The 1,153,433-nt window shown below is 35.5% G+C and overlaps 2 protein-coding genes and 3 pseudogenes across 11 annotated transcripts in view; 4 read left to right on the top strand and 1 right to left on the bottom strand.

The window, feature by feature from the left end:
• Nucleotides 1–361,431, top strand: part of LOC150108594 (lysine-specific demethylase 4C-like) — a 366,824-nt gene extending 5,393 nt beyond the window's left edge. For all 4 annotated transcript variants that reach the window (XM_090390884.1, XM_090390883.1, XM_090390881.1 and 1 more), the window contains exons 2-19: nt 31,383–31,527; nt 48,054–48,229; nt 65,435–65,558; nt 76,112–76,346; nt 114,661–114,764; nt 124,785–124,922; nt 137,845–138,023; nt 165,922–167,632; nt 175,978–176,161; nt 196,839–197,011; nt 225,623–225,809; nt 234,895–234,968; nt 260,508–260,672; nt 295,643–295,837; nt 298,287–298,457; nt 323,920–324,039; nt 350,554–350,646; nt 359,924–361,431. In XM_090390884.1, the coding sequence (XP_090247010.1) occupies nt 31,393–31,527; nt 48,054–48,229; nt 65,435–65,558; nt 76,112–76,346; nt 114,661–114,764; nt 124,785–124,922; nt 137,845–138,023; nt 165,922–167,632; nt 175,978–176,161; nt 196,839–197,011; nt 225,623–225,809; nt 234,895–234,968; nt 260,508–260,672; nt 295,643–295,837; nt 298,287–298,457; nt 323,920–324,039; nt 350,554–350,646; nt 359,924–360,034 (4,275 nt within the window). In that variant the 5' untranslated portion in view covers nt 31,383–31,392 and the 3' untranslated portion in view covers nt 360,035–361,431. The remainder of the gene's footprint in view (nt 1–31,382; nt 31,528–48,053; nt 48,230–65,434; nt 65,559–76,111; nt 76,347–114,660; nt 114,765–124,784; nt 124,923–137,844; nt 138,024–165,921; nt 167,633–175,977; nt 176,162–196,838; nt 197,012–225,622; nt 225,810–234,894; nt 234,969–260,507; nt 260,673–295,642; nt 295,838–298,286; nt 298,458–323,919; nt 324,040–350,553; nt 350,647–359,923) is intronic.
• Nucleotides 361,432–440,964: 79,533 nt separating this feature from the next.
• Nucleotides 440,965–1,118,499, top strand: dop (microtubule-associated serine/threonine (MAST) protein kinase dop). Of its 7 annotated transcripts, none has more exons than XM_090390878.1 (30): nt 440,965–441,256; nt 479,291–479,386; nt 494,490–494,627; nt 496,675–497,063; nt 526,431–526,762; nt 550,005–550,185; nt 554,852–554,928; nt 576,892–576,920; nt 613,801–613,874; nt 628,396–628,462; nt 672,353–672,434; nt 683,916–684,079; nt 726,345–726,374; nt 784,282–784,354; nt 799,838–800,047; nt 814,176–814,274; nt 830,662–830,794; nt 846,235–846,299; nt 861,526–861,611; nt 896,342–896,516; nt 901,671–901,843; nt 923,935–924,005; nt 966,952–967,068; nt 985,305–985,415; nt 1,006,052–1,006,279; nt 1,056,760–1,056,917; nt 1,064,054–1,064,202; nt 1,077,153–1,077,502; nt 1,099,996–1,100,207; nt 1,115,014–1,118,499. In XM_090390878.1, exons 5-30 carry the CDS (start codon nt 526,436–526,438, stop codon nt 1,117,645–1,117,647), a joined length of 6,075 nt encoding a protein of 2,024 aa, XP_090247004.1. In that variant the 5' UTR covers nt 440,965–441,256; nt 479,291–479,386; nt 494,490–494,627; nt 496,675–497,063; nt 526,431–526,435; the 3' UTR covers nt 1,117,648–1,118,499. The 7 variants fall into 7 exon arrangements, with proteins under 7 accessions (XP_090247004.1, XP_090246999.1, XP_090247000.1 ...); XM_090390873.1 differs by having other exon boundaries at nt 554,849–554,928; XM_090390874.1 differs by lacking the exon at nt 494,490–494,627 and having other exon boundaries at nt 554,849–554,928.
• Nucleotides 626,339–626,494, top strand: LOC150108593 (U2 spliceosomal RNA; annotated as a pseudogene).
• Nucleotides 1,073,454–1,073,632, bottom strand: LOC150108592 (U2 spliceosomal RNA; annotated as a pseudogene).
• On the top strand, nt 1,073,599–1,073,702 carry LOC150108591 (U2 spliceosomal RNA; annotated as a pseudogene).
• Nucleotides 1,118,500–1,153,433: the final 34,934 nt, after the last annotated feature.

The raw sequence follows: 1,153,433 nt of genomic DNA, 5'->3' as shown, positions 1-1,153,433 counted from the left end.
ACTAGTGCAATTAGAGATAGCTAGAATAAAAATGGCACTAACTAATGAATCACACTATTTGTTGAGAAATATATTACACAGACTGCGAAAGCATCTGTACCTTATTCAGGGATACAGTAAAACTACACTTGCATTTTTCTTGTTTTTCTTGCATCTGCAGTATAATGTCTGTTGGAGAGGGCGTGTTGTTACTGCTTGGAGCGAGTTACTATTGCCTCGATGTGAACATGTTTAAACATTTATCGTGTGCGAGGTAATATGCAAAACTTTTTGATGTCTTTTTTCATAAAGTAAAATCAGGGGTGCGAGTTATAAGCGAGGGCAAGTTATATTCAAGTAAATATGGTAAGCATTTCACAGACAAGTTGACATCCTTCTGCTGCTTCTGCTTCCCCTGCTCAGCTGACTTCTATGGTGAGTTACAATGCATAAACACTTTTCTCACTACCCTTTTTTTTTTCCAAACCAACATCATTAAAATCAATTTAATAATACAATAATAAATTTTATACTAAATAATATTATAAATTTATATATAAATAAATATTATAAATAGAATAAAATATTATTTATAAAATATTATATATTATAAATAAATTAATTAATTTTCTATTAATTTTTCTCCTACTAAAAACTGCCCGGCATGTCATCAACTCAATATGCAAACTTTTGGCACGTGCACATAAAAAGGTTCGCCACCACTGTCATAGGCAATTTTGCCCATCTATGCACACAAGCCATGCAAAGTTTTGGAGAAACTCATGATTGCTCTTGACATTTCCAAGGCATTTGATCCAATTTAGCATTTACTCCACCTTGCTATACCACCATTACCATCTTATACTCTGCCTTCTATTTTTTGTAATTGAGTTTTTCTGTTTTTTTGTTGGTTGTTCGTTGTATGTCATGGCAGATGATTTCCTCCCTTCATGTTTCGCTGTCACTGTCAAGGCACCAAATTTTTGTAGTTTTCCCCCGCTTTTCCTCCTATCCATTATTCAGAATTAGAATTAGTAATCAGAATTTTGCTGATGATACTATGCTCCATTTCATTTCTTAATTTGACAAACTTTTCAGTGCTTAAATGGGCAAGCATCAAGTTTTCCATAACTAATACCTTAAATACTGATCTCCTTACTGTTTTCCAGTGGATGAGGATAATTTAATGAACTTCAGCAGCACTCAAAATAGTCTCTCTTTTTTTTTTTTTTTTTTTTTCATAAGAAAGATCTCACTTCATTCTCATATAATTTTCATATATTCAGATTTCTCTAGCTCTTTGCCTGTACAATCACATCACTCCTCAGCTTAAAAAAAAAAAAAAAAAAAACATGGTGTCTTCTTTTATTCAAGCCATGTTGCTTTTCTTGCACCATTCCTGTCACTGTATAAATCCCAATTATATCTAACTTAAATATTGTTCTCACATCTATTGCAAAACTTGTTCTTGTCACATGTACACATCCCACATGTCGTATAAATTTTTGAACGTCTTGCTTGAGATTGATATTTAAAATAAACAAAAGCCTACACTGCAGTCTGCAACATCTCTTAAAAAAAAATCAAGGCTCAAATTCTTTGAAAGTATCACATGCAGTAACTGGCTCACTGCTAGTTCAGCCTTCTGGTTCCTCACCAAATTATTGAATGCAACCACTTTTCTTCCAGCTGCCATCTGTACATCTGGAAAGTATGATTCCAACATCATCCTATGATAAAGCCTTTTTTCATTTCTCTTCTTTACTTTGTATTTATGGGCAACTAAGGCAAATCAAATCTCACTATCCAAGAACAGCTCGTTACATGCTCTGATATAAGGCAGAAAGACATCAGAAAGTGGTAAATGAATTTCATTGCCTGCTGTGAGACCTCCATCCCCACTTATTATTAATGGCTACTCCATGGAATCCTTAGCCTCATCGAGGGCTAAACATCATGCCAAGCCCTATCCAATATTTGCACAGTAATGGCACCCACAACAGACTGGCAACCTATTCCACTCAATTATCACCCTCCAAGTAAAAAATCTAGTTCTTACAACCGAAAAAGAGTATTAACTATACTCTTTCTCGGTTTCCAAGGATGGTCCTAATTCTCTCACCACCAGATGTGATCTGAAAAATTTTTTCTGTATTAATCTTGTAAAAACTCTTCAGTAATTTGTATGTCTCAATCATATTACTCCTTTTCCAATTGTAAACCAATTTCAGTATCCCACAAATCTTCAACATGTCATCATAAGGCTCATTCCATAGACCTGTTACTATCTTGGTCACTTGCCTCTGCATCATCTGCCTCCTCCTTCTCATTACCAAGAAACCCAGGTGACCAGATTTACATGCAGTAGTGTCAAGATAGGAACTTATCAAAGCTCTATAAAGAGGTATAATAACCTGCTGTCTCTGCTTGTTGGGGTATTCTTCAATAACCAGATAATTCAATGAGCTGCTTTAGCCACTTTTGAAATATATCCTCTAAACTTTTTACTCCCTGTTCGCTAGCACCCCGAAATCTCTGGCTTCATCAATTCTCTGGAGTACAATTCCATCAATGTAGTACATAGCTGGTAATCTTTTCATCCCAAAATGTATACCTTTATACTTTGCCACATTAAACTGATTTCCATTCTCCTTTGCTGAGACTGCCAGTCTATCCAAATCATCCTTCAAAATTTTAACATTATACATATTAACTATTGCTCTGTTTAATTTTGCATCATCACCAAACAACTGAATACTTCCTCTCAGATCCTTTCCTATATCATTAATGACCAAATGAAATAGTAGTAGCCCAAGAACAGAGCCCTGTTGCATGCCACTAGTCACAGGCCTTCTACTGGACCTGAATAAACTACTTTCTGATATCTCTTCATCAACCACCCTCTTATCCACTTCACCAACTGTATATCCATCCCCCATGTGCTGTAGTTTGCTGATTAGAATTCCATGTGGTATCCTGTCAAAAGCTTTTGCAAAATCCAGCAGCATCATTGTGAACTCATTACCTTTATCCAACTCAACTGTCACTCTATTGGAAACGTGGGCAACTTACTGAGGCATGACCTACCCTTCACAAAACCATCCCCTCATACAGTATCCCATTTTTATCTATCCATTCTTGTATTTTGTTCTTGACCAACTTCTCCAGTACCTTGACAATAATTCCTGTTATGCTGATCGGTTGGTAATTTGCTACATCAGGCTTGGAGTCTCCTTTATGCAATGGAATTCCCTCTTTCCATTCCCTTGGCACTATCTCAGAGCCAAGACTTAGATTAACCAACGAGATCAAAGTCCCTACCAGTTCCCTAGTGCCTTTTCGTAAAACTCGAGCTGGTATACCATCTAATCCCATAACCATGTTCACATCAAGTTTCTGTAATATGCTTTGCACCTTGAGTTCATTAACCTTATTTCCATATAAGCCTCTGCAATGTCTTTGACTAATGACATTCTCGTGGAAAGTGTTCACTCATTAATTCTATTTCGCCTGATTCCGTTACCTCCCTACCATTGGATTCATTAAAATCATTCTGCCATAAGCATTCTTCCTTTTACTTTGCAACATACCAAAAGAACTCTTCGGGATTATTGTTGGACTGCACTGCTAATTTCCTTTCATACTCCTCTGCTTTTGCCTTTCTTACCACACTGGTTAACCTTCTGGCTTGTGCTTTGTATTGCTCATGCATGTGCCTGCTAGTCACTTTTTTCTTGAATTCCCTCCACAAAATTTTATCTTTTTTTTGTAGCTCAAGCTTAATGATAATTTAACTCCCATTTGATTTATTCTCCTAACTCTAGGAAGGCAGTCTGCTATCACTTCACTTAAATGCTTCTTTACCACTTCCCATGCATTATCAACACTTACTCCTTGTAGTGTCGCATGCCTTATCACTGATCTAAGCTTGTCATACTCACCAGCCTTGTAATCCCCCCCCCCCCATCTTAACTGAAGAGTTTGCACAGCCACCTCCTAGGTCAGACTGTGATCACTCTCACCAATTGGTGGCAGTGTGGTCATATGTGGTAAGTTGTGTAGTGTTAGAAACAGCTCCGGAAAGATAAGTGCTATTTTGAATAATAATTGGCAATATTTCATGAATTTTGGGGTTGTACTATATATTTTTGATCAAGTGTGTCTGCTTGATTTTTGGTGTGAATTCTGCCTGATTTATTTGTTGAAATTGCCTTTTTTAAGTATAACACGATAGTGGTCACGAGGTATCAACCACACTGGCATTGACCAGTGCGACTAGGCGAGTGCCACGAAAATCAAGTGGCATTAATGTCATAGACTTTTGAAAAAAGATTTGATGTCATGAGTGCAATATGTATGCTTGGTAGAGTATAAGAGATGTGATTGTGGAGAGAAAGAGAGAATGAACGAGAGATGAGAGAAACTATGGCTTTGTCGGAATTGTGATATATTATTAGATCACAAGACAAAGAATGCGAAACTGACTGAAAAGATAGAAGATAGTGTATATGAAAGAAACGGAAATGAAACGAAAGCCAGAGAAACTGAGGGAGTGAAAGAATGCAAGGATGTAGAAGCAAAAATTAGTGATAAGGGAATGAAAGTATGACTGAGGAAACAGAAGCAAGGTGTGGCAGAACGAGAGGTAGGAGTGAGAGAGAGAGTGAAATTGTTGGAATGCAAGATATAATGAAACAGTTACTAAAAATGAAATGAGAAATATGCAGAGTGATATTAGACATCTAGTGAAAACTAATGAAAGTGTGCAAGAGAACAGAATGAAAGAAAAAAGAGTACAAGAGGTGAGATTCCACAATAGCAGTATATGGAGACTCCATAATTAGAGGATTAGTTACTGAGAGAGTCTATAAGATCTGCTATCCAGATGGAAGAATGAGTAGGATAATTAAGGCATCAGACATGAGGAAGAAATGAGCACGAGAGTTAGCTGTGATTGTGGATATGAATGATCTAAGTGGACATAAAGAGGATGTGAGGATGAATATCAGGAGTCTCTTGAGAATAGTGAAAGATAACAGTGTAGTAGGAAAGGTTCTCAGTGTGTTGTCGAAGTATGACGATGATGAGTTGCAATGGAGAGCCAAAATCATGAATAGTATGCTAGCGGAGCTGTGTGAGGAGAAGGGAGAAAGTGTTGCTGAATTTAAGTATAGTAGTGAAAGCGTAGTGAGAAATGAGCATGCGAGTTAGCCGTGATTGTGGATATGAATGATCTAAGTGGACATAAGGAGGATGTGAAGACGAATATCAGGCGTCTCTTGAGAATAGTGAAAGATAACAGTGTAGTAGGAAAGGTTGTCGAGGTATGACGATGATGAGTTGCATTGGAGAGCCAAAATCATGAATGGTATGCTAGCGGAGCTGTGTGAGGAGAACGGAGAAAGTGTTGCTGGATTTAAGTACAGTAGTGAAAGTGTAGTGAGAAATGAGCATGAGAGTTAGCCGTGATTGTGGATATGAATGATCTAAGTGGACGTGAGGATGAATATCAGGAGTCTCTTGAGAAGAGTGAAAGATAACAGTATAGTAGGATAGGTTCTCAGTGTGTTGTCGAGGTATGATGATGATGACTTGCAATGGAGAGCCAAAATCATGAATGGTATGCTAGCAGAGCTGTGTGAGGAGAAGGGAGAAAGTGTGCTGGATGGAAGTACAGTAGTGAAAGTGCAGTGTATGATGCGTGCAAGAGATCAGAAGAAAGAGATGAAAGAAAAAATCAGGAGAGTGGTATACGTGAGAGATGAAGAGAGAACGGGAATGCAAAGAATAGGGAAACGAGGGGGGGAAAGCTTAGGTGGACAGGGAGACTGCATAGGGAGTGGATGTTGAAAGTGGGCAGTGAATGTGAGAATGAAGATGGAGTATATTGCAATGTGGATCAGGAAGTTGAGATTGAGCAGATATATATGGTAAATGGTGATAAAAATGATTGGGTAAGTGTGGTGGGGGGAAATCACAACCAACGAGTGGCTTGGATGGGACTGGTTATAGATCTAAAAACGAACTGCTGTGTTTGTTTACAAATGCCAGTTATCTCAGAAATAAGAGGGATGAAATGGTTTCAGTGATTGAGTTTATTCTCCCCAAAATCATTGGAATGAAGATGATATCATAACAGGAATAGAAATGGAATGATACAGTATTTTTCATGAAGATAGAAAGGGCAAGAAGGGAAAGTGTGTGGGGAGGGGGAGTGCCTCTGATAGCAGGGAAATTAAGTCCACATGAGGTAGACATGAAGGAATGGTTATGGGAGCAGTATGGTGTAACGTGGAGGTTGAGAAGAAGGTGAATGTGGAGGGTGGCGATAAAGAAATGTATAAACATCTTGGATTAGTGAACAAAGGAAGGTAATTATTATGGGTGGTTATGGTGGTATTTATTGGAATGAAGAGATAATATTTGGAAAATGAATTTCTCAAGTTCTTGAGAGATAACTATCAGGCAGCATGTAAAGGAGGGCATGTGAGGATCAAGAGTTCTATATCTGATCATTTCATCAGTGGATGTAATTGTGAGGGGAGGGGGGGTTAACACACTTTCCTCCAGTACGCGAAAGTGATCAAGAAGTGATCACCTGAGTTGTGGCTAGTCACATGCAGGCTTTGTGAGGAAAGGACATGTGTTGAATTATAAGGCTTGTGACAAGCTTAGGAGACACTTGAAGCTGTAGTATGGAATGAGGAGTTGAATGGTAAGGAAATAATGGGAACAGACAAAGAAATACCTAACAGCATCGATGTGAGAATGTCTTTTGAAGGCCAAAAGGTTGAATAAGGTAGATGTAAAATGGATGAATGTGGAGCTTAAGCATGAAATGTGGTAAATGAAGGGACTTTGGAGGAAGTACAAGATGAATAATGGTAATAATCAGTTACACAAAGAGTATAAAGAACAAGTCAGGAAAGTGACTCACTTAGTAAGGAAAACAGAAGTAGTGTATGAGCAGAAATTGGCAAATCAGGTAAATAAAAACCTAGAGAGTTTTTCAGATATGTGGCAAGTAGAAGGAAGAATGAAGTAAGTGCTGCAGAAGATATTGTTGAGGTATTCAATGATCATTTTATAAGGGTGTTTCATCCTGATCAGGGTGGAATCATTAGAAACTTTAGAAAGTGTATAGGACATCAGGGCTTGAAAAGTGGATGAAAATTATGGGTTGAATGACAGATGAATGCCATCATACCAGTGAGAATAGTTGTTTCTGTGAGCAGCTGTTAGGGTCAGGTGAGTGGAAGCAATAGTCAGATTAACGAAAGGAGCAGAAATTGACTCCTTTGTAGTACCAGAGGATGCGAGGTTGGGAATGTTTGGAGGAGAGGCATTCTGTGGGAGGAGGAGATGTACAAGATTGCGGTTTTAGTTGCCAAGAGGAGTGTGACATCTATGGTGTATACATCACCTGTTGATCAAGGCTTTATTTTTAACACAACTCTCAGATCCATAACTTAAAATTGGTTTGAACACTGTCTTGTATACTGATATTTTCATGTTTTGGATAATTTCTCTCTTATTCCACATAAATTTATTCAATTGGCTCTCCACCATACCGGCTTTGTTTATTCTGTTATCTCTTTCCGAAGTTAATTTGCCATCTTCACTAAAAACTGTATCTAAATAGCCGAAATATTTTACTTGTTCTATGTAGATTTTCCATTGAGAATGGAGCTGAAATTTTCAGTATTCCTGCCTATTTACATAGTTTTGGTCTTTTTATTGCTGATTTTCATGCCAAATTTGTTACAGCTGTTATGCAGTTTAATTAGAAAATCTTGGAGGCTTGCACTTGGATGTGTTTAGGAGCACAACATTATGTGCATAAACAAAGTGCAAAGTTAGATATCTCCAATTTTGATATCAAGTTTAATGCAACTTTCTTTCATAATGCAATCCATATAGATGATGAACAGAAGTGGAGATAATATGTATCCTTGTCTAACACCTGATTTTACATCAAACTATCTTCCTGCATTTCCCTGAATTCTAACGGCTGACTGACAATTTACATATAGACTCTGTATTGATTGGTATAATGTTCCATTCACCTCATGTAATTGCATTCTTTTGAAAAGTTTTTCTCTGGGCAACTTGTATACTTTTTTCAGATCAACAAAACTTAAGTACAGATCCTTGTTATATTCCCAAGATTTTTCAACTGTTTGTTTTAAAGCAAAATATTTGATCTTGACAACCTCTGTTTGGTCTGAACCCAGCTTGTTGTTCTACAGGTTTCTTTTCCACAATTTTTCTCAACATCTCTTGAAGTATGCTTGTATAAATCTAACCTTGAACACTTAATAGAGAAATTACTCTGGAATTCTTGCATTCAGCATTATTCACTTTTTTATAGATGGGGACTGGGAGAGAGCTCTACTCCAATCAACTGGAATTCGATCTTCTGACCAAACACTGAATTATGCAGTGTAGCCACTGCAGAACTTATATTTCCATATTTAAGTATTGCTGGTTGAATATCACCTCTTTCAGCTGCCTTTCCACGTTTCAGGGTTTTGATGGCTTTTTCTACTTCAAGTATCGAAGTAGAAAATGATACTGTAGAAAAGTAGAAAATCTACTTCGATACTTGAAGTAGAAAATGATACTGTTCTGTCACTGCTTGTTTTGTTTCAATGTAATTACTCCAGACATCTAGTATATCCTTATCTTCAGTTTTCATGTTGATTTTATCATTTTTTATTCCTTTTACAATACCCTTTCCTCCATTTCTACAGTTTTTGAATAACCTCTTGAACATTTTGCCGCCACCTATATTCTTATCAAAATCTTTCCATAAGTTCTGTTTAGCTACTTTTACACATAGCTCTCTTATATTTTACACGCCATACTACAGGATTTTGTGATATGTGGTGCTTGTGAGATGTACACATTCTGGCAGTTGAATATGTGGCAGGTGATAGATAGGAGAGTGCATGTGCATGGAAAATATAAGAAGTAGAAAGAGCTTTGTGATTTAGAAATTAGCATAACACATCTTGTGAGCATTTCATCAGAAATGGCTGAATACTGAACAAGAGAGATGATTAACGTAATCAAGAGTGAGGATAACGAGTGGAATGCAAATGAAAAAAAAAATAAAAGTAGGGAGTGTAGTAAGTTTGAAACATCATGAAGTTTTTGAATATGGTGTTAATTGGGAGGATGAAAGTTGAGCAAGAGTAGGTAGCTTGCAGAGAGAGAGAGATAGGTGCGCTGAAAGAAGTAGAATGTATCGGGAATGAACTGAGAAGTATGAAGGACGAGATTAGGGAACTGGAAACAATGAATACGTAGGAATGAGAGAGAGAGTTATGAGAATGATGGAAAGGGAGAGAATAGAACCAGTAAAAGAGAGGGTATGAGAGAAATGCAAGACAGTGCTGAAACCAGGGATGGAAAGATGACAGGATTATAGTTAAGTGGGAGAACAAAGAAAGAAAGTGTTAGACGAGAGAGAGAGAGAGATTGATTAAAGAAGAAGAAGAAAAAACAGAGTGGTAAGAGGTGTGATGTATGGAGACTTGATGATCCATGGTGTACAAGATACATGCCAGAGGAGTGTTTGCCTGGAGGAACAATAGTTTAATTATGGCAATTAAGCCATAATTGCTATATGAGTGAAAAGGTGGATGAGATGATTTTGGTGGTGGGCATGATTGATTTGAGAGACACTATGATTTGGGGGCAAGAGATTTCAGGTTGTGCAGAAGAATGGAGGAAGTCAGAGAGGGAAGATAGTGTTGCCCAGGTATGATAATGCAGAGCTGCTGAGAAAGCATCAGTTTTGAATAGTATAATAGCCAGAATATGTCGAAAGAAAGGCTTGGAATATATGGATGCTTTGGAGGGCATTTGAGGAGAGAAATGGCTTGTATTTAAATGAGGAAGGACATAGCCATCTGAAGAGAATGCTATTCTCTGAACAAGTCACTATGTCAATGCAGGGACACTAGAATTATCAATCAGGATGAATGGTTGCCTCTTGGGGGAAGGGGGAATACATCATGTAATGCTGAATCCATTGGAGTCTGGAGGGGATAACGATAGGTATAGAAACAGTGACAATGCCTTAATTCTTTATACTAATGCCAGGAGTATCCAGAATAAAGGAGATGAATTGGTGGTGGTGCTGATAGCATCAGCCTGTCCAAAGATTATTTAGGATCTCTGAAACATGGTTGATGGATATAGCAGGGTATAACATTTTTTGACAGGATAGGAAGGGAAAACTCAGTGGTGAAGTACTGTAGTCTGCCCACAGTATAGACAGCTGTCGTTGGAAGGCTGCCAAGAAGAGTCCATTCATGTTGAAGGGGAGAAAGAAATAAGTCGATGTACGAATTAGTCACGAACATGCGAATTTACATGCTTTATACATAAAATTTCCCAACTGTTATACAAGCAAAATAGTTATCACTTTAAAAACTACAATGATCATAAAAGAGAAGTTAATTTTCCGGCATGTATTAATAAACAACCCAGCCCACAAGACGGATTGATTACCTATGATGGGAATGAATTTTCCTTCTTTTCACATGCGCAGAAGTGTCGAAGGGTCTCAAATCTGTGGGCGTACTATACTAATGATAAGTGATGACTTACAGTAGCAAACAAATTAATACAAAGAACAAGCCAAATTTTTTGGTTTTGGTTTCATTTCACTTTACAATAATTTTGGTTTCGGTTTACTATTTTCAGTTTTGGGTTTAGATCACTAGTTGACATAAGTAGTGTTTTATTCATTTTGTGTAGTTATAAAATGGACCCATCTTCAAGAATGCATTCAAAAATGTTCTCTTATTCAGTACACATCCATGACTCAAAGACAAATTGCCAATGAGGGTGGTGATGATTTGGGTACTGTTAATGTGATTTTAAAGAGGTTTTAGGGAGACGGTTACCTTTTGCCTTATCTGTCAGAAAAAATGTAGCTGAAAAAGGAAAACTGCACTTACTCAAGATCATTTGCTAGTTAGGGAAAGCAAAATTAATCCAAGATTGTCTGCTGTAGATTTAAATAGATACCTATTTAATGATGAAATTGATGAAGGCTATGCAGAAAAAGAGTCGCAAGTGGGCAAAAGTGTACAAAGATTGTTGAGAAGTGGAAGAAGGTTATTCTCAAATGAGAGCCATTTCTTTGTTCAAGGAGAGCGAGTACCCTGTGCTCTGAAATCAGCAGCTGAGAAGATTTCTCCTGCCCACCTTCAACAAGATCACAAACACCCAGCTAAAAAGATGTTCTGGGATTGGTTTATACATGATGATTCAGTATTCACTTGTGCCTGTTGATGGTATGATGAGACGTGACTAATGCATAAAAATATTGGAAAAAAGAGTGGTCCCACAGATCCAGAAAGACAAAGGACTCATCTTCCAACAGGATCTCACTCCATGCCACACTTCAAAAAAATTGAAAGAGTTCCTCAAAAATCCACAACATCCAGTTGCTTCAAAAATGTGGCTAGGTAACTCTTCTGACATTAACCTAATAAAAAATTTGTGGGCCTTAGTGAAAAAGAGAATTGGTAAATTAAATTGTAATGTAAAGAATAACTTAATAACAATACATTATAAAAGTATGGTTTCGAGATGCTTACCTTACTTATCCTCTTCGCTCCCTGCAGAGCATAGGGCCTCAACCATTGACTTCCATCTGACTCTATTCAATGCTTCTTTTTTCTTCTTTTTTTATCTCTTTCCAGGAACATCCCAGCCATCTTGCCTCTGTTTCTAGTTCTCTTCTCCATGTTATCCTGGGCCTACCTCTTTTCCTCTTGCCTTGGGGATTCCATTTTAGTGCAGTTTTTGCTATTTCTTTATCTGGGTTCCTGATTGTGTGTGCCCTATCCAGTTCCATTTTCTTTTAGTGATTTCATTTCTGATGCTGGTTTGACCTGTTCTCTCCCAAAGTTCTATGTTTGTTATTTTATTTGGCCAGTATATTCCTAGTATCTTCCTCAAGCATTTGTTTATGTAGACCTGTATTTTATTTATGTTTTCCTTTGTTAGTGACCATGTCTCAGTTCCGTATAGTAAAACTGGTTTAACATTAGTGTTGAAGAGTTTAATTTTGGTTTTTAATTTTATTTCTTTGGACCCCCAAATTTTCTTTATCATACTGAATGCAATCTGTGCTTTCTGGATTCTATTTTGTATGTCCTGTTTGGTTCCTCCTTGTGTGCTGATCACTGATCCTAGGTAGACAAAGTTATCTACCTGTTCCAGTGTTTTCCCTAGTATTTCAGAGACTAATTCTTGTTTGGGGTTTATCTTCATTACTTTAGTCTTGTTATGATTTATTTTCAATCCACATTTATTTGCTTCCTGGTTTAAATTATCTATTTTCTTTTGGAGGTGTTGATGTTTTTGTGCCAAAAGGCTTATATCGTCTGCAAAATCCAGGTCACTGATTTTATTTGACCATTCCCATTGAATGCCAATTCTTCCTTCAGATGTTTTCCTCATCACCCAATCAATAACAATCAGAAAGATGGTTAGGGAGACTATACATCCTTGTCTTACTCCTGTGTTTGTTGCAAATGGTTCTGATCGTTTGCCATTATTTATTATTTGGATTTTGTATTTTTCTTGAGTTTTTTTTGTTATATTTATAATTTTCTGAGGAATCCCATATGCTTCATTAACCTCCATATAGTCTTTCTGTCTATGCTATCAAATGCACGTTCAAAGTCGATGAATCCCAAGTATAGGCCACTCTGTTGACAGTTCAACAATTATTCTTAATGTTATTATCTGATCAATACAAGATCTGTTTGGTCTGAACCCAGCCTGTTCTTTTCTCAGTTTAGTTTAAATTTCATTCTTTCTAGCAAAATTCTAGTAAATACTTACAACATTTAGAAGTGAAACCCTCTCCAATTTTTACAAAGTGTTATATCTCACTTTTTTGGCAGTTTCGCCAGGAGTCCATATTCCAGTCTTCTGGCCATTCCTCCTTTTCCCATATTTGATTACATAACAGGTGTAGCATTTCAACAGTAGTGTTTATATCTGCTTTAAGTTGTTCAGCCTGTATATTGTCACTCCCAGTTGCTTTATTGCTTTTTGTTTTCTTTACTGCCTGAGTTATTTCTAGTTTATTTATAGTTCCTGTATTTATTTTAAGTATTTCTTCTTCTGGTGTTTCTGGTATTTCTTGTTCTAGGTTTTCTATTTCTCCATTTAAAATTTCTTGAAAATGTTCTACCCATCTTTTTTCTGTCTGCTTCATTTGTGAGTAACTTTCCTTGTTTATTTTTTACAGGCCCTTCTCTTTTAAAACTCTTCCCAGCTAACTTTCTTGTTATCTCAAACAACCTCTTTGGGTCAAATTTACTTACTACTTCTTCCACCTCTTTACACATTTCCTCCAGGAAAACTCTTCTATCTTTCCTTGCACCTTTTTTTACCTGTCCATTTTTAAGCCTGTATCTTTCATTTACCCTATTTCTTTTGTTTTCTTCCGTACTTTGCAGAAGTTTATTCCATAAAGCTTTCCTTTCTTCACATAATTTGATGATTTCTTCAGAGATCCATTGTTTGTGATTCCTACTTTGCCTTCCCAGAACTTCTTTGGCAGTACTATTAAATATATTCTTTATTTTTTCCCCAGTTCTCTTCGATGTCTATTTCTTTATGTTGTCCTACAAGGCTTCCATATTTATTTCTTAATGTTACTTTATATTTGTGTTTTGTATCCTTGTGTTTCAGTTTGGATATATTGTATTTAATTCTTTGGTTCTTGTCTTTAAATATTTTTCTTAGTTTCATTTTTATTTTTGCAATCAATAATAAGTGGTCTGTAAAGGCGTCTGCACCTCTCCAAACTCTTACATCCATCAAAGAGGTTCTCCAAGATCTGTTTATTAAAATATGGTCTATTTGGTTTTTGGATTTCTTATCCGGTGATATCCAAGTCTGTTTATGGATGTCTTTATGTTTAAATAAGGTTCCTCCTATGATCATATCATTGAAAGTTCAAAAGTCTTTTAGGATTTCCCCATTTTCTTTTCAGTTTCCTAAACCTTCTTTTCCCATTATTCGTTCATATCCCACGTTACTATCTCCTACTTTTGCATTCATGTCACCTATAATTAAAAGCATATCTTTACTTTTTACTTCATTGACTTCTTTCTGCAGCATGTCATAGAAGTCTTCTTTCTCTTCTGTTTTTGCATTGTTTGTTAGTCCATATATCTTTATTATAGTCACATTTCTGTATTTAGTTTTAAATCTAGCTTTGATGATTCTTTCAGAAACTGGTTTCCATTCAATTAGTGCTCCTCGAGCATCTGTTGTTAGCATAAAAGCTACACCTTTGCTATGTGCGTCATCTTCATTTTGATTTCCAGAATATAAAATGTTTTTGTTTGTTGTCAGTTGAATTTCTCCGCTACCATTCCATCTTGTCTCATTTAGACCTAATATTTCTATTTTGTATCTGTCCATTTCTCTGGTTAGTAAGTTAGCTTTTCCACTTTCATACAAAGTCCTAATATTCCAGCATCCAATTTTGGTTGAGAGTTTTGGACTAAAGAGGTTTTTTCTTGGAGTTTTCTGCCTGTGATCTTCCCAATGGGGCTTTCACTGGCTTGCTTCATTTTTCCAGTACTTCTCCCTTTTGGTTTTGTGTCAGTTTTCCAACAATAGTTGAGGTTTCTGTAGTATTATGGTTGCTAACCACAAGCACAACCCTTCTCCTTTCTCATCCGTGCTTGGGACTGGCAATGGCGGAGTTTTTTGAGATGCAGCAATAAGATAAATGTGTTCTACGTTGGCAGAGTCCATCTGGTTTTTCCTTTCAGTCGTTTCCGATCGTAGGTGACTTTGTAGGCATTGTCCATGAAATATTCCTGGTGAGATTTTTTACAGGGTAGTTCATCATTGCTTTCTCCAACCACCCAATTTTATCTGAACTCAGGACCAGCAAATGGCTGGGATGTATTCATGAGTGTAATCCATGTGTGTGTTCACTGGGCTGGCTTGTGCCTATTCGGGGGGGGGGTAAAAAACTCGAGTTTCTGGATGAAAAAATTCCCTTCCTCCATATGAGACTGACTAACTCACCTTTAATCGAAAGAGACCAGATAAAGGTTCCTCACATCACTGACGGGAATCGAACCCATGTCTTTCCGACCAAAGGGCTTCGTCTGTACTGACTGAGCCATACAGGATAGGTAGAATCCATCTCTAAGTGAATTAATGAACTTATTTAGGAACAGAGGAGCACATATAACTTATTAGGTTAAGTCAGAGTTTAATTTTTGTATTTATTTTCTTGTGAAATTAAAATTTTTCTTTAAAATGTGAGTGTTCAGATTAATTTGTTCACTACTGTATGTTTTCTCAGAGTGGAGATTTCGAGAGCAATGGCACTAATGATTTTGCAAACATATAATGCAAGGTAGAAGTGGGCATGACAGGATATTTAGTGGGGTATTGTTACAAGCCAGGCAGCATAGAGGGTGAAGAGCAGGAGATGTTTAAGAAGTTGAACTTGGTGACTAAAAAAAAAAAAAATTGTTATGGGAGACTTTAACTACAGCATTATAAATTGGGAAGAGCAAACTGCATGTAGTAGTAAGGGAATGGGGACAGAGATAGCATCTCTGTCCCCAGTTAGAGAGAGTGACTATGTGGTTTTGACTTGGAAGATGAAAACATGCAGGAGTATCAAAGAGAAAGGAATGTATGTGGAATTATAAGACAGGTGATTATAATAGTCTTAGATATCAACTTGGGGGCAGTTCTTGTATCCCTGGAGGAGAGGAATTGGAAGGATGAGATATCATCAGTGCTTGAGAACTTCTGAAGGAATATTTATTAGCAGCAATAGCAAGTTGTGTACTGTGAGTGAAAAAGAGAATACAATTTAGTGTAAATTGGATTACAAAAAATAACAAATGGGTAAAAAAGTGGTTATGGAAGCGATATAAGGAGAAGGGTGGAGAGCAGATGCAATGCATGAAGAATACATAAGACTCAAGCCAGGAGAGTGACTAGAATGGTAAGGAAAACAAAACTTTAATATGAGAAGAGAGAGTCACCCTGAGATCCCAAGAAAATCCTAAGGAATTGTTTCATTATGTAGCCAGTAAAGAAGAGAAATGATTGTGGAAGAATGACATTGTTGGATAAAAGTGGAGTAGAGTGACTGATGCAAAGGGCATAGTGAAGTCGTTCAATGCACTTTATTGGGGTATTTCATCCTGGAGAAGTTGGTTTTAATACTATAGAGGGATAGGGCAGATTCTAGGTTTAGAAATGTAAGAAGAGAGTGTCTTTCAAATACTGAGTACTCTGGATGTCAGTAACGCGATAGTAGTATATGGGATTTTGGCACAGGTTTTGAGAGAATGTGATAAAGAACTGACAACTCCGGTAGCCTGGCTATTCAATGAAAGTGACAGTGGGAAAGGTACCCAAGGAGGGTAAGATATTGCCATTGCATAAGGGTGGTACCAGACTGGAAGTGTCCAAGTATAGCCCAGTTTGTATTTCATCAGTAGTTGTTAAGATTTTGAAGAAATTAGCGAGGGATCATTTACAGCATTCAGCGGATGAGGGTAATGTTATCTGTGAGAGTCAGCATGGATTTGTAAAGTGGTACTCATCATCAAATTCCTGATATGTACCCTCAAGGGGTGTATGTACAGGATTTGTTAGTACTAGATGAAAAATTACATCATTACTACCTTCCCATTTACAATTTTCCTCTAAATCAATCTGTTACCTGTCAAGACTCCAACATTATCAGATCTTATATTTCTATCTTCTAAGGCACTTTTTACTGTATCAATCCACCTATATCTTGGTCTTCCTCTGGGTCTTTTTCCTGCCAACCTAGCAGAGAACACTTGTTTTGCTGATCTTTCCTCTCTCTCATTCTGTTTAAGTGACCATACCACCTGAGATTAGCTTTGCTAACACATTCATGAATGTGTTAGCAAAAAAGTTCTTTCCTAATATCTTCATTTTTAATATGATATTGCCATTGATATGTTTTACTTGTTCAATAGGTTCTCCATTCACAATGCAGTTGATATTTTCAATCCTTCTGCCGATTTTCATTGTCTTTGTCTTGTTATTGCTGACCTTCATAGCATATCTATTACAACAGTAATTCAATTTAGTCAGGGAGTCTTGCAGACTTGTAGCAAATTTATTTAGGAGTATAACATCATTCACATACAGTAAAGAGCTGATATTAACGTCTTCAATTTTGATAGCAGATTTAATACCACTTTCTTTCATAATGTGATTCATATAAATAATGAATAACAGAGGAGATAGTGTACATCTTTGTCTGATACCAGATTTAACATTAAACCATCTTCCTGTACTTCCTTCATGTCCCATTGACACAATACAACTGTAGCGTTCTGAGTGGCTTCTCTCTTGGCACCTTGTCATACTCATTTTTCCAGATCTACAAAACTTCAACAGAGATCTTTGTTATATTCCCATGATTTCTGAAATATTTGGTGCAAAGTGAAAATCTGATCCTGACAGCCTCTATTTGGCCTGAATCCAGCTTGTTCTTCATCAAGCTTCTTTTCCACAATCCTTTTCAACCGTTTCTCAAGTATACTGGCATAAATCTTACCAGGAACACTCAGTAAAGAAATACCTCTGTAATTCTCACATTCAGTTTTATTTCCATTTTTATATATGGGTACTATGAAAGCTCTTCTCCATTCATCTGGAATTCTTCCCTCTGCCCAGGCCTCCTGAACTATGCAATGCAGCCACTTGTAAGACTTTTATACCTTTATACTTGAGCATTTCTGGTTGAATATCTACTCCTGCTGCCTTTCCACATTTCAGGCTTTTGATGGCTTTTTCTACTTCAAGTATGAATATGTATTCCTGACTGCATGCCTGGTCAGTGTTTTTTATCACCGTGCTGTCATCACTGCTTGTTCATTTAGCAATTTTTCGAAGTAATTACTCCATACTTCAAGGATATCTTTTTCTCTCGTTTTCATGTCACCTTTTTCATCTCTAACTTTTTTTTACAACACTCTTTCCTCCATTTCTGAGCTTCTACAACAACTTCCAGAATATCTTGCCACCTTCTTGATATTTATTTTCTATGTTCTTACCAAAGTTTTCCCATGACTTTTGTTTAGCTAGTTTTACACAGTGTTTAGCTTTCTTACATTTGAGCACTAGCCCATAAAAATGTCTGAAAATAAAAAATAATTCCATTTTTTTCAAAATTCAAGTTAAAAGTCATCAGTTATGCAAAAGAACATGGAAATAAATCTTCATAGAGAGCAAGTTTGGACCTCCTCCCATGGATTCTATGATTAGACAATGGAAAAAACAGGAAGAACAACTACTCAAGATGCCAAAAAAGAAGAGGGCCTAAGAACAAAACCAGCAAAATGGCCAAACTTGGATTATGGAGCAGCACCAGAGTAGGAAATGTGTGTGGCAACCAAGTTTGTTTAATATGTGGCAAAAAGGTTTGCAAAAGAGAAATGAACATTGTTGATTTCACAGGAAAGGCAAAATAGGGCTTCAACTTCATGATAATCAAGTAAGCCCAGAAAATGCCACAGCTTATGAGGATAAAATCCAACAGTTTTACTCCTATGTCATAAAACTTCTGAAAAAATATGCTTTTGTTGAACCAAGTCAGATTGCAGACATGGATGAGGTGCCTCTCAATTTTGATGTACCTTCCGACAAAAAATATTTGATATGAAAGGGGTCAAAACAAGTGGTAATGGAAAGACACGCTATACTGCTATCCTTTCATGCTGTGCAGATGGTACCAAACTGCCTCCTATGCTCATTTTTAAGAGGAAAACATATCCTAACAAGAGCATACCACCCGGCATTCTTGTCCAAGTTCATGAGAATGGCTGGATGAATGAAGAGATCATAGCTATTTGATTTGCAAAGATTTGGTCCAGAAGACCTGGCCAGTTTCGTGTTTGGTCAGTTTCGAGAATATTTAACAGAAAAGACATAAAGGGTTGTAGTGGATTTGCGAACACAGCTAGCAGTTATTCCTGGTGGACTTACAGGTCAACTACAGCCACTAGATATTTCTATCAACAAGCCCTTCAAAGCTCTGATGAAAGAAGAATGAAATAAATGGATGCAAAAAGCAGGTAATAACTTGACACTGACAAGAAGAGTGAAAAAAACTAACCATTACTGAGGTATGCAAATGTGTCCTAAACTCAGGGAATGGAGTCAAGCAAAAGGTTGTTGTTGTGAACTCCTTCAAGAAATGTGGAATCAGCAATGCCATGGATGGAACTGAGGATGATCTCATATATATAGACAGTGACTCAGAAGACAGCAGTGATGCAGTAGAGGTTGATGAAAGTGATATGTCTGGAACTAATAGTGATGAAGAAAATGATGCACCCGGAACTGAGAGTGATGCATAATTTCTTAGTATGTATCTTAAAAATATTACCTAATTACTAAATATACTTTGAATATTTAAAAATATATCAAATGTGTTCTGTTTTATGTTTAAAATGTTGATTTCTTAATTTTGGGTTTGAAAAAGTAGGTTCGTCTTATACACAGAAAAATACGTTAGTTGAGCAGCTTTTACAGGTCAACTGTAGACTCAACTATACATAAAGTACTGAAGAAAAAATGAAACAGTTTGAAAACAAGAAGCCTGAAGTCTCAATGACGAACTCTGAAAAAAACATATTACCATTTCCATATGTTATACGGAGGTAACAGGCTTTGAAGATTGATATAATTCCCTGATCCATCAGTTACAAAAGCAATGTTGTGTTTGGGGACATGTAAACAACCTTGACATCCAATGGTGTTCTTACTTCAGCAAGGTTTTGAGGATGTCCAGGGGCATTATCCAAGAGAAGCAATGCCTTGGCTGGCAAATCATTTTCTTTACAGAAGCGCACGGTAGGACAAAAATAATTTGTGTACTAATCTATAAAAACGTCTTGTGTAACAAAGCTTTCTTGTTCCATTTCCAATAGACTGGCAGCATGGCTTTTAAACCTTGAAGGCACGTGGTGTCTGTGAATGGTACACCAACATTGGTTTAAGCTGCAAAGTTCTGGAGACATTTGCACCCAACAAAAGCATATGTCTATCTTTTGCAGATTTAAAACCTCGAACGGAAGTTCTTCACAGGAAAAGAAGGTGCATGATGGCAATTTTTTCCAGTAGAGCACAGTTTTTTTTTTAAACTGTGCTCTACTGGAAAAAATGGAAATAAAACTGAATTCTCATATTCAGTTTTATTTCCATTTTTATATATGGGTACTATAAGAGTTCTACTCCAATCATCGGGAATTCGTCCCTCTGGCCTTCTGAACTATAAAGTGCAGCCACTGTAAGACTTTTATACCACCATACTTCAGCATTTCGGGTTAAATATCGTCTACTCCTGCTTCCTTTCCACATTTCAAGCCTTTGATGGCCTTTTCTACTTCAAGTATCGATATGTATTTCTGACTGTATGCCTGTTGAGTGTTTTTTTACCATTTGCTATCACTGCTTGTTTCATTTTGCAATTTTTTGAGGTAATTACTCCATACTTAGATATCTTTTTCACCCGTTTTCATGTCACTTTTATCATCTCTAACTCCTTTTACAGCACTCTTTTCTCCATTTCTACTTCTTCAACAATCTCCAGAATATCTTGCCACCTTCTTGATATTTATTTTCTGTTCTTGCCAAAGTCCTCCCATGACGTTTGTTTAGCTAATTGTATCTGTATTCTCTAAGAGCACAAGCTGACTTATTTGCCAGGAACTTTTAATATGATTTCTTCTTTTCCATCACTGCCTCTTTAACTTCCTGTGTCCACCATGGAGTTCTGATTTTTCTATCCTTATAGACAACCCTCACCACATGCCTCTCTGGCTGAATCAATCACAGTTTTTTTTTCAAGGCTTACCAGTGAATCTCCAAGGTTTGGTTGCTTTCTCAAATTCTTTCATTTTTTCTTCAATAATCTTTGTGCATTTTAGTCTACAGTTCACATCTGAGAGCTGCTGAACTTTTATTCGCTTTAAAACTTTCTTGCATTTTATTCTTTTCAATATGAAATTCAATTTTATCCTGCTCAAGACTAAATAGTGATCACTTCCAATTTCAAATCCACTGTACACTGGTGTCCTGCACCAGGGAGAAAACATCACTATCAACATTAACATAGTCACTGAGACTTTTCTTATTCCTTGCCTCTTCTCTCCATGTGAATTTGTGCACATTTTTATGTTTGAACATATGTTAGTAATAACCAGTCCATGTCATGAGCAGAAATCCATCAGGTATTTGCCATTTTTATTAGCTTTGCTCTTTTCTCTAAATTTTTCCAAAATATTTTTGTATGTCTGACAATCATTTCCTACTCTGCTATTTAAATCCCCAACAAGGACCAACTTTTCCATTTTCATTGTATCAGTTGCTTTATCTAAAGCCTCAAAAAATTCCTCCACTTCTACCTTAGTGGAACCTTCTGTGGGACCATAGGCATAAATAAGTCTCATTGTTCAGTTCCCCATTCTGATATTTGCCCACATCAATCTACTTGAGACTGCCTGCCATTCCAGAAGATTAGCCTCGTATTTTGTGTTGAATACTATGGCTACTCCTTCTTTTCCTTGATTGTCAAGTCCTGAATATAACATTTTGTATTTATTGCTCAGAAAGATCTCACTAGTTTTTTGTCTTTTTTGTTTCAGTCACCCCTATTATGTTGATCTGGAACTTATCTAATTCCTCAGCTAGCTCCATTTCTTTGCCATTCAGGCTTCTTATGGTTGATAGTACCAATCTTTAAGTCTGATGATGTTGAGTTGGGTTATGTTTTCAGATTTGTTCCAGTAGCTGACTTTTCACTGTTCGCCCTGGTTCCTTGGCGAAAACAAAAGGGGGGCTTGTTTAACCAGGCAACGCCTCAGCAGGCATGAAATTTTGTCATGTTGTACCATTTTGTATTTTGGTTTAAGCGAATAAGAATACAATTTGGTCTGCTAAATCCCAAATTGCCAGCCCATCCTCGTTCATTCAGTATCCAAGTAGATACCCAACAGGGTGCACCTCGACAAGGTGTGGATTGGACATTAGGTCAGAAGCCCTGGTCAGTTCTCTGCATTCCTTTAAAGGTTATGTAGAGGTCTTCTCTCAGTTATATAGCTTTGACCCTTAAGCACCCCATTTATAATTTTTATGTATTTATTATTATTATTTCTTTACTAGAGGTCAGGCTAGGGTAAACAATTATCTAACAATTTCGATTTATCTTACTTTTGTGTACTGCCATATAGCTTGTATACTATGCATATGTATATTTCCTCATGATGACCTTGCTACAGAGATCAAAACATTGAGTGTTATTTTCATAATTAGAAGTGAAGTAATTACTCCAACACGTCTATTTTTGTCTCCATGAATTCTTCAAAGTTAGTGAAATCTACTAACATTTGCTTGATTCTCGCCACTGACCTAGTACTTACTGTCGAAACACTTAATGCACAGTCCCTCAAAAGTTTTGCTCTCTCCTAGAAATCGTTTAACTTTCATGACAAATTCATCACACACATCACTGTACAAATTTATGTAAATTCAAATCGCCCAACAATGACATCATTGGTGTCATTTCTTTATTATTCATTACTGCCATATTGACAATATCTTATATATATATATATATATATATATTTTTTTTTTTTTTTAAAGAATTGAATGACATAAACTGAGTGTAAATGAAAAAGGTTTAATGGTATCACACGACTAGTTTCGGCTTTTTACAGCCTTCTTCAAGTGTTTTCATAAAAGAAAAGAAAAAACATTAAACATTGAAGATAAAAACTGTGAACAGCACAGGAAAGTCACTATACACATTTAACATGAAAATGTTGTAGTTAACGTATTCAAAGCTGTTCCTTTGTTGGGTGAGTGCGTTTAGCTTCCCGTGAGTGCCAGTATGTGATCACAGCAGAATGACAGTCTGGGAGTTTGTAGCTTAAATTATTTTTTAAATGTACAGGATTGACGATGATTTTTCTAGATTCTACAATTTTTCCTCTCCAATTCATCAGTTATTGGATTGAGTGGCGGAGACAGAGTTGTAGAGCAGGTGTCCTCCCTTGATGAGTCTTTGGACTCGATGGAGGTGTCTAATAATAACATGACTATGGTTTGATCATCAGAATCGGCAGAAAAAAGGATATGGCTGGATAAAGCACTGGCACGTGTTCTCTTGTAAGCGATGTCCCTCCTGTGCTCCTCCATATGCAATTCGATAGACTTATCTGTCTGGCCAAAGTAAGAATGTCACAGTCACACCATATCTTGTATACACCAGGATATTTTAAATTGTGATGGTTAGGCTTTGAATGGGTCACTAGAAAGCGGATCTTAGGAAGCGGAGTGAATAAAGTTCTAATGTTATATTTTCTGAGAACTTTGGCTAATTTTTGAGAGACTGAGCATTATTCATTTATTATTATTCATTATTCATTTCTTCAGTATGGCGACTAGGAGGATTAAAAAGGTATTTTTTAGTAATTTTTTGAGAATAACCATTTAGTCTGAAAGTAGATCTAAGAAAATTGATTTCTTTATGAAGTTCATCTGGGTCGGCAAGAAGAGAGCGAGCTCTATGTCCCAAAGTAGAAATAATTCCAAGTTTCTGAGGAGGGAAATGATAGGACTGACTATGGAGATATCTATTGGTGTGTGTAGGTTTTCTGTACATCGAAATTTTAAGTTTTTTTCAGAAGAACGGGTCAGTTTCATGTCTGTGAATTGGATATTCGGGTGTTGACTTGAGATGTTCAAGGAAATCCAGAAGAGCTCCAAATGAGGAAAATGTCCTCCACATATCGTTTCCAAATTCTAGATGCTAAGGGATCGGAAGAGATAGCTTTAACTTCAAAATCTTCCAGATAAATGTTGGCAAGTACAGGAGATAAAGGATTACCCATTGCTTGACCATGATTTTGCTTGTAGATCGTGTCCTGAAATCTAAAGTATCCAGACTTGATGCAATGAGGAAGTAAGGCTAACATTTTTTTAGATAACTTATCTTTGAGTAGTGTCAGAACTTCGTCTGTAGGAATATTTGTAAACAAGGATACTATGTCAAAGCTAGCCATGATTTCATTTTCTTGAACAGTAATATCCTTAATGTATGATACAAAATCCACAGAGTTGTTAATAAAAGATGAAGACTTGCCAGAAAAACATTTAAGGTATTTTGCGAGATATTTTGAAAGGTTATATGTTGGTGAATCAATGCCTTCAACAATGGGACGAAGTGGGGTATTTTGAGGATCTTGGGAACTCCATATATGCGTGGCATGAGCGGATGGAGAGAGCGAAGAGAAAGGCGAATGTTTCTAAACAATTCATAAGTTGTTTAGGCTCTTAAGAGTTTAAAAAATAACAGAAATATACTTATCCTTCCTGCAGATAAAGGCAAATGTTTCTAGACAATTCAGAAGTTGTTTAGGCTCTTAAGAGTTTAAAAAATAACAGAAATATACGTATCCTTCCTGCAGATAAAGGAAATGCCACAGTTGTGCTTAACTTTGAAGATTATAAAAATAAGGTGTTTGAATTACTACAGGGTGACACTTACTCAGTTCTTGAGAGAGAGAGAGAGAGAGATCCCACTCGTGACCTTCAAAATTATACCAACAATTTATTAAAAACAACTTCTGAACTGTCTTGTTTACAAATGTTCCTACAGACAAAGTCCTCACACTACTCAAAGATAAGTTATCTAAAAAAATGTTAGGCCTTATTTACTCATTGCATCAAGTCTGGATACTTTAGATTTCAGGACACCATCTACAAGCAAAATCATGGTCTTGAAAAACCAACATTTATCTGGAAGATTTTGAAGTTAAAGCTATCTCTTCCTATTCCTTAGCAGCTAGAATTTTGAAATGATATGTCGACGACATTTTCCTCATTTGGAGCCATGGACATGATTCTCTCCTCGATTTCCTTGAACATCTCAATAGTCAACACCTGAATATCCAATTCATGGCTGAGTTTGAAACTAATGGTTGCCTGCCTTTCCTGGAATTGAAACTGACCCGTTCTTCTGAAAAACTTAAAATTTCGATGTACAGAAAACCTACACACACCAATAGATATCTCCATAGTCAGTCCCATCATTTCCCTCCTCAGAAACTTGGAATTATTTCTAGTTTGGGACATAGAGCTTGCTCTCTTCTTGCCGACCCAGATGAACTTCATAAAGAAATCAATTTTCTTAGATCTACTTTCAGAATGAATGGTTATTCTGAAAAAATTACTAAAAAATACCTTTTTAATCCTCCTAGTCACCATACTGAAGAAATGAATAATGTTAAAGGCAATATATCTATACCATATATAAGCTCATTCTCTCAAAAATCAGCCAAGGTTCTCAAAAAATATAACATTAGAACTTTATTCACTCTGCTTCCTAAGATCTGATCTCTAGTGAGCTGTCCAAATCCTAGCCATCACAATCTAAAATATCCCGGTGTATACAAGATATGGTGTGACTGCGACGTTCCTTACTTTGGCCAGATGGATAAGTCTATTGAAATGCATATGGAGGAGCACAGGAGGGACGTTGCTTACAAGAGAACACATGGCAGTGCTTTATCCAGCCATATCCTTAGATGTATTTGGGAACAGAAACTCAGGTCAGGTCTAGTGTTGACATGACAGAAAGGTTCCCCATTGTCGTAGGGCTACACCAAGGGTCAGCTCTGAGCCCCTACCTCTTTGAACTGGTCATGGATGTACTAGTGGAGGATGTCAAGAAGGAGGCACCATGGAGCATGCTGTTTGCCGACGACATTGTTCCATGCAAATCATCCCGAGAGAAGCTTGAAAATACCCTGGAAGAGTGGAGAAAGGCTTTGGAGGAGAGAGGCATAAGAATTAACCGGGTGAAGACTGAATATATGTCAATGGGGAGTGACGAGGATATGGTCATACGACTCCAGGATGAAAGGCTAATTTCAGGGAACAAATTCAAATACCTTGGGTCGGTTGTCGAGAGGAATGGTGACTTGGATGAGGAAATACAGCACCGAATAACATACTTTTGGATGAACTGGAGGAAGATGAGCGGGGTCCTATGTGACAAGAGAGTGAGTTGTAAGAGGAATGGAAAGCTGTATAAGATGGTGGTGAGGCTGGCGATGCTCCATGGTGTGGAGACGTGGCCTATAACCAAGGCACAGGAGAGGAAGATGGAGGTAGCGGAGATGCAGTTGTTGAGATGGATGAGTGGTGTGACAAAGAAGGACAGGATAAGGAATGACTACATCAGAGGGACGGTTAAGGTGGACCAATTGGCAAGAAGATCAAGAAAGTAGGCCGAGGTGGTTTGGACATGTAGAGAGGAAAGGTGAGGAGTATGTTGGTAAACGAGTGGAGTATATGGAGTTGGAGGGAAGGAGGAAAAGTGGCAGGTCCAAGCTCAGGTGGAGGGATAAGTTGACAGAGGATCTTAGGGAGAAAGGTTAAAGATCGGCGCACTGACTGCATTTAACATGGGATAAGGCATAATGAAAGAAAGAAAAAAAAGAAGAAATCCTTTTATCTGCCGATTCTGATGATCAAAACCATAGTCATACAATCCTTTGGGATAGATCTAACAACATTTTCTGTTGCCATGATGAATTATGATGAATTGGAGAGAAAAATTGTAGAATCTAGAGAAAACATTGTCAATCCTGTACACCCAACATGCCCATTGCCAATCACGCGATATCGCGTGACACAAGTTCTCACCTGTGGCCGATCACGCGTTATCGCGTGGACGTCACTGTCAAGTTTCTAAGCGGAATAGTATAGTGACCACAGCAAAACGGCGCGTATATTTATATTGGCCACTAGGGAAGGCCACCACATTATATTGACCACCACACGAAATTCCAATTTTCAGCTTGGCAATGAACGTATTAAATAATAATTTAAGCTACAACCTGCCATTCTGCTGTGATCACATACTGATGCTCACTAAATGCTATATGCATGCACTTATCCAACGAAGGAACAGCTTTAAATACGTTAACTTCAACATTTTCACGTTAAATATATATATATATATATAGTGACTTTTCTGTGCTGTTCACAGTTTTTATCTTCAATGTTTACTGTTTTTTCTTTTCTTTTATGAAAATACCTGAAGAAGGCTGTAAAAAGCTGAAACTAGTTGTGTGATACCATTAAACCTTTTTCATTTACTCTCATTTATTTTTCATTTACTCTTATATGTTTAACAACCGAGTAAATCAACCTCAGTGCATATATATATATACAGGGTGTTCGGGATAAATTTGACATATTTATAATTAATTATATTTTTCCGTAAGTTACATGTATTAACACACACTTCTCTTCATTTAAAAGTTTGGACCCTTCTTCATTCATATACAAGATGTCAGAAAGGATGGATAGCTGGAACCCACCTGAATCATGGAAGAGAATAACTTGTATCATGATGATTCGTGCCCGCCATCAAAATAAGGATATTAAGACTGCTGCCCAATGCTCCCTGAATACAGTAAAAACAATCAGGCATGAACTAGAGACTTGCAATGGTGACTACGAGGATGTAGCAAGAAGAAAGATCCCTAACAGACGATCTGATTGCGTTCGTACAGCAGAATTCCTCGCAAATCTGCAGGAACAGGTGTTGAAGAACCCTGGCATTGGAATTCGGGCTTTGTTCGTGGAGTTGCTAACTGTAGTCAAGCCCTGGATAACAAGGGTAGCCAATGGTAGGCCGTATGTATGGCAGCAGGATTCGGCCCCTTGCCACACCTCTGGGAAAAGTCAAAAATGGTTGTCTGAAAATTTCTACGACTTCACCAGTCCAAATGTTTGGCCTCCAAACTCCCCAGACCTTAACCCCATGGATTATTTTGTATGGGGCGCAGTTGAAAAAGACACCAATCGCACTTCCAGTAATACAAAAGCCCAGTTAATGGATAAAATTAAAACAGTTTTTGCGGCCCTTCCCAGGGAGACTGTAGCATCAGCTTGTTCGAGGTTCCGAAGCAGAATTGAAGCTGTGATCGATGCTAATGGTGGTTATTTTGAGTAAATCTTGTTGATAGTATTGTAATTAACTCTGCCTGTAATGTTTTTTTGTCAATTCATTAAATTTAATAGATACAAAGAAGATTTTCTTTTTCCTTACGAAACTGTCAAATTTATCCCGAACACCCTGTATATATATATATATATATATATATATATATATACTGGGTGAGCCAAAAGTAACAGAAAAAGTACAAATTCAATAATTTGAAAAGTATAGACAGCAGCATGATGTGGCATTTCACAGAAATGCACAGAAAGACATGGGATTTTTTTTAATAATGAAAAATGTTATTGCCAGAATAGTTACATTTGTCACCGACAGGTGACGCTGTAGTGGGTCCGAGAGCTGCTGCCTTTTGCTATTTAAACAGATCCGGAAATTGTAGAAACCCCTTTGCATCAGCCAAAGGTGACAGTGTTGTGCAGGTTCACTGCATCATTCATTATAGGTCCCTTTTTCTTTGAGGAAGTCCATAGCGGTACAATTTGAACTGTTTCTGTCACGGGCATTATGCAGCACTTTTAAGAGACAGCATCATTCCCTCCTTACAAGAGAGGCAAGCGCTCCATGGAGCACCTCCGCACATCACAGGTCCTGTCCAGCACATGCTGCAATCGACATTTGGCGGTGACTGTGTCCTCAGTCGCTCTTTCCTGCACGAATGGCCGCCAAGGTCTCCAGACCTTACACCTTGTGATGTTTGGTTATGGGGCTACTTGAAGTCACAGGTGTACAGAGGCTGGCTGACGTAATTGGCCATGTTGAAAGAAGCTATTCGCCATCATGTGACAGGAATAACAGCTGAAACTCTCTTCGATGCCGTGCCACACCTGACCACCGTCACATTGAACATTTGTAATCCTAGCTGCGTTGCAAACTGTGCTGTGCCACTGCACAAATTACTGACACAACTGAAGTGCCACCTGTCAGTGGCAAATGTAACTATTCTGGCAATAAAATTTTTTGTTATTAAAAAAAACCTATGTCTCTCTGTGCATTTCTGTGAAAACTGCATCTTGCTACTGTCTGTACTTTTCGAATTATTGAATTTTTACTTTTTCTGTTACTTTTGGATCACCTGGTATATTTATTTATATATATATGCCAGCCTGGTTGGCCAAGTGGTTAGTATATCTGCTCTCCAGCCAAAAGGCTGCAGATTTGAATCCCATGTAGAGTAGGCATGCATGTTTCGATTGTCCTTCATACTAATGTAGATATACTCTCCTAATAACAAAACCTCCCTCAATGGGAGAGACCTTCACCCTGCAGTGGGTAGAAAAATAGGCTGGTCTTCATGATCATCACACACATATGTGTGTGTGTATGTTCATATTATTTACTGACTGAATTCTGAGAATTAGAAAAACTAATTAATTTAATCTAACACACAACAGGTTTCGTCAGAATGCCGACTTCTGCATAATAGAACCAGAGCAAGCGCCCTCTCAAGCCATGTCCTGTTTTCAGTGAACCCAAATAATGAAGGCCGCCAGCATGAAATAGACTGGAATACAATATCAAACATTCATATATCCCACGATGTAGTAGAATGCCGCATAGTTGAATCCAAAGATATTATCCTAGACTCTTCTCACATAAACAGTAACCTTAGTTATAGTTTGCCAGACTCACATAGCTCTGCTGTCAGATACTGGTGCACTCCTGAAGTCACTTGCTCACATATGCTTAACAATAGAACTGTAGTTTGGACTGCAGCTTCAGTTCAAACTTAATTTCCGTTCATAGTCTGTTATTGTAGTGGTACAATGTTTTTTAATGGTGTTTTTTGTGTTTGCTTTTAATGTTCTCATGCCTGAAGAAGTTGGCATTTCGAAACATGTTGTGTGTTATATTAAATTAATTTGTTTTTCTAATTCTCAGAATTCGGTCAGTAAATAATATGAACATATCTACCTACCGAGTCAATATAGATATATATATATATATATATAACAAAAACTACAATGAATTAACTTACTATTAATAACTAAAATATGAAAAAATGACTTATTTTTCAGCAGCACGAAGAAAATAAATTCATACATTGATTTGATTGTAAAATTTCTATATTTGAAATCGTAACTATAATTTAATTTAAATGAATTTAGGATAATGAAAAACATTCTTGTTTTACTTGAAGTGTGTGTTAGATTTACTGTTTTCAAGTAAGGCAGAGTAACAATAACAACATGTAATGTTATGGCAGTTCATTTTTACTGCTTTGTGACTGAAATGAAAATTGGAAGTATGACATGTAAGGAGCATGCCTGGAGTGAAAAGAACATTGTATGTAAGGCTGAGAGAGAAACAAAGTGATTTTGGACTTGATAGCTGATATGAAGTCTTTCATATAGAAAGAAAAATGTCTTGAAGTTATCAATTGTTGTTTTGTGACAATGACTACAGGACAGCTGTTAGGAGAAGCATGGCAGGTTGAGATTTTAATGATTGTTTGTTTTATAAATAAAGATGCTATCTCCTAGTTGGAAATAAAACTTCTTAATTCCACATAAATTTATTGGCAGCAGCTCGTGACCAAATAACTTGATAGTGATTGAGATGATCTTTAAAATGGGGGGGGGGGGAGTATAAATTATGGTAAGAATGATATAGTTTAAATACATTTAGAAGAACACTGAAAATTCACCTGCCACTTGTCTGTGATAACTTGCCAGTTATGAGTTGATTTCTGAAGCCACACACACACACTGTGCACCACAGATGCGAGACCCTTTGACACTTCTGCACATGTCACAAGAAGGAGAATCCATTCCAATATTAGGGTAATCAATGTGTTTCATGAAATGCGTGTTTATTATAGGTCGGATAATTAGCTTTTCTTTTATGAAAATTCTAGTTCTTAAAGTGGTAACTATTTTGCTTGTACAACAGTTGGAAAAATTACGTATAAAGCATGTAATTTCACGTGTTGGTGACCAATTCATACAACCTTTATTTCTGGTCCCAAAGACATTCCACACATGCCATTGACACTATTTGAAGTGTAGGCTACCTTCTGCAGTGATTTCATTTGTTACTATCATATTTACTACCAAGTCAAGGTTGAGTATACCTGGCTATGCTGAGTGACTACTGTACATACACCCGGTATGTTTGGGTACTTTATTGAACTGGTCAACCCACTTATTAAAAAAAGTGAACATTTCTATCTCCTTAGTGATAAATAATATTCTGATCTTTACATTCAGACCAGCTTTACTGATACATACCAGCATAATTAATTAAAATTTTTTTCAAATTTACATGAACTGTAATAATATTATGAATTTTATTTCAGATTTAAAATAATGTCTGGTGGAAGTACTTCATCATCTTCACCTCGAATAATGGTCTTTCGCCCTACCCTTGAGGAAATGAAAGACTTTTCAAAGTATATTGGTTTTATTGAGTCTCAAGGAGCTCATAAAGCTGGAATCGCAAAGGTATTTTTTTTTAAAATCATAATCTTTGATTAATTAAAATATTTTTTATTGAAGTTTACAGGTCATTTTACATCATGCAAAGCCAGAATTAAACATTATTCTTGAATTCCCTCATGTTCAATTATGAATTTTGTTGGCATAATTTCAGAATTAACTGATGAAAGTTGAGATTTAACTTTCTTGTTTGTTAAAAAAAAGGAATTAAACTATATACATCTTTATTTAGAAATATAGAAGGTCAAATTAGGTCATATTCAAAACATTTTTAGACATGATCATGGAACTATAGCCATCTGCAGTGATTGTCTTGTTTTGGCATTTCTTTTGTTTACTGGTATTTAGTGTGTATTTGCATTGTGTTACTTTAGCAAAACAACCTGTGCACATTGAACTTTGCCTGAAACTCAGTCAAAGAGATAAATAATTGTGAAATGCTTAAGAAGCATTTGGTTATTTCAAAGTTTAAAGTGGCTAAGATGTTAAAGATGATCTGTAATCCATTTGATCATCCATATCATGCACAGACAATATGCTTGTTAAGCTTCAAGGAAAAAAAAATTAAGCGGATTGAACCTCATGATTAGAGATGGAGCAGAAAACATCAACATTGGGTGTAGTATTTATCAGAGAATTTTTTACTGCAGATTTGGGAATATGCAGTATTTTCAGATTTCCAAGAATTTTCACGGAAGCATTATTCTATGAGAATTCTAGAAAAGAAAATTACTTTTGGCACTCCTAAGAACTATTTCATATGTTAGAAAATAGTATAACACATTGTTTTTTACTGGTATAAAATAGCATTATATCAGTGATGGGATTCATGTTATTTATTTATTTATTTGTTGGATTACTAAAGATGGAACTTTTCTGCCGTCATATTTGACCTCACATTTTGAAAGTATAAGTTTCAATAAATGTGTATGGTGAGACAGCAGAAAAGTTCCATCCCAGCTGAGCCTTATTTTAGATAAGATTTGGAAACCAATAAACAATGTTATTTGGTAGTTCAGCTTGCTTAAAAGTAAACATACATCATAAATTAAAGTTGCCGAGAAATTATATTCTTGGTTTAATCCTTTATCCAAGTGTAAGCAAACAGAGTTTGCACCTGAAGTATTTTCAGGACAGGGCAATTCGTATATAGAAGCTAATGACTTCACATTACACTTGGATAAAGGATAAACCAAGAATATATAATTTCTTGGCATCTTTAATTTATAGTATAACCAAGAATATTCTAACAATAAACATACATCATTTATTGTTGTTATTTTATTTTTTGAGTAAATATTAGTAATATTTACTGCGTACTTTCTGTAGAATTAGTGATTGCCAAATGTTTTGCCTCATAGATTCCTTCATATGTTTTTCTTTTTCTTCTTTGGGGCATCAATCCGAAAATTGGTAAATATAGCAGCACATCATAACATCCTGTCTTGTGACGTCCTTTTTATCTCTTCATAACTCTTAGTGCCAGTTAGCATCATTATGTTATTTATATATGATGTTACATCATATGTTTTTAACCTCATAATAAATCTTCTTGTTTTATTATTCAGCTTTCCACTAGGATAAGGTGACCAGACATCCCTTTTTTAGACTCTGATCTCGTTGTCCTGACAAAACCCTAACAGGATGCTAATTGTCCCTTTTTATTAACTTTAGTCCCATTTTCTCCCTTTTTTGAATTCGTGGCATGACTGTTTTTGTATGTTCGAATATGGAAAGGATAATGTCTTTGCTGGTGACATGTAATAGCTTGAGATCGAAAACATGCATGCTACGATGATTATTAACCGTTATGAATGTACTCTCTCTGTGATTGGACAAAAATGCTGCATCCTGGCAGTAACGAAGTTATTTTATCTACCATACCATTGTTTTGTGCTTCTTGTGCTGGTCTGTTAGTAATTGTGAAAGTTAAAGCATGTATATATTGTGCGTGGTGATATTTCATCCAGATTTTATCATGCTGAAAAGGAAGTGTAGTTTCACTCCGGATTTAAAAGAAGAATATCTCTTCTTGAAAGATGACGAAACAACAAACAAGTTGCAATACGCTGTGTGCTGTTCAGTTTTTTCAATTCAACATGGAGACTGTTCTGATATAAAACAGCATTTGCCAAAGCAAAACATACATTGGCAGCCTCTACTTGCAGTTCAAGTCAAGATGTCATCATTTTTCACGAAAAATTCAAAAGGGAAATTAACCGATGAAAGTAAATGTCTTGCAGCTGAAGAAGGTTTATTTGCATTTCATGCAGTGAAACATAACCTTTCTCTGAGATCAATCGACTGCACCTCTTCAATAGTGAGAAATTTATTTCGAAAGAAATTTACATGTAGGCGAACAAAGTGTCAATCAATTTTAGTAAATGTCCTGGCACCTTTGCAATGTGAGAAATAGCAATTGAATTGTAACAAGCCAAATATGTGTCAGTTATGGTAGACACATCAAACCACAGAGATTTGAAGTTGGTACCTGTCCTTGTTAGCTACTTCATCTCGAATAAGCTTTATTCGGGATGAAGTAGCTGTCACCTGAATAACCTTTATTCAGGTTACAGTGATAGATTTTCGGAACATAACAGGGAAATAGCAGAACTGCTTGCAAATCATATATTGGATATTTTACAGAAACAGCAGCTGACTGAGAAAATTATTGCATTTTCTGCAGGTAACTACTGCAACACAAATGAGGTGGTTCCAACAATGTATTTTCAAGACTCAACAAAGAGTTAAAAATGAACATTCATTGGCTGTGCTGCTCAGGTTGTTCATAATGGTGTACAGACAAGTTTTTGCCTATTAATATCAAAACAATTGTAAATAAAATATTTCGGTATTTCCACATTTATACTGTGAGAGTAGAGGAATTGAAGAATTTCTGCACATTTACAGAAATTGAATACAAGCATGTTCTAGGTAGTATACAAACAAAATGGTTATCATTACCACCACCAGCTGTGAATAGGATTATTGACATGTATGATGGACTCTGATCTTACTTTTTATCACAAGATAAATGCGCTACATTGTCAAAATCATTTTTCAGTAACCAACAGTCGATATTTTGGCTCCATTTCTTGCAAAGCCAGCTGAAAATATTCTCAGCAACAATAACAAACATAGAAAGGGAAAATATTTTGCAACTGAAGTGGTAGAAGAATTGGAATTACTCAGATAGATAATTACAAATAGGAAAGATGGACTTTCAAACATTTAAAATGTCATCAATTATTTCAGAGTTCCAAGATGAGGGCGTGATGAAAAAGAATTTTTAGACACTACAAATTTATTTTATGATACTTCCCTTGAATATTTAAGCAAATGGACTTATCATTTCCAGCCATTGAAAGCATTTCACTGGATTAAGTTACAAACTCCACTAACTTGGGCTGAAGTTGCAAGTAGCCTAAAAGCAATCATTGATGTTGACAGCAAAATATTCACTATTGCTGATGAAGATGAATTATTTGATGAAGTCATATAAATAATGTTGTGAACTCCAAGATGGAAGAATGAAAGGACACATACGCTGAAGTGAAAAAAAGTGGTATGACATGTTTAAGGTGCTCCAAGAAAAAAACATCTACTACAAAAACATGCTACCAGTTGTTACATTTGTTATGGCAATCCCAGGTACAAACACATCTGTAGAGAGAATTTTTTTCTCTCATGAGTTCTTTGTGGTCTGATGAAAAGAACCGCTTCAACATCAAATGTAAAAACTGTGAAAGCAATAATTGTGATCAAGACACACTTTGACATTTCGTGTATTGACTTTTATGAGTGCATCTTGAAAGAACCAAAATTTTTGGAAGAAATAATGTCTTCATATAAATATAATAATAATGAATTATTTAATCAATAATCAAATAATAATCAATTAGTTTCAGTCTTGGAATACTGTAAGTTGACATTATGATAACAATAAGCTATATACAGGCAGAGGAAAGCTCACATTAAGTTTCATAGGCATCTTCAGTACAGAAGTATAGAATCTCAATCGAACAATACAACTAAAATGATCAATATTTTCCTAACTAAAAAAATATATATAAAGCTTTATACTGGCTACAAACATGTGACTCGTTACATAGCACAATGCTCCTTTCCCAAGGGAAGTAGCTTGTCCATTGACTTCTTTCCAAGCACTGTGTGATGTTTTAAGTTGAGTTGAAGCTGGAAGAGAGACAGAATATAAAGTAATGGATTCCTTACACATGAAGAATTTTACCTAACTCCTCTATAAACTGTGATATGAAAAGTGCTCCTCCTTCAACAAACCACTTCTTGGAACCCCAGACACACCCTGACAGAATAGTGATACAGTTATTCACTAGATGAACCTGGAATGATTGGATTGTTAGTATGGGATTTATTGCCACAAGGACAGCAAAAGTCGGAGCCACAACTAATGTTACAACAGTTGTCATCATCATCTTCCTTATCCACCTAAGGTGGGTTAAGGCTGCAATGAAAAATAGCTTTCCAGTCTAATCTATCAGCAGCCAAGTTATTTACATTTTTTTGGGGGGGTTCAGATCATATCTGTCTATTTCCTTCTAGATCTTCCCAGTAGTATCTTCCATTTTGGAGAATTTGAGGAAATCTTTTAGTTAGCATTCTTTATGCGTCCACTCCAATTTAACTGTTTTTCTTTGATTCTTGTTATTATTCAATTGTGGCAGTGTAATTCTTCTCTGATCTGCTGAAATGGACTTCAAGTCTATGATATTTTATTTACTTGTTTTTGAAGTCTGTTAATCTCTTTGTTCTTCCTTCTTTTTGATAAACCATCATAAAGAACTGTGGGGAGTACCATTGAACTATATTCATTGTTAATTATTTGGGGGGAGAGAGATGCGTGCATTTCCATATATTTGTAAGTTGGGTCAAAGTTAGACACTTTAGAATTATTGTATTTAATAGTTTCTTCATAATTTAACATGTCTGTCATCAATGTGTCTAAGTAATGGAATTTTTTTTATCCTTCCAGTTTATTTTCTTCACTTCTGAGTAAGTTCTTCTCCATTTCCACCTGTTGCCATTGTTTTGGTTTTACTAAAATTTACGTGCATTGCACATTCTTTTTTTGTTTTTATGTAGATTTTCAATCATATATATTAAGTTTTCTTTATTCTTCCTCTTTATCCTTGCAATTATCCAAATTCACTTGTGTTTAGCTCTCCTAGTCGATAACTACCAGGATATTCTGTTCTGGGTCATCGATGTCTCCAGATGAGAAGTTAGGAGAGAGTTTTTTTTAAAAAATAAGGATCCTCTCAGTTCCATACACATTTCCATTACTTTCTGTGTCATGTGATCTCCAGGGCATCTCATGACATGTCCAAACCATCTATGCCAGCACTCAGTTATTTTATCAGCAATAGATCTAACTTTGATGCTCTCATGGATGCATTTGTTACACGCTTCGTCCAGACATGGTAATGCTGCTGGCCCACTTCAGCATCTTCATGTCAGTGGCAAGTAGCGTTTGTTCTTTTTGTTTCTTAAAAGTCCAACATTTAGTGCCATATATAATGGTGTATCATATTGTCATTTTATATATATTTTCCTTTACTTGTACTGGTATCCTTTTGTCACATAATACACTGAACACCACTTTCCATTTCATCCAACCAGTGTTCATGTGGTGTTCCACATCTCCATCGAAGCTGTCCACCTTCTCAAGTGGGATGTCTTGAAGATATGTTATTGTTAGGGCCATTTGAAAAATCACAGCACATATACTTGGTTTTCTGTCTACTAATTGTCAGACCACCTGTTTCATGATCTACTTTCCACTTAAAATCTTTTGGTTCATTGCTGATCAGGACAATGTCATCAGCATATAAAATATCTGATGGGGCAGGCTACTGAATGTTTACTGTTAAATAATTCATGATCAAGTTAAAGAGGAGTGAGCTTAGCACCAATTCTTGATGTAATGTACTCCCACCTTGATTTCAAATACTTCGATGGTTCCTGCTGGGCCTCCCACTTTGCTTGTGACATTCCAGTACATCTGTCATGGTTAATAAAATTCTGGGACCGTCTGTGATCTCATTGCTAGTCATATTAATTTCCCTGAGACCTGATCAAAGACCTTTTTGAGATCAAATACTAGGTGCAAGGTCTTTGTTATCTTTGTGCTTTTCTAGTGCGAGTTTATCACCTCTCATGCCCCACTTCCTTTTTATCTCTTCCTCACCAAATGCAATAAACCACAACTAAAAGGACTGTTTTTAGTATGGATCTCAAAAATTCTCCCACACAAAATAGTGCCAATGCTGTAAAAGAAAATGCCTCTGCTTACCACAATTGGCTCAAGACCAAATGTTCAGTAGCCCTTTCTGCCTATACTGCAGCCTGCAAAAGCTGTAAATGAATCACCACCAAGTCCAAGTCAAACTTTGAAAGGGCCAAATGCTTCAAACTCACTTCCTGCCCAAACGGCAGTCACTCCTTCTGGTCCCTTGCCAAGGGACCAGTGTTGTTAATAGTATAAACAAGTTGACATTTATAGAGCTATATCTCCAAGAAAGTGTTCAAAAATATGTACTCTTTCTCTGCACACATACATGACTCAAAGTCAAACTACCAATGAGTGTGGTGTTGGTTTGGATACTGTTAGTGCAATTTTAAAGAGGTTTAGGAAGACAGGTACCTTTCCCCCTGACAGAAAAGAAAAACTTCACTTACTCAAGATCATTTACTAATTAAATCCAAAACTTGAATAGAAACTTGGCAGCTAGTGGGATTAATGTTTCTGACATGACAGTGCATGGAAGATTGTTGAAGCAGAGAGGACTACCCACAGACCAAAAAAGAAACAACTGTTGACAAAGGCTATGCAAGAAAAAAAGCAGCTTCAGTGGGCAATAGTATACAAAGATTGGATTGTTGAGAAGTGGAAGATCGTATTCTCAGATGAGAGCCATTTCTTTTTCCAAGGAGAGCGAATACCCTTTGTTCGCAAATCAGTAGCTGAGGCCCACCTTCAACAAGCTCTTAAACATCCAGCTAAAAAGATGTTCTGGGGTTGTTTTATGCATGATGGTCCAGGATCACTTGTGCCTGTTGATGGTATGATGAAAACTCACCTATACATAAAAATATTGGAGAAAGGAGTGACTCACAGATCCAGAAAAATAAAGAACTTTGGTATTATTTCTGGGAAAATTCCCATGTTACTCTTCTTAAAAAAACTATTATTTATACGGCTATTTTAGCCTGTTTTCTTTAGGAGTGTCTCTTATTTTAAATACATTGGCTTTTTACTCAAGAATTTTTAGGGCATTATAAGTGTATTTTAGAGGTAAATATATGCAGACTAATATAGGAAGAAATTTTGCACATACCTTGTTTGGATGTTAGGATGTCTTCGTTTTCTGTACTTCTGCTGTTAGGCCGTTAAAAAAAGGGGGAGATAGGAAACGTGGTAGGTGTTTGAGGCAAGGTGGGAAGTTTAAATTAGAAAACCTGTTTTTTTTTTTTTAAATAATATATACATATTATTATTATATTTAAGGGTGCTTCTTTGGGAAAAGGAAGGGATTTATGGGAAACAGGGCCGGGGGAGAGTATTAACGTGGTGCGAGCCATTTCGATCGTGTTATCATCATTGGAACATTTTGGGATAAGTGTAGGTCTATGTAATGTCGGCTTGGTGTATCTGCCTTAGAAAGACTTGTTTTCGCTTATTGTTCGGAGTCGTGACCTAATTTTTATGTTGTGGAGATTCCAATACTCGGAAATTAGGTAGGGTCGGTGGACGTTGATTGAGTTTTCGTCACATTTTATGGCTGTTGCTTCCGATATTTTAAGCATTGTTTCATTGTCTTGTTTGTCTATTATTATGGCCTTGTCAATTTGCTGGGTATGTTTCTGTTCAAGGGCATGAATTGCTATATCTGTTTTCCTGTACTCTATATTTTATTTTTCTTTTTGATGTGGTGTTTTTAGGGATGTTACAGTCATGGAAGTGTTCTTGTAGTGTAGCCCATAAAGACCTGATGGTAGAACCTGTGTAGGTGATATCACAGTCTTTTTGGCAAGGAAATTTGTAGACTACATTGTGGTGTTCTAACATTTCTTTGTGTGTGAAAGATTTGGTGGGTTTTAGGAGAGTTGCTAATTTTTGGTTCATGGTGAATACTAGCTTATAGTCCGTGTGTTTGAAAATGTATTTGCAGGCTTTGTATGTTTTGTATGTATGGCAGTTTGATAATCTTTCATGTTGGGAAGTCTGTTGTTTTGGTTGTAGGGTTGTTTTGACAGGTTTTTGCGTAATTTTATTAGTTGTGTGGGATAGTTGTGGATTTTTAAAAATCTGCGTTAAATTCTTTAATTCTATGTTGAGATAATTATGGTTAGTTGAGAATTTGTAAACATTTATAAATTGTGATAGGATGACCGATTTTTTAACTGAATATGGATAGTATGAATTGAAATGGAGGTAGTTTCTGATATGTGTGGGTTTGTGGTATATTTTTGTGGCTATTTTGTTGTTAGTTCTAATTAATGTCAGGTTTAAGAAATTGATGGATTTGTTCTGTTCAGTTTCCATGGTGAATTTTAGTCTGTTGCTGTAATTGTTGAGGGATGTTTGTAAGGTGGTGATGTGTGTAGGTTCTCCAATGCATAGAATGTCATCCACGTATCTGCCATAAAAGGTGATGCCGGGGGGAGGAAAGGGTGGAGTAGGAATGATTCTATGTGTGCCAGGAATAATTTTGTTAATTGTCCACTGATGTTTTGGCCCATAGGGAGACCGAAAATTTGAACATATATGATGTTGTTGAACTTAAAGAAGTTAGCTTATATTATGAGTTTGATCAAATTTATGATGTCATTGGGTGTTAATTTTGTGCGTGCATACAGATTGTGGTCCTCTGTGAGTAGTGTGTGTATGATGTCTAATGTTCTGGGGACGTCCACGTTAGTGTATAATGAAGTTGCATCCAATGGTGAGGACATCTTCCCTGGGTAAAGTAACGTTATTTATTTTCTGAAATAGGTCATCCATATTTTTTATCATAGAGTTTGATGTTGTAAGTACTACATTTATCCCGAAATGTTCCAATGATGATAACATTATCGAAATGGCTCGCACCCCATCAGCCCTACACTTATCCCGAAATGTCCTGATGATGATAACACAATCGAAATGTCTTGCACCGCGTTAATGCTCTCCCCTGGCTGTTTCCCATAAATCCCTTTCTTTTCCCAAAGAAGCGCCCTTAAATATAATAATATGTATATATGAATATATATTATTTTTAAAAAAACCTGGGTTTTCTAATTTAATTTTCCCACCTTGCCTCACCCCCCCCCCCCCACACATTTTCCTACCCTCCCACCACTACCCTCAATGGCCTAACAACAGAAGTATGGAGAACGAAGACATCCTAACATCCAAACAAGGTATGTGCAATATTTCTTCCTCTATTAGTCTGCATATAAAGGGTGTCCCAAAATTCACGCAAGAAGTAATTTTGATAGAAAGCACAGGTTTTTAATTAAAAATTGTAATTTCTTATTGATTCATAAAGTATACAGTATAGGGTTATGCATGGAATAGCATATCGGGTAAATGGCCTCCACGGCTTTGCTGGCACATACGCACTCTTTTGTCAAAATTTTCCATGACTGTTTTGCATAAATGTGGCTGAATTTCGTTGATACAGCGCTCAATTTCCTCCTTCAAGGCGTGGGTGGTCGTGGGCTTGTTGGCATAAACCTTAGACTTCAAAAAACACCAAAGAAAAAAGTCCAATGGCATTAAGTCACATGATCTGGGCGGCCAATTCTGATCACCAAAATGGGAAATTACACGACCAGGAAATGACTCATGCAGCAATTGAATTGTTTCTCGGGCTGTATGGCATGTGGCACCGTCTTGTTGAAACCACGTCGTCCACATCCATATCTTGCAATTTAGGCACAAAAAACTGGATTATCATGTCGTTATAGCGAGTACCATTCACTGTTATTGTCTTACCTGCCGCATTTACGAAGAAGAATAGACCGATGATGCCTCCAGCCCAAAATCTGTGCCAAACAGTGACACGTGGATGCATCCTCATCGCTGAAGATGATTTTGTTTGAAAAATAAGCATCCACTTGTTGTTGTTCCATAATCCATTCAACAAACTCTCTTCGCTGTGTGGTCAGTAGGCTTCAGTTCTTGAATCAATTGAACTTTGTAAGCATAAAGGTGCAAATCTTTCGTGAGAATACGCTGTAGAGAGCTTCTCAAAATGCCCAATTCAAGACCACGGTACCGAATTGATGTTTCTGGACTCTCAGCAACACTCTCACGAACTGCTTCGATGTTTTCTGTTGGACGACTTGTTGAAGGACGGCCAGAGTGTATAAGATCACTAATTGATCCAGTTTCCTTGAATTTTTTAATTAATCTTTTCACAGTTGATGAAGTTAAATCAGTATTCCGACCATATTTTGTACGAAAATTGCGAACTGTAGCTGCCAAACCGTCATTATTTTTAAAATATTGCTCAACAATGAAAATGCGTTGTTCTTTCGTGTAGTGCTCCATTTTTAATAACCCTGAACTGTCAGCTGTCACTCTCTTTTTTTTCTCGTTGGCAACACTTTACCCCACAAATGGCGCTAAATTTAAATCTTGCGTGAATTTTGGGACACCCTGTATTTACCTCTAAAATACACTTATAATGCTCTAAAAATCTTGACTAAAAAGCCAGTGTATTTAAAATAAGAGACACTCTTAAACGAAAACAGGCTAAAATAGCTGTATAAATAATGAAGAACTTATTTTCCAACAGAATGTCACTTCATGTCACACTTCAAAAAAAGTGAAAGCGGTTCTCAAAAATCACAACATCCAATTGCTTCAGTGACTAGGTAACTCTCCAGTAACCCAAAAGAATATTTGTGGGCTATAGTGAAAAAAAAGGACTTGGAAAATTAAATTGTGATACAAAGGATAACTTAATACAACCATTATAAAAGTATGGTTTTGAGATGCAGAAATAAGAAATATGTTCTTCTTTGGTAGAGTTCATGCCTAGATGAATTAATGAACTTATTCCTAATAAGTTCATTAAATCATTACAGAGATGTACATATAAATTATTAGGTAAAATTGGAGTTCAATTTTTGTACTTATTTTCTTGCAAAATTAAATTTTTTTTTTTAAAATTTGAGTGTTTGGATTAATTCGTTTTCTACTGTAACTGGTTTCTGTGATTCTTGTTATTATTTAAATGTGATGCATAAGTGCATGCATGTACTTTGTATCAGAGTATTCTGAATTATGATATACCATTTTCTGTATCAGAGAATGGTATATCATAGAATGTAGAATGCTTTTTTGACTTGGTTATGAAGTAAATTATAACATACAAGTACAGGCTGTCCCTGACCTATGTAAATTCGAGTTACACAAATTTTGACTTATGCACATTATTCTGAACATTCTCTTGATCCACATATATTATTTTCATACTATCTAACAACAGCTGTCCATAAGACACAGTCTACATGGAATGTGTGCACTTTCCTCGGTGTCACTTTCAACATGGATGTGCTCTATTTTTAGTGTTCGCATGCTATATATTTTATGCGGATTCTAATTTTGAAAGTTCAAAGGAATATAGATGACATGTTAGCCTGTTATCAAGAGATTTATGTAGGGAAGAAACAAGCCACTATTCAGTCATCTTTTGATACTTTTACAAGAAAGGTCAAACAGCCAAATTAAACATTAAAAAAAATTTTTTTTGAACATTTTATACTACATCATGCCAGCTTGGTTGGCTGAGTGTTTAGCATATCTGTTCTCCAGCCAAGAGGCTGCAGGTTAGTCCCGCCTAGGCATGGATGTTTGTGATTGTCGTCACCTTTATGCATTCATTCATACAAGTGAATGAACACTCTCCCAAGATGTAGTGGATCACCATGGGAGAAGTCGACCCAACCCCCTGCAATGAGAGAGGCCTTTACCCCAGCAGTGCAGTGGAGAAAAGTTACAGGTATGTGTGTGTGGGAGGGGATACTGCATCATATTACTTTGCACTAATAATTACATAATGAATCAGAATACACAAACATTTTGTATGAATTCTGCAAATGGAACTAACAGAAATTTTCAAACATGTTAATGCAATAACTGCATACATGTTCTGTAAATGCATAAACAATAGGTTGCAAAATCAGAAAATTCAAGTTATGTAAAGTTTGCAGATATAGCTCTTTCTTAAGTTGGGGTATGCCCCTTAATCTTTTTACTATCATTACTGTTATGACTTTCTGCATTAATTTAACCTCAATATCTTTCTGGTGGTAATTCTCACTGATGAGACTTAAATTCAACCTAGTCTTAGTAATGATCCTTCCCATAATGCATAACAAATGTACATGTATGAAAAAAAAGTGTGCTCCGCATGCTGGTATGCCAAAGTAATTGATATGAAGTTAACCTTGTGAAGATACATCACATACAGACTTTGCTTATGGTTGGGTATAGGATTAAAACCACAGTACAATTTCTTGTCTATTGTAATTTATTTGATAGCCAAACAAAAAACTTTCTACAAGTATCTTTGGACGTGGAAGTGTTTTGATATGGTTTTGTTATTTATTATTTTATTTATTTTTTGCAATCCTTTGTTTCAGATTTGTTTGTTACTTTTTTTATGGGCAATTTTTCTTATAAAGTAATGAGGTATTCTTTATAATAGTTTCTTATAAAGTAATGGGAACACTCAACTTCTTGCTATTCTGAAGCTTCTCAGTTAATAAACAATTGCCAGTGTGGATTTCATCTCTGTTGAAATGTTTCGTGAATCTTAGTGGTTGTTCTTGATATCTGTAAAGCATTTGATCATGTGTAGCACAAGGATGTGTTAATTAACCATCCATCATAGTCTGTCTTTCTAACCTCTGTAGTTATAAATTGAGTATAAATTAAAGATGCCAAGAAATTCTTGATTTAATCCTTTATCCATAATTATATGTAAGCAAACAAAGTTTGTATGTGAAGTAAATTCACGACTGGGTAACTGTATATAGAGGCTAATGACTTCACATCACTTTGCTTAGTATCCTATAATGCAAAGCACATATTCTTGCGGACATGTATAATGCTATGCATTATAGAAAGGTTTACTACCCGGACCTATTTCAACCTTTATTGAGGTCTCATCAGTGAGAGCCAGACCCAGAAGTAATGCAAAGTCATATTTTCATATACAAGTTGCCCAAAAATGTCACACTTTATTACTAAAATACTCTGGATTTTTTATGGGATATTAATGCAAGTGATGTGAAGTCATTAGCCTCTGTATACAAGTTGTGCAGTCGTGAAGTTACTTCCCATGCAAACTTTGTTTGCTTACACTTGGTTAAACCAAGAATATAACTTCTTGTTTAATTTATACTATAACTATGTGGAAAAACTTGTTACAAAAATAAATTGGGTAGTTTCTTTCTGGACTCACATTGTGGTGAAACAAGAGCTTCATCAACTCTCTTCCAACTACGAGGTAGGTTCCAAAATTTTCCAGCCTAACATACAAAATTTGCGGCAATTTTAAAATGCATGCACCATCTTTGGGGAGCTTAGTGTAACAGTTTCAACTCTCTACCTGCATCATTCAGTTGGAGGCACTCGTTTGACTAATACATGGCACATTAAGTGGCTGTAATGTTAAAAATTGAGTCACACTGTGGTAAAGTTTTTTGCCAAAGAAGGGCTTTCTCCAAGTGATGTCAAACAGCAATTGTATATGGTGTTTATGGGGAGGCTTCTCTTTCATATTTCACCATGAAGGAATGTGCTAAACAGTTTTGCCTAGGAAGCGAGAGCATCGAAGGTAATCTTCTTGATGGTTGGCCTGTGGAAGTGATGACTGAGGTCTCTCTTGTTAAAGAGGAATTGCTCAATGATAGATGGCTGAAGCTCAAAGAAATCATAGCAAGGTTGAGGCTTTATGTAACAGCCATCTTTCACATCATTCATGAGAAGCTTCATGTGACGAAGGTCAGTGTAAGGTGGGTGCCTGACTTCTCTCTTCAATTCAGAAAGAGCATCATATGACCTGTTCCTATAGTTTGTAAAGCTTTGCCAAGGGAATCAGAAAGAAGTGCTGGAATCCGTTGTCACCAGGGATGGAACCATGGTCCTTTATTATGATCCTCTTTCCAAAAGGGAATCCATGAAGTGATGCAAACAAAGCAAAGCACTGCCAAGAAAAGCCAAGGTCACTCAGTCCACCAAGAAGATCATGGCAACTGTCTTTTGGGATTGCCAGGGAATTCTCATGATTGACTTCAAGGAAAGGTATATCACCATGAATGTAGAATGGTATGTTTCACTCCTGCATAAACTATGTGACACCATGAAGGAGAAGAGATGAATGCTGAGTCATAGTGTTTGTCTGCTTCATGACAATTCTCCAGTCAATATGGCTATTGTTGCACTGGCTGCAGTGAAGGACTATGGCTTCCAGGAAATTGAACACCCACCCTACAGCCCTGACTAGCACCCAGTGACTACTACCTCTTCTCGAAACTGAAGGAAGACTTTTGAGGAAGAAAATTTGCAGATGACAATGAGGTGAAAGATGCAGTTTTAGGCCATTTTGCAGACAAAAGTGCAGACTATTTTTTCAAGAGCATAGAAATGTTAATTCAGAGATATGAAAAGTGTGTTGAAGTAAAGGGAGAAAAGGGACACATTCTATCACCTCTAAAAGTTAGTCAGACTGGAAACTTGTGAAACTACCATCATATATATTAATTTGGCAGTTTGTCTGCAAATCCAACATCAGTTTTGCTTATCACAGTATACATTCATTCCTCTTTTTCATGTTACAAGCTTTGCACTATACAAATCACCAAAACTTCCAGAATCTTAAATTATGATCTCCAAATTGTTTTTCATTGGAATTTTGATAACTTTGTTAATTCCAGTGCTAGTAAGGCTCATTTCTTTTTTTTTTTCTTCCACTTGAACTTTTGACAATATCCTAAGCACTAGACAATTTTATCTGGGGTTGGGACCGGCATATAACCGGGACATATTCGTGACTGTAATCCATGTGTGTTCACTGGGCTAGTTTGCCTGTTCTGGGGGATGAAAAACCTGAGTTTCCAGGTGAAAAAACTCCCTACTTCCATATGAGACTGGCTGGCTCACTTTTTCGTCAAAAGAGACCAGTCCAAGGACTCATGTTACTGACTTTCCAACCAAAGGGCTTCGTCTATACTGACTGAGCTACAGAGACTCAACATTTGCCTTTATCAGTATATTAATCATTATTAAGTTTTTATTTTATTACTAAATAAAATAAGTAAATCCTCTAATGCCTTTAATTCCCCCAAAGGGAATATGTAATGCTGTTTTAACCCTAACAAACTTTTTACTACTTAAGACTAAAACATTAATATCTCTAGTTGAAAAGACTGGAATGATAGTCGAATTATGAGTGTCATTCAAGTCTTTTCAACTATAGATATTAACCGTTGTTGGAAAATGCTTACTTTTTTGCCATTTTTATGTTAAGTAACCTCCCCATGATGCTGTTAGTCATATAGACAGCAATACAGGTAGTAGAAATACATTTAGTATAAATAAACAATTGCATATAAGTTAAAAACCTGGTTATTATCAGTCATGTCTGAAATAATATTTTCTTGATTTACAGGGTTTAGCTAGTCTTGTTGGCCGAGCTGTTAGCATACCCACTCTCCAACCAACAGGCTGTGAGTTCAAATCCCGCTGTGGATGTGGATATTTGTATTGTCTTTAGGTGAGAGATGAATTTCATTGACCTGGTCTCCATTGACCAGGCCTTCAGGTCTCCACTGTCCTTCAGTAAGGAGGGCAGTGGAGACCTGAAGTAGCTTGAAAAAGTTCCATGATGAAAAGTTCATTGGTCTCTAGAGCAGAATTTCTAGACTATGTAAAAATAGAACAAAAATATATAAAATTGATAAAATTAGAAAAAAAAAATCCTCATCCTATCCACAGTACAAAGTGTGCTATAGGTTTGCAAATAACCTTTTGTCAGTGGGAACACCATAAAAACAGTTTTCAGGAGATTGACTAACTTGGGAATTGCCTGAAAAAAAGATTTAGAGAGAAAAAAATAATAAAAAATAGAAAAATTAAGTTCTCTAGTCAGCAACTAGAAATTAACTTAGTCTTTCTTTAGCATTCTAGCACTATGGAAGCAAATACCATTTCCACAGGATTGTATATACACAGGCAACTTTAGTTCTTTATATTCCTATTCCATTCCATTCTACAAATACTCTGAATATGAAAGTGCAAAAAAAAAAAACCATAAAGAAAATGTTATAGAAAATGAATGTAATCTATAATCTTTATTTTTAAAACTCCTTAAAATTAAGTGTTTATCATTCAAATTAAGGGGATTTTAAAACCGAATAAGAAACTCAAAGATTGGGATAAGTGTTTATATTTTTAATATTATGGACTATTGGCCTAAATGAATTCTTTATGGTAGATCATCCCTCCTGAGGAATGGTGTCCACGAAAAAGTGGATATGATGATATAAATCTCATCATACCTTCACCAATATCGCAAATTGTCACTGGTCGTCAAGGTTTATATCAGCAACTTAATATTCAGAAGAGACAGATGACTGTAAAGGAATTCAAGAAATTAGCTGAGAGCAATAAGTAAGTCACCATTTTTGCTTTACTAAAGGATATATTATTAATGTAGCCTAATAAAAATAAAAAGTTAATTATTTGTACAGTTTATATGAAAAATTTTTGTGCTGGATCATCAGTTAGACAAATGTCATTAATCGGGTATCAACCTGGTTATTTATTTCGTATCCAAACACAAGTGGTACAGTAGAAAGTAATTGTTACAACATTATTTCCAGAAAATTAGGTTAGAAATTACAAATGAGAGCTTAAATTTAGTAGGGAATAGTAAATAAAATATGAAGAAAAAAGAAACTATAGAAAAGTTATATGCAATAAATGTGGTCAGATGTTCCTCCAGTATCTTGTGCAATCAACTGCTCTTTCTGTGCGGGATATAAGGTCCTCTTTTGTGCAAGGTGATTGAAGAAGGGGACAAGAAAAAAAGGTGTGGGACAACCCATGGATTGGGTTGTCCCACACTCACAGTTATTTAGTCCAGTGAGGTAGCCCCATTTGATGAGGTTTTGTTTGCAGCATCCTATCGTTCGTAGTCTGTTGAGGCTTTTTCAAGTATTCCAGTCCAAGTGGGCACCGTGTGGAAGATGTTCGGCTGTTGGTATACCAGTATTATTTTCAGGGTATAGTGCAAACCATTGTTGAAGTCTTGTCTCTGGAGGGTTTTTAGGTGATTCAACGGTTGCTAGAAAGCTATGTCAGGATCTTAGTCTTTGGGCACTGTAGTCTGACCAAATAGTGAGCAGCATTCATCATTCATTTGTCAGCTGAGAATGCAGATCTTCGAATTGAAGAGGGTGCGGTACCAGCCAAAGTATACAGGCCTCTTAATGGTGTTGGTTTCAGGCATCCTGTAATTAAGCAGCAGCTTTCATTCAATGCCGAGTCAAGTTTTTGAGCGTGGCAAGATCTGGCCCATACAGGGCAGGCATATTCAGCAGAAGATCTCAGTGTGCTAGGGTCTGCACCCCCATTTGGAGGAAGTAAGCTTTCTTTATGTATTGTTTTTTACATCAACTTTTGCCGTTGTTTTTTCTGTGTGTGTTTTATATGAAAGAGTGTGATCGAGAGTCACACTTAGGTATACTGGGTTCCAGGAATGTTCTATATTAGAGACTTCCCAAGAAATCTGTAGTTTCTTGTTGGCTTCCTTATTGTTAAGGTGGAAAAGGCCAGTCTGGGTTTTCAAGGGGTTTGGTTTTAATTGATCACTGCTATAATATATGGTTAGACTATTTAAGGCAAGTGATAGAGTAGTTTCAATGGACTTGAAATTATTTAATTGAGTAGTTATGGCAAGGTCATCAGCATAGATAAAATTTCTAGTTCCTAGAAAGATGGGAAGATCATTGATGTAGATGTTGAAAAATAATGGTGATAACACACTTCCCTGTGGAAGGCTGTTTTTTTGGGGATGCCAGCTGCCACAAACCATCAACCTGGTTTGCCTGCTATATCATAGTCATGTATTCACCTGTAGACGTGGTCAATTTATTAATAATATATATGATCATTTTGACACAAATTTTCAGTTGTAACAACTGAAAATTTGTGTGAAATCAAGAAATCAACAGAAAAACTCAAACTCATTAAATAAAGCCCTTAGGTGTAGTATGCATGCACGTGCACACACACACACACACACAACTACATTTGTGGGTTTTCTGAATTCAGAGTCTCGGTGATTTCTAGTGACTCTGCTGCAACTCAGAAAAACTTTGAAAAACATTTAGTGTATGGCTTTAGAATCAATATGAAGAAATTGTATTATTTGGACAATAGATCAAGTGTTAACTAAAATATTTATTAAACCTACTAGTTTCAACAAACTTTAGCTGTTGGCATCTTCAGGGTACAAGCACCTAGGTTAAAAAACATTACACAAATATGAATAACTGTAAAATTCTAACGATTATAGTTGCAAACTGAAATAGCATTGAACGTGAGTGATACATGTATCGCGTGTACATGATTAACTAGTTGTTGCTAAGGAACGTTCTGTAGGTTGCATTAAAGTTCATTTCCTGTGTGTTAAGAGATCTAATTAGGGTTTTCCATATCTCTGGGAGTATTAAACCTTGGTTCCTCTTAAAGTTATCAGTAGACCGAGCGACTGTAGCAGCTTCTTTAAACATTCGGGAGTGGTAGTCTTCTCTTCTATGTAAGGGGAACAGCTTTTGTCCCACTCAGTGACATGGTTAGTTATAGAAAAATTAGATGACAGGCCTGATATGTTTTGTTTGTTGTTTTTGACGTAACCAATGTGCTCCTTCTGTCTAATTTCGAGGCTTCAACTAACCATGTCATTGAGTGGGACAAAAGCTGGTCCCCTTATATAGAAGAAGACTACCACTCCCGAATGTTTAAAGAAGCAGCTACAGCCACTCGCGCTGATGATAACCTTAACAGGAACCAAGGTTTAATACTCCCGGAGATATGGAAAACCCTAATTAGATCTCTTAACACACAGGAAATGAACTTTAATGCAATCTACAGAATGTCCCTTAGCAACAACTAGTTAATCATGTACATGCGATACGTGTATCACTCACGTTCAATGCTATTTCAGTTTGCAACTATAATCGTTAGAATTATACAGTTATTCATATTTGTGTAGTGTTTTTTTTTTAATCCAAGTGCTTGTTCTGACCTAATGTCCAATCCTCACCTTCTCGTGGTGCACCCTGTTGGGTATCTACCTTGATACTAAACGAACGAGGATGGGCTGGCAATTTGGGATTTAGCCGACCAAATTGTATTCTTCTCATGGAAAGGCTTAGACGTTGGTTATGCATTTTCACTATATTATTTCAGGAAATTACAACGTACTAGGAAATACATTAAAATAAATTTTAATATATTTCTATATTTCGGCAACGTCACTAAAGCCAAACTAACTAACAAACAACGTCACTAAAGCCGTTCTGACTAAAGCCAAACCACCTAAAACCAACATGCCCAGTAAAGAAATTAAATCTCTATTAGAATTAAAGAAAAACAAGAAAATAATAATCACCAAAGCTGACAAAGGGAATGCCACAGTATTGCTGAACCAAAAAGATTACACAGGTAAGCTGAAATCTCTATTGTTAGATCGTGCCACTTACCTCCCTATCGAATACAATCCCACCAACTCACAAATTAGAAAACTCCACAGGCTCCTTAAGAAGGTCACTTCTTGGCCTGTGGAAATCACCAACAAACTAAAACCATATAACTCCGTACCCCCCCGTATTTATGGACTCCCAAAAATTCACAAGGAAAATGTGCCATTACGTCCCATAGTGGATGGCATTGATTCCCCCACATACAAACTAGCTAAACATTTGGCCAAAGCTCTCTCACACTATACTGGCAACACACCTTCATACATAAAAAACAAAGCCCACTTCAAAGCCAGCATAGAAAACCCTACACTCAAACACACTGACATAATGGTCAGTTTTGATGTCTCCTCCTTATTTACGAATGTCCCTCTCAAAGAATCCTTAGAGCTAATCCAAGCTAAATTTCCTCCCGATATCACAGCCCTATTTCAGTTCACAATGAACTCAGGCTACTTTGTTTGGCAAGGAAAATTCTACAAACAAATAGAGGGGACAGCCATGGGTTCTCCACTCTCCCCACCCTTGGCCAACTTTTATATGGAGACTTTTGAAGAGCAAGCCTTGAACTCTGCCCCACAAAAACCAACTATTTGGCTTCGCTATGTAGATGATGTATTCACTATTTGGCCACATGGCTCCGATGCACTCCTCTCCTTCTTAACACACTTAAACAACCAACACCCCAGAATCAAATTCACCCTGGAAGAGGAAAAAAAACAACTGCATTCCGTTCTTAGACACACTGGTCACCCGCCAGCCTGATGGAACCTTGGTTTTCTCAGTATATAGAAAACCCACCCATACAGGCAGATACATTCACCAACAATCCCCCCCCCCCCCCCTCACAAAAATATGGAGTCATTAAGACACTACATAACTGGGCTAAACTTATCTGCTCAAATGACAATGCCCTAACCACAGAACGAAACCACATCCTCAACACGTTCTCAGCCAATGGCTACCCCCCCAAAAAAATCCAAAAAATATTAAAACCAGTAAACCACAATCCCCCCCCCCCCTCACAACAAGGATTACTCTAAATCCATCACCATACCTTATATCCGAGGCACCTCAGAAAAAATCACAAAAATCTTAAAAAAACATAACTTAACTTCTTGTTACAAACCATATAAAAAATTGGCATCCCTTATCCGCTCAACAAAAGACCAACCTCCCCCCCTAGACCTACCTGGGGTGTACCAGGTCCCTTGCAGCTGTAAGCTGTCCTACTTCGGCCAAACAGGCAGGACAGCAAATATCAGAATTTCAGAACACAAGGACTACATCCGGTTTCACCAATACAGCCACTCTGGTCTTGCTGACCATGCTCTGGATACCTGCCATAGAATACGGTGGAAAAAAGCCAGGATAATACACCGTAGCAAATACAGATATGAAAGGCTCTTCATAGAATCAGCTTCAGCCCTAAGAAAAGAACCAAACCTCAACAAATTTGGCTGAATGAGACTTCCTCAAATTTGGGAAACCTTCATCAGAAGACCTCCAGCCCTATCGCCCAAGAATACCAACATCGCCCGCTAGAGGGCACCATCAGGACTTTAGGAGAAATAATAGCTTCATTCTTCTTACTCATTTATTGTTTGTGCTGTGCCTGCATGCACGTATCTTGTACCTAAGTTCTTGAAAATAGCAGCGTGACGTTGCCGAAATATATAAATATATTAAAATTTATTTTAATGTATATCCTAGTACGTTGTAATTTCCTGAAATAATATAGTGCAAATTGTATTCTTATTGGCTTAAACCAATATAGAAAATGATGGTACAAGATGACAAAATTTCATGCCGGCTGGGACGTCACCCAGTTAAACAAGGGCCCCGTTGTTTTCGCCAGGGAACCAGGGCGAACAGCGAAAAGTCAGCTACTGGAACAAATCTGAAAACAAACCCCATCTCAACATCACCAGAGTTAAAGATCGGTACTATCAACGTAAGAAGCCTGAATGGCATAGAAATGGAGCTAGCTGAGGAATTAGATAAGTACCAGATCGACATAATAGGGGTGACTGAGCAATAAATACAAAATGTTATATTCAGGAAATGACAATCAAGGAAAAGGAAGAGTAGCCGTAGTATTCAACACAAAATACGAGGCTAATCTTCTTGAATGGCAGGCAGTCTCAAGTAGAGTGATGTGGGCAAATATGAGAATGGGGAATTGGACAATGAAACTTCTTTGTGCCTATGGTCCCACAGAAGGTTCTACTAAGGTAGAAGTGGAGGAATTTTTTGATGCTTTAGAAAAAGCAACCGATACAAGGAAAAAGGAAAAGTTGGTCCTTGTTGGAGATCTAAATAGCAGAGTAGGAAATGATTTTCAGACATAGGAAAATATTTTGGGAAAATTTGGAGAAAAGAGCAAAGCTAATAATAATGGCAAATACCTGTTGGATTTCTGTTTAGGACATGGATTGGTTATTACTAACACCACGTTCCAACATAAAAATGTGCACAAATTAACATGGAGGGAAGAGGCAAGGAATAAGAAAAGTCTCATTGACTGTGTTATTGTTGATAGTGATGTTTTCTCCCTGGTGCAAGACACCAGAGTGTACAGAGGATTTGAAATTGGAAGTGGTCACTATTTAGTCTTGACCAGGATAAAATTGAATTTCATATTGAAAAGAATAACATGTAAGAAAGTTTTAAAGCGAATGAAAGTTGAGCAGCTCTCAGATGTGAAGTGTAGACTAAAATACACACAGCTTATTGAAAAAAAAAATGAAAGAGTTTGAGAACAGGAACCAAACCTTGGAGATTCAGTGGCAAGCCTTGAAGAAAACCGTGATTGATTCAGCCAGCAAGGCATGTGGTGAGGTGGTCTGCAAGGATAGAAAAATCAGAACTCCATAGTGGACACAGGAAGTTAAAGAGGCAGTGAAGGAAAAGAAGAAAGCATATCAAAAGTTCCTGGCTAAAAAGTCAGCTTTTACTCTTAGAGAATACAGAGACAAATGTAAGAAAGCGAAACACTGTGTAAAACTAGCTAAACAAAAGTCATGGGAGGACTTTGTAAGAACATAGAAAATAAATATCAAGAAGGTGGAGATATTCTGGAGGTTGTTGAAGAAGCTTAGAAATGGAGGAAAGAGTGCTGTAAAAGGAGTAAGAGATGATAAAGGTCACATGAAAACAGGAGAAAACATTATCTTTGAGGTATGGAGTAATTACTTCGAAAAATTGCTAAATAAAACAAGCAGTGATAGCACAGTGGTAAAAAAAATCACTCAACAGGCATACAGTCAGGAATACATATCTATACTTGAAGTGGTATAAAAGTCTTAAAGTGGCTGCACTGCATAGTTCAGAAAGCTTGGACAGAGGGACGAATTCCTGCTGATTGGAGTAGAGCTCTAATAGTGTCCATATATAAAAAGGGAAATAAAACTGAATGTGAGAATTACAGAGGCATTTCATTACTGAGTGTTCCTGGTAAGATATATGCAAGTATACTTGAGAAATGGTTGAGAAAAATTGTGGAAGAAAAGCTTGGTGAAGAACAAGCCGGATTCAGGCCAAATAGAGGCTGTCAGGATCAGAACTTCACTTTACGACAAATAGTTGAGAAAGGATGGGAATATAATAAAGATCTGTATTTAAGTTTTGTCGATCTGGAAAAGGCATATGACAAGTTGCCAAGAGAGAAGCTATTCGAAACACTACAGTTATATGGTGTCAATGGGGCATTATATCAAGCAATACTTAGTCTTTATTTGAGTTGTAAGTCAGCAGTTAGAATTGAAGGAAGTTCAGGAAGATAGTTTAATGTTAAATCTGGTGTGAGACAAGGATGTACATTATCCCCTCTGTTATTCATTATCTATATGGATCACATTATGATGGAAAGTGGTATTAAACATGATATCAGAATTGGAGATGTTAATGTCAGCTCTTTGCTTTATGCGGACTATGTTATACTTCTAAATAAATCCGCTACAAGTTTGCAAGATTCCCTGACGAAATTGAATAGCTGTTGTAATAGATATGGTATGAAGGTCAGCATTAAAAAGACAAAGACAATGAAAATAGATAGAATTGTTGAAAATGTCAACTGTGTTGTGAACGGGGAACCTGTGGAACAAGTAAAACATTTCAGCTACTTAGGCACGATTTTCACTGCAGATGGTAAATTAAATATGGAAATAGACAACAGAATCAACAAAGCTGGTATGGTAGGCAGTCAATTGAATAAATTCATATGGAATAAGAGAGAAATTAGTCGGAACACTAAATTAGCTGTATACAAGGCAGTGTTCAAAACCAGTTTTAACTTATGGATCTGAGAGCTGGGTCAGAAGTAAAACACTTGACCAAAGACTAGAGACCGCAGATATGAGAGTCTTGAGAACGATTAGAGGCGTGAACAGATGGCATCAATGGCAATATAATATTAAAAACTAGGATATTAGGAAAGAACTTGACATTGTCAGCATCCAGGAATGCTTTAGCAGAGCTAATCTCAGGTGGTATGGTCACTTAAACAGAATGGGCGAGGAAAGATTAGCAAAACAAGTGTTCTCTGCCAGGTTGGCAGGAAAACAACCAAGAGGAAGACCAATATAGGTGGAATGATAGGGTAAAAAGTGTCTTAGAAGGTAGAATTATAAGATCTGATAATGGAGTCTTGACAAATAACAGACGGATTTGGAAGTAAATTGTAGATAGGAAGTTTGGAATGATGTAAATTTTTCATGTTAGTACTATCATATCCTGTACACCCCTTGAGGATACATTTCAGGAATTTGATGATGATGCTTGTACCCTGAAGATGCCAACAGCTAAAGTTTGGTGAAACTAGTAGGTTTAATAAATATTTTGGTTAACACTTGATCTATTGTCCAAATAGTTACTCTAGTTGGATGATCAATAAATAAATATGTATTATGAATAAATTGTATATTTTGGGAAAATGTAAACAAATTTGTCTTCGTAATCTTTCTGAGTTTTAATATCCAGTATTAATGATTCAGATTTTGGCACACTCCATCATTAGGTACAAAATAAGCCAATTACTCATTGCAGTAATTGGCTTATTTCTATTTTAGGTTACCTTAAAAAAAAAAAAAAAGACTATTTCATGCGAGTGATGGAGTAGTTTCAATAGACTTGAAATTATTTGATTGAATAGTTCTGTAAAGGTCATCAGCATAGATAAAATTTCTGGAAATATGGGAAGATCATTGATGTAAACATTGAAAAGTAATGGTGATAACACACTTTTCTGGGGAAGGCTGTCTTTTTTTTGTCTGTGTACCCATCCTTTTATTGATCATATTCCATTATGATAATATCACTTATTATTACAAAACAGTTTGTAATGACCAGCATTAACTAATAGGTGCAGTAAGGGAAGTAAATTGACAATCATCATACTTACAATGTCGATTTATTTAAATCATCCTGTGGGATATTGACATCACCTTTATCAACTATTGCTCTCCCCAGTTTTCATCATCAGCAAACAGCTGAATATCCTCTATTAAATCTTTTCCTATATCATTGATATACAACTGATCTAAAAATTGCAACATAAGTGGAAGAATTCATTATAACTAATTAATAACAGAATCACATATATTAATTTAAATATTTTTATTTGTAAAATTTTCAGCTATGTTTCATAGCCATTTTCAATATGATTATAGGAAAACAATAAAAAAAAAAGCACGAGAGAGAACATCAGTTCGTTTGAAAGCACGTGATATTATATGCACCATCAGCTGCAGGAGAACAGCTCTATCTGCATTAATAGATATTAAAATTATTACAATAAAATAAATTAGTTAATAAAATATTTTTAAATATAAGCAATTAATTATAATTTACAGAACACATGACTAGTGAGTATTAGTCAGTATAATTTCTCAAAATTGAGAAAATTTAAGGCAATCGTTTTGTTAAGGTTTGGATTGTGAATTTGTGCTTCACAGCTGTCTTTGTACAGTCTTTCTAGAAGAACATAACGTTTGTGTAATACTTTTGTTTTGTTCCACTGAATCCTGTGTTTTATAAATGATGCGTGGTTTGTTAAACCAGATTTATTGGGTTCTTTAAGTGAAATATATTCATCATATTGAAAATAACTATTAAACAGCTGAAATTTCTACAAATAAAAAAATGTAAATTAATGTGATTCCATTATTAATTAGTTATAATGAATTGATATACAAATTAAAGAGTAGTTGCTCTAGTACAAAACCCGAAGGTCCTCTGCTAGTAAACCTTCATTCTCGTATATTCCACTCTACCATATATTATGCTCTGGTGTCTGTCTTTCAGCCACTACCTTATCCATGCTACTAGCTTCATATCCGTTCCCATTTTCTCCACCTTTTGTAATAGTTTTTCATGTGGTATTCTGTGAAATGATCCAGCAGTATTGTGATGTAATCATTTCCTTTATTCAGTTCTGCTGTCACTTTATTATAAAACAGGAATAAATTACTAAGACGGAGCCAATCTTTACAAAGCTGTGCTGCCCACTATAGAGCATCACGTCCCTATCAACCTTTGGATTTTACCTTTAAACTTTTCCAGTACTTCAACTCCTGATATATTAATTGGTCTGTCGTTTTGCTACCTCTATCTTGGAGCCATTAAGCAATGGAAGTATCTTAACCTCTTTCCACTTCCCTGGAATCCAATCAGAGTGAGACTTAGATTGAACAATTTCATCAAAGGTAATGCCAGTTCTTTTGCACATTTATGTGTATTGGGCTGACATGCCACCCAGTCCCACTGCTTTATTTACATTGATATTATCTCTGTTACATCAGCAACTGCAAAATGTCCACCCGAATGAAATACCTTTGCAAAATGATCACTCAGTAACTCAACTCTTTCTTTTGTCTCTGTCAGCTTCCTACCATCAGCATTGATTTAAAGGTGTTTTTTTTTTCTCTCTCTTATTGCTACATTAAAAAAAAGAAACTTTTGGATTTACTTTGGCCTGCTTAGCTAATTTGCTTTCATAATCTGATTTGACCTTTCTTACCATAGTAGTGACCTTTGCTTGCTTGCACTCTGTATTTCTCATGAGTATGCTGATTCCCTCCACAGTGTTTTTTGCAGCTCTTGCTTTATATCTCTACTCATCTACTTAATCCCCCACTTGGTTTATCCTCTTGACCTTGTGTATGCAGTCTGATACAGCATCTCAATCTTTTACCAGTTCCCACGCACTACTGACATTCTTTCCTTGTAGCTTCTCATGCTGCAGCTTTGCTCCAAAATGCCTCCAAAGTCTGTCCTAATTACCAACATTATAGTGCAAGATAAACCCTTTCTTCATAGAGAATTTCACATCTTCAGCAACTTCACAGAAGAAGACTGCTTGGTCACTTTCATCAATTAGAGAGGGGGGGGGTGTCTACCTTGGTTATGGATATAATCTTGTGATGCTATTACCAGATATCCAACACTCTCAAACCACTGGTCTCCTCTATAACGTGTTTCAGGTAATTATCCCTTATCAGATATATAATTCCATTTCCATCTTGCTACAGCCTTTTTCCTCTCTCCAGTTTCTGTCCTCATAGTTGAAGTCTCCCACAATAATTGCTCAGTGTGATTCATTGTGCTAATCTGCCAATGCATGGCATCTATATCTTCTTGAGTCTATAGCAATAACCACTATATATGTAATTTGTCCTATTGGCCTCTGTCTCACACCAGACATCCTCGGTGTACCTTCTCCATCAGATTTAAAATCCTCTTTAACTTCTAATTTTGTTGGTTGTGGTTCTTCGGCTATCATCAGCATTACCCCATCTCCTGTCCTATTCCTTATATCTCCTTGAAAATACAAAGGCTGTTTACATTCTATCCCATAACTATATCATTTTCTGTCAACCAGTTCTCACTGATGTCTATAATTTTTGGCCATGTCAAGTTGTCCAGTGATAAAAATTCCTCTCCCTTATTTCTGATACTTTTGGCATTTGTGCATGCGTTTCAACATCCCCTTATACTAATGATTACCTTGTGTAATGTCATTACCAACCCATTCGAATTGGAAGCCTATGAAATCACATTCAGCATTGCATAATTACTTCTGTACACATGCTCATTCATACGAGGGGTGGCCAGACACATGCTTGATTGCAAACCTTACTGCCCATCCCAACATCTCTAGTTTCCCTGGTTTTGCACTTCCAAACTCTCACTAAACAACACTTTCTCGAAACATTTAACTCCAAAACCATTCAAATGTAGTCCACCAGGCATAAAGTCCTTTTGTCCATCAAATTCACAACATTCCTCCTGCAATCTTCTCATTGAAGATTGTGCAGGAGAAATGTTGCCAAGAAATCGACTCTTTCCTTTCTACCAACTAACAGATGCATTAACATCCTGGGAAGCATGCTTTCAACACTTCTTCATTCAGTATACTTCTTATCATTGAGTCTCCATACGATAACTTCTCCTTATTTCCAGTTTCTTGCACTTTCATACTTTTCCTGTTCACTTTTCTTTCATTCTCCTGTCTGATGTACCACATGGCAATTGTTTTTCCAGTCACTCTAGTTCCTCTTTTGTCCTGTGGAAACACTATGTAAACATGGTATTTCACTTCTTACTATTACTTCTTTACCCACATTACTTTCAGCAATGCTTTCAGGCTCTCATTCCATGTACTATCATGCACTACTTACACATTCTTCAGAATATATTCACTAACTTTATTTACATTGTTAATGTTTGCCACTTCATTTTCCTGCTTTCCACACGACTTGCATTTCATGCACTCGCACATGAAACATTTATGACAAATTCTCTCTCCATTCTTGCTTTCACACCACTGGCAATGAATACATAAAACATACACCACATCCTACAAAATTTCTCATGCTAGATGCAGGGCAGAATGTTGGAAAAGGCTAAATTACATCTTTTTCCTTATGAATTAATACATTGATTTGTACTAGAAAGGGAACTGGATGTGTCCAGATTGAAAAGAGTAATCAACATAGCATATCAAAAATGAAGGCTAATGGTTTATGTAGAGGACCAAGTATCTTCCAAGTGTTCTAACTAGTAACTTGAGTGAGAGGAAGCTTCCCACAGTGCTATTGTGTATCTGCCTGTAGATTTTATTTTTCCAACTAAAGTATCCGGAGCATATGACAAAATCAACAGAACATTTGTGAATAATAATTGAGTGTAAAACTGACCATAATATGGACTGTAATAATAAGTTTTTAATTGTCTGATTTTCTGACAGAAGTTAGAGGTATAACGGAGTGAGAGGTTATAATGAAATAAATGATCAAGTTCTTTATGGTATTGTCTAATGACAATTTCATCCAGTAATCAATTAAATGGTTGTTTTACCTCAAGAATTATAAGGCATTAAATTCAGTTGTAAACAAGGTAGTTGAAGGAAATTTGGCTAAGAATGATACAGCTGCAACTTTGAATCATGAAACCATACACTCTGTATACAAAAGTTAATGTACAGTTTGACTGAATCTTCTTGTGTTTTGACTTCAGCTTTTGTGACAGGCAGATGCAAACACATATCACTCTGTATTCAATCTAACATTGCATGATTATATATGGTTAGTCTTTTAAAATAGAAAAAATAATGCTGAAGTCTAAACAAATTTCTAATCAAATATATTTGGCCTTTACTTTTTGTATATATTAGAAACAAGAATATGCTTAATAAACTCTCAAAGGGCTAAAAATTGATATTTCTAGCAGCCTTTATATATGTGTGTTTGTGTGTATGTGTAACTAAGAGTTTATTACCCCCCCCCCCCACATACACACAGAAGAGGACACAAGATAGATAGCACAACAATGTTTTCTGTGGGAAAATGCTTGGGGTGAAAAAGAAAAATCTGTAAATGCATTTCTCAGAGTCGGAGGTTATATTCATTGAGGAAAATGGTATTGGAGAAAAGCCTCTTCCAAAGAAAAACCTAACAAAATGGTAGGCACCAATATTCTGGAGAACTGGCAATTGTATGTTCTTTCTCTCTTGTTATAACTACTCTCATGCAGAGTAGTTCTAGTATTCCTGATCTTCTACCTTTATCCTTTCTTGGTTGTAACTCCATTATTTCTGTTTGATGGATTTTCCATTTGGAGCAGCAATATTGTCCTTAAGGTACACAACTACTCATATTGGCTTTCATAACCATAATTTTAGAATAAGATGGTTAGGCATATCTATATGTATGTAAATTGCATGTGTTCACATGACAGTTTTGCCTGGTTATTTCATGAAAACTCTAGTTTCTAGGAGGGAAGTCCTGCCATGGATGTCAGACTCACCTTCAATTGAAAAGTCTTGAGAGAGATATTCAGGTCTTCCTAACCAGAGGATTTTTTTCAAAGACCAACTGAGACTGAGCTACAGAGACTTGCTCATTTTTATCTTTTACTGAGTAAAGGATAAAATCAAATTTAATTTCTTCTTAAGCATAATTCACTTTCTGATCAAGCAAAAAAAAAAAACTTGCTTCATCATGTTCTTATCTAATCAGCATACATTTTTGACATATTCTCATATTTTCCTCTCCTTTTTCCATATTGCCAGTGAATACATATTGCACTTGACACATTGGATGAAAACCATTCATATATCCAAGTTTAACAAAGAGGGAGGTAACAGTCTCCATTGTTGTTTTACTACATGCATGAATTCAATGATTAAATGTAATGTATGTAAAAATACTCAGCTATGCTTGCATTTAATTCAGAACAGTTAAGCGAGAATGATCTCCTTCAACTAGAAGAACGGCATGCATATGAAGAAGATAAGGAGTGCAAACAAGAAGAGAATGTTATGACAAAGAAGCTAACTGCAAAAGAACTCGAGCTAGTTTTCAATCACATTGAGCATGCTAAGGAAATTTTGTTTCATTCTGTTTATGACATGGAACGAAGCTTCGAAGTCTGCCAAAATCTTGATAAAGCAATCGTCATGTATATCACAAATTGCATGGCAAGATGACAAAGTTGAACACTATTCAAATATCTTTACTTAATTTTTTTGTAAAAAAGTAGCTCAATCAAATGTTTAGATATTAAATAAAAATTTCAGCAATTGATTTTTATTAACTTTGATGATTTTGTTCCCTAATATAGCTTATACTGTAATTTTTTTTTCAAATTTATGCTAACTGATGGATGAATTATAATTATTCCTATTGTTTATTGTATTTGATTAACATGATTTTGCTTGGCGCTCATTATTTGATGGATTAATTAATCATGTTAAGTGAGGTTTTCCTGTAGTCCGTTGGAGCACTATAAAGTAACAGCCTAACATGTTCTCTCCAGGTGTTTATCTTGGGATCTTCTTAACAAGGTGGAGAATGAAGAATTAGTCCATTTTTTAATATTATTTATCCAGGTGATTATAGGTTGCAACCCCCCCCCCCCCCTTTTGCTATCTGTTTTTTTTTTTTAACCAAAAACCAATGCCTCTAGTACTATTTAGGTAAATTATCTGATCTAGCCACATGGCCAGCCACCAGATCTGTTTCTGACATATTTCAGTGATGATATTTTGTTGTTTTCTGGCATTGGAGTGGATTTTTCTTTTAATCTCGCCATTTGTTACATGTACATCATATCTTCAAAAGTTTTTGATAGCACTTCATCTTGAAGGCCAATAATCTTTTCTCATCTTCCTTTAGCAGTTTCCATCTCTCACATGCATATAGTAAAACAGGGTTAACAAGGGTATCGATGAGATAGTCTTGTAGTTTGCTGTATTTTATTGTCTTTCCAGAGTGACTGTAATCTTTCTACAATGTAAATCACCTTCAGGCAAGATTCTCATCTGCAACTGAAATAGTAATCTTCATCTTATTTTCCAATGCTAGTGCTATATGAAATGAAGAAATTTTGGAAAATTAATATCTGATAATATTTTCTTCTTGGCTGGGGGAGGTGGGGGGGGATGTATATCTGCATACTCCTAAAGTGAAACACATAGTTAATTAACTATGTAGTTGTCAAGCAGGTACATTAACCAAACAAACAAACAAGGCTAATTATTCCAACAGTTTTGACTACACATATTTCGTGATTTTTAACTGTTCACAAGATAATTATGTACTTCACTTTGGGAGCATTCCCTTATATATATTATTTTTATTTGGTCCAGAACATAAACATTGTTGAATATAAATTTTTCAACATTTTTTCATCTCATAAAATACTGTTATTGGGAAATAAGATGAAAATTAGTATTTCAGTTGCAGATGGGAATTTTGCCTTAAGGTGATTTACATTATGGAAGGATTTCTATAACTTCACCATCATTTTCTTTAATATAATTACTCAGAGGTGTGTGTGTATATAGTCTTAAAACAATACAACTATATATTCACCATAAAACAATAATAATAGCTTGCAAAATCTCTATGCAGGAAAAGTGGAGTCAGTTCCATAATACACAGATATCCTACAATTAAAACCTCATCTTTTGAATTAGTTCAGTAAAAAATAAATAAATAATAATATCACATTTGGATGAATGTCTTTAAGTGCATAGAAAAATAGTGAAAGGTTACAAAAATAAATAAGCATTCTTAAATGTGTTGCCTTTGCTCCCTTAACTACCCTAAAACACTTTTGTAAAATATTAATATCCAATCTACAGAGTCTGAAATATCTAAGTAAGAAAAAAATAATATTTTAAAAAAATAAACAGAAATTATTATTATTATTATTATTACTCCATGGAGTCTGAAGACTCATTTAGGAGATCCAATCTATCATGCCTCTCCTTGAACCCATTAACAGACAAAGCACCAACTGACTCTTGCAACTCATTCCACTCATTCACAACTCTCCAAGTAAGAAATCTGGTCCTCGCACTCCTACTAACCACACCTTTATTCAACTTCCAGGGATGACCCCCTTGTTCTGTCCCCTCCCCCTTAGCCAAGTGCTAAAACATTTTCCTTGCATTTATTCTATAAAACCCTTTAAGCAACTTAAATGTTTCTATCACATTCCCCTCTTTTTCTCCTATCAACCAACTTCTGCAATCCACACACCCTCAATCTATCCTCAAAGGTAACATTCCACTGACCACTCATCATCTTGGTCACTCCCCTCTGAATCTTCTCCACTACTCTCTTATCATCAAGAAATCCAGGGGATCAGACTTGAATCCAGATGTGAGCATAGCTCACATCTGTGATCTCTGTGTTCATGATTAGGGAACTCATGATCAGTTAAGTACATAATATTGATTTCACTTTATATAGAATAAAAATATTATAACAAAAGTGAAATAAAATCTAATTTAATAAATAATACAGAGATACAGAAAGCAACTATATTTTCTATACTATTTCTTGTTTTCCATATGTGTGTATGAATGTCTTAAAAAATTGTGCATATGAATGAATTAAAAAATTCATTGCCATTCTGGTGATGAATTTTCTCCGTGGTGAATTTTCCCTGCAAAGAACTTTCCCGTGATGAATTGTTGATGAAGAATTTTCTGTGAATATGTTGCAATGCATCATCTTAGTATCAAATGAGCCATATTTTCAATAGGTTCCAATAAAAATGGCATAGCTTTATGCTCTAATCAGACCCTTAGTTTCTGTTTATTGCTGGTTGATGTTTATGTATCTCAAAACCTACTTGGGTGATTGATTCTTGAATGAACTTTAAGTCTTTAGGCTAAGAAATCCTGTCAGTTATCTGGCTACAGCTATTCCTGTTTATTGACATTGGTCCCTGTAATCATTACAGAAGCTGAAACACCTCCCGTCGTTTTGAAAAGATCACCTGCTGTTAGCATGATAATGATAACTGCAGTTACTTGAATTCATTCTTTAGTTCCTTGCCAGTTTTTTATTTTATTTTATTTTATTTTTTATTTATTATCTGTTTTTTATGACAGTTCACTTCACTTACAAAAGGTTTGAAAACCATACCACATTTAGTACAGCATGGGCTAGATAATCTTGCTGATAAAGGATAACCAGTAAAGTTACAGAAATGCCTACTGTGATCAGACCACTGAAATGCATGTGATTAATCTTTCCATTTGAGTATTCTCTATATATATTATTAATTTCTGTTTTTTTTTTTTTTCTCCCCACAGATATTCAACTCCCTCTCATTTTGATTATGAAGATTTAGAAAGGAAGTACTGGAAAAACATTACTTATAATTCACCAATATATGGTGCTGATGTTTCTGGATCACTGTATGATGAAGATGTAAAGGTAACACAAATGAAAAATTTATATACCTGTTTCTTTTTAGAATCATAAAATCCAGAACAGTTGTTTTTCTTAATAATAGTAATTTATTCTAATCAATACCAAGTGTAGGAGTCCATTAGCCTGTGCATATCACCCAAAGTCTTTATGTTGAAGCAAGTGAACTAGTTCTATCACTTAGATGGAAATGGTCGTCTCTTAACCATGTCTTAAAAAGCAAGTCTCTTCCAGAGCATCCTTCATTGGAAAGCTCAATATCACACATGTTAGACTGCCACATGTCTCTTTGGAATATGTGTTGGTTGATTAAAGGCCAAAGCCGAATAGTGGGGGGGGGACCTCCACATTGCCTTTAAGGAATGTTGAGAACTGACTTGTGGTTTTGACTTAATATCTAATCCTCAGCTTCACGTGGTGCACCACATGAGTAGATATCCACTGGGTACTGAACAAGGATGGGCTAGCAATTTGGGATTTAGCTAACCATATTGTACTCTATATGAAATTTCATGCTTGCTGAGATGTCACCCAGTTGAACACGATCCCCCCCCCCCTCCCCAACTGTTTTTTGTCAGGGAATCAGGGTGAGTTGTGAAACGTCAGCTACTGAAATAGACTCAAGCTCAACATTTAGAAGAACAACAAACCTAATGTTAGAAGAACAGAAAATGGGAACCATCAGTATAAGGAATATTAATGAAAAGGAAATCAAGCTCGCAAAAGAACTGGAAAAGTACTACGACATAATTTGCATAACTAGAACAAAGAAGACAAAAACAGTGAGATCTTACTAAACAAGTATGAGATATTATATTTGGACAATAATGATCAAGGAAAGGATGGAGTAGTGATAGTAATTAAGACCAAACATGAAGATAAACTTTTTGATTTGAAGGCAATTTCAAGTAAAGTTATGCAGGCAAACTTAAAAATGGGAACAGGGACAATGAAACTTATTTGTGCCTGTGGTTCCACAGAAACTTCTACAAAGGAAGAAGTGGAGCAATTTTTTGAATCATTAGTGGCAGCTAACATAAAGAAAGTGGAAACACTGGTACTTGTTTGATATCTCAACAGCCGATTAGGAAGTGAATCCCACCATGCATACAAAAATGTTCTGAGAAGATTTGAAGAAAAGTGCAATGCTAATAATGGTAAGTATCTGCTGGATTACTGCTCAAGATATGTACTATTCATTACTAATACCATGTTCTAACATACAGATGTTCATATGGAGAGAAGGCAGAAAATAAGAAAAGAATGATTGACTATGTTATTGTTGATAGTGATATCTTCATACTGGTTCAGGATAAAGGAGTGGACAGAAGATTTGAAATAGGAAGTGACCATTGCTTAGTTTTAAGTAGGAACATTGAAAAGAATGGTATCTATAAAAGTTTTAAAAAGAATTAAACTTGAGCAGCTTTCACAGGTAAAATGTAGACTCAATATTCTTGAAGAAAGAATGAAACAGTTCAAAAACCTTGAAGTCTCAATAACAAACTCTGAAACATTGAATGATTCAACTAGGAAGATATATGGTGAAACTGTATGCAGGACACAAGAAGCTAAAGAAGCAGTCCTACAAAAGAAGAAGAAAGCATACCAAAAGTTCCTAGCAAATATGTTGGCAGATGTCCTAAAAGAATATAGAAGAAAATGCAAGAGAGCCAAGTTATGTGTAAAAATAGCTCATAGAAAGGAAGACTGGTAAGAATATAGAAGATAAATATCAGAAGGTGGCAAAATGTTCTGAAGACTATGGAAAAAGCTTTAAAATGGAGGAAAGAATACTATAAAAGAAATCAAAGACTGATAAATATGAAATGAAAACTGGACATAATGATATCCTAGTTGTCTAGAGTAATTACTTTGAAAGGCTGTTAAATGAAACAAGCAGTAGCACAACCATAGTAGAAAATTTTCAAGAGGAATGCAAACTGGAGTACACATCAGTACTTCAGCTAGGAAGAGGCATCAGAAACTTGAAATGTTGGAAAGGTAGCTGGATATGATGATATTTGACCAGATGTGCTCAAATTTCTAGAAAAAAAAAGTTTTGCAATAGTTACACTGCACTGTACATTGCCTTTAAAACAAGTTGCCTCAGAGAAAAGCTTTTCAAAATACATCAGTTATATGGGGTAAATGGAACATTATACAGAACAATTTAATTTTATAAACTTGGTTTTAATCCTTTTTTCTCAAGTAAGCCAAGTTTGCACCAGAAGTATTTTCAGGTCCGAGGCAACTTGTTTTAAAGGTCGAATAAGCTCTGTTGCCTTAGTATCTCCCATAATGCAAAGCACATCTCCTTGCAGATATGTATGATGCTATGCATTAAGGGAAGGGCCACTACCCAGACCGGTTTCGACCTTTATTGAAGTCTCATCAGTGGGAGCCAGACCCTGAGGTGGTGAAACCAAGGTTGAAGTAATGCAGAACTTATAATTTTTACCTATAAGAGTTGCCACAAGGTGCTTTGACCTTATTAAATAAAAATCTCAGGATGAGAGAAAGATGTAGAAAGTTTTTTTACCTTGGGTATGCTATGCGTTAAAGATACCAAGCAATTTTATAAACTTGGTTTTAATCCTTTTTTCCCAAGTAAGCAAACAGCAAGTAAGCCAAGTTTGCTCCTGAAGTATTTTCAGCCCTGAGGCAACTCGTTTTAAAGGTGGAATAAGCTCTGATCACTTGCCTTAGTATTAGTATCTCCCATAATGCAAAGCACATTTCCTTGTATGATGCTATGCATTAAGGGAAGGGCCACTACCCAGACCGGTTTCGACCTTTATTGAGGTCTCATTAGTGGGAGCCAGACCCTGAGGTGGTGATACCAAGGTTTAAGTAATGCAGAACTTATAATTTTTACCTATAAGAGTTGCCACAAGGTGCTTTGACCTTATTAAATAAAAATCTCAGGATGAGAGAAAGATGTAGAAAGTTTTTTTACCTTGGGTATGCTATGCGTTAAAGATACCAAGCAATTTTATAAACTTGGTTTTAATCCTTTTTTCCCAAGTAAGCAAACAGCAAGTAAGCCAAGTTTGCTCCTGAAGTATTTTCAGGCCTGAGGCAACTCGTTTTAAAGGTGGAATAAGCTCTGATCACTTGCCTTAGTATTAGTATCTCCCATAATGCAAAGCACATTTCCTTGTATGATGCTATGCATTACTTCAACCTTGGTATCACCACCTCAGGGTCTGGCTCCCATTGATGAGACCTGAATAAAGGTCGAAATCGGTGTGGGTAGTGGCCCTTCCCTTAATGCATAGCATCATGCATGTCTGCAAGGAGATGTGCTTTGCATTATGGGAAATACTAAGGCAAGTGATCAGAGCTTATTCCACCTTTAAAACGAGTTGCCTCAGACTTGAAAATACTTCAGGAGCAAACTTGGCTTACTTGCTTGTTTGCTTACTTGGGAAAAAAGGATTAAAACCAAGTTTATAAAATTACTTGGTATCTTTAACGTATAGTATACCCAAGGTAAAAAACTTTCTACATCTTTCTCTCATCCTGAGATTTTTATTTAATAAGGTCAAAGCACCTTGTGGCAACTCTTATAGGTAAAAATTATAAGTGCTGCATTACTTCAACCTTGGCATTGCCACCTCAGGGTCTGGCTTCCATTGATGAGACCTCAATAAAAGTCAAAACCGGTCTGGGTTGTGGCCTTCTCTTAATGCATAGCATCATACATGTGCTTTGCATTATGGGAGATACTAAGGCAAGTGATCAGAGCTCATTCCACCTTTACCACGAGTTGCCTCAGACCTGAAAATACTTCAGGTGCAAACTTGGCTTACTTGGGAAAAAAGGATTAAAACCAAGGTTATAAAATTGCTTGGTATCTTTAACATATAGTATACCCAAGGTAGAAAAACCTTTTACATAGAGCAATTTAAGTTGTCAGTCAGCACTTAGAATTGAAGGAAATACAGGAAGATAGTTTAATGTAAAATCAGGGGTGAGACAAGAATACACATTAAACTTTATATTAGAATTGGAGACATCAAACTCAGCTCTTTTGTTTATGCAAATATACTCCTAATGACATTTATTGCAAATCTACAGATTCCCTGATTAAAATTGATAACAGCAGTAACAAATTTTGTATGAAAATCAGCAATAAAAAGACCAAAACTAAAAATATGCAAGAACAAAGGAAACTTCAGTTGCATTCTGAATGGAGTGCCTATAGAACAAGTAAAATGTTTCATCTAATTAGGCATAGTAAAGATGACAAATTAAATTTGGAAATAGACAACAGAATAAGCAAAGCTGTTTTGATGAAGCCAGCTGAATAACTTTATATGAAATAAGAGAGAAATTATCCAGAACACCAAGTTTGCAGTATACGAGACTATTCAAACCAACTTTAAGTTATGGATCTGAGAGTTGGGTTATAAATAAAGCACTTGATCAAAGAATAGAGACCACAAATATGAGAGTTCTGAGAAAGATTAGAGGAGTGAACAGATAGCATCTATGGCAGAATCATATTAAAAATGAAGACATTAGGAAGGAACTTGACATTATTTCCATTCAATAATATGTGAGCAGGGCTAATCTAAGATTGTCACTTAAACAGTATGGAAGAGGAAAGATTAGCAAAACATGGTCTGCATGGATTGATTCTGTCAGAAGTGCCTTAGAAGAATGAAATGTTAGATACAATGATACTGGAGTGCTGACAAGTAATAGATTAGTTTGGAGGAAAATTGTTGATAGGAGATTATTAATAATGTAAACTTATTCATGTAGTGCTGTCAAAGTAGCCTGAACACCCCTTGAGGCTACATATCAGGAAATTGATGATTGGCATGAATGTTTATCACATTACTTGTACCAAACAACAGCATTCCTCCATGGCAGATTTGCATTCCATCCTGCATCTTCTCACTTAGTCCACTACAGAAGTCTTATACTCTATCATCTGTCTACCTTCAATTTCTTAATGCACACACAGAGCACTCCACACTTGAATTCTTGCCATTATACTGATGGTTCAAGATATGAGATCTCAGTTGGCTGTGTTTCCTGATATTACTGTATCCAACCAGATCCCACTTGATTGCAGTAATTATACAGAGACTACCAAGCCATTCAGCATGCACTTGTATATATAAAACAAAGCCACTACCAAGTTAGTTCCCTACAGGCCCTTCATGTGTATAATTCACATTGACTACCTTATGAGGTTTTACAACTGTTGTACAAAATGAATGCCTTTCATTTTGATGTTCAATTGTGCTGGATTCCCAGCCATATTGAAATTATGGGAAATGAAACTGCAGATGCTACTGCTAAATCAGCTTATACATTTTTGATCTACTGTTTGACAGTCTCATGTACAGACTACAGACAGTTTATAAAATCAAAACTAAATACCCAGTGGCAGTCATCATGGCAGGAAACACTGAGAAACAACTTGCATGACATTAAACCCAAAATTAAGCATTGGCAGTTTAGTCAACGTAGAAACAGAAGAGAGGAAGTTGTTCTTGCTGGGCTCATTTAGGTCACATTAATTTTACACATTCCTATTTATTGAAGGCTGATGACCCACGTATGCGCAAAAAATGAACATGATTCTCACCATTTATTATATTCCGATGGAGTAGCAGTATTTCACATGAGAAAGGAATTTTTACTTATCTGGCAAAAAGCCATATACATGCAGTCAGATCTTATCTGACTCAGATAAATTACATGAAGTTTTTAACTTTTAAAAAATAATTAATTTATACAATCACCTTTGATTATAAATTCTTTTTGTATATAGAGATACTGCATAGTTTAACTTTATTTTTTATTTTATTTTATTTTTTGTACATATTATTTATTAATTTATCTCTTTATGACTATCTCTTAATACCATGTGTACTGCCATATGATGAATAATATGGCACAGCCGTGCCTTTGCTGTCCTTGCACCAATAAACCATAAATCAACTTTTCATTATTCTGTATTGCAATCCAGTATTGAAATTTTCAGAAAACTTATCATCCAGTATGTACAAAATTGAATTAATTATTTTCATCATTATCATCAAATTCCTGATATGCACCCTCAGGGGGTGTACAGGATATTTATGATAGTACTACATGAAAAAGTTACGCTGTTACTAACTTCCAATCAACAATTTTCAAATATTTAATCTGGTATCTGTCAAGACTTCAACATTATCAGATATTATATTTGTATTCTTAAACACCTGGCTCTTTTTCCTGCCATCCTGTCAAAGAACACTTGTTTTGCTAATCTTTCCCATTCACCGTACCACCCTGAGATTAGCTCTGCTAACACATTCCTGAAAACTAGCAGTGACAAGTTAATATCGTCATTTTTAATGTGATATTGCCATTGATGCCATCTGTTTGCCCTTCTACTCTTTCTCAGAACTCTTATATCTGTGGTTTCCAGCTCTTGATCCAGTGTTTTATTTCTAACCCAACTCTCAGATCCATAAGTTAAAATTGATTTGAACACTATCTCATATACAGCTAATTTAGTGTTTTGACTAGTTTCTTTCTTATTCCATATAAATTTATTCAGCTGACTTCCTACCATGCAAGCTTTACTAATTCTCTGCCTATTCCAATATTTAATTTCCCATCTTCACTAAGAAATTGTGCGTAAATAACTGAAATGTTTTACTTGACTCTATAGGTTCGCTAATCAGGATACAGCTGATGTTTTCACTGTTTCTGCCTGCTTTCACTCTTCTGAAAAATATATAGACGAAAGAAATAAAGCAAGGAAACTCTACCTCTTAAGCAGGAATGAAATAAATAAACTAGACATTTTAAATAACAAGGTCAATGAACTGATGATCAGAGACAAAGAAAATCAAATAAATAAATAAATACTATGTGAAACTTGAAGATTGTAATAAAACTGGAGATACTAGAAATACTTTTCAAATGATAAACCTTATCTATCATCACAAAACAAAAAAGTGGAAGTATTGTCACACATGACAAAAACATTAGACAGCTATCAGTAAACTTGAGCTTGATGAAAGAATGGAGAAGCTACTTTCAAGAATTCTGAATGCTGATAATGCCGAATGTATCTAAAAGCCACTCTTCCAATAAATTGTGAAGACTTCACTGAAAAGGAACTAAAAATAACAATACATCAAATAAAAGTAGGAAAATCTGCAGGAATTGATGGAATCAGAACTTTTAAAAATGCTGGATATAACACATATTCCAATTTCCATACCATAATAATAATAATTATTATTATTACAAGCCTCACCGAGGGAGAGCACCTACTCTACAACTCTCTGTCTCCACCACTCAATCCACCAACTACAGTGATCTGTAACTACCATCATCATCTATCCAACACCATCTACTGCCTATCACCACCACTAGTATTTTCACAGACAATCACAAACATCCATGCCCACGGCGGGATTTGAACCCACGGCCTTTTGGCTGGATAGCAGATATGTTAACCACTCGGCCAGTCAGGCTGGCAATAATGAATCAAGTATTAAACTGGAATAATGCCTCACCAATGGAAACAAGGTTTATTGTCCCCATACCCAAAAAGGGCAATCTTAATGGAATGGATAACAGAGGTATTAGATTGCTATCAGCCACAGTTAAAAAAAAAAAAAAAAAAAAATCTACAATAGGATGATACTCAATAGAATAGAACTTCACTTAACACTACTTTTAAGAAAAAAACAAGCTGGATTTCTAAAAAAAAAAACTATGTACAATAGAATAGATACACTGCATCAGAAAATTCATAGAAGGTTCATCTGATAAAAACCTACCATTCATTTTAATCTTTATAGACTTAAAAAAGCCTTTGACTCCATTAATAGAGAAGCAATGATTAAAATACTCAGCTACTGTGGTCTATCATCAAAATTCATACAAGCAATCTCACCACCTTATAAAGATTACAATGCTACAGAAATCTTTAAAACAGAAACATTTGAATCCTTTCCAGTGACAACAGGAGTCTTGCAAGGTGATGTACTGGTACCTTATTCTTGGTCTGCTTGGACTACATCTTCCGGACCATCAACACAGATCTTGGTTTCTACCATTAGGACATCCATCAACACCATGCAAATAACTGATCTTAGCTTTGCTGATGACGTTGCACTTATTGATACAGAACCAACAAATGCACAAAAACATCTGTCTACTAGAGGCACAGACTGAACTTATTGGTCCACAGATCAGCATCCAAAAGTCCAGAGTATTCTCAATAGGTTATGAAAACCTTACACTCCATATCAACAGTTGACCCTGTGCACAGGCCACTAATGGAACTGGGCTTGTGCATTTCTATGGACAACACAGGAATGTGTGGAAGTTGTAACAGCATTTATGGCAGGACTGTGTGTGTGTGTGTGTGTGTGTGTGTGTGTGTGTGTGTGTGTGTGTGTGTGTGTGTATTTCTCCAATAATTTCTGTTTACCAGTTCTTACACATAACTTAGCATGTCTAAATTTTTCTCAATATTCTGTATGGTCACATGCTAACTTTCTAGCCTGAAACATTTTATATACTCTTTTAAATATGATTTTCTTTTCATGGTCTGCTATATAATGAATTTGCCTGTTCAGACAACTTCCTGTATTCTTCTCTGGCTACGTTATTCATGATTTTCTTTATATTTTCCCTGTTTATTCTTTAACACTTTCATTGCCAAGCTGAAAATTGGAATTTCGTGTGGCGGCCAAATTTTTTTTATTTTTTTATTTAGTTAGCGATGTCAACGTGATAACCCGTTATCGGCCGTTTGGTGAGAACTCGCATCGCGTGGTCGCGCAATATCGTTCATTGCCAAGCTGAAAATTGGAATTTCGTGTGGTGGCCAATTTTTTTAAATTTTTTTATTTAGTTAGCGACGTCAGCGCGATATCGCGTGATTGGCCGTTTGGTGAGAACTCGCATTGCGCGATATCGCGTGATTGGCAATGAACGTGTTAAGGCTTGGTTGTTTTCAAATTTAGAGGACACATTGCCAAAATAGTGAGGACAGCACAATGAATTATGGCAATGATGCAGAGGACAGTAACTAGTAGAAGTAAGGAGATTCTGGTTCCATTGTATGTGCACAGATTTGGTCACCTGGTTTTCAAAAGGATGAAGAGTTGTTGGAAAGGTTCCAGAGGCAATTGATCTAAGGTAGTTTTTGATCTCTGGAACGTTGAAAATGAAGAAAGGTTGAGAAAATGCAATTTACAGAGTAGTGGATAGAAAAAAGAGGAGTAATATGATAGAGACTTCAAAGTTGGTAAGGGGTTGTTATAGGATTAATGCTGAAGAGATTTTTCATAAAATGGTGGGAGATTGGGAGAGAACAAGAGGTCATCCCTGGAAGCTGTATAAGGAGTTCGTGAAGCATGGTTTTCCATGGGGAATTGTGAATGATTGGAATGCATTGCCTTGAGAGTGTGGTGTCTGTAGAGAATTTGAATTTTAAGACATTGTATAATGTGCTGTGTGTATAAAAAAAGGGACCTCCTAGATGAGTCTGACTCCATAGGGGTCTTGGGGTAATAATATTTGAGTGGGAAGTTTGCATTATGGAGTTGTTTGATATTGATTCTGTTTATTGTAATATATTTTTTTATCATGCTAATTATTATATAGTATTTCACTTCCTATTTTGAATTCTTCTTTATACAGTTGTATCTTGGACCAATCTAAAGAACATCATCATATAGAAAAATTACATATCTCCCTAAAAGATAAGCATAAATATTAATTATTTTAGCAAAAAACAGTGACTGAGTTGCTAATTATTTTGCTAAAATAATTAGCAACTTAGTTCATCTCCTGAGTAGAAATCCAGCTAATACTTGACATTATTATTAGCCTTGCCTTTCCTAAAACATTTCCATATCTCGGATTCATTTCATACTCTATTTAGATCCCCAAGAAGAACAGGTTTTTCTTTTTTGTTTATCTTATCTGCTCTTTCTGATTACTCATAGATTTTGCTGCATATTTGCTACTGACATCTTCATTGGGACCACAGACACAAAGTTCTATTATTCAGTTTTCCCTTGTATAAATGCTTGCAGTATTCCCATTAGAAATCAATCCCATTTATGAAATTGAACTTCATTTTTAGTGTTGAATATCCTTATTACACTGATCCTTAGTGCCTGAATAAATCTTATAGTTATTATTCCTTCTTTGTTATTTAGAAGGCTGTCATTTGTTTTATTCTTTGTCTCTGTGACACCAGTTATTTCAGTCTGGCATTTCATTTATATCTTAACTAGCTCTACTTCTTTTCCATTGATGTTTCATATGTTAACACAACTATTTTTACCTTGGTTGCATTACTCATTTATGAAATTCAACTAAGTTGGAGGATATTTATAAGTTAATTTAATTAATATTTTTTTGTGAGGAAAAAATAAGAGGTTGCAAATGAATAAAATTAACATGTATTAATTAACAGTTTGTTTCAGGTTTTAATCTGTAATTTTTTCGCAGCAAAATTTGCTGTGTAGTATTTTTATAATTGAAAAAAATTCATTTTATTATTCATTTAATAGGAATTTAATATTCAGCACCTAAATTCTATATTGGACCTAATTGCTGCTGATTATGGCATAGAAATTGCAGGTGTAAATACAGCTTATTTATATTTTGGTATGTGGAAAACAACTTTTGCTTGGCACACAGAAGACATGGATTTATACAGTATAAATTATTTACATTTTGGTGCCCCAAAGTCATGGTATGCAATACCTCCAGAACATGGCAAACGTCTTGAAAGGTTAGCTACTGGTAAGTAATGTTAACAGAAAATAAATATGTGAATAATTGATATTGATTCTTAATAGTTACATCTGTTGATCTTTTATTTTTATTTATTTATTTATTTTTTTCAATGTAAAAATGATCTTAAAATCACTGAAATCAAGTCTAGTGCAACTTTTTTTTTTTTTTTTCCATACTAGACATGTATTTGCTGGTAGGCATCAAAACTATATTTAATTTAAAATCTCATTACTTGAATTTGTGTCAGAATCAGGAATGTAATTAAAGAATCAAAATTTTGTAGCATGGACTTGGAAATTTGCAGTATGAAAAGAAAGCATATATATATATATATATATCTTTTATTGCCAAAATTCTTCATGTCACTCTCGATGAGTCTTCATATCATATCTTCATATCTTGATAAGTAGTGTTATGACTGCCCTATATCTTTCTCCTGACAGATCAGTAAGAATTATGTTCCTCAAACTTTTATGCAACACATTTTATTTCAGTCTGATTTAACCTACTGCACCAATCTTAAAAGTTATTTCTGTTAGTTTCATTCACATGTTGCACACAGAAATTAAATTTCAATATGTAATTTATTAAAGCAAAAGAATATAGTATAAATAGTATGAGAAAAAAAAATTAATTTGACTATTCTCTTGTTGGCTAATGCATTATCTATTTCTCTTTGGACTTTTAAGAACCTTGAGGCTAAAGATCCATCTTCTCCATTTATTCCAATCCTGTTGAAATCTTATTCAGCACAATTGTCATCTCTTTTGTCTTTATAAATGTAAATACAAAGGTAAAATTACCATTTCTATTCCCTATGTATTAGGGGTACATCAGAAAAGATAGCCAAAGTAATGATGAGATAAACTTCACCCTCTAGCACACTGTGGAGTGTATGAAGTTCCCTTTGACTGTGACTTTGGCCTACTATGCCACACAGGAATATCTGCCTGGAAGAACATAAAAAATACATTCGCTACCATTATTATGGCAAGTCAGGACTGATAAACCACGGTTTGGACAACTCTTCACATGGGATTAGAAGGAAGAAAACAAATGTGCTATTTTGACATCGTTACAGATCTGAAAGATTATTTTTTTAGTTAGCCATGGCGTTGAAGAATTCTTCTAACCTAAACAAATATGGTTGTGTTAATTTGCCAAAAATTTGGAAGACTGTTATTGTAAGAGCAACTTCCATATAGCTGTAATGTTTTTTTTTAACAACATTAGAGGGTGCCAAAATAGGACATTAGATCTTTTGTCTATCGCAAATGTATTGTTTCACTTAGTCACTCTCGCGTATACATGCTGTGTTCTGATGATGCTGATTTGAAATTCAGCAAAATATAAACACTTAATAAAACATCTTTTCAAACTAAACATATTTGGCCGTTTATAATTAAAATACAATTTTATTTAATGCTGACCATAAAAACAAACTTATAATATAGCCTACCAGTTTTGCCAGCAGACTGTCTGGCTTTTTCAAGGCGTTTATGAAAAGACATAAAAACTAGTAAATACAAATTGAAAGGAACATAAAAAAACGTTGCAAACCAACTAGTAGCTAAGGTTACACGTTCGTGTGACAGAGAGGACTTATTGTTCTTATTCATTATCACGCATGCGTGTTTGTTGTAAACGTGTAATGTGATTACTGGCTAGTTGTAATTTAGCTTGATTAAGAGAGAGGATAATGTTTTTCCACGAACTGTTTAGAATTACACCCTGATTTCTGTTGAGGTTTCCGCCGGTTATTGACACTATTTCGGCTTCCTTGAATAAACGATGTCTGTAGTCGTCATCAAGATATGGCATGGAGCTGTTTTGCTACTCTATCGTGTGGTTAGATGTACAGAAATGATGTGCTATGCCGGAAAAGATATTTCTGTTATGGTTCACATTACCAACATGTTCTTTTTTGTCTGATTTCTAAACTCCGTGAAGTTTGTCCTAGGTAGGCAAGACCACAGGAGCAGGGAATGTAATATACTCCTGGATATTTGTTGAAAAGTACCTTATCTTTTGGGGATCCTAAAACTTGTCTGATGCTTGTGGTTGGTTTGAAGACCACTCTGATGTTGTAGGCTCTTAGTATTCTTGCTATTTGATAAGAAATTGACTTGATGAAAGGGATCACTATAGTAGAAATATGCTGGGAGTGTGATTCTTCTTGTCTGGGGTTGTCACTGTATAGATATTTTTTTATTATGTTTTGAGAATATCCATTTTGTGATAATGCATTGTCTATTAGTGAGAGTTCAGTCTGAGTATCCTCCTCTTCTGATATAAATTTTCTGTGGATAATGCTCAGTTTGTGTGTCTTGTGATGGTTTGAAGTATAATGAAGATATCTTCCAGTATCTGTGGGCTTTCTGTAAATAGATAATTTGACACTGTTTGATTGTTTCTTTATCAAAATGTCTAAAAAATGCAGTTGGTTGTTGTTTTCCACTTCCAGAGTGAATTTTATCTTGTTATGTATTGAGTTGATTTTATCCACAAAAGATTTTAGGTTTTCTAAGCTGTCTTGCCATATAATGAAGATATCGTCAACATATCTCCACCATGTAGATGGTCTAGGGGAGATTGTGGAGAGAATTTCTTTTTCAAGTTTTTCCATGAAAAGGTCTGCACAAGATGGTGATAGTGCACTTCCCATTGCTAGGTAAAACATCTTTTCATAAAATAGTTCATTTAATGTTTTAATATTGTTAAAAATAAGTCATGATCATCATTTTACATTATGGTTTAAGCCAGTACAAAAACAGTTTGGTTGGCTAATCCTAAATTGCCAGCTCATCCTTGTTCATTCATTCATTATCCAGATAGATAGCTAACATACACCATGAGCAAGTGAGGATTGGGATTTAGGTAAGAAGCCCTGGTCAGTTGTCTGTATTTTAAGGCTATGTGTAGGTCTCCTACCAGTCATCTAGCTTGATCCTTAAACACCACTTGTGACAAATCTTTATCATCATCTTACCATTCACTTTCTCTCTCTTTTGTGTTTTTCTGAGATGATGAAGAAAACCATTAATGTTCAATTTGGAAACCTGTGCGTGAAAACCTGGTAACTTGTCAATAATAAATGATTGTATGAATTTCACTATTGTTGATAACTAGGAATCTTTGTGCTGTCCAGAAAGCAGTTCAGCTACTGGATGACCCCTCTCTCTCTCTCACAGACTGACCGTTCTCTTACAAATGTTCAATTTCTGCATTGTGTCTCATTTACAGATATTTCCATTGATACTTTTCATCAGAACTGGCATTCATCATGCCCTTCCCTCCCCATTTCTTTTAAACCTCTTATAACACCAGCTGCGTAACATCATTCAGTTCAAGCTGACTCAACCTGTGTGGGAGGTGATATACATATCATCCCTCACTGGATGAAATATTTATCTTGTGAATTCACCTCTTTCAGCTTCTCCTGCTTGTAGTCCACAGATATTTCCACAGTCACTGTTCATTAGCATTGGCATCGGTAATTCCCCTGCTCCCTTAAAATCTCTTAAGACACATTCTGCATGAACTTCATACTCACAGAACTTTCTGCTGTTCATTAATTTCTTCTACTGCTGTATTTTGGCACAATCTCCCCCTCTTATTTATTTCCTCAAGAGTACAAGTTGCTGGTGTGTGTGTAAAAGTTCTTCTGTGGCATGTCCTGTTTGTGACATTGAACAATGACTGAAATACTCAGAATCAACTAAGCAAATAGCTAGTAATGCACATAAAAGATCCACAAAAGCAATATTAGCAGACCAACAGGCACTTGGGAGTATGTCATAGAAATCTTGGCATTTCTGTCTAGAATCATTTAATCAGGAATTGATAAAGTCTATAGACCCTCAGATTAGAAGTAAATTCTACATGAAGAGCTTGGTATCTATATAAAAAAAGGCACTTTTACACAAACCAGATATCATTCAAGGCAGCAATACGTAGACTGCACTGGTATAAAGAGTGGTGTTTGGGTTGTAAATATAACAGTTCATGCTAGGGTGCATAATCTAACATATGCCTGAGGACATGCTTTGTGCATAATTCCATTTATGAAGTTTGGTAGTAGTGGTGTAATGCTGTAGAGCTTCTTATGATATGGACTAAACGTTTTGGTTGCATTTCATGGAAAAATTAACACTGACTGATGTTCAACAATTCTAGATAATGCAATGCTATGCTTAGCATTGTGACAGTTTTACAGAACAGACTGGTGTCTCTTTCAATATGATGTTCACCATGCTATTCTGCTGGTGGCATAATGCATTTTCCTTAAAGCATAAAAGCACAGGTTAAGGAAAATGATGTGAAAAAAATTGACTAGCCTACACAGAGTCCTGATCTCAATCCAACAGAATACCTTTTCACCAAACAAATAAGAGGACTAGACTAGTGTCTCTACAATGGTACATAGACTGATGACTAAATTAATAATTCTTAAGATTGGTAATGCTAAAGGAAAAATTATCCATATTACAGTAAGCAGCTTACTGTAACCAGCTATTAAAAAGTCCCTACAAAATATCCATTGGCACAATGATAATATAAAAGAAATTCAATGTAGCCAATGTCAACCACACCACACATGTTTTTGTGGTTTCCACAAGTTATATGTCAGAGTCAGTGGTACCTCAATGATATCACAAACTGGCAGAGAGTATGCCTCTTGGAATGATGGAAAATTCATTGCCAGAGAAGGGCCAACATATCAATGTATGCAATTTAGGTTTCTTAAAATTATAGACTATCAGAATACTTATTCTATCTGAGTATATAAACACCGCAGTGTTTATATACTCAGATGACTCAAATAAAGCCACTCGAGGGTCAAAGATGGATAACTGCGAGGAGACCTCCACATAGCCTTTCATGGAATGCGGAGTACATACCAGGGTTTCTGACATAATGTTAGAATGACATAACTGCAAGGAGACCTCCACATAGCCTTTTATGGAATGTGGAGTACATACCAGGGTTTCTGACATAATGTCCAATCCTTACCTTCTTGTGGTGTACCCTGTTAGGTATCTCACTGGATACTGGGTGAACGATGATGGGATGACAATTTGGGATTTAATAAATTGCTTTCTTATTGGCTTAAACCAAATAACAAAATGATGGTACAACATGACCAAATTTCATTCTGACTATGGTGTTGTGTGGTTGAACAAGACTCCCTGTTGTTTTGTCAGGGAACCAAGATGAACAGCAAAAAAGTCAGTCACTGGAACATATCCCAACTCAAATCAGCTGAGTAACAGATTGGCACCATCAACATAAGAAGCATCTGTGAAAAGAAATGGAACTAGAAGAAACATTAGATAAGAGCCAGATGGACATAATAGGTGTTACGAAAAGAAAGAAGACAAAAACAAAAGCAACAAATATAAGATGGAATATTCAGCCAACGAAGATCAGGAAAAAGAGAGTAGCTGTTTTACTCCAACACTAAATATGATGATAATCTCATGCCATATCAGGTAGAGTTATGTAGACAAATATCAAAATAGGGAACTGGACAGTGATGAGACATTTGTTGCCTATGGTCACACAGAAAGTTCTACTAAGGAAGCATTTGAAGGATTTTTTTTGAGGCATTAGAAAGTGCAACTGATACAACCGATAAAAGAAAAAGTTGGTCCTTGTTGGAGATCTAAACAACAGAGTAAGAAATGATTGCTATACATATAGAAATACTTTGGAAAAATTTGGAGCGAAGAACAGAGCTAATAATAATGATAAATACATATTAGATTACTGTTCAGGACATGGACTAGCTGTTACTGACATCATGTTCCAACACAAAAACATGAACAAATTCACATGAAGAGGATACTAAAATAAGAAAAGTTATTGTTGATAGCGATGTTTTCCCACTGGTTCAGGGTTCAGGACATGAGTATACGGTGGATTTGAAATTGGCAATGATCATTTAGTTTTGAATAGGATTAAACTAAATTTCTTATTAAAACGAAGAGTGTATAAGAAAGTTTTAAAATGAATCAAAGTTTGACAGAGTTTAGAGGTTAACTGTAGATTCAAATACACAAAGTTATTCAAGAAAAAATTAAATAGTTTGAAAACAAAAACCAAACCTTAAAGATTCACTTGCAAATCCTGAAGAAAACATTGATTACCACAGAGGCATGTGGTGAGGTTGTCTGTGATGGTACAAAAATCAGAACTCCATGGTGGTCTCAGGAAGTTAGAGTTAGGCAGTCAAGAAAAAGAAGAAAGCTTATCGAAAGTTTCAGGCAAGTAAGTCAACTGTACTCTGGAAAATACAGAGAAAATTATAAGAAAGTGAAGCACTGTGTAAAACTAGCTTAATAAAAGTCACGGGAAGACTTTGGTAGGAACATTGAAAATATCAGTAAGGTGGTATAATATTCTGGAGTCTGTTGAAGAATACTGTAAAAAAAATCAAAGATAATAAAGATGACATGAAAACTGAAGATAAAGATATTCTAGATATTTGCAGTGGTTACTTCGGAAGGGTTCTAAAAGAAACAAGCAGTGAAAGGAATGGTGGAAGAAATCATTCAACAGGAATGCAATTAGGAATACACAGCGATATTCGAAGCAGAGAATAGTCATGAAAATTCAGAAATGTGGCAAGTAAGAAATGCTCAAATATGGAGATGTACAAGTTTTTCATTGGCTTCATTGTATAATTTAGATTGCCTGATGATAAGGTCGAATTCCAATTGATTGGAGTAGAGATCTCCTGGTACCCATCTGTAAAAAAGGGAAATAAAACAATGTGAGAATTACAGAGCAATTTTCATATTGAGTGTTCCTGGTAAAGCTTATGTAATATTCTTGAGAAAAGGCTTAGAAAAATTGTGTAAGAGAAACTTGGAGAAATGAAGGCTGTGTTCAACCCAAGTAGAGGTTGTCAGAATCATATTTTCACTTTTCGACAAATAATTGAGAAATCATGGGGATATACCAAGGATGTGTATTTAAGTTTTTGTAGATCAATGTGTCAAGAGAAAAACTGTTCAAAATGTTACAGTTATATGGTGTAAATGAGACAAAGTACTGCATATATCAAGCAGTACTTTGTCTTTATTTGAGTTGTACGTCAGTAGTTAGGGTAGGAGGTGCAGGATGATGGTTTAATGTTACTTCAGATATGAGACAAGGGCACACATTATTTACACTGTTGCTCATCATCTATATGGATCACATTATTAAGAAAAGTGGTATTAACCCTTTAGCTGCTGTACAATTTCTACAATGTCAGTAGAAATTTTATATTCTACCGAAATTGTCCCATGTGCTGAATTAATTTTGCAAAAAATTTATAAATAAAATCAATTAAAATTATTACTGAGGTAAGAAGTCTACAACATCATACATTTTTGATATATACTTGTTCACTTACAAAAATGGCAATAATAGTGTTTTATAAAATTTGCATAATCAAGGGGTGTCCACTTGATTTAGCAAATTACACACATTAATTTATGTAGAATCACCAGGATCTTCTTCATATGAAGTACACAATTCATGCCGTTTACCACCCTCTACCACAACTAGTATTTTTTGTCTGTAAATTGCATGTGTTCTGAAGGGCCAATTTGTCTGTATGCAGGATGAAAAACCCAACTTTCCAGGAGAAAAAAACCTGCTACCTCCATATGAGATCGGCTAACTCACCTTCGATTTAAAAAGTCTATATATAAAGATTCCTTCTGTCATGATGAGAATCGAACTTAGACCTTTTCCAATCGAAGTGCGCAATGTACCGTCATTCTTCCAATTGCGCTACGGAGGTACTTAATATGATTAGTTGCACCAGTTCAAATTTTTCTCTTTAGATGTCATACAAGGACAGAAACCCAAGTCAAATAAACTTCGATTGAGTTAACTCGACCATAGCAGTTAAAGGCTGACGTCAAAATTGGAGATGTTAATCGCACTCTTTACTTTATGCAGGTGATGTTATACTGCGAAGTAAATCCAATACAAGTCTGCAGAAAACAAAATTAAATAACTGGTGTAATAAAGTTAATATGAAAATCAGCAGTAAGACAATGAAAATAGGCAGAAACATCGAAAACATGAACTGTATACTGAATGGAGAATGTATCAATTAAAACATTTCATCTATTTAGACACAATTTTTAGTGAAGTTGGCAAATTAAATATGGAAATAGACAAGAGAATTAGTAAAGCTGGTATGATTGAAAGTCAAGTGAATAAATTTATATCGAATAAGTGAAAAATTATTCAAAACAATAACTGTATATAAGTCACTTTTTTGACGTTTTATCTTATAGATCTGAGAGCTGGGCTAGAAATAAAACTCTTGATCAAAGACTAGAGAATATAGATATGAGAGTTCTGAGAAGCACTAGTGGAGTGAACAGATGGCACGAATGATAGTAATCAGCTATCGGCTAATGCCTTTTATTCCCTTTATAGAGAATAGGTGAGGCCTTTAAACCCTATCTAGCTTTGGAGACTGAGTGGGCAGTTCAGTTTCCACTGGTAGCCAATCAAATATAGCTGGCCCATGACTATCACTAATTATGAGTGACAATTGATGAAGAGACGGGCAAACAAGTGCTGCATATGGCAGTATCATATTAAAAATGAGAATATTAGGAAAACATATGACATTGTTAACATTCAGTAATTTGTCAGCAGAGCTAATCTCAGTTGGTATGGCAAAGTTAAACAGAATGAGAAACACAAGGTTAGCAAAACAAATATTTTTTTGTCAGAATGGCAAGAAAAAGATCCAGGGGAAGACCAAGGTCTAGGAGGATTGTACAGTGAGATCCACCTTAAAAGACATAAATATAAGATCTAATAATATTGTAGTCTTGAGAGATATCAGGTTAATTTTGAGGAAAATTTTTAATAAGAAGTTAGTAATGATGTAACTTTTTCATGTAGTATAATATAATATCTTGTCAAATTTCTGACATCTATCCTATGAGGGTAGATGTCAGGAATTTAATGATGACTGATAGCAGTGAATGCTGCAGCTGTAATTTCACCTCCATCAAAGTGGAATTTACCTGTTTCCTGTCTGGATGAAAAAAACTGAAATGAAGCCTGATAAGTTATGAAACAGTGCCATCTGCTTTCATATAAGATAGATTAATAGTTTTTTTTTTTTTTTTTTTGCTATTACTTTACCTTACCTATCCTCTTCACTTCCTGCAGAGCATAGGGCCTCAAAAAGGTTTTCCAACAATGGTTGAGGTTTCTATAACAATATGTTTTTTCCATATTGTGGTTGCTAGCCACAAGTACTGTATGCCCACAGATGCGAGACCCTTTGACACTTGTGCACATGTCAAAAGAAGGAGAATCCATTCCAATATTAGGGTAATCGATGCATTTTGTGGGATTAGTGCTTATTATTATACGTCGGAAAATTAGCTTTTCTTTTATGAAAATTCTAGTTCTTAAAGTGGTAACTATTTTGCTTGCAACAGTCAGAAAATTTACATATAAAGCATGTGATTTCGCATGTTGGTGACCAATTAATACATCCTTTATTTCTTTCTCCCCTTCAACATGAATTGACTATTCTTGGCACATTACCAGACTACGTTCTGTGAAGTGTGGGTGTACAATACAACCCTCCTCCTTTCTCATCTGGGCTTGGGACCAGCAATGGTGGAGGTTTTTTTTTTTTTTTTTTTGCTGTAATAACATTAAATAAAATTTATTTGTCAAGGAGGGGACCTGATAGACAGAAAGATATCTTCTATGTGAAAAATAATTAAATGACAAAAAAGCTGAAAAATAGTCATACATAATAAAAGGATTTCTATGCATGACTGTTCTTCTCATTTATTATTATTATTTTTTAACATAGCATTCAGCTCCTTCATTGGAAAGTTCTTAAACAGTTTTCTCACAATTCATTTCCAAAAGCACTAGAATTCTTTGAACCTTGTTGCTTCTCAACAGTAAAACAGTTGTTGGTGCTTATACAAACTCTAAAACGTTTTCTTTCATAGCATTCTTTTCAGATTGCTATCAAAGCTGATTTCTTACTAGTTACATTCTTTCAGTATGAAATATTGAAAGGGTAGGTATATATATATATATATATATATATATATTATTTTTTTTAATATTTATTATCATCTCATTCCTGATAAATGTATGGCAAGTGGTTGTACAGAATACTATGATAGTGCTGCACATTTAAGTTCAGATTATTACCAACTTCCTTTCAATGTTTTTTTTTTTAATTATTTTATTTATTTTTTATTTTTTTCAAATTAATCTGTTATTTGTTAGTGCACAATATCAGGTCTAAAATTTTAGTCTTCTAGGGCAGCGCTTCCCAAACTGTGGGCCGTAGGTTTTGTTGAGGGGTGGCCGTGAAATAATGAAAACAAATTTAAAATGTTTTAAGACTAAGTAGATTTTTTTATTTTAATGGAAAAATCCACACATTGGTGTTGGTTCATAAACTTTACTTCCTGCATATTTTGCCGCTTAATGAATATTAGTAAATATTGCTTATTCATATGTTTCATTTCAAAGCAGTGGTTATTTGTATTTACTTTGATTGCTCTCCAGGGAAGCTCCAAATCTTCCTGTCCCTTTCACCACACGTTCGTAATCAGGGACTGTTGATATTGACTTTATATACATATCAAAACTCATTTTATGTTATCACTGTCATCCGAGCTAGTTTTCTGTTACCAATAAAAGTTTCGCATATACCTTCACACATGAAAAAAAGCTTAAACAAGTTCATGTGGGGAGATAGTAACTCGCTTGCAGTGGTAAACAACACGCTCTCCCTAACAGCCACTACTGCAGAGGCATAAAAACAAGTACTTTTATTATGCCAGTGAATAAGGTATGAGGAGTCTGTGTAATATATTTTTCAACAAATAGTACGATTAGAGACAACTGGGATAAAAACACACTAATTAATGAATCACATGTCCCCTCATACAGAAACTATGCTGTATAGACTGAAACAAAACCATATGTTGCATGGGCAAACACAGTATCTCACTAAAAACTATTGTTATTAATTAGATGTGTGTGAGTTCGATTTCCCAAGGCAGCAATAAAATTCAACCGAACGTGTTAAAATTCGTAAAAGTGTTAAAACTAAGTAATATATATATATAATGAATGTTATGGCAGTTTCACATATGGAACTTGGTTGAAGTACAATAAAAACTCTATATTTATTGTATTAAATACAATAAATATAGAGTTAGCATTTCAACTCAATTGTCAGCTATGCTTTTATCTTTTGGTTGCGTGATCTTTTGTTAATACCGCACCAATCATATGCACGTTTTAATAACTTGCCTTTGCTGTCTGTTTCGTGTTAGGCTTAATTACCGTAAAGGGAGAAAAGTCACAAAAGAGAAAAATGTTCCTAGTCTGGGGATTCCCTTATTCAGGTAATATTCACTAATTTCATCTTATCAGTCTGTGGTGTGCCAGTATCGGTAAGTGGTGATATTATTTGATCTATTCTACGTTAAAAAATTTAATCCTGAGATGGATAAGTGGCTGATAAAAAATAAAAAAAATCCTGCGAACAATCAGAAGAAGCAGAAACAGACTCAAAAAAAAAAAAGACAGTATTTCATATTTTACCAGAACAGCCCGCATCGTCTTCAGAACCAAATGGTAAGAGGCAAAAAATGTAATATATGCATTTGATTTTTGCAATATTCGCTGTGTATGTTTTGTATTGAATATAAATACAAGAAATATAATAATATATCTCTCTATTACAATTTTTTTTCGAGGGGGGCCGTGAAATATTTTCATTTTTGCAAAGGGTGGCCCCGACATCCAGAAGTTTGGGAAGCACTGTTCTAGGGGGCTACTAACCATATCAAGTCACCTAGATAATGGTCATCCTCATCCTTTGAATCTTTTCCTGCCACACTACAATCAAATATTCTTTGCTAATGTTTCATCATCCATTCTGTTGGTGATACTACTTTAGATCAACTTGCTCACACAGTCTTAAATTCTAATAATGTTAAGTTCCTTTCTAATATCTTCTATTTTAATAGAATTTTGTCACTGATGCCATTTGTTTACTCTTTGATTTCCTCAGAACTTCCATAATTGTGGTCTGTAGTCTTTGATCTGCTGTCATATGTCTAACGTGACTAATGACTGCAGATCATCCATCAAGCTGCAGTTGGTTTGATGGATTCTGCTGTATCCCATGTAAATTGATTTCCTTGGCTCCTGCTCTACCAGCTTTGCTTATTTCTTTAATTAATGTTTCATCTTAACCAAAAATTATGCCTAAATACATGACATGTTTTACTTGTTATATGATATAGTTTTACCATTCAGGAAAGTAGTATAGTCTGTTTTTTACGTTCCTTCCTATTTTCATAGTTCTAGTCTTTTATTATTATTATATACTGAAACTTATAATAGTTATTTGGTTTAGTTAAAACTTGTACTGAATTTAATTAGGACATAACGTCATCTTCCTAAAGTGAAATAGTTGAGTTTAGTGTTTTCAATTATGATATTAGTTTTGTTTTATTTCAACTGCATTTAGAATCTTAACTTTGATTATTCATCTGTATTATCATTCAATTATGATTGATAATATAGATGATAAATAACAATGGAAATAGTGTATATCTTTCTTTATCAAAATATACATCGTATTTTTCTGATTGCTGATTAACAACTGAGGAATAGTGTATGTGTGTACTGCTTTGTATAATGTTCCATGTACAGAAAACAACTAGGTTTGAATGCTGTTTTTTTTTCTTGTAGTGGCAAGGTTTTTTTTATCCTAAAAATTTGGGTTTTTCATTACTTAAAACAACAAACAGGCAAAAGAATATGTGACATAATGCAATGGTACATAATCTCAGTTGTCTTTACCATTATTCAAAACAACACAAACCATATAACTAAAGTTTTGAATAGCTTTTAATCAATTTTCCCTGATCTACAAAACTTAAATATACAGGGTGTTCGGGATAAATTTGACAGTTTCGTAAGGAAAAAGAAAATCTTCTTTGTATCTATTAAATTTAATGAATTGACAAAAAAACATTACAGGCAGAGTTAATTACAATACTATCAACAAGATTTACTCAAAATAACCACCATTAGCATCGATCACAGCTTCAATTCTGCTTCGGAACCTCGAACAAGCTGATGCTACAGTCTCCCTGGGAAGGGCCGCAAAAACTGTTTTAATTTTATCCATTAACTGGGCTTTTGTATTACTGGAAGTGCGATTGGTGTCTTTTTCAACTGCGCCCCATACAAAATAATCCATGGGGTTAAGATCTGGGGAGTTTGGAGGCCAAACATTTGGACTGGTGAAGTCGTAGAAATTTTCAGACAACCATTTTTGACTTTTCCCAGAGGTGTGGCAAGGGGCCGAATCCTGCTGCCATACATACGGCCTACCATTGGCTACCCTTGTTATCCAGGGCTTGACTACAGTTAGCAACTCCACGAACAAAGCCCGAATTCCAATGCCAGGGTTCTTCAACACCTGTTCCTGCAGATTTGCGAGGAATTCTGCTGTACGAACGCAATCAGATCGTCTGCTAGGGATCTTTCTTCTTGCTACATCCTCGTAGTCACCATTGCAAGTCTCTAGTTCATGCCTGATTGTTTTTACTGTATTCAGGGAGCATTGGGCAGCAGTCGTAATATCCTTATTTTGATGGCGGGCACGAATCATCATGATATAAGTTATTCTCTTCCATGATTCAGGTGGGTTCCAGCTATCCATCCTTTCTGACATCTTGTATATGAATGAAGAAGGGTCCAAACTTTTAAATGAAGAGAAGTGTGTGTTAATACATGTAACTTACGGAAAAATATAATTAATTATAAATATGTCAAATTTATCCCGAACACCCTGTAGATCCTTGTTATATTTCAGTATTTTCTTGACTGTCACAAATATATTCTAAACTTTTTTTTTTTTTTGCTTGTTAAGTTTTTTTGTGCATAAATCTCATCTAGAACAATGAATAAGAAAATTCTTCTGTATTTTAATATTCAGTTATATTGTCTTTTTTTATGAATGAGAGCTCTTAGACCTTCTGGCCAAGTCGTAAATTATGCAGAACAACATCATCAATTTACCGATATGTACCTTCAAGGGATGTATAGGATACTATGACAGTACTGCATGATTAAGTTTACATTATTACTAATTTCCTATCACTGATTATACTTGAAAATAGTTTATCACTTGTCAGTACTCCAATATTGGAGTGTTCATAAGTAATAAACTCTTATGTCTGGCTTCTAAGGCACTTCTAACTGTGTTTGTCTACCCAGATCTTGGTTTACCTCAGGATCTTTTTTTTTTTTTTTCCACTAGCTTTTCTTCTCCCATTCTGTTTAAGTGACCATACCCTTAGCATAGCTTGTCTCACATTCTTGAATGCTAAATAGTATCAGGTTACGTTACTAATATCTTCATTCTTAATATGATTCTTCTACTGATGCTTATTTGTTCACTAAACTAGTTTTTGTAAGAGCTGTTATATGTATGTGATCTCTGGTCTTTGATTAACTGAATTACTTCTGGCCGAGCTCTAACAATCATAAGACAAAACTGAAATATAACATTGTCTTGTATACTGATAATTAGTGTTTTGGCTAGTCTCCTCATGACTAAACAAGTCATGGGGAGATGGCTACTTTTATGCATTACTCTGGAACTTTTTTTTTCACTTGGAACTTTTTGACATGTATTCTTCTTTCCCAGGACTGTTTTTTCTTATATTAACTATGGAATTCTACTTTTCTAGTCTTGTAGACAACTTCACCACATGCCAGAGAATGAAACTGCACACTTCAGAGTGGGTTTGGTTTTTCAGGCATTTTCATGTTTTCTTGAATAATATTTTTATATGATAACTTCCAATTCAAAATCACCTATATAATCTTGTATCATGAACCAGTATGAAGATATCATTGCCAATGGTGATATAATCAATGACTCTTTGTCTTTTTTTCATGTGAATTTGTGTACATTTTTCTGTTGCAGTATGGTGTTAGTGATAACTAGTCCATGTCCTGAACAGAAATTAAGCAGGTATATATCATTGTTAATATCCTTGGCTTTTTTCTAAATTTTGCCACATTTCTGCCTGGGACTCATTTCTTATCCTGCTATTTAGATTTCCAACACGGACCACCTTTTCTGTTTTCCTTGATGTCAACTTCCTGGTGTAATGACCTTAAAAAAAGTTCTTTGACTTCTTCCTTAGGAGAATCTTGTGTACGATCATAAGCACAAATATGTTTTATTGTTCATTTGTGCATTTTGAAATTAGTCTATGTAACTCTTCTTGAAATTACCTGTCAGTCAACAAATTCATCTTCATGTTTGGTGTTGAACACTATCTCCACTGCTTCCTTTCTCTGATGACTCCCTGTTGTCTGAATATAACATCCTGTATTCATTATTTAGCAGGAACTTGTCAATTTTAATCTTTATCTCAGCAACACCAGTATGTCCACACACACACACAGGATGTGGGCATACCGGTGTTATTAGTTCTTCTGCCAGTTAAACTTCTTTTCTGTTAATAGATCTTATGTTGATTATACCATCTTCAGTTCTGCTGACATTGAGTTTCTTCCAGTAGCTGACTTTTCGCTGCTAATTTTGATTCCCCCAATGAAAATCATGGGGACTTTGTTTAACTGGGCAAGCATGATGATACAACATGAAATTTCATGTCTTATCATCATGTTTGTTTCTAGTCTAAGCCAATACAGATTGGTTGAGAAAGTCCTGTTAGGTGTCCAGTGAATACTGAGAGTTAGTATCCACTGGATGCTAAGTCTTGGTATCCATTGCATAATCTCAGCATTTCTAGTCATGTCAGAGATTCCAGATGCCTTTCCGTTTCAGATGTCTGATAATTTTTCTACCTCCAAAGACTGAACTGTACTTATGACTGCATGTTTCCCTCAATGTTTTCTCTCATTGTTTCTTTTTAATATTTTTTTCCAAGTAATTACTCCGGAATATTCTTGTCTGAGTTTTATGTTATCTTTATTTTTAATTATTTTTTTTTCATCATCAGTTTCTAAACTTTTTTCTTTTCTTTCTTTTTTTTTTTTCCTTCAGTAGCCTCCATTTTACTGTCTTCTTGATATTTATCATAAGTCAGCTTTTTTTTCTTCTCTATTCTCCAAACTATCATGCTAACTTATTTGCCAGGAAGTTTTAGTATGATTCTTCTTTTCTAGTACGATGTTCTAATCTTCTAGGTTACTTTACTACATGCTCCTGTATCAAAAGCAGTGTTTTCTTAAGCTGTTAGTTCCCTAAGATTTTATGTGTTTTCAAACATTTTTTTTTCTTTCTGTAATGATATGTGTATATTTAATTCTGCACTTTATATCTGAATGCTGTCTGCTTTGTCTTATTTGACTTATCTGCACCTTTTAGTTATATTTAACTCTTACTGTATGCTCTGGCTCTCTTACATTTGCGCACACTCTGTACTTCAATGAATTTATTTGATTTATGACTGTGCCAGACGAGGCTCAGACTTATTACTTAAAAATAAAATTAAAATCTTGCCCCTCAATTGTCAGATTTATGCAGGCTTGTAGTTTTCAAATTAATGCATTGACAAACCAGTCTCAGTGTATTATTCACAACTAATTTAATTGAATCAAGAAAACTATTTACACATTCCAGTTCACATGCAACGAAATTGCAGGTCTTAGGTAATTACAAGTAATTCTGTCTTAGTTCTCCTACAATTCTACCATATATTCTAAACATAACTTCTTGTATTCTTACCCATTAAACAGTGAACTTGTTAAGCGTATGCTCGATCAACAATAACTTACATTTACTACATTCAGCAATGCTCTTACTCTTAGAACATGTACTTCATTTACATTGATAATACTTATGCTAATACAATTGACTGTGGAGCAAAACACAAAATGTGATTTGTCCAGAAGTACTTGCATACCTTCTACACATAAGTGAGCTTTAGATCTCCCACGTATTTCTTTCATTCACTACATTTCTTACTTGATTCCTTTGTCTACTTGGTCTTTCTTTTTTCTGAACTGTATGCCTGCTTTTTGATTTCCCACCTTTTTTCTTTGTCTTCTGTCGTCAGTATCCTGTTACATTCAGATTTTGGTACTCAGCAACGTAGCGGCCTTGGCCTGTCAATGAATGCTTTTTTCTGATGAGCTTTCTGTGGCAACTTGCACTACCTTCCTGATTCAAGAAACTCCAGCGATGGACAGCTGATAGCATAGGGTGGCAGATCCAGAGAAAAAGGGACCAAATCCTAAAATGCCTCTCTTTCTTATTACTAACAGTTGACTTTCACATGGCAGTGAACCCAGGAAAGAGATGGCTGAAGACTCTAAGAATCTCCTTCAAGATTCAAGAGCTTATATATGCCCAAGACTCTGCATAGCACGTATGCACGCTGCCAAAATTTCCATATATGGAAATTCGCTAACATTGGAACAAGATAACATATTTTGTATAACACAGTTTCGTAATAAAAATTATTACATTTTTGGTAATTTGGTAATTTTTCAAACAACGACAATTCATTATGTATGATTTTCTTTAGACAAAATTTTGCAAAACAAACATGGTATATAGTTAATCATGTGAAATTTTACAATGCTATTTTTTTTTTCAAACTTGCAAGTTTTTTCTTTTCTTTATGATATTCATTTTTGTCCATATAAAAACTAAATTCTTGTCATTTTTGATTTCAAATCCCTTGGCTATATACTCTTGTATCCTGAACCAGTCTAAAGATATTATTTGCTCTTACTATAGCATACTTGAATGGTTAACAGAAATAATTTGTTATTGAGGATTTCCCACAGAATAACATTGTGCCGTTGGAGTTTTCACCAGGACTTTTGGGTCTCTTGTTATAATAATTAAAAGTTTTTCCACTTGGTTATACTATAAATTAAAGATGCCAAGAAATTATATTCTTGGTTTAATCCTTTATCCAAGCATAAGCAAACAGAATTTGTGTGTGAAGTAACTTTACGACTGGGCAACTCATATATAAAGGCTAATAACTTCACATCACTTGCCTTAATATTCCAAAATGCAAAGCACATATCTTTACGGACGTATAATGCTATGCATTATGAGAAGGGTCACTATCCAGATCAGTTTCGACCTTTATTGAGCTCTCATCAGTGGGAGCCAGACCCAGAAGTGATGCCAAGGTTGATGTAATGCAGAAGTCATATTTCCATATACAAGTAGCCAAAAGGTGTCACCCCTTATTACTAAATACTCTAGATTAGTGATAGTGTCATGAGTTGCTCAGTCATGAAGTTACTTCACACACAAACCTTGTTTGCTTACTCTTGGATAGAGGATTAAACCAAGAATATAATTTCTTCAGCAGTAACAGAATAAAACTATTCTTATTTTTGTATGTACATTCTCTCCATGTGAATCTATATTTCTATGATGAAACATCTTTCTTTACCCATTTCTTTATTCTTCTTATTTATTTATTTTTTTCCCGTTTTTTTTTAATGAATGAATGAATTAATATAAAATTGAATTTAACTCATTATTAAGACCATTTTTACAACAAAGAAAAAAAAAAGTTTACTTTTGCTTTGAGGCATTAAATCTCTTCCTGCGGCAAATTTCCTCCTGTGGATGATATTTCTGTGCATCTCCTGCATTCAAAATTTTCAGGTAAATTCAAGAGAGAGAGTAGTTTTTTTTCTTTCAATTTAAGTAGTATGGAAATTATTTGACAGAATCATTAAATAAATATGATGAAAAGGGCATTTTTCAGTATCATTCTTGTATAGTAACATTGTTCATTATCACAGCATTTCTACTCATCTGATTTGTTGTCATTTGTAATATATAACTTTACATGATTTTGATAGGTTGATTTGAATAAAAAAATGAGATGATATGATAAATTTAGTGAAGATCCTGTAAACCCATCAACACAATAACAAAATCACCTAGATAGCAGTTGTTATTTTACATCTTTTTGAATGATTTTGTGTAATTTTACTACAGAAAATAGCCAGAATTAAACCAAAATTGAGATGATGCAAATCTTATTAAAGATCTCAGATATGAAATATTAAAAATCTCTCATCACATTGAAGTTGTTATATATGTACAGATAGATGGACAAAGTGAATCTAATAGATGCTTATGCATTATTTCAGAAATGTATAAAAACTAGGTGATGTAGTGAAAGTACGTGGAAAGAATAACACATTCAAAGTAACTGAATAATTAGGTTTAATAGAATAATTAGTTTTGTTGGTATATTATTGACATTCAAGCGTATAAAACTGTATATATGTAATCTCAAATAACTACACAATGAAGACATAATACTAAAGAACATTTGAATATGTATTGCTCAATAGGTAAGCTGATTTCTAGCCAAATTGAGGTGAACTCGAGTGTTTTGAGAGGGTTCACCAAATCACAGCTTCTTCAAGTGCATTTAGAAGTCTCTCAGATTTAAAGTTTAATCTATGGATTGCTTGTTTTCTTTTATGGTATTTTATCTAATTTTAATCCTTCACAATAGCACATTTAGCAAGACTAGACTTCTCATGTACAAATTTTACTTTTAATAGCTGCTATGGTTTGTTCAAAATAAGGAATAGTATAATTGCAAGGGACCCTGTACACATGAATATAAAAGTAGATTGCGATGGCCTTTGATTATTAACTATAAAATAACTGGGTCTTGGTTTTTTGGTTGTGCCTTTGACATAGAGTAATTTAGTCATGCTCCTAGAATTAATGTCTACACAAGTTATTCTGTTAATTCTAATCCTCTTTTAATAGTTTATTTCTGAGTAGTTATGCAACATCTTATCCAATGGCTGCTGCATTTTCACCGGTCATTTTAGCATTTTAGAGAAACTATAAATTTTTAACTTTCCTCTTATCACTGCCAAGTAACTTGTCTTTACAGAAACCTAATTAATACTGTGATAGAATGGTTAATCTTCTCTGCTAGTCTGTCTGTCAGTTGCCTGTATTCTTCAGTCAGTTTGCTTTATAATATGAAAAACCCTTCTGGGAGGAAAATCCCTGCCACCTTGTGAGACTTAGCTGACTTTTGTCTGTTTCTTCAAAAGATTCTTTGCATCATAGATTGGATTTGAACCCAAGCTCTTTCCAACCAAAGGGCATCTTCTTTGCTGAATAAGGTGCTTTCTAGTTGTTAAATTTTTATGGCATTGAAACTGTAATGGAAGAGCAGCCTCTTGTGCTTTTAGAGCTAGTATAGCATGGTCAAACTGTGATTGTAGATCTGTTTTTTCCATTTAAAAAATGGAATGTATGCAATGACTGTAAAGTTCTTTTATATCTGATAATAAGATGTGCTCAATTAATTATGCCTTTACACCAACACTTTTCTACATAGCATCAAGACATTCAGATTAGGCTATGGTGACCACATATTCACACACCACTAAAACCTGTAGTCTGACAGAAATGTGAAAGCACAATTCCAGGTTTTATATATAGGAGAACCCACCCATGAGAGGAGGCAGATGGGTTCTCCAAACAATAGCATATTTACTTGAAATTTTATCTGCTATTATTAACAACAGTAAAATAATGATTCCATAAAATCATTAATAGCCAGAGCACACAGATTTTATTCCCCTGAAGAATGTTTAAACCGAGAATTGGAAATCGTCAAAAATACAGCCATACTAAATGGATACAATCCAAAGACAACTCAGAAAATCATCAGCCACTTCCCTATGCATCAACCTAGATCAGAACAAGCCCATAGAACTTCCATACCATATGTCAAAGGCATCTCCAAACGTCTGTCATAAATTATGAACAAATACAAACTTGCTGCTACCTACAAACCAATCAGCCAGATCTACAATTTGCTACTTTCTCCTGAAGACAAACTCTCTCACTTTTTATGCTACCTGGCGTTTACGAAGTTCATATTCCTGTAAGATGTCTTACTATGGACATACAGGAAAATCTATTAGTAAATGCATCTCTGAACATGAAGACCATATCCATCTCATCAAACCGCACAACATGAAGTTGTAAACCCAAACCATAGGATCAAATGGAAAAACACCAAACTTCTACATAGATCCTTATATAAACATGGGCGTTTATATAAAGAAAGTATGTCACAGATCCAATTTAAACCATAATGACATTCTTACTATTCCTAAAGTCTGGGAAATTGTCATCCTCAATTGCATAAAATAAATTTATGTATGTTATTTTATTTTAATTTAATTCTATAACATGCTACTGCATGCATAGTGGGATTCCATTGTAAGCATGTGCTCTAACTCTATGTAATAAGTAAATATTTCATCCTAAGTATCTTCTTCATCAGTATTGTTTAAAATATATACAGTTATTTCAAACAATACTAGGAATACTGATGTCCTAAGATACTTAAGCCTCAACACACACATCCTAAGATACTTAGGACGAAATATTTACTTATTAAAGAATTTTATTACTGTTGTTTACTTGTGTATGTTTAGTTATGAATCCTCTACAGGTTTCACTATATAATAGAATAATTGCTTCTTTAACTTCCTGAGTCACCATGGAGTTTTGATTTTTCTATCTTTGTAGACACCATCATCACATGCTGCTCTGGCTGAATGCTTGTTTTCTTCAAATTTTACCACATTCTCAATGGCTTAGTTCTTGTTTCTAAATTTCTTTTCAGTCACTTTTTCCCAACATATTTTCATATTTGAGTCTATGTATCTCTAAAAGCTACTTGACTTTCATTCATAATATATTTCTGTTTAATATGATACTCATTTTTATGTTGCTCAAAATTGAATGTTGATCACTTTTGTTACGTCATGGTTTTTCTTTAAATCTATGTTATTGTTATCCCTTCTTGTGCCAACTAAGAATGAGATTTCCAGTCTATCTCTCTGGGGCCGTCTCCTTTTCGGATTCTGACAAATTTGTTTATTCCAGCTGTGCCAGTCAGAGTCCTAGGACAGAAGAATTCTTGCTCAGAGAAACATTGGGAAATGAGGATTTCCTTAAACCTTTGGTAATTCAAAGTTTCTTTCAGGATTGGCGAGGAGTAAAAGAAACTTTTTGCTTTTCCAACTAGCTTACTGCTAGGCAATAAGGAATAAGTTGTCTGGAAGTCACTCCATTGCCTAATCTTTCTGAGCTCTTCTATATATTCAAAAACTGTTCTTACTTCATCAGCGTCCTCTCCGGAAAACTGAGGAAGAATCTGCTGGGGGGTTTATAATCCTAAAGAATTCCGAGTCGTTTAGCGAGCTCGATGGAAGAGACATACTTGTACTTTAGCTCACACTGATGTACAAAGGTTATTTTTCAAATTTCTTTTCTAAAATCTCCTAATTACTGTGCATGAGACCAAGGCCAACTCACTGTGCTTGATTCAGTATTCTCAATTAATGGAACAAACACATCCTGTCGGCTGCGCCATTGTTACTTGTGATTTTTCTTTAAATCTGTTATTATTATCCCCTCTTGTGCCAACTAAGAATGAGATCTCCAGTCTATCTCTCTGGGGCCATCTCCTTTTCGAATTCTGACAAATTTGTTTATTCCAGCTGTGCGAGTCAGAGTCCTAGGACAGAAGAATTCTTGCTCAGAGAAACTTTCCCAGAGTTCTAACAGCTACCTAAACTCGTTAAATATATATAATGTTTATTAAAGATATAATGAGTTTACAATTAGGTTTAAACATATCACAAAAGTTTATCACAATACCTATACTAAAATCAACTGACAATCATAAATGAACCCTCTAGTTAATGAACATATAACTCATCCTCTGGTCAATTAAAACACACTTAGCATGGGAAAATACAAATTTACAATTTTAACTTCAAATGCTAACAAAGACCCCACCACATTAGTTAGGTCTCACACAAGAACTTAAGTCCTCCGATTACCAGTCCAATGGAGCTAATAAGTTAAAATGCATATAAGTCATTCAAAAAGTTCTCTAGGCAATTGTCTATTTTTCTTCCAACTAGAAATTGGTTCACCTTTTCCTCTAATACTAATTATTAATAAAAATAAGAGAATTCTGTACATTACCACCGCCGCATGAGGTTACCATGTTCCATTTATCTGTCCTTTACTGTTAGACACTTTACTGCTGCAGTGGGTTGCGTCCACGTGGAGGTCGCTTTGTTTGTCCTGTACAACCATTTTCTACACTCTGCTGAGCAAACACTCGTCTCGCTGGTCACTCGTCAGACTGCCCATCTCTCTGGAGGAACCTTCCATTGTCTCATTCTGGTAGCACTTCTACCAATGGCCTGAGTCGGTGGACGCCGTCATCTCGCATACAGCTCGCCCAATACTCACCAGTCAGCAATGGGGAGAAACTTGCCATCCGAAGTCGTAGAATTCCCTTCCGCTGGTCAGCATTGTGGGTCCGAAAAGGAAACAGGAACAGAAAAAAAAAAACAGCTGAAACTCGCGCGAACCTGCATTTATTATCTCTTGTTGCGCCCTCTATTTTGTTGCAGAAGTTTTCTCACGGCACCTTCCTATTGGTCCTTATGTTGTTTAGTCACAACTCTTCTCCTCAAGAGCGCTCTTTTTGGGGAACGTGAGTTCAATTCGCTTTCTACGATTGCCTTCGCTTCAAGCATTACGCTTATCGTGGGTAACTCACATGCAACCTTTGGACTTTTGTTTGCATCGACATACATTTTGCATAGAGTATTTCTTCTTACTAGTGTTTTCAAACAACAATAATTCTCTCGAGATAGACAAATTCCTCCTTTTTTTTTTTTGTACTTAATTTTAAGGTAATTTAATTATGTTCTCTATTAACAATTTGTTTCTTTACTAACAGTACAAGTATTTCTTGGTTATTATTGTATTCTTGTTAAATCTTGAATGAATGATCCTTTTGATGAAAAGATTCTCATTCAAGATCTAACACTTTCTATTTCAAATCCCTTATATACCCTTGCATTCTGAAACATTCGAAATTTATTCCTGTCAGCAATAACATTTATTTATTAGTGTTATAACTCTCACTATAACAAATGCACAGGGACCATTGGAATATTTAGTTACAGTGGATACTTTACTATAGTGGCTTTCTTTTAGCATACCGTTGCACTTTGGTTAGGACTTTGCAGTAGTTTGCTGTATTTGCTATAGTGGAAGTGTTGACTATATCATATAGGCTGCTCCATGGAGTCCAAGAACTTATTTTGGGGCATCCACATTATTATTCACACAATACCTATATATTTTCTGAACTCATGCCTTTGCTAACTACATATAACCAATCTATAGATCCTAGTAAGTAACTTGTATGTTTTTATTATATCCCCTCTTTTCTGCCACCTCTCAACTAACCCAGAAACCTTCTATGAGGATAAACCTCCAGTTTCTCTTCATATGTAGCACTGTATAATCAGTCACTTGACTCTGGATCTTTTCTATTTTCACATCACTTAGCTGCAATAAGATCTGTTCACTGTTGCCATCCAGATGTGATCATATTAAGATTTATGAAGAGGGATGACAATTATTCCAGCTTGTCAGTGTTTCTTAACATTTAAGTGATTCTTTGAGCTGTTTTTGCAGTAATCCCCTGAATATCATATCATATATCTGGTTGCTTAGCTTCAATTTTTTGTCCATTTCCATTTGTGTAATACACAGTTTGTAGTTTTTTCATCCTAAACTAAAAATAACCTTGCACTTTACCACATTAAAGTTGCAGTCATTATCTTTTGCTTGTACTGTCAGTCTGTTTAAATTATCCAGCATGATCTATATATCCTTGCCTTTCTTAATTTAGCATCATTGACAAAACAAATGGATATTTATCTTCAAATCATTCCCAGTATTATTAATGTAGACGCTGAGCAGCAGCAATCCTGGAATTAGTGTGTCAGGACTCTAAATCAAAGAGAAGGCAAGTGTGACTTGCCTTCTCTTTGATTTAGTTTAGTTGGTTTGTTGTCCAAGTAGTCAATGAGCATGCTAGCTCTTTTATCTGACCAACAAACTGTGGATTAGAATCCTTCCCTGGACATGTTTGTGAATGTCTTTAGGTGGGAGATGAATTCCATCACCCTTTTTATGAATAGGAGTCGCAATAATTAAATAAAAAAAAATTCACTGTATACTACTTTCAGATGTGTCTCTCAGTCACACTCTTATCCAGGTCACCAGCTTCATGACCATCTCCGTTACTCTAACTTATATAATAGGGTTCTTCTGTAAAATATCCTGTCAAATGCCTTTGCAAAATCCAATAGTATTGTTGTATAACCATTTCCCTTATCCAACTACACGTTTGGTGTATTGTAAAATGCGAGTAAATTAGTAACACAAGACTGCCATCTCACAATGATGTGTTCTCTTGGAGTGTTATGTTTCTATCCATTCATTCATTCTATCCTTGCTTTTTCCAGTACTCTCACCTCCACTATACTAACTGGTGTCATTCACAATGTCTGTCTTGAAGCCTCCTTTATGTAAAGGGATTCTTTTGACCTCTTTCCAATCCTCTAGAGCAAGGTTTCCCAAACTTTTTTTTCTGTGGCCTGGTTATTTTAATACTTCATCTTCGTGATCCAGTAAAATTTTTATGGTCAATAGGTAAAATAAAACAGATTTGAATATAAAGAAATTAAACTAAAGTAATTTATTAATGAGAAGTGTGATGCTGTTGTTTGTTAACTAGAAACTTCAGGTTTGGAGGAAAAGATGATAACTTTATTCTTAAATCCGGTTTCTCAATGTCAATACATCTGTGGGATTGGATGATATTCCAGCTCGTGTCATACATGAAGCGGCTAAAGAATTGTCAGTGCCCTTGACTATTTTGTTTAATTTGAGTCTCGGGTCTGGGTTAGTCCTGAGGGGGGTGGAAAGAGGGGAAAATAGTTCCACTGCATAAAGGAGGTTCCAAGACTGCTGTTGTAAATTACCTACCGATCAGCATACAGGAATCGTTGTCAAGATCTTGGAGAAAATAGTCGAGAGAAAAGGATTACTGTATGGGGTACAGCATGGTTTTTTGAAGGGTAGATCATGCCTCAGTAACTTGCTCACATTTTATAACACAGTGACGGCTGAACTGAATAAGGGTAATGGGTTTACAGTGATTCTACTGGACCTTGCTAAGGCCTTTGACAGGATACCACATGGAATTCTAATCAGTAAACTGCAGCATATGGAGATGGATATAGGGTTGGTGAGATGAATAGGAAGGTGGTTGATGGAGAGATATCAGAGAGTGGTTTATTCAGGAGTAGAGTCCAAAAGACAGCCTGTGACTAGTGGTGTGCCACAGGGTTCTGTTCTTGGACCACTACTTTTCAATTTGTTCATTAACGATATAGGAAAGGATCTGAGAGGAAGTTTTGATTTGTTTGCTGATGATGCAAAGTTGGGTTGAGCAATAGTGAGTGCACAGGATGTCAAAATTTTGCAAGATGATTCGGATAGTTTGGGGGACTGGGCTAAGGAGAATGGACGTCAATTTAATGTGGCAAAGTGTAAGGTTATGCATTTTGGGGTGAAAAGATTAGCAGCAGTATATCACATTGGTGGAACCGTACTCCAGGAGATTGACGAGGCCAGGGATTTGGGAGTGTTGGTGGATAGGGAGTTGAATTATAGGGGACACATCGCAAAAGTGGCCAAATCAGCTCATCAAATCACTTGGTTGCTGAAAAATACTTTAACAAGCAGAGACAAACAGGTTATTGTTCCTCTGTATCAAGCCGTGATAAGAACCCATCTAGACTACTATGCCTAAATTTGGGTGCCAGGGTTTCTTCTTGATGGAGAGGATCCAGAGATGAGTGACCAAGATGATAGCAGGTCTATGGAATGAACCGTATGAGAACAGGCTGAAGATTTGTGGGTTGCGGAAATTGGTTGATAGGTGGAAAAGGGGAGATATGATTGAGACATTCAAATTACTGAAGGGTTTCTATAAGATTAATTCAGAAGATATTTTTGAGAATAGGACTGGTGGTTGTGGGAAGGCTAGGGGCCATACATGGAAGCTGGGCAAGGGTGTTAGAGTTAGGTTTTTTACTTGGAGAGTGGTGAATGAGTGGAATAAGCTGCAGAGTCTGTTGTGGGTGCCATGACTGTGAATGAGTTCAAGGCGAGGTAGGATAGATACTGTGTGAATGTCAATAGTTGTTCTTGACATGATGTTAGGGTCTCCCTCGATGAGTCTGTCGACTTCTTGGAGTTGCCTGTAATAATAATAATAATATTTATTTTTTAGAAAAACCAGTGTTGAAAAGCCTGTTTCACACTTATAGGTTGTGACAAAACGGATTAGAAATTTTATCGCTTTTTCTGCTAAAACTGGCTACTCCTATAATAATAATAATTACGGTTGTTCAGCTGAACCCACCAGGCAAGGTACACGTAATCAGTAAATACAAAAAAATATGCATTCTCTCTCTCTCTCTCTCTCTCTCTCGATGCTTAACTCAAACTTAACAAGCAGAGTGAGTATGTGGTGGGTGAGTAAAACAAATGCCAGACTGCCAAACGATTCAGCTGGTGGTGCAGTTGCCGCCGCGCAGCCTCTCTATTAGTTGAACTACTTTATCATGGACAAAGAGACTGTGAAATGCCGACACAGACGGAGCTTGTGTTTCATCTCTATTAATTAAATTATTTATTCATTAGTCCAAATTAAACACTATTTACTTGTATTTTGGAGTTTCGTGAAAAAAAGAAAACCCAAAAACGAAATGCCTAGGTTTTCAAGAAATTTTTAGGCGACCCGGCATTTAGCTTTCATGACCCGGTGCTGGATCATGACTCACCATTTGGGAAACGCTGTTCTAGAGCCCTGCCAGTGCAGACTTAAATAGCTTGGGTAACTTAGGAACTACCATTTCTCTCGCATGCTTTCATATCACACTAAGTGATATCTCATCCAATTATCTGGTTATATTCTATATTGAAAACTCTTAGCGTTAGTTATTGCATTATCTTCACCTGGATAATATACCCCTGCAAAGAGATCACTCTATATTTCAATTTTTCTATATTTCAATATTCTTTTGTGATCTTCCTGCTATTTTTATCCATTAAAGATATCCATCTACAATCATTCTTTGTTACGCACTATATGGTGATTTCTTTTGGCCAGCTTGGTTTATTTCCTCTCACAATCTGAATTTTGTCTTCCTTACCATGTGATCATAGTTCTTGCCTGTTTTCAGGCAAGAACTATTGTGCATTTTAGGTACATTTTTATGTTTGGACATTGTGTTGAGCTACTTTTTAATTGATCCATCCTGAATGGAAATCTTTCAGGATACCAAGTTTTCAGAATATTCGTTATTAGCTTTTCCTTTTTCTGCAATGTTTCCCAAATATTTCTATTTCACTGAGATTCATTTCATTCTACTCTTTATAAACTGTCTTTTTCTTTGTCAGCTGCCCTCTCTAGTGATTTGAAATATTCCACCGCTTTTTTCCAATTGGAACCAAGGTAAGAAGCATTTTCTGACTATACGCAGAAATAAAATGTCTCTTGTTGAAATACCCATTTTAAAATTTGCTCATATCACTCCAGTTGAAATTGTCTGTCATTGAAGAAGTTTGTATTTAGTATTGATTATTACAGTAACATTCTCCTTCTTCTGATTACTGTCTTGTCTGAATGTAACAGCCAATAATAGTAGCAATATCTCATCTATTTTTGTCTTCTTTATCTTAGTGGCACTAGTTATGTTGACATCAAATTTCTCTGTATTTATTTATTTATATGGCGTATGGCATAAAAAAGACACGACATCAAAATATATAAATACGTATTTGTCCATTCAATAAAAATGACAAGTAATGTACATATACAAAGAGTCACTAAAATTTTAAGTCTAGTTCATCTAGCCATTCAAGAGCTGAAGGATCTGCCTCAAAAAAAAGTCTCTCACCAGGGTAGGCTCTTATGCTGCAGTCCTCCACAATGTGCCGGATGGTTTGGTTTATGGCCCCACACTCACACTGGGGATGTAGGTGATCTTCCCCACTTGTGTAAGCTGTCTGCGCAGATACCATGTCCTGTGTGTATCCTATTTAAGCTTTTCCATAGATGATGTGAAAGCTCAGTCCCATTCGATTTTGGTTGGGAAGGATCTACCTTGTTTAAGTTTGGTGGCAATTTTTCTTTCCAAGTTTCTAGCCATTCCGAATTATGGAGGTCGTCAGGATTTAAAGCGATTTATACTTATATGTGATTTTTACTTATATTATATACTCTATTAGCTGCATGTCTTTTCCATTGAATGCTTTTTACATGGATATGTCTAACTTCAGCTCTGAGTTGGAAGTGCTTCAGTAATTTTTCATGGTTTCACTGTTTTCCCTGGTTCCCTTTCTGAAGATCAGAAGCCTTAATTGGGCAGTCATGACATTTAATTATGTCTGTGCCGTTATGTTTGGCGTGAGTTAATACAATATGGAAGACAGTTTAGTCATCTACCTCCCAAATTGCTAGATCATCCTCATTCTTTCATTATCCAGTTTGATAACTAGTAAAGGCACTCACAGAAAGCTGAGGATTTGGTATTGTGTTTAGAACCCTTAGTTGGTTCTCTGCATTCTTTGGAGGCAATGTGAAGGTCTCTTTTTTCTCGTCGCATATATTTTATGTTTCAGCACCCTCACCAGGAACAGACTACATTATATTGGCTGAGTGTTGTATAATGATTCCTGATAGATGGCAGCACATGTGAAGAGAGACATGCACAGGTTTCACTTGTTCCAAGGAAATGGTTGAGGAGGGGGGAGGGAGAATGAACTTTTTATTAGTGATGTGTCCATCAGTAAATCCATACAGATGTTCTACAGAATTTTGTTTGTATAAATTAGTGTAAACATAAATATTCCATTTTAAATTGCTGATTTCAATTATTAGTGCATTTATATTGTGAGAACTGCATGATTGCTTGCTCGTTTTCATATGTATATATATAGTTGTGCATTGTATATTTATAATTAGTCGTGTAGCTAATATATATTGTGTTTATGTGTGGCGCTAACATTTTATGAAGTGAATATAGAAGATTTGCTTGTTGGTCTGTCCAAAATAAGTGTCATATTTTGTGTATGTTTAAAATATATAAGTTGAAAAGACCTACTTAGTTGACTGAAAATGTGAGTTTTTACTGCTTTCAAGCAAAAGTGGCATGCAGTTGGCATGGTTGCAGTTTTCCTCATTTCATGATTGAAGCAGAACCAGAAGCATTTTGCGCACTGGAGCATGCTTGTGTGTAAAGAACACGGTAACAAAGTAAACAGCTGGATCAAGCTATGTTAGTAAGAGAGAGAGAGAGAGAGAGAGATACACAGATAAGTGATATGGAAGAGTTTTTGGAACAAGTGAGAATAAAGTTCCATGAGTAGTGGTCCAGAAAGAAAGATGTTTTAAAAGTTATTTGTTATGTTATAAAAGTAACCGGAATAACAGTTGTGGAAGAAATTTACAGAAACTTTGGAATGTGATAAATGAAGTTTCTCATGTAGGAAGAGAAATGTTTATCATATATTAAAGGTTCCATTAGCAGAATAACGATTTAATGGCTGTTTCGGGAAATAGATACAGCTAGTTAATTTTTAAGTGTTCAGTCATTTTTTTGTTCAGATGTTCATACAGATGTTAGCTTGTAGATTTTGATTTACAATATAAATATTTTTACAACGTACAGTAATCCCTCGATTAGTGCGACATTTTTTTTTCAATACCCAAATTCGATTAGTGCACCTATATACATCTTAAAAATAAATGTTACAGATTTAAAAAATTTTCTATCTATACATTTTTATGGCTAACTGTTTTAAAAAATCACTCGCCAGAATGAAATAATTTAGTTACCGACTTAAAACATTTTACAAATTTATTTTTAATGGCATACTACACTACTTCCATGTACACTATGTATACTATGTTCCAAAGTTTTACTGCCAAAATTTATGTCGTCTGCTATAGTACGCCTACAGATTCGAGACCCTTAGACATTTCTGCGCATGTCACAAAAAGGAGAATCCATTCCGATAATAGGGTAATCAATCCGTCTTCTGGTATGAGTTGTTTATTATTACACATCAGAAAATTAGGGGTGCTTAAGGGTCAAAGCTGTATAACTGAGAGGAGACCTCCACATAGCCTTTAAAGGAATGCGGAGAACCGACCAGGGCTTCTGACCTAATGTCCAATCCTCACCTTCTCGTGGTGCACCCTGTTGGGTATCTACTTTGATACTGAACGAACGAGGATGGGCTGGCAATTTGGGATTTAGCCGACCAAATTGTATTCTTATTGGTTAAACCAAAATAAAAAATGATGGTACAACATGACAAAATTTCATGCCGGCTGGGGCGTCGCCCGGTTAAACAAGGCCCCCGTTGTTTTCGCCAGGGAACCAGGGCGAACAGCGAAAAGTCAGCTACTGGAACAAATCTGAAAACAAACCCCAACTCAACATCACCAGAGTTAAAGATCGGTACTATCAACGTAAGAAGCCTGAATGGCAAAGAAATGGAGCTAGCTGAGGAATTAGATAAGTACCAGATCGACATAATAGGGGTGACTGAAACAAAAAAGACCAAAACTGGTGAGATCTTTCTGAGCAATAAATACAAAATGTTATATTCAGGCAATGACAATCAAGGAAAAGAAGGAGTAGCCATAGTATTCAACACAAAATACGAGGCTAATCTTCTTGAATGGCAGGCAGTCTCAAGTAGAGTAATGTGGGCAAATATGAGAATGGGGAACTGGACAATGAGACTTATTTGTGATTATGGTCCCACAGAAGGTTCTACTAAGGTAGAAGTGGAGGAATTTTTTGAGGCTTTAGAAAAAGCAACTGACACAATGAAAAAGGAAAAGTTGGTCCTTGTTGGGGATCTAAATAGTAGAGTAGGAAATGATTGTGAGACATACAAAAATATTTTGGGAAAATTTGGAGAAAAGAGCAAAGCTAATAATAATGGCAAATATCTGTTGGATTTCTGCTCAGGACATGGACTGGTTATTACTAACACCATGTTCCAACATAAAAATGTGCACAAATTCACATGGAGAGAAGAGGCTAGGAATAAGAAAAGTCTCATTGACTATGTTATTGTTGATAGTGATGTTTTCTCCCTGGTGCAGGACACCAGAGTGTACAGAGGATTTGAAATTGGAAGTGATCACTATTTAGTCTTGAGCAGGATAAAATTGAATTTCATATTGAAAAGAATAACATGTAAGAAAGTTTTAAATCGAATAAAAGTTGAGCAGCTCTCAGATGTGAACTGTAGACTAAAATACAGAAATATTATTGAAAAGAAAATGAAAGAGTTTGAGAACAGGAATCAAACCTTGGGGATTCAGTGGCAAACTCTGAAGGAAACATTGATTGATTCTGCCAGAGAGGCATGTGGTGAGGTTGTGTGCAAGGATAAAAAAATCAGAACTCCCTGGTGGACACAGGAAGTTAAAGAGGCAGTGAAGGAAAAGAAGAAAGCATATCAAAAGTTCCTGGCAAATAAGTCAGCTTTTACTCTTACAGAATACAGAGACAAATGTAAGAGAGCTAAACAGTGTGTAAAACTAGCTAAACAAAAGTCATGGGAGGACTTTGGCAAGAATATAGAAAATAAATATCAAGAAGGTGGCAAAATATTCTGGAGGTTGTTGAAGAAGCTTAGGAATGGAGGAAAGAGTGCTGTAAAAGGAATTAGAGATGATAAATGTGAAATGAAAACAGGAGAAAAAGATATCCTTGAAGTATGGAGTAATTACTTTGAAAAACTGCTAAATGAAACAAGCAGTGATGACAGCACAGTGATAAAAAACACTGACCAGGCATGCAGTCAGGAATACATATCCATACTTGAAGTAGAAAAAGCCATCAAAGGTTTGAAATGTGGAAAGGCAGCAGGAGTAGATGATATTCGACCAGAAATGCTGAAGTATGGTGGTATGAGAGTCTTACAGTGGCTGCACTGCATAGTTCAGAAAGCCTGGACAGAGGGACGAATTCCCGATGATTGGAGTAGAGCTCTCATAGTACCCATATATAAAAAGGGAAATAAAACTGAATGTGAGAATTACAGAGGTATTTCCCTACTGAGTGTTCCTGGCAAGATCTATGCAAGTATACTTGAGAAACGGTTGAGAGGAATTGTGGAAGAAAAGCTTGGTGAAGAACAAGCTGGATTCAGGCCAAATAGAGGCTGTCAGGATCAGATCTTCACTTTACGACAAATAGTCGAGAAAGCATGGGAATATAACAAAGATCTGTATTTAAGTTTTGTCAATTTGGAAAAGGCATATGACAAGGTGCCAAGAGAGAAGCTATTCAATACACTGCAGTTATATGGTGTCAATGGGGCATTATATCAAGCAATACTTAGTCTTTATTTGAGTTGTGAGTCAGCAGTTAGAATTGAAGGAAGTACAGGAAGATGGTTTAATGTTAAATCTGGTGTGAGACAAGGATGTACGTTATCCCCTCTTATATTCATTATATATATGGATCACATTATGAAGGAATGTGGCATTAAACCTGATATCAAAATTGGAGATGTTAATGTCAGCTCTTTGCTTTATGCGGATGATGTTATACTTCTAAATAAATCCGCTACAAGTCTGCAAGATTCTCTGACTAAATTGAATAGCTGTTGTAATAGATATGGTATGAAGGTCAGCAATAAAAAGACAAAGACAATGAAAATAGGCAGAATCATTGAAAATGTCAACTGTGTTGTGAATGGAGAACCGGTGGAACAAGTAAAACATTTCAGCTACTTAGGCACAATTTTTACTGAAGATGGTAAACTAAATATAGAAATAGACAACAGAATCAGCAAAGCTGGTATGGTGGGAAGTCAATTGAATAAATTCATATGGAATAAGAAAGAAATTAGTCGGAACACTAAATTAGCTGTATACAAGACTGTGTTCAAACCAATTTTAACTTATGGATCTGAAAGCTGGGTCAGAAGTAAAACACTTGACCAAAGACTAGAGACCGCAGATATGAGAGTCCTGAGAAAGATTAGAGGCGTGAACAGATGGCATCAATGGCAATATCATATTAAAAATGAGGATATTAGGAAAGAACTTGACATTGTCAGCATCCAGGAATGCGTTAGCAGAGCTAATCTCAGATGGTATGGTCACTTAAATAGAATGGGAGAGGAAAGATTAGCAAAACAAGTGTTCTCTGCCAGGTTGGCAGGAAAACGACCCAGAGGAAGACCAAGATATAGGTGGATTGATACGGTACAAAGTGCATTAGACGATAGAAATATAAGATCTGATAATGTTGGAGTCTTGACAAGTATCAGACTGATTTGGAGGAAAATTGTGGATAGGAAGTTAGTAATGATGTAATTTTTTCATGTAGTACTGTCATATCCTGTACACCCCTTGAGGGTACATGGCAGGAATTTGATGATGATGATGATGATCAGAAAATTAAATTTAACCACTGATAGTCAGCCAAAAAAGATTTCACAGAAACAATTCGAAAATATTTTTCACACAATCGAAGTTTTTAAGCAGCAATGCTTAGAGGCTGACGCTGATGAAGAGAGAAGCAGTAAAATTTGCAGAAGAGTAGAAGAGGCAATAAGGCCATACAGTAAGTTGTATGAAAAAAAAGAAACAGAATGCCCGCTGAACTACGTTAGCTCAATTCTTTGTTAGAATAATAAATTTATATTCTGAATATTTTTTATTGTCTTTCAGCTTCATGGTTTTTCTTTAACTAGACCCTGAGACATACCCTAATTCTTTTATAAAAAAAATTAAGGGTCCAAAAAGAAATCTGAGGAACGAATTATACATTTTCCCATAGGTTATTATATTCGATTAGTGCGTTTTCGATTAATGCGCCTGTTTTGAAGAATGCATTAGGTGCACTAATCGAGGGATTACTCTGAGGAAACTGCAGCTTTTGATATAACAAAACATATATAAAATTATATGATATCAACCTGCAACATTTTGCATATAATTGTAGTTCACAAAAATATCATTGGAAATATTGAGCCTGGTTTCTTTTTTCTACAATAATGGATGAAATAGCTTTTTTTTTTTTTTTTTTTTTTTCCCTTCATATTTCTAAAGATCTTGCTTTATCCTGTGAAAGCACCTACCACAGTTGCACCATATTTTTTATAATGCTTGTTTTGCTTTAAAATGAAATGAGATAATATTTTGCTAAGAACTATTAGTTGTGTAAAAGAATTTTGAAGTTTTGTCGTTTGATGATGGCTATTATTTCATTGGAAATGTTTTTCCATGTAAGGAATTTCAAGCATGTGTTTTCAAACATGCTTGAAATTCCCATACATCATTTTCCTTATATATTACTCTGGGGGTGGGAGGGCATTTATACAGAATATTATAGCAACCCAACACAAGGGCTCATTAATAGTTTTCTACAGTTTTCTTCCAAATTGATCTGTCAGTAGTATGATTCTTCTTTCCTCTTGTAAATTAAAGATGCCAAGAAATTATATTCTTGATGTAATCCTTTATCAAGGTATGCAAACAAAGTTTGCATGTGAAGTATCTTCATGACTGGGCTACTTGTATATACAGGCTAATGACCACATCAGTTGCCTTAGTATCCCATAGTGCAAAGCACTCCCCCTCATCCACTTGGTCCATCTTTGGCCTTTAGCAAACTTTTAGAGGATTCAATTTTTTGGGCATGCGGGTTTAATTTCAGATGAGAAGTGATCAGGGCCTTGTCGTTTATATCCAAAATGGAAAAAAGATTTATTGGTGAAAACTGATAATAATTCTTCACAGATGTTAAAATTGTGTTCAGAAACACACACACACACACACACATATATATATATATATATATATATATATATATATATATATATCAGTGGGTTGAATCAGATTGTGTAGCTACAAGCAATAATTTTTGTGTTGAAGATGGAAGACTGAGGAAGGAGGTGGAGATTGAAAAGGAGCAATTTGGCTTCATGCCTGGTCGATAGACGAAAAATGCTATCTTTGGGTTACGACAGGATGGAAAAGTTTTGAGAGAAGCCACGGGAGCTACATCTGGTATTTATTGATCTGGAAAAAGCGTATGATAGAGTGCCAAGGCAAGAAGTCTGAGGGAGAAGAAGGTATGTCAGGTTGGTGCAGGAGATGTACAGAAATGTGAAGACAAGAGTTCGAACCTGCCTGGGAGAGACAAATTTTTCCAGTGGCAGTTGGCTTGCATTAAGGGTCAGCATTAAGTCCGTTCTTGTTTAATATTGTGATGGGGATGGTGACAGAGGAGGCAAGAGAACACGTGCCTTGGACTATATTGTATGCAGATGACATCGTGCTGTGTGCAGAATCAAGAGAAGAAGTGGCAGCTAAACTGGAAAGTTGGAGGAAAGTACTGGAAGAGAGAGAGGTATGAGACTGAGCAGAAGTAAGACAGAGTATATGTTTTGCAAAGTGGATGGCAGCCAGGACACATCTGAAGCCGGAAGGAAATGTTATCAGGAAGGTCAGTGACTTTAGATACTTAGGTTCAACAATGAAAGAGGATGGTGAGGCTGAGAAGGAAGTGGGATGCAGGATACAAGCAGGATGGAAGAACTGGAGAGAGAGAGAGAGAGAGATGGCTGGAGTGCTATGTGATAAGAGGGCGCCGATCAATATGAAAGGTAAAATCTACAGGACAGTAGTGAGACCAGCTATGACGTATGCTATGAAAACTGTGGCCCTGAGGAAAAATAACATCAGCAGGATGGAGGTAGTGGAGATGAGAATGCTTAGGTGGATGAACAGTGTGACCAGAAAGGATCGTCTGAGAAATGACTATGTAAAGGGAACGGTGAAAGTTACAAACTGTGTGCAAAGATACAGGAGGCAAGGTTGAGATGGTTTGGTCATGTGATGAGGAGGGAGGAAGAGTATGTGGGAAGAAAGGTCATGCAGATGGATGTGCAGAAGAGGAGGACTTGAGGATGAAGAACTTGGATGTGGCTACAGCCCAAGACAGGAGGTTGTGGAGGAGACTCACCACAAACAGCGATCCTACTTAAGTGGGAAAAGCTGCAGAAGAAGAAGTTCTCCAACAAATCACAACCCGTAATGATTCAACAACTAGGCTCATTAGGAAGAAAAAATGTTCCTAATGAGCCTAAAACACACACTCCTGGTGCCCTTGCTATTTCAAATATGAAACACAAATTTAAAAAATGAAATGAAGATGATCATTTGATATGCTATCTCTGGTTTTAGATTGCGTCATACAAGAAAATGTTGACTCACAAATCTTTGTCAGTAATATGCCAGAAGTGTAAACTAAATGCAAGAACTAAATGGTGTTGTACCACCTTACCCCAGTCCTGAAGATACTTTCAGGCGCAAACTTTGTTTGCTCACACTTGGATAAAAGATTAAACTAATTTTATTATTCAATAAACTTTCAAATGCAAGAACATATTCAGTATGTTGCCCACAAATAATTCTTATATGAATGTTAACATGATAGCATACACCTAATATATTTGATAGTTTGATATTTTATTTTTTTAAAAGTTTTCCTGTATATCTCTTTGGTGTAATCATATGTCATCATCATTTTTGACCTTGCATTGGTCTCTTCAGCATCAGAACTAGTTAATTTGGGGGGGGGGGTAGAGATAGACTTTCACATCTGTAATCATTGTGAGTAACTGATGCAAGCTTTGCTCTGATGTACAATCTTTATTTTCTCAAGATGCACTTAGTGAGTCCACTTGGCTGCTGATATGAATGAGAATGGGTGGACAGTTCAGGGCTTATGATTAGCTGATGAAATCATATTCTGAATATGCCAAAATCATTGTGTTGCAAAATATCCAGCATGATATGATCTTGTAAGGTCCCTAATATGTTAATCAGAACACTTCTAACTAGCATTCAGATCTATCAGAAGAAAATTAAAACTTAGATATCTGCCTTCTTGCCACATAGTGATTCATTCTATTCCTTGCTTTCTAATCCATTACTTCATAACACTAGGACCCTGTAATATTTCCTCTGGGTTAGTGAACTTTTAGCTCTTCTTAATTTCATTACAACTGTCTCAAGTTCTGTAATGAAATGCATGAGTTAACTTATGCAAAGTTTCCAAAAATATGTGATTAATTCTGAAAATGAACAGAATGATATTATCATCATAATAATAACAACAGACAATAAAATTTACAGATAAATCAATATTTTGCATACTTTATTTTAGTAGCTTTAACAGTAAATAACTTTTTTGTAATTTGTTTTAGGATTTTTTAATGCAAGCCATCAAGAGTGTCCTGCTTTTTTAAGGCACAAAATGACATTAATATCCCCTCAGATACTTAAACAATATACTATTCCTTTCAATAAGGTAAGTCAAAGATTTATTTTAAAAATTTTAAATAAACTTTCAAAGATTTTACATAATCAAAATACTTAAATTTTAGTTTAACATTTAACATATCTCCACTTGTTATTTAATTATTGGTATTTTGTGTTTGTTTAGGGTGATTTGATCTTGGGGATCTGTCAGTTATGCAACTGTTACTCCCAAAATATTTATTTATTGGTATAGTATACTTTCTGGATTATATGTTTTATTTTATGGAGATTCACTCCAGCTGGGAAGACATTTCCACCTTCTCCCTCCCATTTTTTAATTTATTTTCCTCATATATGAGGCAGTAGCTTACATTTTTAAAAATTTTGAGGAATCAGAAGATTTATGAAGAAAGGATTAGTAGTACAGGTATAATGAAAAAAAAAAAAAGTGGTTGGAGTAAGTACATGTGTTGAGAGAAAAGGAGGAGTGGTTGGGTATTAGTTAACCAGATTGTCTTCTTCTGGACAGCATCAAGAATTTTATTTGGGATGATTTTGTTGTTTAATACAACATGTAAGAACAGTATTTTAATATTAGGTGGATTTATGATTTATATAAAGTTACAATTGTACATGTGGAAAGTAGTGCCTCGAGCAAGAAAAAGACACAAGAATTGGAACTTCCAATCTGTCTGTTTGGAAGAAGTGCCAGAGAGACTTTTTAAATGATTAATGAATTATTGTTTATGGTGGTGCAACTACACATCTTGCTTAGTACAGGAGACTTAAATTGGCTAAAATTATGATTTAACTCTGTATCAGGACTTTCACCTCTTTTTCTCCCATCTGACAAAAATGTTAGCAATGTGAAGATCTTGGCAGCTTTTCCACAGATAGTGTAGATACCTTATTTCTTTTTATGTCTTAGTTTATTATTATTATTTATTCCCTTATTTATGTAGAAATAAATAAAGGAATGATCATTGACAATCACAAAATGTAGTGTGTGTTTTTTTTAATTACTTTTTTTTATAGTGACACCATTCACAAAATTCTTTTGTAGATAGACATAATTTTGTACTTCAAATGGCTCTGTTGTAGCTAAACTAAATTCAAAATGACTTAATTTTGACAAATCCTGAATAGCAAATTTCATTAAATTCCAGCATGAAGAGTTGTGTGAGAGAGAAATTATTATTTTTCATCTTGCCAGTAAAAATGGTCCATTTTTGACAGGGATAAGAAATTATTCATCAACAATTCTTTCAATTTAAGACCACATGCAAAAAATATTCATGGGCTGGAAATATGGGACTGCAATTTATGCATCTGACTGATAAATATCAAACCAGCAACTTCTTATGATTTTTTACATACAAAAGTTTGATGTTGTTAGGAATAAAAAATTTTTATTGTTGATATTTGTGTGTTTATCATTTTCATGAGAACTATCATAGTGTGTGGAACTAACAAGTGCTTGAAATGTTATAAAGCCTCATCTTGGTTTTCAGTGTGTTTTTGCAGAATGCATTTAGATGCTAATAAGATTGATTTTGTCTGCTCATTCCAATCCGTACACAATTTTTTCCATGACTGACTGAATGGGCTTTATTGATATCTGCTATTTGGACTCATAAAATTTGTTGGACTATTCAATTTTGTTTCATTTGGGCCAATTGCAGAATCAAAGTTGTGTCTAAATTGTATATTGCAATAACTCTTTTCAAGTTGGATGGAATTTAATAAAATTGCAATTTAGGATGTTATATAAGACTTTGTTCATGAAATAAAATTTTGTTTCAATGTGATTTATATTGGCAGTAGGCTTCAAACAGATAATTAGTTCTGTACAGACTTCACAGAATTTAGTCATATTTGTTATTTTGGATCTGTATTAAAATTTGTCCAATAGTGTTAGTTTTTGCTTAGTTGCAATTATTTTTTAGTTTCAAAATTAGTCAAAACACAATTATATGTGTCAAGTACATTAGCCAAAAATGAGTTATAATTCTTCAGAATTAAACAAATTTGGCTGCCTTATTAGTTAAAACTGTAGATTCCTCTTTTTTACAGTTAGTCTGTTTGCTTTCCTGCTTGCATACCTGTGTGTGCACATGCTTAGTGTATTTCTTTATGCCTATGGAGATGCTTTGGTGACAAAGGCAAAATATTGGCCTAATAATTAAATAGCTAAATAAATTTAGTTACTTATAGCCCTAAATGTGTTTTCTATAAACATACGTAAGTGATAATTACCATCTTAGCATTCACACTAGATTTGACTTTGTTCTAGTAACATTTGTGTGTGATTTTAGCTAATACAGATTGGTTTTGTCAGCAAAGTCTGAAATTGTTAGGCAATTTTCATTCATTGAGCATCCAGGTGGCACCTAGTAACAGGGCATACAATTAGAAGTTGATAATTGATTAAGTCAGAAATCTCTGTCAGTTCTTCAGTTTAGTTTAATCGTTAAGCAAAGCAAACCACGAAATGATGTTGATGTATTATTTTTTTTTGTATTATTATAATTGGATTTTAATGCCAAATTAGGCGACATAAATTTTGTCTACAGTGCCTATACCATACCAAGAATGACTCTAGTTCAGTTGTAGTAATGAATGATCTCATCATACCAAAATGTTATTACAAAGTGTATACTTTCATAGCATTGCTTCACAGTGTAAGCACCACCATAATGACATAAAATGTGCATAAATAATTCATTAAATTATTGCTGGATTTCCAACAAGCATCCTCAAAGTATAAATTGCAGTTGTGAAACACCAAGCATTCAACAGATTGTTGCAGAAATTAGTTCCTGCTCATTGTGAATGAAATTTAATCCATTTAATACTGCATAAAGGTTATATATAGAGCATGGTCTGCCAGTCCTGACTTGCCATACTGATGATGGTGTATATGATTTTTATGTTCTTCAAAGCAGATGTTAACAGATCTAAAAGTTTGTCCAAAGTATGCTAAGCTGCAGGTATATGGAACTAATACACTGCAAGATGTGCAAGAGAATGATTCTATGTGAGTGTGCTTGTGTCTCTTTTTTAGGAAGCTCTGCTGGATGATGTTTGTGCATGTGTGTGGATTTTCTATAAATATTAGTAACAGTAATTTGCTTTTTTTTTTATGTTTATATTAAATATGAATTCTGCAGATGTTATTGCAGAATCCATAAACATAAAATAAATCATTTATGTGAATAAACATAAATCACATGATTATGTTTATTTACATAAATCATGTGAATTAGCTAAATGGAGACTGTTAATTAATAGTTGACAATTGTCATGTTAGTTGAATAGATTGCAACAATAGGCTGCCAGAAGACTGATATCCTTCAACAACTGTTTGAAATCTAACGAAAATTTCATTCGTCTGAAACTAAATATGTTTATGCACAGGCAAGTTTAGGTTAAATATGGGAAGAGATTGACAGTACCTATATAGTACTTACCAAAATTAAGTCAGCTGATCTTTAAATTGAGACCTGTGGTCTGTCCTCTACAACATATCTGAAACTGCAGCTAAAGAATTTGAAAAAGTCTTAAGTGTTGCACAGAAGCAACAAAATGATAAAATAAATGGAGCCATCCAGCAGCAGAAATCATTCTGGGCTGTAACTATACAATAATGCATAATAGTAATTTTTTTTGTCATAGCCACTTACAGAGGAAACAATTAGGGTCATAATTATGCCATCACTTCTAGACAAATAACTAGCATTGAGGGTGGGATTTATAATCTGCTTCTATAGTGGCTAATAATATTTGTTTGGATGGCCAGCATTCTGATAAAATTCAAACCTGTTAAGAGTAACATTCCACCAAAGGAATGTTACTCTTAACAGCCTGATATTTTATTTGAATGACAATCTTTCAAATTTTTTGTCATAAAACTTAATTAAAAAAAACATTAATAAATAAATAAATGTTATAACCAAAGCAGATAAGAGTGTCATAATGGATCAAACAGAATATAACATAAAATACAGTCCCCAAAAAGATTCCTCTCTGCTTACCAGTTTATAGCACAAGATCCCACTAAGCCTAAAAAAAAAAAAAAGGTATAAATTATGAGAAAATTTTACATGTTGGCCCAAAGAAAATTTCAAAAGACTAACATTCGTTTTTCATTTTGATAAAATTATGTAGACAACTAACATGCTAAGAATTACTTCAATTTCCTGACCATTTGACTCATCATCTATACCGTGCAACCTCCCCTCTTCTTCCATCTAGCAAATTTTTATATAGAATATCTAGAAAGCTAAGTGCTGCTCAACACCACACAAATCAACATTCTGGACCAATAGCAAACACGTCTACACTCTGTAGCTGATGTGGGCTATTTGGTCTCATGTTTCAGGCACATTGGATACATTATTAGTGCATTTAAAACAGCTAACATCTTAAAACTTTGCAGAGGGAGGAACTGTCATCCTTCCTATACACACTTGTTTACCAAATTTTTCGTTATCCTTTTCTGTTTAGAAGACACTTAAGCACACTGAAAGGTACTTGCATAACCAATCTGTTATCCATCTCTTCAGTATGACATCTTCAGAACATCTATACACAGAACTGGAGATATTTATTCTAATTGATCAGCTCTTTCCACTATAGTCAATTATCTTCACAATACTTTTTAGTCAATGATTACAACCTCTATAAAATAGACAAAATACTGCATCCCCTCCCCCCCTCATCACTTTCATACCTGAAACAGTGGGTCAAAACAAAACTATTCCCATCTCCTTTATCTGGGGATGCATCTGAAAAGATAATTAAAGTTCTTCATAAATATAATCTTCATGCCACTTTCAAGTGGCATGAAGATTATATACACATAATATAATATACACATGAAGATTATATACACATAACATAATATACACATAACTTGCAATGTTTACCCATTTTCTGAAGGATCAGCACTATTCTCTTGTACATTCAGCGACAGAATGTAGATGTTGTGTTGTATAGAGTTTTGTGTGTGCCAACTTTGCTTAAGGTCAGACTAGTAGATTTGGTAACATCTACCTTGAAGAACATTCACTTAAAATAATACATTTACTGTCATCAGTACAGCGAGTCAGGACTGGTAAACCATGCCCGTTCTGATTTGAGCAGAAGACACTCTGGAATGCCTCTTCATTCAGGATTAAATGTAAGTTCTAATAGACTACTTTTAGAATCAACACCAGCTATGAAACACTTCCCTAACTTCAATGAGTATGACTGCATTAATTGGCCTCAATGTCAGATGCAATCAAAAGCTATAGAAATGTTAAGAGTGATAGCACATGTTTCCTCAAACCTTTCCATGGCACCTGTACCATTGGTGGGCAGTTTAGGCTTACAGGAGGTCAGCTGTCAATCTTAAATGGCAGAATTCATACTGGTGATTGCTGATTAATTGGTAGGCTATAATAAATTTAGTTTAATCCTTTATCCAAGTGCATACAAACACACTTGGATACACTTTATCCAAGTGTGTTTGTATGCAAACACACTTGGATAAAGTGTATCAAGCCTGAAGTATCTTTAGGACTGAAGCAACTCGTGGTAAAGGTGGACCAAGCTCTCATTACTACTTGAGTTTGTCTTAGTATCTCCCATAATGCAAAGCACATCTCCTTGCAGACATGTATAATGCAATGCATTAAGGGAAGGGCCACTACCCAGACCGGTTTCAACCTTTATTGAGTTCTTGTCAGTGGGAGCCAGACCTGGAGCTGGTGATACTAAGATGGAAGCAACGGAGAAGTCATATTTACCTGTACAAGTTGCCAAAAGGTGTCTCACCTTATTATTAAATTACTCTGGATTTAAAGAAAGATGTTGGAAGTTATTTTTCACTAGATTAGACTATAATAAATTTAGTTTAATCCTTTATCCAAGTGTTGCCTCAATCCTGAATTATCTTCAGGACTGAGGCAACTTATGGTAAAGGTGGACCAAGCTCTCATCACTACTTGTCTTAGTATCTCCCATGATGCAAAGCACATCTCCTTGCAAACATGTATAATGCTATGCATTAAGGGAAGGGCCACTACCCAGACCGGTTTCAACCTTTATTGAGTTCTTGTCAGTGGGAGCCAGACCCAGAGGTGGTGATACTAAGGTGGAAGCAATGGAGAAGTCATATTTCCTATATGAGTTGCCAAAAAAAAAGTTTCCAATAACTGGTAGGCCTTTAGGTAGGTAGTATAGAAATTCAGTACATAATGACTTTCTCTATTATTTTGGAGAGTACTGAGGTGATGGCAAATGGTTGGTAGTTTGATGGTAGAATTTTATCTTTTTTTTAATTTTTTTTTTAATAGGTTGGATATATGCTTGATTCTGTGGTATAGAAGATTGACAAAGATGATAAAAGACAGGTGTTAGCTCTGCAGCACAATGTTTGATTACAGTTGGAGATATGAAATTAGAATCAGAAGACTTGTCTAAGTTCTTTAGTATTCTGATGTCTTTTGGTATATAAGTGGCAATTTGCCTTTCTCATCTCTGCAGAGTTTTTTAAATGTCTTGAACCTTCTGGCTCCTTACTTTAACTGTTGTGTACAGCTTTTGTAATTCCATGCTTTATGCTTCTAACACACACATCCTGCATGGTACCATCATAGCCAAGGTAAATCATAAATCATCTTCCACTATGTCAAGAACTTGCTGCTGCTTTTTTTTTTTTTTTTTTGATAGTAAGATATCAGAAGAATCCTTAATTGTTTTGCTGCCAACAAATTTCCAAGTCCTGATGGTATCAAGCCATATGTGTTCCAGAATTAACCACCCATCCTTTATTTATTTATTTATTTTACTGTCTTTTATACTTGCCTGGCATCTACCCTACAGTATATAAACAAGCCTGTTTTCAGTCCATTGTAAAGAAATTAGATTAAAGTGTTACGTTGTTGTTTTTTCTTATTTTATATATTTCCTTTCTATCCTTCAATCGCTATTTTACTTCTTCAGATATCGGGCCTAATATACTTATATCTAGGATTGTTTCCTCTTCGGATACTGGCAAATTTATATTATGCTGCACCAGCCAGTATCCTATAGCAGAAAAGATCCTTATTCAGGGAGGCAATACTAGATTCTGAGGCGTTCTTACACTATATTTTACTTTAATACGGCTGTATAGATTCAGACTGCAGTCATGACCTAAATCTATGATTATATACACTTTCTAATTCCTTCCTGCCAAAAGAGGTTCTATTTTTATAAGTGGTAATTCGGAATCGTAGTCAGGTATAGGCAAATAAATCATATTTATTGGAATATCAAAGCAAAATACACTAAAGGAATTCAGGCATTCAATTTATCTCAATTCTGAATAAGGAAACCTGCGTTAAAAGATCAATACACTTTAAATTTAAAATCAAAGGTTATAAAGCATGTAAGACACAGTGACGATAATCACTGTGTCTTACATGCTTTATAACCTTTAGTGACGCCTCAGAATTGGGATAGACAGCAAATGATATGGTGTTAAGCTAAAATTCCTTTCTTCAAGCTATTCATAAGATAATATAACAAACATTCTAATGTTATTCAGTTACTATAAGTCTACAATCCTAATCTCGTTATGTTAAATCAATCACATACAACAAAAAAAAAAAGACCTCTTCCAAACAATTCTTCTTGCTCTCAAAAGATGGCTAACTATCTAATTAGAGTCTGTCCACAAAGTTCTTTTGAATAATGTTCGTAATTTACATTCACAAGTAATTTTCTCTCTTCTAAATAATTCTAAACACAAAATAGAGTAATTTTACTTTACTGAACTTTTTCCGACGTCTTTCTGCACCATGTGTACATCTGTTTACCTTTTGTCTATTGGCTGTCCTTATGCCAGCGTAAGGGCTATGCTATCTTCATAATAGCTGCCCATCATGGACTCGATTCTTTGCGTCTCCGGAAACATCTCTATTCCTCTCGATGGGACTTTTCAAGCGAGGGCTGGAAATTTCACCTTCAGCTCTGCATGGAATCCTACAGCATTCTTAGGAAAGCCCGCCATCCGACATCGTAGCACTGACGCTTCATCCCCTTTACTCAAACCACTGTCTAACTTCTGAACCAGGAACCAGGAAAACGATAAGACAAGAGAGAGCCGATACGGTGCTCATTCCCTTATATTCATCGTTCGAGCCCCCCCTTTTTCAGAGTCCCCTTTGCACACGACCTATATCTTTTCTCCCCTTGGATTCATCCCTTGCTCTCCCCTTTGTTGTTATACTCTTGTATTCACGGAATTCGCATCGACGTACTTTCCGCATAAGCTACTGCCTCCGGCGTTACGGTGGACACGTGTAATCGTATACCTTCTATGATTTGTTACTTAATATCTATCTGGTGACTCATCATTCTATACAGCTAAAATGAGGCTTAAATAATATTAACAAATTCCTCTTTTAAGACATTCCCTAATTCGATCTTGGTATGATCATTATAGATTAAAATACATGGTATATAAAATAAAATGCAATTTTATACATATGTGAAGAAGTTTCACTTTAATTTCAGCTGATGTGCAGGTATTTTTCTTTGTTTGTGTAGTTTAGTATGTTAGACCCTGAATGAATGATTTCTTTGCAAGATTCCTTCATTCTGGATCTGACAAAAGTCATAGTTATCTCAAAAATAATGGAGAAGATTATCAATAATTAACTTCTCATCTGGAGGTTCATTGGATTGATTAGCAACCACCAGTGTTGATTCCATTACTCTCATTCTTAGCTATCATTGCCCATTTCTGGATTCAAGCCATGGAAAGGTTCTGGATCTTGTATAAATGTTGACATTTCCAGATATCTTATCATTTGAGCAATGATTACATGTCATGGTAGATGGTTTCTTCTTTTCATGTTTTCTCACTATTGCTGGAGTACCCCAGTAGTCTGTTTACACTTGTCTGGCATTTACCTTACAATGTGGAAACAAGTGCGTTTTGCCCATTGTAAAGAAATGAGATTAAAGTCATGGTTGTCTCAAAATAATGGAGAAGGTTATCAACAGCCAACTTCTTAACTGGAGGTTCACTGGTTTGATTAGCAACCACCAATGTTGATTCTACCACACTTTTGCCTTTTAGCTATCATTGCCCATTCCTGGACTCATGCCATATAAAGGTTTGGAGAATCTTGTGTAAATGTTGATATTTTCAGACATCTTATGGTTTGTGCAATAAAAGTCTCCAATTTTTTCTCAGATTATTTACTACATATCATGATGAATGATTTCTTCTTTTCAGGTTTTCTCACCATTCCTAGAGTATCCCATTGGTCTGTACTTTTATTCATGCTCATCTCTTCCTGCTAACAAATTACTTTTTCTAGTTAATTTCAAATCCTATCCATTTTTGCTGATCACAGTACACTCCATTTCTCTTTTTCATTCAACAAACTTCTAGGGATCAAATGATCTGTGCTTCATAGAACTTCTGTAATCGTTCTTTTAAATCCTGATCTCATTGCTATTCTCCATTGGAGTGAGGACTACATTAGTGAACTTTAGCATTACTAGAACATAGTTCTTTCTTATTCTCATAAGAGAGATCTGTCTTTTCGTTCCTACTCATCTTTGGTAATACTTAGGTCTCAATCTAGATCAGATTTCTTTTCTTGGGTTGACTTCCTGTCAGAAACATCTCTACAATCTTCTCAACCTATAGAAAATTTGGTGGTCTTATCTGCTCAAAACCTGCTTCTCATCTTGGACTCCAAACATTATAGAAATTCCAGATTTGTCCATCCCTTAGAATCCCTATTTCATGTTTGGGATGGTGAAAAAAAAGAAGGGGGGGGGGAAGCCTCCCAAAAAATACTCTCTTAAAAATACTAGTGTGCTTAATAGAAGCACACTAGTATTTTTAGAAACAGAACGTCTAGCCTCCTAGACGTTCTGTTTCTGCTTCAGGCCTTTTCTATATGTATATTTTCATGGCTGCTGTTGTATTGAATTGGACATCACCATTCCTTCTCTTTCTCTAACTTGTAACTTTTCTTTTCTCCTTACCTCTGAATAATAGTTACTATTGTTTTAATAGATCACTCAAGAACCAGGAGAATTCATGATTACTTTTCCATATGGTTATCATGCTGGATTTAATCATGGCTTTAATTGTGCTGAATCAACTAATTTTGCTACACCTCGATGGATTGAATATGGAAAGAGAGCATCACAAGTAAGTATTATTTAAATATAACAATTTTTAAATCATGAAGAGTTTTGTGGATGTTTAAAATTTTATGTACTGATATGGCTTAATTAATAAAGCCACTTATAATTATAACGATTAACTTCCTAAACATATTTTAAAACTGACTGTTAATAGAATAAAATTTTTTTGTAGTTGTAAGGACTTTAAAAATGCAAGTTAGAGATAGGTTCTAATTGGAATCAGGCAGAAACCTTAAAATGACATGAATCCTCATTCAATACCAAAGCAATTCTGTTTCAAAAATTGTATTTTTCATAAGTAAAGAGTAACTGGAACTTGACATTGTCAGCATCCAGGAATGCGTTAGCAGAGCTAATCTCAGGTGGTATGGTCACTTAAATAGAATGGGAGAGGAAAGATTAGCAAAACAAGTGTTCTCTGCCAGGTTGGCAGGAAAACGACCCAGAGGAAGACCAAGATATAGGTGGATTGATACTGTACAAAGTGCCTTAGAGGATAGAAATATAAGTTCTGATAATGTTGGAGTCTTGACAAGTAACAGACTGATTTGGAGGAAAATTGTGGATAGGAAGTTAGTAACGATGTAATTTTTTCATGTAGTACTGTCATATCCTGTACACCCCTTGAGAGTACATGGCAGAAATTTGATGATGATGAAGAGTAACTGGGGCTTAAGAGTAATTATCAAAGAACCTAAATGTTTTCATTTTGACATTGTAAAATAAACAGACCAATCCAAAATTTCATGTACAACTTAAGAAATTGTTGGCCTGGTTGGTGAGTGGTTAGTGTATTCACTCTCCAGCCAAGAGGCTGCAGGTTTGAATTCCATTATAGGCATGGATGTTTGTGATTGTTCTTCTAACTCTGTGTGGAAAGGACATCTGTAGGTCCACTTCTTCTAGTAGGAGACTTCACTCCCAAAATCCAGTAAGGTATGGAAGTGACCATATGGTGTTAAAATTACATCAGATTTGAAGAATTAACTTATAAAACTTGGAAAATTTTTTAAGTATTGCAAGCTAAGGCAACTTCGATCATTATAATATCTAGCTAAGACAAATATAGACTTCTCAGCTCTATAGTTTAATATTTTATTATGCACCTACCTAGAGATCACTTATGGTGAATTTAACTTTCTGACATAGTTACAATATTGAATGATAATTTTTTTCAACTTGGTCAATTTGATACTTGGTGTTTCAGGCTAGTGAAACCTGTTCAATGCATTAATAAAATGTGAATATACAGGTTGTGGATAGATTTTGTGTTGTTTAAATAGTGCAGCCAAGGCAACTTCGATTTCAGACTTGTCCTCATAAGATCGCTGGTAAATTTTTGAAACTTCACTTTCTTTCAACATTTGGCTATAAAATATAGATACCACCATAATATCCTCCATTTCGATATAATGAAACTGTCATTTAATTGCATAGAGAACATTATATTTAAAAAAAACAATACAACATGAAAATCAGAACAAAATATTCTACTTATTCCTTCAAATAACAAAAATATTAATGTATATATTAAATTGCAAAATATAGAGAATAAATTATGATGTAGGAAAATGAATTTTTCAGGCATTTTTTGGAGTAGCATATGTCTGATTTTTTCATATATATTTCTGACTTTTGAAAAAAAAAAAAAAAAAACTCTTTCAAGGAATTGGACTAGCTGGTAGCTAGTGCGAAAAGAAGTCTTCTGAGAAACTGTACTGCAGAATAAGTTTACTCAATAGCTTTGGAAGTCCTTCTGTTGCATACAATAAGGGGAGACTTTTCCGAATGGTTGCATTTCTTATGTTGCATCTAACAGGAACTTTTCTGCTTCAGCCAACTGAATACTGAATCTTTCTCTTTCTAAAGATTTGAACCAAAGCTTAAATATTGGAAAAACTTGCTAAATTGGCCAAATACTGAAGCAAAATTGAATATTCAGCACATCCCTACTTATTTTACTTTCCCATTCAGCAGTTGTCTTGTAGCCCCCCCCCTTCTCCAGGGTGAATGGGCATTCTTTCTTGGTGGTGACCAATTCTCACTCCCTTGGGTCATTTTTCTTGTGGCATCCATTGAACAGGCTCATACCAGTGTAAAGATTGATGTTTCAAGTACTTCAACATAAGCCATCTGTCTTTTCAGCTCTTATACAACTCTTCTGCCTTGCATTCAGTGTCGATCATTCTCTCCCATACATAAGAACACTATTGTCATTTGAAGTATCATCTTCTTGGTTTCCTGTTGAATGTTTCGATTCTAGCACATCATTTCATTTGTGCTAAAATCTTTCTCACATGTTCCTGACTTATGAATAACAGATCCTAAGTACCTGAAATGATTACTGTCTTGACATAATCAACTATATCTAAGTCTCACCTTCTCCACCAGTCATAAAGTATTTTCTTTTGGTAAAATTTACTTTTAGATCATGCATGCTGTAAACATCAACCAGTTTTCTCATCCTAAAATCAGTCATCTTGATCTTGAGCAATTATTACTTGATCACTGGCAAATAGTGAATGAATGAAACTGTTCTAATTTCAGTTCCCATAGTTCTAGACAAATCATTCCAACCATGCCAGTACTGCATCAAGGTAAATCGTAAACAGGGTTAGTGACATCTTTCGTCCTTGTCTCAGAGCTTTCGATGTTACAAACTCAGCTGATACCAGTCCCCCACTCTTAACAGCTGCTGTGTACCTTCTATATATTCTCTTAATCAAACTGATCATTGCTTACTCACATTCATCTTCCTCATTGATCCCGAGCATCAGCTAATGGAAACTGAATCACAGGGCCTTTTCAAGATCCACAAAAATCAAATGTGTTTCCTGCCCTTTGGTGATTCTTTTTTCTATGGTCATCTATCTTATGATGAAAATATTATCAGTACAGGATTTTCCAACACACAAAAGGCAATACTTTTCTCTAACCTTGCAGTTATAATTTTACTATTATAACTCTTTATTACTCTTTTTAAAGATAGAAGTTATATATGATAATGACCACTCAGCAAGAATCACATCTCCTTTTAGAACTTGATTGAATATTCTTGTTATTATTTTTAGCAGCTAGTTGCCTCCATATTTCCACAATTCCATGGGTACTCTTCCTGGGCCTACCCCTTCCCGTTACATGATCTTAAGGCATCTTGCACTTCATCTTCCAAAAAGGGATCTGATCTGCATATGCTAGCTCCTGTACCCTCAAATCACTACCTGTGTCTCCCTCAGTGTATTCCTTCCCATTCTCTGTCAGAATATCCTTCAAGTGATTTATCCAGGCTGCCAGAGGTATTAACCTTACTGGATGCGATCTATGGTTTGATGTTCTGATGCACCTGATGTTCCTCCATGCTTGAGCTGACCTATTATATCCTAATCGGTGATTAACTTCAGAGCAAACTTTTTCAACATTCTTCAACATCCTTACATTTTGTGCAATTTTTTTTTTTTTTTTCATTTTTCTCTTAATAACAGGATACTTTTCCTGATCTGCTTATCTTCCAGAACTAAGCCAACCTTTATATGCATCCTTCTTTTCAGCAGTGGTTTCATCACCTTCTCCAGTCATCCATTCTACCTTACTATGATTCAGATTCTTTCCAAACCAAGTGCCTCCTTAGCCACCTCATGAATAACCTCTTTGATATGATTATAATCCTCTTGTATGTTGCATCCAAGTAAATCTGTGAACTACAGGAATGCCAACTGATGAATTCATACTTTGTGCTGGAAGTATGAATTCATTAGTTGGCATTCCTGTACTTCACACAAATGCAGTCAATCTTTTACCATTATCATTTTCTACATATCATTCACCATAAGGTTCAACTGTTAAATCCACGGTCCTTTCACCAGTTATACTATTTAAGTCTCCAAGTATAAAAGCTGTTAGTCTCTATATATCTCCATCGCTTCACTCAACTGCTCAAAATACTCATCTTTCACCTGTATCAGTACATCCTCTTTTGAAGCATATGTTCCTCTGATATCCATTTCCACTCCATAAATATTGAGTACTGTTAATAACCACTCATTAAGTTTTCCTTCCAGATTTTAATAGTGGTTTCCCATTTTTTTCCCTCACAAATGAACTCTGCTCACCTTATCCACACCACTCCAGATATATATGCAGTGTGCCTGTTAAGTAATGAGACGACATTTATTATATCAAAACAAAGAGCTATATTTGAAATTATCCATTACACAGATTCAAAATAATCTCCCTTCAACTCCATAGAGCATTTACATCTGTCATACAGGTTTTCGAAGGCATGGTGGAAGTCCTGAATGGGAACCTCCTTCAGTCTAGGTCACACTGTGTTGGTTGTCCTCAGCGTCACTGAAATGTTCCCCTTTCAAGGCACACTTCATCTTGGGGAAGAGGAAAAAGTCTGCATGAACCAAATCTGGTGAATTGGGGGGGGGGGGGGGGGTTGATCACAGAGATTGGCTTTGAAGCCAGAAACTGCTTCACAGACAGCACACAGTGTGCATATTTATACAATTATACTTGAGGAGAAGCTAAGAAAAATTGTGTGTGTGTGTGTGTGTGTGTGTGTGTGAATGAGAGAGAGAGAGACTTGGAGAAGTGCAAGCTCAGTTCAGGCTAAATAAGGGTTGCCGGGATCAGATTTTTATTTTGGGACAGATAGATGAGAAATCATGGGAATATAACAACAATCTGTTTTTAAGTTTTCTATATCTGGAAAAGGCATATGAAGGTAGCAAAAGGAAGAATGGTACAGTTATATGTAAATTGGACATACAGTATAATAAACACATTCTGATTAAAAAAAAAAAAAATCTAGACAACCCTTCATAGTAGTTGATATGGTTATGTACATCATAACTATGGCTCATATGGGTATAAAAAGAAGCACATGGTCCTGCAATCTTCATAGACATATAGTTAACAGTAAAATTGGGAATGCTGAAGAACTTTGACTTTTGACATAGCATTATTATAAGATTCCATCTTTGCAACAACTCAGTTCAGGAAATTATCTGCCCTAATCAGCTATAAGTGATGTTATTGTGAACTGGAAATGCTTATCAGCATCAAAAGCACAATCACAGCCTGGTAGGCCAAGTAAATTCACAGAGTCAGACTGCCCATTGCATAAGAATGTGGCATGAAAAAAAGTGTTTTTTTCTTGGTTGAAACACTCACTACTGATTTCTAAGCCTCTACAATTAACTCCAACACCATTCCTGTTTGTTGGCAGCTGAAGAATGTTGATTTCCATGGCCATGCAGCTGCATACAAAGCTTGATATCAGCAGGAGCAATGCCAAACATCCTGTACAATGGTGTAAAGCTTGTCACCATTGGACTCTGGAACAGTGGAAACAGATTCCACTGCTCTGACAGGAAGTGTGGGTTTGCTAGGAAAACAGTACCTGCTCAAATTTGTTTTGCCAATGGTGAAGTTTGGTAGAAGAGGCTTCATGGTTTGGAGTGGACCATCTAGTTTCAGTATTGGGATATGTTAATGTTTCTGACATTTTGGACAATTCCATGCTTCTAACTTTATGACAATAGTGTTCAGTGAATGCCTTTTCCCTATATCAATATGACAGTGCCCTTCTCCACAAAGCAAGGTCTGTGTAAAATGGTTTGATGTGATGGGTGTTGACTTTCTTGTAGAGTCCTGATCGCAATCCCATCAGACACCTGCAGGATGAATTGGAATACCAATTGCAAACCAGACTGAATCGTCTGACATGAATGATTGACCTCACTAATGCTTTTCTGGAAGGATGAAATGTAATTCCTGCAGCAAAGTACCAAAGTCTAGTGGAAAGCCTTCTCAGAAGCTTACTGGCTATAGCACCAAAGAGTGGACCAATTCCATATTAATACCTTTCATAAATAGATTGAGAGCTGGGATAATAGCAGTCATTTGAATATTTTTGATCAGATAGATATAAACTATATGTAAGTTGTAAATCAGCAGATAGAACTGAAGGAAGTACATGAAATAGGTTTGATATAAAATTAAGTTCAACTGCAGTGCATGCTGTTACCACTATTATTAATCACCTCTCTGTGAATTATTTTGTCAAGAAAAGTGGTATTAAACCTGATGTGAAAATTGGAAATATTCAACTGAGCTCTTTTACTTCATGTATATGATTTTATACACCTATATAAATCCAATAACAAGTCTTCAGGATGAGCTGAATAGATGCTTTAACAAATTTGCCATGAAAATCGGCAATGAAAAGACAAAACTGTGAAAAATAGCAGAAACAGGAAAAACATCAGCTGCATTCTCAATGGAGAACTTATAGAACAAGTACAATTTTTCAGTTATTTAAGTGCAAGTTTCAGAAGATAACAAATTAAACATGGATATAGAAATCAGTTAAGTTGGTATTGTTGAGGGAGAGGAGTTGTGTAAATTTCTATGGAGCTTAAGAGAAATTGACTAAATCCTTAAATTAAGAGTATATATATATATATATATAATACAGTAAATACAGTGCAAACCAGTTTTAACTAATGAACTGAGACTTGGGTTAGAATTAATCCCAACAGAAAGGCAGAAGAAAGATCATCAAAATACAGTTGAATCTCACTATATTAAGCATGACTATAGCAAATTTACTCATTACAACAGACTACTGAAAAAGTCCTAACCAAGGCTAATAGGGGGACAGGTGTCCATAAGTGCTGCTGCTGTGCTAAAAGAAATTCACTATAGCAAATTATCCACTATAAGAAATATTTCTGCGAATTATTTTAAAGGAGTCTGCTGTGCTGAAAGCAATTCACTGTAGCAAACTTTCCACTAAGAAATATTTCTGTGATTCCTAGGAGTTTGCTATAGTGAATTTCTTTCAGCACAGCAGCACTTACAGACACCTATCCATAAGTGCTGCTGTGCTTAAACAATAAACAATGGTTTTCAATTTTATTTAAAATTGAAAACAATCACTCTTTATTGTTTAAGTCTGTGTTTGTCAATACTTGTATTCTCTGGCAGTTTGTCTTGAATGATAAACCTGAGGTTACAGGATAAGAAATCCTGCTGCCTACATATAAACTGACTAACTCACCTTCACTTGAAAAGCCCTTATAAAGGTTCTTTGCATTGTTGATAGGTTTCACTATTTGTCTGAAGTAAGAAAGAAATGCAGTTACACTGAACCAGGAGGGGGGGAGAGAGAGAGAGAGAGAGGAAGGGGGGGGCTGTTTATTCTTGTTGGAGGATAACCAGGGATAGAGTTCATTAACAAGAAAAAAATTTGGGAACTAAATTGCATATTTTAAGGATCCTTGAAATTGATTCAAATATTCCTGCATTGTATGGAATTGGTACTGCCATACAGGAACAGGCTTGTGTCACACTTGCACGGAATCTTCTTTGATGTGAAGCCATTCTATAGCACGATGCTTAGGTTGATATCAAGTTCTACTTTCAAATCATTTGGATTGGAGCAGACAAGATGTGCTCTATTTAGTAAAGATTTGATTGGCTATTTTTGGTAGGGTGATGAACTGAATCCAGTTACATGTAATGGACGTTTATGATGAACCAAAATTGTATGTACCAGTGGGACATTAGAGACGAGAATGCATAAGAAAGCTAATTTTCTGTCCTATTCTTTTTCCACAGTGAAGTTGATATGAGGGTGTCAGCTACTAATCTTGGTAAGGAATTAAGGTAGAACTGCTTCAGATTCTGGCCAAAAGCAGAAACATCACCCACATAATATGCCCAAAATGATGGCTTTAGTTGTATTGAGGAGAATAATGAATCTTTGTTCCAGGTAGAAATTAACTAAGACTGGAGAAAGAGACTTCCCAGTACAGGCAGCCCTCGGTTTACGATGGTTCAATTTATGCCAATTCATAATAATGGCGGATGCCTGCACGTGTTTTCTTACTTAGTGTGGTCTGACAGAGAAATGACGCTAGCAGGCACGCTAGTGTTTTGAGTGTTTACCGAGCTACTACGGCGTATATGTATCAAACCTAATTTTACTGTTGAATCTACCTAATTGTTCTATTTAATTTTGTTTTACATACATACGTATTTAAATTGATAAAGTACGTAATTACATACCATATCTGATAAAAGAAGTGCAGAAAAGTTAGCAGAACTTGGTGTTAAGAAGGTGCGGAAATCAATCACACTTGAAAAGAAAATGGAGGTGATTCGAAGAATGGAAGATGGGCAGACACGTGCTAATGTCTGTAGAAGTATGAACTTACCTCCATCGACTGTTACTACAATTATGAAAAATGCAGATAGAATAAAACAGTCTGCACAATAATCTTTGTACTAAATGCAAAACTTAGTACAATTATTGTACTAAATGCAAAACAAATAAGTTATAGCAGGGATAAACTTCTTGAAAAAATGGAAAAATTATTATCATTATGGGTGGTTAACTTGAATCAGAAAAACATTCCTCTGATGCACGCTGTTATAACTGAGAAAGCATAAACAATTTTTGAGGATCTTAAAAAAGACAGATAAAGGCGAAGAAACATTTTTAGGAAGCAAACGTTGGTTCATGAGATTTAAGCCTTAAAGTAAGTGCCATAGTGTCAAATTATGTAGTGAGAGTGCAGATGTTGTGGCAGCAGTTGCTTTTCCTAAAGAATTTCAAGACTGTGTAGAACAAGGAAGTTATCCTCCAGATATCATTTTTAATGTTGATGAGACTGGACTCTACTGGAAAAAATTGCCATCATGCACCTTCATTTCCTGTGAAGAATGTTCTGCTCCAGGTTTTAAAGCTGCAAAAGATAGACTTACGCTTTTGTTGGGTGCAAATGTCACTGGAACTTTGAAGCTTAAACCAATGTTGGTGTACCATTCACAGACACCACATGCCTTCAAGGGTCTAAAAGCCATGCTGCCAGTCTATTGGAAATGGAAAAGAAAGCTTGGGTTACACAAGACAATTTTATAGATTGGTACACAAATTATTTTTGTCCTATCATGCTTCGCTTCTGTAAAGAAAATGATTTGCCAGCCAAGGCATTGCTTCTCTGGAATAATGTCCCTGGTCATCCTCAAAACCTTGCTGAAGTAAGAACACCATTGGATGTCAAGGTTGTTTACATGTCCCCAAACATGACATCGCTTTTGCAACCAATGGATCAGGGAATTGTATCAATCTTCAAAGCCTATTACCTCCGTATAACATTTATGGAAATGGTAAGAGTCTCAGACACTTCAGAAAAAACTATTAGAGACTATTGGCGATTATTTGATATTTTGAAGGGCATTAACAACATCAAGGCAGCTTCGAACAAAGTGTCAGCAAAGGAGCACGGCGAAAACTTCTTCCAGCATTTATGCATGACTTCGAGGAATTAGAGCAAGAGGAGAATGTTATTGAAGACGTTACCAAGCTTGCATGAGAGGTGGGTTTGAACGATATTACAGCTGAAGATGTGACAGAGGTCTTAGAAAGCCATGCCATGATAAACTGCTTTCTAATGAAGACTTAAAAGAATTTGCCAAACAATTAAGTCAACATCCAAAGGAAGAGAAAAAAAATGAAGAAGGTCCTCTGAGAGATATACAAATGTCCAATTTACAGTGTATCCTTGCAAGCATAGAGACATTGCTTGATGAACTCTGCGAAATGGACCACGATTGGGAATGGAGTGCAAACGTTAAAAGGAGTGTAATCGCATCTATTCGACCTTACACTGAACTCCTTAAAGAAAGAAAAACAAAATATAGACAGTTAACACTGGATGCTTTTTTTTAAAAAAATGCAGGTGATCTGAAACCAGGAACTTCAAAATAGAAATATGTAATATCTTTTCGAAGTTTAATATTTTTTGTATAATTTTGTTTTGTTTTCGTTATTAATAATTTTATTTTAACAAATATACAGAGGCTGTTCAATAAGTTATAAGACTATATTTATACAGAAAACAGATTACCTTTAATCGTCATCATTTACATGGTCTTTTTCGAAGTAACTACCGTGAGACGTGATGCATTTGTCCTAACGTTGCATCCACTTCTTAAACACACGTGAAAGTCCGTTTTTTGAGAGTTCTTTCAAAACTGCCTCCGCAGCTTTTACACATGCTTTGTTGCTTTCGAAATGGTGGCCTCTTAGTGGTTTCTTGAGCTGAGGAAACAGCCAGAAATCGCACGATGTGAGATCAGGACTGTATGGAGGGTGTGATAGGATATTATGTTGTTCTTTTGCAAAACGTCCATTACACCACCAGCAATATGTGGCCTTGCATTATCGTGGTGCAATAAGAAGCCATTCTTCAGCAATGGACGCTTCCTTTTGACATGCTGTACCATTGTCCGTAAAACATCCGCATAGTATGAGCCGTTTACAGTATTCCCGGGTTCTACAGCGTGTTGGTAAACAATGCCTTCGTAGTCAAAAAAACATTATGGTCATAACTTTACCAGCCGATTTTACAGTTGATGCTTTCTTGAGGGTAGGCGAAGACAGATGCTTCCATTCACTGCTTTGTTGTTTCATTGTAGGGTCATAGTGATACAACCAAGCTTCATCTGCTGTAATGATGCGTTTTAAGAAGTTTTTGCCTTCTTGTTCCAGTCTTTCTTTCCATTCTGTGCATGCATCCACTCGATACTGCATTTGCTCCGGTGTCAAGAGTTTGAGAATCCATCGGGCACAAACACGTTTCAGTCCCAAATGTTCAGCCATGATTGAGTGAACACTTCCCACAGAAATATTCAGGACAACATGCAGCTGGCGTACTGTAATTCTGCGATCCTCCTTGATGATAATCGCTGCTGTGTTTATCATTGTCTCTGTGATGGACGTTGAAGGCCTTCCCTCATGTTCAAGATCTTCCACATTTTGCCTTCCTTCCTTAAAAGTTTTATGCCAGCGAAAAACACTTGTCCTCGACATTGCTTCATCGTGGAAAGCTTCGCGTATCATGAAATTTAATCGCATAATGCTGTTCCAAGGACGCTTCCATTTCGACGACTGGTCGCAGCTCGTAGGCGCGCCGAAACAAGCTTGCGTATAGTCGCGTCTGGCACATCAGCCCGTATACGCCATCTATCAACCTCTTTTGTTAATACAGACAGCAACATTTCTTTATTCCACAGAAATTAATATTGTGATGAGTGGTTTCGCGACAGTAAAATTAGTCTTATTACTTATTGAACAGCCCTCACATATGTATGTATTATCATAGCTTTAAATATAATAATGTTAGACATGTTTCATGTGCATATTTTTTGACTGCATGGAACATAACTTTGTACCTCTCATTAAAATTGGGTTCGGTTTATGCCCGTTTTTTCAGGAACGGAAGTGCGGCGTAAACTGAGGGCTGCTTGTATAATTTGTTTCTACAGAAGTAGTAGTCTTGGTGAATGAAAGCAGTTTGAATATCTGGAGGGAACTCTAACTGGAGAGTGTCAGCAAGAAGGTATGCCAGTGAATAAGACTGAATGTCAAACTAACCTTCATGGCAGTAGGCTGTAAGGATAATTGTTTTTTTTTTTTTTTTTTTTGTCAAGAATGCACTTCTACTATTCACAGAATAGTAGAAGTGCATGCTACAGAGATGAGTTAGGGACTTTTCTAGAAAAGAGGAACATCTTTGTTGATTTTTGGTAAACCATAGAAATGAGATATTGTTTGAGTCTTTAAAGTTTTTGATAGTATCCTCCTCAGAAATAATTACTTTATTAAATAGTGGATTATTTGTTGATCTGGCTATTAGTAGGTTATCAGTCTCTCTCTCTTCGATTTTAGGGCTTTAAACTCAGCTGGTGACAAGTTTGGCTGTAAGTGGTTCACAAGGAGGTTGGCGGGAAGGGAAGTGTTATGTAATTTTGTGTGTGTATATATGTGTGTTTCCAAAAATCTTTCTGCAATGCCATAAAGGGCTGTTAAAAATGCATTAGTACTGCAAGTAGGCTGAGTGTCAGACACTCAGCCTACTTGAGTGTCTGACACTCAGCCTACTTGCAGTACTAAGTGTCAGACAATTCAAAACCTACTACTTTAGAGGCCAAGATACTTTTTCAAGCCACTGCATCCCTCCATCAATTTCACCATCAAGCATGTAAGCTTGATGACAATTTCCTTGTCTATAGTAGGGTTCAAGCATATAGCTTTTCAGTTTGAAGAAAACAGACTTTTCATAAAATTTCGTGATGTATATTTTATTTTTCTTGCTTTCAGCAACTCTATAGGATCTAACTGTGGATATAGTTTATGATGAATATCATTTATATTTGCTGTTTTCGAAACCATAATATACCAGATGGTTAAAGGAGGATAGTAAAAGGTTTAAGGTGATTCACTGCACTGCTTTTATTTTATTTTTTTTTAAAAGCATTTTCCCAACCACTTTACTTTGCTGTTGTCTCTGATTATGTTTAGGCTGCTGAGATGAGTATATTATGTCTGTCAGTCACTTGGGCTCATAGCAGATGAGCCCAAGTGATTGAAATTGATTAACCTTTCTTTATCACATCATTATATCCTTTAAACTTATATTTTTTTATTTAAGTGACATCATTCTGTGCTATGCAGATGCACTTTATTAGTACTACTGCTTATAATGCACTAGCATATTAGTCACAGCTGAAATTTCAGATTTTGTGCATAGCACAGAATCAAAAAGATTATTTACACTGAAACATCCATAAGGAATGCATTTGCCTATGGGGGAGGGTGGGAAGTATGACTTAAAGTATGGAGCTGGTTAGACCTAAACAGTAATATTCTGTATTACTAGTACCACAGTAAAGTCATTAATATTGATAAGAGTTTAGTTTATATTGAACTCTAATTTTCATGTTGAAATTAGTTCATTTCACCATGAAAAATGATGTTTTGAGTAATCAGTTAAGTAAAAAAAAATCACTCTTTACAGTTTAAAATTATTTCCTCTTATTTACTCATCTGGTATTTTTTGATTTTACAGTGTACATGCCGAAATGATTCTGTCAAGATTTGTATGGATGTATTTGTACGTAAGTTTCAGTCCGAGAGGTATGAATTATGGAAGCAAGGACGAGATCTTGGGCCTCATCCAGAAGATCCTACAAAGTGTACAGTAGCACCTGCCCCCACTAAAGCTGAGTTAGCTGTTGCTCATCATAGGTTTGTTTGTTGTTAATAATTTTAGCATATATTTAAATATATTCTGCTATCTCATAGCATAGAGACCCATGTACAATCCAAGAAGGGAATCTTTACCATCTGACTTCTGTCCAGTTTCTCTCACCTTGTTTTTCTCTGAAGTAATGGAGGGAACCCATATACTAACTTGAAAGTATCCTATCTTTTCTTTGTGTTATGCTCAGTTGCCTGTCATAATCTTCTTGGCGACTTGTTTATGATTTATGATAGGACAGTTAATTGAGTGTGTTGTCTGTTTTTTGTAAATGGCATATATTACTTTGGTCAGTTTGTCTGTTTTTGTAGAATGAAAAAACTCGGGGGTTTTTGAGAGGAAAAATCCTTCGACCTCCATGTGAGGCTAGTTAATTCACCATCAGTTTGTAAAGCCCTGATAAAAGCTCTTTGTTAAAGTCAGAATTTATCAGTAAGTTCCTTCCATTTAAAAGGCATTTTTGGTATTGACTAAGCTATGGAGGCACTTGAAAACTCTCAACTAATAAATGATTGCCAGTGTTAACCACCTCTGTTGATCAGGTGGGGATTTCTTTGCTGATGTCACCCATCTTTGGACATCTTTGTCCAAATCTTTGTGCCATGTTTGGCACAAAGTAATTAAGCACATCGGGAACAAAGTCTGTTAAGTAATCATTCAGTCTGTCCTTTGACTTCTGCAACTAGTTGCCAGCTTCCTGACTGGATATACACTCTGCATCTGTTCTCTCTCTTGGAATAAAAGCATTACAACTGATGCCTCCTCAGCTTCATGCAGATCTAGCAAACATTGAGTATTGTTTTTATATGTGGGATGGTGCCTCTAAGAGCTCTCTAAAAATGCTATTCTTTACAGAAAAGAGCAGTTGGATTGATGCCCATACTCCTTTCACTTTTACACGATTCCATTTCTGCTACTAGCTTCTACTGCTCAACTGAACTGGAATTAGTAATTTCTCCACTCTACTAAATCAGTTGAAATGTGTGCAACAGCTATTCGGCTCCTTTTTATGGTCTAACTCCAAACTCACAGAGGAAATGTATTTTTATTTTCATTTATTCCTTCTCTTGCTGCTCTCTGGAACAGTCTCCCACTTAATAGGTTCCTCAAGGAATACAGTCCAGAAGGAAGAAATATTAACATATTTCTTCCTTCTCAATTTTCTGCAGTTAGTACTAATGTACTATAAATTGAGCAACCTCTTTTGTGTAGAATGATCATAAAAAAAAATTACAGTACTAAAATTGTAATATTTTAGTACTGTAAATATAATTTTATCATCAATTCCTTATGAAATAAGTATATAAATACTACAATAGTACTTAATTAAGTTTATATCATTAATAATTTTGTCAGCAGTTTTCATTCATATTAATTTGTTATTTTTCAGGTCTTCAATATTGCCAGATATTACATTATAATCATTCAGGGCACTGTTAACTGCATTCAATCCAACTAGAAACCATACGTCTTCTTCCTGGCATCCCAGCTTCAAATACATCTGCTAACCTGTCCTCTGTTATTCTGTTTAAATGACCATATCACCTTAGATGGTTCTGCTCCCACTTTCTAGAATGCTAGCAATATCAGTTTCCTATGTAATATCTTCATTTCTAGCAAGATTCTGCTATTGATGCTATAAGTTCATTTCCCCTAGTTATACTCAAAACTCATGCACTGTATATGGGTGGTCTCTAGTCTTTGAGCAACTGTTTTATTTCTAACCTGTCTCTTAGATCCATAAGTTATTGGTTTCAGCATCTTCTTGTATATTACCACTTTAGTGTTTTGGCTGATTTCTTTCTTATTTCATCTAATCTTTAAAGGTACCTGTGGCATAACTATAAACAACAAAATTACATGATGATAACCACAGTAATAAACTTTAATGAAAGTACAGATATTTTGTACTGAAAATGATAGTACATCAGTGCAGAAACAAGCAAATCAAAGAAAAGGAATACAAGGTACAGATCTAACAGATAAGCTTAGGTGTTGATGGTTATTCATGACTTATTTTTCACGGTATTAACAACACCACAAACACTTTTATCAACAAAGATGTTTTATTAATGCTTATATTTCGCTGATTTTCAACTCAGCATCATCAGAGCACAACACACATGTAAACGTGACAGTGAGTGAGTGAAACAACAATATTGCAAAAGACAAAGGATCTAAAGTCCTATTTTTGGTGCCCTCTAACGAAAAAAAAAAAAAAAAACAGCAGTTATCCAGGAGTTTTTCTTAGGATAACCGTCTCCCAAATTTTTGGCAAATTAATGCAACCATATTTGTTAAGGTTGGAAGTATTCTTCAAAGCCATTGCTGACTCAAAAAATAATCTTTCAGATCTATAACGACTCCTAAATAGCACATTCGTTTTCCTCCATCTAATCCTGTGTGAAGGAGTGTCCAAAGCGTGGTCTGCCAGTCCCGACTTGCCATAGTAATAGTAGCGAATGTATCTTTCATGTTCTTCCAGGCGGATGTTCACTGATCTTCCTGTTTGCCCATAATATCATCATCCAGTCCAACAGTACGGCATTTTAAAAACACTTACACACAGAGCCAGAGCCATTTGTTCTAACGATACAGCTCTGGCCACTGAACTCCAGTACCTGCGCCATACGTTCTTAGCCAACGGCTACAATCCCTACAAAATAGATAAAATACTACATAGGCCTATTACTCTGCCCTCCCCTAATACACAAGGATACAACACGACCATTTCTATTCCCTATATCAGAGGTACATCGGAAAAGATAGCCAAAGTTTTGTTGAAACATGGCCTTCGCACCACCTTCAAACCTCATGTCAAGCTGGCAACTCTGATCCGCTCGCCTAAGGATAAACTTCACCCTTTAGCACACCCAGGAGTGTATGAAGTTCCATGTGACTGTGACTTGGCCTATTATGGGCAAACAGGAAGATCAGTGAACATCTGCCTGGAAGAACATGAAAGATACATTCGCTACTATTACTATGGCAAGTCGGGACTGGCAGACCACGCTTTGGACACTCCTTCACACAGGATTAGATGGAGGAAAACGAATGTGCTATTTAGGAGTCGTTATAGATCTGAAAGATTATTTTTTGAGTCAGCAATGGCTTTGAAGAATTCTCCCAACCTTAACAAATATGGTTGCATTAATTTGCCAAAAATTTGGGAGACGGTTATCCTAAGAAAAACTCCTGGATAACTGCTGTTTTTTTTTTTTTTTTTTTTTTTTTTTTTTTTTTTTTTTCTCGTTAGAGGGCACCAAAATAGGACTTTAGATCTTTTGTCTTTTGCAATATTGTTGTTTCACTCACTCACTGTCGCGTTTACATGTGTGTTGTGCTCTGATGATGCCGAGTTGAAAATCAGCGAAATATAAGCGTTAATAAAACATCTTTGTTGATAAAAGTGTTTGTGGTGTTGTTAATACCGTGAAAAATAAGTCATGAACAAGGTACAGATATTAATTTGTATTAATTAATTGTCTTACCCAATTAAAAATGGTTGCCATGAGCTAGAAATCAAAATTAATATTAATAAATAATATTAAAACTATTTTTGATCATCATCAAATTCCTGATATATATAACCTCATGGAGTGTACAGGATCTTATGATAGTGCTACATGAAAAGTTGCATCATTACTAACTTGCTGTCAACAATTTTCCTCCAGATTAATCTGTTTTAGCCAATATTACCTCCGAAAGGATCATCGACAATGTAAAAAAAAAGGGTACGTAAGGGTCAAGGCTGGATAACTGGGAGGAGACCTTCACTTGGCTTTTTAGGGATTGCGCTGAACCGACCTGGGCTTCTGACCTGATTTCCAGTCTTCACCTTCTCATGATGCACCCTGTTGTGTATCTACCTGGATAATGAATGACCCAGGATGTGCTGGCAATTTGGAATTTAGCCAACCAAACTGTATTCTTATTGCTGCTTAAACCATAACTCAAAGTTATGGTACAACATGATGGAACTATTTTTGATGTTTACATAAAATGAGAATCTTCCAAACTTTTGAGAGAGAGAGAAAGATAATCATTCCAGTCAGGTTAGGCTGATGTAAAATGGCTTCACAACTTTTTTCAGGTGAGGCATTCATATTTAAAACTGCTTCTATGGAGAAGACGAGCATCATCCCACTGAATACTGTGTTTAGTGTCAATGCTATGCTGTGCCAGACCAGAATTGAATACATGAAACCTCTGGTCTGGTCTCTCACAGCATAGTATTGACACTAAACACATTATCTGTTGGGAAGATGTTCAACTTCTTTGTAGAAGCAGTTTTAAAGAAGTTGAAGCCATTTTACATCAACGTAACCTGAATTAGAAATTCTCTCTCTTTCCCAAAAGTTTGGGAGATTCTCATTTTATGCAAACATAGAAAATAGTTTTAATAATAATAATAATATTATTAAAATTAACATTATTATCTGAGCCCTCCAGGGAGTGAAGGACTCATCGAGAGAGGCTAAAAATCACTCAACCAGCTATCATACCTTCCCTTAAATTCATTCACACTAGATGCACTCACTACCCATAAGGACAAATTATTCCACTCACACACTGCTCTCTGGGAGAAAAACCTAGCTCTTACCCCTTTCTTGACTGCAAATAAATTTAACTTCATGGATGTCCCCGTGTTCTCTCCCCCACCTTCCATATAACGAAAATTTTCATCAGTTGATATCCTATAACACCCATTCAAAAGTTTATAGACCTCTATCATATCACCCCCTCTTTCTCCTGTTAACCAGAGTCTGCAATCCATATACTTGCAATCTGTCCTCATAATCTAAATCCCATAATCCAGATATAATCTTTGTAACTCTTCTTTGCCCTTTCCACAGCTTCTTTATCCCCCTTGGAACCCAGTAGACAAAATCTGTGCACAGTAATCCAGGTGTGGTCTTATCAAAGCCTTTAAAGAGACAAAATTACTTCCTGATCCTTACATGTCAAGGTTCACTTCAACATTGCAATTATCCTCTGAGTTGTATTTGCAACTTTTGCTATGTGACCTTTGAACTTTAAATTCCTATTCACCAAATACGCCAAGATCCCTTGCCTCTTCAGTTTCTTGTAGCATAACCCTGCTAATATAATATGCTGCAAGAACTCTAATCAAGACAAAGTGCATAACTTTACACTTACATTAAACCAACAGCCATTTTAGTTTGCCCAAATTTCCAGTCTATTCAAATCATTTTGTAATTGTTCAATATCAGTAGCATCCCTGATTGTCTTGCCTATCTTCACATCATTAGCAAACAATTGCACATCTGATATTAGATCCTTCCTGATGTCATTAATGTATGGATTGAACAATAATGGCCAAAGGACTGAACCCTGAGGTACACCACTGCCACCTTAAATCTGGAAGATTCCCACCCACTGTATACCACTTTTTGATATGTCTGTCAACCATCCCTTGATACAAGTCAAAAGTTTATGTCCCAATCCCATATTCTCCAGTTTATGCAACAGCCTTTCATGTGGTATCCTATCAGATGCCTTAGAAAAATCCAACATTATCATAGCGTATCCATTCCCTTTATCCAACTCAGTCATAACATTGTTATAAAATATGAGCAAATTGCTAAAACATGACCTTCCTGTAGTAAACCCATGCTGTTCCTTGCATGGGTTTACTAAAGGAAGATCATGTTTTAGCAATTTGCTCATATTTTATAACAATGTTATGGCCGAGTTGGATAAAGGGAACGGATGCACTATGATAATGTTTAATTTTAGCATGTTTGTCTACCCATTTCTGTGCAAGTTCTTACCAACTTTTCTAAAATCTTCACTACCACACCAGAGATACTTATAGGTCGGTAGTTAGATGCATCAGTTTTTGCACACCCTTGTACAATGGAACTATCATACATTCCTATGGTATCGTTCCTAGCTGAAATCAATCTGTCAAATGTTATACAAACATGTGAAAGGCATAGCCAATTTGGCTGAACATTCCTTTAGCAAATGGGCTGATATTCCATCTATCCCTATGGACAAATTCTTATCGAGGTTATGCAACAGCTCTTCAACCTCATTTTCATGAATCTCTAACTCTTCATACACTGTAGCAGTAGCACTGTACATGCGTACATACACCTGGTTGATATATCTTAGCGAAGTGAGCACTCATTAACTGAACAATCTCATTAGCTTCTGACACTTGAGTATCATCTGCATTCGATAAAGTTATTCTTACACATTCGTTTTTCTTTTACTTGCAGCATAATGATAAAATTCCTTTGGATTACCTTTAGTTTGCATGGCTAATTACTTTTCATACTCCGATTTAGCTTTCCTGACGATTCTCGTTACTTTTCTGGCCTGAGCTTTATATATTTCATAACTCCTCTCATTCTTATTCTCATGATATTTTTTCCACATCATCTTCTTCTTATGGATTTCTTGCTTAATAAGGTTGGACATCCATTTCGCTCCCAACCTATTTATTTTTCGAACACTAGGGATACATTCTGCCTGATTTAAGCAAAGATTCCCATGTGTTGCTGACATTTTTCCCATTCAGTAACTGATACCAGGGGACCAAAAATAGTATTCTCCTAAGTTGGTCATAATTTCCAGCTTTGTAGTTTAGCATGTAACCTGTTTTAATCGGAGCATCAATACAATTAGATACTTCCCAAGAAAGTACAGCATGATCATTGTCACCAATTGGTGATACATTCTGTACTTCCCAAGAAAGTACAGCATGATCATTGTCACCAATTGGTGATAAAATAGCCATGTTCTTGACAGAAACCCCTTCTGATGCTATGCAAATCCGACACGCTTTGATCTCGAGTTCCTTCTTTCATTTGCTGCTTGAAAAAGTTGTCTCGCAACCAATTCAATAAATTCCTCTTCTTTCTTATCACGAGATTCCTCTTCTTTCTTATCATGAGATTTCTCTTCTATCCAATCAATGTTTGGGAAATTAAAGTGACCCATAATGATCATTTGTTTTATAACCATAAGGCTAAATTGGTGATGCATTTCTTCGTCTCCTGCAACTGAGCTGCGAGGTCTGTAGTAATACCCTCCATATATTTTATTCTGTTAACCACCATTTCACACCAGTTGTGAAGTGGTGCTTCACATTGTGTTTCTACCCTAATTGGACTTAAGTCATCTGATATCATTAGTAGCACTCCTTCTCCTATCTCTTCTGTCATTTCTAAAAATAGTATACCCATTACACTCGATCCCACTTACCATTTCTGATAGCCAGGTTTCACTAATGCCAACGATCTTAGGCCACATCATATTCAATAAAGCAACGGACTGAACCCCTTTGTTTCTAATGCTCCTGGCATTTGTGTATACACAAAATAAATTATCACCTAGCTTATTCTTATAATTAGATATGCAGTCTATTTGGTCTTGTTCTAGAATTTTCTCTTTTCCCTCCCAAGGCATAAAATGTCTGAACCTGAAGCATATTTTTCCACCCCTTCATGACATACATAACCATCTTTGAAGACATATGTTTATCATATTTGCATACCATAATATTTATTAATATTAACCATTTTTAATTGATAAACTGATTGTTGTATGTAACTTGTATTCCTGTTCTTTAATTTGCTTGTTTCGTCATGCTAGTGGTGGTGTACTGTTATTTTCAAAATGAAATATCTGTACTTTCATTAAAGTTTATTACTGTGGTTATTGTGTAATTTTGTTCTCCTATTTGATATAAATTTATTCATCTAGCTACCCACTGCACTAGCTTTAATTATTCACTTTTCCCATATTTAAATTGCCAACTTCAATGTCTAAGTATAGTAATACTCTCACTTTATGATGCTTTCAATTATGACCAGTGCCCATTTATATGACAGTATTCACTCATATGACACTTTTCAATTATCACAAATGCATATTTATACAAACCTAATTTGCTCATATGGAAGTTTTAGCAACATGATGCCATCCTCAATTATCTGATGCCCAATTTTCTTGAACTGTTTATTTACGACATCCTTGCTCCCTACATCTCTGTGTTTTACTGTGAATTATAAACTGTTTATAACTATTATTTTATTTTATCATTATTAATAATGGAGGATAAAATTCAAAGTAACTGTGCTGTTGATCTAGTGAAAACAAGTATAACTCTGTTACATTACATACTAAAATAAAATTATTAAATTGAGTAGCAATGGTGTGTGTCAAACACTAAGAGAGAGGCCACAGGCTCAACTTACAACAAAGATAAAGTTCTAAGTGAAGTAAAGAATGCTACACTATTTATTACTATTATCTGTAAACATGACAATCTTATTGCTGAAATGGAAAAACTGTTATTGGTGTAGAATAGTTTAGAAATATAGGTGTAGAACTAATTGGAGTGTTTCTTTAAGCCAAGCTGTTGAAAATAATTTTTGTTTGCAAAAATTATTCTAAATATTTTCATTTGTGTCTGACATAAGTAAATGCTGTATTTATGTCGTTTATGCACACATATATAGCTGCTTAAAGACATTATTAATCCATTATATGCATCTAAAAAAAAAAAAAAAATAGCAGTGGTTCATCATACAATGGTGGTCAGGAATCTAACATGTTGTATGCCCATAATATGTCTGTAACTGAAATGGTTACTTCTTTTATATGTTCTTCAGTTAGAATGTAGGTTTTGTTTACCATGTTCCTACATGTTTCACAGTTGAGAGCATGCTTAAAAATGCCATATATGTTATAGCTGTTATTCAAGTTAGTTCTTGCAGTGGTTTCAATCAGGTCACTTTCCTTTATAATGTGATTCATATACAGGGTGTCCCAAAATTCATGCAAGATTTAAATTTAGCGCCATTTGTGCGGTAAAGTGTTGCCAAATGAGAAAAAAAAGACCGTGTGACAGCTGACAGTTCAGGGTTATTAAAAATGGAGCGCTACATGAAAGAACAACGCATTTTCATTGTTGAGCAATATTTTAAAAATAACGAAGGTTTGGCAGCTACAGTTCGCAATTTTCGTACAAAATATGGTCGGAATACTGATTTAACTTCATCAACTGTGAAAAGATTAATTAAAAAATTCAAGGAAACTGGATCAATTAGTGATCTTATACACTCTGGCCATCCTTCAACAAGTCGTTCAACAGAAAACATCGAAGCAGTTCATGAGAGTGTTGCTGAGAGTCCAGGAACATCAATTCGGCACCGTGGTCTTGAATTGGGCATTTCGAGAAGATCTCTACAGCGTATTCTCATGAAAGATTTGCATCTTTATGCTTACAAAGTTCAATTGACTCAAGAACTGGATCAATTAGTGATCTTATACACTCTGGCCATCCTTCAACAAGTCGTTCAACAGAAAACATCGAAGCAGTTCATGAGAGTGTTGCTGAGAGTCCAGGAACATCAATTCGGCACCGTGGTCTTGAATTGGGCATTTCGAGAAGATCTCTACAGCGTATTCTCATGAAAGATTTGCATCTTTATGCTTACAAAGTTCAATTGACTCAAGAACTGAAGCCTACTGACCACACACAGCGAAGAGAGTTCATTGAATGGATTATGGAACAACAACAAGTGGATGCTTATTTTTCGAACAAAATCATCTTCAGCGATGAGGCTCATTTTCATCTTGATGGCTTCATTAATCGACAAAATTATCGCATTTGGGGTTCAGAAAATCCACGAGTGATTGTTGAGAAACAAATGCATCCACAACGTGTCACTGTTTGGTGCGAATTTTGGGCTGGAGGCATCATCAGTCCATTCTTCTTCGAAAATGCGGCTGATGAGGCAATAACAGTTAATGGTGCTTGCTATCGCGACATGATAATCCAGTTTTTTGTGCCTAAATTGCAAGATATGGATGTGGACGACATGTGGTTTCAACAAGACGGTGCCACATGCCATACAGCCCGAGAAACAATTCAATTACTGCATGAGTCATTTCCTGGTCGTATAATTTCCTGTTTTGGTGATCAGAATTGGTCGCCCAGATCATGTGACTTAACGCCGTTGGACTTTTTTCTTTGGGGTTTTTTGAAGTCTAAGGTTTATGCCAACAAGCCCATGACCACCCACGCCTTTCAATGAAATTCAGCCACATTTATCCAAAATGGTCATGGAAAATTTTGACAAAAGAGTGCGTATGTGTCAGCAAAGCCGTGGAGGCCATTTACCCGATATGCTATTCCATGCATAACCCTATACTGTATACTTTATGAATCAATAAGAAATTACAATTTTTAATTAAAAACCTGTGTTTTCTATCAAAATTACTTCTTGCGTGAATTTTGGGACACTCTTTAGATGATGAATGATAACAGATAAACAAACCTTGCCTTACATATGATTTCACATCAAACAATCTTCACTGAATTCTAACAGCTAACCTACAACTTAAGTATAGGCTGTATGTTATACTTTATTATATTCCATTTACACTGTATAATTATAATGTTTTGAATGATTTTATTTGACACCTTATTGAGATGTCATCATCATCAAATTCCTGACATGTACCTCAAGGGGTGTACAGGATATGATAGTACTACATGAAAAACTTACATCACCCCTAACTTCCTATCTACAATTTTCCTCGAAATCAATCTGTTACCTGTCAAGACTCCAGCATTATCAGATTTTATATTTCTGTCTTTTAAGGCACTTTTTACCGTATCAATCCATATCTTCCTCTGGGTCTTTTTTCCTGCCAACTTGGCAGAGAACACTTGCTTTGCTAATCTTTCCTCTCCTATTCTGTTTAATTATTGAGATGTATAAAACTTAAATATTATCCTGTTATATGTGTAATTTCTCAACTATTTGTTATAAATAAAAATTTGCTGCTGATAGCTAGGAATGTGTGTGGAATATTCGGTTTTGCATCAATGTTTGGTTGATTTGGTGTGTTTTTCAGATATTTCATGATGTGACATGTTTTCAAGATATTTGGTCTATTCAGTGTGTTTTTCAAGTACTTGGCTTCACCCAAATCAGTAGAAAGATGTGGTATTTGGCTGGCCGAAGCAGAAAAAGTTTCTGGTACAAGTTTCTAGTCTCAGATTCTGTGTGCAGCAACTCAAACTTAAAATTTGTGGTTCTATAAATTTGACAGTGACATTTTGAGGATTTAACATGCTAAAACCACTAATGCAACATTTCTTCTCATATTAATAGTGGTATTAATAGGTTTTTCATATAACTATAACCTGTAAAATTGCAAGAAATAAATTAATTTGTTTAAATATATGTGTAACTACAAAAATCCATCACCATTTACACAAGTTCAAATGACTGTACCATCTGGACCAGGGGTTGGCAACCTATGACTCGTGTTATGCAGTGACCCACAAAAACATTTGGGGTGACCCACCAAAAGTTTGTATTTGAAAACTAATAATCTAAAAATTTAAAAAATAAATAGATAAAATAATTCCTTTTTGTGTTTTTATTTATGTTACATTTTGCCCTTCCATTATGAATTATGCTTACTATCTCAGGCAACTATTTACTCTCCTTGTTGGTGCGTGCACATACTCCCTGCCATGTGTCATTGTCTAATAATTTATTTAATTTATTGATTTGACTTTTTGTTGGATCCTTGTTGATAACACCTGATACAACAAAACTATGAATAATTCAAAGAATTATTGATAATTATCATCCTTTAACCAAACTACAGTCCGATGGGAAAGAAATTCAATATCCTTCCTTAAAGGAACCTTGGAACAAATAGCAAGGGTTCTTTGTAAATTCAGTCTATATGCTTCCTTTAAACCGGCTTGGAAACCGTCTTCTCTATCAAAAAGGATGCATTACTACCTCTTTCCTTACCATGTGTCTGTCAAGTACCTTGTTTATGTCATCTTTTCTATTTTGGATAGACTGGCTGTTCTATTTTGATTAGAGTTGAAGAATATCAAGACTATATTAAATTTTTGGAATCTCACAAGTCTGGCATTGCTTCTCATACTATTGGCACTAGGTACAGAGTTCTTTGGAACCATACAAAACTGCTTCACTCCAGTAAGTTCAAATTCAGTCATCTCTTCCTTGGAACATGTAAAAACAGTAAGAAATTGTTCAAACCCAAACTGATAAGACTGTATGCCAGTATCAAAGTTTTGGGATGTGATCACTATTAATTGTTCGTAATTTTTTTTAAAATTAATTAATAATTATTTAATTTCATTATATTTTTATATATGTTATCTACACAGCTTACTACAATTGTTCTTTGAACTCTGTAATATCTTATACTTCAACTGCAACTGAGACACAAGCTAATATACACATTATTTATGACTCATCTTTTGAATGTAATTAACAATCTGTCTCCCTGATGATATTGGAACGTTGCATGAAATATATTGGAGTTTTTGAATAAATTCTATATAATTTTTTTATTACATGTGTAAGCCATGAAACTTACTTTAATATGTCTGGTGTACATGTTCCATTAAAGCTATTACTTAGGTATTATACCTGTATCCTTACATTTTTTGATGTGGGAATGGAGGATGTTTCTTGTTACCCTGTAGAGAACTGATCTGTGGTATACCAAGAAAGAAAACCAGGCAAGAAAAAATGGGTGTTGGGAGGATGCATTATCTAATGAATTTGGGTTAGATGATTCCTAACAGCAAACATTAGGAGATTTCTCCCAGCTTAATTAGTGGAATGGGAGAGGGGAAGCCAGTTTGTATTGTGGATGCTGAAGTATCCACTTCAGCCTCATTGCTTAACTATTTGGAGTGTGGATAATCAGGATTCAGAGATAAATAATCAGAGTGTTCATAGTGGTTATCAAAACTTGGAGAGCAATAGACATCAAATGACCGCAACAAAATACAATGAGGCAGCACAGATCAGAGATGAGATAAAGGAATTTTGAGCAGTGCAAATTACATTAAAAAGAGGAAGACTCTTGATTTGGTATTCTCTGACATGGGATATCAGAACTAATAAATGTACAAGTACCACCATTGTGATATGAAAATCACATAAAGTGTAGTATGGGTTGTTTAGATGAACGGTAGTTGTTGAAGCTGCTAGTGTTGATTGTTATTTTTGAAATAGCAGTTCAGATTTAAAGGTCTTTAGGTTGGGAGAATTGAGAGAAGACATCCACTTAGCCTTTAAAGAAATGCAGAGAACTGACCAAGGCTTCTAACCTAATGCCCAATCCTCATCTCGTGCTGCACCCTGTTAGATATCTGCCTGGATACTGAACAAACAAGGATGGGCTGGCAATTTGGGATTTAGCCGACCAAATTGTATTCTAAATTGGCTTAAACCACAAATAAAATGATGGTACATCATGACAGAAATTCATGCTGGCTTTGGCATTGCCTGGTTTAAACAAGGCCACCGTTGTTTTCACCAGGGAACCAGGGTGAACAGTGAAAAGCAGCTAATAGAATAAATCCTGAAACACACCGTAAAATTAACATCACCGGAGTTCAAGATCGGTACTATCAACATAAGAAGCCTGAATGGCAAAGAAATGGAGCTAGCTGAGGAATTGTATAAGTACCAGATTGATATAATAGGGGTGATTGAAACAAAAAAGACAAAAACTGCTGAGATCTTTCTAAGCAATAAATACAAAATGTTATATTCATGCAATAACAATCAGGGAAAAGAAGGAGTAGCTATACTCCTTCTTTTCCCTTATATCACTCTACTTGATATTGCCTGCTATAATCTTCTTGTATAGCAGGCAATATCAAGTAGAGTGATGTGGGCAAATATGAGAACAGGGAACTGGTCAGTGAGACTTATTTGGGCCTATGGTCCCATAGAAGGTTCTACTAAGGTAGAAGTGGAAGAGTTTTTTGAGGCTTTAGAGAAAGCAACTCACACAATGTAAAAGGAAAAATTGGTCCTTGTTGGGAATCTAAATAGCAGAGAAGGAAATGATTGTCAGACATACAAAAATATATTGGGAAAATTTGGAGAAAAGCTAATAATAATAATGGCAAATGCCTGTTGGCATTCTGCTGAGGACATAGACTGGTTATTACTATTACAATGTTCCAACATAAAAATCTGCATAAATTCTCATGGAGTGAAGAGGCAAGGAATTAGAAAAGTCTCATTGACTATGTGATTGTTGATAGGGATGTTTTCTCACTGATGCAGGACACTAGAATGTAGAGTATTTGAAATTGGAATTGATCACCATTTAGTCTTGAACAGGATAAAATTGAATTTCATATTGAAAACAGGGACATGTCAGAAAGTTTTAAAGAGAATAAAAGTTGAACAGCTTTCAGATATGAACTGCAAACTAAAATACATGATCATGATTGAAGAAAAAATGAGAGTTTGAGAACAGGAATCAAACCTTGGAGATTCTGTGGCAAATCCTGAAAAAAACCTGATTGATTCAGCTAGAGAGGCATGTGGTGAGGTTGCCTGTAAGAATAGAAAAATCAAAATTTCATGGTGGAAGTTAAAGAGGTAGTGTAGGAAAAGAAGAAAGTTCCTGGCAAATAAGTCAGCTTGTGCTCTTAGAGAATACAGAGGCAAATGGAAGAAAGCTAAACATTGTGTAAAACTAGTTAAGCAAAAGTCATTGGGGGACTTTGTCAAGAACACAGAAAATAAATATCAAGAAGGTGGCAAGATATTCTGGAGGTTATTGAATAAGCTCAGAAATGGAGGAAAGAGTGCTGTGAAAGGAATTATGGGATAAAGGTGATATGAAAACTGGAGAAAAAGATATCCTTGATGTATACAGTAATTACTAGGAAAAATAATGAAACAAGCAGTGACAGCACATTGGTAAAAAAATACTCAACACGCATGCAATCAGGAATACATATCCATACTTTTTCTACTTCAAGTATGGATATGTATTCCTGATTGCATACCTGTTGAGTGTTTTTTACCACTGTGCTGTCATGTGGAAAGGCAGCAGAAGTAGATGATGTCTGACTAGAAATGCTCAAGTATGGAGGTATGAAAGTCTTGCAGTGGCTGCACTGCAGAGTTCAGAAGGCCTGAACAGAGGGTTGAATTCCAGATGATTGGGGTAGAGCTTTCATAGTACCCATATACCAAAAGAGAAATAAAACTGAATGTGAGAATTGCAGAGATATTTCCCTACTGAGTGGTCCTGGTAAGATTTATGCAAGCATACTTGAGAAACAGTTGAGAAGGACTGTAGAAGGGAAGCTTGGTGAAGAATAAGCTGGATTCAGACCAGATGAGGCTATCAGAATCCGATTTTCACTTTACGAGAAATAGTTGAGAAATCATGGGAATATAACAAAGATCTCTATTGAAGTTTTGTATATCTAGAAAAGGCATATGACAAGGTGCCAAGAGAAAAGCTATTCAAAATGTTGGATGTCAATGGGGCATTATATGAAGCAATACTTAGTCTTTATTTGAGTTGTAAGTAAGCAGTTAGAATTGAAGGAAGTACAGGAAGATATTTTGATATTAAATCTGGTGTCAGACTAGGATGTACATTATCCCATCTATTATTCACTATCTTTATGGATCGCATTATGAAGGAAAGTGGTATTAAATCGAATATCAAAATTGGAGATGTTAATCTCAGCTCTCTACTCTATGCAGATAATATACTTTTAGATAAATCCAGTACAATCTGCAAGATTCCCTGACTAAATTGAATAAATATTGTAATAAATTTGGTATGAAAATCGGCAAAAACAAGACAAAGACAATGAAAATAGGCAGAAATATTGAAAATATCAACTGCAACTTGAATGGTGAACCTATAGAACAAGTAAAACATTTCAGCTACTTAGACACAATTTTTAGTGAAGATGGTAAATTTAAAATGGAAATAGATAAGAGAATCAACAAAGCCGGTGTAGTAGGAATTCATCTGAATAAATTTGCATGGAATAAGAGAGATATTAGTCAAAACACTAAATTAGCTATATACAAGACAGTGTTCAAACCAATTATAACTTATGAATCTGAGAGCTGGGTTAGAAATAAAACGCTTGACCAAAGACTAGAGACCACAGATATGAGAGTCCTGAGAAAGATTAGGGGGCGTGAACATATGGCATCAATGGTAATATTGTTAATAATTGGTATTTATATTGAAGAAATTATTCATAGATATTATATCTTAATATTTAATCTCCTACCATAGAGATGATCTCTGTTTCTAACAATTATTTTTTTTTTTATTTTCGAGTGTACCTATATGTTATTATATGCACAAGGGTTCACTCCAATTGGTGCAATGATCTTAACTCTCTTTCAGAATCCAAATAATCACTGACTCAAGACCAAAATACAAAATAAACACATTTAATAAAACAAAAACAATAAATATACACTTCAAACAGCTTTACATAACTAACTACAAATTAATTGGATCCAAGGCCCTTTAAAAATAAACTTACACTTAAGACTAGACTAAACACTTTGTTTGCACAATCACAAAATGTTCATAGCCAGTTTCTTTCTCTGTCAAGGCCCTTTTCCGAAGATATATGACTCTATTCTTCATTTTTACAGGATCCTTTTTCATCACTCATGTAACACACATTAATTCGTCCAAACTTAATTCTGTCTCTTTTCTTCAGTAGAAATAATAGTCAGATCCGGCGTCCTTGATACAGATGAAACTTCCTAATCAGAGTTTTCTCGAAACTTCTTTTTGAACGTAAATAACAGATTCTTCTTTTATTCACTGAATGCTTATTGACAGGCTTAACTCTTCCAATACAGTTCTACGATTCCCTTTTTCGGAATCTCCTATTAATCTTCCAATTAGCGTTTCCTCCAATATTCCTTTTAAAACGCCTATAGCAATATTTCCCTTTTATTTATCCACATACTAATTCCACATTAAAACTTAATAGTTCCACGATTCCTTTTTCGGAATATACCATTAATTTTCCTCCGACTGTCGCAATAAAACTTAAGTTCCTCTGAATCTCAATATCTGCTGGCCTGTGTTCTAAATTGCTTCCGAACGCTCACTTGTTTACAGGTGTTACTCAGATACCGAACGCGTTCCTTGTCAGCTGTCAATCACACATCAAACTTCTCGACAAGCATGCGCACTCCTTGAAAATGACAAGCGAGAAACTAGGTGTATAATGGCTGACACGGTTGTTTCCGTTAGCGACAAGAGAATGTCTTCATAAAACACAAAACTTAATATATCAAACCATAATAAATTTGTTTAAAGTAACACAACTATTCAAATCCGGTAAGTACATTAAATTTTTAACTGCTTTACATATCACTTTTAACAAAACAATTTCCATAATGGGCACATCGCAAGTGCCGACAATGCGTGTTATGAAAACAAAACTAACAAACAATACGTAAAAATATTCAGAATTTGAATTATGATTATTTTTACAATATCATATTAAAAACCAGGATATTGGGAAAGAAGAACTTGACTGTTAGCAGAACTAATATCAGGTGGTATGATCACTTAAGCAGTATGGGAGAAGAAAGATTAGCAAAACAATTGTTCTCTGCCAGGTTCGCAGGAAAAACACCCTGAGTAGAATCAAGATATAGATGGATTGATACAGTAAAAAGAACACAGAAATATAAGATCTGATAATGTTGGAGTCTTGACAGATAACAGATTGATTTGGAAGAAAATTGTTGATAGGAAGTTTGTAATGATGTGAGTTCTGCATGTGGTATTATCATAATATCCTGTACACCCCTTGAGGGTACATGTCAGGAATTTGATGATGAAGTTGGGATCTATTGTTTATGTTAGTAATGTCAATAAGTGGCGTTAATGATATTTATTTTTTCCTGATCAAGAATTGCTACATCTTTTAATTTATATCCTTTCTTTCATGCTTACACGGTGATCAGAATACATTATGGAAAATTATGGAGACAACTACCTTGTTAGAGCAAAACTTTAGTTTAATATAAACCAAAATGAACACTCGAAGTTTCGACCTTCATATCATGGTCGTCATCTGGAGCATACACATATATACAGAGAAACAAGCTGCACTACAATCTATATGGTTTGCTAAAGGTACTGACCGTTATAAAAATTATTGGCCTGACCTCTGGTGAAAAAAAAAAAAACTTTACTACATCAAAGCTAGTATCATATTATTATTATCTGTTAGGTTACAAAATTAAAATGGACTGGAGAGCAGCATGTTTATATATATATATATATATATATATATATATATATTCCTACAAAAAGAAGGCACGACCATGGGCTCACCACTATCCCCTCCCCCCAATTGCTAACTTTTATATGGAAGCTTTTGAGCAAAGTGCTCTCGATTCCTTTACTCCTTTACCTACAGTGTATCTTAGATATGTTGACAATGTTTTTGTTATCTGGCCACATGGTCGACAAACATTAAACACATTCCTTATCCATCTGAACAAACAACATGAATGCATACAATTTACTATCGAAATTGAAAATCGGAACTCCTTCCCTTTCCTGGATACACTGGTCACACATCTTCCCTCAGGTAGTCTATCCTTCATGGTTTAACTGCAAACTGACATACTGGCCAATATATACATGAAAAGGCAACTCTCATCCATTCACCAAGGACAGATTCTCTCCTTTATCGCATCCAGGAATTTGTGAAGTGCCCTGTTCATATCATCGAGCCTATTACGGACAGCCAGGAAGGACTGTGGACATCCGCCTCGGTGAACACAAAAAATATGTCTGGCAGACCATGCTTTGGATACCCCTGCACACAGGATCAATTGAAAAAAAAAAGTACTGCACAGAAGCTTTTACAAGTCAGAGAGGTTGTTCCTGGAATCAACAGAAGCCCTGAAACATACTCCAAACAACCTCAACAAGTATGACTGTATAAATCTACAACAAGATTTGGGAAACAGTCATCCTAAGACCAAATTAATATCGTTATTTTTATTTTTTTTTATTTTAAAATTTAGATGGCACCTAATTAGGACTTTAGCCTTTGTGTTGCACGCTACAATTACTCATACTAGTCCCACTGTTACACCGGATTGCAGTTGTCTCGCTGCTGTAACAAACTTTGTTTGTTACAGCAGCGGGTGGTCTGAAGATGCTGGATATAATACCAGCGAAATATTGGCGTTTAAGTTAATAAATAGTTATTTTCTTATCAGTTTGTATTCGCCTCTATACTATTAAAATCCAATCAACATTAGTGAAACTGGACGTATAATCCACATACGGAAAAAAATAAAAATAAATAAATAAATAAAAATTAGTGAAGCATGCCTTTCAGATCACGCTCTCAACACCCTATACCAAATTGATTGGAAAAGTACCTGCTGCTCTTTACGTATAAAAACCTGGTGTGAAAGAAAATTTAAAGAAGCCTGTGAAATTCTGATTAACCACCCTAATCTCAACAATAATGATGGCATAAAAATTCCAAGCATTTGGATGTCACACATTCAGCCTACTTAGTATCTAGCATACTTTTTAAGCAATTTTCAGTTTTTATTGGAAACTATTCCATACCAATTGGTTGAAATTTATATAATCACATAATTTATATATATATATAAATAAACATGTTGCTCTCCAGTTCAATTTAATTTTGTAACCTAATAGATAATAATAATAGAACTCTAGCTTTGATGTAGTAAAGTTTTTTTTTTTCCCACCAGAGGTCAGGCCAATAATTGTAACAGTTGATCAGTAGCTTGAGCATACCATGTAGATTGTAGTGCAGCTTGTTTCTCTGTATATATATGTGTATGCTCCAGATGATGACTTGATATGAAGGTCGAAAGGTCAAGTGTTCGTTTTGGTTTATATTAAACTACAGTTTTATAACACGTTAGTTGTCTCTATAATTTTCCATAATGTACTTTTAATTTATACTTATGTGTAGTTTTTTTTATTGTTCTTCCTTTGTGTACTGTACTGTACTTGGATTTGTTGAAGTAAGTGACAGCAGGATCTGGTTGAAAAGCCTTCTGGGACTTTACAACAGTTTTAGACCCATGTACACTGCTTGAAAAGAAGTCAACGGACACCATAGTGTGAACAACAAACAGCTGTGGCATCCACCTTAATAAGATATAGGACCTTCTTTCCCTGTAATGATTGCAGTAATCTTATGGGGCTTACTTTCCACAAGTGTACAATAACGATCACTGGGAATTTTGTACCATTCTTGCTATAGGCATGTAATGAGGTCATGAACTGTTGTAGTGTGGACATCCCTCGACCTCATCCATTGCCCCAGTTTCATTCCACAGATGTTCAGTAGCGTTGAGATTAGGGCGCTGTGCAAGCCAGGCAAGTGTGGTGATGTTCATGCTTACAAACCACACAGTTCAGCAGCAGCCTTATGACTCTGTGCATTGTCTTGCTGAAAGAAATAGTGGTCAGTCTGTAGAAGTGCCACAGAGCATGAAACATTGTATTGTCCAGAATGTTGAGATACATCTTGGAGTTCAGTGTTTGTGGCACCACAAACAGAGGTCTGAGGCCAAACCAGGAAACGCACGGCTATATCATTACCACTGTCACCTCTGAATTTCATAGTTGGCATTGCTCACTCTGGTAAGAGATGTTCACAGGGTATCTACCACACCCATCCATCTGCTCGGTAGAGGGCGTAGCATGAATCGTCTCTCCATAACACAGCTTTCCAAGCTTCCACATCCCCATCCCACTGTACATGTTCTTTGCACTATTGAAGATGATTCTGCATGTTTGTTTGTGAGGCTTTCATGTTACAGTCCTACCATGGAAACCATGTTGTGATCCTCAGCTCTGAATGTTTTTGTGCAGATTCATGTTCCAGTCATTGTCCCCAACTCTGCATTCAATGTGTCGGCAAACGAATGGCAATTTTTACATATCCTTCATAGCACCCTATGGTTGTATTCATTGAAAGTGATAGTTCGTTGATAGCACTTGCAGTTGGCTCCCTGTGGTATCACAGATGTAAAATGGCATCCTGTCACAACACCTCTTTTAAACTTTGTCAGTTCTCTTCTCACAGCCATTTCACCTGGACACAGTTGCATGAATTTGGGAGCAAATTTATCAGCTACAAACATATGACTTGTTACATGGCATAATGCACCGTGTCCCATGGGAGTGTCCGTTTTGTCCTTAGGCTATGGCTAATTTTTTTTTGTTTCTCCATATTTTGTTTAACTTGTTCATTGCTAACCATCCTAGTTTTATTCTGTTCTTGATAGGTTTCTAATTATGTTCTTGATAGGTTTCGTGTAACTGAGACCTTCAGTGATTAATGGTCCAAGACAATTTTTTAGAAATCATTGATTTTAGGTTCTTTAAATTATTGGCTATCAGAACAATATCATCTGCATGTTTGAAATAGGTATGTTTCTTCTATTGACAGTTACTTCCAGGCATTTCACCTAGGATTCTCCAAATCGCTTCTCTGATGGAATTTTAGTTGCTTCAGTATTCCCAAATTTTACTATTTCCTGTCTTTACATAGCACTTTCTGAGTATACTTAGTAAATATGATTTTAATCCTTTTTTTATGCATCATATAGTTTCTACTGAATCAAAGGTTTGTGTATAAAACATAAAAAGAATTTTTGTTTTTCTCGAGTCAGATCTGCTATGTAGAATGATGATTGCATCACTGGTTCTTCTTCTTCTTCCATCTCTGAAACCCATTTGTTCTTCCATTACTTCATACTCTTTCTTTATTCCATTTTGAATGATTCTAATAAATATCTTGTAAGGATGGCTCAGCAAGTTGTCTATAATTATTGCAGTTTCTTTTATATCCTTTTTTTTATTGTACTGGGGCAATTTTTACTGATTCTCCAGTCACCAGGAATATTTTTCTATTCCTGGGACTACACAATACCTGAACTATTTATACAATTTGATATTTTTCTAATATCAAATTGTATAAATAGTTCAGGTATTGTGTAGTCCCTTCTCCACCTCCTTCCTCTTATAGTTCTTTTGGGATCTGTCTGGTCCAGGCGCCTTTTAATTCATTTGATTTTATTGCCATGATAATGTCTTCTCCTAGAATTTTTGGTTTGGTTTCTGTTTGATCTATTTTGTGTAGTATAATGAGCCTGATGGTCAATACTCTTATTTTTGAATAATTGCAAAAAGTGTTTTGTCCAGATGTTTGTTTCATAGTTCTCGTGACTTTTTTTCAAATGCATTTTTACATTCTTCTGCTTTTTCATTCAGCCATGGATCTTTCTTTCTCTGCATTTTCCATCTGCTTGTTTCTTGAGTAAATTATAAGTGATTCAATTTTCATGTTTTTTTTTTTTGTTTTTTTTTTTTTACTGATAACTTGATTTTCATCTCTCTCTCTCTCTCTCTCTCTCTCTCTCTCTCTCTGCTAGTTCCAAAATATCTCCTGTCATCCATTCATTGTTACTCCTTTTGGAGTAACTCAAGAACCTTGCTTCCATGTCCAATGATTCTTCTTTACTTCAATTCCAGCAATTTCTCATGTCTTCTCTTTTTTTATTTTTCCAAGTTTCCTTGTAATCAATTTTTGATATTTGATGTTTATGCTGGGTTTTTAAGTGTCTCAATTTCTATCATTTTTGCTTTGGGAACTATTTTTTTATTGGCAAATTTCATGTTTATTTTGGCTTGAGTTCATTGTCTGTTTCCTATTTTCTTGAGGGTTTTACATTTTGAATTTGAGCTTTTCCATCTTTTGTTAATTAATATATAGTCTGTGCAGTTCTTGATTTGTCTATTGGGTGAGGCCCAGATGTATTTATTGGCTTTCACTATGATGAAACATTGTATTGCTGATAATTAAGCCATTTAATTTGCAGAAATTTGGTGGTTCCTATTCCATATTTTCCCATAATATCTGCATAAGAATCTGAAAATGGTTAAACTTTTGCATTAAAGTCTGCAGACTTTATTCATGAGACTGGTCTGGTACATAAACTTGAATAATTTTAATGTAAAGATTTTTTTTACTTTAAATCTGATGGATAGAATTCTTGAAGAGATGGGTCTTATATCTGTGATGGCATTGGAGATGTTTTCTGATTATAATTGCAACTCTTCTTTTAGAGTTATACATTCTTCCTTTATGGGTCTTATATCAGTGATGGCATTGGAGATGTTTTTTGATTATAATTGCAGCTCTTCTTTTAGTTATACATCCATTGCGAAATTATGATCACATTCCATCTAAAGCATTTTATAGGTATTATTTCTGGGAAAATTCCCATGCTACTCCTCTAAAAATAAACTGCAGGAATACCTCGATTATAGCGGTTTGTAATTTGATACCAAAATATCAATTATTATGCTCCAAATTCGAATTATCGCAGCCATGAGATGTAGCCCACTACATATGCAACCAGTTCAAGTCACCACTCTCCAGGTATCACTCTCTTGTTTTTATCTGACGGCGCGTGCTCACCACTCACGAGTAACTGTCTGCCTTTGTCTGAAGTACATGTAGATATTTTTTCTCTTCTTATTTACCCCTATAATGAATGCTAAAAGAAACAAGGATGATATCAAGTCTGCAGCTATCAAGAAGAAACGTAGAGTGATCAGCTTAGAAGATAAGTTGCATATGATAAATAAGTATAAAGCAGGCATAACCAAAGCCAAAACTGTTTGCCATATTTTAGACCACGCTGCAAACTATAAGCAACTAGGACAAAATGCATCGACCTCGTCTGGGTCCCAAACTATGAGAAACAGAAGCCGTCTTGTGATTGAAATGGAAACGCTGTTGTCAGTGTGGTTAGAAGATTGTAATGAAAAGAGAATTCCTCTTAGTCAAATGACTATAAAAACAAAAGTATCGAATTTATTTGAAACTTTAAAAGAAAATAATTAGAAAGCGAAAATGATTCACCGTCAGTAGTGGAAGAAACTTTCTCTGCAAGTTTAGAGTGGTTTGATTGGTTCAAAAAGCGATCAAGCAGTCATAGTGTTTGTGTACAAGGTGAAATTGCAAGTGGCGATGAAAAAGCAGCAGCTAGTTTTCCTGGTGAATTGTAACAGATCATCGAAGAAGGAAATTATACTGATGATCAGATATTTAATGCTAATGAAATAGGCTTATTATGGAAAAAAATGCCCACTAAAACATTTTTAGCAAAAAATGAAAAATCGCAGCCTAGCTACAAGGTTTCGAAGGAGCATGTAACACTTTTACTATGTGGCAATGATTCTGGAGATTACAAGATGAAGCCTCTCTTTATTTATCATTCACAAAATCCTCTCCTGCTTAAAAGTTTAGATAAAAATTTTCTCGCTGTTCATTGGAGATTCAATAGAAAAGCTTGGATGACAAAAACTATTTTTGAGGATTGGGTTAAAAACTGTTTTTGTCCTGAAGCTGAAAGGTACTGCAAGTCATTAAATCTTGTTGATATTAGATAATGCACCTAGTCATCCAACAGCACTGAATGATTTGTGTGAAAATGTAAAAGTTATTTATTTACCACCTAATACCACTTCCATCATCCAGCCAATGGATCAATGTGTAATCGCATCCTTTAAGGCATATTACCTACGAAGAACTTTTTCACAAGCAATAGAAAAGACTACAGGAGATGAAGCTATGACTTTGACAAAATTCGAAGGCATTCAATATCAAAAATTGCATTGAGAGTGGTGTGGCAAAAGATTATTCCTCATTGTGCAAGTGATTTTAAAGGATTTGAAAATGAAGTAACCCATGTTATCAATGACATGACTAAGCTTGGCTTCAATCTAGGACTAAAAGAAATTGAAAAAGGTGATGTTCAGGACCTGCTTCAGTCACATGATAAGGAGCTGAATGATGAAGACCTAATTAACCTTGAGAGAGAACGTGCTTACGATGCTCAGATTGATGATAATGACAAACAAATTGACTTGGCACCGAAGGAATTTACCCTCAAAGAAATGGACGAAATGTTTAGAATTGCTGAAAATTTTAAAGAAAAAAATCTTGAACGGTGATCAATGAAATTTTGTGAGGAAATTGAAAATTCCATTCGTTGCTATCGAGTTTTATATGAAGAAAAAAGAAAGAAAAAATTCCACCAGACAACTCTACACCAATTTTTATCCAAGAAAGAAGAATTGTATGTACTGTATATACTCCTTATATATAAATAAAGATTAAAGAATAATCTAATTTTTCTCAATCAACCTTCATTTTTTACTTAGCAAGTTTAACACATTTCCTTTTTTACTTCATATATAAAATTTAATTAATATATTTGAAAAATCCTTAGCAATTATCACCCATTTTACACACATTATTTATCTCGATTATTACGGTATTTTTCATGGCAACAATAACCGCGATAATCAAAGTATTCCTGTATTATTTTAATGGCTAATAAAGCCTACTTTGGTTTAGGAGTGTCCCTTTTTTTTTTTTTTTTTGCAATGTCATTGTCTCTTTACCCAAAATTCTAGGGCATTACTGTGAAGTGTTATAAATTTAATATATGAAGAATAAAAATATGAGAAATTTTGGACACACCTTGTTGGATGTTGTTTTCTGTCTCCTTATTCCGGCGATGTGTCTTCATATGCTGTTAAACTGTTGGGGGAAGTGGGAGTAAAGTAATGTGGGGAAATTATTTGAAAATACCCAGGTTTTTAATTATGTATAATATTATTATTAAAGGTTGGAGAGTGTTTTGGGAGGGGGGTGAGAGAAAGATCTGAAGATAGAAATTATTTTTTGGGGGAAGAGGAAGGATTTAAGGGAAAAAGTTGGGTGGAAGTGACGGGGTGTGAGCCGTTTCGACAAACCGTCGTCTTTGGAAATCGTGGGGTAAGTGGATGCTATGTCATGACGGTTATGTGTTTCTGTCTTTGGTGTACTTGTGTTGTCTCCTATTGGTCAGAGTTGTGACCTGATTTTTAGGTTGTGGAGCTTCCATCTCTCAGAAATTATGTAGGGTTGGTGAACGTATATTGAGTTTTCGTTAACGGTGGATGCTTATTGAGTTGAGAAAATTTCCACCGACCCTACATAATCTCCAAGAGTTGGAGTTCTTGAAGATTACCCATTCCAGCATGAAGGCACATCGCCGGAATGGGTAAAAAGCCAATGACATTGTAAAAAAAAAAGGGGCACCCCTAAACGAAAGTAGGCTATATTAGCCATTAAAATAATAATAAAGCATTTTAGCTCATCTTCAAGTAGTCTCAACCTACTAATTTTATGCACTATTCTGATATTTACAGTTGAGATATGAAATGTCTTCTTGAGGACCATATAGTCAATTTTTCACCTGTCCCCTGTGGTTCCCGGCTGGGCACAAAATGCAGTATCATTGTCATTAAGCTTCAATATCAAATACACGAAACTGTTTGGCAAAATACTGTAACCATTTTGCCAATCCTTTGTTTCAGTTTCAGCGATAACCAGTACTTGGCTAGGATTGTCAGCCATTGATTGGGCTATTCCAGTTCATCCATCCTTCTGTCATTGATACAGTTGTTCATCCACCTCTCAAAGGTTACTCTTCAGTTGCTACCATGTAAAGAGCATTCTCTAACCATTCTAGAGCTAGTACTTATATGGTGGCACTGACTTGCCATGCCATAGTGGTTCCGCAAGATGATGTGAGGTTTTTGTTGACAGAGTTGCTAGCCTTGCTCCTCTACATCATGTTAGCAACTACTATTATTGATCCACAACTAATTTTTCATCGGTATTACTTCTTCTGAGGTAACCTCCATATCTGGTAGTCATTCCCCTATCCACCACCTGGGAATTCATTCAGGAGCAATCAGCTTTGCTGCAGTAGTAATAATAATAAGAAGAAGAAGATTGGTGGACAACATTAATAAGAATGACATTGATAGTGCTTTAGTTCCATTTTACTCTGAGAGCTTGGCTAATACATAATTTGTTTCATTACCGCTATTTAGGTCAATTCATAATGTCCAGGTCTTGAGAGTGAGGCAAATTTGCTTATTTACATGCAATATTTGATTGTAACCATTTTCTGTATATGCTGATTGCATTTCCCCCCTAAGATAAAAAAAAATAAAAAAAGTTTGTTATTTTGTTCTGCTTTAACAATAGACTATAATTATATGATAAAAGGACTAGAAATATAAAAATATATTGCATTCAATTAATCTATATCGTTATTTAAAATTACAGCTATTCTGCATGCTGTTGGCAGTTATGCATTTCATACTACTTAGTAGTACTTGTTCTGATATGCAGCAACAAACATTGAATTAATTTATTAAGGGTTCTCCTGAGTGTGATGGATTATCACACCTCTTAATGGAGATAACTGATGGCTAACACTTATCCATGTTTCTCCAGCTGTCATGTGCTTCACATCTACCTTTTTGTGGACATGGAAACTTCATGGCTGGTAGGGAAGTTTGAAAAAAGAAAGGAAAAAAAAATAGAACCACTTTACTTTGTACTCCTGAATAGGAGTGGTTCTGGATTCCTGTAGTATCTGGTATGCCTTTGAAGGGCATTCCAGGAGAGTACAAAAACCAGAGATCTTGCTTTCTGGAGACCAAGTATGACAACAACCACTTCATGCCCTCAGTAAGCAAGGTGTTGCATTTCATTGACAGTTGTGTACCACCTAAAATAGATGGATACATTTATGTTGGTAATATTTATTGAATTCACTGGAGTGCCATTTTCTCAAACTTTCCTGCATTTGTTCTCAAACTGCAAGAAAGTTTTTGTTTGCTTGGCTAGGAGAATCTGTGTTATTGCATTAATAGGCAGTTACTGTTCCTTGAGTGCAGAGGTGGCTATTAAGATATATAATAATACTGATAAGAAAAAAAGTAACTGACAAAGTAGACCTTCCTGAAATGTTTTGCCCTGTAGTTTATCACTAATTTTGTTCTCTGTCTTTAGTTTAATTATGATATCATACATTATATAATTTGATGATAAGTATGTGATTAATTATTATTATTTGTTTGCCCTTATAGGGAGGAGAGGAAAAAAAATAAAGCAGAAATGACTGGAACAAGGTCAAAGCGGCATCCTATTGCTTCTATGTCGAAAGCTTACGGCAGGATTAGCAGAATGAATCTTGCTAGTGTAGAACCGTGGAAAGGTATAGCAAAAGAACGTAGTGACAGTGAAGAGACTGAAATTTATGACGTTAAAGAAGAAATTAAGAAGAAAAAGAAAGCAAAAAAGTGTGCTCGCAAACGATTGAAAATGGATTCTAATATTGCCTCTTGTTCTACCAAAGGTAATAAAGTTAAAGTGAAAAAGAAGAAACCACTTGTAAGTAGAAGTGATTCTGAAGCAGTAGCACTAAGTGGAAATATGGTAAATCTCTTGGAATCTGTTAAACAGGAATCGCCACCTTTATCTGTATTGCAAGGTAGTACAGTGCGTGACAGCCCTCCTCATTTAAAACCATTCTGGGATGCTGAAACTGAGTCACCAAGGAGTAACACAAGTACCAATAATATTAATTTTGGTAAAAACCATAAAGGAGTGACTAAGTTTCATGTGAAAATTCCAAAAGATTCGACTATGGTTGCAAAGGTTGCTAATAATGATCCATTAGCAAAATCACAGGAGCTGAAAACTAAAATGGAATATTTTCAAAGGCTAGCTGAAACTCGTAAAGCAATGATATCGAGTAATAACAAACAACCAGAGAATAAAGAATTGAAAGAAAGTCAGTACTTAAAAATGAAATCTGAAACTGAGATTAAGAAAAATAATGGTTCATCAAATGGTATCCCACCTGTAAAGTTAGGATCCTTTGATAAATCATTTTTTTATCATTGTGATGATGCAATTCCACCACCTGGTATTACACCTTTGACTGAAACTGTTAAGAAGTTAGAACAAAGATTATATGGTGTGACACCATCAAATCTTCACTTTTCACATTCTTTATGGCAGTCTCCTAAAAAGTGTGAATCGTCTCCCCTTTGTTTATCTGTAAAATGTAGTAGCTGTAAAACTACCAATGTCCCAACATCTTCAACTTTTACAGAGTTACTCACCAGTGTTCCAAGAACAAAAAACACTTCCATTTGTGTTATTAATAATGCTCCAAACCTTGTGAATTCATTTTCTTTTCAAAACAGAAGTGTAAGCAACTTTGCTCAGAATTCTTGCAATAAAGCCATAAATTTTTCTGATCATTCAAGCTTTTTGAAAACTGTAAAGCTGCCACAAAATAGTTTATGTTCACCTTGTGTTCCGCATTCATGTGAGCAAAATAGACTTCTGTGCAACTCAGAAAGTGCTGTAACCATTTCTTGTGCAACACCACAAAAATCAACAATTTCTTCATATACCACGTGGTCTCCTTTGTTAAATTCACCAGTTTCAGCTTTAAACAAAATATCAAAAAAGAAACCAAAAAAAAAGACAGTTTATCAGCCACAGGCACTACTTAACCTTTCAAGTGAAAATATTGAATTAGTTCATGATCATTATGAGGTTGTCTCCAAGAATCGTGGAGGCATTTCAAAATCAGACATTCCACCTTTACCTCAGTCATTCTCTAGGTTAATTGTAAATAAAAATATTGGTCCCAGCATTCAGAATTTTGGTGCTGATCATCCCTTGAATAGAGATAAAGATACATCACTGTCATCTTTTGCTGATAGAAATGAAACCTCTGGTCAAGATACTGAATTGCCATGTATTGATAATCTTCATTTTCAGGTAAACTGAGTTTTATTTATTTTTTTTTTTTTTTAATATTTATTTTCAGATGTTCTAAAATACATTTTAAATTAATATTGTCTTTATTAGCTTTATATTTACTTAGTTGATAGACATTTTTATTAAGCTTTACTATTATATTTCTTTAATTATCTTGTTATATAGAAATTTGATATCTTAGAATTTATAAATTTTAAGTGAGGTTATTGGAAAATGTAATTTATTAATAAGTAATATATAGTTCCCAAACTTTTACAACTTGTGCCCCATTTTCTTTATAATAAAAATTAAATAAATGATTGCTTATATAAAAAATATTTTCTGTATTCATCAAATTTTTGCTCAGCATGTTGATATATCTGGTGTGATCGACTTAAAATATTACAGGCATGCGTAAAAAGGATTAGCAATGTGAATATAGTACCACAAGTTGTAGTAGAAAGCAGCATGGTTTAATTACAAGTAGTTGTGAAAGGTGAAATAATTAGTTGGTAAAAGGTGTGTGTGTATATGTAAAACATTGATAAATACTACTTCCTATAGTGGGAATAAACATGGACCATCTGAATTGTTTAGATTAGGACAATGCAGTGATGCTTTACAACTTTCTTTATAATCTTTTTATAAGAAACTGGCTCTTACTTTTTCTAGTTAATCTTATGTGTATCGGCAAAAATATGCTCTGCAAGCCTAGACTGTTCAAGTTTTTAAGCTGATGCATTTATGTTATTCATGCTAAACAGCCAGAGATCTCCTATATGGGGGAAAGTAAGATCAATCACATGCAAACTGATAAACATTAGGGAATGCCAGTGAAAGAAGCTTATTTATGTGTATCAGTGTATCTTTGCCAAAAACCCAGAAACAAAGAAATCTGAACAGAATGGAATTTAACTCTGAAAATCAAGATTCTGAGCAAAAGCTCTTAATGGTGTACTCATCGATTCCTCATACAGGAGATGATCATGTAATTAAACACTCTATTTGAGTAGTTGAAGATGGAATAGGTTTATATTTGTTTATTGAGTTGTGTTAATGAAAGCATCACTAAAAAATAGAAAGGTTGATTTTGTGTAACTGTGGAGTAAAGAGAGCAAACCTGATGGATAAGTTCCTATAGTCTTTCGGAAGTTTGATGGTATTAAATGATTGATATTTTACTGGATTTCAAACCAGCATCTTCAGAGCACAACCTACACAATACATGCATAACAGATTAATATTGGAAATGCTTCAAATTGTCAAGAACAAAAGGACTAAATTTCTAATTTGGTGCCCTCTGATGTTGGATAAAAAGAACTTTGCACTTGTAAGATTGGAGTTGATCTTAAAATGACTCTCTCCTAAGTATTTTTCCCCTTCTTTTTATCCAGTGGCTCTGCACTTCGCAACCGTATGCCTGGGGAAGGAGTGTCCTAGGTTCGATTCCTGTCGGAGACGTGAGGAGCTGAAGGATTTTCTCAGCCATAGCCAAGTTAGCCGGTCTTGGGCGGTGACAGTAGGGTTTTTCTCCCCAGTTTATCTGGGGTTTTTCATCCCGCAAAGCAGGCAAACTGGCCTTGAGAACTCAACACCACTGTGGACATAGGATACACTGGGGCATAGGGCTTGACCACCTTATCCTGTGAATGGTTTAGGTCTGATGATTAATAAAAAAAAAAAAAAAAAACCCTAGACTGCAAGGTAAAAGAGAGAAAAATGAGATGAGATAAAGCAAAATTCATATTTTGAATTTTACTGATTGGTGAGTTCCCAAATTTCTGTTTTTTTTCCTTAGAAATACAAAAGGAAACTAGGATAAATTATTGCGCAATGAATTGTCCACAAAGAATTGTGTGGACATGCTACCTAGGCATCAATGTAAATTGGCTGTACTTAATTTATATTACCATGTCAATTTACATCTCCTTAAAAGACAGCCTTCCCAACTTACTTTAGTAATTATCATAAAACCACATACAATACAGAAAAATTAATTAATTCTGATAAAAATACAAACATTGGGGAAATTAGCTTGGAAGATGTTCACACTGCTTGCTTTCCATTACACCTCTGTTGTAAGTTTGATCACATTTAATCCCAGAATACTCTGAAATATAAATTTCTAATAAATTTAATGAGTTTCCAGTTGGGTTGGCTGAGTGGTTAATGCACCTGCTCTCTTATCTGCTCTGATGATGATGGTACTTCTTTCTTTCTGTAACTTTCTGAGAGCAGTGAGTTGGCCGGAAGATAAATTACTTTTTGGATACAACAAAAAGTAATGATGCACCATGCTACAAACTGTCAAAGCACCTGGCTAACTGTCTTACCCTCTCACTGGACTTACCACATCCTATATAAAAAAACTCTACCCATTTTAAAACCTTGATTGAAAATCTAACTTTAAATAATACAGATATATCACCTCGCTGTTTACCAATATTCCCTTAAATTCTTAGTACCAAGACATCTTAGTACTCTGAAAATCGTTTTTTTCTTCTGATAGCTTAGATCTCTTTTCCTTTGCAATCAATTCTGGTTATTTTTCTTGGAAGAACAAAATTTACAAACAGATATAGGGAACCACTATGTGTTCCTCCTCAGCACCTCTTGCCAATTTTTACATGGAAAATTTTGAAAAATGAGCCATAGACTTGGCCCCACTCACAAACCTTCTATCTGGCTAAGATATGTAGATGATGTATTCTCTATTTGGCCTCATGGCCCATACACATGAGACTCCTTCCTCAGTCATCTCAATAGCCTACATCCAAGAATCCAGTTTTGATGGAAAAGGAAAATAACAATAGTTGACCCTTCCTAGACACCTTAGTAACATACCTTCCCAATGTTAACCTTTCCTTCACTGTATATAGAAAACCCACTTACACAGGCAGATACATTCAAAAACTCTCCCACCACCACCACCACCTCTCTCAACAATATGACGTTATTAAAACTCTAACCAATAGAGCCCACAATCTTTGTTCCAGTGGAACCTCCCTTTTAACTGAACTCAACCACATATACAACACCTTCCTTTCCAATGGCTATAGTGATTACAGCATTAAAAAAATGATCAGCTCCTCTCCCCCATTCCCTGGCCATCTCTTCAGAAGGATTTCAGAAATGCCATCACCATTCCCTACATCCATGGCACATCAGAAAAAATATCTGGGTTTTTAAAGTAAAACTTCTACACAGCTTTTAAGTCCCACCATAAACTTGCTACCCTATTCCTGTAAGCTGACTTACTTTAGACAGACAGGTAGCTCAGCAACCATTCTACCAAAGATCAGCTCCCTCTTTCAATGCCTGGAGTATATAAAGTACCCTATTCCTGTGAGCAGGCTTACTTCAGACAGGCAGGTAGATCAGCAACCATCCATTTAGAAGAACACAACTCATACATCTGCAATCATGATTATGGTCAATCTGGCCTTGCAGACAATATTTTGGTCCTCCCCAATTCCCTGGCCATCTCTTCAGAAGAATTTCAGAAATAGAAATGCCATCACCATTCCCTACATCCATGGCACATCAGAAAAAATATCCAGGTTTTTAAAGTACAACTTCTACACAGCTTTTAAGTCCCACCGTAAACTTGCTACCCTATTTCTGTAAGCTGGCTTACTTCAGACAGACAGGTAGATCAGCAACCATTCTACCAAAGATCAGCTCCCTCCTCTTTCAGTGCCTGGAGTATAAAGTATCCTATTCCTGTGAGCAGGCTTACTTCAGACAAGCAGGTGGATCAGCAACCATCCATTTAGAAGAACACAAATCATACATCTGCAATCATGACTATGGTCAATCTGGCCTTGCAGACAATATTTTGGTTTTGGATACAACCAAGAGGATCTCCTGGAGAAAAACCACCACAGTAAATTCAAAAAAAAAAAAAAAAAAAAAAAACTTTTTAGAATCTACGGTTGCATGAATCTTCCCAAAATTTGGGCAACATTAATTATCAGAGGTCCCATTCTACATCCTAGGCCACCTACAAATGTCGATAGAGGGTGCACCACCTAGATAGGACTTAGAGTCACCCACGTGTTTCACTTATAATAATTATAACTCTGATAACTAATGTTTCCCAAAATTTGGGAAACTATCAGAGAGGTCTCACTTTATATCCTAGGCCACCTAAAAATGCCAATAGAGGGCTTACCACCTAGATAGGACTTTAGAGTCACACACGTGTTTCACTTAGTCTTGTGTGTGTGTTACAAGAGCTATTTGTAATCCTTGAAAATGTCTCAGTGACTGAGTGAAACATTGGAAGCATTAAAAGTAGTTTTTAAGCCTTTCCTAGTGCTGTAAATATTCCATTAAACCTCCAACAAGATGAGAAGTAATGTCTTAAGTAAAAAAAGATGCTGTTTTTTTGAAGCTGAGGTTGCTATAGAAGTGATCTAGGAAAATCTGCTGGGAAAAGCTAAGAGTATATGTCAGTCAAAGTGAGACCTAGTCGTAAAGATACTTCATGCACAGACTTTGTAGTTATCACCACATAAACTTTGTTTGGCTATGCTTTGGTAAAGGATTAAAACAGGGATTTAATTTCTTGCATATTATAATTTAAGATAATATATGTGTGTGTGTGTGTGTGTGAGAGAGAGAGAGAAAGGGGGAAAAAAAGACAGTTATCTTTTGGAAGCAACAAACTTGGCTAAGTAGTTATCTCATTGAAGGTTGGTATGGAGATCACTGTTTAGGTCGCTGATTGTAGATAATCTCAAAGCTTGAGATGTTTGACTGCAAAATTTGTCATTTGGGTAGGACAAATGGAAAGAGCTATCATCAGCAAAAACTCTGAATAGGATTTAAGTTCAGTGAAACAAGGTTTTATGTATGTGTACTGTGATATAAATACATTTAGTCCTTTCAAAGCCAGACTTTGTACTGTTAATGATCATTGGGAAAGTATTATGGACTTCACTGTAGCTTGTGTGTGATTTGTTGAGCTGAATTTGTTGTATCAAGCCATTTAGGATAAGATGTTTTTATCTTGGACTGCCCTTACACACCTTTTGGAATGCAAATTTAGAACAGAGTGGAGAATGAAGGCTATCATTGCAATATGTGCAACACGAATAATTTATGTCAAACAGTCATAGCAAGTATCAGGATCAGAAGGGACAATCGAAAGTTTCAGAGATCTTTCCACTTGGCATTGTTGCAGTGTTAGAGGATAAAGAAGCTGTGAGTGGTTTAACTGGGGGGGGGGGGGGGGGCTCTCCATTACAGATGAAACTTCTGTGTGGTTAAGATCTGAATTACCAAGACTCAACATCATACTTGGAAGCTGGTTAAGAAAAGATCCTGAGTATTGAATAAGTAAAGAGGATTTTTGGTGGTTAGATCCACAATTTTGCTTTAGTCATTGCTTATAGTAAATAGCTCAGCATCTCTTCCAACTTGGTCACTGAAACTGTGGAAATGGGAGCCAGTTAGTGTGTGTTTTGGAGATTAAAGTCACCGAAGAAGATATCTTCAAAACATTCATATGCTGTCTCTACCATTTTCCATTTGTGAAAATCAAGATTCAAGAATATAAATTCAAAGTGGTCAGATTGACTTTCACAAATGGGAAATGGTAGAGACAGCATATGAATGATATATGATGAGGCAAAGAAAACTTAAGCCACAGGAGGTCAGAAAGATGAGATTCCAGATTAGGCATTATCTTCAAGTTTTTCACATGTTGCTTAATCTTGAATATCAGGCACAAATACCAACCTTGTAGAAGAAAGAATAAAACAGAATATAGTTTGGATAGAAAAGATGGACTGCAGTTGTTAAAGTAATTTGGGGTTTAGTCAAAAACAGGTGATTAGGTTTGAATGTCTGTTGGTAGTGGTGCACATAATTTAAGTTCGTGTTTATGCCATGAATATCAATGAAAAGAATTAGGGAATCATGCAGTGAGAGGAGATAAACTTTTAGTCAGGTCTCTCTCCATACACCACCTGTCAGTGTACTTGACAACAAGATGTATATTCACCAGTTGATCGGGAAGCCATAATGCATTATCACCAAGTTCAATTCTGTATGCTTCCTGGTAGCCAACCTATGTAACTGCTTTACTACTGTGCCCTTTCCTTTCTTCAAAGAAAGGAAAGCTCTGAATCTCCACAATATGTTGCCATACTTTAAATGGCATCATCATACACGCTGCATGTTAGATGGTTGAAGGAGCAGAAGCTGGAAACCCTGCTCTGGAGACTAAACAGATTAGCCTTCTTCCCACCATAACCTGCCCAGCAAGCAAACAAGGTGGTAGTGTTTCACTGAACATTGAAAGTCATCTACCACCTAGTAGGGTCTAGTTGGCATTTCCTACAACTATGAAGGTATCTTCTGATAGCAAGTAGTGCCAGAGCATCTTTGGTAGAAACATCAGGCAATAAAACATTTTTCCTTAAATTTATTCTTCACCTTTATTAGTGCAGTTGCATACTTGAATATTACTGAACAGCCACTTGGATGAGTGATGGCGATACAAAGGAAACAGATATATTTTGTGTGCCATGCTTGGTCACAGTCACATGAAAACTCTTAACAGTGCTTGGAGCGTTTTTAACTGCTCCAAGAATTTAAGAATAAAACTGATTTTTGTGCATCGATTTATTACTATGGATGAGACTTTGATTCACCATTACACACCAGAATCCAAACAGCATTCAAAACAGTGGACAGAAGCTGGTTGTTCAGTGCCAAAGAAGATGAAGTCGGTTCCATCAGCAGGAAAGGTCATGGCATTGGTTTTTGGGATGCTAAAGCATTTTGTTTATTAATCATCTTGAAAATGTTAAAACAATAACCAGGGAATATTATTCCAATCTTTTAACCAGACTAGACGAAAAAGTTCGCGACAGAAGACCCGGTTTGCAGAAGAAAAAAATCATCTTTCATCAGGACAATGCACCTGCCCACAAAGGTGTTTTGGCAATGGGAAAATTAAGGGATCTGCATTATGAATTGTTGGAACATCCACCTTATTCTCCAGATTTGGCTCCCTCTGACTTCTGTCTCTTCCCAAAATTAAAACTCTTCCTCGCTGGTCAGCATTTTTCTTCAAATCAAGAGGTGATTGCAGCTGTAGAGGGGTATTTTGCAGATCTTACTGAGAACCACTACAGGGATGGGATAATGGTGCTGGAGCATTGCTAGAATAAATGCATTAGTCTTAAGGGAGATTATGTTGAAAAATAAAAATTATTTTGAAATTATAAATTCGTTTTTTCATTGTTAGGCCGAGAAATTTTCAGACCACCCTCATAAACTTTAAGATTGAATTCTTTAATTCCAAAAAATTTCTTTTTATGAATCTATAAAACAAAGAATGCCAAATTTATTTATATAATTTAATACTGAAAGACAATTCAATATGTTAAGCCTTCATATATCAGTGAGAGTGCTATATGTTCAAAGTAATTGGAAGCAAGAAGGATATTAGGTGAAATCTACAGTGAATTTTTGTTTTTTGTTTGGAATCTTTGTAACTTCTCAATTAAATGTTGTACTTCTGTTGTGAGAGCAATTATCTTCATTTAGGATATTAAAGAAAAATGCTGCTCATTAAACATGCTTGCTCTTTTGGAGATATATGCAAGTATAACAGTCAAGTAAAATGTTGATTTTACTTGACTGTTTCTGTTGAGAAATCCAAGATGTAAGACTTAAGGCTCAATGAATGAGTGGGTAGATACAAAAAAAAAAAAAAAAAAAAAAAAAAAAAATTGTGAAAAGAAAGAGGGAATCAAAGAAGACTAATTCAGATAGCAGTTACAAAGGAAATCAAGTTTTACTTATCAAATTAAACTTGAGGGAACTCATAGCTGAATGCTGTTCCTTTTTTTTTTTCTTTTTTTTTTTAAACAGTTGATGTCATCCTTCAGAAATGAATTAACTCTGAGAGTGAGAGAATGGAAATATTTTCCTTGAGCTCATATTGCTATATTGTTTCATTTCTAGAATGTCCATTTACTACCTATTTTTGCATTCAATAAGAATTTAAAAGTTAATTGTATACACAGTAGTAGAATTATTATTTGTAATCCTAATTTTTTGTTCAGAAAGAAGTTAATATGTAGGAATGTGTTCCATTATACATAAATATTTAATATTTTTATATCTCGAGCTTCATCCTTTGTTCATTTTTTGATTTGAAGGAATGTGTTATCATTGGTACAAATCTGAAATACCCTAATCAATCCCCTTCCCCATAAAAATAAATAAAATAAAAATACAATCTCCATGAATGATTCAAATTAGCTGTTTAATTGAATAGTATTATGAAACAACAAGAAATCATTTTAATGTATCTGTTGTAGAAAATAACAAAAATGTATTTATAGGTGTTGCAGAGCTGTCTACATCCTAAGGAAGATTCAAGTATGCCAGAGAATGTCAGCTGCATGATTGATAAAGATGTTAAGAAAAATATTGAAAATCAGCAAAGTTCACTTTTTCTCCCAAAATCTCCAAGCGGTACTTCAAGTTCTGAAGCAACTTTTATCAAATCTGAAATTACTGATGATGGTTAGTATAATGATAGAAAGGCTTATCTGTTGACAGTTTATGTTGAGTTTTTTATATAACAGTTTTAATTCATGACAAAGAGAATAATAAGAAAATAAAAATATCATTTATTTACTTATTTGCTGATATTTTGCTGGTTTTATATCCAGCATTTTCAAACTACAAACATTTTGTACTTCCTAAATACATTAGTCACATGCCTTTTACAGTTTTCATAATCTTTTTCTATTTATAGAAAACCTAAACATACTTAGAAGATATTTGTATAGGCAGTCACATCATCATCCAGCTCAATCAACAATATGGTATCCTTAAAAAACAGAGTTATGTGTTCCAGTGATATTGCTCTTATCACTGAACCTTGTTGTGTCGACTTTCTACTCATATATCTATTCTTCTATCTTTGAGTTAAATCCCCGTAAAACTCTCAATCGGGTATCACGTGGTACCTCTGAGGGACGATGGAATTTCCCCGAGATCGAGGCAACACCAGAGTATCAGAGTGTCTGAGATCTACCTCTCATAAAATGCCAAGAAAATTTATATTTCGCTGCACCACTTAACGCTATTAGATTAACAGTATTATCAATCAAGAGGTGATCTCAGGACAGTACTTAAATGATACCTAGCAACTTTGCAGACGTGGCCAAACTTTACTTTTCTCTAGTCTCCCGCATAGGTTCGTATTATTTTTATAAGAGGTGCATCGGATTCCAGAAATCACTGATAGTCTTAGTTAGATACAAAAGCAAGGTTTATTATATATCAAAAATATGTACATTCAATACTATTAGCTTAATTCCCATCTTAAGGGAGTTCCTGACAGTCAGGACAGAGTTAAAATATTACAATACTACAAATATATTTATAACTGATTATGCTGTAATTCTCTAAAGTAAGAATCATATTTATACTCTTAAATTCCTTAATCATGCATAATTATCACAATCTTTCTATTTCTCAGTAGTTCTGTCAAACCACACAAGATAGCATTTATATCTTTTGCAATCCCTTTATAAATTAGCAATTCCTCACTCTAGACATATTCGTAACTTCTTACAACATATTAAGGAACTTTCTCACAGTGATAGACAGTAAGATTAAGGAAACCCTCTCTAAACAATAGCAACACAGTCTTAATCAATATAATTAATGTTCCCTTTTTTGCTTTATCAACGTGGCAAAAATCTCTCATTCACATTCAGTGAAATACAAATAAAGTCTACTTATCTGCCCTTTGGTTCTGTATCGCATCAATGGTCTACCAAAATCTGCCTCTCCTTAATGTCCACGTGCTTCAGTCTGGCTTTCTATGGACTGCTGGGCTTATTTCTTCCACGGAGATACGACCGCCAAGTTCTGCTGCTGCCTTTATCGGAATCCTCTGGTATGGAGGCACTGCCACCCTTCACCACCACGAGACGAACACTAGGAGAGCCAGGAACAAAAAGCCCTCTTTTCAGGGGGTGCATAACCCTTATATTTCCCTCTTTTTTCTTGGCATTTCTCGCATTTCGCAATGTCCAGCCAACACACTCACATGGTCTTATGTCACGGCATCTAGCCTTCTCCGCTATCGCACGTGCGCTGATGTCACGCTGTTTGCTTGAGGTGAGCCGCTCCCTCGCGTCACTGCTCCGTGACCTTTAGACTTCACTCCCCCCTTCATGTTGAATTTGTGCTAACATTCTATATCTATTAATACATATTATTTTATAAAACTCTGCTAACGGTTTACACTTTCATTTGATTTTAACTCATTTGTGAGTGGTACTAAATACACACTTATTTAATTTCTCATGGTAAAATTTGCTTGATATATTTACATAGCAGTTATTTTATACTCAGAGGCAATCACCTGTATTTATATTCCTTTTTTTGTTTGGAAATGCATGTTAGATTGTGATAAGACAAGAGTTCCTAAAATTCCACTCTATCACAATCCAACAACCTGCCTACCTTTGCCACATTTTTTAGCCAATGGTTATAATCCCCCCAAAAAAACATGTCTCCTGAAATCTCTTACTTCTCCAATATACAAGACCACAGCAAAATTGTTACTATCCCATACATTCTGGGCACATCTGAAAAGATGTTCAAAGTGCTTAATAAATATTAGCTTCACACCTCGTTTGTCCTTAACTGAATGGATGAGGGTCATAATTTGATATAGGGTTTAAATGAGGTGTGGAGCTAATTTTTATTAAGTACTTGGATATCTTTTGATCCTGGGTTCGATTCCCGTTGCTGACGTGATGTGACGTAAGCTCCTCACGTAGCTGACATGAGGAGCTTAGGATCTTTCTCAGACATAGCGAAGTTAGCCAGTCTTGGATGTGGACTGCAGGGTTTTTCATCTTGCAAGCAGGCAAACCGGCCTTCAGAATTCAACGCTTCTACAGACATAGGATACACCGGGAGGCACAGGACTGACCACCTTATCCTTGTGTATGGTTGTGGTTAAATGAATAGAAAACCATCAACACCGCAAGGTAAAAGAGGGAAGAAGATCTTTTTCATATCTCTTCCATCGACAGACAGGAAGATCTGTTTTGAAGAACATAAGAAATACATATGATACCATTATTATGGCAGTTGGGACTATCAGACCATTCTTTCAACGCCCTTTCACACAGGATCAAATGGAATATTTAAGTATAAAGAGCTAATAAGCTTCATTTCGGCAATGAAAACATTACTAAAATTAAGGGGATATTAAATCCCACATAGTTTTAAAACCGAATAAGAAACTCAAAGATTGGAATCAGAGAGTTTCTTGCCAAATATAGTAAACTATAAAGTATCGGCGACACTAGCGTTAGCCAATGCAAGTGATCCTAGTACATAGTACAATACCGGACGACTCGTTGCAAAGGTGGGGGAAGTTCAGATTGCTATTCTTAGGTATTTTCCATAATGTAAAAACACATTTCCTAGGAAATGTATGCTGTTATTACATTATGGAGGGAGGTCACTACCCAGACCGGTTTCAGCCTTTTTTGAGGCTTCATCAGTGAGTAGCTAGACCTAATACCGAAGTGTATAGCGAAAAGAACTTATATACTCTGCGAAAGAGTTTTCCAAACAGGTGCAACCATTAAGTTACTTAAGTATAAAGAGCTAATAAGCTTCATTTCGGCAATGAAAACATTACTAAAATTAAGGGGATATTAAATCATACATAGTTTTAAAACCAGATGGAATAAAAAATTCCATGAAATTCAGATGAAATAAAAAAAAAGTGCTATAGTATATCCACAGATACGAGACCCTTCAACACTTCTGCGCATGTCAATAATAGGGTAATCAATCCGTATTGTGGGATGAGTTGTTTATTATTACACTTTGGAAAATTAACTTCTCTTTTATGATCATTGTAGTTTTTAAAGTGGTAACTATTTTGCTTGTATAACAGTTGGAAAATTTTACCTATAAATCACATGATTTTGCATGTTGTTGACCAATTCGTTCATCACCTTATTTCTTTCTCCCCTTCAACATGAATTGACTCTTCTTGGAAGTCTGCCAACAATAATAAATTTAGTTTAATCCTTTATCCAAGTGTGAGCAAACAAAGTTTGCACCTGAAAGTATCTTCAGGACTGAGGTAAGGTGGTACAACACTGGGCAACTCGTTGCAAAGGTGGAGCAAGCTAACATCACTCCTATCTCAGTATCTCCCATAATGCAAAACACATCTTCTTTCGGATATGTATAATGTTATGCATTAAGGGAAGGGCCACTACCCAGACTAGTTTCGACCTTTATTGAGGTCTCTTAGTGGGAGCCAGGCCCAAGTGGAAATACCAGGCAGAAGCATTAGCAAGGTCATCTCCACCTATAAATTAAATTTATTATACTACTAATAATAATATACTAAATATAATATTAATAATAATAATATACTAAAGAAGCATTAGCAAGGTCATCTCCACCTGTAAACTAAATTTATTATAGTCTAACCAAGTGAAAAATAAACTTTCAACATCTTTCTCTAAATCCAGAGTCATTTAATAAAAAGGTGGCACACCGTTTGGCAACTCCTATAGGTGGAGATGACCTTGTTAATGCTTCTGCCTGGTATCTCCACTTGGGCCTGGCTCCCACTGAAGAGACCTCAATAAAGGTTGAAACTAGTCTGGGAAGTGGCCCTTCCTTTAATGCATAACATTATACATATCTGCAAGGAGATGTGTTTTGCATTATGGGAGATACTGAGATAGGAGTGATGTTCGCTTGCTCCACTTTTGAAACAAGTTTCCCGGTGTTGTACCACCTTACCCCAGTCCTGAAGATACTTTCAGGCGCAAACTTTGTTTGCTCACACTTGGATAAAGGATTAAACTAAATTTATTATAGTCTAACCAAGTGAAAAACTTTCAACATCAATTTCATCATCAAAGTCTGCCAACAAGTGCTGTCGCTTATGTGGTCGGACTATACACAAAAGTCATTGCAAGTCTGAGAGACTGTTTTTGGAATCAGCAGCAGCTTTAAAACCTTCTCCAAACCTCAACCAGTTTGACTTGTTGAGTCTTGGGAAAATGAAGATCAAATTAGTGCTTGTTAAACTCTCTCTTTATCTGACAGTAGATAGTACCAATTAGGACTTTAGTTCTTTGTGTCGTCCATTACAATTTTAAACTGTTCCCACTATTAAGTAATTGTTGCTGTTTGCATACTGTGACAAACTGTTTGTACTGAAGATGTTAGGTATAATGAATAATAATAAATTATACCCAACATCTTAATACCAATAATAATTGGTATTAATAATCAACAACCAATAATAATGAATAATGAAAAATCACTAAATAAATATATTATTGATTTTCTTATTGTTGTCTTGCGTTGTGAATTAAAACCATTTAAAAAAAAAATTCAACATGGTTAGTATAAATCCATTATTCATATTTAGTGAGTGAGTTGAAATTGATTACTTTGTCTTGTATGTTGATTCAAAGATATAATATTTTTGAACTGACTTATATAGGAAAGTGAATTCCTGACTTATAGAGGAAAGTGAATTTTCCTTATTTATCAGTATGTCATTCACATATTGATGAACATAAGATGTTAGTTATGATATGATATAACTATCTAATGTGTATTAGACTTTAAATATAAGATTTATATGCATCAACAGATAAATCTTATAGATCATAGAGTATGGGTATATTTAACTATGGGAATATAGACTGAAGGAAGGAGAAAATATGCCAGACAAGGGAAAGAATTTGTAGAATTACTCAGGGATAACTACCTTAAGCAGCACATGATGGAAAAGACTCACTGTACAAGATCACTTCATGTTCTAATGGCATCTGAGAATCTGTCTATAAATGAAGTGGTAGTTATGTGACGTGATGTGATAGTTATAGATGAGAAGAGTGATGTTCAAGAACAGTATAAAATGCATGCCTGGCAAGTGATGGCCATGGAGAAAGGCAAACTCAGATTATGAAAAGAAGTTAGCTGAACAAAACAACGGAAATCCAAGTGAATTGTATCTGTGTTTAGTAAATAAAAGGAAGAATGACCATGAAAGAATAATCTTAGTGAAGGCAGATGCTTTACATAATTCCATTGCAGCTATTAAGTATTTACTTTAGTAAGGTTATACATTCTGGACAAATCCAGTAGCACTCTGGATGCCAAGGAGTAAACTGAATAAAAATATAGAAGTACAGCTAGAGGTATCAAAGCTATTACCAGAAACTGATTCAAATACAGCAGTTGTACTTGATGGGATATTAGCAGTTCTGAAGGAAAGTGCAAGAGTGTTACCAATGCTCCTGACGTGGTTGTTTACCTTGAGTCTCAGCACATGCACGATTCCTAATTAGTGGAAGGAGAGCAAGATGCTTCCATTATACAAGGGTGGAGCTGGAACTTACACAGTAGATCATAAAGACCACTTATTATCTCTGGTGTTGACATTCAAATACTGGGGAGGCTGGTTAAGAATCAAATTCAAAAGTGGATAGAGAGCACAAACGAGAATCAGATAAGGGGAATGGATATATTGTGACTTTTGAATTTTGACATGGTGCCTGTCAAGAGTCTACACAAAGGTTATTAACTCAGAGGGACGAGTATATAAAATAGATATGTGACATGGATAGAAGAGTAGCCGACAGGTATGAAAAATTATGTATGGAAGCCTAAGAAAAGGAGAATGGCCAGTGGGATACCACAGGGTTCTCTACTTGCATCAGTGATGTTCAGCTTCTATGTTAATTATTAATGGCATAGCAGTTTATTAGAGGAGAATATCCAGTTATTTGCGGATGATGAGACTAAGTTGTGGATAGTGATAATGGACCTAGCTGATACATAATTCCTGCAGGCATACTTGAACAAACTGATAATGAATGTAAGTTCAGTATTGCACATATAAAATTATGGATTTTGGATAAAGGAATTGCAGGCAGAGTTATAATGACGATTTAGTGGAACTAGAGTAGTTGGTGATTATAGAGAACAATTACACTTTAGATGCCACCTTGCTTAGGTGATTAAGTCATCACATTGGATAACTTTAGTGTTTAAGAAAATGCTAACTTATAAGAAAAAGGGATTCTTATTTTTACAAAATTCTCCCATTTTACAAAGCCTTTAAAAAGAACTGCCTGAACTTGCATGTAGATATGAGGTTCAGAGACAAAGAAGAGACATTTAAAAAAAACCCATCCTTTTGACCAGATTTTTTTGCTGATATTGAGGGAATTGCCTTTAAAGTTTGAATAGACAGAAAAGAAGAGATGTGATAAGTTGGGAATGTGATTTTTCAGTATAGACACAACTCAGATTTTGCTACTTAAGGTTGATGGAGGTATAGCTTTAGGTTATCACTGGAAGCTGTAGAGTGTAGGAAACATAGAATGTAGTTAGGAAGCATGTAAGGTCCATTTGTTCCAATAATGAAATACCATGAGTAGGCATATTTAAAAGAATTATAATACTGAATATATAAACTCACACATTATATTTCATTAGTATAGAATTTTCCCTAAGTATCATAGGCATCTTCAGTACTAGAACACATGATGGCAATTGAACATTAACAGACAATTCTTAAAAGCACCACCACCACCTTAGTAGTTAATGTGAGATAGCTGAAAAGGTCAGTAAATTTCTTAATTTATTAAAAACAAAAAAAAAAAAAAAAAAAAAATATATATATATATATATATATATATATATATATATATATATATATTTAAACAAAATAAAGTTATGAAAGATTAACTAATTTAAAAAGTATTATGTCTATCCCAAGGGGATAGACATAGACCATCAAATCTGATAGTCCAATTCTCCTTTGTGCTGTCTACAAAACCTTATCTTTCTAAATAACAACAGCTATATTCAGGCAACAGTTATCAGAGAAAAAGACAAAGTAGCTATAGTAATCAACAATAAACATAGCAGGAAATAGAATGATGTGGACAACATCAAATTGGAGAAATGGATAATGAGAACTTTCCCACAGAAGGCTGTATTAAGTAAGAAAGGAAGGAATTGAACCATCAGAAAATGCAGCTAATATAAGAAATATATATATGTGTGTGTGTGTGTGTGTGTGTGTGTGTGTGTGTGTGTGTATGTCTGCATGGTTAGCCAAGTGGCTATGTGCTTCGCAACCATATGCCTGGGAAAGGAGTGTCATGGTATCGATTCCCATCACTGATGTGAAGAGCTTAGGAACTATCTCAGACATAGCCAAGTTAGCCCATCTTGGGCATGGACTGCAGGTTTTTTTCTCCTCAGTTTATCTGGGGTTTTTCATCCTGCAAGCAGACAAACCAGCCTTGAGAACTCAACACTTACAGACATAGGATACACTGGGAGGCATAGGGCTAACCACCTTATCCTTGTGTATGGTTGTGGTTAAATGAATAGAAAATCCTCGACACCACAGGGTAAAAGAGGAAAAAAGGAAGAAGAAGAAGAAATATAAATACAAGATCAGGAAAATCTCATTGATCTTTAATGTGGATAGCAATATCATGACAATGGTTCCAGACATAAAAGTATAAAAGGAATATGAAATAGGAAGTCATCCATTAGTTTTGAGCAGAATAAAAATGAATTTCATAATGAAAAGAAAAATATCTACATGCATTTTAAAAACATTCAGAGTAATGCAGCTTTTCAGAGGTCAGCTGTAGACTCAATATATTAATATTATTCAAGAAAAAAATTAAAATATGAAAACAAGAATCAAATCTTGAGGATTAAGTGGAGACTTTGAAGAAAACATTCAGTAAAGTAAAGAGGGATGTGATAACATTGTCTCCGAGAATAGAAAAATCAAAACTCCATAGGACTCAAAAGTTCAAGAAACAGTCATGGAAAAGATAATAAAGTCTATCAAAAGTTCCTAATAAGTAAGCCATATGCTTTGAAAGAGTATAGAGGAAAATATGAGATAGCAAAGCAATGCATAACAGCATCTAAACAGAAATCCTGAAAAGACTTTGATAAGAATGCAGAAGATAAATATCAAGAAGGCAAGAAAATGTTCTGGAGTCCACTGCAAAGCATATGGAGGAAAGAGTAATATAAAAGGATAAAGGCAACACAAAAAAAGGTGAAGATAATCTAGATGTCTGGAATAATTACTGTGAAAGACCACGGTAGAAATATATTCAAGAGGAATGCAGTGAGGAGTACATATCAATACTTGAGACAAAAAAAGCCATAAAAGCAAATAAATTATTATATTTAAGTCATAAGTTAGCAGTTCTAACTGTAAGAAGTACAAAAGATGGTCTAATGCAAAAGCACATGATACACGCGTGCACGCACACTATCTCCACTATTATTCATCGTCATCTATATGGATCACATTGCAAAGCAAATTGGCATTAGGCCTCATATCAAAGAGATGTTATACTCTTAAATAAATCAGTATGTCTACAGGATTTACCAACTAAATTGAATAACTGCTATATTAAATTAGCTATGAAAATTGATAACAAAAAGGAAGATTTTGAAAACAAGCAGGTAGGTACATTTAAAACAACAACTGCATTCTGAATGGAAAACATGGATCAAGTAAAAGATTTCAATTTTTTATTAACAATGCTAATTAACAGACAACAAAATAATGAAAGCTGTTAGGCAGGAAATCAACTGAATAAAATAAAAGAGAAATTAATCAAAACACTTCTTTTGGGGGTATGAGGGGGTAATAAGGAATGGACATATAATATCCATTCCTTACCTTTCTCATAGGGCACCCTGTCATCATCATCATCAAATTCCTGATATATCCTCAAGGTGTGTACAGGATATGATTAACATCATTACTAACTTCCTATCTACAATTTTCCTCCAAATCAGTCTGTTACCTGTCAAGAACTCCAACATTATCAGATCTTATATTTCTATCTTCTAAGGCACTTTTTACTGTATTAATCCACCTATATCTTGGTCTTCCTCTAGGACTTTTTTCTGCCAACCTGGCAAAGAACACTTGTTTTGCTAATCTTTCCTCTCCCATTCTGTTTAACTGACCATACCACCTGGTATTAGTTCTGCTAACACATTCCTGGATGCTGACAATGTCAAGTTCTTTCCTAACATCCTTGTTTTTAACATAATATGATATTGCCATTGATGCCACCTGTTCATGTCCCTAATCTTTCTCAGGACTCTCATATCTGCAGTCTCTAGTCTTTGATAGTTTTACTTCTCACTCAGCTCTCAGATCCATCAGTTAAAATTGGCTCGAATACTGTCTTGTATACGGCTAATTTAGTGTTTTGACTAATTTCTCTCTTATTCTATATAAATTTATTCAGTTGACTTCCTACCATACCAGCTTTGTTGATTCTGTTGTCTATTTCCATATTTAATTTACCATCTTCAATAAAATTCGATCGTTCCTAAGTAGCTGAAATGTTTTACTTATTCTATTGGTTCTCCAATGCAGTTGATATTTTCAATGTTTCTGCCTATTTTCATTGTCTTTGTCTTTTTAATGCTGACCTTCATACCAAATCTATTACGACAATTATTCACTTTAGTCAGGGAATCTTGCAGACTTGTAGCAGATTTATTTAGAAGTATAACATCAGCATAAAGCAAAGAGCAGAGATTAACATCTCCAATTTTGATATCAGGTTTAATACCACTTTCCTTCATAATGTGATCCATATAGATGATGAATAACAGAGGGGATAAAGTACATCCTTGTTTGACACCAGATTTAACATTAAACCACCATCCTGTACTTCAATTCTAACTGCTGACTTACAACTCAAATAAAGACTGAGTATTGCTTGATATAATGCCCCATTGACACCGTGTAACTGTAACGTTTTGAATAGCTTCTCTCTTTTGTCGTATGCCTTTTCCAAATTTACAAAACATAAATATAAATAAAACATAAATGCCAGCCTGGCTGGCCAAGTGGTTAGTGTGTCCACTCACCATTCAAGTGGCTGCAGATTCGAATCCCACCATGGGCATGGATGTTTGTAATTGTCTGTGGAAATACCAGTGGTGGTGGTCAGCGGTAGATGGCGTTGGGGTCAGTTGCTGGATTGTGAGTGGTGGAAGCAGAGTTGTAGAGTAGATGCCCTCCCTCATTGAGTCTTTGGACTCCCTGGAGGTGACAAATAATAATAATAAATATAGATCTTAGTTGAGAAATCATGGGAATATAACAATCCATCGTAAAATGAAAATCTGATCCTCACAGTCTATTTGGGCTGAATCCAGCTTGTTCTTCACCAAGCTTTTCTTCCACAATCCTTCTCAACCATTTCTCAAGTATACTTGCATATATCTTACCAGGAACACTTAGTAGAGAAATACCTCTGTAATTCTCACATTCAGGTTTATTTCCCTTTTTGTACATGGGTACCATGAGAGCTCTAATCCAATCATCTGGAATTCTTCCCTCTGTCCAGGCCTTCTGAACTATGCAGTGTAACCACTGTAAGACTTTTATACCTTCATACTTCAGCATTTCTGGTTGAATATTATCCACTCCTGCTGCCTTTCCACATTTCAGGCTTTTGATCGCTTTTTCTATTTCAAGTATGGATATGTATTCCTGACTGCATGCCTGGTCGGTGTTTTTTACCACTGTGCTGCATCACTGCTTATTTCATTTAGCAGTTTTTCAAAGTAATTACTCCATACTTCAAGGATATCTTTTTCTCCTGTTTTTATGTCACCTTTATCATCTCTAATTCCTTTTCCAGCACTCTTTCCTCCATTTGTGAGCTTCTTCCACAACCTCCAGAATATCTTGCCACCTTCTTCATATTTATTTTCTATGTTCTTACAAAGTCCTCCCAGAACTTTTGGTTAGCTAGTTTTGTACAGTGTTTAGCTTTCTTACATTTGTCTCTGTATTCTCTAAGAGCACAAGCTGACTTATTTGCTAGGAACTTTTGATATGCTTTCTTCTTTTCCTTCACTGCCTCTTTAACTTACTGTGTCCACCATGGAGTTCTGTTTATTCTATCCTTCACACAACTTCACCACATGCCTCTCTGGCTGAATTAATCAGTGTTTTCTTCAGGGCTTCCCACTGAATCTCCAAGGTTTGGAACAGAGTTTGCTGTTCTCAAACTCTTTCATTTTTTCTTCAATCATGTTTGTGTATTTTAGTCTACAGTTCACACATCTAAGAGCTGTTCAACTTTTATTCGCTTTAAAACTTTCTTACCTGTTCTTCTTTTCAATATGAAATTGAATTTTATCCTACTCAAGACTAAATGGTGATCAATTTCAAATTCTCTGTACACTGTGGTGTCCTGCACCAGGGAGAAAACATCACTATCAACAATAATATAGTCAATGAGACTTTTCTTATTCCTTGTCTCTTCTCTCCATGTAAATTTGTGCACAGTTTTATGTTGGAACATGGTGTTAGTAATAACCAGTCCATGTCCTGAGCAGAAATCCAACAGGTATTTGCCATTATTATTAGCTTTGCTCTTTTCTCCCAATTTTCCCAATATATTTTTGTATGTCTGATAGTCATTTCCTTCTCTGCTATTTAAATCCCCAACAAGGACCAATTTTTCCGAAGACATCATGGAAAGATAGAAACAGTACTTTCAAGAATTATTGGAAGATGCAGGACATGGAAAAAATAGAACCCTAAGAGCAAGACACATAAGCAAAATAGAAGATCAGAGTGAAGAAATGCATGCAAATGAACTGTTAGCAGCAATAAATAAAATAAAACTGGGCAAATCAGCAGGCCATAACCAAATAACACTAGAAATGCTAGAGAATTTAGGAATGAAAACCATAAAATTTCTTTTACACCTATTCAATGTTGTATTGAAAAAGAAAATTATTCCCAAAGACTGGGAAGTAGCAATAATAGTCCCTATATTTAAGAAAGGAGACAACCGCAAATGTGAAAAGCATAAAGGAATCTCGCTTTTAAGCATTCCAGGAAAATTATATGCCCGTATTTTAGAAGTGAGGCTTAGGAATCAAATAAAGGATACACTTCATGAAATGCAATATGCTTTCGAAAAAATAGAAGCACGCAGGATTTTATCTTCAGTCTTAGACAAATATCAGAGAAAACATTGGAATATGGAAAAGAACTACATTCATGTTTTATAGATTTTGAAATGGCCTTTGACTGAGTTCCCAGACACTTAATATGGCAAACATTAAAGAAAAACAAGATACAAGATAACTTAATAGCAGCCATACAAAGCCTCTACAAAAGTAATAGAAATTATGTAAGAACCTGCAATAATAGATCAAAAGAATTTGAAACAAATGTAGGAGTGAGGCAATGCAGTATCCTCAGCCCTCTTCTCTTCATCATAGTAATGGATGAAATTTTAAAGGCATGCCATACAAAAACAAAAAAGTTTCACCTAAGATACAGGAAACTGAAAGAAACCAGGATTTCACACATGACTTTTGCAGATGATGTAGTGATCCTAGCAAATACAGCTGAAGACTTGCAGTACAATATCAACATTTGGTATGAAGAAACAGAGAAAATGAATATGACCATAAATATAAATAAAACTAAAACAATGATCATATCTAGAAACCAACAAAAACACATAATAAAAATAGAGAATCATTAACTGGAACAAGTCCACTCCTTTAAATACTTGGGATCATATATACAAGAAGATGGTAGACTAGACACAGAAAATAACAACAGGATAAGAGGGGGAACAAAGCTATTCTATGAATGGCCCACTCCTAGATAAGAAAGAAGTCACCCAGAATACCAAAATGGCAGTGTACCATTCAGTGTTTAACAACAAGAAACACAAATAAACTACAAACAATTGAAATGAAATATCTTAGGAAAGTGGCACAAAAAACAAGACTAAACCGAATAAGAAATCAAACCATAAGAGACAGCCTTGAAGTTACACCTCTGAATCAATTCATAACACAAGCCAGCCCAAATGAGATAGTTTGGACATTTTAATCGAATGGAAGAAGGAAGAATAGCAAAAACCGTATACGAAAGCCAGAAAATAGGAAAAAGAAACATAGGCAGACCCAGGAAAGGTTGGCAAAAGGAAATTAAAAAAAAAATTGGAAAAGAAGGGAATTAACTGGAAAGAAGCAAAACAACAAACCTTGGACAGGATGGCATGGAAATCTCTTTGGCAAAATCTCAACGCTTAAAAGCATAAGAGATCTTATGCAAAGAAAGAAGACAATAATTTCCTACTCTGCTATTTAGATCCCCAACAAGGACCAACTTTTCCTTTTTCATTGTATCAGTTGCTTTCTCTAAAGCCTCAAAAAATTCCTCCACTTCTACCTTAGTAGAACCTTTTGTGGGACCATAGGCATAAATAAGTCTCATTGTCCAATTCCCCATTCTGATATTTGCCCACATCACTCTACTTGAGACTGCCTGCCATTCAAGAAGATTAGCCTCGTATTTTGTGTTGAGTACTATGGCTACTCCTTCTTTTCCTTTGTTGTCATTGCCTGAATATAACATCTTGTATTTATTGCTCAGAAAGGTCTCACCAGTTTTTGTCTTTTTTTGTTTCAGTCACCCCTATTATATCAATCTGGTACTTATCTAATTCCTCAGCTAGCTCCATTTCTTTGCCATTCAGGCTTCTTATGTTGACAGTACCGATCTTCAACTCTGTTGATATTGAGTTTTGGCGTGTTTTATGATTTGTTCCAGTAGCTGACTTTTCTCTGTTTGCCCTGGTTTCATGGCGAAAACAACATGGGTCCTTGTTTAGCCAGACGATGCCCCAGCTGGTCTGAAATTCTGTCATGTTGTACCATTATTTTTTATTTTGGTTTAAGCTAATAAGAATACAATTTGGTCAGCTAAATCCCAGATTGGCAGCCCATCCTCATTCATTCAGTATGCAGATAGATACCTAACAGGGTGCACCATGAGAAGGGGAGGATTGGACATTAGGTCAGAAGCCCTGATCGGTTCTCCGCATGCCTTTAAAGGCTATGTGGCGATCTCCTCTCAGTTTTATAGCTTTGACCCTTAAGCACCCCCATAACAAGACAAAGATAATGAAAATAATCAGGAGCATTGAAAATATCAAGTGCAGCATGAATGGAGAACCTATAGAACAATTAAATATTTCATATACTTCTACTTAGGCATCACTTTTTAGTGAAGGCTGTATATTAAATATGGTAATAGACAACAGCAGCAGCAACAACAACAAAGCTGGTATGGTGGTAGTCAACTGAATAAATTTATATGGAATGAGAGAGAAGTTAGTCAAAACACTAAATTACCTGTATACAAGACAGTGTTCAAACCAATTTTTAACTTATGAATCTGAGAGCTGGGTTAGAAATAAAACACTTGACCAAAGACTAGAGACCACAGATATGAGAGTCCTGAGAAAGATTAGGGACATGAACAGGTGGCATCAATGGCAATATCATATTATATTAAAAACAAGGATGTTAGGAAAGAACTTGACATTGTCAGCATCCAGGAATGTGTTAGCAGAGCTAATCTCAGATGGTATGATCACTTAAACAGAATGGGAGAGGAAACATTACAAAACCTAGTGCTCTATGCTAGGTTTGCAGGAAAATGACCCAGAGGAAGACCAAGATATAGGTGGATTGATACAGTAAAAAGTGCCTTAGAAGACAGAAATATAAGATCTGATAATGTTGGAATCTTGACAGATAACAGATTGATTTGGAGGAAAATTGTTGAGAGGAATTTAGTAATGATGTAAGTTCTAATGATGTGGTACTATCATAATATCCTATACATCCCTCGAGGTTACATGTCAGGAATTTGATGATGATAAATAACATTCATGAAAAACACAAGAGTAAGGATCATTACTTAGGATGGCTTCCCAGAATTGGGAAAATATAAGACAGTTTTTGTTAAGATTTGGTCTTTGAGTGAACTTCACAACTTTCTTTATATAATCTTTCAAGTATAAAAATTATTTCTGCATAAGGCTTTAGTTTTATTCCAGTGAATTCTATGCCTAGCGGATAGCTGGCCAAATGAGACTTATCAGACTCATGAAGTAGAATATAATCTTGATGGTTTTCTAGATGAATCTGAACTGATAATTCACATGCCCACAATATGAATGACTGCATGAGCACAGGATTCTGTAAATTCAAGGATGATAAAGAGGAGAATATTTGTCTTTCAGAAAGTCTACGAAAGTATTTAATTTTTGAACTGGATGGAAAGAAACTTGTAGATCAATTTGTCAAAGTGGTCTAACAATTCTCTCTACATTCCTTTTACGTATGGAATGAAATTCTAGAAACTTCTTCTCAAGGAGGATTAGGATGAAGGCTATCATTATTAGTTATTTTATTGATTATTTTGGTATTTTATCCATTAGAAATGAAAGTAACTTTATAGAGGACAGTTTCTTTATTTAAAAGGGAACCCTGAACATAGTTTATGTGCAAGGTGAACCAGAGTTTTAATCACACCATATTTTTGACATGAGTGATGATGTCAAGCAGTATTAATGTATTTACCAGTATGAGTTGTTTTTCTGTATACAGAAAACTGTCGATAAAGTGGATTTTTTGCAAATTATCAGTGGCTATGCATTCTGCGTTTTTTTTTTTTTTTTTTTTGATTAATACAAAGACAGATTGTGATATGTTTTGTATTCAGAACATGATGGAAGGAAAAATTGTTCTGGTCATCATCATTAGAAAACTTCCACCTGCTAAACTTTAAAAATCCCAATGTATTCCTTATGAAGTATAATTTTTTAACACACAACAACAAATTCCAGCATTAAGAAGAAAGTCAAGCAATCATGTATATCAGGGGTATATATTCAGGGTGTGTGAGTGCACACCCATGGAATAGCAATATCACTGATATATTTTTGCATTTATTCCTATTAAAGACTCCTAATTGTTTCCTGGCTTTGCATGAGTCCTAAAATTAAACACATTATACTAATGGTTTATGAAGAAGATTCATTTTGATGCATAAACATTTGCATTAATAGCCCAGGTGTGTGGTCACAAATACAGACACCTTTAAGTACTTTTGACAGATGGGTCAAATTTTTAGTATTCCAATAGTTTTAAACCACCTAGAAGGTGAAACCAGAGTGTGCGCTGAGATAATAGCACCCAGAAATCAGTGACTGTGATTGGGTATTGTGTCAACCAATCCAGTTGAATGTTATCATTTGTCATGAGTTGCTGTTTTTCACTTCTGAGTTTCATGTGTTTTCATGCATGAATTTGGAACTGACATGCTTAGAATACCAATATAGACAAGTTTTTAATATGTAATTTTCTATAAATAATTTATAACTTTTTTTGCCCTTGTTTACAATGGGAAACTGTTGACGATCTATTGAATGCCTCATTTTCTGCCAGAGTTTCGCAGATTATATTACTATGATTATAGTCGAAGGAAGTCGAAACTTGTTTATAAATAAGTAAAGCAAGTTATGTCAGCCTTTCTTTGGTTCAATCCAAAAAAAAAATTTTTCTAATTTCTGTGCATATTATATGGCTGCATTTAAAAATTGTTGCAGAATTCAAATTATCTGTATCTCTAGTATTTGCCAGTGATAATCTAATCTCACCATGAAGCGCAAACGGTGCATGTGAATCATAGCTATTGTTCATTTAACCTTCGTTTTCCATATTTACAATTATATTAATTGATAAATTAAAGTATTCAAATTTATCCTACTACAGTTAATTGTATTGGACCAATTAAGATAAGTGCTGATGAGCTATATACTCTTAATTCATACATCAATAAAAATGCAATCATATGGTCAAATTGACATGAAGTCACATCCGGCCGTGGGCATGATGAATTCACATCACCTACCATCTAAATGCCTTTGTATGGTAAGTGATTTTCATTGCCTGGAATGAAACCACCTTACTTTTTGAAGCCTGAGGTGACTTGAGAAGAGCAGGATTGATTGTATCCATGGTATCCCTCTCCCTTCCCCAGGGTAGTGGATTAAATAAAAGAAAAAAATTTATAAATACTTAAAAAAAAAATTGTAATGGATGGCCAAAACAAAGAAATACATCTCTATTTCAATATTTGATTGTAACATGCTCAAACATCTACAAGTTGCTACCCCTAATTTTTCACATTTTCCTTTTCTTGTTAATTAACTTAGCTTCTTAGAAACTTGATACTGCTTATGATAGGATGATTCAGCATATTTACATTGCTTGCTCTGGCTGTAAATTATGTGCACTCTTCTGGACAGTTTCTTTTTGTTAAAAGAAAAATCCTGCTGTCTCCATATGAGACCAGCTATTTCAGCTTCCATTAAAAAGCCCTGATAAAAGTCACTAAATGATCCACAAAGGCCTAGCCTAAATCTTATGCAGATAGTATTAAACTCTGCATTTGTTTAGTTTAGTATTTCAGTATTTAGTCATTAAATGTGTATCATATAAAGACTAACTGCATTATGATCATGTAACTCAGTTGCTGCCTAAGTGAAAGTGACTTAAGCATTGTTGACTTAACCCCTCAATAGTTATCCCAGCGTTTGTCATAATAATTTATTTGCCCTCGATGATGCCACTACTACTGGTTTTCAGGTATAGGATGATTATTCCATCATGAATGCAGAGCTAGGTAATTAGCAGGAAGATATAAAGCTCCCAACAAATTTTGCTAGACAGCACTACTAATCTGATAAGTTTTCCATACCATATCACATGGCACAATGTTCACATCTACTTTCAACTTACTTATGCTAGTAGCTGCCCTACAATTTGCACTGTTTGACTCCTTATGCACTAGACAACTCATCTCTCTTTAAAGCACATGGGCTAAATTACCATGCGGTTATTTGGATATACAGGTAGCCCTCGTATAATGCGGGTGTTAGGTTCCATAGAAATGCTGCGTTATATAATTCACGTTATGCGAGATTCGGATCACATAGAAAAAGTAGGGTTATGTTCCGAAATCATTTTTTTTTCCCCCTAAATTATATAAACAACAATGACATATCCAACAAAAATATATTTTTATTTAGTTCGGGTAATTCACATAAGTTTAGGAAACATATAAACTATGAAAAAAAAAAAAATATATATATATATATATATAGTATAAAATTATAAAAATGTGCTGTATGTAAACTTCATTGCACATAATGGTCAAAGTCTAAGGAGAATTATACAAATGATGTCCAAGAGATTTCAAGTGATGACGATGTTCTTTATTTACGAGTACCCGGACGTTGTCATCACTTGAAATCTCTTGGACATCATTTGTATAATTCTCCTTGCATACTTCAGCTGGTTTAATTATCAAGAAGTCAGTAATAAGACCTTGCTTACTAGTATGCTGAAATTTTTTATTAACACGTTCATTGCCAATCACGCGATATCGTGTGATGCGAGTTTTCACCAAACGGCCGATCACGCGTTATCATGTGGACGTCGCTATCAAGTTTCTAAGTGGAATAGTATAGTGGCCACAGCGAAACGGCGCATAATATTTATATTGGCCACTAGGGAAGGGATCGACTTTCGTGGAGTGGGGATGGCCGCCAGCCATTGTTTATTGTTTATGTTAGCCAGTGCGCACAGTGTACATAAATTTTATTATTATGTACATAAATCCTATGTACATAATAATAAAAGCATATAAATAATATATTTAACTTATTTTGAGCACAATAAAAACTAAATAAAAAAATAAAAAAAATTTGGCCACCACACGAAATTCCAATTTTCAGCTTGGCAATGAACGTGTTAAGTTCATAATATGGAGGCTAAACAAATATCCATTGAGGGATCATTATCCATAAAATAACTTCCTAACTTTCTTGCCAAGTCCAATCCTTCTGCTAATTTCTTTAAACTGAATTCTTTAACGGATTCATCACAATCGGAATCTTCATCAGAACTTTCACTGCCACTTGGTTCGACGTCATCTATTAATTGTACTAGTTCCTCCTCATTTAAATCGGTTTCCCCATCAATTAATTCGCTATTTTCGTTTTCATCCATATTGCAAAAGTCCTCACCACCAAAAATGTGTGCAACGTTTATTAGCTCTTCATCCACTGGAGGTACGAAATTTTGTTCCAGAATGACTTCAGGCCATATTTTTTTCCAGCAAGCATTCAGTGTAGAGGATTGTAATTCCTTAATGGACAGAGAAATAATTTTCACACAATTGAAAATTATTCAATATTGAAAACTCTTTCCATGCTTGAGGCAGTGTCATGTTTGGATTTGATTCCATTTTTTTTCCAAAATTAATTAGAATGTTCAATAAATATAATATGACTTAAATGTTGATGTCGAGTGGTTGAATATGTGAAGTAGTATTAAGCAGCAAAAAAGTTATTTTAATATTCGGATGGCTTAAATATGTTGGGTGGTCTGGTGCATTATCTAAAATTAATAGAATTTTGAAGTCAATATTATTTTTCTTTGAGTAACTTTCTACATCGGGTACAAAACACAAACACTTGTGTTTTGTACCCGATTTAAAACAATTTCAAATTCAAATTAATTCCGAATTAAAACTTTTCAAATAGCTAGCATGTTTGAAAAGCCAATTTTCAAACATGCTAGCTGTAACCTGCTAAAGGGTATTTCTCCTAATATAAATTTGCTGCTTATAACTACATGTGCAATATGGACAGACACAAATTTAACAAAGATAAAATTTGATTTTTAAGTCACATGGTGAAAAATACGAATATATGAAAAGATAAAACATTACTACAATTTGTAGACCATGTTATATCAAAACTACATTGAACAAGGGTTATTACAATTTGTAAACCGGGTTGTATAAGTACCGCGTTATACGAGGATTACCTGTACTGCCGCATTTACCTGTGCATGTGTAAATGCAAATAGTACTCTGGTGTGCTACTTAAATTGATTGTATTAAAAATTACCACAAACTAAGACTACATATATTATTACGTAGCAAAATTGGTCATCGACAAGTAAGGTAGCTGTACATTTCTGCCTCTTGTTTCATAATTATTCATTATTTCATAGTAATCTCTTCCAGCAAGTTGGTGGCTGTACAGATAACACATATCATATTTATAATTAGCCCTTACTAAGTAATATGTAATTACATAATCATGTGAAATTAAAGTTACTCGCAACTCAGACTTATGAAATCTAGATTCCTACAAATTTGTATTCTTACCGATATAATTTTTTTTTCTTTTAGATTCATCATCAAGTTCATTAATGGAAGACTTTAATTCTGGTTTATGCGTTCTTCCGGTTTCAGAGCTCTGGCAGTTTAAACATTCAAGCTTTAATGATGAAAAACAGTTTAATTCATATTGCTCCAGATTTGAACCACATTGTGCTGTCTGCATAATATTTAAATCTTTAAAAGTAAGTTGTTTTAAACATTTGAGACTCAAGTTTTTTATTGTAATTAGTTTGTGCAAATTTTACATTAAAATTAGGAAGAAAGTAATTAAATGAGAACCTTAGGTCACTGCCCATCAACTTAATAAGAATTGCTTGCTCTTTACCATAGATCTGTCTTCATTTTCACAAAAAATCAAGGTATGGTCATCTTTCAGTGAAGTGAATCATGTGTGTGTGTGGACAAAATGCTTATTATGCTTATTATTTATCTATTGTAGAAACGAATTTATGCAACATACAGTTTTGATTGACATTGCTTTTGTGAAAAACAAGAAAATGTTACTTTTTATCTTAAAAAAAAAAATGGAAATATTGGATTTACCTGTTGTTTGATTCACTGATCATTGAACATATTTCTGTTATTGATTACCAGGGATGTTGTGATTCTCACTGCTCTTCTGTTTGGTGTATATAGTTAAGTTTTTGTTGTTTGCTTGAGAAATGCTTCTTTGGATTTAAAAGTTTTGGTAAATGTATGAAAATTGTTATATTTGGAATTAGTGTTGGTCTAAATTTAATATTCATGATATCATTTTTTTTTTTTTCTAGTGTATACCCTCAAACAATAAGACAGATTAATGCAGTTGGTATTACTACTTTCATATCAACAATAATATCCTGTCTTTGATTTGCATATCCTTATTTTTGATCTTCTGACTACATTGATTAAAAATGCTGTATAAGATCAAATTAGTCTTTGATCTTTTGAAGAACATTGGTCTTTCAAAAATCTGTTGGTTTTTCCCTTGGATCTTCTTTATTTCAAGCATTTCTTTAGCTAATCATCAATCATCCATTATGTTTAAGTAGCCATATTGTCTTAAGTTATCTGCATCTTCTTCTTCTTCAACCTTCTGGTTCTGTCCACTGCTGGACGAAGGTCTCCCCCATGATTTTCCAGATCACTCGGTTTTCTGCCTCTCCCATCCATCTCACTCCTGAAATTTGTTCCAGGATCTCTCCACCTTCTTCTCGGTCTTTCTCTTTGTCTTGCTCCATCCATTGGTCTCCACTCTGTTTGTTTTTCTAGTCCATCTCTCGTCACTGCATCTGGCAATATGGCCAGCACATCTCCACTTAGCCTGTTTAATGTATTTTACAATATCCATGACACCTGTTTTTGAGATCTTATCCAGATATTTGTCTTCCTATCTCTTAATGTTATTTTTAGCATACTTCTTTCCATGCGATGTTGTGTTGTTCTCAGCTTTTTGTTTAGGGCTTCTGTTAAAGTCCATGCTTCTCCTCCACATGTCATCCAGCCAAGGTGAATTCTTCGTTCAATCTTCTCTTTTCTTTGGCACTCCTCAAAGGATAACAATTGGCCCAAATATACATATGAAGTAACTTGTTCTATTTCATGGTTTCAACTTTGACAGTGCTATGGTTTATCATCATTATTTTTGTTTTTCCTCTATTTATTTTTAATCCAATTTCTCTGGAGGCTTCATTTAGCTGATTTAGCCTTTCTTCCAGATCTTCAAGATTATCTGCTATCAGGACAATATCATCTGCAAATTTCAGATGATGTAGCCTTTCTCCATTTATGTTTATTCCTTTTGTTTCCCAATCAAGGCATCTAAAGACTTCCTCTAGTGCAGCTGTAAATAATTTGGGAGATATGGTGTCGCCTTGCCGGATGCCTTTTTGTATTGGGAACTTTTCACTGTTTTTTTATAATTTAATTACAGAAGTTGCATTATTGTAAATATGTTTTAGTGTTTCAATATATGGTTTCTCAGTTCCCTGGGTTTCAAGTGCTTTTAGTGTTGCAGATGTTTTAACTGAATGAAATGCTTTTTTGTAATCTATATAGGCCAGATATAAGGGTTTATTGTATTCAATTGATTTCTCAATGAGCTGTCTTAATGTGTGAATATGGTCCAAAGTATTGTAATTCTTCCTAAATCTAACTTGTTCACGGGATTGAATTCCCTCTAGTTTAGATTTTATTCTGTTATTTATAATTTTTGTGAAAACTTTATATACGGTGGAGTTATCCATAGATGATTCTTGGATGTCTCGGTCTTTGTCTTCATAGAGTTCAGCATAAAATTCCTGAATTCTTTTGATTATTACATCTCTATTTTTTTTTCAGTTCACCATTTTTTCCTCTTACAGCAGCTATTTCCTTTGTTCCAACTGATAATGTTCGACTTAGGACCGTTATATTACTATTGTTTCTTAATTTTCCTAGTATTATACGATCTAATTTCATGTTTCATCCTTTTATGTATAGTTTTACAAATTTCCGTATATTTTATTTTATTGGTGTCATTCAAATCTCTTTTCATATCTCTTCTTTTCTTCATCAGATCTAAGGTTTCCTGTCTTAGTTTTTCCTCTCCTTGGTGCCTATTTCTAGTGCAGAATTCAAGATAGATTTTGTGAATATTTCAATAGCATCATCGATGGTAGTAGCTGTGTTTAACTTTTTTAGTTCATTTTTGAGTGATTCTCTATAACAACTTTTATTGTGGTATAGGTCTTGTAGATTCACTAAATTGGACTATTTTCTTATGAGCTTATTTCATTCCCATTTTTTGTTGATCCATACTTTTGCCCTTACTAGTCTGTGGTCACTTTCTGTGTTAAATCTATTAAGCACTTCAGTATTGTTTATTATATATCTTCTGTTGGAGAGGATGAAGTCTATTTCATTGTAAGTTTGTCCATTTGGGCTTCTCCAAGTCCATTTTCAGTTGATTTTCTTCTTGAAAAAGCTGTTCATAATAAAGAGGTTATTTTCTTCTGCAAATTCGATAAGTCTTTCTCCTCTTTCATTCCTTTGTTCAAATCCAAATTTACCGATGGAGTTCAGATGGTCATCTCTGCTTCCAATTTTGGCATTAAAATCATCCATTATAATTATGTAGAATTCTTTAGAATTATTGAATGTGGATTCTAATTGAGCATGATTAATTATTAATCATGCTCAGTTCCTTTTCTGACATCTTCCTTTCTAATATCATTCTGGCACCATCACCACTATCTCCCCCCCCCCCTCCAAAAAAAAAAGTTTTCCTCAAAACTCTCATAGTTTTTGATAAACTGTTTCATTCCTAATCCAGTTCTCAGCATCATGTGTTAAAATCAATTTGAACAGTATCTTATTCCACATAAATTTATTAAACTGACCTTCCATTATGCCACTTATTTAGTCTATTATATTACCCTTTCTCTAGGTTTAACTATTTGTGTGTATGCAATTTATTTTCTGTTTCCATGCCTATGTTCATAGTTTTGGTCTGTATTGCTGATTTTTATACTAAATATATCAAAGCAATTATTTAATTTGGTTAAAGTTCCTCATTCCTTACTGCAGATGCTTTTTAACGGGATAATTTTACCACCAAAGAAAAAAAGCTTTATATCTCGTATTTGAATATCAGGCTTGATATCCTTTTCCTTAACAATGTGGTCTATATGTAACAGTGGTGATTTGTTTATGGACCTAGCCTTTAACCGGATTTAACATAAAATCACCTTTCTGTAAAATTTTCTGTTCTAGCTGCTGATTTGAATCTTAAGTATCAACCATATATTGCTCTATATAGGTCGTTATAAAATAACAGCTGTTATTATATACAGATTTAGAATGTTGAACAGTCTTCTTTAGGCACTTGATCTTTTTCAAGATCAACAAGGCATACGTAAATTTTGTCTTACACATTTTGTGTGTGTACACATGAATTGTAGTATATAACACATCACATGTGCTTAAGGGTCAAAGCTGTATAACTGAGAGGAGACCTCCACATAGCCTTTAAAGGAATGCGGAGAACCGACCAGGGCTTCTGACCTAATGTCCAATCCTCACATTCTCGTGGTGCACCCTGTTGGGTATCTACTTTGATACTGAACGAACGAGGATGGGCTGGCAATTTGGGATTTAGCCGACCAAATTGTATTCTTATTGGTTAAACCAAAATAATAAATGATGGTACAACATAACAAAATTTCATGCCGGCTGGGGCGTCGCCCGGTTAAACAAGGCCCCCGTTGTTTTTGCCAGGGAACCAGGACGAACAGCGAAAAGTCAGCTACTGGAACAAATCTGAAAACAAACCCCAACTCAACATCACCAGAGTTAAAGATCGGTACTATCAACGTAAGAAGCCTGAATGGCAAAGAAATGGAGCTAGCTGAGGAATTAGATAAGTACCAGATCGACATAATAGGGGTGACTGAAACAAAAAAGACCAAAACTGGTGAGATCTTTCTAAGCAATAAATACAAAATGTTATATTCAGGCAATGACGATCAAGGAAAAGAAGGAGTAGCCATAGTATTCAACACAAAATACGAGGCTAATCTTCTTGAATGGCAGTCAGTCTCAAGTAGAGTGATGTGGGCAAATATGAGAATGGGGAACTGGACAATGAGACTTATTTGTGCCTATAGTCCCACAGAAGGTTCTACTAAGGTAGAAGTGGAGGAATTTTTTGACGCTCTAGAAAAAGCAACTGACACAATGAAAAAGGAAAAGTTGGTCCTTGTTGGGGATCTAAATAGCAGAGTAGGAAATGATTGCGAGACATACAAAAATATTTTGGGAAAATTTGGAGAAAAGAGCAAAGCTAATAATAATGGCAAATATCTGTTGGATTTCTGCTCAGGACGTGGACTGGTTATTACTAACACCATGTTCCAACATACAAATTTTTCCATGTGCACAAATTCACATGGAGAGAAGAGGCTAGGAATAAGAAAAGTCTCATTGACTATGTTATTGTTGATAGTGATGTCTTCTCCCTGGTGCAGGACACCAGAGTGTACAGAGGATTTGAAATTGGAAGTGATCACTATTTAGTCTTGAGCAGGATAAAATTGAATTTCGTTTTGAAAAGAATAACATGTAAGAAAGTTTTAAAGCGAATAAAAGTTGAGCAGCTCTCAAATGTGAACTGTAGACTAAAATACAGAAAGATTATTGAAAAGAAAATGAAAGAGTTTGAGAACAGGAATCAAACCTTGGAGATACAGTGGCAAACTCTGAAGAAAACATTAATTGATTCTGCCAGAGAGGCATGTGGTGAGGTTGTGTGCAAGGATAAAAAAATCAGAACTCCCTGGTGGACACAGGAAGTTAAAGAGGCAGTGAAGGAAAAGAAGAAAGCATATCAAAAGTTCCTGGCAAATAAGTCAGCTTTTACTCTTACAGAATACAGAGACAAATGTAAGAAAGCTAAACAGTGTGTAAAACTAGCTAAACAAAAGTTATGGGAGGACTTTGGCAAGAACATAGAAAATAAATATCAAGAAGGTGGCAAAATATTCTGGAGGTTGTTGAAGAAGCTTAGGAATGGAGGAAAGAGTGCTGTAAAAGGAGTTAGAGATGATAAAGGTGACATGAAAACAGGAGAAAAAGAAATCCTTGCAGTATGGAGTAATTACTTTGAAAAACTGCTAAATGAAACAAGCAGTGATGACAGCACAGTGATAAAAAACACTGACCAGGCATGCAGTCAGGAATACATATCCATACTTGAAGTAGAAAAAGCCATCAAAGGCTTGAAATATGGAAAGGCAGCAGGAGTAGATGATATTCGACCAGAAATGCTGAAGTATGGTAGTATAAAAGTCTTACAGTGGCTGCACTGCATAGTTCAGAAAGCCTGGACAGATGGACGAATTCCCAATGATTGGAGTAGAGCTCTCATAGTACACATATATAAAAATGGAAATAAAACTGATTGTGAGACTTACAGAGGTATTTTCCTACTGAGTGTTCCTGGCAAGATCTATGCCAGTATACTTGAGAAACAGTTGAGAAGAATTGTGGAAGAAAAGCTTGGTGAAGAACAAGCTGGATTCAGGCCAAATAGAGGCTGTCATGATCAGATCTTCACTTTACGACAAATAGTCGAGAAAGCATGGGAATATAACAAAGATCTGTATTTAAGTTTTGTCGATTTGGAAAAGGCATATGACAAGGTGCCAAGAGAGAAGCTATTCAATACGCTGCAGTTATATGGTGTCAATGGGGCATTATATCAAGCAATTCTTAGTCTTTATTTGAGTTGTAAGTCAGCAGTTAGAATTGAAGGAAGTACAGGAAGATGGTTTAATGTTAAATCTGGTGTGAGACAAGGATGTACATTATCCCCTCTGTTATTCATTATCTATATGGATCACATTATGAAGGAAAGTGGTATTAAACCTGATATCAAAATTGGAGATGTTAATGTCAGCTCTTTGCTTTATGCGGATGATGTTATACTTCTAAATAAATCCGCTACAAGTCTGCAAGATTCTCTGACTAAATTGAATAGCTGTTGTAATAGATATTGTATGAAGGTCAGCAATAAAAAGATAAAGACAATGAAAATAGGCAGAATCATTGAAAATGTCAACTGTGTTGTGAATGGAGAACCTGTGGAACAAGTAAAACATTTCAGCTACTTAGGCACAAATTTTACTGAAGATGGTAAATTAAATATAGAAATAGACAACAGAATCAGCAAAGCTGGTATGGTGGGAAGTCAATTGAATAAATTCATATGGAATAAGAGAGAAATTAGTCGGAACACTAAATTAGCTGTATACAAGACAGTGTTCAAACCAGTTTTAACTTATGGATCTGAGAGCTGGGTCAGAAGTAAAACACTTGACCAAAGACTAGAGACTGCAGATATGAGAGTCCTGAGAAAGATTAAAGGCGTGAACAGATGGCATCAATGGCAATATCATATTAAAAATGAGGATATTAGGAAAGAACTTGACATTGTCAGCATTCAGGAATGCATTAGCAGAGCTAATCTCAGGTGGTATGGTCACTTAAATAGAATGGGAGAGGAAAGATTAGCAAAACAAGTGTTCTCTGCCAGGTTGGCAGGAAAACGACCCAGAGGAAGACCAAGATATAGGTGGATTGATACGGTTCAAAGTGCCTTAGACGATAGAAATATAAGATCTGATAATGTTGGAGTCTTGACAAGTAACAGACTGATTTGGAGGAAAATTGTAGATAGGAAGTTAGTAATGATGTAATTTTTTCATGTAGTACTGTCATATCCTGTACACCCCTTGAGGGTACATGTCAGGAATTTGATGATGATGATGATGATATATATATATATACCCCCCCCCCCCATATACGACTTTTTGATATCTGTCAGTCAGCCGTCCTCTTAACCATTCCAGTAGTTTATAACCCAATCCCATATTCTCCAATTTGTGCAACAGTCTTCCTTACTGTATTCTGTCAAAAACCTTAGCAAAATCCAAAAGTTTCATGGTATATATCCATTCTCCTTGTCTAACTCAATGGTTTACATTATTGTAGAATGTGAGCAAGTTGCTCATGACCCTCCTTTAGCAAACCCATGCTATCCACTGCAAAGTAGAGATTCTCTGTTAATCCATTTCTGAAAGTGAGCTCTAACCAACTTTTCCAAAATCTTCACCCTTCTAAGATACTGATTGACTTATAGTGTTGGATACATCAGTCATTGCACCACCCTTGTGCAGTGGATTACCATACATTCTTTCCACTCCTGTGGAATCTTCTCTGTTCTGAGACTCAAATTATATAGCCTGATCACTGGAATTGCCAGTTCAGCTGAACACTCTTTTAGCATCCATGCTGATATCACATCAGTTCTTATTGCAGAATTCTTATTCAGTTTGTACAACAGCTCTAGTACTTTCTCCTCATCCACATGAGTTTCTTCATACTGTGAAGAGGCAACGTTCAGTTCAGTGTTGCATATACCAGGTTGTCAGCTTTTAGCAAAATGGCTGCTCATTAGTGAACAAATATTTCTGCATCAGTCACCCACATGTCATCTGCAGTCAGTAGATAGCATGTGGTTTCAAATTCATTCTTTCTTTTACTTGCAGCATAACAATACAATTCTTCTGGGTTGTCTTTAACTTGCAGAGCCAGCTTCTTTTAATATTCAGACTTTGCTTTCCGTAGAAAAGTTGTGCCTATTCTAGCCTGCTGTTTATAATTATCATAACAGATCTCATTCTTATGCACATAATATTCCTTCCCCCATCACCTTTTTCATATACAAATCTCTTGTTTAATTAGATTACACATCCATTTCACTCCTACTCTATTTATTCTTTGAACTCTAGGGTCACATTCTGGCACCATATCATTTAAGTATTTTTTAAACACTTCCCATGCCCTGTCTATCCTTCCCATCCAATAACTGATACCATGGTACATAACTCAACATATCCTTTTGTTGGTCATAATTTCCTGCTTTGTAGTTCAGCATGTAACTTTTTCTGAATGGAATATTCATAAACTTAGTCACTTCCTAAGTGAGTACTACATGATCACTGTCACCAACTGGAGGCAGAATAGTTACATCTTAAACTGAAACCTCCTCTGACACCATAATCAGATCTAACATTCTTTTACCATGCGTTCCTTCTGTCACATACTGCTAGAGGCAACAGCTCAATAAATTCAGTTTCATTCTTCTCATGCGATTTCATAGCTACCCAGTCGGTGTTCAGATAATTAAAGTTATCCCATTATAATGACTCTTTTGCACCTATCATATTTGTTTAGTGATTCATTTCTTCATTAATAGCAACCGATCTACCAGGTTTGTAACAATACCCCACTATGCATTTAATCTTGTTAGACTCCATCTCACAGTGAGTTTCAAACTCACTGCCATATGAAAAACTTTTACTAGTATTATTACTAGTAAAAGTCATATTACTAGTATTGCAGTAATAGGTCTCAACTCTAACCAGATTCAAGTTATCTGATATCATTAGCAACATACCCCCCCCCTCCTCCTCTCCTATCTATCCTTCCTAAAAAGTACTGTGCCATTTGCACTCTCGCTGATGCCTACAATATGAATCCCAATATATTAACTAAGGAACAACCTCTACTTTGTTTCTGATACTCCTAGCATTCATGTACAGACATAATAATATACCTGCATACTCTTTTGTATACACTTGTCTGTGGTATGCATGACACAGTTCCACAACTTGCAGATCTCTGTTCTTATCTAGTTCCTTACTTATGCAGATCATTACACATGCTTGTTAGGTCCAAACTGTTCTCTCTTCATAATCATTTTCATTATAATAACCATTCTCATCATTAACATAGTTATCTAACATTGTTGTTCTTACACACAGATTCTCATGATTCTTCCTACCAGAATTCAGTTTTCCTTACTCTCTGTGTTTGGTCTTATATCAATTAATAATTTTTCAAGATCTTGATGCCAAATGCATTCAAGTGTAGGCCATCCCTCTTATATATATCCAATCTTCCCTCAGAGACCCACTCCACGCATCCAAAAACTCGCATCCATTCATTCGGCATAGCCTTCGCATCAAATCATTTGCCATTTGATGCACATGATTTTTACTTTCTCACTCTTGCTTCTTCCAACAACTTTTTCATGTTCTCTCTCATAATGAATTTATTGTTAGTTAAGTCATTGGTACCTACCAGAATTACAACCTCTTTTGCTTTTCTTTTCTCTTTTTCAATTGTTTGCATTATATTTTTAATTTTTGCTCTAGCAAAATTTGACGTTATACCCCACTCATTAATGGCATGTTTGATGAGCTCCCACTGACAAGACCTCAATAAAGATCGAAACTGGTCTGGGTAGTGGCCCTTCCCTTAATTCATAGTATTATACATGTCCACAAGGAGATATGCTTTGCATTATGGGAGATACTGAGACAAGGAGTGATGAGAGCTTGGTCCACCTTTACCACGAGTTGCCTGAGTCCTGAAGGTACTTAAGGTGCAAACTTTGTTTGCTTCCACTTGGATAAAGGATTAAACTAAATTTATTATGATGCTAAGTTTTTTGGAAGTCTGAGGATAGTGGACAGCTATAGAATCATATCTTTGTGCCAAGAAAAGCTAGTAGTAAGTGTCAGTGTAAGAGAAATTGAAATTTGATCTTTACTGTTGAGCTGAGTGTTATCTAAGGTAAGGGGCAAAAAAACTATACTGTCCTTGCAAGAAAAAGGATAAAATCAGGTTTTGGAACCTCCATACCATCATTCAACAGCGTGAATGATGGTATGGTGATAATAGGGCACTGGTCATGATCTTAAAACTTGGGATCGTTGAGAACTTCAAGGTGAGAATTGTTATCACAAGCAAAAACTTTGGATGGATTTGAAGCAGAACCTGATCAGAGTGTCGAATTTCAGATAATTGCAGTAGAGCTCTCATGGTTCCCATTTATAAAAAAGGGAATACAACTGAATGTCAGAATTACAGAGGAATTTCTCTACTAAATGTTCCAGGTAATATTTATGCAAGCATGCTTGTAAAGAGATTGAACAAGATGGTGGAGGAAGAAACTTTGGAGAGAATAAGCGGGGTTTAAGCCAAACAAAGGTTGTCAAGATCAGATTTTTCACTTTACGACAAATATTTAAGAAATCATGGGAATATGACAAGGATATGTACTTAAGTTTGGTAGATCTGGAAAAGGCATGTCACAATATGCCCAGAGAAAAGCTTTTCAGATGCTGCAATTATATGGGGTAAATGGAACATTATACCCAGCAATACATAGTCTATATCTTAGTTGTCAGCAGTTTGAACTGAAGGAAATACAGGAAGATGGTTTGATGTAAAATCAGGTGTAAGACAAGGATGCACACTATCTCCACTCTTATTCATCGTTTATATGAATTGCATTATGAAAGAAAGTGGCATCAAACTGGATATTAGAATCTTAGATATCAAACTGAGCATCATTCCTTGTGCAAATGATGTACTTCTAAGGATATCTAGTGCAAGTCTCTAGAGTTCTGGATTTACTAAATTGCATAACAGCTTTAACAAATTTGCATGAAAGTCGGCAATAAAAAGACCAAAACTCTGAAAATAGACAAGAACATAGAAAACTTCTGCTGTATTTTGAATAGAGAACCTACAAAACAAGTAAAATATTTCAGCTATTTAGGCACAGTTTTTAGTGAAGATGGCAAATTTAATTTGGAAATGGACAACAGAATGAACAGTGCTGGTAAAGCTATTTGAATAAATTTATATGAAATAAGAAAGGAATAAGCCAAAACATCAAACTAGCAGTATACAAAAATAGTGTTCAAACCAGGTTTTAAGTTATGGATCTGAGAGTTGGGCTAGAAATAAAGCACTTGATCAAAGACTAGAGACCACAAATATGAGAGTTCTGATAAATTTAGGGGAGTGAACAATGGCATCAATGGCAGAATCATATTAAAAATGAAGTTATTAGAAATGTACTTGAACATGGCAATGTTACCATTCAGGAACGTGAGAGCAGAACTAATCTAAGATGGTATGGTCACTTAAACAGAATAGGAGAGGAAAGGTTAGCAAAGTAGGCATTTAATGCCAAGATGGCAGGAAAGAGACCCAGAAAAAGCCCAAGATATGGGTGGATTGATTCTGTCTAAAGTGACTTAGAAGCACAAGTTAGATACGACAATATTGCAGTGCTCACAAGCAATGGGCTGACATGGAGGAATATGTTGATCAGAAATTAACAATAATGTAAACTGAAACATGTAGGTGCTCTCATGGTAGCTTGAACACTACTTGAGGGAACAGATCAGGAAATTGATAATGGATATGAGGCTAGTGAGAGAATCATTTACATAAATGAGGGTTGGTGATATCTGAGTCCTGATGTGAACTCCTGTGCTAGTAGAGAAGCCTGAAGACAAAACAACACTGACCATTCAGCTAGAGGGCAAACCTTTCCAGATGTAAGCATCCTAGATTAGAAGATCTGCTGCTGATGAATCTGTATATTTGTTGTTGCTGATTAGCTGGGTATATTCCAAGCTATGAAGACATTGACTGTTGGTGATCTTTTCCATTATTTTAGAGAGCACTGAGAGAAGAGCAATAGGTGCTTGACTCCATTCTTATTGGGTGTACTGAGTATAATAGGGTATAGACATGATGGACACATGTTAGTTCCAGTGGCACATCTCCTAAGTACTGTTGGAGAAGAGAATGCCATGAACACCACAAGCCTTTTAGGTCTTTAAATTGTTTAAGATTCTTTTGATATCTTTTTAAGGGAACAGAAGGACAAAGAAGACGAAGGTATTTTATTTTGGAAGTGGATAATTTAATATTCCACTTCCAAGGACGCACACTATCTCTACTCTTATTCATCATTTATATGAATTGCATTATGAAAGAAAGTGGCATCAAACCGGATATTAGAATTGTAGATATCGAACTGAGCATCATTCTTTGTGCAAATGATGTATTTGAATAGTATTTATTCAAAAAAACAGTAATATTCATGGATGGCAGTATTGTATAAGTCGAAATCAAAACTACTAGTGTTATGATTGAAGTATCCTCTGACAAGGTAGATATAGCAGGTAACTTAATGAAAATGTTTCATGTGAAGCTTATAATTATAGTACCTTGATAAAATTTATTCTACTACCCTCCATTTATAGTACATTTAAGAATATACTCTGGGAGCTAGCTTTGAGCTATTTGAAAGTCAGTTGTTTATTATACAAACAAGAAAATGATTACCATGTTCTAATGCTGGGAGACGAGATGGCTATAGACATCTTTCTGGTTGACTTCATATATTGTAATAGATAAGTTATATTGTTGATCCATTTATATTATATGTATATCGAAATAAGTAAGATCCAGGACAGGGTGGGGGGAATAGATGCATGTTAAGAAGTCCAGCTCAGCTCTCTTCATTGTATTAAAGTGTAAAGCAATATATGTTTCTTGTAATTGGTTTCCATTTTAGTCAGCACTTTTGATGGAACTATCTGCTCTCATTATACAGAAAATGCATATTCATGGATGTCATTTGTTGTGCAAGTTAATGCTTATTTTACATCAGTATTAAACAATTAAATAGTGAATATCATCACACAAATTCAGTTACATGCAGATTTTCATACCGATTTAGAATAAGCACATCTTTTATTTCGTTCAACATTTGTGTTACATATAACATATTTGTGTTATCTGTTTTACAGTAAAGAAGAAATATTTCTTGTTTAATTGTTAAATTAAGAAATGGAAACAAGATTTTGATTTATTCAGATTAATAAATTATTTGCCTAGTTGTTATGGGACAAAAAATGAAACAGTTTGAAAACATAAAATCACGTCAAAAGTTCCTGGCAGGTTAAGTAGATATGTAAGAATACAAAGAAACTTGAGAGATACAGATAAACTTAGAAATTACTTAGACCTTAGATGAGGTCTAAGTAATTCCTTAATAAAGCTAGGTTCTCTGTAGAAGTAGCTAAACAAAACTCACAGAGAGTCTTGCTTTAGAAAAATATAGAAGGTAAATATGAAAGTGAAAGAATGTTCTGGAGGCTATTGAAAAAGCTTAGAAATGGAAGAAATCAAAAGAAGAAATAAAAAGGAATCAAAAATGGATGATAAAGATAACCTAAAAACTTAAGGCTATTCTGTATGTGTGGAATACTTTTTTGTGACTCCCACAAAAATTGGTGTAAACCTATAGCATGTTAGTGTAGGTAGGCTATATTTATTTTTTTTTTTTTAAATTTTTTTTCATGCAATCTAGAAACTGCTCTAGTGACCAAATGCAAAACATTATCAAGCCACTTTATGCCTCCAGTATGTGGGATGGTAGTCTCACATAAAGAGATGAAATTCATAAACATGCAAGTGTTTATGAATTTATCAACCAATCATGCCAGTAGATTACTTTGAATGATTGTTAAATAAGATAAGCAGTGACAGAACAGTGGTCGACAGTATTTCAGAAAAATGGAGGCAGAAGTTCATATCAATATCTCAGGTAGAATAAAAGTCATCAGAAACTTGAAATCTGGAAAAGTACCTCAAGTAGATTAAATTAAACCAGATATGCACAGATATGGAGGTATAGAATTCTTAGTGGCTGCTCAGTATAATTCAGAAGGCATGGTCAGATGGTCAAATTCCAGATGATTGGAGTAAATCTCTTATAGTAATCTTCAAAAAAGAAAATACAACTGAATATGAGAATTGCAGATGAATTACCGTCTTGATGTTTCAGGTAAGATTTATTTGCAGAGTAATAGAATTACCCTGCTAATGTTTGGAACAAGTCAAATAAGAGTTGTCAGCTCCAGCTTTTTACTTTGGTTGAAAAATCATGGGAATAGGAAGAATCAGTGTTTTAATTTTTGTAAACCAGCAATAATCAGCTTAGCACATGTAAGGTGCTAAGCTGATTAAAACACTGTAATTTAAATGGAATCTTATGAATAAGCAGTGTATAACAGAATATATACAGGAAAATAGTGTGATGTAAAATCAGACAAGACTGCACGATATTTTTACTTATACTCTTAAATAAATACTGTGCAAGTGTTCAGGAGTATTTAACAAAGTAGAATAACAGTAAGAAATTTGGTATGAAAAGCAACAATAAAAAGACAAAAAAAAATCTGAAAATAGACAGGAATTGGAAAACTAACTTTATTCTCTATGAAAAACCTATAGATCAAGCAAAATATTTCATCCAAATAAACTGCACAATTTTTAGAGAAGATGGCAAATCAAATCTTCAAAGAAAATAGATATGCTGGAGAGATGTCTAATATTTCTATTAGTTTAGCAAATGTTTATTTGACTTCTGGTTTGGAGACCAGATGTTTGTTAACGAGAATTAGATTTTATTGAACTAATAAAAAAAAAATAAAAAATAAAAAAAACCTTATAAGTTTCATAAGTCATCAGACTTATGTCATGGGGGGGGGGGGGGATACTTGTATTAAAAACTTAGAAAGACCAATTACACATGACAGTTTTTTTTTTTTTCCCTCACCAACTTCAACAGTTTAGTACATATAATGAGTGTGACAAAAAAAAAAGCTGTTGGATTGAATGATGTGCAACATTTAAATAATCACATGAGCTTTGTCCATAGCATTCTTACATGCTGCTTCACACTACTACCATTCATTACAAAAGATAGGCACAATAAAAACATTATGGGCCAGAGCCTACAACATCTTCAGGTACAACAGGAAAAAAAAAAAAAAAAAACGAATGAAGAACTGGTACCTAAGGCATTCTCTCTCTCTCTCTCTCTCTCTCTCTCTCTCTCACACACTCTTTCTCTCAATTGAATTGAAGATGAATTAAAGATGATTAGGCAAATTTTAGACACCTCTGAGAGTTCCTTCTAATCAACAAGATTTCAGTCATCTTCCCATAAATCAAGAATATTACAGACAATATTGCAGCAGTGCTTCATATATATACAATGTTAAATTAGACTTTTATCCCTATGTACAAGATTTTCAGGTTCTGACATTCATTGAAACCTCCATAATTGTCCATAAAGAAACCTGTGAGTTTGTAAAATTTGCTCTTATGACATTTTCTGTTCAGGTCAGATGGGATGATCCAGAGAGAGAGATCTACATGTCAGAACATGTAAAACGTAAAAGCGAAAAGGAGGCAAACATTAATCCCTACGTATATGCCTTTCACACAGCATTAACTGTTTTACGAAGAAATGTAAAGGTTCTTTACATTTCCTAATAAAGAACTAAAAATAGACTCAGTATTGGACAAAGTATATGAATACCAGAAGAAGCAGATTGAACATATCAAAAGAATGGACAGTCAAGACTACCTAAAAAAAAATATTCCAATACCACCCAGTTGAAGGATATAGAAGTCTGGGACGACCAAGGAAAAGATGGAATGAGACCGGAACAATGCCACTGGGCCTAAATAAATCCCTTAAAGGATGACGACAACAAGGAAATTTATAGAAGTCTCAGAAATGCATCCCCTACACACACACACACACAGTTTTACAAAAATCAGGGTCTGCTGTCATCAGAAATCTAATAGCAGATATGGATTGAGTGTTCCATTGCTTGCATGTTATTTAATCCAACAATTTTTTGTCACTCATTTATATCTACTAAACATTGAAGTTGATTAAAAAAAAATCTGTGTAATTGATCTCTCTCTCTCTCTCTCTCTCTAGTTTTTTAATACGTTCAGCACCCCTGACGATCTAAGCCGTCGTACTAACATCATCACAAGACTTTGTAAGTCCGGTGACTTACAAAACTTGTTGGTTTTTTGTTAGTGTAATAAAATCTAATTGCTGTTATATAGGATTAGCTCAACACAGAATTTGGGCCGACTACAATATTCTTTGGTTTGAAACATGCCTTCTACATATTTGTTGATACAAATTTGAACACTTATTTAAGGAGAGTGCTGAGGCCATGCTTCTCTCCTTAACTTGAATCGAAAATATCAAACTTTCCCCATATCAAAAATATAGAAAAGTTTGATTCGAATAATACATCATTAAAGTTTTATTATTATTATTATTTTTAATTACTATTAAGACCAAGAATGATATTTTATAAAGATATAAGATCTGAAGAAACCAACTAGATACTACATCTGATGATCTGTTGAATATGATATTATAAGTTTTATATATATATATATATATTCACACACACACAATTTATTTTACACTGTTATGATTAACCTTTTCTTCAGTGAAAGCATAATGCTATTGGCGATTTAACATCACTCGACTTGTTCTATGTGGGTGTTCTCAAAAGTTCTCGGCCTAATAATGAATAAATGAATTTATAATTTCTAAATTATTTTTATTTTTCAACATAATCTTCCTTGAGACTAATACATTTATTCCAGTGATGCTCCAGCGCCATTATCCCGTCCCTGTAGTGGTTCTCAGTAAATCTGCAAAATACCGCTCTACAGCTGCAATCACTTCTTGATTCGAAGAAAAACATTGACCAGCGAGGAAGATTTTTAGCTTTGGGAAGAGATAGAAGTCAGAGGGAGCCAAATCTGGGGAATAGGGTGGATGCTCCAACAATTCATAGTGCAGATCCCTTAATTTTCCCATTGCCAAAACACCTTTGTGGGCAGGTGCAATGTCCTGATGAAAGATGATTTTTTTTCTTCTGGAAACCGGGTCTTTTCTCACGAATTTTTTCATCTAGTCTGGTTAAAAGAACAGAATAATATTCCCTGGTTATTGTTTTACCCTTTTCAAGATAATTAATAAACAAAATGCCTTTAGCATCCCAAAACACCGATTCCATGACCTTATCTTCTTTGGCGCTGAACAACTGACTTCTGTCCACTATTTTGACTGCTGTTTGGATTCTGGTTTGTAGTGGTGAATCCAAGTGTCATCCGTAGTAATAAATCGATGCACAAAATCAGTTTTATTCTTGTTAAAATGTCCCAAGCACTTTTCAGATTCAGTAGCTTAAAAGCATCCACCTTGTGCAAAGCTTTTTCATTTGCAATTCTTCATGCAAAATGTATCCTACACATTCTTTTGAAATGCCTATAGTCTCAGCAATTCCACTCACTGTCACTGGCTGGTCATCCAATACCATATCATGCACTTGATCAATGATTTCTGGTGTTGTTACACATTTTGGACGTCCTTCACATGGATCATCTTCAAGGCTGGTATGGCCATGTTTAAACTCGGCAGCCCATTTCTTAATTGTCGAAAACAAAGGAGAAGTTTATTAATTATCGACGTCCATAAACTATTATGAACTTTGAATGAATTTCTTTTGGTGTTAAACCTTCTTTTACAAAGAATTTTATAACTGCACAATACTTAATTTTATCCATTTCAAGGGATACAGACCACACTTTAGCTTCCGACAGCTGTATAAAAGAACTACTTGAAAGAATGACTTGTAATTTCACATCAATGCTTATGACAGATATACCAACTTAGAAAAAAAATCTTGCCGATAGTGTTGCCATTTATGGTTGAGGCCGAGAACTTTTCAGACCACCCATATTTCAAATAAATCAATTGTTTGCATTCTACCTTGTAACAACTATTTTTAAGCTACTGATGATCACTTAATTTCAGACTGAAATATGATTATTATCTGAGACCTCCATGGAGTCAAGGACTCATCAAGCGTGGCTATAAATCACTCAAACCAGTCGTCATTCCTATTCCATTCATTCTCTGGGAGAAAAAACCTAGCTCTTACCACTTTCTTGATTGTGAACAAACTTAACTTCCATGAATGTCTCCATGCTCTCTCCCCACCTTCCATATAACAAAAAATTTCATCAGTTAATATCCTATAACACCTATTCAAAGGTTTATAGACCTGTATCATATCACCTCTCTTTCTCCTGTTAACCAGAGTGCAATCCACATACAGGAAAATCTTGCTTAATGCGAATTCGATATGGCAATAATCATTTAGCACGATTACCCTAAATGATACTCTTTTCCGCTTTAAGCAATTGATTAATCAGATAACGCAATTTTTTTATGTTATGCTTAATTTTTTTATCGCCAATCTGCAGTACTTCTGAACTATGCATTGCAGCCACCCTAAGACTTTTATACCCCCATACTTGAGCATTTCTGGTCGAATATCATCTACTCCAGCCGCCTTTCCATATTTCAGGGTTTTTAATGGATTTTTTTTACTTCAAGTATGGATGTATTCCTGATTGCATGCCTAGTCAGTATTTTTTACCAGTGCTGTTGCTGCTTGTTTTATTTAGCAATTTTTCGAAGTAATTACTCCATACTTCAAGGATATCTTTTTCTCCAGTTTTCATGTCACCTTTATCCTATAATTCCTTTTACAGCACTCTTTCCTCCATTTCTGAGCTTCAATAACCTCTAGAATATCTTGCCACCTTCTTGATATTTATTTTCTATGTTCTTACCAAAGTTTTCCCATGACTTTTGTTTAGCTAGTTGTAAACAGTGCTTATTTTTCTTACATTTGTCTCACTGTTCTCTACGATCACAAACTGACTTTTTTGCTAAGAACTTTTGATATGCTTTCTTCTTTTCATTTACTGCCCCTTTAACTTCCTAAATTGTACACGATAGAGTTCTGATTTTTCTATCCTTAAATGCAACCTCATCACATGACTCTCTGGTTGAATCAATCAATGTTTTCTTCAGGGCTTGCCACTGAATCTCCAAGGCTTGGTTGCTGTTCTCAAAGTCTCATTTTTTTTTTTTCAATAATGTTTGTGTATTTTAGTCCACAGTTCACATCTCAGAGCTGTTCAACTTTCATTCGCTTTAAAACTTTCTTACATGTTCTTCTTTTCAATATGAAATTCAATTTTATCCTGTTCAAGACTAAATAGTGATCACTTCCAATTTCAAATCCTCTGTACGCTCTAGTGTCCTGCACCATTGAGAAAACATCACTATTAACAATGAGACTTTTCTTATTCCTTGCTTCTTCTCTCCATGTGAGTTTGTGCAGATTTTTATGTTGGAACATTGTGTTAGTAATAACCAGCTCATGTCCTGAGCAGAAATCCAACAGATATTTGCAATTATTATTGCTCTTTTCTCCAAATTTTCTCAAAATATTTTTGTATATTTGACAATCATTTCCTACTCTGCTATTTAGATCCCCGACAAGGACCAACTTTTCCTTTTTCATTGTGTCAGTTGCTTTCTGAAGCCACAAAAAATTCCTCCACTTCTACCTTAGTAGAATCTTTTGTGGGACCATAGGCACAAATAAGTCTCATTGTCCAGTTCCCCATTCTGATATTTGCCCACATCACTCTACTTGAAATTGCTTGCCATTCAAGATTAGCCTCATATTTAGTGTTCAATATACTATGGGTACACCTTCTTTTCCCTTGATTGTCATTGCCTGAGTATAACATTTTGTATTTATTTCTCAGAAAGATCTCACCAGTTTTTGTCTTTTTTGTTTCATTCACTCCTATTATGGCAACCTGGTGCATATCCAATTTCTCAACTTGCTCCATTTCTTAGCCATTCAGGCTTCTTATGTTGATAGTACTGATCTTGACCTCTTTTGATAATGAGTTGGAGTGTGTTTTAGGATTTGTTCCAGTAGCCTAACCTAACTTTTCACTGTTTGCCCTGGTTCTCTCGCAAAAGCAATGGGACCTTGTTTAACTGGGCGACACCCCAGCCGACATGAAATTCTGTCATGTTGTACCATCATTTTGTATTGTGGTTTAAGACATTAAGAATAAAATTCATCATCATCATCATCAAATTCCTGCTATGTACCCTCAATGGGTGTACAGGATATGACAGTACTACATGAAAAAATTACATCATTACTAACTTCCTATCTACAATTTTCCTCCAAATCAGTCTATTACTTGTCAAGACTCCAACATTATCAGATATTATATTTCTATCATCTAAGGCACTTTGTACCATATCAATCCACCTATATCTTGGTCTTCCTCTGGGTCGTTTTCCTGCCAACCTGGCAGAGAACACTTGTTTTGCTAATCTTTCCTCGCCCATTCTGTTTAAATGACCATACCACCTGAGATTAGCTCTGCTAACGCATTCCTGGATGCTGACAATGTCAGGTTCTTACCTAATATCCTCATTTTTAATATGATATTGCCATTGATGCCATCTGTTCACACCTCTAATCTTTCTCAGGACTCTCATATCTACGGTCTCTAGTCTTTGGTCAAGTGTTTTACTTCTGACCCAGCTCTCAGATCCATAAGTTAAAACTGGTTTGAACACTGTCTTGTATACAGCTAATTTAGTGTTCCGACTAATTTCTCTCTTATTCCATAAGAATTTATTCAATTGACTTCCCACCATACCAGCTTTGCTGATTCTGTTGTCTATTTCTATATTTAATTTACCATCTTCACTAAAAATCGTGCCTAAGTAGCTGAAATGTTTTACTTGTTCCACAGGTTTCCCGTTCACAACACAGTTGACATTTTCAACAATTCTACCTGTTTTCATTGTCTTTGTCTTTTTAATGCTGACCTTCATACCATATCTATTACAACAGTTATTCAATTTAGTCAGGGAATCTTGCAAGTAGCAGATTTATTCAGAAGTATAACATCGTCCGCATAAAGCAAAGAGCTGACATTAACATCTCCAATTCTGATATCATGTTTAATACCACTTTCTTTCATAATGTGATCCATATAAGTAATGAATAACAGAGGGGATAATGTACATCCTTGTTTCACACCAGATTTAACATTAAACCATCTTCCTGTACATCCTTCAATTCAAACTGCCGACTTACAACTCAAATAAAGACTAAGTATTGCTTGACATAATGCCCCCATTGACACAATATAATTGTAGCGTATTGAATAGCTTCTCTCTTGGCACCTTGTCTTATGCCTTTTTCAGATCGACAAAACTTAAATACAGATCTTTGTTATATTCCCATGCTTTCTCGACTATTTGTTGTAAAGTGAAGATCTGATCCTGACAGCCTCTATTTGGCCTGAATCCAGCTTGTTCTTCACCAAGCTTTTCTTCCACAATTCTTCTCAACTGTTTCTCAAGTATACTTACATAGATCTTGCCAGGAACGCTCAGTAGGAAAACACCTCTGTAATTCTCATATTTAGTTTTATTTCCCTTTTTATATATGGGCACTATTAGAGCTCTACTATAATCATCGGGAATTCATCCCTCTGTCCAGGCTTTCTGAACTATGCAGTGCAGCCACCGTAAGACTTTTATACCACCATACTTCAGCATTTCTGGTCGATTATCATCTACTCCTGCTGCCTTTCCACATTTCAAGCCTTTGATGGCTTTTTCTACTTCAAATATGGATATGTATTCCTGACTGTATGCCTTTTGAGTGTTTTTTACCACTGTGCTATCATTGCTTGTTTCATTTAGCAATTTTTCGAAGTAATTGCTCCGTACTTCAAGGATATCTTTTTCTCCTGTTATCATGTCACCTTTATCATCTCTAACTCCTTTTACAGCCCTCTTTCCTCCATTTCTAAGCTTCTTCAACAATCTCCAGAATATCTTATCACCTTCTTGATATTTATTTCTATGTTCTTGCCAAAGTCCTCCCATGACTTTTGTTTAGCTAGTCTTACACAATGTTTTGCTTTTTTACATTTGTCTCTGTATTCTCTAAGAGCAAAAGCTGACTTATTAGCCAGGAACTTTTGATATGATTTCTTCTTTTCCTTCACTGCCTCTTTAACTTCCTGTGTCCACCATGGGGTCCTATTTTTCTATCCTTGCATTCAACCTCACCACATGCCTCTCTGGCTGAAGCAATCAGTGTTATCTTCAAGGCTTGCCACTGAATCTCCAAGGTTTGGTTCCTGTTCTCAAACTGTTTCATTTTTTCTTCAATAATCTTTGTGTATGTTAGTCTACACTGCACATCTGAGAGCTGCTCAACTTTTATTTGCTTTAAAACTTTCTTAAATGTTATTCTTTTCAATATGAAATTCAATTTTATCCTGGTCAAGACTAAATAGTGATTGCTTCCAATTTCAAATCCTTTGTACACTCTGGTGTCCTGCACCAGGGAGAAAACATAACTATCAACAATAACACAGTCATTGAGACTTTTCTTATTCCTTGCCTCTTCCCTCCATGTGAATTTGTGCACATTTTTTGTTGAAACGTGGTGTTAGTAATAACCAGTCCATGTCCTGAGCAGAAATCCAACAGATATTTGCTATTATTATTAACTTTGCTCTTTTCTCCAGATTTTCCCAAAATATTTTTGTATGTCTGACAATCATTTCCTACTCTGCTATTCAGATCCCCAACAAGAACCAACTTTTCCTTTTTCATTGTGTCAGTTGCTTTTTCTAAAGCATCAAAAAATTCCTCCACTTCTAACTTAGTAGTAGAACCTTCTGTGGGAACCATAGGCACAAGTAAGTCTCATTGTCCAGTTCCCCATTCTCATATTTGCCCACATCACTCTACTTGAGACTGCCTGCCATTCCAGAAGATTAGCCTCGTATTTTGTGTTGAATACTATGGCTACTTCTTCTTTTCCTTGATTGTCATTGCCTGAATATAACATTTTGTATTTATTGCTCAGAAAGATCTCACCAGTTTTTATCTTTTTTGTTTCAGTCACCCCTGTTTTGTCGATCTGGTACTTATCTAATTCCTCAGCTAGCTCCATTTCTTTGCCATTCAGGCTTCTTATGTTGATAGTACTGATCTTTAACTCTGATGTTGAGTTGGGGTGTGTTTTCAGATTTGTTCCAGTAACTGACTTTTCGCTGTTCACCCTGGTTCCCTGGCGAAAACAACGGGGACCTTGTTTAACCGGGCGATGCCTCAGCCAGCATGAAATTTTGTCATGATGTACCATCATTTTTTATTTTGGTTTAACCAATAAGAATATAATTTAGTTGGCTAAATACCAAATTGCCAGCCCATCCTCGTTCGTTCAGTATCCAGGTAGATACCCAACAGGGTGCACCATGAGAAGGTGAGGATTGGACATTAGGTCAGAAGCCCTGGTCCGTTCTCCGCATTCCTTTAAAGGCTATGTGGAGGTATCCTCTCAGTTATACAGCTTTGACCCTTAAGCACCCCGTAACTGAAACCAAGGCCAAAAAATAGTATTCTCCTAAGGTGATCATAATTTCCAGCTTTGTATTTTAGCATGTAACCTGTTTTAATTGGAGTATCAATATGATTAGATACTTCCTAAGAAAGCACAGCATGATCACTATCACCAATTGGTTAAATAGCCATATTCTTCACAGAGACCCCTTCTGCCGCTATGAAAAAATTCAACACTCTTTGACCTTGAGTTCCTTCATTCACATGCTGCTTGAGAAAGTTGTCTTGCAACAATTCAATAAATTCCTTTCTTTCTTTCTTATCATGGGATTTCTCTTCTACCCAATCAATGTTTTGGAAGTTAAAGTCATCCATAATGATCATTCGTTTTGTACCCATAAGGCTAAATTGGTGAGGCATTTCTTCATCCCCTGCAACTGAGCTGCCAGGTCTGTAGCAACACCCCGCCATATATTTAATTCTGTTAACCACCACTTCACACCAGATAGACTCAAACTCACTGCTACATGGGGCATTGTTACCATCATTGTTTTCTTGTGTTTCTACCCTAATTGGACTTAAGTCATCTGATATCATTAGTAGTACTCCTCCTCACTCCTCCTCCTCTCCTGTCTCTTCTGTCATTCCTAAAAATAGTATACCCATTACGCTCGATCCCAGTTACCATATCTGATTCTGATAGCCAGTGTTGGATTCTGATTATGTAGAGATTAGAGTAATTATTATTTGGTTCAGAATCCAACATGATCTTCCATCACAAAAGGCTAGACTTGTAAATATTATTTAATGTAAATCACTTCTTTATAAATTAATATTCATATAACTACCTTTAATTTTATCTAATATTTAATTATTTAATCAAAGATATGTGTTAATAGTAATAAGATTCTGTATTAAAATATTATTAAGTTATTTTATTTATTGCTATGTGAATATTATAAGAGTTTGTATTTGATATTTTAACTGCGCATTAATTGAAATGTAAATATTCTTTATTTATTCCTGTTTGTGAAAGTTTACGTTATGCAATAGCTCAATTTTATTATGTTTTGTTTTGTTGTCATGGAAACATATGTTAGATAGCTTGCACGCATTTAGAACAGAGCGTGGTAGATCAGTATTGAAGGGCTGGAAAGAAATTCAGTTAGAGAGAGCACGAGAACAATTTAGGCAGGAAGAACGGATATAAAAAGCGAGGAACGCTGGAAAAAAGAGCATTAGAGATTTATTAAAGAGAGATTGGCATTAGGTTGGAATCGGAGCATTCGGAAATCACAGTGCGATAATAGCGAGTCGGCAAGTCACTCAAGCAGCTAAATAAAGTCTACTAGTCGAGAGGCGGTTAGCTAATAAATTGTAGAATAACAATTATAGCTACGGAAGACAGCTGAGTGACTACTAAATAGACTAGCAATACTTGAGTTGAGATATAATTTCGGCACCGACCTTTCAAGGACTTCCGGAATCTTGAAGCAAAGCACGAAGTTACTAGAGGCTGTAAAGTTGATGTTTACCGTTAGCTGTGTTTGGAATTATAGAGCCTAAAGAATTAATTGAATGCTGGAGGAATGAACAACTGTGCATATAAAACCTAAAGTTAAGGAATTATTGTGTTGCCTTATTTCATGAGTGATCAGTAGTACTTTATGCAACAACGTTTGTTTGTGTGTATTGTGACCGATGATTAATTCAGTTATCGCTTAGAAGAATTATTTTGAGTGCCGTTTATTGTTAAGTGTTTACTGTTGTAAAAAGTGTTTGTGCATAAGTTGATGAAGATATCAGTAAGATTATTCCAACCATTAATATTCCTATGCAAAGATGTGTGTGAGTTTCATCCTAGAATTTCCTTATGTTAACAGTAACTATCGCGAAGATTAACTGAAGTGAAAATTTAAAAGTGTTTGCTTGTAAAGTGGTGTTACTGCGATTTTATTGTATTTGAAACTTAAGGAACTGTGAGAAGACTGTATTAGAGATGACAAATTTACCATTGTCTGAGTTTGTATAACAGTATTATCAGAAAGGCTGAAGTGATTATAATAACTTAATTAGTGATTTGAATTTAAGTGTATTTGTGATTTTAAAATTAAATGTTTGTTTTTGTTAATGAAAAGTTGTATTTTGCCTGAATCTCTTTTACTGCACCATTCATAAAATATTCGAACCAAAGCGGGTAAATTAAGTAAGTTAATATTCTCGGCCAGTATATATAATAACAACATATAAAGGAAGGATAGTTGAGAGTTGGTTTATCTTCAATTCTTGAACTAATTCAGATATAAAGTGGCGCAGTCTTTAAATATAAATTTTCTTTATATTTGAATTAGAAATCAACTTACAACTTATCAATTAGTTAAGAAGATTGTAGTAGTAATCATGTCAGATCCAAAGTACAGATTGAGAAGAAGTAGGATCCAACACCGGGTTTCATTAATGCCAACAATTTTAGGCTACATCATATTCAATAAAGCAATGAACTTAACCCCTTCGTTTCTGATGCTACTGGCATTTGTGTATAGACATAATAAATTACTACCTAACCATTCTTATAAATAGATATACTATCTATTTGGTCTTGTTCTAGAATTTTCTCTTTTCCCTCCCCCAGACATACTTAAAAGGTCCAAACCCATAGCATATTTTTCCACTCCTTCGCCACATACATAACCATGGTCAAAGACATATCTTTATCACATTTCCATAGCAGAACTGAACTTTCACATACATTTTCCCCATTCCTTCCTTGATGATCTAGTTTTCCTGACTCTCTGCATTAGGTCTCATACCAAGAAGTAATTTCTCCTGGCTCCTGATGCCAGGAGAAGTCTGATCAATTAAATGAATTCAAGTGCAGGCCATCCCTCTTTTCTCCTTAATTTAGTATTGTCATATCTGGGTAGCAATCCTATATTTTTATTCTCTCATTTATCTTTCTTGCTTCGTTCAACAGACCCTTCATGTCTTCTTTCATGCTATATTTGTCACTACATAAATTATTAGTACCTACCAGAACTATTATCTCTTTTACTTTTCTTTTTTGATTTTCAATTACATTGGTCTTATTTTTAATTTTCACTCCTGGAAAACTAGAAGTGGTGACTCCCTCGGCAAGCTCAAATTTTAAGCTTGAGTCACCATACCATATCACCTCTTTTTTCTTAGATTTTAACTGACTTACCTTGTTGTTATTAATATTATGATTACCAAGTTCAGTACTTTCCTATCTGTTCTTGTTCTGAACCTTTTTCTTATCCTGTGTAAGTTTAGTCACATTTTCCCACCTTTTCCAATTCTCTGGTCAATTTTCTAATAATTTCTTTTAATTTGAGTAATCCTAAAATAAATTATCATCACTGAAGCAGTATTTTTGTTGTTCATCGGGACAATAGCTTTCTGCAGTAGTAACGACTTCAGCTTTAGTCACTGCCTTGTTGTGACAAATTTTTGGGTCATTCTTAAGAGTAGTAAAAAACTAATATTTCTGCATTTATATTATAAATTGCTGTAGTACAATAATTACACTAAAAAGCTACAATAATATTCTAAAAATGCACAATAATTAAATCTAAGAAAACACTTAATAAATCAACAAAAATCGCAGATCTTTCAGGAGTTTTCTAACAGCACATCTTTTCACTAGCCTCAACACCATCTCCTCAAAATACGTGGCAGTATATTTAATAAATAATACTTTTACCTTGTGTTTTCATGTATATATTGTATAGCACTATGTCACAAGTTTCTCTAAAAACAAGAATTCTAATTCCTGTTAACAAACATGTGGTATCCATACCAGCAATCAAATGAACAAGAAAGAAATTGGCCATAATAAATTTTTGTTGGAAATTGGCCATAATAAATTTTTGTGTCTGAAAATATCTTTAGGACTGAGGTAAGGTGGTACATCCCTTGGCAACTCAGAAAAATTGGCCAAACACATTTAAAGTAGTAGTGTATAAGACAGCATTCAAACTGGCTTTAACTTGTAACTCTGAGAGTTGAGTTAGAAATAGAACAATTGATCAATAGCTTGACTCTTCATATGTGAGAGTTCTGAGAAAAATTAAGAGTGAACAGATAGTATCAGTGGTACAATCATATTAAAAATGAAGTTGTAAACATTTAAGAATGTGTGAGTAGAGCTAATCTAAGGTAATATTCTCACCTTGTCAGATTAGAGAAAAGCTTAGGAAAGCAAGCATTTGATGCCATGATGATGGCAGAGAAAGACAAAAATTTAGGTGTATTGATATAGTTTGTATTATCTTAGAAGTCTGATAGGTTACATCTGAGTGTTGGAGACTTTTCAAATAAGCAATTGATTAGGTGGAAATTGTTGACAGGAAGCTAGGTGAGTAGCTGATAATAATGTAAATGGAATGACATAGTGCTGGCATGGTACCTGTTGAACCCCTTGTGGGTGTATATATATCAGAATTTGATATATATATACCCACAAGTTTTTTGTAAATAGAAGAACTAAATAGAAGAAATAGAAGTACGTATTACACAGCTGTTAAAGACAAACTTTGCAAGAGTAGTAAGTTTAGAAGAAGGGATGAGGAATAATTATAAATACAATGGAAACAAAGTTTCTTAAGAAATTGTAGCTAATTTTCTAAGTGAAATCTAAAGTAAATTATATGAAGGATTGCATCTTCATTGATGTCAGTGCATAACATCAATGATGTTATGCACTGACATCAGTGAATCAGTAATTTACTTTATATTTAACTTGGAAAATTATCCTGGAAAATTCGACAACATCAAATACACAGTAAATGTGTATTTGATGCTGTTGACTTTTCTAAGAAGAAACATCTTGTACCCTTATACTTTTTGTCTCTTTTTAGTAACATATTGAAGAATAGGTTGAAAATCCTTATTTTGGGCTCAGGAAAAGGTACTTACACACTTCACTTCTTATTGTTTTATGCATTTATTTTTATTATTTTTTGAAAGCAATCAACTGCTGCTGGATGACCTGCCTAACCTTAATGCAAACTTTAGTACAAATAAATCCATGAACAAGTATCAAATAAATCATGTTCTCTTTCGGATTGGCTGTTAGAAAATTTCTTCTTATAATTTGCTTTGCCTTTAGTTTAATAAATTAGAATTTATTAAACTAAAGGCAAACTTAGAAAACTTAGTTTTATTTATAGACATGTATGCCTGGATAGTGAAAATCAATATGTTGTGTTTGTTTGACACTTAGTTGCCATATGGTAGCGGTATCACAGATGAAAAAATACAAGTGCCTTCCTATAGTCCTGTATTGATGCCCGCTGCTTGTTTTTCTTCCAGTCCAAAATCATTAATATTTAATTCTAGTTCTCTTCTCACTTCTAGTGGAACATCACCATTACTAACTTGTGTTACCTGTAAAGTGTGTGTTCATGCAAGTAAGTTTTGTTAATTATCTTATAGTGATATGTTTTTATTTACTGTTTATCTTACTCATACTGAAATGAGTAATCATTCATTTTCTTTTATACTATATACTACAACATTTTTAACAACTCTATTTCCCAGAATTGTGTCAGTCAGATTTCAGTCTATTTTACAGAAAATGACTGGCACAGTGTACACTCCTTTAAATGCTATGATATCAAATCAAAATCTAACTAAAGATTTTAATTTAACCTTTAGTGCAGAATTTTAAACATTTAAGTTTAAAATACTACATGCTTTGATGCAGATATTTTCAACCTACTATACTGAACTTTTTTTTTTTGGTATCTGGATATGATTATAGCAAGGATACATGATAGCGTTTATCCAAATCTGTCATGTAAGTCATGTTGTGTTATTGTTTATAGACAGACAGATGTAAAATTATTACTTATGTATTTATTTTATGTTGGTTACATGATACTTTTTTTTTTTTGGTAGAAGAGGTATGCTGTAATTATGATTTGAATGACACACTCACTTCAAAAAATTTTTTCCATCAAAACTGCTACTTAGACATTTGCATAGAACAGTATTCTTTGATTTGTGTAACATTCACCCTAGACCAAATGTTACGTAATTATTGCTCTGAAGATATTTTAAAAACTTAATTCCTTTCTAGGGATGCTTAAGGGTCAAAGCTGTATAACTGAGAGGAGACCTCCACATAACCTTTAAAGGAATGTGGAGAACCGACCAGGGCTTCTGACCTAATGTCCAATCCTCACCTTCTTGTGGTGCACTCTGTTGGGTATCTACGTGGATACTGAACGAACGAGGATGGGCTGGCAATTTGGGATTTAGCTGACCAAATTGTATTCTTATTGGCTTAAACCAGTATACAAAATGATGGTACAACATGACAAAATTTCTTGCTGTCTGGGGCGTCGCTCGGTTAAACAAGGCACCTGTTGTTTTCACCAGGGTGAACAGTGAAAAGTCAGCTACTGGAACAAATCTGAAAGCACACCACAACTCAACATCACCAGAGTTAAAGATCGGTACTGTCAACATAAGAAGCCTGAATGGCAAAGAAATGGAGCTAGCCGAGGAATTAGATAAGTACCAGATTGACATAATACGGGTGACTGAAAACTGTCGTAATAGATAACTGTTGTAATAGATATGGTATGAAGATCAGCAATAAAAAGACAAAGACAATGAAAATAAGCAGAATCATTGAAAATGTCAACTGTGTTGTGAACGGAGAACCTGTGGAACAAGTAAAACATTTCAGCTACTTAGGCACGATTTTTTACTTTAGATGGTAAATTAAATACGGAAATAGATAACAGAATCAACAAAGCTGGTATGGTAGGAAGTCAATTGAATAAATTCGTATGGAATAAGAGAGAAATTAGTCGGAACACTAAATTAGCTATATACAAGACAGTGTTCAAACCAGTTTTAACTTATGGATCTGAGAGATGGATCAGAAGTAAAACAGTTGACTAAAGACTAGAGACCGTAGATATGAGAGTCCTGAGAAAAATTAGAGGCGTGAACAGATGGCATCAATGGCAATATCATATTAAAAATAAGGATATTAGGTAAGAACCTGACATTGTCAGCATCCAGGAATGCGTTAGCAGAGCTAATCTCAGGTGGTATGGTCACTTAAACAAAATGGGTGAGGAAAGATTAGCAAAACAAGTGTTCTCTGCCAGGCTGGCAGGAAAACGACCCACAGGAAGATCAAGACATAGGTGGGTTGATAAGGTAGAAAGTGCCTTAGATGATAGAAATATAAGATCTTTTAATGTTGGAGTCTTGACAAGTAACAGACTGATTTGGAGGAAAATCATAGATAGGAAGTTAGTAATGATGTAAATTTTTCATGTAGTACTATCATATCCTGTACACCCCTTGAAGGTGCATGGCAGGAATTTGATGATGATGAAACAAAAAAGACAAAAACTGCATGAAAAAAATTTTTCATGTAGTACTATCATATCCTGTACACGACTTGAAGGTGCATGGCAGGAATTTGATGATGATGAAACAAAAAAGACAAAAACTGGTGAGATCTTTCTGAGCAATAAATACAAAATGTTATATTCAGGAAATGACAATCAAGGAAAAGAAAGAGTAACCATAGTATTCAACACAAAATATGAAGCTAATCTTGTTGAATGGCAGGCAGTCTCAAGTAGAGTGATCTGGGCAATATCAGAATGAGGAATTGGACAATGAGATTTATTTGTGCCTATAGTCCCATAGAAGATTCTACTAAGGTTGAAGTGGAGGAATTTTTTGATGCTTTAGGGGAAGCATTTGGAGAAAAGAGAAAAGCTAATAATAATGGCAAATACCTATTGGATTTCTGCTCAGGACATGGACCGGTTATTACTAACACCATGTTCCAACATAAAAATGTGCACAAATTCACATGGAGAGAGGCAAAGAATAAGAAAAGTCTCATTGACTATGTTATTGTTGATAGTGATGTTTTCACCCTGTTGCAGGACACCAGAGTGTACAGAGGATTTGAAATTGGAAGTGATCACTACTTAGTCTTGAGCAGGATAAAATTGAATTTCGTATTGAAAAGAATAGCATGTAAGAAAGTTTTAAAGCGAATAAAAGTTGAGCAGCTCTTAGATGTGAAGTGTAGACTAAAATACACACAGCTTATTGAAGAAAAAAATGAAAGAGTTTGAGAACAGGAACCAAACCTTGGAGATTCAATGGCAAGCCTTGAAGAAAACCCTGATTGATTCAGTCAGAGAGGCATGTTGTGAGGTTGTCTGCAAGGATAGAAAAATCAGAAATCTATGGTGGACACAGGAAGTTAAAGAGGCAGTGAAGGAAAAGAAGAAAGCATATCAAAAGTTCCTGGCAAATAAGTCAGCTTTTACTCTTAGAGAATACAGAGACAAATGTAAGAAAGCGAAACACTGTGTAAAACTAGCTAAACAAAAGTCATGGGAGGACTTTGGCAAGAACATAGAAAATAAATATCAAGAAGGTGTTAAGATATTCTGGAGGTTGTTGAAGAAGCTTAGAAATGGAGGAATGAGTGCTGTAAAAGGAGTTAGAGATGATAAAGGTGACATAAAAACAGGAGAAAAAGATATCCTTAAAGTGTGGAGTAATTACTTCGAAAAATTGCTAAATGATACAAGCAGTGATAGCACAGTGGTCAAAAACAATTCAGCAGGCATACAGTCAGTAATCCATATCCATGCTTGAAGTAGAAAAAGCCATCAAAGGCTTGAAATGTGGAAAGGCAGCAGGAGTAGATGATATTCGACTAGAAATGCTGAAGTATGGTGGTATAAAAGTCTTACAATGGCTGCACTGCATTGTTCAGAAAGCCTGGACAGAGGGACGAATTCCCGAAGATTGGAGTAGAGCTCTAATAGTACCCATATATAAAAAGGGTAATAAAACTGCATGTGAGAATTACAGAGGTATTTCCCTACTGAGTGTTCCTGGCAAGATCTATGCAAGTATACTTGAGAAACAGTTGAGAAGAATTGTGGAATAAAAGCTTAGTGAAGAACAAGCTGGATTCAGGCCAAATAGAGGCTCTCAGGATCAGATCTTCACTTTACGACAAATAGTTGAGAAAGCATGGGAATATAACAAAGATCTCTATTTAAATTTTGTTGATCTGGAAAAGGCACATGACAAGATGCCAAGAGAGAAGCTATTCAATACGCTATAGTTATATGGTGTCAATGGGACATTATGTCAAGGAATACTTAGTCTTTATTTGAGCTGTACATCAGCAATTAGAATTGAAGAAAGTACAGGAAGATGGTTTAATGCTAAATCTGGTGTGAGACAAGGATGTACATTATCCCCTCTGTTATTCATTATCTATATGGATCACATTATGAAGGAAAGTGGTATTAAACATGATATCAGAATTGGAGATATTAATGTCAGCTCTTTGCTTTATGCGGATGATATTATACTTCTAAATAAATCCGCTACAAGTTTGCAGGATTTGCTGACTAAATTGAGTAACTGTTGTAATAGATATGGTATGAAGGTCAGCATTAAAAAGACAAAGACAATGAAAATAGGTAGATTCATTGAAAATGTCTACTGTGTTATGAACGGGGAACCTGTGGAACAAGTAAAACATTTCTGCTACTTAGGCACAATTTTTACTGAAGATGGTAAATTAAATATGGAAATAGACAACAGAGTCAACAAAGCTGGTATGGTAGGAAGTCAATTGAATAAATTCATATGGAATAAGAGAGAAATTAGTTGGAACACTGAATTAGCTGTATACAATACGGTGTTCAAACCAATTTTAACTTATGGATCTGAGAGCTGGGTCAGAAGTAAAACACTTCACCAAAGACTAGAGACTGCAGATATGAGAGTCCTGAGAAAGATTAAGGCATAAACAGATGGCATCAATGGCAATATCATATTAAAAACGAGGATATTATGAAAGAACTTGACATTATGCATCCAGGAATGCGTTAGCAGAGCTAATCTCAGGTGGTATGGTCATTTAAACAGAATGGGCGAGGAAAGATTAGCAAAACAAGTGTTCTCTGCCAGGTTGGCAGGAAAACGACCCAGAGGAAGACCAAGATATAGGTGGATTGATATGGTACAAAGTGCCTTAGATGATAGAAATATAATATCTGATAATGTTGGAGTCTTGACAAGTAATAGACTGATTTGGAGGAAAATTGTAGATAGGAAGTTAGTAATGATGTAAATTTTTCATGTAGTACTATCATATCCTGTACATCCCTTGAGGGTACATATCAGGAATTTGATGATGATGATGATGATGAATTCCTTTCTAATGGAAGCTTAATTTTAATGTTATATTTTTGTAAATAAAATTTTATTTTCATATTAGAATAATTGGATTTATTGTTATTAATACAAATTTAATATAGATCACATTTCCAGTATGTTTTATCCTGTATCTAGTAGTTTTATCACTGTAATGTACATAACTGCAAGGATAAAAAAAAATTAATATACTCAGAAATGCAATGGTAGACATTAGAATCTTAATACTATTTTGACTCATATTGGTTCTGCTAACAAACCAGTTCTAAAATGAAGTTCTGAGTTCTGATGTACCTTGCAGATTTTTTTTTTTTTTTTTTTTTTTTTTGTGATTATCTATTTTTTTTATAAAATCTACTGTAAATCTTCAACCATGCTGATGAGAGCTATGAAATTCCTGAGAGGCATCATAGTAGTGTTAACTAATAAAACAGATAATCTAACTTCTGTGACATTAACAACATTCCATGGACTGGGCTATTATGTCTTCAGACAGTACTTGCAGTTTAGAAGAGAATTTCTTATCCTTCAAATGAAGGATAATAATCATGTGAGATTATGTGCTCACATGGAATCTTGAATAAGAATTAAAGCTTAATCCTGCATAATGTATACAAGTCAGATCCTGCAGTCGTTCAGATTTCCACCATTTTATCAATGATTGGCAAGGAATGTAAGAAATGGAAACAGCTGCAACAGCACATGAACAGAAGTTATTCATTATTCCATTCATCATCAGTTGATCATATTGCATTTCTTTTTGCTTATCTGTGACTTTAACAAACTAAATATGGATAGTGTAACATGAGAAATTTGATCTATATTCTATATTAAATCTGTATTTATGATAGTAAAGGTTGCCTATCCTGACTTTTCCCTCTTCAACTTATTTGTTGCAAAAAAGAAACATTTATAACAATCTACATTAAATAAATAAAATAAAAAAAAAATTGGAATCTCTTCTTCTTGATTCTTAATCACAGAATATATGGCATATCATATGTTTTACAACTTTCATGATTTATGAAACTTGTATATAGAGGCAAACGTTCAAAGAATGAAACAGAAAGATTACCAAAACAAGCCTTAAAGTACAAGCCATTAGGAAAAAGAAAACCAGGACGTCCTCTTAAACGATTCAACTATGACTTCTAAGGCCGGAACAGGCCATACTAGGCCTAAATCCTTGATATGTATGATGATGATGATGATGTATATAGAGAGCAGTGACTTCACATCAATTGCCTTAGTATCCCATAAAGTAGCTCAGTTGTGAAGTTACTTCACACTCAAGCTTTGTTTCCTCACACCTTGGATAAAAGATGAAACCAAGAATATAATTTTTTCGACATCTTTAATTTATTTTGAAAAATACTTGACATGTAATTTTATAACAGTGTTTTGTTAACTTTTTATATCAACTTATAATAGAAACTTGAATTTATGAACTTGGTTAAATTTTGAACTTACTTGATATCTTTAACTTTGCTGCTTGCATATTCACTGCAGTCGTGTGAGCAAAGTGAGATTTTTTTTTTATTCACACTCTGATTAAAAATAGGTGATAGATAACCATTCCATAAAGAATATAGAAAAAGACAGTTTTAAATATACACGTAAACCTCTTTTTACGCGATAAAAATGTTCCTAAAAATTACGCGTAAATAGAATTCGTGTAAAAAGAACTACTGACTCCATAGAAAAAGTGAATATTGGTTCCAAACCTGAAATATAAACAAAATAATGAAAAAAAAACAAACATTGAATTCATTAGGATCATAAGATTTTTATTTACATTTCATGGAGAACACACATATATAATGAATTTTAAGAACTTTAAATAAAACATATTCATTTCAGTTGTTTGCTAAGAATTCTATAAAAAAATTATGTTATTTGCTATCAGTTTCTGACAATAAACGCGAATGCTTTCGTTTTCGTGAGACTATAATATCACTAGAAATACTAGATATGGTATTATCGTCATCGACTTCTGCCTCAACTTGTGGAATTCTTGTCATGTCTTGAACAAAAGTACCACTGGTTGTTTCAGTAGTTTTAGGCATGAACTGGGTTATTAATTGCTGCGTTGATGCTTTAGAAAAGTCGCGATATAATTCTCTGTATGAAAACATTAACAACTTAAGCTCACATGAAAACTTCCCAGCATGTTCTTCATTTGGATCATGTCAGGCAAAATAATTGCCTAAATTACTGGCCAGTTTAAGACCTTCTTTAATAATATCAGCAGTAAAAGTAGGATTAACTTGATCATTATAATTAACTTCTTCACTTTCAGGAGTCTCAGAAACAATCTCCACTATTACCTCTTCGCTAAGAGGTTTATCAATTAACAATTCTTCGATATCTGCTGACGTAAGATCATCAAATCCTTTTCAGCCAATTTCACATGCCGAACTTATTATATTGGGTATAATAAATTTAGTTTAATCCTTTATCCAAGTGTGAGCAAACAAAGTTTGCACCTGAAAGTATCTTCCTTACTACTATTTTACCCCAGTCCTGAAGATACTTTCAGGCGCAAACTTTGTTTGCTCACACTTGGATAAAGGATTAAACTAAATTTATTATATTCTAACCAAGTGAAAAATAAACTTTTAACAACTTTTAACATTATTATATTGGGGAATTCTACAGAATAATTGAAGGGAACGGGAGCATTCTCTTTAACACATGCAGGCGAAATAGCTTTCCAGCATGCATTCATATTTTCTGGTCTCAATTCAGATAATGATAATCGAACTTGATCAATACCATCCATAATTGAAAATTTTTTCCACACATCCATAACTGACAGTGTTTCATCATCATTTAGCTTGTTCAAAACATACTGAAATGTTCATCTGACATAATGTTTTAAAAGTCGTAATTATACCCTGATCTAGATGTTGTAGCAATGACGTGGTATTGTGCAGAAGAAAAAAAAAAATTGCACATTTGGGTGTTTTATGGCAGGATGACCGGGTGCATTATCAAGAATCAAAAGCACTTTAAATTCGAGACCTTTGTCATTCAAATAGCATCTAACTTCTGGCACAAAATGTTTGTGAAACCAATCAGTGAAAATATCAGTGATCACCCAAGCCTTTTTTTTTGGCCATCCAATGAACTGGCAATGTTTGAAAATCTATGCCTTTCATTGGCCGTGGTCTTAATGATTGATTTATGAGCAGTGGTTTTAACATCCGATCTCCTAAAGCGTTCGAACAAAATAGGAGTGTTATGCGATCCTTTGCTTTGAACCCACCAACAGTTTTTTTGCATTTTTGATACGTAAGTTCTGTTTGGCATTTTTTTCCAGAAAAGGCCGGTTTCATCCCTATTCCAAACTTGTTCACAAGTGTAACCTCCATCTTCAATTATATTAGCAAGTTTTTGTGGATGCTTTAGCAGCTGTTTCATCAGCAGAAACCGTTTCACCTTTAATTTTTATATTATAAAGAGCATGTCTTTTAATAAACTTAGCCAGCCAACCATTGCTTGCATGAAATTCATATTTTTTGCTCGATTGAGATCGAGATGATGATAATTTCGCACTCGATTTTGTACCAGAACATACAGCTTTTCTAATAGCCTCTTGATTTTTCTTTATAGATCTGACAGTTGATTCATGAACTCCAAAATGCTTACCCACAGCTGTCGCACCTTCCCCAGTTTGAAGACAATCTAAAATTTGAATTTTTATATCCAAGAAAACAGCTTTCCTTTTTGTTATCGGCAACATCATGTGAGGGGCTGGATTAAAATCTTCAGTTAATGAAATTAAAGTTTGAAAATTACATATAGCTTACCATTTATTATTTCTTGGCAAAATTATTAATTTTATAACACGATTTTTATTTTGATTTCACTTAAAAAATGTGGTAACTGCATTGTCTACTCAAGTACCAAATTCAAACTGCTCTTTTATGCGCAGTCAGTTATGTAATTTGCAGAATTCCCAATAACTGAAATTCGTAAGAATTTAGAATTTTCTTAATTGAAATTGAGAATGCAATTCTACAAAATTCTTAGAATTTTCTTGAATTACGGATTTTTTCCTAACTTAGACTTTAGGTTGGTCACGTAAAAGTGAATAAAAATCACGTAAAAAAAATTTTTTTTTTGATATCCCAATTCACGTAATTCCGAAATTGCGTAAAAAAAATTCGCATAAAAAGAGGTTTAGGTGTATATATATTTAAATTCTTTAAATATTATCACTTTTAAGAGCTGACTTTCTTTCATTGAAATTTTTCAAAGCATGCTACAGGCTTGAAGTCATCCCATCCACTCCTTGGCAGTGTGAAAGATGTGTTGACAAGCTGGAAAATGTGGTAAGAATACTATATAACTTAGCTTAATAGTGTTTAAGATAACTTATAAGTTAGTATTAAATTAATGAAATATTTTTATTGAAAGATTTGAATCCTCTTTGGCTCATTAAACAAACAGAGAATCAATTATGCAACTGATTAACTGAGTGGCTATTGCTGGAATGAGAATCATGTAATTCAGGTTACTTAAATAAAGAGCCAACAGGCTTCATTTCGGCGATATAAACATTATTTAAATTAAGGGGATATTAAATCCCACATTGTTTTAAAACAATGTGGGATTCTCATGAAACTCTCTGATTCCACATTGTTTTAAAACAATGTGGGATTCTCATGAAACTCTCTGATTCCAATCTTTGAAGAAATTCAAAGATTGGAATCAGAGAGTTTCATGCCGAATGTAGTATAGTAAACTATAAAAGTATCGGCGACTACTAGCGTGAGCTAATGCACGTAGTCCAAGTATGTGGTACAAACTCGGGCAACCGAGTTTGTACTGCATACTTGGAATACATGCATTAGCTCACGCTAGTAGTCGCCGATACTTTTATAGTTTACTATACTATATTCGGCATGAAACTTTCTGATTCCAATCTTTGAGTTTCTTATTCGGTTTTAAAACAATGTGGGATTTAATATCCCCTTAATTTAAATAATGTTTATATTGCCGAAATGAAGCCTATTGGCTCTTTATATTTAAGTAACTTTTCGCTATACCCTTTGGTATTAATTTGGTCTAGCTACTCACTGATGAAGCCTCAATAAAGGCTGAAACCGGTCTGGGTAGTGATCTCCCACCATAATGTAATAATAGCATACATTTCCTAGGAAATATGTTTTACATTATGGAAAATACCAAGAATAGCAATCAGAACTTTACCACCTTTGCTACGAGTTGCCTGAGTTTGTACTACGTACTTGGACTATGTGCATTAGTTCACGCTAGTAGTCGCCAATACTTTTATAGTTTACTATACTATATTCAGCATGAAACCCTCTGATTCGAATCTTTGAGTTTCTTATTTGGTTTTAAAACAATGTGGGATTTAATATGCCCTTAATTTAAATAATGTAATTCAGGATTTATCAAACAAATTCCAGTATCTTAAATGCAAATATTTATTGAAAAAATTATTATACAACAGCTACAAATATCATTAGCTACAGGCTCTAATTTTGTCTTTGAAGATTTCAATTTTCATTGTCTCTTAAGATGTTGGTTCAATTGCTTTGACACACACACACACACACACTCTCTCTCTCTATACATTATGTAACTACTCAAAACATGAGGACTTAGTAATCGGGCCTTTTGTATTCAACTATCTGTTTGGAAATGGACATTCAAATTTTTTTGCAGAGTTTCCAAGATGATGGGTGTTCGTTCCTTCTAGCTGAAAATATCAGCTCTCTTGAGCTGAGGAGGATGTTAAATTTTCATAACATATTCTAAAAAAATGTACTGTTATTCTTTTCTGTAAAGAAAAATAGGCTTGATATTTCTGTATTTGTAAGTGCACATCATACATTCACTTTTGGGGTATTTCTTTCAGAGTCCAATTTTTCTGTGGCCAAATTAGAACTTCAAGATATGCCTGTTTACTCATTCCTGAAATGAGATGCTACATCATTTAAAAAATTGAGTGTGTTGAAGAAATTTGTTCTCTTCTTCCATATTTTCAAATATGACATCTTATTTACCAGTGATAGGGTGAACAATCAGCAATTCCCCCCCCTCCTCCCAAATCACAGCTCTCTATAGAGTTTCTGCCTTGAAATGGAAATGAGGGAACCTTATAACAGAAGTGTCCCACAGATTAAGAAAAAGTGTGGAAAGCCACCATTAGCATATGAAGCACCTTGTGAGGAATGTCCAACTCTAAACTTGCACAGGTTCGGACTGCTTCAGGATAGATAATAATGAATCATGAAGGCACTTGTGGTATTCTTAAGGAATTTTATGTCTCTCTGTAAACTAAAGGGTTTTTCAGCATCCTGTTTCTTTAAATCAAATATAGTACCATACAATAATATATTTAGCAACAATACAAATTTCTCATTGAGCTTGAATCAGTGACTGTTTATTCAGCTATTGTCATCATGATACTTGCTGATTAGAATGACACACTGCACAATTTCCTCTCCATGTGGGGCACTTGTTAATGGTGAAGGGAATTCCCAGGGAGAATGCAGGGTCTTTTCAATGTTTTTTATTTATTATTTTTTTTTTATGCCATCTATAGCCTGTCTATATATATACCCCAACAAGGAGGAATTTTTTGAGGCTTTAGAAAAAGCAACTGACACAATGAAAAAGGAAAAGTTGGTCCTTGTTGGGGATCTAAATAGCAGACTAGGCAATGATTGTCAGACATACAAAAATATTTTGGGAAAATTTGAAGAAAAGAGCAGTGCTAATAATAATGGCAAATACCTGTTGCATTTTTGCTCAGGACATGGACTGGTTATTACTAACACAATGTTCCAACATAAAAATGTGCACAAATTTACATGGAGAGAAGAGACAAGGAATAAGAAAAGTCTCATTGACTATGTTATTGTTGATAGTGATGTTTCTCACTGGTGCAAGACACTAGAATATACAAAGGATTTGAAATTGGAAGTGATCACCATTTACTCTTGAACAGGATAAAATTGAATTTCATATTGAAAAGAAGAACATAAAGTTTTAAATCGAATAAAAGTTGAGCAGCTCTCAGATGTGAACTGCACTAAAATACACAAACAATATTCAAGATAAATTGAAAGAGTTTGAGAACAGGAATCAAACTTTGGAGATTCAGTGGCAACTCCTAAAGAAAACATTGATTGATTCAGCCAGGGCATGTGGTGAGGTTGCCTGCAAGGATAGAAAAATCAGAATTCCATGGTGGACACAGGAAGTTAAAGAGGCAGTGTAGGAAAAGAAGAAAGCTTATCGAAAGTTCCTGGCAAATACGAGGGTTGTTTGAAAAGTTCTCAGCCTTGAACATAAATGGCAACACTATCGGCACAATTTGTTTTCTTTTTTTTCTTTCTCTAAGTTGGTATACCGGTCATAAGCATCCGTGCGAAATTCCTAGTCATTCTATCAAGTAGTTTGTTTTTTTATATAACTGTCTGAAGCAAAAGTGTTGTCTATATCCCTTGATATGGATAAAATTGAGTATCGTGCAGATATAAAATTCTTTGAAAAGAAGCTGTAACACCAGAAGCAATTCATTGAACATTCGTAAAAATTTATGGAATATAGACAATTGACAATTGTCTATATTCAATTGTCAATATTCAAAAAACAATAGAATATTGACAATTAAGAAATGGGCTGCGGAGTTTAAACATTGCCATACCAGCCTTGATCCACATGAAGGACATCCAAAAAGTGTAACAACCCCAGAAATCATTGATCAAGTGTACAATATGGTATTGGATGACCGGCTAGTCAAAGTGTGTGAAATTGCTGATACTATAGGCATGTCAAAAGAACGTGTAATATACATTTTGCATGAAGAATTGCAAATGAAATGAAAAGGCTTTGTGTAAGATGGGTGCAGCGCTTGCTCACAGCAGATCAAAAACACAGTCACATGAAAATTTCTGAACAGTGCTTGGAGCATTTTAAAAGAATAAAACTGATTTTGTGCATTGATTTATTACTATGGATGAGACTTGGATTCACCACTACACACCAGAATCCAAACAGCACTCAAAACAGAAGCCGGTTGTTCAGCGCCAAAGAAGACAAATCAGCAGGAAAGGTCATGGCATCAGTGTTTTGGGATGGTAAAGGCATTTTGTTTATTAATTATCTTGAAAAGGGTAAAACAATAACCGGGGAATATTATTCCAATCTTTTAACCAGAGTGTACAAAAATTTGTGAGAAAAGACCTGGTTTGCAGAAGAAAAAAAATCATCTTTCATCTGGACAGTGCTCCTACCCACAAAAGTGATGGGAAAATTAAGGGATCTGCACTATGAAGGTGGTATGGTCACTTAAACAGAATGGGAGAGGAAGGATTACCAAAACAGGTGTTCTCTGCCAAGTTGGCAGGAAAAAGACCCAGAGGAAGACCAAAATATAGGTGGAATGATACAGTAAAAAGTGCCTTAGAAGATAGAAATATAAGATCTTATAATCCTAAAAAAGTAGATGTCATAAGCACCATTAAACACAGAGCTCAAACTATTTGTTCAAATGACCAAGCTCTAAATCAGGAATAAGAGATCATCAACCATACGTTTATAAAAAATAATGGATACAGTAAAAAAAAAAAACTCTTCACAAGATCCTCCACAGAGACACCACTAAAAACAAAAAAGATTTCAAGAATGCTATTGCCATACCTTATGTTAGAGGCATTTTGGAAAAAAATGACAACACTACACAGATACAACATCAAAACCACCTTTAAGCCCCTGACAAAATTAAGACAACTACTCTGTTCTTCCAAAGATCCTCTTCCACACCTAGCCACCCCACGGGTTTACAAAATACAATGCACATGTAACCTACCACGTAGTAAACAAGGCGAACCATCCCAATTGGGAAGGACAAACACAAATGACACATTAAATACTCCCATTTTGGAAAAACCGGCCTTTCAGACCATGCACTCCAGACTTACTGCATAATTGATTGGGAATGTACCAAGTCCCTACACTGCACCAACACTTGGTTCAAGAGGAAATTTAAAGAAGCATGTGAAATGCTCAAACACAGTCCTAACCTGAACAAAAATGATGATCTAACCATTCCAAGAATGTGGAGGACCCATTTGCTTTTTTTTTTTTTTTTTTACATTCAATAACAATCTACTTGTTACTGTACAAGTATAGAAGAAAATCTTAGTATGGGAGGGCAGGGTTTATTGTAGTTTTTTTTTTACCACTAGATGTCACGCTAAGTAAAAGATCAGTTAACAGTGTAGATTCAATTTACCTTTGTAGGGTGCAAGAGCATGTAGCTTGTTTTCATATACAGATGTGTCTTTCTGATGATGACCTCAATACAGGGGTCGAAACGTCAGTTGTTATTTTATTAATAATAAGTAAAATAATCATTGCAACATATGTTTTGTGTCTCTAAATTTGTAAATATGAATGCTGATCACCATGTAACCTTAAAAGAAATAAGATCTGATAATGTTGAAGTCTTGACAGATAACAGATTGATTTGGAGGAAAATTGTTGATAAGAAGTTAGTACTACATGAAAAATTTGCATCAAGAATTTGGTGATGATAATTTCTTTCTTTGTTCTGCTTCACCTGCATATTGTTTATTTATTTATTTATTTTATTTGTTCTGTGTCATGGGATCCATTTCCCCTTTTGCCATGTTCACCATGCAATACATCCCATAGACATTTTGGAAAGAGGGAGAATCTTAGTTGTCTTCACAATACACACAATCCTGGATGACCTGGCATCAACCTGGCATCAGTGGATCAACGGGTCATCGGTGTTGCAGTAAATCTCCTGTCCTATGGTCTGGGGATAGGATTAGTTTTCATTCCAAGTGCTAATCCCCACCTGAAAGGATGGGGGGGGGGGGGGTAGCACTTGGAATTCACTTTGAAGTGCATTCTTTGCTCTCTCTTGACAGATGATGGGCAGAGAGCTATGGTGATGATTGGTTTTGCTTTTGAATATGAGCTCATCCTCAAATTTATCTTTACATAGCCCAACTGTATTCAGAAACTATCAAAGCAAGAAATGATACAGAGAACAAAAAAATAGAAAATGCCTGAAATATATTGAAACATTCCTTCATTTCTATTAATTCATTGTACTGGTGAATGTCCAATCATGAGAATGTCACCCTTCTTTATCCAGAATGGTTGGCAGATCCTCAAATTCAGTTTTAAAAAAAAAAATCATTCAGGAGTCTATATATATATATTATTATTAAAAAGTTTTAGTGACTGATACCAAGATAAAGAAAACATTTTCTTTCTTTTTTTTTCTTTCCATCTGTGATCATGGAAAGCCATACTATGGCCAGACTGCTAAATCCATCCTTCTACATTTGAAAGAACACCGTAGAGATATCTCCTACAACAGGACTAGAGCCAGCGCTCTCTCTAGCCACGTTCTCTTTTCAGTTTACTCAGACGAAGGCCGCCAACACATTGTGAACTGGACTCAAACTTTTAACATCCATGTGTGCTATGATGAGCTCGAGAGAAAGATCGTTGAATCTAGAGAAATTTCTCTAGATTCTTCCCATATCAACAGCAGCCTAAGTTTCAATCTCTCTGACGCACACGTTGCTTCTGTTCAGTATTGGCGCACTCATGACAGCGCTTAGTCTATGTTTATTTGGAACTCAAGCTAGCATTTTGTTTTCAAACATGCTACTGTCTTTTGTACTTGTTCTGTTAATGCAATTTTAAGTCTCTGTAATTTTTTATATACTTCTTTGATTGTGATACCTGAAGATGTTGATCAATTCAACAAAACTAGTAAACTAGTAGTATCTTTTCAAATATACCATGTCATCTCTTTTTCTCTCAGTATCAATCATTAAAACTTTTTAATAATATTTCCCACCGAGTAAAAATGAATTATATATATATAAACTTCAGAAGTTTCGTCATTTTGACCAGAGAGCTTATGAGATTACAAACCTCAGTATTGAAGTTGCCTTAGCTTGCACCACTTAAGACATCAACACTGCTCAACCATCTGTATATTCACTTTTTATTAGTGCATCATTCAGGAGGTTTTTTTTTAAGTTGATTAAAAAACAAACTTGACAAAACAACTTCCAAGTTTCAAACAAATTCGGTGTTTAGTAGGTTTTTCGTTAAGAATGCAGTTGAAGTAGTTTTCATTTTCCTGAGTATTTTCATAGTTTTTATTTTTTTTCCTTTCTGTTTACGAACTTCATACATTTTTTTTTTTATACAGGTGCATCACTTATATTCAAGCACCTGTGGTTCTAGAGCCTTGCTGAATTAACTGTCTTGCTAGACCAATAGAGGTTGCATAATAATAATAATTCATCACTACATCTCTGACCAACTAATTATACCTCTCACATATTACTAAAGCACAGTGGACTGCTAGATACTTAAATATTAAATTTGACTAAATGAAATACTTTAGTATAAATGATTAGTACAAGTTTGTTAGTATGAATGAAACAGGATTATGAATTAAATAGATTTTAAATGCCAGAAATGTGAATTAAATGATTTAATATAATACAATAGTACACGTAGAAATGATACAGATTTATCAATACAGTACAATATAAATGAAAACAGGTTTGTTAATTGCTGTACTTACAAAAAATGTTATGATAGTACTATTTTGCTGAGATGACATGCATGGCTTTGTGCTACATGCAATATGATATGAATTGGCCAAGGGAAGTAGTTGTGTGGTCCAAGGAATTTCAAGTGCACTTTTGTAATTTTGTCTAGACTAAATCCAGCAGGTGTTGGACCATCTGCTGCCAGAAAATCAGTGGCATACCTGTAGAAGTTATTCAGTTTAGATTAAAAAAAAGTCCTGAGGTCTTGTAGTGGATTTATTTAGAAGTTTAAAGTAAAGAGATGAATTCTCTAATTTTAGCACCTTGTCATATGCCTTTTCCAGATCAGTAAAACTTAAATATACCTTCTTGTTATATTTCCTTGACTCATCTATTCTTGAAGACCTAGTTTGTTGAGTGAATAGCACACCTGCCCTTCAACCAATAGGCTGTGCATTGGTATCCTGCTGTGACATGGATGTTTATGAAGTCTTTAGGCAGTAGATAACTGTCATTGCCCAATGTGAGATGGAGAACTGAGGCAGCTTGAGAAAGTTCACTGTTTGCTCTCTAGAGAAGGGTTTTCAGATTATTTAACCTTTATCCCACCCACAGTATTAATATCAATGTAGTGTATGTTTTTAACCTTCTTTGGGTTGCATTCATTGCAACAGTAATTGCACATTGATGGTTTGATTAAATATCAATATAACAGCACTCTCATCTCATCTTCCTTTTACCTTGCAGTGTTGATGGTTTATTATTCATCGGACCTCGAGCCATTTACAGGATAAGGTGGTCAGCCCTATGCCTCGGTGTATCCTATGTCCATAGTGTTGAGTTCTCAAGGCCAGTTTGCCTGCTTTGTGGGATGAAAAACCCCAGGATAAACTGGGGCAAAAACCCTACTGTCCACACCCAAGACCAGCTAACTTGACTATGGCTGAGGAAGATCTTTGAGCTCCTTGCGTCTCCGACGGGAATCAAACCTAGGACACTCCTTCCCTAGGCATATGGTTGCGAAGCGCACAGCCACTAGGCTAACCGCGCGAACTATAACAGCACTTCATAACTTAATTTTAATAATATTATGACATCAAACAGAAAGTAAAATATAAAAGAATCCTTATTAACGGCTTATGTTTCACTGGATTTCAAACCAGCATTCTCAGAGCAAAACAACATGTTATAGTTTGCACACAACAATGAGTAAGTGAAAAACAATTCAAATTGCAGATCTCAAGTCTTAATTTGACACTCTCTAGTGATGTATAAAAGAAGTATTAGAGTTGTGTAACCATCTCCCAAATTTTAGCAGATTAATGCAGCCATGCTTGTTAAGGTTAGGAGAAATCTTCATAGCCATTGCTGACTCTAAATATAGTCTCTTTGACATGTAATGACTGCCATAGCACATTGGTTTTTGTCCATTTAATTATGAGTGAAGGGGTGTCCAAAGTGTGGTCTGCCACAACTGAAAAATCATAGAAGATGTCTGGTGCTCTCCAATAGGAAAAAATGGACATTTGACAGTATGTGTATTAAAATAAATTAGATAAATTTATCTGACATGATTAATTGAATCTCACAATCATGCTATTTTACTCAGACCATTAGTATGTTGGTTTATAAAGAAGTGATACATCTTCAAAAAACTCTGTTCATAATGTAGGATAGTGTCTAAACAACATAGTCACCACATGGCAAGGGGCACTTATTGTTCACAATTTTTTTTTTTTTTCCAAATGTGATCCACACACAAAAGGCCACAAGACCTATGGCATTAGTGCCATATGTCTATATCACTGCCATATCACTAATGCCACAGGACCTATGGCATTAGTGCCATATGGGCAAGAATAAAAGAAAAAATGAGGAATCTCTCAAAATGTTTACATTTCATTTGAACAACTGAAAGTTGTATTCTTTGGGTAAACAGAGTTGGAGAGACTGTTCCAAAAAACAGTAGATGGAATGAAAGAGGAGATAGTGAAGTTGGTTTGGTGCATTTAGAACTTTATTTCTTTAAAATTTTATCCCCTTTTCTTTAGTGTATATTCATAATGATAACTTATATAGAAATATTGGATATTAAAGATTCCACATTATTTCAAAGCCAAATGTAGGCAGAAACTTTGAACTATTCTGTAGTTCTAGTTTAGTGACATTGATCTTTGTTAACTGGTGTCTTAATTAACGTTAGTTTTAAATTATGGACTTCTGTGGTAGTACATAGCATGTTGTTATTGTGTGTGTGTGTGTGTGTGTGTGTGTGTGTGTGTGTGTGTGTGTGTGTGTGTGTGTGTGTGTGTGTGTGTGTAAAACAGGCAAAACACTGGAATAAGTTGATAACATTTATTTACTTAGTAACACAATGTTATTATTATTATTGTTCTGGGAAACTCCAAGGAGTCGACAGACTCATCGAGGGAGGCCCTAACATCATGTCAAGAACAACTATTCAACATTCACACAGTATCTATCATACCTTGCCTTGAACTCATTCACGGTCGTAGCACCCACAACAGACTCTGGAAGCTTATTCCACTCATTTACCACTCTCCAAGTAAAGAACCTAGCTCTAACACCCTTGTCAACCACGCTCTTGCCCAGCTTCCATGCATGGCCCCTAGTCCTCCCACCACCAGTCATATTTTCAAAAATATCTTCTGGATCAATCTTATAAAAACCCTTCAGTAATTTGAATGTCTCAGTCATATCACCCCTCCTTCGCCTATTGTCCAATTTCTGCAACCCACAAATCTTCAACCTATTCTCATAAGGTTCATTCCACAGACCTGCTATCATCTTGGTCACTCGTCTCTGGACCCTCTCCACTTCCTCCCCATCACGAAGAAACCCTGGTGCCCATAGCTGGGCACAGAAGTCCAGATGGGGTCTTATCAAGGCTCGATACAGAGGAACAACAACTTGTTCGTCTCTGCATGTTAAAGTATTTTTCAGAAGCCAAGTGATTTGATGAGCTGTTTTAGTTACTTTTGCAATGTGCCCCCTAAACTTCAACTCCCTATCCACCAACACTCCCAAATCCCTGGTCTCATCAATCTCCTGGAGTATGGTTCCACCAAAGCGATATACTGCTGCTATTCTTTTCACCCCAAAGTGCATAACCTTACACTTTGCCACATTAAATTGACATCCATTTTTCCTAGCCCAGTCCTCCAAACTATCCAAATCATCCTGTAAAATTTTGACATCCTGTGCACTCACAATTGCTCTACCCAACTTTGCATCATCAGCAAACAAGTGAACACTTCCTCTCAGATCCTTTCCAATATCATTGATGAACAAATTGAAAAGCAGTAGTCCAAGAACAGAGCCCTGTGGCACTCCACTAGTCACAAGCCGTCTTTTAGACTCCACTCCTGAATAAACCACTCTTTGATATCTCTCCTTCAACCACCCTCCTATCCATCTCACCAACCCTATATCTATACCCATCTGCTCCAGTTTATTGATTAGGGTTCCATGTGGTATCCTATCAAAGGCCTTGGCAAGGTCCAGTAGTATCACTTTAAACCCATTACCCGTATCCAGTTCAGCCGTCACTGTGTTATAAAACGTGAGCAAGTTACTGAGGCATGATCTACCCTTCACAAAACCATGTTGTCCCCCATACAATATCCCATTTTCATCTATTCCAATCCTGTATTCTTTTCTTGACTAATTTCTCTAAGACCTTGACAATGATTCCTGATATGCTAATCGGTCGGTAATTTGCAACAGCAGTCTTAGAACCACCTTTATGCAGTGGAACTATTTTCCCCTCTTTCCACCCGCTCGGGACTAACCCAGACCCGAGACTCAAATTAAACAAAATGGTCAAGGGTACTGACAATTCTTTAGCTGCTTCTCGTACAACACGAGCTGGTATACCATCCAATCCCACAGATGTATTGACATTGAGGTTATGCAATAGACTACTCACCTCCACTTCATTAATCACAATTCCCGTATAATCTACTGGTTTATTTGTTTCTGCAATGTCACCACCTGGATGATATACTTTTGCAAAGTGCTCACTCAGTAACTCAGCTATCTCAACTGATTCAGTTACTTCCCTACCATCGGCATTCTTTAAAATCAATCTGCCATGTACATTTTTCCTTTTACTTGCTACATATCTAAAAAACTGTTTAGATTCTCTTTAGCCTGCATGGCCAATGTTCTTTCGTAATCCTTTTTTGCTTTTCTTACCACACTCGTCACCCTTCTGACCTGCGCTTTATACCGTTCATGTGCCTGCCGATCACCCTTCTCCTTAAATTCCCTCCATAGTTGTTTCTTTTTTTGCAGCTCAAGCTTAATGGTGTTATTCATCCATTTAACCCCTACTTGATTTATTATTCGGACTCTAGGTATACAGTCAGTCATTGCTTCATGCAAGCACTTCTTAACTACCTTCCATTCACTATCAACTTCTAGTCCTTGCAGTTGTACATGCCATGGCACTGAACCAATCAAACTCCTAAGCTTGTCATACTTTCCAGCCCGATAATTCCACATGTACCCTGTCTTAATTGAAAATTCTATACCTTTAGCCACCCCCCAAGTTAAGACCCTATGATCACTCTCACCGATTGGTTGTAATGTGGTCATATTTGTTACAGCCAAATCCTCAGATGTAATTACTAGGTCAAGCACTCTCTGACCCCTAGTATTTTCCATTACATGCTGTCGCAGATAGTTATCCCTTAATAACCGCATAAAATCCAGTTCCTTCCTCCCGTGTGTTCTCTCCTCACTCCAGTCACCCTCCTTCCACCCATTTCTTCTATTTGCTTGTGCATACTGTCACCACCATCTTTTCCATCACCTGGTCTATAGCAGCACCCAATTGTATATTTAGTTCTGCTAGCCACAATCTCACACCAAATGGCCTCAAATGTGCTCTTTTCTCTATCCTGCAATTCAACTTCTATTCTCCTTGGCTGGAGCTCATCAGCTATCATCAACAATACTTCTCCCCCCATTTTATTCTCTCTGTCATTCCTGAACACACTATACCCATCACATTCAATCCCACTAGTTATATCATCTACAGTCAGCCATGTTTCACTAATACCTATAACCTGTGGTCTGGAAGTGCCAACCATGGCCAAAAACTCTTCCTTCTTGTTCCTAATACTCCTAGTATTAGTGTACATGAATTTAAGACCCCCATTAGCCCCAACCCTACCTTGATGCCTTATATTAACTATCCCACTCAGATTTGTAGTCCTTATTTGCTCTGGCATATTATATTCATTCTTACATTCAACTGCCTCCATAAGGACTGTATATCTACTCCCCCCCCCCCCCTTAACAAATCTAGTTTCCCTGAATTTGCACATCCACTACATTCAGCATCACTTTCTCAAGTCTTCTTACACCGTAACCATTCAAATGCAAGCCATCCATCTTATATAGATCCTTTCGCCCATCAAACTCACTCCACACATCCACAAATTCCACACCACTCCTCATACATAACCCACGCATAAAGTCATTCGCAATTATGGCCCTCCTTTTAAACATTTCACTGTCATACCGTGGCAAAAGACTAATCATTCTAACTCTCTCACTCTTTTCTTTTGCTACCTCAAACAATTCATTCAGGTCTTCTATCATTTCCATTTTATCTCCTTTCAAATCATTCGTACCTGCCACAACAATCATTTCTTTCACCCTTTCCTTTTGCTCTCTAATAGACTCAGTTATGTCCTTTATGGTCGCACCAGGTTGGTACGATTTTGTCAAATCCTCTACTAACACACCTCGTACTAACGAGTCTCCATACAGCACTCTATCCTTCATTTTGTTCATGTTCACATTCATACGTCTATTTTTCCTGTCATACCTTTTATTATTGGTTGGTTCATTCAGTCTACTTTTGTTCATGCACTCTAGCTGCTGTTTTGCTCTTTCTATCGCACTATTCAACAACGCGATCTCACTCAATGCATCTATCTCATCTTTTTTATTCTCTGAGAAACCATTTATACTATCATTCACACTTTCTACATTCACACTCTCACAATTTTCGTGTACAACCTTGCCGTTTCTTGTCATATCCCTATTTCCTTCATTCTGAAGGTTGACAAAAATATCACACTCACGATCTGAAATACACTTCAATTCCTCATTCTCCCTACATTTTCTACACACATTCAATCCTTTATTATCATCTAACCACACTCCGACCGCACTCGGCAAAGCGTACATTTCACAGCTAGTACACTGACTCATTTCTTTTATGCTACCGTTCTTTGATAACGATGGCGAACTATCATTACTGGCCGCCATTTTCCTTCGCACAGGTGCCATACTTATTTGCAACGTGTTTTGTCAAATTATACGTTATAACACACCAAAAACAGACGCACTAAAATACGCAAGGCAAACAAAACAAAACTACACAATATTAAGTAATTTGTATCGATAACTGAAAATGATACTTATCTTATCTGGAGCTTGCACGAACACTACACATTACGAATTCATCTAGCGGCGACTTCCTGACATAGATTATGTTATAAAACACTTTAGTAACACTAACCACGCTAATAAAGCTCCAATATTATACCAAAATTACACACTTAAGTCCATTAAATTGAATCCAAAACATCAATAAATCAACAAAAAACACAAATCTCTCAGGAGCTCTCCGATAGCACGTCCGTTCACCAGCTAGCCTCGACACCAAAGATCTTTCATCCTGATTGCACACGATTTCTTCTAGTGATATATAATATACAAACTAGTAGACAAAACATTAATTTGGACAAGTTAATACTTTGATTAATATTTGAATGTTTAGGATCTAATGCTATTTTCAAAGATTTCCATATTTTTCTTTCTGTTGTATCATAGCACTGGTGTAATAGTTCTGATTTATCCCATAAAACTTGATATCTCATTTGTAAAGCATCTTGTGGTTCAGCTGAAGAGAGCACGTGTGCTGGCAAAGCCGTGGCTTCATTTCTGTGGTATTCGATATCTTGAATGCATTGCGCAATTGATTTTTCTGTTTGCCCATGGTAATGACTGGCAATTGCACCATAGCTGATGTGGATATTGAAGTGGGCTATGTCGAAGTTTTGCAGATCTTAGTAGTGAACTCATCTTGATAAAGGGGGTAAATACTACTTTGAATTTATATTCTTTAAGTATTTTTGTTGGTTTTATGGAAAGAGAGCTAATATATGGGAGCATGATGAATCCTCTGTTTTCTTCTTCATTAGAAATTTCTCTGGTCTTGTGGAGATGGTGTGCTCACTATAGCCATTTTGAAGGAAAGTGTTTCTTAAAAGTTCTCTGGCTAGCTCATCCAAGAACCTGCCAGTGATGAGCCAGCAGGTTCTTGCTCCTAGTGTAGAAATGATACTCCGTTTTTGAGGCCTATAATGATGGGATGAGGCATGTAAATATCTGTCAGTATGTGTAAGCTTTCAAAATATAGAGGCTTTTAATTTAACCGATTCCTTAGTAGAAGGTCCAGAAATGGTAGTGACGACCCATTACATTCTAATTCATAGGTGAATTTTATGTTAGGGTGTTCATGATTCAGTGAGTCATGAAAAAAGCAAAAGTGAAGGTAGTCCATGGTTCCAGACTATAAATACATCATTGACTTAGCTTTTTCATATTTTTTTAATAATATATATATATATATCATTCAGTATTTATGTAAACCTTGCATATACAATGGACAAGAGAATGTAAGTTTGAAAATGAAAAAAAAAAAAAACCAGTTTGTAAAAAAAATATTTTCATGGTTAATGTTAAAATAATTGTTGCCATGTAGAATATATTTGCAGTAATTTGAGAAATATTTAAATGAAAATATAATTGTGTTTTCCTTTCTGTTGTGATAGTGCAATGACAGTGTTAAGCTGTAGAGCAACAGTTGCAACATGACATTCTTAAAAACCATAAAGAAAGAACAGCAAGAACACCAAACAGAACTGGAGATATTTATGAGTTTATTAATAGAAATTTGCTATGGAGTCTGAAAAATACCAATGCAGCACTGAAAGCAACTTATATACAGCAAATCCTAACATTTCCAGAAACCACTACCTTTATTAAGGAACAAGTGAGTATAAAGTCAGACAACAGAATCACAGAAAATAGACTGAGATCATGCATTTTGAGCAGGAAAAACAGCAAGGTTGGTAAGGAAGAAAAAGATGTAGTACAATGAATTCAAGGTTGAAAAATGAAAGCTAGCGCAGAGAAATATTTCCCCCCACACCCCGATTATTATTCGGGGGGGGGGGATTATACACTCACTGCTTGGAAAGAAGTAAATGGACACCATAGTGTGAGGAAAAAACAGCTATGGCAGCCTCCTTAATAAGATGTAGTATATCCTTTTGCTGTGATGACTGTAGCAATCCTATGAGGCATAACTCTCTACAAGCATATGATAACAATCATTAGGAATTTTGAACCATTCTTCCTGTAGACATGTAACGAGGTCCTTGACTTTGTAGTCATGTGGTGACATTCATGTCCACAAAGCACACAGTTATAGCATCAGCCTTATAACACAGTGCATTGTCTTGCTGAAAAAGACAATGGTCAGTTCTGTAAAAACATCACAAAGTAGAAAGCATTGTATTGTCCAGAATGTTCAGATACCTCTTGGAGTTCATTGTTCATGGTACCACATGGTACCAAAAAGTCTGTCCAAAAGGGAGCCTTTTTGGACAGCCCTGGGTTTGAATCCCGTCAATGATGCGAGGAACCTTTACCCACAACACTCACCAAACATGACCATAGGATGCTCAGAAGTCCAAGGTCAAACTAGAAAAACACAAGACCACCCTATCACACCTCCAAATTTCATAGTTGGAGTTACATACCCTGGTAAAAGACGTTCACCAGGCATCTGCCATACCCACACCAGTTCATCTGCTTGGTAGAGTGTGATTCATCACTCCATACACATAGCTTTCCAAGCTTCCACATCCCACTGAAGACTATGCTACATGTTGGTTTGGGTAATGTGGGACTTGCATATTGCAGTCCCACCATGGAAACTCATGTTGTGAGCCTTGGTTCTGAATGTTTTTGATGCCTGGCACTTCGCATTCAACGTGTGTCAATGAATGGTGTTTTTACATATTATCCTTCATAGCACCCTATGGTGATGTTTGGTGAGTGTGGTGGGTAAAGGTTCCTCACATCATTAACGGGATTCAAACTGAGGTCTGTCCTAAAGGATTCGCTAAACCAAGGGTGGGCAAACTCTTTCTGAGAAGACTGGATAGTAAATATTGTAGGATTCATGGTACACAAATGGCAGTTTTTACATATTATCCTTCTTAGCACTGTACAATCACTTTCAGTGAGTGTGGTGAGTCATCTACTGTGGGTAACACTTGCAGTTGACTCCTTGCACTTCCATCTCAGTATGGTCTCACTGATTGTTGACCTGGAATGACCCCATTTATCAATAATTTGCCAAACAGATAGGCCTTCAACAGGGCATCCTATCACTTCTCTTTCAAATTCCATTAGTTCCTTTCTCGTAGCCATTTCACCTGGACATAGTTGCACTGACTTGCGAGCATCACTGAAGTACACACAAGTATCTTGTATGTGCTTGTGAATAGGTAACTAACAGTGTATATGTAGATTCAGTATTGGGGAAGGGACACATGTTTATTATCGTTACTTATATACATTTCCCATACCTATTTTATCCATTTAAAGTTTTGCATATTTTGTATGTTTGTTGGTAAGAACTGTTATCAGGCATATGGAGCTCCCCTTAATTCCTTAGGAAATGCTAAGAAAGTCTGTTCTAGAAGTAAATGGAATGAAAAAAGTAGAAAAAGGAACTAATTTTTTGGAAACTTGCATGTGAAGGTTCCAATATAAGTATAAGTTATACAGAAATAGATAATTTACAAGAAGTCTGAGAACTAAACTGGTAAATTTGCTTATATAAATAAAATTATATCTACAATTTTGAATCTAAATATCTAGTTACTTCATCAGGATTATTAAAAAAAAAAGATACAAAAATTAACATAGACTAAGATTGATATCAGTCCCAACAGAACTAAAGTTTTCTGTAGCCTTCACATTATATACCAATATAATTATTGGTATAGAACGTGAAAGCTATAGTATCTTCAGAGTGGTTAGAGAAAACCAGATGGGGGGGGGGGGGGGAAGAGGATTACTGATCATAGCAGGTAAATTGCAGCCAAAAAAAAAAAAAAAAAGAGAAGTTCAGCAGAGGATCAGTGAAACAGAAAGCAGTACATTTGATGCCATCTATCGTGAGATAGAGGCTAATAGGATAAAATATGAGAAGTAATGAGAATGGTATGCATCAGCAAATAAACTCAATGAGTGGAGAGAAGATAAATAGTTTTTAAATAAATAGTCTTTATCCAAAAATAAAGACTTTATTTTTGGATAAATACTATTTCAAATAACCCTCATACGAGGATTATTTGAAAAGTTTGTTAAAAAAATAAGTTAAACACATTTTTTTGGAAAAAAATCACCTTTATTTCTCAACAGTCTTCATCAAGGTCTACACATTTGGTCCAGAGAGTTTCCAAATTTTTCATTCCATCTAAAAATTAGGATTTGTCAAATTGTGCAGAATAGTCATTGACAGCCTTGATGACATCCTCATTCGGAGAAAATTTTTTTCCACCAAGCCAGATTTATAAGTTTGGAAACAAGAAGTCACTTGAGGCCAAGTCCAGAGAATACGGTGGATGTGGAACCAATTTGAACCTCAATTTGTGCAATTTTGCCATTGCGATGGCCAATGTGTGGGGCGATTGTCTTGATGAAAGAGCACTTTTTTGTGTGCCAATCTTGGCCGTTTTTCCTTCAGGTCTTTTAAATGGTCTAAAAATGACACATAATAGACTCCTGTTATTGTCTTACCCTTTCCCAAATAGTCTATCATGATAATATCTTGAGAATACCAAAAAAACAGCAGCCATCACCTTCCCAGCTGACAAAATGTTCTTCACTTTTTTCGGTGCTCTTTCACTAGGCATTGTCCACTGTTTTGACTGCTGCTTGGACTCACTGTACTGGTGGATTCAAGTTTCATCTACAGTCACGAATCAATGCAAAAAAATCTTGCGAATTGCAATTAAACATTTTCAAACACTGTGTAAATGTCTTTTCGCATACGTTTTTGATCGACAGTCAGCAGTCGTGGCACCAATCGTGCACACAGCTTTTTCATGTGCAATTTTTCATGCAGAATATTCTACACCCCATTCAGTTGAGATGCCTACAATCTCAGCAATCTCTTGCACTTTCACTCGGCAGTCTTCCATAACAATACCATGGATTTTGTCAATAATTTCTTTTGTAGTGACCTCAGTCGGGCGTCTGGAGTGCGGTTCATCTTTGATGGAATTAGGACCACGTTTAAACTCATTTATCCAAAAATAAATAGTCTTTAATGCTGGTGCAGAGTCCCCGTGAATTGCATCTAATTCAGCTTTGATCTGCACGGCCGTCCACTTCTTCAAATAAAAGTGCTTTATCACTGCACAAAACTTGTTTTTCTCCATTTTTATGAAAAATGCGAACACGGTCATTTTAAACTTTTGCCAAATGAGACTGCGCGTCGCACCTGGCTAAAATTTTGCCAGGAGTCATGAAAAAGATGATACATACTGACACTGGTATGAATGGACGAATTGTGGCACCATCTATTGGAAAGTTACCAAACTTTTCAAACAAATATGGGTACATAGATTGGAATGAGGAAAAATCAAATTGGCAAAAAGAAATGGAATTTATGCAGTTGCAAGGAATAATTACTTAGGGCAGTATGTGATGGAAGGTACTAGGGAATTGAGCATGCTGGATCTTATGATAGCATTAGGCAATTAGTCTATAATAAAGGAGGCTACATTGCCACCAATGGATTATGTAGTTTTGACCTGGTAGGCTAAACACGTGGATTTTTCGCTCGCTCAGGAAACCTGCTTGCAGTGGTGCTATGGAAAGGAATGGCAGAGTGTGTACTAGAGTCAGGAGGATAAATAAAGTAGAAATTAAATGGATGAGTAACATCATTAAGCAGAAGTTGCAAAAAAAGAAAGGCTGGAGGAGGATATCTAAAGAGAAAGGTGATCAGTAATTTCATGAACAGTGTAAAGCATAGGGATATGCTTTACACTGTTCCTTAACATACTGATAAGGATGATCAGTATGGTAAGGAAGGCAAAATTGGCAAGAGGAAATTAACTGAGCAAGTCAAAGGTCATCCTTTTAATTGTTATATACTGAAAGAATTCTTTCATAATTTCATGAAATTATGAAAGATGGTGATTCGATACACCATCATTACGAAATTTAATAATTTTATTCTTAGCATCTAATGTAATAGGTTTATTTATGCATCTTCTGTGGTCCTTGTGAAAGTCAATTGACTGTAAATGGCTCAAGGAATTCAAATAATTCAGCTGTGATGATATCAGTGCCATTTTGTAATATGTGTAAAGCATATGTTGCAGCTGCTGACAGTAACTTTAGATTATTACAAAGTTTTTGGGACTTTTTGAAGTGGAAACATTTAGGTTTCATAAGGCATCCAATATTCTCTCTCTCTCTCTCTCACACACACACACATGCGCGTGCAAAAAAAAAAAAAAAAAGAGACATTAGAAGCCACGTCTTTGCAATAAGAATCCATTTTCTTTACATTTTCTTTTTTTTAACTTAATTCGGGCAACTCCTGCTGATTTTTCGAAAGGAAAATTGAATACTTAGTCAGGTGGTACCTGTGAATAAGCTACTCTAAACTTGTGCGCCCACATTTTATCGCTGTTATGCATTTCTTGCTCGAATTAATCAATAAATGGAAATTATAACAGCAAATACTAAGAAGCCAATTGCCTCTGCACAACTCGTAAGTACTTATAATGCATCAAATTAATTATCTTTGAAATTAAGAATCAGCCACTTGTATGTATCCACTATGCCTACTGTGCGAAGCAAAGATGGTGATAACAAAGGCCAATGATGGAAGAGCAGCTCATGTCTCACCAGCAGAGTACCTTCAATCACTGAAAAACTCAGTGATAATATAAAGTGCCACGGCTGTAAAATTGATGTTGCCGATAAGAAAAAGGGTATATTGTACGATTTCTGTTGCCACTGGCTACATGCTTCCTCCACAAAAATGGATGAATTGGCTCAATTTATCTACCTCAACCAGTCTTTCTTCTGTTTGCTGTGCTGCCTCCCTTCTGTAAAAGAGCTTCTGAACTTGGGTAAATGAGTCCAAAACCTCAAACAGCACCTTAACACTATGAACGAAACTTTCTTCTCCAAAATCCAAATGCCGGAAGCTAAGCTTGAACTACTTGACGATCAGTGCCACAATGCAGGTGTACCTTTGCCCGCTAATGAACTCTACAACCTAATTGCATCAATGTACATGACTCATAAAAAGATGACATAAGCAAATTAGCAGGAGAATGCAATTTTGATTCTAGAAACATTGTCATGTGTCATTGTTTTTGAAGCCATAAATAAAAGAACAAACTTCCCATCTTTGTGAAAGTGACTTGTGACATGCCGACAAGTACATCTAAACTAATCATCATGTGTTCACTGGGCAGCCACAGACGCTGTATGGTCACTCCGATGCTCAGTGATATGCCACACCAGGCCTTGCCATTTAGTCCTGTTGTATGCTTTTCTGGAGGCTTCAACTCTGAAGATCAGTCACTATACACACACGCTCACACATACACCTTACATCCATCTCATTGGTGGTCCATACCTTCCCTTTTTTCAGGAACTTTATCTTCTATTACTATTCTGAGAAGTCTTCCTTCCATCCTTCCAATGTGTCCAAAATATTTTAACTCATTGTCTTTAATCAATATCATTAAGGATATCCTTATAGCAATTTCATAATGACTCCTTAAGTCAATATCCTTAAGGAGCCATAGAGTTCTACTGATCTTTTCTAATGCCCATTCATTTGTACACCTTTAAGTATATGATATCCTCAACAGCCTTCTGTAACACCACATCTCAAAGCAGCTATCCTTTTCTTATCTTATTACTTTAGGTTCCAAATCTCACATCCATTAGTTGCTGTTGGAAAAACAACTGCTTCCAAAATCCTCAACTTTGTTCCCATGGAGATAGAATCATCCTTCCAGATTTTAGACAAGTCTCTGACTATTGTTTTAGCCATTCCTAATCTTCTTCTGACACATTTAAACTAAACTAATAACAGTGGTTAATGACAGGTTGATGGGCATTTGCCCCCAACCATGCATGCATGCTCAACCTGTCATAACTTTTGCCCAGAGAGAACAAGGTCTTCAACTTCAAGAAAAATGTCAGAATGGAGACAACAGTTGGCTCCTCGACTACAAACAAGTTAAATTATTGTAAAAATTAAGTGATGCCACTAGTAGCCACGATGGGACTAGTATGCAGGCACTGCATAGGAAACACGCAAGACCCTTGTGGTCAAATATATGCCCCACAGAGCCTTGCATATCCACTTCGCTAACATCTGTGGCCTCAACTCCAACCTCAATAGTGTCCACTATTGTCTCTGGTCTACCAAACCCACCTACTCTTTTTGGCAGAAACTCAAATCCCCCACCCCCACCCCAGCACTATTTATTTCAACCTTCCAAACTGCATGCTCTTTGATTCCTTTTGACCAATTTTGACTTTCTTTCATTGAAAATCCTCTTTACTCACTCAGTCAAATTCATTTGTTGTCTTTATCACTCATTTAATGCCTCCAACCCCTCTGAGCTCTTTAATTTCCTCTCCTTAAAAATTTATTATCTTCAGTCCTGCTTCCCTAACGGTGAAATCATCCTCCTAGGAGATTTTAATGTCCACAACACCAACTTACTTTTGTACTCCAGTTATACAGATCTAGCAGGCAGAGATGCTGAAACATTTGCCATTACCAATGACCGTACCTAAATTGTTCACATGCCAAAGAATACCAGATAACCCAAATCACTCTAGATCTCTTCCTCACCAATGACCCTTCCGAAAACATGGTGAATTAGTGAGTTGGAATTTCCCCCTGGGAAATTCCAACTACAATCTAGTGCTCGTCTCCTCCCCATGCAACAACACTTACACAGCCACTCTCATACAAGAGTAGTTTAACATTATAACAGTGCCATTGAGACAGCCTCCATGACTTAAATGCTACATTCCCACGGTTGGATTGTTGTTTCTGGCCTTCCAACCCAAACATATGCACCGAATGTATCACCAAAGTAATCCTTATTGGCACTGAAGCATACATTACCCACACTTCTCTGACTGCCATCTCCTAACTAAACCCTGATTTTGCAAAAGATGTGCCAAAGCTGTACAAATAAAAAATAATACATATCACGACTGGCTCACATCACGAACTCCATCCTCCTTTGGTACTTATACTCAAGCCCAAAATAGCTGCAAGAAAATCTGTCAGTGCTTCCAAAACAGAGTTTAATACAGCAAAAAGCAGGAAAGTTGCACCCTGTCTAAACAGCAGCAGATTCTTTATATCTCTTGCCAAAGCAATGGTTCATAACTTTTGCCAACACTATTCCCACCTCTATCATACTCAAATAGCTCTATTGCAAAATCACCACAAAAAAGGCCAGTCTCCTGCTTCACACTTTGCCTCCAGTGCTCATAACTGACAATGGTAAATGCCCCCCAACCATTCCATATACCCAATATACAATGCCCTATATCCTATTGCCAGAAAGAGATCAGAAAAAGATTGTCCGAATTAGACAGAAAAAGTCTCCTGGCCCTGATGCATTCCTCCAGTTGTCCTGAAGGTGTGTGTATCAGATCTGACCCCTATCCTATGTCACCTGTATTCTCTTACTCCACTAGTATCTATTTCACAGTCTGGAAATTAGCCTATATTCAACCCATTCCCAAGAAGGGTAACAAATCACTGCCGTCAAACTATTGCTCTCTCACTCACATCAGTCCTATCTAAAGTAATGGAGAGAACCATGAATTCCCAACTCCTACTCTACCTCAAAGTCACCCAGCTAATAAAAGACCACCAGTGTGGATTCTGTCGCTGCTGATCAACAGGAGATCTACTCACATATATCACCCATCTCTGGACAAATGCTATGGAGAAGTTTGGTGACTCTCAAGTTGTTGCACTTGATATCTCCAAAGCTTTTGGACAGGTCTGGCACAAAGGTTTACTAAGTAAACTCCCATCATTTGGGCTGTCTCAGGACTTCTGCAGGATTACAAGCTTTCTGTCTGGATGCACATTATGTGTGATGATGAATGGTTCCTAATCCTCTCACCATTCAACTAAATGCAGACTAGGGAGGGCAATAGTTGATAAAGGTGATGTAGTTATCTTACAGGATGATTTAATTAAATTGGCTGTATGTGCAAAGGAAGGATGAATCTATATCCACAGGAACAAAGTTGAGGATTTTTGATTCAGCTGTTTTTCCAACAGTGACTTATGGATTTGAGACTTGATAGGAAAATAATCGCTGCTTTTAAAATATGATGATGATGTTGATATACCAAAATGTCTGCATATACCAAAATGCAGACAAATGGATGTGTGCTAGAAAGGATCAGTTAATCAGGTGCTCGGTGATGTGCTACACCTCGCCATGTGGTCCTGTTGTATGCTTTTCTGGAGGCTTCAACTCTCCGAAGATCACTCCAGACACATCATCCATCCATCTCATTGATGGTCTACCCTTTCTTCTTTTTCCAGAAGAAAGTTGAAATACTTTGGAAACATTTCAAGGATGGAAGGAGGACTTAATAAGGAGAACAATAATAGAAGGTAAAGTTCCTGGAAAAAGAAGAAAGGGTAGACCATCAATGAGATGGATGGATGATATGTCTGGAGTGATCTTCGGAGAGTTGAAGCCTCCAGAAAAGCATACAACAGGACCACATGGCGAGGTGTAGCACATCACCGAGCACCTGATGGACCATATGGGTCTGTTGATGTCCAATGAACAAATAGATGGATGGGCAAAGGACAATAGTTGTCAATTCAGTGTTGTAAAATGTAAAGTAATGCACTTCGGGATGAAAAGATTACATACTTCGTGTCATATTGATGGTATTTCACAGAAAATTGATGAGGCTAGGGATCTGGGGATGACGACAGATAAAGATTTGAAATTCATAGGACATATTGCAGGAGTTCACAAAATAGCTCCAAGGATTACTTGGATGCTGAAGAACACATTGACAAGGTGGTGGAGAAGATTCAGATATGAGTAATCAAGCTGGTGACAGGCCTGTGGAATGTTCCCAATTAGGTTGAATGAGGGTATGTGGGTTGCAGAGTTTCACTGACAGGTAGAAGGGAAGGAATATTATAGAAACTTATATTACTAAAGGTATTCTATAAGATAGACACTGAAGAATTTTTTTTCAATACGTGGGACTAGGGGGAGAAAAACAAGGTTACACTTGGAAGTTGTCTAAGAGTGTGGTTAGTAAGGGCTTGTGGACTAGGTTCTTTACTTGGAGAGTGGTGAATGAATGGAATGGATTGCTCGAGTTGGTTGTGAGCACCCCAACAATAGTGAATAGGTTTAACCTCCTTACTGAGGTAGATGAAATAGTGAGACCAAATTGCACTTCTTATCTGTTATTCAGTGGATGTTACAGAATTGTATCCAGATTTAGCTGGACATCTATAGACGTCAAGGCTGGTTGGTGGGGGGGGGGGAGTTAAGGAGATGTATGAATGATAGGTATTGTGTTAATGAATAGTGGGTCTCCCACAATGAGTCTTTTGACTCCATGTAAATAATAATAATAGACTATCACTATATCAGATGCTGTGACAGCAAATTCTGTTGCTGTAACAAATTTTCTATAATTTGTACTGAAAAGTCCTAGCTAAAGCTCCATGGTATAGTGCTATTCTAAAGAAAATTCACTATAGCAGGGTTATCGACTATTGAAAACCTATTAAAACTATTAAAAAAAACTATTCCAGTGGTTTCCTGAAATTACTATGGTGAGAGAATATTTTCTAAGTACCTGTTATTAGGATACGTAAAAAAAAGCTTCAGTTATTTTATTGTGATGTGATACTTCATATTCTATCAAGTCTGTGTAGTGTACTGTATATATGCATAAGTATACCACACTAGGTTCAAACTAGTGCTATTTTTCTTAATACAGATTAGAAAATTATTTTACTTAAAATAATTTTCCAATATTTATTAATTTTTAATTAATTATTTCATTTATTTTTATTTTCCTAAGGAATGCTGTTTATGCTGCTTAAGAGGCGGTGCATTGAAACACACTACTAATGGATATTGGGCTCATGTTGTTTGTGCAGCATTATTACCAGGCGTTTTCTTTGAAAGTGTTGCCAGTCAAGAACTTATTAATGTCACAAAAATTTCAAAAGAGAGATCAAAACTGGTGAGTGTTGGAATAAACTGAATTCATTTTGTATTTCTTTAATTTTTTTTTTTCTGAATTTCTTAATCACAAAAGTACACTGAAATTATAATCACCTTTTATAACATTGACTGTTGTTTAAACTCTGAAAAAAAAAGTTCCCTTAGGCTATTACTTTTTATTTTAGAGTTTGTTTATATTTTACTTTGGTGCCAAATATATGATTTATATGTTATAACAATCTGTGTAGCTCAGTGGAAGTGGTTTTTACACTCCTCAGCGCTAAACCCCTTGAAGATAGAGTTCAAGTCTAGTCGTGACTAGAGGAACTGTTACTAAGCCTTTTTCAACTGGATCCCGAGTTAGTCGTTCTCTGGCATTGGCAAGCAGGTTTTTTCTCCTGGAAACTCAGGTTTTTCGTCCCATAAACTTAAGAAAATCGACCATAGAATCTACACTATTTCAAACATTAAAAATATTGTGTTAGGGATCACGAGATGGTGACACCTGTTGAGTGTGGGCTGCTTAATTAGTGATAGTCTTGGGCCAGATGTCTTTGATTGGCTACCAGTGGAGATTGAACTGCCCATTCAGTCTCCAAAAGTTAAGGCCTTGCCTACTCCCGTATAGGGAGTAGGCAAGGCCTTAACTTTAACATTAGCTGATTTTTTTTTCCCCCTCTGATATTATGGGTGAAAGCCACATTTGAGTCAAGAAATCTTATAACTGCATAAAGAAGTCATATGATGTATTTTACTGCATTACTAGCTTCCTGTCAATAGTTTTCTTTTAAATCAGTCTGTTATTTTTCAGATCTTCAGCATTATCTGATGCTATGTTTCAATCATATAATTGACTAGTTCTTGGACGTCCTGTGGGTCTTTTTTCTTGACATCCTAGAATCAAACACTTGTTTTGTTAATCTTTCCTTTTCTGTTCCAAAATACCACACCACCTCAAATTAGCTTTGCTGACACATTTTTGAATGCTAGTAATGTCAAGTGCCTTTCTAATATCTCATTTTTAATATGATTCTACCATTGGTGCTATGTGGTCATTCATATCATTTCACATCTCTAATATCCTTAAAGCTTTCATAACTGTGGTCTTTAGTCTTCAATCAACTGGTGTATTTGTAACCTAACCCTTAGATCCATAGATTAAAATTGATCTGAACACTGTTCTATATAGCTGGGTTAGTGTTCTGGCTATTTTTCCTCTTATTTCATAAATTATTCACCCCCCCCCCCCACACACACACACACTATACCAACTTTGCTTATTCTGTTATTTACTTCCATATTTCATTTTTCATCTTCATTAAAAAAGTGTACCTAAATAGCTGAAACGTTTTACCTGTTCCATAGTTTTTCTGTTGAGAATGTAGTTTTCCATGTTCCTATTTATCATAGTGTTTTTGTCTTTTCAATGTTGCTTTTCACACCAAACATATCTTCATAAATAGCATAAAGTTAAATAGCTGAATGCAATATTTCTGATTTAGATATTAAACTTACTGCTAGTTTTCTTCATAATATATGATTTGTGATGACAGTTATGCATTATTTAATTCTCAGCATATGTATGTATATTGATAATATTTCTCTGCATAATTGATTTACACCATGTAATTTCATCATTTCAAGAACTTTTCTTTGGAACCTTATCATATGCTTTTTTCAAAAATGCACAACTTAACATTCATGCATGCAGGTATTCTTGCATAAATTTTAACTGGGACTCAATTCAGAAATTACTTCATAATGTTCATATTAAGTTTTATTTCATTTTTTTATAGATAGGTATTTTCCTTTTTTTATCATCATCATCTTCCTCATCCACCTGAGGTAGGTTGAGACTCATGAACAATAACTTCACATTTCAGTCTATTAGTAGCCGAATTATTTAAAATTCTGTAAGAGTTTAGACCACTTATACTCTTGATGTTTTCTATCCATTTACTTCTAGATCTTCCTGGTCTGTTCTTTCCTTTTACTCTTCCATTTTGGAGAATTTGAGGAAACTTGTTAGTAGGCATTCTGTATACATGTCCAGGCCACTGTAACTGTTTTTCTCTTATTCTTGTTATTATTGAAATAGTGCAGAGTAATTCTTCTCTGAGCTCCTGATTGTTTTTCATTTCCATGATGTTTTATTTAATTTTTTTCAGACACTTGTTTTCAAAGCCTGTCAGTCTTTGTTCTTCCTTCTGTTTGATAACTGAAATCTGCCACTACTGAAATGTACTTTGGAAAGGTGTATTTTTCCATATATTTGTGTGGTCTTAGTAGACTACCCTAGATTATTCTGTGTTTAATAGTTTCTTCATAATTCAGCCTGTCTGTGGACAAATGTGCCTATGTCAATGATTTTTTTTTTTAACTGTTCTAGTTTATTTCTTTCCACTTTTAAGTTAAGCTCTTCTTTATTTAGACCTATTGTCACCGTTTTGGAATGCAGATAAAATTTGGTTTTACTAAATTTTATCTCCATTCCCTATCTTTGCTGTTTTTATGTAGATTTTTAATCATGTACTTGAAATTTTCTTTATTATCTAAGTAATTTGGACAAACTGGATGCTCAGTGGAAAAGAGAATACAGCAATACTGGTCTTACATCAGCAACAGGAAATCTGAGAAATCTGGCCATGCACAGCATAGAATAAATACAGACCATACTATCCTATGGTTTGAAATGTGCTTACTTCATCTTTGTGGCTATAAATTTGAATTTTTATTTAAAGAAAGTGCTGAAGCCTTACTTCACTGTCCGAACTTAAATCAAAATGACTACATCTCATTATTTAAGAAATGGGAGAGACTTATTCTAATCACACATTTTTAAAGTTTTTTTTTTTTAATGCAGTGAATTTATGGTGGAAGGAGATGAGTTTGTGTGAAGGCATTCATGAGGCAAGTGAGTGTGAGAATGACCAAGTGCTGAATCTAGTCTCTCAAGCAAAAATATTGAATAAGGTGGTCAGTTCAGGAAGTAAGGGTGATTGGAGTGCTAAAGGATGCTTGAATTTCTATATACTAATGCCAAAAGTATAAGGAACAAGAGGGGGGGGGATTTTTAGTATCAGTTAGTGCAACCTCACCAACACTTAATAGGCATTAGTGAGACTTGGTTAACAGCAGATGATGTAGTTACAGGGATAGAATGTGAAGGGTTTAGTATTTTCAGGGAAGATAAAGAAAGGATGGAGGGAGGGGTACTGCTGATAGTAGTGGATGCATTGCAGCCAAAAATAATAGGAAATAGGCAGGAGGGTGGCTGTTCATTTGAAGCAGTCTGGTATGATTTAAGTGACTAAGACAAAATATACAGTTGGTTGTTGCTGTAGACCGGGGAGTTCCACAGATGATCTGGAAGACATGCATCAGCAAATTAGTATAATGAGTGCAATTCAAATGCTTATTATGGAGGACTTCACCTATGGAGATATAGACTGGAAGGAAGAAAGATCACATGGCAGGAAGAAAATGGAATTTATATACCTACTGAGAAATAATTACTTGAAGCAGCATGTGATGGAGGGGACTAGGGTCAGACGAGCTATCCATAACCAAGGTGGTCATATTGCTTCTGATTGGCAAAAGTGATCATGTGGTCTTGACTTGGGAGATTGTAAAACATGCGGCATATTCTATCCAGAAGGGGTATGTGTGGAACTATAAGGCAGATAATTATGATAAGCTTAGGAGGAAGCATGAATCTGTGCTATGGCATAAAACACTGCAAAGAAAGGATGTTAGTAGTGCATGGGAGACAGTTAAGTGGCATCTGGTAGGTAGCAATATTAAATTGTATACCTAAGCAGGTAAGGAGGGTTAATTGGTAGGATTTAGATGGATGAGTGATATCATTAAGAATGAGCTGCAGAAGAAGAAAATGTTGTAGAGGATATATAAGGAGAAAGGTGACCAGCAAATTCATGAAGTACAGGGCTGAAGCAAGAAAGGTGACCAGCATTGTAAGGAAGGCAAAATCAGATTACAAGAATAATCTAGCTGAGCAGGCCAAATGAAATCCCCAAAAGTTATTTCATTATGTGACAAGTAAGAGGAAGAATAACTGTGGAAGATTAACCTTAAGGAATGCTTATAGTAATGAGGTGATAGAAGCAGATAAAATCATTGAGTTACTGAGTGACTACTTTGCAAGGGTATATCATCCAATAGAGGTTACTGCTGTAACATATGTGACAGAGACTAATGTGGGAACAGAGGTGAATGAATTAGTGGTTCTCAGGATATTGCAGAATCTCAATGTAAATACAGCTGTGGGATTAGATGGGATATCAGCTCGGGTTTTGCAAGAATGTGCAAGTGAACTGGCAATATCTCAGATTGGGCTCTTTAATTTAAGTTTCACCTCTGGTAGAGCTCCAAGGGAATGGAAAGAGGGCAAAAATAATTAACTTGCATAAGGAAGGTTTTAAGTCTGCATTGGCAAATTATAGACCAATCAGTATCTCAGGCATGGTGGTAAAAGTACTGGAAATATTATTCAAAAAGAGAATTCAAGAATGGATGAATAAGAATATGATATTGTATGAGTTGCAACATGGCTTTGCCAATGGTCAGTCATGCCTTAGTAATTTACTAACTTTACAATATAATAGCTGAGTTGGATAAAGGAAATGGCAACACGATCATTTTGCTAAATTTTGCAAAGCCATTTGACAGAATACCACATGGAACTACACAAATTAGAGCAAATGAGGATGGATATGACACTGGTTATGTGAATAAGAGAGTGACTGCTGGACAGATATCAAAAAGTGGTATATGGAGAGGCGGAATCAAGGCAAAAACAGGTGACTAGCGGTGTGCTGCATGGTTCAGGGCTGGGACCGTTACTGTGTAATTTGTACAAATTTGTACACAAATGATCTAGGAAATAACCCGAAAGTAAATATTGAGTTGTTTGCTGATGATGCAAAACTAGGTAGAGTTGTAATTAATCAAGGCAGTGTGGAGAGCTTGCAGGATGATTTAAATAGACTCTCAGTCTGTTTAAATCATTGTATTGGCAAAAGATAATGGGTGTCAGTTTAATGTCGAGAAATGTAAAGTTATGCATTTTGGGATAAATAGATTACAAGCTGTGTATCACATTGATGGCGCTGTACTCTGGGAAATAGATGAAGCTAGAGATCTAGGGGTGTTTTTATGTTTTCCATGCAACTTGTTTGTGGTCTTCCTCTTGTTCTCATTCCCTCAAACCTCTCCAACATAACTGCCTTTCCCAATGATTCATCATCTTGCATAATATGTCCAAAGTACATCAACTTCTGTTTAGCGATCATTGCCTCCAAGGATCATTCTGTCTTTATATTCTCTAAAACCTTATTGGTCATTTTTGCAGTCCATGAGATTCTTAATAGTCTCCTCCATACCGATAATTCAAATGAATCAATTCGCTTTCTATCTTTCTTAATCCAGCTTTCACATCCATACATCACTACTGGAAATACCATTGCATTGACTTTAACTTTCATGGCCTTACTCGCACCTCTATCTTTCATAATTTTTGTCAGGTTTAACATTGCTTTTTTTCCCATGACTATTGTTTTAATTTCATCCCCAGTAAATCATAACTTTCAATAATTTCTATTTTATCTCCCTCTATTATAAATTCATTTAAATTGCCAGAAGCCATCACTTTTGTTTTGCTGATGTTTAAATTAAACCTGGCTTTTGTTACATTCTGTCTTAACCAGTACAATCAACTGCTCCAAATCTTCCTTAGTTTCTGCTATGAGGGTTACATCATCTGCATATCTTAAATTATTTATTTTCCTACCACCAATTTTAATTCCAGTAGGAAATTTGTCTAAATCAGCCATTTTCATAACATATTCACTATAAACATTAAAAAGGTAGGACGACAGTATACAATTCTGCCACACCTCTTTTTTCCAATCGAACACTTTAAAAACAGTCTTTGAAGAAACTGTCTGTTTCTCCAAAGACTGTTTTTATTGAAGCTTCTTGGTTGTTATACAGCTCTCTTATTAAGAGAATTATATGTTCAGGTATTCCCATTGATCTTATTACAGTCCACAGTCTGTTTGTGATCCACACAATCAAAAGCTTTCTTATAATTGATAAAACAAATGAATACTTCCTTCTGAAATTCCCTTGTTCTTTCCATAATTCATCTCATGTTTGCTATTTGGTCTCTAGTTCCTCTACCTCTCCTAAAACTTGCCTGTTCTTGTGGCATTTCTCTATTCACATATGGCTCCAATCTTTGTTGGATCACTGTCAGCATAACTTTACTTGCATGTGAAATTAAAGCGATGGTTCTATAATTATTACAATCTCTGGCATTTAATTTTGGGGGGGGGGGGGGATTCGGATGAATGCTGTTGTTTTCCAATCTCTAGGCCAGTATATTTCTTCCAAATCTGTTGACAAATTTCAGTCTGTGTTACTTTAAGCTGCTTTAATTCTCTTTTGTATAATTCTAATAAATAACTTATATGTGTGACTTAATAAGGCTATATTGTTCACTAATTTGTAAAATCCTGTATACTGCCTTTTTTATGTATGGGAATTATTCTTCCCAAAATTTAGGAATTTAAGACTTAGTTGAATAACCACACTAAAAATGCCTTGCTGTTGCTTCATCATACGTCCAAAACTCTATCATTATTTTATCTATACTTGAGCTTTATCTGTTTCCATCTGTCTGATCACAGCGTAATATTTTCGGGTTTCTTCTCACTTTTACCAATTTTTTTTTCATAATTTTCAGTGTTTGCTTTTGCAAAAATTTGTTTAAAATAATTCATCCATATTTTAGAATTTTTTTTTTAAACTTCACCAGTCAAATTGCTTCTTATCTTTCATTTGTAGTGTTATAGGTTTGTGTGTTTTTGAAAGTTCATTTATTGTATTATATACTAATTTTGTACTATGATGGATATCTGCATTCTGTGACATATACTTGCTTTTTGATTTATCCAGTTTGATTTTGCTTCTCTACATTCAGATTCAATTCTATTTTTTAACTGCTTGTGGTTTTCTAACAATTCAGATGTGCTCTGAGTAGAAAGTTTTTATTTTATCTTTATCGTTTTGGTGACAATCTATTATTTCAGTGGTAAGCAATTATTATTAGATCTTTTTTTTCTCTAATGTCCTTTTTCCCAAAATTCTGAGTTTTCAAGCGTTAAGGCCCACATTTTATAGTTTCATGACTATATATGAATAGTTTCATATTTCTAGAACCTTCAGGTTCTAGAAATATGAAGTCATTAGAGAGAGGCTTACAGTAACCATTATTCAAACAATAATCGAAGTCTTTGCAGCAAGAAGGTGGTGGCTGCTTATTGCTGCCACTACTCCAAAAAATATTTTTAGACTGTTATTCAAAGCATTGTGTCAACATATAATATACATTTGAGCACTATTATTAAGGTAAAATCCTTTTTCCTCACAGTTGAATTTTCAAAATTTGAAGTGCCTACTTTTTGTTCCAAATTGCATAAAAATACACTAAACTAAGGTCATCGTCATAAATTATGTATATTAGGAAATTATGTTCAGACTACTATGACATCACTACATGATTAAGTTTACATTATTATTAATCTCCTATCCACAGTTTGGAGAAAAATTCTGTCTATTACTTGTCAGCACTCCAATACTGTCATTTCGTGCTTCTAAGGCAGTTCTGACTGAATCAATCTACCTAGATTTTGGTCTTTCTCTGGGTCTGTTTTCTGATATCTTGGCATCAAGATATCAGAAAACAGACTCTGCTTGCCTATTCTGAACTAACAATGACTAGTTCCTTTCTGATATCTTCATTTTTCATATGATTCTGCCATTGATGCCATCTGTTAACTCCTTTAATAATTCTTGGAAATCTCATATCTGTGGTCTCTAGTCTTTGAGTGCTTTATTTCTAACCCAACTCTCAGATCCATAACTTAAAATGGTTCGAACACTGTCTTGTATACTGCTAGTTTGGTGTCTTGGTTAATTTCTCTCATATTCGATTGTCATCATCATCAAATTCCTGACATGTACCCTCACTGGTATATAGGATAATTATGATCATACTACATGAAAAAGTTACACCATTACTAACTTCTGATCAACAATTTTCCTCCAAATTAATCTTATCTGTTAGGACTCCAACATTCTCAAATCTTATATTTCTGTCTTTTAAGGTACAATTTTTACTATATCAATCAATCTATATCTTGGTCTTACTCTGGGTCTTTTTCCTGTCAACCTAGCAAAGAACACTTGTTCTTACTCTGGGTCTTTTTCCTGTCAACCTAGCAAAGAACACTTGTTTTACTATCTTTCCTCTCCCATTCTATTTAAGTGACTATACCATGTGTGATTAGCTCTACTACCACATTCCTGAATGCTAACAATGGCAAGTTCTTTCCTAATATCCTCATTTTTAATGTGATACTACCATTGATGCATTCTGTTCACTCCACTAATCTTTATCAGAGGTCTCCAGTCTTTGATCAAGTTTCTAACCCAGCTTTCAAATCCATAAGTTAAAATTGGTTGGAACACTCTCTTGTATACAGCTAATTTAGTAATTAGTGTAATTATACTAATTTCTCTCTTATTCCATATAAAATTATCAGCTGACTTCCTAGCATACCATCTGTACTAATTCTATTCTCTGTTTCCATATTTAATTTGCCATTTTCATTTAAAATGCTTTACTTGTTCTATAGGTTCACCATTCATGATACAGCTGAGGTTTTCAGTATTTCTGCCTATTTTCATTGCCTTTTTTTTTTTTTTTTTTTTTTTTTTTGCTGAGTTTCATATCAAATTTATTACAACAGTTATTCACTTTAGTCAGGGAATCTTATTCAGAAGTATAACATCATCTGCCTAAAGTAAAGAGCTAAGATTAACATTGCCAATTTTGATATCAGATGTATTACCACTTTCGTTCATAATGTGATCTATATAGATAATAACAGTCGAGATAATGTGCACCCTTGTTGCATACCTGATTTAATATCAAACCATCTTCCTGTATCTCCTTCAATTCTAACTGTAGACTTATAGCTTAAATAGAGACTATGTATTGCTCGATATAATGTCCCATTACATTATATAATTGTAGCATTCTGAACAGCTTTCCTCTTTGCACCTTGTTCATATTTCCAGAACAAAAAAAACTTAATACAAATCCTTTTATATTCCCAAAATTTCTTAACTATTTGTCTTAAAGTGAAAATCTGATCCTCACAACCTCCACTTGGCCTGAATCCAGCTTGTTCTTCACCAATCTTCCCTTCCACAATTGTTCTTAGCTGTTTCTCAAGTAAACTTGCATAAATTTTACCAGGAACACTCACTAAGGAAATATCTCTGTAATTCTCACTTTTGGTTTTATTTCCCTTTTTCATAGATGGGTACCATGAGAGCTCTACTCCAACCATCTTTAATTTGACCCTCTTGCCAGGCCTGTTGAATTATGCAGTTCAGCCACTGTAAAACTTTTATATATTTGAGTAGTTCTGGTCGAATTTCATCTACCTAGCTGTCTTTCCACATTTGAGGTGTTTTTGATGACTTTATCTACTTCAAGTATGGATATGTGTTTCTGACTGCATTCTTGTTGGGAGTTTTCTACTTATATGCTTTATAAGTAGAAAGCCTACTTACACTGTTTGTTTCATTTAGCAGTCTTTCAAATTAATTACTCCAAACATCTAGAATATTTTTATCTTCAGTTTTCATGTCACTTTTATCATTTCTGATTCCTTTTACAATACTTTTTTCTCCATTTCTAAACTTTTTCAATAGCTCCAGAATATGTTGCCACCTTCTTGATATTTATTTTCTATATTCTTACCAAAGTCTTCCTATGACTTTTGTTCAGCTATTTTTACATGGTGCTTTTCTTTCTTCCATTTTTTTCTGTATTCTAAGAGCACAAGCTGACATACTTGCCAGGAACTTCTCATATGCTTTCTTCTTTTCCTTGACTGCCTCTAAATTCCTGAATCCATCATGGAGTTCTGATTTTTCTATATTTGCAGACTACCTTACCACATGCCTCTTTGGCTGAATCAGTCAAGATTTGAAATGAATTGATATCCATTTCAAAAAATTAAAAAATATACCAGTGTACTTGTACTATTTATACTATACTACCATCATTATCCCAATTAAGTCTAGCATTTGACTCTGTTTTGAACAGAGTCAAATGGAAAGAAACAGCAGTCTAACTAGAGTTGTTGAAAATTTGAAAGTCTTTTGATTTGACTGACTGCATTCCTTTTCGAAAATTTGGGAGACTCTGACCAACGTTTTCTAAGATTACCTCTTTCTCTAGCTTGAGATGATTTCTAGAATTTATTTCTTGCTTTTCTTCATTACACTGCCAATAGTTTCTTTGGATGCTTTGGGGATGCTGGTTTAACTAACTGAAATATCAACAGACTTAAATAAATTTTTAGTTTATTTTGTCTTAGTTTGGCATTGTGGTCTATTATCATCAAAATATAGCATGAATCAAAGAGAAAGTGTGTTTTCCTGATTCCCAGATTGTTTGTATTGAAATCATGTAACTGTCTCGAAATTTTATATTCTTCAAACTAAATAGTTAAAAGTAGTTTAATTAACACAACTCAACCAAGAAAGATGACTAGTGTGAAATATTAGAATTTATTGAGATACCTGACACCAGATTATTTTTTCCCCTAAAACACACACACACACACACAGAGAGAGAGAGAGAGAGAGAGAGAGCATTTTTTTGAAAGAATTTTGTTGCATATATCCTCAAGGAGGTGTACCAAATACTATTTTAATAGTCCAAAATAATATTTAATTTCTAATCAACAAATTTTCTCTAAATTGGTCTCCTAAAGCATCCTAGCTGCATCATCTCCCAAATGTAACTTGATCTTTTTTGTCAGCAATTTAAGTACCAGATCGACTTAATAGGGATGACTGAAACAAAAAAGACAAAAACTGGTGAAATCTTTCTCAGCAATAAATACAAAATGTTATATTTAGGCAATAACAATCAAGGAAAAGAAGAAGTAGCCATAGTATTCAACACTACATACGAGGCTAATCTCCTTGAATGACAGGCAGTCTCAAGTAGAGTGATGTCAGCAAATATCAGGAACTGGACAATGAGGCTTATTTGTGCCTATGGTCCCACAGAAGGCTCTACTACGGTAGAAGTGGAGGAATTTTTTTATTCTTTAGAAAAAGCAACTGACACAGTGAAAAAGAAAACTTTGGTCCTTGTTAGGGATCTAAATAGCAGAGTAGGAAATGATTGTCAGACATACAAAAATATTTTGGGAAAATTTGGAGAAAAGAGCAAAGCTAATAATAATGGCAAATACCTGTTGGATTTCTGCTCAGGACATGGACAGGTTATTACTAACACCATGTTCCAACATAAAAATGTGCACAAATTCACATGGAGAGAAGAGGCAAGGAATAAGAAAAGTCTCATTGACTATGTTATTGTTGATAGCGATGTTTTCTCCCTGGTGCAGGACACCAGAGTGTACAGAGGATTTGAAATTGGAAGCAATCACTATTTAGTCTTGAGCAGGATAAAATTGAATTTCATATTGAAAAGAATAACATTTAAGAAAGTTTTAAAACGAATAAAAGTTGAGCAGCTCTCAGATGTGAAGTGTAGACTAAAATACACACAGCTTGTTGAAGAAAAAAATGAAAGAGTTTGAGAACAGGAACCAAACCTTGGAGATTCAGTGGCAAGCCTTAAAGAAAACCCTGATTGTTTCAGCCAGAGAGGCATATGGTGAGGTTATCTGCAAGGATAGAAAAATCAGAACTATATGGTGGACACAAGTTAAGTGGCAGTGAAGGAAAAGAAGAAAGCATATCAAAAGTTCCTGGCAAATAAGTCAGCTTGTGCTCTTAGAGAATACAGAGACAAATGTAAGAAAGCTAAACACTATGTAAAACTAGCTAAACAAAAGTCATGGGAGGACTTTGGCAAGAACATAGAAAATAAATATCAAGAAGGTTGTAAGATATTCTGGAAGTTGTTGAAGAAGCTTAGAAATGGAGGAAAGAGTGCTGTAAAAGGAATTAGAGATGATAAAGGTGACATGAAAACAGGAGAAAAAAGATATCTTTGAAGTATGGAGTAATTACTTTGAAAAACTGCTAAATGAAACAAGCAGTGATAGCACAGTGGTAAAACACACTCAACAGGCATACAGTCAAGAATACATATCCATACTTGAAGTAGAATAAGCCATCAAAGGCCTGAAATGTTGAAAGGCAGCAGGAGTAGATGATATTCGACTAGAAATGCTGAAGTATAGTGGTATAAAAGTCTTACAGTGGCTGCATTGCATTGTTCAGAAAGCCTGGACAGACTGATGAATTCCCGATGATTGGAGTAGAGCTCTAATGGTACCCATATATAAAAAGGGAAATAAAACTGAATGTGAGAATTACAGAGGTATTTCCCTACTGAGTGTTCCTGGCAAGATCTATGCAAGTATACTTGAGAAACGGTTGAGAAGAATTGTGGAAGAAAAGCTTGATGAAGAACAAGTTGGATTTAGGCCAAATAGAGGCTGTCAGGATCAGATTTTCACTTTATGACAAATAGTTGAGAAAGCATGGGAATATAACAAAGATCTGTATTTAAGTTTTGTTGATATTCGAAAATTCATATGACAAGATGCCTAGAGAGAAGCTATTCAATACGCTATAGTTATGTGGTGTCAATGGGACATTATGTCAAGCGATACTTAATCTTTATTTGAGCTGTAAGTCAACAATTAGAATTGAAGGAAGTACAGGAAGATGGTTTAATGTTAAATCTGGTGCGAGACAAGGATGTACATTATCTATATGGATCACATTATGCAGGAAAGTGGTATTAAACATTATATCAGAATTGGAGATGTTAATGTCAGCTCTTTGCTTTATGCTGATGATGTTATACTTCTAAATAAATCCGCTACAAAGTTTGCAAGATTCCCTGACTAAATTGAGTAACTGTTGTAATAGATATGGTATGAAGGTCAGCGTTAAAAAGACAAAGACATGAAAATAGGTAGAATCATTGAAAATGTCTGCTGTGTTATGAACGGGGAACCTGTGGAACAAGTGAAACATTTCAGCTACTTAGGCATAATTTTTAAGGATGGTAAATTAAATATGGAAATAGACAACAGAATCAACAAAGCTGGTATGGTAAGAAGTCAATTGAATAAATTCCTATGGAATAAGAGAGAAATTAGTCGGAAAACTGAATTAACTGTATACAATACGGTATTCAAACCAGTCTAACTTATGGATCTGAGAGCTGTGTCAGAAGTAAAACACTTGACCAAAGACTAGAGACCGCAGATATGAGAGTCCTGAGAAAGATTAGAGGCATGAACAGATGGCATCAATGGTAATATCATATTAAAAACGAGGATATTAGGAAAGAACTTGACATTATCAGCATCCAGGAATGCGTTAGCAGAGCTAATCTCAGGTGGTATGGTCACTTAAACAGAACGGGCAAGGAAAGATTAGCAAAACAAGTGTTCTCTGTCGGGTTGGCAGGAAAACGACCCAGAGGAAGACCAAGATGTAGGTGGATGGATACGGTACAATGTGCCTTAGATGATAGAAATATAAGATCTGATAATGTTGGAGCCTTGACAAGTAACAGACTGATTTGGAGAAAAATTGTAGATAGGAAGTTAGTAATGATGTAAATTTTTCATGTAGTACTATCATATCCTGTACACCCCTTGAAGGTACATGTCAGGTATTTGATGATGATGATGATGCATTTTAGCTTGAAATAGTTATTTTACTATATTCATCTCTCATTCTGTTTAAGTGAACATGATGTCATAAGTTAGCTGTGCTTTCTCATTCATGAATATTACTAATGTTGGATTTCTTCTAATAGCTTAATTTTTAATATGGTTCTATTACTGTTGCCATCTATTTACTTCCTCTCAGAACTCTAAGATCCAGAAGTTGAAAATGGATTTAAATATCATCTTAAATATTGGTTTTTATTATCTCTAATTTTGGTGTTTTGATGAATCTCTCTCTCTTGCTTATTTGTATAAAAAAATATTTAGTTGTTTCCCTACCATACCAGCTTTGCTTATTGTTTTATTTATTTCCATATTTAATGGGCTATCTTGGGTTAAAATGTGTTACATATTTTTTGGGTTTACTATAGAGCAGTGGTGTTCAACCTTTTTTACTACACAAGCTACTTTTCTATAAAAAGTTATTTGGCGATCTACTCTCTCTTATAAGTTATTCAGCGATCTGCTCTCTTATATAGATCACGTTCCCCCAACCTGATATCTCATTACACACAAATAAACAACTAAAAAAAAAATACATAACTAAAAACTTTATTTGTGTATTTAAAAATTTATTTATCACTTTTAATTATTTTTATACAAAAAAAAAAATATTGGAATAAAATATTTATTTCTCTATTTTAGAAAACCGATGTTAGAAAAAAAGTACAGATTGATTACAAACTCACAAGTTACAGGAAATGCTGGTTGATTAAAAAAAAAAAAGTTAATGTGAAATTTGGCATTGTTTGGACCTTGCAATATTTTCATAGTCAAGTTGATATGAAGAAGTGGCCAATCGCAGACAGTCATCCAAATGATCATTTAATTTGGTTTCTTAATTTATTTTTTATGACGTTCATATTTGAAAAAACAGATTCTGACAAGTATGTCGATCCGAAACACGACAGAATTTTTGCACAATATCAGTTAATATTGGGAATTTTTCATCTGCATACTTCCAAATGACTTCATTGTTTATTGATTTTAAATGTAAACTATTCTGAATGTTTATTATCTTAAGTTCTACTTCAGCTTGGTTTATATCAAACAGTCCACTAATTTTATTTGAAATTTCTGTGATGTTCAAGTTTTCTTGAAATGGATTATTGATAAAAGATACAATCATTTCACTTTTATTAAAATCTTTAAATATTGAATTTATTTCTTCCTCAGCTAATTCTATTTCACGAATAAATTCTTTTAAATCATAGTGAAGCATTTCTTGATTTTGTTCAAAAAATTTTAATAAATATGGGAGATGTCTAAATTCGTGGTCATTTATATTTTTCTTTAATAAAAGTAAGTATTGTTGGAAAGTTTTTATTGAACTTAACATGTCAATTAAATTTTTATCTCTACCTTGTAACTCTAAATTTAAATTGCTTAAATTTGTACAGAAATCTACTAAAAATGATAAGTGTAACAACCATCTTTTATTATTCAATTGTGGATAAATATCTCCTTTTTCATCAAGAAAAATGTTTATATCGTTAATTAATACCAGAAATCTTTCTAAAAATTGACTTCTGCTGAGCCAGCGAACATTATTGTACAACAGAAGTTCCCTATAATCATCTGCCTGTAATTTAAATAACTGCCGTTGCAGGGCTTTTCCTCTAACAGAATTTACAATTTTAAATGTAATATCCAAAACATCTTTTGTGTTTAATCTTTTACTACACAGTACTTGTTGGTGAATAATACAGTGGTACGTTAAAAAAATCTGGATATTTGTCATCGTTTTTACATAATGGAATGAAGCCTGATTTATTACCTATCATTGCAGGAGCACCATCAGTAGTAATAGACACAAGTTTAAAAAGCAGAAGTTTGTGTTTCACAAATTCATCAAATGCCGAAAAAATGTCTTCTCCCCTAGTCCTTCCCAATAATGGTATAATTTTCAAAAGTTCTTCTTTATTTGAATAATCTTGAAATGCCACCATGCGAATAAATACCATTAACTAAGCAATATTAGTGCAGTCGTTCATCATCAAATTCCTGCCATGTACCCTCAAGGGGGTGTACAGAATATGATAGTACTACATGAAAAAATGACATCATTACTAACTTCCTATCTACAATTTTCCTCCAAATCAGTCTGTTACTTGTCAAGACTCCATTATCAGATCTTATATTTCTATCGGCTAAGGCACTTTGTACCATATCAATCCACCTATATCTTGGTCTTCCTCTGGGTCGTTTTCCTGCCAGTCTAGCAAAGAACACTTGTTTTGCTAATCTTTCCTCTCCCATTCTATTTAAGTGACCATACCACCTGAGATTAGCTCTGCTAATGCATTCCTGGATGCTGACAATGCCAAGTTCTTTCCTAATATCCTCATTTTTAATATGATATTGCCATTGATGCCATCTGTTCACGCCTTTAATCTTTCTCAGGACTCTCATATCTGCAGTCTCTAGTCTTTGGTCAAGTGTTTTACTTCTGACCCAGCTCTCAGATCCATAAGTTAAAACTGGTTTGAACACTGTCTATACAGCTAATTTAGTGTTCCGACTAATTTCTCTCTTATTCCATATGAATTTATTCAATTGACTTCCCACCGTACCAGCTTTGCTGATTCTGTTGTCTATTTCTATGTTTAATTTACTATCTTCACTAATAATCGTGCCTAAGTAGCTGAAATGTTTTACTTGTTCCATAGGATTCTCCATTCACAACACAGTTGACATTTTCAATGATTCTGCCTATTTTCATTGTCTTTGTCTTTTTATTGCTGACCTTCATACCATATCTATTACAACAGTTATTCAATTTAGTCAGGGAATCTTGCAGACTTGTAGCAGATTTATTTAGAAGTATAACATTGTCGGCATAAAGCAAAGAGCTGACATTAACATCTCCAATTTCGATATCATGTTTAATACCACTTTCCATCATAATGTGATCCATATAAATAATGAATAACAGAAGGGATAATGTACATCCTTGTCTCACACCAGATTTAACATTAAACTATTTTCCTGTACTTCCTTCAATTCTAACTGCTGACTTACAACTCAAATAAAGGCTAAGTATTGCTTGATATAATGCCCCATTGACACCATATAACTGCAGCGTATTGAATAGCTTCTCTCTTGGCACCTTGTCATATGCTTTTTCCAAATCGACAAAACTCAAATACAGATCTTTGTTATATTCCCATGATTTCTCCACTATTTGTCGTAAAGTGAAGATCTGATCCTGACAGCCTCTATTTGGCCTGAATCCAGCTTGTTTTTCACCCAGCTTTTCTTCCACAATTCTTATCAACCGTTTCTCAAATATACTTGCATAGATCTTGCCAGGAACACTCAGTAGGGAAATCTCACATTAATCGCCTCTGTAATTCTCACATTCAGCTTTATTTCCATTTTTATATATGGACACTATGAGAGCTCTACTCCAATCATCGGGAATTCGTCCCTCTGTCCAGGCTTTCTGAACTATGCAGTGCAGCCACTGTAAGACTTTTATACCACCATACTTCAGCATTTCTGGTCGAATATCATCTACTCCTGCTGCCTTTCCACATTTCAAGCCTTTGACGGCTTTTTCTACCTCAAGTATCGATACGTATTCCTGACTGCATGCCTGGTCAGTGTTTTTTACCACTGTGCTGTCATCACTGCTTGTTTCATTTAGCAGTTTTTCAAAGTAATTACTCCATACTTCAAGGATATCTTTTTCCCCTGTTTTCATGTCACCTTTATCATCTCTAACTTCTTTTACAGCACTCTTTCCTCCATTCCTAAGCTTCTTCAACAACCTCCAGAATATTTTGCCACCTTCTTGATATTCATTTTCTATATTCTTGCCAAAGTCCTCCCATGACTTTTGTTTAGCTATTTTACACTAGCTAACCAGTGAAGTCGTTTGATTCATTAAATTGTAATGAAAACGTAACACACTGGTGAATGTCTGATATTAACCGAGTATTCAGATCGGCACTTAAAATTACACTCTTCTCATAACTGTTGTTCTGGAAAGTTGTAAATCTTTAATATTCGAAATTATTTAATTTTTATTTTTAAAATCAGAAAATAAAGATTCTGCTGCTGCAAGAAACGATTCTTTTATTAAGTCTCCATCAGTAAAAGGCTTTTTTGCTTTTGCTAATAAATGACAGACTTTCAAAGATGCAATAGTGACTGATATTGGTCTGTTTATTACTTTCGAAATCATATTTTGTTGTCCAGAAAGCCCTACCTTTAAATTTATAATTTTTGATTTACGTACACCTAAACCTCTTTTTACGTGATGGATACGTTCCTAAAAAGTACATGTAATTAGAATTCACGTAAAAAGAACTACTGACTCCATAGAAAAAGTGAAGATTGGTTCCAAACCTAAAATAAAAGCAAAATAATGAAAAAAAAATAAACATTAAATTCGTTAGGATCATAAGATTTTTATTTACATTTCATGGAGAACACACATACATATAATGAATTTTAATAACTTAAAAAAAAACATATTCATTTCAGTTGTTTGTTAAGGATTCTATAAAAAAATTATGTTATTCGCTATCAGTTTCTGACAATAAATTTCTGACTTTTCTAGAACAACATCCCTTGTATATGATGATAATTTCGCAATCATGTGAGGGCTGGATTAAAATCTTCGTTTAATGAAATGAAAGTTTGAAAATTACATATAGCTTACCATTTATTATTTCTTGGCAAAATTATTAATTTTATAATGCGATTTTTATTTTGATTTCACTTAAAAAATGCAGTAACTGTGTTGTCTACTCAAACACCAAATTCAAACTGCTAAGAACTGCTTTTATATGTGCAGTCAGTTGTGTAATTCGGGGAATTCCCAATAAATGAAATTCATAAGAATTTAGAATTTTCTTAATTGAAACGAGAATGCAATTCTACAAAATTCTCAGAATTTTCTTGAATTACAGATTTTTTCGTAACTTAGACTTTAGGTTGGTCGGGTAAAGGTGAATAAAAATCTCATAAAAAAAATTTTTTTTTTTGATGTGTCAATTCGTGTAAAAAAATTCGCACAAAAAGGTTTAGGTCTATTTCCGAATTTTTGGGAAAATCATCATATTTTGCATGTAGCGATTGAAAATGTCTCTCAATATTATCTTTTTTTAGAATTGCTACAAATGAATTACAAATCAAACAACAACACTTTCCATTTACCATTGTAAAGAAAAAATCCGTTTCCCATGCCTTGTGAAAATGATACATCTTCGATTTCTTTGATACACTCATGATTATCCTCAAATTAAACGAAACGCATATGATATGCTTTTGTTATACTTTTACTTTTGCTATCCGGTCGTTACTGGGACATTATAAACTTTTATTATTATTTAACTTGTGATGTCTTTTACTCTATACTTTATTCTCCATTATTCTAATTTGCTGTGCGCGCTTTCTTTCTCTCAGAATCTCTCTCTTTATCTTGTTACGTGCTATGTTTATCTACCTTTTGCGTTACGAGTCTTATGCGTAAGATATTTGAAAAGTTATTTAAAATGAGACTGCGCCACTAATATCTTTGATTAGCAAAAAGAACTCAAATATACAGCTGGTAGATTTCTCTCTCTCTTTCTCTAACACAAATTCCTACATTAAAACTTTCACAAACAGTCGTCTATTCTTTTTCTTAATTTCACGCTTTGGCCAACTCACTTAGATTCCCGCTCAACAAGTCCGATTTATTTTAGAAACAGTGCAGGTAAATAAACAAACAGGCAGCACTCTTTTAACAAGAAAGTCAAATGACAATTATTTACATTACTATGAAATATACACAATTTTAACATTAGGGAGATTGCTTTCTCTATCCATCTATAAAAACTCTTTAGCAAAAATTAGAACCTTCTTTCTTCAACATTAAATACTTTCTTTAACACATAAGGTTACCTTCTCTCAGTTTACAAATTTTTACTTATTAATCTCTAAGCTTACTCATAAAGAGGTTACCTAAATCTGTGTTAAGTTATCTTTACACATTTGATATCAACCTCTAACATGCCAATTGTTTCTCTTATGGACATTTCTTAACACTATTAAACATATATCTTAAAAGTCTTTCTTGTATCAACTATAACAGGAATTATATAAAAGTTTTGAACTTACAAAGGCTCTGTATCTCACATTCAGTCAAAAGTCTTTCATTAACAGTTCTATGGCAATTCTTTAGTCTCGGTTCTTCAGGAAATTTTGGCTCGGCTGCATCTCATCGGGAACGTAGTGGGCTGTGGGCTCATTCAGCTCTGGCAAAAGGTTGCTCTCCCTCAGCGAAAAGAAAAACTTACGAGCGAAGGTGCTTGGGGGAAATTTGCCTTGCCTTTTCTCCTCTGCTTGGGCTTGCCAAAAATGCCTGGACGACTGCCTTCTTTTTCTGCCGTTTCAACAGCTAGAATTGCTGTTAACTGGATCCCTCTCTGGCCTTGAAACTTTTCTCTGGAAATTGGAACTCTTCCTTTCGGCAATTTAAAACCTTGTCTGCGGCCTAGAAGTAGTCTCTCTCTCTAGCGACGTCTCGAACCGAGAAGCTGCTTTCTGGAAGCGGGAAACTCCTCTCTCAAGCAATGTGGATCCGGGCAGCCTCCTCTCTGACAGCAATTCTGCAACTGGACCCATTCAGCTTGTTTCAATCCCTTTTTATTAGGCCTCCTCTGAGACCTTGCACGAAGTTTGGCAACTGGCAATCCCCAAAGAATCGGTATGAGTCTTTCATCTTAAGTTTCAAGTTTGGCACGCCTTTGGTTCTCCTCCGCTTTCTTTTGATTGTAAGTTGCCAGCCATCGGAAAGTTGTTTGAACTCTTTCTGACTGACTTCGGAGATGTTTACACTTATAGTCTGCAAGCCTTTCTCATACATACAAGTTTCAATAACAATCTTTTTAATGCCGCCATGTACACTCTAACATATTCTTATTAAAGCAGTACATACAGTTAGCTTCAAAAGAGTTATATACAAAAACATCTTATACAAACTATACTGAGACAAAGTTTATTTTTTTACAATATTCACATGGGACTTAACCTAAGTAAAAAAATCGATGTAATGTGCTTTTGAATATTTAAGCTACAATTGAGTTTTTACACTTTGCTTATAATCGTATTCATTCAGCTCGCTGTTTGACTTCCACTGATCCAAATTAATTCATTTACCCGGACTTATAAGAAAATTACTGATTTCACAATTTTAACGAAAAATAAATAAACAATAGCAATTCACTTAAAGTGATTTAAAAATAATACAAAATAATGATAAATAAAATGTTATTTTTTCAGTTTTAATTAAATTTGTAAGGAAGGAGGAATACATAAGAGATCGACCAAAAATCGCTCTGCGATCGACAGTTGAATACAGTTGATGTTTTCTGTTTCCTGTGCTTATTTTCTTACTTTTGGTCTTTTTATCAGAGGTTTTTATTCCACATTTGTCAAAGTAGTTATTTAACATCAAACCATCACATTGTGCATCTTTTGATTCTCACTGTTCATTTGCACTGTAAGTATTACCTATGTTGACTGAGTTTTAATGGTATAGATGCGAACATAGATTGATAAGAAAATAACTATTTATTGACTTAATTGCTAATATTTTGCTGGTATTCTATCCAGCATCTTCAGAGCACGCAAACAAAGTTTGTTACATAGCGAGAAAACCACAATCCCGTATAACAGTGGGACTAGTATGAGCGAAGACTAAATACTAGTATGGGACTAGTATTTAGTCTTCGTGTTACATTGTGGCATGTAACACGAAGACTAAAGTTCTAATTAGGCCATCTAAGTTGGGAAAAAAAAAAAAGAACGAGTGAGAAAGCAGGATGACTGCCTCCCAAATTTTTGGTAGATTTATTACAGCCATATTTGTTGAGGTTTGGAGTATGTTTCAAGGCTTCTGTTGATTCCAGGAACCAGCTCTCTGACTTGTAAAAGGTTCTGTGCATCACTTTTGTTTTTTTTTTTTTCAATTGATCTTGTGTGCAGGGATATCCAAAGCATGGTGCTAGACCCGACTTGCCATAGCAGAAATGCCAGATATATTTTTTGTGTTCACTTAGGCAGATGTCCACAGTCCTGGCCAAAAGAAACTGTCAACAAACTCAAGCCCTTCTACATTAAAACATCCAGGATATATGGAGCTCCAAAAATTCACAAACGAGGTACACCTTTATGCCCTATTGTAGATAGTATAAACATTCGTACATATAAACTTGCTAAACATTTAGCCAAACTACTATCCACTTTCACAAACAATTCTCCCTCTTTTGTTAAAAATTCTACCCACTTAAAAAGTATTTTAGAAAACCATACCTTATTAAAAAGTTCAGACTTAATGGTGAATTTTGATATCACCTCACTATTCACAAATGTATCATTAACTGAACCCCTTAATTTACTGAATTCCCAATTTCCACCTGATATATTTCAACTATTTAAATTCACAGTACAGGCAGGTTATTTTACATGGAATGGGAAAATATACAAACAATTAGATGGGACAGCTATGGGATCCCCTTAGCCAACTTTTACATAGAACATCTACATATATTTTACATAGCTATCAATACAGCCACTCTCAAATGTAGTCTCTCTGGCTACACTATGTTGATGATGTGTTTGCTATTTGGCCACATGGCCCAGACACATTGAATACATTTTTAGTGCATTTAAATAGTCAGCATCCAAAAATCCGCTTCACAATGGAATTAGAAGCCAGTGACTGTCTGCCCTTCCTGGACACACTAATCACTGAATCCAGAAGGTTCTTTATCATTCTTGGTTTATAGAAAACCCACACATACAGGGAGATATTTACACAAACAATCACACCATCACCCATCTCAATAATATGATATTCTAAAAACACTAACCCACAGAGCTAGAGCAATTTGTTCCGATGACATTGCTCTCACTGCTGAACTTTCTCATCTACGTCACACCTTCTTGACCAATGGTTATAATCCCCATAAGATAGATAAAATACTAAATGCTCCCCAGAAATCCCCCCCTTCCAATGTCTACCACAGAAGACCACAAAAAACTGTCACCATCCCATACATTAAAGGCACATCTGAAAAGATATCTTGAGTGCTTAACAAACACAAACTATGCACCGTATTTAAACCTTATGTGAAATTGGCAACTCTCATCCATTCACCTAAGGACAGATTCAGGAATCTATGAAGTACCCTGTTCATGTCATCGAGTCTACTATGGACAGACAGGAAGAACTGTGGACATCTGCCTCAGTGAACACAAAAAATATATCCAGCACTTTCGCTATGGTAAGTCAAGTCTAGCAGACCATGCTTTGGATACCCCTGCACACACGATCGATTGGAAAAAAACAAATGTGATGCACATAAGCTTTTACAGGTCAGAGAGGTTGTTCCTGGAATCAACCAGAAGCCTTGAAACATACTCCAAACTTCAACAAGTATAGCTCTATAAATCTACCAGAGATTTGGGAGACGGTCATCCTAAGACCAAATTACTACCTGCTTTCTCTCTCGTTCTCTCTTTTTTTTTTTTTTACCAACTTAGATAGATGGTGCCTAATTAGGACTTTAGTCTTTGTGTTGCACATTACAATTGCTCATACTAGTCCAGATTGTGGTTGTCTTCTACTGTAACAAACTTTGTTTGTGCAGTAATATTTTGCTAGATAGAATACCAGCAAAATATTACCAATTAAGTCAATAAATAGTTATTTTCTTATCAATCTGTGTTTGCATCTATACCGTCAAAACTCAATCAGCATGTACAACGAATGCATAAGTCTTTCCACATGTTTAAGTATTATGTATGTATCATTCTGCATAAGTTTCTGTTAGCATCATACATATTTGGTGATTTAATGACTGAACTTTATAGGGTCAATAAAACTTTATATCAGTAGAAATGTGGTTTCTTGCAGTATGTTTTTTTTTTTTTTTTAATGAACAAAGCTTAAATAATATCCTTAATGTATTTTCAGAATCTTTCAGCTATTTATTGTTATGAGAATACTAAGTGATATTCTTTCTTTTTTGGTCACAATCCTCAATCCAGAGTGACAGAAGATGCTCCACCTCAGTCATTAAATGGCTTCTATTTCAGGTGATCTGCATGCTTCAAGAAGCAGTAGAATACAAAGAAACTTTTCTTTGTTCTTTGTATTCTTTGCTCTTATTTAATATAGTCCAAACTGTAGACTTGCTGTTTCCCAGGTCACCCACAATTATTGTATTACTAGCACCGCTTTCATGTCTCTTAATGACTTCCAGCTTTTCTGCTCGCTGCAGATTGACAACAAAAAATTTTGCATAACATAAAAAATCGCGCTAACTGATTACTCACTCACATAAATTTGAAATAGTATCATTTCACTTAATCGTGCTAACTGATTATCGTGCATATCGAATTTTGCTTTAAGCAGAGTTTTCCTGTACGCATAAAATTACATATTACGTGGGGTGAGTGTACATCCTTGCGTTAACAAATGGAGTGTAAAAAATGTTTATATCTCATGAGCTGAAATGGAGAAAGTAGAGTTTAATATCCTTTCTGTTAGTATCATACGGTGATCAGCATTCGTTTCAGACAAATTATGGAGACTACAACCATGTTAGAAATAATTACTTTAATTTCCCGACATTTCAACCTTCGTATTAAGGTCATCATCTGGAGTATACACGTATATACAGAGACAACCTATATTACATTTCAAACGGTATGCCAAGGAGACAATAATTTGATCATCTGTTATTCTACTGGCCTGACCTCTAGTGGGGAAAAAAACTACATCAAATCTATATTCTATTTATAACATTAGAGAACAATTCATATAGATAGTTTTATTGCAGGCAAAAGTCGTGTCCTAATTTAGCATGACAGTTGTTATATTAGAGTTAAGATCCTAGATTATTTACACTCCTATTTATAATTAACTTTTGGATGAAAAGGTTATATGGGTAGAATATGTGCCTTCCATATTCTTGGGATTTTTAGACCATCATTATTGTTATGATTAAGGTGATTGATAAGAATTTCACAGACCTCCTTAAATTCATGTTCATACCACATTTTGGTGTGGTTTAAAAAACAGGTGCCTTTCCAGTCAATTCTATGTAGAGTATTCAGGGCAAGATCAAAAAGGCTGGATTTACCATAATTATTAAATTTAATGTACCATTTACGTTCCTTTTTTCAGATAGGAATTGTGCGTCCTGTTTCACCTATATAGATGCATTGAATACATACAGTATACTCCAGGGTGGGCCAGCAGAGGAAGTGGATCCTTGGATGAATTGAATAAGATCTTTAATTTTGCAGGAGGTTTAAAGGTGGTGTTAAGGTTGTATTTTTGTAGTATTCTGTTTATTTCATCTGATGTCCCTTTAAATTATGGAATGATTACAGTTTTATCGTAATCTAGTTGTTGTTTTTTTAAGTGAGGTCTTGTGAAGAATTTTGTTGATAGTATTTTGGCTGTAGCCATTTTTCAAGAAGGTATTGCTGAAAACTTTTAATTCATCTTGAGCTGTGGTAGAAAAAAAGTGTTTTTTTAAATGGTGTATAGTGTGACTTTTGTGAATTGTGCCACATTTTTTTCTCAGTAACACAAGTGTTCTTAGTGGTTCTGCTTTTGGAGTTTTGTTGTTTTATATATTGTTATTTTTGGGTTACCAAGAAGGCGAGGTCACAGTTGGCATCATCTGCGGTGGAAGAGAAGGTAAATTTTCGCTATTTAGTGTAGTTGAATGTAGCATTTATATTTATGTGTATATATGTACATAGTCACACCCCGACTTACGCGAATCCGGAGTTACGTGGTTTCTTATATGTACGTATTCCCATCCCGCTTCATGCCTCACCACTTGTCATATCTTTCCGGCACCGGCCGCATTCGCCAGTGTCTCACATGCTGTAAACAAGCACTGACGTGTTTCGCACGGTCTCCATTCATACACGATTTTTATAGTCTACAAACCTTGTGATTGTTTAATGTTATGTTCTTGATAAAAATTTTATCACATAAAAAATAATGTTGTTCGAAAGAAGCAAGTCCGATTCTTCTACAGCTAGCAAGAAAAGAAAAACATTGACTTTGGAAACAAAACTCAACATTATTAAGGATTTTGAAGGCAGAATGAAAATTTGTGAGCTAGCAAAGAAGTTTGATCTACAAGAATCCACAGTAAGAACAATCATAAAAGAAAGGTTTACAGATTTTGGAGGACATAGATTCTAACAAGGAATGAATTGTAGCCACAAGGCAAGGAATAAAAAAGTCATTAGCTTGCTATGAAGTAATTTTGCATGAAAGAAAAAGACATTATGCCATCAGGCGAATCTATTAGATTTTATGAAACCATCGACATCGAAATAACTTTCTTTTTTTTATCTCCGAAAAACTATAATTATGATTATATTTCTTTAAAAAATTTAAAAGCCTTGGGCCATCTGTCTCTGATTGGGTACCAGTGGAGATTGAACTGCCCACTCAGTCTCCAAAAGTTAGATAGGGCTAAATGGCCTCGCCTACTCCCATATACGGGAATAAAAAGGCGTTAGCTGATTTTTTTTTTTTTTCTTTAAAAAATAGGTATTTTTGTAAACCTTTGGTCCCAATTAACTAATATTTTGTATGTTTATATATATAAATTACATGCAAAATTATACCCAGAGTTATGCGAATTCGACTTGCACGCTTTTTGTTGGTCCCACCTACCGCGTAACTTCGGGGTATGACTGTATGTATATATATAATACAGTGTTTATATATATTTAGTGTGGTAGAATCATGGTGGCCACAGCTGCAATCACAAATGGCGTGTCACCAAGTCCTCCGCCCATTTAAGAACTCTATTATGCGTAACATAATAAAGGACTTTGTGGCAAATGAAACAAGCGCTGTCAGCATTGTCGTAGAAAACTCCCAACAGGAATACAGTCAAAAATACATACTTGAAGTAGAAAAAGTCCTCAAAAACCTGAAATGTGGAAAAGCAGCTGAAGCAGACAAATTTCATCAGAAATGCTGAACTATGTAGGTATAAAAGTTTTAAGTAGCTTCATTGCATAATTCAGAAGGGCTGAACAGAGGGTCGGATTTCAGATGATAGGAGCAGATCTGTCATAATACCCATCTATAAAAAGGGAAATAAAACTGAATGTGAGAATTACAGAGGTATTTTCCTACTGAGTGTTCCTGTTAATATTTATGCAAGTATATTTGAGAAACAACTAAGAAAAATTGTGGAAGGGAGGCTTGGAGAAGAACAAGCTTGGTTCAGGCCAAATCGAGGTTTGCAGGATCAGATTTTTACTTTAAGACAAATAGCTGAGAAATGAAAATATAACATGGATCTATATTTAAGTTTTGTATATCAGGAAAAGGTACATGAGAAGATACCAAGAGAAAACATGTTCAAAACACTACAGTTTTATGGTGTAAATGGAACATTATATCAAGCAGTACTTAGTCTATATGTAAGTTTTATGTCAGTAGTTACAGTTGAAGGATGTACAGGAAGATGGTTTGATGTTAAATCAGGTGTGAGGAAAGAGTGTATCTTATCTCCATTGTTATTTATCATCTATATCAGCATCTCTCAACCTTTCTAAGCCCAAGGACCAGTAAAATGCCTAAAACAATTCTGTGGACCACTAAGTTACTGAGGCGTAGCTGGGTGGGGGTGGGGGGGTCCATCCCTGGCTGCACCTTTTTTGGCGTTTATGAAAGCTTGCCTTACTGTCTATAAAACAGCAACTGAGTGATGAAATGAACTTTGACAATGTGATCGACGATTTTGCGAACAGAAAAGCAAGAAAAATAACATTTTAGAATGTCGGAATTAAAGTTTTACTTAAAAAATAAACATAGCATTTTTAATTTATTTCCCTATGCGTCGTTTTAACTTTTTTGTAATTTTTTTTAAAAAAACCTATGTAGGAATTACCAACATTTCGGAAAAACTGTGCCATTTATAACATAATAAATCTAAAAGATGTTTTCAATACATATGGAAACATAATTAATTAAATTGGAAGTAAACGATTAAAAGTGTATCATCATTGGACAAAGTTTTGATTTTTATTAAATAAATAAATAAAATGATATAATCATGTTAGTACTTACTTTTAATGAGATGGTTGAGCTTCTCAGCCCTTGCAGAGTTGCTGGATATCTAGCTCAATATTGGCCAACTTCAGTCGAAGATCGGCACACACACACTAAGACGATTTCTGTATTTTGTTTTTATTTGAAGGAGCAATGAAAATACTTTCTCACAAAGATAGGTTGTAGAAAAGTGCAGGACGATTTTAAGTTCACTGTCACTTGAAAACTCAATTAACTGTTCCTTTTTCTATAATGAAAGGTTGTTCTCGTGACTGCAAGCCTGAAATCGATCGCGAAGCCACAGAAATTTCTTATAAAAGTTATTCGGAAAATATTTTTCAAAATTCCGTTTCAGATTTTTGATATGGTCATAAACCCTTTCCACAAACTCAGAATGAACAAAAATATTATTTTCCACTAAAAAGGATTCCATGTTGGAAAAGGTGCAAATTGTCTGTCTTTTAGATAATTAATCCATAAAACCAGTTTTTACTCGAATGCCTTTATTTTGTCGTAGGCATCAAGAACAGTTAAAAATTTTTCCTGCTGGGAGTGATTTAGTTCACTTAATTTCAGAAAAATGTCTGAAAGATAGGATAGTGTTGATAACCATGCTTCATCAACAAGGAGTGATGCAAAATCAGAATTACGTTCATTTACAAATAATAAAACTTCGTGCCTTAATTGAAATAATCTTGTTAGTACTTTGCCCCTGGAAAGCCAGTGAATTTCAGAATGAAGCAAAAGTTGTGTATATTCACTGCCCATTTCATCGCAGAGTACTGAAAATAACCTGTGATTTAATGGTCGAGCTTTAATAAAATTAACTAGCTTGACAGCATTGTATAGCACAGTTTTAAATTCTGGTGGCATTCCTTTGGAGGCTAACGCTTCCCTATGTATGAAACAATGCACCCAATTCACATCCGGAGCTGCTACTTTGATCTTAGAAACAACTCCACTATGCCTGCCTGTACGAGCGCGAGCTCCATCCGAACAGAAGCCTATACATTTTTCCCGCTGGATCCCTTTGTGTATTATGTAATTATTGAGAGTGTGAAATATTTCTTCTCCAGTTGTTCAGGATGACAAAGTTCTACAAAACAGAATATTATCATGAATGTTGTTATCATGCGCATATCTTACGTAGCATATTAACTGCGCATCATGTGTAACATCAGTAGTCTCATCTATTTATAACACATAATAAGGTTCTTAACTCTTTCGATTAACTGAGATTCTATGTCACCTGCCATATCATTAATTCTGCGACTGACAGGGTCATTTGAAAGAGGAATCAAATCAACATCTTTTAGTAACTTGTTGCAAAACATAGTTTTTACCACAGCTTTTATAGCTGAAAGTAGTAAATTTTCCCCGATAGAATGAGGTTTCCTTGTTTTCGCTATGCACAAACTTAAGAGATAGGATGCTTCCAGTGCTTTGCTATTAATGGAACCCATGGCTGAATTCCCGTGATTTAATGTCCCTAAGCATCACTTAGGGACATTAAATTCAATTGGCTTATTTTTCACATCATAATGTTTAGTTTCTAAATGTCATCAGAGTTTTGCAGGTTTCATGCACTCATTCGACAACACTTCATAACACAAAACACATTGAGGTTTCTGTTCACTTTCATCTCCACACCAAATAAACCCGAATATCAACTGTCATATTTCCTACTGTATTTTTTCTTTGAACTGCTTGTTTCTTCTACTTTAATAGTATCAGATTTACTCGCCGTTACAACATATGTATTACAATTAGGGTTAGCATTACTTATTTCATTTGCTCTTCTTTTCAAAGTCCTAGTTCTAAGCCACTTTTCCATTATTAAAAAAAACGTTTCCGAAAAATATATAAATATATAAATACTAGGGTTAACTCACGACACACTTTGTTCAAGTATCACTTAGCACTTCTGAAGATATACTGAGCCTTGGTTGAAGGAAACCTTCAATAATAAAAATCAATATACAACAAGCAATTGGTTGAAATGTGGATAACACATGTTCACTTCAAATCTGACAAAACAGCAAGGGAAGGCGGAAGCAATAAAACTATATTGTTTTTCACTTTACCCCTCTTTTATTATTCGTCATTCTGCAGCTACAAATTTAGCGGCAGAATGACGAATAATAAAAGAGGGGTGAAGTGAAAAACAATATAGTTTTTTTGCTTTCCATCTTTGAAAATTCTGACCCTATTTGTTGGTTTTTTTAAGACTCCATTTGATTTCAATAATTTTTACTTATTCAATTTTAATTTAAGTCTGCCTGCGGACCACCTGTCCCATCATCGCAGACCACAGATTAAGAAACACTGATCTATATGGATCACATTATGAAGGAAAGTGGTATTAAGTCTGATATCAAATTTGGAGATTTTAAATAACTAAATTGAATAATTATTTTTAAGGCTATTTAGCCTATTTTTGTTTAGGAGTGTCCCTTTTATAATTGGCTTTTTATTCAAATTTTAGGGCATTACTGATATTTTATATAGACAGAGATATATGAAGAATATATAGGAGGAAAAATTCGGATAATCTTTTTAGGATGTTGTTGGCTGTCTTCTTATTCAGTGGCATCCCGGTGTGTGTGTGGCGATATACTGCTGTTGAAGGAAGTATGATTGTGGGGGGGGGAATAGAGAAATGTGGGAGAATTATTGATGAATCAAGGCGTATGTGAGCTTTTTGAAAAACCTGTTTTATTATTATTATTATTATTATTATTAAAGGTGGGCGAAGGATACTTTGGAGGGGTGAAAATAGAAATTTTTTGGGGAAGGGGAAGGATATGATGGGATAAGATTAGTGGTGGTAGTAATGGGGTGTGAGCCGTTTCGACAGTGCATCGTCTTCAGAGTTCGTGGGAGAAGTGGAGGCTATGTCATGCTGGCTTGGTGTCTCTGTATTTTGTGTATCTGTGTTATTTCCTGTTGGTCAAAGTCATGACCTAATTTTTATGTTACAGAGCTTTCAACTCTCGGAGATTATGGAAAAATAAATATATTTAAAAAATTCTGGTAAAATTCCCATGTTACTCCATAGAAGAGTAACATGGGAATTTTACCAGAAATAATACCTATAAGTTGAATAACTTTATAATAAATTTGGTATGAAAATCAGTAATAAAATGACAAAGAAAATGAAAATATCAACTGCATCCTGAATGGTGAAATTGTTTAGGCACAATTTTTTGTGAAGATGTTAAATTAGATATGGAAATAGACAAAAGAATTAACAAATCCGGTTGATATGATGTCATCCAACTAAATTTATATGCAATAAGAGAGAAATTAGTCAAAACACTAAACCAATTCAATCCAGTTTAAACTCACGGATCTGAGAGCTGGGTTAAAAATGAAACACTTGGTCAAACACTGGAGACCTCTGATATGAGAGTTCTGAGAAATATTAGTGAACAGGTGGCATCAGTGGCAGTATCATATTAAAAATTATTATATCAGTAAAAAACTTGACATTGTTAGCATTCAGGAATGTGTTAGCAGAGCTAATCTCAGATAGTATGGTCACTTAAACAGAATGGAAAAGGAAAAGTTAGCAAAATGAGTCTTCTATACCAGGATGACAGTAAAAATATTCAGACCACGATCTAAGTCAGGGGTCGCCAAAGTCATTTGCCTGTCAACCCCTTCAAGCATTTCTTGACTTTTTATCGATCCCCTATATTTTACTATTATGTAATTATAATAGGACAAGCAAAAAAAGACACTTATTGAGTTTTTAGATTTTTATTTTATAGTTGCAGTGTTTATTGTATGTATAATATAGTATATATTATTATATTACTAATACTACTACTATTACTATCACTAGTAATATCACTGGTATTACTAGTGATATTAATAAACTACTGGTATTACTACCAGCGCTGCTCAACTCTTCAACATAGAGAAGTTTAGTTCGTGAATGAATAACGATTGAATTATAATATGTATGTTGATGAATTTTAGAACATTAATGCTCACTTGTATGTCGATGCGCAAAAATGAGACTGGGATCGAATACTTGTAAGTATCAGTAAATAAGAACCACTCACGTGTTGCAATCTCCCACTGCGCCAGCCGGCAGGAACCACCAACATCCTTTATTGGTAAATACGTCATTTTTGGCCTACTTGATTGGCCTCAGTAACTATTTTCATGACCTTACTCCATCTTACAGGTCCTATTCATGGACCTGTAAGATGGAGGTACTGATCCCACGATTCACTCTTAATTGCGTTGTCATTACCTCCATGTCTTTTGTCATAGAGGTAATCCAAGTTAACCGAATTAAATATTACTCATACAATGATGTCTTATATTTTTCTGTCCACCCATAACAATGTCATATCAACCCCTTTGGCGACCACTGATCTAGGTGGATGGATACAGTAAGACGTGCCTTAGAACACTGAAAAATAAGATATGACAGATTGATTTGGAGGAAAATTGTTGATCGGAAAGTTAGTAATGATGTAACTTTTTCATGTAGTACTATAATAATATTCTGAACACCCTTTGAAGATATGTATTAGGAATTTGATGATGGTGAATGATTTTTTTTAATATGGCGTATTTTTAGGACGATAAGACGTGCCCCAAATTTATTAGACGATTTTTAGAAAAAAAAAAAATTTTATTATATAAAGATATTTACAAATTCTTACTTAATTTTTATTTATTGTTACAATCATTTGTATTAGCAATATTCAGTTCATCTTCACTCTCGGTACTATCACTCGTCTCGTTAATGTCACCATTCGTATTACTTTCGTCTGAACTATTGTTGCCACTCCCTTCAAAAACTGCATCATCTTTGATAACATCCATGGCATTACTTAACCTGCATTTCTTAAATGACTTTATAATCATCTCTTCTTTCACAGCTTCCCATGAATTTTTCACCCAGGTACATACTTCTGAAATTGTTGGCTGTTTCATACGTCCTGTTGCTGTAGCATCGTGATTTGGCTTTGCCATCCATTTGTTCCACTCTTCCCGCATATAATTTTTGAATGGTTTATTAATAGATCTATCGAAGGGTTGTAATTGACTTGTAAGGCCTCCAGGAATGACAGCTAATTCTGTATTCATTTCTTTTAGAAGCTTCTTGGTTGATTCTATTTTATGCACTCTGAATTGATCCAACACTAACATCGCAGCTTTTTAAACAACGCACCTGGATGTTTTGCCCATATCTTTTATATCTATGCCTTTATCTTGAACGTGGATAATAATGCCATGAGGAATTTCATCTCTCGGTAACATTTTTCTCTTGGAGATTAACATGGCAGGTAGTTTTGTTCCATTCGTGCAACAAGCTAAAACTACGGTGTAGTGAGTTTTTTCGTGACCTGTTGTTTTGATCACTATTGATTTGGTGCCTTTTGAATCTACTGTCCGATTTGAAGAAACATCAAAAGTTAGAGGCACTTCATCCATGTTCACAATTTGATTAAGCTCAAAGTTAAATTTCCTTCTCGCTGATATGACAAATCTATGGAATTCTATAATTTTAGCTTCATAGTCAGCTGGCATTTTTTGGGCTAGAGTGGTTTTTGTACACATGCATAACCTGTGTCTTTTCATAAATCTAAAGCACCAAGACAGTGATTTGGTAAAATCTAAAATTCCATTAGCAGTTGCCCATCGTTTCGCTTCAAAAATTATCATTTTCAAAATATAAGACTTATTATTAAATTGATCATATATTTAAAATGTACTTCTGTTCGTACAAATTGCCTACCGGTTTCGCTAGAAACTGACTAGCTTTCTCAAGGCTTGCACAGTACAAAAAAGTACAGGTACTAACGGTTCTTTGTATTCTTAAAAATTTTTGCATTTACCATTTTTTGTACTGTGCAAGCCTTGAGAAAGCTGGTCAGTTTCTAGCGAAACCGGTAGGCAATTTGTACGAACAGAAGTACGTTTTAAATATATGGTCAATTTAATAATAAGTCTTATATTTTGTAACATTTTATGACTGAAAACATGTACAATTATCATTTTCGTAGAAACAGATATTCCCATGTTCCGATGATTTGTTACCCAATTTTTCATTTGTACTTCTAATTCTGGCCATTTTTCTAGGTGCAAACAGAATGTTTTGTTGTGTTTACATAGCAGTTTTAATTGTTTCTCTTGTTTTCTCCACTCACGAACCATTTTTTCTGTTGGTGGTGGACCAAAATGTCTTTCTGCTGCTCTGTTTCCATATTGTTTTGCATAATTTATCACATTTAATTTATAACTCACGTTATATGAGTCTTTTTTTGTTTTACACTCATTTTTTCTAATTTTAAGATAAAAATTTTAACGACTTATAAAAAATAATTCAAATGAACCGTACAAAAGTGCATATGTTTACACACTAATGACTATTGACACTCTAAATTGGCGATTCACCCACATGCAGCGAGATAACTTAGGTACCTACCTTCAGTGGCGTACTTACTAATTTTATTAACATATTGAGCCAGTAATTGAACTTCGCTAACAACTTCGGTACAGTGTAAAGATTCATATTTTAATATTACCTTCGGACCATAAAACAAACCCCAATTTTCAGTTGATTTTTCTATGTAAAAAGGTGCGTCTTATGGTCCGAAAAATATGGCATCTTATTGACCAGTCTTTATTAAGCTGTTCTTATTTAAGAAATTTGCTTCCTAGACAACTGACCTTTTCACTCCCACATCCTTACAAAACTAATTTTCTTTCATCCATCTCATGTAGTTCTATTTCTTAGGACAATCTATTTTCTCCCCCTCCCCCCCAAACAGATAAAGACAGGAACTGCAGGTTTTGCCTTTATCTGTTTATACCCAAAAAAAAGAGCTGAAAATTACCATCTGTTTTTATTATTTTTTTTTTTTTTCAAATTCATTGTTAGTATTTTCTCTCTATCTCTCTCTCTCTATAAAATATTTGGAATTTTTGGTTTGGAATAATTATAATATAGTTTTCAACATTTACAAAACTACTTGTTTATCATGCCAGTCTATCAAAAAATTAATAACCCATTAATTTTGCTTTCAGAAATGTTACTTTTGCTATAAAATGATGTGCCGATATGGAAAGATTCAGGGTGCTTGTCTGCAGTGTACTTCTGGTAGATGTTGCATTTCATTTCACGTCACCTGTGCTCAGGCTGCAGGTCTTGTTTTTGAGTCATGTGATTGGCCTCTTCTTTGTTACATAACCTGTCCAAGGCATAGTGGCAATAAGAAAAAGGTTAGTGTCACCAAAGAAAAATTTCTATATATTTGCAATTACACAATTTTATTAATGTCATTTCATTACATAATTGTATTTAGAAACTATTTATAAACAAATGAGGTTTATATTTCTACTTTTGAAACCCACCACTGAAAATGGCATGTATGTAACATTAATTAAATATTACAGAGCCACTTCAATGAGCCAAGTTTTTGATGATACATCTGGTAGTGCCAGTTAAAAAAAAAAAACTGGCACTACCAGATATTCCTAATAAGTGAATGATGAAAAAGATGACAGTAATTATATCTCTTCAAGTACCAAAAATTTAGCTGTTTCTTGGTTACTAGAAAAGTATTTTGTAGAGAGTAATTTGCTTAAAGAGCATTGGGAAATGATGTTTCATTGACAGACAGAAGTGCAAATCATTTAACATTCAAGTAAAATTAAATTACACTTGACAAAAAATGACATTCTTATTTTTTGTAAAGAGAACTCTCATTGAGTTCTATACAGATCATCTTGTCTCCTGTGCAAATTGAAGGTCCTTAATTTTGATATTCAGCAGTGCTGGATTCCTAACTACATTGGAATTAAGTGAAATAAGACTGTAGCTACCAGATTAGTTGATCATTTTCTAAATACTATTTGTCATTCCTGTATACAAACTACAGACAGTTCATAAGATCAGATTTAATCATCAGATAGAAGTCATCATGGCAGGAAGCACTGACCAATATTGCATGAGATTAAGCCCTTGTGTAGAAACAGAAGAGAGGAAGTTGTGCTAATGGCCGATGACCCACCTGTATGTAAACAATGTAACGTGTTGTCTCACTATTCATCTCACTATTCATTAGTGGAGTGTCAGCACTTCACTCAAGATAGGAATGAATTATTCACTAATATGGCTAAGTCATATACCCTCATGCAGATCTTATCAGCCTCAGACAAATTGCATTAAGTTTTTTTTATTTTTTTAAAAAAAATTAATTTATACAAACACATGATTAAATCTTCTATTTGTAGATATTGGTTTGCTTAACTTATTTTTTAAAATTTACTGTTTATTATTTCCTTGAGTGCTGCTGTAACCCTTTGATTTCGCAAAGTATGACCTCTGCAGTCTTTGCACCAATAAATCCCATAATCAACTATCCAACCAATCTTCATGTTATGGGAAAAGGCTTTTGTCTTCAGTATTTCCAAAGCACTTAGTGTTCATCAAAAACAAATGTCAGCAGTTTTATGCTGTCTTTTATCTTAAGTCTTGTATTTATATAGGTTTTCATCCATTAATGAGCTAAATTGCTGTTAAAATAAAGAGTTGGGAAAAAAAAAAAGACTTGGTAATACATCAGGAAAAAGTAATTTTATTGTTAAACTAGACTAGTAGCTGTGCTTCCACAGCTTTTTATCTACTACTTTCATTCATACATAGAAACGAGACATTGAAGTTTTTTGTAATTTAGAAATTATATTTTGAACTTACCTGAATTGCTGTTCATTGCACTTGCAAAAACATTTGTTAATGTGGAGAAATCTTTTTTTGTAGTATATTGCTGGCCTGCTTGGCCAAATGGTAATTGTATCCATTTCCTTAACCAACAAGCTGTGGTTTTGCATCCTGCCATGGGCATGGTTGTCTTTTGGTGCCAAATGAATTTCATCACTTAGTGTGAGCCTACCATTCTGCTTATTAGTCTGAAGTGGCTTGGAAAAGTTCTGTGTTCGGTCTCTCAGGCAGCATATCTGGACTATATAAAAAAAATTAATACAAAATACAAATATATATATATATATATATGTATATATATATAAAAAATTAATACAAAAAAAGTAGAAAAAACAATCCTTAATCCACCCATTGCACTAATTGACTATACGTTTACAACTCCATGTGTGCAAGTTACATTTTAAAAAAATGATGGCATATGAGCACTAGCTTGAGTTTTTTGAGGATATAGGAAAGCAGTATCTGTGATGAAAGGACTCCTGAGAAACTTATAATAAAAGGGGAGCAGTAATTGTGACTTATCTGATGTTTCACATATATGCAACATTCCACTTTTATGAAAGCTCTTTTTTGTTTTGTAATGGCTGCTGATTACTTAATTAATATGAATCGAAAATTAAATTTTTACTGATTAAACACAAAAATTTCAACTTGCTTCCAGATGAGGAGGGAGCAAGAAGGTGCATGTATATTGTGGTATGCATGAATTTTTGTAAGATTTTGATTATTAGCTGTTGATTGAAAATTAGCTTGGGACTAAATAGATCAACATGTCTAATCATAAAGAAATCTTCAGATGTTTTAAATAGTGAGCAAATGTCAATAAATTTATATAATACTATGCATTACCATGTATTTAGTATTAGAGGTTGAAGATGCTTGCATGCATTATATTTTCTACATAATGTATAATAATCTTATTCAGAAATACATGATTTTTTTTAATAGATTCAAAAAAGAAAGCTCTCAGAAGTGGCTATTGGATCTTTAGTTATAGCAAAGAATAAAAATGGCAGGTATTATAGATGTAAAGTTACAAACAAAACTTCTCAGCCATATTATTCAGTTGATTTTGATGACAGTTCCTTCAGTGACAATCTCCTTGCTGAGGATATAATTGTAAGTAATTCTTAGCATTTCTTTTTTATCTTGTTATTAAAGATGGCCTATTTTACAAGTGCTAATTACTGGAAATATGTATAAAAATATATTCATACTTATAAAAGTTTTTTTTAATTGAAAAAAAAAAAATGTTAAGTATTTTTATATGGCCATTGATTTATTGTTTTTAATTACTATGGTTTGTTGCATTTCTGTATTAATAGAGATACCACTAATTAGAGTTTTAGTAAATGGTAAGCAAAATAATAGGAAGCATAAATAAAATGCAACAATGAGAAATTAATTTTGTAAAAATTATTCATTTTTGCAACTGAAACATCTCTGTGGAAAGTATAATTTTACTTAGTACAGAATCGTGTCTTGGGAATTTTAATTAAGATTACTGTCTTTCTCTTAGCCACCTTGCTGATTTTTTTTTTCTCTTCCCATTATGAAAATAAAATTCTGAAGACTGATACCAGTTTAAGTAATAACTCTGTAATATTGACTTGCTCAATGTTTGACCTTCACAGCAAAGCACTGATGCAGACCTCATCCATATGACTGGCATATGTACTTTATCTCGCCATATTGTTTTAAACCTCTGTACATGATATAACAATCAACCTCTCTTTTAGAATAAAGAGATTTGGAAAATGCCATTTCTAGAAAATGCATTGCATTTTTTAGGAATGGCAATGAAAGACATTGTCTTTCTAATACCCTGCTTTGTCTTTAATTTCTTTACCTAATATTCGTGAATGGTCAACTGCCTTAACTATCGGCTGCTGCCATCTATCTATTTCTAGTATATCTTATTTTCCACACTCTATATTCCAACAAATTTATTTCTTTTACAACTGCACTAGTTAGACTATGTATTGATTGCAAGATTATAAGATCTTAAATCAAACACAAAACAGATATCGTTTCTATTCCCTGCGCGTGCATGTGTTTATATATACAGTAAAACCCCTTTTTTACACTTTTCAGGGGACTGATGGAAAAAAGTACAAATAGGAAATGTAAAAAAACATTAAAAAAAGGCTAAAAGATGACTTACTGCTAGTATGTGAGTCTACATACTAGATACAAAATTTAATAACTGAAAATAAATGAATTTACAATGTACTTACATTTATCTATTTAAAAAAATCTTTAATTGTTGATTTTTTTTTTTTTTTTGATTTTTTTTACTATTGTGTTCAAAGTGGACACGGAGAGTCCAAGATCTTATGCTAAATGCACATGTGTTCCAGCATACCAATTTACACGTCGTAGAATTGCCATCTTTTCTTCTACCGAAATACATTTTCTGTCTTTTTTTCCTCCATGTTACTAACATGGATAATCCACCACCGCAACTTGAAAGAAACTTTCACACGCTAAATTACATTGCAGAAATTCTGCAATATCAATTCGTTCTGTGATTGAAAAATCACGGTATCGCTCATCACTACAGTACTGCTGCATGCGCGCAAGTCACCGTGATGGTGGAAACGAAACTTCAGCCGAAAGCAACGCCACCTGAGAACAGAAATGCGCAGATTTCCGCTGAAATCAATTTGAAAATCGGTATTGCCACCGAGAAAAAAACGCAAATCACAGGAAATAACATCCACATCAAGTTGTTAATGGCGGGAAAACAATACATCATGAGAATAGGCCTTAAGACGGGACCAACAGAAAATGACATAAATTGCAGGAAAGTAAAATTGGGATTTTACTGTATATATATATATATATATATATATATATATATCTTTACTTTAAATTAGTCGTGGCTTAATTTTAAATCTCATAAACTTCTGTGTTATGCAGGCTTGAATTTTTTTAGGATAGTGCATTGACAGAATCAGTCCATTGTGTTGTTCACAAACCATTTAATTAAGTCAAAAGGAAATATTTACAGAATTATTCACATATGTATACAATGTCATTACAATTCTCTTGCTAGTCTAATTCTAATCTAAGCTTAGTTCTAATTCACAATCTTGCATAACATTAACTGAATATAAGGCATACCTTGTTTAAGCCTAATTCAACATTAATATACATTATCTCATAAACATAAACACTTGACATACATTCTTTCAGTATTATTATTATTATTACATAACACCCCCAGGGAGTCCAAAGAGTCACCGAAGGAGGGCACTGTTATACCCTGATAAGTAGGAATATTAAGATTTCATTTATCATTGTATAACAGAGCGAACACCCAATAAGAAACATTAAAATATGCTTGGTATCTAAGTATGAGTAGTTTTGAATACATTAATAAGAGAATAAAAGAAAGAAGTGTAAAGTAATGAGATGTTATTTACTTGGTATAAAAGAAAATAATATGTAGGAAAAGTGTGCAAATATTATGTGTATAATTTAATACCGAATTAAGGTCGACATTATCTTTAGTGTGAATTAACCTTTATTGTGAAAATACGTGTAAAAACCAGACCAAAATTAATCTGGGTAAACGTAAGCTCGAAGTTCGGGGGGCAAAGCAGACAGTTGCCCCAAGCAGTCTTGCGTTCATGGAACGTGCTTAGAAGCGGCGGGAGACAATTGGACAATATGAGGTCATACACACGTGACAGCAAATTCTACGTGCCGTGTGAACGGCCAAAGTTACGATGATGGCCGTTAGGGAGGAAGTATAAAAGGGATTAGAACCCCCTCCCCCCATCTCTTGTGTCCTGTATTCACCGTGTGGTTAATCGTAGCTCTGGGTGTAGGTCCGTTGCTGGCATGCAATCGGAGGAGTTTTCAGCAGGAAATCTAATCCCGAGATACAGCAACAAACTACGTCGCGTGGAACGTCGAGGAATGTACGTGTCCGATATGCAGTGATGATGAAAGTCGAGGAGTTCAAACATTGACGATCGGAAAGAAAGGAACAAAGGAGTATAGATAAGTAGATAATTTATTCTTTGATATGTGTGAGAATCCAGAAATTAATATTGTGTAGAACTTTAATGACAAGAGACTCAGAGATAACAATTAAGAGAGAATGCATGTGAAAAGACTTGTTTGTTGTAGAAGATTATGAAAGGACAGACACTGTATGAATCTGTGTATTATGTGTATTTAAGAATGTTTAAACCGGATTTGATCTGTAGAGTAAAGGTTAACTGAGATTGTAAAGACTAAGATTATAGTGAATAAGAAATATGTTATGTGTAGAGTAACTTAGGTAGATTAAAATTTGATGGAGTTTTATGTAGAAGGTATAAGAGTTATCAGATATGGATTATTATTGCTTAGCTAGATTTTGATTGGAACCTTTTTAATTTTGTATTGTTAGCAGTATGTACATTATGCTAAATAAACCTTGTTTTTCTTTAGCCAATTATTTCTCTTTATGGAATTCGATGCACCACTTGTAAAGTTAGATACGAACCTGGGCGGTAAACCTTTAGAACACAATTCACGGTCATGATTGCGTATCTTGTGTTATCTTTGTTAACTTCTTGGTTAACATTCTAATTAATCTAAGAGTCCTAAGTGGCGCAGCTTAAATAAATAAATTTTCTTAGGACTTAACAAGAGGTTGGTAACGAAGAGTCTGCCACATAGGTTTTGGCTCGACCCTCGGGCTCTTCCTTTGTGACCCAGAGATTACATAGGCAAGACTTTAAGGAAACTCAAAAGATATAAGAATTTAATAAGAAAACTGCACACATCTCATTACTTTACAATTCTTTCTTTTCTTTTCTTATTAATGTATTCAAAACTTCTCATACTTAGATACCAAGCATATTTCAATGTTTCTTATTGGGTGTTTCTTATTCGCTCTGTTATACAATGATAAGATGAAATCTTAATATTCCAACTTATCAGGGTATAACAGCACTTACTCTACAACTCTCAGTCTCCACCATGCACAACTACCATCATCATCTACACCAGCACCATCTACTGCCAACCACCACTAATATTTTCACAGACAATCACAAACATCCATGCCCACAGCAGGATTCGAACCTGCAACCTTTTGGCTGGAGAGCGGATATGCTAACCACTCGGCCAACCAGGCCAGCAGCATCCATGCCCACAGCAGGATTCGAACTTGCAGTCTTTTGGCTGAGAGCGGATATGCTAACCGCTCGGCCAACCAGGCTGGCTATAACTACTTACAATTCTTGTAAGTAGTTATAGCCAGCACACTGTCTTTCACATTAACCTTTTTTTCACACGTAAGTCTTCTTCTTGTCTTTCTTTCCATCTGCCAGCTCATTCCTGATTATTCCTCTAAATTTCTTTCTTGTCCGGATCGTCTATTATTCCTTGCCGCATAGGACCCTTCCTTAACTTGGCGGCAATGTACATCTCTTTCCTTTTGAGACGATCAACACAATACTTCTCATGTGGTGATGGACCCAGGCACTCAGAACCCACAACTCTTCTCTTTAGATCTCCGACAGTGAACTTCCCATGACTGTGGACTCAGGTAAGAGGTTTGAGAAACCTAAGACAGATTTCCTTCTCTTCCAATTCCCGACAACAAATTTATGTCATGGCGGACCCAGATAAGAGAAGGCTTAGAAAACCCCAAGAACAACTTTCCTCCTAGACAACCTGCCTTATATACACTCGGACTCCCCTTGTGTGCATGCACACATCTCTCAAAAATGGTTACATATTGACCTTCGGACATGCTGATGTCATTCTTCATGCATCTTTGGAATTCTCTATCCTTGGCAATTCTTAGAATTCTTCTCTATGATCATGTATTGACCTTTGGACATGATGACATCATTCTTCGTGTCTTTGGAAATTTCCATCTATGACAATTCCAGGAATTCTTCACTATTTTCATAATTAGACTTACTGATATAACATGAGTTAATATCATTGCATGTGACGTCACGAGCCACATTATTTTAACAAATGCTTATTACAAAATTATTGTAATAAGTTTCTGAGTACATTCTCCTTAACAAAAAACGTAAAAACTAGCATAAGTTATGAAGTCACATATCATGAGAGATTTTATACTAGCAAAGTATTAAATTAAAAGTTAGAAATACATCTAAATTGAAGTAAATATATAAATGCAGTAAACATGAAATGTGAAAAGTGAATTGAATATAATTAAGTGTTTTTAATAATATAATTATATTTATTATTAAATATAATAAAGTGAATAACACATTGTACTTTCATTAACTTGAATAGAATTTTATGAAGGTATGCTATACCACATTATTGTGTGGCATATTTAATATAGTATGTTTTATGAACAAGGAGTGACACATATGAACCCTGAAGATGTAAGACTCAATAAATTACACAGAAGTTCTGTGTAGAAATTGTTTTTGTAATGACAAATTGACAATGTCGGTGTTGACATTAAGTTGTGGAATTATCAATGATGCAGATATTGTGTCACTGCAGATCTGTCATTTGTAGTTTTTCAGCCAAAACTTTTTAGAAAGAACACTATTTAATTACTAGTTTCATACATCATGCTGTGTACATCTTCAGGTTGAATACAAATGGGGGGGGGGGAATAAAAAGGTACTAACAGACAGATTTCTAAATTAATTACTATTATACTTTAAATGAACATAAGCCAGGTATTGAATATAGCATTGAGAAGTCAGACCTGTTTCTCATTGTTGCAATGTGCTATGTAACTTCTCTAATAACCTAATTCATTAATACTTGGGTCTTCAGTATATGCTAACCAAAGCTGTCTTAAAAGGTGAGACCGTAGTTTTTTTATTACACTGGGTATCATATCATTTCGCTAGTTCCTTTAAATTTGTGAACATAGTTGTTGAATTCTATGTATGGAATTTTTTGCGAGTTGAAAAATTACTTTGGTTGTGTGAAATGTGAAAATTTCATTAATATTATCATCATAAAATTCCTGATATATACCCTCAAAGGGTGTACAGGATATGTTAGGACTACATAAAAATTACATCATTACTAACTTCCTATCTACAATTTTCCTCCAAATTAGTCTGTTACCTGTCAAGACTGCAACACTATCAGATCTTATATTTCTATCTTCTAAGGCACTTTTTACTGTATCAATCCGTATCAATCCACCTATATTTTGGGCTTCCTCTGGGTCTTTTCCTGCCAACTTGGCAGAGAACACCTGTTTTGCTAATCTTTCCTCTCCCATTCTGTTTAAGTGACCATACCACCTGAGATTAGCTCTGCTAGCACTTTCCTGGATGCTAATAATGTCAAGTTCTTTCTAATATCTTTGTTTTTAATATGATATTGCCATTGATGCCATCTCTTTATGCCCCTAATCTTTCTCAGGACTTTCATATCTGCAGTCTCTAGTCTTTGGTCAAGTGAAGTTTTACTTCTAACCTAGCTCTCAGATCCATAAGTTTAAATTGGTTTGAACACTGTCTAGAGTTTAATGTTTTACCAATTTCTCTCTTATTCCATATAAATTTCAGTTGACTTCCTACCATACCAGCTTTGTTGATTCTGTTGTCTATTACCATATTTAATTTACCAACTTCACTAAAAATCATGCTTAAGTAGCTGAAATGTTTTACTTGCTCTATAGGTTTGCAACGCAGTTGATATTTTCGATGCTTCTGCCTATTTTCATTGTCTTTGTCTTGTTATTGCTGACTTTCATACCATATCTATTAAGCAGTTATTCAAATTAGTCAGAGAATCTTGCAGGCTTGCAGCAGATTTATTTAGAAGTATAACATCATCCGCATAAAGCAAAGAGCTGAGATTAACATCTCTAATTTTGATATCAGGTTTAATACCACTCTCCTTCATAATGTGATCCATATAGATAATGAATAACAGAGGAGATAATGTATATCCTTGTCAAACACCTGATTTAATATCAAAACATCTTCGTGTACTTCAATTCTAACTGCTGACTTACATCTCAAATAAAGTCTAAGTGTTTCTTGATATAATGGCCCATTGACACTATAAAACTGTAGCGTTTTGAATAGCTTCCTTTTTGGCACCTTTTCATATGCCTTTTCCAGATCTACAAAACTTAAATACAGATCTTAGTTCAGAAATAATGGGAACAGAACAATCTGTCATAAAGTGAAAATCTGATCCTCACAGCCTCTATTTGGCCCTAATCTAGCTTGTTCTTCACCAAGCCTCTCTTCTGCAATCCTTCTCAACCGTTTCCCAAGTATACGTGCATATATCTTACCATGAACACTCAGTAGACAAATACCACTGTATTGTACGGCCATACTTTGTATAGCCAACCTTGGCTTTGTGCCAAGAATAATCAATTCATGCTGAAGGGGAGAAAGAAATAAAGGATGCATGAATTGACCACCAACACGTGAAGTCACGTATGTTATACGTAAATTTTTCAACTGTTGTACATGCAAAATAGTTACCACTTTAAGAACTAGAGTTTTCATAAAAGAAAAGCTAATTTTCCGACATATAAAAATAAACACTCATCCCATGAAACACATTGGAATGGATTCTCCTTCTTTTGACATGCGCATAAGTGTCGAAGGGTATCACATCTGTGAGCATACATTAATTCTCGCATTCAGTTTTATTTCCCTTGTATATATGTGGATACTATGAGAGCTCTACTCCAATCATCTGGAATTGAGCATTTCTGGTCGAATATCATCTACTGCTGCCTTTCTGCATTTCAGGTTTTTGTTGGCTTTTTTTACTTAAGTATGGATATGTATTCCTGACTGCATGCCTGGTTAGTGTTTTTTACCACTGTGCTGTCATCACTGCTTGTTTTTTAGCAATATTTCAAAGTAATTATTCCGTACTTCAAGGGTATCTTTTTTCTCCTGTTTTCATGTCACCATTATCATCTCTAATTCCTTTTACAGCACTCTCTCCTCTATTTCTGAGCTTTTCAGAATGTCTTGCATCTTCTTGATATTTATTTTCAATGTTCTTGCGAAAGTCCTCCCATGACTTTTAGTTAGCTAGTTTTCAGTGTTTAGCTTTCTTACATTTGTCTCTGTATTCTCTAAGAGCACAAGCTGACTTATTTGACAGGAACTTTTGATATGCTTTCTTCTTTTCTTTTACTGCCTCTTTAACTTTCTGTGTCCACCATGGAGTTCTGATTTTTCTATCCTTACAGACAACCTCAAGTCTCTCTGGCTGAATCAGTCAGTGTTTTCTTTAGGACTTGCCACTGAATTTCCAAGGTTTGGTTGCTGTTCTCAAACTCTTTCATTTTTTCTTCAATCATGTTTGTGTAGTTCACATCTGAGAGCTGCTCAACTTTTATTCTCTTTAAAAACTTTCTTACATGTTCTTCTTTTCAATTGAAATTCATTTATCCTGCTCAAGACTAAATGGTGATCACTTCCAATTTCAAATTCTCTGTACACTCTGGTATCCAGGGAGAAAACATCACTATCAACAATAACATAGTCAGTGAGTCAGTTCTTTCTCTAAAGCCTCAAAAAATTCCTCCACTTCTACCTTAGTAGAATCTTCTGTGGGACTATAGGCATAAATAAGTCTCATTGTCCAGTTCCCAATTCTGATATTTGCCCACATCACTCTACTTGAGACCGCCTAGTATTCAAGAAGAATTAGCCTCATATTTAGTGTTGAATACTGTGGCTACTCCTTTTCCTTGATTGTCATTGCCTGAATATAACATTTTGTGTTTATTGCTCAGAAAGATCTCGCCAGTTTTTGCCTGTTTTGTTTCAGTCATCCCTATTATGTCGATCTGGTACTTATCCAATTCCTTAGCTAGCTCCATTTTTTTGCCATTTAGGCTTCTTATATTGATAGTACCAATCTTGAACTCTGGTAATGTTGAGTTGGGGTGGATTTTAGGATTTGTTACAGTAGATGACTTTTTGCTGTTTTTCCTTTTTCCCTGGCGAAAACAACGTGGGGCCTTGTTTAACCAGGCAATTCCCCAGCTGACATGAAATTCTGTCATGTACCATCATTTTTTATTTTGATTTAAGCCAATAAGAATACAATTTGGTCAGCTAGATCCCAAATTGCCAGCCTCTCCTTGTTCGTTCAGTATCCAGGTAGATACTTAACATGGCGCACCATAAGAAGGTGAGGATTGGACATTAGGTCAGAAGCCCTGATTGGTTCTCTGCATTCCTTTAAAGGCTATGTGGAGGTCTCCTCTCAGTTATATTGCTTTGACCCTTTAGCATCCCATTGTTAATATCATTAACGTAATTATTTAATAATGTAAAAAAATTAATCTTATTCATTAATGTCAGTATAATTTTAAAATGATTTTTCTAACAAACAATTTTTTAGGACTTTTTGATCTGCATTTTCCATCACTTACTTTCTAAATGCATTCCTTCTACTGTAAAACCATTATTTTTCTTACACTTATTTACCAAACAGTTGCAGAAATCAATCAGGTGATATGAATATATTCTTGAATACATAAGAAGAAAGAATTAAAAAATATGTATAAATTAATTTGCTTAGTTGTACTATCATTTGTTGGATCTTCACACTTTTTTTCCAGGGAAAACTTCATTGTATTACCTAGTGTGCTTTGTCTGTTTTTATTTTATTTTATTTATTTTTTTTTTAACACCATCTTCACCATACTTTCATAAAATAGCAAGGGAAGAAAATTTGTCTATTTCGATGAGCAGTTCACTGTGTTGTCAGTTTTCATGTATATCAAACAAGAATTGTCTGTTTTAGCACCATAAAATTACAATAAAAGAATGTTTAACTGCAAGTTTTGGAAATGTATTTTTCTCTTTTAGTAAAACTGCTTGTTGTATCGCTTATTTGCTTACAGATTAGTTTGGTTCATTGGATTTTTCTCTAAACACTGCTATTCCCCCCATAATTCTTGTATAAACACCCAGCCAGTTTTGTCAACACTCAAACTTCTAATTCATTTCCTACCTGCAGCTGTCTTAGTAATAAGTAGCATACACACTTCACTTTTATTGACTGATTAGTAGGAAAAGGTACCATATTCTTTACAGATGCCCAGATGGAAAATTGAGCAGGATGATGGAGTACGTGTTCTCATCTTGCAAAATTTAATGCTGAAGCAGTCAGCTAAACACTATCAAAGAAGCAGTGATATATGGAATAGATCAGTGCCATGAAGTGGCCTTGACAATATCCCCTCCCCCCCCACACACTCACCACTACTTGGATTCCCTCTCCAGGCATGACTGGCAGTGTATGTAGCAGTGGGATTATGCTCCAGAAGGCATTGCTTCCATTTGGACAGGAGACAAATTTATGAAATTGGATATGGATCTGCTGGTGATTGATCTGCATATACTGTGTGCTTTGGTAAAGGCAGAGTATGAAGCTGGAGTTCTTGATCTGAGCCACATACGGTGAACTGAATTTTTTCTTTAACTGCTTTGACACGTTTTCACTTAAACTAGTTTGGAAAGTGGATGAAGATTATGGGTCAAATGGGAGATGAATTTCTACATACCACTGAAAATAATTTCTGTAACTTGTTCACATCAGGTGCCAGGGTCACTCAAGTGAGTGGAAGCAATAGTCAGACTAAGAAAAGGAGGAGCAGAAATTCTGTACATCATCCCATTTGGCTTCTTTGTAGTGCCACAGGATCTGAGATCAGGAGTGGTTGGAGGAGGGACGTTCTGTAAGAGAGGAGACTTATACAAGATTGTGATCTGAGTTGCTGACAAGAGAGGTTCCCTCTACTGTGCATCTGGAAGGAGAACTGGTTAAAAAGAGATCCAGAGTATTTGGAGAGTGAAGAGAGTTATCAGGGATTTGAGTTGATAGATGTACAATTTGTGTTAGGTCATTACTTATAGCAAAGACTTCTGCTTCTCTTCCTGCTTGGTTGGTGGTGTTGAAGTAGAGGAGCAGTTGGAATTGTGAACATTGAGGTCGTCCAGGAAGATGACCTCACTATTTGGATAGATGGATTGCACATGGTGAAGTTTCATGGAAAGGAATCTGAAGAGATGTGAGTGGTTATTGGTTTTGGAGACCAGTAAATGCAACAAATGAACATTACTACATGGGAGCGAACCTTGAGCCAGAGCACGTCAAAAGCAGGGGATTCTAAATTAACCATTCTCTAGCAAGCTATGTTAGATTTCACAAAGGCACAGGTGTTAGATTTCACCACAAGGGTAGCCTTGTGATGAAAAGAATTCTGAATGTATAGTTTGGGCACTAGGGGTAGATAGTAGTAGATGCAATCTGAGTTTCTGTCAGGAATAAGACATTTGGTTTTGCAAGACTTGCAAGTGAAGATGACATCATTTATGTTTGTGTTAATCCCACAGATGTTGGTAAAGTGGATGTGAAAGCGAGTTTTTAGTGAAAAGATTCTGCCATGGTTTGCATGTTGTGGTTGGGATTATTTTATGAGGAAAATTCACTTTTGTACATCGTCACTGTTCTTGTTTGTTGAGGGTCTTCATAAGTTTGGTTAGATGGAAGGATATAGTGGGGATGTGCAATGAGAGAATATCGACTCTTGGACATGAAATCCATACAGAGAGAAACCAGTTCCAGTGGTAAATTTAATTTAATTCTTTATCCAAGTGTGAGCAAACAAAGTTTGCACCTGAAAGTATCTTCAGGACTGGGGTAAGATGGTACAACACCGGGCAACTCGTTGCAAAGGTGGAGCAAGCTAACATTACTCCTGTCTCGGTATCTCCCATAATGCAAAACACATCTCCTTGCAGATATGTATAATATTATGCATTAAGGGAAGGGCCACTACCCAGACTAGTTTCGACCTTTATTGAGGTCTCTTCAGTGGGAGCCAGGCCCAAGTGGAGATACCAGGCAGAAGCATTAGCAAGGTCATCTCTACCTGTAGGAGTTGCCAAACGGTGTGCCACCTTTTTATTAAATTACTCTGGATTTAGAGAAAGATGTTGAAAGTTTATTTTTCACTTGGTTAGACTATAATATGAAAAAAAAAACTTTTAACATCTTTCACTAAATTCAGAGTAATTTAATAAAAAGGTGGCACAGTGTTTGGCAACTCCGATAGGTGGAGATGACCTTGCTAATGCTTCTGCCTGGTATCTCCACTTGAGCCTGGCTCCCACTGAAGAGACTTCAATAAAAGTCGAAACTAGTCTAGGTAGTGGCTCTTCCCTTAATGCATAACATTATATATATCCGCAAGGAGATGTGTTTTGCATTATGGGAAATACCGAGATAGGAGTGATGCTAGCTTGCTCCACCTTTGTAACGAGTTTCCCGGTGTTGTACCACCTTACCCCAGTCCTGAAGATACTTTCAGGTGCAAACTTTGTTTGCCCACACTTGGATAAAGGATTAAACTAAATTTATTATAGTCTAACCAAGTGAAAAATAAACTTTCAACAGTTCCAGTGGCATGATGTGGCCTCGACAGTGCTCCTCCTCCCCACATTCCACCACTCGGACTCCCTCTCCAGGCGTGACTGGCAGAGTAATTAGCAGTGGGATTATGCACCAATTGATTAGAAAGCCTCCTGACTCGTTACTGACAGGTTCAGGCCTGTGCACTAACTGACAGTTGGCCTACAGTATCATTTTAACTGATGTAGTCTTGAATTGGAGGAGGTTATGGATTCCTAAGTTTGTTTGTCATGGCCTTGAAGGGTATTCTTTGCACTTCATGGAGAAGAGAAGTGGGATGAAACAGTAACCAGAATCCCTGCTGTAGACCAGACATGACATTTGCCGCTTCAGACTGCCAATAAGCCAGGCAGTAGTATTTGACTGGGCCATGAAGAACATGTACTACCTAGTGTCTAGTTGCCATTTCCTCCAACTATGAAGGTATCCCTTTGTAATATTATATGCATTTGATCTATCTAATATTTGTATAATTAGAGTTATGTTGTAAGGAAATATATGTTTCTTGCTTTCTGTAGCAGTAAGCAGGTTGGGTAGCTGTGTCTGAGACACAGCTACCCAACCGAGTTATTGGTAAGCTGATAAATTGTTTGTTTTCCTCCCCTTTTCATCTATTATTAAACTATGAGATTTATTGTAGCAAATATTTAAAAATATACCCCATACACTCTGTTAATCATTTCTGACTGCTTAGTAGTTCAGGGTTCCACCATGGCTTTAAAGAGAATGCAAATCAAGATTATATTTTTGGAATTGCAGTCAAAGCTGCCTGGACAATACAATTTATTCCATATATCATTACTTCATTGATAGGTGTTCAATTGATTACTTTAGCAATAAATTTTGCAATGTATGAAAATGTACTCCAATTATCCTGGTCAGTTTTCCATGCTGGTTGATTGATTGTTTTGGATTTACAGCCAAAGCAACTAAGCAAAACCATGAAGCCAGTGTTATGTCTATAGATTACATGTTCTTCTTGTTGATTTTCTTGTTTTGCAGGATGAAAACCCAGAGTTTATGGGAAGAAAAGCCCTTCCACCTCCATAAGACTGACTAACTCGCCTTCAGTTTAAAAGCCCTTATAAAGGTTCTTCTATCTTAGACAGGATTCACACACAGGTCTTTCTAACTAAAGGGCATCAGTAGTCCACTTCCATGTGGAGATCTGCATGAGAGAACATAGTTCCTTTAAGGATATTGTGCAGAACCAGGGAAATGATTACTTTCATTCATATTCTCTTCAACATCCCACACAAACAGTGGAAGAATGGTAGCAGATTGTAAGATCTGTTGCAGAATATGATGAGTAGACATATGAAAGAATGCATTGTGTCCATTATTAAGAAAAACAGCATTATTATTGTCAAGTATATGCTTTGGATCTACATTCACCCATTTGTGTTTGGTGCTACCCCAAATTGTATACCTGTTTAGGTGTACAATTTAATATTGCTTCCTCCAGATGCCCCTTAACTGTCTCCCATGCACTACTAACATTCTTACCCTGCAGTGTTGTATGCCATGGTACAGATTTAAGCTTTTTCCTAAACATGTCATAATCAGTTGCCTTGTAGTTCCACAAATACCCCTTCTTGATAGAATATTCCTGATGTTTTACAATCACCCAAGTCAAGACCACATGGTCACTTTCACCAATTGGAGGCAATATTGTCACCTCGGTTATGAATAGCTCTTCTGATCCTATGTCCTGGTGTAATACTCTCCCATCCCTTGTCCTCTTCTCCATCACATGCTGCCTTAAGCTATTATCTCTTAGCAGGTGTATAAATTCTATTTCCTTTCTGCCATGTGATCTTTCTTCCTTCCAGTCTATATCTCCATAGTTGAAGTCCCCCAAAATAATCACTCGACCTGTACTCATTGTATTTATTTGACAATGCATGTCCTCCAGAGCATCTCTGGAACTCCCTGGCTTATAGCAACAACCAACTGTATATTTTGTCTTATTGATCTTAATCTGATACCAGATTGCTTCAAATGAACAGTCCCCCTTCTGCCTGTTTCCTATTCTTTTTGGTTGCAATTCATCTGCTATCATCAGCAGTACTTCCCCCCCCCTCTCCCACACACACACACACATCCTATCCTCCATCTTCCCTGAAAATACTAAACCCTTCACATTCAATCCCGGTATCTACATCATCTGCTGTTAGCCAAATCTCGTTAATGCCTATAACTTTTGTTAAGGTTGCACTAACCAATGCCAAAAATTCCTCCTTCTTGTTCCTGATACTTCTGGTATTAGTATATAGTATTAGTATTTACGATATTTTTACGACTATTACAATTATTATAGAAGAAACTGATCAGGTTAGGATCTTGGAGATTTAATAAATAAGAAGTTGAAATTCAGGGATCATATAGCAAAGATTGCAAATACAAATCAGAGGATAATTGTAATGCTGAAACAAAACATTGACAAGTAAGGAAGTCATTTTGCCTCTACTTGATATGACCTCACCCAGACTATTTATCTGCCAATCTGGTCTCCTTGTTTCAAAGGCGATGCAGATACAGGAACGGGGAGTGTTAAAGATGATATCAGATCTGTTAAATGTACATTATGAGAACAGGTTGAGAATCTGTGAACTGCAGACACTAGCAACCAGGAGAAAGAGTGGGGGGAATATGTTAGAGACCTACAAGCTTCTGAAAGGGCTTGTAGATCTCTAACCTACAAGCCTAAATGAAACCTAAATGAAAAATTCCATCAGTGGATGGAATTTTTCATCCACTGATGGATGGTGGAGACAGAGGGTAGTTGAATGAATGGTGGAGACAGAGGGTAGTTGAATGAATTCAGGAAAAGATGAGACAACTGGTATTGGTGATATGTGACCTCCCTCTATGAGTTCCTAACTCTCTTCGATGTAAATTAACTACTTTGTGTAATGTATTCAATATTATCCGTGTGACTATAGTGTTTGAAAACAGAGGAAAGTGATTATGGCTTATTAGTATAGTGAGTCAAATGAGTCAGCAAAAAATAAAATAAAATAAAAGAGAGGATATTAAGCCAGCCAGATTAAGGAAGAAATAAGATAAGCACATCAGAAAGGTTCTTAACAACTTGCAAACATTTAGGCACCTAAAACAAAGACTTTTGGCAAAAGAAAACATGAGTGACGTCATTGTGCCAGAGGATGATCACAGACATTTGGGAGTCAAAACAAAGAACGAGGAGGACTTTTAAGGGGCTGAAGAGGGAAGAAAGAGAAAAAAAGAGGAGAAGATTTGGAGTTCTTGGCTGGAAGTCTGGTAGCTCATGCTTCTTGACCCTGAGAGGACACTCATGGTTTATTGTTGGAGTTTTGTCAATGGTGAGTCTCCCTGAAGTTCTCCGGGCAATTCCACAAGGCACGTCTGCCGACGTATCTTGCCGTATAGCAGGCTGTGCTCCCCGTGATCTCAAGCACGACTGACCAGGGTCCAATGGATAAACATTGAAGGTGAAATCAGAGTCTCTCCAGTTATCTATTAGTGTAAACAGGCAGCTGCCACATTTGCTACTCGGGCCAGGACAACTGCAACAGTATGTAGCATACAGAAACATCCAAGTTAAAGAGAGAGGTATCCAGATCAAGGTAAAGATATGAGATGTCCCAGTGAAAACTTTGTTCATAGTAATGGACTGTTTGTAAAGAAAAAACTGTGAGTAAGCACATCATATCAATGTTCTTGGATTGTAGATATACAAAATTGTATATATTTATTAAGCAAGAGTTTGTGCTAAATTTGTAAAATACTGAGTAGTGAAATGTTAGAGTGGCATGTAGGCAGAAATGTATATTTTATTTGTGCAAAGTATTTTCTGAAATTAGTTTGCTAGGAGAAAAAATTATTCCCCAATACTTGTCTAGTTTGTAATTACATTAACTTGGTTAGAATAAATACTTTGTTGAACAAAGTATTTATTCTAACCAAGTTAATTGGCAGTGATCAGTTTGATCTGATCACTGCCAATGCACTATCTCGAAAAAAATTACAAACCTGTTTGTTAATTAGATATTGCCATATCTTGCTATATGGTTAAGAGAAATTTGACTAGATACTGCCTTTAATCCATTTCTTTAATTCCTCACTCTCTATTATTCAGTCTGACTGGTGCAGTCATAAATCAAATAAATTTGTCAGACTGAAGAGAGTGAAAAATTGAATATACTGCAATCGTATAGCTGGCGATGACTATAATTAGTGCTTGCTATGCGTGCGGTAGGAACAAAGGGCAAGGGCAGGAAGATGGGGGAGGGGGACAAGAATCAGCATAGATGGAAATAACAGCGTATTATAGATAAGCTTTGTGAGACAGTGCAGTTGATTCTGTATAGAGGACTAAATATAAGGTTAATGAGATTATAACAAAAAAAAAATCACAAGAACGATAAATAAATAAAGAAAAAATAAAATCATAATTTTATAACTCCTACATTGGTATATTTTTGGGTCTGGTTCATATTGATGAGACCACAGTAAAGGTTGAGACCAATCTCGGTGGTGGTGACTCCCTCTCAACAATATGGTATCATAAAATTCTATCCATTAGAACAGTGGTCGATATAACATTGTTGGGGTCGGTAGAAAAATATAAGACATCATTGTACGGGTAATATTTAATTCGGTTAACTTGGATTACCTCCATCCTGAATGACAACGCAATTAAGAGTGAATCGTGGGAACAGTGACATGAATAGGACCTGTAAGATGGAGCAAGGTCATGAATATAGTTACGGAGGCCAATCAAGTAGTCCAAAATGACATATTTCCCAATAAACGGATGTCGGTGGTTCCCGCCCTGTCGGCGCGGGGGAGCGAGATTGCAACACGTGTGCAGTTGCTTATTTACTTATACTTACACATATTCAATCCCAGTCTCATTTTTGCACATCGACATACAAGTGAGCATTAATGTTCTAAAATTCATCAACATACATATTACGTAATAGTAAAATAGAGGGGATCGATAAAAAGTCAAGAAACTCTTGAAGGGGTCGACGGCCAAAGAAGTTTGGTGACCCCTGCATTAGAACCTTCAATTCTTGCAATTCTTGTTCCACTGAGATCTTTTTTGCAGTAAAACTCAGCCATATATGCCACACCTTATGGTTCCTACAGAATCAAAAAAATAATCACTTCTTTCCACCCATCCACAACCTTCTCTTCAGAAGGATTTCAGTAATGCTAGCATTCCCTATGTCTGAGGCACATCTGAAAAAATAGCCAGAATTTTTTATTTATTTAAAACAAAAGAAAAAGAATAACCTCTGCACAGGCTTCTGGCTTCACTTGATTGGCTACTTTTATGCATTCCCCAAGGACCGACTCCTTGCTCTCTGTGTTTATAGAATTGCCTGTTTCTGCAAGTTGGCCTACTGTGGGCAGATAGGAAGATCAGAAACAATCCACATAGAAAGAACATAAAAATTGCTTCTGCTGTCCTGACTGTCAATCAGGTCTTGATAGGAAATTTAAAAACCAGCCTACCTGGATAAATATGGATGTGTCAAACTTCCCAAAATATGGGAAACATTAATCCTCCAAGAGCCCAGATTACAGCTGAGACTTCTAGCAGGTGCACACAGAGGACATCTCACAGAATGCTATCAGAATATATACTAGATAATCCTCATCTTCTCCCAACATCTGAGACCTTTTTAAAACTAGTTTTCTTTCTAGATACACTTTTGATGTTAGTTCTCATTCTTGTCATCTCTGACCCCATATCCTTATCCATATTTTGTTTTCAACAGATCATTATTCTCCCAGCCAGTTTCAACCTCATATCTTATAACACTGCCACAGTACCAATTGAAGGATCTTTGAGATTTCTATACCTTTTCCATGCTCTGATTATTGATTTTGCTCTCCTAATTCAAGCACTTTCTACATTTAAATAACTAAAATTATTCTTGCTGATATGACTTTCCTTGCTCCCCACTCCACTCAAAATCCCATATTCCAACAAATATGTGAATGCCATCCAATACAGAAATTGAGCATATATTCCACTCCGGCTTCTCATCAGTCTACATTACAGCCATAATAACAACTGAAAACAATTTTGAATAAAAGAGCATACTTTTGTAAAGACCAAATGCAATAAAATTGACTCTTGCACAAACAGTCAAACCTCCTGGTCCCTTGCTAAGGTTGTTAGACAGGACTTCTGTCCTACTATGTCCCCCCTCCCCCCCAATCCTAATATAGTGATATCTCCTAAAGATAAAGCAGACTGTTTGGCATTTAATCATCCCAAACTCTTGATTGAATGACCAAGACAAATCGCTTCCTACTATTCCACAAACTAACCATAATATGCCTTCTCTAACCTTTTGCATCAGAAAAGTGGTTATCTTGATAATAAGTTCTTCAGGCCAGATGGTATTCTTCCAGTTATGCTGAGTCTTGTGCTTTAGAACTAACATTCATCCTGTATTGCTTCTACATGGTGCTATATTCTTCTGACTTCAATCCTAGAAATGTGGAAGCAAGTTTAGTGCGGCCTGTTCCTCAAAGTTAGGTATCAAATTATCATCCCATTGTCCTCACAATAGTAATCTCATATGTGATGGAGAAGGGTATCAACAGTCAGCTTCTTCACTACCTAGAGAACCCCATCAGTTAATTAGTAATAACTAATATGGAAATCATTTTCATCCTTCAGCAGATCTCATCACTAACCTTATCCTCTTTTGCATAAGGTTAGTAAGTTTAAGATAGGATTTGGAGAAACTTATGTGGGTATTGTTGATTTTTTTCAAGGAATTTGATTGGGTCTGGCTCATTGTTGTTTCCTATTGGTTGGACATACAGATACAGCCAAGACAAAAACACCAAGCTGACATGACATAGTCTCCACTTTTCCCATGAGCTCCGAAGAAGACACATGGGCTAAACGGCTCACACTCTGTTACTTCTTGTTACTCCTAACCCTAATCTTGTTTCATCATATTCTATCATTCTCCTGCCCCAAAAAAATTTCTATCTTTCACCTTCTTCCCCCCCCCCCCCACCCTTAAAACCTGGGTTTTAAATTTTGCATACCTTATGTCTTATCTGCAATTCTCCCACATCTCTCTCTATCTCCACATTTTCCACCACCTCTCCTTTCAGTCATGCTTCAATAATACTGCCATATGCCAGATACATCTCAATAAGACGACAACCAGGAACATCCTACAAAAGTACAGTAATACCCCAATTAATTCCTAGAAGACAAAGTGCTAATTGAAACAGCATTAAACGGGGTCATTTTAATACATAGTAAATAGGGATAGGGTAACATGCAACCAAGAATAAACAAGTTTTACTTTAATTTCAAGTTATTTTTATATTAACTTGCAACATATACATAACACATATACATACGTATACAGAAATACAAAGTTTATTTTTGTGCTGTGAAAGGTTCTGGCTCTTCTGAAATTCTTGCTTTTTTAGTGATGAAGTCGTCTAGTGTCATTTTTTTGTTTTCTTTTTCTCTCATTAAGCAATCGTCAGTAGCAAGAGATCGCATCCAAAACACCTAGACTTGTTTTGGTACTTCTTTCAAAATCTGGATCATTTGCTACAAATTGATCAGTGATTTCGGTTATCATCACCACACTTTTACTGAGGAAATCTGTAGCAAGTTCTTTGGGTTCTTCATTTTCAGAATCACTAGGTTCTGCATGAATCCCTTGTTCTGCCTGTTCTTGAAGGTCGTCATTGGTAAGGCTCTCACCAGAAACCTGTAGAAACTCCTCAGTATCCTGCTCATCTATATCTGCTAGTCCTGCTGGTTGACAATTTGGTCAACAATGGGCTCTTCTTGTTGAAAATCCTTGGATATCTCTGGCCATACATTCTTCCACACTCCTTTCATACATTTATCAGTCGCTTCTTTCCAAGCGAGTTCAGTGTTGCCTAGGATGTCCATGATGTTATATTTCTTCCAAAATTGCATAATTGATTCTTTATTTTCGCTGTCTGTTTTATCAATGACTTGCTAAAATGTGTGACGAAGATAAAATGCTTTAAAAGTTGACATGACTCCCTGATCCATTGGCTGGATTATCAACATAGTGTTGGATAGCAGAAAAACTACTTCAACCGGAATGCAAGATTTTAAGTCGGACAATTGGATAGGATGGCTTGGAGCTTTATCAATCAGTAATAGCGCTTTTGATTCAATTTTTTTAAGTTCACAGTAGTGTTTTATGGTTGGACAAAAATGTGTGGGAAACCCAATTTGAAAAATGTCCATAGTGATTCCAAGATTTCCTATTAAATTCCCAAATCAAAGATAAACTCGATTTTAAAATTCCTTTCATGGTTCTTCGTGTTTTGGAATGATACACAAGCAACAGTTTTAATTTGAAATCACCACTGGTGTTACTGCCTAGAAGAAGGGTTAAACAGTCTTTTGCAGCTTTGAATCCTGGTGCTCACTTTTGTTCGCATGATATAAATGTGCGCTTTGGCATTCTCTTTCAGAAAAGTCCCATTTCATCAACATTAAAAACTAGTTCAGGAGGATAATTTCCTCTTTCAATTATGGCTCTTTGATGGAAAAGCTGAAACAGCTTCAGTATCTGCACTTGCCGCTTCTCTGATAATTTGAATGTTGTTGAGGTTGCTTCTTTTTTTTAAATCTATCAACCGAACCTCTGCTAGCTACAAAGTTTTCACTCATGTCCTCTCTTTGTTTTTGAATATGATTAAAAATACTTCTGGCCTTTTCCATAATTATTGCCTGACTTAATGGCATGTTGTGTTCAGTTTCATCATCAATCCAAATGGAAAGACATTTCTCCATTTCCTTAAAGCATTGCTTCTGGATCAGGTTACTTTTGTTGCAGAAGACGTTGTGGTTGCTGAACACTTAATTTTGTCCTTGTTTTTTAAAATCGTTCGTATAGTAGAAGCAGATAAATTTAAAGTGGCTCCAATGTCAAGTTGATGTTCACCTTTTTCTAATTGCCTCAGCACTTGCATTTTAATGTCGGGCTAAATGCTTTTTCGTATCAATTTTGTTTCATCATTCTTACACCCGCTCATTTTGAATAATTTCAAAAATGATAGTAATAATTAATTTTTAATGAACAAATAGAATTTTTGTTGATTTCTTTTTGTCAGTAATATCGATGATTATAGCATAAGTAACATTTTATACAGCATTCCAAATCGTATTGATAGTGTGGACACTGTTTCAATGCCAGTGAATAACTACACCATGTACAGGAAAAAAAACAAATGTGTGACAAACATAGATTTAGGGTTTAGGGGAATTACAGTGCTACGATGAATCGTCACCTTTTGCTGATTGGTTTGGGTTCGGGAATAATCAGATGATATATGAATCAAGGGAAATACAGCGATAAATTGAATCAGAGTAAATTTAGCACTTTTTTAGGCTTTGAGTAGAACCGCGTTATATCGAATCATGGAATATTTAGCATTTTTTTTAGGGTTTGGGAAAAAAAAAGCGTTATATTGAATCGGCATAAATCAGGGTAGCGTTAAACAGGGTCTTACTGTATGCCCAAAATTATTCCTTATATTCTTCATACAGGGTAGTCCAAAATGCACCTACTAGATTTAATGCTGCATTATTCCTGAACAAGGAGGCATATGAATGTCATCCAAAGTGTATTTAGGTCTACATCTTATGCCATTTATATTACGACATATTCAGTATGTTTACCTTCAACCTCGATGATCTTCTGCAATCGTATCACAAAATTATACGCCACCTTATGGAGGATGTCTGTTATATAGCCAAAATTTTACGCTTGATAGATGACTTTAGCTCCTCTAATGTCTCTGGATTGTTCTGATGCACTTTGTCTTTGAGATTATCCCCATAAAAAAAAATCCAAAGGATTGAGGTCTGGTGAATAAAGTGGCAGTCAGTTCTGCTTCTGTACTGCTTTGGATAATCCAGAAGTTCTTAACCGGTGTTCCTTGAACTGGTTACAAGTGTTCCGCCAGAAAGATGTCACATGACACAGTTCTGAGGGTAATTGGCTACTCTGGTCTTAACAACTGAAGACGGCTATGCGTGTTGACTTCTAAACCAATAGAATATCGTTTATAGGTCATGCGTTTGCAGGAGGGGGGCGGGCAGGGAGGAGCATCTTTTTTTACAGTCATTGAGTGATGTGCGTTTGGTTTGTGTGTTCTATAACATTGTAATAGCACACAGTTTATTTTTAATGTGTATTTGGTTTGTGTGTTGTCTAACATCATAGCACACAATGGATAAATTTATTATTAAACGAAAATGAGGCAAATATTAACTTTGCTTTTGCACACTGAAATAAGATGATTATGCAGGGATAAAATGCTATTCCGAATTTTACAACTTAAGAATGAATTTTTGGCCTTTCTTGTCAAAATGAAGGTACAGATGCTTCTGTAAAATGTCTTCAAATTATGATATTTGGTGTGCTAAAATGGCATATTTAGCCTTTATTTTTAATTACTTAAATAGCGTTAATACAAGTATCCAAGAGAAAAATTAAAATATTTTGAAAACCACTGATAAATTGTCAGCTTTTCAGAAAAAAAAAGTATCTCTTTGTAAAAACCACATATCAGAAAAAAATACAGTCGATATGTTTCCTTCGCTACATAATAAAAATGTCGAGGGAATTATTTCCTTTATAACAGAACATTTAACATTACTGAAAGAAAAGATTTCAAGTTACTTTCCTGTCTTGAATACACACAATTATGTGTGTATTTTAGCTCATTCCCTAAAGGATATAAATATCTGCCAACAGGCTATTAACTCATTGTTCTCACCTGAGTTTTCTTTAAAGCATTCTTTCAGTGGAGTAGGTAGTCAACAGCCAACTTCGCCATGACCTGGTGAACTACCAGCTAATCAGGGACATTCAGTACAGATTCCGGAATCGAGTTTCACAGCATATCTTCTTATGGATACGAAATCTATTTGGTGCAGTTAATACATCAAGTTGTGAATTTTTGTTACAAGAACATACTCTAAAACTCTTTGAGAAATTCTGGATTTTTGTCCTAGCCAAATACCCAGCTCTCTCCACAAGGGCACTGAAAATTTTGTTACAGTTTTTAACATCATATTTGTTTCAGCTCATTTTCTCAATATTAGCCAATATAAAAACTAAAAAAGCATGAAAGACTAATATAGACAAAGAGATGAGGGTAGCTATATCGCATATTAGACCTGAAATGGCTGAAATCTGCAAAAGCTGACAAATTCAAGTATTGCATTAAAATAAGTTCCATTTTTATAAAAGGCATGTTCATGCATATTTTTATTGTTAGTTTTATGACACTAATGCTTTTAGTGTTCCCCAAATTTTTCTTATAATCCAAAATGTTCTGTGACTTCGAAAAGATTAAGAACCACGGGGATAATCCAAAACAGTGACATTCCCATGGAAATGTTCAATTAAGCTGGAAAATGGATTCTGTGCAATGGGGACAAGCACCGACTTGTATGAAAAAGTGACCTGTGAAGCCAGAACCATAGAAGCCCTGAAGGAAAGGAATGAAATTGTTTTCAAGCAAGTTTCGATACCTCAGTGCAGATACCGTCCCCTCGGTTAAAACAGATCCAAAAATGCCAACTTTTTTGACAAGGCACACCACACAGTCGCTCATGTTTTGGGTGAAGACTTGAAGTAACCAAAATGTGGATTTTCTGCCAGTGAATGTTCTTCTTTTGCAATTTTGTTTGTTCTTTTTCTTTATGATCTCATCATCTTTCTTAGCCGATACAGACCTCCTGAAAAGCTTGTCTTGATCCATTCTGATGAGATGGAAATCTTATTTCGGTAATTAGAATACTCATTTTGAAAGTTTATTTTTCACTTGGTTAGACTATAATAAATTTAGTTTAATCCTTTATCCAAGTGTGAGCAAACAAAATTTGCACCTGAAAGTATCTCCAGGACTGGGGTAAGGTGGTACAACACCAGGTGTAGTACCACCTGGTGTTGTACCACTTGCAAAGGTGGAGCAAGCTAACATCACTCCTATCTCAGTATCTCCCATAATGCAACACACATCTCCTTGCAGATATGTATAATGTTATGCATTAAGGGAAGGGGCACTACCCTGACTAGTTTTGACCTTTATTGAGGTCTCTTCAGTGGGAGCCAGGCCCAAGTGGAGATATGAGGCAGAAGCATTAGCAAGATCATCTCTACCTATAGGAGTTGCCAAACAGTGTGCCACCTTTTTATTAAATTACTCTGAATTTAGAGAAAGATGTTGAAAGTTTATTTTTCACTTGGTTAGACTATAATAAATTTAGTTTAATCCTTTATCCAAGTGTGAGCAAACAAAGTTTGCACCTGAAAGTATCTTCAGGACTTGGGTAAGGTGGCACACCAAGCAACTCGTTGCAAAGGTGGAGCAAGCTTACATCACTCCTTTATTTATTTATAATTAAAGTTATAATTAAAATTATAATTTATTATTTTTTTCAATTAATGTTCCTTTTTTTTTTTTTTTTGCCGATACTTGGTTCTTGAAGAAAAAAAAAAGAACTTGTAAAGCATAAACTTCCAGCATGTATATATAAACACTTTTTTCATAGTTCCTTTAAATTAATAAGATTATTCAAAGAATTTTGTGAGGCCTTTCTGTGCCACTTTCTCTTATCAAGAATGATTCCTTGTTGATTTCTCAAACAATAAGCTTGGGAAAGATGGACCTTTTAAACTGTATTTTGAAAACTGAAATTTTGTGTTGATTTATACCTGTGTGTGTGACACATAGGTATGAATCAACACAAATTTTCAGTTTGCTTCAGTTCATTTTTCATTTTATAGTACAATTATATTCTTAATAATCGCTCTTAAACAGTGTCAGCATTATTGTTTTATCTCTGATATTGCGTTAATTCTTTATTGCAATATGTTTACAGTAGCATGAGCATAAAATTGAAATGCTTATTTTGATATGCCATACTATAATATGTTTAATTTATAAAACATAATAGAAATGAGGAGCTCTTGCCAGCCCCAGCCTTAAGGTATCGTAATGTTTGCAATTTTACCTCATATGCCATGCTACATTTCATGAACATGCTATGCTTTAAATAAAGATTATTGATTCAAATTTGAATATTAATATTATTAAATTATCCTTACAGAGTCATGATTGCATAAAAAATGGACCACCAGAATTTGGAGAAACTGTTCATGTGAAATGGACAGATGGACTAAATTATACGGGCACCTTTAAAGGGATGAATACCCTTGATAAATATGTGGTATTGATTATTTTTAACTTATTCTTTGAACAAAATTTGGTTTGTATATTTAAGTTCAGTGGAATATCAATTATAAAAATTATATTCTCTTAGATGTGTGAAGTTTTTGATCCAAATTTTAAAATATTCATTTTTTTAAAAGCAGTATGTAATATTTTCACATAAGATGGCGTACTCTAAATCTTAATTGCCAGGACTAAAATGGGATACATGTTTGGAACAGTGGGATATAATCCAGACAACCATGTTCTCTGACATCATTTAAATACACAACATGTCTGGCAGAGTGACTATCTGTAATAGGATATATTTGCAAAATCAACATGAATTGAATCTCAGGACTTGCAGAAATGCAACAAATTTAAATGGTTCAAAGAAAAGATGACCTGCCTAGTCCATTGAATATCTATGTTACTAGGAAAAATAAACATAGCGGGACAGCATAAACACTCATTAGAAACTTGTTTTGTTGGAGAGGATATGTTAACTGATTGGTTAATATCCTCTCCAACTAGCAGGCTGCGTGTTCAAGTCCCATTGCAGGCTGGATGAATGTTATTGGTAGGAAATGAATTTCATTGCCCAGTTTGAGACCATTGTCCTACCTATTAGAAGCCTGAAGTGGCTTGAAAAAGTTCCATGTTTGGTTTCTGGATTATGTAAAATAATAAATTTAAAAATTCCAAAAATGTATAAAATTTATATATTTTCAGTGACGTGTGTGTAGTCTGTGTGCTTCCCGGATTACTTCATTACTTATCATGATGGTGCTGAGGTCCATGCAGTTAGCCTAGTCGCTATGAGGTTTGCACCCATATGCCTGGGGAAGGAGTGTCCTAGGTTTGAATCCCATCATAGACGCGAGGAGCGCAAGGATCTTCCTCAGCCATAGCCAAGTTAGCCAGTCTTGGGCGTGGACAGCAGGGTTTTTACCCCCTAGTTTATGTGGGGTTTTTCATCCCGCAAGTAGGCAAACCGGCCCCGTGAACACATACGGATACAGTCAGAAATATACCTCCCTAGGGGATGCAGCAGAGGAATGGCGAACTGGCTGCATTAATATGCCAGTAAACCCCTCATTAGGAGGATGGTGATGATATCATCAGCATATGTTGGTTTGCAGGTTTGGTTCTATTATGCTGGTTCATTTGGATAGCATGTTGCTTGTATTATTTTTTCAAGAAAAGTTCAATTGCTAAGGTAATCAGTTGTCCAGAGAGAGGAAATCCTTGAGCTGCTTAATTCTGGGAGAGCATGGTAATATGCAGGTAAGCTGGTTGTTTATTTTTAAACAGAAAAGAGCCTCCCTATATAAAATAGTTGGACTGTTTCAGTAATAAAAGGACCATATCCAATGGCTCCTGAGACTTTAAATGGTATTTATGCTCTTTTGTCAAATGCTTTTTTCTTTTTTCTTTTTTTTTGATCAAAGCTGATGAGTACTAAGTTTTCATTTTGACTGTGTGCAACATGACTGTGTGCAACATTTTGACTGTGTGCAACACAACACTGTGTGCAACATTGTTGCACTGTGTGCAACAATGAGATCTGTGATTAGCTGTGTATGTTATCATATATTGATTAATCATGTATCATTTCCTCAAGGGCTCGCTTTAGTGAGTACAGGAGTGGCAAACCAAAGTACCTGATGCTGGACCATGCTTTACTTCTTGTAACATACATCTGTTATATTATCTGTAAAATGCTCCTTTCCCTTCTTGCTGCCTCCCCAATGCTATTAGAATATTTGAGCGCTAAGGTTAATCTTTCCTATTTTGCTATTTCATTTCATTTTATGTAGTGGTAGTAGGTAGAAATCCCAACCCACCGAACTGGGATGAACTGAGGATCAAAACTTCCCAGATATGTGAAAGTGTCTCTGCAACTCTACCACTTTTTTTCTTGCAGTGACTTCAGTCCAGAATGTTAACGTGGTTGTGCCTTATAATACATCTCAAACTGCATCAGTTGTCGTGCAGAATAATCAGAGCCACATTCAGACCTTAGGCAGAGGGGTCCTGTTTGAGAAGTATATTACAGTCTCCAACAATAGTCAGTGATATTGTGAATGAGGAATACAGAAGGTATAGGATTAATCTTAGAGGGGAATTTTACATAGGCACATGGAATGTATGGGATCTGCAGATGAGTACTCTTGATATTGACTATAAAGAGATTGAGAGGTATAAAATTGACATCATGGGAATTATAGAGATCAGATGGAATGGAGAAGGTCACTTCAAAATACAGGGGTGGTATGCTATCCTGGAGCAGACCATCAGCTAATAAGAGCCAAAGTAAGACAGAGTCTCTGAAACCTCCAAGTCAGGCATGCCCCACTAAAACTAGATGTCAGAGAAATTCCTAGTGTATTCACAGAAGAAAACAACTCAGTTGGATGATTTTTTGGAGACTAGTGAGGAGGAGTTGAGGTTATAATACAGGATACAGCCAAGAACTATCTTGGCCCAATAAGAAGACCAAGAGACCCATGGATATCAGATTCAACATGTGATTTAATTGAAAGAAGGTGGTTGGAGAAACAAAGAGACACGGGGACTGAAAAATATGAGATTACATTGAGAAATCAAAAGTGCCATCAGGCAGGGCAAGATAATTTTTTATACTAATAAATGGGAAGAGAGAGAGAATTCCAGATGAGGAGGCACAGTTATAAAAGGATGTTTCATTTAGTTTGTGACCTAAAGCACAAGTTCAAGACCAAATTGAATGTCAGCAAAGACAGGAATGGAGCAGTACTAACTAACAGAAGAACTGGAAATCAAAAACAGATGGAAAGAATACTGTGAGAAACTGTAGGAAGAGAGGATAAGACAAATTTGGAGGAGCCGTCTCACCAGGAAAATTTTGATTTGGAACCTTCTCTACTTAGGCATTAGGTTGAAAGAGCAGTTAAACAGCTTAATAGCAATAAAGGCCCAGGTGTAGATGGAATCCCAACAGAGTTAATTAAGGCTATGGATGGGGGTGGAGGGATAAGAGTGTTTCATAGGTTGATTACAAGGATGTGGGTGACAGGATCGTTGCCTAGAGACTGGAAGAAGTTGGTTTTTATACTATTACATGAGAAGAAGATATGAAGGATTGCAAAAACTATAGAACTATTAGTTTAATGTAATAAATTTAGTTTAATCCTTTATCCAAGTGTAAGCAAACAAAGTTTGTGCCCGAAAATATCTTCAGGACTGAGGTAAGGTGGTGCAACTCCAAGCAAAGGTGGACCAAGCTCTCATCACACCTTGTCTCAGTATCTCCCATAATGCAAAACACATCTCCTTGCGGACATGTATACTGCTATGCATTAAGGGAAGGGCCACTACCCAGACCGATTTCGACCTTTATTGAGGTCTTGTCAGTGGGAGCCAGACCCAACCGTGGAGATACTAAGGCAGAAGCAATAGGAGAGGTCATATTTACCTATACGAGTTGCCAACAGGTATACCACCTTATTATTGAATTACTCTGGATTTAGGTGGTAGATATAGGTAAATATGACCTCTCCTTTTGCTTCTGCCTTAGTATCTCCACAGTTGGGTCTGGCTCCCACTGACGAGACCTCAATAAAGGTCGAAACTTGTCTGGGTAGTGGCCCTTCCCTTAATGCATAGCAGTATACATGTCCGTAAGGAGATGCGCTTTGCATAATGGGAGATACTGAGACAAGGAGTGATGAGAGCTTGGTTCACCTTTGCTTGGTGTTGCACCACCTTACCTCAGTCCTGAAGATATTTTCAGGCACAAACTTTGTTTGCTTACACTTGGATAAAGGATTAAACTAATTTTATTATAGTCTAACCAAGTGCAAAATAAACTTCCAACATCTTTCTCTAAATCTAGAGTAATTCAATAATAAGGTGGTACACCTGTTGGCAACTTGTATAGGTAAATATGACCTCTCCTATTGGTTCTGCCTTAGTATCTCCACGGTAGCAATGTCATCTTAATATCTACATATGTGGAAGATTCTCAGAAAAAATAAAATAAAAAATTTTCTCAAAGTCACAGCCAAACTACCTGTTAAGAAACTAGTATCCTTTATACACTCCACTCAAAAGGCCAATCATGCTATCTCTTCTACCCAGGCATTATGGATTCCATACATCACAAACTATTCTGGTATGGGCAAATGCCCCAAAACAGTGACCTACTCTTCTAAGTAGATCTATAAGTCACTGTGCAAAGAAAAGAAAATGAAAAAGACAATTTTAAGAGATATGGCAAATCATGTCTAGCAGACCATGCTTTGGAATCTTTTTTACTAGGTAGAATGTTAAAAATTACACAAAATCAGAATCATGAACCCTTCATCTGCATAGCACTGATGAATGCATCTAACTTAAAAAAATATGTTTGTCAGAAGCTATCAAAAATTGGGGAAGACTACTGCTCCATCCCAACTCAAAGCTTTAAATATTTTCTTGTAATAACCTAAACAAAATATCAGTTGTAATTAAACATAGTCATAATCCAGTATTGTCTTTCATTAAATCAGCTTGATGTCTAATAGCCAGTATTATGCATCTGGTTATACTAAAGTAATTTTCTGTGCCTTCTCTTAGGTATGATTGCATAAAGCAAGTTGAAAAATGTTCAGGTATAAACTGTATATTCAGATATATAAATATTATTGAGAAAAACATTGAAATTGAAAGAATTTTAAACCAAAAATTAAACCTTAGAGACAAAACTAAACTCTGACAATATCTGTAGAAAATATCGATTGATTCAGTCTGGGAAGCATATGTTGAAGTTATCTACAAGAAAAATAATCAGAACTGCATGGTGGACTCAAGAAAAGGCATCTTTTATGTCCTGATCATAATTCAGGATACTCTCCCAAGAGGTGTTTTGCATCTTTTCATGGGGAATCACTGGAGAGCCAGTTAGAGTATCAAAATCACGGAGGAAGGTGACTTTTGTGGTGGAGATGTGTTGGGGCTGAAGAATGAAAATCAGAATATTCTGTGAGTAGCTTATTAGTATTTTTGCATGAGTACCTCCCTGCAGTCTAGAGACTCATTGTGAAAGACATAACTGTTGTCACAATATCATCATACATCTTGAATTCAACAACAGATCAAGTATTCATGACAGACTTGCACTCATTCCACTCATTCACCACTCTCAAGAGTGAAAAATCTGGTCCTCACACCCTTGCTATCCACATTCCTATTTAATTTTCAGAGATGGCCTCTTGTTCTGCCCTTCTAGCCAAATGTTTCTATCATATCCCCTCTTTTCCACCTATTAGCTAACTTTTACAACTCACAAATCCTCATCCTTTGATTAGAAAAAGCAGTCCACAGACTACTGCAGTCTTGGAACCTTTATGTAACAGAACTAGGTAACAACCTCTGGATCTTCTCCATTTCATAATCTCTAAGAAACCCAGGCGACCAGAGTTAAGCACAGTAATCCATATGTGGATGTTTCCAAGTCTTACAAAGAGGATTGATAACTTCCTTATCTCTACTTGTTTGTGTGCTCTCTTCATTAATCAAGTAATCCTATGGGCTGTGTTGGCCACCTTAGCAATATACCCTATGAACTTCAGCTCTCTAATCTATTGGCATCCCCAAATCATGGCTTCATTGGTTTCCTGGAAACATTTCCATGTATGTAATCTTTTCATCCCAAAATGCATAACTTTACACATTTATGCAACATTAAACAGCACTGGTCCAAGCAATAGCAGTCTGCTTTCTTCTGGATTTGCTTCTCTTTATAACCACAGAAATCATACTTACTCTTTGATATCTGTCGATCAACTACCCTTGTATTCACATTACTAGTTTCGTATCCATCATAGCAGAGTTCCTTGTTATATCCTCTCAAATGCCTTTGTAAAATCCAGCAGTATCGATGTATAACTGAGATTTATAAAGATTTCCTTTATAAATCTCAGCTGTCACTCTGTTATAAAAAGTTAATACTAAGGCATGCATTAGTGCTTACTTTGTGAAGGCCTACCCTTCACAAAGCAATGTTACCCTCATTGTATTTAATCTAAATACATAAGTAAGCAAAACTTCACTAGCCAAAGCTAGCTCATGACATACAAAAACAACCATGTTTAACTAATAACAAAATAATACTGCATTACTGATTTCTTAACTTTAATTCATTTTTTTAAATTTTTATCTTGTGGTATATCTGAATTTTAATACCAATATCCTACAGTATCATATTCTTATCAACGCATTTCTGAATTCTATCTATGACCAACTTTTCTAGTACGTTTACCATCAACAAGGTACTCATTTTGCTGTGATTTTCTACTGCAGTCTTGGAACCTTCTTTATGTAACAGAACTATTTTGCATTCCTTCCACTCACTTAGGACCTGACCAATGCTGAGACTTAAGTTAAAGTTTAATTAGAGACAATACTAATTCCTGTGCACATTCTCATAATACAAATACTGATATCACATTTAATTCCATTTCCATATTGGCATTGAAATTGTGCATTATCCAAAGTACTTCCAATTCTTCATATCAGTACCTGTCACAGTATCCTCACTTGGATGGTAGGTCCTTGCATAGTGTTCTAAACAACTCAGCTATTTTGTCTGCTTCTGTCACCTCGCTACCATCAGCACTTGTTAAAGTTATCCTTTCATAGTCATTTTTTCTTTCACTGCCATATAGTAATTATCTCTGATATTTTCGTTGACCTGCTTGGCTAATTTCTTCTTATAATCTGATTTTACCTTCCTTATCATGCTGATAATTTTTCTTCTTATATATCCACCATATTTTATTTATTTATTGGAGCTTCTGCTTAAAGATACTGCTCATTCATCTAACTCCCACTTGATTTATCCTTTTGATTTTGAGTACACAGTCTGATATTGCTTCTTTCGTATATCCCTTGACTATCATGCACTACTCCCCCCCTTGCAGATTCTTATGCCTTGACACTGCTTAAAGTTGTCTCCTAAGCTTTTCATAATCACCTCCCCTGCAGTTCTGCATATACCTTCTTAACTGAAAATTCCATGTTTCACAACCTCCCAAGTCATGACTACATGTTCACTTTCCTCAGTCACAGGCAGTGTGGTCACGTTGTTATGGACAGATCTGATCCTATTACTACATCCAGTGCTCAAATCCCAGTTTCTCTCCATTGCATACTGTTTCAAGTAATTATTTCTTAGCACCCCATGGCCTATATCAGCAACCAACTGTATATTTTTTAATGTTGACCTCTTTCTCACACCAAATCGCTTCAAACATACTGCTATCACCAGCAGTATCATCCCCATCCTGTTTTCTCTATTTTCTTTGAAAATACTAACCCCTCACATTCTGTCCCTCTAACTACATCATCTGCTCTCATCCAAGTCTCACTAATGCCTATAACTTTAAGTGAGGTTGAACCAACCAATTCCAAAAACTCCTCCTTATTCCTGATAATTCTACCGTTAGTATACATAAACGGTGGATTCCCTTAGACTTCCCCCCACACACACACACACCAACCAAATTTACACCTTGTATTGACTATCCTATTTGATTTTTTCACTTACGAGACTAGATTCCACATTTTTTGGTCATTCTTACACTCGCTTATATCATGGTTTCTTGCACAGCCACCTGCATCCATCTTAATAGCGTTAGTATTCCTAACTTTGTACTTCCATGCTCTCAGTGAATAGACCTTTCCCTAAGCACTTACCTCTTAATCCATTCACATGCAGTCATACAGAATTATATAAGTCCTTTCATCCATCAATCTATAGGTTTACGTATTTCACACCATTCCTTTTGCACAACCTGTGCATTAATTCATTTGATCATTGTAGTCTTCCTCAACATGTTTCTATTATAGTATGACAGCAGGCTTAGTTTTTATTTCTCACTCTTCTTTTTCACTTTTTCCAGTAACTCTCTCATATTTTCTCTCATACAGTATTTTTCACCTTTCAACTCATTACTGCCAACCAAAACAATCAGTTCTTTTGTCTTACCTTTTTTGCATACTGAGAGATTCAATAATATATTAATCTTTACATCAGAGAAACAGAATTTAGTCATGCTCTCATTAAGTACTCCTTATCATTGAATCAGATCACTATAAAAATTTTTTTCCTTAATCTCCTTCTCTCACTTAGTTATATGCTCTTGTTTCTTGCCTTGTCAATTGCATTTTTCTCTTCTCAGCTGTACTAGTCACGTCACATTTTTGCAATCTTTCATTCTTGCTCTTTGTCCTATGATGGACTCCATGAAAGTGTGCAGTTTCATCGTCCTGACTTTTGACAATATTGCCAACACTAACATTTCCTAGACTGCACAGGGCACCAGTTCCTATACATTTGCTCATCAGTCTTGCTTTCCTTCAAATCTTTCAACTTTGTGACAAAAACACATGCATTGCAGTGAACAAAATCTTGTATATTCACATTCCCTACACCTAACAAATATATCTTGGCTATTGTTGTTCTATTACACATTGGCACTACACTGTCAGTATCTACTTTAATACAAAATAGACAAGCTTTTCCTAAAATCTACACAACTCAGTCTATTACACACATAAAAAAAAAAACTATAAAAATCTACAACAAATTAACTTAATATTATTGACTAAACAAAAAAAAGTACTTATCTTTTGGCACTGCTGTTAGCATATCCATTCACAATTTGACTTAAACTTTTTTATTGAAGGGGAATGATGAAGTTAGCAGGTGATTCACACAGAAGGACAAAAATTTTGAGCCAGAGAAGATAATGAGAGATTACTTGTTGAACACTCACAAATTCATCTGTATTTAAACCAAAAATTGCAATGGATGTGTGCTTGATGGTGTTGAAATGGTTGGTTAGTGAGAAAGCTGTCATTTAATTTTTGGTGTGCATGCCCTGCTTCAGTTATGGATGGCCTGGAGGGTTCAGTTATGGATGGTACCAGTATGGTGAAGATAGCCTAGCATTTCTCTTTTGAGTACAATTATTGCATTGTAACATAGTGGGCATCATCACCCTTGCTGAATACATTTCGCTTTTGAGCATGAATCAGAATTCAGGCCTTGTGAGGGTCCTGGTAAATCCTCAAATTTACAAGGACCGTCACAAGGCCTGAATCATGTCCAGAAACTGTAGAAACAGTATATGACAAAGAACAAGAACCTTTAAACAATGAGATAACACATTAATGTATACTTAAGTATAAAGAGCTAATAAGCTTCATTTCGGCAATGAAAAACATTACTTAAATTAAGGGGATATTAAATCCCACATAGTTTTAAAACCGAATAAGAAACTCAAAGATTGGAATCAGAGAGATCTAGTACTAGGTACTAGGATCACTTGCATTGGCTAATGCTAGTGTCGCCGATACTTTATAGTTTACTATATTCGGCAAGAAACTCTCTGATTCCAATCTTTGAGTTTCTTATTCGGTTTTAAAACTATGTGGGATTTAATATCCCCTTAATTTAAGTAATGTTTTTCATTGCCGAAATGAAGCTTATTAGCTCTTTATACTTAAGTAACTTAATGGTTGCACCTGTTTGGAAAACTCGTTCGCAGAGTATATAAGTTCTTTTCGCTATACACTTTGGTATTAGGTCTAGCTACTCACTGATGAAGCCTCAAAAAAGGCTGAAACCGGTCTGCGTAGTGACCTCCCTCCATAATGTAATAACAGCATACATTTCCTAGGAAATGTGGTTTTACATTATGGAAAATACCTAAGAATAGCGATCTGATCTTCCTCCACCTTTGCAAAGAGTCGTCCGGTATTGTACTACGTACTAGGATCACTTGCATTGGCTAACGCTAGTGTCGCCGATACCTTATAGTTTACTATATTCGGCAAGAAACTCTCTGATTCCAATCTTTGAGTTTCTTATTCGGTTTTAAAACTATGTGGGATTTAATATCCCCTTAATTTAAGTAACATTAATGTATATTTTTTTCTTCTTAATTATTCACTCAAATGATTCAACCAATTGAGAAAATACAATACATTCCAATTAATCAGGAATACCATTTTTTGGGGAAAGAAGTCGAAGAACACAGCCAAAATCAGAATATAACAAGAATTTGCATCATTTATTTGGGCTAGTGAATAACCTTAACTGCATGGAGTGCTGCATGACTCATTCAGTCAGTAGAACCAACACATCGTTGTACTGTAGTTGTTCTCAGTTTTGCAATGCTCCTAGCAGATGTGGATGTAATAGTACAGCCTGTGTAGAGATCCTATTATCAAAATTTCATTTTGATAATAAGATGCTTGCTTGACAGAATTTATTTACTTAAATTAAAAACCAACTGCTTAACACTGGTCAACCCCAACTATCTATGATAACTGGTTTAATCTACAAAATCCACTATCACACCATACAACAAAAGAAACTTGACAAATGTGCACTGTCGATATAATACACGAGGACCTTCAAAAAAAATGAAAGTGTAAATGTTAATGATCCACATGTTGAAGAGGCTCTCAACATCTGAGTTAAAGCAATTGAAAAAAATATACTGACATCATCTTCACCAGCTAAAGGAGGTCAGTAGTTTATCTGTGGGTGAGCAAATCTGATGTATCCTCCATGATTAACAATTTAATCATAGACATGGCGTATGAACATGATATCCCATTAGAAGTGAACCATTTTGCATCCATTGATGATGAGTCTTGAATGCTGTGATGAAAATGAAGGTTTTGAGGATAAAACTGCAGCAAAACATTAGAGGACAATTAGATGAATGTGAAGGTGGTGAGGATGACATTCCTAAGCTTGAATGAGTGACTAGGAGCCTCTGTAGCTCAGTCTGTATAGGCAAAGCTCTTTGGTCAGAAAGACCTGGGTTCAATTCCTGTCTGTGATGTGAGGAACCTTTATCTGGTCTCTTTCGACTAAAGGTGAGTTAGCCGGTCTTATATGGAGGTAGAGAAGTTTTTCACCCGGAAACTCAGGTTTTTCTTCCCCCGGAACAGGCAAACCAGCCATGTGAACACACGCGGATTATAGTCAGGAATACTACTTAAAACCCAGCCATAGGCCTGATTTGTCAGCTATGCCGGTCCTGAGTCTGGATAAAATTAGGGGGGGGGGTTGAGATGGTGCCGTACTTCCCTTTAAAATGGGCCTCAAACCGTCGTATCATCACACGCTAAATAAATAAAACCAGGATGTTGGAAAATTTATTTATTTATTTATCCTTGATTATGATTTTGTTTCATGCAGGAAGGCAGTCCTACATCTATATCATACCAAAAGGCTTAGATGTTGATTATTCATAATAATGTTTCACAATATAAGCAATACCAAGAAGAATTTATTGAACTTACTAATATTTCACTGGTTTTCTACCCAACATCTTCAGATCACAAATTTTAACTGTGACAAGCACATAAGCACTATACTAAAACATTAGAAACAATGAAATTTATAACTGACACAAAACTAACATCAGAAGTGCCCTCTATTGGCTGGTTAACCGAAAAGTTAATTTGGAGAAGTTTGTGTCACAGCGAACACATCCACCATGAACTCAACACAGCCACACTTAAACCAATAGTCTGGCTGTGCTGTGTTGATGTGTTCACTGTTTAGCCTATTAGATCTTAATAGCCAGTACCCTAAAATAAATTTCACTATAGAAAAAAATAATAATAATAACAATTGTCTTCCCTTTCTAGATACATTAGTTTCGTTACTTTCTAATGGCTCATTATCTTTCTCCATTTACAGAAAACCCACTTATATAGAAAGGTATTTACGTAAACAATCTCATTACCACTCTTCCCAACAATTATGGCATCCTCAAAATACTTACTCACCAAGGCAGAGCTATTTGTTCAAATGACACAGCCCTTGAAACTGAGAGCTCAGGAACCTTTGCAACACTTTTTTAGCCAATGACTACAGCCCATATAAAGTAGATAAAATACTGCATGCACTCCCTCCCCCCTCCCCATTCCATTTATACTCATCACACAGGATCACAGCAAACCATTCAAATCCTATATGTTAAGGGTACATTACATTACACACATTAAGACAGCTCATTGAAAAATCAATTGAATACAATAAACCCTTATGTCTGGCCTATATAGATTACAAAAAAGTATTTGATTCAGTTAAAACATCTGCAACACTAAAAGCTCTTGAAACCCAGGGAACTGAGGAATCATATATTGAAACACTAAAACATATTTACAATAATGCAACTTCTGTGATTAAATTATATAAAAATAGTGAAAAGTTCCCAAAATAAAATTTTAAAATTTTTTATGGAATTTACAACCGTGTTAAAAAACTTTTTTATTATCTTGACGTCTCGATCTTCACATCAAGATCATCATCTGGAGCGTACATAAGTATACAGAACAAGCTGAGTTACATCATTAACTGTAAGCTAGAGAAACAATGATTTGATCACATGTTATTCTACTGGTGTGATCTCTGGTGAATAAAAAAAATAAAAATTAAAAATAAAATAAAAACTTTTTTACATCAAGCTAAATTCTATTTTTACAATGACAGGAATAAACATTCTTTTAGATGGTTTTTCTTTCAGAAACAATTGGTGTCCTCTTTTTAGTATTACAATTCCTATTTTTGATTTACAATACTGAATTTTCTACAGTCCTGTTAATAGTTGTTCTTGGTGAGGAAGGTTGGATATATGCCTTCCATATGTTTGGGATTTTTAAACCATCATTGTTGTTCAGATTGGGGGTGGTTGCTGATAATCTCGCAGGCTTCCTTGAATTTCCATTCGTACCATGTTCTAGTGTGATGTAGACAGCTGGTGGTTTTCCAGTCAGTTCTGTGTAAGGTATTCAGGGCATGATCAGAAAGGCCAGCTTCACCATAATTATTATATTTAATGTGTCGTTTATGTTCTTTTTCTCTAATAGGAATAGTGCGTCCTGTTTCTCCTATATATGGTATGTTGCAAGTACAATAAATCCGGTATACTCCAGTGTGAGCTAGTGGAGGGAGTGGGTCTTTGGATGAGTTGAGTAAGTTTTTTAATTTTGCAGGAGCTTTAAAGGTGGCTTTGAGGTTGTACTTTTGTAGTACTCTGTTTATTTTGTCTGATATTCCTTTAATGTAGGGAATAGTTATAGTCTATAGTTTGGTTTGTCTTTGTTTTTTATTGTGGTTTTGTAGAGAATTTTGTTTATAGTATTTTGGCTGTATCCATTTTTTTGTAGGTTATTACTGATAATTTTAAACTCGTCTTTCAGTGCCTGTTCACTGGAAGAAATCTTCTGCGCTCTGTTTTTTAGTGTGTTGATTACACCTAGTTTTTGAGTTGGGTGGTGGTAGGAGTTTATGTGTATATATTGTCCCGTATGTGTCAGTTTTTGGTAAACAGTGAAGGAAAGATTGCCCGAGGGAAGACGTGTGACAAGTGTATCTAGAAACGGAAATGTGTTGTGTTTTTCAATTTCAGTTGTGAACTGTATGCGTTTGTGTTGTTTGTTTAGGTAGCTAAGGAATGTGTCTAATGTCTGGCGGCCATGGGACCAGATCGCGAAAACATCGTCAACGTATCTAAGCCAGACTTTGGGTTTTAGAGTGGAGGAATCTAGGACAAGTTGCTCAAAATGTTCCATGTAAAAGTTAGCAATGGGGGGAGGGGATAATGGCGAGCCCATGGCTGTGCCTTCTTTTTGTAAGTAGAAGGCGTTTTGCCATACAAAATAACCCGACCGTAATACATGCGCAAAAAGCGCCATGATATCTGGAGGGAATTTGTTTTGTAGGAGAAGGATTGTGTCATTGATTGGGACATTCGTAAAGAGGGCAGAGACATCAAAACTGACTAATAAATCATCTTTTTCTAATGTAATGTCTTTGATCATGTTTATGATGTGTTGTGTGTTTTTGATATAGGAGGGAGAATGACATACCAACTCCTTGAGTGTTGCCGCTAATTTTTTGGCTAAGTGATACGTCGGGCTATCAATTCCTTCAACGATAGGTCTTAGCAGAGTGTTTTCTTTATGAATTTTTGGTAGCCCATAAATTCTAGGGGAGCGCATATTGAGGGAACAGTTTTTTGATTGTATCTTCGGGCCATGTGGTAATTGATTTAAGTAGTTTCTCCATTTTGTTTTTTGTTCTGTTAGTTGGGTTGTAGTTAACTAGTTTGTATGTGTTATTGTCAGAGACCAGCAGATTCATTTTTTCTATATAAGTGGTATGGTTTAAAATGACAGTGGCATTTCCTTTATCGGCTCTGGTTATTATTATGTTCGGATTTGTTTTAAGTGATTTTATCGCTGTTAATTCATGTTTAGTTATGTTGCTTGTTATTGTTTTGTTATGGTTTAAAATGTTCGCAGTTTCTATACGTATTTTGTCTGCTATGTTATTAGGTATGAATCTTAGGCCTCTTTCCATATTACAAATAACTTCAAGTTTGTCTGTCGTTTTTGGTGCTATAGCAAAATTTAAACCGTTGTTAAGTATAGAGATTTCGTCTTTGTTTAGAGCGTTGTTAGATAGGTTAATTATGTTATTGATACCTGCGGGTGATTGGTGGCTCCTGTTGTTTCTTGCTTCTGGTTGGTTGTTCTTGTTCACTGTGGCAAACTTTGAATATGGGGGCTGGTCTTGTCATTCTTTTAGTCTTTGAAATTTGGAAATTAGGTTTTCTTTCTTCATTTGTTGGATGTGGTTTGCTGTGTTGTCTCTAATCCTTTCTAGGATTATCCAGATATCTGCGTTTAAGTAGCTAGACAGCTCCGTTTTTTCTTTTAGTAGCTGGTTTTGTGTAGCGGCTAGGTTCTTTCTGGTAGCTTGGATCTGCTCTCTCAGTAGTGCTTTCTCCATGCGGTGGTATATTCTTTGTGCCTTTGTTGAAGTGAATTTCCTCTTTAGCCTGATGCAGTTAGGAGTGATATCGCTGTCCCTGCACTGTATAAAAAACGCCAGTCGATTGATCAAATTTGAAACTTGGATCTTCAGCTTACCGTATTGGTTACATCGCTTGTGGGTCGAATCTCCATGAATTATCGTAATCCTTTCTTTTAGGGTTACACGGTGATCAGCATTCATTTTAAAAATTTTTTATGGAATTTACAACCGTGTTAAAAATTTTTTTTATTATCCCGACGTTTCGATCTTCACATCAAGATCATCATCTGGAGCGTACATAGGTATATGTACGCTCCAGATGATGAACGTACCGAGCTGAGTTACATCATTAACTGTAAGATAGAGAAACAATGATTTGATCACATGTTATTCTACTGGCGTGACCTCTGGTGAATAAAAAAAATAAAAATTAAAAATAAAATAAAAACTTTTTTACATCAAGCTAAATTCTGTTTTTACAATGACAGGAATAAACATTCTTTTAGATGGTTTTCTTTCAGAAACAATTGGTGTCCTATGTTTAGTATTACAATTCCTATTTTTGATTTACAATACTGGATTTTCTACAGTCCTGTTAATAGTTGTTCTTAGTGAGGAAGGTCGAATATATGCCTTCCATATGTTTGGGATTTTTAAACCATCATTGTTGTTCAGATTGGGGGTGGTTGCTGATAATCTCGCAAGCTTCCTTGAATTTTCGTTCATACCATGTTCTAGTGTGATGTAGACAGCTGGTGGTTTTCCAGTAAATTCTGTGTAAGGTATTCAGGGCATGATCAGAAAGGCCAGCTTCACCATAATTATTATATTTAATGTGTCATTTATGTTCTTTTTGTCTAATAGGAATAGTGCGTCCTGTTTCTCCTAAATATGGTATGTTGCAAGTACAATAATATATAGGATATATTATTAATATTATTAATATATAGGATATATAAAGGATACAGCCAAAATACTATAAACAAAATTCTCTACAAAACCACAATAAAAAACAAAGACAAACCAGACTACAGTAAAACTATAACTATTCCCTATATTAAAGGAATATCAGACAAAATAAACAGAGTACTACAAAAGTACAACCTCAAAGCCACCTTTAAACCTCCTGCAAAATTAAAAAACTTACTCAACTCATCCAAAGACCCACTAGCTCACCCTGGAGTATACCAGATTTATTGTACTTGCAACATACCATATATAGGAGAAACAGGACGCACTATTCCTATTAGACAAAAAGAACATAAACGACACATTAAATATAATAATTATGGTGAAGCTGGCCTTTCTGATCATGCCCTGAATACCTTACACAGAACTGACTGGAAAACCACCAGCTGTCTACATCACACTAGAACATGGTACGAATGGAAATTCAAGGAAGCCTGCGAGATTATCAGCAACCACCCCCAATCTGAACAACAATGATGGTTTAAAAATCCCAAACATATGGAAGGCATATATCCAACCTTCCTCACCAAGAACAACTATTAACAGGACTGTAGAAAATCCAGTATTGTAAATCAAAAATAGGAATTGTAATACTAAAAATAGGACACCAATTGTTTCTGAAAGAAAACCATCTAAAAGAATGTTTATTCCTGTCATTGTAAAAACAGAATTTAGCTTGATGTAAAAAAGTTTTTATTTTATTTTTAATTTAATTTTTTTTTTAATTATTCACCAGAGGTCACGCCAGTAAAATAACGTGATCAAATCGTTGTTTCTCTAGCTTACAGTTAATGATGTAACTCAGCTTGTTCTGTATACTTATGTACGCTCCAGATGATGATCTTGATGTGAAGATCGAAACGTTGGGATAATAAAAAAGTTTTTTAACACGGTTGTAAATTCCATAAAAAATTTTAAAATGAATGCTGATCACCGTGTAACCCTAAAAGAAAGGATCCCAAAATAAAAAGGCATCCGGCAAGGCAACACCATATCTCCCAAATTATTTACAGCTGTGCTAGAGGAAGTCTTTAGAAGCCTTGATTGGGAAACAAGAGGAATAAACATAAATGGAGAAAGGCTGCATCATCTGAAATTTGCAGATAATCTTGAAGATCTCGAAGAAAGTCTAAATCGGCTAAATGAAGCCTCCAAAGTAATTGGATTAAAAATAAATAGAGAAAAAACAAAAATAATGATGAATAAATACATAAACCATAGAACTGTCAAAGTTGAAAACCATGAAATAGAAAAAGTTACTTCATATGTATATTTGGGCCAATTGTTATCCTTTGAGGATTGTCAAAGAAAAGAGATTGAACGAAGAATTCACCTTGGATGGATGGCTTATGGGAAAATGAGAGATATATTCAGAAGTGACATCCCTATGAGTCTAAAAAGGAAAGCTTTCGACCAGTGCATACTTCCTGTCCTAACATATGGAGGAGAAACATGGACTTTAACAGAAGTCCTAAACAAAAAGCTGAGAACAACACAACATCGCATGGAGAGAAGTATGCTAAAAATAACATTAAGAGATAAGAAGACAAATACCTGGATAAGATCTCAAACAGGTGTCACGGATATTGTAAAATACATTAAACAGGGTAAGTGGAGATGGGCTGGCCATATTGCCAGTTGCAGTGATGGAAGATAGACTAGAAAAACAACAGAGTGAGACTAATGGATGGAGCAAAACAAAGTGGAAGACCGAGAAGAAGGTGGAGGGATGAAGTGAAACAAATTGGAGGAGTGAGATGGATGGGAGAGGCTGAAAACCAAGTGGTTAGGAAAATCATGGGGGGAGACCTTCGTCCAGCAGTGGACAGAACCAAAAGGTTGAAGAAGAAGAAGACATCAGAAAAAAATAGCCCAAGGTCAATGCAGATAGGATCTCCCTGCATTTTCAAACCTTTCATTCAGCTAGCTACTTCCTAAAGATCAATTCATCCTGTTGTGTATAAAGTTCCTTGTGCCTGCAGGTTTAGCTTACTTTGGACAGACTGGTAGATTTTCATATTTGGAAATTATCAGTTAACATCTGCCCTGAAGAACACAAAATTTGCATCCACTATCATCTGTATGGCAGTTGGGATTGGCAGACCAAGCTCTGGATACTCCTTCACATATAGGATCAGATGGAGGAAAACATCTATATTACAAGTTGTTATAGATCCGAGAGACTATTTTTAGTATCAGCGTCAGCTATGAAGCACTCTACCAATTTCAGCAAGTATGGTTGCATTAAATTTCCAAAGAACTGGGAGTCTAACAAATTTACTTTATAGTTATCTGACCCATGCATAAACAGTATAGACAATACTATGAGTTCTGACTGTGTAAAAACATCAATTCTGTTTTCAGTTACAATTTGAATTGTTTTGCACAATTCCTTAGTTCCGTGCTGTGCGCCTGTCACAGTCATAATTGTGATCTGTGCTCTAATGATGCTGGGTAGAAAACCAGCAAAATATTAGTGAGTTTAATAAATGTGCTTTCTTCTCATAGTGTTGTTTATACTGTGAAACTTTATTATGAATGAGATCCTATGAATATAAGAAAAGTATTTTCATATTTGGAAATTATCAAAATTATATGAACAAATTCATCATAGAGACTTCTTTCCTCAACACTTCAGCTCTATACTTTCTTTGAAATGCAATGAGTAGGAAATTATTATAGTGACTTCTGTGATGTTAGGTTGTTAGAAAAACCTGCTTGTTCAGTTAGAGGAACTTTTTCCTACCCCTCCTTCCCAATCTGTTTTGTAAATTAACTGAACCTTGATACAGGTTAGTAGAATGTTTCTCCTGAGAAAAGTCTTTTTTTTACAACTCAGTGAAATGAACAAATGCACAATAACACTGTTTAGTATGAACAGTCATAATATAATATAGGAACATCAGTTTCTAGGACTAAAAGAATGCTCTCCATCCCTTTGAGGAATGAAAATAATAGAATATTTCTTTATTTTGATTATATACTGCTAACCCCCGATTTACACAGATTCGTTTCTATGCATTTTTTTCCTGCTACATATTATGCCACTCTCTATATTCTGCCACTTGTGCATGTGTGCTGTTTTTCAGCACACCCAACAATTAAATTTTTTTTTTAAATTCAAAATACAATTATTTCCTTGTATTTTGAATAAAACTGATTTGTTTCAAGATATTTTGTATAGTGCATTAATATGAGGAAAAAAAATTCAATTAGTCATCATCAAATTCTTGATATATATATCCTTAAGGGGTGTACAGGATATGATAGCACTACATGAAAAATTTACAATGATTACTAACTTCCTATCTACAATTTTCCTCCAAATCAGTCTGTTACCTGTCAATAGTCCAATATTATCAGGTCTTATATTTCTGTCTTCTAAGGCACTTTTTACTGTATCCATCCACCTTCATCTTGGTCTTCCTCTGGGTCTTTTTTCTACTAACCTGGCAGAGAACACTTGTTTTGCTAATCTTTCCTTGCCCGTTCTGTTTAAGTAACCATTCCACCTGAGATTAACTCTGCTAATGCATTCCTGGTTGCTGACAATATAAAGTTCTTTCCTAATATCCTCATTTTTAATATGATATTGCCATTGATAACATCTGTTCATGCCCTAATCTTTCTCAGGACTCTCATATCTGTGGTCTCTAGTCTTTGGTCAAGTGTTTTATTTTAACCCAGCTCTCGGATCCATAAGTTAAAATCGGTTTGAACACGGTCTTGTATACAGCTAATTTCTCTCTTATTCCATATAAATTTATTCATTTGACTTCCTACCATACCAGCTTTGTTGATTCTGTTGTCTATTTCCATATTTAATTTACCATCTTCGCTAAAAATCGTGCCTAAGTAGCTGAAATGTTTTACTTGTTCTATAGGTTCTCCATTCACAATGCAGTTGATATTTTCAGTGTTTCTGCCTATTTTCTTTGTCTTTTTAATGCTGACCTTCATACCATATCTATTACAAGAGTTATTCAATTTAGTCAGGGAATCTTTCAGACTTGTAGCAGATTTATTTGAAGTATAATGTCATCTGCATAAAGCAATGAGCTGAGATTAACATCTCCAATTTTGATATCAGGTTTAATACCACTTTCCTTCATAATGTGATCCATATAAATAATGAATAACAGATGAGATAATGTACATCCTTATAATAAATTTAGTTTAATCCTTTATCCAAGTGTGAGCAAACAATGTTTGCACCTGAAGGTATTTTTAGGACTGGGGTAAGGTGGTACAGCACCAGGACGACTCCTTGCAAAGGTGGAGCAAGCTACCAACACTCCTATCTCGGTATCTCTCATAATGCAAAACACATCTCCTTGCGGATATGTCTAATGTTATGCATTAAGGGAAGGGTCACTACCCAGACTAGTTTCGACCTTTATTGAGGGCTCTTCAGTGGGAGCCAGGCCCAAGTGGAGATACCACACATAACGCATAACGTTACTGGCTGGATGGGTGAAGCAAAAATGCTTTTCTTTTTCCCCTTTATCTCTGTAAGTGATACTGTGAATGAGGTATTATTGAGCTACCTGCTCGCCCTATTGGGGCTTGAAGTTAGTGATGTTCGCTGTGTAGTAGAATAGATTTTGGTCTTCTGTATTTGCAGTGTATTGCTTCACTGTAGTTGTTGGCTTGTTTGATCAGTGGATTTGAGTGCAGGGTTGCCTTGGAAAAGAATTTCTCAGCTAAGTCGTGGAGATGCGAGCGGATGTAAGGGATGTTTACTTCTCGGTGGATCTGGGAGTTTCTTATGTTTTTGTATGTTGGTTTCTGAGGTATGACTCCATGCTGGAGAGGCGTAGGTGATAACTGGGCGAATTACAGTTTTGTACAGCGTTAGCTTGTTTCTTACATCTAGTTTGCTTTTGCGGTTGATCAGGGGGTAGAGTTGTGCAATTACTCTGGATGTCTTCACTCCTGTTAGTTTGATGTGATTACTAAATAGCAGTTTGCTATCCAGTTTCACACCAAGGTGTGTTGCTTCTGTTACCCATGGGATCTTGAGTCCGTGGAGCTGGATGTCATCCTTGCTGGTGACTTTTCTTCTGGAGAACAGCACAGCAGAACTTTTCAGGGGGTTTACCTGGATCCTCCAATCTGTTAGCCAAGTTTCTAGTGTGTTGATGCTGCCTTGCAGCCTTCTAATTGCTAACTGAGGGCTGCGAGATCTTGAAAGTATCGCGGTGTCATCCGCATATAATGCTGTAATGATATTTCTCGGGTTTGGGGGGATATCAGCTGTATAGATCGAGAACAGTAGAGGTGCTAAGAGGGAGCCCTGTGGCACTCCTGCACGGATCTTGCGTTTGGATGACACTGTTCCATTTAGTTGGATTTGCATGTGTCTGTCACTTAGGTATGCTTTAATTAGTTTGACTAGTTTTATTGGGAAGTTAAGTTGTATAAGTTTGTAGAGAAGTCCTTGATGCCATACCTTATCAAAGGCCTTCGCTATGTCGATGAAGACTGCAGCCGTCTGGAGATTCCAGTTAAAGCCTCCTGCTATGTATTCTACCAGACGGTGTATTTGTTGTGCTGTGGAGTGTTCTCTGCGGAATCCGAATTGCTCGTTTCGGATGATTCCGAGCTTGTCAGTGATTGCTTGTAGCCTTGTGAGTATAACCTTTTCAGTGATTTTTCCAAGACTTGATAAGAGGCTAATGGGTCTGTAGCTTTCTGGAAGTTGAGGATTCTTGCCTGCCTTTTTTATGGGTATGATATCAGCTGTTTTCCAGGTTGTCGGGAAGTGCTGAAATCTGATGATCGCGTTTGTTATATTAACAATATGTATTATTGCTTTTCTTGGAAGCAACTTTAGTGTTCTGTTGGTGATGGCATCAGGGCCTGGAGCCTTTTTGTTGTTCAGTTGTGCTATGATTTTGGTTATTTCCCCTGGGGTAGTGGGGGAGATGGGTTCTGAGGTATCTGTGAGATTTAATGCTTTCCTGACATGGCGATGAACTTTATAGATGAAATTAATGTTAAGACTTTTGTACGATGGGCTGCACTGCTCCTCCAGGTTGTCTATGAGGGCTTCTGCCTTTTCCTTGTCTGTGTGTACTATTCCTTGTTTGGTTTGTATAGGAGGTAAGGGCTGCCTTTTGGTGCGTAGGATTTTTAAGAATTTCCATATGGAGTGATCTTCTGGGTTGAGTGTGGTTAATTTGGTTTCCCATTCTTGATTGCGGTGGTTCTGTAGAGCTTCTCTGACTTTTCTGTTGAGTTTGTTTAGTGTTGTTTTGTCCTGTGGTGCTCTTGTGTTGTGATATCTCTTTCTTGCTTTGTTCTTGGTTCTAATCAGGTCCATGATTTCTTCTGGGATCCTGTTGGTGGTGTGGTGGAGAGTGATTTGCTTTACTGAGGCTATTGCTTTCTGCATTTGGCTTGTTAGATTGATTATGGCTATATCTATCTCTTCTTTTTTCTGTATGATGGGTGGTGGACCAATGTATTCTGGTAGAGTTTTTGCGAGTTTGTTCCAAGCTATAAAGGAGTGCTGTGGTGAGAACTGTTCTTGATTGCCTAGCCTGAGCTGAATGGGGTTGTGGTCTGATGAAAGTTCTTCTATTGTTTCTAGTTGGTATTGGTATGGGATGTTTTTAAGTATTACAATGTCCAAAACATCAGATCGTCCTGTTGGGCTGTGGTGAGTGGGCTCAGTAGGTCCAACCACAATGGCAGAGTTGTGCATTGCATAGTTGTATAAAATGTGTCCTTTGGTGTTAATGGATGAGCTAAACCAGGCTGTATGCTTGGAGTTGAGATCTCCTGCTAAGATTATGGAGTCTTTGGATCCGAGGATAGAGTCTAGGTCAGATATCAGTAGTGGGATTCCAGGTGGGTTGTATGCTGCATAGATCTTTAGACTGCCTGCATTGCTGGTGTGTACCTCCACTCCAGTCACCTCTAGGTTCATAGTTGGGAGGTCAGTTACTGTGTTATGGTTTAAGTAGCTTTTTATGTAGACAGCAGTGCCCCCTCCTCTTGCACCAAGTCGATCCTTTCTGTACATGGTAAAGCCTCGGAGTCTTGGGTTATTTGCTGGTCTGAGGTGTGTTTCGTTGACTAGAATGATGTCAGGTTTGTATCTGGATGCAAATTCTTGGAGTTCCAGGATTTTGTTTGTTATTCCATTTGCATTCCAAGCTACAATCTTTAGTGAGTTTGGTTTATGTTTTCTGTTCATGACAGAGGGCTGTTAGGATGGATTGTGTTCCTTGTAGGAATCTCTTTCTGCAGGAAGGTGAGGGGCTTGTCATGCTAAATTCTTGCAGCATGGTGGCAAGCGAGGCAGTTAAGATTTTTTCTAAGTTGGAGCCTCGCTGTTCGTAGGATGTGGGGTTCTTAGGTCATGCAGCCTCAGCATACGTTTTTGTCATGTTGGTTGGCTGTGTTGTTGGTGTGAACTGAGACGAGGGGTGAGTTGCCTGCTTGGTAGTGGAGTTGTTACCGAGAGGAGGGGGTCTGAGGCTAGTTTTTGTTATCCCACGATTTCTTGGGTGGGACATGCACCCCTTGTAATTGGCAGGGTGAGGTCCTCCACAGTTAGCACAGCATGCCGGTGTTGTTTTTGGCTTGGTGCAGGTGCTAGTCGGATGTTCTTTGCCGCATTTTAGGCATCTGAAGGGTGCTTTGCAGAGCTTTTGGGCATGCCCAAACGTTTGGCATCTATGGCATTGTCCTGCCAATGCCTTCTTTCTTAGTGGCTCAGTTGTGATTTTGAGCCTACATATATTTTTCAATTCGTATATTCTTTTTTGCATGTTTGATATCTCTACCAGAACTAGTGGCATAGGTTTTTTATCCGATCTTAGCATTCTGCTCACTTTAACTGGAGTCAGGTCTTGGTTGATGAGATCGGCATTGACCTCGTCAGTCGTGATTCCCTCGGCAATCCCCCTGAGCACCACTTTTAGGTTCTTTTCACTAGCCAGTGCAAATGTGTGAAAAGGCAGCATGGAGTTGTCCAGCATTTTTGTGATCATGCGGTAGTCTGCGACTGATTCAGGTTGTATCTTTACCCCTTCATCTGTGTTTCTGGCCCAGGAATAGTTGATGTTCTGTTCTCTGAGCGATTTCGAGACTGAGGTCCACTTGTGTTTGTCTCGAAGGATTACCGGGAGTACCTTTTCTTTATTTCCCGATACTGCTTGTGTGGGCGCGTTTTCTTCCGTGGGTTCGTCCGCGGTCCTTCGCCTTTTGTTTGTGTGTTCGTCTGCTGTTGGTTCTGTCTGTCTGTTGTCCTCGGGTGTGAGGAGGGTAATGTTTTGTTCTGTGATATCGTCCTCTTCCTCTTCGGGTTCCTCTGCCTGTGTATACAGTTTAAGGTAGCCTGGCCATTCGGTTTCGAACTTTTGAAGGAGTACCTTAAATAGTTCTAAGGCTTTGTCTCTGTTTATGTGTTGAAGAAAATCTTTAACGTTGTCCATTTCTAGTGTGTGTGTGTAAGGGTTCAAAAACGATGGTAAATTCGGATGGAACTTTCTTAAAAATCTTAAAGCTTACCTTTACCTGGGTGGGTGCTGGTAAGGACATAGGTATTGCAGTCTTCAGAGTCTCTTCTTTCGCTGAACAAGTTTTAATTCAAATCCAATCCTCGGAATCGAGTTGGTTCGTCCATCACTATATCACTGTAATATCACTATAATTTATCACTTATAACTATATATCACTATAATATCATCTTTAAAAACTCAGCACTTCAATACCAATCCTAATAGTGGAGATACCAGCCAGAAGCATTAGCAGGTCATCTCTACCTATGGGAGTTGCCAATTGGTGTGCCACCTTTTTAATAAATTACTCTGGATTTAGAGAAAGATGCTGAAAGTTTATTTTTCACTCGGTTAGAATATAATAAATTTAGTTTAATCCTTTATCCAAGTGTGAGCAAACAGTGTTTGCACCTGAAATAGATACTGAGATAGGAGTGTTGGTAGCTTGCTCCACCTTTGCAAGGAGTCGTCCTGGTGTTGTACCACCTTACCCCGGTCCTGAAGATACTTTCAGGTGCAAACATTGTTTGCTCACACTTGGATAAAGGATTAAATTAAATTTATTATATTCTAACCAAGTGAAAAATAAACTTTCAACAATGTACATCCTTGTCTGACACCAGATTTAATATTAAACCACTTTCCTGTACGTCCTTCAATTCTAGCTACTGACTTACAACTCAAGTAAAGAGAGAGTATTGATTTATATAATGCCTCACTGACACCATACAACTGTAGCATTTTGATTAGCTTCTCTCTTGGCACCTTATCACATGTTTTTTTCAGATCTACTAAACTTAAATAGAGATCTTTGTTATATTGCCATGATTTTTCAACTATTTGTTGTGAAGTGAAGATCTGATCCTGACAGTTTCTGTTTGGCCTGGATCCAGCTTGTTCTTCACTACCACCAAGCTTCTCCTCCACAATCCTTCTCAACCATTTCTCAAGTATACTTGCATAAATCTTACCAGGAACACTCGGTAGAGAAATACCTCTGTAATTCTCACATTTAGTTTTATTTCTCTTTTTATATATGGGTACTATGAGAATTCTACTCTAATCATCTGGAATTCGTCCTTCTGTCTGAAAAATGTCAAAAGACATGGGGAGGGGGAAACAAAAAACAGTATCTCTTATTTAACACTGAAATTTGCTCACACAGATTTCTTGGAACATATCCCCCTGCATAAAAAAGGGGTTAAATATATGAAAGGGGTCTGTTGTGATTCATTCGCTTGATAAATGGTTATGCTGGTCTCCTATACTAACTACTCTTTAATGTATTAAAGTTCTCTTTACTTTTTTGTAAATTCTGGGTTTAGTATGCAGTGTCCTTTTGTTTGTCTTTCAGATTACATTTTAGCCAAACAGATTCAGAGATGGTGGAGCAAAGAGTATATATCACTAATCTAATTTCTTTATTCAGTACCTTTTCTTTCTATAGCATCATAAAGGTGTAAAGATTTAAATATGGATTCAGTAAAATATAATGTTTCTTTAGTGTAGGATTTTTATAGCTAACACAGTGACATTGAAAAAATATTCAAATCAAGTATAAATTATGAATTTGTCTAGTTTGATTTGTGATTGGATTTGTCTATTTTTCAGCTATTAAACAACTATTCATTAACGTAGTGAAGACAGTTGTTTTAATAGTTATATTTTATTGAATCACTGTTTAAATTCATAAAACATTTATAGTAATATCATTGACAACACAAAACATCTATAATATGTAACTCCTTTGCTCTTCTCTACTCTCTATCTCTCTTTAGTATATATTAAACTTTCCCTTAATTATCTACCACTTCCTTATTATGAACCTGAGGTTTTTACCATTATATTTAATATAAACTTTTCCAACTGTTATAAGTAGACAGTTTAATGGAATCTGATTTTAAAATGTAATCAAATGTAAAAGACTAGTCTCTTGGAAAATGTATGATTTAAGTTTTATATATTTTACAGTTTACTTATTAGTTTTCTGTTCATATTACTGTAGAATTCACTCAAGAATGTTCTTTTATTCCTGCCCATCTTGAAAACGATAAAATTCATTATCCTCATTTTGAAAGGGATACTTGAATATTGGGGGGGGGGGGTGACTATTATTTAGTTTTAAACTTTTATTATGGTAGTATGATTTATGCTATAGAAATTGTCTCCTAATGATTAGGTTGAATTTGAGGATGGATCATGTATCACTTTAGGAAGGGAGCAGTTCTATGCTGAAGATGAAGAGCTGCCAAAACATGTTGGATCAAAATTGGTATGTTTTTCTTAATTGTTTCTTTGACTGTTTTAAAAATTATCATTTCTGTTTGCTTATTTAAAAATGGTATATGCCAAAAAAAATATGTATGTTTTGGTCTCCAAAGTAGGAATTAATGTGTAGAGCTAAAAGTTAGGAATATATGTATGTGTTTATGTGTTGCCAACATGGGTGGCATACCAGATTAGCATTCCTGCTATTCAGGCATAGGTGTGAATATCACTGTGAGTATGGATATTTGTGAATGTCTTTCGGGGGGGGGGGGGGTACATAAATTTCACCATTGATGTGAGACCACTTTCCAATCTTTTTCTCTAGAGCAGGTTCTGGATTATGTAAAAAAAAAATAATAAAAACCTTAATTTGCCACAGCATACTACTAATGCACTATAGGTTTCCAAGCTTTCTTGGCAGTTAAACAAATATATATATATGTAGAAAGTATTTTACCTTGGGTATAATAAATGTTAAAGATACCAAGCTATTTTAAACCTGGTTTTACTTCATTTCCCAAGTAAGCAAACAGACAAACAAGTCAAGTTTGCAAGTCTAGCTGACCCTGCACGTAGTGCAAGACCAAGGCAACTCATGGTAAAAGTAGATTAAGCTCTGATCACTAATCTTAATATTTACCCTTAATGCAAAGCACATCTCCTGGAGGAGATGTATGATGCTTTGTATTAAAGGCAAGGGGCCACTACCCAGACTGGTTTCAACCCTTATTGAGGTCTCATCAGTGGGAGCCAGGCTAGAAATACCAAGATTTTAGTAATACAGAGCTTATAAGTATTTTACCAGAACAAGTTACCATTAGGTGTTTTAACCTTATTAAATAAAAATCTCAGGAGGAGGAGATATAAATGTATCCTCCTGAGATTTTTATTTAATAAGGTTAAAACACCTTATATTAAATATTAAGATTAGTGATCAGAGCTTATTCTACTTTTACCACGAGTTGCCTTGGTCTTGCACTACGTGCAGGGTCAGCTAGACTTGCAACACTTGCAGGTGCAAAATTGACTTGTTTGTCTGTTTGCTTACTTGGGAAATGGAGTAAAACCAGGTAAAAATAGCTTGGTATCTTTAACACACACACACACACACACACACACGTGTGTGTGTGTGTGTGTGTGTGTGTGTGTGTGTGTGTGTGTGTGTGTGTGTGTAGGCACATATTTTTGCCTATTTACCAGATATAGTAAATTGTATGATTCTAACAAAAGTTATAAATCTATTTGTTTACAATTAAACTATGACCACTAAAACGTTTTGATTATAGTTTCTTAATATAAGAATATAAAATCATTCTTCATTTTGTCTATCTTCTTCGAGCACAAACTTTGTTTACCTACACTTGGGTAAAGGATTAAACTAAATTTGTTATAGTTCGGCCAAGTGGAAAATAAACTTTTAACATCTCTCTATAAATCCAGAGTAAATTAATAATAAGATGGTACAGCTTTTGGCAACTCGAATAAGTCAATATGACCTCTCCATTGCTTCTGCCTTTGTGTCACCACTTCTGGGTCTGCCTCCCACTGACGAGACCTCAGTGAAGGAGAGGCCGGTCTTGGCGGTGGAACTTCCATTGGTATATTGTTTTATACATGTTCGCAAGGAGATGTGCTTTGCATTATGGGAGATTCTGGGATGGGGAGTGATGAGAGCTTGATCCACCTTTACTACGAGTTGCCTCAGTCCTGAACTACTTCAGGTGCACTTGGGTAAAGGATTAAACTACATTTGTTATAATCTGCCAAGTGGAAAATAAACTTCCAACATCTTTCTCTAAATCCAGAGTAAATTAATAATAAGGTGGCACACCTTTTGGCAACTCATATAAGTAAATATGACCTCTCCATTACTTCTGCCTTCGTTTCACCATTTCTGGGTCTGCATCCCACTGACGAGACCTCAATAAAGGTCGTGACCGGTCTGTTGTGGCCCTTCCCTTGGTGCATAGCTTTATACATGTCTGCAAAGAGATGTGCTTTGCATTATGGGAGATGCTGGGATGGGAAGTGATGAGAACTTGGTCCACCTTTACTACGAGTTGCCTCGGTCCTGAACTACTTTCTGTTGAAAATTTAGTTTAAATCCTCTACCCAAGTGTAGGCAAACTTTGTTTGCCTACACTTGGGTAAAGGATTAAACTAAATTTGTTATATCTTCTTTTTCATACGAGGGGTGGTCTGAAAATTTCTCGGCCTAGCAATATAAACGAATTTATAATTTCAAAATGATTTTTATTTTTCTACATAATCTACCTTAAGACTAATATATTATTCCAGTGATACTCCAGCACCATTATTCCATCCCTGTAGTGGTTCTCAGTAAGATCTACAAAATGCCCTTCTACAGCTGCAATCACTTGATTTGAAGAAAAACGCTGACCAGCGAGAAAGAATTTTAGTTTGGGGAAGAGATAGAAGTCAGAGGGAGCCAAATCTGGGGAAATAGGGTGGATGTTCCAACAATTCATAGTGCAGATCCCTTAATTTTCTCATTGCCAAAACACCTTTGTGAGCAGGTGCATTATCCTGATGAAAGATGATTTTTTTCCTGCAAACCAGGTCTTTGCTCACGAATTATTGGTTTACCCTTTTCAAGATAATTAATAAACAAAATGCCTTTAGCATCCCAAAACACCGATACCATGACCTTTCCTGCTGATGGAACCGACTTTGTCTTCTTTGGCATTGAACAACTGGCTTCTGTCCACTGTTTTGACTGCTGTTTGGATTCTGATGTGTAGTGGTGAATCCAAGTCTCATCCATAGTAATAAATCGATGCACAAAATCAGTTTTATTCTTGTTAAAACGCTCCAAGTACTGTTCAGATATTTTCATGCGAGTGCGTTTTTTGATCTGCTGGGAGCAAGCATGACACCCATCTTGTGCAAAGCTTTTTCATTTCCAATTCTTCATGCAAAATATACCCTATGTGTTCTTTTGAAATGCCTATAGTCTCAACAATTTCACTCACTTTGACTCGCCTGTCATCCAGTACTATATCGTGCACTTGATCAATGATTTCTGGTGTTGTTACACTTTTTGGACATCCTTCACTTGGATCATTCAAGGCTGGTGTGGCCGCGTTTAAACTTGGCAGCCCATTTCTTAATTGTCGAAAGCGAAGGAGAAGAGTGCCCATAAACTTTTGTGAACTTCGAATGAATTTCTTTTGCCATTAAACCTTCTTTTATAAAGAATTTTATAACTGTAGGATACTCAATTTTATCCATTTCAAGGGATGCAGACAATGCTTTTGCTTCAGACAGCTGTATAAAACAAACTACTTGATAGTATGACTTGCAGTTTCACATCGATGCTTATGACAGATGTACCAACTTAGAAAAAAAAAAATCTTGCCGAGAGTGTTGCCATCTATTGTTGAGGCCAAGAACCTTTCAGCCCAACCTCGTATTTTAGGCTCAGTGGCCTTTCATAGCTAAGTAGCTTGGCTCATATTAATTCTGTTAAGCTATGAGTGAGCAAGATTAATGATGAAGATGTAAGTTACATACATTAGGATAATTATAAACTTTGCATATTTTTTATTGAAGGCCAAATTTTGTTTATCCAGTTTTTAATCATTTTTCCATGCATACTATTAACTGTAATGGTTAAAAATCAATTAGAATAAAAAGACAGTTATGAAAAAAACTGAAATTCGTTTGCTTTCACCTGAAAGATCCTTAAAAAGTTTATGTTCTAGGTGAGATCTTTCTTCATTTAATACTGTATTATGTAGTGCAAAAAAGCATGTGTGTAAAATGCCTACAGTCAGTGAGTTTGTAAACCAGTTTGAAAACTATCATAAGTGTGCCATTCTAGTTTTCAAATCTGATTCTGGCCAACAACAACAAAAAAAGTGTTATGTACAAAGAAATGTAAACAGGAAAGATATTTTACTGTTTACTAAAGTCTTGAACAGAATCTCTCATCAGAGGGGAGACTGTGCTAAGAAATGCATAAGCAAATCAATACAAAACAAGTGGCAACAGCCATAATACACCCTTAGGCTCCATGGCCTTTCATAGCTACCTGTCCTATTTCTGGTCAAAGACACTCTGTCAAAAAAACCATGTGGGGGAGGGGGGAAAAAAGAGTGCTATATACATGCTAAATGAGAATGACTGCCTCTCTCTCTTTCTTTCTTTAGATAAGCAGTTGCAACTGTATTAAAACTAGTTAGTGATGATAAATGTACTTGTGTATTTATGATCAGTTCAGTTTTCTGAGGGCTACAAGCCCAAAACACCTGTTAGCCACTTGTCAGTGCTTTCTGGCTTTATATAAAGTAAAGGTTTGGAGTGTTTAAAGCCAAAGTGATATTATCTTCATTGATCAGTAAATGCAAATTTTCAATCAAAATGTGAACAGACTCTTCTATTCCTCTTGCCCACACATGGCATTAGTGTGCTATAGATCTTGTGGCCTTTCATGTGTGGACCAGATAAAAATGAAGCCTTAATTTCTGATAAGGTTAGTTTTCTGGAGGCCACATGCACATATATTATTTGTAGTGTTTGTGTTATCTTTTTTTAAAGTACAGGGTGTCTCAAAATTCATGCAAGAAGTAATTTTGATAGAAAACACAGGTTTTTAATTAAAAATTGTAATTTCTTATTGATTCAATTCATAAAGTATACAGTATAGGGTTATGCATGGAATAGCATATCGGGTAAATGGCCTCCACGGCTTTGCTGGCACATACGCACTCTTTTGTCGAAAGTTTCCATGACCGTTTTGCATAAATGTGGCTGAATTTCGTTGATGCAGCGCTCAATTTCCTCCTTCAATAAAAATATAGGCGTGGGTGGTCGTGGGCTTGTTGTCATAAACCTTAGACTTCAAAAAAACCCAAAGAAAAAAGTCCAACGGCGTTAAGTCACATGTTCTGGGCGGCCAATTCTGATCACCAAAACGGGAAATTACATGACCAGGAAATGACTCGCGCAGTAATTGAATTGTTTCTCGGGCTGTATGGCATGTGGCGCCGTCTTGTTGAAACCACATGTCGTCCACATCCATATCTTGCAATTTAGGCACAAAAAAACTGGATTATCATGTCGCGATAGCGAGCACCATTAACTGTTATTGCCTTACCAGCCGCATTTTCGAAAAAGAATGGCCCGATGATGCCTCCAGCCCAAAATCCACACCAAACAGTGACACGTTGTGGATGCGTTTGTTTCTCAACAATCACTCGGGGATTTTCTGAACCCCAAATGTGACAATTTTGTCGATTAACAAAGCCATCAAGATGAAAATGAGCCTCATCGCTGAAGATGATTTTATTCGAAAAATAAGCATCCACTTGTTGTTGTTCCATAATCCATTCATCGAACTCTCTTCACTGTGTGTGGTCATTAGGCTTCAGTTCTTGAGTCAATTGAACTTTGTAAGCATAAAGATGCAAATCTTTCGTGAGAATACGCTGTAGAGAGCTTCTCGAAATGCCCAATTCAAGACCACGGTGCCGAATTGATGTTCCTGGACTCTTAGCAGCACTCTCATGAACTGCTTCGATGTTTTCTGTTGAACGACGGCCAGAGTATATAAGATCACTAATTGATCCAGTTTCCTTGAATTTTTTAATTAATCTTTTCACAGTTGATGAAGTTAAATCACTATTCCGACCATATTTTGTACGAAAATTGCAAACTGTAGCTGCCAAACCGTCGTTATTTTTAAAATATTGCTCAACAATGAAAATGCGTTGTTCTTTCGTGTAGCACTCCATTTTTAATAACCCTGAACTCTCAGCTGTCACGCTGTCTTTTTTTTTCTTGTTGGCAACGCTTTACCGCACAAATGGCGCTAAATTTAAATCTTGCATGAATTTTGGGACACCCTGTATATAATAGTACCTGACAAAATATTGTTTGTAAGAACTGGAGGAGGACATGTAGAAATGATGATTGTGTAACAGTACACTCTGGTAAGAAGCTGTTTGATCAATCAGTGATGTTCAGTGGCACACCCTAGGGGAGGGGGGGGATGTTTTCCTCTTTCATTCTTTTTTTTTTTTTTTTTTTTTTTTTTTTTTTTTTTTTTTTTTTAAATAAAAAAGAATGAAAGAGGAAAACACACTAGAAAATTTCTAAAAATCTTTTCCTAATTAAAATTATTTTTTTTTTTTTATTTATTTTGTGTCGTGTCTTCTTTTTCTATACTACTTATGAATTAGTGGTCAGATAAGGTGGGCATACCCTATAGCTCTCGGGAATCACGGCTGCTGTGAACCCAAGACAAACAAAGTAATGCTTGGGTGGACTGAGCACTACTTCATTTGCCCGAGCCAAGCCAGAGAAGATCATGGGTGTTGTGTATTGGTGATCACTGCAGCTGCTCAGTCATAGGTCGTATGCAATGTGTAGTATGTATTCTCAAATCGTCTACTCAACTTTCCCCCCCCCCCCCACACACACACACAAGATTAAATCTTGAGGTTCCCCCTCCCCCTCCCCCAAGATTAAATCCCGATGAACACCACATGCGGCACCACTGGTGATGCACTCTAAATGTATGTATGTACAAGGTCTGGCACAAAAAAAAACGAGACTGTACCTGTATATCTTTTTATTTAACAAATTGAGAAAATCAACTATGATCTCCTTCAGAATAGTTCCTTTCTGAGTTCACACAGCTGCATACAATGATGCCAATGTCCAAAGCAATTTTGCAGGTCATTTTCTGAAAGGCTGTTGAGGATCTCCATTGTTTTTACTTTCACATCTTCTGCTGACAAAAATTGGGTTCCTTTGAGGTACCAATTTGATCTTTGGAAAGAGGTAGAAGTCGCAGGGAGCCAGGTTTGGGGAATAGGGTGGGTGCTCAAGCACAGTAATGTTGTGATTAGCTAAAAAGTGCTTCACAGACAAAGTGTTGTGTGGGCTGGCGCATTGTCCTTGTGCAAAATTCAACCGTTTATTCACAATTCTGGTCATTCTCTTCTCACGTGTCCACGTAATTTTATTAAGAATTCAAGGTAAAGCTGCTGATTTACCATCTGGCTGCTGGGAAAACCCACTCTGCCATTATAGTACCCTGGATATCAAAGAAAACAATCAACATGACCTTGAACTTCGAACGATTCATGCATGCTTTTTTGGTCTTGGAGATGTTGCTGACTTCCACTACATCGATTGTTGCTTGGTTTCTGGATCATATGTAAATATATTCAAGTTTCATCACAAGTAATTATCAAATTCAACAAATCTGGTTCATCCTTAATGTGTTGCAAAAGGTCCAAACACAGTTCCTTGCAACGTTCTTTTTGCTCATCTGACAACATTTTGGAACCATTTTTGCACAAACCTTTTTCATGCTCAATTCTTCCGTTAAAATGCATCAAACACTTTCCCTGTCCAAATGAACTTTCTTAGCTACAGCTCAAACACCCAACCTCTGTCTTTTTGAATCACATCTCGCACTTTTTTAATGTTGTCATCAGTAACTGCTGTGCACGGATGGCCTGGGCAATCATCATCTTTCACACTTTTTCTGCCTTTCGAAAATCATTTGTGCCATTCAAAAATGCATGTACGAGACATGCATTCTTCACCGTAAGCCTCAGTCAGTAATTGAAAACTTTCCGTCATGAATTTCTTCAGTTTCACAAAGTACTTGATGTTAACTCGCTGTTCACTCTTGCACTCCAACATTTTCTGACCGAGGGTAAGAAAATGTCTATATTTGAACACGTGTCCACTCGTACTGAGTAAAGCGATAGATCTGAGCGTTGTCTCTCACGCCGACAGGTTAAAACATGTTCTATAATCATCTCTTTTGTCTCTCTCCTCCCACTCTTCATTTCCAAGCTATTCCCAAGGGTTAGTCTCGTTTTTTTTGTGTGTGTGTTAGACCCCCGTATGTATACCAAATACAGTGCCATAATTGCGCTCTGTTAGTGAGATGATAGTATACCATGGTTATACTTTGCTGGATATTATAGGCACTTTAAAGTCGGTATAGAAACCTCACTCCAACACACTGACATAATGGTCAGTTTTGATATCTTCTCCTTATTGACAAATGTCCCACTCAAAGATACCTTAGATCTCATCCAAGCCAAATTTCCTCCCGATATCTCAATGCTATTTCAGTTCACCATGAACTCAGGCTATTTCATTTGGCAAGGAAAATTCTACAAACAGAGGGGACAGGCATGGGTTCTCCACTTCAATATGAAATATTAAAATAATTGCAATTAGAAAAAAATTCTACAAACAGAGGAGACAGGCATTTATCATTATATCATCATAATTTAGCATCATATATTCATTTTTTACCATCTCTCAACTATTGTTTTGATTCCTGTTAACTTTGATACAGTCATGGTCTTAATTTATATCTTTAGATAAGATATAAATTAAAATTTATATTATATTTATATTTTTAGATAAGAATTGTATAAAAAGATAAAAAATTAGTAGAGAAGTGTAGAACTAATAAAGTTTTTGTCTTAGAATTATGTAACCATTATTCTAGAACTAAGAATTCACCAGAGGCACTCAGAAATCTCAGCTCATTGATCCTGAGTATTCGGTATTTGCTATAGCAAGAGTTAACTGCAGTAGCAAGTATTTTTAATATGATCTGATGTCATGTTTGAGTTAGTTAAAATCACATAAGCAGAACTGATGTAGAAAATAGATTGGATAGTTTTCAATTAGATAGTGAGTCTGTTGTTGCAGTATGACAGAGTTGAGCTGAGGAGGACAATAGCGAATGAGTTTGCATAGGTTTGCAGGAAGAATGATGTGAATTTGTGGAGCGAGTTTAATAGATGAAAGGACTTATACAAGAAGGATGGTTTGCATCTGAATGGATTTGTTGTTGATCAAAGAAAGTGGATGTTTAGAATCAGGGAAACTAGAGCTTTTTTTGGGGGGAAGGGGACTGTTGAGTAGGTGCACAGATACTAGTGAGGCAGTTGTGTAAGAATGTGCATAAAATGTCTAAGTTAGTACTGCTGGTAACAAACCAGAATAGGGTAGTTTGTATAAAACGTCAGGACACTGATGGGCCTAAGGGGTTTTTGCACATTTATTCACACTAGTGCCACGAACATTTGGAACAAGGGGAAGGAGATTATGACATTGATTAGTTCATCCTGGCCTAAGGTTAATAATAATGATGATAATAATAATATTTGGTCAAAAGTTAACAGAGTATTTATATGAAATATTAAAATAATTGCAATTAGAACTATTTCATTTCCATTTTAAAACCAACTGTATTCAATCTTGTTTTTTATTCTTAGTCTACAGCTACAGAAATGAAGCATACAGATATTTTTCAAGAAGAAGTAGCAGGAAAACGTGTACGGTTTATTAACTCAAGATACAAGTCTGAAGATATTCTTCCTTTGTAACCAAGATATATGCATTCTTTGTATCATAGTTTTCTGTGAAACTTTTGAGGCACCATATTATGTGTGTGAGTTGTGTATATAATAGTTTCAGAATACAGATGAACTGTGTACTCATGGAGGCTTCTGAGAAACCATTTTAATCACAGCTTCAGTTGACCATTAAATCTTTTGATCTCCTGCCTAAAACTTTATTGTAAATAGTGCAGACAAAAAAAGAAGAAATGGATCAAAAGAAATCAAATTTCCGAAAAGAGTAATATTTTTATTTAGCACTTTCTTCTCCACTTGAAGCAAAATTCAGTGACTTACTTTGTAAGAATAAGAATTTAATTTAAAGAAAAATATCATTTATAATGTATTTTACATGCCAAATAGTCTGCAAATTATGTGCCCGAATTATGAATATAGTTAGTCTATACTAGTGTAATTTTGGCATGTGTGCTTGTGTACGTGCGTGTGTGTGTGTGTGAAAGAGAGAGTGAGAGAGAGCATGCTAGCATGCCTAAAATACATTAATAAAATAAATTCTTATACAAATTATTGTTTACAAATATGAAATTTATAGCACGGATTTGCAGTATAAACAGTTAAATCGTTTTTGGGTACATAATTTTCAAACATTTTGTATAATAATTTTCATTTCATCATGTAGCTATCTAATTTCTAATTATTCTTTTTTTGTAAAATCTGAAAGATAGTCTTCTCTAGAAGTCCAGTGGTTGGCTGTTATTAATAATTTTTTTATTATTATTTGATGTAACAGCCATAATAATATACCATATGCATCTTATAAAGGCTTGCATGATTAGCAAGTTTGGTCACATGTATATTTGAAAATTCGCCTTTCATAAATTGTAATTCCATACCGACCATCCTTCAGAGAATACCTTCGAAGAATTCACATTAATGTTAAAGAAAAATATATTTATACTTGTCAATTTTTTGTAAAGTTACAAAATATCATATGCACATGTACATATCCTAGCACTGGACTGCTTTCCTGAGTTTTTTTTTTTTTTTTTGTTTGTTTGTTGTTGTTTTGATTTATGATCGCAATTTTGTCATAGTAATTCATCCAAGACATTTTTCTATAACATTCAAGAGTTCATAATGTCATTGTACAACTCTGTACTGCCTTTGTAGACATAAGTAACGAAATAATAGAGGTCTTATGAGTCTGTGTGGTTGTTTTAATTGTTATTTTAGTAAACACATGTTGTTTATAAGCTAATATGTAAAGTAAGAAACTTTAGAATTATATTTTATGAGAAACATTTGTTGTTTTAGATTTCTTTGGTTGTAAAAAAAATACTTTCTCATGTAATCATATTAGGGTTTATACAAAAACCAATTTTTGAAGAAAAAAAACAGTTTTCAAATTCCAGTATTTTATTTCCAAAAAAAACGGTTAAACCGGTTTTCAAATTTTTACAAAAAATATATACATATAATTAAAAACAGTAAAAAAAAATACTTATTTAAAATTTTTCAGTTTATTTAATATTTATGGAACTAAAAAATATAACAAAATAAAATATACTCCACACAAAACCAAATAAATAAAAAAAACCTAAAATAACTAAAATTCATATAAATTATAAATTTTTATTTCATTTAGTATTTTTCTTCAGTAAATATGATGTCAAAAAACATAATGTCCACTGAACGATTACTTAATTTTGTTGTTATTCTGGATACAAAATTGCCTGAAATAGAAAATACTATCTCACTGGTTACTGAACTTGGTTTTATTGTTTTCAGGGCATCAAATAATAAATCTAAATTTTTTGTTCTTTTATTGGTTGTCTCAAAATCTGAAAATTCAGCCCTCAGTGTCTTCGTATTTGATATTATTTCTTCAGGTTCCTCAAGAAACGTATGAAATGATTTTTCATGGCTTCTTTTAGAGCATTGCCCTGATTAATAGTTTCTCCATCTCTGATATATTCATCATCAGAATCTGTTTCCATACAAGAATTTGGATATATTCTAGACAATGTTTTTTTCAGATAACTTAATATTGAGTTTTGAAGCTAGTGGAAATACACTAGATTTCTTTGAAATGTTTTGTGGATTTTGCAAGCATATAGCAAAAGGGGTTACCAAATCCAACTTGTCTTCTTTCTTGAATTCGTACTTCTAAAGCATTTAATAATTTGGAAATAATTTGTCCTTTAAATTTTTTAGTTCATTTAACAGAAATTCAAATATGCCTTCACTTGTTAATGAATGTGCATCTCTCTGCCCTAAGGCCTCAGTTGCTCCAACACTTTAAGAAGCTCCATGATTTTAGGATATTGAGCTTCATTCCACATATGAGAATCACCAATATTAATCAAAGCTAAAACAACACATTCTTTTAATGTTATAAATCTTTCAGTCATCGCCTCTAAACTATTCCATCTCGTTTGGCAGTGAAGAATCAGACTTAATTCCTTTCCTTTTTCTTGTTTTACATAATTCTGAAGGATGCTATCTTTTACGGGAGGTTTTCTAAAAATTTGCAAATTTTTCTAATTTGGGAAATTGATTGTTTGTAATTGTCAGACAACATAGGGAATCCACAGTCGTTATCTAGATCAAGAGAATTAAAAAAATCCTTGCCATAGTCATCTTTACACTCTATGTCATCTTCTGATTCCTCACTTGTAACATATATATTGGTTTCAGCAATTTCTTTATTTTTATATAACACATCAGTAACTGCTAAGTGTATGGCATGTGAATAGCATAGTTGATTAATTATAGGTGATAATTGGCCAAATTTTTTCATAATAGTGGCACCATCATTTGTCGTTACAACTATGTCGGTTTCTAGATCCAAGTTAAAATTTTGTAGCCTCTCAGAAACTAATTCTAAGAGTTTCTTAGCATTGCAGGAACTAAGCCCAAATTAAGGTCTTCTCTAAAAATGGTGTACATTGATATTCAAATATCTGCAATTTCTTTTGCTATTTCTCTCATCTAAAGTTATGGAATTTTTTTTCCCCATTCTTCTTAATACAATCCAATTCATTTATAGTTTCACGTTTGAGATTGTCATAAAATGTATGAATGAGATCCAATACTCGAGAGTTGTTTTTTGGTAATGAATATCCTCGTTGTAACGACTCATATAAATGAGCTTATTATAATGCTATTAATGGACAATCCACTATGGAGGTAGACTTGTGCATTTGGCTTTCCAGACTGAAATAAATTTGTTTAAAACCTTTACACTTACAGATTCTTTGGGTTTTTTCCCTACATTTTTCTAGAAAACAAAGTATGGTCTCCACTGTTAGCAGGAGTTTAAAAATTCACTATAGGAAATTGCTTTTATCGGCAGATCTCATTAAAATTCATGCACTGAAGTGTTTCACATAGAATGAAAATAATTTATTTTTAGTTCCAGCAAGCTGGCAATATCTTTTTCATTAAGAAGATTAATGCAAGAAAGCTTTCCGAGACCAAAAATGGGGATAAAAATATGGCAGCAACCTTTAATGGATGCTTTTTTATATATCAGCCCAGATGAAAAATGTTGAAAACCTAATGTGTTATTGTAATTGGCTGGGTCATGAATTCGGTAAGCTGGAAGCTGTGTTATGGAAATCAAATGGATTTTTATACATCAGTATTCTATTGACTAAGCTTTGATTATTACTAGGAGTGTGCCAAATATTAAATTTTTCTTCAATATTTGGCTGAATCGATGTGTTTTGAAAATATTCCCGCTTTTGCTGAATCGTAGAAAGATTCGGTATTTGGCTCGTTGAAGCAAAAAAAAAATTCCTGTTACCATGCATCGAATTATCTTTATCCCTTCTCTTTCATCACCACATGCCAAGGCTTGTTCAGTTGCTACAGGTACTTTATTTATTTTTATGCATTTTTATAATTTATATCATTAGTCTTAAAATTTTATTTATATTATGAAGTCTTAAAATATTGTAAAAAGAGTAGTTTGGACCATGAATAATAAAAGAGAAATATTTAGAATTTTATGATTTATGTGAAGATTCAAAATTTGCAAAAAAAATAAGAAAAAAAATTATTATTACATAACACCTCCAGGGAGTCCAAAGACTCATCGAGGGAGGGCACCTACTCTACAACTCTCTGTCTCCACCAACTGCAACTATCTTCATCATGTACACCAATACAATCTACCACTGACCACCATGACTAGTATTTTCAGACAATCACAAACATTCATGCCCACAGTAGGATTCGAACCCGCAGCCTTTTGGCTGGAGAGCTGATACGCTTGATAATCTGGAAACCTGCTTTAGAGACCAAACATGTCCCTAAAGCAGGACTCCAGTAAGCAGAGCAATGGCCTCACACTGGGCAACGGCATTAATCTCCTGCCTAAAGACTATCACAAACATCCATGCCCATGATGGGATTCGAATCCACAGCCTGTTGGTTGAAGAGCAGGTATGTTAACCACTCGGCCAACCAAGCTGGCACAGCAAATATCTTGGGATGGTACACAGAAAAACTCATTACAACATCTGCAATTAATCACATAAAATGCAAGCATAGCATTGAATGTATAAAATAAAACAGTGAAAGTGAAATATCATATCAGAATTAGAATTTGGTGACAAATATGCAAAACTTTGAATTATGCCAGCTTGAAATGATTGCATTGGATAATATACCATACTCAGTTGTTCAAAATGAAAGATTTACAAGGCTGATTGAGTAAACTTGCTCCACAGCACAGTTTGCCTGGAAGAAAATATTTTACATAAAAAAATAATTACAGATGTGCTGAATATATTTCTCTGACATCAGATATATGGACCTGCTAGCATGCAAGCAAAACTTTCATTAGCTTTACTGAATTGATACAAACTTTCAGTATAATCATGTGGCTTTGAACTGTCAGCATTACTTCTGTAAGTCATACGAGTAAGATAATCAAAGAAAATATTTTATGTTAGAAATGTGGGATATAAACATTCTGAGATGATGCCAATATTGTTATGGGATTATTATGAAGCTGAAATTGTAAGCAATCTGTACGTTGTTCACATGTTGCAGTTAACAATAATGGACATTATTAATACGTAGATATCAATATCAAATTTAATAGCAGTGAAAAATAGTAAGATATTTTAACTATTCATTTGCTGTAGGCTTGAAATTAAAAGATACTCAAACAGAATTAAATATTAGCCATATAAAATTAGTTCATGGTGTGCCTGCCTCCCTAAGTAGAAATCTACTTTTTATATGCTACAATGAATACAAAAAAGAAAATAAGAAACAAAAAGCATTAAATATCAATGCAAACAAAAACAATTTATACATTAACTATCTACTGACGAGTCTCTGAAAAGGTATTTATCTGAAGATGAAAATAACTCTTTTTCAGAGTAGGAACAACGAAAAAATTTCTCTGTGAAGAAATTAACAGAAGATTTGATACTTTGTAAACAAATATTATTTCTACAATATTGGATCAGATCCAAAATTTAAGCTAGCAAGTCAGAAAAAATTTGTTAAAAAGCATTTTAATTAATGAAAAATCTGAATCTGATATGGAAATATCAAGTGATGAATAAGTAAGTCTAACATTCCTTTATCCAAAAAAAAAGATGAGACTTGGAAAATTACGATGAAAATAAAGATAGTAATAAATTATGGCAATATTGTTACAACATCACTGCTTTTACTGCTGTTGCACCATCAAGTTGAAAGGAAAAAAAAAACAATGATGTGATAATTATATATTTTAATAAACCATTGTTAAAAAGAACTTATGAACCATGCAGTGGCAAGATTTGAGTAAAAAAAACTGATTTGCATAAAATAGCATGAACATTTCTTCGGGCAAGGTGTATAGCTACTAGCATAAACAGCAAAAGAGTTTTTCTGAAGCTGGAAATATTTATGAAGAAATCAGAAGACTTATCTCAAAAATTGCTTTTCGTAATCAAACTTTATCATAACTTCATTTTGACTGTTAAATCTATAATTAATTTTTTCCTATATTTAGTAATTTAAAATCAAAGTTCTGTTAATAATTTTATTTTTTTTACGTAAGGAAAGAGAGCCTTCCTAGCTCAGTTGGTATATACAAGCCCTTCAGTTGTAAAGACTGGATTTGAATCCAGTCTATGACAAGAGGAACCTTAGGTATTTTCAATCAAATGGTGAGTTAGCCAGTTTCATACAGAGGTGGGGGATTTCTTTTGCAAAAAAACTCTGGTTTTTCCTTCCCCAAAACAAGCAAATCAGACTCATGAACACATATATCCATAGACATAGGATACTAACTGCAAAATGGAAGAGATTAGAGCCTGACTATCTTATCTTTCTACTGTGTATTATATATCTCAGGTAGAGATCCATAATAGTCAGCTTCATAGTCAGGGATGGAAATGACACTTAACAAGACAGGACTAATAGAAATAAGAGAGATGGTTTTTTCCTTCAATTTTATCTAGTATTCTTTCTTTTAATAAATATTCCTTGTAAAATTAAATGATTTTTATTAAATTTAAGAAACATAAAATTTTATTCCTGCATTTTCATGTGGTGATGTTCTTAGATCTGAAATATTATCAGACATATTTTGTAACCTTTCTTCAGTCTTTTACAAAATCTTTTTTATGTTTCAATTGATATGCTTAGGCCAAATTGCCAACCAAATATTTTGTATTCATTTTATCAGCCAAATCATTCTTAGAAGCATTCCTAATTGTTACAGCAAGTAATGAAAAACTTCTACTACATAGGATTTTTTAAATATCAGACTTTCAAGTAGGTACACTTTCCTTACATAAGATGACCAGCAATTAGCTTCTCCTCCCATAAAGCCTAGAATATCACAGTAGCGTGGTGAGCAAAGTGCCATCAGTGAACAATCAGTAGCATTGGAAGTGCTGTGATTTGAAGTATGCTGCAACCATCTTGCCACAACTGTTTAGCTCGTTTGTCTCTGTCTGCATGAAATAACTCAAGAATAGATGAACTAATTTTGACGAAATATAATATGTGATGTTTTATACTTTGAAAAATTGTTGAACAGTTTTAATTTTTATGAAAATTTGACGGTAATGAACCACTTTGCACAAAAAGTACACTTTAAAGAAAAATACTTTTTCACCATTCTAGTGACACCGAGTAACTTCACACTGTGAGTCAAGTTACTTGCATGGTGAATGGTGATTTTATTCACATCCAGTGAACGTCATCACTGGGTGTTAATAAATGATCTTCTTGCCTTTTGCATATTAAGTTATTTCAATAACAACTTAATGCTGTGAACTGTCTGCAGTATGTACATTGCCTAATTTTTTGATATACCATATTTGCCGGCATATAAGACTCATTTTTTTTTTCTGAAAATAGGTCTGAAAAAGAGGGTATGTCTTATATGCCGATGCTCAGTTTTTTATTACTTTCATTTCTGGAAATTTTCTCTGTTCCAAGTTACATGATTTCTTTCTGTTACTGGAATACATTCTAGTATTCCAGTTATGGATAGATAACATTTGGTCTAGACGCTCTGGTGGACTGTTGACGAAGCCTGCCCTGCTAGTATGTGATCAGTTTCATTCTCACAGAACAGAAGATGTTAAAAATAAACTCAAGGAATTGAAAACTCAGTTAGCTGTAATTCCAGGAGGTCTAACTAGTCAGCTTCAACCTTTAGATGTCTGTATTAATAAACCATTTAAGGGATTTATGAAGGAGAAGTGAAACACTGCATCCAGAAGACTGCTGGATGCAGTCTTCAGTGTTTGAGGTTACGCCATCAAGAAGAAGGAAGAGACCTAGCATTTTGCAAGTTTGTAAGTGGGTCAGAGCTTCATGGGATGCTGTGAAAACTGAGACAGTGGTTAAATCATTTAAGAAGTGTGGTATTAGTAATGCGCTGGATGGTACAGAGGACAATTTGTTGTATGAGGACTCAGATTCTGATTTAGAAGAGGTTTCAACTGTGTCTTATTTAACTCTGGAGATGAATTTCTGGGTTTTGATGAAGAAGATTAAAAGGTGGATACTCTTTCCTATTTAAATTAGGTATTTGTTAAAAGTAGACCTACTTATTACTTTATATTTGAAATACTGTAAATTCATTGTGATAAATTTTTTTTCCTAAGAAATGTGTACAAAAAAGGAGGTGCGTCTTATACGCCGGCAAATACGGTAATTTATTGAGATTTTCAAGTCATTGTGAAAAATGCCACCAACATAGATAATTATTCACTTACTGAGTAAATTTTCATATTAAGAAATACTTTTTCTTGCTTTAGGGGAGAGTTGACTATATATAATATCAAAATATTGCCAGCCTGGTTGGCCAAGTGGTTAGTGTATCTGCTCTTGTCAAAAGGCTGTGAGTTCGAATCAGGCTGTGGGCATGGATGTTTGTGATTGTGAAAATACTAGTGGTGCTGGTGGGCGGTAGATGGTGTTAGTGTGGTTGTGGTTCCTCTAGTTGGTGGACTTGATTGGTGGAGAGTTGTAGAGTAGGTGCCCTCCCTGGATGAGTCTTTGGACTCCTTGGAGATGTCACATAATAAGAATATTATTATTAGAGACCTTCATTGAGGAAGGCTGCAGATTGTTCACACAGATGTCATACCTTCTCTTAAATTCATTTACACTGGATGCACCCACTTCTTCAACAGGTAAACTTTCCATTTGCTCACTGCTCTCTGAGAGAAAAATGTAGCTCTCACCCCTTTCTTCACAGCGTGCAAACTTAACTGATGCCTCCTTGTCCTCATCCCACCTTCCATATAACAAAAAATTTCATCAGTAAAACCGGTAGCACCATTTCGGAAGTTTATAGACCTCTATCATACACCACTCTTTCTTCTGTATACTAGTTTTTCACATACACACACTCTCAATTTTTTCCCATAATCAACATTCCATAATCCGATATAATCTTTGTTACTCTTCTTTTCACCATTTCCACAGCTTCTTTTTCCCCTCTGATACCCGGGAGACTAAATCCATGCAAGTAATCCAGATGCAGTCATATTAAGGCCTTGTAAAGAAGTAAAACGAGGTCCTTACCTTAAATTTCAATGTTTGTTTCAAACATCACAATAATCCTCTTAGTTGTGTTTGCAATTTTTTTCAATCTGACCTTTCCTATCCACCATAATTTGAAGATCTCTTGCCTCATTAGTTTTTTGTAATATGAACTCACCAATATAGTATACCATTAGAAATCTCATCATACCAAAGTGCATAACTTAATACTTACATTGAATTGACAACCATTATCATTTGCCCAGTTTTAAAGGTTATTGAAATCAGTCTGTAAGTGCTGTATATTAATAACATCCCTGTTTGCCCTGCCTATCTTTGCATCATCAACAAAGAATTGAACAACTCCTGTTAGGTCCTTCTCAGTATTATGAATGTAGAGATTTAACAATAATGGTCCAAGGACTGATCCCTGGTGTACAACACTCGTCACCTTAAATATGATAGAGACACCCCTACCAAATGCCATTTTTTGATAGCTATCAATCATCCTCCCACTTATCCAAGTCAATAGTTTATAATACATTCCCACAGTTTATATAACAGTCTTTCATGTGGTATTTTATTAAATGCATATAATAAATTTAGTTTAATCCTTTATCCAAGTGTGAGCAAACAAAGTTTGCGCCTGAAAGTATCTTCAGGACTGGGGTAAGGTGGTACAACACCAGGCAACTCGTTGGAAAGGTGGAGCAAGCTAACATTACTCCTGTCTCGGTATCTCCCATAATGTAAAACACATCTCCTTGCAGATATGTATAATATTATGCATTAAGGGAAGGGCCACTACCCAGACTAGTTTCGACCTTTATTGAGGTCTCTTCAGTGGGAGCCAGACCCAAGTGGAGATACCAGGCAGAAGCATTAGCAAGGTCATCTCCACCTATAGGAATTGTCAAACAGTGTGCCACCTTTTAATTAAATTACTCTGGATTTAGACTAAATTTATTATAATCTAACCAAGTGAAAAATAAACTTTCAACATCCTGTTTGGCCCTATTGCCATCTAGAACATAGGTTCCCAAAGTGAGCAGGACCACCCCACCCCCTCCAGTGGGGTGGGGGGGGGTATATAGTGGGATCAGAAGCATTTGGGAGCGGTCTAGGGGTCGGTGGCTCTTTATAGAAGAAATTAATAATATATATTTAAAAATTAATTATTTTCGTGATTTTGCAATTAGATAATCATTTAAAATTTAAATATTGCATTTTAATTCATCTTATGCCCATCTTACACGATCAATTTTCTATTTCAATTATTTAATCATTTGAAAATTTACCATGTCAGATAGAAATAGATGTCAATTTTCTATGTCAATGAGAAAATAGAGCATGTATATATGTGTAATAGATTATGTTTACAGTAGCAAATATATTTGTTATATTTCATTTCAAAATATATATAAAATATATAAAACCACTTTCTAATTGATTTGTACAAAAATAAACCCAATTTTATATAATTTAATACTACGAGTAAAAATAATAATGGCAAGAAAGAAATAAAATCGTAAATTTTAGTTAGCCTAGTTAGTACTAACTTATATTGCTAACTAGAGGGAAAAAACAAAGCAAATATTATTCGAAACTTATTATACTGTTTTCTGTGGTTATGTTTTTTGTAGGTTTGTTGTTTATATCTTGTGTAATTATTTTATTTATTAATTATTATTTATAATTATTCAGACAATGTCGTGTTCGGACGAACAAAATGCGCTTGCGTGCAAAATAAAAAATTGAACGTGTCATACAGGATATTTTAACTTCCATTTTTTATATACTTAAAAAATTTATTCATTTTTTGCTATTGTAAAAATTGATCGTGCCATACAGGCTTTAGTCTAGTCATGCAGCAGACTAGTCTTAACTAGTAGTATGTCGGTCAACTATTATGCAGGTAATTCACTCAATTCAGTATGTTTTGACAGGAATATGGGTGCTTGCAGTGACTTGTTCAAAGCACGAGTACGATGGTATCGCAAACAAATCAACGCATGCAAGTTGATTTGGGCTAGATTTCAAATCTATAAATACCAGTGGTTTAGGAATAAGTTTCATTATTTTTTGTGTGCTTTACCAACAATCATCAGTCAAAAGTGTGATAGATAAGTGGAGTCATACAAAGTGTAAATTAAATCTTTTATTTTGTGAATATTTTTGCAAATTTTATTACTTCATTATGTCTGAATATAAGAAGAAATGTCGACAGTACAGTATTGAGTATCTGAAATATGGTTTTATTCTGTCTCAAATATTTGAAATATGGTTTTATTCAAACTATTATAATGGGGGGAGCATTACAAAATTTATGTCTTGCAAAGTGGGCAGTGGCCCGAAAAAGTTTGGCAATCTATGTTCTAGAACCTCCTTCTCATACATCTCGTATTTCATCATCCAGTGTATTTACTGGAAGCATAATATATCATGTTACATACACCTGGTTGATAGATCTTAGTGAAATGAACACTGGTTATTTGAACAATATCATCTGTTTCTGATGCAAGGATTCCACCTGCATTCACTAAAGTTATTCTTCAACATTTGCCTTTAGCCTGCTCAGCTAATTTCTTTTCATACTCTAATTTAGCTTTCTGTATGATACTCGTAATGTTTCTGATCTGCACTTATATATTTCATAACACCTCTCATTCTCACAATATTCTTTCCACATCTTTTTCTTATGGATCTCTTGCTAATAAGGTTGCACATTCATTTCACTCCCACCTTAATAACAAACTATAAAAGGGGGGGGGGGGGAAACTTACATTAAAACCTATTTATTTGTAGAATTTATGCCTATGTTTCATATGCATCTTCAGTACAAAGAATGGAATGGCAATTAAACAAAACAGAAAATTCTAAAAAAAAAAAAAAAAAGTTCCACCTTTCACATGGTATCCTATCATGATAATTATCAGTTTAATTGCCATTCCATTCTTTGTATTTGAAGAAGCCTATGAAGCATAGCTGAAAAATTCTACAAGTAGATAGAATTTTAGCGTGTGTTTTTCCCCATTTTGTTATTAATGTGTCCACTCACATTCAGATATTGCCTTATTTAAGCACTTTTTCAAAGATTCCCATACATTGCTGATAACCTACCCATTCAGTAACTAAAGATAGTATTATCTTGAATTTGTTTTAATTTCCAGCTTTGTAATTAATCATGTAACCTTCTTGGAGCATCCATGTAGTTAGCTACTTCCCAGGACAGTAGGGCATGATCATTGACATGTGGATACATGTCAGTGATCATTAAAAAAACATACAATTTTCAACTTACAGGGATCACAATAATGTTTGCAAGCAACTCTGTGTGGTGAATGGGCTAAGGAAAGCTCAATTCCAATTCTACAGGTAAATAACTTCTTCAAACTAACTCGCCTAATATGCTCTGTAGTTTACTGAGAAGCTCCCAGGAGCCATGTATAGATATTTATGTTTCTAAATACTGCCAGTATCATTAAATTGATTATGCCACCACTTGATACATTTATTATCAGGTAGACTAAACTGATAGATTTGCTTAAATTATCAGAGCATAAAAAGGAGTATTTTGCATAATAAAAAGCTGTGCTTTTTGTTGAAATATCATCATTGCCTTGACACCTACTGATCAGATTGGGATTATGCATGTGCACAAAAACTGAGTAAGTGAAAAAATTATCATTGGTTACTATTTGAACAATTTGGTTTGAAACATATTGCATTTAAAAAATTTGCATTCTTCTGTGGAAATGCTGTATTTTAACATCCAAGAGCAAAATGCAACATAGGGTATTAGCAGATTTATGTGATTAATACAAGAGGGTAATAATTAATTAGATTTGGACTGTTTTTAACCAGTTATGTTGCAGATTCCTAAAGGAAGGTTTGACAGATTTCAAAACACAAATATTTTAATGACTTTCACAGAATAAAAAAATTTCACATATTATTCAGAATGTTTTTTGACAGACTATTTTAATCATAATTTTAATAGTTTCTCCCTCAAAATATGAAAATTTTCTTTTAAAATAATATTTGTAATGCAGAAACATATTTTAAGGTTTTTATTTATAATCCTGCACACAAAGTTGTAAATTTGTTACCTGTAGTACAATAACACTTCACAATTAGTAAAAGATAAGAGTTAGCAGGTACAGAAACAAAGCTGTTCTAGAGGCCAAACATGGTAGGTTTTTCAAGCTGCTTAGGCCTTAAAACCAACAAAGTAAAATGAAATTTTATACCATTAAATACTTTTAACAATTATTTCTGATTAAAAAATGTTGGTCCTACAAATCATGCAATGCTAAATTTAGTTTTTTTGTTATAATTACATACCAGCCAACAAAGTTTATTAACCACAGTTTTAAGATTCCCATACTTTACCTCTCTGTATTAAATTTCTTTTGCATAAAATAGAAAATAAAATTCTTTCTCTTGAAAATAAGTTTCAGATCTACCTTAACTCACAGCTGCCAAAAAATTATTTTTATGTCTATGAAATATTTCTTGGAAGAGGAAGAATATTTAAATATTTAAAATTTACTGAAATATGGGACTATCATAGGATATGAGTGCCTTCTCTCCCCTCTCCTGGGGACTTTTGCTGTCAGATGGAGCTGATGCATAGTGAATCCTCACCTGCTAATAGGGCTGAGGCCTAGTATGGCAATGGATCTGCCTCTTACTGTCCAGGGTGGAAGTTTTTGGAGGTGCGTGAAGTAGCCTATTTTAAATCACTTTTGGGTCTGAATTTTTTTTTTTTTTTTTTGAGGGGGGGGGGGGGTTGATTATGAAATTTGTGGTTGCTGATGAAGTCACTACTTAATGCCTGGAGCAAAAATAAAAGATATGACAAATGAAACAGAAAAAATTAAAGGAGATGGTAACACTTGTTTGAACTAATGATTTTAATATAAATTAAAGATACCAAGAAATTATATACTTGGTTTAATTCTTTATCCAAGCATAAGCAAACAAGTTTGCACCTGAACTATTTTCAAAACTGGGGCAGCTCGTATAAAGAAGCTAATGACTTCACATCACTTGCATTAGTATCCCATAATGCAAAGCACATCTCCTTGTTAACATGCATTATGGGAGGGGCCACTACCCAGACAAGTTTCAACATTTATTGAGGTCTCATCAGTGGGAGCCAGATCCAGATGCGATACTAAGGTTGAAGTAGTGCAGAAGACATTTTCATGTACAAGTTGTCAAAAGGTGTCGCACCTTATTAAAATACTCTGGATTAGAGAAAGTTGTTGGAAGTTTTCCACTTGGTTATACTATAAATTAAAGATACCAAGAGATTTTAGTAGTGACAAATTTAGTATGAAAGAGGATATCAAAGGATTGTTGGAAGAAGCAATAGAGCAAAAATTGTTAGCTTGTTACCAAGATATGACAGAACTCAGTTAAAGAGGAGGGCTATGACAGCAAATAATTCAACATGCAGGTTGAAGAAATGGATCTGTGGAGTGAGTTAATGATAGAAAATATTTGTATAAGAAGGGTGGCCTGCACTTCAATGGATTTGGCATCAGGAACCTGGAGAAATTAATTGGGCTGATACCTGATGCAGAGAGGGAAATTGGACAGGAATCAAACCCAGATCTTTCTGACAAAAGGGCTTTGTCTATACCGACTGAGCTATGGTTCTGTAACAGATTTAACTTACACATTTAATATTTTATTACTGTACAATTTTCTCCCTAGTATCAAGAGCATCTTCAGCATGACTTTCTTGGGAGAGGAGTAATTGAGTGGAGCAAACAGAATGCGCTCGATTTTTGATAATGGTGTGACTGAATTAATATAAAGTCCAGTATGTCTTTTCTATGTGAATACTGAGAGGTGAATGTTACCATCTGGTTGACAAAGTAATAGGTCTAAAATGTCAATCTGATGATTCTTCTCTTAACTCGACTGAAATGTTTGTGGCTTTGCCAAGAAATAAATCACATCAACTCCACCCTCCTTAGTTATAGCTTTATGGAATCATGTCATCAAGCTAATGATAGGTTCTTTTTTCATCATCTGCCACATCAAAATAGTGATAATGGTGATCGATGGTGGTCCATCGATCACCATTCCCTATGTTGAAGGCATCTTAGAAAGTATAGCCAAACTACTTGCACCCGTTGGCCTAAAAATGTCCTTCCATCCCATCAAGAGAATATCTACTTTTCTAGGCTCAGCTAAAGAAAACTGCCTTTAGCTAACACTGGAGTGTGTCAAATTTCTTGACTGGGTAATCGTATTTTGATCAAACAGGTAGATCTGCAGTCATGATGAACATTTAGACTATTATTAGGTTCCATGAGCCAGAACGATCAGGACTTGGAGAGTACACTATTACCACCAGGCACAGAATTCTTTGGAAGAAAATTATGGTTCTCCATATAAGTATGAATCTCTTGGAACATTTATACAAAGACAGTCTAAATAGAAACGATGGACTTTAAATATCCTTGTTGTGGAAAACATGTTCTTAACAAATTCTCGAATTAAATTCAATTATTTTTTTAAATTATTAAATCTTGTTAAAGCTGTTTTTACTAGAACCTTAATATAATTAGACCATGACTCACCGCATGCAGTTTGTGCATGTCATTGTTGGATACCAGTTTCTGTTCTTGTTTAATTTGAAAGTCACACTGAAGATGCCCTTGATGCTAGGACGAAACTTTATACTAATATATACTTAAGGTAAATCCGTTTCATGATATTTATTGTTTCAGAGAACAGATAGAAATGAAAGTTGAATTGAGTAGCAGGTTCACGGGGTTAACATCTGACCTTAAAATTGATTCTGGACATCTGTTGCTCCTGTTACTGGTTTAGCAGAAAGACAGCAGATTTGCTGAGCAGGGCATATGGAAGTATCTGAAGAAGAGAAATGTGGATTACAGTGTAATCCATCTCAAAATGGTGTGTAGAGTGATCACCAATCAGCCAGAACTTACCCTTTTGAACTTCACTAAGGATTTTAAGAGCTATCTAGTATTTGTGGGTTGATTTTTTGTTGAAATTATAAAATTCTGTTTTTGCTGTCATTTTTAATTCTGAGGTAGTGTACATTTTGAATTCTTATTTGAATTATGAGACAAACTATTTTTTTCCAAGATGGCTGCACCCTATTCTAGATGCAAGTTATTTTTCCAATTTGTACTCTACTTAATAGGCCTTAGGTTGAATCAAGTGTTTTCTGGATGTTATATATATAACATCCATTCTGTGTGTGTGTATATATATATACCCACACAAATGACTATAGCTCGACTGCAAAATCCATACTATTTCAGACACTACCATCTGGTTAGCGTTAAGGAGCAAGAGATGGCAACACTTCTCTGTCTCTTAGCCAGATGCCACTTAAAATTACTGTTGGTCTTTGGCCAGTGATATCTGATTGGCTACCTCCAGCATCGAGATTGAACTGCCTACTTAGTATCCAAAACATAGACAAAACTAAATTGGCTTCTCCTACTCCCTATAAGGGAATAAAAGGTGTTAACGACAAATAAAAATTTGAAATATCTATGAGAGATGTTCTCGTTAGGTGTCTATAAAGCGAATAGTCCCATTCTTCTATTTCCATGCCTTAAGCCTAGAAAGCATTTGGAAAATGAAAATTATCATTTTACTTGTTTTTCAACTTAATTTGTACATCCACTTATTGAGAATTTCATTATCCCTTTGATTGGTGTGCAGCTTGTAAGTATTGACATATTGCCAAAATTAATGTAAAAGCAGAATAAAATATGAAACTTATTTTCTTTAATAGCAACTTAACCAAGTAATTTCGTATAGTCAGGATATACAAAGAACAGGTGCATGCGTGAAATAATAAAATTTTGTTCTGTTATAATCAATTTTATTTAGCTAAGTAAGTAATCACATTAAGTCAACTTGAGTACAAAAACTACTTTACACCAAGATATTCACATGACACTAAACAAAAATGAGAGAGGAGTTGAAGGGTTTGGATCAAAATAACATGTTGCTTATCACAATCTGCACCAACATGCTGTTTGATGAGTCACAGACACTCGTGTTCAAAGTTGCCTGTGTTGTGACAAGTACCGCAGCTTTCAAATACTTATAATTTTGGACATAGGAATTTTATAGTTTAATAAGTGTTCATATCCTTTTCCTTGATTAAATTATTAAAATAATAAACTAATGCCTTTTATTACCTTATAGGGAGTAGGCAAGACCTTTTAACCTATCTAGCTTATGAAGACTGAGTGGCCAGTTCAATCTCCACCTGTAGCCAATCAGAGATAGCTGGCCTATTACTATCACTAATTATAGGCGACCACCGATGAAGAGACCGACAAACAAGTGCTGCCATTTCTTGGTACCTAACTCTAACACGATACGTTACTGTCTGAAATAACGTGAGTTGTACTGTCGATTTTCTTGAGTTTACGGGAAGAAAAACCTGAGTTTCTGGGAGTAAAAACCCGCTTAACCATGTCAGAGATCGACTAACTCAGGAACTGGTCGAAGAAAGGTTCAGAAAAAGTTCCTCCAATCGGCCACCAGACTTGAACAATCTTATAGTTCAAGTCTTCAAGTGGCTTAGTTAGCATAGAGGATGCAAGCATCACTTCTGCTGAGCTACTAGCATATCTAATTTAATCTAGATAGAAGCTATATATCCCTCAATGACCATATTATTTTATCACTTTAGTTATCAAAATGCTCTTCTATTTTGAAAATGAACGCGTAAAAATGAAAAAAAAATTGAATTATATGCTCGAGGCATGATGTGTTTGTTCATTTCTCTCATCTTCTATTGTTAAATATCACACCACACGATTCTAAAAAAAAAAAAAAAGATTGTTTTGATAAGTGAATGCTGTGTAGCTCAGTGGATGTGGCATTTGCACAGCACTTAACCACACAAAGGAAGACTTGCTTTCGAATCTAGTCGGCGACTGGAGGAAATTTTTCTAAGCAGTTTTTCGACCAGTTCCCGAGTTAGTCGATCTCTGGCACGGGCAAGTGGGTTTTTCGTCCCGTAAACTCAAGAAAATCGACCATAGAACCTACATTATTTCAGACATTAAATATATTGTGTTAGGGACCACAAGATGGCGGCACTTGTTGAGCTGTCTTCACTGCATGCTGCTTAATTGGTGATAGCCTTGGGCCATCTATCTCTGATTGGGTACCAGTGGATTTTGAACTGCCCACTCAGACTCCAAAAGTTAGTTAGGGCTAAACGGCCTCGCCTACTCCCTATACGCCAGGCCTGCACAACAACATTGTCTTTGAGGGCCAAACCCAACTTGGACCACCTGATCAAGGCCAGATTAGTTCGGACCATTGAATCTTTTTCAGACACTTTTTTTATAAACTCTCCCTCAGTAAATGATTTGCCATCAGAAACTAGTTGTGATTTTTTAAAGGCTTGTTGCTCACCGCTAAGGACTTGCAATAACTTTGCTGCTTTTATTTGCTTTTCACTTGCATCCAACTTGCCAAGGTTAGAATGTTTCGATTCAAAATGACGTCTCATATTGTACTCTCTCGGCACAGCGATAAATTCCCGGCAAACAATGCGCTATTTTGTCCTTAAAGAACATAAAAAAATATTTGTTTGTCCATTCAGGGTTAAATGCTCGATGTTCCGAATCTATTTTACGCTTTTTACTTTAGCTCATTGTGTCGAGATTGACATTATTATTTACAAAAAAACTAACGATGAAACGCTCAAAATAATACAGGTTATAACAGTCATGTAATGTATTTGCTCCAACTGCAACCAACCATTACCTTGCCAAAGCCAGTCAATGGCACAGCCAACTTTTTGTAATATTATTTGTTCTCCTCGTTTGTACATCAGTCGTTATCACGGAGATGTCACTTTGAATTTCCCCGCAGCGACACTAGCGCTGAGAAAACCTCGAAGCGATTGTAATAATTTGTTATTAAATACGACAGTGGGAATAACTCCAAATGCAATTTATAGTCAAGTTGAAAGAAACATAATTGTAACATTAATCGCATGAACGTAAACATGCAGTCTTATTAAAAATTTAAATCAACACTAGGAAAAAATCGTCTAATTTCATATTCCCCCGTATGATTAAATAATTTCTGATTTTATAATGATTAAATAAATTATGCACTAAATACGCTGAAATATGCAACAAAAATGCTGTTTTATCATTTTCAAAAAGCTGTGAATGGAGCAAAATACCAGATTAGGACCGATTTTGATTTATAGCCACCTAAGATTAATTGTCATAAAATAAGTTCAAATTTTTATTTCTCACCGAATAACATTTTGGGATTGAGAGTCGGCCATTTGAGGTAGAGGCCATAATATTTAGTTGGGTGTTGCTATAGACTTGGTAATATGGAAGGTAATGAGAGGGAAAATTAACCTCGATAGCAAGATACGAGTGATAATAATGGGTAAATTTAATTATGGTAATATAATATATACTGTATAGACTTGAATCAAGAGACTGCATCTGAGGGAAAAGAAAATGAATTTCTGAATTTTTTGAGAAACAGGTACCTTAAGCAGTACATAGCAAAGGGAACACTGTGATCAAGGGTACTAGAATTTTATAATCTCATCAGATGATGTTATTATAAATGGGGTGTCAAACCTTCCACCAGTTGGTGAGTAACCATGATGTGATCACTTGCAGAATGGCCAGTCATTTGAGGACTTCTGTTAGAAATGGATATATGTGGAATTATAAGGATAATTATGAAAAGCTCAGGAAACAGCTGGCAGCAATAACCTGGAAAGAGGAACTGGATGGAAAGGATATTAATGTTGCTTGGGTCTTACTCAAGAACTATTTGGTGGAGACTATTAAAATCGATTCCAAAGGTCAAGAGGATAAATAGAGCAGGTGTGAAATGGATGAATCAAGAGGTAACGTATGCAATGTGGAAAAAAACACAAGATCAATTGTTATAACAACCTGTGGCATGAGAAGTACATAGAGCATGCAATGAAGGTAACTCGCCTGATTAAGGTAGCAAAAGTGGGTATGAGCCGCAGTTAGCTAATGCGGCTCAAAACAAAAAAAATCCTAGGAAATTTTTCGATATGTCACCATTAGAAGAAAGAATGGAAGGATGACATTGATTGGTGAAAATAACCACTAATATGATATATATATAATATAAAATATAAATCAACTAACGCCTTTAATATATATATATATATATATATATATATATATGGTGAATGATAACCACTACAGAGGATATAGTCGAGGTATATAATTTATAAAGGTATTTCATTCTTATGAATGTGACATGAAACAGGTACCTTGCTGCAGAACTTGCAGCAAGACTTTCTCTTAGTAAGTGAGCAGAAAGTATATGAGGAACTGAATAAACTTGATATAAATAAGGCTGTAGGATTTGATACCATTTAACCACGTGTTTTGAGGGAATGTTCCTGGGTTAAGAACAGCTTTTACATATCTTTTTAACATGAGTCTTGAAGTAGGCCAAGTTCCAAAGAAGAAGAAACAGTGTAAAATTGTCCTGATTCATAAGAGAGCTGATAAGACTAAGACATTAAATTATAGGACAGTGTGAGTCTGGAGTTGTGATTAAAGGGTTAAAGTGCATAGATAGGACCAAGATTCAGAATTGAATTGACAGCAGAAATAAACTTTTGGTGGCTTGTATTTTAGCATAATCTGCTCACTTTTTATAATAAAGTAATAAATGCATTGGACAGTGATGCATACACAGTGGTATATTTAGATTTTGCAAAGGCCTTTGATAAATTGTCACATGACAAGCTAGTAATTAAATGGGACAGATAAGGATAAACAGTAGATTAGTGTGCTGGATTGGAGATTGGCTGTCTGATTAGTATCAGCGAGTTTTCTATGGAGTAGTGATATCCCAGAAGAGGAAAGTTACTAGTGATGTATGTTAAGATACATTGCTGTTTAATTTGTATGTAAATGATAGTAGGAGAGGTCTGAATGGTGATATGCAGTTTTTTGCAAATAATGCAAAGTTATGGAGAGATTAGGAGTGGAGCCAATGCCATGGCTTTACAAAAATACTTCATTACACTGGCTGAATGCATAAATGAGGGGAATGTCAATTCAATTTAGAGAAGTGAGAGGTTTTGAAATTTAAGAAGCAACGATGGGATGTAGAGTGTACAATCGTGGAAATATCTTGGAAGGGGTAAAGGACATGAGAGCTCTGGGAGTGATTGTGGACAAGGACCTAAAATTTCGGGGACGTGTTAAAATTGTGAGGACAGCACAGCAGATAATGGGAACGATGCCGAAGACACTAACCTGTAGAAATAAGGATGTTATGGTTCCCTTATTTACGGCTTATATACGGCTTTGATCAGGTCACATATGATTACTGTGCACAAATTTGGTCACTTGAATTTCAAAAATATAAAGATTTACTGGAAAAGGGTTGGATATTAAATAGGCTTCTGGTATGTGGAACGTTGTGTATAAAGAAAGATTGAGAAAATGAAATTTGTAGAAAAAGAGGAGAGCAAATATGATAGGAGATATATAAGCTGTGAAGCGTTTTCACCAGATTAATGTGGGAAAGTTTTTGCATAGAATGGGTGAAGATTCGAGGGTGGTCCGAAAAGTTCTCGAACATAGATGGCAACACTATCGGCAAGATTCCTAAGTTAGTACATTTGTCATAAGCATCAATGTGAAATTGCAAGTCATTCTACCAAGTAGTTTGTTTTATATAGCTGTCTGAAGCAAAATGTGTTGTCTGTTTGCCTTGAAATGGATAAAATTGAGTATCACGGTTATAAAATTCTTCGTGAAAGAAGGTTTAACGGCAAATGAAATTCATTAGAAGTTCATAAAAGTTTATGGACACTCATCTCCTTTGTTTTCTACAATTAAGAAATGGGCTACCGAGGTCGAACCAGTAAACATGGCCGAACCAGCCTTGAAGATGATCAAAGTGAAGGACGTCCAAAAAGTGTAACAACTCCAGAAATCATTGATCAAGTGCATGATATGGTATTGGATGACCGGCCAGTCAAAGTGAGTGAAATTGCTGAGACTATAGGCATTTCAAAGGAACGTGTAAGATACATTTTGCATGAAGAATTGCAAATGAAAAAGATTTGCACAAGATGGGTCCAGATCAAAAACGCACTCGCATGAAAATCTCTGGACAGTGCTTGGAGCGTTTTAACAAGAATAAAACTGATTTTGTGCATCGATTTATTACTATGGATGAGAATTGGATTCACCACTACACATCAGAATCCAAACAGTGCACAGAATCCAGTTATTCAGCACAAAAGAAGACAAAGTCGGTTCCATCAGCAGGAAAGGTCATGGCATTGGTGCTTTGGGATGCTAAAGGCATTTTGTTTATTAACTATCTTGAAAAGAGTAAAACAATAACTGGGGAATATTATTCTGATCTTTAACCAGAATAGATGAAAAAATTCGAGAGAAAAGACCTGGTTTGCAGATGAAAAAATCATCTTTCATCAGGACAATGCACCTGCCCACAAAGGTGTTTTGGCAATGGGAAATTAAGGGATATGCACTATGAATTGTTGGAACATTCACCTTATTCCCCATATTTGGCTCCCTCTCACTTCTATCTCTTCCCAAAACTAAAACTCTTCCTCGCTGGTGAGCGTTTTTCTTTGAATCAAGAGGTGATTGCAGCTGTAGAGGGGTATTTTGCAGATCTTACTGAGGACCACTACAGGGACAGGATAATGGTGCTGGAATAACTGTATTAGTCTTAAGGGAGATTATGTTGAAAAATAAAAATAATTTAGAAATTATAAATTCGTTTTTTCATTGTTAGCCTAGAAATTTTTGGACCACCTACGAGGCAGAATAAGAGATCATCCCTTGAAGTGGTATAAGGAGATTGGGAACAAAAGGGTGAGCAGCAGGTTTTTTTTACATTGAGAGTGGAGACAGTGAATATATTTAAGGCATAGTATGGCTAATTGTATGGTCATTAGTGTCCGACTGGCCAGTCGGATATATTGCAAGTGTCTGACTAGCCATACGGGCACATATTATGAGTCTTTTGACACCACGGAGGTTTAATAATAATAATTTTTGCTGTGTTATTGATCTATTATTTTTTTAGGCAGTTTTTTCATATAACAAGCTTTAACACTTTCATTGCCAAGCTGATTGGAATTTCGTGTGGTGGCCAAATTTTTTTGGATTGGCAATGAACGTGTTAATCTAGATCAGTGGTACTCCTCTTTTTATGCTTCACGTGCCATCTGGAAATGTGCATGTAAATAGCATATCTCTTATATATATATATAATCTTATAAAATTATAAACATTTTACGGGGTAATCAGTGAGATGGTTGTGCTTGTTTACGCTGCACAGTTCCTAAAGTCGTAAGTCATCATCAACATCTAGCCTCTTCCTATATTTATTTTTAAAGAAGTTAAAGATGAAAAGCCAGTTTCATATAAACAAGTTGTGAAAGGTAACAGATATTTGAATGCAATTTTTGACAAATTCGTTTATTCCTTCACCATTCCAATCGAAAAATTAATCATGGCCTTTTTGGAATGAATGCTTTTTAAACTGTTATCACAAATATCTCAATCAACCTTTCGTTATTGGATATGGAAGATTACATTTTTCCAAATCAAATGTGAAGGCGGTCTCAAATCCATTCTTGTGTCTCATCAGGGATGTGGAAAGTAATGGCTTATGAGAGTTTTAAGAATGCTTAAGTGAATGATTATTTGTTGTCTGATGTCTTCAAAGTCTGCAATCGTTTGCTCATTTTCTTTAAGAAATTAATCTTGTCGCTGAAACTGGTTGCAGCTGTTCTTTTTAATTCCGTTTTCCCAAATATAATTTTTTTTTTTTTACAATGGCCTCTGTTTTCTTCTCGACATAGAACACATCAATGTTATCTCCTTGCAATGATAAGTTCAAATTTTCATTTATTCATAATTATCAGTTAAATATGCTAACCGTAGAAGCCATTATAGTCTCATAGTCTCAAAGAAAGTCAGAACTCGTGGTCCATGAAAAATTGGCGTACTTCATTGTGGAGTTCAGATAAACAGCAAATAACATTACCTCGTGATAACCAACGTGAGTAGTAGGGGAGCCTCTTCTGACCAAATGCTTCCGGTGGGCGTGGCTTTTCCCTGAGGGTATATGTGTCAATGGCTTCAGCTTGGAGGTTCTGACCAAATGCTTCCGGTGGGCGTGGCTTCCTGACGTCATTGTGAGTGACGTCATGAGTTTGGAATTTCCATGTGGGCAACTGTGTGAATGGCTTCAGTTCTTGTGTTTTGGTTCGCGTATGGGATTATGGGGGATTTTTTTGGTTCGCCTATGGAATTATGGGTGATGATAGAGATAAGGATTCGTGTTGTGATTGGTGGGACACTTTAAACCAAATGCTTCCGGTGTGCGTGGCTTCCTGAGTCAGAAATCACCCTGGGAGCATATGTGGTCACTGGCTTCAGTTCTTGTGTTTTGGTTTGTTTGTAAATAAGTGACGTTGTTGTTTTGAATGGAAAGGATGATATTAGTGGATAAGAAATCGTGTCGTGATTGGTGGACATTTTAAACCAGATCAAGATCAAGATAAGATAAGGAATCGTGACGTGAATGTTTGTTATGAGATGTAGATAAGTGACGTCATTTGTTAGTTGTAAATAAGTGACGTTATTGTTTTGAATGGAAAGGGAAATATTAGTGTATAAGTAATCGTGTTGTCATTGGTGGACACTTCTGACCAGATCAAGATCAAGATAAGATAAGGAATCGTGACGCGAATGTTTGTTGTTATTGAGTTTGGAATGATAATTTAATTTAACTATATTCTATGTCACACAAACATACAGTGTTTTTTTTTCTTCTATAGATGGTTGTACTAATTTTCCAATACATTTTGGGTATTTCTTTCCTATTAAAGTGTGGGAATTCTTAGAGAAAGTCGTGATGGCTCTCGTGTTTCGAGTTTTTCTGAATAATTAATTATATACTTAAAAAACCTGTCCTTAAACACACATATACATATTAGATATAAAAAATCGCTAATGTATCCATGTTGATACTCTAATATATACCCTATGATTATTCTTATGGAAAAAAAAAACTATTCAGTATTAGAATTACGCTTACCAAACAACATGCGATCAGTTATGTTTAAGTTAAAAAAGTACTTACAGCTTTCCTTCGAAATTCGAATATTCCAAAATAGTTCAATTTTATATCCACAACACAACACAAACACAAAAACCACAAAGAATGAAATTTCTGTAAATACTGTAACCTGAACTAGTTACTTCGTCCTTTAGATTACAGAGTGTAGATGGTGAGGTTTCGTCATTGCAAGATCCCCAGCGAGCGCTTTTCTTCAAAGGGGATGACATGAGTCACATCCGTATTGTTCAAAAGGTAGCATTTTCTCAAGTTTGGATATTTCTCAAATAATTACATATGACTAAGGACTTAGTATCAAGATGTTTGAATAACACATATCCTAAAATTATTCATTCTTCGTTACCGTCGCAATTCATTGGTGTTGTAAATTAATGCTTACATTTAATTTTAATTTAGAGTAGTATCCGATTGGTTGTCTGTATTAATTCTTTCCCACTTGGGAAAGTCTATGCGCCGTTTTGTTTAGGGTAAGTGTTATTTCCGGTTTCGAATTCCGATTGCTGTTAGAGTATGGAATTCAGACAAGTGAAATTTTATTATTTATTTTTTTTTTTCAATTGATTCGTTATTTTCTGTATTTTACTTTTACAGGTCATATTCTAACAGAATAACTGAGCAGAATTAATAAATATATAAAGTATATGAGACTTAGTTGAATATTTAATTTAGATTACTATCCGATTGGTTCGTTCTCTGTTTAATTCCTTCCCACAGTTGCTCATGCTATGTTTCCTAAGCTTGGTGGGAAACTCTATGCGCCTTTTTGTTTAGGGTAAGTGTAATTTCCTGTTTCGAATTCCGAGTGCTGTTAAGGTATGGAATTCTGACAAGTGAAATTATTTATTTTTTTTTTTTTTCAAATTGAATGGCTATTTTCTGTATTTTACTTTTAAAAATCAGTTTAATTACATATTCTAACAGAATAACTGAGCAAAATTAACGAATAAATAAAATGTGAATTTATTTTCCAACACTGTAGATTTCTCACTAAGTCGTATCTTAAAGATATATCTCTTATCCGGTCGCCAACTTGTTGTACCTAGGTGAAAAATAGTGTGTGTGTGTGTGTAGTAACGTGTTGGTTTAAAATATCTAATGGCTCTGTAAAATAACCAAATTCTAGCAGTATTGTAATTTCAGGTGAAATCTTCTGCACTAAAATTCTGGTTATTAAAATAATACTCGATTTTTTTTTTTTTTTTTTTTTTGCTTCCAAGAGTTGACAGGAGGGCTTGCATGAACAAATAAGACTTTTAACTCACTGAGTCAAAAAAATAAATAAATAAAATAAAATAACAAAAATCTAGTTTGTGGTATTAAATTTTACAAGGAGAAAAAAAAAAAAAAAAAATGTTTTGGTCTTACTTAAATTTGTATTTTGACTGTTGTCCTCTCAGTCCGGCTGTTGTTGTTTTTTTTTCACAGTAGGGATATTTATATATTTTAACACAATTATTATATTAGATATTCTTTCCAACACAAATAAATAATTATGTATTCTTATTTCAAATAAATATTAGCTCAGAAAGAAAGAAAATTGTAAAGAAAAAAAAAAAAAAAGTTTACCTTCAAATAACTATTTTGGAATCACAGCAAACAAGAAATTCATCACCTTTTCAAAGTTTTAAATTCCTACCCATATTGTTTTCATCATTTGGTATCATTTAAATGAAGAACGGTTCTGGCTATAAGGTTTGTTGCTGTTATTGATTTTTCTCTTCCATTGGCTGTAATTTTTTTTTTTTTTTTTGATACATTCATGCTGATTCCTTATTATCTACACACTACGATACCTTTTTATTTTCTACAACAAACGTTTTTCGAGTTTAATAACGTGATTGGCTAAAATATCAGCTGTTTGTCTCTGTAAAATAATCAAATTCTAACAGTCGTATTGTTAGAATTTGGTACGACTGTTTTTCTAGTCTGGTGAAGGTATCTACTTCAGATGTAGTAACAAATTGTCACTTATCACTTCATTTTTACTTTATTCACAAAACTACAAATCCGTTATTTGGTATGGTCTCTGTTTTTAATTCCCCCATTACTAGAATGTACGGGTGGTAAAGTTTTGAAATAAGTTTCGACTCGCAAGAAAAATAAAATGTTTACATTCAAATAACTATTTATGATCACAGCAAGCAAGAAATTCATCACCTTTTCAAAGTTTGGAAATTCATACCCATTTTGTTTTCATCATTTGGTATCATTTAAATGAAGAACGGGTATGGGTATTAAGTTTGTTAATGATTTTGATTTTTCTCTTCCAAAGGCGATTATTATTTGATATATACATGTTGATTCATTTGTTATCTGCATGCTACGATATCATTTTTATTTTCTACAAGAAACTTTTTTAGAGTTTAAGTAACGTGATAGACTAAAATAGCAGTTGTCTCTCTGTAAATAACCAAATTCTAACAGTCGTATTGTTTGAATTTGGTACGATTGTTTTTCTAGTCTGGTGACGGTATCTACAGATGTAGTAACAAAATTGTCACTTTTCAGTTCATTTGTACTTTATTCACCAAACTACAAATATGTGTTGTCAAGTTTTGAAAAAAAAAATTTCGACTGGCAGTGATATGTTTTTAAACTTTTATCATGTACAAATATCTTAAAAGAAAAGAAAAATGTACCTTCTTTTCTTTTTTACATCAAGCTTTTTTAAGAGTTTGGTAACGTGATGAGTTAAAATATCTGCACTCTGTAAAATAACCAAATTTTTATCTTACTTTGTGTTGGGAAAGGTAAAATTTGTATTTGTGTTATCTGGAGAGTATAAACCTTTTTTCTATACTAAACTTTAAGAGTTTAAGTTATGTTTTGGGTAAAATTATCTGCTTTCTCTCTGTAAAATCACCAAATTCTAACAGGTAGGATTTTCGAGTATGCGAACGAAATGTTTACAGATAACTCAAAAAAAAAAAATGTCAATAGGTAGCATTAGACAAATTTCTAAATACTTAATTACAGGATATCAGGTTCCCCATGGTCCTTGCATTAATTTCACATTAGTGATTTTTTACAATAATTAAACAGAATTGCATTAAGGTATAAAGTTATGGATTTTATTATCAAATTCTAAACTGAATAACTGAGTAAAAATTTCACTGTGGAAAACACAACAGCAACACACATCTTTGTTCATTTAAGTTTTACAAATGCTTATTTTATTTTGCTGAAATATTACTTACAACGAAAAAAAAAATCGAAACTTGTAATTACCTACAAATATTTCACAATATTTAGTTTACACTATTTTCCTGAAGAAAGAAAATTTCAAAGACTTTTGTGGTTCACTCATTATTTTACTTTACTGGACCTAAACACCACAACACAAAACAATACGATAGCTGCACAGGATGAACGAATTGCAGTAACTGAAAAGACACTCGACTCGATTGTTTTTCTTTATAGTACTGTTTACCTGACCCTTTAACCTGACCGTTCCTTCCAAATGAAACTTTCGCGCAGGTGACTCACAGACATGTTTTCGCATGCTGGTGGATTGATGTTGATGTGCGTTTATCTTACTTTGTGACATTATGGTACAAACTTTATCTCTGTGGCTCGAATTCATCCAAAGGAAGATGAGCGAGCTACCCATTTGTAGATATCTTTTAGTGATGTCACCTCAAACTGATAACCAATGAGATGAACGATCTCGCCATTGCGGATATCCGAAATTGTTTGGATGGAAAAAAAAAAAAAATAGCATTATGTGTTGGGTGTGAAAGGGTAGTCAAGAGGTTGACAGTGGTCTTCCCTGCAAGGCTCCCCCACCCTCCCTATCCTCCAGAAGATGTCTACTCATCTAAGGGAGATGAGCTATTTTGCCGTTGTCGGATTTCTTTTAGTCATGTCACTTCTAACTGATGCTAAATGCTCCCCCATCCCATAATCTAACCCATCATCCCTCTCTCCTCCAGCAGATGTCTGCTCAGGCTAGTGGAGATTAGCGAGATTATTATTCGCGGATATCTTTTAGTGATGTTACCTCCAACTGATACTGATAACTTTGGAGGAAAAAAAATAGCATCAGGTTGTGGAAGTGAAAAGATAGTCAAGAGGGTGACTGAGGTCTTCCCAGCAATACTCCCCTAACCCCTCTCCTCCAGAAAATATCTGCTCAGCCTCGTGGAGATGAGCGAGCTCATCATTTGCGGATATCTTTTAGTGATGTCACCTCCAATTGATACTGATAACTTTTTTGGGAAAAAAAAAATTTTAAAAACTGGTTTTTATGATAACTTTTTAGGAAAAAACGCATTTTTTATGAAAACTTTTTTGGAAAAAAAATTAAAAAACGTGTTTTTTTATTTTTTTCCAAAAAAGTTTTCATAAAAAATGCGTTTTTTCCTAAAAAGTTATCATAAAAACCAGTTTTTTAATTTTTTTTTTCCCCAAAAAAGTTATCAGTATCAATTGGAGGTGACATCACTAAAAGATATCCGCAAATGATGAGCTCGCTCATCTCCACGAGGCTGAGCAGATATTTTCTGTAGGAGAGGGGTTAGGGGAGTATTGCAGGGAAGACCTCAGTCACCCTCTTGACTATCTTTTCACTTCCACAACCTGATGCTATTTTTTTTTCCTCCAAAGTTATCAGTATCAGTTGGAGGTAACATCACTAAAAGATATCCGCGAATAATAATCTCGCTAATCTCCGCTAGCCTGAGCAGACATCTGCTGGAGGAGAGAGGGATGATGGGTTAGAGTATGGGATGGGGGAGCATTTAGCATCAGTTAGAAGTGACATGACTAAAAGAAATCCGACAACGGCAAAATAGCTCATCTCCCTTAGATGAGTAGACATCTTCTGGAGGATAGGGAGGGTGGGGGAGCCTTGCAGGGAAGACCACTGTCAACCTCTTGACTACCCTTTCACACCCAACACATAATGCTATTTTTTTTTTTTTTTCCATCCAAACAATTTCGGATATCCGCAATGGCGAGATCGTTCATCTCATTGGTTATCAGTTTGAGGTGACATCACTAAGAGATATCTACAAATGGGTAGCTCGCTCATCTTCCTTTGGATGAATTCGAGCCACAGAGATAAAGTTTGTACCATAATGTCACAAAGTAAGATAAACGCACATCAACATCAATCCACCAGCATGCGAAAACATGTCTGTGAGTCACCTGCGCGAAAGTTTCATTTGGAAGGAACGGTCAGGTTAAAGGGTCAGGTAAACAGTACTATAAAGAAAAACAATCGAGTCGAGTGTCTTTTCAGTTACTGCAATTCGTTCATCCTGTGCAGCTATCGTATTGTTTTGTGTTGTGGTGTTTAGGTCCAGTAAAGTAAAATAATGAGTGAACCACAAAAGTCTTTGAAATTTTCTTTCTTCAGGAAAATAGTGTAAACTAAATATTGTGAAATATTTGTAGGTAATTACAAGTTTCGATTTTTTTTTTCGTTGTAAGTAATATTTCAGCAAAATAAAATAAGCATTTGTAAAACTTAAATGAACAAAGATGTGTGTTGCTGTTGTGTTTTCCACAGTGAAATTTTTACTCAGTTATTCAGTTTAGAATTTGATAATAAAATCCATAACTTTATACCTTAATGCAATTCTGTTTAATTATTGTAAAAAATCACTAATGTGAAATTAATGCAAGGATCATGGGAAACCTGATATCCTGTAATTAAGTATTTAGAAATTTGTCTAATGCTACCTATTGACATTTTTTTTTTTTGAGTTATCTGTAAACATTTCGTTCGCATACTCGAAAATCCTACCTGTTAGAATTTGGTGATTTTACAGAGAGAAAGCAGATAATTTTACCTAAAACATAACTTAAACTCTTAAAGTTTAGTATAGAAAAAAGGTTTATACTCTCCAGATAACACAAATACAAATTTTACCTTTCCCAACACAAAGTAAGATAAAAATTTGGTTATTTTACAGAGTGCAGATATTTTAACTCATCACGTTACCAAACTCTTAAAAAAGCTTGATGTAAAAAAGAAAAGAAGGTACATTTTTCTTTTCTTTTAAGATATTTGTACATGATAAAAGTTTAAAAACATATCACTGCCAGTCGAAATTTTTTTTTTCAAAACTTGACAACACATATTTGTAGTTTGGTGAATAAAGTACAAATGAACTGAAAAGTGACAATTTTGTTACTACATCTGTAGATACCGTCACCAGACTAGAAAAACAATCGTACCAAATTCAAACAATACGACTGTTAGAATTTGGTTATTTACAGAAAGACAACTGCTATTTTAGTCTATCACGTTACTTAAACTCTAAAAAAGTTTCTTGTAGAAAATAAAAATGATATCGTAGCATGCAGATAACAAATGAATCAACATGTATATATCAAATAATAATCGCCTTTGGAAGAGAAAAATCAAAATCATTAACAAACTTAATACCCATACCCGTTCTTCATTTAAATGATACCAAATGATGAAAACAAAATGGGTATGAATTTCCAAACTTTGAAAAGGTGATGAATTTCTTGCTTGCTGTGATCATAAATAGTTATTTGAATGTAAACATTTTATTTTTCTTGCGAGTCGAAACTTATTTCAAAACTTTACCACCCGTACATTCTAGTAATGGGGGAATTAAAAACAGAGACCATACCAAATAACGGATTTGTAGTTTTGTGAATAAAGTAAAAATGAAGTGATAAGTGACAATTTGTTACTACATCTGAAGTAGATACCTTCACCAGACTAGAAAAACAGTCGTACCAAATTCTAACAATACGACTGTTAGAATTTGATTATTTTACAGAGACAAACAGCTGATATTTTAGCCAATCACGTTACTAAAACTCGAAAAACGTTTGTTGTAGAAAATAAAAAGGTATCGTAGTGTGTAGATAATAAGGAATCAGCATGAATGTATCAAAAAAAAAAAAAAATTACAGCCAATGGAAGAGAAAAATCAATAACATTAACAAACCTTATAGCCAGAACCGTTCTTCATTTAAATGATACCAAATGATGAAAACAATATGGGTAGGAATTTAAAACTTTGAAAAGGTGATGAATTTCTTGTTTGCTGTGATTCCAAAATAGTTATTTGAAGGTAAACTTTTTTTTTTTTTTCTTTACAATTTTCTTTCTTTCTTTCTGAGCTAATATTTATTTGAAATAAGAATACATAATTATTTATTTGTGTTGGAAAGAATATCTAATATAATAATTGTGTTAAAATATATAAATATCCCTACTGTGAAAAAAAAAAAAAACAGCCGGACTGAGAGGACAACAGTCAAAATACAAATTTAAGTAAGACCAAAACATTTTTTTTTTTTCTCCTTGTAAAATTTAATACCACAAACTAGATTTTTGTTATTTTATTTTATTTATTTATTTTTTTGACTCAGTGAGTTAAAAGTCTTATTTGTTCATGCAAGCCCTCCTGTCAACTCTTGGAAGCAAAAAAAAAAAAAAAATCGAGTATTATTTTAATAACCAGAATTTTAGTGCAGAAGATTTCACCTGAAATTACAATACTGCTAGAATTTGGTTATTTTACAGAGCCATTAGATATTTTAAACCAACACGTTACTACACACACACACACACTATTTTTCACCTAGGTACAACAAGTTGGCGACCGGATAAGAGATATACCTTTAAGATACGACTTAGTGAGAAATCTACAGTGTTGGAAAATAAATTCACATTTTATTTATTCGTTAATTTTGCTCAGTTATTCTGTAGAATATGTAATTAAACTGATTTTTAAAAGTAAAATACAGAAAATAGCCATTCAATTTGAAAAAAAAAAAAAATAAATAATTTCACTTGTCAGAATTCCATACCTTAACAGCACTCGGAATTCGAAACAGGAAATTACACTTACCCTAAACAAAAAGGCGCATAGAGTTTCCCACCAAGCTTAGGAAACATAGCATGAGCAACTGTGGGAAGGAATTAAACAGAGAACGAACCAATCGGATAGTAATCTAAATTAAATATTCAACTAAGTCTCATATACTTTATATATTTATTAATTCTGCTCAGTTATTCTGTTAGAATATGACCTGTAAAAGTAAAATACAGAAAATAACGAATCAATTGAAAAAAAAAAAATAATAAAAATTTCACTTGTCTGAATTCCATACTCTAACAGCAATCGGAATTCGAAACCGGAAATAACACTTACCCTAAACAAAACGGCGCATAGACTTTCCCAAGTGGGAAAGAATTAATACAGACAACCAATCGGATACTACTCTAAATTAAAATTAAATGTAAGCATTAATTTACAACACCAATGAATTGCGACGGTAACGAAGAATGAATAATTTTAGGATATGTGTTATTCAAACATCTTGATACTAAGTCCTTAGTCATATGTAATTATTTGAGAAATATCCAAACTTGAGAAAATGCTACCTTTTGAACAATACGGATGTGACTCATGTCATCCCCTTTGAAGAAAAGCGCTCGCTGGGGGATCTTGCAATGACGAAACCTCACCATCTACACTCCGTAATCTAAAGGACGAAGTAACTAGTTCAGGTTACAGTATTTACAGAAATTTCATTCTTTGTGGTTTTTGTGTTTGTGTTGTGTTGTGGATATAAAATTGAACTATTTTGGAATATTCGAATTTCGAAGGAAAGCTGTAAGTACTTTTTTAACTTAAACATAACTGATCGCATGTTGTTTGGTAAGCGTAATTCTAATACTGAATAGTTTTTTTTTTCCATAAGAATAATCATAGGGTATATATTAGAGTATCAACATGGATACATTAGCGATTTTTTATATCTAATATGTATATGTGTGTTTAAGGACAGGTTTTTTAAGTATATAATTAATTATTCAGAAAAACTCGAAACACGAGAGCCATCACGACTTTCTCTAAGAATTCCCACACTTTAATAGGAAAGAAATACCCAAAATGTATTGGAAAATTAGTACAACCATCTATAGAAGAAAAAAAAACACTGTATGTTTGTGTGACATAGAATATAGTTAAATTAAATTATCATTCCAAACTCAATAACAACAAACATTCGCGTCACGATTCCTTATCTTATCTTGATCTTGATCTGGTCAGAAGTGTCCACCAATGACAACACGATTACTTATACACTAATATTTCCCTTTCCATTCAAAACAATAACGTCACTTATTTACAACTAACAAATGACGTCACTTATCTACATCTCATAACAAACATTCACGTCACGATTCCTTATCTTATCTTGATCTTGATCTGGTTTAAAATGTCCACCAATCACGACACGATTTCTTATCCACTAATATCATCCTTTCCATTCAAAACAACAACGTCACTTATTTACAAACAAACCAAAACACAAGAACTGAAGCCAGTGACCACATATGCTCCCAGGGAAATTTCTGACTCAGGAAGCCACGCACACCGGAAGCATTTGGTTTAAAGTGTCCCACCAATCACAACACGAATCCTTATCTCTATCATCACCCATAATTCCATAGGCGAACCAAAAAAATCCCCCATAATCCCATACGCGAACCAAAACACAAGAACTGAAGCCATTCACACAGTTGCCCACATGGAAATTCCAAACATTCCAAACTCATGACGTCACTCACAATGACGTCAGGAAGCCACGCCCACCGGAAGCATTTGGTCAGAACCTCCAAGCTGAAGCCATTGACACATATACCCTCAGGGAAAAGCCACGCCCACCGGAAGCATTTGGTCAGAAGAGGCTCCCCTACTACTAACGTGCTTCTGTGTGAAGCAGCAATCTCGTATGCAGGCTATCTATTTCTTCACAAATAGCTAAAAAAATTCGAGACCTCAATGGACGGATTTTGATGAAATTAGCCATTTGTACACTTTCATCCAGAACTCTTTTTAAATCATCAGGGATAAATTTAGCTATCAGTGCTTCATGGTGAAGACAACAATGAGTGAACTTACATTCTGGTGCAACTTGTTTTATACGACCTGCTAGTCCCTGTAATATACCCACTCATTGCTTTACCTCCATCAGTACAGACAGAAATACCATTTTTCCATTCATGGTTGTTTTTGGCAAAAAATTAATCAATCATTGAAAATATCATCACCTGCATTAGAAGTTTTGAGAGGCTTACAAAATAAAATATCTTCAAATATTGCATCCTGGAATTTTCCACGCACAAAAACAAGTAATTGAGCTAGTCTAGCTACGTCTGTCGACTCATCTACTTGTATGGCAAACCACGGGCACATTGAGTGAGTTGGTCCTTAGTATTACACACCATATCTTTAATTCTCCTGGAAACTGAGTCGTTTGACAAAGGAATGGCTCTAACAAGGTTTGTCTCATTTTGACCAAACATACAGGAAGTTTATTTCTTCTGCTGCTGGAAGAATGAGTGGCTCGCTATTGTGTGTGGTCCTTTCCAGCTTTGGCAATTTTAAAGCTTACTTTGTAAAACGTTTTAAGTGCACTTTCATTTTCTTCTACACCAGAAAAATGCTTAATTACTGTTTTTCTTCTACTCAAGACTCCCAAAAGACGTTCAAAATAGGTTAAGGGTTTATTTTTTAAATGTTTATGTTTTGTTTTCAAAGTATCCCAGTATAACAGACGGTTCATAGAATATTTTGATAGCACTTCAGAGCAAACAGCGCACTATGGATTTGGTTCTACTAAATTTCATGTCCATGTAAAGCCAAATTGTAAACATGATTCATGAGTAGATTAAATATTTACGTGTTTTAATTTTTTATCACTTGATTCTTGAACATTTAATGTTCTTTTAGTTACTGCTGAATCCACCTCTTTACTCATATGGGATGATATAGATGTAGAAACAATCGGCTCCGCCTCCACGTTACTTTTCTTCTTAATTATCTTTATCCAGTTTCAAGGCGCTTTAGAAACCCGTTAATTTAACTTCACAGTAAACAGAAGAATAAAAATAACTTTATGCACAGCAAGTGAAATAAATCACAACAAATACATAGAGCAGTAAGAAGTCATATTCAGTCACTTAGAATGGATTTTTTGACTGTGCGATCAGCTGTTCGGCTCTCAGGTAGGAAAGGGGAGGGAGGATTGAAAAACGTGTATAGACATGAATTACAGCGCCGCGCTTCATCACTCAGTTCTCAGAAATTAATCAGTATCAGTGTTGCCAAATTAGAGACATCGTTAGTAGATCTAGCGACATTTGAGTTCTCACAGTGTGCCTCCAAAAATTTTACCACGCACCCCCACAAGGGGGAACGCATACACCCATAGCCTTAAGGCTCTAAATAGAAGGTACGCTTACTTGCCGCCATTTTGGAGCGAGGGTCGCCCACATTTGTGCGAACTCTTGATTTTTTGGACTTCATAGCGAAATGGGAGGTTGTTCTGTTGCAAATTATACAAACAGGCATTCTAAATGATTTATTTCTCTATCGATGAAAATTAAGCCAGCAATAGAGAATTATTAATACTGTTAAATAAAAAAATAACTTCAATTTTGCGAACGGTTTACATCTATTTAGAGCCCTAACGATAACTGTCCGACGATAGCTTTTAGCTGTTCCCGATCTCGTACGGTCGCTTGTGGGGATTTTGATAAAATACTGTTATTAATTTTAGAAATTTATGTTATTAATTTTAAAATAGGGAACTGACAGAAAAAGAAAATACTGTATATATGAAAAATACGATTAATTTATGAGATACAATACGTACAGTTCCTCTGGTAACGGAATATCTATTTTATGCAGCGGATTCTGTGTGGTCTGACGCATATCCCCGCAAGCGACCGTACGAGATACAGGAACCGATAAAAGCTATCGTCGGACAGTTATCGTTAAGGCTCTAAATAGATGTAAACCGTTATTTAAAGTATTAATAATTCCCTATTGCTGGCTTAATTTTCATCGATAGAAAACTAAATCCTTTAGAATGCCTGTTTGTACAATTTGCAGAACAACCTCCTATTTCGCTGTAAAGTCGAAAAAATCAAGATCTCGAACGAATGCGACTGTGGGCAACCCTTGCTCCAAAATGGCGACAAGTAAGTATACTTTCTATTTAGAGCCTTAGATAGTCTACATTAGCGCTTCCGAAACTATGGACCGCAACCCCCTTGAGGGGGCCGTAGGTTTTGTTGAAGGGGCCGTGAAATAATGAAAATAAATTGAAAATGTTTTAAGACTAAGTCAATTTTTTTATCTTAAAAGAAACGTTGGATTTGGAAATCCACAAAACATTTCAAAGAAATCTAGTGTATTTCCACTAGCTTCAAAACTCAATATTATTAAGTTATCTGAAAAAACATTGTCTAGAATATATCCAAATTCTTGTATGGAAATAGATTCCGATGATGGATATATCAGATATGGAGAAACCATTAATCAGGGCAATGCTCTAAAAGAAGCCATGGAAAATCATTTCATACGTTTCTTGAGGAACCTGAAGAAATAATATCAAATACGAAGACACTGAGGGCTGAATTTTCAGATTTTGAGACAACCAATAAAAGAACAAAAAATTTAGATTTATTATTTGATGCCCTGAAAACAATAAAACCAAGTTCAGTAACCAGTGAGATAGTATTTTCTATTCCAGGCAATTTTGTATCCAGAATAACAACAAAATTAAGTAATCGTTCAGTGGACATTATGTTTTTTGGCATCATATTTACTGAAGAGAAATACTAAATGAAATAAAAATTTATAATTTATACGAATTTTAGTTATTTTAGGGTTTTTTTATTGACTTGGATTTGCATGGAGTATATTTTATTTTGTTATATTTTTTAGTTCCATAAATATTAAATAAACTGAAAAATTTTAAACAAGTATTTTTTTTTACTGTTTTTAGTTATATATATATATTAGTTATATATATATATATATATTTTGTAAAAATTGAAAACCGGTTTAACCGTTTTTTTTTTTTCCCCAAAAGTTGGTTTTTGTATAAACCCTAATATGATTACATGAGAAAGTATTTTTTTTTACAACCAAAGAAATCTAAAACAACAAATGTTTCTCATAAAATATAATTCTAAAGTTTCTTACTTTACATATTAGCTTATAAACAACATGTGTTTACTAAAATAACAATTAAAACAACCACACAGACTCATAAGACCTCTATTATTTCGTTACTTATGTCTACAAAGGCAGTACAGAGTTGTACAATGACATTATGAACTCTTGAATGTTATAGAAAAATGTCTTGGATGAATTACTATGAAAAATTGCGATCATAAATCAAAATAACAACACACAAACAAAAAAAAAAAAAAAAAAAAAATCAGGAAAGCAGTCCAGTGCTAGGATATGTACATGTGCATATGATATTTTGTAACTTTACAAAAAATTGACAAATATAAATATATTTTTCTTTAACATTAATGTGAATTCTTCGAAGGTATTCTCTGAAGGATGGTCGGTATGGAATTACAATTTATGAAAGGCGAATTTTCAAATATACATGTGACCAAACTTGCTAATCATGCAAGCCTTTATAAGATGCATACGGTATATTATTATGGCTGTTACATCAAATAATAATAAAAAAATTATTAATAACAGCCAACCACTGGACTTCTAGAGAAGACTATCTTTCAGATTTTACAAAAAAGAATAATTAGAAATTAGATAGCTACATGATGAAATGAAAATTATTATACAAAATGTTTGAAAATTATGTACCCAAAAACGATTTAACTGTTTATACTGCAAATCCGTGCTATAAATTTCATATTTGTAAACAATAATTTGTATAAGAATTTATTTTTTTAATGTATTTTAGGCATGCTAGCATGCTCTCTCTCACTTCTCTTTCACACACACACACACGCACGTGCACAAGCACACATGCCAAAATTACACTAGTATAGACTAACTATATTCATAATTCGGGCACATAATTTGCAGACTATTTGGCATGTAAAATACATTATAAATGATATTTTTCTTTAAATTAAATTCTTATTCTTACAAAGTAAGTCACTGAATTTTGCTTCAAGTGGAGAAGAAAGTGCTAAATAAAAATATTACTCTTTTCGGAAATTTGATTTCTTTTGATCCATTTCTTCTTTTTTCGTCTGCACTATTTACAATAAAATTTTAGGCAGGAGATCAAAAGATTTAATGGTCAACTGAAGCTGTGATTAAAATGTTTTCTCAGAAGCCTCCATGAGTACACAGTTCATCTGTATTCTGAAACTATTATATACACAACTCACACACATAATATGGTGCCTCAAAAGTTTCACAGAAAACTATGATACAAAGAATGCAAATATCTTGGTTACAAGGGAGGAATATCTTCAGACTTGTATCTTGAGTTAATAAACCGTGCACGTTTTCCTGCTACTTCTTCTTGAAAAATATCTGTATGCTTCATTCATTTCCATACCACGGCGCTTGGCCGCACGAAGGAAGACTTGGTTTCGCGTCTAGTCGGCGACTAGAGGATATTTTTCTAAACCTTTTTTCGACCGGTTCCGGAGTTAGTCGATCTCTGGCACGGACAAGCGGGTTTTTCTTCCGTAAACTCAAGAAAATCGGCCGTAGAACCCACATTATTTCAGACATTAAATATATTGTGTTAGGGTTAGGGACCACGAGATGGCGGCACATTTCAGCCGTCTCTCTTCACTGTCTGCCGCTTAAATAGTAATAGCCTTGGGCCATCTATCTCTGATTGGTACCAGTGGAGATTGAACTGCCCACTCAGTCTCCAAAAGTTAGATAGGGCTAAATGGACTCGACTACTCGCCGTATACGGGAATAAAAAGGCGTTAGCTGATTTTTTTTTTTTTTTTTTGATAAAAGAAACGTATTTTATTTTTATTATTTATTTTTGGTTATTTTATATATTTTAATGGGGAAAAATTACACATTGGTGAGGGTTCACAAATTTTTCTTCCTGCGTATTTCGCTGCTTAATGGATATTAGTAAATATATGTTTATTCATATTCATATGTTTCATTTCAAAGCAGAAATCTAAGAATTGCAGTTTCAAATATTTCTGCTGATATTGACTTTTTTTGTAGCAGTATTGAAACACATCCATCACATTAAATTGTTATAATAAATTTTTTAATCCTTTATCCCAGTGTGAGCCAACAAATTTTGCTCCTGTAAGTATCTTCAGGACTGGGATAAGGTGGTACAACACCGGCAAATTCGTTGCAAAGGTGGAGCAAGATAACAGCACTTCTATCTCAGTATCTCCCATAATGCAAAACACATCTCCTTGCAGATATGTGTAATATTATGCATTAATGGAAGGGCCACTACCCAGACTAGTTTTGACCTTTATTGAGGTCTCTTCAGTGGGAGCCAGGCCCAAGCTGAGATACCAGGCAGAAGCATTAGCAAGGTGCATTATGGGAGATACTGAGATAGGAGTGATGTTAACTTGCTCCACCTTTGCAACGAGTTTCCCGGTGTTGTACCACCTTATCCCAGTCCTGAAGATACTTTCAGGTGCAAACTTTATTTGCTCACACTTAGATAAAGGATTAAACTAAATTTATTATAGTCTAACCAAGTGAAAAATAAACTTTCACCATCTTTCTCGAAATCCAGAGTAATTTAATTAAAAGGTGGCACACATTTGGCAACTCCTATAGGTAGATATGACTTTGCTAATGCTTCTGCCTGGTATCTCCACTTGGGTCTGGCTACCACTGAAGAAACCTCAATAAACGTCGAAACTAGTCTGAGTAGTGGCTCTTCTTTAAAGCATAATATTATACATATCCACAAGGAGATGTGTTTTGCATTATGGGAGATACTGAGATAGTGAAGTTAGCTTGCTCCACCTTTGCAACGAGTTGTCCGGTGTTGTACTACCTTTCCCCACTCCTGAAGATACTTTCAGGCGCAAACGTTGTTTGTTCATACTTGGATAAAGGATTAAACTAAATTTATTATAGTCTAACCAAGCGAAAAATAAACTTTCAACATTAAATTGTTATTAAACTTCTTTTATGTTTTTAATTCTTTCTTTATTACTAATCGTTTTTCGTTTCGTGTGCTTGTACTGCAAATATACAATAACATATCTATCTAAATAAAAATATGAGATAATGTGCAATGTCAAATGTGTATGTAAGATGCTAAAAATGTAATATTTGTATTTGATTTTTGCAATATTCGCTGTGTATGTTTTTTATCGAATATCAATGCAATAAATATTATAATATATATGTCTATATTACGATTTTTTGTTCGAGGGGGGCAGTGAAATATATTAATTTTCCAAAGGGGGCCCTGACATCCAGAAGTTTGCGAAGCACTGGTCTAGATGATGGGCATACATATTCCATTACTTGTTTGAATCACATACACAAAAAATCAGACTTGCGGATTCAGTCTAGGTCCACAGGGTTGAGTACAAAATCAGGGCTAAATAGCTCTTAGACCGCAAAAAGGGACATCATCTTGAAAAATATAGTGTCTCTTTAAATGTAAATGAGAAATTAAAATTGTACATAATGAGCCCAGTATGTAAGTAAAAATAAAAAAAGAACAAAATAGAAATAAGCTGTGTTTAATTTTTAAACCGTCCAAACGTGAAATTCCTGTGAATGCACTAAATAAGTTTTCAAATCTGTACTTAATACGATGCCAGGAAAAAATTTTAAACAATCTTCCATCTAAAGGATAGGGTGACAAAACAATTCATATTTATGTGAGTCTTCGAACCTAAAGAAGTCAGATAATAAACGGATATCTGCTTTTGAGATGTGGTGTTATGTGCAGTGTGACCAGAAAGAATCGTCTGAGAAATGACTATGTAAGGTGAACAGTGAAAGTTACGAACTTAGGAGCGAAGATACAGGAGGCAAGGTTGAGATGGTTTGGTCATGTGATGAGGGGGGAGGACAAATATGTGGGAAGAAGGGTCATGCAGATGGATTTGCAAGGAAGGAGGAAGTGTGGGCGGCCAAAGAAGAGATCGAGGGAGCTGGTAGAAGAGGACTACTTGAGGATGAAGAACTTGGATGTGGTGACAGCCCAAAACAGGAGGATGTGGAGGAGACTCATCATCAACAGTGACCCCACTTAAGTGGGAGAAGCTTCAGAAGAAGAAGAAGATGTGGTGTTATAGAAGGCTGTTGAGGATATCATATACTGAAAGGCATACAAATGAATGGGTGTTAGAAAAAATCAGCAGAACTTTAAGTCTTCTTAAGGATATTGACAGAAGAAAGTTAAAATATTTTGGACACAGAAAAGATGAAACGGAGGACTTCTCAGAACAGTAATAGAAGATAAAGTTCCTGGAAAAAGAGGCAGGGGTAGACCATTGATGGATGGCGTGTGTGGAGTGACTGATCTTCAGAGAGGTGAGGCCACCAGAAAACCAAACAACAGGACTACATGTCAAGGCCTGGTGTGGCACATCACCGAGCATCGGAGTGACCATACGACCAGCTATCTCTAATTGGAGGCCAATTAGAGATAGCTGGACCATGACTATCACTTAACGTATCCGACATCCGGTGAACATAGAGGCTACTGACAAGTGCCGCCATCTCGTGGTCTCTAATTCTAACACTATATGTTTATTTTCTGAGATAGTGTGTTCTACGGTCGATTTTTTTTGAGTTTGAGAAGAAAAAGCTGCTTTTCGTGCCAGAAATCGGCTAACTCGAAAACCAGTCGAAGAAAGTTTAGGAAATGTTCCTCTAGTCGGTGATTAGATTTGGACCTTGGTTTTCCTCGGACGGTCAAGCACCGTAGGTTGCAAACACCATTTCCACTGAGCCACACAGGCTAAACACCTTTGATTTAATTTTAAATTTCATGGTTTCGTTTGAAATCAAGACAAGGAAGGTTGTTGAAATGGTATTTCAGACGACTCTAAAAGTCTGTACTAAAGTTGTAAATGAAATATTGAACTCGCAAGAAAAAAAGAGGCCAACCATTGAGGAAGTTATCGAAATGGAAGTTTATAAAAGAATCGAAAAAGTAAGTAAAGAACTTAATTCATCTCCTAACTTTATATCACAAAGAGCTACAAATGTTTATGGGAGAAAAAAAAAACTGATCTAAAAGCTAGGAACCGATAATCAAAATTTTGAATGCAGCTGGAAGGCCATGATCATGATGACATGGTATAGAAAAATTTACGAGAAAAGAAAAAAAAATGCCACACTTTAGCAAAATTGAATGTAGATTTTATGCACAGTTTAAACAGTAAATCCTGCAAAATTTTAACTTTTATCATTTCATTATTCCAATTCCTCATTTTAGTTTCACTGCCATTTTGCTGTGTTAGTATGTATAGTTAGCAAAATATAGTTGGTAAAATTGTATGGTAAAATGTTCAGTAGAAGTGACGTGTGCGTCCACGGCACTTGATATCCGAAGAAAGAGGGTTCTAAGTTCGATACTAGCCGCCGTCAAGTGCAACTTTTTCTAAGCCTTTTTAGCCCTATCTAACTTTTCGAGACTGAATGGGCAGCTCAATCTCCACTGGTATCCAATCAGAGATGGCTGGCCCAAGGCTATCACTAATTAAGCAGCACACAGTGAAGAGAGAAGGCTCAACAAATGCCGCCATCTCGTGGTCCCTAACCCTAACACAATATATTTAATGTCTGAAATAATGTGGGTTCTACGGTAGATTTTCCTGAGTTTACGGGAGGAAAAACCCGAGTTCCGGAGAAAAATCCCGCTTGCCCGTACCAGAGATCGACTAACTCAGGAACCAGTCGAAAAAAGCCGTAGAAAAATTTCCTCTAGTCGCCGACTAGATTCGAAAGCAAGTCTTCTTTCGTGTGGTCAAGTGCTGTGGTGTGTAAACGCCACATTCACTGAGCTACATAGGCTCTCTGTTTCTTTTAAAAAATCAGCTAACGCCTTCTTATTATTCCCATATAGACAATAAAACCTCTTATTCTCTATATGGGAATATAGATCCGTTTTAGCCCTATCTAATGTTTGGTGACTGAGAGGGCAGTTCAATCTCCACATCTATTATGTAAGAAAAAAAAGAAGAAAAAATTGCTTTAGGAGCACTGAGTTGAGTCGGTTATCATTACGCCATTGAAGGATGATATAGTGATACCCTATCTAACAATAATTGTCTGGACAATGTAGCATTTCATAATTGATAACAGCAGGTGAAACCTAATATCGGGTATGTCCACCTTTGTCTTTGATCACCTCCTGCACCCTTTGAGAGGCTCTACACCAATGTCTGACAGACATCAGGTGGAATTTTCTACCATTTATCCATCAAAGCAGCACTGAGTTCAGAGACAGATGAGGATGTGCTGTCCTGGACCTCAATCGCCGCTTCAATTCTTCCCACAGCTGTTCGATGGGGTTGAGGTCAGGATTCTGTGCAAGGAGAGGACAACACCCATCTCTTCATAACATTCCATAACAGCTGCAACTTTGTGGCATGGGACATTGTCGTCTTGATAGTAGCACCGGTCCATTCCATAAAAACTTCACATTGTAGGCAGTATACGATTATCAAGAATATCAAGGTACTGAGCCACCTTCACAGAACCAAGCAATGACCAATGGTCCCACACCAAACCAGCTGAATGCATTCCACACCATTATTCCTCCACCACCAAACCTTACTGTGTTGTACCCACAGTAAGGTTTGTATCCAGCTGTTTCCAGTCTGATGGTAGGATGTGGGTGTGGAGGGAGCCTGGTGAACGTTTGTGGTGACAAGTGTTCACCAGGCTCCCTCCACACCCTACCATCAGACTAGAAACAGGTGAATCTTGATTCATCACTACAAAGCATACAGTTTTCCACTGACTAGGGGAAAACAGTATTATTGATTCATTGCTCCAGAGTACTTTTTTACTGGTCAGTTGTCCAGTTCACATGCTGTTTGCACCAGGCCAGACGAGCCCCTTGTTCGTTGTTATATTCGGCTTGTGTGCCGCTGCTCCTCAGTGGAAACAGTAAATGGAGTTCTTTCGTACAGTATTAGTGCTCACCAAAGTGTTACTGGCGCTCTGCAACTCATCACGGATGGTGTGTGCCGATTGTAGCCGGTTTTGGTGCTTGTTTTAACACCCTCCTATTTTAACACCTTCCTGTCCCAGTCAATCATTGGTGGTAGGTGTTTTTTATTTTTTGCAACAGTGATGTCAGAACATCTCCATTTGTTGATCACATCGCCAACCGTTGATTTTGGATGCTTCAGTTGAGTGGCAGTGGTGTGTATGGAGATGTCACCAATGTGACAGCCCACGATGACACCTCTCTCTCGAAGTCGCTGAGCTCACTTCGTGCTGCCAGACCACCTGAATTCAACTGGTAAGATGAAATACTTGCTTCCTACTATTTGCATGCTGGTTTTTATGTTATTAACAAACGTGGAGTGTTCCATAACTTCAAATAACAGCGAGTGTCCGAAAATTGTTGGTAGCTAGTGCAAGTGTTTAGTGCTACAGAAGCTCTTGAAACTTGATATGTTTGATCATGGAGAAGTTGATCATATGAGTAGAAAGAGCAGAGAACGCTGTCGTCGCAAAAACCATAAATAGGACTTGAAGTAAGTGAAAGAAAAACGTTCCAGTAGCTTAGCTAAAGGGGGGGGAGGAGGGTGATCCCCGGGCAGCACTTTTTGGGGGGTTTTCACGTGAGACACGATTTTTTTACTTACCTTATATTAACTTAGTAATTTTTATTACTTACTAATTAGTTTTAACAACTATACTTAAACTAAAATAAATAAAATATAAATATAACAAAACCGTTACATTTGCCTATCATACTATAATTTAAATTCTTAAAAACAAAACAATAAAACTCATAGCACGGCGATTGCTTTTTTGGTTTATTGCTTATACTGCGGCGGCTGCATTTCAGCAGCACCACACAATCGGTACACATATGAGAAAACTTTTTTTTTTCTCTCTCTCTCTCTCTCTCTAATTTTGCTATAACTAAGGCCATTGACAGGATTTTAGGGACCAGGTAATAATAATATTTCTGCGGGCCCCTATTATATTAGGATTTTTGCTTAACCCTTTCGATGCATTTATGCAGTGTATAAAAATTAATAAGCATGATTCCGATTTTACTCTAAAAATGTTAAAATGCATGATTCATCATTACCTTTTTTTAATCTGTTTTAATATACATTTATATCCATTTGGTGGTTATCGAAACCGTTGAAAAAATATTTATTGTATTATTTATATATGTTTAGTCTAGAGAATGCAGAATATTACTGTCTATAAAGGTAAAGCATAATGCTTTTATAATCCCTGCTATCTGATAAGGTTACTGTGTAGGAGAAAGTTAATGAGCTGAGTGCTCTGCCTGAGCTGGTGCAAGTTATATTAAGTTCTTGACTTAGTTCCTAACAATAGATCATTGTAAGTAACTAGATGGCCTTTGGTTTCCTATATTTGAAGAAATCAGATTCGTCGTAGTGCTGCTTGTTGGACTAATTCATTTGGATGTGATGACGATTTTGAGAAGAACTTTACTTCTAAAGATTGCAGGAAAGAGTAGCTATAAGGGATATTTGTGTCCTAATGAAGTTGAACATCTCTGATATACCTTGGCGCATTGAGAATCACGTGTAAGCATTTGTTTTGCACTCTCTGTAGTTTAAGGATATTCGTGCTTCAAGTGTGGCTCCAGGCTGGGAACGCATAAGTAATAATGGGACGAATCCTCAACTGGTAAAGAAGTAATTTGATTTTGGTAGAAATAGATACCAAAATCAAATTACGTCTCTACCAGTTGAGGATTCGTCCCATTATTAGAGCTGTGTGATGACTTTTGATGCATTTGCACATGAGGCTTTTGTATGTGGGCTGAAGGTTAGTTTTCTGTCCAGCAGTACACTGAGATATTTGACTTCTACTTTCCAGGGAATTTTGATGTTAAATAGGAAGATGTCTTCTTTAGGAGATATTGAATTTTTAGTGACAAGCATGGCAGTGCTCTTTTGAGGGCTTACTTGCAATCTCTAATTGGAGAACTAGTGCTCTTATTTCAGTAGGTTTTCTTGCAGTTTCTTGATGACAAGATGCGGTTTAAGAGATCTGGCTAGTATTACAGTGTCGTCAGCTTAGAGGGCTATGACAGATGACATTGGATTGTGCGGGATGTCCGCCCTGTAAATCGAGAAAAGTATCGGTGCCGCCAGGGACCCTTGAGGCATTCCTGCCAAGATCCGTCGCTGGGTAGATAACGTGCCATTTAATTTGACTTGCATTCGGCCCCAAAGAAACGACTTTATAAAGTGACCAGATCAAATGGAATGCTGGCTAAAATGAGCTTGTATAGTAGTCCAAAGTGCCATAGTTTGTCGAATGCCTTTTCTAAGTCAAGAAAAACTGCTCCAGTGTATTGATGCCAATTGTAGCTGGTGGTAATAATCTCAATCAGTCTATGGATTTGTTGATTAGTGCTTTGTAAACTGACGAAAGCCAAACCGTTCTTTTGGAAGGATATTTGACTTGTTTACAGAGATTTGAATTCTAGAAAGGATAACTTTTTCTGCAATTTTGCCTGAATTAGAAATCAGACGGATGGGACGATAACTTTTAGGCAGCTGCAGATCCTTGCGAGGCTTATAAATAGGGACCATATTTGCAAATTTCCGTGCGGAGGGAAAGCATTTGAATCTGAACATGACATTTATTATTGTGATAAGATGAACGATGGCCTTTCGGGCAGCAGTTTAATAACTTTTTTAGTAGTGACATCAGGTCCAGGAGCTGTTTTATTCTTTAAATTCTGTATAATGTCATAAATTTCAGCAGGAGAATTAGGTGTGAGTTGGCTTTACAGGTATCAGACCGTTTTAGCACGTATCTGACGTGGCGGTGAATTTTATAAATATGATTAAAGTTTAGGTTATCATATGAAGGGCCGCATTGCTTTTCTAATTTTTTTACTATAGCTTCGCTTTTTCAGCATCTGAGTAAACAATACCTAGATCAGATTTGAGAGGGGGAATAGATTTTTTTTCGTTATTTTTACTGCTATTTTGCCTGCTTTCGTTTTGGAGTGCCCCTTTTTTTAATGTCATTGGCTTTTTACTCAAGAATTCTTAGGGCATTGCAGATGTATTTTAGATACAAATATATGTAGCATAATAGAAGATAATTCGCACATACCTTTTCTTTGATATTGTTGCCTGTCTTCTTTCTGCAGCGTGCATAATTAATTTGAAAAAACCCGTGCTTTTTCAAATTAATTCTCCAACATTAATTCTCCCAAATTAATTCTCCTATCCCCCCACTTCCCTTTCAACATCATAACAGCAGAAGTATGTGCACCGCAGAAAGAAGACAGGCAGCAACATCCAAGAAAAGGTATCTGCGAATTTTAGTCTATTAGGCTATATATATTTGTCTCAAAAATACATATGCAGTGCCCTAAGAATTCTTGAGTAAAAAGCCAATGCCATTAAAAAAAAGGAGCACTCCTAAACGAATGCAGGCAAAAAAGCCTTAAAAATAATAGTTTTTAAGAGGAGTAACATGGGAGTTTTTCCAGAAATAATACCTAGATATATTTTGGATTTTGATATTTCTCAGAAGTTTCCAGATGGGTTGATCACCGGGTGATATGGAGGCTTAATTGCTTTCTCATAGTTCGTTTCTGTGGCCTTTAAGTGTATCTCTAACTGCACTATTCAGTTTGTTGAGAAACGTTTTGTCTTGTGGTGCCCTTGTGTTATGGTATCATTTTCTTGCCTTATTTTGTCCCCTGATTAAGTTCATGATATCTTTTGGTAGTCGGTTAGGTCAGAAGCAGTTGTATTTGAGGCGATAGATGATAAAGCTAAGTTGATTTGTTGAGTAAGTTTATTGACTGCAGATTCGACTTCTTCCTTGGAGTTCCAACCACAGCTGCGCAATTGGAACTTGAGTAGTTAAACAGGATGCGGCCATTCTTGTTGATAGATTTACTGCTCCAGGCAGGATATTTTGCATTTAAGTTTCCGGCGATAATGACCGACCCTTTTACTCCGAGGATGGCTTCCAGATCTGAGGTCAGCAATGTTTTTGATGGTTGATGTAGTTTTTGATAAGGATGGCTGTACCACCACGTCTATATTCCAATCTGTCATTTCTGTAAATCTGGTACCCTTTGATTTTGGGGTTGTCAGCGGGCCTCAGGTGCGTTTCATTAATTAATAATATATCCGGTTTATATCTATCATTGAATTCTTGGATTTCTGGTATTTTGTTTTTGAGACCGTTTGCATTCCAAGCAATAATCTTTACAGAGTCTGGGGTGAGTTTTTTCCTATACATCAGCTAGTGCAGATAAAATGGACTGGGTTTGCTGAAAAAAAAATTTTGGTAGTACTTAGTGATGGATTTGAGTTACTGAAATCCTGCAGCATATTTGCAGGAGAAGAGGTGATGACGGCTATTATATTTGAATGTGGATTATACAGATTCTGGTCTTCGACTGTATTTTCGGAGTGTGCCACATCAGCATATGTCCTTGTTTGATGATGTAGATTCATCTTCTTGAGGAGCACAGTTAATGGTGGGTGAGCACCTGTCGACCTGTTCGAACTGTTGGGGGGAATGAGGAGTTTGAGTTTCAGGAGCTTTAGTTTGTATAACACGGTATATTGACTGTTTGGCTCTATTTTTTGGGTGGTAAATACACCCTCTATAGTTAGCAGGTTGAGGGCTGCCGCAGTTAGCACACTTAGCCAGGGTAGTTTTTGGCTTGGTGCAAATATTTGTGGGGTGGGTCTTGCCACATTTTACGCATCTGTGCTGAGCTTTGCACAACTACTGGGCGTGGCCAAACTTTTGAACATGTGACACAGCTCAGAAGTTCTTTCCTTCACACGTTCTGGCGCAATTTTAACCCCACAGATTGACTTTAAACTGTTTATTTTTTTATAAATATTATGGATCTCCATAAGGACTAGAGGCATAGGAGTCTTTCTTGATCTATCCATTCTGCTGACCTTTATGGGAAGCAGATCTTGTAAGCTGAGGTCAGCAACTATTTCATCTGGGTCAGTGTCTTCAGAAACTCCTCGAAACACCACTTTCAAATTGTTTTCCGAGGTAAGTGAGAAGGTATGATGCTAAATACCTCTGGTGTCCATTTTCTTTGTTACATTTCTGTAGTCTGTCACCATGGCAGGCTGAATTTTAATGCACTCGTCTACATTTTTGGCCGTGGAATAGTTTATCAACAGGTTAGCCATGGTGGTTCTTAAGGCTATCCATCTCTGCTTTTCCCTTAGGATGATTGGGGGTACCTTCTCATTGGAGGATGCAGAGGAGTCTAAATTGGGATCATCTTTATCCATGTCAAAATCATTTGTTGTCTCCGAAGCGAGAGTTTTGTGCTTCTTGTGTACGTGGGTCTCTCCTTGATCAGAGGGAATAGAGGCGGAGACCATTAGGTTAATTTTTTTTCTGTATTCGAGGAGTGTCCATTCTCATCATCATCAGCCCCGGTATGGAATATAAATTTAGGAAGCAGGGACATTCAAGCTCCAATTTTTAAGAAGCTTTTTTAAGAAGCTGAATGAACCCTTTATCAAGCGAGTCAATGATGATGTCTGGATTGATCATATTTGCAGGCCATTTAACCTTGAGCTTTTTTTTAGAAGTTTGTTTAAGAAGATAAGTGCCAGCCCTTCATCGAGCGAGTCTATGATGATGATGATGATGTCTGGGTCAGGCACGCTCATAATGATTGTTTTGCGAATAAATGTAAGTAAAATCCCACAGGTCTAGGTGTGTGCCAGCAAAAGTTCTGTAGAATGAAGTAATCTACTAGCAGAGTTTGTCAAAAATAATTAATAAGTGTTGTAGTGTTGTGGGAAGAAACCGTGAACTTGCTTGAATCAGCTCGAATTAACTACCTCCCTAAAAACATACATCCACCACTGGTCCTCATCACAGGTGGAACCTACGCGGTCATAGACCTCATGCACGTTTCGTGCAGAGGGGGAGACAGTAGGAATTCGGGCAGGATTAGACCCAATGCAATGCAAGATTCAAGGAATGCTTCCTAAGTGGTGAAATACAGCCTAAAAAGCGCCGTTTCTAGCAGTAGAAAGTAAACACGTCTCTCTGAATCACTTAAACGTCCGTAATCGTCAATCCACAATTCTAATTCTTAATCTTGTCCAGAGCAGTCGTGGCAAACCATTTTATGTGAGAGTGCAAAAAATTTACAAATAGAGTGGCTAACGTGCCAGTGCATGTCAAAAATTTACCAATCGAGTTGCTGACGTGCCAGGCAGTTTTCAATAGGGGAAAATTAATAGAAAACTAGTCTAACTTTATTTATTCTACATCTAACCACACGGTAGAGTGGCAAAACAGCTCCATGCCATATCTGGATGACGACTACAGACATCGTTTATTCAAGGAAGCCACAATAATGTTAATAACGGTGGAAACCTCAATAGAAATCAGGGTGCAATCCTAAACAGTTCGTGGAAAAACCTGATACTCTCTCTAAATCAATCTGAACTACAGCTAGCCAGTAATCACATTACACGTTTACAACAAATACGCATGCGTGATAATGAATAAGAACAATAAGTCCTCTCTGCCATGCGAACGTGTAACCTTAGCTATTAGTTGGTTTACAACGTTTTTTTATGTTACTTTCAATTTCCTTTTACTAGTTTTTATGTATTTCCGGAAACGCCTTGAAAAAGCCAGACAGTTTGCTGGCAAAAAACTGGTAGGCTATAATGTAAGTGTGTTTGTAAATGGTCAGTATTAAATAAGTTTGTATTTTAATTATAAAACGACCAAATATGTTTAGTTTAAATAGTATATATTACATACATATTTTATGTTGTATATATACACACACACAAACCGTCCTCGGCTTCGTTAAATTGGACTTATGTAAATTATCCTGAAAAGGCTAGAAAAATGTTGAATTACAGTATAAAAATTTTGCTCATGCTATTTAAGGGCCGATTTTCCACAAGGCAGACAGCTCAAGTGGCACGTGCATATACCTTCGTCAGTAGCATTTGCAACACAGATTTTTAGTGTTTTATTGCTGGATATTTTTAGTGTTTTAGTGCTGCATATTTTATGTTTGCATGGATCATAATGCCTCCCTATTGGTAAAAGTCCCAAGAGAAAATATGCAGCAATAGTCTGTTACTTACTGAGAGTTTTGTGAAGTGAAGACCAAAAATACATCACTATTTAGTCATCTCTTTCGCAAAACAGTTCGATTAACACATTGTTTTTAGTTTTCTGTTTACTCTTACTCTACAGTATTCTTTGCATTAGTAGCTACAAATTGAAATATGATTTTTGTGTGAAGACTATGAAATTAACAGAAATAACCTTCAAAACACGTTTATGCACTACCACATCGCCTACTGAAAAGTCACAACCAACATGGTTTGATCAGTGAATGAAGAGATTAAATCAGATTTACGTAAAATCCGAGTTTTGTAAAGTTTGCGGAACATAACTCTTATGTCAGTTGGGGGATTGCCTTTAATTAGTGAAGTGATAAGTATCTAATCACAGGATAAGAGTGAAGACAGAAAAAAAGAAATGAACAGCCGCACTGAGCAAGAATGGAATTACAGCAGACCTTACAGAGTGTGTCTGTCTTCTTCTTCTGCTGCTGCTGCTGCTCTACGGATACTCGCATAATACTATTTGTAACTCAAGGTAAAACTCTAGTCATTGACAGTTATAAATATAGACATAGAACCATGATCATGGTTCTGTGTCTATGTTTTGCGATCAGTTATGTAAACGTGTATGTAAAGTTAAAGTTTATAAAAAGAAATATTACCGATTTAGAAATTAAAAAAAAAAAAATTAAATTACCGTTTTAGCAAATGCATAAAACTCCATGCACGCACGGGTGCTTGCGTGCATTTATACACACACACACACACACACACACACACTTTGTATAAGAACTGCATATGGAATTTATGAATAAACGTTAGATTATTATAAATAAAAAAATAAGATTTAGAAATTAAAAAAAAAACAATTAAATTACCGTTTTAGCAAATGCATAAAACTCCATGCACGCACGGGTGCTTGCGTGCATTTATACACACACACAAACGTTTTTGCATAAGAACTGCATATGGAATTTATGAATCAGCAAACGCCTTTTATTCCCTTATAGGGAGTAGGCGAGGCCTTTTAACCCTATCTAGCTTTTGGAGACTGAGTGGGCAGTTCAATCTCCACCGGTAGCAAATCAGAGATAGCTGGCCCATGTCTATCACTAATTATAGCAGCCACCGATGAAGAGGCTGGCAAACAAGTGCTGCCATCTCTTGGTACCTTACCCTAACAAGATATGTTACTGTCTGATATAATGTTGTGGGTACTACAGTCGATTTTCTTTAGTTTCCAGGAGGAAAAACCGGTTTGCCCGTGCCAGAGATCGACTAACTCGGGAATCGGTCGAAGAAAGGCTTAGAAAAAGTTCCTCCAGTCGGCGACTAGACTTGATCGTTCAAAGTTAACCTTTCCCAGAATTATGAAACTTTTAACACCTTCATTACGATTTTGGTTAGGCTCATTGCAATGAGCTTCATAACATTTTCTGAGAAATCTGTCAAATTTGACACGATTTGTATGTAGAATTTTTGTTGCACTACAGGATTTTGCGGCTAGAAGCAATACCGAGTTCCGGAAGAACAAATTTCTCAGCTTGGAGAAAATGGATGTAATCCACATGTTCCAATCGCATGATGTCTACCATACAACCCAATTGGCAAAAATAGGAGGGACTGTAAGAATAAGAAAGCTGCTGCTCTCATGAGTGAGTCAAGAGAGGAAGCGTGTATTTCGTGGAAGACCGAATAGAACAAACGTTGTCACCTGGCTTCAACAGTGTCTTGAAATAATTTTTTTTCTCTTCTATTGAGATGATTTCAGAAATGCCTGTTATGCAAAAAAAAACGCGTTTTTTATGATAACTTTTTGGAAAAAAAATAAAAAAAACGCGTTTTTTTTATTTTTTTTCCAAAAAGTTATCAGTATCAGTTGGAGGTGACATCACTAAAAGATATCCGCAAATGATGAGCTCACTCATCTCCACGAGGGTGAACAGACATCTTCTGGAGGAGAGGGGGGGGGTGAGGGGTGGAGTATTGCAGGGAAGACTTCTGTCACCCTCTTGACTACCCTTTCACTTCCACCAGCTAATGCTATTTTTTCCCTCCAAAGTTATCAGTATCAGTTGCAGGTGACATCACTAAAAGATATCCGCAAAAGATAAGCTTGCTCATCTCCACTAGGCTGAGCAGACATCTTCTGGAGGAGAAGGGAGAGACTAGGGGGTGATGAGCTTAGGTGGGGGAGCATTGCAGGGAAGATCTGTCACCCTCTTGACGACCTTTTCACTTCCACCACCTGATGGTATTTTTTTTCCCATCCCAATAATTTCGGACATATGAGTGAGAGATATAGTCACATGGTCTAACATTAAAAACACTTTTTGGGGATAAAATACTTAACATAATAAGGACAAATAATATAGAATACCCTTCGAGCCACAGAGATAAGATTTACCCTATGATGTGTCAAAGTAAGATAATCTCACATCAACATCATATCCAACAGCATGTAGAAACATGTCCGTGAATCATCTGCGCGAAAGTTTCATTTTGGGAGGAACGGTCAGGGTTAAGGGTCAGTTAAACAGTACTATAAGGAAAAATAAACGAGTCAAGTGTCTTTGCAGTTACGACAGTTTGTTCATCCTGTGAAGTTATCGTATTGTGTTGTGGTGATTGGTATCCAGGAAAGTAAAGTAAAATAATGGGTGAGCCACAAAAGTCATTGAAATTTTCTTTTTTCAAGAAAATAGCACGAGACAAAACTCTTCACTTAGCTCTAAAAGGATGGAAACTGATTATTATTTTAGAAGACACATACATTGTGATGTATTTATCCAGGACCACTCGGGAAAATTACGCAAGAAGTGGTCTGATATCCTCGGCTACTTGCAAAGAAGAGTTGACTACGAAATGGATCTCAGTGAGTGTTATATTCTGAAATGCCAAGATGGGGAACTAATACTTGATGATACAGGAGCCGATGGAAATAAAGTTTTTTCTATTAGTTGTGAAGAAGCTGAGAGATTTTCACCAAAAATGTATGACATTGATAATCATTTACTATTTTTGGAAACTGAATTAACATCTATTCGTATCATGGGGAAAAGTATCGCTAATCATTTAAATTCATCAATGGTAAAATTAGACTCAAGATTTTATCCAATTCGATACAGATTCTTTATTTTGGGACATTTACGAACATTTTACGAAAACTGTTTGTGTATATTTGCTGACAAAAGAATACACAGAATGTTTAGGGAGGCATAGTGTCATTTCCAGACTGACACAATATCAAATGTATGGAAGTGTGGTGTTACCATGGTATCTGATTTAAAAACTCTTTTGCATGACCAGCTATTTTGATGTAATGTAACCAAGAAACAGTGAGTAACAAAAATTTTATTATTTGAACTCTTTGGAAAATGCTAAGAGTCTAAACTAAATATTGTGAAATATTTTTAGGTAATTACATGTTTCGAATTTTTCTCAGTGAATATAGTTGTAAATAGTATTTCAGCAAAATAAAATATGCATTTGTAAACTTAAATGACCAAAGATGTATGCCTTTGTTGTTTTGTTTTTCCACAGTGTATTTTTTACTCAGTTATTCTGATTAGAACTTGATATTTAAATCCACAACTTTCTATCTTAATGCAATTCTGTTTAATTATTAAAAAAAATCACAACTGTGAAATTAATGCCAGGACAGGGAAAAAAAGTGTTGAAAACTAATATCCATGTATTTGATTATTTTACAGAGAGAGAGAGAGAGAGAGAGAGAGCACCTAATTAACCTAAAACGTGACTTTAACTCTTAAAGTTTGGTATAGAAAAAATGTTTGTACTCTCCAGATAACACATACAAATTTTACCTTTTCCCACACAAAGTAAGATAAAAACACACCAACAGTATATCCAACAGCATGTAAAAACATGTCGTTGAATCATCTGCGCAAAAGGTTCATTTTTGAAGGAACGGTCAGGGTAGGGCATGGTAAGTGTAAACAGTACTATAAGAAAATACCATAGAGTCGAGTGACTTTGGACTTAAGGTAATCGTTCATCCACTGCAGCTGCTGTTTTGTGTTGTGGTGTTTTGTGTTTGGGAGTGTAAAAATAATGGGTGAGCCACAAATTCTTTGAAAGTTTCTTTGGGAAAAGTTCTAATTGTTTAGAATTTTGTAAACGAAAGTTACCATAAAGTATATGATCAGAGCTAATAATCAGTGAAATAATAATAATAATAATAATAATAATAATAATAATAATAATAATAATAATAATAATAATAATAAATGACTATTTATTTGTGGTACCATATGAAGTCATCTAAGAAGAAGAAGAAGAATGAAGGAAAAAGATTATGAAAAATCGACAGTGGGTGAAAAATACGAATTTTCAGTTATCATTTTGATAATTGACTACCAATTTCTTTTGAATAAGAGTTCAAATTTATTTCCTAAAGAAATTTGTATTTCTGATGGAATTAGTGTAAGATATGCATTGACAAAATCACCTTGTAGTTTGAAAGAATTACCTGAAAGAGTTAAAAAACAGAATTCTTGGTTAATAAAATATAACCATCAGCTGAAGTGGGAAATTGGTTCATTATCTTTGGACAAACTAAGAAATTGGATGATAGAATCAACATGCATATATCATATATTACTTGCCAAAGGAAGAGAAAAATCAAAACATTAACGAGGTTAATAGGGAGGCCTGTTCTTGATTTAAATGAAATTGGATGCCAACAACGTGAAAACATAACGTGTACTTTTAAATGCTTTTGGAAACATAATGAAAGATTCTGTATATGTATTGGTTTCAAAGAAATAAATATACAACCCTTAATTTTACTACAGTAATAAATTTCCAACAAACACCAAATGAAAAATTAACTTTCAGATGAGAGTCATATTGTCAAAAACCATATAATGGCAATTCCACAAGCATGGGAAAAAGCTTTGATGTATTTTTCAATTTATTTATTTTCTGTATTGTTAGAATCAGTAAATACAATTTGTAAATAATATTTTATTCAAATAAAATGTGTAAATTTAAATGAACAATTGGGTGTCGTTGATGTGTTATACAAATTTAAGGAGGATAACATTTTTTTTTCCTTGTGAAATTTCATGCCACAAAGTAACCAGAGACTTTTTTTTGATTCATTGAATTAAAAGTCTTATTTGTTCATGCAAGCCCTCAAATATTTCAAGAAACTGTCAAATCTTGGAAGCAAAAGGATTAATCGGGTATTAACTTAATAGCCCGAATTTTAGTGGAGAAGATTTCACCTGAAAAGTTACAATATTGTAAGAATTTGGCTATTTTATTTTACAGAGCCATTTTATTTTACAGTTAATAATATTACAGTCAAATAAAAGGTAACATAGAAATTAGCAAAGTATATAATCCAGAGCTAATATTCATTTGAAATATTCAAATCTTGGAAGCAAAAGGAATAAGTGGGTATTAAATTAATAGACAGAATTTAGTGGAGAAGATTTCACCTGAAAAGTTACAATACTGTAAGAATTTGACTATTTTACAGAGCCATTTGTTAATAATATTACAGTCAAATAAAAGGTAACATAGAAACTAACAAAGTATATATTACAGAGCTAATATTCATTTGAAATAATAAGAAATAAATATTTATTTGTTGTGCTGGCAAAAGAAATTTCTAAAAGAAAACGCAAGGGCGAGTTCAAAAACCTTGTTTCTCGCAAATATCCGTTACTTAAAATTACTAATGCTAAAGAAAGAAAAAATAAATAAATTTCAGTTACAGAAATAGGTTAAGAGCACAAGGAATCGCAGGTAAAATTAATAGTCAATATTGGTTTTAAAAAAATTAAATGTAAGCATTAATTTACTATACCAATAAATTCCGACGGTAACGAAGAATGAATAATTTTAGGATAAAATTATTCATTCTTCGTTACCGCTCGTAAACATGTGAATGCTAATCACTTAGTCATATGTAAGTATTTGAGAAATATCTGAAGTTGAGAAAATGCTACCTTTTGAAACCGCAATTTACGGATGTGACTCATGCCATCTTCATGAAAAACCTTTTGAACAAAACAGCTCGCTAGGGGATATTGCTCATGACGATAACATAGTATCTGTGGGCTGAAATCTAACATAGTATCTATGTGCTGAAGTATTTCATACTGAACTATTTCAGGTTACAGTATTTACAGAAATTTCATTCTTTGTGGTTTTTGTGTTTGTGTTGTGGTGTGGATATAAAATTCAACTATTTTGAAATATTTTTTTTTTGGAATATTCGTATTTAGAAGAGCCATTCTGGAAAGCTGTAAGTAATTTTAAATTATCATTAGAATTTCTAGAATACACACAAAAGGTTTTCTAATCCATTTAACTGCCCGTTTATTTTAATTTATTTATTTTAAATACCGTAGAGACACCAGCATATAATTAAATTATTCAGAAAAACATAGTACCAAGATATTCCCATTCTAGAAAGAAATGTAAGTTAATTTTTTTTTTTAACTTAAACATAAGAATTGATAATTGTAATTTCAATAATCAATGCTCGTATGTTTCGGTAAGTGTAATTCTAATACCGAATAGTTTTTTTTTTTCGTAAGAATAATCATAGGGTACATATTAGAGTATGAACATGGATACATTAGCGTGTTTTCATGTCTAATGTGTATGTGTGTTTGAGGGACACCAGCTTATAATTAAATTATTCAGAAAAGCTCGAAACACAGCCGCCACTAGACTCTACTCTACTCTAACAATTCTGACCCTTTAACAGGAAAGAAATACCCCAAAATGCATTGGAAAATTAGTACATCCATCTATAGAAGATAAAAAATGTTATATTTGAGTGACATTAGGCTATAATTAAATTATTCAGAAAACCTCGAAACAGTGCCGCCATCACGACTCTACTCTACTCTACTCTAAAAATTTCCAGCCTTTAACAGAAAAGAAATACCCCATAATGTATTGGAAAATAGTACAGTCATCTATAGACAACCAAACAAAACATGACGGATGTGTGTCACCCTGGGAAAATTCCAAGATATCTTATCTCAAAAACATCGCCCACAATTACATAACCAAACCAAAATACCATTTGATATCACAGAGAGACATATGTTCCCAAGAAATTTCCAAACACATAACGTCACGATTCTTATCTCTAAATATCACCAAACACACCACGTGATGTCCCCGACAGACAAGGGCCCCAGTGAAATTCCAAGCATTCCAAACCCTATAACAACAAACATTCACGTCACAATTTCTTATCTTATCTTGATCTTGATCTTGTCAGAAGTGTCCCACCAATGACGACACGATTCCTTATCCACTAATATATCTCCCATTTCCATTCAAAACAATAACGTCACTTATCTAAATCTCATAACAACACACACCCACATCATGATTCCGTATCTTATCTTGATGTTGATCTTGTCAGAAGTGTCCCAGCAATCACGACACGATTCCTTATCCACTAATATATCTCCCATTTCCATTCAAAACAATAATGTCACTTATTTACAACTAACAAATGACGTCACTTATCTACATCTCATAACAACAAACATTCACGTCACGATTCCTTATCTTATCTTGATCTTGATCTTATCAGAAGTGTCCACCAATCACGACACGATTCCTTATCTCTAATATATCTCCCTTTTCCATTCAAAACAATAACATCACTTATTTACAACTAACAAATGACGTCACTTATCTACATCTCATAACAACACACCCAAATCACGATTCCTTATCTTGATCTTGTCAGAAGTGCACCACCAATTACAACACGAATCCTTATCTCTACCATCACCCATAATTCCATACGCAAACCAAAACACAAGATCTGAAGCCATTGACACATATGCCCACAGGGAAATTCCAAACATTCCAAACTTATGACGTCACACACAATGACGTCACCAACCAATCACGTCACGATTCCTAATCTTATCTTGATCTTGATCTTGTCAGAAGTGACTACAATACTACCCACAAGAAATAACCAGCACCCATACATCACCGAATCGATGTGTAGCCTACGTCAGAAACTACAAAGCAGGCTTTCATTGGAATTTGACTATTACAAAGAAACTGGAACTGTCGCAAAATTCATAGAGGAGTGGAATCCAACTGGTACCCTATTCTGGATTGCTGACGAAAATACACTTCATCTGAAAGATAAATAAGAGTGAAACTGAACTGTAATGTTGATTCATTTATTGCATTTTCTATGATATATCCGAAATGAAAATCTTTCTTCTTTCTCTGCAATATATATACTTATAATATGTAAATAGTCCTTTTGTTACCTGTCTTCTAATGTATATTTTATCAAGTTAAATAAAAAAATAATCTATCTAGCTATATATATATATATATATATATATATATATATATATATATATATATATATATATATATATATATATATATATATATATATATATTAGGGTTACCAAGTAATTTTATAAGCTTGGTTATTTAACTCCTAATCCCAAGTAAGCAAACAGTTAAGTTTGCGCCTGAAACATAGTTCAAGTCTAAAGATGGTACAACACCACGGAAACTCATTGTAAAGGTGGGTAAATCTCTGATCACTATTCTTAGTATTTCCCATAATGTAAAGCACATCTCACTAGAAGATGTAAATACATTATGGGTGGGATTACTACCCAGACCGCTTTCAACCTTTTTTGAAGTCTCCTCAGTGAGTAGCTAGACCCTAAATACCAAGGTTTTTGTAATACAGAGCCTTATCAACTTTACCTATACAAGTTGCTACAAGGTGTTTTTATTTTTAATAAGAATCTCTGGAGGAGTAATATAGGTAAAATTGATAAGGCTCTGTCATCATCAACTCAAATACCCTGGTGTATATAAAATATTATGTGATTGCGATATTCCTTATTTTGGGCAGACAAAATGCGTATGGAAGAACACATGAGAGACATTACTTACAAGAGACAGCGAGCGAGTGCATTATCAAGTCATATCCTTTTCTCGATTAATCCTAATGATGATAACCAAAGTCACAAAGTCTGCTGGAAAAATCTACTAACATCTTCCGTTGCAGTGACGAAATAGAGAGAAAAATTGTGGAATCCAGAGAAATCATCTTCATTCCTGTTCATCTAAATAACAACTTAAGCTACAACCTCCCAGATAGTCATTCAGCTGTAATCATGTACTGGCGTTCACGTGATGCAGCAAGCACGCACTCTCCCAACAATGCAACAAATGAAAGAACAGCTTCAAATACAACTACAACGTTTTCATGCTAATTATGTACAAAGTCATAGTTTTTTAACCCTCAATGTTTAGTGTTTTTTCTTTTATAATGTCACCTGAAGAAGGCTGTTACAGGCCAAAACTAGTAGTGTGTTTATATTAAAACCTTTTTACTTAAACCTCGGTTCTAGTCATTCAATTTTTTCATAAAACTATGTATGTCAACCGAGTCAATGATCATTCTGTCATATATATATATATAGAGAGAGAGAGAGAGAGAGCCTGTGTAGCTCAGTGGATGTGGCGTTTGCATACCATGGCGCTTGGCCGCACGAAGGAAGACTTGGTTTCGAGTCTAGTCGGCGACTAGAGGAAATTTTTCTAAGCCTTTTTTCGACCGGTTCCTGAGTTAGTCCATCTCTGGCACGGGCAAGAAGGTTTTTCCTCCCGGAAACTCGGGTTTTTCGTCCTGTAAACTAAAGAAAATCGACTGTAGAACCCACATTATTTCAGACATTAAATATATTGTGTTACGGTTAAGGACCACGAGAACGCGGCACATTTGAGCCGTCTCTCTTCACTGTGTACCGCTTAATTAGTGATAGCCTTGGGCCATCTATCTCTGATTGGTACCAGTGGAGATTGAACTGCCCACTCAGTTTCCAAAAGTTAGATAGGGCTAAATTGCCTTGCCTACTCCCCATATACGTGAATAAAAAGGAATTAGCTGATTTTGATTTTTTTTATGGATATATATATATATATATATATATATATATATACATATATATATATATATATATATATATATATATATACATATATATATATATATATATATATAGATAGATAGATAGATAGATAGATAGATAGATATTTTTTATTTTTTTTTTAATTTTTTTTATTGTAAACATAACAATCTTATATACAGGATTAACCGGTTTTTGGTTCTCTGCAGTCAGACAGAGAGGTTACATTCTCATACTCTTGTTGAGGTATGTTACATCGAAGTCACTTATAAGGCTAATTACATTTTTTTTAAAAATTAAATTAAAGCCATTAAGAGTTATTTTAACATGATACTGTATAAGAACATAAATGTGGAAGAACATAGAAGTTACACAATATTGTGCAATTATATTATTGCACAATATTATCTATTTACATGAGAGTGCCAGCTGATTAATTTTCGCACTGTTAAGCACAACAATCCTTCTTTCTTCCCCCTTTCTTTGGGGGGGGGTGTCACTTCTATGCTGGAAAGTGGATTATAATGCAGTCGCCCTGCTCAGCCAGGAGTTGATTCCGTGGATTCCATTCTTGGTGGAAAAGATCTAAGGTGTTGTTTTGCCTATGGTGGTGATGCTCGTGTAGGATCCGACTTCTCACCTTTTGTTGGAAGGCTGCAGTGAGTTGGTCAGTTGCCTCTCTGTGTGAAGTTGCTGTGCTGTCTGGTCTTGTATGTCTGAGGTAGAAGTTGTATATTACCGCTTTCGCGTTGATGAAAAGGTAATTGCAGAATGAATGGTTATTTGACTCCACATGGACAAGATTGAAATATTCCTCTTCTGTATGAAGACTACCACAGGTAAGAGCTGCCGTTTCCCGAGTCGAACTGATTAATTTAGTGTTGGCTGGGCATTCCAAGTAGATATGCCGGACCGTTCCTAATTGGTAGCAGAAGAGACAGCTATCTGAGACGTTTGAGTTAAATTTTCGTAATATAGTAGGAGTGGGTAATATATTGTGCCACATTCTCCACTGAATATCTGCGTCAGGTTTGATGGCTCTTGTGCGATATGGTAGATCCCATTGAAATAGTGTTTGATCAGATGATGCAGGATTTTCTAACAAAGTGCTTTGGTTCGACTGTTGTGTTAGAGTGCTGTAGATCTTGTTGATGTTGCTGGGTGTAAGTTTCTCCCATGAGTTATTGGTTTTTATCAGAAAGATAGGCACCAAAACTTCTGCGTTTGGAGGGCTAAGCCCCACTTCTGTTATGCTATCAGGCATAGCGGCTTGAAAAGCGGCCTTTACGGTGTCTATCTGCTCAGACTCATTCCCATATTCCAGGTTTTCGAGCGAATTTGGAAAGCGCCAGGTGAGGCTTGGAGAAAGAATGTCACCCAAGATCCTCACGTTTCGCCAGCTCCATGGAGGAAAGAAAAATCCTTTCTGAGTGATCGGGCTTCTTACCATCGTGTTGTGAAAGATGGGTTCCATGTGGATTTCAGGTAGGGATGCTGTCTTCACTGTGTGCTGGAGGTTTAGCTTGTTCCATCGTCAAAGGGCATTTTTGTAGAAGTTTGTTAAATTTACAGGCACTTGAGCTGTTGTCATTCTTAAGGTGGTGGAGAGAGAGAACTCTAGTGGCAGAAGTGAAAATATACTCAGTGGTGCATTTGTGTGATACTTCCTGTTGTAGGGCATTAATGAGAAATCGAGCGCGGAACGTTGTTATCCTGTTGTCAATGGAGACCAAATTTTGTCCTCCATCTTTAAGAGAAGTACATAGCTTGGAGTAGGAAAGCCAGTTTGTTTTGTTCCATATGAATCGATATATGGTTGACTTTATTTGTTTGATGAATTGCACTGGTGGCGTAAGAATCTTTAGTGTATGCCAAAGGACACTGGTGGATATTTGGTTAACGATTATTGTTCTCCCTCTTGTGGAGGCAGAGGCTCGTATTGCTGCCCACTTTCCTAGAACTTGCTTGAAACGCTTGTTTAGTGTTTCCCAGTTCTTATCCACATAAGTGGGTGTGTTTCCTAGGTAAATCCCCAGGTATTTGTTTCCCTCTGTGGACCAGGTACCAGACATTGGGGAATCGGTTCGGTTTTTCCATTTGCCACACCACAGTCCTATGGTTTTATGTGTGTTTAGTTTGGCTCCTGAGGCTGCCTGATATTGTTGGTATGCCATTTGTATGTTATGGAAGTCCTCTTCTTTGCAGGCTATGATTGTAACATCATCAGCATATGCTGTCAGGGTTATGGTTTGGTAGGGAAGTTTAGGGCGGCAATATTTTCATGCAAAACTGTGCCTTGGCATACAACATTTTAATAGAGTGAATGATGCCTGAGCCAAAGCCAAATGCTTTCAAGCAGTTGAAGAGGTAAAGGTGTTCAACGCGGTCGAAAGCTTTTTCTTGGTCTAGTGTTACAAGACCCATTGTTTCGCTGTTGTTGTTCGCTATGCTTATGAGATCCCTTATGAGGTGTAAGTTTTCGTGGATAGATCTTCCAGGGATGGAACAGCTCTGATGCCTATTTATTATTTCGCTCAGAGCGGGTTTAAGTTTGTTGGCAATGGCTTTGGATATAATTTTGCAGTCGGTGTTTGTGATAGAGATGGGTCTCCAGTTTCCTAGTTTCGTCGCGTCTCCTTTCTTTGGAATGAGTTTAATAACTGATGTTGTCATATTGAGTTGAAAGCCATTGGTATTCGCTTCGACATAAACTCTGTAGAGGATAGGTCCAAGCTGTTCCCAGAAGGACTGATAAAATTCAGTGGTGAGCCCGTCTATGCCAGGAGATTTATCTTTAGGTAAGGAGGTGCAGACAGTTTTCAGATCGTATAACGTGATGGGGAGTTCTGTGTTACTCCTTGTTGTTGGTGAGAGTCTTTTCACATCGGAGAGAATTATATTCGTGGCCTCCATAGATGTTGGGTTGGCTTGGTACAAATTTTTGTAGTACTGCAAGGTATATAAGAGGATTTCGTCATGATTTTCTATGATGTTTCCATTATCTGTTTTAATAGCAGATATAGTGGTGCACTCTTGTTGGCGTTTTTCTAGTGAGAAGAAATACTTTGTGGGGACATCTGCGAAGATAATATGTTTGCGTCGTGCTCTTATTAGTGCTCCTCTTGCAGAGTGCTCTAGGTGTGAGCGTATGGTGGCTTCTAGGGACTGGTATTCCTCAGATTCTGGATGATGCAATTGCTGTTGTTGTTGCAAATTTTTAAGGGCTGAATGCTTATTCAGATTTCTTCGGTGACTATATTTTTGGGTGAATACTCTAACTTTGGATTTAAAAAGTGACCACCAGTTGGAAATTGATTGTGAAATAGGTATATCTCTGATGAGAGTTTCGATATACATTTTAGAGGTTCTGAGATATTTTGTATCCTTTAGTAGGCTGTTGTTAAATATCCAGTATGCTCCTCCTTTGTATCTGGTGTGTCCTGGAATGCAAATGTTAAGAAGGATGGAATCATGGTCTGATGCATGAGATGAATGGTATGTGACTCTCCTGATGTAGGGTATTGTGTGCATCGATGTGTAGTATCTGTCGAGCCGTGCCTGGTATAGGACACTGGTAGGACCACTTTTGGCTCTCCAGGAGAAAACTTTCTCATGTGGGTGCAAGTGTCTGAAGGTGTCAGTCAGCTCGAAGTCATTTATTACATCCTGGAGAAGCTGAGCTAGTCAGTGTCGATGTTCTTGGCATTTCTGTCTGTTCATTGTAGGATCCAGAGTGCAGTTGAAATCCCCTGCCAGTATGATGTGGTCATTGACCTTGCTGAGGTGGTTTTGCACAAACTCCAGTACCTGCACTGCAAGCTGGTCATTTTGTGGGATGTATATGTTAATGATATATATTTTCTTTCCTGTCTGAGTTGTAATGAGTGCATATATTGCACTCCCAGGAAAGGTATCGATTATTTCTACTTTTAGAGCGCTGTTTTGGTGAATTCCAATGCTGACTCCAGATCCATGAAGTTGTATGGCAGGACAGTGGTGCATGGAATATGGCCAGTTCCTCCTGTATTGATATGAAGCTTTGCTGTTGCAATGGAAGTTTGTTTCCTGCAGCATAACTATTTCTGGCAGGTGGGCAAGGACATGCTGCAGGACCAGCCTGTTTCGCAATGGTGTGGCACATCCTCTAGCGTGTAGTGAGAGAAGGTTTATTGAGGTGCTCATTATTTTATGGTTTAGTTTTATTTGGTGCGGTAATCCTCACTTCCTTTACAGATAGTTACGCTGCCGCTGGGATTCAAGCCCGTTTATCAGGTAGTATATCCTTTTCCTGAGATTGGTGGTTTTTCTCCCTCTTTTTCCTGCCAGAATAGTTCTTAATTCTTCCAGCTGGGTGATAAGGCCACTGATGTCAGCGGTGTAGTCGTAGGCTGTCAGCAGTTTTTGTGAAGAGCCTCGAACTTTTTTAAGAAAGCTCTGAAGCTGCTCACTTGTAAGTGGGTCTTTAGTGTGAGGAAGACCTGCATTTCCAGTTTCCTCTTCATCATCTGAGGACTCAAGAAGCTCGATCTCTTCATCCGCCTCTACAGGCTGTTGGGAGGGTCACAGAATGCTTGGAGGCAAAGGTTCCCTGCTGCAGCTGCGCTGGTTTGTCTTTGGCTTTTTTTTCCGTTTTTGTTTCTTGCTCCTCTTCGTTATTTTTATCTTTATCAGAGTTAGTTAGTTGTCTGTGTTCCATTTCCTTTTCTCTAGGATTGCTTTTAATCGATATTGGTAGAGGTTCTTCCGAAATTTAGTTTCGTTAGTGCTACCACTTGATTTTGTCTCCTCGGTACTCGACTGAGAGCTGTTTCCTTGAGATCTTTGTTGTTTGTTAGGGATGCTCTGTTTTTTGGGGTTGGCTGCTTGCTGCTTCTGATTCTCTGATCTGCTAGGGTTGGTAGTATTGTTAACCGGTTTCTCCTTTCTGGGTATATACGGGCATAACTTCCTTACATGGCCTTCTGCGTGGCAGTAAAAGCACTGAGCAGCAACAGTAATATAAAAGGTGTAGGGTACTCCGTCTATTTCTGTGTTGATTATTTTGGGTATGGAGCCGATTGTATTGTCGCCAAAGTGCATTAGAGCCCTGTCTTCTAAAGCTCTTGATGTGAGCGAATTCAGGCCTAGTTGTAGAGGCGCGTAGCGTTCGGATTTTTCCTGTCACTGCGCCGTATTTTGATAGTAATCCGCGAAGCATTTGGTGGCTTATTTCCGGTGGGACATTTGACACTGTTACTTTTGTGGGAGCAAGTGCGATTGGTGAGACATTCACGTGGCATGCTCCGATGTCTATTTCCTTTTCAATTAATATCTCAGACCAAGATGCGTTGTTAAAGTACATTTGTACGGTTCCGGCAACTCTTGAAATGTGAGTTATATTTTTAGGGGGAACATGTTCAGCTACTGCGTCTAGATACTTTTCCAGTGAGGTATTTTCGATTGCGAAAATTACAACTCCGTTGTCTCGGGAAACGCGGTTGGCTAGGTGAATGTTTGTACGCGCGGTGGTCGTTGTTGCAGTAGTATTAATTCGCGCAGAGCTATTAGCTACAATGTTGGCATTAGAGACAGAGAGTACTGACCTTTGTCCGTTGTTGTCCGGGGGGCTTAGACTGATGTCTTTTCCTTCTCTGGGGCTGTGGCTGGCGTCTTTTCCTTGATCGGAATTCTTCGACCTTTGACCGATTCCTGCTGAGCTCGGGCGTGGACCGGCTGCTGCTGGTGGTGATATGCTGTGGTCATTGCTTCGGGCGAATAAGGGGAAACGCAAGCTATCACAATTTCCCGGTACTCGAAGGCATACCGTTGTAACAATAAGCACACGAACAAAGAAGATTTTAAAATTTAAAATAACTTTTCCTAGCTTCACAAGTTTAGAAAACTAATTTTTTAACGCGATAGATTAGGTGCTTACGATTATGTAGGTATAAATCTTGAAGTTGATTGACGTATTCGACCGCACAAAATACAACTTTAGGCAGGAGCGACCTTGGACACGTCTGCACACTTCCGCGTCGCGACAGATAGATAGATAGATAGATAGATATTTTTTTATTTTTTATTTTATTTAACTTGTTAAAATAAACATTACACGATAGTAAATAACAAGGACTATTTACATATTACATAAGTTTTTAAGTATATATTTCAGAGAAGAAACTTTTTTTTTCCCGGGTGTACAATACAGAATGCAACAAATGAATTAAAAAATTTACAGTTCAGTTTCAGTCTGAGTTATCTTTCAGATGAAGCACATTGTCGTAGTCAATCCAGAAGATGGTACCAGTCGGATTCCATGCCTCTATGAATTTCGCGACAGTTCTTGTTTCTTTGAAGTGCTCAAGTTCCAATATCAGCCTGCTTTTTAGTTTCCGACGGAGGATATACATGAGGGTTTGTGCAGCTTCAGTGATGGATGGGTGCTGGTTACTTCTTGTCTGTTTTAGGTAGAAGCTGTAGATGACGGCCTTAGCGCAGATGAAGAATGAGGAATGACTTGCATAATATACTGTGAACAATGGTTCAAAGGGCAAGGGCACGCCAACAGAAGGAGAGGTGGCCTCTGGCAGTCCCGTGCTCAAGGCACGTGGCGGAGCGTGGTCAGAAGAAAAATTTCTTCTGAAGAAAATCGGAAACAAAACGTATGAAGCGAGACCCACTTGGGTGAAGTGCAGCGCATTGGGTGAGTTACGAAGGTTACAGTGATTACTGGTAGGGGAGATAGAAATAAAAGGGTTAGGGAACCCCCCCCCCCTCTCTCTCTCTCTCTCTCGTAAATTTTTTCTTTCCTGGGCTGGTGGTCGGAGGTCGTCTGGCAGATAGAAAGTTGCACGGAGGAGCGGCACTGTCCCAAAGTGCTCGAACTAGGAACAGCCCCAAGCTATGTAAAGAGTCCGATGAGCGATAGCAGGAAATGCCGTCCAAGTGCTGGCGATGTTACGAGCTCCTGATCGTATGATGAAGGAGTACATCCCAGCTCGTGTATCCGCAGTCCTTGGAAAGACTCAGCGTCTAGGTAGCAGACATCATAAAGGAGAAATTGCCCAATGCGACAGTTATGCCTGGAACAAGTCAGTCATGCCAGAATCGTGTGAAATCACAGAATGATGGGAGAATCCAAGGTACCTCATCGTCTAAGTGAACAAGAAGGAAGATCGATCCATGGAAGGCAGTCCAAATTGAAGGAACGAGTATAAAAAGCCTTAGTGTATGGTAACGTTAAAATTTCCTTTGTCTATGCTGTGTGTGACTTACTATGGTGTTAAGTGAAATTAAGAGGCATTAAGGATCGAGGACTTTGATTTATTTAGAGCAGGACTATAGCATGTTAACATCAGAAAGTAGAGTGAGTTAGCTCACATACAGGTTAATTTAATGTGTATGCTTTAGAGAAAGCTGAGATGAATTAGTCTGAGTAACGAGATATATAATGAATGTTTAATGAAAAAATATCACTCTAGAATAATCACATTTGTGAATGACTTATTAGGAATGCTGTTTTTGATACTCTTGTTGCATTAAGGATACATGCAATCTTATCTGATTAGTATTGGAATTTAGTATGAATGTTAATTATATTGTAAATGTGTTAATATGCTTAATAAACCTTTGCTATTTTTAAACCTAAGTGTCTGAATTCTAGAATCCGATGCACCACTTGTAAAAGGTTCGAATCTGAGCAGGGAAGAATAAGTTGCTTTGTGGGTGGCGACTGCAAATCAATAGTCACTTGTGTACGTCTTGAATTCATTTCTTGGTTAAGATAACTTTACTTAATCTAACTGTTTTAGGTGGCGCAGGAAAAAAAAATATTCCTAGAGCTCTATGAGAAGATAAATTTCAAGAACTTTGCCACTTAGCTTTTGACTCGCTCCTGTGGCAATTCCTTTGTGTCTTGGAGGTACCACGTGACTCCTTAGGGAAGATCGGAAGTATAGAGCACAAAATGTACAGTTTAAGAGATTGGGACACAACAATGCGGTTATAAAATTTTTTGTAAAAGAAGGTTTAACGCCCAAAGAAATTAATTCGAAGTTCATAAAAGTTTATGGGCACTCTTCAACTTCGTTTTCGACAATTAAGAAATGGGCTGCACAGTTTATACGTGGCAGTAGCAGCCTTGAAGATGATCCACGTGAAGGACGTCCAAAAAGTGTAACAACACAAGAAAACATTGATCGAGTGCATGGTATAGCATTGGATGACTGGCAAGTCAAGTGTGAAATTTCTGAGGCTATAGGCATTTCAGAAAACTGTAGGATATATTTGGCATGAAGAATTGCAAATGAAAAAGCTTTGTACAAGATGGATGCAGTGTTTACTCACAGCAGATCCAAAATGCACTCGCATGAAAATCTCTGTACAGTGCTTGGAGCGTTTTAACAAGAATAAAACTGATTTTGTGCATCCATTTATCACTATGGATGAGACTTGGATTTAATAGTACACACCAGAATCCAAACAGCAGTCAGAATAGTGGACAAAAACTTCTTTGTTCAGCGTCAAAGAAGACAAAGTCGGTTCCATCAGCAGGAAGATAATGGCATCGGTGTTTTAGGATGCTAAAGGCATTTTGTTTATTAATTATCTTGAAAAGGGTAAAACAATAACCGGGGAATATTATTCCTATCTTTTAACCAGACTAAATAAAAACATTCGTGAGCAAAGACCCGGTTTGCAGAAGAAAAAAATAATCTTTCATCAGGACAATGCACCGTCCCACAAAGGTGTTTTGGCAATGGGAAAATTAAGGGATCTGCGCTGTGAATTGTTGGAACATCCACCTTATTCCTCAGATTTGGCTCCCTCTGACTTCTGTCTCTTCCCAAAACTAAAACTCTTCCTCACTGGTCAGCTTTTTTCTTTGAATCAAGAGGTAATTGCAGCTGTAGAGGGGTATTTTGTAGAGGGGTATTTCTGAGAACCACTACAGGAACAGGATAATGGTACTGGAGCATAGCTGGAATAAATATATTGGTCTTAAGGGAAATTATGTTGAAAAATAAAAATAATTTTGAAATTATAAATTCGTTTTTTCATTGCTAGGCCGAGAACCATTCAGACCACCCCCGTATAAGTTGAGTGAGACGATGAAATAAGAAAAAAAACGCAGAAGGAAAGGGATTGGACACGTCCTGAAAATGAACAACAGAGATATTCCTAGAGTGGCTTTGACATGGATCTCTCAATTAAAACCAAAAAGTCAGAAGGCCTAAATTAACTTGGCAGAGAATGACAGAAAAGGAAAGAAGAATGTCTGGTTGCAGAGCTGGTGAGAATCTGAACATGTGGATCAGAACAGAGGTATCTGGAAGTGACGGATCTCGGCGTTATGTGCCATGAATCATGAAGAAGATAAGTAAATATGATGAGTGATGGGGATAGTTGGCTGCATGAGAAGAACAAAGAGAAATGGAAAAGGGTAACTTGTTTGGTAAAGGTAGGAAAAGTGCATGAGAAGCAATTCGCTAGTAAGGGAAAAATAATGCCATGAAGTTTTTTCAATATGTGGCGATTAAAAGAAAGATTGATTTTAGAAGGATGATACCGGCTTTTGAAAATATTGGTATGATATCCACTGAGGAGGATATGACAGATGTGTTAAATGAGAAATATATAAAGGTATTTCATCTTTGTGAAAGTAACATCATGAAGAACTTGAAAACATTGGGGAGGAAAATGAGCAGCAGCAGCAGTTAAAAAGAAATTGAGTAAACCTGATGTTAGACATTGGACTTGATGATATATCACCGAAGTCTTGAGAGAATATTAAAATTAATTAATAACAGCATCAATTTACCTCTTTGGTATGAATCTTAGATTTGCCACGATCGAAAGTAGTCTAAATAGAATAAAATTTTTCACTTCATAAAGAGAATAATAAGACTTTGGCTTCGAATTACAGGCAATTTGTTTGTCTACAGTCATGGTAAAGGTGTTAGAGACGCTGGTGAGGACCAGAACACACCAGTGAATTGAGGGACAACGTTATCTTTGATGGAGAGCATGGATTTGCTACAAGGGGACAGATAGAATGGACAAAGAGAATGCAACATAGCAGTATCTTTATATTTCACAAAAGACTGATATATTGCCACATGACAAGCTGGTAATTAAACTGTTAACAGATGGGATCGAAAGTACGTTAGTGTACTTTCGATCCCATCTGAAATGATGACTAAAATGAGATTAGCTGTCTGATCGGCATTAGCAAGTTGTGTTGCTAATGCCTATCAAACATTAACAACTTGTGTTTTAGGGAGAATATCCCTGAAGAGAGAGATCCTTAGTGGTATATGCCCCAAGGATCTATTTTGGGGTAATTGGTATTTATTTGTAGGCAAATGATATTGAAAACACCTTGAATGGTGATATACTATTGTTTGCAGAGGGATAAGGACCTGAAAATTTTGAGATGTTTTGCTAAAATTACGAGGACAGTACAGGGCATTATGGTAATAATGTATGGAACCTGACATGTAGGCGTGAGGATGTTTTGATTCCATTGTATAAGGATTGGATTAGATTAGACCTCATATAGATGCACATGTGCATAAATGTGCACAGATTTGGTAACCTGTTTTTTAAAAGGATGAAGAGGTGTTCGAAAGCGTTCAAGACGGTTGAATAGGGTCGTGGTGGACGCCTCTGGTATTTAGTGTATGAAGAAAAATTGAAGAAATGCAAACTGCTGTGTCTACTGGATAGAAGGATGAGGAGAGATTTGCCCAAGAAATATAACTTGGTGAGGTGTTATTACCGGTTCAATGAGGATTAAATTATCCATACAATGGATGGAGACTGAGGAAGAGAAGAAGAGGCCATCCCTTGAAGCTATATAAGGATGTGTGAGCAAAAAGGTTGGGAGTCGATTTTTTTCATGGAGAGTTGTCGGTGGTTGGAATGCATTGTCTGGAAGTGGAGTGAGTGTGAGGACAGTGAATGCATTCAAATCACAGTATTATCAGCTGTGTGTGATTAATAATCTCTCGTGATGAGTTGTTGATTTCATGGAGGTCCGACAATAATAAGAGAAATACACTATAAGCGAGTAGGCAAGGCCATTCAACCTTCTCTAGCTTTTGGAGACGAGTGGGTAGTTCAATCTCTGCTGGTAGCCAATCAGAGATAGTGGGCCCATGACTATCACTAATTATAACAGCCCCCGCTGAAGAGACGAGTAAAGAAGTGCTTCCATGTCTTGGTAGCTAATCCTTACAGGATATGTTACTGTCTAAAATAATATCAGGTAAACGGTCGATTTTCTTGAGTTTACAACACGAAAAACCCGGGTTTCTGGGAAAAAAACTCGCTTGCTTGTACAAGAGATCGACTAACTCTGAAATCGGTCGAAAAAAGGCTTAGGAAAAGTTCTTCCAGTCAGTGACTAGACTTAAACTGAAGTCTATCTTCAGACGGCTTAACGCAGAGGACGCAAGCGCCATTTCCACTGAGCTACAATCCTTTCAGGGATTTAAGTTCAATGGCCTGTTTCACTTTCGTTCTATTTTTTTTTTGTCTTCCCTGAATTCTATCTCCTCCAAATGGGTGATATCAGAGTATCTTCTTTGGATAATCTTGAACTGTCCACTCTTTCAATATGCTCAATTCACTCTTTTCATCATTTGTGTAGGTTTAAGAATGCTGAATTTATTTTTACTTCTTTATGTAATTCTATACTTCTTTTATGTTTGTCCCAGAGAGTACAGCTTGCTGTTCTTCTTAAAAATTTCTTTCTCCAGTTTCTATTATTTTTTCTTCTAGACTTTACGTGGTCCATAATTCACCTCCATACAGGACAGGTCGTGCCGAAATTTTATAAACTCTAATTCTTTTATGCTTTTGGAATGTGGTTAGGTTTGAAAATATTAATAATCATCCTTGTAATTGTTAGGAAGTTCGAAATATAATATCAATGTCAGTTTGTTTCGTAATGATACAGCATATCCAAGGTGTTTGAACAACTTAATTTGTTCTAAAATTTTAATTTTAATTATGATCTTACTACTAATCTCTAAGTGATCCTTTAAAACCACGATTCTTGTTTTGTCTGTTGATATTTGCATTCAAAATTCTTATCAACAAATTCTTATGTTTATATTATCTGTTCATTTGCCACAAAAAGGTATTAAGTATTGTTCCACGATCCAGTTTAAATTATTATTTTATATTTTTCTTCAATTTCTTTACTATTTCATCCATACAGCTAATTAATAAGAGTGTTGAGATTGGACATCCTTGACGTACTCCTCTGTTTACTGATTTCCATTCTGTAACGTTTTTCATTGGTTCCTACACTATTTGGCTGTTTTGATTCATATTAATTATTGCTTCAAGAAATTGATTTACAATGTTTAGATTCTACCGTATAGTTCAGAATTTGTCCAGATGTTAATGTAATAGCAGGATCAATGCATTATCGACCTTTTCGTAAGCAATTTTGTTCTTCACAAGGCTTGTTTCTACATATTATTTAAATTTTGAGGTTAATATTTGTAAATATAACTTGTAAGCAGTATTTCGAAGACTTATTCCTTTGTAATTTTCACAGGTACACTTATAGAATTTTGAGATATTATAATTATATTAAAAATAATAATTATTATTATTATTAATATTATATGGGGACTTCCACGCAGTCTGAAGACTCATGGCTGGAGACCCAATCAATCCATTCTGGAAACCCATTCCACTGATTCACAACTCTCCAAGTAAAAAATTTAGTCCTCACACCCTTACTAACTACAACTTTATTCAAATTTAGGGATGATCCCTTCTTCAGGTCCTTCTAGCCAACTGCTGAAACATTTCTCCTGCATCTGTCCTATAAAACCCTTCAAGCAAATAAAATGCATCTATCATATCCACTGTTTTTCTCCAATCAACCAACTTCTGCATTCCACACACACCCTCAATCTATTCTCATATGAAAAATTTCAAAGGCTACTCAACTTATTGGTCACTCCCCCCTCTGAATCCACTCCACTGATTCCTCATTCTCAAGAAACCAGATTCGAGCGCAGTAATCCAGATGTTGGCATATCAATGTCTTATAAAATGGAATAACAACTTCCTGATCTCTACTTGTTAATCTGTTCTTCAATAGCCAAATAATCTTATGGACTACCTCAGTAACTTTAACAATATGTCTCCAAACTTTAATTCTCTCTACTACACCCCTAAACTTCTAGCTTCGCCGATTTCCTGGACAACAGAGCATCAATGTGATTCACGGTTTATCATCTATTTATTCCAAGATAATAATATTACATTTCTCTACATTAAATTGACACCCATTATTTTTTGAGAATACTGAAAACCTATTGAAATCATGCTGCAATTTGTTCCGTATCATCAGCTGATGATGCGAAACAACTGAATATTTCGTTTTAGGTTATTTCCTATATCATCTGTGCAAATTAAACAGCAATGTTTACAGTACTGAACCTTGCTGCACACCACTAATCACCTGTTTTCTCCTCGTTTCTACCCCTCCATATACTGCTTTTTAATATCTGTCCAGCTGTCGCCCTCTTATCCATTTAACCAGTATCATTTCCATCCACATTCGTCTAATTTGCGTCACAGAGTTCCATATGGTATGCTCTCCAGTGCCTTTGTAAAATACTTCAAAATCATTGTGTAACATTTCCTTTATCCAACTCAGCTATTTTATCAATTATAAAAAGTTAGTAAATTACTAAGGCATGATTAAATCTATTATTTTTATTAATAATAATAAAAATAATAAGCTAACGCCTTTTTATTCTCGTACAAGGAGCAGTTGAGGCCCTTAAATCCTACCTAGCTTTTGGAGACTGAGTTTTCAGTTCAGTCTCCATCGGTAGCCAATCAGAGATAGCTTGCCCCTGTCTATCACTAATTATAGGCAGCTACCGATGAAGAGACTGGCAAACAAGTGCTGCCATCTCTTGGTACTAATCCTAACAGGATATGTTACTATCTGAAATAATGTGGGTTCTAGGGTCGATTTTCTTGAGTTTACGGGATGAAACACCTGAGTTTCTGGGAGTAAAAACTCGCTTGCCAGTTCTAGAGATCGACTAACTCGGGAACCGGTCGAAGAAACGCTTAGAAAATGTTCCTCCAGTTGGCGACTAGACTCTAACTTATAAGTCTACCTTCGTGCGACTGGCCCTCTTATAATATCATATTTTTATCTACCAATTCTTGAGTTGGACCAATTTTTCTAGTACCCTTACCACTATCCCCTGAGATACTAAACAGTATCTCAGGGGTAGTGGTAAGAGTAAAATCTGTCTTATACAAGGGGATTATATTGCGATCTTTCCACTCCCTTGGAACTCTACCAGAGCGAAGACAAACTATAGAGCCCAGTCAAAAGCATTGACTGTGCTCTTTAAGTGCGCATTCTCGCAAAACTCTAGCTGATGTCCCATCTATTCCCATAGGTGCAAGCTGTATTTACATTGAGATTCTGCAATATGCCAAGAAACTCCGATTCATCCATCTCTGTTCACCACATTATTTCTGTCACTTAGGTTAAAGCAGTAACTTCACTAGGATGATATATCCTTGCAAATAGTCATTCAGATACTGAACTCCACGTAACCTATCACCTTGTGACTATCATCACTCATTAAGATTAATCTTCCATATTTATTATTCCGCTTACTTGCCACATAAAGAAATAACTTTTTGAGATTTATTTCTTTTGGCCTGCTTGGCTATATTTTTCTCATAATCTGATTTTGTCTTCCTTGCCATGCTGGTCCTTTCTTGCCTGAGCCTTGTACTGTTCGTGAGTGTGCTGGTCACCTTTCTCTTTATATACCCTCCACAGCATTTTCTTCTGCAGCTCATGCTTAATGATATTACTCATCCATCTAACTCCTACCTGATTAACCCTAGGTATATAATTTAATACTGCTTCCTCTAGATGACCCTTAACTATATCCCATGGACTGCTAAATCCTTACCCTGCAGTGTAAGGATTGACACAGATCTAAGTTTCTTTATAAGCGTGTTATAATTTCCTGCCTTATAGTCCCACATCTGCCCCCATCTTGAGAGAATATTCCTCATGTTTTACAATCTTCCAAATCAAGACTGAATGAATTTCACCAATCGGCGGCAATGTGGTCACTTTGCTTATGATTAGATCTTCTGACCCTATTACCAGGTCCAATACTCTCCCACTGCTAATCTCCTCCAACAAACGCTGCTTTAAGTAATTATTTCTTAGTAGATGTAAAAATTCTATTTCCTTCATGCTATGTGATCTTTCATCCTTTCAGTCTATATTTTCATAGTTGAAGTCCTTCATAATAATCACTCGGGCTGCACTTATTGTTCTAATTTGGCAATGCATGTCTTCCAAATCTGCTCTAAAATTTCCGTGGCTTATAGGAACAACCAACTATATATTTTATATTACCGGCCTTAATCTCACACCAGATTGTTTCAAATGAACAGCCACCCTTCCAACTCTCTGCTATTCTTTTTGACTACAATTCATCGGCTATCATAAGCAATTCTATTTTCCCTTAAAATACTAAATCATTCATATTCTTTCCATGTAACTACGTCATCTGCTGTTATCCAAGTCTCATTACTGCCTATAACTTTTGGTGAGGTTGCACTAACCAATGCCAAAACTGCTCCCTGTTGTTCCTGATATTTCTGGCATTAGTATACAGAATCTGGGACATCCGTTTATTTTCGAACCCACATTTACTTTCTAAACTGAATACCCTATTCAAGATTTTTGCTTGTGGGACTAGATTTTACACTTGGTCATTCTCACACTCTTTCACCTAGTTGGGTGCCTTCACACAATCTCATTTGTTTCCACTATGATTGCTTAGGTTTTCCTGAGTTTGCGCTTCAGCATGCTCGGTGAACAAAGTTCTCTCGAATAACCTATCACCAAAACCATTTAGATGTAATCCCCATCATTCTACTAATTCTTCTTTCTGTCCTACAGAGATCAACAAAATTTATATCATTCCTTCTGCACAATCTAGTCTCTTTGGCTACCAAAGCCAGTTCGCATCTATCATCGTGGTGGGAGACTTAAAATATTACTTACAATGTTAACGTGACAATTTTCTTATTACAACTTTCTAGAATTTTTCTATGCTGCTGATATCGTTAGATAATTTTAAAAGTCGTTTTTCCGTCATTTTCCCTCGCTACCACACATCCGAATCTGAACCTTATTGAGAATATATGGAACATGTTAGAAAAACAGATCCAGGATTAAAATCCTGTTCCTTGAAATTTGTGCCAGTGAAAGGACTGTCTTGTGAACTCCTGGTATGTTGTAGACATAGATATAATCCAACACCTTGTGGCATTTATGCCAAACCTCATGTGCTGTAATTTCTGTTCAGTGCCGGAATGTTTAGAATATACAAGGGAAGATCCCATTCCTAATGCTATTCTTGAGTAAAGCCAGCAAACACTCCTGAGAAACAATTCAAAAAAATCAACTGAGGTGCATGGAACAACAGCTTAGACATCTTCCTTATACTCGTATGTCCAGTATTCTCTCTCTCTCTCTGCAGGCCAAAACTGATTGACATAGAGGAAGATGAAGAGCAAGGAAGTGGTTTTGGCAATAGATAAGTAAACGTCATTGAAGAAGAGGCTTATGAATCATCTGACATTTACCATTTGGCACAAAACAGACCATCCCAGCTGACTTTCATCTAATAGTGTTTCACTCCGTGAGTTTTTGTTATAGGAATAATTGTGTATATCATTATCATTAGTTTCCTGATATGAACTCTAAAGAAGTATTCAGGTTACTACGACAGCACTACATGATTAAGTTTATATCATTATTATTCTCCTATCAACAATTTCCATCCAAATTAGTCTTTTTCTTGTCAGAATTCAAATATGGTTATATATAATATTTCATGCATCTAGAGCACATCTGAATGAATCAATACACCTAGCCTTAGTCTTCCTCTGTGTCTCTTTCCGTTCATCTTGGCATCAAGCACCCGTTTTTCCTAACTTTTCCTCACCCTTTCTATTTAAGTGATCCTACCACATTAAATTAGCTTTCCTGACATACATATTCTTGAGTGTTAACAGTGCAAGTTCCTTTTTAATATCTTCATTTTTGATGTGATTCTGCCATCAGTTCACTCTAATTTTTCTCAGAACCTTCATATCTGTGGCCTATAATTTTTGATCGAGTGCTATATTTCTAACCTCCCTTTCAGATCCATAACTTATAACTGGCTTGAACACTGTCTTGTATACTGCTAATTTGATGTTTTGACTCATTTCTGTCTTATTCCATATACATTTATTCATCTGGCTACCCACTATACAAGTTTCGTTTATCCTGTTGTTCTGTTAAATTTCTTGATTTAACTTGCCATCTGGAGCCTGTGTAGCTCAGTGCAAGTGGTGTTTACACTCCTAAGCACTATACCGCCCGAAGAAAGAGCGTCACGAGTTCGATTCTAGTTGCAGAGTAACTTTTTCTAAGCTTTTTTCGACCGGTTCTCGAGTTAGTCGATCTCTGGCACGGGCATGCTGGTTTTTTCTCCCAGAAACTCGGAGTTTTCGTCGCGTAAACTCAAGAAAAAGAGCCCACAATATTTTCATACATTAAAAATATTGTGTTACGGTCAGGTACCACAAGATGACGAAACTTGTTAGCCATCTCTTCACTGAGTGCCACTTAAATGTAACTGGTCTTGAGAGAAAAAAAAATGCCATCCTTTCACTAAGGGAAGGTGCTAATGTGCAGATGAGGAGTGGCATTTTTGCATGAAACATAGTGGACTGTGTTGTTGGAGGTAGTGGTGAATGTGTATTAATACTGATTTGTTTAAAATAAAAGTATGATCGCGAAATTGATGGTTAGAGCAAACCTCTCAAACTGAATCGTGTGTTCTCTGAATTATTTTGCCTACTTCTTGAGAAGTAGGTATTTTCAAAAAAAAAAAACACCAGCTAACACCTTTTTATTCCCGTATATAGGGAGCAGGCGAGGTCATTTAGCCCTATCTAACCTTTGGAGACTGAGTGGGCAGTTCAATCTCCACTGGTACCCAATCAGAGATAGCTGGCCAAGGCTATCACTATTGTGTTCTCTTTTTTCACTTGTGGTATACTACTTGCCACTGATGCTAATAACATTCCTTCACTCAAGTGCGGCACACAATGAAGAGAGAGACAGCTCAACAAGTGTTAGTGACCATACCATCTCGTGGTCCCTAACACTCGTATTTAATATCTGAAATAATGTGGATTCTACGGTCGATTTTCTTGAGTTTACGGGACGAAAAACCCGAGTTTCCGGGAGAAAAAACCCGCTTGCCCGGGTCAGAGATCGACTAACTCGTGAACTGGTCGAAAAAAGGTTAGAAAAATTTCTTCTAGTCGCCGACTAGATTCGAAACCAAGAAGTCTTCCTTCGTGCGGTCAAGCGCTGTGGTGTGCCAACGCCACGTCCACTGAGCTACACAGGCTCTTTTTATTTTCATCCTCTTTTAAATTGTTTGATCCCAAAGACGAACTCTTTTTTTTTTTTGAAAAATTTCAAATTTTCTCAGAAATTATATTGCTTTTCGTATATTATGGAGGTCATTTTGTATGTAGACTTTATAATCGAATTGTTCTGGATTAAAAATACAGCTGTGATATTTCTCTTTGTTATTATAGTGGCGCATTTTCGCCTATTGACGTCTTTTGCAGCCATTATGTGGCTATGTCTGCACTGCTGTGTCAGTTTGGCTGTCATAGTTTCATAATAAATCGAATTTATATTTATTGCAGAATATCACGTATTGTTACACGTGCATGATAAAAATGGGTTTCGGCTGAGTTTTAGTATACGGTTTTAATTATGGAGAGTTAAAATAAATGCCTTTTTAGTGGACGTTTTCGAGATGCCCTTCTATAATAGATTTTGTATTCATATGCATATTAAAAATTCACATTATTCACATCGTCTTCGAATGGCATGTAAGCTGAATGACGTTATTGGCCTAATATAACTTTACAAACAAGGTAAATGATCGATAATTATTTATCTTTTTATTTTTTAACACTAGAAACGCTTGAAATAAGTTCCATCTTCTGTCCATAAATGTATTGTGCAGCCAGTAACAAAAATATATCTAAACATTCCATTTAGATAATATTAATGTTTTTTGTCAACCCAGCCGTGCATTGTGTTATATATCGTTAGTCTTAATTATTGACATGGAGAATATGTTTTGACCTCATCTGACTATCTTTTGACACAAATTGCTGAACTTCTGTTGACTGTATACGAACGAGTCAATCATGTATTTTTAATTTAAATTATCATCTGGTTTTCAAAGGGAATACATGATATATTAAAAAAAAAACCCTTATAACAGTGTTGAATACAGTGCATTTCTGAGCAGTGAATAGAGGAATTAAACGTATTCGTAGGTCAGTTTTTTTTTTTTTTTTCATGGAATACTCTCCGAGCTCTGATAAAGATTTATGTAATGACTAGAGCAAGAATGATTTGTTAATTAAAAATAATTAAGAAATTGCCTTTTAAAGAAAAGGCCTTCACACGTTGATGCTACAAATTATTAACATTTTGTACCCAGTAGCATGTTTTTTAAGTAGTATTTTAAAAATGCTGTTTTAAGGATTGATAATCAGATGTTTTCTTTCAGTGAAAAGGAGTAATGAAAGTTACATATTCAATTTAAAAAGTCATATTGGAAAAACGGAAGGCTTGAATAATGCTTAGTCTTTTGATGGAGAATATATGAATGCAAACTGACTAGACATATAATTTATGATTACATTTTATTTCTCTGTTCATTGGACATCCGCTGCTGTATGGTCACTGATACTTGATGTTCCACACCAGTCCTCACCATATAGTCCTGGTGTATGCTTTTCTGGAGGTTTCAACTCTGAAGATCAGTTACTTCACATACACACATCATCCATCTCATTCTGCCCCTTTCTCTTTTTCCAGGAATTTCACCTTCTTACTGTTCTGAGAAGACTTCCTTATATCCTTTCAGTGTTTCCAAAATATTTTAACTTTCATTTGTCAATATCCTTAAGGAGCCTTAAAGTTCGGACACCCATTCATCTGTACATAATGTTGGAGGTTTAATGGATTTTTTACAACACTCAGAAAGGATTAAAAAGAATTCATCTGTACACATTTCAGTATATGATATCCTCAGCAGCCTTCTGTAACACCGCATCTCAAAAGCAGCTATCCTTTTCTTATCTGACTTCTTTAGGTTCCAAGTCTCACATTCATAAGTTGCTGTTGGAAAAACAACTGCATCTAAAATCCTCAACTTTGTTCCCATGGTGATAGATCCATCCTTCCAGATTTTAGACAAGTATGACTGTTTTTTTTTTTTCTTTTGTCTATGTAATTCCAGCTCACTAAAGATTGTTAATGTATATTATGTTAGTACTGCAGTTAGATTAAGATTTTTCTTTTTTTTACTTTTTAATATATATATAGATAGAGAGAGTGTTTGTGTTACTCAATGTGTAAACTCTGTGTTAAAGACCAAATATTGAACTTTTTCAAGCCATTACTAGTGTCGGTCTATGTTTGGATTTTTATTTATTTATTATTATTATTTTTTATAAATATCATCTATACATGTTGTGCTCTCACAAAATTCTGTTAATGTACTGTAAATCATCACTGTATTTCTGTATATTTTCTTCACCATCATCATGCTAAAACAGAAATTGAATCTACGTGCTGTTCTTCTTTAGTGTATATTGATGCATCAGCAGAGCTACCATGTTCATATAGATAATTTAACAAGACATCAGATTAGTAAAGATTAAATACTAAATATCTTCCTTAAATAGCATTGAAATTTCAGTCCGGTTTCATGTTGTTATTCTGGGTGCCCGAATGGATAGCATATCTACTTTGTAACATATAACATGCGAGTTCAAAGATTTTTGTGTCATAGGTATTTGTGAAAGGCTTTAGATGAATTTTATTGCCTAGTGTGCAACCATCATAATTATGAATATGTGGCATGAATTAGACCATATTTGGTTTCCCGAGCAAGGTTCATATATTATCTGACCTTAGTCAACCAATGATTCCAGTGTGCTTGATAGATTTAACCACCCATTGGTGGAATTGCCATAAAGTTTGATTTGCTTACATATTCCGCACTGAGCTAGTTAAATAAGATATTGCAGATGCTTTTTGACATTTTCATCCATAATATCAGTATTTGCAAGGTGTTTTTGAGAAGATACTTCAGCTTTAAACATACTTTTATATTGAAATATGTGACTTACCATTTCCCCTATATTTCTTAATTCAATACACCTTGGAAAACAAAAGACAAGTGAGAAATATCTTTGAGTATCATCATTATCTAAAAACCACCTACAATCATCTTTGAAAAGTTTTTCAAAGATGATTGTAGGTGGTTGTTTATTGCTTATTCAGTTCCTCGGTAGTATGAGATTTGTTTCTATAAAGAACTGCCCTTTAGAATGCTTTGTGAATAAAAATAAAAATTACATGACCAAGATCTGCAGAACACGGTATCTAGTACGTACCAGTGATATCCATAGCAAGCAGAAATCTGTATAGCTGAAATTGTGTAAATATTTATCAAGAGAATGAAGCACTGTATTTGCAGTATATGACTATCTTACCGGAAAAATGTTTTCTTGAAATTAACTGAAAACTGTTGAAAAATGGAAGAAATTGCACTTTGAGGATATGGAGAATTCACAGTATCATAGAGAAATATTGGTTCAGTAACTATGCTGTGCTATACATTTTTGGGGTTATTGACTTTTCTATACCATGCATGTGGATGTTCTATTTAATTTGTTCAGATGAAAATGTGACTTAATCATTAAACCAATATGGATTATAGAATTATAGAAATTAACTATTAATATCTCAGAAAAATATAATAAAAGTAGATTTACGTGGTGATACAAGCAATTGCCAAATCTGAATTTTATTCAAGAAACCTTTTTTCATCACAAATCTTTATGTTGATCTTAAACCTGGATGTACGAGGGTTGTCTGAAAAGTTCTCAACCTAACAAGGAAAAAATGAATTTATAATTTCAAAATTATTTTTATTTTTCTACATAATGTCCCTTAAAACTAATACATTTATTCCAGCGATACTCCAGCACCATTATCCCCTCCCTGTAGTGATTCTCAGATCTGCAAAATACCCCTCTACAGCTGCAATCACCTCTTGATTTGAAGAAAAATGCTGACCAGCGAGGAAGAGTTTTAGTTTTGGGTAGAGATAGAAGTCAGAGGGAGCCAAATCTGGGGAATAGGGTGGATGTTCCAACAATTCATAGTGGAGATCCCTTAATTTTCCCATTGCAAAAACACCTTTGTGGGCAGGTGCATTGTCCTGATGAAGATGATTTTTTTCTTCTGCAAACCGGGTCTTTGCTCAAGTATTATTTTGTTTAGTCTGTTTAAAAGATTGGAATAATATTCTCCGGTTATTGTTTTACCCTTTTCAAAATAATTAATAAACAAAATGCCTTTAGCATCCTAAAATACCGATGCAATGATTTTTTTTGCTGATGCTTTGGCACTGAACAACCAGTTTTTGTCCACTGTTTTGACTGCTGTTTGGATTCTGGTATGTGGTGGTGAATCCAAGTCTCATCCATAGTAATAAATCTATGCACAAAATCAGTTTTATTCTTGTTAAAATGCTCTAAACACTGTTCAGAGATTTTCATGCCAGTGCATTTTTGATTTGCTGTGAGCAAGCATGGCATCCATCTTGCACAAAGCTTTTTCATTTGCAATTCTTCATGCAAAATATATTCTACACATTCTTTTGAAATGCCTGTAGGCTCAGCAATTTCACGCACTTTGATTTATCAGTCATCCAATACCATATCATGCACTTGATCAATGATTTCTGGTGTTGTTACACTTTTTGGACATCCTTCACGTGGATCATCTTCAAGGCCGGTATGGCCACGTTTAAACTCCGCAGCCCATTTTCTAATTGTTGAAAACGAAGGTGAAGAGTGCCCATAAACTTTTATGAACTTCGAATGAATTTCTTTTACAAAGAATTTTATAACCGCATGATACTCAATTTTATCCATTTCAAGGGATATAGACAACACTTTTGCTTCAGACAGCTATATAAAACAAACTACTTAATAGAATGACTTGCAATTTCACATGGATGCTTATGACAGATGTACCAACTTACGAAAAAAAAATCATGCCAATAGTGTTGCCATCTATGGTCGGGGGTGAGAACTTTTCAGACCACCCTCATATATGAAGACAATTTACATATTTTTGTGGAACATGTATTGGTGCCTGCCACACAGGGACATTTTCTAATATTAAAACAATTTTTTTTTTTTTAGTAATAGCACCCATCTTATCTTTTCATGGTTTTAGCTTCTTAATACTTGTCAATTACTCTTTATTGCAGACATGTGTGGAACTTTTTATGTCCAGTTTTTTCACTCAAAATTCATGCTGAATTTGAATAAGATTTCATTCATGCAAATATTCATACTGAACTTGAATAACACTGGTAGCTGCTAAAATCTATTCACATGCTGGAAAAATGTGAGATTCTAGAATCTCACATTCATCTCTAGAATCATCTCTGATTCTAGAGATGACAAAAGTGATATGAAAACTGAGGATATTCTGGATATCAGAAGTAATTGTTTTGAAATATTTTGAATGGAACAAACAGTGACAGAATATTGGTAGAAAATATTCAAGGGGTTGCTCAGGAGTACATATTAATACTTGAGGTAGAAAAAGGAACCAAAATGCAGAACGGCAGCTGGAGTAGATGTTCAACCAGAAATGCTCAAATATAATGATATAAAAGTTTTATAATGGATATATTATAAAAAAACATATTAGTAGATTACTTCTTCCTCCTTAACCATTTACCTAACTGTTATGTTATGTCTTCTGAGGATCAGATTTTCACTTCCAGACAAATAGTTAGGAAACCATGGAAATATAACAAGAATTTGTATTTAATTCAGAAGATTGAATTCTGAATGATTGAAGTAAGCCAGTAACAGTACGCATTTGTAAAAAAGGGAAAGAAACTGCATATGAGAATTATAGAGGAATTTCCCTTCTGAGTGTTCCAGGTAAGATTTATGCATGCATACTTAAGAAGAGGTTAAAAAAAATTGAAACTTAGGGATTCAGACTAAATTCTAAATTCTTCAAGGTATTGCTCTGCTGAACTGATGGCTAGCATTCCTTCACCTTCTTCTAATCATTTAACTAGAGCAGCCACTGCTCAACAACCATACACAGCTTCCTAACATACTGAACGGACTTCTCATAGTTTGCATTCTTTCCATCTGCCCCTGTTCTTTTGAACAGTCTCTCCATATTATTTATCCCAGTTAGTACGATCCCCAACTTTTTAAGAAACATATTAAGAGATTACTTTTTCCTCCTTAAACATTTACTTAACTGTTGTGTTATAGGTCTTTTGAGGATCAGATTTTCACTTCCAGACAAATAGTTAGGAAACCATGGAAATATAACTAGAATTTGTATTAACTGAGTTATTATTATACATTTTATGGAGCAGTACATTGTTTATATTTAAATCGGAAGTCAGCAGTTAGAATTGAAAGAGATCCAAGATGATGTGATGTAAAATAAGGTAACGTGACATATAGGCATGTAAGATATAATTAATGAATAACATAAAATGGATTTATTTACCTTAGATATATATTTTTATTAGTATAAAAGTTTCACCTCAGTATCAAGGGCATCTTTAGTATGACTTTGGGTTTAACTAGTGCAGCTGTTTGCGGATGATGAAAAATTGGGGAGAGCAATGCAGAGTCAAAAAAAAAAGCTTGCAGGAGGACTTGAATAGATTGCATGAATCTGCAGGTAAGTAGAACTGTCAGTTCAATGTTGCAAAGTGTAAGGTTTTGAGATTTGGTAAGTAACGATGGGATGCAACGTATACACTTGGTGTGGTGGAGAAACTCTAAAGGAAGTAGAGGAGATGAGAGATCTAGGAGTGATGGTGGACAAGGACCTAAAATTCAGGGGCCACATTGCACAAGTTGTGAAGATGTCACATTGGATAATGGTAATGATTCAGAGGACCTTAACATGCAAAAATAGAGAGGTTATGATGCCATTGTATAATATGATCAGGCCTCATATGGATTATTGTGCACAGATTTGGTCGCTGGGTTTCCATGGTGACGAGGATATGTTGGAAAGGGCCCATAGAAGATTCATAAAGGTTGTCAGTGGTCTTTGGAGTGTGGAGTATGAGGACAGATTGAGAGAATGTAAATTGCAAAGCCTCATGAATAGGAGGAAGAAGGGACATATGATTGAGACATATAAGCTAGTCAGGGGTTGTTATCAGGTTGAAATGGAAGAGATTTTTCATAGAATGAGGGTGGGGGGGATAGAACAAGAGGCCATTCCTGGAAAGTGTATAAAGAGGGTGTGAGCAGAGGAGTGAGGAGCAGGTTCTTTTCATAGAGAATGGTAGGAGAGTGGAGTGCATTGCCTGAGCATGCTGTGAGTGTAGACACATTGAATCATTTTAAGGCATGGTTGGATGAGCATTGTGTGCAATAGTACCTCCCATGATGAGTCTCTGACTCCATGGAGGTCGGATGTTAATAAAAATAATAATGACTTTCAGATTCAACAACAAGAACAGAAACTGGTATATTAAACAATCACTAACTGCACATACATGATGCAAAGCATCGTGGTCTAATTATGATTCAGATAAGTTTTACTAGGAATAATTAAGTATATATGTGTAATTGTTTAAGTAAGAGCGGCTCTAAACGTTGTACGGCATTGTCATTCCATGATTTTAATTTGGATTTCAGTCGGTTCGTTAAGTGTGAGTTCTGTTATATGTATTCCTTCGATTACATAAATGATTTGTGGATGTTTAGTGTGGAGGGAAGAAGGGTGTGTGCGAAATGTGACCTGAACGAGGAATTGATGAATGCGAATATGAAGTTGACAGAAAGTGATAGTACCGATTGTGTCGCGAGTGCACGTTTGAAAGAGAAGGATGGTGAGAAAGACAGGCGAAAAAATGTTAAAAAAAAAAAAAAAAAGAAAAAGAGCGATTTGACAACCGTAACGGATGTTAAAAGGGATGAAAGTGAGGCGGAAAGAAAAGAAATCGAGAGAACGAATGAAAGTAGAAATGGCGTGATGCAGAAATCGCAAGTAAAAAAAATCGAAAGAATGAATGATAGCGAAAAAAGAATGACTGATGGCGAAAGTTGGACGCATGTTGGAACAAAAGTACTGAACCAAAGAAAGTTGAATGACAGTAAAAGTGAGAAGAATTATTATTTTTATTATTATTATTATTATTATTGTTGTTCCGGGAAACTCCAAGGAGTCGACAGACTCATCGAGGGAGGCCCTAACATCATGTCAAGAACAACTATTCAACATTCACACAGTATCTATCATACCTTGCCTTGAACTCATTCACGGTCGTAGCACCCACAACAGACTCTGGAAGCTTATTCCACTCATTTACCACTCTCCAAGTAAAGAACCTAGCTCTAACACCCTTGTCAACCACGCTCTTGCCCAGCTTCCATGCATGGCCCCTAGTCCTCCCACCACCAGTCATATTTTCAAAAATATCTTCTGGATCAATCTTATAAAAACCCTTCAGTAATTTGAATGTCTCAATCATATCACCCCTCCTTCGCCTATCGTCCAATTTCTGCAACCCACAAATCTTCAACCTATTCTCATAAGGTTCATTCCACAGACCTGCTATCATCTTGGTCACTCGTCTCTGGACCCTCTCCACTTCCTCCCCATCACGAAGAAACCCTGGTGCCCATAACTGGGCACAGAAGTCCAGATGTGGTCTTATCAAGGCTCGATACAGAGGAACAACAACTTGTTCGTCTCTGCATGTTAAAGTATTTTTCAGAAGCCAAGTCATTTGGTGAGCTGTTTTAGTTACTTTTGCAATGTGCCCCCTAAACTTCAACTCCCTATCCACCAACACTCCCAAATCCCTGGCCTCATCAATCTCCTGGAGTATGGTTCCACCAATGCGATATACTGCTGCTATTCTTTTCACCCCAAAGTGCATAACCTTACACTTTGCCACATTAAATTGACATCCATTTTTCCTAGCCCAGTCCTCCAAACTATCCAAATCATCCTGTAAAATTTTGACATCCTGTGTACTCATAATTGCTCTACCCAACTTTGCATCATCAGCAAACAAGTGAACACTTCCTCTCAGATCCTTTCCAATATCATTGATGAACAAATTGAAAAGCAGTGGTCCAAGAACAGAGCCCTGTGGCACTCCACTAGTCACAAGACGTCTTTTAGACTCCACTCCTGAATAAACCACTCTTTGATATCTCTCCTTCAACCACCCTCTTATCCATCTCACCAACCCTATATCTATACCCATCTGCTCCAGTTTACTGATTAGGGTTCCATGTGGTATCCTATCAAAGGCCTTGGCAAGGTCCAGTAGTAACACTGTAAACCCATTACCCCTATCCAGTTCAGCTGTCACTGTTTTATAAAACGTGAGCAAGTTACTGAGGCATGATCTACCCTTCACAAAACCATGTTGTCCCCCATACAATATCCCATTTTCATCTATCCAATCCTGTATTCTTTTCTTGACTAATTTCTCTAAGACCTTGACAATGATTCCTGATATGCTAATCGGTTGGTAATTTACAACAGCAGTCTTGGAACCACCTTTATGCAGTGGAACTATTTTCCCCTCTTTCCACCCGCTCGGGACTAACCCAGACCCGACACTCAAATTAAACAAAATGGTCAAGGGTACTGACAATTCTTTAGCTGCTTCTCGTACAACACGAGCTGGTATACCATCCAATCCCACAGATGTATTGACATTGAGGTTATGCAATAGACTACTCACCTCCACTTCATTAACCACAATTCCCGTATAATCTACTGGTTTATTCGTTTCTGCAATGTCACCACCTGGATGATATACTTTTGCAAAGTGCTCACTCAGTAACTCAACTATCTCAACTGATTCAGTTATCTCCCTACCATCGGCATTCTTTAAAATCAATCTGCTATGTACATTTTTCCTTTTACTTGCTACATATCTAAAAAACTGTTTAGGATTCTCTTTAGCCTGCATTGCCAATGTTTTTTCGTAATCCTTTTTTGCTTTTCTTACCACACTCGTCACCCTTCTGGCATGCGCTTTATACCGTTCATGTGCCTGCTGGTCGCCCTTCTCCTTAAATTCCCTCCATAGTTGTTTCTTTTTTTGCAACTCAAGCTTAATGGTGTTATTCATCCATTTAACCCCTACTTGATTTATTATTCGGACTCTAGGTATACAGTCAGCCATTGCTTCATGCAAGCACTTCTTAACTACCTCCCATGCACTATCAACTTCTAGTCCTTGCAGTTGTACATGCCATGGCACTGAACCAATCAAACTCCTAAGCTTGTCATACTTTCCAGCCCGATAATTCCACATGTACCCTGTCTTAATTGAAAATTCTACACCTTTAGCCACCTCCCAAGTTAAGACCCTATGATCACTATCACCGATTGGTGGCAATGTGGTCATATTTGTTACAGCCAAATCCTCAGATGTAATTACTAGGTCAAGCACTCTCTGACCCCTAGTATTTTCCATTACATGCTGTCGCAGATAGTTATCCCTTAATAACCGCATAAAATCCAGTTCCTTCCTCCCGTGTGTCCTCTCCTCACTCCAATGAATGCGACCATAGTTGAAATCTCCCATAATAATCACCCTCCTTCCACCCATTTCTTCTATTTGCTTGTGCATACTGTCACCACCATCTTTTCCATCACCTGGTCTATAGCAGCACCCAATTGTATGTTTAGTTCTGCTAGCCACAATCTCACACCAAATGGCCTCAAATGTGCTCTTTTCTCTATCCTGCAATTCAACTTCTATTCTCCTTGGCTGGAGCTCATCAGCTATCATCAACAATACTCCTCCCCCTATTTTATTCTCTCTGTCATTCCTGAACACACTATACCCATCACATTCAATCCCACTAGTTGTATCATCTACAGTCAGCCATGTTTCACTAATACCTATAACCTGTGGTCTGGAAGTGCCAACCATGGCCAAAAACTCTTCCTTCTTGTTCCTAATACTCCTAGTATTAGTGTACATGAATTTAAGACCCCCATTAGCCCCAACCCTACCTTGATGCCTTATATTAACTATCCCACTCAGATTTGTTGTCCTTATTTGCTCTGGCATATTATATTCATTCTTACATTCAACTGCCTCCATAAGGACTGTATCTCTACTCCCCCCCCCTTAACAAATCTAGTTTCCCTGAATTTGCACATCCACTACATTCAGCAACACTTTCTCAAGTCTTCTTACACCGTAACCATTCAAATGCAAGCCATCCATCTTATATAGATCCTTTCGCCCATCAAACTCACTCCACACATCCACAAATTCCACACCACTCGTCATACATAACCCACGCATAAAGTCATTCGCAATTATGGCCCTCCTTTTAAACATTTCACTGTCATACTGTGGCAAAAGACTAATCATTCTAACTCTCTCACTCTTTTCTTTTGCTACTTCAAACAATTCATTCAGGTCTTCTATCATTTCCATTTTATCTCCTTTCAAATCATTCGTACCTGCCACAACAATCATTTCTTTCACCCTTTCCTTTTGCTCTCTAATAGACTCAGTTACGTCCTTTATGGTCGCACCAGGTTGGTACGATTTTGTCAAATCCTCTACTAACACACCTCGTACTAACGAGTCTCCATACAGCACTCTATCCTTCATTTTGTTCATGTTCACATTCATACGTCTCTTTTTCCTGTCATACCTTTTATTATTGGTTGGTTCATTCAGTCTACTTTTGTTCATGCACTCTAGCTGCTGTTTTGCTCTTTCTATCGCGCTATTCAACAACGCGATCTCACTCAATGCATCTATCTCATCTTTTTTGTTCTCTGAGAAACCATTTATACTATCATTCACACTTTCTACATTCACACTCTCACAATTTTCATGTACAACCTTGCCGTTTCTTGTCATATCGCTATTTCATTCATTCTGAAGGTTGACAAAAATATCACACTCACAATCCGAAATACGCTTCAATTCCTCATTCTCCCTACATTTTCTACACACATTCAATCCTTTATTATCATCTAACCACACTCCGACCGCACTCCGCAAAGCGTACATTTCACAGTTAGTACACTGACTCATTTCTTTTATGCTACCGTTCTTTGATAACGATGGCGAACCTTCGTTACTGGCCGCCATTTTCCTTCGCACAGGTGCCATTACTTATTTACAACATGTTTTGTCAAATTATACGTTATAACACACCAAAAATAGACGCACTAGAATACGCAAGGCAAAAAAAAGGCAAAAAGTTGGACTCATGTTAGTTCGAAAGTACGGAAACAAAGAAAGATATGTGAGAGTGAAAGTGAGAAGAATAATAGTGAAAGTTGGACGTATGTTGGACCGAAAGTACGGAAACAAAGAAGGATGAATGAGAGGGAAAGTGAGAAGAGGGGGTCGAGAGTTAGAAAGTTAGAAAGATTTAATGATAGAGAGAATGTGTCGCGAGGTTCGGAAGGTGAATTGGATTGGATGAAGCAAGAAATGAAATGGATGCGGAATGAAATTAAGAGAATTCAGGTCAAAACTATTAAAATAAATCATGATGGCATGAAAGAGTTAACAAAAGATGAGCGAGTGGCGTTGTATGGCGACTCCATTATTAAAGGTGTGCTAGAGGATAAAATGCATAAGGTATGTTTTCCAGGTGGTAAAATGAGTAGAGTGATTGAGGCATTGAATATGAGGCGGGAACGAGCAAAAGAGTTAATTGTATTAATTGGTACAAATGATTTGAGAGAGAACAAAGAGCATGTCAAAATGAATGTCAGGAGACTGCTTGGAAAGATAAAGGAGAATAGTGTGACAGGAAGGGTAGTCAGTGTGTTGCCTAGGTATGATTGTGGTGAAATGAGGTGGAGAGCAAGGATTATGAATGATATTCTGGCTGAAATGTGTGAGGAGGTGGGAGTACAGTTTGTTAATGTGTGGAATGAGTTTGAGGGACGAAATGAGCTGTATGGGAGCGATGAACTGCATTTGAGTGGTTATGGTGTGAGTCGCTTGGAGAGACTGCTGCTGGAAAGTGGAGAAGTGAATAGAGAGAATGAATCAGATCGAGAGGGGAGTGATGTGGAAGAGCAGGAGAGATTGAAGGAATGGAAATGAATGGGGAAGTGAGTGGTATGAGTATAGAAAATGAGAGAATGGGTGTGCAAGAGGAGCAGGGAAACGGGGAGGCTCAGGGTGGACAGGGATACACAGCGTGAGAAAGGTGGATGCTCCAAGAGGAGGTGAGAGCATGTGTAGGCAGGAAAGTAATGGGATGATCAGGGATCAAAAGGAAACAGATGGAATTGCAAAGGGTTCTAAAATGAAGAAGCAGAAAGGGAAATGGCCCCAGTCCAGCATGGAGAGATCACATCGAGTGAGTGGTATCAGTGGAACTAGCTGTAGATCCAGAAATGAGTTGTTGTGTTTGTATACCAATGCTAGAAGTATAAGAAACAAGGCGGATGAAATGGTTGCACTAATTGCGTCTGTGCACCCAGAGATTGTCGGAATAAGTGAGACATGGTTAGATGAGGATGACATCCTGACAGGAATAGAGATGGAAAGGTATGATGTGTTTCGTGAGGATAGAAGGGGTAAAAAGGGAGGGGGAGAGTGCTATTGATGATAGAGAAAGAGTTATGTCCATACAAGGTAGAGATGCAAGAGGGAAATGGGCCAGTGGTTTTGAGGCAGTATGGTGTGAGATAGAGCTGAATAGAATCAAATACTTGGTGGGATGTTGTTATAGACCTGGTAATATGGATGGTGGTGATAGTGAAATGTATAGTCAAATAAGCCAAGCAAATAAGAAAAGGGTGATCATTATGGGTGATTTTAATTATGGCAATATAGACTGGAATGAAGAGATAGCAACTGGAAGTAAAGAAAATGAGTTTCTTGAGTTTTTGAGGGATAACTACCTCAGACAGTATGTAACAGAGGGCACAAGAGGATTAAGGGTCTTGGATTTGGTCATCTCATCGGAGGATGTAATTATCAATGAGGTATCAAATCATCCACCAATTGGTGAAAGTGACCATGAGGTGATTACTTGGGTGGTTGCCAGCAGTGCAAGGACCCCTGTGAAAAAAGGGTATATGTGGAACTACAAGGGGGGTGATTATGAAGAGCTCAGGAGACAGCTTGCAGGTGTAGCATGGAATGAGGAGTTAGCTGGAAAAGAGATCAATTGGGGGATTTTCAAAAAATATTTAGTAGATGCAATGTCTAAATGTATACCATGGGTGAGAAGGTTAAATAAGGTAGGTGTGAGATGGATGAATAAAGAGATTAAGCATGCAATACAGAGAAAAAGGGCATTGTGGAGGCAGCATAAGAGAAGTGGAAGTAACCAATTTCATGAGGTCTACAAAGACCAGGCAAGGAGGGTGACTTGGTTGGTGAGAGTAGCTAAAGAGAGGTATGAACAGCAGTTAGCTAATGAAGCTAAAAAGATTCCTAGGGAGTTCTTTCGATATGTAGCCAGCAAAAGAAAGAATGATTATGGAAGGGTGACACTGATTGGAGGAAATGGTATAAAGACAGCTGTTGCAGAATGTGTGGTGGAGATACTTAATGAGCAGTTCATAAAGATCTTTCAATCTTGTGAATGTGACTTCATGGAAAGATTAAGAGCAGTTGATGATGGGGAGGAGAGACTGACTGTAAGTGAGCAAGAGGTGTTTGGGGAGTTGAGTAAACTAGATGTAAATAAGGCTGTGGGACTTGATAATATATCACCGCGTATTCTGAAGGAATGTGCCAGAGAGTTGACACCTGCCTTGACATATTTTTTTAATACGAGTCTTGCACTTGGTCAAGTCCCTAAAGAGTGGAAGGAGGGCAAGATTGTGCCACTTCATAAAGGAGGTGATCGAACTCAAGCATCAAACTATAGGCCTATCTGTGTGTCAGGTGTTGTGGTTAAGTTGTTGGAGAAGCTTGTGAGAACTAGGATCCAGAGTTGGGTTGACAACAATGGTATAATCTTTGATGGACAGCATGGATTTGCTAAAGGGAGGTCGTGTTTTAGTAATCTACTTATTACAATAAAGTGACTGCTTCCCTGGACAGAGGAGAAGGATACACAGTAATATACTTGGATTTCGCAAAAGCTTTTGATAGAGTATCTCATGATAAGTTGACAGTCAAACTAGAGCAGATGGGGTTGGATATTAGATTAGTGCATTGGATTGGAGACTGGCTATCTGATAGGTATCAACAAGTTGTGTATGGGGGTGCAATATCCAAGAAAAGGAAAGTCACTAGTGGAGTGCCTCAGGGATCTGTTTTAGGGCCATTACTATTTGACTTGTATATTAATGATATTGGCGAAGATTTGGATTGAGATATTCAGTTGTTTGCAGATGATGCAAAGTTGGGACGAACCATAAAGAGTAGTGAAGATTTTGTGGCCTTGCAAGAAGACTTGAATAAATTGAGTGATTGGGCAAGCAAATGGGGATGCGAGTTCAGTGTTGCAAAATGTAAGGTTTTAAAATTTGGAAAGCAAAGATGGGATGCAGAATTTATGCTTGGTGAGAATATATTGTTGGAAGTAGATAGAGGAAATAAGGATCTGGGGGTGATAGTGGATAAGGATCTAAAATTTAGGGGACACATTGCCAAAATTGTGAAGACAACACAAAGACTTTTGGGAATGATGTGGAGGACACTGACGTGTAGAAGTAGGGAGATTCTTGTTCCATTGTATAAAGCTTTGATTAGGCCACACATGGACTATTGTGCCCAGATTTGGTCACCTGGTTTTCAAAAGGATGAAGAGATGTTGGAAAGGGTCCAAAGGCAACTGGCTAAGGTAGTTTCTGACCTCTGGAATGTCGAGTATGAGGAAAGATTGAAAAGATGTAATTTGCAGAGTCTAGTGGAGAGAAGGAAGAGGGGAGATATGATAGAGACCTACAAGTTGGTAAGGGGTTGTTATAGGATCAGTGGTGGAGAAGTTCTACAGAGAATAGTGGGAGATCAGGGGAGAACCAGAGGTCATCCCTGGAAACTGTATAAAGAGGGTGTGAGTAGGGGAGTGAGAGGCAGGTTTTTTTCGTGCAGAGTTGTGAATGATTGGAATGCCTTGCCTGAGAGTGTGGTGTCTGCAAGGAGTTTGAATGTGTTTAAGACACGGTATGATGAGATGTGTGTGTGAGATAAAAGGACCTCCTAGATGAGTCTTTGACTCCATGAGGTATTGTTTAATAATAATAATAATAATAATAATAATAATAATAATTATATTAAGGGTCTAGTCTAGTAAAAATTAAGATTAAGATAAAATGAAGATTACCACCTAAATGGCTAAAGTAGCAAGAACAGAAAGAAAAATTGAAACATTTGTTTATAAAACTAGATTATTGAATGTAGGATGGTTATATAAACAAAGAATTAACCAATATCTAGATAAAATAAAACAAAATGAAGAAATAGAATGGCTTAATATAAAAACGATACTAAATGCAGCAGCAAATGAAAGCTTAGGAAAGACCAAAAAATTCAATAAAAGGAAAAAACTGAAGATCTGGGATGATACAATCAAAGAAATAATCAAAAAGAAAAAAGAAGCCTATCACAAATGGTTAAGCAGTAAAAGATTAGAAGATGAAATAGAATATAAAAGAATAAGAGCCATAGCTAAAAGAGAAGTCAGAAAAAGACATAGAGAATCATGGAACAAATTTGTTCCTAATTTAGAACATGATTTATATAAAATAAGACAATGTATATAAGATTTTGAAACACTTAAATGGATACCAAAGAAAACATAAAATTAAACACTGAATTGAAATTAGAAGAATTTCTAAATTTACTAAACAGAATTATGGACAGACAAATATTTTAAAAAAGACAACTGGCAAACAATTAACGAAAATGAAAAGGAAATAACTAAAGAAGAATTAGAAATCAGCCTGAAAGAAACAAGAAATGGAAAATCACCTGGAGAAGATAAGCTAAGTTCAGAAGAACTATATAAATACGCAGGAACAAGATTCAAAGAAAGACTTATTATTTTTAAATAAGATTTATCCAACTGGTATCCCCCCAATAGAATGGAAAAAAGCAATTGTGATTCCTATCTTTAAAAAAGGTAATAGAGATGACTCTAAAAACTATAGAGGTATCAGTATATTAAATTCCTGTTACAAAATATATAGCAGAATCTTAAATAGCAAATTAATGAAATATTCCGAAAACTTTATTTTAGAAGTACAGAATGGATTTAGAAAAGGACAATCATGTATAGACACCCTGCCTTTTGCCTAAAATTAATAATAGAGAAAAGAAGAGAATACAATTTAGAAACACATATTGCATTTATTGACTTTGAAAAAGCATTTGACAAAGTTAAAAGAAACATATTATTTAACATATTAAAAGAAAGACAAATACCAAATAATATCCTAAATATCCTAAGATATATGAAAATAATCAAATACAAATAAGATTAAATCACGAGCTATCATATACGAGAAAGATAAACCAAGGGGTCCGACAGGAATGTCCCCTCTCAGCAACTCTTTTTAATATCCTTTTCAGTATCTTTTTAATATCTTAAATGAAATAATAATAAAATTAAATAAAAATTTACATTAAGGAATTAAACTTTCTCCTACAGTAAACTTAAACACTCTCCTCTTTGCCGACGACCAAATAATAATTACAAATTCTGAAGATGACTTACAGAAAGCTATTTTAGATCTAAATGAGATATCCAAAGATTATGGTATGATTCTATCAACAGAAAAATCAAAAACTATGGCCTTTAAAAGGACAAGATCCAGCAAGAACTAAAATAGTAATAGATCCAATATGATTCACATAATATCATATCTGATCATATAGGATGTATGATCACATATGATAATGAAAAAGATATAAATGTAAAATTGCAAAATATTTAAAAATAACAGATGTAAGTAACTCTATATTTAAACCAAATCTAGTTCAAAAACAAACAATAAAATAAAAAGACAAACGAAGATTAACAACAGCAGAAATGAAGTTTATGAGAAAAACTGCAAAGTATACCCTATTTGATCACAAAAGAAATGAAGAAATTATGAAAGAATTAAACCAAAAATCAGTAATAGAAAAAATTAAAAAATACAAACATAAATGGATGGAACACGTTCAAAGAATGAAAACAGAAAGATTACCAAAACAAGCCTTAAAGTACAAGCCATTAGGAAAAAGAAAACCAGGACGTCCTCTTAAATGATTCAACGATGACTTCTAAGGCCGGAACATGCCACACTATGCCTAAATCCTTGACACGCATGATGATGATGATGTCTAGTAAAAATAACTTGAACAAGATATAAAAAAAAATAATAAAAACAAATAATTAAAAATAATATAGATAGATATAGATAATAAAATTTAATTCTGTAATTTGTGAAGAAGAATTATTTCCCATAAGAGAGATTATTTAAATCCATCATTTCTATTTAGATTCAGTCGCTGTAAGGTTTCAGAACTACTCTTTGTTACTTTTATGGAAAAACCTTAATTTTCTTCCAAAGAACTTGGTGTCTGGTCGTGATAGCATGCTCTGCAAGTCCTGATTGCTCTGGCTCATGGAACTTAACATAGTCTAAATGTTCATCATGATGCACAGCTGCAGATCTACCTGTTTATCCAAAATAAACATCCACACTAGCAAGGAATTTGATACACTCCAGGATGGTTAGAAGTTTATCTTTAGCTGAGCCTAAGAAAGTAGATAGATATCTTGCAAGTTAAGAGAAATCTTTTGGTCTCCCAAAGCTAAAAAGATTTATACACGGGCCAGTAGATTGTTACTTATCTTACAGCTGTCTGAAGCTAAAAAATTCTTAGTCATATTAAATGATAAAATTAAATATTTCATGATGGACTAGTTGCAACTATATCCCCAGATTTATTAGAAATAGTGCAGCATGTTTCAACTTTTTCTGCATAGAACATATTTGCTGCAACACTGGAAAAGTTTATACAAAAATTTAATTATCTTATTAGTCATCATCAGTCTTCTCTTTCATCCACTGGAGAGCCTCAAAGGACAATTATTAATATCTCAGGACAGCCTCTTACTATTCAAGAATTAAATGTGCTTTCTCAAGATATAGATTTCACATCATCACCAAAAGTCATTTCCAGTGATGGAATTTTTCTGGCATTTGACAAATCACTATGGGATTCTTCAGATATCGCTGTCTTTGGTTCCAAATAATGCAAATACTTTTCAAAATCAAACCACCTCCTTTGAATTTGTCTTATCCAGAAATGAAGGCCTTACTCTCTCTCTCTCTATGGAAGAATAATTTTATTATTACAAAGGCAAACAAAGCAGCATCATCAAATTCCTGACATGTACCTTCACGAGGTGTACCTTCATCAGGATATTATGATAGTACTACATGAAGAACTTACATCATTACTAACTTCCTATAGTTCGCCCACAGATTAGAGACCCTTCGACACTTCTGCGCATGTTCCAGAAAGGAGAATCCATTCGGATAATAGGGTAATCAATCCGCCTTCTGGGATGAGTTTGTTTATTATCACACGTCGGAAAATTTAGATTTTCTTTTACGAACATTGTAGTTTTTAAAGTGTAACTATTTTGCTTGTATAACAGTTGGAAAAATGTATGTAGAGTATTAACAAAATTAAAAAAAAAGGTATAGCATAAAACAAAAATATAACAAAATTTATTTTTAAGAAAGTTTTCTATAAAATAAAAATAATTATACAGAAAAACAGAATTTTTTTTCAAATGAACTTAGATATTCTAAACTTACAGTTGAGAGGACTGAGACACTTTAATGTCTTAAACCGATTAATTTTTTATAACAAATCCTTTTAATCTTCATAGTCATCTGAATCAGTGTTTGATTCGCCATCACTTTCACTTAAACTGATCACCAAAGGTTCGCATAATTCTTCGATAATTCCGTCTCTGTCCCAATACATATTTTTCAATGAGGTGACATGAGAGCAATACTTTCAATCGCCTGTTCTGAAAGCTTAAAATGTTTCGACATGTCAATATCCCCAGTTACGTTGCGATGGCGAATGAAACTTTTCACTTCTGCCCAAACATACTCAACAGCATTAATATAGCAATAGCATTAAAACAAAATTCGATTTCATTAAGTATTTTCCTTAAAGTTTCTCTTTTCCAAGAAATATTAATTTTTTCTTTAAGCACAGGAATTAATTTTGGAACAGTTGGCACTCTTTTCTTGACCACGTAAAATTTGTGAATAGTTCTTCTTATAACGTCTACATCAAAATCATTCAAAGCTATGGTTTTGATGGTTTTCTTTCTCTGGCGCTTTGTTTTAGGAGATTTAAATTTTGGCTTACCTTCACTTTCTGATTCCCTACGAATTCTTTTAACAGTCAATCCCGATACCCCTGCAATTGCACTTGCAAGTTTTATGACTTGAGAAAGGGGAACAAGGAGACTGCCTTTTAACGATTCTTTTTCGCAGAATGTTAGGACATTATTCAATATTCTTTTGGAAGAGCTACTGAAACATTTAACAACAGAACTTGTTGACTGTACTGGATCCATCATACAAATTAATAATAAAAAAATAATGCAAAAAAAGCGACAACAAAAATCAAGCTACTACTAGTACAGTGACAGACAAGAAAGTACGTGATTTTGCATTGCCGACGAATTTACATCCTTCATTTCTTTCTCCCCTTCAGAATGAATCGACTATTCTTGGCAAATCGCCAAGCAGAGATCTACAAACGGCAGGCATACTATATCAACAATTTTTTTCCAAATCAATCTGTTATTTGTCAAGATTCCAACATTACAGATCTTATATTTCTGTCTTCTAAGGAAATTTTTACTGTATCAATCCCTCTATATCTTGGTCTTCCCCTGGGTCTTTTTCCTGCCATCCTGGCAGAGAATACTTGTTTTGCTAACCTTTCCTCTCCCATTCTGTTTAAGTGACCATACCACATGAGATTAGCTCTGCTAATACATTTCTGGATGCTAACAATGGTAAGTTCTTTCCTAACATCCTAGTTTTTAATATGATATTGCCATTGTTGCCATCTGTTCACACCTCTAATCTTTCTCGGGACTCTCATAACTGTGGTCTCTAGTCTTTTAGTTAAGTGTTTTATTTCTAATCCAACTCTCAGATCCATAAGTAAAAATTGGTTTGAACACTGTCTTGTATAATAAATTTAGTTTAATCCTTTATCCAAGTGTGAGCAAACAAAGTTTGCGCCTGAAAGTATCTTCAGGACTGGGTTAAGGTGGTACACACCAGGGCAACTCGTTGCAAAGGTGGAGCAAGCTACCAACACTCCTATCTCAGTATCTCCTATAATGCAAAACACATCTCCTTGCGGATATGTCTAATGTTATGCATTAAGGGAAGGGCCACTACCCAGACTAGTTTCGACCTTTATTGAGGTCTCTTCAGTGGGAGCCAGGCCCAAGTGGAGATATCAGGCAGAAGCATTAGCAGGTCATCTCTACCTATAGGAATTGCCAATTGGTGTGCCACCCTTTTTTAATAATTTACTCTGGATTTAGAGAAAGATGTTGAAAGTTTATTTTTCACTTGGTTAGAGTATAATAAATTTAGTTTAATCCTTTATCCAAGTGTGAGCAAACAAAGTTTGCGCCTGAAAGTATCTTTCAGGCGCAAACTTTGTTTGCTCACACTTGGATAAAGGGTTAAACTAAATTTATTATACTCTAACCAAGTGAAAAATAAACTTTCACACTGTCTTGTATTCGGCTAATTTAGTGTTTTCACTAATTTCTCTCTTATTCCACATAAATTTATTTGGTTGGCTTTCTACCATACTGGCGGGGTTGATTCTTTGGTCTATTTCCATATTTAATTTACCTTCTTCACTAAAATTGTGCCTAAGTAGCTGAAATGTTTTACATGTTCTATAGGTTCTTTATTCATGATGTAGTTGATATTTTCAATATTTCTGCCTATTTTCATTGTTCTTCAAGATTGAAAGGAGTACTATAGAAAATTAACTCTGGTGTTATGTGACTGCTTTACATATCATCCACTTGCTAATAATCATATTACAGACCACATTAGGAAATTAAACACACTTATAGATAATGTTTCTAATTGAAATGAGGAACCCAAGAAGATCATTCTCCATGTTACGAAATTGCAAAACACCTTTCCAAACTATTTTCAGCATTCACAGGAAAGTTCTCTTCATTTGTGAAAAATTGTTCTCATTTTAAAGAAAATATATCAGTTTCATTTTTGCCTAGGTGATGATCTTCTTTTCAGCCTAAATATTGTTCATTATTCACAGATGTTCTTTTAGTGAAATACTTAACTTTCTTAATCAAGATTTTCCAGCAGATATTGTCAGCTTATTTCACTTTGTTATTTATTCTGGCAGAGAGCCTGTGTAGCTCAGTGAATGTGTGGCGCTTGCACACCACGGCGCTTGACCGCACGAAGGAAGACTTTGTTTCGAATCCAGTTGTCGACTAGAGGAAATTTTTCTAAACATTTTTTCGACCAGTTCCTGAGTTTGTCGATGTCTGGCGTGGGCAAGCGGGTTTTTTCTCCTGGAAACTCAAGAAAATCGACTCTAGAACCCACATTATTTCAGACATTAAATATATTGTGTTAGGGACCACGAGATGGCACCACTTATTGAGCCGTCTCTCTTCACTGTGTGCTGCTTTAGTGATAGCTTTGGTCCAGCTTTCTCTGATTGGCTGCCAGCAGAGATTGAACTGCCCACTCCATCTCCAAAAAAGTTAGATAGGGCTAAACGGCCTTGCCTACCTACTTTCTATATGGGAATAAAAAGACGTTAGTTGATTTTTATTTATTTATTTTTTTATTTTTGATTTATTCTGGCTATGTCACATACCAAAATAAACTTGAACCAACAAATTGAAAGCATAGCAATGGTAGTCCTCTTTTTCCCACACTAGCTAACAACTTCATCAGAAGATTGGAAAAACGTATACTGAATATCCTAAGCCATCCTTATGATGCAGATATGTCTATGATGTTTTTGTAGTTTGGCATGGATCCTGTATAGACCTTCAAGATTTTGTCAATAAGATCAACAACCTTCATTGTATCCAGTTCACTCTTGAGTTAGAAGAGAACAATCGTATTGCCTTTTTAGATCTTCTATTACTTCATCAACTGCATGGTAGCCTTCACTTTTCAGTATTCGGAAAGAGAACACGTACAGGACTTTACATTCATCCTCTTTCACACCATCATATTGTAAAAAATCTGGCACCATTAAGACTTTAGTAACTTTAGCACTTTCTCTCTTTGCTCCACTGAATTGCTGCTCTTACAAGAAATAATCCATCAATGGTTAAATCATGTCTTGAAGATAATTAATAATTATTGAGTTTCCTTGTCATCTGCCTCTTGTCGAAATAATGATACAGAAGTGGTCCATCATTTCACCATTCTTTGTATTAAAGGTGTCTCAGAAAATATAGCCAAACTACTTAAATTCATTGATCTACAAGTGTCTTGTCCTATTAACATCCCAACCGGCCATGACGTCTATAGACGTTCAGCTAAATCTGGATACCATTCCGTAACACCTAATGAATAACATAGATAAGAAGTGCAATTTTTTCTCACTATTTCATCCACCTCAGCCAGTAGGGAGGTTAACAAATTATCTACTTTTCTTGATTCAGCTAAAGATAAATGTCTGCCTTTAGACCACCCTAAAGTATATTAGATTACTTGCCACTGTGGATTATTATATTTTGGCGTAACAAAATTTCGTTAGGTAATCTACGTCATGATGAACATTTAGACTACATTAAGTTCCATGAGCCAGAACAACTGAGACTTGCAGTGCATGCTATCACCACTAGAACACAGAGTTCTTTGGAAGAAAATTAAGGTTCTCAATAAAAAATAATCTCTTGGAAAGTTTATATGAAGTGTGAGACCTTGTTACATCATCCAAATCTAAATAGAAACGATGGACTTATATTATCTCTCTGATGGGAAATAGTTCTTCAGAAATTCCAGATTTAACTTAAATTTAATTATCTGTCTATCTATCTACCTACCTATATACAGGGTGTTCGGGATAAATTTGACATATTTATAATTAATTATATTTTTCCGTAAGTTACATGTATTAACACACACTTCTCTTCATTTAAAAGTTTGGACCCTTCTTCATTCACATACAAGATGTCAGAAAGGATGGATAGCTGGAACCCACCTGAATCATGGAAGAGAATAACTTGTATCATGATGATTCGTGCCCGCCATCAAAATAAGGATATTACGACTGCTGCCCAATGCTCCCTGAATACAGTAAAAACAATCAGGCATGAACTAGAGACTTGCAATGGTGACTACGAGGATGTAGCAAGAAGAAAGATCCCTAGCAGACGATCTGATTGCATTCGTACAGCAGAATTCCTCGCAAATCTGCAGGAACAGGTGTTGAAGAACCCTGGCATTGGAATTCGGGCTTTGTTCGTGGAGTTGCTAACTGTAGTCAAGCCCTGGATAACAAGGGTAGGCAATGGTAGGCCGTATGTATGGCAGCAGGATTCGGCCCCTTGCCACACCTCTGGGAAAAGTCAAAAATGGTTGTCTGAAAATTTCTACGACTTCACCAGTCCAAATGTTTGGCCTCCAAACTCCCCAGACCTTAACCCCATGGATTATTTTGTATGGGGCGCAGTTGAAAAAGACACCAATCGCACTTCCAGTAATACAAAAGCCCAGTTAATGGATAAAATTAAAACAGTTTTTGCGGCCCTTCCCAGGGAGACTGTAGCATCAGCTTGTTCGAGGTTCCGAAGCAGAATTGAAGCTGTGATCGATGCTAATGGTGGTTATTTTGAGTAAATCTTGTTGATAGTATTGTAATTAACTCTGCCTGTAATGTTTTTTTGTCAATTCATTAAATTTAATAGATACAAAGAAGATTTTCTTTTTCCTTACGAAACTGTCAAATTTATCCCGAACACCCTGTATATATATATCATCATCATCATCAAATTCCTGCCATGTACCCTCAAGGGGTGTACAGGATATGACAGTACTACATGAAAAAATTACATCATTACTAACTTCCTATCTACAATTTTCCCCCAAATCAGTCTGTTACTTGTCAAGACTCCAACATTATCAGATCTTATATTTCTATCGTCTAAGGCACTTTGTACCGTATCAATCCACCTATATCTTGGTCTTCCTCTGAGTCGTTTTCCTGCCAACCTGGCAGAGAACACTTGTTCTGCTAATCTTTCCTCTCCCATTCTATTTAAGTGAAGATACCACCTTAGATTAGCTCTGCTAATGCATTCCTGGATGTTGACAATATCAAGTTCTTTCCTAATATCCTCATTTTTAATATGATATTGCCATTGATGCCATCTGTTCACGCCTCTAATCTTTCTCAGGACTCTCATATCTGCGGTCTCTAGTCTTTGGTCAAGTGTTTTACTTCTGACCCAGCTCTCAGATCCATAAGTTCAAACTGGTTTGAACACTGTCTTGTATATAGCTAATTTAGTGTTCCGACTAATTTCTCTCTTATTCCATATGAATTTATTCAATTGACTTCCCACCATACCAGCTTTGCTGATTCTGTTGTCTATTTCTATATTTAATTTACCATCTTCAGTAAAAATTGTGCCTAAGTAGCTGAAATGTTTTACTTGTTCCACAGGTTCTCCATTCACAACACAGTTGACATTTTCAATGATTCTGCCTATTTTCATTGTCTTTGTCTTTTTATTGCTGACCTTCATACCATATCTATTACAACAGCTATTCAATTTAGTCAGAGAATCTTGCAGACTTGTAGCGGATTTATTTAGAAATATAACATCATCTGCATAAAGCAAAGAGCTGACATTAACATCTCCAATTTTGATATCATGTTTAATACCACTTTCCTTCATAATGTGATCCATATAGATAATGAATAACAGAGGGGATAAGTACATCCTTGTCTCACACCAGATTTAACATTAAACCATCTTCCTGTACTTCCTTCAGTTCTAACTGCTAACTTATAACTCAAATAAAGACTAAGTATTGCTTGATATAATGCCCCATTGACACCATATAACTGCAGCGTATTGAATAGCTTCTCTCTTGGCACCTTGTCATATGCCTTTTCCAAATCGACAAAACTTAAATACAGATCTTTGTTATATTCCCATGCTTTCTCGACTATTTGTCGTAAAGTGAAGATCTGATCCTGACAGCCTCTATTTGACCTGAATGCAGCTTGTTCTTCACCCAGCTTTTCTTCCACAATTCTTCTCAACCGTTTCTCAAGTATACTTGCATAGATCTTGCCAGGAACACTCAGTAGGAAAATACCTCTGTAATTCTCACATTCAGTTTTATTTCCCCTTTTATATATGGGTACTATGAGAGCTCTACTCCAATCATCTGGAATTTGTCCCTCTGTCCAGGCTTTCTGAACTATGCAGTGCAGCCACTATAAGACTTTTATACCACCATACTTCAGCATTTCTGGTCGAATATCATCTACTCCTGCTGCCTTTCCACATTTCAAGCCTTTGATGGCTTTTTCTACTTCAAGTATGGATATGTATTCCTGACTGCATGCCTGGTCAGTGATTTTTATCACTGTGCTGTCATCACTGCTTGTTTCATTTAGCAGTTTTTCAAAGTAATTACTCCATACTTCAAGGATATCTTTTTCTCCTGTTTTCATGTCACCTTTATCATCTCTAACTCCTTTTACAGCACTCTTTCCTCCATTCCTAAGCTTCTTCAACAACCTCCAGAATATTTTGCCGCCTTCTTGATATTTATTTTCTATATTCTTGCTAAAGTCCTCCCATGACTTTTGTTTAGCTAGTTTTACACACTGTTTAGCTTTCTTACATTTGTCTCTGTATTCTGTAAGAGTAAAAGCTGACTTATTTGCCAGGAACTTTTGATATGCTTTCTTCTTTTCCTTCACTGCCTCTTTAACTTCCTGTGTCCACCAGGGAGTTCTGATTTTTTTATCCTTGCACACAACCTCACCAAATGCCTCTCTGACAGAATCAATCAATGTTTTCTTCAGAGTTTGCCACTGAATCTCCAAGGTTTGATTCCTGTTCTCAAACTCTTTCATTTTCTTTTCAATAATCTTTTCAATATATATATATATTTATTATTATTTTAAAATCTTGTTAAAGAGTTATTTTTACTAGAACTTTAATATAATTAGACCATGACACTCTATATCATGTAGATGCACTTTGCATATCAGTATTGCATAAACTGGTTTCTGTTCTTGTTGCTTAATTTGAAAGTCATATTGAAGATATCCTTAAATACTAGGCTGAAAATTTAATACTAATAAAAATATATATGTAAGATAAATCTGTTTTATGTTATTTATTAAAATAAAATGCACTCTTCTTCACTGTTATTCATCATCATCTGTGTATCGCTCTTGATATTTCCAGAGCGTTCAAATACCTTTCTAGCATCTTGGCTTGCTAAACAAATTACTACTCTTTGGACTTCTTGTCATTCTCTGCAAGTCATGGAAGATGGCACCCTATTTTTGCACTTCACCACCAATACTAGAGTGCCTTAAGGCTCTGTCCTATCACCTACTCTCCTTCTTCTATATAAATGACCTATTCACAATCACCACTAATCCTATCCACAGCTTTGCAGATGATAGTACTCTTCCATTCATCCTAGTCATTGGACATACTATGCAGTACTTTGACATCTCAGGCTACAAGATCATCTACAACTAGTTCCTTAAACATTGATTTATGTACTGTCCTTCAATGGGCTGATCATGATAATGATTTATGGTTTTAATGATTCAAGGACAGCAGAGGTCATACTGCACCATATCAAAGGTTATAGCAGTATGCAAAGTGAGACAATCACAAACATCCAACCCTGCAGTGGGATTAAAGAATGGGTATGTTCACCACTCGGAAAACCAGGTTGGCACCTTCAATGGGAGCAAGGACAGTGGTGTTACATTCATTGCAACTAAAACAGCGTTGCCTTTTCTCTCACAAAAGAGATCTCAGCTCATCTACTTTTAGTTTACTTCCAGTCTTTTCTGGCATAAACACATCACACCAATCGCTTCCTCAGTATCCAAAAAACTAGCAAGATGCTATTTTACACCAACCAACTCTTAACTGTATACAAATCCAAAATTTGCCCATGCTTAGAATACTACTTGCATGTTTGGGGTAGTGCACCTAAAACTTCTCTAAAAATCCTTGATGCTGTCTGAAGGATAGCAATTTGGCTCATAGATAATCCCTCTCTAACAGATTCACTTCAACCCCTATCTCACAATGTGTCTATTCTACTTGTACTTTAATGGTCATTGCTCTGCTGAACTGGCAGTCATCATTCCTCCACTTTCTGTTGCACCTGCCAATACAAGAGCAGCAGTTGTCCATCATCCCTTTACTGTGCAACTGCAATCATATCAAACCTGTTTCTCCTCATCCTCTTTTATTACGTCCACCTCTGTCTTCTGGAACAGCCTTCCTCACGAAGTATTTCCAAACACACCATGACCTTCAACTCTTCAATAAACATAAAAACATCAACAAACTTCTATATCTATCTCATTAACAATAAATCTCATTCCTCCTCCTTGCACTCCCACATGTGGTATTGATATACTTATAGTTCCTTCATCCTCTCCTGTATGGGATCAGTGTGTATATGGACCAGATTATGAATGAAGGAAAGTAGCATTAAACATCAAATTCGTTTAAAAAAAAAAAGGATAAAAGAGAGGATATCACAATTGGATACCAGTTTTTGCTTATTACTGATATTGATGTCTGATGATGTTATACCTTTAAATAAATCCAATACAATCTTCAAGATCCCTTAATTTAATTGAATAACTAATTACAATACATTTACTATGAAAGTAATCAATGGAAAGGGGATGGTGGTAAAAGATGGCAGGTAAAAGACTAATATTTAGCTGCATTGATACAGTTTGAAGTGCTTTAGAATACAGAATATAAGATGATATATTTGTCAGCACTATAATATTTGTCAGGACAATATTATAGTTTGAATGTAACGCGTGTTCGTGATACTGAGTAGAAAGTCGCAATTTCATACAGACATGCCACGCGAACGTGTTACCTTAGCTACCTAACAGGTACTAACGTTTTTTGCATTCTTAAACCTTTTTTGCATTTACCATTTTTTTTTTTTGTACTGTACAAGCCTTGAGAAAGCTAGTCAGTTAATAGCGAAACCAGTAGACAATATTGTACGAACATACGTATGAATTAAAAATCTATGGCCAGTTTAACAATAAGTCTTATATGTTTTAACATTTTACGACCAAAAATATGTATAATTTAAATAGAACATGAGTATATTATCATATCTAGTACTGGACACCACCATCATAATTGATTAATGGATAGGATCACAAGTTAATGTTAATCAGTGCTTTTCATTTCATCTTTTTCAAGAACACTGTTACAGTGAATAACAGAAGGAAAGATTCACTTGTATGTTGGTGCAAAATAAGAAAGGCTGTCTTATGTTTTGTTCTGTTTTTTAAAATCCTATTAGATTCTATACTGAGATCATTTTTTTTAATGTGATGCTAACTGTAACATGAAGGATATACAGACTTCTTCAGAGAGTTTTGGGCTCATCAAGATAGGGTCTCTTCCAGATCACACAGTGCCTAAATATTTACTTATCATATCTCTCATTTAAAATATTCACTGTTCTCACAACAATTGCTAGTAACCCATTCCACACACTATATACCATGAAAAGAACCTGATCCCTCATGTTTTTAACACCTTTACTCAGTTTCTAGAGAAAAGTGTTCTATAATTTATTGATGATGGTTTAGGAGCTTGATAAGGAATTAGTAGCAGCTGTCCAGGACTTGAAGAGATAGCATTTTGAAGATGACGTTGCATCATTTTATGTTGATATGCTTATGTGTGTAGGAAATTGAGGATTCAAACAATATAAGGATAAAAGTAGAGTAGAGGAGACAAAGAATTGAAGTGCAGAAAACATATTGGAAAAGTGAATATGTTGTCAGTACTGTTTTCTGTAGTAAAAGTCATTGATCATACCATATCTAGATTAATGTGCACAAATTTGGTCACCTGGATTTCTAGAAAGATAAGGAAATACTGAAGAAGATATAGGATGTAAAGTTTTGGTAAATCAGAGAAAATGGAGGTGGAGATGTTAGAGACATAAATTGGTGAGAGATCACTTGTAGAGCAGATGAGGGATGTAGCATTAACAGACTTTTTTAAATGTCTTTATTTAGGAATATACTATCTGCATACATAAAAATAAAAGTAAGTTTAATATTTTTGATTTTGATACCAGGTTTAATACTACTTTCCATCCAAATGTAATCCATATTCTTTTATGGGCTGATAAAATCCATTAAAATATGATAATAAAAGGCATGCTTCCACAGTAAAAAAATTTAGAAGTATAAATTAGATTTCTCTTATAACCCATCATTAATGTTAACAAATGAATAATGTAAACCATTTGTCTTAATGAATGAACAGTGTAAGTGCATGGAGAATAGTATTTTTCCATGTGTAGTTGTGAGAGCACTAGGTTAAATATCCTGCTCTCAGCATCAGCATTAAATACTGCTGCATGCATACTTAAAATGAATGTTCCCCTCTGAGCTCATAATACCTACATTGCCATATTATGATCTCAGGGATACTACTAATTCCTTATCAGATACTTTACTGGATAATATCATCTCTCTTGATCTGAATACTGTTCAGAAATTTAAGAACTTATGTCCAGGTTATGATCTGGCTAAATGGCATAAATCTGGATACTATTGTAGACCAATTGTTGACTCAGTAGGAAGTCCTATATTCAAAATTTCCAAGCTTTTCTCAACCTTCTGACTCCCCTTGCTGGCCATTTCTATTGTTTATATATATATAATTGAAGAATTAAAACTCAGTCTAATGATGTTGTGGTTAGTTTTGACATCAACTCATTCTTCAAATGTTCCTCTTAATGACATCCTTGAACTTCTAAATTTGCATCATGATGTACATCTTAAGTTTGTTATGCACTCTGGATATTTTAGTTAGAATGGTGAACTGTAGACATAGGAATTGCAATTTATTTAGAATATTTAGAGGAGAAAATTCAATTGATACTTTTGCCATCTGGAGGAACTCATATCAATAACTAGAAGTCTTCCTACAAAAATATTAACTTATCTTAGAATCAGATTCACATTCACCGTAGAAATAGATCAAACAAAACGTTATCCTTTCTTGACAACCTTATAAAACAAGAAGTAAACAGTTCTCTCACCATAACTGACAAACTATCATGTCTGGCCTGTATCCAATAGATATCAGCTCACCATCCTTCACAAAAATATGATATTAACAATTGATTGATATCAAGAGTCCATGCAATCTGTTCTTCAGCAACATCTTTTCAGCAGGATAAGTTTTCCACCAAGAAAAACCTTCTCTGAATGGCTATAACCCAAGCATTGAAGAATATCTGTTCCGTATATTCAAGGTACCTCTGAATGTGTAGCTATTTTCATGAAGAAATTTCATCTTGCATTCACATACAAACCCATTAACTAAATCAGATTCCTTTATCTTTCTCAAAAGTACAACATTCTTACTACCTGGGTGTATCAGATTCCCAGTAACTGCAACTTATTTTGGGCAAACTGCCATTTCATTACAAAACATATTTTTGAATATCACTCTTATACTGAACTCAGTAAATATCCTCAGTTCTGCCTTGCAGAACATGGAATGAATAAATAACTGCTGGATCCTTAGGAGGATGTTAATCTGCTACATAGAAGCACCTACAAATATGAACATTTTTCGAAGCAAGTGCTCAGGTTCCTCATCGCCATATCTGAATCTCATTGATGAACTGTCTATGCTGAAAATCTGTGATATGGTATTTAAAAACTGCATTTCTTAATTTTGTATTTCTTAATTTTTCTTTTATGTATGTGTGTAATACATAGGATCCTAATCTTGCAGTAATTTTTAACCAACACTTTCATGACTGTACATAGAAAGATACTATTTCCATGTGCTTACACTGTTGTTTTAGAATTTTCCATTATTCATTCATTAACACTTATTTATTTCTTTATCCTTTTGCTCATGCAGTACTAGTAAACAGAATAACAACAAAAAAATATATGATCATAAGTATAAAAATTGTAATTTGCCAGTGTAAGTTTGTGATCCGGTTCGATGCTGATGGTACAGCATGGGAGAAGTCAGACTGAGTTCACCTTGATAAGCACACAGGCAGCATTCAGTGGTGATGCGACAAATTCATCAACACTAATAGTTTGAGACACAAATTATTAGTCATAAATTATCAGTGTCCATCAGTGTACAAAATATTAGATAAAAAAATAAAGTATGAATTAGATACAGAAAATTAATATCTAATTCATACTAATAAACTTTACTGTAGACACATTTTATTATCTTCTTTTAATAATGAGTCATATTGATAAAGAGCAGCAGAGATAATGTGCATCTTTGTATATTCCTGGTTTTACATCAGAACTTTTTTTTGTACGTTCTTCACTTCTGACTTCTGACTGACATCTTGTGTTAACTCGGCAGTAAACATCTTAATGTAGTGTTAGCATTTTTAACATCTTTCTTTTTGGCATCTTATCTTATGCTTTATATCTACAAAAGTTTAAAAACTTAAATATAAATCTTTGTCATAATCTTGTGATTTCTAAGATATTTGTCTTAAAGTAAATATCTGGTCCTTACAATCCCCATTTTGAACTGCGCTCGGCTTGGTCTTTTTCATATTTCTCAGCAGTTTTTCTTAGTTTTCTTTTTCTTTTTCCTCTTAAGTTGCTTGCAGAAATTTTATGTGGAACATTACATGGAAATTCCTCTATTATTGTTACATTCAATTTTAATTTACTTTGTATAGATGGGTACAATGATAACTCTACTCCGGTCATCTAGAATTCATCCCTCTGACTAGGCTTTTTGAATTTTAATCACTCAGTTTTTGATTGAGTATCACCTGGTTGACAGAAAATGATAATAGATACAAGGACAGAATGTAAAGGCTATTGTATTTTCAGGGAAGATAGAGTGAATAGGAGAAGGAGGTTAGATATCGCTGATGATAGCTGAAGAACTGCAACCAAAAAAAAAAAAAATTAGAAATTAAAGAAGATTTTTGATCTTGGAAAGATTGTTCATTTGAGACCTCTATCTCACACCAGATGGTGTGAGATAGAGGCCAATAGGACAAAATATATTGTTGTTTGCTGCTGTAGAACCAGGAGGTCTTCAGGAAGATTAAATGCAGCATATTGGCAGATTAGCACAATGGATGGAGGCTGAACAATGGGAGACTGCAACTTATTATGGGGGCATAGATTGGAGAGAGGAAAGGGAGCATGTCAAGATGGAAGTGGAATTTAACAAGTTTATAAGGGATAATTACCTGAAACAACATGTTATGGGGGGATCAGGGGTTTGAGAGCATTGGATCTGGTAGTAGCTTCAGAAGATATATCCGCAACCAAGTAGTGGACCTTTGGATCAGTTGGGAAGAGTGACCATGCAGTCTTGTTCTGGGAAGTTGCTAAACATGTGGAATTCTCTGTCAAGAAAGGGTTTATGTTGAACTATAAAGCTGGTAATTATGATGGACTTAGGAGGCATCTTAGAGCAGTGCCATGGCTTGAGAAGCTACAGGAAAGAATGTCAGTAGTTCATGGGAAGTCGTCAGGGATTGTTTGAGAGTGACAGTATTAGACTGCATATCCAAGGTCAGGATAAACTAAGTAGGGATTAAGTTGATGAGAAGAGATATAAAGCAAGAGCTGCAAAACAAGAAAACACTTTGGAGGGAATATAAAGAAAAAGTGATCAGAATAGTCATGAGCAGTGCAAAGTTCAAGCAAGAAGGGTGACTAGTATGGTAAGAAAGGCCAAATCAGATTATGCGAGAGAATTAGCTAAGCGTGCCCAAGTAAATCCAAAATAGTTTTTTTGTTATGTAGCAAGTAAGAGGAAATATGACTATGATAGGATGACTTTGATCAGGCTGATAGTAGGAAGGTGACAGAGGCAAAATAAATAGTTGAGTTGCTGAGTGATCATTTTTGCAAAGCTGTGTCATTCAGTTAGTGATTTTACAATTGCTGATATGATAGAGATGCATGTCAGAATTGAGGTAAATGAAGAGATGGTGTATACAAATATACACATCCTCTTCATTCAAAAAAGTAACTTTTTGTATACTTTTGTATTTTGAGCCATTCTGAAGTTCACTATTTAACAGTTACATAATTGTTGAATTTAGATTTTGGGTGTTGGATTTGCTGATATCTTCACAGGATGTGGCTGTGAATGAGGTATCAAAACTGCCACCTGTCAGTAAGAGGTATTGGCTTGTAATGTAGTCCAAATGGACTACATATATCAGGAAGGTATATATGTGAACTATAAGGTGGCTGATTATGAGAAGCTCTGTAGTCAACCAGAATTAATGCATTGGGTCAATGAGTAGTGACGAAAAGATGTTGACAGTGCATGGGAAATGCACTGGTATGTAGAAGGAAGCAAGCATTAGTAGAAATAAAAGTGAAAGAATCAGAGGTGTATCAAGTGTTGCTTGGTTAGATATTAATAAGGCTGTAAGAATGGATGATATCATATTTTTAAAGAGTTAGCCATGCCCTCGACTTGTTTATTTAATAAAAGTCTTGCAGTATGGAAGGTTCCTGAGGAGTAGAAAGAAGGCAAAATAGTACCTTCCACAAGCATGGTTCTAGAACAGAAGTTTCCAGTTATAGAAAAATCTGTATATCTGTAGTTGTGGTCAAAGTGTTGGAGAAATTGGTTAAGAATAGAATACAGGATTGGATTGATGGATATATGATTATCTATAATGGTCTGTATGGGTTTGAAGGGTAGGTCCTGTCTTAGCAATCTGCTTGCATATTTAAGATAAGGTGATAAATGTTGGATATGGGAGATTCGTATACACTGATTTTCTTGGACTTTATAAAGGCATTTAATAATTACCATATGACAGATTGGTGTATAAGTTGCTGAAGATGGTATTGGATAACAGATTGGTTAGATGGATCGGAAATTGCCTTTCTGAAAGATACCAGCAAGTTGTGTATGATAGAGATGTAAAAATAATCATAATTTAAAATTCTGAATATTTTTATGTATTGTTTATGTTAGTATGTTTATTAGTTTGTTTCATAACATGCATTGTCGGCACTTGCGATGTGCCCGTTATACTATTATTATTATTACTATGTGACACCTCCAGGGAGTCTAAAGACTCATCGTAGGAGGGCACACTGCTGTACTTCACTAGATACATCTCATCCTCTACACTACTACTTAATTCTCCAACTATGACACTACTATCAACAATAGTACTTTTGTCTGTAAATTACGTGTGTTTTGAAGGCCAATTTGTCTGTATGCTGGATGAAAAATCCAAGTTTTCGGGAGAAAAAACCCTGCTACCACCGTATAAGATCGGCTAACTCACCTTCAACTGAAAAAGCCCATATAAGGATTCTGCTCGTCACAACGAGAATCTAACCCAGGTCTTTTCCAATCAAAGGGCGCACTGTTTCGTTGTTCTTCCAGTTACGCTTATTTAAATTGTTTTGTCAAAATGAAATGTAAAGAAGTTAAAAAATCGATATACTTACCAGATTTTGAATAGTTGTGTTACTTTAAACAATTTTATTGTGGTTTAAAATATTAAGTTGTGTTTTATGAAGACATTCTCTTGTCGCTAATAGAGACAACATGTCAGCCATTATACCTAGCTTCTTGCTTTCCAGTTTCATAGAGTGCGCATGCTCACCAAGAAGTTTGATGTGTGATTGACAGCTGACAAGGAGAGCATTCGGTATCGAAGTAACAAGAGAAAACGAGCGTTTGGGAGGAAAGAAGAACACAAGCCTGCAGACATTTAGATTCGGAGAAAATCGAGTTTTTTTTTGGTGACAATCGGAGGAAAATTAATAGTATATTCCGAAAAAGGAATCGTGGAACTATGAAGTTTCAAAATGGAATAAGTATTGATAAATAAAAGAAAATATTGCTATAGATGTTTTAAAAGGAATATTCGAGGAAACACTAATTGGAAGATTAGTAGTAGATTCCGAAAAGGGAATCGTAGAACTGTGAATTTTTTTAAAGTGGAAGAGTTAAGACTGTCAATAAGCATTAGTGAATAAAAGAAGAAATTGCTATTTACGTTCTAAAGGAATGTTCGTGGAAACACTAATTGGGTAGTTTCATCTGTCTTAAGGACGCCAGATCTAACTATTATTTCTACTAAAAAGGAGACAGAATTGACTCAGGAAGAATTAATGTGTGCTACATGAGTGATGAGAAAGGATCCTATGAAAATGAAGAATAAAGTCATATATCTTCGGAAAAGGGCCTTAACAGACAGAGAAACTGGCTATGAACATTTTGTCATTGTGAAAACAAAGTGTTTAGTTTAGTCTTAAATGTATGTTTATTTTAAAAGGCCTTGGATCCAATTAAGTTAGGTAATATTGTTTGAAGTGTGTATATATTAAGTGTTTGTGTTTTATTAAATGTGTTTATTATGTATTTTGGTCTTGAGTTAGTGATTTTTTGGATTCTGAAAGCAATAGTAAAAAAGAGGTCATTGCACCAATCGGAGTGAACCCTAGCAATAAATAAATATAATAAAAGCACTCAGAAATTAAAAATAATTGTTAGAAATAAAGAGATCAAATAATAAAAAAATCCTTTCTTTTTACAATGGCACAGCCAACAGGATTAATATTAAATAAAATAATCTCTTATATTAACAGAGCAATGTCAAAGATATAGTGGAATTATTTATTCATCAGTGTATATCATAGGTTAGTCTCAGGAAAGGAAGATCACCACTGGTGTGCTTCAGGATTTTGATCTTAGGCCCTACTGTTTGACTTGTTAATGATAGTTCATGTGGATTGTCTGGGGATCTTCAAACGTTTACTCATGATGCAAAATTAGGTAGAATTATCCAGAATGTTGCTGATGTTAATTCTTTACAGGAAGATATGAATAAACTTTTAGCTTCGACTGATGAGTGGGGTTGTAGTTTTAATATTAATAAATACCAGGTGTTACACTTTGGAGTGAAGCAATATAAGGCTACATACTGTATTAATGGATCTGTACTTCAAGAAGTGGATGAGACTCGCGATCTTGGAGTGATAGTAGACGGTGGACTAAAGTTCTGGAGGCACATTGCAAGTGTTGCAAAGACTCCACATTGTATTGCTGCTATAATAAAAAGTACATTGACATGTAGGGATAAGGAGGTGGTCACTATATAAGGCATTGTTCCGACCACACATGGACTACTCTGCTCAAATTTGTTCACTTAGTTTTCATTGTGATTCAGAAACACTAGAGAGGATCCAAAGGCAAATGATCAAAGTGATATTGGAACTCTGGAGTGTTGGTTATGTGTAGACTGGTTGAGGGAATGTAGATAGGAGAAAAACTGGATATATGATAGAGACCTTCAAGTTAGTTAAGGGATTCTACCTGATTTATAAAAGGAGTGGGCGTTAAGATGGGAAGAATGAAAGGCCATCCCTAGAAGTGTATAAAGATGTGGTGAAGAAGGGTGTGGGAAGTAGATTTTTTACACGGAGAGTTGTTGGTGAGTGGAATGCATTGCTGAGTGTGAATTCAGGAAGCATAAATAACTTCAAAGAACCTCCGTAGCTCAGTCAGTATAGACAAAGGTCAGAAACACCTGGGTTTGATTCCCATCCATGATGTGAGAAACCTTTATCTGGTCTCTTTTGACTAAAGGTGAGAACCAGTCTTGTATGGAGATAGAGGATTTTTTCTCCCTAGAACAGGCAAACCGAACCCCCTGTGAACACACACGATCTACAGTCACGAATACTTGCCCTTAGAGGATGCAGCAGAGGAGTAACGAGCTGGCCGTGTTATTTCATCGTAAACCCCCCTCATTAGGGAATTCTACCTGTCCTAAGGGATGGATGGGAAGGAAATAACTTCAAAGTTCATTATGATAGACATGTTGTATGATAGACATGCGCATAATCATAAAATTTATATGCATCTTTATGTTGGAACTTAGTGTTATTTATGAGCAGTCCCTGTTCTGAACAAAAATCCAGCAGGTACTGATCATTATTAGCATATGCTTCCTCAAAAGTTTCTTATATTTCTGTGTTTGTGATTCCTTTCATATTCTATTTAGATCTCCCAGGAGAAGTTTTTCTTGAACAAAAAGAACTTATTTCTCTGCTGAAATTTCAAAATATTCTTAATGAAATAAAATCTGTGCAATTAAAAACACAGATCTTTCTCATTTTTTAACATTGATGTCAACTGATGGAAATATTTTACAATCTGTTGCTTATTCACATTAATGGCATTTGACTATTTAAGCAGTGGTAGAAATGGGCTTAATGCTCATTATGAATTTGTTGTTTGCTAGCCTAACAGTGCTGGTTATTGATGCAATTCAAACATTATTACCCCCCCCCCTACTCTATAGTAGTTATATCAATTATGTTCTGATTGAATTATAATGAAATTTTAATCATACTCATGCTAATATATTCTACCTAATATATGAATATCAGAATGCCTTAGAAGGTAATAACTTTGCAACATGTAAATATGTTTATAGCAAATTGAATAATTGTTAAAAATGTACTGAGTATATTCACCTAAGAAAAATTGATTTCTAGGAGGAAATCAAATTATTAATAATAATCATTATTATTGCAGGTATGGATAGCTGAGAAGTAGATAAGACATAAATTACCAGTACCTTAGAAATGAGGATATTTTAAACTGAGCTCTGCAGATTGTGGCATTATAACAGTGAGGTGTTATTTATGACCCATTCAGGTTTACTTTAAGAAGGTGTAGTTTTAACAATCAGTTTTGTTTTCCTTTATTTCTAGTAAAGAAATAAAGTTTCTTTACTAGAAAAATGTGCTATGTATATTTATGCAAGGATGACCTAAAAGTGTCTAGAATTTTGACATTTTTATTTTAATACTACATTAAGTTTATGTATATAAGTCATTGTCTTATGTTCCTGAATATAAGACATTGTCTTATGTTTTTAAGCAATCCTTCTGCAATCAATTCAGTTATTTTGTGATATCATGTTCCTTTGAGGCAAAAAACTGAGAACTGTCTCAGCTTCCTTGGCATTGGTGAAACACCAATGTGCACAGTAATTAATTTTTTTTGTAAGAAATCTTGTGAAATATATATAATCCATCTGATGACTATTTCACATGAGGAAGAAGCTTTTTCTTGAGCCTTGATTTTTTTTTTTTTTCTTGTTATCAAACTGCTCTGTGTAATTAAGCGTTGCCATGTTGGAGAAGTACCCACTTTCAGTTTTGTTCTGAAACCAGTTAATTAAAACAGGAAGTGATATTTCACCAAGTGATTTATTCTGGTGATGTGAGTACACTTTTTGTTTTGGGTAACAAATTGTTTGATGAAACGTTAATCCTGAATATTGGTGAACAATTCTCTATAGACATTGGTGATTTGAAAGAATGTTTCAACAGTCAGCTCTTGCCAACCTAGCGAAGATGACATTGCATGTCATTTGCGACTCAACTCTACTCATTGGTAACAACATTGATTGTTAAGCTTCTTCTGCTTGACAACATTTTAGGATTCTTGAGAGTGGAGGCCTTCATCCAGCAGTAGTCAGAAAATGGCTGATGATAATAGTGGTTTTGAACAAGGTTGGTCTTTGAGAGTACTTTCAGTAAAATTAGATATTTTTCAACTAGGTCAAATGTGTCAATTTACACTGTATTTTGGTTTTTCTTATGCCATCTGTTTCTCTGGCAGATGTTTATGCTGCTTAGGCTGAGCATCTCTAAGTAGGAACTTAGAATTGAAATGTCATCATCTTATTCCTGATATGTACCTTCAACATTTGCAGGATACTATGATAATACTACAAAATTAAGTTCACCTTATTACTGGCTTTTTATCAACAGTTTCCTTCCAGAATAATCTGTTGTCATATCCTAAATTGGCAAATCTAATATTTCAGTCTTCTCTGGCAGTAAAGCTTCAATCTGTCTTGATCTTGATTATTCTCTGATTCTTTTCCTGTGATCCTAACATGAAACAGCTGTTTTGCTAACCTTTGTTCTTCTTCCATTCTGTTCAAGGTGGATATTAACAGATATACCGGTCTGTACAAAGTAGATTAAGCAGCAGATGTCAGAAACTTTATACACTCTGGAATGTGCAAGAGGGTGAGGCTGATCCTTTGGATAGCAGATGAAGGTTCTTACAGGATGTTTAGTTTGAAAATGGTATGAAGATTTATAAAGAACTTAAGCTATCTTTTGATGTACTCCAGATGGGAATAAATTTGTTATGATCTTGTGTGTGGGAATGCAGGTGATATTTTGTGTATTTTATAGAATTGTAGCCAAGGCTTGACGAATATGCCTACCACTGGTGAACATATTTGTTTAGCATATTTGTCTGCAGTTGGCGAATAGCTGCAGACCTGACAAAATAGACAATTTTTTTATTTAATAAAAAAAAATCTAAACAAAATGTTTTTTATTCTTTTAACTTGAAGAAAACGCAGAAAAATATGTCATAATATAAAAGCCATTCTAGTACCAAAAATTAATGTAACAAATTATATATTTCCAAAAAATCCATGTTGCTTTCACTGTTTTTCCTATTCTTCATTCCATTTACACATCTTAGATAATTACTCTCTTACTAATAGCTCACTCTCTTAGAGATGAAGAGAATTCCTATTCTCTTCATGTATAAAAGTCATTTCTGAATACATCTGTGAAAAGCTTTTAAAAAAAATTTGAGTTCCTGACAACTTTCAAGCCAGTGACAATATTTTTTCTATCCTGCCTTCCACAAAAAAGAGAAACTCTCTCTTCACTCATTCAGATGTGTACCAGATCCCTTGTTCCTGAATTCTGTCCTTTTTGGTGAGACAGAGTTGCACTATAGACATCAGACAGTCAGCACATGTGGATTACTTTAGTTTTCTCCAAGCAGAGAAATCTGGTCTTGCAGAACATGGAATTTTACTAGCCACAGGATTCTAAGGGACAAAAAATAATTCTTCATGCATGTTCTTTCAACTTTGAAACACTCTTCAAAAAATGCTATGAAGCTCTTTGCAGTCAACTAATCTAAATTGCAGTGATGGTCTAAAAATTTCAAAATTCTGGGAAGTGGTGACTTCCCTGTATTTGAGAACGTTAATTTTAATATGTATATATAATTCTTATGAAAAGTTTACACACACACACACACACACACACACACACACACACACACACACACACACACAAGGGGCAAATATTCCAGGTGTGCATCCACGGAATAGCAATATCACCAATATTATATTGCATTTATTCCCATTAAAAGACTTCACTAATTGTTTCCTGGCTTCGCCTGATTCCTAAGATTAAACCCAGTACTTCATGAATAGACACTTTTCGATGCTTAAACATTGCATTGCATTCGCGTTAATAGTTTGGGTGTGTGGCCACAAATACATACACCTTTGAACAGATGTACAGATGGTGTAGCGGGTCAAATTCTGAGTGTTCCAGCGGTTTTAAACCACCCAGAAGGTGAGGCAGGGTGAGCACTGAGACAATAGCACCTAGTGGCTGTGATTGGTTATTGTGTCTGATGGGAGAGGAGTGTTTTTCCATTCGTTCGAATGATAAACAAAGCTACTCGTTTTTTCTTGCTTGTGCAGTATAGTATCTATTGAGGTTGGAAAGTTTTATGTTTTTTTTTTAATTATGCCATCATCATACAGTCACTTATTCATGTCTAGACTTAATAGGATCACATGCTGGTCGCTCTACCCAGCAACTTATAGGACACACACATATCACAAATGTCAATTATTAATTATTTGTTTGCAATTAAAGAAAGTATTTTGTAATCACACTTATTCTTTCCTTTACATTTTCCATTCTCACATGACTTACAAATGATGGTTTGTATATTTGAATTACTCCTCTGAGTAATTCAAATATACAAACCAAATATAACATTCTTCTTCATTATTGTTTTCTAATATATTTGAAAACAAACATATTGTTTTTTTCCCACTCTATGCAGATTTGATTACAATTAATTGATAAATTAAAGTATTCCAAGTTATCCTACAATTCATTACATTAGACCAATTAAGATGAGTACTGATGCACTCTTAACACTTTCATATTGATAAAAAAATGTGGTCAAATTGACATGAATTTTGTAGCGCAGATTGCATAAGCCACACTACAGCACACCCCACCGAAATGGACATGCGACGCCTCTGACACACACACACACACACACACACACACACACACACACACACACACACACACACACACACACACACACACACACACACATCTGGTCCATACCCAAAAGGCCACAAGACCTATTGCACACTAGTGCCATGTGTGGTCAGGACTATAGTCTGTATAATATGTGAACCATGATGAATAGAAGAAAGGAGTCTCTTCACATATATATAGTCTGTATATATGTACACACACACACACACACACACACACACACACACACACACACACACACACACACACACACACACACACACACACACAGGTAGTGCCTGACTTTACATGTTAATTAGTTCCAAGCATAAGCTTGTAAAGTGAGAATTTATTTCCCATAGACATAATATTAAAAACATGGATTACATTCTCAAATGAAATTTGATCATAGTAATGTTAAATAAAAATCAAGATCGGCAAAGCAATAGTTTATACTTAAACAATGATTTATTTATCCAAAGAAATGAAAACATATCCTTGAAAAATCAAGCAAATTATAATAAAGAAATTATATCCTGTACAAATGACAATCCTGAATGCTCCTGGAGGGTACATATCAGGAAATTGATGATGATGATGACAAATGATAAAGACTGTTTATTCTTAATCATCAAATGCACACTCGTTAATGCACAGAGTCTTTGCTGTGTCTTTTTATAAACATCACACTCTGTTGTACTAATTTGTTTTTTTTTTTTGAGAGTTTATTTTTCACTTGGTTAGACTATAATAAGTTTAGTTTAATCCTTTATCCAAGTGTGAGCAAACAAAGTTTGTGCCCGAAAGTATCTTCGGGCGCAAACAGTAGTGCAACAACTAGGGTAAGGTAGTGCAACACCAGATGTTGCACTACCTTACCCCAGTCCTGAAGATACTTTCGGGCGCAAACTTTGTTTGCTCACACTTGGATAAAGGAGTAGACTAAACTTATTATAATTTGTTTTGGCTTATTAATAAGGTGGATAATTTGTGAAAGAAGGCAACAAAAATGAAGAGCAACATAAAACAGGTCTTTGTAACTTCAGTATTGTAACTGCTTTTTGTTTGTTATATGAGTCAGTGAAATGAGGTGGCTCTTATCTGCCTGAACAAACAAATTCTGTGTTTATGAACATTCAGCATTTATTTATTGCAATTAATATTCATATTTTTAATTTTTTTTGTTGATAAAGCGAGAACTCGTAAACTAGGAACTGCCTGTATATATACACATGTATTCAAATTTGATTTAGTTATTCATTCTCTTTTTTATTTGCATTTTTTATATTCACTATACATTAAGAAACCATTAATTGCATTTTTGAACCCCATGTGCAATTTTTGTGCAAATATTTAATTTTTTTTTTTATTTCTAATTTAGTAAATTTTTTTTTAAAACTTACTCATTACATACACTTTTATACAATGTAACAGGTATTGTTCTCCATAATCTTTTGGCTAAGTTTGCTTATGGTTGTGTTAATGACTGTTAACAGTTCCCATGGGTTTCTAATAGTATCATGTGATTAGCTGGAAAGTAGAAAGAAAGCAGTCAATGTGTATGTGTTATCATTCCATTTGTGCTTCATCTGTCTATCTTTTGTTTCTATGTATTTATTCTAATGATATGTTGAGATACTCATCATGAAATATAAGGATTTTATATTAAATGCCTTATTTTTCTTGATATAATTTACATGTATAATAAGTTCATCGTAAAGATGGCTAAGATTCTTCAGGAATATAATCTTCATGCAACTTGATTGGGTTGCTAGCTGCATGTCATGTGCAGCTAGCAACCAATATGTGTTCTCAGCCTCCTCTTCTACCATATTCTGGAGTGTATGTATAAGGTTCCTTGTGTCTGTAGCTTAGTTACCAGCTCTATCAGCATGTCATGCAGCTAGCAACCGATATGTGTTCTCCAAAGGGTCAGCCTCCTCTTCTAGCATATTCTGGACTGTGTGTATAAGGTTCCTTGTGCCTGTAGCTTAGTTACCAGATCTACCAGTATGTCAGCATCTTCCTGGAAGAACATGAGAATTACATTTGCTGTTATTTGTATGGCAAGTCAGAACTGGCAGACTGCTATCTTCATATAAGAGATTAAATGGAAGACAGTTTTGCTGCAAGGAGAGAGAAATCTGAGACTATTTTAAGAATCAGCATTAGCTATGAAACACTCCAACCTCATAAGTATGATTGCATTAATTTGTAGAAAGATCTGGATAACAGTCTTCACATTTAGCCTGTCTTTTCTGAATCAATTTATTTTTTCATCCAACCCACTAGAGAGCCTGTTTGCAACAATGTAATTGATTGCTGTGGCTTACCACAATTGCATTTTGATCTGAAGATGTTATGAAATCCAGCAGAATATTAGTAACTCACTAAATTATGTATTTATTTCATTCTTCTGCTGTTGTTTATACTTGGAAAAGCACTATTATGAATAACGACCAACTCCTGATCCTATATTACGTAAACTACTATAAGTGGGATACAACGAATATTATCTCCAAGTTGTTGAATTTGCTTGACTGGATCAAGTTTTTATTGTAACTTCTTAAGTATCTTACCTACTTGAGAAGAGGCTAAAAGTAAGTGTGTGAGAGAAACTTGATAAAAACAGCAATGTTCAGGCCAAATAGCTCAGTATCAGATTTTTACTTTAAGACAGATAATCAAGAAGTAGATATATAACTAGAATTGGAATTTTTTTGTAGATGTGACATATGACATGGTACCAAGAGAAAAGTTGTTTGGAATGTTATAGTTATATATGGCAGATGAGACATACAGAGCAATGTGTAGTCTATATTGAAGTTGTTAAGGCTGTAGTTAACATTGAAGAAGCTACAGGAAGATGGTTAGATTTCTGATTAGTTGTAAGACACAAATCTATATGGATCATTATTGTGAAAACTGCATTAAAGTTATTCAAAAATAGAGATGTTCAACTTTATTTTAATAAAGCAGTTTATTTTATGAGTTAATGTTATATCCCTAAACAAATTAAGTAAAAGTATCAAGTTTTTTTAATTAAAATTGAATAACTGCTCTAATAACAAATTTGGCATGAAAATCAACATAAAAAGATAACTGTAAAAATAGATAAAACCTGGAACACATGAGTTGTGTTCTCAATGGACAGGTATAGTATTCTTTATCATAGCTATCCTTTGGAGTACATATCTGGAAATTGATTATGATGATAATAGTTTCATATTCAAACTTTTGTTTACTTTAGGATAAGAGATGGATGAAACAAGATTGTAAATTTTTGTCAAGCTTAAATATGCTAGTTGACTTACTGGAAAATGCTTGTCACAACTGTTTCAAATCCAGAGTATGGCAATATGCTGTTTTTTTGTGTGTGTGTGTTATGAAGAAATGATATATAAATGATTTGAATTTATCTCCCTATTCATTAGACCTCAGAAAAGGCTGAAACTATATAGAGTGTGGCTCTTTCTCTGATGTGGCATAGAGTCCCATATATCCTTCTTAGTTCTTAGGGATATAAGATATTTATGGCAAGATGTAGTAAGTCAGCTGTCTAAGTAGAGTAATCTACCATTTATCCAACCTCACTGGGAAAGTCATTTGCCTTTCTGATAATTGAAGGGTAGATACTCTATCTACCAATAATTGTCCAGACACTTTAACAATTTACAATTGATACCAGCAGGCAAACCCTAATACTGGGTATGTCCATCTTTGACTTTGATCACCTCCTGCACCCTCTGAGGGAGGCTTTCCACCAATGTGCGGCAGACATTTGTCTCCATTCCTTCATCAAAGCAGCACTGAATTCAGAGACAGATCAAGGACTTGCTGCTCTGGACCTCAATTTTCACTACCATTCGTCCCACTGTTTGATGGGGGTCGAGGTCAGGACTCTGTGCAGGCCAGGGTAGTTGTTTAACATCCATCTTTTTATACAATTCCATAACAGCTTCAGCTTTGTGACGTGGAGCATTGTCATCTTGATAGTAGCATGGGTGCGTTCCATAAAAACTCGACAGTGTAGGCAGCACCTGATTATCCAGAATATCAAGGTACTGAGCTGCCTTCATGGAACTGCAGACAAAAACCAATGGTCCTTCTCCAAACTAGCTGAATGCACCTCACAACATTACCCCAGCCATCACCAAACTTTACTGTGGGTATAACACATTGTGGTAACAAGCATTCACCAGGCTGCCTCCACACCCACACTCTGCTATCAGACTGGAAACAGGTGAACCTTGATTCATCAGTCTAGAATACCAGAGTTTTCCACTGGTCAGTTGTCCTGTTCACATGCTTTTTGCACCAGGCCAGACAAGCCACCTTGTTCGTTGTTGTGATGTTCGGCTTGTGTGTGCTGTTGCTCGTCTGTGGAAACCCAGCAAATGGAGTTCTTTCGTAAAGTATTAGTGCTCACTATAGTGTTACTGGCACTCTGGAACTTATCTTGGTTGGTCTGTGCTGGTTTTTGTGTGCCACCCAATTCAACATCCTCCTGTTCCTGTTGGTAATTTTCAGTGGCTGCACTAGTGATGCCAGAACATCTCCATTTGTTGATCACATTGCCAACCATTGATTTTGGATGCTTCAGTTGAGTGGCAATGGCACATATGGACATGCCACCAGTGTGACAGCCCATGATGTCACCTCTCTTGAAGTCACCGAGTTCAAGTCGTGTTGATTTAGCACCTGTATTCAATTGCTATGATGAAATACTGCTTCCTAGTATCTGTACACTGGTTTTTATATTATTAACAAACCTGGAATATTCCATAACTTCAAATAACAGGAGTGTCTGAACAATTATTGGTAGATAGTGTAATTAAAATACAATTACATGGTACTGTACCAGAAGTTGGTTCTTGTACATAAGTTGGTTAATTCAAGAGTTATTTTGAAGGTCAGATGATAGATTACTAAAATGGAAAATGTGAAAAAGCAGTAATGAAAATGTTTCCCTGCATACTTTTCTTTTTGCTTGTGATATGCTGAAAATAAGAATATAATTTTCTTTTAAGGTTTAATATTCTACTCAGCTTAGTATCGCAATTTATTTTGTGCAGTATAATAGTAATTTAAAGAAGTTGATTTTTTTTAAAAATTAAATTAGTGTTAATTCTAAATCCTTTCTAATTTTGCATCTGTTTTTTAATGTACTGTAGTTATAAACATTTACTGTATCTCCAGGTCATGGTAATTTATATATTTATTTATTTTGTATTTATGAAAATTCACATTGTCCTTCTAAGATAGATAAAAATAATTAACTTTTTTGTAAGCTGTTGTCATTTAGCTGTGATAATTTTTGATGTATCTAAGGAAGAAAAGCAACCAATAACAGAAAAAAAGTATAATCAGTGGATTTTTCACAGGTTACACTTTCTGGCAGTTTGCATTATTTTAATGTGAATCGCACCGATGCTATTGTATATTATGTACTACAGATCAGATAAGGCTCAAAAAATTTTCTGCTAGCTCACCAGTCAAGAAAATATCTCCCTCTTCACTAGTCAGGTGTCAGCCTGGATGGAGTATCTTAGTTGGTTAATATATATCAGTCACATGTTCCTTTCTTTGACTTGGTCAGTTTACAATATTTTGTTTATGTGCTATGACTAATTTTTATCTTGTGTAACCACCAGTGCTGAAGCAAATATGTTAACTAATATATTAGTATGCTTATTAATTTTATTAGACATGAAATTATATAGAGAAATACTAAGGGAAAACATGCTCTTTTAAATTCTTTTTTTCCTGTTATATACACAGTATTGTGTTTTCTTAGCAAAAACTAGCAATAATCAGGAAACTTAGCAATTGTTCCATTATATATTTTGTTGGAATCTTTTACCTTGTTTGTTATAAAATAGTATACCTATATTTTTGGGGAATAGATTCTGATGAACATCTTAAAAGCATACTTTTTTTTTTTAGTGATATCACCATTTAAATTCTGCCAAATTATTCTTCTATGTATTTATAGTTGTTTCCTTTGTACCCAGAAATCTATGAATTATGAATTTAAATCAGTTTCCCAATTTTTTTTGTCTCAACCACCTTTTATAATAGCCAAGTAACCTGTGTCCCCCTCCGCATTTGCACCAAAAGGCATTTTTAATAGGCTAAAGAAAACACATTAAAAATAGAATTTTCAGAATGTATAATTATAATATATAATTGAATATAATTCTAACCTAATATTTAATTAATCTAACATTTTTTGTGATGGTTGCACTTGCATCTGAGCAACCAGCTTCAAAATTTGTGGCTTCACTGAGCAACATCTGAGCAACCAGCTTCACCATGCTTCACATTCCCAGTGAAGCATGGTGACATATCCAAATGTCACCATTCTTAACTGGGAATGCTGGCTACATTCAGAGAAGCACAAATGCAGCTTCTTCTTCTGTAAGCTCAGGGAAGTACTGCTGAAATTCCTTTTCAAGAGATTCAAGGTGCCTGGTAATCTGCTTTTTCAGATTCCTCTACCACACTGCAGAGTTTTTCAAACATGGCAGTGTTTCCAGGATTTACTTTCCAACACCAATTTTGCAGCTTGGATACAAATGCCTGAAGATTGTCTTGAAATTAGATGATGTGTGTTTTCTTTCCTTGAAGTTTCAGGTTAAGCTTATTTAGCATCTAAAATGTCTGCTAAGTAACAACTCTTTTCTTCCAAGTTCAATATTAAAGTAAGCCACAAGGTCATGTTTCTCTTGCACTTCCAGGAACAACTTGATTTCACCAACTCAAAGACATGATTGGCAACATTTCCTTTCGACAACCAGCATATAGCAGTGTAGAAAAGAAGTGCCTCATGATCAGAATTCATGTTTACAGAGTTCTTTAAACAGATGGTATTGAGGGTTCCAGATTTGATGTAATTCACAATTTTGATCAGAGACTCAAGTACCTCTGAATCGTGCAGTGCCCTTTGCTTGGGGAGCAAGTTCTTTCACATTTGTCTGAAAGCTCAACTTTGACCCTAGCATAGCTGGTGCTCCATCTTTACAAACCCCACCGATGTTTTTCTACTGTAGTCCTCCGGTTTCAAAAAAAAGGTATTTATCTTCTCCATAATATCTTCACCTTTTGTAGTAGTTTCAAGTGCACTACAAAACAGGAACTCTTCTTCGATGCCATCTGAATGAATATATTTAACGAAGACAAGTAACTGAGAACATGAATTTACGTCTGCCATAGCAAATAATTAAAATAATATAAAATGTTTAATATGTATGCACATGGCAGGTCTTTGATATTTTTAAGTATCTGCTGCAGCGTACCTTTAGTCCATTTTGTCATTTAGTCCACTAGCCTGACAGCTGTTTTGAACTGGTTGGTTCTCATCAGAGACCAGGCAGAAACCTTAAGAGAGCAAAAACTCTCGTTCAGTTCTAAGGAACTTGAAATGTCAGAGAAATGTATTTTTTGGACTAATAAAAGGTGAATATATATATATATATATATAGACCAGTGGTTCTTAACCAGTGTTCCGCGAACTGGTTACAAGTGTTCTGCCTGGTGAAAGATGTCACAAGACTTATGTAACTGGAAATCCATTTGGCACAGTTAATACATCGAGTTGTGAATTTTCGTTAGAAGAAGAAGAGCAATTAGTTACCTTGTCAATGGATCGTACTCTTAAAATGAAATTCTCTGAAATAACTTTTGAAGAATTTTGTATTTTTGTCCAAGCCGAATACCCAGCTCTCTCCACAAGAGAGCACACTGAAAATTTTGGTACCGTTTTCAGCATCATATTTGTGTGAGCTCTGTTTCTCAATATTAACCCATATAAAAACTAAAAAAGTGTGAAAGACTTACTAATATAGACAAAGAGATGAGGATAGCTATATCACATATTAGACCTCATATTGCTGAAATCTGCAAAAGCCAACAAGCTCAAGTATCACATTTAAATAAGTTCCAGTTTTATAAAAGGCAAGTCCATGCATATGTTTATTGTTAGTTTTATGATCCTAATTTTTTTGGTGTTCCCCAAATTTTTCTTATAATCAAAAGTATTCCATGACTTTGAAAAGGTTAAGAACCACTGATGTAGACATTTGGGCGGTGCCGATGTCTTCTATTAGTCCGTGCTAAGGCAACTTGTGAATGCCGGGAAGTGTATTCCCATAAGCTCTCTGGTCAACTTACTTTATGAAATTTTCATAGTTTCTACGTTCGGCCTTTGAAATAATGCTGGATTTAATATCCACTTATATAATTTTGCATCGCCGAACTGAAGCCTTTTGGCTCTTTATTTTAGTAAATCCTTTAAAATAATTAAAAAACTCATTACTTTTTTTTTTTTACTTTAACATTGTTTCTCTTTTTATGGGAACAATTCAAATGATGGTTATGGAAATAGTTCAAATGATAAATAAAAGAGGAATAAATGTCTTATCAAGGTCCCTTCTAGGGCTGAATAAAAAGAAGAAAAGTTAGACTACAATTGTGTAATTGTAATTATCTTAAATTGTGCTATAAACTAGATATTAAACAGAAATTTACATTTTTCACACCCACTAAATTTTGACTCACTTTTTTGTATATATATTTTAGATTTTTTTCCCTAAGCAAGTCAATTTTTTATTTGGTTTCATGATATAACAAGATATAACATTGAACATAGCAACAAAGCAAAAAGTGGTGTAATAAAACATTCACATTCTGCGGTTGTGTGTTGCATGTGACACTCTTAGTTGGTTTCACTATACGCTATACTCCATCCTCCTTTAGTGCTTAATACTCAAGTCCAAAATAGCTGCAAGAAAACTATCTATGCTTCCAAAACAGAGTTTGAAAGAGCAAAAAAAAAAGTAGGAAACTTGCAGCCTCAGCAGAGCCTTTTGGTCTCTTGTCAAAACAATTGGTTGTAACTTTTGCCTAAAACTATTCCTGTCCTAATCATATCCTATTGCATCATCAGCCACTGAAAAAGCCAATCTGCTGGCTTCACACTTTGCCTCCAATTCACAAATATAACTGACCACAATAAATGTCCCCCCCCCAATCATTCCACATGCTCAATATACAATGCCCCCCCCCCCCCCTACATTCTTATGCCAGAAAGAGATTAGAAAAATATTGTTGAAATTAGACATAAAAAAAGTCTCCTGGCCCTGATGGGATTTCTCCAACTGTCCCGAAGGTTTGTGCACCAGAACTAACTCCTATCCTATGTCACCTGTATATACTCTTTTACTACTGGCATCTACCCCACAGCCTGGAAATTGGCATAGGTTCAACCCATTCCCAAGAAGGGTAACAAATGACTTCCATCAAACTGCTGCCCTATCTCACTGACCTCAGTTCTGTTTAAAGTAATGGAGAGAACTATCAGTTTCCAACTTCAACACTACCTCAAAGCCACTTAGCTAATAAATGACCGCCAGCATGGATTCCGTCATTGCCAATCAACAGGTGATTTACTCACGTATATCACCCATCTCTGACAAATGCCATGGAGAAGTTTGGTGAGTCTCAAGTAGTTGTACTTGATATCTCCAAAGCTTTTAACCAGGTCTGGCATAAAGGCCTACTAAGCAAACTCCCATCTTTTGTCTGTCCAAGTTGGATCAGCAGCTTTTTGTCTGGATGCACACTATGTGTGATGGTAGATGGCTCCTTATACTCTCACTGTTCAACTAATGCTGGGGTTCCACAAGGTTCTGTTCTCTCACTAGCCCTCTTCCATTTATATATCGATGACCTACTTCAGTTGACCTCCAACCCAGTACGCAGCTTTGCACATGACATCACATTGCACTCCTCCCTTTCATTTGATAAACCTTCTACACAAATCACCTCAACCTACAGAACATCAACCACCACTGCCCTCAGTTCTCATCTCCAGGCCATCTCCCAATGAGGTTCTGATAAACTTGTCAGTTTCAGTGCCAGCAAAACCCAGTTCTACTTTATTAAAAAAAAAAAAAAAAAAAAACATTTTCTTCCACTATTACATTTGACAACACTCAAATTTACAGACAGGATGAAATTTCTCTTCTTGGAATCACACTGATTCCAAGAAGATTCAAGCCTCTCCTGGTATAAACACATCACAACCATGGCCTCCTCAGCTTCCAAAAAAAAAAAAAACAAGGATTTCTCTTTCGCCGAAGAGGTTACTTCACCGCTCTACAGCTGTTAACCTTATATAAATCACAGATCTACCCAGCTATTGAGTATTGCTCTCACATTTGTGGTGAGGTTCCTAAGAGCTCCTTTGAATGCTTGCCTCAATAGAGGAGAGCAATTAAATTTATTAATAACCCTTCTCTTACCAACTCACTCTTCCCACTTTTGCACAGGCATTTGGTTTCTGCAATATGTGTATTCTATAAATATTTTTATGGCAAATGTTCATATAAAACAGCATCAATAATTCTCCCACTCAGTACTAAGTCCTTTGGAACACGTGCAGCTACCACCCAAAATCCCTTCACAGTACACCTTGAAACCCACAGAACAAGTTTCTTTTCCTCCTCCTCCATCTCTGCTACTGATGTATTGTAGAATAGTCTTCCCCCCTTATGTGTTTCCCAAGTAATACAATATTCAGGCTTAAATTCAAATGTAAACAGGATTCTTCTTTCCCAACCCACTACCCATACATGGTTCTAACTTACTATAGGTTGACTAACAACCTCTCGTGTATGGACTCAACATAAAAATAATAATAAAAAAAATGGCATGGAAGAACTTGTGGCTCAAATTGTGCCATATTTTGAAGGGTTCAAATGTAGTGAACAATGGGGGGGGACTGAAGAAGTGATACAGCTTTGAACAAAATCTTATCTTGAAGTAGCATCTGAATATGTGGAGGAATAGTTTGTAAAGTCTCATTCTGAAGACCTTGACATTGAAGTTACATCAGAACCGTTGTATAGAATGTCTACAAAAGCATTTATGATGCAATATCTAAAGGAAATTATTGATCAGGCACATTAACTGAAGTTATTGTCGTCTTATGATCATTATGACAGCTTTCAAAGATTGTTTAGGAAGTTGATTCTTATATTGAACCATATGCATTTATCCTGAATGAGATGTTGAAACTGAAACATGTAAAAATCGATTCTTTCTTTAAAAATAATTTTACTCACCCCTCTCTACCTTATAAACATTGTCAAGAATTTATCTACTACACATCAGACATCCAAAATTTTTTTACTGTTTGTTGATCACAGTAGCAGTGCTACTGTGATCCCCAAGCAACTGTGAAAACAGATGAACTTCATCCAATAAAACCAGCTTTGTGTAATAGGGAACACCCTCACCAGTATCACCATATATGCAGTTGCTGTTCATCATATTAATAAACTATGATTCAATAGATAATGTTGTTTCATTTGAGAACAGAAAAGTGAAATTTCATTAAAATTTTTTGTTATAATTTTCAAGTTTTTATTAAAATGCAATGGATATGTTGTGTCCATTGTATAGTTAATTTTTTTCAATATGTTCACAAAGACATTTTTCATTTAAAACTTCTTTTAAATTTTTCAATCATTTTTAAAAATTAACATGTAATTTACCGCATTTGCTTTTATTTTAGCATACATACTTTATTATTATACATACTTTATTAGAACACCTAAAGGCCTGTGTAGCTCAGTGGAAGTGGTGCTTGCATCCTCTACGCTAAGCTGCCTGAAGGTAGACCTAAGTTCAAGTCTAGTCGCTGACTGGAGAAACTTTTTCTAAGCTTACCTTTGACCGGTTTCCAGGTTAGTCAATCTCCGGCACAGGCAAGTAGGTTTTTCATTCCATTAAATCAAGAAAATCAACCATAGAACCCACATTATTTCAGATAGTAACATATCCTGTTAAGGTCAGGTATCCAGAGATGGCGACACTTGTTTGCCTGTCTCTTCATCAGTGCCACCTATAATTAGTGATAGACTGTCCACCCAGTCTCCAAAACCTAGATAGGATTTAAAGGCTTCGCCAATCTCTATAAGAATATAAAAAGGTGTTAGCTGAACACCATTTGTTATATACTGTATATAATAGCAACTTAAAACAACCAAATTAACTTTTAATTAGTCACATGGGGCCTGTTTGACCCCCCAAATTAAATTTATGATATTTCTTTATTTTTTAATATTTCTCATGAAATGTTTTATTTATTATAAAGTTGATTATGGTGAGTATGAAATGAACAAATCATTAATATTGCTTTATTTTTATAATAATTATTAATATTTTTATTCAGTCTTAATTTAATGTACAATTATTGCATCTTACTGAAGAATGCTCATTGTGACAAAGCGCAGACATTTTTTACTCTGACCTCATTTTATGATCCTTTGATCTTGGAAATATTACACAGCGGCCCTCTGGAATATCCAGAGGTGCTTGATTCTGGTTGTGGAGCTTCTGGAATAACCAAGTTTTCTTGTAGCTTTTTCCAGACATCCCTTGGTACTTGTGGAATATCTAAACTTTTTTTTTTTTTAAATGATCTGGTCAATTACATGGATAATTTCTTTAGAAAGTCCTTTTTTCTCATTTTAGAACTCTTAGGCAGTCCAAAATTATACAGGACATATTCATTTATTGCAGATATATTCAAGAAATGGAATAACAGCATCAAGGGCATCTTTTAGTATGTCTTCCAGGATTATATATCATACACATTTTATCACATGTATCAACACTCCCTTTTGTGGAATTATGAAATTTTATTATTTCAGACCATTATTATTTTCAGGACATTCCTCATCAATTTCAGGGGCATCGTGCATGGAAGAAATAAGAATTACAGCTTTGGACTTTGTGATTCCGTATGGCTCGCTTCTTGCTCAGTTTCATTCTCATGAATACTCAGTATTTCACCACTGATTCATCCTTTGAACTTCTTCCAAATAGGCTTCTACCTCTTCCTCTGTCAAGTTTTTACGTGAAGTCATTTTCCATACTGCAACAAATAATATTATAAATACCCACCAAGAATGCATAAAAAATAGACATAAATCACAATATTATAAATAAAACAGCTCAAAAATGCTTTGATTTACTTTGATAATGGCAAACTCAGTGTCAGCAAATGTAATCATTGCGAGTAGAACAAGAAAATATGAATAAAAGTATAAAATCTCAAAAGAAAAAAAAAATCACTTGAAAAATACTCATGTAAGTAGTCGCATAGGGTCAGAATGTCAGAAATTACTCCTTACTCCACAACTGATTGCGCCAACGGCCCGCATGCGACTGATTCGCTGTGGTGGTGGTGGTGTGTGGGGGGGGGGGGGGGGGGGCAGCAAGAAACTCAGCTACATGAAATTACAACAAAAATCCATCATTGGGTTTTTCAGAAATTAAACTTGAATGACAGCTTGGATCAAATAAACCCCATGTGACTAATTAAAGGTTAAATAAATAAACATCTTAAATAAATTAAAGGTTAAATAAATAAACATCTTTATTTTGAAGAGGGAAAAAATTGTTATCCATTGCTTTCTAATTGCAAAATTATCTTATTTTGGCATTATTTTGGATCCATGTAATTATGTTAAGCAGTTGATTGTGTCATTTTGGATTTAAGGGAAAAAGCTGTGTTCTGACTGGTTTGCCTTTTTGTGGAATGAAAAACCTTTCCTGTCTCACAAGGGCAGGCTAACTCTCTTTCAGTTATGTAAGCCTATACTATATTCATATTTGTAATTCAGGTTAGTAAACGTTTTTAAATGTAGATATCTTTGGTATATTAATTGGTAATTTATGTGATTCATAATATTTACTTATAGATTTTTATTTACTTATTTTTTTTAGAGTTGAACTCTCTTGTATAGATGTGTCGCAATATCTGATGTTCAAAAACTTTAATTTCATCATTTATGGAACTCTTTAGTAAAATGAAGTGCCCTTAATGTATGTGAAGAAAGTAGAAGTATATGAATTATGAAGTGCTTGCTGAATATGCAGTTTGTGACAGAAAAGATATGAGTATATTATTTATCAATTATTTTTAATTATGTGCAAACCTGTTTATGAGCAGACACCAAAATGCAAATTCTATGGAAACCCCATGAGACATTATGTCAGATTTTACCAGGTACAAATATTTCAGTCATCATCTTAATTGGAGGATTTTATCACACATATACATGAAAAACTGCTCTGAATTCTTACACTGGGTTATGTGAAGTTCATTGGAGTAGGTAAGTATAAAACAATTAGTTTCATTATATATCTTTTGTAAATTAAAAAAAAAAAAACTTAAATATTAGTAAATTTTTATAATATCTTAATAGAAACTTTGTGTTTAAATTTTCTTGTATTCATTGACATAGCATGGTATCATGTTTAGTTTTAATATGTTATTATATGGCTCTTTAAGTTTATAATAATATTATTATTATTGTACGGGCACTTCCATGGAATCCTGGTACTCATCGTGGGAAGCTGAATTTATCCACACGATCTATCATACCTCTCCTTGAACCCAATCCTTGAAATCCTTGAACAAAGTGCTAACAACTGATTCTGGCAATCTATTCAATTCATTCACAACTCTCGTGAAAAATCTAGTTCTCATGCACTTATTAATTACTCTTACCCAACTTCCAGAGATGACCTCTTGTTGTGCACCCTCTAGCCAAGTGCTGAAACATTTCTCCTGCATCAGTCCTATAAAATCCTTTAAGTAATTGAATGCTGCTATCATCTCCCTCCCACACAACAACCAACATTTGCAATTCACTAAGTCTCAATCTCTCTTTATTGGAAGAATTCCTCAGACCACTCACTATCTTGGTTACTCACCTCTGGCTCCTCTCCATCACTTCTTCATCCCCAAGAAATCCATGTGACCAGACCTCAGCACAGTAATACAGATGTTGTTGTATTAAGGCTTTATAAAAAGAGGAATGATAACTCCCTAATCTCTGCTGCTTAGTATGTTCTTCAATAACCAAGTAATCCTGTAAGCTAACCTGGCTACTTTAGCAGTATGTCCTCAAAACTTTAGCAGTATGTCCTCAAAACTTTAGCAGTATGTCCTCTAAACTTTAGCAGTATGTCCTCTAAACTTTAGCAGTATGTCCTCTAAACTTGAACAGTATGCCCTCTAAACTTTAACTGTCTGTCTACTACTATCCCCAAATCTGTGACTTCATCAATTTCTTGGAGTATATTTCCTTTAATGTGGTACACAGCTTGTAATCTTTGTATCCCAAAATGCATAACTTTGCAGTTTTCCACATTAAATTGACATTGCTTTGCCCATACTGAATAAACCTTCCATGTTAGAGGTTTAATGGAATATTAACAGCACTGAGAAAGGATTAAAACTAATTTTAATACTTCCAATATTTTGTCTCTGTCACAGAGACATCTTCGGGGATTACAAAAACTTTTTGTAACAACGCACACAAATACAATACAAAGTGAAACTAAAGTCCTATCTAGGTGGTGTGCTCTCTATGGGCATTTGCAGGTGGCCTGGGATGTAAAGAGGGATCTCTGATAATTAAAGCTTCCCAAATTTTGGGAAGTTTAATGCAACTGTATTTGTTTAAATTAAGTTGATTCCTGAGTGCAGATGCAGATTTAAAGAATAGTCTTTCTTTTTTGAATTTACTATGGTGGAACATTAAATTAAAAAAAGAAAAACAAAGAAAGAAAGACTGGGATGAATATGGTCCCTGGCCATTTCTCTGAAACTGTTCTAATTCAATCTTGAACTAATGTAATGCTCATCCATCCTTTTTCTTGGACTCTTACATGAATTCCAGGGGGAGTGGATTTCCCCTTTGTCATTGTTTTCCTTTTAAATATTACGTAAGAAGGCAACTTTTTTCCATCTGCAGTAATTGTGAGCATGAGCTTGCATTGCTGTTTTTCACTTCCAGTTGTGCATATTATTACACTTTTTTTCAAAATTGAGGGGTGTTTGATCAGCATTGGCTATTTGTGATACCATATAGTTATTGCTCTTTCTAAGTTGAATCACGTTACGATGAAAATCCATCAATTTATCCTTGAAATCTTTTGGCATTCTTTGGCAAAGGGATGTCCTTCGATGAAGGGAAAGACTTTTCCTTTTCATGAATCTTGTGATCCTACCTCGGCTCCCTTTCAGATCTTTGCAACTGACACCTCATTTTGTAGCTAACTCATGTGCTTTGAAATGTAACATTTCATGCAAAACACAGCAACCATCTTCATGCAAATATAACACATATTCAAGTAACTCATCCTCCAATTCAGGAAACTTTCCACTTTTAGATTCTCGGAATGCTTTTGACTTATTGGTGCTTTCTAATGCAAGTTTCTGTTTATGCCAATATTGCACATTAAACTCAGTCACTGTAAACTCACAGCCTCACTACTCGCTCGTTGCCATGTTTTTCTGCAAAATGAATAACTTGGACTTTAAAACTTGCACTATAACTTGAACGTTTCTCCGTATTTCAAGCAAAAATTAGTAATAAATTATTATTAAAAATATTAATTTACAAGACTTGAGATATGTAATGAACAATCCTTCAGGAATGACTAATGAGAAGTGAAAGCAGAGTGTGAAATGGACAGCAATGGTAGGCCGGTAGAGATAGAGCGACTATGAAGACTATATGATTGGTGTGGTATTGACAAAAGATTTCGTGACTCAACGACAAAGGCAAGCCGACAATTGTTGAGTTGAAATGCTGATTCTCTTCAACCAAATTCCAAAATATCTGAAAAAAACTGCCATAATAACAACATTCACTATATATTTCTCAGTTTTAACACATTCACTTTGGTTGGTGCTTCACCTGTTTATCGTTCTGACAGGACTCTTTATTACCATTTGTGTACTGCTTCCGTGGGCGGGCATAACTGACACAAAGTTTCAACCCTTCAGTTGAATTTTATTGCTATTTGTTTGCATGCTGCTTCCATGTTGGGCTGGCAGGCAGAGTCACACACATACATTATGCAGCATGTTAGTTTCAATTCGGCAGTAGAATTTTATTTGAAGTTAGCCTTTGTGATCTGTCTTAATGACATTAAAAATTTCAAATGCAACCAAACAAACATTTATTTCATCTCATGTAATTGAAAATAGTTTTTAGTTATATATATAAAAAGAGAAATAACACTGAATGAGAATGGCAGAGGTATTTCTCTACTGAATGTTCCTGGTAAGATTTATGCAAGTATACTTGAGAAAGAGTTGCGAAGGATTGTGGAAGAGAAGTTTGGTGAAGAACAAGCTGGATTCAAGCCAGTTAGAGGCTGTCAGGATCAGATTTTCACTGTACAATAAATAGTTGAGAAATCTGGACAGCAGAGCTGTGCGAATCAGGTAAACTGTAGCTAAGGCTGCTATTCATGTGAGTTGAATCTAAGGTAATTTCTTTAGACTCAAGAATACGTCTTTCAAGTTCATAACATTTATGAATATTAGAAGTTTGAGACCAGCCTATTTGATGTTGGCAGCCTTCATCAGAGTTTATAGAGAACAAGACGTGGCTGGCGAGAGCGCCAGCTCGGATCCTGTTATAGGATATATCTCTTTTGTGCTCTTCAACACGGAGAAGGATAGATTTATCAGTCTGTCCGTAGTAAGGGTTTTCCACAATTACACATAATCTTGTATACTCCTGGGAACTGAAGATGGTGATGTTTATCTGTAGGTTGACTAAGGATAGAACGGAGTTTAGGAAACGTAGAGAAACATGTTTTGATGTTGAACGTTTTTAAAATTTTAGCCAGTTTGGGGGACTAATGAAAGGCAAGGAGATGTAAGCTCTGTGGGTAGTAGAATCTTCATTAGTTGGTTGATGATGGCGAAAAAGAAATTTCTCAATGCTTTTTAAAGAAAACCATTATTCAGAAAGGTCCTTTTAAGGAAATTAAGTTCATTTTGAAGCTCTATGCCGTCTGATAATAAGGATCTGGCCCGATGTGCAAGGGTGGAAATAATGCCAAATTTCTGTGGAGGGTAGTGGTGAGAGGATGCATGAAGGTATCTGTCTGTATGTGTTGGCTTTCTAAAGATTGAAATTTTAATATTATTAATTGAAATTTGTTTCTAAGATCAAAGACCTCAGACTGAACAAATCAGATTTGATGGCAAGCTTCAACGTAGTAGTATCACTTTTCGCAAATGATCCAACCCAGGAGGTTTTCACTCTTCTCAAGAGCAAATTATCAAAGTTCTTTGCCTTACTTACCCACTGTATCAACTCATGTTACTTTAGATTCGAGGACAAGATCTTTAAACAAAACTCCAGACTAGCTATGGGTAGTCCGCTTTCCCCGGTGCTGTCTAATATATTTCTCGAAGACTTGGAAGAAAAAGCGATTTACTCGGCCACACCAAAACCTAAAATCTGGCTCTGTTATATAGATGATGTTTTTCTTTTATGGGAACATGGCCTAGATAACCTCAAAGTTTTCTGGATCATCTAAATAACTTTCATCACAAGATCAAATTCACCTATGAGCTAGAAACAAACAATTATCTTTCTTTTTTAGACATAAACTTACCAGTAGACGTAAACTTACAAGGTGCTCTGATAATATTAAAATTTCAATCTTTAGGAAGCCAACACATACAGACAGATATCTTCATGCATCCTCTCACCACTACCCTCCACAGAAATTTGGCACTGTTTCCACCCTTGCACATCAGGCCAGATCCTTATTATCAGACGACATAGAGCTTCAAAATGGACTCAATTTCCTCAAAAGGACCTTTCTTAATAATGGTTACTTTAAAAAGCATTTAGAAATTTATTTTTCGCTGTCGTCAACCAACTTATGGAGATTCTACTATCCCCCCCCCAGGAGTTACATCTACTTGCCTTATATCATCATCATCATCAAATTCCTGCCATGTACCCTCAAGGGGTGTACAGGATATGATAGTAATACATGAAAAAAATTACATCATTATTAATTTCCTATCTATAATTTTCCTCCAAATCAGTCTGTTACTTGTCAAGACTCCAACATTATCAGATCTTATATTTCTATCGTCTAAAGCACTTTGTACTGTATCAATCCACCTATATCTTGGTCTTCCTCTGGGTTGTTTTGCTGCCAACCTGGCAGAGAACACTTGTTTTGCTAATCTTTCCTCGCCAATTCTGTTTAAGTGGCCATAGCACCTGAGATTAGCTCTGTTAACGCATTCCTGGATGCTGACAATGTCAAGTTCTTTCCTAATATCCTCGTTTTTAATATGATATTGCCATTGATGCCATCTGTTCACACCTATAATCTTTCTCAGGACTCTCATATCTGTGGTCTCTAGTCTTTGGTCAAGTGTTTTACTTCTGACCCAGCTCTCAGATCCATAAGTTAAAACTGGTTTGAACACTGTCTTGTATACAGCTAATTTAGTGTTTCAGCTAATTTCTCTCTTATTCCATATGAATTTATTCAATTGACTTCCCACCATACCAGCTTTGCTGATTCTGTTGTCTATTTCTATATTTAATTTACCGTGTTCAGTAAAAATCGTGCCTAAATAGCTGAAATGTTTTGCTTGTTCCACAGGTTCTCCATTCACAACACAGTTGACATTTTCAATGATTCTGCCTATTTTCATTGTCTTTGTCTTTTTATTGCTGACCTTCATACCATATCTATTACAACAGCTATTCAATTTAGTCAGAGAATCTTGCAGACTTGTAGCGGATTTATTTAGAAATATAACATCATCCGCATAAAGCAAAGAGCTGACATTAACATCTCCAATTTTGATATCAGGTTTAATACCACTTTCCTTCATAATGTGATCCATATAGATAATGAATAACAGAGGGGATAATGTACATCCTTGTTTCACACCAGATTTAACATTAAACCATCTTCCTGTACTTCCTTCAGTTCTAACTGCTGACTTATAACTCAAATAAAGACTAAGTATTGCTTGATATAATGCCCCATTGACACCATATAACTGCAGCATATTGAATAGCTTCTCACTTGGCACCTTGTCATATGCCTTTTCCAGATCGACAAAACTTAAATACAGATCTTTGTTATATTCCCATGCTTTCTCGACTATTTGTTGTAAAGTGAAGATCTGATCCTGACAGCCTCTATTTGGCCTGAATCCAGCTTGTTCTTCACTAAGCTTTTCTTCTACAATTCTTCTCAACCGTTTCTCAAGTATACTTGCATAGATCTTGCCAGGAACACTCAGTAGGGAAATACCTCTGTAATTCTCACATGCAGTTTTATTTCCCTTTTTATATATGGGTACTATTAGAGCTCTACTCCAATCATTGGGAATTCGTCCCTCTGTCCAGGTTTTCTGAACTATGCAGTGCAGCCACTGTAAGACTCTTATACCACCATTCTTCAGCATTTCTGGTCGAATATCATCTACTCCTGCTGCCTTTCCACATTTCAAGCCTTTGATGGCTTTTTCTACTTCTAGTATGGATATGTATTCCTGACTGCATGCCTGGTCATTGTTTTTTACCACTGTGCTGTCATCACTGCTTGTTTCATTTAGCAGTTTTTCAAAGTAATTACTCCATACTTCAAGGATATCTTTTTCTCCTGTTTTCATGTCACCTTTATCATCTCTAATTCCTTTTACAGCACTCTTTTCTCCATTCTTAAGATTCTTCAACAACCTCCAGAATATTTTGCCACCTTGATATTTATTTTCTATATTCTTGCCAAAGTCCTCCCATGACTTTTGTTTAGCTAGTTTTACACAGTGTTTAGAATTCTTGCATTTGTCTCTATATTCTTTAAGAGCACTAGCTGACTTATTTGACAGGAACTTTTGATATGCTTTCTTCTTTTCCTTCACTGCCTCTTTAACTTCCTGTGTCCACCAGGGAGTTCTGATTTTTTTATCCTTACAGACAACCTCACCACATGCCTATCTGGCAGAATCAATCAATGTTTTCTTCAGAGTTTGCCACTGAATCTCCAAGGTTTGATTCCTGTTCTCAAACTCTTTCATTTTTTCTTCAATAATCTTTGTGTATTTTAGCCTACAGTTCACATCTGAGAGTTGCTCAACTTTTATTCGCTTTAAAACTTTCTTACATGTTATTCTTCTCAATATGAAATTCAATTTTATCCTGCTCAAGACTAAATAGTGATCACTTCCAATTTCAAATCCTCTGTACACTCTGGTGTCCTGCACCAGGGAGAAAACATCACTATCAACAATAACATAGTCAATGAGACTTTTCTTATTCCTAGCCTCTTCTCTCCATGTGAATTTTTGCACATTTTTATGTTGGAACATGGTGTTAGTAATAACCAGTCCATGTCCTGAGCAGAAATCCAACAGATATTTGCCATTATTATTAGCTTTGCTCTTTTCTCCAAATTTTCCCAAAATATTTTTGTATGTCTCACAATCAATTCCTACTCTGCTATTTAGATCCCCAACAAAGACCAACTTTTCCTTTTTCATTGTGTCAGTTGCTTTTTCTAAAGCATAAAAAAATTCCTCCACTTCTACCTTAGTAGAACCTTCTGTGGGACACAAATAAGTCTCATTGTCCAGTTCCCCATTCTCATATTTGCCCACATTACTCTACTTGAGACTGACTGCCATTCAAGAAGATTACCTTCGTATTTTGTGTTGAATACTATGGCTACTCCTTCTTTTCCTTGATTGTCATTGCCTGAATATAACATTTTGTATTTATTGCTCAGAAAGATCTCACCAGTTTTGGTCTTTTTTGTTTCAGTCACCCCTATTATGTCGATCTGGTACTTATCTAATTCCTCAGCTAGCTCCATTTCTTTGCCATTCAGGCTTCTTACATTGATAGTACCGATCTTTAACTCTGGTGATGTTGAGTTGGGGTTTGTTTTCAGATTTGTTCCAGTAGCTGACTTTTTGCTGTTTGCCCTGGTTCCCTGGCGAAAACAACGGGGGCCTTGTTTAACCCGGCGACGCCCCAGCAGGTATGAAATTTTGTCATGTTGTACCATCATTTTTTATTTTGGTTTAACCAATAAGAATACAATTTGGTCGGCTAAATCCCAAATTGCCAGCCCATCCTCGTCCGTTCAGTATCCAAGTAGATGCCCAACAGGGTGCACCACGAGAAGGTGAGGATTGGACATTAGGTCAGAAGCCCTGGTCGGTTCTCCGCATTCCTTTAAAGGCTATGTGGAGGTCTCCTCTCTGGCCTCTTGCCTTATATTAGTCCCTCAAACTGGCTAAAATTTTAAAAAAGTTCAACATTTAAACATGTTTCTCTACTTTTCCTGAACTCCGTTCTTTCCTTAGTTAACCTAAAGATAAACATTACCATCTTCAGTTCCTAGGAGTATACAAGATTATGTGTAATTGTGGACAACCTTACTATGGACAGACTGATAAATCTATCCTTCTCCGTGTCTTGTGAGTCTCACCAAAAAAGCCTCGAACTTGACTCAGCAAATCTTTTTTATATGGTTCCGATGACCTTTGTTTTTCTGACTTATCATCCACTCGGTACCTTAATTTTCTGCACCCGACACCCATGTTTATCGGTGCAATTAGATGGGAGAGCCCCTGTGTAATATCGTGCTGCACGCGTGCAGCACATTATTACATGGGGCCTCAGGTCAGCACTTAATCTTCTTAATCCTGTCTGGAATTTTTTGTTTACTATGGCATAATTAGACACAATATAATCTCCTTTTTTCTTACACAAAAACTTTTGATATTACAATATTCGTTTGAAATCTAAGAAAAAACATTGTTTATTTCAATTACACTAAGTTTTCTTATTAATTTACCAGTATTTCTGTGAGACTTAATATACTTGTAAAATCTGAATAAAAGGTATTTTAATATAAAAAATCCTTTTAGTCAAGATTTTATAAAGTTTTCCTCTTCTAAAAAATTTTTTTCTACTCAAAAAAGTTTCTTTTAACTCCATTCCTGCACATTTTCTGGAAAGAATTTTGATCCCAAAAGTTTTTTTCTAATCCTTCAATAATTTTCCTGTCTCTAATTTGTATCTCATTTCAGCAAGTGCTCTACTCCCATAATTAGACTTATTTTCTTTGTGGCAATAGCAAAATTCCAAACTAATAATTCACTTATTACTTTTCTGAGCCTGAAACGAAAACATAAGAAGTGGGCATAAATAAACTGCCACTTAGATTATACATTTACTTCGCTTCTTCTGTTCCTGTTCCACTTTGACTTGTTAAAGGAATCTCTAGATCTTTCAAATCTCTCAGTTAAATTCACAGCGATTGTTCTCTGATTACTTTCACCTAATTTTTTTTTCTACGCTTTGATCATTACTACTTTGACGCTTGTTATGAGGTAAGTCTCAGTCTGGCTGTTGTCTTCGGATGTTGAAGTTAATGAAGAATCAGTCTGGTTATCTATACATTCTTCATTATCCCTTTTAGACTGTACACTTTGTGTGATGTTAGTCTCATTTTGCATTCTGCCTTGATGTGATTCCCTAACTTGCTTTCCATTATTATTTCTCCCTTTACCTGACCGTTTTCTTCCCATAAGGAACATTTCATTACGAGAGAAGTCGCATGAGAATTTGTACTTCTCTAGAAAATTTATTCCCAATATGATTTGTGCGCTTAGGTGAGATATCCAAGGAGGACCAAGTAATCTTGCCAAACATTCATGTTAAATTCAGGTAAGTACAATATTACTCTAACCTTCTTTGTTACATATATCTCTGATGTTGAGATTCCTGATAATCTATCGGTCTCTTTAGTTTAGAAATACCTCACCATACACTGGATTTTATTTCTTGAAGATAATCTTCAGTAATTACAGAGGCCCAGGAACCAGTATCTAGCAATATGTTACTATAACATCCCTATATATTCCCTTTGATTATCGTTCTCGATCTTCTTAGATGTTCATGATTCCTTTGTCCTCTCCTCCATGGTTTACCTTCATAATTATGCGGAGTGTGCCCAAATCTCGACTCATATCTATTATTTCTATTGGAGGGTCTCTTGTTACTAAAACAATTTCAGGCTAAATGCCCAATCTTGCCACAATTAAAACATTGAGGAGGCTCCTTTCTTTCTCCTTGCCCACTACTTCGTTCTGATTTAGGTAGCGACTCCTCTGGTTTCCGTTCTGTCACTGCTGCCAACTTTTGCATTACAGCATCCAGATGGTCTATCATAGGCTGTTGAATTCTTTCTACTTCTTGTCTGATGAATTCATTAAACCTCTCGGTTTGAGGACTTCACGGTCATTGCCGCCAGCTGGTTTAGAACAGCATCAAGACGGTCCATGACTGGTTGTTGTAATTGTTCAACTTCTTGTTTAATCAAAGTGCATACTTCCATATTTGTTAGCCCTACTTCTTTTGTGATGTTCATTTTAATTTCAGCCTCTTGATTAGTGTTGATTGATTTTTATCTTACTTCCTCACTATCCCTTTGATCCTTATTTGTCCCTATACATGAGCTAGATTCGTTCTCAATTTTATTCTCGCAGTTGGAACTATTTGCCTCCTTAATCACGTTAATGTAGCTGGCAGTAGATGCGGGACGAATGTCTCCGAGCATCTGTTCCTTCTCTTTCACAGCAGTGAAACATTCCTCAAGATTGGTGATCTTTTTCTTGTAGGTAGTCTCCTTCAACTCTTGCTTCACCCCTAGCCTAAACTGATGAAACACTGCCCAGTCGAGGTGAGGTTTTTTTCTCATTTGTGATTGTCAGCCTGTTGGCAATGGTCAGTAATCTATTGTAGTACTTGGTTACGTTTTCCTTATCTTTTGAGCACTTCTCTGTAACTTCCATATATTAGGGCCTAAACTTCTCACTTTGGAGAACTGAGAAATTAAAGTCTCCTTAAACTTGGAGTATTCCAAAGTTTCTCTCAAAATAGGGGAAGAATGCAGAAAGGTTTTTGCTCTTCCTACAAGCTTACTTCTTAAAAAGATGAGAAGTTGGAAGTCTGCGCATCTACCCACCTTCCTTAATTCCTCGATGAAGCAAACAAGCTAATACGTCGTCAGTTTCCTCTCCGCAAAATTGTGGAAAAACCTGCTGAGGATTTATAGATCTGAAAAATTCTATGTCATCTATTCTTGTACTAGACGGTTGACTCATACTTGTATATTAATTCACAAACAATTTTAAAACTTCACAAAAAAAATTTCTTTTTAACTGCCTGATTCTAACTCAAAACTTCTCACTTTAATTCACTATATTGATTAATTAATTGTGTGAATTAAATCCTGTTGGCTGCAGCATTGTAAAATTTTATTATTTTAATTTTAGTATTTAAGTTCTTTAATTGATTTACTTGTATATTCATCATCATCATCATCATCAAATTCCTGCCATGTACCCTCAAGGGGTGTACAGGATATGACAGTACTACATGAAAAAATTACATCATTACTAACTTCCTATCTACAATTTTCCTCCAAATCAGTCTGTTACTTGTCAAGACTCCAACATTATCAGATCTTATATTTCTATCGTCTAAGGCACTTTGTACCGTATCAATCCACCTATATCTTGGTCTTCCTCTGCGTCGTTTTCCTGCCAACCTGGCAGAGAACACTTGTTTTGCTAATCTTTTCTCTCCCATTCTATTTAAGTGACCATACCATCTGAGATTAGCTCTGCTAACGCATTCCTGGATGCTGACAATGTCAAGTTCTTTCCTAATATCCTCATTTTTAATATGATATTGCCATTGATGCCATCTGTTCACGCCTCTAATCTTTCTCAGGACTCTCATATCTGCGGTCTCTAGTCTTTGGTCAAGTGTTTTACTTCTGAACCAGCTCTCAGATCCATAAGTTAAAATTGGTTTGAACACAGTCTTGTATACAGCTAATTTAGTGTTCCGACTAATTTCTTTCTTATTCCATATGAATTTATTCAATTGACTTCCCACGATACCAGCTTTGCTGATTCTGTTGTCTATTTCTATATTTAGTTTACCATCTTCAGTAAAAATTGTGCCTAAGTAGCTGAAATGTTTTACTTGTTCCACAGGTTCTCCATTCACAACACAGTTGACATTTTCAATGATTCTGCCTATTTTCATTGTCTTTGTCTTTTTATTGCTGACCTTCATACCATATCTATTACAACAGCTATTCAATTTAGTCAGAGAATCTTGCAGACTTGTAGCGGATTTATTTAGAAGTATAACATCATCCGCATAAAGCAAAGAGCTGACATTAACATCTCCAATTTTGATATCAGGTTTAATACCACATTCCTTCATAATGTGATCCATATAGATAATGAATAACAGAGGGGATAATGTACATCCTTGTCTCACACCAGATTTAACATTAAACCATCTTCCTGTACTTCCTTCAATTCTAACTGCTGACTCACAACTCAAATAAAGACTAAGTATTGCTTGATATAATGCCCCATTGACACCATATAACTGCAGCGTATTGAATAGCTTCTCTCTTGGCACCTTGTCATATGCCTTTTCCAAATCGACAAAACTTAAATACAGATCTTTGTTATATTCCCATGCTTTCTCGACTATTTGTCGTAAAGTGAAGATCTGATCCTGACAGCCTCTATTTGGCCTGAATCCAGCTTGTTCTTCACCAAGCTTTTCTTCCACAATTCTTCTCAACCGTTTCTCAAGTATACTTGCATAGATCTTGCCAGGAACACTCAGTAGGGAAATACCTCTGTAATTCTCACATTCAGTTTTATTTCCCTTTTTATATATGGGTACTATGAGAGCTCTACTCCAATCATCGGGAATTCGTCCCTCTGTTCAGGCTTTCTGAACTATGCAGTGCAGCCACTGTAAGACTCTTATACCACCATACTTCAGCATTTCTTGTCGAATATCATCTACTCCTGCTGCCTTTCCACATTTCAAGCCTTTGATGGCTTTTTCTACTTCAAGTATGGATATGTATTCCTGACTGCATGCCTGGTCAGTGTTTTTTATCACTGTGCTGTCATCACTGCTTGTTTCATTTAGCAGTTTTTCAAAGTAATTACTCCATACTTCAAGGATATCTTTTTCTCCTGTTTTCATGTCACCTTTATCATCTCTAATTCCTTTTACAGCACTCTTTCCTCCATTCCTAAGCTTCTTCAACAACCTCCAGAATATTTTGCCACCTTCTTGATATTTATTTTCTATATTCTTGCCAAAGTCCTCCCATGACTTTTGTTTAGCTAGTTTTACACACTGTTTAGCTTTCTTACATTTGTCTCTGTATTCTGTAAGAGTAAAAGCTGACTTATTTGCCAGGAACTTTTGATATGCTTTCTTCTTTTCCTTCACTGCCTCTTTAACTTCCTGTGTCCACCAGGGAGTTCTGATTTTTTTATCTTTGCACACAACCTCACCACATGCCTCTCTGGCAGAATCAATCAATGTTTCCTTCAGAGTTTGCCACTGAATCTCCAAGGTTTGATTCCTGTTCTCAAACTCTTTCATTTTCTTTTCAATAATATTTCTGTATTTTAGTCTACAGTTTACATCTGAGAGCTGCTCAACTTTTATTCGCTTTAAAACTTTCTTACATGTTATTCTTTTCAATATGAAATTCAATTTTATCCTGCTCAAGACTAAATAGTGATCACTTCCAATTTCAAATCCTCTGTACACTCTGGTGTCCTGCACCAGGGAGAAAACATCACTATCAACAATAACATAGTCAATGAGACTTTTCTTATTCCTTGCCTCTTCTCTCCATGTGAATTTTTGCACATTTTTATGTTGGAACATGGTGTTAGTAATAACCAGTCCATGTCCTGAGCAGAAATCCAACAGATATTTGCCATTATTATTAGCTTTGCTCTTTTCTCCAAATTTTCCCAAAATATTTTTGTATGTCTCACAATCAATTCCTACTCTGCTATTTAGATCCCCAACAAAGACCAACTTTTCCTTTTTCATTGTGTCAGTTGCTTTTTCTAAAGCATAAAAAAATTCCTCCACTTCTACCATAGTAGAACCTTCTGTGGGACACAAATAAGTCTCATTGTCCAGTTCCCCATTCTCATATTTGCCCACATTACTCTACTTGAGACTGACTGCCATTCAAGAAGATTACCTTCGTATTTTGTGTTGAATACTATGGCTACTCCTTCTTTTCCTTGATTGTCATTGCCTGAATATAACATTTTGTATTTATTGCTCAGAAAGATCTCACCAGTTTTGGTCTTTTTTGTTTCAGTCACCCCTATTATGTCGATCTGGTACTTATCTAATTCCTCAGCTAGCTCCATTTCTTTGCCATTCAGGCTTCTTACGTTGATAGTACCGATCTTTAACTCTGGTGATGTTGAGTTGGGGTTTGTTTTCAGATTTGTTCCAGTAGCTGACTTTTCGCTGTTTGACCTGGTTCCCTGGCGAAAACAACGGGGGCCTTGTTTAACCCGGCGACGCCCCAGCAGGTATGAAATTTTGTCATGTTGTACCATCATTTTTTATTTTGGTTTAACCAATAAGAATACAATTTGGTCGGCTAAATCCCAAATTGCCAGCCCATCCTCGTTCATTCAGTATCAAAGTAGATACCCAACAGGGTGCACCACGAGAAGGTCAGGATTGGACATTAGGTCAGAAGCCCTGGTCGGTTCTCCGCATTCCTTTAAAGGCTATGTGGAGGTCTCCTCTCACTTATACAGCTTTGACCCTTAAGCACCCCCTTGTATACTTGTATATTCTTTCTTTTTAAATATTGTGGCCGCCAATTGTAAGTCTCACGTGTACAAAACGTCACGAACAAAGAAATAGTCTCGGGTTGGAGCCAATCTCTGTCTGATTTACTGGTGTTAATTCTAAATCAAATTTTGGAATATTTATTCGTTATTCAGCTGTTCCACCAAAATTCTAGGATAAGAGTAGTATCTCCCTCCGAAGAATAAAACACCCAGTATGATACACTACTCCTTACTTCCCAATTAGTCTCTAAGTCAAAAATTTCAAATATTCTTTACTTTGCAGTCGTATCATTATCTCCCTTAAGACACATAGGTTCGTATTTATGAGTAGTGCATTGAAATTAGAAATCAGGCAAGTTATTTTTTTGACAAGAAAACAATTTATTAATTACTAAGAATTAATTACAAAAATGACACAAATTGATCTGATGTATCTCTAACATGCAAGCTATGTCTAACAACTCAATAAAAGTTTAAAATATCATTCACACAATCATCTGAATTTCATCAGGATTACTTGTCTAGAAATTTTTCTCTCTTTTCTGAAACTCACATATATTCAGTTAATGTAGAAAATTTTCTTATAGATAGCAGATCTATAAGAAAATTTTCTACCTTAACGATTTACTACAAATTTCAAGTACAATTAGATTCCCATTACAATTCACCTAAGCTTTCTCTTACATTTAGTAAATTAAAATGTTTGCTAAAGGTCTAAAGTCCTGTAATCTTTATCATTAAAACAATTCCATTAACTGAAATCACTATCACAGTCTATATTTCTCTCTGACAAAATAATGGAAAGTTCTTACTTTTCATGAAGTCAGACAGACCCTCTATAGCTGATTGTTCCTTTAGTTTCCATTAGTCTCCGTTACTGTATATAGACATATTTCGTAGATTACTGCAACTTCTTCCTCGGTATTTTTGTGGACAACTTGACTGCTACGGCTTTGAACATTTGGTTCCTCCTAATTTGACTCACTTTCGATGTATCGGTGTTCTGGGCTTTGCATCGTGAGTATAGATCTCCGAATTAGGTAACTATTTATCACTTACGACTCCAACAAAACTTATTGTCGTTAATGAACATCCCAAATTCGCTGCTTACCTTAATCTTAAAACTGGCACGAGTCTGAATTCTCTCATCAGAGCTCCATGTGACTCGCTGCCCCACGAATAGAACATCACTCCAGACTGGAACTCGATTTCCTAGGAGATCGAGTTCCAGTCTGGAGTGATGTTCTATTCAAAGGCTTGAACCGACTACTTAAAACAAAAAAAACTTGCGAGTCTTGCCAAAAAGCCTCAAACTCGACTCAGCAACTCTTTTTTATATGGTTCCGATGATCTTCGTTTTTTTTATGATGTCATCGTCCACTCGGTACCTTAATTTTCTGCATCCGACACCCACGTCTATCAGTGCAATTAGATGGGGACCCCTGTGTAATATCGCGTTGCACATGTGCAGTAGCCTCAGGTCAGGACTTAATCTTCTTAATCCTGTCTGGAATTTTTTGTTTACTATGATACTTAGACAATATAATCTCCTTTGTTCTTACACGAAAACTTTTGATATTACAATATTCATTTGAAATCAAAGAAAAAATATTATGTTTATTTCAATTACACTAAGTTTTCTTATTAACTTACCAGTATTTCTCTGAGACTTAATATACTTGTAAAATCTGAATAAAAGGTATTTTAATATAAAAAATCCTTTTAGTCATGATTTTACAAAATTTGTTATGTCTCTGATTCTTCTTTATATGGACTTGTATATATTTCTTTATCTTCTGTCTTGCCTCCCTTAACATTTACATTATGATATTACATTTTGATATGGCACTGCATACAATCCCTTTTTTAATAGTTTAAGATATAGTGCTCTATGTGCACTCTTGCTGCATAAATAGTCAAGTAACTGACTGACCTTTCTTAAAGGGAACTGTATCTGTGAGGAGCCAGTTCTGTTGCTAGAGATGGCTGGAGTTATCTCCTTCTTTAAGGTTCATGGAAAATTTATTTGTTTCACTGTGCCACCCTGAACTCCTAGATTGGAAATACCTTTCAGCCAAGGAGAGAACTCTCAGACTGGCACATAGTTACTTTGTAATACTTAAATTACCCCACTTTGAAATGATAATACCTTCTAATTCAGTACTAATGCTAGTCGTGACCCTCCTTTATAACATCTACTCCCTATATATCCCGCTTCGGTCCGAATCTTTTATGACTGTTGCATCGGATTCTTAAACACAGGCAACCAAATGGATAAGAACAAAAGGGTTTATTTAACATATTGATAATTATACGCAACAGAGAATTTTCAATCATTACTAAACTACTAGATTACAAAGTTAAAGAAATCAACATATAATGGACAGTAATCAGTGCTTTGGAACAATCTTGTTTAAATTCCAGCGGCTCGCTTTCTCAGTTCTCTAAGCAGCAATAAATTTAAGGTATTAGTTGAACAGTTCGGATTAGGTAATGCTATAACACTTTAGACATAATTAACAGTCATCACATATACTAGACATAGCCCTTGGCTTGAAATGTTCACCAACTTTGGTTATATATCACAGTCCTGCCTTAATCTTAATTAGAGTTCTAACTTTTTTGAATGTCCTTGATGCTTAAATTACAAATTCTTCCTTTCATACAAAACTTAGTCAAAGGCTTGTACCTTACTGAGCTCGAGGATTCATCAGGCTTATCTCTTCGTTTCTTGGTTCCCTTTCTCAGCATGTTGTCCTCCTTCTATGTTGTGGGTGGGAATCATATCAGCTTAGATTGGTCCACACGGAATTTGCACATCGATCAGCTATGCCTAGAGATTTCTTGGCACGTAGATGTCTCTGTATCCATTCGGCTCGCTACCTAGCCACTACTTTTCCATGTGTAGCCCGCTGCGTAGGAGAACTTCTACCTGCTCATTGTAGTGCTTGAAACAAGTATCGATGCACACGTTGACCAGGGCACCTGTAGAACTCCGACGAGAGAGAGAGAGAGAAAACATAAGACCTTTTTTGGGGGGGGGGGGGGGGTTCCAGCCCTTTTGTATCAACCCTATCGGTACCCTTCTGCAATACTTAATTTTCACCTGATACGCTATTCTTTTGCACTCATGGGTCTTGCCTTTCCGTAACGTCTTCCAAGAAGACTCGAGTGCGCCACGTGCCCTACGCGTACGTGACCGCTTCAGGCATTTCACTAATCCCGGCGTCTTGCCCACGTACTTTGACCCTGTGTTACTAGTTGGTTATATACAATTCACAAACTTGCTAGCAATGAGAAAAATAATAATGAGAGATATTATTTTCATTGTTAATATACAGTTTAGTAGGAACTTCACACGGGAATACTCACAAAATTGCACTAATCACGTTATCTTAAAATTTACAGGCTATTTACAACTTATACCAAAATACAAGCATTTCTTCTGTGTGCTTAAGCTTGTTAAGCTATGAATGAAACGTTCCTTAGTGAATTGTATTCATTCACAATTTAACACTAGCTATGGGTAGTCCGCTTTCCCTAGTGCTAGCTAATATATTTCTCGAAGACTTGCAAGAAAAAGCGATTTGCTCGGCCACACTGAAACCTAAAATCTGGCTTTGTTATATAGATGATATTTTTCTTTTATGGGAACACAGCCTAGATAACCTCCAAGTTTTTCTGGATCATCTAAATAACTTTCATCACAAGATCAAATTCACCTATGAGGTAGAAACTAACAATTGTCTTTCTTTTTTAGGCATAAAACTTACAAGGTGCTCTGATAATATTAAAATTTCAATCTTTACTAAGCCAACACATACGGACAGATACCTTCATGCATCCTCTCATCACTGTGCTCCACAGAAATTTGGCATTATTTCCACCCTTGCACATCGGGCCAGATTCTTATTATCAGATGACGTACAGCTTCAAAATAAACTCAATTTCCTCAAAAGGACCTTTCTTAATAATGGTTTTACTTTAAAAAGCATTGAGAAATTTCTTTTTTGCCGTTGTCAACCAACTAATGAAGTTTCTACTACCCCCAGAGCTTACATCTCCTTGCTTTTCATTAGTTTCCCCCAAACTGGCTAAAATTTTAAAAAAGTTCAACATCAAAACATGTTTCTCTACTTTTCCTAAACTCCGTTCTATCCTTAGTCAACCTAAAGATAAACATCACCATCTTCAGTTCCCAGGAGTATACAGTATTATGTGTAATTGTGGAAAACCTTACTACGGACAGACTGATAAATCTATCCTTCTCCGTGTTGAAGAGCACAAAAGAGATATATCCTATAACAGAATCTGAGCCAGTGCTCTCGCCAGCCACGTCTTGTTCTCTATAAACTCTGATGAAGGCTGCCAACATCAAATAGACTGGTCTCAAACTTCTAATATTCACAAATGTTATGATGAACTTGAAAGACGTTTTCTCGAGTCTAAAGAAATTACCCTGGATTCAACTCGCACGAATAGCAGCCTTTGCTACAGTTACCTGATTCGCACAGCTCTGCTGTTCAGTGCTGGCGTTCTCGCAATATCACAAGCACGCATAAACATACAGCTGGAACTGTAGTGCAGACTCCAATTTATACTGTATTACAGTTTCTAGTAGATCTGTAGTTGTTATTATGTAATGTTTCTGTTGGATTATTGTGTATAATTCTTTGTACTTTGACACCCGAAGAAGTTGGTTTACCAACGAAAGTAGTAGTGTCCCCATTAAACCTTATTCTTTATTATTCTCGGTGTTTTAGTCATTTAAATTAAATTAATAAACATGTTATCTATATATATATATATATATATATATATATATGTTATCTAGGGATTACATTATGAAGAAAAGTGTTATTAAACCTGATATCAAAATTGGCGATGTTATGTATCTATATAGAGTCGGGGCTCTTTTTATGCAGTAGATATGTTCAACAGAAAACCGCTTATAAAAAATCACACAAAAAAGACCTAACTTATGTTGAAAAATTAGGGATACGTTCCATAATTTTCTAAAACTGCATAAAACTGAAGCAATGAATTAAAATAAACCTAAAATTGCATTAAAAAGTTTATAAAAATTCAAGAAAATAAGAATGCCTAAGTTTGTTTTAAAACTTTATTCATTTAATTTTATTGAAAAGTAACAATTTTTTTTACATTTTTTCATCAGAATTATCGTCACTATTAGACAATATTCGGCAACGTTTGCCAACTGGTGCGAAATCACTTTCATCACCAGAAGAGATAATCAGCGCATCAGATCTGTATGGTAAAGGCAATGGTTCTTCACAAACAGAATTAGCTTCACCCTCTTTCTGTGCTTATTTTTTCTTCTGACAATGTAATCAACTATTAAAATTTGTGATGATGATTTTACTTATTTTTTATACAGCTTGCGATATCCAGACATATAGTTCTTCAGCTCACGTTGGAATTTAAAGGTTCGTTCAGAATTTGTGCATTAACAAGAAAATTATTTTCCAATTTATTGCACATTTATTTTCTTCTGCTTCACTATCGTTTTCTGGATCTTCGACAATATCTAAAGTTATTCGATATCCACAAGCAATTAGTCTACATCATTCTGGCTAAATGTATCACAACCTTCTCCACCAATTTCATGTGATAAAGTAATGATTTCAGCTGATAATGTAGATGTTTGAATGGTTGCACTGTTTGACACATCCAGGTCAAGGTGCTTTCCACCAGGCGTTTGTGGTCTTATTTCAGCAATAGCAGATGCAACATGATTTAAGCAGTCCAAAATAGAAAATTTTTTCCAAATGTCTGTTACTGTTAATTCATTTTCTAGTTTATCCAATATAAATTGAAAAGTGTGCTTAATGTAATTTTAAAAGTAGCATTTATTATACCTTGATCTAATGGCTGAATAATGCTTATTGTATTGGGTGGAAAAAACACTACCTGCACATTTGGATGTTCTGAATGCTGATGACTTGGTGCATTGTCAACAATTAATAAAACTTTAAAATCGAGAGCTTTTCGCTTCATATCTGTTTCCACTTCTGGTACAAAGCAATTATTGAACCATTCAGTAAATACAGCAGTTGTTACCCAGGCCTTTGTATTAGCCATCCAATGTACTGGCAGCTGTTTCAGATCTTTCTCTTTTAGAGCACGTGGTCTTAGAGATCGATTTACTAGGAGGGGTTTCAACATTCGATCCACTGATGCATTGCTACAAAGTAACAATGTTTCTCAGTGTTTGCTTGCTATAAACCAAGTTGCTTTTTTCTCAGACTTTGCGACATAAGTTCGACTAGGCATTTTCTTCCTAAACAATCCTGTTTCATGATCGGGACAATATCCACCATCTTCAATAATTTTGGCTAACTTCTCTTGAAAATATTTGGCTGCTTCACCCTCGCCTGTAATCTTCATGTTATGAAGTACATTCCTTTTTAAAAACCCGGTTAGCCATCCTTTGCTAGCCGAAAATTCTTTATCAGCCTGCAAAGTGGAAGTAGATGGCTCCAATTGCTTCATCTGTTCATAAAACCGAAGAGCTTTTTGTTTAATTAAATAACTACTTACAGGAATTCTTCTTCTTTGAGTTAATTCTTCAATCCAAATTACAAGACTCGGTCCTTTTTTTCTAATAAAGCATCTCTTGATTACGATGATAATTTGGCACTTAGTTTTGTGCCAGAAATGACAGATATTCTTATTGCGACTTCATTCTTTTTAATTGCTCTTATAGTAGATTTGCCTAAATTAAAATGTTTACCAATCGTTGTAGATCCCTCTCCTTTTGCTAAGCGATCTAAAATTGCAATTTTCATTTCCAAAGATATAGTGTTTCTTTGGTGCTTTTTTCCTCCACTGGGCCAAATTAAATCTTTAAAATAAAAATTAGCAAAATTTAGACTTACAATAATGAAAAGACAAACACTTTCTCACATGCAAAATTGGTTAGTGCTACATAGCCCCTCACTGCTTACACGTTACTCACGTTACTCCAGAATGTGCTGCAACATGCTGTTCGTTATGTACAATGGTACATAAGTTTTGAAGTTATGCACTGCATAACTTCAAAACTGCATAAAAAAAGATGCGCATAAAAAGAGACCTGAGTGTATATCTATCTATATGTAATCTAGATATAGATATCTTATCTATATGGATCACATTATGAAGGAAAGCGTTATTAAATTTGCTTATATCACAATTGGAGATGTCAGCTCTTTGCTTTATGTGGATGTGTTATACTTCTAAATAAATCTGCTACAAGTCTGCAAGATTCCCTGACTAAATTGAATAACTGTTGTAATAGATATGGTATGAAGGTCATCAATAACAAGACAAAGACAATGAAAATAGGCAGAAGCATTGAACATATCAACTGCATTGTGAATGGAGAACCCATAGAACAAATAAAACATTTTAGCTGTTTAGGCACAGTTTTTAGTGAAGATGGTAAACAGAATCAACAAAGCTGGTATGGTTGGGAAGTCAACTGAATAAATCTATATGGAATAAGAGAGAATTTAGTCAAAACACTAAATTAGCTGCTGGGGCTAATTCTCCATGCTTGCTGCACATGCTCATTACTTGAGAAAGAAGTAATATTTATTTGTTAATAAATGCATGCATTTATAAGCATTCCATTTAGGCTTTTATTTTTGTAGACAGAAGACGTCTTAAGCTTGCATGGCAATAATTGAGTTTTGCATTGTGTATCGAAGGCCAATGCTTGCTCGTCTAGTGAAAGCTACCTTGGCTTGCTCGGTTGTTTGAGCTTCCAGGTCCTTTCAGCAGCACTGTAATTTCATGCACGTGCATAGCCATTTCCACTCTCTTCACGTCGTCTTAAACACAGGCCATACGCAGTCAAAGTAGCTCTAGCCAGTGAGCTTCAGCCATCCTTTACAATTGTGCGTGTTGCTTGGGAAAATTAAGTTAAAAACCAACTTTTTTTGACGATGTTATTGACCACTTCATAAAGAAGAACTGTAGGGTAGAATTTGTATTCAAGTAGCTAAATTGAAAAAGATAGAATATAATTTGTAAAATAAATGTTGTATTTGTATGATTAAATGTACATAAATTTCTAAATATATAGTTTTAAATGGTCAGTAATTCATTATTCTGCTAATCAGGCTTCAATCACACCTCTCACTTCCTGAATGATAACAAGAGCAAGTGTGAATTTCAAGACCAGCATTCGCCCCTGATTAGCTGTATACAAGACAGTGTTCAAACCAATTTGAACTTATGAATCTGAGAGCTGAATTAGAAGTAAAACACTTGACCAGAGGTTAGAGACCACAGATATGAGAGTCCCAAGAAAGATTAGGGGTGTGAACAGATGGTATCAATGGCAATATCATATTTAAAACGAGGATATTAGGAAAGAACTTGACATCATTAGCATCCAGTAATGTGTTAGCAGAGCTAATCTCAGGTGGTATGGTCACTTAAACAGAATGGGAGAGGAAAGATTAGCAAAACAAGTATTCTCTGCCAGGTTGGTAGGAAAAAGACCCAGACCAAGATATAGGTGGATTGATACAGTAAAAAGGGCCTTAGAGGACAGAAGTATAAGATCTGATAATGTTGGAGTCTTGACAGGTAACAGATTGATTTGGAGGAAAATTGTAGATAGGAAGTTAGTACTGATGTAAATTTTTCATGTAGTGCTATCATGTCCTATACACTCCTTGAGGGTACATGTCAGGAATTTGATGATAGCTTTTAGTTAGATACTGTGTTTGGCAGTACAACATACAGTTTTGCTTGAGTCTATACATCATAATTTCTCTGGGAGGTGATATGCGATTCATTAGTTAGTGCCATTTTTATCCCAGTTGTCTCTAATTGCACTATTTGTTGAGAAATATTACTCAGACTGCAGATGTCTCTGTACGGTGATACAATAAAATACTTGTTTTTCTTGCTTCTGCAGTATAGTGGCTGTTGGGGAGGGCGTGTTGTTTACTGTGGCAAGTGAGTTACTATCGCCCTGACGTGAACATGCTTAAAATTTTTTTCATGTGCTAGGTATATGCAGAACTTTTTCATTTCTTTTTTCATCAAGTAAAATCAGGGTACGAGTTATATGTGAGGGCAAGCTGTAATACAGTAGTATTACAGCTTGTATGATAATATGATAGTAAATATGGTATTTCCTGGAGTACAGTTCCATCAGTGTAGTTCACAGCTGTAATATATTTATCTAAAAATGCATAACTTTACATTTCTCTGCATTAAACTGATACCGTTACCTTTTGCCCATGCTGATGTTATATCTATTGTATCTGTGTCATTTTTGTTATTTGTCTTCTATATCTCTTACTGTCTGCTCCGACTTTCTTACTCCTGTTCACACTCTGAAACGTAATGAATCGATTTGTTTATTGACTGCACCAGTTAAATTATCCTTTGAGTGTGAGTTTGTAAGAACCTTAAACGAACATAAAATAAATATTATTTCCCTTTACTTCTGACCATTACCCTTGTGTCAGTCATGGCTTAAACTTAATAATGCTTAATAATATAAATACTTTACTTTTTGGTAGTCAGATACCTCCAGGTTTGTAATTATTTACGATTGGTGCGTTGACACCCAGCCACACTGTTTCATTTTACAAACAATTTTAATTAAGCCAAAATTTCTATGTTACAAATTTTTTCATCTAACTATAAGCATGAGTACAAGAGTATATTAGGAAAGAACTTGACATCATTAGCATCCAGGAATGTGTTAGCAGAGCTAATCTCAGGTATTATGGTCACTTAAACAGAATGGGAGAGGAAAGATTAACAAAACAAATATTTTCTGCCAAGTTGGCAGGAAAAAGACCAAGATATAGGTGGATTGATACAGTAAAAAGTGCCTTAGAAGACAGAAATATAAGATCTGATAATGTTGGAGTCTTGACAGGTAACAGATTGATTTGGAGGAAAATTGTAGATATTTGTTTTGTAATGATTGTCGGAGTGTCTCCCACAAGGAGGTCCGCACATATCGTCGCTGAGAGCTTGGTAGTAATGAAAAAGGTTCATTGGCAAGAAGGATATTCATCAGTTAAAAGGCAATTGCATTTGGCCAAGGTTGTACACGTTGCCCAGTAAGGGAACACTGAGGATAAAAAGAAATCGGCAACCAAGGCAAAGAAATTGGCAGGAAGGACGAAACGGGTAGACAACAAGAAGAAAAGGAACATTATCACTCAGACAAGGATACAAATAAGGACTGCCTTGCAAGAATGAATTCTATGTACATTAACTTGTCATAAGTACTTAGGAAAATGTATAATAGCTCCCGATAAATGCAAGTAACGTGTTCTTGCTCCTTACTCAGTGATGTCTTGTTTATCATACTTCAAATTAGTACCAAAGAGTCAGTGGACTGTTATGTATAGTGAAACTTGATTAACATTAACTGAGCTCACACTTGTCATATCTAAAAGTTTATAAGTAGAAATGTTTTGTAAGTTGTACTGAATTCATATGCAAGTGATATGAAATAGAAGTGTCCAGACTCTAGGTTAACTGAGTTAAAGTAGATTAACATGCTAGAGTCTGGACACTTTTATCTCATATCACTTGTCTATGAATTTAATACAACTTGCAAAACAATTCTACTTATAAACTTTTAGACAAGACAAGCCTGAACTCAGTTAATGTTAATCAAGTTTCACGATACATAACAATCCGCTGACTCTTTGGTACCAATTTGAAGTATGATAAAACACGACATTACTGAATAAGGAGCAAGAACACTTACTTGCATTTATCGGGAGCTATTATACATTCTCCTAAGTACTTATGACAAGTTAATGTACATAGAATTCATTCTTGCAAGGCAGTCCTTATTTGTGTCCTTGTCTGAGTGATAATGTTCCTTTTCTTCTTGTCTACCTGTTTCGTCCTTCCTGCCAATTTCTTTGCCTCGGTTGCTGATTTCTTTTTATCCTCAGAGTTCCTTTCCTGGGCAACATGTACAACCTTGGCCAAATGCAATTCCTTTTAGCTGATGAATATCCTTTTTGCCAACGAACCTTTTTCATTACTACCAAGCTCTCAGTGACGATATGTGCAGACCTTCTTGTGGGAGACACTCCGACGACGAGTAGTAGACCTTACATGATGATGATCCCAGGGAAGAAAAAACTTTTCCTTCTTGACGCGAGAGCTTTTATATCTCAAGTCTCTCATCTAGTTCGCATGCTTGTCTTGGAGTCACGTTAACCACGAGATATGCTGACATCACAACTTGTGTGACACCAATTTTGATTAACACAAAATTTTGTAATGTTATTACATACAAAAGAATTTAGTAATTTTATAAACATTAATAATTCCCTATATATATTTTCTTTAGACAAAAACTTGTAAAAACGAACATGATATAACAAAATTTCATGAAGTTTTACACTGACATCCTATTTAAATCATCTTGGAAACTCCTCCAAATTGCCTTGATTCACTATTCCACTACATAATTTTGTGTCATTAGCAAACAACTGAATATTTCCTTTCAGTGTCATATCCATCCCCCATTTGTTCTAATTTTCATAACAAAATTCCTTGTGGCATTTGGTCAAATGCATTTGCAGAATCCAGCAAAATCATCGTATAGCCATTTCCTTTATCCAACTCAACTGTTTCTCCATTATAAAATGGTAGTAAATTACTAAGGCTTGACCAACCCTTCACAAAGCCACATTGCAACTCATACAGTATCATATTCTTATTCACCCATTCTTGAATTCTCTTTTTTGACCAATTTTTCCGGTACTTTTACCACCACCACTCCTGAGATACTAATTGATCTGTTATTTTCTGCTGCAGTCTTAGAACCTCCCTTATGCAGGGGAATGGTTTTTCCCTCTTTCCACTCCCTTGGAATTCAATGAAAGCTGAGAATTAAAGAGCGTAGTCAGAGGCATTGCCAGTTCCCTTGCACGTTCCTTTAAAACTTGAGCTGATATACCATCTAATCCCACAGCCGTATTGACATTGAGATTCTGCAGTATCCTAAGAACCTCCAATTCATCCACTTCTGTTCCCACATAAGCCTGTCATGTATATCACTTTATTAACCTCTTGTGTGATATATACTTGAAAAATGGTCACTCAGTAACTCGGCTTTTTTTGTTTGCTTCTGTTCACCTTATAATCCTCAGTACTCGTTAAGATTATTCTTTCATAGTCAATCTTCCTCTTACTTGTCACATAGCAAAAGAACTCTTTGCGATTTCCCTTGTCTAGTGTCTTCTTGTAATCTGATTTTGTTATTCTTTCTCCACCCTCCATAAATTGAAAAATTCCATCAACTGAAATCCTGTATGACCCTTTCAGAAGTTTGTAAGTCTCAATCATATCACCCCTCTTTCTCCTGTTTGCTAGTGTCTGCAGTCTACAAATTCTTAACATTTTGAGAATTTGTAGAATTTGCCTATTGATGTAAATATACATCAATATGTATATATATTTACAGTAGGTCTAGGACTCCAAGTGTTAATCTATCTTCATAATCAGTATTCCACAATCCTGATATCATTTTTAACACTCTCCTTTGTACTCTCTCCAGTATATCAGAATCAGAACAGAAACCAGGAGACCAGACCTGTGCACAATAGTCCAAGTGAGGGCTTATCAAGGCCTTGTAAAGAAGCAAAATGACACCCTTATCTTTACATGTGAACATTCATTTCAGCATTGCAATTATCTTTTGAGTTGTATTTGCAATCTTTGCTACATGGCCCCTGAACTTCAACTTCCTATCTACTAACACTCCAAGATCCCTAGCCTCATCAGTTTCTTCTAGCATAATCCTACCAATAAAATATGGCACTGGATATCTAATCATGCCAAAATGAATGACTTTACATGTACTGGCATCTATTTTCTCATGCCCACAATTCCAGCCTATTCAAATAATTTTGCAAGTACTGCATATCAGCTGCATTCCTGATTACCCTACCTATCTTTGCATCATGCAAATAGCTGTATGTTGCTTGTCAAATCCTTCCCGATATCATTAATGAACAGATTGGATAACCAAGCACTGATCCTTGTGGTACACCACTAGTTACCTTAAATCTTGCAGACACGCATCCCCCCCATATACCATTTTTTGATATCTGTCAGTCAGCCATCCTTTTATCCATGCTAATATTCTATAATCCAAACCAAAAATCTCCAATTTATGCAACAGTCTACCATGCTGTATTCTGTCAAAAGCCTTAGCAGAATCCAAAAGTATCATGGTGTATCCATTCCCCTTGTCTAGTTCAGTGGTAACATTGTTATAGGATGTGAGTATGTTGCTAAAACATGATCTTCCTTTAGTAAACCCATGTTGCTCATTGCAAAGTAGAAATTCACTGTCAACCCAATTTTCCAAAATCTTCACCACCACTCTTGAGATACTAATCGGTCAATAATTGGATGCATCATTCTTTGCACCACCCTTATGCAATGGAATTACCATACTTTCTCTCCATTCAATTTTGTTCTGAGACATATAATTAAACAACCTTGTCAAAGGAATAGCCAGTTCAGTCTGAACACTCTTTTAGCACATGTGCTGATATCCCATCAGTCCTTGTTGCTGAATTCTTATTCAATTTGTGCAACAGCTTTATACCTCGTCCTTATGTGTCCTGAGTTTCTTCATCCAGTGAAGAGATAGCAGTGAGCTCAATGTTGCATACACCAGGTTGATAGCTTTAAAAAAAAAAGGGCACTCATTAGTTGAACAACCTCTTCTGCATCTGTAACCCTCATGCCATCTGCATTTAGAAGTTATTCTTTCATATTCATTCTTTCTTTTACTTGCAGCATATCAATAGAATTCATGTGGGTTGTCTTTAACACTCAGAGCCAGTTTCTTTTCATACTCAGACTTTGCTTTCCATACTATGCTTGTGATTATTCTAGCCTGCTGCTTATAATTTTCATAACGGACATCATTCTTATGCACATAGTATTCCTTCCACATCATCCTTTTCTTATGAATATCTTGCTTAATAAGATTACAGATCCATTTGACTCCTACCATATTTATTCTTCGAACGCTTGGGACACATTCTGATATTGCATCATTTTAGTATTGTTTAGATGCTTCCTATACGCTGTTGATATTCTTCCCATCCAGCAACCGATCCCATTCCACCGAACACAGTATACTCCTCAGTTGGTCATACTTTTCTGCTTTGTAGTTCAGCATGTAACCTTTTGTGAATGGAACATTCATAAACTTAGTCACTTCCCAAGTGAGTACTGCATGATCACTGTCACAACTGGAGGCAGAATAGTTGTGTCTTTAACTGAAATGCCTCTGACACTATACTCAAATCTAACACTCTTTGACATTGAGTTCCTTCTGTCACATGCTGCTTGAGGAAGTTGTCCTGCAACAGCTCAATAAATTCATTTTCATTCTTTTCATGAGATTCTATTGCTACCCAATCAATATTTGGATAATTAAAATCTCCCATTATGATTATTCTTTTTGCACTCATCTTTTCTATTTGGTGATGAACCAGTTCACCAGGTCTGTAACAACACCCTGCTATGTAATTGATCTTGTTAGATTCCACCTTACACCAGAGGGCTTCAAACTCACTGCCACATGAAATACTGTTAGTGGTAGTAGCATTACAATCATAGGTCTCAGTTCTAACTGGATTCAAGTCTTCCGATATCATTAGCAATATTAATGTGACATTTTCTGAAAGAAAATGTCACAATGAGCAATTTCGGTTTAAGGTTGTGCATAAAATGTTTATGCACATGAAAATGTTTATGTGCATAAAATGATCTCACACAGGAATGTAGAAAATATTTTATCATCTGTTTACTTGATTTTATTTGATTGTTACAGTATTGAATTGTTATAATACTCAACATGATAAAAAAAAGCATTTACTAATGTAATATATTTAATAACATTTGTATTTATTAGAAAAAATGGCAGATTCTGATAAAGAACATTCTCAATGGAGGCGTTCTCGTCGAGAAGCTTTTACAAGTCGGTCATCATCAGCACCATTATATCGTCAAGGTGCAGTTCAAAGATGGAGAGGAGTACAGTGTCCTACTGTGGGATCATTTATGGTAGAGCATCATTTGGAGGAGGTTTTATCAGGGGTTGTGCCTTCTGATTTGCCTCTTGAACAGTTCTGTTCTCTTAGTGAAGATATTTTGAAAACAAAGTTTGGTGTTGACAAGCCTGAGAAGTTAGGACGTGTTATGACCATTGTTCATCTTGCTCGAGAAGTTGATGGCAGTTATCAGGTAAAACTGATGTAACTTCCTGAGAATATTAATAATACTTATTACTATTCACTGTATTTTAGAATAAGTGAAATAATGATTTTCTTAGATATTTTAGAATGTAAATTAATATGAATTAATAACAGCGACATAATTGTGGCTGATGATTACATAAATTGTGGTGCACTGATACTTATTAAAAATAACAATAATTTTCACATTTTGAATAGTTCACAAGTGTTCTGTGGGAAGCTTTCGGTATTGAGATCACATTTTACAGAAAAAATAAAGCTTGGAATTAGGTAAGTGAGTGTGTAATAACAAAAAATCTGGTAAGTAAAATTGATCATAAAAAGAAGGATGTTATTTGGTATGGTGACTCTATCATAAAACATACCATTGATGAGCAAGTTATAAAGTCAAGTTTTCCCAGAGGAAAAATTAAAAATATAATGCAAGCAATTGAGAAACAGAAAAGCAAAGCAAAAGGGGTCATAATTCTGGTAGGTACCAATGATTTAATTAGCAATAAATTCAGTATGAGAGAGGACATGTAAAGGTTGTTGGAAATGAATTTTGAAGAAGGGTTATGATGACCAATAATTTGATGCATAGGCTGTGTAGAAGGAATGGATGCAAGTTTTTGGATATGTGTGTGTGCAGTGAGTTTGAGAGAAAGTTGGTTTTGTATAAGAGGTACAGCCTACACTTGAATGCATTTGGCATCAGGAGTCTTGAAAAATTATTGAAGAAAGATTAATATGACTAAACCAAGAAACTACTCAGGGAAACTGAATTCTGATGGGAGGAATCATGAGAATCTGTGTGCAAGAGCAACAATGTTAGATAACTGCGTTAATGATGGGAATGGTTATTATTTTGGAAATGATGACGAAGAGAGAATGATTCTGTGTTCATCTGCTTTGGACCTATCAAGCACGTGTAATGATGTCTGCTTAAGTAAGGAACTAGATAGAACAAAGATCTGCAAGTTATCGAGCACTCATGCAGACTACAAACAAGTGTATACAAAAGAGCATGCAGGTAGTTTATTATGTCTATACACGAATGCTAGGAATATCAGAAATAAAGGAGTAGAATTTGTTACCTTGCTGTCAGAAGCAGATGTGCTAACTAGTATTGAGTGCAAAGAGTACACTATTTTTAGGAAGGATAAACAGGATAGGAAAGGAGGGGGACATGCTGTTTTTCATGTGGCAGTGAGTTTCAAGCCATCTGGTGTGAGGTGGAGTCTAACAAGATTAAATGCATAGTCGGGAGTTGTTACAGACCTGATGGACCAGTTGCTTGTGATGAAGAAATGCATCACCAAATAAATATGGTGGGTGTGAAAAGAGTAATCATAATTATCCAAACGTTGATTAGGTAGCTACGAAATTGCATGAGAAGAATGAAACTGAATTTATTGAGCTGTTGTTAGATTATAGTGTCAGAGGAGGGGTTTCAGTTAAAGATGTAACTATTCTGTCTCCTGGTGACAGTGATCATGTGGTACTCACTTGGGAAGTGGCTAAGTTTATGAATATTTCATTCAGAAAAAGTTACATGCTCAACTACAAAGCAGGAAATTATGACCAACTAAAGGATATGCTAGGTTATGTACCATGGTATCAGTTATTGGATGGGAAGGATATCGACAGTGCATGGGAAGTGTTTAAAAATTACTTAAATGATGCTATATCAGAATGAGTCCCTAGAGTTTGAAGAAAAAATAGAATAGGAGTGAAATGGATGTGTAATTTAATTCAACAAGAGATTTGTAAGAAAAAGGTTGATGGGGAAGGAATATAATCTTCTGTTATGATAATTATAAGCAGCAAGCCAGAAGAGTCACAAGTGTTGTATGGAAAGCTTAGTCCAAGTATGAAAACAAACTGGCTCTGCAAGTTAAAGACAACCCAAAAGAATTGTATCATTATGTTTCAAGTAAAAGAAAGAATGAATTTGAAAGAATAACTCTACTGAATGCAGATGGTATGCAGGTGACTGATGCAGAAGTGATTGTTCAACTAATGAGCAGCCATTTTGCTAAAAGCCCTCAACCTGGCATACAACATTGAACTCAACGCAACCTCTTTTCACAGTATGAGAAAATTCATTGGATGAGGAGAAAGTACTAGGGCTGTGCACAAACTGAATAACAATTCTGCAATAGTAACTGATGTGATATCAGCATGGATGCTTAAAAGAGTGTTCAGCTGAACTGACTATTCCATTGACCAGACTATATAATTTGAGTCTCAGAACAGGGAATATTCCACAGGACTGGAAAGAATGCATGGTAATCCCATTGCACAAGGGTGGTGCAATGACTTATGTATCCAACACTATCGAACTAATCAGTATCTCAGAAGTTGTGGTGAAGATTTTGGAAAAGTTGGTTAGGGCTCGCATTCAGAAATGGGTTCACAGAGAATCTCCAATTTGCAGTGAACAGCATCGGTTTACTAAAGAAAAGTCATGTTTTAGCAACTTGCTCACATTCTATAATAATGTCATCACTGAGTTAGAAAAGGGGATGGGTACACCATGATACTTTTGGATTTTGCTAAGGCTTTCGAAAGAATACAGCATGGAATACTGTTGCATAAATTGAAGAATTTGGGATTGGATTCTAAACTGTTGGCATGGATAAGAGGATGGGTGACTGACATATTGGGTGTGTTCAAAAAAAGACTGAACTTTTTAAATAGCAGACCAACTGGTAGAGAGAGAGCTCTGTGGCTACTAATGCATCTAGTGGTTTTGACAACAAACTGCCATTTGCTCCATTCTGCTATGAGCATTAGTCATCGAGTTACATCTGCTGAAGTGAGCACGTGCACAATCTGTTTGTTGGATTAGTGACAATGATAGAGATTGAAGAACAACGTGTGTGTAAAATTTTGCTGCAAACTTGGTAAAAATTTTAGAGACATTTTAATTGCTTAGCCAAGCATATGGGGAGGACTGTATGAGCTGAATGCAGTGCTGTGAGTGGCTTAGGTTTTCCTGCCAACCAGGCAGAGAACACTTGTTTTGATAATTTTCCTCGCCCATTCTGTTCAAGTGACCATACCACCTGAGATTAGCTCTGCTAACGCATTCCTGGATGCTGACAATGTCAAGTTCTTTCCTAATATCCTCGTTTTTAATATGATATTGCCATTGATGCCATCTGTTCACGCCCCTAATCTTTCTCAGAACTCTCATATCTGCAGTAAAACACTTGACCAAAGACTAGAGACTGCAGTCTCTAGTCGTTGGTCAAGTGTTTTACTTCTGAACCAGCTCTCAAATCCATTAGTTAAAACTGGTTTGAACCATGTCTTGTATACAGCTAATTTAGTGTTCCGACTCATTTCTCTCTTATTCCATATAAATTTATTCAATTGACTTCCTACCATACCAGCTTTTGTTGATTCTGTTGTCTATTTCCATATTTAATTTACCATCTTCACTAAAAATCGTACCTAAGTAGCTGAAATGTTTTACTTGTTCCACAGGTTCCCCTTTCAAAACACAGTTGACATTTTCAATGATTCTACTATTTTCATTGTCTTTGTCTTTTTATTGCCGACATTCATACCATGTCTATTACAACAGTTATTCGATTTAGTCATGGCATCTTGCAAACTTGATGCGGATTTATTTAGAAGTATAACATCGTCTGCATAAAGCAAAGAGCTGACATTAACATCTCCAATTGTGATATCATGTTTAATACCACTTTCCTTCATAATGTGATCCATATAGATAATGAATAACAGAGGGGATAATGTACATCCTTGCCTCACACCAGATTTAACATTAAACCATCTTCCTGTATTTCCTTCAATTCTAACTGCTGACTTGCAACTCAAAGACTAAGTATTGCTTGATATAATGCCCCATTGACACCACATAACTGTAGTGTATTGATTCTCTCTTAGCACCTTGTCGTATGCCTTTTCCAGATAGACAAAACTTAAATACAGATCTTTGTTATATTCCCATGCTTTCTCAACTAATTGTCGTAAAGTGAAGATCTGATCCTGACAGCCTCTATTTGGCCTGAATCCAGCTTGTTCTTCACCAAGCTTTTCTTCCACAATTCTTCTCAACCGTTTTCTCAAGTATACTGGCATAAATCTTGCCCGGAACACTCAGTAGGGAAATACCTCTGTAATTCTCACATTCAGTTTTATTTCCCTTTTTATATATGGGTACTATTAGAGCTCTACTCCAATTATCAGGAATTCGTCCCTCTGTACAGGCCTTCTGAAGTATGCAGTGCAGCCATTGTAAGACTTTTATACCACCATACTTCAGCATTTCTGGTCGAATATCATCTACTCCTGCTGCCTTTCCACATTTCAAGCCTTTGATTTCTTTTTCTACTTCAAGTATGGATATGTATTCCTGACTGCATGCCTGGGCAGTGTTTTTTACCGATGTGCTGTCATCACTGCTTGTTTCATTTAGTAATTTTTTGAAGTAATTACTCCATACTTCAAGGATATCTTTTTCTCCTGTTTTCATGTCACCTTTATCATCTCTAACTCCTTTTATAATACTTTTTTCTCCATTTCTAAGCTTCTTCAACAACCCTTCAGAATATCTTGCCACCTTCTTGATATTTATTTTCTATGTTCTTGTCAAAGTCCTCCCATGACTTTTGTTTGGCTAGTTTTACACAGTGTTTAGCTTTCTCACATTTGTCTCTGTATTCTCTAAGAGCACAAGCTGTCTTATTTGCTAGGAACTTTTGATATGCTTTCTTCTTTTCCTTCACTGCCTCTTTAACTTGTGTCCACCATATAGTTCTGATTTTTCTATCCTTGCAGACAACTTTACCACATGCCTCTCTGGCTGAATCAATCAGCGTTTTCTTCAAGGTTTGCCACTGAATCTCCGAGGTTTGGTTCTTGTTCTCAAATTCTTTCATTTTTTTTTTTTCAATAATCTTTGTGTATTTTAGTCTACAGTTCACATCTGAGAGCTGTTCAACTTTTATTCACTTTAAAACTTTTCTACATGTCATTCTTTTCAATATGAAATTCAATTTTATCTTGCTCAAGACTAAATAGTGATCACATCCAATTTCAAATCCTCTGTACACTCTGGTGGCCTGCACCAGGGAGAAAACATTGCTATCAGTAACAACATAGTCATTGAGACTTTGGTTACTTATTTGTATGTACCAATTGTGTAGTCCTGATAATGTCTAATATGTGTAATTAATTGTTTCTAGTCTTTTGTTGTTTGTAACTTTTTTATTATGCCCCTGATGATGCAAGTCTGACCACTAATGAAACTTCTAGGATTATAATTGCTTATTTTTATTTGTTTACATTAAAATGTGATATGTGATCTTAATATTGAACCTTTCCCAAAGAACTGTTAAGCCACAGAAACTTACGTTTTCAGTTCATAAGTGTATTCATTGCTTCCATCAAAATTACATAGTGAATGTGATTATATGGTAGAAATTACTTGTTATGATACGCTACTCATTGATATTGGTTGTTTACCATGGAAAGTGTGGATTTGGATTACTATTTTTGGTGTAAGACAGATGTAATTGAATACACCTAAAATTTCAAAATTTGCATATCATGCATTTTCTTACCTTTTAGTTATAACAGTGCGACCAAAGAAAATTTGAGCTCATCAGTACATTTTGAATTATTCCATTTCGAAAATTGAAATGGAATAATTCAAATGTCCTTCCAGCAATGTTTTCGTTAACACAAGAGTCTACGGGGGACTGCAGTGGACGCATTACTGCTTGAGTTGTCTCCGTTAGCAATCGGATGTGAGGTCACTAGAAGGGAGATGAACTGGAAGTTATGTACATTTGATGTCAGGGTGATGTACTGTGCTCCCATATCTTTTGTACTGTTACGGCAAGGTTGCTGTCAGGACATTGCAGCTGGCCACAACGTATCTGCTGCACGCACACAACAACGTTGGCATGATTATGGATGTTGTTGGTTGTATGGTAGCCATTAGCTGGCTATTTCATTCAACTTTTGAGCACTATATGCCATTAGCAAGTCACATCTTGAAGTAGACTGTAATAGCTTGGGTTAGGGTGATTAATTTAGGTTAGGTAAGATAAGGTTAATTGGCACCATTATTTGATAAGGTTAACTGGCACCTACGCTATTATCACTGCTCACGAGGAGGATAGCAAGCTGCTATCCTCCTCGTGAGCAGTGATAAGAATTAGGTGTTGGTTAGGTTAGGTTAATTAGCACCATTATTCAACTAGCGAGCTGCTATCCTCCTCCTCCTGAGCAGCGATAAGAATTAGGTGTATTCAGTTACATCTGATTTATACCAATGCCCACTGACGACGCACTGCGCTGGAGGAGGGGGGCGAAATAGTGGCTTGATAGTTGAATAATGGTGCCAATTAACCTAACCAACCTACCTACGCTATTACAGTCTGCTTCAAGATGTGAATTGCTAATGGTATGTAGCATTTGAAAGTTGAATGAAATAGCAAGCTAATGGCTACTAGGCTACTATACAACCAACAGCATTCATGACAACATCCGTATGCAAATAACATCATTGTCTGCATGCGGTAGTACAGTGTTGTCGGTCGCATTGTCCTGACAGCTACCATACCATACCATAACATTACAAAAGATATGGAGTGCAGTATGTCACCCAGATGCCAAATGTACGTAACTTCTAACTTCTGGTTCATTGCCCTTCTGGTGACCTCACATCCGATTGCAAATGGAAACCAGGTGCCCACTCATGCAGCAATGCATCTGCTGTAGTCTCCCTTAGACTCTCATGTTAACGAAAACATTGTTGGAAGGGAAAGTGTCCAATTTTCGAAATGGAATAATTCAAAATGTGCTGATGAACCCAAATTTTCTATGGTTGCACTGTTATATCCAGAAGGTAAGAGATTGCTCAATATGCAAATTTTAGGTGTATTCAGTTGCATCTCATTTATATCTACACTAGTTTCCATAAATTAAGGAACAAAGAAAAATCATAACTCTAGGAGAAAAGGAAAAGCACGAAAGTCAGGTACATTATGTAAAAAAAGTGATGCTGAATCTGGTTATCGTATACAATTGTTAGTGGATTCATGTCTGGATGAGAACAAGACATTTTGTGATAGCAAAATTCTTGGATATAGCTGTAAGACATTTAATTGAATTCAGACGGCAAGCCATCGTAAGACCAGAGGCTGGCCAAAATCAGACAGAGGTAGCCAGGTAGTTGTATGTGAGTAGCTCTGTGGTTCACAAATTGTGGAACCAATTTCAGTAGTCAAAAACAGCCTTCTTGGGATATGAAGGAAGGCCATGTGCTACAACTGCAGTGGGTTACTGATCTCTGATTATCTGCTCGCTGAAACAGGAGTGCTACCCTGAATCAGCTACAATCTGACCTCACATTGACTTCAGGAATCTGCTTTCACTGTGTGCAAAAGGCTTCATGAAGGTGGTTCTGTATGCTTTGTGACTAGTAGTCTACATGCCACTATCCCCACACCACAAGATAGAACATTTGAAATATGCGACAGCTCCACGTCAACTAAAGCCAGTGGATAAGTATTATTTACAAATGAGTCTCAGTTTGCTCCACAAAGCATACCAGGCATGCTCTGATCTGGAGAGAACCAGGGACACCTTACCATCAGTCTAATATCCATAAAAGGGACACTTATGGTGTAGGTAGCATGATAGTTTGGGGAAATATCTTGTTGGATGGATGCATCAACCTGTATGTGTTTCCTAGCAGAACCACAAATGCTGCAACTTACAGAGATGAGGTCTGGGTCCCTATGTATGTTCATATGCAGATATAATGGGGAGACATTTATCCTGACAAGATAATGCTTGTCCTCATTAAGTGAAGCTCATGGACCAATATTTTCAAGAAGGCTCTTGTACATATGGAATGGCCAATCAGATTTCCTGACCTTAATCTTGTTGAGCTGTCTGGGATGATCTCAGTAGATGTGTCGCTACTCTCAACCTCCTCTTCGAAAACTTGAGGGACTTAGGAGAGCTTTGCAGGAGTAACTGTTGTTATTACCATCTGAGCTCCTCAACACCATTATAAACAGTAAGTTGCATTGTTATGAGTGCTGTATTGCTGTGAGGGGGTGACCACATTCCTTAATGAGGCATTTTGACAATCTCATTTTGATCTTGTTTTTGACTATTGTCTTGATGTACCCATTTGTTACTGAATTAAACTATTTATAATTTCTGTGGGTGTTTCTTTCACATTTCACTGAAATGTGAAGAAAACAGTTTTTGAGTTTTCTTGATTTTTCTCTTTCTTCCTTAATTTATGGAAACAAGTGTACAGGGTGTTCGGGATAAATTTGACAGTTTCGTAAGGAAAAAGAAAATCTTCTTTGTATCTATTAAATTTAATGAATTGACAAAAAAACATTACAGGCAGAGTTAATTACAATACTATCAACAAGATTTACTCAAAATAACCACCATTAGCATCAATCACAGCTTCAATTCTGCTTCGGAACCTCGAACAAGCTGATGCTACAGTCTCCCTGGGAAGGGCCGCAAAAACTGTTTTAATTTTATCCATTAACTGGGCTTTTGTATTACTGGAAGTGCGATTGGTGTCTTTTTCAACTGCGCCCCATACAAAATAATCCATGGGGTTAAGGTCTGGGGAGTTTGGAGGCCAAACATTTGGACTGGTGAAGTCATAGAAATTTTCAGACAACCATTTTTGACTTTTCCCAGAGGTGTGGCAAGGGGCCGAATCCTGCTGCCATACATACGGCCTACCATTGCCTACCCTTGTTATCCAGGGCTTGACTACAGTTAGCAACTCCACGAACAAAGCCCGAATTCCAATGCCAGAGTTCTTCAACACCTGTTCCTGCAGATTTGCGAGGAATTCTGCTGTACGAATGCAATCAGATCGTCTGCTAGGGATCTTTCTTCTTGCTACATCCTCGTAGTCACCATTGCAAGTCTCTAGTTCATGCCTGATTGTTTTTACTGTATTCAGGGAGCATTGGGCAGCAGTCGTAATATCCTTATTTTGATGGCGGGCACGAATCATCATGATACAAGTTATTCTCTTCCATGATTCAGGTGGGTTCCAGCTATCCACCCTTTCTGACATCTTGTATGTGAATGAAGAAGGGTCCAAACTTTTAAATGAAGAGAAGTGTGTGTTAATACATGTAACTTACGGAAAAATATAATTAATTATAAATATGTCAAATTTATCCCGAACACCCTGTATATGTTCACATATCCCACATTTTAAAAGTTCAGAAGAAAAAAAAGTTTTTCTTATTGTAGTATGCTATTATTTCTTAAGAATTTTAATTGAAACATATTGCCTTTTTTAACTTTGAATTTATTTGTTTGTGATATTTTTTCCCCTTTGATTGTTGAAGTCTTTCTTCATTATCAGTGAAAGTTGTCTTAGACTTTAAAATTTAAAAATTTGTGACTCCCACTCACAAAAGGTTGTAAGGATGTCTCCCCACCCCCCCTATTTTTGTTAATGAATTCAGTGAATTGTTCAAAGGTGTTAATGAATGGTGAATTTAATTTTGCAATCTCACTGTTATTTGTTTATTATCTTAATAAAAGAAGAAATTGGATTAATAAATGTTATGAGTTAAACTTACCATGAGTGATGTTTTGAAAGTGATACCTATGTGTTTACACAGCTCTTTGTGTGTTCTTGAAACAGTTTTGTGCATTCATCTCTACCACAGTTTTGTAAACGGTGATATATGATTAAAGTTGCTTTGCAATTTTATGTCTACAGTGGATGCCTTTTACAAGTTTGTCTAAGTATGCAGTGTGAAATAATCAAATTTGTGATGCACTAATGAAATTCACTGCTAGTTACAAGGTTTTATGATAAAGCAGCTAGGTTTGAGTACTGTGTGTCATTGGGCCCAAAGAACAGGAAATTGTGATGGTAAGGTAAACAGTTTTGTGTGCCTTTACAGACTGATCATAAAGTGCTTAGCCAAAAAACTGCAACTGATGATTTCCATAATCAGAAACCTGAGCACAGATAATCAGAGAAAATTGACCAATAAGGCCCAGAAATTATTAGCACTGAAATTGAACATTGAGCATTACAGGATTAGGCTATAATAAAGGTTAGGTTAAAATTGTGTTATGGTAGTGAAAAGAATAATAGTAAATTTGAAGCTCTAATGAAGATTGAGATGGAAAGTTGAAACAACAAATCGTATTCATGTTAAGGAATATGGAGTTGTGATTATTTTCTAAGTTGAAGAAGCCATTTCAGAGGTATCTATTTTGAAAATAATGTACAGATCAAAGTAGAGTTGAGGAAATGGTTCTGAAAAGCTTCAGTACACACGATGGAGAAAATGTATTGAAAGAGATGGACGTTATGTTGAGAAAGTCATGAAAGTAAAGCAGTCTTCAAACTACCTTATTTTTTACTTCACTAACATCTCTCTTTTAGGAAGGAGTTATCACAATGGAAGCATTACTTTCAGATTGGCCCTCATGCCATTACTTATGGAAAATACCAAATTGATATGATACATACATGATATAAATAATCAAATGAACTTGCTTCTCTGTTTAAATCTTGTAAAATAAAAAGAAACTATAATTTTTGATCTCTTTGTGACATAATTAATATGCAAATACCTACACTTATTGCTTCTGAAAAAACAACACTGAAACATGCAGATTTTCACATGCAGTGAAAATCAGATATGTTCTGTTATATTTTGAGCATACACATAGATAAAAAGATCATTAATTGATGTGGTATTAGCTGTTCAATATTAGGATTATAGAACTATAATTTTTGATCTCTTTGTGACATAATTAATATGCAAATGTCTACACTTATTGCTTCTGAAAGAACAACACTGAAACTTGTAATGGTGACATGCAGATTTTCACTTGCAGTGAAAATCAGATACGTTCTGTTATATTTTGAGCAAACACATAGATAAAAAGATCATTAATTGATGTGGTATTAGCTGTTCATGAATCATGAGAAAACAAGTTGGAAAAATATTCTAGTATGTGAAGTAATGAAGGACAGTGAAAGGAGAGTGGTTAAAAAATAAATCTGCATGCATATACTGTAAAAGAGAAATGTGAAACCAAAGAAATTACTTTCTTCAAGCCCAAATAGAGGGTCCTGTAAAGTTGAGTGTTGTGAGTGATGAACTTTCTTGATGTAGTTTAATTACCAAAGCTTCTCCATCTGGGGAAAGAAAAAAAAAACATTTTAAAAGTGTTCTAGTCAGTGAAGTTTGCTGTTGGACTCATTCATATAGAAAGTGAATGCAGTTATTAAAGTCTCCTGAGTGAAGGGGAAAAAAAAATATGCTGTTTTCTCTATTCTGGGTAGTTGTAAACCCATAATGATTGTTCATGAATGTTCAGCTGAAGGATGATACTTTTATATTCCGAGAAAATTGTGAACATAGGAACAGCTTTTTGAATTCATGATGCAGATGCATATGTAGTAGTCATTCAGTTTTATTCTTCCTATATGATTTTAAAAGAATGAAAGTTCCTCTGGAATCAAGAGACTGAAATTTCCATTTATTTGTCTAGGCAAGAAACTTACAAAGCAGAAAGCTTATGAGATTTTTGTAGTTGAAAGTGACTTTTTGTTCTAATTATAATCATTGTAGCAGCAAAGGGAGTTTCAGTTAGATGTGACTGTTCTGTCTATAGTTAGTTACAGTGATCATGCTGTACTGATTTGAGAAGTGGCTAAGTTTATGCATGTTGATTCAGAAAAGGGGTACCTGCTGAAATACAAAGCAGGAACTTATGACCATCTGAGGGATATGCCAGGTTCTCTTCCATGGTATTGGTTGCTAGATGGGAAGGATATTACCAATGCATGGGAAGCATTTAAAATTTACTTAAATGATGCAATATCAGGATGTGTCCATAGAGTTAGAAGAATAAATTGAATAAAAGTGAAATGAATTCACCTTATTAACAAGAGATTTTTAAGAAAAAGACAGTATGGAATACTGTGTGCATAAGGATGGTGTCAGTTACAAAAATTATAAGAAGTTGGCCAGACGAGTTACAACTGTTGTACAGAAACCTAAATGTGAGTATGCAAGATAAATACAATCCAAAAGAATTCTATTATGCATGCTCCAAGTAAAAGAAAGAATAAGTATGAAAGGTTAACTCTATTGAATGCAAATCGTATGCAGGTGACTGATGCAGATGAAAATTTCAACTAATGAGTGACCATTTTGCTAAAAGCTCTCAGCTGGGTGAGCTAGATTTTTCTCTGATAGAGTGCTGTGTGATTGGAATGGATTTTGTTTGGAGGTAGTGAGTGCAGGTAGTGTGAATGAATTCAAGAAAAGATATGACAGTTGGCATAGGTGATATGTGGTCTCCCTTGATCAGTCCTGACTTCCTGGCTGTCTTCTTAATAATAATCCTGATGTTATTTACATTGAGTCAGGTTAAAAGCTTTGTTGCTGTATTGTGAAATTGAGTTCACTGCTACCTCTTCACTATAGCACGGTTGCTACAAGTGTTACGCTGAACTGGCTGTTCCATCGATCAGGCTATATAATTTCAGCCTCAGAACAGGAAAGATTTACACAGGACTGGAAAGAATGTATCATAATCCTATTGCACAAGGGTGGTGCAAAAACTGATATGTCTATCAACTTAGCAGTATGATTGGTAAGATTAGAAAAATTGGTAAGAGCTCACATACAGAAATGGGTTGACAGAGAATCTATGCTTTGTAATGAACAGCATGGGTTTACTAAAGGAAGTTCATGTTTGAGCCCCTTACATCTTATAATAATGTTATGGTTGAGTCAGATAAGGGGAATAGATACACCATGATATTTTTGTAATTTTGCTAAGACTTTTGACAGGATTCAATATGGAAGACTGTTACGCAAATTGGAGAATATGGGAATGTATTTTAAAATATTAGTGAGAATAGAAAATGACATGCTGAGATATCAAAAGGTGATATATGGGGGGGGGGATGTGAGTCTGCGAGATATAAGGTTACCAGTGGTATACCCCTGGGATCAGTCCTTGATCCATTGTTATTCAGTCTTTACATTAATGACATTGGGAAGGATTTGACAGGATACTGATGTAAAGATAGGCAGGGTAATCAAGAATGTGGCTGATAGGCTGAAATTATGGGCACATGGAAATGGCTATTAGTTCATTGTTAGTAAATCCGTTGTTATATTATATTGATAGGATTATGCTAGAAGGAACTGATCAGGCTCAGGATCTTGGACTTTTACCAGATAGGAAGTTGGAATTTGAAGTTCAAGGGCTATATAGCAAAAATTGCAAATACAACTTGGGATAATTGCAGTGTGGAACCTTGACATTTTGCCTTACAAGGCTTTGATACCCCCACTTGGACTATTATGTGCACCATTTGGTCTTCTGGTTTCCTTGGTGATGCCGATACTGTGGATAGATAGTTAGAGAAAATGTTAAAGATATTATCAGGATAGTGGAATACAGATTATAAAGACAGATTGAGAATTTGTATACTGCAGACACTAGCAAATAATAAAAACATGGATGATATGATTGAAACTTACGAATTTCTGAGAGGTCATACAGGATACTAGTAGATGGTATTTTTTTTATTTTATGGAGGATGGAGAGAATTAAGACAGGGTGTCCATGGAAGTTAAAGTTGAAAATTAATGCAGTCAAGAAGTGTGTGTGGGGGGGTGAGAGCTAGATTTTTTGCTTGCAGAGTGGTGCTTGATTGAAATGGATTTCCTTTGGAGGTAGTCAGTGCAGGTGTGAATGAATTCAAGGAAATGTATCACAGTTGGTGCAGGTGATATGTAGGTTCCCTCAATCAGTCCCTGACTCCTGGAGGTGTCTCTTAATAATAATCCTGATATTACCTAGATTGAGTCTAATCAGTGTAAATTCTAAATTTGTTGTATCTTAAGCTGAAAACAGCTTAAGATACAACATTTATACAACATAAATAAGATACAATATTTATATATGCATCGCATCAAAAATCTTCCTTTAGTAATTGCTATTCCAAAGAGGGTAGATATCACTCTTACAAATCTATTCTATTTCTTTTCTTAGAATAAATTATAAATTAAAGATACTAAGAAATTATATACTTGGTTTAATTCTCTATCCAAATGTAAGCAAACAAATTTGCTCCTAAAGTATTTTCAGGACTGGAGCAATTCGTATAAGTCCTATGTGCTTTGCATTATAGGATACTAAGGCAAGTGATGTGAAGTCATAAGCTTCTATATACGAATTGGCCCAGTCCTGAAAATAGTTTAGGCGCAAACTTGTTCGCTTACACTTGGATGAAGGATTAAACCAAGTATATAATTTTTTGCTATCTTTAATTTATAGCAGGCCTGTGCAACATATGGCCGGCAATGCTATTTATTTTGACCCGTCTGCCTGATTGAATTATTTAATCATTCAGGGGAATATGAAATTAGACGATTTTTTCCTAGCATTGAATTAAATTTTTACTAAGACACTGCATGTTTACGTTCATATAATTAATGTCACAATCATGTTTCTTTCAATTCGACAATAAATTGCATTTGGAATTATTCCCGCTGTCGTATTTCATAACAAATTATTACAATCGCTTTGAGGTTTTGTTAGCGGTAGTGTTGCTGCGGGGAAATTCAAAGTTACATCTCCGTAATAACGACTTGATGTCTACGAACGAGAATGAATCGTATTACACAAAGTTGGCTGTGCCTTGACTGGTTTTGGCAGTGTAGTGGTTGGTTGTAGCTGGAGCAATACATTACATAACTGTTATCATAACCTGCATTGTGAGTTTTTCATCATTAGTTTTTTTGTAATTAATATTGCCAATCTCGACACAATGAGCTTAAGTAAAAAGCATAAAATAGATTCGGAACATCGAGCATTTAACCCTGAGTGGACAAACAAATATTTTTTATGTAGTTTAAGGACAAAATAGTGTAGATTGTTTGCTGGGAATCTATCGGTGTGCCGAAAGAGTACAATCTGAGATATCATTTTTAATCGAAACATCCTAACCTTTGCAAGTTGGATGCAAGTGAAAAGAAAATAAAAGCAGCAAAGTTATTGAAAGCCCTTAGTGGTGAGCAACAAGCCTTTAAAAAAGTGACATCTTCAAATGAAGTTGCCACAAAGGTAACTTCATTTGAAGATGAAGTTGCCACAAAGGTAAGCTTAGAAATATCACAAGAAATAGTTTGTGCTGGCAAATCATTTACTGAGGGAGAGTTGATAAAAAAAAAAAAAAAAGTGTCCTGATAAGAAAAATGATTTTCAAAATATCAGTTTGTCCCGTATGATTGTTTAGCGCAGGGTGGCTGATATTGCCGAGGATCTTAAAAATAACCTGCAAAAATCAGCTAGTGAATTTGTCTATTATTCGCTTGCTATGGATGAAAGTATTGAAGTGGAAAATACTGCACAGCTTTTAATATATGTAAGAGGCGTTGATAAGAATGTTGAGGTGACGGAGGAGCTTGCTGGTTTGTGTTCAATGAAAGGAAGAACAACAGGAAAGGAGATCGCAGAAAATGTAAAGATGTGTGTGTAACCGAAAAACTATCCTTAAATTTCAAGAATTTAGTAGTAGTTTGCACTGATGGTGCCCCATCTATGTGTGGAAAAAAATGTTGGTGCTGTAACATTTATTGAACAGTATGCAGGTAAACCATTGACAAAATATCACTTCCTAATTCATCAGCAGGTATTATGTTCAAAGGTTTTGCAAGTTGATCATGTGGTTAAAGTAGTATTTGCTCTGATCAACTATATTCGAGCTCGGAGTTCATCATCATCAAATTCCTGCCATGTACCCTCAAGGGGTGTACAGGATATGATAGTACTCATGAAAAAATTACATCATTATTAATTTCCTGTCTACAATTTTCCTCCAAATCAGTCTGTTACTTGTCAAGATTCCAACATTATCAGATCTTATATTTCTATCGTCTAAAGCACTTTGTACCATATCAATCCACCTATATCTTGGTCTTCCTCTGGGTCATTTTGCTGCGAACCTGGCAGAGAACACTTGTTTTGCTAATCTTACCACCATACCACCTGAGATTAGCTCTGCTAATGCATTCCTGGATGCTGACAATGTCAAGTTCTTTCCTAATATCCTTGTTTTTAATATGATATTGCCATTGATGCCATCTGTTCATGCCTATAATCTTTCCCAGGACTCATATCTGTGGTCTCTAGTCTTTGGTCAAGTGTTTTACTTCTGACCCAGCTCTCAGATCCATAAGTTAAAACCGGTTTGAACACTGTCTTGTATACAGCTAATTTAGTGTTCCGACTAATTTCTCTCTTATTCCATATGAATTTATTCAATTGACTTCCCACCATACCAGCTTTGCTGATTCTGTTGTCTATTTCTATATTTAATTTACCATTTTCAGTAAAAATCGTGCCTAAATAGCTGAAATGTTTTATTATAATTATAGCTGTTTTGCCTGCTTCAGTTTAGGAGTGCCCCTGTTTAAATGTCATTGGCTATTTACTCATGGATTCTTAGGGCATTGTGAGTGTAAATGTACCAAAAGGTATATGTAGCATAAGGAATAGAAATTTACACATACCTTTTTCTGGGTGTTGCGGCTTTTTCTCTTTCTGTGATGTCGAAAAACTACTGAGTGTGTGTGTGTGTGGGGTAGGCAATTTGGTAGAATTAAGTTAGAAAAACCCGGGTTTTTTTCCGTAATGTATATAAACATATATATTATATTATATAGGGTAGAGAAAAGGTAAAAGATTTGATTTTTTAAAATAGGAAGGGGGGGATAAGGTGGTTGACATGGTGCTGTCCGTTTCGACTATTCGTGGTCGTCAAACGAACCGCACCCCGTCAACCACATTTCCCCTTCCCCCTCCCTATTTTTAAAAAATCAACCCTTTCACCTTTTCCCCACCCTATATAATATAATATATATATTTATATATGTTACGGAAAAAAAACCAGGTTTTTCTAACTTAATTCTACCAAATTGCCTACCCCACACACACACTCAGTAGTTTTTCGACATCGCAGAAAGAGGAAAAGCCGCAACACCCAGAAAAAGGTATGTGTAAATTTCTATTCCTTATGCTACATATACTTTTTGGTACATTTACACTCACAATGCCCTAAGAATCCATGAGTAAATAGCCAATGACATTTAAACAGGGGCACTCCTAAACTGAAGCAGGCAAAACAGCTGTAATTATAATAGTTTATTAAGAGGAGTAACATGGGAGTTTTCCCAGAAATAATATACATAATGAAATGTTTTACTTGTTCCACAGGTTCTCCATTCACAACACAGTTGACATTTTCAATGATTCTGCCTATTTTCATTGTCTTTGTCTTTTTATTGCTGACCTTCATACCATATCTATTACAACAGCTATTCAATTTAGTCAGAGAATCTTGCAGACTTGTAACGGATTTATTTAGAAGTATAACATCATCCGCATAAAGCAAAGAGCTGACATTAACATCTCCAATTTTGATATCATGTTTAATACCACTTTCCTTCATAATGTGATCCATATAGATAATGAATAACAGAGGAGATAATGTACATCCTTATCTCACACCAGATTTAACATTAAACCATCTTCCTGTACTTCCTTCAATTCTAACTGCGGACTTACAACTCAAATAAAGACTAAGTATTGCTTGATATAATGCCCCATTGACACTGTATAACTGCAGCGTATTGAATAGCTTCTGTCTTGGCACCTTGTCATATGCCTTTTTCAAATCAACAAAACTTAAATACAGATCTTTGTTGTATTCCCACTTTCTCGACTATTTGTCGTAAAGTGAAGTTCTGATCCTGACAGCCTCTATTTGGCCTGAATCCAGCTTGTTCTTCACCAAGCTTTTCTTCCACAATTCTTCTCAACCATTTCTCAAGTATATTTGCATATCTTACCAGGAACACTCAGTAGGGAAATACTTCTGTAATTCTCACATTCAGTTTTATTTCCCTTTTTATATATGGGTGCTATGAGAGCTCTACTCCAATCATTGGGAATTCGTCCCTCTGTCCAGGCTTTCTGAACTATGCAGTGCAGCCACTGTAAGACTCTTATACCACCATATTTCAGCGTTTCTGGTCGAATATCATCTACTCCTGCTGTCTTTCCACATTTCAAGCCTTTGATGGCTTTTTCTACTTCAAGTATGGATATGTATTCCTGACTGACTGACTGCATGCCTGGTCAGTGTTTTTTACCACTGTGCTGTCATCACTGCTTGTTTCATTTAGCAGTTTTTCAAAGTAATTACTCCATACTTCAAGGATATCTTTTTCTCCTGTTTTCATGTCACCTTTATCATCTCTAACTCCTATTTACAGCACTCTTTTCTCCATTCTTAAGATTCTTCAACAACCTCCAGAATATTTTGCCACCTTGATATTTATTTTCTATATTCTTGCCAAAGTCCTCCCATGACTTTTGTTTAGCTAGTTTTACACAGTGTTTAGAATTCTTGCATTTGTCTCTATATTCTCTAAGAGCACTAGTTGACTTATTTGACAGGAACTTTTGATATGCTTTCTTCTTTTCCTTCACTGCCTCTTTAACTTCCTGTGTCCACCAGGGAGTTCTGATTTTTTTATCCTTACAGACAACCTCACCACATGCCTCATTGGCAGAATCAATCAATGTTTTCTTCAGAGTTTGCCACTGAATCTCCAAGGTTTGATTCCTGTTCTCAAACTCTTTCATTTTTTCTTCAATAATCTTTGTGTATTTTAGTCTACAGTTCAAATTTAAAACTTTCAGCTTTAAAACTTTCTTACGTGTTATTCTTTTCAATATGAAATTCAATTTTATCCTGCTCAAGACTAAATAGTGATCACTTCCAATTTCAAATCCCCTGTACACTCTGGTGTCCTGCACCAAGGAGAAAACATCACTATCAACAATAACATAGTCAATGAGACTTTTCTTATTCCCAGCCTCTTCTCTCCATGTGAATTTTTGCACATTTTTATGTTGAAACATGGTGTTAGTAATAACCAGTCCATGTCCTGAGCAGAAATCCAACAGATATTTGCCATTATTATTAGCTTTGCTCTTTTCTCCAAATTTTCCCAAAATATTTTTGTATGTCTCACAATCATTTCCTACTCTGCTATTTAGATCCCCAACAAGGACCAACTTTTCCTTTTTCATTGTGTCAATTGCTTTTTCTAAAGCATCAAAAAATTCCTCCACTTCTACCTTAGTAGAACCTTCTGTGGGACACAAATAAGTCTCATTGCCCAGTTCCCCATTCTCATATTTGCCCACATTACTCTACTTGAGACTGACTGCCATTCAAGAAGATTACCTTCGTATTTTGTGTTGAATACTATGGCTACTCTTTCTTTTCCTTGATTGTCATTGCCTGAATATAACATTTTGTATTTATTGCTCAGAAAGATCTCACCAGTTTTGGTCTTTTTTGTTTCAGTCACCCCTATTATGTCGATCTGGAATTATCTAATTCCTCAGCTAGCTCCATTTCTTTGCCATTCAGGCTTCTTACGTTGATAGTACCGATCTTTAACTCTGGTGATGTTGAGTTGGGGTTTGTTTTCAGATTTGTTCCAGTAGCTGACTTTTCGCTGTTTGCCCTGGTTCCCTGGCGAAAACAACGGGGGCCTTGTTTAACCGGGCAACACCCCAGCAGGTATGAAATTTTGTCATGTTGTACCATCATTTTTTATTTTGGTTTAATCAATAAGAATACAATTTGGTCGGCTAAATCCCAAATTGCCAGCCCATCCTCGTCCGTTCAGTATCAAAGTAGATACCCAACAGGGTCCACCACAAGAAGGTGAGGATTGGACATTAGGTCAGAAGCCCTGGTCGGTTCTCCGCATTCCTTTAAAGGCTATGTGGAGGTCTCCTTTCAGTTATACAGCTTTGACCCTTAAGCACCCTCATATCGAGCTCGGAGTTTGAAACACAAAATGTTTCAGGCGTTTCCTAGAAAAAAATGATGGCGAGTATGGGGATTTAGCACACTGATGTACATTGGTTGAGCCACAGTAAAGTTTTGTCACACTTTGTCGCTTTAAAAAATGAACTAGTTGAATTTTTGAAATCTGAAGAAGATATGGAAAAATTCCCAGAAATAATGGATGAAGAATGGAATCGAGATTTATTTTTCTTGTGTGACATTTTGGGTCCCTTGAATGACCTAAACTTACAGCTTCAAGGAAAAAATAATTTTGTTTTTTATTAATGTCTCTTATAAAGGCATTCAAAATGAAATTAAGTTTGTTTGAAAATCAACTTGCTAAGTGGGATATGTCACATCTCTTAACTTTCACAGAATATTCCATCAGAATATCATGCAATGGTGAGTGTAATATATAAGAAGCACATATCACTTCTAAGTGAGGAGTTTCAGAAAAGAATGCCATTGAGTAATGAAATTAGTAATTTGAGGATCCATTGAGAAAATGGATCCTCAAACACATAAAAGTGATTGAGGATCCATTTTCTGTCGAAGCAGGAAATCTACCTCTCGAACTCCAGATGGAAGTTATTGATCTCCAGTGTTCTGAAAACACTCGGGTCAAGCATAGGGAGAGAACTTTATAAGAGTTTTATTTTCTTCTGGATCAGGTTAAATTTAAAAGTTTGTTGGATACTGCCTTCCAGGTATTTTGTATGTTTGTGAGCATATATACTTGTGAACAAATATTTTCGGTCATGAACTTGAACAAAACCAAACAGCATTCATCTTTAATCTTTAAGTGATATCAATTTAGAGGATTTCCTGCCTTATTAAGAACGGCCACTTCAAACATGGCAACAAAGAAATGTCACATTGTGACATTCAGTAACTGATATTTCACTGAGAATAAGTGTGATATTCTCAGTGAAATTATTAGTAAACTTTGTGTTTATGTTTAGGTGGTTTTTATTGAGAAATTTTGCAGCTATATTTGTTTGTAAATAATTTTGATTATAATTTTAATTGTAACTCTAAAAAATGTAAATATGCATATTAATTAATATTTACTGTAGACCTACTAACAAATTTATTTAAGTTTAGCTGCAGCAGACTAGTCTAAGATTCTAGGTCCGAAGTGATCTGGCCATTGGTTGAGTGGTCCAAGTTGGGTTTGGCCCTCAAAGACAATCAAGTTGTGCAGGCCTGATTTACCAAGTGGATAAACTTCCAACAACTATTTCTTTTCTTTGAAATATTCTTTTTCTCTTGTATGGGTTTTCTATAGTTATTAATGAGCACTGCTTTACCAAACTGGCCACTATCATTCTTCTACTTTCTTCTATGCATGTAAAACATGAGCAGCTGCTTTTCAAGCCATACACAGTTTAGCTTCAAACTTACTGAACTAGTTTCTTATCTTTAGCTTTTAATTCTATTTCTTTTCTTTGAACAGTCCCTTCCTCACACTGTTTTCTCCAAGGACTGACCTCTTCATGTTCGCAAAAACATATATACCAGTTTCTTTCTTTCTTTTTCCTTAACGATTTGTCCACACATAGCTTTCTTGTGTTATAGATTTTATAACTTCTTGTGTTGTGTTCTGATTTAATGAGTCTGATATATGTTTGAAAAATTATTTGTAATGTTTCAGATTTGTAAAATTACTAATGTTTTTAATTACTTTTGCTACTGTAGATTGACTGGCTATGTAAAAGCTACCCAGTGTGGCTGGTCAGTGGTATAATAATGATGTATATGAAGTTAATTAAAATATAGTACTTTGAATGATAAACTTAAAAGTTTTCATTATGCATGGTCAATTATTACTGAACTTTGCATTGCAGTTAACTTTCAAAGATGACTAATGCTCAGAAATATCAGCCAGTTGTATAGCTGAGTAAATGGGAATAGCCTTCAGATGTTCGGAGTTGCTACATAACTGTGGCTTCCTCTTGGTTCAGTAAATGAATAAGGCATTTCAAAATGACATTGTTGTATCATTTATTTGTCATAGGACAAAGCATTTTTTTTTTTTTTTTTTTGTTCCCCTAGTGATCCCTATAGGGATTGATGGAAAAAAAAATTAATACATATGAGGATTGATGATGAAAAATATTCAGCTGAGAGTTATTTTATTTTATTTTATTTATTTTTTTGAACAGCTAACTCCCAAAACCAAGGAGTGAGTATAGTTGGAATAATTGGTAATTAGGCTTTGTGTGTGTGTTGAGTCGAGAGGTTCATCTAAATATCTTATAACTTCATGTAATGATATCAGTCACTAAATTTCAGTCTTTTCTGATGTGTGTGTGTGTGTGTGTGTGTGTGTGTGTGTCGGGGGGGGGTGCTCAGATCATCACTAAAATTGCAAATGGATATCAAAAGATTCAATTTTTGAACTTTTCTTTGGTTTGACATACAATGATTATAAACCTGCCAGTAACATACATCAGAAGAATTTAATTTTAAAATTATTTAAATTAAGGGGATATTAAATTCCACATTGTTTTAAAACCGAATAAAAAACTCAAAGATTGGAATCAGAGAGTTTCATGCTGAATATAGTAAACTATAAAGTATCGGCGACCACTAGCGTGAGCTAATGCAAGTGACCCTAGTACGTGGTACAATATTGGAGAACGCGTGGCAAAGTTCTGATCGTTTTTCTTAGGTATTTTCCAGTCACTACCTAGTGACCTCCCACCATAATGTAATGACAGCATACATTTCCTAGGAAATGTGTTTTTACGTTATGGAAAATACCTAAGAATAGCGATCAGAACTTTGCCGCGCGTTCTCCGGTATTGTACCACGTACTAGGGTCACTTGCGCTCACACTAGTGGTCGCCGATACTTTATAGTTTACTATATTCGGCATGAAACTCTCTGATTCCAATCTTTGAGTTTCTTATTCGGTTTTAAAACAATGTGGGATTTAATATCCCCTTAATTTAAATAACGTTTATATCGCCGAAATGAAGCTTATTAGCTCTTTATATTTAAGTAACTTAATTTTAAAACTTTTCTAATGTTATTTAATGGTTTGGATTATATCAGATAATTGGTAAAACTGCCAATAATGGGTATTGGAACAGTTGATTTTCAAATTTTAGGACAGAAAGGTTGGATGTTGTTGTATGTCATGTAACATGCTGTACATAAGATTGTTAAAGAGTACTATTTTTGTTATGTATATGAAGAATGATAACCAGGATACTTAACTTCGTTTATTTCAGAAAGCATATTAGACAATTGTTCCTTAATTTTCTCTGAACAGGTTGAAAGAACCTCATCTTCCCCAGTTATTTCTCCTCGTCCAGACACAGATGATGTGGTTTCACTTTTTCCACGAAAATCACGAGTATTAGTGAGGCAAGGTTCAGAGGATGTAAAACTTCGGCGTGAAAGTTGTATAGCATTTCCTGGAGGTCATGTATCAGTTGCATCAACAACACAAGGTAATATATATAACTTAATGTGTTTTGTAAGCTGGTTCATGAAATGAAATTTTTAATTTAAAATAATACCATTTCCAGTTTGAAGAGACAAAAGCAGCATTGGCAATTTCAAATCACTTAAAAAGATATGTACTCCTCCATAAATGACAACTAAATTACATATGACAGGTTTCATTTCTTACATCTTGTATTTTACTCGGTTGCAAATCATTATAAAAATTACAGTTATGGGATTTACTTGTAGATTTATTGTAAAAAGTAATAAACATCTACATGTTTCACTGTGTAACTGATAGCTTTAGTTAAAGCTTTTTTGTTTGGTTATGAAGAAGTAAATTATGCTAAACATGAAATTCTTGTTATAATCCTTTATCCGCGTATAAGAAAACAAAGTTTGTGCATGGATATCATCATGACTAGGCTACTTCTGTTGTCTCCAAATAGCCTTCTCCTCCAACTCTTTATGAGAAATGTCAGTAAGCTAGTTTTTTCTCCTCTTTACTTTACACATGGTGCCAATGCATTGTTCTTGTGTATGGGATTGATATTCAAAAATAATATATAAATAAAATTAATATTATAGTTGTGACTTGTTGTAGTTGATGTTTGTGTTCTGTTAAAAAATAAACTAGCTTAACTAGTAAAAAAAGTTGCAGTTTAATTGATGCTGCAATACACAAAAATAGTAGTGGGAAATTTAGGAGCTAAGATTAGAGCAAGGGAATGAGAAGCAGATTTTGTGAATGATTGGAATGCATTGCATGAGTGTGTGTGGAGTCTGCAGACAATTTTAATGTGTTCAAGGTATGGTATGGTGAGCTGTATGACATAGGGGCATCCTAGATGAGTTTTTGATTCCATGGGAGTCTTAGGATAATAATTAATAATAATAATATAGCCGGGTACGAAACTCGGATCAAAATCCATCGAAGCCCTAGAGTTTCTTGCCGAAAAAACTATCGGCGATCCCAAGAGTAAGTAATCCCTTGGGTAGTACAACACCAGGGCAACTCCATGCAAAGGTGGAGCAAGATCCGTCACTAACCTTAATATTCTCTCATAATGTAAACACACAGCTCCTAAGAAATGTATACTGTTATACATTATGAGAAGAGGTCACTACCCAGACCGGTTTCAACCTTTTTTGAGGTCTCATCAGTGAGTAGGTAGACCTGGAATACCAAGGTTTTAAGTGAACCGAACTTACATACCTCTACTATCGAATTGCCAAAATGGTGTACTCATATATTGTTATTGCCAAATTGTTATTACTATGTTTTACCAGCTACATAAGTTTATTGAAAGGGAGATGGTAAATCCAGTTTTATTTTATAGCCGGGTACGAACTACCTGGCTATAAAATAAAATTGTTGTAATAATAATTAATAATAATGTTGTAGTAAGTAATCCCTTGTTGTACTACCCAAGGGATTACTTACTCTTGGGCTCGCCGATAGTTTTTTTCGGCACGAAACTCTAGGACTTCGATGGATTTCGATCCGAGTTTCGTACCCGGCTATAAAATAAAACTGGATTTACCATCTCCCTTTCAATAAACTTATGTAGCTGGTAAAACATAGTAATAACAATTTGGTAATAACAATATATAAGTACACCATTTTGGCAATTCAATAGTAGAGGTATGTAAGTTCGGTTCACTTAAAATGTTGGTATTCTAGGTCTACCTACTCACTGATGAGACCTCAAAAAAAGTTGAGACCGGTCTGGGTAGTGACCTCTTCTCATAATGTTAAACAGTATACATATCTTAGGAGCTGTTTTTTTACATTATGAGAAAATATTAAGGTTAGTGACGGAGCTTACTCCACCTTTGCATGGAGTTGCCCTGGTGTTGTACTACCCAAGGGATTACTTACTCTTGGGATCGGCGATAGTTTTTTCAGCAGGAAACTCTAGAACTTCGATGGATTTCGATCCAAGTTTCATCCCGGCTATAAAATAAAACGGGATTCACCATCTCCCTTTCAATAAACTTACGTAGCCGGTAAAACATAGTAATAATAAATATTTAGACTGTTAGCTGAGTTAATAACTTTATCAAACTTTCTTCATGTTAAGATGCTTAATTTACACAACTGAATATTCTTTTAATATTTTAACTTTTTTTTTTATGGGAAAGTTTTATTTTTCATCATTATGCTTGTATATCAAAAATTATAATTTAAGCAATAACTTGATGAATTGGAAGTAAGCCAAGTAAATTGATTACACTCAGTGATGAGCTATAAGGGGCTCATGGGGGTTCTTTGTTAAAATTTTCTCAAATTTGCTAGCCCCTTGTTGTTTACTTTTTTTTTTTCAAAAGAAACAAAAAAAACATAATTTTTTGAAATATATTAAGCAACAAACTCATACGGTACCCTAACAAAAATTAGTCTATTCTCATAAAACTGTCATCAACAGGTTGTTCCACTGGACATTAGTTCTGTGTTCGACAGTACACTGACATATTACAATTGTTTTTGTTTAAAATTTAAACATAATAATACATTTAAAAACTATATATTCAGCAAATTTTATTTTTATAATTGTAAAAGTATTTTTACCCATGAAACATGAAAAGACAGTCAAATTTATTAAATTTTTTGGGGATAATGAAAAGTGATTCTGCTGCAGTTGAAAATGAAGTCGAAGATAATATGCACATTGATTCAATGAATATGCAACAGGTTGGAGGAGAAAAAGAAAATCATTTACCTGATTGCTGGAACGAGAAGCAAGCATCGTATTTCAAAATGCAGTATAAGTGGTTAGAAGTTAAAAATAGTAAATTAGGATGTCGTGTTTGCTCAAAATATAAACACTTAGGTGTTGAAGGAGAAAAAAGCTGTCGCCTATCAAAGGAATGGATAGAAATGAAGATGAAACCGAATGGAAACGCTACAGACTCAGGAACTGCATCTTTGCGTAAAAAGTTATCCAAAAATAATGAATCATTTGCTCATAATAAAATCATAAAAATAAATGAAGAATGTAGCAAATCTATATTACCAAATTTAATTGACAAACTAAATGAAAGAGAAATTTTGATAACTTCAAAAATTTTTAATTCTGTTTATAGTTTGGTGAGGAGAAACCGACTGATGTCTGATTTACCAGATTTAATCAAGCTGCAAATTAAAAATGGTATTGATCTAGAATTATCCTTGCATTCTAGATTCTCAGAAATTAGAATAGTTGAACATATTTCTAAACAAATAAAGAAATATTCTCCAAAATAATAGAAACAATTGCAAAATTTCTATAATAGCAGATGAATTGACAACATTATTGAAAATAAGTGTTTTAGTTATTCACATATAAGTTGAGCTCACTGAACCATCTATGATTTTTGTAGATCTTGTAGAATTAGAAAATACCACTATGGAATGTATACATGCTACTATAATTGCTACTTTTAATTCATATGGATTTTCTGATAACTATTTAAAAAATCATCTCATTGCATTTGGTTCTGATCGAGCTAGTGTAATGTTAGGAAACAAATCAGGTGTTGCAATCAAGCTTCTACAAGAATTTCCCAACATTGTCATTTGGCATTGCATAGCTCATTGTTTACAATTAGAATTAGACGATTCGATAAAAAAACGTTAAAGAAATAAATCATTTTGAAATATTTATGGATGAATTATATGTTTTTTATCATCAATCACCAAAAAATCAACAAGAATTAAATACAATTGCAAAAGACCTTGGTATCGAAATTTTAAAGATTGGCCATGTGTTTGAACCACGATGGGCAGCTTGCAGTTTATGAATGGCTCTTGCTGTGTAGAGAAAATAACCAGCTTTATGCAAGCATTTTGCATAATGATAAATATAAGGGCTTTTTAAACCGACTTCTCAATTTGGAATTTTTAAAAGGTCTAGCATTAATGATTGATATCCTACAGGAATTATCATATCTGTCAGAAGTGCTACAAAGTCGCAATATAAGTATTATAAGGGCTAACTCCTTAATCATGCGAACAATTAATGCAATTAATGATTTTAAAAATTCTGTAGGTTCTTATGCATCAAAAATTGATACCATGTTAAAATCAAAAGAATTTGAAGGAATAGCAATTGAAAGCAAAATCAGATTTCACAAACTACCGTGAGAAACATTACTAAACTCTCTTATAATGTCTTTAAAGGATAGATTAATGCAGCAAAATAATTTTAAACTGAAAAATGAAAATTATGAGGATTTGGAAGATGAAGAACTGAAAAACATTTTGAATGTATGTTATCCTGAAACATGTGTTATGTCGACTACTTTTCTGTTATTTCTCTATCCTAAATCCCTGTCGTACCTACTAAGCCTGAAATCTCTAACCTATCTCTCTGGGGTCACTTCTTTCGGAACTCTGACAAAATTTGTTTGATATAGTTGTGCCAGCCAGAGTCCTAGCACAGAAGAATTCTTGTACAAAGAAACCTTCCCAGAGTTCAAGTATTGCCTAATCTTGTTAAAGTATTAAGTGCCTATAGAAACTTCGACATTGCAGTCATGGCCTATAACTTTGAGATGGTAAATGTTGCATTTTACTGTACACTGTACATTTTACTTCTAAAAGACTTGAATTGAATGTAGGTTAAATTTTTTCTAATATTTTTCAGCTTTTCATATACACAGTACATTTAGAATATTCTATTTTAGCAGCAGCAGAAGCATCTAATTTAGTCCGCATGAGAACTTCATTAATGGGTCAGTCAGCACCATCTCTATCAGCTAATATAGTAAGTTTTCTAAAATTTAGGTGTTGTTAAAAAAAATTGCATTTATTATTTTTATGTATATATGACAATATGTTTGATTAGTATTTGGATATTTCACATTACAGAAAACCCCCGCTTAACGTGAATTCGATTGCATGGTAATCAGTTAGTATGAGTGAGTGAAATGATACTATTTCCTGCTTTAAGCGAGTTATTAATCAGTTAATGCAATTTTTTTATTTTACATGAAATTTTTTGTCACCATTCTCAATGTTGCAGCTAGTGGCCAGTGCTGTGGGCTGTGGCTGGCAACACTCAGCAGTTGACTCATAGCTATTATTACAAGTGCACATGCAAAATCTGTTCTCTTGCTCAATCACTTTTTCTTAATTAATTGAAGAAATGTGTTATCACCATTACTTTTCTACATCTATGTCAATGATCTCCCCATCTTTCCAGGAACTAGAAATTTTATCTATGCTGATGACTTTGCCATAGCTACTCAGTCAAAATATTTAAAGTCCATTGAAACTACTCTATCACTTGCCTTAAATAACTTAACCACATACTATACCAACAATCAACTAAAACCAAACCCCTTGAAAACCCAGACTAGCCTTTTCCACCTTAACAATAAGGAAGCCAACAGGAAGCTACAGATTTCTTGGGAAGGCTCTAATATAGAACATTCCTGGAAGAAACCAATCTACCTCGGTGTGACTCTCAGTCGCACCCTCTCATATAACACCCACATAGAAAAAACAAAGGCAAAAGTGAATGCAAGAAACAACATACTAAGAAAGCTTACCTCCTCCAAATGGGGTGCAGACCCTAGATCTTCTGCCTTGGCCCTTTGCTATTCTTCTGCTGAATATGCTTGCCCAGTATGATCCAGATTCTGCCATGCTGAAAAACTTGATCCAGCATTGAATGAAAGCTGCTGCTTAATTACAGGATGCCTGAAACCAACACCACCAAAAGACCTGTATACTTTGGTTGGTATTGCACCTCCTTCAATTTGAAGATCTGCATTCTCAGCTGATGAAAGAAGCAGACAAATGAATGATGAACGCCACCCACTGTTCGACCAGACCGCAGTGCCCCAAAGACTAAGATCCCGACATAGCTTCCTGACAACTGTTGAACCACCTGAAAACCTCCCAGAGACAAGACTTCAACAATGGCTTGCAGTATATCCTGAAAATAATACTGGTATTCCAACAGCCGAACATCTTCCACGTGGTGCCCACTTGGACTGGAATACTTGGAAAAGCCTAAACAGACTCTGGACGACAAGATGCTGCAAACAAAACCTCATCAAATGGGGTTACCTCACTAGCCCATACAGTTGTGAGTGTGGGACAACCCAGTTCATGGAACACCTTCTTTCTTGTCCCTTTCTTCCATCGTCTTGTGCAAAAGAGGACCTTATATCCTGCACAGAAAGAGCAGTTGATTGTGCAAGATACTGGAGGAACATCTGACCATGTTTATTGTATATAAGTTATATATAGTTTCCTTTTTTTCATATTTAATTATTATTCCCTGTATAATTCATCTAACAAATCTAAACTGATCTCAATGTAATGTATCCTAATTTGTTGTAAATCATGTTGTACCACTTACTACTGTACTACTTGTGTTTGGATATGAAATTAAAAAAAAATTGAAGAAATTAATTAATTTGTTTAATTTAGATACCTAAATTTTGTTTGAATTTTCAAAAGGAAAATGATGCTGGTTACTAACATGGAACAAAGCTTCGAAGTCCACCCAAATCTTGATAAAGTGATCACCAGCTATTGCAAATTGCATGACAAGATGAAAAAGTCGAGCACTATTCAAACATCTTGACTTCATTTTTTTGTAAAAAAGTAGCTCAATCAAATGTTTAGATATTAAATAAAAATTTAAGCAATTGATTTTTATTAACTTCGATGATTTTATCTTCTTATATAGCTTTTTTTTTTTTCCAGATTTACACTAACGGATGAATTATAATTATTCCTATTGTTTATTGCATTTGCTTAGCACGCATTAATCGATGGATTAATTAGTCATGTTAAGCAAGGTTTTCCTGTGTATCTTCAAGAGTCTTAATATGATTATTAACATACACTTAGTGTAGATTATTACTATTTTACTTTGTTCTGATGTTAACCAGAAGCTGGAAAAAAGAAAGCAAGAAGTGTTAAAAAAAAAAAAAAAACGCTGAGATACAGAGCTACTAGCAGTATACTTTGAGAATTTCTTACAAAATCTGTTGCCACCTTACAATTTCCAACACTTACAATGCCAACTTCTTCTTAAACAATTTCCGTTTCTTTTATCCAATTAGCATATTGCTAACAAACAGTTATCATAAATTATATAAAACTTTTAACCACCCAACCAGCCAGGACCTATATATACGTCCAGATAAATCTGGATATGATTCTGTAACACCTATTGAAAATTTTCAATAGGTGTTACAGAATCGTATCTGTAATAACACCTATTGAAAACACCTATTACAAGTTGGTCTCACTATTTCATCCACCTCGGCCGGTAGAGAGGTTAACTGCTAAGTTTTGTCAGTTAGAAGGAAAACGCTGTTGGAATTATGTAAGGTTGTTTTGTCCAGGATTTTGAAATAGTGCAAGCCCATCATTTCAGCTTAATTTCCATTGGTATCATGATGAATGGCTAAGGAATTATGCTTTTACAATTTCTCCAAATCGATACACTTACAAAATGATGGAGATGATGTGTGGTGCAACTCAGGTACTGTTGCATTAGAAAAAAATCCAATTCAAAATCTGAGCAGTTTGGATTCACAATTTGTGTATTATGAGTTTGATTTCCACAAGAAAAAAATATCATTGGAAATTTTATTTTATTGCTCTTATTTTACCTACTTGTTTAATGGATTGCTTGTAAAATCAATTTAGTTATTTAATTCCTTATGACAGAAAGCAAGCAACATGAACAAAATGGGTCTCATTGGTTTGTTAGCCTGGTTGCCTGAGTGATTAATATATCCAATCTCCAACCAATAGGCTGTGGGTTTGAATCTCACCATGTCATGGATGTTTGTGATTGTTTTTAGGAGGTAGATGAATTTCATTGTCCAGTGTGATTCCACCACCCTGCTTATTGTAGACCTAAAATGGCTTAAAGTTCCATTTTTGTCTGTAGACTGTCTTTTCTGTATCAGGAAAAAAAAAAATTATGAAAATTAATAAAAATGGAAAACAAAATTGATAGCCTATTCATGGTAATAATATACGATAGATTTATAACCTTTTATAGATGGAAGTCACATGAAAGTTCATGCCAGTTGTGTCTCGTGGTGCACAGTCAGCAAGAACTTTCTTGACTATATACTGTCTTCTTTCTGCATTGGGTAGGCATGGGTTTACAAACTTTATTAATGTATATGACATACCAGTTTAGATTCCTCTTTTATAGAATTTTACATGCTTGCCAGTATTCAACTGTCTTAATGGTTCATGTCTCATAACATCTTTACATTTTCATTTCAGTAACTTTTCCAGCTGTGGGTTCTGCAAGTTGGGAAACCATATTCCCTACACAAGCTCTAGTGTACCGCCTTTCAACTCTTACCTTTCTTACTTATCATACCTTTGTTCTGTATGAGCAATCTTTCTGCCAGAACTAATTAGATGGCCTGCTTCTCTTCTTTACATCTGCACAGTTTGCATTTACTATAATTATCTTTTCAATATTCTCCTTGATTGCATTCTTTGGTAGTGCTTGTTGTTGAGCAGCAAGTATATATAAGACCTGTCTCTTTCTTGATGTTTCCGCTGCTAAAACCATTACCAAGTGAAGTGTTTGTCAACTTTCCCTTCAATATCCTTTAAATATTGACCATGGAGTGCGTTATATTTCAAACCTTCTGATCTTTTATGCCATTTTTTTCTCCTAATTCTTTTTTTGAAACTACTACATTAACTTCTTTTTTCTTAGAGCTTCAGTTATTTTTTATGTGCTTGCTTGATGCATTCAACACTTGCTTGCTATTATTATTATTATCATACTCCCTGGTAGTCTGATAATAATAACACTTGCTTATTATTATGGAGTGTTTAAGGGTCAAAGCTGTATAACTGAGAGGAGACCTCCACATAGCCTTTAAAGGAATGCGGAGAACTGACCAGGGCTTCTGACCTAATGTCCAATCCCCACCTTCTCATGTTGCACCCTGTTGGGTATCTATTTGGATACTGAACGGACGAGGATGGGCTGGCAATTTGGGATTTAGCCGACCAAATTGTATTCTTATTGGTTAAACCAAAATAAAAAATGATGGTACAACATGACAAAATTTCATACCGGCTGGGGCGTCGCCCGGTTAAACAAGATCCCTGTTGTTTTCGCCAGGGCGAACAGCGAAAAGTCAGCTACTGGAACAAATCTGAAAACAAACCCCAACTCAACATCACCAGAGTTAAAGATCGGTACTATCAACATAAGAAGCCTGAATGGCAAAGAAATGGAGCTAGCTGAGGAATTAGATAAGTACCAGATTGACATAATAGGGGTGACTGAAACAAAAACGACCAAAACTGGTGAGATCTTTCTGAGCAATAAATACAAAATGTTATATTCAGGCAATGACAATCGAGCAAAAGAAGGAATAGCCATAGTATTCAACACAAAATACGAGGCTAATCTTCTTGAATGGCAGTCAGTCTCAAGTAGAGTAATGTGGGCAAATATGAGAATGGGGAACTGGATAATGAGACTTATTTGTGCCTATGATCCCACAGAAGGTTCTACTAAGGTAGAAGTGGAGGAATTTTTTGAGGCTTTAGAAAAAGCAACTGACACAATGAAAAAGGAAAAGTTGGTCCTTGTTGGGGATCTAAATAGCAGAGTAGGAAATGATTGTGAGATATACAAAAATATTTTGGGAAAATTTGGAGAAAAGAGCAAAGCTAATATTAATGACAAATATCTGTTGGATTTCTGCTCAGGACATGGACTGGTTATTACTAACACCATGTTCCAACATAAAAATGTGCACAAATTTACATGGAGAGGAGATGCTCGGAATAAGAAAAGTCTCATTGATTATGTTATTGTTGATAGTGATGTTTTCTCCCTGGTGCAGGACACCAGAGTGTACAGAGGACTTGAAATTGGAAGTGATCACTATTTAGTCTTGAGCAGGATAAAATTGAATTTCATATTGAAAAGAATAACACGTAAGAAAGTTTTAAAGCGAATAAAAGTTGAGCAGCTCTCAGATGTGAACTGTAGACTAAAATACACAAAGATTATTGAAGAAAAAATGAAAGAGTTTGAGAAAAGGAATCAAACCTTGGAGATTCAGTGGCAAACTCTGAAGAAAACATTGATTGATTCTGCCAGAGAGGCATGTGGTGAGGTTGTCTGTAAGGATAAAAAAATCAGAACTCCCTGGTGGACACAGGAAGTTAAAGAGGCAGTGAAGGAAAAGAAGAAAGCATATCAAAAGTTCCTGTCAAATAAGTCAGCTAGTGCTCTTAGAGAATATAGAGACAAATGTAAGAATGCTAAACACTGTAAAACTAGCTAAACAAAAGTCATGGGAGGACTTTGGCAAGAATATAGAAAATAAATATCAAGAAGGTGGCAAAATATTCTGGAGGTTGTTGAAGAAGCTTAGGAATGGAGGAAAGAGTGCTGTAAAAGGAATTAGAGATGATAAAGGTGACATGAAAACGGGAGAAAAAAGATATCCTTGAAGTACGTAGTAATTACTTTGAAAAACTGCTAAATGAAACAAGCAGTGATGACAGCACAGTGGTAAATAACACTGACCAGGCATGCAGTCAGGAATACACATCCATACTTGAAATAAAAAAAGCCATCAAAGGCTTGAAATGTGTAAAGACAGGAGTAGATGATATTCAATGAGAAATGCTGAAGTATGGTGGTATAAGAGTCTTACAGTGGCTGCACTGCATAGTTCAGAAAGCCTGGACAGAGGGACGAATTCCCAATGATTGGAGTAGAGCTCTCATAGTACCCATATATAAAAAGGGAAATAAAACTGAATGTGAGAATTACAGAGGTATTTCCCTACTGAGTGTTGCTGGCAAGATCTATGCAAGTATACTTGAGAAATGGTTGAGAAGAATTGTGGAAGAAAAGCTTTTTGAAGAACAAGCTGGATTCAGGCCAAATAGAGGCTGTCAGGATCAGATCTTCACTTTACGACAAATAGTCAAGAAAGCATGGGAATATAACAAAGATCTGTATTTAAGTTTTGTTGATTTGGAAAAGGCATATGACAAGGTGCCAAGACAGAAGCTATTCAATACGCTGCAGTTATATGGTGTCAATGGGGCTTTATATCAAGCAATACTTAGTCTTTATTTGAGTTGTAAGTCAGCAGTTAGAATTGAAGGAAGTACAGGAAGATTGTTTAATGTTAAATCTCGTGTGAGACAAGGATGTACATTATCTCCTCTGTTATTCATTATCTATATGGATCACATTATGAAGGAAAGTTGTATTAAACATGATATCAAAATTGGAGATGTTAATGTCTGCTCTTTGCTTTATGCGGATGATGTTATACTTCTAAATAAATCCGCTACAAGTCTGCAAGATTCTCTGAATAAATTGAATAGCTGTTGTAATAGATATGGTATGAAGGTCAGCAATAAAAAGCCAAAGACAATGAAAATAGGCAGAATCATTGAAAATGTCAACTGTGTTGTGAATGGAGAACCTGTGGAACAAGTAAAACATTTCAGCTATTTAGGCACAATTTTTACTGAAGATGGTAAATTAAATATAGAAATAAATAACAGAATCAGCAAAGCTGGTATGGTGGGAAGTCAATTGAATAAATTCATATGGAATAAGAGAGAAATTAGTCAGAACACTGAATTAGCTATACAAGACAGTGTTCAAACCAGTATTAACTTATGGATCTGAGAGCTGGGTCAGAAGTAAAACACTTGACCAAAGACTAGAGACCACAGATATGAGAGTCCTGAGAAAGATTATAGGTGTGAACAGGTGGCATCAATGGCAATATCATATTAAAAATGAGGATATTAGGAAAGAACTTGACATTGTCAGCTTCCAGGAATGCGTTAGCAGAGCTAATCTCAGGTTTTATGGTCACTTAAACAGAATGGGCGAGGAAAGATTAGCAAAACAAGTGTTCTCTGCCAGGTTGGCAGCAAAACGACCCAGAGGAAGACCAAGATATAGGTGGATTGATACGGTACAAAGTGCCTTAGACGATAGAAATATAAGATCTGATAATGTTGGAGTCTTCACAAGTAACAGACTGATTTGGAGGAAAATTGTAGATAGGAAATTAATAATGATGTAATTTTTTTCATCTAGTACTATCAGATATGACATCATCAAATTACATGGCAGGAATTTGATGATGATGATGTTATTATCAGACTAACAGGGAGTCAAGGACTCGAGAAGAGAAGCAGCACATCATCCACTCAGCTAATTTTGCATTTTTTAAACTCATTACACTAGATGCATTCACTACTTCAACATCACACTTTTCTACTTGCATTTGTGTAAGAGAAAATCTAGCCCTCACTCCTTTCTTAAAAGCACACGAACTTACTCTCCCCACCTTCCATATAATGAAATATTTCATCAACTCATATCCTGTAATACCCTCTCAGAAGTTTATAAACTTCTTGCACATTACGCTTCTTTCTCCTGTCTGCATTCCACATTCTGTCCTCATAATCAACATTTCATAATCCTGATATCATCTTTGTAACTGTTCATTGCAACCTTTTTATAGTTTCTTTTATCCTCACGAGACCAAATCAGCATGCATTAGTCCAGATGGAGTCATCAAGGCCTTCTAAAGTAACAAAAGGACTTCCTTATCCTTACATGACAATATTTGTTTCAATATTGTGATTATCCCTTGAATTGCATTTGCAATTTTTTCTATGTGACCTTGAATCTTCAAATTCCTATCTGCCAAAACTCCAAGTTCTCTAGCCTTGTCATTACTCCAAGCATAATCCCACCAATATAATATGCCATTGCATATCTCATCATGCCAGTTGCATTATTTTTACACTTCTTTACATGGAAATGACAGCCATTATCATTTGCCTACACTTCTAGCCTATTCAACCCCCCCCCCCCAAGTATGATATTTCAGTAGTATCTTGGATTGTCATTCCCATCAGTAAACATTGACAACTTAACAGATCATTAATATATAGATTAAACAACGATGGTTCAAGGTCTGATCCCCAGGGAACACCACACTGGTTACTTGGAATCTGGGAGATCCCCCCACATATACCACTTTCTGATCATTTGCTTATCTAAGCCAATAGCTTATATTCCAATCCAGTATTCTCCAGTTTATGCAACAGCCTTTCATGTAGTATCCTATCAAATGATTTAGCAAAGTCCAATAATATCATACTATATCCATTCCTTTTATTCAACTCAGCAGTAACATTATTATAAAATAAGAGAAAATTGCTTAAACATGGCCTCCCTTTAATAAATGCATGGTATTACTTGCAAAAGTATAGCTTATTTTTCAATCCATTTCTAAAATCTTCAAAATCACTCCAGAGATACTGATAGTTCAACAGTTACACACATCACTGTTTGCACTGCCCTTGTGCAATGGGATCATACATTCTTTGGTATCTTTCCTGAGATGAGATGCAAATTATGTGAAAAGCTGATGTGGATAGTCACATGTGCTTTTCACACGAGGGTACCAAAGTAAAGTTATTCTTCTGTATTCATTCTTTCTTTTATTTGCAGCATAATGATAGAATTCTTTTGGATTGCCTTTAGCCTGCACATCCAATTTCTTTTCATACTCCAACTTAGCTTTCTCTACAATATTTATAACTTTTCTGGCCTGTGCTTTATCTATTTCACAACTTCTCTCATTCCTATTCTCACAATACTCTTTTGGCACCATCTCCATCTTATAGATGTTTTGCTTAATAATGTTGTACATCCATTTCATTCCCACATTATTTATTCTTCAAACACTGGGGACATATTCAGGTACTGTCTTGTTTAAGCACCTTTTCTAAACTTCCTGCATTGCTAATATCTTTTCCATTCAGTAACTGATATCAAGAAGCCATAGATAGCATTTTCCTGAGTTTTTCATTGTAATTGGTCCTAATTAACATATCCATATAGTTGGCTACTTCCCCAGTCAGTGTGCTATGGTCACCAATTGGTGGCAGAACAGTCATATCCTTAAGTGACACTTTTCTGAAGTCATGATCAAATCTTAGAGATATTGGCCTTGAGTTGCTTCTTTGACATGCTGCTCTTCAGAAAGTTGTCTCTCAACAGGTCAGTACTCCTTCATTCATACCATGAGTTTTCTTGTTACCCAATCAGTGTTCAGATAATTCAAATCACCTATAATAATTACTCATTTAGTAGCTATCTGGGTAATTTGCTGATGCATTTATTTGTTCCGAACAAGTGAATCACTGTTCTGTAGCAACCTCCATTCCACCATATATTTCATTCTGTTAGCCTCCACTTTGCACCAGATAGCCTCAAATTCACTTCTACATGGAACGTTATTACCATTATTGCTTTTTTGAATTTCTACCCTAACTACACTCAAGTCATTTGATATCATTAGTAGTATATCCCTCCTCTCCTGATACTTCAGTCATTCCTAAAAATACTATACACTTCACATTCAATTGTGGTTACTATATCTGATTCTGAGAGAGAGTATCAGGTTTCACTAATGCGAGTAATTTTATGCCTCCACATATTCAACAAAGTAACAAACTCAACCACTTTGTTTCTGCTGCTCCTGGCATTTCTGTATAGGTACGAGTTACCAGGTATGCTTGCTTTTTTGTGTACTTACATCTGCAAACTGCTTGTTTCAGTTTGGCAGCTTTCACACTCAAAACACTCATAGTCCATCCCTTTACCACATTTATAATTGTGCTCATTGATTATCATTAGGGGGTGCTTAAGAGTCAAAGCTGTATAACTGAGATGAGACTTCCACATAGCCTTTAAAGGAATGCGGAGAACCGACCAGGGATTCTGAGCTAATGTCCAATCCTCACCTTCACATGGTGCACCCTGTTTGGTATCTGGATACTGAACGAATGAGGATGGGCTGGCAATTTGGGATTTAGCAATTGAAATTGTATTCTTATTGGTGTAAACCACAAATAAAATGATGTTACAACATAACAGAATTTCATGCGGACTGGTGGCTTCACCCAGTTAAACAACACTCCCGTTGTTTTCACCAGGAAACTAGGGAATACAGTGAAAAGTCGACTACTGTAACAAATTCTGAAAAAAAAAGTTGAGAAGCTCTCTGTAGACTAAAATACACAAACATTATTCAAGAAAAAATGAAAGAGTTTGAGAACACGAATCAAACCTTGGAGGTTCATTGGCAAATCCTGAAGAAAACATTGATTGATTCAGCCAGAGAGGCATGTGGTGAGGTTGTCTGCAAGGATAAAAAATGAGAACTCCATGGTGGAGACACAGGAAGTTAAAGAGGCAATGAAAGAAAAGAAGAAAGCATATCAAAAGGTCCTGGCGAATAAGACAGCTTGTGCTCTTAGAGAATACAGAGACAAATGTAAGAAAGCTAAACACTGTGTAAAACTGGCTAAACAAAAATCATGGGAGGACTTTGGCAAGAACATGGAAAAAAATATCAGGAAGGTGGCAAATTATTCTGGAGGCTATTGACAAAGCTCTGAAATGGAGGAAAGAGTTTTGTAAAAGAAATTTGAGGATAAAGGTGAATTCCATATACAAAAGGGAAATAAAACTGAATGTCAGAATTACAGCGGTATTTCCTTGGTGAGTGTTCCTAGTAAGATTTATGCAAGTATACATGAGAAACGGTCGAGAAGGATTGTGGAAGGGAAGCTTGGTGAAGAAAAAGCTGGATTCAGGTCAAATAGATTCTGTCAGAATCAGATTTTCGCTTTACGACAGATAGTTGAAAAATCGTGGGAATATAACAAAGATCTGTATTTAAGTTTTGTAGACCTGCAAAAGGTATATGACATGGCTCCAAGAGAGAAGCTATTCAAAACACCACAGTTATATGGTGTCAATGGGGCATTATATCAAGCAATACTTAGTCTTTATTTGAGTTGTAAGTAAGCAGTTAGAATTGAAGGAAGTACAGGAAGATGGTTTAATGTTAAATCTGGTGTGAGACAAGGATGTACATTATCCCCTCTGTTATTCATTATCTATATGGATCACATTATGAAGGAAAGCAGTATTAAACCTTATGTCAAATCTGGAGATGTTAATCTCAGCTTTTTATTTTATGCAGATGATGATATACTTTTAAATAAATCCAGTACAAGTCTGCAAGATTTCCTGACTAAATTGAAGAACTGTTGTAATAAATTTCATTAGAAAATCATCGAATTGAAAACTGCATTGTGAATGGAGAAAGTATAGAACAAGCAAAACATTTCATCTACTTGGGTACAATTTTTAGTGGAGGCTATAAATTAAATATGGAAATAGACAACAGAATCAACAAAGCCGGTATGGTTGGAAGTCAACTGAATGAATTTATATTTAATGAGAGAGAAGTTAGTCAAAACACTAAATTAGCTGTATACAAGATGGTGTTCAAACCAATTTTAACTTATGGATCTCAGAGTGGGGTTAGAAATAAAAGACTTGACCAAAGACTAGAGACCACAGATATGAGAATCTTGAGAAAGATTAGGGGTGTGGTGGCATCAATGGCAATATCATATTAAAAATGAGGATGCTAACAATTACTCATGGTATTTTCACTTAAACAGAATGGGAGAGGAACAATTAGCAATACAAGTATTTTCTGTTTGATTTGGAGGAAAATTGTTGATAGGCAGTTAGTAATTGTAACTTCTTCATGTACTACTATCATAATATCCTGTACACCCCTTGGGTACATATCAGGAATTTGATGATGATATGATTAGCATTAGTAATATCCCCCCCCCCACTTCTCTGCACATACACACATACCCTTTTCTTCTATCTCTTCTGTCTTTGCTAAAAATACTACATCCTTTATACTTGAGATTTTAGTTGCTGCGTCTGACTCTGGACACCAGATTTCACTAATGCCAACAATCTTAGTTCACAGCATATTCACCAAAGAAACAATCTTATTTTCCCTTTGTTCTTGATGTTCCTGGCGTTTGTGTATTCTTAAAATGAAAAACCTTTCTGGGGTTTTTTTCATACTTACATCTGCAGTCTGGTTTGGCAGTTTTCTCTTTTCCATCTCCAGACACTCAAAAAGTCAAAACTAAAAGCATACAGGTCCACCAGATTGATATTGTACTCATTGACATTTGTGTTGTTATCACATTTACATCCTTAGCTGAACTCATTTTCAGCATTCCTCCTGAGGTGATCCAGTTTCCTGAATCACTGTATCAGTACCCCCCTTCCCCAAATAAATACTAGATATGTTCAAGTGCAAGCTATCCCTCTTATACAACAAGTCTTATCTGCTGTTGTACTTACTTATGTGTTACTAATTTTCATCATATCTTTGTTATCTAGAGTATTTCATACTCTTCAGTTCTGTTCTTTTCTTCCATTTAATCTTGTATGAGACTTGATCATATTATGGTTGGCTCTCACCATAGGAAACTGGTAGACCTCAGAAATTGTTTACTATGTCTTAGATAGTTTGGTATAGTTAATTTTTTTTAGAATAGTATTGTAACAATGGTGTTTTGGTTGGGGCTTTTTTTATTAGTTGGTTATGATGGTATTTGTTGTAGTAAGTCAGCTGTGTGCCTCATTTCCCTCACCTTGATATTTTTGAATTATTCAAATTCATTTCTATGTACAGTCATACCTCGACTTATGTGAATCCGTAGTTACACGGGTTCATATATGTACGTATTCCTGTCCCACTTCACGCCTCACCACTAGTCGTATCTTTCCGGCACCAGATGCATTCACCAGTGTCACACATGCTGTGAAAAACACTGACGTGTTTCGTGTGGTCTCCATTCATACACAATTTTTATCGTTTACAAACCTTGCGATTGTTTAATGTTATGTTCTTGATAAAAATTTTATCACATAAAAAATAATAATGTCTGAAGGAAGCAAGTCCGATTCTTCTACAGCTAGCAAGAAAAGAAAAACATTGACTTTGGAAACAAAATTCAACATTATTAAGGATTTTGAAGGCAGAATGAAAATTTGTGAGCTAGCAAAGAAGTTTGATCTTCAGGAATCCACATTAAGAACAAACATAAAAGAAAGGTTTACAGATTTTGGAGGACATAGATTCTAACAAGGAATGAATTGTAGTCACAAGGTAAGGAATAAAAAAATCATTAGCTTGCTATGAAGAAATTTTGCGTGACAAGAAAAAGACATTATGCCGTCAGACGAATCTATTAGATTTTATGAAACCATTGACATCAAAATAACTTTTTTTTATGTACAAAAAACTACAAATATGATTATATTTCTTAAAAAATATAAGTGTTTTTGTAAACCTTTGGTCCCAATTAACTAATATTTTGTATGCAAAATTATACCCGAGTTATGCAAATTCGACTTAGGTGCTTTTTGTTGGTCCCACCTATCGCAGGGTATGACTTTACTTTTAACATATAAACACAAGAAACAATATTTTATTTACAAATATTTCATCTTGAAACTAACAATATATTCTCTCTATAGGAAAGGTTGAACAAGGTAGAATGCTAACAACAGATTATTTCGAAAGATTAGCACATGAACACGTGATGTGACTACATCAAGATATTAATGTGAAACTTAAAAACTAGTGATAACTAAGGAGAATGAGACTCCCAAATTTTTGGTAAAGACATACATCATTTCAGTTCAAGTTTGGGCAGTTCACTTAGGCTTTGTTACTTTCCTTAAATAAACAATCATATTTAAAACAACATCTGTGAAGCAATTGGGTTTGTGACCTGGTTCATTGTGTTATTTCAAATATGAACATTTATTTAAGGAAAGTGCCAAAGCCTTTGTAAACAGCCCAAATTGAATCAAAATGACTGTCTTTACAAAAAATTTGGGAGGGTCTCATTCTCCTTAGTCATCATTAATGTTTTTTAATATCTTATTCGAATCTCAGTGTAGTCACATCACAGGTTCATGTGGCACTAACATGTTTTGTAATATTATATTGTTAGCATTCTGTCTTGTTCAACAGTTCCTAGACAAAGGATGGCCTATTAGTTTCAAATCAAAATATTTGTAAATATTTTAATAATGTGATTTAAGTATTGCGTTATGAAGGAAAGTGGTATTTAACCTGATATCAAATGATATCATATAAATAAATCCACTACAAGTCTGCAAAGTTCCTGACTAAATTGAATAACTGTTCTAATAGATATTGTATGAAGGTCAGCAATAACAAGACAATGAAAATAGGCAGGAGAATTGAAAATATCAACTGCATTATGAATGGAGAACCTATAAGAACAAGTAAAACATTTCAGCTACTTAAGTGCAATTTTTAGTGAAGATGGTAAATTAAATATGGAAATAGACAACAAAGAATCAACAAAGCCAGTATGGCAGGAAGCCAGTATGTTAAACACATTTATATTTAATGAGAGAGAAATTAGTTAAAATACTAAATTAGCTGTATGCAAGACGTGTTCAAGCCAATTTTAACTTATGGATCTGAGACCTGAGTTAGAAATAAACACATGGCCAAAGACTAGAGACTACAGATATGAGAGTCCTGAGAAAGATTAGGGTTATGAACAGATGGTACCAATTGCAATATCATATTAAAAATTAGGATATTAGGAAAGAATTTGACATTGTTAGCAGAGCTAATCGCAGGTGATATGGTCACTTAAACAGAAGGTAAGATTCAGAAGGTAAGGTAAGGTAAGATTAGCAAAACAAGCGTTCTCTGCAAGGTTGGCAGGAAAAAGACCCCGAGGAAGACCAAGATATAGAGGGATTGATATGGTAAAAAGTGCCTTAGAAGATAGAAATATAAGATCTGATAATGTTGGAGTTTTGACAGGTAACAGACAGATTTGGAGGAAAATTGTAGATAGGAAGTTAGTAATGATGTAAGTTTTTCATGTACATGTCAGGAATTTGATGATGACGATGATATTTATAAATAAAATATTATCATCATTTCTTGTTTTTTTTGTGTATTCAAAGTATATTCATTTTGCTGCTGAAAACTCAGTTCAAATCTTGTTATTTTATATGGTGGGGAAATAATATGTATAAGAAAGCTGATGGGACTCATGGATTTTTGCTCCCTTCCTTGTTTTTGGTTAGTTTATATAGAACATTCAGAGATCAAAAGCATCGACATGACCCTATTTAAACCAACATTCTAACTGTGCTATGTTGACATATTTCCTATTAGTCTCCATGGTTCAGTCACATTTAGACAGATTAGTTAAAATTGTTCACTGTTATTTTCCATATATAGAAAGTAAACACCAGAAAGATACATAAACAACCATACTATTGTTAGATCTTGAATGAAGATTTTTTTTTTTGTTTAGAAATACTTCATTCAGGATTTAACAAGTTTAGCAAATCAACAAAGATATACTTCTACATAAGTAAAGATGCAGATTTTCAAGGACTTATAAAGTAATGCCTTTAATGTAAGATTACTCCATAGAAAAATAATAAATGTAATCTGTTTTGTAAAGTTTAACAATGAAAGAAATATTCTATGAAAATTGTTTATTACAATGTAAGAATAAGAGTTCAAAGTTCACTGGCAAAATCTTCGGATAAATGTTTGATCTGCGGCAATCGAGTATGCACAGGGAGCGGCGCACACTCGTAATTCCCGGAAGACACTGCAAAGGAGATTGTCTCATGTGCATAAAGATTGGTATTGGGGAGAAAACGTGACGCAGTGAGAAGGGGGAAAAGAAGTAACATAAAAGGAGTCTGCTCCCCTTTCTCAAGGCTTTTTTCTTCTTGCCTCTTCTTGGGTTCCAGATAGTCCTCTGCTGCTCAGCATTGACACCTGTGGTTCCAGAGTTCTGGCTCGAAACATTTTCGGAGATGAGTAGCTGAATACGACCATCGGAACGGCATGTCAGACGGAGACAAGTGGCGAAGGAGTGGGCCAAGCGTGGACACATGGTCAGCCTTCCGTAGAGATCTGTACCTGATGATCACCATGAACGACCACGTGTATCAAAAATTAAGCTGAGCCTCGGCGTCCACCTCGGAGGAAGAGACCTAATAATGAGTTCCAAGTCTAGCCATGTGAGACAAACATCCAAACAAAGAACAAGCACTTCGTAAGAATAGTTGAAGAATAAGTGACAGACCTGATGAATTTCCTGAGAGTTGGTAATGTACAACCTTTAGTGTTTCTTTTGTTGAGAAAGGGAAGAAATGATGTGAATTATTAAGCAGGAACATTCTAATATAGAAGTCTTAGTGATTATGAACATTAATGAGTGATTGTATAGATGAGTTATGTTATGCATGTTATGTGAAATAGTTAATGAAGATAATAGAATAACTGTTTTGGAGGAAATTATAGATTGGTGTATTGATGAGAGCTAAGAATTAATCTGGTAGTAATAATTCCTGATAAGATTCAGTTGTATCAATTTTAGTTGCCATAATTAGCTTTATAACCTAGAATGCCATTAATTTAACTGAGTGTATAATTTTGAATATGTATTCTAAAAATTCAATAAATGTATTTTTGTAATTTAACCTGACTTGTGGCCTGAGAATGAATCCAATGCACCACTCATTTTAATCGGAACCTGAGTGGAATAGATTTGCTTAATTGAGACCACGACTGCAAACGAAAATTGGCATAAGTGATTTAGGTAATTTGATATTAAGTGGAATTGATAGATTGATCAGTCTTTTATAGTTTCTGGGAGTTGTTGCTTGGTTAAGAGTCCTTCTAACCTAAAGGTATTGGCTGGCACAGCTAAAACAAATTTGCCAGTACCTAATTGAAGAGTAACTCCAGATAGTCGTTACAAAGGATGTGGCTCTAACCTGAGACAAACCTTTTGCATTAATTAATTAATGCACGTGATCAATCACAGGGTCGGTCAAATGTGTAGATAACGCTTCTGCCACAAGTAGCAAAGAATGATCTTAAGTTAGTCTCGCATTTTAGAGTGAACAAGACATATAGGTAAAAGCAACACCATATATAATAAGAACAATAAATTAATGTAAGAAATGATATATGAAATATCATTAAAAGAACAAGATATAACACTATCATCATCAGCCAAACACACACACACACACACACACACACATATATATATATATATATATATATATATATATATATATATATATATATATTCTTAAAATTTACTTGTCCCTCTGACTGATATGAAGATTGATAAATTGTCTCAGTAATAGTTATTACCACCGAATTCCATTATGAATGGCATATTCTTTTTTTAGCCAATTCCTGTAAAACAAATAAAATACTACAGTCTTCCCTTCCTTTCCATGATCACAAAGCTATTTCCATCCCTAATATGCAGAGTTTGCAGAGTTAGTCAAAATGCTAAATAAATATAATCTTTACTGTTAAACCACATTTAAAATTTAGCCCTTTTCTGTCAACAAGATTAAATGGAAGCAAGAATGGTACTATAATCAACTCTAATTATAGCAACCCCTATTATAACAAAATGATGCATTATAACAAATTACCAGATCCAACCAAATTCCAATAGACCTAGTTGTAATCTTGTAATACCAGTTGCAGTGTTATTATTCTTGCAACTTTGTTTTTCAGAGGTACGATTAGTCTTCCTTTAGTTGGAAATATATGAAGCCATATATTCAACTTGATCTATCTTTTGCTCTTTAAGCGTGTTATTTTGGTGGTTGGAATACTGTGCTATTTCCAAGAGTCATTCCAGTGGTACTCATCATAAATACACTGGTGTCCAAAACCTAAGGATGAAGACTGTTTCTGAAGAGTAGAAATAGTGTTTGTCCTTACATTTTGCAAATTCAGACAAATCAGCTTGTGGCAATTTGTATAACTGCCTGTTTTGAATAGAAAGTGGATACACATTCAAATTTTTGAATACCATGAGGGATCATATGGTAGCACTCAACAGGATAAAAGTCAATAGGCTGTGCTAAGCAAATTGTGCAGATTGTTCAAGGATTTTGTGAAGGAATAAAGTTGCAAACTTTGATATCTCGCAATGTCTCAAAGATGTCATCTAGATGATTTCGCATGGGGAAGAATAATCGGAAAGTTTGAAGACCACAGAATTATTGATATTGCCAGATAGTTTGGAATCTCACATAGTGCTGTATCCAGGCTCTCAGCAACATTTCAAACCAATGGAATGATGTTTGCTAAGGGGTTGCTCTCAATGTACCATGAAGACAGATTTTTGGTTATAACAGTGTTTTATAATTGATGCACCACGACAGGTCAGCTTGCAAGTAGGCTCCATTCAAGCAGAGGTACATTGAATACATCTGTGAAAAGTTGGCCTATATGCCTAAAGGCCTGTAATCTGTGTAACCTTTATTCATAACTGTAGAACATATTTTCAGTGGTGTTGTAACCACAAAAAATGGCAAGACACCAATGGGCTAATGTACTTTTTACAGATGACAGTCATTTTAGTCTGTCTTCCTATTTTAGACAACACTTAAACTGGCATGAAAGTAGTACTGCTTACCATTGCAAGAATTTCTTGAAAAGGATAGATATGGGTGTGCTACAGTCATTATATGGGGATGCATTTTGTTCATTGGATGCACCGAGCTGCAAGTGAAAAAGGGACTGATGAACTATATTGCAATGAATTTCTTCAGCATCATGTTCAATTGTTCCATGGTGCTGTAGGTGAAGAATTACATTTAATTAATTACACAGTGCCACACCACATCATACACAAGCAGTGGATGTACTTCTGGAGACCGAGGATGTTAATCAAATCAAGTGGCCAGCATGCTTCTCAGATCTCAACCCCCATAGAACACGTTGTGGGGTGCATTAGGGAGATGCATTGCTGCATGAAATTCCCCTCCAGAAAAGAAACAAGTCCTTAACCTTGCTCTGAAGGAGGAGTGGGCCAATTTGCCTCAAGAACTCCTGAATCGTTTGGTGCTACGAATGGTACAATGTTGTGAGAGCTGCATCGCAGTTTGGGGTGGACATATTCCATACTGAAATGTCTCTCCATGTAGTTTACCATAAGCACTACACATTAATTCCTGAACCACATCCTCAGGAAATTTGTAACTTTTACAAGAACATATTGTGGAGTTTAATTTGTACAAAATTTATAACACAATTTTTGTGTAATATAATTTATTAGTATGCTGGCAATAAAATTATGTCCACATTTGGCTGTAGTCATGAAAATGTTTTTCATATACTGGAAAAAGTGCAGTTCTACCTTAGCTTTTGGACACCATTGTATAATGTCTCCTTATGTGTTAAAGAATTTTTTGCCACCAGCCACATGTAGAATTTTGTCCATCTCTTGAACCTCAGCAGCATCACAATATACTACTCGGATTCTCTCTCTCTCTCTCAGCCACCTGTCAGAATGATGGTAGTGAGATTCTTTGCTGATTGATGTGGAGCTTCATAAATTGTTAAGTTTGGTCCGGTATACCACTTGCAGAATAATTGTTTTGAAGATATCCTGTTGAAAAAAAAAAAAAAAAAATGGAATGCCATGGTGCTTGATGGAACTCCTAGAAACATCACTGATATTGCATGCTAGAAATGAGGGGAAAGATAAAAAAATTGTTTGAGTTCAAACATGAATTATTACTTCACGCTTCCAGTAAGTAAAGTGGTGTTAAATCAGTGGTAAAATTCTCTGAAGAGTATGCATGTCATCTCTAAACAAACATGTATAGTAGCGATTAGCATAGGCAGGAGTTGACAGGTGACATCCACATGCTTTATTTGAATGGTATGAATGTCCCTTTGATTCTTTTGTTACTGGTTTTGTTAGATATGCTCCCCATCAATAAAGTAAAACTGCCTGGTGGTTTATGTTGGAATATAGCTAGAAGTTCTAACAATCTCACCACAATGAAGGTGTAGGCAGGAGAATTTAAAATATATAATTAAATTATATATACGTGTGTGTGTGTGTGTGTGTGTGTGTGTGTGTGTGTGTGTGTGTGTGTGTGTGTGTGTGTGTGTGTGTGTGTGTGTGTGTGTGAATCGACAACAATTTAAGTGCATTATCTCAAATCTGTGGTATTTAATAGACCTACTGGTAAATTTATTGAAGCCATTCATGGGAATTACCCAATCCATGAGTTCAAATGTTGGTTTAATTTTGAAGTGCTCCAAACTATTATAACTCTGAAAATGTATTTATCTAAAGATTAAAAAAAACGTTTTTCTCAGTGTAGGAACAATGAAAAAAATTTTCTCTGAAGAAATTACAGAATATTTGATTCTTTATTTGAAAGTATTATTTCTTCAGTTAAATATTCTTTACACACTGATCTCCTTGGCATTCTCAGGTGGAATGAGTATAACCTGGCAAATTTTAATGCCACCAAAATGCAATTTTGTCTCATTTTCCAGAAGAAAGACCATACATTGCTCACCAGCCATTTTCAGTTTCTCTTCTTGGGCTTACTTCCACATCTTGCCTATATTTGCACTAGTACATCGAGTCCATAGCCTCTTCTGCTTCCAAAGGGTTTAGTTTTCTTTTTTAATTTTGAACAATACTTCTGTTCAAAATTAAATGACATTATTAAATGTCAGTCTCCTGACATTTAATAAAACCGAAGTCTGTTTAACCTAAGAATATTGTTCCCACATTTGGGATGATGCATCTAGGACTCCCTTCAGAACACTTGATTGTATTCAGAAGAGAGTAATCCACTTAATTGATGATCTCTCTCTCTCTCTCTGTCACCAACTATTTCTAGTCACTTTCTCATAGATTCACTCTGTTGTTGCAAATACTAATATCTTTTTTATAGGCATTTTCATTGACACTGCTCTATTTGTAGTTTCTAATGACTGGAAACTGCCATTCCCTTTCTTTCTTTCTTCTGTCACATGCAAATATGAGCAGCTTCTAGTTCATATCCACATAAAGTTCACTTCTGTGCTCATTGAAACAATTTCTCATCTCCTCCTTCATTCCCTACATCTCTGCTGATTGTAGCATCTTTCCTATACCGTTTTCCAATGATTTCAACCCTCAGGTATTCAAGGACCACATCAGCAGATTCCTTTCTTCTTTTAACCCTTTGCCCATACATGACACTGTTATGTCATAGGACTTGGGATCTCTTGTGTGGGACTGATATTAAAAAAAAAAAAAAAATTAAAAGCGTCTAATTAATGAGAAATCTGAATCTTATTCAGAATTCTTAAAATATTTTTTATGAGGAAATGTTATTTCCTCATAAAAATTTGATGAGGTTGGAAACTCATAATGGTGTAAAGAAAAACTAGGAGTACATTATGTCAGCATTTTAAAAATATCACCTCTTCTCGACTGCTATATTGTCATATTGAAAGCAGAATCAGCTGCATAAAAACGTTAATGATGAGATGATTATATATTTTAATAAACCACAGTTGACAAGAACTAATGATCCATTAGCTTGGTGACAAGAATGGAAAATCATGTTGTCCATTTTAAGCAAGAAAATTTCCTAATCAGCTACCAGCATATATAGCAAAATAGTTTTTTCAGAAAGAAATACTGTATTTATGGAAAAACTAGAAATAAAAACTACTTCTAATAAATTGCTGAAAAATTGTTTTCTTACATCACAATTTACTGCTGCTTCATTTTGATTATCAAATTCATAATTATTCTCCATAGTTAAAAATTCAACATAAAATTTCTATTAATATATTTATTTTATTATTTAAGGAAATAAGCATGATTTTCCCCTAAATTACTTGGGTTGCATGATAAATTGTTATGTATAATAGTATTTAATTTTATATTTCAGAAGGACATAGCTACTTCGCGCCGTGGCAGGTAGGTGTAATAATTACTCCAAGAAATTTATTCTGAATTTAAATATCTTTCTGTGCTTTATTGTGTTGTAGTAAATGCAGGATGTTAAGCCTTATAATTCTTGGTCACCAGAGACCCTTCATGATCATTGTCTATTTTATGCTGCTTCAACTTCTTAAAATATTGATTACATCTATTCACTATCTTGATGTGATTTTTATTTATTTTTATTATTATTGTTACTTTTTATTTTCTTCAGAAACATTTATTATTTAAAAAAACAATGATATATTCAAGTGCAATAAATTTATTTAAATCACCTGGCTACTCTGGTCATCTTTTTGCTAGGATTCCAGTAATGCTAACATGTGATTTAAGATTAAATATAATGATTTCAGATCAAATAAAATATATATATTTGGTGGGAGGTGAATTGTATCATCATGTAAAACTACTGCCCTGCTTATTGGAGATCTGATATCCCACCATGCATGTGTGTAATGGTGCTGAATTTCATCGCCTGGTGTGGGACCACTGCTCTGCTTATTGATGGCCTGAAGTTGCTTGAAAAAGTTCCATGTTTAGTCTACATAGGAGAATTTCCAGACCACGTAAAAAAATTAATAATTATATATATATATATATTATATATATATATATATAAAATAACATTTCCTCATAAAAAATTGATGAGGTTGGAAACTCATAATGGTGTAAAGAAAAACTAGGAGTACATTATGTCAGCATTTTAAAAATATCACCTCTTCTCTACTGCTATATTGTCATATTGAAAGCAGAATCAGCTGCAGAAAAACATTAATGATGAAATGATTATTATTATTATTATTATTCCTGATACCTCCAAGGGGTCCGAAGACTCATCGCAGGAGGACACCTACAACTGTCTCAACCAGTACACCGAACCTCTACTACGAATCATCTCCATCAACGGCATCTACCGCCCACCACCACCATAACTAGTATTATTTGTCTGTAAATTGCGTGTGTTCTGAAGGGCTGATTTGTCAGGGATAAAAAACCTGAGTTTCCGGGAGAAAAAACCCTGCTACCTCCGTATGAGATCGGCTAACTCACCTTCGATTGAAATCGCTCTGATAAAGATTCCTTCCGTCACGACGAGAATCGAACTTAGCCCTATTCCAATCGAAGGGCGCAATGCACCGTCGTTCTTCCAATTGTGCTACAGAGGCACCTATATATTTTAATAAACCACAGTTGACAAGAATTAACTATATATATATATATATATATATATATAATACACACATACCGGTCACTGAATTAGAAACTTTTATTTAAACTGTGTCGGACCTCCTTTAGTCTGAATTACAGCACATATGCGGTTTGGCATAGATTCAATGTGGTATTAGATTGTATCTATGTCTGCAACGTCCAGGCATTCACCAGACAGTCCTTTAACTGGCTTAGATTTAGCAGAAGATGACTTTGCTCCCAGATCTTTTTTTCTATCATATCCCATGCATTATTATTGGGGTTAAAATCTGGGCTTTGTGGTGTCCAGGGAAGATAGTGTAAGTTCCTGTCATGCTCGCTGAACCACTGCTGAATAATTGTTGTGCAATGGACAGTAGCATTGTCATCCATGAAACAACTGTCACTTGCTGGATAAAAAGTCAATGTGGCAGGATGGACTCGATCAGCAACAATGTTCAGATATTCCTCAGAGGACACCCAACCTTCCAGCAATATCAAGAGACTTGTTCTGTATCAACAGAACATGCCCGACGCCGTTACGACATCTTCAGAAACTTAAGTTGTGTTTACAAGACAAACTGGTTTCATTGCTTTATGAGACTCCTGCCAAACTCTCTGCATACCATTGGTACAAAACAAGGTGTACCATGACTTGTCGAACCACATGACTTTTTTTTTCCAGTCTTCCAGTGTCCAGTCATGGTGTTTCTGGAATCACTGTAGATAAACTTTCTGGTTCTTCATAGAAATCAGTGGTTTCCATATAGGCATGCAACTGCCAGTACTGATCCTCTTCAATTCCTTGTTTATTGTTCAGCGAGATATGGGTTGGAAACAGCCTTCATTAAATGCTTCAATCAGTTGCTGCATATGGGAAGTTCTGTTTGTCCATACAAGCCTTCTGGGACAATGGCAATTTCATTCCTGCCATACTGTCTCAGGACCAGAGCTGTGTCTCTTAGACAAGCAACTTGGGTTATTTTTCCACTGATTAAACACTCCAGATATCTCACCTTTTGAGAAACCATTCAGTTCTGCAGTTTTCAAAATCATGCCTTTAGCCAGGTGGCATTCACAATACGTCCTTTATCGCTTTCTGAAAGATGTTTTGTTTTCCCCGTTGTGATCAACACTGTTGACAGTTACTTACTAGCAGCATTCTTGAATAGTTGCCTAGAACATGGTAGATGCATGGGACCAAGTATTTTGCATATATGCTCGTGAGTGATGTTTACGCACATCTGCATAAAAGTTTCTAATTCAGTGGCTGGTGTTCGTGCGTGCATATGTGTAATTAATAAAAATATGGAAGAAAATCCTTAACTGTCCCTTGGTATGAATGTGCTACTATAGAGTTTTGCAGATAAACCTTTTATAGATGGAGTCACAAAAAAATAAAATAAAATATATGTATGTGTACATATATATATATATATATATATGATTAGTACTATTAACTCGGGGTTGGGATATGTTCATTTTTCTAAATTAACTGACTTAAAACCCGAGAATTATAACACAATGACATTTATTTGAAAAAACGCAACATGTTTCGTCAAGAATGACTTCATCAGGCAAACAACAAACAACACAAGTTTCTCGACCACTTAAACAACCGCCATCAAGATATAAAATTGACTATGGAGATTGAAGAAAATAGTTCCATCTGTTTCCTAGATGTTAAACTCACCAAGACGCCTGAATCAATTAAAGTCTCTATATTTAGAAAGCCAACTCATACAGACAGATATTTGCATGCGTCATCCCATCACCATCCAGCGCAAAAGTTGGGTATTATATCAACTCTAGCGAATCGTGCAAGATCTGTACTGTTAGATGAAGAAGAACTGAAAAAGGAACTACAACATCTTAAATGGACCTTTAAAAACAATGGCTACTCTCTAAAAAATATTAACAACCAATTATCCCACCGTCAACATAGCAACGTAGAGACACAGGACGACTCCAAAGGTCATATCGTCTTGCCATATATCAGCACACTATCCAAAAAGCTGAGTAGAATTCTAAAGAAGTTTAACATAAAAATGTGCTTCTCGACTATGCCAAAAATAAGATCAAGCTTCAACAACTATAAACAACCTCACAACCTTCTACAATTCCCAGGTGTGTACAAGGTCACTTGTGAATGCGGAAAGCCTTACTATGGGCAGACAGAGAAATCTATCTTACTACGTCTCGAAGAGCACCAGCGCGACATTGCTTATAAAAGAACTAGAGCATCTGCTCTGTCAAGCCATGTCCTGCTTTCAATAAACACGAACAACGAAAGCCACCAACATGAAATAAATTGGACATCAACTTCAAACCTACACATCTGTCATGATGAGGTAGAGCGCTGCATTGTCGAGTCAAAGGAAATCACCTTGGACCCTTTTCATATAAATAACAATCTTAGCTATAATTTGCCTGACTCTTTCAACTCTACTATTAGATACTGGAGATCGCATGATTCCACACACACACACAGGTGTACAACAATAGAACTTTAACTCGGACTGTAGTTCAAGCTCATAATAACTGTAATTTATAGTCGAATATTATGGCTTTATAATTGTATAGCTTTAGAGTGTGTCAATGTTAATTTCAGTGTCTTTTAATATCTTTCTATGTTCTTATCGCCTGATGAAGTCATTCTTGACGAAACATGTTGCGTTTTTTCAATAAATGTCATTGTGTTATAATTCTCGGGTTTTAAGTCAGTTAATTTAGAAAAATGAATATATATATATATATATATATATATATATATATATATATATATATATATATATAAAAATTAAAATTATCTGATCCTCAAATGAAAGGTTGCAGGACCTAGCATATCAGTGTGGAGGTGAAAGTATAAGACAAAGCAATAGTTTGTGACATGTTTTTGGAATAACAAAGTTTTAGGGAGACTGATGCAAAGAACAGAGGTAGATGAAATGAAAGAGGAAAAGAAAAGTTGGTTCAATAAGTTTGGAGGTGGATGTTGATCAGTAACTGCTCTTATAGTTCTTGAAGAAAATAAAGAAATGACAGTGGCTATTTCAGCAGACTTTGAAAGTATCTGTAGAAGTGTTATAAGGCAGAAACTGATCATTGTGGGAGGAACTTGAGCAATTCTGTGATAGAGGTAGTTTCATCAGTTAATGTGATTACTCTTTGTGAAGATAACCTTTCAAACTTTTAGACAATGCTAATGAGGTTTGAGTGCACAACCCAGATCTGTGAGCAGTATTTATTCCATGTTTGGGTGGATTTGGGATTTGTTCAGTATCTGTTAGCAGTTGTACAGATCAAGAGTAGTTGCCTCATGTGGAAAAGTACATATTTTTTTGGCAGCATAGAAGCTGCCACTGAAATGGGTTTGTGCCAAGAAAGGTTGAAAGAGCAGGTCAAGAAGAGATCTGATCATGTTTAGATATCTGAGTGTTATCAAAAGTAAAGGAAAGTGATGTAAGATCTATCCTGTGGGAAGTTATACAGGATTGTTGTTTGGTAGCATTGAAATTTGCAAGGCTATCCTCACTCCATTGAAGAATAGTAAAGCATTAGTTAATGAAGATCTTGTTATCTCCATTGAGTGGGCATTACAAGGTTTGTTAAATGAGAGGGAAGAGTGAAGTGCTCTTCATAAGCATAACTATGGATTGGATTTGAAGTCAGTGATAGCAGGTCATTTATTAGCAGGAGCAAGAGAGTAGGTGAAAGTAGTCGTGTGTGCTCCTGCATTATAGGGAAATCTGAGGAGTGGAAACCATTGACCATGACATGTGGTGAGAAACCAGAGAAGATTCTGGCAACTCAGTTGCAGAAGGTTGAAGGAAACCATAGCATTGCAGTTTGCTGAGCAGACCTCTGTGCCAGACCTAATTCACTATCTTAGAAATGTTGAGAGCTTCCATCTGAGTTTCTCCAAAACTTTCCATGGATTCATTCCAGAGGTCGCTGGTGAATGCTAGATCAGTTGTAGAACAAGAGTGGTGAAATCCATATTGTAAGTTACTGATTAATTGGGGAGCTCCCTTAGGTCACTAATTAGTTTGTGTATAAGTTGGCTGTTGAAGAGCCTCTGCAGCTCAGTCGGTATAGACGAAGTCCTTTGGTTAGAAAGACCTAGGTTTTATTCCTGTCCATGACATGAGAAACCTTTATCTAGTCACTTTTGACTAAAGATGAGTTAGCTGGTCTCATATGAAGATAGAGGGTTTCTTCACCCGGGAACTCGAATTTTTCATCCCTCAGAACAGGTAAACCGGTCTCCATGAACACACATGGAACTACAGTCATGAATATTTGCCCTTAGGGGATGCAGTAGAGGGTTGACGAGCTGACTGCATTAACTTTTCGTAAACCCTTCATTGGGGGGGGGGGCTCTACCCATCCTAAGGGATGGATGAGAAGGGAAGGAAGAAGTTGGCTGTTGATCAACTCCATAGTTTTTAAGAGAATCAAAGTACGAGTGATTGCATGGTAGTTTGCTAGCTGACTTTTGTCACCTCTTTTTGTAATAGACTGAATACAGACTTTTTTTCTATGCTATGGGATAGATACCAATCAAGTAGGAAAGATTAAAGAGACAATACAGGATAGGTGTTAATTCTGGTGCATTAATTTTTAGCACAATAGGGCGTATGTCATCCAGAGCAGATACCTTGTTTTGTGTCTTAAGTTATTCAAGATTCTTCTGATTTCTTTTGGATGGAAAACTAGAGATGGTTAGAGAGAGTGAGGGGGGGGGGAGGTGCAGTTTGCCATGGTCATTGATGCAGGAATTGGAAGAGAAGAATGATGGCAGTAGGTCAGATAACCTTGTCTTTGGGTGAATGTTACAATAGTACCATCTTAATGAGAAAAATGTGGGTGGGCTGAAGGTGCCTGATGGTTCTTAGCTTAGGGCCAGAAGGCTTGATTGCCATTAGAAGAGAATGTATGTTTGTTCATTTGGACCTTTCAAAATCAGATTTAGATTTATTGATGAGTTTTCTGCAGTTGTTGCAAGATGCACTGTAGGCTGAAATGCGATTATAAAGTTTGTCTCAGTCCATTTGTGATATGCTGAATTTTTCATGGATTGCTTTTAGAACACTTGTTGGAGAACAAAGGCTCGAATAGTGTTCGGCAGTTTAATGTGGAGTGAGGGATGAAGGATCGTATTCCAATTAGAATTACATTTGTTATTCGATCTGAGCAGATGTCTGGATCAAGAGAACTAAAGCAGTAATCAGACCATAGAAAGGAGTAAAAGTCACAGAGGATCATCCCCACTGGGTACCCTTACCTACTATCTTTATTATTTAGTAAGATCTCACCTATTTTTGTCTTCTTTGTCTCATTAATGCCCTTGGTATATTTCCAAGGATCTATATTTAAGTTTTGTAGATCTGGAAAAGCAAAGCTTCAAAGTGTTAATTGTGGTGTAAATCAACATTATGTTTAACAATGCTTAGTCTACATTTGAGTTGTAATCAGCAGTTAGAATTGAAGGAAGCGCAGGAAGGTGGTTTGAATCAGGCATGAGACAAGGATGTAAATTACCTCCATTATCGATACAAAATTAATAACGGAAAAAACTCGCATACAAAGATTATTTAATAGTATAATTTTCTCCTGTGTGTCACAGGCATCTTCAGTACATATTAAGCTCAAATTAAACAATAACTGACAATTCCAAAAAGCGCCACCTAAGTAGCTGGTGTAAGATAACTAAAAAAGGTCTTGGAATTTGGAATTGTCAGTTATTGTTTAATTTGAGCTTAATATGTACTGAAGATGCCTGTGACACACAGGCGAAAATTATACTATTAAATAATCTTTGTACGTGAGTTTTTTCCATTATTAATTTTGTATCGATATGTTTACTCACGGTATACCTCTTTTAAAACTTACCTCCATTATATTTATCATCTATATGGATCACATTATGAAGGAAAGTGGTATTAAACTTGATATCAAAATTGGAGATGTAAATCTCCGCTCTTTACTTTATGCAGGTGATGATGTACTACTAAATAAATCCAGTACTAGAATTTTGATCTTTGGCCTCATTCTGTAAATTAACTTACCACTCTCCTACATCAGCCTTCACCCACACTTTCAATTCACCATGAAAAAAGAAAATGCTAGAATTTTACCATTCTTGAACATCCTTCTTACTCACATAGCCTCTGATATTTGTCATCTAGTCTTTATCTGAAACCTACCTTTACTGGCAGATACAACTAAACCTCTTTTTACGTGACAGATACGTTTCTAAAAATTACGCGTAAATAGAATTCGCATAAAAAGAACTGCTGACTCCATAGAAAAAGTGAAGATTGGTTCCAAACCTGAAATATAAGCAAAATAATGAAAAAAAACCCATTAAATTTGCTTGGATCATAGATTTTTATTTACATTTCATGGAGAACACATATACATATAATGAATTTTAATAACTTCTTATTAATCGCTGTGTTGATGCTTTAGATAAGTCACGATGTAATTCTCTCTATCAAGACATTAACAACTTAACCTCACGTGAAAACTTCCCAGCATGTTCTTCATTTGGATCATGTGGGGCAAAATAATTGTCTAAATTACTGGCCAGTTTAAGACCTGGATTATCTTGATCATTATCATTAACTTCTTCACTTTCAGGAGTCTCAGAAACAATCTCCACTATTTCCTCTTCGCTAAGAGTTTTATCAATTAACAATTCTTCCACATCTGCCGATGTAAGATCATCGAATTGTTCTCTGCCAATTTCACATGCCAAACTTATTATATTGGGGAGTTCTGCAGTATGATTGAAGGGAACAAGAGCATTCTCTTTAACACATGCGTGCCAAATAGCTTTCCAGCATGCATTCATAGTTTCTGGTCTCAATTCAGATAACAATAATCGAACCTGATCAATACAATCCATAATTGAAAATTTTTTCCACACATCCATAACTAACAGTGTTTTATCATCATTTAGCTTGTTCAAAACTTACCGAAATGTTCGTCTGACATAATATGTTTTAAAAGTTGCAATTATACCCTGATCTAGAGGTTGTAGCAATGATGTGGTATTGGGTGGTAGAAAAAAAAAATTGCACATTTGGGTATTCTATGGCAGGATGACCAGGTGCATTATCAAGAATCAAAAGCACGTTAAATTCGAGACCCCTTGTCATTAATAGCATCTAACTTCTGGCAGAAAATGTTTGTGGAACCACTCATTGAAAATATCAATAGTCACCCAAGATTTTTTGTTGGCCATCCAATGAACTGGCAATTTTTGAAAATCTACACCTTTCATTGGCCGTGGTCTTAATGATCGATTTATGAGCAGTAGTTTTAACATCCGATCTCCTAAAGCGTTCGAACAAAATAGGAGTGTTATGTGATCCTTTGCTGCTTTGAACCCACCAACGGTTTTTTTTGCATTTTTGATACGTAAGTTCTGTTTGGCATTTTTTTTCCCAGAAAAGGGCAGTTTCGTCCATATTCCAAACTTGTTCACGAGTGTAATCTCCATTTTCAATTATTTTAGCAAGTTTTTGTGGAAATGCTTTAGCAGCTGTTTCACCAGCAGGAACCGTTTCACCTTTAATTTTTATATTATGAAGAGCATGTCTTTTAATAAACTTAGCCAGCCAACCATTGCTTGCATGAAATTCATATTTTTTCCTCGATCGAGATGAAGTATCTGGCTGCAGTTTTTTAATCTGTTCATAAAATCTCAATGCTGATTGCTTGATGGTATTTCTGTCAATTGGAATTCTTTTTTGTACATTATCTTCTATCCACATCACTAAAGCTTTTTCGGCCTTTTCTAGAACAACATCTCTTGTGTATGATGATAATCTCACACTCGATTTTGTACCAGAACAGACTGCTTTTCTAATAGCCACTTCATATTTCTTTATAGATCTGACATTTGATTCCTGGACTCCAAAATGCTTACCCACAGCCTTCGTACCTTCCCCAGTTTGAAGACTATCTAAAATTTGAATTTTTATATCCAAGGAAACGGCTTTTGTTATTAGCTATCATGTGAGGGCTGGATTAAAATCTTCAGTTAATGAAATGAAAGATTGAAAATTACATATAGCTTACCATTTATTATTTCTTGGCAAAATTATTAATTTTATAATCCAATTTTTATTTTTATTTCACTTAAAAAATACAAATGTGCAAAAAATTCGCTAACTGTGTTGTCTACTCAAACACCAAATTCAAACTGCTAAGAACTGCTTTTTTTTTATGCGCAGTCAGTTATGTAATTCGAGGAATTCCCAATAAATGAAATTCGTAAGAATTTAGAATTTTCCTAATTGAAATGAGAATGCAATTCTACAAAATTCTCGGAATTTTCTCGAATTACAGATTTTTTCCTAACTTAGACTTTAGGTTGGTCCCGTAAAAGTGAATAAAAATTTAAAAATTGAGTTAAAAAAAATTATTTTTGATATCCCCATTCGCGTAAAACAAATTCACATAAAAAGAGGTTTAGGTGTACATTCATGACTAGTCTGCTCATCACTCCTCTCAAAAAAAATTGGTGTTATTAATTAATAGGGAACATAATGTGTACTCCTCTTCCTCAGTCTTACAACAATAACTACTCTTACTGTCAAAACTTTAATGGAATTAAATGGTAACAACCCTCATCAAATTCAACAGATAATTGACTCCTAGGTTCCAATCCCTTATATTTCTGGTATCTCTGAGCCTCTTGGTAGAATTTTAAAGCGGTATCACTTTATTCTCACATATTTTCCCTCTCACAAAATTTCTCATCTGTTATCAGTCTTTGTAGATGGTAACAAATGAGAAATTTTATGAGATATCATTCTTGTAAAATTTTATTAGTGTTTGAGATCATTCACAAGGGAATACATGACATACTTTGGGCAGACAGGCTCTTCTGTGGAAAAAAATAATGAACATCAATATTACATTGAATATATGAAAACTCAAAAGTCTGGTCTGACACAGCATAAAATTTTTTTAAAACACCAAACACAGTATCCTGTGATATGAAGCTCGTCTTCTCCATAGAAGCAGTTTTAAATATGAATGCCTTTTCAAAGAAAGTTGTGAAGCCCTTTTACATTGGCCTAACCTGAATCGTAGTGATTGTCTTTCTCTCCCAAAAGTTACCAAAAGTTTGAGAGAGGTGCTTAAGGGTGCACCTCTGAAAGGGGTGCTTAAGGGTCAAGGGGTGCTTAAGGGTCAAAGCTGTATAACTGAGAGGAGACCTCCACATAGCCTTTAAAGGAATGCGGAGAACCGACCAGGGCTTCTGACCTAATGTCCAATCCTCACCTTCTCGTGGTGCACCCTGTTGGGTATCTACTTTGATACTGAACGAACGAGGATGGGCTGGCAATTTGGGATTTAGCCGACCAAATTGTATTCTTATTGGTTAAACCAAAATAAAAAATGATGGTACAACATGACAAAATTTCATGCCGGCTGGGGCGTCGCCCGGTTAAACAAGGCCCCCGTTGTTTTCGCCAGGGAACCACGGCGAACAGCGAAAAGTCAGCTACTGGAACAAATCTGAAAACAAATCCCAACTCAACATCACCAGAGTTAAAGATCGGTACTATCAACGTAAGAAGCCTGAATGGCAAAGAAATGGAGCTAGCTGAGGAATTAGATAAGTACCAGATCGACATAATAGGGGTGACTGAAACAAAAAAGACCAAAACTGGTGAGATCTTTCTGAGCAATAAATACAAAATGTTATATTCAGGCAATGACAATCAAGGAAAAGAAGGAGTAGCCATAGTATTCAACACAAAATACGAGGGTAATCTTCTTGAATGGCAGTCAGTCTCAAGTAGAGTAATGTGGGCAAATATGAGAATGGGGAACAGGACAATGAGACTTATTTGTGCCTGTGGTCCCACAGAAGGTTCTACTAAGGTAGAAGTGGAGGAATTTTTTGAGGCTTTAGAAAAAGCAACTGACACAATGAAAAAGGAAAAGTTGGTCCTTGTTGGGGATCTAAATAGTAGAGTAGGAAATGATTGTGAGACATACAAAAATATTTTGGGAAAATTTGGAGAAAAGAGCAAAGCTAATAATAATGGCAAATATCTGTTGGATTTCTGCTCAGGACATGCTGGTTATTACTAACACCATGTTCCAACATAAAAATGTGCACAAATTCACATGGAGAGAAGAGGCTAGGAATAAGAAGTCTCATTGACTATGTTATTGTTGATAGCGATGTTTTCTCCCTGGTGCAGGACACCAGAGTGTACAGAGGATTTGAAATTGGAAGTGATCACTATTTAGTCTTGAGCAGGATAAAATTGAATTTCATATTGAGAAGAATAACATGTATGAAAGCTTTAAAGCGAATAAAAGTTGAGCAGCTCTCAGATTTGAACTGTAGACTAAAATACACAAAGATTATTGAAGAAAAAATGAAAGAGTTTGAGAACAGGAATCAAACCTTGGAGATTCAGTGGCAAACTCTGAAGAAAACATTGATTGATTCTGCCAGTGAGGCATGTGGTGAGGTTGTGTGCAAAGATAAAAAAATCAGAACTCCTGGGTGGACACAGGAAGTTAAAGAGGCAGTGAAGGAAAAGAAGAAAGCATATCAAAAGTTCCTGGCAAATAAGTCAGCTTTTACTCTTACAGAATACAGAGACAAATGTAAGAAAGCTAAACAGTGTGTAAAACTAGCTAAACAAAAGTCATGGGAGGACTTTGGCTAGAATATAGAAAATAAATATCGAGAAGGTGGCAAAATATTCTGGAGGTTGTTGAAGAAGCTTAGGAATGGAGGAAAGAGTGCTGTAAAAGGAATTAGAGATGATAAAGGTGAAATGAAAACAGGAGAAAAAGATATCCTTGAAGTATGGAGTAATTACTTTGAAAAACTGCTAAATGAAACAAGCAGTGATGACAGCACAGTGATAAAAAACACTGACCAGGCATGCAGTCAGGAATACATATCCATACTGGAAGTAGAAAAAGCCATCAAAGGCTTGAAATGTGGAAAGGCAGCAGGAGTAGATGATATTCGACCAGAAATGCTGAAGTATGGTGGTATAAGAGTCTTACAGTGGCTGCACTGCATAGTTCAGAAAGCCTGGACAGAGGGACGAATTCCCGATGATTGGAGTAGAGCTCTCATAGTAGCCATATATAAAAAGGGAAATAAAACTGAATATGAGAATTACAGAGGTATTTCCCTACTGAGTGTTCCTGGCAAGATCTATGCAAGTATACTTGAGAAACGGTTGAGAAGAATTGTTTAAGAAAAGCTTGGTGAAGAACAAGCCGGATTCAGGCCAAATAGAGGCTGTCAGGATCAGATCTTCACTTTACGACAAATAGTCGAGAAAGCATGGGAATATAACAAAGATCTGTATTTAAGTTTTGTCGATTTGGAAAAGGCATATGACAAGGTGCCAAGAGAGAAGCTATTCAATACGCTGCAGTTATATGTTGTCAATGGGGCATTATATCAAGCAATACTTAGTCTTTATTTGAGTTGTGAGTCAGCAGTTAGAATTGAAGGAAGTACAGGAAGATGGTTTAATGTTAAATCTGGTGTGAGACAAGGATGTACATTATCCCCTCTGTTATTCATTATCTATATGGATCACATTATGAAGGAATGTGGTATTAAACCTGATATCAAAATTGGAGATGTTAATGTCAGCTCTTTTCTTTATGCGGATGATGTTATACTTCTAAATAAATCCGCTACAAGTCTGCAAGATTCTCTGACTAAATTGAATAGCTGTTGTAATAGATATGGTATGAAGGTCAGCAATAAAAAGACAAAGACAATGAAAATAGGCAGAATCATTGAAAATGTCAACTGTGTTGTGAATGGAGAACCTGTGGAACAAGTAAAACATTTCAACTACTTAGGCACAATTTTTACTGAAGATGGTAAACTAAATATAGAAATAGACAACAGAATCAGCAAAGCTGGTATCGTGGGAAGTCAATTGAATAAATTCATATGGAATAAGAAAGAAATTAGTCGGAACACTAAATTAGCTGTATACAAGACTGTGTTCAAACCAATTTTAACTTATGGATCTGATAGCTGGGTCAGAAGTAAAACACTTGACCAAAGACTAGAGACCGCAGATATGAGAGTCCTGAGAAAGATTAGAGGCGTGAACAGATGGCATCAATGGCAATATCATATTAAAAATGAGGATATTAGGAAAGAACTTGACATTGTCAGCATCCAGGAATGCGTTAGCAGAGCTAATCTCAGATGGTATGGTTACTTAAGTAGAATGGGAGAGGAAAGATTAGCAAAACAAGTGTTCTCTGCCAGGTTGGCAGAAAAACGACCCAGAGAAAGACCAAGATATAGGTGGATTGATACGGTACAAAGTGCCTTAGACGATAGAAATATAAGATCTGATAATGTTGGAGTCTTGACAAGTAACAGACTGATTTGGAGGAAAATTGTAGATAGGAAGTTAGTAATGATGTAATTTTTTCATGTAGTACTGTCATATCCTGTACACCCCTTGAGGGTACATGGCAGGAATTTGATGATGAAGTTTGAGAGATTCTCATTTCATGTAAACATCAAAAATTGTTTTAATGTTACTTATTAATTTCTAGCATCCGTCATGTTTAGTTGATAAACTCTCATTAAATCTAACAGATTAGCTTAGGTGTTTACAGTTATTCATAACTTAAGTTTTTAATGGTATTAACAACACCAAACAATTTAATCAAAAGATGTTTTATTAATGCATATATTTCGCTGAATTTCAAATCAGCATCATCAGAGCACAACACACTTGTACACGCGACAGTGAGTAAGTAAAACAATAAAATTGTAGTGTACAAAAGATCTAAAGTCCTATTTATGGCACCCTCTAATGTTGTGGGAAAAAAAAATCATTACAGGTATACTTGTTCAGGTTAGGAGAATTCTTCAAAGCCATTGCTAACTCAAAAAATAATTTTTCAGATCTGTAAGAACTCCTAAATTGCACATTTGTTTTCTTCCATCTGATCCTGTGTGAAGGAGTATTCAAAGCGTGTTGTGCCAGTCCTGACTTGCCATAGTAATAGTAGCGAATGTATTTTTTATGTCGTTCCAGGTGGATGTTAACTGATCTTCCTGTTTGTCCATAGTAGGTCAAGTCACAGTTACAGGGAACTTCATACATTCCAGGGTGTGCTAAAGGGTGAAGTTTGTCCTTAATCAAGCAGATCAGAGTTGCTAGTTTTATATGCAGTTTGAAAGTAGTGTGAAGGCCATGTTTCATCAGTACTTTGGCTATCATTTCCGATGCACCTCTGACATAGGGAATAGAGATAGTCATGTTGTGTTCCTGCATAGTAATTTATCTATTTTGTGGAGATTGTAGCCGTTGGCTAAGAACTTTCTTTGGCTGTCTTTCTCTCCCAAAAGTTTGGGAAGTTCTCATTTTATGTTAACGTCAAAATTTGTTTTAATGTTACTTATTAATTTCTAGCATGTGACAATCATGTTTAATTGATAAACTGTCATTAAAGTTTATTATTATGGTTATCATGTAATTTTGTTGTTTTATTGTTATACCATGGGTGCCTTAAAGATTAGCTGACAAAAGTTGTGGGAAGACTGGTTAGAATATGATTATTATTATTATTATTATTAGCAGTAGTATTAGACCTCCAGGGAGTCAAGGACTCATCGAGGGTGGCCATGCATCACCCACACTTGCTGTCACACCTTTTCTTAAATTCATTTGCATTAGATGCACTCACTATTTCGGTACACAAACTGTTCTACTTATTCACTTTTATATCTTCCCTCTTTCTCCTGTCTACCAGCATCTGCAACCCACATATATTCTTATTCTCACCTCGTAATCTACATTCCATAATCCCAATATCATCTTTGTAACTCATATTTGCACCTTTTCCACAACTGCTTTATCCCCTTCAAACCCAGGAGACCAAATCTGTGCACAGCAGTCCAGGTGCACTTGCATCAAGGATTTGGAAGGAGGCAAAATGACTTCTATATCTTTACATGTTAATGTTCATTTCAGCATTACAATTATCCCTGGGTCTTATTTGCAATTTTTGTTATGTGACCCTTGCACATCAAATTGCTGTTCACCATAAATCCAAGATTTCTATCCACATCAGATACTCCAAGCATAATCCCACCAATATAATATACCCATTAGATATCTCATTACTCCAAAGTGCATATTTATATACTTCTTAACATTGAATTGACAGTCATTATCATTTGCCTACATTTCCTACCTATTCATATTTTCTCTAAATGCTGTATATCATTGCATCCCTGATTACCCTGTCTAACTTTTAATCATCAAACAATTGAAAATCTGCTGTCAGTCTCTTTCCATTATCAATAATATATAGATTAAATGACAGTGGTCCAAGGACTTATCTCTGGAACACACCACTGGTCATCTTAAATCTGGCAGATCACACCTCCTATATGCTACATTCTGATACCTGTCTATCAGCTACCCACTTATCAAAACCACTAATTGACTTCCAATCCTGTATTCTCCAGTTTATGCAACAGCCTTTCATGTGGTACCCTATTAAATGCCTTAGCAAAGTCCAACAGTATCATATTGTTTTTTTACTCTTTAGAGACACTTGTGACATTATGATTAAGAATTATAGACACATAAACACAAGATTATTTTAATATTTGCGAAATATTTCAGTCTGAAAATAACAGACTATCTTCAGTGGCTACATAGGAACAGTTTTTAACAAGGTGGGATACCAAGAATTGATCATTCAAAAGTAGAACGAGCCGCGTGATGTTACATTGATTAGCATTAAAGAGAGGAAAAATTTCATCAGAGTGATGATTAAATTATAGGTATTAATTCACAATTTCATAATTTATAAATAACATTAGACTAATGTAGGAATTAAAAGTCTCAATTTAAAAATAATAATAAAAAAATGTCTTATCCTGATTAAACTTTCCCATATTTTGATAAGAATATACAGCCATTTCGATTCAAGTTAGGGCGTTGAAGTAAGGCCTCAGCACTCTCTTTGAATAGGTGTTCAAATTTATAGCGACATCTGTGTAGAAGGCGAGTCTTGGACCAGAGGATGTTGTGGCTTGTCTCTATCCCATGCTGAGCCAATCCAGACTCATCGGATTTGTTGTGCTGAATGTATGATTGATGTCCTTGACTTCTTTTAATTCTTGAGACTTTTAATTCCTACATTAGTCTAATGTTATTTATAAATTATGAAATTGTGAATTAATATCTATAATTTAATCATCACTCGGATGAAATTTTTCCTCTCTTTAATGCTTAGCAATGTAACATCACACAGCTCGCTCTACTTTTGAGTGATCAATTGTTGGTATTCCACCTTATTAAAAACTGTTCCTATGTAGCCACTGAAGGTAGTCTGTTATTTTCAGACTGAAATATTTGGCAAATATTAAAATAATCTTGTGTTTACATGTCTATAGTTCTTAATTTCAGTATCATATTGTATCCATTTCCTTCATCCAGCTGAGCCATAACATTGTTATAAAACATGAGCAGTTTGCTAAAATATGACCTCTTTTAGTAAACCCATGATCTTCCTTGCAGAGTATAGTTATCTGTCTATCCAATTTTTTGTATGCGAGTTCTTACTAACTTCTCCAAAATCTTCACAATTACTGCAGAGATACTGATAAGTTGATAGACATCCATCTTTGAATCACTCTTTTGCAATGGGATTATTATACATTTTTATATACATCATATACATTTTATTATACATTATACTATTTTTTGGCAATATCCAGATTCTTGCTGCCTGGAATTGCTCTTAGTCATTCGTGTAGTTTACCATAAGACTATAGTGAGCTAAAAGGATAAGTATGAGAAACTTCTCATAAGAATAGAATTTTATCTCACCTAACGAATGTTGCACAGTGTGTTTGTCTGTACCACCTTGCCAAAAATTTTTCTCCTAGATTGCTTCTTTCTAAATGCAAATTGGCAGACTGAATGATAGAATTTCCATAAAGCATTTGTATGTCATATTTGCTAGTTTACCAAACTGTTTTCTAACTTTTCATAAATGATATTTTAACTTATTAAATATAGATATGAGATTTCAATATCCCATTGCTAACTGGTTTGTGTGCATGTGTGAGTTCTTGAACTGGTGATATTGGACAGTTGGAAAAGGGAATGCCAAGTATGGTAAGACTTTTTTGGTAGTGGTTAGTCCAAAGGGAATGCTTCCAAGATCCAATCATCCAAAATTTTTTAATTTTCTTTTGTCAGCATTTGCAATTAGTCCACCGACTGGTGAATTTTTCCAAAATACCATGGACCCATTATGAATGGACTAATAGGAAGAGTGGCCTATTAATACTTGAGAAGTATTGGCAATTCTCAAGTATTTTCAATTTATGTTATATAAAAAGGAATCCAATGATGTCTGTGTTCCACTTCGATGCTACTTCATTATGATGATATCTCTGAAAGTGTATAAATATTCATAGTAGAGTTGCACCTCCTTTTCATCAATTGCATCACAAGGTGGTGCAACCATTCGTACATTTGACATTTTCAGTTTTTTCCATGGTACTTCATCACTGTTTTCATTTTTCTTTTCCCGAACAAGAACCTTATCATCTGTTTCTTCTGGAGCCAGTATCTGGTAATCAGGATCAATTTTACTTTCTTCTAGGCATGTTTCCACAAGTGATATCTTGTTTTACAGCAGTTATCAATGTTTGATGGAAATTGGCCTGAATTCCTACATAATAAAACTCAATTTTAATATCTTGAAGTAATTTCTTTCTGTTGTTTATTTGGCAGTATGGTTATCTTGATATCTTTCCACGATTCAGCAAAGTTGTACATTGCAAACTTCAGATTATAATTTGTGCTATTTCATAATGTATATTGGCCTCGGTCATGAGCCAGACCGAGAGTTATTTATGCTGTATTCTAGAGCATAGTTTACCTTCACATATTTCCAAAATAGTTTGTTCTTTAAGATTGACATGATTATGTGATATAGGTGATATACCTGATTCCAGCTCTTCTTTATAACTTCTAGATTTCCTTACAAATGCTTAAAATAATTACATTTTCTTGTCAGTACTATTACTTTGTCTTGAAGCTATGTATAATAGAAGAGGAGATATGAATTCAATCAATCTGAGAACCAGTGCCTTGATTCGTGTAAGCCTGGAGATCAGGGTTGTGAATTTTCAACACATCTGCTAGATGAGTTGAAAATCAAGACATACTTTTAATTGTGCATATTGCTACTTCTCGGGTCACTTATTTTGTCTAATATGGAATTTTCAATGCTGTTCCAATCTCTGGCTACTGTAATGTTGTGAGCACTGTATAAGTAAGGCTCTAATTCCTGGAACAATTGTCATATCCTTTTATTGTTTGTTGGCTGGAGCATATATGTTTATAAATCTTGTTATAAACCCAATATTTTATAATAAGATTTAACTTCTTTCAAGACCAGTATGTCTGGTCTTGAAAGGGCGAATCTTCTTTCAAGATTCGCCCTTCTATGTCTCTTTGGATATTATGGAAGATCCAAGGAGGGATGCAAGAATAAGAATCCCTACTCTAGCCTTGTTAGGCTTCCAAAGCTCCAGTAGGACACAGTTGGTATTTATCTGTTATGATTTTTATATCTGCAGAAGTCTGTTTCTTGGGAGAAATATAATATTATGGCTTAGCATAAGTTTTCATATGACTTTGTGTTTAACTGGACTGTGAAATCCACATACATTTTATGAGTCAATGCAGAAGAAAGATAGTAGTGAGATGTAGCTGGTAAGTCTTTAATCTTTAGATTTTGGTTTCATGTGGCCAGATCTTTGGGATCCTCCATACCGTAACTTTTTTCCAGCTTTTTTTTTTTTTAATCTTTTCATTATTTCAATTTCATGGCTGATGGTCTTGATTTGGAAGCCAGTTATTTTATTTATTATTATTATTTTTTTTTCTCCCATGTAGATGGTATTCATATGGAGAGAACTTGGCATCATTGTGCTTTATTATTTTTTTCTTTGTGTCTCTTTCCCTTTATCAGCATGATATGGTTCCTGATAGTTCATGAATTCTACTCAGTCTGAGGAGTCTTCATTTGATGATCCACAGCATTTGTCGCCTTTACATTTTTATCACTTCTTGTAGATATACAGATTGTTCTTTTTTTAATTGACACATCTTTTCTTTTTGATGATCTTGTCTGGATGCTAAGTTCTTTCATATGTCTTACTTGCTTTTCTGTTTCCTTCTCTTTGATTTTTCCTTCTAGGAGAGTTTCCTTTGTATTTGCTCTTCTATCTGTTCAGTTGTTACAATGATATCCTTACTGTTAATTTTAACTGCTGATGATCTTCTGTGGTTGACAGGGAAGGTGGCTCCAGGATAAGGTGGTTAGTCCTGTGCCTGCAAGTATACTTTGTAAATTGTGTGCATCTCCTGGCCAGTTTTCTGATTGCATGATGAAAAACCCAAGTTTCTTTAAGAAAAATACCAAGCCACTGCCATATGAGACTGGCTAACTCACCTTCAGTTGAAAATCCCTAATAATGGTTCCTTGCATCCTAGATGCCTTTCCAACCAAAGGACATCACCAAGTACCTTCTTTGCCAGACTAAATTGGAAGATCTGATTTCCAATGTATATGCAATCCTGACAGGTTGTATTGGTGTTCCTGCTCTTTTGGCAAAAGTTTTAATGGACAGGTAATAATGCACTGTTCAGAACTTTTGCATTTCTACTAAGATTTGGGACATTGACTTTGACTTGACTAATGAAATGTCTGATCTCTTCACACTTGAAGCATTTAGCCATTTTCATTTAGCAGTTTCCACCGAATTGATTATATGAGCTGCAATGTAAGCATTGTCTTTGCATCCCCTGGATAGGTTACCATAACTCAAATTGTTCCAGTATTGATTAGAATTTTCTGCAGGCATCTTCATGTCCATTGTGAAGTTGACCTCGCCAGAAAACCAGTTGACATCTTCACTTCAGATATCCTTTTCTTTATGTTACTTATTTTATCCTATTTTGAGAATGTCTAGATAGATGAGGATTTTGTTGCTTCTTTCTGTGTATTCCATTGGAAATCTCTTGACTTTTATTGTTTTCACTTAGATTCCTACCATTACAGCTATTATTATGCTACCTTCAAATGTAAAACCCTATAGTAGTTTCCATCTCTTTAAATACAATTAAATATTTCCTTCTGTCATACAGCATGAAGAAATATATTTTATTAGTTCCTACAATCTCTTAAAGCCATAGTATTACACCCTGATAACTTAAGAATGTGAAATTTTCAGTTATCATGATGTAACAAGTGAAGGTATAGTAACTAAGTAAGCAAGCTTGTTCATAAGCAGATATCGTTAAGAGCCTTTAAAAGTAACGAATACAAAAAAAATAAAAAGAAAGAAAAACATGCTTGCATCCAAGTGAAAAATATAGCTGAAATTGTTTGTTGAACTAAATAAAAAAAAAAGAAAAAAGAAAAAAAAAAAGGGAAATTTATTACAGTTGTGATATGATAAAATAAGGTTAAGTAACCTTATTGAAGATTAGTCATAGGATTTTGTATGTGAGAGGCTAGTTTTTACACTTGCAATAAGAGATTAAAGATTCGAGTTAATTCTTAGAAAATTTTGTAAAGGGGGATTACTTTAGTATAGATGACATAGAGGTTAGCTTAAACAAAAACCAAAGCTCAAGGTCATAATCCCCGAATTGAGACTTCATCATGTGTCAGTCGCATGCACTTGGACCACATAATGTTTTGGCAGAAAAACACCACTCTAATTGGTCAGTGAGGGTGGGGGGGGGAAAGAAATTGAAGAAGGTGCCAGTAGGGGTCATCGTATAAAAGGGTTAGGGACCCCCCCCCCCCCGAAGGCTTTTTTCCTCAGAGTTTTTCTTCACGAATCTTCGGATAGGTCTTGCGTGGTTTACTCCATCCAACACAATAAGGAAACAAAGAGTGCGATACCGTGTTCCTATTAAGAAACAAGGGACGCCGTTTAGTTAAAAAGAGAGAAGAGAAGATAATGTCAGTGTGTTTTATCGTCCAGTGATTGTAACGAGAGAAAGAAAATTCTATAAAGGAGTCAGTGCCCACGTGGTGAATTTCACAGCTATAGAATAGATGATCCTATGTATGTCCTTGATTGAAGAATGTAAGGTAAAGATTGTGAAAGCCCATCTTAGTGCCAAAAGAACTTAGGAGTGATAAGTTATAGAAGAGTTCGTCCTAGGAAGGTAAAATATCGGAAAAAGATAGAGACCAGTGTAGAAGACCCAAGTCAAAATGTACTGTAAAATCTCGTGTCAATTCAAATCATATGTAACTGTAGTCATTGTTCAATTACTGGACAGTTGAAAGGATTAATGAGAATTATACTAGGACTTTAGTACATGTCAAACTAGAATAAAAATGAGCTTGTTATTACTAATTAAGACGTAATTCATTTGCCTAGAGATTTATGCATGTACATTGTATTTTAATTAAGAGAGTTTTAAAGGTCAAATGTGTGTATTAGCTCAGTGAAAGGATAATTTTAATCCATATTGTCTTAGTGAGAAAATTAGAGTAACTGATTATATATGTCCTAGAAAATACAGAATTATAGCGTGATCAAACCAGTAAGGGGATAGACAAAGGATCAACTAGTTCTAGGATTATACTTGTTTGTATATATAGAATCTGTTATGGCAATATGATCACAATTCTCATGTAGGATCTTAACCTAATACTTGTGTTTAACTAGTGAAAATTTGTATTATATATTCTTAGTATTGAATTGAGTTTTATTTGATAAAGAATGAATTGTACATGTTTAAGAGTTCAATAAACTTTTGTTTATTGAAAATACAGTTATCTGAGATTGCCGCTCAATGCACGACTTGTAACAACGTACGAACCTAATCGCGCGGGGGGGGGGGGGGGGATTTGTCGAGATAAAGGTCACGACTGCATATTAGTTTCACACCAGACGTATTTTGGTAATTGTTCCTTGTTTTTGAATTTTATATCTTAAACTAAATGTCCTGAAAGATGCAGTATAAAATAAATATTTAGGGACGCTAAGGGGAGAAGAAGCTTGAATATTTGTATATAAATAAGATTTGGACAAAGACAAGTAGAGTTTCACATGTAAGGATAGTTGAAAGCCTAATAATCGTAAATTGGGACGCTACAATAGTCACTTATCTCCCACTTCACATCATGGAATTTCAGTTTGTAGTGCTTGCAACCTTGAAAGAAATTGGTACCACTTTCTCAAAAAGCTAAGAACTTTTTATTTATAAGGAAAGAAAAGAAAGAAAACATTTCACTTGGAGGATCTTGATTGAAGGACTTTAAAAAAATCTGATATGAAAACAATTTTACACCAGAAAATGTTGTTGCTGAGCTACTCTGAAATTATGGGTGTGAACTTTGTTTGTGATTGCTGTTTTAAGGATACTTGTGACATAAGACTGAATGATATATGCACGTAAACACAAGAAAGATATTTAATTAATTCAAAATATTCCGTTTTATACTTAATACTTAGTGATATAACGTCACGCGGCGTGTTCTATTTTTAACGATCTATTGTTAGTATTCTAGCTTGTATTTTTTTAAAACTGTTCTTGTAATACCACTGAGGATGGTCTGCTATTTCCAGACCAAAATATTTGGTTAATTAAATATCTTTCTTGTGTTTACATGCATATATCATTCGTTTGTGATTGCAAGGATGGAAAAATAAGAGCTCCCATGATGGGCACAAGAAGTTAAAGAGGCAGTTCTGGGAAAAGAGAAAGCATACTAAAAGTTCCTAGCAAATAAGTTGAGGATGTTCTAAAAGAATACAGAAAAAAATGTAAGAGAGCTAAGCTGTGTGTAAAAGTAGCTATACAGCAGTCATAGGAATCAAAGAAGATAAAGGTGACATGCCAACTGAAGATAAGGATATCCTAGATGTCCAGAGTTATTACTAATTTGAAAGACTGTTAAATGAAAGAAACAGTGACAGAACCCTACTAGAAAATTTTCAAGAGGAATACAAAGAAGAGTACATATCAATACTTGAGGTAGAAAAAGCCATCAAAAACTTGAAATCCAGCTGGAATAGATAATATTCATCCAGAAATGCTAAAGTATGGAGATATAAAAGTTTTGCAGTGGCCACACTGCATAATTCAGAGGGCCTGGTCAGAAGGTTGAATTCCAGATGATTGGAGTAGAGTTCTAATAGTTTCCATCTATAAAAAAGGGAATATAGCTGAATGTGAGAATTACAGAGGAATTTCTCTCCTAAGTGTTCCATATAAGATTTCTACAAGCATACTTGAAAAGAGGTTGAGAAAGAATTGAATAATAATAATAATAATAATAATAAAAAACGTGGAAAATTACAAGCCGGGTTCAGGCCATATAAGAGGTTGTCAAGATCAGATTTTCACTTTACAAGAAATAGTTGAGAAATCATGGGAATATGTCAAGCATCTGTACTTAAGTTTTGTAAATCTGGAAAAAGCATTTGACAAGGTGCTCAGAGAAAAGCTTTTCAAAACACTACAGTTATGTGGGGTAAATGGAACATGATACAGTGTAATATATAATATGTATTTAAGTTGTAAATCAGCAGTTTGGATGAATCAGTCTATTTAATTATTTATTTTTTGTCAAGTTTTTCAGTATTTGGAAAACTTTTCTCTCTTTTTTATAATGTATAAAGCCTGACAAAGCCAACAGTTTTTCTAGGGTGAACAAGACTAATCAGTCATAAGTTTCAGAAATAAAGACTAATAAAATATTCTTGTTTATTCTTTAATTAATTTTTTTTCACTTTTTCTCTCATTTCCTCATATTTGTTTATAAGCAGACCAGCTCTATGAATTTTTTCCGAGGTGCCTCGCATGTAGGGAATGGTGATGGATTTAGAGTAATCCTTGTTGTGAAGGGGGAGGGGGTTGTGGTTTATGGGTACACCACAACCAGTTTGTGGTTTACCTACATGGCAGGACAGCAAATATCAGAATTTCAGAACACAAGGACTACATCCGGTTTCACCAGTACAGCCACTCTGGTCTTGCAGACCAGATACACGCCGCAGAATACAGTGGAAGAAAGCCACAATAATACACCGTAGCAAGTTCAAATTTGAAAGACTATTCATGGAATCAACCTCAGCCCTAAGAAACATACCAAACCTCAACAAATTTGGTTGCATGAGACTGCCCCAAATTTGGGAGATGTGCATCAAGAGACCTTCAGCCTAACGGCCAAGAATACCTACATAGCCCGCTAGGGGGCACCATCAGGACTTTTAGGAGAAACAATAGCTTCCTCACTTCATCCTCATTTACTGTGTGTAGTGCCTGCATGCACCTGCCTTTATCTTAAGTTCCTTTGAAGATGGCAATGTGACGTTGCCGAAATATTGGAAATATATATTAAAGTTTAATTTAATTTATATTCTAGTGTACATAGTGAATTCCTTAAGTTATTTAGTAATCATGTATAACCAACGTATAAGCCTTTCTACGAGAATAAATGAAACTCTGTAATTTATGAGGTTAATCAACTTAATTCATGCAATTTGTGGCAAAAAACCTGATATGCAACTTTTTTTTGGGAGGGGGTGGGGGAGGGCTATGTGAATAGTCGAGCACCTTTCAGTGGTGTGGTGTAGATTCATATGTACAAAAACCAAACTTTGGAATGCCATTGGCAAGCTCTGGAGGAAGCATTGATTGCTTCACTCAGAGAGACATGTTGTGAAGTTGTTTGTAAGGATAGAAAAATTAAAATGACAGTATGACAATATTGTTAAAGAGGTGGTACTGGAATCAAGAAAGTATTTTGAGAGTTTCTATTAAGTAAGTTGATGTTATGGACTTAATTGATAAGAAAGAATATAGAGAATAAAATATAAGAAAGGTATACTGTGTGTAAAAGTGAATAAACAAAACTCATGTAAAGACTGGTAAGAATATGGAAGATAAATGTTAGGAAGGTGGTCAGATGTACTGGAGAGCATCTAGCTCAGTTGGTATAGATGGAGACCATTGGCTGGAAAGACCTGGGCTCAATTCCCATCCATGCGGTGAAGAACTTTTATCTGGTCTCTTTCAACTAAAGGTGAGTTAGCTGGTTTCATACGGAGGCAGGAGAGGGTGGTTTCCACCCGGAAATTTGAATTTTTCGTCTCCCAGAATAGACAAACCAGCCCCATGAACATGCAGATTTACAACCATGAATATTTATGACAATATGTGGAAGAGATGAGGTCCTCACAATGTGTCGTAACACCCATAGTCAACCACGAGTCAAATCATGATTAGATAGGAGATGGCACTTGAATGGAAAGATGTCCTGGAAGTCATTAAAAAGGCTTAAAATTGGAGAAAGAGTACTGTAAAAGGAATTGCAGATGATAAAAGGTTACATGAAAATAAAGATATTATAGATGTCTGAAGTTTAAAAGATTGTTAAATGAAATGGATAGTGGTGGAACGATGGTAGAAAATTTCAAAGCCAATGCAATCATGAACACATATCGTCATTTGAGGTAGAAAAAGCCATCAGACACACACAGACACAAGTGTGGAAAAGCAGTTGGCTTATATTTGACCACAAATGCTCAAATGAGAGAAGTTTTACAGTGGCTGCAATTCATTGAGAATCATAGAGAAGTTTTTCTATCACTTTTTCTAAAAGTAATATGCAAATTATGACAACTTATATAATGAATTTTGTATTGAGGAGAAGGTAACAGGGAAAGCTGAATATCTAATTAAAATGTGACTGTTTTTATTATTATATTGTGAATGCTCTCCCAAGCAGTACCATGACCCAAAATGGATAGGCCCATTTAGACACTCCTATTTAACCCTTTCTCATCTTTCCTCCTATACATTTACTGAAATTGCATTCACCATCAAATAGTGCCCATTTCATGCATTCACCACATGCCAGAAGAAGACCCAGGATGTCACAAGCTTCCTAATAACACCCTAGCCTGTTTCCAGAAATGACTACGTTAGTTTTATCTCCAACATCAATAAGAGTAAAATCTCACTTGTGTCTCACTTCCTTTATAGATATACATTGGTGTCCAAAAGCTAAGGATGAACTACAGTTTTACCTGTATATGAAAAAAATTTCATGACTACAGCCAAATGTGGACTTAAATTTATTACTAGCATACTAATAAATTTATGTCCATTTGGCTATAGTCATGATTTACACAAAAAAGAAAAAGTGTTATAAATTATATAAAAATTTCCTATGGACATAATTAAGGAATTAATGTACATTGCTTACAGAAAACTATGCAGAGAGACATTTCAGTATGGAATATGTCAACCCTGAACTTCAATGCAGCTCTCACAACATTGTACATGCTTAACACTGAGTGATTCGGGAATCTTGAGGCAAATTGGCCCACTCCTCATTCTTCAAAGCGAGGATAAGACCTTGTTTGTTTTCTGAACAGGAATTTCGAGCAGCATTGTGTCTCCGTCTTGTATCCCAAACGTGGATTGTGATTGCCACTCTATTCGATTAATATCCCCAGTCTCCAGAAGTATCTCACTGCTCATGTATGATGTGGTGTGGCATATTCATAAAAATGAATTCTTTGCCTATAGCACCATGGAACAATTGAACCTGACGTTTAAGAACTTTGTTGCAATGTCATTCACCAGTTATAGTACCTTTTTCCAGTACTTGTAGCTCAGGGCGTCTGTTAAGCATAATGTCTCCCCATACAATGACTCCAGCACTGCTGTATCTATCCCTTTTGAGAACCTTTTCATGATGATAAGCAGTACCATTTTCACTCTAGATCAGTGGTCGCCAAAAGTGGTCGATATTGATCTCCAGGGGTCGATTCAGGCTCAGGGGTCGATAGAAAAATATAAGACATCATTGTATGTGTAATATTTAATTCGGTTAATTTGGATTACCTCCATCCTAAATGATAACGCAATTAAGAGTGAATTGTGGGAACAGTGACATGAATAAGACCTGTAAGATGGAGCAAGGTCATGAAAATAGTTATGGAGGCCAATGAAGTAGGCCAAAACGACATATTTACCAATAAACGGATGTAATGGTTCCCGCCCGGCAGGTGCGGCAGGAGCAAGATGGCAACACATGCACGGTTTCTTAATTAGTTATACTTACACGTATTCGATCCCAGTCTCATTTTTGCGCATCGATATACAACTGAGCATTAATGTTCTAAAATTAATCAATATACATATTATAATTCAGTCGTTATTCATTCACGAACTAAACTTCTCTATGTTGAAGAGTTGAGCAGGACTGGTAGTAATACCAGTGATATTAATACCAGTATATTAATATCACTAGTAATACCAGTGATATTACTAGTGATAATAATAGTAGTAGTAATAGTAATATAATAATATATATACTATATTATACATACAATAAACACTGTAACTATAAAGTAAGCAATCTAAAAACTCACATAAGCATCTTTTTCGCTTGTCCTATTATAATTACATAATAGTAAAATAGAGGGGGGGGTCGATAAAATGTCAAGAAACTCTTGAAGGGGTCGACGGTCAAAGAAGTTTGGCGACCCCTGCTCTAGATTAAGTGTCATCTAGAATTGTAGGAAAGACTAAAGTGACTCATATGTAAAGAATACTTTAGCCCATTGCTATCCTGTTCAATTTTTATGGGTATGACACCAATGCAAATGTGCTCTACAATGAGCTGTGGGTAAATGGAAGCAGACTAGAGGTTAAGGCATATAGGCCTATACTTGTTGTAGACATCTTGACACAGTTTGTCGAGATATCTGCATACCTGTGCTTGAATGGAAACTTGCAAGCTGACCTGCCATGGTGCATCAATTATATTTTGCTGTTATAACCAAACGTCTGTCTTCATGCTCCATATCTCTTAGCAAACATCTGGAACACATTCTATCAGTTTGAAATGCTGCCCAGATCCTGGATACAATGCTATGTGAGATTCCAAACTCTGTGGCAATGTCAATAATTCTGTGGCCGTCTTCAAGCTTTTCAATAATTCTTCCCCATGCGAAATCATCTAGATGACATCATTGCAAGATATCCAAGTTGCAACTTTATTCCTTCACAAAAAGAGTTTCTTTTAAACATAAATTGCTTAGCACAACCTATTGACTTTTATCCTGTTCAGTGCTACCACGTGACCCCTCACAGTATTCGAAAATTTGAATGTGTACCTACTTTCTATTCAAATAGGCAGTTATTCAAGTTGCCACATGCTGATTTGTCTGAATTTGTGAAATGTAAGAACAAACTCTGTTTCTAACCTTCATCCATAATATTCATCCTTAGGTTTTGAACACCATGTATATTTATGTAGCGTCCCATGGAATAACCCTGGAAATCATACATTATTTCAACTGCGCCAAAATAACATGCTTAAAGAACAAAAGATAGATTAAATTGAATATATGACTTCATATATTTCCAACTAAAGGAAGACTAGTCTTACCTTTGGAAAATAAAGTTGCAAGAATGATAACACTGCAACTGGACTTACAAGATTCTAACTAGGTCTGTGGAGATTTGGTTGGAATTTCTAATTTGTTATAATGCATATGTTTGTTATAATAGAGGTTGCTATAGTGAGAATTGATTAGTACCATTCTTGCTTCCATTTAATCTTATTGACTGCTGGTCCAACTTGCCATAATTATAATTGCATATATATTTTTATATTTCTTAAAGCAAAGGCTGACATTTTTTCCTGTCTGTCCAAAGTAGGTCAAGATGCACGTGGCACTATATACCTGCCTGAATGCGATATACGATAGCATTTTTATTCAGGAAAACAGATAAGGGCTAAATTTGATATGTGGTTTAACAGTAGTGTAAAGATTATATTTATTTAACATTTTGACTAACTCTGCAGACCCTGGATATTAGACAAGTATGGTTATGTGTTGGCATTACATGTTAATTTCTTTTAATAGTATTGATTACAACACAATGATAAGAAAATAATTAATATTTATTAACTTATTATCTGATATTTTACTGGTATTATATTCAGCATTCTTTAGAACACAAAAGCAGTTTGTCACAGTACATGAAACAACAATTTGATATAACAGTGGGACTAGTTTAAGAAATTGTAACGGGTAACCCAAAGAATAAAAGTCCTAATTAGGGTGCCATCTATGCTGAAAAAAGAGAGATCATCTGCAACTTATTTGCTAGGAACTTTTAGTATACTTTCTTCTTTTCTAAAACCTCTGGTTCTTATTTTTCTATCCTTACAAATAACTTCACCACATGCTTCCCTAGCTATATCAATCAATGTCTTCAGTTTTCCACCGAGACTCCAATGTTTGGTTCTTGTTTTCAAACCACTTCAAACTTTCTTCAATAATGTCTGTATAATCGAGTCTACCTGTAAAAGCTGCTCAACTTTAATTCTCTTTAAAATTTTCTTACATACTGTTCTTTTCAATGTAATATCCATTTTTATTCTGCTTATCACAAAGTAATGGTTACTTCCAATTTCAAATCCTTTCTACACTCTTATCTTGAACCAGCTTAAGATATCACTCAACAATGATGTAGTCTATGAGGCTTTTCTTATTTCTTCTTCTCTGCATATTTTCCCAAAATATTCCTCTATGCCTGATAGGATTCATTTCTTACTCTGTTGTTTAGATACCCAACAAGGAACCACTTTTCCATTTTATTTAGCTGCCTGTTCTAATGATCACTTCTTTCTTAGAAGAACCTTCTGTGGGACCATAGGCAAAAATATGTTTCACTGTCCATTTTCCTATTTTGAAGTGTGCCCACATCACTCTACTTGAAACTACCCTCTAATCAAGAAGTTTAACTTCATGTGTGCTTTGTATTATGGGTGTGATATTAAGGATGTGTGCTCTGCATTATGGGATATTAAGGCAATTAATATGATGTCATTAGCCTCTATGTACAAGTAGCCCAGTCATGAAGATATTTGGCATGTATATTTTGTGTTTGCTTACATTTCGGTAAAGGATTGATGAAGAATATAATTTCTTGGCATCTTTAATTTAATTTATTCTATTCTCTATTTCCATATTTAATTTGCCATCTTTATAAAATGTTGTCTAAATGCAAAGTCGAAATGTTACTTGTTTACTTGTTATGAAATGTTTCCCATTCAGAAAGTAACTGATGCATTCAATGTTCTAGCCAATTTTCTTAGTTTGTCTTTTTATTGCTAATTTTCATACCAAATTTGTTACAAAAGATATTCAATTTAATTAAGAAGTCCTGCAGACTTGTACTGAGATATTTGTACCTAGATTGTACTGAGTAATTACGGCATAAAGTAAAGTGCTGAGATTAACATCTCCAATTTTGATATCAGGTATGTCACTTTTTTTTTTTTCATAATATGATACCTAATGGAGATAGTGTACATTCTTGTCTTACATCTGATTTATATTAAACCATTTTTTCCCAATTATCTTCACTCCTATATGCCATTTAGTCATCTGAGATAATGTGCTTTGAAACATACAGACTGCATTCTCCTTCATGAAAATGTTGCGGCTGAGCTACTGTGAAATTATGAGTGTGATGTGACCAGATGAAATCCTGTAGTAAAGATATAAATTGTGCTACCAACAATCTTATAATCTTATACAAGACTATTCTAGCAGATAAATTATGCATTATTATGAATCTCTGCTTGAATAATCCTATGCTAGCATGAAGGGAGACTGCTACTAGCTCCAACAAAATAAAGTTAAAAATCTTATCTGCTGAAATTCCTTTTCATCAGTGAGAGCTGCACCTTTAGAGATTTTTATTGAAGTTTCATTTGTGCAAGATATTGTGGAACTAGACCTATGCTGCCTTTTACTGAATCTTATCAATAGGAGCTAGGTCTATGAAGATACTGACAACTAAATAAATGCAGAAAAGTCATATTTTCCATATACAAGCAGTAAAATGGTGTATCATCATATTGTTAAAATTCTGGGTCAGAAATGTTATAGAAACGTTTTTCTCCTTTTACTTAGAAAGTAAATTATACCAGCAAGAATCTATTCTGGTTTTAATCTTTACCCAAGCAGAAGCTTAAGGAGTCAAAAGAGAGAAATAGCCTAATAAAATAAAAACACTGAAAGCTAGTGAAATGAAATGTAAAAACATATTCTTACAATAGAGACAAAATATTCACACTTTCTACTGAGCTGGGCATTTTAAAAACATGCTTAAAATTCAATACCAGTCCATTACTGGCTTCTGTTTAATGACTTAATTGTTGCCCACTTAAGGGATTAATCGAAATAATTTGAATTACAGCCAAAGAATTAAGCAGTGATACCATTATATTATAACTGTCCATTGTGTATATTCTCCAGCCAGTTGGCCTGTTTATAAGAACCTTGTTGGTCAACTCATGTTTGGTTGAAAAGTCCTTATAAAAGTTCTTGCATCCTAGATGGAATTTAAATAGCATGCCTTTCCAAACCGAAGGACAAGAATTTCATATGAATTCCATCCAGAATTTGTGCAACTACACAGTTGAATTACTTCCCTCAGAACACACTATTGGAATTTTATATCTGCTTTCACACTTTACAGAAAAATATTTGGCAAGATGCATGTCATTTGATAGTTTGAGCTTAACACATTGTAATGTCTCTTTACAAATCAACAGGCATTGTTATTCATTCCATAGTTCATCTATGTTCACATTCTAACTGTATATTGAGAACCTCCATATCTTTGTCACATTCAGCACATCTCTAATCTCCCTCCAGCAGTAGAATATCTTTTAAAAGAATTAAAAAAAAAAGATATAAAGGCATAATAAAAGATGAATAAATGATCACTTAATGATAACATTCATTAAGTTAGTGATAACATTCATTAATTAGCAGCAAGTTGTATACACTTGCTAAGATATTGCATTAAAATAAACTTGTATCACACTACAATGATTCTAGATAGTATTAAATGCTAACAGTACTGTAGTATTGTGCCATATATTTTACCACTAACATGATAAAGTTTTAATGCTAAAATATCATGTTAAAAAATTAGAAAAGTTATCTGTCAGTTTTTATTAGTTCATTGACATCACCAGTTCCTAGTATGCATATGTACCCCAAGAGGTGTGTAGGATACTATGATAGTACACTGTACTAAGTTTACATTATTACTAACTTCCTATTAGCAGTTTTCTTCCAAATGAATCTGTTATTTCTTAGGTTTCCAGTTTTTTCAGATCTAATATGGTCTTATAAGTACTACTAACTGCATCAATCCACCTTGATCTTTGCCTTCCTTTAGATCAGGCCTGCACAACATACGGCCTGCAGGCCTCATGCAGCCTGCAATGCTATTTATTTTGGCTTGTCTGCCTGATTGAATTATTTAATCATTACGGGGGAATATGAAATTAGACAATTTTTTCCTAGCATTGAATTAAATTTTTACTAAGACTCTGCATGTTTACGTTCATGCAATTAATGTTACAATCATGTTTCTCTCAACTCGACAATAAATTGCATTTGGAGTTATTCCCACTGTCGTTAATAACAAATTATTACAATCGCTTCGAGGTTTTGTTAGTGCTAGTGTCGCTGCAGGGAAATTCAAGGTTACATCTCTATGATAACAACTTGATGCCTACGAACAAGAACGAATCGTATTACACAAAGTTGGCCATACCTTGAATGGCTTTGGCAGTGTGGTGGTTGGTTGAAGCTGGAGCAATACATTACATAACTGTTATCATAACCTGCATTATTGTGAGTTTTTCATCATTAGTTTTTTTGTATTTAATATTGTCAATCTCGACACTTATTATGTTAATCTCGACAATAAGCTTAAGTAAAAAGTGTAAAATAGTTTTGGAACATCGAGCATTTAACTCTGAGTGGACAAATAAATATATTTTTTTATGTTGTTTAAGAACAAAATAGTGTGCATTGTTTGCTGGGAATCTATTGATGTGTTCGAAAGAGTACAATATGAGATGTTATTTTGAATCAAAACATCCTAACCTTGGCAAGTTGGATGCAAGTGAAAAGCAAACAAAAGCAACAAAGTTATTGAAAGTCCTTAGCAGTGAGCAACAAGCCTTTAAAAAAGTGACATCTGCAAATGAAGTTGCCACAAAGGTAAGCTTAAAAATATCACAAGAAATAGTTTGTGCTTGCAAATCATTTATTGAGGGAGAGTTGATAAAAAAAAGTGTCTGATGATTGCTGTTTCCGAATTGCGTCTTGATAAGAAAAATAATTTTGAAAATATCAGTTTGTCACCTACGACTGTTCAGCGCAGGGTGACTGATATTGCCGATGATCTTAAAGATAACCTGCAAAAATCTGCTAGTGAATTTGTCTATTATTCACTTGCTATGGATGAAAGTACTGATGTGAAAGATACTGCACAGCTTTTAATATATATAAGAGGTGTTAATAAGAATTTTGAGGTGACAGAGGAGCTTGTTGGTTTGTGTTCAATGAAAGGAAGAACAACAGGAAAGGAGATCGCAGAAAATGTAAAGATGTGTGTGTAACCGAAAAACTATCCTTAAATTTCAAGAATTTAGTAGTAGTTTGCACTGATGGTGCCCCATCTACGTGTGGAAAAAAATGTTGGTGCTGTAACATTTATTAAACAGTATGCAGGTAAACCATTGACAAAATTTCACTGCCTAATTCATCAGCAGGTGTTATGTTCAAAGATTTTGTAGTTTGATCATGTGATTAAAGTAGTATTTGCTCTGGTCAACTATATTCGAGCTCGGAGTTTGAAACCCAGAATGTTTCAGGCGTTTCTAGAAGAAAATGATGCCGAGTACGGTTATCTACCATACCACACTGATGTACATTATTTGAGCCGCAGTAAAGTTTTGTCACACTTTGTCGCTTTAAAAAATGAACTAGTTGAATTTTTGAAATCTGAAGAAGATATGGAAAAAATTCCCAGAAATAATGGATGAAGAATGGAATCGAGATTTATTTTCTTGTGTGACATTTTGGGTCACTTGAATGACCTTAACTTACAGCTTCAAGGAAAAAATAAATTTGTTTTTCAGTTAATGTCTCTTATAAAGGCATTCAAAATGAAATTAAGTTTGTTTGAAAATCAACTTGCCAAGGGGGATATGTAACATTTCTTAACTTGTCGACAGAATATTCCATCAGAATATCATTCAGTGGTGGGTGGAAAATATAAGAAGCACATATCACTTCTAAGTGAGTTGTTTCAGAAAAGAATGCCATTGAGTAATGAAGATGAAGTCTGCATAAAAGTGATTGAGGATCCATTTTCTGTCGAAGCAGGAAATCTACCTGTCGAACTCCAGATGGAAGTTATTGATCTCCAGTGTTTTGAAAACTATCGCGTCAAGCATAGGGAGAGTACTTTACAAGAGATATATTCTATTCTGGATCAGGATAAATTTAAAAGTTTGTTGGATACTGCCTACCAGGTATTTTGTATGTTTAGGGAGCACATTTTCTTGTGAACAAACATTTTCGGTCATGAACTTGAACAAAACCAAACAGCATTCATCTTTAAGTGATATCAATTTAGTGGTCATATTAAGAACGGCCACTTCAAACATGACACCAAACTTTGATAAAATAGTGGCAACAAAGAAATGTAATGTGTCACAATGCGACATTTAGTCACTGATATTTCACTGAGAATAAGTGTGATATTCTCATTGAAATTATTAGTAAACTTTGTGTTTAAGTTTAAGTGATTTTTATTGAGATATTTGCAACTATATCTGTTTGTAAATAATTTTGATTATAATTTTAATTGTAACTCTCTAAAAAATTTAAATATGCATATTAATTAGTATTTACTATAGACCTACTAACAAATTTACTTAAGTTTAGCTGCAGTGGACTAGTCTATGATTTTAGGTCCGAATGATCTGGCCCTTGGTCAGGTGGTCCAAGTTGGGTTTGGCCCTCAAAGAGAATCAAGTTGTGCAGGCCTGCTTTAGATCATTTTCCTTGCACCAAACATTTGTTTTGTTAAATCTGTCTTCTACCATTCTGTTCAGTTTTTCACTGCTAACAGTGTCAGGTTTCTTTCTTAATACTTTTCTTTTTAATGTGATTCTGTTCAGTAATGTAATCTATTCACTTCATTAATTTTTTTCAGGACTTTAATAAATAGTGTTAACCCAACTCTGAGCTCCATACGTTTAAGAATTGATTTGAATGCCGTCTTGCATATACTGCTAGTGTTTTGGCCGAATGCTCTCATATTTCTTATAAAGTTGTTTAGCTGGGTGTAAATATCAGCTTTATTTATTTTATTTTCATATTTTATTTGCTGCTTCACTAAAAATTGTGCCTTAATAGCTGAAATGTTTTACTTGGTCTGCAAACTCTCCATTGTAAATGCAGTTGATGTTTTTCATGTTCCTGCTTATTTCCAGGTTTTTTTTTATTGCTGATTTTTCTACAAAATTTGTTACAACAAACCATTTCGTTTAGTTAGTGTTCTGTAGTGGAAATCTTGTAGTGGATTTATTTAGTAGCATAATGTGATCTGTATAAAAAAAGAGGAGAATATCTTTGATTTTAATGTTTTATCAGTAATTTAATGCTACTTTCTTTCATAATGTGATATATATTAAATAATGAGTAATAGAAGATTTAGGGTGCCCTCCTCTCTTATACTTGATTTTGAACCACACTGGTTTGGTGCAAAAATCAACATAGATTTTTCTTTAAATATAATTTAAATATAATGCTTAAAATTTTATAAGTATTATATCTTAAAATCATGATATATTTTGAAAGTTTATTTTTCACTTGGTTAGACTTTAATAAATTTAGTTTAATCCTTTATCCAAGTGTGAGCAAACAAAGTTTGCGCCTGAAAGTATCTTCAGGACTGTGGTAAAGTAGTACAACACCGTTCAACTCATTGCAAAAGTGGAGTAAGCTAACATTACTCCTATCTCAGTATCTCCCATAATGCAAAACACATCTCCTTGCAGATATGTATAATGTTATGCATTAAGAGAAGGGCCACTACCCAGACTAGTTTCGACCTTTATTGAGGTCTCTTTAGTGGGAGCCAGGCCCAAGTGAGGGCCTGGCTCCCAGTGGCCCTTCTCTTAATGCATAACATTATACATATCTGCAAGGAGATGTGTTTTGCATTATGGGAGATACTGAGATAGGAGTGATGTTAGCCTGCTCCACCTTTGCAACGAGTTGCCCAGTGTTGTATTACCTTACCCCAGTCCTGAAGATACTTTCAGGCGCAAACTTTGTTTACTCACACTTGGATAAAGAATTAAACTAAATTTATTACATGATATATTTTAATTAGGGCATAAAAATTGAGAGGTTTATTTCTGAATTCATGTATAATATCTGAAGGCTGAGTCAGGGTTGGATTAAGGAGTAAGAATAAGTTAGGGTCAGCCACAAAAGAAAGGACATTAATATCTCTTTATGTTGCCAGGATCTAGTTCTGTTTTAAACAGAACTGAAATTAAATGGTAGCATAAGAGATTCAAAAATTCTTAAGTTCTTAATGTCTTATCCAACCTTTGTTCAGATTCTGATCTTGAATCTGACATGAAATTACTTGTAAAATTGACTTATTCTATTTTATTATTATTTTAGTCGTGCAGCAAGAAAAAGTTTTGTGTGCAATACTTCTCCTACTCTTCCCAGATGTCATTCTCCTGTCTCTCATGGTAAGATCTCTTAATAGGTATTGCTTAGACATATTGAAAACTTGTTTTATTCCTTATTTTGGTAATGCACATATTCATTTACCAAAGCGTAATCAAATTTTAGATTAGAGTGATGTGGGTAAATATCAGAATGGGAAATTGTACAGTGTTTTGTGCATCTAATCCTATTATGAAGAATTATCAAGGCCATGGCTCCATATCCTTCCTATAGCATAGATGTTTGTTAATGTCTTTAGGTGAGAGATGAATATCATTGCCCAGTGTGAGACCACCACCTATTTATTGGATGCCCTAAGTGTCTTGCAAAAGTTTTGTATTTGATCTAAGAGCAGGGTTTTTGGATTATGTCAAAAATTTTTTTTTTTAAAATATAACAATAGATAAATAGGTAGAGAGTGTCTATAGGTGGATGTCTTATATGTATGACCACCTAAAGACTTCTACCTATTTTCACATATAGAGAAAAATGTGAATGCTTGTTTATGTAGTATCTAAACAATGTCAATGGGCAATTTTGAAAAGAATATAGAAGATAAATGTCATGAAGATGGCAGAATTTTTGGTGGCTTCCAAAAAATGGTAGTTTTATTTCTTGGTAGTCACCAAAACATTCTGTCATCTTTGCGATTATTTTCTGTATTTATTCTTTTCATTGCTATTATTAATTGAATTTGGAAAGGCAGTTGGAGTAGATGTTATAAATCTAAAATGCTCAAATATGGAGGTATCAATTTTTACTATAGCAAATGTCTTCTCACTATAAAAAACCATCAGAAAACCGAATTTCCTTTCCTTAAGAGCATCAGTGTTCTGATTAAGAAAATTCACCAAAGCAAACCTTCCACTCTACTACTATTCTTCCTTTAGTCTCCAGAAATTTGTTACAAGGAGAGCTGGCTCTCTTATATAATTCAGAAATTTGGTTAGAAGTTTAAATTTCAGGTGATTGTAGAGCTATCACTGTATTCATTTATGGAATGATAAATAAGACTGAATGCTTTATTCAACCACACTTCCACGAAAGACTGAATAAAATTCTTGAAGAGAAAAGTGCAAAATAGGAAAATTTTTACTATTTTGACAAAGAGTTGAGTAATTGTGGTAACATATTAAGGGATCTGTTTTAAAGTTTTATTGATCTTGAAAGTTTGTCAAATGCCAAAATCGACTACTAAAAACATTCACAAAACATCTCTGTCTGCAGTGGGATTTGAACCTACAGCCTATTGAGTGAAGAGAGGAGATGCTATAATACTCAGCTAACCAGGCTGTCATATGATCAGGCACCGACAGTAATGCTCTGATGAATTGGAAAGAATTCTAGAATCTAAAAAAATCGTCCTTAATCCAGTATATCTCAACACTAACCTCAGCTGTAATCTTTTAGACTGTCATTGAGCTGCTATCCAACTTTGGCATTCATGAGACCTTGAAGGCATGCGCACACCCAACAATGAAGAGCTACACAGAACAGCTTCAAACGTTAATACCTTAATGCTTTAATGTATATTTTTTTTTTCTCTCGCAATTGTTTGTTGGTAGTTCCCTCATGTTATGCACGAAGAAGTCTTCTAAGAAGACAAAACTAGTTGTGCAGTTTACTTAATTAAAATAGTGTTTCTATTTTTTATTTCTCGGCTTATAGTCATTTAATCTATTTCGAAAAATATGTCTCTCAGCTGATGATGATAGTATGATTGTTTATTTATCTTTCTGGTATAGGTTTTCTGTATATGGAAAGTAATAGTGAACTGTTTTAACTGATGTGTCTAAATGTGACATGGAGCCTAATAGGAAATATGTGAACATAGCACCAATGGAATGTTAATTTAAATGTAGCCATGTTGATGATTTTGATCTCCGAATGTTCTATGTAAACTCAATAAAAACAAGAAGTGGGGGGGGGGGAGCTCAGAAATCCACAAGAGTCCCATCTGTTGTTTTCTTATACATATTTTTCCCCACCATATAAAATAACAAGAATTGAACTGAATTTTCAGAGGCAATTGTGTTAATATACTTTGAACACACAAAAAACAAGAAATGATGATAATATTTTATTTACAAATATTTTGACTTGAAACTAATAAGCCATCCTCTGTGTAGGAGCCATTGAACAAGACAGAATGCTTCTTCATGATTTATTTTTCACATTATTACCACAAACACTTTTAACAACAAAGATGTTTTATTAACGCTTATATTTCGCTGATTTTCAACTCAGCATCATCAGAGCACAACACACATGTAAATGCGATAGTGAGTGAGTGAAACAATATAATTGCAAAAGACAAAAGATCTAAAGTCCTATTTTTGGCGCCCTCTAACGAAAAAAATCTTTTGTCTTTTGCAATTATATTGTTTCACTCACTCGCTGTCGCGTTTACATGTGTCTTGTGCTCTGATGATGCTGAGTTGAAAATCAGCGAAATATAAGCATTAATAAAACATCTTTGTTGTTAAAAGTGTTTGTGGTGTTGTTAATACATGAAAAATAAGTCATGAATAACCATCCACACCTAAGCTTATCTGTTAGATTAAAGACAGAATGCTAACAATATATTACAAAATATGTTAGTGCCATGTGAACACATGATGTGACTACATTGAGATTTAATTAATTATGATGATTAAGGAGAATGACTCTCCCAAATTTTTAGTAAAGTCATACAATCATTTTGATTCAATTTGGACTATTCACCAAGGCTTCACCACTTTCCTTAAATATTCTTGTTGAGAGGCTTATACGCTGGTTAAACATGATAACTAATATTTAAGGAATTGACAGCGTATACTAGAAATATAGATTAAATAAACTTTAATATATACCTTCCGATATTTCGGCGAACGTCACGTTGCCATCTTCTTGGGAACTTACTACACAGACACGTGCACACAAGTACTAATAACAGCAAAAGTTTATTTAATCTATATTTCTAGTATACGCTGTCAATTCCTTAAATATTAGTTATCATTTCCTTAAATAAATGTTCATATTTGAATTTTTTTAAATAATTATTTATGTTTTCCAATAATTCTTCCCCAAGTGAAATCATCTAGATCAGGGATGCACAAACTTGTTAAGGCCGAGGGCTGCATAGTTCCACTGTTACTTATGGGAGGGCTGCCATAAAAAAACTTGAAAGTTATCTACTATATATTGTTTATTTTATTTATACCTATCATAATTGTTACAAAAAAGATAATAAAAAGTAAGTGAATTTAATTTGATGCATGACATTGCATTGATTTGACGATTGTTTTGATATTTGGTTCGAATTTTGTAGTAGCCAACCGCAAAATTGATTCTAAATTTTCATCAGTCAAGCAGTTCCTATTTTTTGATTTGTTAATATTCATGACTGAAAAAGTTTGTTCACAAATATATGTTGAGCCAAAGAGACTTGCACATTTTAATGCATCATCTAGCAACCATTTATAATTGTTTTTATCGACACAACGATAGAAGTTTAATAAATTGGCTTTGTTAAATTTATTTCGCAGGCTCTCATCATTTTGAATGTCGATGAGTTCAAGCTGTGCTGATTTGGGTGCATTTTCGGCAAAAGGATTGCTAAATAAATCTAGCACCGGCTTCACTTTTTTAAAATCAGAAAACCGATCCTTGAAGGCTGATATTAAGTCATCAATCTTTTCAACATACACAGTTTTGAAGTTGACATTGAACTTTTCAGAAACTTTCTTATAATTAGGAAAATGGATGTAATTCCCTGACTTCAATTGGATTTGAAATAGATTTAACTTGCACTGAAAAGACAAAATGTGGCCATAAAGTTGAGTAACCAATTGATCTTTGTCTTGAAGTCGCGTATTTAAATGATTAGTAATGTCAACCAGAAAGGCTAAGTCACATAACCAATCTGGATTTTTTATGTCAGGGACATCTTTGTTTTTTTTAGTCATGAAGATTTCAATTTCATCAATTAAATTTAGGAACCGCTCCAATGTTTGTCCATGACTTAGCCACCTCACTTCTGTGTAAAAAATTAAGTCACCATATTCACTTTCAATATCTTCAAGAAACTTTTTAAATTGTCAGTGATTAAAGCCACGGGATTTTATAAAATTAATCGTTGAAACCACAACTCTCATGACATGTTCAAATCCAAGTTTCTTAGGGCACAAGCTTTCTGGATTATACAGTGGAATTGTATCAACTCATCGACGTGCTGTCCCAAATGCTGTTTCAGTAATGTTACCAATCCAGAATTAGTTCCTATCATGGAAGGAGCTCCGTCAGTCGTGATACCTGATAATTTTGTCAGATCTAAATCAATTTTGGAACACTATTCCAAAAGCCCAGTGAACATGTCATTACCTTTCGTTTGATCTGACAATGAACTCATTCCAATCAGCTCCTCACTTACCTCAAACTCTTGCGTTATTCCACGTGCAAATATTAACAACTGGGCTGTGGAAGTAATGTCAGTTGATTCATCAATAGCTAATGAAAAATAGGCACATTTCTTTGAATAAGATGTTAATTGGTCCTTTACATTTTCTGACATTGCAGTAATTCTTCTTTGCACAGCATCCTGCTTAACTGAATTTTCTCAACATTTTTGACTGATTCAGGAAAAAGTTTTTAGCAGCTATCTCAAGGCAATCTTTAACGAAATCTCTGTCTGTAAATGGTCAGCACCTTTTTGCTATAAGGCGAGATATTTCAAAACTTATTTTTGTTGCGATTTCGTAATTTTGAATAGGTTTTGTAAACATCACTTGCTGACCTGTCAATTCTCTTTTCAAAAATGAAATCTTTTATTTGCATAGTTCTTCGGGTAGATTTGAAAATATAGAATGCAGACTTTCATAGTGTCTCCTTATATTGGATTCTTTTGGTATGGCTACAGCACTTTTGCAAATCAAGTACACGATATTATTAAACGACTGCACAAAACCATATTTTTCGGTCCAGCTATCCTGGAACTTCCGTTTTTCATCCTGTAGTTTGCGTTTCCTACTGTGGAATTTATTTTTTACCGTTTTCATCATCATCATCATCAAATTCCTACCATGTACCCTCAAGGGGTGTACAGGATATGACAGTACTACATGAAAAAATTACATCATTACTAACTTCCTATCTACAATTTTCCTCCAAATCAGTCTGTTACTTGTCAAGACTCCAACATTATCAGATCTTATATTTCTATCGTCTAAGGCACTTTGTACCGTATCAATCCACCTATATCTTGGTCTTCCTCTGGGTCGTTTTCCTGCCAACCTGGCAGAGAACACTTGTTTTGCTAATCTTTCCTCTCCCATTCTATTTAAGTGACCATACCATCTGAGATTAGCTCTGCTAACGCATTCCTGGATGCTGACAATGTCAAGTTCTTTCCTAATATCCTCATTTTTAATATGATATTGCCATTGATGCCATCTGTTCACGCCTCTAATCTTTCTCAGGACTCTCATATCTGCGGTCTCTAGTCTTTGGTCAAGTGTTTTACTTCTGACCCAGCTCTCAGATCCATAAGTTAAAATTGGTTTGAACACAGTCTTGTATACAGCTAATTTAGTGTTCCGACTAATTTCTTTCTTATTCCATATGAATTTATTCAATTGACTTCCCACGATACCAGCTTTGCTGATTCTGTTGTCTATTTCTATATTTAATTTACCATCTTCACTAAAAATTGTGCCTAAGTAGCTGAAATGTTTTACTTGTTCCACAGGTTCTCCATTCACAACACAGTTGACATTTTCAATGATTCTGCCTATTTTCATTGTCTTTGTCTTTTTATTGCTGACCTTCATACCATATCTATTACAACAGCTATTCAATTTAGTCAGAGAATCTTGCAGACTTGTAGCAGATTTATTTAGAAGTATAACATCATCCGCATAAAGCAAAGAGCTGACATTAACATCTCCAATTTTGATATCAGGTTTAATACCACACTCCTTCATAATGTGATCCATATAGATAATGAATAACAGAGGGGATAATGTACATCCTTGTCTCACACCAGATTTAACATTAAACCATCTTCCTGTACTTCCTTCAATTCTAACTGCTGACTCACAACTCAAATAAAAGCTAAGTATTGCTTGATATAATGCCCCATTGACACCATATAACTGCAGCGTATTGAATAGCTTCTCTCTTGGCACCTTGTCATATGCCTTTTCCAAATCGACAAAACTTAAATACAGATCTTTGTTATATTCCCATGCTTTCTCGACTATTTGTCGTAAAGTGAAGATCTGATCCTGACAGCCCCTATTTGGCCTGAATCCAGCTTGTTCTTCACCAAGCTTTTCTTCCACAATTCTTCTCAACCGTTTCTCAAGTATACTTGCATAGATCTTGCCAGGAACACTCAGTAGGGAAATACCTCTGTAATTCTCACATTCAGTTTTATTTCCCTTTTTATATATGGGTACTATGAGAGCTCTACTCCAATCATTGGGAATTCGTCCCTCTGACCAGGCTTTCTGAACTATGCAGTGCAGCCACTGTAAGACTCTTATACCACCATACTTCAGCATTTCTGGTCGAATATCATCTACTCCTGCTGCCTTTCCACATTTCAAGCCTTTGATGGCTTTTTCTACTTCAAGTATGGATATGTATTCTTGACTGCATGCCTGGTCAGTGTTTTTTATCACTGTGCTGTCATCACTGCTTGTTTCATTTAGCAGTTTTTCAAAGTAATTACTCCATACTTCAAGGATATCTTTTTCTCCTGTTTTCATTTCACCTTTATCATCTCTAATTCCTTTTACAGCACTCTTTCCTCCATTCCTTAGCTTCTTCAACAACCTCCAGAATATTTTGCACCTTCTTTATATTTATTTTCTATATTCTTGCCAAAGTCCTCCCATGACTTTTGCTTAGCTAGTTTTACACACTGTTTAGCTTTCTTACATTTGTCTCTGTATTCTTTAAGAGTAAAAGCTGACTTATTTGCCAGGAACTTTTCATATGCTTTCTTCTTTTCCTTCACTGCCTCTTTAACTTCCTGTGTCCACCAGGGAGTTCTGATTTTTTTATCCTTGCACACAACCTCACCACATGCCTCTCTGGCAGAATCAATCAATGTTTCCTTCAGAGTTTGCCACTGAATCTCCAAGGTTTGATTCCTGTTATCAAACTCTTTCATTTTCTTTTCAATAATATTTCTGTATTTTAGTCTACAGTTTACATCTGAGAGCTGCTCAACTTTTATTCGCTTTAAAACTTTCTTACATGTTATTCTTTTCAATATGAAATTCAATTTTATCCTGCTCAAGACTAAATAGTGATCACTTCCAATTTCAAATCCTCTGTACACTCTGGTGTCCTGCACCAGGGAGAAAACATCACTATCAACAATAACATAGTCAATGAGACTTTTCTTATTCCTTGCCTCTTCTCTCCATGTGAATTTTTGCACATTTTTATGTTGGAACATGGTGTTAGTAATAACCAGTCCATGTCCTGAGCAGAAATCCAACAGATATTTGCCATTATTATTAGCTTTGCTCTTTTCTCCAAATTTTCCCAAAATATTTTTGTATGTCTCACAATCAATTCCTACTCTGCTATTTAGATCCCCAACAAAGACCAACTTTTCCTTTTTCATTGTGTCAGTTGCTTTTTCTAAAGCATAAAAAAATTCCTCCACTTCTACCATAGTAGAACCTTCTGTGGGACACAAATAAGTCTCATTGTCCAGTTCCCCATTCTCATATTTGCCCACATTACTCTACTTGAGACTGACTGCCATTCAAGAAGATTAGCCTCGTATTTTGTGTTGAATACTATGGCTACCCCTTCTTTTCCTTGATTGTCATTGCCTGAATATAACATTTTGTATTTATTGCTCAGAAAGATCTCACCAGTTTTGGTCTTTTTTGTTTCAGTCACCCCTATTATGTCGATCTGGTACTTATCTAATTCCTCAGCTAGCTCCATTTCTTTGCCATTCAGGCTTCTTACGTTGATAGTACCGATCTTTAACTCTGGTGATGTTGAGTTGGGGTTTGTTTTCAGATTTGTTCCAGTAGCTGACTTTTCGCTGTTCGCCGTGGTTCCCTGGCGAAAACAACGGGGGCCTTGTTTAACCGGGCGACGCCCCAGCCGGCATGAAGTTTTGTCATGTTGTACCATCATTTTTTATTTTGGTTTAACCAATAAGAATACAATTTGGTCGGCTAAATCCCAAATTGCCAGCCCATCCTCGTTCGTTCAGTATCAAAGTAGATACCCAACAGGGTGCACCACGAGAAGGTGAGGATTGGACATTAGGTCAGAAGCCCTGGTCGGTTCTCCGCATTTCTTTAAAGGCTATGTGGAGGTCTCCTCTCAGTTATACAGCTTTGACCCTTAAGCACCCCGTTTTACCGTTTTCTAGGGGTGATAATTAATTGTAGTAACCGCACCTACGAAAACAAAATACTCATATGACAAATAGACGAATTATATAATTTGTTAACATTATTACTAACTGATTATCGTAAGTAGACAGGTAATTGTGACATCACAGCTACTTTGCTTTGTGCATGTACCATTTTTAAAAATTACCTATCGCGAAACTTGTTAAAGTTAAAATAATACACCGTGAGCGGGCCACCAGCAAATCAACGGAGGGCTGTGGTCTGTGCATCCTTAATCTAGATGATGTCTTTGAGACATTACAAGGCATCCAAAGTTGCAACTCTATTCCTTCACAAAAAGATTTTCCTTCAAACATAGGTTGCTTATCTCAGCCTTTTGCCTTTTATTGTGTTGAGTGCTACCACTTGACCGCTTTGCATGCGATTCGAAAATTTGAATGTATACCCACTTTCTTCTCAGTTGTTAGTTATTGCCACAAGCTGATTCATCTGAATTTGTGGTTGTAATCTTCAGAAATAGTGTTTGTTCTCAGGTTTTGGACACCAGTTCATATAGATCCCTTACTGATATGTTTCTATCATATCTCCTCTCCTTCTATTCTTAGACTAAATCTTTAAGCATCATGTCCTTCAACTACTTCTCATATGTACAGTTCCATAGGCTCATTATCAATTTGGTTATTCACTGGTGAAACTTTTCACTTGACTGTTCTTCTTGGAATCCAAGTGGTGATATTTGTGCACAGCAATCCATATGTGGTCTTATCAAAGGCTTATGAAATGGAAGAATAACTTCTTTATTCCTACAAGTTAATGTTCTCTTTAACAGTTTTGTTTTCCTATGTGATGATTTTACTCCCTTGCAATGCGACTCCTTTAACTTACTATCCACATTAATTCCATTTAATACTTTGCAATGACTTTTCTGTGCTCTGTGGATGTAGGTTTATAAATCCTACAAAACCTTAGCAGCTTAATAAATCTTGTTTGGTTCTTGTGATGTTATGTTTTATACTTTTAAAAAATTAAGTTTAATCATCAATTTCCTGATATGTACCCTCAAGGAGAATTCTGGCTACTATGGCACTGCTTGATTAAGTTCACATTATTATTAATCTACTAATGACAATTTTCCTCCCAATTCCCAATTAGTTTCCTCCAACAATATTTGATTGTTGACAAGCGCTCAAATATTGTTGGAATCCACCTAGACCTTGGTCTTTTCCTGGGTCTTTTTCCTGCCATATTAGCATTGAACACCTGTTTTTGATAGTCTTTCCTCTCACATGCTATTTAAGTGACCAATACCACCTTAGAGTGACCCTGCTCACACATTCTTGAATGCAAAGAATGCCGAGTTCCTTCCTAATGACTTCATTTTTAATGATTCTGCCATTGATGGCATTTGCTCAGGGCCCCTAATTTTTCTAAAAAAACTTTCTTATCTCTGGTCTCTAATCTTTGATCAAGTGCTTTATTTCTAACCCAACTCTTTGATCCATAACTTACAACTAGCTTGAACACTGCCTTGTATACTGCTAGTTTGGTGGTTTGTCTAATTTCTCTCTTCTTCGATATGAATTTATTCAACTAGCTCCCCATCATACCAGCTTTGCTTATTCTGTTGTCTATTTCCAAATTTGGTTTTCCATCTTCACAAAATATTGTGCCTCTATAGGTTCTCCACTAAGAATGCAGCTGAAGTTTCCTATATTCTACCCATTTTCATAGTCTTGTTCTTTTTTGTTGCTGAACCTGAACCCATCTTGCCCAGTTTGTTACAGTTATTAGAAAATCCTCGAGCACTGGCTGAATTTAGCAGTAGATTGTCAGCATAAAGCAAAGAGCTAAGCTTGATGTCTCTGATTCTAATATCAGATTCTAATTCTAATTATGAAACAAATTAGTATCTGATTCTAATTTCTTTTATAATGATATCCATGTCGATTATGAATAAGAGTGGAGCTAATGTGCATCTTGTTATATCTTATCTTTACAGCCAGTTTTACATGAAATCATTTCTGATATTATCTTCTATATCACATAATTTCATCTCTTTGTCATATTATCACCTGCATTTCCTTCAATTCTAACTGCTAACTTACAACTTCAATATAGATTACATATTGCTCGGTGTAATGTTACATTTATCCCAATAATTGTGTTTTGAAAAGCCTTCTATGGGCACCTTGTTGTGTGCCTTTTCCAGATATACAAAACTTAAGATCCTTGTCATATTCTCGTGATTTCTCATCTGTTTGTTATGAAGTGAAAATCTGATCTTGATAACCTCTATTTGGCCTGAACCCATCTTGTTCTTTCCAGCTCTTTTATAAATTTTTCTTGGCCTCTTTTCAAGTATACTTGCATAAATCTTACCTGGAATGCTTAATGGAGAAATTGCTCTGTAATTCTCACATTCCACTTTATTCCTTATATATATATACACACACACATATATAGATAGATAGATGAGAAATGCTCTACTCCAGTCATCTGGAATTTAACCTTCTGACCAGTCCGTCTGAATTATGCAGTGTAGCTAATGCAAAACTTTTATACCTCCATACATGAGCATTTCTATTCAAATATCATTTACCCAGCTGCCACATTTTAAGTTTTGATGTCTTTTTCTTTCTCAATTATTGATATGCACTCCTGTTGCATTCCTCTTGAAAATTTTCTACTGCTGTTCTCTCACTGCTTGTTTCTTTCAACAGTCTTTCAGAATAATTACTTCTGATCAGGCTATATAATTTGAGTCTCAGAACAGGGTAGATTCTACAGGAGTGGAAAAAATGCATGGTAATCCCATTGCACAGTGACCTATGTATCCAACACTATCGACCAATCAGTATCTCAGCTAAGGCCTTATCTTAAATTTTCATATCATCTTTATCATTATTATTACTATTACTGCACTTCCTTGAAATCACAAGATTCATAATGGGCGATACAATCTATCAATTCAATATCTATTATATCTCTTCTTGAAACTGTTAGCATACAAAGCACTCACAACTGACTCAGGCAACCCATTCTTCATTCACCAATCTCCAAGCAAAAAATCTAGCCCTCGTCTTTGCTAACCACACTCTTACTAACTTCCAGGGATGTCCTCTTGTTGTGCATGTTGAAACATTTCTCCTGCATCAATCCTGTAAAAGCCTTTAAATGTTTCTATCATATTCCCCCCCTTTTTTTTTTCCTGTCAGCCAACTTTTGCATTCCACATACCCTCAATCTATCCTCATAGTGAGCATTCCACTCACTGTCTTGATCACTTGCCTCTAGATCCTCTCTGACACTTCCTCATTCACAAGAAACCCAGGTGACCAGACTTGACCACTTAATCCAGATGTGTGGTCATATCAAGGCTTTATAAAGAGGAATGATAAATCTCTTATCTCTTCATGTTAGCATGTTCTTCAATTTCCAAGTAATCTTCTGAGCTATCCCTGACTACTTTAGCAATATGACTACTTTAGCTTCATCTCTCTGTCTACTTCTACTACTGCTCCAAAATCCCTGGCTTTATCAATTTCCTGGAATACAGTTCTCTCAATTTGGTACACCATGTAATTTTTGTATCTTGAAGTTCATAACTTGACACTTTTCCACATTAAATTGACATCCATTATATTTTGTCCATACTGTCATCTTATTTAAATCATTCTTCAAGCTCTTTACATCACCTTAATTAACTATTACCCTATCCCAGTTTCCATCACCAGCAAACAACTGAATATCTCTCCTCAAATTATTTCCTAAATCATTTATATACAAATTAAATAGCAGTGGTCTAAGCACAGAGTGCTGTGGCACACCACTAGTCACCTGCCTTCTCTTGGATTCTTCTCCTCCTCCATATGCTATTCATGCTAAACTTTAATGAAATCATAATGGCACAGAGAAATAATTAAACAACAGGTTTAATCATTTTAGTATTTCATCTCAGTCATAGAGACATCTTCGGGAATACACTGTTAAAATTGTAATAACACAGAAGAAACAGTTAGTGGAAGCAGTGAGATTATAATAAATTAAGACTAAGGTCCTATGAGGGGCACCCTCTATGGGTGCTGTTGGCTAGTCTTAGATGTTGGGCAAGAGGCCTAACATTAACTCCTAATCAGAGTGTAGTATCTGTTCTTGTCAGCTTAATATCTGATATGGAGCAAAAGATATTAAACTGATTTTTAGAAGGTAAGTGCTTGGAACTTACTCCACATTTGCTATGAGTTTCATAGTATTGTACAATATCTTCCTTATATATATATATATATATATATATATATATATATATATGGCATGCGCGCGCACGTGCGTACTGGGTCGAGATGTGAAATGTATTTTTTATTGTGGATTTCAGTCAGAAAAGTATGAAGAGACTTAAAACAGTATACTCATGCACTTAGTCTCAACGTATAAAGGTACCATTACGACAATTATGTCGTTAGTTGAGAAAGTTGTTAAGTTGGAAATCACTATGTGAACCCTAAGCATATGTTTCGAGTTAACATGACTAAATACTAAAATGGCAGGTCTGTTTAGTTAATACAGTGTCCAAATTATAACATAAAATTGTGGTATTCAATACCATGCTGTACTGTGATGAAACATGAAGTACAGTGCCTCTGTTTGTTTACAGTAAAATAATCAGCTGGAAACACATGGAGCAAGAGTAATTCTTAAAAGCTGCTGCTTTATGAATTGAATGATTCATCAGATGAGACAGGAGAAGGATAGTTTATTAACAACAAATTCTTCAAAATCAGGAATTACAACAAAGTGCTCTGAGGATGGTTCACCAGATGCATAACTTGTGGAAGATCTAGACCCATCTACAGAGGTGAGGTGTGACAGTAAGAGTGGGCTTTTTAAAAATTTGTACATTACATCCAACTTAGTCTGCACAGTTTGCCTTTTCTTTTCTGCATAAATTTTTCCTTAGTAAGCAGTTTCAGCTTGCACCATTCTGTCTACTTTGCTTAATCTCTCTGTTCTGGGTCATTTCCTCCAACCGAATTGTCTCATAAACATAATCTGTGGATGGTCCCACTTTTTCTGTGGGACACTGCTTCTTCATATTCTAGTTTTTTCTCTCATTTTCATCTTGTGCAACCTATCTATGCTTCTAGCTCTATAAGGTCATTTGTGAGTTTTTCTTCCAAGGGTCTACCAACTGTTGCTATACATTTTCATTGTCAATCTCCATCTCTTTAGGAGATAATGCTGTCTTGTCACCAGCATCTGGTAATGCTTTGTCTTTGTTGAATCCTATGAATATAGGAACATATATCTTCAGCATCTTTTTCTGAACAGCATTCACTCTATCACCTGACTTCATGCTGCATCTACAGTCTTTGTACATGCAAGATATTATATTCTTTCCATAAGTCTGAGGGTTCCCCCCCCCCTCTCTCTTTAGCAACAATAGCCTGAGTAATTGCACTTCTTAAATAATGCTTTGTAGACAGCAATAATACCCTGGTCTGTGGGCTATGGTATTAGGTGACTGTCAGTGGGATGGCATTCATAAATTGCATACATCATAAGTCAAGTACTGACTGTACTTATTTATGCTGTTTTGGAAGATTTAATTTAATTTAATTTTTTATTTATTTAAAAAAAAAGTGCTATTAGCCAGTTATAGTAATTTACCATTTATCTGACCACATCACTAAGGCAATCTTAAATAGAGTATGAATAATTGAAGTACAATTATGTGGTGCTGCCAGAAGTCGGTTGATATGCAAGGGTCAGTTAATTGAAGTGGTATCATTTTGAAGGTCGGGTAAATGGTAGATTACCATGCTTGATTGATAATGATTTATGATTGTGTTATATGCAAAAAATATGAGAGGGGTCTGTAATTTGATTTTTGAATGAGGGGAACACCTGATTGCTGAATTTATATGTATGCCTTCTGAATAATTTTAAAATGGATATTTACTGTCTCTGCATATGCCTATTGTGAAATTTGCTTGAATAATTCTGATTATGCAGATCCAGTTATGGATCTCAGTATTTTTCTCAATGTCATCTGCTGCTCTCCTTGTATGCATGCCACTGATTTCAGTTACTGGCCTGAGGTATTATTATTATTATCATCTTAACTTTCAAAGTTTTGTGTATGGCTAATGTTTTTTTTTCTCTCCCTAATTTTCAGGAAGTTCTCTAGAGAGTCCCAGAAACATGTCTCCAAGCCAACATTTTGCATGTATATCACTTAAAAGGTATTGTGACTTTTGACATATGTTGTAGACGTTGATTGTTTAGCAGTATTGTTATTGATGTGCATGGATCTGTATTTTACTCGTAATATGACCATACTTGGAGGATAATTTTCCCATTGCTCCACATGGTGTGTGTGTGTGTGGGGGGGGTGCATGTCTAAGTATGCATGCATACATGTACAAGTTGATTCTTTAATTTTTTTAAAGTGATTTGGCTGATTATATGTTTCATAGATTCACTTTATGAACATTTTTATATATATGTTAAAGATACCAAGAAATTATATACTTGGTTTTAATCCTTTTTCCCCAAGGAAGCAACACAATGTTCTGCATGTGAAATATTCATGTCTGAGCTGCTTGTATATAGAGGCTAATGACTTCATGTCACTTGCCTTAATATGTATCCCATAATGCAAAGCTTCCCCCCCCCTTTCAGGCATGTATGATGCTATTCATAATGGAACGGGCCACTACCCGGACCAGTTTTGACCTTTATTGAAGTCTCATCAGTGGGAGCCAGACCTGTGAGAGATACCAAGGTTGAAGTAATGCAGAAGTCACATATACAAAAAAAAAAAGGGAGTGTGCTTTGCATTATGGGATACATACTAAGGCCAGTGATATGAAATCATTAGCTTATATATATAAGTACGTACGTGAATATATTTCACATGCAAATCATTGTTTTGCTTCCTTGTAAACCCAAGGTAAAAAAACTTTCTATATATATATATATATATATATATATATATATTTTTTTTTTTTTTTTTTGTTTATTTTTTATTTTATTTATTTATTTATGCTCGTGAATTTTAGCATGGTATTGTAACTATGGGGGTCTTGGTCAGGAATTTTCAACAGTGTGTTATAGCATATAATAAATTTAGTTTAATCCTTTATCCAAGTTTGAGCAAACAAAGTTAGTAGTGTTTTCTATAGTGAGAGTTGACTGCATATACAGTAATCCCTTAACTTTCTAACCACAGTGAGTAGTTTGCTGATTGGATGATTGAAGGGTTGATAACTGAAGGTACAATTACATGGTGCTGAATCAGAAGTCAGTTGACACATTACCCATTGAAGGTTATATAATTGAGAGATCACTGCGTGTGTGGGTTGATGTGTGCATACAAGATGTGGCAATTAAATTCCTGGAATACCCTTGTACTGTTGTGCGTATGGCAAGTCAAGCAGAACAGTGCAACTGTTCATGATTAGACATGTCTATGTTATTTACCTTTAGTCATATCAAAACATTCAGGTCAGTACTTGACAAGCTGTGGTAGAGTTTGCACATGCATATTTATTGCTTTCAGCAAAAAAATGAGTGAATGGAATTTAGAACATCAGGTTTAGTGCAAAGTTTGGCAAAAGTGCAATTGAAACTAAAAACATATTATGAGTTGTTTATGGTGGTGATGCCGTGAAAAAGTCTAGTTTATTTGACGGTGTAAGAGATTCAAAGAGGGATGGAATGATATGAGGGATGATGGAACTGGGTAACTACAAACTCACATGAAAAGAGTATGGATTACTTCAGTTCAACAGGATTAAGTGAGGAAGATTTTGATTTTTAGTGGAAGATGATTTTGGAATTTGAGAAATTTTTGCCAAGATGGTTCTGTAAATTTGTGAGCGAAAAATCAAAAGCGGCTGCAGCTTCACATTTGTTCTGATTTTTTTTTACAGTTGGCTGTTCTTGGTAGTTATTACTAGTGATGAAACTTGCTTTCAGTTTGGCCCTAAAACAAAACCAAAGCATGCAATAGAAAACATCATCAAGACTGAAAAAGGCACAAATATCATGATCACAGATCAAGATATTGCATGTTTGTTTTTTTCAGTCATAAAGGCATAGTCCACATTGAATTCTTTAAATAAGGACAAACAGTGAACTTTTTTAGAAGTGCTGCCTAGGTTATGTGAAGCTCTTTGTAAGAAGACCTGAATTGCGGCTGTACAGGCAGATGATTTATCATGACAATGCTCTTGTACATGATGTAATAGCTGTTCAAGTTTCTTGCTAAAAAATCAGTTATAAAAATTGGAACATCCTATGTATTCACCAGACACTTGCAACTTTTGGTTGTTCCCAGAACTGAAGAATGACTTGAAAGAATACAGATTTTCTGACATTACATGATGAATGGGAATGCAAGCCATAATTAGAGAACTTGTTTCTGGTTAAAACAAGTAGAGGAAAATCAAGAGAAACTGGAAGACTCAATAATGAAAACACATAGCTATATATATACTTGATATAAAGTTGCATTGCCTAAATTATATTAAGGTTCTAAGTGTATGAAATTAAGCAAGAAAAAAAGAATTAATTAATTTACAAAAAAAAAAAAAAAATGCTGAAGCACTATGTCCCATAATAGGGATAATTTCAGTCCATTGTTTCTGTTTATGTTTGAATGCTGAAACAAGGTTTCACAACTCTCTTTCTATAAGTATTCCAAAAGATAATTACTTTTGTGAATGACTGTAATCTTCCTCCAAAGGATTCTATATTTCATGGAGATGGCATGTTCTGCTAGTCCCCACAATTCCAACTTATGCAATCTAATGTAATCGAGGTGTTCATTATGAGAATAATTGCTGATCTACCAGTTTTGGCCTAAATATGATGTGCCACACTGCCATGGAATTTGATAGACTTGGGTGTGCTAAAGGTGGAAGTTTATTTATCTTTTACAGAGCCTAAAAAGCAGAAATCTTGTTAATAATTCTTGTTAATAGGACGCCTGATGGACAACCAGATTAAGCAGTTTGGCTATTCCTTCAGAGACAAGTTTAACACGAGGAATGGTGATGCAATGTACCACTTATTAGGAGACCATAAAGGAAACACTATAGTTCTTAATAACCTTGTTGACATAAGACTTATTGAAGCTATTAGCAAGAAATGTCGACCTGATGCAATTTATTTATTTCCTGAGACATCACTTCAGTAGAGCGTTGAGAGTGAGCTCAACATACCATTCTTAACAGTTCCAGATTTTTGACAAGGATAATGATGTGAAATAGCATGAATATAAAGTCTATGTGAAGAATATAATGGGTTTTTCTTTCTAAACGTGGAGAAATGTAGACCTGTCTGGCTGAGGGAAAAGGAGAAAGTATCACTAATGTACCATTAATTATTATTATTATTTGATACCTCCAGGGAGTCCAAAGACTCATCGAGGGAGGGCACCTACTCTACAGCTCTGTCTCCACCAATGCCATCCACCGCCGATCACAACCGCTAGACAGACGATCACAAACATCCATACCCATGACGGGATTCGAACCCGCAGCCTTTTGGCTGGAGAACGGATACGCTAACCACTCGGCCAGCCAGGCTGGCAAATAATGATGGTACAAATTGTACGAATCGTTCAATGACATAGTTATCATTTGTTGAGAAAGATTACTACCCATGGTTGTACCCTTAATTTGCTGGTAAAGCTTATTTTCATACGTAATGTAGCCAGAGTGAATTATTATTATTACGGACAACTCCAAGGAATCCTTAGGCTCATCAAGGGAGCCTGTTGTGGTACCATGACTGTGAATGAGTTCAAAGCAAAGTATGATAGATACTGTGCAAATTATGAATACCCCTAAACATCATGTCAGGAGCTATTCATAATTTGCACAGTATCTATCATACTTTGCTTTGAACTCATTCACAGTCATGGCACCACAACAGACTCTCTGGCAACTTATTCTGCTAATTCACCACTTTCAAGCAAAAAAACCTAGTTCTAACACCCTTGCTAACCACACTCTTACTCAGTTTCCATGGATGGCCATTAACTCTCCCACCACCACACCTGTTTGGAAAAATGTCCTCTGAATTAATCTTGTAAAAACCCCTCGGTACTTTGAATGTCTCAATCATATCACCCTCTTTTCCACCTATCAATCAGTTTCTGTAACCCACAGATCTTCAATCTGTTCTTGTAAGGTTCATTCCATAGACCTGCCACCATCTTGGTCACTCACCTCTGGCTCCTCTCCACCTCCTCCCAATCACCAAGAAACCCAGGCACCCAGATCTGTGCACAGTAGTCAAGATGGGGTCTTATCAAGGCTCAATAAAGAGTAACAATAGCCTATTTATCTCTGCTCATCAAAGTATTCTTCAGTAACCAAGTGATCTGATGAGCTGCTTTAGCCACTTTTCCTGTCCACTAACAATCCCAAGTCTCTGGCTTTATCAATTTCCTGGAGTACGGTTCCAACAATGTGAAACCGTACTCCAGGGGTGAAATCTTTTCACCCCAAAATGCATAACCTTACACTTTGCCACATTAAACTGACATCGATTCTCCTTTGCCCAGTCTGCCAATCTATCCAAATCAACTTGAATTTTTGACATCATCTGGCTTAACTATTGCTCTACTGAACCTTGCATCATCAGCAAACAACTGAACAGTTTCTCTCAAATAGTTTCCTATAATGTACAAATTAAATAGTAGCAGTCCAAGAACAGAACCCTGTAGCACAGCACTAATCACATGTCTTCTTTGGGACTCTACTCTTGAATAAACTACTTTCTGATATCTCTCCATCAATCACCCTCCTATCCACCTCACCAGCCCTAGATCCATCCCCATGTGATATCCTATCAAAGGCTTTTCCAAAGTCCAGCAGTATCACTGTAAACCCATTACATTTATCCAACTCAGCCATCACTGTTTTATAAAGCCATGATCTACCCTTCACAAAACCATGCTGCCTCCCCCAGTACAGTATCCCATTTCCATCTATCCATTCCTGTATTTTGCTCTTGACCACCTTCTCCAATACTTTGACGACGACTCCTGATATGCTGATCGGTTGGTAATTTGCTACATCAGTCTTGGAGCCTCCTTTATGCAATGGAACTATTTTCCCCTCTTTCCACCCCCCTCAGGACTAACCCAGAGCTGAGACTTGGATAAAACAATTCTGACAATTCTTTTGCCGTTTCATGTAAAACTCGAGCTGCTATACCATCCAATACTACAGCTGTATTCACGTTAAGGTTCTGTAATATGCTATTCACCTCCATTTCATTTATCTCAGTTTCTGTATAAGCCATCGGTTCCCTCATTCCTGCAGTATCACCACCTGGATGATATATCCTGCAGTGTTCACTTAGTAATTCTATTTTGACTGATTCAGTCACCTCCCTACCATTGGCTTTCCTTAAAATTATTCTGTCGTATACATTCTTTCTTTCACTTGCAGCATATCGAAAGAACTGTTTGGGATTCTCTTTAGCCTGCCTTGCTAACTCCCTTTTATAATTTGCTTTTGCCCTTCTTACCACACTAGTTACCCTTCTGGCCTGTGCCTTGTACTGTTCATGTGCCTGTGGTCATTCTCCTTAAATTCCCTCCACTATTTTTATTTTTATTTTTTTATTTTTTTTCCCCCAGCTCCAGGCTGATGGTGTTATTTATTCATTTAACTCCCACTTGATATAGACTTCTGATTCTAGGTATGCAGTCTGCCTTTACCTCCCTCAAACACTCCTTTACCACTTCCCACACTATCAACATTCCCAGCCCTTGAAGTTTTAAATGCCATGGCACCAATCCAAGCAATCTCCTCAGCTTGTCATACTTACCAGCCCTGTAATTCCAATAACCCATCTTAACTGAAAATTTCACATGTAAAAAGTAGTCATATTCGTTATAGAAGACAAATTCTCAAATGCAATTACTAGATCGAGCATTCTCGAACCCCTAGTATATTCCATTACATGCTGTCTCAGGTAATAATCCATTAGTAACTGCATAAAATCCAATTCCTTCCTCCCAAGTGTCCTCTCTTCCTTCCAATCAGTGTTACCATAGTTGAAATCCCCCATAATAATTACTTGTCTTCCGCTCATTGAGTCTGTTTGGCAATGCATACTATCACCATTATATTTTCTATTCCCTGGTCTATAGCAGCATTCAACTGTATATTTTGTTCTGCTGGCCTCAATCTCACACCAGATAGCCTCAAATGGGCTATGTTCACTGTCCTATCGTCAAACTTCTATTCTCTTTGGTTGCAGTTTATCAGCTATCATCAATAACACTTCTCCTCCCTATCCTTCCTGAACACACTATACCCCCTCACATTCTATCCCATTAACTATATCTGTTAGCCATGTCTCACCAACACCAATAACCTTTGGCCAGGATGTACTAACCAATGCCAAAAAATTTCTCATGCTTGTTTCTGATGCTCCTTGCATTAGTGTACATAAAGTGCAAAAGTCACCTAGGCCCAGTCCTATCTTGACAATTTATCCCATTCTGGGTTGTTACCAGTGGTACTAACTTAGGTATATTATACACATCCTTACACCCAACTGCCTCAATGATGTCTGCATATTCACTCAACACCTCCCCCCCCCTTCCCCCAAAGCTCTCCTTGATTCTGCACTTCAACTTTTACTTCATTCAACAACATTTCAACAACATTCAACACATTTTCCACTCTCCAAACACCAAATCCATTCAGATGCAAACCAAACCATCCTTGTAAAAAAAAAAGTATTTTCTCCCATCAAACTCACTCCACACATCCACAAACTCCACACCACTCCTCTTGCATAACCTACGCATCAAGTCATTTGCTATTATGGCCCTCCTTCTCAGCTCTACTCTCTCATACCACGACAACAAACTCGCTATCTTAACTCTCTCACTCTTTTCTTTTGCTACTTCCAGTAAATCTTTCATATCTTCTCTCATGCCATACTTTTCTCCTTTTAAATCATTCATTCCAGCCACTACGATCATTTCTTTCGCCCTAACCGTTTGTGCTCTAATAGGCTCACTAACATCATTAATTTTTGTTCCTTAATTTTTCTTTCTCTCGGTCATGTCCTCATTTTTCTTGTCACACTTCTTTCTTTTTGTTATCAGGTGATCCACTCTCTAGACATTTTTGGCATTGGTGCAGCTGCTGCTTCACCCTATGTATCATTCTGTGCAACAAAGCTATCTCCCTCATTGCAGCCAACTCTTCATTCTTTACATCAATCATACTATTATTTCATTCAACACGTTTACTCTCTCTTCTGTCTCTCTCTTCTACATTCTTGCTCTTGCTAACTTTTGTTTCTACATTCTTCTTTTTGCTAACTTTCGCTTCTACATTCTTGCATTCTTTCACTTCCTCAGTTTCACTAGTGAATAAAGACACAATATCTAAGCTGAATGAAAGATCACCAGGCAAAGACAAAGCTCTGATATCTTTTCTTTGAAAGGAGAACTGTTCTTAATAAATGACAGGAATTTCCCATGAATGTTGAAAGTAATTTAGAAAGGTGTTTTGCAATTTTCTAGCAAGAGAGCCAATGAAATCTATGAGAGGATGTAACAGAATATTTGCTTTGTGCATCTTAGGAAGTCCATACAGTTAAGGAGAATGTCCATGATAGGTTTTAAGTTTCATTTTCCTCATCCCAGCAAGAGACACTGTCAGTGAGGGTTTAATTTCTTAATTTGGCTATTGTAGGATCAATAACAAGAGAATAATATGTATAATAGTCGCATGGAATTATTGTTAGTTTTCTGTAATACTCAATTTGATCTTGAACCACTAATGATTTCCCTTTGTGAGCCTTACAAATTACAAAATTAGTGTTTCTCCTTAAAGAGAATAAGGCCTTCATTTCTAGGTAAGACACATTTATGGAAGGAATCTTGGACTTGAAAAGACTTTGTGTAATTCAAAAATGAAGGCAGTTTGCTGTATCTGAGAAACATCTACTACCAGAAAAATATCCATTACAGGAACAATGTTTGTAGTTATGGCAAAATCCAAACCTTTAGGCAGAGCATTTATTTCCTCTGTAGAGAGGTCTACCTAAAATATTAATTACTGCCTTACTTGGATTCCACACAGATGAAAAAAGAACTAACAGTCAGGATTGCAACTAATCCATCTTGAACAGACTTAATGTCCTTATTTAACAAACTAAGTATTTTTTTTTTTTTTTTTGCTTCTAAATTCTGCATTACTTATCATACATAGCTGTATGATAAGTAATGATCTACTAGTCCATGTATACATTTGATGAGCTCTTGGAGACTGAAAGATTTTTTATCCTGTAACAAGTAGGCATTACTTTGACTGCCCTACATCATTTCAGAAAATCTAATCTGGTTTATCCATTTAGCATGTTTAACTAAAAATTTACCATAATAGTTACATTGACTAGAAATTAGCTCTATAAACTTTGAAAGTATGTGACAAATGAGAAGGCAAGCCATAACTAGATAAATAACTTACTATGGATTTAATACTGATGTAATATTTTTTATTTAGTACAGAATTTTTACCATAGTATCAAGGGCATCTTCAGTATGATTTTCAAATTAAATGAGTAGAAGAGAAAGTGGGAGACAAAACAAGGAAAATGTGTACTTATAATACCAGTATATAGGGATAATTTCAGTCCATTGTTTCTGTTCTGATCAAATGCTGAAGTAAGGTTTCACAACTGTTTTTGCATAAGTATTCCAAAAGATAATTGCTTTTGTGAAGGGACTTAATCCTTCAAAGGATTTGATGTTTTGTGGATTATACCATTTTTTGTAAGTCCTTCATGTTCTAGCTAACTATTAGTATTAACTACCATCATAGAATGTAATGTAATTGAGGTGAATGACCAGATAAGTTTCAATTTAATACATTTTGGTTAAGTGATCTGTAGTTTCTTTTTATTGGAACTTCTTCAGAAAATGGATGGTCATTACTGAAGATGAAGCATGTTGGTTATGATCCAAATTTCTGCATGTAGTATTCTAAGCATATTCTGAGAGACCTGATTTCTTCACATTTGCAGTTGATGTGATGTGCTCTAGTTTGTGTTTGTGTATATTATCAGGTGGCTAGAGTATGAATGTTGCAAAAAATTGTGTCAAAGTAGTTTTGATGGTAGTTAATACTTGACCATATTTAATACTGAACAAATACTATTTCTGACATTTCTTGAGCAGTATTTGTGTTTTTATTGGATAGCATTTAATATGAATGTTGCACTTAGTGCACCAACAAACTTGATGCACTGAGTGACGTGACATCCATACTGTGTCAATCTATCTATCATTACACACACACACACACACACACACAGGTTGGAAAGAAAGCAGTGGATACCCTCACGGGCAAGGTGCATACCATGTAATGAGTCACGTGTTTATAGCCATTATAATTTGGAGGAATATGATGTTCCCAAGTCAGTGCAACTGTGTCCAGGTGAAATGGCTGTCAAAGGGGGAGCTGATGGAGTTTGAAAGAGGCATTGTGATAGGATGCTGTGTTGCAAGCCTATCTGTTCGGCAAATTATTGACAAATTGGGCCATACAAGGTCAACAATCAGTGATAATATACTGAGTTGGAAGTGCAGGGAGTCAACTGCAGAGTGTGGAGGAGAGTGTGGTGGTCATCACTGCAGTGGATGACCACCACACTCTCCGAACGTGACCATAGGGTGCCATGAAGAATAATAAAAAGACCACCATTTTTGCCCAACACATTGAATGCAGAGTTCTGGGTGTCAAAACTGGAACATGAATCTGCACAAAAACATTCAGAACCGAGGCTCACAACATGGATTTCCATGGTAAGACTGTAATATACAAGTCTCACATTCCCAAACAGACATGCAGCATCATTTTCAGTGGTGTAAAGAGTATGTGCAGTGGGATGTGGAAGCGTGGAAAGCTTGAATTGTGGAGTGACTAGTCATGCTATGCTCTGTATCGAGCAGATGGATGGGTGTGGTGGATGCATGGTGAATGTCTCTTAACAGAGTGCCTAACCCCAACTATGAAATTTGGAGGTGGTGGTGGTGTGATGGTATGGTCCTCTTTTTCTCACTTTTGCCTCAGACCCTCTGTTTGTGATACAATGAACCCCAAGAGCTATCTGAACATTCTGAAGAGTGCAGTGCTTCCTACTTAGTGGAATTTCTACCTAACTGACCATTGTCTATTTCAACAAGACATTGCATCTTGTCATTGTCTTGTTGAAATAGACTAGAGTAGCAGTCCTATGCACCCTGTCATGAGACTGCTACTGTAACTGCATGGTTTGTGGACATGAGCATCACTACACTTGACTGGCCTCCACAGAGCCCTGATCTTAGCCCCACTGAACATCTGTGGGATGAACTGGAGTGTTGAGTGGGATCAAGAGGCATCTGCCCCACAACAGTCCAGGACCTCATTGCATGCCTACAGGAAGAATGGTCCAAAATTCTCATTGATTACTATTGTATGCTTGTGGAAAGTATGCCCCGTAGGATTCATGCAGTCATCACAGTGAAAGGAGGTCCTACATCTTATTAAGGTGGGTGCCATGGCTGTTTGTTCCTCATATTGTGGTGACTATACAGACCATAAATTTTGAGAAGTAAAATATGTTTTAAAAACAAGAATTGAAGACCAAAAAAGGAGAAAAAACTAGTGAAATATATATAGAACCAATAGAATAACAATAGTGCTGGCCATTTCATGAGAATCACCATCAGATAATAATGCAACACTGACCATCAACTGCAGCATATTTAAGATTATGTAATTAAGAGTAGTTCAGTTGGTTCGAGAGTAACAAGAAGTTTGAGATTAATGGCGAATAATTTGTTTTGTTTAATTGCCAAGGAAGTAGTGTCTTTGTACTTATAAAATCTTGATTAGTTCTTATCGCTAGAGATTCAAAACAATGTAATTTGGTTTCATTATCTAGGAAATCAATGATGGTAACTTTATCTCTTTCAGGGATATGTTTACATTGTATTACATACAGTGATATTTCAGTGGCGGGATTTTTGTTATTATTGATTCTGTTTTTGTATGATTTCTTTTTAGTGTTAGGATGTAAAAATTCTGATATGAGGATATTGCAGTGTTAGTAATGTTCCATTAAGTGAGACTTTAAACAGTGAATACTGGATCCAGTGCAGCAGATATTTCATCATACTTTAAACTTATAAACAGCATTGTGCCATAGCAAAATACTGGTCTGAGATATTGAGGTTTTATATTGTAGTAAATGTAGTCTGTTAATTGTAATGAAGGCACTTCTGTAATTTGTATATTTGCAGAAGTGTTTGTTGGCTTTGAGAATATTATGAATATATTGAATATATGGAAATTTTAAAATGGAATAGGATTTGGATAAGCTGCTTTGAGAATAAGGCATGTGATTTCTGGTTAGCTACGTAAACAGCATGTTCTATTAGATGCCAAGAGTGTTTGTGAAAAAGATGTTTTTAAGTATGAGATTTCTTGATTTAGAGCACTGGTGGTAGAAGATTATTTTTTGTAAGCATTAATGAACTTTGTTATAAAATGACTGATCTTTTTGATATATTAAGGTGATATAAGAAGAAATGTAAATGGTTTCCCAAATGCTGGTAGGTTTATGGTATACCTTAGTATTAATATAATGGTTAAATGTGATGAGAGTCAAATTTAGAAACTTTACAGATTTATCTTCTCCATATTCAATGAAGAATTTTAGTCTATGGCTACAAGTATTTAAAGAAACAATTAGTTTTTGTATAGCATTCCTGTTGCTTATACATAGGACATTATAGTTGCATGTATGAAATACCAAGGAGGAGGGATGATGATAATAATTGTTTCCATTTGGGTAAGGAATAGTTCAGCAAGTTGACCTCTAATGTTCTGGCCCATATAAATGTCATTATATTTAAAAAAATTTGCTGAAATTATAACCATAATCAGTGAAAGGATATTGGAAGGAACAATTTGGTACAGTCTGATAGGCTGTGGTCATGTATAAGCAGTGTTGAAAGTTTTTTCACTTGGTTATACTATAAGATACCAAGAAATTATATTCTTAGTTTCATCCTTTATCCGAGTGTAAGCAAACAGAGTTTGTGAGTGAAGTAACTTCACGACTGGTCTACTTGTATATAGAGGCTAATCCTCATGACACAATGTATTCCTGCAAAGTTTTGCAGCATATTAAAGATACTGGTAAGTACATGACAGGAGAAGTTGAGACATTTCCTGATGATGCAAAAATAGACAGGCAGTCAAGGAAGCTACCAATATATAGCACTTACAGAATGATTTGAGTAGGCTGGAAGTGTGGTCAAATGATAATGGATATCAATTGAATGTTAGTAAGTGTAAAGTTATGTACTTTGGAGAAATTGATGCAGCTAGAGTGCTTGGAATTATGGTGAATAGAAACGAAGTTCAAAGATCAACTACCAAAAATTGTAAATACAACTCCGAAGATAATTACAATGTTAAAACAAACACAGACCCTTAAGGACAAGGAAGCCATTTTTTTCTTTACAAGGATTGATTTCACTGCCCCTGGACTAATGTGCACAAATTTGACCTCTTGGTATCCAAAGTGATAAAGGAACTTGTGAGAAGGTTGCAAAGAGGAAGCCATAAAGGTGATATTGGGATTATGGAATAGAGATTATAAGGACTGACAGAGAGTATGTGGACAGCAGACACTGGTACACAAGAGAAATATGGATATGATAAAAGACTATGAACTTCTGAAAGTGTGTATATCTGTAGAGGAAATTGTTCATGATATGGAAGATAGTGAGAGGACAAAGGGGCATCTGTAGAAGTTAAATTTGTGTGCAATTAAGAAAGGAGGGAGCTAGATTTTTATCTCACAGAGTTGTGAGTAGAATAGTTTTACTGTTGAAGTGAACGAATCTAGCTTGAATGTAGAATGGGAAAGACAACTGGTTGGTGGCTGGGTGATTCATGGATTACCTTGATAACTCCTTAATACCTTGGAGGTCTCTGATGATTATGATGATAATTGTAATTTTGATTCCTAGTTAATGTTAATATAATAATCAATTAGTTTTATAATAACACTCTTCAACAAATTGAAATATGTGTGACTGACATTAATTTGGTGGTTATATTGTATTTTGCATTTCTGAATCCAAATCTTCAATCCCCAAAAATCCTATCACACAAGGCTTTGTTTTTAGAGTTGTTTGCTTTCCTTAGATTTTTTGAATATTTTATCATAAATAATTTGTTCATAATAATACATAATACAGGAAAATATACCCGAGGAGTGGAGGGAAAGTACTCTTGTGTCCCCCTACAAGGGTTAAGAGGATGCACAAGACTGTAAGAATTACGGAGAATAAGGTTGATGTCCCACACAATGAAAATCCTAGAAAGGATTCTTGATGGAAGATTGAGGAAGGAGGTGGTGGAGATTGAAAAGTTTGGCTTCATGCCTGGTCAATCAATGACAGACGCTATCTTTGGGTTACGGCAGATGATGGAAAAGTTTCAAGAGAAACAAGGGAAGCTACATCTGGTGTTTAGTGATCTGGAGAAAGCTTATGATAGAGTGCCAAGGCAAGAAGTCTGGAGGTGTCTGAGGGGAGAAGAAGGTACTGGAGAAATATGTCAGTTTGGTGCAGGAGATGTACAGAAATGTGAAGACGAGTTCGGACCTGCTTGGGACAGACAGAAAGTTTTCAAGTGACAGTGGGCTTGCATCAAGGGTCAGCATTAAGTCCATTCCTGTTTAATATTGTGATGGAGGTGGTGATGAAGGAGGTGAGAGAAGACGTGCCTTGGACAATGTTGTATGCAGATGACATCTTTCTGTGTGCAGAATCAAGAGAAGAAGTGGCAGGAACGATGGAAGAAAGTACTGGAAGAGAGAGAGAGAGAGGTAAGACTGAGCAAAAGTAAGACAGTGTATATGTTGCAAAGTGGATGGCAGCCAGGAGATGGATCTGGAGTTGGAAGGAAATGTCATCAGGAAGGTTAGGGACTTTAGATACTTAGGTTCAACAGTGGAAGAGGATGGAGAGGCTGAGAAGGAAGTGGGATGCAGGATAGAGGAACTGGAGAGAGATGACTGGAGTGCTGTGTGATAAGATGGTGCTGATCAATCTAAAAGGCAAAATCTATAGGACAGTAGTGAGACCATCTATGATGTATGCTATGGAAACTGCGGCCCTGAGGAAAAATAACATCAGCAGGATGGAGGTAGCCGAGATGAGGATGCTTAGATGGATGTGTGGTGTGACCAGCAATAATCATCTGAGAAATGACTATGTGAGGGGAATAGTAAAAGTTACGAACTTAGGAGCGAAGATTCAGGAGGCAAGTTTGAGATGGTTTCCATTATGTGATGAGGAGGGAGGACGAATATGTGGGAAGAAAGTCATGCAGATGTCTGGGGAGAAGGAAGCGCGGGTGGCCAAAGAAGAGATGGAGGGAGCTGGTAGAGGAGGAGGACTTGAGGATGAAGACTTTGGATGTGGTTACAGCCCAAGACAGGAGGATATGGAGGAGACTCACCCAAAACGTGATCCCACTTAAGTGGGACAAGCTGCAGAAGAAGAAGAATATATTATCATCAAATTTCTGATATGTACCCTCATGGGTTGTGCAGGATATTATGATAGAACTACATGAAAAAGCTACATCATTACTAACTTTCTATTGACAATTTTCTTCCAAATGAATTTGTTAAGACTCCAATTAGATTATATCAATTAAACATTACAAAAAAGCACAGTGTGTGACGTTGTTCACAAGAGATTGAAACTTCATGCTTATAAACTGCAGCTCTTGTTCATCACATCCGGCCTACTGATAGGACACGAAGAGTTCAGTTTGTGACCATGTTAGACCTCATTGCTAAACACGACGACTACCTCCAGAGTTTTTTTATTTTCTGATGAGACAAAATTTCACATGCATGGAGTTGTGAATCACCATAATTGTCAGATATGGAGATCAGAAAATCTGCATCAACTGGTGGAGTTCATCCATAGCAGTCTGAAAAATCAATGTCTGGTACATCATCGTACATGATCATATTGTTGAGCCATTTTTTTTCCATGAGGAGGTGATTACGAGTGTGGCATACCTGGATGTGCTAGAGAACTTTGTTTCCCCAGATTGAGAATGTGGAGGGCCTCATTTTCAAACAGGATGGAGCCCCACAACATCATGCAGTGATTGTGTGTATTGTGCTAAACAATCAATTCCCAGAAAAATCGATAGACAGAGGAGGTCTCATTGCTTGGCCACTGTGCAGTTCCAATTTGACTCCAATGGATTTCTTCTTTTGTGGCTACATAAAGGACATTGTATATCAAGAAAAAGTCCAGTCCCTTGCTCACTTGTACCATAAAATAACAGCACCCATAGAAGCAATTCTTCTGGATATGCTTACCTGACTGTGGTCTGAGGTGCAATTCCATTTTGATGTCTGTAGGGCTGTAAATAGTGCACACTAACAGATAATCAAACTTGTGACACTGTACTTTGATAATATATGCTACATACATTTCTGCTTCAAAATATCATAAAATAAATTTCATTGAGAACCCTGGGGTTCTTTTTTGGACACCCTGTAGTTCAGTCTGCATATCCTCCAACTGGTAAGTCATTATGGGGTTTATTAAAAACATAAATAATTAAGCATCTATTTAATCATTCCTATATTTCATTTCAATCATTAAGACATTGTCAAGGAAACTATTAAAATTGAAAAAGCACACAAATCAGTACAAACACTAAGTGGAAAAGATTCACCTGAAAGCCTAAAGTCCTATGATTGGTGCCCTCTGCTTTTGACTAGCCTTAGCTATGTTGGGTGGGCTTAAGAATTACAGTTTCCCAAATCTTGGGAAGTTTAATACAACCATATTTATTACGATTAGGTTGTTTTTTTTAATTCTGCTTCTGATTCTAAAAAAGTCTCAAATTTGTATTTTTTGTGGTGAAGCATGGTAATTTCTATATTAGTGGCTCTATTAATACAGAAGAACATAAAAAATACATCTGTCACCATTAGTATGTTCAGTCAGGACTTGCTGACCATGTGTTGGATACCTTGCACAGAATCAAATGGAAAAAAGCTACCATGCTTTACCACCAAAAAATACAAATTTGAAAGACTTTTTTAGAATTAGAATTAAAAAACCGACTTAATAAAGATTGTATTAAACTTCCGAAGATTTGGGAAACTGTAATTCTTAGGACTCCCACTCAACACAGCTGAGGCTAGTCAAAAGTGCTAATAGAGGGCACCAGTAGGACTTTAGGCTTTCAGTGTAATGTTTTCCACTTAGTGTTTGTACAAATTTGTGTGTTTTTGCAATTTTAATATTGTTTCTTTTACAGTGTCTCAGTGATTGAGATGAAATATAGGAATGATTAAACAGTTGTTAATTACTTACGTCTTCTGTCTCCCTCCCCATTTAAACCCCATAATGAGTTCAGACTAGCACATAAGTTTAAATAGTAATTTGTGTTTGTGTTACATCTTCCATTCTGTTTTCTGTCAGAAGCATTAGAAAATTCCAAAAGTATCATGATATATCTATTTCCCCTTGTGTAACTCAACTGCAATATTATTATAAAATGTGAGCAAGTTACTCAGACATGGCCTTCCCTTAGTAAACCCGTATTATTCATTGCAAAGTATAAATTTTGCCCTTCTTACCACACTAGTTACCCTTCTGGCCTGTGCCTTGTACTGTTCATGTGCCTGTGGTCACCTTTCTCCTTAAATTCCCTCCACTTTTTTTTTTTTTTTTTTTTTTTTTTTTTTTTTTTTTTTTTTTCAGCTCCAGGCTGATGGTGTTATTTATTCATTTAATTCCCACTTGATATAGACTTCTGATTCTAGGTATGCAGTCTGCCTTTACCTCCCTCAAACACTCCTTTACCACTTCCCACACTATCAACTTATACATGAGTTCTTACCAAAATTTCACTGCCACTCCAGAGATACTGATAGGCCTTTGCGCTACTCTCTCTTTCGGTAGGATTATCACACATTCTTTGCACTCCTGTGGAATCTATCCTGTGTTGAGATCCACATCATAAATCCAGGTCAGAGACACAACTAGCTCAGCTGCACATTCATGCTGATATCCAATTAGGCTCCTTTTGCGAAATTCTTCTTTTTAACCACTGTACTGGTTTGGGCATGTATATATACATCCATAATTACATAGATGAGAAGTGTCCATTGAAGTCATAAGCATTGGATATTATAGAAAAAATGATACAGATACAAAACATATATTTTGATATTTGATCTTGTTAGATATCGAATGGAGAACTTCTTGACAAATTATTCATTCAGGATCTAACATGTAAGCTTTACAAAATTACAAAGAAATTTGCATAATACCTGCTTACCAGTAGAAGATGAGAAACACCTAAGTTGTTGTATATGAAAATATGTATCAGTATGAGTAATATATTGGAATTTATTTATTGTAAAATGGAAAGCTAAAAATCAAGAATAATGTCAGATTAGCATTTCATGTAAAGGAATAATGGCTTAATTTATGTATTATCAAACTATCATAAAATCGTAAGTCGCTAGGTAAGAAATGACTAATAGGATCAATGGTTACTTATAAGCCGCAAGTACCTGTCGTAACGCCGAAGGCTGTAGCTTACGGGGAAAGCTGACGTAAGTGCTTTTCCTCGAAAACATCACCTAATAGCAAGAAGGGAAAGCAAGGGGGATCAACCTAAGTGCGATGTAAGCTATGGATCATGCAAAAAACAATATAGAAAAGAGGGCACAGAGAAAAAGTATTTAAGGCAGTACATGCCAAGATCAAGGATTTTTTCCTGTTTTCTTCGGAGATTTTGAAGATCGAGAACTCTCGACGAGTGATTGCAGATAGGACAAGCTGAGGGTGCTATGTCGACGACATCCGGCCGTATTCATGACCTGCACTGAGAGGTATTCTGCAGAGATCCGTACGAGAATCAACAGCTCATGCAGAATGGTGCCAAATGCTGAACGACCCACCCGAGCAAGCGGAGGAAGCTCGTAGCAACAGCCATTTCTTGATTTGTGTCTGGTAGCGGAGAACGGAACAACTCAGTCGCAAGACGAAGGATGACCCGAACAACATGTGGCAGTTAACAGACCTTCGGAGGGACTTGGTGAAGTAAAGATTCTTTTGTTTTATATCTTGAGATTGTTTGAAGGTAGAATTTGTGTCTTGATAAAGCAAGACTGAGGACATTTTTAGAGAACTTTGATAGGCTAGAGTAATTAATACAGCCAATTCTATTAGACAAAGAATTGTATATCATAAATCTCTAATGTGTATAAGATTGAAATAGTGAAAACCCTTTGTTAATTGAGTAAATTTAACTATGAGAGAAATGATTTGAGAAATATCTATTTAAAGTAAAATGTGAATGAAGGATCTTGGCTTGAGTGTAACATTGTTTAAATTATCCATTTGTATTACATGATTTTGCATGTCAGTTTACGTGAGAAAGTCAGATTAGTATTGAACAGTTTGTATAAATAAGCATAAGACATTTACTTAGCTAGCAATGCAGAAGTTATGAAACTTCTGTACAAGATTTTGTGTACCTGTCTTTTAGCATTAATAAACATGTTTTGTTATTTGAACCTGAGTCTTGCCTATTGAACAGTTTGTATAGATAAGCATAAGACATTTATTTAGCTAGCAATGCAGAAGGTTGATAACTTCTGTACAAGATTTTGTGTACCTGTCTTTTAGCATTAATAAACATGTTTTGTTATCTGAACCCGAGTCTTGCCTGAATTTGAGGTGTCAACCTACCACTTATAAGATTCGAACCAAATAGCGGGAAGGAGTTTAGAAAATTATATAATAGAGACGACTGCAAGGAACCAAGATCTATATACTCGCGTGAGAATTTAGATTAACGTATATGCTAATATACATTAATCTAGGAATTAATCTAAAAAAACCTAGGAATATTTCCCTGAGCCTGAATTATATTCTTGTTATAGGAAGCGGACTGGCACAGTTAAAATATAAATTTGCCAGTTTCTGAAGAGGAAATAGCCCTAGGAGTCAACCCAGGTTATATATGGCAGAGAAGGATGTAAAATATAAGATATTAAATAGAAAACTCTTCAATACTAATCTGACTTTCTCACATAAACTGACATGCAAAATCATGTAATACAAATGGATAATTTAAACAATGTTACACTCAAGCCAAGTTCCTTCATGCATATTTTACTGTAAATAGATACTTCTCAAATCATTTCTCTCATAGTTAAGTTTACTCAATTAACAAAAGGTTTTCACTATTTTAATTTTATACACGTTAGAGATTTATGATATACAATTCTTTTTCTAATAGAATTAGCTGTATTAATTACTCTATCAATGATAAATCCCCAACAGATTTTTCCTCATTTCTCTGGAGAGGACTTTGATGATGTGGGAACATTCTTTAGACATGCAGAAGTGCTTAAGAGGGGGTGCTCGATGGTATAACTTCCAACACCTAACATTGCTTCGTAGCACACTAATAGGGAAGGCAAAAAATTTTGTTTGTTCGCACCCTGTTTTAAAAGGGACCCTGAGTTATGAGGACTTTAAAAAGAACACTCACCTCTGAATTCTTCAGGAAGGGAGGGATCATCCAAACATTTTAGAAATTGTACAAATGTATGCAAGAAAAAGGGGAAGGGGTGACTAGTTTTTTTAACAGAATATTAACGCTCACCCGGGAACTTAGGGCCTCAACCAAGGAGGGAGCCCATTTTCAATGGTTAGCACTCCAACAATTCCGGTTGGGACTTGCATATGAATTGCAAGAGAGTATTTACATGAAAAATTTTGAAAGTCTTGATGAATGTTATGAAGCTGCCAAAGAAAGGGAGAAAATGTTAAAGAATTTGGCTCAGACCCTTGAAATAAGAAAACTGGTGATAGGGGAATCAAAAGAAAGGACTCACCAGGAGGACAAGGGCCTGTTGGCTCCAAGCTATGACGATGTAGGTAAGATATATAGGATGCAGAGTGTAACAGTACCAGAGGCACAAGGTGAAGGAAACCTCACCTTGGTGGAAGGACTAGTGGAAGAGGTCTCGTGCAATTTCCTACTAGACACAGGAGCCCAAGTTTTGGTCATTCCTTTTTCGATGTTCAAAAGACTTAGCTCTTTAAATGCCAAGAATCTCATCAAATTTCAGCAACCCCCACACACTAGTAGGTATTGCCAGGATTGAGCTTTCTTCCACTACAAAAATAAGAGTACGGATATCCATACCTTGCTTTCCCATAAACCTCACACACGAACTAATAGTTCTCCCTGAGATGTCAGGCCTAAGTAGTCAGGTTGTTCTGGGCCTGGATTTCCTGAAAAAAAAATCAATTCGCATGTGATTTTGGGAACCAATCCCTGTCCCTTTGTCGAAAAACCGTCCAACCCAGACACAGTTTAAATGAAAGGGGGGGGGAAACGAATGAAACCATGCAAATTGAAGTAAGTACGTTAGAGAAGGATCATGATGAATGGAAAGAAAGGCTTGCACACAGTGCCATGTAACCGCATGACTCTGATCATGCCAAGAAAGAAATTAGCGAATTCTTCCAGACTGCATACAGGGAATACCCAAGTATTCACTGAGGGAATCACTTCCCTCTGCTGTACGAATGTGGTAGAGCACACAGTGCAGGTTACCTCGTAAACTCCAAAATATACAAGACAATATAAGACCCCCTGAAACACCAGGACAAATTAGAAAAACTATTGATAGAGTATGAGAAGGCTGGAATTATTGAAAGGCCAAATTCCCGTTGGAACAACCCTTTCGTTCTCGTTGAGAAATCGAATGGAGATCTGAGATTTCTGCTAGACTTGAGGGAGGTCAACAAGGTTACCAAACCTATCGATTTCCCTGTCTGCATGATAGAGGAATTGTAGGTGGCCTTGAAGGAGCAAGAATATTCTCGAAGTTAGACCTGAACTCTGGCTATTACCAAATCCCCCTCAGGAAGAAGGATAGACAGTATTTTGCTTTCACCACAAAGTGGCAAAAGTACCAGCTGTGCTGTCTTCCCCAGGGAGGAAGGAACTCAGCCATGAGTTTTCAGAGTCTCATGTACACCGTGTTAGCTGATGTATTAGGCAAGGGAGTCTTGTGCTTCCAGGACGACTTGTTGATCTACTCATCCACACTAAGAGAACATCAGGGAATCCTGCTGAAGGTTCTAGATAGATTGAGTAGGGCCTGTCTATCACTTAAGTGCTCAAAATGTAGATTCTTTTTGAAAGAAGTGGAATACCTGGGACACATAGTGAGCGATGTAGGAATTAAACCAGCCAAGGACAATGTGAGTGCTATACTGGAAGCGAAGCCCCCCTCCATAGTGAGACAAGTTAGGAGATACCTGGGGATGGTAAACTTTTACAGGAAGTTTATTCCTCGTTGCTCCAGATTAATGGATCCCATAGTGGGACTTACAAAAAAGGGGACCAAGTTTGCGTGGGGGGAAGAGCAGCAAAGATTGCATCAAGCCCTGAATAAAGCCATAACCTTAATGCCTGTACTCATGTGCCCTAAGCTTGGACAAACCTTTTTCCTTGCTGCTGATGCCTCTAAAAACACCATTGCTGTAGTTCTGGAGGCAAGCAGAGGTAAAGAATTTTAGGCCAATTGCCTTCATAAGTAGAAGACTCTCTCCCTCTGAGCAAAACTACTCTGTAATTGAGAAAGAGGCCCTTGCAATAGTATACAGCCTTAGAAAGTTTCGATACCTGTTAATGGGACAGCACATTATCCTCGGGTCAGACCACAAGCCCTTATCCTTCATTTCTTCAATGAAGGATAAGAATCAAAGAATTGTGCGCTGGTCCTTAGAGATGCAGGAATACAACATTGAAGTATTCCTGGGAAATCAAATGTTGTAGCAGACTATCTATCCAGGTCACTAGACACCGATCCGGATGAGGATACCGGTTCTGATGAGAAGAGGATAAAACATATCTTGATGATAAAAGGGAGTAAGGAGAAGGAGAAAAGGTGTCTGCTCCTCTCCCCCACTTCAGAACTGGGGAAAACAACAAATCATTGATGCCCAAAAACTGGACCCAGTGTGTGTGTGTGGGGGGGGGGTTCACAAAAGGCTATCGGATGGGGAGGGTCTCTCGCACAGTCAGAAATTCTATGATGCCATACACATGGATAAGGGTGGCCTTCTATTGTCGAAACAAGGTGTCACAGGAAAATGGAAAGAAAAGATCCTAGTTCCGAGAATCGTGATTCCTTGGGTGCTATACACGCTTCATGACGCAGACTTAGCGGGCCATCAAGGCATCCACAGAACATGGAAAAGGGTGACGGACAGATATTTGTGGAAGGGGATGAGAGATGATGTTGAGCTTATGTATCATCATGCCATTTATGTCAGCAAAAGTCTGTCATCACTGGCAAGGCCCCCCCTCCAACCGTTCCCGCTCCCCTTGCATCCCTTTCCGGCTGTGGCTGTGGTTATTGTGGGACCACTCCCTACCACCTCGAAAGGAAATAAATATATACTTGTCATAATAGATATGTTCTCAAGGTTTCCCGAGGCCACAGCCATGAAGGATCAGATGGCAAAGACTGTAGCGAACAAGCTTTTCAAGCTAATCTTCTCAAGATATAGAATGCCTGAAACACTCTTATCAGACCAAGGCACCAACTTCACTGCCGAGGTGATGTTGCAGCTCTGCAAGTTATTGGGGATAAAGAAGCTTTTCACCACCCCCTATCATCCCCAAGGGAATGGGATGTGTGAAAGGATGAACTGAACTGAACTCTGAAATTCACGCTCTCCAAGCTGACAGAAGGACGAGTTTCGGAGTGGGATACTCATCTCACGCAAACCCTTTTTGCTTGTAGAACAGCTCTCTATTCCGCCACAAAGGGGGCCCCAGCAGTTGTGCTCTACAGGTTTGAACCTTTATTCCCCAGTGACTTCAGAAGTTCTACAGCAGACACAGGTTTTCCAGATATAGACCAATATCTGAACAACCTCATCCAGGAAAACAGATTAGCACATGAATTGGTAGTTGAATCCAGCAACATGTGCTCCCAACGTGCCAGGACATATGCCAACAGATTAAGAAAACACAAAGATTTAAATCTGGGTAATATGGTCCTACTGGAGCAGAACTCCACAAGAAGAAAGGGAGGAAAGTTTGGGAGGGGGGCCGCTGAACCTTTTGAAATCATAGAAAAATTGTCCCCAGTAACATACAGGATTAGAGAAACAACATGTCCAGGAAAAACTATGACCGTCCACTCGGACCGTCTGAAATTGTACAAGAATAGATCTGATAGGATAGTTTGTTTAGGAGACTCACTAGAAAACATCTGGGAGAAAAACAAGTGAAGCTAACAGAAGGAAGAAGCTTCCGAGAAAACAAAGTTAACACCGGACACACTCACTCAAAAGAGAAGGTAACAATGGAGAGGAGGAACAGAACTTCTCAGAGGAATATATTCACAGACAGGTTGGGTACAGAGAAACTTTGGACAAAAATCATTCGAGGAGATCAAAGGGAGAAATGGGAGTCTCAATGCAGAGAAACACTGCAAAACCCCTCACCAAGATGCTCATTATGACCCAGACATAATGGAAAAGTCAAATCCCAGAGAATTGAAGAAAGCAAAGAAAATGAAAGGGGAGACATCTGTTAAGAAAAATTTTTTAAATAAAAAAATTTTTTTCATTAAAGAGGAGTCCTTTGTTAGATATTGAATGGAGAACTTATTTGATAAGTTATTCAAGATCTAACATGTAAGCTTTACAAAATAACAAAGAAATTTGCGTAATACCTGATTACTAGTAGAAGATGAGAAACACCTAAATTATTGTATGTGAAAGTTTATATCAGAATGTGTAATATACTGGAATTTAAATTTTGTAAAACGGAAAGCTAAAATCAAGAATAATGTCAGATTAGCATTTCATGTAAAGGAGTAATGGCTTAATTTATGTATTATCAAACTATCATAAAATCGTAAGTGGCCAGGTAAGAAATGACTAATAGGATCAATGGTCGCGTCTAAGCTGCAAGTGCCTGTCGTAATACCAAAGGCAGTAGTTTACGAGGAAGGCTAACGTAAGTGCTTTTCCTCGAAAACATCACCTAATAGCAAGAAGGGAAAGCAAGGGGGGATCAACCTAAAGACGATGTAAGCTATGGATCGTGCGAAAAACAATACAGAAAAGAGGGCACTGAGAAAAAGTATTTAAGGCAGTACGTGCCAAGCTCTAGGCTTTTTTTTTTTTCATGTTTTCTTCGGAGATTTTGGAGATTGAGAACTCTCGACGAGTGATAGGAGATAGGACAAGCCGAGGGTGCTATGTTGACGACATCCGGCCGTATTCATGACCTGCACTGAAAGGTATTCCACGGAGATCCGTACAAGAATCAACAGCTCATGCAGAATGGTGCAAAATGCTGCACGACCCACCCGAGCGAGCGGAGAAAGCTCGTAGCAACAGCCATTTCTTGATTTGTGTCCAGTAGCAGAGAACGGAACAACTCAGCTGCAAGATGAAGGACGACCCGAACAACACATGGCAGCCAATAGACCTTCGGAGAGACTTGGTAAAGTAAAGATTCTTTTGTTTTATATCTTGAGGTTGTTTGAAGGTAGAATTTGTGTCTTGATAAAGCAAGAATGAGGCCATTTTAGAGAACTTTGATAGGCTAGGGTAATTAATACAGCCAATTCTATTAGACAAAGAATTTTATATCATAAATCTCTAACGTGAAATAGTGAAAACCCTTTGTTAATTGAGTAAACTTAACTATGAGAGAAATGATTTGAGAAGTATCTATTTAAAGTAAAATGTGAATGAAGGAATTTTGCTTGAGTGTAACATTGTTTAAATTATCCATTTGTATTACATGATTTTGCATGTCAGTTTATGTGAGAAAGTCAGATTAGTATTGATCAGTTTGTATAGATAAGCCTAAGACATTTACTTAGCTAGCAATGCAGAAGTTTGATAACTTCTGCATAAGATTTTGTGTACCTGTATTTTAGCATTAATGAACATGTTTTGTTATTTGAACCTGAGTCTTGCCTTAATATGAGGTGTCAACCTACCACTTATAAAATTCGAACCAAATAGCTGGAAAGAGTTTAGAAAATTATATAATAGAGATTAGATCTTAGATCATGACTGCAAGGAACCGAGATCTATATACTCGTGTGTGAATTTAGATTAACTTATATGCCTAAAACCTAGGAATATTTCCTTGAGCCTGAATTATATTCTTGTTATTGGAAGCTGGCTGGCCTGGTTAAAATATAAATTTGCCAGTTTCTGTAGAGGAAATATCCCTAGGGGTCAACCCAGGTTATATATGGCAGAGAAGAATATAAAATTTAAGATATTAGATAGAAAAGTAGAGAACAATAAATATAACAGAAATAACACAAAAAAAGTAACGACATTACAATCTAGATGGGCCAGTTAGGTGGTTAAGGGAGCGTAATTGATTTTTTATGATCTTAATGCTCTCACCAGTGAACTTAACCACCTACATTATACCTTCTTAGCCAAGCTAGAGGTCCACACGTTTTCCCAAATATGGACTACAATAAAACCATCACATCCCATATGTCCATCATACTCTGCAAAGTTAGCAGAAATCCTGAAAAAATACAATCTTTACAGTGACCACTTCAAACTACATATTGGCATTCCATATCTGATTTCTCAAACACCACCCACGGTTCCTATATTTGCTTTGATTCTATTATGTGCTCTGCAGATTTAGTCTCTCCCACTATGGTCAAACTGGCAAGACAGCAATATCAGAATCTCAGAACAAAAAAAGACTTATCTTGTGCCACCACTTTAGCCACTCATAACACGCAGACCTTACCTTGAATACCTACCACAGACTCTGCTACAAAAGTCTAATTACTTCAGAGGAAATAAGCATATATATGTGTTCTTGGAATCTGTATCTGCCTTAAATAAATAAATAATATTCTCAAAAAATTTGGATACATCAAATTTTGAGTCCAACAGCCAGTAATGCCCATTCAGCCTCATAGTTTATGACATTGGGCCTTCTGTTATTTTTTCATGTTATTACTGTTACTGTGTATTTCCCACATATCTTTACTTATATATTGTTCTCAAATAATGCCAATTTGACTGATGAAATATAGGAAATATTAAATTATTTCAGTTATTATATCTATATTTTCATTTTATTCCTTAAATTACTATTAACATCAGTTGCTATAAAAACAAAGCAGCAACGATCTGCTCTAATAATCCAGTAATCTAATAATAATTATAAAAATAAAAAAATACAGGTAAAATGCGCATTATCTAAAAAAAAAAAAAAAATACTTATTATATTTCTGGGAATCGTTCTGCACAATTCTGATTAAGTTATGCTGCAAGAAGGCAGTCTGTAAAACGAAGTTTGGGTTCATTATCCTTCTAAGACTAAAAGTGCATAAACAGGAGCTCCATTGACTTATGTGCTAGTCTGTTGGCTCTTCTACAGCAAACTTTCTAGACAGTTATCTCATGTTTCTTCAGTTCACACTATGACACAAGGAAAGAAGTGAATAATATTTATTTATTCATTCAAAGGCCATATATTTCAGTCTGAAAATTATAGGCCATCATCACTTGCAATGTTAATCACAAAATGAAACACGAATAATGGATTGATTTGAAATAGTGAGAGCTGGATGATGTTTTGCATAAAACAATATAAAGGTGTAACAGAGGAAATATTAGTTATTAATTAAAAAAAAATTGAATGATGTGTGATTAGAATAAGACTCTCATATCTTAGCTAGGGAGAGGTAGTTGTTCTGATTCAAGAGTTCGAACAGTGAAGGCTTCGGTGCTTTCTTTAAATAAACATTCCTGTAATCCTTACTCAAATAAAAAGGAAACAGTATGTAGAGTCCCTATTTCATACATCTCTGAACCAATTTCTAGAATTCTTAAGTATAATCTAGTGGCTACATTTACTCCTCAACAAACTATCATTATAGTTTCCATCTTCTAAAGATAAACATTCTGCTCCTCCTCCCCCCCCCTGGTGTCTGCCAAGTTCCTTATGACTGTTGTCTTTCTTACTTTGACAAATTGAACTTTTAGTGGAAAAAGAAGAATGCAAGAACACCAATCTTACATTGTTAATAGGAAATCTGAGAAATCTGGCCATGCACAACATATAATGGATACTGACCACAATATCCTGTGGTCTGAAATGAACTTACTCCATCATTGCTGCCATAAGTTCAGATGTTTATTTAAAGAAAGCACTGAAGCCCTTACTCCATTGTCTGAACCTGAATTGGAATGATTGCCTCTCACTATTGAGAGGGAGAGTCTTATTCTAATCACAATCATTAAAGTTTTTATAAAATTAATAATTAATTAATAATATAATGTTCCATCAATTATATCTTTGCTATGTTTTCTGTATAACATCACCAGGCTCTCAATGTTTCAAATCAGTCCATTGTTTGCTTTTTACTTTGTAATTAACTAATGTTACCACTAATGATAGCCTGTAATTTTCAGGCTGAAATACATGGCCTTTGAATAAAGATTATTCACTTCTTTCCCTGTGTTATTGTGTGAGTCAAAGAAACCTTATGGTGCAAGTATCTCTTAAAAAACAATTATCTCTTGTTGTATTTTCATGTTCATAAAGTTGTTTCATGCTTGTCTTCACTGATGGTACTGTTCGAGATAATGCTAGATTGAGTTAGTGAAACAGTGTAAATAAATAACTTTAGTTAGTAAATTATTTATTTGCAGTATTTTATTCCAGAAACTTCAACATGAATGAAAGTTATCTTGTGTTGTTTACCATCACTGCAGATCCATATTTATTATGAAACACACACTATATTTCAAACATAAAATAACAAGCCTTTTAAAGCGAATAAAAGTTGAGCAGCTCTCAGATGTAAACTGTAGACTAAAATACAGAAATATTATTGAAAAGAAAATGAAAGAGTTTGAGAACAGGAATCAAACCTTGGAGATTCAGTGGCAAACTCTGAAGGAAACATTGATTGATTCTGCCAGAGAGGCATGTGGTGAGGTTGTGTGCAAAGATAAAAAAATCAGAACTCCCTGGTGGACACAGGAAGTTAAAGAGGCAGTAAAGGAAAAGAAGAAAGCATATCAAAAGTTCCTGGCAAATAAGTCAGCTTTTACTCTTACAGAATACAGAGACAAATGTAAGAAAGCTAAACAGTGTGTAAATCTAGCTAAACAAAAGTCATGGGAGGACTTTGGCAAGAATATAGAAAATAAATATCAAGAAGGTGGCAAAATATTCTGGAGGTTGTTGAAGAAGCTTAGGAATGGAGGAAAGAGTGCTGTAAAAGGAATTAGAGATGATAAAGGTGAAATGAAAACAGGAGAAAAAGATATCCTTGAAGTATGGAGTAATTACTTTGAAAAACTGCTAAATGAAACAAGCGGTGATGACAGCACAGTGATAAAAAACACTGAGCAGGCATGCAGTCAGGAATACATATCCATACTTGAAGTAGAAAAAGCCATCAAAGGCTTGAAATGTGGAAAGGCAGCAGGAGTAGATGATATTCGACCAGAAATGCTGAAGTATGGTGGTATAAGAGTCTTACAGTGGCTGCACTGCATAGTTCAGAAAGCCTGGACAGAGGGACGAATTCCCGATGATTGGAGTAGAGCTCTCATAGTACCCATATATAAAAAGGGAAATAAAACTGAATGTGAGAATTACAGAGGTATTTCCCTACTGAGTGTTCCTGGCAAGATCTATGCAAGTATACTTGAGAAACGGTTGAGAAGAATTGTGGAAGAAAAGCTTGGTGAAGAACAAGCTGGATTCAGGCCAAATAGAGGCTGTCAGGATCAGATCTTCACTTTACGACAAATAGTCGAGAAAGCATGGGAATATAACAAAGATCTGTATTTAAGTTTTGTCGATTTGGAAAAGGCATATGACAAGGTGCCAAGAGAGAAGCTATTCAATACGCTGCAGTTATATGGTGTCAATGGGGCATTATATCAAGCAATACTTAGTCTTTATTTGAGTTGTGAGTCAGCAGTTAGAATTGAAGGAAGTACAGGAAGATGGTTTAATGTTAAATCTGGTGTGAGACAAGGATGTACATTATCCCCTCTGTTATTCATTATCTATATGGATCACATTATGAAGGAATGTGGTATTAAACCTGATATCAAAATTGGAGATGTTAATGTCAGCTCTTTGCTTTATGCGGATGATGTTATACTTCTAAATAAATCCGCTACAAGTCTGCAAGATTCTCTGACTAAATTGAATAGCTGTTGTAATAGATATGGTATGAAGGTCAGCAATAAAAAGACAAAGACAATGAAAATAGGCAGAATCATTGAAAATGTCAACTGTGTTGTGAATGGAGAACCTGTGGAACAAGTAAAACATTTCAACTACTTAGGCACAATTTTTACTGAAGATGGTAAACTAAATATAGAAATAGACAACAGAATCAGCAAAGCTGGTATCGTGGGAAGTCAATTGAATAAATTCATATGGAATAAGAAAGAAATTAGTCGGAACACTAAATTAGCTGTATACAAGACTGTGTTCAAACCAATTTTAACTTATGGATCTGAGAGCTGGGTCAGAAGTAAAACACTTGACCAAAGACTAGAGACCGCAGATATGAGAGTCCTAAGAAAGATTAGAGGCGTGAACAGATGGCATCAATGGCAATATCATATTAAAAATGAGGATATTAGGAAAGAACTTGACATTGTCAGCATCCAGGAATGCGTTAGCAGAGCTAATCTCAGATGGTATGGTCACTTAAATAGAATGGGAGAGGAAAGATTAGCAAAACAAGTGTTCTCTGCCAGGTTGGCAGGAAAACGACCCAGAGGAAGACCAAGATATAGGTGGATTGATACGGTACAAAGTGCCTTAGACGATAGAAATATAAGATCTGATAATGTTGGAATCTTGACAAGTAACAGACTGATTTGGAGGAAAATTGTAGATAGGAAGTTAGTAATGATGTAATTTTTTCATGTAGTACTGTCATATCCTGTACACCCCTTGAGGGTACATGGCAGAAATCTGATGATGATGATGATGAATAACAAGCCTCATCTTATAGATATTGATATTATGAATTGTTTGAACCTATTCAAAATATTCCATTAGTAGTAGTCTCACTTAAATTAGTAGTCTCACTTAAATTTTTTTTTTGAAAAAAAAAAAAACAAAAACATTTTGTTTAGATCTTATTGCACTATTTCAATTTGCCATCAATTCTGACTTTTGTGGCTATTTTTCATGTCAAAAATGTTTTTCATAGAAGCAGGGAAGAACAGTTGGGAGTGTCTTCCCAATTCTATTATTTTTTGTCTTCTGTATTCACAAGTAGAGAGGCAAGACTGTGGGTGACACCTAATGAGGATGGTATATGAATGGCATTTTTTGTAATATGGCCTGAACTTCAGACCTTTTCACACAAGATTAATTCCCTCCATTCCAGAATTAGTTCATATGTGAAATCAAAATTAAGAACCCCCCCCACACACACTTTTTTTTTTTTTTTTTGAACACTTTATCTTGAAACGCTTAGATGATTGGCAACAGTTTTCATTATACAGAAAAGGATATATGGTAGATGTGTGTATTTTCCATTATTATCCCTTTTAAACACCACTGCTGTCCCCTCTTGAAACATAGATAGCTTTCACTTGAGCTGTATGTTTTGTTGATGCTCTATTACAACAGAATTGAACCTCATTAAGATTTCTTTCATGATTTTAACTGCAAATTTATCTCAGTGGTTGATATCAACAGTTACTGTTCTATGTATTTTTTCCCCTCGTTCCGTGCATGTGATAGATACACTTCAGAACATATTTCGAGATTACTGTGCTCCATCAATCTTACTATTGCATTTCGTCTTCTTTGTAAATTGGTTTCAGAGTTTGCATAAGGATAAAACTAATTCTTTGTTGATTATGAGGATATCCAAAGTTCCCTCTTCACGGTATCTGTCTTTGGGTATACATATATATATGATCTGCAGCCATCCACCTAGAGCAGCGTTTCTCAACCTTTCTAAGCCCAATAACCAGTAAAATGCCTAAAACAATCCTGCAGACCACTAAGTTACAGAGGCGGAGCTTGGGTGGGGGTGGAGATCCGCCCCTGGTGGCACCTTTTTTGGCGTTTACTAAATCTTGCCTTACTGTCTATAAAATAGCAACTGAGTAATTAAATAGACTTTGACAATGTGATCGACGATTTTGTGAAGAAAAGCAAGAAAAATAATATTTTAGAATGTTGGAATTAAAGTTTTACTTTAACATAATAAATCTAAAAGCATGCTTTGAAAGATATGGCAACATAATTAATTAAATTGGAAGTAAACGATTAAAAGTGTATCATCATTAAACAAAGTTTTAATTTTTATTAAACAAATAAATAATATAATTATGTTGCTACATACTTTTAATGAGATGGTTCAGCTTCTCGGCCCTTGCAGAGTTGCTGGATATCTGGCTCAATATTGGTCAACTTCAGTCGAAGATTGGCACACACACTAAGACGATTTCTGTATTTTGTTTTTATTTGAAGGTGTGATGAAAATCCTTTCTCACAAAGATAGGTTGTAGAAAACTGCAGGACGATTTTCAATGCTTTTTCAGATAATTCTAGATATTCACTTCTCACTGAAGACGAGATCCAAAATCAAGCAAAACGAGAGGATCACGGAATTGCATTTTATGCCCACTTTTACTTGAAAGCTCAATTAACTATTCCTTTTTTGATAATGAAAGATCATTCTCATGACTGCAAGCCTGAAATGGATCGCGAACCCACAGAAATTTCTTATAAAAGTATTCGGAAAATGTTTCAAAATTCCATTTCAGATTTTTGAGGTGATCACAAACCCTTTCCACAAACTCAGAATGAACAAAAATATTATTTCCACTAAAAAGGATTCCAATGTTGGAAAAGGTGCAAATTGCTGTCTTTTACGTAATTAATCCATAAAACCAGTTTTTTCTCGAATGCCTTTATTTTGTCGTAGGCATCAAGAACACTTAAAAAATTTCCCTGAAGGGAAATTTTGCAACTGTTCTTGATGTTTAATGAAATTTAATTTCAAAAAAATGTCTGAAAGATAGGATAGTTTTGATAACCATGTTTCGTCAACAAGAAGTGATGCAAAATCAGAATTACATTCATTTACAAATAATAAAACTTTGTGCCTTAATTGAAATAACCTTGTTAGTACTTTGCCCCTGGAAGCCAGCAAATTTCAGAATGAAACAAAAGTTGTATATATTCACTGCCCATTTCATCTCAGAGTACTAAAATTAACATGTTATTTAATGGTCGAGCTTTAATAAAATTAACTAGCTACTTCTTTGACCTTAGAAACAATGCCACTATGCCTGCTTGTAACACAAGCTCGAGCATGAGCTCCATCCAAACAGAAGCCTATACATTTTTCCCACTGGATCCATTTGTGTATTATGTAATTATTGAGAGTGTGAAATATATTTCTTCTCCAGTTGCTGGGGATGACAAAGTTCTACAAAACAAAATATCATCATGAATGTTGTTATCATGCACATATCTTACTTAGCATATTAACTGTGCATCATTTGTAACATCAGTAGTCTCGTCTATTTGTAATGCATAATAAGGGCTCTTCTTAACTCTTTCGATTAACTGAGATTCTATGTCACCTGCCATATCATTAATTCTGCGACCGACAGTGTCATTTGAAAGAGGAATCAAATCAACATCTTTTAGTAACCTGTTGAAAAACATTGTTTTTACCACATCTTTTATAGCTGGAAGTAGTAAATTTCCCCAATAGAATGAGGTTTCCCTATTTTTGCTATGTGCAAACTTAAGAGATAGGATGCTTCCAGTGCTTTGCTATTAATGGTACCCATGGCTGAAATTATATCTTTCCCATGATTTAATGTCCCTAAGCATCGCTGAAAAAATTCAATTGGCTTATTTTTCGCATCATAATGTTTAGTTTCTAAATGTCGTCGGTCGGAGTTTCGCAGGTTTCATGCACTCATTCGACAACACTTCATAACACAAAACACATTGAGGTTTCTGTTCACTTTCACCTCCACACCAAGTAAACCTGAATTCCAAATGTGAACTGTTATGTTTCCTACTGTATTTTTTCTTTGAGCTGCTTGTTTCTTCTACTTTAATAGTATCAGATTTACTCGCTGTTACAACACGTGTATTACAATTAGGGTTAGCATTACCTATTTCATTTGCTCTTCTTTTCAAAGTCCTAGTTCTAAGCCACTTTTCCATTATTAAAAAAACGTTTCCAAAAAATTTATAAATATATAAATACTGGGATTAACTCACAACATACTTTGTTCAAGTATCGTTTAGCACTTCTGAAGATATACTGTGCCTTGGTTGAAGGAAACCTTCAATAATAAAAATCAATACACAACATGCAATTGGTTGGAATGTGGATAACACATGTTCACTTCAGATCTGACAAAACAGCAAGGGAAGGTGGAAGCAATAAAACTATATTGTTTTTCACTTCACCCCTCTTATTATTCGTCATTCTGCTGCTAAATTTGTAGCTGCAGAATGATGAATAATAAAAGAGAGATAAAGTGAAAAACAATAAGTTTTATTGCTTCCGCCTTTGAACATTCTGACGCTATTTGTTGGTTTTTTAAGACTCCATTTGATTTCAATAATTTTTTCTTATTAATTTTAATTTGTTTTGTTTAGATAATTAAAGAAAAGTGTATTTAATTAATTTAAGTCTGCCTGCAGGCCACCTGTGGTCCGCAGACCACAGGTTGAGAAACACTGACCTAGAGCATCATGTTATATTGCTTAGAGAATAAAGAGTCTAAGTAATATGATGTGATAGCAGCTACTTGAATCTGTAACAGTGGAATATTGGTTCAGAAGATAGAGCGAGAGGAAGTATAAATGTCAAAAATCAGGTAGTTAATCATTATTATTATTTATATGGGCACTGCATGGAGTCGAATGACTCATTGTGTGAGACCAACTCTGTCTGACAGTGTTAACACAATACCCGCCATACATCTTAGACCTATTCACTGTTGGAGTGCTCACAACCACCTCTGGCAATTCATTCTACCCATTCACCACTCTCCAAGTAAAAAAACATTGTCCACACACCCATACTCACCACTCTTAAACAGCTTCTAAATATGACCCCTTTCCCCCCCTCCCATGTACTGCACAATTCTTCTGTGTCAATCTTATAGAAACCCTTAAGTAACTTATAAGTTTCTATCATATTCCCTCTCCTCTGCCTGTCAGTTAAGCTCTGCAACCCACACACCCTCAGTCTACCTCATAGGGAGCATTCCACAGTCACCAGTGGTCAATTGTGAATCCTCTCCACCACTTCCTGATCCCCAAGAAATGCACGTTGACTACTGTTCACATTAGTCAACATATGGCCGATTCATAGCCTTATAATAGCCTGTCAAAAATCAGGTAGTTAATTATTATTATTATTTATATGGGCACTGCATGGAGTGTTAAACTGCAATACTTCCATCATCCCACAACCTCTCTTACACCTTGTGTTGATTAGCCAACTACAAGTTGTAAGGGGCAGCAGAATGTAAAGTCTTGAGGTTTGGGACACTGCATACTCTATGGGAGGAGTTAAACTGGAGGAAGTAGGAGAGACAAGAGATCTGGGTTTGATGATTGATAGAAACTTGAAATTTAGGAGACATATTGCAAAGGTAGTGAAGGTAACACAGAGGATTGCTGCAATAATGAGAAGGACATTGACCTGCAGAGATAAAATGGTTATCATTCCATTGTATAAGACTCTGATCAGACCACACTTAGACTATTGTTCTCAGATCTGGTCCCCCAGGATTTGAAGGGGATAAATTAAATGTGGAAAGGGCACAAAGGCAGATAACAAAGATGATGTCGGCACTGTACAATGTTAGTTATGAGGATCGGCTGAGGGAGTGTGGACTGCAGAGTTTGGTAGATAGAAGGAGGGGTGATATGATTGAGACTTTTAAACTGTTGGGAGGTGGTTACAGGGTTGACACTGGGGAGTTCTTTTGCTTGGTTGAACAGCGGGAAGGAGTCATGACAAGGGGCCATCCCTGGAAGTTACAAAAGGAAACTGTGAGAAAGATGGTGAGGAGTGGTTTTTTTGCGTGGTTGAACCATGGAATGCATTGCCTGATGGAGTGGTGAGAGCGAGAATGGTCAATGCATTTAAGGAGTAGTATGATAGACTTTGTGTTTCCTAGGAGGGACCTCCCTCGATGAGTCTTGATAGACTTGTGTTTCTTAGAAAGGACCTCCCACGATGAGTCTTTTGACTCCATGGAGGCCTCAATAATAATAAAGAGGGATAATAACCTCCCTAGCTTTATATCCTCTGAATTTCAAATATTTATCCACCATCACCACCATCATAGCCTCGTAAATTTTGTGTAAACTAGCATAATCAGTATGATACAAAGGGTGTAATCTTTCCATTCTGAAGTGCATTACCTTACATTTTACAACATTGAATTGACAACCGCTGTCCTTTGGCCACACTGCCAATTTATTTAAATTAACTTGTAAGATATCTACACCACTTTTATCAACTGTTATCCTCCCTAGTTTTGCAACATTGGCAAAGTAAATGTCCCCCCCCCCCCACTTCAAATCTTCTGCTGTATCATTAATGTACAAATGAAAGAGTAGTGGTGCTAGTAACCTGGGGCACTTTGCTAGTCTCCTCATTCACCTTGATTTCACTCCACTATACACCACCCTCTGATGTCAGTCTATCAGCCCCCCCCCCCCACCCCCATCTCTGCCACCAGGCTCATATCCATTCCCATTTGCTCCAACCATTATGGAAGACACTAGGGAGGGCAATAGTTGATAAAGTCATGTAAATATCTTACAAGATGATTTAAATATATTGGCAGTGTCAGCAAAGGAGAAGAGTTGTCAATATGTAATGACTTTCCATTCAGTATTCTGTCAAATGCCTTTGCAAAGTCCAGCAGTATCATGGTGTAGCCATTTTCTTTATCCAATTCTGCTGTCAACTTATTATAAAATATGAATAAATTACTCAGGCAGAATCTACCTTTTACAGAGCCATGCTGCACTATAGAGTATCATATGCCTATCCACCCATTCCTGAATTTTACTTTTAAAGGCATATTGATCATTTAGTAAGTGAACTATTCCTTCTACTCCTGCCACTTTCCTGTCATCAGCACTGAGTAAAAATATCTTTCCATAATCATTCTTTCTCTTGCTATGCAGCAAAAAAAACTCTTTCAGATTTACTTTGGCCTGCTTAGCTAATTTTCTCTTGAAATCTGATTTAGCCTTCATTACCATATTAGTTACCCTTCTTGCTTGTGCTTTATACTGCTCATGGGCATGCTTGATCATCTTGTTGTTTATATTTCTTTCACAATGCTTTCTTTTATTGGCTCCTGTTTTATATTGCTTAGTCATCCATTTAGTTCCTACTCGATTTATCCTCCTGACCCTGGATATGCACTCTGATACTGCCTTACTGAAACAATCCTTGACCACTTCCCATGCAGTAATGACATTCATTCCATGTAGTTTCTTCAGCTATGGCACTGCTCTTAGTTAACTCCTAAGTTTGTCATAATCACCAGCTTTGTAGTTCCACATAAAAACTTTCTTGACTGAAATTTCCATATGTTCAGCAACCTCCCATGCCAAGACTGCATGGTCACTTTCCCCGATCAGAGGTAGAGTCACTACTGCAGTTATAGTTCATCTTCTGATGCTGTTACCAGATCCAACACTCAAACTCCTGGTCCCTTCTATCACATGCTGTTTCAGGTAATTATCCCTTGGTAACTATAAATTTCATTTCCATTTTGCATTTGTGCCTTTCCTCCTTCCAATCTATATCACTATAGTTGAAGTCTTCCATAATGAAACTATATTAATGATGTTGCATTTTCTGTTAAGGTAATTAAAGTATTATACCATCAAGATGAAGAAGGTTGGTTTAAAATATAGGATGGGTTACAAAACCCTTTTGCTGACTCAGATATTTTCATATATTCTGCATGGAAAGAGAAGTGATCATTGTATGAAAGGTTGGGAAGTCTTTAGGTTTCTACCTTTCATTATTAGTATTGAGAGTAAAATTACAAATGACACTAGTAGGAATGAGAGAGAGACCAGTCATAGCACTGATAGTCAGATTATTATTATTATTTCGGGCGACTCCAGGGAGTCCTTAGACTCATCGAGGGAGGCCCTAAATATCACGTCCACACAACTATAAGACATTCTCACAGTATCTATCATACCTCGCCTTGAACTCACTGACCGTCATAGCACCCACAACAGACTCTGGCAGCTTATTTCACTCATTTACCACTCTAAAAGTAAAGAACCCAGCTCTAACACCCCTTCTAACCACACTCTTGCCCAGCTTCGATAGGTGTCCCCTAGTTCTCCCACCAACAGTCCCGATCTCAAAAATATCCTCTAAATTAATCCTATAGAATCCCTTTAGCAATTTGAATATCTCAATCATATCTCCCCTTTTCCACCTATCAACTAGTTTCTGCAACCCACAAATCTTCAACCTGTTCTCATATGGTTCATTCCATAGACCTGCTATCATTTTAGTCGCTCGCCTCTGTATCCTCTCCACCTCCTCCCCATCAAGAAGGAACCGAGGTGACCAAACCTGGGCACAGTAGTCGAGATGAGGTCTTATCAAGGCTCGGTACAGAGGTACAATAACTTGCTTGTCTCTGCTCGTCAAGGTATTTTTCAACAGCCAGGTGAGTTGATGAGCTGATTTAGCTACTTTTGCAATGTGCCCCCTAAACTTCATCTCCCTATCCACCAACACTCCCAAGTCCCTGGCCTCGTCAATCTCCTGGAGTACAGTTCCACCAATATGGTATACTGCTGCTAATCTTTTCACCCCAAAATGCATACCCTTACATTTTGTCACATTAAATTGACATCCATTCTCCTTAGCCCAGAACTCCAATCTATCCAAGTCATCCTGCAAGATTTTGACATCTTCTGCATTCACTATCACCCTACCCAACTTTGCATCATCAGTGAACAAATGAACTGTTCCACTTAGATCCTTCCCTATATCGTTAATGAACAGATTAAACAGTAGTGGTCCAAGAATAGAACCCTGCGGCACACCACTAGTCAGAGGCCGTCTTTTGGACTCTACTCCTGAATAAACTACTCTTTGATATCTCTCCATCAACCACCCACCTATCCATCTCACCAACCCTATATCCATTCCCATATGTTGTAGTTTACGGATTAGAATTCCATGTGGTATCCTGTCAAACGCCTTTGCCAGGTCCAGCAGTATCACTGTAAACCCATTACCCTTATCCAGTTCAGCCGTCACTTTGTTATAAAACTTGAGCAAGTTACTGAGCAATGATCTACCCTTCACAAAGCCATGCTGTCCCCTGTACAGTATCTCATTTTCATCAATCCATTGCTGTATTTTTCCCTTGACTACTTTCTCCAAGACCTTGACAACGACTCCTGATATGCTGATCGATCGGTAATTTGCAACCATAGTCTTGGATCCTCCTTTATGCAGTGAAACTATTTTCTCCTCTTTCCACACCTTCAGGACTAAACCAGACCCGAGACTCAGATTAAACAACAATGTCAAGGGCACTGATAATTCCTTAGCTGCTTCACACAAGACCCGTGCCAGCCAATCCCACAGATGTATTCACATGAAGGTTCTGTAATAGACTATTCATCTCCACTTCATTCATCACAATTCCTGTATAAACTAATGGTTCCTTCATTTCTTCAATGTCACCACCTGGATGATATACTTTTGCAAAGTGAGTGTTCAGTAACTCCACTATATCGACTGATTCAGTGACCTCCTTACCATCATCATTCCTTAAAATCATTTTGCCATGTACAGTTTTTTTCTTGCTTGCAGCATATTGAAAGAACTATTTGGGATTCTCTTTAGCTTGCATAGCTAGTTTCCTTTCATAATCGGCTTTTGCTTTTTTTTACCACACTCGTTACCCTTCTGGCCTGCACTTTATACCGTTCATGTGCCTGCAGGTCACCCCTTTCTTTAAATTCCCTCCACAGTTGTTTCTTTTTTTGCAGCTCAAGCTTAATGGTGTTATTCATCCATTTAACCCCCCTACTTGTTTTACTATTCGGACCCTAGGTATACAATCAGCCATAACCTCCTGTAAATGCTCCTTGACCACTTCCCATGCTCTATCGACATCCAGCCCTTGCAGTTGTACATGCCATGGCACTGATCCAAGCAATCTCCTAAGCTTGTCATAGTTGCCAGCACGGTAATTCCACATATACCCTGTCTTAATCGAAAATTTCACACCTTTAGTCACCTCCCAGGGCAAGACCTTATGATCACTCTACCAATAGGTGACAACATGGTCATATTCATTACAGTCAAATTCTCCGATGCTTACCAGGTCAAGCACTCTCAAACCCCTAGTATTTTCAATTACATGCTGTCTCAGATAGTTATCCCTTAATAATTGAATAAAATCCATTTCCTTCCTCACATGTGTCCTCTCCTCCTTCCAATGAATGTTACCATAGTTGAAATCCCCCATAATAATTATCCTCCTTCCACTCATTTCATCAATTTGTTTATGCATACTATCTCCACCATCTATTCCATCACCTGGTCTATAGTAGCATCCAACTGTATATTTTGTTCTGCCAGTCTCAATCTCACACCAAATAGCCTGAAATGTGTTCCTTTCACTATCCTGCAATACAACTTCAATTCTCCTTGGCTGCAGTTCATCAGCTATCATCAATGACACCCCCCCATTTTATTCTCTCTGCCCCTCCTAAACACACTATAACCTACACATTCTATCCCACTAACTATATCATCTTCCGTCAGCCATGTTTCACTAATGCAAGGTGGAGCAGATTTTATATTCAGCACATTTTAGTACTTTGGATAGGCTAGTGGTTGGATAAATTTACTTGGCAACTGACCACTCATCTGCACTAATATTAATTTATTGCCTCTCATTTTTCTGACTTAACTTTCTCTCATGCAACATTTTCTCCATTTCTCCTCCTGCTGCTCAGTGATGATGGCCTCTAATTTTCAGATGCAATTCTCTGTCATATAGTTCCCCTGTTCACACAGATTGCTTTTAGACATCCAAAAATTCCAGTCCTTTCTTCCTACATATTTATTCCAGCTGTCATTTTGTTCATTCATTTCTCCTTTTATGACTTAGATTCCTGCTTTGGTTTTCATCTTCACCATATTTTCTTCCTTTCTTACCACTTTAATTTCCCCTCTCTTTCATACAGGTATTCTCATTATTTTTGCCTTGCTCTTTGTCATGTTTATAGATCTCACCACTCTGAATTTATTCTCAAAACCACTTTTTCATTTGATGACACTCAGTCCTATCACATCTCCAAAATCACTTCAAAGTTATCAGCAGATGGACATTTTCTGAAAGCTAAACTTGAAAAATACATTTAATAGTGACTGAAGTGTCAGCTAAAGTCTAGTAGAATATCACTTGCCATCTTAATTTATCTATGCCATTATTGTTAATTGTACATTTTACCAGTAAGTATCTCAGACTTCAATATTCTGCCAGTAGCTTCCTTAGCACTTGTGTAATATTGAGGTTGAAAAGGAGAGTTTTATTTGAAGGAGAGGGAAGGAAACTATGCCATGGCCCTTTCCCCTTTCATAAAGGTTACTTCAGAAGGTGACCTGAATACTGATATTGAAATGTCAAGATATAATATTTTAATTAAGTTATTTTTATCCTTAAACGGAAATCTGTCCATTTATTGTGTGCATTGCACACCGTTGAATGAAAGAAAGAATGCTGTCAAATTTCATTTCGCGGAAATTCATTCTATAGTTGTAAAATGATGTTGTTAATTGAGACTTAAAAAAAAAAAAACTTAATTGACCATAATGTCATCAGCGTGTTTTTATTGGTACCTTTTTAATTTAATCCTTTATCTAAGTGTGTGCAAACAAAGTTTGCACCTGAAAGTATCTTCAGGACTGGGGTAAAGTGGTACAACACTGGGCAACTCCTTGCAAAGGCATTGATCAAGCTACCAACAATCCTATCTCAGTATCTCCCATAATGCAAAACACATCTCCTTATGGATATGTATAATGTTATGCATTAAGGGAAGGGCCACTACCCAGACTAATTTCAACCTTTATTGAGGTCTCTTCAGTGGGAGCCAGGCCCAAGTGGAGATACCAGGCAGAAGCATTAGCAAGGTCATCTCCTCCTATAGGAGCTGCCAAACGTGTGTCACCTTTTTATGAAATTACTCTGGATTTAGAGAAAGATGTTGAAAGTTCATTTTTCACTTGGTCAGACTATAATAAATTTAGTTTAATCCTTTATCCAAGTGTGTGTGCAAACAAAATTTGCACCTGAAAGTATCTTCAGGACTGGTGTATCTCCCATAATGCAAAACACATCTCCTTGCGGATATGTATAAGATATGTATCCAGTCCTGAAGATACTTTCAGGCTCATCTTTGTTTGCACACATTTGGATAAAGGATTAAACTAAATTTATTATAGTCTGACCAAGTGAAAAATAAACTTTCACCATCTTTCTCTAAATCCAGAGTAATTTAATAAAAAAAAAAGGTGGCACACCGTTTGGCAGCTCCCATAGGAGGAGATGACCTTGCTAATGCTTCTGCCTGGTATCTCCACTTGGGCCTGACTCCCACTGAAGAGACCTCAATAAAGGTCGAAACTAGTCTTGGTAGTGGCCCTTCCTTTAATGCATAACATTATACATATCCGCAAGGAGATGTGTTTTGCATTATGGGAGATACTGAGATTAGGGGTGTTGGTAGCTTGCTCCACTTTTGCAAGGAGTTGCCTGATGTTGTACCACTTTACCCCAGTCCTGAAGATACTTTCAGGTGCAAACTTTGTTTGCACACACTTGGATAAAGGATTAAACTAAATTTATTATAATATTACATGAAAGTAAATTATACTAACTTGATCAAAACCACAAATAAAAAATAATGTTTTCAGTCAAGTAAGCCTTTGAAAATTTCAGTTAATGAGGAAAAATTGGAAGCGGCAGAAAGATTCACCTACTTGGTATACAACACAGAGATGGTTGGTCTAAGCATGATATTAAAGCACACATTTCTAAAGCCACTGTTGCCCTTTAGAAGTTACAGTCAATTTGGAAGGATAATTAAATACAGCTGATTACAAGACTCTATTTCACTGGTCTTGCTATATATGGATGTGAGAGTTGGACATTGCTAAAGGAAGATGAGAAAAGACTATTGGCCTTTGAGATGACGTGCTGCAGGAAACTTGTAACAAATTATGAGGTTAGAATGATAATCTACTCCATTGCTACAACAAAGAAAATGTCAGCACTAATAACACTAAAGGAAAAAAAATCAGCACTAAAATACAAAAAACAGATCTAGTGGCTGGGCCACATAGCTAGATCTTGTAGCTTACCTACAATGGCATTAGAGGGCTTGACTTCTGGTAAAAAAAAAAAAAAATAAAATAAAATAAATAAATAAAAAACACTGCTGGGGGCAACCTAGAATCCTGGATAGATAATATTAGAAAATGTTAAGTATAGGCTCTGGGAAAAAACCCCATGTTACTCCTCTTGAAACTATTATAAATTTGGCTATTATAGCCTGTTTTTCTTTAAGAGTGACCCTTATTTAAATACATTGGCTATCAATACTCAAGGGGTATATATATTTAGGGCATTATTGGTGAGTATAGAAGGCAATTAAGGTAGAATAAAAGAGGCAGAAAAAATTTTTTTGGTACATACCTTTATTGATTCTACGATGTCTTACACTTCCATGATCTCGCTGGAGGTTGTTTACAAGCGGAGGGGGGTGGGGTTTAGAAGCGGGAAGATAAGTTTAGATAACCCAGATTAATATTAATAATATATATATATAAATGTATACATATATTATTTTGAATTAGAGTGCATTTTTGTGGGAAGGGGAGGAAGGATAAAGACTATTGTGGCAACTGGAGGTGGGTTAATGGGGTGTGGAGCCGTTTCGGTAGTGTGACCATCCTCGGAACTTTGTCGAAAATGAGTGTAGGGCTAGTCAGGGCAAAGTTGCAACTGCCAAATAAGGGCATTAGTTGTCGCTACATGGCCAGAGGCATGGCTTAAATTTTAGGTTCTGGACCGTCCAACATTCGGAAATTAGGTAGGGGCGGTGGACGTTGATAGAATTTGTGGAATTAGAAAATGTACTAATTCTTCGTTCTCCACCTTGTTAAAGAGATCTCAAGACAAATACCTGGAGATGTTAGGACTGTCACCTTTGTAGTGGCCCAACTGTCTACATAGACTAAGCCAATCAAGTAAAACTTATATTTTCTTCCCTTTAGCATATACAAGCAGTGTAGACTGTTGATATTCATTTGGTTCCATTCAGTTTTAACAAGTTTCCATTATAATTTGAGATATGGTTTTTGAGCATTTTACTCATTTAATTAACTTTATATTTTATGATTGTATTGGGTTATGTGCATGGAATGTTTTCCATGGCTGTCCTATTTGGCATAGGTGTTAGGATACAAAGGATTAAGTATCAGCACTCTATGATGTCATGGCATCATATTTTCTCTATGCTTTTTGCATTTTGTGGGTCTCATACCTGAAGAGTTGTGATTTTCCTAATTGCTAAATTGGATTTATTTATTGTATTTTATTTTATTTTTTGGGGGACTAATTGCTATGAGCTATTAGGCAAGTGCAAACTGGATTTCTACTACATGTTATGCATTAGTAGATATTTAGCTCTTATTTATACATTAATATTACCAACTGACCAAACATTTCAGTTTTGATAATAAATTGTTTTAATAATAAATCTTTACTTATTTAAATTTGTTCATTACTTTTAACTTTTATTAATTTTGTTTTATGAATGTGTGCAACTAATTTCAGTTTTTATATAAAGGTGTGATGGTCGCCGCTGGTCTTTAGCATCATTACCATCATCGGGTTATGGCACAAATACACCTGGAAGTTCAAATGTATCTGTGAGTTTCCTTTCATTAAACTTCATATTCTCTGTTAATTTTTAGACTAAGCTGAAATTCTTCTATTAAAATACGTGTCATTCCCCTTCTAAATTTTTGTCATAATATTTTTATGGTGAAAAAACAAACGAATACAATGAATTCTCATGGGACATGTTTTTTGGAAGGTATGAAGTTAGCAGAGCATATGCATGTGCTTATTATCATGTATATGCATAAGTATACATATATTGCAGAAATTGTATAGATGCCAGAGTGTTTCACAGACTTTATTTTCACAACCCTTTAAATGCATTGTTGGTCCCTCTAGCTTTGCCTTTAGGTACCATTCTACTGGGTTGAGCATTTCCACTGAATGATGTTTTGGCCCATCTTTTCCATCAACATGACAGTCATTTCCTGCAGTGGAGTTGTGCACAGTGGTCTTTTCCTCATCCAAGTGTATATTCTTCCTGAAGATACTCTCTCTGCCATTGTTTTCCAGCTATTGGAAAACAAAGGCAGATTCATGGATCACTCTTTTGCTTCCATAAGACTTCTCTTAAAGTGGTGAACTTTTTTGTCATTAGGAAGCCAAAAGGTACATCCAGGGATCATCATGCTGCTCGATATCATGGCAGTGCTATATGCTGCTTGCCTCTGTAACTATGCATTCCTTCCATAATCTTACCTAGAGAAGTGAACATAAAATGTATATTAAAAAATTATGATATTAAAGATAAAACTATAAATATAATTTACGAAAATTCCTTTAACCATACATGTATTGGCCATTATGTGTTTAGACTCATTCAAAACATTGATACGAAGCATATCATTGGAATTGAAAATGCATAGATACAAAGCATATTAACTTAATCTTGCCAAGAAATTATATTCTTGTGTAACCCTTATTCAAATGTAAGCAAACAAAGTTTCTGCATGAAGTGTCTTTGTGACTAGCCTATGTGTATATAGAGGCTGATAACTTCCAATTAGTTACCTTAGTATCCTATAATGCAGAGCATCTCTCTCTCTCTCTAATCCAGAGTATTTTAATAATAAGGTGATACACCTTCTACTTGTATATAGGGAAATATGACTTGCTTTAATTCGACCTTGGTATCTGGTCTGAGTAGTGATCTTTCCCATAATGCATTGCACTATACACATTCAAAAGGATATGTGCTGTGCATTGTAGAATATTAAGGCAGTTGATGGGAAATCAGCCTCTGTCTAGTTGTATAGATACTTTAAGTGCAAATTTTGTTTGCTCACATGTGGATTAAGGATTAAATGAGAATATGTTTTTTTGGTAAGTTTAATTTAATTTGTAACCAAGTGAAAAAGCTTTCTACATAGATTCAAAGCATGTGATAGTTAATATATTTCATCATCTTGGATTGCTTTCTTAGGAATAAAATAATTAATAAATACCTACAAAATTGACACTTTTTCTTTTATGATTCTTACTTCTTTCACTGCACAAAGAGGTGTAAAGAAATGATAGGTCACTTTCAGATATCTGTGTTTCTATAGTAATTTCGGGTGCATGTATTTACATAGAAATGAATCATCAATTCCTCAAATTTACTCACAAAAGTTTACTGTGGTTGTACTTCACTGTTAAACTTATGTTTTTATAGATTGCTATCAAACGGTTTTCTAATAAATTTAACTGTTATTTGTCAAAGATTAAGTGTTGCCAAACTTTACATTTTATTCGCACTAACATCATTCAATCTATATCTTGGTCTCCAGTTAGGTCTTTTTTTTTCTGCCATCTTGACATCAAATACCCATTTCATTAAACTTTCCTTTTCATTCTGTTTGAGTGACCATACCACCTTAGACTAACAGCTATCATATTCTTGAATGTGAATGCCAAGTTCCTTTCTAATATCTTTATTTTTAATAGAATTCTATCACTGAGGACAGAAATCATGTAAAATGAATATGATTAAACAAAATATTAAGATGTTCACATCCTTAGTTTTCTTCAGAACTCTCGCATATCTCTGGTCTCTTGTCTTGCACTTAATTTGTAATCTAGCTTTCAGATACATCAGTTAAAATTAATTCCAACAGTTCATCTATTGCTTCTTGTTTTGAATTTTTATAAATTAATTTATTTAACTGGCTCCCCAGTATACTTGATTTTCTTTTGCTATTATCTGTTTCCTTAATTTGTCACCTTCATTAAATTATGCCAAAAAAAAGCTGAAATGCTTTACTTCTATAAGTGGCCCTCCAAGAACAGTCTCCCTCACTCTGTCTTCCCCAAAGTTAACCTTCAGCTGTTCAAGCAAAATGTGAATAAATTCTTCCTGTCTTCTATTCCTCTTGCTCTCACGCGGCACTGATGTACTATAGGTCTTGTGGCCATTCGTGTGTGGATCAGTTATAAAAAATACATATAACAAAAATAACTAACACTGGGTTTATAGGACATAATAGTTATTTATTTAAACCCTACTAGTTTTGCCACATATGCTAATGACTTCATCTGGATTAGGAAGAACAAACAAATATACAACAAACAGGAAATATGAATCATTACATAACTGAATATGTAAGAATCGTTACACAAATATAAAAGTAAAAGCAGAAACATATGGACCTTGGAAGCTGCACAGGTCAGTCATTGTTCAGCAGGTGTGCACAAAAGTTAAAAGTCTGATGTATTGAAAAGTGACATTCTGTCATATAAAATCATTCCTTGGTTTCTGTTGAGAGTGCCTTGTGAGTGAATTACCATTGTAGCCTCTTTGATGTTGCAGGCACTGAAGTTGTCTTCTATAAAGCATGGAGCTCTTGTCCCATTCAGTATTGTGGTGAGTGTGGGAGAAATGGAATGCCAGACCTGAGCTGTCTTCTCTTTTGTTATTGACTTCTCCAGTATGCTCCCTTTGCCTTATTTCTAAACTTCTAGACGTTTTCCCTATGTAAGTAAGGCCACAAGAACATGGAATATTGTAAACTCCATGATGTTTGTTGAAAGGATTGTGGTCCTTAGGCAAACGTAACAGAGTTCATATGGGTTTGAAGGCCATTCTTATGTTGTGAGAATTCTGGAGATTGGCAATTTTTAGAGAAAGTTTGCCAATATAAGGGACAGAAACAGAGGTTCTGTAGTGAATGTCGTGGATCTGTTGTAGAGAGGGAGTAGAGAATAGCATTCTTTGTACCATTTTTTCAGATTATCCATGGCTGACCAATAGTTGGAGAAGAGATTGTAATTCTTCTTTTAGTGTTCCTTCATCTCTTATAATAGAGATTGTCCTCTTTTTCAGCATATGTACAACACCTAATTTTTGCAATATATGGTGCAACGAAGAGAAATGTAGATAACGACCTGTATGAGTGGGCTTATGGTATACGTTAAGAGAGATGCCTCCTTCTGCTTTTTTTCAAAATTAGAACATTTAGGATAATTTTCCTTCATTTTCAATTTCTAAAGTGAATTTGATTTTATGGTGGAAGGAGTTAATGAATGAAAGAAAATTGTGCAACTCAGCCACACTGTGTTTCCATATTATAAATATGTCATCTATGTATCTCCATCAAAGTGACAGTTTAGGATTTGGAGATAACAAGACATCTTTTTCAAAGTTTTCCATGGATGAATCAGCACATGAAAGAGATAGAGGGCTTCTCATTGCAAAGCCAGATAGTTGTTTGTAGATTTTCCCATTCCGTAGGAAAAAAATTGAGAACAGACTATAAGTGACAAAACTTTGTCCACAGGAACATTTATGAATAACAACAACACAATATCTAGACTAGCTAGAATGTCCATTGGTGAGATAGAAATTTCTTCTAATTTTTCTACGAAGTGTTGCGCGAATTTTTGATGTAGGTGTGTGTGTGTGTGTCTAATGTGCTCCTTTCAAAGATTGGCAGATGTTTATATAACAAATAAGTAGGTGATCTAATAGCATCTATGATTGGCCAAAGAGGAATATTAGTCTTGTGTACCTTGGGTGTTCTATATAATTGTGAAGTTAAGGGGTGCAGAGATTTCAATCTTTTTCTAAGATCTCTAGGCCATGTAGTCATGTTGTGTAAAAGGTTAGAGGTTTCATCTTGGTTTGTCAAAGTTGGGTCATAATCTAATGGAATGTTAGTAAAGGTGTCAGAAAGTAGAAATGAAATTTCGGACATATAATCAGTTGTATTTAATATTGACAGTTGAATTGTCTTTATCAGCCTTGAGTATTATAATATCTTTGTTCTTTAAATTTGAAAGTGCTGTCTTTTTTTTTTTTCCCTCGAAGGAGCTGATGTTCTTTTTATGAGGACAAGAAGATGAGAGAAGGAACACAGTCTTCAATCTAACATCATTTGCAACAAGTTAGATAGAAAGTAAAGGGCCTTTTCTACGTTGCAAATAATATCTATCTTAGGAATGTGCTCTCGTGTGACCACAATATTGAACTCTTTCTTTAAAATGCTAGTTTCTGGATGAAAGAAAGTTTAATGGATGAAAAATCCATTAACTGATGTCAAATTATGATTACAAATGTTAAATAATACCTTTTCACCGGGTAGGATTGCACTTGATTTTAAAATCTTCTCGTATAAAGTGTTACATTTTTGTTATTTGCCTGTTTTTGGAGGTTAGATAAATTTTGTTTAAATAGCGTTGATCATATTATCTAAACGGACCATAGGTCAGCATCTATGCAGTTAGATAGAGTGTAGTGCAAATCAGGACATGGCAAATCAACTAAGTTCAGTGCAAATCAGGACATGGCAAATCAACTAAGTTCAGTGCATATCTTGTGGATTGTATTCTCTTGTGTAACATTGCCAATAAAGCTTTTTGATAGATCTGTTTAGCTTTTCTAGAATGGAAACATTCTTTGAAAAGTAAAAACCTTCAGAATTATATTATTGTTCCTACATTTTTTTCAGAAATGTAAGTTGATTCAGAAGTCTGATTTCTTGCATTTTAGTTGTTATAGTTTATGTACATTTCTTTTAACTTCCCCATCAAAGGCTGTTCATGATGAGTGTGTTGATTTTTTCAACCAAAAATAAAAGCAACGAAAGTAACTAACTAACACTGGGTTTTATAGGTCGTAATAGTTATTTGATTAAACCTACTAGTTTCACCACACATGCTAGTGGCTTCATCTGGGTTAGGAAAAACAAACAAATTTACAATAAGCAGTAAATATGAATCATTACATAACTAAAAACCAAATATGTAGGAACCTTTACACAAAAATAAAAGTAAAAACAGAAATACGTGGAGCATGGAAGCTGATGTAAAATCTCTCATGTTGTTGTATCATGCTAATTTTTGCAAATTTTACCTAAAAAAATTATGTATATGACATTATCATTGTTTATAAAAATACTAAAATTTTGTATGTGTGTGAATGTATGTATGTATGACTTTATTAGAAAATTTTGTGTTATTCAAATTGGGTCGCATGAGTTGATACCTTTCAATAAGATACACTTTTTGTATAAAAAATTTGTTTTAAAAATATTTCCCTTGTAATATGATAAGAGTTTTGATCTTCTAGTTATTGTGCATATATTATTTATCCATTTATTATTAACTTGTATGTTACCATAACTTTTTCCATAATCCAAAAGCAATTGCTGATATGCTCATGAAGATTTTGTTTCAAAATATTGTCTTACTATGATGTAATGTCCCAGTGACTTTTGCTATCCCTGCACCAAGCAAACCATGTCAGACCCCTCATATGAAAAATCTTAGTTTTTCAAATGAAGTTGATTTAGCTAGTGTCATATATTGAGGTGCCAGGATTTTCCTTCCTGAAAACTCGGTTTTTCATACAGAAAAACAGTCAAAACCAACCAAAAGAACGAACGAACACACACACACACACACACACACACACACACACACACTCTACAGCTGTACCAGACAGTATTAACCGCCCTATCATTAGAAGTAAGCAGCTTTCTGAAAGCTGAGTTATTTGGCTATGACAATCCATTGAACCTAACACATAAGGGAAGAGGGGATATATGTAGAAAGTATTTTACCTTGGGTATAATAAATGTTAAAGATACAAAGCTATTTTAAACCTGGTTTTACTCCAATGGAGTAAAACCAGGTTTAAAATAGCTTGGAAGAGGGGATAGTTTGAAACCATCCAGCACTTGTGGAATCTTAATAAAGACATTTCAAATGAAGGTGTGTTAGCAGGTCTCATAATAGGATGTATGGGTTTTTTTTATCCAACAAACTTTGGTTTTTCATCCTGAAAAAAATGGATAGATTTTCCAGAGAATACATGCAATTATCAGTCACAATACTCTGTCCTTGTAGCCTTAATTGTGTCATCCATAATTCCAACTGAACCAAACTCATTTTTATTCATAATTTCTTTTAGTGTTTAGCTGGACTACAGGCAAAGAAAAAGTCATACTTTTTTGGTACTTGTATGAGTTTGTTACACTTAGTGCAGTATTTATAACTAGAGCATATTGATTTATAATCATTCTCTTTTTAATCGTATTTATAATATCAAGGAAAAATCTACAGTAGTTTACTTGATGGCCAAGTGGGCAGATAATATTCCCTGGATAATGCTTCTACTGTCTGACTAATAAGCCACGAGTTTGAAACCTCTTCCAAGCATCAATGTTTGTGGTTAGCTTTAAGTGGTAGATGAATTTCATTGCCACTTAAATGAAATTTAAGTGGCAATTTCGTTGCCAAGTTAATAAATAAAAAAATTTGGCTCCCTTATGTGTTCAGAAAAATCTTGCTTGGTTCTTATTCAACTGTATATAATTCACTGTATTGGATTCTGAAATTACAGATTCATGCTTATGGAGTTTGAAAATAAGCATAGGTTTGCAATTTTAGCAATTTGTCACCTTTGGATTTTTTTCTTTTCTTTTCTTTTTTTGCAGTTACATAGGATTATGAACTTGTAAAAGTAAGTTGCATTATCCATAAAGTAAGCTAAGACTTAGAGATCACTCTTATGAGAATTCTTCCTTACTTCGTTCCAAGTTTGACCCATCCCTGTAGTGGTTCTCAGTAAGATCTGCAAAATATCCCTCTACAGCTGCAATCACCTCTTGATTCGAAGAAAAACGCTGACCAGCGAGGAAGATTTTTAGTTTTGGGAAGAGATGGAAATCAGAGGGAGCCAAATTTGGGGAATAGGGTGGATGTTCCAACAATTCATAGTGCAGATCTCTTAATTTTTCCATTGCCAAAACACCTTTGTGGGCAGGTGCATTGTCCTGATGAAAGATGATTTTTTCCTTCTGTAAATTGGGTCTTTTCTCACGAATTTTTTCATCTAGTCTGGTTAAAAGATCGGAATAATATTCCCTGGTTATTGTTTTATCCTTTTCAAGATGATTAATAAACAAAATGCCTTTAGCATCCCAAAACACCGATGCCATGACCTTTCCTACTGATAGAACAGATGGTCTTTTTTAGTGCTGAACAACCGGCTTCTGTCGACTGTTTGGATTCTGGTGTGTAATGGTGAATCCAAGTCTCATCCATAGTAATAAATTGATGCACAAAATCAGTTTTATTCTTGTTTAAACGCTCCAAGCACTGTTCAGAGATTTTCATGCGAATATGTTTTTGATCTGCTCTGAGCAAGCGCGGCACCTGTCTTGCGCAAAGCTTTTTCATTTGCAATTCTTCATGCAAAATATATCCTACACGTTCTTTTGAAATGCCTATAGGCTCAGCAATTTCATGCACTTTGACTCACTTGTCATCCAATCCATATCGTGCACCTGATCAATGATTTCTGTTGTTACACTTTTTTTTGGACGTGCTTCACATGGATCATCTTCAAGGCTGGTATGGCCATGTTTAAACTCAGCTGCCCATTTCTTAATTGTTGAAAACAAAGGAGAAGAGTGCCCATAAACTTTTATGAACTTCAAATGAATTTCTTTCTGTTAAACCTTCTTTTCCAAAGAATTTTATAACCACATGATACTCAATGTTATCCATTTCAAGGGATACAAAGAACACCTTTGTTTCAGACAGCTGTATAAAACAAACTACTTGATAGAATGTGATGCTATGGACTGTGGGTTAGTTTATCTGAAAAACCCTGTTCAGGAGCTGCTTAGATTTCAAAAAAAAAATAATCATATGTTGGCAATGAAATTCATCTTTGCTTCAGACAGCTGTATAAAACAAACTACTTGATAGAATGTGATACTATGGACTGTGCATCTGATCAATGATTTCTGTTGTTGTTACACTTTTTGGACGTCCTTCACGTGGATCATCTTCAAGGCTGGTATGGCCATATTTAAACTCAGCAGCCCATTTCTTAATTGTCGAAAACAAAGGAGAAGAGTGCCCATAAACTTTTATGAACTTCAAATGAATTTCTTTTGCTGTTAAACCTTCTTTTCCAAAGAATTTTATAACTGCATGATACTCAATGTTATCCATTTCAAGGGATACAAAGAACACCTTTGTTTCAGACAGCTGTATAAAACAAACTGCTTGATAGAATGTGATGCTATGGACTGTGGGTTAGTTTATCTGAAAACCCTGTTCAGGAGCTGCTTAGATTTCAAAAAAAATAATCATATGTTAGCCATGAAATTCATCTACCACAGCCTGTTGGCTGGAGAGCAGATACTCTATCCACTTTCTAACAAGGCTGGTGTATTCCATAATTCATCTTACATATATGCTTCATCTAATCCACAGTAATAACCCACAGTTGATAGCATCCATGGAATGCTTATGACAGATGTACCAACTTAGAAAAAAAAAAATCGTGCCGATAGTGTTGCCATCTATGGTCGAGGCCGAGAACTTTTCAGACCCCCCCTCATATATATATATATATATATTGAATGCAGCAATATGAGAATCCAAAACTGAATTTCGCAACTGAATTTCACTTACCAAAATTTAAGGCGTCTGTGGTAGCCCTGTTTAAATGGCATTTGCCTCCATAGTGCTAGGCTGGCAAAGTAAAAAAAAAAAAAAAAAAAACATTAAGGTATTTCTCCTCTTAAATGGAGTACTTGTCTGTTGGGTGGGTCATTGCCTCAGAAAAACACAACTATAATTTATACACAGTCCCATGAAATATCATCATCATTTACAGATAATTTTGCTGGAAGAGATGCGCTGTAATGTTTACCATAATTTTAGCACATAAGTATCATTCACTTGTTCTAATGAATGCTATAGAGAACAAGTCTACTCAGCTGCAAAAATAAAAAGATGAGGACAATAAACAGAAAAATAAATCCAATGAGCCAACAAAAATTAAAGCATACAATTGAAATAATAAAGCACTTTACTAAAATAAAGAGCCAAAACGCTTTACTTCGGCAATGCAAATTTATAAAAATTAAATGGATATTAAATCCAGCATCATTTCAAAGCCGAATATAGAAACGATAAAAGTTTCGTATGAAATTTGACCAGAGAGCTTAAGGGAATATACTCGCCGATATTTATGAGTTGCCCTAGCCGGACCTTATAGGAGAGATGATCGCTGCCTGAGCATCCATATCTCTAGTCCACACCTCTCCGATGTTTCAAGTCACTTAGTACTGAGCGTTTTTGCTCTCTTAAGATTTCTGCCTAGTCTCTGATGAAAACCAACCAGTTTGAAACAGCTATACAGGGTGTTCGGGATAAATTTGACAGTTTCGTAAGGAAAAAGAAAATCTTCTTTGTATCTATTAAATTTAATGAATTGACAAAAAAACATTACAGGCAGAGTTAATTACAATACTATCAACAAGATTTACTCAAAATAACCACCATTAGCATCGATCACAGCTTCAATTCTGCTTCGGAACCTCGAACAAGCTGATGCTACAGTCTCCCTGGGAAGGGCCGCAAAAACTGTTTTAATTTTATCCATTAACTGGGCTTTTGTATTACTGGAAGTGAGATTGGTGTCTTTTTCAACTGCGCCCCATAGAAAATAATCCATGGGGTTAAGGTCTGGGGAGTTTGGAGGCCAAACATTTGGACTGGTGAAGTCGTAGAAATTTTCAGACAACCATTTTTGACTTTTCCCAGAGGTGTGGCAAGGGGCCGAATCCTGCTGCCATACATACGGCCTACCATTGGCTACCCTTGTTATCCAGGGCTTGACTACAGTTAGCAACTCCACGAACAAAGCCCGAATTCCAATGCCAGGGTTCTTCAACACCTGTTCCTGCAGATTTGCGAGGAATTCTGCTGTACGAACGCAATCAGATCGTCTGCTAGGGATCTTTCTTCTTGCTACATCCTCGTAGTCACCATTGCAAGTCTCTAGTTCATGCCTGATTGTTTTTACTGTATTCAGGGAGCATTGGGCAGCAGTCGTAATATCCTTATTTTGATGGCGGGCACGAATCATCATGATACAAGTTATTCTCTTCCATGATTCAGGTGGGTTCCAGCTATCCATCCTTTCTGACATCTTGTATATGAATGAAGAAGGGTCCAAACTTTTAAATGAAGAGAAGTGTGTGTTAATACATGTAACTTACGGAAAAATATAATTAATTATAAATATGTCAAATTTATCCCGAACACCCTGTATAAGGCCAATAAAACCTTTTCAAAATGGACCAATATGAGGGGAATATATGGACGCTTTGGCAGCGATCATCTCTCCTATAAGATCCGGCCAGGGTAACTCATAAATATTGGCGAGCGTATTCCCATAAGCTCTGGTCAAATTTCATATGAAACTTTTATAGTTTCTATATTTGGCTTTGAAATAATGCTGGATTTAATATCCACTTAATTTTTATAATAAAGCGCTAGCTGTGCACATCAAATTCCAATTATGTACCTGGTTAAAAGTCTCAGTGCATTATTATTCTTGTTAATCAGAATAGAACATTATTATCAACAATGACATTGAAGTCTAAAACAAATTAATTTTTGCATTTATATTATTGCTTGATAGCTTCTGTCATAGTTCATGCAGTTAAGAATGTTGTCTAGCATTATTTTTAAAATTATTCATTTAACATTAGTGTCTGAAATGTCTTTATATTTGATATAGAATATATTTCAAGCCATATATATATATATATATATATATATATATATATGGTCTTTAATCTGCAGCAGTCTTTCTGTTATCTGGACACTTAGATTTTCATTTAGAAAATCATTTAATAACCATTTTTGGAACTATTGTGCTTCTCTGTCAGATATCAGGGAGGCATCTTCTTTAATTTAGTACCAGACCAAAGCTGGATTATCACAAGGTTGTTGTTGTTGCATAGAGAGTTAACCATCACAAATGCAATTACATAATATGAAAATTAGTTATAATATTATTGCCCGTATTTATTTGATATGTTGTGAGTTTCATTTATATGATAATAAAAAGCACAAGATATGAATCATTATTACTAGAGAATACCTGATAACTAATCTAAATAACTCATCTCATTACTGAGAGTCACAGCTTGGTTCATTATGCAGTTTGCTGATTATTTTTTCATTCATAAAAAGTATATATTTATGCATTTGTTCTTTAGTCTCAGTGTTCATCTCAGGAAAAGCTACATCAGTTACCTAACCAACCTCCAAGTGATGATATTCGTCAGTCACACCACCATTTTAGCAGTAATGAAAGTAATCCTGGATTAGAAGAAGATGGGAGGCATTCTCCTATAATTCGACCTCGCTCACGTAGTCTCAGGTAACTAATATTCATTACTTTATTATTATATAATAGATTAAAAGTTAAGTGCTGTAGAAAAAATATTTACTAATTACATTAAATTACTCTCAAGTTTATTTCCTTTCTGATAAGATAACACGGTATGGTTAAGAACATCATAAACATGGCTTTAATTAATTCCTCTTTAATTGTCTTCAGTACCCTGATCAGTGATGAATGCTCAGCTAAATAAAAGAAGTGAGCTCAAATCTAGCTGTTGAAAATAGTTTTTGAGCAACTTTTATTTTCCTCTTCTGGGTATCAACCCCCCCCCCCCCCCCAATCCTCCCCTGAATACATAACTTGCTGATGACTATCAGTCCATCTCCAATTGCACTAATCTGCTATACAGCTGTATCTGTTCCAATTTAATTACCATCTTGTCATGTGGCAATCTATAAAAGGCAAAATCTAAATATACTACTGTTTATGCATCCTTCTTGTACAATGCATTTGACACATTGTTATATAAGTAAATAGATTGCTAAAAAATGATCTTCCTTTAGCATACCCATGCTGTCTCATGGGTTTGCTAAAGGAAGGTGTGTCTCTCTCTCTGACATTTTGGTCATAATTCCAGACAAGCAGATTGGCCTATAATTCAAAGCATTAGTTTTATCACTCCTCTTATTGAACAGAACAGTTCTGTTCTCCTTCCACTCCTTAGGAATTTGGGCCAATCTAAGACTCGTGTTAAAGAGAAAAGTTAAAGCTGTTAACTGCTTGGAACATCCCCTCAATATATGTGGTAATATACCATCATGTCCTATGGCATTATTGTCATGAAGTTTACCTAATTCCTTGTATGTATCTTCTGCTCGCTCACCATCAGTGGCTCTTCCTCTTTCCCACTGCTCTCGAGTTTTGCATTATGTTACATTCGCAAGAATGGAATACCTTAATGAGTTTTACACCTCTACTGTATCCTCCTCAATGGTTATCATTCTACCATTGTCACCAATATTATCCTTCCATAATCATTCTTTCTTCTACTTACCACATATCATACTTCCTAGGATTTATTCTGGGCTCATTTGCTAACTTCTGCTGGTGCTGCACTTTTGCCAAGTGAGTCACCTTTCTTGCATGCTCTTTGTATTCCTCATGTATCTGATTATTGCCACTAATCTTGTACTGCCTCCATAATACCCTTTTCTTCCAGATTGCATGTTTCATCTCTTCAGCTATCCATTTTACATCTACCTTTTTTAATCCCTTGACCTTTGGAATACATTCAGGCATTGTCTCTACCAGATAGTTCCTAAGTAGCAACAAAACAGCATTGATCTCTTTCCCATCCAATTTCTCATTTCATGATATTCCTGCATGCCATCTCCTGATATTCCCTATGGTTCCACATATAGTCCTTTCTCACAGAAGTGCTGATATAACTGGCCACCATCCAAGTGATCACTTCATGGTCACTTTCACCATCTGGAGAAAGATTTAATATGTTATTTACAATAACCTCTATGAAGATGATTAAATCTAAAACTGTTGAATCTTATACATACCCTGTGTTACATACTGCTTGAGATAGTTGTCCCTCAAAAACTCAAATTCATTCTCTTTTGCCATGTGCTGTCTCATCATTTCAATCTATGCTATCATAATTAAATTACAATAAAGATCACCCTTTTCTTATTAGCCAGACCTATTCATTTCCTTCTCACTGTCCTCCACATTACCAGATCTATAACAGCACCCAGCTAAGTATTTCATCCTGTCCATCTTGCGCCATACTGCTTCTAAGCCATTGTCATTATTTGCTCCTTGCATCTTCATTTAAGATGAGCATAACTCCTCTGCTACCATCAACAGCACTCCTCCTCCTCTCTTTCTGCTCTGTCTTCATGAAAAATTACATATTCCTCTCTCTCTGTTCCTGTCAGTATGTCATCCTCATCCAATCACATCTCACTTTTTCCAACAATGCTTGAGCAAATCAACTCAACAGTGCCATTCTCCTTATTTCAAATACTTCTGGCATTCATAAACATACACACTAGCTCCTTTCTGGTTCTAGAACAAGTCCCACTGACCCCACTTCTTCAATGTGATTCCTCTATATCTCTCCCCCCTCATATTTCTGATCATCTCAATCTTTTCTTGTCTTCCTGTCCACCCTGGTTCCCACCCTCCAAGTTTCCCTTTCTGTATGTTCTGTGTTCCTTCTTTATTCTCTTCACTCATGTCACTTGCATCTTTATTCACGAGCTCTTCTACCTTATTGTCTTGCTCTTCTGCATCACTATTTTAGGTTAAAAAATAGTATTAACAATTTTTTCCTAAAAATGCTTGATGCTAATCAGAAAAGGGCAGCCTGTTAAGAGCAGACTAGTTTCTCTCTCTCATGGTGTATGTGTGTGTGTTTAGACTTGCCTTTAAAATCTTTTAGCCAACATGTATACACAGTTCAGCATTAAACTTACTGAACTTCTGTATTCTCTGCAAGATTTCAAGAGTTTTAGATCCACTAAAACCTCTTAATCCATCACTTGAAAAAAACTGAGTTCTACAAAATCTGCTTGTGCAACATGTGCTGTGTCAGACAAATGGGACAGTCTGGAGAGATTGACGTGTCAGAATCCATCAAAGATATTAAAAAGAAAACACAGCCATACAACAAATAATAATTATTTTGGCAACAGATAGAATGCTGTTTATTGATTACAACAGTTCTGTTAGGAAATTTAAATAAACTTTTTGAATGCTACGTAACAAAAATTAGTGATTTATCTTGTATCATGTAGTGTTTATTTATGAAAAATGTTGAACATGCCTATTTTCACATATATGATATGGCTTTATTTTCAGACACATCAATTTCTCTTGAATGTGATTTTACTATCTACCTAATTGTTGAAGTATTTAGCCATTAATGCCCATTAATCTCCTTTGTATTACTTTATCTGTTGCCATCACCTTTGATTTGGTGCAGTATGACTTTTGCTGTTCCTTGCACCAATAAACCATAAATCAACTCTCTCTCTGACATCTTAACTAATTTTTTATATCTTTCCTGAAGAAATATACCAAAAGGAATGTGAAACAGTTGTCGTAAGCTAATAAACCATCTCTGTGTGTCCATGTGTCCTTTATTCTTTCCACCTCTGTTCTTTGGAACAGCCAGATTTTTTCATACGTGCAAATCATATTAATTAAAATACATAATAGCTGAATAGCTAAGAATTGTTACGTGATATCAGAATTTACTTCTTTTTTTTTTTTTTTTTTATTAAACATGATGACTCTAATAGATGAAGCATATATGTAAGATGAATTATGGAATACACCAGCCTTGTTAGAAAGTGGATAGAGTATCTGCTCTCCAGCCAACAGGCTGTGGTAGATGAATTTCATTGCCAACATATGATTATTTTTTTTTGAAATCTAAGCAGCTCCTGAACAGGGTTTTCAAATAAACTAACCCACAGTCCATCCACTCTTGGTACTAATACTAATACACTAGTAGCAAAGTAAGACTAAAATTCTGAGAAAACTTGGGTCAATCAAGTTTTCTTAGAATTTCTCAGAATTTCTTAGATTTCAAAAAAAAATAATAGATTATTTTTTTTTGAAATCTAAGCAGCTCCTGAACAGGGTTTTCAAATAAACTAACCCACAGTCCATCCACTCTTGGTACTAATACTAATACACTAGCAGCAAAGTAAGACTAAAATTCTGAGAAAACTTGGGTCAATCAAAAATAATCGAAAACCAAACAAACAATATACATGGAAGAGGATACAGTATAAAGTGTAAGTGGTTGTGAAAAGATTATAAAATATGCAGAGTGTGATAAGGGCTAACATGGTCCTGTGAAAATAATAACCACAGATAGTAATGATAAATTGTGCAGTTGCTGTGCTTTATTTTAATGTCATGAATCTTCATTGTAAATTTCAATAAATCATTTTAAGGCAGGCAAATGATCATCTGAATTTCACATCTGTAATTTTCTTTACATTGCTTTCTTTTGTAGAGTTTTATAAATAGATGTGAAGCAATATTAAAGAAAGGCAGTGGTAGGAAATAAAATAAAGCTGCATACCCATAGCACTGATTGCAGTTTGGATGTTTGTTTCTTAATGAGGCAGCAATGCATAACTTCATGACTATTTAAATAACCAGATTTTTGAGGGTATAATTTTTTTGTGTTAATGAGAATAGGAGTAAATGAAGATAAGTTGGATTGAGATTTTTTAGATAACTGTCAATCAGTTCAGAGAAAGCAATCACTGACACACTTATTTCTTTTGCACAGAGTTGAATATTATTTTAAGTGATTAAAAAGCACATTCCATATTTGCAGATCTATGAAGTCTTATTCTGTCTTATAGCATGAATGCATTAATTCAGGTGCTGTCTCCCATTTGGAGGTTGGGAGCATGGTGTTTTCCACTTATCTTGTGCATCTCTAAAGATTTGGATAGTACTTTTGCTTGTACAGTTTTCTTCTTTTTTTCTTCTGAGTAAGCACATCTCCAGAAACATCATTCTTCTTTTCCAACAGTCCATGGTTTTGAGGTATGTATTAATGTAGAATATAAAAATAGCAAGTCATTGGTCACATTCTTGTATTCATGTTGACTTTTCTGTTAGTATTTGTTTCATGTTAAGAAAGATGTTTTTTTTCTGTTTGTATTATTTTTATTTTGTTCACATTTTCCATCTTAAGTGATTAGACTTCCCAGATTTGTAAATTACTTCTATGAGGTAGCTTTATGGTAGCTTTTTGTGTTAGTTTGTTAACTATACTTTGCAGATCCATCAGTCCATTCAGATCTTGGTCTTCTTCTAGACCTTTATTCTTGTATCATACAGAGTTTTGCAACATCTTCTCTCCCTGCTCACATAATACCCCACTGCCAATAATATCATGATTTTATTATCTTTCTTCATTTTTAATATTATTCCACCAATATTGCCACCTTTTGACATCTCAATTTTCCTTAGAAATCTCTTTTATAGTTGCTACTCTTTGGTTAACTGTTTTATTTCTGACCCCAGATTTCAGATGCAAAGGCTAAAATTTATTTAAACAATAGCTTATAATACTGCTAATTTAGTGTTTTGGCTAAAGTCTCTTATTCTATATAAATGTTTTCAGCTAGTTCTCCATCAATCACTTTTGCTTATTCTACTATCCATTCAATAAAAACTGTGCATAAATAGCTGAAAATTTCATTTTTTTCCCTACAGGTTCTCCATTGAGAAGGAAGTTGTTTTTCCATCTCTTACTGTCCCTTTTCTTAGTTGTCTTTATATTTCTGCTTTTTATGCCAAATTTCTCAACAGTAATTATTTCAGCTTAATTTACAAGTCCTGAAGATGTATAGATTCTATAACATCTTCAAATTTGTGAGTTAAGCATTTGATATCAGTGCCGCTATGATATCCCATATATAGATGATGAATGACAATAGAAATAGTGTGCATTTTTGTCTTGTACCTAATTTTACATCTAACCATTTTTATCTACCTCCTTCAGTTCTAACTCCTGACGTGTGTGTGTGTGTGTGTGTGTGTGTGTGTGTGTGTGTGTGTGTGTGTGTGTGTGTGTGTGTGTGTGTGTGTGTGTGTGTGTGTGTTCTGGCACCTTATGATATGCCTTTTTGGGATCTACAAATTTGAAATAGTAATCCTTGTTATTTTTTTTTTTATTTCTCAACTCTTTTTTTCCTTAAAATGAAAATCTGATTCTGACAATCCCTAGTTGTTTTTCTAGAAGTTTCTATTCCAGGGAAAAGCAACATTGCATAGAAGGTGCTTTGCTTTTGCCCTTTGATCACTTATAAATCTTCCTGTTCCATTTGCATGTTACCTTCCTTTCTGGATATTTGAAAGAAAAAAGTGAATAAGGGTTATTCCATGTAAGAGATTTATTGTCTCTAATATTTTTCCCTTGTTACATTAACAGACAGGACATAATGGTAATACAACATTCAAAAATGATATTGCATAGCATCTGTTTATTACTCAGTCATGCCTCATTCACAGCTATATGAGAAAGAGAAGTTCTTATTAACTGCTATCATACTTCATAGGAAATGGTGAACAGTTATGTTAATCTAATACAGGTCTATATAAAAATCCTATAACCAAGTTCTGGGAAATAATACTGATTACTTCCCAAGAACTTAGATATAGGCATACAGTATGAGCAATTGAAATTTGGTTGGTGATATAAAGTTTGTGTTTCCAGAAGAAACGATCAAATTTGAATCAATTTGAGTATCTTAGGTGTTTTTTTTTTTCTTTGCTCTGTAACTAGTGTCATTGGTTATCATATTCCAAGTATATGGCATAATCTAGATGCTCTTAAATTCTTATCCCAGCAAAACAGCCAGTCTGTCAAAAATAAGATAGTTCAGCAGAACAAGGTAGTCAATACATGCTAGAAAATGATAGAATAGGTAATTCTTTGATAGAAAAGGATAGAAAAGAAAGCAGTTTGTAAAATGGTTTAAGAACATGTGCTATTTGTTCTAATGTCTCTTTATGGCAGGTCATGGCAACTCTTAATGTCTTTTTATAGTCTCGTTTGAGACTTATTATTATTATTAGACACCTCCAGGGAGTCCAAGGATTCATCGAGGGAGGACACCTACACCACAACTTCTTCTCCGCCATTCAATCACCAACTGACTGCAAGTGCACCAATGCCATCTACCGCTGACCACCACTGGTATTTCCACAGACAATCACAAACATCCATGCCCACAACAGGATTTGAACCTGCAGCCTTTGGGCTAGAGAGTGGATATACTATCCACTTGGCCAACCAGGCCGGCATATTCATAGAGTATTCTCTGAACAGAAGTTTGGCCATATCCATTATCAATCATAGTAAGTTTTATTTTGTTTAGTTTCTCCAACAGAAGAGATTCAGTAGAACAAATGGAGTTAACTCGATGCATATGAGTTTTAATGCTTTTCTTCTGGAATGGATGATGATATAAAGTAGATGTACATATTGTCAGTAAAGGAGGGTTTCTGATAGAGAAAAATTGAACATTACCCGTTGAAGTGCAAAATTTTAGAGTATCTAGAAAGAGAAGGCTGTTGTTGTTTGAGTTATATTGAATGATAAACTTGATTCAGTTGTGCATGGAGCTATTTTATATAAAAGTGATAGTAATTCGGCTCTGGATGTACAAACTGAATCCATATGCAAGGTTGCAGCAATATGGTAATAACTTTTATAGTATCTTATTCCCTCATTTAGTATATCTCTCATTCAGTAATAAGACTTGAAAAGACTTATCTTTCCACTTCTTCCATAAAATAAGTCCATAATGTGGTCTGCTAATGTAGGAGGTATAAGACTGCCCATAGCTTTCAGTGTGCGTGTAGGTTAGCCCCCCACCCCAGTCCCGGACTGGTAAGCTGGTTCTCCTTGAATTCTGATGACTCGACACTTAGGGTAGCCCCTGAGTTTCAAAACGTGACATAAAAAGGCTTATCATTTTATATATAAAAAAAGGGTAAATATATCCCCCCCCCATAAATTTAACCTGCATTGATTGTAAATTTAAACAAGTTAATAATATCTTCTGGAGAATCTTGTAAGAAACAATTTTCTTGAAGTGGCATGTTAGTGAATAAGGATACTACATCAAAGGATATCATTATTTCAGTGTCAAGTAAATAGAAATACTTAATTTTATCTTTGAAATTGGTGCTATTTTTATTGTACGATGGAGTGTGATCAGTAAAGTTGCAAAGGAGATTAGAAAGAAATTTAGCAAAGTGGTATATGGATTACTATTGGACATAATCTTCTTTACAGTCGTTAGGAAGACAATACGTTGAAATCTGGCATGAGGAATGTATGATTTGTCAAATTTACGCATATCCCATGACTTCTTGGTTTAATAATTTAATAAATTAATTTAATTTACTTTGCATTAGGTGTCTGCTGATTATAAATAGGTAGATATATTTCTGAGTAGAAGATTGAGTTTGCAGTTATATGTACCCATTAATATGCATCAGAATTCTAGCATTACCCTTATCAGCTCTTGTAATTGCATTGTTATTGTGTAGAGAGCACAGCCATTGCATCTCTGAGAATATATTCACTAGTGGAGGTCTTCTTTGTTTTGGTGGCCTCATCTGTCCATAATTATATAATACCTCTTTCTACCTTCCATAATCTCTAGGCATGGTATTTACATGGATCAAAAGCAAAATCAGGACCTTTTGATAATACATTTAATTCATCGTGGCTGGTTGGTTAAATTTATGATCCACTTGTGGTTGCCTGTAAAAGTGATGGTTGAACTTTTATGATTTCTGTGTTCTAACAACTCAAATTTCTGAGTTAGTTTAAGCTTGCATTGGAAAAGCTGGTTTAGCTGAGATCAATAATACTGATGAATACTACTGATTATAATGGTAAACTCCATGTTCTTCTCTTGGATAGATTGACCTATAATATAATCAGCAGAGACCTAATACAAAATCAGTTAAATCAATTAAATAAATTGTTAATTATATGCTCGAGCATTAAATGAATGCTATGTGATGTCATTTTTGAATGTTTTACTATTTTTTCTCTCTCTCTCTCTCTGGTGATGTCCTTGTCATAGGTAGCAAGTTTTTTTAAATTATTATTTAACATGTTAAGATATGCTCGACACACATCTCCTTAAAGTTTCCTTCCTGGATTTTCTGTAAGACAAGCTAATCCATTGCCTTATGGAGAAGTTTATCAAGTATGGCCCTTGTGGCTTCTCTTACTTTCAACAAACAGCAAGGTTGGCATTCATTTCTATTGAAGAGCAAACATTAAATCATATCTAAAATATGAGTGGTCTGATCTTGGTCACCATTCTGGCTGTGCTAGACAGAATTCAATGGAACAAAACCTGAATCCCACAGAAGCCATTTCTTAATGGAGAGAATTTACACAGAGTACTGTAAAACTCTGCTACACAAACCAGATTTAAATGGGAATGGTTGCCCAGCTTTTCTGATTTTGGAAAGTGAGGCTGTCATACACATTTATGTCATAGGTAATTTTTTTTTTTTTAATATATTTTTATTATCTATTAGCAACCTTTTCAACTGATGAATATTAATTATGAAGAAACCTGGATCCATTACTTGTAATGTCATGTGAATCACGTTATATAGTTTATTGCTGTACTTAAATTTTCAACATTCATTTTCAGTTTCATTTATTTCAACATTTCAAACATTCACTTGTTTGTTTTCACTTATTATAACCTATTCCTAACCTTCTTTCTTTAACAAATATGTAATTTAAATGTTTGTCATGGTCATATAAACTAATAACAGTGGTCAGCTTTTTTGATATTGGTTGGTTAGGAGAATCAGATTTCTATCCTTGATGGATCATTGACTTCAAAATCAATATGATAATCGCTGCAAATTATGAGACTGAAGATTTTTCTTGAGTTAATTTTTTAAGAAAAATATTAAAACTGAAGAAAAATACTTAAAAAAATTATTTAATAGAAGCAGAAAAAAATTACGCTTGATAAATCACAAAATAATAAGTTGTGCTTCTTTGTACTTCATCAAGTACCTGAATCATATTCATAAAACTAATAACAAGTTTTGATTCAATACTGCTATAGCAGATTTTTAGAATCTTTCAGTGCAGATTTCAGTACTGAGTTAAATGAAAAAGCCCTTTTGATTTTTAATGTTAAGAACTCCGAAAAAAAAATGTTTCTCTCATGGGGGTTTTGTCTTGAACTCAGTTTTTCTTTGAGTTTTTTATTTTCCAACCTTTTTCTTTGCAGCTTTCATTTCATGGAGAACCTTAATTATTTCAGATAATTAACTTGATTCAAATACAGTTTCTTAAGCGGACATGTTAACATAGCATTGATTTTCTTCTCTAAGGGATCATATTAACCAGTCCACAACAAAATTGCATTTGGCTAAAAGTTCCATAATTTCATTTAGCTGTTATGGGTATATTTTTATTGTTCTTAGTCAGTCTTCTCTTAGATACAAAGAGAAGACAGTGACTGAGAACAGTTAAAATTTAGTTAGAAGTGACTGTTTTCTCTTTCTTCTCTGTCTTCTTTTTCTTAGATACAAAGTGAAGACAGTGATTTATAATTATATTTTTATTGTTCTCAGTCACTGTCTTCTCTTTGTATCTATTTATTTCGCTCATTAATTATAAGAATCCAAATCTTACCTCCTAATTCCTTCAGATCACAGTGTGGAAATTGAATTCTTTTGATTAGTAAAGAAATGTACCTTCCATCAACAGAGAAATTTATTCATTCAGGATCATGTTTTTCAGTTTCAGGATCAGAGCATGAAGATATTTTGTGATCACTATAGACACCACCAAGATTAATTGAATAGTTCATGGAAGAACTCTGAACTTTTTTTTTTTTTAAAATATTATCCCAAAACTTGAAAATGCTTACTTTTATTTTACAATCCATCTAGATTTCATCTTGCTTAATAAATTAATAAATAATTATTTACTTGTGACTACTTGTAGCATGTAATTGCTCTCATTGAATTATATGTCACTATCTTTTTAGATCATAAACAAGATCTCTAAAAACAAGATTTTTCTTTGAGTTGGTCACAAAACCCATATTTGCTTTTATTGTCCATTTCCCTTCCCTCCCATATCTTTTTCTCTGTTTCGTTTCTGGGTGACTGCTTTTCACTAGTGATACTGAGCATGTGCAGTTATCATTGTGCATGTTCACTAATATTGTTCTGTATTTAGTGATAATATGACTGCTGTTGTATTCAGGCAATGACAATCAAGGAAAAGGAGTAGCAGCATAGTATTCAACATTAAATACAACGCTAATCTTCTTGAATGGTAGGCAGTCTCAAGTAGAGTGATGTGGGCAAATATCAGAATCAGGAACTGGATACTGAGATTTATTTGTGCCTAAGGTCCCACAGAAAGTTCTACTGAAGTAGAAGTGGAGGAATTTTTTAGGCTTTAGAGAAAGCACACAATGAAAAAGGAAAAGTTGGTCCTTGTTGGGGATCTAAATAGCAGAGTAGCAAATGATTGTCAGAGATACAAAAATATTTTGGGAAACTTTGGAGAAAAGAGCAAAGCTAATAATAACGGCAATTATTATTAGCTTTGCTCTACATGTTCTTATAAGTTCATCTTTTCAAAATTGAAAAGAAGAACATGTAAGAAAGTTTTAAAGAGAATAAAAGTTGAGCATTTCTCAGATGTGAACTGTAGACTAAAATACACAAATATTATTCAAGAAAAAATGCCTCTTCTACTGTTCTGCAAATTTTACTGCTTCTCTCTTCATCAGGATCAGCCTCTAAGCATTGCTGCTTAAAAACTTCGATGGTGCGAAAAATATTTTCCAATTGTTTCTGTGAAATGTCTTTTGGCTGACTGTCAGTGGTTAAATTTTCTTCGGTATCTTCCCGCTGTGCATCTAAATTTAGACGGTTGGAATTTAAGAGCAGGAACCAAACCTAGGAGATTCAGGCAGAGAGGCATGTGATGAGGTTGTGTGCAAGGATAGAAAAATCAGAGCTCCGTGGTGGACACAGGAAGTTAGAGGCAGTGAAGGAAAAGAAGAATGCATATCAAAAGTTCCTGGCAAATAAGTCAGCTTGTGCTCTTAGAGAATACAGAGACAAATGAAAGAAAGCTAAACACTGTGTAAAACTGGCTAAACAAAAGTCATGGGAGGACTTTGGCAAGAACATAGAAAAAAATATCAAGAAGGTGGCAAGATATTCTGGAGGTTGTTGAAGAAGCTCAGAAATGGAGGAAAGAGTGCTGTAAAAGGAATTAGAGATGATAAAGGTGATATTAAAACTGGAGAAAAAGATATCCTTGAAGTATGGAGTAATTACTTCAAAAAATTGCTAAGTGAAACTAGCATTGATGACAACAGTGATAAAAAAAACATTGACCAGGCATGCAATCAAGAATACATATCCATACTTGAAGTAGAAAAAGCCATCAAAAGTCTGAAATGTGGAAAGGTAGTGGGAGTAGATAATAATCGACCAGAAATGCTCAAGTATGGGAGTATAAAAGTTTCTGACCTATGCAGTGCAGCCACTGCATAGTTCAGAAAGCCTGGACAGAGGGACAAATTTCAGATGATTGGAGAGTAGAGCTCCCATAGTACCCATGTATAAAAAGGGAAATAAAATTGAATGTGAGAATTACAGAGGCATTTCATTACTGAGTGTTCCTGTTAAGATATATGCAAGTATACTTGGGAAACAGTTGAGAAGAATTGTGGAAGAAAAGCTTGGTGAAGAACAAGCTGGATTCAGGTCAAATAGAGGCTTTCAGGATCAGATCTTCACTTTACAACAAATAGTGGAGAAATCATGGGAATATAACAAAGATCTGTATTTAAGTTTTGTAGATCTGGAAAAGGCATATGACAAGGTGCCAAGAGAAAAGCTGTTCCAAACGCTACAGTTATATGGTGTTAATGGGGCATTATATCAAGCAATTACCTTGATCGACCTGTGGTTTTAGTCAGGATTTCTCCATGACTGCAGGTCGTAAAGAGTTCAGCTATTCCTGTCTTTTATTCTCCATTTTCTTCCAACTTTCTTAATCATTGAGTCTTCCAGGTTTCCTTTTGGTATCTCTCAGATACCGGTTTGTAACTCTGACTGTCCATCTGTTGTCTCTCATTCTGGCGAGATGTCCTGCCTATCTTCTTTTGCTGTTATAGGTTGTTTTTATTATATCTGTGAGTCCAGACTTCTTCCTGATTTCTGTGTGTCTTATGTGGTCTATTTTGTTTATATTGCATGTTCTTCTTTCTATTGCACATTGAGTTGTTATTAAGCGTTGTTCTTCTTTTTAAAATAGTGTTCCATGTTTCACTGCCATAAGTTAATGCTGGTAAGATGTGACTATTGAAAAGATGGGCTCTTGTGTCTATATCTATGTTTTGGTTGGTAATTGTTGATTTTATTTTGTTGAAGGCTATCAAAGCAGCTCTTTTTCTCCTTTGCTATTTCATTTGATATATCTTCTTCTTCTGCAGCTTCTCCCACTTAAGTGGGGTCACTGTTGATGATGAGTCTCCTCCACATCCTCCTGTCTTGGGCTCTCACCTCATCCAAGTTCTTCATCCTCAAGTCCTCTTCTACCAGCTCCCTCCATCTCTTCTTTGGCCACCCATGCTTCCTCTTTCCTTGCACATCCATCTGCATGATCCTTCTTCCCACATATTCGTCCTCTCTCCTCATCACATGACCAAGCCATCTCAACCTTGCCTTCTGTATCTTCACTCCTAAGTTCGTAACTTTCACTGTTCCCCTCACATAGTCATTTCTCAGACGATCCTTTCTGGTCACACTGCACATCCACCTAAGCATTCTCATCTCTGCTACTTCCATCCTGCTGATGTTATTTTTCCTCAGGGCCACAGTTTCTATAGCATATGTCATAGCTGGCCTCACTACTGTCCTATAGATTTTGCCTTTCAGATTGATCGGCACCCTCTTATCGCATAACACTCCAGCCATCTCCCTCCAGTTCCTCCACTTCCTTCTCAGCTTCTCCATCTTCTTCCACTGTTGAACCGAAGTATCTAAAGTCTCTCACCTTCCTGGTGACATTTCCTTCCAGGTCTGTCTCCTGGCCGCCGCCCACTGTGCAACGCATATACTCTGCCTTACTTCTGCTGAGTCTCATACCTCTCTCTTCCAGTACTTTTCTCCATCTTTCCGGTTTAGTTCCCGCTTCTTCTCTTGAATCTGCACACAGCAAGATGTCATCTGCATACAACATTGTCCAAGGCGCATCTTCTCTCACCTCCTCAGTCACCACCTCCATCACAATGTTAAACAGAAATGGACTTAACGCTGATCCTTGATGCAAGCCAACTATTACTTGAAAACTTTCTGTCTGTCCCAGACAGGTCCGAACACTTGTCTTCACATTTCTATACATCTCCTGCACCAACCTGACATATTTCTCCAGAACCTTCTTCTTCCTCAGACACCAATGACACCAATCAAAAATGAATAATGATATATCAAATTTCATTTGATATATCATTATTCATTTTTATGGACTGGCCGAGGTAGATGTATTCTTCAACTTTTTCGATGATGTGAGATTCTAGAGTGATTGTATGATCTTTACAGTATTTGTTTTTCATCCATCTTGTTTTGTCAGGGTGTATTTCCAATCCAATTTTTTGGCAGTTTTGGCTTATGTTATTCAGCATTGATTCTAGGAGTTTGGGTAAGTGAGATATTAATACCACATCATCAGCAAATAATAGGATATTTAATATTTCACCATCAGTGTTTATTCCATCTTTCATGTCAATTTTTTGAATTATGCTGTCCAGAGTAGATGTGAAGAGATTAGGTGATAAGACATCATCCTGACGTACTTCTCTACTTAAGTTAATTTTAATTGGGTGATTGAAAAGAGTAATATTTGTTATGCTTTCTTGGTAGATCTCTTTTAAAAAGTGGATGTATGCTTTTTCTATGCCTTGTTCTATTAAAGCTTGGAATACTGCGTTATGCTCAACAGTGTCAAATGCCTTTTTAAAATCTATAAAAAGAAAAAGTGGGATCTGGTATTCTCTGCATCTTTCTGTTAGCTGAGTAATAGTTTGAATGTGATCTATTCTTGAAAAGCCTTTTTGAAACCACCCTGTTCTTTGCAGCTATTTTCATTGATGGAGGTTTATTCGGTTTATGATGATTCTGGCGAATATTTTATGTGTGTGTGTGTGCTAATAGACAGATAGGTCTGTAGTTACTGATGTCTTCTTTATTACCTTTTTTATGCAGAATATGGTCTTTGATGTTTTCCATTCAGTAGGTACGTTCCTTAATTGTATATATCGGGTAAACCTTTCTGCTAGAGCTTTGAAGAGTATTTGTCCACCCATTTTTAATTCATCAGAATTTATCCCGTCAATTCCTGGTGATTGGTCATTTTTCATATGGTGGATAGCCAATTTTATTTCTTCAGGTAGGACAGATGGTATTTCCAGATTTTCCAAATTTTTGTCTGGTACTGGAGCTGTGGTTACTTGTTTAGATGAGTAAAGTTTCTCATAAAATGATTTTACTATTTTTTCCATTTCACCTCTGTTTGTGTGTCTGTTTCCTTGATTGTCTATGAAGGCTGATGGTAATGGTTGCTTTAGATTTATTTCTTTTTCTACTTTTTTTAGGCTACTGCAGAGACTAGCTGCTTCTGCCAATTTTGTTGTTCTATATATGTTATAGTCGTCTTTGATATTCTGCCTCAGTTGTTTACAAATAATTTTATATTCTAAACAATCTTTTCCTGTATCTTTCAGTATTCTTCTTTTCTTCAATAGTTCTATTGTTCTTGCTGATAAGCATTTCCTGGTCTTAGGAGGAAGTTCATACGAGGTTCTTTCTTTGCAGTTCATTAATTTATTGTTAACATTTGTTAAATCTTTGTCGATCTCATTTTTTAATTTCCAGTTGGTTTCTTCCACTTTTTTTCTAAATTCTTCTGGGTTTATCTGTTTTGAGCGTTTTTTATGGTTGGACTGTGCTCGTATGCATTCTTCATTTTTTTTAATGTATTTTGAGAGTGGCTCTTATTGGATGGTGGTCTGAATGAATGTCGCAGTAAGTTTTCCCAATGACTTCGACATTTTTTATTATTCTTTTGCAATATTGATATCTTGATATTGCACAATATCAAGCAATACTTAGTCGTTATTTGAGTTGTAAGTCAGCAATGAGAATTGAAGGAAGTACAGGAAGATGCCTTAATGTTAAATCTGGTGTGAGACAAGGATGTACATCTATTCATTATCTATATGGATCACATTATGAAGGAAAGTGGTATTAAACTTGAGATCAAAATTGGAGATGTTAATATCAGCTCTTTGCTTTATGCGGATGATGTTATACTTCTAAATAAATCCACTACAAGTCTGCAAGATTCCCTGACTAAATTAAATAGCTGTTGTAATAGATATGGTATGAAGGTTAGCATTAAAAAGACAAAGACAATGAAAATAGGCAGAAACATTGAAAATATCAACTGCATTATGAATGGAGAAAGTATAGAACAAGTAAAACATTTCAGCTACTTAGGCATGATTTTTAGTGAAGATGGTAAGTTAAGTATGGAAATAGACAACAGAATCAACAAAGCTGGTATGGTAGGAAGTCAACTGAATAAATGTATATGGAATAAGAGAGAAATTAGCCAAAACACTAAATTAGCTTTATACAAGACAGTGTTTAAACCAATTTTAACTTATGGATCTAAGAGCTGGATTAGAAGTAAAACACTTGACCAAAGACTAGAGACGGCAGATATGAGAGTCCCGGGAAAGATTAGAGGCGTGAACAGATGGCATCAATGGCCATATCATATTAAAAATGAGGATATTAGGAAAGAACTTGATATTGTCAGCATCCAGGAATGCATTAGCAGAGCTAATCTCAGGTGATATGGTCACTTAAGCAGAATGGGAGAGGAATGATTAGCAAAACAAGTCTTCTCTGCCAGGTTGGCAGGAAAAAGACTCAGAGGAAGACCAAGATATAGGTGGATTGATACAGTAAAAAGTGCCTTAGAAGACAGAAATATAAGACCTGATAATATTGGAGTCTTGACATTTAACAGACTGATTTTGAAGAAAATTGTAGATAGGAAGTTAGTAATGATGTAAATTTTTCATGGTACTATCATATCCTGTACACCCCTTGAGGGTATATATATCAGGAATTTGATGATGATGACTGCCATCAGTACCTAGGGAATGCACATGATGTTTGATCTAAAACTACTATAGTAAGACATGTTTTATTGTACAATTTTAACTTTGTCCGTTTCCTGAGGATTATATTACCTAGGTATTTAGCTACTACTTTAATGCATTTTGAATTTTTTCATCATTTTTGTCTGTTTACATGACATGTTCAGTAACAATAGTTAATAATGCAAACAAAGAAAATTCGATATATATGCTTTTGTTGGACAGTAAAACTTTTGAACCAATCAAGGTTTTTTATATATAATATTTAAGATACTCTACAAAAAATATCATAAGTAAATTGCATTTGAGAGATTTTTTGTCATTGTACAGAAGATTGCCTTGATACTAGGTCAAAAATTTTACCTCCAATAAAAAGTATGTATATAAGTTTTATCTGGTTTAATTATTTCATTTATATCTTTATGTTACACTAAGTTCACTCAAAATTTATAAGATTACTTTGTTGGAATACTTAGCTACACATAGCCAGCCTGGTTGGATAGGTGGTTAGCTTACTTGTTTTCCAACCAGCAGGATGTGAGTTGGAATTCCACTGTGAGCATGGATGTGTATGAATGTCCATAGGCAGGACATGAATATCATCACCTGGTATTGGAAGTATGAAACTGCCTTCCAAACATTCCATGTTTGATCTCTAGTGCCATATATGAAATTTTGGATTATAAAAAAAAAAAAAAAAAAAAAAAATAATAATAAATAAAAACGAAAAAAAAATACAAATTTGATTAGATATACTGCAGTGTATAATGTTAATAAAGATCTGGGTTAGATATTTTATCAGTGTTCATGCTTGTGTGTATAAACTGGTTTGTGAGTTGGTTTACACAGATTGACTCCTTGAGTGATTTTTGCATTGGTATTTCTCATTGTTCTCTTTAGTTTTATTCATTGACAATATTTCCATCATAATGGAGCTCCATTGCATTTTTTCTATCAGTTGTATCTTCCATCTTTACCCTACTGATTATTGCAGACTGTGGTGACACAGAGCATAGAACTTAATATTTTTAGACTGCGGTATCACAGGATAATGCAAGCATTATGGCATTCATGGGAATGTGTAACTATCAACATGTGTCTTATTTCTAACTGGTATGTAGATAGGGCAATTTAAAAAAAAATGCCATTGTTAAATTTATTTTGGAATTAGAAGATATAAAATGTTTTATTCTCATCATAAAACTTACTCTTAAGTTCGAAAATCAATTAAGTAATGATCACCATAATAGTTGTCCCAAATGTCTACCCTTCTATTTTATTCAGTATTTTCATATGTTGCAGAGTTGTACTTTAAAGGGTTAAGGTTTGTAATACCTTGCTGGCTGATCTTCTTGACTATTCCACTCTAACAGTTGATATGGTTGTAGTTAGATTATTATTATTATTATTATTGTTGTTCCGGGAAACTCCAAGGAGTCGACAGACTCATCGAGGGAGGCCCTAACATCATGTCAAGAACAACTATTCAACATTCACACAGTATCTATCATACCTTGCCTTGAACTCATTCACGGTCGTAGCACCCACAACAGACTCTGGAAGCTTATTCCACTCATTTACCACTCTCCAAGTAAAGAACCTAGCTCTAACACCCTTGTCAGCCACGCTCTTGCCCAGCTTCCATGCATGGCCCCTAGTCCTCCCACCACCAGTCATATTTTCAAAAATATCTTCTGGATCAATCTTATAAAAACCCTTCAGTAATTTGAATGTCTCAATCATATCACCCCTCCTTCGCCTATCGTCCAATTTCTGCAACCCACAAATCTTCAACCTATTCTCATAAGGTTCATTCCACAGACCTGCTATCATCTTGGTCACTCGTCTCTGGACCCTCTCCACTTCCTCCCCATCACGAAGAAACCCTGGTGCCCATAGCTGGGCACAGAAGTCTAGATGGGGTCTTATCAAGGCTCGATACAGAGGAACAACAACTTGTTCGTCTCTGCATGTTAAAGTATTTTTCAGAAGCCAAGTGATTTGGTGAGCTGTTTTAGTTACTTTTGCAATGTGCCCCCTAAACTTCAACTCCCTATCCACCAACACTCCCAAATCCCTGGCCTCATCAATCTCCTGGAGTACGGTTCCACCAATGCGATATACTGCTGCTATTCTTTTCACCCCAAAGTGCATAAACTTACACTTTGCCACATTAAATTGACATCCATTTTTCCTAGCCCAGTCCTCCAAACTATCCAAATCATCCTGTAAAATAAGAAAAAGGAGTTTTGGGAACTGTGTTGTTGTGACTTAAATATGCTGCTAACAGCATATTTAAGTCACAACAACACAGTTGTTGTGACTTAAACAGCATTCCATTGCTTTACTGGACTGTATACAGAGTGTTATAGCCTTATGGAGATCTACTAAACTTCTGAGAATGATGTTACAAAATTTTAAATAAATATATATATATATATATATATATATATATATATATATATATATATAAAGAGATGTATTGTGCAGCACTTGTTAGCATTTTCTCAGATCACTAAGGTTAAAATTATCATTTAAGTAATTTAATGGTAATTATAAAGTTATAATTACTAATGAGTGGAATACATTCAAATGAATTTGTTGTTAGTTTCTTTGAGAAATTGTTGTTAAGTGAAAGAGTGAATGTGAATAGAGAGGGAAACTGAATGTACCTGGGTAGTTGCAGAAAAGTTTGAATGCATGCAATCAATTAAGAAATGGTAATTATGGAACATGTTTGGTGAAGAAAGAAAAGTGAAACTCTAGTGTGGTTGGATGGGTGGCGAATTGGTTGAATCAACACCTCAGTTGGGTGATGCTAAAAATCAGAAGGTTGGTGACTCTTCTATCATGTGCTACAAAAGCAGCATATGATGGAAGAGTCATGCAGTACAAGAACATAGATTCTCAGACATTATTAGCAGATATGTCTCTTATGCTGGCAAGAGTGATCATTCAGTTTTAATTTCAGAAGTTAACATGAAATCCTTGACTCAGAAGAAGCATGCATGTTACTATAAGGCAGATGATTATAATAAATGGAAAAATCAGCTTGAAGCAGTTTCTTGTCATGAGAAACTTCATGTTATAGGCATTAGCAGTGATTGGGATGGTCCAAGGGTTTCTGAAAGAAACTATATCTGACTGTATTCCTTGAGTTTCGAGAATAAATGGACGAATAACATTTTAAAGCAGGATAAGTATGAAAGAGAAATGTTGTGGATCTTATATCATGAGAAGCATGAGGATGATGGGATCAGTAAGAATACAAACAAACTAGGAGAGTGACAGCCATGAGAAGGAAGGTGAAGAATAACCATAGTGAATTTTTGATAGTAGGAAAGTGTTAGATGCGCTAGAAATAGCTGAGTTAAGTAGCTTCTAAATTCCTGTGGCTACAATGAAATTTTTATAGTTCCTGTTATAACAGCTACATAACTAATTCTGAGATAAAAACACCTTTATTCCATCTAGAATTCTCTACTAGTTTTGTATGTTTTTGTGGTGAATTTCCAGAAGAACTGGAAATTAAAAACAAATGGAAAGAGAACTGTACATCAGAGAGGATAAAGAAAATTTGAAGGAGCCCTTTCATAAAGAACTCCAGGAAAATTTTGATGTGGAGACTTCTCCACATAGACATGAAGTTGAAAGAGCATTTAAACAGCTTACTAGCAATAAGGCCCTGGGTGCATATAGAATCCCAAAAGATTTATTAAGGCCACTGGGGATGGAGGGATAAGAATGTTTCATAGATTGATTACAAGGATGTGAGAGACTGGAAGAAGTTGGTTTTTGTACTACTATACCAGAAGGGAGATATGAAGGATTGCAAGAACTATTAGCTTAATCTCTCATGCAAGCATGATTTTATTAAAGATCATTCTAAATAGCATTGAGGCCAAAGTTGAGGCAGAGATGCCTGAGGAACAGGCAGGTTTTTAGGAAAGATAAGGGTACCAGAGATCAGATCATTTGCCTTAGACAGATCATAGAAAAGCATAAAGAATTTAGACTCCTTATAACTTTTTTCATATACTACTCCAAAACTTTAGCCTGTTCAGCATGTGAAACTGTGGAAAGTAATGAAAATAATAGGTTTTTCCTCAACATGTTAGGTTAATGGCTAACTTGACAGTGAGCAAGAAGCCACAGTAAGAACAGGTGTTGGATTACATGATTGGTAGCACTCTGTTGTTTTTGATTTTGCAGCCTACATCCATGAAGAATTCATTTAATTCTTGTAGTTGTTTCATTGACCCTTGCAAGATATGTAATATAGCATAGCAATAATTTGGGTTTTTGGTGGTAGGTTTCCAGGGCTCTCTTTTCAAATAACTCCATAAATAAATTGGTTCAAAGCAGAGATAGCAATGACCCCCCACAGCATGACCTGAATTTTTGTTTGTAGCATTTTTCTTGCAACTGAATGAAAGAATTTTCTGTGCAATGTTTGAATGGAGTACCATGATGACTACATTTTGTAGTTCTAAAGTTTCTTCTCTGCAGACCTTTAAACCAGTTAGTGACATCTTGGCTTTCTAGAAGGTTGATGGTTTTTTCCTATAATACCTTAACTAATCTTTCTACTACGATTCTGTTTAAGTTGCCTTTAGACCAGTGGATGTAATAGTTTTTGCAATGAAATACAATTTTTTTTTTTTTTTTTAATAAAAGGAGTCGGGTTTTTTTTTTTTTGACATGAATACGTCTTTAAATTCAGAACAGTACTAGGGGTACAGGACGAAAAGTTGAGTGCAATGAAATCATTTGATAAGGTTTGGCTTAATAATTTCTAAAGTATTAAAGGTTGCCAGACCAAATTTATATCATTCGATAGCTGAGGGAATAAAGATTCGTCCGTGACCTTCAGATAGCATGCTACGCCCTGTGGATGGCAGTGGGGGGCTCCGCCATTTTGTGTACGATCTGCCACGCCTCGGAAACTTCCACTCAGTATAACTTTGCACTCTGTCGTGGTACGATGCTTGATTTAGTGTCAATCAACAACTCTCATCGAGATCCATCGATTTAATGCATAATTCTTAAATTTCAATACAGTGTTGGTGAAGAAAATGTGGATTGAAGTTGAAAAATTTTAGAAATTTCACAATGTCTGCCTATACTCCCCCAGAAAGTCATGCAGAAATATGCCAAACGCATACGACGGGAAATGGCAGCTCATCAGCTTTCCAATAATATCCCAATGTCGGGCCCAGCACTTTGGCAGTGGCAGCACACAAACCCATGGTTGTAAATAACATAAGTGACTATGCCACTGCTTCGGAAGATGGACTGAACAAAATGGATGTGGATTTCGGAAGATCAGTGACAATGGAATAGCATTGGAGGTTGGTGAGTGAGCGTTTCGAGAGCACGTTTGTGAACAATCCATTTGGTCATAAATGTGATGTGTGTGTGACAGACTATGGTTTCTGCGAGACCTGGAGCCAGTGAAGTCAAAACACATGCAACTGCTCCATAACATGTTCCCAGGCGAAGTGGTTGCAGATTTCAAGTTGTGCAGTGCTTGTAGACAATCACCAGACAGCAATAAGATTCCAAACTTGTCGCAATTGAACGGTTTCAAGTATCCACCAAAGCCCAACAGACTACCACCGTTAGACCCGATCAGTGCACGGCTGATTTCACCACGTTTGCCATTCATGCAGATCCGCAGGCTTTGTTACGAGGGCAACTATGGCATAGTTAGTCATGTCATAAACGTGCCAGTCAACATGAACACTATGATGCAGCAGTTCCCCAGGCATTTGGATGATGATCACGCTTTCAATGTGAACATAAAGAACATATCCGTATAGGATCACTACGAATCTTGACATCGAAGATGGACTGGTGAACTGCACCATCAGTGTGTTGCAGTACATCGAGCATCTTAGCAGAGATGGAACAAGAACCTTCAACTTGTACGGTGGTTTCCAAACGTCATTTGTGGCTTGAATTCCCACATGACTCCATGGTACAGAGGTGTCGAGTAACGGCTAGACCGCATGTTCGAATGTGACATGTTGAATGTTAAGTGGACTCCAATAACTACTCGCTCTGTGAACATTCCCCTGGGTGCTGCATTGAAGTGCAGATGAGTTCAGTTTCAGCTAGTGCCCACTTGTGCCATAATGATTCACAAATTGCAAGGGGGCACTTTCGATCGAGTCATCTTTCAGTACGACAAGTCTCAACAAAATCAACCGGTGTATGTTGCACTGAGTAGAGTCACTTCTATTGACAGGTTGTATTTGACTAACAAGAGAGAGATGATTATAAATTTTATCACGGTTACAGAAATTCAGCACTAACTGTCAGAGAGATACGTGTCGAATACGAGAGAATGAAGAAACACCACTTGCTGATGCTGGTTAAGCGAGTTGACAGTTTCTGTGGTCAATGATCGTCGACTGATGTGATCACAGAGGAGGTCCAGATATTAAACATAGACGATGATGATCATGACAACGGTGAAAGCTCACGGCAAGGAGTCTTACTTGACTTAGCGATCAGTGCACAGAGTTTGGTGGAGCACACCGAAGATATCGAAACTGAGTCCATTATGAACAGATCTGACTACTTGGTCATCAGTGAAACCTGGATGGATGATGCCACACCTGTGAATGTATCTGGTTTTGAACTTGAAGCATGTAAGAATACAGCCATAGAAAGATGATGCAGTCAACCTTCAACTTCATCGTCCAAACGCTCTACCACTGGAGTCGCCATATAAAGGAACCTCAACAGCTTCACCGATTGTCGTTACCATTGATGTCAGTCGTAAACTTAGAGTTGAAGAACCATCATTGGGGGAGATATGTCTGGACTACATAACGATCAATGGTGTCTCTAAATTTGTACTCAGAGCTGTGTACATTCATCTGAACTCTTCATCGTCAGCAATAGAATGTTGTATCTATCGATCCCTGCTGCAATACTCGTGAAGCATAAAGAAAATAATCCCCAGTATTGAGCCATACCTGCATATGCCCATCATCATCACCACTGGTGACTTCAGTGTCGATGTGTCACAAAACCAATCACTACAGGACTTTATGGAACGTAAGTTTAATCTCACTTACATTCAGACCACGGCGACCATGCTAGGTAACACTTGTATTGATTTGACTTTTGCCAGAAACTTGGATGTATCTTGTCTACTGTTTGTATCTTACTTCTCTTACCATAGACCTATGATAAATAAAATTATAATCGATTATTAAACTTGTTTTCGTTTATTTACACTTCTCAACACATATATAACCCACTGACATGACGTATTCACGTAAAACCCTTCCAGCCATGCTCCAACACAGCCACACTTTTTGTGTGTGTGTGTGTGTGTGTGTGTGTGTGTGTGTGTGTGTGTGTGTGTGTGTGTGTGTGTGTGTGTGTGTGTGTGTGTGTTGTTCTACTAGGTGATGAGGGGGGAGGAGGAGATTGAAGGTTGGTGAATCTAGCATTTACAATAGGTCTCAGAGGTTCTGTTTTATGTATCTTTGGGCTCTGGAAATTTTCAGAACTCATGGAATTCCTGTTTAGAAGTTATTCTTTTTTTGAATTTCTCAGTCTAATTGATCATATTATTGGTCTTGTGCACCAACTGTGTTAGATGTGAATCTAGTAAACAGTAAGTGTTTACTAGATTTTCTATCAAGTTTTCTATAAGTTATACATTTTACACAGGTATTTTTCAGCATTACTGTTGTGCCATTGCCTTATGTTTTTATAACTGTGATGCTGCTGCTGCTTCAGTATAATTTCTGGTCAAATGTGTATTCCATTTTGAATATTTCTGGCTGGCATAGATCTTGACATTTTTGGTAATCGTCTTAGTCCTTTTGTGTACATTTGCTATAACTTTGGTTATTTTGTAAGGGATTAATCATCATATTCCTGAGACATACTCTCAGTAGATGTAACAGGATATTATGATAGTACCACATGAAAAAGTTACACCATTACCATCTTGTTGTTGATAATTTTACTCCAAATTAATCCGTTATCTGTCAAGATTCCAGTATTATCAGATCTTATATTTCTGTCTCCCAAGGCACCTCTTACTGTATCAATCCACCCAGATCTTGGTCTTTTTCCTACTAAAGAGCACTTAGTTTGCTAACCTTTCCACTCCCATTCTGTTTAATTTGCCTGAGATTAGCTCTGCTAATACATCACTAGATGCTAACAATGTCAAATTCCTTTGCTAATATCTTCACTTTTAATATGAAACTGCCATTAATTCCTTTTTTTTTTTTTAAATAACGAAACCTGTGGTGCGTTCATAATTAGAAGAAACACGTATAAACCACAGTGAAAATTATTTAATTGTAAATATTTCATCCTAAGTATCTTAGGACATCATCAGTACAGTATTTAAACAAAAATTAGGAATAACATACAGTTAGGGCGCATGATTACAATAGAATCTCATGAAAACATGCATAACGTGCTAAAGTAGTACAAAAAAAAAAAAAACGTTAATTATTTAACACAGTTTTGTATGATAATTTCCCATACTTTAGGAATAGTAAGAACGTCGTTGCGGTTTAGGTTTGGTCTGTGTAGTAGGGCTTCAGAACTTTCTTTGTATAAACGTTCATGTTTAAATAAAGATCTATGTAAAAGTTTAGCCTTTTCCCAATGGATCCTATGGTTTGGATTTTCAATTCCGTGTTGAGAGAGGCCAGATTTCTGCGGTTTAAGAAGGCGAATGTGGTGTTGATGTTCCGAGATGCGTTTCTGAACAGACCTACCTGTCTGTCCAAAGTAAGATAATTTGCATGAGCATGGAATCTCATAAACACCAGGTAACATCAAGGGTGAGAATTTGTCCTTAGGAGAAGGTAATAAGTTGTAAATTTGGTTGATAGGTTTTGTAAGTAGTGGCAAAATTGTTATGCACGTTTTCATGAGATTCTATTGTAATCATGCGTCCTAACTGTATGTTATTCCTAATTTTTGTTTAAATACTGTACTGATGATGTCCTAAGATACTTAGGATGAAATATTTACAATTAAATAATTTTCACTGTGGTTTATACGTGTGTTTCTTCTAATTATGAATGCACCACAGGTTTCGTTATTTAAAAAAGTTTTATTCCTTCACGGGGAAATGACAGCGCAGAAGACACTTACTAGGAAAACTGCAACTAAAACAGGGTAAGCTACGAGCTAGAATATCTTTTTTAAAAAAGTGCAGACGTGATAATATTATTCCAACCTTTGCAAAACTGAAAGAAACCATTAAATCTCCAGGCGCCCATAAAATCTATCAAAAAGCAAGTCATTCCTTACTACTCGATCAGTTACGAGTGTCTAAGCATGAACTAGCAACAAACAATTTAAATATTACAGAATTAGAAACAGATTTGTCAAATACATTAAATCAAGAATTGCTACAATTAGTTATAACTGTCTCAAAGAATTCAGGAAAAAAAGCTTTTGATAAAAGCAATAGTACTCTACATATTAAATACCTTAATCTATTAAATCGATCAAAAAAAAAAAGATCACTAACAAATTACCAACGGAAAAATGGGTAGTCAATTTATCTAACCGTCAACTAACAAAAGATGAATTAAATGTTCTAGCAAGAGGCCATAAATTTGCGATTTCACCAAAGTGTTTCCCACATTTAGACTTTATACATAATATAGAAAGAAACATCAAGCATCTCTCCAGTATTGAAGCCAACAAACTTTGTTTCGAAGTAGCTAAAGTGATCTACAATGCCAAACCTTCAGAATTAAATATCCCACCGTCGGAATTGAAAGCTATTATTTCCTTAAAACGTAACAAAAATTTAATCATTACTAGAGCTGATAAAGGAAATACCACTGTGGTTCTTGATACCAATTCATATGACCGAAAAATTAATTTACTTCTTCGAGATCATAATACTTACTCCAAATAGGATTTTGATCCTACGAATTGTCAACTCAGAAAATTAAATAAGCTACTTAATGAAACTTCCTCCTTAGATGAAGAAACAATCAAAAAACTTAAGACATCCATGCAAGACCTCCTAGAATTTATGGCTTACCTAAGCTACACAAAACTAATGTTCCACTTAGACCTGTCGTAGACTGTATCGGCTGTCCAACGTACAAGTTATCAAGATTCTTATCTAACCTTCTCCGCCCTCACATAGGCCACTCAGTCTCTTCAATCAAAAATTCTAACGAGTTTCACACATAAATTAAAGACATTCAACTATCAAAAACTGACTTGTTAATCGGCTTCGACATTGTCTCCCTCTTCACTAACATTCCCCATAAAGAAACAATAGAATTACTAACTCAAAAATTTCCGTTTGATATAGTTGAATTGTTCAAGTTTGTTATTGCATCAGGTTACTTCACCTGGAAAGGTCAAATTTACAAGCAAGAGGAAGGAACAGCAATGGGATCTCCTTTATCACCAAACCTAGCAAATTTGTTTCTAGAACACCTTGAGGAAAAAATATTCACTTTTGAACCCAAACCAAAAATTTGGCTAAGATATGTCGATGACGTATTTGCAGTATGGAATCATCCCGAACCTGAATTACAACTGTTTCTAGATAAAATTAACCTTCTTCATCATCGCATTAACTTTACGTTAGAAAAAGAATCTCCACAGGGTATCTCTTTTTTGGATTTACACATCAAAAGAAAAGAAGACGGTTCCATCGCCACTTCTGTCTTTCGCAAGCCTACATTCTCAGGTCGCTACATTCACAATTCTTCTGCTCATCATCCATCTCAGAAATCTGGCATTATTAAATCACTAGTTTCCAGAGCGCACAAATTCTGCTCCTCTGAAGAATCTTTAAACCAGGAATTAGAAGTTATCAAAAATACAGCCATCCTAAATGGATATAATCCCAAAACAACTCAAAAAATCATCAGTCACTTCTGCATACATCAAACCAGACAGGAAGAAGTGCATAGGATTCCCATACCTTACTTACGTTAAAGGCATCTCAGAACGTCTTTCTAAAATTATGAAGAAATACAATTTTGCCACTACTTACAAACCTATCAACCAAATTTACAACTTATTACCTTCTCCTAAGGACAAATTCTCACCCTTGATGTTACCTGGTGTTTATGAGATTCCATGCTCATGCAAATTATCTTACTTTGGACAGACAGGTAGGTCTGCTCAGAAACGCATCTCGGAACATCAAGACCACATTCGTCTTCTTAAACCGCAGAAATCTGGCCTCTCTCAACACGGAATTGAAAATCCAAACCATAGGATCCATTGGGAAAAGGCTAAACTTTTACATAGATCTATATTTAAACATGAATGTTTATACAAAGAAAGTTCTGAAGCCCTACTACACAGACCAAACCTAAACCGCAATGACGTTCTTACTATTCCTAAAGTATGGGAAATTATCATACAAAACTGTGTTAAATAATTAACGTTTTTTTTTTTTTTTTTTGTACTACTTTAGCACGTTATGCACGTTTTCATGAGATTCTATTGTAATCATGCACCCTAACTGTATGTTATTCCTAATTTTTGTTTAAATACTGTACTGATGATGTCCTAAGATACTTAGGATGAAATATTTACAATTAAATAATTTTCACTGTGGTTTATACGTGTGTTTCTTCTAATTAATTCCTTTTGTTCACTCCCCTAATCTTCACCAGAACTATGATATCATGATATCCATGGTTTGCAGTCTTTGATCAAGCATCATTTCTCAAATTTTCCAGCTCTCAAATGTATAAAGTTGAAATTGATTTCAGTACTGTCTTGTGTATAACTACTTTAGCGTTTTGACTAATTTTTCTCTTATTCCACATAAATTTATTCACTTGACTTTCTACCATACCAGCTTTGCTAATTCTGCTATTTCCATATTTAGTTTGCCATCTTCACTAAAAATTGTGCCTAAATAGCTGAAATGTTTTAATTCTATAGATTCAACATTCAGGATGTACACTAGTGGCCAAAATTGTGGAAACCTTTTGGAAAAAGTGTATTCCTGAGATTTGATGGCTCATAACACCACTTTTTTTTGGAGTAATATCATAAAATTATATATCAATGGAAAGATAATTTAATCAGGAATGTAATGCAATAACTTTTATGAAGGATTTTTTTATTAGAACAGCAGTTATAAAGAAGAAAATTTAAACACACAGAACAAATAAGATATACAAAAATTCTCACAATGTGAGTTAATACTTAATTGGGTAACCTTTAGCATTAATTACAGCCTTACAACGCCTTCCCATGGAGTGAACCAAGTGTTTTAGTTCTACAGCTGTTATAATGCGAAACGAAGATTGAATTATTGCTTCTATTAATTGGATTTTATTGGTGGGTTGCTTCTGACTAACAAGTTTCTTTAGTCGGCTCCATAGATTTTCGATTCAGGCCATTCCAGCAGTGGAATATGATTATCTTGAAACTACTTTTTGCACACAGCAGCAACATGACATGGAACTGAATCCTGTTGAAATATAAATGCCTGATAATCTTGGAAAAGATCACGTGTGGAAGACTTCAGTTTGGGCTCAAGTATTTCATTTATGTATTTTTAGACATTTATATTCCCATTAATCATGCAAATTCTGCCCACACCTTTTGATGTCATACAACCCCAGATCATAACACTAAGTGGGTATTTCACGGTAGGTGTAATGCAATCAGGATGCAAATCTCCGATTCTTCTCCTTATGTATTTAATGGCATCACTACCAAACGGAGATTTTGGTCTCATCACTCCAAATAACACTGTCCCATTGTTCTGCTGTCCAGTTAACATGGGTTTTAGCCCAGTTTAATCTTTTCAACCTTTGTTTGAGAGATAAAAATGACTTTTTTCGTGGAATTCTAGCATTTAGACCAAATTCCTGCTGTGTGCGCCAAACAGTCCTTGCTCAACTTCACATTGTATTGCGCCATTTCATCTTGTATACACCCAGATGATTTTCTTCTGTCACATAGGCACAGTCTCTCAATTCTTCTATCATTTGCTGTTGTGCACCTTTTCTTGCCTTTACCAGTCTGGTTTTGTAGTGACTGAGTCTCCTTATACCTCTTCAAAAATTTAGAAATGCCACCTTTGGTTAAGTTTCCACCAATTTTTCTTCTAATTTCTTCATAACTGTAGCCTTGGATGCAGGATGCTACTGTGTCCTGAATAATACTATCTTCATTTAATATTGATGTCATGTATTGGAGCCAAGAGGAGAACATTTGTCAGTGTGTTATGTGATTGCTATCAAGTTGGTTGGGTTTTTTTGTGTTCTTTCATTTAGTGAGCTTGTAGAATGTAATAAAATTAAATAAATGGCACAAAGAGTTGACTGGTCACCCAGAAAGCGATGTAAAATTATACTTAATAGTACTATTTTACATCGCTTTCTTGGTGACCAATCAACTCTTTGCACCATTTCTTTAATTTTATTATGTTTTACAAGCTCACTAAATGAAAGAACACAAAAAAAACCCAACCAACTTGATAGCAATCACATAACACACTGACAAATGTCCTCCTCTCGGCTCCAATACATGACATTAATAGCTGAATCCTACTGTGACCTTATTGGCTCTCTAAACACTCATGCTCATTGGCTATATTCAAATGAAGTAAAGCTACTCCATATCAACCTAAGCAAGTTGTGCTTCTTTTTTCTGGTTATTTGGCTAACTTCATAGAATACAGATAATTGAACAAACTTTGTTACATTACATTCTTGGTTAAATTATCTTTCCATTGATATATAATTTTAAGTATTACACCAAAAAAAAGTGGTGTTATGAGCCATCAAACCTCAAAAATACACTTTTTCCAAAACGTTTCCACAATTTTGGCCACTAGTGTAGTTGATGTTTTCAGTATTTCTGCCTGTTTTCATTATTTTTTATTGCTGATTTTCATCCAGAATCTATTACACCAATTAATCAATTTACTCAGGGAATGCTGTATACTTGTACTGGATTTATTTAGAAGTAGAACATCATCTGCATAAAGTAAAGAGCTGAGATTAATATTTTGAATTTGTATATCATGTTTAATACCACTTTTCTTCATAATATAATCCATACAGACGATGGATAACAGTGAAGATAATGTACACTTTTGTCTCACACTTGATTTAACATCAAACCATCTTCTTGTACCTCCTAACCGCTGCCTTACAATTCAAATATAGGCCAGTTATTGCTCAATATAATGTCCTATTTAAACCATATAAACTATAGTGTTTTGAACATCTTTTCTCTTTGCACTTGTCATATTCCTTTTCCAGATCTACAAAACCTAAATACAGATCCTTGTTATATTCCCAGAATTTTTTTAACTATTTGTCTTAAAGTGAAAATTTGATCCTTATAACTTCTATTTGGCCTGAATCCATCTTGTTCCTCTCTCCAAGCTGCCCTTCCATAATTTTTCTTAGCTGTTTCTCAAGCATATTTGCATAAATCTTATCAGAAACCCTCAGTAGGGAAAATTCTTCTGTAATTCTCATATCCAGTAGTGTTATTTCTGTTTTATAGATGGATACTATGAGAGCTGTACTACAATCATCAGGAATTTAATCCTCTGACTAGACCTCTGGATTATGCAGTATGTACATTGTTCTTGTATCTCATATTTGTGCATTTCTCGCTGAATATCATCTACTCCAGCTGCCTTTCAGTTTTTTGATGGTTTTTCTACTTTATATATTTATGTGTATTCTTCATGTGTTGATTGCATTCCGTTGAGTGTTATCTGCCACCATGCTGCTCACTGCTCGTTTCATTTAGCAATCTTTCAAAGTAATTACTGCACACATCTAGAATATTTTTATCTTCAGTTTATCTTTATCATCTTGGATTCCTTTAACAGTACTCTCTCCTCCATTTCTAAGGTTTTTCAATAGCTTCCAGAATGTTTTGTCCCTTTTCTGATATTTATTTTAATATCCTTACCAAAGTCTTTCCATGACTTTTGTTTAGCTAGCTTTACACAGTGCTTTTCTTTCTTATATATTTTTCTGTATTCTCTAAGAACATATGCTAATACTTGCCAGGAACTTTCAATATGCTCTCTTCTTTTCCCTCATTGCCTCTTTAACTTTCTGAATCCACCAAGGAGTTTTCATTTTTCTATTCTCACAGACAACTTTACCACATGCCTCCAGTTTAACAATCAGTCAATGTTTTCTTCAGGGTTTGTCACTGAATCTCCTAGGTTAGGTTCTTGTTTTTAAACTCCTTCATTTTTTTTTTCTTGAACGTTTGCATATTTGAGTCAACAGTTCACCTCTAAACGCTACTCAACCATCATTCATTTTTAAAACTTTCTTACACTTCTTTTCAGTGTAAGAAATTCAATTTTATCCTTCTCAAAACTAAATTTTGGTTACTTCCAGTTTTCAGTTCTCTGGATGCTACTGTGTCCTAAACCAGTCAGAAAATACAATTATCAACAATAATACAGTCAAGGATTATTTTCTTGCATCTTCTCTCCATGTGAATTTATGTGCATTTTTATGTTGGAACACAGTTAGTAATAACTAAACTATATCCTGAACAGAAATCCAGGTACTTACAATTATTTGCTCTGCTCTTTTCTCCAAATTTTCCAAAGACGTTCTGTATGTCTGGTAATCACTTGCTACTCTGTTCTATAGATCTCCAATAAGACCAACTTTTCTTCCTTATTTTGTTGTCAGCCTTTCTCGAGTGTCTCAGAAAAATTCCTCCACTTCTTCCTTAGTAGAACCTTCTATGGGACCATAAGCACAATTAAGTCTCATTGTCCAGGTCATCATTTTTTTATAACAGCCCATATCACTCTGCCTGATATTGCCTGCCATTCAAGAATATTCTTCTTGTATTTAGTGTTGAGTACTATAGGTATTCCCTCTTTTACCTAATTGTTATTGACTGAATAATGTAATTGTTACTTAGAAATATCTCATCTGTTTTTGTCTTCTTTGATTTGGTAACAGCTATTATGTCAGTCTGGTATTTATCCAATTTTTCTGCTAGTTCCACTTCTCTTATATTGATGATTCTTATGTTGATGGTGTCAATCTTGAACTCTAGTAATGATGATTTGGGAATTGTTGCAGTAGCTGACTTTTTGCTGTTCAAACTGGGTGATGCTAGCTGATACATCACCCAGGTTAATCAACTGTGGCCTTGTTAAACTGGGTGATGCACCAGCCAGCATGAAATTCTGGCTTGAAATTGCAAAGTGATGATAGAATATGAAATTCATATTCTACCATCATTTTGCATTATTTTTTAAGCCAGTAAGAATACAATTTGGTAAGCTAAATCACAAATTGCCAACCCATTGTTATTCATTTAGTATACAGGTAGATACCTGACAGGGTGCACCCTGAGAAGGTAAAGACCGGACATTTGGTGAGAAGCCTTGATTAGTTCTCTGAATTTTTTTAAAAGACAGGGTGCACCACGAGAAGGTAAGGATTGGACATTTGGTGAGAAGCCCTGGTCAGTTCTCTGAATTTTTTAAAAGACTGTGCACAATGAGAAGGTAAGGATCTGACATTTGGAGACCTCCATATAGTCTTTTAAAAAATTCAGAGAACTGACCAGGACTTCTCGCCAAATGTCTGATTCTTACCTTCTTGTGGTTCATCTCAGGTATCTAACTAAACTGAACAATTAATTTTTTTAATTCCATTTGAAATTCAAAAATCACAAATGGAATTCAATGGATCACAAATGGCTATTCCTGATTGTTGAATTATTGAATTATTATTCCTGAATTATTAAAAACCTTTCAATAATATATTTGTTTTGCATGTGTCCAAGTCTGTGAAGAAAGACAAATATGATTTTGTTAGCATGTGTGTGTGTGTGTGTGTGGAGGGGGGGGGGGGTTATAGGTGCTGAATTCAGTTTTGGATCATTCAGATGTAGTTGTAGAAATGCATTCTTTGAGAAGGGCTCCTTCTTTGCTTTGGAGATTATGCTTTTTTTAGACAGAACTTGTGTTTAAGCCTTAAAAATTTAGGTATAATATCATTGTTCTTGCATCTTATAAGAAAAGTAAATCTCTTTTTTTAATATGTAAACTCTCTAGCTGATTATCTTTGGATAAGAGGGACTCACCTCAACTTTCTAATGAATGAGCTTCCACTGGTTATGTTGAAATTCTTGAGAGTTATGGTGTAAGGTACACAGAACTAATTTTGAGATTTAAAAAAAAAAATTCTCTATTAGTTTTCAGATAACTAGTACATATCTCAAGATTTTTAAATCCTCCTAATTCGCTTCTTACAACCAGTTATTTTTAAATCCACTGTTCATGCAGCTTACACTGTAGCATAGCCTGGAAAGAGCTGCTTATGTTAAAGATGTAGAAATCAGGAATAGCCATTTGTGATCCATTGAATTTCATTTGTTATTCTTATAAGGATCACAAATGGAATTCAAAAATTAATTGTTCAGTTTATTTAGGTACAATTTCCAAGCAGATATTAGCTGGATGCTGAGGTATCCAGAGTTAGAGATATTAAAGCCATTTAATGAGCTTGATTCGAATGCGACAGTGGGATTGAATAGGGTATGGATACTGGGCTGAAGGAATGTGCAGGAGAGTTGGCAATGCCCCTGACTCAGTTGTTCAACTTGAATAAATCTCAGCATATTCATGATTCCTAATGAGAGGAAGAAGAATAAGATAATTCCATTATCTTGTTCTTCTTCTTCTTCTGTTTAATATTAGAAAGGCTGGTGAGAAATTACCTCCAGATTTGGGTAAAATAGTACCATGATCCTCTATAGAGGTCAGGTAGAGTGACAGTAAAACCAGACAAGGGAAATTGATATACCATGAATGGGTATACTTCTGTTTTGCCAAAGCAAGGCTCCACATACAAATTTGTTATACAAATTAAGAGAAATGGGCATGAAAATAGAATTACGAGATGAATAGTAGAATGGCTGACTGACAGGTATCAGAAAGTGATGTATGGAGGCGCTAAGTCTAAGAGGAGGAGAGTGACCAGTAGTGTTCCACTGGTTCTGTATTTGGGATATTATTGTTTAATGTTTTATATTAATAAGTTAAAGATGCCAAGAAATTATATTCTTGGTTTCATCCTTTATCCAAGTGTAAGCAAACAAAGTTTGCACGTGAAATAAGTTCATGACTGGGGCTTCTTATATATAGAGGCTAATGACTTAACATCAATTGCCTTAGTATCCCATAATCCACACATATCCTTACAGACATGTATAATGCTGTGCATTAGGAGAAGGGCCACTACCCAGACCAGATCTTGGCCATTTTTAGATTAATGCTATTAGGAATGGTCTAGGTGATATCCAGTTATTTGCTGATGATTTCAAATTGGAGCTAGTGATATAGTGCATACCTGATACAGCATCTCTGCAGGCCGACTTGAACAGTCTAATTCTGTAGGCAAATGTTGATGAGCTTTTATGTTTCCAAGTAGAAGGTTATGCATTGCAAGTAGAGTATTCTATTAATAGGAATTTGTTGCAAATAGTCAGTGAAGCTGGAGACTTCAGGGTTATAATGGATGCAGAATTTAAGTTTATAGACCACATTGCTAAGGTGATTAAGGCATCACTTTGGATAGCTGCACTGTTGAAGAGAACACTAACTTGTAAGAAAGCAGAAGTTATTCTCCCACTTTACAAAGCTTTATAAGACTATCCACATCTGGAATACTGTGCTCATATATGATCCTGGAGTCGAAGATGATGGAGAGAGAATTGAAAAGATCCAGCAGTGGGAAGCCAAGGTGATATTGGACTATAGAATTGTGCATATGGGATTATACTTATTAGATTAGATTAGGGAATATGGTCTTCAGGGTAATAAAGGAAGAAAACATACATAATAGAAACCTGAATTAGTAAAGGGACAGTATAGGTACAATAGCAATTTTGCAGCTTATGGTAGGTGGGGTTTGAAACATGCAGTAGAATGCATGTGAATTTTAGATACTTTTCATGATGTGCAGTTTAGTGTGTAGCATATATTTCTATTAGCTATTTTTCTGAGTGTATCCTCAATTAACGTGTTTAATGAGAGGGAGGGAGGGAGGGAGGGAGAGAGAGAGAGAGAGAGAGAGAGAGAGAGATGACAGGTATTTTGGTATGAGAGACTAAAAGGAGGCTCTTTCTCAAAGAGCCCCAGAGGCACCATGATAATTATAACAAGAACACTCCAATTTTTCTGCATATTATACATTTACCTAAATTATTTGATTGTATTAAATTGCAAGATATTCTAAATGTAATAGTGAAAGGGGGGGGGGATGTAAAGCTTATGCAAAGATATTTTTATAGTTATAAATGTGTACTGAGGTACAGTAACAATTAATCCAAACAAGCTGAATTTCATCACATTGTTGGTTTTGGTTTGGTTTTTGTTTCAGTTCACAGTACTTTTGTTTTTGGTTCACTGTTTTGGTTGAGCACTGCATGTTTTAACCATCTCTGCAATGTTTATTAATAGTGTTGTGCATTTTTAATAGTGCAAAGTTGACATTCATATTGTTTTATTCATTTTGTGTAGCTATAAAATGGATATATCTCCAAGAAAGCATTCAAAAATAGGCTCTTTCTCAGCACACACATCCATGACTCAAGGAGAAATGATCAAAGTGTGGTATTCGGTTGGATGCTGTTAATGTAATTGTAAAGAGGTTTAGGGAGTACCTTTTGTCTGATAGAAAAAGCAAATGTGGGAAAAAAGGAAACTACACTTACTCAAAATTACTAGTTAGGAAAAGTGAAATGAATCCAAGATTGTCTGCTGTAAACTTAAATAGAGATTTGGCAGCTAGTGGGATTAATGTTTCTGTCAAGACAGTCTGTTGAAAATTGGTGAAAGCCTGGACGACTGCCAATAGACCAAACAAGAAACAACTGTTGACAAAGGCTATGCAGAAAATGAGGCTCCAGTGGGCAAGAGTGTACAAAGTTTGACTGTTGGGAAGTGGAAGATCATATTCTCAGATGAGAGCTATTTCTTTGTCCAAGGAGAGCTCCAAGAAAGCATTCAGAAATAGGCTCTTTCTCAGCATGCACACACACACACATCCATGAATCAAGGAAAAATTTTCAATGAGTGTAGTATTGGTTTGGCTGCTGTTAATGTAATTGTAAAGAGATTTAGGGAGACAGGTACCTTTTCTCCTGATAGAAAAAGAAAATGTGGGAGAAAAAGGAAACTACACTTACTCAAAATTACTAGTTAGGAAAAGTGAAATGAATCCAAGATTGTCTGTTGTAGACTTAAATAGAGATTTGGCAGCTAGTGGGATTAATGTTTCTGGCAAGACAGTCTGTTGAAAATTGGTGGAAGCCTGGACAACTGCCAACAGACCAAACAAGAAACAACCGTTGATAAAGTATGCAGATAATGATGCTCCCAAAGGTTGACTGTTGAGAAGTGGAAGAAGATCATATTCTCAGATGAGAGCCATTTCTTTGTCCAAGGAGAGTGCGAGTATCCTATGGTTGCAAATTAGCTGCTGATAACTTCTCCCACCCACCTTCGACAAGCTCTTAAGCACCCAACTTAAAAGATATTCTGGGGTTGCTTTTCACATGACAGTCCAGGATCACTTGTGCCTGTTGATGGCATGATGAAAAGTGACCAATAGATAAAATTATTGGAGAAACGATTGGTCCCATTGATCGAGAAAGACAAAGAAGTCATCTTCCAACAGAATCTCACTCTATGCCACACTTCAAAAAAAGTGAGAGTTCCTCAAAAATCAACATCCAATTGCTTCAGTGGCCTGGTAACTCTCCTGACATTAATCCAATAGAAAATTTGTTGACCACAGTGAAAAAGAGACTTGGGAAATTAAATTGTGATACAAAGGATAACTTAGTACGATCAATTATTAAAGTATGGTTTCAAGATGCAGAAATAAGAAAAATGTGTTCTACGTTGGGAGTCCCTGCCTAAGCAAATTAATGAACGTATTAGGAACAGAGAAGCACATATAAATTATTAGGTAAAGTTGGAGTTTTTTTTATACTTATTATTTTGCAAAATTAACATTTTCTTTAAAATGTGAGTGTTTGGATTAATTTGTTTGCTATTGTAGTACTGCAGTAATGAAACAAATTGAAGTGAACTGTATTTACATAAAAGTATTCATATGCAGTTATATAACAGAGGCATGATTCACATCCATTTTATTGCTTTCCTCAGTGCAAGCAGAAAAAGAATAAAATTAAAATAATTGTTTACAATTATGTGCATGTTCTCTAAAGCAAGAGAACCCATTCTATATTACTATCAGTGTACAAAGGAATCAAGTTTAAATAGGTGTGTGTTTGTGTGACTAGTACACTTACTGGCAGGATTATTTTCCCATTTTGTAATCCAGATGTTCTAAGTGTACATTTACTAATCTGTCTATGATAGTCCACAAGAACATGGAATCTAATACACTCCTGCATGTGATAGTGAAATTAATGCTGATCCAGCACTTTTGAAGATGAACCGCAGATTTAAACTGGAATTGGATAAAATCAGTTGAATCATGTCAAGGATGAGATATTGGCTATATAAGGTGAGATACTCAAATACATATTTCTTAGTGTCAAATGCAGTTCATGAATATGAGATCAACATAATATCATAGGTTAAATAATAAAGAAACACGTAAAAACCACAGCGATATCTTTAATTAGTAAAGGGACAAATATTTCGTACTAAAATTAATAGTACATCTTCAGTGTCTCTTACAGTAATAGGAATGGAATACAGGCAAAACATTCGGTGGATCACCTATTAAAATACAATTGTTACTGCGTGCTAGGAAATAATAGAAAATAACAAATTTAATCTATTAAGATAAATGGTTTTTTATATAAGATAAGTCTTCCAGATCTTTAAGAGAGAAAGACGGTCATTTCTATTTAAATTATAATATCATAATTTAAATAGAAATACAATTCTCTTAAAATCATAATATCATAGGTGCAGAAATAAAATTCATGCCATTAGATCATACAGAATTATACCTCATGATTCATTTATGATGAGGAGGGATATAATTCTGTTGAAAGGAATATTTGAATTTGTCCTAATGGCAAAACTCATAGTGAATTAAGCAACTTAAGTTTATAATTTTTCTCTCATGAAAGAATTAACTTCATTTATGCCATCTCATTTCTGAAGTTAATAAACTACATTAACCACCAAACCAACTTTGATGTGTATACATGTCATGATAGATGCGAAATATCCATTAGAGATTTGGATGTAATTGTGAAAACATGGATATAAAGCTTATATTTTTGATATATTTTATCTGTGTGGATGTTTGGATAATCATCCAAAATGCATTTCAAGATAAGATGAAATACTGAAGAAATTTTACAGCTATTTATTAATCATTACTCTGAACAATAAATGCAATAAAATTATATATTTAAGACAAGGTTGAACAAAATTCACTTTCTCAAAAATGGTATCTGATATGAAGAATAGCTTGCATGGATTTAGCAGTTTGTTCTTCTGATCGGGAACTGATGCCCCACAGTTTTCCACAAAAACTGCAATACAATGTGATATGTCATGGATCAATGAAATTCTTTCCATTTATACAGATAGTCACAAAGTGCTCTTTAAGATGTTTAGAGATAGATATCTTTTCCACTGGATTAATACCATGATAGATTTAAGGGGTTAAGGTAATCATGGACTGTAGATATTTCTGTTTGGTAATATTTCTTGTCTCAGCAAAAAACTATGCCTTAATTTGAAAAACTTTAACTGATAGCTTTTTTTTTTTTTTTTTTTTAAAAAGTTCTCTCTCTGTGTGTGTGCATGCGCATGCTGTTATTATTACATGACACCTCCAGGGAGTCCAAAGACTCATTGAGGGAGGGTACCTAAATTCACAATTCACCAGTATTTATAATACTTTCCCCATCTTTCCATGATTTATAATCTAGTACAGTATAATTAATTACACTATATATAATTTGAATAAATCTAGAGTTTGTCACTTGTCCTCACTATTCTCCTTGAGCCAAATTGAATTTCATATCAAATGATGAAATAGCTTAATACACTTATGTCTTAACTTGAACAATCTCATTAATTTTAACTTTTCTTGAAGGAAAGTTACAATAAAAATGTGATAAAATTCACTGAATCACAGTAACAGAATAACAGCTCAATGAACAATTTATATACTAAATGTGTGAAAAATGCACTATGTATCTTGTTCCTTCTTATTTTTCACCTGCTGTTGATGATGTAATTTTAAAGGCCAAGATGTGTCAAGCACAAAGTCAGTTATTACAAAAATAAAAATAAAAAGAATATATTAAGCGAAACCCTTCTGTGTAAGAATGCATGTGTATGTGTTTTTACATATATGAATCTAGTTTCAACATCAATATTATATAGTATGTATATAAGTGTACCTTTAATGGAAAAATGAATTTGTCATGCATAAAGTGTAAAAATATAATGTATCTTTAATGGCAAAAAATATCTGTAACCTTATACTATATACATTGTAACTATTAGTGTAACAATTTTTAACTTAACCTCTTTTTAACACCAGTTAAAAAATGGTTAAGCATATTATATGTTGGTGTTAAAATATTTTCACGTGATAAGGAAAAAATGCTTTTAATTCATTCCATTTTCACGAAAATAAAAATATAACCGGTCATATTTCTCTTGTAAATATTTATTTATTTAGTGTAGGGGAAAAACACAAGAAATTAATGAGATGAGCAAAACTATATACAGACTGTGAGTTTAGGTTACCAATTGATGGCACTATCTGAGAGTAAATAGTAAATGCAAATTCCTGTGTGTGTGGGGGGGGGGGAGTCACAGTGATATAATGTTCTTCACAGTATCATACATGCAAAAGGGTGACTGTGAAATTCCCCACAGATGTAATAAATTGGCATAGACCTTGTCTGGTCTTAAATCTATTTAGCTGGCTTCAGAGGTGTCGAGTTAGATTGAATCCTGGAGGATTGATAGTTGGATCTGTAATCAGATTCTTTGTAGTTCATTCCAGAATCTTCCCCACCAGTCTTGTTGACCATTATCTGGTACTTCCACTAGCCATATTGGAGATCTGGAAGTAAGGTTGTGGAATATCTTTTATAGGATTGAATCCTGGAGGATTGATAGTTGGATCTGTAATCAGATTCTTTGTAGTTCATTCCAGAATCTTCCCCACCAGTCTTGTTGACCATTATCTGGTACTTCCACTAGCCATATTGGAGATCTGGAAGTAAGGTTGTGGAATATCTTTTATAGGAAGGTACATTTTATTTCTGATTTTTCTTTATTTGATAGTAGCCTCTTCTCTTTTAAAGCATGGAGGAGTGATATAGTAAAGAACAGGTAACCATAGGAGATTAATAGATCTTAAGGTATCAGAGATAGTTCTCACTGTTATGTTAAGCTGTTGATGAGAGAGTCATGTGGTGAGTTTGGCTCCAAACTGGTGAACAATACTCCACAACAGGGAAGACCAGAGCCAGGGCTGTTGTTCTAAGAGTTGAGGCATGCTAATCCCAAGTTGTTCCTGGCAGGTATCTCTAAACTTAGTTTTTCCAATTGTTTTCAGTAAGTCAGACTACAGTCAAGTATGAAACAAGGTAACAAGAATTACTTTCATGGATTTGAGTCCTGTTACAGAAGTTTATTTTTAGTTTTCTATGAGTCTCATGGTTATTTAGGTAGGAAGCAGAAACAACAGTTTTGATGGGATTAGGAGATAGTCTCAAGCTTTCAAAGGAATTTTGTAGTGAGCTCATATCTTTGCTCAGTGTTTCCTTAAGGCCTTGAAAGGTGGTGATACTATGTTATCTCAACATAGATGAACTTTTGACTAGCTATTGGAGGGATGTTGCTTTATTCAACCTGTGCACAAGCACAGGTTGAATAAAGCTGAAGTGAGGACAGATCCTTGCTGAAATCCATCCTACAGAATAAATGTTATGCTTTTTTGTGAATTTAGATGAACCTTGATTTTCCTATTGGAAAGCATTTGTTCTTATACATTACTATGAATTATGGAATATTTATATAGTAATTGTTCTTTTTTTCCCCTGTTTATAGATAATTAGTTTATTATTCATATCTGTCACTAATATTAATCATTGCTATTTGAGGGTGTTTAGAAGAGCTTCTTGAAATGAGTTTATTATAATTTTTTTAATTATGTAAAGAATCTGCAGTCTAGATTGATGTTGTAGATATTTGTTACCTTTTCAATTTTCTTGTAATGCTTAAGATACTAAAATGAATTTGGTGCTGATAGTTGCAACTTTAATTTTCATTTATTTATTTATTTTTATTTTTTTTATTTTTAAGAGTGTGTGTAGTTAGAAAAGAGTCATTTTACAGTTATATTGATTAGGCATAAGCTATTAAATGTTTGAATAAAACTTTTAGGATAATTGAAAGTGATATTTTTTTCCTTTTTTTTTCTTTTTTTCTTTCTGTCCCTTTCCATGTTGCCTAGCTTGGCCTGGCTGTGTCTTGCTCCACTTGAGTAAGGTTCAATTTTTGCTATTGCTGTATTGTTGTTTTGTTCTGTATTGTGTTGTAATTTGTTAAGCTGTGTGCTGTTAAGATAAATGGCAGTGCTTAATTTTCTAGGAGTACAGTTTTGGATATACGAGATTTAGGATAAAAAACAGAATATTTTTAAGCTGAGTTATAATACTTCTAATTAGTTATTTCCTATTTTAAAATAAAATTTATTATAAACATGATTTTTGCATATTTCAATGACTTTTATCAATATCTTTCAAAAAATGTAATCACATTTCATATTTTGCCTTCTGTTATAAGGTAGTGCTTTATATGATTCATATTATAGATTCAATTATACAGCCAAAGTGAAGAATTTTTGATTTTGTAGTGTCTTATCGTTGTGTTATTCCTTTGATTCAGTTAAGTTACAAATTATATATAGTAATCTGATATATATACACAGATAATTAAAGTACAGTTACATGGACTTCACCGGAAGTTGTTTGAAAGGGTTGATTAATTGAAGGGTCATTGTTTTGAAGGTCAGATAGACAGTACAATTACTGTGATGTATATGTAATACATTGAAATACAAGCTTCAATATATACATGTTAATCAGTTAATACATGTTAATCAGTGTATACTACTTTTGAGATCAAAATGTACTTTTGATCTCAAAAATAGTATACACTGATTAACATGTATTATATAAACTTTACTAGCAGGTACATAATCATTTTTAGTAATAACTAAAATTTATTAGTGCATTTTTTGTATTAGTTAGTACTGTCACTAACCCCTCATATGCAAAGACGTGTAATATAATGTGTTTGCATTTCATAATTTTTTTTTCCTTTTCCCCCTTTATGTATTAGTACATACTGCTTTTGTGTAATCACAAACTCATTTTCTTTCTAGTGCTTAGAAACTCATCACTACTTTCTGCTACTTAGAAAGTCATCAGCTAATTAGAAATTGCCAATATGGAGTCTGATGCTTGAGCTATAGGATAGATGGATAGATATATGAGGATGGTCTGAAAAGTTCTCGGCTAACAATGAAAAAACGAATTTATAATTTCAACATTATTTTTATTTTTCAACATAATTTAAATACATTTAGACTAATACATTTATCCCAGCAATGCTCCAGTGCCATTATCTTGTCCCTGTAGTCGTTCTCAGTAAGATACCCCTCTACAGCTGCAATCACCTCTTCATTCGAAGTAAACTGCTGACCAGCGAGGAAGATTTTTAATTTTAGGAAGAGATAGAAGTCGGAGGGAGCCAAATTTGGGGAATTAGGTGGATGTTCCAACAATTCATAGTGCAGATCTCTTAATTTTCCCATTGCCAAAACACCTTTGTGGGCAGGTGCATTGTCCTGATGAAAGATGATTTTTTCCTTCTGTAAATTGGGTCTTTTTTCACAAATTTTTTCATCTAGTCTGGTTAAAAAGATCGGAATAATATTCCGCGGTTATTGTTTTACCCTTTTCAAGATTATTAATAAACAAAATGCCTTTAGCATTCCAAAACACCGATGCCATGACCTTTCCTGCTGATGGAACTGACTTTGTCTTCTTTAGTGCTGAACAACCGGCTTCTGTATACTTTTTTGACTGCTGTTTAGATTCTGGTGTGTAATGGTGAATCCAAGTCTCATCCATAATGATAAATTGATGCACAATATCAGTTTTATTCTTGTTAAAATGCTCCAAGCACTGTTCAGAGATTTTCATGCGAATGTGTTTTTGATCTGCTGTGAGTAAGCGCTGCACCCATCTTGCGCAAAGCTTTTTCATTTGCAATTGTTCATGCAAAATATATCCTACATGTTCTTTTGAAATGCCTATAGTCTCAGCAATTTCACGCACTTCGACTCGCTGGTCATCCAATACCATATTAGGGATATGACAAGAAACGGCAAGGTTGTACATGAGAATTGTGAGAGTGTGAATATAGAAAGTGTGAATGATAGTATTAATGATTTCTCAGAGAATAAAAAAGATGAGATAGATGCATTGAGTGAGATCGCGTTGTTGAATGGTGCGATAGAAAGGGCAAAACAGCAGCTAGAGTGCATGAACAAAAGTCGACTGAATGAACCAACCAATAATAAAAGGTAAGACAGGAAAAATAGACGTATGAATGTGAACATGAACAAAATGAAGGATAGAGTGCTGTATGGAGACTCTTTAGTACGAGGTGTGTTAGTAGAGGATTTGACAAAATCGTACCAACCTGGTGCGACCATAAAGGATGTAACTGAGTCTATTAGAGAGCAAAAGGAAAGGGTGAAAGAAATGATTGTTGTGGCAGGTACGAATGATTTGAAAGGAGATAAAATGGAAATGATAGAAGATCTGAATGAATTGTTTGAGGTAGCAAAAGAAAAGAGTGAGAGAGTTAGAATGATTAGTCTTTTGGTACGGTGTGACAGTGAAATGTTTAAAAGTAGGGCCATAATTGCAAATGACTTTATGCGTGGGTTATGTATGACAAGTGGTGTGGAATTTGTGGATGTGTGGAGTGAGTTTGATGGGCGAAAGGATCTGTATAAGATGGATGGCTAGCGTTTGAATGGTTACGATGTAAGAAGACTTGAGAAAGTGTTGCTGAATGTAGTGGATGTGCCAATTCAGGAAAACTAGATTTGTTAAGGGCAGGGGGGAGAGTAGATATACAGTCCTTAGGGAGGCAGTTGAATGTAAGAATGAATATAATATGCCAGAGCAAATAAGGACAACAAATCAGAGTGGGATAGTTAATATAAGGCATCAAGGTAGGGTTGGGGCTAATGGGGGTCTTAAATTCATGTACACTAATACTAGGAGTATTAGGAACAAGAAGGAAGAGTTTTTGGCCATGGTTGGCACTTCCAGACCACAGGTTATTGGTATTAGTGAGACATGGCTGACTGTAGATGATATAGCCAGCGGGATTGAATGTGATGGGTATAGTGTGTTCAGGAATGACAGAGAGAATAAAATGGGGGGAGGAGTATTGTTGATGATAGCTGATGAGCTACAGCCAAGGAGAATAGAAGTTGAATTGTAGGATAGAGAAAAGAGCACATTTGAGGCCATTTGGTGTGAGATTGTGGCTAGCAGAACTAAATATACAATTGGGTGCTGCTATAGACCAGGTGATGGAAAAGATGGTGGTGACAGTATGCACAAGCAAATAGAAGAAATGAGTGGAAGGAGGGTGATTATTATGGGAGATTTCAACTATGGTCGCATTGATTGGAGTGAGGAGAGGACACACGGAAGGAAGGAATTGGATTTTATGCGGTTATTAAGGGATAACTATCTGCGACAGCATGTAATGGAAAATACTAGGGGTCAGAGAGTGCTTGACCTAGTAATTACATCTGAGGATTTGGCTGTAACAAATATGACCACATTGCCACCAATCGGTGAGAGTGATCATAGGGTCTTGACTTGGGAGGTGGCTAAAGGTGTAGAATTTTCAATTAAGACAGTGTACATGTGGAATTATTGGGCTGGAAAGTATGACAAGCTTAGGAGTTTGATTGGTTCAGTGCCATGGCATGTACAACTGCAAGGACTAGAAGTTGATAGTGCCTGGGAGGTAGTTAAGAAGTGCTTGCATGAAGCAATGGCTGACTGTATACCTAGAGTCCGAATAATAAATCAAGTAGGGGTTAAATGGATGAATAACACCATTAAGCTTGAGCTGCAAAAAAAGAAACAACTATGGAGGGAATTTAAGGAGAAAGGTGACCGGCAGGCACATGAACGGTATAAAGCGCAGGCCAGAAGGGTGACGAGTATGGTAAGAAAAGCAAAAAAGGATTACGAAAGAACATTGGCCATGCAGGCTAAAGAGAATCCTAAACAGTTTTTTAGATATGTAGCAAGTAAAAGGAAAAATGTACATGGCAGAATGATTTTAAAGAATGCCGATGGTAGGGAGGTAACTGAATCAGTTGAGATAGTTGAGTTACTGAGTGAGCACTTTGCAAGAGTATATCATCCAGGTGGTGACATTGCAGAAACGAATAAACCAGTAGATTATACGGGAATTGTGGTTAATGAAGTGGAGGTGAGTAGTCTATTGCATAACCTCAATGTCAATACATCTGTGGGATTGGATGGTATACCAGTACGTGTTGTATGAGAAGCAGCTAAAGATTTGTCAGTACCCTTGACCGTTTTGTTTAATTTGAGTCTCGGGTCTGGATTAGTCCCGAGCGGGTGGAAAGAGGGGAAAATAGTTCCACTGCATAAAGGTGGTTCCAAGACTGCTGTCGTAAATTACCGACCGATTAGCATATCAGGAATCATTGTCAAGGTCTTAGAGAAATTAGTCAAGAAAAGAATACAGGATTGGATAGATGAAAATGGGATATTGTATGGGGGACAACATGGTTTTGTGAAGGGTAGATCATGCCTCAGTAACTTGCTCACGTTTTATAACGTGACGGCTGAACTGGATAGGGGTAATGGGTTTACAGAGATACTACTGGACCCTGCCAAGGCCTTTGATAGGATACCACATGGAACCCTAATCAGTAAACTGGAGCAGATGGGGATAGATATAGGGTTGGTGAGATGGATAGGAGGGTGGTTGAAGGACAGATACCAGAGAGTGGTTTATTCAGGAGTGGAGTCTAAAAGACATCTTGTGACTAGTGGAGTGCCGCAGAGCTCTGTTCTTGGACCACTGCTTTTCAATTTGTTCATCAATGATATTGGAAAGGATTTGAGAGGAAGTGTTCACTTGTTTGCTGATGATGCAAAGTTGGGTAGAACAATTGTGAGTGCACAGGATGTCAAAATTTTACAGGATGATTTGGATGGTTTGGAGGACTGGGCTAGGAAAAATGAATGTCAATTTAATGTGGCAAAGTGTAAGGTTATGCACTTTGGGGTGAAAAGAATAGCAGCAGTATATCGCATTGGTGGAACCGTACTCCAGGAGATTGATGAGTCTATTGATTTGGGAGTGTTGGTGGATAGGGAGTTGAAGTTTAGGGGGCACATTGCAAAAGTGACTAAAACAGCTCACCAAATCACTTGGCTTCTGAAAAATACTTTAACATGCAGAGACAAACAAGTTGTTGTTGTTCCTCTGTATCGAGCCTTGGTAAGACCCCACCTGGACTTCTGTGCCCAGTTATGGGCACCAGGGTTTCTTCGTGATGGGGAGGAAGTGGAGAGGGTCCAGAGACGAGTGACCAAGATGATAGTAGGTCTGTGGAATGAACCTTATGAGAATAGGTTGAGGATTTGTGGGTTGCAGAAACTGGATGATAGGCGAAGGAGGGGTGATATGATTGAGACATTCAAATTACTGAAGGGTTTTTATAAGATTGATCCAGAAGATATTTTTGAAAATATGACTGGTGGTGGGAGGACTAGGGGCCATGCATGGAAGCTGGGCAAGAGCGTGGTTGACAAGGGTGTTAGAGCTAGGATTTTTTACTTGGAGAGTTGTGAATGAGTGGAATAAGCTTCCAGAGTCTGTTGTGGGTGCTACGACCATGAATGAGTTCAAGGCAAGGTATGATAGATACTGTGTGAATGTTGAATAGTTGTTCTTGACATGATGTTAGGGCCGCCCTCGATGAGTCTGTCGACTCCTTGGAGTTTCCCGGAACAACAATAATAATAATATCGTGCACTTGACAGTGATTTCTGGTGTTGTTACACTTTATGGACGTCCTTCACGTGGTTCATCTTCAAGGCTGGTAAGGCCACGTTTAACTCGGCAGGCCATTTCTTAATTGTCGAAAAAGAAGGAGAAGAGTGCCCACAAACTTTTATCAACTTCGAATGAATTTCTTTTGGTGTTAAATCTTATTTTACAAGCTTGCACGATACTCAATTTTGTCCATTTCAGGGGAAATGGACAAAATTGGAAAATGTCCATTTCAGACAGCTGTATAAAACAAACTACTTGGTAGAATGACTTGCAATTTCACATTAATACTTATGACAGATCTACCAACTTAGAAAAAAAAAATTGCCGATAGTGTTGTCATCTGTGGTCGAGGCCAAGAACTTTTCAGACCATCCTCACATATATGTGTGTGTGTGTGTATAACACATGCCTCTAGAGTGATTCCAAGAGTATACTGACTACTCCATACATTGTCCAACCATCAGGCCGTGAATTCAAATTCCATTATTGTTTATGAAATTCTTTAGGTGATAGACAATTTCATTGCTAGTGTTAACACATTACCTTGCTTACTGTATCTGAAATCTGTTTTTGATCTCTTGAACAGTTTCCCAGATTATATAATCTTTATCCTACTCAGATGTTAAATGTGTTATAGATTACATTGCAAACCTTTCACAAGTAGCATTTTTTTTTATGGAAAGACAGATTGAGGAAAATGCAAGCAATAGCTATTCCTGACATTTCCAAAGCAGTTGACCAGCTCTGGCATCAGTGATCTTGTACTAAGAAGATGTAGATGTCATGAGCTTTTTATTGTCCTTTGTAATTGATTGCCAGCTTTCTCTCTCTGGCTACTCATTGCATATCACAGGGAATGATTTTCTTTCTCCAGACATCATGTAAATATAAGAGCATGTACCTCAGGATGCATTTTTTTTAATCTTTCCTCCTCCTCCTAAATATCAATGATGACCTCCCCTTACAAAAATCAAATTTCATACACATGCTACTCAAATATCATTTTTCTGACTCTTATGACACAAATGTGTAGTTTTGACAGCTTTCTCAGCCTCCAAAAAATTCAGCATCCTATTTCGTTTTGGTGCTATTTTTTGCCTTGAACATCCCTCACATTATTCAAATTCCTGTGTGCTGTACATTAACATACTGTTCAGTTAACCCTACTTTGTCTATATCCAACCTTTTAGTTGATAGTCAGTAGTAGAGAGTAAGATAATATTTATATATAATTTTATTATTATTTTAGTGATTGTTTAGAATATTTCAGATTCATACCTATGATGGTATATTGACTTCAAAGATCACTATATTGTAAATTCCAGAGAATGAAGCTCAAATATAAAAAAAATAAAATATTTACTATGAGCATAAATATATACAGTAGATACAATTATGCATATTTAGTAATTCCCTTTATCTCTCTAAGGAGATGTGACATTCATATTTTTTGTAGAATATCAATTAAGAAAAAAAAATAATTTCTAAATATTCTATATATCTAACTTATTCCTTTCTTTTAGTGTTGCACGGTGTTGTGTCCCAATTTATGATTATTATTCTTTCTAGTTAAATTCTGCTTATCTATGTTCAACTATTATCTGTGCACGAGATATCACCCCAAAATACAAATATTTAAGCTATGTCTCCCCTTAGTGTCCCTAATATATATATTATACTGTGCGTTTTGGGACATTTAGTTTGGATATTAAATACAAAAACAAGGAGCAATTACTAAAATATGTCTGAATGTGAAACAATATTGCAGTCGTGACACTTTATCTCGTTTTTTTTTTAACACATTAATTTCCCGCATGAATAGGTTCGTACGTTTTTCAAGTGGTGCATTGGGCAGCAATTTCAGACAACTGTTTTATCAATGAACAAAGGTTTATTAAACTCATTAGTATGGTACAATTCAATTTGTAATATAATTCAATTCAACACTAAGAAAACATTTACAAAATAACATTAGCTTATCACAAGTAATTTGGCTCTGATCCTATATGGGTATTGCAATCATGCTGCCATAACAAATTCAACTCATACAATCATATGTATAATCCCAGATCTAATTAACACATTAGTTAACCCTATATTAGTCTGAATATGCTATATGCTGTAGCACCTGGACATATATGATCAACTCACTCTATTTAACCATCTAAAACTATGTAGATTAAATTATCCTTTCACTGTACTAACACATAACTTTGACATTTAAAACTTTCCTATACGTTACATTACAATAGACATGCATAATTCTCAGGACACATGAATACCTATATAATTAATATTAAACAAGCATACTCTCAGTATAATCAGTCTTGTACTAAAGTCGTAGTATAAATTTCCTTAATCTCTTCAACAGTTCAGTAATAGAATAATGAGTACAATTACAGACGATTTTCAGTTAACACGAGATTTTTACAGTACCTTTTTCTCTTGAGTTTTCTATATTGGCCTCTTCCTGTTTTCGATTGAACTATCCTGGTATGATCTCTCCTATAATCGGTCACTTCTAAGTTCTTTTGGCATTAAACTGTGCTTATGCAATCTTTACTTTTCGTACTTGAATTAAGAACACACTTTAGGATCATCTATAACATGGCTGTGAAACTCACTACGTGGACGCCGACTTCTTTACAGATTTCCTTTTTTCGTAGTTGTCACTGGATGATGAAACACATGGATAATGCATAATACTTTCTTTCCTTTAGCTAAATGGCATTCCTCGTTTCTTACCATAGGAAATATGGAATCGAAATCCCGCTCACTTTTGTTTCCTTGTTGTGACGGAGATTAACTCCAATCCCGCCACTCAGGAAAATCATGTGAAAACCTATACGAAGGAGCTTGCGAAGAAACTATCCAGGAAAAAAGCCCTGGGGGGGGGGTTAACCCTTTTATACCTTGACTTCTAATGGCACCTTCTTTAATTTCTTTTCTCCGCCCCTTACTTGATTCGACTTCACCGACCAATTAGGGTGGCGTTTTTCTGCCAAACATCTTTTGGTCGGCGAGCCCGTGACGATGTCTCAAATCCAGGAATTGACCCTGGGTGATAGTCTATTGTTTTTTATTTTTGCTAGCCTCTAAATTAATCCCCCTTCCAAATTTTTAAGAATTTATTTAATATTTTAATCTCTAGCCTCTCACATACAATTTCTTATGACTAATCCTTTCTGTCTTACTTAGCTAAATTTTTTTTTTTTTTTTTTATCACAACTGTAATCTATTCCTTCTTTTATTATTTATTTCAACAAACACTTTTTGTTATATATTTTACTTGGATGCAAGAATATTTTTCTTTCTTTTAAATAATTCATCTGTTAGTTTTTATACAGGGGTTTTATTTTATTTTATTTTCATGTTACACCATGATAACTGAAAATTCCACGTAGTGAAGGTATCAGGGTGTAACAACGGTGATCAGCATTCATTTTGGAAATTATGGACTTTACAACCGTGTTATAAATAACTATTTTTAATTTCAAAGCCACCATTAAACCTCCTGCAAAATTAAAAAGTTTACTCAACTCATCCAAAGACCCACTCCCTCTGCTGGCCCACCCTGGAGTATACCATATTTATTGCACCTGTAATCTACCATACATAGGGGAAACAGTACGCACAATTCTGATCAGACAAAAGGAACATAAACGACACATTAAATATGCTAACTATGGTGAAGCTGGCCTTTCTGATTATGCCCTGAACACTTTACATAGAATTGACTGGAAAAGCACTAGTTGTTTATATCACACCAAAACATGGTATGAATTCAAATTTAAGGAAGCCTGTGAGATTCTTATCAACCACCCCAATCTGAACAATAATGATGGTTTAAAAATTCCAAGCATATGGAAGGCACATATTCTACCCACAGAACCTTTCTTCCTAAGAGCTTACTATAAACAGGACTGTAGATAATCCGGAATCTTAAATCTAATGTAACAACTGTCATGTTAAAAAATAGGACATCGTTGTTACTGTAAGAAAACTATCAGTATGAAAGAATGTTTCTTCCATGTTATCTTAAATGGAATTTAGCTTTGATGTAGTTTCTAAATATTTAATTAATTTTTTATTTTATCTGTATTTTTATTTTATTTATTTTTTTCACTAGAGGTCATGCCAGTAGAATAACCGGTGATCAAATCATTGTTTCTTTAGCTTACTGTGTGAAATGTAACTCGGCTTGTCCTTGTATATTTGTATATACTCCAGACGACGACCTTGATATGAAGGTCGAAACATCAGGAAATTAAAAATAGTTATTTATAACACGGTTGCAAAGTCCATAATTTCCAAAATGAATACAGTCATACCCCGACTTATGCGAATCCAGAGTTATGCGGTTTCTTATATATACGTATTCCCGTCTCGCTCCACGCCTCACCACTAGTTGTATCTTTCAGGCACCAGCCGCATTTGCCAGTGTCGGACATGCTGTGAACAAGCACTGACGTGTTTCACGCAGTCTCCATTCATACACGATTTTTATAGTCTACAAACCTTGCGATTGTTTAATGTTATATTTTTGATTAAAACTTTATCACATAAAAAATAATAATGTCATCCAAAAGAAGCAAGTCCGATTCTTCTACAGCTAGCAAGAAAAGAAAAACATTGACTTTGGAAACAAAACTCAACGTTATTAAGGATTTTGAAGGCGGAATGAAATTTTGTGAGCTAGCAAAGAAGTTCGATCTACAGGAATCCACAGTAAGAACAATCATAAAAGAAAGGTTTACAGATTTTGGAGGACATAGATTCTAACGAGGAATGAATTGTAGCCACAAGGCAGTGAATAAATAAAATCATTAGCTTGCTATGAAGAAATTTTGCATGACAAGAAAAAGACATTATGCCATCAGACGAATCTATTAGATTTTATGAAACCATCGACATCAAAATAACTTTCTTTTTTTATGTACGAAAAAACTACAATTATGATTATATTTCTTAAAAAATATAGGTGTTTGTAAACCTTTGGTCCCAATTGTATGTTTGTATATATAAATTATATGCAAAATTATACCCAGAGTTATTCAAATTCGACTTGCATGCTTTTTGTTGGTCCCACCTACCACGTAACTTCGGGGTTTTACTGTATATCGAACTTACATTTTGATTAAAATACAACTATATGGCCATTCTAGAATTATGTAATATGAGCTGAAGAAAACATTTCTCACTCTGATTTTTACAGTTAAATTCATTTAGAAGAATGATATCAAATACCATACAAAATTTGAATATATTATTCAGCTAAAAGTTCTGTGGTTTCTTGACTATATGGGAGCTTCCTATGCAGCACTTATTTGATCACTGTCCTCTTTATCATCCTTGTTTTTTTTTTTTTAATTTATTCTTTTTTGTTTCTATTCATTCATTCAATTTATTTAACCTCTCAAATTTCCTAAATCGTAATAAAAGAATTGAAAGATCTGACTTGATTATTATGTTTTAATATATCTTCTTTTAGTAATCATGTTTCCTTAAACACATCTTTCCTTCATTTTGCTGAAGCAGGCAAGAAGAATAATCACTCTGGTAATAAGAATACATTTAATTAAGCAGTTCCATCGGCACTTCCAATAAAAAGAACTTTACTGCAGATTCCTTCTTGCTCCATGGAACATATACTACTTAATTCTCATTAAGCACATGACATTCTCATTAATATATAATCTCATACATTATACTGTCCTTTAGTATTAACTTCACAGTTCTTCTTCATTAGAAAGTAGATAAAGGTGCATATAAAATTTTTTTCTGAGATCACAGAATTTAACTAGACAATTAGTCTGCCTTTCCAGCTCTCCTCCTCCTCTCTTGCTTACTTGCTAGTTGGTATTCTCAGCAACAGCTATTCTAAAACCTCAACTCACATCCATGTCTGTTACTGATTTCTAAACAAAACTAGTGACAACATGGCTGCCATTACTACAACTGTTGCATAGAAGTATATGCCACAGTAATACTACTAGGAACAATATAAAGTAATACGCATATAATGTTAATTTTTATGGAAATCCCGAAGGATTACAATACTGTAGTAAGAGCAAGTTAACTCTTTAAATATATTTCAATATAATTTTTTATCATTTTTTATGCATAACCACATGGCAGTTGCAGTAACATTAAGTGTACAACTGTATTAGTAAATTATCATTATTATTGTACAGGCACCTCCATGAGTTTGAAACTCATCACAGGAGACCCAAATTATCTACACAATCTATCATACTTTGTGAACCAGTTAACAAAGTGCTAAGAACTGACTAGTAACTCATTCAGTTCATTCATGACTCTCCAAGTGAAAAATCTAGTCCTTACCCATGATAACCACATGTATACCCAACTTCCAAGGATGACCTCTTGTTCTACACCTCTAGCCAAGTGCTGAAACATTTTCCCCTGCATCAGTCCTATAAAATCCTTTAAGTAACTTAAATGTTTCTATTATATCTTTTCTGTTTTTTGCCTATGAACCAATTTTTGCAATCTACAAACCTTCAATCTGTCCTCATAAGAGAGCATTCCACGGACCACTCACCATCTTGGTCACTCACAACTGGATCCTCATCCCCAAGAGACCAAGGGGACCAGATCTGAGCATAGTAATCCAGATGCAGACATATCAAAGCCTTATAAAGAGGAATAAAAACTTCCTTATTTCTACTTGTTTGTGTGTTTATCAATAGCCTAATAATCTTATGAGCTACCCTTAGCAATATGCCTCTAAACTTACCCATACTGAGAGCCTATTTAAATCACCCTCCAAGCTCTACACATCACCTTGATTCCCTATTACTCTAGCTAAATTTGCATCATCAGCAAATAACTGAATATTTTCTTTTAGTAATTATTTGCCCACCACCAAGTTCTGCTCCAAGGCATGCTTACCTCTGTTCTTTGAAATACCCTTCCTCCTCCACCAGTTTTCTTTCTCTTAGAATTACACCCGTGAACAATATATATATATTGATGATACAATGAAACTTATTTCTGTTTATGAAAGTTACAGTGTATACATTACTATAAAAAAAATATAAAAGTAAATTATGATTGTGAGAATTTTGCAGTACTGTTTCTAAATTTGAAATGGAGCTTCAAAAATTCTTCATTCTATCCTGAAATCCCAACCTCAAGCTGTCATTGTCCTTAGTCTCAGTCACGAGTTTGCCATGGACAAGTACCATTATTAGACTCGATGTTTCACATAGAATGTGATGTTACTAACATTGTTATATAACTTTTGTTTCCCAAAAGTAATCCTTTTTCTAGCCAAATCTATGCTCTCATGTCAAGCATGCTCTTGACATATCTCTACTTATAATCCTTCTATTTAGTTTGTACTCTCAATTGTATTTAATGCCTAAATACTGCATATTAGACGTATTCATTATTACCTCAGCAGTCAGCATCTAAGAATTCATTTTACAATGGGAAAAATATTTTAACAATAGTCTAGCTATTCTAGATGCTTCCTTTCTTTTACAATATATTGAAAACTGACTTATACTAACAGATATGTTCACACTTTTTCATCATCATCCTCCTTCCCAGCAGTGTAGCATTATTAGACTTCTAATGAATAATGCCATCAGTCTCTGTTCCAGTGAGTTTTCTCTGTGACTGAAATGAAATATTGGAAACATTAAACTATTGTTTAATTCATTCCTTATGCTGTTTTCATTAAATATACATGAATTTTAACTCGTGGATCTCGGAGACAAGTTCGAAATAAAAAGATCAAAGACCAGAAACCACACAGAATGATATGAGAGAGTTGAAAAAATTAAGGAAGTGAACAGATGGTATCAATGGTATACTAAAAATTAAGATATTGGAAAAGAGCTACATTGTCAGTATTCGTGAATGTGCGAACAGAGCTTTTATAGGACACATGGTGATTTAAACAAAATGAGAGAGGATAGGTTAACAAAAAAAAAAAAAATTAGATGCAGAATGTAGGCAAAAGGTTCATAGGAAAACCAAGATTCACATAGACTGATGCCCTTAGAAGTGCATTAGAAGACTGTAATATAAGTTCAGACAGCATTGAAATTTTGATAAATAGCAGATTAATATGGAGCAAAATTGTTAATAAGAAGTTAGTAATAATGTGAACTTAATTTATTTATTTATTCTTATGGCAAAAGCAACTACAGGTCAATGTCCAGACCAGAAAGCCAACCCAGGGCCTCATCTATCACCTCGTGGATGTCTTGGAGGCCACCACCACGAAATTGGTACCTTCGGCAGTCATTCACAATGTGAGTGATCGTCTGGGCCATAGGGGAACAGTCACAATAAGTTTTTTGTATAATTAAACCTGTGGTGCAATCATAATTAAAAGAAACACGCGTATTAACCACAGTGAAAATTATTTAATTGTAAATATTTCATCCTAAGTATCTTAGGACATGATTAGTACAGTAGTTTAAAACAATAATAGGAATAACATACAGTTAGGGCGCATGATTACAATAGAATCTCATTAAACGTGCGTAACGTGTTATAAAAAAAAAAAAAAAAAAGAATTAACACAATTTTGTATGACAATTTCCCATACTTTAGGAATAGTAAGAACGTCGTTGCAGTTTAAGTTATGTAGTAGGGCTTCAGAACTTTCTTTGTATAAACATTCATGTTTATATAAAGATCTATGTAAAAGTTTAGACTTTTCCCAATGGATCCTATGGTTCATTGGAAAATTCTGATACATCTCAGAAATCTGGCATTATTTAGTCACTAGTTTTCAGAGCACACAAATTCTGCTCCTCTGAAGAATCTTTAAACCAGGAATTAGAAGTAATCAAAAATACAGCCATCCTGAATGGATATAATCTGAAAACAACTCAAAAAATCATCAGTCACTTCTCCACACATCAAACCAGACAGGAAGAAGTCCATAGGATTCCCATACCTTACGTCAAAGGCATCTCCGAACGTCTTTCTAAAATTATGAAGAAATACAATTTTGCCACTTCTTACAAACCTATCAACCAAATTTACAACTTGTTACTTTCTCCTAAGGACAAACTCTCACCTTTGATGTTGCCTGGCGTTTATGAAATTCCATGCTCATGCAAATTGTCTTACTTTGGACAGACAGGTAGGTCTGTTCAGAAACGCATCTCGGAACATCAAGACCACATTCGTCTCTTTAAATCACAAAAATCTGGCCTCTCTCAACGTGGAATTGAAAATCCAAACCATAGGATCCATTAAGAAAAGTCTAAACTTTTACATAGATCTTTATATAAACATGAACATACATACAAGAAAGTTCTGAAGCTCTACTACACAGACCAAACTTAAACCGCAACGACGTTCTTACTATTCCTAAAGTATGGGAAATTGTCATACAAAATTGTGTTAAATAATTATTATTTTTTTTTTTTTATAACACGTTATGCACGTTTAATGGGATTCTATTGTAATCATGCGCCCTAACTGTATGTTATTCCTATTATTGTTTTAAACTACTGTACTGATGATGTCCTAAGATACTTAGGATGAAATATTTACAATTAAATAATTTTCACTGTGGTTAATACATGTGTTTCTTTTAATTGGTCACAATAAGGGTGGTCTGATAGTCTCCATTTATGCAGTAGATAGCCACATCTGCCCTGGTTCTGATCCTGTTGATAGATGACCAAATCTTCCTAGGAAGGGCAGAACCTGACTGCGGAGCACAGGGATCTTCAAACAGGAAACCATTTGTTGGAAGATTGTTGAACCAGTGTTCTCTCCACATGTCAGGTGTTCATGGTAAGGCAGCTGAAGAGATTTTGTCCATGGACCAGAGAGGGTTTTGATTTTAGGCAAATCTGTTTGTGTATCAGGATATTGTAATAATGTGTTGATACAATATTTTGCAAATTATACACTGGAAAATTCTACCATCAAGGTAGTTAACAGTACATCCACTGGTCTAGCTCCTGCTGATTGGACCACAATAAAGGTAATTCCTATAAAGAGTGCTTACTATTTGGTTGAACAGGTTCCTGCCTACCAGTTATGAAAATCAAGGTTCACCATAATGCTGTCTCTCATCACTGGAACCAAAGAGACCCATTATTATTGACCAAAATCATTGACAAACATCCATGCCTATGGTAGATACCATACCAGTTTTCCACTGATGAGTTCATGTTGACTGTGGGCCTGGATGTTTGTGAATGTCCTTATGTGGTAGCCTTTTATGAGATTACTTATTGGAGATTTTATCTTCCTAACTTTGCACTGAAAACCTGCTACGTGCAATTCAAGATCTGGAGATTCAAGAAGTCATTCCCTAGTAAGTCTGACATGCCACTAGTGTTCCTTGCAAGGCAAGCAGAGAGTGTCTTGAAATCAGCCAAAGACTGTCTGAAGCTTATTAAGTCCATATAACTTTTGATGATACCATACACCTTTAAAGGATAGTTGCAGAGGTAAATTTCACCTCGTCACCTCCTTCTATTAATTTTTTGATAAAGTTCTGGAAAAACAGCTGTAGCATCTTGATCTGCAGCTGACTCACCTCAAATTTTAATGTCATCCAATCCAGTTTGTTTTTAAAGTATTGAAAATGATTTAAAAACACAAGCTTAGGTGTTAGATGTTATTGATAACTTAATTTAACAGTATTACAACACCAAGCATAACTAAATTATGAAAGGATGTTTATTAACTGGCTTATGTTTTGTTGGATTACAAACCAGTGAAATATCCATAAATTCGATATTCTCCTATTGATAGTATAGACATTCCAATTTATAAACTTGCTCAACAGTTAGCCAAATCACATGCCCCCAGTGGTAATTCTTCTACATTTATAATAAAAAATCTGTCCATTTGAAATCACTAGAAAAAAAATATCACATCCTTAAAAATTCAGACATAATAGTTATTTTTGATGTCACTTCCTTAATTACTAATGTATCATTAACAGACATAACAGACACTCTTGATTTAATAAAATCTAACTCCCATTATCTTTGAATTATTCAAATAATGTATGCAGGTTACTTTACTTGGGAAGTAAAATCTACAAACAGATTAATGGTAATGCGATAGTTTTCCCCTCTCTAGCTAACTGTTACATGGAACACTGAGAACAAAGTGCTTACCACGTCTACTCTCAAACTCTTAGTGTGGTTACACTTCATTGATGATGTATTTGCCATCTGGCCCCCATGGGCAAGACACCTTGGATTCTCTTGTAACTCGCCTTAACAGCCAACACCCGTAAATCCACTTCATGTTAGAAAATAATCAAATAACTATTTGTCTTTTCTTGATATTAACTCTTTGAAGACTCGAAAGGGGGGGGTCGCCTTTCGAGTCTTCAAAATTCAAGTAATCAGAATTCAAAGAGAACTGGCCTACCAGTCTGGAACACGGTGGGGGGGGGGCATAGACGGCAGGTATATATACATATATACTGTAGATGCCAGATTATATATATAATCTTTATTTTTGAAATTACTAAAATAAAGAGCCAAAAGGCTTCAGTTCAGCAATGCAAAATTACATAAGCAAAGTGGATATTAGATCCAGTATTATTTCAAAACTGAATGTAGAAACTATGAAACTTTTGAAAGTTTATGAAAGTTCTAGTGAAAGCTTATCAGAAATGATCTAATAAAAGGTGAATATATATATATATATAGACATTTGTGTGGCACTTATGTCTTTTAAGTAGTCCACACTAAGGCAACTCATGAATGTCAAGGAATGTATTACTGCAAGCTCTTTGGTCAACTTTGGTCAACTCACGAAACTTTCAATAGTTTCTACATTTGGCTTTGAAATAATGCTGGATCTAATATCCACTTTGCATTGTTGAACTGAAGCCTTTTGGCCTTTTATTTTAGTCAAGGAAAACCTCACTTAGCGCGATTAATTGATGGATTATCAATTAATGTGCGCTAAGTGAAATCGCATTAAGTGAATACAGTAAACAATAGGAATAATTATAATTCACCCATCGGTTAGTGTACATTTGAAAAAAAATTATAAGTTATATTAGAACATAAAATCATCAAAGTTAAGAAAAATCAATTGCTTAAATTTTTATATAATGTCTAATCATTTGATTGAGCTACTTTTTTTTACAAAAAAATATAAGTAAAGATGTTTGAATAGTGCTCAACTTTTTCATCTTGTCATGCAATTTGCGATAGCTGGTGATTGCTTTATCAAGATTTTGGCATACTTTGAAAATTAGTTCCATATCAGGATCAGCATCAAACAAAATTTTCTTAGCATGCTCAATAATGTAATTGAAAACTAGCTGAAGTTCTTTTGCAGTTAGCTTCTTAATCATAACATTCTCTTCTTGTTTGCACTCCTTATCTTCTTCTCATGCATACTGTTCTTCTAGTTGAAGGAGATCATTCTCACTTAATTGTTCTGCATGGAAATCAAGCAAGTTTCTCACATCTTCATTATCCAGTTCCTTAAATCCAAGTTCTAACACGTGACTATTTGATGATGGTCATAATCACCCTCCTGAATTATCATTTACAATTCTTCAGGAAACTTGGCCACAGAATCTTTATCAGCATTAGCAGATTCCTCATTTATTCTTACGTTATGCAGTCCAGCTTGATTTTTTAAAACAGTCAAACCATTCTAAATTCACAGTAAAGCTTTCTTGTTCCTCTTGAAATTTGATCTCTTTCAATGATGCAAAAATATTGAGAGCTTTTGCCAGAATATTCCTTGTACTAAGAGGTATTCTTTCCAATTGTGCGGATTTCTTCAGTAATGTTAGATCTTGTATTTTGCACACCATACACTAACATAGGCTTGAGTTTAAAGTCGCCTTCTTCATTGCCTCCTAATAAAAGCATAAGACGATCTTTAGAAACTTTGTAATGTTTGGGATGCTTCAGTTTTAGCTAGGAAAGTTTTTGTTGGTATGCACTTCCAAAGGAGACCAGTTTCTTCGACGTTGAATATCTGACGATGTTATTATCACTCTCTCCTGAATTATCCTTTGCAATTCTTCAGGAAACTTGGCTGCAGAATCTTTATCAGCTAGCAGGTTCCCCATTTATTCTTATGTTATGCAGTCCAGCTTGATTTTTAAAGTCAAACCATCCTAAATTCACAGTAAAGCTTTCATGTTCCTCTTGAAATTTGATCTCTTTCAATGATGCAAAAATATTGAGAGCTTTTGCCAGAATATTCCTTGTACTAAGAGGTATTCTTTTTGGGTTGCAATCCTCAATCCAGAGTGATAGAAGACGTTCCATCTTGATCATTAAATGACTTATTTCAGGTGATCTGCATGCATAAAGAAGCAGTAGCAACTTTTCCTTGTTCTTTGTACTCTTTGGTCTTATTTAATATAGTCTGAACTGTAGACTTGCTGTATCCCAGGTCTTGCACAATCATTGCATTTCTGGCGACACTTACATGTCTCTTAATGACTTCCAGCTTTTCCTCTAACATAATTTCTTTTCTTCTCTTTTTATTGCTGCCGCTTTCTTTATCAATCTTTCTCTTTTCCATATCAGGGATTGAATATAATAAAGCCTTATAAGTATCTAAATTAATGCAGAATGAAGGAAAATGATTGAGCAAGAAAACAGAGTTTGCATGTGCACTTGCTACGATAGTTTTGAGTCAACTGGTGAGTGTCACCAGCTACCACGCTCAGCACTGCCACTGGCTTGACAAGCTGCCACTCATTGCAGATTGGCAACAAAAAATTTTGCCTAATGTAAAATTTTGCATAACGTAAAAAAAATTGCATTAACTGATTTAATCACTCGCTTAAAGCAGAAAATAGTATCGTTTCACCCAGTCACACTTACTGATTATTGTGCATTTTAAATTCGTGTTAAGCAAGGTTTTCCTGTAATTACTTTTATGCACCGACAGAGAGTTGGCTTAAGAAAAATACATTTCTCTGACATTTCAAGTTCCTTAGTACGAGAGTTTTTTGCTCCCTTAAGTTTTCTTCCTAGTCGCTGAAGAGAACAAACCAGTTCAAAATAGCTATCAGGCCAGTGAAACCTTATCAAAAATGGATTAATAAAAGGCGAATATATAGACGCTTGGATGGTGCTTATGTCTTTTAAATAGTCCACACTAAGGCAACTCATCAATGCTGAGGAATGTATTCCAGCAAGCTCTCTAGTCAACTCACAAAGTGATATTATATTATATTTCTGTCTTCTTAAGACAGAAATATATACATCTTTTTAGCTGTATCAATCCTCCCACATCTTGGTCTTCCTCTGGGTCTTTTTCCTGCTAACCTGGCAAAGAACACTCAAATCCCTTAGCCTTCTCAATTTCTGGTAAATAGTTCTCTCTGTACAAATTTGCATTTATAGTACAATGTGTTAATTAATATTCTAGAAATTTTATTTCCCTCATGTTTTTCATCAGAAAATAACTGGATATATCTCCTCAAGTCATTTCCATTATCATTTATTTACAAGTGAAACAGCAATGGCTGAAGTCCAGAACCTTCAGGCACACCAGTAGTCACATGCCTTCTTGATTTGACTATTTCATTATATGTTACTGTTGTCTGTCCATCTGCCATTCTCTTATCCAAGTCAAGAGCATTATATTCGTTGTCATTTGCTTCTTCCAGTTCACATGATAGGATTCCTTTGAATGATTAACCAGTTTCGACTCGTAGACATTTTATTCATTAAAAACCGAATGTTTCTCCAACATCTTTTGCTATCTTTCTGGCTGACATCTTCGAGAAGGTATTTAACACAAATAAAAAACTTTAGTGTTTCCAACAGGCATTACTTCTATAAATTGAAAACATGCTGGATTAATAGTTTTTTTAATTTATAGAAATAATGACCTGTTGAAAATGTTTGAGTTTTTTTTTTTTTTTAATATTAAACATCTTTCTGTGGATGCTTGTCAGCCACAAAGATAATGAAACATGACAGAGAAATATTCAATTTTAATTAATAAAATGTTTGCATGTCATGCCTGGTTAATAATTGAAAGTTGATATAAACTACTCATAGTGAATTATTTAAAAATGATAGGATTCCATGTAGTATTTGTCAAACGTGCCTTTGCACAACCTGGGAAGGAGAAATATATTTGTTTCAGGATATGTTACAAAATACTAGTAATTAAGGAGAATCCTAAATTTCAATGGTATTATTAAAAAGTGTAAATATGTGAACCAACAGAAAGATTAGGTGTGAATAGAAAATGAGAGGCAAATGAATTACTAATAATTTATAATTGATGTATTATATGTATGTGTCCAGTAAGTTACTGGATTGAGCAAATTATGTGTGATCCTATTACTTCTACGTATGCACATTCACATTTATGATGGGCATAAAGAAAAGAAAATAAAAAGTAGTGAGGAGAAGGAGTGAGATTTGTTTGCAAAATATAAGTAACTAACCAGTAATAAATAGCCACTGTATACATTGTTAGCTTAGTAAATAACTACAGGGAGGGGCTTATCCAATGAATTAATGTAGATCAAGTGATTCACCTAGGTGTGGCAGGAATAGAATATGTGAAGGGTTGATGGAGCAGCAGATCATCTTGTAAAATTTGCTGTGCTTGTTATGTGCATTTATTTCCATTTTTTTATTTATGTTTAACTTTGTTTTCTAAGAAGTTGTTTTATTCACTAATGATTATTACCTGTTTTTATGATCAGTATATTATTATTATATGAGCACCTCCATGAAGTCTGAAGACTCATTGCAGCAAACCCAAGCTATCCACATAATCTGTGATACCTCATCTAACCAAGTGCTGAAATATTTTCCCTGCATTAATCCTATAAAACCCTTTAAGCAACTTAAATGTTTCTATCATATCCTCCTATCAACCAGCTTCTGCAATCCAGATCCTCAATCTATCCTCATAGGGAACATTCCACAGATCACGCACCATCTTGATCACTCTCCTCCGAATCCTCTCCACCACTTCCTCATCTCCAAGAAACCCAGGGAGCAGACTTGACCACAGTAATCTATATATAGGCATATCAAGGTCTTATAAAGAGAAATAACTTCCATATCTCTATATGTTCTTCAATAGCCAAGTAATCTTATGAGCTACATCAGCAGCCTTGGAAATATATCCTCTAAACTTGAATTCCATGTCTATCACATCCCTAAATCTCTCACTTCCTCTCTTTCCTGGAGGACAGTTCCATCAATGTGGTACACAGCTTATAATCTGTTTATCCCAAAATGCATAACCTTACATTTCTCCACATTAAATCGACGCCCATTATCTTCTACCTATACTTACAACCTACTTAAATCACCCTGCAAGTTCTCCACATTGCTGTGACCAGTAATGGTCCCAGTAGTGAACCTTGCAGCACACCACTAGTCATCTGTTTTACCTAAATTCTGCCCCTCCATATACCACTTTTTGATTTATTTATTTAGCGTATGGCTCACGCATGAAAAGTTACGTTACATTAATCCTTAATATATATGGACATAGTAATAGACATATGTACAATAAGAAGCCATAATACAGTCATAAAAGAGACACTCAAGAATCAAGAATAGGCTACAACTGAATGTCTAGGTTGATTATATAGTCGACTGCACTTGGTGTAGCATGGATGAAGTCTGACAGGTTTTCACTGTATGCACGTAGGACACATTCTGCTATAATATGATTGTCTGGTGGGGTGATCCACAGTCGCACCTGGGTGAGGCAATCATGCCCATTTGTAAAGGTGGTCTGCACATCTGCCATGGTTGGTGCGGATTGGTTAAGGGCAGACCAAGTTTTCCAAGGTAGGTCAAAACCCGAAGTTATCTGTGTTGGGTCCACTAATTCTTGGAAGATCCTTGTTGAAGTGTTACACCAGGACTCTTTCCACTTCTCCTTCATGTTGAAGCTTGTCTCTGCAAGATTTTTTGCTGTTAAGATTGGAGGGTGCCTTGACCTTAGCCTGTTTATTTCTAGGGGTGGGATGTTTTCATGGATTGGAAGATTTTGGATTTCCATGATTTTGCTGTATTCATGTAGAAGAAAGTTGGATCTGCAGATGTATGCAGGTGGGATGTTGCTTAGCACTGGGAGCCAGTAGGTTGGGGTTGATTTTACAGTTCCAGAAATAAGGTGCATAGTGGTGTTAAGCTGGGCATCAACCAAATACACATGGGTGCTGTTCAGCCATATGGGTGAGCAGTATTCAGCTGCAGAGAAAATAAGGCCAAGAGCAGTGCAGCGAAGTGTTGTTGCTGAGGCATCCCAAGTTGTTCCACATAGTTTTTGCAGTATATTGTTTCTTGTTTTTAGCTTGGATGCTGTGTTAATGAGATGTGGATTAAATGATAGTGTTCTATCTAGAGTGACGCCCAGATATTTCGGGAATCTGCTGTAGTGTAGCAGTTTGTGATTGAAGTAGACCATGAGTTCTTTGTTAGCCTGGTTATTGTTCAGGTGGAAGCATGAAACTTGTGTTTTGCTAAGATTCGGGCGTAATCTCCATTTGCTGAAGTATTCATCTAGGAGTGCAAGGTCGTTTGTTAGTGTATCTTCCATTGTAGTAAAATTGGTGTGTCTGATGGCTAGAGCAATGTCATCAGCATAGCAAAACTTCTTAGAGGCTGTATGAAGCATATCTGCGATGTATAAGTTAAAAAAGAGGGGAGCCAGAACTGACCCCTGTGGTAATCCAGTGTTCTTTGTTTGCTTTTGTTCTCGTCCATACACACTTGGAATAGGCGGTTGCTTAGCATGTTATCGATTAGTTTTGCTATTGTTTTGCAAGGGACTGCACGGAGCAGCTTGCAGACTGCGCCATGCCTCCAGACTGTGTCATAAGCTGCAGTAAGATCTACAAAAGCTACAGCTGTTTCCCGGCATTGTTGGTAGCCTGCCTCTATATGTGTGGTGAGTGACAGAACCTGATCACAGCAGCTTCGTTTATGTCTGAATCCAGCCTGTTCCACTGGGACTTGTTCTAATATCTTAGGGGCAATTCTATTAAGGATGAGCCTTTCTAGGAGCTTATAGCAGGTGCTAAGCAAGGCAATTGGTCGGTAGTTTTCTGGTTTTGTTGTTTATTATTTTAACGGTATAATAGAACACAGACACTAAGTAAATAATTGATTTATTAACTTGATGCTGATATTTCGCTGGTATTATAACCAGCATCTTCAGAGCACAAAAACACTGTTTGTCACAAAACGCGAGACTAAAACAACATGGTGTACATTAACAAAATTGCAGCAGCAACACAAAGACTAGAGTCCTGATTTTGGCGCCCTCTATCTGAAAAAAAAAAAAAAAAAAAAAAAACGCTATCATATATTGCTAGAGTCCTAGAAAAGTGCTAGTTTTTCCTTAATATGACTGTCTCCCAGATCTTCGGCAAGTTAATACAGCCATATTTGTTGAGATTTGGAGTGTGTTTTAGGGCTTCTGTCGCCTCTAAGAACAATCTCTCTGATTTATATGGGTTTCTGTGTAGTACTTTTGTGTTTTTCCAGTTGATCCTGTGTGCAGGGGTATCCAGAGCATGGTCTGCTAGGCCCGACTTCCCATAATGATATTTCCGGACGTATCGTTTATGTTCGCTGATGCGGATATTCACAGTTCTTCCTGTTTGACCGTAGTAGGCTTGATTGCATGAGCAGGGTACTTGGTAGACTCCTGGATGTGATAAAGGAGGAATGCTGTCCTTGGGTGAGCGGATGAGGGTGGCTAATTTGCTACATGGTCTGAATGTAGTGCGTAGTTTATGTTTAATGAGAATTCTTGAGATCTTTTCGGATGTGCCTTTAATGTAAGGGATGGTGACTGTTTTGTTGTAGTTCTCTGTGGTGGATGGTGGGAGGGGTTTCTTAGGAGTGTTTAGTATTTTGTTTATTTTTTGTGGATTGTAGCCGTTGGCCAAGAAGGTGTGGCGTAAGTGAGTCAGTTCAGCAGTAAGAGCCTTATCATTTGAACAGATTGCTCTCGCTCTATGGGTTAGCGTTTTTAATATGCCATATTGTTGAGAAGGATGATGGTGTGATTGTTTGTGTAAGTATCTGCCTGTATGTGTGGGTTTTCTGAAAACTGAAAATGATAAGGAACCATCTGGGAGACGTGTGATGAGTGTATCCAGGAAGGGCAGACAGTTGTTGGCTTCCGGTTCCATAGTAAAGTGGATTTTTGGGTGTTGGCTATTTAAATGTGCTAAGAATGTTTTCAATGTCTCAGGGCCATGTGGCCAAATGGCAAGCACATCATCAACATAGCGTAGCCAAAGTGTTGGTTTGAGAGTGGCTGTATTGATTGCTTGTTTTTCCAGGTGTTCTATGTAAAAGTTGGCTAGGGGGGGAGAAAGGGGGGAGCCCATGGCTGTCCCATCAATTTGTTTGTATATTTTCCCTTTCCATGTGAAATATCCTGCATGTATTGTGAATTTGAATAGTTCAAATATATCAGGGGGGGAAGTGTGACTTCAGTAGATTGAGGGTTTCTATTAGTGGTACATTTGTGAATAGTGAAGTGATGTCAAAGCTTACTATTAAGTCTGAGCTTTTTAGGGTGAGGTGTTGTAAGATGCTTTTTAGGTGTGCTGAATTTTTGATAAAGGAGGGAGAATTGTTAGTGAGAGTGGCTAGTAGCTTTGCTAAATGTCTAGCCAGTTTGTATGTGGGACTATTTATACTGTCCACAATTGGGCGTAGGGGTGTGCCTGGTTTGTGAATTTTTGGTGATCCATAGATCCTCGGTGTTCTAACATGGAAGGGTTTGAGTTTGTTAACTGTGTCTTTGGGCCAGGAAGTGACTTTTTTTAATAATTTTCGTGCCTTATTCTTTTGTGTGTTGGTGGGATTGCCTCCAAAAAGTAATATCCCACATAAGGAATTCATTGCTATAAAAGAGCTACACAACAACAGCCAGATTACCATAACAAAAGCAGACAAAGGAAATGCAACCGTGGTGATGGACACAACTGAATATGAAAACAAAATGCACACACTATTACAAGATCAGTCAACATACAAAATTATAGATCGGTTGGTGTCAAGGCTGTGAATGAGTTCATCTGCAATGTCAGGATCGCCACACTCTAGATATTCTTGATACAGTTTATTACTATCATCATCCCATCCAGGGATATACTCTTTCCGGAAGCCTCTTGGTATGGTCTTCTTACCTACAGCTAAGACAGCTCCTGCGAATCTCTTGTAATTACTACTTGTTGGAGGGATCCAATGGACATATTTGTCAAGGTAGCAAATGTATCCCAGTCGGCTTTCTGGGATACATTTGCTGCCTGTAGATACAAGGGGTACCTGCAGACCTACCTCTAATATAATTGGTCTATGTTGGCTTCAGGGAAAGTTGGAGAGAACTCTTCTCGATGTAGGTAACGGTCGTCCACTGTTGTCTTGAGTGACGAAGCAGAGGTTAGGGGTGTACTCCCTGTTCCAAGCTGCTGACCTGAAGGAAGATCTATCTTTTGCATCGAAAATTAGGTGCATGTTGTGAATTTCTGCCCATTCAGTCAAAGTCTCTCCGCATTCATTGTTGGAAGCATATTTCCATAGCGTGTGGTGGCTGTTAAAGTCACCTATATGCATCACAGGGTGGTTGTGCACTGGTAGAACTTATGGAGGCCACAAGAGGGCAGGGGGGGGGGTTATACACATTAGTAATGATTATGTTCCCTATCACAGTTGTTATCAGATGAACGCTGCCGACAATGCTGGCTGTAACGAGATGGGAATCTTCTTGATATCTGGAGGTTCTTAGGATATTGCAGAATCTCAATGTAAATACAGCTGTGGGATTAGATGGGTTATGAGCAAGGGTTTTGCAAGAATATGCAAGGGAACTGGAAATTTCTCTGACTAGCTCTTTAATTTAAGTCTCAGCTCTGGTAGAGTTCCAAGGGAATGGAAAGATGGCAAAATAATTCCCTTGAATAAAGGAGATTCTAAGGCTGCAGTAGCAAATTATAGACCAATCACAGATATCACGTTTTGATATCTGTCCAGCAGCCACCCTCTTGTCCACCTTAACCAGTGCTCTAATTTGCATAAGAGAGTTTCATGCAGTATTCTATCATATGCCTTTGAAAAGTCCTACAGAGTCATTGTATAGCCATTTCCTTTATCCAGCTATATCAACACTGTTACTCTATTATAAAAAGTTTGCAAATTGCTATGGCATGACGACCCTTCACAAAGCCATGTTGACTCTCATCATATTTTTATCTACTTATTCTTGAATTCTCTTTTTGACATATTTTTCTAGTACTTTTATCACCATGCATGAGATACTGTGATTGGTCTATAATTTGCTACTGCAGTCTTAGAACCTCCCTTATTCAAGGGAATTATTTTGCCATCTTTCCACTCCCTTGGAACTCTACCAGAGCTGAGACTTTAATTAAAGAGCTAGTCAGAGGAATTTCCAGTTCCCTTGCATATTCTAGCAAAACCCTTGCTCATAACCTATCTAATCCCACAGCTGTATTTACATTGAGATTCTGCAATATCCTAAGAACTTCCAATTCATCCACCTTTGTTCCCACATCGGTGTCTGTCACATACGTTATAGCAGTAACCACACTAAGATGATATACTCCTGCAAAGTGGTCATTCAGTAACTCAATTATTTTATCTGCTTCTGTCTCCTCTTGACCATCATCACTCATTACAGTTATGGATATCTTCCTCTTGCTTGCTGCATAACGATAGAACTCTTTGGGATTTCCTTTGGCTTGCTTGGCTAGATTCTTCTCATAGTGTGATTTTTCCATGCTGGTCATCTTTCTTACATGTGCCTTGTTTTTGTTCATGAGTTTGCTTGTCAGCTTTCTCCTTATATACCTCCACAGTATTTTCTTTTTCTGCAGTTGATGATTAATGATATTACTCATCCATCTAACTTCTAACCAATTAACTCTCCTCACCATAGGCATACAATTTAATATTGCTTCCTCTATATTACCCTTAACTGTCTCTCATACACTACTAACATCTTTCTCTTGCAGTGTTTTTATACGCATAAAAATACTGCAAGAGAAAAAGTAGGTGTATAAATTTTGTTACCTTCCTGCCATGTGATCTTTCTTCCTTCCGGTCTGTATCTCCATAGTTGAAGTCCCCTATAATAATTACTCGACCTGTACTCATTGTACTAATTTGGCAATGCATGTCTTCTAGATTATCTGTGTAACTTCCTGGCCTGTAGCAACTACGAACTGTATATTTTGTCTTACTGGCCATAATCTCGCACCAGACTGCTTCAAATGAACTTCCACCTTCCCACCTATCTCCTATTCTTTTTGGCTCCAATTCATCAGCTGTAAACCCCCCCCCCATCCTATCTTCTTCGAAAATACTAAACCCTCCACATTCTATCCTTGTAAGAACTACAACATCTGCTCGTAGTCAAGTCTTACTAATGCCTATAACTTTTACTGAGGTTGTACTAACCAATGCCAAAAACTCCTCCCTCTTGTTCCTGATGCTTCTGTCATTAGTATATAGAAACTACATCATCCCTTTAGTCCCCCCCCCCCTCCACACACCTTTACTTTTTGAATTAACTACCTTATTCATTATTTTTGCTTGAGCGAATAGATTCTTCATTTGGTCATTCTGTCATTCACTCGCTTCATAGGCACCTGCACACAAACTCACTTGCTTCCACCTTATTTTCTTAAGTTTCTCTGAATTTGTGCTTCAGCATGCTCGATGAACAAATCCCTCTCTAGACACCTAACACTAAAACCATTTAGGTGCAGTCCATCAACATTGTACAAGTCCTTTCTGTCAAACACAGATCCACAAATCCTACACCATTCCTTCTACACAATCTACATATAGACTCATTGGCTATCAATGCCCTTCTCCTCTTCAGGAGATATCTCGGTTTACCTATATCATAGCGTAGTAGGAATCTTCACCTTCTCACTCTTCAGTTTTGCCTCTTCTAACAACTCCTTTACATCTTCCCTCATAGAATACTTCTTGCCTTTCAAATCATTTTGTCCAAACTATACAATCATTTCCTTCTAGTTTCCTTTTTGCATCCAGATGGCTGGCTAATATGTGAATTTTTGCACCTTGAAAACATGATTTTGTCACACTTTTATTATGCACCCCCCCCCCCCCAATTATTGAGTCTCCATATAATTTTCTCCTTAACTTGTTTTTCTTGTTTGTTCAGTCAGTCTTTATTATTTCTTTGAACCACCAGCTTCTTTCTCTTTTCAGCCATTAATCTCTTGCTGCTTCTGCAAATTTTCAATTTCCTGCTTTGTCCTATGAAGGATAACATTCAAGCACACAATTTCATTATTAATTTCATTCTCAATTTATCCATTTCATTCTCCTCTATTTCCATGGCTGCACATTTGACATCATTTTCCATCCTACCATCGGTACTGTCCAATCTACTCATATTTACTGTTCTCGTCACCTAACAGAAACTCACTTTTGAAACACTTAATGCACACTCTCTCCCCAGTTTCAATTTCCTTCCACATATCCTTTAATTTTCTTGACAAATATATTTCCCACACACTGCACTGAACAAAATCACACAAATTCCAATTGCCCAACAACGTGGTCTTTGCTGCCATTGTTCGTCCACGCATTGGTGCCATGCTGACAATATCATATTAAAAAAATATAAAATAAAATAAAAAGTACTATGTTTACTTACAAACTAGCTCAGTCAATCCCACACTTGTTTAAAACAAAAATTATAATAAGTTAACATAATATTCTCAGATGAAATATGAAAAAGTTACTTATCCTTCCAGAGCAATAATTCTCTTCTGCACACATAATACACCATCTGGTGTATCATTCATATCTTACACCGACATATATGCATAAATAATTTCCAATCGTTATTCAGCTGTCCTCGAGAATTCTACCCTTTATTTATTTTTTATTTTATTTTATTTTTTTTTTTTTTAAGCAGCTCTTCTATCATATTAGAAATAGATATCTTTTGGAGATCAACAAACACAGTTCTCTTTTTAGAATAATTAGACAGATTAATTTTTATTCAGGAATACATGAATTTTTACTTTCTACATCTATTCTTTTTGAAGACTGGAATAAAAATGTCCCTGTGTAATGAAAAACATCCCACCCCAGCATGCACCATACTGCAGATGCAAGAAAAAAAAAACAGTAGTTTATGGTTTCACTTAATACAGTTCAGAGACATTTACATTTGATTTGCATTTACACTATATTTAGTAACAGTTAGTTTAATTTGAAACAAATAAAATGAAAATGATCCTACACAATGAGAAACTGTGGGAGGACTCCTGCAGACATTATACTGCATACACAAGCAAAATAAAGTTTAATTGTAGTAACAAACACAATATGTAACTAAATTAATTTTCCTAGTATCCTCTTTCAAATTTTCAGTAGCAGAAAATAATGATAAAGCAAATAAAGATGTACGTGTATATGTATAAGTTGAAATCCATACCAATTGCATTTGATATTTTCTGTGACATTAGGGACAGTTCACAAATACTAATTTTACAAATAAAATTATCTTAATAAGTTGCAACTAACATGCCATGTAAATTTTGTGAAATGTGCCCACCTGATATAAAGGGGCATAGCATAAATAAAGAGAGTTTCAATGGGTGGCAAAACATCACTCAGTATGAATGTGTTAAACTGAATAGCCTGGTTATGGACACTGTCTCATTAAACATAAACCTAATATCCTGATCCTGGGTATGAGTTCTGTCATCATTCTTATTTTGATGACAGGCTCCAGGCTGCCTTCTGAGTTTGTCATAATCACCTGTTCTGTAATTCCACATATACTCTTCTCTCTTTTTCACTGAAAATTTCGCACGTTTAGCCAATTCCCTGGTCATGATTGTATATTCACTACATTCATTTGGAGGCAGAGTGATTATGAACAGGGAATCCTCTGATACCTCTCTCAGATGTAGTACTCTTAAACTTCAAATATCTCATCATCATTCATTCCATACTATCCAAGATAATAATCTCTTAGTAGTTGCATAAATTCCATTCCTTCTCCCCTGTGTCCTTTCCCCTTCCATCTGTTATCCATAGTCAGAGTTGTCATAATTGTTTATTGAGCTATGTTGGGGATGGGCTATTTTTTTTATTTTTTTTTTATTTCCCTTTGTTGTGCATGTAATTCTGGTAATTTCACCACTAGTAAATCCCCCACCCCCAAGTGGATTAATTCATAGTGAAGAATTTATGGAGACACAACACACATTATAATAATTGCTTTACTTAAACTTTAGGAAAGTACCATTTGATGACCATGTGGATTAAGAACAAAGTATCATCAAAATGAAAAAAGAAAACACCTGAAACTACTGCCAATCAAACTTGCACAGAGATTTGTATTCCAGAATATCATCTAGATATTTAAGTCATTAAGAGATTAGGTCTTCAACTTTTATAACCAGAAGAAAAATCTCGAACTTACAAAAAAGAACACGTTTATATGCAGCATGAAATCAGTATAACAGTAAGCACAGTGCATATACTTCAGATCACAATATGAAATAGCATGAAAAACATCTTAACCACCCAGCTTCTTTTTGATTATATAAGCTAACAGTTGTTATCCTTTATGGATATTCTCAAGAATTTAATTTCTTGCATCCTACATAACTTTATCCTACAGCAACCTACATATCCTATATCATCCTACACAACTTGAATTCACACTGGTGGAAACCTAACTCAGAAACTGCTTCTTGTACAACAGCAACGTAAGATAGTCAAATTCTTTCTGCATCTTAAATCATAGCATGATGAACACAGCATATCCTATCTTTATCCATACACTTCAGTAATTTATTTCACTTTCAGATAGAAAGTGAAATAAATTCAGAGCAAGCTCCACTGAATAAATTTCCAAATGAATATCAACTTTTTCATTACTTATTGAATTTACTTTCTATATGAAAGTATTAACATATTTCATTGAAAAATGTTACAATGTTATAGCCCAGTTGGATAAAGGGAATGGATACGCTATGATAATGTTGGATTTTTTTAAGACATTTGATAGGATACCACATGAAAGGCTGATGTGTAAACTGAAGAATATGGGATTAGAATATAATCTCTTCACTTGAATCAGGGGATGGTTGACAGACAGATATCAAAAAGTGGTATACAGTGGGTGTGAATCTGCCAAATTTAAGGTAACTACTGGTGTACCTCAGGGTTGTCCTTGGACCATTATTGTTCAATCTGTACATTAATGACATCAAGCAGGGTCTATCATCAGATGTGCAGTTGTTTGCTGATGATGCGAATGTAGGCAGGGCAATCAGGGATACTATTGATATTCAGCAGTTACAAAATGATTTGAATAGACTGAAAATCTGGGCAAATGAAAATGGCTGTCAGTTTAATGTTAGTAAGTGTAAAGTTATGCACTTTGGCATAATCAGAGTTCCAGTGGCATATTATATTAATGGGGTTAATCTGCAAGAAACTGAAGAGGCAAGGGATCTTGGTGTATTGGTGGATAAGAATTTAAAGTTCAAAGGTCACATAGCAAAAGTTGCAAATACAACTCAGAAGATAATTGCTATGTTGAAGGAAGTAATTTTTCCTCTTTATAAGGCTTTGATAAGACTACACCCGGATTATTGTGCGCAGATTTGGTCTCCCGATTCCAAGGGGATAAAGAACTTGTGGAAAAGGTACAATGAATGGTTACAAAGATTATATCCAGATTATGAGGACAGATTGCAAGTATGTGGATTGCAGACTCTGGTTAACAGGAGAAAGAGGGGTGACATGATAGAGGTCTATAAATTTCTGAATGGGTGTTATAGCATTTCAACTGATGAAATTTTTCTTTATATGGAAGACGGGGAGAGAACATGGGAGCATCCATGGAAGTTAAGTTTGTTCACAATCAAGAAAGGGGTAAGAGCTAGGTTTTTCTCACAGAGAGCAGTGAGTGAGTGGAATAATTTTCCCTTTGGGGTAGTGAGTGCATCTAGTGTAAATGAATTTAAGGGATGGTATGATAGCTGGTTTGGGTGATTTATAGCCTCCCCTCGATGAGTCCTTGACTCCATGGAGGTCTCTGATAATAATAATAAAATAACTAAAATCATATTACCAGTACTTTTCAGATTGAGGATCCTAAATCAATCCTAAATATCTGTTATGACTCAAACTGTACTGATTCTTTTCCATGAAAACTGAAAAGGAATTTTATTCCTTTTCAGTTTTCACTAAATAAATCCTAAATGGATTAATGAAATTATAACTAGTCTCTGTAGAGAACTGACCAATTGAAAACAGCTATTAGGCCATCGAAACCTTTATCAAAAGCACCATTCTTGTCTTTTAATTGTACAAGCTAAGGCAACTCTGATGTCGAAGATTGTAGATTTCCATAAGCTCTCTGGTCAAATTTTCGACTTTTAAAGTTTCTATATATATTCACCTTTGAAATAAGGTTGGATCTTGAATATTCCCTATTTTTATATTAATTATACATGATTGAAATGAAGCTGTACAACTCTTTGTTTGATAAGGAAAGTAATTTAATACATAGTTGTTCTTAGAGTGTAAGTTATCCATTAAGAGAGATAGGTTATGGTTTTTTTTTTTTTTCATAATACCATCAAGTGATAATTTTCAGATCAAGCTATTTTTAAGTTTAGTTTTACATAATTTTTAAATATATAAATAATATAAAAATATAGAGCTTTTTTAAAAAAACAAGATATATAAATTTTAGATATAATTTAAAAAATACCAGCATAAAGAGTTGTCATGTTTCCTAGAATTAATTTGACATAAAATTTGTAATGTTATATAAATGATATTTCTTATTGGAGAGCTTTCATATGTGCTTTTAAATTATTAGTGAAGATTTGCCAAAAATTGATGATTTGTGCTTTTTATGTTTTGCTTTTGCTCTGGCAGAATGTTTTGCGTGCATTTACTTCTCTTTCCATTATATGTTACTCCCCTCCCCCTCCCCCCTCTGTGTGCATCCTCTTTGGCTTTGTCATACTCTAGGAATTGTTGCAGTATGAAAACACATGCAATATTTTCTTAGTTGAATATTGATCATCGTTGAAAACTGGGTATTTTACAAGAGGGGAAATTAATCCAGGAATTCTCTACATCTCCCATCTTCCCTTTGATTCCATGAAAGCTACAAGTAATCCCTTCTCAACTTAGGTTTGGTGAGACAAAAAAAAACAACAAAAAAAAAATGAGCTGTTTTCATAGTATTTTTAAATTAGCATTGCTAAAATAGTAATAATTATGTTATTTTGAAAAATGCATTTAAACTACTGATGAAATGATGAAAATGCACTGTTCATTATTTTTGAATGAGTTAAATTATTTAAACATGCATATTTTTCAATGAATATCAAGTTTTTCATAATAAAAATTTCAGCACTTACTAGATGAAATCCCTAGTGAGGGAAGTAAAATAAATTTCATAATAACTCACAAATAAGAAAATGCTGAGCATGAAGTAATCTCTTTGTGCTTGTGACATATATCAGATTGAGCAAGTTTTTTTCACACATTTTCCATTGAAAAGGGCAAGCGTTCACCTTCTGATTTCTCTCTACTTTGATACACATCATGACTTATTAGTTTATTATCAGAAAATCAGTAAAGAGATATTTAAGTTACCTGAATAAAATCTTGATGTATGCCTGATTTAATATTTACATCTCCATTTACAACACTAATAATTAATAACATAAGTATAAACTGTATACCACACTGTATAAAATTCCTTGGACACCATACAGTTTTAGTATTATTATGAATATTTCTTTCTTTGGCATCTATCACATGCCTTTCCAAAATCTAGAAAACTTAAATAGAATGCTTATTATATTTCCATGAATTTTCACTGGCTTGTCTTTCAGGAAAATTCCATCCTGACAATTCCTTAATTTGTTCCAAATTCAGTTTGTTCTTTCTTAAGTTTATCTTTAGTGATTTTCATCTGAATCACCAAATAGGGAAAATTTTCAAATTCTGATTCAGCTTTCCTCTGTACAATGAAAACTCTGCAGCAGTCACCTGGGATTCAACTTTCTAATCATGGTGTCTGAGTTTTTAGTCACTGTTCAGCTGCTCTAGGTTAGTTTCACATTTCTAATTGCCTTTTATCTCTCCTGTACTGAACTAGTACTCTTGAGTGCATTTCTCCTCGATATTCTCTGGCATCGGTTTTCCCATTTAATGATTTTTCAAAGTAATTATCCTCAACATCCAATATATACTCTCTTTGTTTTTTTATAACATTTGGTGATCTTTATTTTATGCTACTCTTATAAGTAGTGAGTTGTTGTCATATAGAAAACAACTAAATGAATATAACCAATAAGTTTTTATACTGGGAATCTTTTTTTTTGTGAAGCTTATTGGTTAACATAAAACACCTAAGTAAAAGCTGTTAAGGGTATAAACTAGAGAAAATACAAGTCTCATTAAAACTTAGATTTTTCTGAAACATGATGATTCTCATGAAATGGCTAGGACTACTGTTGTGCTTCTAGTGATCCTGTATATATTTCGCTAGTTTTTATTCCTTTTTGGGTCTTTAATTCTTGGTTTTAAACATTTTTTTTAGTTCAAAATTTTCCTTTTCAAAACATAGTCAAATTCATACATTTTCTTTGTTTACTGGTCTTATTTACATAATTATTCACACCTTTCGCTTACCACGTTCTCAGTCAAGTATGACTCCAGATATTTTGTCTTCCTCGCCTTTCACAAATATACAACCAGGTATGTCTTTTAAAATTATTCTTCAGTATTAAGTAAATTTTATATTTTATATTAGTATTTTTTTAACTTAGGTCAGTGATATGGATTAGCTCCCCATTACCTACTAAGCTCTGCTATTTTTGTATCACGTCTCATATTGCAAATATTGTGTTTGAAATCAGCTTTCTCATATTGCCTTGTGGTGATTGCTAGAATATTTCAATCTTAATCATCGATATCTGATAAGTAACTTCCATATGTCATGCAAAAACAATCTGATTTCTACTTATGCTGGACCATTATATATGATTTAAAAGCCATTGTAAATTCTTTAAAATTATATCATGAGACATTTTCTTAAGTATAGCATTATATCTACATTCCACTGTATGGTATGTTTGGGAAAGAGATATGTGCATTAAACTTAGTTTCTATATGAATCATGTTGCTGCAGCAATAAGTGAAAAAGACGTGCAGAAGTGTTATGATGTGTTTCACAGTGATGATGTGAAAGGGAGGATGAGGTGGCTTTACAGACTGAATTAGTACACTTATGCACCCTTTCACGTGATATGGTAGAGAAGATAGGTTGTTGGATTTACTTCCCAGTCAACTAAGGTTATGAAGCCAGTATATCATGTTTGTAAATTGTTTGTTCTTCTCATTTTGCCTGTTTTGTAGGATGGTGGACAAAAAACGTTTCCAGCTGGAAAAATCCCATAGGTTCCATTTGAGGCTTGCTAACTCACCTTTACTTGAATGAATAGCCCTTATAAATAATTCTTTGCAACTGAAACAAGATTTGATTCAAGGTCTTTTCATGGCAGAGAAAAGAAAGGAGACTTGAGGAGGGTCAGGAAAAAAAAAACATGATCATCAACAACAACAAAAAGAGTAAGGAGGCAAAATTGTATGCCAATTCCCATGATTAGAGATACTTAATGAGTGTGTGACAAATCATGTTTTCCTGGGGTAGAGAGAAAATATATTTGTGATGCTCTTTTCAAAAAAAAAAAGAGAGAAATAAGTGTCAATTTTGGACATAACAAATTATTTAAATGGTATAAAGTATAGAATGAGAATAGAAAAGAAAGAGTGAAAGAGTAAAGTATATGTAAGTCTTTTGGCAGTTTATGATAGGTGTGAATTGAGAAGGGCTATGATTGCAAATGAGTCATTTCATTGGTTTTGTTGAAATTGTTTGAGTTTGGAATGATTTCATGGATGAAAAGACTCGTATGTGCCTCATGAATTGCAGTAAGTGGATTTTGAAGGTATCAGAAGAAAGTTTTCATTTAGAGAATGGAAATAAAAATCAGGGAATGTAAGAAAATTAGGGAGAGTGGAGGCAGCCATTGTGTGCATGGACTATTAAAGTCAGTGATTGTGAGAAAAAGAAGAATCAAGAAATGCTGAATGTAATTACTCAGTTCTTCAAAAACTGGATGGGATGGTCATTAAAAAAATGCAGACGTACTTTGATCACAAAGAGATATTGTATTGCATCTATGCTAATGCCAGAATTATCAGCAACAAGTTTGAGAAGTTTTTGTCATTAGTTAGCCTTGCTTAGGTAATAATTGTGTCATTAGTGAGATCTTAGTTCACAGAGAAAGCTATTGTCACAGGAAGTTAAGGGAGGTGGGGTTTCCAGGGAGCAGGTAGGGAGAGAAAGAGTAGGACTGAGGGAATAGTATTGCTGATAAAAGTAGAGGAATAGCAACTAGCAAAAATGGGAGTTTGAGGATGCAATGCAGTTGAAGCTGTTTAGCATGGGATAAAAGCCAGTAGGACAAAATATATAATTGGTTACAGAGGGAGCAGAATCTCCCTCTGTCTTAAGCCAAGCAAAAGCATTAATTGCTTGGCAGAGAAAGTCTAAATCTTTGTTTAGTTGCAAATAATTCTGAAATAGAAAAGCTTCATGTCAGTATACATGTTGTTTCATATAAATTCATGTTCAATTCTTACTGATGAAAAGACTTTATTTTATTGAATTGGATTTACATCCTGATTGCTTAGTAAGTCAACTTCAGGTTGTATGGGTTATAAACAATTTATTTTCAGCAATTTTTAAGTACTCATCCTTTCATAAGTGTCTGCATAAGTAAGGAACTAGATAAGAACAAAGATGTCACGAATGCTAGGAGTATCAGAAACACAGTTTGTTGCCTTGGATAATATATATTATTAAAAGGATCTGATATTGTAGGCATTAGTGAGACCTGGCAATCAGAAGCAGACACATTAACTGGTATCGAGTGCAAAGGGTATGGTATTTTTAGGAAGGATAAACAGAATAGGAGAGTAGGGGACGTGCTGCTATTGATATCAGATGACTTGAATCCAGTTAGTTGAGATCTATGACTGCAATATTAGTAACAATTTTGTGGCAGTGAGTTTGAAGCCATCTGGTGTGAGGTGGAGTCTAACAAGATTAAATAATGGGGTGTTGTTACAGACCTGGTGGATCGGTTGCTAGTTACGAAGAAATGCATCACCAAATAAATACAATGGGTGCAAAAAGAGTAATCGTCATTGGGGACTTTAATTATCTGAACATTGATTGGGTAGCTGTGAAATTGCATGAGAATGGAATTGAATTTATTGAGTTGTTACGAGACAACTTCCTCAAGCAACATGTGACAGAAGTAACTCAATGACAAAGAGTGTTAGATCTGATAATAGTGTTAGAGGGGGTTTCACTAAAAGCTGTGACTATTCTGTCACTCTGGTTGGTGACTGATCATGTGGTACTCTCTTGGGAAGTGACTAAGTTTATGAATATTCCATTCAGAAAGGTTACATGCTGAACTACAAAGCAGGAAATTATTGACCACCTGAGGAATATGTTGGGTTCTGTACCAATATAAGTTGTTGGAGGGGAAGGATATCAATGGAAAGTATTTAAAAAAAAAAGACTTAAATGATCCAATATCAGAATATGTTCCCAGAGTTTGAAAAATAAATAGAATAAAAGTGAACTGGTTGTGTAATCTCATCAAGCAACAGAATCATAAGAAAAGGATGATGTGGAAAGGATTCCATGTGCATAAGGATGATGTCTATTATGAAAATTATAAGCAACAGGGCCAGAAAAGTCAACTGTTATAAAGAAAGCTAAGTCTAAGTATGAAAAGAAACTGGCTCTGCAAACTAAAGATAACTGCAAAGAATTTTGTCAATATGTTGCTAGTCAAAGAAAGAATGAATTTGCAAGAATAACTCTACTGAATGCAGATAGTATTTGGGTGACTGATGCAGAAGTAAATTGTTCCACTAATGAATGGCCATTCTGCTAAAATCTAATCAAATATAATCAAAAAGATTCTTCATAGAAACCCTCCACAGCAACAGCCTCATGTTGTGCAATATACATTGTCATCCATTATGCAGGCTCAGTTTCAACAAAAATAAGCCAAACTCCTGAAGTCTTTTAACGTCAGAGTTGCTCTCAAACCTGTCAAACCTATATGCCACATTTTAAGATTTCTTAAGGACATTAATGCCTTCTTCAAATATGCAGATGTATACAACATCCCATGTTCCTGTGGATTCAATTACATAGGCCAAACATCAACAAGCCTGGAAATTCAAAAAAAAAGAATATATAGGAGACGTGAACAACAACCAAACAGATACTTCAGGATTAGCCCATCACTTCTCGATCTCTAGCCACACCATTGATTGGGATAACAGCTCCATATAGAAGCCTTATATAGAAGAAGATTTTTGATGTAGAAACTTCAAAGAAGCCACGGTTGTATTCTGTTCGGGAGAAAATCTAAACAGAAATCAAGGAATGATTCTGAAAGACATCTGAAAAAGCCTAATAAATTCACTCAGCTTATCAGAATTTCATTTTGCTAAAAATTATATAACTCGCTCAATAAACAATGACTGAGACACCACACTTCATGTTTATGATGTTACGTGTCAGTTTTAATTTATTTGACTGTGTTACTCCATTCTTCTTTTTTACTAGCAAACGTTAGTGTGTACTATTATACTTATCCTGAAGAAGCCAGACAGAATATCTGGTGAAACTTGTTGACATTTGGTGTATATCAATTATTAATATCTGGTCAACGAATAAAACCAAGAAAACACTCAAGTTTTAATGTTTAAGTGACCAAATACAAAACAAAAATGGTATATGCAACATCGAACTCACAGTTACCTCTTCACTGAATGAGAAAACTCATCTGTAAGGATGAAGTACTAGAGCTGTTGTACAAACTGAATAAGAATTCTGCAATAGGAACTTGATGGGATATCAGCATGGATGCTAAAAGAATGCTCAGCTGTGAACTGGCTATTCCTTTGACCTGACTATATTATTTGTCTCAGAACAGGGGAAATTTCATAGGAGTGGAAAGAATGTATGGTAATCCCATTGCACAAAGGTGATTCAATGACCGATGTATCCAGCACTATCGACAATCAGTATTTCGGGAACAGTGGCGAAGATTTTAGAAAAGTTTATTTGGTCTTGCATTCAGAAATGGTTTTACAGAGAATCTGCACTTTGCAATGAACAGCATGGTTTACTAAGGGAAGGTCATGTTTTAGCAACTTGTTCACATTCTGTAATAATGTTACCACTGCACTGAGTTAGACAAAGGCAATGGATAAACTGTGATACTTTTGGATTTTGCTAAGCTTTTGACAGAATAAAGCAAAAGACTTGCATAATTTGGAAAATATGGGATTGGATAATAAACTATTAGCATGGATAAGAGGATGACTGACAGATGCTGCTAATGTGCAGAACTTGCAGAATAATTTGAATAGGCTTGAATAAATGTAAGGTCATCCGCTTTGGTGTGTGATATCCAATGTTATATTATATCGGTGAAATTATGCTAGAAGAAACTAATCAGGGTATGGATCTTGGAGTTTTAGTAGATAGGAAGTTGAAGTTCAAGGGTCATATAGCAAAAATTGTGAATACAACTCAGAGAATAATTGCCATGCTGAAACAAACCTTGACATGAGAGATTGGGAAGTCATTTTGCCTCTTTATAAGGCCTTGATAAGACCTCATTTGGACTATTGCACATTGGTCTGGTTTCCATCGTGTGATTCTGATACAGTGGAGAGAGTTCAAAGGAGAGGGAATATCAGGATTGTGGAATACTGATTATGAAGACAGATTGAGAATTTGTAGGCTGCAGATATTAGGCCTGTAGCCCAGTCAGTATAGACAAAGTCCTTTGGTCAGAAAAACCTGCGTTCGATTCCCGTCAGTGACGTGAGGAACCTTTACCTGGTCTCATACAGCGATAGGGTTTTTTCACCCGGAAACTCGGGTTTTTCGCCCCCCAGAACAGGCAAACCAACCCTGTGAACACACACGGATTACAGTCATGAATATGTCTTAGCTATATGCTGGTCCTGAACCTGGATAAAATTGGGGGGTTGGGGGAAGCAATTTACAGGGTGGAACTACCCTGTAAAAATCTCACCACGTGGCTTTGTGGGCAATGCCTACAAAGTCACCTATGGGCGGAAATGACTGAAAGGGAAAATCAGATCAGATATTAGGAGAAAGAGGGGTGATATGATTGAGACTTACAAGCTTCTGAAAGGCTTATACAGGATTTCAGTTGATGGAATTTTTCATTTCATGGAGGGTGAGGAAAGGATGCAAAGGCATCCCTGGAAGTCTAGAATGAATGCTGTCAAGAAGGGGGGTGAAAGCCGTGTTTTTCTCTCATAGAGTGGTGCATGATTGCGAATGGATTATTGTTGGATGTTCTGTGTGCAAGTAGTGTGAATAAATTCAAGAACAGGTATGACAGCTCATGCAAATAATATTTCCTCCCTCGATAAGTTCCTTACTCCTGGAGTTCTCTCTTAATAATAACAATAAATGCTTTTTTTCTTGCAAAATGATTATTATTAGTTTTAAAATCTTTAAAAATCTCCTGTTGTACTTTCCAACAAAATAACCAGAATGTATTACAAAATCAAATCTGCTACGTATATAAAAAATACTTTGGAATTTAAAAAAATAATATTCCTGATCTTTATTTGGATGATTCGGATATCATGATTAGTTCAGATGTTGTTTCATTAGTTACTAATTTTCCTTTATCTGACAGCATTGAATTACAACAAGAATTTCCTTTGGATTGTTCAAATATTTGATTTTGTAATACATTCTGGTTATTTTCCCTTTAAAAACAAGTTATATCAACAAATCAAAGGAACAGCAATGGGCAGTCCTATTTCTCGTGATATCCCGCAACTTCTTTATGGAGCATTTTGAACACCGTATTTTCGACATTTCACCTAAACCCCATACTTGCTGGTTCAGATATGTAGATGGAATTTTTGCTATCTGGAATGACTTATGAATTACAACACTTTCTCTCTAAGTTAAATGCACTTCATCCAAGGATCCAATTCACCCTAGAAGAAGTAAATAAGCAGTTAGCCTTTTTAGATCTTTTAATTCTTTATCAACTAGATGGTAATACTGGTCCATTGGGCCCATTCCTTAAGTTCTTCAGATGAACTATTACAGAAAGAATTACATATTATTTCGACTTTTTTTTTTATCTAATGGTTATAAGAATTTTTTCATCAAAAGAGCTTGGAACCGTTTTGTTATCTCTACCTCTTCAGATAAGATACAGAAGAAATAAATAACTCGTATTCCTATCACTTATGTACAAGGTATTAGTGAATGCATAGCAAAAGTTTTAAAACCACCAAATATTTTTGTTGCCTTTTCCCCCCATCAGATAAATCTCTACCTTTCTCACTTCTCCAAAGAACAACCTTCCACATTTCAATTATCCTGGTGTCTACCAGATTCCTTGCTCTTGTGGGTTATCTTATTTTGGACAAACAGAAAGATCTTTTATTTGACTAGAAGAACACAAGTCTTATATTCAATACCTTGAGCCAACAGTCTGGACTTGCAGAGCATGCTATCGACACTAGATATAGAGTTTACTGGAACAAGACGAGTCCATTACAAAAGTTCAGTTCCTCGTGGAATGGCTTTATAAAGAAATGTGTGAAACTTTATTTCACTCTCCTAACTTAAACAGTTGCGATGGTCTATCCCTTTTGTGGGAGATAGTACTTTTTAAATCAGCTAATCTTTCCTAACTGTGTGTGTGTTTTAAATAAGTTAGGAAATTTAATGATCCTTTTTAATTATCTTAAGTTAGCTGCTTAGGCGGCACCATTTAGAATTGTCAGTTATTGTTCAATTAGCTTTTTACATATACTGAAGATGCTTTTGATACCTAGATGATTATACTAATCAAATAATATTTTATGTGAATTTATTCTGGTATTATAATTTATTTAATTATGCCTACTCACGGTATTTCTTTATTGAAATAAATCCTTGTGATATATGGGAAGGTATTGCTTTTTTTGTTTCTATTACTGGTCCATTCATCTTGAGAGATGCTCATTTTTTATAAGATATCCTTCATTCCTGAACTAGAGAGGTTAAATAGTTTAAATAACACCTTCTTTCAGCAAGATATGCTTTGTGTGTGTGAAGCAGTTTCTGAAGGATAATACTTTAATGATACAAATAGTTACAGAAAATATTTGTTTATTACATATAGAATTTTATTATTCCATGACTAATTTTATCATTTTATTATCTGCCTAACAATGCTATATTTTGTTATGTTTGAATGATGCTTTGTCAGATAGGTGGGTCGTTAGAGGAACACCTTTTTCCTGACCATCTCATTACCCTGATCTAACACCGTTGGAGTTTTTATGGGGTTGCTTGAAAACAGTCTATTCATCAAAGCCTTTCTTTGGATGATCCTAGGATTACAAATGCTATCCATTCAGTCACTGAGCAGCAACAGCTGATGAATGTTTTCACAAAGTTTCAAAATCTTCTTGAACAATGTATCACACATGATGGGTTATGTTAAACTTTTGGAATTAACCTGCTCCATAAAAACTTCAATAATTAAGCCTTCAAATGGTGTTTACTGTAGGTTTATGGTTCTAAGTTATCAAAGTATAAAACTGCACAAGGACTTTTGGGGCACATTTTTCGCTAGAAACTTTCTTTTTTTTTTCTTTTCTATCTTCTTCTTCCTAATATAGATTTTAGGCCAAGTGGCCTGTTCTGGTCTCATGCATCTCTTTATTGGTCTTCCAATTCTTCTTTTTCCCCTTATTTTATATCTGTATAATATTTTTCATAGTCTGCTGTTGTCCATTCAATTTAAATGTTCTTTTATTAGTTTCTTAGCTTCTCTTTTATGCTGTCTTATGTAGTAATTAATTGTTTTTATATTTAGGGATTTTAAAATGTCTTCATTTGTTTTATTGTCCCACTTGGTATATCCAGCTGTTTTGCTGAGAAATTTCATTTCTGCTATTTGAATTTGTTTTTCCTTTCTTTTCGAATAATGAATTCATTTTTCATCTTTCCTTTTTATGGTTCATGTTTTGCTTCCGTATAGGAGAGTTGGTTTTGACAAGACATTATATAGCCTGATTCTAGTGTGTTTTTGTACTAGGGATGGCTTAAATATATTATTTATTATGCCATTTACTTTGACAAAGTTTGATATTTTGATATCTTTGTCTTTATTCTTCTTTGTATGATAAATCGCATCATACAATCATTAAATTAAATCAAGTAAATATACTTTCAGATACTTGGGATATATATTGTTCTGATATTTTATTATCTATTACTATTTTACTTCTTATTGGGTTTTCTCCTTTGAATGCCATTATTTTTGTTTTTTCTTTAGATATTGTCATATTATATTGTTTTGAGATATCATTTAATGATTTTAATGATCTTTGTAAATCATCTTCTGAATTAGCTAATACTGTTATCATCTGCAAATAGTAGTGTACGAGGGTGGCCTGAAAAGTTCTTGGCCTCGACCATAGATGGCAATACTATTGGCACGATTTTTTTTTCTAAGTTGATACATCTGTCATAAGCATCCATGTGGAATTGCAAGTCATTCTATCAAGTAGTTTGTTTTATACAGCTGTCTGAAGCGAAAGTGTTGTCTGTATCCCTTGAAATGGATAAAATTGAGTATCGTGCACTTATAAAATTCTTTGTAAAAGAAGTTTTAACTACAAAAGAAATTCATTCGAAGTTCATAAAAATTTATGGGCACTCTTCTCCTTTGTTTTCGACAATTAAGAAATGGGCTGCTGAGTTTAAACGTGCCCGTACCAGCCTTGAAGGTGAACCATGCGAAGGACGTCCATAAAGCGTAACAACACCAGAAATCATTAAGTGCATGAAATTGCTGAGACGATAGGCATTTCAAAAAAATGTGTAGGATATATTTTGCATGAAGAATTGCAAATGAAAAAGCTTTGCGCAAGATGGGTAGCACACTTGTTCACAGCAGATCAAAAACGCACTCGCATGAAAATCTCTGAACGGTGCTTGGAGCATTTTAACAAGAATAAAACAGATTTTGTGTGTCAGTTTATTACTAATACTGCTTAGCTTCTCTTTTAATATTCCTGCATATATTTTATATCCTGTATTTAGCAGACTAATTCCCCTATAGTTATTGCAATCGTTATTTCCTTTTTTCATAGATTGGGATAACAATTGCTTTTTTCCAAGAGTTAGGAGTTTTTCCTGACATCCAAACCATATTAAAAAATTTCAGAACTCTTTCCTTAAATTTTTCACTTGCATTTTTGTATAGATCTTTATTTATATTATCTTCTCCTGGTGTTTACCTATTTTTCGTTTTCTTTATTGTAATATTTTCTGTTAGGTCATTCTTTGTTTTATAAAATTTTATTTCATTGCTCTCATCTGTCCAGAGATTTTGGAAATAGGTAACCCATTTTTCTAAATCTGTTGTTTGTATTTTTATCTTTATCTTTATTCATGTATTTTATTACATTATAGGTTGTGGGTTAAATATATCCTTTTAATTTAAAGTTTAATTTAAACCTCGATATACTCTTACATCTAAAATTAACTCTGCTAATTTGAGCTTGCTTGCTTTGCCAAGTGAATAGCGTATCCACTCTCCAGCCAAAAGGAGAGTGGATACGCTATTCACTTCATTTGAATCCGCAGCCTTTTGGCTGCGGATTCAAATCCTGCCCTGGGCATGGATGTTTGTGATTGTCTGTGGAAATGCCAGTGGTGGTCGACAGTAGATGGTGTTGATGTAGTTGCGGTCAGTTGGTGACTGAATGGTGGAGACAGAGTTGAAGCGCAGGTGCCCTCCCTTGATGAGTCCTTGGAGGTGTCTAATAATAATAATAATAATTTAAAATTTGCGATAACATAGTCAATTACTGATTTGTATCCTCTGGCTGACCAAGTATATTTATGTTTCCTCGTTTTAAACACCGAATTCATTATTCTCATATTATTATAAATGACAAAATCATGCAGTCTGCGACCATTTTGATTACATGTATCTTTACCAAATTTACCTTTTTTTTAATTCTGGTATTTAAATCTCCTGCTAGTAGTAAAATTAACTGCATTAAATTCTTGAGTTTGCTTTAGCTTATGAAGGATCTAACAGGAGATGTGCAATTGTTTGCTGATGATATGAAGATAGGCCGGGCAATCAGAAATGCTACTGATGTTCAGTACTTGCAAAATGATTCGAACAAGTTGGAAATTTTGGCAAATGAAAATTGCCGTCAGTTTAATGTTACTAAGTGTAAAGTTATGCATTTTGCCATGATGAGATTTCCAGCAGCATATTGTATTAGCAGAGTTATGCTACAAGAAACTGATGAGGCTAGGGATCTTGACAAAATGGTGGATAGGAAATTGAAGTTCAAAGGTCACATAGCAAAAGTTACAAATACAACTCAGAGGATAATTATGATGTTGAAGCAAACCTTGACATGTAAGGATAAGAAAGTCATTTTCCCTCTTTATAAGGTCTTGATTGATTGCACCTGGACTTTTGTACGCAGATTTGATCTCTCGGGTTCCAAGAGAGGATAAAAGTAGCTATGGAACGGGTGCAAAGATATAACCTTGATTTAATATTCCTTTTCTTGTTTTAATGCATGATTTTGATAGCATGCTTACCATTTACTTTATTTGCAGTTTAGTGATGTCTTAGTGTTTATTACAGTGTCTGGTAAAGGACTAGTGATTTTGATATGTAAGAATATATCTTAATCTTTGTTTTAAAATATATGTTGGATTTAAATACTCTATGAAGTCTTTTTTAATTATAAATTAAAGATACCAAGAAATTATATACTTGGTTTAATCCTTTATCCAAGTGTAAGCAAACAAGTTTGAGCGTGAACTGTTTTCAGGACTGGGGCAACTCGTATATAGTAGCTTATGACTTCACATCACTTGCTCTTTTTTTAATTATTGATTCATTCTCATCTATCCATGATCTATTAAAATGAAGGATTTTGACTAATAGTTTTGTAGTGTAGAAGATTGCTTTCATATCTTTATTAGCTTTTAAGTAAATGTGATGAGTTTTTTTTTTTTTTAAATATTTTACTTAATTTTGTTATAATTAAATCTTTGAAGATGACTAACATATTGATAAGATTATATATTATGTCATTTTGCATACCTTTTTTTTTTTGGCAACACACAGTATATAGCATATTAGTTTTGAAAGGCATTCATGCCTTTAAAATCCCCCAAAAAAGTTGGGTCTGGCAGAGCATAGTCAACACAGACTACAGAACCTTTTAGTCTAAGATTTATCTTTTTACGTTATTGCCATGTTAAAATTCAGTGCTTATTCAAAGAGGGTGCTCTAAGTGCTACTGCATTGCTCTTACTTGAATTAAAATCACTCTATATCCTTACCTAAAATTTGGAAAGTGTGATCCGTATTAATGGTAAACAGTAATATTTTTATTATAGTTATGTATCAATTATGTATGTCAGACAATAATCTATAGTGTTAGAGTTATGGATCACGAAGTGTGCCAGTTGTCTAGCACACTTGCTTCCCCAACTGCCTATTAAAATCACAGATGACGTTCGGCCAGTTAGTAGTGACGGCTAAGGATGAAATTCCTTAGATGATCCAGTACCTCCTTTATTCTGCACAGAATTATGAGAGTGCACTCAAAATTCTCATGACTACCAGACTAGTTAACTGGGTCTCTACAGATGGTGCTGCATGTGCACAATAGCTTATTTACATCAGCTTTTGATGTTAGTTTCTTGATTAATGGGAAAAAATGCGAAAAAAATTATTTTGTTTACATTTAACCTTAGCTAGGACTTCTAACCAGTTCACAGTAGTGGTGTCATCAAGCTTGAGCACAAGTCTATATTGCACTGTATCATTTATAATAATGCATTTCATTTTATAAAGTGCTTTAACGATATGTGAGAGCTTTAATTCTTTGATCATAGATGTGCTGATGAATTATTGTTACTTGACCTCCATTAGTCTGGCAAGGTTCTGGAACCACTGATGCCAGAAAATCAATGGCATATCCATATTTGCTATACTGCTCAATCTAGCATGCAGCTGATATCTTTTGAAATCCGTTGTTGTTCACAAAATGAACTCTTTTCTTCTCACACAACTCTGCTAGCATACCGTTCATAATTTTCCCTTGTTTAATTTTTTTTTTTTTTTTTTTGGATTGTCACTTTACTGGTGATGATCTGTAAGTTTCATGTTGAAACGTTAATAGCCTGGTTGATTGAGTGGTTAACATACCTGCTTTCTCACTAGTAGGCTGAAAAAAACCCTGCTGTCCACCTCCAAAACCAGCTAACTTGGCTGTGGCTGAGGAAGATCCTTAAGCTCTTCACGCCATTGACGGGAATCGAGCCTAGGACACTCCTTCCCCAAGCATATGGTTGTGAATAGAGTAGAATTTCTGGATATTTAAGAAAAATAAAATTAAAAAACAAGAAGGAAAAATTCTTAGTACATACTGTGTAATGTAATCTCTTTATTGGAAATATCAGCCTACTGATTTAAATTCCTGTATTTGTTAGGCATGTTTTCATTTTAGAGAAATTGCACGTCTTAAACTATCTCAGTGCATTGTTGTGCTTTCATGTTATATTGTCCTTTTTTTTTTTTTTTTTTCATCATGACAGTATTAGTCAAGTATTAATGAGAAATGTATAGGACTGCTAAATATACTTTATTGTGCTTTTACATGTTCATAATTTCCAGAAAATGTGTCTGTTTCTTTTTTAAGTTAACTCCTTTAACTGGATGTTTTTTGACTGTATTTATTATTTGAAGTTTTTACTGAAAACACTTCATTTCAGCTGTAGCAAGAAATTACTCTGCCATTTGTATGTCATAAAATTGTTTTAGTGCAGTACTTTTTTAACCACTGCCAAAGGGTTAAAAAAAAACATACAACATAATATCTTGGACAGATGAATAGTTAAACCATTCAACTGTTCATCGAAGAAAGCTTTTCTCTAAATTCCAAACAGAGCCCAGTGCTGTTTGCAAATTCTAGCATGCATGGTTATGGTATAAAAACCAACTGAAAATCATCCACCAAACTTTGACAGTACTTCATTGTTATCACCAGAGGTGGTGGTGTGTGATAATGCCTTATGGTACACCTCCTCCCTCCCCTCACACACACACACATGCAAAAAAAGCTTTTATGTCCATTGAAATTCTGGCATATCCTTTATAATCATTTAGCAGTGATCCTGTGTTTTATGAGAATCCATCTCATAAGGTGGTAAACCTATTTTCCAGCCAATTTTCAGGCACTCCTGTAAGTGGTGCAGCAGTCTCACTCTAGCATGGAAACTTAACTAAATCTTTTTTTTTTTTTTAAAACTTAAATTTACTTGTTGTAAATAAGTTTCGGAGTGCTGGAGATAGTCAAACTAGTTTCTTTGTTCAACTAGTGACGAGCACATCTTTAAAGCACATTTATAACCTTTGTCTGCAGTAATGTGAATTCTGCTCCCATTCTCTGAACAGTGCTAGAGTAGTACCTAAGAGCTTTGTACTTTTTCCTTACCTAAATAAATGATCTGTTACTGATGCCTAATCTTATCTGTAGACTTTCTGATTGATGACAATGTATACTTCATTTCTCTTTGTCATATATTATGGGAAAAATTTTGGAGATGGTTACTGTGTTGGAGTAATAACATATACCAAAATCATAGACTAATATAAACATATGCTAACTTGGCAAAATATAAACTTAACATAAACTAATAAATGAACTAATAATAAAAGCCAGCCTGGCTGGCCGAATGGTTAGTGTATCCACTCTCTAGACAAAAGGCTGTGGGTTCGAATCCCTCTGTGGGCATGGGTGTTTGTGATTGTCTTTGGAAATACTAGTGATGGTGGTCAGCAGTAGATGGCGTTGGTGTAGTTGCGGTCAGTTGGTGGATTGTGTTGAGTGGCGGAGACAGAGTTGTAGAGCCTTCCCTTAATGAGGCTTTGGACTCCCTGGAGGTGTCTAATAATAATATAAATAAATTGACATAAACCAAACTATGTACTTGGATGTTTCGACCTCCATATTAAGGTCATTAACTGGCATGTACATGCTTATCCAAAGAAACAACTAATTAGTATTACTACACTGCTCAAAACAATTAGGGGATATTTTAGTTTCTGTCAGATAATTATAACTAACTATTTGGTGCTTCATACATGAATAAATATTTCTTACTTATGGATAGGGTGTAATTGATGAGATATTGTTTAAATAATCAATATTTATTACAAATTGTGTTACATTTGTAAATTATTTTTATAACTTTATAATTTACAAGAAAACCAAAATATCCCCTAATTGTTTTGAGCGGTATAATTTAGTCCACTGTTGTCCTTACTAGCCTGAAAATAAATTTTTAATAAAATTTATTTTCAGGCTAGTAAGAAAAAAAAACGATTAATAAATTTAGTTTAATCCTTTATCCAAGTGTGAGCAAACAAAGTTTGCCCTTGAAAGTATCTTCAGGACTGGGATAAGGTGGTGCAACACCAGACGACTCCTTGCAAAGGTGGAGCAAGCTACCAACACTCCTATCTCAGTATCTCCCATAATGCAAAACACATCTCCTTGTGGATATGTCTAATGTTATGCATTAAGGGAAGGGCCACTACCCAGACTAGTTTCGACCTTTATTGAGGTCTCTTCAGTGGGAGCCAGGCCCAAGTTGAGATACCAGCCAGAAGCATTAGCAATGTCATCTCTACCTATAGGAGTTGCCAAATGGTGTGCCACCTTTTTAATAAATTACTCTGGATTTAGAGAAAGATGTTGAAAGTTTATTTTCCACTTGGTTAGAATATAATAAATTTAGTTTAATCCTTTATTTATCCAAGTGTGAGCAAACAAAGTTTGCCCCTGAAAGTATCTTCAGGACTGGGATAAGGTGGTGCAACACCAGGATGACTCCTTGCAAAGGTCTGGCTGGTATCTCCACATGGGCCTGGTTCCCACTGAAGAGACCTCAATAAAGGTCAAAACTAGTCTGGGTAGTGGCCCTTCCCTTAATGCATAACATTAGACATATCTGCAAGGAGATGTGTTTTGCATTATGGGAGATACCGAGATAGGAGTGTTGGTAGCTTGCTCCACCTTTGCAAGGATTCGTCCTGGTGTTGCATCACCTTATCCCAGTCCTGAAGATACTTTCAGGCGCAAACTTTGTTTGCTCACACTTGGATAAAGGATTAAACTAAATTTATTATATTCTAACTAAGTGAAAAATAAACTTTCAAAAAAACAATTAAATTTATGTATTCTATCAGCTGCAGCTTCTTCTTTTTGATAGCTCCATATATTAATAGATATCGAGGAGGAGGGAAGAAAATCCAATTTTAAATAATTAACAATTTTTTATTTTTATGAAACACGAATGATGAGTATTAGCAGGGCTGGCAGAAGTGGGCATGCGGGCACCGCTACAATGGGGGTGCCGCCACCAGGGAACGGTTCATAAGTTAATTTTTAAAAAACAAAATTTTTATCATAAAAACAAAAAATTCTGAGAATGATCAATATTAAAATAAATAAGGCCGGATACACCAAATAAAAATTTTTTAAAAAAAAAGTATATTGCCGCCTCTTTGATCAGCAGCTGTTTACAATTTTGCAGTTAGAGCAGGCTAAATGCTTGCCTGCAGAATGTTCTGTCTACTGCAATCTGTCTAAAGGGAGACGGTGAATGGTTTTCATGTGCAGAAACGAATTTTTGTACAAAACATTTGTTGCTAGTTAACCAGTCATATGGTACACATCTCAGTAGGCTACTGACAGTAGCACAGTGCCGACTATTATTTTGTCTCTGTGTTGTGTTGTGTAATAATTTCTTGTGGGTATAAAATAGAAATGGAATCAAAAATTAAAAAAAAAGTTATTTGGTGCACAAAATCGTGTCATGCTGCAAAAGAAGCAGATATTAAGAAACAAACTGGGGCTCTTAATAAATTTGTTAAAATATTAAAATATTCTGATGCAGATTGTAACCAACTCGATACATCAGAAATCAGAATCAAAGAACTGTGCACATCATCCAGTTTTCATGAAAGTACTATTGCAACTATTGAACAAGATAATTGAACATGATTTTAGTGAAAAATAGTTAGGATTTAGTCAACTACAACAAGATTTAGTTGTAGTTGACCACGAAACTAACACAGTGTTAGTGTCTGTAAATTTAGAAGATCCAGGTGAATGGGGAAATATTGATGAAAAATTACAAGTTGTTTTAATTGAAATGGGGCCTGTTCGAAATAAAAATGTAATATATCCCAGAGATACATGTGGTCGTAAATTTGGCGACACATATTATAATAGAAAAATGGAAAACGGGAGCTCTTGCCAAGAACATAGCTCATTTATTCCGAAACTTTAAATTCTGTTTTTTGCTTTTGTTGCAAACTTGTCGCACCTACTGAATCAACTGAATCACCAAATGAGTCTTGTAGAAGGTTATCACGATTGGAGAAATGTAAGTACAACTTTACATAGACATGAGACTAATTTAACTCGCATGAAAAATTTCTTAAAATGGAAGGAACTTGATAAAAATTTAAAAAAAAAAAAAATACTATTGATTTCTAGACTCAAAGTATGTATGAAATGGAAAAGAAACAACAGTCGAGTGTTTTAGAACGCCTGATTGCAATTATAAAATTCCTTGGTAGTCGAAATTTAGCTTTTCGTAGATCATCTGATAAATTATATGAAAGGAATAACGGCAGTTTTTTAAAATTAGTCGAACTGTTTGCTATGTTTGATCCCGTTATGGAAAATCATGTTGAAAGTGCCCTACAATGAAACAATAGGGTACACTATTTGAGTAAAGACAGTCAAAATGAAATATTGGAAACTTTAAGTAACGCAATTAGGGATACAATTTTATTATCAATTCGCAAATCTTAATATTATTCCATAATTTTAGATGCAGGTAAAACAGAACAAATGACCATTATTATTTGCTTTTTTTCCTGTGACAATGGAATTGTCAAGATCAGAGAAAACGTTTTAGGTTTTGCAGATATATCAGATTCCACAAGACGTGGTTTATGTGGAGATGGAGAGTTGTAGAGTAGGTGCCCTCCCTTAATGAGTCTTTGGACTCCTTGGAGGTGTCACGTAATAATAATAATAATATATTCTTGTTTAATCCTTGTTGTCTAATAAGTGTAAACAACGTTTGTGTGTGAAGTATCTTCATGACCAGACCACTTGTGTGTAGAGGCTAACGAGTTCACATTAATTGCTTTAGTATCCCATATTGCAAAGCACACTTTCAGACATGTATAATGCTATTCATTATGGAAAGGGCCACTACCAAGATTAGTTTAGACCTTTTTTTGTGTGTGTGGGGGGGGGGGTCTCATCAGTGGGAGCCAGACTCAGAAGAGATACTGAGGGTGAAGTAATGCAAATGGTGCATATTTCACATATACAAGTGGTTAAAATGGAGTATCACCTTATTATTAAAATTCTCTGGATTCAAAGTAGTAGCAGCAGAGTTCTTTCACCTGATTAGAAATTAAATTAAACTTGCTAAGCAGTTGTACCAAGAAGCACAACTATCTTTAATTCAGAGTATTTTAATAATAAAGTGATTGACCTTTTCACTCTTTGTATCTGGGAAATATATGACTTTTGCATTACTTCAGCCTCGTTACACAGGAAAGATTCTGTGTCATGACTGTTTATCTCAATCTGTAATGAGCAGTTCTGCAAAATGAGGGTTACTACATCTCAGAATATTGTAGATATGATATAACTTCTAATAAATCTCATCATGTATAAAGATATTGTTATAGAGAAAAACCATATTTGTGGTAAATTAAACTCTGTTCTGTAAAGTGATTTTCATTTTGGTCTAGAATTATTCATAATCAGTAAATAATTCATATTTATTGATTATACATGATTGTAAGAAAACATGTAGCAAACTTTTTAAAACTGAGGCATATTCAATATTGAGAAGAAAAAATGCACTGTGAACTAAGCACAATTGGTTGAGTTAACAACAACAAAAAAAAAAAGTCCGTTGTTTCTTTTTCTGTACATAAATGACTCTAAATTGCATACAAATATTTACTGTATATATTGTATCTGTTGCTACATTGCTTATTAATTGTTGTTCATTTACTACAGTAAATGAACAACAATTACAAATATTATGAATTATAATTATATGATAAAAAGGAGTAGAAATATTATTACTAGCCATGAATCTCCTTGGAGTCTCATGACTCACTTTGGAAAGTCAACAGTAGTTCATTGTTCTCATAATGCATTAACAAATCACGTTCAGCAATCCATTGCATATACAAATAGACTAGTCATGAAGTTTACTTCATGCTTTTGCTTGGGTATAGGATTAAGGCAGCTTTTTTCCAATGAATCCTGTGCCGGGCATGATCTGCTAATCCTATGCAACCATAGTAGTTGAACTGGATGTAATCGTGGTTTTCTGATATACGGATGCCTGCCTGTTTGGCCATAGTTTGATCGGTTGCAGATGCCAGGTACACTCAAAGCAAATCCACAGGTTGTAGTTGGTCTTTGGGGATGTAGATAATCATTGCTAGCTTTCTGTGTGGTTTATAAGTGGACACCAGATTGTGCTTTTTTAAGATCTTGGCCACCTTTCCTGTAATGCCATGAATGTAAGGGATGCTGATAGATTTGCTGTGATTATAGTTGGAAGGAGGAGGGTGTGGATATGTCATGTTGGAATTGTTTTTATTGGTGGGAGGTGTAACCTTTGGCCAAAAAGGCGGTTTTTATGTGGGCGAGTTCTCTGGTGACTGCAGGTGGACTAAGGGTTTTGCTTGGTGGACTAAGATTTTTATAGTTGCAAATTGTTGAAAGTGGGGGGGAGGGTGATGACTGTTAATGAATGTATCTACCTGTGGGGGGGGGGATTGGATTTCTATAAGTGGTAAAGGTCAGAGATCCATTTGGTTGCCTTGTAGCTAGGCTGTCTAGGAAGGACATGGCTATGCTATGTGGACGATGGTCCAGGGCCAGTGGCCAAAATGTGAACATATCATTCACGAAGCTTCACTCTATTTGTTTGTAGAATTTTCTTTGCAAAACAAAATAGCCTAGTACATAGTGAACTGAAACAGGGCAGAGATATTGGGATGAATTTTTGCTTGAATTAGAGCTAATGTTTGTGGATGTGTTGAGTGAGTTTGACAGGCAAATGGACTTATACAAGAAGGATGGTTTGCATCTGAATGGATTTGGTGTTCGGAGACTAGAAAAAAATGTTGCTGAATGAAGTGGAAGTGCAGAATCAGGGAAACTAGAGCTTTTTTGGGGGGGGGGGGGAGGTAAGCTGTTGAGTGAATGTGCAGACATCAGTAAGGCAATTCAGTGTAAGAATGTGTACAATATGCCTAAGTTAGTACCATTGTAACAAAAACCAGAATGAGATAGTTAGTAAAAAGCGTCAGGATAGCAATCGGTCTAAAGGGCTTTTACATTTCATGTACAGTGATGCCAGGAGCATTCGGAATAAGCAGAAGGAATTTGTGGCATTGGTTGGCTCATTCTGGCCAGAGGTTATTAGCATTAGTGAGACATGGCTAACAGAAAATGATAGAGTTAGTGGGATAGAATGTGAAGTGTTCAGGGAGGATAGAGAGAAAAGAATGGGGAGAAGTGTAATTGATAATAGCTGATGGACTGCAACCAAAGAGAATAGAAGATCAACTGCAGGCCATTGAAAATAGCACATTTGAGGCTATCTGGTGTGAGATTGAGGTCAGCACAACAAAATACGAGGGTGGTCTGAAAAGTTCTTGGCCTCGACCATAGATGGCAACACTATCGGCAAGATTTTTTTTTTCTAAGATAGTGCATCTGTCATAAACATCCATGTGAAATTACAAGTCATTCTATCAAGTAGTTTTTTTTATACAGCTCTCTGAAGAAAAGTGTTGTCTGTATCCCTTGAAATGGATAAAATGGATAATATCATGCGGTTATAAAATTCTTTGTAAAAGAAGTTTTAACACCGAAAGAAATTCATTCGAAGTTCATAAAAGTTTATGTGCACTCATCTCCTTCTTTTTCAAACAATTAAGAAATGGGCTGCCGAGTTAAACGTGGCCATACCAGCCTTGAAGATGATTTGAAGGACGTCGAAAAAGTGTAACAACACCAGAAATCATTGATCGAGTGTACAATATGGTATTGGATGACCGGTGAATCAAAGTGCGTGAAATTGCTGAGACTATAGGCATTTCAAAAGAACATGTAGGATATATTTTGCAAGAAGAATTGCAAATGAAAAAGCTTTGCTCAAGATGAGTGCCATGCTTGCTCACAGCAGTTCAGAAACACACTCGCATGAAAATCTCTGAACTCCGTTTGGAGCATTTATTTATTACTATGGATGAGATTTATTACTATGGATGAGATTTATTACTATGGATGAGACTTGGATTCACCACTACACACCAGAATCCAAACATCAGTCAAAACAGTGGACAGAAGCCAGTTGTTCAGCACCGACTTTGTCTTCTTTGGTGCTGAACAACTGACTTCTGTCCACTGTTTTGACTGATGTTTGGATTCTGGTGTGTAGTGGTGAATCCATCAGCAGGAAAGGTCATAGCATCGGTTTTGGGATGCTAAAAGCATTTTGTTTATTAATTATCCTGAAAGGAGTAAAACAATAACCAGGAAATATTATTCTGATCTTTTAACCAGATCGGAATAATATTTCCTGGATGAAAAAAATTGTGAGAAAAGATCTGGTTTGCAGAAGAAAAAAAAATCATCTTTCGTCAGGACAATGCACCTGTCCACAAAGGTGTGTTTTAGCAGTGGGAAAATTAAGGGATCTGCACTATGAATTGTTGGAACATCCACCCTATTCCCCAGATTTGGCTCCCTCTGACTTCTGTCTCTTCCCAAAACTGAAACTCTTCCTTGGTGGTCAGCGTTTTTCTTCGAATCAAGAGGTGATTGCGGGTATAGAGGGGTATTTTGCAGATCTTACTGAGAACGACTACATCCTATTCGCCAGATTTGGCTCCCTCTTCTATCTCTTCCCAAAACTAAAACTTTTCCTCGCTGGGTCCGCACTTTTCTTGTAATCAAGAAGTGATTGCAGGTGTAGAGGGGTATTTTGCAGATCTTACTGAGAACGACTACAGGGACAATGGGATAATGGTGCTGGAGCATCGCTGGAATAAATGTATTAGTCTTAAGGGAGATTATGTTGAAAAATAAAAATAATTTTGAAATTATAAATTTGTTTGTTTGTTTTTTTTTTCATTGTTAGGCTGAGAACTTTTCAGACCACCCTCATATATAGCAGATATAAAGTTTTGCATAGCAGCTGGCTTAACAATAGACTTAATGAAGAGTATCAATTTCATTAATAACCAAATTTATTTGTATAAAAGACGAATATGTAAAAAATTACACATTTCTAAATGCACTGCATGTTAAGTAACATATGTCACTGTTCATATAAAAGTGCCAGAATGCCATACCTTTGCATATCATCTCAAAAAATGCATTGAGTATAAGTAATAAGTTTATAATTTTTTTTACTATTCTTTTGCTCAGTTTTAATTTATTTTAATTATCAAAGAAAGAACCATACAGCTTCATTGTGGCAAAATTATATAGAAATAGTGGCTATTAAAGATCCAGTATTATTTCAAAGCTGAATATATGTAGAAACTTTAGAAATTTCAGAAATTTGACCAGAGAAGGCTTATGAAAATGCAATCCTCAGCACCGGAGTTGCCTTAGCTTGCACTACTTGCCTCATGTCTTAAGTAGTACAAGCTAAGGCAGCTCCGATGCTCGGGATTGTATTCTCATAAGCTCCATGTGCTCAATGTTTTTAAACTTCCAAACTTTCTATTTATATTCTGCTTTGAAATAATGTTTGAAATATTTAAATATACACAATTTCTATATAATTTGATTTATTTACTTATAGATTGTTTGCAAGAATTTATATAATAAAAATATGCAAAGTGAATTTTTAGATTAACTTTTTTCTTAAACCTTCATTCCTCATAGCCCAATGCGTTCTCCTGGCATGGATAGTGATGTTGTACTTATGAACAATGTATATAAAGAAAAATTTCCTAAGGTAAGATACATAATAGATGCGCATTTATATATATATATATTGTGTATAGTCACTATCTGTTTTCTAATTGTATATGTGTAAAAATTATGTAAAAATGAATCTAAATTAAATCAGTGGCGAATACCAAAAATATTTGAAAAATCAAGGTAAATATAAGTAACTACATGCAAGAATGGCTTGCTGTTTTTATTAGTTTCATGCACATGACAAATTGCAGAACCTGTATTAACTGATATACTATGCATATACAACCTATAATAATATATATAATTCTTTAGGTTCTTAAGAGCACTTAAAACTCCTCTTGCAGTCCCTTGTGGAATACTTTATGGAAGTTTTTTCACTTGGCTATGCTATCAATTACATATTCGGTTTAATCCTTTATCCAAGTATATAAGCAAACAAAGTTTGCACCTGAAATATTTTCAGGACTGGGGCAACTCGTGGTAAAAGTGGTATAAGTTCTGATCACTTGCCTTAGTATCCCATAATGCAAAGCACATATTCTTATGGGTATGTATAATGTTATGCATTATGGAAAAGATCACTACCCAGACCATAATGCATTGCATTATACATACCCATAAGAATATGTGCTTTGCATTATTACTAAGGCAAGTGATCGGAACTTATATCACCTTTACCACGAGTTTGCCCCAGTCCTGAAAATATTTCAGGTGCAAACTTTGTCTGCTCACACTTGGATAAAGGATTAAACCAAATATGTAATTGGAATACTTTATCTGGAAGGCTGGTCCAGTGAACAGAGGAATATGGTAGAAGAAGCTGATTAATTGGGTTAATAGTTGAACTGTAATGAGATGTTCAATAGCTACTATTCATGTTTCTATGGCATTATAAAAAAGAGGAAAGGGAAATGAATTGACATCCAGTAACAGATGCCACATTTGAGCAGCACACATAGCAATATCTATTTAAAAAATAAAAATAAAGCATAAAGCAGAATAGTGGTTAGATGAGTCTGTGAAAAAAGGGACCCTCACTTAGCTAGAGTGTCTTGTTTTGGGCAGCATCAAGAATCGAGGATTTTTGTGATCCACTGTAAATGTGTGAGAGGCAGATGTAGGATTTGTGCAGCATTTATAGTGGTAGGCGAAAAGTCACATTTTGAGTACAATAGGATACCGTGTTTTGGAGGTTGAAGAAACTACATGGGATGTGTGTGTTTGTTATGGGAAGGGAAGATTTCAGATTTCTACAGACTTAATTGTTGGACAGGTGAAAACATGAAATTCAACACTCTAAATGGGAGAATGATATTGTATTAGGATCAACAGATTTGGAATTTATTACCTGTAGAACTACTGAGTTAGTAGCTGTACAAGTAAAAGCAATATCTGGACTTTTTTGAGGTGGGGAGGGATTTGGAATTTCCACTGAGTTAACTGTTGGACAGGTGTAAACTGACCTTGTCAGTAGAAACTGATACAGTGTTTTTTGCTTACTGAAAAAAAGCTACAGCTGCATATACGTACTGCTAGAAATTTAGGTGATTTCTTTTTTGTTCCACATAAACTTATTCAGTTGGCTGCCTACCATATGAACTTCACTGATTATCTATTTCCATATTGAATTTGACATCATAATGTATATTGGAAATATATGACTTCTGTATTTCTTCAACCTTGGTATCTGTTCTGGGTGTTCTGATGGGCTGATTTGTCTGTATGCAGGATGAAAAACCTGAGTTTCCAGGAGAAAAACTCTGCTATCTCCGTATAAGATCGGCTAACTCACCTTTAATTGAAAAAATCTATATAAAGATTCCTCCCATCAAGACGAAAATCAAACTTAGGCCTTTTCCAATCAGAAGGTGCAACTTACCATCATTCTTCCAACTGCACTGTGGAGTTGCTGGTGAAAGTGGCAAATTAAAAATCAGGCTAGATAACAGAATACATGTGCCTGCCTGATATGGTAAGAAGTCATGTCATAATAAGTTGAATGCTTTTATATGGAAAGAGAAATCAACCAAAATTCCAAACTAGCAGCATAATGTGACAGTTTATGCTGTTAATTTTGTGAAAGTGGTTTTGAAACGATTTTAACATATAGATTGGAGACCACAAATATGACAGTTTGTAGAAAAATTATGTGAATTTGATGGTGGTTTCAGTGACTGAACCAGATTAAAAGTGAAAACAGTAGAACTAATATATTATTATTATTCAGGAATATGTAAGTAGGCATACCATAGGTGGTGTGGTTTTTTAAATTAAACAAAATGGGAAATAAAAGATAACAATCTAGATGAGTCTTAGAAGATGTGCTGTTTTGAAATCTTAAGTAGTAATCTGATTTGTAAGAATTAGATTACTACTTAAGTAATCTGATAAGAAACTTGCCATTTTTCAAAGAGCTTATGAGAATATAACCTTTGACATTAGAGTTGCCTTGGTTTGCATTTATATTTAAGACACAGACTCTTCCCAGGAGCCTTTCTTTACATTTCATTAATGATATATTAGATTTCACTAGTCAGACAGGTTTCTGTCTGTTCTCATAAGCAAAACTTTTTTAAAGTTTTCTTTCTATGTTTGCCTATAACATATGAATGGATTCCTAATGTCCTCCATTTTAATACCTTAAATATGCCAAATTTAAGAAATAAAATCTTAATTGTTTTAATATATAGTTGGCTCTCACTACAAGATACTACTAAGAAAGTCCCGACCATGCTATTCCAAAAGATATTCGTTAAAGCTGACTATCTGCTAACACTATTCTTACCTCCTTGCTAGTTTTCTGTAGAGAGAATTATGTATAAAATGGAATTAGGACATAAACTGTAATGTTAATAAAAACATATTACCAATATCATTATGTTAACAAGAAATTGTATTCTTGTGTTAATCCATACCCTTTAACCTTTGTTATTCTTACAACTTTTTGATACAGCAGTATTTTAATAATGTAATTGATATGCCATTTTACTACTTGTATGCAGAAAATGCATGACTGCTGCATTGATTCAACCTTAGTATCTTCCTGGTTTAAGCTTCCACTGATGAGACCTCAATAAAGGTGAAACTGATCTGGGTAGTTCCTCCCCATAGCAATATACACATCTAAAAGGAAACTTATTTTGCATTATTTGGACCAAGAAAAAAAAAAAGTTACTTCTTGGCCCAAAGAAATCATTAACAAATTAATGCCTGTTCATGTTAAACCACTCTGTACTTATGGGATGCCTAAAATCCATAAATCCAGTATTCCCCTACATCCTCAACAGCTAACTGTTGAGCAAGTTTATAAGCAATTCATATGTCCCCTCTGGCAATTCTTCTACTTTTATAAAAAAATTCTGTCCATTTCAAATCGCTAGTAGAAAAACAAAATCACATCCTTAAAAATTCAGACATAGTGATTAGTTTTGATGTCCCTTTCTTATTTACGAATGTATCATTAACAGACATAATTGATTTAATAAAGTCTTTCCCCCCCAATACCTTTGAATTATTCAAATTTACAATATATGCAGGTTACTTTACTTGGTCCTCGTGGTTATCCTAGTAGCTGTGTTCTTCACAACCATATGCTTGGGGAGGGAGTGTCCTAGGTTCAATTCCCGTCAACAACGTGAGGAGCTTAAGGATCTTCCTCAGCCATAGCCAAGTTAGCCGGTCTTGGACGTAGGCAGCGGGGTTTTTTCCCCCAGTTTATCCTAGGGTTTTCCTCCTGCAAAGCAGGCAAACCAGCCCCATGAACACATGCTTTGACAGACATGGGATAGTACCGGGAATAAGGAGCAACCAACCTATTCCCCGGGATTATCGGTTACGGAAGCTTCTGTGGTAAAATGTGTAGGCCTGTGCGAAAGCATAACATATAATGACTTTACTTGGAAGGAAAAATCTATAAACATATTAATGGTACTACAATGAGTTCCCCCGACTATCATTTATATGGAACGCGTTAAGAACAGAGTACTTACTACACTATATTTAAAACCTTGTGTGCTTCCACATGATGATGATATGTTTGCTCTCTTTAGTAAGTCTGTTTCTCAGTCACTTTAAGTTGTTTACCATTTGTCAGAAATACTCAATAAAGCAGTAGTTAGTGCCACAAGCCTTTGGCACAATTTTGCAGTAGCATCTTGTCAAGTTTGATCTTTAGATATGCATGATGTAGCTAACATCCTTAAACAAGCATCATCACCTAAAAGAAATATGCCGACCTAGTTGACTCAGTGGTTAGCATTTTCGCACTTCAGTCAAAAGACTGCGGATTCGAATCCTGCCGTGAGCATGGATGTTCGTAATTGTCTGTGAAAATACTAGTAGTAGTGGTTGATGGTGAGCAGTAGATGGTGACAGTAGTTGTGGTTGGTTGTAGTTGGTGGAGACATAGAGTTGTGGAGTAGGTGTCCTCCCTCAATGAGTCTTTGGACTCCCTGGAGGTGTGACATAATAATAATATCTCTGAGAGCCAGGTGCATATTCTCCATTATTACTCAAAATAACATAATAATCACTAGAGCTAACAAAGGTAACATTACTGGTCATCAGCAGTAGTGATTATGATCAGAAAATGAACACATTACTCAGACTACTTATAAACCTTTGGATTATGATCCCACCAATTCTCAAAAGAAAAAAAAAAAACTCATTAAAAAGGCCTCTAAAAATGTCATCTGGCAGTCAGTATAAACTGGCAGTCAGTTTATAAGACCACGCTACTTATAAACCTCTGGATTATAATCCCACCAATTCTCAGAAAAAAAGAAAAAAACATTAAAAAGGATTCTCAAAAATGTCACTTCTTGCTTCCTGAAACTGATAACAAAAAAACAACAACTCAAAAACTGGTTGATCCAGGTGTTTACAAGGTTTATTGTTCTTACAATTTATCTTATTATGGTCATCCTGAGAGATCTTCCAACATCCAACTGGTGTAGCTGATTATGTTTTTGAATACCTTGCACTGAATCAAATGAAAAAAATAAAAGAAAAACTACTGCTATTTCACTGCAACAAATATAAACTTGATCAGTAGCAGATTTGTTAAACCAGCCTAATCTTAATAAATATAACTGTGTAAACTCTCCATGATATGGTAAACTTTAATTCTTAGGCCTCTCACCCAACAGCTAAAGCTATTCAACTGCATGCACAGGAAGGTGCCCTCATATGCTTTTAGTCTAGTTTTTTTGCACTTAGTTTTGAGTGTTTTTGTGCATGCACACACTTTTATAATTTTGTAAAATTATCCCTAATGATGTCTCTGTAATAGAGACTAAAGGTAACATTTATTGTTCTCTGTGCTATATTCATTCCATTAAACCTAATAATGAGTTTAAAACAGCACATAGGCCTAAATACTAGAATCTAGGAAGTGACTTGAGAGCAGTTGTATGGAGAGAGTAAAACTTATGATAGCAAAGCAGAGAATTTGTGGAAAATGGCAGTGTTAGCAGTATTGTTGAGAGTGCAGTTATGAAAGATCAAGAGAAAAAAAAAAAAACTGAAGGAAACTGCTTATGCAAGAGAAGGGACATAAGGAGAAAAATTTTATATTGATAAGATGATAAGAGGAGTACTTATAAGAGGAATAAATAAGGCATAACTAACTGTTGTTTCTCTTGCAGAAATTAGTGAAGCTTTCAGTATGCAAAAATGTAAAGTGAAAGAATTGTTGGTTGGCATTGCCGACTTAAAAGGTGAAAAATATTTTTTGATACAAGATTTTTTTTTTTTTTTTCTCCCACTCATAAAAGGATATTTGCAAACCTATAGTACATTTGGTACCATGGGTAGACTAAGGAATTTTTCCCTATTTTTTTTTTTTTATCCCTTTTATATATATTTTTCTGTTTTTAACCTTGTTTACTCTGGAAACGTTGCTGTGAAAGAGTCACTGGAAGAAGCAAAAAAGAAAAGCTAGAGAGTAAAGATTGTAAGTGTACTGCTATACTATGATAGAGGTGAGTTTTTTTTTTTTTTATTCTCCCACTCATAAAAGGATATTTGCAAACCTATAGTACATTTGGTACCATGGGTAGGCTAAGGATTTTTTCCCTATTTTTTTTTTTTTATCCCTTTTATATATATTTTTCTGTTTTTAACCTTGTTTACTCTGGAAACGTTGCTGTGAAAGAGTCACTGGAAGAAGCAAAAAAGAAAAGCTAGAAAGTAAAGATTGTAAGTGTACTGCTATACTATGATAGAGGTGAGTTTAGGAGCGCAATGATTAAAGTAAATAAAATTCGGTTGAATGAAAGACCTACCATTTTTGTGGACTAATATATGTAATACATATATTACATTCTCGTAGACAGGCTTATACGTTGGTTATGCATTACTAAATCACTTAAGGAATTGAACAACGTAGATACGAATATAAATTATACTTTAATAAATATTTCTGATATTTTGGCAATGTCACGTTGCCATCTTCAAAAGGAACTTACAAAAAAAAGGCACATGCACATAGGTAATACAACACAGTAACGGAGAATGAAGAGATGAAGCTATTGTTCTCCTAAAAGTCCTGATGGTGCCCTCTAGCGGGCTAAGTAGGTGTTCTTGGCCATTGGGCTGAAGGTCTGCTGATGTAAGCCTCCCAAATTTAGGGCAGTCGCATACAACTAAATTTGTTGAGGTTTAGAGAGTTTCTTAGGGCTGTGGCTGATTCCATAAATAGTCTTTCGAATTTGTATTTGCTACGGTGTATTACTGTAGCTTTCTTCACCGTATTCTGTGGCGTGTATCCAGAGCATGGTCTGCAAGACCAGAATGGCTGTACTTGTGAAAACGGATGTAGTCCTTGTGTTCAGAAATTCTGATATTTGCTGTCCTGCCTGTTTGGCCAAAGTAAGACAGTTTACAACTGCAAGGGACCTGGTATACACCAAGTAGGTCCAGGGGAAGTGGTTGATCTTTAGTGGAGCAGATAAGGGATGCTAATTTTCTGCATGGCCTGTAACAGGAGGTCAGGTCATGTTTTTTTAAGATTTTGGTAATTTTTTCCAAGGTGCCTCGGATGTAGAGAATGGTGATGGATTTAGAGTAATCCTTGTTGTGGAGGGGGGGGGGGGGGCTGTGGTTTGTAGGTTTTAATATTTTTTCGGATTTTTTTGGGGGGTGGGGGATAGCCATTGGCTGAGAAAGTGTTGGGATGTGATTTAGTTCAGTGTTTAGGGCCATATCATTAGAACAGATTAGTTTAGCCCTTTTGTATAGTGTTTTCACCATTCCATATTGTTTGGGGGGGATTGTTGGTGAATGTATCTGCCTGTATGGGTGGATTTTCTATAGACTGAGAAAACCAAGGTTCCATCAGGCTGGCGGGTGACTACTGTGTCTAGGAAAGGGAGGCTGTTGTTTTCCTCTTTTTTCCAGGGTGAACTTGATTCTGGGGTGTTGGTTGTTTAAGTGTGTTAAGAAGGAGAGGAGTATATCAGAGCCATGTGGCCAAATAGCGAACACATCATCAACGTAGCGAAGCCATATGGTTGGTTTTTGTTGGGCAGAGGCTAAGGCTTTTTCTTCAAAGGTCTCCATAAAGAAATTGGACAAGGGTGGGGAGAGTGGTGAACCCATGGCTGTCCCCTCTATTTGTTTGTAGAATTTTCCCTGCCAAACAAAATAGCCTGATTTCATTGTGAACTGAAATAGGGCTGAGATATCGGGAGAAAATTTAGCTTGGATTTGCTCTAAAGTTTCCTTGAGTGGGACATTTGCGAATAAGGAGGAGACGTCGAAGCTGACCATTATGTCAGTATGTTGGAGTGTAAGGTTTTCTATGCTGGCTTTGAAGTGGGCTGAGTTTTTCATGTGTGATGGTATGTTGCTAGTATAATATGTGAGCTCTTTGGCCAAATGTTTAGCTAATTTGTATGTGGGGGGGAATCAATGCCAACCACCATGGGACGTAATGACACATTTTCTTTATGTATGTATGCCTACGTGCACGTGCCTTTTTTTTTTTTTGTAAGTTCATTTTGAAGATGGCAACGTGATGTTGCTGAAATATCGGAAATATGTATTAAAGTATGATTTAATTTATATTCATATCTATGTTGTTCAATTCCTTAAGTGATTTAATAACATATATGTAATATATGTACTGACCTTGCAATTTTCCTGGGAAATTGTCCAGGAAAATTTAAAAAGAATGAAATGGAGTATTTTAGGTTTATCAGAGACACATTGGTGCAGAGATGGATTCATGGATTTACCAGAAGGAAGACTATACTTCTCAGGAAGAAAAGATAACATACACTGAGAAGGAGTTGCATTATTAATTAAGAAGAAACTTACACATTCAGTAATTGAAATAAAACCAGTATCTCCTAGAATAATCACAGCCAAACTATAAGCAAAAGAAAAAGGTCAAATAATTAAAATAATCCAAATATATGCACCAGACAATAACCATTCAGAGGAAGAAATAGAAAATTTCTATGAAGAACTACAACAGGGAATAGATAATTCCAAAAATAGAGAACTCATGATAGTGATGGGAGATTTTATCGCTAAATAGGACAGTTTCACAGCAGACAAAAAAAGATCTTATGTGATGGGAAATTTGGATATGGAAAGCTTAACGACAGAGAAGAATAATTGCTCCACTTCTGTAAAGCAAACGATCTAATGATTGCACACACATTGTTCTATCAACGCCCTAATAATAAATATACATGGACATCCCCAGATGGTAATATAAAGAACTGCATAGACTATATCATCATAATCAAATAGTGGAAAAGATCAGTAAATAATGTATGAAAACATTAAGAAGCTTTGATTTTGACACTGACCATGAAATATTAACTGCCAAAGTGAAGATAAAATTCAACAGGAAAAACAATATCAGAAAAGAAGAAAATATCAACCTATCAAAACTAAAAGATAGCTTAAGCAGAAGTCGATTTTAGAACAAATGTGCTTGAAATTAAAACCCTCCATCTTCCAGAACAGCGAAAAATACTGGGAAGAAGGAAAAGAAACAGTGTTATCAATTGCAAAAGACACTCTAGGTACTGAACCCAAAATAAACAAACAGTGGATAACCCAAGAAATCGTAGCTACAATAGAAGAGAAAAGAGAGGCCAAGATACCTGTAAACTAACAAATCAATGAAGAGAATAGAGAAAAATACAGAGCACTAAAAAATAAAGTTGATAACCTATGCAAAAAAGCCAAAGAAAAATGGTTAGAAGAAAAAGCTAAGAAATGCCAAGAAGCATACCTTAAAGTCTTCCATGACACTATAAGAGAAAAAAGACAAAGGAATTCTCAGCAAAAGCAATAATAATGATAAACAACAAGATGACTGAAACCGGGAACATTGAAGATATAAAAAAAATTCTGGTCAAACCATTTTAAGACTATCTTTCTCCAAGGAAACAAAACTACAATGCCAACAATAGAAGAAAATAATGACCACCCAAAAATTTTACAAGAAGAAGTTAGATACGCAATAAAACAGATGAAAAACAATAAAGCACCAGGCATTGATACTATCCCTACTGAACTGTAGTCATATGGAGGCAGTACATCAATAGAATATTTAACAACCCTATTCAATAAAATACTACAAACAGGAGAGATCCCAGTTGACTGGTGAACTGGAAAGATCATCCCAATATACAAGAAAGGAGACAAAAGAGACTGCAGAAATTATAGACCAATCAATTTACTCCCCCACACCTATAAAATATTCATAAGAATTATACAAAATGGATTAAAAAACACCTATGAAGAACTGATAGGCATACAACAAGCTGGTTTCCGAGGAAACTATTCAATAATAGACCAGATTTTTACATTGCACCAGCTTGCAGAGCTCAGCTGGGAAGACCATAAAGAACTATATTGTTGTTTTGTGGAATTTAAACAAGCATTCGATAGTATCGATAGAGAAATCCTTCTTAAAGTTCTACTAAAAAAAAAAGCAATAGATAAATATATAATACAGTTTCTAATAAAATATTACTCTAAGACAAATGCAATAATTAAAAAGGACACACTCACAACAGAACACATAGAGATCCAAAAAGGAGTAATGCAAGGGATGGCCATTATCCCCATGCCTATTCAACATATATCTAGACAAAGTTGTAAAGAAGGCAATAGACAATAAGCCTGGAATCAATGTCAGTGGCTTAAATATAAATAATATCAAATATGCGGATGATTTCGTCCTTATTGCAAGAACCTCAAATGAACTACAAAGGTTGATAAACAAGCTAAACGAAACCTGTAAAACATATGACATGACAATAAATATACAAAAGACAAAAGTGATGAAAATAGGGAGGAACAGAACTACCATCTCAGCCACCCTAAATGGAGTACAAATAGAACAAGTAGACAACTTCATCTTGGATCAAAACTAACAGAAACCATAGATGAACTCAAAACAATCAAACACAGAATAGCAATAGGATGGACCACCATGGCAAAATTACAGAAAATCTGGAAAACAAACAAGATATCTAAGCAAGCCAAAATCAAATTATATGAATCAATAATTATACCAACTTGTTCTGTTTATTTTTCTTAGGCATTTCATTTGAAATGCTTAAGAAAAATAAATAGAACAAGTTGGATAGAAAAGAAAAAAAACAGCACAGTCAGACAAGAATTATTGTATAAAAAGACAATAATAGAAAAAATTAGAAAACAACAACTGAAATGGTTTTGCGACACTGTATGCATGGACGTAGACAGACTTCCTAATGTCCTAATCAATACTTTTCCAACTGAAAAAAGAAGACCTGGAAAACCAAGAATTACCTGGCTGAAATCAATAAAGAGCATCTTGGGATGCAGAACATATAAGAAACTTTTTCGGGCAGCAAGGAATAGAGAAAACTGGAAGATCCTGTTCAAGAGAAGACTCATCCCATTTTAGATGGAAAATAAGAAGAAGATGTACTATATTTGATGGATCAAAGGACTTACATTATGGGACAGTCAGTACAAGGTGTAAAGATACACCCTCTGTCCAAAAAGAAACCTAACTTTTGATAGAAAATAAAACAAAGGCCAATTATAATTATTCAAATAATTTATTCCAATCAATATACTCTCCCTCAGCTTCGATACAGTGTTTGGCATGGTCAATTAATTCGTTAAATGAGTTTTTTTATCGTTTTTTGGGATACTATTGAGGGTCGTGGTTACTGCCGCTTGAATATTTTTAATGGTGTTGTATCGCTTTCCTTTCATGGGGAGGGGGCTTGAGAGTGCTGAATATGATCATAGATCCAGATCTGTCTATAACCAAGTTAGCCATGTTTCCTCTGGTTGGGGAGAGTAATCATGCAATATTGACTTAACAAGGTTGCCAAATGCAGAATTTCCAGATAAGAAGTAGTATATGTGGAACTTTAGGTCAAGCGATTATGACAAGCTTTGGTAATCTGCAAGTGAAGGATACATTGAATGGAAGATAGTTAAGGTGTCTGAAGGAAACATTATGAGACTATTATATACATTATTAGATTATTATATATCCAAGGTCAGGAAGATAAATCAGGTATCAGTTAGTTTTTCATATTTGATGTTTCTTATTGGATTCTGTATGGTCATCTGATATTATCTCATCAAGTTTTGGGAACAAAGTCTCTGCTGGAATAAAAAGTAGTGGGATCACAGATGATGCCCATTTCAAATGGAATTATTCGGACAATTGCAAATATCCATGTCTATGGTGGGATGTGAATCCACAGCCTATTGGTTGAAGAGCAGGTATGCTATCCACTGGTTCAGCCAGAGTGGCAGAAGTTAGATGGTGAGTCGTATCATTAAACAGGAGCTCCAAAACTAAAAGAAAATGTTGTCTAGAGGATAAAAGAGAAAGGTGATCAGAAAGCTCATGAGTAGTACAAGATTCAGGCAAGAAAGGTGACCAGCATGGTAAGGAAGGCAAAATTAAATTATGGAAAGAAATTAGCTGAGCAGGCATGAAGAGTTCTTTCAGTTTTTGGCAAATAAGAGTACTACTAATGTGTACAGGAGATAACTTAATGAGTGCTTATAGCAGTGTGGTGACAAAAACAGAAAAATAGTTGAGTTATTGAATTATCAGAACTTGCCATACTAATAATTGAAGGGTTGGATAAATAGTGGATTACTGTGAACAGATGCGAGAATAGTGGTTGATGAATTGGAAGTTCTTAGTATATTGTAGAATATCAGTGCTAATATGGCTATTTGATTAGATGGGATATCAGCACATGTATTGTGAGAACATGTGGAGGAATTAGCATCGCCTCTGTCTACCCTGTTTAACTTAAAAAAAAAAATAATTCCATCATATATAGCAGGCTCTAAGACTGTAGTAGCAAATTATAGACCAGTCAATATCTCAGAGTGGTGGTCAGAATATTAGAAAAGTTAATCAAAGATAGAATTCCCGGCTGGGCAAGTTAAAAATATGATGCTTGATGGAAGGCAGTATGACTTTGTGAAGGATAGATCATGCCTTAGTAATGTACCAACTGTTTATAAAAGAGTGATGGCTAAGTTGGATAAAGGGAATAACTACATGCTCATGCTGCTGGATTTGTGAAGGCATTTGACACAGAGAACTCTTTTACCTAGATCAGAACAAATAGGGTTGGATATGAGGAGTGCTGATGGACAGGTACCAAAGAGTAGTACAATAATCTATCATTTATTGTATCAATAACCTTCAAAACAATAACACTTTAATTAACCATCCCTTGCATGTCTTCTGATTTTTGGTAGAGAACCATGTAATTGTACTTCAATTATCAGCTTATACTTAAATTGTTAAATAATTTAAGCACTAAATTGCTTCAAAAAAAGTTTATGCCATATCTTTATAAAGGCTAAAATAACATTACTAAATGTTCAAAATGGGCGCTTCATTCTTAAACATAGACACGTGATCTTTTTACCAAATTGAGGAACCCATAGAAGAAAATGAAATATTTCAATTATTTGCCGGCCTGGTTGACCGAGTAGTTAGTGTATATGCTCTCCAGCCAAAAGGCTGCAGGTTCGAATCCTGCCGTGGACATGGATGTTTGTGATTGTCTGTGAAAATACTAGTGGTGATGATCGACAGTAGATGGCATTGGTGTAGATGATGAAAGTAATTGTGGTTGGTGGAATGATGGGAAGTTGTAGAGTAGGTAACCTCCCTCGATGAGTCTTTAGACTCCCTGGAAGTGTTACATAAAAATAATAATATATTTGCACCTTAGTGAAGATGCAAATTAAATTTGAAAATAGTTAAAATAGCGTAATCAAATCTGGTATTGTGTGTGCGGGTGTGTGTTGGGGTAGGTAGTTAAAATAGAGTGAACGAATCTATATGGTGTGTATATGTGAGAGGGAAATAGTTTAAGAAATTTATATGGAATAAAAGAGAAATTAGCCAAAATACGAAACTAGCATTATACAAGATAATGTTCAAACCAGTTTTCATTTATGGTTGTGAGAGTTAGGTTAGATATGAAACTAGAGACTATAGATATTAAAATTCTGAGAATAATTAGGAGTCTGAACAATGCATCATGATAGAAAAATATTAAAATTGAAGGTATGAGAAAGAAAGTTGATACTATTAGCATTCAAAAATGTGTGAGCAGAACTAATCTGAGTTCACTTTAACAGAATATTAGAAGAAAGTTTAAAAAAAAAAACAAAAAAAAACAGGTGTTTTCTGAATGGAAGGAAAATGATCCAGCAGACACTAGCCAAGATATAGCTGGATTAATGTCTTTGATGGATAAAATGTAAGATCAGAAACCTAACAGATTAATTTGGTAGCATATTCTTGATAGGAAGCTTCTAAGAATGAAAACTTAATTATGCAGCACTATTTTTGTATTCTCTCTTATACCACTTCCCTTGAAGGTACATATCAAGAATTGATGATGATAATGCAAATTTCCATCCTAGCCTGAATGTGGTACATCCTACATTTTAGTCAGGATGTCAGATGATGCAGTCTTAGTTTGTTTATTTTTTTCTTGCGTGAACATCTTTCTTGTCCTTGTATAATTAAACTTTTCATTTAGCTATTATTGTTTTATTTTATTTTTTACTTTTAACACTTTTTACTTTTATGGTTATGTATGCTCATTACTGCTTTCTGTTGGTTTGAAAATTGGCTAGGAAAATGCTTTCCCAAGCATAAGAGAGAGAGAGAGAGAGAGAGAGAGATTAATATAGCCTATATATAAAATTCAAATATAAAATTGCACATAATGCTTTATAATACTGTGCATTCCCAACAGTTTCAATAATACTTCATCCTATAACCTTAGAGGAATATTATATGAAACAAACTAAATAGCAAATGCAGGATTAATGGTATAATACATTCAATTAAGATTAAAGTTCAAAGTTCTGACTGACAGGATGTTGTTACCATCCTGTTTTCAACACAGGTAAGAAAAACTGGCTTCTCAGCTGATGCTTAAGATTGGCTCACAGAGTCGGCAAGGATGGAGCCATTGTGCTCTTCTACAATGACCAAAATAATATGAACTGTTTCTCATAAGCATTTCTGGTGAAAGAACACTGCCGAATTGCTGTGATGGCTTAAAATTACTCCTGATTTGGTCATTTGCCTTAGGCCTGTCGTGAAATGAGAATATGGCTTCAACAACCAAATACATAGCTAATACAAATCATCAGGATAAGCAACAACATATGTTAAAAAAACTGGATATGCATATTTTTTTCTTATACATTTTTTAGGAATATATCTGAGTAAAGACTTTTACACAGAGTTATGAAAATGCAACCAACATGTTTATATAAATTTTTTTACAAATGATATCACATAAAATACTAATAATTAAATAACCCTGATAGTATCAACATAAACTCAGTATTTGTCATCATCAGGAGAACATCATACAAAATGCATGCTCAGTGTTGTCTTTAGATATGATTAAAGTTTTAACATGAGTATTCAACTGATGATGATGATGATATGCAGTGAGGGTTGAAACTATTGGGATTACTAATTATTATATGTTTCCACATATGAAATTTATCTGCCAAACATGATAGTAAGTTTTTCTAATGTTCTTGAGTTTTTGCTCAGCTGCATTCCTTAAAATATAAATCAGATAAGAGCATATTCATTTTCTCATCCCAACATAACAGATGTTACAAACAATTCAAGTATCTTCTACAAAAAATCTGATAATATGGAAAGCAGTGCGTCTTTTATTATTATTATTATTATTATTATTACAGTAAAGAAATAAGATTCTTTACAACCTGAACAATGTCATTCATAAATAATGAAGTTAGGAAACTATGTTGAACTTAATTTAGCAAAAATGTAAATTAATTTGGTATAAAATGAAAGATATATATATAAAATCTAGTGCATGACATGCAATATGAGATTATTACTCAGATGATTTTTGAGCAGTTCATTTATTATATATCATCTTAAAAAATGAATGAAATATTGAATGAATGAATAATTTAAAAAAAAAATAAAATTGTTTTTCAGGCCACTAGACAAATGGAGGATAAACTTGAACACTTCATTAGTGAACATGGAGAGCTGACCTCATCTCTTACATCTGATGCAGTAGCTCGTTTTGCTCATCATCAAGTAGTGCAAATGGCTCGAGACTGTCTTTTGCAGTCCCAGAAGCAGCTCATTACCTCTCATTATTTTTATGAAATGTCAGAAAATCTTGAGAAACTCCTTGTAGAAGTAAGTTAAAAGTTGATAACTAAGTAATTTCATATCAGTGTGTTATTCTAATTACACAATAGATTTTTTAAGTAGTTTTTGTTTTTTTGTAAGTTTTTTTGAGGTAACCAGTTCTCATAGGTGCAACAAGAATTGTAGAAAAAATTGAATTTTAAAGGTTGTTTTGTTTTGCAGTTCTCGTGAACAAGCACTTAGGGGAGCTTACAAAAAAAAAAATACTGCCCTTTAAATTTTGATGTTGACCATTGCTTATCAGGTCAGCAAGTATTATATGTGAATTTGGATCACTCTTTTCATATACCATAAAAACTGTCTTTGACTTTTTGAAGTTAGCACAAATAACATATAATCTTCCCAATGCAACACACAATACACCGATTAGTCATTTTTTGAGCTGTCACTTTCATCCACAGAACCTACTGCTTCATCAGAATCAGATTGTGTTTTGAGGATGCCACACTGTTTGGAAGGGTGGTGAGTGTGATTGTTTGTGTAAATAACTTCCAGTATAAATGGATTTTCTGTAGATGGAGAAGGATAATAAGTCATTAGGAAGTCGTGTCACTGGCGTATGTAACAAGGGAAGATTATTATTATTACTTTCTTTTTCTATGGTGAAGTTTAATTTAGGATGTTGGATTCTAAGATGTGCTAAAAATGTATCTAATATTTCTGGATGATGAAGCGCCATATGGAAGCTTGCTAGAGGTGAGGGGGGGGGGGTTAGGCCAGTAGAATAACCATTGATCAAATCATTGTCTCTTTGGCATACTGTTTGAAATGTAATATAGCTTGTCCCTGTATATATATACACACACACACACACACACACACACACCAAAGTTAAGCGGTAGGTGGGACCAATAAAAAGCACGTAAGTCGAATTCGCGTAACTCGGGGTATAATTTTGCATGTAATTTATATATACAAACATACAATTAGGACCAAAGGTTTACAAAAACACCTATATTTTTTAAGAAATATAATCATAATTGTAGTTTTTCGTACATAAAAAAAGAAAGTTATTTTGATGTCGATGGTTTCATAAAATCTAATAGATTCGATTGACAGCGATTGTCTTTTTCTTGTCACGCAAAATTTCTTCATAGCAAGCTAATGATTTTTTTATTCCTTGCTTTGTGGCTACAATTCATTCCTTGTTAGAATGTATGTCCTCCAAAATCTGTAAACCTTTCTTTTATGATTGTTTTATGATTGTTCTTACTGTGGATTCCTGTAGATCGAACTTCTTTGCTAGCTCACAAATTTTCATTCCACCTTCAAAATCCTTAATGATGTTGAGTTTTGCTTCCAAAGTCAATGTTTTTCTTTTCTTGCTAGTTGTAGAAGAATCAGACTTGCTTCTTTTGGACGACTTTATTTTTTATGTGATAAAATTTTTATCAAGAACATAACATTAAACAATAGCAAGGTTTGTAGACTATAAAAATCGTGTATGAATAGAGACTGCGTGAAACACGTCAGTGCTTGTTCAGAGCATGTGCGACACTGGCGAACGCAGTCGGCATTGGAAAGATACGACTAGTGGTGAGGCGTGAAGTGGGACGGGAATACGTACATATAAGAAACTGCGTAACTCCGGATTCGTGGAAGTCGGGGTATGACTCTATATATATGTGTATATACTCCAGATGATGACCTTAATATGAAGGATGGAATATTGGGAAATGAAAGTAATTATTTCTAACATGGTTGTAGTCTCTATTATTTGTTCTGAAATTAATGCTGAACACCGGGTAACACTAAAGGAAAAGATTCCTACAAATTATCTGATGTGCTTTACAGTCTTAGGGAAAGACTGTAAAGACTGTAAAAAAGGGAAAGAAGAGAGCTTTTAGGTTATCTGGTTTAGGATTTATTCCTTCTTGTGAAATAAGATGACCTAGCCTCACTTAAGAAGAATTCACATTTTGCAGTTTAGCCTGAGTTTTACCTCATTTAACTTCTCCATGACACTCTTGAGCAGTCATATGTAAATGTATATCTGGAGAATAAAGATATACATTTACATATGAATAAATACATATATTCATATGTATATATATGAATATGAAAATATGAATACAATAAATCTTCTTCTTCTTCTTTCCCTACGCGTCATTCCCGCTTCCTCTGCAGGGTCCGCGTGTTACTTATATGCGACTTCTTTGTTAGTACTACTCCCAACCGACCTGTCGTCTGGTCTGCCGCTGGGGAGGGGGGGGGGATATATTTTTGACTGTAGAGGCGTGTGTTCAAGGGCCGGTTTGCCTGCTTGCAGGATGAAAAACGCCAGATAAACTGGCAGGAAAAAACCCTACTGCCCGCACCCACGACCGGCTAACTTGGCTATGCCTGAGGAAGATCCTCAAATTCCTCATCTACGACAGGAATCGAACCTGGGACACTCCTTCCCCAGCCATATGGTTGCAAAGCGCACAGCCACTAGGCTAACCGCGCGGACAAAATATGAATACAATAAATACATTTATAAAAACAATAAATCATCCTAAAGATACAAAACTCCAGAACCTTATAGATCTGATAGAACCAAATTCTTGAAACCAAGTGCTTGAAAACTTTGTTCAGAATTTCTTGCACCTTGAGGGAGCCAAGTGAGTTGAAACTTGTCCCATTGGGTAGGAAAAGCAAAGTACTGTTGATATTCCTCTTTTTAAAGGTATCTGATTGAAACCACTATTAAGATCGAGTTTTGAAAAGACTTTGGCACCACCTAATTGAGAGCTAAAATATCCTCTATTTTATGTAGAGAGTAGTCAATAGGTTTTGTAACCTTATTTACAATGCTCTTAAGTCAAGGACAAACCTAAGATCATCATTTGACTTCTTTATGACTAAAAATAGAAAATTCCACAAAGATGTTTGGGTTTTATAATCCCTGCTTCCAGATATTATTGTAACAACTTCTTCAGTCTGTTTGTATATTTAAGAGGTGTCTAATATTGGTTAACATAGAGTGGTTTTTCAGACTTAACTGTGACTGAATTCTCTACAACATAAATCTCAGATAGTCCCAATATTCCTTCTGAAAAAACAATCACCAAACTTCTTTTTCAAAGTATTCATGCATTTTGTCACTTTCACCTTATCATCCTCTGATATTATTCCATTAAGAATTTTGTCCAACAAATCCTCAAATGGAATAGAATTCTCACTTAGAAATTCTGAAGCTCTTCTTCAAAAGAACAAAGCTCGGGTATCAAGGAATCAGAGGAAAATAGATCAGGGATTCTAGAAAGTCAGAAGACTTTCTAGAATCCCTAATAATGTCAGAAGACTCGGCAGCAGCCATAATGGTATAACGATAAGAACTCTTCTTATCGTTATACCAAGCAAAACATCAAAACTATTACTAGATATGGCAAGGGAAACCAACGCTTTGAGAACTTTATACCAGAGTCACTAAAATCTATAGTAAGTGGCAATTTCTGAATAGCTTGAATCTGTCTAAAAATTCCCTTTAATATTATATCTAGTATATTGTATAGTATCCAGTATATTGGCTTCATGCTGATAAACATCCTTAAGTATGGAAATGAAATCCCATGTTATTACTGAAGTAAAAGTACCTGTATCAAACAATATTTTACAAGCAATAACTGCAACAAAACCTTTTGAGAATTTTCTCTAAACTTTCTCCAGTCCTCTCTAGCTCCAAATCCATTCACAACATAATCCATGAGTTATATATACAGTAAAATCCCTTTTTTACACTTTTCAGGGGACTGATGGAAAAAAGTGTAAATAGCAGGAAATGTAAAAAAACATTTAAAAAAGGCTAAAAGATGACTTACTGCTAGTATGTCAGTCTACCAACTCGATTACGAAATTTAATAACTGAAAATAAATAAATTTACAATTACTTACATTTATCTATTTTAAAAATATCTTTAATTGTTGATTGTTTTTGCTTTTTTTTTTTTTTTTTTTTTTCTATGACATAGTGACAAATTGCTTGGCATTGAGTTCAATGCTTGACCTGTTTTTTACTATCGTGTTCAAAGTGGACACGGAGAGTCCAAGATCTTTAGCTAAATGCACACGTGTTCTGGCATACCAATCTATACGTTGCGGAATTGCCATCTTTTATTCTACCGAAATATATTTTCTGTCTTTTTTTCTCCATGATACTAATATGGATAATCCACCACCGCAACTTGAGAGCAACTTTCACATGCCAAAAATTCATCAAATGCCAAAAAAATGTCTTCTCCCCTAGTCCTTCCCAATAATGATATAATTTTCAAAAGTTCTTCTTTACTTGAATAATCTTGAAATACAATGTGAATAAATACCATTAACTGAGCAATATCAGCGAAGCAGGGGCACGCCACTAGTGTCCGCCTCCTGTGTGCAAAACTTCAGTTGGTGCCCCTATCCCCACCCTCCAATGAAAAAATCACTTTAAAAAAACGTTTTTTTTTAAAAGTATTTCCTCCTCTTTGTGCGCCTTTACTATCCTGGCGCCTGTGTCATCACACACATTGCACATACTGCTGGCGCACCCCTGCAGTGAAGTCATTTGATTCATCAAATTGTAATGAAAACACAACACACTGGTGAATGTCTGACATTAACCTGGCCTGGAAACTTTTCTCCAGCAATTGGAACTCTTCCTTTCGGCAATTTGAAACCTTGTCTGCAGCCTAGAAGCAGTCTCTCTCTAGCGAAGTCTCGAACCGAGAAGCTCCTTTCTGGAAGTGGGAAACTCCTCTCTCAAGCAGCGTGGATCTGGGCAGTCTCTCTGATGGCGACTCTGGACCAGGCGGCCTCCTCTCTGACAGCAATTCTGGAACCGGGACCCCTTCTGCTTGCTTCAGTCCCTTTTTATTAGGCCTCCTCTGAGACCTTGCATGAAGTTTGGCAACCCCCAAAGAATCAGTATGAGTCTTTCATCTTAGGTTTCAAGTTCAGCACACCTTTTGTTCTCCTCCGATTTCTTTTGATTGTAAGTTGCCGGCCATTGGAAAGTTGTTTGAACTCTTTCTGACTGACTTCGGAGATGTTTACACTTAGAATCTGCAGGTTTCAATAACAATTTTTTCTAATGCCGCCATGTACAGCATTGGCGACAAAAACATTGCCTTTGTTTTTAACACTCTAACATATTCTTATTAAAGTAGTATATACAGTTAGCTTCAAAAGAGTTATTTACAAAAACATCTAATACAAACTGTATCGAGACAAACAAAGTTTATTTTTTTACAATATTCACGTGGGACTTAACCTAAGTAATAAATCGATGTAATGTGCTTTGGAATATTTAATATTTAAGCTACAATTGAGTTTTTACACTTTGCTTATAATCGTATTCACTCGACTCGCTGTTTGACTTCCACTGATCCAAATTTATTCATTTACCCGAACTTATAAGAAAATTACTGCAATGTGATGTGACAATTTTAACGAAAAATAAATAAACAATAGCAATACACTTAAAGCAAATTAAAAATAATACAAAATAATGATAAATAAAATATTATGTTTTCAGTTTTAATTAAATTTGTAAGTAAAGAGGAATACACAAGAGATCGACCAAAAATCGTTCTGCGATCGACCGATCGATCACAATCGACAGGTTGAACACCCCTGCCATATTGCAACTGGTTTCAGACCTTTGGCTGAAAATGACGACTTCCTGGAGACAACATTTTTCTCAGACAGAGCAGAATTCCACCTGTCTGGGTACATCAATTTGCAGAACACACGCTTGTGGGCCAAAGCGAATCTACATGCTCTTAATGAACATCTACTCCATGACCTCCAGATTGGAGTGTAGTGCGCTGTGTTGTGCCTACACTGTAGGGTCCATAATTCTTCGAAATGATAGTGAACACAGATGTGTACTGCGAAATGATTGATACATTTGTTAATCAGTTGGATGACATTGAGTTACTACATGACTACTTCCAGCAAGGTGGATGGGGTGACCTGTTGCACTTCCAAAAGGTCTATGTCAATTGTAACCAGCTTCTTTGAAAATTGCATAATCTCCAAAGGAATATAGCCACCAAGGTCTCCAGATCTCAGTCCTCCAGGCTTCTTCTTGTGGAGCACGTTGAAGGAAAAGATCTAATGCTAACCATGCACACTCCAGCAATTGAAAACAAACATTACTGCTGCAATTGAGGACATCAGCCATGCTCAGCTAATTGAAACATTTGCAAAAATGAGTGCTGGGTTGCCAAGTGCCTGCAGGAAGGAATTAGCCACTTCCAGCATTTGTTGTGATGCGATATGTTGGACATCTCTCATGGTATGTACTGCCACAATTATTATTATTATTACAGGCAGCTCCAAGGAGTCCTTAGACTCATCAAGGGAGGCCCAACATCATGTCAAGAACTATTCAACATTCACACAGTATCTATCATACTTCACCTTGAACTCATTTACAGTCATGGCACCCATAACAGACTCTGGCAGCTTATTCCACTCAACAATTCTCCGAGTAAAAAACCTAGCTCTAACACCTTTGCTAACCACACTTTTACCAAGGTTCCATGGATGGCCCCTAGTCCTCCTACTACCAGTCCTATTCTCAAAAAGTCCAAGAAAAGAACCCTGCGGCACACCGCTAGTCACAGGCTGTCTTTTGGACTCTACTCCTGAGTAAACCACTCTCTGATATCTCTCCATCAACCACCCTCCTATCCATCTCACCAACTCTATATTCATTCTCATATGCTGCAGTTTACTGATTAGAATTCCATGTGGTATCCTATCAAAGACTTTAGCAAGGTCCAGAAATATCACTGTAAACCCATTACCCTTGTCCAGTTCAGCCGTCACTGTGTTATAGAACGTGAGCAAGTTACTGAGGCATGATCTACCCTTCACAAAACCATGCTGTCCCCCATAGAGTATCTCATTTTCATCTATCCAATCTTGTATTTTCCTCTTAACTATTTTCTCCAAGACCTTGACAACAATTCCTGATATGCTGATCGGCCTGTAATTTTCAACAGCAGTCTTGGAACCTCCTTTATGCAGTGGAACTAATTTCCCCTCTTTCCACCCCCTTGGGACTAACCCAGACCCAAGACTCAAATTAAACAAAATGGTCAAAGGCGCTGACAATTCTTTAGCCGCTTCTCATATGACATGAGCTGGTATACCACCCAATCCCGCAGATGAATTGACATTGAGGTTTTGTAATATATTCACCTCCACTTCATTCACCACAATTCCCATATAAGCTGTTGGTTCTTCCATTTCTGCAATGTCACCACCTGCCATGGCACTGAACCATTCAAACTCCTAAGCTTGTCATACTTACCAGCCCGATAATTCCACATGTACCCTGCCTTAATTGTAAATTTCACACCTTTAGCCACCTCCCAAGTCAAGACCCTATGATCACTCTCACCAATTGGTAGCAATGTAGTCATATTCATTACAGCCAAATCCTCAGATGCAATTACTAGGTCAAGCACTCTCTGACCCCTAGTATTTTCCATTACATGCTGTCACAGATAGTTATGCCGTAATAACCGCATAAAACCCAATTCCTTCCTCCTATGTGTCCTCTCCTCCCTCCAGTCATTGCTATCATAGTTGAAATCTCCCGTAATAATTACCTTCCTTCCACTTATTTCTTCTATTTGCTTATGCATACTACTCCATCTTTTCCATCACCTGGTCTATAGCAGCATCCAATTTTGTATTTTGTTCTGCTAGCCTCAATCTCGCACCAAATGGCCTCAAATGTGCTCTTTTCTCTATCCTGCAATTCATCTTCTATTCTCCTTGGCTGCAGCTCATCAGCTATCATCAATAATACTCCCCCCCCCCCATTTTATTCTCCCTGTCATTCCTGAACACACTATACCCCCTCACATTCAATCCCACTAGCTATATCATCTTCAGTCAGCCATGTTTCACTAATGCCAATAACCTGTGGTCTGGAAGTGCCCACCAAGGCCAAAAATTCTTCCTTCTTGTTCCTAATGCTCCTAGCATTAGTATACATGAATTGCAGACCCCCGTTAGCTCCATTCCTACCTTGATGCCTTATACTAACTATCCCATTGTGATTTGTTGTCCTTATTCGCTCGGGCATATTATACTCATTACACTCAACTGCCTGCCTAATTTTGCATATCTATTCCCCCCCCCTTTTTTTTTTAATAAATCTAGTTTCCCTGATTCTACACATCCACTTCATTCAACAAGACTTTTTCAAGTCTCCTTGCACCGAATCCATTCAAATGCAAACCATCCATCTTATATAGATCCTTTCGCTCATCGAACTCACTCCACACGTCCACAAATTCCACTCCACTCATCATGCATCACCCACGCATAAAGTCATTTGCAATTATGGCCCTCCTAAACTCTTCACTGTCATACCGCGGCAAAAGACTAATCATCCTAACTCTCTCACTCTTCTCTTTTGCTACCTCAAACAATTCATTCAGGTCCTCTATCATTTCCATTTTATCGCCTTTCAAATCATTCGTACCTGCCACAACTATCATTTCTTTCACCCTTTGCTTTTGCTCCCTAATAGACTCAGTTATGTCCTTAATGGTTGCACCAGGTTTGTACGATTTTGTCAAATTCTCTATCACACCTCATACTAACGAATCTCCATACAGCACTCGCTCCTTCATTTTGTTTACGTTCACAATCATACTCTTATTTTTTCTATCATACTTTTTTTTATTGGCTGGTACACTCGGTAGACATTTGTGCATATGCTCCACCTGCCGCTTTGCTCTATGTATCGCTTCGCTCAACAGCGTGATCTCACTCATTGCATATATCTCATCTTTTTTATTATCTGTTAAACCATTAATTTGCTCTGTATTATCTTCATTCACACTTTCTACATTTTCGCTCTCACAGCTCTCTGGTACAACCTCGCAATTTCTTATCATATCGCTATTTTCTACATTCTGAAATTTCACAAAAATATCACACCCATGACCTGAAACACACTTTAATTCCTCATTTTCCTTACATTTTCTACACACATTCACTCCATTATCATCATCTAACCATACTCCAACTGCTCTCCGCAAAGCATACATTTCGTAGATAGTACATTGAATAATCTCCTTTATGTTACAGTTATTGAACAAAGATGGCGAACCATTATTACTAGCTGCGATTTTCCTTCTTACCGGAGCCATGTGCACGATTTTATCATATTTTATCAAATTAATTGAAATAACACCAAAAACACACAAACAGACACACTAAAATACGAAAAGCAAACAAAACTACATAATATTCAAGCAAAATTGTCAATGATAACTTAAAATAACACTTATCTTATCAGGAGCTCTCAACAAACACTACACACCACAAGTCCCTCTAGTGGCAAACAATTACGTTTGCATATTTTGTTTATTATATATCAATTTACATAGTGGGGGTGTTGTTAGAGACCTGGTGCATCGGTTGCTAGTGATGAAGAAATTCATCACCAAATAGAAAAGATAAGCACGAAAAAAGTAATCATAATGGGAGACTTTAGTTATCCAAATATTGAGAAGAATGAAAAGGAATTTTGAGCTGTTGTGCGATAACTTCCTCAAGCAACATGTGAGAGAAGGAACTCAAGGTCAGAGAGTGTTAGATTTGATTATAGTATCAGAGGGCGTTTCATTTAAAGACATAACTGTCCCCAAGTGACTAAGTTATGAATGTTCCATTCAGAAAAGGTAGCATGTTGAACTGCAAAGCAGGAAATTATGACCAACTCAGGAATGTACCGAGTTCAGTGTAATGGATTGGTTGCTAGATGGGAAGAATATCAACAATGCATGGGAAGTATTTAAACAATTCTTAAATGATGCGATATCAGAATGTGTCCCGAGAGTTCGAAGAATAAATAGGATAAGAGTCAAATGGATGTATAATTTTATTAAGCAAGAGATTTGTAAGAAAAGGATGATGTGGGAGGAATACTGTGTGCATAAGGATAATGTCTGTTATGAAAATTATAAGCAGCAGGCTAGAATAATTACAACTCTGGTACGGAAAGCAAAGTCTAAGTATGAAAAGAAACTGACTTTGTGTGCTAAAGACAGCCCACAAAAATTCTATCTATATGCTGTAAGCAAAAGAAACAATGAATATGAAAGAATAATTCTTCTAAATGCAGATTGCGTGATGGTAACTGATGCAGAAGAAGTTGTTCAAATGATGAGTGCCCATTTTGTTAAAAGTTATCAGCCTGGTGTATGTAACATTGAGCTCACTGCTACCTCTTCACTGCATGAAGAGGTAGCAGTGAGCTCAATAAGAATTTAACAATAGGGACTGATGGAATATCAGCACGTGTGCTAAAACAGTGTTCAGCTGAACTGGCTATTCCTTTGACTAGGCTGTTTAATATGAGTCTCAGAACAGGGAAGAATCTGCAGGAATGGAAAGAATGTATGGTAATTCCATTGCACAAGGGTTGCGCAAAGACTGATGTATCCAGCTATTGACCAGCTAATATCTCAGGAGTGGTGATGAATATTTTGGAAAAATTGGTTAAGACTCGCATTCAGAAATGGGTTGACAGTGAATCTCTACTTTGCAATGAGCAACATAGGTTTACTAAGGGAAGGTCATGTTTTAGCAACTTGCTCACATTCTATAACAATGTTACCATTGAACTAGACAAGAGGAATGGATACATCATGATACTTCTGGATTTTGCTAAAGCTTTTTGACAGAATACAGCATGGTAGACTGTTGCATAAATTAGAGAATATGGATTTGATTATAGAATATTAGCATGGATAAAAGAATGGCTGAATGACAGCTATCAAAAAGTGGTATACAAGGGATGTGAGTCTGTAAGATTCAAGGTAACCAGTGGTGTACCACAAGATCAGTGCTTGGTCCACTGTTATTTAATCTGCACATTAATGATATTGGGAAGGATTTGACAAGCACCATATAGTTATTTGCTGATGATGCAAAGATAGGAAGGGTAATCAGGAATTCTGCTGAGATCCAGTACTTGTAGAATGATTTGAATAAGCTGGAATTGTGGACATGAGAAAATGGATTTTAGTTCAATGTCAGTAAATGTAAAGTCATTCACTTTGGAGTGATTAGATATGCAATGCCGTATTATATTGGTGGGATAATGCTGGAAGAAGCTGATGAGGTTAGGGATCTTGGAGTGTTAGTAGATTGGAAGATGAAGTTCAGGGGCCATGTAGCAAAGATTGCAAATACAACTCAAAAGATAACTGCAGTGCTGAAACGAACATTCACATGTAAAGATAAGGATGTCATTTTGCCTCTTTACAAGGCCTTGATAAGACCTCACTTGGACTATTGTGCACAGGTCTGGTCTCCTGGTTTCTTTGTGATTTTGTACAGTGAAGAGAGTGCAAAGGAGAGTGTTAAAATTATATTAGGATTGAGGAATACTGATTATAAATACAGATTGAGAATTTGTAGGCTGCAGACACTAGCAAACATGAGAAAGTGGGGTGATATGATTGAGAATTACAAACTCCTGAAAGGGTAATACAGGATTTCAGTTGATGGAGTTTTCAATTTATGAAGGTGGGGAAGGGACAAGAGGGCATCCTTGGAAGCTGAGAATGAATGCTATCAAGAATGGGGTGAAGGCTGGGTTTTTTCTCTCATAGAGTGGTGCATGATTGGAATGGATTGCCATTGAATGTTGTGAGTAGAAGCAGTGTGAACAAATTCAGTAATGATTATGATAGCTGGTGTGTAATATGCAGACTCCCTCAATGAGTCCGTGACTTTCTGAAGGTCTCTTAATAACTTGGGTCCTCCTATGAGTGAAACACCCTATATAACACTGGTACTATCTGGATGAGATGAACAAGGTGGAAGCACACATGTGAGCAGATGTTTCATCCACTGGGATTTGCTAGGGAAAGAAATATCTTCATATTCATGATGTTAGTTTTTGCAGTTTGACCATTATGAAATCAAATTTGGGCTGCTGATGATTGTTTTGCATTTGGCTTTGCCGACGCACACAGTCTTGTGTGCTTCAGCACAGGCTAAAAGTTCTTTGCAAGCACCTGTGATAAGTTAATTTTTTTTTCTCCAACCCATTTCGTACACCTTTTGTTGAACCAAGACTTGGAAAGCAGATGAGAATTTGTAGCAGAATAAGGAATGGAGGCCTTGAAGCTAGTAAGTATAATTTCTGTAACCTACACTCAGAGCAGGTGTTTCAGTCAGTAGACTGAAGTAGCATGAAAAAAGAGATGAAGTCCAGAGGTTGGTCCTCTTGGTATGTTTGCAGTGCAAAAGGGCATCAGGTTTAAAGTGTTTGGATAGAGAGCATTATTTTTGTTAGGAAACATGCGCAATATTGTTATCTGAGTTAGTTCCTGTGCCATGGAAAGGTTCTAAGAAACCTTTGCAGTGTATCTGAAAGAACTAGTTAAAAAAAAGATCATGTATTGACAGAGTGGAGAGTGTTATCTGGAATTTGGGTTTTGGTTGACGTATGATTTACATTACGTTATTACTTATAACAAAAGCTTCTGCATCTCATCCAGCTTCAGTGGTGTTAGAAGGGGAAAAGTAAATTGGAGCTGTGTTCATTGAAACGACTCAGGAAGATTATCACTGTGTGACTAACTGGATCACAGGAAGTCAATCTTCATGGATAGGAATGTGAAGAGATCAGAGTGGTGTTCAGAATTTGTTGAGGTGTAAATGTTACAGTGAATGTTACTGAATGGAACAAAGAAACATTAAAACAGAAGATTTTAAATTAGACATTCTCTAACAAGCATTAGTGGATCTCACAAATGTCCAGATGCTACCCTTGTGTCAAAAGGAATTTGCAGTATGTATTTTGGACAGTGAGAGCTGGCTGTGTTTGTTGTAGCTACACTTTGGGTTTCTATCAAGAGTAGGATATCTGTCATGAATGACTGTGATGGTGTATATCCTTTATGCAGCATTTGGAATCTGATTAATTTATCTTTTTGTAGGAGCATATGAATGTAAGGAAACAGGGGATTATATAGCATCAACATCATAATGCAAACAATCGTCAATTACAAAACTGTTTTTGTTCTTTGGGATAGTCTTATGAGAGATAGCTACTTCTCCTTGTTTGGCTGTAAGCTGTTTTGTTAAGTGAAAACATATAGAGAACTCTACTAGGAAGCCCAAGTTCAAAAAGAGTGTTTTGCAATTACTGTTTTCCACTTTTTTTTCCTTTTTTTTAAATCATATAAATTGACATCTGTCAAACTGTAATGAATTGTTGTTTTCTTTTAGTAGAGTATTGCAAATTTTCTGTTAGTTTAATTCCATATATTTTATCAAAATATATGGAATTAAACCTATGCTTTGCCTTTCTTCTTACCAAGAAGAAGAAAGGCAAAGCGTAGGTTTGTTCATTTTTGAGAGAGAGAGAGATTTTTATGCGTGAAACATGTAGGATTAAAACAGGCTTTATCGTTGAAGGTAAAGCATAGGCTTGCTGTAAAACAAAATGGATAAACATTGGGAAACTGAGGTAATTAATAAAACAGCTGTCCTTTCATATATGGTCAGATATATATGGTTATGCGTGTTATGAAATTGTGTCAATTATTTGATTGGATTCAATTATTCTTAGGCTTTGCCAAATTGACTCTGAAAAATACTTGAGTATCATTCATGGTAGGAAGCATTGTCATTCATACTTAACAAGGTACATGTTTGCAATTCTTATGATGTATACTTCTGTCGTGCATAGCCAGATTTCAGGGGGATATGGAGGCCATTTTTGGGGGGTGGAGAGAGAGCACCAGTACACTGAAAAACATGATTATATGAATATATTTATTATAATTCTAAATTATAATGTATAATGTTTTTGGCACTTTTACTTTAAATTTTGATCATATAACTCATTCAATCATCGAAAAAGATTGCCTTCTCCCTGGCATTGGTACAAGTATTTCTACATGGGTAATAACAGGTAGTAGTTAATGAATTAGGAGTTTAGTTTTAATGGAAGGGGGTGGAATAACATATTTCGCTTTATTGTTTTTATTTTATTTTTTCAAAATCAAAAATTGATTTCTTAGAGAATTTTTGTTTGTATAGTATAAGAATTCCGTCTTTATTACATTACAAATGACAACAATTAATTTTTTTTTAGTGCCAAGAAAAGTCACTAGCAGCAGTTCAGTATTTGAAACCGCTTATTAAGAAGCTTCTTGTTGTAATTTCTCGTCCAGCTCGTTTATTGGAGTGTTTGGTATGTCTGATGGCTTATATTATGCTTATCATAGAAATACATTTTTGTTAATTTCATGTAATATTCCATACTTCTTAGTATGTACTGATGCATTTCACTTCAACAGAAAATTTGATCATACCAACACAAAATCCAGGTCTATAGATTTTGTTGTAAGTTATTTATTTTCTGGTATCCTTACAACCAATAAATAAAGGTGCAAACTTAGAGCAATTAACTTGCATGTACTTCTATGAAACAGTTATTGAACTCTTATATTAAGTTATCATTGTAGCAAGTCCTCAGTTGCCATCTGCTGTGCCATTCTAATTGCTTGATGTACTCACTCTATCCCAAAATATGAGTACAGCCAAAGTGTCTGTATGGACATGTTGGTTACAAATCATGCAACGGTTGTCATCTCCTTGTGTTTCTGATTGTTTATTTCCTTACCAGAGTTCATAATAATAATCTATCCATTGTTGGTTATCATTCTCTCCCCATAATATCTACTGTTTCTTTTGCTTCTTTCAGTAAGAACTTTATTGTTTATAGATTTTTGATTGTGGTTTATGCATTTATATTTCTAATTGACTAATATATTCATCCTAATTTTTCCTGTGAAGTTTCTTGTTTCTCTTTTTGCGATTACTCTTATCTTCTTATATTCTATTTCATATAGGTTTTTACATAACTCATTAACCTGAATTATAAATGCAGTCTATGTCAAATATCAACTCAGGTTAATGAGTTATGTAAACATCTAGAAGATGAAATAGACGATAAGAGTAATAGCAAAAAGAGAAACAAGAAACTTCACAGGAAAAATTAGGATGATTATATTAGTCAATTAGAAATATAAATGTATAAACCACAATCAAAAATCTATAAACAATGAAGTTCTTACTGAAAGAAGCAAAAGAAACAGTAGATATTATGGGGAGAGAATGATAACCAACAATGGATAGATTATTATTATGAACTCTAACAAGGAAATAAACTATCAGAAACACCAGAAGAAGATAACATTCCAATAGACAGTATAAAATGTTCAGGAAATAAATTTAACCAAAAATTTCTTACTTTAATAATCAAAATGTGTGACACTAAGAATACCCAGCGACTGGAACCATGTGCGTGTGATTTCCATTTTTACATAAGGAATTAAGAATAATTATGACAGCTACAGAGAAATAAGTTTATTAAGCATAGGAATGCCTAAATGTAGTAGAACAGAATCAATCCTATATTAAAAAAAAAAAAATTATAAATGGACAGAATGGTGATGAATAGAGGATCTATGCAGGAAGATCCTACATAAACCCTATATTCACCCCAAACTACTAATTGGGAAAAGAAGATAATTTCAACTTAGAAATGCATCTAGCATTCATAGATTATAAGAAAGCTACTGACAAGATAAATAGATATAAAATCTTTGATATACTAAAAAAACCACCTCCCTATAAATATATTAAAACTACTCTATCGTCTATATGAGAAAACAGTAATAAGCATAAAAAGAGGTGAAAATAGTACCAAACATTTGAAGTAACAAGAGGACAGGACTTAGACAAGGATGCCGGCTATCTCCAGTGTTATTTGTAATATATATAAATGAAATAATCAAAGAACAAAAGTTAATCAACAAAGATGGAATCCTGTTAGAAAATAATTTTATCTTTGATATCTTACTCTTTGCAGATGACCACATAATATTTGGAAAAACTGAGGACAATATACAAAAAACTGTATATAAACTGAATTTAGTAATAAAACAGTATAATATGTCAATCAGTCAAGAAAAGAAACTAAAACTATGGCATTCGAAGAAAAAAATTGCCCATCTAAGAAATAGCAATGGACAATATAAAATAATTCAGCAAGTCAACAGTTTTAATTATTTAGGCTATAAATTAAATGAAGATTTAGCCATTTTTTACCAAATTATCAAATTCTCCAAAGGAAATGAAATAATAAACAAAACATTCAGGCCAGCAATAGTCACCAAAAAAAAAAAAGACTAAAAATGTATATTTTATCAAAACCAACATTATTATATGGCAGTGAAGCATAATTGAAATATATGAGAACAGCAAGTTATGTAAGACTAGGAAAGAGAAATGATGACTTACTGAAAGAAATAAACCAAACACTAGTAATGATAACAATAGAAAAATACAGAACCAAATGGAAAGAGCATCTAGAACTAACTGCATATGATAGAATACCCAGGAAGATAATGGATTACAAGCACCAAATGATTACAGAACAGGGACAGACTGATGAAATGCAGGGATGAGACTGAATCATGCCACCTGGCTTAGATTTGTGAAAAGAAGAAGAGTTATGTGGATTGTGATTGTGTGTGTTTATTGTGCTTAAATGCTTATACCTGGAACAAATACCTTCGTAGTAGAACACTGGGAACAAACCTTCATGGGTAGTGTAACATTGTATGTTCAGTTTGGAAGAAGGACCTGGAAGAAAGAACTCAATCACATACACATCTACCTTCCTAGCCAAGGGCTACAGTTTGTACAGAATTTAAAAATAATAATAATAATAAATCATTCCCCTCCCAAATCTGCAGCCTTCCTTTCAGGAGAATTTCAGAAATGCCATCACCATCCCCTTACATCCAGGGTACATTACAAAAAATTGCTAGGCCATTGAAGACATACAGTCTCCACACAGCTTTTAAGCTAAACTAGAAACTTGTTATCCTTATCTGTTCTACCAAAGGTAGCTCCATCCTTTCTCAATGCTTGGAGTTTATAAAGTATCCTATTCCTGCAAGTTGTCATGCTATGGACAGACAGGTAGATCAGCCTTCACCAATTTCATTGAACACAAAACCTACATTTGCAATCATGACTATGGTCAATCTGGTCTTGCAGACCATGTATTGGATACTACTCACAGGATCTTCTGGAAGAAAGAAAGAAAGAAATGTTTTTGGAATCTGCAGCGACACTCAGAAATCAACCAAATTTAAATGAGTATGGTCAAGAAACTTCCCAAAATTTGAGAAACATTAATCCCCAGAGATTCCAATTTACAACCTAGGACTCCAGAGTTTATTACATCAGTTACTCAATTTAGTCGAAGAGTGCCCTACAGATTTATACTGGATTTATTTAAGAGTATAAAATCATCTGGCATAATTATCTGAGATTATCATCTCTAATTTTGACATCAGGTTTAATTGAACTTTCCTTCAAATGATGAATAACAGTGGTGATAATGAGTACCCTTGTCTCATACCTGAATTCATATCAAACCATCTCCCTCTAACTTCTTTAATTCTAATTTCTGACATACAACTCATATATGCATTAAGTGTTACATGCTGTAATATCTCATTTATATCATAAAAAAAAATTTTCTCTTAGTTACTTGCCATATGCCTTTTCCAGATCTACAAAACTTATATACAGAACTTCTTATATTCCCATGATTCTCAACTGTTTATCTCAAAATGAAAATTTGATTCTAACATCTTCTATGTCCTGAGTGCAGCTTGTTCCTCTCCAGTAGAGAAATTCGTCTGTAATTTTTGTAACCAATGTTATTTCCATTTTTATAGATGGTTACTATGAGAGCTATACTGCAATCATCTGGAATTCAACCTTTGACTAGATCCCTGGATTATACCATATATCCAGTGGATATATGGCATAATCCAGTAGATATATGGATATAATCCAGTGGGCATAATACTGCTATGCATTAAGGGAAACTGCCCTTCCCTTAATGCATAGCAGTATACATGTCTGCAAGGAGATGTGCTTTGCATTATGGGACATACTGAGACAAGGAGTGATGAGAGCTTGATCTACCTTTGCTTTGAGTTTCCCCTGGTGTTGCACTACCTTACCTCAGTCCTGAAGATATTTTCAGGCACAAACTTTGTTTGCTTACACTTGGATAAAGGATTAAACTAAATTTATTATAGTCTAACCAAGTGAAAAATAAACTTCCAACTTATTTTCTATGTTTTTACCAAAATCTTCCCATGACATTTGTTTAGCTGGTTGCACACAGTGCTTAGCTTTCTTACATTTCTCTCTGTATTCTAAAAGCACAAACTGACTTATTTGCCACGAACATTTGATATGTTTCTTAACCTTGACTTCCTCTTTAACTTCCTGAGTCCACTAGGGAGTAATTATTGTTCTGTCCTTTCATACAACCTCATTACATGCCTCACTGTCTGAATCTTGAAGTTTTATTCTTGTCAATCTCTTTCATGTTTTCTTGAATAATGTTTGTGTTTTTGAGTCTAAAGTTCACCTCTGGAAGCTGCTGATTTATTTTAAAACTTTCTTACATTCTCTTCTTTTCAATATGAAATTCTGTTTTATCTTGTTCAACACTAAATGGTGATCATTTCCAATTTCAAATTCTATGTACACTCTTTTGTTCTGATCCTGTGGGAAAACATTGCTGTCAACAATAACATAGTCAAAACTAAACATATTTGGTCATTTATATAATTAAAATACAAACTTATTTAATACTGACCATTACAAAAAACAAACTACATTAGAGCCTACCAGTTTTGCCAGCAAACTGTCTGATTTTTTTCAAGGCGTTTACGGAGACATAAAAACTAGTAAATGCAAATTGAAAGGAACATAAAAAACATTGTAAACCGACTAATAGCTAAGATTACACGTTCACGTGACAGAGAAGACGTTGTTCTTATTCATTATCACGCATGCGTGTTTGTTGTAAACATGTAATGTGATTACTGGCTAGCTGTAGTTCAGATTGATTTAGAGAGAGGATCAGGTTTTTCCACGAACTGTTTAGGATTGCATCCTGATTTCTGTCAAGGTTTCCACTGGTTATTAACACTATTGTGGCTTCCTTGAATAAATGATGTCTGTAGTCGTCATCCAGATATGGCATGGAGCTGTTTTGCCACTCTATCGTGTGGTTAGATGTACAGAAATGATGTGCTAAGCTGGAAGAGATACTTTTGTTATGGTTTACATCACCAACATGTTCTTTTTGTCTGATTTCTAAACTCCGTGAAGTTTGTCCGACGTAGACAAGACCATAGGAGCAAGGAATGTAATATACTCTTGGATATTTGTAGAAAGGCACCTTATCTTTTGGGGACCGTAAAACTTGTCTGATGCTAGTGGTTGGTTTGAAGACCCACTCTGATGTTGTAGGCTCTTAGTATTCTGGCTATTTGATAAGAAATTGACTTGATGAAAGGGATCACTACAGTATAAATGGATATCCTCAAAACATCAAAAAATATCTATACGGTGACAACCCCAGAAGAAGAATCACGCTCCCAGCACATTTCTAAAAGAATGTGCTGGGAGCGTGAATAGACCTCTGCTATTCCAACTCTTTTCCATTGATACTTCTTATGTTGATGGTGGCAATCTTGAATTATACTGGTGCTGAGTTTAGATTTGTTCCAGTAGCTGACTACTTGCTGTTTTCCCTGATGAAAACAAACAGATCCTTATTTAACCAGATGACGCCCCATCTGGCATGAAATACTGTCATGTTGTATGAGGATATGCTGAAAAGTTGTGATAATCATCATGAAGGAATTGAGGTAGAACTGTGCAACTTACACAGTATTCTATATATCCCCCCCCCCACACAAGTGTTATACACTTGTTACAATGCTGCTACATCATTTGCAGTCCTCTAAGAAAAAATTCTTTCCCTTGTTGCACAAACTAGTCCTCAGCTGCAGATATGACTTCATCTGTGGTAAATTTTGTTCCTTTCAAGTGTTTCTCTGAATTTGGGAAGATGAAGTAATCAGAAGCCCAAGTTGTGTATTGTCTGTTGGGTTTCATAAGCAGTGTGAGCAGGTGCATTGTCCTGCAAAAAGCATCACGCCTCTGCTCAGTTTCCTGTGGCATTTTTATTTCAGTACCACCTCCAATCCCTTCAGTTGAATAGACCTCTGCTGAAACAGTTTCACGTGTTTTAAGTCTATCTATCTATCCCAATGGCTTTAACAGGCCTTTAAGGCCCACAACCTTCCAAGCATGCTTGGATTTCGTAACCAAAATACGAGGATAGAGTGGTCACTCCTATGCCTCAAGGTATTCTTGGTTGTATCCATGTGTGTTCACGGGGCCGGTTTGCCTGCTTGCGGGATGAAAAACACCAGATAAACTGGCGGAAAAAACCCTACTGCCCGCGCCCAAGACCGGCTAACTTGGCTATGGCTGAGGAAGATCCTTCAGCTCCTCACGTCTCCGACGGGAATCGAACCTAGGACACTCCTTCCCCAGGCATATGGTTGCGAAGCGCAAAGCCACTAGGCTAACCGCGCGGACACGTGTTTTAAGTACTTGGTAAAAACCTTCTTTGCTGACTTTTGGGCTTGGAACTTTTTTGGCTGTGGAGAACCTTTGTGTCTCCGCTCTGTTGATTGTTGTTTGGTCTCTGGGCCATAGTGATGAAGCCATGTTTCATCACCAGTCATAACAATGCAAACCAAAAAAATTTGCACCTGATTTCTCAAAATGACCCAAAATCCTTCGAAATAACAGCACACATTCTCTCTTTTGGTCGACATTTCAATATTTAGGGTCCCACCTTGCTGAGAGCTTCTGCATGTCCAGATGTAGGTGGATAATGACCCATCTCATTCCCTGGATATCCCCAGGTATTTGTCTATTATCAAGGGAAATGGCATGCTCTGTGTTGATATTTTCAAGTGTGATTGTGTGGAAGGGCTTCCTGACCTATGCTATTTCAGGAAGTCCTTCCTGAAATAGCATACTCCTTTCCACAAGGCTGCTTCCCTAGGCTGTATTAAGTTTGACACTTTTTGCTATCAGAGTTAACTCAATCACCGAACAACTTCCTCCCACTGTAGGTAATGCATTATATGCTCATGACTTAACAATTTATTGTCACTCTCATGACAATAAATTCATATCTCTGTATGGGTTCTTAGTAATGGTTTCAGATTTTCATCAGAAAAAACATGTCTGTACACTTCTGTTGAAAACACTCTTCAACCAGATCATGAATTGAGAATGGGACAAACTGTTATTCCAATAGCAACAGAAGTCAAATCCTTGAGACTCATGTTTGACAGAAAACTTAATTTCCTGAGCACATTTGTCAACTAAGAGAAAAGTGCAAGAGAACATTGAATCTCCTGCTACTCTATCCTACTGCAGTGTTTCTCAAACTTCAGATATCTACGTACCTCCTTCTTAAATTTTCTTTATTACCAAGTACCCCCTAATTAATTAATTAAAAAATAAAATCAGTAATTTAAAAAATTAATTTAAATTAATAAATTAATTTAAATATTAATTAAAATTAAATATCTATTTTATTTGAATTTATATGTTCATGTAAACAAAAAATATGATTTATTTTTAAATTTTGGTTCTCTAGAGATGTCAGATGACACACTCTTATCAATTTCATTTGATCTAGATGCAATATCGCTTTCTTGTTGCTTACAGCTATTTGTATTTGCTATATTGCTCTCTTTTGCGGGTTTTATAAATCCAATCTTTAACCAATGATCCATACGTAAGAATTTGAAAGCTAAAAATAATACCGTATTTACTTGAATATAACTAACTTTTTTCCCAAAATTAAAGCTAAAAAATCGTGTTGTGAGATACGTGCGATAATTTTCAGAAACTAAAGTTTTTAGAAAAAAACTGAAAATGGTGCGACTTACCAAGAGGCTCCTACTTGCTCTCACTACTTTTGACATCGAGAACTGTTTCTTTGTGTGCATCATCAAAGTCATCTACCCAAATAGCTTCATCTTCTTTCCCATTATTTCAAGCAAAAATTACCAGTAATTTACAAGACTTGAGATAATTAGAGCAGCGAAGAACTGTACGTGATTGGTGCGGTATTAACAAAAGATCGCACGAACCAAAGACAAATTAGCATTTCAACAGTTGAGTTGAAATGCTAATTCCCTTCAACCGAATTCCATAATATCTGAAATCTGAAACACATTCACTATATATTTTTTAGTTTTAACACGTTAACGATGGGGGTGGTGTCAAGCAAAACCATATGTTCCACCGGCAACATATGGTTTTTCTTGGTCTATACTTTTCTGTATAGACCAAGCAGTTTCTGTTGGAGAGGGGATGTGATTCATTAGTTAGTGCTGTCGTTTTATTCCGGTTGTCTCTAATTGCACTGTTTGCTGAAAAATATAATGACTCCTTTAATTATGAATAGCCAAAAATTGCCATGTACCCCCCCCCAACGACTAACAACAAAGTGTGGTACGCGTACCACACTTTGAGAAACACTGTTCTACTGAATAGGATGCAGATTGATCACCCTTGCTTCATCTTTATTGTGCACTTATATGTTTGAAGCTAGATTATGGGTATCAAGTTTATGGCTCTGCAAAGCAGAATAACCTGCAATGGTTGGATCCCATCCATCATTAGGGTATACAGATAGTTACTGGTGTCTTTCACACACATCACCCACTCAAAGTCTTTATGTTGAAGCAAATGAACTGGCTTTGTCACTTAGACGGAAAGAGTTCTCTTAATTTTTCCCTTAAAATAAAGTCTCTTCAAGAGCATCCTACATGGACTACTCTTTTTCTCTGTATTGGGAAGCTCAATAATCACACATTTCAGACTGCCATAAGTCCTCTGGTATGCATGTAAAAGAGATTGTGCAAGCTGTTGCCATGAATGTTGACAACATAGCCTGCACCAAACATAACAGCCTCCATGACAAGTTTGCACCCCATCCTGCAGTCTCTCACTTTGTCCATCTTTCTACCTTCAATTATTTAATGCACACAGAGCAGCCCACTCTAATTTCTTGATGATCTATACAGATTATTCAAGATCAGAGATTTCTGTTGGCTGTGCTGATCTGTTTTCTAACATTACTCTCGCCAACCAGATCTCACTCAATTGCAGTAATTATAAAGCAGATTTGCATGCCATTCAGTTTGCACTTGTGCATATAAAAGAAAACTACTATCAAAACTGTGTAATTGATACAGACTCACTGAGTTCTTTACAGGCTATCTTTTGCTCCTGTGTATTATCCACATTCAGTGCTGTGTGAGGTGTTACACCTGTTCTACAAAATGAAGACCCTTAATTTCGATGTTCAGTTGTGCTGGATTCCCAACCATACTGGAATTAAAGGAAATGCGTCTTCATCTGCTAGATCAGCTCATACTTTCTTTACTTACTGTTTGACAGTACCATATACAGACTATAGACAATTTATAAGATCAGAGCTAATTGCTCAATGGCGGTTATTGTGGCAGGAAATACTGACAAACAAATTACATATTAAGCATTAGCAGTGTCGTCAACTTAGAAACAGAAGAGAGGAAGTTGTTCTTGTGAGGCTTTGCATTGGTTGCAGTCATGTTATGCATTCGTATTTACTGAGGGCTAATGATCCATGTACATGTTAACAAAGCAACATGCATGTCACTATTCATTATGATTTAGTGGGGTACCAGCACTTCACATCAGAGAGGAATGAAGTTTCACCTATCTAGTCAAACCATATACATTCAGGCAAATGTTATCCGACTTGACTCAGACAAATTGCATAACATTTTTAATTTTTCACAAACAATTAATTTATGCAAACAGATTCAATTATAAATTTTATTTATATATAGATACTGCATTGCTTAACTTGATTTTGTACATAAATATGACTTACTAATTTCTCTCTGACTATTTATTAATACCTGGTATTAATAAATAGTCAGAGGTATACTACTGTAACCTTTGCTATGGTGCAGTATGAGCATGCTAAAGGTGAAAGGACGAAAAGGAGATACAAAAAAATAAAAATGGAGCAATGCATCACCGGAGGTGAACAGGCAGGTATACCACATTGGTAGCAACAACATCTGCTAAACCCTCTTATATGGAGGAGGGCACTGTAAAAAAAAGTTTCAGGCAGGACATTGACAAAGATGTCAATCCTGCCTTCACAGAACTACTACATCTCTGGAAGATATGATTTCCTTACTGTTTCCAACAGTAAGTAATGTCCTATATGTGGAAGATTTTTACCATCTTCTGTCATTCATCTGAGGGTCATAGGAAGCAGTAAGCCATTGACCATCTCTCCTACTAGAAGACAGTTTGTGTGCACTTTGGCCACAAGCATGCAAAGATATAGAACTCTTCCTAAGAACAATCATTAATCCTAGTTGAACTGGAAGCCTGGTTCTTGGAACTGATATTTAATTGTAAACTTAGTTTCCTCTTTTTATATATGTCAGTTAGGAGACAAGTGCCATAAAGTAATGAACATTCTATGAACCCTATCTTCCACCCACTATGGTGCTGACAGATGTTCTTTGCTTCATTTGTACAGGGCATTGATATGATCAAAACTTGACTACGGGTCCCACGTCTGGTCTTCTTTCTGAAGAGTATGCTGCAATGGCTAGACCTGATTCACCATCAATCCACCAGAATTGCAACTGGAGCATTTTGCATGTCACCTATTCATAGTCTGTATGTCGAGGCAAACAAACTACCTTTGTTGTTCTACAGCAACAGCTGTCTTTGCTCTATGTAACTAAAATAAAATCCCTGTCAGAATACCTCACATATACAACTATCTTTTGGCCACAATGGGAGAATCTCTACAACACTCCACATAAAACCCCTTTAGTTTGTGGATAAAACTCTCCTACAAGCTCTAGAAATAGCAGTAGACAACATAACTCACACTACCAAACTTCTACCATACAATCATACATGGCAGCATGCAGCTTTTCTTTCATCAAGCTACCAAAATTTTCCACCTCTGCTATTGTCTACCAGCAGCTCTTTGAAATTATAGAACTGAATACTCTGATTTTGTGCTTGTCTACACAGACAATTCAAAATCTGAGTACCTAGTGTGATCTTCTGTCATATTTTCACACATTATACATCTGCACAAATCCCACTAGAGTGTAACAACTTTACAGCAGATAGAGCTTTCATTAAAATACATCATATTCCACCTCTACCAAAAGTGCATAATATATTCAGAATAGCACAGTTCTCTTCAGGCAATAAGAAGTCTAGAATTACAGCACCATCTGGCAGTCTCTCTCTCTCAAATTCAACACCACCTCTTTTTCAGTTACGGAAGCTACACTTTGATATATGCTTCTTGGATTCCAAACCATGTTGAGATTAAGGGAAATGTTTCTCAGACATCCACCATCAGCCTTACCATACACAGATCAGATAAAACCTCCTGTTCCAGTGGCAGCTATCTTGGAACAGAGAGAGTAATAATAATCTCTACCAAATTAAGCCTGAAATTAAATTATGGTAGTCTAGCCTGTACAGAGTTTCAACAGTGGAAGCTGTTCTTGCTTGACTTCACATAGATCATAGTAATTGCACCTACTCCTTCCTTCCTAGAGATGATGACATGCCTACATCTGACCATCACTTATATTTTAATGGAGTGCCCTTATTTCTCCAAGAGGTGCAGTCATTATTTTAGTCACTTTTATAATCTGTCTGAGCTCTACACACTAAGGCAGATTTTGTCAGACTCGACTGTTAATCTGGTTTTTAAGTGTTTATAGATTACTAATTTTTACCCACCTTGTATAAAGTATATACTTTTTAATTTAAGATATTGTAAATATGTTTTTAAAAAACCTTGGATTTACATACATTTTATGAATCTTAATATTTTTTATACTTTCTACATCTGTTTTATATGCATCTTTTACATTTGTTTTTCTACACTGATTTTATGTTGTCTTATTTATTAAATAGTATACTTCTAAGAAATGCTTTATTTATGATTTTTTTTTATTATTATTTAGACTTTTTATATATAGTTTTTAGACCTGTATAAGTCCCTTATTTTTTACATATGTTTTTGGCTGATTATGACCACGGTTTCGTTTCACCATTAAACCCAAACACAAATATTCATAACAGTTGAAGAAAGTTCTTCCTCACTTGGCAGACATACCAAACTGTTAGTGAATAATAAATATCCATTATTGTGAGGTAACACTTAAAAAGTAACTATAGGATGTTATATTTAATATTTGGATCCAAAAGAATAAGCTGCAATATTCAAAACTAAACACAAAAATATACTTCTTGAATGTCTGGCAGATTTCAAGTAGAGTAATGTTGGCAAATTCCAAAAGGGGATATTGAACAGTGAGACTTATTTAACCTATAGATGCACAAAAGATTCTTTTTAGGGAAGATATTAAGGGATTTTGAGTCATTACAGAGGGTAGCTGAAAGCTGGTTACTGTTGTGGGAGACCTAAACAACAGAGTATGAAATCAAGTTCAGAAATATTCTGGGAAAGTTTGGAAAAAAGGGCACACTTTTGGCTCACATAATGATAAGCACTCATTTGCAAAAACTTTTTGCAAATGTTAGCTAAATTAATGTATTTAGCTAACAACATCATTGTACATGATGATTTCATTCCTTCAATATTTTGATATACAATGGCAGATGCAATGTTTTATTCATATTCCATGAAGAGGTGATGTTTTGCATTTGTCAGCTATAAAAATGTTGTTTTTCACTTTGAATGACTAATTCAAGATCAGAGCGATAGTAATCTTTACTGTGCTTCTGTATAGTTAATAAGTGGAATATGAATGGGCTGATGGAAAATGTAATTAATACTTTGTCAACGGGGTGCTTAAGAGTCAAAGCTGCATAACTGAGAGGAGACCTCCACATAGCCTTTAAAGGAATGCGGGGAACCGACCAGGGCTTCTGACCTAATGTCCAATCCTCACCTTCTCGTGGTGCACCCTGTTGGGTATCTACTTGGATACTGAATGAACGAGGATGGGCTGGCAATTTGGGATTTAGCTGACCAAATTGTATTCTTATTGGTTAAACCAAAATAAAAAAAATGATGGTACAACATGACAAAATTTTATGCCGGCTGGGGCATTGCCCGGTTAAACAAGGCCCCCATTGTTTTCGCCAGGGAACCAGGGCAAACAGCGAAAAGTCAGCTACTGGAACAAATCTAAAAACAAACCCCAACCCAACATCCCTAGAGTTAAAGATCGGCACTATCAATGTAAGAATCCTGAATGGCAAAGAAATGGAGCTAGCTGAGGAATTAGATAGTACCAGATCGACATAATAGGGGTGACTGAAACAAAAAAGACCAAAACTTGTGAGATCTATCTGAGCAATAAATACAAAATGTTATATTCCGGCAATGACAATCAAGGAAAAGAAGGAGTAGCCATAGTATTCAACACAAAATACGAGGGTAATCTTCTTGAATGGCAGTCAGTCTCGAGTAGAGTAATGTGGGCAAATATGAGAATGGGGAACTGGACAATGAGACTTATTTGTGCCTATGGTCCCACAGAAGGTTCTACTAAGGTAGAAGTGGAGGAATTTTTTGATGCTTTAGAAAAAGCAACTGACACAATGAAAAATGAAAAGTTGATCCTTGTTGGGGATCTAAATAGCAGAGTAGGAAATGACTGTGAGACATACAAAAATATTTTGGGAAAATTTGGAGAAAAGAGCAAAGCTAATAATAATGGCAAATATCTGTTGGATTTCTGCTCAGGACATGGACTGGTTATTACTAACACCATGTTCCAACATAAAAATGTGCACAAATTCACATGGAGAGAAGAGGCTAGGAATAAGAAAAGTCTCATTGACTATGTTATTGTTGATAGTGATGTTTTCTCCCTGGTGCAGGACACCAGAGTGTACAGAGGATTTGAAATTGGAAGTGATCACTATTTAGTCTTGAGCAGGATAAAATTGAATTTCATATTGAGAAGAATAACATGTAAGAAAGTTTTAAAGCGAATAAAAGTTGAGCAATTCTCAGATGTGAACTGTAGACTAAAATACACAAAGATTATTGAAGAAAAAATGAAAGAGTTTGAGAACAGGAACCAAACCGTGGAGATTCAGTGGCAAGCCTTCAAGAAAACACTGATTGATTCAGCCAGAGTGGCATGTGGTGAGGTTGTCTGCAAGGATAGAAAAATCAGAACTCCCTGGTGGACACAGGAAGTTAGAGGCAGTGAAGGAAAAGAAGAAAGCATATCAAAAGTTCCTGTCAAATAAGTCAGCTTGTGCTCTTAGAGAATATAGAGACAAATGCAAGAATGCTAAACACTGTGTAAAACTAGCTAAACAAAAGTCATGCGAGGACTTTGGCAAGAATATAGAAAATAAATATCAAGAAGGTGGCAAAATATTCTGGAGGTTGTTGAAGAAGCTTAGGAATGGGGGAAAGTGTGCTGTAAAAGGAGTTAGAGATGATAAAGGTGACATGAAAACGGGAGAAAAAGATATCTTTGAAGTATGGAGTAATTACTTTGAAAAACTGCTAAATGAAACAAGCAGTGATGACAGCACAGTAGTAAAAAACACTGACCAGGTTTGCGGTCAGGAATACATATCCATGCTTGAAATGTGGAAAGGCAGTAGGAGTAGATGATATTCAACCAGAAATGCTGAAGTATGGTGGTGTGAGAGTCTTACAGCGGCTGCACTGCATAGTTCAGAAGGCCGGGACAGAGGGACGAATTCTCGATGATTGGAGTAAAGCTCTCATAGTACCCATATATAAAAAGGGAAATAAAACTGCATGTGAGAATTACAGAGGTATTTCCCTACTTAGTGTTCCTGGCAAGATCATCTATACAAGTATACTTGAGAAACGGTTGAGAAGAATTGTGGAAGAAAAGCTTGGTGAAGAACAAGCTGGATTCAGGCAAAACAGAGACTGTCAGGATCAGATCTTCACATTACGACAAATAGTCGAGAAAGCATGGGAATATAACAAAGATATGTATTTAAGTTTTGTCGATTTGGAAAAGGCATATGACAAGGTGCCAAGAGAGAGGCTATTCAATATGCTACGGTTATATGGTGTCAATGGGGCATTATATCAAGCAGTACTTAGTCTTTATTTGAGTTGTACGTCAGCAGATAGAATTGAAGGAAGTACAGGAAGATGGTTTAATGTTAAATCTGGTGTGAGACAAGGATGTACATTATTCCCTCTGTTATTCATTATCTATATGGATCACATTATGAAGGAAAGTGGTATTAAACATGATATCAAACTTGGAGATGTTAATGTCAGCTCTTTGCTTTATGCGGATGATGTTATACTTCTAAATAAATCCGCTACAAGTCTGCAAGATTCTCTGACTAAATTGAATAGCTGTTGTAATAGATATGGTATGAAGGTCAGCAATAAAAAGACAAAGACAATGAAAATAGGCAGAATCATTGAAAATGTCAAATGCGTTGTGAATGGAGAACCTGTGGAACAAGTAAAACATTTCAGCTATTTAGGCACGATTTTTACTCAAGATGGTAAATTAAATATAGAAATAGACAACAGAATCAGCAAAGCTGGTATGGTGGGAAGTCAATTGAATAAATTCATATGGAATGAGAAAGAAATTAGTCGGAACACTAAATTAGCTGTATACAAGATAGTGTTCAAACCAGTTTTAACTTATGGATCTGAGAGCTGGGTCAGAAGTAAAACACTTGATCAAAGACTAGAGACCACAGATATGAGAGTCCTGAGAAAGGTTATAGGTGTGAACAGATGGCATCAATGGCAATATCATATTAAAAATGAGGATATTAGGAAAGAACTTGACAATGTCAGCATCCAGGAATGCGTTAGCAGAGCTAATCTCAGGTTGTATTGTCACTTAAACAGAATGGGCGAGGAAAAATTAGCAAAACAAGTGTTCTCTGCCATGTTGGCAGCAAAACGACCCAGAGGAAGACCAAGATATAGGTGGATTGATACAGTACAAAGTGCCTTAGACGATAGAAATATAAGATCTGATAATGTTGGAGTCTTGACAAGTAACAGACTGATTTGGAGGAAAATTGTAGATAGGAAATTAATAATGATGTAATTTTTTTTTCATGTAGTACTATCATATGCTGTACATCCATTGAGGGTACATAGCAGGAATTTGATGATGATGACATACTTACACATTTTTATTCATTAGTTAGGTCACTCAGAGCTTAACAGAACTTACAAAGTCACAAAAATTGGATTAAATGTTTGGTACCAACAGCACTCATGATATTCATGTTTTAGATGAATATTTTTTTCAAAACTTATTAAAAGATTATGCTTAAAAGCATTATGCCTTGGTTTTTGAGTTAATAGGCTGGATTTATTTATTTATTTTTTTTTAACCTGAAAACTCAGTTTGATTTTAATTGTATCTTTATATAACTCCCTCCCCACTTACCTATGTACATAAATTTCATTCAAATATTTTATATAGCATTCTCCTTTTCTCTACTGCCACCTTTGAAAAATATAACAGAACTGTATGCATTGCCTCATTCTGCCAAGCTTATGCATTTTATGAATTTAATTTTTCTTTAAGGAATTTGATCCGGAAGAATTTTATCACCTACTGGAAGCTGCTGAAGGACAAGCAAAAGTGCTTCAAGGAGTGACTACAGATATTCCACAATATATTGTTAATAAATTAGGATTAAACCGAGATCCATTAGCTGGTAAAATAATAATTAATAACTTCTTTTATCCATATCACATGAAATATTCTAATTTGTACCTTTGAGTTTTCACTTTTTGACACAATGTGTAAACAAAAATTGAAACTACTTACTACTCTGTCAACAATCAATCAGAAAACATAGAATCACCAATATCATTTGTCTCTTTAGCGAACAGTGTCAAAATTAACACATCTGATTGGTTGTGCAGAAAACTTTATTGCTGAACTGGGGAGAACGTTAGTTCATAAAGGTGATGCCCATATATATTCTCCATGATGCTTTAAATGGACCAGCAATTTCGCCAAAGGATGTTGATTACCAGCTCAGTGTGGCAAGCTCCAACTTCTGCACTTCATGCACAAACAATGCATAAACTGGTGACATTACTCTACATCACAAATAGTGAATTGCCCACTAATGGCTATACTGTAAGAAACCGACATGTGGAAATTTAGAGACCTTTGTGAACAGAGTTTAAGATCTAAAGACATAATTTACAGATATGGGCAAAGTAATCCAAAGGGTCATTTGAATGTCGATCAGATGACCACCATTCAATTTAATCCAGTAAATTAGAATTTCTGTTTCTGCACATTGCTTATCTTTGCTTCTTGGGATAAAATCATGTTAGTGTAGAGAAGGGATTTGAAGTCTGGATTTTTTGCTTGCTGGGTGATGAAATGAGTGGAATGGATTACTAGAGGTTCTGATGCATTGTCAATGAATGAGTTTAAGGAGCAGTATCATGGGGCATTGTGTGTGAATAATGGTTAGCATGAACCTACTGAGTTTACCAGTCATTTATCAGTTCTCTCTGATTTTTGATCTAATATTGAAGAATATTTCAACATAATTTTTCTGCTTTAATGAATTCATCAATGCTTCTCATTTTCTAATCTTTATTTTCAAGTCGCTCTTTAATGAGTGAATTATGATGGTGTCGTTGTTGATTTTATTAATACTTGAACTTGTTGAGCCCAGTGGCCATGACAGGTTTCTTGGCCTTCTACAGTAAAGCAACTTTGCTTCGTGTAAACCAAATCAGTGCGAAGACAGTAATTCTGTCTGCATTGTCTTATCTTGTCTTTCTGTCTGAAGGAAATAAGTTGCCAGTCAAAAATTGCTGTACTTTTGTATGCTCCTGGCTGATTCCTCTTATGTTAAATTTAGTTTCGATCCAAGTCTTTTCAGCAGGAGGACGTTATCATCAAAAAGTGAGGTACACAGGCTGACTTACAGGCCTAAGAAGGCTTAAATTGAGAAATAACCTTCTGAATGATAATTAGATGATTTACCTCAGGCAGCTCAGATCAGGGAAAGGAGGAAAACTTTAGTATAACTAAATTTTCACTAAATGAAAATAAACTTTTTCAAAAGGAACCAGATATAAGTAAAGTGATATGTGCAAATATCAAAATTGGAAATGGAACAGAGAACATTAGTGCCTGAGCTCTAATGTAAAGATTTTTGTATGAAAACGATTCAGGAAATTTTTTATGTAATTTAAAGAGAGCTTTTTCTATTCAGTGCTCTAAACAGTTAAGTAGAAAGAAAATCTAGATGTGGTGAAATGCTTCTTTTGAGATAATATGGATAAAAGATTGATGCTAACAGTTATGATGTACCTCTGGATATTTCAGCTCAGGACACTTAGTTCATCATCAATGGGTGTACAGAATATGATAGTATTACATGAAAAATTGATATCATTACTAACTTCCTATCTGCAATTTTCATCCAAATCAGTCTGTTACCTGTCAAGACTCCAACATTATCAGATCTTATATTTCTGTCTTCTAAGGCACTTTTTACCATATCAATCCACCTATATCTTGGTCTTTATATGGGTTGTTTTCCTGCAAACTTGGCAGAGAACACTTGTTTTGCTAATCTTTCCTTGCCCATCCCATTGTTTAAGTGGCCATACCACCTGAGATTAGTTCTACTAACGCATTCCTGGATGCTGACAGTGTCAAGTTCTATCCCAAATATCTTCATTTTTAATATGCTATTTCCATTGATAACATCTGTTCATGCCCTTAATCTTTCTCAGGACTCTCATATCTGCGGTCTCTAGTCTTTGGTCAAGTGTTTTACTTCTGACCCAGCTCTCAGATCCGTAAGTTAAAACTGGTTTGAACACTGTCTTGTATACAGCTAATTTAGTGTTCCGACTAAATTCTCTCTTATTCCATATGAATTCATTCAATTGACTTCCCACCATACCAGCTTTGCTGATTCTGTTGTCTATTTCTATATTTAATTTACCATCTTCACTAAAAATCGTGTCTAAGTAGTTGAAATGTTTTACTTGTTCTATAGGTTCTCCATTCATAATGCAGTTGATATTTTCAATACTTCTGCTTTCTATGTTCATTGTCTTTGTCTTGTTATTGCTGACCATCCTACCATACTGTTACAATAGTTATTCAATTTAGTCAGGGAATCTTGCAGACTTGTAGCAGATTTATTTAGAGGTATAACATTGTCTGCATAAAGCAAAGAGCTGACTTTAACATCTCCAATTTTGATATTATGTTTAATACCACTTTCCTTCATAATGTGATCCATTTAGATAATGAATAACAGCGGGGATAATGTACATCCTTAATAAATTTAGTTTAATCCTTTATCCAAGTATAAGCAAACAAAGTTTGCACTTGAAGTATCTTCAGGACTGATGTACATCCTTGTTTGACACCAGATTTAACATTAAACCATCTTCCTGTACTTCCTTCAATTCTAATTGCTGACTTAAAACTCAAATAAAGACTAAGTATTTCTTGATGTAATGCCCCCATTGACACCATATAACTGTAGCATCATGAGCTTCCTCTGTTGGCACATTTTAATATGCCTTTTCTAGATCTGCAAAACTTAAATACAGATCTTTGTTATATTCCCATGATTTCTCAACTATTTGTCATAAAGTAAAAATCTGATCCTGACAGCCTCTCTTTGAGCTGGACCCAGCTTGTTCTTCATCAAGCTCCCCTTCCACAATCCTTCTCAATCATTTCTCAAGTATACTTGCATAAATCTTGCCAGGAACACTCAGTAGGGAAATACTTCTGTAATCTCACATTCAGTTTTATTTGCCTTTTTATATATGGGTACTATGAGAGCTCTACTGCAATCATCTGGAATTTGTCCCTCTGTCTTAGCCTTCTGAACTATGCAGTGCAGCCACTGTAAGACTTTGATACCTCCATACTTGACCACTTCTTATCGAACATCTACTTCTGCTGCCTTTCCACATTTCAGACCTTTGATGGCTTTTTTTCTACTTCAAGTATTCATATGTATTCCTGACTGCGTACCTATTGAGTGTTTTTACCGCTGTGCTATCACTGCTTTTTTCATTATGCAATTTTTCAAAGTAATTACTCTATGCTTCAAGGATATCTCTTTTTTTTTTCAGTTTTCATGTATCTTTTATCATATACAATTCCTTTTATAGCACTCCTTCCTCCATTTCTGAGCTTCTTCAACAACCTCCAGAATATCTTGCCACCTTCTTGATATTTATTTTCTGTGTTCTTAGCAAAGTCTTCCCATCACCTTTGTTTAGCTAGTTTTACACAGTGTTTAGCTTTCTTTCATTTGTCTCTGTATTCTCTTAGAGCACCAGCTGACTTATTTGCCAGGAACTTTTGATATGTTTCTTCTTTTCCTTCACTGCCTCTTTAACCTGTGTCCACCATGGAGTTCTAATTTTTTTATCCTTACAGACAACCTCACTGCATGCCTCTCTGGCTGAATCAATCAGTGTTTTCTTCAGAGCTTGCCACTGAATCTCCAAGGTTTGGTTCCTATTTTCAAACTCTTTCATTTTTTCTTCAATAATCTTTGTGTATTATAGTTTACAGTTCACATCTGAGAGCTGCTCAACTTATATTTGCTTTAAAACTTTCTTACATGTTCTTCTTTTCAATATGAAATTCAATTGTATCCTACTCAAGACTAAATGGTGATCACTTCCGATTTCAAATCCTATGTACACTCTGGTGTCCTGCACCAGGGAGAAAACATCACTATCAGCAATAACATAGTCAATGAGTTCTTATTCCTTGCCTCTTCTCTCCATGTGAATTTGTGCACATTTTTATGTTGGAACATTGTGTTAATAATAATTAGTCCATGTCCTGCAGAAATCCAACAGGTATTTGCCATTATTATTAGCTTTTGCTCTTTTCTCCAAATTTTCCAAAATATTTTTGTATGTCTGACAATCATTTCTTACTCTGCTATTTAGATCCCCAACAAGGACCAACTTTTCCTTTTTCATTGTGTCAGTTGTTTTCTCTATAGCCTCAAAAATTTCTCGACTTCTATCTTAGTAGAATCTTCTTTGTGGGACCATAGTCATAAATAGGTCTCATTGTTCAGTTCCCCATTCTGATATTTGCCCACATTACTCTACTTGAGACTGCCTGCCATTCACGAAGATTAGCCTCGTATTTAGTGTTGAATACTATGACTACTCTTTATTTTCCTTGATTGTCCTTGCCTGAATATAACATTTTGTATTTATTGCTCAGAAAAATTTCACCACTTTTTATCTTTTTTTTTTGTTTCTGGGAAGTTATCTCTCTTTATAAGACTATGATTTGGCTACATCTTAACTACTGCTCACAGATTTGGCCACCTGCGTTTCTTGGTGACCAGGAGGTGGTTCAAAAGATTCAGAGACGACTGACGAAGATGGTGACATGTCTGTGGAATACTCTCTATGAGGGTAGGTTGAAGGTTTGCACTGGTTGCCTTACTAGGCAACGAGTTGCCTGGTGTTGTACTACCTTACCCCAGTCTTGAAGATACCTTCAGGTGCAAACTTTGTTTGCTCACACTTGGATAAAGGATTAAACTAAATTTATTATAGTCTAACCAAGTGAAAAATAAACTTTTAACATCTTTCTCTAAATCCAGAGTAATTTAATAAAAAGGTGGCACACCATTTGGCAACTCCTATAGGTGGAGATGACCTTGCTAATGCTTCTGCCTCATATCGCCACTTGGGCCTGGCTCCCACTGAAGAGACCTCAGTAAAGGTCGAAACTAGTCTGGGTAGTGGCCCTTCCCTTAATGCATAACATTATACATATCCTCAAGGAGATGTGTTTTGCATTATGGGAGATACTGAGATAGGAGTGATGTTAGCTTGCTCCACCTTTGCAACAAGTCGCCTGGTGTTGTACTACCTTACCCCAGTCCTGAAGATACTTTCAGGTGCAAACTTTGTTTGCTCACACTTCGATTCCTTTTATAAGTTTTTGTTAAATTTACTTTTTCTTTTAGAAGCCATATCATGAATGGTGAAAATTAATAAAATTATTACCATAAAAAGAACATGCATTTATTATTATTCAGTCTGATTGTTCAGTTTGTTCATGCATATAAGCTTGGACAAACACCACCTTTTACTAGAAATAAATAAACTGACATTTATGTAAGGGAGTGATATTAAATGATGATAATATTTTTCTGTTTATTATTTATTTCTTTTGTTTGATATGATTCCATTATTGTAAATGTAGTTGAGAATACCTCACTTTTGTTATTTTTATTGTACATTCAAAAACCTGGACAAAACTAGTATCTTTCAGCACACTGGAACATAAGATCTGAAACCTGTCCAGGTTGCGCTGGGATGCATAGTTACAGTAACATTGCATCACTATGCTCTGTCAGTTCTCCACATTCCTGGTGGTAGTATGTGTGGTGATCTAATATCAATCCATAAACAACTCTCACAGTAACATTTCCCATGAAAACATCCATTTGAACTTCAGTTGAATTAAAAATTGCAGCAGTGAATTTATCATTCACTGCTACACTTTTCTTGAAACATGTGGACAGTGTTCTATTTTGTTTTATAGTGTTGATTGCTTAACTCTGTGCTTTTACTGAAAAGAGGCCATCTGAATTTGCAAAAGTCTATGACAAAAGTTTCAGGCATTTTCAACATCTCTCACCTACCACCCATCACAACATGATGATAGTATCATTGTTGAAGTTTTAAAAGGAAACTAATTTGAACAGTTGAAACATAAATGTTCCATTAATGGATATAGAGTTGATATGACTACTACAGCAAGTTGAAAATTTAACAGTAACCTGTAACTGTACAAAGATTCAGCAAACTAACTTACTGCACACAAAATGTTGGAAACTTCTGATGCATTAGGGCCATGGATATGCTAATATTGGTGAAACCATGATTCCTGAAACAAAACATGAAACCACTTGCAAGCCACACCAGACTTCCAGTAAGCAGGGTGGTGGTCTCACACCAGACAATGAAATTCATCCCTCATCTAAAAATCTGTATATACAAATTGTTAGATAAAATTACATTGGTCATAAAACAGAATATCCAGAAAGTAGTATTTATCTTGGCCACCAGAGCTGCTTGTATTCTGAGTTCTAAATACATTCTCACATGCTCCAAGGAAATTGGTAAGTCTGGTATATATTTGTTGCTAATTGCTAGAAAAGTTAAAAAATCTGGAGATAGGAGAAAAACTGAGTCAGGATCAGACTCAAGAGATAGCACTTATCAAGAATAATGACGTCATGAGAGTTGATGAATCATGACAAATTAAAATCTGTCTTCATACAGAAATGTACCAATACCCTGTGTCCTGATAAAGCAGTAAAAAAGACTGGATAAAGAGGTAAAGATTGGATAACTGATGAAATTCTTTCTCTCGTGGATCAATGCAGATCATATAAAAATCATCATCAAATTCCTGACATGTACCCTCAAGGGGTGTACAGGATATGATAGTACTACATGAAAAAAATTACATCATTACTAACTTCCTATCTACAATTTTCCTCCTAATCAGTATGTTAAATGTCAAAACTCCAATATTATCAGGTCTTATATTTCTATCGTCTAAGGCACATTGTACCGTATCAATCCACCTATATCTTGGTCTTCCTCTGGGTTGTTTTGCTGCCAACCTGGCAGAGAACACTTGTTTTGCTAATCTTTCTTCACCCATTCTGTTTAAGTGACTATACCACCTGAGATTAGCTCTGCTAATGCATTCTGGATGCTGACAATGTCAAGTTCTTTCCTAATATCCTCGTTTTTAATATGATATTGCCACTGATGCCATCTGTTCACGCCTCCAATCTTTCTCAGGACTCTCATATCTGCGGTCTCTAGTCTTTGGTCAAGTGTTTTACTTCTGACCCAGCTCTCAGATCCGTAAGTTAAAACTGGTTTGAACACTAAATTAGCTGTATACAGCTAATTTAGTGTTCCGACTAAATTCTCTCTTATTCCATATGAATTCATTCAATTGACTTCCCACCATACCAGCTTTGCTGATTCTGTTGTCTATTTCTATATTTAATTTACCATCTTGAGTAAAAATCGTGCCTAAATATCTGAAATGTTTTACTTGTTCCACAGGTTCTCCATTCACAACGCATTTGACATTTTCGATGATTCTGCCTATTTTCATTGTCTTTGTCTTTTTATTGCTGACCTTCATACCATATCTGTTACAACAGTTATTCAATTTAGTCAGTGAATCTTGCAGACTTATAGCGGATTTATTTAGAAGTATAACATCATCCGCATAAAGCAAAGCACTGACATTGACATCTCCAATTTTGATATCATGTTTAATACCACTTTCCTTCATAATGTGATCCATATAGATAATGAATAACAGAGGGGATAATGTACATCCTTGTCTCACACCAGATTTAACATTAAACCATCTTCCTGTACTTCCTTCAATCCTAACTGCTGATTTACAACTCAAATAAGGACTAAGTATTGCTTGATATAATGCCCCATTGACACCATATAACTAGCATATTGAATAGCTTCTCTCTTGGCACCTTGTCATATGCCTTTTTCAGATCGACAAAACTTAAATACAGATCTTTGTTATATTCCCATGCTTTCTCGACTATTTGTCGTAAAGTGAAGATCTGATCCTGACAGCCTCTATTTGGCCTGAATCCAGCTTGTTCTTCACCAAGCTTTTCTTCAACAATTCTTCTCAACCGTTTCTCAAGTATACTTGCATAGATTTTGCCAGGAACACTCAGTAGGGAAATACCTCTGTAATTCTCGCATTCAGTTTTATTTTCCTTTTTATATATGGGTACTATGAGAGCTATACTCCAATCATCGAGAATTCGTCCCTCTGTCCAGGCTTTCTGAACTATGCAGTGCAGCCACTGTAAGACATTTATACCACCATACTTCAGCATTTCTAGTCGAATATCATCTGCTCCTGCTGCCTTTCCACATTTCAAGCCTTTGATGGCTTTTTCTACTTCAAGTATGTATATATGTATTCCTGACTGCATGCCAGCCACTGTGCTGTCATCACTGCTTGTTTCATTTAGTAGTTTTTCAAAGTAATTACTCCATACTTCAAGGATATCGTTTTCTCCCATTTTCATGTCACCTTTATCATCTCTTACTCCTTTTACAGCACTCTTTCTTCCATTCCTAAGCTTCTTCAACAACCTCCAGAATATCTTGCCACCTTCTTGATATTTATTTTCTATGTTCTTAACAAAGTCTTTCCATGACTTTTGTTTGGCTAGTTTTACACAGTGTTTAGCATTCTTGCATTTGTCTCTGTATTCTCTAAGAGCATAAGCTGACTTATTTGCCAGGAACTTTTTATATGGTTTCTTCATTTCCTTCACTGCCTCTTTAACTTCCTGTGGCCATCATGGATTTCTAATTTTTCTATCCTTGCAGGCAACTTCACCACATACCTCTCTAGCTGAATCAGTCAAGGCTTGCCACTGAATCTCCAAGGTTTGATTCCTGTTCTCAAACTTTTTCATTTTTTTCTTCAATAATCTTTGTGTATTTTAGTCTACAGTTCACATCCGAGAGCTGCTCAACTTTTATTTGCTTTAAAACTTTCTTACATGTTATTCTTTTCAGTATGAAATTCAATTTTATCCTGCTCAAGACTAAATAGTGATCACTTCCAATTTCAAATACTCTGGATTTGAAAGTGGAAGTGATTGGAAGTATTTTGTGTTGAATAATATGGCTACCCTTCTTATGCTTGATTGTCATTGCCTGAAATATAATATTTTGTATTTATTGCTCAGAAAAATCTCACTAGTTTTTGTCTCTTTTGTTTCAGTCACCTCTGTTATGTCAATCTGGTACTTACCTAATTCCTCAGCTAGGTCCATTTCTTTGCCATTCAGGCTTCTTAGGTTGTTAGTACTGATCTTTAACTGTGGTGATATTGATTTAGGGTGTGTTTTCAGATTTGTTCCAGTAGCTTACTTTTCGCTGTTCGCCCTGGTTCCCTGGCGAAAACAACGGGAGCCTTGTTTAACCGGCTGACGCCCCAGCCGGCATGAAATTTTGTCATGATATACCATCATTTTTTATTTTGGTTTAACCAATAAGAATACAATTTATTCGGCTAAATCCCAAATTGCCAGCCCATTCTCTTTCGTTCAGTATCCAAGTTGATACCCAACAGGGTGCACCACGAGAAGGTGAGGATTGGACATTAGGTCAGAAGCCCTGGCCAGTTCTCTGCAATCCTTTAAAGGTTATGTGGAGGTCTCCTCTCAGTTATACAGCTTTGACCCTTAAGCACCCCTATAAAAATCATAGTTCAGCAAAATATAAAGGGGTTCAGAAAATTATTAAAGAATAGATCAAAGAAACGAAAAATCTGGATGAATGAAAATGTAAAGAAATAGGATTTCTACAGGAAAAGCATGACAGTTTTAATCTGCAGAAAAAGCTGAAAGAGACCTCAGGTATATTTAAGAAACAACAACTATGTATCCTTAAAAACAAAAATGAGAAATAGTATCCAAAAAAGATGATTAAATACAAGAATATGTGAAATATGTAGAGGAACTCTCTATTGAAAATAGGCAAAACTCGGAGAATGCTTATGGACAGATGGAAGGTGTTAAGTCTTCACTTTCTGTAATTTATCGATTTTATTCACTCTATATGGCCTCAAAGATTATCCACTAACTTGAATCCTGTGAAATCCCCCTTTCGAACTCAGGCAAATTCGTTTGATTAGTTGCTGCGCCAGCCTAAGTCTAAGGACAGAAATATCTTATCCTAATGAAGGTTCACAGAGATTAAGTGTCATCAATAATATTAAATTAGATCAAGGAGCTGTGGATACCTTTGCTTTGCAGTTGTAGCCCTTTTCTCTTAATTTTCTTTGGGTAATCCCCACATACATAGGTTTGATATTTTATGAGTGGTGAAGTCAGTCAGCATGCTCAGAACACACACATGCATAAATTAGAAAACGTTTATTTTTCAACTAAAGATTACAAAGAAAAGCAAAATGTCAATGGCTAAGATAAAGAAATGGTTAGAATTTCACATACAACTCTCTCACTTTAATTATACAAATCATTATTACATTAAAGAATCATTTATGCAAGTACTGCATTAATCACATATTATCTGGTGCATATTTGGCACAAAACATTATTCAGGTTTTTAGATCATATAAGTTTTAATATCAGTTCCATTACGGTAACTGCTGCAATCACACAATACTAGGATTCTCAGACAAACAGTCCAATGAGACTTACGAGTGTCCCTGACTATTTTAAGTCATCAAAGTTCACTTCCCTTCAGAAAGGATCTAAATTTCTTCCATTCACAAATATCTAAACAACGTAATAAGAAATTCACGGTACTTATCTACATTGTACGGTCTGCATCGAGATCTTTTTGTCTGTTGCTTCTAGTGGAATTTGACTTTGTTACAACACGGTGCCACGTGGGAATCACGTGCATGGTGCGAATCTGGCACTCGTCTTTGCTATCTAACATCGGCTTGCTCTCGCCGATGGCCCACGATTCGGATCTGCCGTTGTCTGGTGCGTCGCCTTGCCGGGACTTACGCTAGTCAGCTATGGGAACGTAGAGACTCGACATTGCCGTCTTAGCACGATGAGAAAACTGGAACAGAGAAATAAACGGGGGCTGTTCAGACCTGCGCTGCTGTATTTATTTCATTTCTCAGCGCCCTCTTTTCGACTTCAAATCTCACACATGGGAGCTCCCTTATTCGTTCTGATTGGGTGATGTCATTCTGCTACCTCACAGAGTCTTGTGTTTTGGGGAAAGCGTGCCCCTGAATGTCTTCCACGAATTCTTCAGCCTCGGTCGTTGCATCATACCCATGGTATTTCTGCAACCTTTGTCCTTTCGTTGGCAGTGTGTTAACCTTCTTGCATGCACAGCTTTAATTCTAACAGTTAAGTTTTCACATATATTAAAAATACATTATTTCTATTACATCATTTTAGATTGCATAAAACCTCAGACTTAATACTTAGTCTTTTATCTTATTCCTTCCATGTCATCATGATATTGTTTTCTTGATAAATTTAAGTTTGACTGCTAAAAGGGCAAGTATGTTCATCCAGTTAAGCACATCCTGTTAGATCCTGTATGGGTTACTCTTTTGTGAATAAAGTTTCCCATTCATGATCTAACAAAGGTCCATGCATTCGAAGATCAGAGGTAGAATGTGCACTGAATTCATCTAAAAATGATAAAGCCTTATTCCCTGATAGAATACCAGCAGAAATGGTAAAGTTTTTAGAAGGCAACATCATTACTATATTAGTAAGGCTATTTAATAAGATCTACGATACAAGCATAATCCCTCAAGACTGGTTACAGTCGACCTTTGTCATGCTACCTAAAAAAGCAAATGTGAAAAAAACTTGTAATGACTATGGAATGATCAGCCTAATGAGTCATGTTCTCAAAATGTTTCTGAAAATAATTCAAAAAAGAATATACAGAAAATGTGAAGACACCATTAGTGATACCCAATTTGGCTTTAGAAAAGGCTTGGGAACAAGAGAGGTTCTTTTCTGTTCTCACATCTTATTTCAAAAATGTAGTGACCAAAACAAGGAAGTATTCATTTGCTTCATTGACTTTGAGAAAGCATTTGACAAAATCCAACATACTAAAATGATTGAATTTTTAAAGAGAATTGAATTAGATGGTAAAGACATCAGGATCATTGAAAACATATTGGAACCAAAAGGCATCTGTTCAAGATGATGACGTCATTACAGACTCCATTAACATCATTCGAGGAATAAGGCAAGGATGTGTGCTGTCGCCTCTTCCTTTTAACATATACTCAGAAGCCATGTTTCAAAAATCTTAAAAGGAAGAGGAAAGGATTAATGTAAATGGTGAAATCGTCAGTAACATCCAATATGCTGATGACACAACTCTCCTGGCTGACAATATTCAGGATTTTCAAAATCTTCTGGAACTAGTGAACAAAGAGATTGAAAAAATGGGATTAAGAAGGAATAAATATCACCAAAACTAAATTCCTGGTCATAAGCAAAAAACCAATTCTTAATTCAACGCTTTCTTTAAACGAGAAACAAATAGAAAGAGTGACAAAGTTTAAATATCTCGGATGCTGGTTAAGTGAAGAATGCAATCCAGAATTGTAAATAAAAGTTAATCTCATCAGGAGAAAAAATTTTCTCCTGATGAGATTAACACTATGTAATTGCAATTTAAATTTAGAGCTTAGAGTATGCAGTTACATAGTGTTTTTACACCGTACAGCAGTACAGATTAAATACTATGTATAGTCTGTACTGCTGTATGGTGCAAAAACTTGGACCTTGAAGTAAAAAAACTTGAAGCCTTTGAGATGTGGTTATAAAGACGAATGTTAAAAATCCCATGGTCGGCAGAAACGTCAAATCAAGAAGTACTGGAACAAATGGGGAAATCACATAACTTTTTAGATACCATAAAAAGAAGAAAAACTGCATATCTTGGTCACCTACTTCGTAATGAAACATATAAGATACTTCAATTGATTATAAAAGGGAAGATTAATGGAAGACAAAGAAAATCTTGGCTGGCAGACATCAGACAGTGGACTGGCATGAGCTCTGAAGGACTGTTCAGAGTGGCTGAGGATCGCTCAAAATTTGCCAAGTCACTGACCTCCGATAGGAGATGGCACTCAAAGAAGAAGCTAATTCATAAAAATACTATATAGAATAGAAAGGAAATATATATATAATATATCATGTGAAAAGGATGGAGAACTCAAAAGAAAATAGAAAAATTAAGGGTAGAATTGTCACTTATAAAATAAAAATAAAACAGTGATCTTATATACATGGTGGCCTATAAGTCATAAAGAGATTTAAACATTTAATAACTTTTTTATTTGTTATTTTTATTCTTTTTTTTGTTATAATGAAATACAGAACTTCCAAAGATTTTTTTTTTATTAGTTATGAGTTATTCACATTTTAAACTCCCCCTTCATGACTTATGGGCCACCTTTTATATCATACAAAAAAACTGAAAGAAAATTGCTTTATTGTAGTGAGTAGGAGTGCATATCACAGTTGCTGTTATTTTTAGATGATATATTGTAACACTAGAGACACTGACTATGAAATTAGTTACTTGACAGATGGCTTGTGGAAAAACTGAAAATTACATTTCCAAGAGAACTATGAATGTTTGTGTTTGGAATCAGTGCTTCTTCATTTCTATATAGGGTCACTGTTTCTGATGAGTCTTCTCCCCTGGTTTCTATTATAGACTGCATCTTTGTCCAGGTTTTTTTCCTTTAGATCTTCCTCTACATTATCTTTCCACCTCTTCTTTGGTATTCCTCTTCCTCCTTGTATTTCCATTATCATAATACTTCGTCCATCATATTTTTCATTTCGCTTCATTACATGTCCATACATCCTAATCATGCTTCTTGTATTTTGTTTGTAATTGCACTCACCTTGACAGTACCTCTGATGTGTTCATTCCTCACCTGGTCTTTCCTTGTTACTGCATGCAGCCTGGAGCAGTCTCATTTCTTTAGTACTAATCTTGCTTTCACTGGACTTCTTTATAGGTGGTGTCTCCAATCTATATAACATTGTAAGTCTCACTAACATTCTGTATATTTTACCTTTCAGTTTCACTGGAACTTTTCTATCGCACAAAATTCCTGACATTCCTTTCCAATTCTTCCATCCTGCCTGAATTCTGTTATTGACTTCCCTTTCCACTTCACCTTTACTATCCACTACTGAAACCAGATATTTGAATTTATCAATTTTTTTGATGACCTCTCCATTCAGCACCACATCTTCCTCAGTGTCAACATTTTGACCATACACCAGATATTCAGTTTTTCTTCTGCTAGCTCTCATTCCACTTACTTTTAATACTCTTTTCCATCTTATCAGCTTTTGTACCACTTCCTCTCCTGTTTCTGCACACATCACAATATTGTCTGTATATAGCACTCTCCAACGTGCTCTCTCTCTAACTTGCTCTGTCAAAGTATCTATTACTACATTAAAGAGAAAGGAGTTAGTGCTAATCCCTGATGTAAACTATTTTCTAAACCTCAACACTTTTCTGTACATTTCTTGTATCAATATAACATATTTTTCTGGTACTTTCTTTTCTCTTAAACTCCTCCATATCTCTTTTCTAGATACTGTGTCATATACCTTTTCTAGGTCTATAAAAATGACATAGTGGCCTTTGTCCTTCCATGTATTTTTTTATCATGTGCCTCAGAATAAATACTGCATCCATAGTTCCTCTTTGAGGCATAAAACCAAACTGTACTTTTGCAATATTCACTTCTTCTCTCAGCCTTCCATCTATGATTCTTTCAAATAACTTCATTGTATGAGACATAAGTTTGATTTGTCTATAATTACTGCAGTCCTGTATATCTCCCTTTATATATGGGTACCACCACACTCTGTCTCCATTCCTCAGGAACTACCTTTTGACTATAGATCCCCTGTTGAGGCTTGGGAAGTTTTTTAAAGCTGAGGCCTTTAAAAAACTTTCTAAACCTCAACAAATTTGGGTGCATTAGACTGCCTGAAATCTGGGAAGCATACATTTTAAGAATGTCAGCCCAAACAGCAAGACAACCCAATTTTAGCCAACTACGGTGCACTATTTAGGAACCTAGGCCTGACTTCTGTTGCCTTTATTCAGCCGCACTTAATTAGTGTTAGTGGCTGTGCACATATCATTGTTTTTTGATCCCTGATGATGGCAATGTAACATTGTCAAAATATATGAAAATATTCAAGTTTTTATAATTAATATTCTAGTATGCATTGTCGTTTCTTGAAAAATTAAAAACTATGTATAACCATCATATAAGCCTATTTACAAGAATGGCTATATGGCATTAGTTGCTTTAGCTGTAATTAACTATTCACCCTAAAGCTATCAATAAAGATAGTGAATAACATATTGTTGCATCAGTAAAATATTAGATATGATGCAAAAGAATGTTTCAACTATGTATTACACCTTCAGAAACCCAAGAAATAACACTGATATTTTTTTATTTTTTTTTTATTTTTTATTTTTTTTTTAAACCATATTTCAGAATTAAGAGGAAACTTGGCTGTAGGAGAAACAGAACAGGCTGAAGAAAGTGAAACAAATCATGAGGTATACTTTTTTATGTATTTATTTTATAAATATAAATAAATAAAAGTAACCATTTTATGCTGTCAGTTTTGTTTCTTTTATAAAAGAGGTTTATTACTTACCGTATTTTTCCATGTATAAGACTTGACCCTACTTTTTCAAACCCAAAATTAAGAAATCAATATTTTAAACATCTCCAGTGGGAGGGGATCCAAACTGACTCTCTGAAGCTTTACTTCCATGGTCTTTTGCATAATTGATGACAAAACTTGAATTTTGAAGAATATGACAATCGTTTTTTATTTTCAGACATTTTTATGGGCTAGTGTTCAAAATATTGTTAATGCATTAACCTACTCCCCAGCGAGTTGTAGATGTATGAATGCTTTCAGAGTTCTGATTGGTTTATTCAGTATCAGCCATTAATGATGTCAATTGACAGAGTTGACAATGTTAGTGATTTGCGGAAGCCTGTTCGCGGAGACTAAGTACCGGCAGTTTTGTCATGGCAGCCGCGGATCTCTCAACTGGTTACCCCCTGTGTATAAGACGTGGGCCCCACCCAATTTTTGGTCTAAAAATTTTAGAAAAGAGTATCGTCTTATATACGGAAAAATACAGTATTTTCAGAAGTTAAAAAAAAAACTGTTGCAAAATGAATTATTTTTCTTATCATGCTTACAATGTTGATATATCTGTTAGTATCAATTTTCAAAAAGTTGTTTTCATTTGTATGTAGGTCTATATATGGAAACTGTTTCAAGTAGTATCCCCCTCCCTCCCTCCCCTGATTGGACCATTACTTAAAAGATGCGGTGTCTGCTTACACTGAATTTTTAGACGGATGAATTTGATAAATTCAAACAATAACTTCTGCTGTTATCTTGCTTGTCATTCTCTCCATGTTCATTTGTTCTTCTTAAAGAGGATAGGTAGCTTTCCAGTGATTGTGCTAGTCTGTTTTTATTCCTTCTTTTGCACTAATATTTCCTTCTTCTTTTATTTTGTTTGCTTTCAAACCATCACTAGAATTCAGCATCCTGTTGTAAATATCCAGAAAGCATATGCTTGGGAGTGGAATACTAGATCTGAATTCAGATCTAGTATTCCACTCCCAAGCATATAAAACTTGAATAAGTTAAATATATACGTGAAATTTTGGTTTTAATATTTCCAAATAAATGTATTTCTCTTATAACTTTTGTGGTCAATAGACTTTCTGAAGATCATATAACTGGTGAGCTGAATTCTGATTTTTCAGCAATGCTTAGGTGTATTTATTTGTTTTTCTGTCCATAGACATGCTTCACTTCTTGAGCAGTTATAGATGTTATAGCTCTATGTTTGTTTATAGACTTGATGAAAGTAACACTAGAATACAGTTCACATTTGAAATAACATTTGTATTTCATTTTCAGACTTCATTGTTTACCAGTCAATCAAAAGCATTTATTTCTCAAGTTTTTTTGGCAAGTAGACAAAAAGAGGTTATGTTCATGCTATAGATTACCATCATCCCCATCAAAATCTGGTACTGGTACTCTAGACATCTCAGACTCTCTGTAACGATTACTTTCTGTATAAGTGTCATGTTCAAGAGTGTAGCGTCTCTTCTCTACATGCCCCCATTATTTCCTTTCATCCAACAGTGAATCAAAAATGGAACAAACACTGACAACGATACTGCATCCAAAATAAATCTCCCCCAAAAACTAATTTCCTCAACAAACCAAGCATAATATTCAAAACATATCAAAATCCCTTTAAAAAAAAATCACTTTCATATCCACTTTATAAACATCTATGGCATTAATTCTGACATAAATGGCATACATTGTCACTTACAGACTTACCCAAATCCTGGTAACCCTGTCCCCTTTCCCAATACCGTTTAACTGGCTCTCTTTCCATATGCACTGTAGCAGTGTCTCTTCTCAACTCAGATCACAATCTTTTGCAAGTTTCCATTCATGCTGAATGTTCTCCCTCCAACCACTCCCAACCTTGTATCCTTTCAAGATATTACAAAAATATCAAGCAGGATAACCTCACTGGCATGAGGGCCTTCATCCCCACTTCTACCCAAAAATTCTCATTCACTGTTCAAGCCATGTTTCAACAGATAACGTATGGAAAGTAGTTGAAGAGAAAAAAACTCAGCTTTTTCTGTAGATGGTTGCAACAGAAACTCCTGTTCCATACTCAGCCTATTCTGAAATTCACATTAAATGTAAAACAATAATAAGCAAATTCAACTTCATAAAGATCAACAACAGAAAACTAACCTCCTGTCCAAATGAACACTATGAAGTCTACTAGTCCCAGTGGCATCTCTCTCTCTCCCTCCCTCAGTTGTATCCAAATATGCTCTAGAGCCTACTTCTCTATCAGCTAGCACTTATCCCAATGCATTGAAGTGAGTATATTATTATTATTGTTGTTGTTTCATGGGGATCTCCGTGGAGTTCATAGACTCATCAAGGATGCTGTAAACATTATGTCGAGCACTACAGTATTTACACAATATCTATCATACTTCTCTTTCAACTCATTCACTGACATTGCACCTACAACAGATGCTGGAAACCTACTCTCCAAGCAAAAAATCTAGTTCTCACATCCATGTTAACCACACTTGCTCAATTTCTAAGGATGATCCCTAGTTCTCTCACCACCAGACCTGTTCTGAAAAATTTCCTCTGTATTATATAAAAACCTCACAGAAATTTGTATGGCTTAATCATATCATTACTTCAGTCTAACAGATAAGCTTAGGCGTTGATGGTTATTCATGACTTATTTTTCATGGTATTAACAACACCACAAACACTTTTATCAACAAAGATGTTTTATTAACGCTAATATTTCGCTGATTTTCAACTCGGCATCATCAGAGCACAACACACATGTAAACGCGACAGTGAGTGAGTGAAACAATATAATTGCAAGACAAAAGATCTCAAGTCCTATTTTTGGCGCCCTCTAATGGGAAAAAAAAAAAAAAAAACAGCAGTTATCCAGGAGTTTTTCTTAGGATAACCGTCTCCCAAATTTTTGGCAAATTAATGCAACCATATTTGTTAAGGTTGGGAGAATTCTTCAAAGCCATTGCTGACTCAAAAAATAATCTTTCAGATCTATAACGACTCCTAAATAGCAAATTCGTTTTCCTCCATCTAATCCTGTGTGAAGTAGTGTCCAAAGCGTGGTCTGCCAGTCCCGACTTGCCATAGTAATAGTAGCGAATGTATCTTTCATGTTCTTCCAGGCGGATGTTCACTGATTATCACTTGCAATTATATTGTTTCACTCACTCACTGTCGCGTTTACACGTGTGTTGTGCTCTGATGATGCTGGGTTGAAAATCAGCGAAATATTAGCGTTAATAAAACATCTTTGTTGATAAAAGTATTTGTGGTGTTGTTAATACCGTGAAAAATAAGTCATGCATATCATTACTTGTCTGCTTATCAACTCAATTTCTGTAACCCATAGATCCTCATAAGGTGCATTCCATAGACCTGCCACCATTATTGATTTTGCATGCCATTCCTTACAGAAAGAATTTTTTGCCTTTGCATAAGTATTCCTCTGATTATTCTTCTGGAATAAGTTCACTACATGGAATTGAATTTTGTGAGGGGTTCTATATGGTTTTTTCTGGATTTTCTCCACCTTCTGATACCCAGGGTATTCAGATCTCTGCTCATTAGTGTGTTCTTCAGCTACCAAGTAATATGATAAGCTGTTTAAGTCAGTTTTGCAATATGTCCTGTAAACTTCAACTCCCTCTCCACCAACATCCCAAAATCTGCTTCATCAATTTCCTAGAGTTCACCTGCGCAAAATGCATACCCTTACACTTTGCCACATTAAACTGATATTTGTTCTATTTTTCCCATACTACCAGTCTATTTAAATCATCCTGCAAAATTTCAACATCATTTTCATTGATATTGCATTACCCAATCAGCAAGCTACTTGCATCAGCAAGCTACTGAATATTTTCCCTCAGATCATTAATGTACACATTAAATAGTAGTGGACCAAGTACAGAGTGCTATGGCATGCCACTAGTCACAAGCCTTCTGTTGGACTCTGCTTGTGAATAAACTATTGTTTGGGATCTCTACATCAACCACCTGCTTATGCACCTCACCAATGTCATATCCCCCCCCCTCCCTCCATCTGTTACAGTTTATTTATCAGAATTCCATGTGGTATCCTGTTAAAAGCCTTTGCAAAGTTCAGCTGTATCACCATATATCCATTACCTTTATCCAACTCATCTTACTGTATTATAAAAGGTGAGTAAGTTACTAAAGCATGACCTAGCCTTCACAAAACCATGTTGACCCCATATAGTATCCCATTCCTGTCTATCCATTCCTGAATTTTTAGCCTAACCGACTTATTTAATACCTTGCCCAGAGCTCCTGATATGGTAATCGGTTATTAATTGCTATCTCAGTCTTGAAGCCTCCATTATACAATGAAACTATTTTCCCCTCTTTTCATTCCCTTGAGACCAATCCAGAGCTGAGACTTAAACGGTATGGTCAAAGGCACTATGAATTATTGATTTTGTGTGCCATTCCTTACAGAAAGAATTTTTTGCCTTTGCATAGGTATTCCTTTGATTATTCTTCTGGAATAAGTTCACTACATGGAATTGAATTTTGTGAGGGGTTCTATATGGTTTTTTCTGAAACACCATCATACCAACCTTCTAAGGATGATACAATGTGTATCATCTGATGAATAAGAGATCGCATACAGAACAAGAGCCTGTGACTTTTGGTTGCCTTGTTAACAGAACCCTAAATAGAGATTGTTCATCTGAAGATAAAAGAGAATAATTTTTGAAAGTTTTAAGAGAGATAAAAACTCTCCCTGATATTTTAAGCAGTGATTGTTTTGCACCATTATTAATGTGACACTTTTAGGTTCTTCCAAAAAAGAAATGGTTAGGAAGTTACAGATGAAATTTGGAGTAATAATTCCATTAATATCACTCAGCAGGAAGGTTCATTTGTAGGCTGGGTGAACTTTGTACATAATGATCCATGAAGGGTCAATTCCTGATTATTTTATACATTCTGATACAACCAAATTATTTCTAAGCTCAGAAGGTAAGATCTTATTATAAAGTAATAGTTTCTTCTAAAATTATTCCATGGATAATTCATCTAGTTTAGCAGGTAATTAGGATTTGATAAAATCCTTACATCTTAATGAATGTTATTTTTGGTTAGGACTTCATAGTGATGTCAAGCAATTTGTTCACGGTTGCAATTCTTGTCAGCTAAGAAATTCTTTTCAAGGAAAAGCTCCTTTGCAAGCAGTTCAGATAACTGCCAGGCCCTTCAGCATATTTCAACTGATATTTCAAGCTTACTTAATATCTGAAACACTTCATCAGCTTTGTCTTGTGTCTTTTACTACTGTTATATTCTGTGCTATTCCCAACATAAAATACACTGGGGGAAAAAAAAAAAATTCATTAAATATTTCTACTGTGTCATCATTTGTATTTTCACCCTTCCTTACTCACTGTATAATTAAAATAAGTCCTTGGATTTTGTTTGGCCTTTAATGCCAGCTTTTTTTTAATTTTTTTTTAATGTTCTGAATATTTTCCTGCTCTTACCTTCTTTACATCTTTTTCTCTGCAGTACAAACCTACGCACATTTGCCAGACCCATATCACATCAGCACCATGTATGGACAAGTGGTTAATAAGAAAAAAAAAGGAACCCGCCATTGTGTTTCTTGAACAGCCAAAGGTTGTTCAAGAGGAAAAGAAGTATGAGGAAAGTTGTACATTTGACTCTTGTTTTAGCAAACATCACTATAGAAAACTTGCCGATTGTAACAAACTATTGAAAAGTTATCCTAAGCACCATAGGAACAATGGAGTTTAAGAAATTCACTATAACACTGTCTACAATAACATCCTATTCTTGTTGTGTGTCCAGGTTTGCTATAGTGAAAGTCAACTGTGTAACAGAAGCAGATGGAATCAAAAAAGGAGAATGAGAAACTAATTTATTAGGTGTAAAACTGGACTAGCAGTAGATGCTTATGCTTTTACAGGCTTAGAGGAAAATGGAGGAAGTGTCCACTTTGGATGGCATCTATAAAAATACCTGCATAGAATGCATTAAGTAGAAATAATGGCTGCGATAAAACAATTGGACTGAGTTTGTTTGAACTAGTGCTGTTTTCTGAATAGCATCAAACATTTTTGGTGGACTCTGGACTCTCAGGGCCAACACTAATAGGTGAAAAGGAATATCCTGAGCAAAAACAGGCACAAAGTATTTTGTAGGCTCAAGACTATAGATAATAATGACTGTTCCAGAAAAGGCTATAAGTGTAAGTCAGCCCAAAATGTGAAATTGGATATCAGATCTGGGCATCATCAAAAGCATGGAAGAGGTGATATGAGATCTTTCTTGTGAGAAATTGGACAGGAAGGAGTATTTTTGGTAGCATTGAGAGCTAGTTGTAGAAAGTTTTTTTTTTTTTTTTATATCACTTGGTTATAAATTAAATTAAAAATGCCAAAAAATCCAATTCTTATTTAATACTTTATCAAGTGTCCACTTTCTGTTCATGTTCCACAACTATCTCTAATCCAGAGTATGTTAATAATAAGGTGACTTCTACTTATTTCAACCTTGGTATCTCTTCTGAGTCTATCTCCCACTAAAGACCTCAATAAAAGGCAAAACTAGTCTAGGTAGTCACTCTTTTCATAATGCATAGTATTATACATGCCTGAAAGGATGTGTGCTTTGCATTATGGGATAACAAGGCAATTAATGATGTCATTAGCTTCTATGTACAAGTAGCCTTGTCATGAAAATACTTCTTACACTGGATAAAGGATGAAAGAAGAATATAATTTTTTGGTATTTTTAATTTAATTTCATCTGAATGTGTGAGAGAGAGAGAGAGCTGAAAGGGCAGAAGTTATGCATTATGGCCTCAGTAAGGAACAGACATAATTATCTTTTGAGCAGGAAGCAAGTTTCTGAACCTGGCTTTTTTTCATAGCTGAAATTTATGAAACAATTTCACATGTACTGCAGGCTGAGAGCGAAGCTGGATTTTTCCTTATTGTTGATGAACCAAGGCTTAACTGGTGAGAGTAGAGATTTTGAATAGAATAGGAAATATGGGTTTCCGTTCCATCAAGAATGATTTTGGTTAATTTATTTTGTATGGGTATATGGATTAGGAAAGCAAGATCAGTAATAAGGCTGTTAGAAGGATGAGCAGAAATGATTAAGATCAATAGTGGAATGGTACTACAAAAGAATACAGTGTTGCATGGATTATGTGATGAGGAGGATACAGGATTGTGTGTATTCTGACATATATAACATCAGAATACTTAAGGCAAGTTACAGCTATCATTGCTAGCAGTTGCCTTGGCATTTATTGTAGATAGGTCAGTGAAAGTGCCAAACGAAAACCAGTTTTATTTGTAGACATATATGTCATCAGTTCCAGAAGACTGCCTCATTATTTTCAGGAAATCGACCTTTGTGATAAAACACTGAAAGAGGTTAGAATGATTATTAGAATTTGGAAAGCAATAAATTCAACAAATGAACATAACTGAAAGCATGAAAACATTCAACAAATGAACATAACTGAAAGCATGAAAACATTCAACAGGAGAAAATCGAAATGAAAGGATTGAGTAATCTCTTGTGTGATGTCAGAACTGAAAAATTCACAAGTACCATCTTGGTGACTGAAACTAGTATGGTGTGTATTTTATGGATAGTCGAGATGGACAATAGTTGTATGACCAGGAGTTGAGGTTCTGTTAGATATGGCAATTCATGTTTAGATGTCTAAAGGTGATAGCACACATTTTGGGTTAAGGTTGCAAACCTTGCTGATGCAAAAGTGATTTTTGGTATAGATTTTTTTAAAAAGTTTACTTACACTAAGGAAGTTCTGCTTTTAATTTTAGCTTTTCTCAACAGAACAACTCCAAACTATTATTGCATGCACACTCATGCATACACATTTAGTAAACCAGTTTTTTTCTTTACTGTAGCATAAATATTAAGATAGAGAACAATTTTAGTTTTCTTCATTAAATTAATTCTTTCATGCTTTTCTTTTAAATCAGTAGGCAGCCATTCTCCACCTTACGCTATCAATGAGATCATGTGCAATGTGTTTTAACCAAATGAAATTTGGTAAAAACACATTTTAGTTAATATTCCCATCTAATTCAAGTGCCATCTCCTATCTAGGAAGGTGACTACCATGATGTGACTCATGGTTAACTACAGGAGTTACATGTTTTGAGGACTCTATCTCTTTCACATATTGTCACAAGTATTCATGGCAGAAAGTCTGTGTGTATATCCACGGGGCTTGTTTGCCTGTTCTGGAGAACAAAAAAAAACCCAAGTTTCCGGGTGGAAAAAAAAAACCCTTACCTCTGTATGAGACCAGATAACTCACCTTTAGTCGAAAGATACTTCCTCACATCGTGGATAGAATTGAACCCAGGTCTTTCCGACCAAAGGGCTTCATCTATACTGACTGAGCTATGGAGACTCTTAGTAATATTAGTAATTTTATTATTTTTTTTATTATTATTTACAGCATCTCCATGGAGTCCTGAGATTCATCGCAGGAGACCCAAATCAACCATCATACACACAAACTCTATCTTACCTCCCCTTGAATCCATTCACCATCAGGGAACTCAACCACTTCTGGCAATCTATTCCACTCATTCACCACCTCCATGCAAAAAATCTGGTCTGCACACCCCTACTAACCGCACTCTTACACAACTTCCATGGATGGCCCCCAAGTTCTCTGAAATTGACAATCATTATCCTTTGCCCATAATACCAATTTATTTAAATCATCCTGCAGGGTATCTACATCACCTTTATCAACTATTGCTCTCCCCAGCTTTGCATCATCAGCAAACAACTAAATATTCCCTCTTAAATCTCTGACTATACTGTTGGTATACAAACTAAAGAGTAATGGTCCTAGTACTGAATCCTGAGGTGCTCCACTATTCACTATCATTCTTCTATACTCCACTCCACCATATACTCCTTTCTGTTGTCTGTCTGTCAGTGATCCCTCTATCCATGCTACTAGCCTCATGTCCATTCCCATCCTCTCCAGTTTTTGTAATAGTTTTTCATGTGGTATTCTGTCAAATGCCTTGGCAAAGTTGAGCAGTATCATGATATAGCTATTACCTTTATCCAGTTCTGCTGTCACTTTATTATAAAATGTGAATAAGTTACTAACAGAGGATCTACCTTTTGCAAAGCCATGCTGCCCACAATAGAGTATTGCATCCCTATCCGCCCACTGTTGTAGTTTACCTTTCACCAAGTTTTCTAATATTTTAACAACCACTCGTGATATATTAATTGGTGTGTAGTTTGCTACCTCTGTCTTGAAGCCACCTTTATGCAATTCTACTATCTTACCCTCTTTTCACTCCCTTGGAATCTACCAGAGATGAAACTTAGATTGAACTTCTTCAGAGGCAATGCCAATTCTCTTGCACATTCACATAGTACACGGGATGATATGCCATCCAATCCCACTGCTGTATTCACATTCATATTTTTTAATATGCTGAATACCTCCTGTTCATTTACTTGAATGATACACCTTTGCAAAATGATCATCAGCAGCTTAGCTATTTCTTTTGGTTCAGTCATCTTCCTACCATGAGCATTGTTTAAATTCATTCTACCATAGTCATTTTTCCTCTTACATAACTACATAACGAAAAAAATCTTTTTAGGTTTACTTTGGTCTGTTTGACTAATTCTTTCTTATAGTCTGATTTGGCCTTCCTTGACATATTAGTCACCCTTCTTTTTTTTTTTTTTTATGTTGGGCCCATAGGTTGGTTGGTCAACCTATAGTACATTAGTGAAATATGAGGGTAGTCTGAAAAGTAATTGGCCTCAACCATAGATGCAACACTATTGCCAAGATTTTTTTTTTCTAAGTTGGTACCTCTGTCATAAGCATCCATGTGAAATTGCAAGTCATTCTATCAAGTAGTTTGTTATATATTGCTGTCTGAAGCAAAAGTGTTGACTGTATCCCTTGAAATGGATAAAATTGAGTATCGTGCGGTTATAAAATTCTTTGTAAAAAGAAGGTTTAGTGCAAAAGAAATTCATTCGAAGTTCATAAAAGTGTATGGGCACTCTTCTCCTTCCTTTTCTGCAATTAAGAAATGGGCTGTCGAGTTTAAACATGGCCCTACCAGCCTTGAAGATGATCCACGTCTAGGACATCCAAAAAGTGTAACAACAATCATTGATCAAGTGCACAGTATGGTATTGGATGATCGGCGAGTCAAAGTGCATGAAATTGCTGAGACTATACGCATTTCAAAAGAATGTGTAGGATATATTTTGCATGAAGAATTGCAAATGAAAAAGCTTTGTGCAAGATGGGTGCCACGCTTGCTCACAGCAGATCAAAAATACACTCGCATGAAAATCTCTGAACAGTGCTTGGAGCATTTTAACAAGATTAAAGCTAATTTTGTGTGTCAATTTATTACTATGGATGAGACTTGGATTCACCAATACACTCCAGAATCCAAACAGCAGTCAAAACAGTGGACAGAAGCCAGTTGTTCGGTGCCAAAGAAGACAGTCGGTTCCATCAGCAGGAAAGGCCATGGCATCGGTGTTTTGGGATGCTAAAGGCATTTTGTTTATTAATTATTATGAAAAGGATAAAACGATAACCAGGGAATATTATTCTGATCTTTTAACCAGACTATTCGAAAACATTTGTGAAAAAAGACCCGGTTTGCAGAAGGAAAAAAATCATCTTTCATCAGGACAATGCACCTGCCCACAAAACTGTTTTGGCAATGGGAAAATTAAGGGATCTGCACTATGAATTGTTGGAACATCCACCCTATTCTCCAAATTTGGCTCCCTCTGACTTCTATCTCTTCCCAAAACTAAAACTCTTCCTCGCCGGTCAGTGTTTTTCTTCGAATCAGGAGGTGATTGCAGCTGTAGAAGGGTATTTTGCAGATCTTACTGAGAACCACTACAGGGACAGGATAATGGAGCCGGAGCATCGCTGGAATAAATGTATTAATGTTAAGGGAGATTATGTTGAAAAATAAAAATAATTTTGAAATTATAAATTCATTTTTTCATTGTTAGACCGAGAACCTCTCAAACCACCCTTGTATATGGGTAGTGGGTTGGGAAAGGAGAAACTTGTTTACATTTGATTTAAAAGCCTGTATGTTGTATTCCTTGGGAAAGACTTTCACAGTACAGCAGTTGCAGGGATGAAGGAGGAGGAAAAGAAACTTGTTCTGTGGGTTTCAAGGTGTATGTGAAATGATGTTGGGTGGCAACTGTTATGTGTTAATGTGTACTGGTACAGTATAACTTTTTTCAAGAGTAGGGTGGGAGGGTGATCAAACCTTTTGCAGCTCCCTATAGGATAAAGAAAATGCATTAGAAATCAAAATGGAGCTTAACAAACCCAAAGAATGCATAATATCTATTCTCAAAGAAGTTTTTAAATATAAAGGGCTATCCCTGCAAGGACGACTAACTTTATGCCTAAACAAGATCCTCTATTTGATATGATGCCAAATGATCCACTTATTGTAAAATTAATTCCAGTTTCAAGAAAAAGTGTATGAAATATTAATTACCCTTCTCTTCACATATACAAATTTTTATTACAATTATATAAAATTGAATAACCAGAATATATGAACCATCCATTAGATAAGAACAAACTGGATTTAGAAGAAATAATCTACTGTTAACCACATCTTCAATTGCACAGAATTGCAGAAATAGCCTGGGGATGGCATTGATCTTTATTATTGTTTTGTTGGTTTCAAACAAGCCTTTAACTATGGGAATAAGCAAAAATTTCATAATAAAAATATAGATTATGAAATACTCAGCATGGTAACTGTATGTGTTGTTGTGTCCTGAAAGGGCTAAGAAATGTTTAATGTAAATTATTCAGGTCACAGTGTTAATACAATTTAGGCAGAGAATATGGAACGTTGGCAATAGGATAAGTGTAAGCTTTTTACGGGGCAAAACAATTAAAATTTACGAATTACATAAATTTGTATAATAAGCTTTTATATACAATCTATATTAAGTGTGGACCAGATATAGAGATCCATGTAAGATGGCAAATCCACTTGAAAAAACCAGTCTCTAGTACTAAATTAGCAAGGCCTATGAGTCAGGGTTCAATGGTCGTTTTTGTCGTCCTGCATTATGCAAAAGAAGCGAGGGAGAGAAGTACTGGAAAAGGAAAACCTAAGCATCTTCCAGGAAAGGAAAGCAGGCACACATGCGACTAAAATAGAGGGAACTAAGGATATTGACGTGAGCACACGTGACCGCATTGGCACGCATTGCGGAGATCGGGAATTGCCGAGAGGAGAAAATTAAACAAAAAGGCCTTGCAAGCACGATTCCAGATCTTTTTTTTTTCCTGGATTCCTGTTTCCTGATCTCTTGGACAGTGGTCGAGCTCGTCGCCGGGGAAGTTCCTGGCTAGTCGTGGAAGGCATTTGGTTCATCTGTCATAGCATTCGTAATGGGCCAAGCTATATTCGTGCACTATGGTAGCTGTGCGTTGTCATGCGACGGAATGAACCAAATTGATGCCGTCCGTTCTAGGCAACGTTACTGTGCCACCTCCCAGTTTTCCCGCTGAGATTCTACCCGCACAGATCAATGGGGCATATCCTTCTTGAAGACTATATTGAAGGCCTTGATGACCAGACAAGGCAGGAAGAAATTTAAGAATTTAAGGACAGAAATAGTAATGTAGACCTTTGAATTCCTATTTCCAGTTATAGAAGAGAGTGAATTCCCTGTGAGAACATTTGAATTGGACTAAACTTTAAGGGCTGTAAGAATAGCCTACAACTAGGCATAGGCCCGAGATAGTGTTAAGATTTGTTTGCCCCACGAGGCCGAGTAGATATCTGATCAAGCTAAACTTAATGTATAAAGTGTGTTATTGTGTTAACTCATGGCCACGTGTATCAGAATGGCATGATGATTATCTATGAATTTATACTAAATTGATTGTATTAGTGGTTATTGCAAGTTATTATGTGTGATTAGTATAAATTAATTAGAGCCTTTGATCTAACTAGAGCAATCATAATAACCTGTTTGAATTGTATAATTGTATATTTCCTTAAAGCTCATTAAATTGTTTCTTTCAAGTACTTGCCTGATCTGCTTATGTTATATGAATTCAAAACTACCACTCATAAAAATATCAATAAACTAAGCGGGAAAAATCCATGAGTGCAAATGTTTTAAGCAAGCCACGACTGTGAGAAAGAAATAAGCAAACGGAGGGATAAGATTAATCTTGATCTAATTATCATGTATCACTCTGAAGGGGTCACCCTGAGCAAGAATCCTTTCTATCCTAGGTATTAGCTGGCGCAGTGAAAAATAAATGTGTTAATACTTATCGGGTGAATTCCATCAGATTGTTTGTGTGATAAGACGATGTTTAGAATATAAAGAGGCCAGTAAGACTGCAAAGATCTTAAGAAAAAATATTTGATAGGAGACAAGCGATTTACTTGCATATGTGAGAGAGCTAAGATAACAGTAGCAAGATAACACAAGCATAAGGTAAAGCAAAAGGGGAAAGAACATTAAACAAGGGGCATAGTCAAAAGGGTATAATACAAAAATAAATATTATAACAAAGAATGGCTCGGCCAGTAAGATTTTGATAGAAAAGAGAAAGGATAAATAAGTAAGATAAGGTACTGTGGTAGGCAAACTAAAATTATTAGAAAGTGCAAAAGAAAGTGAACCACGACAGTGTCAAACATTAAAGCATTGGTGCAATATGGTAATATGAATACATGCCATTTCAATGGGAAGAGCAAAGTGATGCAAGTTTTTTTCCTACTTTTTAACCTCATTATATAAGAACTTTAATAATGTAATAGAGGGGATGGGGGATAATGATGAATAGCATACATATCGTTCAAAAATATGCATATGGCATTTGTCATGATTGAGGATATTAAGCCTCGTCTACAGTATCGGATAACAAAATTAGAGGCCACCTGTAAAAATAAAGTTAATAAAGGACAGGAGAAGTAAGAGCTTTAAACAATCAGGTAATAGAACAAGAAAATAGTTTTTTCTACTAAGATTCATCCAACACATCTAATTTGAATGATATCGCAATAATTAAACACATAATCTCAGTAGGAAAGACAGTAGTGAATAAGTTACAAAAAATATGAAAAAGTCATCAGTATCCAACTGCTTGAAACTGATGCACTTTGAATCATCATTATTCCCAGTACCCTTTATGGAGATGAGACAAGGAAAGTCAGATTCTCAAAGAAAATTGTTAGCAGTTTGAAATAAAATGCCTCTAAAATTAACACCATCCATGAGAAGCTCAGCTGGTCCTAGAATAAGAAACATAATTATAACAATCTGAAACTATTTAAGACTCATTTATAGTTTCTCATAGTATGATGCATGTGTAAATTTAACAGTTGCAGGCAAATCCTAGTTATAACAACATTTTTAGAAAACAAGAAAAACAAGGTTTTGTACAGAATCACCATTACTGTTTTCTGATATTGATATATAAAGAAATAAATCATCCAAAAATCAAAATACATTCTTAAAAGTTAAATGTTTATAAGCAGTAAGCATTTGCACTATGCAGTAATATGGCCCTGCCTTAAAATTGTTGTAATAAAATAGGGTATTATTATTAATATTAATAAATAGGGTATATAAATAGGTTAATTCAGAAAAACTGAAAATTTTTTCAGTTTTTCTGAATTAACCATTTTTGTATTAATAATAATAAAACTTTTTGGGTATAATACGAAAAAAGTTTAATCCACACAAAATCTTGCAGTTAATATGCTCGGAAGCTACGTAGTCAAGTTTGCATTCATTCATCACAACATCCAAAATATTTTGATAAAATTTCTTGCAAATAAGTATGGTTTTATATCCTATTTACATTTCCATTGTACAAGACAATGAGACAGTGTTCAGTTATTAAAATGAAGTTGCCATAAAATTAAATCATAAATAAGCCAAAAAAATTAAACGAAACTTTATAAATTTTACTGTTTTTATATCGAAAGTTATATAAATCTTTCTTCAGTAGTTTTTTTTTTTTCTTTTAATAGATTACCAAGAGTATGGCAGATAAGCCAAAATCACCACAAGAAAATGATTTTGAAACTGTGAAGTTAATAAGTAATGGTGCTTATGGGTAGGTATTTATATGTATTCGGTGATTATTTAATGGTTAAACCCAGATAACTGGGAGACGACTTCCATATAACCTTTAAAGAGCATGTAGTACCAACAGCCTACTAACTCATTGCAAAGGTGGAGCAAGCTAACATTACTCCTATCTCAGTATCTCCCATAATGCAAAACACATCTCCTAGTGGATATGTATAATGTTATGCATTAAGGGATGGGCCACTACCCAGACTAGTTTCGACTTTTATTGAGGTCTCTTCAGTGGGAGCCAGGCCCAAGTGGAGATACCAGGCAGAAGCATTAGCAAGGTCATCTCTACCTATAGGAGTTGCCAAACGGTGTCCCATCTTTTTATTAAATTACTCTGGATTTAGAGAAAGATGTTGGAAGTTTATTTTTCACTTGGTTAGACTATAATAAATTTAGTTTAATCCTTTATCCAAGTGTGAGCAAACAAAGTTTGCACCTGAAAGTATCTTCAGGACTGGGGTAAGGTGATACAACACCATTAGATGTGTTTTGCATTATGGGAGATACTGAGATAGGAGTGATGTTAGCTTGCTCTACCTTTGCAACAAGTTGCCTGGTGTTGTACCACCTTACCCCAGTCCTGAAGATACTTTCAGGTGCAAACTTTGTTTGCTCACACTTGGATAAAGGATTAAACTAAATTTATTATAGTCTAACCAAGTGAAAAATAAACTTGCAAAGCCTACTAAACCTGATGTCCATTGTTCACTTTCTTGTGGTGTGCTCCATTGATGTATATCCATTTGAATACTGAATGAATGAGGAATTAGTTTGCAAGCAAACTGTAGTGTGTATTAAATAACTTTAAAACCAAACAAAGAAAATGATGGTCCAGCATGAAGAAATGTCATGCTGACATGAGCATCACAAGATTAAACTAGGCCCAGTGTTTTCATCAGAAAGCCAGAATGAAAGTGAAAAAAAGTCAGAATTGGAATTCAAAATTAAGATATCAGAACTAAAGATAGGTGCTATCATAAGAAGTCTTGGTGAAAATGAGTAGAACTATACCACAAGTTTAAAGATACCAAGAAATTATATTTTTATTTTACTCCTTTATCTAAGTGTAAGCAAACAAAGTTTGCATGGGAAGTTTCTTCATGACTGGGCTACTTGTATACAGAGGCTAATGACTTCACATCACTTGTCTTAGTATCTGGTCTTCTGGGTCTGGCTCCACTGATTCAACCTCCATAAAGGTTGAACTGGGTAGTGGTCCTTCCCATAATGCTTAGCAGACACCCAAAAGGATGTGTGCTTTGCACAATGGGATACTAAGGCAAGTGATATGACGTCTTTAGCCTCTATATACGAGTAGCCCAGTCGTGAAAAAACTTCACATGCCTGCTTTGCTGTTTACACTTGGCTAAAGGATCACACCAAACATTTAACTTCTTGGCATCTTTAACTTATAGTTTAACCATGTGAAAAAACTTTAAACAAATAAATACCATGTTGACATAATTGGCATTACCAAAACAAAGACTAAAACAGGGGAGATTCTGATAAACAATAATAAAGATTTATATTCAAGCAGTAGTGATCAAGAAAAGAAAAGAGAAGCTACAACATTAACCACTAATTATGAAGATGATTTCTTGAATGACAGGCAGTTTCGAGTAAAGTTGAATAAGACTGATTTCAAAATAGGAAATTGGACAGCCATTGGTCCCTCAAAGATGGAAGAACATCTGAAGTCAATTATTATTTCCTTTCTATTACTATTTCCAGCAGGGGAAGCACATAGTGAAGTTGCTTGTAAGGATTAAAAAAAAAAAAAAAATCCAAATTTCTTTGGTTGACTCAATAAATATTTAATTATCATAGTAAGAGACAGGAAGACAAGAGGACCTATCAGAAGTTCTTAGGAAGTAAGTCAGTATATGGTCTAAGAGAATACAGAGAAAAATGTATCCTATGCATAAAATGAGGTATTGGAAAGTCATTAGAAGACTTTGATATAGAAAAATATCACAAAGGTGGCTGGTGATTATTAAAAAGTAGAAATTAATTAACTGTAAAAGGAATTGGAGATAATAATGGTGACTTATAACTGAAGTTATACTGGATGTTTTGGTTAATTACTGTAAAAGATTATTAAATGAGATAAGCATTGACAGAACAGTAATAGAAAATGTGAGACTGATTCCCACTATAGTTACCTGTCAGTTATGAAATCAAGTAGTTATTAACTAGTTTTATCCAGTTAATAAAACAAATTTATGTCCAGGATATATGTTGTTATTACAATAAGTTTACCAAAAGCAACAACTGGAAATAATAATGTAAGAGATAAAATGAATTAAACATAATATTTTTATTGACAAATAAATAAATCAGTGTATATAAGTTACATGTAGACACCGTTGAAAAATATTTAATTAAGATAAATTAACTTCAGATATTTCGATTCACACATCATTGTCAGTGTGATACTCGTACAGTTGGAAATTTAAAAGTTAAATAACAATGAAGGTATATGGAGAATGGAATCTCTCCTTATATGAAGTCATGAGACAGCCAGGTAAAAAACAGATACTATCAGCGTGGTCTGAAAAGTTCTCAGCCCTCGACCATAGATGGCAACACTATCAGCACGATTTTTTTTTTCTTAGTTGGTACATCTATCATAAGCATCCATGTGAAATGTTTTATACAGCTGTCAGAAGAAAAGTGTTGTCTCTATCCCTTGAAATGGATAAAATTGAGTATCATGTGGTTATAAAATTCTTTGTAAAAGAAGGTTTAACGTTAAAAGAAATTCATTTGAAGTTCATAAAAGTTAAGGACACCCATCTCTTTCTTTTTCGACAATTAAGAAATGCGCTGCCGAATTTAAACATGGCCATACCAGCCTTGAAGATGATACACGTCTAGGACATCCTAAAATTGTAACAACACCAGAAATCATTGATCAAGTGCATGATATGGTATTGAATGACCAGCGAGTCAAAGTGCATAAAATTGCTGAGCCTATAGACGTTTCAAAAGAATGTGTAGGATATATTTTGCATGAAGAATTGCAAATGAAAAAGCTTTGTGTAAGATGGGTGCCATGCTTGCTCACAGCAAATCAAAAACACACTCGCATGAAAATCTCTGAACAGTGCTTGGAGCATTTTAACTAGAATAAAGCTGATTTTGTGCATCGATTTATCACTATGGATGATAAATGAGATGATATGGATGAGACTTGGATTCACCAGTACACACCAGAATCCAAAGAGCAGTCAAAACAGTGGACAGAAGCCAGTTGTTCAGCACTGAAGATGACACAGTCAGTTCCATCGGCAGGAAAGGTTATAGCATCGGTGTTTTGGGATGCCAAAGGCATTTTGTTTATTAATTATCTTGAAAAGGGTAAAACAATAACCAGGGAATATTATTCTGATATTTTAACCAGACTAGATGAAAAAATTCGTGAGAAAAGACCCGGTTTGCAGATGAAAAAAAATCATCTTTTATCAGGACAATGCACCTCTCTGCAAAAGTGCTTTTTAGCAATGGGAAAATTAAGGGATCTGCACTATGAATTGTTGGAACATCCACCCTATTCCCCAGATTTGGCTCCCTCTGACTTCTATCTCTTCCTAAAACTAAAACCCTTCCTTGCTGGTCAGCATATTTCTTTGAATCAAGAGGTGATTGCAGCTGTAGAGGGGTATTTTGCAGATCTTACTCAGAACGACTACAGGGATGGGTTATGGTGGTGGACCATCGCTGGAATAAATGTATTGGTCTTAAGGAAGATTATGTTGAAAAATAAAAATAATTTTGAAATTATAAATTCATTTTTTCATTATTAGGCCGAGAACTTTTCAGACCACTTTCATAGCATGATGAACTCTTCCCTTCCTTGATACTAACAAATATCATGACCATATGGTTTAGACAGACAAGCTATACATAAGAGATTTATTTTATACAAACATTACTAAAGAAATGTTAATTAAAAGGAATGAAGTATTATATTTTAATAAAATGATTACATAGAAAATAGGATTAAACCTTTTGAAACAGTGGCTGTCATGAAATTTTAAAAAATATTAAAAAATTGTTGCTAAATAGCATGCTTTAAAGCCACATGGAAACTGCAATTTGATAATGTTGATTTAGATTTATTGATCTAACAGATAAGCTTAGGTGTTTATGGTTATTCAACTTATTTTTTAACTGTATTAACAACACCAAATGAACTGTTTTATAAAACTGTTTTATTATCCGCTTATATTTCACTGAATTTCAAATCAGCATCATCAGAGCACAACACAGCATATATATGCAACAGTTAGTAAAAATACAATTATAATGGACAAAAGACCTGAAGTCCTATTTTGTGCCCTCATCTTCAAAGTTGCTACAAAAAAAAATTCATGAAAGTTAAAAACAGACACCTGAAGAAATATGAAATGCTATAACAGCGCGAACATGCTACATTCTGATTTCAACTTCAACAAGACTGCTTGGTCATAAATTTATTGTCAGAAGTGCTCACTGAAGAAGCCAAGAATGCTCTCAGTCTGGGGCATAACTATGCCATCACACCCAAACAAATTCCAAAATTAGAAATTATGATGAAGGTAGAACAGGACATCTATGATCTTCCACCGGCAATGGCCAGTAATGTGCTTTTAATATAGCAAGTATCTTAAACAAGGCTAAACCCCCAAAAAGTAATATACACAATGAAATAGCTGCCTTAAAAAAGTTGTGTAAGAATAAAAATATTATTATTACTAAAGCCGATAAGGGAAATGCAACAATTATCATAGATCAAGATATCCTATGTGATGGTTCCACATACCAAATTATAGATCGAAATCTCACTGTGTCTCAAAGAATAGTCTGCAACTTATTAAAAAAAAGTAACTTCTTGGCCAAAAGAAATCATCAAAAAAATAAAACCAGTTCACCTTAAACCACCCCTCATTTATGAATTACCAATCTCCCCCCCCCCCCTTCTTACTGGCAACTCCTCTACTCTTGTTAAAAAAATTCAGTCCATTTCAAATCACTAGCTAAAAATCATATGCTTAAAAATGCATGCATAATTGTTAGTTTTGATTTCACCTCTTTATTTACCAATGTACCATTTATAGACACTCTTAATTTATCAAGTCTGAATTCCCCCCCCCCCCCTCCCTGATATCTTTGAATTATTCAAATTCACTATGTATGCAGGATACTTTACGTGCAGAGGAAAAAATTTACAAACAGATTAACGGTACTGCTATGGAATTCCCCCCCCCCCTTTTAACAAACTTTTACATGGAACACTTTGAAAACAAAGTACCACAGCTACATACAAGTCCCTAGTGTGGCTATGCTATGTTGATGATGTGCTTGCCATTTGGCCCCATAGACAAGACATTTTGGATGCATTTGTCACTTACCTAAACAGCTAACACCCCCAAAATCCACTTCACAGTAGAAAACTTGTATAGGTAAATATGACTTCTCTATTGCTTCCACCTTAGTATCATCACTTCTGGGTCTGGCTCCCACTGACGAGACCTCAAAAGTCGAAACTGTTCTGGGTACTGGCCCTTCCCTTAATGCATAGCATTATACATGTCCGCAAGGAGATGTGCTTTGTATTATGGGAGATACTGTTATGTCGGAAGACATAGCATTATTATCGTTTAAAATAATAAATTAATAATCTACCAGAAGTGAACGTTTATGTATATAATTTTGTAATATAGTATTGTATAATCTTAATTTAGTATTGTGGAATTTCAGTGTACAAAATATATAATAGTTACTTAGTCGGAAAATTTGTATGTGAACAACTAATCATTTATTAGAGAAAAGAATACCAAATGTGTACAGCTAACTTCAGTAAGTCTGTTGTGAAGAACTGTGCTTTCCCCCCTTCAATTTTATGGAAAGTTACGAGAGTTTAGTTAGGTTGCTGTGAGTGGCGCTATGTGCTGGGAGAGAGACGCAAGGAGAGTAGGATGCATGCGCGTTCAACGACAGCAGGAAACAAAGGTAGTTTAAAAGCGAGTGCATCGCTACGTTCAAGGCTTTTTTTTCGGAGACGTTTTCCTGCTGCCGTTCACTTGTGCGATGGCTCATCCGACTGGTTGGAAGGAAGCTTCCACGTGGTTCCCCTCGTTAGTGGAAAGTATAATCCTATGACAAAGGAAACTACCAGTCGGAGACAAAGAAAGCCCAGCAGACCTAATGGTGGAAAACAAGAATGAGGAGTTCCATTCGAAATATCAGAGGGAAAGTCAAGGTATTAGTCTGATGAAATAATTCTGAAGTGGCCCAGAGAATTAATGCAGTGAATCGGTAAGGTGAACTTTGTATTTCCTATTTAGTGAATTTATAGTGAGGATCTGAAGTGTGTGGAGAAAGACAATCCTAGAACTGTGGCCGAATATAAAGCAAAAGAATATGTCATTATTTCATATTATGTATTTGTAAGAGAATTATTTATGTTACTCAGATCTTGGAAAAGAGAAAGAAATGTTAAATTGGATAGGACTATTAAGGAAAGTTTTGATTGAATTCTAGCATATTTAAGAGAGAGAGAACTAAGTAACTAATCTTTAACTTTGGTAGTCTGTGATATAAGCTTTAAAGTAATGTATTTCTGTGATATAAGCTTTAAAGTAATGTATTTCTTTAAAGTATTTCTGTGATTATAATTTAGAATTGGTATTCTCTTAAACATGAATTTTCAAGTGTTTTATTTAAATATGTGTACAAGAGGGAGATAATATATATGTGTATTCTGATTGAAAGATTGACTAAGTTTACATAAATGACTTGTATGATTTATTCAGTGAAATTAAATTGTTCTGTTATTACTATGAAGTTAGTTTTCCTTATGTCTAGAGCTACTGCACTTGTTCATAAAAGTTAAACAAACCTCGTAAAGGCGGGAAACAGTTAAGGATCAGTTCACGATTGCAAAGTACAAAATTTCTATTGAGAAGAGTGAATGCTGACTGGCTTCTAACTCCCTGAAGGGGAGTTAGAAGCCAGTCAGCATTCACTAAACAATACATCCTAGGACTCAAAGTGGCACAGCTAGAACAAATAAATTTCTTTGAGTTTAAAAAGGGAGATAGAATCAGAATTGAGACAAAGAAGTTGGCGCCCGCCATTAACAATTCTTTGTCTCACAAGACTTCAGCTTCATTCTTGTCAAAGGTAAAGCCATAAGGGTTATTGAGAATTAAGAATAGGTAATTTTAAGGGAAAGTCGACACCACAATACTAAGACAAGGAGTGATGAGAGCTTGGTCTACCTTTACCACAAGTTGCCTCAGTCCTGAAGATACTTCAGGTGCAAACTTTGTTTTCTTACACTTGGATAAAGGATTAAACTAAATTTATTATAGTCTAACCAAGTGGGGGAAAACTTCCAAAATCTAATAACTGTTTACCTTTCCTTGACACTTTAGTCACCTTCCTTTCAGATGAATCACTATCCTTTTCCATTTACAGAAAACCAACACACACACAGGAAGATATCTTCATAAACAATCACATCATCATTCAGTCCAATAGTATGGCATTTTAAAAACACTTACACACAGAGCCATTTGTTCTAATGATACAGCTCTATCCAGAGGACTCAGATATCTGCACCATGCATTCTTGCCCAACATCTACAATTCCTACAAAATAGATAAAATACTACATAGTCACATTACCCCTCTCTCCCCTAATACACAGGAACACAACATTACCATTTCTATTCTCTGTGTCAGAAGTACATCAGGAAAGATAACCAAAGTACTAATGAAACATGGCCTTTGCACCACGTTCAAACCTCAAGTTAAATTAGCAACTCTGATCTGCTCGCATGATAAACTTCATCCTCTAGCACACCCTGGAGTGTATGAAGTTTCCTGTGACTGTGATTTGGCCTACTATGGGTAGACAGGAAGAGCTGTTGACATCTGCCTGGAAAAACATAAAAAAATACATTCGCCACCATTATTATGGCAAGTCAGGACTGGCAGACCACGCTTTGGACACCCCTTCGCACACGATTAGATGGAAGAAAACTAGTGTGCTATTTAGAAGTCGTTACAGATCAGAAAGATTATTTTTTTAGTTCAGCCATGACTGTGAAGACTTCTCCTAACCTGAACAAATACAGTTGCACTGATTTGTCAAAAATTTGGGAGTCTGTTATCTTAAGAGCAACTCCCACATAGCTCTAATTTTTTTTTCCCCTCAACATTACAGTGTGCTAAAATAGGACTTTAGATCTTTTGTCCATTATAATTGTATTGTTTCACTTGCTCACTGTTGCATATACATGCTGTGTTGTGCTCTGGTGATGCTGATTTGAAATTCAGTGAAATATAAGCAGTTAATAAAAGACCATTTTATAAAACAATTTGTTTGACATTAATACCATTGATTTATTGATTTGGAAATGGACTATTACCTTGTGAGAATTGCATTAAAAAATTTACTTAGTTTTGCAATAACAGTACATATTGCATACAAGTTAATGCTATTAGAATACACCAGTTTACACTACAAGCTAATTAACATACGGTACAGTACATCACAGTACAATACCTCTATTCAAGATGTCTCGAACCAGCACCCATCACAAACAATGGTTATCATAAATAAGTACCTATGACTTGCTTATGGCATCTCCAGATATGGAGGGGGGGGGGGGAGAATCTTATTTCTCATCCTATCGCAAAACAGACACATGCAAAAAATAAAAAATAAATAAAAAACACCTTATGTCAGACCTCCTAAAATCAGTGATAAAGGAAAATATGACTACAAAGGAGATGTATTTCCACCTTATTATTGTGCAATCTGTGACAACCAAAATTGAAAAGATATTAAAACATACTACATTAAAGTATCGTTCACTGTCAAATGGGGGGGGGGCTTTAAAAACTTTTCTATCTGACACTAAAAAAACCAGGGATATAAAAAATCCTTGCCCTTGTGGTGTGCACTACTTTGGACCAATAGGTATTTCAGGAGAGAGATGTGCATGGGAACATAAGAAAGATCAAATACTTAGTGGAGTTTTGTTGCAGACCTATTGGATTAGTTGCTAGTGACAAAGAAATGCATTACCATATAAAGATGACAGGTGCAAAGCAAGTAGTCATAATGGGGTACTGTTTAATTATCCAAACACTGATTTGGGTACCAGTGAAATCTCATGAGAAGAATGAAATTGAATTCATTGAGCTATTGTGATTGCGATGCTCAAGCAGCATGTAACAGAAGGAATTCTAGATCAAAGAGTGTTAGATATGATATTAGTGTCAGAGATGGTTTAATTTAAAGACGTAATTCTGCCTCCAGTTGATGGCAGGTGATCTTAAGAAATTGGCTAAGTTTATGAATGTTCCATTCAGAAAATACGAGGGAGGGACTAAAAAGTTCTGATAAACACCTAAAACAAAAAGAACTTGATATTAAAACAACTGATATAACCACAAGAAAGAACATATCAGAAAACCCTTTAAATCCCATGTTTCATCAAACTGTAATACGTTCTTTTTTCTTTTAAGATATATATGAAGACATGTTAAAGGTTTTGAAGAAATTCGAAGACACAGAAATGCATGCCATCATAAAGTTTTTCATGCTGCAAGAAAAGTCCACAACTAAGATTCACCAAACTTTGTGTGAGACTTTAGGGGACTATGCCCTAGCATATCCAACAGTTGTCAGATGGGTAGCCAAATTTAAAACTGGGCATCCTGAGACAACAGATGCCCTCAGGTCAGGAAGACCCTCCACAGTGATCACACCTGAAAACATCGATGCATTGAATACCATGATCCTTGATTATAGATGAATACCACCCAAAAATATTGCAAAGAGAATGAGTTGGGGTAATTATTCACCAATATTAGACATGCAGAAGCTCTCAGTGAAGTGGTACCCCAAATGTTTGAATGCCGACCAAAAAAGAGAACACATGCTATCATCTCAAGGGATTTGGGGTCATTTTGAGAAATCGGTGCAAATTTTTTGGCTTGTATTGTGACTGTTGATGAAGCATGGCATAATCACTGACCCAGAGACTAAACAATGGTCAATGGAGTGGTGACACAAAGGTTCTCCATGGCCAAAGAAGTTCCAAATCCAAAATCAGCAGGGAAGGTTCTTGCCATTGTCTTTTGGGATATGGATGGTGTAATTCTTACCAAGGACCTTAAAAAAAAGGTGAAACTGTTACAGCAGCAGTTTATTCAACCAAAGGAATTGGAAGAGGTACTGAAGGAAACATGCCATAGGAAACTGAGCAGGGGCATGATGCTTTTGCAGGACAGTGTACTTCCTCACACTGCTTATGAAACCCAACAGACAATACACAACTTGGACTTTCATTGTCTGTCTCACCCACCCTGTTTGCCAGACCTGACCTGATCTGACTATTTCCTATTCCCAAATTTAAAGAAAACTTGAAAGGAACAAAATTTACCCCATATAAAGTCATATCTGCAGCTAAAGACTGGTTTGTGCAACAAGGGAAAGAATTTTTACTTTGAGGATTGCAAATGATTCAGCAGCATTCTAACAAGTGTATAACACTTCATGGGGGATATGTAGAATAATGTGTAAGTTACATGGTTCTACCTCAATTCCTTCATGATGATTATCACAACTTTTCAACATATCCTCACACATCCTAAACTACAAAGCAAGAAATTACAACAACTCAGGAGTATGCTTGGTCTGTGCCATGGTATTGGCTATTGAATGGGATGGATATGAAAAGCGTATGGGAAGTGTGTACAAAATACTTGAATGATGCAATGTTGTAATGCATCCCTAAAGTTAGAAGAATAAATAGGAGAGTGAAATGGGTGCATAATCTTATTAAGCAAGAAATTCATTAGAAAAAGATGTCAAAATAATACTGTGTACATAAGAATGATTTCAGTTATGAATATTATAATGATTATGCTAGAAGAGTTATAGCTGTTGTATGGAAAGCTAAGTCTGATTATGAAATGAAATTCACTCTGCAAATTAAAGACAACCCAAAAAAATTCTATCATTGTGCCACAAGTAAATGAAAGAATAACTACAGAATGCAGATGACAGATACAGAAGAGATTGTTCAACTAACGAGTGCCCATTTTCCTAAAATTTACCAACCTGGTATATGCAACATTGAACTCACTACCGCCTCTTCACTGGATGAAGAAATTTTGATATATGAGGAGGAGACACTAGAGCTGATTCACAAACTGAATAAGAATTCAAAATAGGGATGATGTAATATCACATGGATGCTAAAAGAGTGCTCAGCTGAACTCGCTATTTCTTTGACCAGACAAAATTTGAGGGAAGATTCCACAGGGATGGGAAAAATGTATGGTAATTCCCATTGCACAAGGGTGATACAGAGACTGGTGTTGAAGGTTTTGGAAAGGTTAGTTAAGAATTGCATATAGAAATGGGTTGACAGAATCCATACTTTTCAATGAAAAGTGTGGGTTTACTAAGAAAATGTAATGTTTGAGTAATTTGTTTGCATTCTGCAGTAATGTTACCATTGAATTAGACAAGAGTAATAAATATATTATGATACTTTTGGACTTTGCTAAGGCTTTTGACAGAATACAGCATGGTAGACTGTTGCATAAATTGCAGAATATGGGTTTGGATTGTAGAATATTAGCATGGATTAGAGGATGGCTGACTGATAGATATCAAATTGGATGAATGTGAGTGCAAGATTTAAAGTAACCAGCAGTGATGTACCACAAAGATCAATACTTGGTCCATTGTTGTTCAATCTATACATTAATTGACATTGGGAAGGATTTGACAGGAGACATACAATTATGACCTATCCAAATCATTCTGCAGTACTTGCAGAATGATTTGGATAGGTTAGAATTGTGGGCATGTGAAGATACCTGTCAGTTTAATGTTTAGTAAATGTATAGTCATGCACTTTGGTGTGATGAGATATCCAATGTCATACTGTGTTGGTGGGATTATACTCGAAGATACTGATTGGGATCTGGATCTTTGAGTTTCAGTAGATAGGAAGTTGAAGAAATTCAAGGTCATATAGTAAATATTGCAAATACAACTTGGAGGATAAATTGCAATGTTTGAAACAAACCTTGACATGTAAAGATAAGGAAATCATTTTTCTCTTTATAAGACCTAGATAAAACCTCTTTCTTTTAAGGTTACACGGTGATCAGCATTCATATTTAAGAATTTAGGGACACAAAACACACCTGTTGAATTATTTTACTAATTACACTGGCCAACAAAAAAAAAAAAATTTTTCTGCTGATAATGATCTGACACTTGTTTTTTACTAATTTGATTGCGCTGATTTCAAATATCAAACCCATTTTTCTCTATCATGTCAGGGTTTTTCCTCTATGGCATTTTCTTTTTGCTAATTTGTAAGTTTTTGATAGTTTTAAGGAGGCAGTACTATTTAGAGGATCAAAAAAATCGATTTTTTAATATTATTTTCTGAAAGTATGTACTTTTAAAAATCTGTTCCTAACTTTTTATCAAGAAATTCGAAAAATTCCCGAAGATATAGCCTATTATTCAAAGCGGTGCACAGATCAGAATCGGAGCGCTCACCACTCTGACTTGTTAGTAAACAAATAAATGCATAAGAACCTGACCTGCAACGGCACATACTGGTGCTTTGAATTCGAGAGAGGCCAATAAACGATCAAATACATTTAGGTGGTGAAAAGTAGGCAATGACAACTGCCTAAAACAAATGAATGCTATATGCGTCATAGCAGACAAAGAACGATTGAAATCAGTCAATCGTTAATCGATCACGAAAGTATGATGAGCGCTTATAACCTTTCAATAAAGTCTCTGGTTTTTTTTGTCCTGTTAATTGCATGTTAGTCGGCAGTGAAGAAAATACATCATGTCTACTACTCGAAAATGTGTCAATAGCCTAGATTCTTTCTGCTACATTTGTGGCAGCTTTACTGTTCCCAGTCAAAGGATAAATATCACTGATTTCGTTAAGAAAGTGTACTTTGCATACTTTGACGTAAAACTTGCAGATCAGGACAATTCATAGGCTCCAAATAAAGTGTGTAAGTCGTGTAGAAAATGTACGACAGTGGAGCAAGGGAAAACGCCAAAAATTAGCTTTTGGCATTCCAATGATTTGGCGTGAACCGAAAAATCACGTAGATGATTGCTATTTTTGTTTAGTTCAGACTTCTGGTTATAATAAGAAGAATAAGAAAAATTTATGTATCCAAAAATCTTAACATGCCGTTGCAGGTTCTTACGCATTTATTTGTTTACTAACAAGCGAGAGCGGTGAGTGCTCCGATTCTGATCTGCACACCACTTTGAATAATAGGCTATATTTTTGGGAATTTTTCGAATTTCTTGATAAAAAGTTAGGAACAGATTTTTAAAAGTACATACTTTCAGAAAATAATATTAAAAAATCGATTTTTTTTTGATCCTCTAAATAGCACTGCCTCCTTAAAACTATCAAAAACTTACAAATTAGCAAAAAGGAAGTCTTCTTGTATTAAGATTTTTCTTTGTGGTTGCTATGAAGGTTGCAGATGGGTCCTCCACATTCTTGGAATGGTTAGACCATCATTTTTATTCAGATTTGGGTTATGTTTGAGTATTTCACATGCTTCTTTGAATTTCTTCTCAAACCAGGTGTTGATGCGGTGTGGGGACTTGGTCCCTTTCCAATCAATTCTGTTGTATGTTTGGAGTGCGTTGTCAGAAACGCTGGTTTTTCCAAAATGGAGGTATTTAATATGTCGTTTGTGTTCATCCTTTCTGATTGGGATGGTTCCCCGTAGTTGGATTATTCTGCGCATGTCTGGTCTTGTGGTTTCCACAAGACCGGATACTCATTTTCGTGCTGATACTCATTTTGTTTAGAGAGTGCAAAGCAGAGTCGTAAAAATGATATCTGGATCGTGGAACAGATGATGAAAACAGATTGCAAATTTGTGGACTACAGACTAGTGAAAGGAGAGATGATGTGATCACAACTTACGAACTTCTGAAAGGATCATACATGATATCAGTAGATTAAATTTTTTATTTTATAGAGGGTGGGGAAAGGATGAAAAGGCATCCTTGGAAGTTGAAAATGGATGCCATCAAGAAGTGGGCGAGAGCTAGATTTTTCTCTCAGAGAGTGGTGATGATTGGAATGGATTGCTGTTGGAAGTGGTGAGTGCAAAGTGTCATTGAATTAAAGAAAAGATATGACAGCTGGTGTGAGTAATGTGTGACCTCCCTTAAGTCCCTGACTCCTGGGAGGTCTCTTTTATTAATATTTATTTATTTTTTAAAATTAAGAATGGGCTGATCATTTCCTGTCTTACTTATGCCATAGTGGCACTTTTTAAATTAATTTGTACGAACATAACATTTTATGTACCTATTTTAAAACAGTTCCCAGTTTATTCAAATCTTCTTGAAGAGCCAAAACATCAGCACTATTACTATAACCATCCCAAGCTTCACATCATTTGTAATGAACTGATATTTCCCTGTAGTCTTGTGACAATATCATTGAAATTTTGAACAGTAATGGTCCCAGTACTGAATCATGTGAAATTCCACTTGCAAAATCTTCTTACTTCCTTATACTGCTCTCCCACATTTAACTTTCTGATATCTATCAGAAAGCCAGTTAGCAATTCAGTCCACTAACCTGATATTTAAACCTGATATCTTGCATCTTAAAAACCAAATTATCATGTGACACCCCCTTTCAAATGTCTTTGCAAAATAAATAAAAAAGAAAGACAATGTATCCCTTACCCTCGTCCACTGCTATTGCTACCAGATATCCAGGTTAAAAGGTAACCAATTACCAAAACAAGAGCACCTCTTAACTGATCCATGGTGGCCTGCATAAAAAATATTGCCATCATCTGCCCAGTTCTGTATACGAGTTCTTACCAATTTCTCCAAAAATCAGAAGAAATACAAAAACAGGCCTATAGTTTGATACCTCCATTTTACCACTGCCTTTGCAATGCAGTGGTACTATCTTACCCTCCTTCCACTCTCCAGAAACTTGTTTTATTGCAAGACTTTCATTAAGCAGCCAAGTGAATGTACATTCTCTTAATTACATTTCTGGTACTTGGTGGGACCACCTTTATCCTGAATGACAGCAACTACCTCTGGGACATGCTTTCAACTAGTTTCTGATACGTTGCAAAAGGAATATTCTTCTATTCCTCACACAAAAAAAAGCTAACCCCATTGCTGATGCTGTTGATAGCTGCTATGGTCTGGAGCAAATTTGGTATTCTAATTCATCCCAAAGATGTCGAAGGGTTGAGGTTTAGACTCTGAGCCAGCCAGCCAGTCCAACACTTCAATGTTGTCTTGTGGAAACCAGTAGTGGACATTCATTGCAGTTCAGCGTGGAATATTGCCATGCTGAAACGTGCAAGGGCCCCTGCCAAAGTACTTCCACAGTGTCAGAAGCATGAAGTTGTTGTCCAGGGTTTCCAGGTAGCCACCAGATGTCATTGTTTTGGGCACATCCACTAAACTTGACAGTTAGAATGATGCAGTCCTGCCAGAATCATTCTCTGGGTGATCTGCAGATCCAAACACAACCATCACTGCAAAACATTTTGAAGCATGATTCCTCTCGCCACAGAACCCTTTTTCATCTACTAGGCGTGGTGGCTACTGAACGCACCTAGCAGCAGGTGTTGACAACAAAACTAGCATTTCCCCTATTCTGCTGTGAGCATTAGTTGTTGAGTTACATCTGCTGAAGTGAGCATGTACACAAGCTGTTCATCAGATTAGTGACAAAGTGACATGAAAGAGCTTGAAGAATGGTGTGTGTGTGTGTGTGTGTGTGTGTGTGTGTGTGTGTGTGTGTGTGTGTGTGTGTGTGTGCGTGCGCGCGCGTGAAATTTTGCAGCAAATTGGTAAAAATTTTAGAGATATTTCAGTTGCTTAATCAAGCATACAGGGAAGACTGTATGAGCAAATGCAGTGCTATGAGTGGTTTAAGCATTTTAAAAAGGGCAGAACGTCATTCATTGAAAATCCCAGGTCTGGATGACCTTCCACATTAACAGATGATGACCTTGTTGAGAGAGAGGGAGTTTGTCTGTGATTCGTAGAAATTGTCGTTTAACTGTCTGAGAAATTGCTGACAAAGTGGGCATCAGCATTGGATCCTGCCATCAAATTTCAACTGAAAAACTTCAGATGCATCACATCAGTGCAAAATTTGTACTCCATTTTTTGGCTGACGATCAGAGTTATGGCAAAACATCAGACATCCATTCAAAAACCACTAAAGCATGAATCCTTCATCCACAATAATTTAAGGGGCCCCTTCTAAGTTCTCCAGAATTATTCTCCAGACTTAATCCCAGCAGACTTTTTCTTGTTTCCCAAACATAATAAAACCACTTCGGAAGGACGTCATTTCCAAACCATAGAGGAGATTCCGGAAAATGCAATAAGAGAACCGTGTGCCATCACAGAAAGTGCATTCCAGGTGTGGAATGCACTTTCTGTGATGACACGCAGATTCAACAGTGGAAGAAATGTTGGTAACGATGTATTGCCAGTAGAGAGGAATACTTTGAAGTGGACAGTGCTTAAAATGTTAAAATGAGCAATAAAGTCTTTAAAACAAAAGTTTGGTCTTTTTTTGAACACGATTTGTACAGTCCAGAAATGGTGTGAAAGACACCAGTTGCCGTTGGGGGGGGGGGGGGGGTGTTCACAGCAGCTCTGCCATGGTAATCTAAGGCATGCAACTCTCTGCAGACAGTTCTAGTGCTGATAGATGTCCCTGCAGCATTTTCCAGGTTGACTGTAAGGTCCGCTGCTGATGACATGCAGAATGTTTGAACATTCTGAGAAAGCACTCATCGATCTCAGTCAGTGAGCATCGGTGGCCTCCCAGGGCATTTTCCTGCTGTGGTTGCACCATTAACTTTCCATCTACAAATGACATAAGCAATGGTAGATTTGGTACACTGCAACGGGTAGTAATGTTATGGACAGAAAGACCAATGATGTGACCTCCCATTACCATTGCACATGGGAAACCTGTCAGTTCAGCTGAATGTGGCATCTTGACATTGAGTACAGTGTAAAACATGCCGCACATCCTACCTTGTATTACTAGATTTACACAGACACTCCCTGAATATTTTCTTGTGGTAGGATCCAAAATTTGCATGGCATGTAAGGAGTTTTCAAATACTGTTGTCAACATAGTGTATGGTTTCCAACTTGTCTAGTCATTCCTTTCACTCCAAATCTTTTTATCTTCTTCACTTGAAGTTATACATTCTGATATTGCTGTCAACAGTGTTTTTCTTAAGTATATTCCATGCATGAGTAGCAGTAGTGTGGCCGAGCAGTCTAAGGCACCAGTCTCTTTGGAGGCGTAGGTTCGAATCCCACAACTGCCGAGTTATTTGCTGGCCTGGTTGGCCGAGTGATTAGTGTATCCACTCTCAAGTCAAAAGGCTGCAGATTCGAATCCTGCCTTGGGCGTGGATGTTTGTGATTGTCTGTGAAAATACTAGCGGTGGCAGTAGATGGCATTGGCATAGTTGCGGTTCATTGTAGTTGATTGAGTGGTGGAGACAGAGAGTTGTGGAGTAGGTGCCCCTCCCTCTGTGAGTCTTTGGACTCCCTGGAGGTGTCACATAATAATAATGACCTCTCTTCCTTCATATTCTTTTGTGCATTCCACTGCCACAAATGTTTCTAAATATATAATAGTCTCCTGCCTTATAATTCCACATAAATTCTTTCTTCCTTGATATTTCTACATACACGAAGTCCTGACTTGGAGAATGAACTGGATTTCTTGTCCCTCAAGAAATCCAGAAAATCAGTTCCCTTAGTAGTAAATGGTGCCTTCTCTGTCTTGATTATATTGTTATAGTTGAAGTCCCCATAATGATCACTCACTTTCCACTCGCCAGACTAATTTGCCTGAATATTACCTACTCATCACCATCTATATTCCATGGTCTATAGCAACATCCCACTAAATATCTTTTCTTATAAACATCTGTATCTCACACCATATACTCTCAAAGCCATTAGTGTTAGTTACACTGTAATTCTTCACCCTGAGCAGGCACAACTCCTCTATTTTCATGAGTAACACTCCACCACCACCACTGTTACCTTTCCTATCCTGCTGAAATATATTATATTCTTTAATTTCTATCCCTGTTGGAACATTCTCCACAGTTAACCAAGTTTCACTGATACTAACAGACTTTTGACAAACTGAGTCATTCAGTGCCGCAGACTCATTCTCTTTATTCCTAATGCTCCTAACATAAAAAACAGAAACAGAAAAACCAGTGTATCACCAGTATTCTTATAATGTTATTCCTTCCTGCATACTCCACCTGACTCTGCAGTGTAGTTCATATACTCTCATTTCTCAAGCGACTATCCCCACATGAAGCTCTTCCTGCTTACTCCCTTGCAATTCTAGTTTTCCTTCCCTGACTCACCCACTCGTCCAGAAAACAACAGTCTCTCTACTCCAAATGTCAGCATCTTTCCCCCATTCCCTCCCTCCCTCCATATGAGATACCTGTTCATGTAGAGGGGACCTTCCAATGTTGGTACTTGCTCTATTCATTCTCTCTCTTTTTCTTTGCTTTTCTTCACGTAATACTTCACTCTACTTTTCCTGAGTTTTTTTTCACTGTCTTTCCACTATCCTTCCAAATTATCATCACTGGGATCCGACAACCCATGGACTAGTAGTAAGACTTATACGTTGGTTAGACATAACTGGTAATTAATTTACGGAATTGACAACGCATATAAAGTAAATAAATTAAAGATAACTTTAATAAATCACTTCTATATTTCGGCAATGTCACATTGCCATCTTCGGGAACATAAAGATATGGTATGTGCACTAAGGAACTAACAAAGCAAATGAGGAAGAAAATAAGAACTAATTTTGTTCCTAAAGTCCTAATGGTGCCCTCTTGCGGGCTAGAAAACCTCACACTCCAACACACTGACATAATGGTCAGTTTTGACGTCTCCTCCCTATTCACTAATGTCCCACTCAAAGAAACCTTTGAGCTCATCCAAGCCAAGTTTCCTCCCGATATCTCAGCCCTATTTCAGTTCACAATGAACTCAGGCTATTTCTTTTGGCAAGGAAAGTTCTACAAACAGATAGAGGGGACAGCCATGGGTTCACCACTTTCCCCACCCTTGGCCAATTTCTTTATGGAGACATTTGAAGAGAAAGCCTTAAGCTCCACCCCACAAAAACCCACTATTTGGCTTCGTTATGTGGATGATGTGTTTGCTATTTGGCCACATGGCTCAGATACACTCCACTCCTTCCTAACACACTTAAACAACCAACATCCCAGAGTCCAGTTCACCTTAGTAAAAGAGGAAAACAACACCCTCCCCTTCCTAGACACTTTAATCACCCGCCAGCTTGATGGATCTTTGGTTTTCTCTGTTTACAGAAAACCCACCCACACTGGCAGATACATTCACCAGCAATCCCACCACCCCCCCTCACAACAATATGGGGTGATAAAAACACTATATAACAGGGCAAAATTAATCTGCTCAGATGACAAGGCCCTGACTATGGAACTAAACCACATCCTCAACACTTTCTTAGCCAATGGCTACAACCCCAAAAAATCCAAAAAATACTAAAACCTGTAAACCACAACCCCCCTTCCCCCCTCCACAATAAAGACTACACCAAGTCTATCACTATCCCCTACATCCAGGGCACCTCTGAAAAAATAACTAATATCCTCAAAAAATATGACCTTACTTCCTGTTACAGACCATATAAAAAGTTGGCATCCCTTATCCGCTCTACCAAAGACCAACCACTTCCCCTAGACCTACCTGGTGTATACCAGGTCCCTTGCAGCTGCAAATTGTCCTACTTTGGCCAAACAGGCAGAACAACAAATATCAGGATTTCAGAACACCAAGACTACATCCGTTTTCACCAGTACAGCCGCTCTGGACTGGCAGACCATGCCTTAGATACCCACCATAAAATTCGTTGGAAGAAGACAAAAATAATCCATCGCAGCAAGTTTAAATACGAAAGACTATTCAAAGAATCTTCAGCAGCTCTAAAAAACGTTCCTAACCTCAACAAATTTGGGTGCATGAAACTGCCCCAAATTTGGGAGACTTTCATTTTGAGAACTTCAGCCCAACTGCCAAGACTACCAAATTAGCCCGCAAGAGGGCACCATTAGGACTTTAGGAACAAAATTAGTTCTTATTTTCTTCCTCATTTGCTTTGTTAGTTCCTTAGTGCACATACCATATCTTTATGTTCCCGAAGATGGCAATGTGACATTGCCGAAATATAGAAGTGATTTATTAAAGTTATCTTTAATTTATTTACTTTATATGCATTGTCAATTCCGTAACTTAATTACCAGTTAACCCATGGACATCTGGAAAGTGTGTGTGTGTGGGGGGGTTCTGGTAGTCTCGTATTACTTTGACCTCTTGGGCAAGACAGGCAGTCCTTGATGGCCTGGCCATCATCAGTTGTCTAGTGGGCTTGCCTGCAAGGGTCAAGGATGTTGCACAAAGTATTATGTGAAGAAAAGCAAAGAAAAAGAGAGAATGAAAAGGGCCAGTACCATCATGGGAAGGTCCCCTCTACATGAACAGGTGCCTCGTATGGAGGGGGGGAGATGCTGACATTTGGAGACATTCTGAGGACAGGGTCCGAGGCTTGCTGTGGTGCTTATATAGCTTTGGGGTAATCCTGGCATTCCACTCCAAAGTGCAGCCGTTGCTTGCTGGATAGTGGGCATCCATGTGTGGCTACGTGGAAAGCTCTAGTGCTGCACAAAAACCACTAAAACACTTAAGGAATTGACAATGTATATAAGAATATAAATTAAATTATACTTTAATAAATATTTCCGATATTTCGGCAACGGCACGTTGCCATCTTCAAAAGGAACTTACAAGAAAGGCACGTCGTACACATAGGCACTACAACACAGTAACTGAGAATGAAGTGAGGAAGCTAGTATTCTCGTAAAAGTCCTGTATAGAATGTAGCCAATTCCCTCTTATCTCTGTACTATGGCAGTTCTATGGATTGTCTTCCACATTCAAGACTTGTAGGGGAATTAACTACAGTTCATCCTCTTGAGGCAGGTATGACATCTTAGTCAGGATCAGATCCTCTGATACTGTGACCAAATCTAAAACTCTTGATCTTCATTTTCCTTCCACCACATACTGCCTAAGAACAATTGTTGCGCACAATTTTCAGAAATTCACTTCCCTCATAACTATATGCTGTTTCCTTTGCTTAATTTATATTGCTATAGGCAATATATTATAATAATCACTTCTTTAGCACTTGCCAAACTAGTTTGCATAAACATTTTCAGCTCATCACCCTTCATGTTCTCTGCAGCTTCCTACTAAATAGCCTTTCCTGCCCACCTCTACCTCAGCCATGTTTCGCTGATATCAGTAATCTGCAGGAAGATTAAGTCTGTTAATACCATATACTAATTTCTTTATGTCTGATAATCCTGGCATTTATCTATAAAAAAACCAGTGCATTCACTATTGCTACTTTCTTCAGACTCCACTCATCTCTACAATATACTATACACCCTCTCATTTCCCCAGCCACTATTCTATCCTACTGCTCCCTCCTACACACACACACAACAACAACAACTCTAATTTCCTCTGTCTAGAGAACTACAACCTCTCCATGTTCAGCTGAAACCACACTCTTTCCCACAGCTGTCTTCTGCCATCAAATATACTCTTAGTATCCACTTTTTTTGAGAGTACTCTGCATTGTTATTGACACACTCATGATCTTCTCTTGCACACTTTTTCTCCTGCACATTCTCTAATAGCTATCTTAAGTTATTCATACAAACTATCACGATTATTTTATCCAATTTCTCATCTTGTTTCATTGCCATCATCTCGCTCTCTACCACTCCTCCAGACAATCACTTCTCTAGCATTCTGCTTTGCACACATAATCACTGAATTCCCATACATCATACTCCTCAGCTCTATTCATTTTTATCTCTGGTATTCCTCACTCATTCCCTTCTGACACTCTCTCTTTTCAAAATATATGTGCTGAGTCAGTGTGACCTTTCTTTAAAAAATGGAAAAACAATACTTGCAGTATAAGGATCATTTGATCCTTATACTCCAAATTCTTAAACTATATGAACTTTACAGTTCAGAGGTATTGGACCTAATGGATTCTGGAAATAGTGTTATGATTTTGACATCTTTTATTTGTCAGCTAAAGAGTAGAAATCTGTCTAATGCTTTTGCTTCTTGCATATCACTGAATGGATGAAAATTGTAGTTCTAAAAAAAAAAAAACAAAGAGGAACACGACCTATCAGATTCTATGGTTATTGGAAATAGTCTTTTTCATCATACCTTGGATATGTTGTGTTTCTTTTAAACAGACTAATTGAAACATGGATTGGTAAGGCATTCCTTATATTTCTGTTCTTTATATTGTACTAAAATCTGGTATGAATACAAATTTAAAGATGATTGTGAGATTCTAATTAACTACCATAATCTCAATAATAATGATGCCAAAAATCTCAAACTGATGTCTCACATGCAGTGCACATAACTTTTGTTTCAAAGAAATACAATTATTTTTAATTAAAATAAAATAGGGGTGCTTAAGGGTCAAAGCTGTATAACTGAGAGGAGACCTCCACATAGCCTTTAAAGGAATGCGGAGAACCGACCAGGGCTTCTGACCTAATGTCCAATCCTCACCTTCTCGTGGTGCACCCTGTTGGGTATCTACTTTGATACTGAACGAACGAGGATGGGCTGGCAATTTGGGATTTAGCCGACCAAATTGTATTCTTATTGGTTAAACCAAAATAAAAAATGATGGTACAACATGACAAAATTTCATGCCGGCTGGGGCGTCGCCCGGTTAAACAATGCCCCTGTTGTTTTCGCCAGGGAACCAGGGCGAAAAGCGAAAAGTCAGCTACTGGAACAAATCTGAAAACAAACCCCAACTCAACATCACCAGAGTTAAAGATCGGTACTATCAATGTAAGAAGCCTGAATGGCAAAGAAATGGAGCTAGCTGAAGAATTAGGTAAGTACCAGATTGACATAATAGGGGTAACTGAAACAAAAAAGACAAAAACTGGCAAGATCTTTCTGAACAATAAATACAAAATGTTATATTCAGGCAATGACAATCAAGGAAAAGAAGGAGTAGCCATAGTATTCAACACAAAATACGAGGCTAATCTTCTTGAATGGCAGTCAGTCTCGAGTAGAGTAATGTGGGCAAATATGAGAATGGGGAACTGGACAATGAGACTTATTTGTGCCTATGGTCCCACAGAAGGTTCTACTAAGGTAGAAGTGGAGGAATTTTTTGAGGCTTTAGAAAAAGCAACTGACACAATGAAAAAGGAAAAGTTGGTCCTTGTTGGGGATCTAAATAGTAGAGTAGGAAATGATTGTGAGACATACAAAAATATTTTGGGAAAATTTGGAGAAAAGAGCAAAGCTAATAATAATGGCAAATATCTGTTGGATTTCTGCTCAGGACATGGACTGGTTATTACTAACACCATGTTCCAACATAAAAATGTGCACAAATTCACATGGAGAGAAGAGGCTAGGAATAAGAAAAGTGTCATTGACTATGTTATTGTTGATAGTGATGTTTTCTCCCTGGTGCAGGACACCAGAGTCTACAGAGAATTTGAAATTGGAAGTGATCACTATTTAGTCTTGAGCAGGATAAAATTGAATTTCATATTGAAAAGAATAACATGTAAGAAAGTTTTAAACCGAATAAAAGTTGAGCAGCTCTCAGATGTGAACTGTAGACTAAAATACAGAAATATTATTGAAAAGAAAATGAAAGAGTTTGAGAACAGGAATCAAACCTTGGAGATTCAGTGGCAAACTCTGAAGGAAACATTGATTGATTCTGCCAGAGAGGCGTGTGGTGAGGTTGTGTGCAAGGATAAAAAAAATCAGAACTCCCTGGTGGACACAGTAAGTTAAAGAGGCAGTGAAGGAAAAGAAGAAAGCATATCAAAAGTTCCTGGCAAATAAGTCAGCTTTTACTCTTACAGAATACAGAGACAAATGTAGGAAAGCTAAACAGTGTGTAAAACTAGCTAAAGAAAAGTCATGGGAGGACTTTGGCAAGAATATAGAAAATAAATATCAAGAAGGTGGCAAAATATTCTGGAGGTTGTTGAAGAAGCTTAGGAATGGAGGAAAGAGTGCTGTAAAAGGAATTAGAGATGATAAAGGTGAAATGAAAACAGGAGAAAAAGATATCCTTGAAGTATGGAGTAATTACTTTGAAAAACTGCTAAATGAAACAAGCAGTGATGACAGCACAGTGATAAAAAACACTGACCAGGCATGCAGTCAGGAATACATATCCATACTTGAAGTAGAAAAAGCCATCAAAGGCTTGAAATGTGGAAAGGCAGCAGGAGTAGATGATATTCGACCAGAAATGCTGAAATATGGTGGTATAAGAGTCTTACAGTGGCTGCACTGCATAGTTCAGAAAGCCTGGACAGAGGGACGAATTCCCGATGATTGGAGTAGAGCTCTCATAGTACCCATATATAAAAAGGGAAATAAAACTGAATGTGAGAATTACAGAGGTATTTCCCTACTGAGTGTTCCTGGCAAGATCTATGCAAGTATACTTGAGAAACGGTTGAGAAGAATTGTGGAAGAAAAGCTTGGTGAAGAACAAGCTGGATTCAGGAAATAAATACAGGCTGTCAGGATCAGATCTTCACTTTATGACAAATAGTCGAGAAAGCATGGGAATATAACAAAGATCTGTATTTAAGTTTTGTCGATTTGGAAAAGGCATATGACAAGGTGCCAAGAGAGAAGCTATTCAATACGCTGCAGTTATATGGTGTCAATGGGGCATTATATCAAGCAATACTTAGTCTTTATTTGAGTTGTGAGTCAGCAGTTAGAATTGAAGGAAGTACAGGAAGATGGTTTAATGTTAAATCTGGTGTGAGACAAGGATGTACATTATCCCCTCTGTTATTCATTATCTATATGGATCACATTATGAAGGAATGTGGTATTAAACCTGATATCAAAATTGGAGATGTTAATGTCAGCTCTTTGCTTTATGCGGATGATGTTATACTTCTAAATAAATCCGCTACAAGTCTGCAAGATTCTCTGACTAAATTGAATAGCTGTTGTAATAGATATGGTATGAAGGTCAGCAATAAAAAGACAAAGACAATGAAAATAGGCAGAATCATTGAAAATGTCAACTGTGTTGTGAATGGAGAACCTGTGGAACAAGTAAAACATTTCAGCTACTTAGGCACAATTTTTACTGAAGACGGTAAACTAAATATAGAAATAGACAACAGAATCAGCAAAGCTGGTATGGTGGGAAGTCAATTGAATAAATTCATATGGAATAAGAAAGAAATTAGTCGGAACACTAAATTAGCTGTATACAAGACTGTGTTCAAACCAGTTTTAACTTATGGATCTGAGAGCTGGGTCAGAAGTAAAACACTTGACCAAAGACTAGAGACCGCAGATATGAGAGTCCTGAGAAAGATTAGAGGCGTGAACAGATGGCATCAATGGCAATATCATATTAAAAATGAGGATATTAGGAAAGAACTTGACATTGTCAGCATCCAGGAATGCGTTAGCAGAGCTAATCTCAGATGGTATGGTCACTTAAATAGAATGGGAGAGGAAAGATTAGCAAAACAAGTGTTCTCTGCCAGGTTGGCAGGAAAACGACCCAGAGGAAGACCAAGATATAGGTGGATTGATACGGTACAAAGTGCCTTAGACGATAGAAATATAAGATCTAATAATGTTGGAGTCTTGACAAGTAACAGACTGATTTGGAGGAAAATTATAGATAGGAAGTTAGTAATGATGTAATTTTTTCATGTAGTACTGTCATATCCTGTACACCCCTTGAGGGTACATGGCAGGAATTTGATGATGATGATGATGATGAATGAATTAGGACATCAGGTCTCCAGCATTTTCCCAACTCCAAGAATCTAGTTGCCAAATAATAACCTGATCTCCACTAATACTGCTATCTTTAGTGGAGAAGAGGTTTCTTTTAAATCATAACTAGCCAATATGACTTAAATGTTCTCCAGCTACATATCAAGAACAGGACTCTGGCTTTGATGTAGTACTGTGTGTGTGTGTTTGTATTCCCACCAGTGGTAAGGTTAGTTATTACAGTTGATCCTTGAACAACTCGGGAGGGGGGGGGGGATATGGCACCAACACCAATGTGTTGTATACTGTATTATTACAATTAAGTAAGCTAGAGAAAAGAAAAAGTAATTTAGAAAATCATAAAAGAGAAAATACGTTTACAGTACTCTACTTATTTAACAATACTAAGTTTACATCATTTGCTTGCAAGATGAATCATCTGTCTGTCAGTACCTACATCAATATTGTCTTATATGATACAAAAGTTGTTATACGTATTACTAATACTAGACATCAAAAATGAAAAGATAATGTGAAAAAGAAATTCATAGTATTTACAGGTATAATAATTCATTCATTGATAATGAAGAAACAGCAATACGATTGTTTTCTGGTAGCCTAGTGTAATCAATACGATTGCTTCACAGTAGCCTTACCTATATACTAATGAATGAATCAATCGTTATAAAATTTTTATGGCCTACAGTATTACAGTCATATTCATAATACTATACAGTATTGGAAACATTGTTGCATTTCAAAAAAAAAAAAAACCTGTGATGATAGGCTGATATGCAATTTCTCCAATTACAGAGAGAGGCATGCTGTATGGTAATGTACAGTACTCTATGAATGCAAAGTTATAAAGCACTAAGAAAACTAACATATTAATTTTATATTAATATGTTAGTTTATTAATAGACTATCCACTTCCATACAAGTCTTGCACACGATGTTCAACACAATGAATTCTTAAGCAATGATGATGACACAAAAAAACATGTCATACAGTTCTTACTGTACAGTTATTTGATTTTCCCACGAACATGCTCACACACATACACAACAGATAAGTTTATTTACTATACAGCATGAAAATTACTTACTATTCATTAAGTGGATGTGGATCATCATAAAAGTCTTCATTCTTATCGTCTTCACATTGAGTAGGAAGAGGAGGGTTGGGCTTGCTTTTTCAGGGGTGGATGAGGTGGAAGGAGAGGCAGGCACACTCAGTGTAACTTTACGAAAATATATCGTAATGTCTGTCTGACTTTTTTGCTTTTTCATTTCTCTAAAAATGTTTCTATATGGTATCAATCCTTCTTCCACTGTTTGCTTTAGTTTCAGTGCCCATACTATGTCATAAAAGAAGTCAAAAGCAGTTTTGAATAATCAGAACCCTTTTGTCAGATTGTCTGATGTCAATTTGTTTTCTAGCACTGCTTCTTCTGTGTCTTCTTCCTCATCGTCTGGCACTGGTTTGAAAGCACTCATCGCCATCAAGTTGTCTTCTGTTAATTCCTATGGTATGGTGTCTATTAGCACTTCAATTTCTCCAAGATCTGTTCATATCTTAAAACCCTTCATCCCCCACCTTTTTTTGCTATATCCACAATCTCTTTCTTGATTTCCTTGATTGCCTCTGAAGTCATGGACAACATCTGGACACAGTTTTCTACAGCAGCAATTTATTGTTTCAGGCTTGATAGCTTTCATGGCTTTTTTTTTAATAACAGTGATGGCATCTTCAATGGTGTAATCCTTCCAGACTTTCATGATGTTTTCTCTCTATTGGGGTTTTCTTCCATTGCATTGACAATCCTTTTCCTTAGAGCTGTGTAATGAGCCTTAAAGTAATTATGACCCCTGGTCTAGAGGCTTAATTAGAGACATCATGTTTGGGGACAAGTAGACCACCCTCAATGTCTTCGGTGTTGAACTCATAGGGTTCTGGGTGGCCATGGGCATTGTCCAATATCAAAAGAACTTAAAAAGGCAGTCTCTTACTGCAAGATACTTCCTGACTTCAGAGACAAAGCATCGATGGAACCAATCCAGAAAAAGGGTTCTCATTGTTGAGGCCTTCTTGTTGTATGACCAAAAGAATAGTAGCTAGTGTTTATCTTTTCCCTTCAAGACTCAGAGGTTAGCAGCTTTATAGATAAGGGCAGTCCTGCCTTAAATCCTGGTGCTCACTTCTTACTAACACTTCTCTTCCTTACTAATAAGAGGTCCTTTGTGGCATTTTTTTTTCTAGAATAGGACACTTTCATCTGCATTAAAAACCTGTTCAGGCAGATATCCTTTCTCTTCAATGATTTTCTTAATGGCATCTGGGAACTCATTTGCTGCCTCTTTGTCAGCAGAAGCTGCTTCTCCTGTTATCTTGACAATTTTTAAGCCAAACCTCTTTCTAAAATTATCAAACCATTCTTTGCTGGCATTAAATTCTCTAGCTTTAGATCCTTCACCTTCCTTTTGCTTTAAGTTATCATCACTTTTGCTCGAATCATATTAGTCTATAGGTGTACCATTCTTATAGCAATCCTGCCCCCACATAAAAGTAGCATATTCATTACGAGATAAGAAGGTATTTTGCAAAAGGTGAAAGGTGTTCATGCCTGCTGGCATAGCTCCAGCAACAGCTTCAAGAATTTTCTTTTCTGTTTTTACATTGTTCTTACACTGGATTAATTTATATTGGAATGGCTGGCAACTGCAGCTGCAGACTTCAGTCTATGGTACATATCAAGCAATTCAGCTTTGTCTTATAAGGTCATGACTTTTCTCTGCTTCTTGGGAACATTACCAGCATCACTAATAGTACTTCGTATGGATCCCATGGTGATATTCGAGGTTTATGGTATTGCACTAAACAGAATAAAAAATGTGTGAGAACCATGGGGGATCACTTTTTACTGTGATACGCAATTTTCTACAGAGACAAACTGTTCACTCGAAAATGATTAGCGTCGCATGACATTTTAAGTGGATACTCGCGACACCTGAGCTCACTGCAATAGCAACAGGTTGGCACAAAATTATTATAGTAGTACAGTATGTACTACAGTTAATTTTATGCAGTTATGATTTAATACTGCAAATGGCATCTTGTATGGTCTGAATTGTTTGCGTGTGTACGTTTTCATAAATTTTAACTTTTTATAATAGATTTGTGTATATTTTTTGGTAGTAAATGATAAAATAGACGAGTATCTACATATATTTTATGCATTCAGGACACACCTAACATTTTCTTAATTTTTCCGATATTTCTCGGATATACACAGTTAGTCTGCAAGTTTTTTCAAATTGTTGCAAATCTCCAAAAAGTTTGCCGATATGTTTATTTTTAAAAAAATCAGCGTATAAGTGGACCCGGGCAATTCAAATCCATGTTGTTCAAGGGTCAACTGTATTATTATAATACAGGTATCTCTATTGAGTCAGGAGACTCATTGGAGATTCATTTTTCATACACTAGCCATCATTCACACAGTACCTATCATACCTCTCCTTAAACTCATTCACTGATGAAGCACCCACAACCACCTCTGGTAACCCATTCACCACACTGACACAACTTCCACTGGTAACCCCATGTTCTCTCCTTTTTTTCCATGTACTAAAAAAAATATTCAGTGTTAATTCTATAAAACTGCTTTAATAATTTAAATGCATCTATTATGCCTCCTCTTTTTTGCCTATCAGCTAATTTTTGAAGCCTACAGATCATAAATCTATTCTCATAAGGAGCATTCCACAGATCTGTAGGCTTCAAAAATTTTCAAAAAATCTTCAAAAATCTTCAAAAATTTAATGTACTGGCTTCTCTACAAATTCTTCGTTCCCAGAGAATCCGGGAATCCAGATCTGTGTATGTACATTAGCCCAGATGTGGCCTTATTAAAGTCTTATATAATAACAATAACCTCTGTATCCCTGCTTGTTAGTTTGTTCATCAAGAACTACATAATCTGATGTGCTATTTTGGTAACCTTCACAATATTATTATTATTACATGACACTTCCAAGGGGTCCCAGGACTCATCATAGGAGGACATCCTACTCCACTTGCATCCAAGCCCCTGGCCTTATCAGTTTCCTGTAGCTCATTTTCATCAATATCGTACACTACTGATCTCTTCTCAAAGTGCCTTACAGTTGGCCACATTAAACTGGTAGCCATTTACTTTTGCCCATAATGCTGGTCTGCATGATATCTGCATCACCTTCATTTACCATTGCTCTTCCAGTTTAGCATCATCAGCAAACAACTGAATATTTCCTGTCCAATCATTTCCTGTATCATTGATATACAAATTAAAATAGAGGATCAAGTATTGAGCCTTGTGGTACACCACTTGCCTTCTCCTGGGCTGAGCGCTTCCATAAACCACTCTCTGATATCTGTCCATCAGCCACTCTCTAATCCAAATCACCAGATTCATATCCATCCCCATTTACTCCAGTTTATGCAGTAGAGTTCTATTGTTGAATCTTGTCAAATGCTTTTGCAAAATCTTAGCAATATCACTGCTTAGCCATTTCCCTTATCCAACTCCATTGTCACTTGATTATAAAAGTAAGCAGATTACTAAGACAAGACCTACCCTTTACACAATTATTTACATGTGAACACAAGGTAAAGGTAATAATTTATTACTTGTCTGAAAATTACAAACCATCTTCAGTGGCAAAAAACAGTTCATACAAGATAGAATGCAAAGAATGGATTTATTTGAAATAGAGGGAGCTGCATGATGTTATATTTCCAGTAACATTATGTTCTAACTGAGCAAAAGATTAGTCATAACAATGTGTATGTGTATATATATATATATACCCGCACACACACACACACACACACAAAAAAAAAATAATGATGCTGTATTCTAATCAGACTTTCCCCTATTTTCAATAAGGCAGGCATTCCAGTTCAAGTTTGGGTGTGAAAGCAAGGCTTCTTCACTATCCTTAGATAAATGTTCAAATTTGTATCAACAGCAATGTAGTAGCTGTGTTTCAGACCAAAGAATGTTGGGTCCATGTCTACTCTGTGTTGAGCCAATCCAGATTTATTGGATTTCCTGTGGAAAATATATGATTGATGTTCTTGTAATCTCTTTTCTATTGAGCATCCAGTTTGTCTGAACTAGTATAGATGGCAGTCATAAGGAACTTTGTAGACATCAGAGAGCATTTATCTTTTGAAGAAGGAAAATAAGTTGAGAGTTTATTGATGAGTATAAAAGTAGCTGCTAAATCATATTTCTTTAGAATCCTGGAAATCGGTTCCGAAACGCTAGAAATGTATGGTATGGAATGACATACTGTTTCGTTGTTGTTTGGGTTAGGTTTGTGGGAGTCAGCAGATGTTCTGCAGTCCTTTCTGGAAAGCCATTTAATTTCATATATTGTTTGATATTTGAGAGTTCTTCCTGTAATTGATGAGGAGTCGAACAATTACTCTGAGCGCATTGAATTAAAGGCTTTATGATTCCTGTCTTTTGTGGCAAGAGATTGTTGAAAAATGTAGTATCCAGTGAAAGTGGGCTTTCGATAAACAGATGTGATTAAATCACCTGATGCTGAGTGAAGATAACATATTGTCTTTTTCAATTTCCGTAGTGAATTTGATACGAGGATGTAAAGTATTTATAGCAGCTAGAAACGTTGGTAGAGTTCCTTTATTGTGAGGTTACATTAGACAGCAAAAATGTCGTCAATATATCGAACCCAAAATGAAGGTTGAGGATGTCTTCTAGATTTTCTAAATAAAAGTTAGCTAGAGCAGGGGAAAGTGGACTACCCTGCCAGTTCCTTCCACTTGGTTGTAGAATTTGTTCTGACAAACATAGTATCCAGAATGCATCATAAATTTGAATGGTTTTACTATATCTTGTGGGAATGTTTCAGAAAGGAGCTGCAATGTCTCCTTGAGAGGTATGTTTGTAAATAGGGATTCTATATCAAATCTCACCATAAGATCATTGGGTTGTATGGTTTCAATTTTTCAATTTGTCTATGAAGTCTGAAGAATTTTTATAAATGAACAAGACTTGTCAGTATGTGATTTCAGTAGGTTTGCTAAAAATTTGGCTGTGCAGTACAAAAGTGAATCAATACAGTCTACAATTAATTGGACGGAGTGGTCTTTTTTTTTATGGATCTTTGGTAAACCATAGAACCTAAGTGTTCTTGCAAAATAAGTTTTTAGCTTTTCTGCACCGTTTGCATCTAAACTTATAACTTCGTCTAGAAGGAAATTTAATTTCTTAAGTTTCCTGTTTGTGGGATTATGATCCAGTTCCTGGTAAGTTTGAACAATCTGGTAGCAAAAGAGAATTTTTTCTCTTATAATTTGCCAAATCCATGACTACTGTAGCTTTTCCCTTGTCTGTTTTGGTGATAATAAGATGGCTGTTGTGTCTTAAGGAATGTAAAGCTTTCTTTTCGGCTAAAGAGATGTTAGGTGTGGAAACTTGGATTGAAGTAGGATGGATGAAACTTCTAAGCAGAGATTATTAGCATCTTCACTGGAAAGGTTAAATAATTTTGTTCGATGCTAAAAAGGAAATCTAAATAGGGTTATCTTTTTTGAAACTGGAGAAATTATGTCCATTTGAGAGAATAATTGTTTCACTTTCAGTTAATGGGCATCCTGAAATGTTGATGACCCAATTATCTGGAACTGAGTGAAGAGTAATTTGCTTAGCAACAAGGCCATCGAATTTACAATTTAGATTCGATTCTGTTTTTTAAATGAACATTGTAGGGAGCGTTTAGTCACATTAAGAACTATGTTGGAAAGTTGTAGATCTATGTTTGAGGAGATAAAATTCCAGAGATGATCTTGTTTCTAAGCATCAAAAATATAACTAATGTTATATCTTTCTTTTTTTAATTGATACAGCAGTACCCTAGTCCGTTTCTATTTTGTTCGCTCACACCAAATAAAAAAAAATATCAAGATTTTAAAGTTGAAATTAAAACACAATCACTATATTTTTTTATAACTCATGTTTATTTATTTCATTGCACAAAGGGATATAAAGAAGTTTGTGTTTATTTAGACAAGTATGTAACAAAGCCACACCAAGAGTCACTAAAGAGAACACATTACTCTGAACACTATGCTTTATGCCCCCCCCCTTTTTTTTTTTCAATATAAATATTTCCTTAGACACTGTTCAACTGAACTGCCATCTATTTGCCACTGACATGCAATAATCCTTCAGTCTTCTCTGAGTCAGTTTTTCTTTTATCCCTTTACCTTATTTCTTTTGAACAGTCTCTTTATGTCCTCTAATAGTACATAATCAGTAGTTTTTTTCAAGACAAATGTTCATGATGTCTTCAAAACTTTTCATATGATTGGCATTGGGAAAACACATTCAATCATAAAATTGCATTTTCACCATTCATCAGTAGAGAACATCAAAGCTTATATTTGACTTCTATCACAATTATAGCAACAACTCAGTAATTCTAATTGTATTTATTATATTTGTTTAGCTTTGTAAATATAGGGAATATTTTTCCTTCAGAAAGGTACTGCTATTTTGATACTTTTTTTTTTCTAAAAGCAACATTAACTTTTAGAGAATTTTGCTAAAATGAATTTTACATTGTCATTTTTAAAATTATTCAGTGTACAGCATGAACACAGAACTTACTTTCTTGTTTATAATATGTACAGGGTGTTCGGGATAAATTTGACAGTTTCGTAAGGAAAAAGAAAATCTTCTTTGTATCTATTAAATTTAATGAATTGACAAAAAAACATTACAGGCAGAGTTAATTACAATACTATCAACAAGATTTACTCAAAATAACCACCATTAGCATCGATCACAGCTTCAATTCTGCTTCGGAACCTCGAACAAGCTGATGCTACAGTCTCCCTGGGAAGGGCCGCAAAAACTGTTTTAATTTTATCCATTAACTGGGCTTTTGTATTACTGGAAGTGCGATTGGTGTCTTTTTCAACTGCGCCCCATACAAAATAATCCATGGGGTTAAGGTCTGGGGAGTTTGGAGGCCAAACATTTGGACTGGTGAAGTCGTAGAAATTTTCAGACAACCATTTTTGACTTTTCCCAGAGGTGTGGCAAGGGGCCGAATCCTGCTGCCATACATACGGCCTACCATTGGCTACCCTTGTTATCCAGGGCTTGACTACAGTTAGCAACTCCACGAACAAAGCCCGAATTCCAATGCCAGGGTTCTTCAACACCTGTTCCTGCAGATTTGCGAGGAAATCTGCTGTACGAACGCAATCAGATCGTCTGCTAGGGATCTTTCTTCTTGCTACATCCTCGTAGTCACCATTGCAAGTCTCTAGTTCATGCCTGATTGTTTTTACTGTATTCAGGGAGCATTGGGCAGCAGTCGTAATATCCTTATTTTGATGGCGGGCACGAATCATCATGATACAAGTTATTCTCTTCCATGATTCAGGTGGGTTCCAGCTATCCATCCTTTCTGACATCTTGTATATGAATGAAGAAGGGTCCAAACTTTTAAATGAAGAGAAGTGTGTGTTAATACATGTAACTTACGGAAAAATATAATTAATTATAAATATGTCAAATTTATCCCGAACACCCTGTATATGTCATAAATGCTGTTGTCTATCATTTTTAGGGCAGTTTATCTTGTACGTCATATCGAAACAAGACAGCGGTTTGCTATGAAGAAGATAAATAAGCAAAATCTTGTTCTTCGAAATCAAGTTGAACAAGTATATGCTGAGAGAGATATAATGAGTTTCACAGATAATCCTTTTGTTGTGAGCATGTTTTGCAGTTTTGAGACAAAGGTAATTATTTCAGTTTGTGAATATTTCTATTTATAAATTGATAACAAAAAAAATTATTCAGCTTAATAAGCAGTTATGATCACTGATTTCTATAAGAGCCCCAGTTTTTTTGTTAATTGGTAATATAACTGAGAGGAGACTTCCACACAGCCTTTAAAGGAATGTGGAGAACCGACCAGGGCTTCTAACCTAATGTCCAATCCTCACCTTCTCGTGGTGCACCCTGTTGGGTATCTACTTGGATACAGAACGAACGAGGATGGGCTGGCAATTTGGGATTTAGCCGAATAAATTGTATTCTTATTGGTTAAACCAATATACAAAATGATGGTACAACATGACAAAATTTCATGCCAAATGGGACATTGCCCAGTTAAACAAGACCCCCGTTGTTTTCGCCAGGGCAAACAGTGAAAAGTCAGCTACTGGAACAAATCTGAAAACACATCCCAACTCAACATTACCAGAGTTAAAGATTGGGAACTATCAACATAAGAAGCCTGAATGGCAAAGAATTGGAGCTAGTTGAGGAATTAGATAAGTACCAGATCGACATAATAGGGGGTGACTGAAACAAAAAAGACAAAAACTTCTGAGCAATAAATACAAAATGTTATATTCAGGCAATGACAATCAAAGAAAAGAGGGAGTAGCCATAGTATTCAACACAAAATACAAGGCTAATCTTCTTGAATGGCAAGCAGTCTCAATTGAGTAATGTGGGCAAATATGAGAATGGAGAACAATGAGACTTCCCCGTTCTCATATTTGTGCCTAAGGTCCCATAGAAGGTTCTACTAAGGTAGAAATGGAGGAATGTTTTGAGGCTTTAGAAAAAGCAACTGACACAATGAAAAAGGAAAAGTTAGTCCTTGTTGGAAATCTAAACAGCAGAGTAGGAAATGATTGTCAGACATACAAAAATATTTTGGGAAAATTTGGAGAAAAGAGCAAAGCTAATAATAATGGCAAATATCTGTTGGATTTCTGCTCAGGACATGGACTGGTTATTACTAACACCATGTTCTAACATAAAAATGTGCACAAATTCACATGGAGAGAAGAGGCAAGGAATAAGAAAAGTCTCATTGACTATGTTATTGTTGATAGTGATGTTTTCTGCCTGGTGCAACACGCCAGAGTGTACAGAGGATTTGAAATTGGAAGTGATCACTATTTAGTCTTGAGCAGAATAAAACTGAATTTCATATTGAAAAGAATAACATGTAAGAAAGTTTTAAAGTGAATAAAAGTTGAGCAGCTCTCAGATGTGAACTGTAGACTAAAATACACAAAGATTATTGAAGAAAAAATGAAAGAGTTTGAGAACAGGGAATAAAGTGGCAAGCCTTGAAGAAAACCCTGATTGATTCAGCTAGAGAGGCATGTAGTAAAATTGTCTGCAAGGATTGAAAAATTAGAGCTCCATGGTGGACGCAGCAAGTGTTAAAGAGGCAGTGAAGAAAAAGAAGAAAGCATATCAAAAGTTCCTGGCAAATAAGTCAGCTTTTACTCTTACAGAATACAGAGACAAATGTAAGAAAGCTGAACAGTGTGTAAAACTAGCTAAACAAAAGTCATGGGAGGACTTTGGCAAGAACATAGAAAATAAATATCAAGAGGGTGGCAAAATATTCTGGAGGTTGTTGAAGAAGCTTAAGAATGGAGGAAAGAGTGCTGTAAAAGGAGTTAGAGGTAATTAAGGTGACATGAAAACTGGAGAAAAAAGATATCCTTGAAGTATGGAGTAATTAATTTGAAAAACTGCTAAATGAAACAAGCAGTGATAACAGCACAGTGGAGAAAAAACACTGACCAGGTGTGCAGTCAGGAATACATATCCATACTTGAAGTAGAAAAAGTCATCAAAGGTTTGAAATGTGGAAATGCAGCAGGAGTAGATGATATTCGACCAGAAATGCTGAAATATGGTGGCATAAAAGTGTTACAGTGGCTGCACTGCATAGTTCAGAATGCCTGGACAGAGGGACGAATTCTCGATGATTGGAGTAAAGCTCTCATAGTACCCATATATAAAAAGGGAAATAAAACTGAATGTGAGAATTACAGAAGTATTTCCCTACTGAGTGTTCCTGGTAAGATATGCAAATATACTTGAGAAATGGTTGAGAAGAATTGTGGAAGAAAAGCTTGGTGAAGAACATGCTGGATTCAGGTCAAATAGAGGCTGTCAGGATCAGATCTTCACTCTACGACAAATAGTGTAGAAACATGGGAATATAACAAAGATCTGTAATTAAGTTTTGTTGATTTGGAAAAGGCATATGACAAGGTTCCAAGAGAGAAGCTATGCAATACGCTACAGTTATATGGTGTAAATGGGGGCATTATATCAAGCAATACTTAGTCTTTATTTGAGTTGTAAGTCAGCAGTTAGAATTGAAGGAAATACAGGAAGATGGTTTAATGTTAAATCTGGTGTGAGACAAGGATGTACATTATCCCCTCTGATATTCATTATCTATATGGATTACATTATGAAGGAAAGTGGTATTAAATATGATATCAGAATTGTAGATGTTAATGTCAGCTCTTTGTTTTATGCTGATGGCGTTATACTTCTAAATAAATCTGCTAGAAGTCTGCAAGATTCACTGACTAAATTGAATAAGTGTTGTAATAGATATGGTATGAAGGTCAGCAATAAAAAGACAAAGACAATGAAAATAAACCGAATCATTGAAAATGTCAACTGTGTTGTGAATGGAAAACCTATAGAACAAGTAAAACATTTCAGGTACTTAGGCATGATTTTTAGTGAAGATGGTAAATTAAATATAGAAATTCACAATAGAATCAACAAAGCTATAGTAGGAAGTCAATTGAATAAATTCATAAGGAGTAACAGGGAAATTAGTCAGAACACTAAATTAGCTGTATACAAGACAGTGTTCAAACCAGTTTTAACTTATGGATCTGAGAGCTGGATCAGAAGTAAAACACTTGACCAAAGACTAGAGACCGCAGATATGAGAGTCCTCAGAAAGATTAGAGGCATGAACAGATGGCATCAATGGCAATATCATATTAAAAATGAGGATATTAAGAAAGAACTTGACATTGTCAGCATCCAGGAATGCATTAGCAGAGCTAATCGCAGGTGTAATAATAATAAATTTAGTTTAATCCTTTATCCAAGTGCGAGCAAACAAAGTTTGCGCCTGAAAGTATCTTCAGGACTGTGGTATGGTGGTACAACACCAGGGCGACTCCTTGCAAAGGTGGAGCAAGCTACCAACACTCCTATCTCAGTATCTCCCATAATGCAAAACACATCTCCTTGCGGACATGATGTTATGCATTAAGGGAAAGGCCACTACCTAGACTAGTTTCGAGCTTTATTGGGGTCTCTTCAGTGGGAGTCAGGCCCAAGTGGAGATACGAGGTAGAAGCATTAACAAGGTGATCTCTGCCTATAGGAGTTGCCAAATGGTATGCCACCTTTTTATTAAATTACTCTGGATTTAGAGAAAGATGTTGAAAGTTTATTTTTCACTTAGTTAGTCTATAATAAATTTAGTTTAATCCTTTATCCAACTGTGAGCAAACTTGTTAGCAAACAAAAAAAAAAATAAACTTTCAACATCTTTCTCTAAATCCAGAGTTATTTAATAAAAAGGTGGCACACTGTTTGGCAACTCCTGTAGGTAGAGATGACCTTGCTAATGCCTCTGCCTTGATATCTCCCCTTGGGCATGGCTCCCACTGAAGAGACCTTAATAAAGGTCGAAACTAGTCTGGGTAGTGGCCCTTCCTTTAATCCATATAATTATACATGTCTGCAAGGAGATTTGTTTTGCATTATGGGAGATACTGAGATAGTAGTGATGTTAACTTGCTCCACCTTTGCGACGAGTTTCCCGGTGTTGTACCACCTTACCCTAGTCCTGAAAACACTTTCAGGCGCAAACTTTGTTTGCTTACACTTGGATAAAGGATTAAACTAAATTTATTGTAGTCTAACCAAGTGAAAAATAAACTTTCATAATCTCAGGTGGTATGGTCACTTAAACAGAATGGGCGAGGAAAGATTAGCGAAACAAGTGTTGTCTGCCAGGTTGGCATGAAAATGACCCAGAGGAAGAGCAAGATATAGGTGGGTTGATACGGTACAAAGTGCCTTAGAAGATAGAAATATAAGATCTGACAATGTTGGAGTCTTGACAAGTAACAGACTGATTTGGAGGAAAATTGTAGATAGGAAGTTAGTAATGATGTAAGTTTTTCATGTAGTAGTATCATATCCTGTACACCCCTTGAGGGTACATGACAGGAATTTGATGATGATGGTGGTTGGTAATATAACACCGTAAACATTATTCAACCTGTAGTAGAGAGAGGTAGTAAGGTGAGGGGGGGTGGGATAAAAAAAAACTTGTTAACATTAGATTTTAAAGCCTGTTGTATTCCTTTAGTAAATGAATTACATAGAAATCTACTCCAGCTGATCACAGTGGATGAAAAGGAAAAAAGGTTTTTTTGGGAGGCTCGAATTCTGAACTAGTCACTGCACACACCTTGACTGATTACAGGAGATTATAGGAGTTTTATGACTAGCTATTTCTGAAATATCTATAGAAAATGAATATAGCAGAAACCTGAATATCTGTGAAAATCATGTTTTTTTTTTTTTTTTAATATATGCATGAGAATCTCATGCAGTGATGGATCTATTTTAAACCTATTTTATGTCAATACTGTAAATAGGCTAAGAGCTAGATAATTTACAAACCCTGCTCTACCAAATGTAGAACTTTTTCAGGCTTCATGTCATTGGTACACCCTGTATCAATTCATCTATAAGCTAATGTATTATGTCTGCTCTAGGCTTTCTTAAACATAATTTGTTAGAATAGAAGAGTTAATCCTATTTGTGCAGTTGACTATCAGTTATTTGTGTTCTCTGTTCTAATTTGTCTGTTTTTTAAAAGAGGAACCCTACTGTTTTACAAAAAAAACACCAGTTAACCTGTTTATAATATATATATAGATAGATAGATAGATATTTCTTATATACTAAATGGAATTTTTTTTTTGTTCTAGCTATAGGACATTTTTGTGTCATGTTTCTTGCTGGCTGTGGCAGTGCAAACTGTACTGTATATTTTAGCTGTTTTTTTTTTTTTCTTTCAGAAGCATCTTTGTATGGTCATGGAGTATGTTGAAGGAGGAGACTGTGCTACTCTTTTAAAGAATACTGGTCCGCTTCCTTTGGACATGGCTCGTTTCTACTTTGCAGAAACTGTTTTGGCAGTTGAATATTTACATAGTTATGGTATCGTCCACAGAGATTTAAAACCTGATAAGTGAGTTATTTCTGTGATATATATTTTATTTTTTTTATAATAATACTAAGGTAACATTTTCAGGCACAATCAAAAATACATATAAGACGATAACAATACTATGACAGTATGCAGAGACCTAACAGAGAAAAGAGAAATGCTGCTACATTTGCTATGTATACATATTATTCCATAACTAGCATTAATGCTAGCATCAGTGTGATAAGAAAATAATGAGTTACTTTAAATACTGCATTTTAAAATATTACATATCTAAAGAATGTTACAGTTAAAATCACAAACTACTATGGAGAACTTTGACCAGAACAAAGTGTGTACTCTGTTAGCCCATCAAAAATACTTGATCAGCTGTTTATCCTACATCGTGGAAATTCTTCCATAAGGATGAAATTCATTTGTTAATTTAAACCGTTCACATCTGTACCAGCATTGGTGTCATTTTTTTATAACATGTCCACTCAAATTTTGTAAACTTATACTGTAAATTCATCATTGGTATACAGTGGTATAAGGCTTAGGTAATTTATAAGCCCTACTCTGGAGATTAAGCTCTTATTCCAACTGCTTCTCAGTGTGAAATAAGCAGTTTTATATTCTCTCTGGGGATGATAAAAATCATCTATCAATCAAAACATATTTACAGGCATATCATAGTCTTCAGGATTGAAATTCAGGACTTGCACTACTAAAGTAGTCAAGGCATCAAAACATATGCCTGCAGTCCATTATGAAAAATTTATGTATACTGCCATGTTTGAGTAATTACTTTATAATTAAATTTTAATTATGAAGTGATTTATGATTATATAAACCTGGTTACTTAATTTTTCAACTGTAACATTAAGGTTGAAAAAATCACTGCAATGTATATGCATATATATGAGGGTTGTCTGAAAACTTCTCGGGGTTTGATCATAGATGGTAACACTATCGGCACTTTTTTTTTTTTTTCTAAGTTGGTACATCTGTCATAAGCATCCATGTGAAATTGCAAGTCATTCTATCAAGTAGTTTGTTTTATACAGCTGTCAGAAGCAAAAGTGTTGTCTGTATCCCTTGAAATTGATAAAATTGAGTATCGTGTTATAAAACTGTTATAAAATTCTTTGTAAGAGAAGGTTTAATGCCAAAAGAAATTCATTCGAAGTTTATGGGCACTCTTTTAGACAATTAAGAAATGGGCTACCGAGTTTAAACATGGCAGTACCAGCCTTGAAGATGATCCACATGAAGGACATCCAAAAAGTGTAACAACACCAGAAATCATTGATCAAGTGCATAAAATTGCTGAGACTATAAGCTTTTCAAAGGAATTTGTAGGATATTTTTTGCATTAAGAATTATAAATGAAAAATCTTTGCGCAAGATGGGTGGCGTGCTTGGATCATTTTAACAACAATAAAACTGATTTTGTGTGTCGATATATTACTGTGGATGAGACTTGGATTCACCATTACACACCAGAATTCAAACAGTGGACAGAAGCCAGTTGTTCAGCTCTAAAGAAGACAAAGTTGGTTTCATCAGCAGGAAAGGTCATGGCATCGGTGTTTTCAGATGCTAAAGGCATTTTTGTTTATTAATTATCTTGAAAAGGGTAAAACAATAACTGGGGAATATTATTCCGATCTTTTAACCAGACTAGGCAAAAAATTTGTGAGAAAAGACCCAGTTTGCAGAAGAAAAAAATCATCTTTCATCAGCACAATGCACCTGCCCACAAAGGTGTTTTGGCAATGGAAAAATTAAGAGATCTGCAGCATGAATTATTGGAACATCCACCCTATTCCCCAGATTTGGCTCCCTCTAACTTTTATCTCTTTCCAAAACTAAAACTCTTCCTCGCTGGTCAGCATTTTACTTCGAATCGAGAGGTGATTGCAGCTGTAGAGTGGTGTTTTGCCGATCTTACTGAGAACCACTACAGGGACAGGATAATGGCACTGAAGCATCGCTGGAATAAATATATTAGTGTCTTGAAAAATAAAAATAATTTTGAAATTATGAATTCATTTTTTCATTGTTAGACCGAGAACTTTTCAGATCACCTTCGTGTGCATATATATATACATGAGCAGCAGCTGAAAAATGAACATCTCAAAAGAACCTTCACAAGTAATAGCTACTCTTCAAAAACTATCAATAAACAACTATACTGCCATCCTCAAAACAACACAGTGACACAGGACAACCCCAAGGGTTATATCTCTTTACCTTACATCAACTCACTCTCCCAGAAACTAAGGAGAATTTTGAAAAAATTTGATATAAAAACGTGCTTTTCCACTCTTCTATGTTAAAGATACCAAGCAATTTTAAACTTGGTTTTACTCCATTTTTTCCAAGTCAGCAAACAGACAAAATGTCAAGTTTGCGCCTGCAATTTATGCAAGACTAGCTGATCCCACAGGTAGTGCAAGACCAAGGCAACTCGTGGTAAAGGTGGAGCAAGCTCTGATCACTAATCTTAATATTTACCCTTAATGCCAAAACACATCTCCAAGAAGGGGATGTATGATGTTTTGTATTAAAGGCAAGGGGCCACTACCCAATTTGGGTAAATATTAAGATTAGTGATCAGAGCTTGCTCCACCTTTACCACGAGTTGCCTTGGTCTTGCACTACCTGTGGGATCAGCTAGTCTTGCATAAATTGCAGGCGCAAACTGTCATTTTGTCTGTTTGCTGACTTGGAAAAAATGGAGTAAAACCAAGTTTAAAATTGCTTGGTATCTTTAACATAACTATACCCAAGTTAAAAATACTTTCTACTTTTCCACTCTTCCTAAACTCAGATCAATTCTAAGCCAACCAAAATAGGCTCACAACCATCTACAGTTTCCAGGTGTATATAAAATCATATGTGACTGTGAGAAACCATGTTATGGCTAAACTGAGAAGTCCATCCTGCCGAGTCTCGGAGAACATCAGAGAGACATCCTTTATAGTAGAACCAGAGCAAGCGCCCTCTCAAGCTATGTCCTGTTCTCAGTGAACACAAATAATGAAGGCTGCCAACATGAAACAGACTGGAGTACAACATCAAACATTCATATATGCCATGATGAAGTAGAACGCCGCATAGTAGAATACCAAGAAATTATCCTAGGCCCTTCTCATATAAACACAGTAACCTTAGTTATAGTTTGCCAGACTCACATAGCTCTGCTATCAGATACTGGCACATTCGTGAAGTCACACGCTCACGTATGCCTAACAATTGAACTTTAGCCTGGACTGTAGCTTCATTTCAAACTTAATTTCAGTTCATAGTCTGTTATTGTAGTGTTACAATGTTTCTTTAAAGTGTTTTTTGTGTTTGCTTTTAATTTTCTAATGCCTGAATAAGTCAGCATTCTGACGAAACATGTTGTGTGTTATTAAATTTATTTGTTTTTTCTAATTCTCGGAATTCAGTTAGTAAATAATATGACCATATATATATATATACACACCCCTCCATGTGGGGCACCTGCTCATGGTGGAGGGGACCTCCCAGTGATGGTACTGGCCCTTTTCATTCTTCCTCTTTTTCTTTGCTTTTCTTCCCGTATTCTTTGCTCTACTTCTCCGGAGTCTTTTTCACTATCCTTTTTCCAGACCACCATCACTGGGATCCAACGCCGTGTTTGCTATGCGGTGCAACCCGTGGACATCCGGAAAGGGGGATCCTGGTAGTCTTGCACTACTTTGGCCCCTGCTTTGGCAAGACGGATGGTCTTGGATGGCCCAGCCAAGATCAATCGGCTAGTGGGCTTGCCTGCAAGGGTTAACGGTGTTGCAGTAAGTCTCTCACCCAATGGTCCGGGGTCGGGATCCTAGACCTGCTGCAGTGCCGGTATAGTGTCCAGGGTAGCCCTGGCATTCCACTCCTGAGCGCATTTTTTGCTTGCCAGATAGTGGGCGTCCATGTGTGGCTCCATGGTGGGTGGGGAGCTTTGGCGCCGAATTAAAAATTCCTTAAATTATGAATTCTTCATCCTCAAATGTTTCAGGGACCCTAACAAAGTCCCAACCAAGTACTGATAGCATATGGGAACAGAAGTAAGAAACAAAAGATATCGGATACTAAGAAAAATGTACCAACCTTTTTAATCATTCATGCAACAGGTGAAAAACCAATTGGGAAAATGTCACCCTTCTTTATCCAAAAAGGTTTAGAAGGACTGGCAGGATCTCCCAAAACTGTGAAGAAATTGCGTTCTGGTGATATTCTCATGGAAATAATGCGCAAACAACATTCCGAGAAACTACTGAGAGTAACGACAATGGGTGGAATACAAATTGCAGTAGCACCTCACAGAACACTCAATTCCAGTAGAGGAGTGATATCAGAATGGGATCTCTGTGAGGTTCCTGATGAGGAGATATGTTCAGAGCTTAAAGATCAAGAAGTGATGAGTGTGAGGCACATCCTGATACACAGGGATGGTCGCCTGGTCTCAACCAAGATCATCATCCTTACTTTTTGATACACCTAGGCCTCCGACATCTGTAAAAGCAAGGTATCTCAGCTGTCCTGTTAGAACATATATCCTTAACCCACTGAGATGCATTAAATGTCAAAGGTATGGACATGCCCAAACTGCCTGTCGTGGTTCTACTACCTGTGCTTGATGTGGTAGTAAAGAACATGAAAAAAAAGCTAAATGTGTCAGCTATCGGGGAGATCATCCAGCATACTCTCGTGCATGTCAGAAATGGAAAGATGAAAAAGAGATACAAAAAATAAAAACGGAACAAAACATTACATATCAGGATGCTAAAAGAAAGCTAGCCACCATTACACCTGTTCTACGATCCTCTTATGCTGAAAAAGTAACAATTAAAAAAGTGCCAACAGCAACTCAAACATGTATGTCTATTCCACCATTACATAATTTCACCATATCTGAACTTTACGATCGTAAGTGCTTCTCTGTTGAGCGCATTAATCACAAGACCTATGGCCTCGCTCCAGAGACAACTTCAAAAATAGTCCCATTCAATGAAAACTCATCTGTCAAAAAAATTATGGTGGAGACTTCACTCAAAGATAAACCACCATACACTCGCACAGAAAAAATGGATACCTCGATACCCACTGAAAGCAAACTAAGCATACCAACTGACCCTAACACATTTGATGTTTTGAACACTCTACCAGAGGAAGAGATGGACACTGGCCATCCATACTTCCCTAAAACAGTGGGTAAATATAAATCTCAACCTCTCGAAAACCAGACAAGTCAATAAAATCAAAACAATAGGAAAATTTTTACAATGGAACTGTCGTGGGATCTGCCAGAATATTGACGATATAAAGAAGTTGATGCAGAAACACAAACCTTTCTTTTTCTGTCTACAGGACACTTACTTAAGACCCAATGAGGACCGTATCTTTAGGAATTTCACTGTTGTACATAAGGATAGAACTGGAGATAGTTCTGCTCATGGAGGAGTAGCTATCCTAGTGGGCAGTCATACTCCTTTCCATCAGGTCCAACTTAATACTTCTGGAAGCAGTAGCGATTCGCTTCTCTGTGGGATTCCTTATAACAGTATGTTCAATTTATTTGCCACCAAATGCCGAGTTAAATGAAATTGTCTTGATAATCTTATCTTGCGACTGCCCGAACCCATACTTTTGATGGGTGACTTTAATGGTCACAATACTCTATGGGGTAGTGCCAACACTAATAGACGAGGTCAAATCATTGAAAAAATTCATGATAATAATAACCTTTCCCTTCTAAATAATAAACTCGATACTTTTTTCCATATACCTACCCGCTCATATTCTGCAAATGATCTTACAATCTGTTCCCCTTCCATTCTTCCACTGCTCATGTGGGACGTTGAAGAGAACATATATGGAAGTGATCACTTTCCTGTTCTTTGTACAATGTCTTCACAGAAACTATGTTCACCCACACGGATACCTATATGGAAAATGGATCAGACTGACTGGAACACTTTCTCTCATCTTGCAAAATTTAATGCTGATGCCATCAGTCAAACACCTATCAATGAAGCTGTAAAATATATAACAGAATGCATTGTCCAGGCAGCAACAACCTCCATCCCAAAAACATCATCTCAATTTCCAGTCTATCCAAAGTCTTGGTGGAACCCAGAATGTCAGACAGCCAAAAAAGATCAACACAGAGCATGGAGCATATTTCGTAGATACCCCACCACATCAAATTTAATAACTTTCAAGCGTGAAAGACGTTTCTGACATCTTACAAAACGTGCTCGAGCCAGAGCACGTTTTGTAAGACGTCAGAGTCAAAAACAATCATGGATCCAATTTACTACATCAGTTAATCAAATGACCAGTCCAAAAATTGTATGGGATAAAATCCGGAAAATGAAAGGCAGATATAGTACACATTGTTTGTCCACCTTAGACTATAATGGAAGTGTTCTTGCTGATCCCAAAGCTATTTCAGATACTTTAGGAGAAACTTTTGCTAAAATCTCAGCAACAGCTTCATATTCTCCGGAATTTTTAATGCTAAAAGAGCAGCAAGAGAAACAAAGGCTTAATTTTTCTACCAACATTCTTCAGCCATTTGTCAAGGAGGAACTAAAAAGAGCTCTCCTACAATCTCACCCTAGTGCAGTAGGACCTGATGACATCCATTATGAAATGATAAAACATCTACCATCATCTTCTATGGATCTTCTTCTGTTATTATACAATAGAATCTTTGCAGAGGAAGAGTTTCCAAATTCTTGGCATAAGTCAATTGTCATTGCTATCCCAAAACCAGGAAAATATCCAACAGGATCTTTTCCTGGTTTCCAGCAAGCAAATAATTATCGACCCATTGCTCTGACCGGCTGTCTTTGTAAGATACTAGAGAAAATGGTGAATGCCAGACTTCTCTGGTACTTAGAAAGCAAAAGTCTTCTTTCCAATACACAATGTGGTTTCCGTAGACATCGGTCAACTTTAGACCATTTAGTTCGGTTAGAAACATGTATAAGAGATGCATTTCTGAAGCAAGAACATCTTGTCTCGGTTTTTTTTTTGACATGGAAAAAGCTTATGACACAACCTGGAGATATGGCACATTAAAAGACCCCTATAACCTAGGCATGGCATATTATGGTATAGACCCTCATGTTACGTGATATTGCAGATATGCCATATCACGTAACATGAGGGTCTCAAAGGACACCTCCCTATATTTATAAAAAACTTTCTGTCCAAGCGAACTTTCCAAGTCAGAGTGGGAAGTATACTATCTCAACCATATCTTCAAGAACAAGGTGTTCCCCAAGGCTCTGTCTTAAGTGTAACCCTTTTTGCTATTAAAATCAATTCAATCATTGAACAGCTTCCTCCCACTGTAGACAATGCTCTATATGTTGATGACTTCACAATTTACCATCACTCACGTAACATGAGGGTAATTGAAAGACAACTTAGCAAGCAATTGATCATGTCTCTCTGTGGGCTCTTAATAATAGGTTTAGGTTTTCAACAGAAAAAAGTATCTGTGTACACTTCTGTCGAAAATGCACTCATCGCCCAGATCCTGAACTAAGAATGAGACCTACTGTTATTCCAGTTACTACGGAAACCAAGTTCTTGGGACTCATTTTTGACAGAAAACTCGCGTTTCTAGCACACATTCGTAAACTAAGAGAAAAGTGCAAAAGAACTTTGAACCTCCTTCGCTCTTTATCCTCTACTGAGTGGGGTGCTGGTCGAGCTTCATTGCTCCATCTTTATCGTGCACTTATACATTCAAAGCTGGATTATGGGTCCCAAGTCTATGGTTCGGCAAGGCAGAGTAACCTACGATGGTTGGATTCCATCCATCATCAGGGTATACGGATAGCTACTGGTGCCTTTCGCACCTCATCCACTCCAAGCCTCTATGCCATGTAATCAAATAACTGCCCTAAAAAGTTATATAATAATAAAAAATATTATTATTATTACAAAAGCCGATAAAGGAAATGCAACAGTTATCATGAATCAAGAAGAGTACAACAGAAAAATGCAAGATCTCCTATGTGACAGTTTCACGTATCAAATTATACGTCGAGACCCTATGATGTCTCAAATGAAAAAAAGTCTGGATATTACTGAAAAAAGTGACGTCATGGTCCAAAGAAATCATCAAGAAAATAAAACCAATTCACATTAAACCACCCTGTATTTATGGATTACTAAAAATCCACAAAACTAATATCCCCCTATGCCCCATAGTCAATAGCATAGATAGTTCCACATATAAACTGGCCCGGTATTATCCAAGTAGCTTGTCCCCCCTTACTGGCAACTCCTCTACTTTTGTAAAAAATTCAGTCCATTTCAAAACACTGGTTAAAAATCTTATCCTAAAAAATTCAGACATAATGGTTAGTTTTGATGTTTTGTTAGCTTTATTTACCTATGTACCACTTATATACACTCTTCATTTAATCAAGTTTAAATTTCCCCTGATATTTTTGAATTATTTAAATGTACTATGAATGCAGGTTACTTTACATGGGGAGGAAAATTCTACAAACAGATTAATGGTACTGCTATGGGTTTCCCACCCCCCCTCCCAATTAGCAAATTTTTACATGGAACACTTTGAAAATAACGTATTTACCACAATTACATACAAGCCACAAGTGTGGTTACGCTATGTAGATGATGTGTTTACCATTTCTTGACACATTAGTCACCCACCTTTGAGATGGATCACCATCTTTTTCCATTTACAGGAAGCCTACACACACACAGGAAGTTACCTACATAAACAATCACATCATCATCCAGTCCAATAGTATGGCATTTTAAAAACACTTACACATGGAGACAGCCATTTGTGCTAACGATACAGCTCTGACCACAGAACTCCAATATCTTCACCTTATGTTCTTAGCCTATGGCTATAATCCCTACAAAATAGATAAAATACTACATAGGGCCATTACTTTGCCCTCTCCTAATACACAAGAATACAACATGACCATTTCTATTCTCTATCAGAGGTACATTAGAAAAGATAGCCAAAGTATTAATGAAACATGCCCTTCACACCACTTTCAAACCTCATGTCAAGCTGGCAACTCTGATCCGCTTGCCTAAAGACACACTTCACCCTTTAGCACACCCAGGAGTGTATGAAGTTCCTTGTGACTGTGACTTGGCCTATTATGGGCAAACAGGAAGATCAGTTAACATCCGCCTGGAAGAACATGAAAAATACATTCGCTACTGTTACTATGGCAAGTCGGGACTGGCAGACCACATTTTGGACACTCCTTCACACAGGATTAGATGGAGGAAAATTAATGTGCTATTTAGGAGTCATTACAGATCTGAAAGATTATTTTTTTTATCAGCATTGGCTTTGAAGAATTCTCCCAACCTTAACAAATATGGTTGCATTAATTTGCCAAAAATTTGGGAGACTGTTATCCTAAGAGAAACTCCTGCATAGCTGTTTTTCTTTTTTTTCGTTAAAGGATGCCAAAAATAGGACTTTAGATCTTTTGTCCATTGCAATTATATTGTTTCACTCACTCACTCACCTCACAGTCGCGTGTACAAGTGTGTTGTGCTCTGATGATGCTGAGTTGAAAATCAGTGAAAAATAAGGTTAATAAAACATCTCTGTGATAAAATTGTGTGGTGTTGTTAATACCATGAAAAATAAATCATGAATAATAACCATCAATTATCTGTTAGATTGTTAGATCTTTTATTTTGGAAGTTATTTTTCTGGTCTGTGATCCAAAAAATTACACTGCTTATATCACTGAAACAATTCTCCATGTTTGCAAAATTTTTACAAAAAAAAAAAAAAAAAAAAAACTGGACATATTGCAGTTGTCTTTCATTAAACTCTCCATCTTCCTTTTCTTTCATACCAAAGCCTGAAATACCTGCAAGCAAACTTATGCATTTAAACTTGATTTTGAAAAGCCTAAAGAGCAGGAAGCTTGCATCACATCCAAATTGCAGGGATGGTTTCTGTTTTCATGTGAGTTTTTGGATGTATGACCATGCTTTCACCTCTTGCACTTGGATTTTTCTCAGTACATCATTGTCCACAGCAAAAAGACAGTTGCCTGACTACTTACTTTTTCGTGTTATTCTTGCACGGTATGAGGTGCATCTAGAAATTAAGGTCCATTCAGAATTTACTGCCAAATAAGATATGGGAGAGGGAGTCGTGCATGCATCGTAACATAGATTGATTCATTAGCTAGCTGTTGACCTTTTTTTTTTTGTTGTTGTTCTATCATTATGGAACAGATGGTGTAGTTGCGGTCAGTTGGTGGATTGAGTAGTGGAGACAGAGTTGTAGAGCTGGTGCCCTCCCTCGATGAGCCTTTGGACTCCCTGGAGGTGTCAAATAATAATAATTATCGTATGTTGTTTTCTATGAATAATTTATAAGTGCTGTGATAAAAAATCCCACCAGTTGTTGGCGGTTGATACAGAAAACAATAGTGCTGCAGAAATTCATCGATGACTATGTAAGGTTTATTGAGCCTAACGTAATGAAAAACAGTACAGTTAGGCAATGGTGTTGTTTGTTTGTTTAAAGAAGGCAAGATCTCTTTCCACTCCCAGAAGACGGTGGCCATCACTTTTTTGATTGGCTGTGCCTGTTTGAATTTTTTTGTTTTTGGAGATGATGAATGGTGCCACTGCATTGATTGTTGTTTTGACTCGACATTTCTGTATGAAATCCACATTTCATCACCAGTCATGATACGTGAAAGAATTCATTATTTTTTCCTTCATTTTCATAATGCCCCAAACATTTTTGAGCTGATTCCACTTGTTTCTGTTTATGTGCATCAGTCAGCATTTTTGGGACTCATCTGGCACAATTTTTATACCCGAAGTTTTCTGTGTCAATTTCTTGAATGATGGATTCCCAGAAGTTTCACAATCCATCATTCAAGAAATTGACACAGAAAACTTCAGGTATAAAAATTGTGCCAGATGAGTCCCAAAAATGCTGACTGATGTACATAAACAGAAACAAGTGGAATCAGCTCAAAAATGTTTGGGGCATTATGAAAATGAAGGAAAAAATAATGAATTCTTTCACATATCATGACTGGTGATGAAATGTGGATTTCATACAGAAATGTCGAGTCAAAACAACAATCAATGCAGTGGCACCATTCATCATCTCCAAAAACAATTGTCATTTTACAATCTCCGTGATTGTAAAATGATAATTTTCAATCATCTTTTTCAATCAACACTTTTTCCAACAAATCAGCCGTCACTACACTTGGCCAGCTGCTGTTCATATTGCCAATTCTTTAAACAAACACCACTATTGCCTAACCTTACTGACCTTCATTACATTAGGCCTGTAAACCTTACAGTCGATGGTCACTATTGTTTTCCGCCAACAGAAACTGTATCACACCATGAACCTCACAACTGGAAGGATTTTTTATCACTGCATTCCTTTCAAATTATTCATAGAAGACAAACGATAACAGAATGAAAGTAAAATAGCCAACAGTCAGCCAGCTAATGAGTCGCTATGCTACCAGGCATGCACAACCCCACTCCCATATATTATTTGGCAGTAGATTCTGAACCTATATACAGAAAATGATAATGAACCATGTGGTAGTCATGTAATTAATATATCTAGAAAGGATAGGCAGTTGTTTTTTCTTTTTCTGTAGTGAAGTGTATTTTGGATGCATTTGAATGCACTAAAACATGCATTTAATGTATGTAGGCTATAAGGCCAAATAGCAAACATAATTATCTACATCAGTGTTTCTCAAATGTGTTTCTCAATTTTTGTGATAAAAAAATATTTTCATCCAAATTACAGTGCATTTTGCCTGTTTATACAATTATATTTGCATAAAAACTTTCGCCAGCCTAATATTGGGCTGGCGAAAGTTTGTTTTGTTGTAAATGCTAAACTAAAACTAAAGAAGGTTTGTTTTGCTGTAAATGCTAAACTAAAAAACTACCAGTAATACAGCAACAATTATGTCAAGTACTGTGAGCTGTTTGGATTAACATAATTGGTTATGGTTTGTATGGACATGAGCCTGTCCTAGAATGATATGTGATTATTATAAATGGTGTGAGTACATAAATCAGGATTAAGAACACAGGTGTGTGCTGCGACAGAAATTTACACTGTCAAGTGTGCCACAATCTGAAAGTTTGAGAACCACTAATGTACATAACGTAGCACACAGCTGGTGTATGTGCAGCTGTGTTGACTGTTTGGTTTACTAGAAATGTGTCCTCTGAACTGAACTACTTTGAGTGTGAGGCTTGGTTTTAGTCTTGAGCTACTTGTGGTATGATAATTTTTTTTTCTTGGTCTGCTAGTTGGTCTGTTTTTAAGGCAATCTTCAATTTGCATGTTTTATATATATTTCCCCCCACCCACAACATTTTGTTTAATTTTTCAGATATTCCTTTTACACTAAGCATGGTAATGAATCTTTTCAAAGGACTCCTTCAAGTTATAAGCATAATAATAATAGCTTGTGGAAGACTGTGATAACTTGTGATCAATTCCTGTTATCGTAGGATGATAATTGTATCAAGTTTATGGGTGGTGCTATGGTTGTGTATAGTGGGAATAAGTACTTATAAAGGCATGGCTACTTTCTAGAAAAGGAAGGCAAATTACATTCTGATGTTGATTATTTAAGTGACTGAGGAATATAGTAATGTGCGAGCTAGATTCTAAATTCTAGAATATCAAAACTATCTGCAAAATGCTAATTCTTTCTTCTCCCCTTCAGTAAAACCCTGTGCATTCCATAATGTAGAGGAGATGGTTGCCTATAAAGCACTTGGGTGTGGAGGCCATTTCTTTGGCCATAAATATCCAATGGCAGCAAGTATCATGATTTTATTTTTATTAGCATTTCTCTATCATAATCATTTCCTAGCTTCATCTCCATGACCTCTTCACTTCACATGCCCTCCATCCTGTCTCCTATTTTAAAGTTATTAAAGAAATGTCAGAATGGATATTAGGAAAGAACTTGACATTGTCATCCAGGAATATGTTAGCTGAGCTAATCTCTGCTAACATATCCCTGCCAACCTGGCAGACTGTTCTCTGCCAGGTTGGCAGGAAAAAGACTCAGAGGAAGACCAAGATATAGATGGATTGATACAGTAAAAAGTGCTTTAGAAGACAGAAATATAAGATCTTGACAGGTAACAGATTGATTTGGAGGAAAATTGTAGATAGGAAGTTAGTGGTTATATAAGTTTTTCATGTAGTACTATCATATCCTGTACACTCCTTGAGGGTACATGCCAGGAATTTGATGATGAACAAGTGGCACTTAATGATTTTATGATGTTGATGGTTAATGAATGATGATTCATTCATCAACAGAGAGTCCCAAAAATAGGATATTATGTATAGGGCCTCACAACAATGAAAGGAAGAAGATTGATATTTTAAGTAGCTTCTTCAACCGTTCCTTGATATAAAAATTACAGTTGCTTATCTCAAATTAAAGCCCAGCCACAGCATATGTCCTCTTCATGAGTAGGTATCACTTTCACTACAATCTACAAATAATAAGCATCTTTGACTGACTTTTTTTTAATTCCCAAACACAAGGGGCTGTAAACGTTTTTGTAAAGAATATAAAAAGCTCACGACAGTATGTGCCTCCCACTCCCCACCTCCTCAAGTGGGTGGGTATAAGTGTCCCTACAATTTACAAAGAATACAGTATCTTCAGCTTTCTGCAATATCAGTGAAACATTTTTATTTTTTTTATATCTGATCCACATGCATTTAAGGTCAGAAAGAGCTATAACACATTAGTGTCGTGTGTAGACAAGAAGAATAAAAGAGAGGAAGAGTCTTTTCACGTTTTGCTTGAATAACTGAAGATTGTAATCTTTGGGGAAGGCAAAGTGGGGAAGACTGTTCCAAAGGACAGAAGTAGATGGAATGAAAGAGAAAGCAGAGAAGTTGGTTCGGTGAGTTTCAAGCTGGACTGTAAAAGGGTGTTGGTTAGCAGTGGCTCTTATTTTAATGATTTTGGAGGAGAGTGGAGGAATAATAGTGGCCAATTCAGCAGAGCACTGTCCATGAAAGTATCTGTAGAAGAGGAACAAGCAGAAACTGAATGTCTATTGTTGAGAGAGGGGATCATTAATTAGCGGGATTACCCTCTTCTGGATAGAATCAAGCAGAGAATTTTGGTGCACCACCCCAAATATGGGAGCAATATTCCATGGCTGGGTGGATTTGGGTTTAGTATAAAGTTAATAGGTGTGAAGTACTGTTGAAATATGGTTATGCCAGGAAAGATCAGAAGTGCCGGTCAAGGTGAGGGGGGGGGTATGAGCTCTTTCTTGCAGGAGATCAGACAGAACTGAGTTTTGATGGCACTGAATTAAAATGACCAGGTCTTAGTATAAATTAAACATACCAAGAAATTAAATTCTTGGCTTAATCCTTTATCTAATGTAAGCAAACAAAGTTTGCACCTGAAGTATTTTCAGGACTGGGGCAACTCTGGGTCTGGGTAGTAACCCTTCCCATAATGCATAGGCATTATACATGTCTGTAAGGATATGTGCTTTGCATTATATGATACTAAGGCAAGCGATGTGAAGTCATTAGCTGCTATATACGAGTTTCCCTAATCCTGAAAATATTTCAGGCACAAACTTTGCTTGCTTACACTTGGATAAAGGGTTAAACCAAGAATATAATTTCTTGGTATCTTCAATTTATAGTATAACCAAGTGGAAAAACTTCCAGGTCTTAGTATATGAGGTTTGACAATAATTAATTGAATTGCAGTCTTGCCTTCATGAGTTAGAATGATTCACACAAGTTAAAGGTAAGTATTTTAAAACTTCAGTTCTCTGTTTTCACTAATTAACTTTTCCTGGTCCAACATAGAGGATGTTTATGCTCAGTATAGAATCACATTTGTATGCTTTGTCAACTAATGTAAACTGTGTTATTTGTTTAGTTGATATCTGATAATAGATATATATATATATATAACTCCAGAAGATGATATTAATATGAACATCAAACCTTTAATGTAATGAAAATATTATATATCATCTATGCTTAGTGCCTTGTACAGTATCAAGAAATAATAGCAATTTATATATATATAGCGAAACCTGTGGGATATCCATAACTATAGAATAATATGCATGCCGCAGGAAATAACTTTTTTATTATGTAGATATTTCGTCTTGTGAATCATAAAACGTCATCAGTACAACTAACGAACAACAATAGAAATTGAATTCAAGAAATAATTTAAGCATGTGCACTACTGTTTCTTGAATTCGATTCCTATTGTTGTTCGTTAGCTGTATAGAGTACTAAAGTAGGAATTGAATTCAATTTCTGTTGTTGTTCTATAGTATCATAAGACATTATCAGTATACAGCTAACGAACAACAATAGGAATTGAATTCAAGAAACATTAGTGCACATGCTTAAATTATTTCTTGAATTCAATTTCTATCATTGTTCGTTAGTTGTACTGATGATATTTTGTAATACGTAAGACGAAATATTTACATAATAAAAAACTGTTTATTGAGTTCAATTCCTATTGAATTAGTTGTACTGATGGTGTTTTATAATACATAAGATGAAATATTTACATAATTAAAAAAGGTTTTTTGCTGTGGCATACATGTTAACAGTTATAATAGTAAATAATTCATCTCTGTATATCAGAACAACAGCACACTTGGTTAGCCCGCTGAATATCATCTTGGTTTGTCAACACAGGCTCTGAGTTTAAATTCCAAATGGGATTCAAACTCAGAGTTCAATGGATTTGGGAAGATCTTTAGGTGGTGGATGATTTTTCGTTGTTTAATGACGCCACTGCAATGATTATTGGATGCCTAATGTGGCTGGAAGTACCATGCAATATTCCTTATGGCGCATGCACACCTATTTTAATTAATTTGCATTTTACATATGTTTATAAAGTATGAAATATTTTGCATTCCTGTAAAAAAAGTTTTTTTGTCTAACATTTCCTCTAATATATACTTACAGAAAAATACGATACTGTACTAGCATTTAATAATGAGATATATATCTTACTGCAGAATATGCAAACATTTTTTTTTAACGGGGGGAAACCAATGTGTTCTGGTATTTTTATAAAAAGAAAAATTTTAATTTCACAGAAATAATTTTTTTCCTAAAATAAACTGGAACGAAAAAATCTGCAGATATGTTGAAAAATGTGTACCATCTATTAAAAGAAATATTTTGTGGAATGGCATGGAATTTGGTGGTGGTATCAGTATTTCTTATAAATTTCACTACAGAACAGCAGTTGGTCACAGCTCATTTGCATGTTGTTTCTTCAGTAACAGTACCAGTTTGCAACATGTGTCTGCACTTAGAAGTGAAAGTTACTCTTTTATTTGCTAAAACAAATAGTATAACCATTACACAGAAAATATCAGACTTTATTTGGAACTTATTGAGCCCTTGCAAACACATTATATTAGGTATTCTTTACCATAATTAATTGGCACCAAAAAAAACTTGATGGTGTATCCTCAAAGGATTTAGGGGACTATAATATCACTACATGATTATGTTTACATTATTACTAACTTCCTATCAACAATTTATTTCCATATTAGTCTGTTATTTGTCTTGACTCAAACCTCAGTATTGTCAGATCTTGCATTATTCTTCTAAGGCACTACTTACAGCATCATATTACCAAGAACATTGTCATATTCTGAATGTCTTTCTTGCCATTCTGTTTTAGTGATCCTAACACCATAGATTAACTCTGCTCAGTACATATTTGAATACTAACAATGGCAGGCTAGCTGTCATTTTTTTATGTAAATTTATGCCACATAAACAACTGAAGGAACTCTTTAGTAGAATTGACGATAGGTCATTTCTTCTGTGATAAATGATCCATTATGCCACCCCACCCCTGTACTTTAGATAATACTAAGATCTTAAGGTCAGATATCTCTTCTTGGCCAAACTTTTATGTTCATCCTTTCTTGCCATGCATTCATCTTACCCATTTCCTCCTCAGCTTTTAATAAATTTAGAATTTTCTTTCTCTTTTGAATAATTTATATTGTACAATTTTTCATATCTGCTGTACTTTAGAATCTCCTTCCTACATTTAGAGTGAAGAAAGTAACTTGTCGATAGACAGTATCTTTTCGTATTAACTCACTTCATGCTTTGTCATGCAAACAGCCTATTCCTGTGTCATGTATTTTCTCTACATACTTCTATAAATGCTATTCAACCCAAATGGCATCCATAATCTCATTGCTTTGTTCTAAATCTCCTCTTTCTTTTGTTTTTCCCCAAGAGCTGTTTAAAAAAAAATCAGTAATTTCTCTGTTTTCATCCCTAACCCATTCATAATATTAATGTACTATAGGTTCTGCAATTCCTTGTGCTTGCAATTGACACAGTAAAAATTTAAAAAAAGTTGGTAAAACCAATCTGTCAAACATCAGAGTTTGACATTGCTGAGGAAACAAATTGGTACTAGACAAAGATGATGCTACTAGCTGTAGAACTTGACACCTGAAATCCTGACATTTAGAACATTCTCCAAGACAGTAATAATAAATTAACTAAATGCTTAATTCATAATAAAACAGTACACTTAAAGAAATAATTTTTCTAACTTGCTCTCAAATGACAATGTACCCACTATCCTTTTCACTAATATCCTCCATCCAAAATTATTGAAAAAAAAATGCCATTAGTTTTTGATTTCTCCATTAAAAAAACATGCAAAATCATTTCTGCTATTATATGCATATATCACGTAGTTAAAAAACAACAACAAAAAAACTTAAGTCTTCTTTCAGTAATATTCCTAAAAATGAAATCCCAATCACTCCTCAATCTTGGGAAGACACATGGCATTGCCATCACTAGAGTGGACACAGAAATGCTGTGTTTTAAATTGCAGTAGCAGTTCTTGAAGTCTGCAGCCAGAAAATTGCAGTTCATTCCCAGTTATTACCACCATTTGTAATCTCCTGAAATACCCACAAAAAAAAAAAAAAAGAGGTTGAGAACATCATGTTACTGCTGCCATAATGCATGTTTAAATTATTGTGTTCCCTTTATTTATGTAATATCCAAAATTTATAAACCTGAAGTTCTTTTCAGACTGTCATCAGTTGTTGTAACATTGATTGGTTGGTTGGTTTATTTTGATCTCAAAAATAATCAACCATTTGGCCATATATTTCTCAGAAATTTCAGAAAACTACCAACTGCATAACTACACTTTCCTGAAAAAAATCTGACATTTCCACAAGAAAGGAAGTGAAAATCGGATTTTGATGTCATTTCATTAGCTGCTATTAACAGATACCATGGCTCTTATTGAAGATGTGTTTCTTCATGAAATACTTTGAGCTGGCTCTGTTGTGTTCATAAGCCATTTGTCTGTGTGGCTCAAATCCTTCCTAATATACTTCATCTTACAGAACTACCTTGTATAAAATTTACTGTGGCATTGGAAATTTAACTTATGCCTTGATGAATTGCTTTAAAGTAGTGAAGAAAATTTTCCTTAAAATTACATTCCTTTCCCAAAATTTAACTTTTAAAATTCCATAATAGCAGTTTGTATACAAATACTATCTGTCTACTGCTGTTTAAACCAGTCACCAAAATAGCTTCTTCCCTTATTTACTCTTCCAAAGACCATTGGTTTCCTCCTCCATCCAGGTGTACAAAATTCTTTGCTGGTGTCATTTGATTTGTTATGATTAAATCATGAGGTCTGAACTTATCAGAATTATATCCATCACGATGCTTAATGATAGTTCTGAGAATTACTTTTAGGCCTAACACTCTAGTACATATTTGTGCTATTAGTGGCTGTGGCCATCTAAGTGTATAACTCAGTTACAGGCATTTAGATCTTTGCTTCTGAGTTTATTTATTTGTTTATTATTATTTTTGTTTTTTTAATATCAGTACCACACATGCACACAAGTTTCAAAACCTATTGCAAACCAGTGCCAGCCTAAATATTCTTGTATTTAGGCCTATCTTCTACTTGCTTGCAATTATTTATTATAATCCTATGTTGATCCTAAATATGCTATAGCCCTAACAAGGACTATTCTCACATAAACTCAACTCGAGATAATCGATATTTCAACAGATTGTGGTGAAATTAGTGTTTTGAACCAGTTCCTTACTTCTGTTTTTTGTTCCTGAAAAGTCATGCACTATGTCAGTTACAATATGCAAGTATCTTCCTAATTATATACAAATCAGTGGATAGACAAAGTGATATAAGTTGGACATGCTTTATTGTGAAAATCACTAAACAGGGTTTAGTTTAAAAATAAACAAAATAAAAATAAATATAAATCTGTTCTTTAACAACCATGTTAAGGAACAGATTTACATCTGTACCTATTATTATGTAAATAGATGCTTAACTTTAAAATGAAATATATATATATATATATACATATATGAAGATTGTTGTTAGCCAACTTGCATAAAAATTTATAGACATCTATTGTTACACCTGATATCTTGAGAATATAGTATTCTCAGTTATCATGGTGTAACATGAAAAATAAATAACATAAATAAAAACCCCTGCATAAAAAGGATAATTTAATTAATAAAATATTCTTGCATCCAGTATAAATTGAGTAAAATGTAAAGGTCTATTGTTTAGTTAAGATAACAAAGGAAAAGAATGTATTAAGATGTATTATGACTAAACAAGGAATTTGTATTAAATAAGTAGCTAACTAAGAATTAATATAGTAATGCGATTAAGAATGAAAGAGTTAAGTGCATAAGTATAAAAGGATGAGTCATGAAATACGCTATGTAAGAGGCTACAGATTAAGCATTAAGTAGAATTCTGAGAAAAGGTTTAAAAGGGGGTTAAGATAGAGGCTAACAAGAGAAATAACGGATCGCTTAGGGCCTATACCCGGATAGAAACTTCATTACGAGTTGCCGATCAAAATGACGTATGGCAGCCAAATGCTACCCAATTGGTAGACAGACGTAAAACAAGTAGGAGGCGGGAAAAAGAAGTAAGAAAGGGCGCTGTTAGGGAAGCAGCTATAAAAGGGTTGGTAACCCCCCCCCGAGGCTTTTTTTTTTTCGAAGAGTAGGCTCTTTTGGGTTTTGGGGAAGACGTTTAGATAGCCAAGGAGGCTTGAGGCCCTTTTGCCAGAAGAGAAGAAACGTTTGGATTGTCGCGGCGGTTTTAGTTTGGTTTTCTAGTGGATTTCACGGTGTTCCTGAGTGGAGAGATATGGCTTATATCCTCATGCCACAACAAGAAATCGAAGGTGAGCGGGAAAGCTATTCCCGTATTCCTATGTAGAAAGCGAAATACACCATAGAGTCATAGGAAAATGTGAAAATGTCGATGTCCTCGTTTCGGATAGTACAGCCGACGGCACAGATGTTTATATAGCCCTGAATTGCAAGAAGTTATGCAAGCAAGTTCGTTCAGTGGAAGGTAAAGGCCTGTAAGTGAAGCTAAAGAAAGGTATTGTGAATTTTGTCTTATGTTAACTAGAAGTTGTTTGTGATAGGTACCATTGTCATAATACGGAACTGTTAAAGTGATTAGGGAGAAATTATAATAGGACTTTAGAATTTGATAGAGAGTGTTAGAAGTAAGCTAGCTAGTGTTGATAATTTGTGAGTAATTAATGATCCTAAGGATCTTGAGTGTCTACTACATTGTAAAAGGAAAGTTAATGACATAGTTGTGTGTTAATGAAGTAAATGGTTTTGTTAATATTGAGTTTGATTAGTGTGAATTGAGTAATCAAGTAGCCTGAGGAATTTGAATGCCAAGTGTGATGTGTAGAGAATCGGAATTGTCATAAGTATGTGCTAGAGTAGTTAATGATTTTGTTAGTGTACTTGAAGTTGAATAATCTAATAATATGTGGTGATCTAATCTTTCCATGTTAAGTGAATTCATGTTTTGTATGAAATTTTGTAGCGACATGATCGTAGTAACCTTTGTCGAATCATAGCCCAACTACTTGTATTAAGCTAATTTTAGTGTGTGAGTGATTTAGTTGAGTATTTTGATATGTACCATGTTTAGAGAAATAATAAACCTTTTGTTTAATGATAAAAAAAGTTGTCTGATATTGCTAATCCAATGCACCACTTAGAAACATTCGAGCCTAACCACGCAGGGAATTAATGTTAAGAAACGGGAAGTTTAAGGAAATAATGTTGAGTAACAAGAAATAGTGTCACGACTGCAATAGTTACACTTTCAGATATTTGAGCTCCCTTTCTCTGTTTATGTATAAGATATCTTAAACTAAATATCCCAAAGGGCGCAGTTAAAATACAAATACTAGGGATACTACGGGGAACAATAGCTCAGATATTAGTAGAAATTTTGGTGATGTTTTGAAAGTAGAAGTTAGGAGAATATAGACGAAGGCAGTTTGTAAGACAAACAAAATCATAAGATAGAAAGGGACATAACACTATCAGTACCTATATCTGCTTGTATATTATAGGTTTCCTCCCCTTGCACTGCTTAACACCTAATCTTCCCTGTCAACCAAGAATTATCATCTATCCCTATTTGTCAACCAACAAATAGGGATAGATGTAACTTAATCTGTCTGTATAGAAGGGAAAAAAACATCATAATACAGTAAGTTACTTGATTGATCTCCACAATTTTTTGTTTATGGGAGTGAGGCAGTTTATTAGAGCATTGAAATATAAGTTCATTCTCTAAATAATGAATGAATCTTTGTAGGAGGGGGAGACAACCATTGATATGCTCAGTTTTGGGAAGTTTCAGATACTAGCAAAGGTTCAGTATTCAGATAATCTTAAAAAAAAAAAAAAAGAAAGAAAGAAAGAAAAAGACCTTCAAACTCATCACTGCAAGTGATTAATTTTCAGATGTTCAGTTGCGGTTTGGAAAGATTAGAAATTAGCAGATTGAATGTCATGTAAATCAGTGTACATAAAATGTATATCAGTATATAATTCAGCACTGATGAAATTATGAAATATTAAGCTCTTGGTGATGTGTTTTTTAAAAATGTTTGAATTTTTTAATTTTCAGTTTGTTAATTACGTCTATGGGCCACATTAAATTAACAGATTTTGGACTCTCTAAAGTGGGATTGATGAATCGTAAGTATTGCATACATTTCACTTATGAATATTGAAATTACATAGCTTGATTGAAATTGTGCATAAAGGTTTTTAAAATTTGTGTACAGTTGACTGCCACTATACCACCACAGGAATAGTTTGTTATAGTGACTTAGGTTAGGACTTTTCAGTAGTTTGTCTGTCATATCACCTCTTTTCTGCCTATCCATCAAACTCTGCAATATACTTTCCCTCAACCCTTCCACAACCAAATTCCCAAGTCCTGTCATTGGCTTAGTTCCCTGATATTTGGACCCTCTCCAGTGTGTATCTACATTGCAATGAAAACTGTGTGGCCAGATTTTGAGCACAGTAGTCAGTATGTGATCTGACCAATGCTTTATACAATAATACAATCACATCCTTATTAAAGCAGCAGTACACTGTGTAGTCCTTAAAACAGTTACATAAAATCTCCTTTAAAAAAAATCTCCCTCAACAAACAATACCAAAAAAAAAAAAAGTATATCCACCAAAATTTGTAGTCTCAGCAAAAATTTAAATTATGTGCACCACATCGCTAAGAGGTCAGGTTTGGAGATTACCAAACTGAATCTGAATTTCTTGTGAATACCCAAGTGATGAGGTTGTCTTTCTTGTGGACTTCGATCTTGGGCACTTCAACATTCCCTTCTCCAATTCCACTGATCAAACTAACAGAAAAGATTTTTATTGTGGGCAAAAGAGACAATCTTTTACGAATTGTCCATCTGCCCACAAGAATACCTGATAATCCTCTCCACAACACTGATGCCCTTGATCTCTTCTTTACCAGTTCTAATAAATACAATATAAAAGTCATCTCTCCTCTTGGTAATTCAGACTAACATTATCCAAGTCTCCTTTCCAGCAGAAACCCTCTCCTTCACCTGCCTCTCAGTCTCACATGCTTTGACACTCTGATACTGCCAAATGGGATCTGCTTAATTTCTACTCCTCCACTTGGGCTGATTGCTTTTTCCTCCTCTTCAGATCTAAATGCCTGCTCCAACCAAATAACAGAAATAATTCTTACTGGTATGGAGGCCTTTGTTTTGAAGCCCAGCCAGTAGCCCAAATACCTTGCTTTTCCAACACTTGTTGAAATAGTAGCCAGAGTAGTTCAAAAAGAGTTCTGTATGTTGCAAGGGGCTTGAAACCAGGACTCAAACACCCCACTCAGCTTATAAGGTGGGAGCACACAGCAACTGTAAAAAGTTCATCAGTTAATCCATATCTGACTATGAAAGGACCAAGTGATTTGCCTCCTGCTCAAATGGCAGTTAACCCTTTGTCTTTCACAAATGCGATTAGATGCTACTTCTAAAGACATGACTGACCTCCTGGCGCTATCTTCTCCTCCAACTCTAACATCAGTGATCAAGGTGAAGTATCACAATATTACCAACAACTGCACATTCCATACTTCCTCATCTCATCTTTCATTGGAAAGACATAAGAAGAATCCTGAATAACTTGGATACCAAACAAGGTCTTCTTGTCTTAACTAGCATCCAGTATTGTCTTTACGATTTCTCATAATTTATACCTTTTGGCTTCTTGTATATGGAAATATGCAGTACTTCAACCTTGGTATTACTTCTGGGTCTGGCTCCCACTGATGAGATCTCAATAAAGGTCAAAACCAGTGGTGAGCTATAAGGGGCTTGCCCGAGCCCTTTGTTAAATTTTTCTCAAATTTGCGAGCTCCTTGTTCTTCTTGTTTACTTGATTTTTTCAAAAAAAAAATTTTTTTTTAAACATAGTACGCAACAAATTCATACGGTAACCTAATAAAAATTAGTCTATTCGGCAGTCCGCCAAAATTTGAAATAAAATAAACGCATGCGCTAACTTTACCCTTCTGGTAGCCAATCGTATGGTAAAACCAGTAGCCAATCAAATGTGTTATAAAATATTATAAAAGATTTCATTGTTATTATATTTTGATAATTAAAAAATGCTTTTCTTATGTAAGATAAATTAACAGTTGATTGTGTGCAAATATTTCTTGTTTAGATCATGAAATATTTGTTTAAAAATGATAACCTTTACAGGTTGATTGTCCTCTCATACATTTTGATTGGAATTTGTACACAAGCTGCATTAATAAAAGTTTTTTGTGTGAAATGAGTTTTTTTTTTTTTTTTTTTTTTTTTTTTTTTTTTTTTTTTTTTGCTCAACAATGCGTGCCCTTTGTTAAAATTTCCATAGTTTCCATAGCTCACCACTGGTCAAAACCAATAATGCATAGCATTAAACATGTCCATAAGGATATGTGCTTTGCATTATGGAATACTAAGGCAATTGATGTGAAGTTACTTCATGTGCAAACTTCGTTTGATTACACTTGGATAAAGAATGAAAATAAGGATATAATTTCTTGGCATCTTTAATTTTACTTGTTCTGTAGGTTTTCCATTCAGGAATGTAGTTAATGTTTTCATTGTTCCTGCATTTTTTTTTTTTTTTTTTCTTCTGATTTCTCTATGTAGATACACTCAAAGTAGTTAGGGAATCCTGCAGTGTTGTACTTGATTTATTTAGGAGTATAACATCAGCTGAGATTAACATCTCCAGTTTTGAAATCAGGTGATATAATGCTGCTTTCCTTCATAATGCACACCCTTGTCTCACACCTGATTTAACATCAAACCATCTTGTACCTTCTGCAGCTCTAACTGCTGACTTGCAAATCAAATATAGACTGTATTGCTTTATATAATGTCCATTTACACCATGTAATTGTTTTCAACAGTATCTTGTCATATGCTTTTTTCCAGATCTACAAAACTTAAATACAAATCATTGTTATATTCCCATGATTTCTCAACTATTTGTCTTAGATTAAAAATCTGATCCTGACATCTCTATTTGGTCTGAACCCAGCTTCTCTTCCACAATTTTTCAGATTTTTTCTCAAGTATGCTTGCATAAATCTTAAAGAAACATTCATTAGGGAAATTCCTCTGCAAAATCTCATATTCAGTTTTCTTTCTTTTTTTTTTTATTGATGAATACTATGAGCTCTATCCAAATCATCTTGAGTTCAATCCTTTGACCAATGGGTAGCCTTCTGAATTATGCATTATAGCTACTGTAATACTTTCATACCATATATTTCAACATTCGTGGTTGAATATTATCTACTCCACTACCTTTCAACATTTCAGTTTTTTATCACTTTTTCTACCTCTGTTTTGATAAGTACTCCTGAACTTTTTCTGCCACCATGCTGTCACTGCTTGTTTTGTTTAACAGTCTTTTAAAGTAATTACTCCAGACACCTAGAATATCTTTATATTTAGTTTTCATATCACCTTTATCATCTCTCATTCCTTTTACTGTATTCTTTCCACCATTTCTAAGCTTCTTGAATAGCCTCTAGAATATTTTCCCCCTTAATGATGTTTATGTTCTTATAAAGGCCTTTTGTTTAGCTAGTTTTATATACTCCTTCACTTTTTTACATTTTTCTTTGTGTTCTCTCAGAGCACAAGCCGATTTACTTTCCAGGAACTTGTGATACAGTTTCTTCTTTTACTTAACTGCCTCTTTAAATTCTTGAGTCCAGCATGGACTTCTCATTTTTCTATTCTTGCAAACTACTCCATCTGTTGTCTCTCTGACTGAATCACAAAGTGTTTTCTGCAGGGTCTATTGCTGAATCTCTAAGGGTTGGTTCTTGTTTTCAAACTCTCATTTTTTCTTGAATAATATTTGTGCACATTTGAGTCTGCAGTTCACCTCTGAAAGCTGCTTAACTATTCTTTTTAAAAAGTTTATTACACGCTTTTCTTTTCAGTATGATATTCAATTTTATCCCTGCTCAAAATTAAATGATCACCACTGTCTGTTTCATATCCTCTGTATACTCTTGTGTCCCAAACCAGTATAAAGATATCTATGCCAACAATAACATAATCAGTGAGACTTTTCTTATTTCTTGTGTCTTTTCTGCATGCGAATTTGTGCACATTTTTATGTTTGAACATGCTGTTATTAACAAACTGATCTGTCCAGGAAGTACTTACCATCAATATTCCCTCTAATTTTTGCCAGCCTGTGTGCCCATGAAAAATATTTTGTGCTATAAGTTTTCAGTCTCAGACTCAATGTGTGCAGTCACAAGGCACAAACCTAAATTAATTCTCTTAAATCTGCATAGCAACAAAAATCCATTCTTGTTCACACAAGTTCAAGTGACTATATACTGTCTACACAGCAGACAGTAAACAAAAATGCCTCCACAACTTACTGATGTGAGTGTCAGTTTTCTCACATATCACAGGCTAAAAGTAACTACTTAAATTGTATTAATTTGGAATGGGTTAGAGCAGGGGGGGGGGGTGTCAAACTCATTTGACTTTGCAGGCTGGATTGAAGCATAAACAAGATCATGCATGCTGGATAAGGGTAATTATTCCTTAAAAAAACCCTATTCATAGTATTGGTACATAATAAGTTGACAAAAACGAAACTTTTTTAGATATTTTTATATATACAAAAAGAAATTAATTTTTTTTTATTTTTTTTTATTTTTTATTTATTTTTTTTTTTTTACCTTAATTGTTGTGGCTGCCTCCTGAAACATGGCTTCTCTTCTCTTCTGCCAAAATCATCGAAGTTTGGATAGACGGGTTTGGTAGTTGAGACCTTCATTATCACATTTAAATGGTCATCAGTTATTCTTGAACAATATCTTGATTTATGTGCATTCGAGAGAATAACTGCTCGCAAACATATGAACTTCGAAACATAGATTCCTCTTTGAACAAACTTTTCCAAATACTGACCACGGATAGACCTTGAGAGAGAATTTTTAGGCGAAACTTTTTTTTTTTTTTTTTTTTTTTTTTCTCCCTCTTCACCCTCATTTTGTCCTGTTTCATCTCTTGTCCCTTCTTCAATTTGTGGAATTTCAGTTTCCTTGTATAGATCCTATTTTACAAATGATGATGACAATTTTTCAATCATAGGTGGCGCTGCTAATAACCATCACAAATGTGATTCATTTGCAGGGTCATGATGTTCAAATTAACTTGTGAGAATTTAGTGTCACATGGGAGTGCCTTCACGCAAAACAGAACTCTGACACACGCACACACTCACTCATAAATATACTATTGTTTCTCATCATCCATGTCACAGGTGAAATGCCAGTGGAGAAAATGGTGCTCTTCTTTTTCACAAGAGTTTAGGAAGTTTTGCAGAATCTAAAACTGTTAAAAAAATTGTTCTGCTAATATTTTTGTGAAAACATTTCAGTAACACTCAGAAAAAAGTAGTGCAAGCAACATCTGTTGTGAGGAATACCAGTTATATTAACACCTCATAAAACACTCAGGTGTGATATTAGAATGAGATCCCTTTGATTTTCTAGGAGATGCAATCTGTTAGTGGCCTGCTTTTAGCCAGCAACATTTTCCTTACTTTTGACATGCCCATGCCTCTAATATAAGCAGAACATCTCATCCCTGCTGTTAGCCTCTACATCTGTAATCCTCTAAGATACTCTGATGGTCAGAAATTGGTAATGCCCAAACTGATTTTTATGGCTCTACCATCTGGGTTGATGTAGTAGTAAAGACTGTTCAGCTTATTGCTGACAATGCAAAAAGTAGAAAGGTAAATAAGAAATACAGATGATAAAGAATGAACAGAACATCTCATATCAGGATACAAAGAGGAGGCTAGTTGTCATAACACCTGTTCTGAAATCCTCTTACATTTAAAAAAGTGGCAGTTAAGAAAATATCAAAAGTGGTGCAAACCCATATGTCTTTTCCCACCATCCAATGATTTCGTGATATCTGAACTTTACAGTCATGAGTGTTTTTCTCTAGAGCACATTACTCACTCAATTACATCATTTATGATTGCAGGAGAATTTAAAACCCAGCAGGAACTCTAATTAAGCATTTCACTATTATTCATAAAGGCAGAAGTGGAGTTGAACCTGCTCATTGAGGAGTTGCTATCCTTATGGACAACAATACCTCTTTACAGTACATTCACTATTCTGGATGCTTTAATCATCAACTTCTTTGTGTGATTTCTTATTACAATGTATTCATTTATTGACTACTTGTTTTGAGTTAACTGAGCCCAACCTTAGTTAAGTAGTAAAGACTGTTCAGCTTATTGCTGACCATGCAAAAAGTAGAAAGGTAAATAAGTGTTTTGATAATTTTATATTGCAGTTGTCTCCACCCATTCTTATGGGTGACTTTAATTGACACGATACCCTACGGGTAGTGCTAACACAAGTGAGCAAGGCTGGACTGTTGGGTGTATATTTGATGACCTATCTTTTCTTTCCTTAATAATGGACACTGCTTTTCTTTCACCTACTCACTTATATTCTGCAATACATCTTGATGTCTGCCCCCCCATCACCATTCTTCTGCTATTTATGTAGGATGTTGAAGAGAATATGTGGAAGTGTTCTCTTTTCTGTGCTTTCCAGCATCCTTATGGGGAGCATGTTCTCATTCATGGATGCCCAGATGAAAAACTGATCAGGCTGACTGGAATACTTTTTCATATCTTGCAAAACTTAATTCTTAGATAGTTATCCAACCATCTATCAATGACACATTAATGGATGTAACAGATTGTATTGTCCTGGTAGCAACAACTGCAGTTCCAAAAGATCATCTTAATTTCCACTCTATCTTACACTGTTGTGGAACTCAGTACCATGTAGCCAAAAAAGGAAATTTGTGTGTGTGTGTGTGAGAGAGAGAAAAACACATAGCGTATTTTATAGATACCTATCACACAATCTCGTAGCTCTTAAATTTACTCAGATCTGTAGCACATATCAGATTCAAGAATAATCGTAGATCCAGTAATTTACATCTCTTAATCATGCAACCAGTGCAAAAGTGATATAAAAAATGAAGGGAAGATATTATTATTTTATCCTCCACATGTAGTTGGCAGACTCATTATGAGAAATTCATTCAACTGAAAAAATTTATTATACTGAATCCTAAAATTTTTAACACTCCCTGCATTAACATATTCCTGTAATGCATTCCATTTGCCACAGTTCTTCTTGTAAAAAATCTACTTCTCACACCATTCTTCACCACACTCTTATATAACTTGCGGGAGCAGCCTCTGGTTCTTCTCCTCTTGCTGCCTTTTTGTTTTATAATCCCCTCTGGATTAATCCATTAAAATCCTTTCATTAACTTAAACATATCTATCATGTCATCTCTTTTTTTCCTATTCACTATACTCTGCAAACCACATTCTTTCAACCTCTCTCTCTCTCTCCATAGCCAACATTCCAGATTCCTTATATATATATATTATCTTAGTTACTTGTCTCTGAACCCTTTCCAATGTATCTGTGTCATATTAAAAACCAGGTGACTTAATCTGAGCACAATAGTCCAAGTGTGGTTTGAACAGTTTATACAGTGGTACAACCATCTCCTTATCCCTACATATAGGTCTACTTTTTTATGATAGCCGAACTACAATATGCAGTCTTTGCAGCACTTGCAATATGCCCTCTAAACTTCAGTCTGCTATCAACCATCATTCTCACATCTTGAATCTCATCTACTTCCTGAAGTTCAGTGCCATCAGTATAGCACACAGCATTATACAGGGTGATTCTAAATTATTGTCAGTGTTTCCATGGCCTATAATTTTTGAACCAGAAATGACAAAATAAAACTGTTTACAGAATATGAAAGTGTAACTCAAAAAGTTTTATTACCTATAGAATCAATACTGCAGAATGCTAAACAACTTCAACACGTAAGATGTCCAAGCAATAATCAATTTCTCATCAAGTGTTCTCCATCATTTGCAAAGACTATTTCTATCACAACAACAATTCTGGTCGTCAGTTCATTAAGGGAGTTCACAGGAGTCTAGTAAACAATGTCCTTCATGTATTTCCACAGAAAGAAATCAAGCAGCATAATATCAGGTGAGTGCAGAGGCCACAGAATTGGTCCACTACGCCCAACCCAGCACCCAGGAAAAATGCATGTCAAGAAATTCTCGTACAATAAGAGCCTCAATGTGGCCGTTCTCCACCTTGCTAGAACATCACATTTGACTGATCTTCAAACTGGGGTAACAGATACAGCTGTAGCATGTTTTTTTCTGCAAAGAAAAAGGGCCCCCCCCCCCAAACTTTTGAGTATGACAGAGCACACACCAGACATTCATCTTTGGACCATTTCTTTTGAATACTCGAATGGTGTGAGAGTTTTCTGATCCCCTTATTCTTCACTTATAGTGATTTACCCTCCCCTGATATGCAAAATGTTGCTTCATCATTAAATATCCATCTCTGAAGATAATTTTCATCAGCTTCGACTTTTGACAAATGTCTTAGGCAAATTGGAAACAGCAAAGTTTATCGTCTGGCTGTAAAGCCAGCACAATCTGCAGTTTGTAGGAACAGAGTTAAAGGCAGTTATGAACAACCCTCTAATCAGCCATTTGTGGTATACCTAACTTCAAAGAAGCTCATCTAGTTTGTTTTTTTGTGGGCTTCGATAAAATGCTTCCTGGATTCAATCGATATCTTCCTGTGAAGTGCTTGGACTTTCCACTCCTTTTTGTTGCTGAACACTACCAGTCTCTTATAATTGCTTTAACTAGCTTTGGATAGCATTATCTGAAGGTGGCTGTTTTCCATACTGAGCTCTGTAACAATGTTGCATTGTGATAATGGACTTTGTTTCGAGAAACCAAAGTACTCACATTGCTTTCTCTCGAGGAGTTGCTATTTTGAAGTATGATGTCATATTATCTCCCAGACACCAATGCGGTGAGAACAGCATTGCCAGATAAAACATATTGAGTTATACTTTCATATTCTGCAGACAGTTTTATTTTGCTATTTCCAGTTTGAAAAGGATAGGCTACAGAAATCTCGACAGTAATTTAGAATCACCCTGTATTTCTGCACTCCAAAATGCAACACCTTGCACTTATTAATATTAAAACTACAACTCCAGTCCTTTGCCCAAGTAAGAAGTCTATCTCCCTGAAGAGAATTAACATCAGCTACTTATTGCTATTATTATTCTCCCCAACTTTGCATCATCAGCAAACAACTGAAGATTCCCAGCCAGTCTACATGATATATCATTTACAGATAAGTTAAACAACAGGACCATGGAGCAAGCTACTGGTTACCCTCCTCTTTTGAGGTGCTGCTCTATGGTATTGTTCTGAGAGTCAATCTCTAATCCATCTAACCAATATACTATCTATTTCCAATCCCCAATTTGGGAATTTTGTAAAATTTAAATATACTATCAAAGTCCAAGAATATCACAGTATATGATTCTCCCTTATCTCACACACTTGTTACTTATAAAATGCAGGTAAATTGCTAAAACAAGACCCATGCTTTACACATCCATGCTAATCATCATAAAGAATCCATGTCCATCAACCCAATCTTGTATTCTATTCTTAACCGATCTTTCTAACACTTTCACTACAACTGCAGTTATACAGACTCATCTCATCTATAATTGGAGAAGTCAGAAGAGCCATCAGGCAGGACAAGGAAAAGTTTTATACTCATAAATATGAAGAAATAGAGTTCCAGATGAGGAGGCACAATTATTAAAGGATGTTTCATTTAGTTTGTGACCTAAAGCACAAGTTTAAGTACCAAATTGAATATCATCAAAGATAGGAATAGAACAGTACTAACAGAAGAACTGGAAATCAAAAACAGAAAGAATGCTGTGAGGAACTGTACAGCAGAGAGGATGTAAAATTTGGAGGAGCCATCTCACCAGGAAAATTTCGATTTGGAACCTCCTTCACTTAGATATGAGGTTGAAAGAACAGTTAAACAGGTAATGGCAATATGGCTCCAGGGGTGCAGATGGAATCCAGCAGAGTTAGTTAAGGCCACAGTTGATGGAGAAATAAGAATGTTTCATAGTTTGATTACAAGGATTTGGGAGACAGGATCATGGCCTAGAGACTGGAAGAAGTCGATTTTCATACCACTACATAAGAAGAGAGATACAAAGATTGCAAGAACTATAGAACTATTAGTTTAATCTCATTTATTAAAGATCATTCTAAATAGGATTAAGGCCAAAGTTGAGGAAAAGATGCCTGAGGAACAAGCAGGAAAGCTAAGGGTACCAGAGATCAGATCAGGTGCCTTAAACAGATCATAGAAAAGTATAAAGAATTTACACTCCCTATGGTAATATGTTTCATAGACTACTCTAAAGCTTTTCATTGTGTTCAGCATGTGAAACTGTAGGAAGTAATGAAAATAATGGGTTTTTCCTCAACACATTATCGGGTTGGTAGCTAATTTGTACTGTGAGCAAGAAGCCATGGTAAGAACAGATGTTGGATTAACTGATTGGCTTCAGGTCGGAAAAGGAGTTAGGCAACAATGCTTACTTTTTCCTCGCTTGTTTAGTATCTGTGCTGTAGACATCATGCATGTAACATTGGATGAGCTCAAGACGGGAATTAGGATAGGTGGTGGATTGATCAGTAATCTGAGGTATGCTGATGATACAGTACGCCTCGTCAGGGATCTAGGACAAAGACAAAGTTAATGAGATCAGTAAGAACAGATGACTTCAGTTCAGTCCTAGCAAGACAAAGATTATGGTTCTCAAAGGAAATATAGACAGGGAAGCTCCTGAGAAACAAGTGTACCTTAATGGAGAAAGAATTGAGAAGGTCAGCAAGTTCGAGTGCTATGATCCATTATTAATATGAAGAATTGCTATTCAGAAAACATCAGAAGAAGATTAGGAATGGCTAAAACAACAGTAAGAGATCTGTCCATAATCTCCATGGGAACAAAGTTGAGGATTTTGGATGCAGCTGTTTTTCCAACATCAACTTATGGATGTGAGACTTAGAACCTAAAGAAGTCTGATAGTAAAAGGATAGCTGCTTTTGAGGTGTGGTGTTACAGAAGGCTGTTGAGGATATTATATACTGGAAGGCAGACAAATGGATGGGTGCTAGAAAGGATTTGTAAAACCTTAAGGATATTGACAGAAGAAAGTTGAAATACTTTGGACAGATTGAAAGGCTGGAAGGACTTCTCAAAATGGTAATAGAAAATAAAGTTTCTGGAAAAGCGGTGCTTAAGGGTCAAAGCTGTATAGCTGAGAGGAGACCTTCACGTAGTCTTTTAAGGAATGCGGAGAACTGAGTGGGGCTTCTGACCTAATGTCCAATCCTCACCTTCTCATTGTGCATCCTGTTAGGTATCTACTTGGACACTGAATGAATGAGGAGGGGTTGGCAGTTTGGGATTTAGCTGACCAAATTGTATTCTTATTAGCTTAAACCACAATGAAAATGATGGTACAACATGACAGAATTTCATGCTGACTGAGCAGTTGCCTGGTTAAACAAGGTTCCCATTGTTTTCGTCAGGGAACCAGGGCGAACAGCGAAAAATCAGCTACTGAACAAATCCCAGAACACATTCCAACCGAACATCAACAGAGTTCAAAGATTGATGTTATCAACATAAGAAGCATCAATGGGAAAGAAATGGAACTTGCAGAAGAATTGAATAAGTATGGGATCATATATGTGTGGCACCTGTGAATATGCTACTCTGAACTTGTGCTCCCACATTTTATTGTTGTTGCAAGTATTTTTTGTTCAAATTAATACATCTTAACAGCAAGTACCAAGAAACCGATTATTTCTGCACAACCTGTAAGTACTTATAGTGCATCAAATGAGTTATCTTTCCAATTAAAAATCAGCCATTCTTGGTAATAGTCTAGTATCTGACACAAGCAGTTATACATTGCTTGTGTCAGATACTACCTTATGAATTTCCATGCACTGTCAGCATCTTTTCTGCACAGCTCATCTACTTAACCTATTGATGCTAGTTAACTACACTTTCTCATAATCACCTACCTACTTTATAATTCCACAAATATTCTTTTTTGGCAGTAACCTTTTCTTGTTTCAACACTTCCCAAACAAGTACCTCCTGATCACTCTCACCAACTGGCAGCAGTCTTGATACCTCATTAACCACTACATCTTGTGAAGTTATCACCAAATCCAAAAAACTAAAAACCTCTTGTTGGCTCAGTCACATGCTGCTTAAGATATTTATTCCTCAGAAATTCAACAGACTTGCTCCCCATGTTTCTCCACACTATCTCCTCCTCCCATTCTGTATTCCAGCAATTAGTCTACCATCAGAATTACCTTCTTTTTACATGCCCAATCAGTTTGCCTAAACATTTCACAGAACATCCTAGCAGAAATAGTAGTCTGTTAATTTCAACTTCACCACACAGATTTAAAATCTGCAAGTGCCATAGGACCTGATGACATTCATTATCAGATAAAACATTTCCCACCATCTTTTATGGATCTCCTTCTCTTACTATACAACACAAATACTACTGAAGGGGACTTTCTGGATTCGTAGCATAAGGCAGTTGTCACTGACCTTCCCAAAGCCATGACAAAAAAAAGATCCAACACATGCAAATGATTAATGACATTTTGCTCTGACTAGCTGCCTTTTTAAGATATTAGAGAAATGATTGATGCTAGACCTCTATGGTATCAGAAAGTCTCTAACATCAATCAGTGTGGCCTTCCTAGACACTGATCAGAATTGGACCTTTGGTTCATTTAAAGACAGAGATTCTTTACTGGAATGTCTTCTCTGGTTTGTTTTCTTTGGCATGAAAAAAAGCTTATGACCCAGCCTGGGGATATGGTATAATAAAAAACCTTTATAATCTAAGTCGCAGAGGGCATCTTCCTCCTTTTGTTAAAAATTTTCTCTATATCCAAAACTTTGAAGTCTAAGTACATCATCGTAGGGGTGCTGTCGATACTTTCTGGGTAAAGGTCACTTTTTGGCTGAAAAAGTGACTTTTACCCAGATCAGAATTCATGATGGGATAATCTGTTATTCCCCCCCCCCACTTTTTTTTTTTTTTTGGTCAAAAAACTTCCATTCATTGAACATACTTGTCAACTAAAAGAAAAATGCAAGAGAGCATCAAATGTTTCCATATTCTATCCTTCAGAATCACATACGTTGATATTCTTTGACCTGTTTTTATTATTTGCTCATCCATTCAAAATTTGATTATAAAGTGCATTCTCTGCTTCTGCAAGGAGGTGTATCCTTTTCTTGGATCCTATTCATCATCAAGATATACGAATGGCTACTGATGCATTTTGCACATTACTCATTCGGAGCCTTACAAATCAAATGACAAAACAAATAAACCTGTTCTCTCAACAAAACAAAAGCAGTTATCACTCAGATCTGCCTAAATTATACCAAGTAGAATAGTAGTTTTTCCTCATCTTGAGAAGTTCAATGTTACATCAGACTCATTCACCATTTGGTATGCATGTGAAAGAGATTATACATGCTATTGACGTGAATGTTTATAACACAACCTGCACTGAACACGATAGTCTTTCCCATAGTAGGTTTGCTTGCCATCATGCAGCATCTTGTTGTGCCAGCAACGAAAGTCACTCACTCAATCGTTATTCCAGCAGCAGCTGTTTAATGCACACAGAGTGGAATTATCTATACTGATGATTCCTTTGTCCTTTTCAAGATCTGAGTCCTTTTTTTGCATCTGTTTTTCTTGACAGTATAGTCTCAAATAACAGTTCACTTGATTGCAGTAACTACAATGTTGACAAAACTGTTTGGATTCCCAGTTGTGGTAAAAAAAAAAAAAAAAAAAAAAAAAAAAAAAAAAAAAATGCATTTTAATTACATTTCTAGTACCAAGTGAGACCACCTTTGGCCTGAATGACAGCAACTACCCTTTGGGAAATGCTTTCAAGCAATTTCTGATATGTCACAACAGGAAATATTCTTCCATTCCTCGTGCAAAGCTACCCCCATTGCTGATGTGGTCTAGAGCAAATTCGGCATTCTAAATCATCCCAAAGATATTCGATGGGGTTGAGGTCTAGACTCTGAGCCAGTTTGTAGAAATCAGTCTCAGACATGCAGTGCAGTATGGCATGGAGCATTGTCATGCTGAAGTACTTCCACAGCATTGGAAGCGTGAAGTTGTCCAGTATCAGACCTAATTTTTTGAGGCATGTCCACCAATGGACCAAGTCCCATCCAACTGAAACATTCCCATACCATTATTGAGCCTCCACCAAACTTAACAGTTAGAATGAATATCTAAATCCTGAATTCCTGCCAAAATCATTCCCCAGGTAATCTCCATATCAAAGCATTTGAAAGTGTTTACTCCATAGAACCTGTTTCCATCTATGGTTCAGAAATAATCTGAAAGACACCAGGCATTGAGGGATGATGTGTAGCTTGTTTGCAGTAGTTCTGCCATGGTTACCTAACCATGGAAGTGTGATTCATTTCTCCACAGAACCATTTTCCTATGATCCAGAAATGGTCTAAAAGACACCAGTTCAGACGTCATTTGGCTTTGAGGGCAGCATATTGAATAGCTTCTCTCTTGGCACCTTGTCATATGCCTTTTCCAGGTCGACAAAACTTAAATACAGATCTTTGTTATATTCCCATGATTTCTCGACTATTTGTCGTAAAGTGAAGATCTGATCCTGACAGCCTCTGTTTGGCCTGAATCCAGCTTGTTCTTCACCAGGCTTCCATAATTCTTCTCAACTATACTTACATAAATCTTACCAGTGTTGGATCCTACTTCGTCTTAATCTATACCTTGGATCTGACATGATTACTATTACGATATCCTTAACTACTTGATAAGTTGCAAGTTGATTTCTAATTCAAATATAAAGAAAATTTATATTTAAAGACTGCGCCACTTTATATTTAAATTAGTTCAAGAATTGAAGATAAATCAACCCTCAACTATCACTCCTTTTAGATGTTAATATTATATATACTGGCCGAGAATATTTAACTTACTTAATTTACCCGCTTTGGTTCGAATATTTTATGAATGGTGCAGTAAAAGAGATTTGGGCAAAATACAACTTTAGATAAACAAAAACAAACATTTAATTTTAGAATCATAAATTTTACACTTAAGTTTAAATCAGTAATTAAGATATACAAACGCTTTAGCTTTTCTGATAATACAGTCATACAAACTCAGGCATTGGTCAGTTATCTGAAATACAGTCTCCACACAGTTCACTTAACACTTAATAACGCTTAATGTCATAAAATTCCTTAGTGATCATTCACATTAACATCTCATAGTTTTTTTTTTTTAGTTTCAATTACAATTTATTGGTGGCAATACTTTTTCACAAGCTTACACTTTTAAATCTACACTTCAGCTAACCTCCACAACAGTTACTGTTAGTATAGGGATATTCTAGGAAGAAACACACTCATATCTCTGCATAGGAATATTAATGGTTGGAATATTCTTACCGACAATTTTCCTTCTTCATATACTTATGTGCGAACACTTTTTGTAACTGTATACACTTTAATCAATTAACGGCACTCATTTAAAAAAAAATCTTCTTAGAAATAACTGGATTAATTAATGGTCACAATACACGCAATCAAACGTTCTTGCACAGATCAAACCGCTTGCACTACATTATTCTTTATTATCCTCTACTTATTCTCTATACTTCAAAGTTCCGTATGTCCTTGAAAGGTCGGCGCTGAAACTAAGTCTCTAGTCTATTTAATAGTCTCTCAGCTTTTTTCCATAGCTATAATTGTTATTCTACAACTTATTAGCTAACCGCCTCTCGACTAGTAGACTTTATTAGCTGCTTGAGTGACTTGCTGACTCGCTATTATCGCACTGTGATTTTCGAATGCCGAATGCTCTGATTCCAACCTAATGCCAATCCCTCTCTAATAAATCTCTAATGCTCTCTTTTTTTCCCTCGTTCCTCACTTTTATATCCGTTTTTCCCGCCTAAATTATTCTCGTGATTTCTTTAACTAAAACTCTTTTTAGCCCTTCAATACCGATCTACCACGCTCTGTTCCACACTCGTGCAAGCTTACTTACATACGTCTCCATGACAACAAAACAAAATATAATAAAATTGAGCTATTACGTAACGTTAAACTTTACAAACAGGAATAAATAGAGAATATTTACATTTCAATAAATGCGCAGTTAAATTATCAGATACAAATTCTTATAATATTGACATAACAATAAATAAAATAGCTTAATAATATTTTAATACAGAATCTTATTACTATTAACACATATCTCCTTGATTAAGTAATTAAATATCAATTAAAGTTAAAGTTAGTTATATGAATATTAATTTATAAACAAGTGAATTACATTAAATAATATTTACAAGTCTAGCCTATGTGATGTAAGATCATGTTGGATTCTGAAACAAATAATAATTACGCCAATCTCTATATAATCAGAATCCAACAAAGGCTTACTCTTCCTTTGAAAAATTTTTCATTAAAGAAAAATTTTTCACACTAGGTCCTTTGATAGAGGAATCAGACTGCTCATTTCTTTTTTGAACTCTTAAACAATTCCTAGTTTGAATCAAATCTGAATTGCTTTCATATTTTATACATTTATTTCTTTCTGTACTTGCTGTTGTATCTTTGCTGCTCTTAAAATAAGGAAACAATTGTTTTCCAAGCCTATAGTGTGGTAATCTTCTTTCAGGGTAGAAACTGTTCTTTTGTCACTAATATCCAACCTAAGTTGTCTTCCATCTTGGTAATCCATTCTTTTAGTCTTCCTTCTGCGATCACTCAAACCCTTGTAATTCTTTCATCTTCTCATATTTTCAGTTCTGATATGTAAAGCAGATATCTTAGTAAAATTAATTTTAACTGGCATTTGATTTTCAGCACAAATTTCTTGCTCAGAATCAGACACTGGAAGTTTTGATGTCAAGTCAGGGTCAAGTTGAATAACAGGCTGATCAATTATAGTAGAGCTTGAATCTGTATCTTTCACAGTTGGTTTATCTACAGATGATTGTGCTTTATTAGGTCGTTCTTCTTCATTAGGTACACAAAATCTTCTTGTCAGTTGCTTTGTTCCTGTGCATTCAGACTTATTGTTTCTTTTAACATGTATTTTTCTATTCATTAGGGATATTTTACCTCTAGAAAAGTCACAAGAGAAGTGATGCTTCTCCATAAAATTTGTTCCTAATATTATGTGAGTGCTCAAGTTAGGAGAGAAAGGGACTATAAGTAGATCTTGATATACACACAGGTTGATGTCTGGTATATAAATTCTTGTGCGAACTTTCTCATATGCTGTAGAGTTCGAATTAGAGAGAGTGGTAATCTTCACGGGTCTCCTTAAATTGGTAACATTTTTCCATAATTTATCTCTTAATTTTAGGAAATAATGCTTACTGATGGTTGAGGCATTACAACCTGTGTCAAATAGAATGTTACATTTATGACCTTGGATGCATCCTGTAATCCTCATCAATGATTCTCTTGATCTAGGGAAATTTTGAGACTTATTATACACTCTGTGAGGAATATGTCCAAAACTAGAGTTCTATCTGCTGTCAGTGTAGTTTCTTTTATTAAAGTAGCAATTCCTAGCAATGTGACCAATCTTGTTGCAGTTAAAACACTTAGGAGGATCTCCACCATCTGTGAGAATTTTTTTCCTTGTCTGAGGTTGAGAATCAATGGGAATTTGCTGTCTAACATTCTCCAGGGCTTCCACCACTCTATCCAATTTAGTCAAAATTGGTTTATTTTGCCTCTCAACTTTCAGTTTGACTACTTCGCTAACATAAACTGCTGTGGGATTGAGGTTCTCTCGAAATCCTATAGTTATTTCTGTCAATTTTTTTCATTACTTCATCTAACTTATTATTCATTGGCTGTTGCAATTTTTCTACCTCCTGGTGAACAAGGTCTTGTACTTCCTTGAATAACTTCTTGTTGGTTTCTTCATTTGTCTCAGACATGCAGTTATAATTAATAGAATTCTCTTTAATGATTTTCCTTTCATCTTCTTTCCTTCTATTCTCTTTTGAGGATTTATTTACACCTAGGGAACAATCAGTTCTTTCTACTATGTTTACAAGGCCTATATTGGATGAGGGACAAAGGTCTCCAGTCATCTGTTCCTTTTCCTTGACAGCTACAAGGCATTCCTCTAGTGAGGTTATCTTCTTCTTGTAGGCTGTCTCCCTCAGTTCCTGCCTAACACCTTGTCTAAATTGTTGATAAACTGCCCAATCTAAATGAGGTTTGTCTTCATTGGATACATTCAAACTATTAGAGAGAGTTAGTAAATGATTGTAGAAATCGGCGACACTTTCTTTGTCCTTCTGTGTAATCCTCTGCAGCTTCCATAAATTTGGTCCAACACTCCTCCGTTTACAAAATTGAGATAGTAAGGCTTCTTTAAATTTCTTGTACTCAAATGTTTCTATAAGAATAGGAGATGAGAAAAAATATGTTTTAGCTTTACCAATTAGCTTGTTTCTAAGTAATACCAACAACTGAAAGTCCATCCAACCTGCTGTTTCTCTGAGTTTCTCGATAAAGGTAAAAAATGATAACACATCATCAGAGTCTTCTCCTGAAAACTGGGGAACTACCTTTTGGCGATTCACACTTCTGAAAAATTCACTGTCTTCCATCTCTGAACTAGATGAAACTGCCATTTTAATTTTTATCAGCTTAAAACAAAAAAGAAATTCAGAATCCTAAATTAATTTCTCTGTTTGCCTGAATTTAGTTTACAACCAATTCACTTGATTCACTTATTTTATCTTTAAATTCCTTTTACTATTACAAATTCTAATACTTAATATCACAATCTTTGTTAGTGAATTCAAATCCTGTCGACTGCTGCGCCATTTGGTTGGCTCCTACTTCGTCTTAATCTATACTCTGGATCCGACATGTTATTTACTACGATGTTCTTAACCTAAAAATAGTTGCTAGTTGGTTTCTAATTCAAATATAGAGAAAATTTATATTTAAAGACTGTGCCACTCTATATCTGAATTAGTTCAAGAATTGAAGAAAAATCAACCTTCAACTATCTCTCCTTAAAATATATACTGGCCGAGTATATTTAACTTATTTTACCAGCTTTGGTTCGAATATTTTATGAATGGTGCAGTAAAAGAGATTCAGGCAAAATACAACTTTAGATAAACAAAAACAAACATTTAATTTAGAATCATAAATTTTACACTTAAATTCAAATCAGTAATTAAGATATCACAAACATTTTAACTTCTCAGATAAATTCAATCATACAACTCATACAATGGTAAATCTGTTATCTCTATAATACAGTCTTCTCAGAGTTCCTTAAGTTCCAAATATAACAAAAATTGCAGTAATACCTCTTCACAAACAAACACTTTTAAATTTACACTTTAGCTAACTTCCTCAATAGTTATTGTTAGTATAAGGAAATTCTAGGATGACTCACACTTCTCTGTATAGGAATATTAACGGTTGGAATAATCTTACCGATAATCTTCTATCTTCATCTACTTATACATATACACTTTTTATAACTGTAAACACTTTTAACAATAAACGGCACTCATTGAAATAAATCTTCTAAGCATTAACTGAATTAATTCACGGTCACAATATACATAATGAGACGTTCTTGCATGAAGCACTACTGATCACTCATGAATTAAAGTAATACAATAATTCCTTAATTTTAGGTTTTATATGCACAGTTGTTCATCCCTCCAGCATTCAATTAATTCTTTAAGCACTATACTTCTAAATACAACTATCGTTAAACTTCAATTTTCACAGCCTCTACTTATTTTCTATACTTCAAGTACACTATACTTCAAAGTTCCGTATGTCCTTGAAAGGTCGGCGCTGAAACTAAATCTCAACTCAAGTGTCTCTAGTCTATTTAATAGTCTCTCAGCTTTTTTCCATAGCTATAATTGTTATTCTACAACTTATTAGCTAACCGCCTCTCGACTAGTAGACTTTATTAGCTGCTTGAGTGACTTGCTGACTCGCTATTACGCACTGTGATTTTCGAATGCCGAATGCTCTGATTCCAACCTAATGCCAATCCCTCTCTAATAAATCTCTAATGCTCTCTTTTTTTCCCTCGTTCCTCACTTTTATATCCGTTTTTCCCGCCTAAATTATTCTCGTGATTTCTTTAACTAAAACTCTTTTTAGCCCTTCAATACCGATCTACCACGCTCTGTTCCACACTCGTGCAAGCTTACTTACATACGTCTCCATGACAACAAAACAAAATATAATAAAATTGAGCTATTACATAACGTTAAACTTTACAAACAGGAATAAATAGAGAATATTTACATTTCAATAAATGTGCAGTTAAATTATCAGATACAAATTCTTATAATATTGACATAACAATAAATAAAATAGCTTAATAATATTTTAATACAGAATCTTATTACTATTAACACATATCTCCTTGATTAAGTAATTAAATATCAATTAAAGTTAAAGTTAGTTATATGAATATTAATTTATAAACAAGTGAATTACATTAAAAAATATTTACAAGTCTAGCCTATGTGATGTAAGATCATGTTGGATTCTGAAACAAATAATTACTCCAATCTCTATATAATCAGAATCCAACAAAGGCTTACTCTTCCTTTGAAAAATTTTTCATTAAAGAAAAATTTTCTATGTTCTTGCCAAAGTCCTCCCATGACTTTTGTTTAGCTAGTTTTACACAGTGTTTAGCTTTCTTACATTTCTCTCTCTATTCTCTAAGAGCAGAAGCTGACTTGTTTGCAGGAACTTTTGATATGCTTTCTTCTTCTTTTCCTTCACTGCCTCTTTAACATTCTGTGTCCATCATGGAGTTCTGATTTTTCTATCCCTGCAGAAAATCTTTCAGCCACAGAGGCAGACCACATGCCTCTCTGGCTGAATCAATCGGGGTTTTCTTCAAGGCTTGCCATTGAATCTCCAAGGTTTGGTTCCTGTTCTCAAACCGTTTTATTTTTTCTTCAATAATCTTTATGTATTTTAGTCTACCTTTCACATCTGAGAGCTGCTCAACTTTTATTCGATTTAAAACTTTCTTACATGTTATTCTTTTCAATATGAAATTCAATTTTATCCTCCTCAAGACTAAATAGTGATCACTTCCAATTTCAAATCCTCTGTACACTCTGGTGTCCTGCACAGGGAGAAAACATCACTATCAACAATAACATAGCCAATCAGCCTTTTCTTATTCCATACCTCTTCTCTACATGTGAATTTTTGCACATTTTTATGTTGAAACATGGTGTTAGTAATAACCAGTCCATGTCCTGAGCAGAAATCCAACAGATATTTGCCATTATTATTAGCTTTGCTCTTTTCTCCAAATTTTCCCAAAATATTTTTGTATGTCTGACAATCGTTTCCTACTCTGCTATTTAGATCCCCAACAAGGATCAACTTTTCATTTTTCATCGTGTTAGTTGCTTTTTCTAAAGCATCAAAAAATTCCTCCACTTCTATCTTAGTAGAACCTTCTGTGGGACCATAGGCACAAATAAGTCTCATTGTCCAGTTCCCCATTCTCATATTTGCCCACATTACTCTACTCGAGACTGACTGCCATTCAAGAAGATTACCCTCGTATTTTGTGTTGAATACTATGGCTACTCCTTGTTTTCCTTGATTGTCATTGCCGGAATATAACATTTTGTATTTATTGCTCAGAAAGATCTCACCAGTTTTGGTCTTTTTTGTTTCAGTCACCCCTATTATTTCGATATGGTACTTATCTAATTCCTTAGCTAGCACCATTTCTTTGCCATTCAGGCTTCTTATGTTGATCTTCAACTCTGGTGATATTGAGTTTTGGTGTGTTTTATGATTTGTTCCAGTATCTGAATTTTCGCTGTTCACCTTGGTTCCCTAGCAAAAACAATGGGGGGCATTGTTTACCAGGCAACGCCCTGGCCGACATAAAATTTTGTCATGTTGTGGCATCATTTTGTATTTTGGTTTAAGCCAATAAGAATACTATTTGGTCAGCTAAATCCCAAATTGCCAGACCATCCTCTTTCGTTCAGTATCCAGGTAGATATCCAACGGAGTGCACCATGAGAAGGTGAAGATTGGATATTAGGTCAGAAGCCCTGTTTGGTTCTCCACATTCCTTTAAAGGCTATGTGGAGGTCTCCTCTCAGTTATACAGCTTTGATCCTTAAGCTCCCCTAGAGGGGTGCTAGAGGATTACCATATTATTATTATATATGTACACGATACTACAGTCTTACAGTTGCTGCACTGCATAGTTCAAAAGGCATGGACAGAGGGACGAATTCCCGATGATTGGAGTAGAGCTCTCATAGTACCCATATATAAAACGGGAAATAAAACTGAATGTGAGAATTAGAGATATTTCCTACTGAGTGTTCCTGGTAAGATTTATGCTAGTATACTTGAAAAACGGTTGAGAAGAATTGTGGAAGAAAAGCTTGGTGAAGAACATGCTGGATTCAGACCAAATAGAGGCTGTCAGGATCAGATCTTCACTTGACAACAAATACTTGAGAGCATGGGTATATAAAAAAGATCTGTATTTAAGTTTTTTCTATCTGGAAAAGGCTTATGACAAGGTGCCAAGAGAGAAGCTATTCAATATGCTACAGTTATATGGTGTCAGTGGGGCATTATATCAAGCAATACTTAGTCTTTATTTGAGTTGTAAGTCAGCAGTTAGAATTGAAGATTGAAGAATGTTAAATCTGGTGTGAGACAAGGATGTACATTATCCCCTCTATTATTCATTATCTATATTGATCACATTATGAAGGAAAGTATTAAACATGATATCAGAATTGGAGATGTTAATATCAGCTCTTTGCTTTATGCGGATGATGTTATACTTCTAAATAAATCCCTATAAATTTGTAAGATTCCCTGACTAAATTGAATAATTTGTAATAGATATGCTATGAAGGTCAGCAATAAAAAGACAAAGACAATGAAAATAGGCAGAATCGTTGAAAATGTCAACTGTGTTGTGAACGCAGAACCTGTGGAACAAGTAACACATTTCAGCTACTTAGGTACGATTTTTAGTGAAGATGGTAAAATAAATATGGAAATAGACAACAGAATCATCAAAGCTGGTATAATAGGAACTCAATTGAATAAATTCATATGGAATAAGAGAGAAATTTGTCGAAACACTAAATTAGCAGTATTCAAGACAGTGTTCAAACCAGTTTTAACTTATGGATCTGAGAGCTGGGTCAGAAGTAAAACACTTGACCAAAGACTAGAGACCACAGATATGAGAGGCATGAACAGATGGCATCAATGGCAATATCATATTAAAAACGAGGATATTAGGAAAGAACTTGACATTGTCAGCATCCAGGAATGCGTTAGCAGAGCTAACCTCAAGTGGTATGGTCACTTAAACAGAATTATCGAGAGAAGATTAGCAAAACAAGTGTTCTCTGCCAGGTTGGCAGGAAAACGACCTAGAGGAAGACCAAGATATAGGTGGATTGATACGGTACAAAGTGCCTTAGGTGATAGAAATATATGATCTGATAATGTTGGAGTCTTGACAAGTAAGAGACTGATTTGGAGGAAAATTGTAAATAGGAAGTTAATGATGTAAATTTTTCATGTAGTGCTATCATATTGTAAAAATAATTATATTAAAAATTCTGAATATTTTTACGTATTAATTATGCTTGTTAGTTTTGTTTTCATACACACAGTGTCTGCACTTGTGATGTGCTCGTTATGAAAATGTTATATTAGAAGTAACATGTAAAGAAGTAAAAAAAAAATTTGATGTACTTACTAAACTGAATATTTGTGTTACTTATAAGAAAGTTTGTTGTGGTTTAAAATTGTTGAATTTTGTGTTTTGTGAAAGACTTTCTCTTAGCGCTAATGGATACAGCGAGTCATCCATTTTATTGCAGTGCGTAGTTTCTGACTTTTGTGGAGTGCGCATGCTCCCGGAGAGGATTTGATGTGTGATTGACAGCTGACAAGGAAAGCGTTGCATATCCAAGTAACGGTTGTAAACAAGAGAGCGTTCGGAAGTTTTTAGAAAACTGGCCGGAAAATATTTAAGTTGGAAGGAACTTGATTTTTTTTGTGTGTGGCAGTCGGAAGAAATTTTATAGTGTATTCCGAAAAAGGAATAGTGGAAATAATAGGTTTCAAGGAGGAATAAGTAATGAATAAAAGGAAATCTTGAGACTGTAAGTTTTTTTTAAAGTGGAACAAGTTAAGACTGTCATTTAGTATTGTGAATGAAAGAAGAACTTGTTGCTTACATTCTAAAGTGAATGTTTTTCTTAGAGAAAATATTGATAAGGAAAATCTATAAGTATTAAGGATGCCTGAAAGTGAATGTTTAGAAAATATATTGATTAAGAAGATTTATAGGTATTAAGGATGCCTGATCTGATGAGTATTGCTACTAAAAGGAAACAAGATATTCAAGAAGACTTCTATATGTGTTACATTGATTGATGAAAAGGATCCTGAAAATGAAGTACAGAGCTGTATAACTTCTGAAAAAGAGCCTTAACAGAAAGAGAAAAAGACTATGAACATTTTTTTGCGATTGTGAAAGAAAAAGTGTTTAGTCTTAAGAGTAAGTTTATATTTTTAAATAAGGCCTTGGATCCATATAATCTGTAGTTATAGTTATGTATTATTGCTAGAAGTGTATATATATATTGTTTTAGTTTAATTAAATGTGTTTATTTTGTACTTGGTTTTGAGTCAATGATTAGTTGGATTCTGAAAGAGAGAGTTAAAGTCATTGCACCAATTGGAGTGAACTTTTGTGCAATACAATAACATATAGGGACACTCGGAGTCAAAATAAAAATAATTGTTAGTAAAAGAGATTTATATATAAATCACCTCATAAGTATATAGTATAATTATTAACAAAGGCACAGCCGGTAGACTAAATAGTTAATATACTATATATATATTTAAAAACAAAGAGGGAATATATATAAATATATAAATAACAATATCCTGTACACCCCTTGAGGATTCATGTCAGGAAATTGATGATGATGATGATCTACTCGATATTCTCTTACAAACACCTCCATGTATCTCCTTGTGACAGAACTACCAACAGTCTTCAGTCTTTTTTTACTCACACTCTATTTTCCTTGGTATTTTTGCACCTTTACCACAATATCCTAGCAGAAGTACTCATTCTGTTCTTCACTCAGAGTTTTCAGAAAAAAAGTTCAGATGAGAATGAAAAATGTGAATCTTCAGTGATAGCATGACTAGTTTTACTCCATTATCTATTATGATTCATTATTAGTTGATCATCTAGAACCCTTCAATGCTGTCTCTGAATGATTTCTATTTTAAGTCTATTGAAGGTTTTTTTGCATTCTTTATCTTTTAATACTTTAGTTATATTTGAAATTGAACAGATGCCTTCCTTAACCGATTTGATATCAAGAATTTTTTTTAAGAAAAAGCAATTTTTTTCTTATTATTTAGTTGAAAATATGTCAAAATGATACACTATATTGACAGTTAAAAAAAAAAAGAAGCATAATTTAAAAAAAAATATATGTGTACTCGTATGAGCACAATGGGCAGATCAGGTATCAAAATTAACAAAATTTACATTATACTAAAATCTTTGTATTTATTATAAATAACTACTTTGTGTGGAATGTTATGAAACATTCGCATTCAAGACACAATGTGACTTCACATTTTATACACAGCAACGTGCTCTTTGATGACATATTTGGCATCGAAGTTGTTTGTCAAGCTTTTTTGGAAAGTGGCCTCCTTCATTGCAAATTAGGCTGGTTGGAATCAAGCCAGCTGAGCGTTTCCTGGAGTAGGTAGATTTCTGGAAACATCTCAGATAATGACGTACTGTTAATAATTGGTGTGTATTATTATATAGAGGATATTTATAGATATTATCATAATATTAATCCTACCATAGAGATGATCTCTGTTTCTAACAATTATTTTTTTAATTCCATGTGTACCTATATGTTATTATATGCACAAGGGTTCACTCCAATTGGCGCAATGATCTTAACTCTTTCTTTCAGAATCCAAATAATCACTGACTCAAGACCAAAATACAAAATAAACATATTTAATAAAAGAAAAACAATATATATATATATATATATATATATACACTTCAAACAAATATTACATAACTAACTACAAAATTAATTGGATCCAAGGCCTTTTTAAAATAAACTCACACTTAAGACTGAACTAAACGCTTTGTTTTCTCAATGACAAAATGTTCATAGCCAGTTTCTCTCTGTGTCAAGGCCCTTTTCCGAAGATATATGACTTTATTTTTCATTTTCACAGGATCCTTTACCATCACTTATGTAGCACACATTAATTCTTCCTAAGTTAATTCTGTCTCTTTTCTTCAGTAGAAATAATAGTCAGATCCGGCGTCCTTAATACAGATGAAACTTCCTAATCAGAGTTTTCTCGAACATTCCTTTAGAACGTAAATAGCAAATTCTTCTTTTATTCACTAAATGCTTATTGACAGTCTTACTCTTCCAATTAAAAAAAACCTACAGTTCTACAATTCCCTTTTCGGAATCTACTATAAATCTTTCAATTAGTGTTTCCTTCAATATTCCGTTTAAAACGCATATAGCAATATTTTCTTTTATTTATCCACATACTTATTCCACATTAAAACTTAATAGTTCCACGATTCCTTTTTTGGAATATACTATTAATTTTCTTCCAACTGTCATAAAAACTTAAGTTTCTTGAACCTAAATATCTGCCGGCCTGTGTTTTAAATTCCTTCCGACGAACACTATCTTGTTTTCAGCCATTACTCAAATACTGAAAGCTTTGTCAGCTGTCGATCACACATCAAACTTCTCGGCGAGCATGCGCACTCCTTGAAAATGTCTGACACAATGTCTCTGTTAGCAACAAGAGAACGTCTCCATAAAACACAAAACTTAATATTTTAAATTACAATAAAATTCTGTAAGTAATACAAATATCAAATCCAGTAAATACATAAAATTTTAATTGCTTTACATATCATTTTTGACGAAACAATTTCAATAACGGGCACATTGCAGGTGCCGACAATGCATGTTATGAAACTAAAACTAATAAACATTCTAACATAAACAATATGTAAAAATATTCAGAATTTTAAATTATGATTATTTTTACTGTACTACCTCCCTTTGGCAAGCTAACAAATCCATTTTTTTTATTGGCATCAGCTATCATTTGTAGCCTCCAAGAGTTGACAAGAGCGGCATTCAGCATGTGAGTAAAAAGTGGCCACCACCATTTATTTCCTTGTATGCTAATTCTATAAGTATTGACAACTTGGTCAAAAAGATCGACACCTTCCATTGAAGCATTATACGAGGAAAACAGTTTTGGTTGAGGCACGTCTATCTTTTCTTTGGCAGTAGAACACCAACATTTTACTTTTGAAAGTGGCTCCACTGAATTGTAATGATATTCAAAATATCCACAACTCTTCTTTTTCATTTCATTGGACAAAAGCAAAGGACACTTTTTAATGCGAATTTCTCTTGTGTCCTTCGTCAGCACGAAACGCTTAGATCGTAGTTCTCGATCGTAAAGTTTCGCTTACTGGCTGAAAAACAATAGGGGATTTTTATCCCCTTAATTTATCAACTTCACCAGAAAAATAGCCGTTTGGCTTTTCTTCTTAATTATAGTATGTTATAATACAATATAGTGACACACCTTTCTGGCATTCGTATAGCGAAGGTATGTAAGTTCTTTTCACTTAAAACTCTGATATCTTCTAGGTCTACCTACTCACTGATGAGACCTCAAAAAAGGTTGAAACCGGTCTGGGTAGTAGTGACCTCTCCTCATAATGTAAAGCAGTATTACATCTCCTAGGAGACGTGTATTTTTACATTATGAGAAAATATCAAGAATAGTGAGGGAGCTTGCTCCACCTTTGCATCAAGTTGCCTTGGTGTGGCACTACCAAGTGGTCATTTACGCTTGGATTCACTGACAGTTTGTCGGCATGAAACGCTTAGATTGTAGTTCTTGATCATAGAGTTTTGCTTACTGGCTGAAAAACAATAAGGGATTTTTATCCCCTTAATTTATCAACTTCGCCAGAAAAATAGCCGTTTGGCTTTTCTTCTTAAATCTTTCAAATATTTCAACTGGAGTTTTATTTTGGATTTGGTCCTTCACATTACTCAGACAGTCCGTATACCCTCTAGTTACGCCATACTGATGTCTAAGATATCTTCTGTCCATATGGGCTTGTTGGTAATTACTTTACCTTATGCAGCCAAGCAACGTTGCCTTATCGTGGCTAGAGGAAGATCATCATCATCATCATCATCGCTGTCTGATTCGTCACTCGCATAATGAAGCTCTATTTCCCCTGGAACGTCATTGGAAAGGTGGTCGGGCTGAAGATCATTGTCATCAATATGCTCATTATCCGTTAGATAATCAACATCTGCAGTTAGCAGCTTGCAGGGACCACCATTTAAGACCAAAATGTTCCAAAAAAATTGCAAAAATCAAAAATATACCCCAAAAAATCCAACAAAATATCGCAATCCCATGTAATAAAAAAAACTTTATCTGAGGTCTCATCACTAACATTAATGATGTGCACCACCTCAGAGACATCCAAACATAAGTTACTTATCACTGAACTACAACTAGCATCTTCTGCAACATCTCACATCAAACTTTCCTCACTACATCCTTTATGAGTCATTTCTTAATAAGTAGGAAATATGTTTGTCAGATCTACTATTCCATGTCTTAAGTTATCAGACATGGAATGTCCCCTTTATATGATCTACTTTGGCTCAAAATATCCTTACCTGAATTTATTGCCTCTACCATTTTCGTAACTGATAACTTCGTTGACATATTTAACTGTTTATCTCAACATCAATCACATACAATAATTATCCTGACAGTAAGATAATCTTTCTAGGTTATTTCATTGTCCACAAAAGAGAAACAGAACTGTTTGCTATGAGTAATAATTTACCACAAATTGTTGACTAAGCCACCAAAATTCCCATAATTCTCATAATTGTCCCAACACCCTGGACCTTTTCTTAACTATCTCTCCCCCAAATTACTGTTGATGTTAGCTCTGCTCTTGGCAAGTCTGACTATAACCTTATCCATGATTCATTTTCTACAGTTTATCCTTCTCCCATTTATTCTCGGCATTGCATCTTGTGACACTACACTGGTTCCAAATGAGATGTTGTGTCGGAAAATATGCTGACTCACTATTTGTAAGCCATCTTGTTTCCGACCCAACACACAGTAATGATTAGACCTAAGGATAAGGACATGCTTATGCCTCCAGAGAGAGGGCTAAGAGAGTTTTGTACATATGTTCACTCAGAAATATATCAAACCGACTGAGATTGTTAAAATTAAGTAAACTTAGGAAATCTTTATTTAGAATTGATATGTCTGTGTAAAATAAGCAAAGAAATTGTGTCTCAGGACCGAAATTGTTATTATGAAATGTGCATGAGAGATCTATGTATTAGAACCATGTCAAAACAGTGTTCGGAGTTGGGGTGACCAATCGACCATGGCTAAGAGTACGACGTAGTCACCGAGAGAGGGTGCTCACATTTGTAATATAAGGTGCAGCGCAAGTATCAAACGCTCTCTCTTGTTTTTTGCCTGCGTTCCTGTCCAAGTGCTGGATCGCTATGGAAGCGTGCCGCCAGTGCCCAGCAACAATCTCCCGGTTGCTGTTGTACCGTTTTGAGCAAAGTCACCAAAGGAATGAAGTCAGAATTCCAGTAAAGAGCCGTTAGTAAGTTAAGCCAACGTAAAGTCAGTGAAAGGCAACCTTCGAAGATAGTGGAAGTAAGTCGCAGATGCCATGAAAGCACGTGGTGAGAAAATACGGAAGTGAAAGCATGGAGGGAAGTCACAGAAACTCCATGAAAAGAAAAAGATGGTAATGTACAATTTTTCATACTCATTATAGAATTGTAATCGTAAAAGGAATAGGAGCCAAGGAGTTGAAAGTTTATTTTTCACTTGGTTAGAATATAATAAATTTAGTTTAATCCTTTATCCAAGTGCGAGCAAACAAAGTTTGCGCCTGAAAGTATCTTCAGGACTGTGGTATGGTGGTACAACACCAGGGCGACTCCTTGCAAAGGTGGAGCAAGCTACCAACATTCCTATCTCAGTATCTCCCATAATGCAAAACACATCTCCTTGCAGATATGTCTAATGTTATGCATTAAGGGAAGGGCCACTACCCAGACTAGTTTCGACCTTTATTGAGATCTCTTCAGTGGGAGCCAGGCCCAAGTGAAGATACTGAAGATACCTCAATAAAGGTTGAAACTAGTCTGGGTAGTGGCCCTTCCCTTAATGCATAACATTAGACATATGCGCAAGGAGATGTGTTTTGCATTATGGGAGATACTGAGATAGGAGTGTTGGTATCTTGCTCCACCTTTGCAAGGAGTCGCCCTGGTGTTGTACCACCTTACCCCAGTCCTGAAAACACTTTCAGGCGCAAACTTTGTTTGCTCACCCTAGGATAAAGGGTGAAACTAAATTTATTATAGGAGCCAAGGAATTAAGGAGCTCCACACATTAACTTATCCATAGTGCCTAAAAGACTACTTGGACTGATTTGTCTGTGTCAAATAAGCTTGTGCTGAGAAAGGAACCTAACCTTTGAACTGTTTGTCAGGAAGATGCCATATGATATAATGTTAGATATTAGCCTGAATTTTAATTAAGTTGTAGAGCTTGAGCACGTATTAGAATATTTTTCTATGTTAAAATGCAAGACGGGATACGTCTGACATACTTTGTATAAAGTCTGTATATAATTGTACTTATAGAGTGAGCACTGAGTAACCCTGTATGGAATAGTCGAGTCTGAACATAATAATGTAGCAGAGATATAGGATTGATTCATTTAAACATAAGAATTGAAATTATTATATAAAGTGTATCTATGCAAGTGTTTATAATAAATATATTTCTTTATGTCAAGGTTCATGAGTCTTGTTTCTGAGATTGAATTACCACTTATAAAACTTTCGGACCTGTATGAGTGAAGGGGGAAGCAATTTACGTAAGAAAGAAAAGGGGGGAGCCACGACTGCATATCACGTGATCCCTTTGTTGCTTAGCGTTTTTTATTTGAGTATCAGAATTTAGTTGCCGACTGGTGCAGTCGTTCTAAACAAATATAAATTTGTCGGCATTGGAATAACTGATATGCATGAGTGATGAATAATAGTTATATAGAAAAATATAAGAATAAGAATAAAAAAAAAAGGTAAAAAGCGACGAGGAAACAGGACATAACAGAAAGAATATAAGTGCAAAGAATAAATACAGGGGTAGTGATGACGTAACAGAGATGACTTTCAGGAATCTATGTCTTGTTTCTGTTATTTGATTACTTCTTTCAATCCTAGCATCTGACCTGATCTAAAAAAATAGAAATTATGCTCACTGAGATGAATGCATTTTCTCCCACTCCAAATCCTCAGCTTCTGTCCAATCCATTGTTTGCCAACAACTGTGCCAAAGCAGTCCAATCCAAAAATTTTGCATGTACCCAGTGGCTTAAGTCAAAAAACACTCCAGCCTCTCATTCAGTTTTTACTACAACTCATAACAACAGTAAAAAAAAAAAAAAAAAAGTCTAAAGCTGATTTTGTAAGGGCCAAATTTGGTCTACTGTTCAAATGGCAGTTGCACCTTGTTGTTCCTTGCCAAGACTGGGATGCAACTTTTCTCCTGCATTTCATCCTTTTTATGTCCTGATGGTACAATGGTAATGTCTCCTGAAGGTAAGACAGACCTCCAACTTTTGTATAGACAACCAAGGCAAACCTCCTTCCATTATTCCATGAACTTTTTCCAGTATGCCTCCTCTAAAATTTCACCAGAAGGATATCAGAAAAATAATGAATAGGTTTTGATACCCCTGTAAGTATTCTAGCTCTGATGGCATGTATCCTACAGCTTGGAAGAAAGCTTTTATCCAAACAGTTCCCAATAAAATCAGATAAAGGGCGAACTACTATCACCCTATTGCTCTAACTTCAATACTCTCAAAAGCATTGGAAAAGGTTGTCAACAGCCAGCTACTTCACTATTGTAGACTCTCCAATTACTTAGTTATCACCAATAATGAATCTGTAATTCTCATTTTATAGCAGATCTGCTAGCCAACCCCACCTTCGGACCCAGGCCATGGAAAAGTCTAAGAAACTCTAGTGATCACTCTTCATATTTCCAATGCAGTTGATCCAGTCTCTCATCATAGTCTTCTTACCAAGCTATCATCTTATGTAATTCCTGCATCCTCACCATTCATTCATTACTTATTTATTTAGCGTATGGCTCACACATGAAAAGTTACATTACATTAATCCTTAATATATATAGACATAGCAATAGACATATGTACAATAATAAGACATAATACAGTCATAAAAGAGACCCATAAAAGGGGGTGCAATCCTAGCTCGCCTCCTCGTGGTGCATCCTGGATAATGCTAAAGAGCTAGAGTGACTTGGCAACCAGACTATCTTCTCGATCTCCTGGTTACAGCACACGTGAACTCAAACACACGAATTAGCTCTCTTAAGGATAAGATGACTAGGAATATTGGACCTGTAGTTCAAATTTGCCAAATTAACATTGAGGGTATATGTAGAGCAAAATGTGAATACCTCTCATTCATTGCTGATCATGGTGAATGTCTTTTCATCAGTTTTCACTCATGAAAACTGATGAAAAGAAGCTGTGAATAGGCATCCAGTCCTATTCACAGCTTTGGTGACAACAATACTCTCCACTACTCTTTTTCATTTTCAAAATCTTCTATGGCTTAGGTAATTCATATTTCAAGATCTTCTTTAACCAATGCATAAAACAGTGTTCTTTCCAGTCTCAAGTTGGATGTGAGGATAATGTAGTGAATCTTAATTCCACCAAAACATAATTCTGTCTTATTTCCCAGAAGAAAAACAATGCGTCACTCTCTTTCACTTTTGACAATATCTTGCTCACCAATCGGTCTCCATTTTCTCTTCTTCTGTTGACTTTCACATCTAGCCTGTTCTGGCATGAACACATCAGGTCCATAGTGTCTTCTGCCTCCAAAAAGCCTGGTACTGATTTTCATTCTAAACAGTATTTCTCTCCTGCTCAACTTCAGACACTTTTTAAAGCCCAAATCTATCCTACCTTAGAATATTTTCCCCACAAATCAAGTGGTGCGGTAGGATCTCCCTTAGTATGCTTGATTATATTCAGAACATGGCTATCTGGTAAGCTAATAAACCCCCTCCACCACTGAACTCTTTCCAGTGGCTTTTCCATAGATGCTCTGTTGCTGCATTGTGTCTTTTCTATAGGTATTTTTCCATTAGTGCTGCTCACCGGACTATCCACTACAATTCTTCTGCTTTCTTATAATCACATACGAACATGAGCAGCTGCTAGATCACACCCATGTATAGCTCAGCTCCGAATTTATCTAACTAATTTTCATCCTCCTCCTTCATTACCTCTACCTCTGCTCTTTGAAACAGTCCTCCCCATGCTGTTTTTTCTAATTTTTCCCAGGTCTTCAAGAAACACAACAACAAATTTCTTTCTTCTTTTGACCATTTCCCCACACATGTCACTATCATGCCAGAGGTCTTGGGATTTCTCATGTGTGGGACTGATATGGAGGAAGGGTTGCCAGCTTATTCCCAAGCATACCAGGTGTGAGAGATGAAAAGGAGATTCAAAAGATCGAGACTGAGCAGAATGTAATTGTGAGAAGGTGGGACAGACATACATGTCATTGTTCTCTTTGACATTTTCTTTACTGTTGCGTTCTCTGCATAAGAGAGTTTTCCACTAGATGTTGTTGTGGCGTGTGTTATCCTTAAGCAGTATGATTTATTCACAATCTCCATACAGCTAATTTGAGAAATCTCACTCCTGAAAATATATATCAAAAAAAATTATAGAAACTTTCACAACTTAGAAGAATACTATCTTTGGTCCAATGGTATCAGTTACTGAATGGAAAAAATGTCAGCAATGCATGGAAATCTTTGAAAAAGTGCTTGAATGAGGCAGTATTTGAATGTATCCCTAGTGTTTGAAGAATAAATAGGTTGGGAGTGAAATGGATGTGCAGCCTTATTAAGCTAGAGATCCACAAGAAGAAGATGATGTGGAAAGAATATCGTGAGAATAAGAGTGAGAGGAGTTATGAAATATATAAAGCTCAGGCCAGAAAAGTAATGAGTATTGTGAGAAAAGCTAAAACGGAGTATGAAAAGAAATTGGCCATGCAAGGTAAAGGCAATCCAAAAGAATTTTATTGTTATGCTGCAAGCAAAAGAAAGAATGAATATGGAAGAATAACTTTATTAAATGCAGATGGTACATGAGTGTCGGAAGCTAAGGAGATTGTTCAGGTAATGAGTGCTCACTTTGATAAGATATATCAACCAGGTGTATGTAGCATGGTGCTACTGCTTTGTTGGATGAAGAGTTAGATATTCATGAAAATGAGGTTGAAGAGCTCTTACATAACCTGGATAAGAATTTGTCAATAGGGACAGATGGAATATCTGCCCATTTGTTAAAGGAATGTTCAGCTGAATTGGCTAGGCCTTTCACACATTTGTATAACTTGAGTCTCAGCTCAGGAATGATACCACAGGAATGGAAGAAATGTATGATAGCTCCATTGCACAAGGGTAGTGCAAAAACCGATGTGTCTAACTACTGTCCTGTTAGTATCTCTGGTGTGGTGGTAGTGAAGATTTTAGATAAGTTTGTACGAACTCGCATACAGAAATGGGTAGACAAGCATTCTATATTCTGCAGGGAACAGCGTGGGTGTACTAAAGAAAGGTCATGTTTTAGCAATTTGCTCATATTTTATAACAATGTTACGGCCGAGTTGGATAAAGGGAATGGATACACTATGATAATGTTGGATTTTTCTAAGGCATTTGATAGGATACCACACAATAGGCTGTTGTGTAAACTGGAGAATATGGGATTGGAACATAAGCTATTGACTAGGATCAGGGAATAGTTGACAGACAGATATCAAAAAGTGGTATACAGTGGGTGTGAATCTGCCAGATTTAAGGTAACCAGTGGTGTACCTCAGAGTTCAGTCCTTGGGCCATTATTGTTCAATCTATACATTAATGACATCAAGCAGGGCAATGTTTGCTGATGATATGAAGATGGGCAGGGCAATCAGGGATGCAACTGATATTCAGCAATTACAAAATTATTTGAATAGGCTGGAAATCTGGGCAAACAAAAATGACTGTCAGTTAATGTTAGTAAATGTAAAGTTATGCACTTTGGAGTTATTAGAGTTCCAGCAGCATATTATATTGGCAGGGTTATGCTACAAGAAACTGAAGAGACAAGGGATCTTGGTGTATTGGTGGATAAGAATTTAAAGTTCAATGGTCACATAGCAAAAGTTGCAAATACAACTCAGAGAATAATTGCTATGTTGAAGCGAACCTTGACATGTAAGGATAAGGAAGTAATTTCGCCTCTTTATAAGGCTTTGATAAGACCACACTTGGATTACTGTGTGCAGATTTGGTCTCCCAGGTTCCAAGTGGATAAAGAAGCTGTGGAAAGGGTGCAAAGAAGAGTTACAAAGATCATATCAGGATTATGGGATTTAGATTATGAGGACAGATTTTGAGTATGTGGATTACAGACTGGTTAACAGGAGAAAGAGGGGTGATATGATAGAGGTCTATAAACTTTTGAATGGGTGTTATAGCATTTCAAATGATGAAATTTTTCATTATATGGAAAGTGAGGAGAGAAAAACATAGGGGCATCCATGGAATTAAGGTTGTTCTCGGTCAAGAAAGGGTTAAGAGCTAGGTTTTTCTCCCAGAGAGCAGTGAGTGACTGGAATAATTTGCCCTTACGGGTAGTGAGTGCATCTAGTGTAAATGAATTTAAGGGAAGGTATGATAGCTGGGTTGGGTAATTTACAGCCTTCCTCAATGAGTCCTTGACTCCCTGGTGGTCTCAGATAATAATAATAATTACATGAGCAAGGTGTCTGATTGACATCTGGTAAGGAGAGAGATGGTAATACAGGCAGTCCTTGGTTTACGGCGGTTCAATTTATGCCGATTCACAATAACTCCGGTTGCCCACATGCTTTCTTACTGTAGTGTGGTTGACTGAGAAACGATGTTAGCAGGCACTCTAGTGTTTGAGTGGTTACCAAGCTACTACGACGTATGTGTATCAAACCTAGTTTTAATGTTGAATCTACTTAATTGTTCTATTTAATTTTTTTTACGTACATACGTATTTAAATTGATAAAGTACATAATTACATACCATGTCTGATAATAGAAGTGCAGAAAAATTAGCAGAACTTGGTGTTAAGAAGGCATGGAAATCAATCATGCTTGAAAAGGAGATGGAGGTGATTCGAAGAATGGAGAATGGGCAGACACGTGCTAATGTCTGTAGAAGTATGAACTTACCTCCATTGACTGTTACTACAATTATGAAAAATGCAGATAGAATAAAACAGTCTGTGCAACAATCTATGGCAGCACTAAATGCAAAACATGTACTTTATAGTAGAGGTAAACTTCATGGAAAAATTATTATCATTATGGGTGGATGACTTGAAGCAGAAAAACATTCCTCTGATGCAGGTTGTTATAACTCAGAAAGCATAAACAATTTTTGAGGATCTTAAGAAAGACAGATGGAGGAAAAGAAACATTTTTAGGAAGCAAAGGTTGGTTCATGAGATTTAAGTCTCTAAGTAAGTGCCACAGTGTCAAATTATGTGGTGAGGCGGCAAGTGCAGTGACTGCTTTTCCTAAAGAATTTCAAAACTGTAGAACAAGGAAGTTATCCTCCTGATCTCATTTTTAATGTTGATGAGACTGGGCACTACTGGAAAAAATTGCCATCACGCACCTTCATTTCCTGTGAAGAATGTTCCGCTCCAGGTTTTAAAGCTGCAAAAGATAGACTTACACTTTTGTTGGGTGCAAATGTCTCCAGAACTTTGAAACTTAAACCAATGTTGGTGTACCATTCACAGACACCACGCACCTCCAAGGGTCTAAAAGCCATGCTGCCAATCTATTGGAAATGGAACAAACAAGCTTGGGTTACACAAGACATTTTTATAGATTGGTAAAGAAAATGATTTGCCAGCCAAGGCATTGCTTCTCTTGGATAATGCTCCTGGACATCCTCAAAACCTTGCTGAAGTAAGAACACCATTGGTTGTCAAAGTTGTTTACATGCCCCCAAACACAACATCGCTGTTGCAACCGATCGATTAGGGGATTATATCAATCTTCAAAGCCTATTACCTCTGTATAACATTTATGGAAATGGTAAAGAGTCTTGGGCACTTCAGGAAAAACTATTAAAGACTATTGGCAGTCATTCGATATTTTGAAGGGCATTAACAACATCGTGGCAACTTGGAACTGTCAGTAAAGTGTTTAAAAGGAGCATGGCAAAAACTTCTTCCAGCATTTATGCACGACTTCGAGGAATTAGAGCAAGAGAACGTTATTGAAGATGTTACCAAGCTTGCACGAGAGGTGGAATTGTATGATATTACAGCTGAAGATATGGCAGAAGTCTTAGAGAGCAATGATAAACCGCTTTCCAATGAAGAGTTAAAAGAATTAGCTGAACAATTAAGTCAACATCCAAATTAGGAGAAAGAAAACGAAGAAGGTCCTCTGAGAGATATGAAAACAGCAGATTTAAAGCGTATCCTTGCAAGCATAGAGACATTGACTGATGAGTCTATGTTTAGAGTCATCGGTCACTACGAAATGGACCACGATTGGGAATGGAGTGCGAATTTAAAAAGAGTGTAATCGCATCTATTCGACCTTACACTGAAATGATGAGTTGTGAAAGTGGTCTCCTTTAGATTAAAGAATAGCATCCAGAGCATGCTCAACAGGCATTATTTTAGGGCCAGGTAATTAAGTTAGTATCTAAGCTAGCTATATGTGCCAGGGTGGGAATTCATGTTCTTGGTCAAATAAATATCAGATTAAGGGGGGCTTTTGACTGGCCAAATCTGTGGCAACCATGACTTGGCATTAGTGAAGTGCCAGATTCCATCACTGCATACATATGGCTGATGTTATTCAGGCTGCATCTGATGTGGTCATGCATCTAGCTAAAGATGCATGACCATATCATGCATCTTTAGCTAGATGCATGACCATATCATGATTCACGTGTATTGGGAGCTGAATGCCTTTAGGCTCTTAATGTGAGATTATGACTAAACACCTCTGAATCAGAATCCGATCTCGCCACCACAACGATACCATTTTTGCCCCATGCCTTGAAAGGCAGTGCTAGCTGAAGTTGCTTTCATACTGTTATTGGTGTAGATTGCTCTGGTGATGAGGCCACTAGAATGGAAGCATCAAGGTAGCCATTAAAACTGTGTGGCTGCTGCTTCCTATGGCACTCCATTCAGGTGTGATGTGTGGGCACCAAATTGTCTACAGATGACCTAGGTACTTGTATGCATGTCGTGCTTAGAAGAGCAGCCACCACACTGCTATCTATTGAGACTCATCCTCTGATGAGTCTAATGAGGGATTCTGACTTAGAGGTGTTCAGTTCTTAATGTATATGAAGCATGAGTTTAAGAGCCATGCACCCTAGCACTGCAATATGACCTCAACAAATCAGCCATATGTGCAGTGATGGAGTCTGACACACTGATGCCAGGTCAGGGTTGCTGCTTGTTCGGCCAGTTGAATGCTTACTTTAATCTGATATTTGACCAAGTACATGAATCTGCACCCTAACATAATCTTGTGTTTACCAGATCTCTTGTGAATGTAATTTAACATAGTTTGGACAGGCATGCTGTTCTGTGGAAAAAAGATTAATGAACTTCAATATTACATTGATTATGCAAAACCTCAAACGTCTGGTCTGACACTAAACACAGTATCCTGCAGGATGATTGTCTCTCTGTTGTCCCAAAAGTTTGGGAAATTCTCATCTTATACAAATTGGATATAGAATTAAAATAAGAATATGATTTCTTATCAAATATAATACATAAATTCATAATAATATTATGGATTTATATATTATATTTTAATATTAATTTTTGTATCATGCACCAGCTGTTTTTAATTGGTAAACTGATTGTTGTTCCTACACAATGATGATATACTATTATTTTCAGTACAAAATATTTGTCTATTACCACATGATAACTACAGTTTATTTCTGTGGTCGTGTAATTTTTGCTTTTTTTATTACATAATTCTGTTTTTTTTTTTTTTTTCCTATTGTATTTGTGACTACTCCATGCTTATTTTTTCCTTTTTTTTGGAGTCATTTGTTCATGTTACCCCTGTTTGATGCTTTCACTAATGTATTATTTTCTGTTATATTTTTTTAATTATTTATGCTATGCCTTTGTCTTTTATATCTTTACCCTCTGTTGTAGGTTTTTGTATAACGAATTTCAGTCATTCTCTCAAATTGCCAGAAAGTTCCAATCACAGCTTCATATGCTAAAACAAATGCTTGCAAACTGTCCACTGTAAATAAGCTGTTCTTGAGATCATCCTTATGAATTAGCAGTGATGAAAAATTGTATAATCAGTTTCCTTGAAAACTTTTCCATTAGGTGATTTCTAGGCCCATTTCCATTTGTTACATTTTTGATGAAAGCGATTTACAATCCTTGACTTTCTGTGAATTCAGCAGGTCTTTATCCTCTCTCATTTCTTTAGACAGTACTCTGCACCTCTAAAGCACTTTTTCCCTGTTGTTTCTTACCCACCCCGTACAATTAATTTCTGATTATAATTTTCCTGAGACACATTATTTCTGAGTGTTAGAGAGCTCCTCATAAAAACTGTTACTTTATACTTTGCTTCATCTGACTGACTGAAGGTAGCTGTATATATTTGAATTAAAACTCAGATCAATCCATTTATTGATTTTAAACCTAGCGTATAATGCGAACTAGAAATTTTGTTTGAAAACTAGCCCTAAAATGCCATGTCCACGTTTAATGTGATCTGTTAATCTTGTTCCATAACATTATAAATAATACAATACGAATTAATGAAAGAAATATTTATTTTAAAACAAAATGTCATAATCCTTTAAATTCCTCTTCATCTTTTGAGTCATCAAACATTTCATTTATAAATTCATCTGTAAGGATTGCATCATCAGTGTAGCAGTTGTCGTCATCGTCTTCATACTCTCCATTTTGTTCTGCATCATTCTCGCTTTAGTATCTATGACGTGATCTTCAGATCCATCCATTGAATTACTTATTCCACATTTAAGAAATGAGCATTGAATCATTTCAGATGGTATCGAATCCCATGCTTCTTTAACCCAGCTGGTGACTAGGGTGATCTCAGGCTTCTGAAAATTCCCACCCTTTTTTCATCTTCACCAAACCAGATGACATCCATTCTCTCCATTTTTCACGTAAGTGATCTTTAAAGGCTTATTCAAGCTGACATCAAGCAGCTGCAAAACGGAAGTTAGACCACCCAGTATGACTGCTAGGTCTATACTTAGCTCACATGCTTTCTCTTTGCTTGCCTCTGTTAAATGCGCCTGGAACATATCCCAGACTAGCATGCTTTGTTGATGTAACAAGCTACCTGGACGTATGTTCCATACTTGATGCAGCCACAATTGTACACCTTCTTCATCCATCCAACCTTTCTGATTGGCGCGAACAATTACACCTGGTGGAAATTTCATATGCTTCGGAATTTTCTTCCTTTTAAATATCACTGTCGGCGTTAATTTGGTTTCATCTGCCGTGCATGCTAGAACAGCAGTAAAATGCGTTTTTTCATGTCCTGTTGTTTTTATGAAGACACCGTTTTCACCAACTGAGTTTACTGTTAGATTCCCAGGCATATCAAAGTACATGGGCGTCTCATCCATATTGCCAATTTGGGAAAGTTCATATCCGTGACACTTCCATAATTTTATGATAAATTTATGGAAAGACTGCACTTTTTCTTCAAGCTGCTTTGGTAACTTCTGCGCAATTTTTGTTCAATGTCGTAATGTTAATGCTTTGCGTTCCATAAATCTGTTGCACCACCCAGGCGAAGCAAGAAAAGATGAAATACCTGGTGTGTCCTTGAATTTACCATTCTTGAGTTGTAGAGCTTGAAAACGAATTGCATTTCTTGTTACTATAATGCCATCTTGTCGTTGCATCAAAATCCATTCATTTAGGTCTTCGAGTTCTGGAAAGGATGCTACATCTCAACGACGGGCAGTTTCGTTTTGGGGATTTTTTCAAGACTGTCTTTTTGCTTATGCCAAAGTCTAATATTACTCTCTGCTACACCAAATTCTCTCATAACAACACACTGTTATTATGTTCTTCTGCAAACTGCACGACACGCAATTTAAATCCTGCTGCAAAAGATGAACGTTTATGTTTCAGTTGGCTCATTTTCAGGCTAGGTTTGTTTAACGAATAATATTTAAAATGAACTGTTGTTAAACCGATATACCTAACTGTGCTCCATCATTTGGCGACGGAGCGTGCATTGTATCTGCGCATAAAGCCAGTAATGTAAGTAGCTTTATGCGCAGATACGATGTGCACTTGTTCGCCAAATGGGAGTGGATCAAGTAGATTTGGTTGCATAGGCATTAGGTAGTATATATATTTTGTGTGCAAGTCTAATAAAATATTATATTTTTTAGGATCCGCATATAATGCGAACCCCTAACTTTAAGTAGTATTTTTTACCATAAATTGTTCGTATTATACGCAATAATATATGGTAATAGTTATATAAATCTTCTGGGGGTAGTGGCTTAAATTCAAGGATCTTATTTTTCCATTTTTGATTAACCATAATTTTAACTCCTCATTGACATAATGTCCTTTACCTGTATGTAAAATATACTTGTTTTAGTAATTTTTCTTATATTGTATATACTCAACTTCCTTATCATGGTTTGTTTATAGATTTATTATCTGGAAAGGACCTCCCATGTGGGTTTAAGTTAGTTCCACCATTAGTCTGAACAACAAATATCAAAATATCCATGCCCATGGTTGAATTAAAACTCACTGCTGGTTAGTTGGAGGGTGGATATGCTAACCACTTCGAATACAATGTCATTGTTATGAACCAAACAAATTATTTAATTCCTCCTACTTTTTTTATGCTAATCCCACCCACAAAAAGTTGTCAACTTATAGAGTATTATCATATTGTCAAAGAGTTAGATGATTCAGTTCCCTACCAAACATGAAATTTTTTCTAGCTACTACAGGCATCTAGTAAGGTTTTGTGGTCTCACTCCAGGCAATAAAGACCATCTACCATAAAAAAACCATGGCCTGTTTTGGTTACAAAGCAGGTACACCATTCACAGGGCCAACCAGGCCATCATGAAGTATACACAATTCTACTGAAAAAATATGTTTGAGACTTGTTTCATGCTCTTGGAAAATGTGAACATAAAGTGGAAACCCAGTCGTATAAATGCTACCCAAGATTGACTCCTCCACTGCTGGAAAAGTTGGGTGGAAGGAAATCATCAGTAGGCAAGTAGTATATTGATTATCACCATGGGTAATATTGGCAATACTTATGCTGACTGTGTGGCAATACTTATGCTGACATACCTGCTGACTGTGTGCAAGCCAGCAGGTATGTGATTTATTTATGTATAGCCACTATATGAGTTATTGAAATTGATATTTCTTACATAATTTTTAAATATTTTTACTTATCAGTTTTTGTTCTGAAGAAGATAGTTTTAATTCTTTTAAAATTAAAATGACTTATGCATGTTAGAGCTTTTAATATTTGATTGATTCTTTGTGTTATAACTTAAGGTAATAATAATGAAACAATTTCTTCAAACAGTTGCTACCAATTTGTATGAAGGTTATATGGACAGAGAAACAAAACAGTTCACTGATAAACAAGTATATGGTACACCAGAATATATTGCTCCTGAAGTAATTCTCCGACAAGGATATGGTAAATTGTTTTAGTCTTATTTTTTATTACAAATACGCTTACAGATTATTCCTAATGCAGCAACCATATTTATAATAAACTATCTAGGCTGGTTATAAACATATTTTTGAACTTAAAAGTAAGGAAGGATTGGAGTTTATTTAACTTTTATGGTAACCTATTCCTTATAATATTTGAACTTAGTTTAGAACCGTTTAGTTTTATTATCTAAATAATTTGACAATTGAGTAAGATAGGAAAGTGAGACCAACCGTGCTTATAAAATAGGATGGAACTGCCCCTGATATACCAACAGCAGGCTACATATTAATATTTCATTGGCTAGCTAAATTATTATTAATTGAAATTTCACATATAAAGAATACAAATATATCTTGAAAGTAGAAATATATCTTGGATGATTTCGATATATAGCACATAAAATTTTATCGAAAAATGGTATGAGATTGGGGGGGGGGATGTGGAATTTATATAAAGACTGTTAAGCACACTCAATGCAACAAATTAAAAGAGATAGAATAAACTATGAATTATGAAAATCTAAAAACAAATAATATATATATCTCAAGCAAGCAGTGTGAATAATAATGTGATGGCTGTTTTGGAGAAATCATTTTGAATTTCTCCAGGTAATGTTTTGCTGTCCTTTTGCCATAAAATTTCAAATCAATCAAACCAGGTAATGTGCCATCCAAAAAATTTCCAGACTGGTGATAGAAAGCTTATACAGCTGGAGTGTGGCATCCTATTCTAGATATTGTTTTATAGCTTACACTGTTTTTTGTAAACATGATTTTATTATGTTTTGCCATTTTCAAAATGAGAGAGCTGAAAGATGAGAGAGTTTAATCAGCTTTGTTTTAAATTTCATAAAACTACTTTGGAAAGCTCTGAAATGTTACAAATGACAACCGACAACTATCGCATCCAGTTGTGCATAAGGAATATATTCCTGTAAGTTAAACTATGAGATAGCTCTCTAGAGTTTTTATGTACTAGTGCAGTTAAGGGAAGATCTTCATCAAAAGAAGAAGAGAATTAATAGAAAATAATAGAAGAGACGAAATGAGCAGAAATTAATAGAAGTTACTAAAAATTAAGAAATTCATTACCAGCAAACAGAACATCTTGAGAAAAATTTAATTGATGGACATTTGATCTAATTAAAAAAAGGGGGAAATTAAAGAAATGGAGACACAAAAGTATCACAGACAATGTAGAATTTGTAGAAATTAGAAAGTTAGGAAAGAAATCAAAAGGTGATCAAAAAATATAATTTATGCACAATTCAAAACATTGCTATGAGACCTAATAATATGGAGTCATGGGAACTAGATTATGATAGGAGGAACGGTGAAATCTGTGTGTAAGAGCAACTATATTACTGATACAAATATGTTTATTAATGATGGTGATTATGATGAAATGATGATTGTGTGTTCATCTGGTTTGGAATTATTAAGCGCATGTGAGGATGTCATTAAATATGAATAGAAATCTGAAAGTTGTCCAACTTGGTCATGCAGACTATAGAAGAGAGTATGCAAAAAGGCATGGGGTAACCTGTTATTGGTATTATCAAGAACTGGCTCTCCGAAGCAGATCTACTAACTGATATTGAGTGTAAAAGATAAGGTATTTTAAGTAAGGAAGAATAAACAATAGGAGAGGAGGGAGGCATGTTGCTAATGATATCAGATGAATCGAGTCCATTTAGGGTAGATTAGCTGTGATTGCAATATTAGTAATGGCTTTCCACATATGTACTAGTGAGTTTGAAGCTATATGATGGAGTCTGACAAGATGAAATACATGGCTGTTACAGACCTAGGGGATCATTGATTCATGAGGATGAAATATATTGCCACATGAAGCCTAAACGGTCAATCATCATGGGTGATTCTGATAATCTGAACATTGCTTGGATAGCAAGTTTATTCTCCTGAAAAGAATGAAGCATGACAACTTCCTTAAGGCAACATGTGACAGAAGACACTTGGGGTCATAGAGTATTAGACTCAGTTATAGTGTTGGGGGGGGAGGGATTCTGGGAAGTGGCTAAGTATCTCAATATTCTGTTTAGAAAAGGTTATATGCTAAATTTCAGAACTGGAAATTATGACTGAGGAGAAAACTAGGTTCTATCCCATGGTATAAGTTGCTAGGTGGGAACAATATTGCCAGTGCATGGAAAGTATTTTAAAAAACACACCAATGATGCAATACTGGAATGTGTCTCTAGAATTTGAAGAATAAGCAGGATAAATGAGGGAAGTGAATGTGCAGTCTTAAGAAAAGGAATGTCATATACACAAGGATGATGTTAGTTATGAAAATTATATGCAGTCAAAAAAGTTACTACTGTTGTACAGAAAGCTGAGCATGAAAAGAAACTGATCCTGCCAGCTAAAGTAACCGAACAGAATTGTCATTATGTTGCAAGTAAAAAAAAGAATGAATGTGAAAGAATAACTAGTGAATGCAGATGGTATGCAGGTGCCAGATATAGAAGAAATTGTTCAACCTCATTAGTTGAGCAATCCATTTTGTTAAAATTACCAATTTTGCTAAAAGCTACCAACTTGATGTATGCAACTTTCAGCTCACCGTTGCCTCTTTGCTGGAAGAAGAAACTCAGGTGTATTAGGAGAAGGTCTAGAGCTGTTGCAGAAACTGAACAAGAATTCAACAACAGGGGCTGATATTCCATCAGGAATATCAGCTCAAATGCTAAAAAAAAGTGTTCAACTAAACTAGCTGTTCCTTTGACCAGGCTATATAATTTGAGCCTCAGAACAATGAAGATTCTGCAGGAGTGGAAAGAATATATGAAATATATGATAATCCATTGCACAAGGGTGGTGCAAAGATTAATGTATCCAACTATTGACCCGTCATTATCTATGGAGTAGTGGTGAAGATTTTGGAAAAGTTAGTAAAAGCTCATGAGAAATGAGTTGACAGAGAATCTATACTTCTCAATGAACAGCATGGGGTTACTAAGGAAAAGTCATGTTTGAGTAACTTGCTCACATTTTTTGATAATGTTACCATTGAATTACTATTGAATGGTAATTGGAGAATATGGGATTGCATTATAAACTACTACTGTATTTCCCCAAAAATAAGACCTAACCGGAAAATAAGCGCTAGCATGATTTTTCAGGATGCTCGTAATATAAGCCCTACCCCAAAAATAAGCCCCAGTTAAGATCATCAGCCAGACGGATGCATTTAGTACCTCTGTTGCAACACACGATGGACGTATTGAATTATAAAAGAATAATATTAATATATAATTAAATATAAATAAATAATATTATTGACATTAATACTTAAAATAAATGATAATATAAATTATAATTAAGTATTTGTAAATACCCAAGCGGGCGCCTTTAGACGAGAGGTAAGCACCTATGTAAACCGATAAACTCAAGACTTATTACTGAATGACCAATCAGAGTACAGACGCAACACGCGAATAACGTACGCACTTGATAACGAACGGACGTGGGTGTGTCTAATATGAATCTTCATAATTCAGTATGTCATGTGTTGTAATGGATGTACTTAATGCACTCGTGTGAAATAAATAAAAGTTTTCTGAAATTTGGTGCCTGTGATTTTTCGTCACTTTTGTGTGGACCATCATTCTTAACTGTCATCATTTTGTTGCCACTGCTGTCTCGTAAGTCTTCAATTAACACTTGATTTAATAGTAGATTTAAAGGGAATAATATTTTGACCCCCAGACAAGATGAGTGCAAAAATAAAGACCTATTCCGTCGAGTACAAGAAAGGAATCGTGGAGGACTCCCAGGGAAAGACTCTTACAGCTTTCTGCAAAGAGAAGAAGTTGGATCTCCGAATGGTCCAAAAATGGCAAGCGGAGTGCGATAACCTGAGTCAACAGTTGGACGAGGGAAACGCTAAGAAACGCAAGTGTGGATCAGGTCGGCAACCATTATTCCTGAGCTGAAAAACATCATCTGTGAATGGATTGCTGACAGGAGAGTAAAGGCTCTGATTGTGCACAGGGGCTGATATTCAAGCATTTGCCCTTGCAATGGCACCACAGTTAGAAATATCCTCAGAAGAATTCAAAGCATCACAACACTGGCTAGGTGGCTTCCTTCAGCGATATGAACTGTCTCGAAGAAGATCGACAACACTGTTCATGCTGGAAGATACTAAAGTTATTAAACGTCCACTTGCATTCAAGTCCTTTGTTAATGGCATCAACTTTTCTAAATACCAACTCTCCAACATGATTGCTCTGAATGAAACTGCAGTGTTTATGGGCCAAGGATCTCAAATGACAATTGATCAGAGTGGTGCCTCATCAATCTACATTCCCTCCACTGGTTACGAAAGTTCACACTTTACCTGTATTTTGGCAGTTCGTCTGGATGGAAAGAAAGCCCCACCTCTAATCATCACTAAGGCAAGAAAGATAAGATTGAACATGTTTCAGGCATTTATGTTCTTGAAACCGAAAAAGCCTGATACACACAAGCAGTTATAAGGAAGTGGGTTGATTTAATGTCACCACTTGTTTTGCGAGGTGGCCAAAGAGGTCTGCTTCTCTGGGATTCAGCCAGCACTCACTAAGCTAAAGACATGAAGAACTTCCTTGCAGAGAGAAGAATAGATCAAATAACGATTCCCGCAGGAATCCGCCTATCTCTAGACTCTTGATATTGCAATAAACAAGCCATTCAAGGACCATTTGCACATGGAAGTCAATGACTACATTGAAAATAGAATGGAGAGAAATCAGCGTGGACACTTTGTGAAGCCTAGCCTGCAAGAGATCGTGACTTGGGTGAAGAATTCATGGGATAAAATCACTGACAGCTGTGTTGCCAATGCACTATGAGCAGGCTATATGGACAAGAAGTGCTCATTTAAGGAGAGCTCTATTGCTGGACATGAGAGATTGGGGGCCAGTGGTTCTACAGGAAATGGAGTTGCAAAAAATTGGAGAATTATGATGATGTTCCAGAAGAAGATTTTTGTACATGAATAAATGTAGATTGTTGTACATGAAAAAATAAGACATCCCCTGAAAATAAGCCCTAATGCATCTTTTGGAGTAAAAATTAATATAAGAACCAGTCTTATTTTTGGGGAAATACGGTAGTTTGAATAAAAGGATGGCTGACTGACAGACATCAGAAAGTGATATAAAGAGATGCAAGTCTACAAGATTTAAGGTGACTAGTGGTGTACAACATGAATCAGTCCTTGGTCCACTGTTATTCAATCTTTGCATTAATGACATTGGGAAGGGTTTAACAGGAGACACAGCTATTTGCTAAAAATGCAAAGATGGGAAATACAGCATGATAACCAGAAAAATAGCAAGTGAGCAAAATGAATTGAATTAATCACAATTGTACCCTGCCACACACACACACTGTATTATCTATGCAACGTTTGGCCAAGAACAATACAAATTTGTTTCTGAACAGTTAATAACACTAAGAACAATAGGTAAGGTTGTGTATTAATTAGCAAGGGCTGTTTTGAAAGAAACAACAATGATCCGTAATTAAGTTAAACCAAAATAGATTCAACATCTTGTGCTGGATCATATTGTTCAAGATGTTAGGATTTCTTCAGTGGCAAAGGAAGTTGTCCAAAAATGTTAAACTCTTCTTGTCTTCAAATATCTCTAAAACCTAATATCTCCTTTATATGTAGAATTTAGTTTTGTCAGTATATGGTCTGATAGCATTGGGCAGTGTTTTTTAATATCAGTTTTCTACGAATCAAAACAATGTGATAATTACAGAGGAATTTTCCTTACGGAGTATTCCATTTAAGATATTTTCAGTTACTTGGGAAAAGGCTAAGAGTAACTGTCGAAAAACAAGCTGGGTTCAGGACCATGTAGTAGTTGTCAGAATTATATTTTTACTTCAAGATAGATAGTCAAAAAATCATGAGAATATAACAAGGATCTGTAATTAATTTTTGTAGGGCAGGAAAAGGCATAAGGTGGTAAGAAAAAAAATCTCTTCAAATGTTTCAGTTATCAGATTTAAATGGGGTATTATACAGACCAATATGTAGCCTATACTTAATTTGTGAAAAATCAGGGATATGACAAGGGTACATGATATTTTTACTGTTTTTCATCATCTGTATGGTTCACACTTTGAAGTGATTTGTTATTAAAGCTATCATCATAATCAGTTAATATCAATACTTTACGTTATTGCAGATAATGTTATACTTCTAAATAAATCCAGTATAAGGCTCTTTAACTAAATTAAATACAAATATGAAAATCATCAGTAAAAAAAACATTTGGAAAACAGGCAGAAAATTTGAAAGCATTAACTGCATTTGTAGTGAAGAACTTATAAAATGAGTAAAATAATTCAGTATTTAGTCAGTTTTAGTGAAGATGGCAAATTAAATATAGAAATAAACAGTAGAATAAGCAAAACTTGTATGGTGAGTTCCCAGTTGAATCAGGTTAGATGAATTAGGAGAGAAATTAGACAAAACTAGCATTGTACAAGAACAGTGTTAAAACCAGTTTTAATTTATGGATTTGAAAGAAGAGTTAGAAATAAAACTGTTTATCCAAGAACGATATTCTCTAATTTTTACTGGCCTATGTGTGCATGAAAAACAGTTTGTGCACAAGTTTTCCAGTGAAATGTATGTGGTGGCCTTTGATCACAGTAGTGAAAGTCACAAGCCATAAATCCTAAATTAAAATGCTTAAATCTGATTATCTACAATAATCCATCACAATTTGCAAGAGTTAAAGTGACTGTGTACCTCTGCAACTTGCTCGTGTCACTATCAGTTTGCCTACACAGCTTGGGTTAAAAGTAACTAATCAGAGTGCATTGAGTTGAAATGGGCTAGAATAATGTTGGAGTGGAGACATTGGTGAAATTACTAAATAAACTAAGGGACAAGTACGGTTTATCGTATAATTCATATTTGTAGTATATTCAAAAATTGACTGTAAATTAGAAAGCAAAAATTTTATGCACACAGCTTAGAGGAAACATTGCCCAAGAGGCTTGAGATCACATATGAAAGTCTTGAGAGAAATGAGGAGTGTGAACAGTTGTCATCATCAGTGGTGGAATTGTGTTTAAAATGAATGTATCAGAAAGCAACTTGACACTGTTATAATTCATAAATTATAAGCAGAGCTAATATAAAATGGTATGGTTACTTAAACAGAATAGTAGAGTTAAGGTTAGTGAAACAGGTGTTTAATGCCAGGATGGAAGGTGTAAAACCTCAAAGCATGATCTTGGTGATTTGAAGCTGTTAATAGAGTCATTGAAGAGTGAAATGTAAAGTTTGACACTATTGGAGACCTAACAAATGGAATATTAATTTGGAGTAAAATTGTCAGTAGGAAGCTAGTAATAATACAAACTTAATCATGTAGTAGTCATATCCTGTGCACCCCCCCCTTGTAGGCATGTATCTGGAATTTGGTGATGATTCCACATGAGAGATTTCAGAATCTGTACCATATTAGTGCTTAGAGTAAGTAGGGAACAAAGGGTGAAGATATTGATTAATATTTCTTTTGAACAGCTGGACATTGTAGCACTTGGAGAATACTTCAAGAGGAAAGCTGTTTGAGAGAATACAGGTAAACAGAATGAAAAGGAAGTAGAAGCAAGTTAAGTGGTCATTTCAACTGTAAATGCATAAACATTATGGGAAAGCCCTCTACCTAGACCAGGTTTTGACTTTTATTGAGATCTCCTTTAGTATGGGATATTGAGGTGATGGGAAGATACATCACATGCAGAATTTGTTTGCTTTCGCTTGGGTGATGGATTAAACAAGAATATAATTTACTTTGTAATGAAGTGAAAAAAAAACTTTCAACAATTGTCTCTGATCTAAATTATTTTAATGATGTGAACAATAATATAACTTCTGCATTGATTCAGCCTTGGTATCTCTCTGGATCTGGCTCCCAGTGATGAGACCTCAATAAAGGTTGAAACTGCTCTGGGAAGTTGCTTTTCCAAGTAGCTAGCTGTAACAATACTTAACTAGCTAATTTTGTCTGCTTACAATTGGAGAAAGGATTAGACAAAAATATAATTTACTTTGTATCCAATCGAAAAAACTTATTCAGAGGAGATGCTTGTTATAGTGTTTTTCTGAAGTTTGCTGAAGCATTTAATAGACTATGGCATGATAAACTACTGTTGCAATTGAGCAGGATAGGAATGAGTAGCTTGGTTATAGGATTGGTTTAATGGTAGGAGGCAGGAAATTGTATATGGGGTGCATTATCCTGGTGGTGGTGGGGGGGGAAATGCTAACAAGTAGAATACCACAGTATTCTGTTCTAGAAACTTCTATTGTTTAATTTATGTATCAATAATATATAGTTAATGTTTTGAGAGGAGATATTCGGTTGTTTGATGCAAAAACTGAAGAGGTTCGTTTTTGCTAGAACTTCCTTCCACTCATTTTTATGGTCTGCTAAAATCCACAAATAAGAATTCTTCCACTCATCAGCGAATGTATTGACTTTTCTATTTAGATAGCAGAGTTCTTATGAGAGATTACAGGCCTGTCTCTCGGAATTCTTTTGATCTCTTTGCAGCACAGATCTTCCATTTAATTTTTTCAAAATTCATACTTTTTATACATTCTAGAATGTGTTAAGATTCCAGGAGCCTCTGTAACTCGTCATTATAGATGAAGCCCTTTGAAAGACATGGGTTCGATTCCCATCAGTGAAGTGAGGAACCTTTATCTGGTTTCTTCCTCTAACTCACGAAAGGTGAGTTAGCTGGTCTCATACTGAGGTAGGGTTTTTTTTTTTTTTTAACCCGGAAACTCATATTTTTCGTCCCCCAGAACAGGCAAACCAGCCCCGTGAACACATGCATCCACAGACAAAAGACACACCGGGAAGCATCACATTCATTGAGGTATGAATGTGGCATGCTTATCCTTGAGTTATGGTTACGGTTGCAAGAATAAAAAACCTTGACACCAAGAGGAAGGATTAAGAAGTAGTGGTTAAGATTCCAGAATGATAAAAGTTGCTAGTTGGATGTGTGGGGTTTAAAAGTTCTAATCTGTTTTTAGAATCATAATTGACTGGGAAGAACTTTGGTAGCCTCAGTAAGATTTGGAAGACAGTCATATTTAAATAATACCTCTAACTTAACATCTATGAATGTACTTCCTTTTATTATCTGGTCTGAGAGGATGCCATGGTGAGAAGACATTATTTTTGTTTTTGTTTTTTTCCAGTTACAATTTGAATTAATCTCATAACTCAAATCTAAGATTGCTGCATTTGATAACAAGTATATTTTTGTGATCTGAAGATTCCATTTGAAATCCAATGAAATTTTGGCAACTAAATAAATAATTTATTTTCTTATTTTAATTTTATTCACTTCCAGTATGCATATATGGGCTGTACTGTTCAATGTGCTGCTCCTCTCAATATGCCAGAAATTGCATCCTTTGCATAGTGTGTTCAACAACAGAATGCAGCTGGTCAGGACTGATGTTGCACACAACTGTGTTATGCTGTCTTTCAGCACTGGCAAGTTATCAGGATGATCCCATTAAACCCTGTCTTTGAGAAATCACCAGAGCCAGAAGTCATGGTGGGTCAGATCAGATGAATGAAGTGACTATGCAGTGGCAAGCACACAGCTGATCATTCTGGCTCCCCTTGAAATGTTCTCAAAGAACCTCATGTATGAATTGAATGTGGAGGAGGGTCTCATCCCTTTAATTAATTAATGTGTCCAATATTTCAGGAACATTACATCATCAGAGATGAGCGAAAAATGACATGCACATGCAGGCACTAACAGTGGGTAAATGAGGCTGAAGAAAGGCAATGAAGTTGAGCCTCAAGTTCTAAATGGCATCACCTAGTGTGCAAATTTGGGTGGTCTAAATGGCATCACCTAGTGTGCAAAATTGTGTGGTTTTGGCCATTGGGCTGAAGATCTAAGGATGAGTCCTCCCAAATTATGGTATAGCACAAAAAAAAAAAATAATAATAATACTGAACTTTGAGACTCCCTTCAGTACATGCAGTATGAGATATGCTGTTCGTCTGCATCCACATTAATAGAAGAGCATGTGTAGAGTCTACTCCATTACATTTAGCTGTAGCAATGCTGTTGACATTGAAAGAAAAGGTTTTTATTGTTAAGCATTATTTTTGTTCCAAATGGTCCAAGCCTACAACATATTTATGAACAGTTTGTTTGTCATTTCCGTAAGTGTGCCCCAAGCAATAGTGTCATCAGTGCCTTAATCGAGAGGTTCCGCTGTACTGAGAGTGTTCTGCCGCAATGCAAACGTCATTCGGAGAGACCATGAAATGTTAACACAAATGAGAATCACAGGTGTGTGTGCTGGAACAAGTGTTACAGTCTCTGAAACGCAGTCAATGCCAAACAGCGATAAAATTTGGGATACCAAGGCAGTCACTACAGAGAATCCTTAAGGAGGTGGGTGCCTTTTCGTATGTCATTTAGTTGAGTCATCAGTGTTTAATAGCAACGGATTATGCTGCAATGTGGGAATGCTGTGCACACATGCTTGCCAATGTCTATGAAGATCCGTCCTTCTTCCATGATGTCTGGTTGTCAGATGAAGCATGTTTCCATCTAAGCAGTCATGTAAACAGACGAACCTATAGGTTTCTTGAGACCTGAATTTGTCCAAGAGAAACCTCTTCACAACCAGCAGGTCACTGCATGATGTGTGGTTTAAGGCCATGGCATTGTTGAATCCTCCTTCATTGTAGAGGGTGCTGTAATAATGATCTTGATTAGTGAACACTACATAAAGAATATTGGTTCCATTCACCCATTATTTGTATAGGATGTGTCTGCAAAAAACATTCCATTTCATGCACAGGTATTCCAACATAATGGAGCAACCTGTCACACGTCACATGGTTCTAGGGCCAATTTATCAGAACACTTCCCTAGGCGGCTCATTTTGAGTTTCACAAAATTTCCATACCCTTCACGTTCTCCTGATCTCACATTGCTTGATGCCTTTTTGGAGTATATTGAAGAAATGGGTATTTCATATGGCCCACCTTCAAACCTTGATGAACTAAGGGATAAAATTACATAATATGTCCAGCAGATGTTCCAACCTTTTGTTCTCCAAGAGGTTAGAGAACCTTTGCATGCATTACCAAACCTGTTTTGAAAGACAAGATGCCCATTTCGACTACATTATCTATCATTGTTAATGCTTTATTCGACCAAGAGTCCACTGATAGTTGTGGATGTACATACCATCAGGTGTAAACATATATTTCTTTGTTAATAAACCTGTTTACTCGATAGCATATAGCATTGTGGTTATTCAGTATGTTTTTTTTTTTTTTTTTTTGTGCCATACTGTATATATAAAATAAAGTAATTTTCCTTAGTTTAAGTTTAAAAGTATGTATTGAATATATAAACTTTTGACCAATGAGTATAAATTATAAAAGAAATACACTGGGTTTATTTGATCTCAAACAGTGTATGATAGAAAGCAACTAGTTTCACCACCAAAATTTGTGGCGGCTTCTAAGTTGGAGTGGCATAAAAAATATAATAAAATGCTAACATGATATATAACATTACTGTAATACATGAAACATGTAGGAAATGTTACAATGTAAGTTGAAATGAATCCATCTGAATGTGGGAAATAGCATGTATTAGCTCTTGTTCAGCATTATGTACAGATGATTAAAAGTTGAAGTTTGACATGCAGAAAGATCTGATGATCAGTTTTCAAATACCACAGAATCAATCCTTGTTCCTGTTGAGTGTGCCTTGTGAAACAGATGATCATAGTAGATTCTTTTATGTTACAAGCAGTAAGCTTGTCCTCTCTGCGATGCCTGGAGCTCTTATTCCATTCATTTGTGTGGTGTGTGTGGAAAAAATGAAAAGCCAGGCCCAGGTTTTCTTCTCTGTTGCTGTTGATGCATGAGGATGAGTGAGGTAATGACCTGTATGAGTGGGCTTGCAGTATATACCAAGTGAGAATCCTCCTTCAGCTTTTTTTTTTTTTTTTTGTAATTAAAGCATCTAGAAAAGGTAGTTTTTCTTCATTTTCTAGTTCTAAAGTAAATTTTATTTTTTGTAAAGAGTTGATAGATGAAAGAAACTTGTGTTATCTATGTATCTCCACCAAATTTAAGGTTTACTGTTTATAGATGTAAAAAACATTTATGAAGTTTTCCATTAATAAATCACATGGAGGAGACAGAGGGTCGCCAATTGCAATGACAGATAGCTGCTTGCAAATTTTCCCATTCCATCTGAAATAATTAGAATGGAGACAAAGTTTGAAAAGTTAAGAGCTATCAGGAGGGAACAGATCATCTATAAGTTCCAGGACTTCATCTGTCGGAACATTGGTGAACAAAGATACAACATCTAGACTAGAATATCCAATCGAATGATGGAAATTTCTGATAGTTTCTGTACAAATTGTTCAGAATCTTTAATGAAGGCGGACCATGTGTCTGATTTAAGCACTTCTTTTTAGACTCTTTCTTTTAAGGGAACTTCTTTCTAGAGTACATCACCTTACACTTAGTCACATTAAAATGTTTACCTTTGCCCATACTGCTAGTCTATTTAAATATTCCTACAGGATCTTTACATCCTTCATTTAGCATCACTGCCCAGTTTAGCATTATCAACAAACAACAGAATATTTCCTTTCAAATCATTTCCTGTATCATTGATGTACAAATTAAGTATCCAAGGACCAAGTACTGAGCCTTGTAGCATGGCACACTACTGGCCACTTGCCTTCTCCTGTACTCAACTCCTCCATAAACCACTCTTTGATATGTCATCACCATCTAATCCAAATCACCAGATTCCTATCCATCCTCATTAACTCCAATTTATGCAACAGAGTTCTATGTGAAATCCTGTCAAATGCCTTTACAAAATCCAGCAGTATCATTTCCCTTATCGAACTCTGTTGTTGTTTTATTGTAAAAAGTAAGCAGATTACTAAGGCAAGACCTACCATTTAACCATGCTGTTCCTTACAGACCATCATATTTCTATCTATCTGGTCCTAAATCCTGTCTTGTATCAGTTTGTCCAATACCTTAACCACTACACCTGAGATGCTATCTAGCCTACAATTTGCTACTTCTACTTCTGTCTTAGAGTCTCCTTTATGCAATGGGACTATTTTTTCTCCTCTTTCCACTCCATTGGCACCATCCCAGTACTGAGGCTTAAATTAAACAGTTTGGTCAAAAGAGCTGACAATTCCCTTACACATTCCCGTAATACATGGGTTGATACGCCATCTAATACCATGGCTATGTTCGCATTGAGGTTCTGCAATATTTTAAGCACTTATCCTCTATTCTCCAATTAGTTAGTGTCACATCTGACATTGCAACTTCACCACCTAGATGGTACACCCCCCCTGCAAAATTCTCACTGAGTAATACAACTATTTAGTTTGCTTCTGTTACCTCCCCCACTGTAAAGTCATTCCTCCTTGAACTTGTCACATACCAAAAGAACTCTTAAGATTTCTTTTAGCCTTCCTTACTATAAGTCCCTTCTCTTGCCTTGTACGGCATGCTGATCACTGTTTTTCCTTTATATTCCCTCCACAACTTTTCTTTATCTGCAGTTCCTGCTTAACGATGCTATTCATCCATCTGCCTCTTGCTTGATTTATCCTTCTGACTCTGGGTATACATTCTGATACTGCTTTCTTAATCCATCCCTTGACCACTTCTCATATGCCACTATCTTTTCCCTCCAAGTTCTTATGCCATGGCTGTGCTAAAAACCGAGTCCCGAGTCCTCAGCTTGTCATAATCACCTGCTTTGTAATTCCATGTGTATTGCATATCTGACAATCTTCCAGATCAAGACTACATGACCGCTTTTCCCAAGCAGAAGCAGTGTAGCTAGATTGTTTAGTGTTAAGTTTTTTGATGCTATGAACAGATCGAGCACTCTTGAACCTCATGTCCTCTATGTAATTAATTAATCACCTCAGGTAATTATCTCTCAGTAGTTGAATAAATTTCATTTCCTTCCCTTCCTTTGCCTTCCATTCCTTCTCTCAATTTATATCCCAGTAATTGAAATCCTTCATAATAATCACCCATCATGCTATCTAATTCTCCCTTATATCCCTTGGATTATAGCAGCAAGTTACATATTTCACCCTGTTGGCCACTGTCTCACACCAGATAGCCTCCAATGCATCCTCTGCATCCCTCTTCTCCTGATGTACTACTACTTTTTGGCTTCACTTCCTCTGCTATTATTAGCAAAACTCTTCCCACTCATCCTGTTCCTTTTATCCTCTCTGAAGGTACTATATCCTTTGCATTCTATTCGTATGATTATATCATCCTTAGTCAACCGTCTTGCTATGTCTATAACTGTTGGCCAAGTTGAGCTAACCAGTGCCAAAAACTCTGCACTCTTATTTGGAATACTTCTGGCATTAGTATACATAAATTGCAATATCTTCTTCTTTCCACAATCTGCCTTACACCTGGCTTAGTCCACTAAATTTAAGAACTTGGGATGCTACATTTAGCATCATGTAATCACTCTCCCACTTACTAATCTCTAGGTTACTTGGACTCATGCCCATCTGCATTCTCCCCTCCTCTTCCCAAGCATTCTAATTTCCCTGATTCTGCACCTCTGAACTCTCACTGTGCAATTTTTCAAGACTCTTATCCCAGATCCATTCGAATACAAGCCATCCTTTCTTCCATCAAACTCAATCCACAAATCCATACCATTTCTCCTGTGCAAGCTGCACACTGATTCATTTGCAATTATTCCTCTCCATCTTAGCTTGCCTCTATCATACTGTGGCAACAGACAAGTTTTACTTTCTCTCCTTTTTTGCATGCACTAACAACTCTCATATCTTCTTGCATGGTACTCATCACCTACTAAATAATTTTTACCAACCAAAATAAGCATATCTTTCACCTTTACTCTCTGCATCCTTATAGCATTACTGACATCCTTAATCTTGGCACTAGGAAAACAAGATTTCATCCAACTTATCAATGAATCACCATACAAAATTAAATTCTTAATGCATCTGTATTAATGGGAATGTGCATTATTGTGGAAATGGTTATGAGTAAAGAACAGTTGTGTGTTCATCCAGTTTGGACTTTTTAAGCATGTGCAAGGATATTTTTTTTTAATTAAGGCATGAGATAAAGATTAGAGGTCTGCAAGTTGCCCAACTAAGTCAATCAGACAGCATACAGGTAACTTATGTCTGTATCCAAATGCCAGAAGAATTGGAAACAAAAGAGTAGAGGCTGTTGCCTTGGTGAATACATTGGAGCTCAGATTGTAGGCATTGGTGAGACCTGGCTGTCAGAGGGCAGATTTACTAACTGGTATTGAGTATAAAAGGTACAGTATTTTTAGGAAGGATAGAGAAGATATTGGGGGGGGGGGGGATGTGCTGCTAATGCCATTGGATGATTTGAGTCTAATTAGGGTAGAAAGCTATGACTGCAATAACAATTTTCCCCATGACAGGGAGTGTGTTATTGCAGACCTAATGGATCAGTTGCTAATGATGACAAAATGCATTACCAAATAAACACAATTGGTGCCAAACAAGTAATTATTGTGGGTGACTTTAATTATTCAAACACCAATTGGGTGACAGTGAAATCTCATGAGAACAATCTAGGTGAGATGAATTTCATCAGCTGGCGTGAGAGCACCCCCTCCCCTTGTTGAAGGCTTGAAGTGGCTTGAAAATGTTCTATGTTTGGTCTCTAAACAGCATTTCCAGACTGTAAAAAACAAAGTAAATAATACAAAAAAAAAAGGGGAAAAAAATCCATAGCCCACCCACAGTACGAATGCATACACTGTCTGGAAAGAAGTCAACGGACACCATAGTATAACAAACAGCCATGGTACCCACCTTAATAAGACATAGGACATACGATAGCGATCAATGGAAATTTTGGACCATTCTTCCTGTAGGCATGTAATGAGTTCTGGACTGTTGTGGAGTGGATGCCCCTTAATCTCACCGACCCTCTTCACTTCACCCCACAGATATTCAGTAGGATTGAGATCGGTGCTCTGTGGAGGCCAGTCAAGTGTGGCGACATGCCCACAAGCCATGCACTTACAGCAGCCTTATGACATGATGCATTGTCATGCTAAAAGAGAGACTGCTCAGTTCTGCAGAAATGCCACAAAGTGGGAAACATTGCATTGTGTGGATATCTCTCAGAGTTCAGTATTTGTGGCATCACAGGCAGAGGTCCAAGGCCAAATCAAGAAAAACAGGATCATACTATCACCCTGCCACCTCCGAATTTCATAGTTAGAGTTATGAACTTTGGTAAGAGACATTCACTGGGCATCTGCCACACTAACACCAGTCCATCTGCTCAGTAGAGCATGTAGCATGATTCATCGCTCCATAACACAGTTTTCACATCCCACTGATTGCAGTCCTACCATGAAAACCCATGTTGTGATCCATAGTTCTGAATGCTTTTGTGAAGATCTGTGTTCCAGTCGATGTCCAGAACCCTGCATTCAATGTGTTGGAGTGCATATGCCAAACTGCATCCAATGAATAGCAGTTTGGCATATTATTCTTTGTAGCACCCTATAGTCTCGTTCATTGGGTGTGGTAGGTTGTCTTCTGGTAGGTAGCAAATGCAGTTGACTCATTACGCTTCATCTCAGTACGATATCACTGATTGTTGACCTGGAATGGCCCAATTTGCCAAACAGATAGGCCTCAACATAGCATCCTATTACAATGCCTCGTTCAAATTCCATCAGTTCCCTTCTCATAGTGATTTCACCCAGACACAGTTGCACTGACTTGGGAGCATCATTTTCTCCAATTTATACCGGCTAAAATCATGCGACTCTTTACATGTCGTGATGCATCTTCCCCATGGGAGGTATCTGTTCACTTCTTTTCAAGCAGTCTTATTAAGCAAGAGATTCTTAAGAAAAAAAGATGTCAAAAGAATGCTATGTGCATAATAATAATGTCAGTTATGAAAATTATAAGGTACAAGCCAGAAGAGTTACAGGTATTATATAGGTTAGCATGAAAAAACACTGACTCTGCAAGTTAAAGACAACTGAAAAGATTTCTCTTTGTTATGTCACAAGTAAAAAAAAAAAAAAGAAGAAGAATGAATGAATGAACACTAAAGAATAACTACTGAATGCAGATGACAGATGCATAACAGATTGTTCAAATAATAGGTGCTTATCTAAAAGGTATGAACTTGGTGTTTATGCAAAACATTGAGCTAAATAACCTCTTTGCTTGGTGAAGGAACTGAAGTGGATGAAGAGATACTAGATTTTTATTTTATTTTTTTATTTGTAAATCTATAGTACATTTTATACTGTGGGTGAGCTAAGGATATTTTTTCTGCTTTTTTATCAAATTTATATATATATATATATTTATTTATTTATTTTGTATTTTTCACTTAATTTTCGCATAGTCTGGAAACCCTGATCTAGAGACCAAACATGGAACTTTTTCTAGCTACTTCAGGTCTCCAATAAGTAGGTCTCACACCAGGCAATGGCATTCATCTTTCATTCCATTCATTCATTCTAAAGACAATCACAAACATACATGCCTACCATTGGGATTCAAACTTGCAGCTTGTTGGTTGGAGAGCAAGTACACTAACCACTTGGCACACCAGGCTGGCCAGGTTTTGCACAGACCATTAGAATTCAACAATAATGGTTGATGGTATGGCAGCATTAATGCTAAAAGTGTGTTCAGCTAACTGGATGTTCTTTTGACTAGGCTGTATAATTTGAATTTCAGAACTAAAAAGATTCCACAGGAGTGGAAAGAACATATAATAATACTATTGTACAATGGTAGTGCAATTTTTCATTGCACTACCCTTTCATTGAAGGGAGTGTGAACTAGTTCTCTCAGTATGGTGTATGATTATTGGAATGGATTGCATTTTGAGCTTTAGATTGCTGGTAGTGTGAATGAATTCAAGGGCGGTGTGACAGCTAGTGCAAGTGAAATGTGCCCCCCCCCCTGGGGTGATAAGTCCGTGACTCCTTAGCAATCTCTTAATAATAATAATGTTTCATTCTGCTTTTATACATGTTTCTTCTTGGAATATTGCCATTATTTTCTAATTCTGTCTTTTCTTTTTGTAGGTAAGCCTGTAGACTGGTGGTCAATGGGAATCATACTATATGAATTTCTTGTAGGTTGTGTACCATTTTTTGGGGAAACACCAGAAGAACTGTTTGCACATGTAATTAATGGTAATATTCATTTGTTAATTGGTAATACTGTTGTTAAATACAAATTTAGATGTTGAGTGAAATTTAATTCTAAATTTAATTTACCATGGCACAACATAAACATTTATTTTAGTAAATCATGCAAAGTGTTGCAAACTAACAAACCACAAAAACGTCCCAGCTGAAGTCTCATAGCAGTAATGTTACTGCTAGTTTAAGTTTGTTATTGCTGATGATATAATTCTAAAAAGTTGTATAGTTGAGAAGTAGTAGACAGATTCCACAAATTAAGCATAAAAAACTTATTGTTTAATACTGACCATATACAAATATTTTAACATTCTTTGCCTACCAGTTTCGCTAGCAAACTGTCTAGCTTTTTCAAGGCGTTGATGGAAAAGTATAAAAAATACCAGTAAATGCAAATTGAAGTGCAACCTTAGCTACTAGAGTGTTTACAATGTTTTTCATGTTCCTTTCAATTTGTATTGACTAGCATTTTTTTTAATACTTTTCCATCAATGGCTTGAAAAAGCTTTGCCTACCAGTTTGCTAGCGAAACTGGTAGGCAAAGAATGTTGAAATATTTGTATATGGTCAGTATTAAACAATACGTTTTTTATTCTTAACTTTCAAAGGACTAAATATGTTTCATTAGATTCCACAAATGTTTTATAATAGAGATTTTTTTTTCCATTTTTATTAATTTATATATATAATTTTATATATATATATATAATGGGGTGCTTAAGGGTCAAAGCTGTATAACTGAGAGGAGACCTCCACATAGCCTTTAAAGGAATGCGGAGAACCGACCAGGGCTTCTGACCTAATGTCCAATCCTCACCTTCTCGTGGTGTACCCTGTTGGGTATCTACTTTGATACTGAACGAACGAGGATGGGCTGGCAATTTGGGATTTAGCCGACCAAATTGTATTCTTATTGGTTAAACCAAAATAAAAAATGATGGTACAACATGACAAAATTTCATGCTGGCTGGGGCGTCGCCCGGTTAAACAAGGCTCCCATTGTTTTCGCCACGGAACCAGAGTGAACAGCGAAAAGTCAGCTACTGGAACAAATCTGAAAACAAACCCCAACTCAACATCACCAGAGTTAAAGATCGGTACTATCAACGTAAGAAGCCTGAATGGCAAAGAAATGGAGCTAGCTGAGGAATTAGATAAGTACCGATCGACATAATAGGGGTGACTGAAACAAAAAAGACCAAAACTGGTGAGATCTTTCTGAGCAATAAATACAAAATGTTATATTCAGGCAATGACAATCAAGGAAAACAAGGAGTAGCCATAGTATTCAACACAAAATACAAGGCTAATCTTCTTGAATGGCAGTCAGTCTCAAATAGAGTAATGTGGGCAAATATGAGAATGGGGAACTGAACAATGAGACCTATTTATGACTATGGTCCCACAAAGAAGATTCTACTAAGATAGAAGTCGAGAAATTTTTGAGGCTATAGAGAAAACAACTGACACAATGAAAAAGGAAAAGTTTGTCCTTGTTGGGGATCTAAATAGCAGAGTAGGAAATGATTGTGAGACATCCAAAAATATTTTGGGAAAATTTGGAGAAAAGAGCAAAGCTAATAATGGCAAATATCTGTTGGATTTCTGCTCAGGACATGGACTGGTTATTACTAACACCATGTTCCAACATAAAAATGTGCGCAAATTCACATGGAGAGAAGAGGCAAGAAATAAGAAAAGTGTCATTGACTATGTTATTGTTGATAGTGTTGTTTTCTCCCTGGTGCAGGACACCAGAGTGTATAGAGGATTTGAAATTGGAAGTGATCACTATTTAGTCTTGAGCAGGATAAAATTGAATTTCATATTGAAAAGAATAACATGTAAGAAAGTTTTAAAGCGAATAAAAGTTGAGCAGCTCTCAGATGTGAACTGTAGACTAAAATACACAAAGGTTATTGAAGAAAAAATGAAAGAGTTTGAGGACAGGAATCAAACCTTGGAGATTCAGTGGCAAGCCTTGAAGAAAGCCCTGATTGATTCAGCTAGAGAGGCATGTGGTGAAATTTTCTGCAAGGATAGAAAAACTAGAACTCCATGTTGAACACAGGAAGTTAAAGAGGAAGTGAAGGAAAAGAAGAAAGCATATCAAAAGTTCCTGGCAAATAAGTCAGCTTTTACTCTTACAGAATACAGAGACAAATGTAAGAAAGCTGAACAGTGTGTAAAACTAGCTAAACAAAAGTCATGGGAGGACTTTGGCAAGAATATAGAAAATAAATATCAAGAAGGTGGCAAAATATTCTGGAGGTTGTTAAAGAAGCTTAGGAATGGAGGAAAGAGTGCTGTAAAAGGAGTTAGAGATGATAAAGGTGACATGAAAACAGGAGAAAAAGATATCCTTGAAGTATGGAGTAATTACTTTGAAAAACTGCTAAATGAAACAAGCAGTGATGACAGCACAGTGATAAAAAAAACACTGACCGGGCATGCAGTCAGGAATACATATCCATACTTGAAGTAGAAAAAGCCATCAAAGGCTTGAAATGTGGAAAGGCAGCAGGAGTAGATGATATTTGACCAGAAATGCTAAGTATGGTGGTATGAGTCTTACAGTGGCTGCACTGCATAGTTCAGAAAGCCTGGACAGAGGGATGAATTCCCGATGATTGGAGTATTGCTCTCATAGTACCCATATATAAAAAGGGAAATAAAACTGAATGTGAGAATTACAGAGGTATTTCCCTACTGAGTGTTCCTGGCAAGATCTATGCAAGTATACTTGAGAAACGGTTGAGAAGAATTGTGGAAGAAAAGTTTGGTGAAGAACAAGCTGGATTCAGGCCAAATAGAGGCTGTCAGGATCAGATCTTCACTTTACGACAAATAGTCGAGAAAGCATGGGAATATAACAAAGATCTGTATTTAAGTTTTGTCTATCTGGAAAAGGCATATGACAAGGTGCCAAGAGAGAAGCTATTCAATATGCTAATTATATGGTGTCAATGGGGCATTATATCAAGCAATACTTAGTCTTTATTTGAGTTGTAAGTCTGCAGTAAGAATTGAAGGAAGTACAGGAAGATGGTTTAATGTTAAATTTGGTGTGAGACAAGGATGTACATTATCCCCTCTGTTATTCATTATCTATATGGATCACATTATGAAGGAATGTGGTATTAAACCTGATATCAAAAATGGAGATGTTAATGTCAGGTCTTTGCTTTATGCAGATGATGTTATACTTCTAAATAAATCCGCTACAAGTCTGCAAGATTCTCTGACTAAATTGAATAGCTGTTGTAATAGATATGGTATGAAGGTCAGCAATAAAAAGACAAAGACATTGAAAATAGGCAGAATCATTGAAAATGTCAACTGTGTTATGAATGGAGAACCTGTGGAACAAGTAAAACATTTCAGCTACTTAGGCATGATTTTTACTGAAGATGGTAAATTAAATATAGAAATAGACAACAGAATCAACAAAGCTGGTATGGTGGGAAGTCAATTGAATAAATTCATATGGAATAAGAAAGAAATTAGTCGGAACACTAAATTAGCTGTATACAAGACAGTGTTCAAACCAGTTTTAACTTATGGATCTGAGAGTTGGGTCAGAAGTAACACACTTGACCAAAGACTAGAGACTGCAGATATGAGAGTCCTGAGAAAGATTATAGGCGTGAACAGATGGCATCAATGGCAATATCATATTAAAAATGAGGATATTAGGAAAGAACTTGACATTGTCAGCATCCAGGAATGCGTTAGCAGAGCTAATCTCAGGTTGTATGGTCACTTAAATAGAATGGGAGAGGAAAGATTAGCAAATCAAGTGTTCTTGCCAGGTTGGCAGGAAATCGACCCAGAGGAAGACCAAGATATAGGTGGATTGATAAGGTACAAAGAGCCTTAGACGATAGAAATATAAGATTTGTTGGAGTCTTGACAAGTAACAGACTGATTTGGAGGAAAATTGTAGATAGGAAGTTAGTAATGATGTAATTTTTTCATGTAGTACTGTCATATCCTGTACACTCCTTGAAGGTACATGGCAGGAATTTGATGATGATGATGATGATGATATATATATATATATATTTTTTTTTTTTTTTGTATTTTTCATTTAATAAGTACTGCACAGTTTCAGTCTTCATTGGTTGGAATTGAGCACACATTAGTAATGCAATCCTATAGTAAGCAAAAATTTGTATTCCTAAGCAGAGTCTGACATTTTTAAAGAGACAGCAGCATGATTCCAAGTTGCATCAAAATCAAAAAAACATTCAACCCCGGAAAGGGTATTTCACGTGTGTACAGAGCACCTTCCTAGGGTTGAACTCCTACAGAGAAAGCATTGCACATAATCAAGACAGATATGTATTCATCAGCAGGATACAGTTTATTAAAAATCACTGAAAAGTAATTGATCAAAAACCATAATCCATGCATAGGTTTCTGTGGTTAAGAAGTTCAATAGAAATATTCCGGTTTTGTTACCACATGTTTATTAGAGAACTGTTTTTAAAATACTAAACAAATACTAAAAATAACCCGACAAATTTCATTAGTCGTAAGCCTAACATCTTCAGGGGTAAAGATAACTAACAGTTTAAAGCACAAACTATAAGAAATTAAGAAAAACCAGTTCATTTGTTGGTATTATGAACATCAGAAAAGTTCGTTAAAAATCGAATAACAGATCTATACAACCGTTAATGCATATTAGTTGGAGACAATGCTATTTGTTGTCGCGTTCTGTATTTCACGCTCATTCTGTCTGAGGTCTGAAGTGGGTAAATTTTTAATAAACGATGACCAAACTTGATTTAAAATCAAATCTTGGTTTTTTGTTGCATTGCATAGGAATTTTAATCATATTTGCTGCTTCTTTGAATTTTTTTGTGATTTCTATAAGGATGTCTAAGAAAGGAAGTTTTTTATTTTCTTCTAGTTCCAGAGTGAATTTTATGTTTCGATGTAAGGTATTAAGGTAGCCTTGAAATGTAGTCAATTGTAGTGCTGTTCCTGGCCAAATGATAAAGATATCTTTCTACATAGCGGAGCCATATTTTTGGTTTTATGTCCCAGTTTTGTAAAGCATTATATTCAAAATTTTCCATGTAGAGGTTTTGCTAGAGCTGGTGAGAGGGGTGAACCCATTGCTAGTCTGTTTTTTTTTTTCTTCCCAGAGTTTTGTCTTGGTAAAGGAAGCATTTGTTTTTTATGCAATCTTTGTAGAAATTAATATTGAAATTATAGAAAAAAAAGGTTATCATTCTCCATCTATAGAAAACCAACAAACACAGGAAGATTTCTTCATGCTACCTCATACCACCACCCCAAGCAAAAAATAGGCCTAATAAAAACTTTAAGGGATAAAGCATACAACATCCCCAGTACAGAAGAAAAGAGGAAAGAAATACAATATTTAACACAGATCCTACAACTAAATGGTTACAACACAACTAAGATAATTAAGAAAATTCTCAACACACAGCACCTACAAAAAACTTAAATAAACAAGACTTCAAGAATGGGGTGCTTAAGGGTCATAGCTGTATAATTGAGAGGAGACCTCCACATAACCTTTAAAGGACTGTGGAGAACTGACCAGGGCTTCTGACCTAATGTCCAATCCTCACCTTCTTGTGGTGCACCCTGTTGGGTATCTACCTGGATACTGAACGAACAAGGATGGACTGGCAATTTGGGATTTAGCCAACCAAATTGTATTCTTATTGGCTTAAACCAAAATTCAAAATGATGGTACAACATGACAAAATTTCATGCCAGCTGGGGCATCGCCCAGTTAAACAAGGCCCTCGTTGTTTTCACCAGGGAATCAGGGTGAACAGCGAAACGTCCGCTACTGTAACAAATCATAAAACACACCAAAATTCGATATCACCAGAGTCGAAGATCGGTACTATCAACATAAGAAGACTGAATGGCAAAGAAATGGAGATAGCTGATGAATTAGATAAGTACCAGATCGACATAATTGGAGGGGTGACTGAAACAAAAACGACAGAAACTGGTGAGATCTTTCTGAACAGTAAATTCAAAATGTTATATTCAGGAAATGACAATCAAGGAAAAGGAGTAGCCATAGTATTCAATACTAAATACAAGGCTAATCTTCTTGAATGGCAAGCAGTCTCAAGTACAGTGGTAGGGCAAATATCAGAATGGGGAACTGGACAATGAGACTTATTTGTGCCTATGGTCCCACAGAAGGCTCTACTAAGGTAGAAGTGAAAGAATTTTTTTGAGGCTCTAGAGAAAGCTACTGACACAATAAAAAAGGAAAGATTGATCCTTGTTGGGGACCTAAATAGCAGAGTAGGAAGTGATTGTGAGACATACAAAAATATTTTGGTAAAATTTGGAGAAAGGAGCAAAGCTAATAATAATGGCAAATATCTGTTGGATTTCTGCTCAGGACATGGATTGGTTATTACTAACACCATGTTCCAACATAAAAATATGCTTAAATTCACATGGAGAGAAGAGACAAGGAATAGGAAAAGTTTCATTGACTATGTTATTGTTGATAGTGTTGTTTTCTCCCTGGTGCAGGACTCCAGAGTGTACAGAGGATTTGAAATTGGAAGTGATCACTATTTAGTCTTGAGCAGGATAAAATTGAATTCATATTGAAAAGAATAACATGTAAGAAAGTTTTAAAGTGAATAAAAGTTGAGCAGCTCTCAGATGTGACTGTAGACTAAAATACACAAAGATTATTGTAGAAAAAATGAAAGAGTTTGAGAACAGGAAATGAATCTTGGAGATTCAGTGGCAAACCTTCAAGAAAACTCTGATTGATTCAGCCAGAGAGGCATGTGGTGAGGTTGTCTTCAAGGATAGAAAAATCAGAACTTCATGATGGACACAAGAAGTAAAAGAAGCAGTGAAGGAAAAGTATAAAGTATATCAAAAGTTCCTGGCAAATAAGTTATCTTATGTTCTTAGAGAATACAGAGACAAATGTAAGAAAGCTAAACACTGTGTAAAACTTGCTAAACAAAATTAATGGGAGGACTTTGGCAGGAATATAAAAATAAATATCAAGAAGGTGGCAAAATATTCTGGAGGTTGTTGAAGAAGCTCCGAAATGGAGGAAAGAGTGCTGTAAAAGGAATTAGAGATGACAAGGGCGACATGAAAACAAGAGAAAAAGATATTCTTGAAGTATGGAGTAATTACTTCAAAAAATTGCTAAATGAAACAAGCAGTGATGACAGCACAGTGGTAAAAAACACTGATCAGGCATACAGTCAGGAATATATATCCATACTTGAAGTAGAAAAAGCCATCAAAAGCCTGTAATGTGAAAAGGCAACAGGAGTAGATGATATTCGACCAGAAATGCTTAAGTATGGTGGTATAAAAGTGTTACAGTGGCTGCACTGCATGGTTCAGAAGGTGTGGACAGAGGGACGAATTCCTGATGATTGGAGTAGAGCTCTCATGGTACCCATATATAAAAAGGGAAATGAAACTGGATGTCAGAATTACAGAGGTATTTCCATACTGAGTGTTCCTGGTAAGATTTATGCAAGTATAAGTATACTTGAGAAACTGTTGAGAAGAATTGTGGAAGAAAAGCTTGGTGAAGAACAAGGTGGATTCAGGCCAAATAGAGGCTGTCAGGATCCGATCTTCACTTTACAACAAATTGTCGAGAATTCATGGGAATATAACAAAGATCTGTATTTAAGTTTTGTCTATCTGGAAAAGGCATATGACAAGGTGCCAAGAGAGAAGCTATTCAATATGCTAGTTATATGGTGTCAATGGGGCATTATATCAATCAATACTTAGTCTTTATTTGAGTTGTAAATCAGCAGTTAGGATTGAAGAAGTAGAGGAAGATGGTTTAATATTAAATCTGGTGTGAGACAAGGATGTATATTATCTCCTATTTTACTCATTATCTATTTGGATCATATTATGAAGGAAAGTAGTATTAAACCTGATTTCAAAATTGGAGATGTTAATGTCAGCTCTTTGCTTTATGCAGACGATGTTATTCTTCTAAATAAACCTGCTACAAGTCTGCAAAATTCCCTGACTAAATTGAATAACTGTTGTAATAGATATGGTATGAAGGTCAGCAATAAAAAGAGAAAGACAGTGAAAATAACAGAATCATTGAAAATGTCAAATGCTTTGTGAATGGAGAACCTGTGGAACAGGTAAAACATTTCAGCTACTTAGGGACGATCTTTGGTGAAGGTGGTAAATTAAATATGGAAATAAATAACAGAATCAACAAAGCTGGTATGGTAGGAAGTCAATTGAATAAATTCATATGGAATGAGAGAGAAATTAGTCGGAACACTAAATTAGCTGTATACTTTTTCAAACCAGTTCTAACTTATGGATCTGGGAGGTGAGTCAGAAGTGAAACACTTGACCAAAGACTAGAGACTGCAGATTAGTCCTGAGAAAGATTAGAGTCGTGAACAAATGGCATGAATGGCAACATCATATTAAAAATAAGGATATTAGGAAAGAACTTGACATTGTCAGCATCCAGGAATGCATTAGCAGAGGTAATCTAAGATGATATGGACACTTGAACAGAATGGACGAGGAAATATTAGCAAAACAAGTGTTCTCTGACAGGTTGGCAGGAAAACGACACAGAGGAAGACCAAGATATAGATGGATTGATACAGTTCAAAGTGCCTTAGACGATAGAAATATAAGATCTGGTAATGTTGGAGTCTTGACATGTAACAGACTGATTTGGAGGAAAATTGTGGATAGAAAGTTTGTAAAGATGTAAATTTTTCATGTAGTGCTATCATATCCTGTACACCCCTTGAGGGTACATGGCAGGAATTTGATGATTTCAGGGATGCAGTCACACTTCCTTATATCGAGAATGTAACAGATAAATTAGCCAAATTAATTTACAGGTACAACATAAAAGTGACTTTCCTGCCACTTGAAAAAATATCAAGATCTCTTCATCCTCCGAAACCTCCATATCACCCAATGAAAAAATCAGGGGGTTTATAATATTCATTATTCCTGTGGCATCTGTTACGTAGGCCATACAGGGAGATCGGGGGAAATCCACATGAGCGAACTTCAAAAGGACGCACAAAAGAAGAGAGAACACAGATTTGGCTTAGCATATCACACATCTGCTGCCGGTCATGATGTACTCTGGGATAGAACAAACAAGAAAATTCAAAGAGGCGGCAAATATGATTAAAATTCCTATGCAATGCAACAAAAACCAAGATTTGATTTTAAATCAAGTTTGGTCATTGTTTATTAAAAATTTACCCACTTCGGGCCTCAGACAGAGTGAGTGTGAACCACAGAATGCGACAACAAATAGCATTGTCTCCAACTAACACGCATTAACGGTTGTATAGATCTGTTATTCGATTTTTAACGAACTTTTTTGATGTTCATAATACCAACAAATGAACTGGTTTTTCTTAATTTCTTATAGTTTGTGCTTTAAACTGTTAGTAAACTCTACCCTTGAAGATGTTGATAAGATGACTAACGAAACTTGTCAGGTTATTTTTAGTATTTGTTTAGTATTTTAAAAACAGTTCTCTAATAAACATGTGGTCCCAAAACCAGAATATTTCTATTAAAAACCATAATCATCAAAATATTGATTGACTATAACTTAATATGAAGTAACTGTTATGAAAAGTTTTCATAGGAAATGAAGTAATTTTGTTATAATATCACTTCATGGACAGCAAAGGCCAGCTTGCCTAGTTGAGTGGTTATCGCACCCACTTCACACATGGATGAAAGTTTGCGAATGCTCTTAGCTACACGATAAATTTTATCACCCATAGTGAGACTACCATACTGCCTCCCGAGGACTATGAAATGGCTTGCAAAAGGTTCGTGTTATTTTGATATAAAGTGAAATTTCTGTATTATTTTTTATAGGTCATCAGTTTTTCATGAGTCTGATTAGCATATTCAAAAAAAATAATAATAATAATTGTAACTAAATGATACCATACCTTTTGCTAATACAATCATACATTCTCTTTGCCTATATACATTTCCATGCATGCTATGGAATGTTTTCAGCCAGTGATTTTTCTTGAATACTTTAATTTCATAACATTAAATATTTATTTAAGATTAAAATATGTAAATTTGTTTACATTTTTTTTCTCTATTATAAATATTGTCATGTAATCTTATACATCTCAGAGAATAAAAATTTTAATAGTGACACTCAAGAATGAAGAAGGTAGACAGGATCACTCTTCCTCACTCCTATCTCAAAAAAAAAAAAAAATAAAATAATCAAATCAATTTTGCTATTCATCTTAAAATTTAATATATACACACCTAAACCTCTTTTTACACGATAGATACGTTCCTAAAAATGACGCGTAAATAGAATTCGCGTAAAAAGAACTACTGACTCCATTAGAAAAAGTGACGATTGGTTCCAAACCTGAAATATAAGGAAAATAATGAAAAAAAAAACATTAAATTCTTTTAGGCCCATAAGATTTTTATTTACATTTCATGGAGAACACACATACATATAATGAATTTTAATAACTTTAAAAAAAAAAAAAACAGATTCATTTCAGTTGTTTGCTAAGGATTCTATAAAAAAATTGTTATTCACTATCAGTTTCTGACAATAAACGCGAAAGCTTTCATTTTCGTGAGACTGTAATATCACTAGAACTACTAGATATGGTATTATCGTCATCGACTTCTGCCTGAATTTGTGGAATTCTTCTTGTCATGTCTTGAATAAAAGTACCACTGGTTGTTTCAGTAGTTTTAGGCATGAACTCAGTTATTAATCGCTATGTTGATGCTTTAGATAAGTCGCGATATAATTCTCCGTATGAAGACATTAACAACTTTAGCTCACATGAAAACTTTCCAGCATGTTCTTCATTTGGATCATGTGGGGCAAAATAACTGCCTAAATTACTTTCTAGTTTAAGATCTTCTTTAATAATATCAGCAGTAAAAGTAGGATTATCTTGATCATTATCATTAACTTCTTCACTTTCCGGAGTCTCAGAAACAATCTCCACTATTTCGTCTTTGCTAAGAGGTTTGTCAATTAACAATTCTTCGATATCTGCCGACGTAAGATCATCGAATCCTTCTCTGCCCCAATTTCACATGCCAAACTTGTTATATTGAGGAATTCTGCAGTATGATTGAAGGGAACAGGAGCATTCTCTTTAACACATGCAGGCCAAATAGCTTTCCAGCATGCATTCATAGTTTCTGGTCTCAATTCAGATAACAATAATCGAACCTGATCAATACGATCCATAATTGAAAATTTTTTCCACACATCCATAACTGACAGTGTTTCATCATTTAGCTTGTTCAAAACGTACTGAAATGTTCATCTGACATAATATGTTTTAAAAGTCGCAATTATATCCTGATCTAGAAGTTGTAGCAATGATGGTATTGGGCGACAGAAAAAAAAATTGCACATTTGGATGTTCTATGGCAGTATGACCAGGTTCATTATCAAGAATCAAAAGCACTTTAAATTTGAGACCCTTATCATTCAAATAGCGTCTAACTTCTGGCACAAAATGTTCGTAGAACCACTCAGTGAAAATATCAATGGTCACCCAAACTTTTTTGTTGGCCATCCAATGAACTGGCAATTTTTGAAAATCTATGCCCTTCATTGGCCGTGGTCTTAATGATCGATTTATAAGCAATGGTTTTAACATCCGATCTCCTAACGCGTTCGAACAAAATAGGAGTGTTATACGATCCTTTGCTGCTTTGAACCCACCAACAGTTGTTTGCATTTTTGATACGTAAGTTCTGTTTGGCATTTTTTTCTAGAAAAGGCCAGTTTCATCCATATTCCAAACTTGTTCACAAGTGTAACGTCCATCTTCAATTATTTTAGCAAGTTTTTGTGGAAATGCTTTAGCAGCTGTTTCATCAGCAGAAACCATTTCATCTTTAATTTTTATATTATGACGAGCATGTCTTTTAATAAACTTAGCCAGTCCACCATTGCTTGCATGAAATTCATATATTTTCCTCGAGATGAAGTATCTGGCTGCAGTTTTTTTAATCTGTTTATAAAATCTCAGTGCTGATTGCTTGATGGAATTTCTGCCAACTGGCATTCTTTTTTGTACATTATCTCCTATCCACATCACTAAAGCTTTTTCGGCCTTTTCTAGAATAACATCTCTTGTGTATGATGATAATTTCACACTTGATTTTGTACCAGAACATACTGCTTTTCTAATAGCCTCTTCATTTTTCTTTATAGATCTGACAGTTGATTCACAGGCTTTTATAACGTGATTTTTATTTTGATTTCACTTTAAAAAAAATGCAGTAACTGTGTTTTCTACTCAAACACCAAACTGCTAAGAACTGCTTTTTTATGTGCAGTTTTATGTAATTCAGGGAATTCTCAATAAATGAAATTCATAAGAATTTAGAATTTTCTTAATTGAAACGAGGGTGCAAAAAAAAAAAAAAAATCTCAGAATTTTCTAGAATTTAGAATTTTCTAGAATTTAGAATTTTCTTAATTGAAACAAGAATGCAATTTTACAAAATTCTCAGAATTTTCTTGAATTACGGATTTTTTCCTAACTTAGACTTTAGGTTGGTCCCGTAAAAGTGAATAAAAATCAAAAATTGCATAAAAAAATTATTTTTGATATCCCAATTCGCGTATCTCCGAATTCTCATAAAAAGAGATTTAGGTGTACATATACATAGTTTATTCACAATATGATACAATGTGAAAAGGGAACTACATAGAAGGAAATGCAAGTGGTGATCAGGGAAAAGGAGGGGGGGGTCAGATTCTCGTAGATCCTTTCTTTGGAAAATAAGATGCAAGATGTATTGACAAGGTCATTGAATGAGAAGGCAGCTGCTGAGGATAATCCCAAGAGGGTTAAAGCAAGTTCTAGAAGGAGATGCCACTCCTAATGATTACTCATCTGTATATAACTCCGATCTTTAAGAAGAGTAATAAGAACTCAGATTACTGCAGTATAAGTGTGGTGGCCTCTGTGAATAGATTATTGAGTAAAATTATAGCTACAAAGTTAGAGAAGATTATCACTTTCTGTTTGTCAGAAGAACAGGTGGACTTTACTGCTGGAAAGTCATGTATTGATGACATCTTAAGACAAGAAAAAAGAATTACCAATGGGCAGGAAAATGCAAGCAGGTTGCATTTGATTTTTATGGTCCTCAAAAAGGCTTACAATTAAGTTCCAATTAACATACTTTGGGGTGATGTAGGTGGATGAATATATGAATGATATGATCATCAGTTTGATTAAGGGAATATATAAAAGTTGCAAATAAATTTAGAGTGGGGACTGGTATCAGCTGAGTTTGTAATGGCTTTTAGTCCAAAACAAGGATATGGAATATCACTGATCCTATTTAAAGTCCACTTTGATGCAGTGTTGACACACTGGAATGCTTTGTATAGTGCTATGGGAATTGAGATTATTATGTTCGACTCACAAAGGGTCATGAGACCTATAGCACATTAGTGCTATGTGTGGGTATGAAGAAAGGAGGAATATGTTGGCTTTTTTTTTTTTTTTTTGGACAGCTGTTGCAGTCTTTAGGGAAGAATAGTGGAGATTGTCCAGAGCACAGAGGTAGATGAAATGAAAAAGAAAACAAAGACACTGGTTCAATAAGTTTTGACTGTTTGTTCTTACAGTTTTTTAAAGAAAGTGGGGAAATGATGGCCATTTCAGCAGAGCATTGACCCTGAAAGTGCCTGTAGAACAGATAAGGCAGAAACTGGATGTCTATGAGAAAGGGATTAGTGTGGATTTATGAGAAAAGGATCATGTTATATAGATTGTCCCCTCTCTGGATTGAGCATCAAGCAGTCTTTGAGAGGATTTCAGTGCACTACCCCAAATGTGCAAGCAGTATTCCATGGTTGGGAAGATTTGGGATTTATACAAAAGTTAGCAACTGTAGTGGTGAAAAGTAGTGCATCAAGTAGTAAGGTATACAGAGGTTTTTTCGACAGCTTCAGAAGCTAGGGCTCAGATGTTATGTGCCTGAGTATAAGTCAGTTCAGGATCATTTTTGGATATTTGGTTATGATTGAAAGTTAAGAGAAAGGATGTGAGATCTTTCTTTGCAAGAGATTAGACAGGACTGACTTTTGGTGTCACTGAAGTTTGTGAGGTTGTCCTCAACCCACTGAAGTGTAGCAAGAAGATCAGAGTTTAGGACATTGGTTATGGGAGGATTCTAATAATTGAGCACTACATAGTCTGTCCTTTTCTGTGAACGACAGACCATAGGATAATAGTTTGCTGAGCAAACCTCTACACCAAACCCATTCAGTGCCTAAAAAATGTCGAGAGTTTTTCCAAATTTTTCAATGGATTAAGTTCAGAGATGGATGGTGTAGACTAGATCAACTGTAGATTGAGAGTGGCAGAATTCATATTGCTGGTCACTGATTATCTGGCAGCCAGTATTCTGGAAATATCACACATTTACTATTGTGTGCTGACAACAAGTAATAGCCCAGGATTGGGATGACATTGATTTTGTGATGAGGAAATTGTTTGATGTTTACATAATTGTAAGTCTGAAAGTTAATTTTACAAAGATAGATGTGGATGGTGGAGAAGAAAGACCTAGATCAGTTTGCAATTTCAAGGTAGTTCACATACGTGGGATCTGTTATTCATAAGTCAGGAATGTGTGAGAGAAATATATAGATGAACATGCCAACTAGGCCTTTAATACTATTTAGCAACTGAATGGTATTTTTCAGTCAGGACATTAGATAGGGAACCAAAACGATGATACTCCAAATGACAGTAATGTTCTAATGTGGTGAGGGCTTTGAATACAAGGCAGAAGAGTCATATAAGAGTGGAGATGATCTGTGATGTAGTATTCATGTACCTTGCTTTCAAAGAGTTCTGAACGAGACTATCATAGAGAGACTAAATTTGCAAGAAAATGTGGTGGGCAGGACAGCATGGGGTGCTGACAATATGGACATGTTCAGCAGATGCTCTGAGAAAGAGAGAGAGAGAAAAAAGATGGCCTAGGAGAGTAATGAATGAGTCACCACCAGGAAAGCAGAAGAGATGGCTTTAACTTGCTTAGAGAGGAGTTGTGGAGGTGGTGAGCCAGAGGATTATAAGAGGGATTTTGAAATAGTTATTCACAATATAGAGAATCACAAGACAACTGCTAAGTAGTGAAGATGCCTTTAAATGTAAAATATAAAATAAATGATTTTTTATCTATACCAAGCAGCCTTAAATCCACTGCCAGTATTATTCATGCTAATACAACTGTTAGAAATTTGTACTCTGATTGAAGTCTTCAATCATTAGCAAAACTCTCCATCCTTTCTATCTTGCCTAACCTCTTTGAATACACTGAATCTGTCACATTCCCTTCCTGTAATGATATCCTCCTGTATCAGCAAGGTCTTACTGATACCAGTAATTTTTTGCTCCCACTACAAGTGCCAGTGCTAAGAACTCCTTATATTTATTCCTGATATTTCTTGCATCATCCCTAACAAGTTATCATTCTGTGTGTGTGTGTGTGTGTGTGTGTGTGTGTGTGTGTGTGTGTGTGTGTGTGTGTGTGTGTGTGTGTGTGTTACACTCACACAGTTTCACCACTTAATTTAATTCATGCCTCATTGTTTTCTTGCAAGCAACAACTCATCTCATTAAACAACTCTTAAATATTGTCCCTTATGCCATACTTGTCTCCTTGCAAATCATCCACTCTTTCTATGTTGAAATTATTACTCCAACGTGGAGTAATAACTTTAATATAAGGCTGGAGCCCTTTGCTTGTTTCTGCATTTTAGTTGAATTAGCATGCAAGAAATATTCTTGCTAATAAATTGCCAGAGTTTTGAGAGCTAGTAATAGTTTATTTTCAAAGGTCATTGTACTAAGATAAGAGATAAAGATGCATGAGAAGAAAGTTCTAGAGCTGTTGCATAACATGGATAAGATGCCAGAAAAACATTTTCATGGCAAACATGGCCAGATTCAAAGTTGCATAATCTTAGTGTAAAAGGTTTTTTTCACATGGTTACGAGTCATATTTAGCAAAAAAATCGCTAAAATCATGCAAGGCTGCTGGCGATGATGAAATTCGGCCCGAAATGCTAAAAGCCTTAAATCAAGACGGTGTTCTCTGGCTGACTCGAGTGTGTCAGGCTGCTTGGATATCTGGGCGAGCACCAAAGCAATGGCAGACACATAATAATACCAGTCTTTAAGAAGGGAGACCAGAAGGATTGCAGTAACCATCGTGGAATCTCTCTCTCTCTCTCTGCTCAGTCTGCCTGGGAAAGTGTATGCTAAGTGCTTGGAAAGACGGTGCAGGAGCATAGTTGAGTCAAAGTTCCAGGAAGAACAATGTGGCTTTCGTCCTGATAGAAGCACAACTGACCAGATCTTCACTTTAAGGCAAGTCTTTGAGAAATCTTGGGAATATGCCAAGAATGTCTACACGTGTTTTGTGGACTTGGAGAAAGCATATGACCGAGTTCCTCGGGATAAGCTTTGTCAAGTAGTACAGGAGTATGGAGTGGATGGTCAACTATTAGCTGCCATTAAGTCCCTGTATGAATGCCCAGAGTTTTGTGTCAGGGTAAACAGCACAAAGTCTGAACCTTTCACAGTCTCCGTTGGCCTCCACCAAGGGTGTGTTCTGTCACCCCTCCTTTTCATAATATTTATGGACTGGATTGATAGGCACAGCCGAGGCAGTGAGTATGTCAGAATTGGAAAATGTAGCATTGGACGTCTGCTTTTTGCAGATGACCTAGTTCTGCTTAGCTCTTCCACAGATGACCTCCAACGGACCCTGGACAGGTTTCTAGCTGTTTGTGCAGACGCTGGAATGAAGATCAGTGTGGCCAAAACTGAAACATTTGTGGTCTCAAGACAACCATCCCAGTGCACTCTAAATGTAAGTGGAGTCCCAATGAGGCAGGTGGAGAAGTTTAAATACCTTGGGTCCATATTCACGAATGATGAAAAATGGGACATAGAGCTAGATACTCGAATTGACTTAGCAAGCTCAATATTGCGGGAGCTTGGCCGTTCGGTAGTATTGAAGTGGGAATTAAGCTAGAAGGCAAAGCTGGTTGTATTCAATACAGTCTATGTCCCCATCCTCACCTATGGTCATGAGAGTTGGGTAATGACCGAAAGAATGCGGACACGAATCCAAGCGGCTGAAATGAGGTTCCTTCGAGGGGTTGCGGGGCTGACAAAACTCGACAAAGTCAGAAGCTCTGCAATTTGGGAAACCCTCAATATTCAACTGCTGCTTCTCCATGTTGAGAGATCACAGTTACGTTGGTACGGGCACCTGGTCAGAATGCCACAAGAGAGGCTCCCTCAGCAGGCCCTCTTTGCCAGGCCAGAGGGTGGGAGGCCACGTGGAAGGCCAAGGACTCACTGGATAGATTATATCCAAAACCTTGGGTGGACACATTTGGGAATCCCACCAGAACACCTGAGCTTGGTGGCAGAGGATCGTGACCATTGAAAGTTCCTCTTGCAGCTGCTGCCCCTACAACCCAATTAGGAAGAGTGGGCCTTGAAGATGTATGTATGTATGTACAAGTCATATTCTACGTGACAATAAATTATATTCTTGTTTTAAACCTTTACCTAACATAAGTGAACAAAGCTTGTGTGAAGTATCTTCACACTAGTTGCTTCAGTAATTGATGTGAAATCAAAAAAAGGACTATTTAGGACTTTAGGCTTGCCTTTGTTGATCTGTTTCAGGCTTATTGCCTGCATGTAAATATTGGTTTGTTCATTGTTCTCTGATGATGTTTTAAAATTTTGACTTGTTGAAATATTGAAAATGTTAATTAAAAGTTATTCTAATTAATATATAGTCTGTTATAATTTCCTTAAATATTGGGATGGCAAATAAGTTCATTCAGTTTATGCGTTAATACAACTTCACTTCACCTGTCGCTATTGTTGCGCTACTGCACAGTTGAAAGATGACATTTCACATAGCCTTTCAAGTGAATTTTCGTTCAGCCTACTTCAGTTGCGTGTATATAACATATTTTTAGAAATGGAAGGAAATAACGTATGTTATCGGCATATTTTGCTTTTTTATTTCAAAAAAGGCAAACGAGCTGCTGAGGCCCATAAAAAATATGCAGCATGTATGGGGCTGGTGTCTTAACAGAACATGTATGCCAAAAATGGTTTGCCAAATTCCGTTCTGGAGGTTTTGGCAAACTCCAGAATGGAATTTGGCAGTGATGCGCCTCATGCTGGTTGCCCGACCGAGGTTGATTCGAGTGTTGTGAAAGATATCATCGACAAAAATTCATCACAAACAGTATGGGAGATTGCTGCAGTACTGAACATATCCCATTCAAGCATTGAAAACCCTTTGCACAAGTTGGGATATGTTTCAAAACTCAATGTTTTTGGGTGCCGCATGAATTGACCGAGGCCAATATGACTGCTTCCATATCCATCTGTGATTCGCTGCGACGTTGCCAAAAAAAGACCCATTTTTGAAGCGGATGATTATAGGAGATGAAAATGGGTCATGTATGATAATGTGGTACGTAAAATATCATGGCGGCACAAGAGCAAACTGCTGCAAACAACCTCGAAAGCGAGATTGCACCTAAAAAAGATCATGCTGTCTGTGTGGTGCGATTATTAAGGTGTTGTCCACTACGAGGTGTTACCGTCAGGCAGAACAATTGATTCAACTGTCTATTGCTCACAGTTAACGCGACTGGCCTGTGTAGTTAGCACAAAACGTCCTGAATTGGCATATCGGAAAGTTGTTGTCTTTCACCACAACAACACAAGACCCCACACATCTTTGACAACCCGGAGTATATTGTTACGTCTCTGGGATGTTTTGCCGCATCCTCCGTATTCACCGGACCTGGCACCTTCCGATTACCACTTATTCCGATTGTTGCAGAATTCTCTGAACGGGGAAACCTTCACTAATGAGGAGGCTATCAAAAGACCTGGATCAGTTTTTCACCAGTAAACCTCAGGAATTTTATGAACACGGCATAATGAAATTGGTGGACAGATGGCAAGAGGTCATTGATAAAGAGGGTCAATATATAACTGACTAGTATGTATTATATATATATTAAATAAAATGTGTTTCCTTCCACTCTGAAAAACCGAACGAACTTATTTGCCAACCCAATAGTATTGTTATCAACAACCAACATAATCCTTACTACCAGAGAAATTATTTTCTTGTTTTAATCCTTTACCCAAGTATATGTAGACAAAGTTTGCCCACGAAGTAGCTTCACTACTAGTCTTCTTGGACATATCGACTCTGGAGGAAGTTTTCTAACTTGAAGTATATTATATTTTTACAATTATATATTTCAACTGTATTATATTTCTACAAAATATACACTATTTCTAAAAAATGAAATATTCCTGGATCCATAATATCCTCCATTTTAATTTTTACAATGTCGGATCTCTGTATTTAATGATGTGCTTATACACCACTTTGCTACTTGTGTATTGAAATTCTGTGAACAGTTGCAAAACATATAGAATAAGATAAGCAAAAGTGACTATGATATTAGTAGGAGATTTAAATGCAAGAACGTGGTAAAAGCAAAATTAATAATGATATTGGAATTATTGGAAGCTGTAATATTATAATCAACTTTATTGTATTATGATTTACTTATTACAAATCAATTAGTAAAAATAAACCTTGCATCTGAAGCCAAATATGCTGATCAAAACATTATTGCATAGATAAGCTTGCTAGTCACTTGAATTTTTTTCGGTATTTCTTCTCATCCATGTTTTACTTTTTTCTAAATGAATTGCTCAGGCAAGTCCAGTTTTTTTTTTTTTTTTTTTCTGTCTCTCTCTCTCTCTCATGTCCATCAGAGATATAATCTCCCTTTTATGATCACATTTCAAGTAAAATCATGCAATATAAAATATAAATTAAATAATGAAACTGACACTTGATAAAATGCCATGCCAAGTTGGTAACAAAATTGGAACAGATGTGATTAAGATACAAGACTAAATTAGAGTTGGATAGAATTATTGGATATTATTATTATCATTATCATTCAGGCCTCCATGGAGTCAAAAGACTCATTGCAGGAGGTCCTTACTAAGAAACACAGTCTATTAAGACTCATTGTGGGAGGTCCCTCCTAGGAAACACAAAGTCTATCATACCACTCTTTAAACTCATTGACCGTTCTCGCTCTCACCACTATCAGGCAGTGCGTTCCATGGTTCAACCATTCTCCATACAATAAAACCACTCCTAACCCTCTTGCTGACAGTTTCCTTATATTAGAATGAAGGTGGAGCGATGGTGCAAGCAACCATCCCAGGAAAACTATAAGGTGGGTATAAGCAGGAGAGTAAGGGGCAGTTCAGTGGAATGCACTGCCTGATGGTTAATCAGACGTGATAAATTTAAAGCACAATTTGATTGTTACTGCATGCCTCCCATGATGAGTCTTTTGACTCCATGGAGGCCTGATGTTAATAACAATGACTATAATTATTTTCACATAACTTTTAATTACAAAATGAATATTGCTTTATTCATAATCGATTTATTTTGCATAGATGAAATTGAATGGCCAGATCAAAATGATTGGCCTCTTCCTGATGATGCCAAAGATCTTATTTCACAACTTCTGCAGCAGAATCCATTTGATCGGTTAGGTACAGGTGGTTCACAGGAAGTAAAAGAACACTGTTTCTTTGAGGGAATAGACTGGAATTCTCTGTTGAGGCAGAAAGCAGAATTTGTACCCCATTTGGAAAATGAGCATGACACAAGTTATTTTGACAGTAAGTTTTGAAGATTTTTTTTTATTTTTTTTTATTTATTTTATTTTTTTAAATATTTATTGCAGCCGGCTGTCATTATAGCACATACTACACAGTGATCTCACTGTATATGCGTGTGTTATAATGAGAGCTAGACATTATCTCATTCACTATAACAAAATGTTTTTTTTTACAGAAAACTGTAAATCCAAAGAACTCCATAGTGTTAATGCCATAAGGTTCTTTTAATCCTTTCATAAATGTTACAGTGAGTAAATTCAGACATGATGAATTTAGAATTTAGTGTGTTAGTGCTGTGAATGGATAGAGAATCGGAAGGACAAAAAAAACTTGTTCATATTTGATTTTGAAGACGTATATTGTATTCCTTTGAAACCCATAAGAGGGGAGATTGAAGGGAGTTGGTTGGCAGCTGTGTTCATTTCATTACATTTAGTAGAGAGCTGACCATGGATTTCAGATATCTAATCCCATATTTAATTAGCCATCTCTACCAAAAATTGTACCTAAATAGCTGAAATGCTTTAATTATTCTATAGGTTCTTCATTAAGGATGCAATTGATGTTTTCAATGTTTCTATCTGTTTTTTTTTTTTTTTTGTCTTTATTTTTATTTTTTTTTTTTATTTATTTATTTTTTTTACAGCAGTTATTTGATTTAGTTTGAAAATTCTGCATATACTTGTACTGGATTTATTGAGGAGTATAACATCATCTGCATAAAATTAAAGAACTAGAGATTAATATCTCCAATTTTGGTGTCAGATTTAATGCCACTTACTTTTTTTCATAATGTGATCCGCATAAATAATGAATAAACGTGGAGATAAGGTGCACCCTTTTCTCACACCTGATTTAATATCAAACCATCTTCTTGTACCTCCTTCAATTCTAGCTGTTATTCATTATAGTTAGAATTACAGTGCAAATAAAAACTAAGTATTATTTTATGTAATGTCCCATTTACACCATATAACTAGTGTTTTGAATAGTTTTTTTCTTGACACCTGGTCATATGTATTTTCACCAGATCTACGAAACTTAAATACATATCCTTGTTATATTCCCAAAATTTCTGAACTATTTGCCTTAAAGTGGAAATCTGGTGCTGATAATCATTATTTGGCCCTGAATCCAGCTTGTTCTTTCCCAAGCTTCCCCTTCCACGATCCTTCTTAGTCATTTTCCAAATGTACTTGCATAAATGTAACAAGGAACACTCAGTAGGGAACACTCACTCTGTAATTCTCACATTCAGTTTTATTTCCCTCTTTATATATGGGTACTAGGAGAGCTCTCTCTCCAATCATCTGGAATTTGCTCCACTGTCCAGACCTTCTGAACTACGCCTTGCAGCCACTGTAAGACGTTTATGCCACCATACTTGAGCATTTCTGGTCGAATATCATCTACTCCAGCTGCCTCTCCACATTTCAGGCTTTTTAATGGCTTTTTCTACCTTGAGTATTGATATGCCATCCTGATTGCATTCTACTTGAATATTTTCTACCACTGTGCTCTCACTGCTTGTTTCATTTAGCAGTGTTTCAACATACTTACTCCAGACATCTTGAATATCTTTATATTCAACGTTCATATCACATTTATTTCTTTTAGTACTGTTTCCTCCATTTCTAAGCTTCTTCAATAGCCTCCATAATATTTTTCCACCTTCCTGGTATTTATTCTGTAGGGTCTTCCCATGACTTTTCTTTAGCCACTTTTACACATTACTTCCCTTTCTTACATTCTGTATTTTCTCAGACCACAAGATAACTTATGTACCAGAAACTTTTGATATGTTTTTTCTTTTCCTTAACCGCCGCTTTAACTTCGAGTGTACTATGGAGTTATGATTTTTCTCTCCTTGCAGACATCTTATTCATATGCTCTGGTTGAATCAGTCGGTTTTCTTCAGGGTTTGCCACTATCTCCAACTTTGGTTCTTATTTCAAACTCTTTCTTGAATCATAATAATTATTAAAAAAAAAAAAATCAGCTAACGCCTTTTTATTCCCGTATACGGGAGTAGGCGAGGCCATTTAGCCCTATCTAACTTTTGGAGACTGAGTGGGCAGTTCAATCTCCACTGGTACCCATCAGAGATAGATGGCCCAAGGCTATCACTAATTAAGCGGTGTGCAGTGAAGAGAGACAGCTCGAATGTGCCGCCATCTCGTGGTCACTAACCCTAACACAATATATTTAATGTCTGAAATAATGTGGGTTCTACGGTCGATTTTCTTGAGTTTACAGGACGAAAAATTATTATTATTATCTAAACCTCCAGGAAGTCAAGGACTCATCAAGGGATGCTGTATGTCACCCATACCTGTCATACCTCTGCTTAATTTCATTCACTCTAGATGTACTCTCCACTTCAAGAGACAAACTGTTCTGCTTACTCACTCACTGCTCTGTGAGAGAAAAATCTAGGTGTAAACTTTTTCTTAACCATGTACAGGTAATTCCCGCATTTACGAATTAATTGGTTCCTGGCAACCGTTCAAAAATTGGGAATTCGTAAAGCTTATTTGCCTTAGAAATAATGCTATAAGCAAGAGTTACGTTCGTATGAAGGAATATATAAAATATAAAATGAATATTAAATGTTAAGAAAAGATTTGACTGGCCAAAGGCTTAGCTCAGGAACCCTGAGCCAAGCCTTCTTATTTGCATTCCATATTACTGGGAGAGTATCTTTATTAATTCCTTTTAAGCTTCTTGAATTTTCTGATCGATGCACAAATAAGGGTTTTAATTTGCAATAGCCAGCAGCATTTCCTCCTAATAGTAGAATGATGCAATCTTTTGATACTTTAAAACCTGACATTGAAGGTTCTTCTTTTGCGATGTAAGTTCTTGCAGGCATCCATTTCTAAAAGGCCCATCTCATCAATGTTAAAAATCTGCCATGGAGAGTAACTTCCTTCTTTAATTTTTTCTTCTAATTTTTCTGGATAAGATTTTGCAGCCTATCTATCGCCACTCGCAGCTTCACCTTGTACTTGAATGTTATGCCAACCAGTTCCCTTTGGTCAAACCACCCATTACTTGCAACAAAAGTCTCTTTGCAGTCATCCCCTTTTTTGTCTTTCAGCATTTTAAAAATGGCTAATGCTTTAGTACAAATCATTGCATAGATAATAGGCAAGTTTAATCATTGAGTTTGGTCAATTATCCAAGCAGTTAGTTTTTCCATATGAGGAATTATACTGCCTTTTCTTTATTATGCAACCATGCATAATGCATGCATAGATTGCATATTTTTTACTTCTTTCATATATTTTTCTTTATCCTTTAAAATGATGCAAACTATAGAAGGGGCAAGAGAAAATTTCTCAGGAAGAGCTTTAACAGTACTACCCGCTTGATGGCTGATAATAATTTCATGTTTTTTCTCCAGTGTAATTGATTTTCTTTGTTTCTTTTGCTCATTTCCTGGTTTTGCACTGTTGCTTCTTTTTGACATTGTTGGAAAAGTGAAAGGATAATAGTTAAAAAGAAAACAAGAAAAAAAAATCGGGTGTAATTGAAGGAAACTGCGAATAACACTCCTGTCACCAAGGCTCGTTCTTACGATTGTCATTTAAATTAAAAAATTCTAATCCTGAAATTTCGTAAAATAAAAATTTGTATAGTGAGAACTACCTGTAACTTTCATGGATGCCTCTGTGTTCCCTCCCCTCTTTCTCTTGTTAATTAGGGGGCTGTAGTCCACATACTCTCATCTGTCCCATGTATAATCTTTGTAACTATTTTCTGCATCTTTTCCACACTTTATTTATCTCTAATAATGCTTAACAGTAACTAACACCAAGAGGAAAAAAATGCATTTAGTAATCTCAATAATATTTCACTCTGGTTTTCTACCCAGCATCATCAGTACACAATGATAACTGTTTATTTATCCCGTTAGAACCCAGGAGACCAAATCTGTGCACAGTAGTTCAGATGCAGTTTAATCAAGACCCTGTAAAGAAGCAAAATGACTTCCTTATCCTTAAATGTCAAGGTTCGTTTCAGCGTAATTATTCTCTGAGCTGTATTTGCAACTTTTGTTATGTGACCTTTGAACTTCAAATTCTGATTTACAATAATGCCAATATCCCTAGTCTCATCAGTTTCTTTTAGCCATAACCTTGCTAATATGAGGATGGTCTGAAAATTTCTCGGCCTCAACTATAGATGGCAACACTATTGGCAAGATTTTTTTTTTCTAAGTTAGTACGTGTGTCATAAGCATCCATGTGAAATTGCAAGTCATTGTATCCAGGAGTTTGTTTGATGCTGCTCTCTGAAGCAAAAGTGTGCCTGTATCCCTTGAAATGGATAAAATTGAGTATCATTGGTTATAAAATTCTTTGTGAAACAAGGTTTAACGCCAAAAAGAAATTCATTTGAAGTTCATAAAAGTTTATGGGCACTCTTCTCCTTCGTTTTCGACAATTAAGAAATGAGTTGAAACATGGCCATACCAGCCTTGAAGATGATCCATGTGAAGGATGTCCAAAAAGTGTAACAACACCAGAAATCATTAATTGAGTGCATGATATGGTATTGGATGACCAGCGAGTCAAAGTGTATGAAATTGCTGAGACTATAGGCATTTCAAAAGAATGTAGGATATATTTTACATAAAGAATTGCAAATGAAAAAGCTTCCCACATGATGGGTGCCATGCTTGCTCACAGATCAACACACTCACATGAAAATCGCTGAACAGTGCTTGGAGCATTTTAACAAGAATAAAACTGATTTTGTGCATCGATTTATTACTATGGATGAGGCTTGGATTAACCATTACACACCAGAATCCAAACAGTGGGCAGAAACCAGTTGTTGAGCACTAAAGAAGACAAAGTCTGTTCCATCGACAGGAAAGGTCATGGCTTCAGTGTTTTGGGATGCTAAAGCCATTTTGTTTATTAATTATCTTAAAAAGGCTAAAACAATAACTGGGGAATATTGTTCTGATCTTTTAATCAGACTAGACGAAAAAAATTGGTGAGAAAAGATTCGGTTTGTAGAAGGAAAAAAATGATCTTTCATCAGGACAATGCACCTGCTCACAAAGGTGTTTTCATCATCATCAGTTGCATCAGTCTTGGGACTGGTAGCTCAGCAGCAATTTCCTCCATTCCGCTCTGTCTTTCTTCTCAGGGCTTTCTTCTTAACCTCCTGGTAACTCCTCAAACCCGTGCTGTCTTTGACTTGGTCAAGAAAGCTTTTCCTTGGTCTGCCTCTTCTTCTTTTCCCCTCTGTTTTGCCTTCAGTTATTCTTTACACAAGTGCATTATGTCGAAGTATATGTCCAAACCACCTATCCCTTCTAATTTTGATCGATTTAATTAGAGTTCTTGTTTCATTTATCTCTCTCAGGACTTGTATCTTCTCTGCCTAGAATCCAGGTTTCACATCCATACAGTGCAATGCTCCATATCAATGTCTTTACTAATTTTTTTTTCAATTGTAGGTTGAGGTTTCCTGTTATAATGCTTTTCATCTTAGAGAATTGGGCTTTTGCATTGTTTATTCTTGATCTTATGTCTTCTCTTGTTCTGCCATCTTCTGTTATTAGGCTTCCTAAATATTTAAAGCTTTTCACTTGTTTTATTTGTTTCCCACTGATGTCTATATGCTCTAAATTCATAGGGATTTTGCCTATAACAATGATTTTAGTCTTATCTGTGTTGATTTTCATTTTGTATTTTTCAAGGTTATTATTTAGTAATTCTAGCATTGTTTTTAATGTTCTTCTGTTTTCTGCTACAAGGGCTATGTCATCAGCAGATCTCATACACATGACTTGCCCACCATTTATTTTTTTGCCACTATTCATTTTATCTTTAGTTTCCTGAATGACCTTTTCAATATATAAATTAAATAAAAGTGGTGAAAGTATACATCCTTGTCTTACTCCACTCCTTATATTTATTATTTTCTCTTTATCATTGATTTTAATCCATCCATTTTGATTTTTGTAAATTTGATAAATTATTTTCCTATCCCTCAAATCTATGCCGATATTAGTTAGACAATTTAGGAGTATTTGCTGGTTTACTTTATCAAATGCTTTCTCTAAATCAAGGAAGCAAATGTAAGTATTTTGACTAAGGTCTAATCTCTCTATTATTGTTCTTAAACAGAGTATTGCTTCTCTTGTTCCTTTATTCTTTCTGAATCCAAATTGGTCTTCATCCAATAGACAATTTATTTTTGAATAAATTCTATTTTGAATAATTTTTAGCAGGATTTGGCTAACATGTGCGATTAAAGCTTTGTTCTAAATTGGCTGCATTTGTTTGCATTATTCTTTTTTGGTATTGATATTATGGTTGATTTCATAAACTCCTTTGGTATTTCTCCTCTATCATAGATTTGGGCTATTAATTAATAGAGTAAGGTTTTTATCTCATCACCTAGATTTTGTAGCAGTTCTATAAGAATATTGTCTACACCTGGACTTTTTCCCTTACTCATTTCGGACAGTGCTTTATCAAATTCTTCTCGCATTATTTTGGGTCCTAGATTATCTTCATTTTGATTTTCTATGTTGTATATCAAGTTCGTTGCCATTATAGAGATTTTCAAGATAATTCTTCCATTCCATTAATATATCCTCAGATTCTATTAGTAATTTTCCATTTTCATCTTTGATGGCATTGTTTTTGCTGTTCTTATTAAATTTGAAAGTCAGTTTGTTAATTTCTTTATAGGCTTTCTCTATGATTTCTTTTTTTAAATAATTCATCTATGTTATTACACTGTTCTTCTAGGTATTCTTTTTTGGCTTGTCTACATTTTCTTGTAATTTGATTTTTAAGATATTTGTATTTGGCCACATCTTTTTCTTTAACAGCATTTTTATATTTTCTTCTTTCATCCATAAGGCCAAGTATTTCATCTGTTATCCAATGTTTTCTTTTTTCTTTTTCTGCATTTTTCAATAATTGATTTGATGAATTTGTAATTAACTCTTTAATCATATTCCATTGGTTTTCAATATTATTCTGATTATTTATATTTTCGGAATATTATAATCAATTGCCTCTTGGTAGCCTCTCTTTACTTCTTTACTCTTTAATTTTTCAAGATTCCATCTTATTGGTTTGTATCTTTGGATTTGTTTCCTATGTTTCAGTTATGTTTTCATTAAGATAAGGTTAGGGTCACTACTGATGTCGGCACCTGGATAGCATTTGCAATTTTTTATTTGATTTCTGTATCTTTTCTTGACCAATATATATAATCTATTTGAATCCCCAGGTGCTTTCCAGGTGTATCTTCTTCATTTTGAAACTTGATATAGTGTATTTGCTATAACTAACTGTTTTTGTGTACAAAATTCTATTAATTGCTTTCCTTTTTCATTCCTACGTCCAAGACCAAATCTTCCTGAAACATTATCATTGCTCTCTTCTCCCGCTATAGCATTCCAATCTCCCATTATTATTGTATTGTCTCTGTCTTTAAAGCTGCTCCAGATTTCTTCTATTTGTTCATAAATTTCTTCTATTTCCTCATCGCTGTGTTGTGATGTTGGCATGTAGACCATTATAATATTGAGGTTTACTGGTTCATTTTGAATGCTTATCACCATGATTCTGTCACTATGGTTAATTATTGTAGTGATTAACTTTCCAACTTTTTTATGAAGCAGTATTGCAACACCTGACTCGCCCTTCTTTTGTCCTGAATATATTATCCTAAATTCTCCACTCCAGAAATCACCCTGTCCCTCCCATCTCATCTCACTAATGCCCAGAATATCTATTTCAAGTCTTTCCATTTCTTTTTTCACATTTTCTATTTTACCTGGTTCTAGCAGTGTTCTTGCATTCCATGTTCCAATATTCAGCTTATTTCTTGTCTTCATTTTTGAATAAGTACTAGGATTTTGTTGGCTGTCGACCTGAGAAGCCCGGTTACTTCTCCTGCCAGGCATGACTCCTTCAGTGAAGGCTCCATCGCCAATCTTGATTTCATTTTTAACTTCCATTGCTGCTTTTACTTGGGAATGTAATGTGGTGGTTTCCCCTTGCCTTCCACATTGCAGTATTGTAACATGTATGCTACAGGAAGTTAATACAAGTAGTGCTGCTGCCCACTACTATAACTATTAGTGGCTAGTTGAAAGAGGAGGAAAACACCCCTAGCCCTCGAGTACTCTAATAGCTTCAGGGAGAATGGAGGACCTCCTCCTGGGGTTAGTAAGCAAGAAACGAGAGAGACAGAAAGTTTTAAGTAAAGAATCCTCATTAGGAAGAATGTTAGTATGAGGGTAGAGAAGCAGGAAGTGGAAGAGTTAGAGAAAAGTATGACCAAAAGCTTTGAAATAGATCATACTTAGCTCTGGGACCCCCAGGTTAGCCATGCCTGCAAGTTGCAAGCCCCATGGGGACTTTCAAAACACCTTTGTATAAAGGTGTTTTAGCAATGGGAAAATTAAGGGATCTGCACTATGAATTGTTGGAACATCTGCCCTATTCCCCATATTTGGCTCCCTCTTCCCAAAACTAAAATTCTTCCTCACTGGTCAGCATTTTTCTTAAAATCAAGAGGGTTATTCTGCAGATCTTACTGAGAATCACTACAGGGATGGGATAATGGCGCTAGAGTATCGCTTGAATAAATGTATTAGTCTTAAGGGAGATTATGTTGAAAAATAATTTTGAAATTATAAATTCTTTTTTTCAATGTTAGGCTGAGAACTTTTCAGACAACACTCATATAATATGCCATTAGAGATCTCATCATGCCAAAGTTCATAACTTTACACCTACTAATATTGAACTGATAGCCATTATTATTTGCCCGAATTTCTAGCCTATTCACATCATTCTGTAATTGCTGGCTATCAGTAGCATCCACGATTGCCCTATCTTGGCATCATTAGCAAATGAACATCTGTTAGATTCTTCCTATGATGTTTGTGTATTTAAGTCTACAGTTCACCTCTGAATGCTACTCACCTTTTTGATTCTTTTGAAAACTTTTTACACACTTTTCTTTTCAGTATGATATTCAGTTTTATCCAACTCAAAACTGAATGGTAATCACTTCCAATTTTAGATCCTGTGTACATTCTTGTCTTCTGAACCGCTGTCAAGATGTCACTATTAACAATGGCAGAGTTAATGAGGCTTCTTTTTTCTTGTTTTCTCTCCATGTGACTTTGCACATAACTTTGTTTTAATGTGATGTCAGTAATGACCAATCCATGTCCTGAACAGAAATCCAACATGTAATGTACCTTTATTTTTAGCTTTGTTCTTTCCTTCAAAACATTTTGTGTGTCTGATAATTGTTTCCCATTCTGCTGCATAGATCCCAACAAGAACCAACTTTTTCTTTTTCTTTGTATTAATTGCCTTCTAGAAAAATTTCTCCGCATCTTCTTCGTTATTAGAGCTTTCTATGGGACCAGGCACAACTAAGTCTTGTTGTCGTATTCCCTGTTTTGATAGTTGCCAACATCACCCTATTCAATACTGCCTGCAATATCGGAAGATTATCCTTGTATGTATGTGAGTGTTACTCCTCCTTTCCATGGTCAGACTACTGTTTTCATTCTTCATATCCAGATGCTTGTTATAATAAATTAAGTTTAATACTTTATCCAAGTGTAAGTAAACAAAGTTTGCACCTGAAGTATCTTCAGGACTGATGCAACTCATAGTAAAGGTGGATCAAGCTCTCGTCACTCCTTGTCTCAGTATCTCCCATAATGCAAAGCACATTTCCTTGCGAACATGTATAATGCTATGCATTAAGGGAAGGGCCACTACCCAGACCGGTTTTGACCTTTATTGAGGTCTCATCAGTGGGAGCCAGACCCAGAAGTGGTGATACTAAGGCAGAAGCAATGGAGAGGTCATATTTACTTATACGAGTTGCCAAAAGGTGTACCACCTTATTATTAAATTACTCTGGATTTAGAGAAAGATGTTGGCAGTTTATTTTCCACTTGGTTATACTATGATAAATTTAGTTTAATTCTTTATCCAAGTGTAAACAAACAAAGTTTGCACCTGAAGTATCTTCAGGACTGAGGCAATTCGTAGTAAAGATGGACCAAACTCTCATCACTCCTTGTCTCAGTATCTTCCATAATGCAAAGCACATTTCCTTGCAGACATGTATAATTGCCTCAGTCCTGAAGATACTTGAGGTGCAAACTTTGTTTGCTTACACTTGGATAAAGGATTAAACTAAATATATTATAGTCTAACCAGATGCTTGTTGTAATCTTATTGCAGAAAAAATCCATATTGGAATCGAAGTCTTCATTCCTCATTCTGTTCAAAATTCCCACCCTATATCTGTCTCCAAGATTACTCATGGTTCTCTAAGAAGAGTGCCAGGGCAGCCCGAGAAGAGCAAACAGCCTATCCAAGTGACCTGAGATAGGCTGATTGCCCACATTTGCCCTCAACACTTGCAAAACCATTATTGAAAAGGCTATGTCTAACTTCACAAGGATAAATGTAGAAAAGTTGCCTCTTGTGCCACCTGAAGTATCTTCAGGACTGAGGCAACTTGTAGTAAAGGTGGACCAACCTCTCATCACTCCTTAGTATCAGTATCTCCCATAATGCTGTTGGATTCTAATTATGTAGAAAATAGAATAAATGTTATTTGATTCAGAATCCAACATGATTTTCTATCACAAAGGCTGCGTTTGTAAAAATTATTTAATGTAAATAACGTAAATTATAATTTGATATCATATAACTACCTTAATTATATCAAATATTTAATTATTTAATCAAAGAAATGTGTTAATGGTAAATAGATTCTGTATTAATTATTATTAAGCTATTTTATTTATTGTTATGTCAATATTATAAAAACTTGTGTTTGCAATATTAACTACATTTATTGAAAAGCAAATATTCTAATTATTCCTATTTGTGTATAAAGCTTAACGTATGTAATGACTCAATGTAGTAGTATAGCCTTGTCTAACATTGGCGAGAATGTTTGTTTGTCTGTTGTCATGGAGACGCGTGAAATAAACGAGCGTGAGTGGAACAGAGCATGGGCTAAAAGAGAAAATAAAAAAATATATATATAAAGTGAGGAGAGGGGACGGAAACTTGGAAGTGAAAGGAAGTAAGGTGATAAACTAAAGAAGTAGAAGTAAATAAAAGATTCTTAAGGGTAGGAGTTAAGTGGATAATTTTTATAAGTGAGCAAGAACGTAACGAATTTTATAGTTAGCTGAAATTGAAATCAACAGTAATAATAGAAGGAAAATTAGAGCTACAATCAGATAAAGTAAAAAGCTGAACATTCAAGGAAGAATTCTGAATAAACCGAGCTGATCTAGTATTGCAGCTTATTTCCGATTTGCCCTAAAGAGAACCTCACAGTGTTTTAATTAATTTATGAGTGGTAATAAGGATAGTTGAAGTGCCCTAATTGATGTCAAGAATTCTGAAGCGTAATAGATAGTGCTTTAAGTATAACTGCGGATAAGTTTTGTAGATGTGTTTTTATTCTTTAAGTGTGATAAGTAAATTCCAGAAGTTTGCTCACAACATTTCCAGTAAGGTCTATCATAGTGAATTATTAACTTTAACTGTGGAAACCCTTCGTGATTGAGAGTTGGAGATAGGAATTGTTTGAAAGATATTTTCAGCTATTAGATCCTGTAATATTTTGAACTTATAGCATGACTGAAAAATGTGTGAAAACTAATTAGATTGGATGTTCTATTATATTCATTTAAGTGTAAAAACTTTATAACCCAGAAGCTAAGAAGGTGTATGTGAAGACTTGGAAGATTGTGCTAATGTAATTGACTTGACTTAATGTTTGACTTATTTCTATTGTTTAAAATTAGAAGTAAAATTTATGTAAGTGTTATATGACCTATATTAAATGCTTTATTTGTTAACCTAACTGTTGTATTTGCCTGAAATTCTTTTTACTGCACCGTTCACAAAAATTCGAATCTAGCGGGAATCCCAAAGAGAGAAAATAAATGCTTTGGCCTGAATGAATGAAAAGACTGCTAACTAATTTTGAATTGATCCTACTATTTCATATAGACTTATCTAAGGATAGAGTGGTGCAGTATAATAGAAATTTCTCTACCCTTAGATCAGTGATCAATTTACAATTAGTTTTCCTTTATTTTATGAAAGTGACTTTTAACAAGATGGCGGATTCGAACATCAAGAGAACAACGTCACGACAATGCAAAGCACACTGATAGTTGCACCATCTTGTCCCTCACCAAACCTGTTGGGTGCAACTTTTGTCCATCTTTGCACCTCCTCTTTCTCACCCTAATGGTAGCATTGTATCATCACCTAAAAACAAGGCTGATGTCTTAGCTTCATTCTTTTCCGCCAACTCCTCCATAGATGACCATGGCAAATTACCTCCTTCTTTGTCTTGAATGTATATTATGTCTCCTGTGATGAAAACAACACAGGTCTTGTTTAAATGGGCAGCAGCCCAGCAGGTTTGAAATTCGATCATGTTGTGCCATCATATTAGTTTAGTTTAAGCCAGTACGAATATTGGTTGGTTAAATCCTGAATTGCCAACCCATCTTCATTCAGTCAGTATTGAGATATCTTCTAACAGGATGCATCTCCCATCATCTTCTATGGATCTCCTTCTCTTACTATACAACAGTATATTTACAGAGGAGGAACTCAAGGACTCATGGCATTAGTCATTTGGCATTGTTATCCCAAAACCAGGCAAGGATCCATCACAGGCCAATATTTATCATCCAAATGCTCTCACTAGCTGTCTTTTCAAGGTTTGGAAAAAATGGTAAATGCAAGGCTTCTCTGGTACTTAGAGAGCAAAACTTATTTCAAACCCACAGTGTGGCTTTCATAGATACCAATCAATCTTGCACCATATGGTCTGTTTAGAAACATGTATTAGAGACTCTTTCCTGAAATTAGAACAGTGTGCTTTCAGTGTTTTTTGACATGAAAAAAGCTTATGGCACAGCCTATGGCATATTAAAAGACCTGTTTAATCTTGGTCTGATGGGATACTTTCTGTTTTTATTAAAAACTTTCTGTCGAGCTAAATCTTTAAAGTCCAAGTGGGAAGCACATTATCTCGACCATATCATCAAGAAGAGGGAGTTACTCGTGGTCTGTTTTCAATGTTTTTCAATGTGATCCTTTTCACTATTGAAGTGAACTTACTGAACACCTTCCTGCCACAGTGGGCAATTGCCTTTATGTTAATGACTTCACAATTTACTGTCACTCCTGTAATACGAGGGTCATTGAAAGACAATTTCTACAAGCAATCAATCGTATCTCTTCATGGACTCTTTGTCATGTGTTCAGGTTCTCTGCAGGGAAAACTATGTACACTTTTGCTAGAAATGCACTCTCCACACTGATCCTGATTTAAGAATGGGACAAACTATTATCCCAATAGCACCCAATGCCAAATTCTTGGGACTCATCTTTGACAGAAAGCTAACATTCTTTACACACATTCGTCATCTTTGGGATAAGTGCATAAAAGCATTGAACGTCCTCCAAACTCTATCCTCTACTGAATGGGGTGCTGATCTGTGTTTCTTGCTCTGCATTTATCGTGCACTTGTATGTTCAACGCTTCATTACAGATCCTAGGTTTACAGTTCTGCAAGGGAGAGCATACTCTGATGGTTGTATCCAATTAGCTATCATACGTTTTTTGCATATCACCTGTTCAAAAATCTTTGTTTTGAATCAAATGAACCCCCTCTATTACTTATGTGTAAACATTTCTCTTAATTATTCCCTAAAAATAAAGTCTTTTCCATATCATCCTACATGGACTAGTCTTTTGAGAGATGTCAAACTGCCATCTGATCTATGTGTGAGAAATGCAACATCCATCTCATCATTAGTAATATTCTAGTCAAGTGCCTGCATTTCACGTGACAGGATTGACATTTTTGCTTATCTGGCTGAGCCCCATACACATGGGCAGATGTTATCAGTCTCAGGCAAATTGCATGACATATTTAAATTTTAGCAAAGAAGTAATTTATTCAAACAAATTTGATTGTAAATTTGTTTATATGTAGGTACTGCATTGTAGATACTAAACCTTGAACATACATTTTATTTATTCATTTATCTTTTTATAACTATTTATTAATGCCTTTGATATATAGATACTCTATTTTTTGCACATATACTTTATTTATCATAACCATTTATTACTACTTGGTGTAAAAAACTACTACTGTATGCACAAAGTGTCAGCGCACTTTATGCATACAGTACCAAACAAATTAATCCAAACATTCACATTTTAAAGAAAATTTTTAATTTTGCAAGATGATAAGTACAAAAATTATAGTCCAACTTTAGTTAATAATTTATATGCACTCCTCTGTTCCTAGTTCATTAATTCACTTTGGCATGGACTCTACCAATGTAGAACACATTTTTCTTATTGCTGCATCTTGTATCCATACTTTTATAATGGATTATATTCACTTATCCTCTGTATCAAAATTTAATTTTTTAAGTCCCTTTTTCACTGTGTCCTAAAAATTTTCTATTGGGTTAATGTCAGGAAGTGTAGCATGGAGTTCGATGTTATTCGAAGTTGAGTTCTTTGTCTTTCTGGATCTGTGGGACCACTTTTTTCTCCAATATTTTTATGTATGTCACTTTTCATTATACCTGGACCACCATGTGTAAAACCACCCCAGAACACCTTTTTTAGTTGGGTGTTTAGGAGCTTGTTGAAGGTGGGCAAGAGAAGTTTTCTTACCCACTGATTGGGTAAGAAAACTTCTTACCCAATCATTGGGGTACTCACTCTCCTTGGACAAAGAAATGGCTCTCATCTGAGAATATGACCTTCTTCCACTTCTCACTTTTGCTCATTGGAGCCTCTTTTTCTGCATAGCCTTCATCATTAAGTCTTTCTTTTTTGGTCTGTGGGCAGTCCTCCCTGCTTCCAACAATCTTCGACAGACTGTCATGTCAGAGACATTAATCTCACTAGCTGCCAAGTCTCTATTTAAGTCTACGGAAGACAATCTTGGATTCATTTTGCTTTTCCTAACTAGTAAACAATCTTTAGGAAGTGTAGTTTTCCTTTTTCTCCCACATTTTCCTTTTCTGTCAGGAGAAAAGATACCCCTCTCCCTAAACCTATTTAAAATCACAATAACAGTTCCAAAACCAACACCATGCTCATTGGTAATTTGTCTTTGAGTCATGGATGTGTGCTGAGAAAGAGTACGTATTTTTGAACACGTCTTGGAGATATATTTCTTTCATTTAAGGTTACATGGTGGTCAGCATTCATAGTGAAGAATTTATGGAGACACAATGTACATGTTAGAATAATTACTTTACTTAACATTAAACAAGTAATAATTAACGTTTAGACCTCTGTATTGAGGTCATCATCAGGAACATACATACGTACAATATACAAGCTACATGCTGCTGCACTATAAATGTAAAATGAATTTAAATGTTTGTTAATTATTTATCCTATCCTGACCTGTGGTGAGGGGAAAAAAAAATTGGAACTACACTAAACAATTTCTACAGTCCTTTTGTAATGAGATTTTCTTCTGTCTGGGGTTGTTCTGATTACTATATGAATTGAAGATGGATCCTCCACATTCTTGGAATAATTAATCCATTTTTATTCAGATCTGGATGATGCTTTAGCATTTCACAAGCTTCTTTGAATTTTCTTTCAAACCAGGTTTTGATGCGGTGTAGGGACTTAGTGCGTTTCCATTCAATTCTTAACTTTGCCGGGAGTTTGAAGTTTGTCCTGATCTTGTATTTAAGTAGTATTCTATATATTTTTTCTGAAATGCCCCTAATTTAGAGTATGGCTATAGCATTCTTGTAATCTTTTTTGCTTTTAGTGGCATTTTTATGGAGAATCTTGTGAATTTTTTTTTTTTTTTTTTTTTTTTTTTTTTTTTTTTTTTTTTTTTTTTTATTGTAGCCAGTTTTTACAAATGTTTGGTTTTCAAATTCTTGGTTCAGAGCTTGTTCATTGGAGCAAGAATTTGAAATCATTAACCAAACATTTGTAAAAAAAATGACTACAATAAAAAAAAAAAAATAATAAATAAATAAAAAGTTCACAAGATTCTCCATAAAAATGCCACTAAAAGCAAAAAATATTACAAGAATGCCATAGCCATACCCTATATTAGGGGCATTTCAGAAAAAATAGATAGAATACTATTTAACACGTTTGCTGCCACACTCCTCAGGCATAATTTGTTCCTGCATGCCAAGCACTTTCACGGTAACTTCAAGGTCACTACGAGTAATCTCATATCACTTCCACCTATATATTACATGCGTTGACGATGGTGTTTATTGTGTCTAGTCTAGTTTTAGTTTCTAGTCTCTAAGAACCTTCAATTTCGCCATGGCCAGTAAAAGAAAACTTACTGATATAGAAGTAGAAGCTTATGCTAATAGGAGCGATGATGAATTTCATGAAATATTTGGTTCCGATTCCGAAGATGATCCTATATAGATGACTCTGGTGGGTGACTCAGATGATGAAGAAACTTTTGAAGATGAAGTTAGCATCCAGCCAAATACATCAACATCTACTTATTGGGAAAATTCAGAACAAGAGCCCCACAATTTGACTTTGTTCAAACTGCAGGTTTTAAAATTGACACTGGAAATTTCAGTATCAAAAGGTTAGTTGAACTTTTCTTTTCTGGAGATTTTCTCACAATTTTAGTAGAACAAACCAATTTATATGCTTTACAAAATATTGAGCAAAGCCAAGCACAGATCAAAAAAAGTCAAAGAATTTCAAACTAGAAAGCAACAGACATACCTGAAATGAAATTATTTTGACTTTTACTTCATATGGGTCCTTGTAATTTACTGTCTATTGAGCATTATTGGAGTACAAATCAACTTTACAATTTGCCATTTTGGCGCTCTAAAATGAGCCGAAATCGATTTCAAATTTTATTGCGTCATTTGCATCTCACAGATAATTCCCAAGCAGCTAATGATAAATTGCACAAATTAAGACCAGTCCTAGATCATTTTAATATTGTAATGCGAAATAGCTACACACCAGACAGAAACTTATGTACTGATGAGGCAATGGTGTTGTGGCATGGTAGACTGGCGTTTCAGCAGTACACAAAAAACATAAATATGGCGTGAAATTCTATGAACTATGCAAATCGAATGGATTGGTGATAAAAATAAAAATTTCTACAATCTAAATCTAAATCCTCTTTAGCAAAAATGGGTCACGCATATGATATTGTATTCCACTTGATGGAAGAATATTTAGACAGGGGTTATGTATTGCATATGGGCGATTTTTATAATTCTGTAGCTCTGACAGAATCACTTACCGACAAGAAAGAAAAACGTATGTGTGTGGAACGCTGAGAAATAATAGGAAAAACAATCCACCAAATGTTATTCAGAAGAAACTAAAGAAAGGGGAATTTGTCTGGCAAAGAAGAGGCCCTGTTGTAGTCAGCAAATGGAAGGATAAGAGGGAAGTTCTTTCCATTTCAAATATGCACAAATTTGAAATGGTTGAAGTGCAAAATTGGAATGGTAAATTTCAATTAAAACCAATTATCGTTAGGGATTATAATTTGGTTATGTCAGACACTGATCTTTCAGATCAAATGCTTTCTTAGTATTCCACCTTACGAAAGACAATTAGATAGCCAAAGAAATTGGCAATACGCATTTTTGACGTATACATTCAAAATGTGCATAAATTTTATAACATGAATACTGGAAATGCAATGACTATGTTAAAATTTAGAGATCAATTTATCTCAGTGTTTGTTGGAATGGATGAGCTTACAGCATCAGAGAATATCAGGAGAATTGGGATTTTCATTATTTGGAAATTTTACCACCAACAGAAAAAAAAGAATCGCCCGACAAAGCCATGCCGTGTGTGTACACGAAACAACCAACGACGCGAAACACATTATTATTGTCCTGTTTGCCAGGAAAAACCACCATTGTGTGTGGAAAATTGTTTTAAAATGTGCCATTCTTAATTTGAATTGATTGGTTTTTTTTTTTATTTTATTGATTGGTTTTTATTTTTATTGATTTTATTAATTTTAAATTGATTTACAAATTACGTGTTATACTATGGATTAACTCGTGCTTGGCATAGGAGGTTGGTAATCGACATACGAGTATATTCGTAGTTTGCTTCTGAGGCACATATATAATATACTATATTTTAGTTGAAATTATTTCCCTTCTACTAAGTCCCCAGATGTGCTCTTCGCTTTATTCAGAATCTAAGGGTCCAAATTAAGGTAATTAAACTAAGGGTTAACTCGTGTTTGGCATAGGAGGTTGGTAAATCGACATACGAGTATACTCGTAGTTGGCTTGTGAAGCTCATATTCGAACTACGAGTATACTCTAGTTGGCAGCGAACGTGTTAAGTACAACATCAAGACAACCTTCAAACTCCTGGCAAAATTAAGAAATTTACTTACCTCCTCCAAAGATCCTCTTCCATACCTTGCCCACTCAGGGGTTTACGAAATTCAGTGTACCTGTAACCTACCTTACATAGGGGAAACAGGACACACCGTCTCAATCAGAAAAGATGAATGCAAATGTAACATTAAATACCTCCACTTTGGTAAAACAGGCCTATTAGACCATGCACTCCAAACATGCCACAGAATTGACTGGAAAGGCATGAAGTCCCTACACTATACCAAAACTTGGTTTGAAAGAAAATTCAAAGAAGCTTGTGAAATGCTAAATCATCCATATCTGAATAAATAATGGATTAATTATTCCAAGAATGTGGAGGACCCACCTTCAACCCATATAGCAACCAAAACAATCCCAGACAGAAGAAAATCTCAATATAAAAGGACTGTAGAAATTGTTTATTGTAGTTCCGTTTTTTTTTTTTTTTTTTTCACCAGAAGTCAGGCTAGGATAAATGATTAACAAACATAAACATTTAGATTCATTTTACTTTTGTATAGTGCAGCAGCAGCATGTAGCTTGTATGTTCCTGATAATGACCTCAATACAGAGATCTAAACATTGATTGTTACTCACATAATGTTAAGTAAAATAATTATTCTAACACGTGTGTGTTGTGTATCCATAAATTCTTCACTATGAATTGGAGATATATTTATTTTATAACTACACAAAATTAATAAAACACTACGAATGCCAACTTGTTTTCACTATTAAAAATGCACAACTATTAATCAACATCATAGAGACAGTGAAAACATGCAGCATTCAACCAAAGTATTGAACTGAAACCAAAAACTTAACGAAAATTCGACTTGCTCAGAGTAATTTGTTCACTTCTGTACATTTTATCTTATTCATTAATACAGTGCCTTATAACTATTTATTAATACCCGGTTTACTGCTGTGACCTGTACTGTGGGGTAGTATGACCTTATCTCTCCTCATGCTATAAAACACGAATCATTCAATCAATTTTAGAAGGCTGCATGGAGGGCTCTATGCATTTATCAGTTTAAAGCTCTTTTTTATGAAAAAATACTTAAGTGCATAGAACAAATACCAAAGCATGACGCAATTGTTTTTATTTCAAAGTTGGCAAAAGAAATAATGAAGATCCTTTCCTTTCGTGTTACACGGTGATCAGCATTCATTTTAGACAAATTATGGACTCTACAACCGTGTTATAAAAACAAATTATTTATGACACGGTTGTAGAGTCCATAATTTGTATGAAATGAAATAATGAAGATGAGAGAGCAATAGATAATGAAGCATTTGATCAAAGAAATGAAGTAGTGATTTACTTTTAGTTTGTGATAGGACACTTTTCTATGCATAAGGAAATGCTTAAAAGGACCTGGAAATCACAGGATGGAAACAAAAGCCGAATTGATCACATTGCAATCATCGATAATTTTAAATCTCTCTCTCTCTCTCTCTCTCTCTTAGATGCTAAAGCAAGGTGATGTTATAGTTGTCTAGGAATAAGGAATTAAATCAAAAAGAAAGGATAAAATATGACATGTCTGAGTTAAAAAATGAATGAATAAAGGAAAACTTTTATCCTGTAATAATAAGACAGTTTCAGATTTTAGAGAATGTGAAATCAAAATACAAAAGGAGATGGAAAAATTTTTAAGATAATATATAATGAAAAGACTGATTATTAAGCATGAACTGGAAACTCATATATGGCATATTTCAATTAAAATGTTAATTGAAAATGCTAAGTCACAGAGAGGTAAAGAAATTTATTTGAAAAACGATATGGAGAAAGATAAATAAAGTTAAAAAATCAGCTAGAGAAATGACATGGATAGTATGACAGAAGCATAGAAAACTGTAGTTTCTATCAGAAAATTGAATGACGTAATATGGAAAATATGCTCTGAAAGAAGTAAGTAAGCAAAAAAATTCAATAGGAGATAAAAAAGGATAAGACTGTTGAAAGATGGAGAGATCAATTTGGTGATAGTTCAAGGTAGAAAAAACACAGTAACCAACATTATAAGAAGTACAGTGATAGAAAAACTTCCTGTTAAGTATAGATTTAAATATTTCTCTAGAACTAATATCTAAAAACAAAATAATGAGTGTAATAGAGAAAATATAAAGTTGAAAGGCAATCAGCATTGGTAATATAGCAGTAGGAGATGAATTTCATTGCCTATGTGAGACCACACCACCTTCAATGTGACTTTCTTGTTGAAGATGTCAAGTGGCTTAAAAATGTTCCAGGTTTAGTCTCTAGAACAAAAGTTGCTGGATTTTTTAAAAAAAATAGCAAATTGAAAAATAGGGATAAAAATAAAAGATATTTAATGGATAAGCAAGTTGGATTTAGAACAGGTTGAAGTCCTATACATTACGTTTTAAGTTAAGAAATATAACTGAATAAAATATAGAATCAAGAACCTCCTTATACCCAAATTTTATAGATTTTGCCAAAACCTTTTGATGGCATTGATGGAGAAACTTTATGGATAAAATGCACAGACTTGATGATTCATAAAATCATCGAGTCTGTGCATTGTTTAGATTATATTTGGTCATTCAAACATATAATTAAATTGAAATATATATTGTTCTTTAATTGACCATGATTTATAAACATCTAATACCAACAAGTTTCGCCGACGAGGCTGTCCAGATTCTTCAAGGCTTATAACGGTAAGAGAAAAAACTCAAAGTGGCTAGCACAGAGAAAATGGAGTAACACTATCGTATAAATTAAACATTAAAACAAAATGCGTAGCATTACACACATGGAGCATGTTGTGTTAGTCACTGTTATGAGATCATGTTTTGAACGAAATTAAACTCTGGCAGACTAAGTGATCTTATTAAGGTTTTCCATGTCATCTGTTATCATTCCCTAGTTTCTGTCAAGATTTTCTCCAGAACGGAGGACTACCATGGCTTCTTTGAAATTTCTACAACGGAAATTTTCTTCTAGGTTAGGCATGGAGCTGCTATCCCAATCAATGGTATGGTTAGTAATCACGAAGCGATGAGCTAGACCTGAGTTGTCTGTTCTGTTGTTATTAACACCTCCTATATGTTCTTTTTTTTTTGGATTTCGAGGCTTCTTGACGTCTGTCCTATATAGTTTAGACCACAAGCACATGGGATGTTGTACACTCCAGCGTGTTTGAGATTTTCTCCAGAACGGAGGACTACCATGGCTTCTTTGAAATTTCTACAACGGAAATTTTCTTCTAGGTTAGGCATGGAGCTGCTATCCCAATCAATGGTATGGTTAGTAATCACGAAGCGATGAGCTAGACCCGAGTTGTCTGTTCTGTTGTTATTAACACCTCCTATATGTTCTTTTTTTTTGGATTTCGAGGCTTCTTGACGTCTGTCCTATATAGTTTAGACCACAAGCACATGGGATGTTGTACACTCCAGCGTGTTTGAAAAAAGGATTAATGTCTTTTGGTGATCTTAAAACGTGACAGACAGTCTTTACTGGTGTGAATGCAACTCTGATGTTGAAAGGTTTAAAAAGTTTTGCGATATTCTCGGACACTGTACCTGCATAAGGAATAACTAAGGATAAACTGTATTGAGTGATGGTAGGTTGTTGTTGTGGTGGGGGGGGGGTTTCTATGAAGAATCTTGTTGATTAGATTCTGTGGAATCATCATTTTTTATTAATGTCTCTGATATATGAGTAATTTCATCATAGAGTTCTTTTTCTTCTGAAATGATGTTCATAGCTCTATTTTTGAGCATGTGTATTATGCTGAGCTTCTGAGAAATATGGTGAGTTGACTTGAAATGAAGTTAGTGTCCAGTGTGTGTGTATTGGTTTGCTGTAGACTGTTACTTTGACATGTTCATCTGCTAGTTTCTTGATTAGGGTGTCCAAAAATGGTAGTTGATTATCTTTTTCCAGTTCCAAAGTGAATTGTATTTTTTGATGAAAAGAATTAATTTTGGTTAAAAAGTCCAAAAGAGCTGTTTTTGTGTCCCTCCAAATTATAAAGACATTGTCTACATACCTCCACCACACTAAAGGTTTTGGGTCTAATTTTGAGAGGATGTCTGTTTCTATCTTTTCCATGAACAGATCTGCACGGGGAGGCGAAAGGGGATTGCCCATAGTTAAATCATTTAGTTGCTCATATATCGTTTCATTCCATTTGAAATAATTAGATTTAAGGCAGTGACGAAAAAGGTGAGCCATATCTTCAGGCAAGAGATTGTATAGGATACTGATAACTTCTTCTACTGGGATGTCGGTAAATAAAGATACCACGTCCAAGCTAGTGAGAATGTCTGTCTTTAAGATCGAGATGTTTTTCAATAAAGTGCTTTGAATTCTTAATATAAGTGTCTGATTTTCTGATATGTCCTTTTAGGAGGCTGGAGAGGTGTTTGGACAATAAATATGAGGGAGCATTTCTTCCGTCAATGATTGGGCATAGTGGAACTCAACTTTTCTGGACTTTTGGGGCTCCATACAATCGTGGCATCAATGGGTGTAGTGACTTCAGATTCCGTTGCAAGTTTGTGGACCAACTAGTCATGTTCCATAATAAGTTGTTAGTGTTCTTGTGGTTTTTCCATGTTGGGACCGACTCTAATATGTGATATGTTGATGGGTCTGATAGTAATTCTGCAATCTTGGCTATGTAATCCTTAGTGTTTAAAATGACTGTGGCATTACCTTTGTCTGCTTTTAAAATAGTTATTTGTTTATCCTTTTTCAATTTTGAGAGAGCTCTTTTTTCTTGGGGTTAGATGGCTTTGAAGTTGAAAGGATAATAGCACTTTTTAATCTAAGATCATTTGCCGTTGTTTCTGGAAAGGATGAGAGTGTTTTCTCTATGTTACTGATGATGTCGACCTTAGGAATATGATCTGGGGGGATGGCGAAATTGAATCCTTTCTTAAGTATTTCAGTTTCTGGTTGTGATAATATATGGTCCAAAAGGTTAAAAATCACTTTTTCATCAGGGAGGCTCAGTCTGGATTTGTAATACTTTTCATACAGTATGTTGAATTTTTTTATTTGAGTTTTTTTACTAGTTAGAAAAACTTTGTTGAAACTGTTGTAAATCATCTTATCTAGACGTGTCAATAAGTTTCCCCTCTATGTTATTAGAAATAACTTCAAAAAGTCAGAAGCATGAAAGGTCTATTCTGTTAAGTTCAACTCTTACATATTGTATTCTTTCACATAGTAGGGCCAGGGATGCCTTAGTATATATTCTTTTCACTCTTCTTGAGTGGAATTGTTGTTTGAATGTTAAAAACTTGGGAATAATGTTAAAGTTTCTGCATCTTTTTAAGAAAGTTGGATGTTTAGAAGTCTAGCTTTTTAACATTTGAGTTTCTCAAAATAACATACCTTTTGATTCATAAAATCATCAAGTCTGTGCATTGTTTAGATTATATTTGGTCATTCAAACATATAATTAAATTGAAATATATATTGATCTTCAATTGACCATGATTTATAAACATCTAATACCAACAAGTTTTGCTGACGGGGCTGTCCAGCTTCTTCAGGGCTTATAACTGTAAGAGAAAAAACTCAAAGTGGCTGGTACAGAGAAAATGGAGTAACACTATCATATAAATTAACCATTAAAACAGAATGCGTAACATTACATGCATGGAGCGTGTTGTGTTTGTCACTATTATGAGAGCACATTCTGTAGTTTTGAGCAAAATTAAACTCTAGCAGACTAAGTGATCTTATTAAGTTTTTTTTTGAAATTTCTACAACGAAAATCTTCTTCTTCTAGGTAAGACATGAAGCTGCTATCCCAATCAAAGGTATTAGTAATTATGAAATGATGGGCTAGACCTGAGTTGTCTGTTCTGTTGTTATTAACATCTCCTATATGTTTTTTTTTTCAAGGCTTCTCGACATCTGTCCTATAAAGTTTAGACAACAAGCACATGGGATGTTGTACACTCCTGTGTGTTTGAAAAAAGGATTGTATTTGTAAGTGAAGCTAGGATTTGTAGACATAATAGTGGTATGAATGTGCTATGCTTTGGGTTTGGTCATTTTGATTGTGTGTGTGGGGGGGGGGAGATTTGCTGAATGAGACCAAGCAGGCTCAACAGATTTAAACAAAAGAAAAAGCAAGATAACTTGTTATGTCTGTACACTGTACACAAATGCCAGTAGCATCATCATTATTATCAGATTCCTGATATGTACCCTCAGGGTGTCTGACACCAGATTTAACATCAAACTATCTTCCTGTACTTTCTTCAATTCTAACTGCTGACTTACAACTCAAATAAAGAATAAGTATTGTTTGATATAATGCCCCATTAACACCATATAACCATAGCTTTTCTCTTGGCACCTTGTCATATGCTTTTTTGTAGGTCTAAAAAACTTAAATACAGATCTTTGTTTATTCACACGATTTCTCAGCTATTTGTCGTAAAGTGAAAATCTGATCCTGACAGCCTCTATTTGACCTGAATCCAGCTTGTTCTTCACCAAGCTTTTCTTCCACAATTCTTCTCAACTGTTTCTCAAGTATATTTGCATAAGTCTTACCAGGAATACTCAGTAGGAAAATACCTCTGTAATTCTCACATTCAGTTTTATTTACCTTTTTATATATGGGTATTTTTATATATTTCTGGAGAGCTATATTTCAGTCATCTGGAATTCGTATCTCTGTCCAACCCTTCTGAAATATGTAGTGCAGCCACTGCAAGACTTTCCTACCTCCTTACTTGAACATTTCTGGTTGAATATCATCTACTTCAGCTGCCTTTCCACATTTCAGGCTTTTTAATGAATTCATACTTGAAGTAGAAAAAGTATGGATATGTATTCTGGACTGCATGCCTGTTGAGTATTTGTTACAACTGTGCTATCACTGTGTGTTTCATTAAGCAATTTTTCAAAGTAATTCCTCTATACTTCAAGGATATCTTTTTCTCCAGTTTTCATGTCACCTTTATCATCTCCAATTCCTTTTACAGCTCTTTCCTCCATTTCTGAGCTTCTTCAACAACCTCCAGAATATCTTGCCACCATCTTGGTATTTATTTTCTATGTTCTTAACAGTCTTCCCATGACTTTTGTTTAGCTACTTTTACACAGTGTTTAGCTTTCTTAAATTTGTCTCCGTATTCTCTAAGACCACAAGCTGACTTATTTTTTTTTTTTTATATGCTTTATTCTTTTTCTTCACTGCCTCTTTAACTTCCTGTGTCCACCATGGAGTTCTGATTTTTCTATCCTTGCAGACAACTTCACCACATGCCTCTCTAGCTGAATCAATCAGGGTTTTCTTCAAGGCTTGCCACTGAATCTCCAAGGTTTGGTTCCTGTTCTCAAACTCTTTCATTTTTTCTTGAATAATGTTGGTGTATTTACGTCTACAGTTCATATCTGAGAGCTGCTCAACTTTTATTTGCTTTAAAACTTTCTTATATGTTCTTCTTTTCAATATGAAATTCAATTTTATTCTACTCAAGACTAAATGGTGATCACTTCCATTTCAAATCCTCTGTACACTCTGGTGTCCTGCAGAAGGGACGAAACATCACTATCAACAATAACATAGTCAATGACACTTTTCTTATTTCTTGCCTCTTCTCTCCATGTGAATTTTTGCACATTTTTTATGTTTGAACATGGTGTTAGTAATAACTAATCCGTGTCCTAAATAGAAATCCAGCAGGCATTTACTATTATTATTTGCTTTGCACTTTTCTCCAAATATTCCCATAACATTTCTATATGTCTGTTAATCATTTCTTAATCTGCTGTTAATAAATAACAAAATGAATTTACCTTACATATGTATTTTTATTAGTATGATCCACTGAGAAGTGAAGGCTACCATCTAGTTGACAAAGTAATAAGAGAAAGGCAATAATAATAAAAAGGCAATCTGATTGTTCTTCTCTTCTGACTCAAGAGTGAACTGGATACTATGATGTTGGTTGCTGGTGACCCATGCCAAACTGCAGCAACATCAGCACATCTTTACCATAAGGATGGCTTAGGAAGGATGCTATTCAGTATATGTTGTCAGCATATTGTCAACCAGATGGTAGCCTCCACTTCTCAGTATTCAGAAAAAAAAACTCTTACTGGACTTTACATTCATCCTTTTTCATACCATTATAATTGTCAAAAATCAGACACGGTCTCTTTACTTCACTGAATTGCTGCTCTCCCAAGAAATACATCACATGAAGTCCACCTTCCTTGCTAATTGTTTTACTGAATCGTATGTCGACAAGATAATGATTTTAGAGTTTTATTGTCGTCTACCTCTCGTTGAAGTAGTGATACCAAGGTGGTCTTGCTATGTCACCATTCCCTGTGTTAAAGGCATCTCAGAAGGTATAGCTAAACTATTTAGATCTGTTGGTCTACTAGTTTCCTTCCATTCTGTCAATAAGAGATCTACTTTTCAGACTCAGCTAAAGATAAACATCTGCCTTTAGACCACACTAGAGTATATCAAGTTCCTTGCTAGTGTAGATTATCGTATTGGCTAAACAGGTAGATCTGCAGCCACGTATTGTAAAGAACATTTAGTCTACATTGAGTTCGATAAGCCAGAGCAATTGGGACTTGCAGAACATGCTATCACCACCAGACACTGAGTTCTTTGGAAGAAAATTAAGGTTCTGCATAAAAGTAATAATCTCTTGGAACATATTTATACAAAAAGAGTTATGAGACCTTGCTGCATCAACCAAATCAAAATAGTAACTCCCCTCCATGTGAAGCACCTGTTCATTGTGGAGAGGACCTCCCAGTGATAGTACTGGCCCTTTTCCCTTCTTCTTTTTCTTTGCTCCTCTTCTTCTTTGTGTATTCTTTGCTGTACTTCTTGTGAGTCTTTTTTATTATCCTAACTTCCAGACTATCATCACTCAGATCCAACCCCCTTGCCTCACCTTATTATTAATTACTCTAAGGTGAGGTGAGACACCTTTTGGCAACTCTTATAGGTAAATTTGACTTCTCCATTACTTTCCCCGTTAGTATCACCACCGCTGAGTCTGGCTCCCACTGACGAGACCTCCATAAAGGTCGAAACCAATACGGTCTGGGTAGTGGCCCTTCCCTTAATGCATAGCATTATACATGTCTGCAAGGAGATGTGCTTTGCATTATGGGAGATACTAAGACAAGTGAGGAGAGCTTAGTCCACCTTTACCACGAGTTGCCTCAGTCCTGAAGATACTTCAGGCACAAACTTTGTTTGCTTACCCAAAGGATTAAACTAAATTTATTATAGTCTAACCAATTGGAAAAATAACTTCCAACAACTCAAACTTACATGTCTATTCCACCATTTGATAATTTCACCATACCAGAACTTTACAATTTCTGACAATTTCTCTGTTGATTGCATCAATAACACAATGTATGGTCCCACTTAAAATATATGGCAAGGTTGTATTTTTGAAAATTATGGAGACAACTACCGTGTTTGAATAAAAACTTTAGTTTAATATAACTAAAATCTACAATTAGACGTTTCGACCTTTATGTCAAGGTCATCTTCTGGAGCGTACAAATATACACAGGAAACAAGCTATACTACAATCAAACTGGTTCGTTAAAGACACTGACCAACCATTACCACAATTGTTGGCCTGACCTCTGGTGGGAAAAAAATTTTTTTTTTAAAAAATAAAAAATTATACATCAACGCTAGAGTCCTATTATTTGTGTTGTCTACTATATACATATATTAACATCATTCCAGCCAGTTGGAGTGGAGTGGTTTCTAATACTAGCAGATTGGCTAGAGTCCTGACTTATGTTGAATCTTTCATATTAGGAAGGCTGAATATGTGCCTGAATGAGAGTCCTGAGAAAGATTAGAGGCGTGAACAGATGGCATCAATGGCAATATCATATTAAAAATGAGGATATTAGGAAAGAACTTGACATTGTCAGCATCCAGGAATGCGTTAGCAGAGCTAATCTCAGATGGTATGGTCATTTAAATAGAATGGAAGAGGAAAGATTAGCAAAACAAGTGTTCTCTGCCAGGTTGGCAGGAAAATGACCCAGAGAAATACCAAGATATAGGTGGATTGATACGGTACAAAGTGCCTTAGACGATAGAAATATAAGATTTGATAATGTTAGAGTCTTGACAAGTAACAGACTGATTTGGAGGAAAATTGTAGATAGGAAGTTAGTAATGATGTAATTTTTTCATGTAGTACTGTCATATCCTGTACACCCCTTGAGGGTACATGGCAGGAATTTGATGATGATGATGATGATGATGATGAATATGTGCCATCCAGATCCTTGGAATTTTCATGCCATCTTTGTTATTGATATTTGGGTGGTTTATCATGATTTCGCAGGATTCCTTAAATTTTCTTTCGTACCAGGTTTTTGTGTGGTGTAAGGAGCAGGTGCTTTTCCAGTTGATTTGGTGTAAGGTGTTAAGTGCGTAGTCTGAGAGGCCTGTTTCACCATAATGGTTATATTTAATGTGTCTAATGTGTTCTTTCTTGCGTATAGGGATTGTCCGTCCTGTTTCACCAATGTATGGTAAGTTACAGGTGCAGCGGATGAAATAGACTCCAGGATGTGCTAATGGGAGGAGAGGATCCTTAGAGGAGCTGAATATGGTTTTAAGTTTAGTGGGTGGTTTAAAGGTGGCATTGAGGTTATAATGTTGTAGAATTCTGTTGATTTTTTCCGATAGCCCTTTAATGTATGGAATGGCTATGGTTTTACTGTAATCTAGATTCGTTTTTGTTGTAGTTTTATAGAGTATTTTATTGACAGTATTTTTGTTTTAGCCATTATTTATGAATGTGTCACTAATGATTTTTAGTTCTTGTTTCAGGGCCTGCTCGTTAGAGCAAATAGTTGTGGCTCTGTTTTTAAGGGTGTTAATGACTCCATATTTTTGTGATAGGTGGTGGTATGAATTCGCATGTATGTATTGGCCAGTGTGTGTCGGTTTTCGGTAGACCGTGAAGGATAGACTGCCTGAAGGAAGACGTGTAACTAGTGTGTCTAGGAACGGGAGCGAATTTTGGTTTTCGATTTCGATGGTAAATTGTATGCGTTCGTGTTGTTTGTTTAGGTGGCTGAGGAATGTGTTTAGCTTTTGTCGCCCGTGCGGCCAGATCGCGAACATGTCGTCAACATATCTGAGCCAGACTGTCGGTCGTAGTGTGGCGGAATCAAGAGCCCTTTGCTCAAAGGTTTCCATGTAGAAGTTAGCGATTGGGGGGATAGTGGTGAGCCCATGGCTGTACCTTCTTTTTGTGGGTAGAATTTGTTTTGCCACACGAAGAAACCGGACTTTAGTATATGGGCAAAGAGGGCCGTAATGTCGGGCAGAAATTTGTTCTGTAGTAGGAGAATTGTGTTATTGATGGGGACATTAGTGAAAAGGGCAGACACATCAAAACTGACTAATAGGTCGTCTTTGTCGAGTGTTATGTTTTTGATTTTGTTTATAAAGTGTTGTGTGTTTTTTATGTAGGAGGGGGAATGACCTACCAACTCCTTGAGCGTTGCCGCTAATTTCTTGGCTAGGTGGTAATCGGGACTGTCTATTCCTTCCCCGATTGGTCGGAGGGGCACATTTTGTTTGTGTATTTTTGGAACCCCATATAATCTGGGGGGGTGGGCGGGCATAGTGGGGTTTGAGTTTTTGACTGTGTCTGGTGCCCAAGAAGTGACGGACTTTAGTAGTTTTTCTGTTTTATCCTTTATCCTTTTTGTTGGGTTATAATTTACTATTTTATATGTGTTGTTATCGGCTACTAGTTGGTTCATTTGAAGTATGTATGTTGACCTGTCAAAGACAACAGTGGCACTGCCTTTATCCGCTTTTGTTATTATTATGTTTTGTTTGGCTTTTAATGATTTGATTGCTGCTAATTCTGTTTTAGTCAGGTATGGTTTTGTATGGTTTTCTTGATATTTAGGACATTACTGGTTTCTAGTTGTATTTTATCTGCTATATTGTTGGGTAGGGATCTGATGCCTCTTTCAATGTAGTAGATAAAATCCAATTTGTTTACCTTTTTAGGTGCTATTGCGTAGTTCAGTCCTTTATTCAGTAGCGTAAGTTCGCCGTTGCTCAAGGTGTGGCTTGATAGGTTAATCACATGGTTCCTGCTTGTCGGTGGTTGGTCGCTCCTTGTCTCCCTTGTTTGTTGTTCATTGTTGTTGTTTATCAGGAAGGAAGTCCTCTGATTGGATGGATTCCTGTGATTGGCCGCCATATTTTGCCGTTGTTTCAAACTGTGGAATTTTTTCTTAAGTTTTTCTTTATTCTTTTCCAGGGTATGTTTGGCCAAATTGTCAGTAATTCTTTCAAGTGTTTGTAGAATGTCTGGATTAACATAGTTCGATAGTTCTGATTGTAATTTAGAAACCAGATTTTGTGTTGTAGCTAGGTTTCGGCGGGCTGTTTGAATCTGTTCTCTTAGCATTGCTTTTTCTGTGCGGTCATAGATACGGAGTGCCTTAGCGGACGTAAATTTCTTTTTTAGACTGATGCAGATCGGAATAAGGTTATTGTCTCTGCATCTTTTTAAAAAGGCCTTTTTTCCCACCAGTGGTCAGGCCAACAATTGTGGTAACGGTTGGTCAGTGTCTTTAACGAACTAGTTTGATTGTAGTATAGCTTGTTTCCTGTGTATATTTGTACGCTCCAGAAGATGACCTTGACATAAAGGTCGAAACGTCTAATTGTAGATTTTAGTTATATTAAACTAAAGTTTTTATTCAAACACGGTAGTTGTCTCCATAATTTTCAAAAATGCATTCGGATCACCGTGCAAGCCTAAAAGAAAGGATATGGCAAGGTTATCACCTAAAGACAAAACACCAGACCCTTCAATAAAAAAAAAAAGAATACTTAGTATCTACCAAAACAGTTAAGAAACTGTTTCGGTGGGTATACACTTGTGGATATACTTAGTACTTCTCTGGCCCAGTGATCCTGAAACATCTAAAGATGTATTAGATATTTTTCTTGAAGAGAAGATGGACAATGGTCATCCATACTTCCCAAAATCTAATGAGAAATACAAAATACAAACCCTATAAGACCATGTTTTAACCTCCTGTAAAATAGACAAGTCAGTGCAGCCTGAATAATAGGTAAATTTTTACAATGGAAATGTCGTGGGTTTCACTAGAATATCGATGATATCAAGCACCTGCTGCAGAAAAATAACCTTTTTGTTTCTGTTTGCAGGAAACTTATTTAAAACCCAGTGAGGATCCTCACTGGGTTTTAAATTAGACGGCCCTTGCCATATCCTTGCGTTCACTCATGTACGCGAGGATAGAACAGGAGATGGCTCTGCACATGGGGATAGCTGTTTTTGTGGGCAGCCATACTCCTTTCCTTCATGTTTAGCTCACTACTGCTCTGAAAGCAGTAGTGATTTGTTTATCTGTGGGGTTTTTAATCGCACTATGCTGAATATATTTACTGCCAGGCTCTGAATTAAATGAAATGGAATGTGATAATCTCATAATGCAACTGCCTCAGACCATACTCCTAATATGTGATCCTTTCTTTTAGAGTTACACGGCGATCAGCATTCATTTTAAAAATTTATGGAATTTACAGCTGTGTTAAAAAAAATTTTTTTATTATCCCAATGTTTCGATCTTCACATTGAGATCATCATCTTTAGCATACATCAATATTCAAGACAAGCTGAGTTACATTATTAACTGTAAGCTAAAGAAACAATGATTTGATCACATGTTATTCTACTGGCATGACCTCTAGTGGGGAAAAAAAAATACATCAAGCTAAATTCTATTTATGATGCAGGAATAAACATTCTTTCAGATACAGTTATGTCCTATTTTTAGTATTACAATTCTTATTTTTGCTTTTAATATACTGGATTTTCAACAGTCCTGTTTATAGTTGTTCTTAGTGAGGAACGTTCCATGGGTTGAATATATACCTTCCATATGTTTGGGATTTTTAGACCATCATTATTGTTCAGATTGGGGTGGATGATAATAATCTCACATGCTTCCTTAAATTTTCATGTTTTAGTGTGATGTAGTCAACTTCCAGTCAACTCTGTGTAAGGAATTCAGGGCATGATCAGAAAGGCCAGCTTCACCATAATTATTATATTTAATGTGTTGTTTTTTGTATGATAGGAATTGTGCATCCTGTTTCTCCTATATATGGTATGTTGCAAGTGCAATAAATCCAGTATACTCCAGGGTTGAGCTAGTGGAGGGTGTGGGTCTTTGGATGAGTTGAGTAAACTTTTTAATTTTGCAGGAGGTTTAAAGGTGGCTTTGAGGTTGTATTTTTGTAGTACTCTGTTTATTTTGTCTGATGTTCCTTTAATGTAGGGAGGAATGGTTATAGTTTTACTGTAGTCTGGTTTGCCTTTGTTTTTTATTGAGGTTTTGTAGAGAATTTTGTTAATAGTGTTTTGGCTGTATCCGTTTTTTTTTTTTTTTGGAAAGTATTACTATTACTATTATTACTATTATTACGGGCAACTCCAGGGAGTCATTGGACTCATCGAGGGAGGCCCCAAATCATATTCATCACAACTATTTGACATTCATACAGTATCTATCATACCTCGCCTTAAACTCATTCACTGTCACTGCATCCACCACAGACTCAGGGAGCGCATTCCACTCATTCACTACTCTAAAAGTAAAGAACCCAGATCTAACACCTTTACTAACCACACTTTTGCCCAGTTTCCATGGATGTCCCCTAGTCCTCCCACAACCAGCCCTGTTCTCAAAAATATCTTCTGAATTAATTTTATAGAAACCCTTCAGTAATTTGAATGTCTCAATCATATCTCCCCTCCTCCGCCTATCAACCAATTTTTGCAACCCACAAATCCTCAACCTGTTCTCATACGGTTCATTCCACAGACCTGCTATCATCTTGGTCACTCGCCTCTGGATCCTCTCCACCTCCTCCCCATCAAGAAGAAACCTAGGTGACCAAATCTGAGCACAGTAGTCTAGATGGGGTCTTATCAAGGCTCGATAGAGAGGAACAATAACCTGCTTGTCTCTGCTTGTCATCGTATTCTTCAGCAACCAAGTGATTTGATGAGCTGTTTTGGTCACTTTTGCAATGTGTCCCCTAAATTTCAATTCCTTATCTACCAACACTCCTAAATCTCGTGCCTCATCAATTTCCTGGAGCACGATTCCACCAATGCAGTAAACTGCCGCCAATCTTTTCACCCCAAAATGCATAACCTTACATTTTGCCACATTAAACTGACATCCATTCTCCTTAGCCCAGACCTCCAATTTATCCAAATCATCCTGCAAAATTTTGACGTCATCTGCATTCACTATTGCCCTACCCAACTTCGCATCATCCGCAAACAAATGAACTGTTCCTCTCAGATCATTTCCTATATCATTTATGAACAAATTAAACAGCAGTGGTCCAAGAACAGATCCCTGTGGCACACCACTAGTCACAGGCCGTCTTGTGGACTCTACTCCCGAGTAAACCACTCTCTGATATCTCTCCGTCAACCACCCTCCTATCCATCTCACCAACCCTATGTCCATTCCCATATGCTGCAATTTACTGATTAGAATTCCATGTGGAATCCTGTCAAAGGCCTTGGCAAGGTCCAGTAGAATCACCGTAAACCCATTACCCTTATCCAGTTCAGCCGTCACTGTGTTATAATACGTGAGCAAGTTACTGAGGCATGACCTACCCATCACGAAACCATGCTCTCCCCGATACAGTATCCCATTTTCTTCTATCCAATCTTGTATTTTCCTCTTGACTATTTTCTCTAAGACCTTGACAATGATTCCTGATATGCTAATCGGTCGGTAATTTACTACAGCAGTCTTGGAACCACCTTTATACAGTGGAACTATTTTCCCCTCTTTCCACCCGCTCGGGACTAACCCAGACCCGAGACTCAAATTAAACAAAATGGTCAAGGGTACTGACAATTCTTTAGCTGCTTCTCGTACAACACGAGCTGGTATACCATCCAATCCCACAGATGTATTGACATTGAGGTTATGCAATAGACTACTCACCTCCACTTCATTAACCACAATTCCAGTATAATCTACTGGTTTATTCGTTTCTGCAATGTCACCACCTGGATGATATACTTTTGCAAAGTGCTCACTCAGTAACTCAACTATCTCAACTGATTCAGTTACCTCCCTACCATCGGCATTCTTTAAAATCAATCTGCCATGTACATTTTTCCTTTTACTTGCTACATATCTAAAAAACTGTTTAGGATTCTCTTTAGCCTGCATGGCCAATGTTCTTTCGTAATCCTTTTTTGCTTTTCTTACCACACTCGTCACCCTTCTGGCCTGTGCTTTATACCGTTCATGTGCCTGCCGGTCATCCTTCTCCTTAAATTCCCTCCATAGTTGTTTCTTTTTTTGCATCTCAAGCTTAATGGTGTTATTCATCCATTTAACCCCTACTTGATTTATTATTCGGACTCTAGGTATACAGTCAGCCATTGCTTCATGCAAGCACTTAACTACCTCCCATGCACTATCAACTTCTAGTCCTTGCAGTTGTACATGCCATGGCACTGAACCAATCAAACTCCTAAGCTTGTCATACTTTCCAGCCCGATAATTCCACATGTACCCTGTCTTAATTGAAAATTCTACACCTTTAGCCACCTCCCAAGTTAAGACCCTATGATCACTCTCACCGATTGGTGGCAATGTGGTCATATTTGTTACAGCCAAATCCTCAGATGTAATTACTAGGTCAAGCACTCTCTGACCCCTAGTATTTTCCATTACATGCTGTCGCAGATAGTTATCCCTTAATAACCGCATAAAATCCAGTTCCTTCCTCCCGTGTGTCCTCTCCTCACTCCAATCGATGCGACCATAGTTGAAATCTCCCATAATAATCACCCTCCTTCCACCCATTTCTTCTATTTGCTTGTGCATACTGTCACCACCATCTTTTCCATCACCTGGTCTATAGCAGCACCCAATTGTATATTTAGTTCTGCTAGCCACAATCTCACACCAAATGGCCTCAAATGTGCTCTTTTCTCTATCCTGCAATTCAACTTCTATTCTCCTTGGCTGGAGCTCATCAGCTATCATCAACAATACTCCTCCCCCCATTTTATTCTCTCTGTCATTCCTGAGCACACTATACCCATCACATTCAATCCCACTAGTTATATCATCTACAGTCAGCCATGTTTCACTAATACCTATAACCTGTGGTCTGGAAGTGCCAACCATGGCCAAAAACTCTTCCTTCTTGTTCCTAATACTCCTAGTATTAGTGTACATGAATTTAAGACCCCCATTAGCCCCAACCATACCTTGACGCCTTATATTAACTATCCCACTCAGATTTGTTGTCCTTATTTGCTCTGGCATATTATATTCATTCTTACATTCAACTGCCTCTATAAGTACTGTTTCTCTACTCCCCCCCCCCCTAACAAATCTAGTTTCCCTGAATTTGTACATCCACTACATTCAGCAACACTTTCTCAAGTCTTCTTACACCGTAACCATTCAAATGCAAGCCATCCATCTTATATAGATCCTTTCGCCCATCAAACTCACTCCACACATCCACAAATTCCACACCACTCGTCATACATAACCCACGCATAAAGTCATTTGCAATTATAGCCCTCCTTTTAAACATTTCACTGTCATACCGTGGCAAAAGACTAATCATTCTAACTCTCTCACTCTTTTCTTTTGCTACCTCAAACAATTCATTCAGGTCTTCTATCATTTCCATTTTATCTCCTTTCAAATCATTCGTACCTGCCACAACAATCATTTCTTTCACCCTTTCCTTTTGCTCTCTAATAGACGCAGTTACGTCCTTTATGGTCGCACCAGGTTGGTACGATTTTGTCAAATCCTCTACTAACACACCTCGTAATAACGAGTCTCCATACAATTGATAATTTTAGATATTAAAGATAATTTTAAATTCTTCTTTTAGTGCCTGTTGGTTGGAACAGATCTTTTGCACCCTGATTTTTAGTGTGTTGATGACACCTAGTTTTTGTGTTAGTAGGAGTTTATGTGTATATATTGTCCCGAATGTGGCAGTTTCAGGTAAACAGCAAAGGAAAGATTGCCAGAGTGAAGACATGTGACAAGTGTATCCAGAAACAGAAGTATGTTGTGTTTTTCAATTGTATGCGTTTGTATTGTTTGTTTAGGTGGCTAAGGAATGTGTCTAATGTCTGGCGGCCATGGGACCAGATCGCAAAAACATCTTCAACGTATCTAAGCCAGACTTTGGGTTTTAAAGGGGAGGACCTAAGGCAAGTTGCTCAAAATGTTCCATATAAAAGTTAGCAATGGGGGGGAGATAATGGCGAACCCATGGCTGTGCCTTCTTTTTGTAAGCAGAAGACATTTTGCCATACAAAGTAACCCGACCGTAATACATGCGCAAAGAGCGCCATATATCTGGAGGGGATTTGTTCTGTAGGAGAAGGATTGTGTCATTGATTGGGATATTCGTGAAGAGGGCAGAGATGTCAAAATTGACTAAAAAATCATCTTTTTCTAATGTAATGTCTTTGATGGTGTTTATGAAGTGTTGTGTGTTTTTGATATAGGAGGGGGAATGACCTACCAACTCCTTGAGTGTTGCCGCTAATTTTTTGGCTAAGTGATACGTCGGGCTATCGATTCTTTCAACTATGGGTCTTAACGGTGTATTTTCTTTGTGAATTTTCGATAGCCCATAAATTCTTAGGGAGCGTGCGTAGTGAGGAAATAGTTTTTTGACCATATCTTCGGACCAAGTGGTAATTAAGTAGTTGTAGTTTCTCTGTTTTGTTTTTTATTCTGTTGGTTGGGTTGTAGTTAACGAATTTGTATGTGTTATTGTCAGAGACCAGCAGATTCATTTTTTTCTATGTAAGTGGTATGGTTTAAAAAAAAGGTGGCATTTCCTTTATCGGCTCTGGTTATTACTATGTTCGGATTTGTTTTAAGTGATTTTATTGCTGCTAATTCGTGTTTAGTAATGTTGCTTGTTATTGTTTTGTTATGATTTAAAATGTTGGCAGTTTATAAATGTATTTTGTCTGTTATGTTATTATGAAAGGTATCGGTAACATACTCAACCTATCTAACCACACTCTAAACAAAGACGAAATCTCTATACTTAACAAAGGTTTAAATTTTGCTATAGCACTGAAATCGATAAACAAACTTGAATTTATGTGTAATATTGAAAGAGGCCTAAGATTCATCCCTAATAACATAGCAGACAAAATAAGTTTATAAACTGCCAACATTTTAAATCGTAACAAAACAATAACAAGCAACTCTACTAAACACGAATTAACAGCGATAAAATCACTTAAAACAAATCCGAACATAGTAATAGCCAGAGCCGATAAAGGAAATTCCATCATTATTTTAAACCATACCACTTACATAGAAAAAATGAATCTGCTGGTCTCTGAAAATAACACATACAAATTAGTTAACTACAACCCAACCAACAGAATAAAAAACAAAACAGAGAAACTACTACTACTTAAGTCAATTACCACTTGGCCCGAAGATACGGTCAAACAACTATTTCTCACTACGCGCGCTCCCCAAGAATTTATGGGCTACTGAAAATTCACAAAGAAAACACACCGTTAAGACCCATAGTTGAAAGAATCGATAGCCCGACGTATCACTTAGCCAAAAAATTAGCGGCAATACTCAAGGAGTTGGTAGGTCATTCCCCCTCCTATATCAAAAACACACAACACTTCATAACACCATCAAAGACATTACATTAGAAAAAGATGATTTATTAGTCAGTTTTGACATCTCTGCCCTCTTCACGAATGTCCCAATCAATGACACAATCCTTCTCCTACAGAACAAATCCCCTCCAGATATCACGGTGCTCTTTGCTCATGTATTACGGTCGGGTTATTTTGTACGGCAAAACGCCTTCTTCTTACAAAAAGAAGGCACAGCCATGGGCTCGCCATTATCCCCCCCCCATTGCTAGCTTTTACATGGAACATTTTGAGCAACTTGCCTTAGGTTCCTCACCTTTAAAACCCAAAGTCTGGCTTAGATACGTTGAAGATGTTTTTGCGATCTGGTCCCATGGCTGCCAGACATTAGACACATTCCTTAGTGTCTAATGTCTGGCAGCCATGGGACCAGATTGCAAAAACATCTTCAACGTATCTAATTCTTGGGGCTCGGGCACCCCCAAGAAAAGGAAAAAACACTAGAAAATTTTCCAAAAATCTTTTAATTAAAATTCATTTTTTTTAAATTTATGTTGTGTCGTGTCTTCTATTTCTATACTACTTATGAATTAGCAATCACTGCAGATGCTCAGTCATAGGTCGTATGCGATGCGTAGTGTGTATTCGCAAGTCGTCTACTCAACTCTCCCTCCCAAAAAGGTTAAATCATGAGCACTCGGCCCCCTCCAAGATTGAATCCTCAGTGCGCCACTGGTGGCGTGTCTTAAATTTTTCTAGCCAACCATCACTTGCTTTGAATTTCTGATCCGGTTAAATTTGTGAATGGAAATGCTTAGCTTTCTGCTTTAAAATGTCTCCAGAGATGGGAGTGTGACGACTTCTTTCTTGAAGAAACCACATCTAAACAGTAGAATCAAGTAAAGAAAAATCACTTGTTTTCAGAGTTTGTCTCTAGCTTGGTCCTTCTTCTGTGGTTGAAACATAAGTTAAAATCCTATGTTTGTTTGTTTGTTTGTTTGTTTTTTTTGTTTTGTCACTGATTGTAGATTTGCCGGCATTGTATTCAGTAGCAAGTTGTACGCTTCACCCTAGACGCCGAATTATTTTACACTTATCCAACAATGATAATGTTACGTGTTTTCTTTTGTTAGGCTTCGACCCGCTAGCCATTTTAACGAAATAAATTTTAGTGTTAAAAACAGTAAAATAAAAAATGAAGTTAATAAACAATAAAACTGTCACTTTTAAAATTTATCTGAAAAATAAAATCACTTACTAAAACAATAAACGACAACGTTTCATTTCAATAACCAAAGAAAAACTGAGGGTTATGACAACCAGGCTTTAGGTTAAGTCGCTATTATTGTTGAAGGAATGTATTCATTAAGGACAGCGGTGACATACTGACAATACAGTACATACTCTACAGTATAAAAAAGTAAACGTGAACACACAATAAATCAAAATAGGTCTACAGTATAATCGTACAATCGACAGTATGAAAAAATAATACTGTACTCTAATAATAATAAAATAAATAATAACAGTTAAAATAATAATTATTAAATAAAAATAATAGTACATAAAATAATAATACGTAATAAATAAAACTTTTTTTTTCTCTTTCAAACTGCAGTTTGGATTACTGAAGGGTTCGGACTAAAGAGGTTCGGATTAGTGAGATACCACTGTACAGAAATATATATGATACCTAGAGCTTGATAAATATAGTCAAACTCCAGGTAATATATTTTTGAAGGTTTGTTGGCAATTTTGTCCATGTGTTTGTGGCAAGATAAAGATGCTAGCGTAGAGGCTGATGGAACATGATAACCTTGCACTGCAACTTTTTTTTGGGTAATACAAACAATGTCTGTAACTATCAGTATATATTGTTGTTATAATTATATTAATATATTATAATAATTATTGTGATTTCCAGACCTCCATGGAGTCAGAAGACTCATCACAGAAGGTACACATTGTTGAACACAAAGCCCATCAAATTGTACTTTAAATTCATTCAGTGTATTCATTCAGTACAATGTCAGGCAATGCATTCCTCTCACCATCCACACTGTCCATGCAAAAGACACCCTCCTTATACAGCTTCCAGGGGTGTCCTCTAGTTCTACTACCTTCCCTAATTCTATGAAAAATTTCTTCCACATTAACCCTGTAACAACCCTTTACCAACTTAAATGTCTCAATCATATCCCCTCTCTTCCTCCTATTCACAAAGGCTTTGCAGACTGCATTAACTCAATCTGTCTTCATATCCCACATTCCAAAAACCATTTACCATTTTAGTCAGTCTTCTCTGGATCATTTTCAATATATCCTCATCACCATCAAAACCTGGGGGCAAATCTGTGCACAATAATCCATACGAGACCTGATCAAGGCCTTATACAAGGGAACCAGAACCATTCTATTTCTGCATGTTATGCCACATCATTGCCATAATCTGATGTAATGACTTCATAATGTGACCTTTTAAATTCAGATCCTTGTCCACCACTTCAAGGTCTCTTGTCTCCTCAACTTCCTCAGTTAAATAGTGAGAACAAAGCAAATGTTAGTTGAGCAGATGGTATCGAGGGCAAAATGGAAAACGAAAATGTCAGAATTAATTTTGAACATGTGGTAATGGAAATATGAAGAACCAAATAGATATAAATGAGGAAATAGCATGCTTGAATATGATCCTTCACAGAACAAGTGTGAAATTGAAAATTTGCAGAAGAGGCAAGAGATTAGCAGGGCTGAAGCTAAAAGGTACAAGGTAAAAATTGAGATTGTCAAGAAATGAGAAAAACTTGGGAAGGAAAAAATTACGATGATTCGATCAGATAGTACTTAATAAAAGTATAACAAAATCATGTTTTCCTGGTGCAAAAATTAATAATATATTACTATCGTGGTTGGCACTAATGAGATGAGAGGTAATCTCATCTCATTAGTGCCAACCTCACATTTTCCCTCATACATTAGTATAAGGGAAAATGTGAAGGAGTTGTTGCACAAAACAATAATGAAGAGTGAGAAGGTAAAATTGTGAGTGTCCTGCCACGCTATGATAGAGGCGAATTGAGGAGGAGGGCATTGATAGCAAGCAAATCAATACACAGGTTGTGCAGAAGGAATGATATAGAGTTTGTGGACCTGTAGCTTGTGTTTGATGGAAAGAAGGATTTGTATAAAGCTGATCGACTGTATATAAATATGGTTTTAGTGTTAGGTGTCTAGAGAAAATGACCAATAAATGCAGAATCTAGTCTCTCAAGCCAAAAGATTGAATAGGATAGTCCATTTAGGAAGTAAAGGTGGTTGGGGTCTAAAGGGATGCTGCAGTTTCTGTAAAGTAATACCAGAAGTATCAGAAACCTCGCCAAAAGTTATAGGCCTTAATGAGACTTGGCTAACAGCAGATGATGTAGTTACAGGGACAGAATGTGAAGGGTTTAGTATTTTCAGAGAAGATAGATTAAATGAGATATGAGAGGGGGGGGGTACTGCTGATAATAGCAGATGAATTGCAGCCAGAAAGAATAGGAGATAGGCTGGAGGGTGGCTGTTCATTTGAAGCAATCTTGTGTGAGATCAAGGCCAATAAGACAAAATATCTGTTAGTTGCTGCTATAGGCCAGTAGATTCCAGGAGCGATCTAAAAAGATGTGCATCAGCAAATTAATACAGGAGTGTAGGTTGATTGGTAATTATGGGGGGGGGGGGGGGGCTTCAACGATAGAGAGATAGATTAGAAAGAAGAGAGATCACGTGGCAAGAAGGAAATGGAATTTATACACCTACTGAGAAATGATTATTTACAGCAGCATTTGATGGAGGGGGACTTGGGATGCAAGAGTATTGGATCTGGTCATAGGGATCAGAAGAGCGATCCATAACTAATGTGACCATGTTAGTTATGGATCACTCTTCTGAAAGTGACCATGCAGTCTTGACTTGGGAGATTGTAAAAAATTAGGAATATTCTATCAAGAAGAGAATTACAAAGCAAGTGATTATGACAAGCTTAGGAGAAAGCTTGAAACTGTGTCATGGTATTAAACCCTGCAAGGGATGGATGTAACATGGGAGATTGCTAAGGTACATCTAGAGCAGTGGTTCCCAAAGTGGGCGGTGGGATTGCTTAAGGGGGGTGCCAAGAGGCAAGCAGGAAGCGGGGGGGGGGGGCGCTGAAGGTGTGCTGCAAAATGCTGAAATGTGCAATAATTAATTGCTGGTGTGTGATTATTATTATTGTTTCCAAGACATTTTTCGTTGTTTTCCATGCTGTTGTTTTCCAAAACATTCTTTTAGTTTTTTGTTGGTAATTTCTGAAGTGGTCCTTTTTTACCTTAATAGTACTGAGTGTGTTATAATGTATTTTCCCATATTCGTATTTACTGAACAAAAATGTGAAGCTTTTAGCTATGTAAGTGTGTCACAGCTTGGCAAATTATACGTTCTGTTATATTGTGAGGATATAAAGATAAAGATTATTATTTACAAAAACTGCTTTCAAATATGTATGTACGCTTATTTCTGCATGTTCCAGAATAGAAATGGCAGATGCAGATACGGCAAAGAAGAAAATGTAGTCTATATAGCATTGAATACCTAAAATATGGATGCATACCAGCACCAACAAACCAGCAGCTGCCAATGTGCCAATTTTTGAAAGGGTCTTCTCTAATGAGGCCATGAAGCCTTCCAGAATAATTGAACATTTCAAAAAGTACATCCTGACAAGGCAAGTAGATCAAGGATTTACTTTTGTTGGAAGTTCCAGATTAGGTAATAAATCCATTTTCCGATACTGAGGTAGTAGGAGCCATGGAGTAAGAACTAATTGAGCTACAAAATGACTTTGTACTGAAGCCAAAATTTAAGAAATCTTAAAATCTTATGAAGAGTTTTGGTTGCAGAAAGAGATCTCAAAGCCTAATAGAGAAACTACAAGAGTTTCATGCCGAATAGAGAAACTATAAAAGTTTCAGCGGATCCAAGCATAAGCAAACCTTTCATGACAGGGGCAACTCATAGTAAAGATGAAATAAGCTCTGATCACTATCCTTAGTATTTCCCATAATATAAAACACATCTCCTAGTGGACATGTATGATGTTATGCGTGTCCACTAGGAGATGTCTTTTACATTATGGGAAATACTAAGGATAGTGATCAGTATTACTCCACTTTTACTACAAGTTGCCCCTGTCATGAAAGGTTTGCTTATGCTTGGATCTGCTGAAACTTTTATAGTTTCTATATTTGGCATGAAACTCTTGTGGTTTCTCTATTCAGCTTTGAAATAATGTTGGATTCAGTATCAACTTAATTTGAATAAGACTCCAGATAACTCAACGTGGAGATTTAAGACACCTGCTAAGTGATATTAAACCAGACATAGGAAAACTGGTATCACTCCATGAAGCCCATCCATCGCATTAAGGATTTTCAGAACATTCAAGTCAATAGCTGCTATTGAATAGCCTTATTATACAATGTTTTATTATATTTTAATATAAAGTTGTTATTAAAGTTAAATGTTTTTTTTTTTTTTTAGATTTAAAATAAATTTAAATTATAAATTAATAATTTGTTTTTGAAATGTTATTACTGTTCCTTGTGGGTTGTGTGAATCGCTTTTCTGAATGTAGGGTAGGCTCAGGTAAGACAGTGGGGGCATTGTCGATGAGATTATGGATTTGAGGTTGGTAATCGAAGTGTAATCAAACAAGTTTGTGCCTAAACTATTTTCAGGACTGAAAATAGTTCAGGTGCAAACTTGTTTGCTTACACTTGGATAAAGGATTAAACCAAGTATATAATTTCTTGGTATCTTTAATTTATAGTATAACCAAATGGAAAAACTTGCAACCACTACTCTTTAATTTGCACATAAATGATAGAGGAAATAATTCAGTTGTTTGCTGATTATGCAAAATTAGGTAGAGCAATAATGAATCAAGGCAATGTGGGGAGCTTGCAGAATGGTTTAAATAGGCTGTCAGTATGAGCAAAAAATAGTGGGTGTCAGTTTAATGTGGAGAAATTTAAAGTTATGCATTTGGGGATAAATAGATTGCAAGCTGTTTATCACATTGATGGAACTGTACTCCAAGAAATTGTTGAAACTGGTAATTTAGTGATAACAGAGTTGAAGTTTAGAGGACATATTGCTAAGGGAGCACCTAAGATTACTTGCATATTGAAAAACACTAACAAGTCGAGATACATGCAGAAATAACAAGTAGAGGAAGTTGTTATTCATCTTTATAAGTTCTCATCTGGACTACATGCTCAGGTCTAGTCTCCTGGGTTTCTAAGGAATGAGGAAGTGGTGGAGAAGATTCAGAGGTACACAACCAAGATGGTGAGTAGCATTGGTGCACCCAGGGAGGGGGGGGGGCTGGCCCCCCAAAAGAAAAAGGGTAGAAACACTAGAAAAATTTCCACAAATCTTTTCCTAATTAAAATTCCTTTTTTTTTTTTTTTTTTATGTTGTGGCATGTTTTTATTTCTATGCTACTTATGAATTAGCGGTCACATAAGGTGGGAATACTCTTTAGCACTCGGGAATCCTGGCAGCTGTGAACACAAGGCGAACGAAGTAGTGCTCAGGCGCAACTTCGTTTGGCTGAGCCAGGCCAGAGAAGATTACAAGTATCGTGTATTGGCGATCACTGCAAATGCTCAGTCATAGCTCGTATGTAATGCGTAATGTGTATTCCCAAATCGTATACTCAACTTCCCCCCCCCCCCCCCAAAGATTAAACCTGAGTGCTTGGCCCCCTCCAAGATTAAATCCTGAGTGTGCCACTGGTGAGTGGTCTGTGGAATGTTCCCTATGAGAATAGATTGAGGGTGTGGACTGCAGAAGTTGGTTCATAGACAAAAAAGAGGAGATATGATAGAAACATTTAAGTTACTGGTAATTAGTTTAGAATTAACAATGTATATAAAGTATATTAATTAAAGGTAACTTTAATGAATAACTTCTATATTTCGGCAACGTCACGTTGCCATCTTCAAGAACATAAAGATATGGTATGTGCACGCAGGCACTAACAAAAGCAAATGAGGAAGAAACCAAGAAATTAATATTGTTCCTAAAATCTTAATGGTGCCCTCTGGTGGGCTAAATTGGTTGTCTTGGCAGTTGGGCTGAAGTTCTCATAATGTAAGTCTCCCAAATTTGGGGTAGTTTCATACACTCAAATTTGTTGAGGTTAGGAATGTTTTTTAGAGCTGCTGATGATTCCTTGAATAATCTTTCGTATTTAAACTTGCTGTGGTGTATTATTTTTGTTTTCTTCCAACGAATTCTATGGTGGGTATCTAAGGCATGGTCTACCAGCCCAGAGCGGCTGTACTGGTGATTCCCCCACATATAAATTAGCCAAACATTTAGCCAAAACGCTCACACACTATGCTGGCAACACACCATCACACATAAAAAAAACTCAGCCCACTTTAAAGCCAGTATAGAAAACCTCTCGCTCCAACACACTGACATAATGGTCAGTTTTGACATCTCCTCCCTATTCACTAATGTCCCACTCAAAGAAACCTTAGAGGTCATCCAAGCCAAGTTTCCTCCCGATATCTCAGCCCTATTTCAGTTCACAATGAACTCGGGCTATTTCGTTTGGCAAGGAAAGTTCTACAAACAGATAGAGGGGACAGTCATGGGTTCACCACTTTCCCCACCCTTGGTCAATTTCTTTATGGAGACCTTTGAAGAGAAAGCCTTAAACCACCCCACAAAAAACCACTATTTGGCTTCGTTACATGGATGATGTGTTCGCTATTTGGCCACATGGATCTGACACACTCTACTCCTTCCTAACACACTTAAACAACCAACACCCCAGAGTCCAGTTCACCTTAGAAAAAGAGGAAAACAACACCCTCCCCTTCCTAAACACTTTAATCACTCACCAGCTTGATGGATTTTTGGTTTTCTCTGTTTACAGAAAACCCACCCATACTGGCAGATACATTCACCAGCAATCCCACCACCACACCCTCACAACATCCCTTATCTGCTCTACCAAAGACCAACCACTTCCTCTAGACCTACCTGGTGTATACCAGGTCCCTTGCAGCTGCAAATTGTCCTACTTTGGCCAAACAGGCAGAACAACAAATATCAGGATTTCAGAATACAAAGACTACATCCGGTTTCACCAGTACAGCCGCTCTGGGCTGGCAGACCATGCCTTAGATACCCACCATAGAATTCGTTGGAAGAAAACAAAAATAATACACCGCAGCAAGTTTAAATACAAAAGATTATTCAAGGAATCATCAGCAGCTCTAAAAAACATTCCTAACCTCAACAAATTTGGGTGCATGAAACTACCCCAAATTTGGGAGACTTACATTATGAGAACTTCAGCCCAACTGCCAAGACAACCAATTTAGCCTGCCAGAGGGCACCATTAGGACTTTAGAAACAATATTAATTTCTTGCTTTCTTCCTCATTTGCTTTTGTTAGTGCCTGCATGCACATACCATATCTTTATGTTCCTGAAGATGGCAACGTGACGTTGCCAAAATATAGAAGTTATTCTTTAAAGTTACCTTTAATTAATATACTTTATATGTGTTGTTAATTCCGTAAGCTAATTACCAGTTATGTATGACCAACGTATAAGCCTTGCTACTAGAATTTAAGTTACTTAAAGGATTTTATAGGATTGATGCAGAGGAAATGTTGCAGCACTTAGCTGGAGAGGACAAAACAAGACGTCATCCCTGAAGTTGAGTAAAAGTGTGGTTTGCAAGGGAATGAGGACTAGATTTTTCACTTGGAGTGTTGTGAATGAATGGAATGGATTGCCAGAATCAGTTGTTAGTGCTTTGTCTTTTAATGGATTCAAGAAGAGGTATGATAGATTGTGTGGATAAATTGTATGTCCCGCAATGAATCTTCTGACTTCATGGATGTGCTTATACAATAATAATAATAAATTTCAGAACCGTACACTTTGTAGCATCGAACTGACAGTTCTATACTGTTGTCCACTCATGCAATCTATTCAAGTCATCCTATAAGGCCACATCTGCTTGATGCCTCATTATTCTCTCCAGTTTTTCTAAGACAGATGCCTGTGGAAAACCACCATACTTTCTTCTTCTGGAATACTGCATCCCCATACACAACTTGATAATACCGATCTGAGAGCCAGTTGCCTATTCATCTATTATGCAGTTCCATCTACTTCAGTTTAGTTATCAACTTGTGGTGTGAAGCCTTTGCAAAATTAAGTATAATACTGTATATGCATCCCCCCCTTGACTAATACATTCATCACATTAAAGTACATAAGCAGTTTGGTAAAACATGACCTCCCTTTAACAAACCCATGCTGACAAGCACAAAGACCACCACTGTTATCAACTCACTCTTGTATCCTTATCTCTCACCAACCCCTCTAATACCTTAACTACAACTCTAGATATATACAGATTGGCCTATAATTTGTAGCCTTAACCTCATCACCACCTTTGTGAAGTGGAGCAATTTTACCTTCCTTCCACTCCTTTGAGACATGTGCTGTTTCAATACTTTTCAAACAGGTAGACAAAGTCTGATTCTAAACTCTCTGAAACATTCCCTTAAGATACGTGGTGATATGCTGTCAAGTCTTATTGACATCTAGCTTACTTAACTCCTTCTATACCTGTTGCTCTCTCACTATTAAGTCTTCTCTCATCTCTTTATCTACACTTGAGCTTCTGATTTCACACTTCTGATGAAATACCCTGATGAACTGCTCACTTAACTATGTCCTCTACAGTTCCAATTACCCACTAACATCTGTTAACATCATCATCTTGCGATAATATTTTTTTTTTCTGCTTGCCACATATCAAAAAAATTCCCAAGGCCTGATTTGCTGATTTCTGTTTATACTGCACTTTTCTGTCCTTACCAACTGAGTCACTCTCCTAGCATGCTCTTTGTGCAACTGTTTATTACTAAACAGTTACCACTAAATTATTAGTGTCTACCAAAATGGTAATTCTGGTAGGAACTAATAATTTAAGTAGCAACAAATATAGTATGAGAGAAGATATGAATGGTCTGTTGGAAGAAGCGAGAAAGAAATGTGAGAGAGTAAAAATTGTAGGTACCGAGTTAAGGAGGGCGATGATAGCAAATGATTTCACACATATGCTGTGTAAAAGAAATGGATGCAAAAGTTTTTAGATGTGTGGAGTGAGTTTGATGACAGAGAAGAACTTGTATAAGAGGGATGGCCTGCACACTTGAATTCATTTGGCATCAGGAGCCTGAAAAAATTACTTCTTGGTATGAGACCTAATGCAAAGAGTCAGGGAAGTTAAATCATCACAAGAGGAATGGGAAAAATGTGTGTGAAAGTTCAGCTATGGTATGCAAACATGATAAAGATATGAATGTCTTCAAACATGGTTATGTATGTGGTGAAAGGGTGGAAAAATATACTTTAGGTTCGGACCTTTTAAGTACATCTAGGGAGTGAAAAGAGAAAGTTCTACAACAAGGCCAAATAGACTTCATCATGGGTCTAGGTTAATGAAAGGTATTAAGAATAAACATTTCTGCATATTTATTATTATCATTGTTAAATAGTTTCTCTGCACTGTGTGCGAAAGAAACTTATTTTGTTTAGATTTCTACATATTTGATTACCATAAGAAAGTTATTGATATCGTTCATATCAGTATTTCTTATGCAATTAGAGATGTGACAATTGAATTCCTGGAATGTTTCATACTATCACATGTATGGCAAATCAGGCAGAACCAACATAATTTTGCATGTTTAGACATGGCTAACAATCAAGCCGGTTGTTGACGAGCTATGGTAGCGCTTGCATATGTGTTTTTGTAGAAAAATAAGTGAACAGAATATAGAAGTGCATTCACATGATATTTTGTGCATATTTAGGCAGAAGTGTAAATGAAACTCCAGACATGTTAAGAGTTGTTTATGATAATGATGTTATGAAAAAAGTCTTTCATGTTTGAGTAGAATAAAAAGTAAAAGAGGACAAGAGACATGAGAGAAATGACAGAAGAATTGGATGACTACAAACTCATCAGACGTGAAAATGTAGAAAGGTGTGGCAGTTAGTTTGGTACGTGTATGGTTAATGACAGAAGAATCAAATTTAGACAGAATCAAAGAGAAAATTTTCTGCAAAAATGGTTCTGCAAATTTTGAGTGAAGATCAAAAGGCAACAGTGGCACAATGTTTGTTCTAATCTTTCTTCACAATTGACTGTTTTTGACAGAGTTATTGCTGGTGATGAAACTTGGTGCTTTAAGTATGATCCTGAAAGAAAACAACAAAGCATTCATTGGAAAAGATTGTCTTCATCAAGACTGAAAAAGGCATGAATATCACGATTTCAGATCAAAATGACGTTTGTTTGATCATAAGAACATGGTTCATTTTGAATTTATTAAACAAGGACAGGCAGTGAACTGGCATTATTATTTAAACATGCTGGTAAGGTTATGTGAAGCTGTTCATATGAAGAGACCTGAACTTGGATTAATCATGACATCGCCCTACACATGATGCATTAACTGTCCACAAGTTTCTTGTTAAAAAATCAGTTGGAAAATTGGACCATTTCCCCATATTCACACTTGGCCCCTTTCAACTTTTGGCTGCTTTAAACCTGAAAAATGCCTTGAAAGGATGCAGATTTTCTAACATCCAGTGTCATGTGGCATCAGTAATAAAAAGCATTCCAGAAGATGAGTTCCAGAAATATCTCAAACAATCACAGAATCATCTCTGGAATAGTAGCTACTATCACCTTCCAAGTCTTGCTGCAGAAGGGAATTACTTTGACGATGATAGCAGCCACCACTCTACAGGTAAGCAAAGATAGTTTTTTTAGTGTGCTTTCTGGAAATTTATCACACCTCTTATTTCTAACTGTAAAGCAATTGTTAAAAACAAATAGTATATCACAATTTTGTATAGTTTTAATATAAAGCTTGAATACTATTAATTTTCGTATGATTAACAAAAATAAATAAAAAATACTTTTAATAGTTATAACTAGGTTATAGCTAGTTGTGTTTATATGTTTATAGACATTCAGCTCATGAATAAATGAAGTTTTGAATCTTATTGATTCATTTATTATGTTTGTTATTAACATCCAATTTTTTATAATTTATAAGAATATCAGTCATTCAAATCATAAATAATTTGTTTTTCTTATTTATAACTTCAGCTCGTACTGATAGATATAACCATGAAGTTGAAGATTCTGAAGAAATTGAAGAAAATGAGGAAAACTCAGTTTTTAGCAGCTTTTCTTCCTGTTCTCCTCGTTTTAGGAAAGTTTATTCCAGGGTCGAAAAGGAGCTTGAAGAAGAGCATATGTTGCAAGTAAGTATCTTTGTTTGTTCTCCTCCATTTCATATCAAAATTATCAATGAATTCACTTGAAATTATGGTATATCAAGTAAATGCATTTATAATTTTGACGTAGATGACAATAAAATACACACTTTTATTTTAAAATAATAATAATTTCTTGTTTGTTTTATGTCATTTTTACACTGCTAAGAGGGATCTTATTAAGTAAACATTCATGAGAGATTTATTTCACTTAAAACCATTCATTTAGGATACAAGGCAAAATGAGAAATAACGTTGCCTTTATCATAAAGATGGGATGCTGGATATCACCTCTTTGGAATAATAAGAGCTCTGGATTTATCTGGCTTTTAATAATATAAATATTATTAAAGTAAAAATTGAAGAGTGAACACAAAACAAAACCTTGAAGAATCATTTGCAAAAAAAAAAAAAAAAAAAAAAAAGATTTACTCAGGGAGGCAGCATGTTGTGATTGTTTACAAGGATAAAAAAAAAAAATCCAGATTTCATGGTGGATGATTCTTAAGGCCCGTGATCTGCCGGGATTGACTTTCATAATTTTATGATAAGGTAGTTAATGTAGTTAATGTTATACCTAAATATGTGTTCTTGTTGTGTGTTCTCTTGGCCTGTTTGCACAATGCAAAACCCTGCCACCTCAGTGTGAGAGGAGCTAACTCACTTTCAGTTGAAAAGCCATGATAAAGGTTTTTTGTGTCCTAGTCAGGATTCAAACATAAATCTTTCCATCCACAGTGCAGTACTTGAAAGGAGAAAGCATATCAAAATTTCCCAGGAATTAAGTCAGTATGTGCCTTGAGAAGATAAATATCAGGAGAGTGGCAAATGTTCCATTGGCTATTTAAAAGAAGCTTGGAAATGAAGGAAAGGAAAGATCTCTAAAAGGAATTAATGATTGCATAGACTTCTCTTTAGTAAAATATACATGTACACTGTGCTTGGGGGGGGGGGAGTATGCAACAATATAGTGTACCATCACCTTTATATTGGCAGTGATGTGATGTGGTACATTTAGAAAGTTATAATATACACTAATTTTTACACATTTACCTAGGATGCAAACAAGCTTAGTTATTTAGTGAAATTTACATTTTTCACATGTATTATTAAGATATTTATTATATGAAACTTTTTTTTATATCTGCTATATAAAATTTTTATTACAAATTATCATATATGTTTTACTTTTGATATATCTGTACAACAGATTTATACTTAATAAACTATGTTATATACTTAATACAGTTTAAGTATATTTTTTCTTTCTCCTGCAATTTTGTCTTTCAAATCAAGTGGTGAAGAACTTTGCCCCAATATACCATGCTTTTGAGGTAACCCCACAGCCAAAAGACACAGGGGTTAAAGTCTGGTGAATGCTCAGATGTGTCCATTTCATAGAAAATGAGCAACTGATTATACGAAGGTGGTCAAAAGTTCTCGGCCTAACAATGAAAAAAAAAAACGAATTTATAATTTCAAAATTATTTTTATTTTTCGACATAATCTCCCTTAAGACTAATACATTTATTCCAGTGATGCTCCAGCATCATTATCCCGTCCCTGTAGTGTTCTCAATCAGATCTGCAAAATACCCCTCTACAGCTGCAATCATCTCTTGATATAAAAAAAAAAACGCTGACCAGCGAGGAAGAGTTTTAATTTTGGGAAGAGATAGAAGTCAGAGGGAGCCAAATCTGGAGAATAGGGCTGATGTTCCAACAATTCATAGTGCAGATCCCTTAATTTTCCCATTGCCAAAACATCTTTGTGGGCAAGTGCATTGTCCTGATGAAAGATGATTTTTTTCTTCTGCAAACCGGGTCTTTTCTCACGAATTTTTTTGTCTAGTCTGGTTAAAATATCAGAATAATATTCCTTGGTTATTATTTTACCCTTTTCAAGAAAATTAATAAACAAAATGCCTTTAGCATCCCAAAATACCAATGCCATGACCTTTCCTGTCGATGGAACTGACTTTGTCTTCTTTAGTGCTAAAAAAAGCTGGCTTCTGTCCACAGTTTTGACTGCTGTTTGGATTCTGGTGTATAATGGTGAATCCAAGTCTCATCCATAGTAATAAATTGATGCACAAAATCAGTTTATTCTTGTTAAAACGCTCCAAGCACTGTTCAGTGATTTTCGCGTGAGTGCGTTTTTGATCTGAGCAAGCGTGGCACCCATCTTGCATAAAGCTTTTTCATTTGCAATTCTTCATGCAAAATATATCCTACATGTTCTTTTGAAATGCCTATAGTCTCAGTAATTTCATGCAATTTGACTTTCCGGTCATCCAATACCATATCGTGCACTTGATCAATGATTTCTGGTGTTGTTACACTTTTTGGACGTCCTTCACGTGGATCATCTTCAAGGCTGGTACGGCCATGTTTAAACTCGGCAGCCCATTTCTTAATTGCAAAGCCCATTTCAAAAACAAAGGAGAAGAGTGCCAATAAACTTTTATGAACTTCAAATGAATTTCTTTTGGCATTAAACCTTTTTTTACAAAGAATTTTATAACCATATGATACTCAATTTTATCCATTTCAAGGGATACAGATAACACTTTTGCTTGAGACAGCTGTATAGAACAAACTACAGTACTTGATAGAATGACTTGCAATTTCACATGGATGCTTATGACAGATGTACCAACTTAGAAAAAAAAAAAAATCTTGCAAATAGTGTTGCCGTCTATGGTTGAGGCCGATAACTTTTCAGACCACCCTCATATTATCCTCAGTGAAATGTTAATAAAATAATTGAGCTTCATATCTTATGTGGGACGGTGCTCTATCCAACACTGTTGCTTTCAAGCACCCTCTTTGCAGCAGTTGTGTGATGGCAAAAATTCTCAACATGTCTCAATAACATGCAACCATGACTATGCAAGTCACAACTCTGGTTTGATGGATATCTGTGAAGAAAAATGGCCTGATAATGAACTTGGCAATAAATCCTATCCATACTGTGACGTTTAGCTAATGTAAGGGAACTTGTTGAAATGCACAGGGATTCTCTGTAGCCTGAATGCAGCAGTTGGAGTGTTTACTGTTCTGCAAACATGAAAATGTGCTTCATCTCTCCATAGGATGTTCTAAGGCCATTTCTCATCCACCTCCATGCCTGTCAGAAATTTTCCAATGGAAATATTTCTTGAACACTTCATCTCCCATTTGCAACTCTACTGTGACTGAGTTGATACGGATAGCATTGCAACACTTGTGAGAGTGGCATGGCATATGGAATTTTTTGCTTCAATTCTTTTTCCTTTAACATTTTTCTTCATTAGCCTCAACAGTATTTTCATTAGAAGTTTCTTTGTTCACATTACTTATACTGGGGGGGGGCTTCATCCCAAAAGATCTACATTCTGCTCTTTTATAGGCGCATCCATTTTAAGCAACAATTTTCATTCTGAATCTCCTTGAGTTTGCTTGAACTTTATTAACATAAAGTTAACTGCAAAATTGGCTGAACAAAAAGTTGCATCTTCTCTACTAAGTGGTTTGACAATCAATTTAATCAGTTTTAGCAAATTGTTTAAATCATGAAGCAGTTGAATATTGAGGTGTTTGATTAAATTGTGCACTCCCAATATATATATATATATATATATATATATATATATTTTTTTTTTTTTTTTTTTTTTTTTTTTCTTCAGCAGACTTGCATACTGTTAAAGTCTGAAAATTTTCTCAATTAAATCATGAGACTCCTAATTCAAATTTGACAGTTTCAAATTTCTCTTCCCTATCATTATCTGAGAAATCATCTTCCTTTTGGATCAAAGTCTTCTTTTTAATTTTCATCAGAATTTGTCTTTTTCTAATAATGAACATCACAAATATGATTAAGGTATAAATTATTCAAAATTGGTGATTCACAGCCATCGTTGCCCATGATGTTAGCACTGCCACAAATTGATCTGATAATTTCTAATTATGTAATTAATAATTTCTAATTAATACCAGTTAAGATGTTGACCATGAATTATAAATTCAAACCATATTAAGATTTCACTATCATTTCCTTGAAGATCAGCAATGAAATAATATCACATCTTTGTACAAGCAATACTCTGTTAATTGAGAGTTATTCTAAATCTCTAACCTTTCAATTTTGCTTGAAATTCTTCTCATAAAAATCATGAATCAACCTCATTACCTCTCGTTCAGACTTAGAAAGAGTGGATTTGAATGGAAACTTGATTTTGTGATTGCTCTTATTGATATATTATCAACATCATCCAGTTCAGAAACAATTTGCTCCAAAGATTTTTTTTTATATAATATGAAATATAATATTATATAATAACATGAAATACCATGTTATTAAATGTTTTATTGTCATCGACGTGTTTCCATCTTTATTTTATACTTCTGTTGAACAATTTAATGAAACTATTACCTTGAAAAATCTCAAATTTGCGATTTTTTTTTTAATTGTGAACTTTATAATTTAAGAACATTTTCAAACTTAAAAATAGAAATCTTCTTCTTAATAAAATTAACATATTCGTGACCACCTGCTATACATATGTTACTATACATATGCTTACTTTCTGCAATATGCAGACTAGAAGAATAAACATTGTAGCCACGAAGTACCATCACAAAGACCTGTGCACATAACACACATGTATATAAATTAGCTTAATTTTGTTAACTTTGATTTTAAATGTCAAGAAAATTAATAATTTTTATTAACTGAATGTTAGTCCTGAGTAGTTAATTTTAAAAATCATCGATCATGAATGAGTTGAAATATGAAAAGTGAAATGAGATGAGATATCGTCTAAATCCAGATTCAGTATTATATGTAGTGTTAGAATGTGGATATGATAAGCAGAGAATGATTAATAAATGTAAACAATAATTATAAGCGGCAAAAATTGACAAAAGTCAATTTTTTGTTATGTTAACGTATACAAAATTTGGCTTCATGCTCCTCAAGTTTTAGGTTAAATATTGAGTCTGAATAAATATGAAGAAGGCTTGCCAAATCTGGCTGTTAGGACCCAAAAAACACTCTTAGTAAGCATAATCACATGTAACTAGTATTTAATGAAATCAGAAGTTCTAAGAGTTTTATAAATTTCCAACTAGCAATTATTTTTCTGAACTTTTTAGATTACTTTTCAATAAGCAATTTTACAAGTGTTCACAACCAACAGTCCATTGATTTTTTTTTTTTTTTTTTTTGATACATTTCATTTGTTAGAATAATTAGAAGATTGTGATTGTGATGCTCTGAAGGAAGGAGAAGGATGAAATTTGATGTACAGTTTAATATTTAGAAATTTGTAAAGGATGATTCTTCTTCTTTGGCACTACAGCCCCATGTAGGGCCTTGGCTTCTCATTTTTGGCTTTCATAACTCACGAGTGAGGTCATACCCCCACGCGCAACCATGTGTAATTATCTGTGACGCATCATGTTCTTAAGACTGGTTTGCAGGAGGAAAAACCCCAGATAAATTGGAGAGAAAAACCCTGCTGTCCACACCTGAGACAGGCTAACTTGGCTATGTCTGAGAACAGATCCTTAGCTCCTCACATCAGCGACGAAAATCGAACACAGGACACTCCTTTCCCAGGCATATGGTTGCGGAGCACGTAACCACTCAGCTAACCGTGCAGACTGTAAAGGATGATTAGATGACTGAAAAGACCACAAACAATGATGAGCTAATATGAAAGCCTTATTTTCTATTAATGAATCTTTCTTGTATTCAGTTTAGCATATTTATCTGAATGTTTGCACAGAATTCCACTATGACATGAATGTTTATAAAAGTCATCATTTAGTAATTGATTTTAATCACCTTCCTGATTATTACAAATCTGATGTTCTGGGAAAAGTACTATGTTTAGTCTTTAGCTTAAAGTTGCTGGATTATTCCTAAACCACACATAATGTCAAATGTAGCATAGGTTTATAACCTTTTTTGAATATCTTAAAGGAACTATTCAAGCTCTTCCAAAGCAGGCTTTTACGAATGCCTGTACTTTATTTCAGATTCAAACTCACAGCCTTTGCAGTTAACAAGCAGTGAGTTTTAGTGACTGAATCACTCAGCTAGGCACTTTGTGTGTGAGAGAGAGAGAGAGATGAGGAAGATACTCTATAACAGTGTTTCCCAAACTTATGGATGTAAAGGTGCCTTTGGAAAAATTAAAATATTTTACAGCCCCCATCGAAAAGAAAAATTGTAATACTTACATATGTTATTATAATATTTATTGTATTTATATTCAATACAAAACATACACAGTGAATATTGCAAAAATTAAATGCAAATATTACATTTTTAGCATCTTACATACATATTTGACATGATCTTGAAATATTTTAAATTTGTTTTCATTATTTCATGCCCCTCCCCCCTCAACAAAACTAATGGCCCCCAAGGGGCTGCAGCCCACAGTATGGGAAGTGCTGCTCTATAGTACAGTAACAAAAAAAAAAAAAATTCTCTTTGATTTCGTTTGTTTGCTTTAGTCAAATTATACTCTCTGTAATACTTTTTTTGCTCTTCAAGGGAAGTAGGTAGAACTCTTAAGCCCTGACTTTTGGTTATCAATAGGCAGCTAGTCTCTATCCTTAGCCATCATGTGTTGAATTAGTACTGTTGTCTGAAATAGTGTTAGCCTTGCAGTTGATTTTTCTGAGTTATGGCTTGTAACTACAATTCCAAGTTTCTTTGCTGAAAAAAGAGGCCTAAAAAAGTTCTTCTAGTCAACCAAAAATCAAACTTATAATAGTTTTTCTTCTGTTGATCATTGCAAAAGTTAACAGAAAAATAGGCACTTCTTCCAGTTATTTAGCTCTTTATTAATTCCAGTTATTTGGATTTTCTCACTTAATAAATGCACTTTTAGATGGCTGTAAGCAAATGCACCTCTTTCTGACTTATTAAATGCTAGTTCAGAAGTATTAAAGTACTTTTTAATATTTTAAATATTAATAAGTACTTTTTAATAATATTAAATTACTTTTCCAAAATTTTTTTTGGAAAAGTAATTTTTCCCAAGGCTCTCAGAGTTCAATCTTAATGTTCTTAATGAAAATATATTAAATTTCTGATAAATATTAACTCCAAAATATCTGTTTCAATAGCATCAAGGAAAAGAAGATTATTATAGAAAGCCATGTAGCAGATCAGACTCTAATCAGTCAGACCATTCTGATAGTCCATTGTCACATATGGGTAGCTTAGCAGAAACTCCTGAGGATGGAACAAAAGATATGTTCTTGCATTTAGATATGTAAGTAAATTTATTTTTATCAGATTTGAAAAAGTACAAAACCATTTATTTTTCTTTGAAAAGAAAACTCACCTCTGTAAACAAGTTGCACATCATATATTTGCACCCTTACTTGTGCATAAGTAAATTCGCATATAAAAACATTTCAAATATCAAATGTGAGTCAAATGCTTATGGTATTGCTCAAATTGAAGAAAGAATTTGCATTCTTAACATTTAAGAAGTATCCACTTTTAAACTGCACTCAGCATCTGCATTTAGCTCACTTTTATCACTTTTTTATATGTGATATGTTTTTAAGTGAAATAACACTTAGTTTCTTAGATTGATATGTAAAACAGCTTTAAAAAAATAGGAGGTTAGTGCCACAGACACTAGCTCCCTATAGCAATTGTCTGTAGCATTTTGCTTACATCTTTGCCATCTATTTCTACCAAAAATTGGGTAGAAAAAATAAAATAAAAACACGTTTTAATATTAGCGTGTATTAAATGTGGATATGCACTAACTATATTGTAATAAATACAGAAATCCCTCGATTAGTGCACCTAATGTGTTCTTTAAAACAGGCGCATTAATCGAAAATGCACTAATCGAATATAATAACCTATGGGGAAAAGTATGATTCGTTCCTCAAATTTCTTTTTTTGAACCTTAATTTTTTTATAAAAGAATTAAGGTATATCTCAGTACTTAGTTAAAGGAAAACCATGAAGCTGAAATACAATAAAACATATTCAGAATGTAAATTTTATTATTCTACTTCTTAACAAAGAATTGAGCTAACGTAGTTTGGCAGGCATTTTGTTTCTTTTTTTTTTTTTTTCATACAACTGACAATATGGCCCTATTGCCTCTTCTACTCTTCTGCAAATTTTACTGCTTCTCTCTTCATCTGGGTCAGCTTCTAAATATTGCTGCTTAAAAATTTCCATTGTACGAAAAATATTTTCAAATTGTTTTTGTGAAATCTCTTTTGGCTGACTATCAGTGGTTAAATTTTCTTCATATTCTTTGGGATCTTCCTGCTGTGCATCTAAATTTAGCAGGTTGGAATCATTCAATTCTTCAGAATGAGATTTAATTAACTCTTGGACATTATCATTGAAGGGGAGAAAGAAATGAAGGACGTGCAAATTGGTCACCAACACGCTAAATCACGTGCTTTATAGATAAAATTTCCTAACTGTTATACAAGCAAAATAGTTACCACTTTAAAAACTACAATGATCATAAAAGATAAGTTAATTTTCTGACATGTAATAATAAACAACTCATCCCAGAAGACGGATTGATTACCCTATTATCAGAATGGATTCTCCTTTTTGTGACATGCGCACAAGTGTCGAAGGGTCTCGAATCTGTGGGCGTACTATAGCAGATGACATAAAATTTGGTACATAGTGTACATGGAAGTAGTGTAGTATGCCATTAAAAATAACTTTCATTTTTAACGATATAAAACATTTTTTAAATAAATTTAAAAAATGTTTTAAATCGGTAATTAAATTATTTCATTCTGGTGAGTGATATTTTAAAATAGTTTGCCATAAAAATGTATAAATGAAAAATTTTTAAAATCTGTATAATTTATTTTTAAGATGTATATAGGCGCACTAATCGAATTTGGGTATCGAAAAAAACGACGCAGTAATCGGGGGGCGCATTAATTAAGGGATTACTGTACTGCGACTTTTAATTACATTTAGCAAAAACTGCAGGTGGTTGTTTTTCGCTGTGTCATATAGAGCTAGCAGAAGCACTAAACGAGCAGGGCTCATCCTGGACGTTCTGTGACGGGGGGGGGGGGGTGCCTTACGCTACTGACTTTCTGTTTTGCATGTAGCGCACATTCATCAGTTAGGACGTGAGGCACACATGTGTATCTAGCTTAATCTCTATTATGAAGTAACATTTTGGCATTTTTGTGAAACACACCTCTCGCGTTGTTTGTAAATAAATCATCGATCCGTTGATTGCTAAACAGACATAGTGAATGTGTAGTTAATTCACACTTAGGTAAGTAGAATCAAATTTAAAATAAGCCTTTACAAATCAGCAAACATTTTATACATTTCTATTTATTTTTTTTATTTTTTTTGTCTTACCGAATTTTTTGTTCACTAGATTTTTTACTTCAGAATAAATTTTGTCATAATGGAGACGAAATAAATTATCTGGAGCTGCAATTAAAAAAAGAAAAGCGGCAACTTGAAAAAGAGAAACAGAAAGGGCAGCTAACTAAATTTCTCAAAAAGTCTGAAGATTTGTCCATGTACCTCTTAGATAAATTAAAATATTTAAATTTAGATATTAAAAATTTGCAGAGACAAGGATACGATAATGGGGCAAATATGACAGGAAAACACAGTGGCATTCAGAGACACTTATCGAATATTAACCCTGGAGCACTCTTTGTCCTGTGCGCTTGTATACACATTAAATTTGGTGATCGCTGATGCTACTCAAGTTAATACCAAAACAATGATTTTTTTTCTTAGCATTATACTAGAAATTTATAATTTCTTTAGTGTTTTGACTAAACTATGGGAAGTGAGGATTGACACTCTTCGTTCGCTTAGATATAATATAGAAGTTTTAAATTATTTTGTGGATATTTATGATAATATTCAAATTGACGACAATAGTACAAAATATGAAGCAAAAACATTAGCTTTGAAAATTAGAATAGTATGGATTTTTGTGTTCACTTATAATCTAGTATGAGTTTTGTGCAAGATCAATTTAGAAGTAAAATGGCTTGGTTGGCCAAGTGTTTAGCGTATCTGCTGTCCAGCCAAAAAGCTGCAGGTTCAAATCCTGCCGTGGGCATTGTTTCTAACTGTCTGTGAAAATACTAGTGTTGTGGTGGTGGCAAGTAGATGGCATTGATGTAGATAATGATGGTAGTTGTGGTTCGCTGTAGTTGGTAGATTGAGTGGTGGAGACAGAGAGAGACCCTCCCTTGATGAGTCTTTGGACTCCTTGGAGGTGTCATATAATAATAATAAAAATCCAAACGCAAATTTAAGTGAATCTATAAACGTGTTAAATAATGTAATCGACTTTACTGAAGAATTTATAATAACAATAATAAGCTAATGCCTTTTATTTCCAAGTTACATTGTTTCTTCCAATTGTGGACACTATTATTAATTCACAAGTCACTTTTAACATATTTCCGTGTTTATCCAATTTCAAGGAACTTTCTAATATGAATGAGGACACTTTAAGAAAACATTGTGATAACTGACAAGTTGCACTAACTGATGGTGAAGAAAAGGATATTTGTGCCACTGAATTGTATAATTAAATACAGATTTTTAAAACGTCTAAAGGTTTATCCACATACCTCTTAGATAAATTGAAAGAGCTTAGACCCACTGAAAATATTTCAAAAAAAATATATATATATGGGTGTGTGTGTGTGTATGCAAATGATTTAAATAGCGTCTTTATTAATTTAACAATTTCACTTCAAATATTTTTGATACTTCCAGTAGCAAGTGGCGAACGATCATTTTCAAGACTGAGAGTAATTAAAACGTATCTAAGATCTAGTATTTCACTTGAAAGACCGGTTGGACTGGTTTGGATAAATTTGTTTCCATAAAATCAACAAAAGTAAACTTTTAAGTCATTTATTTTTTTCATACATTGCTTTTTCCATTGAAAACTAAATTCTTGTCATTGTGCAATTTTTCTCGTTTGTACATCTCTAGTTATAATAGCTTATAGCCAGCAATCATCAACTTATGTATCTTTAATTCTAGTCTCTCTCTCTCTGCATTTTTGTATGTTTTGCAATTTTTGCTGTTGTTAATATATGTATTTTTCAAAGTGTACAATTTTACATAAAAATGTGTGTTTTGAGTTTTTAAACTAAATTTTATCTACATTTTAAAAAAAGTAAGGGACACTCAACTTAAATTTGCATTGGGGCACTATGACCCCCAGCTCTAGGGCTAATTGTATTTTTGCAATTAGCCCTCACCCCCATGAAAAGTAAACTTACAGTATAATTAGTACCATGGGTGGACTGATGTTTTTTTAATACATAATTGGAAAGCTTTGTCAGCATACTTCAGGCTTCCAGTTTATTTATTATTTATTCTTATTGCAAAAGGAATAGAGAACAGCTACACATCAATGTCCAGTCTGGAAAGCCAATCCAAGGCCTCATCCGTCACCTTGTGGATGTCCTGTAGGCCACCACCATGAAATTGGTGCCTTGGGCAGTCGTTCACAATAAGGGTGGTCTAACAGCCTCCATTTATGCAGTAGGTAGCCACATCTGCCTTGGTTAGTTCTGATCCTGTTGATTGATGACCAAATCTTCCTAGGAAGAGCAAAACCAGGCTGCAGAGCACAGGAATCTTCTACCAGGAAGCCTTTTGTTGGGAGATTGTTGGACCAGTATTCTCTCCTCGTGTCAGGTGTTGATGGCAAGGCAGCTGAAGAGAGTTCGTCCATGGACCAGAAAGGCTTTCTAGATTTTAGACGAAGACTAGGTGGATTTATAAGAGTCTGGTGCAGGGGCAGGAGTGGGTTGCTCATTGCTTTATTAAATGCTTTAATTGAGGCTTGTCTTCTCCGTATGCTTGGTGGAGTAATGTCAGATAGGACAGGCAGCCAGGAGAGAGGGATGCTTCTCACTGTCCCACTAATTGTGTGCATGGTAGAGTTTAGCTGGGTGTCTATAATGTTAGTGTGTGTGCACTTCTTTCCCAGACAGAGGCACAATATTCTGCTGCAAAAAATGCGAGGCCTAGTGCAGATGACCTTAGGACTTCTGCACCACAACCCCGGGTTGTTCCAGCAAGCCTTGAAATTATATTGTTTCTCATTTTAATTTTGTTGGACAGGTTGGTGATGTGCCTTTTATAGGTTAGGCTTCTGTCCAGGCTCGCTCCAAGGTATTTTGGGTAAGGCTCATGTTCTACCATTTTTCCACAGAAAGAAAGGTTGAGGTGTCGATTCGCCTCTGCATTGTTCAGGTGAAATACTGTGGACACAGTTTTTGTTGGATGCTTGAAGTACTTTTCCAGGATGTTCAGGTCTGTGTTCGAGGTTGATTCCAGGTTGGCAAAGGACGTAGTTTGATGTAGGATCGCTAGGTCATCAGTGTACATATACTTGCTTGAGCTGGTATGTGATAAGTCGTACACGTAAATGTTAAAGAGTAAAGGGGATAACACAGAACCCTGTGGGAGATCATTGTGAAAGAATCTGGGCCTGCTCTTTTTTCTGCCAATATGGACCCGTATCTTTCTGTTGGAGAATGGATTCAAAAAGCTGGAAGGTTTTTTTGCACCTTATAATATTTCCTAGCTTTAAGAGGACATCCCTGATCCAAACGTGTCATAAGCTGACATAGCAGTAGTTGGATCTTCAGTCTCTTCACATTTGGCTAAAAGTTCCTCAGTTTCTCTGCTCCAGCATGTTAGGTCAATGAAAGTGGCTCTGGATTTAAGTTTCTTCTGGAAGCCTGCTTCAATCTGTGTTGTCAGGGCCAGGACCTGGTCACAGCAACTTCTTCCTGGCCTGAAACCAGCTTGTTCAATTGGGAGTGCTCTTTCAATGAGTGGTGAAATTCTTTTAAGGAGAATTCTTTCAAAGAGCTTAAAGGTGGAGCAAAGCAAGGAGATAGGGTGTAGATTTTTGACATTCTTTGGATCTTTCCCTGGTTTGGGTTTTATGAGAAAAGGGCAGCCTTGCCATTCTTGGCAAGTTTTAAGGCTGCCAGTACCTCTTCCCGAGATACTGGATGTACAAGTTCAGGAAGCTCAGGGCCCATCTTCAGGATTTGCCTGATGGAAGATTGCACAGTAATTTTCCAATAGAGCTGGGACGTATCATGGAGGTTTTCAATAAATGATTAGCCATTTGATCAAGAGTTATCTCTGTTGTTTTGTGTGTTGTTGGTTCTGCTCCACCTAATTTTCTCAGAAATGACCAGCTTTTCTGGCTAGATGTGAAATTGAGTTCATGGATGGTTGAAATCCATCTTTCCTTTCTGTTTTTATCCAGCATTGCTATGAGCTCCTTAGCAGCAGTTGGGTTTTTAGTCTCTTCATATTTGGCTAAAAGTTTCTCAGTTTCTCTACTCTAGCATGGGATGTATTGTTTTCTGTAGCCTCTAGGAATAGAGGCGTTGGCTGCAGTTTTGATTAGTTTAACAAATCTTGGATAGCAATTAGGGGTGGGTGGAATTGCTCTAATGGTGGTGCTTGATTTGTTTCTAAAATACTTTCCAGTTGGACATGCGAAGGTTCCATCTAGCGATTGGTGTTGCACTGATGACTGGGATTGATGTGTCTGTCTCTATTAGTGTAGGACAATGCTGACTATTAGGGAATCTGTTGAGGATGGTTCTAGTTGTTGGTAGAGGGTGGTCTTCAGTCTTTAGAAACTATGCACCGATCTGGGATGTAGGTTCTGTTCCATCTGGCTGAGTGGAGAGTGCCTTCCTGTTTGGAATCGTAAATTAAATACAGGTTATATGTATCCATCCAGTTAACTAGATTATTACCACCCTGGTTGTTAGAGGAATAGCCCCACACGGTGTGATGAGAGTTGAAGTCACCAACACAGATAGCAGGGTGAGGTGGTGGCCGGTCCATCTGATCAGGACAGGATTGCGATGGTGATTTGTAGACATTGTAGATGGTGGTATTTTGAACTTTAACCTATGGAGCATTCTGCATCAGGTACACATGTCCTGGACATCTGTGTAGGTTGCCAGGCCATGCTTGGGATGGCAGTTGTAAGACATGAGAATTAGGCCTGGGATCTTTAGTTTATCAAGGGCTGTGTAACATCGGTTTCCTGGAGAGCCAAGACGTCAATTGCTTTGTCTTTGTCTATTTTGCTGATGGCTTTGGATTTAAATAGTCCTTCTATGTTTATGGAGCATATCTTGAGAGAGTGTTCTTTGGGCAGCACTTCCCAAACTGTGCAATTATGCTATTTATTTTTTGGAAAAGGTCATCTCCATATTTTTAATCATAGAGTTTGACATTGTAATTAATGGTTTGAGTAGTTTGGCTACAAATTTCAATAAAGGTGGTGGTGTTTTTGTAGGAAACTATTGGCCATATCAGTTAACTGTCTTTATGGGTTTTGATTTTTCCAAACATACAAGGGGTACGTGTGGTGTGGGGTGTTGTGTTTTCATTGTGGTCATCCTATCACAATTTTTAAATGCTCACAAGTTTTCAACTAACCATAATTATCTCAACACAGAAATAAAAAAAATTAATACAGATTTTTAAAAATCACAACTATCCACACAACTAATAAATTACACAAACAGGACGCAAAAACCTATCAAAACAACCCAACAACCAAAACAAACTTCCCAGCACAAAAAGTTATCAAACTGCCATACATCCAGAACACATACAAGGCCTACAAATACATTTTCAAACATACTGACTATAAACTGGTATTCACCACAAACCAAAAATTGGCAATACTTCTAAAACTCACTAAATCTCACAAACAAAGAAATATTAGAACACCACAATGTAGTCTACAAATTTACTTGCCAAAAAAAAGACTGTGATATCACCTACACAGGTTCTACTATCAGGTCTTTATGGGCAAGAGTACAAGAACATTTCTGTGACTGTAACATGCCTATTCCAGAACATTTAAACACCCAAAAACACAACATCAAAAAGAAAAATAGAATACAAAGTATGGGGAAAACAGAAATAGCAGTTCATGCCCTTGAACAGAAACATATCCCATAAATCGACAAGGCCATAATAATAGACAGACAAGACAATGAAATAATGCTTAGAATATCGGAAACGATAGCCATAAAATGAGACAAGAACTCGATCAATGTCCACCAACCTTACATAATCTCCGAGGCTCCATGACATAAAAATTAGTTCACAACTCCGACCAATAGGCGATAACGCATGCACTTCCAAGACAGAAACATCAAGCCGACATGACATGACATAGCATCCATTTCCTCCATGAGTTCAGATGACGACACACGGTCGAAACGGCTGGCACCCCCATTAACCCTCTCCTGGCCCCCCTTTTCCTATAATCACTTCCCCTTCCCCACAAAAGCAGTTTCTATTTTCAGCCCCCTTTTTCATCTCTTTCCCACCCTGCAAAAAAAGTGCTCTTCTCACCCTTAAAAATAATATATGTATATGTTATATAAAAAAAAACTTTTTTTTTTTTTTTTTTTTTTTTTTTTTTCAAATTAATTTCTCTCACATTGCCTATTCCCCCCCCCACACCCCTGTTATCACCATAACAGCAGAAATATGTGCATCGCAGAAAGAAGACAAGCAACAACATCAAAGAAAAGGCATGTGCAAATTTTCTTCTATTATTCTACATATATTTGTCTCTAAAATACATCTGCAATGCCTTAAGAATTCTTGAGTAAAAAGCCAGTGACATTAAAAAAGGGGCACTCCTACATGAAAGCAGGCAAAACAGCTGTAAAAATAATAATGAAATTAAACAGCAAATATCAGAGTGCATCTTATAGATTTCATAGCTTTAACACATTCATGCCAGGTGGTGTCGCATCCCACATTTCCCTTCAAGAGAGAACTCGCTTCATGGTATATTATGGGCACATTTTTATAGTTCTAAATATATTCGGCATGCTAGTTTTAATGTTTTGGATTAAATTTTAATTGTAAAATTAGTTTTATCTTAATGATAATGTATACTATCTGTTGGACGGGAGTTGTTTTACGTTATGCAGAGAGTTGAGTTGTTTTCATTTCCAGATGTCTCCAATTTACACCAATTGTTGCTACGTACAGTACAGAGACTAATTATGGCCGGACGGTATTTAGTAGTATAATAAAACTACTTGTGTTTCTTACATTTGCAGTTTGATGTCTGTTGTGGAGAGGAAATTTATAACCATATAGGAACATTTTCATTAATCTTCCAAAAGAATAGGCATAGTGAGCAAAACTGTTTATTCCTGTGAATAAAAATGAATCTTTGTTTTATGGCAAGCACACCTGTTACATTCATAATTTCTGCTTTTGTTGTTTATTTTGAGTATTTTAATTTTATTTATTTTTTTTCTGTGTTGTATTTAAATGTTAATAAAATCATGTTTGACATTAACTGTGTTACATTTTTGTTTTTACTTGATTATATGTAGTAAACAAACGTACTGTCTTTATGACATATAATAAAAATTTTTTTTGAAACGTTTGTTTAAGTTTAGTGTGTGTGTGTTTCAGTTCTCCATGATGAAGAGAGCTGATCTTAGTGTTGTGCAACACAAAGCCAACTCAAAGCATAGGTGAAGTACACTTCATGCATTTTGCTTCCTTCCAAAAATCAGTTTAATATTTTGATAGGCACTGTATCAAATATTAAACTGAGAAAAAGATACTACATTTTTCAGCCTCTTGGCTGAGATAAGTGTTGTATCTGTTCTTATCAGCTTAATATCTGATATTATTATTACCCAAGACCCATGGAGTCAAAGACTCATCTAAGAGGTCCTTTTATCATATACGGCTCATCATACCGTGCTTTAAACACACTCAAATTTTCTGCAGACACCAGACTCTCAGGCAAGTCATTCCAATCATTCACAACTCTCCATGAAAAAAACCTGCTTCTCACTCCCCTACCCACACCCTCTTTATACAGTTTCTAGGGATGACCTCTGGTTCTCCCCTGATCTCCCACTATTTTCTGTAGAACTTCTCCAGCATTGATCCTATAACGACCCCTTAATAACTTGTAAGTCTCTATCATATCTCCCCTCTTCCTCCTGTCCACTTGAAGTGGATAGTGATATCTTCACTGGAAAACCAAATACTGGTATCAATATTTAGTTCAACTACACAAGTTTACTAACATTCAAAGCTAAAAATTCACTTTTTTCTGTTTAGTACTTCATGGGTCCTCCTTTTGCCCTTATTACAGCATTGATGGAGCATTGACAAAATTAATTTCCTGATGGATGCAACCATCATTTCATGGTTCCATATCCTTATAATGGCTTCTTGGAACGCCTCCTTTTCAGCTTCTTGTGTATTTCAGTATCCATTTGATAACACAAATTCTCAATGGGATTGAGATCTTCTAGGCTGTTTCCTGATTTGGATCACAAGATATTAAACTGATTTTTTTGGAAGGTGGCAAACTTGGGACTTGCTCCATCTCTGCTGTGAGTTTCCTGGTACTTGACAACCTTACAACCTTGACTTTATATATATATATATATATTGTGTGTGTTTGTGCATGCGTGCACTGGATCAACATGTAAAATGTATTTTTTATTGTGGATCACAGTCAGAAAAGTTTGAAAAAAAACTGAAATAATGCATTTTCAAATTCACAGATATTTTGTGTATCACCATTTGTTGTACAGCATTCTTCCATTCAATTTTTGCTGCTTTAAAACGTCTAGAACTAGGCCAATGCTGTGATCTACTATTTACTGGCTTAGTTTTTAATGGAATTTATCATTGAGTTTCTTATGTTATTTATTATGTTTATATATTCTTAATTTCAGCTCTTATATTACGAGCATATTTGAATACACACTCTCTCTCTCATGTTCATAGAAACCCCATCATCTGCTGTAACCATGTTTTTTTTTTGGTAATTAAATTTGAATGCCTATTTGAAAAGAGATAATAACACAATAATTGTCATAAATAATGAAAAAGGTAATATAACATTCTCATTATGGATTAATATTTGGCTCTCTTTAGTACAAGATGTGATATAATTAGAAAATGATGACAAACTTGAATAATTTGCAAATATATAAATGGAGTGGACAGTGATATTTTCACTGGAAAAACAAATACCAGTATCAAAATTTAGTTCAACTACACAGGTTTACTAACATTCAAAGCTAAAAATTCACTTTTTGCTGTTTAGTACTTCATGGTCTTCCTGTTGCCTTTATTACAGCTTGGCACCGATGGGACATTGACAAAATTAATTTCCTGATGGATGCAACTGTCATTTCATGGATCCATACCCTTATAATGGCTTCTTGGAACTCCTGAAGTGTTTTCAGCTTCTTCTTGTGTATTTCAGTATCCATTTGATACCACAAATTCTCAATGGGATTGAGATCTTCTAGGCTGTTTTCTGGCCATGGTAATCGCTGAATCAAGTGTTTATTGAGTCACTTACTAATCTGCAACAAAAGTTACAGCTTTTTTTTAAAGTACTAAACTCAATTTGTATGGTATATTTTAGGATTATAATAGCATTACTTACACTTTTTGTCCTATGACAAAGGCAGAATCATCCTGAAAGATTCAGTTCATCATTACAGTAAAGTTGTCTCTGTAGGCAGTAATTCTTCTAAAATTTTCTGGTACACTTGTGCATTCATCATGATACAACATGCAGTCTCAGATCATCTGACTGACTGAGAATTTGACTGTTGACACCAGACAATCAGAGTTGAATTTTCTTCCTGATCATCTTCGAACTGTCTCTCTTCCATTGGCATCCTGCTGGTTAAACTTTTTCGTGTCAAAAAAGATTACTCTTTTTCCACTGATCAGGGGTCCATTTGGTATGTTCTTGTACAGATTTAACCAAGCCAATCTCATTTTTTTGGTTAACATAGACTTATTTTTAGGGCACCTGACTATCAGTCCCTGTCGAACTCCCAGGAGAAGACTTACAGAGCTTCCACCATTCCAGTTCTCTGAATGATGCACAGCAATTTTTGAGGCAGAGCCCCTTTAGAACTCGATCTTGGCATGATGTAGATAGTGCTTTTCTTCCCATCTCCTTCTTCCTTTCAGCAGATCTGGTGTATTTCACTTTCAACAGCAGCCGTGCCACAGTAGATTGACTACAGGACACCCTTTTAGCTATTTCACCAGAGGAATAGCCTTCTCTATTCAAAGCTTGAATCACACTTTTTCTGTGAGGTGTTAACTGCATGTAACTAGCCATAGTGATCTTAGCACAAAAACTAACTCTTGCTGTGTATTTATAGTATAAAAAATTCTGACACAAAGCAACTACTGCATTATACAGAAACTTATAGAAATGATAGATGATGCAATACAATGAAATATCTAAATGATAAACGAATAAAAATTACCATTTAACTACTAAAAACTATATTTATGTAAGGTGATGCAGTTTCTATGAACATGAGTGTGTGTGCGTGTGTTACTTTTGTATGACATTACCCCCCCCCCCCCCCAAAAAAAAAAAAATGAAGCATTCAGTTTGTTGATGAATTATGTATTATTATCTGAAAAAAAAAGGAAAACCCATAAACTAGAAAGACCTTAGGCATCCTGGATTTTTGTTATTGTACTTGCATTAGTAAACTTGAAATGGTGAGTACCATCAAACACAAAATCTACTTTTATTTAAAATGTAAAGTGATTTTTTTGAGTCAATATATATATGCATTATTTGTTGCATTACACACATAATTAGCATTGAACATTTTCTTTTAAAAATATTGCCTTGGGCCTTGCACAGAATGGAAGAAAACTGTCATGCTTCATCACAGTAAATACAAACTTGAAAGACTTTTTTTAGAATTACTAGCAGATTTAAAAAAACAGTCTTAATAAATATAGTTGTTAAATTTTCCAAGATTTGGGAAACTTTAATTTTTAGGCCTCCTGCCCAACAACTAAGGCTTGCTAATAGCACTCATAGAGGATGCCTTCTTGTAAGACTTGAGTCTTCGTATAGTCTAATTTCATTTTCCACTTATTGTTTCTTGTGTGGTATTATAATTTTAACATTGCATTCCTAAAGATGTCTATTGAGACATCTTTAGCAATATTGAGTATATTTAATTGTCTCAATATTAAGTAGTGAGACAATTAAACTTGCTGTTTAATTATTTCTTTTTTTGCTATAGTTATTCCATTAAATTGTATCATGAATTCAAAAGAGTTGTTTTTTTTTTGTTTTTTTTTTTACCTACTCAGGACTTCAAAACCTCGATCTCATAGTACACCTGAGCCTTCGCATTCAGAGCATGAAAAATCATCATCATCTTCTTCTTCATCACCTCATATTCAAAGAAGTTCTCAGATCACACTGAAAGACACTCTCCCTCGTTTTTCTATTAGTGTCGACTATGATAAATCAGCTGAAGAATTTAAAGAATTGTCCCCTGTTGATGAAAGCGGAAGCAAGAATAGTACTAAAAGTAGGTCATCATTTCCACTTCCCACTCGCATTTCCATTCCTCCATTATCACCCGTTAATAAGCAGGGATCTCGCTCAGTTATTAAATCTGCTTCTGCATCAGGGCTCTCCTTAATTATTCCTGCAGGTAAGCTTTTATATGAATTGGTGTTCTAATAGAAATTAGTGATAATGAAGGGGGTGAGATGAGAAGCGTGATCATTCATCATATATGATTTTGATTGCATTGAGTCTTTTGTATGCTTGAAATTTTGGAAAAAGCTATTCAAGATTAGTGATATTTGTCAATTGCGAACACTTCATGTAAAACTCGTATGTAACTTTCTCTTCAACTTTACATTTACAATTCCTGTAAATGTAAAGTTGAAGAGAAATAGTTTATTAATAATTAAATTTAATAGTTTAATTAAATAAAAATAAAATTTAAAATTCATAGTACTTACATTGTACAGTACTGTGTTCATGGATCTAATTCATGTCAAAAAAGAAAAAAAAAGAAATTTATGTAGATATTATTCAGTTGATGTCATCTATTTAATATTGGTAGCTATTTAAAAAGTGGATAGGTTTTTATCCATTTCATTTTCATGTGAAAACAACTAACACTCCTGTGACCCATTGAGGTTGTAAATCTCACAGTTATGAGATGAGTAGGTAGGAAACAAATTTGTCTCCCAATTATCATGAAAGAGGGTTACTCTTCTCCAAACAAGTACTGAGATGTGACTGTAGAATTCAGGAATGACTCAGTTAAATATAACATCAACATTTTAATAATGACAAAAGCGATAATTATACATGATTAATACTTAATGGCTAGCATTCTGCCAAATTTGAATTAATCCTTAAAACAGTTCAAAATAAACTACTTAATGCACTTAAACATCATCATTTAGACACGTAGTCTGAGCACGTCTCGTTCAACAAACTTCAAATAGCTTACCTCTGTTTTCTTCATATTAAATTTTAGCATCTAAAGTTCTACTTGACAAATTAGTATAAAACAATTTATACACAAAGTTACATATACACCATGTGCATTGAACTGCTGTTTATGAGGGAATCAGTTCCCATGTGTGAGCACAATTTTATTAAATATAGAGAAAAAGTTGCTAAGTCACAGTGTAGTGTCAAACAGGTTGCTATATTCTTCATAATTTCCAGGAATTTGCTCTGGAGCATTCTTCAGAGAACAGTACTTCTGGCCTCCTATTAAAAAAATTATTCAGAATAACATACTCTACCTGGTTTGAGGATATCTACTATTCCAAGCAGTGGCATTAAAAATCTTTAAAGAATGACTCTTGGAGATTTTTGATATATCTTGAACTGATTAGCCTAGATTATTCTCTTCTGTTTATGACTTTCTTGAGCCTTCTATGGTTGATACTTACTTCCTTGTTTTCTTTCTCTATTGTGGTAAGTATCAGAGTGAAGCATTGGGGAGTACAATATTCATTTCTGATACTTGTCTCTTCTGGTCAAACTTTTCAAGCTTTTTCCAAACAAACATAAACAGAAGCAATTCATTGATGCAATCCCATTTTACAGGAACCATCCCTGTTAAGTAGTTTTCCAACAGAACTTCCTTTTAAAGAACAGCACTTCTTTACCATGTATTCAGCTGGCAGTTCTGGGTTATTTGTCATTTTTCAAAATTTGACTTTGGAATTCAGATGACATTATACCTATTCTTACTGGGTATTTGTATATCTGCTGTATAGCCTATTCACTTGTCAACATGTCAGCTTTCTTTCTCATTCCTGTTTTCATTGCTCCATATCTCTTTGATGTTGCTTCTTCCCTTTTGCCTCCCTTTTCTTCTTTGAAAATAAATTGCTCCTTTTATATTCTAAAATCCTTTGTATCATGCAGCAGATTAGAATTTTGCAGTGCACTCTTTATAATAGACGGTGCTATTTAATCATGCTACACAATATGGTTGGTTGCTCATCACATGTATGCATATTAAATATCTTATGAGAATTCAATTCCGTGGAAAAGTCTCAGCCAGGGGACTGAATTCTAACATCATCTCAATGTGAAAAACCCCTATGAAGGTTTGTCATATCTGAGACGGGATTTGAAGCTAGGTCTTTTCAAGCATTAGACATTATTACAAGCTAACTACACTACAGAAGCATTTTACAATGATTTGCTTGTTGTAGTATTCAAAACATTAAAAAAAAAAACATCTCGATAATATTAAGTTTTTTGTTAAAAGTTATAGCAATTAAAATTTCCAATTATGTAATTTGTTTTATTTGATTTCAGTTCAAGTACAAAGATATTGGATAGCTTACATTTTCAGTCAAGCAAGTGCATTGTTGTATATAAAGCTATAAGTTAGTTATTCACACTTGATTTAGAATAAGGATGTTTAAAGTTATATCATTCTTCTGAATAAGCTAAAATTTGTTTCGTGAAATATAAACAGATCTCACTGTATAAAATTCTGAAGTTCATGCTTGACTGAGATTGAAATCAGTTAAAAAACGTCAGACACATATGCAAAATCATACTTCTTTAGAAACTTTAAGTAAATAACACCCTCAAATATGATGATCAACCATTAAAATAAATTTGCTATTTTATTTATTTATTTATTTTTTTAACCGTTTTGATATCTCAGCCTCACACATGACAGGTCCCAAAACTTATGACACAAAAGTACTGTGTGGAATAGTGAATGACTGGAGAGAGAGAGTCAGTTAGAGAGAATTAAGTGAATTGCACTCTTCTGAATACAATCAAGTATTCTTGGGAGGTCCTATACTTGCACCAACTCAAATGTGGGAATAATAATCTAAGGTTGGGCAGATTTGAACTTCATAAAGTGTCAGAATAGGAGATATTTAGAATGGAAGAATCAAGCTTTTTGGAGACAGAAGAGGCTATAGACATGATATGCTTGTGGCAGTTTAACGATAGAAGGTCTAATGCATTATTGTAATATCTTCTTTATTCTTTATAGCTGTGCGCTTTTACTTTCGTACCCTTTCTTACTTATTCTGTTGCGTACTATGTTTATCCACCTTTTGTATTTACTAGTCATATGCCTATGAACACTGGAAAATTTATTTGTTAAGACTGTGCCACCAGTATTTCTATATCAGCATAAGACTTAGTAATATGTCCGGTAGATCTCTCTAGCATAAATTCCTTTAATAAAGTTTACATAAACAGTCATGGTTCTTAAGTACTTAAACTACACTTTTAATGCCTTAGTTGACAGATCAGAGTTTCTTTAGGAACAGTGCATTGTAAGATAAAGATCAGGCTGCACTCTATTGACATATAATTAAAACACATTTATTTACATTAATAAAGTACAGGTGTCCCTTGTTTAACGCGGCAAAATTAATTGTGCAATCCCTTGATATATGCGGCAGGAGTTTTGATTAATGCACCTTTAACCCTGTGGAGCTCGCAGCTGATCTGACAGATACATGCAAAATGTTTAATATAAATATTCTTGCACAGTTCAGTGTATAGCTAGGAGGTCATGAGTAGCTGTACATTCATATGTTACGAGTGATATTTCCGCACTGTTTTTTGCTGTCAGTTTGGTTTAACACATTATGTAAAGGTTTGTGATATTTGACAGTAAGTTGTATCTGAGAGATACCACGACCTCTGATGTCAGTATAGTATGGTTTATTTTTTTTTATTATTATTACTCTTTGTTCAATAATTTCTAGATTGTAACTGAAAATAAATAAACCATCATGTATTTCTGAAATAGAGAGCCGAAGGCTTATTTATCATACATCGCCTCTAGGAGATGTGCTTTACATTGTCAAAAATACTAAGGAAAGTGATCTGGAGCTTACTCCACCTTTACTATGAGTTGCCCATAAGGTTGCTTATGCTTGCATCCGCTGAAACTTTTAGTTTCTATATATTCTGCACGAAACTCTTGTAGTTTCTATATTCGGCTATGAAATAATGTTGGATTCAATATCCACTTAATTGGTACCATCATGTATTATATTTGCAGTATTTTTTCTTTGTTTTATTGCTTGTTTGCTGAGGTCTGGAGAGTCATTTTGCTTGTTATTGTAGAATTTATGCCAATAAGAAAAAAATGTTCAAACGACTCTTGATAACTTCTTTTGATAAAAAAATTGCAGTAAATAATGTAGGTACAAGTATTTATTAAACATTTACTTTGCATTCATTTTTTATCTTTCCTAAAAGAGTACCATATAAAACGAATTATTAATACAGTAATCGATCATGGACGAATTGTAATTTTTACCATTGATTATTAGATTTGATATACGTGGAAACATCAAGGGATTAATTAACATGTTAATCCAGGGATACCTGTACATTAATTAAACGATAGGGAGGTTACTCTCTCTCTATTTATCCGTTAGATTTTTAGTATAAAGAAACAAGCTTTCCCTTTTCAATACTAAATAACTATACAATATAATTACTCAATCAGTTACTTCTCTGCTTTATTGAAACTCTAATTTACTCACAAAAAGGTTAGCTAGCTATGCCAAGTTATCTCACAAATTATATTCCATTTAATAACAAATCAGAGGACTCTCTTATAGACACTTCTTATTACTATTACTTATCAGTCCATCTATAACATATCTCCTAGATTACAAAAGGAATATACAACAAAAGATGGAACAACCTTACAGAGACTCAGTGTCGCACGCTCATCCAAAGTTCCTGCACTAAAGTCCCTGTGCTTCTCCTTTCATCTCGGGCCTTAGGCTTCCGTCTGGAGGGTCTTGCTTCAGGGGGCATTTTCTCGGGATATTGGCGGGCTTTAGACTGCAATTTTCCAGTACTCGAAAAGCTCATGCAAGAGGTTTCAGCATACGGGCTTGAAGATTGCTCTGCGGCTTTTGGCTTCAGTTGACCTCCCGTGGCAAAAAAGACATCCAACTAACACTTGGCTCAAGTATTTACATCGGCTGTTCTCTCATCATTCCCATTCTTCTCCTCTGCTGTGGAGTTTGTCGTAACGTCTGGTCCTCTGGATTCTACTTCTGGAACTTCTGCCTCTAACTGCCGATTCCCTGGTTCTCTGCCGACCACAATGTTCGGCTCAGTCCCTTTTTATTTCACGTTCTGCAGGACCTTGCACCAAGGGTTGTAACCCCCGAAGAATTTGCCACGACTCCTTGATCTTCTGTTAAGACTTACCCGTTCTTTCTTCTCCTCCGTGCACTCCTTTAATTCCATCTTGTCAGGCAGCAGAAACTTGTCTGAACGTTGCCAGTCTCTTCGACACTAACTTTGTTTATGCACAGAGCTCACAAACAACTTTCTCATACACTTAAATCATAATCAACTTTCTTGTGCCCTTATACATAGCTATTATACAATGTTCTGGTGGCAAAGCATTGCCTTTGTTTTTTACATTCTAGAATTTTTTGTAAAAGCAGTAAATACAGTCAATTCCCATAGGGTTATTTACATTAATATTTAGCATAAAATACATAGTGACATACAAGGTTATTTTTGTAACAATCTCATGAGACTTGACCTCTGTAAAAATCGATGTAAAGCGCTTTGGTACTTCCAAGCTACATCGAGTTTTACAGCAGTATGCTGATCCTGATTGGTGAGCTGGATATTGTCAAAAGTTGAGGAATTGTGGAGCATGATCTTTCTTCTAAGAAATAAGACAGGATTATATTTTAGCAGCATTAAAATTCATCAGATTATTCTCCCCCCATTGAAAAATGGCAAGGAGATCACTGTTTAAGTCATTGGTTAAAAAAATCATGAAGTGTCAATTACTTGAGCATTACAAGGTTTCTAAAAATTAAAAGAGGAGTGGGGAGTACTGTCATCAGCAAAACTATGAAGAGGACTCAATGTCATTGAGAGAGGAGATTATTGATGTATAGGAAGAAAGTGTAGATTGAAGGCACAGAGTTCTGAAGTACACCAGTAATGATTGGAAAATCTGATGAAAGGTACCGTGACCAACAATGAACGGTCAGTGAGGAAGCTGGCAATCCATTCACAAAGAGAAAGAGGAATGCCATTAGGTTGTAGCTTGGTAAGAGGGTCACAATTCCAAACTTGATCATTTGCATTGGAAATACCAAGAGTGACTACTTTCTCCAAACTTTCCATAGCCTGCTTCCAAAGTTGGGTGAGGTTGACATAGAGATCTTCTGCAAAACAAGAATGGCGGAATTCATATTGGTGATCACTAAGTAATTGGTTAGTGTTTAATTAGTGAATCATTTGACTGCTGATGACATTTTCCATTATATTTTAGAGTTCTGAGGTCATAGCAACAGGCTAGGTAAAAGCTTGCTTCCAAGCAGTTGGGTTATTGCTGGATGTGTATGAAAACAGAAAAATATGATACAGAATTGGTAGGACTTCAGGAGAACAAGCTAGATAAAAGGTAGGAGACTGCATCAAGGCTACTGAGTATTTTTCTGATGTCCTTCTATCAAAATTTCAAAGGAGGTCTACTGTGGATAGTTTGTGGAATAATGGGAGGAGATCTGTCGTTGTAATGTATTTGAGAGTTGGAGGGGAAAAGAACTAATTCCAAGCAGTCTGCCTTGTCTTTGGTAGATATTATCATTGCACCATCAGGATGTGAGAGAGGTGGAAATATGGAAGGACAGAAGTTATTATTATATAGGCACATCCATGGAGTCTGAAGACTCATCCCCTTTAAGTAATAACTTAAATGTTTCTATCATATCTCCTCTTTATCTCCTATCAACCAGCTTCTGCAATCCACACACCCTCGATCTAACCTTATAGGAAACATTCCACAGGCCACTCGCCTCTGAATCCTCTCCTCTGCTTCTTCATCCCAAAGAAATCCAGGGGACCAGATTTGAGCACAGACTGCAGTAGAAAATTATAAACCAATCAGTATCTCAGACGTGATGGTAAACGTACTAGAAAAAGAAAATTCAAGAATGGATAGATAAAAATATGATACTGTATGAAGGTCAACATGGATTTGTGAAGGGTCAGTCATGCTTTAGTAATTTACTAACTTTTTATAATAGAGTAACAGCTGAATTGGATAAAGGAAATGGCTACATGATGACTCTGCAGGATTTTGCAAAGGCATTTGGCAGAATACCACATGGAACTCTGTTACGCAAATTAGAACAAATGGGGATGGACATAACACTGGCTAAGTGGACAAGAGGGTGGCTGCTGGACAGATATCAAAAAGTGATATATGGAGGGGCCAGAATTGAGGTGAAAACAGATGGCTAGCAGTGTGCCGCAAAGTTCAGTGCTGGGGCCATTGCTGTTTAATTTGTATATAAATGATACAGGAAATAATCTGAAAGGAAATATTCAGATGCCCACATCTGGATTACTGTGCTCAAGTCTGGTCCCCCCACGTTTCTTGGGGGGATGAGGAAGCAGAGGAGAGGATTCAGAGGTGAGTGGCCTGTGGAATGTTTCCTATGAGGTTAGATCGAGGGCATGTGGATTGCAGAAGTTGGTTCATAGGAGATAAAGAGGAGATATGATAGAAACATTTAAGTTACTTAAAGGATTTTATGGGATTGATGCAGGAAGTGTTTCAGGGCTTGACTAGAGGGACCAGAACAAGGGATCATCCCTGGAAGTTGAATAAAGATATGATTAGTAGTGGTGTAAGGACTAGATTTTTTGCTTGGAGAGTTGTGAATGAGTGGAATGGGTTGCCAGAGTCACTTGTGAGTACTTTGTCTGTTAAAGGGTTCAAGGAAAGGTATGATAGATTGTGTTGATAGACTAGGTCTCCCGTGAAATCTTTGGACTCCATGGAAATGCCTGTATAATAATAATAACAACTTCTGTCCTTCCATTAGCCAAGAAATCTTATGGACTACCTTAGCAATATGTCCTCTGAACTTTAACTCTCTGTCTACCACTGCCCATAAATCTCTAGCTTCTTCTTTATCCTGGAGTACAGTGCCATCAATGTGATATACTGCTTGTAATCTATTTTTGCACAAAATGCATAACTTTGCATTTCTCCACATTAAACTGACACCCATTATTTTTTGCCCATACTTGACAGCCTATTTAAATCATCTTGCAAGCTTGCCACATTCCTTGATTAACTGTTACTCTACCTAATTTTGCATCATCAGCAAACATCTGAATATTTCCTTTCAGATTATTTCCTATATCATTTATGTAGAAATTAAACAGCAATGGCCCCAACACAGAACCTTGCAGCACACCACTAGTCATCTGTTTTCACCTCAATTCTGTTCCTCCGTATACCACTTTTTGATATCTATCCAGCAGCCACCCTCTTGTCCACTTAACTAGTGTTATGTCCATCCCCATATGTCCTAATTTGCGTAACAAAGTTCCATGCGGTATTCTGTCAAATGCCTTTGCAAAATCCTACAGAGTCATCATGTAGCCATTTCCTTTATCCAACTCAGCTGTTACTCTATTATAAAAAGTTAGTAAATTACTAAAGCATGACTGACCATTCACAAAGCCATGTTGACCCTCATACAGTATCATATTTTTATCTATCCATTCTTGAATTTTCTTTTTGGCCAACTTTTCTAGTACTATTACCATCACGTCTGAGATACTGATTGGTTTATAATTTTCTACTGCAGTCTTAGAACCTCCCTTATGCAAGGGAATTATTTTGTCCTCTAATTGCATCTCACAGTCTTGGTAAGGGACTCAGAGGGCTTTACTGCAATTTGGAAAGGAGACAAGCTTTAATACATTTGGCCCTTACAAAATCTGCTTTGGATTTGTTGATGTTTTTGCAGTTGTTACAAGCTATAGTGTAAGCTGAGTGAGAGTGCAGTTTCTGACTTCAAGCAATTGGACATATGCTAATGTTTGGCTTGGACTGCTTTCGCACAATTGTAGAACAACTGTTTGGGGATAAGGATTGGGCATTATGAATGGAGTGGTAGATAAAAACCACTCCTTTCAGTAATAATAATTTCTCTTATTAGCTGGGATTCAGAAGAGCACAAGCAGCAGTAACCACACCATGGAAATTAGAGAGAAATCTTGAAGAGCGTCCCAATTGGTACCATTGTAGTGTCACAAAATGCATAGCTGAGAATGAATGAGAGAAGGACAAACTGTAGAAAATGAAACATGGACAAAGTTGTGTGGCCAAAGGAAGAGCTAACAGCAAACATTATATTTGGGAGTAGAGTTAAGAAAAAGTCCAGTGTTGGGTGGGTTTGGTGAACAATTTGTGGTAAATCATTACTGGCAGCAAACAGTTCAGTTTCTCTATCTGCTTAGCCCTGTTTTTTGTGAAGATGACAAAGTGGCCTATTCCAATCTCATGACATCACTACCTTTGTCTTCTATTCTTTTTTTCCATTTATTTTACATCCGTATAGTATTTTTGGCAAGCTGCCATTGTCCATTCGATTTAGATATGATAACCATTTTTTGTTTATATTTTTATGTGTATAGTGGTTAATTATATAATTAACCACTATATATGTGGTTAATACTTATATAGTAGTGGTTTTACAATTCCTGAAAGGGCTTGTAAAATTTCTTCATTTGTCTTATGGTTCCACTTGATATATCCAGCTGTTTTTCTGAGAAATTTCATTTCTGCTGTTTGAATCTGTTTTTTCTTCTTTTTTTTTATGGTCCATGTTTCACTTCCATATAATAAAGTTGATTTAGACAGAACATTATATAGTCTGATTCTGGTGTGTTTCTGTACCAAGCATTGCTTAAATATATTATTTCTTATGCCATATACTGTAACATTTGCTTAATTCAGATGCCCACCCATATTTTAATGGCTGTATTTTTTTCATCTTCATATGATAAGTCACATCCCAGGCATTTGAAAGTATATACTTCTTTTAATATTTTATCAATCATTATTTTACTTCTTATTGGATTTTCTCCTTTGAAAATTATTAGTTTTGTTTTCTTTTGATATTCTCATATTATATTCTTGTGAAATTTCATTTAATAATTTTACTGATCTCTGTAGATCATCTTCTGATTAGCTAATACATCAAATCATCTGCAAATAAGAGTGTATCTGTCTTTATTTGTGGGTTTATTTTTGTTCCTAATGGATTATGCTGTTTTTCAGATTATTATAATTTTATTTATCTTCTTCTTCTTTTTCAGTAATAGGCCCCTAGTGACCTGTTACAGTCTCTTCCTATCTTCTCAAAGGCCGTTCTCTCTATTCCTTCTACCTTTAGGTCGATATCTCTGTATCACTCTGGGGAGTCTTCTTTCACTCATTCTTTCCTTATATGTTGTCTTTATCAATGAATGAAGATTGTAGTCTAAAACAGATATCACCTCAAGTTCCTTTAAAAAACATGAGGTGATATCTGTTTCTTTTGAAGTCTAGTCTATTATATCCAGCTGTTTTCCCAATGAATCTCATTTTAGAGCTTATCAGCCTTTTTCTATCTGCTTGAGTTATGGTCCAGGCTTCTGAACCATATATTAGAATAGGTCTTGCTATTTAGTTATGGATTTTCATTCTTGTTTTCTTGCTTATTAAGTTTGGATTTAATATCTGATTAATAGTTTTTATTATTCCTATATAATTGGTTATTTTATGTTGCATGTCTTTCTCTCTCTTTCATCAGATAAGTGGTAGCCTAGATATTTGAATGTATTAACCTGTTCTGTAATATCATCGTTGATGAAAATTTTGCTCCTAATTGGGTCTCGCCTTTGAATGCTATGACTTTGGTTTTGGAAGTGGAGATTTCCATATTGTATGTTTTTTGCTGTTTCGTTTAATGCTCGCTGTAGTGAATCTTTGTCATCTTCAATTAGAACCTGATCATCGCCGAATGAAATTGTATCGATGATGTTGGTGTAATCATTTATGTGAATGCCAAAACTAGTTGTTTCCCTCCACTCTCTTATCTTATTATTAATATAAATATTAAAGAGGAGTGCTGATAGACTACATCCTTGTCGAACACCTGCATTTGTGTTCTGTGATTCACATTTTTGTGCGGCTATCTTTATTTTAATTTGGTTATTGTTTTATATATATATATATATATTGAAAATTGCTTTAATTAACTGGTTAGGAATGTTGTCATCTTTTAAAATTTCTAATAACTTGAATATATTTTATATTCAAGTTTCCAGTGTTTAAAATTTATATCCATTGTTTAAAAGGCTAATGGCTGAATAGTTTTTAACAGTTTAACAGTTTTTATTATTCACATCACATATACTGACTGACTGAGTGGGCAGTTCAGTTCAAAGTTAGATAGGGCTAAAAACGGCCTCGCCTACTCCCTATATATACAGGAATAAAAAGGCATTAGCTGATTTCTTTTTTTTTTTTTTTTTTACATCACGTATACAAATTATACATATTCAACTTGTATAATATAATTATGACAATATTTCACAATACAATTCAAGCACAGTACAGTACAATGTTACAAAATAAAATTCATATCAACAAAATATGATAGTATTACTATCATATTCTGTTGGTACTAACACTTATTTTGACTGTTATTTTATTATGGTTAATAAAAAATTTTCTCATATATGCAAGTAGAATATATTTCGAATGGTTTGATAATTATGATAAGTAACTGGTTTAGAGTAATGTAAGTTAGTTAATGCAAATATGTGTAACCAAGGGCCATAGCCATACTGTTACTAGAAAAGTAATTAGCTCAAAACAGACACTGAGAATCTGGGGACCGCATCTTTACCAGTTATAATAATGTACATATTGATATTTTAATACCTAATTGAATGAACCAATTTGTAAATCAATATCTTAATTTGTTATGATATATGAGTTATAATGATCTCTTATACTATACGTTTAAAATAATTGTCAGCATTGTTTAATCCCATAAGGTAGTTTCTCAATCTTTTTCTGAATACATATTCTGAGGTTATAGATTTAAGATTTATAAATTTCAGAGGATCATAGCATTTTCCAGTTTTCTGGTGGTAAGTGGCCATTTAGGATCTTATTCATGAATTCTAGTAGTTTGTATCTCAAGTTGTCTCCAGAGCATTTGAAAAGTTCCACATTGATGCAAACTACTAGAATTCATGAATAAGATCCTAAATGGCCACTTACCACCAGAAAACTGGAAAATGCTATGATCCTCTGAAATCTATAAATCTTAAATCTATAACCTCAGAATATGTATTTTGCAAATAATTCAACAGACTACCTTGAAGATTTAGAGCCAACACCTGAAGAGCAACAATGCAAGAACCATAGAAGCTCAGGAGAAGACTCTAAATCTTCAAGGTAGTCTGTTGAATTATTTGCAGATAATTGTTCTCAGAGGGTTGTCATCAGTTGTCCATAATTCTTTATAGTGTTTAAGCCAATCCTCCAAAGGCATGGTATTGATCTTAATCGATTTTCTAAGGTTTTTATTCATGTGTCATATAAATATATATGTTTGTGTTTTATCCATATTGTTTTCTAAATTTGTAACGAAATTGTTCCATTGAACTCTGTCTTTTGCGTGTTTCTCTTTTTTGCTATTGCTCTTTTGTGTTTATATTCAATTTCATCCTGTATTTTGTTTGTGCTTAACCATTTTTTATAGGCCTTCCTTTTTCCATCTATGATTTTCCTGATTTCTGGGTCCCAGTTACAAAGGCCTTTTTTTTTCTTTTCCATTGCTTTTTCATTCCCAGTATTTCTAAGTCTGAATCTCCTAAAATATTGCAGCGATAATTCCACTCTTGATTAATAGATTCATCTGACGGTAGTTGCTGTATTTTCCATTTCTTTTTTGCTGATATCATTTTCTTTTATCGGAATCAGATTATAAGCTGGCTTTCAACCTAAGTTCTCAGTTGTCTAATGAAGGATACTGGTATTTTATCCATCTTTGAGGGGAACTGTATTCATGTCACACATAGATAATGATCTGATTCAATTTCAAAACCTCGGAAAACTCTATCATCAGGAATGAATCTACCTATTTTATTATTTGCTATTGTATAGTTTATAATAGATTTTGATCCTCTTGCTGACCATGTGAATTTATGGACGTCTTTGTGTTTGAACATTATATTCATTATTCTTAGATTATTATAGAAAAATCTATTAATCTTTGACTTTTGGTGAATTTATACTAATTCTCCAAAAGTTTCGACATGATTTTGGATTTTCATATTGCCTACATGAGCATTTAAATCACCCAGCAATAATAACATGCCATTTTTGTTTATTTTCTCTTATATTTTGGAGTTGGTTAGAGAAGTCCAAACTTTCTTTTGTCTCCCCTCCTCTGGAGCATATAATTCAACAACTGTGAGATATCCTCTATTATAATTCTATTTATATATGTGTCTTTCCTTTCTGATATTTGTTATAATTTGACTGCCAGTTTATTTCCTGTATATATTTCTTGAATAGACTGTAATAGCTGGTTTGGTATATTTAAATTGGTTAACATTTTAAATAATTTTTGTCTATTAATTTTATCAAAGGCTTTTTTCATAATCAATTAATGCCACGTTTGTTTTTTTTTTCGAAATTCTCTTCACTTTTCAATTAATTATTTTAGAGTAAAAATTGAGTATGCAAGTTCAGCACTTTCCATTTGTTCTCTACAGTACTGTTTACTTTCTCTTTTAATATTCCTGTATTTAGAAGACTAATTCCCCTATTGTTATTGCAGTCATCGTTATTTCCTTTCTTATAATTTGGAAAAATTATTGCTTTTTTTTTTTTTCAAGAGTTTGAAGTTTTTCCAGGAATCCAGACCATATTAAAAAAATTTCAGGAGTCTTTCATTAACAAAGTCTAGAGATTTTGAAAATAAGTTACCCATTTTTCTAAATCTATCGTTTGTATTTTTACCTTTTCTTTTTTTCATGTATTTTATTATTTTATACGTTTTTGGTTGTGACTTAGATATATTCTTTTCTAGTTCTGTTACAAAATTGTTCCATCTCTCTCTCTCTTTTCCTTGCTTCTCATTTTGCAATATCTTGGTTCTTGATCTGAACATAGTTATTTAAGAATAAATTTACTGCATTTGGTGAGAATATAAGTTATGTTTGCTAGCATGTAATGCTCAAAAAAAAAGAAAAAGAATCTGGTGTCCATTATATCCAGAATTTCTAAACATATGGAATTAATAATTCTTGGATAAAGAAAAAATTCAAATATTCAGAAGTGTACTGTCAGCCTTAATGCACAAATTAAAAAATTTGGATAGTCATTAGAGATAAGATAAATTTCTTTGCCAGGTGTGACACCACTGTCCCACTTACTGGAGACTGAAATTAAATTAGAAAAGTTCCATGTTTATTCTATAGAACAAGGGTCCAGGTTATGTATAAAATAAATAAAAAGATATTTTACCTCTCTCCTCCAAGTTCACAACCTTTCACGGGATGGGATTAACATAAAAAATATACTGTAAATTCCTTTTCACTCTTATAAAAATGAATGGTCTCTCTACCATAATTTTTATTTGACCCACACTAACAAGCCGTAATCAAAATGGGAGCAGTCTTCTTTTGATGAAATCAAGAAACTTGACTCTTAAGACCAAAGTGAGTACTTTTTCAAACCTCGTCAGGTCTTCAGTAAGCAGAATTGCCCATTGTGATCTCACAGTGGCAATGAAAATTCTCTGTCACTTAAAACATATTCACAAATATTCATGTCACAGAACAGTTTGAACCTATAGCCTACTCAGTCATAGCCAGCATTTTTTCAGAGCTATATGATATTTTATTTTGTTTATTTTTAAGTCTTTGCAAATAAATAAATAAAATAATAATAATTTATTCAAGAAGATATTTATTTAACCACTGTATAAGATTTTGCAATCAGTAAAAGAACTAAAAGAAACAATAAAAATGTTATTAGTAGAAAGCGCATTCAATAAGGAAATCAAATTTTGATTGATATTGCATATAGTATGAAACAACATTTATTCAATCAATTCATAATTGTTCATCTAGTTCTCCATTAAATATGATTTGTGAAATCCATGTTTCACAGATAAGTGAATAGCCATGAAATTTGGATGGAGAGATTATTACTTTATTCTGCAAACCTTTCCATTTTTCTACATGAAAAACATTTCATAGCTTTTGGAATTTCACACTTAATTTAGTTGCATGATATAGGTCGGGGATTCTCAACCTATGGTACGCATACCACTGGTGGTACGTGAGCACACTGGAAAAGGTTGGGTACCCCTGATATAGATCATAAACAGTGCATGCTCTGTAGCAAGGTTTAGGCATCAAGATTATTCATTATATCCATTTAATACGGTGATTCTTAACCTGAGGTATGTGCACCCCTGGGGGTGCAAGAGAAGTTTCTAAATTTTGACCCAGATTCGATGGACGGCAGCTATTTAATAAAAGATGGTCTTATTGAAATTCGAGCCAATGCACGTATTCAAATGGAATTTGAAAAACTGGACTTAGAACAATACTGGTGTATACAGTTAGAACAGCTGGCAAAAGCAGCACTGCAGACACTTTTACCATTTGCCACCACCTGCCTGTGTGAAATGGGATTTTCATCACTTTTACACATAAAAACAAAAGCCAGAAATCGCTTAAATGCAAGTGATGACTTATGCATCGCTCTTTCAAAAAAGGAGCCTTTCTTCAAAAGTATTATTATGAATAAACAACAGCATAGCCATTAAAAAATTGAGATATTGTTTTGTATGTATATGTAAATGTATGTGTTTATTTTTCAATAAATAAATTATCTTGCAACATTTTTTACTAAATGATTTTAGGAAATTACAACATCAACTAGGATATACATTAAAATAAATTTTAATATACTTCAATATTTTGGCAACGTCACATTGCCATTTTCAAAAAACTTAAGAACAAGACACATGCACGCATGCACAACAGTAAGTGAGGAAGAAGCAGGAAGCTATTATTTCTCCTAAAGTCCTAATGGTGCCCCCTAGCAGGCAATGTTGGTATTCTTGGGTGATTGGGCTGAAGGTCTTCTGATGTAGGTTTTCCAAATTTGAGGCAGTCTCATGCAGCCAAATTTGTTGAGGTTTGAATTGTTTCTTAGGGATGAAGCTGATTCCATGAAAAGCCTTTCATATTTGTATTTACTACGATGTATTATCTTGGCTTTCTTCCACCGTATTCTATGGCAGGTATCTAGCACGTGGTCAGCAAGACCAGACTGGCTGTATTGGTGAAACCGGATGTAGTCCTTGTGTTCTGAGATTCTGATATTGGCTGTCCTGCCTGTTTGGCCAAAGTAGGACAGCTTACAGCTGCAAGAGACCTGGTATACACCAGGTAGGTCTGGGGGGGGGGGGGGGTAAGGTTGGTCTTTAGTAGAGCGGATAAGGGATGCCAATTTTTTTATATGGTCTGCAACAAGAAGTTAAGTCATGTTTTTTTAGGATTTTTGTAATTTTTTCTGAGGTGCCTCGGATATAGGGTATAGTGATGGATTTAGAGTAATCCTTGTTGTGGGGGGGGTTACTGGTTTAAATATTTTTTGGGTTTTTTTTTGCGGGGGGGATAGCAATTGGCTGAGAAAGTGTTGAGAATGTGGTTTAGTTCTGTGGTTAGGGCATTGTCATTTGAACAGATAAGTTTGGCCCTGTTGTGTAGTGTCTTAATGACTCCATATTGTTGTGAGGAGAGGTGGTGGAATTGTTGGTGAATGTATCTGCCTGTATGGGTGGGTTTTCTATAGACTGAGAAAACCAAGGTTCCATCAGGCTGGCAGGTGACTAGTGTGTCTAAGAAAGGAAGGCAGTTGTTTTTTTCCTTCTTCCAGGGTGAATTTGATTCTGGGGTGTTGGTTGTTTAAGTGTGTTAGGAAGGAAAGGAGTGCATCGGAGCCATGTGGCCAAAATAGCAACCACATCATCAACATAGCGAAGCCAAATGGTTGGGTTTTGTGGGGCAGAGTTTAAGGCGTATCCCGTGTTCAATTCTTATCAGGTAATTCCTAACTGTGTGAAATTCAAGCACCGTTTCTCTTTGCAAAAGGCTCTTCGTATTTATAACCGTGCCAGCCAAGCCTTACTCAGAGAACAAATTGCCACCAGTCGCCGGTTCCTGAATGATGCTAACTTAGCTATACAGGCACTCAAAGATCACCTTTCAAGCACCTTAAGCCACGAAATTTGGTCTATTTTATACGACATCTCGTGCACTGCAGGGAGAAAGAATTTAAAAAAGTACGAGATCGACACATCAAAAAATTTGAAAAAGGACTCTATATCGAAACCACAACTTCCTACCTAAACAGTAGTCAACCTTTCGTCATTTGGTGTAAAACCTGAAGCTCCCGATGCCCTAGCACGTGGCCACAACTTCGCCATTGTGCCCAGAAGAATACCTGCTGAAGATATTATGATAAGAATTGAACGCGGGATACGACACCTTCCAAACCACGTCGCCAGCGATATTCGACTGGATGTAGCTTGTGTTCTGACCAAAGCTAAACCACCAAAAGCCAACATGCTCAGTAAGGAAATTAAATCTCTACTGGAATTAAAGAAAAACAAGAAAATAATAATCACCAAAGCTGATAAAGGGAACACCACAGTATTGCTTAACCAAAAGGATTACACAGGTAAGCTGAAAGCTCTATTGTTAGATTGGGCTACTTACCTCCCTATCGAGTATAATCCCACCAACTCACAAATTAGAAAACTCCACAGGCTCCTTGAGAAGGTCACTTCTTGGCCTGTGGAAATCACTAACAAATTAAAACCATTTTACTCCATTCCCCCCCCTCCCCCCGTATTTATGGACTCCCAAAAATACATAAGGAAAATGTGCCATTACGTCCCATAGTGGATGGCATTGATTCCCCCACATACAAACTGACAAAACATTTGGCCAACGCTCTCTCACACTATACTGGCAACACACCTTCACACATAAAAAAACTCAGCCCACTTCAAAGCCAGAATAGAAAACCTTACACTCAAACACACTGACGTAATGGTCAGTTTTGATGTCTCCTCCTTATTTACAAATGTCCCACTCAAAGAATCCTTTGAGCTAATCCAAGCTAAATTTCCTCCTGATATTACAGCCTTATTTCAGTTCACAATGAACTCTGGTTATTTTGTGTGGCAAGGAAAATTTACAGACAAATAGAGGGGACAGCCATGGGTTCTCCACTCTCCCCACCCTTGGCCAACTTTTATATGGAGACTTTTGAAGAGAAAGCCTTAAACTCTGCCCCACAAAAACCAACCATTTGGCTTTGCTATGTTGATGATGTGTTCACTGTTTGACCACATGGCTCCGATGCACTCCTCTCCTTCCTAACACACTTAAACAACCAACCCCAGAATCAAATTCACCCTGGAAGAAGAAAAAAAAACAACTGCCTTCCTTTCTTAGACACACTAGTCATCCGCCAGCCTGATGGAACCTTGGTTTTCCCAGTCTATAGAAAACCCACCCATACAGCAGATATATTCACCAACAATCCCACCACCTCTCCTCACAACAATATGGAGTCATTAAGACACTACACAACAGGGCCAAACTTATCTGTTCAAATGACAATGCCCTAACCACAGAACTAAACCACATTCTCAACACTTTCTCAGCCAGTGGCTAACCCCCCCCCCCGAAAATAATCCAAAAAATATTGAAACCAGTAAACCACAACCCCCCCCACATCACAACAAGGATTACTCTAAATCCATCACCATACCCTATATCCGAGGCACCTCGGAAAAAATGACAAAAATCCTAAAAAAAACATGACTTAACTTCTTGTTACAAACCATATAAAAAATTGGCATCCCTTATCCACTCTACTAAAGACCAACCCCCTCCCTAGACCTACTTTGGCCAAACAGGCAGGACAGCCAATCTCAGAACACAAGGACTACATCCGGTTTCACCAACAGCCACTCTGGTCTTGCTGACCACGTGCTGGATACCTGCCATAGAATACGGTGGAAGAAAGCCAAGATAATACATCGTAGTAAATACAAATATGAAAGGCTTTTCATGGAATCAGCTTCATCCCTAAGAAACAATTCAAACCTCAACAAATTTGGCTGCATGAGACTGCCTCAAATTTGGGAAACCCACATCAGAAGTCCTTCAGCCCAATCTCCCAAGAATACTAACATTGCCTGCTAGGGGGCACCATTAGGACTTTAGGAGAAATAATAGCTTCCTACTTCTTCCTCACTTACTGTTTGTTGTGCCTGCGTGCACATGTCTTATTCTTAAGTTTCTTGAAAATGGCAACGTGACGTTGTAATTTCCTTAAATCATTTAGTAAAAAATGCATAATCAATGTCTAAACCTTTCCACGAGAAATATCTTACAATAGATGTAATTTCCTAAATAAAGAAATAGAAACACATTTTTCATGGGGGTGCCGATCACTAAAAAGGTTAAGACCCACTGATTTAATAGTATTAACTCACAACCACAATATTATATTTTATTCATAGTATTGTTTTATGGTCGTGTGAATTAATACTGTTAAAAGGGCATATCTATATATTTGTATCTGTAAATATTCCCAGTAGCTGATCTGGACTTTAGTTTTAGAAAGACAATCAAGAAAAACTCCATTTCAGTGTCTTGCAAAAAAGAAAAAAAATATATCTGCTGCTTTTTTTTCTAACTTAGATTTCTTTTAACTCAGTGGTCGTCAAAGTGGTCGATAGAAAAATATAAGACATCATTGTACGGGTAATATTTAATTCGGTTAACTTGGATTACCTCCATCCTGAATGACAACGCAATTAAGAGTGAATTGTGGGAACAGTGACATGAATAGGACCTGTAAGATGAAGTAAGGTCATGAAAATAGTTAGCCAATCAAGTAAGCCAAAATGACGTATTTACCAATAAACGGATGTCGGTGGTTCCCGCCTAGCCGGCGCAGCAAAAGCGAGATTGCAACATGTGCGTGGTTGCTTATTTACTTATACTTACACGTATTCGATCCCAGTGTCATTTTTGCGCATCGACATACAAGTGAGCGATAATGTTCTAAAATTCATCAACATACATATTATAATTCAATCATTCATCACGAACTAAATTTCTCTATGTTTAAGAGTTGAGCAGGGCTGGTAGTTTTGTACATCCTATAGAAATACATGAGTAGGTATGTTATTTAGACTTATTGCTTCTGCTTACTGACTTCAATTTTAATTATTTTGTTACAACCACAATAACCACAATGGCAGCTTCAGATTCTAAAAAGAAATGCAGACAATATTCGTTAGAATATTTAAAACTCTGGTTTATTGCTTCATTAAGAAACGAAACAAGACCTATATGTCTTCTTTGTGAAAAAACGTTTAGTAATGATGCAATGAAACCAGCAAAAATGAAATATCATCTTCAAAGATTCCATCCCGATAAGAAAGATAAAGATCTTTTTTAAAGAACTAAAAGAGAAATACACATATCGACCAACTATAAAATCATTTATGAAAGCACCTGCCGAAGCTGACAATAAACAAGGATTATCAGCCTCCTATAATATTTCTTTTAATATAGCAAAAAAAGGAAAACCATATACATTTGCAGAGGACATTGTTATACTCGCAATCAAAGAAGTAATTGAAGCCATAATGAAAAAAGATTCTGGCCCTGTTTTAAAATGCCTACCATTGAGTGCGAATACCGTGAAAAGACGTATTGGTGAAATGGAAGATGTAGAAAAAACTGTAGTATCAGAATGCAAAAATAGTAAGTTCTCCATCCAACTTGATGAATCTACATTCGATAGTTCTTCTATTCTTGTGGCTTATGTAAGATATAGTAAAACCAAACATCAAATTATTGACGAATTTTTATTTGCAAAATATCTTGAAAGTGATGGAACGGGGTTGACAATTTTTCAGCTATTGGAGGAATATTTAAATAAGTATGATATTCCATTTATTAATATAACCATTGTTACGAAAAGATTTTCAGTACTTTTCGAATCTACAGCAATTGGAAGTAAAAGATGAAGACTTAGAAATATACACAAAGCATCTTCAAAATTTGAGCGATGATTTTAAATTGTGCTTCGCAGATTTTGAAAACATGCACATTCCAGATTGGGTTATCACGCCATTTTCTGCAGATATTGAAAATATCGAATGTAACTTACATGATGAACTTATTGAATTGTCAGTTGATCTTGAAGCTAAGATGCTTTATTAATATAGAACTTTAAGTTACTTTTGGACTAATATAAATGTTGCAGAAAAATATCCAAAACTTTCTGACGTATACTCCCCTTTTTGCTTGCATTTCCAAGCTCGTACAGGGTTGATGCTGGTTTCAGCCATGTTAATTCCATTTTAACAAAACAAATAAGTTAGATATAGAATTCCGTGGCGATTTAAGGCTGAAACTTACTAATTTTGAACCCAACATTGCTAATCTTGTCAAGAGTCACGAAGCACACACCCTTCACATTGGCAACGTTAGTAAATTGTATACTAAGTTAATAAAAGTCTTATTTTCATATATATATATATATATATATATATATAAGGAAGATTGTATTATTGTTATTTTGTTATCTAAATTAAATTTTATATTTTATATATTAATTATCCCTCCTATCAAATATGTAATGTTAAGAAGGATCAAAAAAAAAAAAAAAATGTATCCCTTTGATGTTAAGCCAATATAATAATATATACTATATTATACATACAATAAACACTGTAACTATAAAATAAACAATCTAAAAACTCACATAAACGTCTTTTTTGATTGTCCTATTATAATTACGTAATAGTAAAATAGAGGGGGGGTCGATAAAAAGTCGAGAAACTCTCGAAGGGGCCGATGGTCAAAGAAGTTTGGTGACCCCTGCTTTAACTAGTCAGTTTGAAAGTGGGAACATTAAAAATAAAGATATATAATTTTCCATGGTCAGAAACTCTTTAGATTCACTGCATACAAAAAAAAAAAAAAAACTCGTAAAAATATATTTTTAAAAAAAATGAAAGGGAAGTGATTATTGAATAAAAGAAATGTATATATATTTTTAATCTCTAATATGCTTTTGAAAGGTTTTAAAGTTTCAAACACAAACTTTTGGTTTCTCTTCTTCATATTGATCAAAAGTTCACTTATTTAAAAAATAAATAATTTCCAACATGTATTGCCACCTCTCACCAACTTCTTAACATGTTAACGACAACTCTAGATACACACCGGCCTATAATTTTTAGCCTGTCTTATCACCGCCTTTGAGAAGTGGAACAATTTTGCCCTCTTTTTATTCCTTTGGGAGTGGATTATGATGTTACAACACTCTTAATAAACATGTATGCCAGGGCTGCTGTTGAAATTCCCTAAAGACACATGCATCGACATTTTTTCAAGTCATATTTAATCAAAATTAGTAATAGATGGCAAATGTATGGGCTCCTGGACAGAATTCATTCTTTTAAGTAGTGCGATGCTAGAGCAACTAATGCTAGAAGTTTGTATTTGTGTTTTCTTAAACAGAAATTGAGTTTACTAATAATAATGAAGCTAAATGACTTACTGTAGTTAGCTTTCATAAATTTAAGAAAAAAAATTAAGAAGTTAATGTTATTGCTTAAATAATTTAACCATTATTTAAGTTTAACCATTTTCTTTTTATATAAAGTCATGTTAATCTTTTTTTCTGTCTCCCTTCACCAGAGGATCTCACTCCACAACCTATTGGCTCTCCTGGTGGTTCTAGTACAAGCTCTCGTGATACCTCACCCAGTCGTGAACTCAGTCCTTTAGTGGCTCAGCTAAAACCGCCAATTATTATCAGACGTGGTGCAAGAGGATTTGGCTTCACAGTCAGAGCTATTCGAGTCTACTATGGAGACTCAGATGTATATACTGTGCATCATTTAGTTATGGTAAGTAAGGAGGGGGAAAAAGTGTTTTGTTTGTTTTTTTCAGTTGAAATAAGAATGAAGACTATATGCAGTTGTAAAAAAACAATTATAGATAAAAAAAAAAATTGCTTCAACAAATTTCATGTTCATTTTACTACTTGTATACACTAGATTAAAACCAAATTCTGATTAATTTATAAAGGAATGGAAGATGGTTTATTCCCTCAATATCTAGTTAAACAACCGAACTGATAGTGTCAGTTTTTGCAACTGCTACCAATGACGACAATTTTATATTGTTAAGTTTTTTTTTCCCTATATGTCCTCTGAAGATGCCATAAGTTACCCTGATATGGCTTCCACCCATTAAAGGTTTTTATATACCTATTGGACATTTGTATTGAGGGTAGGAGACGAATTTTTTTAATTTATGTTTTTACATATTCTGGAAACTGCTCTAGAGACCCCTCCAGAAAGTGGAGCGGTGTTCTCATCAAGGATGAAATTCATCTTCCACCTAAAGATAATCAGAAGCATTATCACTGCCTATGGAAGGATTCAAACCTGCAACCTCTTGGTGGGAGAGCAGATATGTTAATAACCTTGTTAAAATCTGAATAACAAAGTGGTTTTTTCTTCCTAGTGACTCATTAATATTTAGTCCACAAGAATCAATGTAGAAAAGTTAAGGAGAAGGAATTGTGAGTTTGCAAATTGCTGTTTTTCCTATTCATGTTTACCCATTACTAGTATTAATAAATAGAAATATAAAATTACCTGATATAAATGATAATGTAAAAAAAAATTATTCATTACAACATATATCATCATCATCAAATTCCTGACATGTACTCTTAAGGGCTGTACAAGATATGATAGTACTACATGAAAAACTTACATCACCACTAACTTCCTATCTACAATTTTCCTCCAAATCAATCTGTTACCTATAAAAACTTCAGCATTATCAGATCTTATATTTCTGTCTTCTAAGGTACTTTTTACTGTATCAATTCACCTATATCTTGGTCTTCCTCTGGGTCTTTTTCCTGCCAACCTGGCAGAGAACACTTGTTTTACTAAACTTTCCTCTCATATTCTGTTTGTGTGACCATACCACCTGAACTCTGCTAACAATGTCATGTTCTTTCCTAATATTCTCGTTTTTAATATGATATTATCATTGATGCCATCTGTTCATGAGAGTCCTGATAAAGACTAATCTTTCTCAGGACACTTGTTTTGGTTTTCGATTTGGTCTCTAGTCTTTGGTCATGTGTTTATTTCTAGCCCAGCTCTCAGATCCATAAGTTAAAATTGGTTTGAACACTGTCTTACAGCTAATTTAGTGTTTTGACTCATTTTCCTCTTATTCCATATAAATTTATTCACTTGACTTCCTACCATATGAGCTTTGTTGATTCTATTGTCTATTTCCATATTCAATTTACCATCTTCACTAGAAATTGTACCTAAGTAGCTGAAATGTTTTACTTGTTCTATAGGTTCTCCATTCAGAATACAGTTGATATTTCAATGCTTCTGCCTATTTTTATTGTCTTTGTCTTGTTATTGCTGCCCTTCATACCATATTTATTAATGTATCTAACAGTTATTCCAGTAAAGAGCTGCGATCAACATCTCCAATTTTGATATCAGGTTTAATACCACTTTCTTCATAATGTGACCCATATAGATAATAAATAACAGGGGGAATAATGTACAACCTTGTATGACATCATATTTATCATTAAACCATCTTCCTGTACTTCCTTCAATTCTAACTGTTGACTTACAACTCGAATAAAGACTAAGTATGGCTTGATATAATGCCCCGTTGACACCATACAACTATAGTGTTTTGAAAAGCTTTTCTCTTAGTACTGGAAGTTTATTTTCCACTTGGTTAGACTATAATAAATTTCATTTAATCCTTTATCCAAGTGTAAGCAAATAAAGTTTGCGTCTGAAGTATCTTCAGGACTGAGGTAACTCGTAGTAAAGGTGCACCAAGCTCTCATCACTCCTTGTCTCAGTATCTCCCATAATGCAAAGCACATCTCCTTGCGGACCTGTATAATACCGTGCATTAAGGGAAGGGTCACTACCCAGACCGGTTTTGATCTTTATTGAGGTCTCATCAGTGTGTGTGGGGGGGGGGGCACACCCAGAAGTGGTGATACTAAGGCAGAAGCAATGGAGAGGTCATATTTACTTATACGAGTTGCCAAAAGGTGTACCACGTTATTATTAAATTGCTCTGGATTTAGAGAAAGATGTTGAAGTTTATTTTCCACTTCGTTAGACTATAATAAATTTCTATAATAAAAAAAAAAAGTAAAAAATATAGTAAATTTCGTTTAATCCTTTATCCAAGTCTCAGTATCTCCCATAATGCAAAGCACATCTCCTTGCAGACCTGTATGATCCTGTGCATTAAGGGAAGGGCCACCTATCCAGACTGGTTTTGACCTTTATTGAGGTCTCATCAGTAGGGGCCACACCCAGAAGTGGTAATACTAAGGCAGAAGCAATGGAGAGGTCATATTTACTTATACGAGTTGCCAAAAGGTGTACCACGTTATTATTAAATTACTCTGCATTTAGAGAAAGATGTTGAAGTTTATTTTCCACTTCGTTACACTATAATGGGGAGGAGGTGGAGAGGATCCAGAGGCGAGTGACCAAGATGATAGCAGGTCTGTGGAATGAACCGTATGAGAACAGGTTGAGGATTTGTGGGTTGCAAAAATTGGTTGATAGGCGGAGGAGGGGAGATATGATTGAGACATTCAAATTACTGAAGGGTTTCTATAAAATTAATTCAGAAGATATTTTTGAGAACAGGGCTGGTTGTGGGAGGACTAGGGGACATCCATGGAAACTGGGCAAAAGTGTGGTTAGTAAAGGTGTTAGAGCTGGGTTCTTTACTTTTACAGTAGTGAATGAGTGGAATGCGCTCCCTGAGTCTGTGGTGGATGCTGTGACAGTGAATGAGTTTAAGGCGAGGTATGATAGATACTGTATGAATGTCAAATAGTTGTGATGAATATGATTTGGGGCCTCCCTCGATGAGTCTAATGACTCCCTGGAGTTGCCCGTAATAATAATATAATAAATTTCGTTTAATCCTTTATCCAAGTGTAAGCAAACAAAGTTTGCACCTGAAGTATCTTCAGAACCGAGGCAAACTTTAGGCGCAAACTTTGTTTGCTTACACTTGGATAAAGGATTAAATGAAATTTATTATAATCTAACCAAGTGGAAAATAAACTTCAACATCTTTCTCTAAATCCAGAGTAATTTAATAATAAGGTGGTACACCTTTTGGCAACTCGTATAGATAAATATGACCTCTCCAATTCTTCTGCCTTAGTATCACCATTTCTGGGTCTCGCTCCCACTGATGAGACCTCAGTAAAGGTCGAAACCGGTCTATGTAGTGGTCCTTCCCTTAATGCATAGCATTATACATGTTCGCAAGGAGATGTGCTTTGCATTATGGTCTTGTACCACCTTACCCCAGTCCTGAAAGTATCTTCAGGACTGGGGTAAGGTGGTACAACACCAGGGGACTCCTTAATGCATAACATTAAACATATCTGCAAGGAGATGTGTTTTGCATTATGGGAGATACTGAGATAGGAGTGTTGGTAGCTTGCTCCACCTTTGCAAGGAGTGCCCTGGTGTTGTAGTTGCTTTCTCTAAAACCTCAAAAAAAATTCTTTTACTTCTACTTTAGTGGAACCTTCTGTTCCACTAAAGTAGAAGTAAAGTAGGACCACAGACACAAATAAGTCTCATTGTCCAGTTCCTCATTCTGATATTTGCCCACATCACTCTACTCTACTTGATATCACCTACCATTCAAGAAGATTAGCATCATATTTAGTGTTGAATACCATGGCTACTCCTTCTTTTCCTTGATTGTCATTGCCTGAATATAACATTTTGTATTTATGCTCAGAAAGATCTCTCCGGTTTTTGTCTTTTTTGTTTCTGTCACCCCTATTATGTCAATCTGATACTTATCCAATTCCTCAGCTAGCTCCATTTCTTTTGCATTCAGGCTTATGTTGATAGTACCAATATTGAACTCTGTCGGGGTGTGTTTCAGGATTTGTTCCAATAGCTGACTTTTTGCTGTTTGCCTTGGTTCTCTGGTGAAAACAACAGCCCCCCCCCATTTTACCAGGCGATGCCCCAGCCATCATGAAAGTCTATCGTGTTACCATCATTTTATATTGTGGTTTAAGTCAATAAGAATACAATTTGGTAAGCTAAATCCCAAATTACTAGTCCATCCTCATTTGTTCAGTATCCAGGCAGATACCTAATGGGGTGCACCACGAGGAGAGGATTGGACGTTAGGTCAGAAGCCCTTTTCATTTCTCCGCATTCCTTTAAAGGCTATGTGGAGGTCTCCTCTCAGTTATACATATTTGACCCTTAAGCACACCCTCACAAACATATATCATAATCATTTTATTTATTATTATTATTGTTATGTGACACCTCCAAGGACTCATCGCAGTAGAGCACTCTATTTCATTCTGCTACACGCATTTCACTGCCTCCATTCTGCTTAATTCTCTCACTATTCATAACTACCTTCAATGCCATCTACTGCCCAGACACAAAATACCAATAACAGTATTTTGTGTCTGCAAATTGTATGTCTAATGGCTGATTTGCCTCTACATGGGATGAAAAACTCAAGTTTCAAGGACAAGAATCCCTGTTACTTCTGTATGAAACCAGTAATTCACCTTCAGTTGAAAAAAATGACCATATATAGAGATTATAAGTGCCTCCGTAGTGCAACTGGGAGAATTGAACTCGGGTCCTTTCTGATTGAATGGCACAATGTTTTCTCATTCTTCCAGTTGCACTACGGAGGCACTTATAATGTTAAAATTTTCTTTTTAAAATATCATGCATTGTAGGATTTTATAATATGTTAAAGTAGGCTTCATATATCCCTTGAAACAATTTTGCATATAGAAAGTAGTCTTATAAGATGGTTATTTATTTTTCATTTATTTATTAACAGAAAAAATATTTCTTTTTATAAACACATAAATTATTGATTAAACAGAATGGGAGAGGAAAGATTAGCAAAACAAGTGTTCTCTGCCAGGTTGGCAGGAAAACGACCCAGAGGAAGACCAAGATATAGGTGGATTGATATGGTACAAAGTGCCTTAGACGATAGAAATATAAGATCTGATAATGTTGGTGTCTTGACAAGTAACAGACTGATTTGAAGGAAAATTGTAGATAGGAAGTTAGTAATTATGTAAATTTTTCATGTAGTACTATCATATCTTGTACACCCCTTGAGGGTACATGTCAGGAATTTGATGATGATGATAAATTATTGATAAAAAAAGAAATTCTTGAAAAAAGAAAGAAATGAAAGTGAATCGTTTTTATTTATAAATAACATGCTGCAAGATGCTAGTAAGCCTAATGTTGAGAATAGAACAGTTTTATTTGTTTACAATAGCAAAACCAGATTTACGTTAACATTTTTAACAGGAACTGTTCTCTTTTTCAAATTAACTTGGGTTACTGTACTTATGCCCAGAAAATTGCTTTGATCAATGTATGAAAATTTTGTATTAATTATTAATTTGCATAAGTAAATCCAGTTTAATTATGGACAGCACATCTTCAACTTTTGTTTCTATTGAAACTCATATATCTAGTTTGTATGTTTGTTGTGTTCAATCATGAACGCTTCTAGTATATTGAGGAATTCTGGTATCTCAGATTGAAAACCACTGCCTTAGATAATAGATAATAACATGATACTAATGAATCTTATTGAAGCAGCTACACAGTAGCACAAATGGAAAATTATTCCATGCTATTAGGGGAATACTGGTTACAGTTATCCACCTGCCCCCCCCCCCCCACCCCCACCCCACCCACACACACCTGTACACAAAACTAAACTTTTCTGCAGTCATATCACAGTGGGACCTCCTTGATGTTCCCAACAAAGAGATATGCTCCTAACTCAATAACCATGGAGTGACAGCCATAAGAAGAATCTTGATACATAAAGATGATGTTTCCTACCAGAAACGTCATCCTTACTTTCAGTAAACCAAAACCACTGACATCTATCAAAGCAAAATACCTCAACTGTCCAGTAAGGCTCTATATCCCATACACCTTATGGATCTTTAAATGCCAGAAATATGGTCATTCCCAGACTGCCTGTCATGGCTTTCCCATCTGTGCCCGATTCAGCAGCAAAGACTGCCCAGCATACCAAAGATAGAAAGATGAGGAGATCCAAAAAATAAAAACAAAGCAGTGCATCATTTATCAGTTAGTGAAGAGGCAATATACTACAAAAGTGGTAGTAATATCTATTAAACTCTCTTATAAGGAAGCAGTTTTAAAAAAAGTTTTGATAGGAGATCAAACTCATTATGTTGATTCTCCCCCCCCCCCTTCAAACAATTATAACATCCCTGAACAATATGATATGACCTGCTTTCCATCTCCTTTGAGCAAAATGAAGAAGAGCAATTGGTATGGACTCACTCCTGAGGACATGCCAAAGATGGTCCTGCTACATCAAAATCTACTAATAAAAAAAGATGTTGGAACATGTAATGCAGAGTGTCAAAAAACATTCCTTAAGACCCTCTAATGGATGGTCAATCTTCAAATGGCATGGATACCATCTCCTCCAACAAAGAAGATAAAATAATTCATATACCTAGTGTCCTAGGAGTACAGTCAGTGGCGTATTTAGGTATAGGCCCAGGCTCTAATTTTTGTAATTATATTTATATTAAGAATTTACGATATAAATAGGTTATGCATGTAAATCAATACGTTCATTAAATATGGGGGGCGCTTTCTGTGGGCCTATGGGTGGGAAATACCTAAATACGCCACTGAGTACAGTATGATGTCGTCTTGGATATTTTACATGATGTAGAAGAAATTATGAACACTGGCCATCCTCAGTTCTCAAAAATGGAATTGTCATGGATTCTATCAAACCTCAATTTCAAGCTGCTCTTGCACAAGTATAAATCAGTATGCTGCAGGAGACATACCTAAAGCCAAGAGATAATTTCACATTACAAAATATTACCATCATTCATAAGGACAGGACAGTGACCTGCTCATTCATGGAATCACCATCCTTTTGGACAACCACATCCTGTTTCCAGCAGATCTCACTCACTTCTATGAAAGAGGAAGCAGTTGCTATCTGACTTCAATCAGAACTCTACTAACAGCATGCTGCAGTTACCATCCTCCTTGCTTTTAATGGGGAGTATAAATAAATACAACACTGTGGGGTAGTGCTTGAACAGATATAGAAAAAGTTGTTTTGCATATACTTGACAACAATTAGCTTTCCTTCCTAAACACAGGAAGCAACACCTTCTTCCATGTGCCTGCACAAACATTCACTGCCATAGACTTAACTATCTGCTCATCCTCCCTTTTCCCACTCTTCAAGTGGGAAACTGACGAGAATTTATTTCGAAGTGATCACCTTCCTGCATGTCATCATGGATATCATGATGGAAAATTGAGCAAGCTGACTGGCTCACCTTCTCATCATTAGCAGAATTTGATTCTGAAGTGGTCAGCTCTTCTGCCATCAATGATGTAGTGAATCATGTGACTGTATTACACAAGCTACCACAACTGCAACTCCTAAACAATCTGGTTTGTTTCCATGTTTCCCTTAGCCATGGTGGAACAATGATTGCACAGCAGCCAAAGAAACTGAGAAGAAACCGTGTGGTATTTTTCAAAGATACCCCACTACAACAAACCTCATTGCTTGCAAACATATCTGAGCTCAAGCAAGATGCATTTGGCATCAGAGCCAAAAGGAATCCTGGATTCAGTATACATCAGTCATAACAACCAACAGTAAAGAAATCTGAGATAAAATCCCAAAAAATGAAGGGAAAATATACCACCTACTGGTTCTCTATTATTGAACACAATGGTTGCACGGTTACAGACTGATCCAACAGGAATTGACAACGCACTCAGATTTTTGCAAAAACATTCAGCAATGTCTTCTTATACCCCTCCACCACCCTGAGTTCCTTATCCAAGTCCAGGTTTCTTTGAATGACACTAAAGAATACAACAGGCCGTTCACAAAAGAAGAAACGAAATGCCATCCAACTCCTGGTGGACCAACACCATCATCATCAGCAGATCAACTGCTGTACCTTTACAACAGATACAGGCAAAAAATTATAATTGCCTTTTCTAAGCCAGGTAAGAATCCCAATAAATCTTCGAAAGAATCAAAAAAAAACGTCTCCCACCACATTGGGCAAGATCTTTTTTTTATAAAAGAAAGAATGGAACAAACTTTCCACGCCTCGTAAAAGTGACTTATGACACCAACAAACACATCTAAATTAATAACACGATCAACAACAAGTTCAAAGACACTTGCCCCCCCCCCCCCCCAATCGTGTATACATGCTCAACCAGACCTAACATTTGCACATCCTCATGCCATCTTCGAAGAGAACTTTTGAAGTAAAAACATCAAAATGGAGACAACAGGTGGATCATCAACTAAAAGCAAGTTAAATTGGTGCAGAAATCAAGTGACACCACTAGTAGCCACCATGGAAACCAGTATGTAGGCACTGCATAGGAAATGTGCAAGACTCTTACATTCAAATATATGACTCACAGAACCTTGCATATCCGCTTCACGAACATCTCCAACTTTGACCTTCTTTGGTTGAAAATATCCCTTCCCCACTCAGTCAAATTCATTTGCAGTCTTTATTGCTCCCCCAATGCAACCGACCACTCTGAGCTATTTAAATTCCTCTCCTTGAAAATCGATTTTCTCCAATCCCACTTTCCCAATAGCAAAATTATCCTCCTAGGAGGATAATGGATTGATGAAACATCACTAATGACCTTACACAACTTAATCAGATGGTAACCAGATAACCTGAACCACTCTCCAAACATCCTAGATCGCTTCCTGTGACCCTTCCAAATACACAGTAAAAGTAGTGGAACCCCCCCCCATGTAATTCTGATCACAATCTAGTTCTCATCTCCTCCCCCATGCAAGAACGCTTACACAGCCACTTCCATACAAGAGCTGTTTGGCATTATAACAGTACCAGGTGGGACAGCCTCCATGACTTCTATGCCTCATTTCCATATGTTTAGGTTGGATTGCTTCTGGCTATACAACCTAAACATATGCACTGAACTTATCACCAAAGTAATCCTCACAGCATGGAAACATACATTCCCCACACTACTCTGAACTGCCATGAAATAATGAAAACAAATTTTAAATGTTTTAAGACTAAGTAGATTTTTTTAAATCTTAAAAGAAAAATATTTATTTTTTAATATTTATTATTTCTTTTTTGTTATTTTTTATATTTTAATGGAAAAAATCACACATTGGTGTTGGTTCACAAATTTTGCTTCCTGCATATTTCGGTGCTTAATGAATATTAGTAACTATATGCTTATTCATACAAGTTTCATTTCAAAGGTATTGATAAGAAGCACAAAAAAAGCTTACAAACACAAAATCGTGAATATAAATACAATAAATATTATAATAATATATGTTTGTATTAAGATTTTTTTTTCTTCGATGGGGATCGTGAAATATTTTAATTTTTCCAAAGGGGGCCTTTACATCCATAAGTTTGGGAAGCACTGCTCTACGCAACTCACCTCAACCTACAGAACATCAACCACCACCTCCCTTGATTCTGATCTCTGAGCCATCCTCCAGTGGGGTTCAGTCAACATCATCAGTTTCAGTGCTAATGAAACCCAGTTCTGTCCTATTTCTCATAAAAAAGAACCATTTTTCCCCAGTATTCTTTTTGACAATACCCAAATTTCCAGACAAGTTGAGATTTCTCTTCTTGGAATTACCCTGACATCAAAACTCTCCTAGCATAAACACATCACAGCCATTTCATCCTCAGCTTCAAAAAAACTAGGATTTCTCTTTCGCTCAAGACGTTACTTCACCCCTGAACAGCTGTTAACATTATGCAAATCACAATTCCGTCCAGCTATTGAATACTACTCTCACATATGGGGGTTGGGCCCTAAAAGCTCCCTCAAAATGCTTGACTCAGTACAGAGGAGAGCAATTAGACTTATTAATGACCCATCTCACTCCCCCCCCCCCCACTTTCACACAGACATTTGGTTTCTGCAATATGTATATTCTACAAATATTTCCATGGGAAATGCTCATCTGAAATAACATCAGTAATTCTCCCACTTATATAGCAATGCACCTTGAAACAAACAGAACAAGTTTCTTTTCCTCTTCCTTCATCCCTGCAACTGCTGTTATTGTGAAACAGTCTCCCCCCCCCCCCCAATGTGTTTCCTAAGGAATACAATATAGAGTCTTTCGAATCAAATGTAAACACGTTCCTCCTTTCCCAACCCACTATCCATACATGGTACTAATGTACTATAGGTTGATCAACCAACCTCTCGTGTATGGACTCTTTAAAAAAAAAAAAAAAAACTACTGGCCACTTGCTCTAACCAGCAGCTTGTGCAAGATTCTGGAAAAAACTCTCACCTTTTATGGTTTCTGGAGCAAAACAACCTTTTTTCCAGAAGAATCTGGATTCCAAAACTATCGTTCTGCTACTGATATAGTCTGGCTGGAGGCATCCATTACAGATGCTTTCCTAAAATGCAAACATCTCATATCGGTTTTCTTTGATATGGAAAAAGCATATGACAATGCTTGGAGATTTAGAATACTGAAAGACATAAAATTTTGCTCTTAGAGGGAATTTCTCTCTCTCTCTCTTTATATATATATATATATATATATATATATATATATATATATATATATAAAAAGAGAGTTCTTGATATATATATATATATATATATCAAGAACTTCTTATTTAACTGAATCTTCCAAGTCCAGAAAGGAACCACTCTCTCCTGACCATAGGAAATAGTCTTGTATGACTCAGTTTTAAGTGGCACACTTTTTTTTTTTTGCAAAGTCAACTCAATAACAGAACAGCTTCTATGTAGCATTCTGTGTAGACAGGCACAACAGCAGATTATTCAATTCTTTCAGAAGGCTACTAAAATTTTCCAACTCTTTTGTTGTCTATTTGAAGCTCATAGAACTGAATACTCTGCTTTTGTGCCTGTCTACACAGAAGGCTCAAGGAAGACTTAATAGGATCATCTACCATTCTTTCCAGACATTATATTTGCACAAATCTTACTAGAATGTAATAGCTTGTGCATAATATATTCAGACTCACAAAGTTCTATTCAGGCAGTTAAAAGTCTAGAGCTCCACAAAGTGCTCTCTCAAATCCGACAGCTCCTCTTTCAGTTAATGAAGGTACGCGTCTATGTATGCTTCTATTAGATTCTGCCATGTTGGAATTAAGGGAAACCAGGCTGCAGATACTGCATCTAGTTTATCTTGTTTCTCAACATCCACCATCTGCCTGTACAATACACAGATTTACCATCACATTATCAGACAAAAACGTCTATCCCAGTGGCAATTATCTTGAAAAAGAGGAAGTTTTCCTTGCTCAGCTCCACATAGGTTATAATCATCTTACACCCTACTTCTTATTAAGGAGTGATGACATGCTTATGTGTAAGTTTTGTGATCACTCATATTTTAATTGACTGCTCTTGATTCGCTGAACACAGTCATTGTTTTAGCCACTTTATAATCTATCAGAGTCCTATATGTAAGTGGTGTTCAACCGTTTTTACTACGCGAGCTACTTTTCTATAAAAAGTTATTCGGCGATCTACTCTCTTATATAGATCACGTTCCCCCAACCTGATATCTGATTACGCACAAATAAACAACTAAAAAAAAAATACACAACTAAAAACTTTATTTGTGTATTTAAAAATTTATTTATCACTTTTAATTATTTTAATACAACAAAAAATATATATATATATTGGAATGAAATATTTATTTCTCTCTTTTGGAAAACCAAAGTTAGAAAAAACAATAGATTGATCACAAGCTCACAAGTTACAGGAAATGCTGGTTGATTAAAAAAAAAAAAAAAAAAAAAAAGTTGATATGAAGTGGCCAATCGCAGACAGTTGTCCAAATGATCATTTGTAATTTGGTTTCTTAATTGATTTTTTATGACGGTCGTATTTGAAAAAGCGGATTCTGACAAGTATGTCGATCCGAAACACGACAAAATTTTCCGTGCAATATCAGTTAATATTGGGAATTTTTCATGTGCATACTTCCAAATGACTTCATTGTTCATTGATTTTAAATGTAAACTATTCTGTATGTTTATTTTCTCAAGTTCTACTTCAGCTTGGTTTATATCAAACAGCCCATTAATTTTATTTGAAATTTCTATGATGTTCAAGTTTTCTTGAAATGGATTATTGATAAAAGATACAATCATTTCAGTTTTATTAAAATCTTAAAATCTTGAATTTATTTTCTCCTCAACTTATTCTATTTCACAAATAAATTCTTTTAAATCATAGCAAAGCATTTCTTAATTTCGTTCAAAAAATTTTAATAAATATGGGAGATGTCTAAATTCGCGGTCATTTATATTTTTCTTTAATAAAAGTAAGTATTGTTGGAAAGATTTTATTGAACTTAACATGTCAATTAAATTTTTATCTCTACCTTGCAACTCTAAATTTAAATTGCTTAATTTAGTACAGAAATCTACTAAAAATTTCTAAAAATCTACTACAACCATCTTTTATCACTCAATTATGGATAAATATCTCCTTTTTCATCAAGAAAAATTTTTATATCGTTAATTAATACAAGAAATCTTTCTAAAAATTGACTTCTGCTGAGCCAGCGAACATTATTGTACAACAGAAGTTCCCTATCATCATCTACCTGTAATTTAAATAACCGCCATTGCAGGGCTTTTCCTCGAACAGAATTTACAATTTTAAATGTAATATCCAAAACAACTTTTGTGTTTAATCTTTTACTACACAGTACTTGTTGGTGAATAATACAATAGTACGTTAAAAAATCTGGATATTTGTCATCGTTTTTACATAATGAAATGAAGCCTGATTTATTACTTATCATTGCAGGAGCACCATCAGTAGTAATAGGCGGAAGTTTGTGTTCTTTCACAAATTCATCAAATTCTGAAAAAATGTCTTCTCCCCTAGTCCTTCCCAATAATAGTATAATTTCAAAAGTTCTTTACTTGAATAATCTTGAAATACCATGCGAATAAATACCATTAACTGAGCAATATCAGTAAAGTCATTTGATTCATCAAATTGTAATGAAAACGCAACACACTGGTGAATGTCTGACATTAACCTGGCCTAGAAACTTTTCTCCAGCAATTGGAACTCTTCCTTTCGGCAATTTGAAACCTTGTCTGTGGCCTTGAAGTGGTCCCTCTCTAGCGACGTCTCGAACCGAGAAGCTCCTTTCTGGAAGCGGGAAACTCCTCTCTCAAGCAATGTGGATCCGGGCAGTCTCTCTGACGGCGAGTCTAGACCGGGCGACCTCCTCTCTGACAGCAATTCTGGAACCGGAACCCCCTTCTGGTTGCTTCAGTCCCTTTTTATTAGCTCCTCTGAGACCTCATATGAATTTCGCCAACCCCAAAGAATTGGTATGAGTCTTTCATCTTAAGTTTCAAGTTCAGCACGCCTTTTGTTCTCCTCCACTTTCTTTTGATTGTAAGTTGCTGGCCATCGGAAAGTTGTTTGAACTCTTTCTGACTGACTTCGGAGATGTTTACACTTAGAGCCTGCAAGCCCTTCTCATACGTACAAGTTTCAATAACAATCTTTCTAAATGCCGCCACGTACAGCTTCGGCGACAAAAACATTGCCTTTGTTTTTAACACTCTAACATATTCTTATTAAAGCAGTATATGCAGTTAGCTTCAAAAGAGTTATTTACAAAAACATCTAATACAAACTATACCAAGACAAACAAAGTTTATTTTTTTACAATATTCACATGGGACTTAACCTAAGTAAAAAATCAATGTAATGTGCTTTGGAATATTTAATATTTAAGCTACAATCGAGTTTTTACACTTTGCTTATAATTATATTCACTCGGCTCGCTGTTTGACTTTCACTGATCCAAATTAATTCATTTCCCCGGACTTATAAGAAAATTACTGATTTGACAATTTTAACGAAAAATAAATAAACAATAGCGATACACTTAAAGCGAATTGAAAATTATACAAAATATTGATAAATAAAATATTATGTTTTCAGTTTTAATTAAATTTGTAAGTAAAGGAAGAATACACAAGAGATCGACCAAAAATCGCTCCGCGATCGGCAGGTTGAACATCCCTGCTATATGTAATACTCAGCAGATTCATCAATGGTCATCACCTTTGTTTTTAAATTTTACAGAGTATTAATCTTTGTCATCTCATATAAATTACACTCTTGTTAGGTTTACTTATTGTTAATATGCTTTAAAAAAAAAAAAAAGGTTTTTATGTACACTTTATAAATTTTAATACTCTTTTATACCTCTTTTTATATCTGTTTAATGCCTATCTTTTACATTCGTTTTTCTACACTGATTTTATACTGTTTTTCTTATTTATTACCTAGGATACATTTTAGAAATGTTTCATTTAAGATTATTTCAATTGGTATATAGAGTTTTTAGAATTATGTACACCACCTATTTATTATGTGTTCTGACATAGCATTACCATAGATATCGTTGTGTCATTAAACCCAAAAACAAACAAACAAATCAAATAAACATTGTAATTATTTTATTATATTATTTTAGGCTGTTGAAAATAATAGTCCTGCTTTTGAAGCTGGTCTTCGTCCAGGCGATCTTATCACTCACATTAATGGAGAGTCTGTTCAAGGACTTCTACATCATCAAGTTCTTCAGCTTATTTTATCTGGAGGAGATAGGATTAATATTCGCACACTTCCACTGGATAGCACAACTATTAAAACAGGTGGTCGTAAAAGGAATCCTTCTGTAATTAAAATGGCAAGGCGTCCACTCTCTGGAAGACGCCGTCCAGGACAGGGAAAAAGAGATGGTCATTCAGATAAGAAACGACGAGCTTCTTTACTTCGACGTTTAAGCAGTAAACGTGCTAGTGCAGAAATACAGCAAGCTGTGTCTGGTTCATCTCCCGTATTAACACCTAGTCGAAGTTTTCAATCTCTCGCTCGCACATTAGCTTCTTCTGCAGTGGACAGTTTGCCTGCTTCTCCAACCCGTACCAAGAGTCCACGTTCTCCACCCACTGCTCGATTATGTTCTCAATCAGACTCTCCTCATTCTACTGGGAATTCCTCCCAGAGCAGTTCCCCCAGTTCCAGTGTTCCAAATTCCCCTGCAGGATCTACTCACCTACCACATTTTCCTCGTCCAAGTTCACTTCATGGACTTAAGCATAAACTCACTCAAACATTCCATTCACCCAGGCGCAAATCTGTAGGACATATTCCCCTCTCTCCTCTTGCCCGTACGCCATCGCCTTCACCTATTGCTTCTACCTCACCTACACGTTCACCATCACCTTTAGCATTTCCTATAAGCCATCATCAAGGAGTTGCTCCAGCTTTTCCTGTTCATAAAGGTCCACCTGCCTCAGCCCTTAACTCCAGTCTCTGTGCATCTGGGAAAAAATCTTTTATGAGACCAAAAAGTGCTGAGCCTAGTTCTCCACTCTTAAGGAGAGCTTTATCTCCTGACCGACTTCATCCAAAATCAGCAGAAGGGAAAGTAAAACGTGAATCATTCTCTGGGCAAGCATCACCTTTAGCATTATCTTCTTCGCCTTCATGCCGAGGCCATTATGTATCAACTTCTGTAGTTAGTACAGTCTCTAAATTGTGTGGATCAGGGAATTCGCTATCATCATGTTCTCCACAGACTAATGACAAGGATACATCTACAAATAAAACTTCAAAACTACAATCTATAGAATCAGCAAGCAAAATATCTAGAGGCCTCTTTGATTTACCAGATATAGCTACTTGCTTAGCAAGTGGGGCTGTTGCAAAAGTGGAGGCTAAGAATGATAAAAGCTCTGAAGACTCTGGACTAAAATTGGGCTGTGCAGTTTCTGAGACTAAATCATTTGAGCAAATATCCAAAAAAAAAAATGGAGAAAGGCAAGAGAAACAGTCTTTAAGCCCTTCTGAAGCAGAAAGCAAATGTGATCTTACTCACAGTTCACATTCTGAAAAAAATGAAATGTCTGTGAGTAAAAGCAAGTTGTCAAGCATATCTCCTTCAGCAATGAAGAAACAATCTGTTATGCCAGATATTCAGATAACAACTTATACCCTGCAGGGTGGCATTTCAGAACCGCCCTCCTTTTCTTCCAAACAAGCGATCAGTAAGACTGAATTAGTTTTGGTAGAATCAGAAACAAAAGACAGAAGAGCTCCATCACCATCATATCTCAGCATTACAGAACAGAAAGAGCTAGGTATCAAGACAGAATTGCAAAGTAAAGAAAAAGAACAAATATCGGAAAAGGCAAAACACTCTACAAAAAAATGCATCCTCAGTTCGAATACAGATGGTGGAAGCTTATCAGATTGCAAATTAGAGAAAGGGAATTTATCTCCATCCAAAGAAAAAAGTAATTTATCTTCAAATACCTCTACAAAGACCTCCTCAGAATTGCTTTCTAAATCAAGTAGTTCATTTAAGCAGTGTAATTATGCTTCTCATAAAGAAAAATCCAAAACTTCATCTGATTTAACTGACAGCTCATTAGTGAAAAGCTCAAAGTATGTAAGCACAGAATCTTCTTCTAAAGTAAGCCCATGTACTGTTGTAGAAAACTCCTGTGTCCAGCATTGTAAAACTAAAAAGCAAGTGCCATTGCAACCTTCCGTTATACATAAAAGTTCAGATGCCTCGTTCACAACTCCTGTTAAAAACCTGACTTATGATAGTGAACTACATTTGGTACATTCTGCAGAAGAAACATTAAAACTTGCAAATACTGGATCTTCAGATGCTGAAGAGACCAAAATACCTGTATCTGTTTCTTACATCCATCCTAGTGTTTTATCTGATCTCCATTTACAAGCACAGGCCTCAACAGTTGAATATACTGTCGAACAAGCTGTTCCACTCAAGCAGGAGATAGCAAATCAGTCTTGTATAGCTGTATCTACACCATCCAAACCTTCATTATACACCAGCTTAAGCAATGTTTCAGAGAAAGATTCATCAGTTTCAGAATCTAATGACATTTTGACTTCTAAAGCATTAAAAGAACCAAAGAGTCAAGGTAATGTGGTTCACGAGTTTCCAAAAAAACTTTCAAAAACTGATGTTTGTACTTTGGATAATATTTCTTCTGTAAGTAGTCATAATGATAAGTTAAACCAAAGTGAAAGCACGAGCTTAAATTCTGGTAACAGTGCCTCCAAATAAACTGGAGAATATCAAGCTTTGTACAAAATAATTATTGCAATTTATGTCAATTCTAAAATTAAATGCCAACCTGCCAGCAACCACAGGTTCTTACCAAAGGTAAAGTGTTAACAAATGAATTTGTAAAAGATTATTATAGTATTAAAATATTTGTCTGTAGAAAGTATACTGAATGGATATTTTTAATTTTTATTAATGTTAGTTTAATGAAGATGTGACACTCCAGTGGAGTGCTGTTACCTGAGTGTAAATTGTTGTACACATATTCTGTAAAAAGAGAAAGAGAATATCTGGTAATGAGTTGTCAATTTAGCATTAAATGTAAAAACAAGAATGCATGTTCTGTGGATTTGAGCAAAAAAAAAGCTTATTGCTTCTATTACTGAACTGACTACCATGCATAATTGAATGCCAAGTTGTATTGAAAAAAGTGCATAACTACTCTTTATTTATTTGTTCCTATCTGTTGTGTTCATGGAACACAGCATTTGATGTAAGTTGCACTTACATTTGCCATATGTGAGGCAATTTATGTATTCTGTATATGTGCATATGTTGTATACTTGTAAGTGTATATGTGTGTGAGAGAGAGAGATTGCTTGTTTTTGCCTATACAGATTTCTATGTAAATATAAAGTAATTGAGAGAGAGAGAGAGAATCCAGATGACTATAGAGTTCTGTACATTGTCCATACAGTTGCTACGTGTTTCTATTTGTTGTGACAGATTTTAGTTTTTGTCTTCCACTATCAAAATTGTATTCTAGTACTTATGGCCTATAAATTTCAACTTCTGGCCACAAAACCAGATATTACCGAATAAAAATATCCTTTATGTGTACTGCTCACGTTATTTCAAGTGTTAAGAATGTTTATTTTACCTTTAATTTATTGATTCTTTTAAGTACTATACATAAACATGTTTGGGAAGGAAGAATTTCCATATTATGATTTTCACAATAAAACTGCTTAAAATTTATTCCCTATAAACCACATTGAATGTGATTTCTAAGAGACTGTGATGCTTATTCCAAATTCAAAATCTGATCCTAAAGATGTTGATATTTTAAAGGTGAACATAGATGATAGCCATTGTTTTTTTATAAGTAAGAAAAAGTTATGTGAAAAGCATTTAAGTTAATTGTCATATCTGTTCTTCCCTCCAGAGAATTATTCTTAATTGTAGATACCTGGTGTGATGTCTTGAGGTTTGTTACAGGTGGCCTATGGTAATTCTCATGATATAATTTTGACAAGTGACATACAATTCTCATGACAACCACATACAGTTATTTGCTGATGATGCAAAGATAGGTAGGGTAATCAGGAATGCAGCTGATATACAGTCTTTGTAGAATGATTTGAATAGGCTAGAATTGTGGACATGGGAAAATGAGTGTCAGTTCAATGTCAGTAAATGTAAAGTCATTTACTTTGGCATGATTAGATATCCAATGTCGTATTATATTGGTGGGATTAGGCTAGAAGAAACTGATGAGGCTAGGGATCTTGAAGTGTTAATAGGGGCCATGTGGCAAAGATTGCAAATACAACTCAAAAGATAATTGCAATGCTGAAACGAACGTTCACATGTAAAGATAGGAATGTCATTTTGCCTCTTTACAAGGCCTTGATAAGACTTCACTCGGACTATTGTGCACAGGTATGGTTTCCATTGTGATTCTGATTTATTGGAGAGAGAGAGAGAGTACAAAGGAGAGTGTTAAAAATGATATCAGGATTGTGGAATACTGATTATGAAGACAGATTGAGAATTTGTAGACTGCAGACAAATTCTCAATCTGTCTTCATAATCATGTAGACTGTAGCAAACAGGAGAAAGATGGGTGATATTGTTGTGTCCCAATTTACGATTTCTACTCTAATCTTACAAATTCCTTTTATCTATATTCTTCTAACTTCTATGCCCGAGATTTTACCAAAACTTATACCAATATCTAAGTTATTGCTCCCCGTAGTACCCCTAATATTTGTATTTATACTGCACCTTTTGGGATATTTAGTTTAGGATATTACATACATAAACAAGGAGAAAGAAGTCAAATATATCTGAAAGTGTAACTATTGCAGTCGTGACTCTTAATCTCTTTCCTCAACATTAAATTTCCCGCGTGATTAGGTACGATGATTTTAAGCGGTGCATTGGATTAGCAACATCAGACAACCCTTTTATCATTGAACAAAAGGTTTATTAAGTTTCTAAACATGGTACAATTCAAATACTAAACTAAAATACTTATAGACTAACATTAAATCATTACAAGCAATATGGCTAATTGTGATTATGCCGCCATACACATTAATTCATAAATTCACCTGATGTGAACAAATTAGATCAATTCACACTATCTCATTATTCATACCGAAGTAGATTCACTGCTAACACATACTTGTGACATTTCAATTATTTTATACATTACATTAGGCATTCAATTCTTAGGATACGTAATTACTTAATTCACACTATTCCGTTATACCGTTATTTGCACTAACACAATTATGTCATTTAAATATCTTGTGCAATATACTAGACATGCAAAAATACCTTAGGACTCTTAATCATTCACAAATCTTTAACTCTAGTCAATCTACGCATAACACATTCTATCATATACTAAAGTCCTAGTATAACTTCAACAGTTCTGTATTGGAATCACGATACTTTTCACAGACAAATTTCTAGCTAACATAGGTTATGATTTACAGTACCTTTCTTGAGCTCTTCGTATGGGCCTTTATTCTTTTCCAAACGAACCTCTGGCATAACTTCTCGTAACTTTGGAATACTTTAACCACACATGTTTGCTCTACTATCAGCAACGAGGACATCGATCTCTTTACAGCTTTCTGCTTTGCGTAGTTATCGCTAGCGTCGAAACGAAGAAGATCCCTCCTTTTCTAGGACTCTATGGCAATTTTTCCTTTGCTTCCTACTCGGGAAAACGGGAATCGAAATCCCGCTCACTTTCGTTTCCGTGTTAGTGTTGTGACGAGGAGATATCACCCCTGTCGCCACTCAGGAAAACCCCGTGAACTCCACCAAAACCAAACTCCAAGGCCAAAAGCGACTATCCAAAAAGAGTCCTCCCCAGGGGGTTACCAACCCTTTTATAGCTGCTCCCCTAACGACACCTTTTCTTACTTCCTTTCTCCTCCTCCGTGTTTTTTAATCATCGACCAGTTAGGGTGGCGTTTTCTCGCCAAACGTCATTTGATCGGCAAGCCCGTTCTCAATGTTTCAATCCAGGGATCGGCCCTAAGCGATAGCTTTGCTTTTCTTGTGCTAGCCTGACTTAATCCCCTTTCAAACTTTTTCTATGAATTCTACTTAATAACTTAATCTCTCACATAACGTATTTTATGACTCACCCCTTTCTGCTTATTTACTTAACTCTCATTTTTAATCATATTACAATATTAATCTATACTTTCCTTTGTTAGCTACTTATTTAGTTAGAATTCCTTATTTTAAGTCATATTACAATATTAATACATTCCTTCCTTTATCAGCTACTTTAACAACAACCCTTACGCTTTATACATTTTACTGGATGCAAGAAATTTTCCATTAAATAATTCATTTTTTTATGCCGGGGTTTTAATTTATGATATTTATTCTTCATGTTACACCATGATAGCTGAGAATACTATATTCCTAAGATATCAGGTGTAACAATATGATTGAGACTTACAAACTTCTGAAAGGGTCATACAGGATTTCAATTGATGGAATTTTTCAATTTTTGGATGGTGGGGAAAGGACGAGAGTTCATCCTTGGAAGCTGAGAATGAAGGCTGCCAAGAATGGATTGCCATCAGATGTTGTGAGTGCAAGCAGTGTGAATGAATTCAAGAATAAGTATGATAGCTGGTGTGTGTGGTTGTGGTATATGGCCTCCCTCGATGAGTCTCTGACTCCCTGGAGGTCTCTCTCTTAATAATAATAATTTTACTTTATTATTATTATTACTTTACATTGGCATTCCCAGGCATTCCTACACTCATCAAGATATGCCTAAACATTTCACTTGCACTAATCAAATTCATACAATATCTGTCTTATACTTTAATTTGAACTCATTCACCAACAAGTACTCACAACTTTATCTGGCAACCCATTTCGATCATTCATGGCTCTCTAAGCAAAAAAATCCTTGCAAAACCACCTGCTTGCTTAATAATTTCTAGTTTTCCCCCATTAGTCATCTACTGAAAAATTTCCTTTATATTAGTCCTATAATAAACTTGAAGTAACTTTTATGTCTATCAGTTTCCTCTTTTACTTGTCACCCAGTTTTTATAATCACAAATCTTCCGCTTATCCTCATTCTATAGATCTGTCACCAAGATGATGGCAGATCTATAGAATATGATACAAATATAGAAAGAGGGGGGGGGGGACATTTATTTATACATATATTTGCTGGATACTAAATAGTATAACATTGTGATACTACATAAAATGAGTGTTATCTAACAAGAATACGAATCTGCTCATTTTGACAGAATGAATGTATTTGAATGGAGTGTTTGTTCACATCCCTAAAAAAAATATTCCATACAAGCCATTTTGTTTTTTTACAGAACTGTACAGCATGTCTACAATTCATGGAGAACTATGCTTATTGTTCTGTGTTAAATGCTGACTTTATTATTTGCAAAAATAAAGTTCTGATATCTTAAAATGTCAGTTTTGTTTAGTTCTGCAAAACATTGGTATTCAGAAATTTTCCATGCCTGAAATTCATTGATTTATTATTTTATTCACTTCTGCTGATATTTGTAGTTGTTTTGCAGTAGAGTGTTCTAGTGAACTCAGTGTACTAAATATCAAATAGCTATATATAGCGGTATTGCATGAGATGATCAGGTATGGTTGTTACCTCCCTTGCTAATGTTTGAAATGTACTATTGCAGTTTGTCTCGAGCAGTAGATCGTAGTGCTGTAGCATAACATAGCAGGTGTTCTTTATTTCAGGTTGAAATCTACAGCTCTGGCATGATGGCATGATTGTCTGTATACTATTTCGTATCTTGCATGGTAAAGAATAATGCTAGCTGCATGGCCCCACGGGGGGGGGGTGACAAGGCGAAGGCCCGTCTTGTCCGGTCGGGTCGGCCAATTAAATGAGACTAACAAAAGACAAAAAGAAACTTCATAAAATATGAATATGTGCCGAGAGGGACTACTAGCTTTTGGTAGTAGTCCTAATCGTTTCCAACCCATTATCCATCTTTTCAGACTTTGGTTAGTTATGCTTCTGGACTTCCCATTCGAAAGGATTTACTTTAGTTTTCGTTTATCGTTCACCCGTCTCGCTTTCTATGCACGCCGACATTACCGGTGCATATGCTACGGATGCTGAGAGAATTCGTAAAATAGAAAGTTTATTTGATAGTTTTAGTCGGTTATGTTGATCTCAAGAAACTGAAAATTTTCTACAAAATTCTTTGAGAAGGATTCGAATTATAATTTTGCTAGTCAGTAAGTAAAAGAAAATATAAAGCTGTTTTAGTTATGATTTTATTTTATTTTTTTGTATGAAACAAACAATTCTTTTTTTTTTTTCAGATTATACAAATTTGCGATATTAAAAATATTTAAATAAATTGCTCTCAAGCAAGCAAATATGTTCTAGTTAAAATAAATAAAATCCCAATGCTTGATTCAAAGTACAAACATAAGTCCGGAGCTCGGAAGAGGAAACTTAAATCCGAGAGAGAATCGAAAGCATCGCGAGGTCGTCATTTCATAACCACATTTTTAAAATCTGAAAACGAAAAGGACATTTCCCAGTACTGATCATAGTGAAGGTAGTAATATTTGTGACATTGAAATCCGAATATCAATGGCAAATCGAAACTAATAAAGCAGTCGAAAGTCAAGCGACTGTACATGTGAACCTCTTGCAACTGAAGAAAAGGCAGCAAGTGAAAAACCTGCAGAGGGAGTGACTATGGAAGAATATGATACAGTTGATGCTTCAGTTGCAGGCCCTGTTGAAAAATCTGATATAAGATATGATGATCCTAGTACTTGTTGGTCGAGAATAATATCAAACAACATGTGGCAAGAGATAGTACGAGCTATCAGCTTTCAAGAATTCCAAAAGATTTATTTATAAGGAATTGTCAAGAAATCTTAATGGTATGAAATTTCAAAATTCTTTGCTCTATACACCCATGTTAACCAATAGAATGGTTAACATGGGTGTATCGAAAGAAACTTTGTCTACCATGTATTTTTTGCACCTCTAATAACAAAAACAAGCAGTTTAGCTCGAGAAGGATTTTCGCCTAGAAATAAGCCTTGGAAAAAGTTATATGATATGTTGCCTCTTCACGAAAATAGTGCTGAACACAGAAAACAATATCTGGCTTGGAAATCCCTTTTGCAGTCATTGAAAGGACATGGAATCGATGAAGACTTACAACTACAAATTCAATATGAAACAAGTGGAGAGCACTTCTGCAACGGATTGTAGACGTAACATTGTTTTTATCATCCAGAGGTTTACCATTTCAAGGAGAGAACACGAAAATTGGAGATGTTCATAATGGGAATTTCTTAGGTATATTAGAAATTAATTGGAAAGTAAGATGAAGTGACACGACAACATTTCGGAAAATCTTAGGTATATTAGAAATTAATTGGAAAGTACGATAAAGTGACATGACAAGATCTTGGCAGAGTTCAACAAAATGAGATGGAAGGTAAAAGTATGAAAGAATATGCACATTACTTGTCGTGGAAGCCGCAAAATTAGTTTATTGGCCTTTGTGCGAGCAAAATTCTTCAAACTATTCTAGACCAAAGAAGAGACGCAATTTTCTACAGAATAATAGTAGGATGCAACATCAGATACATACACAAAACCAAGACTAGCGAATTTGAAATCATTGAACGTTTCATGGAATTCATGAACTTTACTGAAGAAATACTTGCAACTATGGAAAAAAAACAGTAAAGCGCTCGAAGATGTCGTTCACAAGGCGCAAATATGCGTGGAAAAAAAATAAGCGGCATAAAAACTCACATTTTACAAAAGAAATGTGCCTTATTCTCTTGATGCAGAGCACATTCACTAAATCGCATGGGAGTCAATGCTGCCAAAATCAACCCAGATGTTATAACGTTTTTTGGAATATAGAGAGCTACTCTTTCTTTGCTCACACTCCTGCACACTGGGAAGTACTGAAAAAACATACCGTTATCTCTTCAAATTCTTTCAGAAACAAGGTGGAGTGAAAGAATCCAAGCTGTTCGCCCAATCGTTAAAGATTATCCCGGTGTACTTGCTGTCTTAGATGTCATTCTTGAAGAGATGGATACAGAATTAACTCCAACACTGAAGTGTTGGAGTTAATTAAAGGCTTGAAAATATATTTAAGATCTTATAAAGGTATAATGTTTTGGCAGAATATAATAGCAAGTATTGACCTACTATTATATTATACAAAGTAAAGGAATATCTCTTGAGGCCGAGTCCGCACTTATAAGAGAATTAGTGCAAGAGACACAACACGTGACTCGTGGGAAAGTGTTTTCCAAGAAGCAAAAGTAGTTGCTGAAGCAATTGGTGTGCAACCCCAATATTGCGAAAATCGAAAAAACTATTTTTCCTGAACAAGATTTCAAATTTTCGTAATTTATCACGTACTGAAACTCATTATTAATGGATTGAAGCAGCAGTAATATATGTGAATTATTCTCACCTATTTTAAATTTCCATTTCCACAACTTGGACGATGGTCAACTTATCGCAAAAATAGCAAAACTTGTGAATATGTATGGAAAAGATCTGTCCGAAGAGTTACTGAATGAAATTATTTGCTTTAAAAGTATTCATAAGATAGTTTTTAGCCAGAAACAAATCCGATGATAATTCTGAACGCAATTTATGACAAAAACCTGCAAGGTATATTTGCCAATATCTGCTTCACCATTAAACTATTTTGTACAATACCGGTTACTGTTTCTTCAGCTGAGAGAACATTCAGCAGACTGGTTAATCCATTGAAAACATGGCAAAGAAGCACAAGTAGCGAAGAACGATTTAATCACCTAGCAATTTTGTGCATCGAAAATTTGGCTAAGCGACTTTATTTTACTGACATTATTGATAAATTTGCGTCAACAAAGGCTAGAAAATATACTTTGAAGTAATTTTGAATATTATTATTAGTTTGTATTATGTTAAATAAATATTACTTTTTTGTTATCATTTAAACTAATTGATCCAAAATCCTGACGTGGGGTTCATGGTTAGCTGGCTGTGAGGATATTCCTTGAATGTTCAGGTGATTTCTGTGCCTCCCCAATAATGAAATAGTGTTTCTAGTAATTAATGTGTCACATTCAGCTTGTCAGGGATATGTCTAAGTTGCATTCTTTTTTTGACTAATTGCAAAAATATAGATTAATTGTAGAACTTATAAATTAAACTTTGCATGAAAATATACTCATTTAATCCTTTATCTAATTGTAAGCAAACAAATTTTGCATGTGAAGTATCTTCACGACTACATTACTTGTATATAGACAGTGACTTCACATTAATTACCTTGGTATCCTATAATGCAAAGCATACATCTTTTTGAATGTGTATAGGGTCAGTGGTCGTATATAGAAGAGACTAAGGAGAGTGTTGAGGAGGCACATCTTCGAAGTGGTGTAGGTAGGATTTGTTATGAAGTCAGAAATAGTCTATTGTTTTACACCAATGTAAAGAAGTATCCAAAATAAGGGAAATGAAACTTGCATTCATCAGGTTTATTCACCCAAAACTCATCAGATTAAGTGAAATTTGGTTGAATGGTGATGATATTCAGACAGGAATAGAGATAGCGGGTTATATTGTTTGCGAAGACAGGTAGAGAAAAAAAGGGGGATGAGAAGGAGTGCTGTTATTGGCAGCAGAGGAGTTATGTCCATTTAAAGTGGAGACACAACAGGCAAACAGTAGGAGTGGTTTTGTGCGAGGTACAGATGGACCGGTTGAAATATTTAATTGGGTGCTGCTATAGATCTAGTAATAGTAATATGGAGGGCAGTGAAAAGGAAATGTGTAGGCAAATTATCTTAGAAAATAAAAGAATGATCGTTATGTGTGATTTTAATTATGGTAATACAGATTGGAATAAAGAGATGTCTGCTGGGAGTAAAGTGAATGAATTTGAGGGACAATTACGTCAGGCAGTATGTAACATAGTACATGGGATCAAGGGTTTTGGATCTGATCATCTCAGATGATTCATTATTATAAATGGGGTGTCAAATTTTTGTCAAATCATGGTTACTCTCATCGGTTGGTGAGAGTTACCATGATGTGATCACTTGGAGGATGGCTCACCATATGAAGACTTCTATTAGAAAGGGATATATGTGGAACTGTAAAACTGGGGAGTTTTAAAATTCCACATCATGAGATTATAAGTTTAGGAAATAGCAATAATATCAAATGAGGAACTGAATGTCAATGATATCAATGTTGCTTGGACCTCACTCAAGAACTATCAAGTGGAGGCAATATCACACTGTATACCAATGGTTAAGAGACTAAACAGAGCAGGTGTGAAATGGATGAATGGACAGATAATGCATGCAATTCAGAAAAATATAATGTGGAGACAGCATAGGGTGAGTAGTAAAAACCAGTTGCATGAAGTGTATAAAGAGCAGGGAAGAGAGGAGACTCACTTGGTGAGAATGGCAAAATGGCAGTACAAGAAACGGTTAGCTCAGAAGGCTAAAAAGAATCCCAAGGAGTTTGGGATGTAGGTAGTGAATAATTATGGAAAGATAATACCAGTTGGTAAGAAAATGGTAGAATGATAACTACTGTAGAGGAAATAGTCGAGATGATGTTTAATGAGCATTTCGTAAAGGCATTTAATTCCTGTCAGTGCGACATCAGGCTGATGAATACAGTGAGAAGTGTAGAAGAGGTATATGAGTAATTGAGTAAACTTGAGGTTAATAAGGCAGTAGGGCTTGATAATATATCAATGTATGTTTTAAAGGAACATTCCAGAAAGTTAATACTTTTGACATACCGTTTTTAACATGAATTGTCCACTGGGGTGAGTTCCAAAGGAGTGAAGAGGTTAGAGTCGTTCTGCTTCATAAGGGAGGTGATAAAGACTAAAGCTTCAAATTATAGACAAAGCTATGTGTCTGGAGTAGTGGGTAAACTATTCTAGTAGTTTAACTGGGTTGATAAGAGCTGCATCCTCTTTGATGGTCAGCATGGGTTTACTAAAGGAAGATCATGTTTTAGTAATCTGCTTACTTATTATAACAAGGTGACCAGTGCTTGGATAAAGGTGATGCATACACAGTGATATATTTAGATTTTAAAAAGGCCTTTGATAGATTGCAACTTGATAATTTGGTGATTAAATTGGAAAGTATGGGGCTAAATAGTAGGTCAGTATGTTGGATAAGGGATTGGCTGTCTGATAGGTATCAGCAAGTTGTGTATGGAGGAGTGATATCCCAGAAGAGGAACATTACTAGTAATGTACCCCCAAGAATCTGTTGCGAGGGAGGGGGGGGGACATTGTATGCTAGTGATGTCGCGAGGGGTTTGCAGATGATGCAAAGTTGGGGGAGCTATCAGAAATGAAGCCAATGTCATAGCTTTGCAAGTGAATTTGCTGGTTATATGGGCAAGGGATTGAGGTTACCAGTTCACTATTGCAAAGTGTAGTTTAAAATTTGGGAAGCAAAGATGGAATGCAGAGTTTACAATTAGTCGCAATTTCTTAGAGGAAATGGTGATGAATGAGGGATGTGGGAGTGATTGTAAGGATCTAAAGGAGACGCATTTCTAGAATCATGAAGACAGTGATGGATTATGGCAATGAAGCAGAGGACACTAATGTTTAGAAGTCAGGATGTTATAGTTCCACCATATAAGGCTTTGTTTAGGCCACATGTAGACTACTGTGAACAGATTTGGTCACCTTGTTTTTAAATAGATGAAATATTGGAAAAGTTCCCGAGATGATTCACTAAAGTGGTTTCTGGTCTAGGATGTTGAGTGTGAAGACAGATTGAGGAAATGTAAATTGCGTAGACTAGTGGAGAGGAGGTGGGGGCTTTAGACATATAAGTTATTAAGGGTGTTACCAGATTAATGTGGATGATGTTTTACATAGAATGGGGAAAACAAGAGGTCATTCATGAAAGCTGTATAAGTCGGGTGTGAGCAGCATATTTTTTGCATGGAGAGTGGTGTGATTGGAATGCATTGTCTGAGTGTTGTGAATGCAGAAACTGAATGTCTTTAAGGCATGGTATGATCAACTGTGTGTAATAGTGGGCCTCCACAATAAGTCACTTTTCTCTGGAGATCTGATGATAAGGAGGCTAGATTTTTCTCTCATAGTGCGTGATTGGAATGGATTGCCATTGGATGTTGTGTGTGCAAGCATTGTGAACAAATTTAAGAACAAGTATCATTGTTGGTGCGTGCAGTATGTGGCCTCCCTCGATGAGTCTCTCTCCCTGGAGGTCTCTCTTAATAATAATAATAATAATAATAATAATGGAAAGTGCCACTACCCAGATCGGTTTCAACCTTTATTAGGGTAATGTTAAAGTACAGGGGGTATCCCTCCCGAAACTCTGAATGATGTACAAGATCACTCCTATTCAGAAAAAGTTAGCAGTAGCACCACTCATTTTTCACAGGCAAAATTCACCATCAAGCAGAATCACTACTCTGCAGGAAGCAAGCCACCATCAGTGAGAGTCAGATTCAGAAGAGACCAGGGTTGAAATAATGCAGAAGTCAATATTACCCATATAGAAGTATTCAAAAGGTGTGTCACATTAAAATACTCTGGATTAGAGGTGGTTGTAGAAAGTTTTTTCACTTGGTTTTTAAATTTAATTTGAATTGCATTCTTTATCTAAGTTCAAGCAAACAAAGTTTGTTTACACTTTGATAAAGGATTAAAGCTACTTGTATATAGAGGGCTGTATATACTTGGATAAAGGATTAGGCTACGTTTTACCTTAGTATCCAATAATACAAAGCACACATTATTTCAACCTTGGTATCTCTTTTGGGTCTGGCTCCCAGTGATGAGACCTCAATAAAAGGCGTGACTGGTCCGGGTAGTGGCTCTCCAAAAATGCATAGTGTTATACACATCCAAAAGGATACATGTTTTGCATTATGAAATACTAAGGTAATTAATTTGAAATCATTAGCCTCTCTAAGTAGCCTAGTCACGAAGATGATTCACATGCAAATTTTATTTGCTTATGCTTGGATAAGGGTTAAACAAGAATATTTTAAGTTTTAATTAATGGCAAGTTTAATTTAATAGACATTAATAACTTAAATCACTTTGATTGACATGACTGTATTGCTAGAAAATAGTGTAATAGTCATGGAAATACATTCACTACAAGCAGTTATTGATCTTTCCCAAACTTGCAGGCAGGGCTCCAAAAATCCATTCCCCCACAGACAAGTTAACAGAGATAAGTGGCGAGTGGAATTTTCAGCTTCATAGTGGCCACTTTTTTTTTTTAATTTTTACTCTCTTTTTTTGTTGTTGTCATTTTAAAAATTTCATTCATTACCAAGTTATTTGATCACGGACGGATGCAAACGAGAATATCTCGACAAACTGTGGCAAGATGATGTCTGCAACAAGTCAGCCTATACACACGAAGGCCTGTGGCTGTGATCCTTTATCCACAGCTCATTCGAGCAAATTTTCAGTTGTGTTGTGTCCATGAACATTGGACAAGATACCAAGGGGCTAATGTGCTATTTTAGAGTCATTTTAGTGTTACCTCCGATTCTAGACTTTGATCGGACGTGAAAATAGTACTGCTTATCATCAGAAGAATGTTCTGAAAAAGGATAGATACAACCGTGCTGGGGTCATGGTGTGGGAAGGCATTCTGCTTAATGGACGCAACGAGCTACAAGTGTTGGAAATATGAACTATGACTGGTGAACTATATTGCAAGGAAGTTCATCGTTATCAACGACAACATCATCGTTCTTCAACGGATGGCATTTTCATCCATTTTTATGGATAACATTACCACACCACACTGTACATGACAGTGGACATACTTCTGGAGACCCAAGGATTTTAATCGAATCGAGTGGCCAGCACGTTCCCCAGATCTCAACCCCACACAACTCTTTTGGAATGCAACAGGGAGACGCATTGCTGCTCGAAATTTGCTGTCAGAAAACAAATGAGGCCTTATCTGAAGGAGACGTGGCCCAGTTTTTCTCAAGAACTCCCGAATTTCTTTGTGATAAGAATGGTACTGACGTTGTGAAAGCTGAATCGCAGTTTGGGATGGACATATCCCACACTGAAATGTTTCTCCCCATAGTTTTCTAAGCACTATACATTAATTCCTTAACTACATTCTTAGGAAATTTGTAACTTTTGCCAAGACCTATTGCAATTTCATTTGCACGAAATTTATAACATATTTTATGTAATGTAATTTATTAGTATGCTGGCAATAAATTTATGTTCGCATTTGGCTGTTGTCCTGAAATTTTTTCATATACAGATAAAATGTAACTTGTCCTTAGTTTTTGGATACCACTGTACATAATCTTGAAAGGATATTGTAAAGTGTTTATTTCAATCTTATCTCAGATGATAATAATAAAGGCTGTCACTGTATTAGTTGTTAAAAATTATGTAGTTTATTTTTATAACTACAGAGGAATATCTATACTGAGTTTGCTTGGATCGATATAAGCAACGATACTTGAGAAAAATATAAGAAAATTTGTTGAATAGAAGACTGCTGAAGAACGAGCTGGATTTGGGTCACATAAAGATGGTTAAGATGTTTATGTTTCCACAAAATTGCAAAGAAATGACGAGAATACTATAATAATCTCTATTTCAACTTTGTTATTCTTGAGATTTGTACGATATAGTTGCAAGTCAAAATTCGCAAATTTGCATAAATATGGAGTAAATGGATTAATAAAGAGCTTCACACAGTTAGTGTTCAGCAATCATAAATGAATGATGATTAAGATGTTATGAGAAAAACTAGTGGCCAGTGTAATTTATATTCTATATGAACCACATCATTAATCAAATGGTATATTAAAATTAAACTACAGTAATAATCAAATAGGAAATTCTAAGCCACATTTTTCAATCATTCTAGATAATACTATCCTCTTAAAGGAATATGCTCTAAATATTTAAGATTCTTGAGCCATCTTAATCATCATCATCATCTTTTTTAAATAACGAAACCTGTTGTGCGATCATAATTAAAAGGATCACACGTATTAACCATAGTGAAAATTGTTTAACTGTGTTTTTTTTTAACTTCTGTAGCACGTAATCATGCCCTAACTGTATGTTATTCCTATTATTGTTTAAAACTACTGTACTGATGATGTCCTAAGATACTTAGGATGAAATATTTACAATTAAATAATTTTCACTGTGGTTAACACGTGTGTTTCTTTTAATTATTATCATCATAAATTTCCTGATAGGTAGCCTCAAGTGGTATTCATGCTACTATGAGAGTACTGCATGATTACATTCACATTATTATTAACCTCCTAACAATAATTTCCTTTCGAATTAGTCTCTCCTCCATCTGTTGTAAGCAAATTTCGCGCTTTTCAGGAACTTCTGGATTAATCAATCCACCTAGTCCTTGGTTTTCCTCTTGGTCCTTTCCTACCATCTCGGCATCAAACACCTTATTTCGTAACCTTTCTTCACCCATTCTATTTAAGTGGCCATACCACTTTAGATTAGCTCGGTTTACATATTCCTGAATGCTAATAATGTCAAGTTCCTGTCTAATATCTTCATTTTTAATACGATTCTGCCATTGATGCTATCTGTTCACTCCCATAATCTTTCTCAGAATTCTCATATCTGCGGCCTCTAGTCTTTGATCAAGTGCTTTATTTCTCACCCAACTCTCAGATCCATACCTTAAACTGGTTTGAACCCTGTCTTGTATCCTGCTAATTTGGTGTTTTGACTAATTTCTATCTTATTCCATATGAATGTATATTCAGCTGGCTATCCACCATACCAGCTTTGCTTATTTTGTTTCTGTCTCTAGATTTAATTTGGTGTCTTCTCTAAAACTGTGGCTAATTAGCTCAAATATTTTACTTGTTCTATGGGCTTTCAATTCAGAATGCACTTTATGTGTTCATTGTTTCTTCCTATATTCATAATTTGTCTTTTTATTGATGACCATGTTTTCACAGATTTAAACTTCCATCTTCACTAAAAACTGTGCCTAAACAGCAAATATTTTACTCTTTCTATAGGATCTATATTCAGAATGCAGCTGAAGTTTTCTATGCTCCTGCCTATTTTCATAGTTTTCATCTTTTTGTTGCTGATTTTCATGCCATGTTTGTCACACCTGTTATTTAATTTAGTCAGAGAATTCTGGAGACTTGAACTAGATGAGTTTAGAGGTGCAACATCGTCTGCATAAAGCAAAGAGCCAAGTTTGACATCGCCAGTTCTAATATGATGCCTTACTTTCAGAATGTGATGCATACAGATGATAAATAAGGGTGGAGATAATATGCATTCACGTGTTACACTTGATTTTACATCAAATTTGCTGACTTACAACTTAAATATCCACTATGTATTGCTCTCTACAATGTTCTATTTACCCCATATAATTGTAGTGTTCTGAAAAGCTTTTCTCCAGCCACCTTGTTATATGCCTTTTCCATATCTACAAAACAAATACAGATCCTTCTCACATTATCATGATATTTCAACTATTTCTCATAAAGTCAAAATGTGATCCTCTGCTTGACCTGAACCTATCTTGTTCTTCTCCCAGTTTTTCCTCCGCAATATTTCTCACCCTCTTTTCAAGTGCGCTTGCAGAAATCATACCTGAAACACTTACACTTAGTAGATAAATTTCTTCGTAATTCCTACCACCAGGTTTATTCCCCCTTTTTCTGTAGATGAGAACTATTAGAGCCAGGGCTGTCGCCAGATTAGATGCGCACTGAGGCAAACAATTAAATATTGCCCCTGATAGATTATAAGAAAATCTCCAATTGCTATTTTGTTTTTATTACAAGCAAGAGAAACATTATTGCAAAACGATTACTATTATTATTATTATTCGTGACACCTCCAAGGAGTCCGAAGACTCATCGCGGGAGGACAGCTACTAAAATTGTCTCCACGAGACCCCAGCACACTGAACCTCAGTTTAGTGGTTGAGACATAATAATAACGAATTACATAATAATATTAATTAAATGTTTGCTCTACGGGCATATCGCACAATAAAACTGTTTATAAGCTCTTCTAAATTTAATTTATAAGCTATATCCGCCTCTATCGATATAGTTGCGGGACCAAACAATATTTCTTGGGTCATTGTTGTTCGCAAATAATTTTTATTCAGTTTTTCTACTCCAAACATCGGGAATTCTACCTTTTTACCAGATCCTCTGAATCGTGTAGTACAGCTACTGCAAATATGTTTATACCCCCATACTTGAGCATTTCTAGTTATATATGATATATTCCAACTGACTTTCTGCATTTAAAGTTTCTTCCTGTTTTTTCTAGCTCAAGTATATTGATATGTACTGCTCTTTGCATTCCTCTTAAAATTTTCTAGTATGGTTCTCTCACTGCATTTTTTTCATTTAACAGTATTTCAAAGTAATGACTCCAGACATCCAGGATTTACACTCCATGGTGCTTTACCACCTAAAGAAAGTCCTGAGTTCAAATCTAGTTGCTGACTTGAGGAACATTTTCTAATCCCTTTCTTCGACCGGTTCCCGAGTAAGTTGATCTATGGAAACTCGAATTTTTCGTCTCGTAAATTTGGGAAAATCGACCGTACAACCCACACTAGCAGACAATAAATATAGAGTGCTAGGATTGGGGACCACGAGATGGTGGCGATTATCAGCTGCCTCTCTTCACCAGATGCCGGATATTGTTAGTGAGAATCTTGGGCCAGATATCTCTAATTGACCTGTGGAGATTGAACTTTTTCCTCAGTCTCCAAATGTTAAATAGCACTAAAACGGCATCTCCTATTCCCTGTAAGGGAATCAAAGTTTACCACACTTTTTTTTCGCTTTAAAACTTTCGCTGTTTAACTGTAACATTTTAAGGTAAGGTAAAGAAGAAATAGCATTTTGTAGTTTCCTTGTTATATGTGATGATCTGTTTAAGATGCTATTGATAGTTCTGATATTGTATCCATTGTTTAAGAGAATGTCCTTAAGATACATGAGCATGGTGAATATTACATCCAGCAGTATTTTATTTTATTTTATTTTATTTTAAAGCTTGTTGAAATTATGGAAGTTTCGTAAATTGACCAGAGAGCTTACGAGAATAGAATCCTCGGCATTGGAGTTGCCTTAGCTCAAAAGATATGAGCGCTGACTAAGTGTCTGCATATTCGCCTTTTATTAGTGCATTTTTTAGGATTTCACTGGCGTGAAACTTACACTGTTTCGAACTCGTTCGTTCTCTTCAGAGACTAGGCAGAAACCTTAAGAGAGCAAAACTCTCATTCAATATTAAGGAAATCAAATCTCAGAGAAATCTATTTTTCGTAAGTGAATGCTCGGTCTGTGCGTAAAAGTAATTACTAAAGAAATAACCATATGGCTTCATTTATTTTCTTCTTTTTTTCTATTGCTAATGTTAATGTTTGCTAATGTTTCTATTGTTAATGTTATATTTTTCATATAACATTAACATAGACTATTAATATAATTAAGGGCTATTTTAGCCTGTTTTTGTTTAGGAGTGTCCCTTATATTTAATACATTGGCTAACATAACTCAAAAAGGGGTATATATATATTTTAGGGCATTATGGGCGAGTATAGAAGGCAATTATGGCAGAATAGAAAATGTGGAAAAATTTGTACATACCTTGTTTTTGGTTTCAAGGTTTGGTTAAAGGTTTTTTGGTTTGGTTTTATACTCGCCCATAATGCCCTAAAATATATATATACCCCTTTCTGAGTTATGTTAGCCAATGTATTAAATATAAGGGACACTCCTAAACAAAAACAGGCTAAAATAGCCGTTAATTATATTAATAGTGTTTAAGAGAAGTAGCATGGGAATTTCCCAGAAACTATACTTAATTAACATAGACGTTCATGATGTGATTGTGCAAGACAATTTCTCAGCTGTTTAGAAGGTATGTTATTTTTGAGAAAGACCTTTCACATGACACTTGGTTTGATCATAAGGAAGATATATATTTGGAGGCCAAAATGCACATTTTCATGCCAATCTGTAAAAATTAAATTTTCTTGAAAATCTGATAACATCATAACATAAAGTTTTGGTAGGATTCAGTGTCAATATTTTTCATTACATTTTCAGTAAGAGTTGAACTGAATTTGCTCCATATTCTTGCAAAGCTGTGAATTCTGCTTTCAATGTTTCTTTTGTCACATCTTTGCTAATTTTTTAAACAAACTCGTTAGGTTTAAGGGGCATTTCTGAGGAACGATTTTGAAAAATTTCAAGTTTCTTGGAATTCACTGTGAAAATTCTTCTTAAAGATTACGGTATTTTAAATACTCTTCATTAAATCAATGAAGTACTCTCTATTCTTTTTTACTTTACACACAATTATACGATTAGTTTCTCTTGGATTTTGCTGTCTCTGTTTTGGGCTGATATTTGTAGGGATTTTTTCTATTACAGTCCAAACCCACCATCCAAACTGGAGATTTAAAAAAAAATGCTATTAAAGAAATTATAAATAGGAAAACGGCAAAACATGATGCTTTCCCTGCAAAGGATCTAAAAACTGGCATGACTGTCACAGTTATGTTCTATCCATTATTTATTCCAATGCACTTATTTAGAACAAAGAAACATTCGTTAGTGATTGGAATACAAAAATACTCATAATAAAAATACGAAGGAAAGGAGGTTTAGGGAATTGTAATAATTGGAGGGAAAGGGGGAATAATGCTATTGTATGTTATAAGCAAAATTTTCTGCAAAATTATTCTTTCAAGAATCTTTAATATTTTAGATGAGGAAGAAGAGAGCAGTCTGGGTTTACGCAGAATAGATCAGATATAGACTAAATTAACATCCTAGAATAATAATCGAACAGTCTGGTGAAATCAAATCTCCTTTATATTTGCTGTTTGTGAATTATGAAGTATCCTTCAATTTGATTGTCGTGGAGTGCCCTACAAAACAAAGGAATGTAACAAAAAAATAATAATAATAATAAACCTCGTAGGATATAATAAATTCCAATGCCATGTGCTGCATGAGGGATACTGGTCACTGCCTTTTCAAACTGCATCTGGAGTACAAGAATGTCTGCTACCTCCCTTATCATTTATTTATATTATATAAATTTTCATGCATATGTGCTGAATGTTAAATAAAAGCGAAATGTACCATTCTTCTGATAAAAAGTGTTATTTTAGGGATGCACTATACAAATGATTCAACAGAAATGAATCATTTGTATAGTGCCAGTGCCATGAGCAAGGTGGCATAATTAGTCACAGATTAATTATGCTGACAGATTAATAATGCTGACCCTTGGTGCAGAAAGACTATTCTCTACTCATGAGATAGAATTTCGTCCATGTCAATCATATTCTATTCGCGAATTCAACATCGCTTTTGTTATCTCTTTTAGTGATAACAAAAGTTATCACTAAAAGTGATAACTTTTGAAATTTTGTAAGCAGCCAGATTCCACTCATAGTCGTCATCGACTTTTGGACATACGAATATGGCTACCGACAATTCGTACAGGTGTAATAGCACCACTGATAAATTATGCAACTTCTTATTCCTATCCTTGTTTTTATTACTGAGTTAAGAACCAATTTTTCTAGATAAAAAATCTGGATTGCTTGTATCGAATAACTCTGGAAATCGGCTAAAATTATAATAAAAAATCAGCTATTGCCTTTTATTCCCCTGTAACAGGGTTGGCCACAATGTAGCTCGCGAGCCGCATGCGGTTCTTCACAATCTACCAGGAAAACATAAACAAAAATAAAAGGAGACAACAAAAAAGAGGAACAAAATAAAAAAAAGAGGGAAAAGTGAGAGAGGAACACAGGGTTAATAAAAATACTGCAATAAAAGAAAATTTAATTCGAAACACATTAAATGAACTTTACTTTGAACTTTTTCTTCTTCTTCTTCTGCAGCTTCTCCCACCTAAGTGGGGTCACTGTTGATAATGAGTGTCCTCCACACCTTCCTGTCTTGGGCTGTCACCACATCCAAGTTCTTCATCCCCAAGTCCTCTTCTACCAGCTCCCTCCATCTCTTCTTTGGCCGCCCACGCTTCCGCCTTCCTTGCACATCCATCTGCATGACCCTTCTTCCCACATATTCGTCCTCCCTCCTCATCACATGACCAAACCATCTCAACCTTGCCTCCTGTATTTTCGCTCCTAAGTTCGTAACTTTCACTGTTCCCCTGACATAGTCATTTCTCAGATGATCCTTTCTGGTCACATCGCACATCCACCTAAGCATTCTCATCTCTGCTACCTCCATCCTGTTGATGTTATTTTTCCTCAGGGCCACAGTTTCTATAGCATATGTCATAGCTAGCCTCACTACTGTCCTATACTAGTGAGGCCAGCAAGATGTCATCTGCATACAACATTGTCCAAGATGCATCTTCTCTCACCTCCATCAAAATATTAAACAGAAACGGACTTAATGCTGACCCTTGATGCAAGCCAACTGTTACTTGAAAACTTTCTGTCTGTCCCAGACAAGTCCGAACACTTGTCTTCATATTTCTGTTCATTTGTCGCACCAACCTGACATATTTCTCCGGAACATTCTTCTCCCTCAGACACCTCCAGACTTCTTGCCTTGGCACTCTATCGTATGCTTTCTCCAGATCAATAAATACCAGATGTAGCTCCCTTTGTTTCTCTCGATATTTTTCCATCATCTGTCGTAACCCAAAGATAGCATCTGTTGTTGATCTACCAAGCATGAAGCCAAATAGTTCCTTTGCAATCTCCACCTCCTACCTCAATCTACCATCAAGAACCCTTTCTAGGATCTTCATTGTGTGGGACATCAACTTTATTCCTCTGTAATATTTACAGTCTTGTGCATCCCCTTTACCCTTGTAGATGGGGACAAGAGTACTCTCCCTCCATTCCTCATGTATATTTTGCTGTTGGCAAACTTTCATGAAAAGGTCCCACAGCAGGTCAATTCCCTCTTCCCCCAGTGCCTTCCATGCCTCCACTGGAATTCTGTCGGGGGCCCACTGATTTTCCATTCCTCATCCTCTTCATGGCCTCTGCCACTTCCACTCTACTGATGTTCTGCATCATCCCCTCAGAAGGCTGCCCATCTTCTCTGTGAGTCCTTGCATTTTCCTAATTCAAAAGTCCCTCAAAGTATATTTTCCACTATGTCCACATCCCTCCATAATACTCTTCCTTCAGCGTCTTTGATCTGCCTTACATGTAAGATGTCCTTTGATGCTTTATTTCTACATTTCGCTAGTTGGTAAAATTTTCTCTGTCCTTCCTTTGTTTCTAATTGATCATACAAATCTTGATATGCCATAGCCTTCGCCTGTGCCACAACTCTCTTGGCTTCTTACTTTCTCTCTCTGTACACCTCTCTGTCCTCATCCACTCTTGGCTCATCCCACTTCTGCTTTGCCTTCCTCTTAGCTGTCACTGCCACTTGTACATCATTATTCCACCACCAACCCTCCTTCTGCTCTCTAATCTTTCCAGATGTCTCACCAAGCACCTCGATTGCACAGCTCAGGATTACTTTTGAATTATGTTTCCACCAATCTTGTAGACTTTCCAGTCCATCCGAAATCCTCTCTAACTCCCTCTCCATAAAACGATTCCTCACACTCTCCTCTTTTAAGCGAAACCACTTAATTGTCTTCATCCCATGCCATCCAGAGGTTCTTATCTTCGATCTTATTTTGAAGTCTGCGCCCAGCAGTCCGTGTTGCTGTGCTACTTGATCTGTTGGAATTACTTTACAATTTGTCACAACTTTAAGATGTTTTCTTCTAGTCAAAATATAGTCAATTTGTGAACTGTTGTTACCACTCCTAAATGTTACCAAATGTTCTTCCCTCTTGTAGAAAAAAATTGAACAATAGAATAATTTTAAAAGTCTAAAGACAATAATTTTAGTTACTTATTTACTAGTATCACTAATTTAAGCAGCACGCTGTGGAGATGGCTAACAAGTGCCGCCATCTATAGGTCTCTAACCCTAACGCAATATTCATAATGTATGAAATAGCCCGGATTCAACGGTCGATTTTTTTTCTAAAATTACATAAATAAATAAATTCGCTAATGTCTTTTATTCTCTGATAGGGAGGGAGCAGGAGATTACGTTTTATCCTATATAATGTTTGTAGACTTGGGGAGGGGAGTCCAAGCTCCACCGGTAGCCAATCAGAGATAGCTGGCCCAAAACTATAATTGTACATGGCATCCAGTGAGGCGGCCGACAAGTGAAGCCATCTCATGTTCCTTAATCCTAACACTATGTGTACAGACTGAAATAGTGTAGGTTCTACAGTCGATTTTCTTGAGTTTACAGCAGTCGAAATACAAGATTCTACAAGAAAAACACCCATTTGTCTGCCCCAGAGATCGACTATTGAAGAACTATTCGAAAACCTTTAGAAAAGGTTCCTCTAGACGGCAACTAGAATCGAAGTGACGACTCTTTCTTTCTTCTGGCAGAATAGTGCTGTGGACACAAAAACCATTTCCAATGAGCTACATAGGCTCAAAAAAAATTTTTTTTATGAAAAAATCTAAAAAACAAAACTTCTGGAGGGGGTTATACGGGATTTCATTTGATGGTATATTTCAATTTATGGAGGGTGAGGAAAGGACAAGAGGGCATCCTTGGAAGTTGAGAATGAATGCTGCTAAGAAGGGGATGAGGGCTAGATTTTTCTCTCATAGGGTGGTGCGTGATTGGAATGGATGGTCATTGGATGTTGTGGGTGCAAGCAGTGTGAATGAATTCAAGAATAAGTATGATAACTGGTGCGTGTAATATGTGGCCTCCCTCGATTTTTCCTTGACTCCCTGGAGGTCTCTCTTAATAATAATAATAATAATAATAATAATAATAATAATAATAATAATAATAATAATAATAATAATAATAATAATAATAATCAACTTTAATAGTGAATAATGAACGATTTGGAAATTCAGCAGTGAACGTGGAATTTTTCAAAGTGATTCTTTGTCACCATTGCTCTTCAACATTTCTTTGATATCTTTATCTATGATTCTGAAGAAAACAAAACTTGGATATGAAATTCCTAAATATAATATTAAAATTTCCCATCTGTTTTATATGGGTGACTTCAAGTTCTATGGAAAATCGGCATCAAAATGGAATTTAGTTTAGATAAATGAACAATTTTCTATTAAACGAGGAAAAATTAATTAAAAAAAAACACTAGCAATTTTAATTTTGAACAAGAGAAATATATAAAAGCAATTTCATCTGACGAACACTACAAATACTTAAGAATATTAGAAGCCAGTGACATTCTCCACTCGAAAGTTAAACAAAAGACAACAGCAGAATCCACCAAAAGAGTTAGAAATGTTCTGAAAACAAAACTAAATGGATTAAACAATTAGAGCAATGAATTCTTGGGCTATACCAGTGATCCGATACACAGCTGGCATAATAGATTGAACAAAAGAAGACCTGGACAAACTGGACCGCAAAACTAGAAAACTAATGACCATGCATCAATCATTGCATTCACGAAGTAATGTTGACCGGTTGTACCTACCGAGGAGAATAGGTGGACGGAGTATGCTTCAAGTGAGACAGACTGTTAAAGAAGAAGAAATTAGTTTAAGAAGTTATATCGACAATAGCTCTGAGCCAATGCTTCAAGCAATTACATAAGAGGGCCTTCTAAAAGCAACAGGAAACAAATCCGATTACAAAAAGGAACAACAAAATAACCGATATGTGCCTGGAAAAATAAACCCTTGCATAACCAATTTCTTCGAGATACTGAGGATAAAATTGACGTAAACAAGACGTGGTAATGGCTACAATACGGATACATTAAAATGGAAACATGATTTATTCTAGCAGCTCAAGAACAGGCATTACAAACTAATGCAATCAAAGCAAAAATTTGGACATCAATAATAATAGCAAATGCAGATTATGCGATCGGAAAGATGAGACCGTAGAACATCTAATCAGTACCTGCAGTAAAATAGCTCAAACTGACTATAAATACTGCCATGATCAAGTGGCCAAAATAATTCATTGCCATGTATGCAAAAATATGCCTTTTCTACTTCTAATAACTGATGGCAGCATAAAATAGAGACTATATTGGAAAATGAAACAGCAAAAATTCTCTAGGACTTTAGAATACGAACTGATCGGCATTTGGAACACAATAGACTTGACATCACAATTATCGAACATCGACAGGTTTGGATTATTGATATCACAACACCCAGTGATAACAACATTTACAACAAAGAACTGGAAAAAATTACTAAATATCGAGATCTGGCAATTGAAGTTGGCCGACTGTGACTTAAACACCAAATGTCATCCCAATAGTTATCGGTGCACTTGGTACAACTTCAAAGAAGCTATCCAACTATTTACAGCAATTAAATATCAAACGAAGTTACCCCATATGACCTACAAAAAAAAAAACAAAAAAAAAAAAACAGCATTACTTGGAACAGTCCATATTTTACGACGCTACCTGACGGACTATTCTTAGATTCTAATACCTCTGGTAAAAAACCAGCACGGGATAATGAGTATAAAGTGTTAGGACAAGTGGTGCACACAGGCACTAAGGGGTTTTTGTACTTTATGTACACTAATACCGTGAATATGCAGAAAAAGGGGGAGAAGTTCTTGGCATTGGTTAGTTCATCCTGGTGAAAGGTTATTGGAAATTGTGAGACATGGCTGATAGGAGATGATATAATTAGTGAGACAGAATGTTAAGGGTATAGTGTGTGTTCGGGGGCCAGCAAACCTAGCAGGTTTGACGCCATCTGGTGAGATTATAGTTGCTAGCAGAACAAAATATATAGTTCGCTGCTTCTGTAGACCAGGGGATGTAAAGAATGACGGAAATAGTATGTATCGGCAAGCTCAATGAGTCGAAGATGGATAATTATTATGTGGGAATTCGACTATGGGAAAATAGATTGAAAAGAGGAGAGGGCAAATGGAAGGAAGCAAATTAAATTTATGCAGTTACTAAGAAATAAGTATCTGAGACAACATGTGATGTAATCTAAAAAGGATTTGAAAGTGCTAGATCTGGAAATTCCATCAGCGAATTTATTTATAACCATATCGCCACCAGTTAGTGAGGGCGATCACATGTTCTTGACCTGCGAAGTGGCTTAATGTGTGAAATTTTCAGTTAAGTGGGGATGTATATGGAATTACCAGGCTGGTAAATATGATAAGCTTAGGAAATTTCTTGGATTTGGCAGGTGAAACTGCAATAGCTGGATGTTGATAGTGAATGAGAAGGGATACAGAGTGATTGAGAAACGTAATAGCAGACTAATTGCCTAGAGTCAAGAGAATCAATATCATTCAAGTGGGAGTTAAATCGATGAATACCATCATAAAGCTGGAGCTACCAAAAAAAAAAAAAAATTCAAGGAGAAATGTTTTTTATTTCGTATCTAACACAAGTGGTACATTTGTAAATAAGTGGTACAACATGATTTATAACAAATTTGGATACATTACAATGAGATCAGCTTAGATTTGGTAGGTGAATTATACCTAAAATAATAATTAAATATGAAAAAAGAAAACTATAAACTTATATACAATCAACATGGTCAGATGTTCCTCCAGTATCTTGCACAATCAACTGCTCTTTCTGTGCAGGATATATGATCCTGTTTTGTGGAAGGTGATGGAAGAAAGGGGCAAGAAAGATGTTCCATTGACTGGGTTGTCCCATACTCACAATTGTCTGGGCCAGTCAGGTAGTCCCATTTCATGAGGATTTGTTTGCAACGTCCTGCCGTTCGCAGTCTGTTGAGGCTTTTCCAAGTATTTCAGTCTAAGTGGGCATCACTTGGAAGATGTTCAGCTGTTGGAATACCAGTATTATTTTCAGGATATAGTGTAAGCCATTGTTGAAGTGTTGTCTCTGGGAGGTTTTTAGATGGTTTAACAGTTGCCAGGAAGCTATGTTGGGATCTTAGTCTTTGGGGCACTGCGGTCTGGCCGAATAGTGGATGGCGTTCATCATTTATTTGTCTGCTTCTTTCAGCAGCTGAGAATGCAGATCTTCGAATTAAAGGGGGGTGCAATACCAGCCAAAGTATATAGGTCTTTGAGTGGTGTGGGTTTCAGGCATCCTGTAATTAAGCGGCAGCTTTCATTCAATGCTGGATAAAGTTTTTCAGCATTGCAGGATCTGGACCATAAATGGCAAGAATATTCAGCAGAAGAATAGTAAAGGGCCAAGGCAGAAGATCTCAGTGTGTTAGGGTCTGCACCCCATTTGAAGGAGGTAAACGTTTTTAGTATATTGTTTCTTGCATTCACTTTTGCGTTTGTTTTTCTATGTGTATTTTATACGAGACGGTGCTATCGAGAGTCACACCGAGGTAGATTGGGTTCCAGGAATGTTCTATTTTAGAGCCTTCCCAAGAAATTTGTAGCTTCCTGTTGGCTTCCTTATTGTTAAGGTGGAAAATGCCAATCTGGGTTTTCAAGGGATTTGGTTTTAGTTGATTGCTGGTATAGTATGTGGTTAGACTATTTAAGGCATTTGATAGAGTAGTTTCAATGGACTTGAAATTTTTTGATTGCGTAGCTATAGCAAGGTCATCAGCATAGATAAAATTTCTAGTTCCTGGAAAATGGGAAGATCATTGATGTAGATGTTGAAAAGTAACGGTGATAACACACTTCCCTGGGAGATGCCATTTTTTGGAGGTGCCAGCGGCTCTTCCTACCTCCCAGGTCCACGTAAAAGTGTTTGTTTTCCAAGAGTGATTGGATCAGGAGGACAAGGCGATAGCCTCTAGTTATTCTGTATATTTTATTTCTGAGTGTGAGATGGTTTATGGTATCATATACTGCAGTTATGTCTACAAAGACTGATCCTGTGGCTAGTGTTTGCTCATAACCATTTTCTATGTATTGAGTGAGGTTGAGAATTTGTGATGTGCGAGATTTGCCTGGTCTAAAGCGAACATGCTCAGCAATAAGATGGGGTTCGAATAGGGGTTGGAGCTAATTCAAAATTAATCGTTCATAGAGTTTAAAGAGGTTGCTGAGTAGTGATATATGTCTGTAAAGGAGAAAGGTGACCAGCAGGAACATAAGCAGTACAAAGCACAGAACGAAAAAAGTAACCAGTGTAGTAAGAGAGGCAAAAAAGGATAATATGAAAGGAAATGAGAAGCGCATGCTGAAGATAATCCCAAATAATATTTTCGGTATATTGTAAGTGAAAGGAAGAATGTGCATGGCAGAGTAATTTTAATGAATATCGATTGTAGGAAGGTAACTGAATCAGGTTAAATAGTAGAATTATTAAGTGAACACTTTGCAAGAGTATATCATCCAGGTGGAATACCACAGTGATAACAGAGGCAAAGGCTTATACGAAAACTGACATAAATGAACTGGAGGTGCATAACATATTAATGAACCTTGGTATGAATACAGCTATGGGATTAGATGGTACATCAGCTCGAATTACGAAAATGTGTTAGGGAATTGGCAGTACGTACCTTTGACCACGTTATTTAATCTAAGCTTTGGATCTGGGTTAGTCCCAAGGGTGGGTGGAAAGATGGAAATATAGTTCCATTAAATAGAGGTGGCTTCAAGATTATTGTAGCAAATTACTGACCTATCATCATATCAGGATTCGTAGTCATGGTACTGGAGAAGTTGGACAAGAGAGCAAAATATAGGAATGGATAGACAGAAATGGAATACTATGGGGTCAACATGGTTTTGTGAAAGATAGGTCGTGCCTCAGTAATTTCCTCACATTTTATGATACAGTGACAGCTGAGATTAATAAAGGTAATTCGTTTTTAGACAGAATAATTTTAACGAATGCCGATGGAAGGAAAGTAGCTGAATCATTCGAAATAGTAGAATTACTAAGTGAACACTTTGAAGGAATATATCATCCAGGTAGAGATACTGCAATACCAAGCGGAGAAAAAACATATAGGGAAGGAAAACTGCGATAAATGAACTGGAGGTGCATGGCATATTAAAGAACCTGAATGTGAATGCAGCTAGGGGATTAGGTTGTATCTTAGTAATTGCCTCACATTTTATGATACTGTGACAGCTGAGATGGATAAAGATGATGGGTTTTTAGTGATACTGCCAGACTTTCCGCTCTCATCGACAGAAAAGCCAGTAGGACTATCATGAACATGACCATAATTTAGGCAAAGGTAAACGGAACTGGAAAAATGAGCATTATAATGAAAATCGCAACATCGCATACGAACAAAGGTACTTGATGAACTACTAAAGAAAGTTAATGTAATGACATCTACAGTGATATAAAAGCTAAATGGAAATTAAACTCGGTATATTAAGAGGTCAGAATAGGAATCAGGAAATACAAATCAAACATCGGGATATTTAGTGAAGAGGTACGAGTAATATAATCAACATAGACACAATCTGAGAGATTTCATCATTTATAATAATAATAATAATAATAATAATTTTTTTTTTTAACATTTTATTATGTCTCAGTATAAATTACATGCAATAATAATATTTACAATATTTACAATAAGGTTTATACAGAATTTTTGAATTTAGAATATAATAATAATAATAATAATAATAATAATAATAATAATAATTTTTTTTTTTTTTATAAACGACTCTTTGTTTTTGTTTTTACAATGAAAATGATAAGGTTTACTATCACACAGAGTATCTGCACACACACATGAAAAACATATCATTTCTGTACAGTACGAAAATTCGATATACAAAATGCAGAGTACATTTTATAAATATGAATATACATTTTTTTAAACTAGCTAAATATGGATTGGCACCAATGTGCACACAATTCACGATACAATGCAGTAATGCAGCATACACACACAATTCAATAATAATAATAATAATTTTTTTTTTTTTTACATTTTATTATGTCTCAGTATAAGTTACATACAATAATAATATTTACAGTATTTACAATAAGGATTATACAGAATTTTTTTTTTTTTTTATGTCTCAGATGAATTGCATACGTAGTTGCTGTAGTAATTATATGTATATAATATTTATAACGCATTACAAGTGTGTATAACAGATACTTGCAAGTCAGTAATTTTCTTCCTCGAAGCTTAGCAGAGCTTATCTGAGGAAGATAATAGATGACAGAGGGTGGTGGTTTCATGGTTGTGTTCCTATAGTGGTCACAAGCCAGGTGTTGATTTTACTATTCGTTGGTACGTGCTTGAAAGACTTCGACTGCTATTACAGTTTAACTTTTTTTTTTTTTTTTTTTGTGAAAATAGGGTTGGATTTAGACATGTAGTGGTAGTCTTGTAGTGGTAGTTTTTTGAGAGGGGGGTTGTCGTAGGTTTGTGTGTGTGTGTATGTGTGGTGGGGGAGAGAGAAACAGGAATTGCTCTAATTTTCGTTCTCGCTGTAATATTTATATAGTGCCTGTTTCAGCTCTCTGTATGTTCCTAGGTTTCTGTTGTCGAACGGCAGTTTGTTTATCATGTCAGGTACGTAGAAGTTTCGGGTGGCTTTGCCGTGGTGATTGTTGTACTTATATGTTATGTAGTTTGTTGACTGTGGTCTTGTTATTTGATATGTTGTTCTGGTTACTCTATATGTTGGGCTGTAGTAGTGTTTTAACATGACTGTGTAGTGGCGTAATTGTTTCACCTTAAATATTTTGTGTTTTGTCCATGCTTCCTGCATAAGAGTGGGTTGTTCCCAGAATATCAGTTTTATCATTTTATCTTGCAACCATTGTAGCCTGTGAAGTCTGTAGTCTGCGCAGGATGCGTATGATGTGATTGCATATCTTAAAATGTTTTCACATAATGCTTTATAGATTAGTATTTTTATGTGGGTTGGGGCAATGTCTTTTAATCTGTATAGTTTGCTTGCTATTATCCTAAGCTTGGTATGTAGGTAGTTTGTATGGCTATTCCAACTTTGATCTGCATCGAAGTGAAGTCCAAGGTAGCGTGTTGTTTTCACCTGTGTGATGGTTGTGATTTTAGGTTCTGCACTTTGTGTATTGGAGGATGAATGTTTGACAGTGAGATATTTAGTTTCTATGGGCAGGGTTTGGGGGTTTTTGAATATCATTAGCTTTGTTTTTCCAGGGTTTATATATATGCCGTTTTCGGTTAACCAGTTAGTGATTTGATTGATGTCGTGTTGCATATTTTTGTAAGCGATTTTTGCAGTGTTGTGAATGGATACTATGGCAGTGTCGTCTGCATACTGGAAGATTTTACTTTTTAGGGGGAGTTGGCTTATCGTGTGTGTATATGTTAAATAGAATGGGAGATAGGACAGCTCCTTGCGGTACTCCACAGGTAACTTGTACCTCTTTGCTGTGTGCTGATCCTATACGTGTGATGTGCTTTCTGTTTTTCGTGTATGCTTTAAACCACTGGAGTAGACGACCTCCAATTCCGATATGGGTAAGTTTCGTTAACAAGGTTTTATGTGTTAGTGTGTCAAATGCTTTTCTTAGGTCAATGAATACCACTAATGTTGTTCTGTTTTTATCCAATGCAGCGTTTATTAGATCTGTGAAATCTTCCAGGAGTGTTGCTGTTCCTTTATTTTTTTGAAAGCTATATTGTGTTTTGGGTATGATTTGAAATTTTTCAACGTATGTGGAGAGTTTCTGATGTACAATGCGCTCCATGATTTGGTTGATTACAGGCAGCGTGGCGATAGATCTGTAATTATTTATTATGTTTCTTTTTCCCTGTTTGTGTATGGGTATGATTAATGCAGTCTTCAGTGTTTCAGGTATGTGTCCCGTTTCGAAGATTTTATTTAACAGTTTTTGTATAACTGGAAGTAGGTCGGTTGAGTGTTTCTTGATGTCTTTTGGTGTGATTCCGTCTATCCCCGGTCCTTTGTTAGGATTAATTTGTTGAATTGCCAGTGATAGTTCTTCTTTTGTTACTGTGGGGAACCACATCGACTGGGTTGCTCGTGGACCTAGTGGAGAATGTTCGTATGTGTGAGGAAAGGTTGTTTCTTGTAGCTTTTGGACAGAGTTCACGAAGTGCTGATTAAAGTTGTTTGCCAACTGTTTGAGGGATTTGGGATCGCAGGCAAAGCTGTGTTTTATTGTTTCTGTGGCAGTGGTTCTGTGTATATTGTCCAGCATTTCATTAATCAGGTGCCAGGTTTCCTTTATGTCGTTCTGTGCTGTTGTTAATTTGTTGCTGTAATAGTTTCTTTTTGCCGTTCGAATCTGGGTTGTTAGGAGATTCCGTTTTCTTTTGTATTCAGCTTTTAAAGCGATATTGTTCGGTGACTTCTTAAGTTGTTTCCATAGGGCATCTTTTCTTTGTATATCTGTTAGTATGTTGTCTGTTATCCATGGATTTTGTTTCGTTTGGGGGCGTATTTTTATTTTTGTTAATGCTTTGTTGTATATTTTGTTAAATGCAAGTTTAAGATTATTATATACAGCTTCAGCAGAGTCTAAAGATGCTATCTGCATCCAGTCTGTTTTTCTGATTTCATCGTTCACTATTGCTTCGTTTACAATGATATGATACTGTTTTGTAGTCTCAGTGATTTTTATGGGTTCTGGTTCAGTGTGTAACTGCAATGCTGTGAAATAATGGTCTGCTAGTTTGCATGTTATGACGGCTGCTGTGTGGCTGTTTGGAGGGGCCCTTATATTTATATGATCAATGCAGGTTGAGGTTGTTGTGTTTCCGACTATCTCTTCTCGTGTATACGACTGTATGGATGGGGTTATGTTATATGCCGATAATAGGTCTAGGTATTGTTCTGTGTTGTTATTTATGTTCCTAATGTTTATATTAATGTCTCCTATTATTATCAAGTATTTTGAGGTGCCTACTTTCGTGGCTGAAAGCCATCTGTTTAGTTCTTCTAGGAATTTTGTGGTGCTTAAGTTGGGTGGTCTGTATATTGCGTTTAATATCAGGGAGTTTTCTTGTTTGATGTTTTTAATTTCGATGCATATGTTTTCTGCGTATTCTAATTTATAGTTTATTTCTGTTACTTCTAGTTTATGTTTGGTAAATATTATTATACCACCGCCTCGTTTTGTTTGTCTGCAGTGTTTGTGTTGTTGGAAGTGTGGCATTTGGTAGGAGGATGCCTCTTCGTTTGTCGTAGATACTTCAGTCAGTATTAAAATGTCTATTTCGTCTATATCTTCCTTCAGATAAGCTTGCAGGGTCAGCCAGTATTTTTGAATGCTTCTGATGTTGATGTGGAGAATAGATAGTCCTTTTTTGGGGATTGTCAGTTGTTTCCATTCTGATATTGATTTCAGAATGTGGCAATTATCATGTTCCGGGGTGATTACGTCTGCTTGATGGTGTGCATTCATGTTGGTTGGGGTGCTGGTCCTTCTTTACGAGTTGTCGATATTCCTTTTAATGTGACAGCCTGTTGAGTCATCTACGGATTTTATTTCGATTGGTTTTGAGTCTTGTGTCTTTCTAAGGAATATTTTGCTGTCTCTTATCCATATAAACTGGTAATTGTTTTCTGTTTTTACTTTTCTTGCTTGGTAGAATGATAATAATAATAATAATAATAATAATAATAATAATAATAATAATAATAATAATAATAATAATAACAATTTTTAAACATTTTATTATTTCTCAGATAAATTACATGGATTATATGAACACAATTATGCATAACAAATAAAGAGTTAGTGTTCTCTAAATAAGAAGGGTTTGAGTCATTGTGTTGTAAATTAGTGAGAAGTATGGCCAAGTGAAGTAAAGAATGAATGATTGAGTTAGTGTGGATCGGGAGTGACAGGATTGATTAGAACGGAAGTGTTACTTTAGACTGAGCCTTATTACATTGCATACAAGGTTTCTCAGTAATTTCACATTGCACTGGTGCTAACACAGTGTGATTCCTACTGTCTCCCCCTCTGCACGAAATATGCAAGAGGTCAAATTGCTGGCAGGCCCCACCCGCAATTAGGACCAATGGTGGTATTAAAGTTTTATAGGGAGGTAGGTTTCTAACTGTGGCCAAGTGAGATATTGATACTCCTTTTCCCAAATTAGTAGGTTCTAAGAACACTTTGCTAGTAGACCAACTCAGTCTACAGGACATTTGCTGGCAGGCTTCACGCCCTGCGGGATTATAATTGCTAGTAGTCCGTCTAGGTCTACGGGATACTTTGCTGGCAGGCCCCCGGCCCTGCGGGATTATTATACTGCTTTTAACCCATTTCTGCTGGCAGGAAACCGCCATTTTGACATGGACAACATCAAAGATCACATCCAGATCCTTAACAAGGAGCAGTCTCTAGAGGTACTCAAACTCATAATAATCAAATTAGAAACTGACTGGCCAGGATTTATAAAAGAATATATTCACTCTAATGATCAGGATGGAGAGGAGGAGGAGAATGAGATCTCACAAGGGGATCTCATTGCTGCTCTGTCACCAAAATCCCCCTGTCAAAACATCTCTCAAGGGGAGCACTCTGACAAAAGAAGAAGAACCATAGAAGACCAGATGGATGAAGACATGCCAACATTAAAAGTCCCAAGGAACACCGAAAAGGTTTCCACCAGTAATACTAAGAGACAAGGACAAATGGATCACTGTCACAACAGCCCTTAGGGAACACAAAATTGCATATTCCTTGGCTAAAAATCAAGATGAAGGAGTCATAATCCAGCCAGCCTCAGTCACTAACTACAGACAACTGACAAGATTAATGGATAACAAGACTCTTCCATATCATACTTTTGCCTTACCCAGTGAGAAGAATCTCAAGGTTGTGCTTTGTAGAATGACCGAGGGTGTCACCTGTGAAGAAATCACCACTGATCTTATGAATCGGAACCTAACACCAGTGAAAGTAAGCAGGATGCTCAGGGCAGATAAACGGCCAATGCCACTGATACTCATAGATATTGATAAGAAACAGAAAGAGATTTATGAACTAACAACGATATGTGGCCTCAGAATTTCTACTGAACCACTAAGGAAGAAGTTGACAGCTGGGCAGTGCCATAGGTGCCAATGGTTTGGCCATGGCCAAAAACTTTGCAAGACAAATTAAAGGTGTTTAAAATGTGGCGAGGTCCACCAGACCGTCATGTGTACAAAACCAAGATCCACTCCAGCTAAATGCGCCAATTGTGGAGGACCTCACCCTGCAAACTGCAAGGGATGCATTGCACACCCAAATAACCGAGGGTTACGAAAAACTACCCTTCCATCACAATTCAGCGATGCTCAAGACAGCCGTGCTGGTCACACCCCAGTCCAAACTATCTCTAGCCCGACAACTCAAGAAAGGAAACAAATGCTTAAAACTTATGCAGAGGCAGCACGAACAAAGGCTACTCCATCTCATGACCATATAGGCTCAAATCTACCATCAGTACTAACTGCCTCACTATCTACCATGTTAAAAGAATTCAGTATGACGAATCCTTCACCGTCCTCCAGGAAAATATTCCTACAAGGTACCCACTCAATTCTGACAGCCCTCAACAATGAATAGAAGAAAATTTCATCCCAACTCTCTCATGATCACTGCATGGAATGCGAACGGACTCAAAAACAAAATTCTAGAACTACAAGAATTTTATCACAAGCATAATCCTGACATAATACTGGTAAATGGAACACATCTCAGACCAGCTAATAATCCCAACTGACTGAACTATACTATGTACAAAACAGATAGACTCACCAGCAGTGGAGGAGGAACAGCTATATACATTAAAAACTACCTAAGCCACAATGTTCTGACAAATCCCCAAACCAAGAACCTAGAGATAACAGGCATTGAAGTTAATACCAACAATGCTGGCAATATCAAAATCTATGCTGTATATAATCCACCCAGCATTCCATTGCTGGTATCTGACTTGGACTCCATTCTCAGCTTCACAGACTCCATCATCATGGCTGGTGATTTTAATGCCAAACATACAGCCTGGCATAGCTCCACAATCAACGACAAAGGTCGAACTCTAAACCATTACTCAACGCAACATTCTATTGTTGTAACTGGACTTACAGAGCCCACTCATCACGGCTCAACTGGAAGTTCAGATGTACTTGACATAGTCGTCCTCAAAAACATCAGATACCAATATCAGCTAAAAACAATAAATGAACTTTCATCAGATCACAACCCTATTCTACTTCAACTTGGTACACAAGAACATTTCTCCCCTCCCCACTCTTTCATATCTTGGGACAAACTCTCCAGAATCCTACCTGATCACATTGGCCCAGTCCCTACTATTCACACTAAAGAGTAGATAGAGATGGCTGCAAACAACTTTACCAGTCAAATTAAAAATGCAATGACGTCAATTACCCAAACTATAATCTTTCACCCTGGTGGACGGATCCCCGAGGAAATCATGGATTTAATTAGACTGAAAAACAAAACCAGAAAGAGGTATCATAACACAAGAGCCTC

The sequence above is a fragment of the Typopeltis vanoorti genome, chromosome 3 (assembly GCF_054136105.1).
Source record: "Typopeltis vanoorti isolate ZY-2024b chromosome 3, IOZ_Tvanoo_1.0, whole genome shotgun sequence".
Lineage (NCBI taxonomy): Eukaryota > Metazoa > Arthropoda > Arachnida > Uropygi > Thelyphonidae > Typopeltis > Typopeltis vanoorti.
Note: the sequence above shows the minus strand (reverse complement) of the source record. Positions and strands in the feature narration are given on the sequence as shown.

What these genes read in the sequence shown, in the direction of transcription:
- dop (XM_090390876.1), top strand. Translation starts at nt 526,436, where the DNA reads ATGGCAGATTCTGATAAAGAACATTCTCAATGGAGGCGTTCTCGTCGA. An exon ending in AAGTTGATGGCAGTTATCAG is followed by an intron (nt 526,763 to 550,004) that starts GTAAAACTGATG and finishes TTCTCTGAACAG; the next exon opens with GTTGAAAGAACCTCATCTTC. An exon ending in AAGAAGAGCATATGTTGCAA is followed by an intron (nt 1,056,918 to 1,064,053) that starts GTAAGTATCTTT and finishes CTGTTTCAATAG; the next exon opens with CATCAAGGAAAAGAAGATTA.